General features: G+C 43.8%; 1 protein-coding gene, 8 long non-coding RNA genes and 1 pseudogene across 11 annotated transcripts; 3 read left to right on the top strand and 7 right to left on the bottom strand.

Moving 5' to 3' along the window:
• Window positions 1-26440: 26440 nt before the first annotated feature.
• LOC129136590 (uncharacterized) lies at window positions 26441-30832 on the bottom strand. The gene is made up of 3 exons (XR_008538414.2): window positions 30258-30832; window positions 28849-29597; window positions 26441-26842 (listed from the first exon to the last, which is right to left on the bottom strand). It is a non-coding gene; the product is annotated as an uncharacterized LOC129136590 (long non-coding RNA).
• A 45691-nt stretch (window positions 30833-76523) lies between these two features.
• On the top strand, window positions 76524-81047 carry LOC107967808 (uncharacterized). Its single transcript, XR_001708523.4, has 4 exons — window positions 76524-79019; window positions 79342-79427; window positions 79547-79661; window positions 80440-81047. It is a non-coding gene; the product is annotated as an uncharacterized LOC107967808 (long non-coding RNA).
• A 105484-nt stretch (window positions 81048-186531) lies between these two features.
• Window positions 186532-189212, bottom strand: LOC134807522 (uncharacterized). The gene is made up of 2 exons (XR_010148186.1): window positions 188903-189212; window positions 186532-187347 (listed from the first exon to the last, which is right to left on the bottom strand). It is a non-coding gene; the product is annotated as an uncharacterized LOC134807522 (long non-coding RNA).
• A 54186-nt stretch (window positions 189213-243398) lies between these two features.
• TMEM132D (transmembrane protein 132D) lies at window positions 243399-1062397 on the top strand. 2 transcript variants are annotated; one of them, XM_016924625.4, is made up of 9 exons: window positions 243399-244163; window positions 441681-442569; window positions 612651-612797; window positions 801918-802101; window positions 929729-929872; window positions 1051507-1051712; window positions 1054181-1054454; window positions 1057502-1057693; window positions 1061175-1062397. In XM_016924625.4, the coding sequence occupies exons 1-9, from the start codon at window positions 244085-244087 to the stop codon at window positions 1062357-1062359; spliced, it is 3300 nt and encodes a 1099-aa protein (XP_016780114.1). In that variant the 5' UTR covers window positions 243399-244084; the 3' UTR covers window positions 1062360-1062397. The 2 variants fall into 2 exon arrangements, with proteins under 2 accessions (XP_016780114.1, XP_016780115.1); XM_016924626.4 differs by lacking the exon at window positions 612651-612797 and having other exon boundaries at window positions 243995-244163.
• Window positions 303377-312790, bottom strand: LOC107967686 (uncharacterized). Of its 2 annotated transcripts, XR_008538606.2 has the most exons (4): window positions 312652-312790; window positions 309221-310302; window positions 306021-306226; window positions 303377-303622 (listed from the first exon to the last, which is right to left on the bottom strand). It is a non-coding gene; the product is annotated as an uncharacterized LOC107967686 (long non-coding RNA). The 2 variants fall into 2 exon arrangements; XR_010148183.1 differs by lacking the exon at window positions 303377-303622 and having other exon boundaries at window positions 305932-306226.
• On the top strand, window positions 681073-688013 carry LOC129136697 (uncharacterized). Its single transcript, XR_008538608.2, has 3 exons — window positions 681073-681549; window positions 684687-685210; window positions 686615-688013. It is a non-coding gene; the product is annotated as an uncharacterized LOC129136697 (long non-coding RNA).
• LOC104001747 (uncharacterized) lies at window positions 926733-930930 on the bottom strand. The gene is made up of 5 exons (XR_010148185.1): window positions 930421-930930; window positions 929669-929834; window positions 929126-929355; window positions 928344-928540; window positions 926733-927429 (listed from the first exon to the last, which is right to left on the bottom strand). It is a non-coding gene; the product is annotated as an uncharacterized LOC104001747 (long non-coding RNA).
• On the bottom strand, window positions 1024663-1028441 carry LOC104001748 (uncharacterized). The gene is made up of 3 exons (XR_673685.3): window positions 1028203-1028441; window positions 1026821-1026966; window positions 1024663-1024896 (listed from the first exon to the last, which is right to left on the bottom strand). It is a non-coding gene; the product is annotated as an uncharacterized LOC104001748 (long non-coding RNA).
• Window positions 1057324-1065972, bottom strand: LOC107967689 (uncharacterized). Its single transcript, XR_010148184.1, has 5 exons — window positions 1065624-1065972; window positions 1062393-1064981; window positions 1061159-1061328; window positions 1058019-1058175; window positions 1057324-1057675 (listed from the first exon to the last, which is right to left on the bottom strand). It is a non-coding gene; the product is annotated as an uncharacterized LOC107967689 (long non-coding RNA).
• A 54299-nt stretch (window positions 1065973-1120271) lies between these two features.
• Window positions 1120272-1123506, bottom strand: LOC104001746 (NACHT, LRR and PYD domains-containing protein 9-like; annotated as a pseudogene).
• Between the last annotated feature and the right edge of the window lie 29927 nt (window positions 1123507-1153433).

The following is a 1153433-nucleotide window of genomic DNA, read 5'->3' as shown; positions in this document are numbered from 1 at the left end:
TTATCATCGCAGCTATACATTCTTTATAATCAGAAAGTGCTTTCTGGCCAGGCACGGTGGCTCATGCCTGTAATCCCAGAACTTTGGGAGGCCAAGCCAGGTGGATCACCAGAGTTTAGGAGTTTGAGAACCCCTGGCCAACATGGCAAAACCCCGTCTCTACTAAAAATACAAAAAAAAAAGCCCAGTGTGGTAGCAGGCGCCAGTAATCCCAGCTACTCAGGAGGCTGAGGCAGGAGAATCGCTTGAACTCAGGAGGCGGAGGTTGCCGTGAGCCAAGATCACATCACTACATTCTAACCTGGGCAACAACAGTGAGACTCCATCTCAAAAAAAGAGAAAAGTGCTTTCTGCTGTCTTACTGAGGTCCCTGCTGCTCTGCTAACTCCTTCTCAAGCTGAGAGGTAAAGCAGGTGCTTTACTTCTGTGTGGTCATGTGTTGGGTGCCTGCTACATCAAAACGCTTTTCCATATGCAGAGGAAATCAGAAGGAAGGGAGCACTGAGTGGCTAGTGGGCAAAGGGGAGAGACAGCAAGACCAACACATGCCACAGAGCTGCCTTTTATATGAATTCAAATTCTGGGATTTCGGACTAGAGCAATATGACAAATATTCATGGACTTTCACTAGACCAAAATTGGAATAAATGCTACACACACCCCAATTTTTAAAATTAGTAAAAACATGTGACTTTAAAGCAGGCTGCCTACGTTAATAATAAACCACATTTTCCCTAACGTGAAAAGTCAGTGCCATTCGAGCTTGTCGACAGAAATACAGAACAATTCCTCAGTGATGTGTGCTTCTTTGCAAAAATCAGCCTTGAATTATGCAGGTTTGAAATAGGCAAAATCTTCCTAAACAAATACTTTGCATACAATACCTCCAACCTCTAATCCAGTATAATGTTTAAACTCTGTGCTAGATGCCCGCTTAGTTCTTTCATTGATGTGAAGCTATTTCATTAGGAGTCAGCAACTATGCCCTGTGATCTGACCCAATGCCTGTTTTTGTAAATAAAGTTTTATTGGCACACAGCCACACCCATTCATTTACAATTCGCAGATGGTCACTTTCTCACTCCAATGGAGTGGTGGCCACAGAAACCGTCTGGCCCAGATGTCTAAAACATTTATTATCTGGATCTTTATAGGAAATGTTTGCTGGCTTTAGAGAGAGGAGTTTCATCACTGGGATAAGCGACTCCATTTTCTTTTACCTATGGAGATTTCTCAGGCTTGCTGCACCTTATTGCTATAACTCTGTGACATATTGGTGGCCTCTACGCCACCTCTCAGCTGTCTGGCCTGAGAGCTCTGTCCAGACGGATTGACAGAGGCCAGTACCTGGTGAAGAAGGCAGCATCTGAGAGGAGCCAGGGATGCATTCATTCACCCTTTCATTCAGTCATTCAGCGAGGGTGCAGCATGCATCAGCTGTGTGCAGGCACTGCGTTAGGAACTGCAGATACAGCCACGGCCAGTAGAAAGGGCACCTGTTCTCCTTTTGTTTGTTTTTGTTTTTGTTTTTGAGACAGAGCCTCACTCTGTCTCCCAGGCTGGAGTGCAGTGGCACAATCTAGGCTCACTGCAACCTCCGCCTCCCAGGTTCAAGCAGTTCTCCCACCCCAACCTCCCAAAGGCTGGGATTACAGGCATGAATCATTGCGCTCAGCTGGCACCTGTTCTCACTAGGATAGATATCATAGCGGGGGAGACGTTGGATGGACAAATTGGCAAGGGGGATAAGTTCAGGCACTGCCGTGTGCTGTGGAGATAATAAAAGGAAAGTGGGACAGACAGTGGGGCGTGGGGAGGCTGCCTGCTTAGCTGAGGTGGTCAGGGCTGGCTCTGAGGAGGTGACGCATCCCTGAGAGCTGAAGGAGGAGGGCAAGGCAGCCAGACAAAGGTCTGGCCGTGAGGCTCTGACTGTGCCTTTGTGCTGTTGTTCTTTGTCGATGCACTCACCCAGGAAGCACTTGTACCCCGTCATGGCGCTAGAATATTAACAAGTCATGGTCCCTGGCACCATGCAGGAATTCAGAGTTGGCCTAACAGAATGCTTAGATTTCTTGGGTTTGAATCCTGGCTTCACTGCTCAGGAGCTGTGTGACTGTAGACAAGTTGATGAGCCTCTCTGAGTCTTGGTTTCCTTAACAGCAAAAGGGGGATAATAATTGTAGCTGCGTTATAAGGTTGTTATGAGGACTCTGTGAACAACAGCATGTAAAGGCTATGATACCCCACCACATACACAGGTTTTGCACCACAGCCCACAGGGGGCAGTTCACGTAGACCTCAGAGGTACAGTGACAGTGCAGAGCACGCGCTCAGATAACCCTGACTCAGAGGCGTAGAGGGAGTGCATGTGAGCCAAGCCCAGGACTGCACAGCAGGTGTTCCAGTGGAAGGTCTAGAACGCAAGGGGGGATTCGTTTTGCTGGGTGGGGTAGGAAAAGGTTATTTGGGAAGAACTCCCAGAAGAGGCAACATTTAACAGTCTGTAGATAGGTGGTTAGGAATTCCTCAGCGTGAGCAAAGGTGGTGGGGGTGCCAGGTGAGGGAACGGCATGCACAAAGGCGCGGTGTCTTGAAGCTTCGTGGCACCCCTAGGGAGGGAAGAGGATCTGCAGGGGTGCCATTGGTGTGTGGCAAGATCAGATGCGGGTCCCAAAGATTAATTACACTGGTAGCTTTGGGAGGAGAGGAGGTGAAGGTGGAGAGAAGGCCGAGAAGCCACGTGGGTATCACTGAAACAGTTCTGGCCAACAAGGGTGATGGCAACGACTTTGGAAATGAAGAAAGAAAAGAATGATGAAGAAAAAAGGATGTGTCAATCCAGTTGGGCCAGCCCTGCTCAGAGCCTGCTGCAAACAGCCCTGTTTGTGTTGGCTGGTCTGTGCCTCTATCGGTCAGGGTAACTCACCTGCATTTAGCTTGAAGCAAGAACCTAAGGCCAAGTCCTTTTTTCTGACCTCTAATGCAAATGCTCCACATAGATGTAGCATTTTCTGACTTTCCTTAGAAGCTAGAATGATGCTGGGCCCAAATCTGTACCCTTGGATGTTTCGAACTCTCAGCCATGGGCCCTTCACCAAAACTGTAATGTTAATCAACTTCGCACTTCCAACATCCCTCTCCTTTAAGACCCCCACTAATCAGCGAGTTCTCCCAGCATGGCCAGAAGTCTCAGGCATTCAAGGGACATTTGAAAATGTTCTCCACCTGGTAGGTGAGATTCAGGTTTGGTGAATGGAGTTCTGGTGTGAGCCGGGTGCCCCGCGTGCTGGATCTGATGGTATCTCTGGGTGGCCTGTGTGATGGCCCCGGCAGTCGCTCAGCACCAGAAATGCGGCCGGCCCAAACGGAGATGCGAGGCGGGGAGAAACAGTAATCTTCATTAGTAACTTCCATATGGATCCTGCATTGAAATGAGCATCGTTTGGATCATCGAGTTAAATAAAATGTTATCACAATTCATTTTACATGCTTCTCTTTACTTTTTTTTTTTGAAACAGAGTCTCACTCTGTCGCCCAGGCTGGAGTGCAGTGGCGCCATCTCGGCTCACTGCAAGCTCTGCCTCCCGGGTTCATGCCATCCTCCTGCCTCAGACTCCCGAGTACCTGGGACTACAGGCGCCCGCCACCATGCCCGGCTAATTTTTTTGTATTTTTAGTAGAGACGGGGTTTCACTGTGTTAGCCAGGATGGTCTCGATCTCCTGACCTCATGATCCGCCCGCCTCAGCCTCCCAAAGTGCTGGGATTATAGGCGTGAGCCACCGCTTCCGGCCGCTTCTTTTTACTTTTTGAAAGTAGCTACCAGAAAATTTAAAATCACATTTGTGGTTCACATTATATTTCTAGTAGACTGTGCTGATCTAGATAAATGGTCCATATTCTTTTTTTTTTTTTTCTTTGAGATGGAGTCTCACTCTGTAGCCCAAGCTAGAGTGCAGTGGTGCAATCTCGGCTCACTGCAACCTCTGCCTCCCGGGCTCAAGTGATGCTCATGCCTCATCCTCCCGAGTAGCTGGTATTACAGGCGCACACCACCATGCGCACCCAATTTTTTGTATTTTAGTAGAGATGGGGTTTCACCGTGTTACCCAGAGTGGACTCGAACTCCTGAGCTCAGGCCATCAGCCTCCCAAAGTGCTGGGATTACAGACGTGAGCCACTGTGCCCGGCCCCATATTCATTTCTTTAGGACTGAATCCACTCCACACCTGCTGCATTTGGACTGTGCAGTGTTTTAAAGACATTTGAATCTGTCAGTGAACTTTAAAACATCGTCATATTTCACATGAAAACCAGAGCTTTCGGCTTCTCAAAAAATCTCCTTCTGGGCACAGGTCTGGCTCAGGCGAGCAGCCACCGTGTGCCGTAGACAGGACATCTGCTGGGATCCAGTTCTTCATGAGCCCCGTTGTACTGTCCCGACCGTCCTTCTGTGGCTGGCACGGCTGCCTGGTAGAGAGAGGTGATGTCCGATCCAGACACCAGACTTGGGAGAAAACTTCCCGGTTCATCCAGAATAACCCCTGCTTCTGGGTTAGACAACAAGACAAGAGAGTCTGGATGCTAGCCCAATTACAGAACTGAGAAAGTGAAGTCTCTTGGCCTCAGTTTCCCTGTGTGCAAGGAGCATAATTACATGTACAGTCAGGAGTCGTTCAGCCTAATGACTGCTTGCGAAGCCCCGTGAGATGACTCGATTAGCACCTCTGGAAAGGGTTCTCACCGGGACTTGGCCTTTGGTTCTCACTCCAAGCTAAATGCAGGTGAGTCACCCTGGCTGATGGAGGCACGGATCGGCCAACACAAACAGGCTTGTTTGCAGCAGGCTCCGAGCAGGGTTGGCCCCACTGGATTGACACAGGGCTGTGTGGCTCGTCTATGTCTCTAAACCATGAAAGCGTTTTCCCTGCAGGTGCCCCGGCCCAGGGCAGCTGAGGGTGCTGCAGAGAAGGGCGCCGCCTCTAGCTTCTGATGTCTAACGCAAATGCTCCATATACATGTGGTGTTTTCTGACTTTCCTTAGAAGCAATGATGATGCTGGGCCCAAATCTCCACCCTTGGATGTTTAAAACTCACTCAGCCATGGGCACTTCACCAAAACAGTAGTAGTAATGATAATAAACTTCCCACTTCCAACATCCCTCTCCTTTGAAATCCCACTAAGCAGCGAGGTCTCCCAGCATGGCCAGATGACCAGACAAGGCTTATCACACCCAGAACCACTTAGCACCTTCCAGAGGGAACGGAGCCCTAGCTGGATTGAAGCTGCAGGGGAAAGGGCGGGAGATCCCAAGCTGATGTTCCCAGGCCCAGGCAGGCAGCTCCGATTTGCTGGTCTTGCCCCCGGATCCTGTTCCATTTGAAAGATGACGCAGGAAGGAGACAAGATCACTCCCTTCTCCAGGGTGCTGCTTGGGTGAAGCCTGGGCTGTCCTGTGGGTGTTCTTTGTTTCTGTCTGGAGAAGACAGGACCGTGTACCACGGGTGAGGGTGCTTTCCAACTCTGCAGAGACTGGCATTCTAACACAAAGCATGCCCCTCTTACCACAGCACTGCAAGGCTGGCACCGCCTGCAGCAGACAGCGCCTTCACAGGGGACCGAGGGGCCCTTTCTTGCCATGGAGGACATTACAGTAGTCGCGGGATTTGCACGGATAGAGGGAGGGAGGTGTCTGGGTAAGCCGTGGAGGTCCTCCTTCCTCACTGCCGTGCCCCCGAGGACACACAGGAAATGGCTCTGCTGACCCCTCGGCCAATATTAAAGCTGGGAACAAGAAGGCAGGACTCTAGGGCTCAGGTGAGCTCACCCAGAACAGCTTATACAACAGGTCCCTGCTCAGGTCCTTCCAAAGCCACCTGTGGCAAAGCAGTGGATGATGGCTGTAACCAGGGGTGGAGGGTGGCGTGAGTTAGTGCCGCCACTATATGTCATGAAAAGCCTGTCCTAGGACACCAGGATAGAGGAGATTCTGCTTCCAGCCCGGTGAAGCTCCCCACTGAGCTCCCAGCCCTGCCCTCTCTCTGGAACCAGCCTTGGCTGCATCTGCCCTGACCCCCATCTTCCCTTGAACTTCTGTGATCTGCATCCTAGGGTCAGGCGGTGGAGTGTGGCCTGACTTTTCTGTTCTGTTTGACTTGGACATCGGAAGACATTGCCTCTTTAAAGACACAAAATATCTCTCTTCTTTTTTTGGTGGGGAGAGGGAGTGGTCTGCATCTCTCTGTGGAGTCTAGAGCAGGGTTGGGTAGAGATGCAGCCCAGGGATGAAAGACAGATGGCCTGGGCGTGCAGGCACTGGCTGCCTCTCTTGTCATTTATGTTAGTTATGGTGACACTAATGATGACCCAGCACTTACCGGTGTTCTCATTATATAACCCTACCCGTGCTTCCCAGGGGTTGATCCTGTCATTAATGCTCCCATTTCACAGTTCGGAAAACTGAGGCCAGAGAGGTCAAGCAGCCTGCCCAGGGTCCCAGAGGCAGGGCGGAGCCGGTCAGCAGCCTGTGCCCACTGCTTCAGGGCCGGGTTCCTTGCTATGTCTCTGGCTCTTAGTGTGAAGGAAAAAACCCTTAACGAGAGCAGTTTGAAGTTTGGCTTCTGAGCTGTTGTAAGTTAAAAAAAGAACAAGGGCGGTTTGCCGTGGGGTAGCCGAGGAAGCTGATGACCTAGTCCCTTTTATAACACTGCCTTGAGACACACACACACAAAACACAAAAACACTGACTTCCCTCTGATCACAGAATTAATACACTCATTATATAAAATGTATAACACACAAAATACGCATACATAGAGAGAGTGAAAATCTCATAGGGGCCCGCCACCCAGACTCTGTGCCCTGTGACTCCGTGTGCCTCTTCTGGTCTTTTTTCTGAAAGCCTGAGCACCCCGATTATATATAATTTCCTGAGTGTGATCTTACTGTACGTACCTTTCCATGGCCTACTTTATTTTTCACGTAAGATTTCATGAGCATCTTTGCCCAGCAGGGAACATTCTTTAAAAAGGTCATTGTGGTGGCTCGTCGACGTTCCATTGGGTCAGAATTTTTAATGAATCCCCCAATGTTACTGGACATTTAGATTTTTCCAGTTATTTCCAATTTATTTTTACTTCTCAATGTCATTTTCAATCTTTAATACAATATAACATGTTAGAAAAGCCATCTAGCTTTGATTTGGTTTTCCAAAAATGCTTGGTGATTGGAGTTCCTGGCCCTAGAGCCGGAGGTTGGATGTGGTGTCTGGTTTGTGGCACACACAAAGCAAAGCTTAATCCTCGTTTCAGTTCTGGGTTCAGAGTGCAAGCTGGCTGCTTATCCAGTTTTGGGGTTGGGCTCGGAAGGTGGAGGAGGTAGGCCGCACGCCACCCCAGTCCCCTGGCCTGATGGACAGGTTTCCAGAGTGAAGGGAGGTGCCAGAGAGGTGGAGACACTCTCCCAAGGACACACAGCAGTGATGCCCAGAAGGGAGCTGGAGCCCCACGGCCTACACCCTGGTCTGGGGCTGTGGCTGTGGGGTGCACGTCCTTGTCCCTTTGAAAGTTCGAAGTCAGGCTTGCGCCATATTTTTTGCAATCCGTGACCTGTGAGTCAGCCCTTCTCTGACTTGCATATTTGGAGAGACGTCAGCATGCCACGGCCCCCAGCACAGGCCTCAGGAGCTGTGCATATTGGTTTGCACAGTGTCTCTTTCCATCTTCAGCAAACGCTTTTCACTTTTTATCCTTGCCACAGAGGGAAAAACGTTCCTGCAGGCAGCTGCTTCATGTTTCCCATTCACCTCTACCACCGGGAAAATGCCGCTTGAAAGGCCTGGGATGAAAATTTCTCTCCTAAGACTCTTTCCATCTTTTACAACGACAGAGGCGTGTTATGGCCTGAGTTTACCATAAACACAACTGGAAACAATATGACAGCCTGTGGGGACGTGGGGGAGGCGAGGGGGGTGTCTACGGAAAATACAGGGACAGATGTGTTTCCTCTCTCATGGACTCTGAGACCACAGTGCCGCTGCGAGCCCCCTTTTTCCAGGGCCCCTTGGATTACAAGACAGTGTGCTGCTGGAAACATCTCTTCCCACAGTCATCAGTTCACCTGGGCTGGGTTAAGTGAGGCAGGAGCGCTTTGGAAAAGGGGCCGGAAGAACCTTCTGGGTGGTCTGCCATGCGAGGGGGGGCCTGGGGCACCAAGGAGGTGTCAAGAGTCCCGTTCCCATCCCTCCCACCCACGAGAAACTTCTCAGGAAGGAGGACGTCGTTCCTGGCAGGAGGGCGTGCTCGGTGGTCCTGATGGTGGAGGCCCTGCCGGGGCCACAGGGTCAGTAGAAGCCGAGGCGTTCCACACTCTGCTAGTTTAGAACCACAGGCAATGAGACCCAAAGACCTGACCACTCAAGCCCTTGCATTGCTCTACAACCCTGGCAAAGGAGGTGGCCTCTCTGAGTCTCCCATCTCTCACCTGAGAACGTCAGTGTGTGGCAGTCAGTTTTATGTGGGCCAAGCTTAGCGTACCTGGAGACGAACCCAAGCACTCATCTCAGGGTTGCTGGGCAGGTGTTTTGGGGATGTGGCCGATGCCTACAGCCAATAAAGGAGCTTGCCCCTGAGCATGTGGGAGCACATCACGCAGCCCACAGAAGGCCTTCCGAGGGAAAGCAGGTTTCCTGAAGGAGGAGAAATTCTGCCTCGTAGAAATCCTGCCTGAGGCTCCAGCCGCCAGCCTGCCTTATAGATTTTGGATTTGCCAGCAGCCACAATCGTGTGAGCGAAGGCCTTCAAACAAACCCTTCTGTATTGACCAACTGGCCATACCCGTATTTACACCGATATCCACAGCGTCATCTATGTTTGCCTTCTGCCGGCCGCATCTCCGCACAGCCTTCATGGACGCACTGAGTTAGCCACTAGAGCTTAACGAGTCATCTACGTAACGCACCCCGCCCCATGTCCAGTCACAGAGGACGCCTTGGGTCATGACAGTGACAAGGTCGACTGTGCTCAGCCAGGTTCGTTCTCAGAGTTCACGTGACCACACATGGAGCCCCCCTCCCAGATGCCAATGTAATGTTCAGACGCTGAGCATGGACCCTCGCTGCCCCCTCTGCCCGCGGGCCGCTTGCCGCCGCTCTGCCCTGCGTCTGGCCAGCTGCACACCAGTGGAATTTATTTTATCTTGATGAGCCTGAAATAAACTCTCCATTAGGAAAATTGTACATTTCTGGCAATTTAAGACAGAGAAAAAGAGAAAGAGAGAGAGTGTGTGTGCAAAAGCTTGACTTGCACTTCAGACAACTGTAAAAAAAAATCGATTCCCAGGAGCGTGTGTGGGGAGCTTGGGGAAGGAGCCCCGTTGAACTAGGTCTTTGGATGAAAATTGTCCTGGTGACATGCTCCAGGTAAAACAGAAAAAGCCCGTTTATTTTCTTCTTTAACAATCACGCCGGATTCTGAAATTAAGCTCTGGGGCAAGAAGATCTCAAAAGATATCCCTTGGCCAGATGCAGTGGCTCACACCTGTAATCCCCCAGCACTTTGGGAGGCTGAGGCAGGCAGATCACTTAAACCCAGGAGTTCGAGACCAGCCTGGGCAACATGGCAAAAAAACCCGTCTCTACAAAAAATACTAAAAATAGCCAGGTATGGTGGTGCACCCCTGTAGTCCCAGCTACTCTGGAGGCTGAGATGGGTGGATCACTGGAACCCGGGAGGCTGAGGCTGCAGTGAGCCATGATTGTGCCACTGCACTCCAGCTTTGGTGACAGAGCAAGACCCTGTCTTAAAAAAAAAAAAAAAAAAAAAAAAAGAAAAGCAAGCAAAGAGATCCCGTGTTCACGTGTCATTAGCTACTGTTATCGATGGGGACCTAAGCCTCTCTGTTCACCTCCCCCTCCTTTTTTACCTCCCCATCTCTGTTTTCACTTCTCATCTTTATGCTCAAACTAGGCATGATTCACAGCCAAGCTGACTCTCCACTGTCTGGCTTTCAGACAAATCTTTGGTTATATTCTCACCCTCTTCTCCAAGATCCAGGAGCCACCTCCCCCTTTCCACCTGGCTATCATCCCATTCCCGGATCTGCACCCCAGCATCCAAGCACTGGGGCTGGCCCCTGGCCTCCAAGCAGCTTCACCCCTGAAGCTGCACGCGGCCAAGTCCGAGCCCGAGCCTACTTATTCTCCATTTCATGCAACAAATTTCTGGAGACCTGGAGCCTTTGAATCACCCACAGAAAACACCTTTCTGACTCAATTCTTCTGAAATGCCCCAGGACTGGCAACCGAGCCAGTGTAAGCTGGTTTCTGTAGCGGGTGTGCCCATATGCTTTCAGAAGTGGCTCGCTGTGCACCCAGGGAAGGCCAGGCTCAGAAAGTAAACACACCGTGTTTCTTTTAGGTTTAAATGCGCATTTTGAAACACGGAGACTGTCCTGTTTTGTTTAATTGTTATTCAGTCGTTTGTGCTACCAGGAGGTCAAATACAGTTCTTACCACCCGGGAAGCTGTCTGGGCGCAGCTGCTCTCTGGTTCAGGAGCTGTTTAACTGCACAATGACATGCAAGACGTGGGCATTGCATGGACCTGCCTCCAGGCGTTTTGCTGCAGGTGAGCTGCTGGCTTGTAGCTGCTTGCAGATCTCTGCCAGCGAGAGATTTAGTGCTTCCAACAACATACGAAAACTGGCCCAAAGGCTTTCGCCGAAATAAAAGACGGCTGTTTACCACGGTTTGGACAGTATTTGTTTTCAGATGTCTGCGAACTGTCCCTGCAGAGCCCGCCATCATTTCAGTTCATGCAGAGAAACCTCTCTCATTTTATTTACTAGATGTATTAGTTTCCTGGGACTGTTGTAACTGAGGACCACAAGCTGGGTGGCTAAAAACAAGCAACATTTATTCTTGCACAATTCTGGAGGTTAAAAGAAGTCTGAAATCACCGTATTGGCAGGGCCAGGCTCTCTCTGGAGGCGCAGGGGAGGCTCCTGCCTCGCCTCCTCCTAGTTTCTGCTGGTTGTGGCAACCCTGGGTTTGTGGCCACGTTGCTCCCATCTCCGCCTCTGTCTCCACGTGGAGTCTCTGTGTCTCTTCTCTTACGATGACATCGGTCGTACTGGAGTGGGCCCAGCCTGCTCCAGTATGATTTCATCTTAACAATTACATCTGCAATGACCTTGTCTTCAGACACAGTCACATTCTGAAGTCCTGTGTTTCTAGGACCTCCACTGATCTTTTTGGGGGATGCAGTTCAACCCACAATAGTAATCCATGTTTTACTCCATGACTTAAAAACATAAGCTCCTTGGTCAAACTAGAAAAGCAGACAAAGAATATGGAAAGTCAGACACTGAGAGTGGGGGGGTCCCAGGCACCAACGCCCGTCGGGGCCCAGCTGGGAGCATGACGGAGGGTTGAGTCCTGGGTGAAAAGCACCCGCCCAGCACATCCAGCTTGGGTTGTGCCTGGGATAGAGTTGTACGTGCAAGAAACGCCCCAGTCTTCCCTAACTCCACTATGAGGAGACATTTCAGAGAAAGTGCAAGTGTGTGGGAAGAGTTGGCAGACTTCTGCTCTCAGGAACGGAGTATGAAGGAGCGGTGAGGTCTGTGGCAAACTGGACTGTCCAGGCCTCCCCTAAGGGGCAACCCCAGGGAATCCCAGCCAGTTACTCCCATGGAAGAGGGTGGCCAGCAGAGCCTTGAGGCCTTGACTCCTCAAGGGAAGCTGGACAACTGGGCGTGGGAGTGAAATGACCTGATTTGTACGTCTTGGTAACAAAACAGAATTTGTTAAGAACTTAGGGTAGACAGAGGCATCTGTAGGCAGAGCTGAACCTCTGAGTGTCATTTTGTTTTTTCTGACTCGTAGAAAGGGGAAACTGAGGATGACCTTGGGGGGGGGATTGTGGAATGCCTTCTGTGGCAGGCTTAGCCGTGGACTCCAAGACATCCAGGCCCTAATCTCTGAAACCTGTGACTATGTCACCTTCTACAGCAAAAGAGACTTTGCTGATGTGATTCACACAGCTTCACGTACCTCTATGTACATGTCAGGCACACAGATACACATGCACATACACAGATACAGAAGCGCACATACACATGCCCACACATACACACATATCACCCAAATACAGACATACACATGTGCACACACACATGCACACATGTACACATACATCACCCAAATACAGACATGTAAACATGCACACACATATGCACACACACATAGGCACATACACACATGCATGCACATACACACATCACCCAAATACAGACATACAAGCATGTACACACACATACAGCCATGCACATGGATACACATCACACAATGCACATACATGTTCATGCATATACAACCACACATGTATACACCACACACATATGACAATCTGCATACCCATCTGCACACATGCACACATGCACACAGATTCACACACGTATAATACATCGTACACATATACACTGCACATACACATATCACAAATATACACACACTACACATAAACACACACATGCACATACATGCACACAGATACACATGCACATATGCACCTACACATATCATACACATACATACACATGCATGTGCACAATCACAGGGTTAAGCTCCACACATGTACACACATATACACTGCACACATACACACCTGTGCACACAGGCACACACACAGATTTACCTACATATAATACACAGCACACACACTTGCACTGCCCATACATATATCACAAATATACACACATACACAGGCATGCGCATACACACACAGATACACACATATGTGCATGCACACATCACACGCATGCAAATGCATACCCATGCATGCATAACCATACATGTGTGCACCACACGTGTATACACATAAACACGGACATCTGTACACACATGCACACACACTGAATAACAAACATATAATACACAGCACACACACACGCACACATGCACACATCACACACACACACCACACCCCCCGGGCCCCAGGCCTGCATCAGCAGGGATATGCTGGGGAGTGCTGTCCGTGTGCCCGGCCCCAGGCTTGGGGGGTGCATGCTGCAGAACTCCGCCTGCCCTGACCGCCCTGTGCTTCTGCAGCAGGGATAGCTGGGTAGTGGCAGGGGCACCCCATAGGCCTTGGCACCAAGAGGGAGTTCTCTGCATGAGGAGTGGGCTGGGGACCGTTGCTTGCAGAAACAGGAGGACCTGGTGGCTCTCACCTGGGCAGAGGGCGCAGAACCGGAGAACTTTGCCAGGAACTCACCCGGGCAGAGGGAGCAGAACCCGATAACTTTGCCAGGACCCAGCTGCAGCTTGTTGTTCTGCGTCTTTCAGGTCCCAGAGGAACGCTTATCTTGTTCATCTGCTTATTTTTTTTACCCTTTGCAGGATCCCTTTTAATGTGTTTTAAAGAGCAAGCCTGCATTTCCTGCCTGGCCCGAGTCGAGAGCCCAATTCTCCAGGGCGCCTCGTGGTGCTGGGGAGGGAGCAGCTGGCCCCACGGGAAGAGTGTGTGTCCTGGGGCTGCCGGCCTCAAGCAACAGGAGCCTCTCCTCTCACCGCTCTGAAGGCTGCAAGTCCAAAGTCAAGGTGTGGGCAGAGAGGCTTCTTGTGCAGGCTCCATGGGAGCATCTGTCCCAGGCCTCTGTGCAGCCGTGGTGTGTGGTGTGCCGGCAGCCGTCGGCGTTCCTCGGCTTGTGGAAGCATGATTCCACTGCAGTCTCCGCCTGTGCCTCCGTGTCGCCCTCCTGTGTGTCTCTGTGTCTGCTCTCCTCCTTTCCAGAAGGACTCTCTCCTTGGATTTCATGCCCAGCCTACTCCAGTGCGCGCTCTTTTCCGTCCTTACCTTCATGACATCTGCCGTGTCCCCATTTCCAGATGAGGTTACATTCGGAGGAGGGCATGACTTTTGGGTGAACACTATTCAATGCTCCACAAAGAGCATTCCAGGAAGTGCGGCAGGGGCTCGATGGTTCAGGGGTGCTGTGGTCTAAGGTCCACGCTCTTCCCTGGTCTTGGCTTCTGTAAATGCCTGGCTTCCATCTCACCCCTCCCCGTGGGGTCCAGAGCACAGACTCCGGCGAGAAGTTGCCTAAGTTCAAATCCTGGCTCTGACGTTTCCTAACACGGGGACCTTGGAGATGAGCCGTGCCTCGGTTTCCCCATCTGTAAGCATGAGGAGAATAGTGACCGCCTGGACCTCATGGGCTTGCTGCGAGCCTGGGATCAGCCTGTACACATGAAGGGCTCCCAGCAGAGCCTGGCAGAGTCTCACTCAGGTGCCCACTTCCTTTTCCTCTGACTCTGGGCAAGTTGCTTGTCTGCAGTAAACCTCAGCTTCTCTGTGGTAAAATGAGCCTAACAATACCCTTTCACAAGGGCACTGTAAGATCAAAGGGATCATTTCTAAGCGGCTGGCTCCCAGTCGAGGCGCTCAGTAAAGGTCAGCCATTATTACCCGTATATAATGAGTTCCTATTTCTGCTGTAACAAATCACCAAGCCAAGGGCTTAAAACAACACAGATGACTCACCTTACAGTCCCGGAGGTCAGGAGTCTGAAACAGGTCTCACAGAGCTAAACTCAGGTGTCACCAGGGCTTTGTCCCCAGGGAGGCTCCAGGGTGCCGGGGGGAAATCCATTTCCTTTCCTCTTCCAGCTTCCAGAGGTGCCCACGTTCCTGACTCCCGCCCTCCATCCCTCCGACCTCCGCTTCCCTGGTGGCCTCTCCTCCTCTGCCTCCAGCCCTCCTGCCTCCCTCTTCTAAGGGCCCTGGGGATGACATTGATCCCACACAGAATACCCAGGAAAATCTCTCCAGCTCATTCGCGAGTCCCTGTAACCCTGTAAGGTGACACAGTCGCAGGTTTCAGGGATGAGGGTGTGGACATCTTTGGGGAGACCCTTAATCCACCTCTCACGATCCCCAACAGAGTCTTCAAAGAGCACTGTCCCTCTGCTGTGTCAAGCAGAATGAATAAGCTCACCGAGAGCTGCTCTCTGCCTGCACAGACGGCAGCCGCAGATCGTGCCTGCCTCCTGTTCAAAGCCACCCATGATCTGGGAAGGAGGAAGGAGCACTCACTCGCTCATTTGGCCGGTCCTGCTGAGACAGCCCTGGCTCTGCCCAGGGTGCTCGCTCTGCCTTGCCCAGTGGCTTCAGGGGTCCCTGGTCAGCAGCTGGACCCCTCCCCGCTGGCTGGCCTCAGTACACACACACAGCACCATCTGTGCTCCAATCCCACTAGTCTGTGGGATACACCCATGCACCCTGTAAGCACTTTTTGTGTAAACTATTAATAAACTCTTTAAAAGCTCCCAGATGGCATCACATAGTCGCATTATGGGTGCTCAGCCAGTCGGGCTGAATATATGAATGAATAAAAATAAGGGACAATGGAAGAAGTCACCTGGCTCTATGTTTCCTCTTCCTGGCAGAGGAAACGTAACTGACACGGGACTAGGGGAGGTCTGTGGATTGTAAGCACTCCTGCTGCCTCTAAGTGGAAGTCTGGAGTCCAGGGAAGACATCAAAAGTCACTCGAAGGAGGCTGAAACACAGGGTATCCAGTCCAGGGGCTTGGAGGCACGGTGATGGACAGTGAGAAAACAGGTAGGCTTGGTTCAGCGCCTGGAGACAGGCAGAAGCAGGGAGTTCCACCTCCCATGGGCTGGAGGGACATCGGGAGGAGCTATGTCACCTGACCTGGGCCCATCCGAGCTAGAGCTGAGCACGGCCACCTGGACAGGAGCAGGAACCCTGGAAGACACCTGTCCCATGAGGAAAAGCTGCCTCCGCAGAGCAGAGAGAGAAGGAGAGACACCGGCTTCTCCCTGCTCCTGGCCTCCAGATTTCTGCTGCCAGGGCCTCCTTTGTTTGACCCCACCTAGCAGCCAGACAGTGAGGGAGGCCAGAAGGGTAGTTTCCTTTCATGCCCAGCAGGGCCCAGAGAGTGTGGAGTGGACTCGAGAATGAACAAACCGCTCCAATTTTGTTGGGGAGGATCCCAAAAAACCTTTAGAATGCCCTCCACCCCCACCCCCTTACAGATGGGTGGGGTTGTGGGTGTGGGCACAGATGGTGCCAGGGAGATGGCATCTGTCTAGAGTACAGGAAGAAGGTGCCAAGGGCCTTCAGGATTTTTGGCCACTCCTGTTCTTTTGCTAACTTTATCTGGATTTCTCTCTGAGGAACCTAAAGTTCTTTGCATGTATCCCCTCATTTAATCCATGGAACAGCCAAATGATGCCCATTTTACAGACTGAGAAACTGAGACCAGGGACACCCAGCTGGGACTTACATACACATGGTGCAGCTGCCAAGCCCTCTTTCTGCCTGTCTGGGAGGCCCTTGCCAGCCCATCCGATGGTGCCATTGCATGGCTGGCCCCATGGAGCTCTGGGCAGGGGTACCCAGGGGCTCTGCTGCTGCTAATCACAGCGTGGACTGTGCCCGCAGGCCGCCTGCACCCACTGTGAGCCATCCGTGCACACAGCAGGGCAAGTAGCTCATCTGCAGACACAGGATAGGCAAAAACGCAAAGGCAGGAGTTAGCACCAAGGTATCGGGGGCAGGTGAGAGCCAGGTGTGCACCTCCGGCCTGAGGGGTCGTCTCTGATGCAGGCAGCCAGGAGCAGACGAAGGAGCCAGCCAGCTGGCTTCAACTCTTGTTTCGCTTCACTTCCTAGCTGGGTGGCCTTAGGCACATTTCTTGTCCTCTCTGCACCTCTGCAAACTAATCCATCAAGTGGGGAATGTCATAAAAGCTGTCTTATAAGTTGCTGTAAGTATTAAATATGAGGAAAAAAGCTAGAGAGCTTGGCACCTAGCACGCCCCTCCAAATCATGAGCTTGAATGTCTTCCTTTCCACGCTCAGACCTTTCAGTGTCTGGGAGAGGGCCCAGCATGCAGGCTCTCCGTCCTAGGGACCTGTGCCTCCTGACGCCACAGGCCATCTCTTTTAAACACTTGCTATCTTTGTCCACCTTGGCTCTTTCTGCTCATGTCATGGGCGATGCCTACAGCCAGCGGACTACTTTGGCTAACACACAACTTTCCAGTGGATCTCTTGGACAGATGTCTCCAGGGTGTGACTTTTCCAAGACAGTCATCACCGGCTCCCTCTTCCTGCTTGTTCCTAATTTTAATGTGGGTCATCTTCAGGGCCTGTGGGTTCCATGGAAAGTCATCTCCTATCACGAGGAAGCTGGTGAAATTCCATGAGGACGTTTCAGCACGAGCTGTTCTTCCTGATCCTTTTCCACGGATTAGCTTTGTGTATCCCCACACCTCTACGAAGCTTATATTTTTATTACTACTATTATTATTATTAGCCTCCTTTTGCAGATAAGGAAACTGGGCACAAAGAGAGTAAGTTGTGGACCTGGTTTGCCCAGCTGGTGAGTGACAGACTCGAGCCTCACATCCTGGCAGCCTGGCTCCACATTTTTCTAATTGAAATTTTTACAGAGATAATTGTAGATTCATAAGTAGTATAGAGATCCCATGTACCTTTTACCCAGTTTTCCTAATGATAACGTCTTGCAAAATGATAACACAGCCTCGTGGCCAGAACACTGACCTTGATCTAGTGTCACTTTTGTTTGTTTGTTTTGGGTTTGTTTATTTGTTTGTTTTTGAGATAGGGTTTCACTCCTGTCATCCAGGCTGGAGTGCAATGCCATGATCTGGGCTCACTGAAACCTCCGCCTCCTGGGCTAAAGTGATTCTCCTGCCTTAGCCTCCCAAGTAGCTGGGACTACAGGCACATGCCACCGTGCCTGGCTAGCGGCTAATTTTTTTTTTTTTTTGTAGAGACAGGGTTTCCCCATGTTGCCCAGGCTGGTCTTGAACTCCTGGGCTCAAACAATTTGCCCACCTTGGCCTCCCAAAGTGCTGGAATTAAGGTGTGAGCCACCATGCCCAGCCTGGCTTCACTTTTAACCACAACACTGCCTTGCCACACAGGTTAAAAGGTTGATGGTGATTCAACTCCAAACCTTAGGTCCATCTGACCACTTGTAGTGATGCTCCATTATACTTAAGGCCACATACGAAAACTTTCAGGGGCGTTGAGTAAGTCACCTCGAAGACGCTTTGGCTTAGTGTCCCATCTGGGTCTCATCCATCCACCATCTGTCACACACCATGCCCCTCAAACCAGCTGAAACACCACCTGCCATCCCACAGGCTCATCTCAAATGGTGACTCTGACCCCAACCCTCCCATCGAGAGGAGGGGCCTGTATTTCTTCCCCTTGAATTTGAGTGGGCTTGTGATGACAGAAGTGATGCTATGAGGATAAGATGCTTCTGAGGATAAGCCATAGACAGTAACAAAGCGTCCTCCTGGTTCTTTTGAAGATACTACTCCTGGAATCCAGCCGCCATATTGCCAGGAAGCCCAAGCTAGCCCATGCGGAGAGACCACATGGAGAGGCCACGTGAGTAGGTGCTGTGGTCAACAAACCAGCTGAGGTCCCAACCCGCAGACAGTCAGCCACAACCACCACATGTGTGAGTGGAGACACCTCCAGGTCTGCACTCCAGCTACTGAGTCAGCCCTGGACACACACGAATGCTCAAAGCCGAGGCCCCAGACCATGGAGCGGAGAGAAAACAGCCCAAGTATGCCCTGTCCAAGCTCTGGCTGCTCAGAAGCCACGAGTAAAATCACGGTTGTTTTATGCCATTAAGTGTAGGGTGTTTTCTTGTCTAACAACACCATCCTGCAAACACTTCTTGAGCACCTGCTCTGGGCCAGGCAGGATGCTAGGAGAAGGATGTCACAGTGAACGGCCCAGACACAGGTCATGCCCTGTGGCATCTCCATTCTTGTGAACACAGAAGATGAAAGATAGTCAGGGTTTTGCCTCTCTTCATGCCAGGATTTGTTTTTGTTTCTGTTTTATTTTGTTTTTAAGAGGGGGAAACTTGGACTCAATCCTTTTTGGGCTTTGATGCTCCTGCCAAATGAATTAGTCAAAAGTATTTTAGTCTGGCTGTGCCAATTTAGTGTAGCCTAAGCAGAATTAGCTGTGAGTCACCTTCTGTTGCTGCGCTGAAGGACTGACGTCCCCTGGGTGTGTGTGTTTGGCCTTCAGTACTGTAGCGTCTGACCCTTGAAAGTGGGGTGATATTACAGAGACTGATGGGAAAAATGGGGTGGGGAGGGGCTTGGGCCCTGGCCTCTGAGTCTCATCGGGATCCGCACCTTTGGAGCCGTTTCAGAGCATCTGAACAAGGTCTTGGGGTAGCTGGAAGAGTGTAAATCATCGCTCATGGGAGGGAAGGACTTGGCTTGGGTGACAGTCACAGAGCTCAGCCGTGACGGGCGGTGCTGAGGGGTGGTGACCAAGCCACGCTCAGCTGGGAGCGTTGACTGGCATACCCTTCTCTCCAGCCGAGCAGAGGTCCTACCCACAGCGTTCCCAGGGCTCTTCCAGGGGCCAGCTGGGGATGGCAGTGGGCGGATGGAAAAAGCCGATTGTTTCCCTGGTTCAAGGCCAAGGCTCAAGTTTGCAAACTCTGTGAAAACAAACACAAGAGTGAATGTTCCCAGTCCCAGCAGGACAGAAAACAATCAGGAGGGATTCCCAGAGGGCGGAACCAGGCCTGGGAGAGACCCCAGGGTGAGGTGCCCATGCCCAGGCCCAGGAGGCGGACTTTCCCATCGGAAGCAAGGGTCGGTGGTGACGTCCGTGCCTCGTGCTGGAGTGACCGGGACGGGTGAACCCAAACACTCAGTGGGAGCATCATTTCTGCAAATGGCATTGCAGATTTTCAAACACTGCCTCATCAAAGGGCTTCCAGATGGCCTTTTGCAAATCCAGTGAATTCTCAATATTCCCACAGGAGACATTTGTTTTGACACTGAGCATCCATTTCTCCCATCTCCCAGAAAAGGGGTTTTACATTTTTTTCCGGGGAACTCATCTCCCCTTATTCTCAGCCCTATGGCTCTGCAGGGATGGTCATGTGCAGACCTGGCCAATCAGAGCACTGCATCTGTTTGGCCACTGTGATTGGGTCAGGGATAGGCATGTGACCCAGTTCTGGCCAATAGCCACCAGGCTGAGAACTTCAGTTCACACAGGCGAGAAAAACAAGGTTCATTTCCACTGGGCTTGAAGCACAGAGGATATCAGCTGGGAAGCCTCCATAAGGGACATCATGGGGAGCAAACTGCCTGAGAATGAGGACACCTGGAGGACAACAGGGCTGAGAGATGATTTTGACGATTGCATTTGAATTTAGCCATGCCCAGATCCTTCTCTTGCCATCAGAGTCAATGCATTCCTTTTCTTTTCTTCCTTTAGACATTTGAGTTTGGTCTTAGGAACTTGCAACTGAAAAAGGCCTTGGGGGGAGAAAAAAAAATCCTATCTCAAAAATGATAGAATGGGTCTTCCAGGAGAATGTGCATCTCGCCACAGAATAGGGGGAAGAGGCATGAGTTCGTCACTGGACGAGACTCTATGGCTTCCCTAATGAATTACTGCAAATTTAGTGGCTTAAAACAAGCCACTAAAATAAACATGTTTATTTTCTCACAGCTCTGGAGGTCAGAAGTTCTGCAATCAAGGAGTCGCCAGCTCTGTGTTCCTTGGGGAGGCTCTCAGGGAAGATCCAGTCCCCTCTTCTTTCAGCCACTAGGAGCACCCACGTTCCTTGGTGTGTGGCCCCTTCCTCCAGCTTCAGAGCCACCAAGTTCTCATCTCTCTGACCCTTCTTCTGCCATCCTGTTTCTCTGTGACCACAGCTGGGAACAGTCCTCCAACGTTTAGTGCCTCTGTGGTTAGACTGGTCCCACCTGGGTAATTGAGGAAAACCTTTCCATTTCAGGGTCCCTAACCCCTACTCACATCCACAAAGCCCCTTTTGCCATGTAAGGTGACATATTCACGGGCCCAGGGGCTTGGATGTGGACATTTTGGTGGGGGGTGCCATTATTCTGCCTACCACTGTCACTCAATTAGCAGACATTTATTATGCACTTGATGTGGACTTCATATTTGTTGAGGGCTAAAGGGGTTGTAAAAAAGTTTTTAAAAATCAAGAAAGCTTGATGAAACACCCAGTGCAGTAGCCTGCACCAGTGAAGGTTTGATATTTTGGGAATATCAAGGGTGACAGAACGGCGTCTCCTGAACTTATGGGCAACCCTGGAGCTCCCTGTTGTCAGCTGAAACAAGCATCGCTTTCTTTCTTTGATTTTTACGAAAGACACATCCAAACGAATGCAGAGGCGGGTGGGACCCTTTCCAAGCTGGGCGTTGGAGCGTCTCCAGGTGATGCTTTCTCCCAGCCAGCTTCGCTTGGCCACCCCCACCCCTGCCCTTCCCTGCCCTGACTGCGGCAGAGGCCCAGGTCCCCTTCGAAACCGCGTGAGGCTTCCTGTTGCTGGGAAGCACAGGCCCCAAGTGGCTGTGAGGTCCGTGAGCCAAGCGTGGGCAGGAATGACACGCCCAGGAGGAGTCATCTGAGGTGCAGGGGACGGCCCGGAGGCGGGTGGGTGCAGCCCAGCCTCACCCCTGTGTGCGTGTGTGTGTGTGCTAAGGGCAGGCTGGGCTCGCCACACCGCCCCTCGTCCAGATAGGCCCTGCTGGTCGCCAGCCACACATGACCCAGCTGCTCAGTGACTCCACCTCCAGGCAGGCGCTAGGATGGGTCCCAATGCATCTGGCATAAAACCCACACCCTGTGCCATGGCCCCTGAGAACCCCTGGTCTGGCTTCTCACCTCCTAAGGATCTCCTCCTGGTCCCTGTCCCAGCCCCCCTGACTCCGGGCCCTCACAGACCCATCCTCTGTCCCTGGGGGACCCCAGCCCACTCTCCTCCACCCTGCAGCCTTGGCACGTGCTCTTCCCCGTCCCCAAATGCACTTTCCCAGGGAGTCCCACAGCCATTCCCCGCCATCATTCAGATTGCTTGTCACAGGTCACCTCCTCAGGACGCCTCCGTGATCATTCTTTCTAACATTCCAGCCTCCACTATGTTTTCCTATTTATTTCATTCTTTTTCTTTTTGAGACAGGGTCTCGCTTTGTCCCCCGGGCTGGAGTGCAATGGTGCCATCTTGGCTCACTGCAGCCTTGACCTCCCAGGTTCAAGCGATTTTCCTGCCTCAGCCCCCCAAGTAGCTGGAACCACAGGCACGCGCCACCACGTCCAATTTTTTTGTACTTTTTAAAGAGACGGGTTTCGCCATGTCTGTCAGGCTGGTTTCCAACTTTTTTTTTTTTTTTTTTGAGACAGTCTCGCTCTGTCGTCCAAGCTGGAGTGCAGTGGCACAATCTTGGCTCACTGAAACCTCTGCCTCCCGGGTTCAAGCAATTCTCCTGCCTCAGCCTCCTGAGTAGCTGGGCCTACAGGCGCACACCACCACACCTGGCTATTTTTTGTATTTTTAGTAGAGACAGGATTTCACCATGTTGGCCAGGCTGGTCTTGAACTCCTGACCTCCTGATCCACCTGCCTCGGCCTCCCAAAGTGCTGGTGTTAAAGATGTGGGCCACTGCGCCTGGCCTGGTTTCCAGCTCTCGAGCTGAAGCGATCCACCTGCCTTCCGAGGCGCTGGGATTGGAGGCATGAGTCACAGGCCCCAGCCCGTTTCATTCTTTAGAGTGATTATCACTATTTCCAAGGATCCTGTTTTTCTTAGGTCACTTGCCTCTTATGTCACTGCAGCGTAACGGCCTTGAGGACATCATTTGAGTGTCTTTTTTACTTGTTACCGAGGAAAATGCTTGACAGAGAGTAGGTGTCCAACAGTAGCCACTGGGTGAGTCGGAACGGGTTGTGAAGGTGACCATCTTCATCCTTGGTGTGGGAGCCTCTGGCACCTGCACCCTGGTGAAGTCCTCTCCCACACGGAGTCAGGAGGTAAGAATGCACACCTTCCAAGTTTACACTATCCAGGCCGTCCTCTCCCACACGGAATCAGGAGGTGAGGATGCACGCTTTCCAAGACTACACACTCTAGGCCATCCTCTCCCAAACGGGGTCAGGAGGCAGGTGGGACCCTTTCCAGGCTAGGCATTGGCGCGTCTCCAGGAGGTAAGGATGCATGCCTTCCATGACTACACCCCCCTGGCCGTCCTCTCCCACATGGAGTCAGGAGGTAAGAATGCACACCTTCCAAGTTTACACTATCCAGGCCGTCCTCTCCCACATGGAGTCAAGAGGTGAGGATGCACGCCCTCCAAGGCTACACCATCCAGATCCTTCTCTCCCACACAGAGTCAGGAGGTGAGGATGAATGTCCTCCAAGGCTACACCATCCAGGCTGTCCTCTCCCACACAGGGTCAGGAGGTGAGGCTGCATGTCCTCCAAGGCTATACCATATAGGCCCTGCGGCTCTGCCTGGTCTCCTGGAACACGTGCTTCCAGAGCTTTCAGCCACCACAGAAGAAATACTTCTACCTGAGGCCAGCATGCTGGCGAGGCCATGTGGATAGCCCATAGTCCTAGCTGAGCCCAGCCTTCCAGCCCTCCCTGCCAGGGTGTGAGTGAAGTCACATGGACCCTCCAGAACAGCTCTTCTCGGAACCAGATACCTCCACATGGGCCCTGTCCAGGCCAAGGAGAACAGAAGAGTCACCCAGCCCAGCCCTGCTGAATTCCAGACCCATGGAATTGCAAGAAAACCATGTTTTTAAGCTGCCAAATTTTGTATTTGTTAAAGAGCAATAGAAAATCTGAAATCTGAACATTAGGTTATTTATATAACAATGCACCATAAACTGGGTGGTTTATTAATAGCCCATATATATGTATACATACACACACACACACACACATTTTTTTTCTTTATCTAGAACAAGCTTGTCCAACCTGTGGCCCATGGCCTGCATGTGGCCCAGGACAGCTTTGAATGCAGCCCAACACAAATTTGTAAACTTTCTTAAAACATTATGAGAAATTTTTGTGATTTTTTTTTTTTAGCTCATCAGCTATCATTAGTGTTTGTGTATTTTATGTGTGGCCCAAGACAGTCAGTGTGGCCCAGGGAAGCCAAAATTTTGGACATTCCTGCTCTAGAAGTTTCTTCTTCTTCTTCTTCTTCTTCTTTTTTTTTTTAAAACTCTAGTGGCCACAAGAAGAAAATACATGCCTGCCATAAAACAAAAACTTAACAGTTCTAGGAACTTGGGCCTGGGAACCCAACTTTCCATTAAGTCTAAGATACCATTGATTCCATTATTGTTGCCATCTAAGACTAAACCATGACACAGCACCCCAGCTTTAGAGGGTGTTAAATATGAAGAAGGTGTCTTAGAATTAGTGAACAACAGTGAGTTCACACATCCTAGTGCAAATAGAATCCGACAATTATTCCCAGCAGAAACGCAGCCCCTGTCGGGAGCCCTGGAGACAGCCTGGCTTCCCTTGCACAGGCATTCACCGTTCAGCCTTGCCATGGCTCTTGCGGGCCCCACTCCCCACCTGCTGTCGGACGTTGGGCAAATTGTTAACCTCCCTGAGCCTCAGTTTCCTCATCCAGCAGATGGGGTAACCGTAGAACACACGTCCCGGGGCTGTTGGGAGGATTAAGTGACATGATGCGTGCAAGGCACTTTCCACCATCTCTGGAACAAGCAAGTGCTCAGGAAACTCTAGCGATGATGGTGATAATAACGATGGTGATGGCAATGGCTTTTTTTTTTTTTTCTGACATGCCTTCCTTGTCCACGCTGCAGTAACTATTCCATCCTGGCTGAGACTGGGCACGCTTTCTGCTTCAGGTCCTTTCTGCACAGTGGGCAGTTTATGACCTCAGCCAGCTCTGCAGAGGGCACAATGCCATGGTCCAAATGTTTGTGTCCCTCACAAAATTCCTATGTTGAAATTCTCGCCTCCAAGCTAATGGTTCTAGGAGGTGGAGCCTCTGGGAGGTGATCAGTCATGAAGGTGGAGCCTCGTGGATGGGGTCAGTGCCCTTAGAAAAGAGACCCAAGGGAGCCCCTTTGTCCCTCCCACCGTGTAACACACAGCAAGGCGCCTGCGTCTATGTGGGAAGGACCCTTGGCAGACACCAATCTGCCTTTATCTTGGATGTCCAGCCTCAGAACTGTGTGAAACAAGTTTCTCTTGCTTATAAAGCACCTGGTCTATGGTAGCTGGTTACAGCAACCTGAACAGGCTGAGAGCCACAGGTTTACAGCCTCCTCTTCCAGAGTCTGACTCCCTGTTTTGTCTTTCCTGAAGCCTTCTGGGCCCCGTCCACACTTGCTTCCCCACCCCCCTTTCTCTGCCTTCAGTAGTTGTTTATAATTCAGTTTGAGACAGTAATTTAGAAATGACCTTCTCAAGACCTAGTTGGCATGGGATAAATTATTTTTCCCTAGGGCATTTTATTATTATTTTTGTTTTGTATTATCCTCTTATAATTCATTCACAAAAGCCTGACCTCTCAACAACTTTGTAAACTTCTCATTGACTCCAGGCTACTGATGACTCTTGCTTACCAAATGCAGGTGAAGCTGTTCAGAAGTACAGCGCATTGCTGGAAGATAAGGAATGGATCTTCCGCTGGCAGCATGGAACTGGACCTGGATGGCATCAACATTTGCCAATAAATGTGAGTTGAAGCTTTTGTTAAAAAATGGAATATGGATAGTTGAACCTTCATTCAATAATGATGACAGCATAATGAAGTAGACACTGTTATTTGTCCTGTTGTTCAGATACAGGGACTGAGACACGGGAGAATGAAATGGGGTACTAATGTCGTCCTAGCTACTGTGTAGGATGACACATGGGGTTGGGCTTGGTAGAGGGTATTATGATTATTAGCATGGTTTCCATTACTGCTGTGGTCATTGACACTGTTGTACTCTGTTTTTCTCCTAGCATTTGGACACATTCTGTCTGCCTGGAGACATTCTGGAAGCACATGCAGGAGAGCCTTGTGTGCCATCTGGCTGCAGTTGGGAAAGGCGAACCTCCCCCGTTTTTGATACTCTTTTCGAACCTTCCCAGTCCACAGAACCCAGTTCCCACATTTTGGGTGGCCAGATTCTCCTCTTCTATGATGGGGAGGACTAAACGCCCTTCACCAACATCCCTCTCAAAAAGCATGGCCGGGAGACTTGCTTTCCTATATCCCTTTAAGAATTTGGGGCTTGATTTTCTCCACTCAGAGGAAGTTGTGATTTAGAAATTTCTGTCCCTCTGTGTCGAACACATAATTAAGATGATGGCCAAGAAATCTGGTCCAATTTTCCAAGTAAAAGCCTGGCCACCGAATGCCCAGCTGTTGATGAAGTTTCCATTTCAGACAGAACTCTAGCCTTGCAAACATTTGGCCCATAAAAGAGTGGATTTTCCCATGGTCAAATGAGTCACTGGGAATATTGACTCGTCTTTTAAAAATCAGAGGTCACTTAAAAAAATTGAGTTGAAATGCATGTAACATAAAATGAACGACTTTAAAGCACACAGTTCAGTGGCATTTAATATCTTCACAAGGTTGTGTAAACACCTCTCTCGACTTCCTAAATTGTCATCGCCCCAAAGGAAAGCCTGAACCTGTGATCGGTCACTGCTCACTCCCCTCTCCCGAACACTCATCTCCTCCCCCCGGCTCCTCTGCTTTCTGTCTCTGCAGATTTTGCCTCTTCTAGGCATTTTGTGGAGGTAAAATCACATGCTCCGTGGCCTTTTGTATCCGGCGTCTCTTATCATGTTTTTGGGGTTCACCCATGTTGTAGCATGGATCAGCGCTTCCTCCCTTTCTGTGACTGGATGATATTCTGTTGTGTGGATGGACCACAGTTGTGTATCTATTCGTCCACTGATGGTCATCTGGGCTGTTTCCACGGAGATCGCTTTTAAGGAGAGATCAGAAACAGCTCTGGGCTCAGGGGCACTCTGTGAGCTTTTCTGTTACTCCCCCCAGTCCCCCAGGGGATCCAGTTCACACAGAGGTGTTGAGAGAGTCGGTCCCCACCGTCTCCACAGACCGCAGACCACGGAATCTGATGGTGGACATATGTGAGGCTCCAGAGAGGCGCCTGCAGTGTGGGAGGGCGTCGGTGGAGCCTGGCAGCCCACCCCACCCTCAGAACAGCTTTTGGCCTCAGGAGCAGCTGCAGAATTCAGGCCCCGCCCTGCAGTGACCAGCCTGTCCGGGCTCCGGGGTTCAGTCCAGGTCAGGCCCCGCGGCCGCTGGTATTGGGCCGGGCTGCCAGGTCTGGAAGTGCTGGGGAGAAGGAGACTGCAGCCAGGCACCCGCAGGGCTGGGCTGTTACGGTGGGCATCGTGAGAAGGGCCCTGAACAGGGATCTGAGCCCCCTGTTTAGCTGCATTCCTTAAAAGTGGTTGTGAGTAGACGGGGCCTCTAGGTTGAGGTGTGAGCTCCTGTCCCCCCCGTGATGCCTCACAGGGCTTGTTGTGCGCGAGGGAACGGTGTCCTCCGGCCCAGCACACGGGCAGCATCCAAGGCACTGGGTCAGGCGGCCAAGGAGCTACCTGCACTTTCGCCAGCCCAGACAGGGGACGGGACACCGGAGGTCTGCTGCCAGTGGGGCGTGTGTGTCCCCTCCGAGGCCAGACCTGGGGGTCTGCACGGTGCAGGGAGGGCGCAGCTGGAGAGGCCTGTGTGACCCCCGTAGAGTGTGTGGGTGTGGGTGTGTGTTTCACAGTGTGTGAAGATGCATGTGGGTGTGTGTGAGGATGTGTGTGTGTGCATGGGTGTGAGTGTGTGTAAATGAATGCCCCACTGTATGCATGCCTGTGAGCGTGTACGTGTGTAAATGTGGGAGTGAATACGAGTGTGGGATTGCGTGAGGGTGTGAGAGAGAGGATGTCTGTGTGTGTAAGGGGAACAATCTTAGCCTACACGGCAAGTCGGCCATAACAACCACAACGACGCTCCCCACGTGTGGGGCTGCTGTGTGGATGGTGCTGGGCCTGGCGATGGGATGTAACTTGCACCCTGGCTTGGAGGGGTGTGTCACGGGGGGTGTGTCACGGGGGGTGTGTCACGGGGGGGTGTGTCACGGGGGGTGTCATGGGGGGTGTCACGGGGGTGTGTCACGTGGGGGTGTGTCACGGGGGTGTGTCGGGGGTGTGTGTCACGAGGGTGTGTCACGGGGGTGTGTCACGGGGGGTGTGTGTCACGGGGGGTGTGTCACGGGGGGTGTGTCACGGTGGCTCCATGAGAGGCCTGAGAGCAGCAACCACAGCCAAGTGAGCAACCCTCAGCAGACAGCAGTGTCCCAGCAGTGAGCCGCTACTACACACCAGCCATGTGCCCAGCTCTCCCCAGGGCCCCAGATCCAACACAAAGGAGAGGGAGCCGCGCTCATCTTCATGGAAGGGGATGAAGCCAAACCCGCCGTCGTCACTGAGGACGGCTGCGTGGGAGGCGGTGCCGATGGGGTGGAGGTGAGGATGACATGAAGGGTGGCACCCTGCATTTTTGAGCTTTCTCTGTGCCAGGCACCAGGTTTCAATCGTGCCTCCTTAAACCTGCACCCAGCCCTGCAAGCTAGGTGGTATCACCATCCCACGTCACAGTTGAGGGGCAGAGGAGCCTTGGGGACAACTAGGAACTTGCCCTAACTGCCCTCTTGCGCCAAAGTGAAGAGCGGGGCTGGAAGGGAGCTCCAGAACTTGGAGCTCATATAATCTCTGGCAGAGCCACGACAAAAGGTACAACCTTAGGGGCCCCATCTGCTGAGGCCAAGGATCCCATCTCCTGCCCACATTGCTACACCCCAACCCCGGGTGCCCCCAAGCTAACTAGACTGCAAGTTGCCTCTTGTGACTTTTAAGGGAAAACGAGAGAAGGAGAGTTCATCCACAGCCAGGATTCCTTTCATCCCCTCACCTCTCCTTAATTGCATCGGGAGTTCATGCCTTTGTGTGTTGGGGGCGATTACTCTAATTTCTTGCAGCCCAGTGAGAAGTAAGACATTGGTTTTTGCCAAAACTTGCTGTGTGAGCTGCCAGGGATGTCACATCCGGAAATTTTGTGATGAAGAAACTTTTGAAAAAAATTAAAAATCAAAGGGAAGTTTGGGGAAACAGGGCCAGGGGATTTTCCTCTAGTTTCGCCCCAGGAGCTGCTCTCACACCCGCCTGCCCTGTAATCTTCTTGATTCGTTCTGCTGGAGGCAGGCGGTCTAGAAAAAAGCTGGAGCAGGGGCAGAAAGGGAACGTGAGTGAGAAGCAGGTCTGCTGGGGGCCAAAGGAGGCGGGGAAGAGATTGGATGGGGGTTTCTTGGGGATCCAAACCCTAATCTGGGTGTGGGCAGCTCTCAGGACAGAGTGCTTCCTGTCTGGAGTCCAGTTGCTGCACCTGGTCCCTGTGTTCATGCCGGACTCTCCCAGGGCAGGACCCTCCCAGCCTAGTGGCTGACTGGCATTGGGGGCAGGGCAGGAGAGGGACTCTGGCCGCGTGGGTCTCCTGTGGCTGCTGTAACAAATAATCACCAACTGGATGGCTTAAAACAACACAACTTGACCTGGTACAGTGGCTCATGCCTGTAATCCCAGCACTTGGGGAGGCTGAGGCAGGAGGATCATTTGAGCTCAGGAGTTCAAGTCCAGCCTGGACAACACAGCAAGACCCCGTCTCTACAAAAAATAAAAAAAGAAAAATTAGCCAGGCTTGAAGGTGCACACCTGTGGTCCCAGCTACTCGGGAGGCTGAGGAGGGAGGATAACTTGAGCCCAGGAGGTTGAGGTTGCCATGAGCCGTCATTGCACTATTGCCACCATTGCTGCACTTCAGCCTGGGCCACAGAGCGAGACCCTGCCTCTAGAAGCAAAAACAAAAAAGCAACCAACTTCATTTTCCTACAGCTCTGGAGGCCGGAAGTCTGCAATGAGTCTTTCAGGGCTGAAATCAGGGCTGGCTGCGCTCCTTCCAAAGGCTCCCAGGAGAGTCTGTTTCCCACCTTTTGCAGTTTCTGGAGCTGCCTGCATAACGCAGCTTTCGACCCCTTCCTGGAATCACTCTGGCCTCTTGCTTCCTCTTCTGACCTTCCTACCTTCCTCCTCAAGGACTCCTGTGATTACATTATCCAGGATCATCTCCTCATCTCAGAGTCCTTAATCACAGCAGCAAAGTCCCTTTTTCCATGTCAGGTGACATGTCCAGAGATTCCAGGGATTAGGATGTGGACATCCTTTGGGGGAAACTACAGGCTCGAAACCAAAAGGGAAACAGCCCACTCGAATGGGGTCTTTCCCCCGTGCTTCTTACAGTGAGAATCTGCCTCCCTTTCTGCTCACCCTAGATTTCGGAGCCAGCCTGGGGTGCTCAGGCCAGGAGTAGCACACGTACACAAGTGTCTCGAGCCTGACCCCCTCTTTGGAGCCCCTGGTGCTCGTGCCCCAGCCACAAGGCCGGTTCTCAGAGTGGAGCTGTCTTGGAGGCTCTCATTTGCTGTGAAGGAATAATCCTGGACAAATACTTTTCATTAAGGAGCCCACGAGACACAATATCAACCTAGCAAGAGGATTAGGCTTTTGCAGTGTAAACAACCTAACTATAGAGGAAAGAGACCCTGGCTTTCTATGAAGCTACCTGGAAAACAGCAAATTTCTTTAAAAAAAAAAAAACACACACACAACAACAACAACAACAACAAAAAACAAGCAAACAAACCCTGCTAGGTTTCCAAAGTGAGGGGGCAGACAGGGCCCCACCTCCACAGCTCAGGTCTGGGAGCCCCTGCTGCGCCATGCAGCCCCGCCCACCCTCTGCCCTGCTGGGTCTCAGAGATGCCAGAGGAGTTCCTGGGAATTCCCCCTGGTACTCTGCCAGCCCAGCAGCCCTCCCACCACGCCCTCTCCCCTGAGGCAAACAGCACCCTAACCCTTCCAGAACATTCTATGTAGTCATAGAGACAGGGCTGGCCTGGCTGGGTGGATTCAGAGCCCCCGCCTCCTCTGCAGCCTCTTCTCGTCCCCCACCCTCCCACCCAGCTTCACGTCCAGAGAAGGTTGTTCATCCCGCAATGAGGTTGCGCCTGCAGCCCCTGCAGGTGGGAGGAAGGGCCCGTCAAACTCCCAGACCCCCAGCTTCAGCCTCCTGGAAGCGCTTTCTAAAATGAGTCTCATAGTTCCTTATAAACCGCACGATTATCTCTAGGAAGTGGCACTGGAGCGGTGGCCTTCAAACAGAATTAAATCTTCGAGGTATAAGTAGCAAATCGCTCTCCTTCCAGCCCCGTTGGCTTCAGACCTTCCCGAGAGCACACCACTGCTTCCTTTGAAAAAACCCTGGTGTTCCAGGTTGGGCAAAGTCATGTCGACTCTCACACTTTCTGAGTGCAGGAAAATAAAATACACTACAATTTTGAAATCTTATTTTGGCCCATATTTCATGTTCTTTTTATTTATTTACTTATTTATTATTATTATTTTTTGAGATGGAATCTTGCTCTGTCACCCAGGCTGGAGTGTAGTGACTCGATCTCAGCTCACCGCAACCTCCACCTCCCAGGTTCAAGCTATTCTCCTGCCTCAGCCTCCCGAGTAGCTGGGATTACAGGCATGCGCCACCACGCCTGGCTAATTTTTGTATTTTTAGCAGAGACAGAGTTTCAGCATGTTGGCCAGGCTGGTCTCGAACTCCTGGCCTGAAGTGATCCACCCGCTTCGGCCTCCCAAAGTGATGGGATTACAGGTGTGAGCCACCGTGCCTGGCCCCATATTTTGTTTTCTAAACAGACTGTGACAAACTTGAGAGCAGGCCCTGGGCCCCTGGTGACCTTCCAGTGGGGACCGCAGACCCCAGCCCGCACCGCCCTTACTCTGGCTCTGAGATGGCCGTGTGTTTCGGAGGAGAGGGATGACCTGCAGCTGGCAGGGCCCCAGGCCAAGCCCGGCCTCTGGTGCCTCTGCTCCAGGGTCAGCAGCCCCCATGGGGAGGTCAAGGGTCTGCCCTGCCCCTGGGCCAGCCCAGGGGGCATGCCAAGCTCCTCCTGGCCTCTCTGCAGGGGCTCTGTCAGGCCTCCCGGCTCTTTGAAGCCACAGCCTCAACCCTGCAGCTCTGGAGAAAGGCTGGGCAGGTCAGTGAGGGGAAGCCTGAGCCGGCTCATGCTCCAAGATACTGTGAGTGAGGCACACAGCCCAGGCCGCCTCTGTATGGCAGGCCCGGAGCCCTGCCTATCTGCCAAGCTCGCAGACGAGCCGAGTGAACCCCTAGAAGCACCCAATGGTACCCTCCACTGTGGAGAGCTGGCCGTAGAACAGTGTTTGTCCCCAGGGACCTTCCTGCAGGCAGTTGCTGAAGTCGCAGCCTATTCACCCAATAAGTGTTTGTGGAGCCCCTCCTGCCTGCCGGGGACGGGCTAGGTTCTGGGTGCAGCTCGGAGCCACACAACATCCTACCCATGGACCTTCCAGCCCAGTGAGCGGAATCCTGACCCTGCCTCCAGCTAGACCTGCAGACAGTTCCATGCCCCAAGTCCCGGGCAGGGGTCCTGACAGCATCTACTGTCTGAGAGTGGGACAGACGGCAGAGGGGGCTTGCGGGAGGCGGCTTGGCCAGAGCCTGCTGCCTGCCGCATCCACGCAGGCTTCTATGAGCAAATGCTTTCTCAGGCAAACGAAACACTCCTCCAGGCTGAAGCTGAAGCCGGGAGATGAGCAGGCGTTGTGCGCAGCTGCCCAGGAATGAGGGAGGAGGGTCTGGGCATGGGGACAGGAGGGAGAGAGGGAGGGCAGGCAGTCACGGCCGACACGGAGGGCACACAGCCCACCTGCCCGCCACCGCCCTAAACTCTGTGCACACATCGGCCATTTCAGTCCAGGCCCTGCGTGGTCGGCCCGATTGTTGCCCCCACGTTGCAGACGAAGAAACTGAGCCCTGAGAGGCTGAGAAACCTCCCTCGGGTCACAGAGCTTGTGGGTGGCAATCGGGTTTCCAGCCCTGGCATTCTGCCACCAAAGCTTTCTGTATCTATTATAAAGTAAGATATAATCCACAAGCCACAAAATTCACCAGTTTAATATGTAAAAATTTCATGGTGTTTTTTTTTTTTTTTTTTTTGAGAAGGAGTTTCGCTCTTGCCGCCCAAGCTGGAGTGCAAGGCGTGATCTCGGCTCACTGCAACCTCCGCCTCCTTAGTTCAAGCGATTCTCCCGCCTCAGCCTCCTGAGTAGCTGGGATTACAGACGTGTGCCACCATGCCTGGCTAATTTTTTTGTATTTTTAGTAGAAACGGCGGGGTTTCACCATGTTAGCCAGGCTGATCTCGAACTCCTCATGGATCTTAGAATATTCTCAGGTCTGGTGATTATGGGCACTACCAAACTTTAGAACATTTCCATCACCCCCAAAAGAAACCACGTACCCACTGAGCAGTCACTCCCCACGTCCCCGTCCCCTCACCCAGCCCGTGGCACGCAGCCCTCTCCTTCCAGTCTGCACAGGCTTTCCTCCTCTGGACACTTTACACACATGGACTCAGGCCATGTGGCTTTCCGTGTCTGGCTTCTGCCTCCAAGCATGTTTTCCCGGCTCCTCCAGGCTGTCGCTTGTGTTGGTGATGCATTCTTTTTCGTGGTTGAATCATATTCCGTCGCATATGTACACCACGTTTATTCATCCAGGCATCCATTGAAGGGCTTTGGGGCTGTTTCCGCATTTTGGCTCCTGGGAATGGTGCTGCTGTGAACATCCCTCTGTGTGTACATTTGGGTAAGGAAACGCGCTTTCATTTCTCTTGGGTGGACTGGTCAAGTCATGGGGTTCTTCTGAGTTTGACCTTTTGAGAAACCACCAGACTGTTCCACACAGCAAACACCCGTCCTTTCATGGGCACTCCTCTGTATGACCCCAACAGATGCCGCCAAGGAGGCACTGTTAGCATTGGGGCTGATGGACACCATGCCACCAGATCCCACCGGTTGTGGACGCAGTCCTATTCCCCAGCTGACCTGACAGTGGAGGCCTCGAGGCTGAGTCACCCCTACAGTCTTCCCTGCCCCAAGATTGTGCTGCTCTGCAGGGACGGCAGGCCTCTGGGGGCATGTAGGTGCATGCCCTCTCCTCAGCATCAGAGGACTCTGCAGGGCCCGGTGTCAGGGCCTCCGGGGGTTGCTGCTGCTTCCATGGGGCTGCACCTACCTCGATGTTTCCCATCACCCAGCCTGCCTCTTTCCTCCCCAGCAGATGCTGTCCCACACTCCTCCGGCTGTGTAAAGAATCCTTCCAAACTCTGGGGGCTTAGAGCACAGTCATCTTATTATAAATGACAGAATTCTAGACACATTGGAGTGGTTTTCATGCAGAAAGAGGGTGTGGGGCTGGCACCCGGGGAATACGCAGCTGGGCCTGGAGCACTGGGCTCTCTGGGCCGTTCCAGCTCTCGGCAGCCGCTCCATGCAAACCTCCAGAGTATGCCCCAGAGCACCTGGACTCCCTGCACGGTGGTGCACACATCCTAAGTGTGCCTGCTGAGAGCACTGGTGGAGGATATGTCACCTTTCACAGCCTAGTCTTGGAAGCCAGGCAGCCCTGGTCCTGCTAGACTTCGTTAGAAAGACAGGCACAGAGATCCAGTTTAAGGGGAAAGGGCATGTTTTAAATACAGTGTATAATAGAACATTTGAAGTATAGTAAGGCCAACAAATCAGGAGATGACGGCCTTTGAAAAGATAGTTTGTTACAGTTCCCAAGAGGGGGGGACATGCCACACCATGCCAGGCCACGCCAGGCCACTCGGGAGCACCAGATAGAGCAGGAGGCAGAGGCAGAGGGAGAAGCTGTGGGCCAGAGCCTTTCTGGGGATTTCTGTAGGAGGAGCAGGTGATAGGGTTTGGCTGTGTCCCCACCCAAGTCTCATCTTGAACTGTAGCTCCCATAATTCCCATGTGTTGTGGGAGGAACCCAGTGGGAGGTAATTGAATCACAGATGTGGGTCTGTCTTGTGCTGTTCTCGTGGTAGTGAATAAGTCTCACGAGATCTGATGGTTTTACAAAGGGCAATTCCCCTGCACACCCTCTCTTGCCTGCCGCCATGTAAGACGTGCCTTTGCTCCTCATTCACCTTCTGCCATGACTGTGAGGCCTCCCCAGCCATGTAGACCTGGGAGTCCACTAAACCTCTTTCCTTTATAAATTACCCAGCCTCGGGTATGTCTTTATTAGCAGCATGAAAATGAACTAATACATCAGGCAAGGCAGGGTAAGCGTGCTCATCATTGACTGGCCTGAGTAACTCCGGTAGGTACTGGGCCTAGGAGCCTCCCTGGTTGTCTGGTGCCTGGTCTTGGCATGATTGGAACAGGTGGATAATGATCCAGGGTGTGAGAGCCCCGCAGAGGAGTGGTTGGGGTATGGACTCTGGATTGACTGGTTTGCATTTGAAAACACCACTTGCCGGTGGATTGTTCACTACTGCTAGGCACTGGCTAAGCCCGGGAGGGCCGGTCTCTCCAGGGTCAGCAAGGCCCCGATGTCAAAGCCTCAGGGTACAGAAAATAAAATACATAGTCAATAGAGCATAGACCCCACCCCTTGTTGGAGGAGTCACCAGTGCTGGGATGGGAAACACTGCTGAGGCTATTTCTGGCACATACCATGTGCCGTGGGTATTGACCCCAGGGGCATTCCCTGCTAGACATCTGGAGTGATGCTTTCTGGTTTGGTCTCTGCTTCCTGGAGATACAACCAACTAATTTACAGACAAGAGAGAGGAAGGAGTGAAAAATGCTGTCTGGAGACAAAGAGCAATGCACCCATTATCAAAAAGGAGGAACAAAATAAATTACGCTGGCTGGAGGTACAGTGGGCCAGCACAGAAACAGATGAGTGACTCTTCCACAACCCATCCGGCTGTGCTGGATGCCGGGGAGAAGACGTGAGGCTGCATGTCTGAGCTCACCCAGCATTCACACCTGCTTGCACCTGGGAGGCCTTCGATCAACCTCTGTCAATGGAATGAATGACGCCATTCCTGGCCTCTTCAAACTTAGAAATGGAACCAACTGATATGCCAGATAGCCGGCTTTCAAAACATTTACTCTCTAGAGATACTTAGATGTCTTTAGCTTCTTGCGAATTCACCTTCCTCACATGTAAAATGGAGAAGACACCAGGACCTACCTCAGGGCATCACAAAAGTCAATGGGACAGATAGAAAGCTCTGTGCTTGGTCCAGCACCCGGAACATTGCAAGTGTGCAATGGATATTACCTGTGATTATTCTTTCCGAAGGTAGGTGCATCACTAAAAGTTCATTTTCACCAAAAGTCCTAAACTTGATTTTGTGCAGCCAACAGAGAAATTGTCCCTTTATTAAGTTAATTTCAACTTAATGGGTTGGCCCTAGATCCTAAAGAAGGGAGCAACTTGCTCACAGCCTCCCTGTCCTTGATAGGATTAGATAAGAAGCTACGTGCAAAGTGCAGCATAGAGCTGGACATGTAGTAAGTGCTCCATAAATCTTTATGACAATTACCAATACTCTTCAAGAGAATTACATCATGTATTGATTATAGGTGAGAAGTATTCCTGCCCATTTTTCTCCGGAAATGTTCTTTAAGCTCAGTGCTGCTAAGGTCTACGAGTCATATCTGATCTCCAAACGTTTACAACTGCTAAGAAAAATAAAACTTGTGGAGCATGAAACAGAGGGAAAACACACGTGGGGAATGGCCCATTAATCTCTGTCAGTCCGGAGATGCCAATGACAGACCTTAGGCGAAGGGGAAGGGATCATAGGGCTGTTTTCTCTTAAGCACATGTTTTATATTAGAGATCTGGTAATTAATAAAAGGGCTCCTTGGAGGGGGAAAAAAAGGATGAGTGTAGTATAGTTGGTAAGTTGCCTGTATAATGTGGCGCTCGTGAAATACAAGTTAATTTTTGCAAAAATCAAATCTGCTACTTAATTTCATGCAGTAATAGAGAGGCAAACCTACATTGTATTTCCTTTAATTTCATTGTGCGTTTACACAGGGACAGTTAGTATGGAGGACATCTCAAGGAGAAATCGATCCACTCAATGATTTTATGAATTATATCACAAACATTATAGTTTCTTCTAAATTTCTGCTCCAAAGTTGTTTTTTTCTTTCTCCTTTTAAAACTGCCCCTGACAATGGGGTGGTGGGGAGGTACCTCAGGGGTCACGGTTCTAGAGCACAGTCAAAGAAAGGTGCTTGCTGATGCGTGAGGTGGGGAGGAGACTGAGGTCTGCAAAGGACGGGGAAATGATATTAAAAATAAGATGCAGTAATGGTTGGATAGAGGGATGGATAATGGGGAGACGTGTGATAGATTGAACTGGGACAGTGTTAATGGTGAAAAGGGTACATGCTACCCACGGGTGCAGTGGGTATTTGTGCTGTAAATCTTCCAGCTTGAATGCATGTTTTAAAGTTGCTGTCGTAAAACGCTGTAAAGATAGGGTCTTGAAGAGTATGTTCACCTCCTCTGTTCTGCTGCTGGTTACAAACTCTTGCTGTTCACAAGGGGGGACAAAGCAGGAAGAGTTGTCAGCACTGAGTAGTGGGGATGTGTGGTGTTTGTTTCTGTTATGGAGGGAGATTGAGGAAGGTCTGCATATTCAATATTTACAAGTGGAGGATATGGACATCAGCTACCTCATCTAAAATGTACCTAAAAATCAGCAGGATAAATGGAGAGAGGGCTCCCACTTGTAGTGCTAGAGGAAAAGCTGAGTGTTCTTGTGGATGCTTGAACTTCGCTGAATTTTCATTAAATTGTAGAAAGCGCAGAAAAGGGCCCACCCACCCCCACAGCAACTCAGGGGTCAGGAGGCCAGGAGCACAGGCCGGGCTTCCCATCTTGGCTCTGCTGCGTGTCGGCGGTGGGGTCCTGGGCAAATGTTACTCTCGGAATGTAAGCGGATTCACTTTCCTCAAAACTGATAAAAAACAGCAGAGCCCACAGAAAGAGAGTGGGGACCCAACGTGGAAACCCAGGAGGTGCGGTGTGGCTGGACCTGGGCCTGGCTTCTTGCTTCACTTTTCTTTGCGTGTCTTTGCCACACACTCCGCTCACGGTTCAGACCTGACCCTCATCGCTTCTCAGTCCGTGGGGTGGCAATGCCACCAGCGTCTCTCCTATGTTCAAGTCTTCTTTTCAAGTAAAATCAAGCCTACAACCTCGTAGCTCCACCTCCCAATTCCCAGGGAAGAAACTCTGGTCCCACTCAGGTGAAACACCCTTTCCTGGTGTCATTGGCTGGTGTGTGGATGCTGGTCCACACTGTTTGAACACAGTTACTGGCAGTCCCTGGCTGCAACCGTATGGTTGAAGAGAGCCTGTTTCAAGAAAAGGGAGGCTGAGTAGATGTCTCTTGGTGGTGTTCACTGCATTTATGTTCTCTGTAGAATTTGTCAAATGGAGATAATATGCATCTCATAAGTTTTAAAGAGCGTATTTGGCATGAAGGCTGGCAAGTGGTGAATGCCCAAAAATGGTTGTAATTATTCACCAGTGCGAACTAATAGAACCTTTTGACACAAATTGCATAATAGGACACTTGGATACAATTGTACTGCGCAGAGAGTATTCCAGTTATCTATTAATGAAAAACAAACTATTCTGAAACTTAGTGGCCTAAAGAAACAACAATCATTTATTTTGCTTATGAATCTGCAGTTTGGGTGGAACTTGGTAGTGGGCGCTCATCTTAGCTCCATGCAGTGTTGGCTGGGCTACTTGATCTGGCTGGAGGATCTGCTACCTGGATGGCTCACTCACGTGGGCAGCAGGTTGGTATCGGCTCTCAGTTGGGAGCTCAGCTGGGGTTGCTGGCTGGAGGTCTCTGCTCCTTCCACATAGTCTTCTCCACAGAGCTTCTTGGGCTTCCTCACAGCATGGTGGGCTCAGGATAGACTGACTTGTTTCACGGTAGCTGGCTTCTCCCAGAGTGAGTGTTCCAGGAGGCCCGAGTGAAAGCTGCAAGGCTTCTTATCCCATAGTCCCAGAAGGCTCAGAGCATTCCTTCTACTTTATTCTATGGATCAAGCAAATCATCACCAACGCCAGCTCATGTTCAAGAGAAAGGGAATTTAATTCCACCTCTCAATGGGAGAAGGAGCAAAGAATGTGTAGTCACTTTTTATCTACCACAGTTGGTCCAAGCAGTAGTTTGAGTATCAGGCTATGGTACTGCTGTATTCTTGGCATTTATTGAAGTGAATATATTCAACATTTTCCCATCTTCCATTCATAAATGTAAAAAATTCAGTCCTTGCCCTCAAAAGCTTAGGTAGTTTGGGAGACAAAGCATAGCCACTTGCCCACGCTGTAAATGCCTGTTAATCTATATCAGAAGTGCAGAGCCCGAGGGCAGAGATTCTCAACGAGGGAGTGTGTCAGGAGAACAAGAACAGGTGTGTTAAAAAAATGGATGCCTGGGCTGGATGCTTGAAGAGCCTGCTTCAGTAGGTCTGGAGAGGAGTCCGGGCAATGGACATAAACAAATAACTTTACTTATCTTTATGTAAAGGGAATATATGCATATAGTACCAAATTTATCAGTACCAAAGAATATATTGTAAAACATAAGTCTTTCTCCTACTCACTCTTGACCTCCAGCCACTACATTCCCCTACTCAGAAGCAACTGGACATTGGTTCAATTGCTTAGGTATCTCTACAGAGCTCTTTTAGGCCTATACATGCATATGTTAAACACTTTTCCTGTTTAGAAAAAACAAAAGTGCAGCTCACTGCCAGCACTCACTGAATTTTACATAAACACACTCTTTGAGGCTGAAGCAAGTCTGTCTGATTTTCCATGGGGAAATAAAATATAAAGCCTGTCCAGGGAGTTTTTATTTATTTATTTAGTTTTCAGCTAGCGTCTCATTTTGCCCAGGCTGGAGTGCAGTGGCTTGAACTTGGCTCACTGCAACCTCTGCCTCCCAGGTTCAAGTGATTCTCGTGCCTCAGCCTCCCGAGTAGCTAGGACTACAGGTGCTGGCCACCAAGCCTGGCTAATTTTTTTATTTTTAGTAGAGATGGGTTTTCACCATGTTGGCCAGGCTGGTCTCAACCTCCTGACCTCAAGTGATCCACCACCTTGGCCTCCCAAAGTGCTGGGATTCCAGGCGTGAGCCCCCGCGCCTGGCCTCAGGGAGTTATTTCTAAACAGAATGAACATCAGAATTATCTGAATCATCAGAATTGTCTACTTCAGAAAAATCAGATTCATCGAGTGAATCCTCAGCTAATAACTGTTCAAGAACAATGTTAACATCACACATGGAAATGCTACGTGTTCTAGGATACGACATTTCCAGTGATCGAGAATTACTATATTTTGCAAATGGAATTGCCACTGCTAAAAACAGAATGCTGTAAATAGAACGAAGTCTTTTTTTTCCAACGTCGATATACTAGAGCGATGTGAAAATGATAATAAAAGTGAGGTGAGATATTTCGTGACAAAGTCATCTTGGGGCGAATGCTGCACCAACCCACAAGTGCTGCTGGCGGGTATTCTCAGTGCAAATGGGAAAAGGGTTAAATGGTGGATATAAGTATAGGCAAGTGCTGCTGGCGGGTATTCTCAGTGCAAATGGGAAAAGGGTTAAATGGTGGATATGAGTATAGGCAAGTAGGTGTCTATTATATATATATAATCTATGTGTGTAAATATATTCCATCTCCTTTATGAAGATAGACACATAAGTGTATCTCTATTAGGTTTCTCCCGAGAAACAGAACCAATACACACACGTACACACACACATACATATATTTATATACACATACATATAATATTTACTTATTTATTATAGGAAGTAGTTTATGAGACTATGGAGGCCAAGAAGCCTTATGATCTGCTGCCTACAAGTTGGAGAACCAGAAAAGCTTGTAGAGTGATTTGGTGCAAGTCGGAAGTCCTGAGAAGTAGGGGCAGGTAGTGTAAGTCTTGATCCGGGTCCAAAGGCCGGCGGCCCAGGAGCTCTGATGCCTGCAGGCCGGAGAGGATGGATGTTCCAGATCACACAGGGCAAGTAACTTCGCCCCTTCTCCGCCTCTGTGCTCCATTCGGACTTTCCACACATTGGATGATGCCACCCACACTAGCAAGAGCAGACCTTCTTTGCTCAATCTAACAACTCAAATGACAATCTTTTCCAGAAACATTCTCACAGACACACCTAGAAAGAATGTTAACCAGCTATCTGGGAATCCCTTAGTCCAGTTAAGTTGACACAGACACATGAAGTGAACCATCACAGTATCTATATATCGATACCTACACACAAGGACATACATACGTATTCTGTCTTCCTTCCTCCCGTGGTAACATTGTTTCCATAGTTCTGCACCTTGCTCCTTTCTTTTTTAAAATTTCCCTTTTCCTTTTTAATGCCTGCATTATATTACATCGTATGGAGGGACTCCCATCCATGTTTTTATGTGGCTAGCCATTTTAGATGGCTTCCAGGTATTTTGGTGTAATAAAAAATCCACGTGGGCAAGTCTGTCTAAGACAGTTTCCTATTTCAGGGTCAAATGGTATATGCATTTGAAATGTTGGATAGTTTTGACCCCATTGCATTCCCCGTTAAGTTGTATCAACCCGCACTTCCATCAGTGATGTATGAGAGCAGTCAAGATTTTTAGCCAGCTGTCCGGCAGATTCCAATGGACAGAAAACTTTGAGAACCGTAACACTGCGGTCAAGGTGCTGCTGTCAGCTTCGGGAAAGCACAGCAGAAGGAAAGTTAGAGGAGGAAGCTTTGCAGCTAGAGGTTAAAGGAGGGTGCCTGGAATAGCACAGCCTGTCAGGGAGCGCCGGCGACTTGACTCCCCACTCTGCGACATCACAGATGATCCAATAAAATCACTTCTGTGTGCTTCCCGAGGAGCGCGGCGCTCATGCCCAGGACCCGTCAGAAGACGCTGTCCTGGAAGGTGAACATTCAGGACTGGGGTCCCCTGCGAGCGCTGACTTTTCACACCTGGCTTGTTCCAGCCAGTGACCCACCTCCTAGCGACTTTGACCCCTGCCAGGGTGAGGAGGAGCTTTTCCGAGGTCATAGTTAACGCATCCCCGGTGAGAACAGCACAACTCTTGGGCTACTCAAAAATAGCATTCTTATTTACTCATGAAATGCCGCTGTGGTGTCTGGAAGCTGCTTCAGACTTCCCCGTGGGGTTCATGGAAGGAGGAGGCATAGAGACCACAGAGGCCGGCCTCAGTTTGAGGATCGCTGAAGCAGTGTAATAAATCCACCAGGAGACATCGTATTTTCTCTCCGTTGGTACACATTTCAAATTTCCCCTAATAAAGGGCTTTGATAAATGTTTCTGATTAAGATACAGAGATGATTAAATGTACCTCGATTCCTTCATGTATTTTATAAAAGCATTTCCGCAGCAGCTGAAAATTTAAAGCACCCATGTTAAACAGAGTTGAAAGCCACTTTTACATGCAACAGGTCCCCCCCTCCCTCATTTGTAGAATACTCCCCCTGTTTCATCTCCTAAAGACAAAATCCATCAAAAACTCTCCTGACAGCCTCCAGATGCCTTGAATTGGCTGTAAAATATTTCAAGGTCTCAGAGTAATTTAATGCCCTATGAAAGTAAAATAAATTGTGTACAAATAATTCAATAAGCTCAGGGAAGTGGGGGAAAAAACATTAAGCATGTCACAGATGGCACCTCCAGGCAGTTTATCAAAGCAAGTTTCATAATTTAACAAAATCATCTTGGCATCACACACAAAGGCCTTCCTGTTTGATCCCTTAATAACACTGCTTAGCACTTTCTGGGGAACTGGCTTCCAGTGCCGGAGCTGTTTCCAAGCATTAGCTAATCAATCATCAAAAGATATTTTTCACGCAAGCAGGCAGAACTCGGAATCCTCACTCGACCACCACGGAAGTGGCCAAGGAAGCTAAGAGGCTTTCCCAAGGTCACCAGTGGGGCAAAGGTCCCGGCTGGGGTCCCAGCTAATGAGTTTCTGGTTTCTTCTGTGCCCCTGACAACGCCTCCTCCTGCCTGGCTCAACCACGTGGCCAGCACCCAGGCGTCCTGAGGATGCTGGTCGGAGCTCCCGCTTTGAGCTTAGGGCTGAAATGGCCCTTCGTCCGGGATAGCAACGTGCTTCTCACAACAGGGTTTCCGAGTCATTTTCCTCTCCCCTGCCCGGATCTCAAAGGGGACTGGGTTTATTTTCTTTCCCGAAGAACGGAAAGCTTTGCTTTTGGCTAAGGGCCAGGGAATCCGACCCCTGAGTTTTGTCCAGCGACTTACATTTGTTTCTAGTTGTTTGTTTGTTTGGGGAACTGTATGTTTAAATTATGGAATAATACGTGCATAGGTTGAAAGGGAAACCGCGCAGAAGGGTTTAAATGTAAAAGAAGAATGACAAATAAAATGAGTGGATGTTCCCGGGGGAGGAGCTTAACTAACCCTTCCTACGCCCCCTCCCCCAGCACTTAGGGACTCACTTCTGAACAGCTCAGGGAAAAGGAAAAGTGGAGACACCTGGCAGATGCCACCTGGTCGCCAAGGTTTACACCTCGTGACTGCCCCATATGATGTGAAGACAAGGGCACGTTGCTTCCGGCGTTCTTCCCTCAAACCCAGTCTAATTGTGACGAAAAGCACCTGACAAACCCCACCCGAAGGATGTTCTGTAACATGCCTGACAAACTTGGAAAACAAAGACTGAGAAGTGGCCACAGTCAGGAGGACCCGAAGGAGCCAGGATGACCCTCTGCAGCATGAGTTCCCGACGGGACCCTGGAACAGGAACAGGAGCCTAAGGGGGAACTGGGGACGTTGGAATGAGGTCTGAGGTTCAGACAGTAGTGAGTGCCAAGGCTGGTGTCTCAGCTTTGACAAATGGACATGGGAAGATGAGAGGATAACATTTGGGGAAATAAAACTGGCTAAAGGGTACACGGGAGTTCTCGGTATTAACTTTTTAACAAATTTAGACTAATAAACTTTATTTTTAAGAGTGGTTTTAGGTTTACAGCCTCGGTACTATCTGTACAATTTTTCTGTAAATCTAAAACTATTCCAAATACATTTGTTTTAAATTTAAAGGTGAAAATTTTCCCCTACCCCTTCCCCTGCCCCATTTGACAGAGATAACTACTGGAACGATTTCTAGAATATTCTTCCAGAATTCTGTGATGCATATACACATCCTTTTTTCTTTTTAAAACCAAGATCGAGGCCGGGTATGGTGGCTCACACCTATAATCCCAGCACTTTGGGAGGCCGAGGTGGGCAGATCACGAGGTCAGGAGTTCGAGACCAGCCTGACCAACGTGGTGAAACCCCGTCTCTACTAAAAATACAAAAATTAGCCAGGCGTGGTGGCGCGCACCTGTGATCCCAGCAACTTGGGAGGCTGAGGCAGGAGAATCACTTGAACCCGGGAGGCTTAGGTTGCAGTGAGCCAAGATCGCGTCACTGCACTCCAGCCTGGGCAACAGCGCAAGACTCCATCTCAAAAAACAAACAAACAAACAAGATTGAATCCTCCACTGTATGTTCTTGGTTTCTTGCCTTCTTCATTGAATCTACACCTGGGAGGTATTTTTGTGGAAAATATAGTTGTACTTCACATTCTTTCTAAGTGATTTGAGGTCATCTATGGTTACTATGTTCCCATAATTTATTTAAACAGATCCTGATGGGTAGATCAGGCTGGCTTTGTTTACTTGTTGTTATAACAAAACAACGAATCAGGTGTGTCACAGAAGTCAATAAACACAAGAAATTTCTTCACTCAAAATCAGCTTCACTCATCATTTTAAAAGTCTAGATAAAGAGGATGCCAGGTGTGGTGGCTCATGCCTGTAATCCCAGCACTTTGGGAGGCCAAGGCAGGCAAATCACCTGAGGTCAGGAGTTCGAGACCAGCCTGGCCAACATAGTGAAACCCCATCTCTACTAAAAATACAAAAAAAATCAGCCAGGCGTGGTGGTGGGCGCCTGTGATCCCAGCTGCTCGGGAGGCTGAGGCAGGAGAATCGCTTGAACCCAGGAGGCAGAGGTTGCAGTGAGCCGAGGTCGAGTCACTGCACTCCAGCCTGGGCGACAGAGGGAGACTCCGCCTCAAAGAGCAACAATAAAAAGATGATACTGACAAACCGTTTTTGATCTCTCAGATTGGTAAAGATTGAGAAGTTTGATTGTCACCAGTCTGGTGAAGACGTGGAGAAACAAACTCTCATTCCCACTGCTTGAAGGAGGGTCAATGGGTGAAAATGCTTTGGGAGTGATTTTGACAACATGCATACCTATTTAGAAGAAGAGAAGGTGCTTGACCTTCTCTTTTTGAGAGTGGTGTTGGGTACGTAGGTGTGTTTACTTTGAGATTAATCTTTGGATGACACATTCATGACTTATAACTTCTCTGTATGTTATACTTTAACCAAAAGTTAAGAATAAAGGTGTCTAGATTTGAGCAGGCCCCCTGGCCTTCCTTTTTGAGAAATACATGGAAATAAAAGACTGGTGGTCTCCAGACATGGTCCTCTCCCTGGCTGAATTATATTCCTGGTACCCATATAAAGTCCATTATATATATATATAAATATTCTTCAAAAAATCTGTGACTCAATCTAATAATTTCTTAATACGATGTGATACTTATTAGGTTAAAAAAATACCAAATCATACCTTTACCTACATTTCCACAAGTAGGCTCACCATTATTAAATGGCATAATAATTGAGATTCTTTTTCTTCCTTCTCATTTGCAAAGACTTAAAAAAATTCCTAGAACCTAGAGAATTAGAGATTAGGTTGGGAAAAAGAGAAACGTGATGTAAGTTAATGGAGTTATGGTGCCCACCTGTTAACTGAACTTTTCTACGAGAAAACACAAGGTAAAATCAAAGGTGCCACAAGTTCTGAAACCAAACTAAAGATCTGGAAGAAGCCGGCACAGACCGCTGCAAGGGGCTTTCAGTGCCTGGCCTGCTGCTAAGATGAGCAATTTGCCGCTTTAAGAACAAGAAGCAAATGACCCGTTTTCCCTCTAGGTACAAGCTGGAGGTCATGCCTGGGAATTGCGGGAAAACATTTAGACAGGCTCTCTGCTCCCCCAGGGGGTATCAGCAGGGCTGGATTGAAAATTGATACCCACGTGTATTTTTGTAAAACGCCTAGGCATTCCCTAGGACTGAATTGGTGGTCCTCAGTCCCAAAGTCCTAGCACTCAAGTGGAGAAAAAGACATTGACCTCCTCCCTGGAGGCGTTTCTCCCCTCCTCCCACCGCAGAAGCAAGCCCAACCTTTATTTGGCTGCTCTTTGATAAAGCAAAGTCTCCTCTGATTTCCCCATATTTTTCCAGCTTCTGCGTGTCACGCAAGCCTTTTACATTATTAATAAAAGTTTCAAATTCAGTTACTTTGCTCTTGAATATGAAAGCTTCTCTTTGGGGGACTTTGAAACACACTAGATGCAAACTTTCCATGAAGGCACTTAGAGATAAAGCGTGATGATCATCCTCCTTTGAACGTCTGGAGATTTTAGAAAGCAAGACCGCCCATGGAATCCGGAATTGTATTTGCAGCAAAAGAAAAGGCAGAGAGGACTCACAGAGCTCTCCATTTTCATGTGGCATAATTAAAAGTTTACTTTCTTCAGGCTGTTGCCATAGGAGCAGCATTTGGTTGCATGTCTAAAAATCATAAAGGCCAGTGGGGATAGATGGAGGCAGTCGAAAATGATTTGGGAAGGTGTTTTTAAGAATGTGTGGTTTGAGAGGGGCAGACTGGAGGTAGGGAGGAAGAGAACAGATGAATGCATCCAAATGGTTCCTTTGACTTGAATTATTTTTGCCTAGAGGCAAATTTTGAAAAGATCTTCATGTTCCGAGTAGAATTCTAGCCAGAGGTTGATGGCTCTGATTGCTCCTAAATGGAATTATTCTCACAGTCAACATTTCCTTAGAAAATGGACTTTGCTTCCTTGTCTATTGCAACAGCAGTGCCCAGACACAAATAGGTTTGAGGAAAGAGCTAGTTTATTATTCAGGCTGGCAAGATAGATTCCTGGGGAGCAAGGCTCAGTGAATAATCCAAAAGCAACATAGTCTAGGCTTAGCCTAGTTCCTGCCTTTTCTAGGAAATCTTTCTGAAGTGCTTCGGTTCGCACTGATGTCTTTATTTACCAAATGCCATAAGGACGGCTTCTACTTCGTCCTCTGGGCTGGGCTGAGGTCTCATCAGGCTGCTCTGGGACTTCAGAAGCCCCTTAGAGTTCTAGTCTCTCAGATACGTGCTCAATCAGCCTCACAGCATCCCAGGAGGCGGGACAGGCCTTGTGGAGACCAGCACAACTAGGACGGTGAGTGATGGCAGATGGGATTCCAGGCCCTCTTCACACCTTGGCTTGGCTGCGGTTCCAGGGCATGCTGGGGGTAGCCATACTGCCGTGAGCTCAGCTCTGAAAAGTCATTTTCCCAGAACAAACAAATTGGTGCCCTTCCTGTTTATGAAATGGATCTTAAATAAAATGAAATAGCCTCCTCTGGGGCATTGTTGTCAGTTTGACAGGATTCTTCATTCATCTTTTAGGGCAAGGGTTGCAAACTCAAATGCTTCTGGGTCCAGACAGGTGACACAAAGGGGCCTGCCGCAGGCAGGGTGGCTAGCATCTAGGGGTGGTGAGGACTGTCGCCTACCAAGGCACCATTGGCAAGCTGGCTCTGCCTAACAGCTCTCACATGCAGAGGTTGGCCCAGGGCAGCATGATGTGGTTGTTTTTCAAGAGAACCATAAGTAAGAGTCCTTGTGTCAAATCTACAGACTCTGGAAGCACCAGCAGTGCGTGTTCCTTAAATAACAGCGAATGGCTCAAGGAATAACAAATCTCCTCCTCCTTGTCTACCTGAAAGCCACGATCATGCCCTGACCATCTCTCTGGCATTTCCTGTTCCATTTCTGAGCACCTACCATGCCCCAGGCACTGCAGCAGGCACGAGGGCAGACGATGAATCAGATTTCTCAGAAGGCACATCTGTCCTCCCTGGAGCTCCTGCTTCCCTGGCACCTGGCAAATGTTAAATGTGCCGGTGCAGTCAGGCAAGTCATGCCCAGCAATGCAGTCACCCAGCAATGCTGTTATCTAGCACCGAGGACCTTTTCCTCCTCAGCAGCGACTACGGACTGATAAGCCCAGTGACTTCATCTTTCCTGTGTCCTGCGTTTCACTGTCAGTCACAGACCCGAGGAATGCGTAATCCAACACACCTCAGAGCGTTTGGTTCTTAGAACACATTCTTTCCACACCCTCAGCTGAACACATGTAACTTTTCACTTTCTTCTTAATAGAGCCTAAAGAGATTCCCAGATGAGAGCTCAGGAAGATGCCTTTGAAATTCCTGAAACAGCCCTCTCTCCTCCCCTGTCTGGAGACAAGAGGGCCAAGGTGCTCCTGTCATTTGCCAAGGGACACCCAGGCAGCTCAAGGATTGAATTTCTCCAGGGCCACCGTCGCTTTGATGCCGCCCTGACACCCCCAGGGCCTAGCACAGTTCCTGGTACATCTGCAGGTTCTTGGTGACCCATTGTTGTCTAATGAATGAAACAGCCCTTCCAGACTTGGTCATCTGAAAAGGTAACCATGAAGAAGTGATGAATGTTCTGAGTAAGCCTTGTAGCATGAGCCTAGATCCCAGCCCACCCGTGATGGGCTAGGTAGGCACTGCTGTCGTTTGGGGATGCGAGTGCCTGTGTTCATTCCCTCCACGAGCTTCAGTGAAGCCCAGACATCAGACACAGGCTTGTAAGTGGAAATGGGACAAGGAGGTTTCCTGCACATTTTCCCCCCAGAGCGATGGTTTCTGAAGTGTTTATAAATAGTCCCCCACACCCCAGGGAAGAACACTAGGATGTGGGAAGAAAATGTTACCATGTGTATTTATTTATTACTGTTTCTATTTAGTTATTTTTATTTAAAAACATAGGATAAGGCCGGATGCAGTGACTCACGCCTGTATCCCAGTGCTTTGGGAGGCTGAGGCAGGAGGATTGCTTGAGGCTTGGAGTTCAAGATCAGCCTGGGCAACATAGTGAGACTCTCTGTCTACAAAAAGATGTTAAAGTTAGCCAGGCGTGGTGGGGCTTGCCTGTAGTCCCAGCTACTCAGCAGACTGAGGCGGGAGGATCACTGGAGCCCAAGAGTTTGGGTCCAGTCCAGGTAACATAGTGAGTCTCCATCTCAAGAGTAATAAAAATAATAATGAATACAAATATACAGTGTGACAGAAGAAATAAAACCTAGCGTTTGCTAGATCAGTAGGCTGACTCTAGTTTACAATCATCTTTTGTATATTTCCAAATAGCTCGGAGAGAATGATTTGAACGTTTCTAGCCTAAAAAAAGACAAATATATAAAGTGACGGATATCCCAACTACCTGATTTGGCCTTTACAAATGATGGGCGTATTAAATTACGCATGCGTGGGAAACTAGGGAGATCTCCTATGTATCAATTAAACAAAAATAAAGTTAACAAAAAGAAAAAAGTAAACCTGGCTATGAGGGAAGTAGGACCATATTCAGCTAAAATAGACATTTTCATCTGTCTTTGACATTTTGCAGTAAAGGCTAAATATGTCCTTTTGAGGATGTACATATCTGTAATCACAGCATGTCTGACAGCCGCAAGCTGCAGATGGTATCCGTGTACGGTGCTGGGAACTCCAGTACCACACAGGGCATTGCCGTGGATGACGATGTTTTTCAAGACAGTGGCTGATGGTTGACACCACTCCAAACTAAACACAGTGCAAGCTTCCCTCCTTTCCCATTGTAACTACAACGCCGGAAACTCCATGTACATTGAAATCGTGCAAACATGCTTTGTGTTTATTTACCAAATGGGGTTTGGTTGTAGGGTCAGATGATTATAAACAGGCCTTTCTCCTTGTGGAAGATGGGACAGTTATTTATTGGGGAGGGCTGTCCTCAGGCATCGAGAGACCTCCAACATCTCGGCCCCTGCCCTGCAAGTGCAGGTAGCCACTGCCAATCACTGCACCAAACAAAGACGCTTCCACAAATTCCCATAATCCTTCCCGGGGCACACCTGCCTCCCATAAGTGGCTGGGTTAAATTAGGTGCATAGTGTTTTATCACTCACAACGTGGGGGTCCTACCTGATAAGCCCCTACAGATTTGCGTGCCATAGCTCCGGCCTAAGATCAGCCTTTCACGTAGACTGGAGGCTGGGATACCTTAGGCTTATTGTTGAAGGTTACGGGTTTTGTTCTGTGCGATTTTCCTTTCTGGGATCTCTCTCTCACTCACATGCATGAGCACTGCTATACCCACTCTCCTCCTCCCAGCTACATCAGGAGCTGAAATGCAGGGACCTGAAGGGTCAGGGGAAGTGAAAGCTGAGTGGAATGGGTCAGATGGTATTTATTCAACATAGACACACTATTTTTATTAAAACACGTGACCTCCTTGAACTACTTTTGCACTGCCCCACTTTAAAAAATGTTTTATTGTGGTAAAATATGCATTCTGTAAAATTATGTACATTTTAAAACAACTAGAAGAGTAGAATTGGATTGTTTGTAACACAGAGGACAAATGCTTGAGTGGGTGGACACCCCATTCTCCATGGTATGATGATTACACATTGCATGCCTGTATCAAAATATTTCATGTACCCCATGAAGATATACACCTACTATGTACCCACAATTTTTTTTTTTTTTTTTTTGAGATAGAGTCTTGCTCTGTCGCCCAGGCTGTAATGCAGTGGTGCAATCTCAGCTCACCACAACCTCTGCCACCTGGGTTCAAGCAATTCTCCTGTCTCCGCCTCCCGAGTAGCTGAGACTACAGGCGCCCGTCTACCATGCCCGGCTCATTTTGTATTTTTAGTAGAGATGGGGTTTCACCATATTGGTCAGGCTGGTCTCGAACTCCTGACCTCAGGTGATCCACCCGCCCTGGCCTCCCAAAATGCTGGGATTACAGGCGTGAGCCACCGCACCCAGCCCACAAAAATTTAAAATTTAACTAAAAGGAAAACTTAAAACAGGAAAAAATTAAAATAAAATTTATCATTTTAACCATTTTTAAGTGTACAGTTCATTGGCAGTACGGATAGTCACATTGTTGTATAACTATCACTATTCATCTCAAAACCTACCCATCTTCCCAAACTGAAACTCTACCCCATTAATCACTATCTCCCCATTCTCTCCCCACTAATCCCTCGCACCCACCTCCTACTCTCTGTCTCTATGAGTCTGATACCCTAGAGACCTCCTGTAAGTGGGATCAGACAGTATTTGTCCTTCTATGTCTGATTTCTTTCACCCAGCCTAATGGCCTCAGGGTTTGCCCATGTCGCAGAGCATGTCAGAATTTCCGTCCTTTTGAAGGCTGAATAATATTCCACCGTGAGGATGGATCACATTTTGGTTCTGCATGGAGACTTAGGGGTGGACACTAGGCCGCTTCTCCCTTTCGGCTTTTGTGACTCACGCTGCTGTGAACACTGGTGTCCAAACACCTGTTCAAGTCCCTGCTTTCACTTCTTCAGGGTTTTATTGAGAAGTGGGGTTGGTTGCAGGTTCATAGGGTACTTCCAGTTTTCATTTTTTTGAGGAACTACCACTCTGTTTTCTGCAGTGGCTCCACCATTTTCCTATCATCTCACTTTTGCTGGAGACATGAAATTGTAGACTATCCACTCCAGCGAATGTAGCCCTGCGGGGAGGGAGCACAGTGGCCCAGTTCATTGAAGACTACGGGCCTGGAGATGGTTACCTGGGCTCTCCTCCCTGCTTTGCTACTCACACCCAAACTCTGAGGACTTGGCCCAGTCATTTCACCTCTCCTGGCCTTTGCGTCCCCAGCCGGGAAATGGGGGTTTTAACAGCACCTGCTTATCGACTTGTTGTGCAGGACATAAGCCCCAGCCCTGAAACAGCTCCTGGTGCGCGGTGAGATCCATATCAAGACGTCGCTCAATGAAGTGTGATCCCATCTTGCCAAATCTTCCATATTATTAAAGACAAACTGGAAATCTGGGTTTTTAAAATATGACATCCCCAACTTGAAAATGTTGACAACTTAGTTCAGGTTAAAAATAAAATAATGTGTGAGCTAAAGGGACATGTCTGTGAGCTAGAAATGCCCCTGGGCTGCCTGTGTGACCCGCAATAACAAAACGATGTGATCCAGCTGCAACAGCGGAATTCAAGGAAGGCTGCATGGAGGAGGAGGCATTGAAACTGAGTCGCAACACAGACAGCATGGAGACAGTGAAAGACAGGAGGCGGCCCAGGAAGCAGGCAGGTGATACACAGGTAGACTTTAGGTCTGTCATTGAGGGAAGAAGGTGTCTCTTCTCAACACAACCCCAAACGTTTTAACAATCCAGCCTTTCTTAGCAAACAAAATGGCCACACTTCCACGTGTTCATCAACACGGTTGTTGAGCTTTGAGCTTGTGCCCCACAGTCCAGGGAGGCGATTTATCTGCTTGCACCTGAAAGCCAGTGTTATAACCAGGCAGCATTCTGGGTCTTGTCACCAGCAATGCACATTGGAACAATAAAAGTAAATGAAACTGGTATTACAAGGGGCTCCGATTTCAAAGGGAAATCTTTCAAGGACCCGGATGAGAGGGCCCAAGTTCTCATTTAAATTACAAAACTACATTGAAGTCTATCGCCCACTACAGAGAAATTGATCCGTGGCTCCATAATGAGTATATCAATGGCAATTTAAATTATGGCACCTTTTACAGTGTGTGCCTTTTGATAGCTGTCATCCCCCACATTTGGATTCCCTCCTAGACGGCTGTTACTACACACACAATTGGGGACCTTGGGAGCACCCAGGTCTTCATTCTCTTTCATCTCTTTAACGGAAGAACGTGTTTTCATTCTGAGTACAAAGGACATCTTGAGATTCGGAACTGGCAATCTGAGAGCGGATTCCCCTCCCTTAGATAATACATATAAATACGGGACACTTGGAGGTAGCAGGTTAACTGGTTTATGACAATCCTGGAATAGAATAACCCTGCTGGTTTTCAAACAGCCATCTTCAGGTCGGTCCTAGGTGCGCTGCTTCTGAATAGATCCAGGGACATTGAGATTCTGAGGCTAGATTTGCACTGGCCACTGAGATATCTGAAACTTATATGCCAAGCACTTCGCTAAATTCATATAAAGCAAGGAACCTGGTGTCTCTCTGCCTGTCGTCCCCTTTCTGATCACAGAGTCCAGAGCTCTCCTACCTGAGGCAGGCAGCTGCCCTTCCTCCTGGAATGCTCCTTCTCCGGCCCCTCAGGGAAAGGATGCTGCCTCTCCACGCCTTGGACTCAGCTCAAAGCCCAGCTCCTCAGAGCGGCCTCTGTGACTACCCTGGCCCTCCCTGCCAGCCCCCTTCCCTGCATCGCTCTCACCGTGTCTCGGCCTCCATGCCATCCAGCCCCCTTCCCCGCATCGCTCTCACCGTGTCTCGGCCTCCATGCCGTCAGCATTTGGGGCTGGGTGGTTCTCTGGTGGGAGCCATCCCATGCACTGCAGAGAATTCATCAGCATCCCCGGCCTCCAACCCTGGATACCAGGATCTCTGCTCCCAGGTGTGACAACTGAAACATCTCCAGTCATCACCAAATGCCCTTTGGGGACGAAATTGCCTCCCTCCCCCTGTGAGAAGCCCTGCTGGGCCACCCCTGGCTCCCTCTTCCATAGCACCCATCACGTCTGGCGGTCTTATCTGCTTCCTTGTGTGCTGGTCGTCATACCCCTGGAATGCCGGTGGTGTGGGAGTCAGGAGCTGGGCTGCTCTCCTCACCCACAGTTAAGGTGCCTGGAGCCCACCGGGCATGCAGCAGGCAAGGGACTCAGTAGACACTCAGTAGAGACTCAGTAGACATGCAGTATGCACTCAGAGGTATGCAGTAGGCATGCAGTAGGCTTACAGTAGGCACTCAGTAGACAGTAGGCACACAGTAGACACTCAATAGGCATGCAGTAGGCACTTGGTAGGCAGTAGGCCTGCAATAGGCACTCAGTAGCCATGCAGTAGACACTCAGTATGCAATCAGTAAGCACTCAGTAGACAGCAGACATGCAGTAGACACTCAGTAGGCATGCAGTAGACACTCAGGAGACACAAAGTAGACACTCAATAGGCATGCAGTAGGCACTCAGTAGATACGCAGTAGACAATAGACAGTAGACAGTCAGTAGGCACTCAGTAAACAGTAGACAGTCAGTGGGCAATCAGCAGGCACTCAGTAGACAGTAGGCATGCAGTAGACACTCAGTAGGTGCTCAGTAGGCATGCAGTAGGCATGCAGTAGACTCTCAGTAGACAGTAGACACTCAGTAGACACACAGTATGCAGTCAGTAGGCACGCAGTAGACATGCAGTAGACACTCAGTAGGCACGCAGTAGATGCTCGGTAGACACCCAGTAGGCATGCAGTAGACAGTAGGTGCTCAGTCGGCATGCAGTAGACACACAGTAGGCACAGCATAGGCACTCAGTAGACACACAGTAGGCACACAGTAGGCACTCAGTAGGCATGCAGTAAGCACTAAGTAGACACTCAGTAGGCATGCAGTAGACATGCAGTAGACACACAGTAGGCACTCAGGAAACAGTAGACAGTCAGTGGGCAACCAGCAGGCACTCAGTAGACAGTAGGCACGCAGTAGACACTCAGTAGGTGCTCAGTAGGCATGCAGTAGACACTCAGTAGGTGCTCAGTAGGCATGCAGTAGACACTCAGTAGGTGCTCAGTAGGCATGCAGTAGACACTCAGTAGGTGCTCAGTAGGCATGCAGTAAGCACTAAGTAGACACTCAGTAGGCATGCAGTAGACATGCAGTAGACACACAGTAGGCACTCAGTAGACAGTAGGCACACAGTAGGCACACTGTAGGCATGGAGTAGGAATGCAGTAGACACTCAGTAAGCACACAAGAGGCACCTACCTGAGTGAACAAGTGAGTGAGTGAATGCCTGCATGCCAGGGGTCATTTCGGAGAGCTGGTGAGTGTTATGGTTTGGCTGTGTCTCCACCCAAATCTCATGTTGAATTGTAACTCCCACAATTTCCACATGTCATGGTAAGAACCCAGTGGGAGGTGATGGAATATTGGGATGGGTCTTTCCTGTGCTCTTCTCATGATAGTGAATGAGTCTCATGAGATCTGATGGTTTTAAAAACAGGAGTTTCCCTGCACAAGCTCTCTCTTTGCCTGCCACCATCCACATAAGACGTGACTTGCTCCTCCTTGCCTTCCACCATGATTGTGAGGCTTCCTCAGCCACATGGAACTGTGAGTCCAATTAAACCTCTTTCTTTTGTAAATTGCCCAGTCTCGGGTATGTCTTTATCAGCAGCATGAAAATGAACTGATACAGTGAGAAATATTTTGAAAAACGATAGTCATGGTGTCCTATATTTTGTTTCAGGAAAACAGGCTTTAAAAGGACCAAAAAAGGACACAAACTATGAGTTTTTGGGCAGACAGACCTGAATTTTACCTCTTACCTGCTACATAACCTGTTTTTTTGTTTTGTTTTGTTTTTTGTTTTTTTGGAATGGGGTCTCACTCTGTTGCCTAGGCTGGAGTGCAGTGGCGTGATCATAGCTGACTGCAGCCTGGAACTCCTAGGCTCAAGGGATCCTCCCATCTCAGCCTCCCGAGTAGCTGGGACTGCAGGCACATTCCACCATGCCCAGCTAATTGATAATTTTTTTTTTTTTTTGGTAGAGATGGGGGTCCCACTATATTGCCCAGGCTGATCTTGAACTCCTGGCCTCAAGCGATGTTCCTGCCTCCGCCTTATTAGTTGTGAAATCTGTATATATTCATGTCACCAACACCCTATGAGATGCAGAATGTTTTCATCAATCCAGGAAGCTCTGTTTTGCCCTATCCCAATCAATGTACCACCCCTGGCAGTCATCACTTTTTTTTTTTTTTTTTGAGATGGAGTCTCACTCTGTTGCCCAGGCTGGAGTGCAGTGGTGTGATCTTGGCTCACTGCAACCTCTGCCTCCCGAATTCAAGAGATTCTCATGCCTCAGCCTCCCAAGTAGCTGGGATTACAGATGCTCACCACCATGCCCAGCTAATTTTTGTATTTTTAGTAAAGATAGGGTTTCACCATGTTGGCCAGGCTAGTCTTGAACTCCTGACCTCAAAGTGATCCACCTGCCTTGGCCTCCCAAAGTGCTGGGATTACAGGCGTGAGCCACGGCGCCCAGCCGGCAGCTATCATTCTAACGTCTGTCACTAGATTAGTTTTGCCTGTCCCAGAAGTTCATAAAAATAGAGTCATACTGCATGAATTCTTGTGAGCCTGGCATTCTTAACACGGTGTCTTTGGGATTCATCCGTGTTTTGGAGTGAAGCAGTCGTTCATTCCTTTTTAACTTCTGAGCTCTGTTCCCTTGTATGCGCATACCACGAGTTATGTCCATTCAGCAGCTGCTGGACATTGGGGTGGTCCCCAGTTTGGGACTATTGTAAATAAAACTGCTTTGAACATTCATGTATAAGTCTTTGGTGATATGTTTTCATTTCTCTTGGGATCAATACCAGGAGTGGAACCGATAGGTTGTATGGTAAGTATGCGTTTGACTTGGCAAGCGATTTCTCAAAGTGGCTGCTATGGGCTGAATTGGGTTCCCTCAAAATTCAGATGTTGAAGTCCTAATTTCCAGTATCTCAGAATCTGACCATATTTGGGGATAGGGTCTTTATAGAGGTAATTAAGTTAAAATGAGGTCTTAGGTTGTGCCCTTATCCCATAGGACAATCCATAAATTGTCTTTGAAAAGACAATCCATAAATTGTCTTTTTAAAGAGGAGATGAGGATGCAGACACGCACAGAGGGGCGGCAACGTGAGGACACAGGGAGCAGACTTCATCTGCAAGTCACGCGAGAGGCCTCAGGGGAAGTCGCCCTTGACTTTGGACGTCCAGCCTCCAGAACTGTGAGAGAATGAATGTCTGTTGTTTCAGCTGCCCAGCCTATGGTCCTTTATGACGGTAGCCCTGACGACCTGGTACAGCACTTACGGATTTTCCACTCCTGACAGGCATGTGTGAGCACAGCCGCCCCGTGCAATTGGTACCTGGTGAGAGCCCAAGCTCTCTTTCCCGCCTCCCACCGGCCCCGCCTCCCACCGGCCTTTGGTGCTGTCAGCCTTTTGCATTTTAGCCATTCTAGTGTGTCAAAGGGCATCGCAGTATGGTTTTCTCTCTCTCTCTTTTTGATTTACATATGTTTTTACTGAGATAGAATTTACACAGCGGAAAATTAACCATTTAAAAGTGTATGATTCAGTGGCATTGAGGACATCCACCATGTTGGTCAACCATCATTTCTATTTAGTTCCAAAACATCTTCATATCCCCAAAAGGAAATCCCACACCTTGTAAGCAGTCACTCCCCATTGCCCCACCCACCAGCCCCCGGCAAACACTAGTGTGCTTTCTGTTCGCGAGGACTTGCCTGTTCTGGACGTGTCACATCCGTGGAATCGCGCAATACACGGCCGTGTGTGCGTGGCTTCTTCCACGCAGCGTCGTGTTTCCGAGGCTCCTCCGTGCTTTAGCCTGTGCCAGCGCCTCGCCCCTCTTTATGGCTGAGTCTTACGCCACTGGACGGATGGAGTGCGGCCGATCTGTCCACGCGTCAGTGGTGGGCCTTCAATTGCTTCCACTGCCTCAGTGTGGTTTTCATTTCCACTTCTCTGATGATGCTGAGCAGCTTTTTGTGGGCTTCCTGGTCACCTGCAGCTGTGTGATGCTAACGAGGTCCCGCCACCTCTCGGAGCCTCAAGATTCTCATCATCTCCAGCTGGTGTGATCCTGCCTTCCTTACGGAGTCAACGTGAGGGGAAGTGCCATCATGCACTTAAAAAGCCTGGCACAAAGTGGGCACACGTTGATGCCAGCTGCCCAGGCCAGCTCTCAGCCAGCTTCTGAATTCTCTTTTTACCGTTCACAGCCTTGCTGGAAAATATTTAAAGCATCACCTGGATCGACACGGCTCAACGCCGTACTTTTGTAGACCTGGTGTATATCAGGGCCCAAGCTAGGAGGAAAGCACCCTCTGGGTGTGGGGAGGTCGGTCCCAGCCCGGGACCCAGGCCCCTAACAGTGCTGCTTAACCACACTATCATTTCCCTGGCTGAGAGCAGAAGCGCCACCCAGATCAAAGGTAGCAGGAGGAGGTGAGTGAGCCAGTAGGCAGACGATGAAGGTGCCACATTGAGCAGCCAGCTGGGCTGGGCTTCTCCTCCTTCCTGTGGCGACTGGCCTGTTGGGTGGAGAAAGTCAAAACAATAGCATTTACTCCTCGTGTGGGCACCAAGAACCTGGTTAATTGAAAAAGCAAGGCCTTTTCTACCAGGTCTGTGTCCCTGACTTGAGAGACAGAAAGAGAGAAAGCTCTTTTCTTTTTTCTCAAACTCTCTCCCTCTCTCTCTCTCTCTCTCTCTCTCTCCTTCCAGGGACTCTAGAACTAATCTTGGGGATAAACTCACTCCTCTTTGGAATAACAACGTGGAGTGGCTTTTATTACTGACCCACACTCATGAATCAGTGAATATTTTATGTAAACACTCAGTAAACAAGCTGGGGCACAGAAGCAGCTTCCCGAGGACGGGTGATCTTCTGTGTGTTGAGCTGAGCGCTGGTGACACGGGCGTTCACGCTGTGAACATTTTTCAAGCTGCACAGGGAGGATATGCATGCATTTCCAGAATGAAAAGTTAATAAAAGTCTCCATAAAAAGTTAAACACACATGTGCAGTTGGTACCTGGTGAGAGCCCAAGCTCTCTCTCCTGCTGTAAATGCAATTAACGCCAGGTAACAGGTATCTGAGCTGCCGAAGCGTGAGAGCGTGCGCGGCCCGCCTCTTTGTCAATTTATCTTCAGCCTCCAGATATTTGGGCCACTCGGTTTCTGTAGCTAAACTGTGACATCCAGGGCGGGAGCTGAGAATCATCCCTGGGAAGTTGTCCTGACTTCTGCAGCACCCTGATAGCTTTTTTTTTTCCTAGTGGAGCCGGCCAGAACAGATGTGGGGAAGTTTGCTTTGCCAGAAAAAGACAAGCAGGCCTCTCACAGAGCCTTTGATCTCACCTCGGAAGAAAGTTATAATCTGTCCCCGTGAATCTCTGCAGTTTGGACATGAAAGACAAAGGCAGGAAAATGTGAGAAGCACAGGAAACGCACATAAAATAAAGCAAACGGCCTTTGAAAGCCAGTGAGCGAGCAAGGCAGAGGAGCACAGCCCCAGCTTTGACTGGGGGAGCAGCGAACGTCCTGTCCCTTCCCTTGGTGGGGAGGAAGGAAGTGAAGCTACATCTCATCCCTTAGCAAAATAGTAATGGGAAATTCGGGGCTCTGGGGTGGGGTGGGAGTGGGAGAACCTTCCCTGCTGTCTCCCCTGACTGCCCGGAAGATGTGGACGAGTGAAGAAGAGCAGAGAAAAGGGAAGACATGCTGGAAGCTTCTGCACCTTTGCTAGAAGGCTGGGATTTGGCCTCTTGTTTTCCTGGCTAGCCCAAGCTCTTCTTCTCGGCTGGGCAGGGCTGTCTGCTGTGATTCCTTTCTCTGCAGGGCTGGGTGACACGTGCTGGCTTCCAATCACCTCCAAGGCACCCTCCTCTCATTGTCAAACTGAAAACCCGGCACAGGTAGCCTGGAGCTGCCCCCAGGGCCACCCAGACCCTCCACAGAGGCCCCTGGGTCTGAGCAGCAATCCCCCCTGGCCGCCTCAAAGCAGGTGGCCCTCCTGGGCTCTGGGCTTAGGTCTGACGTGCTCCGGAGTCTCCCGGCCTCTCCCTCTGCTTCCGGCAGGTGACCAGAGAGCAATGAGGCTCCTGGGGGCATTTGAGTGAAGGGGCGGGAGTCACCCCCTGCACCTCTGGGTGGAAGCAAAAAGCCCTTGTGCAGGGAAGCGTGGGGGCAGAAGGGAGGGCAGAGGGCCCTGCTAAAACCCCAAGCCGCCCTGGAGTCCCTTCTTTCAGCTCCATCTCCCTCCCTAATCTGATGACTGACTGTTAATGTTATGGAGTCTGACGTGCCAGGCTGTGTCCTAGCCAGACCCATGGACTCACACGCTCCCTCTGGCAACCACAGACAGCAGTGCCATTACTGTCCCATTTCACAGTTGAGAACACTAAGGTCCAAGACGAAAACTCAGGATCACACTGCTGGGAAGAGAAAGGCCAAAATAGAAGCCCACTCCATCTGGCTGCATAGCCCACGCAAGGGCGGTGATTGACACACTCTTAAGGGTGGGCTGCAGGCTGGGCACCTGCCCATCGCATCCTGAGTCAGGGAGCAGTGAGGGAAGCAGGCCCAGCTGTCCTGGCGACCCATGTCTTTCTGCAGAACGGGGAATTCTCCAATGTTGGTGCTGAGTCATCAGGGCTGCGGATGGAGACCCGGACTGCAGCTCAGGTAGGCCCACAAGCCCTACTCTCTAAAACAATGCAATCGAATATAAGACCCAGAAATGTCAGGGAAAGTGTCTGCTTATCTTGTGTGTTCCTGAGCAGTAGTAGTGACAATGTCAATCCTGACCTTTCATGCAGCTGAGGGGTGCTTATGATCACCTGCAGCCGAGCCTTCGTTTCCAAGGACAAGGCTCTGTGCTGAAAACCAAGCTCCTCTCCCTTGCTCAAGAGCCCTCTCGCCCTACCCCACCAGCTCAAAGAAATCACTAGCATTACCATTTAGGAATGGAAATCAGAGGCCTACATACGGCTGCCCAGGAAGCAGCCCTGGAAGAAGACGGCTTCCCAGGAGGCTAGCTTGCTGCATTCTCTTTCTCCAGAGTCTTCTCCCTGTTCTGCTGTGCTCACCACTGCACCACCTACCACCTCTCCTTCTCAGACCTGCTTGGGGCCCCATCTCCCTGCTACAGGCCTTCCCAGCACCTTCCCAGAAATGTAGACATTTCTCTACAAGCAAAGGGAGTTAGTTAAGTCCTCATAGGAAATGCAGGGCCGTGCTGTTTAAACATCCTTGTTTATAATGAGGATGGCGGCCCTGGCCTGATCGTCTTTCTCTGTGCCCCTCCTGGCCTGTCTCGTCCACACCCATGACTCAGCCTCCACTTGGCTCTTAACGATCCCCAGCCCTGCGTCCTGTGACCTTCTGCTGTGCATTTCTCCTGGAGGTCCCTGGCTCCTTGGGCTAGGGGTGCTGGCACCAGACCTGCCATCTTCCCTCCCGTGGAGGTTGGATTTCTCTGGCTCCTGCCTAACGGCACCCCCTGACTTCCCACTGTCTGGAAAGGACACTTGTCATACACCTTTTGCACACTCTTACTACATTTGAGAGCCTGCCAGCCTTGGGAGTCCCCTCTCCCCAAGAGAGTGCCTCCAACGCTGGAATACCCAGCTTCTCCTGCCGCTGGGGCATGGGGCTTATGACCTAGCACCCACCTATCCCATACGTCCATGACTCTGATTTGGAAGCGAGAGCAATCGGAGACAGGAGGCGTGGGCTGGGGGCAGTTTGCTGGCCAGGTGGCTGCAGAGGCAGCCGGCTTCCAGGGGCCATGACATTTGTCAGGCAGACTTCCTGGCAGCTGATGGTTTTCTTTAGTGCTCTTTGGGGCAGCTCAGAGGTAGCGCCTTCTCATCCGGCCAGGTCAGCTGTGTGGCTTCGGGCATTGTTCTGGGAAGCTCAGTCTAAGGCCTGGGTTTCCAGCTCCACCAATATCATTTTAATGAATAACTCTGATGCTTAGTCAGAGCCGGCCTCTGCTGCTTGCAGCTAGGAAACCCAGTCAATGGATGGACTCGCTGTCACCCTAGACCACTCCAGCTGTTCTCCTGCCTCCCAGTAGAATCTACTCCCCTGTCCTATACTCAGCGTTCTCAGGTCTTCAGCCTTGCTTCTGTCAATCTGCCTTTCACATGGCACAGAGTCATCTTTCTAAATGCAAGTCTGTCGATTCTTTCTTCAAAATCCTCCCCGTCTCCGCGTCCCTGCACCGCGCACCCATAACTCCCCATCTCCCCATCAAGACCCAGCCCCCAGCATTCTCAGACCTTCTCAGGTTCAGAAAATCCAAGCACAGGCCTCCCTGGGCACACCTCTGGGGTACTGAACAGAAGGGGTTGTTTCTGGGTCAGAGTGTGGGCGATTTACACGTGGAAATACACCGTGCGTTTGCTGGGACCCGTCCCCGTGCCTGCGCGGCAGGAGTTCCCACGTACTCTCTCACACCGGGGGCTGTTCTTAGACATTCACATCCTCCCCAATCTGAAAAGTGGAATACTGACTGGGCGCCTGTACTTTCTCCTCAGCGTTTTGCCTGTTTATACTCTTGCCTATTTTGGTTTGGGGTTGCTTTTCTTTTTCTTCCTGGTTCATTGGAGCACATTAGGCATCTGTGTCCGAAGCCTTTGCCAGTGACACACCGTGCAAGCACTTTCTTCCTGTTCTAACTTGCCTTTTGTTCGTTGTCACTAGAGTTTTACAGAGTTTTACACTGGGTTGTATGAATGCTATGTCTTCCATATTTGGTTTCTGGTTTGGAGTGCTCTCTCGTGACAGTTTTACTCATTTTGAAAGTTTCAGCTCAAACATTATTGGTTCAGTGAATAAATGGTTACCACTACTATTGTCTACTTGACCTTGGTATATGTGTGTGTGTTATACACACACGTGCACACATGAAGGTACACACACATTCATTATACATTCATGCACACATACACATTCACAGGCCAGCCGTTTCTCTGATTTTCCCACAAGTTTTCAAAAAGATATTGTGTCTCTGTGTTAGAGTGTCATGCATATACACACATGTGCACACATGTAGGTACATGCACACACAAATATTATACACCCATGCACACATACACATGCACCCATACATACACATATAAACACACATATATACACACATAGATAATACATGTAAAAATATTTTACAGAGGAGAAAACTGATTACATATAATATATAATCATATATGCATAATGAGTATCATATATAATCAGTTTTCTCCTCTGTAAAGAGAAAATACAGAAAAGATACCCATTCTACCATCCTCATAGGGTTGTCATGAGCGATGAATAAAATAATTATGAAATTTCTTATGCATGTGTAAACAGCAATCCTATAGAAAGCTGGTTAATCTTTATTTCTTTTCTGTCAGACTTTACCAGGCCAACCATAGACATTTCTCTACAAGCGAAGGGAGTTAGTTAACTAAGTCCTCATACGAAATGCAGGGGAATGCTGTTTAAACATCCTTGTTATAATGAGGATGGCAGCTCACAGTGATAAGCCCACAGTCAATGTGCCAGAAGCATCACAGTGTCTGTGAATTACTGTCTGCATTTTACAGGCTGGAAACTTGAGGCTCTGTGGCCGCCGGTGCCCAGCCCAGGGCAGGGCTGCCATGGAGCCAGAATGCCCTGTTTCCAAAGCACGGCTTTTCTGTATGATCAGTTTGCCCCTAGCTCAGCACAGTCGCTAAACTTGGGGCCACTGTTTTTTTTATTAATCTGGGTTTCTAAAGAGGATTGTTTTAAATATAATTTTTGACTTTATAATCTGTTGGCTAGTATTATTTATGAAAAGGAAGAAAGAAAACTCAGCCACCTTTTGATTCTGAATGACATTGTTAGCGACACTTCATGCCGTAACACCGGTAACTCCCGATCCCCTTCCTTATCATTTCAGAAGCTCCCTTTGAGTTCCTATCACACAAGACACCTACCCTGTGTGGGGCTGGACTGTTGATTTTTGGGCATTTTAAATACACAGACTCCAACTTCTGTCAAAAAAGGTAAGTGAGAGGCTCATTCCTTTCAGTTTATCTGGTCATTTCTTACCGATGCGCAGAGTCGGCAATGACAAAACTTTGGAAAAGTAGGTAGAATTTGGGTTGTCTTCACAGCACGGTTTTCACGGCCCCCTGCCCCCATCACTGCGGTATTTGTGGGGGGGGATTGTGTCTTTGGCAGGGAAGATTAAGTGGACTGCATCCCCCCCACAGAGGGTTTAATTGGCAACAGAGTCAGAACCCACTGATGTGTGCAAAATTCATTATAGTATTTGGGCTTGGAATGCTCGCACGGGCCAGCCGTTTCTCTTTCTGATTTTCCCACAAGCTTTCAAAAAGATCTTGTGTCTCTGTGTCAGAGTGTCAGCTCCCCAGTGGGGCCAAGTTTCCTGAGTTATGTTTTTTTAGTAACCTCAAGGGCAAGGGAAAAGGTGTGTAAATCCTTTAGCTTCTGTTATCACTGGATTAGGCAAAATCATGTGCCCAGAGGAGAATCAGAATGCTTAGCCGAGATAACAGCCCCGTTAGTCAGGATTCACTAGAATTCACAGACCAGCTGGGGAGGTGGGGAGGATGTGGAAGAGAGAACCCAGTGATATCCGTAGTTGGCGCCTTTTAGGTTCATCTACCTGGGTGACATGTGACCTGCTACAGATGACACCTGAGAAGCTGGGTCTTCCAGCTCCCCAAATTGGCCAAATTCTTCCTAACACAATGAACTACACGAAGCATGGTACTTTGATGCAAGTGAGTTTAAAAGTTCCCTCCCTCCCTCCCTCCCTCCCTTCCTTCCTTCCTCTCTCTCTCTCTTTCTCTCTTTCTTCCAACAGAGTTTGCTCTGGCGCCCAGCCTGGAGGGCAGTGGCATGATCTCAACTCACTGCAAGCTCTGCCTCCCTGGGTTCAAGCAATTCTCGTGCCTCAGCCTCCCGAGTAGCTGGGATTACAGGTGTGCACCACCATGCCCAGCTAATTGTTATATTTTGAGTAGAGACAAGGTTTCACCATGTTGGCCAGGCTGATCTCGAACGCCCAACCTCAAGTCATCCACCTGCCTCGGCCTCCCAAAGTGCTGGGATTACAGGCATGAGTCACCACGCCCGGCCTAAAGGTTCACTTTCGTTTCTTTTCTGTGAGTATAGTGGATACTTGCTGTTTTCTGGCCACTGAGCCACTGCTCACACATATTTTAGTAACAGCATTTATTGCTTAAGGTAGATCAAGCTGCTGTAACGAATGGGCCACAGAATCAATAGCTCAACTCCAAGGAGTTTGTGTCTCATTCATGCAATAGACAAGGCACGAGGAGGCGGAACGTTCTGCTCCATGTGGTCTTGTGGGGCCCCAGGCTAAGTGAGTCTCCTCCATCTTTAACATGTGCTTCCAAGATCACCTTGGGCATCCACCACTCCAGTCAGCTGAAAGGTGCAGAGTGCGGGGGGAAAGTGCAAAGGAGATGTTGCAAATTGTCCTGCCTCCTCTAACCAAGGCACAGGCACATGATACGAACTTGGCCAACTTTTCCTCCCATGACTTTTGAATCTGAGTGGTGTTGTCCAGGACAAATTAAAAAACTGGATTTGGCCAGGCGTGGTGGTGGCTCACACCTGTAATCCCAGCACTTTGAGGGGCAGAGGCGGGTGGACCCGAGGTCAGGAGTTCAAGATCAGCCTGGCCAACTGGCAAAACCCCGTATCTACCAAAAATACAAAAAAATTAGCCAGTTGTGGTGGGAGTCGCCTGTAATCCCAGCTACTCTGGAGGCTGAGACAGGAGAAATCACTTGAACCCAGGAGGCGGAGGTTGCAGCGAGCCGAGATCGCGCCACTGCACTCACTGCTCACTGCACTCCAGCCTGGGCGACAGAGTGAAACTCTGTCTAAAAATAAAAAAAAAATAATGGATTTAAGCAGGTGAATCCCAGCGGCAGTTGGTGGGACCCTCAAGCTCTTCTTGCTGCAGAAATCCCTGGGAGCTACCTTCTTTCCCCAAGTCCAGTCAGCCAGCCCTCCCGTTGGTGATGGGAGCTCTCTCATGTAGCTCCAGTAGATGGTCTGTTTTAATTGGACAAAGATGTTGCTACAAGCAACAAGCAAAGAATGCTCACGTTATAGGGGCTGGACTCTAAGGAATCAGGGCTGACCCAAGTTGGTAATATGTCATTGGCCATAGAAAATGGACTGGAGAATGCTAGCCACAGCTCTGTGTATCAGTCTCAAGGACTCCCTGGGTCTTCTTTTGTCTATTTCATGAGAATAAATCGTAGAAAGATGTCTGGTGTGGTGGAGAAGGAAGGAACTGGCATTAGGAGTCTTCACATGACTTGGAAAGAGTCTGCGGCTCGCTGAATTCTATTCTCAGGGATGGACAGGCTACCTGGCTTTAGACATGGACCTTGTGTTGACTGGGTGTCATCCAAGTCCCTAAAGTTGCTTATGTTTTATCTGACAAAAAGACGACTAAGTCTGTCCCTTTTTGTTTTGTTTTGTTTTGTTTTGTTTTTTTGAGACAGAGTTTCACTCTGTCACCTAGGCTGGAGTCACTGGTGCGATCTTGGCTCACAGCAACCTCTGCCTCCCTGGTTCAAGCGATTCTCCTGCCTCAGCCTCCCAAGTAACTGGGATTGCAGGCATCTGCTATCATGCCTGGCTAATTTTTGTATTTTCAGTAAAGACGGGGTTTCACCACGTCGGTTAGTCTGGTCTTGAACTTCTGACCTCAGGTAATCCACCCTCCTCAGCCTCCCAAAGTGCTGGGATTACAGGTGTGAGCCACCATGCCTGGACGACTCAGCCTACCTCTAATTTTGTGAAGAATGAATGTGATGAAAGATACTAAAGCATTTTAAAAGGCACAAGTGTTGCACAAATGTAAGATATCTTACTTTAACTTAAAACCCATAGGAGGGGCCGGGTGTGGTGGCTTACGCCTGTAATTCCAGTACTTTGGGAGGCTGAGGTGGGAGGATCACTTGAGGCCAGGAATTCAAGGACCAGCCTTCACCAAGGTGGTGAAACCCCATCTCTACTAAAAATACAAAAAATTAGCCGGGCGCAGTGGCAGGTGCCTGTAGTCCCAGCTACTCGGGAGGCTGAGGCAGGAGAATGGCGTGAACCCGGGAGGCAGAGCTTGCAGTGAGCCGAGATCGCGCCACTACACTCCAGCCTGGGTGACAGAGCCAGACTTCATCTCAAAAAAAAAAAGAAAATCGTCCGGCCATGGTGGTGCATGCCTGTAGTCCCAGCTATTTGGGAGGCTGAGGTGGGAGGATCGCTTAAACTCAGGAGAAAGCCAAACAAAACAAAACTCAAAAAACTCCCTTCATTCTTGAAGTAGAAAGGCTTCCCCAGGGCATGTGCCTCCTAAATCAAAATGGATACTGGGTGGGTAGGAGCACCTGCAGGGAATGCCTGCTGGTGGTACCTGAACCAAATTTATCCTAGAATATTTGCTTGACGTGCACTGTTTGAATCTTAAAAATTGTCTAATGTTATAAACCATTCAATTTCAAGTAAACATTTTGACTCCCTCCTTTTCTTGGAAACATCCAATATTTACCCCTTTGCATCCTCACGGTGTGATGGTGACTCTTGGGGGCCTAGGTAACAGCACTCTGTGTAGACAGGGCACCCCTTCCCTCCCAACCCAGACTACGCTCTCATTATGTTACCAGGTCAGCCAACAAGGCATTCGCCTTTGCAATCCCTAGTGGAGACCTTTATAGGGCATTCTCCAGGAAGTGATGGCTGAGTCCATGAGTATCAGGGACCCGTGGGATCCATGATGACGCCAACTGCACTCCTCACCTGTCTCTCCTCTCATCTTCACCTGGTCTCCCTGAGTTTACTCAAGAGGATCATAAGCCTTGTATTCAGAATTTCATCACGACTCTCAGCTTTTGCCATCATTGACCCTCTCACCAGCTCCTTACCTCTGGAATTCCTGAATCCCACTTCTAGAGCCACAGGGAGTGCGCCCATAACCCCCTGTGTGGCTGGGAAGAATGTCACGCAGCTGGGGCATAATTATTACCTGTAACCAAATTATGTTTAATTACCTTTGGTAGCTTCCCAGCCTCCTCTCAATTCCACCCACCAGTGGTTTAGCAGGCTCTGGGGCAGGTCGCGGTCCTCCACTGCAAGCATTAAACTGCCTGGGCTGTGATGATGAAGGCTGACTTGATAAGGGTCATCCAGGGTAAACATCAGGGAGGGATACCAATTTTTCATGCTGATCCAACGAGGCATTATTAGAAGCAAGGGGATGAAAGGAAAGGAAACTTTAGGCTGAATGTCAGGATAATTTTCCCAAGAGTGAAATCAATTAGCCTCTGAAGACTTGCTTCTCGGCAGCAATCTACTTCAAACCCGACTCAGAAGGACATCTGAGAGAAGGAAACGGGCGTTCGCCCCACGCAGAAGACCGAAAGCAGACTCCTGGGGCCTTTTTGCCCCATCGCTCTAATTTCTTTAAATGGATTTCTGAAGCACAATGTGCTTTTTCTCTAGATCTGTTGCAACCAATCTGACCTGAGTTTGTTCCTGACTCATGAGTCATACAAATATTTACTGTTTCTGCGTTTGTACTTTCTTGGTATTTCAGAGCTGGGCACTTAAGGGTGCCCCAGCCTCCCTTCCAACCTCATCTCACTATTCTTAATTGCCTGACCTTCGAGTCCCGACTGCCACGAGCCTTGGTATGGATTTAATCGACAAAATGCAGCAAATATTTATTGAGCACGTACTATGTCTCAGGCACTGTTCAGGTCCCTAGAAAGCAGAGAAGGAAGCACAGGATTCCTGCTTCCATGGAGTTTAATTCCGATGGGATAAACTAGTAAAATAATGTTAAAGGACAAATCAACAATATTCGGTGTTTTCTTCCTCCTCCCAACAGAAGCTCAATTGGTTTGGGAGCACAATGTTACATAAGTATTCAATTTCCCATAACTCCTTGCAGCTTAAGGAAGTCATGTGACTCAAATCTGACCAATGAGATACAAGCAGATGTTTTGGGGTGGGGCTTTCAGGGAAACTCTTCTCAGGGGTGTAGGCTGATCAGGTTGTCTGTTTGACCTTGGACTTTCACCTTCTGAAACATGATTGCAATGCCCAGTCACCTTGCGACCATGAAGACAAAGTCAAATATAAGTACAGCCATGCAAGGGGAGCAGAGGAGCTTGGTTCAGAGCAGCTGGAATAGTTCTGCCTCCAGAATTCTTGTAACGTGAGAAAAGTAAACTCATTAGGAGTTAAGTCATAATAATTAGTTCCAATGGCGCCAACTCTGACTGTGAGAACAGATTATGCGGAAATATATTTGTGTATATATGTACTTATATGTGTATGTGTGTGCGTTGCATGTGTACACATTTTTTTTTTGAGACCTGTTCACAGACTCCTGGGCTCAAGTGATCCTCCTGCCTCAGCCTCCCTATAAATACATTTTTAAATGATCATCTTGCTTTTTTCATTGTGTCTTGCTCAGGTGGTTATTAATATGCTGCTGAACTGAAAACGTTCTTGCTCTGAAACCTTTCACTGGAAGGCTGGGCTCAGCTGGGACTGTCTATCAGAGCATCTTCATGTGAAAGCTCCAGTTATGAGGCAGTTGAATATCTTACACAGCAGCCAAGGGCTCCAACCATGAATGTTCCAGCAAATGAGGTGGGAGCTACACCAGCTTTGTGGACCCAATCACAAGCTGGCTCAGATTCAAGGGTAGGAGAGGAAGACTCCATCTCTCAGTGGAAGAATATCAAAGGATTTCCTTCTGGTCCTAAGACCTCTCCATTCCCCAAAGCTAGATTCATGGCCACCTCCTCTAATAAATCTTTCTTCTGTACCCCAAACCCTATTGATCTCTCCCTCCTGGTAACTTTAGTAACTCATTCATTTGGCATTTTTTCACCTTCTGCCCAAGTTTACTGTGTAACTACCTGGTGTGTGGGGGTGACTCTTGTGCATTGGGACCATCAGCTTTTGTGCACAGATACATCTCTTGTCTTCTATGGTCATCTAACCCAAGAGGCATCCTATGCCTGTGTCTGTGTTGCCATCTCTCTCTCTTTTTGAATCGATCTCTGTCGTTTTTCTCTATTTGTCTCTTTTTCTCTTTATCTCATTGGAGGCAATATTTATATAAGTGATTAGGAGCTTGGGTTTGAGAATTGCAGAGACTAGTTACTTGATTTATGGCTCTTCCCAACTATGTGGCCTTAGGCAAAGGGCTCATGTCTCAGTTTCCTCATTTGAGAAAAAGGAAATCGTGATGACTCTTAAATAACCAAATGCATGCCAAACTCTGAACACTGCATGATGTTTTGGCTGTGTCCCCATCCAAATTTCATCTTGAGTTGTAGCTCCCACAATCCCCACATGTCATGGGAGGATCTGGTGGGAGGTAATTGAATCATGGGGGCAGTTGCCCTCATGCTGTTCTCATGATAGTGAGTGAGTTCTTAAGAGAGTTGATGGTTTTATAAGGAGCTTTTCCCCCCTTTGCTCAGCACTTCTCTCTCCTGCCGCCTTATAAAGAAGGACATGTTTGCTTCCTCTTTTGCCATGATTGTAAGTTTCCTGAGGTCTTTCCAGCCATACAGAACTGTGAGTCAATTAAACCACTTTTCTTTATAAATTATCCAGTCTTGGATATTTCTTCATAGCAGCGTGAGAATGGACTAGTGCATTGCACCTGGCATAGACTTGTGTTTGAAACTGGCATCTACCATGACCACCACCATCCTTATCACTATCACTTTCATTTTGTGTATTTTTATTTTGCTTTATATAGATCTAGCTCCACATTAAATAAAGCCCAATGGTGGATGGGGGAGTGTTCCTAAAGAGTGGGTGTTTCCTGGACCCATTTAGTCAAGGAGAAGGACAGATGGATAAGCATTTACAAAACAAACAGCCTACAGGAAGTCTGGAAACTGTTTCAAAAACAGTCTATAACAGCAACCAAAAAAAAATGTGTAGATGGTGATGTAATCTCTCTGGTAAAAGAGGAAAAGCAAACGGATATTGTCTGCGTGTAGAGCCGTGGGGCCACTAGGGCAGGATTTCCATTCTTAGAGGGCTCCTGGGACTGCCTTTGTCTGGCACTGGCCAGGGCTCTCACACCTCATCAGGGTTTGCAAAGACAACTTCTCACTTCCTTGAGACGTGCTTTTCATGGGACACACACTATAATGCGTATTAAGTTACACGTGCAAAAACAAGCACTTACGCATGCTTTAGGGGAAAAAAGACTAGAAGGAAATACACCAAACTGTGAGTGGTGATTATTTCTAGGATGAATACATATTACTTTTATAATCGGGAACAAAACACAATAAAGTACTTTTAAAGCAGATCTACTTTACCAGAGATGGAAAGTATTACAAAAGAAAATGCAGGACATTCACAGAAAGGTCCTAGGGAACCTTCCAATAGGTTCTCGTTCTTCACTTTGCTGACTGATGATCTTAGGAACTGTTTTAAAATTATGAAAATGTGACTTCATCCTGCATTTACTCCACAGCATCTGGAGAAGGAATATTGTAGTCTCATTTTGTTAAATTTTGTTAGTAAATAGGATGACAGTGTATCCTTTAAATTTTTTTTTAAAGCTTGGGTGTCCTTCCCTGAGATACCTGCATGTCAGCCCTGGCTCTGCCACCTCCTGCTCTGTGACCACGAGCAAGTCACTTAACCTCTCTAGGACTCAGTGTCCTCATCTGGGAAATGGGTGCAATGGCAGGGCCGAGCTCATAGGATCATGGGGAGGAATGGATGAGCTACTGCACACTATAACTCTTCTTTCCTGTGACATCCCTTAAACCGTCTCAGTTCTGTCTTCCAGAAGTTGCTCCTACTACCCTGTGGCCCTGGATGATCCCAGCAGAGTCTGCACCCCCTGTCTTTTGTCTTTTGGATCGATCAGGAACTCCTGTCATCTTTTCCTGTAAACAGATCCTTGTTGAACCGAAGTCTCCCTCCACCTCTGTCTCCCTATCTCAGACTCATCCTCCTCTCTAGACCACACCCCCTTGCTGGTCTCCCTGCTCTCATTCTTGCCCTGAAAGCCAGTTCTCTGCTGGGAGCAATTCCTCTAAAACTTAGAACAGGTCCTGCTCCCTCTGCTCCTCCACCATTCCCAACCACAGTTACAACACAATTGAAGTCCCAGCGGGGGCCTGTGAGGTCCTCATCTGCCCCTGGGAGGCACCTAGCTGCTCCAGCCCTAACCCCCCACCCACCAGGCCTTTGCTTGAAGGCCTCCTCTGTGGCAAGGCTTTCCCTGGCCATCCCACCTGAAACACATTCTGTCACTTTCTGTCCCTTTACTCAATGCCCTTCCTTCACAGCATCCACTGCACTATAGCTCCACGTGGGTGTTTCTGTCCCAGATCTCCTGGTTACTGTCTCTTATTACTCCTTCTTATTTCATTGCTCATAGGAGTTGCATGGTGCGGTTTTGTGGGTGAATGAAAGACATACATTGACTTGTAAGCAACTGTTCCAGAGCAACAGACTCTGGACGTCCCAGCCCATCTGCAACTATTCGACTTGGCCTACAAGCTTTCTGAGGCCAGGCTGCACACGTCATCTGACCCTCCCTTCGGAGGAGCAAGCAAGGATGGAGGAGAATTTGTGGCCCTTAGGAATATCTCTGACGGTGTCTTCATTCACATGCACACTAAAGGGAGCACACCAGCTCCTCCGGACTAGCAGGCCCTGGTGACCTGGTTTCTGTCTTGAGGCTCCCAGACTTCAGGAATATTTATGCTGTTGTGACTGCATTGCTTCCCCCAGTCTTGAGTGCCCTCTGAGCATGTGAGTCCACTGGGAGGCTTGTGTTCACATTACTAAGTGTTCATAGCAATGTGAGGATGACAAGGAAATGACTAGAAACTGCTCAAAGCACAGGGAGGAGGGAAAACACTACGGCCCCTGATCTCCATGGTGTCTCATGTCGAGTGGAGATGTGCACATCGTGTGACCTCGCTGAGTTTCCGCAGGTCCCTCCCGCCTCGGGGGTGGAGGGGGAGCCCTTCACCAGCTCACTAGCCCCACAGGCCAATGTGGAGCCCCATTTTCTAAAGAGATCTCTGGTGGCTTTAAAATATTACGCATTATTTGATGTTCCACCCTTCAAGAGGTGAAAACTAATTCCTCCCCCTTGAGTGTGGGCCAGACTCAGTGACTCACTCCTAAGAAATAAAGCATGGCAGAAGCAATGGTGTGTGACTTCTGTGACTAGGTCATGGAAGACAGGGTAGTCTCCTTCTTGCTCTCTCTGGGGATCACTCCCTCTGGGAGAAGCCAGGGGCCATGTCACGAGGACATGCAAGCGTTCAGAGCCCAGTGAACACACCATCTTGGAAGCAGATCCCCCTTCTCCTCCTTCAGTGGCGGTAGCCCATCCTTGGCCAACCTCAGAGAGACCCTAAACCAGAACCCCTGAGCTACGCTGCTCCCAAACTCCTGACCCACAGAAATAAGCAGTGAATGTTTGTTGTTTAAGATGCTCAGTTTGGGAGGTAATTTGTGACTCAGCAGTAGACAACCCGTACCAGATCTCTGCTTCCTGGGACCCCCGTGTTCATGACTGCTTGACACTTTCCTTTGCTGCACTCACCACCTCTCTGCCCTTTTGGGATTCCGTTGCCATAAAATGGAGACAATAACATCTATAGGGTCGTGGTGAGAAACAGCTTTAGAATAAAATATTTAAAGCCATCAGTACAACGGTCAGCACATAAAAAGTAGCTGAAATTGGAGTTGTTTTCATTCCTGTGTAGACCCCCATGCCTGTCGGACAACATCATTCGTGCCGGTTATGATAGGGCTGATGGGCATGCACCCCACGGCCGCCTTCTTAACTGGCAAAAGGAGAGCCAGTTTGCACCCCTCAGCAGTGCCCATAGGGCTCTCACACTGCCTCCATCCTCTAGTGCCCAGACACAGGCCCCTACGGCCACCTCTGGGAAGGGCATCCTGTTGCTTTCGCCAAACCTTCTGGGCACCAATGCAAAGCTCTCATCCTCATTGCTTAAGTTTCTCCTAAAACTCCTTAAGGAAATGAACTCATTCTGGGCTCTGATGCTTTCTCAGGCCTGCCAGGACACACCTACATTCAAATGCAGGCTCTTGCTTACAGCTGATGATGCATGCGTTGATGACAAGCGTGGCCACCCGTGCCAATGTGTACTGGCAAGATGGCCAGAGCTCTTAGAGGAACATAAATCATTGAGTAAAATATTGATTTGGTACTTTCTTTCAGTTACTTTTTTTTTTTTTTTTTTTTGAGAAAGACCCTGCTCTGTCACCCAGGCTAGAGTGCAGTGGCATGATCTAGGCTCACTGCAACCTCCGCCTCCCAGGTTCAAGCAATTCCCCTGCCTTGGCCTCCTGAGTAGCTGGGATTACAGGCACCTGCCGCCATGCCTAGCTAATTTTTGCATTTTTAGTAGAGATGAGGTTTCACCATGTTGGCCAGGCTGGTCTTGAACTCCTGACCTCAGGTGATCCACCCGAAAATCCAAGTTATCTCTTTCCCTTGCCTTCAACATTTGCTCTCACTTGGGACTGCAACGCTTAACAGATTAAGACTGTCTTCTTTAAGGGTGTGTGTCGAGGGTGTTTTCACTCATTTCCCAGCACTAAGCTGAGGTTCTATCATTTGGAAGTTTCTGTACTTTCGGCTGCATTCACGAGCATGTATTTGGGACAGAGCCGATGTGTGGTGTCTGTTAAAAGTAGGACAGTGTTTGCCACTGTCATGCCTCTCCCCGGGAAAGCTGGCCCCATCTTCACAGTGCATGCACGCGCGTGACCACATTTGATCCTCAGGGCTACCCTCTGAGATCACTGGGCCACGTGTCAGGTTTACACTCTTTTTAGAGATAAGAAAAATACAGATATAGAGGGCTTAAGTGGCTTTCCACAGTCACCAAGCCAGTGGTTGCAAATCTGGGTTTGAATTCAATTTCTGACTTCAATTTGGGGCCTTTTGTGCCAACTGGGTTTAGACCAATGCCTACGCGATGTTTGCTCTGTGATGCTGTCATTCTGACTGAGAGTGGAACTGCTTAAAATAACACTGAATATGCTAACACGAGGCACTGGGGCACAGTGTAGACAGCTGGGCCCTGGAGCCAAGCCCCTTGGCTTCAAAACCCGGCTCTGTCGTGGACCAGAGGGACCACCTGAGCAAGGTGCTGCACTCACTTTGCCTCGGTTTCCACATCTGTGAAATGCAGGAGCTGATAGCATCTGCCTCACAGGGTTGTTGTGTGGAGTCAGTGAGCTCACCCACATGCCGTGTATACAGTACCTGCTCAAGGATAAACACTCAGTTCATATTAACTCTTTATTAAGGTCTCATTTTTGAAAGCCTTGAGACCACTGGCTGCATTTTCCAGCTTTTCTCTAGTACCTGGTGTATGTAAGTACCAAGAATTGTCTGCCTAGGCTTGTAAGCAACATGATTGTAAAAAAGAGGGTTGTTTACCATCTGGAAATAGCATCGCTTGGATTGTAGTCATATGCCTTGAGGAAGCCACCTTCTTGTAGTAGAAAAGTCAAAAGCCCTATTATTTTCTTTATATTCAAATTTCGCTCTTAAAAATCATTTAGCTTCGTAATAAAAAAGCAATTAAGAGAAAAACAAACTACCATGGTCCTTATTGTTAACAATCCTGTATCACGCTCTTAAAAATGTGTTAAGAGGGCAGATCTTATGGTCAGTGTTCTTTCCATGAAACAAAACAAAAACCAAATTACTAAGGTCTTCTTCTCCATCAGAAACCTTAGATTTCAGCTGTGGTTATAGTCTTGGCTAACTAAATATGGATGACCCTTTGGAAACATCTTTTCTCCCATGCTTGTTTTATGTTGCTATGGTTTGGCTGTGTCCCCACCCAAATCTCATCTTGAATTTTAGCTCTCATTATTCCCATGTGTTGTGGGAGGGACCTGGTGGGAGAAAACTGGATCATGGGGGTGGTCTCCCCCAAACTATTCTCGAGGTAGTGGATAAATCTCATCTGATGGTTTCATAAGGGAAAGCCCCTTTTGCTTGATTCTCATTCTCTCTCTTGCTACCACCATGTAAGACATGGCTTTTGCCTTCCGCCATGATTGTGAGGCCTCCCCAGCCACGTGGAACTGTGAGTTGATTAAACCTTTTTCTTTATAAATTACCCAGTCTCGGGTATGTCTTTCTCAACAGCATGAAAACAGATTAATGCAACTTGTATTCATAAGGCCCATTTTCCACAATTGCAGTTTAGTGGTCCCAGAACATAATTTTGTGATTGGGAACTGGGGTTCATTTCACTTGTTGGGCTTATCTGCCTGCAGGGCAGGAATAAGGCAGAAGCTACTAAGTGGACTTACTGCTCAGCTGCAGCCCTCTGCAAACCATCTCCCTCCTATTTTCTCCCGTGTACTTCCTGCGGGGGGTATTCAATGGTTCAAGAGAAGAAACTGCAGTCCTCATTTATCAGCGTCCTATTTCCTGTGACTTAGCCCAAATGTCTTTATGGCCCAAGTGAAAACATAATTCTCAAGTATAAAGAGAAAAATGGAAGGGAGAAAAGCTGACGGTTTACTGTGCATGGTTACCTGCATGACAGGTGGAATAGCTGTAGCTGCACCCAGAAGACAACTGACTTTCACCCTCAACAGCCCCTGCTGCCTTTCAGAACCCTCTCTGTGTGTGATGTAATAATGGGGCCCTGCTGGGTGTGGTGGCTCATGCCTGTAATCCCAGCACTTTGGGAGGCCAAGGTGGGTGGATTATTTGAGATCAGGAGTTCAAGACCAGCCTGGCCAACATGGTGAAACCCCATCTCTATTAAAAAATACAAAAATTAACCAGGTGTGGTGTCTCACACCTGTAATCCCAGCACTTTGGGAGGCCGAGGCAGGCAGATCATGAGGTCAGGAGATCGAGACCATCCTGGTTAACATGGCGCCTGTAGTCCCAGCTACTCGGGACGCTGAGGCAGGAGAATCGCTTGAACCCGGGAGGCAGAGGTTGCAGGGAACCGAGATCACGCCACTGCACTCCAGCCTGGGCGACAGAGCGAGACTCCGTCTCAAAAAAATAAATAAACAAATAATGGAGTCCACATGACTTTCAGAAGTGACAGGGCAGTGACCAGCAAGTGAGGCTCAGGGAAATCCAACTTTTATTTAGTTAGCCTGATATTTTTCCAGTTCATCAAATATGCATTCCCATGGAACTTGTGGGAGTTTTCATTCTCATGCCCAGTTGGCTGGAGGAACGGCCAGGGTAGGTGGCAGGAGGTGAGGCATGTTTGTGGCAGGGCCGGGCTTGAGCAAAGGTGAGGTCTGCCCTGAGCTCACTGCGAAGACTGACCTGCGTGGGTCTGCAGGTGAGTTAGGGGCCTGTGACCCGGCTGCCCAGCAGGCTCATCCTGATCCTACTGAAACCCGAGTCTGGGGCGCAGCCAGCCCGCGGGAGCACGAGGCAGGGCGTCTGGATGGTGAGCTGCATTTTTTGCTTCCTGCCTTCCTGACCATGGCAACCACGTGGAGCATGAGGGAGCCCGGGAGGTCGGACTGCAGTCCAGATTAGCTCGCGGTGAAGCTGCTGACGGGCAGCAAACAGACGCTGTTGCCAGGCTCTCAGCCCTCAGTCCTCCCGGCTAAGGGAATCCAGGTCACGTTCTGACTCGGGGAGCCTGTGCTTGCGGGAGGCCAGGCCTTAACCCAGCCTCGGCTGGGGAAGAATTGAGTTAGTTAAGTCAATTACGGTTATTCACTTCCCTTTGCCGGTGATTGGCTTTGAAATGGGCACGTGACATCATTCTGACCAATGAGAGGACGTCTGCTGTGAGGCGGGCTCTCCTGAGAAAGAATTCTGCTGCACTTAAAGGGGCCGGTGATGGACATTCTACCTTTGGACCTGTGGGTGCTGCTGGTTGAGGCGATGATACTTGAGGGTGCTGCAGCCGCCTTGCCACGTTGAGTAGACAAAGCTGAGGTCAAGGCCAACCTGCCAAGGATGCCAAGAGATGATGGGAAGAACCAGTTCCCAAGTGGTCACTGACCCACTGAGGTTATCAACCTGGGTTTGTCTATTTCTGGACTTTTGGTAATATGAGCTAATAAATATCCACGTGGGTAAGCCTTTTTGAGCTGGGCTTTTTTTCTCATGGAGGCAGCTTCCTGTTATAGGGGACAGTGAAGAAGTCAGAGTTCATGGCTGAAAGCACAGGCTGCAGACTTAGACAGACCTGAGTTCAGGTCCTTGCTCTGCCACCTACTTGCTGTGTGACCTTGGGCTTAGCTTCTCTGACCTTGAATTTCTTCATCTGCCTCCAAATAAGGGAGAGCCCTGGCAGAATCATGGGAGGAACAGCGTGTGGAGCCCTCAGCACAGAGCCCATCCCAGCAAGCAGTCAATAAATGTTAGCTCTCCCAAAGTTGGCAACCAGTCCTAAAGACTTCATGCCCAGTCTCATAGCAAAGCTCCGTAGCCCAGGATCTTCCAAGCACATGTTGCTTGTAGCCATCAAGATATAAAAACAACCCATGTTTGGCCCAATCTTCTACACATTAGGGCTTTTGAGCCTTTCCTAGGGATACCAATTATGCAGCATTTTGTGCTAGGTGGATCTGGGATTGTTTTAAGCTCTCTTTCAAATGAAAGCAACACAGTCTTTTTTAAAAAGTAAAAATAAAATGGACTCATCACCCAACAGTAATGCACATGTATGTTCATCAAAGAAAATATAGAGGGATCCACCGCTGTATGATTGGTACCAGCCTGTTATGGGGTTGAATTTTGTCCCCCACCCAAAAAGCTGCAGTAAGTCCTGACCCCAGGACCTCGGAATTGGCCTTATTTGGATGGAGGGTCTTTCCAGAAGTAACCAAGCTGAAGTGAGGTCAGTAGGGTAGACCCTAGTCCTCATCAGAAGGGAGAACTTGGACACAAAGAAACCCACCAAGGGAAGGCGATGTGAAGACACAGAAAGAAACGCCCACCTACAAGCCACAGAGTGAGGCCTGGAACACGTACGTCCTCCCTCCCCACACAGCCTCAGAGGGAACCAGCCCTGCTGTTGCTATGATCTCAGATTTGCAGCCTCCAGAGCCGTGAGATAATACGTGTCCGTGCTTTAAGCCGCCCAGTCTGTGGCACTTTGTTATGGTAGCCTGAGCAGACTAACACAGGCCCCAGGCTGGACGCAACACAGATGCCCGTCAGGAGGTGCGCAGGTAAGTAAGTGGTGGTGAATTTACACAAGGCAGCCGTGAAACTGAACTACCTCCAACTAGAGGCAACATGGAAAATTCTCAGACATGAAGTCCAGCCAAGAAACCAGAGGCAGGAGTCCATCCTGCAGGAGTCCACCCACTGAGATAAAATTAACACATGGGCAAAACCGATTGAGGGTGCCAGAAGTCAGAATAGTGGGGACCCCGGGGGCCAGTGATGGCAGGGAGCTCGGGGGCTTCTGGGGAGCTCAAGTTCTCTGTGTTGACGTGGGTGCTGGTTGTACAGATGCAGGCAGGTTATCAAATCTTATTATCTCAACAGATATTCTTAAGAGGCAACAGATACCCGCTGGAATCCCTGGAAGCCTGGCAGCCCCCCATGGAGCAGAGGGGGCCCTGTGCATGAGGGTGGGTAGTCTGTGAGCCCCTCCCCTCCTGCCACGAGCCCCTCGGGTGCCTCAGTATCCTCAGACACTGTGGTTAAGTGCACCCACTGTGATGATGAAAGGCGACTTTTACTCTGTCAGTCTCCTTTTCAGCCTCAAAATCACCAACTTCTCATCATTAAAACTGAGAGAGAGAGAGAGAGAGAGAGAGAACACCAAAGCCTCACCGTGGAAACGCATGAACACGAATGAGCAGGTTTGCTTCCAAATTAGACCACATCCCAGTGTGGCCAGGGACCCAGCCCCCTTCTGTGATGGACACGCGTGCCCTTTCCCCACTCTTTCTTGAAAATGACTGTCTGATGTACACCGTCTTTCCCCGTTGTGAAGATGTGGGTTGAAGCAGGTTTGAGGAGGCTGAGTGAGAAGCCCAGTGCAACGGTTTGTCTCCTCCAGCATAGAAACTTAATTCCCCATGTGGCAGAAGTGATAGGTGGGGGCTTTAAGAGGTGATTGGGCCAAGAGGGCTCCGCCCTCATGAATGGATTAATCTGCTCGGGGATTGATGGGTTATCTTGGCGGTGGGACTGGTGGCTTTATAAGACAAGGGAGAAAGCTAAGCCAGCACACTCAGTCCCTCGCCATAGGATGTCCTACGCCACCTTGGGACACCGTAGAGGCCCCACCAGCAGGAAGGACCTCACCAGGCTTGCCCCTCCAACCTTAGACTTCTCAGTCTCCATAACTGTAAGAGACAAATTCCTTTTTAAAAATAAATCAGCCAGTTTCATGTATTCTCTTATAAGCAGCAGAAAAATGACCAAGACCCTCAGGATCCTGTACTTGGCAGCAGCCAAGCCCACGCTGGGTCCTGGGTCCTTCCATGCAGCTGACAGCCCTTGGCTGTGCTGCCAATGCCTGCACACACCTTGGCTTTGACTACTGTGTTCGTTCATTTTATGTTGCTGTAAAGGAATACCTGAGGCTAGACAATTAATAAAGAAAAGAGGTTTAATTGACTCACGGTTCTGCAGGCTGTAGCGGAAGCATGCCATCTACTGCCATCTGCTTCTGGTGAGGCCTCAGGGAGCTGCCAATCATGGCGGAAGGTGAAGGGGAGCCAGTGCATCACACGGCAAGAGCAGGAGCAAGAGAGGTGCCAGGCTCCTTCAAACAACCAGCTCTCCAGTGAACTAACAGAGCAAGATCTCACTCATCACCAAGGGGAGGGCCAAGCCATTCGTGAGGGACATACCTCCATGACCCAAACACTTCCCACCAGGCCCCACTAACAACCCTGGGCATCACAGCTCAACATGAGATTTGGAGGAGACTCATCCAAACCATATCAAGTACCCTCCTCTCCCAGCGGCCTGCAGCCTCCCTCCTTTACAGGTTTGGAAGGGCCAAGCAGTGTCAGAAAAGCTCCTGGGACTCTGGAAGGGGAGCAGAGGGAAGGCTGGGTGGCGGGGTGCTGGATGCTCCAGGAGGTAGTAGAACTGGCTCCAGGTCGGGGCCATAGACATTGATTCATTTAGAAAAATGTGCTAGTCCATGGCTTGCAAGCTCACTCCCAAGACATTCTGGGGATCTCTTCTTTCAAAACATTTTCTCTATCTTCCTTGCCATAAACCTTCAGGTTAAGAAAAAGAGAGAACACCGCCTTTGGTTTGCTTCTTACAATAATTCCATGTGATCAGTGGAATCAGTTATTTCTACTCCTATTTCAGAGCTTCACCCTGTCGCCCAGCTGGAGTGCAAGGCGCGACCTCAGCTCACTGCAACTTCCACCTCTCAAGTTCAAGCAATTCTCCTGCCTCAGCCTCCCGAGTAGCTGGGATTACAGACACACATGACCACACCTGTCTAATTTTTGTATTTTTAGTAGATACGGGGTTTCACCATGTTGGCCAGGCTGGTCTCAAACTCCTGACCTCAGGTGATCCGCCTGCCTTGGCCTCCCAAAGTGCTGGGATTACAGGTGTGAGCCACCACACCCAGCCTCTGTTCCTATTTTCTAAAGATGAGGAAATGGAGGCCACCGTCATGACGGATGAGTGGCACAACTGAGTCTGGAACCCAGGTATTCCGAGCCCCCATCCCTATCCTGTCCCTGAGTCAGTGGTGTGCTGGTCAGTGCTTAACAACTAGCTCCCTAAAACCATATGCCCTGGTTTGTAGCACCTGCCAGTTTCCATGGTATAAATACTTGCAGCATGGCCAAGTTCATCCTGCCAACCTGATGACAATAGACTCACACATTCCTGAAAATTTAACATTTGGCCCTCGTGAGCCAGTGTGAGCTATTTTGAGCAAATCGCTGCCCTGGAGACTCCTATGTTAGTTTATTTTCTCTCTGTCCTGTCTGTCACAAGGACAGCATTGCCCAAACTCCGGTCACGCGCTACGCAGAACAACGATATGGTCAACAACAGACCACATATACAATGGCGGTCCCGTAAGATTACAACAGAGCTGAAAAATTCCTATCACCTAGTGACGTGGCAACAGTTGTAATGTCATGGCACACTTTATTTTTTCTTAGATTCAGAGCATCTTAAGTGTACAGTGTTTACAGAGTCTACAGTCACGTACGGGAATGTCCTAGGCCTTCACGTTCACTCACCACTCACTCACCCACCACAGCAATGTCCAGGCCTGCAAGCTCCATTCATGGTACATGCCCTATACAGATGCACCATTTTTAAACTTTTATATGGTATTTTTACTGTACATTTTCTCTATTTAGATGGGTTTAGATACAGAAATACTCACCATTGTGTTACAATCACCTACTGTGTTCAGTGCAGTAACATGTTGTGGGTTTGTAGCCCAGGAGCAATAGGCCACACCATACAGCCCAGGTGTGTGGTGTGTGACACCATCTAGGTTTGGGTAAATCCAGTCTATGACGTTCACACAACCACAAAATCGCCTAAGGACACACTTCTCAGAAAGTGTCTCCTCATAGTTAAGCAATGCATGATGAATTTTGTGCAAAACATTTGTTTTCGTTTCGATCAATAACTCAGAGATTGAAACAAAATTATGAACTGAACCCATAATTGATTCCTTTAATGTTTTCACGGTTCAGCCAATCATATTTTAAGGAAAAGGGTCCCCTCTCCACACCTAACCCCTTCCTGGCATCCAGGGTCTCAGGTGCCTCCTCTGGGACACCTTGGGGCACCACAGTGTCAAGCAGGGAGGTTGTTCTTAGGACAAGCCAGGCAGGATAGGCCAGAGGGCATCAGTCCTGTAGGATGGGCAGTGGGCATGTGTGGTTGGCTGTTTGCAGGGGACGGGCCTCTATGGATTTGAACAGGAAAGATGGGGCACTTAGCTCCCAACCCTAGAAAGGTATCGAGTTTGTGGTGGCTCCCGAGGAAGCTGCCTGCCTGTGGGGTCAACATTCCAGCCCCCATGGTCTCTCGGCTGTGGCGTCAGGGACATCTGTATGATGTAAAATTTAAAAGCCTCGTCTGAAGACAGGCTGCCTGACTTCAAAATCCACTTCTGCGTTTATTCCCTGGGTAATTTGGGACAAATTATGTTGATTTCTAGTGCCCCGGTTTCCTCATCTGTAAAGCAATGGTCATAATAGTGCCTACTTCATAAAATGGTTGAGATAATTTAATGAAGATAAACTTGGAAGAGTGCCTGGTAAGCTATAATAATTATTGTTATTTCTCATTCCTGTGGCTCCCACATAACCCTTCAGGATTGATCTCCTCACTCTGCGCTGTAATAACATCGTCCCTCCCACACCCTAGACCAGAACCTCCCTGTTCCCTCTGGCCCTCATCTCTCTCCCATGCCAGGCTGTGGTCACCCTGGATCCAGCAGAGCTCCAAATCTTGGGTAGCAAGGGATGGAAGCTGGACAATATTGGAGTTGTGTCCGTCACGGCTGCCCCATTTATAGGTTCGCTGCTGCTAAAGCCACAGCCTGGATGTCGTGGGGGCAGTTTACCAGGCACTAGCTGTGTTTTCTAACTCCCACTGGCAACAGGAGGGTGGGAAGGGATGCACGGTCCCCACGTCCATGCTCTAGCCCTGGGAGAGGCTGCCAAGCTCCTGCATTGAGCTTCCTGCCCAGACATCCCTGGTCCCTGCCCAACACCTGAGCTGGACACTAGGGTGGCCAGAAGCTGAGAGCCAGGCAGCAGTTGCTCCAGGTGGCCCCGGGAATTCACAGCTTGCTTTCCTGAGATGCTGGCAGCACTTCTGAGCATCTCAGGCCTGGTGATAACACTGGGGCAGCGAGCTGGGTGGGAGCAGGCCTCCGTGCTTGTCTGTTTGCAAACACAGATGCTTATCTGGGCCTGGCACATGTTCTGGTTCTGCCTGATAATCTGGGCAGGTCCAGACAACCAGTTGGAGCCACCGCACCCAGCTAGCAGTGGCCCTGGAGATGTGGGAGAAAGACAGAGTCAGCCAGGCCCTCCTGAGTTAAGAGGGGGCTCCCCAGGACAGGGGGAGCCTTGCCGTTGAGGAGACCAGTGGAACGGAGTTGAGGGGTGCACTCAGCTGGGACACCCTGCTTGCTCTGCTCAGAGCCCTCCTATATTAGTCCATTCTCATGCTGCTATGAAGAAATACCTGAGACTGGGTAATTTATAAAGAAAAGAGGTTTAATTGACTCACAGTTCTGCATGGCTGGGGAGGCCTCAGGAAACTTACAGTCATGGCGGAAGGGGAAGCAAACATGTCCTTCTTCACACGGCTGCAGCAAGGAGAAGTGCTGAGCAGGAGGGGGAAAAACCTCTTATCAAACCATCAGATCTCATGAGAATGCACTATCAGGAGAACAGTATGGGGGTAACCACTCCCATGATGAAATTACCCCCACCAGGTCCCTCCCATGACATGTGGGGATTATGGTAGCTACAATTCAAGATGAGATTTCGGTGGGGATACAGCCAAACCATATCATTCCTCCCCTGGCCTCTCCCAAATCTCATGTCCTCACATTTCAAAACCAATCGTGCCTTTCCAACAGTCCCTTAAAGTCCTAGCTCATTCCAGAATTAACCCAAAAGTCTAAGTCCAAAGTCTCATCTGAGGCAAGGCAAATCCCTTCTGCCTATAAGCCTGTAAAATAAAAAACAAGTTAGTTACTTCCTAGATAAAATGGGGGTACAGGCATTGGGTAAATACAGCCATTCCAAATGAGAGAAATTGGCCAAAACAAAGGGGCTGCAGGCCCCATGCAAGTCCAAAATCCAATAGGGCCGTCATTAAACTCTAAGGTTTCAAAATGATCTCCTTTGATTCCGTGTCTCACATTCAGGTCATGCTGATGCAAGAGGTGGGCTCCCATGGCCTTGGGCAGCTCTGCCTGTTTGGCTTTGCAGGGTATAGCCCCTCTCCTGGCTGCTTTCATGGCTGGCCTTGAGTGTCTGCAGCATTTCCAGGTGCATGGTGCAAACTGTTGGTGGATCTACCATTCTGGAATCTGGAGGATGGTGGCCCTCTTCTCACAGCTCCATTAGGCAGTGCCTCGGTGGGGACTCTCTGTGGGGGCTCTGACCCCACATTTTCCTTCCACACTGCCCTAGCAGAGGTTCTCCATGAGGGCCCTGCCCCTGAAGCAAACTTGCCTGGACTGGACGCCCAGGCATTTCCATACATCCTCTGAAATCTAAGCGGAGGTTCCCAAACCTCAATTATTGACTTTTGGGCACCCACAGGCTCAACACCATGTAAAAGTCACCAAGGCTTGGGGCTGACACCCTCTGAAGCAATAGCCTGAGCTGTACCTTTGCCCCTTTTAGCCAAGACTGGAGCTGAAGCAGCTGGGATGCAGGGCACCATGTCCCAAGGCTGCACAGAGCAGGGGGACCCTGAACCCAGCCCAAGGAAACCATTTTTCCCTCCTAGGCCTTTGGGTCTGTGATGGGAGGGGCTGCCATGAAGGTCTCTGACATGGCCTGGAGACATTTTCCCCATTGTCTTTGGGATTAACATTAGGCTCCTCATTACTGATGCAAATTTCTGTAGCGGGCTTGAATTTCTCCCCCCAGTGGGTTTTCGTTTCTATTGCATCATCACGCTGCAAATTTTCCAAACTTTTGTGCTCCGTTTCCTCTTGAATGCTTTGTAGCTTAGGAATTTTTTCCACTACATACCCTACATCATCTCTCTCAAGTTCAAAGTTCCACAGATCTATAGGGCAGGGGAAAAATGCTGCCAGTCTCATTGCTGAAGCATAGCAAGAGTCACCTTTGCTTCAGTTCCCAAGAAGTTCCTCTTCTCCATCTGAGACCACCTCAGTCTGGACTTCATTGTTCATAATACTATCAGCATTTTGGTGAAAACCATTCAACAAGTCTCTAGGAAGTTCCAAACTTTCCCACATTTTCCTATTTTCTTCTGAGCACTCTAAACTGTTCCAATCTGCCTGTCATCCAGTTCCAAAGTCACTTCCACATTTTCAGGTATCTTTTCAGCAACGCCTCACTCTACTGGTAGCAATTCACTGTATTAGTCTGTTCTCACACTGCTATGAGGAAATACCAGAGACTAGGTAATTTATAAAGGAAAGAGGCTTAATTGACTCACAGTTCCACTTGGCTGGGGAGGCCTCAGGAAACTTAGAGTCATGGTGGAAGGGGAAGCAAACACGTCCTTCTTCACATGGCAGCAGGAGAGAGAAGTGCCAAGCAAAGGGGGAAAAGCCCCTCATAAGACCATCAGATCTCATGATAACTCACTCTATCTATCACTCTATCACTATCAAGAGTACAGCATGGGAGTAACTGCCCCCCATGATTCAATTACCTCCCACCAGTCTCCTCGTATGACACATGGGGATTATGGGAACTACAATTCAAGATGAGATTTTGGTGGGGACACAGCCAAATCATATCACCTCCCTGCATGGTGATGGGCCCGACTCTCTCCTCCTTATACAGCTGGAGGAAGAGGAAAAGAAGGACTATGAGAGGAGACTGCCCCATCATGGCACAGTGTGTGCTGGCAGGAGGGGCCTGGGTAGAACATCCCACCAACACACCTGCCATCATCTGCAGGACTGCTCACAAGCACTTGCTCAATGCTGGGCAGTCCATCCACTCAGGGCTCACAGTGTCACATGTAACCTTTCAAACAATCCCATGCTGGGGACTATTTTTATGCCCATTTTATGGATGAGAAAATCAGGACTCAGCGTGATGAAGGCCGTGGCCCCAGACCAAGGAGCTCATAAGTGGTGAAGTCAGGGTTTGACCTAGTCTTACACCAATGGTCCTGTTCATGGAACCGAGTGATTCTACATTTTCTCTGGAAGAAGGAGCAGACAAAAATGTAGACACAAAGAAGATAAACAGGAGGCGGATAGGTGGAGAGTTCTATGAGGACCAAACGCAAGATTATTGGCAGAGGAAATGCATACGTGTTAGACCAAGAGGGTGCACTCATTCTCAGGGTGGCCATTGCAGACTACCGTAGACTGAGTGGCTTAAAAAAACAGAAATTTATTCTTTCACAGTTCTGGTGGCCAGAAGTCTAAAATCAAGGTGTGGATAGGACCATGCTCCCTGCAGAGGTTCTAGGACACAATCCTTCCTGCCTCTTCCAGCTCCTCGTGGCTCCAGGCATACTTGGCTTGTGGCCGCTTCACTCCAATCGCTCCATCTGTCCTCATGTGGCTTCTTCCTTCTCTCTGTCTTTCAGTGTCCAAATCTCCTTCTCCTTTCCCTTATAAAGACACTCATCGTTGGATCACCCTAATCCAACTGATCTCATCTAGAGACCCTTAACTCATCACATCTGCAAATACTCTATTTTGAAATAAGGTCATATTCACAGGCTTTGAGTGGACATGAATCTAGGGTGTGGGAATGACACTATTCAAGCCACTTCAGGGGATGTGACTTTCTACAGTCTTACCACAAGGGGAAATGCTGGCTTTCTGTGAATCTCCAACCAATGTTTTTCTCTCTCAGCTTAAGTGGTAACACCCTGGACTCAGCTTTGGATGTCCTCAAATCGCATTCATATAGAGTCCAGGGCAGAGAGAAACAAAATTTTCATCTTGTATTTCTTTTAAAATAGTCTTTAAATTATCTTGGCATGTGGCACCTCTGCTACGTTCATCTGGAGCTTGTTCAGATAAAAAAGCCACATCATCAAAACTTTTATCAGCAGGACAGACAGCAGCGGAAACGCAGCAGAGACTTCCCCCAGAATTTCCTAGAAAATATTATTGTTTTCTCTGCACATCTGAATCACCATTGCTGAAGTGCCTGTGGGAGTCCACTGCAAGGTTCAAGGGGAAAAGTTTTGATGTTTGAGGGCTGGTATGGACGTTTTGCCCCAGAAGACCTGCCTGTAATCTGTTCCCAGGCTAATATTCAAAGATGGTTGTGGATTTAGTTAATATTCTTAGGGGTGGTTCACAGTTCACCTCCAAGGGTATCCAGGAAGAATGTTAATCTACTGTCCCCATTTTTGTGTTTTTAAGAGGAAGATTCTGGCTGGGCACAGTGGCTTATAGTGCTTGCCTGCAGTCCCAGCACTTTGGGAGGCTGGAGTGGGAGGATGGCATGAGGCCCGGAGTTTGAGACCAGCCTGGGCAACATAGAGATCTCATCTCTACTAAAAATACTTTTTTTTTTTTTAGATTAGCTGGACGTGATGGTGTGCACCTGTAGTTCCAGCTACTGGGGAGGCTGAGACAGGAGGACCGCTTAAGCCTAGGAGGTTGAGTCTGCAGTGATCTGTGATTGTGCCACTGTTCTCCAGCCTGAGTGATGGAGTGAGGCTCCAACTGTGGAAAAAAAAAAAAAAAGGAAGAGGAAGATTCGGTGGGTTTTTATGGGGTATTGGCATGGGTGTCTCCTCCAGGATGACGTTTCTGTCTTCAGAGCATTACACATTCACTAAACGAGACCTGCATCCTGGCCACAGCTGGGCTGCACCTGTATTCCCAATGGCCTCTGCAGGTGGGCAGGCCAGGCAGGTGGTGTAAGCCAGACACACCAAGGGGAACCAGGTAGGTGGGGAAGCCAGGAGGATGGAACAACAAACACCAGATCGTGAGCAGGACGGTGAGTTGCACGGCTGGGCAGAGAAACCCGTGTGTCCAGTAAATCCTCCCCTGGAGCGCTTGACAGAAAACCGTCAAGGAGACTCCTTTTTACTTGTGTGCAGACTTTGCAGATTTCAGAAATAATATCTTTACACTGCCCATGTCAGCATTACATTATCCCTGCCTAGAAATTCTAGGCGGCCACCCATGACTTGGAAACAGTAGAAGCCCGATGCATCTGTGATGGTGAGTTAATCCATGAAGATTTAAGGCTTCTATTTTAACATAAAAACATAGAAATGTGCATTTATTTGCCAATAGTTCAAGAGACAAACAAGATCTTTTCTTTGAGTGTGCACATCCTGATTGATGTCCCGCTTTTCTTTCTTGCATAACCTCATCCAAAAGGTATCTGTGTGACTTCACGTCTGTTTATGTAACGTGGATTGAGGATGCAAAGGGATCTGTGAAGAAAAGCATGAGCACAGGGTTCGTGCATGCATTTCGTGATTTATCACTCAAATCTTTCACTTGTCTGGCCTACATGTACTTTGATGGCTTTTTTTTTGTTTTTGCAACCTGCTTTTATTAAATCTTTCCAAAGCATTGAAAGTATTTTTCCTAGAAATGATTTTTGCATTCATATCCCATTGGTTGAGATTATATTTCATTAAACCATACACTGCCAGTTGCAGATACAGCTGGCAAAAGCAGGTTTGGGAATGTAGACAGCCAAGTCTCAGAAACAGGTGGAAGGGGCGTGAGTGTACTGTACCACCACTCTCTGGCATTCAGTGTGGTCAGGGTTAATGCATTTCACAGGAGGAAAGAGGAACACCTTTACTTTTATTTCTTTTTTTAGGTTTTATTTTCAGTTTTTATTTTTCGAGATGGAGTCTTACTCTGTCATCTAGGCTGGAGTGCAGTGGCATGATCCTGGCTTACTGTAGCCTTGAACTTCTAAGCTCTAGGGATCCTCCCACTTCAGCCTCCCAAGTAGCTGGGACTACAGGCATGCATCACCACACCAGGCTAATTTTTAAACATTTTTGTAGAGACAAGGTCTCACTATGTTGCCCAGGCTGGTCTCGAGCTGCGGGGCTCAAGTCATTTTCCTCCCTTGGCCTCCCAAAGAGCTGGGATTACAGGTGCCAGCCACCACCCCCAACCAGGAACGCCATCAAACCCGGGAGTTGGAATATTCACTGCACAAGTCTCTCAGCAATGACTCCCTCACCACACTTCTGGAAGACGCCTGGCTACACAAAATCTAAATTCCTCAGAAAGAACTTCACCAGGTGGTTCCTGAATGCAGAATAGGTGCTCTTCAAAGATCTACTTCCTGGGCTACAGGCTTTCTGCCAGCAGAAGTTGTTTTTAGATGTTTCTTCATTCAGAAAATACATGTATCAGTTTCCCAGGCCTGCTGCAACAACTGTTCACAAACTGGATGGGTGAAAACAGCTAAAATTTATTTTTGCACAGTTCAAGAGGCCCGAAGTTAGACATGGAGGTGTTGGCAGCCCTGGTTCCCTCTGGAAAAGCATTCACCTCTCCCCGGCTTCTGGTGTCTGCGGACAGTGCTTGGCATTCTTGGGCCAAGGCAAGCATCCCTCCCGCCTCTGCTCTGTCTTCACAGTGCCTCCCCATTGCACCCCTGGGTCTCACGTCCTCCTTCCTTTTCTTTTATAAAGACACCAATCACTGGATTTAGGGCCCATCCTCAATTCAAGATAATCCTATTTCCAGATCTATAATTGGATTACACCTGCAAAGACCTATTTCTAAATAAGGTCGCTTCCTTGGACATATCTTTTTGGGAGACACTCCTCCACCCCTCCCAATGTGCAGTGTCTCCTGTCGCAGCAGCTGCGAGGCATTTGGCCCGGTGCTAGGGATATCATCATGCGTGAAACAGACAAGGTCTTGGTCCTCATGAAGTCAACAGACCAGTGGACGAGCCTGGCGCGACGGTGAATAACACGCGTCACGGGGAATCGTGTGTAAATAGCATCCCGTGGTAGTCATCTGGGCTGCTGGAGATGCCTTCCTTGAACAAGTTCCCTTGAAGAAGGTCCTTAATATGGACTTTGTTGCCTTTAAGCCAAGCCTCACTGTATTCATTTATTCTCGCATTGCTATAAAGAATTATCGGAGACTGAGTAACTTATAAAGAAAAAAGGTTTACTTGCCTCACCGTTCCGCAGGCTGTACAGGAAGCACAGCTAGGGAGGCCTCAGGAAACTTACAATCATGGCAGAAGGCGAAGGGGAGGCAGGCATATCTTACATGATGGCAGGAGAGAGAGAGCGAGAGAGAGCGCTCAAAGGGGAGGTGCTATGCAATTTAAACAACTGGTACTCACCATCATGTGAACACCAAGGGGAAAATCCGCCCCCCATGATCCAATTATCTCCTACCAGGTCCCTCCCCAACACTGGGGATTATCAATCAACATGAGATTTGGGGGAGGGCACAGACCCAAACCACATCACTCACCTTTGATGGGGAATCAGAGAACAGTGGGCTGGATGGCTTTGGACCAGCCTGACAAGCTCCCCCGAGGGCCCAGGCATCTTACTGCCATGCAGGAGTCTTGGATCTGCTATTTTCTGACTGTGTGACCTCCAGCAACTTACTTAATCCTTCTAAACCTCAGTTGAACCGTCCATAAAATGGGAGGATAATACAACCTGCCTGGCAGTGTGGATGCCCCCTAGGGCTTCCTTAGCCCAGTGCCTGGCCCCTAGTAAGTGCTCAAGAAACAGAAGTGGTTTTATGGTCAGAAAGACGAGTGTCCTTGTCAGAGCCTGGGATCTTCTCCAGGCTTCTTAGTTATATGTCTTGAGGATGACAGTGCTCTTTTCTTCTCTTTCTCCTTTTCCTTTGTGACATTTAAATTGTATGCCAGATGCGGTGGCTCACGCCTGTAATCCCAGCACTTTGGGAGGCCTAGCCGGGAGGGATCACCTGAGGTCAGGAGATTGAGACCATCCTGGCTAACATGGTGAAACTCTGTCTCTACTAAAAATACAAAAAATTAGCCGGGCGTGGTAGCAGGCGCTTGTAGTCCCAGCTACTCGGGAGGCTGACACAGGAGAATTGCTTGAACTTGGGAGGCAGAGGTTGCAGTGAGCCGAGATCGTGCCACCGCACTCCAGCCTGGGCAACAGAGTGAGACTCTGTCTCAAAAAAAAAAAAAAAAATTTATGCCTTGCAGGACTGTAGGGGAGCATTTGGCCCCTTCTTTTCTGGCGGGTCCCACAACCTCTTGAGTCTGCACCTCCTTACCCACCCTCACTGCTCTCACTGCTGCACCCTCCATGCCGGGAACAGTGAACAGATGCCAGTCCCCCTGCACTGTCCAGGACGCAAGCAGCCCCTGAGCAGCTGGGCAGGTGGCAGGGCTACTGAGCCAGTCCACCCGGCTCCACAGCCTGGCTACCCTTGAGCAGCTCTCAGACCTTAGGAAGTGACTTGACCACTCAGTGCCTCAGTTTCCCCATCTGCAAAAGGAGGCTGATCATAATGGTGCTCACTGCTGGGACTGGTGAGAGAATGAGAGGGGCTGATGCACGGAGACTCCCATGGGTACGTCCTGGCAGGTAGGGGCGCTCAGGATCGGCTACCTTTGCTTTCCCAGCTCAGGGTCTGCTCTGAAGTGAGTGGTTGGTTGTCTGTGTGTGGTTGTGTGTGTGGTTGTGTGGTTATGTGTAGTTGTGGTGACGTGTGGTTGTGTGTGGTTGTGTATGTTCTTGTGTGTGGTTGTATGTGTATGTGATTGTGTGTGGTTGTGGTTGTGTGTGGTTGTGGTTGTGTGTGGTTGTGGTTGTGTGTGTGGTTGTGGTTGTGTGTGTGGTGTGAGTGTTTATATGTGTGCAGTTGTGTGTGTGGTCATTTGTGTATGAGTGTGGTTGTGCTTGTGGTTGTGTGTGTTTGTGGTTGTGGTGGTGTATGTGTGGTGTGTGTGGTGGTGGTGTGTATGTGTGTGTGTGTCTCCTGCATGTGACATTTCCCCACAGGCCTCACGAGTTGGAATCCTGGGTGTCCACACATGTGTATGCCTGTATGGAGTACACACACAGACTGCAGTGTGATTTATGCAGAAGTTGTAAATTAGCAGTTCTTAGGCCAAACCTGGTCCATAGATGTTTTCTGTTTCCCCAGAATTTGAGTCTTTACATTTTTTTTAAAATCTAGATTTCCAACACCAGTGAAAAGTCATATGCCCCAGCATACTTTCACCAAATGGCGACATTCAGCGGAACGGAGCAGCGGCTTCCCCTTTTCAGATGGGGCCTGTAGTCCCAATTTGCCCCAGTCTCCACTACTCCCTATTGTACACACCTGGTCTCACTGAATCGTGTACCTGTTTCAACCCAGCTGACACACATACTGGTTTCCAACCTTTTCAAGGTTTGGGCCACTTTGCACTACGTGAATGTGGGTTCCCAGGAATCCTCACAATGCCCAGTTCTGAGCAGGTACCACCAGGGTCCTCATGAAGTGGAAAACAGCACTGGAGTGGGTAGCTCCCCACCTCTCCAGGTAGCACTTGACACCCTGGCCCCTAAACTGTTCAGCAGTTCTAAATTTGAGCTAAATTTTTCTTATGATCAAGCTGAAGAGGGTGAATTCCAGGCTGGCCATTGACAAATTTGTTAGTAAACGCTTTGCTCTGGCAAGAGGCAGCTGTCTGCCTTGAAGCACCAGTGTGACGGCCAGGGATGAAGGCCGCCTCTGTCTCGGGCACTGTCAGCCCAGAAGCCAGGGACTGGGCGCCCTGCCGGAGCTCTGGGGTGCAGTTGTAGCCCACTCACAGCTCCCGACCCCTCTTCTGTGGCAGGAGAAAGGGCAGCAGGCCAAGAAAGCATTCTTCTCTACCTCCTTAATGAAAACCCTGGGCCGGCTGTCTTTCACCCAGGGGCCAGGACCAGCCTGCCTGTGTTTGAATTAGAGGCAGCCACGCCCTGCCGACAGCAGGAGGCCAGGCGGCTGTGCTTCCTCCCTGTTTTGTGTGGCTCACAAAGCCACCTCCAACTCTCATCCTGAGCCTGGGGAATGACAGACGGTGGCAGGTGGCTGATAAATGGAGAAATGCAGAGGAAAGTGGGGCGCTAGATCCTCAGCAGGTGCAGCCCCGGGAGCCCACCGCGTGCACACGCTCCTGCCTCAAGCTTGCCCTTCTCTGAGCATCTCAGGTTGTGAAACAGGATCCTGCAGTCCACACGTGGGCTGCCTGTCTCCTGCCACCGCTGGCATTCTTGGTGCAGATAAACAAGAACATTTTCCTATCCTCATGTCTTTAAGCATCTACAGGGATCCCTCCTGTGCCCAGGGCTCGCCCTAGCCACAGGATTGCCAGAGAAAATATAAAACATACAGTTAAATTTGAAATCCAGATAAACAATGAAACAATTTTTAGTATAAGTATGCCTCAAATATTTTATAGGACATACTTATACTAAAATATCACTTATCACTTATCTGAAATTCATATTAACATGAAGTACTGAATTATTATTATTATTATTATTATTATTATTTTGAGACAGAGTCTCACTCTGTCCCCCAGGCTGGAGTGCAATGGTGTGATCTTGGCTCACTTCAACCTCCACCTCCCAGGTCCAAGAGATTCTCCCACCTCAGCCTCCTGAGTAGCTGGGATTACAGGCGCCCACCACCACACTCGTCTAATTTTTGTATTTTTAGTAGAGATGAGGTTTCACCATGTTGGCCAGGCTGGTTTCGAACTCCTGATCCCAGGTGATCCACCCACCTCTGCCTCCCAAAGTGCTGGGACTACAGGTGTGAGCCACCACGCCCGGCCCTGAATTTTTATTTGCTATGGCAAGCCTGCCTTGTCCCATGAATGGGGGAAGGGTGTTGGAGCTAATTGCCTGGGTTCGAATCCCAGCTTGGCCACCGACAGGCTTTGTGACCCTGGGCAAGTTACTCAACCTCTCTGTGACCCAATTTCTACATCTGTCTATTGAGATAATAGTGGTGCCCACCTAACAGGAGTGTTGACAGGGAGCAGTGACTGTGGTGGCGCGTGGGAAAGTCCCCACACGGGCCAGCCCTGGCTCAGCCTTGGTCGTTATTACCCAGTGTTGTTCGACAATGTCCATGCACAGAGGGTCCTCGCGGCCCTGTTAATGCTAGTCCTCAACCTCAGCACTTGGCTTTCTCCACTCCAGCCGCCCTGAGCTTCCTTCAACCACCAGAAAAGGCCACCTTCTTCTCCGCACCTGCACCTGTCCCATGCCGTCCCCTCTGTCTGGATGGTTATTTCTCTCCATCATCTGATCAATTCTCTCTTATCTCACATTTAAGATCCAAAGTCATGTTCCCCACTCAGTCAGCAAATATTCATTGAGCACCTACTACAGGCGGGCTAGGGGGCAGCCAACAATGGCTCCGGGACTGAACCCAGATCCAGCCTGCCTGCGAATAACTATTTTTACATTTTCAAATAATTAGAAAAAATCAAAAGAAGAAGACTACTTCGTGACACATGAAACTCAGAGGAAAGCCAACTTTCAGTGTCTACAAATAAGGCTTTATGGGAACACAGCTGCGCTCCCTCACTGAGATATCATCCGTGGCTGCTGTGTGCCCTGGCGGCAGGGTGGAATGCTTGCCGCAGAGACCGCAGGGTCTGCAAAGGTTGAAGTATCTGTTACCTAACCAGGGACAGAGAATGCAGAGAATGCATATGCCGACCCTGATCTAGACGCCGGGCATAGGGTGATTAAAGCAAACAGAGAAAAGCAACCCCAAAACCCACGCAAAACTCTTTGGTCTCAGAGAAACAATATTAGGGTGGGAAAAGAGACAGGGGTGTGTGCGAGAGAGAAATAGAGAGAGAGAGGCGCGAGTCAGATGATTCAGAAGCTTGGGGCTGTGCTATCAGGAGGATGGGTGTTAACTGTTCTGATGGGGACAAGTGTGGAAGGAGATGGTGTGGAGGAAGACTATGAGTTTGTTCGGGGACTTGAAGATTTTGAGAGGCCTCTCAGGCATGCCCATGGCGATACTGATGGGGCAGGTGTGCAGGTGCATCTGAGGAAATAACTTTAGAGTCATCAGTTTATAGATGGTCTTGACCCGGGGCATGAGTCTAAAGAGAGAAAATCCTTTCCTGACCTCAAGCCTAAGTCACGTTCCCCTGGAAGATAACAGAGATGTTCGCTATGGTTCTCTGATGAACAGACTCTGGTTTTTAATTGTTTCAGACCATGGGTTCTGTAGCTTGACTGCCTGGAATCAAATCTCAGATTGATGACTGAAAAGCGGTGTGGCTTTGGGCAAGTGGCTCACCCTCTCTGTGCCTCTGTCTTCACCTGCAAACTGGGAAGAATAATGGTACTGCCTCATGGGCTTGCTTCCACGATTTAGTAAGCACATCTGTGTAAAGTGCTTTGAACAGTATCTGAAGCATAATCAGTAGCATATAAAGATGCTATCTACCATGATTATTCCATAATGAGACTCTGAGCTCCCTGAGGACAGGATCTGGTCTCACCTTCTCATCACTGCATCTCCCACTGCCCAGCACAGTCTCTGCACACACATGGCCGTGGGATCATTGCATCAATGGCTTTGGAAGGACAGAGGGGCAGTTGTCCCCTCCTCTAGGGAGTGACATGAGTGTGAAGGGGCTGTGGAGGGGACGGGCAGCCAGGGCTGTAGGAGGAAGGCTGCCCAGAGTCCACCGAGGGAACAACGTGCTCAGGGGACAGAGAGGAGGGGTAGGCAGGGCACAGCAGACCTTGGGCCAGGAGGGCAGGTTGAGGCTGAGCCACGGAAGATCCTCAGCATCGAAGTATGGAGACTGACCTTTATTTTTTGAGAAGCAGGGAGTTACAAATTTGTCTTGGCAGGGACAGAGCATCTTGGAGGTTGAGAGGGTGAGGCCAATTCAATTTGAGGAACTCCTAGTATATTAATAAAACAAACAACTGCCAAGACAGCGTTCTGAAAATCTGGGGCTTATTTAAATGTTAACCCTGCCTGGGTGTGGCTCTATTATAAACCTCAAAGAGAGGCAGGCAGGCAGATAGAGTGAGTGACCCGTTAGTGGTTGTGAGATCATTTTAGACTTCAAACCAGTTTCTTATCTGAACCATAACATGTAGAAAATGATCTAAGCAAATACTTTCTCAATTCTCACAAAAATGGATTATAACTAGTACCCCTCTAGATGCCTAGGATAAAGGTTGATGATTGATATACAATGAACGGCTGAGGACGTTCAAGCTTAATTCTCTTGGGATCCTGGTTGAGAAAAAAAGTCTAGAAAAGCAAAGCTAAGGTGGAAAGATGAGTAGGGAATAAGGTAAGTTAGAATCTGGGATAGGACAGGGTGAAATTGAGTAGAGTAAGATTGGTAGAAAGGAATAGGATAGAATAGAATAGAGTAGAGTAGAATAGAGTAGAGTAGAGTAGGGTAGAGTAGAGTAGAGTAGAGTAGAGTAGAGTAGAGTAGGGTAGGGTAGGGTAGGGTAGAATAGAATAGAATAGAATAGAATAGAATAGAATAGAATAGAATAGAATAGAATAGAATAGGCTAGGCTGGCATGGAACAGAATTGCCCAGACTGAAATAAACTAGAATGGGAAATATCACAGGGCTGATGCATGGCACGTGTGTAGGTTCCTGACACTGTGTCAATGGATGTGTGCAGATTGTGATAGAAAGTGAATCCCTTTCTCTGAGAAGCAGCCAAAAGTGCTTTTGAGGTAAAATGAAACTGACGGGTCTCGACTCTCAGGGCCCTCCATTACCAAATACACGTGAGATCCAACCACACGCCCCCTCTCCAACCCCGACTCCTCAGAAGAGGAGTGATCAACTTGTACCTCCCTCAGGATGTCCTTAGGACAAGACATGGCAAACCTTTACGAGAAAGCCCGACAACCAGTGGCCAACGCGTCAGCTGTCAGGCTTAGGAGATAACGTTGGCCTTTTATAGTGTTAAGTCTTTGTGAATTGGATCCTATTCCCCAGCAAGATTGAACCCACCCAGGGAGGGATGCAACAGGGTGTGCGAGGTGGGATTGGAGAGGTGAAAAACCTGGAGCCACAGTGAATCAAAAGAGCGTTGCCTTGCAATTTCCAGGGAGGAGCCGTGCAGACCTGAATTAAGGCAGAGACCTTGCCAATGGGAAAGGGGTGAAGTTAGGACATGTGTCAGCAAGACTGGGATTCTGGAGGTGAGAGAGGAAATGTAGCAGTCAAGATTCAGTTACATGAATAGAAGTCGCTCCAGCTACCTTACGCAGGAAGGGATTGAATGCAGGGGATTGGGTGCTCACACTCGCTGGAAGGCCTGGTCACATAGGGCCCCTGAATCCTGCAGAACTGGCCCCTCAGGAGACCTCTCCCACAGTCAGGGTCTGCTCACATGAAGAAGACACTTTGGCTATGACCCGAGGGTCAGGAAGAATCCACCGCCGACTCACAAACATCAGCTCTAAATTCATGGTATGTGCAAACTCACGTGCCCTGGATGGATATTCGCACGACTCCACCACTTATAAGCTGTGTGGTCTCTGAAAGCTTATGTAACCTCTCTGACTCTATTTGCTCAATTTAAACATGAAGATGAAAATAATAGTGCTAAATTTATGGTTTTAAGGGTTTTTTGTAATGAAGTAAGTTGTGTTCGTAATGCATAAATATCACCTAGCTATTATTAGAAAAGCTTGCATTTTGTGGAAGATTTCAGAGTTTTTAACATAATAGGGCTCACACATGTGACTTTGTTGTTTATTCAGTGAATAGGCATGAGGATTTGTGCTGTTGAGGGTCCAAAATATAGGAGGGTGGTGATGAAGACAAGGATATCTGACATGGATGGGCCACTGCAGTCCATGACACACCTCTGTGGATTAGTCATAAGGTGTTTTCCTGCCTACAGACTCGACACTTCAGTCCCTGCTTTCTGCTCAGCCAAGGTTTGTGCAGTGCACAACCTGCTCAACAGTACTGAGGCCTTGAACCCAGGAGCTTGTATTTTAATGAGAAATACACAGCACATGCAGGGATACCAAGATAACAGGGCTTGGCCCTTGCCCTGTGGGTCCTCAAAAGTCAGGTGAAAGAACAAGCAAATCCCCCTGGGTTCCAGAGCCAGGTTCTTGGGAAGTTACTTGGCCACGATGGGCCTTGAGCTAGCCTCGAGGGGCAAGTGCAGATCTTGACAAGTCGAGAGGGTGACATATTCTTTCAGCAGGAGGAGGGAGCAAAGTCAGAGCAGAAGAGGGAACAGCTGGTGGTCCAGCATGGCAGGGTTTCAGCAGAGGAGGGGATGTCCAGTAGTCTGGCATGGTAGGGTCTCAGCAGAGGAGGGAACATCCCATGGTCTGGTATGGCAGGGTCTCAGAGGAGGGAATGAATAGCCGTGGTCTGGCGTGGCATGGTGTTGGCAGAGGAGGGGACGTCCAGTGGTCCGGCATGGTAGGGTCTTGGCTGTGGGATGCTGGACTGTCACCCGTGGGGGTGCCGATTGCCAGGATGTGGATTTGGAGCTTTATTCTTGTGGCGGTAGGGAACCAGGAAAGGTACTCAGCGGGGGCGGCACCAGTGCTATGGTGTAGTGTGATCATGAGATCTGAGACAGACATTCCCCAAAACCTTCTCAGTCCACCAGCTCCTTCGTGTCTTAGTGATGTTTTCATAGTGCCCTAGGAGAAAGAAACACCTGTTTCATTTATGAAGTCCTCAGGTCCAAATAACTTAACAGAAGTAATTTGCAAGGTGTCTGACAGATGTTCCTGTTTTCCTTAAAAAAAGAAAACATTTGCATGTGCTATGATGAGTTTGCTGCACGCCCCGTGGTACCTCAGGAACACACTTTGGGAACAAAGAGGCCGTCTAACCTCAAGTTGTGGCTCAGAGTCACCACATTGCTGTTTCAGCTTCCTCTTTGGTAATTTGCATAGAGGAAAATTGCATCCCTGCCGTGGGGTGGGTATGAGTCCCGACCTCCTAGGGTTGTAAGGTGGAATAAATGAAGTGATGCATTCAAAGCGGTGAGCACAGAGCATTACGGTCATCTCCATCATCAGGGGCCTGGGTGCAGCAGGACCTGCTCAAGGCAGGTGGGGTTGGGGCCCCGTTTGGAGGCCCTGTGTTGGTTTGTGGTCAGTGGGGACTTGGGCTTAATCAAGGAGCTCTGCAAAGTTCCCCACAAACACGAAGAACAGCACCCAGGATAGTAGCAGTGCCGGGGCAGTGAAATGACCCAGTGAGGTTTTCCGTGTTTTTTTCTTTTTTTACCCAAGTCTTGCTCACTCATGCCACCTGCAGGCCAATGGGGAAACTTTCTTTTTATTTTTTATTTTTTTTTGAGACGGAGTCTTGCTCTGTCATCCAGGCTGGAGTGCAGTGGCACGATCTTGGCTCACTACAACCTCTGCCTCCTGGGTTCAAGAGATTCTCCTGCCTCAGCCACCCAAGTAGGTGGGATTACAGGCATGTGGTACCATGCCCAGCTAATTTTTTTTTTTTTTTTTTAGTAGAGACGGGGTTTCACTATGTTGGCCAGGCTGGTCTCGAACTCCTGACCTCAAGTGATCCACCTGCCTCAGCCTCCCAAAGTGCTGGGATTACAGGTGTGCGCCACCGCACCCGGCTGTTTTGTTGTTTTTTTAAAGAAACCTTCATGGGAATCTGACGTTGAGAACTATGGTTGATGGTATTCCCCAACTGCAGAGATGTCCCCGGTCACCCCCTACCGAGGTGCATTCCAGCTTCCAACTCTTTGCTCCAGCCCCGCCGTGGGCAAGCTCGCTGCGTGCCTCCATGTGCCCACGCCCGCCCACTGGAGGGATCTCATTTAGATCCAGACACCTGGAACTGCTGGGTCGTAGTGAGTGCACTGTGAGTTTTCATATGTGTGCCAAATTGCCCTAAAGTGGCTCCAGTTTACACCCCCACCAATGAGAACCTTTCCCTAACACCTTCCCCTGTACATGATAATGTCAAACTTTAATATTTTTGCCAATCTGATGAGTAAAACATTTTTAATGGCACCAGCTAAAAAAGAATGGCAGAGACTTTACATACCAGTTTGGTGAGATCTCTGAGGTAAGTTGCTGAGGGAGAGATCTAAGTTGCGGGATATATAAAAACGCATTGGCAGACAGGCGGAAAATGTGTCACAGGAGATGGGGCAGAGATTCCAGCTCTGAGTTCCACCCTGCGGTCACTCCATGGGGCACACATCCATGCAGGAAAATGAAAAGCGAAGGATTCTTTAGGTAGAGTCAGTGGGATGTTCTCCTTGTCTGGAAGGGTTTAATGTTTTACAAGGAGAATGAGTTTAATTATATCATTAGAGGTTAAATTTTAAAACACTTAAGGAAAAATTTTGTGTGTGTGTGTGTAGGCGTGTGTGTGTGTGTGTGCAAAGAGAAAGGGTGTGAAACAGAGAGGGAGAGAGTAAATGTAGTTAAATGTAGTATGGTGTTCCTTTTTGGGGTATTTGAATGAAAGGATCCAGGAATGCTCTCTGCCAGTCTTACAACTTTTCTGTAAGTGTGTCAGAAGAAATTACCCAAAAAATCCCCCCAAAACAACCCTCAAAACTCAAAGGAATAAACGAGGTCGGGTTGCCGACCGCCTGTGATCTAGGTCAGCTCCTGCCCTGAAGCCTGTGAACCCTGGGAAGTGGAGCCTTTGAAAGAAGCCCCGGAGGGCAGCCCAGGCGGACAGGCTGCCCCTGCGCGACGGACAGGCTGGCAAATCTGCAGCACAGTCACGCCTGGATCCGTACTCTGTCCCGCCGCCGACAGAGGACAGAGAGCAACTTCCTCTTCAAAGACCATCCTGCATAAGCCAAAATGCCTCCTGGGACTGAAGTTCAAAGTGATTTCGGAGGAGATCTGTTTGGTGCCACTGTTTGGCCTGGGGATTTGAGCGGATTACTAAAGCCCTGTGTTCCAGGCAGCAGTAACTCGGAGCCTCAGGTGCGAAACGGCCTTTGATAAACGTGAGCTCTTTAGAGGCCCAAACAAATTGAGGACAAAGCAGCTGGGCTGCTCAGGAGGGGGCCGGCTGTTGACCCTTTCTTTCCAGTCTTAGGAAAACAAATACTTGATATTCCAAAGGCTGAGTAAACTCATTAAAAGGATCTTGGACTTCCTGCCTTTGCGCACAGCCCTTGGAAGCTTCTCCACCAACCCCCGGGGAGCAGGAGTGGGGAGGGTTGGAGGCAGCTCCCTCAGTCCTGCATGCAGACCGCAGCCACTGACTGTTCCCGAGTCACCAGGCCACTCTTCTCTCCTGCCTCATCGTCTTATTCAGGGTCCACGTCATTCTGCCACCTATTTGAGGACACCAGGCCTTGGCTGTTTCTGCTTCTTATACCTCCTGAGTCAGGTGGCAGTGGGGGAAGGCAGACGCCACACACACTTGGGTCCACTGGCCGCACGGCTCCTGGAAATGCTAGTGTGAATTTCTTATGGGTTCTTTCAAAGGACACTTTTAGACCTCCCTTTTGTCCCAAGGATTCTAGTTGCTTCATCTTTAGTACCACAGACTGGTGGCTAAACAACGAACATTTACTCTGCCAGGACAACCTCGCTGCCCTCGTGGTTCCCAGCACCTGCCCGGACCTCCACACCAGGCTACTGTTTCCCCAAACGAGTGAGTGTCCTACTCCCTTCCGGCAGCCCTGACCTTCTCCTGCCTCGGATTCTTTCATTCTCTTCTCGGCTCCTAAATTCAAGCTCCCCTTATAAAGCTCAGCCCAGATTCCCATGATAACGTGCTCTGCGATTATTTGCCGATTCCACCAACATTTTTTGAGTACCTGTTGTGTGCCTGACACCTACGGCACTCAGAGCTGGAAGTGGATCCAGCTGTGAGCAGAACACAGACCCTCAGGGATCCCCCAGCCTGCTGGTAGAGACGACCCCCATCCAGGGAGATGTGGGAGCACCGAGGAGAAGCCCCAACCCTGGGGTTCATGGATGGCTTCCTGGAAGAAGAAGCAAGGTGAAGTCAGAGGCTAAAAATGCACACATTTGCAGGTGTTGAGCAAGTAGTGTGGACGCGTGAGCGATGAGGCACAATAGAGCATGAAGGCGCGGGCGGTGGCAAAGGGAACTTCGCCATCTGGGGAGGCATCCTCTGCCCAGCTTTGATCACTCCCTGGGATGTGAATAGGAGTTTATCTTGCCAGATATATGATCTTCCAAGGTCACAGGATTTTGCGAATTTGTATCAGATTTCTCAGTTTTTAAATGTTGCCAACTTGTAACTTTTTAAAATAGTCAGTGGACCATACAAGACACAACTGTAGGCCAGGTGTGTTCTGCAGGCCCGTGTTGCAACATCTTGTCTAAGTGGAATTCAGCCAGGTGAGAAAACAGTAAACAGGCAGAGGACTGGCAGGTCCAAAGGCCCTGTGGGGGAGAGGGCCTCCTCTGTGATGTCCATGTGTACTTTCACCTATTTGGCAAATATTTATCCATCCCTACCAGATGTCAGCCACTGTTTGGGAGGTGTGTGTGCACACATACAAACACATATGCAGGCATGTGCGTATGTGTGCATTTGGAGCAATGCATGTGCTACACATTTGTATGTGTGTATATGTTTGCAGGTGTATTATGCAAGTACACGTGTGTACATGTATTCAGGGGTATATGTGTGTATATATGTGCATGTGTTTTTATGTATGCACATATATAGTGCATGTGTGCATGTGTGTATATGTATGCAGGTGTACATATGCACACGCGTGCATGTGTGTATATGTGGGTGTATTGTGTGCGTGTGTGTATATGTATGCAGCTATATGCGTGTGTGCATGTGTGTGCATGTTTGTATGTAGTGTATGTATATGCACCATGCACATGTGCATGCCTGTGTAAGTCCATATATATGTGTGCACATGCATGCACGCGTGCATGTGTATGTACATGTGTTCATGTATGTGCGTGTAGGTGTGGGTAAATGTATGTGTGTGTGTGCATGTGTTCATGTATGTGCATGCAGGTATGGATAAATGTATGCTTATGTGTGGGCGTGTGTTCATGTATGTGCGTGCAGGTATGGGTAAATGTATGCATGTGTGTGCGCACGCATTCATGTATGTGCGTGTAGGTATGGGTAAATGTATGCATGTGTGTGCGCGTGTGTTCATGTATGTGCGTGTAGGTATGGGTAAATGTATGCATGTGTGTGCGTGTGTGTTCATGTATATGCGTGTAGGTATGGATAAATGTATGCATGTGTGTGTGTGTTCATGTATGTGCGTGTAGGTATGGATAAATGTATGCATGTGTGTGCGTGTGTTCATGTATGTGTGTGTAGCTATGGATAAATGTATGCATGTGTGTGCACGTGTGTTCATGTATGTGCGTGTAGGTGTGGGTAAATGTATGCGTGTGTGCGTGTGTTCATGTATGTGCATGTAGGTGTGGGTAAATGTATGCATGTGTGTGCGTGCATATGCCATATGCATGTTTGCACATGGGCGTGCATGAACATGTGTATGAGTGTGTGTATGCATGTGTGTATGCATTTGCACCAGTGTGTTTGTGTGTGGATGATATCCGCTCCTGGCAGGTCGTGTTTTCTGGGCCTCCTTCGGCCCAGCGGGAGCTCCTCGGCTGAGGCCGTCCTGGAGGGGGCTGGAATCCTCCCTGGGGAAGCGCGTGGCTCGGGTTGTTGGCCTGGAGTGAGCTCAGCAGGAATTTGGGTCAGAGGAGCTCCTTGGGGGTGGGGACAAAAGGATCCACACAAGCCCTTGAGGAGTGCGGTGGGGCTCGCGTGCCGGGGCTCGCGCGGGGGGCGTGGGGCACCTGGGGACATCTCTGAGGTGGGAGCCGCGGGAGCGCCCAGGCGCTGTTTCCAGCCAGTGCAGCCTCCCCGCGCGGGTCCCGGCTTCGAGAGACGCGCGTACGCCGCCCCCTAGTGGAGACAGCGGGCCCTGCAAGCTGCCGCGGAGATGCTCTCGCGGTGTCTGATGGGAGAATCCTGTGCCCGCAGCCCTGCGCTTCCCCAGGTGAACCGGGCAGGAGCCTGTTGGGAAGGCAGCGACCCACATCTGTGTGCACCTTTGTGGATTTCAGGTTCCGGACGCAGGCGACCAAGCCAGAGCCAGTAAGCAGCCTTGCCTCCCCAGGATAATACCGCTTATCAGGCTTGACTCTGTGCGCCTCTGAGCCGGGGGTGTGCCCAGCAGCTGGGAGCAGACTCTGCGGTCGGAGCGTGGACGCGTTCTGTGCAGCTCTGCGCCCTGGGGTCAGGCTGTGCTCGCCTCCCTCTGCCGCTGCTTCCCCATTCCAGAGGGATGGGTAGATATTAGGGGTATTTTGAGGATTCAGAGAGAATGCATGTAGAATGCCTAGCTCAGGGTCAGCCCTTAGAACCAACATATTTTAGCGACTATTAATCTTCATGACAACTCTCATTCCTCTTGTGTCCCCTACTTTACAGATAAACAAACTGAGTCTTCCTGAGATTAAATATAATAGAGATAATAGATAATAGATCTAGATAATAGATCGCCTAAACTCACGCTATTGGGTAAAGGAAAGCCTAGGTTGGTCCCCAACACTAAATGCTTTTTTCTCAAAGAATGATCTCTTTAACTTCCTTCTTTGGGCTTATATTCAGACAGTTTTCTTCTTTAGGTTGAATTTGTTCTGTGATCCCTACATTGCTCAACCTGGAGACTGACAGGAGAATGAAAATTCCATGAGTAGGGAATAGTTTTGCTAGAAAATGTTTAATAACAAGTTCCAGGCTGGGGGTGGGATGTGCATATGATATATACATCTGTGTGTTGCATACCTACATCTATATACACATATATAATAAATTTTACTAATATAAAAACTGTGTAGTACACAAATTACAAACAGTAAAAAGTATACAATCATATTTAGTATACATTCCATGAGAGACAGTTAATCTTCATGGAATGCTTCTGGTTATGTTTGCCAAACTCGTGAATCTTTAGCCAGTCTCAGTTGCAATCGATGCAAGAGTGTTGTTCCAAATTGAACTATAGTTAGTATTTGCATTTGATCAGAGGGCTTTTCACAGCCTGCAAGGAGGCTTTTTTGGCAATTAGTTCATCATCTGTGCCCACCCTTCAGAATAGAAGCATCTCAAGAGCAGGCACCCAGTGATCAGTGTGAATTTCCAGTGCCAAAGGTTACTGGTGCAGGACCCCTGGTTGTTTAGATGCCTGGGTCTGTGCTGGCTCTGCCTCTTATTATATTGGGACACTTGGGCAATTTATTAACTTTCTGTGTCTCAATTTTCTCATCTGCAAGTGAGACTAATAGTCCCTATCTGGCAGGGTTGCTGGGAGGATTAACTGAGTTGATCTGAGACCAGTGATGATAATGGAGGCTGGCATATAGAAGTGCTCAGTAAACGTCAGCGATTGTCATTTTATTGTAAAGAAACTCTGCATTTAAAAAAGTTAAATTGACATTCATAGAACATAGTTAATCATTTTAAAGCGAACAGCTCAGTGGCATTTAGTGCATTTACAATGTTGTACAGCCCCCTCCTCTACCTATTTCCAAAACATTCTCATTACCCCGAAAGGAGACTCTGTACCTGCTAGTGGTCCTTCTGCGTTTCTCCCTGTTCTCTGTCCCTGGCAACAATGAATCCACTTCCTGCCGCTGTGGCTTTATTTAATTCAGGACATTTCATATCAATGGCATTATACTCCATGTGGCCTTTTGTGACTGGCTTCTTTCACTTAGCGTGGTGTTTTCAAGGCCCCTTCATCTTGTAGTACATATCAGAGCCTCATTCCTTTATACAGCTGAATAATCTTCTACTTTACGGATATATCACAATTGTTTATCCATTCATCCATTGTTTCTACTTTTTTAAAAGTTTTTTAATTGATGCATAATAGGTGTACATAGTTTTGAGACATATGTGGTAATTTGATACATTCAAATAATTTGTAAAGATCAAATCTATGTACTTGGGATCTCCATCATCTTAAATATTGTCTTCATGCTGGAACCATTCTATTTCTTCTCTTCTAGCTATTTTGAAATATGCAAGAGATTATTGGAAACTGTAGTCACGCTACTGATCTACCGAACACTAGGTCCCATTTCTTCTATCAAACTCCGTATTTGTACCCACTAATCCATCATTTTACTATTGTGAATAGTGTTGCTATGAATGCGTTGTGAATATGTTGTGTTTGAGTATCTGTTTTCCATTCTGTTTGATCTAAGCCTAGGATTGGAACTGCTGGGTCATGTGGTAATTCTACATTGAACTTTTTGAGGAACCACCAAACTGCTGTTCACAGTGGCTGCACCATTGTCCACTCCCACCAGTCGTGCAGGAGGGCCCCACTTTCTCCACATCCTTCGCGACACTTGTTGTTCTCCGCCTTTTTGAGTAGCGTCATCCTAGGAGATGTGAAGTGGTATCTCATTGTGGTTTTGATTTGCATTTCTCTCGTGACTTAATGGTGTTAAGCACTGAAATGGTTTGTCCGTGTCCCCACCCAAATCTTGTCTTGAATTGCAATCCCATAATAACCATGTATTGTGGGAGGGACCCAGTGGGAGGTAATTTAATCACGGGGGCAGTTACCCCCATGCTGCTGTTCTTGTGATAGTGAGTGAGTTCTCACAAGATCTGATGGTTTTATAAGGGGCTTTCCCCTCTTTTGTTCGGCACTTCTCCTTGCTGCCGCCATGTGAAGAAGGACGTGTTTGCTTCTGCTTCCACCATGATTGTAAGTTTCCTGAGGCCTCCCCAGCCCTGGGGAACTGTGAGTCAATTAAACCTCTTTCCTTTATAAATTATCCAGTATCCGGTATGTCTTTATTAGCAGTGTGAGAACAGACTAATACAAGCATCTTTGCCTGTGATTATTGGCCATTTGTATATCTTCTTTGGAGAAATGTCTGCTCAAGTCATTTGATCACTTTTTTTTCCCCACTGGATTGTCTTTTTGTGCAGTGCATTCTCGTGGAGTGAATGGACTGCCTTTGTCCTGCTGGTCTGCATGTGAACTCCCAGGCTCTGATTCCTCTTCATTCAGTTGTGACTCCAACCTCCTGAGTCCCTACCAACCTGAAGCACCCACGATGTCACTGGCCCCTATGGCACTCCTGGGGCAGGGAGTAGGTGGCAATGTTATCAGCCCTGCCTGGCTCTCACTCCCTCACATCTGTGAAACAGGCTAATAGCACCTTGCTTACAGGGCTGTCATTATAATGGACCAGAGTAAGCCCATTCCCAGATGGGAACCTGAGATACAGGCTGCTTTGGAATGGCTTTGTGTCCCAGTGACACCCATTAAATCCTTAATATTTCTAAGTGCTCCGAGATGCTAAGATGAAAGGAATGGTGTCAGGCAAGCATGTTATTATCTGGATTATTACTTCCCGAGGGAGGACACTTACTCATTTTCTTCCATGCAGGTGGGACAGGTATAGAGAGATGCCCAATTTGAAGGCTGATTTGTCTCTTCAGTTCTCATCTAGAAAGACTTTTTTTTTTTTCCTGATCCAAACCATCAAAGCTCCCTAGCAGGATTGAGGAGGTCTGAGAAGCTGGGGTCACTCACCAGTTTACATGAAAACAGACCTGAGAAGCTGGGATCGTTCACTAGTTTACATGAAAACAGACCTGGAGGCCCTCAGCTGCTGGGAGCCCAGGCTTCTGCCTGCTCTCGGGGCCCCAGATCAACCCACCTCCTAGGGCGGGCTCTTTATGGAGACCTCACAACCACTCCTCATTCCAGCTGGCTTTGTTTTGATTCTCCTGACAACCTTCTCTTTTTGGACTTTAACAAAGCATACATACTAGTTTGTTGATTTCATAGGTAAACTTATGGGTGTAATAACCATCTTCTCTGCATATATTTGAGATGGAAACTAGTTAAGGTTCAGTTTAAAAAATATTATTGAACAGCTGCTATGATCAGGCTCTGGAGCCAGCAGCAGTGATAAGTCAGACATGGCTTGTGTTCTCAGAAAGCTTATGATCTGGAGGGAGGAGACACAGGATACAGAGCAAACATGTGAGGACATCTGTAAAAAGTGGTAGTGATGAGTGCTACCAGGAAACATGGAACAGGGCCGGTGACAGGGGAACATGGAGGGGAACAATTAGACGGAGACACTGGGGAGGGCTCCTGGAGGAGGAGATGTGAGAGCTGGCACCAAAATCAACCCAGGAGGCCAGCCACGGTGGGATGCAGGAGAATGGTGGGATGCGGGAGAATGGTGGGATGCGGGAGAGAGATTCCTGGGAGGATGGAAGAGCCAGTTCACAGATCCTGAAGCAGGAACGGGTTTGATGATTGAGGCTGCAGACAGCAGGTCTGTGTTGTCATACACAGTGAGTTGAAGAGGTAGACAGGGCCCACATCCCGCAGGGCCTTGTTGAAGAGAGACGATTTTGCTCTAAGATACATCAGTCAGCCCTTGCTGTTGTTAATAGAAAAACTTTAGCCAAATTAAATTTAAAGGAGATTAATTGAGCAAAGAACGATTCACAAATCAGGCAGTCTCCTGAGCCAGGCTAGGCCCAGAAACTCCAGCACAGCCATGGGGCGGAAAAGATTTATCAACAGAGAAAGGAAAGTGAAGTACAGAAAACAGAAGTAAGGGACAGAAACAGCCAGATTTGTCAGACGCATTTGAACCAGAGCAACTCCCCCTTTTGAATAGGGGCTGGGTAAAATGAGGCTGAGACCTAGTGGGCTGCATTCCCAGGAGGTTAAGCATTCTAAGTCACAGGATGAGATGGGAAGTCAGCACAAGATAGCGGTCCTAAAGACCTTGCTGATAAAACAGGTTGCAGTAAAGAAGCCGCTAAAACCCACCAAAACCAAGATGGCGATGAGAGAGATCTCTGGCTGTCCTCACTGCTACACTCCCGCCAGCACCATGACAGTTTAGGAATGCCATGGCAACATCAGGAAGTTACCCTATATGCTCTAGAAAGGGGAGGCAGGAATAATCCACCCCTTGTTTAACAATTCGTCAAGAAATAACCATAAAAATAGGCATGATAAGAGATTGGTTACAGCTCTGTGTTTGCATGATTTGGACAGTTTGAACAGTTGGCTACCTTTCCCTGGCCAAACTCCTCATCCCAGTGCCCTCCCAGGAGCTGCCCGATGAAGACGCCATCAGCATTGGGAGCCGTGCCAGGTGCTCTCTGGGCCGCAGAAAGAAACGGGGCATTAATTGACCTTCTTAGCAAGCAAGTAGGGTCTCCCCTAAAGTGGAGCCCATCTTGAGGTGGGGCCTGCATGGACTGTGTCCAGCTTGCAATGCACGTAATCTCCCCATTTCTCCCAGGCGCTGTCATACGCAGAGCACCTGCCGAGCCATGTGACGTGCTGCTCTCTGCCAGCCCTGATCGCCTTCCTTTCCAGCAGGACTTGCGCTTTACACTGGACCTTGAGGCCCCATGGAGATCTGCCATTTTGGACAGGTTCTGCTCACAGTGCCAGTAACTTCACCTAGGAAAAGAGCGACAACTTCAAGGCCGCATGACCCATCTGATTTTCATCACACAGGTCCCCACAGGAGAATTTCCATGGCGTTTCTCACTCTGTTTGCAAAGAATTTCTTTTTTTATCATTTTCTTTTTCTTTTTCTATTTTCTTTTTCCTTTTTTTTTTTTTTTTTGAGACAGAGTCTCTCTCTGTTGCCCAGGCTGGAGTGCAGTGGCACGACCTCAGCTCGCTGCAACCTCCGCCTCCTGGGTTCAAGCAATTCTCCTGCCTCAGCCTCCCGAGTAGCTGGGATTACGGGCACACACCACAACGCTCAGCTAATTTTTGTATTTTTAGAAAAGACAGGGTTTTACCATGTTGCCCAGGCTGGTCTCGATCTTCTGAGCTCGTGATCCACCTGCCTCGGCCTCTAAAGTGCTGGGATTACAGGTGTGAGCCACCACACCTAGCCTAAGAATTTCTTAGAATTAATATCTGCACTTGGCCCCACATCCTCTGAGTGATAAATTAGAACTGTCACTTTAATTGTTGAGAGAGGATATTCAGAGAATAGTGGGTGATTTTACAAGCAAGGATATGTTTGGGGAGCATGTTCCCGGTGCATTCTCAGGGTCTCGTGCATTCTTTTAGACACTGAAGACATCCTGATCTCCAGTGGAAGCAGAGCCACAGTCATACACTTATCCACCGGGGACGAGTTCCAAGACCCCCAGGGAATGCCTGAAACCTCGGATAGTGCTTACCTCTATGGATGTTGTGCACAAATCTATTTTTCCCTCTTTACAACTTCATAGATTGAAGGTTCGTTCTTACCAAAGATCTTAGCAACCTTAGCTTATCATTCCTTTTATTTCCTCATTAAGTGGAGAACTTTCACCTTTTCACTAAAAAAAAAAAAAAAAAAAAAAAAAAAAGTGCTTTACGGCTGCCTTTGCCACGTGCACATGGTCTTTTGGGACCATCCTTAAGTCAAATAAGGGTGACCTGGATGCAAGCACTGTGATACAGAGAAAGTCCAGCTCACCACCAAGATGGCTACTGAGCCGCTGGTGGGCGCGGAGTGTCGTGTCTGCAGCGTGAACATGCCGGGCAAAGGAATAATGCATGTCAGGGATAAGGTGGAGAAGGACTGTGCCAGGCTTCATCACGCTACTCAGAATGGCACACAGTTTAGAACTTATAAATGATTTATTTCTGGAGTGATCCACTGCATATTTTCAGACGGTGGTTGGTCATGGGTAACTGAAAGCAAAACCTGACTGAAAGGGGCTGCTGTGTTCATGTCAGCAATGCTGATGCCCTCGAGGCCAGAAGAGTAACCACCAATCTGGTACCTGAGCACCTGGCTGTAAGTCCACCCTCCATTTCTGGCCAGGGCCGAGGAATTCTCTCTTCTTCTCTTTATTTTCCTCTTGATTTGAGAAGGTCAACTCTGAGCATGCTCTAAACACAAATCAGCATCTCTACACTTCTTCGGCACCAGCTGTTGCTACTGTCTTTCTGATTAGAAAAAAAGAAATATCCAGGAATTCTGGAAGACGGTGATTGATTTGCAGCTATGCTGCGATGGAGCTAAGAATCATTAGCACAACCCGTGCTGGTGTTCGACAAGACGCCCAATCAATTCATCCGATGACAGGTGCGCTGTATCTGCGAAGCGCGAAGCCGCGGAGTGAGGTGCTGACCAGGCTCCACCAGGAGCAAAGAACAAGACTCCCCAGGGGCTCCTGGTCCACAGAAGGCAGGGACGCCCACAAACATACCATGAGTAAATAGTTCCAATGTGAAGAAGACTGAAAATGCCACAGAAGTGTGAGCCGAGTGTTTTGAAATTCTTTCTGCTGAAGGGATTGAGAAGTAAGTGGACTCTCCTAGATTTTCTTTGGAAATGCCACCGAAAGGGATAAAAGTAGGGGAAACATTATTTTAAATACACTTTTTCTAAGCATTTTCTCCATTTCTTTTAAAAGGAACTCTTCCATAAAGGAGCATGACCGAGCCATGAGTTATAATATATACATGCATATAGAAAGAGGATGTGAATACAGTTGCAGAAGGGCATCAAAGCAGAAAACACAGAGGGAATGACTTGAGGAAGCTGAGGACCAAGAGCAGTGCTAGCCATGCCAGTGACTGTGGTCGCTGAGAAGCTGGATGATGGATGTTTGAGTGACCGTCAGGAGGATCAGCTTGGTACCAGGAGGATCAGCATGGGACCAGGAAACAGCAGGCGAGTGAATGTGAACTCCACTCTCAACAGGGAGATGACGTGGTCTCGGAAACCTACAGATCTGAGTGCTTGCTGTCAGGTCATGGCAGGGCTCTGACCGCACTGTGGAGGGAACATCTGTGTTTTTGTCCTCCTGGAACCTAGTGCCCCTTTCCTGGAGGCAGCATCCTATTTGACCTGTGTGGGTCCAACCCCACCTCTCTCCTGTAGCAGTGGCATGGGACCCGGGGCTGGGCCATTCGCAGCATTGCCACAGGCACCAATGGTGATTGATCTACGAGTTGATCATTGATCCTAACTGGGTGCTCAGGCCAAGGGGATTGATTCTTGGTATTTTTTTATCTCTTTTTTCCACTGGAATTATAGCTAATATGATGAAGCCTAGATATACTGCGTATCTGGCTTTTAGACAGGGCAAACCTGCCTAGAAATGAAAATGAAGTCACCACCTGTGAAAGCAGAAACAAGAGCTTGAGAGAGACTGAGTCCTGGTGAGAATTTCTGAACCCCTTGATCCAGCGATGCCTGAAGCCAGAACTACTTGTAAACTTTTCAGTCATGCAATCCTGTCACTTCTGTTTGTTCTTAAGTGCATTTTGTATGGTTTCTGCCACTGACCACAGAAACGTCCTTCACTAACAGGGAAGCAGAGTTACCCCATTTGAGAGCCTCAGAAGGAAGATGGCATTCATGCAAAGGAAGCATGCGTTTGCTCTCACTTCCCGAGAGAAAGCCTGAAAATGAAGCCAATCTCATTTTCTTTCAGAGATGAGTCTCTTGATCAGAGAATGCCTCAGTTCCCTGTATCTAAATTTTAGCAAGTGAGAGAATGCCTCAGTCCCCTGTATCTGAATTTTAGCAAGCGAGAGAATGCATTTAGGACAAGCAACAGCGATGGCTCCAGTGTGTTCTTGGCTGCTCTGTTTCTAAATGAATATTCACCTGGAGGCAGCCTTTGCTGCAGGGACACCCAGATCTCACCTTGTTCTTGTTCTTTTCAATCATTTTAGCAAAGGCTCAGCCTACTGATCCGATTTAGAGATGAGCCATGAAAGCAGATATTTAGATAATATTTTCCCAACTGCCTGGAGCATTAGGTTAGAACTAGTGAGATAAAAATATAATGAAAATAATAGAAAGCTTTGACCCTCAGATTTAAGAAAAAAATCAATGGTGAGGAAGTTCAACAGAGAATGCGGTTCAGGGCAGAGAGGTTGATGTCTAAACCCACACCTCTTAGGAGTGTGATATGGCTGCAAAGTCCATCCAAGAGCCCCTTAGGCAGCTCCCAGGTCTGCCAGAAAAAAAGCAATTCATCTCTCCTATACAGGAGTTTAAGGTCATTTTGAAGTGGATGAATTGGGAAACATTATTTTTGTGAATTGAATATATTGTAGGAAATCTTGTATGCTCTAATCTGCTAGTTAATATACTAATCAAGAAAAGGTAATAAAACCACATAGCTAAAAAGAAACATATTGATTTCAGCGACTTCTGCTAAAGCCAGATTATGTGAAGATCAAATCTAAAATGTTAGCAAAATAATACTGAATCGATCTTTCATCATCTGTGTGGCCTGTTTTATTGACTCATTTCTTTATTGTTATTGTACCAATGAAGCATGGAAATGCTGTCATGGAAAAATCCAAATGGCTTATTGTGTTGCCAAGCATTTTATTAGAGTCCCTTGTCAATTTTTCCTTGAAAATAAAGTTATTTTTCAGGAAGAATGCCTTGGCTATGTCCCTAATTCTAACCATATCAACATCGTTTTTAGGTTGATTGATTTTAACAGTGTTAGATCAATGAGGTCATAGCTCATAAGTTAATGATCACAAGGTTGGGGAAAATTGATCTCTTCTGAAAAACATGTTATCACACCTAGCGATTGATTACAGTGTTCTACAACAATCTTCCATGCAGCATAATCTTCTGTGAGAAGATTCTGAGTTTGGAGACCATGGGGAAAGTGAGTAACGCACTTGCCTCAGGGGCAAAGTTTAAAATGAATGCAAAAAACCTAAGATGCTCAAAATCTAACATCTTGAATAAGGGCTGATTGAGAGCTGTGCCAGGCCGGAACCTCAGGCAGCAAGAAAGACAGGGAAGCAAACTCATCACAGATATCTTCAGAGACGACTTCTCTGCTTGTCTCACTTTCGATGGGGACAGCGGTCATGTTTGACAGTTTCTCTTGACTGGGGGTGATCTTAAATGGTTTTAAATTAATCTAAGTGAAGTAAAATGATAATGAATTCTATCTTGGTATAAAACTATATTTACGTTTTTTCTGTAAGTGTTCATATATCTGCTTTTCAAGTTTTCAATATTTTTAACTACTTTAATGTTCTGGAAAAAAACATTAAAAACACATAAAATTATGTTTAGGAAGCTCATTTTTTCTTTCCCCTTCAGGCAAATTCATGGCAGTGAGATTGAAGGTTGTAGGTGCATGCTTCATGGAATAAATAAATCTTTCAAGAGAAGGAGAAAGTTCTTCGTCTCCTAAGTAACATTTAATGCCAAAACCCAGAAAAAGTATATATTGACCTTAAATGTTACGCTAACTGATATGCAAACATTTACTAACCTTCTAATCTTACAAAAAGGGCTTTGCGTTTTCAAAGCCTGTGCCAACCGACAAAAAAGCTACATCGATTGCTTTTTATTCCCTCAAGTGATTAGTAACTGTGGCCAGGAATTTTGACCTTAATTTGAATCAAGGTTAAGCCAAAGATATTTGTGGCGTTTTTGATCATCTAATTTTCCCACCAGCAGTGAGGTAAGAAACAGCATTCGCTCTCCGAGTGCCCGTTCCAAGAATCGCCACCAGAGGGCAGCAGCAGCAGCTGTTTCTCAAAGTCTGTGCTTGAGCTGCAGGTGGACCCAGAGACCCTGATGGGAAAAGCCCCTGGCGTTCAGCCTGGAGGTGGACAGAGGTATGGTTCTGCCACCCTGTTCTCTCACAGCCTATGACGCTAAGCTCAAATCTATTATTACACTTATTAGTATAGCACTCTGTTGCTTGAGAGCCATGCATTATGATGGTAATAAATTTAAACCCAAAACATCAGGAGTGTAACCTCATCCCCACCTCTGCTTGCTGTGGGGTCTATAGTTTGTCAGTTTTGTTAACAAAAATAGGAAAAGGATGCAAAACTTGCCCCTCTGCCGCAACCTTTGGTGTTGCCAACACCACTCTGAGAAGACACTATGATCCATTATTTTTTGGTTTTGGCACTGAACTTTCTATTGCAAAGTGGGCACGGAGCAATTTTCGGAGGCTTTTTTGGGGGGAGATGCGGGAAGGGAGGGTGCTGCCTAACGACCTCCTATGTTAACCTGGGCGTCTTCTCCCCAGAGCCCCTGCGCGACGCTTGGCTTCACCAGCATTGTGATCGGTATTCTGATGAGCTCTCAGGACTCCTGGTGATGCCAGGGAGCCGTCCTGAGCAACAGCTGAAATCTCCTTCTGCAGCCTTCACATAGGAGAAAGCCGTCCTTGTGATGCTTCTGTTCGCCGTGGAAGGGATCTGAGTCTGCAGCAACCTCAAGTCTTGCCTCCCCAGAAGAAAGAATTTGAGGAGGGGCACAAGATGGGAGAGAGAGAGGCAAGTTTTAGAGCAGGAGTGGAAGTTGATCAAAACACTTTAGTGCAAGAAGGAAAGGAAAGTACACTTGGAAGAGGGCCAAACAGGTGACTCAAAAGACCAGTGTGCAGCTTGACTGTTTGACTTGGGTTTTATTCGTTGGCTACTCCCGGGGTCTGGTGTCTCTTCCCCCACTCCCAGGATCTTATTGGGAAACTGCTAATGAGTTTCACCTGTTTTCTATCTATTAGGAGCCTGCCTTTCCCTGGTGTCGGCTGTGATCAGTTATTACTTTCGAGAGACAGTTAACAACCTCCTGACCATCACCTGATGGCCCCCAACACTCCTGGTGTGTGTGTGTCTGTGTAGCGGGGAGCCCTCTCCTGCCAGCTCATGCCCGACTAGCTACCCACTGTAATGTTCCTACAGGCAACATCATTAGAGAGGGGATGGGAATTGTTTTTGCATTTGAGGCCAGTGCACAGTTTCTAAATCCACGGGTGCCCAGAGGCAGTTATGGGGACCATAGGTGTGGCTTCCTGGTCCCAGAGTGTAGTATGTACTGTTTCCCTCACCCCTAAGGGGAGGCACTCCCTGCCTTGCCTGGTTCTGTGGGGTTGTTCTAGGAGCTATTTCTGGAGGTCTTGGGTGCTGTCCTCAACTACAGTCCTTCCACTGCTTTTATAAACCGCCAATTCCCTTTATTAAATTCCCTTTCTCCCTAAAATAACTAAGGTGGCTTCCGTTTCCAGCTGTTAAACAATGACAGTAATAGGTATTTAGCATAGATCAGGGGTTGGCAAACTTTTTCTGTACACAGCCAGACAGTAAATACTTTAGGCTTTTGGGGACTTACAGTCTCTGTCACAGCAAGTTAATTCCGCCACTATAACACATTAGATGAAGGGGCATGGCCGCTTTCCAATAAAACTTTATTTACAAAAGCACGCAGCTGGCCCATGGGTTGTAGTCTGCCAACTTGTTGCATAGAATACTGAGTGTTTTACTTTCTAAAGTCAATGTGCTGTTGTTACCATGTTTGCATAGGGGATACAGCCAACTTTATCTTGTTCTACCCCCAAGTGATTCCAGACTAGCCAATAGGAAATTTAAAATCCACGAACAAGCATCTTCTCATGGGCTCTGTCATTTATTTCTTCATTTATATATTCATGTGATCAACGGCAGTTTCGGTCACCGACCTCACAATCTGTACAGTGGTAACTTGCCCAGATTCATCAGTCAGGGTGGTCTTTTCTGGTGGTGAAAGGTCATGACAGGTTCCCAAATTCTGCAACCAAGGAGCAGAAGTCAAAAGATTGTTGTTTGATGGTTTGTGTGTCCATCTCCAGCAACCATAAGAAAGTGCACGGTGCATCGGAGGCTTGCGATAGACAGGTGTTGAAGAGCGAGTGATTTGCAACCTAAGCCTTTGGACAGGCATTTGCAGACTCAGAGTGGTGTGGGGTCAAGCGTCGTGTGCTGGTGTGCCGGCACCTTATTTCCTCTTTGAAAGGGCCTCCCCCATGGTCAGTTCCCCACCACACCCTTCCCAACAAAGGGAGCGCTGTTGGAAAGAGTGAGGAGGGGAGGGGCCGGGTGGAAAACTGACCCCGGGCAGGCCCTTCCTCCTTTGTGTCCAGACAGCCAGATGGACACAGGCCTGCCTTGGCTGCAGGGGCCACGACAGGTGTGGAGATGCCTGCGGGTGAGTGGACGGTGGGTGGGCTGCCTTGTCATTTTCCACGATCTCTGATTTGGTGAGAAAGTGGCCCTCCTTTGGGATTATTAGCACCTCCGCCTTTGAAACGCAGCCGGCCTCACATGGGGCTCGCTTCCTGAGTCAGGTCTAGGAACCGGGAGGCTCTGCCTCCTGTGTGACCCTTGTCATCCCTAACACCCATGAGCGTGGGCCCTTCAGCCAGCAGCCCACGTGCCCACCCTCTGCTGTGCCCCCACTGAGCCCTGCACAGAGACGCCGTGTAAGCCACCTCCCCTGGGGTCCACTGAGGGTCCCCTGACGACAGCAGCCAGGATTTTGCTTGTGGAGCATCTACCAGGAGTGACACCCCAGCCTCTAGGAGTTTTAGCCAGTGCAGGCCACCCTAGCCTGTATCCTTCAATATCATGAGAGAAAAACATAAGCCCCAGAGAGCCAGATTCGAGGACTGGAGGTGTGGGGACGGTGGGGGAGAGAATCCTTGTTCCAGAAGCTGAGATGGTACCAAATGGAGCCAGCGCCCCATTCCCAGTGATCTGGGATGTCAGTAACCTCCCCAACTGTGCTAATTGTTAGTGTTCCCTGTATATCGTGTGTTAAAAGATAATTCTCAAAAAAGGTAAAATCGTGACTGTCATGCAGATTTACAAATGAATGCATGTTAATGATTACATTCTATTCTGCTCACTAGTAAATGATGAAACCCCACAGATGTTACCACCAGTTCTAAAGAGAATCCTAAGAACAGACACATTATAGATCAGGAATGCTGAAATGTCTGCTCAAATGAAGGCAAGCTTGATTCTTTCAGAGGAAGGAGTTCAACTGGGTGTCTACCGACTGCCCTCCTCTTATAGGATCTCTAGCCTTTATAGGATTTGCATTTCTATATGAATGATTTTTGCATTTCTGCCAGTTATCTTCAACTTAAAGATTTGTAATATAGCTCAAAGACAATGAAAGACTATAATCAGATGGGTGTCCTCTGCGACAAATAATAGTTTTCCATTGAAGCACAAACTTTTTTCTACATACAACAATTAGACAGCTAGTATTTAATAAATACTAAATTAATCCATGTGAACTTCTTAGGATAGATACGAACTCATTTTCTGTCATAAAATTGCTGAACACAGAGCTGGCCTCATAGGTACTCAGGAAATAGTGAATTAACAAACAGATAAATGAATAAATGAATGGTGACCGTCCTTGACTTCCTGTCCAGCTCATGCTGACTTCCAGATGACCAGTTAGTTGTTACCAAGCCGAATGAAGCCATCTCCAAGAGGACAAGGAGCCTTTCATAGAAACACAGCCTAGGGATGTAAAGGAAGAATAAACTATGCATTTATTGAAAATATTTCAGAGATGGTTAAGGCTAATGAACACTGCTGGCTGTTGCCCAAAGCCCCTTGGCCTGTATTGCCGGCATTTGCTGATAATTAATACTTTATCAAATAAGGAAGTGAACAACTTTTTAAAAAGCTTCTGAGTATATTCACTATTAGTTACTGTCCACACACGGCAACATGGCTCTGGAGGTTCCGTGCCAAGTCAGACATCCTGATTTTTTTAAATGAACTTTATTGATGTATAGCTTATATACAATAAATCTCACCTACTTCAGGTGAGTCTCACCTGAACTCATTAATTGCAATGATTTCATGAGTTTTGATTAACGTATACACTCAGGTAACCATCCTAATAAAGACATAGAAGAACATTAGCATCACCCTTAAAGTTCTCTGTGCCCCTCCATCACCCCCATTCCCAACTGTAGATAACTCCCTATCTCTTTTCTGCCATTATAGATTAGATTTGCCTTTGCCAGAATTTTAAATACATGACATCATAGAATACACACCCACTTCTTGGTCTGGTATCTTTTGCTCAGAATAATGTTTGGGGCTCCATCGATGTTGGTGTATGTCACTTCTTTCTTTGTTGACGCTGCCCCAAGTAGACAACTTTGGCATGACTTAGCTCCCCTTGATGAAGTCACTTGAAGATGTCACTTATTCGGTTTTATGTTAATTTTCTCTGCAGACATGCTACAGGCAGCTCCCCTCGGCCAAGCTCATGAACTCCGGAGGGACTAGAGTATACAGTCTGCACAGAGAAGTTCTTGTCTGGCTCCGACTGTCCGTATCGCGTGGCTGTATTATTTCAGAAAGCGTATTCAAGGAGCGGTAAATCCAGCATTTATTCTAATTCCTTCACATTTTATGGCAGGGCTGAACCAACCATAAAACAGATTGACAGATATAGGGAGAATGAAATCCTGTATTTTACAAGCTAACGACTTTACTTCATTTCGTGTCAACGCCAAGGGCTGATGAATGGTTCTGGAATTTCTGAACTGAGACGTTCCCCCCAGCTCCAGAGATGGAGCATTGCGAGAGCAATGGTCGGAGTCCCAGCCCAGGCCGTCTAACCTCCCCAAATTACTCCCTATTCATTTTTCTTTGAGATGGTTTATTTAATGAAGGCTGGATACTCAGGTCTCCGGCTCTGCAGTGCCACCTAGAGGCTAAGCTGCTCCAGGTAAGTTATACGAGGATGAGACGAGTTGCTCTGAAACCTCAACTTCTTGTAGGATGAGTTTAGATATGAAATTAACTTATATGACAAATATTTATCCAGCACCAATTATACCCGGGGGACTGAACTAAATGCTTAACCTCCACAGATGCATTGCACCTGAAGGGCTAAAAGTGCAGCCAGAAATCTTTATTTTTACAAACGAGATGAGAAGCATCTTGACTGGAAGCTGTGGTTTGCAAGTAACAGAAAGTGCACGCCATTGGCCCCCTCAAGTTATTCTATGGGTTCAATAGAATCCTAGTGAAAATCCATTGAGGAAATGGATAAGCTTACTTTAAAAGTTGTGTGGCTTGAGCCCAGGAGTTTGAGACCAACCTGGGCAACATCAGGAAACCCTACTTCTACAAAAAAACAAAAAACAAAAAAATTAGACAGGTGTGGTGCCACGTGCACGTAGTCCCAGCTGCTCAGGAGGCTGAGGCAGGAGGGTCGCCTGAGCCTGGGAGTCCGAGGCTGCAGTAAGTCATGATCCCACCACTGCACTCCAGCTTGGGCAACAGAGCAAGACCCTGTCTCAAAAAAAAAAAAAAATGCATGGAAGAATACACGTCCACAGATGACCAAGGAAGAGTAAACAGGGTGAGGAGAGGGCGTTGAAAGGAGAGACACAGTGAGGGGAAGCAGTGAGAGGACTAAGGTGAAACAGTAAACTATTACCCTGCCATACGATGCAAATCCCTTTCTTATTTCTCCCTCAGATTGCCCTTAAAACACCATTTCCGTGTTAATCTTTCTGGAGTTGGTTTTTACTTCTCGGGAAGTAGGTGGGTAGGGGATTAAGGTTATGATAAAGCTCTGAACCTGGTCTCAAGGTGGTGTCTTTGAGACCAGCTTTTGAATTTTTTAAATTGTAAATTAAAAACAAAACCAAAAACACACAAAAAGCAACTTCTCCTTTAATCTTGCATGTTCATTTTACAAACCTCATTAGTCTACATGTGAATCTAGCCAACTTTCACATTATGCTTGAAGAAAACATTAGCAACTTTGTTAATTAACTTTCATCAAACGTTTTCAACAGCATATGTTAATGGAATAATCTCATCTTTCAAAAACACTTCCGTTTTTCTTACTACTTAACATACTTAACTCTTAAAAGTTGAATAAATCTTAAATTCTGTTAAACATCTCAAATCATGTAACCAGGTTTAAACTTCACATTTTCTTAAACTTTTCAGCTTAAAATTACTAACCCCAAATCAAATGCTCACTCACACATTTTCAGCTGGAGTCAGAAGACTATTGTCAGAAACTGTATACCAAATATAGAGCTGTTCGTTCATTATTTCTTTCTCTTTCTTTTCTTTCTTTCTTTTCTTTTTTTTTTTTTTTTTGAGACAGAGTCTCGCTCTTTCACCCCGGCTGGAATACAATGGCATGATCTCAGCTCATGGCAACCTCCACCTCCCGGGTTCAAATGATTCTCCTGCCTCAGCCTCCCGAGTAGCTGGTATTACAGGCGCCCACCACCATGCCCAGATAATTTTTGTATTTTAGTAGAGATGGAGTATCGCCATGTTGGCCAGGCTGGTCTCAAACTCCTGACCTCAGGTGATCTCACCTCAGCCTCCCAAAGTGCTGGGATTATAGGCATGAGCCACCGCACCTGGCCTTATTTTTCTTTTAAGAGACAGGATCCCACTCTTCGCTCAGGCTGGACTGTAGTGGTGCAATTATGGCTCACTGCAGCCTCAACTTTCTGGGCTCAGGTGATCCTCCCATCTCAGCCTCCTGAGAAGCTGAAACCACAGGCGTGCACCACCAGGCCAGGCCAAGTTTTTGTATTTTATTTTTAGGGACGGGGTCTCACTATGTTGCTCAGGCTGGTCTCTAACTCCTGGGCTCACACGATCCTCCTATGTTGGCCTCCAAAGTGTTGGGATTGCAGGCGTGAGTCGCCACGCCTGGCCATAGAGCTGTTCTTATAGGTAACATGACATGATACTATGGTTTCAATAGTTGCCTCTGTTCCACATATAATTCTAAACTTTCCTAAGGTTAAAAAATACTTCCACGACAAGGAGACAACAGTAAGCCCCAAAATGAAGTTGGAGTTGTCTTTTCATCAGAGGTTGAAGTCATGATCTTTGGAGCTGCAGATATTCCGGGAGGCCTTTTCCACGCCTGGGAGAGACGAGTAGAGACTCCGTGCAACCGGCTGCCAATGAGGACCCAGGGCCGTGCCCTCCAAGGGGCATCTTGCACCCTCTTCCCGTGACTCAGGTCTCTGCGTTACCCAGTTCTGGCCAAGGTGGGGAGGGTAGTGGACCGGCTTCTTCCCTAGATTAACACAACCGATTCACTCACTGCTTCATTGTCCTCGGATTTTTTTTCTTTTGCATCTTCCTGTCTGGCTGGGCCAGGATGCTTAGGGGTCCTTAATGAAAGCAGAATGAATCCTGCATGTCCCCAGTAGCTTTGACCAGCCCGATAGCGGCAGCTTCCGGGTGGTGCCCATGACAGGTGAGTGGGGGTGACTCCGGAAGCTCAGCTTACAGGAGGGAAAAGAAAATCGTCCGGGGCACCGTTTCCCTCCTCTCTCTTCCACCTCTCTCTGCAATGCCAAGCCCCCACTTGCCAAAAGAGGAAAATCCAATCTGATCAGTTTCAGTTCCAGATAGAATTTGGTTTTCTTTTCTAGCATATGGGTGAGCTACTTCCGTGGGGGGGGGGGGGGGGGGCTTCCTTCTTTCCATTTCCTGTAGCTCAGTCACAGAAGTTGCCTTTCCTTCTTTGGATACACATCTGAATATTCTGAATCCAGGATTCAGATTTGGAGCCTAGGGGCAGGTGGTTGGGCTGCTCTGTAAGCCTTGGTCCTGACCCCTGTGCTGTGCTGTCACTCAGCCTAGGTGGAGTTAAAATGGTATTCTTTGGTAACAGGTTCTTGTTAAGAATTTAGGAGTAAGGAGTTTTAAAATAGGAGGGCAATAGGTGAGCTAGGATTTGCAAATGCTTGGGGGGTCGTGCCTGTGACAGTCACTCATGAGTCCTTCCATCTCTCCCCCCTCCCTTCCTCTTCCTCTCTCTTTCTGTCTCTCTCCTCCCTCCCTCTTCAGGAATGCCCCCCATTCACAAGTCAACAGACACGGTATCTTTTTCATCCCAACCAAGAGCAAATAATTAGAAACAGTTTAAGAGTGTGTGTGTGTGTGTGTGTGTGTGTGTGTGTGTGTGTCCTCCCTAATCTCTCCAATCCATCCAACTCTCTCCCTGCCAGAGTGACCATCCTGGAAAGGAGACCCGATAAGGGCAGTGTCCTATCCAATGCCACAACACCACCCCCAGTTTCATTGGTCCAAGTGTGTCCAGAATTGGTGGGTTCTTGGTCTCACTGACTTCAAGAATGAAGCCACGGACCCTCGCGGTGAGTGTTACAGCTCTTAAGGTGGCACGTCTGGAGTCTGTCCCTTCTGATGTTCAGATGTGTTCAGAGTTTCTTCCTTCTGGTGGGTTTGTGGTCTCGCTGGCTCAGGAGTGAAGCTGCAGACCTTCGCGGTGAGTGTTACAGCTCTTAAGGCAGCGCGTCTGGAGTTGTTTGTTCCTCCCGGTGGGCTTGTGGTCTCGCTGGGCTCAGGAGTGAAGCTGCAGATCTTCGCGGTGAGTGTTACAGCTCATAAAAGCAGTGTGGACCCAAAGAGTGAGCAGCAGCAAGATTTACTGCAAAGAGCGAAAGAACAAACCTTCCACACTGTGGAAGGCGGCCCGAGCGGGTTGCCAATGCTGGCTCGGGCAGCCTGCTTTTATTCTCCTATCTGGCCCCACCCACATCCTGCTGATTGGTAGAGCCGAGTGGCCTGTTTTGTCAGGGCGCTGATTGGTGCGTTTACAATCCCTGAGCTAGATACAAAGGTTCTCCATGTCCCCATCAGATTAGTTAGATACAGAGTTTCCATACACAGGTTCTCCAAGGCCCCACCAGAGCAGCTAGATACAGTGTCGATTCGTGCATTTACAAACCTTGAGCTAAACACAGGGTGCTAATTGGTGTGTTTACAAACCTTGAGCTAGATACAGAGTGCCGATTGGTGTATTTACAATCCTTGAGCTAGACATAAAGGTTCTCCACGTCCTCGCCAGAGCAGCTAGATACAGAGTGTCGATTGGTGCACTCACAAACCTTGAGCTAAACACAGGGTGCTGATTGGTGTGTTTACAATCCCTGAGCTAGATATAATGACTCTCCACGTCCCCACCAGACTCAGGAGCCCAGCTGGCTTCACCTAGTGGATCCCGCACCGGGGCTACAGGTGGAGCTGCCTGCCAGTCTTGTGCCGTGCGCTCGCATTCCTCAGTCCTTGGGTGGTCGACGGGACTGGGCGCCGTGGAGCAGGGGGTGGCACTCGTCGGGGAGGCTGGGGCTGCACAGGAGCCCATGGAGGGGGTGGGAGGCTCAGGCATGGCGGGCTGCAGGTCCCGAGCCCTGCCCCGCGGGAAGGCAGCCAAGGCCCGGCGAGAAATCGAGCGCAGCGCCGGTGGGCTGGCACTGCTGGGGGACCCAGTACACCCTCCGCAGCCACTGGCCCGGGGGCTAAGTCCCCCATTGCCCGGGGCCAGCAGGGCTGGCTGGCTGCTCCGAGTGCGGGGCCCACCAAGCCCACGCCCACCCGGAACTCCAGCTGGCCCGCAAGCGCCACACGCAGCCCCGGTTCCCGCTCGTGCTTCTTCCTCCACACCTCCCTGCAAGCTGAGGGAGTGGGCTCCAGCCTTGGCCAGCCCAGAAAGGGGCTCCCACAGTGCAGTGGGGGACTGAAGGGCTCCTCAAATGCCGCCAAAGTGGGAGCCCAGGCAGGGGAGGTGCCGAGAGCAAGCGAGGGCTCTGAAGACTGCCAGTACGCTGTCACCTCTCACAAGCTAGGGTTTCCCAACCTCAGCACTATGGACATGTAGGCTGGGTCATTTTTTGGTTGTGGGGCTGTCTTGTGCATTATAGGACATTAACAGAATAGAATCCCTGTCCTCTACCCATTAGATGCCATAGCAACCTCTCCCCCAAGTTGTGACAATCAAAAATGTCTTCAGACATTGCCCAGTCTGGCAAGGAGAGTGGGAGTTGGTTGCCTGTAGTCCAGTGTCACAGGTGGAGTGGGAGTTGGTTGCCTGTAGCCCAGAACCACTGATCTATTGGTTGCTAAATCAGTAGGCCTCTGTAATTCCAGCACTTTGGGAGGCCGAGGTGGGAGGATCGCTTAAGACCAGGAGTTTAAGACCAGCCTAAGCAATATAGTGAGACCTCATCCCTACAAAAATATAACAAGCTAGCCAAGTGTGGTGGTGTGGATCTGTAGTCCCAGCTACTCAAGAGAGAGGCTGAGATGAGAGGATTGCTTGAGCTGCGGAGGTGGAGGCTTCAGTGAGCCAGGATCGGGCCACTGCACTCTAGTCTGGGTGACAGAGTGACACCCTGCATCAAAATCCAATCAATCAATAATTTATCAATCAACATGGGGGTGCAAAATAAATCATAAATAAATAAGAGAACAGGTACAAAATAACATGCAATACACTTATTATGAGCAAGAGGGAGCTCTGTATGAATACATGCAGTCATATGCTTGGAATATTTCCACAAGTCTGTGTAAAGATCTGGTAGTCTTTGAGAGGAGAAAGAGGGATGAAAAGTTTGGAGAGAGTCACTTTCTTTTCACTGTCTGCTTTTTGTATAAGTCAATTGTTCTTACACCATGGGCTTATATTCTTTTTTTTTTTTTTTAAGAGACAGGGTTTCACTCTGTCACCCAGGCTGGAATGCAGTGGTGATGGGATCACAGCTCACTGCAGCCTCAACCTCCTGGGCTCAAGCGATCCTCCCACCTCAGCCTACTGAGTAGCTGGGACTACAGGCGTTTGCCACCATGCTCAGCTAATTTTTATTTTTAAAGTTTTTGTAGGCTGGGTGAGGTGGCTCATGTCTATAATCCCAGCACTTTGGGAGGCTGAGGTGGGCAGATCACCTGAGGGCAGGAGTTTCAGACCAGCCTGGTCAACATGGAGAAATCCCTTCTCTACTAAAAACACAAAAGTTAGTGGGCATGGTGGTGGGTACCTGTAATCCCAGGCTGAGGCAGGAGACCGAGGCAGAAGAATCGCCTGAACCTGGGAGGCGGAGGTTGCAGTGAGCCAAGATTATGCCACTGTACCTTATGTACTGTATGCCACTATGCCTTAGTGACACAGTGAGACTCTGTCTCAAAAACAAACCAAAAAAAGTTTTTGTAGAGATGGGGTCTCACTATATTGTCCAGGCTGATCACAAACTCCTGGGCTGGAGCAGTCTTCCTGCCGCAGCCTCCAAGTAGCTGGGATTACAGGCATGAGCCACCATACCCAGAACTGCATCATTTTAAAAGGAAAGTTTCCTTTAAACTTCTCTCCAGATACCCGCCCTCTAAGCCAAAGCTGGCTGATCACATTAATTTGAAATTATATTTTATAACTTTGGTTAAATTACAGTTTACAAAATTTTGTTCTTTGCAAATTAATTTCAAAGATTTTCATTTCCAAGGAGCTAATGTCCTCTATAATTTAATGAGATTGATTATTGTATTTTTAAAAAAGTATTTACTTATTTTTAAGTGACAAATACAAGTTATGTTTATCATGTACAAGATTGATAATTATAATTTAACCAAAGAGCTGATGACCGTTTCACCGGTCTTCTCTCCTAATTGCACATATGTGAATAAGTTCTTGCTAAAAAATTCCTTGAATGTATGTTTCCGGAAGAGTGTTAAATTGAATGGAAGCTCCTGAGGTCCTGGAACCTCATCTCCCGTCCATGTCAATGCTCAAGCGGAGCTGGGCTGCCTTACAGTTCCTCAGTGTGGAGCTTCCCCTCCCATATTCCAACCAAGGATTTGGTGATCAATGCGTGTGTGGAGTCCAACTAGGGCTCTGTTTCTTTGTTTGTTTGTTTGTTTTTTGAGACGGAGTCTTGCTCTGTCGCCCAGGCTGGAGTGCAGTGGCGCGATCTCGGCTCACTGCAAGCTCCGCCCTCCCAGGTGCAAGCAATTCTCCTGCCTCAGCCTCATGAGTAGCTGGGATTACAGGCGCTCGCTACCACACCCAGCTAATTTTTGTATTTTTAGTAGAGACAGGGTTTCACCATGTTGGCCAGGATGGTCTCGATCTCCTGACCTCGTGATCCACCCGCCTTGGCCTCCCAAAGTGCTGGGATTACAGGCGTGGGTGCCCGACATAGCTAGGGCTCTTAATACAGAACCAGAAATGCCATGGATAACCTGTCTAACCTTGTGGATATGATGGCCAGGGGGACACTTGTCATTCTTGGCAGGTCAGCATCTATTTCCTCTTGGTAACAGCCCCCTAGTTTCTTTTTGGGGACCCACGGCTCCATCATAGTATACGGCTCTATGGCTGGGTCATTCCTGCTGCCGACTTCCCACTCTGGTCCTTAAAGGAGCTAGATCCTCCCTCTCCCCGCAAGACCCAGGAGGATGCTGGTGAGATGCCCTTTCACTGTGGATCTTGAATAAATAACACGGGCATATAAGGGAATGGGGAGGCTGCTGATGGCCAGGAAGGCACCTGTGCATAGGTGACAGTGTCCTATACAGGTATTAAATGATGCCGTCACCTGTACAGGTGAGAGGCAGCCTCTTCCTCCTCATCAGCATCCTGAACCTCCCTTAGTCCTTTCATATCTTGTCGATTTCAGGGCCTCCAAATCCTTCCTGGTTGTCTTCAGCTGCCTTCCCAGAGTCAGGTCTGTGGCTTGCCCCTATCTGCAGTGGATGGACAGTGTTTATGGGCTCATGATCAGAAGACAGTGAAAAGGCCACAAGGGACAGAAAAGCAAAGTGGACACGAAGACAGGTGCATGTTCGGATGGCCTGGGCTTGCCCCTGGAGTTCCGTTCTGCGGTGCCTCTGATTGGCCGCCCTCCTTGCCTGGAAACACCACCAGCTAGCCGAATCCCTTCCCTGGGGAGATGTAAGGACCATCGCACGGGCTTCCGGGGAAGACGCCCAGGTTCAGATCCCAGCTCTGCCATTTACCAACTGAGCGATTTTAGAAAAGCCACATCACTTCTCTTTTCCTCAGTTTTCTCATCTGTAAAATGGGAAAAATAATAGTACCTGCCTTCTAAGGTAGCTATGAGAATTACATGAATTAATACCCACACATTTCCCCAGCACAAAGTAAGCATTGTATAATTATTATTATTACACTGGTAAAATATTTAGAATGTGTCTGGTACATCTTTACCTTCAGTATATTTTATGATTCTGATTATTATCATCATCATGATCGCCACCATTACCATTAGCTCCAGGGCAAGGCCGGTGACGGTGTTGCTTTATTTGCATCACTGGTCACTCATATATTTTGTTTTTTCCATCTCAACAGATTCTCTTGTCAGATGAGTCAGACGACTCATAACTCATTTCACCGAGAAAACATCAAGCCTGTCATTGTGTCTGGCCCCGCACACATTAAGAAGTGCTAAGCTTTTCTTTTTCTTGTTTTTCATAGACTCGGCTGGACAATCACGCCTGGCATTCTCTGTAATTTGAATAAACCTGAAAGTGCACCGGTAGAAAAGTAGATTTTTAGATACTTTGTGTCTCTCATCTCACTTGATTCTCAGACAGTCTGCGCGAAGCAGGCACCGTCACTCTCCACGGGATGATACCGAAGCCTGGAGCCTTTTGTATGTAGCCCAAGGTCGTTTAGCCAGGAAATAGCAAAGCTGGGACGTAAAGTGCCTTTGTTAGACTCCCCAGAAGAGGTCCCAAATCCACGGCCCGTGGCGCTGAATACAAACTGCAGATGTGTTTTGCTTGGCTCATACGGTGTTTAAAAACATGTCAGGCCAAGATTTGAAAACCAGGGTATTTTAAACGAAAACCCATTTCCAGCTTCTTTTGAAAAATGGGAAGAGCTGGCAGCCCCAGGCTTGTGTCATTCCGCGGAGCTGAGTCTCAGCTGCTCCATTCGCAGGGCCCGGTCCCCGCCACGCCCCGCGGTCTTCCTGGCACCAAAGCCGAGTATCCGCAGCTGTTCATCCTTGTGCTTCGGCCGCAGCTCCTCTTGGAAGAGAAGAAGCTTTCTTTATGTCCCTGTTTCTATCAACAACGAGAAAAAGAGATGCAGTTCGAGAGAGCTAGGTGTTACCAGAAAAATGCGAGACAGCAAATTTCTTTCTCTGTGGAAGGGAAGAGTATTCCTGCGTGTTTAATACGCAGACGGAGGGTGTCTGTGCAGAAACCATCATCCGGTTCCTTCATCTGTTTACGTTGCTTGCCTGCCCCTACGGGCGTGTATGATTTTTCCTCTTATTGTGAATCCTTTAAATTAATTACTGACTCAGAGAGGTGGCTTTGCAAAAGGGCAAGGGTGGGAGAGGCATTTTACAGTGGATCAGATATGAGAACCCATGTCCTATTAATATTCAAACACTGACCAGCTGCTGTGGCCAAGCATGAGCCCGTCAGAGCCCGCTCGTAAGAACCGAAGCTGGCGGCTGAAATCTGGCACCACTGTGACAGGGCGGACGGAGTGGAGATCATCCCCGATGGCGATGGTGGTGGTGAAGGCTTTACAGAAACTCTGCGACCGGCCCACGGCCTGCCTTGGTGTCTTCACAGGTGGCTCATCTGTTAGCCCCGATGAGTTTTGGGCGAGTCTTGGCGTGGAGATCATACTGGGTATGGCCTGCTTTGGTCAGAAGAACCAAACAGGTTCTAATGCGCAGCAGTCCGTTGTTTTAGGTTGGTTTTCTTTCCCAGGAGTCCCGTGATGCAAGCTGACGTGCGGCCTCCCTGGACTCAGAGGGTTTAACCTGCAACACTGCTTCATAGCAGTAACCCACAATTATCAGGAGCTTGAAACCAAAAGAATTTATGGTTGGGCTCAGTGCTCACGCCTGTCACCCCAGTAGTTTGGGAGGCTGAGGCGGGCAGATCATTTGAGTTCAGGAGTTTGAGACCAGCCTGACCAACATGGTGAAGCCCCGTCTCTACTAAAAACACAAATATAGCTGGGCGTGGTGGCGCACACCTGTAATCCCAGCTACTCGGGAGGCTGAGGCAGGAGAATCGCTTGAACCCAGGACACAGTGAGCCGAGATCATGCCATGTACTCCAGCCTAGGTGGCAGAGCAAGACTCTGTCTCAAAAACAAAACAAAACACCACAAAGAATTTATTTCTTGCTCACAGCTCTGTGGGTTGGTTGCACTTGAGCTGGCTTGGTTTCAGACCCTGAGGGGCTTATCAAGCTGAAACAGGCCCAGAACCCAGGCTGAAGGAGCAGCCACTCCCTGGGGGACAGGGGTGGGATAGCGCACTGTCCTCATGCCTGCATTCCATCCGCCAAGGTGCATCCCCTGGGCAGTCCAGGGGCAATGGAGTGGGAGGTGCATTCTACCCACGGAGAAGCCAGGCAGGGAGAGAGGGGTGGAGGAGCTGGGATCCAGTTATATAATCCACCACACACCCTTTCAAGGCAGGAATCAGAGAGGAAGACAGAATCAGCTCTGGACCCTGGGGGACACACACAGCTCTGTCTCCATCGAAGGCTGTCCGTCCTCCACCCCGGCTCCCTCTCTCACTTCTCACACCTCTTGCTGGCCATGGCTGTAGTGCCAGGGCACCCTGAGCCTGTGCAGGCATCTTTCAGCAGACGGGCACTAACACATAGCGGCTAAGCGCATAAATGCTGGGTCCTCGGTTCAAATCCCAGGTTATCTGGGTGGTTCTGAGCAAGTTATGGGACCTCTCTGGGCCTTGGTATCTTTGTCTGTGTAATGGGGATGATAACAGCATCTACCTCATTGTGTGTTTGCACAGATTAGATGAGTTGGTATGAGTAAAACACTTAGAACGGTGCCTAATGTATTGCCAGCACCATGGAAGTGCTGATGCTGTGCAAGCCAAGCCCCCTTCAAACTTATGTCTCAGTTTAAAATGTGGGCGTCCCACCCAAAGGCTCCCGAGAGATGGCTGGTCTTCCTTTCCAGGGATGTTACTGCACTACAGAGATTGCAAATTGGCAGGCCAGAGGCCAAAACCAACACGCACGCAGCTTGTTTGGTCTGTCTAGGATTTGAGAAAAATTGGAATTCATTCATAACATTTAAAACTTCGAGACGTCCCAGATTCATTTAGAAAGACGGGAAGAGGTGGCCAGGTGCTGTGGCTCTCGCCTATAATCCCAGCACTTTGGGAGGACGAGGCAGACAGATCACGAGGTCAGGAGTTCGAGACCAGCCTGGCCAATATGGTGACACCCCATCTCTACTAAAACTACAAAAATTAGCCGGGTGTGGTGGCACATGCCTGTAATCCCAGCTACTCGGGATGCTGAAGCAGGAGAATTGCTTGAACCCAGGAGGTAGAGGTTGCAGTGAGCCGAGGTCATGCCACTGCACTCCAGCCTTGGGCAACAGAGTGAGACTCCCTCTCACACACACACAAAAAAAACAAAAAAGGGAAAGAAAGATGGAAAGAGGCTCATGCCTGTAATCCCAGCACCTTGGGAGGCTGAGGTGGGAAGACTGCTTGAGGCCAGGACTTCAAGAAAAACGGGAAGATCCCACAAAACTGGGCCCTCCCATCCCACATGTGGAGACAGAGAAGCAGCTGCCTGTTTAGATGGGGCACCGTCCCCGTTCACCCCCGCCCTCCCCGCTGCCTAGGCACGCTGGAGGGTAACACCTGGGATCCCCTAGGCTAGGGGCAACACACAATTCAGGTTAATTTCACCTGCCTCTCTTTACTTTTTAAAATGTGGCTGCTGGAAAATTTAGCATCGTGTATGTGGCTCACGTTGTGTTTCTGTCGGACAGGGCTGGTCTCCAGTGACAGGTGACGCAGAGGTGGAGGGTGACTGGCGACAGGCTGGCTTCAGCTTAGGTCATTGGGGTGCGTGGTCTAGGGCATGTTAGGGGTCGTGTCTGAGCTCTACTGTTGACATCTGGAGAAAGGGCTCCTTATGACACACCTCGCAGGATTGCAGTGTTGATGAAGTGACTTTGATTTTAAGAGCCCGTCGCTGTGTAAACGCCAGCTCAGTCTAAGGGTGGCTGGGGTTCGTGGCACGAGAAGGACGTAAGAGCGCCACCTGGCATCCTCTCTCTCCTTGGCTTGAGTTGTTACTGAATTCCTAATTTCCGATGGGTGAAATTAACCTGAATTGTGTGTTGCCCTTAGGCCGGGGGATCCCAGGTGTTACCCTCCAGCGTGCCTAGGGAGCGGGGAGGGCGGGGGTGAACGGGAAGCGGTGCCCCATCTAAACAGGCAGCCTAGCTATCTCCACATGTGGGATGCTCCCAGTTTTGTGGGATCTTCCCATTTATCTTGAACTCCTGGCTTCGAGCAATCTTCCCATCTCAGCCTCCCAAAGTTCTGGGATTATAGGCGTGAGCCTCTTCCCATCTTTCTAAGTGAATCCAGGACGTCTGGAAGTTTTAAATGTGATGCATCTCTTTACCACCCGGAGAGCTATTCGCAGAGAAGGTCTGAGCTGATGGCGGGATGGACGAGATCATGAGCACAGAAAGCTTCCCGCAGCAATATCGTCGAAGGACACAGGGGGGCAGCATCGCATCGCATCGCATCGCGTCGCATCAGAGCTCCTGCCCGCACCGCTGCCGCTGCAGCCTCCGCAGCGCCCCGCTCGCACCCCGCCACTCTCCTTGCCCTCTTTCCGGAGGCTTCCCTGCTTTGGCTTGACCTTGACCTGTCCTTGTCCTTCAAGGCACCATCCTCTTCCTTCTCTCTTTAATTTCCTCTCCCCTAATCCTGCCACTCCCAGCCCCAGTCCCAAGCAGTTTATTTCAGGACCAGCAGAGCCAAGGACGCAAGGACCGTCTGTCAGAGTCTAGAACGCTCAAGATGATCTTCTACCCCCGTGCCCGTCCTGGCCCTGACCTCATGCACAGAAAGCCTGGTGTTTCCACGGAAGACTTCCCAGGCTGTAAATCACGTCCTAGTCTGACTTGCTCCGCCTTGAAGCCGACTGGAGAAAATGTCAAGTTTTGATACTTATTAATTTTTGCATAGTTTGCACCACAACCAATCTTAGGAACTGACAATGCTATGGAGTGTATGAGGGTAGTCAATTTTGCACGTTAACTTCGCGAGTCTGTGGTGCCTGGTTGTTGGCCCAATACTATTTAGATGTGAAGATATTTTGCAGATGTGATTAATATTTATAATCAGTTGACTTTAAGTAAAGGAGGTTACCCTTGTAATGTGAACGAGCCTCTCCCGATCTGTTAGAGAAGAAATGGAGGGCAGACCACTTTAAACGCACGGGCATTAAAGGGATTTTTGTAGAAGTTTAGGATTTTACAAAATAAATTGTGCACGCACCGTTTGTTAGCGACTGCTGGAAAATTCACCTGTGCACCAGCCCTTTGTGTCTATTATGGGGCACAGAGGCAGCCCCTTGAGTGGGTATAGAAGGACCAGCTGCTGTAACAAACAGGCCCCTACGTTTTAAAGAAGAAGAAATTCTGCCTCAAGATTATAACATAGAAATTCTGCCTGGGTTTTTAGCCTGCTGGCGTCCCCTGCAAGTCACCACTACAAGGAGGCCTCCACAGTCAGGAACCAGTTCCTTAAAATCTCTCTTCACTTAGCCATTTATCTCCGTCTATCATCTATTCATCAACTACCTATCCACCTATCTATCTACCTCCCTGTCTCTCGATCGATAGCTCTATCTAATCTACCTACCTATCCTACCTATACCTCTGTCTATTATCTATCTACCTATTCCTCTATCATCTATCTACCCACCTACCTATATACCTCTATCTGTCTATTATCTACCTACCTCCCTATACCTGTATCTGTTGATCCATCTATCTAATCTATCATCATTATCATTATATCTTTCTTCCCCCGAACACACACACACACTCACACACTCTCACATACACTCTCACAACACACACTCACAAACTCAGACACACTCACGCTGTCACACTCTCACACACACTGTCTCACACACACACTCACTCTCACACACTCATACACGCTCACACATTCTCTCACACACAGTCACACACACTGACACAAACACTCACACACTTTCACATACACACTTACACACACACATTCACACAAACTCACACACACATTTGCCGCCTGTGGGTTCTATTTCTCTGGAGAACCCTGCCTGATACAGGCGTCATGCCATGTTCCCAAGAGGAAGCCTGAGGCTGGAGGACCCTGAGCTTTGAGCCCACCGCTGCATGGTTCACTTCCTACAAAACTGCTCTCCCCCCTTGGAAGACTACTTTCAAACAGGACGTATCACTTTAAACACACGGGCATGAGAGCGGTGTCTGTAGAAGTTGAGGGTTTTTATAAACCAATTGTGCATGTCCTGTTAGAGCCTGCTGGAAAACTCACCCATACAGGGGCCCTTTGTGTGTACTGTGGGACGCAGAGCAACCCTGGTGTGGGCACGGAGGGACCAGCTGCTGTAACCAACAGGCCCCTACGTTTCAAAGGCGCCTCACCATAGTCACGCGCTTTCCAACTCACATCCGCAGCACACACAGGGACCCCTGGATGGCAAAGATGGCAAGAGGAGAGAAAGCAGAGAAAAGACAGATTCCTAGATACCTCAGCCCATTTCACAGTAAGAGGGAAACACCAGTGGGGGCCAGGAAGAGGCACTGCCGGCGGGGCTCATGGTGGATGGGGCAGGACAGTTGTGTTAGACCTCAGCATTTCTGCCTTAGCCTCTACCCAATTTCTTTTCTTTAATGGGTTCTTCTTACACTTCTACCACAAAATTCCAGCCAGGGTGATATGGTTTGGCTCTGTGTCTCCACCCAAAGCTCCTGTTGAATTGTAATCCCCTGTGTTAGCGGAAGGGCCTGGTGGCAGGTGATTGAATTAAAGGGGTGGACTTCTCCCCTGCTGTTCTCAATAGTGAGTGAGTGGTCATGAGAGACCTGCTTGTTTTAAAGTGGGTGTTGCCTCCTCCCGCTCTCTCTTCCTCCTGCTCCAGACACGTAGGACGTGTTTGCTTCCCCTTCCTCCATGATGGTGAGTTTCCTGAGGCCTCCCCAGCCATGCAGAACCGTGAGTCAATCAAACTGCTTTCCTTTGTAAATTACCTGGTCTCAGGCCATTCTTTACAGCAGCGTGAGAACAGAGTCATACAAGGGGGATTCTGCGTTCGTTACTTGTTACTGCGATTACTGTAACTAGAGCCAGCTTTCCAAACAGATCCATCCTTAAAAGTCCAGTGCTTAACCTGAGTGTGTGCACGAAGGGTGGGAGGTGGGAGTGAAGCATAGGAAGTCAGGAGGGGGCTTTCATCTTTTTCTTTTTATGCTTCTGGTTAGTTTGAACATTTTACCAATGTTTCTTCAATAATTACAAGGCACCAGTTCTGAATCATTTGGGGGAAGTATCTCCCATATCTTGGATCAATAGTTTGTTGATATGATTTAAATCCTGTAAAATATTTTACATAATAAGCAAAAGAAACAAGTGTGTCACATTCCTAAGGAAATGACGCCGAGGGGCCGTTGTGCAGCGTTGGGAGCTCATTGAGTAATTGTATGACACGGATAGAAATGTTCCGCTGTGGCTGGGCGCGGTGGTTCACGCCTGTAATCCCAGCACTTTGAGAGGCTGAGGTGGGCAGATCACCTGAGGTCAGGAGTTCGAGACCAGCCTGGCCAACATGGTGAAACCCCGTCTCTACTAAAAATACAAAATTAGCTGGGCGTGGTGGCATGTGCCTGTCATCCCAGCTACTGGGGAGGCTGAGGCAGGAGAATCGCCTGAACCTGGGAAGCGGAGTTTGTGAGCTGAGATCGGGCCACTGCACTCCAGCCTGGGCAACAGAGCAAGACTCCGTCTCTAAATAAATAAACAAACAAACGAACTGTTCTGCTGCTTTCTAACAATGCTCAGGAAGGAGAAAGAGGTGCTTGTTTCCTCCTGCCTCAGCTCTTGCCAGGCTGTCTCCACGTCCCCTGCTTTCTCCCTCGTGCCCTTGCTTGGCCTTGACCTGGAAGCAGGGCAGATCAGCCGTGAGACGGCGTTTTAAGGTTTGCCTCTCCTCTCCTTTCCTTTAGAAAGAAAACCATTGGCTGGTGGCCTAAGCTTTTCTGGAGGAGAGAGATGAATATTGGTTTGCAGCCCATTTCTGCAAAGCCCTATTTATCTCACACAGATGCAGGAAGTTAAATTTGATGATGCGCGTAGCTGTGAAGGAGGGTGTGGGAGATGATCCCCACTCCACGAAAAGGGAGAAAATGAAGCATTATTACCTCAAGAAAGGGCTCTGATTGGGCCGTCCTTGGAAGTCAGATGCTGCTGCCAAGTTATGGAAAACCTGGTGTTCAGGAGAGAGGAGGCACCGAGGCAGAGCTTCTCCAACTGCAGCTCCTTTGCACCTTGAAACAAATCCAACAGGCGGCAGCCCACCCAGGCTTCAGGGGCGTGTGGGTGCAGGGCGAGGGCTGAGCAGACACCGGGGGGATGGTGGGGCTTTGCAGGGTGGGCACCCCCGGCACAGGCGCCGCGTGGTGGTGATGCCGGGGAGCCCGTTGCGAGCACCTCCAGGGTGAGGCGTGCAACCCCCGAGTCCATCTCTGTATCCGTCATCACAGTGCTAATCACCCTTTCCTTTACAAATGCAGAAATTCAATGAAATCGAGTTGGAAAAAATACACAGCTCCATTAAATGACACAGAAAGCGGAAAAGGTCAGGAGTTGATGACTTGAGGCAACGCTGCCTATCGGGGCAGAAGTCTCTGCCATCTTCTTGAGCCCTTTGCCTCTGTTGGCTTCAGGGCAGGGCCGGCCTTTTCTGTGCCACGCCTGTGCCTGAGCAGATGAAAAGGCTGACTGGACCAGCCTGTCTCATGCACACATCCCTGGAGCCCAGACATCTACACCTAAATCACACCCTGAGCTTGGCGGATGTTGCTTCCTAAAGGAAAACCAGGGTGTGTGTTCTCCTATATAAAATGGGGGTAGTAATTACAACGACAACATAGGGTTTATCCTGAGCAGAACACCACTCCTGAGAGGCCAAGGGGGCGTTCTTGTTAATCACAGGGAGACCGCAGGTGTGCGGTGGGCAAACGGGAGGTCTGGCCCCCCTGACAATAATGGCACCTCATCCAGCAGAGGCTGTGGAGCTGAGGACCATGGTCCAGAGAGGGGGCTCAGCAAACTCGAGGAACGGAGGGAGGGCTCAAAAGCGCCTTTTGAGCAACGTTCTTTAGAACTTAGCCTGGAGGTGGGTGGTGGGTGCCAGAAAGGTGCTCCCAGCGCGGGCCGTGGGGTCCCTCAGATGTTCACATGCCTGAGAGCATTTTCAGTCCCAAGGCATCTCTAGAAACAACACTCCCGTGTCGCTCCTTGGTTTTCAGTCTCCAGCTGTCTCTAAGAGTGGCCCCCTGGTCTGGCTATGTGGCCACTGACCTGGAACGTTCCAGAGAAGGTTCATATTGCCATGTCTTAGTTTCTCCCCCTCCATCTGACTGAGTCAGGGGTAGAGGGGGTAATTGTGCCAAAGGACTGCCGGGTTTGAATGTGGAAGACTCAACCCTCCAGGCGGAATCAGGACTCAGAGGTGCTGGTCTCTGGGCAGCGGGGTCCCTCCAGGGAAGGCCGAGGGTAGCCGCACCTGCTGCTATACCCACTGCTTGCCCACCCCAGTCCCTCTCGTGATGGGAACTGGGCAAAGGGACAAGGGGAGTTCTGGACTCCTGTCCTGCCGCGGGAGACACGGTGCAGCTCCAGGTGGTGGTGCTGGCCGGAGCTTAGTTCCTTTAGGACGTTTTTAAGAAAAAGCGATCATTTGACTGCTTGGTTATTGTTAGACCATTCCCATAGAAATAAAACGTGCTTCCTCAACTTTTCAAAGGCAGAGCAAATGCGGCTGCCTAGCTTCCCAGAACAGTCCTTAAAGACACGTGGATTCTCAATCTTCTGAAACAGAGTGCGCTTTTGAGGCACGAGGTAAGTGGTCCCCAAGGCCATGTTCTCTTCCCTGGCAGCTCTCAGCCAAAACCTCACTCCCTCCTGCCTGGCTTGCCTGCCCCCCTCCCTTCCCGGCAGCTGGAGGGGGTGGCCCTGGGATGTCCCCCGCATTTCCTATGGTCTTCTCTGCAATCGTCCGCTCCGTCTCTCCTCCTCTAGCCTATGTGGTCTGAGATGCAGGGCCCGGCCCTTCCTGGTTCATATCACAGCTTAAACAGCTATTGAATGAATGAGTGGGGAAAATGGGCCTCATCAATGCATGTGACCAAGGCTGATGCATATGGACGGGAGAAATAGCCCTCCCAGGAGAGAAGGCAGTGGAGGTGGGGGCAGAAAATACATTGAATCAGCCATTTGTTCTACTCACTGAGTAGACTTTGAATCAACCATTTGGTCTACTCAGACTCTGATGGGAAGAAAGAAGGGGGGGTGGTGATGGTTATTAAGTGGTAAACCAACAAGACATGCCCTGGAGACATTCGTGCTTCATGCCTGCCTCCTGGTGCCTGTATTCTACCCTGGGCCCGCTCTGCAGCCATAGATTTGGGGGGCGATTGTGTGTGAGCACAGCCTGGCTCGGAGCCGCAAGCCTCCCACCAGGCACCTGCCAAGGCCCTTGCCCAGCACGGGGTATTCAGCCTGCTGCACCCACGTGCGATGTGGGGTGCGTCCTGGGAGTGAGGGGCGAGACACCCATGGTGGCCACTCAGCCAGCGGGGCAGGAGCTGCAGGAGAGATGCTCTGATACCCTGCCCTTGGTGCGGGCAGTGCTGGCAGGCATTCCACATGCTCCTGAGAGGCTCCTGCAGAATCAAGACCTGTTGCTCAGAGCACGGCTAGGACCTGAGTGTCTGTGTCTCTCCAAGTTCGTGTGTTGAAATCCTGCCTTCCACGGTGATGGTATTAGCAGGTAGGAACTTTGGGAGGTGATGAGGCCATGAGGGTGGAGCCTCATGCATGTGATTAGTGCCTGCATATAGGAATCCAGATTGAGATTAGTGCCTGCATATAGGGATCCAGAATGAGATCAGGGATCCAGAATGAGATCAGGAATCCAGAATGAGGTTAGCACCTGCATGTAGGAATCCAGAATGAGATTGGCGCCTGCATGTAGGAATCTAGAATGAGGTTAGCGCCTGCATGTAGGAATCCAGAATGAGGTTAGCACCTGCATGTAGGAATCCAGAATGAGATTGGCGCCTGCATGTAGGAATCCAGAATGAGGTTAGCGCCTGCATGTAGGAATCCAGAATGAGATTAGTGCCTGCATATAGGGATCCAGAATGAGATCAGGAATCCAGAATGAGGTTAGCGCCTGCATGTAGGAATCCAGAATGAGGTTAGCGCCTGCATGTAGGAATCCAGAATGAGGTTGGCGCCTGCATGTAGGAATCCAGAATGAGGTTAGCGCCTGCATGTAGGAATCCAGAATGAGGTTGGCGCCTGCATGTAGGAATCCAGAATGAGATTGGCGCCTGCATGTAGGAATCCAGATTGAGATTGGCGCCTGCATGTAGGAATCCAGATTGAGATTAGTGCCTGCATGTAGGAATCCAGGGCTCCAATGTCAGCAGCAGGGTCCAGGTTCCCTCTCTCCATCCCCTGGCTTTGCTTTCCTTGGGGGTGAGGCCCTTCTCAGGGAGGTTCCGCCTCAACTCATGGCATCATCCAAGGTGGCTGCCAGCAGTCCCTGGGCCACCAGGCTTCCAGGAAGAGGTTCACATATAGGAAGGAAGCAGATCACGTCAATAAAGGCCCCGTCCCCCTATATCTAGTAAAAGTTTTGTTAGCTTTGTATTGTGTGGCGTTTGCTCCTGTGTGAACTGTGACCAGTCAGACGAATCCACTGCTTCTCTTAAGCCAGTCGTGGCTCAGTTCCGGCGCTGGAGATGGGTAGCCCCACAAAGCCGCATGGGGGAAAATGTGCAGCATTAGAAATGGAGACTGCGTGATGCTGCTTAAGAGACTGCTGGGGCATCAGCTGAAAATGGCTGCCACCCTCTGCGTAAAATCGTGCACCAGAGCTCCGCTGTGTCTATCATCTTAGCCTCCTGAAGAAGGGGAGGGACACAAAGACTGGAGGGAGGAGCTGGGTTTGGGGGATGAGCCAGAAGTGGCGGAGTAGAGAGAAGGTACTTCCAGGAATATTTCTGGGAGAGTGGGTGGGGAAGGTCTCCCCCTCCACCCTCAAGGGGAGGCTCCCCCTCTCAGCCTCAAGGCAGCAGAGAGCTGCCCCTCTGTTTGCTCCAGCGGCAGACAGGAGACGGGAAGGCCCCAGCGACCAGCCCTGATTACTGCATTTGATGAGCCGTTCCAGGTGAGCTTTGGAGAGTGGCTCTGGAGCTTCGATTGGAGAAGAGCATTCCTTAGCACCACTGGTACGGCTAACTTTCTGGTATTAAAAGCTTCTTACCTTTTCTTTTTGTGCAAAATACATGGAGATCTAAAATACTCAGCAAGTGCTCCACGTCCCACACAATTTTCTGACATTCTAACTGCTTCTTGCAAGGAGCTTTAAGGAGTCCCCTCTCTACCTTCTTGTTTTTGTTTTAATTGAGGTTACAAAAGGTCTCTTTGGTGGCCTTCAGCTGTCGGTCCCCCTCCTTGCTTATAGCTATAGGCTCCCTGCCACTTCTGATAGCTCTGTCTGTTTCTGAAGGCCATGGACACTGGCAACTCAAGGGAACTTGGACCAGAGCCACCCACAGTCCAGAGCAGCAGATCTGGCTACCAAAGACCTACTGAGGACCCTCGAGGGTGGTGAGGCTTTGAGGATGAGGATGGGAACGCAAAGGTGGGGTGAGGCATCCCACCACCAAGTGGAGTTTGAGCCTGGAACAGCTAAAGCGATTAATAGAACCATGTCACCGAAAGACACCACATCCTGGTGATAATTATGTGAAATCTGGATCCAGCCACTGTAATCTGGCCATCCCCTGAGCTTCACAGTTATCTGAGTTAATAAGTTAGCTTTTGGGTTAGGTGAGGCTGGGTTGGGTTTTGTCAGTTGAAATGGAAAGTGTCACATCTTGTAAGGTGAAGATGTGACATTTCCTTGGTGTAGGGAGAGCTGTCTCTGTACACTGTTCCTAACAGGGTGGACAGGTGCATCCTACAGGACTGTGGTGTCTCAAGGCTGTGGGCAGCAAGCCCGCCTTGCAAGACATTGCCAGGTGCCCTGAGGTTCAGATGGGAACATTCTTTGCATAGACATTGAGACTATAATGGCAGAGGAATGACAAATCCCTGGGTCACTTGTACATTTCCAGATCCATAATAGTCCTTGAAAACACTTCAACTCATCAATTCTTCCTCAAGGGGGTTTTGAATAGAGCATGCAACACTACAAAGACAAGTTCTTAGCGGTGCCACAAAAACAGTTGACTAAGGGAAAAAGAATGATCTTACGTCAGCTATCTAAGAGTCTAAGACTGATTACAATATCAGGCTGCACCAAAATATTTGGAAGATAGAACATGGGAGGTAAGTCTAAGACTTGCCTTGTTTCTAGAAATAAGTTTCCAAACCCACCTGGAATTATCTTTATGTTCTACTCTTTCCAAATGCCATCAGTCTACTCATAATAAAAACATCTAAAGTTGATGAAGCACCTCCAATATTTCGGATATTGGTCTACACAGATTATCTCATTTAATCTTCTGATTGGTCTACACAGATTATCTCATTTAATCTTCAAAATGGCTCCATGAGGCAAGGGTTATTCTTATTTCCTGTTACAAATAAGGAAACTGAGGCTTAGAAAATGGTTCTCTGCCAAGCCTTTTCTCGTCAAGTAAAAACACTATATAGCTTACGTGTAAGCCAGATTCAAGGACAGGGAGGCAAGGGCCAGTTTCCAGAAGAAAGGGGTTACTGTTCTTGGGCAAAGGGGATTGTTAAGGAGACAAAAACAAATATCCAACAACACTTTCTGCCAAGCAGACTGTTTTGTGGGTGGTGGATTATAGTGGAAAACAGTCGTCTGGTTTTCTGATATCTGTTTACTCTTCTCCGGGCCGGAGGGATTGATTTGCCTTGGCAAAGGTCACCCCTTCTCTCACTCAGCTCATGTGCTTCAGGTGGAGCTAAACCCAGCTCCTGTTCCAGAAGTGGTTATAAGATTCAGGCCTGATCAATCAGAGGATCACATTCCCCTAAGGATATTGGTTCAGGAGTGGTCACGTGACTCAGGCCTGATCAATCAAAGGATCTCATTCCCCTAAGGATATTGGCTCAGGGGTGGTCACGTGACTCAGGCCTGATCAATCAGAGCTTCACATTCCCCTAAGGATATTGGTTCAGGAATGGTCACGTGACTCAGGCCTGATCAATCAAAGGATCTCATTCCCCTAAGGATATTGGCTCAAGAGTGGTCACGTGACACAGGCCTGATCAATCAGAGCTTCACATTCCCTTAAGGATATTGGTTCAGGAGTAGTCATGTGACTCAGGCCCGATCAATCAGCATCTCCTGCCCCTAAGGATATTGGTTCAGGGATAAGCATGTAATCAGTTAGAACCTATGGGACTGAATGAAGCTAAGTTGATTTTGTTGTTTTATTTACCTATTGCAAAAGAAACACTCCCTCACACTTTCCCCCAGGCTTGACCTGAATGGCATTTGGTTTGGAGCTGTTGGCTGCCATCTGCCCACCGTGTGGGATCTGGGGATGAAGCTCATGTGGAGACAGGAACACTGAGTCCCTGAGACACTGTGGGTGTTCCTGGATCAAGTGGCTCCTGAAACCCATCTATCCCTTGAGTTTTCAAATAATTGACTCCTAAATAAGTTTGAGCTATTTTTAGCCATTATAACTAAAATAATTATGACAATGATTTAGTTATGGAGAGAGGTTTATAATTCAACTCACATTATTAAGCACCTGCTGCATGCCTGGCTCTGCACACATGTTATCACATGGAATTCATGCGATCATCCTGTGGCCTGTTTTGCTTGATTTTTCAACAGATGGGGGAATGGGGCTTACAGAGGTCAGGTTTTCTCATGTCCTCAGTCCCATTTTTCCCCATCCAAACCACTGTAGCTGCTATTTCCAGTCCTTAAAAGTCCTAGTTTTTTTCCTTCATTTTGAGATATCTTTCCAGAAATGTCTCCTTTATACTAGACAGAATGACTCAGGCATATAAGAACAAAATAGGCATGTGAGTGTTGGAGGGGAGTTGGTGGTAAGGATGAAGCTTTCTCCAATCATTGATGTGAAGCAGTCCACGGACGTGTTGTCATTCTAGCTATTTATGTAAAACAGTTTTCCAAGGAGTGGGGATTTGGACAATGCTCGTAGATCCCTCTCCATGTTTAAGCACAGTAATAAAACTCAGAGCAGTGGGCAAAGCAGGGCCTTGGGGGAAATTTTCTTTGTGGGACTGTAGGGGCAAACTGTGGAACTTCTTCTGACTGTTCCTGTAAATCAGCATGGTGCTGGGAGCTCAGGATGAACCAGATTCTCCCAACAGAATAAAGAATGCCCTTTCCTTTGAACATCATTTCATCATGAGGATTCCGGGTTCAACTGAAAAATGAATTTTCAGTGGCTGCAATCCTCCAAGCTTTGAGCTGCTGGGCACTGGTTTTCCAAGCAGCACCTGGAGCTCGGTCTCTTCTTTGCCATGAACCTCTGCCCAGGTTCGTTATTATGCTTTGATTGAACAGATAATACCCATTCCTGTCAGCAGAATGAGGCAATACACAGTGCTAAGAGGAATCTCCCAGCCTCATACCTCCCAAAGGAAAATACTGCAAGAAAACAGACCCCACTCTTGGAGAGTTCATTGGAGCAAGCTGCATGAAGGAACTGTGTCCAGAGGAGCAAGTAGAGTTAATGAATCCCAGAAGGACAAGGAGGCACCCACAGAGTAAAGGGGAGTGACCATCCCCCAGGCTGAAAGGGCTGGGGAGGGAGCCTATTTCTGGAGCCCAGTGACTGTGAGCTGCAGGAGATGGTGTGCTGAGAGAATGTGGCTGGCAGCAAGGGCGGGAGGAAAATACCTAATCTCTTTTTCCTCTGATCTATCGGCCTCATGTCAGGTACATCCATGGGCTAAACTTCCATTGAATGCAGCTTCCTGGGACCTGCAATAGGCAGAGGGGTAAAGAATGGGTCTAGAGGGATAAAGGGAGGCTGAGAAGCTGAGTTTATATCTGTGTCGGTGTCACCTGTCACTAGAGTCTGTTACGTCTGGAAGAATATGATGGTGCCATCTGTCACCTCAAAGCGTGAACTTACTGTAACCGTTTACTGTCTTGGAGTCCAGACAGAAGACCTAAACTCTGGATAATGTATCCTTTTAGTCTATGAAGACAGACGTGGGTGGACTCTCTGACGTGTCTCTTCCAACCTTATTTGTATGCACACAATTTTAAAAAAATCAGTGTCATTCTTGAACTCTCTAAGAAATTTAGCAACATAAATTTTAACATTTAGTAATATCAATTTAACATTTAAGTGCTTCTGTCCAACTCTGCTAGAAGACAAAAAAATCTTCCTTCATTCAACGAAAATTTCCAAGATAGAAGGTGGCTGTAGTGTCCTGTGTGTGAGTCACTTGGCTAAACCAATCTTGTTCCTGTTTCCCTCGTCAGGATGGATATTTGACCAAGTTCATGTCCCAAACAATGAGACATGAGGGGATGCATGTGAGTGTCTGGGAAAGGCAGCCTCTCTCGTAAAAGGGTCAACAAGGAAGACATAGCTGCATCTTCTTCTGCCGATGGTGTTGTTTCTGGACGTACACTGGAACTGCAGCCACTATGCTGTGTGACCATGGGGTCACCAAAATAAAGGGAGGATCAGGATGGCGGGTGGGAAAATGGAAAGAACAGGAGTCCTTGATGATGCTACTGGGCTGTGAATTAACCAAGCATAGAGCCTGCGCTAGCAGTGAGCTTCTTATGATATGTGACAATACATTTTCTTTTTATTCCCTAAGCTGTTTTTATCCCTGTTGCTTGCAGCCAAAGTCATCCTACGTAGATAAGCCTCTTCTTGCCAATATGCATTGCTTCCCTTAGCATGGCTACATTTCTATATCATGCTAAAGAATTGTCTTTTTCAGGGGTGATGAGCACAGGAGTGGAGCTCTGTGACTTCTGGTATCTTTGCACTGGTCTTGAGCATTTTTGAGTCTTCTGTTACAGGCAGACAATAATCTCAGTGGCAGATTAGGCGAATGTTGGCTTTGAGATGGGCAGTTCCTTGGGTCCATGATGTGCATTCCACGTGATTTCTGAAGTTCACAAACATATGGACACCAGGTCCTGATCAAGTATGATGTGGTTCTGTGCTCTTCCAGCAGGAGCCTCCTAAGAGGAGGGTACATCTGAGGGCATCAGCTGTGAAAGGAAGACTCTGCCTCTGGAGCAGTTACTGACTCAGTTGAGAGATCATTTCTGCGTTTTCTTTCTTTTCTTCAACCTTTATTTTGAGTTCAGGGCTACATGTGCAGGATGTGCAGGTTTATTACATAGGTAAACATGAGCCGTGGTGGTTTGCTGCCCAGATCATCCCATCACCGAGGTATGAAGCCCAACATCCATTAGCTATTCTTCCTGATGCTCTCTCTCCCCCCACCACCCACCTCTGATGGGTCCCAGTGTGTGCTGTTCCCCTCAGTGTGTCCGTGTGTCCTCATCATTCAGCTCCTACTTATAAGTGAGAACATGTGGCGTTTGGTTTTCTGTGCCTGCATTAGTTTGCTGAGGATAATGGCTTCTAACTCCATCCGTGTTCCTGCAAAGGACATGATCTCATTCCATTTCATGGCTGCATGGTATTCCACGGTGTATATGTACCAGATTGTCTTTATCCAGTCTATCATTGATGAATCCCCAGTTTTTATGGATGGCAAATGCCAGCACTCTCTTCTGGTCTCTCACCTATTCCAGAGAACCAGTGTTGTCCCGGTTTGGAAAGGCAGCCTGTGGGAGGTGGGCTTCATGTCTCCCACATGCAACACGTAAGCAGAACGCAGATGATTGCTCCTTATTATTAACAGGGTGAGGATGGAAAGGAATGAGAGCAAGTGACCCACATGCCCCCACCACCCATGCATCACTCTTCTTGCTGACCCCCACCCCCCCACCACCCATGCATCACTCTTCTTGCTCAGGTCTTCTCGTCCTTTAGTTCTTAGGTTATATTTTCCAGAGAGGGCTCCTTGGAACCCAGGAACCAGACAATTCCTCTTACTCAATAGCTCCACGTTAACCCCTTGCATCCCCTTCCTGACTCTCATCCTTCCTTTTGTTTTTATTTTCAGTTATTTATTTATTTCCTGTAGTTTAATTTCACGAAAGATAATGTCAAAGAGAACAGGCTAATTTCTCTAGGAAAAGGAATAACGTCTCAGGTCACTATAAAAAAAGAATCACAATTGTCTTCTGATTCAGCACCGCTGCCATTATCAATTTTATGCCAGTTATCTATCAATTCAAGTAAAGTTTTATGAACCTTGACAAAATATGTAAGCACTCCTTGTGTTTTATAGAACAAAGCGTTATTGACATTTCCATATTTTATATGTAGAGGATAAATGCATATTGATAATTGTGGAGCTGTTCGAAATGATAGGGGGATGCAGATTGATTTTGGGTCCTATAAAAGACTATGGGCAAGGAGGTGGAGGGCGGTTTTCAAGGTAGGATGCTTGCACCAAGATGCTGCACAGAGTTTTGGTGAATTGAGCAAAATGTAAAAACAAGATGAGGTCCAGAGAATGATTAGTAGAGAAAGCAGATGCAGAAACCTCAATGAGGCTCTGCTAGGCAGAGATACAGAGTCCTAAGACCCACCTCTATCTTTTGGGAACCTGGTGACAAAGAAGTGGCTCTTTAATATCCCTGAGAGTGAGTCCTCTCTTTGTGTTTTTCTACCTATAGATCCAAAAGAGTACCCCAGAATTAAAGAACATAAAAAATGGAAGAAGGTTTAGAACTCACCTGGTTTAATTGTTCTCAACCCAAGTCATGCTGAGAAGGGCTGGGGAGGGGTGTTGACATCAGAAATGCAAAAACTTCATTCCTAATTATTTTAAGTCCGAACTTTTAGGGCAGCATCCAGGAATCCGAAGTTCAAAAAAGCTCTCTGGGTCATTTTGATGCATATTCCCAAATAGGAATCTTTGATGAAGCCATTCTCTCCCTCCACTTTACAAGTAAAGAAGCAGAGGCCTTCTACAAGTTCTTTGACTTATATTTCTCTGAGTTTCATTGTGGAGACAGCAACTCACATCTCTATTCCTCGCCCTGACCTGGGTGAGGTCATATGACTAATTCTGTCCAATGAGATGTGGGCAGAAGTGACGTAATCCATTCCAGGCCTGGCCCTTAATTTTCCCAAGTTCCCAAAGGAGACTTCCTTGTTGATTTAATTATCAGAATAGGGCCAGGCACGGTGGCTCACACCTGTAATCCCAGCACTTTGGGAGGCCGAGGCGGGCGGATCACGAGATCAGGAGATTGAGACCATCCTGGCTAACATAGTGAAACCCCGCCTCTACTAAAAATACAAAAAATTATCCGGGCGTGGTGGCGGGCACCTGTAGTCCCAGCTACTCGGGAGGCTGAGGCAGGAGAATGGCATGAACCCGGGAGGCGGAGCTTGCAGTGAGCCGAGATCACGCCACTGCACTCCAGCCTGGGCGACAGAGCCAGACTCCGTCTCAAAAAAAAAAAAAAAAATTATTAGAATAGAAAAGCAATTAAAAAGTGAATAACCAGGCCGGGCGCAGTTGCTCGTGACTGTAATCCCAGCACTTTAGGAAGCCGAGGTGGGTGGATAACCTGAGGTCAGGAGTTCAAGACCAGCCTGGCCAACCTGGTGAAACCCCTTCTCTATGAAAAATACAAAAATTAGCTGGACGTGGTGGTGGGCGCCTGTAATCCCAGCTACTCGGGAGGCTGAGGCAGGAGAATCGCTTGAACCTGGGAGGCAGAGGTTGCAGTGAGCCAAAATTGCGCCATTGCACTCCAGCCTGGGTGACAGAGTGAGTCTCCCATCTCAAAAAGAAAAAGAAAAGAAAAAAAAAAGTGAATAACCTCAGTATGGATTCAATGTTATATCTGTTATAAAAAAATATTTAAAACTTAATAGGCAAAAATTAGCTCTTAGGTGTGCCTCTGTGGTTGGCTTTCTATTGACTGAACTATTTTAAAACTGTAGAAGTTCGCTTAGAGAATACAGCAGTGCATATGATTCTTATCTGAGAGCAACACAAATGTTTCCTCTCTGCAGCAATGCAAATCGATGTTGCTCATTGTAGATGCAATTGATTTCCATGCTTTAAGACATTTTACAAGTTTTTCCAATTATTTCTATCATTGCTACTGAAAACTTGGGAGCGATGTGTTCCACAGGGAACAGCTTGGATCCTTGAGTCACAGCTGGAGACCCTCTGCCCTTGTGAACTGGTGGCTTGCATTTGACACTGATGTGAGCAGAAAATAAACATTTATTGTGTTAAGCCACTGAGGTTTCAGGCTCATCTGCTGTAGTGGCTGGAGTTAATTACACTGAGATTGGTATTAAAGAGATTGGTATATATGGGGATTGGATGGCGGGTGTGTATTGAAAGACTATGGCTTGTGAAGTTCTCTCCTCAACTCTCTATGTAAGGACAGGTCTGGGCTGGTGAGATTAGAGAGATGTTCTCTGTTTAAACATGGGTCCTCATGTTTGAAATGTCACCACGGGAACTTCCTTGTGTGGGTTTCAATGTTGTGCCTTGGGAGGAGTTGCAGATGGCGTGATCACAAAAGGGTGAATGAGCTTGTCAGATCTTAGACAATAGTAGACATGTGGGCTCTGCAGTCAGGCAGATTTGACTTCCAGTCCTGCCTCTCAACTTGCTAGTTTGTCTTATCACCTTCTCTCTGAGCCTGTTTCCTATCTGTCAATGGGGACAACACACATGCCTATCTCACAGGATTTCTATTAGAAGAAATTGAAACACGTTCACATGAAGCATCCTTAGCAAATGTTTGGCTATTGATTTTATTGATTATTCTTCAATGTGGCAAGGAGTCAAGAGACGCTGATCAATTTACACTTCTGCTTAGGTACAGCAAATTGGATGGGGTTCTTAGGAAATAGGAGGCCCTGAAAGAAAAAAAGTTATGCATTCATTCATAATTATTTATGGAGTATTCATTCTGTACTAGCAGGAGCTATGGTTATAGAAGCTGAACAAAACACAGGTCTGGCCAAAATGAGCTGACCACTTGCTTAGGAAGGCAAACAAGATACCATCATTCCTGACCCAGAGCAGCAAAGAGTGTGCGCAAGTGTTATGTAAATTCCTACAAAGAATACCTTAGTTTGTATATGAATGTAGGTTGGGGCTGGTGGGAGGTTACCTTTGAGGTAGGTTTTATCAGTGAGTTCTGCCTAGGCTGTTGCAGAGATCCCCAAACAGAGGAACTAAACCTAAGTCACTTATTTCTCTCCACTGTAGCACTCTGAGCACCTGGCCTAGGGTTGGTAGGTGGCATTATGGTGTTAGGGAGGCACGATCCTTCCTTCCTCTGCTACCTCTGCACAGTAACGATGGCTCACCTTGCCTGTTACAGCTTACCGCTCCCTTCTTGGATGGAGTTTCCTGGAAATAGATACCAAGTTTGGGATACCGGCATAGGACATTCACCGGGGGTGTTCACGGGAAGAGCACCTGTAAGGCAGTGAAGGAAGCAAGGCTGCACAGAAATGAAAGTGAACTAAGATGCAGGTGCAGGAAGACCTGAGCTGATTTAGAGATGTCCCAAATTGGACAAGTAGGCTGGGTCTTTGTACATTGGCCAGTTGTTGGATGTGGGCTGGGTCTGTGGCTGTGGAGTGAGGCTGCTTGCCTAAGTGAAAAGTAATTCCCAGGGCAGGACTCCACTGTTCACTCTCTTCAAGCAGCCAGGAGGATAAATACTTCGGCCCAGAAGAGGAGATCTTGGTGGCACACCGCAGCCCTTCTCTCTAATGACAAGACCCAGATGTTGCCCATAGGCCTTGCTCTTGAATACCGTTCGCCTTAACTCAGCATATGGCCACTGCTAATTGCAAAGGACGTGGAAATAAATATTCTTGAGCAGAATAGCCATGTTCCCAGCTACACTTTAGGCTCCTTCTGCTAACAGAAGAAAGGAAGCATACATCTTGGGAATAGCCAGCAGTCTCTGTCCCCCGAACATTGGATGAGTTGGAGTCAGGCTGCAGGAAAAGGGAGAGAGCTTTGTTCTGGGTAGAGAAGCTGTTGTATGTAAAAGGTAGCAAGATGAGGGAAAGCCTGATGCCTTCCACGGAGACTTGCTTGTATTTGAGCATTGAGGAGCATGAACTACTGTGGAAGACAGTCAAGTGGGCATGTGTGTCCTGAGGCCAACTTCAGCTTCCTATCACTTTTCATCAAGTATTGGCTTTGTCTTTGAGACCAGCCCGCCATCCCCATCTCTAGCTGTCTGGTTAATCTCTGCCCAATGAGTGCAGACTCAGTCTGCATTTATAGCCTCTAACCCACCAATACTTTCAGCCAAGAGACAAGTTAAGTCAGCTGGGGTGCATTACAGATAACCAACAGTTTGGCTAAAGCTTTTAATTCCAGACTCCAGCTCTGGCATCTGGATTTCTCAATGGTCCCAGGATGAGATGTTTCCATCTGGGAGATCAGTGGTCACATGGGGCAGCTAGAATTCAAATGCACAAACATCCTCACAGGAAGAATAACTTGACTTTCTCCAGCACACATCGGCCTACACAAAGACCTGTGAATCCAAAGGAAGGCAGTGAGAAGTCTCACTGTGTGTGTGTGATGCAAGCACCTGCCTGAACTGCACACATGCAGTCCTGAAGAGCATACATGTTCTCCACTTGAATCATCCCTGTGAAACAGTGTCATTGGGTTTTTTACCTTTTTTTTCTTACTGATTTGTAGGAGATCTTTATATATGGAATACTTAGCCTTGTTTCTGTATTTTTGAACTGTAAAATTTCTCCAATTTTTTCATTTGCCTTTTGATATTGCTTCTATCATCAAATTCATTTGTCTAACCTAGAAAGGCCATTTCTACCTTGAGAGCATAGAATAACCCTTTCAGGCCGTTTCATTTATTTGCCATATGGAGACAACACCCTTATTGAATAATATATATTTTAAGCATCATTGTTGATTTGGCTTCTAGGAATAAAGATTTGTGCCTTTGTGAGCCAGGGAAGGGAACAGAAACCTTGAATCCTGAATGCTGTTCAATTAAAATTATACTAAGTGTTTGGGCTGGTCGGGCTGAAAACATGAATATCTTAAATGTTATTTTTATTTATAGCAGTTACACCATCAAAGGAGAAACTGGCAAATTAGAATTTAAACCAAATAATTTTGAAATGTAGGAGTAGAACATCCATACACTGACAAGAACGGATCAGGCAATGGGGATTATTTCAGCTGATAGTCCTCAGTCAGTAGCGTGTGGTGATAACTGTAGTGAATTCCAAAGATTATGTTCTCTGAAGGATGCAAGGATTTCTCAGTTGCAGCCAATGGTTGCCAAGTGGAAGAGCCCAGGGTGGTTCAATATGCCAATTTTCAAGAGAAATTAGGACATTGATATGAAATCTCTCATTTTAAAAATGTTGCAGTGATTTAAAAAACAACAACAACAACAGGGTGGCCACATTCTGTGCAGCAAATAAAATATGTTTGTGAGCTGGGAATGGTCTCTGGGTACTTGTTTATGGATGGTGGGGACTTAAAAATATTTATGAGGGGAATGATATTTATGGGGAAAATTAAGCTTCAAGGTTTTCCCCCTTCTCTGCTTCAGTGATGATGGTGATGATGGTAAAGATAGTGATGGTTATGATTATGATGATGATGGTAATGGTGATGATGATGGTCATGGTGATGAAGATGGTGATGGCGATAACAATCGTGATGATGGTGATGGTAGTGATGACGATGGTGGTGATGATGATGGTGATGATGGTGGTAATGGTGACGAAGATGGTAATGGTAATGATGATGATGGTGATGATGATGATAGTGACGATGTTAATGATGATGATGGTGGTGATGATAGTGATGATGGTGAGGGAGATGATGATGAACCTCAGCTCCCAACCTTTTGCTGGTGGCTGCACTGACCATCACCGAATGCTTCAGACACCGACTCTTCCGCCTCCATACACATTCTTCAGATCCTCAGGACAATGAGGATAATTCTGATCCGATATATCCACCCATAGGTCAAAGTTTGAATCCTGAAGCCATTGAAAGCACAATTCTTGGTGAGTAAGCAGCCCCATTTGGGGTTAGATCAGATACGTTTTAGACTATGACCACCAGTGAGCCCAGAAAACCCCCTATGTAGGCAAGAATTTGCTTCTAGGATGCAGGATTGGAAAGAGCCCTACTATATCCATGCAGATATTCAGAAAATGGTTACGCATTTTGCAAATTACAAATGTTCAAACACTTTTTATATCCTCTGCTTCCAAGGTGAAGAAATGGAGGATTGGTGAAATTCTTAGGGTCAGAGAAATAGTAAATGGGAAAAAATAGTTCTAGAGCCCAATCCTTCATAACCTTAGTCCAAGTCGGTTTTTGTGATACCATACTACCTATTTGTCTTCTTTGCAACCATCCTTCAAAACCATTTTCTGAATAACTGCATGGATATAATAGGGTTCTTTCCAACCCTGGATCCTAGAAGCAAATTCTTCCCTACAAAGGGGGTTTTCTGGGCTCCTTGGTGGTCATTGTCTAAAGCATGTCTGATCTAACCCTGAGGGGGGCTGGGTACTCATGAAGAACTGAGCTTTCAATGGCTTCAGGATTCATACTTCAAACTGGGACCATCCCACATGCAGGAAAAGCTTTTCTGACATGTACATGTGGGTGTTCATTGCAGGTTTTTGAAAAAGTAGGAAACTTACACATTTCTATGGTTACCTGTACTTCTTTTAACACGGCACTTTTCATTTTATTGTTTCTAATCAGAATCAAAATGTTAAGGTCCGACAGAACTCAAAGACTCTGACAATATAAATGCCAGCAGTGACAAATGGCTCTTGGGTTCCATGGTGTTTCCAGTGCATCTGTCAAATGCCATTATGCTTTTATAATGGCTGGGAATATTCATCTTTTGGAGGAAAAGTGCAATCATTCTAGCCTCTGAATTATGAAAAATGACAATTTCTCTCTTATGAATTGTCATCTTATGGTGTGACACACACAGCCACATGGCTGACTAATTTTATAAAACAAGCAAATCATACGAAAAAAGCTGCACTCCTATTTTCTAGGCTGCCCTCCTCTGAGGATTTGCAGTCTGTCACAGTGAGATTAATTTATGTGGCCAGGCTGGTTGCAATCCTGACTGGGAGGATAGAGGCATTTATGTTTGGAGGGCAGCTTGTACCTGCTATAGAAAGGGATGGACAACCATGATTTTGAGAACCTGAGCCTTGTACTCTCTAGCCAGGATGTAGACCCAAGTCTTCTGGGTTGCTGACTTTTCCAGTCCCGGATTCTAAGAACATTAGTTGGCTTTACCGGATGAAAATCAGTGATTTAGAATTAGTCCTTGGAGACATTCAGAGCATGAATCAATTCAAAATGGGAGTTTTCTGGCCACAAATTGGTATAAAAAATAATATAGTTTTTTTTCTAACTATTTTCTGCCTTCCCTGTGGGAAGATCCATCCCTGCCTCACTGATGACAAGCATTGGCATGTGAATTTCTTTGGCCAATGAAACCTGAACAGACGTAGGTATACCACGTGCAAGGAGGCATTGAGAACCATGCTGTGGCTCTACCCTGCTCCCTTCAAAAGGCTGCTTTTTTGGTCTGAGCCCCAGAGTGAAGAACACTGAGGAAGGGCTGTTGCTGACTCTTGAGGGATGTGTCCTATGAAAGAGAAACTCATATCCATTAATCAGATTTTGGTGCTATTTGTTAGTGCATCATAACCTAGCTTTAGCTGACTGGTACAAAGTCCCATAGCTCTGCAGTCATGCTTCCTAACAACAAAAATAAGCAGATGTGTGATAGAGGTGAAGGCTTCTCTTCCTGATCACTGGCTGTGATTCGAAAGTGAGAGTTTGACTTACCCTTTACCTCATTATTTTCTATTTTCCTCAGTTTATAGGACCTGCATATAGTCTGGGAAGAGAGAAGGTGAGATGAACTCTTCAACGTTGTCTACAATCCTTTTCTTCAGCAAGTAGATCTCAGTTTGAAACTCAAAAACTAAGAATGTAAGTATGTGTGTGTGTGTATATATATATATATATATACACACACACACACACACATGCATATATGTATATACTAAAATAAGTGTGTATTATTTCTATAATTATTTTCTAGCCAGATAGTTCTGTGTTATAAGACAATAATAAATCCCAGTAGAATGGGTAGGAAACATATTTGCTGAGTTGTCCCATCCTGGGTTCTTTGTCTCAAAGACAAACAGCTTGAGTTTGTATTGTTTCAGTGCTTCTGCTGCAAGCCATGGGGTTCCAGTCTTGCAATGTGTTTCTCTGATTCAGCTCTAAAGGATGGAAATAGACATACGTTATGCTGTCATCACTCTCATCAGGATCCCAGTCATGGGCATCTTCATTCTTATCCTCACCAGCCCAGTCTTCAGAGGGAAGTACTTGAACTCCTCATCTTCCCCCAGGAAACTCGAGTCTCCTGGCAGCTTTTTCTCTGACATCTTAGTGCTCTACCTAAACTACCTTGGCCAGAGGAGGAGGAGGGGCTCTCATTTTTTCTCTCAGCAGCTGCCACCATGGATGCTGAATCTGAGGATGGAGCCAGAATCTCTTCTGTCATTTAAAATGCTCAGAAAAAATAAACTGTTAAAGAAGAAACAAAAGCTAGCCATGTGTCTCTGTTATTTGTTTCTGTTGTAATACTCCACCCTACCTAAGGTGATCGATGACTTATTTTCACTCTCTGAAAACATGAGGGTCTCAGGATAAACAAGGAAAAAAAAATCGAAATATTATCCTCCATCAGAAACATCTACCAGCTATGCTGTCCACTCTTTTTACAATACAGCTCAGTTGAATGATAGCTGGAAATACAGTATACATTTATATCTCCCTAAATATCTTGAAGTTAATGGTGACCTAGAACAGGAGTCAGTAAACTATGAACAGACCAAATCTGATCTGTTGCCTGTTTGTGTAAATAAAGTTTTATTGACACTCAGCCATGCCCATTTGTTTAACTAATGTCTATGGCTGCTCTGGTGCCACAATGGCCAGATTGAATCCGTGTGACAGAGTCCATATGGCCATAAAGCCTAAGCTTTGACTTTCTGGCTCTTTACAGAAAAAGTTTGCAGACTCCTGCCTCAGAAGCAACTTCATTGGCTGGTGTTCTCTATTTGGAGCAGAGTATAGCCTCTAAGTGTCACGGAACATGATACACTGCACAGCCTCTGCCTTCAAATCAGCCAGCTCCCATTAGCTTGTGAGTTGCCACCTGTCACTGCAAGTATCAAAACTTCTCCATCATCTGTGCAACAAATAGGCTGAAAAGATGAGGCCAGAGCCAGCCATTGATTGGTTTATTAAGCCCTTCAGGAAGAAAGCACTTGGGATTTTCTATTCTCTCAGGAGCTTCATGATTTCTGTGAAGCTTTTTATTATTACCTGGATGACCTTTCCTAGGGTACCTATAAGGCTTCTCCTAATACGTTTTTCTCAAAACAATGATTAAAGAAAAATATTGTGGTTGCACAAAGACGGTTATATCAATAGCTTCTTCTTCAGTGGGAAAAGGGGAAGTAGATAGGCAATTTAATGGAATTATGGGCCTAATGTGCTTAGGATATTGTAAATGTTAACCAACATTATCCCCTCACCCAACATGGCAGCCCATACCCTCTCCTCAGCTAACAAGTTGTCCATACCCTCTCCTCACCCAGCATGACTGTCCATACTCTCCCTTCACCCAACATGGCCACTCATGTCTTCTCCTCAGCTAACATGGTTGTCCATACCCTTTCCTCACCTAACATGGCTGCCCATACCCTCTTCCTCACCCAGCATGGCCACCCATGCCCTCTCCTCACTCAACATGGCATTTTTTTTTTGCCCTCCCCCAAACCTGGGATGAGGTGGAGCCTCAGTGTCTTGACTTTATGTGTGTTTGAATGAAGAGAGTTTACCACCTCTACCTGCTGATAAAAAAACCTTCACTAGAGGAGAATTGGGGTGTGCGTGTGTGTGTGTGTGTGCATGCGTGTGTGTGCATGTGTTTAGGGTAGTGGAGAATGAAATTGATTTCTTACCTCTTCTTGTTTTGTGTTAATTTTTTACCCAAATAATATGATTTTAGCTGCAGCACTGAAGGCACTCAAGGGCACCTCAGTGGTAGTCCAGGGGCCGCTTGGTGTTAGTGTCCTTAGGTGATATGCTTTGGAGAAGTTTGGGGGCAGGCGCTTGTGGTTGGAGGCAGGCCATAGAGAGGGGGCTCCAAACTGTTGTTCCCAACCAAACATCTGAATCAGGGGCTGAGAGCCTGAAGTTAGAGCCATGGCCCAGAAAGAAAAGATCAGCAGGGAGAGAAGGAAAAGCAGAAGAGGATCTGGGAGACTTCCAGGGACAGGAGGCAGCTTATTTGTGATCTTGGTGGTGCTGCATGCTGCTTGTAAAAGCAAATGAAAAGGCTTATTACTGACAAGTTTCTGAGGTCTGGTGAATCTTTAAGTAACAGCTTCAGAAAACAAAACAAAACAAAAAGATACAACACATGGGAAAGAAGCAACAATACCTATATATTTATCTTAATGGAACCTGGCATCTGTTTTTTAAAATAATAATTCATAAGGTTCATTTATAAATGCTCAATGAGAAATGGAACCATAAGCTTCACATCCAAGAGCCACAAGAAAAGATTCCTTTCTACCTAAATCTGCAGCTTCCAGAGAGAAGAGATGTTATAACTATCAGGACAGCTCTAGATCTTAAAAATGCACATGAGAACCATCTGTGTGTCTTGTGAATATAAGTCCAGATTTCATTGATTCTGGCACCTTGAAAAAAGTGCTGACTGCACAAAGACCTTTCCGCTTCTACCTCTAAATAAGCTGTGCCACTTGTACAGTTAGATCAGATCTGCTGATATCCCATAAACTGCATTTACTGATCAGCACATTCTCTCAGTAGCAAAGCCATAGAATGTCAGTCCCAATGTAGACTCATAAGCCCAGGTTTGAACTGGTTAGATCATTGAACTGAGACATCCCAATGTGGCCACTTATGCTGTCTTAGTCTGTTCGTGTTGCTACAACAAAATACCAGAGATTGAGTAATTCATAAGCAATGGAAATTTATTTCTTATGGTTCTGGAGGCCGTGAAGTCCAAGATCAAGGCACCAGGCTTGGTGTCTGGTGAGGGCTGCTCTCTGCTTCCAAGATGGTGCCTTGTTGCTGCATCCTTACATGACAGAAGAGCAGAACGGCAAACGGCCTCACTAGTTTCCCCCAGTCCTGCTATAAGTGCATTAATCTCATTTATAAAGGCTCCACCCTCATGACCTAGTCACTTCCCAAAGGCCCAATCTCTTGATACCATCATCTTGGGGTTTAAGTTGCAACATATGAAATTTGGAGGGACACATACATTCAAAGCACAGCATACATAATGGCTTCATAGCCATGACTGTTGAGCCCCTCTCCCTCCATTCTCCCCTGCTACCAAATTGTGCTGGAGACCAAGCCATCTCTTATCTCTGGACCCTGCTATGACCATTGTTCTAGCAGGGTCTAGAGAAAAGAGACTCTTTTGTTATACTAACTGGAGAACAAGTGTCATAGGTTTAAGGCATTTATGTTTGGAGGGCAGCTTGTACCTGGTACACAAAGGGGTGGGCAACCGAGATTTTGAGAGCCTGAGCCTTGTACTCTCTAACCAGGATGTAGACCCAAGTCTTCTGGGTTGCTGGCTTACATGTGGTCATAGGTTTGACCATTGTTCTCCAATTAGAGAATAACAATAACACAACAACAGCAACAAAAGGGGGCAAGCTTTAACTATGACATAGTTCTATCTCCCTGAAGTTTTCCTCAGCCAACCTTTTTGGAACCTGACTTCTATTTGGAAGGGGTATCTGCATTTGACATGAAGTCTGATTTTTGTACAGGTAGGACCTCATGGTAAATATAGATTCTGAGAAGCTCTGAGTTAAATCAATGGCCCTCTCCAAGGTAATTAAAGTGAGTTTTTTAACGGACTAATCTTTTTCCCGAATTTATTTTCCTACTTTTGATTTCTCTTTTTTGAATTTCCGATTTTTATCTATTCTGTTTATGTTGTATGAAATATTGTTTAGTATATTGATCTTTTTTTCTTCATGCTATCTTCTATCTTTTTATACTTGGCATTATTTTCCATCTGGATGATGGGGTCGGGGGTGTCTATGCAACTGGCATTAATTCAAAGAAGAAATGTAGCAGCATAAAAAAGAGTTTGAACCTTAGAAGCTGGGCTCTAAGAGAAATTGAGGTATAAAATAAACACAACAAATGACATCCTGAGTTCCTTCTACCAAGACTAGAAAGTATTTCCCTGAAATAGAATGGGATAAAGGAGAAAAGAGCAAAGAGATGTGACAAGGGAGAGACGGCTTTGAGAACCACAGTCAACACCACTTCACAGGCAGGGCTACACACAGCCTCCCCAGGAAGCCCGCTCTCTACCAGTCATCCACACAGCCATCACCCTTGCTGTCCTTCCTCCAATCCATCACTCAATGACCACTCCACAGCAATGGCATCAATCTGTCTCCTAACGACTCAAGTTACACTGTGGGCGAAACTTCCCCTGGCTGGTGCCAGGATGTAATTAAACTCTCAGGGAAGGAGGACGGGATCCTGGACATTTAGGGGGGAAGACGTTAATGGAGGAAAGGAGAGTCCTGGACCTATAGTGGAGACACTTTACACTCTGCAGAGTGTAGCTGCAGAGAGGCAGGTATCATCACTGGAGGAGAGCAGGGTGTCACACCAAGGCAACCATCACTTCAGCCTCGACAGCTTGCATTTTAGCTGTATCCAATACTACCGTGAGGGGCAAAAAGTGGAATCAACCGATCAGCCACGATGCAGTGTAGCATAAGTCTCAAACTAAAGCTTCTGGGTTGAATAATGAGACGTGGAGTTGTCTTTTATTTGGCCTGCACTGTATTTTCACATTTTTAAATTCATTGTCAGCATTTTGAAACTATAAGGTCTTGTATAACAATTGTAACTTTTTGGCTTTGAAAAACATTGGAAGATCAGAGAACACTTGGCTGATGTCCCTGGATGGTAACAGTGGACTGGAGCTGGGTCCAGAAAGCCCTTACAATTTTCTTTCATTATCATCCTAAACCTTTGAGTTTCTGCATTCAGGGATTTTCCTAGTCCCTGTAGGCATTCAGGTTTGCTGTCATATAATCATTAGGGGAGAGATAAGCCCTGGCTCTGTTTTGATCACTATTATTGAACTAATTGCCTATTTTGCTAAATTCCAGGTGTTATCAATATAGCTAATTGCCTGTCATCTTGGTTCTAAATAAACTGATCAGTGTATTGGACCAGGACCGACAGGAATTCTATGAGAGTTTTCGGTCTTCTATTCTGCAGTCGTTTTCATTCTTCTGCTTCTCACAATTCTGAGAGGTCAATGAAAATTCTTCTCCCCTCCCACTTTTTTTCTTCCACATTTTATTTTCATCCCTATGAAATAGAGAAAGAGTGCTACACTGGACATCCAAATACCCTCCGTCTAGATTCAATAATTGTTACATTTTTGCCATGTTTACTTCTTTTCTTCCTCTCTCTCTCATTTCTTGCTGAAGTTGAGACACTTGAAAGTGACCTGAAGACATGAAGACACAGGGTGCCTTATCTCTTAATAGTTCAGAAACAGCTCCTAAAAATAGTAATGGATATTTTCCATGCATAACTGTAATACATGATATTATTATCACTCTTTACCAGAATAACAGTAATTCCATAATATCTTCTATTATCTAGTCTATATTTAAATTTCCCCAAATACCCCCAAAGAATCTCTTAGAGGGCTAAAATTTGTCCTGAACTAATTCCCTATCCTCTCAATTTTTGTCATTTAAATTTATAAATGATTAGCCTGAGAACTGAACACACACTGCAAAGTTCTTCAAAACAATCTCAGCTCCTTCCCTCAGGTCAAGACTTGAAACCCCTGTTTTCCAGATGCAATTTCCGCATAGCAGTGTACTGCAAAACTCAGCACTTTAATTTTTTTTATTATGGCCATGGGATGTATGGGTCAGAAATTTGGACAGGGCTCCTTAAGGGTGGCTTTTCTCTACTCCATGATGTCCTGGGTCTCAACTGGGAAGACTTCTGGCTAGGAACTGAAATTATCAAGTCATCTAAAGGCCCCTTCACTCTCATGTCTGTTGCCTAAACTGGAAACACCTACACAGGGCTTCCCTACAGCATGGCAGCCTTAAGTCACATGAGACTTGGGCATGAGAGCCAAGGGTGCCTTGGGGCTTTGATTATCAAATTGTCATGTCCTATATTTTCCATTCGTTTGTTACCTTTTCAGAGAGGACCTTTTTTCTTTTACCTCTGATAGAATTAAAGTCATCTTCCTATGAAGTCTGCCTATCTCCCATTTTATTTCTCCCTTCTTTGATGCACACTATCTTTTTAAAAAGCTCTTGTAAGTTCTGAATAGGTAAGCTAGCATTGATTTTTTCCACTTTCACCTGCTTCCATTTAACTGATGATGAGCGTCTGAGGTGTAAATAGAGTCTATGGCATCCTGATGTGACTCTATCCACCTATGAAACTGTGAGTCCTCTCAACTGCAACTCAAATGCAGAGGAATTTATTCATGCAAATATCCAATAGACAGTCTAAATACATCCATGGATTCAGCCTTCTCTTCCCTCCCCCAACCATTTCTTAGAAGGCTATGCCCTGGGTAATTGGTAACAACAAAGCTTTCTACCATCATTAAAGTTGATTTGGTGTTAGCAGTCAGTGAGTTTTCCTGTGGGCAGATTTCTTAATAGGTTTCAAGATTTTGAAAGTAAACACATTAGCAAACTACAACTATTTGGGTGAGTGCATCTCCCACTGGTGATTAATAAAGAATTTCTGTGCATTACTTTTCTAAAGAGTTAGTGTTCTGGAATAGGCAGCAGAGGCATAATTAAAGATGGTAGCATCACAGTCACTAATAACCTCAAGAGGAGTCTGCTGTTCTGTGTTCTCCATAATTGAGCTTGTAGTTAATGTTTGTGTGCCATTTGTCTGACAGTATTTCAGCTCATTGACTTCATGGAGTCTTCTAGATTTGTGGTTAACTTGCATATGCTGTAAGCTTTTGAGGGGGAAAAAAACACAATTCCACTGTGATCACATACATGGAGGGAAAATTTGCAGAGTACAGGTTAAGTATCTTTTATCCAAAATGCTTGGGGCTGGAAGTGTTTTGGGTTTTGGGATTAGGGATATTCAGCCCGTACTTGGTTTTGCTTTTTTCCAAATGAGTGATATTTCAAAGTGACCATGCCAAAAGTAGTCAAGGAAACTAAAGTGATAAGTAGTAGTATGATTTTTAAATTGCTATATGATTGGTACTCTGGAGACATTCTAAAAGTTTGGGCCTTGGTGGTAGAAGTGAAGTAATTATTTCATGGAGTCTTTCAAAATAAACAGAAATGCAGCAAAATGCACAGAGAAAAGTATTTGCTTTCTGTGTCCTGCCTCTGACAAAATACAGGGACCACTGGGGAGAGAATGGTGTTAATGAAATCAAAATGAGATTAACCTAACTAAAAAGACATTTAGCAAAGATGACAGTAATGTTCAGCTTAGATGTACTTTTATGTATTTAATTATTCATTAATGAATGCGGTCTTTAATTTATAGGGGGAGGAGGGAGACACCGGCCAATTCCAGTAACTAGAAGCTGGTTGGTCACTAAGCTGATATTTGTGTTTCTACCAAGTAATAGTAAGCTTAATTTCTATTTTCATTAGAATGTTTACAGAAAAGATTCCCCACACCATTATGAGTTGTGTTTAAATCACCAGCCTTCCTCCTGCAAAGGAAATAAATGCCAATTGAGTTTCTGCCTTAGAAGTTGTCTTTTTCTGTAGAACATGATTTCTTTAAAAACACAAAGGAAAAAAATCGAAAAAAAGTGAGACTAGATTATTTTCTTTTTGGTTTTTTCTTTCTCCCCATTCTCCAAAGTCATTTTGAACCTCATCCAGCCATCCCCAAACTCTTCAGTGAAATTCCTGGGAAATCCTTAATGATTTAGATACTTTATTCTCTCTTCTGGGACTTCATTTAAAAATGTCCCAGGCCTCCTTTTCTGAATATTAGAGGGTCTCAGGGAATGAGCCAAACAAATTAGCTATCCTGGCTTCTAGTTGATATTGAGTTGAGGGCCAATTGTTGATCTCCCTTTGAAGATCCTGGCCTTCTACCATCTCCCACAGAGCGTGGGGGGCTGGCAGGAGGAGGAAATGTTTGCATCTGCTGGCTCTGGCCAAGCAGAATTCATGGGCCAGCCCCCTTTTCTTGGTTTCTAGAGCAATTGAGCTTCAGGCACATTTTCCGCCACTGCCCTCTTCTGCAGTATGTTCTTGAGGCTTTTGCACCTGCCCTCAGGGCTTCTTTCTTATTCAGTTGTGGTACGTGGTGCAAAAGACACTTATTTTTCCAAACACTTGCAGCTTTTTAAAACATACATATGCAGTGGCTCCTCAGATTTCGGCTATTATGAGCTTGAAAGCAACGTGCTGTTTAGATTCAAATTACTGAGAGAGGAATGTCTCACCAACTTCACACACACCCATAAAAACACATTTTTTTTTTTTTTTTTTGCAATTTTCAGGATATTCAAAGAAAGGGAAAAAACGTGATGCTTGTGTGTGTGGTTTTTTTTTTCTTTTTTTTTCCTCTTCATGACACGTTTCTCTCCCTTCCTCCTGCTTTGATTTCCGTCACTTAATTTCTTAAATTGGCTGAGCTAGGAGGAGTTTACAGGGACCGGATTTGGCAGTGGAGAACTGTTTTCCACTACAAAAGCAGAACCACTCCACTGAGCAAAATGACCACAGTAAGAAGAAAAATCTTCCTTTGCAAAAAATATTGCTCAGTGGGTCGGGGCTACTGGTTGGGGTGGAACCGAGCAGAGTTGTTAGTGGCCAGCAAGAGTCCAGCGACCCTTACATACCCAGGGGAGCTGCCCACACTCAGAACCATCGTATACTTAAGCAGTTATTTTCCCCAGCAGCTGGGCTTCTTTCTAATTAGCCACCTCGTGTCCAAGTCTGACCTCAATTTCAGCTCACCTGAGAAGATGAATAGGCTCCTTCACCCTCAGCTGATGGCTGGACCCAACCTTTGCGCCCATGATGGAGCACACTAGAAGCAGAGGCCAAGAAGCAGAACAAGGCTGGCTGGGCACAGAGGCCAGATATGCAGCCTCATTCATAATTGGCCAGGGACAAAACCGACTTGGCATTGCCTGTCTTCTCCAGACCTTGTGAAATAAATAACTCCAATGATAAAGCAGCACATTTTGCCAGTTGAGGGATTAACTCAGGAAGAGAGAAGAAGAAATGAGTGTCCAGCCCGACAGGGCTGTGGCGCCTGCCAAACTGACTCCTTTGGATTTTTGGTGGAGCGGAAGCCATTGTGTAATTATTTTCTGAACCAAGCCCTAATAGAGCTGTCAGTAGATTTGTGGAAAGAACGACAGTAAGAATCTTTGCTCTGCAGGCTCTGCGGTGAAAGCCTTCTACAAGAGTTGAGTTCATGATTTACAGAAACAGCTAAAGAAGAATAATCTAAGAATTTGTGATCCATATGGTTTGCAATTTGTTAATCTTGGTATTCATTGAGGAAATGTAAGAAATTATTGTTCAGCTGTGGGTGCCTTTCTAGGTTTGGGGATTCAGCAGTGAACCAGGCTGCCTCCTCATGTAGGTTACCCCTCTGGAGCTACATGGACCAAGAGTGGGGTCCTCTTCCTGAAGGGGAGATGGAGGCTGAGAAGGGTGGAGCCAGTTGATGCACATTACTGCAACATTATCTTTTTCTGTACCTGTTTCTCCCCATTCATTTGTGTCTTAATCTGCAGCCTCATTCTCAATTCCATTCCTATCTCCATCTTTAACTCATGGATAGTTTGAATATGCAATAAAGTAGCTATTTCATCTGATAGTTGGGTAGAAAAACAGCAACAGCAACAACAATAAACCAGGTTCCTGAAGACCTGCCACTAGAGTACCCTCCTCCCCAGGGTATAAGACAATCCTGTCTCTATGCTGTTCCCTCTTCCTCCTTCCTTTTCCTACAGCTTCCATCAGCACTATGCAAGTCATCAACTCACATTCAATCACTGTCCTTCCAGCCAGTAAAGCTACTGAACGTTTTTGTCTCTCACCCATAATTGAGCTACCATGCTGTGGTCAACTGATCTGCTCACATAGTGATAGATCGGTCCCATTTGCCTGTCTCCTGGGTTGTGTGGACAACCTATTTTTGCCCACCTGTATCCATTCAATTTCTTTCGGTAGTAACACTCCAATTTATCTTTTGAAGAATGAGCTCTTCCTTAATGCATGTGGTCTTGTGTGGGGGACAGTTAGTCAAAGATCCTAGTACTCCCTCACCAAAAGTGAACCTAAAATTCATTCTAGTCTTATCAGCTCTTTCTCAACTTTGAGTCTTTAGCAGAGTGATGCAAGAATGGAAAACAGACTCATTCCAGTGGCCACATCCTAAGAAGATGGCCGGTTGTTTCCTTAGCTCTTGTGCTCTTTGAAACTGCGTTCTTACGCTTTTTAACTATTCAGCTACTTTATCACCTATCTCAGGAGTTCCCAACCCCCTGGCTATGTACTGGTATTGGTCCATGGCCTGTTAGGAACTGGATTACACAGCGGGAGATGAGTGGCAGGCAAATGAGCATTATTGCCTGAGCTTTGCCTCCTGTCAGATCAGTGGCAGCATTAAATTCTCATAGGAGCACGAACCCTACTGTGAACTGCACATGTGAGGGATCAAGGTTGTGTGCTCCTTGTGAGAATCTAACTGCCTCTGATGATCTGTCATTGTCTCCCATCACCCCTAGATGGGACCATCTAGTTGTAGGAAAACAAGCTCAGGGCTCCCACTGTTTCTACCTGATGGTGAGTTGTAAAATTATTTCATTATATATTACAATGTAAGAGTAATAGAAATAAAGTGCACAATAAAAGTAATGTGCTTGAATTATCCCAAAACTATCCCTGTTGCCCTGATCCATGGAAAAACTATCTTCTATGAAACTGGTCCCTTGGTGCCAAAAAGGTTGGGGACCACTGTTCTATGTTCTCTCCTTGCTTGAGTTAGCCCAAATCAGTTTCTCTGGTTTACCACTGAAGAATGGATACAAGAGGTCTTCCTAGAGGACTATTGCGTCTTTCAGTCTTTGGTAGGAGTCACAAGTAGAGAACTGCTTAAAGTTTAGGAAAAGACAGACTCATGCACTGACTGACCAGTCACAGCACCATGAATGAACAAAAGTGAGTTAAGTATGACCATGCCTTCCCCTCGAGTTGGCTACACTCCTGCATGTGCTGGGATGCTGATAGCGTGGACTCCTAGGGCATCCTCTGGGTTCTGTTTTTAAATTTGGCTCTCACTGAGTCTTGTCCATCATGGATAGACTCAAGAGAAAGACACATTTGGATGGTCTCGGTTTCACTTGTTCCTCTCTTGGCTGGTTACAAGGTCACGGTACTTCAAAACCACATACTTAGTGGCAAGAAAATACCTGCCATTCTGGTAGTTTTCAGTAATGGCTCATTCATGCATTCATTCAACATACATTCATTGAGCACCTATTGTTTACAGTCCAGACCTTTTTCTGAGCGTCTCACCTAGAGTAAGGCTCTCATCACCATTCGATTGTTTAAAAATATGTTACATGAAATATATTAAAAACAATTTTTTTCCTCCAAGACATAATGTATAGGTCTCCTAGAGTTGCCATAACAAAATACCACAGACTGGGTGGCTTAAACACCAGAACTTTATTTTCTCACAGTTCTGGAGGCTGGACATCCAAGGTCAAGGTGTCAGCAGGTTTGGTTTCTCCCAAGGCCTCTCTCCGTGGCTTGCACATGGCTGCCCTTTGCTGTGTCCTCACATGGTCTTTCCACTGTGCATGTGCACCCCAGGCATCTCTCCTCTTATCAAGGCACTTGTCCTAACAGATTAGGGCCCCAACCTTATGACCTCACTTAACCTCAACTACTTCCTTACAGACCCTGTCTCCAAATGCAATCACATTAGGGATTATGGCTTTGGCACCTGAGTTTGGGTGGGAGATGGGACATGATTTATGCCATCACCTGGCCCTCGACCATGGTTCTCCTACATGGTAAATGGCACCGTAAGCCTCTTCATTGTCAAGGTGTTACTCAGGAGTTTTCTGTGATGCTTCCCTTCCCTGACACCAACAACCAAACTACCACAAGTCCCATAGGCTTTGTCTCAGAAATCTAACCTTAACTACCCAATTATTTCCATCTTCACTGCTAACCACTCTCCCCTAAGTGCTCATCTCTCACCTGGGCAAATTCACCAGCCTCCTGATTCTATGAATGTTCCACACAATCCAGTTTTCACGTAGAGCCAGAGTGGTTATTTGACCTTGAAACATAAATCGTGTCTCTTTCTGCCATCCTTGTGGGGCAGCCCATTTTAATTAGTCAAACGATCCGGCTCCTCACGATCCTCTGCATGACCCCACAGGGATCTGGCTTCTCTCTGCCTCTGGATTTTACCTCTTTCACTCTCCAGTCTGTACACTAACATCTGTTCTGTCTCAGGACCCTTGTGTTTGCTGCCTCCTTTGTCTAGAAGGTTGTTTCCCCTATCTCTGCCCCCAACTTCTTTCTGTATCCCTCTTCCCTTTCATCCTCCAGGTGCCATGCTGGCCGGGGTACAATGGTGAACAAAATGGACACATTTATTTCTCAAGAGCTTGCAGTGTTATCAGTCTAGCATGAGAGAGCCAGTATCCAAATACACCTGCTGAAACCCACCACAACACAAACTGCCATGAATGCTATGTGGAAAAGTACCAATATATACCAGAGCCTATAACACAGGGAGCTGGTCCATTCTGTGTGGTTAGGGTAGATTTTCTGAGTAAGGAATGTTGGACTAGAGAACTGAAGAATGACTAAGAGTTAGCAAGACAGAGGAGGATATTCATTCAGGCACAAAGGAAAAATGAGACTGGTGACCCATCACTAGGAAAGAAGAAAGACAATGTTGAGGGTCATCGCATGATTTGAAGCTGGGGCTAAGGATTTGGGTGGTAATTTTAAAAGCAGTGGGGAGTGATGCATAGATTCTGAGCAGGGAATGGATGAGATCAGAAATTAATAATTCCAGGCAATCTACACTTTGATGTAAGAATATGAATCATCAGAGATCTATCAAGCATAAGATCTGGAAGAACCTTTTACTGTCAGTTCATTTCACAGATGAGCTGGGTTATGCCCAAGGGGCCAGGTAGCTTATTAATGACAGAGTCAGGACACAGTCCTTTGAGAACCCTACACAAAGTGCATAGTCTTCCCACTGCACCATCTTGATTCAATTTTACTCAACACCAAGCAGGAAAGAAGACCTATTTAGCAATATGCTGATAATTATGTTAAATAATGATACATGGTATATTTATCTAAAATGCTGAAGAGAGTTCATATTAGTAGCTCCTTTGTAAATCTTTGGTTTATAGAGGTGAGTTTGATTTCTAATGCCTGGGAGTTTGGGTGACCTGTTGCAGAGTGTATTACACCAACACAACAGAGAGGTGATGTGTCACTGCTGTGAATTCTGCAGAGCAATCTCCAAAGAGTCATGTCCCACCTTGGCTGTGTGTAAAGCTCTTTCTTCATGCATCCATCATTCCTTCAAAATGTCCAAAAATCTAAATCCTGTGTTTTGTATTTGGCCAACTAAAAAATGTCCGTTTAACACTGGATTTTCTCAATTACCCCATTAAAAAGTAGGCAAAATCCATGAATAGACATTTCTCAAAAGAAGACAAACAAATGGCCAACAAGCATATGAAAAAAATGCTCAACATCACTAATCATTTGAGAAATGCAAATTAAAACCCCATGAGATATCGTCTTATACCAGTCAGAATGGCTATCATTAAAAAGAAAAAATAACAGATGTTGGCAAAGATGCAGAGAAAAGTTAATGTTCATACACTGTTGGTGGGAATTAAAATTAATGCAACCTCTATGGAAAACAGTATAGAGCATTCTCAAAGAACTAAAAATAGAACTTTACCATTTGATCCAACAATCCCACTATTGAGCATCCACCCAAAGGAAAAAAATCATTACATAAAAAAGACACCTACACATATATGTTTATCACAGCACTATCCACAATAGCAGAAACATGGAATCAACCTAAGTCTCCATCAGCAGATAGCTGGATAAAGAAAATGTGGTATATATACACAATGGAATACTATCCAGTCATAGAAAGGAATAAAATCATGTCTTTTGCAGCAAAGTGAATGGAACTGAAGGTCATTATCCTAAGTGAAACAACTCAGAAAGGCAAATACCCCATGTTCTCACTTACATGTGGGAGCTAAATAATGTGTACAGATGGACATGGAGAATAAAATAACAGTCTTTGGAAACTTGGAAGGGTGCGGGGATGGAAGGAGAGTGAGGGATGAGAAATTACTTAATGAGTACAAGATATATTATTCAGATGATAGATGCACTAAAAGCCCAAACTTTACCACTATGTAATATAGCCAGGTAACAAAATTATAATTGTACCCCTTAAATTTATAGCAAAAAATAGATTTTCTAGGATGATGGCACAGTGGGCAGGAAGATAATGTTGCAGGGCAGATTCTCAGGGCCATCAGAAGATTGCTGGCCACAGGGCTGGTCTCTGGCATTCACAGATACTTAGAAGAATGAGAAAATGAAAGGTGAAGAAAGTACTTATGAAAGATGCAAATTTCTCATTGTTCAGTTCCCACCTATGAGTGAGAACATGCAGTGTTTGGTTTTTTGTCCTTGCGATAGTTTGCTGAGAATGATGGAACATCACACACTGGGGCCTGTTGTGGGGCGGGGGGATGGGGAAGGGATAGCATTAGGAGATATACCTAATGTAAATGACAAGTTAATGGGTGCAGCACACCAACATGGCACATGTATACATATGTAACAAACCTGCACATTGTGCACATGTACCCTAGAACTTAAAGTATAATAAAAAAGATTTTTAAAAAGACACAAATTTGTACATCAAGATGTAATCTCATCACATAGGCACAAAGCTCTTTCTTCCTTTGATGAGGCAACAAGGTCTGTCATACCTAAAATTCCATTTCATCCAAGTTGTCAAATTTATGTGTGTAGGGTTGTCTGCAGTGTTTTCTCCTAATCCTTTCGATGTGTACAGAGTCTGTAGTTTTAGTCCCTGTTTTATTCCTGATATTGGTGATTTTTTCTTCTCCCTCTGTTTTCCCTGCCAGTTTTCCTAGAAGTTTGTCGCATTCATTGGTTGTTTCAAAGAAGCAGCTCTTAGTTTCATTGATTTTCACTATCTTTTCTTTTTTTAATTTTAGTTTTGTTTTCCATTTCTTTTATTTCTACTCTATTATTTTCTTCTGCATGATGTAGGTTTACGCTGTTCTACTTTTTCTAGGCTATTGAAGTGGAAACTTAGATTACAGATTTTAGACTTTTTCTCTTCTGTAATGTAAAATATTTAGTGCTGTAAATTTTATTCACAGCACTGCTTTAACTGCATGCCACACATTCTGATATGTTTATTTTCACTTCATTCTGTCCAATGTATTTTTTGAGAGTCTTTGAGATTTTCTTAGTGTGTTTATTTTCAAGTGTGTAGAGAATTTCCCATTACCTTTCTGTTGTTGATTTCTAGTTTGATTCCACTGTGCTCCGAAAATGCAGCTAGTATAATTTCAATTCTTTGAAATTTGTTGAGGTTTGTTTTATGTCCCAGGAAATGGCCTATCTTGGTATTTGTTTGGTGGACACTTGAAAACAACATGCATTCTGCTGTTGTTTGGTGGTGTATCCTATAAATGTAAATTAGATCCAATTGGTTAATGATGTTGTTGAGTTCTTCTACATCTTTTCTGGTTTTCTGCCTAGTTTTTCAATCAGTTGTTTAGAGAGGTTGTTGAAATCTCCAACTATAATTGTTGTTTTGTCTATTTCTCCTTTTAATTCTATTGGTTTTTGTTTTGCTTGTATTGCAGCTGTGTTGTTTGAGGCGTGAACATTTAGGATTACTCTATCTGCTTGGTGGATTGACTACTTTATCATTATATAATGTCTCTCTCTGTCTCTTGAAAATTTCTTTTCCCCTGAGTCCACTTTATATGATATTGATATAGGCACACCTGCTTCCTTTTGATTAATGTTTCTTTAGCATATCATTTTTCACTCTTTATTTTCAACCTACTTATGTAGCTATATTTGAAATAAATTTCTTATAGACAAGTGTATCACTGGGTCATTTAATAAATCAATTTTGTTAATTTGTCTTTATTTTTCATTTCAATAGCTTTTAGGGTACAAGTGATTTTTGGTTACATGTATGAATTACATAGTGGCAAATTCTGTGCGCCTGTCACCCGCGTAGTGTTTGCTGTACCCAATATGTAATTTTTTTATCCCATACTCCAATCTCACTCTCCCCACCTTCTGAGTCTCCAAAGTCCATTATATCAATTTGTATGCCTTTGAATACTCATCTGCTAACTCATCTTTTACTGATATTAAGGTTTAAGTCTTTCATTTTATTTTTTGTTTTCTGTTTGTAATTTCTGTTTTTTGTTTGTTTGTTTCTCTTGTCTCCTTTTTACTGACTCCCTGTGAATTACTTGACTATTTTTTAGAATTCTGTTTTGATTTCTCTGTAGTGTTTTTGAGTGTATTGCACAGTGTAGACCTTAGCAGTTGCTCCAGGTATTTTATTTTATACACATAACTTGCCACATTCTACTGGTTTTACCCATTCAAGTTATCCTTACTTCCCTTCATGTTCTTCATGTCCTTTACCCTCCCACATTCATACATGATTATCTTAAATATTTCCTCTACATGCGGTGAGAACCATGTCAGTGTTATAATTTTTGCTTCATTTCTCGAATATAATTTAGAAAACTCGGGAGAACGAAAGCCTATTATACATACCCATTTTTTCTTCTTTCCATTGTTCTTTCTTTGTCTCTGATATTCCAAGATCTCTTCTGTTATCACTTTCTGTTAAGATAACTTCCATTAGTCATTCTTTTGGGACACCTTTGCTGACAACAGATTCACTTAGTTTTGCACCCTCTGCGAGTGTCTTGATTTTCCTTCATTTCTGAAAGATATTTTAAATGGATAGAGAATCCTGAGTCGACAGTTCTTTTCATTCAGCCTTTGAAAAAGGTTTTGCTACTTTCTTCTGGCCTCCAAGGTTTCTAGTGAGAAATCTTCTTTTATTCAAATTGTTTCCTCCCTATATATAAGGTATTGTTTCTCTCTCACTGCTTTCTAGATTTTTTTCTCTTTCATTTTCAGAAGTTTGACTATACTGCATTTTGGGATGAAATTCTTTAGATTGTCCTGTTTGGGGTCAACTGAGTCTTGAACCTGTTGGTTTATGTTTTGTTGTTTTTTTGTTTTTTGTTTTTTTTTGCCAAATTTGGGGTTCTTTTAAGCCATTTTTTCTTAAAGTACCTTTTCAACCTCACCATTTCTCTTTTCCCCTCTGAGACTCCAAAGACATAAATGTTAAATCTATTGATATAGTCCCAGTGTGTCTCTGGGTCTCACATTAAAAAAAAATTCGTCTATTTTCTCTCTGAACAGGTTGAGCAATTTCTGCTGTTCTGTCTTATGTAACAGTTAATTGCTTGTTTCCTCTGTCACCTCTATTTTGCTGTTGAGCCTATTCCTTGAGCTGTTTATTTCAGTTATTTTTAAGTTCTGAAATTTCTATTTGGTTCTCTTTGTATCTTCTACTTATTTGCTGTTTATTTTCTATTTCTTTGCTGAAGTTTCTATTTCTCATTTGCTTCAAGTGTGCTTTCAATCACTTATTGAAGTAATTTCAGGATGGCTGTTTTAAAATCCTAGCCACATAATTCTGTGTGTCATCTACATGCTGGCATCAATTAGTTGCTTTTTCTCGTTCAAGTTGATAGTTCCCTGATTCTTAGTATAATGAAGGACTTTAAAAATTCAAACCTGCTCACTTTAGGCATTATGCTACAGCACTCTGGATATTATTTTAATCTTGTTTCAGCAGCTTTCTCTGATGTCATTCTGGTTGGAGGGATGGAGGAGAACAGCGCTGCCTCATTTCTATCCAGGTTCCTCGCCCTGTCTCCTTTGACCCCTGGGGAGAGGGGCTCCTCATTGCTGCTGGGTGAGGGTGGGAGTTCAGACTCTCTGAACTCTCAGGGCTCCACTGACAGCACCATGCTCACTGGAAGGGGATAGTGGGCCTTGTTGCTGCTCCTCATCTGTCCCCCACTGACACCACAGGAAGGTTGGTCTCCTTCACCGTGACTAGTGGAGAAGGTCAAGGCTCAATCTTGACTGGCAGTGGTAGAATGGGTCATCATTTTTTCTGTGGTATGTGGCTGAAGCAGCATAATTATCTAAAACTTTTCTGTCTGGCTAGTCTGTTTCTTTCCTTATGTTTGAGATAAAAAGAGCAGGCTTAGGGCCTTTTTCATCTGCTTCCATTGGTGTTTCTGAAGCATTAGCATCTCTAGCACTCAATTTAGATTACATGAGGCAAAAATAAAACCAGAGATCTCACCGTCCTATTGTTCCTTGGGTCCTGTTTGCTTTACAGATAGTGTAAAGCATGGATGTTAGCTCTGCTTAGCAGGAGGAATAGGGAAAAGTACATCTACTCCAGCTCTCAGATGTGGAAGTCTAGAATTCTAACATTCAGACAATACCAGGTGGATTGAATGAAACTTTCTCATGGCCTGGCTTGTCCACATTTCTCTGGCCTCAACACTGATTATGTCATTATTATATTACCTAGCCTTCCCTCCTGCTCCATGACTTACTTTATATAATTTAAGGAAAAAAAATGCATGGTCTATATTTACTTTAACGGACTTTAGACTGTTAGATTATTTTCTCACACCTTCCCTTCCAATCTCTCTTCCCAAGTTACCTGCTTATCTGAGACCACTCTAATTTCTGCTTTTGTCTTTTTTGGCTGCCGGTGGTGGTGTTTGGAATTAGAACTCCACAGGCACAAAATGGAAGCACTCTGCCCTCCCCCAGATCGCAGATAAGCTGCCAGTGCTGTCACCAGCCTCTGCAGGAGTTTGGGAGGCTGCAAATCTTGGAAACAGCTACCACGGTGTTGCTGGTGCCTGTAAATGTGGCAGAAGGCCTCCAACTACAAAGTTTGTTTAAAGCCTTTTTATTTAACAAAGTTTATTTTAAAACCCAAGCGTGTTCTTTTGTTGTGTGGATCTGTCTGCTTCTTTGAGATAACTCTCAAATTAGATGTATCCAGGCAAAATGGAGACATAAACCTTGTCCCCATAGCTGGACTCAACCCTGGGAAGCCTGGGGAGCCAGCTGTACCTTTTGCTCTTTTCTAGGTTTACTCATGAATTTTGCATTCATCAGAGTCCTAGAAGAACACGGAGGGCATATGACATAGATATCCACTGGGGTAGACAGGAGCCTAGGTATCCACTGGGGTGGACAGGAGCATTGATATCCACTGGGGTGGACAGGAGCATAGATATCCACTCGGGTGGACAGGAGCCTAGATATCCACTTGGGTGGGGAGGAGCATAGATATCCACTGGGGTGGACAGGAGCTTAGATATCCACTCAGGTGGACAGGAGCATTGATATCCACTGGGGTGGACAGGAACATAGATATCCACTGGTTGGGCAGGAGCCTATATATCCACTGGGGTGGACAGGAGCATAGATATCCACTGGTTGGGCAGGAGCCTAGATATCCACTGGGGTGGACAGGAGCCTAGATATCCACTGGGGTGGACAGGAGCATAGATATCCACTGGTTGGGCAGGAGCATAGATATCCACTCGGGCGGGGAGGAGCATAGATATCCACTTGGGTGGGGAGGAGCATTGATATCCATTCGGGTGGACAGGAGCAAGAGGAAACAAGGGCATGCATGATGCAGTGCTTTGTGGGTCTTAACAATGGGGAGCCATTACTATCTTAGACCTGAAGAGGCAAAGAAGGAGGTGGTAGCCAGGGCCCAGAGAGTGGAGCTGTAGAGAGAGCCTCTCTCTGGCTACCACTGGCCAAGTCTGACAGGAAGCCAAAGGCCATAGGAGCCCTTGGGTGCAATTGGTAATGGTGCGGAGGAGGGCGGGGAAGAGTAGAGACGAGACCTGGAGAGGCAGTGATGTCCAGCACTGCTTGCACCCTGACATAGACTGAGAGCCCCCAGTGGCTGCTTACCTCATGTGGAGTAGACCTCAGTGTCAGAATGGCCCACGGGCCTCATGCATGTGGCCTCCATGGTCTTCCTGACTTCATCTCTCATGCATTTATCTTGTTCACTCTATTCCAGGCAAACCAGCCCCCTTGTTCCTGGAAAACATCGGCAGGTCTCCAACTGAGCGCCTTCTCATTTGCTAATTTTTCTAGCTCAGTGGTTCTCAACCAAAGGCGATTTTGCCTCCTGGGGGACATTCTGCAATGTCTGGAGATATTTTTGTCACAATGGGGGAGAGGTGCTATGGCACCTAGTGGGTAGAAGACAGGGACGCTGCTGGATATCTTACAGTACTCAGGACAGCTGCCTCACACAGCACTAGGTTTGAAAAACTCTGCATCTATCTGCAAGTCCATCCCTCCGATTTCTGCATGCTGTCTTCTGCATCAATATACGGTTTTTGTTTGACTGTCTCCCTCTCAGTAGGCCCTTCCCTGACCATCCTATCTAAGGCCAGGATCCACCCTCATCTCAACACTCCTTGTCCCCCTTTTCCAATATATTTTTCTACATAACACTTATCACCTTCTAACATACTATGACATCTTTTTGTTTAGTCTTATTTTATTTTTAATTGACACATAATAATTTTACCCCAGCCTCTGGTAAATACTACTGTCTACTTCTATGAGATCAACTTTTTTAGATTCCATGTGTGAGTGAGATCATGCGGTACTTGTCTTTCTGTGCCTGGCTTATTCCACTTAACATAATGTCCTTCAGGCTCTTCATCAACATCCATGTTGTTGCAAATGACAGGATTTCATTTACATTTATGGCTGAATAGTATTCCATAGGGTATATAGGACACATTTTAAAACTTTTAAGTTTAGGGGTACACGTGCAGGTTTGTTACATAGGTAAAGTTGTGTCAAGCGGGTTTGTTGTACAGATTATTTCATCATCCAGGTATTAAGCCTAGTACCCATTAATTATTTTTCCTTATCCTCTCCCTCCTTCCACCCTCCACCCTCCAGTAGGCCCCAGTGTGTGCTGTTCCCCTCTATGTCTCCATGTCTTCTAGCATTTAGCTCCCACTTATAAGTGAGAACATGTGGTATTTGGTTTTCTGTTCCTGCATTAGTTTGCTAAGGATAATGGCCTCCAGTTCCATCCATGTCCCCGCAAAGGATACAATAGCACAGACATGGAATCAACCTAAATGCCCATCCATGATAGACTGGATAAAGAAAATGTGGTACATACACACCATGGAATAGTATGCAGCTATACCACATTTTTAAAACACATTCATCCACTGATGGACACTTAGGTTGGTTTTATATCTTGGCTCTCGTGAATAGTGCTGCAATAAACATGGGAGTGCAGATATCTCTTCAACATCCTGATTTCATTACCTTTGGATATATACCTGGTAGTAGGATTGCTGGGTCATATGTTCTATTTTTAAGTCTTTTAGGGACCTCTGTACTGTGGGCCATAGTAGCTGTACTAAGTTACATTCCTATCAACAGTGCAGGAGAGTTCCACTTTCTCCACGTCCTTAGCAGCATTTGTTATTTTTTCTTCTGGATAATACCTATTCTAACTGGGATGAGTTGATATTTCATTGTGGTTTTGATTTACATTCCCCTGATGATTAGTGATGTTGAGCCTTTTTAAAGATACTTTTTGGCCATTTGTAAATCTTCTTTTGAGAAATGTGTGTTCAGGTCTTTTGGCCATTTTTAACTGGAGTGTTTGTTTTTGTTGTGGTTGAGTTGTTTGAATTCCTTTTTTATTCTGGATATTAACTCCATGTCAGATGCAGAGGCTGCAAATGTTTTCTCCCTTCTGCAGGTTGTCTTTTTACTCCATTGTTTCCTTTGCTGTGCAGAAGCTTTTTAGTTTGATATAATACCATTTGTTTATTTTTGCTTTTGTTGACTGTGCTTTCGAGTTCTTATCCAAAAAATCTTTGCCTAGGCCAATGTATGGCATCTTTCTATTAATATTAGAAGAAAATCTTCATGGGATGTAGACTTTTGTTCATTTTGTGCACTGCCATTTCCCTAGTGTGTGGAGAAGTGCCAGGTATATGGCAGGTACTTGATAAATATTTCTTGGATGAGAAAATACATTTTTACACAGAAAAGTTTGTCACCTCTATCTCCACTTCTTATTTTTAGAATTGAATCTGGGCTTCACTTTCACCTGTCCAAAATGGCCAGCTGTTACCTGCAAAACAAGTAGAGAAACAGTGCATTCTACTGATGAGTTCTGTTTAGATCCATGGAGTGAATAGGACAAAGTGCAGGTACCTTTCTTAAAGGACATCTTTTTGCATCGTCACTGTACTTTTTCAGAAAACAAGATGAAAGGGAAACCCCTTTATACTGTTTTGCGGAAGCTACTAACTCTACCAATCACTTGGTCTTACTAGGACCTTGTCTAGATCTGCAATACCTTCTTGAGGAACTCAGAGCAGAACTGCCTGGAATGTTCTAGGTGGTAGCACTCACTTATTTTATAAGTAAGATGAGGCTCATGTTTCCCTTTTTATTTTAACGTCTGAGGTTCATCTTCCTGAGGATATTCAGCCTCTGTGGTTCATTTAATTCACACAACACACTGGCTGTATATCTTTAGAGAACATACAATAATATACCGGTGCTACTGTTTTATTTCACCACTGTAATTCTCTTTTCTTCCATTTGTAGAAAAATGCACACACGAATACATTCCAAAGACGATGGAATTCCATTTATATCCAGCTCATCCATTATTGGCATAATTTATATTTCAGAAAGTAATTTATTGTTTCTCTGAAGGAAGTTCAATATTTGAAATCAGTTATCTTACAATGAATAAAATAAAAGTTTAAAGCCAATTTTACCTTTCCATTACCTGCAGTGCAGCCAAGGCAATTAAGAAGCTTCTTTCAGATTAAAGTCGAATGTACAATAATTGAATGGATTTCATTCTAAGCTTACCTTCTTTGACATTACGTTAATGTTCAATTTCTTATTGCATGGACATGGATCCCAGCCCATTTCCCCGCAAGGCAGGGAGGTATAGGCTTATTTCCAAGAGAAGCTCTATATGTGAGCATCTCAAGACAACAAAGTAACATAAGGAGCTCTGTTCTCTTGATATTTGGTAAAAACCACAGGCAAAATTAAAGCCAGTTAATCCTGGCTTTGTTATTAACAGTCTTCCCAGCCCTGCTGCCCCACTATGCCCATCTTCTCAGTGATAAATCGACTCATTCTCCCCATGAGAGGTGGTGCTCATTTTCTTAGTCCGTGCTGGGCTTATAGGCCAACTTGAAAAGTATCATCAGTGGGGTCAGGACATCTAAATAACTAGATAGAATAATTTTATTCATTCACTAAATACCACCAGCCTCATGGTGCTATGGTGTAGGCAGGGAGGCAGAGATCAAACAACCAATCACAAAAACACATGTGCATTTGCAACTATGTTTTTCATACCCATCATGAGTCATGAAACCATTGGATTGCAGCTAATATTTTAGAGGTAAATGAAAGAGAGTAAAATATAATGCCAAATATCAGTGCATTGTTTGACATAAAACCAACATGGACACATACCTATATCAATCAGCATAGGATAGGTTATGCTGTGGTAACAAAGAATCCCCATATCTCAGTAGCTTAAAAACACCTTTTCATGGCTTGTCTATGCTGCATGTTTGTAACTGATCAGCAGGGCTTGCTCTCCTCATCAGTGTCACTCAGGACCCAGGTTGAGGGAGCAGATACCACCTCAAAAGGGTTGCCAGTTGCCTGCAGAAAAACAGGACTGGAGAGTCTCACTGGCGCCTGTGCTGGGTGAGATCTAATCATGCTTGGACCCACTTGCACAAGAAGAAGTTGCAAAATGCAATCCTGTAATGTGCCTAAAAGGCAAACTTTTCTGAGAGATGACTGTAAAACACATTTCTTTAATAGTTAGGAAAGTTTGGTGACTATTACTGAAGATAATTTTAATGTTTCATTCCAGCAAAGCAATAGAAAGTCATCTCTGTTAATAAGCCCTGCCTTTCATACCCTGCTCCTCAGGCTGATCCTGCCCGCAGGACCCACGCTGTCAGCATCACAACACCCCTGACTGGAGCTCACTTTGGTCTCCACTCAACACTAGTGTGTATTCATCATGCCATTGCTGATGCAGAATGGCCAACAGGATGCTCTCTGTGTCCAGTAATGTGCAAGTGACTATCCTTCAATGAAGAAGCCGCTGAGATGCTTTGCTCTTGGTGGAGTGGGTGTGTCAGGTCACTCATGTGCTTGACCTCCTGTGACATGACATGTCTCTAGGTGCTTTCTGACCACTAAAGATGCTGCCGATGATAACAGAAATGAGTTTGAATGAGGATGGACCTTTGACCGATTAATATCTCACCATAACCACCCAACTCAACCACCCCCAATATTGCTTAGAGAGGAGCCATTAATTATTTCACCTCCTTAAAATATCCTTCCAAGAGTGTGTAGAGAGGCTGCTGTGAAAGGTGAGAGGAGCTGACATTGAACGCCTCTGGTGGAAGCAAAGCCAGTGATTCTCCAAGACTTTTTAGGAACCATTATAAGCTTCAAGACAGTCCACCAAGCTCCACCAACCACTTCAGTTGGCTGCAGTGAAGTGAATGGTTTAGCAGTGTGTCCAGAAGCCACTGTGAATCTCTTATCTGCCTGCTTGCCTGCTTGCAACTGACCCCGGAGAATACAAGCTTCTACTTCTTTTGTGCCTTCTTGTGCATATTCCCCTTTTTAGCACACCTGAACTGTGCCTGGAAAGGGATCCTGGGACACGAGGTTCTCAACCTTGGAAGGGTGGTGGGCTGAGTTGACAACAGACCCTCCAGCATGGTGGTCCATTAGATAATGACTTATCTTACAGTAGATCACATAGGAAGTTTAACAACCTGCAGAGTTCCCAGCTTCATAGAATCACCGTTTTAACTTCCATAAATGTAATGTAAAAGAAAAATATTACTGCTACCTGACTGGACAGTCATTACAATGTTTTATAAATAGAAGTCAACCATAAGAAATAACTGCAATGAGCACCATTCTGGATATGTGCTGCTGTATGCCGAGGCTGCAAGCTGAACTCCTGGCCCTGCTGTGCTAGAAGGGAGGCGAGGGAGAGCGTGAGCATCACAGCCATGCCAGTGCCCAGAGAGACTCTGACCTTGGAGGGTTTACAAAGGAGAAGTGCTCTCACTATGTGATCTAATTACTCCACAGAGAATCAGAGGACCATAGCTCCTGCTTTGGGGCAGCACTGTCATAATCTTTCCTGTGAAGTTCAGGGAGAAAAAGAAGCTGTCGGAAGCCAAAGAGAAGCCTTTCTGCATGACCTCCTGTGATCAGGAAGGGAAAGGGCTCTGAAGAAATATCGAGTGACATGATGGGGGTTGGGGAGGAGTTCTCTTTTTGTTTCCTTACATAAATAGAGCAGAGCTGGGTGGATCACCCTGAAACTCCTCGGAGCTGAGTTACTGTGTCAGGAATTCAGACTGGGAGGAACAGCCTGTCTGGTTTCCAGCAGACAGAACTCACCATCGTGACAGTGTTTCTACCACCCTCTCCCAGCCTTCCTGCCTTCCCTGCTCCCTGCTACCTCTCTTTCCTCTCGGAGCTTTCAGTGGACATTTACAATATTGAGTCTGTCTCCTCCTTCCTCTGTCAGTAGCCAGCCTGGCTGCTGCAGGCCTCCTGGGGCATAGTAAGTTGCTGAACAAAACCTCCTTTTCAACAACTCCATTAAAATCCTGGAAAACAGAGGGGATGCTTTCCATCCCCAGCTCATTCTAATGCTTCCCAGGGCCGCTGTAGGGTGGGAGCGCTCAGTTATTAAAGGAGATTAGAGCTGATGGGTCTGTCTGAATGGCGCTCCGGTGCCTCCCTGAGGCCCGAGATGCAAATGGGAAGGAGCCAGCAAAACAATTTATCTTTGCCTGGGCTTTCTTGGGAAAAAACAGAGAAAAGCCCTTTGGTGTAAAGTCAGTGGGAATTCTCTGGTTGACCTCTTGGTGTTGGTTGCTCTTACAACACTCAATAAAATAAGGGCTGGGCCTTTCTTCTCAGCTTTTGTTCCAGTGAAATTTCATTGCTTTACTTTCTGCGAAGGGCTCAGATATTCGGAAATAACAAATGTCTTAAAGCCACTTTCCTGCAACTTTCACATATCCATCTTTGTGTCTCGTGCTATCATTCTCCTTTCTCTTTCCAGCTTTCTTTTCTTCCCCCAAGATAGTTTTCTGCCTTTCTCACTGTGGTCTCCATCCTGTTCCTGCTGATGTTCACACCCTTGTGTGGTCTCCTTCCCAGAGGGCAGGCAGGACCTGAGACTTGCTCTAACCAGTAGAAGGTGGTAAAGGTGAAGGTGGTATAGGTGATGGGATATGCATGTTCGCATTGTGTGATATTGGGAGACCCATGTTGCTAGGACTCTCTTCTTGGCTTGATGAAGCAAGAGGCCCTGTCAGGGATCCATGAGGCCAGGAAGGAGGGCAGCCCACAGGAACTTCTGCAATAACCTAGGTGAGCTTGGAAGCAGCTCCTTCCCCAGCCTCATATTCAGATGAGCTCTCCTCCCTGAGTGATACCTCGATCAGATCACAATTCTCAGCAGACTCAGCAAAGCCATGTCCAGCCTCCTGGCCCACAGAAACCACGAGATAATAACTGTATGTTGTTTAGGACCTTAAGCTCATGGTCATCCATTCCACAGCAATAGATAATATTGATAAAGGAGGTAGAAAGAAATTATTTAGGTAGATAGAGTGAAAGAGTCCTCAGCAGAGCTTCCCTTCTAACACAAAGCAGCCCAGGAAAACATTTCTTGTCTAACAAAGAGCAGCCTGAAAAATCAAGCTGCAAACATAGATAAGCAAGCTGGAAGCTTGCACGGGGGAATGCCGGCAGCTGTGCCAATAGAAAAGGGCTACCTGGGGGCCAGATGTGTCCAACATGGAGGTTCCATCTTCCCTTTTTTTGTTACCAGGTGTACAGTAAAGGAATGGGCAACATGGCACAGCTGAGGCAGGGGACCCACCTGCATAGTAAAAGATTAGGGTGGGGGCTGCCAGAGATTCCAGCCCTGTGCAAATGGCACACCTGGTCTAACCAGTTTTTCACACTCTATGCAAATGGCACATTTGTTCCAACCAGTTTTTCATGCCCTATGTAAACCAGACACTGCCTCCTCACCAGCTGATCTATAAAACCCCCTGTGTTTCACCATGGATCCGGCAACCCACTTCTCCAGGACCCCTCTCTGCAGCAGAGAGCTGTTCTTTCTTTTGCCAATTAAACTTCCACTTTTAACTTCACTCTTCATATCTCCATGCCCTTGTTCTCCACGGCCATGAGACCACAAACTCTGGGTGATACTCTAACATTCAGGTCGTTTCAATATGCCCACTTTGCCTCTTTTAAAAGAGAAAAATCAGTAGCCCCCGAAATATATTTTTCAGATGGTAGACCATGCATGATGTCTCTCTGCTGCTGGGCATCTGTGGCCTCCGTTGGCGCTCCCCACTCCCCATCTTATCAGTGTGTTTCCATCCTGAAGTGCTGGAATAATTATCAGATACTGATATGGTCTCATCCTGTCAGCGACTAATACGTGGCCCATTTCCTGCTGACACTGCATTCCTTGTGAATAATTTGTTTCAGACCAAACTGGATAATTTTTAGGCCATTTTCCCTTTAAAGAGCATTTCAAGTAGCTGCTGTCATCTGTGAAATAAGTTTGGTTTTTATAAATGAACTGTATTATAAATCAATGAACCCGACTCTTAAATATACGGGGATAATTTATGGATGTTATGGAAGGTAGCAAAACCTGCTCTCGAGCTTATGATTAAATAGGATTCTACCTGTGAGTAGAAAGCCTATTCCTCACAGTCCTTCATGCATTCTCAGGGTGCTGCCTCCTTCTCCCCACCTTTTCCATTGTTGAAGGCAGCAGTAGCCATTACTGAATTGATTTTGGCTTTTCTACACAAAAATTGTTCATCAGTCTATTTTTAGGTGGCAAGAGTCTGGGAGACAGGAAAGTTGGATTCCTGAGTCTGGTCCCTTAAATGTATAAATTGCATGAAATGTGGCAAAAACTCTCTCCTGCAGAGAAGACCCCAGCATTCACCAGTTTGGGTTAGAGCACAAGCTTGTTGCACTAGACACTTCCCATTTACCCCTTAGACTCTTCACTGCTCTGTGTCTTGGGGGATGTTTTATAAATGCATTCATAGGTTTCATTGTCTTTGGTTGGATTTGGGATCCAACCAATAAGACACTCTGGCAGAAGACGGAGGGCAGGAGTAGAGAGGCTGTTATATTCCGTCCACTGGCTTTTCCCCTGCAGGGCCTCCATGGGTTGGCTGCATCTCACTGTGGATCATCTCGGCTCCTGCAGGGAAGGCTCCCCTGACCCTGCAGGTGTTGAGGTGGCATCAGGCTTTACTGCTGCTAGTCTCATGTTGCCTCCACCCTTGACAATGGTGCCTTCACTGAACTCCCCTCCATTGTCCCTTTGGAATGTGACATCTGTGTCCTGCAAGGCCCTGAGCAACATGCTGTCAGCCCTGATAGCTGCCTAGGCACATTTTCCCACATAGCTGGGATGCCCTTCTTGACATATTTCTCTACACCTATCTTTTCCCTGTGCCCTCTCACTCCCTTTCAAGTGGAAAGTCAGCCTCAGACATAGATATGATAGAGAAGAGAGCAAAAGAAGCCTGGGAAACTTCTTGAATTTGTTCCAAACATCAATGTCCCAGAGAGGGTTTGGAGATCAATACTGTCTAATTCAGAAGCAGGATGGGAAGCCAGGCATGGTGGCTTATGCCTGTAATCCCAGCACTTTGGGAGGCCAAGGTAGGAGGATTGCTTGATGCCAGGAGTTCAAGACCAGCCTGGACAACATAGCAAGATCCTTGTCTCTACAAAAAAAAAAAAAAAAATTGCTGGGCATGGGGGCACATACTTGTAGTCCTAGCTGCTCAGGAGACTGACGTGGGAAGATCTCTTGAGCCCAGTGAGCTATGATTGCATCACTACCTTCAAGCCTGGGTGACAGACCCTGTCTCTAAAAAAAAATTAAAAAGCAGGAGGGATTATGGAGGGGATTCTCTACAGGCCAAGTGCTGTGTGGGTATTTTGGCATTGTCATGAAGGTGACAAAACCCCAGAGAAGGATGTGCCTAAGGAGACCACACAACAGGCAGATTTGCATGTACCAGGGATGGACCTGCAGGGAGATGCTCACCAACTCATTGGCCACCTGTGAGGCAAGCTTCATGGACACAGAACTAAAGGCCAACCCACCTGGACCCTAAATCTCACTGTACCCCTGCCCCAAGGAAGCCGGGCACCACACGGGACACAGAGGGAGGGTTGCCCTGGCAAGGGGAGCCAGTTTGAGTCGAGGGCTCACTGTGCGGCGGACATCAAATGCCTTATCTATGTGAAGTAACCCACCAGTCCCAAATCCATGAGGACTTTGCAGAGGGGAAAACTGAGGCACGGGACAGTGGAGGAACTTTTCCTAGGTCTCACAGCTATGAGTGGCTGACAATCTACCCTCCAGGTCCTACTACTCCACTGTCACTCAAAAACTGCAATCAAAGTGAACCACACCAACCTGGTAAAACACAATGAAAGCTCTTTCCAGCCGGGCGCAGTGGCTCACGCCTGTAATCCCAACACTTTGGGAGGCCAAGGCGGGCAGATCACTTGAGGTCAGGAGCTGGAGAGCAGCCTGGCCAACATGATGAAACCCCATCTCTACTAAAAATACAAAAAAAAAAAAGCCAGGTGTGGTGGTGGGCACCTGTAATCCCAGCTACTCAGGAGGCTGAGGCAGAAGAATCACTTGAACCCAGGAGGCAGAGGTTGCAGTGAGCCCAGATCACCCCATTGCACTCCAGCCTGGGTGACAAGAGTGAAACTCCACCGAAAGAAAGAAAGAAGAAAGAAGGAAGGCAGGAGAAAAAAGGGAAAGAAAGGAATAAAGAAAGAAAGAAGAAGGAAGAAAAGAAAAGAAAAAGAGAAGAAGGAAGGGAGAAAGAAGAGAGAAAGAAAAGAAAGGAAGGCAGGAAGGAAGGAAGGAAAGAAAGACTCTTTTCTTTGCATATGAGTTTCCCGTGATGGCCACAGTCAGGATGAGGCTGGTGATGCCAAGGGGCATTCCTTCAAATCACCACGGGGAGCTGTGGATGCCACTCACATCGTGGATTCCTGCGTCTGTGGGGAGAAGAGCTCAGATTTCAGATTTGCCAGCATTTTAGAAAACTGTAGAATCTCGAATCTGGAAGGGATGCTGACATGATTCAGTCTGGTGTCCTGCCCTTATGCAAGGGTTGATGGTCCCCTCATAGACTGTCCCCTCCTAGACTGTCAGGTAACAGAGCAGAGCCGCTCTCAGGACCTCGTCCTGGAATTTAATGTTCATCCCTAGCCCCCTTAGAGTGCATCCTCCTGACCATTATCCAGTAGTAGGGAAATGTAGTTTCATGTCAGCTCCTAGCTTCCTAACCTCCTTCTCCAGTCCGTCTCCATCAAGACAGCTTGCCTATCTCTCGTGAGCACTTCCCAGTCTCTCAAATGATCTGGCAGGTGCATTATCTTGCCGATGCCTGCCTGCCTGCCTGCCTTTAGGATGGAAGCCTCATGAAACCAGGTCCATGTGTCTCATTCCCTGATTCATCCCCACATCCTGAGCAGTGCTGGGCAGATGGCAGGAAATAAAGTCATATTTTGTTGAATGAATTAGTCATGCTTATGATTGAGAATCACCAAGGGAACCACAGGCACACAGGCTGTCCAAGTTGGAAAGGATTTTAAACTTCTTCCAGTCCAATTTTCCACCCAACACACAAATCCAAAGTTCCATTTGTTGCAGAATCATGTCCCACAAACGTTTCTCGACTTTAAGACCATTTCAAAGAGAATACTGTGGTGGGGTTTGTTTATTTATTTATTTTTTATTATTATTATTTTTTTCACAAAGAAGCAGCTGCTGTTCCATCAAGCACAGAAAGTGAAGCTCCTTAATGACATCTTGTTTGGGAGCTGAGTGTATATCATTTGGGAACAACTTACAAAGACGGTCAATTTTGCAATTAACTGTTGGGATGAGCAAAAGGCTAAAATCTTGCAAATAGTAGATCATTTGATTTTAAAAGTCAGCTTTTGTTAATGAAACCCTGTGCTTTACTCAAACTATTTTCCCATCTTACAAGTGCCAATTACCTGCCTGGAATGTACAAACCCAGTGTTCACAGATGGCCTTTCATGTCTCTAAACCACCATTTGAGAACATTGTAATAAAAGTTAAAAGGATTGTTAGTATCAAGTGCTGACAAGGGTATCGGAAATAGGTATCTTTTCACACTCTCACTCCTGGTAGGAGCAGGACTTGGAATTTTAAAGGCATACACCAATTTCACTTCTCAGAAATTTCAACAAGAGAAATTTTCTCCTCCACACATGAGTATTTCAGCACAGGTTAATAAGGAAAAAGTGGAAACAATTGAAAATATCCATTAGTAGGGAAATGTAGTTTAAAATGAGCTAAACCTACATATGATAACATAAAAAATATCCATGATACATTGTTGAATTAAAAAGTTGCACCAAAGTACCCAGAGTTTATTGACTTTTCAAAGAAGACCCACCCAGACACACACAACATACTTAAACCTCTCAGGTTCTAGGCTCCAATACATGTATGCAATTTTATAGAGCTGTCCAACAAGGTACAAAACAAACAGAAACCAATGGCTGAGCCTGGGGAAAAGAGAAGAAGATGCGGGTTTGAGAGAATAATTGATGGGAACTTCAGCATTATCCCTGAATTTCAAAGAGAATATACGCTTGCAGTCCTGGTGCAATTAACATTTAATTAAACAATACTGCTGTTATAAATCACAAAAACAAATATGAGTGTCAGTGTAGGTGGCAGAAAATGGCATTGTCAGCATTAAGATGCATTAATAATACTCCCATTTTGGCCTTATACGTGAGATGAAGAGATTTCTTTCTCTCTATAACACAAGAGATGGCCAGCAGCTTTCTGGAAATTGTTCTATCAATGCAAGCAACCCACACGTAGTGTGGCTTCTATGCCTTATGTCTGGAAGTTGATTCCACTCAGCATTGCCTGTGAGAATGGCCTGAAGGCAAACAGGAGCTGGAGAGGCATGAGGTAGAGAGACGCAACAAAGGGGAACAGCGGAGAATGCTCTCACCTTGCTTGTCTCGTGATTTGGGGATGAATCAGACCCTTCTGTTTGCTGGTCAGCCTCTCCTCTTACTCTGTAAACATAGGCTCCTTCTGGGACCTGCTGAACAGTGTCCAGGGCGGCAGGCATGCTTTCACGTGCCCTGGCCTTCATGCCTCCTACACATGAATGGTCCATGGGAGGCCGGTAAACCCAAAAGCACATCAGAGAATTCCCTAGGATATTAATACCTGAAATTGGGAAAAAGAACTGGATTCCCAAAGGCAGTGGAACTACTGTCTATAAAATCTGGGCGTTGTGGTCAGCCATATTTTCCACTCAATAAAGAATTCAGGTATGGGGCAGGTGCAACGGCTCACACGCATAATCCAAGCACTTTGGGAGGCCAAGGCAGGTGGATTGCTGGAGTCCAGGGGTTCAAGATCAGTCTGGGCAACCTAGTGAGACTTCATCTCTGCAAAAAATAAAAAAATTAGCCAGATATGGTGGTGTGTACCTGTAGTCCCAGCTACTTGGGAGGCTGAGGTGGGAGGATTGCTTGAGCCTGGGAGGTGGAGGTTGCAGTGAGCTGAGATGGCGCCACTGCACTCCAGTCTGGGTGACAGAGCGAAACAGTCTCAAAAAAAAAAAAAAAAAAAAAAAAAAAAAAAAAAAAAAAAAAAAAAGAATTCAGGTCCACAGTTCCACAGTAAGAGAGGATAAGACTGATGTGCACAGAGAGGGGTGGGGGATGGTGAGGAAGGGCCCATCTGGCCTTCTAGCCCCCTTTCCAGTTCTGCTCACGTTCACCCCCTTCCTGCTGGGCAATCACACAGCCTTCTTCAGGTTCCCTGAGCCAATAAATTCCCTGTTGTGCAGACAGGAGAGACCCCAATTCAAAGGCAGGGACTCCTGTGAACCCATCTCAGCAGTGTGGACACGGACGTGAGGAACGATCCTCCTTAATAAAATCTCTCCACACCAGGACGGCTTCCATTCCTGTCTCTGGAATCTGTCCAAGGTGAGCTGAAGGGGTCACTGGTGTCTTTGATAATTCCAGACTCTTTTTGGCAAGAAAAGATGTAAGAGAAGCCAGCTAACTCCTCTACCGCATCCAAGGTTGCTGTGTCTCTGCTGAGCACCAATATTATTCCATATTTATGAAATATATATTGAATCATACATTAAACCCAAGAGGTGTGTAAAAGAGTGGCTCTGTGTCTATAGGCCGCTATCCTAGTAACTGAATGCTCTAGAAGAATCCCTATGGAATGTTCTAGAATTCCTACAGCGCATTCTAGAAAAACCTCTACAGAATGTTCTGGAGGAATCTCTACAGAATGTTGTGGAAGAATCACTGCCCGAGATGTTGTAGAACTCTCTCCTTAGTTCAGCTAATGACAGGAGCCAGGCTGGGCACGGTGGCTCACTCCTGTAATCCCAGCACTTTGGGAGGCTGAGGCAGGCAGATCATGAGGTCAGGAGATCGAGACCATCCTGGCTAACATGGTGAAACCCCATCTCTACTAAAAATATGAAAAATCAGCCGGGCGTAGTGATAAGTGCCTGTAGTCCCAGCTACTTGGGAAGCTGAGGCAGGAGAATGGCATGAACCTGGGTGACGGAGCTTGCAGTGAGCCAAGATCGCGCCACTGCACTCCAGCCTGGGAGATCGCGCCACTGCACTCCAGCCTGGGCTACACAGCGAAGACTCTGTCTCAAAAAAAAAAAAAAAAAAAAAAAGACAGGGTCTTTGTCGCATGACCACGAAAAATTAGGCTCACAGATGATTTGAAGGGGAATAAAAATAGAGTTTATTGGGTGAAAAGGAAAAAAAAGGTAACAGGGACTCTCCGAAAAGCCAAAGCAAGAATCCTGCTAATATATGCTTCCTGCCTCGCAGATTGAATCCCAGGTTCCACCCAGGAAGAGGAGGGGCCAGGCTCTTCCCTGGTGCAAGTGGCGTGAACCTCTGTGGCCCCACCCCAGTGTGCAGGCAGGTTGGAGTTTCTCTGGGGACCCCTTCCCACCTGGCTGTCTCAGAGAGACGGTCGCTTACACTTCCTTCAGTTGTAGTAAGCAGCCCCAAGGCCTCGTGGCACTGCTTCCTGGAGGGACTCTACAAAGTTCTGCTTCTTCTTTATTCTTTTATTTTTTAGAGACAAGATTTCTCCATGTTGGCCAGGCTGGCCTCGAACTCCTGGCCTCAAGTGGCCCGTCCACCTTGGCCTCCGAATGTGCTGGGATTACAGGCGTGAGCCACCACACCTGACTATGCTTCTCAGCTTTGATGAGAATCAGCTCATTTAGGGACCACCCGGCTGTGGGATGTGATCCCACACAGCCAGGCTCCAGGTACTTGAGAAAGCCCATTTGTGACTTCACAGTCGGGAGAGCCCTTTGCAGAGTTCCACACCCTTCAGCCTGCTGCTTCCCGGGGGAACTTCACTCTGAAATCATCTGGCATGTGTGTTATCCTGCCATTGGCCATCTGCCTGCCTTCCTCTAAGATGGAAGCCTCAGGAAAGCAGGCTCACACCTGTCTCTCTCTCTGATTCATTCGCCAGCTACATCCCCTACACACAGACACACAAACGGGATGGGCAGGGCAGATTATCCTGTTTCACTATACAGAATGGTTTCAAGTGGCCAGGCATGGTAGCTCATGCCTGTGATCCCAGCACTTTGGGAGGCTGAGGTGGGCAGATCACCTGAGGTCAGGAGTTCAAGATCAGCCTGGGCAACATGATGAAACCCTGTCTCTACTAAAAATACAAAAATGAGCCAGGCATGGTGGTGCATGCCTGTAATCCCAGCTACGTGGGAGGCTGTGGCACAAGAATCGCTTGAACCCAAGAGGTGGAGGTTACAGTGAGCCGAGATCATGCCTCTGCACTCCAGCTTGGGCAACAGAGCGAGACTCTGCCTCAGAAAAAAAAAAAAAAAGAATGGTTTCTAGTGACCTAATTTTTTTCGTCCAATGTGACATGAGTCTGCTCTAAATAGGACTGGACAAATGCTCATAATTTTGTCTTTCCACTCATCTCTTTCCATAGAGTAGGATATTAATTGTACAAACTCCAGATCCTGATGCACCTGGACTGGGCACTGGCTTAGCTACTCACCAGCTTGGGAAAGCCACGTAACCCCTCATGTCTCAGTTTCCTTCTCTGCAATATGGAGATGAGATGTGTATTAATTAGAAACACACTAGTTGCTAATAGTTTATACAAGTAAAGAGTTATTTTTCTCACAAAGCAGAAGTCCTGAGGCATCGCTCCAGTGGCTCAGCTGTGTCCAAGGGCCTTATGCCTATGCATCCCTTCATCCTTTCCTCGTGCTCACAGGATGGCTGCCACAGCTCCTGTCATCATATCAGTGTTTAAGGCAGGATTAATTGAGGATGGTGGTAGCCATACTCTTCCTCTCTTTTTTTGTCCTCATTTGTTTAAATGAGAAAATAAATAAGAAATAAGAAAGCACAAGCGTTACCAAACTTGCTGTACCTTTTTTTTTTTTTTTTTTTTTTGAGGCAGAGTCTCACTCTGTCACCCAGGCTGGAGTGCAGTGGTGTGATCTTGGCTCACTGCAAGCTCTGCCTCCCAGGTTCACGCCATTCTCCTGCCTCAGCCTCCCGAGTAGCTGGGACTACAGGCGCCCGCCATCACGCCCTGCTAGTTTTTTGTATTTTTAGTAGAGACGGGGTTTCACTGTGTTAGCCAGGATGGTCTCGATCTCCTGACGTGATCCACCAACCTCGGCCTCCCAAAGTGCTGGGATTACAGGTGTGAGCCACCGCACCCGGCCCAAACTTGCTGTGTGTTATTGACCAGTACAAGGTCACAAGGCTTCCCTTTGCTGTAGGGAAAGAGATATCTACTTTTTCATCCTTAGTTGGAGCAGCAGTAAAAGGGGGAGTTAAAATGGATTTTGAGTTAGCTAAATGGCCGTGGGAAGATTAAATAAAAGCACTTGTGAAATACCCAGATGCTCAATAATTATTGATGATTGTTGTTGTGTTGGCCTAGCAACAGTTCATGTTGGATATTCCAGAAATGCCTCTCCTCATTTTAGTAGATATTCATAATATTATATGAGTTTTATATACTTCCACAGAATCACAGCATTTTTGGCCTGATCAGTATTTCAGAATCATGTTAGTTTAATGTTTTCTTGATGAGATCTTGATGAACTTCTTAATGTCTTAAGTAACTTGTCTCTAAATATTATTACTACTGCTGGGATCTCTTTTTATCCCTTTAAAATTTTTATTAAAGTTTATTTTTTCCATTACAGTGGGGGATGGTGCCAGGAAGGTAGTTATTGCTTGACAATTGTTAGTAAATGGTAGTACCAGCAGTAGTAGTGATACATCCACTCTTACAATTTTGTGTGTTTTCTTCTAGGCAAGCCAGGTACTAGACATATCAATTATTACTGTCATACCCTTCTCTTCTCTGGAATTCTCCTGCCCACCCACAAGTCTTTTGAAGGGTGTGCTTTGGCAGCTGAAGGTCAGATTATGCCTGCACAGGACACAATTGCACATCAAACCCAGAAGGAAGCAACCTTCAAGTGAGACAGAGCCCAATACAGGCCTCTCTCTTGAGACTGTAAGCTGACACAGAGGTTGAGTCTCCCAGAGATTCTGCTCCTGTAGAGTCATGTACGCTTGGAGGTGGTGGAGGAGGAACCTCAAATATGGGTAGTGGAGACACATGGCAGCTTACGGTCCTCAAGAGAGGAAGTGACGGGGGTTGGTGAGAAGTCTCGCTGATGGCTGGGCACAAGCATGAGAGGCCACAGGCTCCTGCTGGGGAGGCCATGGAGTTTCCCTGCTCTCTTTATTTAGTTTAACTTTGGGTTCTGCAAGGTGGTCCCTGCTTTTGACTAAATTCCTTTTGTTGAGCTAGTTTGAGTGGGATTCTGTTCCTCACAATCAAAACTACACAAAGGTGGGCTGGGCGCGGTGGCTCATGCTCGTAATCCCAGCAATTTGGGAGGCTGAGGCAGGAGAATCGCTTGAAACCAGAAGGCGGAGGTTGCAGTGAGCTGAGATTGCACCACTGCACTCTAGCCTGGGCAATAAGAGCAAAACTCCGTCAAAACAAACAAAAAAACAAAAAAACAAAAAACAACTACACATAGATGAGGAACCTTCATAGATGCTTTGCACAGCATGGGAATAGAGTTCATATCATGCCTGTAGAAAGTCGTGCACGGTGAAGTGGCTGCCGTGTCATTACAAATCCTTCATAGCCAACTTTATAAGAATACACGTTTTTTCTTACTTGAAAACATTTCCTTTATTAAAAATCTGAAAAACACAGAAAAACTCAGAAACAAGCATGAATGTCACTGGTAATCATATGACTAGAAAACTAAAACCCCCAAATCTTGACTATTTGGTATATTGATTGGATTATTTCTGATTAATGAAGATAAGTAATACTGGCTAGAAAAACAGATAAAGTCGAGTATCTCAGTGTTTTAACACAGAAAGTCTAGTTCTCCTTCACGTTACCACACAACATGATTTGTCGGAGAGTGTTTTCTCTGTGTAGACACTCAAAGACCCAGGCCCCTTCCACTCGTGGCTTGAACCTTCTCCGGATCCCTTTCACAAGCCAGTCCATAAAGATTAAGGGGACCAAGCATGAGTAGCTTTTAAGGGCCAGGCCTTCAGATAACGTGTATCAGTTCTCTGCGTTTCATTGACCCATAATCCGTCAGGTGATTCCATCTGGCTGTGGGCAGAGGGGTTGGAAATGCAGTCTTACTGTGTGCCCAGGAAGAAGAGAAGAACATTGACAGGGGTGCAATTGCAGTGGCTGCACAATCTTCTGTTCTTGTTAACCTTCTACCCAGGGTGGTGGGTGGCAGGTGGTTCTTAGCTATTTGAGATTTATAAAATGTATTAATTATTCTTGCCTATGGTATTAGTCAGCTGAGGCTGCCATAACAAATATACCACAGACTGGGTAGCTTAAACAGCACAGGTGTATTTTCTCATCATCCTGGAAGCTAGAAATCCCAGATTTAGGTACCCGCAGGTTTGGTTTCTAATGAGGGCTCTCTCCCTGGCTTGCAGATGGCCACCTTCTTGCTGTGTCTTCACACGGCCTTAACCCTGTGTGCACAGAGAGAAAGGGAGAGAGAGAGAGAGAGATCTGATGTCTCTTCCTCTTATAAAGACATTAGTCCTATTGAATTAGGTTCTCATCCTTATGATCTTGTTTAACTTTAATTACCTCTTTAAAGACTCTAAATATTGTCACATTGGAGGTTAGGGATTCAACTATGGCACAATTCAATCCAAAACAGCTGTTGAGCATTGCTTTTCTCTACTTCTGTCAACAATGCTTTGCTTTTACTTTGGGGAACCATCTTACTTTCAAGCCAAGTTTGTGTCGTTTGTTTAAGGCTAAAACACTCCCAACATCTGGCTCCAGAAGATGGCACGTATCCCAGACTTGGCCAGTTGGCCTATTCTGCACCCTGGATTATTGGGCATGGATGAGCTGCTCACCAGCTTGCAAAAGGCACGTCATCCCTCTGTGTCTCGATTTCCTCCTCTGTATTATGGAGAGGAGACTTGCATTAATTAGAAACACAGTCATTGCTAATAATTTATATAATTGGTTATTTTTCTCACAAAGCAGAAGTGCTGAGGCATTACTTCAGTGGCTCATCTACATCCAAGGGCCATACAGAATTGGTCCAAGTTGGGCATGTTACCCAAACATGCCAATGAAATACAATTTTAGAAATTTTGCAGGAGCCATTTAAGAAGTGCATTCGTTTCCTAGGTCTGCCGTAATAAATTACCACAAACTGGGTGCCTTAAGACAACAGTGATTTATCATCTCACAGTCTGAAATCAAGGAGCGTAAGTGTTGGTTCCTTCTGGAGTGTTTTAGGGAGAATGCGTCCATGCCTCTCTCCCAGCTCCTGGTGGGTGGCTGCTGTCAATCCTCAGCACTCTTCAGTGTGTAGACGCATTATTCCAATCTCCGCTTCCATCTTTTCATGCCTTCCCTTCTATGTGACCTCTTTTTTTTTTTTCTTTGCCTTCTCTTCTGACACTTGTCGTTGCATTTAAGGCACATCTTAATCCAAGAGCATCTCATGTGAAGATCCTTAACTTAATTACACTGATGAAGACCCCTTTTTTTCCAAGTCAGTTCACGTTCACAGATTTCAGATTGACATGTCTTAGGCAGATGGGAGGGGTGGGGACCATTACATCTAATATAGGAAACAATGGTCTCTTTCATCTGGAATTACTCTAGAAAAAGAGGTAAACCAAGAGCTGGCTGGGGCCGCCATGAGGAGAAGGCTTGCCTGAGAGTCCAGCTAGCACACTCAAAAGCAGATTGTGTGGCTCCGGTCCAGAAGGTTTAACATGTGGGCTCATCTCCATTCTGCTGCGGATCAGAGGGTGCACACCAGCAACCCGCAGGCAGACCGCATCAGGACTCCATCTGCACAGCGGCTGGGATGTACGCCTCGTTCTCACACCACATACCCATCATCACCTCTGCCATTATTCCTGTCTGCACGGCTTTTAAATCCAGACAGTCTGTGAGTTGCCCAAGGTCCTCTGAATAAATCTCTTCTGCTTAAGTTAGCTAGACTTGGTTTCTGTTGTTTGCAGCTCACAGCCTAACAAATACAGCATGCGTCAACAGAAACTCAAACCTGCTTGGAGCTCAATCCACTGTCTGGAGTCAATGGCCTTCCCACTGAAAATAGCTACATCAAACTGGGTCCTGCAGAGCGGGAGGAGTCCCAAGCTCCTTGTCATTCCCGCTGCACTACCACCAACACTCTGAAGTTTCTGGTCAAAGCTATTGATCATCTGCTTCCATTTATTGTGTTCTAGAGAAACCAGCAGTTTAAGAAGAGGACAAGTTGCACATCTTTAAAAACTTTATTTTTTAATCTCTCTGTGTCTCAATTTCCTCATTTGCAAAATGGGAGTAATATTAAGATTCCCTTCTCCAGGGCTGTCATGTGTATCTGAAGTAGCATATGAGAAGTTCTAACCAGAACTTCTGCCACATGATAAGTGCTCAGTGAATCCTAGCTGATTCTGGTTTTCATTTTATCCACATACACACCTGCAGTAAAGTGAAAATCAGTTTTCCTTAACCTTTTTTAACAGGCTGACCTAGGGGGGACCCAACCATCCTGATATTCCAGGACTGAGAGGTTTCCTAGGATGTGAGATTTTCTAGCACTAAACTTAGAGGATTCAGGAACAAACCAGCCCAGTTGATCATCCTAAATCTAAGGTTACTATTGAGTTTTTTGAAACATTCATGTGTTGATGAATAAAATCTTTTCACTTTCAAATGATAGACAATGAACTCTAGTTTGCTTAATAAATAATCATCCACTTGTTCACTTAATGGGAAGTGTAGACTTCAGAAAGTCCTGGCTTTAGGGAGGGTAGGAATTGGAGGCTCATAAGATGTGGTTAGAAACCTGTGCTACTGTCTATTCCTCAGTACTGCTTTCCTCATGCGGGCTTCATTTTAAGACAGGCTGTCTCTCAGGAGAACAAATTGTGATTGCCACTTCTGGTTGTCTTTCTGCTGGCTCATTCAAATCAGCATTGGGAAGGTAAGCTTGTCTCTCCCATCATATCTTCAGCTCAAGGGCCAGGGCCGACCCTCACAGACTTCATTTTGGTCCTAGGCTAATGCCTGACTCAGCTAATATTTTGTATTTTTTTTTAAGAGTCGGGGTCTCACTATGTTGCCCAGACTAGTCTTGAACTCCTGCACTCAAATGATCCTCCCTGCTTTGGCCTCCCAAAGTGCTGGGATTACAGGTATGAGCCACTGTGCCTGGCCCCTTTTCTATCATTTTTAACAAGTGTCAGAATAATTTATTTTCTTTGACGTTGGCCATCCATAGTTTACTAATATCAAGAGTTATTTTGCTTATGGAGGAATATTTTGACCACTGGGTTGGTGCTCAAATTTCCATTGGAAATTTCTAATGGAGACAAGTCTCCATTGCATAAGAGACTTGACTCCAACTGGCATAAGAAGAAAAGGAGATTTTTGTGGTTCATACAGTTGGAAACTCCATGGATCATCTTCATATTATGTATGGTTCAATCTATAAGCATGGAAAAAATAGCATCAGAGTCTGATTTCCCCCAAATGCTCCTCATTGTCACAAGATGGCTGCTGCAGGGGAGAACTCTACATGTTCTCCCCTTCAGGACAAAGAAAGAACCTGCCTCACTCCTAAAAGCCCAGCACAAGTCTCACTGCACCTGTTTAGCTCTCATTGGGCCATGCAACATGACTAAACCCACCATGGCTAAGGCAATGGGATGCTTTGATGGGCGGACACAATAACCACCTCTAATGCAAGGGATGAAGAAACCCACTCACGTGACCTGATGATGGTTGGTGTGAACCTGCCAGAAAGAGACTGACACACTATTTTGCCAGAAATACAGGCAATGAATATTGAACAGAAAAAAATACAGTGGTCCACTTAGCAATGCTCCCTCACTCATAGTTCATATTAATATTTCTTGCATTGAATGCAGGATAAATTAACAAATATCTCCAGAATAGTAGGGGCTTAGATAAACATTCACACAACAGACACAAAGCTCTAAATGGTCCCATTGAGGGCCAGAAGGACAATGACGTCTGGCACAAAACATCCCTTCATTTATGGAAGCAAAAACTGGTCACTGGAGTCATGCCTTAAAACAGAGCTCCAGACAGAATCCAAAAGTTGCGTTTTAGTTGCAACAGTATGGCAGTAGTGTCTGTTGGTGGTGTTTGCTGTCACGTCTCACATTGTCATTTGCATGGGCTGCTGTCCATATTCTCAATAAACAGGCCCTGCCTGTAGCCTGGCTTACACGTTGTTTTTCTAAGTTGGTAAATAATGAAATGAGATGTGGGGTGTCACGCGTGCTGTTGGCATATACTGGTACAAACATGTGCCGCTCGGTTCCGTTGACGCTGCTCCCATCTGGCCTAAATATAGAGACATCGATTTTCCTCCAGATGGTGCTGCGGCTTTCAGTGGATTGCTCTCTTTTCTACTAATAAGCACGGAGCTCGTCCCGCCTAATGACGGAACCCTGGGATGCGAACATCTGGGGGAAGCTCAAGGTGTCTTGTCAGTTGACTTGCAAGCTCCACGTGGAAGAGTTCAATGAATCTTTGGTGGTAACAGGAGCTCCAGCTGCTGAATTAATTATCAGGCACCAGGGGAGTGAGACGGTGACCTGGGGAGAAGCCCTTTGGCCCTGGGTCCCCCTTTCTCATCCATAGAAGGGAAGCGGTGAGCCTCAGGAAGTGAGAAGGCACTACTGCCTGTCTGGGCCCAGTGATTCAACTGCTCTGCTCTTGGGAGCCCTGGGACCTTTCCCAGGATGGAAAAATGCAACCATTGCTTTCCAGGAAGAAAGGACTGTAGGGAGGAACTGGAACCTGGCTGTTTGCCAAGGAAGCCAAGCAAAGCCACCCAAAGCAAGGTGAGACTCCAGTGAAGAGGAGCTGTGGGTTCTCCAACCCATTCTCACTTGGCCAATTTTTTATTTTTGTGTTTTGGAGATAAAGTCTGGCTCTGTTACTCCACAGGCTGGAGCTCAGTGGTGCAATCAAGGCTCCGTGCAGCCTCAACCCCCCAAGCTCAAGTGATTCTCCCACCTGAGCCTCCCAAGTAGCTGGGACTACAGGCGTAAACCACCACACACAGCTAATTTTTGTATTTTTGTAGAGATGGGGTTTCGCCCTGTTGCCCAGGCTGGCCTTGAACTCCTGGGCGCATGCAATCCACCCACCTCGGCCTCCCAAAGTGCTGGGATTACAAGTATGAGCCACCATGCCCTGCCATCACATGGCCAATTTCAGCAAACGACTTCTAAGTCCACCTGCCTCACTTATTTCTACTTTCCAATAGAAAGGGAACTGGATAATAAAAAAGAATTGAAGAGAAACATTCCTAAGCTGTATGTTATTTGGTTTATGGGATGATCACGGTCTCATGCACCTGGTTAGATACAACCAGATGATGCCCTGCAAGAGACAGGATGACATTGCAGCTCAGAGCACAGATTCAAGGGCTAGAAAGCCTGCTTGGGATTCCTGTCCTGACACTTTCTACTTAGGTGACCCTGGGAAGTTACTTAAGCTTTCTGCCTTCAGTCTCCTTATCTTTAAATGGGAAAAATAGCATTACCTACCTCACTGAGTTGCAAAAATCAAATAAAGTGTGTCAGATGATTGGAAAAATGTCTTTGGCTTAGTAAGATGATATGGTCCAACTGTGTCCCCACCCAAATCTCATCTTGAACTCTATTTCCCTTAATCCCCAAGTGTCGTGGGAAAGGCCTAGTGGGAGGTAATTGAACCATGGAGTTGGTTACCTGTGTGCTGTTCTCATGATAGTGAGTGAGTTCTCACAAGATCTGATGGTTTTACAAGGGGCTTTTCCCCCTTCACTCTGCACTTCTCCTTGCTGCCGCCAAGAGAAGAAGGATGTGTTTGCTTCCCCTTCCACCATGATTGTAAGTTTCCTGAGGCCTCTCCAGCCTTGCAGAACAGTGAGTCAATTAAACCTCTTTCCTTTATAAATTACCCAGTGTCAAGTATGTCCTTATAGCAGCATGAGAATGGACTAATACAGTAAATTGGGAAGCAAATACATCCTTCTTCACATGGTGGCAGCAAGGAGAAGTGCAGAGTGAAGGGGGAAAAGCCCCTTCTAAAACCATCACATCTCATGAGAACTCACTCACTATCATGAGAACAGCATGGAGGTAACCAACCCCATGATTCAATTCCCTCCCACTGGGTCCCTCCCATGATACCTGGGGATTAAGGGAGCTACAGTTCAAGATGAGATTTGGGTGGGGAAACAGCCAGCCACATCATAAGTGCTTGTAAGCGTTTGCCATGATTATGACCTAGGAATTTAAAAATAGCTCTGTGCCTTTAGTTTATTATACTTAGCATGTATGAATATATTGCTCATCATTTAAATAACACTGAAATATATTGCCAAAAAATCTCACTGTGCAAGCATATTTTGGGTATGAGGATATGAATTGTATATGCATCTGTTTGATTAACAAGGGCACATAAATATGTCCCAGATGAAAGAATGATAGCTACAACATTTGTCAGAAATTATAGGCCCAATAAGTAAGTGTGCTTTAATACATATGACGACATTAACCATTATTCCTTGATAGGAAAGTAAATTGACAATAATGAAGCTAAATTAACATTAATTTGAGGTTGTCAGACAAAAATTATTAGAAATTGAAAACTACAACCAACTTAAGACAGCACTGAAGATTTACTGACAGCAGTATCCCTTCCCTAAAATTGTAGAATTCCAGTTATGTGACTCCATCTTATACTTATTGATTTGCAAACACTCTTTATATATTAAAAATATGATTTCTTTTTCATATGAAAATATTTTCTGCAGGTTTTCATTTCCCTCATTAGTGTGTGTGTATCCACGTGTGTGTGCATGTCTGTGCATATTAGTCTTCAGAAAAGTTAGTTTTTATTCAGTCTAACCTGTCCATATTTTATGATTCTTTCACTGGGGTTATTATTCAAAAAGTCCATTACTATCAAATATTCATATTAAATATAACTGTATGCTTTGCAGCCCCTTATTACATTCATTTCTGTTCCTGAAACACAGATGGTTGTCAGAGGACAGACCTCAGGACTGTTCTGAAGAAGTCAAACGACATTAAAATTGCATGGCTTTTTTTGTTTGTTTCTTTATAAATGTTGTGATTGGCTGGGCATGGTGGCTCACACCTGTAATTCCAGCACTTTGGGAGCCCAAAGCAGGTGGATCATGTGAGGTCAGGAGTTTGAGACCACTCTGGCAAACATGGTAAAACCCCATCTCTACTAAAAATACAAAAAAATTAGCCAGGTGTGGTGGTGCACACCTGTAATCTCAGATACTTGGGAGGTTGAGGCATGAAAGAATCACTTGAACCCAACAGGCAGAGGTTGCAGTGAACTGAGATTGCGCCACCGCACTCCAGCCTGGGCAACAGAGAGAGACTTCATCTCAAAAAAGACTTCATCTTGTGCTGCAGCCTCCCCCTGAACCAAAAAAAAAGTTGTGATTGGCAAGCAATGGGGACTGATTTCTAAATGAATGTATCAGAAATAAACTGTGTAGCTAAATGATGGCTGTCCCTTTTAGAACAGTCACTTTGGGTGACTCGATAATAATCCCAGTGACACCTCCTGTGCTAAAAATAAAGACGAGGCAGCTGGTTTATCAATGATGTTCAAGAAGCATCCCTTCATGAACTCTTTCCTTGAACTCTTGGTGCCACACCTTAATGTTCTCTATTTGAAAGTTACCCCTGAAATTTTCCTTGCCAGAATCATGTCAGATTTAGTTAAGATCCTAAGTCTCCCCCGTCAGTTTTTGGGTTGGGCTACTCCAGTCTTTCATCTGTGTCGAAAATGTCAGCAGTAAGAAATCAACCTCAGCACATGTGGGAGAGTTCCGCCATGTGGCCCGAATAATGCCCCTCAGAGACATCCAAGTCCCAACCCCCAGAACCTGTGACTGCACCTTTCATGGCAAAAGGGACTTTGCAGGTGCAATTAAATTCAGAGTTTGAGGATGAGATTTTCCTGGATTATCTGGGTGGGCCCAAAATGCGATCTCAAGTTCCTTAGTAGCAGGAAACAGAGCAATATTGACAACAGAACTGGGGGAGATGAGGACGGAAGCAATGGATTGGAGTGACCCTAGGAAGGGGCCACACGTCTCCGAATGCAGGCGGCCTCCAGGAACCAGAGACATCAGTTTCTCCCCCAGGACCCATGGAGCATCCAGGCGGCCCACACCTGCTGATACCCCATGAAGCTGGTTTTGAACTTTGGGGCTCCAATTTGTGTTATAAGCCCCCAGGTTTGTGGGGATCTGTTACAGCCGCCCTGGGAAACGAATACACTGACGTCCTCAATTTTGTTATGATTTACAGAAGAGTTTGCACCAAAAATCCACTCTAAATTTGGCAACTGTTAAAAACACGGAACTCTGAGTAAACTCCTGCAATGGAAACAATGCCCCATCTCTCTTTTTGGGAGGGCAAGCCTCGTTTTTCTGCTTCTAAGTTTCCTTTTTTCAGGCCAAAAGAAAACTGTATCTGATCTCTTCTTTGCTGAAGTGTTAAAGAAGTAACATGTTAAATAATGTGTTACTTCACTCAGAGTATTTGCGTTTTAATTAAAGGCTAAAGGAGGAGGCAGCTGTTTATACAGAGAAGGGCTCTGAGCCGCTGGAACTGCAGGCGCCAGGTTGGGAGGTATTTGTGGCCCGGGGCCTCCCAAGATGTCCTCAGAAAAGGCAAGGGTGGCAAGTGCCTGGTCAACCTGTGGAAAGTCCCATGTCATGGTGAGATGCTGTTTTTAGGTCCTAGGAAGGTAGGAAAAAACAAAGCAGATGAAGTCCCTGGCCTCGTGGAACCTACATTCAAGCGGAGGAAGGTGAGAGATGAATTAAGAAATAGCAGATGGAATAACTGACCACACCATGGAGAAAAATCACGCAGGGAAAACTGGAGAGGCTGTACTAGGAGAGGTGGGCTTGGTTTACACAGGGCGGCCTTTGATCAAAGAGCTGAAGGTGAGAGAGCAAGTCATTGGCAGGGAGAGCTGCAGAGAGAGGAGCAAGATGCAATGAGGTCAGTAAGGCTGCAGTTCAGGTGGGAGGTGAGATCATCAACATAGCAGGGGCTGGGTTTCATAGGGTCACGTAGACTGTTGTAAGGAATTTGGATCCTATGCTGCATGAGATGGAAGGCATTAAGGGATTTTGGGGCAGACAAGGGCCAAGGTCTGACTCATGTTTTTTGAGGACCACTCTGGCTGCTATGCTGAGAATAGAATCTGGGACTGAAGGGCTGAATCAGAGAGAACCGTGAGGATGCAACTTCAGCCATCCAGGATGAGGGGATGGTGTCCTGGACCAGGGTGGTGGAACAGTGGTGAGAAGTGGTGGGATTTTGAATATTGTCGAATCCTAGAGCCGATAGGATTAGCTGATGCTTGGGATCATGGTATGTGAGAGGCAGAGAAGAGTCGAGCATAATTGCAAAGATTCTGAGTAACCGAAAGGATGGAGCTGCTATGGATTGAGACGGAAAAGTCTGTGGGTGGAGAAGGCCACAGAAGGAAGACCAAAATACCAATTTTGAAGATGCTAAGTTCAAGATTTCGATGTCCAAGCTTGGGGCATAGGCAACTGGATGTGAGAATCTGCAATTCAGAGAGGAAGGCCCTGCAAAAGATCTCTATCTGGGAGTCACCAACGCATAGATTTAAAACCATAAGAAGCAAAAGAAATTATCTAGGCGAGTGTGTGTGGATTAGGGGGAAAAAAAAGATGCCCAATAGCCAAATCCTCACGGAACTTTCAGAAAGCAGGGATTTGGGGAAGGAAGAACCAACACAAATGACGAAGATGGAAAAGGCTAATCAGGAGGGAGCCTTACTGAGATGAAATGTTGCAGGAGGTGTTTCTCCTTTTTCTTTCTTTCTTTTTTTATTTTTCTTAGGTGGAGTCTTGTTCTGTCTCCCAGGCTGGAGTGCAGTGGTGCAATCTCAGCTCACTGCAACCTCTGCCTCCTGGGTTCATATGATTCTCGTGCTTCAATCTCCCAAGTAGCTGGGATTACAGGCACACGCCCCCATGCCCGGCTAATTTTTGTCTTTTTAGTAGAGACAGGGTTTCACCATATTGACCAGGCTGGTCTCGAATTGAATTCCCAACCTCCAGTGATCAGCCTGCCTCAGCCTCCCAAAGTGCTGGGATTACAGGCGCGATCCACCTCATCCAGCCTAGATGTTTCAAGGAGGGAGGAGCCACCAGCCGTGTGAAATGCTGCTTATTGCTCAGGCGAGAGTAGGACTGAACATTGACACATGAAAGTCTTGGTAGGAACTGTTTTGAGGGATTAGTGAGGCGGTAAATCTGAGTGGAGTTTGACAAGGAGAGGAGAGAGAAAAAAGCAGAAAAAATATTATAAGCAATAATTACCAAAACTTGCCAAATTTAATAAAAAACATTAGCCTGCACATCCAAGATGGAGTTTGTTGAGCTTCTTTAATTTTTAAAATATAAGGTCAAAATGAATAATCAATAGTAATTCAATTGTCCCTGATATGATTATGATGCATTGTATGCCTGTATGGACATATCTTATGTACCTCGTAAATATACACACCTACCATGTACCCATAAAAATTAAAAATAAAACATTTTTAAAAATATATAAGGGAAAACACAATACACATTCTATGTTGTGGCATTTTTTCCAAGTAGTCACACATAGAGCATTAATTACAAGTATTCCCAGAATTAAATACTTCAAATCTTCAATCGTTTTTGTTGCTGTTGTTTTTATTTTTTGTGAGTTTTTTTTTTTCTGTAGCCACTTCTCTATTGATTGACATTGAGATTGTCCAGGGGTTCTCATTATGGTAATCAATAGGCAATAAGCATCTTTGCCTCTACCTACGTAAATACCTATTTCTCTGAGAAGTTCAATGTCTCACTGGAATGACTTTTATAATAAAAAATAATAAAGCAAATCTACCTCCCAATCCACTTTCTATCTCCTGTGCACTCCTACGGGCTCTTCTTGGTCCAGCCATCACCGTCTTTTTCTCGGATTTTTGCCATCTCCCACCGCTGGTCTTCATGCTTCTGCCCTTCTCCTCCCGCCGTCTGCTCCACGAGACAGCCATATCAGTCAATGTTGCAACTCTGTTCAAAGCCCTCCAGCGACCTCTTAGGTCATTCGGGGAACAAAGTCCTTCTGTGGGCTGCACGACCCCGTGTGCTGTGTACTCCACTCCCCTCCACCTACCACTTCCCTCTTTCTGACCATGGTTCCCCCAGTTATTTTCTCATTGACCTGGCTCTGTCTGCATGGGCCTATTTGCTTCTTTAAGAAACAAAACAGGCCAGGTGTGGTGGTGCATGCCTGTAATCCCAGCACTTTGGGAGGCCGAGGAGGGCAGATGACGTGAGGTCAGGAGTTCGAGACCAGCCTGGGCAACATAATGAAATCACATCTCTACTAAAAATGCAAAATTAGCCAGGTGTGGTGGCGTGTGCCTGTAGTCCCAGCTACTCAGGGGCTGAGGCATGAGAATCACTTGAACCCAGGAGGCGGAGGTTGCAGTGAACTGAGTTCATGTCACTGCACTCTATGCTGGGTGACAGAGTGAGACTCAGTCTCAAAAAAAAAAAAAAAAAAACCATCCATGTTTCATCTCAGCCTGTTTGCACGCCCTATTCTTCTGCTGCCCTCGATTGCTCCCCCCGGATATCCACATGGCTTGCTCCCTCACTTCCTATCGCCTTTTCAAAAACACCATCTTACCGCGCTGATACAGTAGGTACCTGTTTTTGTGTTTGTTGATTCTTTGTTGGTACCACAGAGGCAGCTTACTCTTCTACCTCTGGGCTGGAATTGTTCCTGGAGTCACTCCAATAAGTGTTTGCTAAATGAATGGAAAGGTGAACATGACTTTCCCCTCTCTGTGTCATCGCTGTTTAAATCTTGAAGACGTGAGCAAAGTGGAAGGGAAGGCGTGACCTGGAGGTGGACATGTCCCAGGTAGCCTCTCTGAACGTACGTGGGTAGCAGCATTACCGTGTTTCACCAATCCCTGGTCCTCCTCCATTTTGCATCGTACTTGCCCACCTTTATGAAGTTAGGAATGGCCCTGTGACTTCTTTGGCCAATGGAGCATGTTTATTTGCTGGTGCCGGACTCTCTGCCCCTTTCCCCTCACTCTGAAGTCTCAGTGATGTGCAGGCGCCATCCTGGAGAAATGCTGACGGGGGGGAGGGAGAGATGCAGCTTTGTTGTTTCAGCCACTCATGTCTGAGGGTTGTGAATTAGAGAAGCATGTGTGTTAGCCTGCCCTGCCCCACACATGTGAAACTTTGCAGAAAGAGGAAGGAGCTTCCCTGCAGTGGTTGACGTGGGAGTCGTCTCAGTGTTTTATATGGAAATAGCAAAATGTCGCTGGGGGAGAGTTCCCCTCTGGAATCCGCTGAACAGCTCACTCAGCCCATCAGTGTGATTGGCCTTTGAGACCAAAGCAGCATTTGGTTCATGCGTGGGAGTGACAACTCAGGGCAGACACAGTTCCCCTTCCTGGTTTAATCAGGTCCTCTATGAGAATGTACAGACACACCAGAGGGTCCTGTTGGTTTCATTTCCTACCTGTTACCTGCTTCTTTTCCTACCTTTCTTGTTTTTAGAGACTGCAGCTCATTTTTATCACATGGTCCAAATATTTTTATCAAAAACCTGCTATTCCGGAGAGGCTTTAACGAAGAGCCTCGTTTAGCCGCTAGAAAGGTGACTATAAACTGTGAATATTGCTCAACTAAGCTACTTAGGTAATCATGCAGTTGGTGCTTAGTAAGTATTGTTGAGTTGATTTGGAGAAGTCAGTACATACCCCTACTCATAATTAAGCAATACTTTTTCCATGATTGGACTTGGTGAAATAAAAATCACCACTGCCTTTGATTCTAGTTTAATTATTGAAGGCCAGAGCTGCAAGGGAATTTAAAGGTTCTATAACTGCCAGCAATATGTGAGAGTTTTTCTTTTCTTTAATTTACAGTAATCTAATCTTTTTTAAAAACCAATGTCATTGTATATATTTAAGGTCTACAACATGACATTATCAGCTACATATATGTAGTAAAATGGTGACTATAGGCCGGGTGCGGTGGCTCACGCCTATAATCCCCGTATTTTGGGAAGCTGAGACGGGTGGATCACCTGAGGTCAGGAGTTTGAGACCAGCTTGGCCAACATGGCGAAAATCTGTCTCTACTAAAAATACAAAAATTTAGCTGGGTGTGGTGGCACATGCCAGTAATTCCAGCTACTTGGGAGACTGAGGCTGGAGAATCGCTTGAACCCAGGAGGTGGAGGTTGCAGTGAGCTGAGATTGCGCCACTGCACTCCAGCCTAGGGGACAGAGTGAGACTCCATCTCAAAAAAAAAAAAAAAAAAAAGGTTACTGTAGTGGAACAAATGGACACATCCATCATCTCACATAGTTACCCATCCCCTCTCCACCACTCGCTGTGGTATGAACAGCTATAATCTACTTGCTGTGCAAAATTTTGTTTCCTCCTAAAGAAAAAGACATTTCACACAATCACCATGATTATCCAACACCAGAATCTCCCAGATGGAAAGAACAATATTCACTTATATCAGGATTTACCACGCATCTCAATGTTTCTTTGGAAGCCTTCACATCTACCTTCGCACAGACTTGAGGTTCAAATACACTTCATGTACTTTTTCTTTTCTTTTTTTGAGATGGAGTTTCGCTCTTGTCACCCAGGCTGGAGTGCAGTGGCGTGATCTCGGCTCACTGTAACCTCCACCTCCCAGGTTCAAGCAATTCTTCTGCCTCAGCCTCCCGAGTAGCTGGGACCACAGGTGTCCGCCACCACACCCGGCTAATGTTTATATTTTCAGTAGAGACGGGGTTTTGCCATGTTGTCCAGGCTGGTCTCGAACTCTTGACCTCAGGCGATCCACTGGCCTCGGCCTCCCAAAGTGCTGGGGTTACAGGCGCGAACCATCGCACGTGGACTTCATGTACTTTTAAAACTAAGATTGATTGATGGTCTGTGTTGAGAGGGATTCTGAAGTGTAAGCTGAGTTAAGCCTAATCACCCTTGTCACACACCTGACATTGCAGGCAGTTTTGGATGGTTCGTTCCATCCGTTTGGCTTGCATACAGATATTTCACTGTGGAAGGGAAGACTTCTCATTTATCAGTGCAAAATGCATCTTCATTTAAAGATTAAAGCTTGGATTCATCCTAAACCCCAGAGGAGAACTCTTATGCTTGTACCACAGTGCTGGTTTAAGAAGCTCTTGATTTAAATCATTTTCTAAAGCCTTCATTGATTCATTCTCTCATTTCTCTGAGCCTAAGCCTTAGTTATTCCATAAAAATTAGCACAGTAATTCACAGGTAATCGGTCCAAAGAATTACTTCTTTTTAAGACATAGAAAAAGGAGGCCAAATGGGAAGCAGAAACAAACCTGAAGCATTTGGAATATGGTTTATTCAGCTAAACTGACATATAAATATCTAAACTATCATATAAATATCATACAAAGCCATCACATAAATATCTAAACCAACATATAAATATCTGAACTATCATATAAACATCATATAAAAAACCGTCATATAAATATCTAAACCATCACATAAATATCATACAAAGCCATCATGTAAATATCTAAACCAACATGTAAATATCTAAACTATCATAAAAATATCATATAAAAGCCATCATATAAATATCTAAACCATCATATAAATATCATACAAAGCCATCATGTAAATATCTAAACCAACATATAAATATCTAAACTATCATATAAATATCATATAAAAGCCATCATATAAATATCTAAACCATCATATAAATATCATACAAAGCCATCATGTAAATATCTAAACCAACATATAAATATCTAAACTATCATATAAATATCATATAAAAGCCATCATATAAATATCTAAACCATCATATAAATATCATACAAAGCCATCATGTAAATATCTAAACCAACATATAAATATCTAAACTATCATATAAATATCATATAAAAGCCATCATATAAATATCTAAACCATCATATAAATATCATACAAAGCCATCATGTAAATATCTAAACCAACATATAAATATCTAAACTATCATATAAATATCATATAAAAGCCATCATATAAATATCTAAACCATCATATAAATATCATACAAAGCCATCATGTAAATATCTAAACCAACATATAAATATCTAAACTATCATATAAATATCATATAAAAGCCATCATATAAATATCTAAACCATCATATAAATATCATACAAAGCCATCATGTAAATATCTAAACCAACATATAAATATCTAAACTATCATATAAATATCATATAAAAGCCATCATATAAATATCTAAACCATCATATAAATATAATAAACTATCATAAACGTCTTTGTTTTAGTGTTTTGTTTCCCCTGTCCTTTAGAACCTCAGTCAGTGCTTTGCGGCACATTAGTGAGTGCCGAACTCATGTTAATGGGCTGTGGTCATCATTTAAAAATAAATGAAATGGCATAACATAGCATGATACAGCAAAGCGTGGCAGAGTGTAATTTAATATAGCGGAGGATGGGATGATGATGTAGTTTGGGTATTTGTCCCCACCTAAACCTCATGTTGGATTGTAATCCCCAGTGCTGAGGGTAGGGCCTGGTAGGAGGTGTTTGGATTATGTGGGTGGATCCCTCATGGCTTGGTGCTCTCTTCATGATAGTGAGTTCTCATGAGATCTGATCATTTAAAAGTGGGTGGCACCTCCCGCCCCACCCCCAACAGTCCCCCTCTTGCACCTGCTCTGGCCATGTGAGACCATACAGTCCCCTTTCACCTTCTGCCATGATGATAAGCTTCCTGAGGCCTCCCTAGAAGCCGAACAAATGCCAGCACCGTGCTTCCTGTACAGCCTGCAGAACGTTGAAGGAATTAAATCTTTTTTCTTTGTAAATTACCCAGTCTCAGGTATTTCTTTACTGCCATGCAAGAATCGCCTAACACAGATGGGGTGGGATGGGATGGCATGGCATGGCGTGGGGTGGGATGAGATGGAAAATGCTAGAATAAGTTACATGTGAATGCAGCAGTGTAAGCCTTGTTTTCTGAGGTTTAGCTTTGGTTCTACTGCCTGGCATGTGTGTGTGCACATGTGCATCTGTGTGCCTTTTAGGGAGTAATGTCGAATACTCTATTTCTTGCTGTGAATTGCAGTCAATAAAGTATAAAAGACAGTCGTCCAGATGGCCTGTGTCACATGGAAGGACTCTTTGCTCCTCCCTTCGCCTGGCCCTGGCCACAGCTGCAAAGCCAAAGAGATGACCGTCAGCAACATTCACTTGAGTGGGAAGGACAGTGATGAAAATTGTGTGGTCATCAGGCTGGCACTGTAGGCATGTGGGCACAAGACACAGGCTATTTTGGCTTTGATGGCACCAGGGCCCCTCCCTATGAAATGGAGATTCAGCAACATCTCTGTCCACCCACCCTGGGAAGGAAGCAAAGAGGGACACACAGCACATTTCAGACGGCCACGTGGGAAGCTCACGAGGCACAATCAGCCCAGAGAGGCACACGCTGCACTCGCCGGCTCTGGTGAGCCAGCTGGAAGATCGCTTCCGATGCCATTCTCCTAAGATGCAGGGTCCAGAAGCATTTCCAGCTCTGCTTGCGTTTCTGCCTGTGCTGCAGGTTTCTGACGAATGTGCCTTTTAATTCACCTTGAGGATGTCTCTCTTTTCTTTACTTTTCTTTTCTTTTCTTTTCTTTTTTTTCTGAGAGCATCTATCTGTAAGACACAATCTTTGCTCTCAACTTGTGGCTAACTTAGGGTAGAAGTAATTGCGTTCGTGGACCAAATGCTTACTGCAGATAATTGTGCATGTGTGTGGCTGAAGATGCCCATTTTTAGCAACTGTTAAAGTGAAGAAAGTCTCACCTCTAGACAATACTCTCCTTTGTAATATGCACTTCAAAGGAAGAAAAACACCACTCCCTCACTCTACTCAAGTGTAATTTAAAACCAACTCTCAAGCATAATGGGATGTTACAGCCAATATTTATTTTTTTCCTTTCATTAGATAAATAGTATTAAATTGGGATCCTTGAGAAAATTGTACCAACGGTATCATAGTTGAATGTATTTTGAGCTCAAGACTCACTCAGGCAAATTTTCCTCATATGCAAATCACCATCATTATGCAAATAAGGACATCCGCATTGCCATGCAAGTGTAAAATGGATGTTTGTTTTTATGATGATGAATTATCTTCCCCAGTAGCAGCCTGCAGCGTGCAGTTTGGAAACCTGCGTGGGGATTGTGTTTGTTTTTCAGGCGTTTTTGTTGGCTCCAACATAAATCTATTGCCAATGCTGGCAATGTGGGGGTCTCTCTTTCATTCCAGGTCTGGGGTCTAAGTTTCTCTCTTGAAGTGTTCTGGGGTTCTTTATTGTAAGTTGGTGTTTACCTGTAATAGCAAGTCTATGGAACACTTTTTACAGCTGCCTTCAAGTCCGATTTCAATCTGTAACTCTACTTTGGGGTTAAACTGGGAAGTCCCCAGCTTACCCGCAAACTCTTCTGTGTTCTTTACTGGAACCAAATGACTTATTAGAATAAGGGGAGAAAGTGATAAAGAGTGATGGATTATTTTACTGTTCTGCTGTATGGTAAAAGTAAACTGGATAATAGCATTACAGCAACTAATGCTTCCTGTGAAAACACCGTGCTAAGTATTTAACTCATGGTTTCTCATTGGATCCTCACGTAATCTTCCAAGGAAGTTATTGTTGTCAACCCTATTTCATGCCTGAGGAAGCATGGGCTTAGAGAAATTTAACTGCTTGCTCAAGGTCACAAGGCTAATGCCTGGTAGAATGGGGACTCAGACCCAGGTTCCTGCTTTTACAAAGCTCAAGCCCTTAGGCACCTTGCATCTCTTGAGGGTGATCTGATGCCCCAGAGTTGGAGCCATGCATTTATGCATACTGAGCGAGGTAGGGTTCTTGTCGAGAGGGAGACGGTTGAAGGAGACACTGGTGGAAATGTGTGTGGTTCACTCATACTGCATTCTCAAAGGGGAAAAGGAGAACCCCTCCACTGACGTGAGTTGGATGCAGTGACTTGGTGTTTGGGGAGAAAGGAGGAGAGTTGCTGCAGACCAGTCTGTGAGAAACTCAGCCCTCAGTATGAGGGAACTTGAGTGGAGGAAAGGAGACAGCTTCATCAAGGCAAGAGGACACCGATGGTTTCCAGGAAGATAACAAAGCAAGAAAAATGGTGCATGACGACTTCCATTGCCCGACATTTTCTTATCCCTAAGATGCTCTCCTTTGCCCTCTTTCCATCTACCTCAGTCTTCTCCCTCCACCCACAGGTCTGAATCTTCATTCATGTATTTTAGGCTTGAAAGGAATAGGGCTGTCGGTGAGAATCCCAATCTTTCTACATTGTTTCTTCGAGGGCTCTTGAAGTTCTCCTTCTTTAGGGAGCTTATTGCAGTGGGATATTTCATTCTAGGCAGCTCAGCATCTCTTCGCTTTCTTTTGGAAGTAGCACACGAATTTCCTCGTTGAGAACAACTGATTTACCGAGTGATGCAGTTCAGCATCCCTGTAAACCCAGTGATTGTAAACCCATTCTTTCCAAGTCTTTTGGGAGATGACCTTCCCCAGAATCCAAATCCTGAACTCTTTGATAAAAAGACCAAGAGAGGCCAACGTTCATTCATTCCAGAAAGTCCCTGGAACGATGATCAAATATTGGCTGCTACCGGGTCCTCCGGGGGTGACTGCCCATACGATGTGCCCAGTCTTCCTGCTGGTCCTGCAGGCATCCCCTGATGCCTGTTCCCCGGACTCAGTGTACTCTCCCTGGCACACCCTTCTTTATGGACAACAGGAGGAGGTAGGGAGTGGAGCAGGAGCGGGAGAAAGCCACGCTGAATGGGGTCTCATTAGACTTCCAGGTGTCGAGATGGATGATTAGAAAATGAGTCCACTGTCAGTGTCAAGCATTCCCTCATCAGGCACCATGACAGTGCAGCAAAGAGGCAAAGGGAAAATCGTGCTGGCTGCTCAAAGGTCCATCCCTCACCGAAATGCACCTGCGAGGCTCAGCTGAGTCAGCTCAGGAGCCCCAAACGAAAGGCTCCCAACTCTTTCATTTGGACCCAGGGTTTGAGGAGAGGGAGACAGGGAAGGGTTAGAAGTGGAAAAAGACTGGATTCAAGGGAGAGAAAAGTGGTCTGCTGGTGGGAGGCCCCCGGATGCAGATGCATCTGTGAGCATGGCCGGCTTGGGGCCCAGCCCTCTACTGCAGCTCCCTTCAGACGCTGCCATGCATGGGCTTTTGCCTGGTTGGTGCAGTCGGGCCTGAGGGACACGTGGAGGATTCTGGCCTGGAGCCAGATGCCTCATGCCTCATGCCATGAAGGGTCCCTTTTAGATGCAACTCTTCAAAAGTAAAAGCCAGGAGTACTTTACCACAGAAAGACAGGTTCTTCCTGATCTTCCTTTGATTTCATGCTTTCTAAAGCTGTTCATTCCTTCCCATTGAGTCTCCTGTAAAATGCACAGAGGTGGTTTTGGTGCAGGGAGGAAGCCCCATGGCGCGAGTGGATTGGAAATATATCCATTTACACACAGCGGCCTACAAGCGGCTCTGAGGCTCAGCTTTCAATCCGACTCCTACAACTGGACTGCTTTTATTCTGGGTGTTAGCTCAGGTTTAATGACCCCATCACTGTCAGGCTCTATTTCCATTCCCAGGGCAAGCTGCCATCTTTGGTTCTCTTCTCTGGCACTTGAGGAGTAAATATCTCTCCCCAAGTCTATATTTCTCAGCTTCTGTTTGAAACCACAGCCAGGTACACCTGCCCCACCCATTCCACTCTCACCCTTGGCCCTGACCCTAGGTCAATTTACCTTTCTATCAGCTCCTCTCCTTGGCAGATTAAAAGGGACAGAGGTCCATGGATCAAGGTCTCAGTTCCTTCCGCTTGGACCCACTCCAACCACTCCCCATCTTTGCCTCTAGAGATTCATGTTGCTGGAAGAGACGACCCGGCAGCCTTAGCCTGTGTCACATGCCCACCAAGGCCATGTGCAATGGGGAAAGAGGTTCTTCCAGGGAGAGCAGGTGCTGTTCCCAGAAGGGACGCTGGCCACACACACTATAGCTGTCCACACCAGGCCCTTGCCACATGGTTCCATATCCTGCCAAAGGGTACATGTCTCTAGATCGGAATCCCCTTATGTCCCTTGCAATCAGCCTCAGGGAAGGGTAGTTAAAATATGTCCTCCTATTAAAGGCAAAAGCAATAATATGCTACTATAGAATTTTAAGCACAAATGAAATCCCATTTGTATTCATCCATTTTCACCCTGCTGATAATGACATACCCCAGACCAGGCAATTTATAAAAGAAAGAGGTTTAATGGGACTTACAATTCCACATGGCTGGGGAGGCCTCACAATCATGGTGGAAGACAAGGAGGAACAAGTCACATCTTACATGGATGGCAGCAGGCAAAGAGAGAGCTTGTGCAGGGAAACTCCTGTTTTTAAAACCATCAGATCTTGTGAGACTTATTCACCATCCTGAGAACAGCACAGGAAAGAACCGCCCACATGATTCAATTACCTCCCACCAGGTCCCTCCCACAACACTTGGGATTTCAAGATGAGATTTGGGTGGGGACATAGCCAAACCATATCACCATTTTCCTTACTACAGAAAGGATACTGTTCTTAGGAGTACCAAGGCTAAGCCCTTATTATGGGCTGAATTATGGTTCCCTCATCCAGCCCCACCCCTCTAACCAATTCATATGTTGCAGCCTCTGATTTCACCTTGCTTCCTCTTCCAGGAAGCCCTCCATGAACCCCAGGGTTGGGGCTTCTCCTCAGTGCTCCCACATCTCCCTGGATTGGGGTCATCTTCACTAGCAGGCCAGGGGCTCCCTAAGGGTCTGTGTTCGGCTCACAGCTGTGCACCAGCTCTGAATGCCATCGGTGTTAGGCACAAAACAGGTACTCAAAAAAATATTGGTGGAATCAGCAAATAATCACAGAGTGCTTTATCATGGAAATGTGGGCTGAGCTTTAAGGCGAGCCTGAATTTAGGAGCTGAGAAGAACATGAAAGAATCTGAGGGAGGAGAAGGTCAGGGGTGCTGGAAGGGAGCAGGACACTCACTTGTTTGGGGAAACAGCAGCCTGGTGTGAAGGACTGGGTGGGTGCTGGAAGCCAGGAGGGCACCAAGGTTGTCCAGGCTTGAGGGGTGGGGGCCGTGGGGAGCCGTGTCCAGGGGAGTTCTGGGGGTAGGGTCTGGGGTGGGTCCTGAGCAAGTTCTCCAACTGTTGCAGGCTGTATTGGGTCCCCCAGATCCTTCTGTGGAAGCCCAAACTTCCAGCCCCTCAGGCTGGGGCTGCATTTGGAGATGTGAGCTTTAAAGTGGTGCTTAAGTTGAAATGAAGTCATTAGGTGGGCTCAATTCCAGTCTGACCGATGTCCTTATGGGAAGTGGAGATTAGGGCACAGACGTGCACAGAGAAATGATACCCTGGAAGGACACAGGGAGATGGTGGTATCTGCAAGCCTAGGAGAGAGGCCTCAGGAGGAACCAGCCCTGCCAGCACCTTGGTCTTGGACTTCCAGCTTCCAGAACTGAGGAAAACTAAATTTCCGCTGTTTAAGCCACCCAGCTTCTGGGACTTCGTTACGGCAGCCCTAGCTGACGATGAATACCGTCCCCAGAGTTTCATATTCTTTAGGGAAAATGTGATGTATCCTATCCAAAAAATGGCAGAAATGTTATAGATTATTTTAAAACCATTTTATTGAGGTGTTCTGTATATATTTAATGTGTACAATTTGGTGAGTTTGGAGAACATATACACCCTTGAAACTAAAGGTTAGTTTTCCTTACTTTTCAGAAGTGCTTTTTCCGGCTATAAGGTGACAGACTTTTGAACCTGTCTGTAAGATTAATTGTGCAGAAAATTGTCTGAATTAATTGCTTACATTGTTAAAAGGTCAGTAGAAAACAGGTGATGCTTTTTGAAAATGTGGTTTGCGTGCAGGTTTTATTGGCTGCCTAGGTGTGCCCTGAGCTCAGAGCTGCAGAGGTGCAAACGGAGCCCGTTCCCTGAATGGAGGCTCAGTGGCAGTGACCACCTATGGTAACAAGGAGCACAGTGACTGATAGAAGTAGGGCCTCCTGCTTAACTTGCGACCTTTTACTTTTCTAGAGATTGAGAACTTCATAGAAGCAAGGGTGAAAATTTCTACCTTCAAGAGTTGTTGTTTTTTTTTTTTTTTTTTTTTTTTTAGATGGAATCTTACTCTGTCACCCAGGTTAGAGTGCAGTGGCACGATCTCAGCTCACTGCAACCTCCACCTCCCAGGTTCAAGTGATTATCCTGTCTCAGCCTCCTGAGTAGCTGGGATTACAGGTGCCTGCCACTATGTCCAGCTAATTTTAGTATTTCTAGTAGAGACAGGGTTTCACCATGTTGGCCAGGCTGGTCTCAAACTCGTGACCTCAGGTGATCTGCCCGCCTCAGCCTCCCAAAGTGCTGGAATTACAGCAGTGAGCCACTATGCCCAGCCCAAGACTTTTGTTTTGTTTTTGATGTTGGGTAGCTAATTTTGGTTTGCCTTCCCAGGATCTAAACTGCCAAATTTCAGCAACAGCCACCACATTTTCTTTGTGGATCTAGCCTGGTGTCAGTTTCAGTAGATGTGGTCTAGAGATGAAAGACCAAGGCCTGGCTGAAAAGCACAGTGTCTTCCTGGCCACAGGGACAAGTGCAGGAACGGGCATGAGGCCTATGCTGGTCCAATCAGAGCGAGGCCCAGGGCTTTGCAAGAACCTTCAGAGAAGATAGCCCTGGACATAAAGATGGGAGCACACGGGGCTGAGGCTTCTGTGGTCACCGCGCGTTGGGAAAGAGAGAGCCTGTTTGTGCGTGGAGTCTGCACAGAAGAACAGCTAAGACAGGGAGAGAGACAGCAGCTGTTTATGACATTGTTTGAGCTCAGGTGAAGCCAGCCCTACAGACAGAGCTGAGCCTTCTCAGTTCCATGGTTTAACAAATTATCTTTTTCCTTACGCAGTTTGTGTTGGATGATGAAAGTTTCATTTGTGAGTGAAACATTAAATGGTGAAAGTTAACATTTGATGTTTGGCTTGAATAATTTTCTTGATGCGAAGAGGAAGGATGACCCACTTATTTTTTAAAAAATTTAAAAAATTGCCTTTGCGTCAATCATTATGAAAGAGCTCTTGCCCCCTGCCATTTGCCGTCCTGCCCCTTCACAGAGAGAATTAACGATGGAAATTAGGTTGAGGGGTTTATTTGTTTGTTTGTTTAGAGATACACCAAATTCAGCCATTAGGCAGCAATACACAGAACTGAGTTTCTCACCTTCATTAATAAGTGACAAAAAGCTTTGATGTTTTAAGATATAAGGGAGAATATGGTGGCTTCAGAAGAAAAACATTATCTTCTTTCTCCTGTGATATGTTCCTGTATTTCTCTCTTGTATTTATTCTTACAATAATAATTGAATAATTAATAGCATCACAAGTCTGGCTAATTATGACTACTTATCTAGCTTGCTAGAATATTAACTGCTTTGAGGCACGATTTGTGTCATCTCATGGGCTACTCTTTCCTTTCTACATTGTAGGAAGTCAGGAACAATTTGGTGCAAGAATGAGGAAACCAAGCTCAGAGCTCCTTTTTTTTTTATTATACTTTAAGTTTTAGGGTACATGTGCACAACATGCAGGTTTGTTACATATGTATACATGTGCCATGTTGGTGTGCTGCACCCATTAACTCGTCATTTAACATAAGGTACATCTCCTAATGCTACCCTCCCCCCTCCCCCCACCCCACAACAGGCCCCGGTGTGTGATGTTCCCCTTCCTGTGTCCATGTGTTCTCATTGTTCAATTCCCACCTATGAGTGAGAACATGCGGTGTTTGGTTTTTTTGTCCTTGCAATAGTTTGCTGAGAATGATGGTTTCCAGCTTCATCCATGTCCCTACAAAGGACATGAACTCATCATTTTTTATGGCTGCATAGTATTCCATGGTGTATATGTGCCAAATTTTCTGCTATAAAGACACATGCACACGTATGTTTATTGTGGCACTATTCACAATAGCAAAGACTTGGAACCAACCCAAATGTCCAACAATGATAGACTGGATCAAGCTCAGAGCTTCTAAGTAACGTGTCCAAGATCACAAACCTGGTATTTAAGCTATAACGAAAGCCCCCTGTTCATAACCTCTAAGGGGCAAGGATTCAAGGGAAAGAAGAAGACCTGGCATCCTGAGTCATCCTGTCAGAGGCTGATCTAAAGCCAGCATGGAGATGATGGCAGAGAGGAGGTACATTGAACCAGCTCTCAAAAAACTGATGGGTTGTCTCACAGGTGAAAATTTAAGAGGCTGCACAGGTGTGAGCTTCAGCAGATGAAGTTTTCCGTCTGCGTGCAGAAGAGCAGCGACCTGAAGGAGATCCCCGTGACCTAGGAGATGGAAGACAACCTTGAGCACCATGAAGTGGCCCGGGGTCAGGGTGGGCAAGAGCGCAACACCCAGGCTACTGGGCTGCTCTGGAAGGGGTTTGTTCAGAGATAAAAAGAAGTTCATTGAGCACCTGAATCCAGCCATGCCTGAAGCTCGTATTTCCTATCAACTGTATGGTGATATGAACCAAACTGCTTTTTTTCCTTTGGTCACTTTGAGTAGAATGACACAATTCAGGGGAAACACAGGTTTTGTGAGGGCAGGAACTAGAGAGGTCTGCTGTCAGGCATTTGGAGGCACTGGGGAATGAGTGCATTGGGAAGAGGAAGGTGGATCAGCACCTTAGTCTGAGTCTGACCTGGAAAACAGAGTCCACGCCAGGTACCTTCAGGGGTGACTTAACTGGGCCACTAGTGAGAATTACTGGAAGAGCCGAAATGCCAGAGGTGGTGAGGAAACCCAGGGAGCCTGTGTCATGCAAGGGCTGGAGAGACAACAGGGAAACAGGGAGAGGACACTGTGAGGTCAGAGAGTGACACTCCTTAACAAGAACTGCCACCCATGAGGCGTCCCTCCTGCTGCCTTCCAGTCTCCTGCCCAAACCCTCACTGGCCAACCTAGTCAGAGACCAGGAAGCCAGGCATCCTGGAGAAAGCAAGCTTCAAGGGTCGGTATCACTGAGGCAGAGCAGAGCATGGAGGGGAGGGGCAGGGGAGCTGTCTGAGGCAACCACAGTGGTAGTGCCGGATGGAGGGAGGCAGGAAGAAGAGAATTCATTCACCGTGTGGGGGCCTGGGAAGCCCTGAGTTCAATTCCCTGCTTGAAACTCATCTAGAGGCCTGCATGGAATGGACACGATGAAAGAAAAATTACTTTTGAAAACCTCATTAGCACCCAGATGTTTTGTTATTAGATAATAATTTAATATAAAAAGGAAATGTAATGATTATAGTCATACACTATTATAATATAAACTGTGCCCCCATGAGATCTGAATTTCTTTCTTTTCTTACTTCTCTGAAGGCCCCCAAGCTTTTGGGATGCAAACGCTGCTTCCTCACACATTAGCCAAAGCAATTAAATTATTTATTAATGGTGCTTATTTAATTTGATATCTTGGGAGCTTTCTGTGCATGTCTGATGTCATTTGGGAAACAGACCTTTGTTTTTCATTTTTGTTTTAGAAAACAGATTTGAGAGTGAATTATTCATGGGATTGTTTAATTTGGGGTGGGGGGAGTTTAATTATTTTGAGGCTGTGTGTCATTTTCACTTCCTTTAAAGACTGCCAGGAGTCAATTAGCCATCCCTAAATGAAATAGAACACTTTTCTCATTACTTTTTGGATCAATATTTATTTTTTCTGGATTACTTTTCATTTGTGATAATAGCTTTTATTAAGGTAAGTGATTTTATACATGTTTTGCCATCCATATGTGGCCTTTGTCATTATCGAAAAATGACCATGTCATCATTTCTTACAAAAATGTTTCTTAGACTGTAAGCTGCCTGAGAGCAGGAACCGCACTTTAACCCTCTTTTTAAGAATGCAGATTCACATTTAAGGGGTATAGACCATGTGTAAAATACTGTGCAGTGCAAGTTAGAAATATGACCTGATTTCATTCTCACAGCAAGATTGCAAATTAAGGGTTAAGAGAGGTCCAAGGTCATAAATGAATCGATTGGCTATGGCCATTCCAGCCTCTGGCTTTTTTTTTTCCTTTTTTTTTTTTTTTGCTTTTTTTTGCTCTTGTTGCCCAGGCTGGAGTGCAATGGTATGATCCCAGCTCACTGCAACCTCCGCCTTCTGGGTTCAAGCGATTCTTCTACCTCAGCCTCCCGAGTAGCTGGGATTATAGGTGTGCATCAGCATGACCGGCTAATTTTGTATTTTTAGTAGAGATGGGGTTTCATTATGTTGGCCGGGATGGTATCGAACTCCTAACCTCAGGTGATCCACCTGCCTCAGCCTCCAAAACTGCTGAGATTACAGGCATGAGCCACTGCGTCTGGCCACCCCTTAATAACCTCCCCTAAACCTAGCATAATGACAATCATAATGACTGGATAAAATTCTACTTTGAGAATGAATGAAGAAATACAATGGTAAAGACACGTTTCAGAATTACTCCTGAGAAAGGATACAGTGTCAACTGATGGTCATGCAATGAGTTTGCTTTTAATTCCCAATGGGCAATCTGTTGGTTTATTGGTTAGGACAATTGGTTGCAAATGACAGAAACTCAATGCAAAGTGACTTCAGAAAAAAAAAGTAGTTTGGTTCATATCATCATACAGAGTATAGGAAATACGAGCTGCAGGCATGGCTGGATTCAGGTGCTCAAACAACGGACCTCTTTTCATCTGAAAGCTCCCCATTCCTCTGAGTTGCTTCCATTTGCAACCATTGTTTCCCCTCATGATGCTGGGATGGCAAACTGAGCTGCTCAAATCCACCTCCCAGTCTCTTAGCATCTCAAGCAGCGAGCGCCTCTTCTGATGCCTCCAGCAAAAGACCAGGAGAAGGTTTGATGGGCTCTGATTGTGTGTCTGTCTTCCAACCATTCCTGGGCCCTGTTCCCATCCAAGGGCTAGAAGTGAGGTCAGCAGCACCAAAAATGCTCGGCTTTAGGGGAAAGTGTGTTGTTTTAAAGGAATGTTGAGGATGAATCTAGTGCAGCCGAAACACATTAATGTTCATTTGTTGAATTTTGAGAAATGTGTTTAAATGCTTGTCATTTCTGATGATATCTTAAGCTTTCAATGTTTGACTCACTCTTCCAGAAGATTCCAGCATGCTCCATTGTCTCTGTGTCACGCTCCATGGGGGAGGCCGGGGTGTGGGTGGAGGAGTGTTTTCTTTCTGGTGGCTGTGCTCTGTTTGTGAGTCACTGGGCTCCCGTTCTTAAAGCGGTTGCCTAGGATCTGTGATGAAAGCACAGACTTGAGGTGCTCATTTTTTATTTGACTTGTCATTTCTGTAACTGTCACCTACCGACTTGAGGGGTCTTGGAGGGGAGCGGAGGACTCTGGAGCCAATGGCCTTTCTCTGTCCCATGCATCCGTCTTCCAGGGTGCAAGATGCCAACAGCAGCCCGTTCCCTAGTCGAATGACTGCAGTGCGCAGAAAGGTGTTCCAGGTGATAAGGAAGCCACTGGGGGCAGGTATGCGGTTGAAGATGTTGATGGGTATTTAACAGGGAGGCCTTCCTTAGTCTTGGATGCTCTGGCTTTCTCCCAGTCCTGGTTTCTTCCCTACTTCAGGGTCTGTCTGGATCTGTGGGAAGTCCATTTTCATTTTTCCGTGTACCCCGTTTTCTCCGTGGCCAGCCCAAAGAACCTGGGCTTTCTGGGGCTTCGCCTCTGACTGCCAAGAAAACATGCTCTTCCTGTCTGGCTCTGCCATCTTGTCTTCCTATTTTGCACAACCAACTTCCCTGTCCTCAGGGTGACTGCACTTGTGGATCTCAGTTGGAGAATCAGTTGGGCGGCAAAAAAAGGCCATGTCCTAACTTTTGCATGGTGCTGGCGGGTTCTGAAACCCAAGACACGCCTCTGACCCCAAGGTGCTCAGGGTCCGGTTCTGGCAGCAGGCAGATTTGCACAGGACGGCCTGGGCGCAGAGACTGGGGCCCCCAGCGGGAAGTAAGGCCCCGAACAGGGAGGGACCTGGGCTCAGCCCAATGAGCAAGCAGCGCGTACTTTTCCTTTTTGGTTCCTTTATTTTTCTTATTCTTTTTACATGATTAAGACATCATTTAGACAATATAAAAGTCACCTCTCCCTTTTTTTGAGACAGGGTCTCACTGTCACCCAAGCTGAAGTGCAGTGGTGAGATCTTGGCTCACTGCAGCCTCCACCTCCTGGACTCAAGTGATCCTCCTGCCTTGGCTTCCTGAGTAGCTGGGACTACAGGTGCACACCACTGCGCTGAGCTAATTTTTGTATTTTTGTATTTTGTATTTTTTTGTAGAGATGGTCTCAGTATGTCCCCCAGGCCTGTCTAGAACTCCTGGGCTCAAGCAATCCACCTGTCTGGGCCTCCCAAAGTGCTGGGATTACAGGCATGAGCCACCAAACCCGGCCAAAAGTCACCCTTTTGAGTTTATTCACAGGGTTCTGTGATCACTATGATGTAACTCTAGAACATTTTCATCATTGCTGAAAAGAAAACTCATACCCTTTAGCAGTCACCCCCACTTTTCACGACCCCTCAATCCCTGGCAACCACGAAGCCACTTCTTATTTCTACGGATTTACTCATTCTGGGCATTTAATGTAAATGGAATCACATGGCTCATGGCCTCTGGAGCCTGGCTGCTCACTCAGAGAGTTTTCCAGGCTCATCCATGCTGTAGCTGGTGTCCCTGTTTCATTCTTTGTCGTTGGCTGAGCGGCTTCACCATTTTAAAAGCCCACCACGAATGTAGGAGAGTCCCAGCTGCTCCACGTCTTGGTCTGGCTTTTTTTTTTTTTCCTCGCTAACTGGTTATTTCTTGCTATTTAAAATTTCTAATCTATTAGACAGTAGGCTTAATTTTCAATCTATTATTTAGTTTCATGTCTCTCAGTCTCCCATGCTACCATTTATCCAATTCAAATAAACATCTACGTACACATACATCTAGATCACAATGGAATATTCTCTTTGCATAGCAATAAAATATGTTTATGATTTTATAATAGGGACTGGATGATGATCTCAGTCAGTATTTCTCTGGCAATCCTAATATCATCACTATAGATCAGCAAGCCAAATTAGTCATTTTATCATGGGAAGAGTTTTGTGGGAAATTTTGTGGGGAATTTTTGTATGTTTGGTTGGAAATAGTAGAAACCTCAAGAAAACTTCAGCAGAGCTATCTCTATCTCTGTGTCTCTGCCTTTGTCTCTGTCTCTATCTCTATCTCTGTCTCTACCTCTGTCTCTGTCTCCATCTCTATCTCTCTGTCTCTATCTCGATCTCTGTCTCTGTCTCCATTTCTGTCTCTGTCTCTGTCTCTATCTCTGTCTCTGTCTCTGTCTCTATCTCCATCTCTGTCTCTGTCTCTATCTTCGTCTCTGTCTCTGTCTCCATCTCGATCTCTGTCTCTGTCTCCATTTCTGTCTCTGTCTCTGTCTCTATCTCTGTCTCTGTCTCTGTATCTCCGTCTCTGTCTCTGTCTGTCTCTATCTCTATCTCTGTCTCTATCTCTACTACAATCTACAGGAATTTCTCATGGAATGCAACTAGAAAGGCCCTGCTTTATTACAGGGACTGGGAACTGGAAGCCAGTGTGCCCACTGCTCTCTGGCCACCGGTTCTTTACTTCTTTCTCTGTGGTTTCTCTTCCTTTGCTGCTCAGTTCATGTAGCCAACAGAAGACACCTGTCTGCAGCTCCTCAGACAGACAGCCTGCCTCCTGCCTCACTTCCACAACCTGGGGAGGCCGGCTCTCTGAGCAGCCCAGCTTGGGACAGTTGCCTACCAAGAGTCCTGTCTCACGTGGGCAAAGACACTCTCACGTGTGCACAGGTGCCTTCCAGGAGCCCGGTCTCACGTGGGCAAAGGCAGTCTCATGCATGCACAGGTGCCTTCCAGGAGCCCGGTCTCACGTGGGCAAAGGCAGTCTCACCCGTGCACAGGTGCCTTCCAGGAGCCCGGTCTCACGTGGGCAAAGGCAGTCTCACCCGTGCACAGGTGCCTTCCAGGAGCCCGGCACTGCAGACACATTTACAAGGATCTTCAGACCTATATGGTTGCCTCAAAAGATATCCGTTACAGCAAACCATGTAGGTGGCAATGTGTGGAAGGGAGGGGCAGGGTAAAGGCTGAGGACAGATGGTATAAGAGAGGAAGAAACTGAGCACGTTTGGGGCTGAGGGATTTCGGGGGAAAGCATCACTCTGAGTGGATGGGGAGCAGCACAGAGCGCCTCCTGCATCCATTAGCTGAAGGCAGTGGTCATGAGAAGGCAGCCTAGATTATTCCTGAGACTCCATGGCTGGCTTGTAAATGCTCAGGCTCCAAACAAACACCCTGTCCACAAGGCCACCCTCCTTATGGATTAAGAGCTCCTAGGATGAAAGACCACTTTCCTCTGAAGCAAACATCACCTCAGTCCGACTTGCCAAGGAATGAGGAATAAATAAATGCATCTGGAAACATAAATACATAATAAATAAAATAAAAATGGCAATAGGACCCAGTTTACCTGGCAAGTCACCTCCTTATTTTAATGAGAGCTATTTCATTGCACCATTTACCAGCCATGTGTCCAAACAATACAAAACCTTAATACTGCAACAAGATCTCACAGTGCTTTCTGATGGCAATTGTACATTTGGGGGGATTACTACTTGTTAAACTAAGATTAAATATGACTATTAAAATTCTGCAGTGAGGATCTAGAAGAAAAAGCTTTATTTCTGCCATTGCACATGAAATGGCTTTGATTAAAGCTCCATGAAATACAAAAATATTCTATTGTTATAGGCTCAGTCTATGTAGTAGCAAAGAATGAGTTACTTGAAATGAAGCAATTACTTTTTCTACATCTAAGGATAATAGGTTAGAAAAGTAAAACAAGTTGGTTTGGGGTTGGCTGCCAAATATTAAACTCTGAATCATTCATGTGGAGTACAATTTCAGATGAAATACACTCATCATATCTCTATAATTGTGATTTCTTGTGATTAAGATGACGTTAATGCATAATGAAAATTGTGACTTATCGCCTCATAATGCCCACAATCTAATAAATGCTGTTTTAAGCCTCTTCTGAAGTTTAAACACACTGTTTATATTTCAGTTCAGACGGCAGAAATAAATGATTTAATCTTTGGCAAGGGAACGGTTGGTTATTTGTGTAAGAAAAGAGAATTACATCCTCACCTCACACCATACAGCACAATAAATTCCAGATAGATTGAAAAGTTAAATCTAAGAAAATGAAACCAAGTAAATAGAGGTGGTTAATGATCATCTTTCAATATGAAGTTAGCTTTCCCAAACCTAAGAGCAAAGAAAGAAACCACAAAGGATAAGGTTTATGGTTTTCACTACATAAAAAACAAGCAAATTTCTATATGTCCCAAATACCTAAATAAAATTTAAAAGGCATTTAGCTACTAGGGGAAAATATTTGCTGTGTACGACAAAGCATTAATATCTTATTAAGGACTCCTACCAGCCACCTTGAAAGACTAGTGCATTATTGAAGAAATGGGGAAAAGTCATGAGTAGTCAACTGATATAACAGGATTAAAAACTATTTATGTCCTCTAGTAGCAAAAACAAAAAATAAAAGCAAAAGCACAATTTAAAACAGTAATTAGATATGACCTTTCACCTGTCACATTGGCAAATCCCTTTTACAACATTAACACCCTGTTATCTTTGGCACTGTTAATATTCTGGAATAATTTTTTGTTGTGGGGAGGGCTATCCTGCATCCCAGGTCTCTGTCCTGTCCCTTAATGCCAGGGCACCTTCCCCCTCTAGCTGGGACAATGAGACATATCTGCAGACATTACCAAATATACCCTGAGGGCAGAATTGCCCCCTGTTGAGAAGCACTTTGTTAGAATATGGGGAAATAGGTAGCCTTGTACATTTCTGGCTCAAATTTTCCAGAAGACACGTTGGACATATTTATCAAGACGTAGTAATGTACATCCTCTTTTATCTAGTAATTATACTCTTAGTATTATCTTAAGGAAAATATATCTACTATAATATCCAAAGCCTATTTATAACTGCAAACAATGATAAATCATCTAATCTCCAAGAGTAAAGAGTGAGTAGTTTGGTATAGAGAGGTAACATCATAAGCTGGAATTTCTATAACTATGATAAACCACAGCAAATGGGAACAAAAAGTCCAGTCACAAAATAATACTTAGTGTGGGATCTCATGTTGGGGAGGTTAGGGGCAGGGGCAAGTGTAAATGCGCATACACAGTGACTGCCAGGACAATTATCAACATATTCTGCTGGGTGGCTGGTTATGGTTCTATCAAGTATCTATTGCTATAAAACAAGCCACACATTGAGTGGCTTAAAGCCACATTTCTCATCTCCTTGTTTCTGTGGGCCAGGAATTCTGGAGCAGCTTAGCTGGGTGGTCTCAACCCAGAATCTCTCATAAGGCTGTGGTCAGCATGGCGGCTGGGGCTGCGGTCTCATCTGAAGGCTCAGCCGGGGCTGGAGGATCCAATTTCCAAATGGCTCACTCATGCTGTTGTGGCAAGAGGCCTTCATTTCTTGTCACATGATCCTCTCTATGGGACTATTTTATGATTCCCATGACAGGGCACCTGACTTCTCTCAAAGCACATGCTCCAAGAAAGTGAGAACAAGGAGGACGATATGGCACCTTTTATGTCCAGCCTTGGAAGTCAGCCACTGTCACTTCTGCTGCATTCTATAGATTAGGAGTGAGTCATAGTGTTCGACCCAGACTGACTCAGAGGGGAATTGGGTTTCATTGAGTGGACGATGATCAAATACTTTTTGGAAATATTTTGTAACTACAACAATGGGTGATTTTAGTTTTGCTTCTTGGTGTTACATTGTATTTTTCAAATTTCCTATTGTGATGGCATATTACCTTTGTAATCAGAAAGAAAAATATTTAAAATATTTTGAGATTATTTTGGTACTGGGTTGTGGTTGTTAGTGGGGAGGGGATTCACACTACATGCATGTAAGTATTCCATTCCCATACCAGAAGAAGGTACCACCTCATGATGATAGCAAGACTCACCCTTGTTAACTAAAAAATGACAAAATACGCCAAAGGGCAGGAAAGTGGTGTGATAAATAATATATACCTGAGTTAGCTCACTGGGCTGATCTCAACATCTGGGAGAAGCATAAAATATTAGCTGTGACTTTTTGCTGGGCAGCAGATCCATGCACTTAAGATATGGAGGACTTCACCCTTGGATGACTCATGGGCACCTCAGACACATGTCCCAAACTGAGCATAGCATCTTCACAGACACAACAGACAATCTGGACTCCCTGGAGGCTCACTTTCTCCTCTTAGTTTTGCAAAGAGTTGGCTCAGCCAGTCTGAGGTAGCTCAATAGAAAAACATGCTGACATCAATGTCTGAGTCCTGGAGGTCTCCTTTCAACAAGACCACTTCACTGTTACATGATCCCTTAGCTGCTCCCACCCCTTTCCCTCTTTCTAGTAAAAGAAAAAACAATCAGAGCATGTCAGAGGTAGCACACACCTACTGGAGTACATTCCTGGTGCATCCAGTCCAGCAAAGATTGTCCTAATCAGTCCCCTTTCTGGAAAAATGAAAGCTCTGGGGATCATATGCACTGTGTTATTTCTTTTCTTCTCAGTTTTCATCTACAAAACTTCTCTTATATTCATGCTGTCAGTATTCTCAAAAACAGAAAATATCAAGATTAGGTAATTAATGATGCATTAATCCATTTAACATGCATTTAATAGGGAGCTGTTAGGTGACACTGACAATGGAAAGTACTGAGGGTGCAGAGATGAGGAAGATGTGTACCCTGCACACCACATTTTTTCGTAAGAAGCATGGCAACATGACACACACATAAGAGAGGGTGTGTCCAGGGTGTCTGACAGCACAGAGCTGGTGTGGCTTCCTGGGAAGGCAGAGCAGGCTTGTGGGGAAGGAGGGCATCTCATCTAAGTCTTTAAGGGAGAGTGCACCCAGTAGACAGAGTAAATGCTTTCTTTCCAAAAAAAAAAAAAAAAAAAAAAAAGGAATCATATATGCACAGGAGTAGAGTTGAGAAAGACCACAGTAACTCCAAGGGGTGTCTACTGGGAGAGTTTGAAATCCTGAACATGGGGAAGAGAGGTTGGGGGTGAGGTTTGAGAGGAGACAGGGCTCATGTGACAGGTCCAGGCATTATCCGGAGGGCATTGCAAAGTCATGAAGGAGTTTAGGCAGGAAGAGAACATGACTATGTTTGTAGTGTTGTAACATCATTTTGGTGATGGTGTGGAGGCTTCAGGAGAATGAGCAAGCAGGGCAAAAAGAATCTAGAGAATACTTTCGCACCCTATGTGAGAAATCGTGGTGGTCTGACGGAGGGCAGTGTGGTGCAGATGCACTGGGAACCGACAGGGTTTGATGATTACTTATCCACAGTGGCCAGGGGAGTGAACCCCTGGAGAAGACATGCAAATGCAATGAGCTGTGCAGAACATGTAAGACCATTTACAGATAGAGGAAATAGAAAAATGGGAGGGAGGGCATATTTTTGGAGATATAGAAAATCTAAGTTTTCATTATCTAAAAAAGGTATCCCATAGGCAGGGTGGAATTCAGTCCTCATCTCAGGAGCAACTTCCTGGATAGATACAGGGGCCACCTCTTCATGGTTTGTGTTTCAAGTTGTGGTGTCAAAGAGATGCCAAGGAGAGTGTTTAGCACTGAAGAAAGAATATATTTCTGGGGGACACATAAGAAGCAGGTGGAGAAAAAGAAAGCCACAAACGAATACTGGGGAGGAATCACAAAGAAAGAAAAAAACAAGAAATATTGTTACAAAACTAGGGGATCACAGCCTCAGGAAGAAACAAGTAAGCAGTGTTAATGTTATAGAAAAATAAGACAAATGAGAAATCAAACACGTCCTTGAGATGTACAATTAGCAGGTCACTTCCAACACTGTTGGAAATGGTTACCATAGACTAATGGGAAAAAGATAAATTGCACTGGGTTTAAGAGTGAAAAATCTATTTAGAATCGGCAGATGAAAGACATTTTCAACAGAAACCTTAGATCTGACAATGAAGGACAAACAATTATTTGTATTCTATGGCCAATTAATGAGTGAGGCTTCTACTCTTCAGAAGATTTAACGCGAGCCCGATTTACAGATTAATGACAAAATTAATAATCAAAATTTAATATCCATTGTAGTTGAAACTGCAACTACAAAGCCAATGGAATGTCAATGCCCCTTGAAAGAGGCCTATTACTGATGCAAAATGATACCACTTATGCATGTGATTAATATAATAAAAGAGAGAGAATATTCTTGAATAACTCTTAGGAGCCAGAAACTTTATATATCGTCTCCAATTTAATCCATTCTTGTAAGTCCAGGCTGCACTGGTCCCCAAGAACAAATGAAAGCATAGATGTTAATGCTCAAATTACACTGCATTTAATTCTTCTCTTACTTGCTGATACCCCTTTCCCTAGGACTCCTTTCTTGGGTAGGCTTGGGGAAGACACTGTGCCATCCCATGATGGAGACTTATTTCTAAATGGCTTAAGCAAAGTGGTAATTTATTGGCTCACATTGCAAAACTGCTTAGAGAGCAGGTACAGACTTGGTGTCAAGAACAGGAATCAGGTCCTCAAATGCTCAGGATTTGCTCCCTTTTCCCCACTAAATGTTGACTTAATCTCTGGGCTATGCATTTGATCAGGTGGGGGCCTAGTTACTGGTGGCTCTAGACCTTACATCCTTTTAGCCTTTCCCCAGGGAGAAATAAAGGCTTCTGTCTCCATGTTCTAGTTTGAAAATTCTCAGGGAAAGACTCTGCTTGGCCCTCCTGAGTTACACCTCCACTCCCTGGACCAGTCACTGTTGCCCAGGACAGGCAGATGACCTCATTGGATAGGTCCAGTGCAGGCCACGTGCCCAATCCCACAGCAGGGGCAGGCAGTTACAGGAGGATCACCAAGGAGGACCTGGGAGGATACACCTGCTACAATCCACCACAATCCATTCCCTACTTCTGCAATCAGAGGCTGCACGGAAAACATTCCTGGCCAGCTTCACCTCACTGTGCAAATCAACCCAGGAATATAAATGCTTCTGTCTCATACACCCCATTAACCCCAAAATACCTCCTGGCTAAAGGTTCAGGAGCCACATTCCCACCCTCAAGTTCTGTTTGCAGGTACAGAAACTGAGGCTTGGATTATATCTCCTCTAACACAGACAGAGATTTGAACCATCTGGATGAGTTAGGCACCTCTGCCCCTCACATTACACCTTGCAAGTTTTGGGGGCTTTCAGCATTTGAATTGGGGGAGGTAAAATTCAGCAGGCACTCACAGAATTAGTTTCTGGTTTATTATCCCATTTATCCGAAGTTGGAGTCAACAGGCCTGAGCCTCCATCTCCACATGGAGATCAGCACGCAAGGTTGTGTCTGAAGTATGCAGAGCTGAAAGCCCAGACAGAGCAGCAGGATGAGCTGGACACAGGGGTCAGGAGACCTGCATCTGGGCCTGGCTTTGCCACGGTGCAACCTGCAGCCTTGACCTGACATTAAAATGTTTGTGTCTTGGTTTCTTCATCTGCAAAATGAACAGGTATCCCTAAGACTTTTCAGGGTTTCTATTGTGGGACACGGTTGACTGCCCTTGGGCACACCAATACTCTTCTCCTGGTAGCTCAGGCACATACAGGACTTTGTTACTGGATGCCCATAAGCCATCTGTTTCCATAACCACATCATGGTTTTTCCCAATGAAGCTGCTCTCCCTACCCATGGTACATGTAGTGTGGTGGGTTAACGCCCGTGACTCAAATCGAATCCAACCAGATGATTCCAAAACTCTGGTCTCAGGGACTGATTAAGCAATGGGACTATGGTCCTTCCTATTTGGGGTGAAGAGAGTCAGGCTGATCTGACTCCATGGCATAAAAATAACTTTTTTCGATGATCACGTATTTTGTGGGTCAGAAATTCACAATGGAGGGATGGGCTGTTTCTCCTCCACATTGACTGGGCCATGATTGGGAAGACTTGAAAGCAGGGGTAACTGCTGGCGCCTGCAGTTTCTGAAGGCTCAGGTACTCACCTGTTTGGGGCTGCAGCCAGGAATCATTTCTTATTCATTTTAACATCAGTTCACATAGTCTTGGCTTCCCTCACCCAGCATGAAGGCAGAGCTACCTGGGGAAGCACGCTTTGGAGGAGGAAAAGGAAGGGGGCACCTTCACTGGTCTTGGAAGGGAACAAGGGGGACCTCTATCTTTAGCTCCAGGGTCAGCTGATCACGGGACAGGGCTGGTGTCCAGCTGGTGAGGAACGGGCACCATCTCCCCACCCACGTGAGCAGCCGCGTTTTCCTGCTGCTGCACGTGTTACATAAACGCCCCAGCAACACCATTGAAAATGGTAAGTCTGACACTCAACTTGAACTCAGAGGTGCAACAACTCAAGTACGAAACCTGAAAATGTTACACCTCAGACTGGTCTATATCCCAGTCAGCATTTTTTTCCCAGCTCGTGTACACTGCAATGAAAAATCAACAAACAGAACTGAGAGCTGCAGACTCCTCATCGTGGAAAATTCGCAATTGCATAAAGGTGTTTTGTGTGTGTGTGTGTGTGTGTGTGTGTGTGTGTGTTTTAACTTTCCAAGCCTTGGAAGTTTTTATGCAGAATAGCAAAACTTTAGCCAAAAGATCAAACTTATTTTCAAACTCCAGCATGAGTAAAGTTGATTTATAGGAATTGTTCCTCTTCTTGTTCATTGATGTTTTCAGAGATCGAATGTCAGCATAAAACCAATAAGACTTTCACTGAGGAGTTCGAGCCCCATGGAGACAATTTAACGTCACGCTAAGAAAATCTGTGCCTGGACTTGACCCTGCAGAAACCCAGTAAGTTACATGATAGCCAAATAGAAAACTGAAAAGGAAAACAAAACATTTTGGAAAAAAAAAATGCCTATTTCTGTAGAAAATAGTAACTATCAATAGCTTTCCTTTTGAAGGCTAACTATATGCTGGGTGCCATGCAGGCGTTCTCTGTGATATCTTCAGTTAATTGTATAACCGCCCAACGACTTAGGTGGAAGTACAGTCTACATTTTTTTTTTTTTTGAGACGGAGTCTCTCTCTGTCACCCAGGCTGGAGTGCAGTGGCGCGATCTTGGCTCACTGCAAGCTCTGCCTCCCGGGTTCACGCCATTCTCCTGCCTCAGCCTACTGAGTAGCTGGGACTACAGGCGCCTGCCACCAGGCCCGGCTTATTTTTTTGTATTTTTAGTAGAGATGGGGTTTCACAGTGTTCGCCAGGATGGTCTCGATCTCCTGACCTCGTGATCCGCCTACCTTGGCCTCCCAAAGTCCTGGGATTACAGGTGTGAGCCACCACGCCCGGCGTAGTCTACATTTTTTAAGACGAGGAAAGTAGGGCTCAGAAAGGGGAAGTAACTTGGCAGTCACATAGCTGCTAATCCTATCCCCAGCAGGCGCTCCACTTGGGCCACCCTGCAGCACTGCCTCAAAATTGCACTGAGTGGGGAGGCCAAGGCAGGCAGATCACCTGAGGTCAGGAGTTCGAGACTAGCCCGGCCAACATGGTGAAACTCCATCTCTACTAAAAATACAAAAATTAGCTGGGCGTGGTGGCAGGTGCCTGTAGTCCCAGCTACTCAGGAGGCTGAGGCAGGACAATCGCTTTAGCCCAGGAGACAGAGGTTGCAGTGAGCCAAGATTGCGCCACTGTGCTCCAGCCTGGGTGAGTAAGCAGGACTCTGTCTCAAAAAAAAAAAAAAAAAATGCGTTGAGTGAAAGAAGAACTGGTAAATTATAAGTAATCGTGAATTTCATAGGGACTCCCCTTCCATAGGAAAAAATACAACCGGGGCAAGTCATTTGCTTCTCTCAGTCTCACCTTCCCCATAAGTGAAACGGGTGGTCCGATGGACTGAACTTCACACTTGAGTTTACTGAATGTTCACTAAGCTAAACGACTGTTCCATCAAAAAACAGTAGGTGAAGTCTCCTCTTCAAATATGAGGAAGAACACATTTTCTTTCAGGCTGGGTGAAGTAAGGAGGTGGGAGAAGAAAAGCCATTGATTGAGGAATTGATTTTAACACTCTTACAGGGGGTCTGCGTGATTCTCCAGTGTCCTGAGCCATAAGAACAGACCAGTAGACAAAACAGCCAAAGCTATGGCTCTCAGGGAGCTTAGATTCTAGCTCTGGGGGAGTGGGGAGTGAGACATCGAACAAATAGGCTATTTAGGTGTTGATGAATGTCATGAAATATAGCACAGGAGAAGATAGAAAGAGATGGGTGATGCCAGACAAATGTCAGGTCCAGGGAAGCCATCTGTAATAAAGTGGTATCGGCCAGGTGTGGTGGCTCACACCTGTAATCTCAGCACTTTGGAAGGCTGAGGCAGGCGGATCACTTGAGGTCAGAAATTTGAGACCAGCCTGGTCAACATGGCAAAACCCTGTCTCTACTAAAAATACAAAAATTAGTCAGGCGTGGTGGTGCATGTCTGTAATCCTAGCTACTTGGAAGGCTGAGGCAGGAGAGTCGCTTGAACCCAGGAGGCGGAGGTTGCAGTGAGCCGAGATCGCACCACTGCACTCCAGCCTGGGCGACAGAGTGAGACTCTGTCTCTAAATAAATAAATACATAGTGATATTCGGCAGAGACTAGAATGACGTGAGAAAAGAGAATCTTACGGGTATCTGATGGAAGGCTGTTCCCAGCAGAGGGAGCAGTCTCTGCAGAGGCGTCTGTCAAGGACGATGCTGGTGTCTGATGGAGGAGGAGCCTGGCTGGCTGAAACAGGAGGCAGCTCATGTACAGCCTTGCAGGGCATTGCAGGGACTTCAGCTTTGCACTGAGAGGGCTGGGAGCTAGGGGACAGTTTTGAGCCAGAGTGACAAGATCTGACTCCTATTTCTCCAGTATTTGTTAAACCAGGATGGAAGCAGGAGCCCAGCAAGGAGGTTGAGTTAGAGGAGAGATGACAGATGAGAGATGATCTTTTTGTAGTGAGCGGATAACTCAATCTAGACCAGTTTAAGCAAAAAGTGGCATTTATGGGCCAGATGCAGTGGCTTGTGCCTGTAATCCCAGCACTTTGGGAGCCCAACACAGGTGGATCACTTGAGGTCAGGAGTTTGAGACTAGCCTGGCCAACCTGGTAAAACCCCATCTCTACTAAAAATACAAAAAATCAGCTGGACATGGTGGAGTGCGCCTGTAATCCCAGCTACTCAGGAAGCTCAGACAGGAGAAGCGCTTGAACTCAGGAGGCGGAGGTTGCAGTGAGCTGAGATCGCACCACTGCATTCCAGCCTGGACGACAGAGTGAGACTTCATCTCAAAAACAAAAAAGTGGGATTTATGTGGAAACTGAAGTGTTTCATGGAACATGAGTAATGATGAGAACTAGGCACTACAATGGCAGCCAAACTTTCTCTGTCTCTTAAATATCCTTCTTCACGTGTTACTTCTTCTAGTTCTCCATCCTGGGGCAGGAAATTTGAGCAGCAACGTCCCTGTTTCGTGTCATATATTCCAGATATCCAAAGCGAGATTCTCATTCCTTCCAGGTTCAAAGGTCCTCAGACAGTGCTGCGCTTGGTCCGACTTAGGTGCCACCTCTAGACTAATCTTCTGCACTTGGTCCGATTTAGGTGCCACCTCTAGATTAATCTTCAGCTACTGCACTGTTTTGCATTTGAAACACAGTGGGTTTCATCCAGCACGAGAAGGTGGATGATCTGAGCATCTGTCATTTATTAATAGGCATCCACTCAAGGTAGGCACATATGTGATGAACACTAGTTTTGCTAGCAAGGAATATTTAGCTAAATTGTCATTTTTTGAAGGCTAATTTTAGAAAGCATTTTGAAATATCTGATAAATATATATGTTTTAAGCACAGATTTTTCATAATAGATTTTATAGAAGTTATTTCCAAAGTGGTCCCAGTTCAGGAATGCCAGATTAAAAGGAAAAGAAAAGAGAAAAACAAACCTAAACAGCTTGGAGTTTAGTTCACTTGAAACAGTCCCTGAGAAACAGCCAAGGATACTCATGAATAGCCACTTTCAGATCAAACTGAAAATATTGACTAGGAGAGGCCAGTTTTGGCAATGAGAAGTGTTTTCTTGTTAGATTTTTTTTTTTTTTTTTTGAGACAGGGTCTCACTCTGTCAACCAGGATGGAGTGTAGTAAATCATTGCTCATTGCAGCCTTGAACGACTGGGCTCAAGCAATCCTTCTGCCTCAGCCTCTCAAGTAGCTAGGACTACAGGAATGTACCACCACACACAGCTACTTTTGCTTATTATTATTATTATTGTTTTAGAGATGGGGTCTCACTATGTTGCCTAGGCTGGTCTTGAACTCTTGGACTCAAGCGATCCACCTGCCTCGCCCTCCAGAGTAGCTAGGGCTGCAGGCGTGTACCACCACACCCAGATAATTTCTCTTCCTTTTTTTGTTTGTGGAGATAGGGTCTCACTAGGTTGTCCAGGCTGGTCTTAAAATCCTGGACTCAAGCAATTCTCCCACCTTGGCCTCCCAAAGTGCTGGGTTTACAGATATGGGCCACTGTACCTGGCTGGATTTTTATTTTCTAAGTTATTGTATCCTTATGGCAGTGTTTTTAAAAGGCAACAATAACTGTGTCTATGACTTTCCTCTTTCTGTTTTTTTTTTTTTTCCTCAGATCTAATGTGAGAAGATTGTATTAGGTGATGGCTGGGACACTCCAACCCTAAGATTCTCCACATTACTGGCATGATTCCGAATTTCTTACAAACCCTCTTGTCTCTAACTCACATGCAAAATCATGTTCTTCCAGGGCAAGACACAGCGTGCTCCCTGACTCTTCCCCACTGCTTCCTTCCTTCCCACCCTCCCTCCCTCTCTTCCCTCCCTCTATTCCCTCCCTCTCTCCCTCCCTCTCTCCCATCCCTCTTTCCCTTCCTTCCTTCCTTCCTTTGTTCCATCTTCCTCTCTCTCTTTCTTTCTCTTTTTCTTTTTTCTTATGCAACACTGAAGGAATCAGTATTTTTGCTTTTCTTTGAGTGAGTCATTTTATCTTGGAAAGCAGTTGCTATAAACTATGTATCCCCAGAATTCATCTGTGGGAATCTTAAGCCCCAGTGTGATGGTGTCAGGAGGATGGGGCTTTGGGAGGTGATTAAGTCAGGAAAGCAGAGGTCCAGGAGCCCCCTGGTCTCTCCTCTCCCACCGTGTGAGGTTATGGCAAGGAGAAGGTGCCATCGACGGGCCAGGAAGCAGGTCCTCACCAGCCACTGCATCTTCTGGCACTTTGATCTTGGACTTCTAGGCTCCAGAAGTGATAAATTAAAGTCTGTTTTTTTTAAAGCCGTCCAGCCATGGTATTTTTGTTATAGAAGCCTGAGCAGTCTAAGACAGTAGGGTGATGATGGAGGACAAGGGAAAAGTGGAGGATCCTGCCGGCAGCCTCTTGTCTGGAAACGATCCATGTGAATAACCAACATTATAAAATCTCAGTGCTGGGTGGCTGTACTCACTGGAAAGTGATCAGTTGTTTGGCAGATTTTAAAGAATGACTGAAGTTCGACTCAAGTAAGAATGTATATGATATAAATTCTCATCTTTCCATTTTTAAGTCAATTGCAAGATAATTTATATTTTAGGCGGCATGGAGGGTGCAAGATAATAGCTGTAAACACCGAATTGCAGGATTTCCTGAATGAAAGCGTGTGAGCTTGGCCATGTTATTTATTAATTTGGGATGATAAGACTCATTGCCAGTTTTTAAAAATACAATTTCACCCATGAAAACCTGACAACGTGTGCATGTTGGGTATGAAGGGAGATGTCAATGCGTTTGTTCTGGGAGGAAGAAATAGTTGTCCTGAGCTGCCACCTCTGGAGCACTAGGGGTCACTGCAGGTCCACTGATGCCGCGAGCAGGGCGCTGAGCGCGCCAGGTCTGCTGCCAGCTGTGTGTGGGTCCCACTGCCAGGCACGGCCGCTCTCCCTGGCTGTGCACAAGAAAATGTTTGAGGATCCAGTCTCCAGGTGCCCCCCTCAACCTTTCTGACCTGTTAAAATAATAATCTAGTGTCAAATACCATCAATCTGGTGTCACATATTCTACTATTTCGGGTAATTTAAAATTACCTTGTAAGCCAAATACAGAAGAATACCCTCCTGCTGCTGCATTTATTTCCAGACCCAGAGAGCTCACTATTGTCTTCAGTCACTTTTTTGAGACTGGAATCTCTCCTGTGATGAGTCAAACATTTGTTGACAGAGAACTGGTCATATTTCATCCCAAGGGAGTAATCCCAAGCAGATCCGTTTCAACACCAAGCCAACACAGGCTTTCTGACAAAATCAAACACTGGCATGTAAGAATTGTTAGATGCAGGCTGGGCGCGGTGGCTCACGACTGTAATCCCAGCTCTTTGGGAGGCCCAGACGGGCAGATCTCTTGAGGTCAGGCGTTGGAGACCAGCCTGGCCAACATGGTGAAACCCCGTCTCTACTAAAAATACAAAAATTAGCTGGGTGTGGTGGTGGGCACGGGCACTTGTAGTCCCAGTTACTTGGGAAGCTGAGGCAGGAGAGTTGCTTGAACCCAGGAGGCGGAGGTTGCAGTGAGCTGAGATCACACCACTGCACTCCAGCCTGGGTGACAGAGTGAGACTCTGAATCAAAAAAAAAAAAAAAAAAAAGATTGTTAGAGGCAGTCTTCTTAAAGATGTTTGTGCTATGTGGAGGCGGGGTCTCTTCGTTCCGACTTGGACTGGCTCATCTGTGGGGAGGGAAGAGGACAAAAGTGGCCCTTTACTCTCTTACCATGGAAATCTCACACAAAGAAAGGCACACCGCTCAGCGAAGTTAGTTTTCACAAAGAAATTGGAGTGAACATCAAGTTAATTACTTGAGGAAATTAGGGGGCTTTTATTAAGAGAAAAAATTGAGTTCCTCTAAACCAGAAGTAGCCACAACCCTTTTATTTCAATTCATGTGCTCACTCCCCAAAGCACCCTTTAATAACGTCTAAATTGGGCCATTGACAGTATCCTCAGACTTCAGCTTTGAAGCTGGTGTATACATTGACAAGCAACAGCATCTTGCGTGTTTACGTTCTCTTTGATGTTGGCAAACTCAACAAATTGCTGGATAAACCCTTTCCCTTGTTGGCCACTAAGAGCTCCTCTAGGGCAGGATTCACTCCCTGTGTATCCATTTCATAGACACTTTTTAATTTTCCTTTTTGGTACAGTAGCAGAGGAGCTATTTTCTTCAACAATAATCGTGGGATGTGTACGTCTGATCTGAAGATCTCTGCAATGGGTTAATTGATTCCCTGACAAAGGCCTCTGTAATCTAAGAACCCAGCCCTTCAAGTCCATTAGACACATTGATTTTAAGCAGACAAAAGAAATCAAATCATTTGGATGCTTAGCTCCGAGAAGTAAATTGATCTTTTTGATGTACGTCAAATGGACTCATTACGGGCTCGTGCTGCAGGCCACATGATTGCCAGTTTTCTCTTTTGTTTGAGATCAAGTCCTCTTGGAGGGATGGACAGGGACTGAGTCTGTTCCTGGGGAGGCCGATCTCTGGTGGGACACCCCCTCTTCCTTCTTATTGTGTGCTGTTAGCCGAGCCCCCATAAAGGGAAGGCCCACACCCTGCAAGTGGGCTGCAGAGTGCCAGTTCTCAGTGATCACAGAGGAAGACACCCTAGACAGAGCTCACAGCTGCTCACACAAACCACATGCTGGCAGATGGATTTCCAAGTCCGGCCTGGACCTCAGTGTCAGTCAACCCCACCACCTCATTTTCTCCACCCTAGAAAACCCCACCGGCCCGGCACAGGCCATGTTCTGAAACCGCAGGGTCGGGACTTGCTAGATGAGAAATTAATACAGGTGTTCTTGAGAAAGAAGAGAGAGACCAAAAATCAGAGTGGAAAGGAGACACAGGTTCAGCATTCCAGGGGCCACTACACACTCATAGCTCTGAACACCGACAGGATGCCCCGGCATGTTGTGCTGTCTCTGAGCTGTGTGGGTCTTGTCTGGCCGGCCTCCCTGGGCTGGGCCTGCGATTGTTCCTGCAGCCACCTGCCTGGCACACACAGAGGCCTCTGGATTTGGCCCAGTGGGAAGCAGAACAGGGGCCCCGTGGAAGGGATGGGAGTCTGGCATGCTACATTTTACCAGACGCACCTGTGCCTAGCCCCTGCCTCTGTGGCACTATTGGAACGCCAACAGATCTTCCGAAAATGTGAATGGGCTCCTACAACTTCCCCGCTTGAAGCTTCACTCTGGCTTCCTGAGTCCTGACGAGGCCCCTGCATCCTCTGTCTCCTGTGCCTCCCCTGCACCTCCCCTCCCATCATACTCTCCCTGGCTCACTAAGCTTCAGCCACATGGGGCTTTCTGCTCCTCCACCCTTTGTGATGCCTCATGGCCTTTGCACCTGCTGTCCCGGCCACCAGGCAGGTGTCTGACCCGGGTCTGCACTCTGAGGATCCTTCTCATGAGAGAGATTACGCTGCTCCAAGAAGCCTTTCTCGACCTCTCCAAAGGGCAAGTCATTATGGTGCTTGAGTTCTTCACAGGTTCTTCCTGAAAGCATCTTGTTCTTTGGTGTGCTTGTTTCCTGTCTGTCCCCATGGGAATAAATTTCGTGAACGGCTTGTTCACTGTGAAGCCTCTAGGGCCTGGCCAGCAGTACACCCTGAATAAATAAGTATTGAATGGAAGGAGGAATCCATATAAATCCCACTCCTCAGACTGCTCCAGCCCAGGAGGACCCTCTCTTGGAACCGATGATACTTGTTCTCTGCAATATTCTTTGAAGACCCTAAGAGTTCGAATTCCAGCTCTCCAAGGGCATCCTTTGCCTTCTCCCTGGTGCGTGGTACAGGGGACAGAGCACCTCATGTGTCCAAGAGATCGAATTCCAGCTCTCCAAGGGCATCCTTTGCCTTCTCCCTGGTGCCTGGTACAGGGGACAGAGCACCTCATGCGTTCATTAGCTGGTGGTGGTTGGTGGTTCCTCCCTCCTTTGGACTCTCTTCATACCGTAAAATGGGCCAAAGCTTCGCTGTAGTCTCAGGAGCTGATAGAGGTGTTTCCTTGTATCCCACTCCTGCTTCTGTTGGCAGTGATGAGATCAATACACCCTGTATTGCCTGGAATGGTTCATTCTAACAAACAAAGCCCTGAACCTCCATGACTTAACACCATGTCATCTTATTTCTTGCTCACCCAAAATTCCATGCAAAAGAAGTGGCATTCCACATTTTCGGAACCAGACTCATTCCAACTTGCAACTCTGTCATTGCTGAAGGCTTGGGGGTTCTCCCTTGAATTTTTGCATTCAGCTTGAAAAGGCAGGAAGAGAGTTAGGGGGTTTCACAGGCTCCCAAACTCTCCCCCTGAAAGGGAGGCACATCCCTTCCTCCCAGGTTCTTTTGGACATAACCATAGCGACAGTTAACCTTAGGAAGGCCAGGGCATGTGGTCTGGCTGTGTCTCCAGCAGGTAGAGGAAGCAGGGGTGAGGGAACACGCTTCTGTCACAGGTTCCAGTGCATGCAAAATCCAGGCAGTCTTTACAACAAAGGGTTTCCTGCAGAGGCAGCCTTGCAGCTTCTCCTTGGCCTCACCCCTGACCGAGAAACACTCAGGGACTAATCAGGCTAGAGGTACAAAGACATAATTTGTACCAAGAAGTCCAGCATGTGACTTCAAAGAAGACTATTCAAGGCCTGCTGACCTTTCTGTATTGATCCATAAATCAGTAACTTAAGGAAAATGCAGCACTATCCTACTGGTCTTTGCAGAAGAGGCTGCTCTGCGAGGTTCACCTGGCAGTTACCTGGTGACACCATGGGTCACCTGGGACAGCGCGAATATTCCAACTTTTTAACATCTGCTTGTGGAGCTCTGGGAAGAGATGAGAAAGGGAGAAGGACAGAGAGAGGAGAGTAAAAGTAGGTCTGGATTTTAGTATGGTTAACCTGGAAGAACCAAGAAGTTTGATGATTTAACACAATAAAAATTAATTTCTTTTACCATACTTCTTAATGTGGATTGACGGGGGACATTGCTCTCTCATCAACTTGCTGGACTGCTGGCTGGAAGGCTCACCTTGTAGCAGCTGCACCATCTCAAACACGGGGTCCACTCTGCTCCCAGGGCAGGGCAGGTACAGAATGAGGAGCCACAGGTGAGCTTTTCACTGCCCCACCAGAGAAATGACCCCCATGACTTCTGCTCACATTTAGTTGGTCAACTGCAAGGGGCTGAGAAGAGTAGTCATCCATGTGCTGGGAAGGAGAGAGTGACAGGTCTTGGCAAACACACACTTCCCTCAAGGGCACAGCATGGATTCCGCTGAGGTGCTCCTTCTGGAAGGATGATCTCCTGCTGGCCTAACCAGGAAGGGTGTGCAATGTTCCCAGTGCTTACAGTGCCCTCAACATCAGAAGGCTTTGCCCACTAGTGAAAGAGACAGTTGATTGAACCAGGCCTTTCTATTTCCCAGTCATTTCATGAATTTTGGAAAATTGGGAAGACAGGGAGTTTCAAAAAGTCTCTTCTGCATCTTCAGGAGGGATTGATCTGGTAGCTCTCACTTCACGCTAAGGTTTCCCAAGCTTCATTTCTCACCATCTTCCGGAGTATTGTCATAGAGAGAAGATGGTGCCTGCACCCATGTCAGTAGTGATTGCTAAATCCATTACTAATTTCCCATCTTCATAAACATACATAACTTGATATTTTTTAAACAAAATGCATCACCAAGTAAAAGGAGAGAAAACAAAAATAATAATAATCAAAATAAAAACAAGTCGATGTTAGTAACTTGAGCTAGATGTTGTCATTGTGCAGAAAGAGCTTCCCTTTTTGTTTAAAAAACATGGACGTTTGCAATTACTAAAAGGTTGTTCTGGAGTAGCTCAGGCCTGAGCCTTTCTCCTGGATGCAGTCAGAAGGACTGGAAGAGAATGGCTTCAGTTTTACAGGAGGCCCCATCTTTAGAGGGCCTGAAAGTGTCCTCTCATCCACCAGTGGCATAGCCCCAGCAGTACTTGAATTCCAGCTCCTTTCTGCCTTTATCAACTCTCAAAGTTGCCATTTCTCAAAAACTGCTACAGGGAATGTTTTTGTTTTATTGAAAAATAACAACAAAAACTGCTTAGTGTAAAAGCCTCATCCACACAGCAGGAACAATTAGTGCAATTTAATTACCGACAAAATTAGGCTTACAGCTTGATTTACGGCCCCGCAGATGAAACACATATTCTTGGAGGAAAGCAGATTTCTTACAAGTAACTTGAGAGAGACAAGGCAGGCGATTTTGATGGGAAGTTGTCCTGGGGCGGGGGCTGGAGTTAGGGACCTATGAGCCCTCAGTGTCCATCTCCAAGTCTTTCTAAGTTTTGCTCCCCCACAATTAGCTGTGTTAATTACCCAAAGAAGATTAGATGTACCAGAGAGAATGGCATACTGGAGAGAGAAAAAGTAAGAAGCCATTCTTGCATCTTATTTTAGCCACTGATTAGGTATCTGAAGTTGCATCTTCCCAAAAAATCTTCCATACCAAAGAGTGGAAAAAACTTTTGTTTCGCCAACTACGCATAATGAAGAAACCGTTTAACATTTTAGGCAGCAGCTGGAACTTGACAGTCACCTTTTGTCTTCACATTACAGATAGAGAAACCTTTTGCAATGGCAAAAAGAAAAGTTATTTGATGATTGCAATTCAGGGGAAAAACTCAATTTGATTTAGAGAAACATAAAATGATTGTTTTTAATAAAGAACAGGGACCACTTGTTTCTAGTCAATATGTTTGAGAAATGTTTTACAAATAGTGTCACAAATAGATGATTTACAAATAGACCCACTGTAGCGTTAAGGATGGAACCTGGATTATGCATTCAGTGCGGGCATCAATTTTGACACTCAGAGACCAGGTGAAGGTGTCCAAGAGACGAAAGCTCAGCTCTCTCATCACTCAGGTGAAGGAGACAGGGGACCAGTGGTTCCAGCACGTGTTCCGCAGGCCGGCAGCATCAGCATCACCTGGAACTTTTTAGGAATGGAGATCGGAAGTCCCACCTTGACCTGCCGAGATAGCTCTGGGGTGGGCCCAGCAACCCAGGTCTAACAAATTTTCCAGTGACTCCTGCTGGTTCAAACTTCAGAAACAGTGAAAGAGACAATCTCTCTAGGGTCTTTGCAGCATCGACTCTTAGGAATTTTACAGGAGAGCAATACAAAGAGAAAAGGCAACAAGTTTAAGAAACAAACAAAAGAAAAAACAGACAGATACATTCAGATAAGTAGATACAGAATAAAAGACAAGAGCACATCTCAAAGGACATGAACCCAGAAAGACAATCTTCTGTAGAACAGCAGTGGCTTTTTTGATCTTCCTTGAAACTTTGAAAGCTGAAAACTCTTAAAGCATTGGTATATTTCTGCAACTACAGGCATACAGGATGAAAAAGTCCATTGCCCCCTCAGTCAGATGATAACGACCCATTTTTATCTACTGAGGTGAATTCACCTCATTAGATTCAGGGCTTGTTGGTTTACAATATTCCTTAATAATTCTGAATGCTTTTCTTCCCTCTGAGCTTTGATGGGGTTAATTTAAAGGCTCTCGTGGAGCAAAGCAGTTCTTGGGCTACAAATTATAGGACGGTGCTTAGGGATCTCGGTGTGGGGATGTCTTAGTTGGAGATTCCGGGCGGTGTGAGTGAGAATCATGTCTTTTATCTTCTCAAAGCAATGTTGTCTCCTAATGGATCCATTTCCTGTTCCCAGTGAGCCCTGGGGAGCACACATGAAATGTTTCTAGGGACACTAACTTGGGGGATCGCTCTGGGACGGGGCTTGGGGCCAGCATGACCTCAGTGTGGCGTGTCAGAGACTTCCTCACTCCGATCCCTGGGAGATGCGCAGGGCGGGGCGAGGGCCCTTCTCCAGCCATCCTTGAGCTCTCCCTGGCGAAGAGCCTCAGGTGCCCCCGGGCTGGAGGACCTCCCCTGGGCCTGAGGTTTTGACGACGACGAGAGGCCGGTGGCCAGCTGGACACCTGTTGGGAGAGTGGGTGGCTCCGTCCCCGGAGTGCGCCCGCGCTGGGAGCCCTCGCCCGCCGCCACCGCGCGTCCGCGCTCGCAGGGAGGGTGGCCGGGAGGCTGGGCGTGGGGCGGCCAGGGGGAGGTGGGATTTACTTTGCGGATTGGGGCTCACAGCTGTCACTCCGAAAGGGTGGGGCTTTTTAAAAGCAGACAAATTTTTAAGGCGAAAGCCCCAGCCGGCTCCGGGCACCGTGGCGATCGCCTCCGTTCCGTTCCGGATGCGGTCCTTGCGGAGCGGAGCCCCCGCGCCGGCTGGCAGGAGGCAGCTGCGTTGCTCGGCCGCGTCCCCGAGCCGGCGGGCCCTCCTCCGCGCACATCTGGCCCGCCTCCCCCGGGCGCAGGGGGGAGCCCCGCGTCTCCGGAGCCTGCAGTGCGCTCGGCGCGCGTAGAGCCCCGCGAGCCCCAGCCGGGCCCGGGGCCGGGCGGGCCGAGGCGGCGGCCGGGGAGCAGCCGCACCCGCCAAACTTTGGGGGGCCGGAGCGCGCGCGCGCCCGAGCCCCGAGGCGCAGCGGCCGGCCCGGGATGGGGGCTGCGGGCCAGGGAGCCCCGGGCCGCCCAGCGAGCCCGGCCACCCGCCCGGGGGGCTCCGAGCCGCCTCTGCCCGCGTCCCGGGCTCCGCAGCCCCGCCACCCCGGCGCCGCCTGCGCCAGCGCCCGCTAGCCAGCCCGGGAGCAGCTGGAGCCGCCGGAGCCCTGCGCCTGGAGGCGCCCCTCCTTGGGCCACCGGGGGCCACTCTTCGCTCGGGTAAACAGGAAAGGAAATACCCCTTGTGGATTAAAATTAAAAAAAATTCTGTTGGGGGCGAAGGAGGGAGGTGGGGTTTGCCTGCGCTCGCGTTGGACTCCGGAGAGCAACTCAGGAGCCCGCGCGGTCGTCGCCTCCCGGCCTGGCCATGGACTGGCGGGAGGAGGGAGCAGGGCGCCCGGGCTGCTCGGGCCCCTAGCCGGGCGCTCCCTCGCCACCGGCCCCGCTGCGGGCCTCTAGGGGACTGAGACGGTCTCTTGTTCGCCTGGACGGCGCCGGGGAGCGGAGGATCTGCGCTCCGGGTCTCCAGGATGTGCCCGTCTGAGATGGGGACGCTGTGGCACCACTGGTCGCCTGTACTCATCAGCCTGGCCGCCCTGTTTTCCAAAGGTGAGGACGCCGCGGCCGCCAGGGCCCAGGGACTAACTTCGACTGGAGTGAGTGTGTGGGAGTGTGTGGAGGATGGGGGCGGCCGGGAGAGAGGGCTTGTGTGCATGTGTGTGTGCGCGCGTGTGAACGTGCGCTCGTGCGGCAGCCAAGCTCGCTCCTCGGACGCCCCTTGGCCGAAGGTGCTTGTCCTGGAGCACTTGGGTGGGAGGCCTTAGGTGAGACTACTAAGGAGCCGAAAGGAAAGGAAGGCTCGGTTTCCTGAAAGCCTTTTCTGTAAAGGGAGAGGGCGTGGGGACCCTGGAGAGGAAAGGTGGCCTCTGGAGGGCCGAGCCGGCTGTCGGGGGAGGAGGGGATTGAGATGACCAGGGAGATTTCTGGAATTTGGGATTGACTTTACCTGGTGGCACTGACCTATTTGGAAATAATTTTGGAGCACTCCTGTCGCATGGGAATACTATTTTGTGTATTATAGGCTGCCAAAAATATAGCCTGGAGGGCAGCTCTGAAGAAGGGGGATGGGTTTCTCCAGGTCTGCCGCTGTGAGATTTGGGCACAGGGTCTGGCTCTCACCCTTCCGTAGGGTGCCGGGAGCAGCAGCGGCCCCGCAGGGTGCACGTGGAGTTTCAGCTACAAGTTGTGACCCGAGTTATCCCAGCGGAGCCCTGACTTGAAGCCATGTGTCAAGGCAGGAATTCCTCAATGTTTCCTCTTCTCTTCTGCCAGCATCCCTGTCTGTCATGGGAAGAGCAAGTTTGGAAGCTCTGGACAGTCATTCTTCCTTGAAGAGAAATGGTGTGATTTGTGCGGGAGATTCTTTCTCATGATTGACCTGGGCTGTTTGTGTGTGGTTCCCCTACCCGTGCCCCTTTCCTGCAGGTAGATACACTGGGAGGAGAGTGAAGCGTCTCAGCAGTCTCTAATACGTGCTGCAAGAACCCTGTACCCATACTTTTCTGCAAAGATTTTTGAGATGAGATCTCTCTCAGAAACTTCAAAGCCAGTTATCACGCACAAAGTCTTTTAATTACATGAATTGTCTGTTCTCTGAGTTCTTCCAGAATCACTGAGGTTATGTTGCTTTGGATCTGATAATAGATGAAGACAGTTGAAATGCCGAGTTCTGTGATGGGTCGATTTAGAAAGAGGAATTTACGTTCCCCCTCCTTCCCTGTCTTTGAAGTGTGGTTGAAATGGGCTCACGTTTCCTAATTATGAGTTAGAACAATCCCTGGGATCAGAGCTTTCTGGATTTATAATGTGCACAGGAAACCAAATAAAAGGTTGATGAATTCAGTGAACCTGACTCAGGCAGACGTGAGGTTAAAAAAACCAAAATCCACAGCAACAACAGCCCAGCATTTTTTTGGGGAGGGGTTGGTTCTCACTTGGTTTTATAATAGGGCCAGACTTCTTTGTGTTTATGCTGCAATAACAAGGTTGTATTAAGAAAGGTACAGAATAGCTTTGGAAATAGGACCTCACTATTGTGTTTTTTCACTTAGGTACATAGGTCTGTTACTGATTTCATTAGACTGAGCAGTGTTGAAGAGAATTGTATTTAGCCTAATACTTGTGAACTTTTTCAACTGGGAACACTGAACATGTCCTTAAATGAGGTACTGTGTGATGTGGAAGCCTCTTTACTAGGTGGCCAAAAATTAGCATGTAAAATGTTTACGATAAGCCTAGCATATGACATATTTTGTGTATTGAACTTAAACAAGTCAGCCAGACAGTTCAAAAGTGAATCAGTTCTGTGTGGAGACTTTGTACAGCAATTAGCAGAGTCTGAGCACATGGTAGATGATTCAGGATTAGTCACAATATGTCAAAGAACAAGAAAAAATCAACACCCCTATTAGCAAATTGCATAAAATGGAATTTCATGATGCAGATGTGATTTATACATTCAGGGACAGGGCCGTTCTTTTCCCAATGTGTTCATATCACCTCCCTCTAAGATTCTCTGATCACTTGAAAGTTCTCACCCATCTTGCAGTCAAGTATGGACTATATTGAGAAGGATTTTAATTGAAAGTAAACACACAGACACACACACATACACACATACCCCAAGGTGCCTCATTTGTCTGGGGCTGATTGAAAAAGAATATTACCAAGTATTAAATATCTGTTTCCACATATTATCATTTCTACTGTATTGTCTTTCCAAATAGGAATTTTTGAATGAAACAAAATGCAGATTTTAATACCAGGTTAATATGCTTGAGCCTTACACGTTTATATTTCATAAGCAGAAAATGATTAGTCGTAGAACAAACCCACCCTCTTGTAGATATTTTTTAAAAACAAATAAACATAAAGTTTTGTTGCTTGTATTTCTATGCCTCTGGGACCTAGGAAGTATGGTATGACACACGGAGTTTCCCCAGCAGCCTTGTCCTATGGCCCCTAATTTTTCTGGGGAATGGCCTTAAATGTTTAAGGTCTAGCTTTGCTGGCAGCTTGATGTAGTTTGCAATGGTGCTAGCCTGCAGATGAGCTTTAATGCATTACTGTGAACTTTATGGGAGGGAGCAGGTGTATGGAGGGTGGGCTGAGAGGAAAAATGGGTGAGGAGATTGGAGATGGGCAGAGGGCAAGCTGATTTTTAAATACAAAGTCAAGAGGGTTGCCACATTTAGGTTGCTTGTTACAGTCCTCACGTGCATCCTTCCCAGTTATTTCCTTTGCACATGCTGGTAGGAAAGAAGCAGACGCTGAGAGACCTGCGACATTGCGAGCGGGGCTGCGGCAGTGTCGTGCTCCCTGTGCCTAGGGTGGTGCTGGGCACGTGCTCTGCCTGCTTCCAGCTGAGTGCAGCCAATGGCCTGGGCAATGGGCTTCTTGGAGTGCCTTCCTGAAGCTGCTTCCATGTGTAGAGCTTCTAGCCTCTAATAATATGCCGAAACGGATGTTTAATACTTGGTAATATTCTTTTTCAATCAGCCCCAGACAGTTTAGGCACTTTGCATTGTGTGTGTGTGGTGTGTCTGTGTGTTTACTTCCAATTAAAATCCTGTTAAATATAGTTCATATTCGATTTCCAGCTGGGTGAGAACTTTCAAGGGATCAGAGAATCTTACAGGAGAGGTGATATGAATACATTGCGACATGAACTGAACTGTCCCTGAGCTTATAAATAATATCTGCATCATGAAATTCCATTTGACACAATTTGATGACACTGGGGTGTTAACTGGGTCAGAGTGAAGCTTCTGGGTAGGACAGCACCACCCTTATTGAAGGAAGCTGTGCACCAAAAAGAGCTTCAAAGTACAGTGATAACTTCTCTAGGGGTCAGGAACTTTTTGGGAGAGGAAAGAATATCAGAAGGGAGCCAGTTAGTGGGGGAGAGAGAGAGTGACTTTTTGCTTACATTCAAATTCTGTCAAATTGAAAAGACAAAGAATGAAGAGACCACTAAGTTTTGTTTTGTATGAATTAAAGAGTTAAATCAAAATGTGATTTTATTAAAAATATTTATGTTCATAGAAAGGTAGAATTCCAAGTTTGAGGATCTGTTTAACTTAGTTATATTCTAAGAGCTAAGAAAAAATGAGTAAACAACAAAAATTTCAAAAATATTTTATTATAGAAGCTATGCTACACAATATTTAGAATTTATCTATCAATTTTTCTGTTAATCCAGGTGTTATCCATCTTTCCACCCATGCATTCACCCATCATCCCATCCACCCATCCATCCACCCGTTCATTCATCCGTCCATCCATCCATCATCTACCCATCCATCCACCAGTCCATCCACCCATCCACCCACCCATCCACCCATCCATCCACCCATCCATCCATCCATGCATCCATCCATGCATCCATCCATTATCCACCCATCCATCTACCAGTCCGTCCATCCATCCATCCATCCATCCATCCATCCATCCATCCATGCATCCATCCATCCATCCATCCATCCATCCATCCATCCATCCATCCTTCTGTCTGTCTGTCTGCCTGCCCATCCATCCATTCATTCATCATTCCAGCCTTCTATCCACCCATCTTTCCATCTATCCATCTATCATTTCATCCATCCATTCATCATTCCATCCATATGCATATTCATTCAACAAATGTCAAAGGCCACATGCCTTCAGTGAACACAGAGCTCAGCAGGAACTATTTCCAAGTGTTGTGAGGACACAGGACAGGTACTAAAGCGTCCTTAGGTAGGGATGTTTAGTGCCAGTCATTCCTCTAGATGTCAAAGTGCCTCATACCATTGCTCCATTGCTTTAAGTTGTAAGCTCAGACCTGGGCAGTTTCGTATTCATCATTCCCCTCTTCCTTTGTTCCCTCTCCTTTCCTATTTCATAACAGTAACTGCCTTCTGAGCACCAACAATGCACCCCATACCGTGCTGGGCACAGGGAGTACCGTAGTGAGGAAAAGCACAGGTTGATATGGTTACTATTCCCAGAGAACTTGCCATTTGTAGGAGAGATAGGGGAACATGTGAATTACACAGAAAAACATAAAGTTAGCACTGTGGGTGTGCTCTGGAGGATGGGGCGAGTGTCTCTGGATGCAGATAATTTGGCAGTTGACTTAGAGTAACTGGGAAGACTCCCCTTGTCTGAAGGATGGGCTGGTGTTACCGGGTGAACTGGGAGGATCCCAAGCGATCCACATAATCTCCCATCTTGACTTAGTCACGTCCCCTTTTAACATTTCTAAATAAAGTAACCAACATTCCCATATTTCAGGGATTTGGATGTGAATGTCTTTTGGGGGAGTGCACTTCTGCCTTTCACAAGGTTGACATTCTACAACTATTTTCTGCCTCCTGTCCTAAATTTTAAGTTCTTCTAGGGGACAAAAAAATAGGTATTTTTTCTATCTCTGATTTCTCTCCAGTATTTTTAGCTTTGTGCTTTGGACATTGCAGGGGCTCAATACGATTTTTAACTATGCTTCCAAGAGTGTGAAATATTGCTGGAGATCATTTACCTGACAGTGCAGTGGTTTGATGCTGCCTTTTCCAGTAATTCAGAGCGCTGCAGGAAATACTTTGGTCAATAATACCAGCTAATGTTTTGAGTAATTGTTGTATGGCAGGCACTGTGCGGAGTGACTTACGAGGATAATTTTTGTGAATTTGCAGATAAACTCAAGGGGGTAGGTATGTACTGGACCAGAAGTTGAAGTTCAGAGATGTTAAGTAACTTCTCCAAGTCATAGCAACATATAAGACAGTCAGAGTCTGAATTCTGATGCCAGAACCCATACCCCTGGCCATTCTGCTGACTTCTGATAATTATATGGAATAACTAAAAACCAGGCGGTTTGTCAGGCAGAATTGTTACATGGTGCCAGGCTTGCCAGGGGCTGAGTGCAGAGAGGTCTTGAGACCATTTTAGTTTTTAGCTCAGAGCCTGGTATACAGATGACCCTTGATATTTGTTGAGCAAATGAATAAATGAACATCATGTTATTTAGTTTTCTCAGCATTATTTTTTCCAGCAGCAATCAGAAATAACACCTGAAAGGGATTAAAATGGGGATTTACTTCCAAGACCACCAGGGAGGTTGAAGAGATTCTCTGATGGTGTGGAATGGTTTGGTTATCTCCTAGGTCAGCTTCTTTTTTGTTTTTTTTTTTTATTTTTATTTTCCTCCTCCCCCACCTCCCTAGGTCAAGCTTCTTAAAGAACTTGCAGACATGCCCAGTGGACTGTCTTCAGGACCTGTTTATTCATCTATGTCCCTAACATGAGTAGGGTCCTGGGCAGGGAAGACTAAGACATGGCCTCTGGTCTTCCAGGACCAAAAGTGTAGGTGACACATCAGTGGTCTCTGGGAAATTATAAAGAATGAGGAAGAAGCATGCGGAATGAAGACACAGACTCTTCCTGTTTGCAGAAGAAGGATGCTTGATGCTGTGAACATATGCGTTGTTGATTTTGATATTTGACGCCAGACAGCACACTTGAATGAATTGTGGAGATGATATGGTGCGGCCTCTCACAAAACGAAGAGGAAACCAGCATGGATTTGTTGTGACATGGGACCAAAGACTCGGAATATTTTTAGATGACTTTGTCATTTATTTAAAAGAAAAATCTGCTGTAGGAAGAATTAAGGGGTACATACAACAGTCAGAGGCTAGGTGCTTCCATCACCTCTGTCCTTAAACATTGGTTTCAGGAGTCACCCAAGGTGCACCCCCTCCATAAATTAAGAATTGATGGAGAAGGAAGGCCCTTGACCTTGAAAGTAAACAAACCTGGGGCATGCATCTGAAAAGCGACTGAAGTACATAGTTTTAGAACAGATCAGTCAACAGTTATAAAGGTAAAAAACATGCCTTTGAAAGAGAATTCAGATAGCCACTTCTCCTCCCTTAAGAAGTAAGTAAAGTATATAAAGTAAGTAAAGTATATAAATAAAGGGATATTCAGATGCACATTTGGAAAGACAAGAGGTTCCATTCTTAGGAAGTAAGTAAAGTATATAAATAAAGGGAGATTCAGATGTACATTTGGAAAGACAAGAGGTTCCAAAAAAGTGTTTAACTTTTAGTGACATTAAGCTATTCTTTTCACGAGAGTGACATTAAATGTTTATGTTTATGGGAATCTCCCTCTGCAGATTCACTACAAAGATGTCTGTCAGATTTCATTGTTGTTATTTGTTTGTTTGCGTTTTGGTCAGGAAAGCTATATTGGTAGATGGGAAGATGCTTCAGTGATAAAATAGCCTGCCGAGACTCAAAGAGTGTTTGGCAGGATATTGTGGCAATAAAGTATTTTGATATCAAAACAGATGGCGACATTGCCCTGCCTGCTCACATTCCCTGCTGCCCTGGCCTCTCCTTTCTCGTGCAGATGAACACCTGGCAGCCACTGCCTCTTGGAACAGCAGAAGGCACGAGACAGGAAAGTCAAGGCCAAGCATGATGGCTCATGTCTGTAATCCCAGCTCTTTGGGGGGCCCAGGTGGGAGGATCACTTGAGGAGTCCAGGAGTTCAAGACCAGCCTGGGCAACAAAGCAAGACTCCATCTCTACAAAAACAAAACAAAACAAAAAAAATGAGCCAGGTGCGGTGGTGTGTGCCTTTAATCCCAGCTACTCTGGAGGCTAAGGTGGGAGGATTGCTTGAGCCTGGATGGTGGAGGTTGCAGTGAGCTGTGATCATGTAATACACTCTAACCTGAGTGACAGAGTGAGACCCTGTCTCCAAACAAAAAAAAAAAAAAAAAAAAAAAAAAGGAGAGACAGAGAAATCAAATTCCTGACTTTTGATTTCAAAAGCTGGTATCCAGCAATAGAGAAAAGATTTGGAAGAACCTATCTTCCCAGGCATATGGTTTCTCAGCCTTTCTCTTCTTCCTTCACCAAGTAATTTTTTTTTTTAAATGGGGAAAGGGCAGGAGAATTTGGAGGGCAGCTTAGATGCTGGTGGGCTTTTCAGCTGCTCTGTGCCACGTCACTCCAATGACAAATTAAAAATATTCTAGATTGACTTCGTGAATATATCGGGAGAGCCACAAATGAAGACACTCTGTCCTAAATAGCCTGGAGATGAAGCAGAAGGAATGTTTGTATGAGGTGACCAGGCAGCATGCCCGAGCATGGCTCAAATAGCAGAATCTTTTCCTGGCAGCCAGGGCTGTGCAGACATGGCTGAGGAAGCCCAATTGGCCCGAGGAGGCCTTGTGGTCAAGACCAGGGAGGCACAAACCATAGTCTGTGTGGACTGACCACAGGAGACAAGATATCATTTGTACCAATCACAAAGCCCTCCTGGTTGTTGTGGTCACTCCGAACCTCTCAAAACTTAGAAGTGATCCCTGAAATCACTGGGTGGGGTGGGAGTGTGGCAGTATCTACAGAGCTTTGTTTTGCTACTGGATAGAATGTGGAGTAAAGATAGAGATTTCAGTAACGTTACAAACAAATGAAGAGGTCTGTATTCGGTGCTTACTGATGCTGGGCACTGGGATTAGCGCTCACCCCAGCACTGTTGTCCACACAATGGTGACGTGTATCTGGGTGGTGCTATGCTTTGGTGGATTCCCAGCAGCTCAGATGGTAGCAGATGGTGTGGTGTCAACCTTGAGCACGTTCCAAGGAGACCCCAGGACTCTGTCCCCAGCCCTGCCCAGGTGAACATTTGTATCAGAGGTGGCTGTCCAAACAGATGAGCTACTTCGTGCAAACCTCAGAAGAGCAGCTACACAGAAGGGGTGGAGTGGTAAGGACTTTGCGTGGCAGAATTGTGACCAAAAGCTCACCTGAGATGAGGACAATCTAACATGTGAGACAAAGGGGATATTGCAACATGCTGAACATGGATCACACACGCTGACTTGGGAGGTACGAGAGAGGAGTTTGAGAGGAATACGTGTAAAAAGACTTGGAGATTTGTATGAAAATAAGCTTAATAAGAGTTGACAGTCATGAAACTGCCAGAGAAGAAAAAAGAGAAACTACACCAACAAGGAAGGTGCGAGCTCTGTGGGGTGTCTTGTCAATGTGTCTTATGGAAGCGGAGGCCTGGAAGGCCAGGAGCACTCATGAATAAGCATAGTTTTATCATTATGGATGTGGAATATCCTCGTGCTTTATCCTGACTCCACACCATCAGGACTCTGTTACATGAAGCTTCAAGTTATCTTAAGAGACTTAGGAGTCCAGGGTTGTGCTGATTTTAGATGAGGCTGACCCAGGGTCTTTAAGGATCCCACCAGAACCTGCTTCATCTCTGTCTACCTTTCAGACCCTGTTTGTTTCCGCTCTACTGGTGGATAGGCCTTGATATGGTTTGGCTGAGTCCCCTCCCAAATCTCACCTTGAATTGTAATAATCCCCGTGTGTCAAGGGTGGGACCAGGTGGAGATAATTGAATCATTGGGGGTGGTTTCCCCCATACGCTCTCATGGAGTGAATAAGTCTCACAAGATCTAATGGTTTTATAAATGGGAGTTCTCCTCCACACGCTCTCTTGCCTGCCACCATGCAGGCTGTGCCTTTGCTTCTCCTTTGCCTTTTGCCATGATTGTGAGGCTTCCCAGCCATGTGGAACTATCAGTCCATTAAACCTCTTTCCTTTATAAATTACCCAGTCTTGGATATGTCTCTATTGGCAGCATGAGAACAGAATAATACAGGCCTGGACAGTGTGATGGACAAATGACTTCATGCCCAGCCTCATCTGATGCTGGTGGGGATCAGAGAAGGCTTCTTTCCCATTGCTGTGGACAAGCCTTGGGATTAGCTCTGTAGGGCGTGGAAATCGTGCTCCCCTTCGATCCATCCACTGAGGGATGGGAAGGTCTGGAGCAAGGGTCAAGTGCCCCATGGCAGGAGGGCTGGACCCAGGGCAGGACCAGGTGTGGTTTCCAGATGTGTGAGTGAAGGCTGAACAGAAAATAGGGCTGCTGTCTCGCTTGCTCAGTTCACACAATTATAATTTATAGGACAAATAAAGTATTTTCACCATATTGCATTGGCAATGGATAGATGATATCAAATCCAGAGAATTGTGCTACACTGGTATCCTTATGCTGAAGGGGAAAAATGGAAAATTTTAACTCATTCAGAAAATGAGAAACCTAGACCCCTTATCATAGCAAGTAATATTGAAGAAACTCCATGAGTTTGACTTGGAAAAGTGATGACTTCTTTTAACTACAGAGATGTCTGTCTTTTGAAAGAAGGATGTGGCTGTCTCTGTGGCTTCAGATAGCATAAGCAGATCCAGCCGGAACACCAGAGGAAGGTCCTGTGAATGAATGGAAGCTGAGCAGGGTGGGTAGGGTGGGGAGGGTGGGAGAGCTTCTCACTCAAAAGAAATCATAATCGTGATTTTTATTATCATTGATCGAATGCTCATTTAGGCAAGGCAGGGTTCTAAATGTTGTACTTTCATTCACTCATGAAATCCTCACCACCATCCTTTGAGTAGTAGCATCTCCATTTTACAGAGGCAAAAATTGAGGCACAGGAATCTGAAATAACTAGCCCAAGTCAACAAAAAGGAATCCTTAAGCCGGGCGTAGTGGCTCATGCCTGTAATCCCAGCACTTTGGGAGGCCGAGGCAGGCGGATCACGAGGTCAAGAGTTCAAGACCAGCTTGGCCAACATGATGAAACCCTGTCTCTACTAAAAGCACAAAAATTAGCTGGGTGTGGTGCCATGTGCCTGTAGTCCAGCTACTCAAAAGGCTGAGGCAGGAGAATCACTTGAACCTGGGAGGTGGAGGTTGTAGTGAGCTGAGATCATGCCACAGCACTCCAGCCTGGATGACAGAGTGAGACTCTGTCACAAACAAACAAACAAACAGAGTCCTTAAAACAGGCGCCACTATGCATAAATCAGGCCACTTCGTGAGTGTGTCCATTTTGAATGTGTCCAAGCAAAGACTACAAAGGCATGGATGGCCCAGGGTTCTGGGCTCCTAGTAACAAATTGTAGCATCTCCAACACAGCTGCCTGTAGCCATAAATGATGGGGAGATGATGTGGCCTGCGTGTATAGAGATTTTTAGTTAAGTAATTCCTATGGTCAGGGGGAAAAAAATCCAAATTTTACAGTTATGCAAGTGCATTTATGAAAGGTATAGAATGTCCATAAAGGTAGTAAGAAAAAACGAGGAGGAGGAGAGGGAGGAGAAGGGAAGAGGGGAGGAGAGAAAGAAGAGGAAATATCCTTCGGCCCATCTGTTCACTCAGATCAAGCCAGAAAAGTAGAAAGCTCGGCAATTTGACTCTCATAAAATCCTTCAAATCGAATTATACTTTGGCATGAGGTTATTAGACAGTATTGAGTGATAGTCAAGAAAGATTGGTAGAGATGTTTTAAGAATATTGTCTATTAAACATAGATTTTTCCTCTTCTAGGACACGTTGCAGAAAATTTTCTTGGGCCTTAGTATCAGGAGAAAAACAGCTGCATTAATCCTGGGAAATAGTTTATACTTTATCCAGAGAGCCCTGTGAAGTTTATAAGTGGTCACCTGTTTAGCTTTGCTTTAACTTTTAGGACTCTCAGAGCTAAATTTGCTGTTTGTAAGGATGGGAATTTAAGACAGGCCTCCTGTGAATAAGTTTTTTCCTTGGCTTTATTTGATTTTTCTATCCTTGTTCTGTCTGTTTTCTTGCCTTCTTAATTTATCCCATTGCATTTATTTTTTGTGAGCTACTTCAAATTATGTTTGAAATGAGAAGTAAAAAGAAACAATTTCAGTACCCAAAGATGACTGCTTCACATTTTTGATATATTTCTTTCTAGTTGTTTTTCTATGAATTTTTAAGCCAGTTTTGTTGACTCTCTATATGGTACCTATAATTTGTTTTCAACTTTTTTGAGTTCATGTGTTTACATAAGTATTTCCTCATGTTTAAAAATGTATTATGAGTATAAATTTAATGTCTGTATCATGGCTTCAAAGTTTCTATGTTTGCTGGACAATTACATAATTTATACTTTTCTACTATTATAAGAAATAATTATCTTTGTGCATAATTTAAGTTTTGAGTTACTTCCTTAGATAGACTCACAGTTACTTAATCTCTGGGCCAAAAAAGTATGAGGAGAGCTTTCGCTGCCAAGTTCTTTCCTGAAAGGGCTGCACCATTTTGCACAGACGTTAGCCGGATTTGAAAGTGTCCAGTCCACTGAACCTGATGCTCTTAGCAGTGGCGAGTGTCAATTTCAGCCGCACCCAACAGCATTTCCTCGGTGCTTCTGTACGCCTAGAAAACTGTTCAAAAGTCTTCATGAATAGAGGTCTCGCTCTTTGATGATGTTGCTCTCAAGGCCCCCAGAACTCTGTTTTGGTCAAAGTGCGGTCCTTTGCCCCAAGATGAGTTGGCTCTTGAGGGGTGAGGGATTAGAGTGGATGAGGTCATTGAGTCTGATCGGTGAGGAGGACCCAGAATTGCATCCAGCAGTTTCTTCCAGGTGTGCTTTCTGAAGTGGGCCCCAGTGAGAGGATGTCAGTGGACAGACGACGTAGAGGTAAAGAGACTTTGGCTTCAAGGTTCTGAGGAAGAAGGAGATGCATTTAAAGATGGAATGGCAAGGGTGCCACCGAGTCACCGGGGAAGAGGAGGCTCCTCTAGGACCTGCTGTTTGGGCGTCGCTGTTATCAAGCAGTCAGGGCAACAGGTTTCTCTATATTTTCATCTGGAATGAGAGTTCCCTGATTCGGTGACCTCCATGGAATTCGGGAGGCCCCTGCTGCCTTAATGCCTGCATGAAACTTTCACGTTCAGTCCTAGGATCTATTTGGTTCGAGTATTTTATCTTCAACAGGAAACATCAGAGGTATAAGGAACCAAGCGTATGAATCTATTTATTCAATCATTTTGAGGACAAATTATAAACATAATGTGATATGCTCTGAGGATACAGAGATGAATATGAGATTAACTCTGCCCTCATGAGATTAGAGTCTAGTGGGGGAAAATGAGGCATGGACAGTGATAAATATCTCTGGCAAGCTGTATAATACAGCTGCAGAAGAATTCGCTGCTTGCATGATGTGAGGAAGGACTGACATTTTTGGCTTTCGTGTAACTCTTTAGAAATCTCTTTTCCACGATTGTGCTTCTTCTGTGTTGGCCATGGTCTTCACTGCTGACAACAGATCCCACTGCGGTAGGGACAGTTTTATTAGAGCATAGGAGGTAGCAGCTAGACTCCTTGAGTACCAGGGAGCCAGGGTTGGGTGCCGGGAACACCAGCAGCCAGTGGGAACTCCCAGCCACAGTGTGTTCCTATTCTGGCCCCAATCCCAATAGTACCATTGCCTTCCTTTCAGCACCTATGGTATAGGGCCTGGCAGGACTACCCGTAAATAACCAAAGACAGCACTCTAGAATATGTAAGCAGGGCGGATCCCATGTGAAACCATGGCCTCATGTCACTCACTGCCCTGCTCCAAGTTCCAGATGGATGCACCTGCTCAACAGGACCTAGGCCAGGCCAAAAACCCAAGCTCTGAGAGATCCCTGCACATCCAATTTATAGGACTGGAGCTTCTTTGATTCAAGGAGTCACTCCAGAAGGGACCTAGAACTGGTGTTCTGTGTGCCAATCTTCATACTCATCAAAGTCACAGAAATACTCATCTTATTAAAGTTGATTTTTGATACTATTGACCTTGCAAAGAGCCACGTTAGAATATCTCATACATGTCATGTTTCTCTTTTCATGAGGCTTCTAGGAAAGGATGCAAGGATCCTAATTTTGTGTTTCTCGCATTCCGGTTCATGATATTGACAGATGCATACTCAATAAATGGCTGATTTGGTTTTGATTTTTCTAGATAGGTTCTTACTTTTCTAGCATTTCAAAGTATTCTTTGTGTTTCTTTGAACAGGAGGCCCTCAAGAGGAAGAACTGTTCCTTTTTTTGTCATCCCAAAGGCCTCTGGACTACTGTCCTGGTCAGCATTGAACAGATGCTATAAAGAGAAAAAGCAAAGCAGATCTTCCGTTACAAGGATCTCTCTTTAGAATCTGAAGCAAACCATAAGATAATGTCCAAGAAACTGTGGATTAAATGGAAGAGTTCCAGCTCATTTCATGGATTTAAGGAAAACTTTTCTAATAATATTTTAGTAGCAGGTGAAGAGGAAATTCTCAAATTGCCTAAGGGGTACATTAGTTAGGCCAGGTTGGCTGTGCTGCAGGAACAGGTAATGCCAGTGTCTCAGTGGCTTAATATGGGAAAGGTTCATTTGTTGTTCACTCAGAGTCCAGGTCAGCACAACTGGGGAAAGGAGGGTTCAAGGACCATGTAGGGTCATTTAACATCCAGTCGTGGGCTCCATTACTTCTGCCCACGTCTCACTGGCTAGCATTTGGAAACGTGACTTCCATCCAACTGCAGAGAGGACTGGGGAACGTAGAAGAACATATAGGTATCTGGTCAATACTACCAGTCAAAAGGAGACGTGTTTGTTCACGTAACTGAGATTCTGGGGACAAAAATGGCATCAGGCAAGGCTTGATCCAGGTGCTCAAGTGAGGCTCTACAGACCTAGAATCTCTTAGCCGTCCTTCCTGTGTTCTATTCAGACACTCTCCCTCATCTAGACAAAATGGCTTCCTAGCTCAGAATTACATCTTCTCCTAACTTTAGTAAAAAGAAAGAACGTTTCTCTTAGTTCCATCAAAGCTCTGGGCCTGCCTCTTATAGGACCACAGTGCTCCTTGGGACCTCCCTGACTCAGTCACTGTGGCCAGAAGGATGGGCTAGTTATGATGACTGGCTTAAACTTAGGCAATAAATAAATAGAACCGGCTCACTTTAGAGCCTGGAGGGAGGACCTACCTGAATCACGTGGTATGAAAGTAGGGGAAGAGTTATATTATAGAAAACAAGTTGGGACACTGTTACCAAAGAGAGGGTAGTGGGTACTGGGTGGTTAACAGGACAGCAACAGTCCACCCTTAGGGCTGTTAGAATTTTGTTTTTAAATGGAGTCTTGCTCTGCTCTCCAAGCTGCAGTGCAATGGCGTGATCTTGGCTCACTGCAACCTCTGTCTCACTGGCAGTGAGGCAGTGATTCTCCTGCCTCAGCCTCCTGAGTAGCTGGGACTACAGATGCATGCTACCGTGCCCAGCTAATTTTTTTTAATTGTATTTTTAGTAGAGATGGGGTTTCACCATGTTGTCCAGGCTGGTCTTGAACTCCTGACCTCAGGTGATCCTCCTGCCTCGGTCTCTCAAAGTGCTGGTATTACAGGTGTGAGCCATCGCGCCCAGACAGGGCTGTTATAATTTTTAATCTAAGATTCAAATATTCGAATTTTCTCTAATATTTAACCAAAAAGAGGGCTTTATGTTGTTGCCTCAATGGTGACTTGAGTAGAATTTTACCCTCCTGGAGAAGTTACTCTATCCTTTGGGTGTTTGTGTTAATGAAATGTAAGCTTCTGTTTTCAATGATTGTAATTTTTCAGAGTCCTTAATTAGATGTAAAAACTATGCACAATGGAAATTACTGTTGTGATTAAATATTTGCATTATGTGCTGTTAAAAGCAAGCATCAAAACACACAATTGCTTGTTTTACAAGCATTCAATATTTTGAAATGCGAGATCAGTAAAACTACTGAGAATTCTATCGAAAGAGAGAGAACAGCTCAAATAATATTATTTACATTTTCAGGGGAACAGTGTCAACAATAGGAGGGAAAACAGTGATTTTGAGTACAGCTATGTTAAAAAAAAATCCCAGCTTACAAATGAGTTCTGCCTTATCTTGTTAAGTTCTGCATATCTGATTCCAATAAGGGGTTTTTGCTTGATTTACTTAATTAGGGAGAATACATTAGGGAGTTGTTTTTTGCCTGTAGTTTGGATAAATGCAACCCTAAAACAATGAGGACAGTGATTTCCTAGATATGCTGATATTATAGATAGCCTGATATTTAAACTTTGGAAAGAACAAAAACTTGCAGCTTGCATTTGGACCAAATGTCACATTTTTTACTATCTTAAAGTAATTTTCCTAGAATTGTTTGCATGTGTTAAAGAGATTTTTGATAGGAAAAGGAAACTATTATTATTATTCTTTTATAATTTAAAATTAAAGGGGTGCCATGTGAATGAAAAGGGTAGGAACCGAAGCTTCGCAGCAGTGGAGGCTATGGGGCAATATGTGTTCAACAAATAGAGAAGAAAATTTTATTTTGTCATCCAGTTTCTTTATGTACTTTGATGTCAGAGGTGTGGTTTGTGATTGGCAGACAAGGTCAAGTGTTATACTGTGGCTTGCAAATATGTTTAATGTGGCTGCACTGTGAATGTCTTGTCAATATTTTGAAACCAGGGGATTTTCATAGAAGTGGATTTCCCTGCTTCTCTGGAGGTAGGAGCAGCACTAGCCTGGGATTGCCACGTGTGAGTAATTCACTCCAGCTGAGCAGCTGCCTCCACGGTAGACAGGGAGGGGCGGGCGGTCTGCACAGGCTCCTCTCTTCCTGCCAGTGCTGTTTTTATGTTTTCCCCCTGGTTACTGATCACTGGGTTTTAACTCATGTGTTTCTTAGAGTGGAGAAATAGTTCTCTATACTCAGATCTCTTTCAAAAGTAGGGATATGAAATACAGGAGTGTATTAGTCTGTTCTCACACTGCTATGAGGACGTACCCGAGACTGGGTAATTTATAAAGGAAAGAGGTTTAATTGACTCACAGTTCAGCATGGCTGGGGAGGCCTCAGGAAACTTACAATCATGGTGGAAGGCGAAGCAAACATGTTCTTCGTATGGCAGCAGCAAGGAGAAGTGCCCAGCAAAAGGGGGAAAAGCCTCCATAAAACCATCAGATCTTGTGAGGACTCACTATCAGGAGAACAGCAGCATGGGGGTAACCACCCTCATGATTCAGGTACCTCCCACCGGGTCCCTTCCACGACACGTGGAGGTTATGGGAACTACAGTTCAAGATGAGATGTGGGTGGGGACACAGCCAGACCATATCAAAGAGTGCCCTGTGTTTCTTGACTCCTAAGAGCTTCCCTCATTTGTGTTCTCCCTGGCCCTGGCGATGCATGGCAGTACCAAGTTATTTACCTTTAGCGTGAAGGATTGTTTAATGATTTGTTAGGTTATTTATGTAGATCAGTGCTGTTTAAACTACGTTATATGAATGGAGGGGTGATGCAAAGACCTTCCTAGGAGTTTGGGAATGGGGATGTTTTAAAGGGAATTTGTTTTACATCCTTAACGTCTGTATATTTTCTGATATTCTGTATATTTTATGATCTGTCCAGGTTAATTCAAAATCACCTGTTCATCCTCTGTCTTCTCTCTCTCACACACAGTTCTTTGATTTTACAATAGGAAGACACTTCTCTTCCATCTCCGGTCTTACTATGATTCATTCCCCTCAGATGTAAAAGCCTCCACAGTTGAAAAAGTACAATTAGACAATTCCTTTAATCAAGGAGCTTAACACTACCATCCCATAGCCCATTAAGAGATACATTTGCAATCAAAAGTACTTTTTATCTTAAAAGGTATTTATTAAAATGTGGTATATATGTATTTACCTTTCATTGTTTTGATTGTGTAACAGTCATAATTGTAATGACACCAATCCAAAGAAATTTTTGCATAATGAGAATCTTACAGTGAGAAGAAACTTTAAAAAGTTTAAGTTCAATATATAACCATACGTTTTTGTGGTAAGAAGACATAATAAGGTAATGGACAGTTACTTTCAAGGTTATTACATTAGGTTAAAATTCTGTGAAATAACTGGAATGGAAACATGAGTTCAAGGAGAAAATGGAACAAAGTAACATTTCTTATTAGTGAAGAGTTTTTCATGGGTTTTATAAGTGGAGTGGTGGGTGTCAAGCCATTCTGTTATTTATATTCCAATGGATACATTTAAAAGAGTGATGTAACAGTTTCATTTTAAAATGTCAAGATTTACAATACACTAGAAACTTCATCCTTAGCAACTATTGAAACTGGATGAAAAATATTAGATACCACTTTTGAAATGTGCAAGTGGGTACAGAGTTTAAAAAGTGTTCTATTAGGAGTTGCAGGAGCAGTAGTGTGGGAAGACCATTGTTTTTACAAGAGTGGTTCTCAGCCTTGGGTACACATTAGAATCACTTCTAGAGTTTTGCAACAGTCCAGTCGGCTCCTGAGCCACGGTGTAGACCAATGGCATCAGAATATGCCAGGATCAGATCCAAGCATTGGTAGTTTTCAAAGCTCCCAAAGTGATTCTGATATGCAATCAAGGTTGAGAACCCTGGAGCAGGTCCTTCAAGGGAAGCCATCTGTTGTGTGTACAAGGGTTGAGGCAGTGATTCTGCACTCTGGCTACACATTAGACTCACATAAGAAGATATGGTGAGTGGAGAGGGTCAGGCTCATTGAAGTATAATTTGCATAGAGTAAAATTCCCTCTACTATTGAACAGTTCTGTGAATTTTGAGAAATACATATGGTCTGGTAACCATTGCCAAAATCAAGATACAGAACATTTCTGTAAACCTCAAAAGTTTCCTCTTGCCCCTTGATAATGGGCCCCTCTCTTTTTCCTCATCCCCTGGGAACCACACATCTGATTCTGTCCCTATAGTTTTGTTTTTTCCAGAATGTTAAATAAACTGTTATACACTATGTAGCCTTTTGGGTTAGGCTTACTTCACATTGCCTAATGCATTTAATATTCTTACAGGTTGTTGGTGTGCTGGTAGTTCATTTCTTTTTATTATTGAGTAGTATGCCATGGTATGGTTGTACCAGAGTTTGTTTACCCATTAGCTATATGAAAGATACCGGAGTGGTTAGTATTGCTTGTTATGAATGAAACCACTATAAGCATTTGTGTGCAGGTTTTGGTGTAAACATATGCTTTCATTTCTTCGTAGGTATGTAGGTAAATACCCAGGGATGACATTGCTGGGGTCACATGAGATGTGTGTGTTTAACATGATAAGAAACTGCCAAACTATTTTGCAAAATGGTTGAACCATTTGGCATTTCTGCCAGCAATGTGTAAGATTCCAGCTGTTCCACATTCTTGCCAACACTTGATATTTTCATATTGTAATTTTATTGTAGCCATTCTAATACATGTGTACTGGTACTTCATTGTGATTTTAATTTGCATTCCCCTAATTACTAATGATGTTGAGTGGCATTTAGTGTGATTATTTGCCATCTGTAGATGTTTTTGGGTAAAATATCTGTTCAAATCCTTTTGATATTTTAAAATGGCCAAATAATTTGGGTGGTTTTACTATTCAGTTTTGAGAATTGTTTGTTTATTTTGTAGACAAGTCTTTAAACCATATACATGATTTGAAAATATTTAGTCTCAGTCTACAGCATGTTGTTTATTTTAACATGTCTTTTGCAGAGAAGACTTTTTATTTAGAAGAAATCTAGTTTATCTTCTTTTCTATTATGTAACTGATATTGCCATATCTTACAAGTCTTTGCCAAACCAAATGTCATAAAGCATTTCCTTTTTGTGCTTTTTCCATAAGTTTAATAGTTGTGTCATTTTGGGCAACATAGTGAGACTCCGTCTCTACAAAAAATCAAGAAATTAGCCAGGCATAGTGGTGTATGCCCATGGTCCTAGTTTCTTGGGAGGCTGAGGTGGGAGGATTGCTTTAGCTCAGGAGGTTGAGATTGCAGCGAGCTACGATTGAGCCACTGTGCTCCTGCATGGGTGACAGAGCGAGATCCTGTCTCTAATTTTATAAACACTGTTATAGATTTTATTGCATTGAGGTCTATAATCCAGTCTTGGTTAATTTTTGTGTATGGTGGGGTGTATAGGACAATATTCTCTTTTATTGCATTTGAGTATCCAGTTGCTCTGGCATAATTTATTGTAAAGTTTGTTATTTCTCTTTTAAATCGACTTTACATTTTCGTCAAGGTTGTCTGACCGTATATGGTAGATATACTCTGAGCTCTCTTTTGTTCCCCGATGTATGTCTCTGTCTTTTCACCAATACGACATTGTCCTGATTAATTTTCTTTAGAAGACATCTTGAAATGCTAATCAGATATGTGAAACTTTCAACTTTATTCTTATTCAGAAATGTTTTGTCTATTCTAAATCTTTTGATTTGAAATGAAATTTTGGAACTAGCTTGTGAATTTCTAAAGCAAATAAAAACAAAAATATCTTGCTGGGATTTTGATTGGAAATGTATTGAACCTGCAGAAAATCCACCTCAGTGATAATGAGAACTGCCATCTTAATAATAATGAGTTCTGTAGTTCATAAACATGGTATGTCTGACAATTTATTTAGGTTTTCTTTGATTTTTATCAGCACTCTTTTAGTTTCAGCCTACAGATGCTGCACGTAGTTTTTAGATTTCTGCTGGTCTTCCAGATTTTTGCGTGCTTTGGGGAATAATATTCTTTAAAAATTTTGAATTTATTATTCTTTATTGCAATTTTATAGATATGCAATTGAGTTTTGTATGTTGACCTTATGTGTTAAACTCACTTGTTTTAGTAATTTTTTTGCGAGACATCTGTTAATGTTTTGCATGTATGACCATGTCATTTTTGAATATAGTTGTGTTTCTTGCTTTTCAGTCTTTATGCCTGTCCACACCCCTCCTTCTTTCCCTTTTCCCTGTCCCTTGTGTATTGCACTGGCCAGGGTCCCCAGAACGATGTTGAATAAGAGCGGTGAGAGCATACATCTTTTCTCTATTCCCAAACTTAGGGGAAAGACATCACATTTTACAACGTTAAGTATGATATTAGTTGTAGGTTTCTTTTAGATGCTTTTTGTGAAAATGAAGAAGTTCTGCTCTGTTGCTAATTTGCTGAGAGTATTTTTTTTCATAAACAGGCATTGAACCTTGCCAGACTACTTCTATTGCACCAATTGCCATGATCATCTGGTTTTCCTTCTTAAAAACAATGTTATGTGTGTTTTCAATTGACATAATAATTGTACATATTTATGGTGTACACAGTGATGATTCAATACATATAATGTATAGTGATCAGATCAAGATAATTAGCATATTTATCATCTCACATGTTTATGATTTTTTGTGTGTTGGGAGCATTTAATGTCCTTCTTCTAGCTATTTTAAACTATATATTACTGTTAACTAGTCATCTTACAGTGGTTTAGGCCACTAGAACTTATTCCTGACTTGTCTTAGTAAGCTGGATGATGTGGTGGATTACACTGATTTATTTTCAAATATTGGACTATCCTTATTTTCCTCGTCAAACCCAATTTAGTGATGGCATATAATTATTTTATATATTGATATATTTGATTTGCTAATATTTTGTTGAGGGTTTTTCTGTCTAAATTCATGAAAGAAATTTGCTGTAGTTTTCTGTTATATACTGTCTTTGTCTCCTTTTGGTATTAGGTACTACGGGCTTCGTAAAAGAGATGAGAAGTATTTCCTTCTATTTTCTGGAAGAGACTACACATTTGGAGCTAGAACTTCTTTAAATGTTTGGTTTACATTGTCTGGTGAAACCATCTGGGTCTGAATTTTTTTTTCAGAAGCTATTAAATTGTAAGTTCAATTTCTTTGATAGTTTCAGGATTATTCAAATTATCTACTTCATAGTGGCTGAATTTTGTTAGTGTTTTCTTTTTAATGAATTGGTTCATTTTATCTACATTGTCAAATAGCTAGAAATAACATTGTTTATGATATTGCTTTATTAGCCTTTTTGTAGTTTTAGATCTGTAGCGATAATTCCCTGTTTCATTCCTGTTATTAGCAATATGTTTCTTTACTCTTTTTTTCTCAGTCAGTCTGGCTAGAGATTTATGAATTTTGTCTGTTAACTGAAAGAGGCAGCTTTTCATTTTCATTGATTTTTCTTTATTATTTTGTTGTTTTATTGATTTCTGCCCTAATACTATTTTTTCTTTTGTGACTTTGAGTTTAATTTTCTCCTCTTTATCTTGCTCCTTTATGTGGAAGATTAGATCAGTTTTTGAGACTTTTCTACTTACATCAGTTTCTAATAGTCTACATTTCTCTCTAGGAACTCTTTTATCTGTGTCCTAATGTCCCTTATAACTTCCACATGATTCATGTTATTTAGATATTTGTCATAAATTTTCAGATGTTTGGGGGATTTTCTAGATACCTTTCTGATATCGATTTTTAGGTTAATATCATTTTGGTCAAAGACTATACTTTGTAGGATATTAATGCATTTATATTTTTTGAGTTTTTTTCAGTTTTCCAGAATGCAGTCTACCTTGCTCAATGCTTGTTGTGCTCTTGAATAGAATGTTATTTTGTGCTGTTGTGAGGAGTGCTCTGTAAATGTCAGTTAGATGAGTTGGTTCATACCAGATAGTCCATATTCTTATGAATTTTGTTTATGTATATTTTCTATTACTGAGGGGAGCACCTCTTCAACATTGCTTTAATAATTATGGATTTTTTTGTTTCTCTTTATGGTTCTGTGAGTTGTGGCTGAATGTATTTTGAGGTTCTGTCGTTAGTTGCGTATACATTTAGGATTATTACGCATTCTAAGTGTATCAACTCCTTTATAAATATGTAATATCCTTTTCCCCCAGTGTTATTGGTTATTTGGAAGTTTATTTTTCTTATATTATTAATATAGCTACTTCAGGTCGCTTGGTGTATTTTCCCTATCCTTTTATTTTTAACTAGTTAATGTCTTTGTGTTCATATTGTGTTCCCGTAGACAGCGTGTAAATGGGCGTTACTTTATACTCATTCTGACAATCTATATTTTTTAATGGGTCTGATTAAACAATTTGCATTTCATATAATTTTATATGTTTGGATTTACATCTACCATCTTCCTAGCAATGTTTTATTTGTTCTATCTGTTCTTTGTGGCCTTCTGGCATCCCCCTTTTCTCTGCATGCTTCTTAGAATATGGTTAATAACTCTATTTTATCTCTGCTAATGGGTTATTATTTATCTTTTAAAAAATTCTGCAGTGGTTGCCATAGGGTGTTCAATACAGGCATTTAATTGATCACAATCTAATTTCTGAGCAATATTACTACTTCGCGTGTGGTGTAATCACCCGCCAACTGCATATTCCAATTCCTCTTTCCCACTTTTGGTTTTACTGATGCCATTTATTTTATTTTTGGGCATGCTATAAACCCACAATACATTGTTGTTATTTTGGCTTCATACAGTTATTTTTAGAGCAATTCAAGATAAGACAAAATGGATTTTATATCTCCCTACATTTTAATCGCATCCGGAAGTTTTCAGTTCTTTGTGCAGATATTCATTTCTGCCTGTAACGCAGTCTTTCTGTCTGAAGACTCTCCTTTAACATATCTTATATCAGAAGTCTGATGGTTATGCATTTTCAGTTTTTACTTTTCAGAAAATATTTTTATTTTACCCTCATTTTTGAGAGCTGTTTTTACTGGGTATAGAATTCTGGGTTGATGATTTTCCTTTCAGTACTTTAATGATATCTCTTCATTGCCTTCTGGCTTGTATAGCTTCTGACAAGAAGTCTGCTGAAATTCTTTTCTTTGTTGTTTTGTGTGTAATGTGTCTTTTTTTTGCTGCCCTCAACATTTTCTCTTTTTCTTTTTTAGAAGTTTAAACATGATGTGTCAAGATGTCCCTTAAAATGTATTTATCCTGCTTGGGATTCTCTGAGCTTCTGGGGTCTGTGGTTTGAATCTTTTATGACTTTTGGAAAATCGTCACATGTTTCCTCTTCAGATAGCTCCTCTTTCCTGTTTTCCTCTCCCCTCCTGTTGGAATTCCAGTTGCAAGTATGCTAGGCTGTTTCATATTGCCTCAGAGGGTCTTCAATGCTCTGTTCCGTTTGTTTTCTTGGTTGTCTTCTTTTTCAGTATTTCCATTATTAATAATTTCTTATTGACCTACTTTCCTACCACTGATTCTGTTCATAGTCATTTTTAATCTATAAATCAGCCCATTGAAGGTATTCTTCATCTCTGATTGTGAGTTTTCATGATTATATTATTTCTAGCATTTCTGCTTGGCATTTTCTTAGTTTCTATGGCATCGCCAAATTCCCCCTAGATGTTTCAGAGTTGTCCACCTTTTCCACCATCGTCTCCTGGCATGGCACCTGGAGTCTCTTCCTCCTGCTGCAACTGAGCCATTACTCACGTTTCTTCTCTCTTTGCAGGACTCTGTTTTTCCTTTGATTTCACGCTAATTGGTTTCTCTGCAACTTCAGCTCTTTGATGTGTTCAAGAAACTATTATTTTGTAGTTTATCCCACTTTGATGTTGTGTTAGGATGGAAGTGATACTTTTTCCAGTTCTGTGCATCTTACACAAAACCTTTTAATAAACATTGTTTTCAGCCAGCAGACCCAGAGATTCCGATGTATTTGATTTGAGTTGGGACCCCAGTCTGTTTTAAAAATCTTCCCATCTGACTCTAATGTGTAGGACTGAGGCATAGACTTTGTGGGGAAGTGAGACTGTGATCTAGGAAAGGAACACAAACTCTTATGTCTGGGATTGATTTTATGACATTTATTTCCCCAGTGGAGTTTTTTAATATATCACTTGGGGCCTAACAAGGAAAATAGACTGCATTTCACATATTTCCATCACAGAGAATTTGGTAAAATAAATTGGTTCTACAAATGATGAAGAAGCTGTGTGTCAAACAGTGGAAGGGGAAGAAACTGAGAGAGTAGCTACAACAGGGAGCTGCTGCCCTCTCTAGGCTGGAGGGCAGAGGGAGGAGATGGTGTTCCCAGGGTCCAGGTGCCAAGACAGGTGTATCCTGCAGGTGCTTCCAAGAAGCAATCTGTAGGCCGGGTGCAGTGGCTCACACCTGTAATCCCAGCACTTTGGGAGGCCAAGGCAGGTGGATCACTTGAGGTCAGGAGTTCAAGACCAGCCTGGCCAACATGGTGAAACCCTTTCTGTACTAAAAATACAAAAATTAGCTGGGCAGGTGCCTGTAATCCCAGCTACTGGGGAAGCTGAGGCAGGAAAATCGTTTGAACCCGGGAGGTGGAGGTTGCAATGAGCTGAGGTCATGCCACTGCACTCCAGTCTGGGCACAAAGCGAGACTGTGTCTTTAAAAAAAAAAAAAAAGCAATCTGCAGCAGACACTTGGGGTGACACCCCAGGCCTAGGGCAAGGGGGACAGCCCTGGGCTCTCTTTTCCATCCTCTAGTCTCCTGCCAGTAGCTGTCATTGGTCCATCCCAGCCTAAAACCAGCGACATGGAGCCTTGGGATGTAACTTGCAGGAGTCAGTGAACCCACAGCACAGAATAGGACAGAGAAAGTGAAGGTGGCAGCTGTCCACCTCCCGATCACCATAGTATAACTCCTTCATTAAGCAAAGCTTAATTACAATAACGTAAAGCAATCACTGAGAATCTCAGTAGGATTTCAGGAAAGGAAGGTCAAGAATAGATACTTAAAAGAGATTTGGGGTTTGAGCCCACGTAGCTTAAGGTAGATCCTTCAATAGAGGAGACATACCAAAACAAGGGACTTGAGGTGAATCCTGATGCACAGTCTTTTCATAAGTGAGCTTTTAGCCCAGGTGAGCCATTTATTGTTTAAATAAATCCGTTTTCAAAAATTTCCTGAAGCAAACAGTGAGATCATGTATTATTTCACAGTCTTATATTCCTGGGCAGGAATTTCCTGGAACAGACAGTACAGGCATTTTGATATATTAAATAGCTGGTCTTAGTTCTCACTTTGTGGATGCAGATGGTCTCAGTTCTCAGGGCAAAATTGCCACAAACTGACCCCAGTCTATAATACAGATTCTGTGCTTTAGGAATCACTCCAGGCTTGAAGATCATTTCATGCAGCCTTACCAGTGTGTTATGGGGAGTGGTTAATATGAAGACATTAGAATAACTTATCCTGGCATGACTGGAAGAGAAACAGCTACCTCTGTGCCAGTATGCAGACACCCAGGAGTAAGCTTTCCAAAAGGAGTTGTCATCACTGCCTAAGAGCTCTCTAGAGAGGCTGCAAGATGGGCTTCAGCTTATAGCGCTCTCTGTGTGTGTGTGTGTGTGTGTGTGTGTGTGCGCGCGCGCGCGCGCGCGCGTTTGGTTAATAGGTATTATTAAGCCGCTATTCTGAAATTGCTGTCCCTGCTGTTCTGACCCATGTCTGTTTGCAGGCTGACTGTGGGAAGCCAGATGAATGAGATTCTCTGTGACCTTATCTGTTTTACGCATTTAAGGATGTTTCTCAGCTGAACAAATAGGAGTGGGTGCTTCCTTCTGCTAGCCAGCGGCCCTTAGAGTCAGCTGTTGATCAGGTGGATTCTTGGTCTGACACGTGTACATGAAATGCTTGAGATTTAAGGAAGGTCACAGAAATCTCTCTGAAGTTCTTCCTACCCACAGTGTGTGGTTCTCTGAAAGTGTTTGTACCACGGCCATGGTGAACTTTCTATTTCATTCTGTCTCAGCTCTGGAATAATATTAATAGTTTTAATATAGTATTATACTATAATATTATGTAATTATATTAATTATAATATAATTATTAATATAATATTCATAGTTAAACTAATATTAATAGTTTCCTTTTCTTCATAACATCTGAAGGAGGTTGTTTCTTTGTAAAATGTATCTTGTTTTGGGCTGGGGAGGGAATATAGTCTCTTCTTCACGGATAGAAGTTGCATTTGCACGCTCCATTCCCACGCTTCGCATCCTTTCCCATGCTCATAACAACAGTTTGTTTCCTTTTGGGGAACCCTCCCTTCCTCTGTATCAGTTCATATAGTGAGGTTGGGCTCAGCCCATCTTTGCTTCCAGAGATTGAGAAGTGGGAAATGGCAGTCAACAGATTGACTTGGCTACAGTGATTGAGTCAGGCGTTAGTACCTGACCTAATTCCAGTAGAGGAGAGAGAGCTTCATGACTTTTGGTGGAAATCTTGGAAGAAATAAAGTCCCATTTTGTGGACACTAATAGCAGTAAGGATGAGGCCAAGCTGAAGCTGCTAGAAGCCACCCCAGAGAGCCTGAGAATGAAGCCAACACAAAGACACAGAGAGAAGACAAACATGATATCGTTGTTGAGGCTTGATCCAGCCGTACCTGAAGCCATAACCCATACCTCCAGAGCTGTTCAGTTACATGAGCCAATAAATTCTCTTGTTTTTCTTTAAGCAAGTTGGTCTTGGGTTTATGCTACTTGTTGCTGATAAGGTCCTGACAAATGTGTTCATGAAAGAGGTAGAATAATAGCCATGGAGATTACCATAGAGAAATCACAGTCAACCAATAATCCTTAGCCATCATTTCTGTTACATCTCAAAACAAGCTTCCAGGTATGGAAAGATTGCTGAATTGGAAATAATGGTTTGCTTGTTCTTTCTTTTGGACTTTGTTAGGATCAACAAAACGATGGCAGTTCTTCTTCCCAATGATAGGATTTGGTGATGAGGATGCTAAGACCCGAGTTTAGATCACCAGATAATTGGATTTGGAATGGAAATAACATTTCTCAGCTCACTTCTTGCTGCTTTAGTAGTGAGAATCTACACGCAGCCTAAGGGCCTCCCTTCTGTCGATTTCCTTAGGTATTTTATTTATATGTCTTGTTTCTGGAACTAGGTAGTGAGCTATTGGAGACCGGGAACCATGTTTTAGGTCTCTCGAATGAAGTCTCAGCATTTTAACAATGCTGAAAACACAGCCTAGAATACACTGAAGCTCTTGTAAATAATGAACGGATGGCTGGATGGATGGACACTACCATGTTGATTAAATTGGAAATCTCCAGGCCAGAATTAACAAAATGGAAGCTGGTCAGCCACCCGCTGCTGATGGACATGTTGTATTTGATCAACAGAATTTTGTTGGTGTTGTTTTCTTAATTGAGTTGTCAACATTTTTTAAATCGAGAAAATTAAGATAAATTTGGATTTCTGCTGTCTCTCGAAAATCGGAAGCCCTGGCTGGGCTGGCATTCTCACTGCCTCCCTTGGATGAGGCGCATGCTTTTCCGGTTGCCTCCCTGCCAAATCCCCAAGCCAGCCTCCCTTGTTCTGTGACTTGAACTGCAGCTCCAGGCCACAGAGTAGCCACAGAGGCCACACCTCTCTTCCCCGCCATGCCTGCTGGACGTCCGTGTGTCTCCCTTTAACATTTGTTAAATTTGAACCTACAAATCCTCTCTAAATGGGACTCAGGATAGCACCAGTTCCGTGACTTGGTGAGAATACCACAAGCAGTCGGACGTCGGCAACGCAGAGCTGGGCCCTTACCAGGGACTAACCATGCTGGCACCATGGTCTCGGCCTTCCAGCCTCCAGAACTCTGAGAAATAAATGTCTGTTGTTTCTAAGCCACTGGTCTATGGCGGTTTGTTAAGGCAGCCTGAACAGATAGCACCTGAGGCACTTGTGAGGCCATCGGACATCAGCGCTTTCTAGGGCCAGTGTGAAAGCCCTACAGGGTGAATACAATGTGGCTTCTAAGCCACGACCTTGCAGGCTTTGTCTGTTAAGGGCCAGCCAGCACGCACTTTCAGCTTTGCAGGCAGGCCATGCAGTCTCTGTCACTACTGCTCAATTGTCGTCTTGGTGCAAAAGCACCCAGGCAACATGTAAGCCGATGTCTGTACCTCTGCTAGAATACAGCTTGATTTACTTATTGAAATTACACATGCTTTTTATATGTGATGCAATATCATCCTTCTTTTAATTCCTTTTTAGCCATTAAAATAATGTGAAGCCCGGGCATGGTGGCTCACGCCTGTAATCCCAGCACTTTGGGAGGCCGAGGTGGGCAGATCACCTGAGGTCGGGAGTTCGAGACCAGCCTGACCAACATGGAGAAACCCCGTCTCTACTACAAATACAAAATTAGCCGGGCGTGGTGGCGCATGCCTGTAATCCCAGCTATTCGGGAGGCTGAGGCAGGAGAATCACTTGAACCGGGAGGCGGAATTTGCAGTGAGCCGAGATTGCGCCATTGCACTCAGCCTGGGCGACAAGAGTGAAACTCCATCTCAAAAAAAAAAAAAAAAGAAAAATGTGAAAAACATTTTTACTTTTGGGGCTGTATAAAAGTAAGTGTCAGTTTGGATTTAGTCCAGGGACTGTAGCTTTTTGACCTCTGTTTTTTTTTTTTTTTTTTTTTTTTTTTAACCTAGCTTTATTGAGGTATAATTGACAAACAAAATTATGTATATTTAAAGAGGACATGATGATTTGATATACATATGCATTGTGAAATGATTACCACAATCAAGTTAATGAACACATTCATTACCTCACACAGTTACTTTTAAAATAATTTATTTATGTATTTTATTTTTTATTTTTTGAGACAGAGTCTCGCTCTGTCACCGAGGCTGAAGTGCAGTGGTATGATATCAGCTCACTGCAGTCTCCGCCTCCCAGGTTCAAGTGATTCTCCTGCCTCAGCCTCCCAATTTATTTTTAAACTAAGTAAAAATTGTATGTATTTATGATGTACCTCATCATGTTTTGCTATATGTGTACATTGTGGAGTGGATAAGTCAAGCTATTTATCATATGCATTACCTCACATATTTATCGTATTTTGTGGTAAGAAGACTTAATATTTACTTTCTTAGTGAATTTCAAGTCCGCAATACGGCCTCATTACCTACAGTCAACGTGCTGCACGTTGGTGCTTCATGATGTATTCATCTTAGAAAGTTTGTAGCCTTCTCTTGTAATCCCCGTCTGAGCAGGGCCTGAGGTTTAGTGCGGGAGAGGAAGAGTGGTAGATCATGGAATCAAAGATGGGTGGAAACAAGTTACTTAGAGCAAATGAATGGGGAGTCAGTGGAAGGATTTTTTAAAAGTTGCCTTATTCAGTTTACATTTTTAAAATTTATCGTCTCATGAATTCTCAGTTCAGCCTAGAATACTTTTCTCTGGCAAATGATATAAAATCTATCCACAAGAAAGACCCTCTCTAGTTCTCTCTGTGTGTTTTTTAACCACAAAAATGAAAACAAAGGGCATAGTTTTGCTTTTGTGAAGTCGGGCCTTTGTGAGTTTTACTTTTGGTGCATTTGATCCCTTGTGGTTGACCCACTCATTCAGTCTCTTTGTAAAAGAGGTAATTTGAAACAAGGTAGTAAAGATTCTCAACAAGACAGATCCATGCTTTGTGCCCAGGTTCATGCTGGTTCAGTGTCTAGCCATTGAAATGGTTCTGCAAAGAACTGGGATTTTAAAAATTCTGTTGCTGAAATTTCCTGCTGCTTTTGACGAATCAGCTTAAATTCCTATTGTTTGTTTTTATAGTAATGTAGGCGACGGCAGTCTGGTTCTCTTTTAATTGTCTTCATTTCTGCCCTTATTTGAGTTGCAGCAAATCAGCGAAATGGTGTGATAATGACAATCCCAACAGCTTTCTCCCCTTGGCACACACTCTTCCTTTCCATTTTGTTAATCACAATCAGGATAATGCATCTGTTCAGAGGCCCCCTCTTCTATCAGATCTTAGAGCATGAAACAAAGAGGCCTGAAGATAGTCCATGCTGCATATGTCTGATGCGATAAATTAAAAGAAAAATAACCGTCTGAGCAATTCAATCAAAACGGTGTCCCCTCTGCAATAATTGGGGCGCAAGAATTTCATAGCGTCTCCCTACCTTTCTGTTTGTAATGGATCTATCAGACTCCAGGCGCGTGACTTGCTCAGGGTCTCTCAACAAGACTAAGAGTGAGGTGTTCATAGGAGAGCCGCCTTCTTCACGCTGAATGAAGGATCATTTTTTTCACAAGGGAATAATGCTTTTTGCTTTTTATTGAGAGGCACCTAGGCTTCTCTTTCTTCATCTACCTTGTGTGAAGTATGAACAGCATCATTTCCAATCTCTTGCCCAGCTCTAACATATTTGAATCTTGCATGAGGTACATGTTTTATTAACGGCTTTGTTGACATGGTGGAAATTAGCTTACTCATTCACGCGTGGACGGTCAACATCCCGTGCGCCATTTAACCCAGAACCTTGGAGCTTACGTCGGTGCATTACAAAGGTACTTGAAAATGGGGCAGGGATTGCTGCTGACTGACTTTCGCTCCAAAGATTTAACCACATTAGTTGGTGGCTTTCAGATAGACACAGACCCCAACAACAGGGCTCTTCCAAACAGCATCCTTCGTGTTTTTTTCTCCCTTGGTGGGAGCAAGTTTGACCTTTACAGCTTTTAGACTTGGTAGAAGATTAGTTCTTAACGTTATTCTGCAGTCAGATGAAAAGCCTTTGTGAACAGTGAATGCTGAGGAGATAATGCCACAGCTGGGGACCCCAGGCAGGGGATGCACGGCAGGGGATCGTGATGTTTAATCTGGAGAGCAGGAGAGTTGTTCCATCGGGAAGTTCACGTTCACGATGCTGTCAGTGTCTCCTATTTGTGCTCCCCCTGTGTAAACTGGATTAGGAGTTCTGTGCCACCCAAGGCCCACTTTGTCTTGGGGAGATTTACTCCTATCAGGAAAAAGAGATTGGGTGTTAGGAGAGGCTTTGTTGTCTGTCTCTTTAGCAACTGAATAGAGGAATTTAATCCTATTTGTGTCACCCGCTGTTGACACTGAGACGTCACTAAACTGGAAAATGATCTTTTATTGGTCTGTGATTGAGGTTGGTGGAAGGGACTTGGCAGGGTATGTCCTGGAAGCATGGGAGAGTTGATAGCATTAAGGAGCCGCCTCTTTGCTGAGTGGAGCTGTAAATGAAGGGAAGCAGCTCGCTGGGGAGTGTGGACCCACACACGCCTTCCTGCAGACATTGTCTGTTCCATCCCTTTCCTCTTCCGTTCCTGCAGGCCTGGCCTATGGAGGCTGCCTATGGAAAGATCACATCCAGGCAGGAAGGGCCATGGGGGATTTTTAGTGGGGTTCAGAGACTGGCTTGGAACTTCCCATATAGCCTCTGAAGATAGGTTTTTGACCCTAGATCTGGAGCCCATGGTGTGCTGGTAAATGTTTAATAAAAATTGGTTCTCACACCCACATGGCTAATTTCAAACTACCAAGAGTTCAGCAGCTGACTTGCTAAATTCTTGAAGATTTTACAGTTGGCTTTTGCAAGCCAGTATGAACTAGTTCCAGGATACCACAGAATAGAACCAATATTGAGACACTTCCTAAGTTGCTTCTGCTTGCTAGAAACATTTAAGTGGATTTCGACTTGGTGTATTTTTCAGAAACCATTCAGATGCAAGTGACAGAAAACACAGCTCAGACTATCTGAAACAGAAAGGGGGGTTTGTTGCCTTTTTAACTACAAGGCTGAGGTACTCTGCCTTCTGTCTCAGCTGGACACACACAGTGTGAAATATGTCATCGAGACACCCTCTTTCCACAGCTTGCCTTATTTTATTTTGTGTTGATTTCACTCTTGGGCAGACTTGCCCTCATGATATCAAGATGACAGTCAACTTCAGGATGACCTCCATCCTCCCAGCAACTTCAGCATAAAACCAAGAGAATGTTTCCGAAGAATTTCTGACTTTACTCTCACTGGATTTGAAAAGGAGCATGGGCTCACCTGGAATGAATCAGTGTTTAGTTCTGTATTAATTTTCTCTGGCTTAAGGCCCACATTGAAATTGCAGGTGTGGTGAACAATAGATTTCTGCTACCCCTCAGTCAGCAGGCTAATTCCAGAGGGAAATGGGCACATTTCACAGGACCAGGATTTCTGGGACAGAAGCCTCGTTGGCATTTGAGCGACTCTGCCTGCTGTCTGTGTCTCTCTCCACAGGTGTTCTAATGTCAGCTCTGATACGAATGGTGTGTCCTGCGATTCAGTGCAATTCTGACACTGACCACCTAGAGTTAGTGCAGACCCCGTGGGTTAATGGCTGGGTCCCCAACAAGACTTCCTTCACTCCAGATGCCAGCTGTAGGGGGCGAGGGGCTTTGTCCATTGATTCCCTCTATTTTAAGGTTATACCCTTAACCAAACCTGAGCCAAAATACCCAAGGTACCTGCACTTCTGTCCAACGTGCCTACACATTTTGGGGTTCCTACAACCTCTCTTTAGGTTCAATAAAGCAGCCCACAGAAGCCACCAAAAGCATGCTGTGCTTCTGATTACAGTTTTCTGATAAAGGATTTAACTCAGGAAGCGCCACATGGAGGAGACAGCTAGGGCAGTTTCTGGGGTATGGATGGGAGGGATGCCGAGCTTTTGCGCTCTCTCCTCATGGAATCCAGGGCATCATGCTCAACATGTTAAGATGTTCACCACCAGGAAGCTCTGCTGAGCCTGCAGTCCAGAGTTTTATGTGGGGTTTCATTATGTAAGGGCAGTCGATGAAATCACTGTGGCCTTCCCTTCCTCAGGGGTTTGAGGAGTGGAACTGTAAACCCATGCATGGTCTTCGTGGTGCTGTCAGCCCCTCCCTTGAAATTATCTAAGGGTTCACCCATGAGTCACCTCCTTAGCATAAACCCAGGCGTGGCTGGCACGGTGGCTCATGCCTGTAATCTCAGCACCTTGAGAGGCTGGTGTGGGTGGATCTCTTGAGCCCAGGGGTTCTAGACCAACCTGGGCATTATGGCAAAACCATGTCTCTACAAAAAATACAAAAATTAGCTGGGCATGGTGGCATGCACCTGTAATCCCAGCTACTCGGGAGGCTGAAGGATTGCTTGAGCCCAGGAGTTCGAGGCTGCAGTGAGCCATGATCACACCGCTGCACTCCAGCCTGGGTGACAAAACAAACAAACGAAACCCAGGTGTGGTGGAAAGAGGCTCCTCATGAATACCAAGAACACATCGCTCAGAAAGTGCCAGGGGTTTCTAAAGCTCTCTGCTGGGAACCAGTGACAAAGAGCTGATCTGTTCTTTATGATATCAGTCACCAGGTGGATGTGGCTCTAGAGATGTCTAGATGGAGACATGCATATTCATGTGTGTAATACCGTGCAACGACCCATTGGCAGAACGATTAATCATTAACCATCTAAACCTCCTCTTACGTAAATCTCCACTTGATACTGCAGAGCTCAAGAAGCACCATCAAGATAATTGCTCCTAACTCAGACAAAAAAAGGATTTTTATGACTCCTTAGGAAAATACCTTTTGTTGTTCACTTTCCAGACAGTGCTCTGTATTCGTGGGTTCTGCATCTGCAGATTCAACCACCTTCAGATTGAAAATATTCAGGAAAAAAACCACAAACAACAAAAATAACAATATAACAATAAAAATGCAAATATGAAAACAATTCGGCGTAACAACCACTTAAATAGCATTTATATTGTGTTTGGTATTATGAGTAACCTAGAGATGATTTAAAGTATTCAGGAAGATGTGCATAGGTTATATGCAAATACTATTTCATTTGATATCAGGAATTGAGCATCCGAGGATTTTGGTATCCATGGAGGTCCTACCACCAATGCCCCCAGGATGCCAAGGGATTGAAGCTGAAAATGCAGGTAATTTCACAACTTGTTGCTCGTTTTCACTGGGTGTCTGGTGGTTTCAGTGCCTGTGCCCCAAGAAGAACATGCTTTGTCTAAACCAAAGCTGAGAAACTCAAAGATATTTACGCACCAGGAATGCAGCTTAATATGGGAATTGGCTGGGCATAAGACATTGTATAATGAGGCGCAGTGGGAACCCCAGGTTCCTGTGCTGCCTGAAGACATTCATATTAAAAAAAAAAAAACACAAAGCAAAATAAAAACACAGTGGCCGAGGAACCGGTTCTAAGGGCCGGATATGATGAAAACCCAGCCAATTTGCAACCCACAGATGCTAAGCAGAGTTCAGATTCTTGGAGGTCCGCATCTGGGGTTGAGTCTGTTATGCGAAGCTGGTTTTCTCTTTCCTGGATGTCCATCTTCTTGCCCTGTTCCCTGCCTGGTGATTGCCAGATGAGGCACCTCCGAACCTAGCTCCTTCTGCTGCATGGTAGCCAAAACACCCTGGGGGCAGGGTGGGAAGAGAGGCATCATTCCTCGCATCGCAAGCAGCTGGACAGTGAACTTCTAGAAGAACAGCTTGTCCCGGCCCTAGAAAGCCAGTTCTGCAGTCCCACACTTTTGAAACACCTGCCGTTTGACTTGAAGCACCTGAGTGTGCAGATGGCACCTGCTTACAGGGGTGCAGGGCATAGAGAATGGGTTGAATCAACTCAGGTGCTGCTGCTGCATGAAATTGTGCAGATGGAGTTGACTTGACCACAGCAGCTGACACAGGAAGCCTCGACTCACGATTATGTCTTCTAGGGGGTTCAGCTGGAGGCTGTAATATGGCTTGTCATTGTGCATGGAAGATATACTTGAGCAAATCCTAATACGTTATTTACTACAAGTTAGTATTGATTTAGAAAAAATTTAAATCAATTTTGTTGTGGTATAATTAGCATATCATAAAATGTACCCGTTTCAAGTATATAGTTATTGGCTTTTTGGACAGATATATGTACCATATAAACGCTGCCTCATGTGTGTACCATAGAAATGCTGTCTCATGTGTGTTCCCTAGAAACGCTGCCTCATGTACCATAGAAACGCTGCCTCATGTGTGTACCATACAAATGCTGTCTCATGTGTGTACCATGGAAACACTGCCTCATGTATGTACCATAGAAATGCTGTCACATGTGTGTACCATACAAATGCTGTCTCAAGTGTACCATAGAAATGCTGCCTCATGTGTGTACCATAGAAACGCTGTCTCATGTGTGTACCACAGAAATGCTGTCTCATGTGTGTACCATAGAAACACCACCTCATGTATGTACCATAGAAACGCTGCCACATGTGTGTACCGTACAAATGCTGTCTCAAGTGTACCATAGAAACGCTGCCTCGTGTGTGTACCATAGAAACGCTGTCTTAGTAGAGACACAGACATTTCCATTGCCCTAGAAGTTTCTTCTGCTCCTTTTCCAGCAACCCCAACCCATCTCTGGCCCCTGTCAACTGTTGTTTTTCACTAGGTTAGTTTTGGCTTAAATATATATCTTTTAAAATTTATTTTAGCTTTTAAGCTTTATTGAGGTAAAATTGACAAAAATTGTATCTATCGAAGATGTACAATTTGATGATTTGCTGTATGTATACATTGTGAAATTGTCACCACGGTCAAGCTAGTTCACATTATCCCTTTCTACAGTGACGGTTTTCTTTGTTTTACTTTCTCTTTTTATGAGGAAAACACTGAAGATTTATCCTCTCAGTAAATTTCAAGGACACTATACAGAATTGTTAACTCTAGTCCTTCTGCGGTTCATTCGAACTCTAGAACTTGCTCATCTGGCATAATAGAAGTTTTTCCCTTTTTCATCAGCATCTCTCTATTCTCTCACCAGTGTTGCTGAGCCCTGGCAACCACCATTTTACTCTCTGCTCCTCTGAGTTTAGCTTTTTTAGATTCTGCATATGAGTGAGATCATGTGGTTTCTGTGCCTGGCTTATTTCACTTAACTTCGTGTCTTTCAGTGTCATGTATATATTGTTGCAAATGGCAGGATTTCTTTCTTTCTTTTTCTTTTTTTGAGACAGAGTCTGGCTCTGTCACCCAGGCTGGAGTGCAGTGGCATGATCTTAGCTCACTGCAACTTCTGTCTCCCAGGCTCAAGCCATCCTCCTGCCTCAGCCTCCCACGTAGCTAGGACTACAGGCACATACCACCGTGCCCAGCTAATTTCTGTATTTTTTTTTTTTTGTAGAGACAGGGTTTTGGGGTTTTTCCTTGTTGCCCAGTCTGGTCTCCAACTCCTGAGCTCAGGCCATCTGCCTGCCTCAGCTTCGCAAGGTGCCGGGATTACAGGCATGAGCCACTGTGCCTGGCTGGACTTCTTTTTTAAGACTAAGTAATATTCCATGTATATATATACCCCACATTTTCTGTATCCATTCGTTCATTAATGGACACATAGGCTGACTCATCTTGGCTATTGTGAATCCCCCTGCATGATGAGCAGAAGTTCTGAACATGGGAGTTCAGATGTCTGTGCAAGGTGCTGACTCATTTTCTTTGGATGTATACCCAGAGTGGGATTGCTAGATCATATGGGAGTTCTATTTTTAATATCTCGAGGAGCCTACGTACGGTTTGCCGTAATGGCTTTACCAACTTACATTCCCACCCACGGTGTGCCAGGAGTCTCTCTTTTCTACATCCTGTCCAACACTCATTTTTCTTTTTTTTTTTTTTAATATATTTTTATTATACTTTAAGTTCTAGGGTACATGTGCACAACATGCGGGTTTGTTACATATGTATACATGTGCCATGTTGCTTTGCTGCACCCATTAACTCATCATTTAACGTTAGGTATATCTCCTAATGCTATCCCTCCCCCCTCCCCCCACCGCACAACAGGCCCCGGTGTGTGATGTTCCCCACTTTGTGTCCATGTGTTCTCATTGTTCAATTCCCACCTGTGAGTGAGAACATGCGGTGTTTGGTGTTTTGTCCTTGCGATAGTTTGCTGAGAGTGATGGTTTCCTGCTTCATCCATGACCCTACAAAGGACATGAACTCATCATTCTTTATGGCTGCATAGTATTCCATGGTGTATATGCTAACACTCATTTCTCATCTTTTTGATAATAGCCATCCTAACAGGTGTGAGGTAATATCTCATTGTGGTTTTGATTTGCATTTCCCTGGTGAATAGTCATGTCGAACCCTTTTTCATATACTTCTTGGCCATTTGTTTGCCATCTTTTGAGAATAAACATACATTTTTAAACCCAAGGGGTGTGGAGGAAAACCACAGCAGTGTGAGAGGAAAACCAAACCAAAACAAACACCAAACTTAACAATGTCTTAGTCGTTAGGCACACGATCTGAGACAGCCAGACAACCCCAGATCTATAACACTGCAAGAGAGTCACACCACGATGTAGCTCTGGAGCCTGACTTCTGGTTCAAATCCAGGCTTCTTGACTCATTAGTCCCGTGCCCACTGCCTTCACTGTACCCCTGTTCCCTTGCCTGCTGAATGCAAGTTATAAAATACCTCCATCATGGGACTGCAAGAATTAAGTGACATAATATCCATCAGGCACGTAGACCAGTACCGGGCACAGAGGATGCCCGAGCAGTCATCCATTGCGATGCGTTCAGTATATTCCGTGTGTCAGACTGAACACCCTTGCTCCCCACAGTTCATTCTTCACACAACAGCCAGGATGCTTAAAATACAGAAGTCAGACCATTGCACTCACAATGAAACCCACATTCACTCCATGCCTGCTCATTGCAAGACGTAATCACTCCTGTCTCTTGGAGTGTTGGTAGAACTGTTGAGCAGAAGTTGTATGATTGCAGGCTCCGTGATGAGCTCACACAGAGTTTGGAGGGAACTCACTTCTGTGGACCCATCTTGCACAACCAAGCCTTTGTGTAATTGTGGTTGTGACCATAGTAGTAGGATTGAGTTTGCTCATATTCTCTTGGTATTCTCCCTTCTGCTCTCTATGCTTCAGCCACACCAGACATTATTCTGTTCATGGAACCCCTGCCTCCAAGTTCATTTCCTTCTCTGCAGTTCCCTCTGCCTGGAACTCTGTCCTGCAGGCTTCTGCACCATTGCAGAGCTACCCCTCAGCACTCCAGTGCCAGCAGACTGTCACCAATGAGAGAGGTCGTCTCCACCCAGCCTGCTCACAGGGGTTTCCAGTGCATCACTTTTACGGCACTTACCTCCACCTCAGCTCATCCTGGGTATTTATTTGTGTGTCTGCTTATTATCTGGATTTCCAACTTTTTCCACTGGAAAATAAGTTCTGACATTGGAGGCTCCGTGATAAATTCTGTGATTACAGGCTTCATGATGAGCTCACATAGAGTTTGGATGGAGCTCACTTCTGTGGACCCATCTTGCACGACTGAACCTTGTCTAATTGGTTGTGGCCACTTTAAGACCTAGCCATTGCACTCAGAGGACACGGATTATCTAGAGTACTATGTGAGAGACAGTGCAGAGCACGCTGAATGTACAGTGTCAGGGGGCATTGAGTACCTAATGACAGACATCCAACCCAAACTTACTTCAGGTAACAATGCAGGTGGCAAGGGGATTTATTGGCCCAAACAAGTAAGAATGTCAGAATAACCTTCAGGCATAGCTTGATCCAGGGACCCAACATCAGTGCCACTAGTCTGTCCCCATCTCTTGTCTCTGCTGTCCTCGGGAATGGCTTCCTTCTCAGGCAGTCTCCTTATGTGGTGGCTTTCAGCAGGTCTCCAATTACATCCTCCAAACTTCAGGTTCAGCAGGAAAAACACCTTATCTTTTTCGGTGGTCAAAATAAACAGCCACTCCTTGAGTCTTATGGGTCTGCCTGTGGGCATGTGTATTAATCAATTGCTATAAAACAGACTACCCCAAAACTCTGATAGTGACTTAAAGCAGGATAGTTACATATGATTTTGCTGTTTCTATAGGAGAGAAATTCAGACACAGCCCTGTGGGGCTGGTTTGTCTTTGCTTCATGATGTCTGGGGCCTCTGCTGAGAGATTCCAAGGCTGACGTCTGGAATCATCTCAAGGCCTGACAGGGGCTGGATAATCCAGTTCTAAAGTGGTTTGCTCAAATGGCTGATGCTTTGGTTTTAATTCTCTCCACCTGGACCACTCTGCAGGGCTGCTTGAGTCTCCTCACAAGATGGCGCTGGCTCCCCCCAGAGAGTAAGATAGGAGTGGCAGTGCTTTTTATGCCCCACCTTTGGAACTCACATTCTGTCATCTCAGCTACATGCTGTTCTTTAGAAATGAACTAGCAGGTCCAGCCCTCACTGGTGCTAGTGGTAGCGCAATTGGGCTCACACTTTAAAGGGATGAGTGATAAAAAGATTTCAGACTTATTTTAAAACCCACCATAGCCCTAAACTTATCATTGCTGTTAGAGGGATAAACTCTGCTGACTGATGAGGCTATATTAGCTCATGTGGGCAGTTACCAGAAAATGGCAGAAAAGATTCCTGTTACAATTTCCTCCCCTGCCCCCCCCCAAAAAAACAAAAACAGAAACAAACAATACCTAGATGTTCTGATGCTAGCATTTCATGTATTAAAATATCGTGGGGATATAGGACTACACAGAAATCTTGCTTCTTTTCTGGGGAGGACAGCTGATTTTACCCCAATCCCAATGTTTTTGAATTCTTATTTTCTATCAGCCCTTAGGACACAAGCTTTATACGGAGGGTAATACTAGCAAGGCTTACTAATATTTTGCTTGAATGGGAGATTTTAAGGCCTGCTTTAGCAAAGTTGATATTTTAAAAAGCATCATTATAAGGTAGAAAAGTTAAGGTGTATGAAAAAACAGAATTCTTCATTTTACAAAAGAGCTGACCAACAGTGAACTTAAAAATACCAGACTCGCCGTGTTAATGTGAGATGCTGTACACTTTGCACCCTGGTGTCTGCGCCCATAACTGTGCAGGGAGCAGGTGTACTCTTTGATTCCCTTGGGAACAACATGGTTTTGCATCTGGAAAACCTATTAGTTTCCATCGGGGCTGGGGGTGGGGGTGGCTGGCTAGCTGATTCCTTAGCACTGTCCACAAATCCATGCCTCCCTGTTCTGTAAAGGCTTCACAATGCTCTAAGACAGACACCAAGGTCTGTAATTTATACTTTTGCCCAAGCTAAAAATTATAGTGACTTTAATGTGACACAGCCCACATTTGTCTGATAACCGGCCTGTTCCCAATTCCAAGCCCAAGCTCCTCCACAATTTTCAATGCCTCAGTTCTCTGAATGAATTGATGAATGGCCTTAAGTTCCCATTTACATCTGCCCTGGAATCCCTCCCTCGCTGAGGAAGGCGGAACTGCACCAGCCAGGGCCATTCAGTTCCATCAACATGCAAAGCATGTTGTGATGTGTTTCTGTTCTGTGGCTGAGCTGCTATAGCTTTTTTTTTTTTTTTTTAACTAAGCTCATCTTGCTGCTTCTTAAACATCAAGCTTTTAGCCTAGGCTGTGTCAGCTTTCAGTCGTGTTTTTATTTTATTACAATGGAATGGTTTTATCCAACATGGGGGTAAATGGCTTGGCTAAGTGCTTTTGAAGCCCAGACTCATTCTCTACTTATACTTGTGTCCGCTCTTAATGGAATTCAAATAAACAGTCCTCCAGCATGAAAGGCGCTCTATTAGATTTATTTCTAAATTCTTTTAAGGATGTCAACATGCAGCCCTTGGATGTGATGGGAGAGGCATAGCTGATCAACCCCCATGGCTGCCGTGAATTAGTCTGAACCTATTGGAAATGGAAAGTTCAGAGAGCACAGATGGAAAAGATTGAACTAGTGGCTCAGAGTGAATTGAAAGGGCAGGTTTGCTCTGTGCAGAGAGACACCTGTGCAGTGGAGTGTCAGCAAACACACAGCCCCCTGGAGAACGCCTTCGCTCTTGGCTCCTGAAGGCTGGGTCTGCTTTCAGCTTGGAAATCCTCAGCCAGCCCCAGCAAGGATTAATTTCCCCAAGTCTGAGGTTTCCACCTGATTTGAGGCTTGAAATTTAGAGTTGAGAGCATCTGTATTGTGTGGCTTCCTAAACCAGCCTTCAAAACCATTCTGTAACTGGCCAACAGGTTTATTTTTCCCACTTCACAGACAGACCTGATTTATCACCACCGGGGAACTGCAAAGGAGAAAGAGTATCACACATGTAAAGCCAGCTAAACAGGAGACAGCAGCTTTATTATGACTCAGATGAGCTTCCCAGAGAATTTGGAGGCTAGGGTTTTTCAAGGATAGTTTGGTGGGCAGCGGACTAGGGAGGGGATGCTGCTGATTGGTTGTGGATGCAATTGTAGGTATATGGCCCTTGTGTGTTGGGTGTGGCTACAGGAGCAGTTAAGTCAAGAGTCTTGGGTCTGGGTGGGGCCATCTGGTCATCAGAAATGCAAAAGCCTGAAAGGACATCTCAAAAGGCCAATCTTAGGTTCTACAGTAGTGATGTTATCTGCCAGAAATTGGGGAAGTTGCAAATCTTGTGACCTCCAGAATAATGGCTGGTAATCCTTTTTTTTTTTTCTTTGAGAGAGAGTCTCTCTCTGTTGCCCAGGCTGGAGTGCAGTGGTGCAATCTTGGCTCATTGCAACCTTTGATTTCAAGTGATTCTCTTGCCTCAGCCTCCCTAGTAGCTGGGATTACAGGAGTGCACCACCATGACCGGCTAATTTTTGTATTTTTAGTAGAGATGGGGTTTTGCCATGTTGGCCAGGCTGGTCTCGAACTACTGTCCTCATGTGATTCACCCACCTTGGCCTCCCAAATTGTTGGGATTACAGGGGTGAGCCACTGGGCCCAGCCTGGTAATCATTTAACTAAGCCTACATCTTAGCGGAATTCAGGCTCCTCTCATTTTCCTAACCTGGTGGCCTTTCATTGGTTTTACCGAGGAGGTTTAATTTTGGGGAAGGGCTATTGTCATTCCAACTATAAACTAAATTTCTCCCAAAGTTAGCTTGGTCCAAGCCCAGGAGTAACCAAGGGCAGTTTTGGAGGTTAAAGGTAAGGTGGGGGTTGGTTAGATCACATCCTCTATGTCTCTTATAATTTTCTCAAAGTTATCAATTTCTGACTGTTAAAATGTTTGCAAAAGTGGTTTCAACTCTACAAGGCAGAGCATTTTTCATTTCATTCCACTGGAACGGTCACAGATTTCTCAAAGTATAATTCTATAAAAAAGATTTTCAGAAAGTGTTTCAAAAGGTTAAAAACATAACATAGTGAAGGAGATTCCAATAATTGCTTCATTTGTTGATAAGCAAACTGATATGGTTTGGCTGTGTCCCCACCCAAATCTCATCTTGAATTGTAGTTCCCATAATCCCTACGTGTCGTGGGAGGGACCAGGTGTATATAATTGAATCATGGAGGCAGTTTCCCCAGTCCTGTTCTTGTGATACTGAGTAAGTTCTCATGAGATCAGATGATTTTATAAGGGGCTTCCCTCTTTGCTCAGCTCTCATTCTTCTTTCTCCTGCTGCCCTGTGAAAAAGGACACGTTTGCTTCCCCTTCTTTCATGATTGTAAGTTTCCTGAGGCCTCCCCAGCACTGCAGAACTGTGAGTCAATTAAACCTCTTTCCTTTATATATATTACCCAGTCTCGGATATGTTTTTATAGCAGCGTGAGAATGGACTAATACAGAAGCCAACAAGATGACATAGCTAGATAAAATTAGGTTATGAGAAGTTTTATATATATACACACATATGTATATATATTTATGCATACATATACACAGGGAAAAAGAATGCTTCAAGAGATTGAGAAGTTTCATGCAGAAGAGTTTAATGCCCTGGGGCAATAGAACAGTCCCCTTTGAGGCTTTCTTTTCTGTAAGACAGAAATTATTCCCATCTCTACTGGACAAAAGTCATTTGTAATGTATCAATCTACTCCAAGTTAACATCTAAATTGACAGAGTTTGGGCCCTGATCAATAGTAAATGGTATGTCAAATAAAGTTCTCTTTCCCTAGAGTCTCCCATGACATTTCAGTGGACTTGTCGAATGTTCTAGCATGATTTTGAAAAGGCATGCAGTAATCGTTTTGCCTTATTTCCAAGTTTTGCATAGTTTTTCTTAGCAGGTTGCATTCTCAAATGTCCACAGAGGCAGAGTGGGGCCGTGTTAGTCTAGGGTGTGCGTGTCCTGTCTAGGGGCAGCTGCTTCTCAATGCCAAGGGCAGTGTGAGTCCCCTGTGACCAGGACCCCAGAATTTCCATGAGAAAGCATTAATGCACATTTTTATGTGAAATGTTCTGTATGAGTCAGGGTTCTCCAGAGGGACAGAACTAACAGGGGAGATGTATACATGAAAGGGAGTTTATTAGGGAGAATTGACTCGCAAGATCCAAGGCAAAGTCCCATGATGGACTGTCTGCAAGCTGAGGAGCAAGGAAGCCAGTAGTGGCTCAGTCTGATCACAAAACCTTAAAAGCAGGGAGGCCGACAGTGCAACCACCAATCAGCCTGTGGCCAAAGGCCCCAGAGCCCCCAGCAAACCACTGGTGTAAGTCCAAGAATCCAAAGGCTGAAGAACCTGGAGTCTGGGGCAGGAAGCATCCAGCATGGGAGAAAGATGAAGGCCAGAAGATTCAGGAACCCAGCTTATCCCACCCTCTTTGCCTGCTTTTTTCTAGCCGCGTTGGCAGCTGATTGGTTGGTGCCCGCCCACACTGAGGGTGGGTCTGCATCTCCCAGTCCATTGACTCAGTTGTTCATCTTCTCTGGCAACACCCTCACAGACACACCCAGAAATGATACTTTACCAGCTATGGAAAGTATTATAGGCATCCTTCAATCACGTTGACATCCAATATTAACCATCACATGTTGTAATTTTAAAATATTGGCAATTAATTCAGTGAAAAGAAAAGAGAACACTGTCTTAATCATTTTGAGCCGAGTATGTTGGTGCAAAAGTAATTGCGGTTTTTGCTATTACGTTTAATGGCAAAGCTGCAACTACTTTTACACCAACCTAATAAAATTCCATAGACGGGTGGCTTATAAACAACAGGGGTCTATGTCTATGGTTCTCGACCACAGTCTCTATCCTGGACTCCAGGATCAAGGCAGCTGCAGATTCAGTGTCTGCTGGGAACCTGGTTTCTGGTTCGGAGATGGCACCTTCTCACCATGTCCTCACGTGGTGGAACGGATGAACACACTCCCGCAGGACTCTGTTGTAAGGGCACCCATCCCGTTCCCCCGGACTCTGTTGTAAGGGCACCCATCCCGTTCCCCCGGACTCTGTTACAAGGGCACCCATCCCGTTCCCCCGGACTCTGTTACAAGGGCACCCATCCCGTTCCCCCGGACTCTGTTACAAGGGCACCCATCCCGTTTCCCCGGACTCTGTTATAAGGGCAGCCATCCCATCCCCCGGACTCTGTTATAAGGGCACCCATCCGGTTCCCCCGGACTCTGTTATAAGGGCACCCATCCGGTTCCCCCGGACTCTGTTATAAGGGCACCCATCCCATCCCCCGGACTCTGTTATAAGGGCACCCATCCCGTTCCCCCGGACTCTGTTATAAGGGCACCCATCCCGTTTCCCCCGGACTCTGTTATAAGGGCACCCATCCCGTTCCCCCGGACTCTGTTATAAGGGCAGCCATTCCATCCCCCGGACTCTGTTATAAGGGCACCCATCCGGTTCCCCCGGACTCTGTTATAAGGGCACCCATCCCGTTCCCCCGGACTCTGTTATAAGGGCACCCATCCCGTTCCCCCGGACTCTGTTATAAGGGCACCCATCCCGTTCCCCCGGACTCTGTTACAAGGGCATCCATCCCGTTTCCCCGGACTCTGTTACAAGGGCACCCATCCCGTTTCCCCGGACTCTGTTATAAGGGCATCCATCCCGTTCCCCCGGACTCTGTTATAAGGGCAGCCATTCCATCCCCCGGACTCTGTTATAAGGGCACCCATCCCGTTCCCCCGGACTCTGTTACAAGGGCACCCATCCCGTTCCCCCGGACTCTGTTATAAGGGCATCCATCCCGTTCCCCCGGACTCTGTTATAAGGGCATCCATCCCGTTCCCCCGGACTCTGTTCCCTGATTGTCTTGCGTAGGGCTCGCCGTCTAATAGCATCACCTTGGTTAAGATCTCAGCATTAATTTGGGAGAGGGGCATAAACATCCAGTCGTTGCAAATACCATGTGGGCAAACAAAGTAGGTCCAAGGTTGCTGGATGGTGCCTTCTGAAAAGTCACCTGGTAGACCGAGGCTGTTTCAGTAAGGCAGCGCAGTCAGGAGGGAGGGAGTCTCCAGCCAGATGGCTCGGCTCAGATCCCAGCTCTGGTGCTTGCTAGCTGTGTGAAGATGAGCTGGGATTTTATCTAACTGTGTCTCATTTCCATATCTTTAAAATGGGTGCTAGCACAACACCTACCTCATCCACTTAGGAGGAGCTGATGAGTATCAACGATCCAGAGAGTTCCTGGCCCGCAGCTGGCACACAGTCCACGTTACTGTCAGACAGTGGGGAGAAAAGAGTTTCGTCATTCTCCTGGTGGGCCGTTCTCACTGCAATGTTGCTCTTGTTCCACAAGGTCAGTTTTTTCTCACTCTTTCATGAGACTATTTTTAGAAAACTCAATCCATTTCAGTGCTCTTCCCGAAGGACTGTGGGGAATTGTGGGGAATGATTTTCTTGCCCCACTTGGCGATCAGGGCTTGACATCCCACTCGTGAGCATTGACTGTGTGCCGAGTTCTGGGGCTGAATCCTGCTCCTCTGACTTCCTTGGCCTGTGACATTGGCCCTGTGTCACATTTCCTTTTCTGTACAATGAGGTGATGGTCAAGCCTGCCTCAGAGGCCGGGGTGAGGATTTCAAGAGTGAAATTTGGAAACAGCTAAGGACAGTGCCTGGGACATAGTGAAAGTTCAGTGATAGCTGAACGTTTTGTGTCCCCAGGGACCACTGTTTAAGCCTTAACCACCTCCCACTTTATTCCCCACGTTAAGCATTGTGCACTTAGAACAGCCAGTGACGTAACATGGGAAACGTCAGGTGAAAGTGACGAGGACTGCCATGGGCATTAGTAGTATCCCCACCTCGAGTTACCAAAGAGGAGACGGAGGCCCATCCCCCCAAGGTGGCTTTTCTTTGCGTTATTGCATTGCTTTTCCAACCTGCCCAGAACTTTGATCCAGCACTCTGTTACCTGGAAACTTCTGTGTGTTTCTTGACTTGCAGTAGGTTCAGTCCTGTTGCCTGTGGAGGGATGGAGTGGAGTTGCGTGATGAGTGTATTGCAGTAAACTTATGAGTCAAACCTAAGACTCCCCTCTCCCCTAGAACACATCATCCACTCCCTGGAAGATGCAACTCCTACGGAAACTGAGTCCAATGATCAAAGGCACTGGCATTCAGAGGGGACCCACTGATAATTGCCGACTACACAGGAGCTGTCTTCCATAACTCCTCAGAGAGCACGTCGGCCCTACAAATGCAAATCCAACATTCAGCCACGACCTCCCATGTGCCAAGTGTCATGGGATTCATGCTTTCAAACCATCGGTTCCAGTTAAGACTCATATAAGGAAACAGATGGGTTCACATGATTTTAGTTTATATGGGAAGACGCTTTAGACTAAAGCAGAGGGAGGTAAACTTACAGGCAAGCAGGAAGGCTTGAAGGCTTGAGTGTTCTTGGAGGCTCACGGCTGGGTGCAGGCTGACCTTGGGTGAGAGCCCTCGCTCATTGCCCCGTGACACTGTCCTTCCCGTGGGTTCAAACAGCCTCTTGTTCCTGGTCAATATCCTCTGCGCTTCTCTTTGGGGATTTAGGACACCACGACATTCTCCTCATTGTCCAAGGAAACCATTCTCCTCATCTAGAAACATCATCGATTTCTGAAGTTAAATTGAGACCAGAGTGGATTCTGCACATCAGTCTCTCCCCTTTCCCTCTGTGACTGTGGACTCTGGGAGGGTTGAAGGGAGGTGGTGCCAACGGCAAAGACATGCTCTGATGGGGCGGCTTTTCCACAGGCCTTTCTTAAGCTGTGACTGGGTCTCAGATCTTTCTTCAGACCTGAGGGATGTTTAGAGTGGAGGATGTTTGCAACCATCGGTCTTCCATCATGTTACACTGGAGTTTCGTGGCAGTGACGTGAATTAAAGAGTAATATTTTAGATTTAATATTTTATTGCTGCATAATTTATTATAATTTTTAGTGGTCAATCTCAGCATCCTGATTCAGCTTCAGAAAAGTTTGGAAAGTCTCCCAAAGAATGAGGAATGATTAGCCTACCACAGAATCTTCTTTTGGAGGCACAGTGAAAAGCGCATAAAACACAAATGACAGTTTATGACTTATGATAAAGCGTTCCCTTGTATAAGCCTGATGCAGGGTCATGAATGAAACCTTGTCCTCACCCCTCGATGTCCTGCTTCCAAGATACCACTCCTTCCCCATCTCCAGAGATCACCCCTGATCTGACTGCCATGGGAATCTCTGCTCCCTAAATACACAATAGGCTTGAGACCCACCCATTTTTAGAGTCTTTACAAAGAATTGGTTGTGCATTGTTTTTTTTTATTTTTTATTTTTTTATTTTTAGACAGGGTCTTGCTCTGTTACCTAGGCTGGAGTGCAGTGGTGCCATCTCAGCTCACTTCAGCCTCAACCTACCGGGCTCAAGCAATCCTCCCACTTCAACCTTATGAGCAGCTGTGACTACAGGCATGCATCACCAAGCCCAGCTAATTTTTGTATTTTTTGCAGAGACAGGGTTTCGCCATGTTGCCCAGGCTGGTCTCAAACTCCTGGGCTCAAGTGATCTGCCCGCCTCGGCCTCCCAAAGTGCTGGTATTACAGGTGTGAGCCACTGCGCCTAGCCTTGGTTGTGTATTTCTATGGATAAAAATATATACACTCAGCAAATAAAATAAAACTTGTAAACTCTTCTGCATCCTCTCTCCCCCTCCCCAGACCCTAGAAGTAACAGGTATTAGGAATTTGGCACAGCGTTTTTCAGGCTTTACACATTTGCACAAGGCTTTTGTGTAAGGTTGTGCAGGCTGTGGGTGGCATGACTTCAGTTGATGACGTCCACATAAACCAGGGGCTGCAAGCTGCAGCTCGAGGGTCAAGCCCAGCCTGCCACCTGTCCTTGTATGTTCTGTGAGTTTAAAAGTCTTTATATTTTTTAAATGGTTAAAAATTCAAAATAAGGTTTTACAATGTGAAAATTGCACAAAATTCCAATTATGGTGGGCAAACACAAAGTTTTATTAAAATATAGCCATACTCATACATTGGTGGCAGAATTGAGTAGTTGTGGCAAAGACCCTGTGGCTTACAAAGCCTAAAATATTGACTCTCTGGCCCTTTATGGAAAGTTTGCTGGCCCCTGACATAGACAGTGTTGCAGGCGTCTCCCTTGGAGTTTTGCAGTGTGCAGCATGCACCGTTGTAGGGAAGCAGTGCTGTGAACATGGGTGCACACATCACTTAAAAATAAAACAGTGTTAATGTGCTGTCATTCATTTTACTACTGCTAACACTTTGGTTGCCTTGAATTTTTCACTATTACAAATCATGCTGCAGTAAACATTCTTGTACTTTTGTACAGCCCTTTGCATGTCACTACAGTTCCAATTATCTCCAACCGAGAGCAGTGTTAATGCTGGCGTGTGTACAATTTAATCAACAATGTGGCAACTTGTGGTAAATGAACAATTTTTCAATTTAATATTTATTATAGTAGCCTGCGAGAAGGAAATCTGCTCTGACTGGTTTAAAAGAGTCTCTATAATGAGCTAGGAGATTTTAAAATTCTAAATGTGAAAAGCAAGTCAACTAATTTCCAAATAATTGGGAAATTATTCAGCATAAAGAAAATGTAGCTTTTCATGTGCTCGGATTAGCTGTATATGCAAATTAGATGCTGATGAACTTTCTAGAAGTCAGTTTTCCCTATGGATAGGAACATCTACCTGGCTGGCTGCATCTGTGCTAGATATTTGGAGAGAAGCATTCAGAATGAAAGCTATATTTTCCGAGCTAATATTTGCATGAATATTGAGATGTCGTTCCCTTTTTGAAGTAAATATTGACCTCAGTTTCACCTTTATTTCTGTGTTCTGATCAACACACACCAATAACTGCTGATGACTGGATGTTCATCCTGGTGGAATCTGCTGGAAACAATAAAAAATGCCTGGCTGCTGTTATTTTTGGTGAGCTTTTTTTTTTCAAAAGAATCTGATTTCTAAGAAAAGTATTTATTTTGTGTCCTCACATGGAAAAGTCCCCAGTGTGTGTGGCATTGCATAAATACGAATAAATCATCGTTGGTAACAATTAAAAGCATTTGTGCTAAACATGTAGCCTCAGCTTGTCCTCTCGCTGGAAGATGCTGATGGATTTGCAGAAAGTTTCCTGATTGAATGATGCCAATTACTGATCTTTATTCAAATCTGGGAAGTATTGTAGAAAACGTCCTGATTCCTATAGAAGACATAGGTATAAAATACCCTGTCCATACCTAGACCCCTGCAAGCAAACAAACCAAAGCAAGATAATGTTAACAACTACAGGAACCAACCCTCACCCACCCTGAGGCCCTTGAAGTGTGCATTGTATACTTAGAGGAATCTTGATGTCCCCTTTGCTGACATTTTTGCCCCACCCACATCCCCTTAACGTGTTTCATCTTTGCATGGCCAAGCTTCCCGTGAACTTGGAACTAAGTGCCTGGTGCACATCCTCCGTGGGGGCAGGCCTGGCCCCAGTCAAAGACACATTTATTAAAGGGCTCAGGGTTGAATTATGACTTGGGGGCCCTGTGGAGTGTTCTCCACCCAGAACTGGGAAGAACTCCCCTAGCTCCTTCCTCCTGTCTGTGAGTCACGTGTTCCTTGTCCTTCCAGATTGGAGCTTTGCAAAAATCAATGTGAGCACAGGGGACAGAGAGGAGAGAGAGAGATCCACCACTTCTTTCAGACTTGGGCCTTTCGCTTCCTCAGCTCTCACACAAAATACCTTCAGAAAGAAACTAAGTCTAGGATCATAGTTTCCAAATCCACAAATATATGGGAATTCCACATTTCAGTGGAGGCTCTTACCAAATGGAAGACTATTGCTATATGCGTGAGCATTTTTCTCTTGCTGTTAAGAACTTATGCAAATATCCCCATCCATTTGACAAGACAGGCAGGGTGAGGTGGTGCGGAATGGTGGGAAGCCCCCGGGTATATTCAGGGTCACGCAGCACCAAGATAAAACCTCGGCTCTGGTATTTATTGTTGTTTAATCTGAACATTTTCGGATTCAACTCCCTTATCTGTGTAATCGTGTATACTGATATCATAATTTATAGGACTGTTGTAAGATTCAGAGGAGAGAATGTGTATGCGATGGCTACCGCGTTGCCTGGCAGGGAACTGGCCTCAGTAAAGCTCAGTTCCTTGCCTGCAGTTTCTCTCCCCTGCTTTCCTCACCAGCAACAGTCACGGGGTGACCAGTTAGCTTTTGTAAATGATGAAGCCAAAACCTTTCTTTGGTGGGAGTGTCAATGGTATTGTAATTTAGTAATTATGTGGTATAAATAGTCATCATCTATAGCTGTGTTCACATAACTCTAGTAGATTCAAATTCAATTATTATGTAGAAAGGAGTTCGATTTTTGTAAAGTCAGAGCAAACTGCATCTCAAGGCTTTTATTTTCAGTTTTGGATTGATGACTCAAACTAAGGGGGGAGATTTGCTTTTTCCCCTAGAAAAACAAGTATGGTTTATGCTTGTATTTTTTGGTATTTAGGCATGTATTTTAGAAAACCTTGCTTATATTCTTTACAATGTTTTAAAAAGCAGCGTATTTATATATAGAGATGTCAAAATGGGATACACTTGGGTTTGGGAGATGAAAATTGATTAAACATGACTAGACCACTACTGAAGCTCTGAGATGTCCCTTTGTAAAAGTGGAGACTGGAAAACCAGGGATGCTTAAGGTCTGACTGCTTGCGTTATAAACTCCTGTCCGTGACCACATAGAACGTGTTTTTCTCTGGAACATTTCTCCTTAATTACTAAGCCCCTACTCCAGTCTTGGGAGTGAATGAATATTCCAGCCTTAAAATGATGATTTGCAATTATACGAGAGGCAGGAAGGGAAAGAAACTTGGCTGGGATGAGGCAAGAGGGTGTGAACAGGAACAGTGGGATGAAGTTGAGGGAAGCAAAGAGGAAGATGAGTAGGACAGATAGTGGTGGTAGAAGAATTCACTTCTTCACGTGGTTGTCCTCCCACTTCAGGGATGTGTTGACTCACATGTGCTGACGGGACCTGAACGTCTCATTGGTTTCAACTCAAGAGACTCCAAGAATCAATCTTTGGGAGAAATTAATATGATCCCTCAGAATTATTTTGAATTTTCATGAAATTGAGAAACAGGAGAAATTAAAGTAACTCATCAAAAAGACAAACCCAGTGAAAAGACCAAAGTGCCCACATTTTCCTGAACAGAAAATATCTAATTTGCAAATGACTGTCCTACACCTCTACCCAGGATAGTCCTTGCTAAGAGTCATGTAGACTATTTTACCTTCTTGATATAATTTTCTACTTTTTCCCCATTGGAAAACGTGTCTTTTTGATGTTCAGATTTTTTAAGTGCTAGGACCAACTTACTCAAACAAGACATTTTTATCTTAAGACCAAGCTGAAGCATTCCGGTACTGGGAGACAGTTCTTGTTATCTATCGAAGAACAAAAATTGTCACTTCTGTGTCCCAATTCCTTCATGCTTCATTTCAGGACGATCCTTTAGGGACCATATGCACTGGAAATCTTTACAGAATCGCTGTGATGATTTCTAAAGGAACCATTAGGAAACGATTTTTGAGTGTTTTATTGGCAAAAAACTGCAATTACTTTTGCACCAACCTAATAGATGTCAGATACAAAGGACGCACCCTTGGTTCAGAGAGGAAATCCTGCTGGAAGAAATCACAATGCTCAGCATCCAGAGGGGAGTCAACTCTCACTTGTTGGAGTTAATTGAACAGATCAATCAACACATTATGCAAAGTCATTGCTAAACCACAACTTACATAGAGTGCTTTTAATTTGAGCAGACACACCCCCATTTCAGGTTCTTGGAGCCAATGAGCTCAGCTGTGTCATTCTGCTTGGAGTCCCTAACACTATTGCGGGCAGGAGGTGGCTGTGGCTGGGGTCCTCTGAAGGCTGCCCCATGCATGTCTGGTAGCTTCTCCCGTGGCGACCTTGGGGTTCCGCACTGCGTGATAGTTTTAGGGTTGTCAGACTTCTTGCACGACATCTTTTTTTTCCAGGGCAAGTATTCCAAAAGACAGGAAGTGGAAGCTGCCAGTCTCTAAGGCTTGAGCCAGGAGACTAGCAGAACGTCACGTCAGTCCCCTTCTGCAGGGAGGTCAAAGCGGTCATAGAGCAAGGACGTAGACCTCACCCCTGGATTAGAGGAGTGTCAGGTATCTGTACTCCACTACAGAAGAGAAATGCAGTCAGTGTTCCTAATATTCGGAAACGCCTTTTGAGCTGATGCCTCTGCTGATTTTAAGCCATGGCCAACAGTGAACAGAGCTGACCAGAGCTGTTGGAAGCCCCTCAGACCTGGGAAGACTAAAATTGAAGTTCAAGGCTATCACAGCAGCCAAGACTGAGGGTAAAAACCTGGAGAAGAGGAAAAAGCCTCGGAGTGATTCCAGTGTTTTGCACCACTGTTTCTCTTGAAGCATTTCCAATTAATCACAGCAGACAAAAGGCTGGGGAATTGAACAGAAAGTGCCAGCAAAGAGGCCGAGGAGGTAAGCAACAGCTCATAATAACGTTGACCTAGAGAGACAAAAATGAAGTTCAGGACCTGCCCAGGAAGATGGGCCGGTCAACATCCAGGCTCTTGGTTGCAGTTGCCAAACAGCCAGAAGCCAGGAACACAAGTGAACCAGAAATAGATTGATCCTCACTGAAACTCAACATCTACTTTGAAATAGTTCAAGCACAGGCTGGATTAAGAATCTCTCCTCTTACTCTAATTGCCTGCTTGCAACAAAATAAATTCTCTGTGGGGTAAATTAACGTAATCCACAGTATTTATAATTTTTTGTAATACATTGTCTGGTGTCCAGCTGAAAGGTTTCCCAGGCATACAAGAAACTAAGGCCAAGGGAGAGGGGGCAGAAATCGACTCATGGATGATCCAGATACTGGAATTTTCATAGTGGATTTAAAAATAACTATAATAAATCAATAAAAGGAAACATGACAAGATTAGCAGGAAATTAAAATATATACAAAGAATCAAATAAAAATTCTAGAACTGAATAATAAAATAACCAAAATTAAAAATATAATACTTTGGCTTAAGAGAATATTAGAATGAGTGAACTGGAATACAGGTCAGGAGAAAATATTCTCAAGAGCAAAGATGAAAGAGAGAAACAGAGAATTTTCCAAAGCTAGTGAGCAACATCAAGCCACAGATTCAAGAAGTGATATGATGTCCAGCCGTAAAGGAAATCACACCTGGGTATATCATAACGGACTTGCTAAAAAGAGGAAAATGACAATTAACTTATAAGAAAGCAACAATAAGATTAAAGTTGACTTTTGAACAGAAATAATGACATTCAGAAGACAATGGAGTGATGTGTTTAAGATGAAGAGAACCCAAGGACCTAGAATTCTATATATAGAAAATATATTCTTTAAAAATGAAGATAAATAATAGTATTTTTGAAAAACCAACCAGAAAGACTTTGACGTAGTCAGCCTTCAGTGAAAGAGATGCTACAGGCATTTTCAAATAGAAGGAAAACCAGCTCTAAGAAAGCATGCAAATGCAGGAATGAATGAAAGGCCATGATAAGTGCATGGGTAATTAAATGAAAATTGATCACACAGAGTAGGTCAGTTTGAGGTAGGAGGTGAGACTTGACTCCAGAAGTGGGGCTTGGGCTCTGGACCAGATTGAAGACTACCTGAAACAGGGACAAGGCAAAAGCACCTCCCCATAAGAAATGCCCACCAGTCCATGTCGGTTTATCATTGCCATGTTAACACCCAGAAGCTGCCTCCCCTTTCCATGGCAATGACCCAATGACCTGGAAGTTACTACTCTATTTCTAGAAATTTCTGCATAACTTGCCCCTTAATTTGCATGTAATTAAAAGTGGGTATCAGTACGACTGCAGATCTGCCTCTGAGTTGCTGCTCTGGGAGCACGGCCTGTGGAGCAGCCCTGCTCTGCCAGGGGCAGGACCTCTGCTGCTGCTGTTCACTGCTGCTTCAGTAAAAGCTACCACCGGCTCACCCTTGAATTCTTTCCTGGGCAATGCCAAGAACCCTCCTGGGTTAAGCCCCAATTTTGGGGCTTACCTGCCCTGCGTCAATTTGATCTGAATTTTACTAGATACTGTTTATAATAGTGATTTTGCTTTGAGAATCACTTTAATTTGGGTTAAATCTAATATGAACTTGTAATGAAATTTTGAGACAGACCTTACCAGTGGGGCAGCTGAGGGGCTTTTGTAGGATAATATTTAAACACAGTCAGTATCTCTAGAATTTCCATGTAGTAAGAGAAAGAGCAAGTATAGTATTGCAAGCGTGACCCTTTCCATCTCAGACATGTTTCATTTCCCAAAAAGGTTGTGAATGGTTTTGTTGTTATTTATTTCTGACTAATGTAAAACATGTTGCTCTTGATACCTCTCAAACAGTGGCCCAAAGAAAGACATTCAGGTTTTATCTGCCTTTAGAAGTTCCTCTTAGGCTATAACATTTCTCAGGAACATAAATCTGCATTTAAACATTCTTATAGGGAAGTGTTGTTTTGATTATTAGTTAGCCCTGGGATATTAGCCACAAAACAGATTTACCTGGTATGCGTATTTTAAATATATGTATCCATACATATTAATTTCATGTTATTTCCCTTGAGTACATATGTTTTTCTTCTAGATATTGAAAGAAAATCACCATTTCTCTGTACACCAAAAGGTAAACTTCTCGTTTTGAAAACACAGGGTAAGGTAGCACTTTAATTATTTTACCAGCTAGCTCCATGGGAGTTGGTTGGATCTCATTGCACTTGCATCAGAGGTAAAGGAAGTAGAAATGTCAGCTGATTATAGAGCATACTCATCACCAGATGTTTTGAAATCCCTCCTGTCTCATGAATGGATGACTCTATCCTTCCTTCAAATGGATGGCGCTTAGTGTGACCTCCACCACTCCAAGCCAAAATGGAAAGCGGATTTTGTGACTCAAAATCCTATTGGTATTAGTTCATTAAGGACTGTGATTCAGCCCCTTGACAATGCAAAAGATGAGTTCTGGGACCATATAAGGGAGAGGTTATGATTCTGTTGGACCTGAAAGCATTGATTTCACTACTGTGGCCTTCAGACACCTGCTTACACTGAAGAAATTTCTCCAAGCACAGCATCATTCTTCTCATTATTTGGAGGTGCATCAGGGCTCACAGGCTTTGCTTAGAAAGTCCAGCACTGCAAGATTTTCCTTTAAACCCGATGAGCTTTGTCTGTTCAGATGAACATCCGTGAAATTGCTGGAATCTTTAATAGTGATGAATAATCTCCCTAAACATTGGGATTACATTTGTCTTGGCAAGATACACTACAAGAGATATGGGGGATCCGGAGAGTGGAGGGGGTAGGCATGAGACCTCATCTCACACACACTCCAGGTCAAATGCCCAACTGGCAGAGTGACTTGCAGACTCATCTCTTCTTCAGATTATGTGCTTCTCATGCAAGCTCTCTCTCCTTCCCCCTTCCCTCAATTGTTTCAAGCATGTAAAGATGAATTGGCATGAGTTATTGTATGTCATTAAAAATAAATGTCATTCATAAGATTTATCCCCTCTTCAGATGTGTTGAAATATGCGGGCTAGCATTGACCCAATGGAAGAATGCCTGTTCCATGGCACTTCATAAGTTCTTTTTATTTGTTGGTTTCCGAGACAGAGTCTCACTCTGCCACCCAGGCTGGAGTGCAGTGGCGTGATCATGGCTCACTGCAGCCTTGACCTCCTGGGCTCAAGTGATCTTCCTGCCTCAGCCTCCCATGTAGCTGTAACTACAGGCACACACCACCACGCCCAACTAATTAAAAATTTTCTTTTTTAAATTTTTGTAGACACAGGGTCTTACTATATTGCCCAGGCTGGCCCTGAACTCCTGGGCTCAAGCAATCCTCCCACCTCGGCCTCTCAAGGTGCTGGAATTATAAGCATGAACCATCATGCCTGGCCACTTGATAAGTTCTGATAGGTTCAGGGAGAGGTCAGTTAGATGGTAGTGAAAGTGTCTTTCAATATCTATTTTGGTAGTGTGTCAGTAGTAGTTTTTTTGTGTAGCTGGTATTTTTTGTTGTTGTTGTTACAAATGTGATGTATTTGTATTATAGACTCTAATACTGTGAAGGTCCCTTCCTGCCTGTGTCCCTGTTTCCGCTCGTACAAGGTCAGCACCTCTTGAGATTGTTTGCTTATTTTTGTTTCTGCAGGTTATTTTGATCCTTTCCGTTTTTGATTGCATAAATAATCTGTCAATATTATTTAGCGTGTAGTGGTTTTCAATAAATCATTTTTGCATTCTACATTCCATGTGTTTGATTTATATCTTGTGATTCGATGAAATTATGATCACTTACGGGGTGGAATCGTGTCATAAGTTTGACATGGTCTATATGAGGAAGAATCTAGTAAATATTTGACAACGTATTTATAAACTAATATTTTAGATAGATTTATCTTCTAATTGAGGCTTTCTGAAAATTATTAATCTATTATTTGGTCATATTCTTTTTTTATTAAAATGTTTTTTTATTTTGGAAAACAGTCTTATGTGGATCAGACACACTGGAGATTCTCCTTCAAAAAGTGGGCTCTATGGGCAAGTATATTGAAAAAAATACTGTTAGTTTAAACAACATCTTAGGGGCAGTACTATTTACATAATATACTATATTCGTAACATTGTCAGAGACTTCCAAACTTAACTCATTTGTGTTTTACGTTTTTTGCCATATCTGGAACCAACAGTACTATTATTTGCCGAATGTCCTCTTTTGTAATGAGACACTTTTTCAATAATAAAATATTTTATCATAAAATTTTACATAACTAATATAAGTGGAAAGCCAGGATTATTTATGAAAAATAGAGGCTAAAAATTGAACACAACAAAAGCAAACAGGATGACTCGTCTCTTAGCAGATACCATGTCCTGCTCTGTGTCCGCTGAAAGGGGAGATCGGCAATGCTGGGGAAATTAAAGATACACCAGCAGGAAGCAGGAATCTCTCCCTCACCTGAAATCTCAGCTCTTTGGGAGGTCAAGGCTGGAGGATCGCTTGAGCCCAGGAGTTCTAGACCCGCCTGGGCAACATGGTGAGACCCTGTCTCTGCAGAAAATTAAAAAATAAGCTGGGCATGGTGTCATGTGCCTGTAGTCCCAGCTCCTCAGGAGTCTGAGGCGGGAGGACTGCTTGAGCCCAGGAGGCTGAGGCTGCAGTGAGATAAGATCACACTACTGCACTCCAGCCTGGGAAACAGAGCAGGACTCTATCTCAAAACAAATATAAAACAAAACCAAAAAAAAAAGAGAAATATTTCTGCCTCAGTGGCATCAGTAGGATTGGCAAGACATCGGAAAGAGAATAATTTCTTCACAGAACGACCCAGTCCTATTGAATGCCAGCGTTTAAACCACCTGAAATCTGTGTCTGTCCCCAGGGGTCTCCATCACGTTGAGAAAATGAGATGTTGCAATTGTGGAGTCAGACATCCAGGTTAAAACACATGAGTGCTGGCCGGGCGCGGTGGCTCACGCCTGTCATCCCAGCACTTTGGGAGGCCGAGGCGGGTGGATCACAAGGTCAGGAGATCGAGACCATCCTGGCCAACAAGGTGAAACCCCAACTCTACTAAAAATACAAAAAAAAGAAAAAAAAAAAATTAGCCGGGCGAGGTGGCAGCGCCTGTAGCCCCAGCTACTCGGGAGGCTGAGGCAGGAGAATGGCGTGAACCCGGGGGCGGAGCTTGCGGTGAGCCGAGATCGCGCCACTGCACTCCAACCTGGGGGACAGAGTGAGACTCCGTCTCAAAAACAAAAAAAAAAACAAAAAACAAAAAACAAACAAAAAAAACACAAGTGCTTAGAGCAGGGGCTGGCTCTTAGGAGCCGCTCAACGAATATCAGCCATTACTATTATTACTTAATTTTCTTATATATTAATTTTATTTTTATTAAAAGGACTAGAACCCATTTATTCAGTAGACTACTCCTGAGTTGATTGCTTTGGCATTTTGGGGAAAAGAGAGGACATTCTTATTTAAACACAATTAATATTTTAGCGGTGACGCATTCACCTTCACAGCTTCGTCGCTGAGTTCTCCATCTGTGCCTCTCGCTTTGCAAAACATCACTTTGCCTATTAGAAAAAGAGAACTTAGGGCAAAAGTTTAAGAAAGAGTTTAAATGAACATCCCAAGTAATATTAACATTTCAGTGCACCTCATTACTATTACAGAGGGAAGAAGGAAATACAGAAGCTAAAATTAACACGCTCTTGGCAGAAGTTCATGGCTTTGAGGAAAAGTTTTTTTCTGAGCAGCCCTGGGACCAAGGGTTGATTAAACTGGGATTTCATCATGTCTCAGCCCCGAATGAATGAAATAAAAACTCATTCAATCTAATTAGACAATCTTACGAGGGCTTGGAAGCAACCACCTATGGCAATTTCTTTTTTTTTTCTTTTTTAATCTTAGAAATAGATTTTTTTAGAATTATGTGAATCTTTTCTTTCTTCCTTTTGAGATTTGATGCTCTCCAAGGGGGAAAAGGATAGTAGAGAGCACGTTGAAAACTTTTGGTAACTCCATTGTTGAGGCTTTAAAAAAGTAGAATCATGTATATACACGGGTGTGCGCATATGTCAGATATAGTATTTAATATGTAATGTGTTAACTCTGCGTGTTTATGCATCCGCAGTGCCAAAATTTGATTCTTTTTACATTTTATTGTGACAAAGTTGAATACACTTAATCTATACTCTGCCAGAGACTCCCCCAGTTCTGTAACCAAACAGCACACTCAGCTAATGATTGTTCTTAAATTTAGTCATCAGTGACGATAACCATTCTAGGTGATAATTATTAAGCATTTCATGCTTTCCTTATTAAGCTTTTAATGCTATATTTATTAAGCATTAAGCAACCATTGCATTCGAGTATTGTCTTATTTAATTGTTACAAATCCCATGAGGCGGGGGTCCTTGTTTGATGTTTGAGGATGAGGAACTGAGGTGCTAGTGGCTTCAGAAGCTCGCTGGTGTTGCCCAGGCTGCCAGGGTGGGACCGGAACACAGTCTGGAGTTGGCCTGGGAAGCGGGCGGCTGCACTGGGAGCCTCCTTGCTGGAGGAAGGCCTGAGGGCAGCCCCCGCGCTGGGCTTTTTACTTTCTGTGTGTGCCTTCTCGGAGACATAAAAAATAGATACATAAATATTTTTTAAGATTATAGAAAATTAAAACTAAAACATTTTATTTTTCTCTAATTATAATTCATTTCATGGATTGAAGTTGGAGAATTTTTGTATTTTAATTTCCGGGGAACCGTTTACTGAGAGCTTACAATGAAGGGCCGCCGGACGTGTGCTCAAATGAAGGAATTTAACCCTGGGTGCCAGGGACTTGGCATGACTCCTCAGACAGGCTGGGAGGGGCATCCTCGGGGCCATTGTGGGGGAGGGGCCTGAAGCTCTGTTGGGGGGCAGTGCCCAAGGTCACTGGAGAGCCCAGCGATGTGCTCCATGCTTCAGCCGACACCTTTCACCACACCAGGTGTGTTCTGCAGAGGAAGAAGAGCCTCCGGGAGTGGCGGTCTCTCACCCAGGGTGTGTGCAAGGAAAATAGAGCTTTGATTTATATGTAATTTACATTTTATCCTAAACACTTAAAAAATGGAGGTTATATTTTTTAATGCGCATAATATATTGGTACATTCATAGGTGTAATAATACACATATTTAGGGGGTGTATTAAAATAGTTTTTACTGATCAGGGATGCATTTGAGTTTAGCAAAGAGGAGTGTAGATGCCAGGGAGTGACACACTGCATGAACCCTGTGTGAATCAGACACTCACGGACGTTCTGTGTGGGAGGTGGGTTTGATCAGTGCTCACCTCACCTCCCAGTCGCCGCAGGCTTGGCTCTGCAGCGGGTGATGGCCTCAGACGTAACCGCACAGCACCCAGTGGTTCCTTTGGGTCCGGATCGCCTCTGTTGAAGCTCCTATTCTCTTTCCCTTCAGGTCTTCCAAGTGACCTGCTATGGACTGGTTCAGTGTTTGTAGTGTTTTCAGTGGTGTGCTGTGATAGCTCTCCTTATATTCATATATGTTTTTAAAAATATGCTCAGTCTTTTTTTAAGGCATATTCCCAGAAGGGGAATTCCTGGGGCCAAAACTACCTATGTACTTTAAGAGTTTGAAGTTTAAGGCCGGGCACAGTGGCTCATGTCTATAATCCCAGCACTTTGGGAGGCTGAGGCAGGCGGATCACCTGAGGTCAGGAGTTCAAGACTAGCCTGGCCAACATGGTGAAACCCTGTCTCTACTAAAAATACAAAAATTAGGGCCGGGTACGGTGGCTCACACCTGTAATCCCAGTACTTTGGGAGGCCGAGGCAGATGGATCACAAGGTCAGGAGTTCGAGACCAGCTTGGCCAACATAGTGAAACCCCGTTTTTACTAAAAATACAAAATAGCCAGGCATGGTGGCACACACCTGTAATCCCAGCTGCTCGGGAGGCTGAGGCAGAAGAATTGCTTGAAACCGGGAGGCGAAGGTTGCAGGGGCTGAGATCGCATCACTGCACTCTAGCCCAGGCGACAGTGCGAGATTCCATCTCAAAAAAAAAAAAAAAAAAAAAAAAAATTGGCCGGGCGTGGTAGTATGTGCCTGTAGTCCCAGCTACTTGGGAAGCTGAGGCAGGAGAATTGCTCGAAACCGGTGGCGGAGGTTGCAGTGAGCTGAGATTGCACCACTGCACTCCAGTCTGGGCAACAGAGGGAGACTTTGTCTCAAAAAAAAAAAAAAAAAAAAAAGAGTTTTAAGTTTAAAAGTTCCTATTCTTAACTGACCTCCAAACAATGACAGCAGTTTATACTGCTAAATGGAATATAGCAGTGTGTGGAATATCAGTTATCTTGTTCCCTTGCCAACAGTAAGTTTTATAATTAAGGGGAAAAAAGAATATCTCATTAGTCTTTTAATTTGCTTGTCTTTGATTACTACTAGGTTAAATAGTGTTCTTGTTTGCCGCTGGCATTTTTTCTTTGGAGAATCACTCTTTCCTATTCATATCCTATGAATACTATTTTTCAATGTTAGGGTATTTCTCTTTTTGATTACTTTCTAAGAGCTCTTTCTATATTTAAAATAACACTTGATCATATATGGCACAAATATTTTTTACCCAGTTTAACAAGAGTTAAGAGCCACATCTGTGTTAAGCCTGTCTTTTCTTACTCCTCTTTCTTTGGATTCAGTGGAAGGGGGTTGGGCAATCTAAAATTTAAGTAACTAAGGAATCAGATCTAGGGAAAAGTGCAATGCCTGAACTGGCCGCTCTGACAGACAAAGTTTTGTAAATGTTTTGTCTCTCTCTTTCCAGATAAGGAACCGTTGCATTCTCTCAAATTGCATCTAGACCATAAATGCAGTCTTTCAGATTTTTAGGAAGAGAGTTGGAAAGAAGCTTTCTATTCTAGAGCATACCTTGGGCAGTCCTTTTTCCTTGGTCATACCTGGGTTGATGAGTGATTTAGGAAAGACAGTGTGGACATTCTGAGTTAACAGCAGCTCACCCGTGGCTTTTAATCCTGATTTATGGTCATCCTTTAAAAAGACCAGGAATCCAGTGCAGCAGTTTCTGTAATGGAGAGAGCAACTGCTCCTGAAAAGCACGTTGAATGATCAAATTTTATTGGTGCATGAAAACGTCAGAGGCGAATATCGTTGTTTGGTGGGGCAGCTATTTAAGCTCAGGTCTGGGCAATTGCTTTATTCTTGTCTGAAGAGAGAAAGAAAAAGATGTTTTGGATTACATTTTGTGTGTAATTATGTATGACAGATGTATTAAATTAGCCATTCCAGGGTTTTTGGAAATCTGCCTCCAAACTATAAATTTTATTTGACTTTTTCATTTGCAGGTGGCACGAAACCATTTCATGTATATTTCATGGGCTCCGGAGAGGCAGGAAGTCCAGGAAGTATTGTGATGCTGTAGCTCATTCATTCTGAGAGAGACATGGGTGTGTGGTTGGGAAGTAAATCATCTGCGTTTATGTTTTGGGTTAAAAATATTAACAGCAGATCGAAGACATTGAAAGCAAGCTTTTCATTTGGTGGGGGGAAAATCACTATTAGAAAGGTCTGAGCAAGTTTGGAGTGGGAATAAATTACTTCTCCTTGGTTTTCACCTTTTAAAGCATAAATGCTTCTATTTGGAGAAGTTGCCTCATTGAGGAAGATAAAGGTGCTGTTCTTTTTTGTGTATGTGCGTGTTTTTTGTTTGTATTTTACCTGCAACTGTAGAAAGTTTTAAAAAGCAATTGTTTGTAAACCTAGCAACTTAACAAAATTCCTCTGGACGTGTGAATTTTGTACTAAGATCTTCAGTACAGGACTCTCTGCCTTGTAAATAGCACCGTGGACCTGTGTTTAGTTTTGGTATTTCCAGGCTTACTTCCCATGAAAAGGGAATATCCTGAGAATAAATTCTTTTAGGGAGATGTCAACAAAGAAAATTGTCACAAAATACTTTCCACAAACATGCATATTTTAAATAATGCAAGCAGCATCTATAAAAAAATAATTACTAGACTTGGGTAGCACATATGTTACTGCATGGATTACATAATTATTGCTGGAATACATTCCTTTAAGTGGCAGTGGTCACATACAGCGCTGTTTATCGACAACAAATGTGTCATGGTTTCCGTTTCCTAGAGAGTGTCTTTGAACCTAATTCCTTTCTCCTGTAGGTTAAGAATAGATTTCTTTTTCATTTACATTTTCTTCTTTGCTTTGCAAAATTTGGAATCAATTAGAGGGACAGATTTGTTAATGATTGCCTTAATTAGTCTGTAAATGGCTATAGCTACAATGTGTTTTTTAACAAGCTGTCCAAATCTTTAAGTTTGTAGAGATATAAGTACTGTACAATAATCGTTGCCTCAGACTGCTGGATTTTAGTAGCTGTGTGTGTAAATATCAACACACACCTAGAGAGTCATTTTACTGCAGTAATTCATCTCTTTTTATGGTTTTGGGGGCCCTTTTTATGATTTAATGATTCATGGGAGATGTTTATTTTATGCACACAGAAGGAAGGTAGTGCCATTATGTTGTTATAGAAACACTACTTTTACTTAATAAAGAGCTAATGTATACATCTTTACATTTATGAAATGTAGCATATACTTGGGTAATATGACATTCTCTCAGTTAGTATTCCGGGGTACACACACACGCGTGCGCGCGCGCGCACACACACACACACACACACACACTGCATTCCTGGAGACACAAGCAATCCACTTAGTTATCAGAATCGTTTAGTTAACAAATACCAATTCTGCTGATCATAGGAAACACTGCAGAGATACTGAGACTCAGCTGATGGAGAACTCTCTCTCTCTCCTGTCTCAAGAGGATGCTGAGATCACAAGGTCTCAGCTCCAAATGTCTGCAGAGGTCAGGGAGCACATTAGACTGGAGGATTAAGCCAGATGTGAAATGGTAGTTGGAGCAGACAGGGCTTTTTAAAGGATTTTTAAAGGATCGTAAGATCTAACCATCCTTCCTTTGAGAGGCTCCATCACAATCATATTAAACATGTGACATGCACTCACACTCCATATGAAACATGACTAACAGGTAAATATATAACCATTCAACGGCAACTGATGCATTGACACAGTTACATGAGTTGGGAGTATTAGGATGTGCTGGGTACTGGGACATCCCAGGACTTAACAGAGTTGTATTTCTCATTTCAGTTATATGTTTAGTACAAGACAGTGGAGTCCTGCTGCTCAGGGAACAGGCTGATGGAAGCTTGAGCATCTGGGAGTTGTACCATCTGGCCCAGGAGGGCTCCACACCTTCCCATGGTGGGGAAGAGAGCCCCGAGAGGGTCAGACTCAAGCTCTGAGGTGCTGCAGCAATGAAGGGGCTGGATCATTTCTGCTCAGAGTGAGTAGGAGCATAGCTGGTCCCAGGGACTCATCCCTGCAAGGCATTGGGAAAATATGGGAAGGCATGTGAGTATTAGGTGTGCCACAGATGTCCCTGCCCCGTTTAATCACACAACTATACTATACATTTCAAGGATTTAGCATTTTTCCAACCAACATAATAATTTTTCATATTACAGTCTTTTTTGCACATGATTTTTTAAAACCTCATGCACAGGCTCGGTGTGGTAGCTCACGCCTGTAATCCCAGCACTTTGGGAATCCGAGGCAGGTGGATCATTTGAGGTCAGGAGTTCGAGACTAGCCTGGACAACATGGTGAAACCTTGTCTCTACTAAAAATAAAACAATTAGCCGGACATGGTGGCGCTTGTTTGTAATCCCAGCTACTTGAGGGGCTGAGGCAGGAGGATCGCTTGAACCTAGGAGGTTGAAGCTTCAGTGAGCCAAGATCACGCCACTGCACTTCAGCCTGGGTGACAAAGTAAGATCCTATCTCAAAACAAAAACAAAGATGAACCCCTCAAAACCCCAAAACCTCATGCACAGAAAATTGAGTTAACCTGACAGTTTGAGGAGAGACTGTCATTAACCCCAGCAAAGCCCTTTCCTTGCTGTATTTTCTACTTTTCTTGCATCTCCTTGCACTAGGGCCGTTTCTCATCTCCCATGGGTGCCGATCCTAATGCCTTTGCTATTGAGCCTCAAATATCCTGTGTCTTTGTAAAATAAAGACAGATGGCCTTGTGGGCATGTGTCCTAGTGCATACGGCTGATGTTACACTCTATCCTGGCTTCCTTTTTTACCTGCTTCATTCAGTAAGCCTGGGTTTCCTAAGATCTGGGCACGTTGCTGTTTGTTCCTCTCCCTTCTGTTCAATTCTCCATAGTATCCATTTACCATCTTTATCAGTTCCTGTTCAGATACCAAAAAGCTCATAGGTTCCATCCACCATGCCCCAAGTTCCTGATGAATAAAACGGCCCAATGTGCAGCCTGTGGGGAATAGAGCATGTGGTTTCCACTTCAAAATGGTGAGATTCAGATGATTTTAAGACGCTGTGCTGGCCTGAGCCCTCTGTGGACGGGGTTCCATTTGTGGGTCTGCACTGTGAGCCCTGCCGCCTGATGCCTTCATCACAGGAATCGTGCTCATCCTGAAACCGACTCAGGTCCTGCTGCTCCCTGCCCAGGGGCCAGAACAGAAGCGAGGAGTGGTGGAAGGAAAGCGGCTTTATTCCAGTGCTAGCAGCTGGTGCATGGTCAGGCTCATGTCCTCAAAAGACCATTCATCTTTCAGGGCTGAATGAGGGGGTTTAGGAAGGAAAACTGTATGGGAGATATGCAGGAGTGGTATGGGGGGGGAGGGGGCGGGGTGTAGGTCCACGTGCCCTGTTCCAATGGCTATCTTGAGAAATTGCCTGTCCTGAGGTTTGGTTGCCATTATCTTGATGCTGGCCCGATGGTGGTGGTGGACTAATTGTCCATAACTCCGTTTAAGCAGCAGCTGGGTCTCGGGACTGGTTTGTTTCAAAACAAGCCCCTAGAATTTCTAAGTACGTGCATACTTGGAGGAGGGAGAATAGCACATCCGAGTGCCTGGTGGAAAGGAGGGAAGTGAAGTCTTAAAGTGCATTTCCAGGCTACATTCTGAGATGAAGAAGGAAGGGAAAGGAAAATGTAAAATGTGTTTCAAGTCTGGGCCACTTGGTTACAATCCCTTATGGAGCGGATTGGCCTCAGTCCTTGAACAGTGATCCGAAAGTTCCTGGGGAGGAAGAACAGAGATGACACCCCCTCAGTGATTCCCCAACCAGGCTGGGTGTCAGAATCTTCTGGAGAGCACATTTGAAAGTGAGGAATCCTGGGTACTGCTCATATGCGACATGCTTGAATTAAAAAAAAAAAAAATAGTTTTAGGCATGTAGGCATTAGGAACAACAGCCGAGATCCCCAGACCTAATTATGCTATTTGCTTGAGAGGAATTTCTTGTAGACCGACACCGACTTGTTAAATGCCTTGCCCATGGGCAGAGGAGTGGAAACTAGAGCTGAAATTGGGGACAGTGCCTGTGGCAATGGGCTGTGAATTTCACATGGGTACAGCTTTGTTCTTAGAAAAACACAAATTCACATTAAAAACAGGAATGAAATGAAACAAATATTCTGAGTTTTTTGTTTTTTTGAGATAGGGTCTTGCTCTGTTGCCCAGGCTGGAGAACAGTGGCGTGATCACAGCTCACAGCAGCCTCGAACTCGTGGGCTCGAGCGATCCTCCCACCTCCTCCTCCCAAGTAGCTGGGACTACAGGTGCACACCACCACAGCTGGCTGTGTTTTGTTTTTGTTTTTGTTTTTCATTTTTTTGTAGGGATGGGGTTTCACCACATGGCCCAGGCTGGTCTCAAACTCCTAGGCTCACATGATCCGCCCACCTCAGCCTCCCAAAGTGCTGGGATTACAGGCATGAACCACCATACCCAGCCCAGAAATATTCTTTAATGGTGAAGGAAGGAATTACAAGGGCAGAAAGGGAACAAGGTTTGCCTTTGTGTGTTTCCGAGTGTAGCTTACTTGAGGTCTGCATTAAAAACAATTCAGTTGCATGGGTCACACATCAATGCAAGAATAATTTATCTGGAAAAATATCTACGGGGTCTATGAAAGCCAAGTAGAGTTGTGTGTGGAGCACACACTAAACCACAGAACAGCCTGCACTCAGGCACGAGCATCTTCAAGGTCAAAGTCTGGACATCGGCCAGAAGCATTTGTGATTTGTGAGAGGCATCAGTGTGAAGAACCCATAGGTCAAGGTTGACTTTCTGAGAGTGACCAGCTAAGGTAGGGAGTAGAGGGGGATTGTTAGAAAGAGTTAAATGAGTTTGCTTGTTCTTAGCAAGGTGGAACTTGGATTGAAGGGGTTGAAACTAAATTCAAAACAAGCTCTCTGACAGGTAAAAGTGGGATTATTGGAGACGGTGCCTTTGAAGGACTCCCCCAGGATTCAGAAAAGTGACAGCTCCATATAGAAAGCCTTCCTCTCAGATCATGGCCGGGTTTGCGGCAACAGTGACAGGCGGAATGGAACAAATGCCTGCAGCGTCCCCTGCCTATCTCTGAGCCTGCGCACCTCAGCCCTTCACCTGCCGGGCAGAGGCCTGGGAGGAGGCAGAGGTGGCCGTGCTGGGATGGACCTAGCGCTGCAGAAGCCACAGAAATACTCAGATATGCATCATCTTGTTTGATGCTCCCAGTGGCCCTATGGGGGAAGCTGTGAGGATGTCATGTCCCCATTTCATAAACAAACAGGCTCCATGGTTTAGTGCAGGGTCTGCAAGCTTTTTTGTAAAGAGCTACGTAGTAAATATATATCCTATTCGATATGTTATATACCATGTTATAGAATATAATATATAATATTTATGATATATCCTTTTACAAAAATATTTTATGTATATATATAATTTGTAAAACACATGTGGCCTCCGTTACATCTTCTCTTCCTCCTCTTCCTTTCATTCTTTCCCTCCCCTTTTCCTCTCCTTCTTTTCTTTCCGTTATTCTATATCTCTTCCTCCTCTTCCTTCTTCCAACCCTTTAAAAATGCTACAAAACGGCCAGGTGCAGTGGCTGACACCTGTAATCCCAGCACTTTGGGAGGCTGAGACGGGCGGATCACGAGGTCAGGAGATTGAGACCAGCCTGGCCAACATGGGGAAACCTCGTCTCTACTAAAATACAAAAAAAAAAAAAAAGAAAAAAAAGAGCCGGGCATGGTGGCAGGTGCCTGTCGTCCCAGCTACTCGGGAGGCTGAGGCAGGGGGATCTCTGGAACCCGGGAGGCGGAGATTGCAGTGAGCTGAGATCGTGCTACTGCACTCCAGCCTGCCAACAGAGCAAGACTCAGTCTCAAAAAAAAAAAAAGAAAAGAAAAGAAAAGAAAAAGAAAGAGAAAAGAAAAAAAAATGCTTCAACGTGTGCTTATTTGGAGGTCATGCACAAACAGCCTGGGGTTTGTTGGGAGGCTGGAAGATGCGCACCCTGGGTTTAATGGCTTGCTCAGTTTTTCTGCTGGTCAGTAGAAGAGCTGAGAGCTGGTGAGGTCTGTCGGCTCTGAATCCAGCTCTGTTTCCTACTGAAACTGGAAGCAGGAGGCTAATCATTGTTATAACTGCGTGTGCATTCCTTAGAATACAGAGTAATAGAGAAAACCGCTAGGTCATGGTCCAAAGCACTCACGTGTGTCGTCTCGTTTGGAATCCACCCTGTTTTATTTTTCACGGCTGAGCCAGCCGAGGCACCGGCCGCAAAATCCCCATCCGGGATCAGAAGCTGTCGGGCCTCAGAGCGCCTCTCAAGCCCACACTCACTTGGCATCAAAGACCACAGTCTTTCTATATAAAATATCATTGCGCCTTGTGACGGAAGCAGACACACGCAATCGCATTTGCATATTCAGTGGTGTGCATGTGTGGGAGGGACAATGGCTGTCTACCCTGACTCCAGCCTTGAAAGGGTCATCTGTCAGTGCCCATGTCAGCGTCTGTTCTCTCTTCTGTGGGTATCGGGGTCTGGAGTTTCCTTTTGGGAAACCAGCTTTCTTCACCCCTTCAGTGATGTGCTGGTGAGTGGGCTGGGTCCCAGTTCCTGGCTCCAGAGGAGGGTACGTGACCCAGGGGGTCAGAAATAAACAGGCCAATGAGGTTCAATTTCAGGACTCATGGTGGAACTTCTAGAAACTAGAAGCCTGGAGAGAAAGAGCTTGGAAAGAGAGAGCCTGCCTGTGGGTGGAGCCACCTCCTAGCCTGAGCCCAGGAGGGAGGGAAGGGGAGGAGGGGAGCCAGACAGAGAGTCCTGGGGTGTCTCCAACACTTGAATTCTCGTGACTTAGAAATTTGAGTAGCATGCAGTAGAAAAATCACTTCTCAACACCCAACTACGTTGACTTTTCCATCACCAATTATTGAAACTCCTGAGTTAAACACTTAGGTTTGAGTTTTAAAATAATCGTTGTAATAATAATAACTAACTTTTATAAAGTGCTTTCTACATAGAGAAAAATGACGAGATAAGGCCCAATCATTTTGGGAGGTTTATTTCCCAAAGTTAAGGACGAGTGCCTGTGACACAGCCCCAGGGAGTCCTGACAACTTGTGCCCAAGGTGGTTGGGGCCCAGCTTGGTTTTATACATTTTAGGGAAACAGGAGACATCAATCAATTTATGGAAGAAGGATACTGGTTCCATTCAGAAAGGCAGGGACACTGGAAGCAGGGAGGGGGCTTCCAGGTTACAGGTAGGTGAGAGAGGAAAGCTTGCATCCTTTTGAGTTTCTAGTAAGCCTTTCCGAAGGAGGCAATCAGAATATGCCTCTGTCTGAATGAGCAGAGGGATGACTTTGAATAGAATGAGAGGCAGGTTTGTCCTGGGCAGTTCTCAGCATGAATTTTCCTTTTAGCTTTTAGTGATTTTGAGGGCCCAAGATATTTTCCTTTCACAGCTCTTCTGGATGATCTATGAGTGAGTATGTTGTCATCTATCGTCTCTCTCTCTCTCATGTGTCTGTGTATGTATTGATGGATATGTGTGTGTATCACATGTTTGTATGTATGTGTATGTGTGTATGTATGTATATGGTTCTTCAATCCTTCCAGTGACTGAATGGAGTGGATATTGCCATCAGCCTTAATTTGCAGTTGGAGGATGGAGGTGTGAGTGCAAATGCACTGTGTCTAAGGAAACAGCTCAGAGCCTGAGCTCTGTGCCGCTCTGTATCTGAGAGGCTTGGAGCTGAGTGAGATCACACTCTAGATTCTTTTTCACAAGTAAGTAATGAAATATAACCTGAAAGGAGACAAACTTAAAACCTGAGGTTTTAGCTGGAGATTTGATTCAGTTGGTTGCAGCAGTCCAGGATCTGACCTGGGTGAGTTGTTCTCATTGATGGTAAAAGCTCTGGGTTTCTCGGAAAAGACACCCTTACTTTTTGCTGTTTTGGCTTTGGATGATTTCAGATGAAGTGTGGAGAATCACCTACCCTTATTTCAGGAACAAGGTTGATGCTTCAAAAGCTTCCCCCTCTCCTATGCTCTGCAGTGAAGCTTTCCAGCCTCATCTCAGTTCGCACCTGAGACTTAGTCCTGGCAGTTCCTGGCAGAAGCAGGAAGGGAAAACAAGGGGCTAAGGTGACTCAGCTGTTACCCCAGGTCTGGAGACTGTTCCAGGAGTGGCTCAGGACAGACATTGACCTCTGTAGACAAGGAGGCCCTGAGTTTGGGTGACCTGGTGTGCTTGGCAAGCTTTAGTGTCATTCCTTAGGGGAGCATTGGGTGCCAACTTCTCCACCTTGCCAGTCCCATAAAAGCACATTTGTCATGGAAAAAAAATGTGCTGTACTCAGTGGTGGAATTGGATTTCACAAGCTTTATTGTCACCATCCCTAAATTCCCGGGAAGAGGAAGAAGAAGGAAATGTCCCTTTCTGGGGTGATGCCTCTCCCTGTGGCCGTCGTGTTTCAGAAAAGCCACTGAACTCTATAATAACCACGATTATTCTAACCATGATTCTGGTTTTCTTTTTTTTCATTTTCTGATTCTCATTGTGCTTTGATGCCACTGGTTTGTTATAGGAATAACATATCAGCTAGGAATGCTGCTGGCTGCAAGTAACAGAAAATTCAATCAACAGAGCCTTAGCCATCTCTGGGCTTGTTTGTCTCACATAAAAAGAAGTCTAGAAATTGGTAGCTGCCAGCATCCTTGGTTCAGAAGCACAGTGGTGTTGGAGATTCACACTGGCTTCTTGCAATTAATTCCCTCAGCCACCTCCTCATAGCGACAGTATGGCTTTATACCCTTCCACCTCTTTCAAAGGCAAGGTGCAGATGGCTCTGGGATAGATAATTTTGCCTGTTTCTCTCTTGGAATAATTTTTTCCTCTAGAGGATACCTTTCATCCTTCTCTTCTCCCTCCCTTTTCTCTCCCTTCCTTTCCTCCCTCCCTCCCTCCTTTCCTTCCTCCCTCCCTCCCTCCTTTCCTTCCTCCCTCCCTTCCTCCTTTCCTTCCTCCCTCCCTCCCTCCTTTCCTTCCTCCCTCCATCCCTCCTTTCCTTCCTCCCTCCCTCCCTCCCTTCCTTCCTCCCTCCCTCCCTTCCTCCTTTCCTTCCTCCCTCCCTCCCTCCCTTCCTTCCTCCCTCCCTCCCTTCCTCCTTTCCTTCCTCCCTCCCTCCCTCCTTTCCTTCCTCCCTCCCTTCCTCCTTTCCTCCCTCCCTCCCTCCCTTCCTCCTTTCCTTCCTCCCTCCCTCCCTCCTTTCCTCCCTCCTTTCCTTCCTCCCTCCCTCCCTCCTTTCCTCCCTTCCTTCCTCCCTCCCTCCCTCCTTTCCTTCCTCCCTCCCTCCCTCCCTTCCTCCCTTCCTTCCTCCCTCCCTCCCTCCTTTCCTCCCTCCTTTCCTTCCTCCCTCCCTTCCTCCTTTCCTTCCTCCCTCCCTCCCTCCCTTCCTTCCTCCCTCCCTCCCTCCCTTCCTCCTTTCCTTCCTCCCTCCCTCCTTTCCTTCCTCCCTCCCTCCCTCCTTTCCTTCCTCCCTCCCTCCCTCCTTTCCTTCCTCCCTCCCTCCCTCCTTTCCTCCCTCCCTCCCTCCCTTCCTCCTTTCCTTCCTCCCTCCCTCCCTCCTTTCCTCCCTCCTTTCCTTCCTCCCTCCCTCCTTTCCTCCCTCCTTTCCTTCCTCCCTCCCTCCTTTCCTCCCTTCCTTCCTCCCTCCCTCCCTCCTTTCCTTCCTCCCTCCCTCCCTTCCTCCCTTCCTTCCTCCCTCCCTCCCTCCTTTCCTTCCTCCCTCCCTCCCTCCCTTCCTCCCTTCCTTCCTCCCTTCCTCCCTCCCTCCTTTCCTTCCTCCCTCCCTCCCTCCTTTCCTCCCTTCCTTCCTCCCTCCCTCCTTTCCTTCCTCCCTCCCTCCTTTCCTCCCTTCCTTCCTCCCTCCCTCCCTTCCTTCCTCCCTTCTTTCCTCCCTTCTTTCCTCCCTTCTTTCCTTTCCTTCCTTTCCTTCCTTCCCTTTCTTCCCTTTCTTCTCTTCTTCCTTACTTCTCATTAGCCCACAGGGAGGATAAAATGTTTTTGAGTAGCCAACCAACCATATCTCCCACAAATAATAACATGAATTTAATTTGAGTGCTCATATTGTACCAACATAATAGGTAATGCTTGTGATATTGGGAGGGGAAGGAAGGCTGCTGTGAATGCTAATAGATATTTGGGGTTTATCTACATGGATAAATCAGAATTGTTAACATTATTTATAAAGATAATAATTACATAATTTCTAAATTCACAAAGATTGTTTGGCTTAATGATTTCTAAATGTATGCTGTATAACATTAGGCGGCTTTTATTAATTCTATTTATGTAATGGAGAAGCAAAGACTAATAATCCTGAATCTTAAACATGCCCAAAGAACAAGCTAAGGAAAATTCTCTGGCTCGGTGAGATGAATTCCTGAGCCATTGCAAAGAGGGTGAGAGATCATTTCACAGAACCTCTGCCAATAATTCTCTGTCCCAGGCCCCCTGCTTAGCCTTTATTTTGCTACTGTGGGTATCTTTGCATATGATTTGCATACAATCATTCTCATTGCAGTAAGAGAATAAGTTATTAATGTTCCTCCTGGAAACTGGGTGAGCATAAGCTTTCATTTACAGAGTCTGTCTTTAGGGCACACTTCATTTTACTTAGAATAAATTATCATACATTTATCATTAGTTAGCAAGTTATTAACATGAATATAAACAAATATGTGGCCCATTTCTTTAGGAAGATTATGGTTTTAATCACTTAGTGGCTGTAGCAGGCAGCTTATACATATTTTATTTTTTAATGGCTGCGCTTTCTCAGTTTCCATACTCACATTAAAAACATAATTCCAAGCACTTTGCATCTGTTAGCTCGGAATGCACTTAACTGAGGTGAGGCGGCTAAAAATTAACTTCCAGTGACAAACAAGAACTTCCTCAGACACCTTTTTACACTTGAGACTTGCTGGAATTTGTTTGTTAAGGATGTCTGGGTCTATGGCAAGGAATGTTTTGAAATTTAATTTAGTGAACTGTCACAGCAGGAAACACCGCAGGCTCAGAACGTGGGTTCCAGCAACCACTAATGAGGAAGGACAGAAATTACTGTGGACTCAGTCTAATCAGCCATAGCAGTAAAATAGTTAAAAAGTTGCAAAATACCCATTAGTATTTTGCAAATTCTACTCCTTGCTTATATGAGGACCATGGAAGGGAGAAGAAAGCCTGTTTTGGTTCAGCTGCTTACAGTTTTTAGCCAGTGCTCCGGAGTTCTGCCTGGGGGTGTGACCATGAATTTGGGGCTTAGAAACTGGAGAGGACCCTTTGTTAACTGGGTGCTGTTGGGCAAGTTACTTAGTTTCTTCAAGCCTCAGTGTCTTCATCTGCAAAATGGGAATAATCATAGCACTCATTGCATAAGACAGCCTTAAGAATTTTAAAGGTCAAGCCTGGGGAGAGCTTAGGAGAAGACCAAATATAGAGACGCGCTTAATTATTAATTGCTATTATTAAGAGTGATTGTTATGAGATGTTAAATTGCCTTCTGAACCACCAAATAATGATCACTAAAATCAATTCATAATTTAGTATTTTGCATATTTCATTATGGTGTAATTTTTAGAATAGTTATTAGCACAGCCCCTTTTTATTTTTGCATTTCGGTTCAAGACAAGACTTATTTAGACAGCTTCTGAGAAAAGACATCATCAAACTGCTTTTCACTCTATTTTTCTTTCACAACTAGGTCAAAGCAGGGTTTTGATTTTTTTCCTTTTGTATTTCTTTTCTCCATCCTTGTTGCTGGTTGACCAGCGAAGCTTCTCCCCACACCTCCATTTCACCCAGTCCTCGGGTGGATCTTGCTGTCTCAGGCCTCTGACCCTGCTAGTCCATTCGTACCTGGTTACCAGGCTGGAATGTGTCCATACCTACAAAATCCAGTCCAATCCCTGTCTGTTGGCTTTTGAAATTCTTTAGGTAAATAGCCTTCTGCTGTGGGGCATTGGGATGATTTTCCTGACCGGGTCGTTATCACAGCGGAAGGATTCCAGCACTTCATGAGTACAAAGTTGAGTTCAAAGAAGATCTTTTTCTTCTTGATAAAAGACTCTTGTGTCCCAGGAGCAAGGCGGGCTGAACTCATTCAGTGCATTTACCTCTAGAGACATGAGGAACGACAGGCACGGTGAAAGGCTGACTCAAGGGAACTTGTCATTTGCAGTGTGGGCTGTTTCTCCCTGTCTCTTTTCTGTCAAGAAATCAGCTATGTCATGCTGTATCAAACAAAACCCTACGACACCTCTAGGCGGTTTAACCCAAAGAAGATGTACTTCTCACCCACGCTGTGTGCCCAGCTCTGGTCAGCAGGATGGGCCCCTCTTAGGAGGGTCACTCAGGGACTCAAGCCGATGGAGGCTGTATCCTGGCCCCTGCTCCCGTGGTCACAGTGGAGACACGTGCGGCCCTTGAAGTTGTCACCTGAAAGTGACATGTGGCCCTTCTGCACAGTTCAGGGATGCAGCAAGTCTCAGGACCACTACTGACTTTATACTTTTTATTTTATTAACTTGATTTTTTTAGAGACCGGGTCTTGCTCTGTTGCCCAGACTAGAGTGCAGTAAGCAATCACAGCTCACTGCAGCCTCTGCCTCCCGAGCTCTTGATTCTCCTGCCTCAGCCTCATGAATAGCTGGAATTATAGGCATGCGCCACCATGCCAGCTAATTTTTTTTATTTTTTTGTAGAGATAGGGTCTTGCTGTGTTGGCCAGGCTGGTCTTGAACTCCTGGGCTCAAGTGATCCTCCTGCCTCATCCTCCCAAAGTGCTGGAATCAGAGGCGTGAGCCACTGCACCTGGTTATACCCCTCACTTTAAAGTGTGGGCCTGGAAGGAATGTTTGTGTGCAGCCTGGATGGCAGCCACAGTGGGCGTCCCGAGGGCGCAGTCCACCCCATACCATGCAGCCCCTCCTGGGTAATTGTCTGAAAGTGATGACTCCACCCACCCGGCAGCACACACAGTGGCTCCAGATGCAGCAAGGGGCAGAGAAGAGACACTGGGCTTGGGAGAGTGCAGGTGGAGGGCCTTGTGTTCCCAGGGCATGGCAGGGGAGGCTGGTGTCTCCGATGGGTCAAGAGGACATTATGGAAGGTGGTTGGAGCTCAAGCCTCTCGCCGGTAACCCTATTAGCAGAGAAATTGATGAGTAAATGAGGGATAGCAGCGGTGGAGGCAGCAGAGTGCACTGCCCAGCTGGAGGATGGGAGAGGAGCTTGAGCCTGAAGAAGTCGCCCACCCACGGAGACACGGAAGAAAGTGACTGGGCCGGGCGCAGTGGCTCACGCCTGTAATCCCAGCAGTTTGGGGGGGCCAAGGCGGGCAGATGACCTGAGGTCAGGAGTTCAAGACCAGCCTGGCCAACATGGCGAAACCCCATCTCTACTAAAAAAAAAAAATAATACAAAAATTACTCGTGTGGCCTGTGCCTGTAATCCCAGCTACTTGGGAGGCCGAGACAGGAGAATTGCTTGAACTGGGGAGGTGGAGGTTGCAGTGAGCTGAGATCATGCCACTGTACTCCAGCCTGGGTGACAGAGTGAGACTCCATCTCAGGGAAAAAAAAAAAAAAAAAAAAAAGAAAGACTGCCCATCTGTGTTAAAGGAACGAAGTGAGCAAATAGGGAACAGTTGTTAAAGATCAAGAGCGAACAACCAGTTATCCAGGGGCCATCCCTTAAGGAAAAAGAGCTCTCTCGCCTGCTCTCTGCCTCAGCAACAGAAGAAATACTTGCCGGATAGTGGGAGGGTGATGGGACAGCAGGATCCTCTTACCCATCCGGACCTTCAAATGGCTAATCTGTAAGTGTCAGCTCAGATGGTGGAACAGGTGCCACAGACTGGGTGGCTCAAACAACAGACTTTTATTTCTCATGGTCTGACGGCTGCAAGTCCCAGATCAAGGTGCCTGCAGATTCAGTTTCTGGTGAGGGCTCTGTCCCCATCTTGCAGACGGACACCTTCTTGCTGTGCCCTTGCATGGTGCATAAAGGAAGCTCTGATGTTTCTTTCCCTTCTTATAAGGGAACTAGTCCCATCCCGGGGGCCCCCACTGTTGTGACCTCATCTAAGCCTCATCACCTCCTAAGTGCTTCACCTCCTGAATCCGTCATACTCGGGGCGAGGGCTTCAACATAGGAATTCCAGGGGTGGGGGAGGGCACAAGCATTGAGTCGGTAACACAATCTAATATTGGTTAGGAGCTGATAGCTTAAAATATGGTTGAACAGGACTGAGTCTTCCTAGCCATAATAAACATTTTTCAAAACTCAAAAAGTACCTGAAAAATTATGGAGTTGCCTGAAATGTTGATGATGGAGCCTGCTATGTAGTAGAAAGAGATTTGATGGAATAAAGTTGAGAGCCGTTACTGGAAGAAGATTAAAACTGCTTCAAAACTTTACCTTATGAACTGAAATGTTGTAATCCAGCTGGTTTCTTGTATGCTTTGGTGGGCCTCCTGGGTTCGAATTCTTGCGCAGACCTCCATAGCTGTGTGACCTTGGACACAGTGCTCTGTGCCTCAGCTGTCTCACCTGTAAACTGGCCCACGGTTGAGTGTCTGTCCCTCACAGGGCTGTCATAGGATGGGATGACTTCACCGATGAGAAGCACTTTCCTACATCAACGCCTGGCTCATGCTAAGGCCTCTCTATTCATGTTAGTTATTTTAACAGGAATGAGATTAAATCAGCCCCCCAATTTAAGACCAATAATAAGAGACACCATATTATGTTTTAACAAATATCTGGGCACTCTGCTTTATACCTTATATTAAGCCCTATAAGATAGGTATTGTTCCCATTTTACAGATTAACAAACTGAGGTTTGGAGAAGTTAAATGTGACATAGCTAGCAAGTGACGGAGCCGCGAATTTGTTCTCACTTCCACCTCTACCTCCTTCCTCTCCACGATTCTTCCTACAGCTGAATTCTAAACACACTGACCTGCCTCTGTGTTCCTGACCAGCCTGCTTTTGCTTCCCTGGGGCCCTTGCACAGAAGGAGCATCATGGCTGAAAGGCCAATGTGCATAAAAGAGTTTGCATCACAGGCCTGAGCCCACTCTCCTTACAAAGGCTGCTGGCAAGGCTGGCCGTTGGCTGGTCCACGGAAATGTGGATTTCAGGAGGACTCCCACCATTCCCTAACTGATGAAAGGGGCTTACTGCGCCTAAACTCTTTGTATAAAAAATATGGCGTATGCAGGACACCTGCTTTTCTTCTAGGAGTCTGGAATTTCAGCATATGCTGGGGAGAAATGTCCACATGACCAGCCCCCAAAAACAACTGTGTTAGGCCATTCTTCCATTGCTATAGAGAAATAGTTGAGACTAGGTAATTTATAAAGAAAAGAGGTTTATTTGGCTCACAGTTCTGCAGGTTGTACAGGAAGCATGGCAGTTTCTGCTTCTGGGGAGGCCTCAGGAAGCTTCCAATCATGGTAGAGGGAAAAGGAGGAGTAGGCACATCACACGGTGAAAGCAAGAAGAAGAAAGAGATGTGCGAGGTGCCACATACTTTTAAACAACCAGATCTCACGATGACTCACTCACTACCTCGAGGACAGTTCTAAGTGGATGGTACTAAACCATTCATGAGAAATCTGCCCCATGATCCACTTCTCACCAGGCCCCATCCCCAACATTGGGGATGACAAATGAACATGAGATCCAAGTGGGAACACAGAGCCAAACCATGTCAGTGTGAATCTCTGTCCCCTGAAAATCATATCTTGAATTACAATAATCCCCAAATGTCAAGGGCAAGACCAGGTGGAGATAATTGAATCATGGGGATGGTTTTCCCCATGCTGTTCTCATGATGGTGAGTTCTCACAAGATCTGATGGTTTTATAAGGGACTTCCCCCTTCGCTCAGCACTCATTCTCTCTCCTGCCTCCCTGTGAGGAGGTGCCTTCCGCCACGATTGTAGGTTTCCTGAGGCCTCCCCAGCCGTGTGGAACTGTGAGTCAATTAAACCTCATTATAAGTTATCCAGTCTCGGGTATTTCTTCATAGCAGCTTGAGAATGGACTGATATACAAACCATATCAACAACTCTGGATGCTGAGCCTCTGACAAGCTTCCATGGTAGGGGACACTGTAGGTGTTGTCAGAGCTCAGTGCTGAAGAAGTTAAGTGTGTCCTGTGTGACTCCCTGGGGAGGGACTCTTGGGAGCTTGAGCCTGGCTTGCCCTGACTTCCACCTGTGTACCCTGGTCCTTTGCTGGTTTTGTGGTCTGACCTTCTGTTGTAATAAGTCCCAGCTGTTTGTGCAACCATACGCTGAGTCCTGTGAGTCCTCCAGTGAGACAGCCAACCTGAGGGTGGTCTTCAGGACCCCGGCAGGTCTCTCAGCTCCTCTAGCCGCTCAGCCCTTCTCCCCTCCAGCCCTGCTCAGTGCCCCATCCTCAGACACGGTGCCGCTGGTCACCCTCTCCATGGCTGACTCTTCCACTCCTGTCCTCTTTCCCGTCCCTTGGTTTTGTTTTTGTCTTTGATCCTCCAGCGTGTGTCTCAGATTGTCTCTCTGATGTATTTATTTCCTGTCACCCCCCAGTGAATTTGCTCCATGAGTACAAAGATCACGTCTGTCTTTTGCACTATTATATCCTCAGCACCTAGCATGGTGCCCAGCATACAGTAGGAGATCAAAAAATATTTCTTCAACAAAGGAAACCTGTGGTTTCGGCCATTTACCAGCAGCACTCCTGCTCCCCACTTCCAAAGACCAGCAGGCTTCATGATTCCCTAAATCCCAGGGGTGGTCCAGTGACCAGTATCACATCTCCTGGAAGTTGGCAAGAAATGCAAGTTCTTGCCCTTTTCCCCCAGCCCGCAGACGGGCAGAGTCACAGGCTGCATTTTAAGAAGATCCCAGGTGATGCACCTGTGTGTTGAAGGGTGAGTGGCACTGTCCAAAATGGGCTCTGTAAGTTCCGCTGCACGTTTTGGTTGGCACTTTTGCCCCTGCCAGAAATACTGTTCCAGTGTTTCCATATTTCTTCAGATCGAATGGGTTTTTGAGGCCTGCCTGTAGTCCAGCTTTCCCTGTGGGAAATCCTTACGTGGCTTCCTTTCCAGGCAACCGATGTGCAGACCCTGAAATTATGGGCTGGCAGACTGACTTCTGGTGCCTTCAAAGTAGTTCCATTGGCCTGTTTTCTGAGGATGAAGATTCCATCTGACAGCTTTGCCACCTGTTAAAATTCAAACCCCCCAGAAGGCCAACCTTTTGGAGTCCTTTAGTCATTCTCCAACTGTGGGGAGCATCTGACGTGTGTTTCAGAGAACACCAACACCATGGAATTCTCCAGGAAATTAAGTTCTCTGTGCCCAAAGATGCTTGACAAATGCGAACACGCAATACACACCATTGTGTCAAATAATCTAAGTCCTACAGTGAGAAAATCTGTCTTAATTTCTCGAACCCCCTATTTCTTAAACATTTTTGATCATGGAATGTTTTCACTCTGGAATATAGAAAATCAGAACTGGAATCAGAGAATGTTGCTTTAAAATGGCTAATTTCAGATCCATTGTTAAAACGGGTTTATATAGGAGAAAGGAGGAGGGAGAAGAAAATGAAGAGAGGTGGTTGAGAAGCAGGCCAGAGAGGCTGACATATAATCTTTGCTACTTGTCAGATTTATCAGCGCTTGGTTTGAGCCTTTCTTGCATCCCTTTGGAATTTTTAATTAAAATCTGGGGGCAGCCAGGCGTGTTGGTGCACACTTGCAGTCCCAGCTACATGGGAGGCCAAGGCAGGAGGATGGCTTGAGCCCACGAGTTCGAGGCCAGCCTGGGCAACATAGCAAAATCCTATCTCCAAAAACAAATAATAAAATAAAATTTGAGGGACAGTTTGTTCAATTTTGCCCTTTCCTCTAGCTTTTGCATCCATATAAATCATTTCTTTACACCTGAAATATGAGCTCCTTCATGATGGAACCGTTCATCCCATATAGTTTCAGTTGATGCTTCCAAAAGGCTGCTGAAAGTTTTGGGCATGAAAACATAAGTAAATATATTTTGAATTAAATGAGTTTCTGGTATACCTCTGATTAGGAACACTCCACTCAAATAACCTTGTGTCTGCATCTGTGCTTGAGATATTTATAATGTATGGTTAATTGCTCCAGAGGGGATGCGCACGCTGAGTGTGCATCAGAAGACCTGGGCTTGTGCCGTAGCTCTGCCAGACTCGAATAACCATGTAGATTCTCTGAGTCTCTGTTACTTTACCTGCAAAAGAGCACTGATGGCCCCCATTGTCACACAGGGTTGTTGGGACGTGCAAATGGAATAATGGGTGGAGAGGGGCCTTGCAAAGATATTGAGTGGGTTAAGAGCACCATCTTTGCAACAACTGGCCCCTAAATTCCTAAGGGAGGCAAGATGGTCTTTGAAAAGAACTCCTGAAAAGGATTCAGGCTGCTTGAGGGACTTGGTCTCTGCTATGGCCAAGGTTGCAGAGATGGAGAACTTCCATGCGGAAGGTAAGGAGCTTGCTTTAGCTTCGGACAAAAAAGAGTGCCAGGTGAGAGGAACCAGGGGAGGAGGAGGTGCTGAGCTTTTCATGGAGGAAGGGCTGAGAGAAACCTCAGCTGCCATGAACAAACTTCTTGAGAGCAGTCATGTCCATGGTGCACGTGCGGTCATGGAATTCTGTCCCCGGCTCCAGCCTCAGCTCCAGGACACTGCGTCTCCCACTCATGAGCACTTTGGGTAGCAGCAGCACTTTTCTTTCTGGTTGAATCTGGTGAAAGACCTGCCTAGAATAGGAGGAAAACATGTTTAAATAATATTGATGATTATGTTAATAATAGTAGCAGGCCATAGTGCTGGTACTAGGAATAATAACACGAACAGCAGTACCAGCAGCAACTAACACTTAGCACTAACTACGTGCCAGGCACTGCAGAGCATGCCACACGTACCGTTAGTGATGAGGGCTAATTTCATCCCCGTTTCATAAGAGGAGGAAATGATGCATGAAGAGGCAAAAGTGTGACTCAAGGTCAGGGTCCGCAGACTCCAGAGTCTGCACAGTGAATAGAGTCTACACAAGCAAGTTTATTGCTGAACGCCGCAGGAAGAACCTGGGGTGTGTGGAGTTGTACTTCCATCCCTGGTGGAACTGGGGGCTTGCTTGCACGGAGATCTGAAGAGATAGCGACTCCCCGACCTAGCAGCTAAAGTAAATCATATATGGTATTATGATATTTTAGTATATCTTATTTATTCAATTATTATAAATATCACAATTGATGGGGAAACCAGATGCCAATTCTCCTTTCTAGCTCCTTTTGATCCTCTCATGAATCCATTCATCAAATGCCATGATGAAAGTGCAGTGCTTGGCACTGTGGGGTGGGTAGGAGAAGGGATGAACAAATTTCACTATCTTTATGGAATTTCCACTCTAAGCGCGTGTTCTCATGCGGGGCAGCATGAACCTATGTTTTCATTCCTTTTCTAGGCTGTCTCCCGCAAGACAGCAGTTGTGTGCGTTTAGCAGAGGAGGAAAAGAGAGATGGGACAGTTTTTTTTCTTGTCTTTTGTTTTTTCGAGACAGAGTCTCGCTCTGTCACCCAGTCTGGAGTACAGTGGTGCAATCCTAGCTCACTGTAGCCTCGACCTCCTGGGTTCAAGCAATCCTCCCACCTCAGCCTCCTGAGTAGCTGGGGTTACAGGTGCAGGCCACCACGCCCAGCTAGTTTTTGTATGTTTTGTAGAGACAGGGTCTCGCTATGTTGCCCAGGCTGATCTCCAACTCCTGGGCTCAAGTGATCCATCCACCTCGGCCTTCCAAAGTGCTGGGATTACAGGTGTGAGCTACCACCCCCGGCACGTTCTACTTTAAGTGTCACTAATTCAGCCACAGTCTGTGTGTGCAGGTGCATACACCCACTGATACGGCCGTTAAATGAAAGGCAACTTGCTGTCTTGAAAGAAAGTATTTACATAAACACACCCCCTACACCACACACACACATATACACACACACAAACACACTCCACACACATACACATACACACATACACCTCACCACACACATATATGCACCCAAACCACATACACACAGATGCGCACTTATACACATACACACACCACACACACACCCCAAACCACATACACACAGATACACACATAGACACACACCCCCACACCACACACATACACACGTAAAACCCCACACACACCCCCAACATCACACACACCTCACACACATACACCACACACACCCCAAACCACATACACACAGATACACAAACATAGACACACACACATCACACACACCCCACACCGCACACACACATATACACACATACACCTCACACTACACAGACACACCCCAAACCACATACACACAGATACACACTCATAGGCACACACACAGCCCCCACACCACACACACACACACACACATACACCTTATACCACACACACACATGCACAACCCAAACCACATACAGATACACATACATAGAAACGCACACACCCCACACCACACACACCTGACATACACACACATACACCTCACACCACACACACACCCCACACCACATACAGATGCACATAGACACACACACTTACACCACACACACACACCACACACATATACACACATACACCTCACACCACACACACACTCCAAACCACATATACACAGCTACACACACATAGGCACACACAAACCCCCACACCACACACACACACATACACCTCACACCACATACACACACACCCCAAACCACATACACACAGATACACACACAGACCCCCCCACACACTCCCCCAAACCACAGACACACAGATACACACAGACACACATACCCCACACCACACACACACCTTACACCACACACACCCCAAGGCACATACACACAGATACACACACATACACATCCCCCACACATACACACCCCCTCACACACCCCATATTACAGACACACCCCACATTACACAGAGGCACACCCCACATTACACAGAGGCACACCCCATACTACACACACACACACCATCTTATCTTTATGATGTGATTCTTTCCATTCTCCCAGCTTGCTAAAGTGTGGCTTTGGGTTCTCAGACTGAAAATGGAAGGAGTGAGACCTGAGGTTTTGCCAACAGATCCTGGAGAAGTGGGGAGAGAGAGTGGTTGGTGCCCCAGAGTCAGACTTTATTTCTCCATGCTCTCCATTGCAGAAACTAAGTGTGTGAACTTCTTGTTACGGCGTCTGGTTCTGTGTGTTCACGGTGAAGGCTGACTAGCAGAACTCTGTGGACCTGGTCAAATGCTCAGTTCCTTGGTCCTTGCAGAAAGACATCATCTGCACAGCTACGGAAAAGCCCACTGTGTCTGACGCTGAGCAGGCCTTCAACAAATACACACTAAGTGCATGAATGCTTGCATATATTAAGGTGCAGTGGGGATTGGACTGCCAGGAACTTTGACTGCAGCCATTGCATATTGCTCATTAACTTATCATTGCTCCGATTTCATGCATTATACCAGCTTTCACCATTCTTTTGCAGTCGTAAACAATTTTTCATAGAACTCATTTCTATTCTTATAAATGCCAGCTAGTTATTAAACTGACTCCTGTCTAATTAGCCAAGTGCTATTCTTGATAAAATTAGATGACTATAATAAGAGCTGACTCATTATTTGAATAGGAAAATATGGTATCTATTTATGTTCCTGTTTGTGATTAAATTCCAGAATTCTTGTCTTTGATGAAACTATCTCGGTATTTTAGAAATATTCATTCACGCATGAGAACATCATCTGCGTTCGTTTTAGCAAATGCTGTAATCAAAGTCCTCATATCAGTGAAGAAACATAAGCTATGGAATAAATGGTGTCAGGGCGAATTCACAATAAGTCCGTGACACACGTCTTAGAAATGAAACTTTTCCCCAAGACTCGGGAAGACTTGTGATTACAAAATAGATCTTTCTTCCATTTCATCTCGTAATTATGGTTTTCATCATTTGTGTCTCTCTTGTATAGGCTCAAAGATGGAAATTGCTGCTGTTTTATTTTGACTTTTCTGTCTGTGTGTGTTTTATTTTACTCCTGTTTTCCTGTTATGAATACTTAGTCTTTCTGTGGTATAAGCTGGATAGGCAGTTGTGCAGGCCTTTTGCAATAAATAGGCCCAGAGTTTTTCAGAAGTGGGGCGATGGTGATCTCACATACGGAGGAAGTCACCCAGCTGTTCTGTCCAAAGTGGATCTCATACTCCCCCCGGTTCCACTTCACCAGAATTTATTGTGTATAAATGACAGCTCTTTTAACACATTGTAATAAATGATAATCAGAAGATGTTGAAGTTTTTATACAAATATTTTATACAAATATTTGCATTCTGACTGACATCATTTTCTACATTCTCAAAAAAGATGAACACGGCCCTAGCAAATATATTTTTGAAGTGTTGAAGTGGAACTAGGAAAATTTTTTTTACACCCCTGACTCTAGTTGCCTGCATGGCAGGTTTATTGTTTGGATTAAATGACAGGCAAGTGCACACCATGAGCGGAACAGCTGTCCTGCAGGTGAACTGGGTCACCAGCGTGTTCCACGCAACATGGGCAAGGAAGGGAGGAAAAACAAAACACAACAACATGCCGTCAGTCATCTGGCTTGCCGTTGCCAATTAAAGGTTTCCCAGGCTATCTGGATTCAGATGAAGAACTAAGCCTTCCTTCACTTACATTGAATTCATATGAGTATTCAGTCATGACATTTGTCCATATTTCCAAAGGAAAATAGCTTCCATTTCTAGTTATTAAAAAATACAAAGTAATAGTAGAAAATTCCAACAATGTAGACAAGCCGAAAGCAGAAAATAAATAATACTTGAAATCTCATCACTTGGAGAAAATAAAACTAATTTTTGCAATCGGGGGAGCATTCAGACAGCAACACAGATCCCCCGCACACATACACACATCCTGTAATAAAGAAAAATTAAGTCCTTGACATCTGTTGCACATGCATCTAATTGAAAAGATGTGCTTGCAATAGTCTGATTTAAAATATCGGCTAGATGGTATTCTAGAAATGCAGTCGGGCCCCTGCAGGGTGGGGGTGGCTCCTGGAACGGTTAGACAGTCACCCCCCAGAATAGCTGTAGGCTTGGGTTCGGTTGTGATTTCTGCACACATGTGCAATTCTAGCTACATTCTACATTCTATTCTATGTACCGCTGTGAGAAGTGGCAGGGAATTACTTATTTATTATGTTGCTTAATGAGTCTCTCAAGTGATGCCTGGAAGAGTCACATGTACACTATTTTGAAACCTGCTATTTTCACTCAACAATGCATTCTGGATTTTTTTCTGTGGACTGTTTTTTTGTGGTAGAACTAAGAGCTAAATTACTCTCTTAATAGCTGCGTATGAATCCATCACACGTATATACTAACCTTGACCTAACAAATGCCCGTAGGTTAATTACTTAGCGCAATTAAAATCCTTGAATACATCTTAAAATATTGTTACGACAAATATTCATTAAGCATCTAATACGTTCCAGGAAAAGGCTCCAATCTCAGGGAGCTCTTAAGCTCATGAGGGAGATTGACCACAGATTTACAAACAGATAAAAAAGTAATTACAAATGGAAGGGAATGAGGATATAACTTGATGGAGAATGTGGCATGTGGGGGCTTATGCTAGGTTTGTCTGGAACAGCCCCTGTGAAGGCAATGTTTAAGCTGAATCGTGAAGGATAAGAAGGTAGCAATTAAATGAATAGCAGGAGAAAGGCATCTTAGATGTTGACAACTGGCCAACAGTCCTGGGAGGAGGAAAAGCTCAGTGGGTTAGAGGACCTAAAAGGAGCTCAGAGTGGTTAGAGCTCAGTTAGTAGAGCGGCTGACAGCTCAAAGGAAGGCTTGGAAGAAGCCTAGCTGAGTTCAATACAAACTCACAGGACCCCTACATCAGGAACTTCAGATGTTTTTTATTTAGTTTTTTTATTTTTTATTTATTTTTTATTTTTTGAGACGGAGTTTCGCTGTTGTTGCCCAGGCTGGAGTGCAGTGGCGTGATCTCGGCTCACTGCAACCTCTGCCTCCCGGGTTCAAGCGATTCTCCTGCCTCAGCCTCCCGAGTAGCTGGGATTACAGGTGCTCACCACCACACCCAGCTAAATTTTTTGTATTTTTAGTAGAGACAGGGTTTCTACATGTTGGTCAGGCTGGTCTCAAACTCCCAACCTTGGATGACCTGCCTGCCTTGGCCTCCCAAAGTGCTGGGATGACAGGCATGAGCCACCGCACCTGGCCTTAGTTTTTAAAAAATTGAGGTGAAATATGCCTATATAACTTACTGTCTTTACTATTTTTAAGTGTACAGTTCAGTGGTGATACCAGTTTCATTCTTTTTTCTCCTCAGTTTCTCACCCCTTCCTGGCCTCTGGTAACTGCCAATCCAACCTACTCTCTCGCTCCGTGAGACCCACTCTTTTAGCTCCCACATATGAGCGAGAACATGCAGTGTTTGTATGTCTGTGGTTGGCTTATTTCACTTAACATAGGGACCAGTTCCGTCCATGTTGCTGCAAATGATGGAATTCCATCATTCCATCAGACCTCAGTGAGGTCTAAACATTTTCTTTAAAAGATATGACAAATTTCTTGTTAAATCTGTTCATTGGTATTGTATTTTTATTGAATATTAAAATGGAATCTTTCTGTCCTTGCATTTATAACTGGTTATGGTTTTAGATAAACACATTCTTGCTTTTGTTTTAGTTGTGTTGATGCCCTTGTTGAATGATGTTATTTTCCATAACTTTCCTGTTACTTTGAATTTTCTAGAGACGCAATACCATCAGTGCCCAATATCAATGAATTTATTTCCTCTTGACAAATACCTATGTCTTGTATTTTGCTTGGGGCTTAATTTTTAGTTAGGAATAATTTTGATTTTCCTCAACTCGATTTTTTGGACATTGCCCAATGTTTGAAATAGTCCTGAAAAGATATATATATATATCACATTTTCTGTATCCATCCATCCTTCGCTGGGCACTTAAGTTGATTCCATATTTCACCTATTGTGAGTTGGCTGCAGTGAATGTGGGAGGGCAGATTTACCAGAGTGGCTGGACTGACTACTTTACGTTCCCACCAACAGTGTATCTTTCTTCACATCCTCACTGGCATCCATTACTGCCTGCCTTCTATTTTATTTGCAGGAATACATTAGATTTTATTCACAGGAAAATGGGAAGCCAATGAAGGGTGTTAAGCAGGGAAATTGGATGGTCTTATTTATGTTTGTTTCAAGTTCTCACTGACAGTTGTGAAGTGTGTGTTTGGCAGAGGTCGGGGGTATGTGAGGAAACCAGTGACACATTTTAGCAACGTCCACCAACGAGATGAGGACAGCGTGGACTAGAGTGACCTCTGTGGATTTAGACACAGTTGGACAGATTCCAGAGATATTTAGCAGGTGAAATTAATAAGATTTACAGATGGATTGAATGAAAAAGTGGGGGAAAGGAGGAAATCAAGAATGACTCAACTATTTCTGCTTTGAGCAGATGTTGCTATGATGGTGCTCTGCGCCGAGACGGAAAGAAGTGGAAGGCGCAGGAGTCGGGAGAAATGCATAAGATTTGTTGTGGTCATTTCAGAAACTTCTGTGACATCCAAATGGGTATGTCTACTAGGCACTGAATTTACAAATCTGGGGTTTAGCAGAATTGTCAGGCTTAGGGACATACATTTGAGAGGTGACAACTTGTAGATGGTTTTAAGAGTGAAAGAATGGAAGAACTCTTAGGGAGACAGTATGGAGAGGTTAAGGGGGGCCACATCTTGGTTGGATCACACAAACGGCCCAGGAAAAGAGATTGGGGAGAAGTGTTCTGTGGAGTAAAAGAAAAGCCAAGAATTTGTGGCATTATAGATTTCAAGAGAGAGGCACGTATCAATACAACGAAAAGAAGCAATGGTGTCAAATGCTGTTGAGCGGTCAAGAGAAGATAGACACTGTCCGTTTGATTGGGAGACACAGGTGAATACTTTCAATGACGTGGTGGAGACAGAGCCAGATTGGAAAGTTTTGAAGACTAACGAGGAAGTGGAGACAGCTTCTGGAGACGATTCTTAGAGAAGTTTGCCAAAGATGATCGAACAATGGCAGAGTATTAAAGGGAAAATGAGTTTTTAAAGGTTGCATAACACTAGAAGATGATGGTGTTAGGTTTTTAGATGCCCACGAGATAACCCATCCTGGCAAATTTAAGCAAATGAACGGTTTCAAACATGATGTTACACGTGGTGTCAGTGATAGCAGAGTCTTCTTTGGTGAAAACACCACTGTCAGAGACACACAGAGAGAGGTCGGTTAAGGGGGAAGAGAAAGAGATAAATAGAAGAGGGAGGAAGGTTGGGACTGGAGCTGATGGTGATGACACGTTATGGGAATGTGCGCATTTGGGTTGTAGGATTGTGTAATGGTGCAGTCTCAGAATGTAACTGTGAAAGTGAAGGTGTCTTAGTTTTCTATTGTTGTGTAACAAATCACCACCAAGGTAGCAGCTTGGAACAGCTGGTGCTTATTAACTCCAGTTCTGTAGGGCAGACGTCCAGGTGGGCTCAGCTGGGTCTCTGCTCAGCATCTCACGAGGTTGAAATATATGTGTCAGGTGGGTGGGCTCTGAGCTGTGGGCTCTGGAGGAGAGCTGGCTTCCAGGCTCACTGAAGCTGCGGAAGAATCCCGTGTCTTGGAGTTGGGGGACTGAGGTCCCAGTGCTCTGGCTGGCCATCAGCTGGGGTGGCTTTCTGCTCCTAAAAGTCACCCACATTCCTCCTCCTGGGGTCCCCTCCATCTTCAAATCCAGCAAGCTGAGCTCTGCTCCCCATATCTGTCTGGCGTCTTCTCCTGGCTCATGTGACAGCATCGGGTCCACAGGATAAACCTGGAGGATCGCCCTATTTTAAGTTCAGCTCATCGGTAACTTTCTTCATATTTGCGAAGTCCATCTTGCCAGGTAAGGTCACACACTCACAGAGGTGGCATCTTTGTATGCACAGGCCCTGGGATTTGGGCAGGAGCCTTCTTGGAGTCCCAATTCTGCATCCCCAAATGATAAAGATGGGGTGAAGGAACTGAGAGCCATGAGTTGGAGAGTCCTCTTGCTTGAGGTCCCTGAGAATGTGGTCCCGGAGTATCCGGATCACTGGAAGCCAGGACTTCAAGCATTGGGTAGTGAGGGATGGAGGGAGGGGCCGGAGGCAGAAGCAGGATGAAGCCTGCTGGGTGTGAGCCTCCAAGGAGGTAGAACGAGGAGGGAGGCAGGACCGAGCCCACCCCACCCCATCCCTGACACTCACTAAGTGTTGGGCATACAGATTGCCTTAGGAGAGAATTGATATCTTTATAATATTGTACATTTTTACATAAATCCAGGTCATTTTCCCCAAACATTTTATGTTCTTCGGTGAGGTCTAAACACTGTCTTAAAAAGATATGACAAATTTCTTGTTAAATCTGTTGATTGATATTGTATTTTTATTGAATATTAAAATGGAATCTTTCTGTCCTTGCATTTATAACTGGTTATGGTTTTAGATAAACACGTTCTTGCTTTTATTTTAGTTGTGTTGACGCCCTTGTTGAATGATCTTATTTTCCATAACTTTCCTGTTACTTTGAATTTTCTAGAGACGCAATACCATCAGTGCCCAATATCAATGAATTTATTTCCTCTTGACAAATACCTATGTCTTGTATTTTGCTTGGGGCTTAATTTTTAGTTAGGAATAATTTTGATTTTCCTCAACTCGATTTTTTGGACATTGTTCAAGATTATGTTTTTTCTTCAACCTATTAACGTGTTGAAAGATAAATTAATACTTGTTTGAATGTTTTGTTATTCCTGGAATGATACCACTCAGTCAAGATACTGCTGAAACTTACTTAGATTTTTTTAACTTTTATTTCTTTTGCACATCTTTGCACTGGTATTTTGGGGGCCGCTCTACTTTCTGTATGGTAAGGCACAGGTTAAAGAGTGTGTGTGTGTGTGTGTGTGTGTGTGTATGTATATATTTTTCTTGAATATGTGAATTAATTTATATGCAGGACCACCAGGGCCTCATTTCCCATCCTCATTACCTTTTTTTGGTAAATGTTACACACACATACTACCAAAAACAACGTAGCCGTCCCTCATTTACTGACCATCCAAAATGAATAAATGTTAACATTTTGTGATTTTTTTCTTCAGATTTTTTTAAAATAAGGAAAAACTATTTCAGACTTGTCAGTGGAGTATCTTGCATTTAAAAAAAAATATATGGACAATCATTTCATCTGAAAATAATGATTTTTTTAATCTTCCAAATTCATACGTCGCTCATTTATTTTTTATGGGTTTCTTGTCTTCGCTACAACCTCCAATGCTGAGTGCTGGCGTTAGAGATATTCTGCTTTTGTTCTTAATAAAAATGCTAGTGATACGGCACCGCCAACTTCATGTTTGTGTGTTGCTGTGGGTTTTTGGTAGATTACGCTGGGAAAATTGCTTCTCCCTTTGGCTGGCTAGAGGTTTCCCTTTCTTCTCCTCCTAATTATACGTGCTTTTCCATAGCGAGGACTCCTTGATAGCTTGTTACAATTTGTTAGACATGTACTTTCCATTTTAGTCATGTCTTTTCCAGAGTGCATTTTTGTATTCTACAGTTTCCTAGAAATATTTTTCTCCAGATTTTCAAATTTATTAACACAGGGTGTTTTATGATAAGTCCTGAAATTTTCTGAGCATCTGTGTTTATTTACCCTCTCTCATTGCTAATTTTCATCATGTATATTTTCTGCTCATATTTCCTAGATTAGGCTAACTGGAGGCTTATTATTTTTTATTATTAGACTTTTTAAAGAACTCTCTGTTTTAAAAAACAAACATGTACATCAGCTTCCATTTTCCTCAGAATTTCAAATTCACTTTACAAATGAGCTAGAGTAAGGTCAGAAAATTCACAAAAACAAAGGACTGGATAATGTTGAGGATGTGTTCGCTTAGAAGCTAAATCTTAGTGCGAAACCGCCCCATTTCTTCATGCAGGAAGCGGCAGGAGGTTACCTTCCAGCCCAGACAGTCGTCTCAGAAACCCCTCACGCACTGACTCTCCCAGCTGGCACCCCAGGGTGTCCATCCCGGCTCCCGTGTTCCTTCCCCTTGGAGTGATTTATCCCCAACCTGCATTCCAGTTTTGGTTTCCACCTGGACCCAAGGTTTGCTTGGAGCGTTCAAAAAAAAATTTTTTTTTTTTTTTTGATATGGAGTCTCGCTCTGTCGCCCAGGCTGGAGTGCAGTGGCATGATCTCAGCTCACTGCAACCTCTGCCTTCTGGGTTCAAGCGATTCTCCTGCCTCAGCCTCCCGAATATCTGGGACTACAGGTGCCCGCCACCATGCCTGGCTAATTTTTGTATTTTTAGTAGAGATGAGGTTTCACCACGTTGGCCAGGCTGGTCTCGAACACCTGACCTCAGGTGATCCACCCGCCTTGCCCTCCCAGAGTGCTGGGATTACAGGCGTGAGCCACTGCACCCGGCCACACTCATAAACTTTAAGTGGTTGGCTTATTGCTATTATTTCCTTATTCTTTTAAAATAACATTACCACATTGCAGTCCAAAAGTTTATTCTATCCTAGTTTTACTTCAGAGATTTATTGATGTTTCTTGTGGTCAATTTTTCTAAATGTTTTTGGACACTGAAAAACATATTCTCTAATATCTTTGTGTTCTTTGTAAAAAAAGAAAAGTATTCACTCAACTTTATTGCTTATTTTATTCATGTTCTCTATGGCTTCCTTCCTTCCCACCTTTGTTCATTCTGTTCTTCCTTCCTATGACCTATCAGAGCTGAAAGGAGTTTGTTAAATATCTGGACTTTTTCTTGGTTTCTTGGTTTCAGGTTTGAAAATACTCAGAACTTCTCTTGTGTTCTGGCCAATTTCTCCTTTTCCTATTCTTATCAGCTGTTGCTTTATACGTTTCAATGCTCTTCAAGGAAATCCTGACAAGGTGATATTCACTGTATCTTCGTTGAACACTTTATCCTTCACATTCATAACGTGACTTCCTTGGTCTTCGTTTATTTTGATCTTGAATTTAAATTTTTCTGATATTACTGTTGCAACCCCTTCTTCGTCAATATCCCTGTACCCGTCTTTATTTTTATTCTGTCCCAGTTTCACAAAGAGTTTGTTTTCTGAACCAACCTGAGAGTGTTTTCCTTTTAATATGTGAGTTATGACAATGCGGAGTCCCCAATTTTATTCTGCATCCAGATTCTCGATCTAATAGTATTGACTTCTGCTCTTCTCATGACTTGAATAAAGGATAGGGCTCATTCGTTAGAGACGATGAGAGAGAATGGTGTTGACGTGTGTGATTAAGCTGTGCTCCATGGTATCTGTGTAATTTAAATTTCTTTTATCATGAACAGTAATGTTGGGTGTGCAACTAGCTACTTTCAGCTTAGAATCTAAATCACCGTTTCCTAAATTGAATTCTATATTTTGTAATGACATGGTATTAAATAAGAAGACAACCCTACTCTGAGTTTTGCTAGCAAAAATAATTACATTTCTTGTGGTTTTCTCATGCAAATTCCCAAGACTTGCTGCTGCTTTGGAACTCATTGTTCAGTTTTCACCAGCACCCTTAAGTAAACGTCCCCCTATGATGCTGGATACTAAGCCAGGGTGCCATCTCAGATAGCACAGATTGCTTTAAGAGGAGTAGAAATGGAATCATGGAGGGTGGCTGGACGTGAATGGCTATTAGGTTGTTTATCAGCTGCAGCTGGACTTCAACCAAATGGGGCTATTTCCATCTAGATTGGCCGAACCTAATCAGAATTGCTTCAGCCTGCCCGCCTTTCACACCTGAATTGCTTTCAGGTAGAAGACAAGGCGAGTCGGAAGACAGATGTTAACAATCAACGCATCGTCTCTTAACTTTGCAAAAATACACATATTAAATCAAGCATCAGCAAGTGCCATATATAAGCAGTTTATACATGAGCATCTTGAGAGAGAGGAGAACTACAGCATGTGGCCAGTGGATAAGGAACATCCTATTTCTATTTTAGTAAAGGAGTCTGGAGACTCGGGCCGTGGTGGGGATTGGGATGGCGATGTCTGCCCACCTGTGAACTTTAGTGGAGACTGAAGAGCACTGTGGCCTCTTTGGTGGTTGCCACCTGGGGGAGACATTGATGGCCAGTGTCACAAACCCAAACCTGTCATGGCCAGGCCGGTAACAGAACACAGGCGCAGCTGGAGGTCAGAAGCAAGGCACTGGGGAGAATGCGGGTGGACTCCGCTCCCTGGGGAAAGGCTTGTCCTGGCTACAGGGGTAGCTGCTCCAGGGTCCTTGCTAATTACGGTCGTGACTGAATGGACATCCATTGTGGTCACGTTGTCCCATCCTGTGTGCTCAAGGGAATTCAGAAAATCTGCATGTTCATGTAAAATCCTCTCATTTTCTTTTTCATTTGGCAATTACTTTATTCATTTATTCATTCATTCATTCATTCATTTATTTAGATAGGGTCTTGCTCTGTTGCCCAGGCTGAAGTGCAGTGGTACAGTCTTGGCTCACTGCAACCCCCACGTCCCAGGCTTGAATGATCCTCCTGCTTCAGCCTCTCAAGTAGCTGGGACTACAGGTGTGTGCCACGAGGCCTGGCTAGTTTTATTTATTTGTTTATTTTTGTAGAGTTGGGGTCTCACTATATTGCCCAGGCTGGTCTCAAATGCCTGGGCTCAAGCAATGCACCCACCTTGGCCTCCCAAAGTGTTGGGATCTCAGGCCTGAACCACCGTGCCTGGCCTGGTAATTACTTTAAACAGGCAAATCACCTTCTAGTGATCCTGCAGTGACGTTTGGGAGCAAAGGTGCTCGGGGGGAGGGATGTTTCGTTTACTGAGTCCTCCAGCCTCTAGAAGGGGTACCCACCTATTATAGGATTCTATGGCCTCCACCGCTCCCCTTTTGTAACACTAATAGAGACACAATTACATATTCAGTATCTGGATTTATAACTGCATAGCTCCATGGAGAGGGGCCAGGGCTCTCATCTCCAGAGCACCTGAATCTAGCCCAGGGCCTGGTGTATCATAGGCTGAATATATGGCTCTCCCGCCCTTTTTTTTTTTTTCCTTTGCTGCTTTAACCCTTGATTTTCTTCATCCTTTTGACACTCTCTGCCCGCACCTCCTTAAGCTAGGAGCTTGGGACTTAAAGTTTTGGTTCTGAATATGCCGTGTTCTCTATGCATTTCCTCTTCCCCTTTAAAAACTCAGAAAGATTATAGCAAGATTTGTGCCCTACTTAAATCCATGTCCTTTCTGGGGCAATTCCTATCCAGCCACAGATTAAATTAGATGATAAGAGACTCTCTTGTTAGGAGAAATTCAGGCATGGCAGGGGAGATGTGCTGGGGTTGGACCCTAAGTCATCTAGAAGACTTTTTTAGGATTCGATGATCAAGGACATTTTCAGCTCTAAAGCTCATATAATGAGTGTACGCACGTGCCTGAGGCAGCACGTCCTGTGACCCAAGTATTTCTGTGCCACCATCTCAGGATGGGATGAGTTTTGGCAGAAAGATGACAGACTCCTAGGGAGAGCCTCCTGAGAAGAGGGCAGCCTGTGCCCCCAGGCTGCAGAGCTGTCTAACACGCAAGATCTTCAGAGGACAAGCCCCAGTCCCTTCTGTGCTCAACCTCTGTCGGCGGGGGAGGAGTCTCCCTCTGCCCTTCCATGGGGTCCTGCAGTTTTCCTGCTACTCCCCAGTACCAAAGCCTGTAGATTCCTTTACAGCAGGGATGGAAAACACAGGTACTAACGAGGACCAGGCAGATCATGAGAATAAGTGAAGTGCGCAGGTGTGAGAGACCGACGGGCCAACTGGGTGACCCATGGCAGCTGACACAAAACACCATCTGTGCCTCACTGTGGGCCACATGCTCGGTGGAGACGAGGAAAATCCGCAGCTCCAGGTGATGGCTGACCTCGGAATCTGAGCCCAGAACTTTCTCCATCCAAAAGAAGTTTGACATCCATCCATCTATATATATATGTATATATATACACACACATATATATACACATATATACACATACACACATATATACACATATATATACATATATAATATGTGTGTGTGTATATATATATATATATATATATATTTGTTTTGTTTTTGAGACGGAGTCTCGCTCTTGTTGCCCAGGGTGGAGTGCGCCCAGGCTGGAGTGCAGTGGCGCGATCTCAGCTCACTGCAACCTCCACCCTCCAGGTTCAAGCGATTCTCCTGCCTCAGCCTCCTGAGTAGGGATTACAGGCGCCTGCCACCACACCCAGCTAATTTTTGTATATTTAGTAGAGACGGGGTTTCACTGTGTTGGACAGGATTGGTCTCCATCTCCGGACCTTGTGATCCGCCCGCCTTGGCCTCCCAGAGTGCTGGGATTACAGGCGTGAGCCACTGCGTCCGGCCGACATCCATATTTTTATGTGAACTCTTCCAGTCGTTAAGAGTTTGTGACTAATTGCAAAAATGTTTGAAATCTTGTGCATACCAAGCAAAAACAGTTGGTAGATTGGATTTGGCCTTCAGATGTCAGCTTGCAACTTCTGCTCAAGCCAGAAACTAGGAATTCTGGGGCGAGCCCTCTTTGGAAAGCCAGAACCCTGACTTCCTTCTCAGTCTTATCTCCCTCCACCCCTTCTCTCTTCTGCACATTCATTCCCTCCCAAGGATGCTCGCCCAGGTAGGGGAACATGGGCAGGAAGACCCATGGAGCTCACTGTGGGTCCTTATCTTTCATCTCCTAATGGGCACAGTGCACGTGCCCATTAGATTAGTGTGTGATAGAGGACAGCAATCCTGCACCATTTAACTTAATTTTTTTGCTTTAATTTAGCTGATTTCATATAGTTAAATTTATAAAAATTAAAGAAATGTATAATATGTTTCTACTACATTAGCTTAGCTCTTCTAATTATTTTACAGAATTGAAAAGCATTTAACCTAGTTGGCTCTTCCAGAATGTTTATAAACACACATCCATTTAACCCTTTCCATGTCTTTTGCTAAACTATTGAGAAAGACCTTTAAAAAAATCTCACTCCGTTTTTCTTTAAAGGATTGTGTTAGGCCATTTTTGCTTTGCTATAGAGAAGTACCTAAGACGATAATTTATAAAGAAAAGAGGTTTAATTGGCTCACGGTTCTGTAGGCTGTACAGGAAGCATGGTGCTGGCATCTCCTCAGCTTCTGGTGGAGTCTAGGGAGCTACAGTCATGGCAGGAGGGGAATGGGAAGCCAGTACATCACATGGCAAGAGTGCAATCGAGAGAGAGAGGAGGAGGGTGCCACACAGTCTTAAACAACCAGATCTCTCAAGAAATCATTCACTATTTTGAGGATGGCACCAAGAGGATGGTACTAACCATTCATAAGAAATCCATCCGCATGATCCAGTCCCCTTCCGCCAGTTCCCACCTCCAACATTGGGATTACAATTCAACATAAGATTTAGAGGGAACAACTATACCAAGGATGCATTGATCAACTAGTATCTCCGAAATCTCCTGTCTCCAGCTTCATTTACACACTAAGTGTTCACTGGATATTCTTAGCCATCTAGGTGTGCAGCCCAGAATTCAGAATGCCTGCCCTCTTCCAGGTTATCCAGGGACATGTCTGTTGGCAAAGCTGTGATGAAGCCCCCAGGCACAATGGCTTCCACCTGGGTCAGGGAACAACACACAGGAAGACTGTGGATTTCCATAACTCAGAACCATGTGTAACGACACACACAGGGTCTCTCATGTAAGTCACAGCCGGGACTTTCAGAACCTTACCTGCCTCCCAACCCAGAGCCCCTCCACGAGCACCACTCTGGGTCTGATCAGCTGTGCAGTGAAGCGTCCTGCAGGTGGATGCGCGCAGTGACCTCTGTGGGAAGGCTGAGCCCGGCAGGTCCCTGCAAACTGCATGCTCTGGGTGTTCCTGTGCAGGGAATATGAACGTTACATGGCATATGTTGTATTGTTTGCAACTAAAACTCCACGCTTCAAGGAAAAACTGCTATACAATGGAACGAGGGAAATTATTCCAAAGGGCAGTGAATTCACAGAAAACAGGTAACTGAAAACATTCAGCTGTGGGTAGCCCTCCCGGGAGACAGGCAAGTGGAAGACCCTGAAAGTAAAGAGGGGACAGCAAGACAGTGTCCTCAGAAGCCATTGCCACCCTCCTGCGATGCCTGGGCTGTGGAGAAATTCTACTCACCTTTGAAGAAAGAGAAACAAACAGAACTTTGAAATATGAAGTGATTTGGTCACATGAAAGATGAAGAGCATAGTGTTGAGAAGAGGTACAGTTTGGAAAGAAAGTGTCCCTGTAGAAAACAAGCCGGTGTTAAAAGATGCCTAGCTAACATTTGAGAGAGGCCTTCTAAAGCAAGAGATGGTCGTTGAGATGAGGTAGTGGAATAAGATGAAGGCAAGATTAAAGGAGCTGGATCTATTTATTTATTTATTTATTTATTATTTTAGACTTTAAGTTCTGGGGTACATGTGCGGAACATGCAGGTTGGTTACATAGGTATACACGTGCCATGGTGGTTTGCTGCACCCATCAACTCATCATCTACATTAGGTATTTCTCCTAACGCTACCCCTCCCCTTACTCCCCACCCTCCAACAGGCCCTGGTGTGTGATGTTCCCCTCCCTGTGTCCATGTGTTCTCATTGTTCAACTCCCACTTATGAGTGAGAATACACGATGTTTGGTTTTCTGTTCCTGTGTTAGTTTGCTGAGAATGATGGTTTCCAACTTCATCCATGTCCCTGCAAAGGACATGAACTCTTTCTTTTTTGTGGCTGCATAGTATTCCATGGATTAATCTGTGCAACAAACCTGTGTGACAGGAGTTTGCCTATGTAACAAACCTTCACATGTACCCCTGAACCTAAATGTTTAAACATACATAAATTAAGAAAAAAGAGCAGGATTAGATTAGAAAAGTATTTCTAGAAATGAAAACAACAGAAGCAGTAAATGGTATCCATAGGTTAACTTTTTTAAAAAATAAAAACAAAAATCGGAACAAATGAGTAGGTGGGAAAGATTAAAACTGAATAAAAATATTGTTGCATTCATCATCCCCCCCAAAAAAGATTTAGCCCAAAGAGTTTTATATGATGTTTTCCTTTAATTTTAGTATTCATTAATTTTTATTTATTTATTTATTTAGAGACAGGGTCTCAGTATGTTGCCCAGGCTGGTCTCAAACTCCTGGGCTCAAGCAACCCACCCTCCTCAGCCTCCCAAAGTGCTGGGATTAAAGGTGTGAGCCACCGCACCTGGCCCTCTTTAATTTTTAAAGGGATATTTATTTCCATTTGATGTAATTAGAAAGTAATAGAAATGGAACATGGGAAAAAAGGAAAAAATATTTTAATGAATTTTAGGAAGCCAACATAATCCAGGCACTGAAATCTAAAAATGATAGTAAGAAAAATCATAAAGAAAAGTCTCATTCATAAAAATAATTAAACTCATCCATAAAGCCTCCAATAAAATAATAACAAGTCAGGTGGGATAATATAACACATTAATGACACCAGATGGTTTTGACAAACATGTAAGAATGATGTCATATTAAGAAACGTATTAGGGAGACCTCTAGATGTATGTCAACTACAATTTCGATAAAACCCAACATACATTTTTGATGTAAAGAGAGAAAAACTGTAAGATAGGAGTAGACTGACACTTTCCCCACATTACACACGGTGTCTGTCTCCATCCAGCAGCTGGCATTATATGTTACAGCAAAATATAAGTGACAACAGAATGCAGGAGGCCTATCGTTGGCCCCAGGATTTAGCAGGATGTTTGTAGGTGAAGCCAGCAGCCTTGGCACCATGAAACACTGTTTTGTCAGAGTCCATTGTAAGTTTGGTCAACATTAAATTTTTTAAATATTTATCAATGACTGTAGATGACTGACTTTAGGGGATCCAGTGGAATCTGTCTGACCTTGTCATTCCCACCCAGGTGAGAAGATGCAGCTTTTGCTTGGGAAACACTGCTTTTAGCCATAGCCAGGCCCAGTGCACGCTGGGAGGGCTTCCGTGAGCCAGCATCCCATAGCATTGGTGCCGAGGTTAAAAACAACCAAGGCACTTCATTATAGCCAATGCAGTGATGTAAGAAAAGAATCATGACCAGCTCCTGGAAGGGATGAAAGAAACTGTAATTCAAATGGAGTATCATGTTAAGTGGTTAATAATGTGTTTAATGTAAGGAGGTTTTTAGTATAAAGAAGAACACTATGAAATAGTCAATCAACCTCCTCAACATTAAAAAGTATTAAAGCAATACACACACAATTTAGAATATTCAAACAAACCTGGGTAGGCTGGTGCCAAAGGAGAAGCTGATAGCCACGTTCCCTCCACCTGCCTACTCGTGTGGCACACTTTTAGTATGATTTAAATTTCCCCCGGAAATGCATATATGTGCATGTCTGCTTTCCTATTTACACAGGAGGAAATCGTTACTTAGCAGTGATATGATTCTCTTTATAGATAATTTAAAAAAATCAAACATCAGCAGAGCCACAATAATCATTTTCCCATTAACAGCAAAAATTATTTTGCAAATAATGTGGAAAAAAGATCACACTCACAAATAGTAAAAACATAAATGATCCAGAAATAATGAAATAAAATGCACAGAACTGAAGGAACTGACCAATAATGCTAAAATCTGTAAAACATGATGGGCAAAAATAACACAAATTATGGAAGGCTCAGTATCATACAGTATCATTTTCTGGAATTAATCTATAATGTTACCTTTTTAATCAAAATAGAAGTGTTTTCTTTAAGGTTCACTTGACAAAATGATTCTAAAGTTTATCTAGAAATATAAATGAATAAGTATAACCAGGCAAATATTTAAAAGAAGAGCGTTGTATACCTGCACTGTAAGATATTAAAACACACTAAAGGCCGGGTGTGGTGGCTCACTCCTGTCATTCCAGCACTCTGGGAGGCCGAGGTGGGCTGATCACCTGAGATCAGGAGTTTGAGACCAACCTGGCCAACATGGTGAAACCCTTTCTCTACCAAAAATACAAAAAAAAAAAAAAAAAAAAAAAAAAATGCTGGGCATGGTGGTGCACGCCTGTGATCTCAGCTACTCCAGAGACTGAGGCAGGAGAATTGCTTTAACCTGGGAGGTGGAGGTTGCTGTGAGCCGAGGTTGCACCACTGCACTCCAGCCTGGGTGACAGAGCAAGATTCCATCTCAAAAAAAATTTAAAAAAAAGAAAAAGAAAAAAACCCCATACACTTAAAAAAAAATACTGCAGTATAAACTTAAGAATAAGGATCTCCATGGAATAAGTTAAAAAATCCAATATGTGTGTGTATGTATTTGTGTGTGTATAAAATAACACCTTTTAAACATCGTGGTAGTTCTTAATACTTACAAACAAAAATTAAGTTCCTGTGTGTCTACAACACCATAGGCAAAATGAAAATAAGTTTCAGGCCTGTGTCGTTTTTAGAACACCAACAATACATAATGTGGGCCAACTAGGTGCCGTTTTTGTGACAAGTTTAAGGCATGTTTTGGAGAAGGGTGAGAAGGGTACTCCTAAATTTCAGATAAGCGGAAACTGGAAAATGGTACAAAAATTTTAAAAGGCAGTTTGGCTGTGTTTATTAGAGATTTAAAAATATTCCTATCCTGGCTAGGTGTGATGGCCCACTCCTGTCATCCCAACACTTTGGGAGGCCAAGGCGGGTGGATCACTTGAGCTCAGGAGTTCGAGACCAGCCTGGGCAAAACCTCATCTCTACAAAAATAAAAAAATTAAGTGGGTATGGTGGCACATGTCTGTAGTCCCAGCTACTTGTGAGGTTGAGGTGGTGGGAGGATTGCTTGAGCTGGGGAGGTTGAGGCTGCAAGGAGCCATGATCATGCCACTGCACTCCAGCCTGGGTGACAGAGCGAGACCCTGTCTCAAAAAATAATAGTAAAAATTCCTAGCCTTTCATTTCCCAACTCCAGCTGGAGAATTTATCTCATGGGGAAAAAAAACTCAAGAAGATATGCTAAGATCCATCTGCAAATATATTCTCTATATTACTAGAGAATTCTTAAGGGTATGGGGAATTGTTCAAGATATAATACGAAGATCAGGCTGGGCGAGTTGGGTCACGCCTGTAATCCTGGCAGTCTGGGAGGCTGAGGTGGGAAATCACTTTAGCCTTGGAGTTTGAAACCAGCTTGGACAACACAGTGAGACCCTGTCTCTATTTCTTAAAAAAAAAAAAAAAAAGAATAAAAACATTAATGTAAAAATGATGTATTTAATACACACATACTCATGTATAGTCATCAGCATGTATGTGTGTGCACATAATATCGTCTAATCTGTATCGTCCCAGAAAGAAATATTGGGTAGAATGAACACCAGTTTCCCTCCTGGTAGTAGGATTATGGGTGGCATTAATTTTCTTCTTTTTATTCTGTGTTTTCCGTACCACCTTAAATGGAAATTCAATAGTTATAGGTGTAGTCAGAAAAAAATGCCAAATGTAAGCTCTCCCCAGCTCTTCCCTTCGATAATGTCTGCTCAATTTTTAGTCTTCACCTTAAACTTACTTCTTAAAGAACTTTTTTTGGAACCCCGCATCCAAGTTAGAGTCCTCTTACAAAGCTCTCAAGGAAAGAACCACTTTTTTATTGTCTCAGCATGTATCGGAGATATTATTTGTGTATTTACTGGTGGATTGATGTATGTATTGCCTGACCGTCAACGCCCAGTTGTAGGAGGCACTGTGTCTCATTTGTTTCCCATGCTCAGCCCAGCGCCTGGTGCCTCACAGGTTTTCGGTAAATATGTACCGGACGACGAATGAGACAATCCATGGAATAAATACTCAGTGATTATAAAAATAGCTAACATTGATGGAGTTACTCCCCCATGCTTATTTAATACTTTCTGTCTCATTCCAGCAATAACCGGGTACATACACATTGATCTCATTTTACAGGGGAGAGAGCTAAGGCCCGTAGAGATGAAATAGCCTATTCAGGATGATATCAATGGTGAGAGGTGTAGTTGGTGTCTGACATGAACTCCAGAGTGGGGGCTTTTAACCGCTATCCCCTACTGTCTCCAATGCAATAAAAAGGAAAGCAACAGAGCAACCTATGCATGCTAGGCAGGGCTGGCCCCGGCAAGAGCATCGTTGACAGTGGGATGTTCAGTCCCTCCCGGAATCAGTCATGTATCTCTCTTGCTTTTCACTCAGAGCAATTCAAACATTTGCTTTGGAATGTGAATGGCCCCCTGAGATGTCAATCCACTTATCCCCCAAAGCTTTGCCCCCTCACAATGTCACCCTTGAGAAATAAAAGATGGGTTACTTTTCCTCTGTCGGGGGCAGATCAGCTGAGGAGGCTCCATAACTTCTTTTGGTCTTTGCCCTAATGTTTAGGAAATGCAGGAGTGTGTGTGTGTGTTAAACAGCCTTCTGGAAAATAGGTCTGTGGATTGTCTAAGTCTGCTGATGGCTGTTCGACTATTTGCTTTTCAAATTGATTTTTTGCAGCCAACATTCAAAGGATCAGTAGCTAACAAACTCAAAGCTGGGCTGAAATGGAGACATTCATTTAGTAATTGGATTTTGAAAAATCATAACCTTGGTTCTTGGAAATGTGTGGAGAAGCGCGGATTGGTGACTGTGGGGGTTAATTCAGTGTCTTCCTTCCAAGCAGTAGGATGTTTGTGATTGGAGGGCGAAGCGAATCTAAATTAAAATATGTTTCTTGCATATTTTAAAGTGGTCAGAATTCAAGGCGATGACAGCTTTTTAAGGCATTTAAAATTTTTTCACCACCTCTGTTGCTTGACAGTGAGTCAGAATGAATAGCTGTATTATTCTCTACTGTTTTGCTCTAAAACCAATATTTATCTTAAAAAGATGAAACATTATGTAATTTGATGTGCTATATTTAATAGGCATCTATTAATAGTCTACAAAATTGTTAGAGGTCCATTTCTCTTTTGTTTTCAAGCTGCAGGTATATTTCCATAGTTTTATTCCCACTTTTTTATTTTTGACCAATATATTTTCAGGCCATGCTTCCTGACACAACTCACATAAAAATGTAGGCTTTTGTGATTCTAATGAGATAGGACCTGCTGATTTCCTCCTCTTGTCTGGCCTGCCTCTGACCAGACACTCCTAATTTGATTGTGCCTGCTGGGCAGCATTATGCAAGCTATTGAAATTAAATAAATGTATGCAATTGACATTAAACTTACAACACTTCCAGTGGAGAATGAAATAAAGATATGTCACTAGAATATAGATATCAGAAATGAAATATTAAAGGTCTTAGTACTTTTGACTCTCTGACAATTGCCAGCTTTCAGTTTCTTTCCATTGAAAACAAATGCAGCAATTTATAGATGCAGATAGCCTGAATATTTGTAGAGTTGTTAAAAGGCATTTTAAAGAACATCTATTAAACGTATTTCTGGTTTAGACACTGTGCTTGCTATGGAGGATACAAGATGTTTATATGCAGGGAAAACAGAATTATGACTGATAAGGACAGGAGGCAGGGAAATTCTGGGCAGAGGAGGGTGGATCCCTGGTGAGGGCCCCACCCTCAAGCCAAAAAGCCTTATACCATGGCCCAAAGTGGGAACATGCATTCCTGTTTTCCTGCTCAAATGTTGCCTTTTCCAAAACTACCCATGGCTTGCCCTGCCCCCGCATCCTGTGCCATAAAAACCCCAGGCTCCACCTATGGAGAGCAGAGGAGAAGAGGAGAAGCAGCTGGACATCGGAGAGAAGCAGCTTGACTTCAGAGGGACGGCTTGATGGTGTTGCTTTGGAGAGGAGTCCAGCCGGGGACAGCCATACTCCGGGGAAAGATTAGATTCCCACTCCAAGCCCTTTTCAGCTCCCCTTCCTGCTGAGAGCCGCTTTCATTGGCAATAAAATCCCCCACATTTACCACCTCCAATTTGTTCATGTCACCTCATTCCTCCTAGAGGCCAGACAAAAATTCAGGTGCGAGTGCAAAAGACTGCCACGCTTGACCCTTCACTGAGCTGTTAACACTTAAGCCATCCACCGACGGCAAAGCTAAAAGAGCTGTAACACTCCTACTGGGGCTTCAGGGGTCGTGGGCACCCCCCTAGATGCTGCCGCGGGGCCACACAGAGTTTTGCTCCTGCTGGTACCAAAAAGCACTCGCCCCAGCTCCTGCATCTGCTCACCTGCGCTCCTCCTCCTGCAAAGGGTGGAACACAGTGGGACTGAGCGAGTGGAGTCCATCCCTGCTGGCGCCGAAGCAGCCCGCTAGTTCTAGCACCTGCGCACTCCAGTTCCCTTCCGCAAAGGGGTCAGAGAAGTTTCCTGCTTCATGATCATGATACCATAAATAGTGCAAAAAATAATCTCTGTGCTAATTTATGAATTTTAGACACAAGTGATGTCCTAATAGATGACGCTATGGTAGAAAGATTAAATTGTTTCTTAGATTTAGAAAGGTTACAGAGCAATTTTCATGGATAAAAGATTGTGTGGCTCCCTGTGGTGTCGCTAAAGGGTGAAAATGTAGGCAACATCATGTTTCTTCTCAATGTGTCCCAATCCCTGTCTGCTGCCTGCTGCCCTTGGTCCCATCTGGACTCTGACCTAATCCATCATATTCTTGCTTGACACATGTCAGAGACTTCTAAGTGGTCTCCTTTCTTCAACCTATGCCCTCTACAGTCTTCTCTGATCAGCAATGAAAATCTTTCAAAGCATACAAATCGAAATTGTTGGTTCCTTCATTTATAGCTGAGTAGTATTCCACGGTGTATATTGCATATACTGCATTTGATTTATCCACTCTTTGGTTGATGGTCATTTGGGTTGGTTCCATATTTTTGCAATTGCAAATTGTGCTGCTATAAACGTGCGTGTGTAAGTATCTTTTTCACATAATGGCTTCTTTTCCTATGGGTAGCAACCCGGGTGGAGTTGGAGACCATTATTCTAAGTGAAGTAACTCACGAATGGGAAATCAAATATTGTTTGTTCTCCCTTATAAGTAGGAGCTAAGCTGTGAGGACTTAAAGGGGCATAAGAATGATGTCATGGGTTTTGGGGACTCGGGGGGATGGGTGGAACGAGGATGAGGGATAGAAGACTACACGTTGGGTACAGTGTACACTGCTCGGGTGATGGGTGCACCCAAATCTCAGAAATCACCACTAAAGAACTTATCCATGTAACCAAAACCACCTGTTCACCCTGAAAACTATTGAAATAAAAATAAAATTGTTGATTCCTGATTAAAACCATCCGTGATTTGCAACCACGGGGTTTAGAGCAAAACCCCAAATCCTCCGTGTTGCTCAGCACGTGCGCTGCTGTTCCTCTCTCTGACATCTCCTGTGGTTCCCCATCACTCACGGCATCCCTGCCTCATTGCCCTCCCCTGTTCCCCACACATGCCAGACTCCCTTCTGCCCAGGGCTCTTCCATCTAACTGGGAGGCTCTTCTCCTAGGTCCCTCCCTATCTTGGCTACCTGTCATTTATGTCAATTGCCAACTCCTCAGAAAGGGTCTTGACTCCCCGAGAGCAGAGACCAGTGTCTTGTTCCTTGGTAAGTCATCATACCCTGGTATAGTGTCTGGCACGAATTTATGCTCAAAATGCTTGTTCACTGCATGAGTCAATCAACTCATCCTGTAGTTCACATTTCTCCCTCCCTGAAATAAGCTTAGTCATACTTTGCTTAAATATTTTGTGTGCCAAAGACTTTTTGAATACTTGAGACATCAACGTTGATTTTTCTTCTACTTTCAGTTTGATGATCTGTATTTATAGCTGTATCTCTATATCTCTTCTGCTGAAAAATCATGATTATTTCCTTTGAAAAATAGTTAAGTGGAGATCAGAGGGTCATGGGTTTATTCTTTATGTTTCTTGCAATTCTGCGTAAGCAACTAAACAATATGCATTTGAAGATGTAAATATATAAAAGACAAAATCCCTACCCTCACAAAGCTTCTAATCTGATATTTGGAATTGATCCCAGGGGAGTTTGTGAGATCACAGGCAATAGTAGGTTAAACGGAGAATGCTAGAGCTCTCATAGGCTACCTTTCAGGAAAGTCCAATTCCAGGAGTCCGTGCAAGTAAAAGAGAAAACAACAATACTCCTTTTCACCCACATTCCTACTCTTTGCCACAGCTTTGTATCTCCAGATGTTGATGAATTCAGAGATTACACCATTTCAGTGCCTTGGTTTCCCTCATATTCAAGCTTGTGTACATCCCCTGTGCCCCGAGTGGTTGGGCCAGGATGCCTGGGTGGGGGCCTTGTCCGAGGGGTCTGGTTGGTTGAGTGTGGAGGTTTAACCGTCTCTTCTGTTTTCAGAGTCCTGCCTTGTCCAGCCTGCCCTCTCATCTGAAGGTTTTTTGGCTGGGCCTTCAAAGGGCCCCTCCTCTGTCCTGCAGCAGCCTCCTTCCCTGCAGGATCCAGCTGCTGTGTGTTGCTCCGGAAACCCAGTTGCCCCTGCCTCATTAGCATTTCTCTTCCCCCAAGTGTGATGAGGCATCTGGTGTGGTCCTCATGCCCACTCTTTGCCCTGGTGGCCTCTACTTCGTTCAGCTCTGTTATGCTTTGTCCTGTTGATGAAATTTTGGGAGGGAGCTGATATGAACTCAGGGATTCTCTCCTGGTTTGCCAGACACCTCTGGGATGGTTTGTAACTCATTTCTCTGGAGGAAAGTGGCCCTTCTTGAAATGGATAGGACTGAGGTTTTGGGAAAGAGAATTAACTATTATTTCTACTTTCCATTTAATTCGGGCAAATAAAACTTCGCTCTTTCTGTAGATTAAGAGAAAGAAGTTTAGGATGATCTAAGTGCAACGTTTCCATTAACTAAGGGGAAACAGAGGCTCAGAAAGGAGATAAAATATCCTCAAGGTCACAAAGCTTGTCTGCTGAGCTCGTGCTAGAATTCAGAGATGCTCTAATGCCCTCGGTGACATGGGAAGGTCCTTTCAAAGAAAAACATTCTTTTTCCTTCTCTCCTTCCTATCTTCTACTTACTTCCCTTTAGTCTCTCCTCCCTCCTGACTTTGATCAACTGTAAGAAGCCAAAATGTTAATATCTATAAATTAAGGGTCAAAACAGAATAAATGAAGGAATTTCAGAGTAGCATGGTTCACATTTTGGCAGGGGGATAGAAATTATAATGAGGAGGGTGAGTGGCATTTTCTTGGTTGAATTTCACCTGATTTGGGGCAAAGCTTTTCACAGCTCCCAGTGCCCTGCACAGACCCTCTCACTGCACCAGCGGGGATCCTGGTGGCCTCACAGCCCCTCATCATTCTGCAACTTGCCCGTCACATTCCGATGCCCCTGGAGCTCATGCTGTCACTGTTTCTCTTCATGCCCTCTTTGTATCACCTTCCCCTTCCCCTTCCCTTCCCATTTTGAGACAGGGTCTCACTCTGTTGATCAGGCTGGAGCGCAGTGGCACTATCTTGGCTCACTGCAACCTCCACCTCCCGGGTTCAAGCGATTCTCCTGCCTCAGCCTCCCAAGTAGCTGGGATTATAGGCGTGTGCCACCAAGCTCAGCCAATATTTGTATTTTTAGTAGAGACGGGGTTTCACCATGTTGGCCAGGCTGATCTCAAACTCCTGACCTCAGGTGATCTGCCCGCCTCGGCCTCCCAAAGTGCTGGGGTTACAGGCGTGAGCTATCATGCCTGGCCAATCTCTCTTTATTTCTTATGGCAACATGAAACCATCCAGTTGGATGAAGAGCATTTCATGCCCCTGGAGTGTGGGAAGAAACACAACATTACACGTAATACCCATGAAGGTTCGTCTTCGCTCCTTTCAGGAAGCTGATTAATTACAGTTCCCTTTTCTCTATGGTTTTTTTTCCCTTGTGACAAAACCAGGCCCCATTTTCGCCATGAGGTGTTACCTCCCTTGTGCATTTGTATTGCTGCTGGGCCTTATGGGGTCACTGCTGTGGAAGCTCAACTCCACACCCACAGTACAGGGTCTCGTTGGAGCCTAGATTTAGACAGAGGAACCAAAGCTTCTGCAGGTCTAGGCAGGTCGGATGTGGGCCCCAGGGTTGCTGCAGCTCCCATAACGGGAGCAAGGGAAGCTGGTGGGCATCCAGCCCTCCACCTGGAGGAGGCAGGGCAGCATGAGCCTCAGAGGAAGAGGGAGTGGTGGACATAGCCCAGGCCTGGGGGGTGGAAGGATGCTGAGCTGAGAGGGGCACAAGCTGGGCCTGGCACCATGCAGTTGACACACAGTCATTTGAGTAGCCATATTTTGCTATCACCTTGATCAACTATTTCTTAGGAATTCTGATTTATACAGACAGGGAAGAGGGCTGGTTAAAATTTAGAAAACAAAAAACTGCGCCAATCATAAACTGCTATTTCGAGTGATAAAATTATTTTTTGTCTGATGTTTATGGTGGCACTTGGTTTAAAGAGTTGGCTTAAATACTGACCACAAGAAAGAGTCAGGTGGTCCCTTTTGCTAACACACATTCCATACAAGGTGTTGTATAAGATAGCTCAGGCTGCTGAAACAAATATACGATAGACTGAGTGGCTTAAACAACAGAAATTTATTTCCTCACAGTTCTAGAGACTGGAAGTTGGAGATCTAGGCACCAGAAGGGTTGGTTCCTGGCTGGGGCTGTCTTTCTGGCCTGCGTTTCAAAGGCCCTCACACAAACACCACATGAAGAAAGCTGTAAATCTAAACAGACTCTGTGGTTTCTAAAAGTTACTTGGTTTAGTGCATACAATGTTCATTGACAAATTTGTGAAGTGAGGGAATGATGGTGATTGGAGTCAAGAAATAAAGTTGATTTAGCATGTACTGTGCACTACGTGATCCTCAGGGTATCTTAATCCTTACAAATCCCACAGAGGTAGATTTTGTTATTTCCATTCTACCTATGAGAAAGCTCAAGTCCTAAAGCTATATAAATGCAAACATCAAACCCAGTTAGTGGCAGAGTTGAGATGGGACCTTGGTAGCAGCAGTGGTTCTTAGAGTCTGATACTAAGTAGAGCAAGGAGTACATCAGGCTGAGGATGACCAACCTGGCTGGGAGCTCCCTGAAGGCCAGGGCGCTGTCTGCTTGGCTCATTGCTGCAATCCTGGCCCCTAGGACGGCGCCTACACACAGCAGCACTCAGTGGTCTTCACCCTAGGAGCCCACTGATCCCAGCTGGTGCAAGGGAATTAAGAAAGTTGAATTTTAATATGAAAGCTCATGATTGTGAAAGTTCATGATATGTCGATGGCAACGAAAATAAATGTGCCACTGAGTGGGCCTAAAGAAACACCCTCAGGCCTCATGAAATTCACACTGCTGATTTTTAGCCTTTGTTTGCCATTGCTGGTGCCATAGATGATGTTGAGGTTAGACAGAAAGCTGTGGTCCATCCCTCAGAAAATTGCCTGTGTGCATTCAGCGTGACATTTTATATAGAATGGCTTCCTCACCAGGTATGGACAGTGGCATGAAAATTACATTCCTCTGCTCTACACCTCAACACTCCCCACTTCAGGGCGAGCCTCCCAGAAGACTGGGAAGGTCAGAAAAGGATGGATCTTCAATTCACCCAGGAGATGCTTCCTGCTAATAGGAGGGAATGGAATGATACACTTTTCAACCGAACAGACTTCAAATAATGTGCTTTCCAAGGAAGGGGAGAGACAAAACAAAGATGAGAGAAAGAGAAAAAGAGATGGAAATTATATGGGCTTTATACATATGGCCAGCACAGATGCCGAAAATGGGCTTACCTTAGCCCTAAGGCATGCAAAGAATCTTGTGCTCCGCCTTTTATCTCTGGATTTATGAGAATAAATAAGTCTGAAAAACATTAAAAATAAAATGGATTTTTAAAAGTTAATTTAAAAATTGAAAAAAAAAATTTTAAAAATAAGTCGGTGACCTCCACTAGCGTCTATTTGTGGCCCAGACTGAACGTGAGGTGGGACACATGTTTTGCTTTTTTCTGTGTTGATTATTAAGTTTGCACTTAACATTCCTGGAATGAGCTTCCTCCACTCAGAGAGTAGTTTCAGGATTTCAAGATGAGTTTTTCCCACAGAGTGAGCCCTAAATGCCAGCTCGTGGTCTCACGGGGGGATGGCCTCACTTACCAGGTCTTCCAAAGCTTGTGTCTGTTATTTTTCAGTTGTTGCAGTAGGTGGGTGAAGCCTTTGCTAGTTAATGGCACCCTAAACTTGAAAATCATAACATCATTCTGCTTCTCTGAAATAATAGCTCCAATTTCCAGGGCTCTTGAATCATCTAGGATTTCAAGGGCTTCAATGCTGGAAGAGGGAACGGGATGGGAAAAAAACAACCATAAAAGATCAAATTCTGTTCAAATTACTCAAAGATGTGATGATCGTTTAGAATGGTGTGGCTTGCTCAGAGACTTTCAGATAGAATTTATGACCCTTTCTGCCATACAGGCAGAAGTGATCTCTCCTCATATGTGGGGACACAACTTACAGCGAGCAAGCATTTAGCCAGTCGCTAAATATCACGGATGTTACTCCTGCTTACACGCTGGTCTAGTGCCATCCACTGTCTTCATTTTCCATAAATCTCAAATAGAAATATTTGGGCTCAAACCAAAATATTCTAATGTGCAGACGTTCTGAACATTTGGTTCCAATGGAAACACCTATCAGATCTTGAATAAATGAGGCCGCTTTTCCCAGCGGCATTTGTCTCTTCAGCACTCCGTCTGCACATCAGGGCCCTACAATGAAAACAGGTACGCCTGGAAGATAATTCTGGTTTGTTCACACATAGATCCTGTGAGGAAAGAGGCAAGTCCAACACCATCACATGGGAGTGTTCTAAGAATACTGTAGGAGGATGTGTATGTGGCAAAGGAATTTATTAATAGTAAAATTATTTGCAGAATTAAGATGATATTTACAACCATATTATTGACCATTCGTGTCTCTGAACATGAGACTTTTTCTAGTGTGTTTCCAACCCTCTGACCCTCCGAAGGTAGATGGATGCTCAGCACTGTTAACTTACCTGCACATTCCAAATTGATTTAAACTGATTCTGGGGCTCTCAGGGTTGTACGTTTAAAGAGCTTTGGAAACAGATCTGTGCATGTAAATGTGGTGGCAATTCTTCCTCTAAAGCACTTGCGTTAATGTTGAAATCCTAGTGCTTCAAGAGCCTGAGAAATTGCAGCTATTGTTTCAGAGAAGCAGAATGATGTTATGATTTTTAAGTTTCGGGCGACGTTTACTAGCAAAGACTTCACCAACCTACTGCGACGACTACAGAAATAACAGACACAAACAAGAAGAATCCAGCTCTGAAAATATGATTAGGGGTTTATCATGAACATGAATTGAGCCATATCACAGAGAGCCTGTCTCCTTCTCAGAATATTGAGAAGGAAAAAAAGTGTTAAGGTGCCACTTCTCTGCCTCCCACTCCTCAAGGGGAGGCCGTGTGACTGACTTACCTGGCTTTATCAGGAATACACCTGTGTGACTAACCAGGATTTATCAAGAATACACCTGTGTGACTTACCTGGCTTTATCAGGAATACACCTGTGTGACTTACCTGGCTTTATCAGAAATACACCTGTGTGACTCACCTGGCTTTATCAGGAATACACCTGTGTGACTTACATGGATTTATCAGGAATACACCCGAGCTTCCTTTTCCCTTCCCCTTTTCCCACTGGCTGGGGCACAGGCAGGGTGGGGCTGAGGCCAGGGGCAATTTTAGGGCCTTTGTAAGCATTGTGCTACTTAATTCTCATGATATCCCATAAGCCAGGTACAATCAGCCACCACCCCCACGGGCACCCCACCACATTTGTACAAACAACAAAGGCACAGAAAGGTAAATCAACTTGTCCAAGATCAAACTGCCACAAGGTACTAGTAGAAGCAGTATTCCAAACCAAGGTTTCCAATTCCAGAGCCCATGGTCTGAAACACAGTTGAACATCTCCCGATCCGAAAAACTGAAATCCATCATGCTCCAAAACTGGAAACTTCTTGAGTGCCGACGTGGTGCTCAAAGGAAATTTTCACTGGAGCCTTTCAGTTTTTGCATTTTTCGGATTAGGGATGCTGAACCAGTAAGTGTGATGCAAATATTCCATAATCTGAACAAAATCGAAAACACTTCTGGTTCCAAGCATTTCGGGTAAGGGATACTCACCCTGTACTATGCTATATGTTTTCACATGTCTATTCTTACATTGGGGATCATATGAGACATTAACCTCATCATGAATGCTCCTGCATCCTGTTTTCCAAGAGTTAATATTGCATTACATACGAGGTTGCGTGCAGAAAGGGTAGCATCTTGAACTTCTTAAAAAAATTCAAGGTCTCCTGTCTCCAGTGTAAATGTGACTGCTAATTGCCAAACAGGATCTTTTCTCATATTTTCTTTAATAAGTTAACTCCCAGATTTTAGCTGGGCCCATGGATGCCCAGCTAAAGATGACATTTCCCAGCCTCTGTTGGATCTCAGTGAAGCCACGCTGCAATGAAGCTGTTGCCAATGTGATGTGAGAAGCAACTCATGTACTACTTAGGCCTTTCCTTTAAAAAGACAAAATGTGTGTTCTCTGGTTCTTTGCTTCCTACAGGCTGGGATGCAGATGTGATAGTGGTAACCAAAGCAGCCACTTTGGATCCAGAGGTAGAAGCCATATGTTGAGAGTTTCAGAACTGCCCTACTAGGCCAGGACTCTCTACATGAGGGGGAAAAAAGAACAGTAAACCTGTGTCTTATGTAAGCTATTGTGTTTTTGGATCACCTTATTATCATTTTAAATTGACAAATAATTATTGTATACATTTATAATATACAACGTCTTTGAAATATGTTACAATCACTTGTTTATGGTACCCTGATTAACATACTGAGAAACATGTCTCATACCTGACCATCGTCAGAGTTTTCTCAGCCTGCTTTGCAGTGCCTGTCTGATTTGGTGTTTAGAACTATTTCTATGAAACACAAGTCAGAAATCTTCTGACACAACCATAGACTAAGACAGATGAACCACCTAAACATTTATGCATAAAGAGCAAAGAAGAAGGGATGTGGCGGTTTCTGTACTGTTAGCATCTGTACAATCATTAAGAAACTTAAAACCAAACTCTGCTCTTAGGAGTTTATAGATTTAAAATATATATTTTGCAACAAAGCTTTCGATGGCATAACTCCTTGTCATTCACTTTGTGCCCCCAAAATATGCCTTTGAGCCCACAGAGCTCAAGCTGCCGTCACCCCCCAGCAGGGAGTGGCCAGACAACTCAAATCATCCTCTCATTTATGGATTCAGGAGCTGGTTAGAAATTAATTCACTACGAATGTTCCTGACTGTGGCTGTTACTGGAATATGCTAAGTTCCGTGTTAATCAGCTGTCTCCCCAGAAACATGGTTATTAACATCCCTTTGCTGTAGATCAAAGAGAGATCCCAGCCACTGTTTCCATTTTCTCTTCAATTTAATGATGGTAAAAAGGTACCGGATGAATGGCCCTGAGGTCCTTTTCAGTTATTTATCTATGCAGCAGGTACAGGGGGCTTGTAGCCTGAAATTCACCAATTACGGACATTTCCTGTAGCACAACTATCTGTGTCTTTGCCCCGCCTTCCTATGGGTCATAAACTCAAATGCCCTCAAAGCCAGGCAAGTAAAGCAAAGTTTGGGGAAGCAGCCGGATGGCAGCAGGGTCTCCACAGAGATGCCTCCTGGCTGGAAGTGACAGCTGCCCCTCAGCTACCACAAAGGTCGCTATCCAGGAATGAGGGCTCTGGGTTCCTGGATCTTCCTCTCTCCTGAGGACAGGTAGATGTCGAGATTTCTATGCAAAAATCTCCCATTTTAAAAGGTAAATAATTTCCACAAAAGATTTAAAAACATTTTGTGCCCCCCACCCCCCCTCCCCACCAACAAATTCTACAAGCTAAGCCAAAGCCCTGAGTGTCCTCTTTCAGACATCTCTACTCGCCTGTTCATGCTCGGAGGGGGAGGGTCAACGCTGTCCACAGTGCCCAGCACACAGCGGGACGGGGAGATCAAACTATGTCTTTCAAGTGAGAAACCTCAAAGGCAGAAAAGCGACCAGTCCTCGGGCTTGGATGGTTTGGGCGAGACACATCTCAGTGCCCCTTTGCGGGTGGGTGTGGGAGAAGCATCTTAGTTGAAGCTAAGAAGGCTGCTCTTAGCTTCAGGGTGTGGAGTCGGCTCTTCACACTCCTAACTGTGAAACCTGGGGCAGTTAGTCTTCTGGGCTCCTGATTCCTCATGGATGAAATGGGGCTGACAGTGCTTTTTTGGAGGATGGTCGTAAGGATTTCTGGAGTCAATGCGTAAAAGCACGTTGGTAATAATAGTAATGTGCTTTACCTGCAGATTCTTTTAATTATTGTCCTCGCAGCTCAGTTCATTTCTCTCTGTCTTCCCCAAATGGCATAGAGACCTTAAGGCCGTCATGAGTTTGAGTGGGGAGGCGACCCCTTAAATCCTGTTCCCAGAATAAACCATAAGTAATGAGACTTGCCAGAACAAGAGCTGTGTCTAAAAATGGGTGGGGCCTGACTGTGGAGGGGCCTTCTGATGGTCTCTTCCAATACCTGCTCTTCTTCCTTTCAAGAAACAAAAGAAACAAACAAAAAAAACCCAAAACAACAACAAAAACCTGGGCCGGGTGTGGTGGCTCACACCTGTAATCCCAACACTTTGGGAGGCTGAGGCAGGCAGGTGGTTTGAGTCAATGAGTTTGAGACCAGCCTGGGGCAATATGATGAGACCTCATCTCTACAAAATATTAGCTGGGCATGGTGGGTGGACACCTGCAGTTCCTGCTACTTGGGAGGCTGAGGTGGGAGGATCACTTGAACCCAGGAAGTGGAGGTTGTAGTGAGCAGAGATAACACCACTGCTCTCCAGCCTGGGCGACAAAGAGAGACCCTGTCTCAAACAAACAAAAATCACTGAGCACATGGCCAGCTGGAATAAAAGCTTCATTTCCTGGTACTGCTTGTAGCTGGGTGTAGCCGTTCTACTCTGCATGTTAAAGCATCAAATGGGGCTTTCCAGATGGATCCTTCCTAAGGCCTTGTATCCTTCCTGCTGGGTGGATTTGGAATGTGATGCCTGGAGCTGTTGCAGTCGCCTCGTCGTATGAGAATGGTAAGGACACTGACGGAAAAAGAGGCAAGGGGTCAGGCTCCCTCTCAGCCATGGAGGCACAATTCTAGCCCAGGAGTGCTTAGCGCTAGATAGTATTTACGTGAGAGAGAAAGAAACTTTTATCTTTTTTAAGCTGCTGTTCCGTTTTGCTCACATAGCCTTTATCATTGTCCTGTTATTCACAAATCCAGTGTCTGTTGCCACAGGCGAGGTAAGCAGCTATATAATGATGATGGAAGAGTCCGGATGTGGCTAATAGAGACATAGAAGAATACCTCCCTCCCAAGACAGAAAGCAAAATAATGTCGAAAAGTTTAAGCACCACAGTATTAGGATTATAGCAGCTCCCTCCATATTGCATCCTACCCAGGTGAGTCAAAATACAACCATGCCGGGGTCAGAGTTCAAGCTATGATTATTGTTTACAGTCACCCATTCCAAACATGTTTTTAGCGTCCAAGTCTCAGATTGTCTCAAATTATCCCAGTGCAACAGCAACTTGCAAACCATTTTCTAAAGCGTCTTCAATGCTCAGGATGACTGTGCCTGGGGGTGGAAGAGAGCCGAATTGATGTGTGCCTGATGGTGCCAAGTGCTCGCGTGTCTTTCGGGAGTCACAAACAGCTGGAAAGAATGGCTGCAGAGTCTCCAGATGTGTTTTTCTCGTCCATCGGCAGCTGCGTTGAATCCAGATCAGTGCAGGTTATGAAGCCTTTTATAGGACTGAGCTAAAAGTATACCCTGGGTTGTTGGAGCATCAGGTGTGGGAATGATATAATCAGTGAGGTATGAGAGTCAGGCTGGCACAGTAAAATTAGGAAAATTTTGAAATTTAAAGGGGGCAATTTCTGGTAATTTTTTTTTAAAGAATGGGAGAAATAAAAAATATTTGTGTTTTTTTTTTCTGATTCCTTCTTTTCTTAGATTGTTAAAAATTATATAAGGGTAAAGAGTGATTTTTTTTTTCTTTTTTTGAGACAGGGTCTCACTCTGTTGCCCAGGCTGGAGTGCAGTGGCGTGATTATGGCTCACTGCAGCCTTGACCTCCTGGGCTCAAGTGATCCTCCTGCCTTAGAAGTAGCTGGGACTACACACCTAGCTATTTTTTTGTTTTTATTTTTTGTAGAGATGTGCTATGTTGCCCAAGCAGGTCTTGAACTCCTGGGCTCAAGTGATCCTCCCACCTCGGCTTCCCGAAGTGCTGGGATTACAGGGGTGAGCCACCATACCCAGCCTAGAGTGATTTCTGATTTAAAATGTATTTTTTTAATTAAATGAAATTTATTTGTGTTTGATTTTTTTTTGTTTTATATGTGAGGTGTTCTTGGCAGTAATTGATAATGCTTGTGTTTTGTAAAGGGGTGGTAAAAAATTGGTATATGATAAGAAAAGAGGAAATTCCTCTGAGTTGTTCTATAAAGTCCACACAGATTACCATATATACCTGGTAAGTGGTTGTCCTCTTTATGTTTACAGTAAACCCCTGATCATATTTCCAGAGCTGGGTTCTTCTTGTATGTGTCTGTTATTATTTCTGCAGTAGTTGCAGTAGCTTGCTGAAGTTGCTGCTTGGACTCTTGGAGCCAGGATGAAGTAGGCCGGGTGGCCGTTCTGGTACAAGGAAGCTGTTAACCAGAGGTTGGGAAAGTAGGAGCTTGCAGCCTGAATCTAGCTCACAAGTGGATTCGGTTCTTCCCACGCAGAGTCTGTTTTAAAGTTTGGATTAATCGCTAATTTAAAAATTCTAGGTGATATCACATAGAAAAAAATGGGTGTCTGGCTTCTTGACAACGAGTAGGGCTGAGCCCCAACTTTCCTCTGAGACAGGGTGTGTGCCCTAATTCTGGGCACCTCCTGCCTGACTCGCTTTTTACCTTTGTGGTATCAGACCACCCCTGAATCACCACTCTAGGAGAAAGAGTTTCCTATTCCTGGTTAAATAAATGTCATGTGAAATAACAGTAACAAACATCGCAAGTGGCACTTTGCCCTGGGGAAGGTTTACAATTTATAGACCCAGCTGCTAACAACCCTCAGCCATTCTCTAGGGTTTTCTAAAGTGACTAAATCAAATATATATGGTGCAGATATTTAACAACACCTTTGTTAATAAAAAAGAACACATCTCAGAGCCTTGCTCTGTTGTTGGAAATGATGCTATTCAAAGATACAGATTTATTTTCCTACCCAAAGGTGTAGATATCGATTAAAAACAGCTAAAGAAGGAACAGATTTTGTGATAAAAGATGTCTTTTTTTTCCTCCTTAAGAGGAAGGGATTTTCTTTTTCTTTTTCTTTTTTTTTTGAAGCCCATTATTTAAAAATGTAGCTACAGACCTGACATGTCGTTGCCACTATTTCTTTCCTAGTTAAGAAGCTGGAACTTGCATAAATGGTTAAGGAACACAGTCTTTCATTGCTGAAGTATTCAATTTAAATATGTTTATCACCAAGTGTATTACTGCTTGAAAAAATGGATTAAGCAATTTTTCCAAAATACAAGCAGCAAAGTAGAGATGTGATTTCGTATGAAGCATGAGGGGTGAATATTCGGCTTTTTCCTTTTTACTAGTAGTCAACCACTGGTCCCTGAGAAAGAACCAGAAAATAGTTGCCTTGGGAAATTGGGGTGAGGGTGGGTGACAATGAATATTTGACAAATAAAATATAGCATCATTGGAAGGCGCTGAGTTTTTCTGTTTTAACTTCCAAAAAAAGCTTCACAAGTGGCAGCTTCCGTCAAATCTTTTCAGCAGTCGGCCTTAGAACCCGCAGCTAGCAGAGGGATTACCTGTACAAACAGGGGCAGTGTTTACTCTCACCTTGTATCTCATGCTTTTTGGGGTTCACGTCCATGTGGTTATGGAGCAATTGGCATCATGGATGAGGTTCCAGCATTTACAGCCCAGGATTACCATCTTTATTCTGGACTTCTTTCTCATGATTTTGCTTTTAGGCGACAAAAGAGATGAAGATGGACCTCTTTTCCAGCCTTCCTGGAATTATTCGGTTGAAATCACCAGCACGACACAAAATTCATTACAGCTCAATTTGAAGGCTCATGAGTTGCTGAATCTTGTTTTTTCACCAAGACAGAGGAGAATGTTTTTTTCTTACTATTGAAGCAGGATAGCCTGGGGTACTGATTATCAAATGGATAGATAGATTGGTACATAAAATTCCTTATTGATAGACGATTGATAGAGTCCTTTACAGTTAAATAGATCAATGAATAGATAATTATATTTTCACCATATTTGGGACTCTGGAATTATGGCAGGTGCATATTTTTGTGCAACAAATTTAATGCCTGTAGGTGCTGATCTGTGGGAACAGAGTGTAGGAGGAGGGGCCTGGGAGGCAGGAATAAAGTCAGAACCCTTTTAACAGATCGCAACTGGATGCCATTTATGGCGGTTTTATCCTTTTCTCTTTGATTTTCTCCTGCATTTTTCTGTTTTTATTTATCTTCTCGCATCCCTTCTGCAGGGATGCTTCCATCCCTTTGTTGCTTCCATCCCTTTGTTAATTGGCCTCAGTTTCTGTCACAGACATGCTAACGGATGCAGAAATGTGACAGCCTCAAAAACTGCAGCGACACTCACAAGTGAACAGGGGCGATTTGTACTTTTCTCTGGCAGCTTGAGAGGGGCCTCTGCACAGTGCTGGTGGCTCTCCCATGCCTGGTTCTGGTAGAGCAGGAAACTCACTCTGGTAGGAGACTGGGCAAGGTCGCTGCCTGTCATCTGCAGCTGGGGTGGCATTCCGCCCAAATGTTTGATATTTCATGGTGTTCTTATTGACATCCAAAGCCTTACTTGCAGAAAATCAGGAGTGGCATGGGTAGGAAAGAGAAGGAATACCTTGAATAAATACGCGATAAAAATCAGAATCAATAGCAACACTTTTAATGACTGAACAGCTGAAGAATACATCTTTTCCTCTTTAGATTATTACACTTTTATGTGGATTAAGGCTAGGCATTTATTGAGATTGTTTTGTGTTCTAAGAAAAATCTGAAGAAAGGAAACTGTACTTCAAATAAATGTCTGTAACAATAATGGTTAACATTTCCCCAGTGCTTTATGAAGGCCTGACATGGTTCTCTGCCCCTGATTTGTCCACACTTACTGAATCCTCACACTTCCGTGAGGTTGGTGCTGTCATCATCTCCATTTTGCAGCTGGGGAAACTGAGTCACAGATCCATTACTCAGCGTGTCCAAGGTCATGCTGCCGAAAGCGGTAGACTGGTTAGAATCCCAACAGACTCACTGTAGAGACTAAGCCAGGGACAGTTTTGGTGCCATATGGTGTCTTCATTTTTGCCTAATCCTTTGCAGTCTTGGTCCACATCTGTGCATTCTGCCTCATAGCTGTGACCATTGTGTACAGGAGCTCTCTGCTTTTGTTCACGTCACATTCCATCAGAGACTTGGTCTTAGTTTCTGCTCTTATTACAATTACTGTGTAACTGTGGCAGTCTTCTATTTGGAGTCTCTACCCCGGTTACAGTTGGCTCCCTCACTGTTACCAATGATCTCTGGTATTTACTGCCCCATCCCACAACTGACGTGATTGCAACGGGCCCCCCACCTGCTTGATGGAGATGGGCCTTACCTTCGGGTTACACCCGATCTAGGCAGCAGCCATGAAAATCCCTTCCTGGCAAACACAGAGTTGAAACCAAGACAGAGGTTCAGTCACTGTTCATGAGGTTGGACCCAGGGCAGGTCACCTTGAGATCTGAAGGGTGGGCCCAGGAAGTAGAGGGAGATGAGGACATAAAGAGAAAGAAAAATGAATCCAAGTCCTCAGAGGCAGAGATGAAAGACAGAAAATGTATCCTAATGGCCATGTACAACGTGTTCCCATGTGGCCGTTAATAAACTGCCCCTTCTTTGGGGGGGCCTGGGACACACCCCTGGTCAGGCAACACTCCTCTTCCTGTCCTGCAATTCTCATCCACAGAACTGAAAACAGATAGAATTTTACATTTCTGTGTGTGACTATTGTAATCGCCTCCTGCTTTTTGGTTCACCATGGTTTCCGCAACCACCATCTTAGAATATAGTAGCAAACATATATTCAGTGTATCCTATGCTCCTGGTACCGAGGACCAGGTTTATATGCATTGTCTCATTTAGTAACCAGAGCTGTATATCTTAGCATTCTCATTTAATGGATGAGAAAATGGAGGCATTAAGAAATTTGCCCAAGTCTTCATGGCAAGTAAGTGGCAGAGCTGGGATTCAAATAAATACCACTCGGTGAGGCCCCGTGTTCTGTATGCCAGCCCAAGTTGATTTATGTTACTTCCAACCAAGAATGTCCTGGTGAATATGAAGTATTCCATCCAGTGACGTGCTCTTATCGTTTAACCATTCATAGACATTTAGGGTGCTCCTATGCTGCCTTGGTCTAGTTAATCCTGCTCCGAGCATCTTTAGCGGTGGAAAAAGATACTCTCAATATATACCCTCCAGACACGCAAGCCTCTCTCTGTTCTCGGGAGAAGTGAAACTTGTCTCTCCCTCTGGGTTTTTGCACTAATTGTTCCTTTGCCTGGAACATCCTGCTGCTTCCATATCTTCACTCAACCGACCAACCTTTCTCATTCCCAGCCCTCACCTCCAGTGTCTCCAATGAGTGAAGGCTCTGCTGATTCCACTGAAATCACCACCACCACCCTTACCTGCCGCTCATCTGCCATCTCATGCTATTGTCTTCATGACACGTGGCAGCCTCCACAATTAAGCTGTTGGCTGTCTACCTGTTTGTGTTCCATTTCACTCCATTGCAATGTGTCTGCCTTGCTCAGTGCCGCCGCCCTCGCACCTGAAGTTTGCATAGCATACAGGAGGCTCACGATGTCGAATGCGTAATTAAGTGAATGACTGTATCTTTTTTAATTTAGCAAATTATTTCGTCAGCATGAATCCCTAGGAATGGAATGCCTACAGGGCATTTGTATCCTAGATCCTTGCATACCCAGGAGTGGCTGCTGCCCAGAAAAGCAGCCTGTATTTCCCCCTTGTTTGTTCTAACAAACCGCTGACTCTTCCCTCATGATTTTCTGCTCTGCAGGGATGAAAAGAGTCCTGTTTGCTCTTTCTTCCTTTTCTCAGTGGTACAGCAATGAATCTTGCGCACTCTGTCAGCATCTATGTCTTCTCCATTCCTCAAAGACGCTAAAAAAGATAAATGATGTGGGAGGAAGCCCGAGCCAGGAGTTGCCTAAATGCAATGCAGCTTCCGCCCTCACAGGTCCCCAGGACCTGGGCTCAATGAGCTTTGAAAATGGAGGCAAAGCAGTTAGTTACACAGTCCTGGGCCTCTGCTGGCTTAGAGGCTCTCTTTTGAGGCTCTGATTTGTCCTTTGACTTTGTGTTCTGCTTTTAGAAACATCTAGATGCTGTTATCAGGGGAAATGAAAGAGTAGGAACAGACAGTAACTCATGGGTTTGCTGACATGTATGCTGCAGGAGAGCCTTGTTTTCAGGGGAACTTTGCAGACCGTGCCACGGGATTTATGACTCATGGGAAATGGAATGCAAATGTTATGTTGATAGGAAGCCCTTTCCAGGAGTCGTGGGCTGGATTTCAGTAGTTAAAATGGAAATACACATTTACTTTCTTTAAAATATGCAACTTTTCCCCCCTGTATGATACTGGACTCTTTTTCCCATTTAAATGACTTAAATTTCTTACTATATATGAAGTCCGCATCATTAAATGAAAAAGATACAGTTTGTCTTCTTACAAGAGTTGTACTTTCTTACTGTAAAGCCCTCAAATTATACTATGGAATTTTTGATGCATATCTTAATAAATTTAAATTATATGTGTATGAAAGTACTCAAAGAAAAATTCTGTTGCAGCTATGCTTTGGAATGGTGTGCACCTGTTAAAAAAATGAGACAGGTCAATAGTTTATCACACAAAGGGAGTTTTACAATACATTAAATTTTTTTAAAAAAGGCTTCTTCCACTGTGTGATCCCACTTGTGAATGATAAAAGGCATACCTCCGGGCAAGTTCTCCCCTAGGGTTGCCACTGGGGTAAATGCAGCACTCTGCTTTCTTGGGGGAGATATCACTGCTGTCCTTTGTTTATATAACTTAGGTTATTTAAGCTTTATTGTGACTCAGTTTCTTTGTCTGTGTAATAAGCATAATAGTACTGACTTCATAGAGTTTTTGTGCAAATTGATGAGCTAATATTTGTAAAGTCCTAGAGGTTCTGTTAAACTTTCATGCATGTATATGTGTGTGAATATGATTGACAGGTTTACCTGAATTCTCATCATCAGAGAACCCCACACTGTATTCAAAGGCAAGGGTAGTAAACGTCCCATTGTTAACTGGGATTACCCAATAAAAATGGCTGTCAGATGCCAAGTGCATTGGATCGCTGGGATCGCAGGACCATTTTGATACTCTTCTTGCTCTTGAGAGTCTAGATTCTTGGTGTTAAGGAACAAGGTGCCTTTAGCAAACATGAACTCTCAAAATTACTCCAAAGCACGTACATGGCCCCAGTTTGCAAATAGGCAACCGGCAGTGGCAAGATGAATAGCTGCATCCATTCAAGTAGCAATTAAGACCCATTGCTGTGTTTTGTCATGCTAATGATAGTAGCGGATGCTTACCTGGCAATTACTGAGCACCCAGCACAGGTGAAGCAGCTTATGTATGTTATCTCCTGGAATCATCACAGAAGCCCATTGAGGCAGGGACTGTTATTATCCACATTTTACAGATGAGGAAATTGAGGCACAGAGTGGTTAACCCCCTCAAACCTGCACAGTTGGTATGCGGTAGAGCCAGGAATGGAACCACTGCCCTGTGCTGCCTCTTAGGAATGACACGTGCAAAGGCAAGAAGTACATCATCCGCCTGGGGAGTGCCCTCATCTTAGAGTGGTGAGCGTGCTTCATGTACGCACATTCTGCAGACATGAGCTCTTTGGGGAGAGAGGAACACAGCTGGAGCCCGAGTGCAGGCTGCACCCTCTGTTCTGCTCATGAAACCCTGGAAGGGGCACAAGATGGAAGGCAAGAAGGGGTCATGTCCTCAGGGACCTCACTTCACCTGTGCCTCTCTGAACTCAGTGAGATACGAGTATTTAACTAAACACAGGACAACTACAGACAGTCCTCGGCTTACGATGGTTTGACTTAAAGTTTTTTTTTTTACTGTACAATGGTGCAAAAGCAGTACACATTCAGTAGAGACCATACTTCGAGCAGCCATACAACCATTTTGTTTTTCACTTTCAGTACAGTATCCAATACATTTCATGAGCTATTCAAGACTTTATTATAAAATCGGTTTTATGGTGGATGATTTTGCCCACCTGTAGGAAGATGTAAGTGTTCTGAGCTTGCGTAAGGCGAGCTAGGCTGAGCTGTGATGTTCCGTAGGTTAGGTGTATCAAGTGCATTTCTGACTTCTGATATTTTCCCCTATCATGGGTTTAACAGGAGGTAGCCCTATTGTAAGTCAAGTGGCATCTGTATTTCCCTAATTCTCAGTAATACGTTCCAGTGCCATGTTAGATGAGCTGAAAGAATTTCTATCTCCAATGTGGTGCATAAATATGGCTGAAAAAAAAGCACCTTCCCCACTTTCTCAAAAGAATCCTGGGGAGGCACAGTGGCCCACGCCTGTAATCCCAGCATTTTGGGAGGCCGAGGCAGGCAGATCACGAGGCCAGGAGTTTGAGACCAGCCTGGCCAACACGGTGAAACCCAGTCTGTACTAAAAATACAAAAATTAGCCAGGTGTGGTGGCATGTGCCTGTAATCCCAGCTACTCGGGAGGCTGAGGCAGGACAATGGCTTGAACCCAGGAGTCAGAGGTTGCAGTGAGCCGAGATTGTGCCACTGCACTCCAGCCTGAGTGACAGAGAAAGATCTGATCTCAAAAAAAAAAAAACAAAACCCAAAAAAACCCACAAAGAATCTCATGGGCCCTATGCAGTGGCTCACACCTTTATTTCTAGCATTTTGGGAAGTGGGAGGATTGCTTGAGCCCAGGAGTTCGAGACCAGCTTCAGCAACAAATCAAGACCCCCGTCTCCACAAAAATTAAAAATAAAAGAACATTCGTCGGGTGTGGTGGCACGAGCTTTGGTCACACCACTGCCTCCTAGCCTCAGCGACACAGCAAGACCTTGTCCCAGGGGAAAAAAAATCCCAGTCTGAGTATGTACAATCCTAACTCATAAGCAGATCCTTAGTTTTCTGCTTCCCTGGACAACTATGTGAGTCCTTCACAACTTTGAATGTTTTACCCCCTGGATAAACACCCCTTAATAGATTCAAAAATCCTTACCAGTTAAGACCTCTTTCAAATGCCTGTGGCCAGCACTTGTTTTTAATAGCCTTCCAAGGATTGGTTAACTTACAAGGTAATTCTTCCCCAAGACTCTCTTTTCCTGAGAGTCAGGGGGCTTTTATCCCTCTCTTCAACAAGGCTGCTTTGGAGGGCAGTATTAGGCACGCAGGTATGCAAGAAAGCCTGACCTTCTGACATGTCAGGGACTGATACGGTTTGGCTGTGTACCCACCCAAGTCTTATCTTGAATTGTAGCTCCCATAATTCCTCCGTGTCATGGGAGGGACCAGGTGGAGATAATTGAATCGTGGGGGCAGGTTTTTCCCATACTATTCTTGTGGTAGTGAATAAGTCTCATGAGATCTGACGATTTTATAAGGGGTTTCGCCTTACACTTGGCTCTCATTCTCTCTTGCCTGCTGCCATGTAAGACATGACTTTTGCCTTCTGCCATGATTGTGAGGCCTCCCCAACCATGTGCAACTGTGAGTCATTCAACCTCTTTTTCTTTATAAATTAGCCAGTCTCAGGTATGTCTTTATTAGCAGTTTGAGAACAGACTAATACAGGGACCTAGGGGAGGGGGCACCAACTTCAGGCTAATGAGTACATCCCTTCCCTCCCTACAGTGAAGCTCTTATAAAATGATGAAATCTTCTCTTCAAACTGTGAGTCTGTAAGCATTTTCTCCACCATGGCCACAACTGAACAGGCTGGCCTACATGCACCAATCCTACTGTACTTGATGTGGGCTCGAGGAGATTTTCAAGGATAATTGGAAACAAATGTGATTTTCTCCTTAGCTGGTACCTTTAGAACTGAACTGCCAACATCAGGTGCAATCCCACAGTATCCTAAAAGTTTGTTGAAAATCCACGATATATCTATATCACCTGATGTATGTAAGAATGCTTTTGGCTAAAAATAGCAGAAAGCCCAATTTATTTGTGGCTTGAGTAAACAGCAGTGCATTTTTCTAACTTAACAAGAAGTCTGGAGGGAGGCTGTTGCCAGCATCGGCAGAGCTGCTGACAGGGCCATCAGGCTCCCCAGCACTGTCCCTGTTTCGCCTCTACCATCTTTCATGTTAATTTCCTTCTCATCCTGTCATTGGGAGGTCTTGAAGTGATGATGTATAACTCAGCCCCGATCCAGGCAGAAGAAAGAGGAAGAGGTGATTCTGTTTTCAATTCTTTTGTACATATACCTAGAAGTAGAACTCCTAAATCATATATTAATTCTACTTTTAATTTTTTAAGGACGGTTCCTTAAATTTTTAAGGAACCGTCCTTAAAAAATTAAAAACCACATTCTCCTCACCACAATGAGATAACTGTCACCTTACACCCATTACGATGGCCACTGTCAAGAAAAGAGAACATGTGATGACAGCAGAAACCTTGCATAATGTTGATGGGAATGTAAAATTTACAGCTGCTATGGAAACTGGCATTTCCTTAAAAAATTAAAAGTAGAATCAATATATGATCTAGCAATTCTACTTCTAGCTATATATACAAAAGAATTGAAAACAGAATCTCAAAGAGAAATTTGTGCACCTTTATTTTATAGCAGTATTACTCACTGGTATGGTTTGGCTGTGTTCCCAAAGAAATCTCTTCATGAACTATAGCTCCCACAATTCTGACATGTCATGGGAGGGACCAGGTAGGAGGTAATTGAATCATGGTGATGGGTCTTTCCCATGCTGTTCTCATGATAGTGAATAAGTCTTACAAGATCTGATGCTTTTATAAAGGGAAGTTTTTCTGCACAAGTTCTGTTCACTTGTCTGCTGCCATGTGAGATGTACCTTTGCTCCTCCTTGCCTTCCGCCATGACTGTGAGGCCTCCCCAGCCACGTGGAAGTGTGAGGTCATTAAACCTCTTTTTCCTTGTGAATTACCGAGTCTTGGTAATTCTTTATGTCTTTATCAGCAATGTGAAAACAGACTACCACACTCACAATAGCCAAGAGGTGGGAGCAACTCAAGTATCCATTGATGGATGAATGGATAAAGTGTGGCATGTCCAAATAGTGGAATATTATTTAGCCTTAAAAACAAAAACTCTGACACATGCTACAACATGGATGATCATGGAGGGCATTATGCTAAGTGAGAAAAGCCATTCATGACAAGACAAATGCTGTATGATCTCAGCCATTTGAGGCTCCTGGAGAGATCAAATGCGTGGAGATGGAAGTAGAGTGATGGTTGTCAGGGGCTGAGGGGACTTGGGGAATAGGATTTGTTTTTTACTGAGGACAGTTTCAGTTTCTGAAGATGAAAAGAGTTCTGGGGGTGGGTGATGGTGATGGTTACACAGCAATATGAATATACTGTAGGGAAAGCTGTGGATCACCTCTACCCATCTTAGTTCTTAACTGGGATCTTCAGCTGGGTCTAGGAGCCAAATTAACACGAGACAGATTAACTGGAGAAAAGCATGCATGTTTTATTAATTATAGATGTACAGGTACATGGGAACCCTCACAAGAGAGTAAAGGCCCAAAGAAACAGCCAAAGCAGAAAGCTTTTATGCTTTTCAGAAAAAGAACAATACATTTTGTGGAGCAATTGATACAGGGCAGCTTCTTGGCTTCTCCTGGAAAGTAATTCAAGGTGGTAGGATTAAACAGCCTCATTGAGGTGGCAGCTGGGTAACAGCTCTGTGACTGCTTCTGCAGAGCAGGGCTACTCCACGGGCAGTGTACAGAGAGCAACAGCCCAGGGGCGGCTCTGCAGTCATATTTATACCCACTTTTAATAATATGCTAGTTAGAGGGCAAGCTAATCTGTATTAGCTGGAAAATGGGTGGTAACTTCCGGGTGTTGCCATGGCAATACTAAACTGTCATGGTACTGGTGGGCGTCTCTTATGGAGCGGGGCTTCCTGCACCTCTTTCAGGTTTTATTCAGTCTGGAGTCCTGCCTGCCTCCTACCTCACAAAGGCAACACAGAGGGGCCTGGGCTAGGGATAGTGACTTTCAGGAGAGTCACTAGGAGGTGCATAGAGGGGGTATAAGAGCTCATAAAGGATAAGGGTTATTCAGTATATTTATACAGACCCATTGCAGACCCAATTCCCAGCCACTGGAGACAAGCGTTATCTCCCTGTGTTGATACAGGGAAGCTAGCTCTCCCTCAGGAATTTTTGTGGCTTGCTATAGGTAAGAAAGGGCAGCTCAAATAGCCCTTTTTATAACTTCTGCTTCTTTAAGTGCTTTCAGCTCAAAAATATTTGTGTCAGAGAGGCATATTTTGGGGTGATAGATTCTGATTTCCTTCAGTACTTAACACTATTAGACTATGCAAGAAATGAGGAAGATAGTAAATTTTATGGTATGTGTATTTTAACACATTTCAAAATTTCAAAGAACACAGGAGTGAAAAGTTACACACACATAGAATTCTCCTGAAAAGGCTTTACCATTTTATTGTGGGGAGGGAATGGATTCTAGTGAGTATAAGTCAGGGCTAATAACCTCTAAGTAGTAGTAGCTAAAAACAAGTAAGGCTTAATTTTGGCTCATGCTTCATGTCCATCATGGGTCAGCAGGGAACTTCTGTTCCTGGCAGTCAGTAGGGGTCCAGGAAGCAGCCACCCCATTTCAACTTTCCTGGACAATGTGTAGGAAGGAATAGAAGAAGGCAGCATTGTGCAGAAATGTTTAACTTTCCACCCAGAATCACACAGGGCACTTCTGCCTCCACCTCATTGTCCAGAACAAGTCCAAGGGCGCCACCCATCCACAAGGAAATCAGGAAGTGCAGTTCTACCATGTTCCCAGAAGGAACAGAAAGCAGACACTGGTGAGCAGAACAGCCTACTGCAGAGCCCTTCCTAGCACGTGCTGCTTCACAGCTCATCGGCCATGTTAAAAGAAGATCTTCAAAGAAGGGCAAAATCATGACTCTCCTGTGGATATCAAAATGAACATGGTTTAAAGTTTATTTAACTCATGAGGATACCAAACAGATGTTATAACCAGGACAAAAGAGAATCCAAAGAACAGATACAAGTATAGATGGGTGATACTGAAACACATGTAAAAGGGAAGCACACAAGGGTATCCACAAAAGGAGATGGGAAGAGGGAATTTGGTTTAATCTCTTGTGGACAGAACAGAATTTGAATTTCTTTTTTTTTTTCTGTGTCTTTTTTTTTTTTTTGGGAGATGCAATTTCACTGTTGTTGCCCAGGCTGGAGTGCAATGGCGCAATATCAGCTCACTGCAACCTCCACCTCTTGGATTCAAGCGATTCTCCTGCCTCAGCCTCCTGAGTAGCTGGGATTACAGGCATGCACCACCATGCCTGGCAAATTTTGTGTTTTTAGTAGAGATGGGGTTTCTCCATGTTGGTCAGGCTGGTCTCAAACTCTCAACCTCAGGTGATCCGCCTCCCTTGGCCTCTCAAAGTTCTGGGATTACAGGCATGAGCCACCGCACCTGGCCCAGAATTTGAATTTCTGTAGACAAATTATTTGCATTGCTATAAATTACCTACAACTTTCAGAGTTGTAGAATTGCCTCCGCAGAATCAGATAACTGAAGGATGCCCTCTAGAGTCTAGACAATCCACACTTTTCCACTGAAGCACAAATATTTTCCTACAGCCCACCTTTAGATAATCACAGGCCAAGAGGGATGCAATCCTCATGATTGGATTAGAGCAATGATTTGATTCTAGGGCTCCTGGAGGGCTAGCTGCTGCCTGACAAAGACTGTATTTCCTCACTGCCTGAACAAATAGGGCATTTTTCTTCAGGACATAAGTGGGGTGTTTTCTTTTTCTTTTTGAGACAGGGTCTTGCTGTGGCCCCCAGGCTGGAGTGTGATGGTGTGATCATGGCTCACTGCAGCCTCAACCTCCCAGGCTCAAGCAATCCTCCTACCTCAACCTCCTGAGTAGCTGGGACTATATGCTTGTATCACCACACCAGCTAATTTTTTAATTTGTTTGTAGAGATAGGAGCTCACTTTGTTTCCCAGGCTGGTCTTGAACTCCTGGGCTCAAGAAATCCTCCTACTTCGACCTCCTAAAGTGCTGGGAATACAGGTATAACTTACTGTGCCCAGGCAGGGTTGGTTATTAGGAGGCAATGAACAGAGTTTTCTAATCACATAAACACACACACACACACACACACATACAAACACACATACAAATACACATACCCATGTGCACACACACGTAATAGCATTTTTTTTAACAAGGAATGTGATATTGATTTCTCAGAAACTGGTTGTTACTAAAATCTCTATAACCTTTTTGTGTCCAATGAAAAGGTTACCAGAAAGAAAAGCCTGTAATTTTTGAAGCTCTTTTACAATTATTTGCCTGTTGTGCTGAAGTAATTTTGCTTTCCACCTTTCTTAACCCTACTATAATATTGTCGTTTGAGTTTTGGGTGCAAGTCTAGGAAGACGTCCTATATTTTCACTTTTTCCTTCTTCCTTTCCTATGCTGAAGGGGTATCAACACAAATTGTAATTGTATATGTCACACACTTCTTATGAGGCAAGAGAAAGAAAAATTAATATGATGACATTACCACAGCTTTGTGTTTCTAAAAGCAGCAATGTTGTTACCAAGTGATGGGCTTGCTACCTGATGACGCCATTATGGTGCAAGCTTTTGAGAAAAGCAAAGGCTTTACTGAAAGGTTAACTGGCAAGGAGATATGAGGCAATACTCAAAGCTGGGGCATGGGGGCAAGTTCTCTAGGCAGAGGGTAACCATGAGAAAGGTAGGAAAATGCAACGAGGCGTGATCTGATTAAATCATGCCAAGAGGCTCTGTGTATCCTTGGTTCTAAAGTTCCTACTGCAACGAATCAGGGCACCCCTCGATTCTTAATTCGGTTCCTGTTCCTTTACCTGAGCACTTACGTTCCACCTGCGGTTGACTTTTTCATTCATGCCAGCTCTGAGGTCATGAATTGGGCACACTTGCTTCATCTGGGCACACTCAGTTTACAGGACCTGCAGCCTGGGGGTCCGTGGTGACTGTAAAGCAACTCATCATTGAACCCCATTGGACTGAGTCTGTAGTTATAAAGTCATTGGGAAAACTTTTCTGGGCAGTCAAACGTCTCAAAACCCAGAAACAGTAGCAAAAAAATACTAACAGAACATGCTTTCAAAGAAGGTGCCATCAACTCACATAACCTCTGGGACCAGTTACCCATGGAGTGAAGCAAGCTGGTATGCGGACAGGTAGGCCTTATAGCTCAGTATCAGTCAATTATTGGCGTTCCAAGTGCCAAACCTAAAGCTGCTGATATTTTACTATTTCAGAAAAAAAAAAAAAAAAAAAAAAAAGCCAGAAATCTAGATCCTCACTGGAAATTTCTCAAGTTCTAAAAGTTGAGTTCTTGGTCAGGCATGGTGGCACATGCCCGTAACCCCAGCACTTTGGAAGGCCGAGGCAGGAAGATAGCTTGAGCCCAGGAGTTTGAGACCAGCCTGGGAAACATGAGGAAACCCCATCTCTACAAGAAATACAAATATTAGCCAGGCATAATGACACGCATCTGTAGTCCCAGCTATTCGGGAGACCGAGGTGGGAGGATCAGCTGAGCCCAGGAGGTCAAGGCTGCAATGAGCTGAGATTGCATCGCTGCACTCCAGCCTGGACCACAGAGTGAGACCCTGTCTCAGGGAGAAACAACAACAACAAAAAGCTAAAGATGGCCAGTTTACACTCTCTGATTTAAGAACTAGGAGGCGTATTTCTCCTTTTACATGCAAATATTAGAAAAGGTGCCGTGGAGTGCTGAGCTAGTGGGCTGTTGATTCCATCTGCATAGAATGTTTCTTTTTGTACATTTCAAGCAGGGTGTAGGAAGAACAACAACTGCAGAGTTCAATAGCTGCTTTCCACCCACCCTAGCGAGTTTGCACGGGTGGTACAAAACATATTAGACAGCTTTTTCAGCTCCTCCGTGCATAGAACTGTTATAGTGATAACAGTTGCTTTCAGTTCATCTCCCCAAACAAGGATAAACCCGTTGATTTGTACAATATATGTTTAAAGGCTCTAGAAACAGACTGCCTGGCTCCAGTGAACCGGGCCAGGTTCCATGTCAGGAGAAGTTATGCGTGACAGAAAGCCCAAGGGTTTGCAGCTTTGATGACGCATCTCCAGCCATTAGCACTGTCTGTTTCCCCTCCGTGCTTATGAAGGCAGAACGCTAATGCTGCGCTTAAAATGAGTCTACCTGCCTGAGACTTCAGAAGGGTGAAAAGAAGACAGAGCAAAACACCTACACAGAACAGGGACTTGAAACATCATGGGAATGATGGTCTGCACACGGATGGGCTCGCTGCGGTAATAGTGTCTTGTTCTGGGATTTAAAAAAACAAATCTTTTTGGAAAAGTATCAGTTGATTTTTTAAAAAAATTCAATCTGCCCATCTTAACCAAGCAGAGAGTGGCAGCTCATGTTCCCATTGGGACTAGGAAATTAGTTTTGAAATACTTTAGTCAATCACATATCCATCTCTTCCCTCAGCTAGGATGTTGTGTTTGCAAATAACAGAATAGGCAGCTCAAATCGGTTTAGACAGTAGAAAAAAATGGACACACATAATTGCAACATTTAGAGCTCTTTTGGCATCAGGAACAGATTGATCCAGGGGCTTAAGTGTGCAGTTGGAGCCCCAGGTTCCCTTCTCTAATTGTCCTAGTCGTCTTCTTCATGTCTCATCTTTATCTGCAGGCTGGAGTTTCTCATGACAGAAAAATTGAGGTGCTGATTCCAGGCCCGAGGTGTCGTGAGCACTTTAATCCAGTATTTGAATATAACATCCTGACATTCACTCTCCTAGGACCCATTTTGGCCATGTGCTTACTTGCATGCCAGTTGCTGCTGGTCAGGAGAATTAAACAATCTGGTGACTTGGCTGAGATCTTGCAGGCTTATTTCTGGGATAGGGATGTGTGGAGGCAGCTTCCTAGGAACCTGTTGTAGCTTCAAACAGAAGTTGGAAGTTAAAAGGGGATAGAGGCTTATTGGAGGGCTTGTTGGGAGTTATCTTAGCCCAAATTCCCCGTGAAAGCAGACCGCGTGGGAATACTTACATGTTATACTTTATTGTGGAAGGGAGGGGAGCTGTGGCCAACCGCGGAGAACCAAGAGAGAGCAGAAGAGTGACAGGGAACAGGGAAGTGAGTGGGAAGTGTTGTCTGCAAAGCTGCCTGACCTTCGCCAGAAAACACAGCAGTGCCTTGTTCACGTGCTTGTGTCTTAAGAGGCCCTCAGAGGCCTGGGAGGATGGGAATGGCTCGTCTGCCAACTCCTTCCTGACTCCCGAGTATCACTAGTTCATAGCTCTGTGGGCAGTGACTTCTCTGCGGTTCCAGGTGCTTAGTGGCCCTTTGGGGGCAGCCAGGTGGGAGGTCAGATCCATCGTGGTGCTGCACCCGCCTCCGGAAGTGTGCAGGAACTGTGCCCACCGTCTTTCATCATGGTGGTCCAGCCCTAGAGTCCATCCTGGGGTCTAAGATGGGGGCTGGTGATGGTGACCGAGACATTGAACCAACAGTCAAGGCTTTACAGATCCAAGTGACTCTGGGGATGAGGAGGATGACACTGGAACGAGGTCCTTTATGGGAGGCAACCAAACCAGCGTTTACCACATTTCTGATCTCTCCAGTTCCTCCCGCATCCATTGCCTGCTGCTGAATGAAAACCCCGCCTGTTTTTTTTTTTTTTCTTTTTTTTTCCCCCACTAACACTAAATCAGTATGTGTAGAACTTATAAAGAAACAGTTGTGTCCTTTGCAGGGACATGGATGAAGCTGGAAACCATCATTCTCAGCAAACTAACACAGGAACAGAAAACCAAACACCACATGTTCTGACCCATAAGTGGGAGTTGAACAGTGAGAACACATGGACACAAGGAGGGGAACATCACACACGGTGCCTGTTGGGGGTTGCAGAGAAAGGGGATGGAGAGCGTTAGGACAAATTCCTAATGCATGCAGGGCTTAAAACCTAGATGAGGGGTTGATAGGTGCAGCACACCACCATGGCACATGTATACCTGTCTAGCAAACCTGCACATTCTGCACATGTATCCCAGAACTTAAAAAAAGAAAAAAAAAAAAAAGGCCGGGTGCGGTGACTCATGCCTGTAATCCCAGTACTTTGGGAGGCTTGAGGCAGGCGGATCACGAACTCAGGAGATCGAGACTATCCTGGCTAACACGGTGAAACCCCATCTCTACTAAAAATCCAAAAATCAGCCGGGCGTGGAGGCGGGGGCCTGTAGTCCCAGCTACTCAGGAGGCTGAGGAAGGAGAGTGGCGTGAACCCGGGAGGCGGAGCTTGCAGTGAGCCGAGATCGTGCCACCGTGCTCCAGCCTGGGCGACAGAGCGAGACTCCGTCTCAAAAAAAAAAAAGAAGTTAGAACTTATGATTGGATCCTCCAACCCCATGTGGACTGACTTACTCACTTAATGTGCGTCGGGCATTTATCTCCTGATGGACTGAAGGAAAGTAGATATATGGACCATGCAGTGATGAGTGTTTCCTAAATGCCTTCACCGTGCCGTGCGCTGTACCAGATGCTGTTCAATACACTTAGATCAATGGGCCCCTGCCGGGGGTGTCTGTTTCATTACTCAGATTCCTATACTTAGAGCCCAGATAGTCTTCCTTATCACATCTTCACAGCCACATGCATGATTTCTGTGTCTCCTAGCACCGTAATGACCCAGATGAATTTAATGCCAAAAGTTTACCCTGCACAGTGGATTTGCCTGGGTTTGATTTTATGAGTGTTTATTATTGGTATGATTTATTTTGAAATTAAATATGAGTTGTTTATGCCGGCTGTATGCCGCATAATAGACAATGATTATGATGTAGAAAACGAACAAGAAAATAAAATTCACTTAGTTTAACACTCAGAAATCTTTACTGTTAACGTTTTGCTGAACATCCTTTTTCTATGCCTATTTATGGCTTTTTATCAATCTGGGATCATAAGTACTTATTTACTTACTATTTTATTGTATGTAATTTTGACATAACTGTTAGTGAAGATAGGATAGACTGTGTTGTGGTAACAAACCCCTAAGGTTAGTAATTTCACACAACAAATATTTACTTTTTAATTATGCAATGTCTTCTGCATGTAAAGTTTCTGGTTGAAGGCTGTCTCGAGAAGATCTCCTCCAAGCCCCGACCCAGATATCTGGGCTGCTCAAGTTCGAAGTTATTCATCTGAGACATGTGGCTTCCAGGAGCAAAGTGAAAGGGGAAGAGTGGGAAACGCAGAAGCGGATGGTGTTAAAGGCCAGGTGTGAAAGTGGCTTACATCGGCCGGGCGTGGTGACTCACGCCTGTAATCCCAGCACTATGGGAAGCCGAGGCGGGCGGATCACGAGGTCAGGAGATCAAGACCATCCTGGCTAACACGGTGAAACCCCGTCTCTACTAAAAATACAAAAAATTAGCCAGGCGTGGTGGTGGGTGCCTGTATTTCCAGCTACTCAGGAGGCTGAGGCAGGAGAATGGCGTGAACCCGGGAGGCAGAACTTGGAGTGAGCCGAGATCACGCCACTGCACTCTAGCCTGGGCAAAAGAGCGAGACTCCATCTCAAAAAAAATAAAAAAGAAAGTGGCTTACATCATTTCTGTCTGTTGCACTAAGACTTAAGTCATATAACATCATTCAGGTTTCAGGGGATACTGGGAAAGGCAGACTTCCCGTGTGTTCAAAAAGAGGAGATGGGCTGGGCACAGTGGCTCATGCCTGTAATCTCAGCACTTTGGGAGGCCAAGGCAGAAGGATTGCTTGAGCCCAGGAGTTCGAGGCCAGCCTGGAAAGCATAGCGAGACTCCATCTCTACAATAAAATTTAAAAAATTAGCCAGGTGTGATGGCAAACACCTGTCGCCCCAACTTCTTAGGAGGCTGAGGCAGAGGATTCCTTGAACCCAGGAATTAGAGGCTGCAGTGAGCTATGATTGCACCACTGTACTCCAGTCTGGGCAACAGAGCAAGACCCTGTCTCAAAAAAAAAGGCAAATAAGAAGGCATCCACCGCCCACAGCACCACCAAATATTTAAATGTCTTGAGAATCTGATTTTCATGGCTTATCTTGTATTCTCCCACTGCTCTAGAAAACCTATGGTTTCGTGGTTTAGGAAAATGACTTTGCTTCTAGTGTTTATTGTTAATAATATGTTGGTAACACAGCGGTATACATCAACATTTGTCTATCTCTGATTTTTCCTTTAGGATCTATTTAGGATAGATTCCTAGATGTAGAATGGATACAAATAATTGCTAAAATATATTGAATGATGGAATATGTCTGGCACTGGCACTGGGACTTTTACCTACTGTCTCATGTAATAAGCAAGGCGTTGGAATAAACTCTCTTTTACAGAGAAGCAAACTGAAGCTTGAGCAGTGAACGAACCTGCTTCCCATGGTGACTAAGTGCCTGATCTAGGGTTAGCATTGTAGTGTCACGAGAGTAAGGCTTCCTTCCATTCTCAACTGCTAGTTCAAAGGGCCTTTGGATCTTAGAGCCGATTTCTCTCATAAAAGTTGTCCTAATTTATGCTCTTATCAACAGCATGTAAAAATGACTGAAGGCCAAACCCCAACACATTGTTTTTCTTAATTTTGTCCAAATTGGTAGTCACAATGTAGTAACAGAGCTTGGTGGCTAAGAAATTAAACATGTGACCCGGCGTGGTGGCTCACGCCTATAATCCCAGCACTTTGGGAGGCTGAGGTAGGTGGATCACCTGAGGTCAGGAGTTTGAGACCAGCCTGGCCAACATGGTGAAACCCTGTCTCTACTAAAAATACAAAAATTAGCCAGGCATGGTGATGCACACCTGTAATCCCAGCTACTGGGGAGACTGAAGTAGGAGAATCACTTGAACCTGGGAGGCAGAGGTTGCAGTGCGCTGAGATTGCGCCACTGCACTCTAGCCTGGGAGACAAGAGTGAAACTCCATCAAAAGAAAGAAAGAAAGAAAGAAAGAAAGAAAGAAAGAAAGAAAGAAAGAAAGAAAGAAAGAAAGAAAGAAAGAAAGAAAGAAAGAAAGAAAGAAAGAAAGAAAGAAAGAAAGAAAGAAAGAAAGAAAGAAAGAAAGAAAGAAAGAAAGAAAGAAAGAAAGAAAGAAAGAAAGAAAGAAAGAAAAGAAAGAAAGAAAGAAAGAAAGAAAGAGAAAGAAAGAAAGAAATTAAACACACACCACAAAGGATTTATTGCCTTTCAATTGATTCAGTTTGTACCTCTATAAAATTACTAGATCACCTCAATAGATTTGAGGCTAGGACATTATACAGTATTGCTCTGAGCTTCCAAAATATGTTCTCCAAAAACAATAACTATGAGCAGAATTTTCCAAGGTACTGAAATTTTAATACTCCTAATTCTGGAGCCCTTTAGAAAATATTTAGGTTGGAAGGATTTTAAACAAGTACAGAAGCTGCCAAATTTCATATCTGTTAATAAAGGAATTGGCACTACCTATAATATGTGTTAGATACGTTCATTCACTTTCTTATACAGGAAGTGTATACTAGGAGCATATATTACCAGGCACTTTGGAATACTCTTGGGAATAGGAGAGTAAAACAGGTGTGACTTCTCATGGATTGTTTATTCTTGTGTTGAAAACAACAGAACATGCTAGAAGGGTTCACATTAATAATTAATTTTAATTTTATTAAGGAGGAGTTGTGAGAGCTTACAACATGAAATCTGCTATAATCCGGATAAGAGAGCATTTCCCTGAGTAACTTCCACTTAAGTGGAATCATAAAGAATAAGTAGGAATTATGCGAGTTGAAGAGGAAGAAATATCTTCATGCCAGGCAGAGGGAATAACATAGGCAAAAGTTTTGAGGCAGGAGGAAGAGTGGTGTCACTTAAAAAAATAAAAGTGGACCAGGCGTGGTGGCTCACACCTGTAATCCCAGCACTTTGGGAAGCCGAGGCAGGAGGATCACCTGAGGTCGGGAGTTCGAGACCAGCCTGGCCAACATGGTGAAACCCTGTCTCTACTAAAAATACAAAATAATTAGCCAAGCATGGTGGCGGGTGCCTGTAATCCCACCTGCTTGGGAGGCTGAGGCAGAAGAATCACTTGAACCCAGGAGGCGGAGGTTGCAGTGAGCCGAGACCATGCCATTGCACTCCAGCCTGGGCAACAGAGTGAAACTTTGTCTCAAAAAAAAAAATAAAATAAAACAAAAATAAAGCCAGTATGGCAGACTCAGAGAGGGTAGAGCTGAGGGGCAGGTCAGCAAGGTTCTGGGTGGACATATTTTGGATTTTTTCCTAAGCTGTGGGATCCTGTTGAAGGCTTTCCAGCCAAGTGGAGACATGATTATATTTGCATTAAACACACAAAACATCACTCTGGCTGTATCGAGTAGTTTTAAGGAACGACCTCAGGAAACCCTTTTGGAGGTGGCTGCTGTAGGGTGGCAGCTCTGGAGGAAGTCATGAGGATTTGTCCAGATTTCCACCCTTTTCTAAGAAAATACTGGAGAAGAAGTAGGTGGGAGTGGAAAGATCATGGGGCTGGCTTTGGGCACGTGAAGTCTGGGAAGTTATCAAGACGCCCAAATGGAGCTAGTGTGTAGGCAGTGAGATGCAAGGGTCTGGAGCTCGATGGCAGAAGTTTGGCTGAGGATAAGAATTTTTGAGTAATTGGCATATAGATGGTATTTGAAACCACAGATACGCAGTCAGAAAAACAAAATTGGCAACCTTTAAGCAATGACCCCTCTGCAAATACATGAGATTAAGGGGGGGGGAAAGACATCTCATAATGGGTTATTCTTTAATAGCAGAATTCCATCATCCCACAAGCATTAGTAATTTCTAAAATAATGACAGGGTCTGCGAGCTGGTAAACTGGGGCAGCATTTAAAGCTGTTTTTTGATGTGAAAACTTTAAGACATGCTTTATAGTTATAAAAGATGAATAACCAAATTGTAGAGCATTCTTCTCATTTTTCCTGTGACCCCAACTTCAGCCTGTATTCCTTTTCATAATTATTGCAAAAGATGATGTTCCCTTTCTGTTTGTTTGTAACCCCCAAGTATCTGCCATGACAGGACCTAGCATCTATTAAGGAATAGCATTGGTTGGAAAGGTGGCATGGGAAGGCTAACAGGAAGAGGGAGGGAGACAAACCTGGGGAGGGAGAGAGACTCTGACATCCACCAGAAAAGGGAACATCAGGGCGCAACCTTCCACAGCCTGAAGGCAAGCAAGCAAGGGTTGCAGAAAGCGGAATGCTGGAGCGGCATGGACAGTTGTGCTGCATAGCCAGGCAGGTGGTGAACAAGCTAGGTTTCGATTATTCTGAAACTCAATAGAATTCTTCTTTAGAGAATTGGTTCGCTTTTCTTTTTAAAATTGTAATTTTAATTCTGGTAAAATATACATCCCACATAATTTACCACCTTAACTAATTCTAAGTGTACAGTTCAGTGGCATTTGGCATGTTCACATACGTTGTGCAGCCATCACCCTTATCCATCTCCAGAACTCTTGCATGCTCCGAAGCTGCAGCTCTGCACCCCTTAAACATAAACTCCCTGTTTATGACTTCCCCAGCCCTTGACAGCTGCCATGCTACTTTCTGTCTGCATAAATTTGATTAAAGATCTCTTATAAGTGGAATCATACAATATTTGTCCTTCGTGACTGGCTTGTTTCACTTAGCGTAGTGTCCCCAAGAGTCATCCATGTTATAGTGTGTGTCAAAATTTCCTTCCTTTTTAAAGTTAAATAATATTCCATGGTGTGGATATGCCCGATTTAGAGTTTGTTTTTCTCTTCTTTATTATGGTAAGGACATTTAACCCACTTAATAAATTCTTAAGTGTACAGTATGGTATTGTGAACTCTAGGCACAATGTCTTCTAGCAGAAGACCCCCGGAACTTACACATTTTGCATAGCTGAAACGTTAAACTTGTTGAACAGCAATGTCTCATTTCCACTACCTCTATCCCCTGGCTCCCACTATTCTACTCTTCGCCTCCCTGAGTCTGACCAGCTTAGAGACCTCCTATGAATAGAATCATACAGCATTTGTCCACCTCATTATCCTGGGTGAAATAGGCCTGTCACAGGACAAACAGGGCACTTGTTCTTGATTTTATTCAGATTTGTGTATTATGGACATTTTTGGGTTCTATGTGAGTTCAACTACACTGGGGAATTTTCCCCATGTGTGTTGGAGATAGGGTGGGCACGACCAGAATGTGAGAAAGTTCGACTCTAAGATGATAGATGGGGCATTGGTGAAAGGTAGGTTTTACCGGTGCTTGGGACAGGAATGGGTGGAGGTGGAGAGAGATTTCCTCATCTGCTTTACCTTCTCTGAAACAGAGTATGCTCTCTAAAGTCTAGCCCATTCTCTTCCCTATCTTTCCAGATTCAAATTAATAAACTAATGACAGGGTGCTAGAGAAACAGTCTACTTTCTTTCTTCACCTAATAATAGACAAAAGGGGCATAAAAAGATAACTAGTGCCTAGAGACCAGCTATGAGTTTTGGTGGCACCAATTTGCTTTGTTTGCCTCTGAAACCACCAGACCCTGATGAGCGATCGGGTCACAGGGGGCTCCCACTCCCAGGACCCAGATCACCTCTGATAGTCTGAGGGCAGCCATTCCAGCTGCTGTCCATATAATGCACTAATCCAGCAACCTATCCCCGTTGTAGTGTCAAAGCGTACTACTCGAAAGTGTAATAGCACACTTTTCATAAAAACAGAACATCAGTATGTGTTAAAGATTTTATGCACCTCATTCATTAATGAGAGAACCAGAGAGATGGTAAGACTGGCTCAAAAAACCTTTGGAGAGGTAGATACTTATAAGCAATTTGGAAAAGGAATATGATACTGATCTTGCTAAATTAGCTGCAACACTAGTTAATGTCCAGTTGGGCAAAAAGCCGTAGTTACAAGTTAGCATGTGGCTTCACTGTGTGTGAACTCCAATCCAGTGGCAAATAGCAAAGTCAAACACAGGTGCCTTTCTCCTAGATAATTAAATAATCCTCGGGGGAGCCTAAGAAACAATCACATTGAAAGGACAGCAGTCACCAAGTGCTTTGATTCCAAGTTTTGGAAACTTTTTTGTATTATTGCTATAGGAAAATGCCTAGATGTCACCGTGTGGTAGTAGTGACAAACGTGGTGGCCTTTTCCAAACCCATTTCTGCTTGACTTTCTAAAGATAACACAAGATGCCTCCAGTCCCTATGTAAGTGTAAGTTGAAATGTTTTTCTATTTTAGTCTCTGAGTCTTTGTCTAGACTGTGTGGTATCAAAGGCAAAATCGCTGTCTCTTTGGTCTTTCTTTTAACTGCCTTAATGTAATGAATGTGATTTTTCAGGCTCCTTAAGTATAAAAGCACTTTGGTTTTAAACTTAATCTTTAGAATTTTATGGCCATCTCTTTTTCTCTGAAAATGAGTCTAAATTTCAGGTCGAGGGAAGATGTCTTCTCCTCTGCCCTCTACTGTGTCCCGCCTGATCTCAGCCATGACTAACCTTTCCATGTTGACATCATCCAAGAACCCCATCTTCTTGTCTGGTCCCTGGCTGTGTGGTCCAGACCTCATTCTGTCAGTCACAACCTGGATTCTTTCAGAGCATGAACTCTTTTGGTAACAGCTCTCCTGTTCTTCCTTGGGGTCATGAGATTCTGAGTGTTGTGGCCTTAGTTTCTCAAAGTTCCAGACTTAGCATCCAGACATGTCAACTCTCTGATTGTCTTGCTATGCTGGACTGGGGGAACTCTGATCGCTTTTGATGCCTAAGATCCTGCATATGAATTTATGGCATAGATTCTTTCTGCTTTGGACCTGGATATCTGATAGGGATTCTGTTTCTTCTCTACCCAGCTTGCCTTGGAGGGAGCTTTAAGGTCAGGCGGGGTGAAGAATCCTTCTCAGAAGCTGTTGCCAGCACCTACTTTTCCCACTCTTTTCTTCATATCTCTTTTTCTTCTTCAAACCAGACAATTCATCTCTAAGACTTGGGATAATGCCTGTATTCTCTGAGATCTATTGCATAGGGCTGGATGGACCTTGGTGTTTAAAACTCAAAAGCCAAAGTTGCTTTTTATTCTTCACATCTATGCTAGAACATAAAGGGGAATTTGAAGGCTGGAGGTTATCAGGCTCTAGTGGAGGAATAATAGGGGAAGACATCAGGAAAAGGAATGAAGCGAAAGGTTATGACAAAGATGAGAAAGAATTATAGGGGGAAAAATGAAGTAATACTTGAAAATATTTTCCCAGCACGGTTAGCAGGGTGCCCTGCATGCATAGAGATTCCTATCCTGTAGAGTCATCAGGTGGCAAATGTGTCTTGCATAATAGGAAACACGCAAAAAATGTACCATTTTAATTTCCTTTTGTTGAGATTGACGGATTTTAAGTGTTTCATTTCCAGTACTTGCTGAATATCATGTGATTGTGTATGAGTGTGTATGTCTTTTTTCAATTAAGTTGTCAGTCTACCCTTATTTTTAGGGGATAAGAAAAGCATTTTAAATTATTCTAAATTGTTTGAATAAATGTGCTCACTGATTTGTGAAAGTCCAGGATTGGGGCTGCAGCGTTTTTACTGGAATCTTTTTGTGATTTGGAGAACATTTGGAAGACTTGTACAAAACAATTCTTGCTTTAATCAATTAGATTAAGTTTCGAGAAAAAGATACTTTCTGATTTCTTTTAGATCTGAATAATGCAAGAGCCATTGGCTTTAAAGCCTCTCCACATTGCATTGCATTTGTGAATTTTTCAATATTGCAACCCCTTGTACACTTTTTGGACAATGATGAAGAATATCGCCCATGAGGCCTTCGCTCTGGGAGGTTCAGATATAAATGCTGAGCACATCCCTAAATCCCAGGATAGCTGCACCAACAGACGTGGTTCTAGTAAACCCGGGTTTACAGAGAAGCCTAAGTTTAAACATCCATCTGCAGCTTTGTGAGAGATAATGTTTCACTTTACTTGTCCTGTTAGCCATGACTTTTGGTCTTGAAAGTCACATATAACAAGGGCATGAAACTGTACTAAAATCCCTATGCACAGGGCAGAGGACATCTGTGTCTTTTGCCTGTCCAACATCCACTGTCTTTTCTTCTAATAGCTTCTCACCAAAGTTGCTTTGGGGGGACCACCCTTCCTCCTTTGGATGAAGTTTTGGTGGAAATGTCAATTAGGATACCTCCTTCCTCCTCGCCAAGTAGTAAGTGGTCCCATCTGAGCCAGTCCCCAGTGGAATGACATGTAATCACCAGCCATGACAAGAGCTTATGTATCACAACTGTGACATCTTGGAGATGATCCTTCCTGGTTCTTACACCTGGATCCCCAAAGCTGCACAGGGCCCTGTCCTTTCCCACAAGTTTAGTTTTGTTTCAGGGACCATTGTCCATAGCATAGCTGAAACTTCCTCCCTAAATGGCATAGCTTTGGCCAGCACTGCTGCTCTTGCGTGTGGCTAGACAGTCCTAATCGAAGCATAGATTATCAGGTAAAACCCTCTGGATGAAATATAAGACAGGTTTCAAATTTCCAAATCTCATGGAAGGATGCTTTGACAGAGCTCATGTGGACGTAAAGGTCTTATGACTTATTCTACACTGTTTTGAGGCATGAACATTTAATTTGCTGGCTTTCTTTAGCAATTTCTGCATAGAGATGTTGACAAAATCAGGGCCTTTAATCTGAGTTAAAGAGAGGAATAGTATTCACAAAGAGACATTTGACTTAAGTCTCACACTCTTGGAGTTTTTTACATTTGTATATTTTCAGTTATATTCCAATAATGCTATACATGCATTGAGGGGTGTGTGTGTGTGTGTGTGTGTGTGCGCGCGCATGTGTGTGTGAAATTGTAAACATTGCACTTAAAATATAGCAACATTTTCACACCTTTTTGGTATTTCTTTATTAAATATTGAAGTTATATAGATTTATCTCCCTGTCTGAATGGCTGGGGTTATAATCCATTAAAAAATCTTCCCAGTAGTATGAGGGGATGGTGTGTTGGCAAATTGATATTTCTCTCATTATCATTTTAAAGAATTGGGATTTTGTTAAGCAAATAACAGTTGAAGTTTGATGACACATTATACAAGATTAATGTTGTATGAATTAGAGTCCCTGATGAGATTAGTTTTAATTAAGATCTCAAGGAAGAGAAAGTATTAAGGGAGGGTAGTGCAGGGAAAAGGAGTCAGATTGTGCTAATATCAGCTTTATTTCCAAAAGCGCTATTTAGAAATGCCTTTAAACTCTCCTAGGATTCCACTTTAACAGGAGACAAAGTCATCCTGGTGTTTGTAGCGAAGTTGCAAATCCTAGTTTGCTATGCAGACATGGCTTTGTTGGACAATCCATGTTTAATGCACCAAAAAAGTGCACTTCTTTGCAGCTTATCACAGAGTGATAATGAAAACATCTGTCACCTTGGCTGGGGAGCCCCAAAGCAAATGCCTTCCAAAGTTGTCTTTATGTTTTAACAAACAACTTAAGGGCAGGGTCCTGAGTCAGTGCCTTCTGGGACTCTGGTGGATGCAGGGAGCTGGAGGCTGGCTGGTGGGGGAGACACAGGAAATGCTGTGGGGACTGATGGTTTGGCTGTGTGTCCCCACCCAAATCTCATCACAAATTGTAATCCCCATGTCAGGGGAGGGACATGGTGGGGGGTGATTAGATCACAGGGTGGATTTACCCCTTGCTGTTCTCTTAATAGTGAGTGAGTTCTTACAGACAACTGATGGTTTCAAAGTGCGGCATGTGCCCACTCGCTCGCTCTCTCCTGCTCTGCCATGGTTAAGACTAGCTTACTCCTCCTTTGCCTCCCGCCATGATTGTAAGTTTCCTGAGGCTCCCCCAGTCATGATTCCTGTAGAGCCTGAGGAACTGTGGGCCAATTAAACCTCTTTTCTCTGTAAATTACCAGGTCTCAGTTATGTCTTTATAGCATTGTGAAAATGGACTAATACAGGAACACTCTCATCTCCAGAGGGCAGCAGGAATTACGTCCACAATGAGGAAATGTGGGCCCAACACTGCCAAACCTTCTGAATTTTCAGAAACCAGAAATCAAAAATTTTAAATGTGATACTCTTGGCTTTTTTGTTAAAGTATGATTGACACATAGTAATTGTACATATTTATGGGGTACAACATGATGTTTTGATACATGTATACATTGTGCGATGATCATTTTCATTGGCTTAAACATTTATATTATTTGTGGTGAGGCAAACATCCAAAAACCTCTCTTCTAGCTACTTCAAAATATACATTATTGTGAGCGCTAGTCACCCTACTATGGCACAGCACAGCAGAACTGATTCCTCCTCTAGTACTATACCTTGGTACCCGCTGACCAACCCCTTCCCAGCTTTCCTTGCTCCTCCCCTCCCACCCTCTGGTAGGGAGTGAAACTCTTGGCTTTTAAAAGTCAACCAGTAAGATAATTCCATAACCATGACACAGGACCTTGTGGCCTCTGAGTTCCATTCTTTACCACTTACGAATAGGCCTGTTATTTGGAAATACTGTAATTCTGCAATGTTGGTCCATCATAGTCTTTCACCATATTAATGGAATAGAGAGGTCAAACCGTAAGTAGATGCAGAACCAACACCATTTATGATGAAAATTCTCAGAACACTAGGAATAGAAAATAACTTTCTCCATACAATAAAGGGCATCTGGCTGGGCGCGGTAGCTCACGCCTGTAATCCCAGCACTTTGGGAGGCAGAGGCAGGCCAGATCATGAGGTCAGGAGATCGAGACCATCCTGGCTAACACAGTGAAACCCAGTCTCTACTAAAAATACAAAAATTAGCCAGGCGTGGTGGTGGGTGCCTGTAATCCCAGCTACCTGGGAGGCTGAGGCAGGAGAATGACGTGAACCCGGGAGGTGGAGCATGCAGGGAGCCGAGATCACGCCACTGCACTCCAGGCTGGGTGACAAAGTGAGACTCCATCTCAAAATAAATAAATAAATAAATAAAGGGCATCCTCTGACAAGCCACAGGCATCATCGTCAGTAGAGACGGACTGAATGCTTTCTATCCAGGAGAGGGAATGGGGATGGGATGCATCTTCTCCCACTCCCTTCAACATTCACTGGCTTTGCTAACCACTGCCACAGGAAGGGAAAAGGATTAAAAGGCATGTAGACTGGAAAAGATGCACTAACTGACTTTCTTGGCAGATGACAGAATGGTACACGGACAATTCTCAAGAATCTACAAGTACCGTGAGCCAGGTCTACATACTCTGTGTCTTTCTTGAAGGAAGTTTCACCCATTAAGAGAGAGATTCTAGGCTAGGCGCGGTGGCTTATGCCTGTAATCCCAGCACTTTGGGAGGCCGAGACGGGCAGATCATTTGAGGTCAGGAGTTTGAGATCAGCCTGACCAACGTGGTGAAATACCATCTCTACTAAAAGTACAAAAAAAAAAAAATTAGTGGGGCATGGTGGCTCATACCTCTATTCCCATCTACTTGGGAGGCTGAGGCAGGAGAATCGCTTGAACGTGGGAGGTGGAGGTTGCAGTGAGCTGAGATCGTGCCACTGCACTTGAGCCTGGGTGACAGAGTGAGACTTAAAAAAAAAAAAATTCTTTTCACTTCATTTGTACACAAAACATGCTAAAAATTAAGCTGTTGCCTCACCTGAAGAGACACCTCTGATTAATGACAGTTCATGAAAGTTTTACTTCTCTGAAGGTTGCCTCTGTGCACGTGTATGTGTGGCCTCCACAGCTACAGAGAGGCAATGGTAGTTCAGCGCGGAGGCTCTAGAGCTGTGCTATGAGCTCTGGCTCTGCCACGTTCTATCTGAGGCTACATTTATAGCTGGACTTTGACTCTGATGCAGTGTGTCAGTGTGCACGTATGCAGAGTCAATTAGCATCGATCTAAGTGTGAACATTCTTAGAAATACAATCAATAACCATGATAACAGTTACAAACCAATCATAGCAACTTAAGAACTGTGGATGGAGCGCAGCAGCATCCCTTTGCCGCCCTTCTTCTCTGCTGATCTCTCCTGTGTGATCACTCCTCATCTGTCTCCTTAATTAGCCTCTTCTCATCAGTTGTTTCTTTAGCTCAGAGGTCCTGAACACAAATGAACGAATGGTCCAGGCAGGTGTCCTCAGTGTTTGGAGGTGCAGGTACAAAAAGTAAGGGGTTTGGTGAGGAGTACAGTGAACATGAGCCTTGTTTCTCAAACCCTCTGTGGTGAAGGACTCACTTTTATTTCTTACTTTCTTGGATAAACACCTATTCACATCCAAAATTTTGAGCAACACTGAAGGAGAAGGTGCTTGTCAAATCACACATATCTGCAGCCCACCGGCTTAGCAGATGTGGGTTTTTGTTGCTCTGGGAGCCCTAGTTTTTCTTCTCTTCTTACTTTGTTTTTCTTCCATCGGGATCCACCCATTCCTCTTCGTTCCAGAACTTTCTTTCCAGCTATATATTGAACCTCCTCGTTGAAATAGTGCCCAGATACTTTAAACTCAAGATGAACTTGTATTTTTCTATGAGCCCTGCTTCTCTTCCTTGGACCCTTTCTCCCTGTTAATATTTAAGAACATCACATGTGCCCAGACAAGCTCAAAAACATGAAGTGCTCCCTCTCTCACATCCTCCCTGTCAGGTGTGTCCTCAAGGCCCATTTGGTTTACCACCACAATGAAAAACCTCCCTCCTCAGTCTCATTCTCCGTCCTCATTGCTAGGACAGTCGGTATCTTCATGCTTTTGACTCCCTCTTTTCCTCCCCCAGAATCTTTCTTTCTGCAATGCACCTGGAAAATCCTAATTCATTCTTCAGACTCAAATACCTTTTTGTATCATTCTCTAATTCCAGCAGGCAGAGATGGCCATTGTTGCTTCTATGCCAAGGTTGTTCTGCAAACCTCCATTGCAGTGCTTACCACTGTCTAAAGAGTCATCCATGTATCTGAGCAATGCTCATATTTATCAAGCAGGTACCATGCACCAAGCCCTGTTGCAAATGCACAGAAAACAGGTTCTTGCCTGCATGGACGCGGCATCCTAATGAGGGGGAACAGACAGTGCCCAAATAAATAAGCAAATACGCGTCGCCTGTCCGCGGTGATGAGTGCTAGAAAGAAGAACAAAGCAGGGAGATGAGTTCAGCTGTGTGTGTATCTGAATGTGTGTGTGTCGTGTGTGTGTGTGTCTGTGTGTGTCTGAATGTGTGTCGAGTGTGTGTCAAGTGTGTGTATCAAATGTGTCTGTGTCGAGTGTGTGAATGTGTTGAGTGTGTGTGTGGATGTGTGTGTGTCAAGTGTGTGTGTCTGTGTGTATGTCTGAGTGTGTGTTGAGTGTGTCTGAGTGTATGTCGAGTGTGTGTGAGTGCATGTCTGTGTGTGTCTGAATGTGTGTGTCTGTGTCTGGTGTATGTATCTGACTGTGTGTGTGTCTGTGTTGAGTGTGTGTGTCTGTATGTCAAGTGTGCGTGTGAGCGCATGTCTGTGTGTGTGTGTCTGAAAGTGTGTGAAAGGGTGTCTGAGAGTGTGTGTGTCTGAATGTGTGAGAGTGTGTGTGTCTGAGTGTGTGTGAGAGGGTATCTGAGAGTGTGTGTGTCTAAATGTGTGTGAGAGGGTGTCTGAGAGTGTGTGTGTCTAAATGTGTGTGAAAGGGTGTCTGAGAGTGTGTGTGTCTGAATGTGTGAGAGTGTGTGTGTCTGAGTGTGTGTGAGAGGGTATCTGAGAGTGTGTGTGTCTGAATGTGTGAGAGTGTGTGTGTCTGAGTGTGTGTGAGAGGGTATCTGAGAGTGTGTGTGTCTAAATGTGTGTGAGAGGGTGTCTGAGAGTGTGTGTGTCTAAATGTGTGTGAAAGGGTGTCTGAGAGTGTGTGTGTCTGAATGTGTGAGAGTGTGTGTGTCTGAGTGTGTGTGAGAGGGTATCTGAGAGTGTGTGTGAGAGGGTATCTGAGAGTGTGTGTGTCTAAATGTGTGTGAGAGGGTGTGAGAGTGTGTGTGTCTGTGTGTGTGAGAATGTGTGTGTGTCTGAGTGTGTGTGTGGAGCTTTCAAATGTGTAAAAGTGAGAAACTACCAATTGGGCAATGTCCTGAAGGAGACTTTAGAATGAGCTATGTGGACATCAAAGAAAAGTCAACTTGAGGCGGATGGAAAGGTCCAAGCTGGGCTGGCAGCTGCCCCGCCCGGGTCACTGTGAAGAGGACAGGGTGGCTGGAGGGAGGAGTAAGAAGGAGAGGGAGGAGGGAGAAGGAGCGGGAGGAGGGAGAAGGAGCGGGAGGAGGGAGAAGGAGCGGGAGGAGGGAGAAGGAGAGGGAGGAGGGAGAAGGAGCGGGAGGAGGGAGAAGGAGAGCTATCAGACAAGCGATGGGAACCGGATGGGCTCAGGACCTTGTGGGCGGTTATGAGGACCTTGGCTTTTACTCTCAAGGAAGTGGAGCGCCCTGGGCTCCACGAGCTGAACTGATTGACCTCTTAACGATTCACTCTGGCTGCTGTGCAGAGAAGAGACTGTCGGATGAATGGGCAGGAGCAAGGCACCCAGATGAGAGACGGGGCCAGAGAAGTTGTAGCAGGGCAGGTGGGCAGACGTGGTGAATGTGGAGCCGATAGGATTGGGTGATAAATTGGACGAGGAGCCTGAGACAAAGAGAAGAGAGAATGACGGTCGCTGAGCAAGTTGCACGGATAGAGTTGCTGTCTGCTGAGTTGGGAAGGCTGGGAAAGGTAGATTCAGGAGGGGAGACGGCAGGAGTGCAGAGAAAAACTTCCTTAGGAGTGTCTCTTCCATGACACTGTCGCTTCTGTAGGGCATAAAATTTTTAACCCTTATCACCAAAAACCTGAGTCTTGGGAGGTCCTCGATAAAGGTTTACATAAATGATGAAATCCCTTTCCTCTCACCAAATATGGCTTATGTGTATAAAAAATAGCATTTCTTTGCTGACAGAGAGAAAAATAGAACAAGCTTTGTTCAGTGCTACAAAGCATTCCAACCCACTGGCCACCCCCACGCCTGACAATGCTTTTCAAGTCCTGAGCTCACCTTTAATGTATGTTAAATCTGATGATATCCTCCCATCTCCTAATTTCATGACCCTGGTCCGGGATGCTGTCTTCTTTCTCATCAGCCTCCTAATTGGTCCTCCCAATTCTACCTTACAAGCCGTTCCTCTCACAGCAGGAAGAGTAATCTCAAATGCAAATGAAACCACATTACTCTTTGGTTTAACATCCTTGGATAACTTTTCATTGCAGTAAAGACGAGACACAGACTCTTCACCTGTCAGGTCTTGTACACCCTGGAACTGCCCACCTTGACCCTCTGCCAATTCTCTCACTGTGCTCCCTTTGCACTGGCTCTCTCTCATTGCATCGTTCAAACCTTTTGTTTCACCAAGGCTTTTGTAAGTGTTGCTTCTCTACCTGCAAAGTGGATTCATTGGCTTTTGATCATTCATTCGTCAATGTTGTTTGGGAAAGCTCATTCCTCCTTCTGGATCTCTCTCATGGTCCAGGTCCCTGGATGAATGTCAGCCTTCTAAGAGACCTCCCCAGACCTGTGCCTGAGTCACCAAAGAGTTTCTCCAGGATTCTCCTTCCGAACGGCTGGGGTGGCTCTGTTTGCTTGTGGGGAAGACTGGTTTATGGAATTCACACAGAATCAGAGACCTTCACTCTACACAGGCGAATAGTTTACATCATTTTTACTCTTTGCAAGTTGATTCCTCCACTTATTTACTTGCTTTTTGTTTTGTGTATTTAGCAAATATCATGTTAAATGTACCTGGTGCTCTGTTCCAGAGTTACCTCCAGGCAGGAACACAACAGGTGATATTCTTTATGGTGATACAAGTAACTGACTCTAGACAGTCCTAAGCATCAGACCTAGATGGTAACTGTTTAGTGTTAATGGCCCTGTGAAATGGGTTATACCGTTATGAGTTACATCTTGAAATGAAAGAAGTGAAGGAGGGAGAGATTAGTAAGAGATAGAGGGGGATTGAATCCGTGCACTCACAGGTTAGAGGACATTTGGGGAATGGCTGTTGTGAAAGGGCAGTCTGGAGGCCTGGTCATGAGAAGGTGGATATAACCAGATGACCTGGTAGGCATCAACCCCCCAGATCTCTGATCTATGGACTTGGGGTTTTATAACAATGACCACATCCGCATTTGCAGGTATTGACTTTGGAAGAGTCACTGCCACAAGCAAATATTCTAAAAATGAGCAAATACTATGAAGTAGAACATTGCCTGCCCAGCACTTCCAGCCAGTCTCTAAGAATTGGTTTTGAAGGGATGTTGTATAGGGGTATTAGTTCTTTTTCAAATAGATAGAAAGAAATATCCAAGACTGGGTAATTTTTAAAGGAAAGAGATTTAATTGACTCACAGTTCCACACAGCTGGGCAGGCATCAGGAAACTTACAATCATGGCAGAAGGGAAAGCAGGCATGTCTTACATGGTAGCAGGACAGCGAGAGAGCATGTGTGTAGGAGGAACAGTCAAACACTCAATAAAACCATCAGATCTCATGAGAATTCACTCACTATCACGAGAACAGCATGGGGGAAACCGCCCTGTGATCCAATCACCTCCCACCTGGTCTCTCCCTTGACATGTGGGGATTATGGGGATTGTAATTCAAGATGAGATTTGGGTGGGGACACAGAGCCCAACCATATCAGTAGGATTATATATTAATAATTTCCTTGCCTTTGTGTCATTGCATGCTTTCCCCTAGCAGACTTTATGAATCTCCAGTTGAGGCCTTTTCTACTCATTTGCGTTTGCTCAGGACCTAGATTAGGGTGTATTAATCTATTGAGGTACCTGGACACAAAATTTAGGGAAGTGCTCACTCTCAAGTTTACACAGTCCAGGGTGTGTGCCTGAGAGTGCGCTCCTTAAATTTGGAGGCCTAAGCAGCTCAGTCTCACCCTAGTCCCAGCCCTGTATCTGCTAGAAGCCTGGAGAGCTTGATGCCACTGTGATATTGGCAGGGCTGCAAAATATATACTATCTGTACTCAGCACTACTTTTTATAATTACCTACAGGCATATGTTTGTCAAAGGCTCCATTTCAGACTGTCTGCTCCAGCTGGGGGCAATATGAAATCTCCTTCCCACACCCACTTTTAATAATTAAACAGGAATCTTTGGGGCACATGAGATTCTGGAGTGGAAACTATAACAATAATACCTTTGGTACAGAGTTGAGGAAAGTACATCCTTGGAGCGATCTCAACATTGTAACATTTGCAATAGTAAGCAGTTGAACATTGATATTAAATATCACAGTAATAGCTAACATTGAGGTAATTCTTGAAATGAGCTGCATACTGTTTTAAGGGTAATGGCCATTAAAATAATGCATGAGACAGGAGCTGCTGTCACCCTATTTTACAGGTGTGGAAATTGAGGTCACTTATCCACACAGTTAGTGGGCATCTCAGACAGAATCCACACCCAGTCCCCATCCTGAGCAGGGAGGCAACACTGTAGATAGGTGTATAGGTTCCCTACTGCTGCTGTAACAAAATGCCACAAATTGAGTGACTTGAAACTGCACACGCTTTTTTGTCTCTGACATCTCACTGAGCTAAAGTGGAAGTATAGGCAGAGCTGTGTGTCTTCTGGAAGCTCAAGGGGAAGATCTGTTTCCCTGCTGTTTTCAGCTTCTAGAGGCTGCTCCTGTTCCAAGCTCTGCCTTCATCATTATGATGTCCCCTCTTTCATCATGTTGTCTCCCTCCTGTAGGGGCCTCAGTGATTTGAGCCTACCCTGATAATTCAGGATAATCTCTCATCTCAAGATCCCTAACTTAATCATACCTGCAGAGTCCCTCTCACCATGTAAGCTAACATGTTCACAGGTTTCAAAGATTAGGGCACGAACATATTTTTTTGGTTGTAGGGGGATGTATTAGTCCATTCTCATGCTGCTAATAAAGACCTACCTGAAACTGGCAAATTTATAAAGGAAAGAGGTTTAATTGACTCAGTTCAGCATGGCTGGGGAGGCCTCAGGAAACTTACAACCATGGCAGAAGGGGAAGCAAACACGTTCTTCTTCACATGGTGGCGGGAAGGAGAAGTGCTGAGTAAAAGGGGGAAAAGCCCCTTATAAAACCACCAGATCTCCTGTGAACTCACTTAGTATCACGTGAACAGCAGCATGGGGGTAACTGCCACTATGGTTAAATTATCTCCCATTGGGTCCCTCCCACAGCACGTGGGGAGTATGGGAACTGCAATTCAAGATGAAAAGTGGATGGAGACACGGCCAAATATATCAGGGAAGTATTATTCCATTTGCCACAATCATTAGGAACAAGTTGGGAATTTTCCAGTACTACAGAGGCTGTGTGGACATGGGAAGACTTTGGAAGATGTAGAGAGCAGATTTCTGAATCCAGGAGGGCAGAGGAGGTTGGGATGGAAGGCCCAGGCCATGAGGGCAGATTCTTCCCTGTGGATTGGGATGTGCTTTCTAAAAACTTTCCTTGAGACCCTTACACAGTGTGATTCCCTCAGTGGATCTTCAGTCAATTTAGACAAAAGCAATGTATTCATTTTCTCAATTTTACCAGGTCAGATTACTTGGTCTGGCTTCCCAGTGGGTTCTTATTCTAGAAGCCAGAAGGCAATTGAAATTGATGAAATTCTTGCATTCCAGTGCTTCAAAGACCTGGACTTTCATCAATTTTAATCACAGGGATGGAGCCAATCAACAGAGTCACAGAGCTGGAAGACACTGGGTCTATCTCAGGTGCATGCAGACAGCAATTTGTTTTAAGGAGTTCTGAGGGGTAAAGCTCACAGGCACACCAGGGACGTAGACTCATGGTACACAGTGTTTGTGTTGTGAGTATCATATTTTCTGCAGCTACTCCTGGAGCAAAACTTAATTGTTTAAGGACCCAGAAGGAAAATGTTTTCTGTGTTACCTACTTTTTTCAGATGGTGATATGGTTTGAATGTGTGTACTTTAATCTCATGTTGAAATGTGACCTCCAATGTGGGAGGTGGGGTCTGATGGGAGACGTTTAGATCATGGAGGTGGATCCCTCATGAATGGCTTGGCTTGTTAATGAGTTACCATGAGATCTGACTGTCAAAAAGAGTCTGGGACCTCTTCTTCTCTCTCTTGCTCCCTCTCTCACCATGTGACATGTTGGCTCCCTCTTCACCTTCCACCATGAGGAAGAGCTTCCTGAGGCCTCACCAGAAGCTGAGCAGATGCTGGTACCATACTTGCACAGCTGGCAGAACTGTGTGCCAAATAAACCTCTTTTCTTTATAAATTACTCAGTCTCAGCTATTCCTTTATGGCAGTGCAAAATGGACTAACACAGATGGCTATTGTTAGAACTGTTTAGTATTTGAACCTTAAAACACGTTTCATTGGAAGCCATTCTGAAGTCTCTGACACAGTACACTAAACCTTTGTGAGGAGAGCACACCAACAAATCACTTAACATTCTCTTACTTGGGGCCATTATTTTGCATACCTTGTGGTATGCTAAAGATGTAGATGTTGTTAGTTTGGGAATAAGTTATGACCCCAATTATGGACCTAGATTCAGCTTTCCCTAAAAAGCCTCTGAGGTCAGCAGTGATTATTTGCCATTTTCTCTTAAGGATGAAACTTCAAGACTCCCTAGTCGGTGTATCAACATCGCAGACATTCAAAGCTAAAATGGCACCTTGAAGACTGTCCTCATTTTGTAAATAAGCTACTTAAGCCCCCAAGACTAGCATCACTCATTTAAAATCACACAGATAGGACTTAAAGTCTTATTTCCCAATTTCCAATTCAGTGACCTTTTCAAAAATCCCAGTCCTAATTGCCACAGTGGTCTGATTGTAGGGATGCCATCTTGCAGAACATATGAGTTTGCAGTGAGGTCACTTCTTCCCTTTTATTTTCTTGCCATCCAGGGAGAGAACATTCTTCACAGTTGCTGTGGTTGAGCACTGACTTATTCATATTCTTCAGTATACTATTGATTCTTTCAGAGTCTCTCAAGTCCCTGTTATTTTCCTGCTACTCCCCTTTTTCTCATGAGTAGCAGGTGGTTAAGGAATGCATTTTTCTTTATTGTTCTATAATAATAGCTTCTACATATTGAAGACTAATAAACAATGTGTCAGGCACTAATTTTCATAGATTAACACGTCCAATGAAACAATCCTAGGAACCAGTCTCTGTTAATATCCATAGTTGACAGATGAGAAAACTAAGAGAGAAGTCAAGGAAAATTATTAAAATTACAGAGCAAACATGGGCTAGAGCCAAGATTTGCAGCCAGGCAGTGTAGTACCAGGGTCGATGCAATGAACTACTGCGCAGTATCCCCTCCTTGTAACTTGAGGCTATTTCTATTCTGTGCCCCATTTCACATGGGTGGCAGAGATGGGAGACCAGGGCTTTGGTCACTCCAGTGTCTCTCTGTGCCCACACGGCTTTGTCTCATTTCTGGGGAACATACAAAGGGTGCTATGGGGTGTCTGAGGGTGAGTGTCTGATTCCTTGTGTCATTTGTCTCCACTTGCATCTTCTGAAATGTTCACCCCCACCCCAATCCTTGCACATTGATCTGTGCATTTTCCTCTAAATTGTACCTCATTTGCACAAGTTTCTTTCAGAGCATTTTTCAGCTGCATCCTTGCTTCTCAAGGCATGAGAGCTTCCTGGAGGTTCTCTGAGGCACTGGTTGCCATTCCCTCTTGGAGTCATTTGAGCTTCCCTCTCTGGGATGTACTCTGGAGTCAAAGACAGGTCTCCTCTGCTCTCTGGTCCTGTAAAACTACATGGGACTTTTCCCTCCCCTTTCCTGGCTTAGTCTAGGAACAAGGCATAGGATGCCTTCCGAGGGAGTTCCCATTGAAGTCTGTCCCCTGTTCCCCCATTCCCTGTCCTGGACACCTCACTGCCCCTCATCTGTGGAGCACTCTGTGGCTCCTTTCGTTTCCTTTAGAGGCTTTTAACTAGAGAAACAACCCTTTCATTTTCTCTCCTATTTTTTTTTTTTTTTTTTTTTTTTGAGATGGAGTTTTGCTCTTTTTGCCCAGGCTGGAGTGCCATGGCACAATCTCGGCTCACCGCAACCTCCGCCTCCTGGGTTCAAGCGATTCTGCTGCCTCAGCCTCCCGAGTAGCTGGGATTACAGGCATGCGCCACCACCCCAGCTAATTCTGTGTTTTTAGTAGAGATGGGGTTTCTCCATGTTGGTCAGGCGGTCTTGAACTCCTGACCTCAGGTGATCCACCTGCCTCAGCCTCCCAAAGTACTGGGATTACAGGCGTGAGCCACCGCGCCTGGCCCCTTTTCTCTTCTTTTCCTCTTTTGGCGACCCTTTCTGTTTTCTTGATTACAGAGTTAGTGTACAGCGGATATAAAGTTTTGGTTATGCAAGATGAATGAGTCCTAAAGATGGGCTTGTGGACTTCAGTATTCATTAGGAGGTTAAATCTCACATTGTGTTCTTACCACAGAAACCAAAACTTTGCATCTGTGCCCTGGATTGTGGCGATGGGATCATGGGGGTTTTCATTTGCCCAAACTCATCAAATTGTGCACGTGAATGAGTGCAGCTCTTTGTATGTCAACTATATCTAAAGAAACGTGTTTAAAAATACAGGGAAGAAACTCTTAGGCTGTTTTCTCTCCAATCTGTCTTCGTGTGAGACAATAAGCATGAAATGGTATATGAATCCCATTAATATATTAATTCCCACTGGAAAATTGAGGCTGAAGGTACCAAAGGTTTATGGCCATTGAGAGAAGAGATCTCTTGATGTTTCAAAAATAGTATCCTGCTACATTTGCCCTGTATGTATTTGTTCATGGGCTATGAAGTAACATCTGTCAGAATTTCAAGAATTTGTGCCATGCCACATGGGGAACACTTGACATCAAAGTCAATGTAGAAATTCTTCAGGAGATGGCACTTTGGCTGAAATGACACAAATCATAATTTCCCCAAAGCTCTCCATAAAGCCTTCTGTTGGACATAATTCAGGGCCCTAAAATGCTAAAATTACATCTTTAATGTCATAATTAAATTCAAAGGCCTGAGGTCACCTGAATAGTGTGTACAGGAAATCCTTGAGATAACAGAAAGTGGCCGGAAAGTATAAATACATTCTTGCACCATCAACTTACTTTATCAGTGTGAGCTCTATATCATCTTATCATAGAATTACCCTACTAATTTTTAAGGAACTGGATTGGTTTTGAAGTGATTTTTTTTTCAATAGGTACCAAAAGAATGTATAGCACAAACCAGAAAATAATGTACTGTTCTATTCATGTTTTAATCTGTGCTTTGTAATGTTGGGTATGTGGCATCCTTGAAAGCCTTGGAATATTTTCTTCAGTCATCAATGATTAGGTTTCAATCAGTAGAACTAGTTTGTGCAAGAATATTAAAGATACTTACACCTGAATGATTAAAATTTCCACAGCTAGTCAGATAGACATGGATGTGTATCATGAGAGAAGAATAATATTTGCAGCATAGACAATGACCACCTTCAGGCAAATACCTTGCATTATCCATTTAAATGTATAGGGCCCAGCAACAGTACCTGGGCCATAATAACTACTAAAAGCATGAATGTTTGTTGGATGAATTTTAGACAGGTTTCTTAAGATATAGAGACCTGACTATCTTCAAGTCTTGAACTATGAAAGTCACAAAATTATTCTGCACTTTTGTTTGAGTCAAAATCCTAGAAAGAAATGGACAACATCTTCCAAGGGGTGATTGAAGAGATTTTGATGATGGGGCTGATTACAACGATATGGTCAGTGTTAAGGAACCTGACCCCAGGGTAGCAGGAGTGGTCAATAGTCACTACCATTTGACTGAAAAAGGTGGGAAAGAGAATGGGATACTGAGACCAGAAGACAGAGGCCACATTAGGAGAGGGGCCAGTCTATGGGAGCTGCAGCCATACACTGAAGAACATGGTTTCGGCCACAACTGCAACTAACAAGGAGATATGATCATTAAGACAAAGGCTCATTATTTTTAGGGTTCTTTAGAATGAAAGAAGGCCCAGGAGAAAAGTAGGTACTCCTCGAGCACAGTAGTGCCAGAGATGTTAATTACCAATGGAGAAGGGTCAATGCCATCTTAATAGTAGAACCTGCTTGCATTTTGCTAGATGACTTCATCTGTAGAAGACCTCATATTTCCTGCCAGTGCCTCCCACTGCCTGAACTCAACCAGAAGCTAGAGGATGAGGAAGCCCAGTTGGTGCAGTCCATGGGGACCAGGCCTCTGAGGAATGAACGTGAATGCACAGAATATCCATCTCATTCATTGGGATGCATTTACCAAGTGCAGCTTTCTAAAGCAGCAACTCACTATACCTTGCCATAAAGGAATTTTGATTAGATACCATTATAGGTGTGACCCAGCAGTCCAGGAAATCCTATTTGTGTCCCCAGAAGAGGGTTATTCTTCTTCTGTTTTGTTAGAGAGAGACAGAAGAGAAGCTGAGGTAGGCCAGCGTGCATCCATCTGTTCTTGTCTTGCCTGGTGATCCACAGGCAAGAGTTGACGTCTCCTCTGTCTTTTTGGCCACAGCTCCCTCCGTCCCCTCGCCTTGCCTTGGCTAGAGGCTCATCAGTTCATCAGGAGGTGGGAATTTTCCCCACCTGGAGTCCACCCACACCTGTTTCCCTGAGCGTGAAGTTGGATGTGTGTTGAAGTGATTCTTGTTCTGAAAGGCTGCACAAGAATTGAAAGCAGAGCAGGGCAGGATGCAGGACTGGGACCCAGGAGCCGATATCCATAACCCACCCACCTCCTCACTACACCGCCTAAGAGTGAGCTGGGCTAGGGCAGAGGCCAGTCCTGTTCCTTTTTCTAGCTCAAACACACTGCTCTTGGGCTGGAGCAGATGCTGATGGAGCTTTTGTCATCTTCTTAAGAGGAATGGAACAGTCTCTGGCCCCATGATTTGGGGTAAGACTGTGAGAGTTTCTTTTCCAAGTAAATCTCCCTAGCAGTTATGGCACCACCTCACTCCTTCTGGATCATTATACTCCTTCTGGATCATTATACTTCTGGGTATAATGTACGTGTAGAAGACACATATTGTTTGTCTTCTACAGATAAAGTTATCTCGCAGAATGAAAGCAGGTTCTACTATTAAGATGGCATTGACCCTTCTCCTTTGGTAATTAACATCTCTGGTGTTACCGTGCTCAAGGAGTATTTGCTTCTGTCCTGGGCCGCCTTTTGTTATAAAAGGCCCTAAATCGCTGAGACTTGGTTTGAAAGAAAATGGGTCTGACTGAATCATTCAGGACAGCCGGCTCTATCTCCAAGAAGAGATCTATAGATTTCCAATTTCCTCCCCCAATAGAGAGTGAAGTTTTACAGTGTGTCTTGCCACATGAATGTTTTCATGTCTTGCTACAGCGTGTTGGGGTTTTCTCCTTTTCTGCATCTCTGCAGTCTTAGGCTACACATCAAAGACTTGCTGTATGTTGTTGCATTCACACAACCAGCCTCTTTTGTTTTCCTTCCCCCCTCTTCCTTTCTTTCTTTTTTCCTTTTCTTTTTTCTTCCTCCCTTTTCTCTCTCCTCCCTTTTTCTTCTCCCTTTCTTTCGTCCTTCTTCTCTGTCTCCTTTTCTTCCCTCCTGCAACAGAGTCCACTCTATGTATTTGGAGGAAGGTGTGCACTATGGAGGCAGCTAGTGATTATTTTCATTCCATTCATTATGCAGCAAGGAATAACTTGGCCCCTTAAGTGTAGCAGGAAGATTTCTAATCTCATTGATTTTTTTCACCCTGGTATTTGGTAGAATATTATAGCTGAGACATTTAAAATAAAATTTTGAAAAATGAATGGAGGAGTCATTTAATCTCCTTAACTTGTTCAGTAATGGCCAATCAATATGGTGCATTATTGGCTATAGAATTGCTGTGGACTTTGTTGCTTGATGAATGATCCTTATAAATTATCAGATGGCAACAGATTTCTAATTATAATTATATTGGTTGCAGGTGAGTCTTTGTGGCATTGCCACAATGGATACAAACCAAAGAGTTGAACCATCCGTGAAAGCATGGTGCTTATTTTCACCCAAGAAATCAGATCCTGGGCAGCTATCCTGGGCCTCTGTGAGACCATAATGAGTATTTTGAATGTTAACTTTAGATAATTCCCATTACTGCTCTTTGTATTTTATTTGCTAAAACGTCTATATTTTGTTTATAGCAGACATTTCTACGTCCTTTGCTTTTAGAGTAGATGCTGCAAATTCAAATTTTACAGGGGCCAGAGATGGTCTGTACATGAGTGAATCAGGCAGGTTCAAGGTGAAAAGGACAACATCAGCTGAGTGCTGAGTGGCAGTGGACACAGTTGTGAGACAATAGGGAGTGGTGTGGACGGTAGGAAATGAGAGGATGCATGCCCTTTCTAGGTGGGGCTAGGATTTGTGTCTAGCCAATTTATACAGCAGTGGAATGCAAGCCTGGAGATTCCTTATCTTTTGATAACCCAAGAGAGAGAAGAAATTAAGGTTTCAGTGTGAAATATTTCAAGTGTTCGATCTTGTCAACTAATTAGGAAACATTAAAACACCACCTGATTAAGCATTGGGAGGGCCAAACAATACTTCCTGTAGGTCAATGGTTGTCATCTGAGATTGTTACTTGGCAATGCCTGGAGACATTTTTGGTTATCACACCTGAAGGTGGGCTTGTGGCATTTGTGAGTAGAGGTCAGAAATGCTGCTAAACGTCCTACAACATCAGGACAGCTCTCCACAGCAAAGAATTCTCCAGTCTAAGATGCCAGTAGTGCTAGGTTAAGAAACCACATCATGGCTGGGTGCGGTGGCTCATGCCTGTAATCCCAGCACTTTGGGAAGCTGAGGCAGGTGGATCATGAGGTCAGAAGTTGAGGAACAGCCTGGTCAACATGGTGAAACCTTGTCTCTACAAAAAATACAAAAATAGGCTGGCGTTGGTGGCACGTGCCTGTAATCCCAGCTACTTGGGAGGCTGAGGCAGGAGAATCGCTTGAGCCCGGGTGGCAGAGGTTGCAGTGAGCCAAGATTGCACCATTGCACTCCAGCTCTGGGTGACAGAGGAAAACTCTGTCTCAGAAAAAAAAAAAAAAAAAAAAAAAAGGCAACATCATAGGTTGACTTAATGCATGCATCACAGATATAATAATGTTCCTCTGAATATTTAGGCCTAAGATTGTCTTTCTCTCTTAAGAAGTACAAATTCATTTTTATGGGAGGCAATGAACAAGGGCATTTTTGTCTCTCCTAGAACATTTTTCTCTTAAAATTTATATGTGGCAAATTAGAAAGTTTTTTTTCAATACTATAAAACATCATTGTTTTTCTTTAAAGTAGTAATTCCTCAAGAAGCCTTGTAGCTCCACGTTCAGCTGCTGACCTTCTGTCTCCCTGAACAGTGAGTGACTCCTGAATTACCAGGTCCCTTTTCATGTTAATTTCCTTGCAATCCCTGGAACATAGTATATTTGTTTCTGAATTTTTTGACATTTTATTTTATGTGTAAGGTGCTTATAAAAATACTTGGGAAGAGCAATATTTCAGATACAAAATACATTTCTCTCCACGAGTTGTATTTCTGTAGCCAGTAAAGTCATATTTACTTCTGTTTATGTGAAACCAACATCAAGAGAAAATAGTTCCATGTACCATAAAAAAGAAGTATCACACTGTTATAAATGAGAAATCTATAAAGAAGGAGACTTTTGTAGGGCATGTTCCTCTTTAGAGAAACAGCAATAAATACAATTTGTTTTTGAGATTGTCTATCACCTAAAAGAAAGGAAACAATGGAAATGAAAGGAAAACACCATTGTAGAGTGGATATCTGGAGATGGGTGAGATGAGGATGTACATTCTCAATGCAGGGAGAGGGAGGGGGAAGCAAAGTGTGTGACATCCATGGCCCAGGTTGCGTGGCCTAGGACAGGAGACAGTGGAGGTGGGCAGGTGTGCTGGACTGGGGGTAGTCAGCATCCTGTTGCTGCCCCCTCATTCATGCTTCAGCCATCTCCACCTTGCTTTGTGCCTCAGGAAGATGATCTTTATAGGTCTATAAGGACAATGGCATGGATAAATGGTTGCAAAGTCGCATATTCATGGTCGAGAGATAGAATATCCTTGATACCCTCCCCTCACCCAATTCTAGTAACCACCCCTTGTTTTCAAAGATTACTGTTATTCTGACCATCCATTAGTTTTGCCAGTTTTTGAAGTTTATACAAGTGATGGCTTACAGCATTTGCTCTTTTTTCTATGGCTTTTTACCTTTTTACACTCTACGTTATTTTTAAAGAGCTTTATTTAGGCTGTTATGTCTATTTAGATCTTTGGCCTAAATTACTGTTTTCTATTTTGTTAATAATTTGTTCTTTCATATATGTTTATTTTCATAAGTATATAGGGTCCTGTATTTTTGTTTCTAAAATATAGTATCATTTGTACATATATGTGTATTGAAAATATTCCCACACCATTACATGTTTTATGCTAATGTATAATTTGAACGGCTCCCTAATATACATGAGTACTGTACTTTATTCAACAATTATATATTGGATGGGAGCCTTTTAAATGCCAGATGGTGTGTAGGATACTGGGAATAAATGTTGAGCAGAACAGGTAAAGTTATTGCCCTTTCAGTGTTCTGTTCCCAGATCATTAAGTAAGCAATCATGCAAAATGTGATCAAGACTGCGATACGGAATGTAACACAATTTCATTAACCAGTTTCTCATTGCTCTGTAATTAAGAGGTGTCCAAACAATTGCTCCAAATTTTGTGTATTTTTTAAATTGTAATATTTTAAATATTTAACTTGCAAATCTTTCTGGCCTTTAACTTTTAATACTTTTTGTCATCGTACTGTAAAATGGGCAATTCCTATTTATTTCTGCATCTAATGGACTATGGAAGTAACATTGAATCTTGATCCTTTTTGTTTCTATGATTATCAGGTTACTTGCCTTTTATAGTTCCAGTTTCTTTGTTACTTGTCTTCTGATCTTTTTATGCTGTTACCACTGAGAAATAGGATATTTGTTTAAATTCAGAAATTTAATTTAGGGATGCTTTCAGTAGGAGGCTACTTCTCTGTGATTAAAGAAACCACCTTCTCCAATACTTTAGAGTTTAACCCTTTGCTTTTGTTTCCTGAAGCAATCATATAAACTGGAATTAATTTATTAATTTTTTAAATTAATTAAACAAATTATTTCCATTTTTGTTAATATACATAAGTATTTTGATTATAATCAATGTGTCCAACTAATATAAGACCTCAGTTGGGCAAACTTGCTTTTGGTTGAATTTATGGGCTTATGGATTTGATAAAGTATTGGCGTTACTCGAAGCAATGAGTAATCTAAACATAGTTCTATAGTAATAGAAGGAATACACATGGAACTCTGGCTAATTCCACAATGTACTGAACAAAGAATAATTGCTATAGAAGTTTAGAGAAAAACAGGGATGGTCAGAAAAAAAGTACTTCACTGAGGAGATGGCATTTGACCTGATTCTTAAAAGTAGAGTAGGATTTTGGTTAAAGGAGCAGAAAGTCACTTTGAGGAGCTGGAACACCAAAAACAATAGGGAAAAGGTTCTTTTGGACATCATGGGGGCCTCTGTAAGTACGTTCTCTTTGTTCATGACATCTTATACTTTCCTTAGGTCAAATACCAGGACAGAATGATTGGCATGGGCAAGACAGCTAATTCAGGCAATTAAGTATCAGGTTGTTTATTCCTCCAGAGGAACGGGTACAGCTCTCCCCTTGCTGGCCAAGATTGTCCTTTTTCAGTCTTGAGCAAACGATGTTCTCAGTAGCAGCCTGTTTGAAGGACATCTTCTCTGATACTGGATTGCAGCTGTGGGAACGAAGGAGTCAGTGCTCCATTTCTTCATCTTCTAGTTCTTCCGTTGTACCTTGCAACGGAAGGAAGATACATCCAGAAGATGGAATTCAAGCTAAATCTCACAAAGACCAGCTTGGCTGCATCCATGGGGAGCATGCCTCACGCGGCACGTCTGATCCATCAGCAGATCCTGTTGGCTCTGCCTTTGAAACAGACCCAGGTTACGGCCCTTTCTCATCACCTGCCCAGCGACTGTCCCGGTCCAGGGCAGCGTCCTGTCTCACTGGAATTATCATGACAGCCTCCCGACCTGTCTTCCTTCTTCACTTTTCTTCCCCCACCCCCACCTCGTCTCCATTTAGTAACCAGAGCGATTGTTTTCAACAGGTCAGATGCCATCACTCTGGTCTAGTTATCTAATGCGACATAAACAACCGTTCCCCAACATGGTGGCTGAAAACAGTAACAAAATCTATTAGGCTCATGAATCTGTAATCTTGGCAGAGCGTGATGGGGGCAGCTTTTCTCTGCTCTCTTCAGTATGGGGTGGCATTACTGGGAGAGTAGAGGCTGGAATTATCTGAAGTCTCATTCACCCACATGACTGGTGGTTGATTTTGGCTATAGATCAGGATCTTATCTGGGGGTATCAGGCTCTGAAAATTATTCTCTGTCACCAGCTGGGTGACCTGCAATGCAATTTACTTCTGACACTAACTACCAAGAGTTAGCACTGACCCTACAGGCTAAGGGCGAATCTTTCCACAAGACCTCCCCAGTCTCAGATGGCAGCCACAGATTCAGGTGTGCCCAAGGCCCCCATACTCCCACTCAGCTGGCTGCAATCTGGGCCTTCCCACACCCCCTCAGGTTTGATAATTCAGTAGGATGAAAATAGACGAGAAATTCACTAGGCACACAACTCAGGAAATGCTGTCCCTATGATCAAAATGTTATGGTAAAGGACACAGATCAGGACCCACCAAACCAAGAGTGTGAGGTCAGAGGGGTAGGTGACACAGAGCCTCTGTCTCTGTCCCCATGGGATCCATGGTACCCAGCACAGCCATGTGTTCCCCAGATGGGACACTCCCTGGAGCCTTGGTGTCCAGAGATTTTATTGAGGTTTCATTACAGAGGCCTGATTGATTGTGTCATTGGCCATGTGATTAAACTCAGTCTCCAGCCCAGCCCCCATCCCCTACCTGGATGTGGGCCTGGCCCCAAATTCCCATGCTGTAATCAAGGTCTTGGTCTTTGTGTTAGGCCTTTCTCACATTGCTATAAAGAAATACCTGAAGCTAGATAATTTATAAGAAAGAGGTTTAATTGGCTTATGATTCTGCAGGCTGTACAGAAAGCGTAACACCAGCATTTGCTTCTGGGGAGGCCTCAGGAAGCATTTACACCTTGTGGAAGGGGAAGTGGGAGGGAGCAGTCATCTCACATGGAGAAAGCAGGAGCAAGACAGCAAGGTGGAGGGAGGCGCCACACGCTTTTACATGACCAGATCTGGCCATTTAACTTTACTCTTGTGAAGACAGCACCAAGCTCTGAGGCATCGGCCCCTCTGATTCAAACACTTCTCACCAGGCCCTGCCTCCAGCACTGGGGATGCCAATTCAACGTGAGGTTTGGGTGGGGACAAATATTTAAACTATTTCAGTCATTCTGGTGACCAGCCCCATCCTAACGCTCTCCTGGGGCCACCCTGAGCCGCCTCATTAGCATAACAAAGACACTCCTATCACCCAGAAAATCCCAAAGGTTTTTAGTAGCTTTGTTCCAGGAACAGGGAAAAAGAACAGATATATTCTTTATAGTACCACCAGCATTGTCGCATGTGACTTCCCCATGCGATCTGGGGAAGGGCAAGTGGCTGGGTTGGTGGTGGCTGGGTTCCCAGACAGCAGGTGCCATTTTGACAGCCTTGGGAGTTGGTCAGCGTCATTTCTACAGGAGTCTACGAATTAGAAGCAAGGCCTTGCCTAAGGCCGGCCTACACTCGATGGTAGCATCTGAAAACCCGTGGGGCTGTTTTAAAACCATCATGAATTCCTATACTAAAAAAAATTTCTGGCTGGGCACGGTGGCTCACGCCTGTAATCCCAGCACTTTGGGAGGCCGAAGCAGGTGGTTCACAAGGTCAGGAGATCGAGACCATCGTGGCTCACACGGTGAAACCCCGTCTCTACTAAAAATACAAAAAATTAGCTGGGTGTGGTGGCGGGTGCCTGTAGTCCCAGATACTCAGTAGGCTGAGGCAGGAGAATAGTGTGAACCCAGGAGGCGGAGCTTGCAGTGAGCCAAGATCGTGCCACTGCACTCTAGCCTGGGCGACAGAGCGAGACTCCGTCTCAAAAAAAAAAAAAAAAAAAAAAAAATTTCCAGTGGCTTCAAGTCTGAAAACATTCAAATTCCTTATATCGGCCCACTGCACCTTCAGTAACGTGTTGCATTCCCCTCTACTCATCTTGCCACCCAGATCTCCTTGCTGTTATTCATACACACCTGGCAGGTCTTCAGTGTCCTCCCTGGATATGCCCTTGGTTACTTCCTCCCTTATTTTGGTCTCTCCTCAAATGCCATGTCCTCTGAATGGCCACTGCTAGCAACATTGGAGAAAATAGCATCCTCTTCCCCCTGTCCCCCATACCCTCTTATCTACATTACCTGCTTTTTCTCTTTTTACAGCACTTTGAGACACCTGAGATACTATGCATTTTTTTTTAAGTCTGCCTCTATAAGACAGTATGTTTCGAGAGGGCAGTAATCATGTGTTTGGGTCACTGCTGAGTCTGGCACATAAGATATTCAGTCAGTGTGTGCTGAGTGAACGAGTGAATGAGTGAATGGGCAGGAAGCCACGGTGTGATTCAGACCATACAAAGCATTATATAAACCTTCTACCGTGGACTGAGTGGTAAAGCTCTAAACCAATTGAAATAGCATCTGCCCTCAGGGAGCACACCCTGGTGTATTAATCAGGGTTCTCTAGAGGGACAGAACTAATAGGATAGATGTATATATAAAGCGGATTTTATTAAGGAGTATTGACTCCCACGATCACAAAGTGAGGCCCCACAGTAGGCTATCTGCTAGATGAGGAGCAAGGAAGCCAGTCCGAGTCCCAAAACCTCAAAAGTAGGGAAACCAACAGCACAGCCTTCAGTCTGTGGTTGAAGGTCCGAGAGCCCAAAAGCTGAAGAACTTGGAGTCTGATGTTTGAGGGCAGGAAGCATCCGGCATGGGAGAAAGATGGAGGCCAGGAGACTCAGCCAGTCTAGTCTTTCCAGGTTCCTCTGCCTGTTTTTATCCCAGCCGTGCTGGCAGCTGATTAGATGGTGCCCACGGAGAATGAGGGTGGGTCTGCTTTTCCCAGTCCACTGACTCAAATGTTAATCTCTTTTGGCAACACCCTCATGGACACACCCAGGAACGATACTTTGCATCCTTCAGTTCAATCAAGTTGACACTCATTATTAACCAAGATATTCAATCAGTGTGTGCAGAGTGAATAAATGAATGAGTGAATGAGCAGGAAGCCAAGCTGTGATTCAGACCTTACAAAGCATTATATAAACCTTCTACCATGGTCTGAGTGATAGAAGGTTTATATAAAGCTCTTAACCAATTGAAACAGCATCCACCCTCAGGGAGCACACCCCTGGACTGGGGATTTGTAAATGCATAATTACAATGGCAGAGTATATTTATAATATAAATTGGAGATCTCCTGGAGGTACAGCATACAAATTAATAACAGCATTAAAATAAAGTATACAAAAAAGACAAACTATGAACAATTCATTGCCACCCTCTTTGTCCAGATTAGACTTTGGGCTCCTCAGAGAAATGAAGGACATAACTGAGAGACTAGGAGGGAAAAATATGACATTTCTTAATTGTTACTCACGTCCGTATAAGAGACCAGCTGAACAGGCTTAGTGTGAGCAACAAGGCTGTTTATTCACTTGGGTGCAAGTGGGCTGAGTCTGAGAAAGGAGTCAGCGAAGTGTGGTGGGCTTATCATTGGTTCTTAAGGGTTTGGGATAGGCCGTGGAGTTAGGAGCAATTTTTTGCGGGCAGAGGATGGATGTTACAAAGTACATTCTCAAGGCTGGGGAGGATGTTACAAAGTATATTCACAAGGGCAGGGAATATCACAAAGTACATTATCACAAGGGCAGGGGAATGTCATGATAGCTTGACCATGGTGCGGCCAGCTCAGAGGACCTTACATTAATGTTTTGGCTTCCAAAGCGTCAGGTTCTGGCGATTAAAACTACTTAAAATAATTTGAATGGCAATTTTGATCATATACAACATTCAGTGTACACCCTAACCAACTTCCTTGTAAACTGTAACACAACTCAAAGTCATAGCTCTACTCATGATCAAAGAAACAGAAACACTTTATGCCAGTAGAAAGATAAGCATTACAGAGGAAGGAATTCTGGAGGTGGGTTTTGAAGTATGACTAGGAGTTTTTCAGGCAGATGTTGGAGACTCAGAGCTGGAAAAAAAATGCAATCTTTGGCAAGAAAGAAAAAAATGTATTCCAGTATGACTAGACCAGGGTTTTTTAATCTGGGAGTGATTTTGCTTTCTGGGGGCAACGTCTGGAGACATTTTGATTGTCATGACTGGGGTGCTACTAACATGTATTGACTAGAGGCCAAAGATGATGCTAGGTTTTCTGCAATGCATAGAACAGTCCTGTCACAACACATAATTATCTGGTCAAAAATGTCAGTAGCGTCAAGGTTGAGAAACCCTGAACTGAGTTATTAAGCATATACAAGGGAATAGAACTGTATTATATTGAGCTAAGTGTTTTTGCCAGTGACTCTATTGTCTAGAGATTTTTTAAAAATAAAATGTCTGTGGTGGAAAACAGGTAATACAAATGAGGCATAAGGGCTGGGTAGAGACTGTGGCAAATTAGTGAGTTCATGCCCTAAAGGGTGCTATTCTGTTGATTTTTGCAATATGGAAATGGATTGACAGATTTAACAAATCTTGAAATGTTTTAAATGAAAGCTTAAGTCAAGATTTTTACATAAAATCTTTTGTTTTATAAATACTGGCATTAAAAACGAATTATAAATTTAAATAACACCCCGCAAAGTCAGATAAAACAAGCTTTGGAGCCAGATTGAGCTCAGGGGCCTTCAGCTGGTAATATCTGCTGTGGGCAATGAGGACATTGTGAAAAAGGAGTACATGAAGACATGAGGGGCTGCCACAGTCTACCTCGGTTTCTTCCGAAGCACTGAGTTTGGGCAATGTCTGTTTCCTCTTGGGATGGCCAAGAACCAGGGCTGCGTTTCTCCCTCTTCGCAACTACAGAAGCCCCTTTACCAGGTGAAGGAAACCCTGGGGTTTAATCATTAGAAGGTAAGACAAAGAAGGATTTGAAATGAAATATTTTTCCTTCCACATGGCCAGAGCCTGAACCTGGGGAAACGGAATTTACTCCAAAAATTAAAAGAGCCATTACTGCTCAGCTCTTGGAAATTCTAAATGAGACTCACGCCCTGCAGGCTGCTTTTTTGTTCATATTCCCCAGTTCCTTACTGAGTTGTGCTGTGTGGTTGAGTTCTCAAAAGAGAAAGTGGCTGATTGTTCTAGAAGAAAGAATTTCCAGGCAAAACTGAGTGGACACCCCATTAATTATAATTACTCATATTAAGGAGTAAAAATATGCTGTTCTCACTCAGAAGCAAAATGTGTTGGCAAATGAATTTGGAAACAAGAAAAATAGATGTGAATTTCTGTCCTTGATAAGGCATTAAATAAAATACAGTTTATTTTATTTCTGTCCTGGTTTTAAGGAACTTTCTGTGCTAATGGATTTCACCCCTGATTTATTATCCTATTGCATTCTTTATATTCAGTGTCTATGTTCTGTTTCATGATGGATTGATGTGGGACACTCTTGAGGGACCTTCCTGCTCCCCCAACCCAGTACCGTCAATGGGGTCTCCATCCTTCTAGCTTCTCACTCTTTTTAAAAATATTTTTTAACATGCAATACAAAGAGAGGCAAAAATAGAGACAGCATAATGGACCTGGTAGAGAAAAGCTGGATACAGCCGGTGATCAGAAAAGAACGTAATTTCCTGATTGAAAAGGATGGTAGTGGGAGGGTAGGGAGATTGTATAAACGTACGCAGGGTTAGCTGTCTGCAATGTTAATAGGGGTCTCTTTTTTCCTTGCTTTTGCTCAGTAAGCTTAGCATTTTTTTTTTCATCATTCAAAATATATGTAAGGCTTTTAAGGTTGCTATTTCACATTTTCTTCCAGTGATACCTATTAATCCACCCACACTTCACATTCCACATTTGAATCATTAATTTGACTGTAAATCACCTCGGAAGAAAATTTCTCATGCTGGGTAACTGGATCTTAGCAATGAAAGTCATCAGGAAGCTCATGAGAGAGGGAGGAGAGACCCACTGTTCTTTCCAGCTCTCCCTCTTGCCCTCTCTCTGACCTGGCATATATGCCCTTTCTTCCTTTCTTTTTAGTGTTAATTTTGGTCATTTATATGGTTTGAATATTTTCTACAAAATTCATGTCGAATTTTGTGACAGCATTAAGAGGTGGGACCTTTAAGAGGTGATTAGATCATGAGGGCTCTGCCTTCATGAATGGATTGGTACCACTGTCTGAAAGTGGGTTAGTTATCTTGGGAACGGGCTCCTTACAGAAGGATGAAATCCAGCCCTCATTTTTCTCTCCACCTTGGTGCTCCCTTGCCCTTCCACCGTGTTATGACACAGCACAGAGGTCCTGGCAGGATGCCAGTGCCATGCTCTTGAACTTCCCAACCTCCGGAACCATAAGCCATATAAACTTCTATTCTTACAAATTCCCAGTGTATGGTATTCTATTATAGCAGCAGAAAATGGACTAAGACATTTGTCAAGTCACCAAAATAGGGACAATCATACGTCAAAATAAAAAATCTAGAATGGAACTTTAGAGATCATCTAATTCATGGGTATCCGTCCTGACTATGCTTTAGAATCACCTGGGAATTTTTTAAAATTCTGGTGTTTGGACCATGCCCATAGCACCCATAGCAAATAAATCCACACTGAGGTGGGGAGGCACTAGTATTTCTTTATAACTGTCCAGCACACAGTCACAGTTGAGTATCCCTGTTATAGCTCACTCCTCTCACTTGATAGACAGGGATGCTGCTATTCAGGGCTAGAGTTGGGAACAGAACTCCTGTTCTTAGCAGGTGTATCAGCTAAGAGAGCTTCTCAGACCTGCTTCTGTGAACTTGCTACACTTGGTGACTTATCACCCCCAGGGCTCCATGCTAACTCTTGCAACTGGTAGCACTCACTTGGATTCATTACTGCAGTTGCCTCCTAACTGTGCTCCCCATTTTACCCTCACCCCTGTGTCTACCATCCTGCACACAGCAGCAAGACAATCTTTCAAGTCATAAATTCAATCCCTTCACTCTCTGGCTCTATAATCACATGTAGATTAAAGCCCAGCGTCTTCACCATGGTCCACAGACCCTTTGTGATCTGGCCCATGACCATGACTCTGACCCCATCTCCCCTCTTCTTTTCCCTCCACACACATTCTCTTTTTACCATGCCTTTCATGAGCTGAGGCTGTTCCTGCCTCAGGACCTTTGCTCTTGCTGTTTCCCCAATCCAAAGGCACCTCCTGCAGTATTTACATGGCCACCTCCTAGCTTTATCTGGGTCTCTTTTCAAATGTTACCTCCTCAGGGACACTGTGTCCAGGGTCCCAAGTCCACCCTCAGCTTTGGGGATTCATTGGAAGGACTCCCGGGGCCGTACTCATGGCTGTGATTTATTACAGTGAAAGGATTTAAGCACAGTCAGCAAGGGGAAAAGGTGCATGGGGGATCCATGGGAAACCAGGCCCAAGCTCTCAAGAGTCTCTTCCCATGGAGCCACACAGGAGGCCTTTAATTCTTCCAGCAATGAGTTGAGACAGCACCTATGAAGTGTTGTCTATCAGGGAAGCTCATCAGAGGCTCAACACCCAAGTTTTTACTGGGGACTGGTGACATGCATATCCTCTACCTGGTAAGTATCAAAATCCCAGACCCTGAGAAGGCAAGTGTATGTCTGGACCTGCGTCTGCATAGAAAATATTGTGCAAAAAGCCTGTGCATATTGAGAACCACTCTTATCATTTAGGGAAATTTTTTATTAACATAGAAAACCACTTACCAGCCAGGTTCCCAGACGTCAGCCAAGGGCCAACCTTGCAAGGAGCCTTTTCAAGGAAAGCAGTCTCTGGTCTGCTGTGTTAACTTTTCTGTGCAGGTGCCTGCCTTATCCATTGGAAATAAAATAGTGGTTCTCCATTTCTCTTTATCTCCCCAAATCTTGTCCTTACCACTCTTACTGTTGCCTGTTATGTGTGCATGTGTTTATACATATATTGGCACACATATGTACACTGTGAAACTATTTGCCTCGTAACACCTTCTCTGCAGTGTAAGTCCCATGAAGGTGAGGGTTGAGTCTGCTCACTGCTGTATTCCCAACACCTAGCACTTAATAGATAGGCTGGGGAGAGCTTATCATGGCAGGAGAGCCAATGGTGTGCCTTTCTTGCCAAATCCAAGTTCCGTGGCATCACCAGCATTGACTGAAACAAGTCACAGTGATGGTATTTACACTACAGAACTTGGAAAATGCTACAAATTAGTGAGCTTTTATTTTTTATTTTTTGTTTCCAGATAGCAGGCTTATTAGCACACTATCTGTAGGCATATAGAAATACATAGTGAATGATGGACTCGTTGTACCATTGTTTACTTTGTTTCCTTAAATTGACTTTTTAACTGTAATGAGCTTATTAAAGGATACTTGCGCCTTTACACCACAGTAAATGAAAAGCCACGTCTCTTGCCAATGATGCATATCTAATCATGGTCGATTCCACAGAAACATTCAGGGACCCAGGCTGATGAAGCCTCCACTGTCTTGGGCACACTTATCTCAAATGTGGATTCTGTGCTTACTGGAGTAGGGAAGAGGCAACCAGAGGGTAGCCCAGGGGCTCTGGGGCCAGGCCTGGAAGTAGTTTCTATCACTTTCATCAATAGCTCATTGATTAGAAGTGAGGCACATGATCCCCAACCTAGCTGGAGGGGAGACTTCACAATGCTATCTTCCCGTGTGCCTAGCTGTATAATTTCCTATTGCCGCTGTAAGAAATTGCCACAAACTTAGTAGCTTAAAACAGCACAAGGCCAGGCACGGTGGCTCATGCCTGTAATCCCAGCACTTTAGGAGGCCAAGGCAGGCAGATCATCTGAGGTCAGGAGTTCGAGAGCAGCCTGGCCAACATGGCAAAACCCCGTCTCTACTAAAAGTACAAAAATTAGCCAGGCACGGTGATGGGTGCTTGTAATCCCACCTACTCAGGAGGCTGAGGCAGGAGAATCGCTTGAACCAGGGAGGCGGGGGTTGCGGTGAGCCGAGATCACGCCACTGCACTCCAACCTGGGCGACAAGAGCGAGACTCCATCTCAAAACAAAAACAAAAACAGAAACAAAAAACAAAAAAATAGCACAAATGTATTACCTCACAGTTCTGCAAGCCAAAAGTCCAAAGCCACTCTCCCTGGGATAAAGTACAGGTGTCAAATGGATTGTGTCTTTCTAGCATCTTTAGGGGAGAATCTGTTTCCTTCTTTTCTTCCAGCCTTTAAAGCCACCCATGTTCTGTGTCTCCTGTTCCTTTCTTCCATCTTCAGTACCTGTAGCATTCATCTTCAAATCTCTCTCATGGGATGGGCTTCCAACCTTCGTCATCAAGGATAGTTGTACCACAGCAAATGAAGAGCAGTGTTGCTTGCTCAAGGTGCATATCTAATGATAGTTGGCTCTACAGAAACATTCAGGGACCCAGGCTGATGAAGCCCCCGCTGTCTTGGGCATAGTCATCTCAAATGTGCCTTCTACTCAAATGTGGCATCTCCTCCTCTGACTCTGACTTTCCCGTCTCCTTCTTATAAAGTCCCTGGTGATGTTATTGGACCCACCCAGATAATACAGAGTAATCTCCCCCATCTTGACATAATCACATCTGCAAAGTTCCATTTAAGGGGTAAGTGACATAGTCACCGGTTCTGGAATTCATTAGAATATGGACATCTTGGTAGTGGAGGGCAGGCGTTATGCAGCTTGGCACACTTGGAAAAGGAAAACCACATTGTATTTTGTGTCTCTGTCCACCTTTGTCATCAAGGGATGGTAACTCCATTGTGCTGGCTCCTGGCATGGACAGAACTGACCACAGCTTCAATGAAAGGACTACTTTGAGAGATGAGATGTTGACAGGATTAAAGAAGATAAGAAGGACTGTGAGGTATCCAGAGACCAGCAACAAGAGGGGCTGTTAGCCCTGTGAGCAAGGGTCGGGACGAGGTCAGGGAACTGCATCACAGACCCCAGTGAGGACAGAGCCATGGAGGAAGGACTGTTGGCAGCAGCTGAGATTTCTGGGGTCTGCAATGGTGGCCAAAACCTCAGGAGGGGAGAGAAATATCCGACCTCTTTGTCCGCTAGTCCTGTGACAGCCTGCTGGTTCCTCTCATTGGCCACACCCAACTGGAAGCCAGAGAGCAAAGGGCCTGGGTGATGCATCAATAGAGGACGGCTTCCTGGGTGCAGAGCAGGGCAGAGGAGGGGCAGAGAGAGCATCTGCATGGACGGACGGAGCTACCAACATGGTCACTGAAAACCAGTCCCAGAACGCAGAGGTACTAAAGAGCTGGCTGCTATTGTCTAGACAAAATGCCGAGCTTCTCCATCTTCTGTTATATGAAAGATTAGCAAATGTCGGGGAAGCATTAAAAACATATTAGCACGAAACTGTAACATTCTCCTAGACTTAAACAGAGTGACGGAAAAGTAACTGAAAAGGGATTTTTATTTCCTACCAGTCCATGTTAAGCCGTTTCCAGAGACCACTTAAATTCATCTCACTTACCTGGCACAGAGGGTCATTGGAAATAGCCAGGATCGGCCGGGCACAGTGGCTTACACCTGTAATCTCAGCACTTTGGGAGGCTGAGGTGGGTGGATCACTTGAGGTCAGGAGTTCAAGACCAGCCTAGCCAACATGGTGAAACCCCATCTCTACTAAAAATACAAAAAAAAATAGCTGGATGTGGTGTCACATGCCTGTAGTCTCAGATACTCGGGAGGCTGAGGCAGGAGAATCTCTTGAATCTGAGAAGCAGAGGTTGCAGTGAACTGAGATCACACCACTGCACTCCAGGCTGAGTGACAGAGCAAGACCCCATCTCAAAAAAAAAAAAAAAAAAAATAGAAAAAGGAGCCAGGATTGATGAAAACAACCAGGAATGTGGTCATCACTCTGGTTCTCCAGCAGGACCATGATTCACAGAGCCACAGTGCTCACCTTGGGGACCCAGCAGGTTTGACATTGAGAAAGGCTGACGGAGCCTGGATAGAAGCCAGTTACACCTAACACAACTGGGAGAAGCAGCTTAGGTCTGTGTCCTGGTGTCCAGAATCCCAATCCAGAGACAGAGGACTAGGCCTTTCCCTAATCTCCAAGAAGATGTTCGGTGTTCTTCGCCTTCTCCCATCTTAGAATTGCAGCGCTGGGGTTCGATTTGGGAAAGCCGTGGGAATTTCACACCGATGTGACGGGGGCTTGCAGCAGGCCCAGGTTGGTGTGGCACCAGCTAGGGGAAGAGTGACAGGCAGTCGGCATTTCGACTTGTACCAGAGGCACAGCCACGAGCCAGTGGCTCCCTTGGCCCAACCCGGATGGGTTCTGACAACAGATTGTGCGTCTGCAGCAGCCTGCGCTTCAGGACCCCACAGTTTCTCATTGGAAAGGAGGAGTTAGGAAACTAATGGCTTATTGATATGGGAGAAGGGAAAATTGATAAGATTAGTGACAGGAAAAGCAGTGTGGGACCTAAGTAGGTTTTCTCTCATGTGGGCTCTTGGGTACTCCACCTCCAACACACCCGCCATTTAGCTGGCCACAGCAGTGAGGCAGGGAACTGCAAAGTGACTGAAATTAAGTTTACTCCATGCTGCAGGATTAAAATTTACATGGGCAATTAAGTTGTGGTTATAGACAAATTAAGAAGATTGGGTTTCCCGGGACCCACATCTGAGAAGTAGGCCTTATACCTTCTGCATAGGAGGTATGGCCAACTGGCTGGTGATGGGTAGGAGAGCCCGCTCGGAAGCTGGCTGGCCGGATGTGCTCTCTAATGGGATGGATTTGCTGGGGTCGGTTCTCTGGGATTAGGCCCATGGGTGATACCCCCAGGACTCTGTTCGGAGGGTCCGTACATGCAGGATCCACATGGGGCAGAGCTTCTGATTGTCTGCCTCCCATGCCCCTATGGTCATCTGTCATTGAAGCCCCCAGCAGGCAGTCCTGGACCCCAGGTTCTCAGAGGAGATCAACGGGAAGGCTCAGGGAGAGGACGGGCTTGGTGAGGCCGCTCACCTAGGGCGCCAGCAGCACATCCTTTGCCCACTGGCCCCTCCCAGGTGACCCCGGGAGCTAGTTTCAAGGACCTGCTAGCATTGGTGAACCTTCCCCCTTCTGGGCAGGAGCATAATTAGGTTCTTGTTTGTATCACCACAATGTGGGTATTTCTGGGCACCAAGAGAAAGACCCTGTTAAGGCATCCCACCCTTTTTTGCATCCCATAAAATTCAGCACAAAGCACATCCAGATAGGACCCTCTTGTGGTTGGATTCCTTGGTGGACAGGCAGTCCTGGGTGTGGATCTGATGACTTGGTGATGAGAGGGAACACCAGGCCAGCCTCCTGAAGTCATGAGTGGGTATCCTTTGTAACGGTACAAGTAGGATGAAAACACATGTGCCCACCTTCCCTGATGGCCCCATGTCCCTGAACTCTACCCCTTTACTCACTTATCACCCTCAAAAACCCCTCCCCAATACCTATCCTAACTGAATGCCAATGTCCAGCTCAAATGCCATGTCCTCAGGGGACTTCTCTGCACCTGTGGTCCCTCCACACGCAGATGCGGCCCCATCTTCCCCTGCAGTGATTCCTCACCTCTGAAGCCATGACCTGGCTGTCAGCTCCTGGAGGGCAGTGCCCATGGTGTAGAATACCTTTCTACCTCCTTCAGCTGGGCAGACTGCCTTCCCTCAGGCTGGGAGGCCACTCAGTTCGTCTCTGTTAGATGAGTTGATTATTGATTTATAGGTGATTAATGATTATCGATTATTGATACGTTGATTATCACCTCTGTGGAATCCCAGATCTAGAAGTGAGAAAGCATCACAGTGCTTTGTTAAGCAGATTCTCTCTGTTCATTGCTGGCAGAAATTCGGAGACGATGACTGGGGAGGTGTGTCTGGAGTGGAGGTCTAATGTAGGAGGTACATCTGCAGCCCCTTTCTGTAAACCAGATTGTGCCAACGTCTCCCTAGACGGCACAGCCACGGCACTGTCATCATTTCAGAGCAAGCATAGGTAACCTCCGTATCTTAACATTCACAAAATGATGAACAGGCTGCCTTTGAAAGTAATTCAATCAGAAGAATTTTTCAACTTTTTAAGACTTTGGCAAATTGTTGGCATTACTTATACTCATTTTTTCCAGTATTTACTGAAGAAAATGCTCCAACCTAGCAATACTGGGCAGGTTCTAGAATCCTTAAGTGAGTGAGTGCAAATGTTGAATGTTTAGGAATCAGTCAGAATGGGAATGTTCTGCCTCTCCATGAATTTCTTGAGTAATGACTGAAAGGTAGAGTGTATAAGAATAACACATTTTCTGGTCCATCCGTGTGAGTTACTAGGAATGTTGCTGTGTCACTCCAGTATTTTATTTGAGTTTAGAACTTTGTTGTAATTAGCCTGACACCAGGGAAAGACACCATTCCTGCGTGCAAGGTTTTATTGATTATTTAGAAACCACATTTCTAAATAATGGTGTGTTGTATGTCTGACATGAATCCCTTCCACGCTTAGGGCAACTCCGAGACTTGGTTCTATCAGAATGTTTACTGTATTCTTGATCTTGAGTCTTTAATGGCTCACTTGAGATTTTTATTTTAAAGCGGAATAAGGCACCCAGATCACTCATGAAATTTGAATGGCAAATTCCAGCCGTTAAATAGCTTTGAAGAAGTCAGGAAAAAAACAAGTAAGCCACAAAGCCCTATTTTTAAGAGACTCTCCTAAGCTTAGAACCAGATATTTCCTCTGTCAGGGTGAAATAAACTTGTCACAGAGAGGCATAACATTTAATCAAAAGTTTAAGGTGATGATGGTTACCATCTAAAGCAAATGCTTCACTGCGGAGCTGAAGGCCCTGAAATAGGCACTTTCTGGTCGAATAACTAATTTACTGACCCATTTTCAAAGTGTCTCAGCTACCTGATGTTTATGGAATTCAGCACTTACAGAAGTGTTTTCCATATGGGAAACAATTGGCCATTTCTCAAGGCCAGAAATGTGTCCCGTGTGATTCAATGTCTCCCTGGAAAAATAAATAGGGTTTCCCTGCATCTGTCGCTCATATGAATTCGGAACTTTATAGACAGGAGCTACTGACAGATAAATCATTTTCTTATTGTGCTGTACAAGCACAGTATGCCTCTAGTTCTGTTGTATTGAGATTCTAGAATATTTTTTTCCATTCAAGGAAATGTATTTTTATATTATTGAGCTGAATTGGATGTAACAATTTTCACCTGTTTATTTTTTAGGTTACCTCTGGAGTATGCAGGCAGCTTTGGGTAGATTTTTTTTGTTTTGTTTTGTTTTGTTTTGTTTTTTTGAGACAGGGTCTCACTCTGTCACCCAGGCTGTAGTGTAGTCGTGCGATCTCGGCTCACTGCAGCCTCCACCTCCTGGGCTCAAGTGATTCTCCCACTCAGCCCCCCAAGTAGCTGGGACTACAGGTACAGGAATGCGCCACTACACCCAGCTTTTTTTCTTTTTTTTTTTTTTTTTCATTTTTTTTGTAGAGAGGAGGGATCGCCATGTTTCCCAGGCTGGTCTCAAACTCTTGGGATCAAGCAATCTGTCTGCCTTGGCTTCCCAATGTGCTGGGATTACAGGCATGAGCCACCATACCCAGCCCGTGGGTGGCTTTCTTATTAAGATAGATGATCATTTCTGAAAATATTAGTATTAATAATATACTAACTAAAACGTATTGAGCATCACATGGAATAACTTGTATAATTCTTCCAACAACTGTGTGAGGCAGCTACTGTTGTTATCCCCATATTATAAATGAAGAAATTGAGGATAAAAATGGTTAAATGATGAGGCAGGAGGCGTGAACCCAGGAGGCGGAGCTTGCAGTGAGCTGAGATCGGGCCACTGCACTCCAGCCTGGGCGAAAGAGCAAGACTCCGTCTCAAAAAAAAAAAAAAAAAAATGATTAAATGATTTGCCCAAGCTACACAGCTAGCAAGAGGGAAAGCCGGCAAATGGCTCTGCTGGGTTATCATTTTTTTAACCTATAAAATGAGGATAATAAAACACCACAGTAGCATGGTGAGCATTGAATAACATAATAAATCAAGGTGTCTGACATTTGCAAAAACACAGTAAATATCGCTTTCTTCCTTTTTCTCCCCACTTTCTCCATAAAAGACCTTCATAAGTAAACCGATTTCCAAATAGACCAAAATATAAACGTGTGAATATAAACATCAGAAAGAATAAAATAAGGACAACTGGCCAGTAAAGGTTTTATTGACTTTAACTGGGAAGAAAGCTTTCACGGTAACATGGGCACCAGATGTGAATGTTTTGTTAGGCGTCAGCTCGTTCCTCCGTGTCCTCTGGGGAGCCCCCTTCACCCTCCCCTCCCCTTCGGTCCAGGGACATGGGTGAGACTGAGTCCACCCCCACGGTCAGGTGGGCATGTGACCCAGCCTGGGTGACCCAGCCTGGCCACTTTGCCTGTTCCATCTCCCTGACCACTGCAATTGGCTTAATATTGCACACAGGACCCAGTTTGGGCTAATGATCATCAGCCCCCAGATCTGAATCTCTTTAGGGGAAAGAAGCCTTCGTTTTCACTGGACTTGTCCTTCGCAGGGGCAGGGGATCAACCTGGAGCTGCTCAGGGGCCCTAGCAGGAGTGAGCTACTCTCATAAGAAATTCATTGATTTTGAAGGAAATCTCTGCAGCTAACACACAACGCACCTTCGTGTTGATTAGAAATAATTGTCCTTGTATCCAGGCCAGTGCAGTCTCATGGCGACCAGCACGGCTCACTGACCGGAATGTAGACTGGCCTTCAGCTCCACCAGCACGAGCGCACTTGAGACATTCACAACTTGAACAACCGTACATGACAGTCCTGCGAGGGCCACAAGAGATGGCATTGCTAGAGTTCTTGGATCCTAAGTTTTGATACCTCTGGGTCTTTTAGATTTTGATAAAACCTAAAATTTTATTAAATATTTTATTTTATTAAATATGTTAACTATTTTATTATTTTAATTTAATAAAATATTAAAATTTAAAAAATTATTTTTCCAGGGAGACATTGAATCACACTGGACGCATTTCTGTGGGCCTCATATTCTGTTTCCCATATGGAAATATTTATTAAATATTTTATCAAAATATGATTTTATTAAATATATTAAATATTTTATTAATGTTAAATATTTTATTAATTTTATTAAAGTTTTATTAAATAAATTTCTAATTTTTAAATTGCTTAGATTTTCTGCCAGTTTTTACCCAAAAAAAGGCAAATGAAAAAGCAACATCTATGAAATACTTGGGTTGTCATTTCTGTGTAACTTCAGTGCAGACTTTTAAAGAGACACATGAAGAATCCATGTGTCAAATATGAAGAGGGCTACAAGGCAATCGATTGGGAAGCACAGAATGATGATGTCACATCACTTAAGAAGCAGAACACACCCTTCTTTTTAGAATGTAGATTAAATTTCTTCATCTGTACACAGAGAAATGACCTTCCTGGATTAAGACGGGTGTGCTTCCCTCGCAGGGCTGTCACGTACGGTTGTTCAGATTGTGCATGCCTCAAGTGAGCTTTGTACTGGTGGAGCTGAGGGCCAGTCTACATTCTGGTCAGGGAGCTGTGCTGGTCGCCATGAGACTGCACTGGCCTGGATACAAGGACACTTATTTCTAATCAACATGACGGTGTGTTGCATGTTAGCCGCAGGCCTGGCACAACTCCACCTCAGAGTTGGCCTGCACCATTTCTACCTGCAGATGCTAAATATGTTTCCCCACAAATTCCTATGACCATGAAGATGGGTGCCACTGTTTGTTTATAGTTGTCTTCTAGATTCGTTTTCTATTGGTTCTGTAGCAAATCACCACAAACTTAGTGGTTTAACCCAACACACATTTTTTATCTTACAGCTTTGTAGGTCCCGGCTCCACTCCTACCTCCCTCTTCCACTCTTAAGCACCCTTCCAGATTACAATGAGCCCACCTAGATAATCCAGGATAATCCTCTTGTTTTATTTTCCTGACTTAATCCCATCTGCAAAGTCCCCTTTGCCATGCAGGATAATTTACCCACAGGTTCCTGGGATTAGGACGTGGATGTCTTTGAGGGACCCTTATTCTACCTACCACACCACTCTTAGGAAATCTGGCCAATTATATTAGGATTCATTTTGGCGTTTCTAATTTCTGGGCTAAATTCAGTGCACCTTGTAGCTCAGCTGTGGTTTCCAAAGAGATGCATGCTCTAATTTAACTACTTGTTCAGAGAGAGTTGTCCTGACCCTCACAGGCGTTCCCACGTGTTCTCTTGACTTCTGAAGCCCTTTTCACAGGCCGTTTGCTGACGGGAAGCTCATTGACCTTTCCAAGGAACTGAACCAGAGCATGTGCCTGAGCAGATCTGATCGATCATGGGGGGGGACTCCCTTGCATACAGGAGACTGGGCCACTTCCCAGGTGGCATTGTTTTCCTTCTGTCCAAGTTTCATCTCTTTAAAATTGCACTCAAACCACACTTCAGACTGCAAGTCTGAAGCTACTCAGAATAGAAAAGCAGTTCCTGAAATTCCCCCAGATTCTGCCTTTCTCTGGAGTCAGGAGACTTTAGGACAATGCACGTGAAAAAGTGAGATTTATCTACCGCTTTCTACCTGGACGCCTATTGGTCCAGTTTTTCAGAGGACTTTTGTTTAGGTTGATTGTCTACAGCCTCCTGCAGTCGCTAGCCTCGTGACCCTCTCTGCGTGGCGATGCGTGTGGCCTTAACTGCAGGTCCCTGATGGGCCCCAGTGGGTAATTCAGTGACGTGCAGCCGTGCCTGGCAGGAGAGAGCTCAGTGAGACTCCTAGCGTCATAGCCTAGGCTTGGACACTTGAAGATGCCACCAGCATCTCCTCTTCCTCTTTGCTAAAAGATGATATTCACGAAAAGGTAAAATCATGAATCTCATATAGATATAAATAAGCATATGTGAACTTTGTTATTTAACTCATTAATCGAGGACATCAGGCAGATGTTTTAACATATTCAAAGGAGAAGTCGAAGAGGCACAGATTTCCGTGGAGTAAAGGAACGTTGAATTGCACATGTGCCGGTTGATCCCACCCGGTACAGGTGGGTTATCCCTGTACCAGATAGAAATGATTTGCATGACTCTAGGCAAGAATCACTTTGAATTGGTATCGGTTATCTACAGAGTCTTAACTCCCATACAATCAGAACTGGAAAACTTAGAAAGGTGTGCATCAGTTTTCACTGAAGCACAGATTTTTCCTTCATTCTCTCCTGGTAAATAAACTCTCCTCTGAACCACCCGTGAAACGATAAGGCACCTCTGACCTTTTTCCTGATCCTGAGTTGGCCTTGGACCTCAGCATGAACTTGGCCTGGGGAAGGTAGCTGCTTGGTATCATTTCTGTTGTGTGATTTGTCCCTTCTCTCTCCTCCTGCTCATGCTCCTCTTCCTCCTCCCCTTACCTTTCTCTGTCTCTCTTACATTTGTTCAGGAACTATGGCATATTGATTGCATCCCTCAAAATGACTTTGCCCTTAGAAAATGGGGAAGGAAAAAAGTTGTTTTGTGGATTTCTTTAAGCTGTTACATCCCTAAACAAATTAAACATGAATATAAACCATTTTAAAAAAATTATGAGATGTAACACTCTACTAGTTTTAATATAAAGCAGCTTAATGAAGTTCTTTCCCTGCATACTGATTGCCTGATGGGGGTGAGAATGGGGAGCGGCTTACGCATTGTTAGGCTGGAGACAAGATAAAGTCAGCGCTCTGTGTCCAAACTGCACCCTCCTCACTAGACTTTGTCTCAATGGGCTTTCAGGGAGATTCTGCATCGGTGACATTCCCAAGGGCAGGCCTGTGGGCTTCCGACCGTGAGACAGAACTCTGAGTTATTTTCTTCAATGACTTTTCGTTTATCCATTCATTTCTAAAATTTCTTTCCCAGATTTATTGAGTTATAATTAGCCTCAATAAAATAAAAATTGTATATATTTACAATGTACAGTGTGATGTTTTACTATGCATATACACTGTGAAATATTACCAAAATCAAGCTGATTATTATGATCTGATACTTTAGCAGATGGCAAGTATATGATACATGTTAGTCTGTCTACTGCAGTCTCTATGCTGTACATTAGTGGTCCAGGACCGCTTCCTCCTGCATGGCTGGAAGCTTGTACCATTTGACCAACACCTCCCCCACTTTCCCACCTGTGTTGTTCAAACCCTGGCCCAGTGTCCATCTGTGCCCTGGCATTGTCCTGCAGCCCGAATGACAGTCTTGAATGAGGCAATTCAAATCTCTGCTTCCACTGACCCATTAAAGGGGGGTCTGCAGATTTTACTCAAGAAAAAAATAGAAAATACCATTTCAGATGTGAATAAACTAACCAGGGCATATGGCAGCAGGAGGAAGGGTTACTTCGGTGGTCATGGAGTGCTGCTCTGGCGAGGGGCCGTTTGTGTTGAGACTGGATGAGGTGAAAGAGCTCAAGCTGCAAGGGGCCTGGGGATGGGCACTCCAGGTGCAGGAAACAGCCAGTGCAAAGGCCCCGGGGGCAGGACTGAGTTCAGTGCACGTGAGGAAGAGGATGAAGAGCAGTGTGGTTGGAGGGAGGTAGGCAAGGGCAGGATGCCACAGTCAGAGCTGCTTCCTCCCGTGGACTTTGTCTATCACCTTACCTGGGGTCCCAAAGGTGCCACTAAATCCATCTATGTTCTCTCAACAGTTTCGAGGTGAGTTTCTAGACCTAGGAATGCATTAGGACTTGATTCTCAAAGCAGGGTCCCTGGACCAGCCACATCGGCATCACTTGTTAGAATGCAAATTCTTGAGTTCCACCCAAACCTGCTGAACAGAAGCTCTGGGGGTGGGGCCCAGCCACGGCAAGTCTGCTGGGTAGATGAGTCACATGTAGGCCAATGTTGGAGAAGCACTGAACTCAGTGGAGACCAGAAGGTTTTTGTCTCTGTGTTTGTTTCTTTGCAATCTCACAGATGGTGGCTGGGACTCACACACCTGCCTCTCACCCACAGTTACCAGCTGAGTTCATCAGTGCAGCTGTGAAATCTGTAGGTAAAAGCTCAAGCAAGACACACAAGGTGAGGATGAGACCAAAGCTGCTCATCAGATTGTCTGCTGTGTCTGGCTGGTTATGGTTTAAGAAAAAAAAGTTGCCTTGGATTTATTTTCCCTCCTCCTTCCCAAAACACACAAAGCTCCTTTGCATACACTACTTGAGGTAATCTTGCAATTTTTATTAAAAAAAAAAAAAAACAACAAAAAACCAAAAATCTGAGATCAGAGAGACCTACATTTAAGCAACAAAAACATTCTTCTGCAAATGGATTTTTATATATTTGTGCAGTCAGGTATCCATGTTTACATACTACTCTGTACAGAAATTGGCTTGAATAGTGTTTCTCACACTTGAGCACATATCAGACTCTTGGGATATTGTTAAAGCAAATATTTTGGAGGTTGGGCCCCTAGAGCATCTGAATCAGTGGGTCTGGGGAGGGGCCTGAGAATGTGCATCCTAGCGCGTTCCCAGGTGCTGCTGCTACTTGTGTGAAGGCCACACACGAAGATCTCGTGGCTTGAACATAGTTCCCCAAAATAGGACTCTGTCTTAAAGTCAGGGTTAGGCTCAGCTGTGAGTGACGAGGCTGCTAAGTAACAGTGGCTAAATCGGAGTAGAAATTCCTTCTCTCACGTAAGCATCCAGGCTCCCATGATGGCACTAATGTCACTTGGGTTTGCAGCCCCTTTCTGTCTTATCACTCTTCTTTTCTCAACATAAGGCTCCCTCCTCAAAGTCTGAGACGTTCCTTCTGGCTGCAGCTGTCCAGTCTGCTTCCTACACAGCAGGAAGGAAGAAAGCGAAGGAGAGGACGCAGCCCACAGCTATCCCACCCACTCGCTTTTCAGATCTTCCAGACACCATGCTGAACACATCCCATTGACTAGAGACATCCAATATGGTAGCCACTGGTCATATGTGGCTCTTCAAATTCAAGCTTGAATTAATTGAAATTTAAAAGTCAGTTTCTTGGTAGCGCCAGCCATACTTTCAGTGCCCAGTAACCACTGGTGGTGCGTGGCCCCATTCCACTGCACTGCACAAAGACATTTCAGGAGCGCAGCAAGCTCCACCAGGCAGTGATGGAGGTGGCCACTCCCACCTGCAAGGGAGACTTGGAAATGTAGCTCTTCCCCTAATTAAAACTTGAGTTCTATTGTCAAGAAGAAAGATGAAGGTCGGGTGCAGTGGCTCACGCCTGTAATCCCAGCACTTTGGGAGGCCGAGGCGGGCAGATCACGAGCTCAGGAGATCAAGACCATCCTGGCTAACATGGTGAAACCCCGTTTCTACTAAAAATACAAAAAATTAGCCAGGCATGGAGATGTGAGCCTGTAATCCCAGCTACTTGGGAGGCTGAGGCAGGAGAATCGCTTGAACCTGGGAGGCAGAGGTTGCAGTGAGCCGAGATCACGCCATTGCATTCCACTCTGGGTGACAGAGTGAGACTCCGTCTCAAAATAATAATAATAACAATAATGATAATAAAATAATAAAGATGAAAACATATTGTGCGGAGTAGCTTTTTGTTCCTGCCACAGAGCCCTGCCAAGGGTATTTACTAAATAAGAAATAACCTGAGGATGTACTGAAGACTTTCCCAGATGCTCCACAAGGTGGTTTCCAACTCTGGGGCTCAACATTCAGGAAGCCCTCGACTTCTCTCACTTTTAGCACAACCCTGGGACTTTGATCCAAAGGACACTATCAACTTTTACCTGTTATAGTCCTATTTTCATTCATTATACACATGGATTTTTTATAATCCTTTATATAATACATAATGTAAATATGTAATATATATTTATAATATGAATATATAATAATCCCACCTCCTTTATATAATCCCATCCTTCTTTTTTTTTTTTTTTTTTTTTTTTTTTGGAGATGGAATTTCGCTCTTGTTGCCAAGGCTGGAGTGCAATGGTGCGATCTCGGCTCACTCCAACCTCCACTTCCCGGGTTGAAGTGATGCTCCTGCCTCAGCCTCCTAAGTAGCTGGGATTACAGGCCTGCGCCACCATGCCCGGCTAATTTTTTGTATTTTTAGTAGCGATGGGGTTTCACCATGTTGATCAGGCTGGTCTCGAACTCCTGACCTCAGGTGATCCACCCGCCATGGCCTCCCAAAGTGCTGGGATTACAGGCGTGAGCCACCGTGCCTGGCCTATATAATCCCATGTTTAAACAACCTTCCATTTGAGCAGGCTGAGTGCTTTCCACCTGGAACCTGATTGATACAGAGCGCTGCTGGGAGCGGAGAGGAGTTCAGATTCTAGATATATTTATCACATAGAGCCGAGAGCTTATGCTGTGGATTGTACACAGATGTGAAACGCAGAGAGGAGCCATGCATGGCGCCAAGGTTTTGGCATGTGATACTGGAACAACGGAAGTTGCATTTTCTGAGCTGGGACATGGGTGAGAAGAGAGGTTTTAGGGGGACCAATGCAAGTGTATTTAGGGGGCCAATGAAGCGTTACCTTTCAAGTTTTGGATGCTTGTGAGATCTCTGAGGAAAGGTGCTGAGAAGGACGAGGGATTTTTTAGTGGAGGTTGAGGAAGGGTTCCAGTCTGGAGATGCAAATCGAAGCCTAGAGAGTGGATGTGGTTACCCAGGGAATGCGCGTGGGTAGGGGAGAGGCAGCGCGCGCACTAAGGCTGAACACACTGACATTGAGAGGAGGCGGCGGAAGGGAAGAATACCAAGGTGCGAAGCCTGAGGGGAGAGGAGCATGGCTGCGGGCTTTCAAGTGTTCGCCTCTCTCTGGACCTAGTTTGTCTTACATTCAAGTTTTAAAAGTGATCCTAAGAAAGACACTCCGAAATGCACTTAAGTGTTTGCAATAAAATAGATAAAATAAATGGGCAAGAGATATTTTGCATAATGTTTTTCCAATTAAAAATAAATAATCGGCGGGGCGCGTTGCTCACGCCTGTAATCCCAGCAGCTTAGGAAGCCGAGGTGGGTGGAACACCCGAGGTCGGGAGTTCGAGACCAGCCTGGCCAACATGGCAAAACCCCGTCTCTACTAAAAATACAAAAAAATTAGCCAGGTGTGGTGGCAGGCACCTGTAATCCCAGCTACTTGGGAGGCTGAGGCAGGAGAATCACTTGAACACGAGAGGTGGAGGTTGCAGTGAGCCGCGATTGCACTATTGCCCTCCAGCCTGGGTGACACAGTGAGACTCTGTCTCAAAAATAAATAAATAAATAAATAAAAATTAATAATGACCATTAGCGATAATGGGAAAATTTAAAGGAAAACACAACACTTAGGAAGAAAATTAACACCCCAAATCCCACCAGGCCGATACAACTATTATTCATGGTTGCTATACTTCTCTTCGGTTTTTCCTTGATGTGGGTATACTGTATACGTTTCATTGATTCTGAGACTTTCTTTTCATACGTGCTATCTCTGAAATTAGAATATGTCTTAAAATTTATGATGTTTTCACATTTCTTTTGTCCTGAAATTACTTGGGATTCAGTTCATTTGCTAGGGCTGGTCATAAATGTTCATGTCTTAAGCACTTCTATATGTAAATGCTTTTAAAATAAATTTTCAATGAGTATAAAGTAAAAATTCTAAGAGATTACAATTTTTGTGTCATAGCTCAGCCTCTTAGTGGTACATAAAATAATGGTTTACTTTAAAATTAATAGGATCTGAGATTCTATGAAGTATGATATACATTTTTGTGTTATAAGCTAAACATCCTCTTTCTTTATTCAGTCTATAATAATTTATGTGATATTTGCTTCAGGCCACTAGGTCAAACCTCCTACTGAGAACAAGTAGAAAAGCTGAAGAATACGACAACAAAAAAACATGCATTAAAGGCATTAGAGAGCTTTGGAGGCACACAGGATATTAAAAATCCAAGACGTCAGGAGGAAGGAGGCCCACTCCGGTGAATCCAACATTCTGAGATGTTTTCCTTTGGGAACCTTTTGCTTCTACTTCTTTGGTGCGAGGCAAAGAAATTCAGAATCTGAGGAGAAGGTGGCAGTTAAGAGGATGCTGAGCAGAGTTTTTTACAGTCTTATAAGACAAAAATTGTAGTTTATTTTCTACCAAGAAATAGGTTTCCTTGTCTATTCTAATAAATAGTTACATATCCTTTCTTTGGATCTATAGTTTGTAGCTGATTTTTCAGCTTTATGGCTGGCACTGCACTCAACATTCTTATAAATTTTTCAGAGTATTTCTGTATTTCCTCACAATAGATTCTTAGATGTACAATGAATGGGGCAGAGAGACAGGAAATTTCAAGCCTCTTTTAGGTATTGTCAAATCATCTCCCAGAATTTGACCCCGACCATGATTCTTCTTGAGTTCCATATGAGAGCATTGCTGTTATGAAACTCGCAGCAGCACGGTCCATTGCCATTAAAAAACTCTTGGTCAATTTTTAAGGAAAAAATATATCACTCTGAGCTTGGCTTGACGTTTCTTTCTATCTTGAGAGTCTGGTGTAATAGCGCCTGATGTCCATGGTCTCATCTGAGTACGTCTTCCACACTCACTCTGGAAAGTTCTGATACAGTCGTTCCCTGTCTAATCTGCATGGTTAGGACATGTGATGTGGTTTTTCAACGTATTATCTATGATGTACCATCTAGGTATGTACTGTCTCCTCAACTGTAAAGCGGAAGCACCAGCTCTCCAACTGGAGTGGTTTTCTCCCTAAGTTGGGTTGCCAGATGTAGCAAATAAAGTACATGGTGTCCTGTAAAATGTGATTTTTAGACAAAAAATAATGTTCTCTGGAATATTGGGGACTAACACTACAAAGTATTCATTTTTTTTTTCTGGAATTCCTAGTTAAATGAGTGCACTGTGTGTGTGTGTTTTGTTTTTTTTGGTTTTTTTTTTCGTTTTTTTTTTTTTACCTGAGCCTCTACTTGGAGTGGACACTTGGTAAGGTCTGGAGACATTTGTGGTTGTGACAGCTGGGCTGGGGGTGGCAGCTGCTGGCACCTAGGCAGGGGTCAGGGGGGCTGATAAGCATTCAGCAAGGCACAGGACGCCCCCATGACCAAGGCTGGTCTTCAGCAGTGCTGAGGTTGAGAATCCCTCACAGAGGGTGTGTGGTTTCCACTTTAATTTCCAGGCTTTGTATTTAGCTGGTGAAGGGTCAGGACTCACAAAGGCTAAATAGGATTAGTGTGTTTGGGAATATATCACTCCCCTCTTCCTGTCTCAAGTTGGTCTTCAGCTTATTTGATTGGCTAGATAACTTTTTATCCTCTCACCCTGTTTTCTTTTTCTTTTTTCTGTTTTTGAGACGAGGTCTTGCTCTGTCATCCAAGCTGGAGTGCACTGGTGCGATCTCAGCTCACTGCAACCTCTGCCTCCTGGGTTCAAGCGATTCTCCCACCTCAGCCTCCTGACTAGCTGGGATTACAGGTGCATGCCACCAAGCCCAGCTAATCTTTGTGTTTTTACTAAAGACAGGCTTTCACCATGTTGGCCAAGCTGGTCTCGAACTCTGGACCTCAAGTGATCTGCTTGCCTTGGCCTCCCAAAGTGCTGGGATTACGGGTGTGAACCACCGCGCCTGGCCCTGTTTTAATTCATACTTACAATTTTATGAAATTATATGACAGGTGTTTATTTTTTTCTTGATATTTAATCAGTCCCCCTCACTCCAATGCCAGCCTCATGAGGATAGCGATCTGGCTCTTCCTGTTGAATTCGGTTTCCCCTGCACCCAGCACTGCGTCCAGCACAAATATCTGTGTTGGGAATGATACCATGAATTGATAAAGACAGAAATGTATCTTGCTTTTAAGATACCTTCATGGTCTCCAAATATAATGGTGAAGATACTTGTGTACTGTCCAACATATTGATGGCACATATGAGTCAACTGTTTCAAATACAAGAACTTTACTTTTCCAAAAGTATTGGGGACAGCTTCAACACATTCTTTTTCTCAGAAACTGACAAAGCAGACAAAAATAAGATATTCTATAGAAAAATTGAGAGTGCAGTTACCAAACAGCCCCTCTATGCTACTGTATGTCTTTTAGAATTTCATACCAATCTTTGGATTTTAACTTTTACTTGCTTTCTAGAATTACACAAGCTTTTTCTTTCCCTTCCTTTTTGTTTATTTTATGGAAATTTTTGTATGAGAGACTATATAAATGCATGATTTGTTCATTTTTAACAATCTATTACTATAAATGTATGATTTGTTCATTTTCTAACAATCTATCACATATAGAAATATATATTATATACACATATATACGTATTATATACATATATAATATATACTATTATATATTATATTACAATGTTATTATATTATAGATATATATTATATATATAGTTTTTTCCTAATGCAACACCTCTTTGATTTAATTCTCAATTTTGTTGTCTTACATTGTTATTTTCCTACTTTTGTTTTTCTTAATGCTTCTTTAGAGCTCTTCATTTAGACTTTGTTTTGGGTTTCTTATTTTGTGTGTTTAGTTGATCAATTTTATTTTGTTAGATACTATTGAAGACTATGAATTTGCTTTTGACTACATCTTTGGCTGCTTCACATGTTTTGATGTGTAGTAGTATTGCCATTATTAGCAGCTTGTAAATATAGTATAATGGAAAGGTTTGTTTTGATTTTGATTCAAGAACTGTTAAGTAGTTGGGTTTCTGTTCCCAAGTAAATAGCAGTGTTTCTATTTTGCTGTTGTTATGAATTTATATTCTAGTGTATACGATCATGGAATATCATTTAAATTATTTCTGTATTTTATTATTATTATTGTCTCCTTGTAGCCTTATATATGATTAGTTTATGGGAAGGTCCCATGAACACTTTAAGTGAGTGTATTCTCCATAGAGATTATAATAGCATTAGTTCTTTATATCTTCATGTCATTATTTACTTTTCTATACTTCATAAGTCAGAGACTGGAAAAGGAGGTATGTAACATTTAAGCAAATTTTAGTTACTATCAATTTCTACTTGTAATTTTAAGAGATTTTTGTTACATTAATTTGGGGGCTGTATATACTTGCATAAAATATCTACAACTATTTATGCATTGTGAATTGTGCCTTTTATTAAAATTAAGACCTTTAATTCAGTTACTTATTTTTATCTTGAATTTCACTTTTTTTGTATTAAAGTTGTGACCCCAGTTTTCTTTCTCTGTAGAATATCTATGCCTATTCTTTTTGTTGTTTATTTATTCATTAATTTTTAAAATACCTCAGTCAACTTATTTAAGTTCTCTTGGAGACAATTTATAGCTTAACTTTTTTTTTTCTTTTAACTTTTGAGCCAGCTCGAGAGTCTTAGTCTTTTAATGGAATAATCTAAGCCACTTATATATAATATCATAACTCATAAATTTGTTCTTCTGTCATATTTTGTTTTCTATTTCTCTTGTTTATCTGTGCATTCAATAGATTATTCAGTAAACTGTTTCTGTCCTCCCTCCTCAGTTCTTCCCACTAATCTATAAGCATAGAAACCAAAATTTAAGTTATCAGAAAAGTATAGTTGGACATATTTTTATTTGGTTATCATTGACTAAAATAAAGCCATATCTACTGATATCTCTTATGAAGATACAGATTTAGTCCACTTTAACTTTCTTTTGTTCCCTAAGTCTATTGGCATTTTTAAGTTTATAAATTTTAAATTACTTATAGTGTTTGGATTCTGAATTTTTTATTACTATTTTCGATGTGTGGGGTTTTGCCTGTATTTGAAACTCTCTATCTGAATGTATTCCACACGTAAATGTTTTCAGGGCTTATCTGGTTCTCATTTAACATGATTTTCCTATTCTTGAGTACTGCACTTTGATTAACCTTCTGGTGTCCCAGATAATATGCTTCAGTGTTCTTTTCAGCAGCAGAAGATATGGTATACATTTGTTTCTTTCTGTTGCCCTCACAATTACCAGAAAAATCCTGAGGGCAAATAATTGTTCAATTAGATAATTGTTCAGTTAGAACATCCTTCATAATATTTCTGTGAATATTTATCATTATTTTTTAATATCTAATTTTGTACAGTGGATGCAAATGAAGACAATCTGATTTTTTTTCTTAGTTTTTAGTTTTTAAAATTTTACTTTTAAATAAATGCTTATAGAATTACTTTTTACCCTTGATGCAACTGTGTCTTTTAGAAATACCTAAAAGGTGGTGTTTTCGGTTTTCTCTGGAATCAGGGAAATGTAAAGATCTACTTTGAATTTGTATATGTATATAAACCCGGGAATGTTTTCATTTCTTTTTTTGCCTTTTAATGCTGCTGCTTTTGCATTTTCCTGGTGTCTTCATTAGGAGCTCCATCATCTGAATATTGAACATCTAATGTGCGTCTCACATGGTTACAGCCTCTTACTGATCATTTCCATTTCTTCGCCTTTTCTATTTAGCTGTAGGGAAAGCTTCAAAAGCTCCCATTCTCATATGATAAATTCAATTTTCTGCATTTTTCAAATCTGTGTTATTGCATCTGAAACCATTTTAAATTCCTTACTTTTAATACTTCAGGATCTTCTTCCATCTCAGTCTTATTTCCTTACAAAACAACAAAGGCTCTGCTTTTCTTGATGATTGTGAGCTCCGAAGTCATTTTGTATAAAAGGTACTTCAATATTCTATGGTAAATACTCTTCAAAGGTATGTTATTCCTCTACTTCTTGAATGTCTTTCTGAATTTCCTTCGTTACCCTGTAGCTTTTATTCGTAGGTCCCGTTCTCCTTCTGTTTTTGTTTATTTACATATCCTTCACCGAGGGCAGCCTTGTTTGCATTGGCGTTGCATGTTACCATATGACCCGGCATCCCCGGGGGGACGGTGAGGATGCTCTGGGGTGTTGACATGCCCAGCAGGGGAGATCCCTTGCTCCAAGGTGCCTTCTGTGAGTTGGGTGCAGGGGCCACATAGGCACTGGTTTCCTGTAAGTGATTTTAGGTTTGGACTCATTCCAGGAGCACAGTGTGGCTATGTCAAACCTCCTGCCCCCATCACTGTCTCTGTTAGGGAAGAACAGCGTCAGCAAGACGCCTTGATGTTTTAGGGCTTTCTGTGCAGCGCGGCGCCCCCTACGCTTGGGTCTCTGATTCAGCTGATGGCAAAGCTGGTTGGCTCCCAGCATTGGGAATATTGTCAGGTGCAGGAGCACCCACATGGCCCATGGCCTTTGCTCTTGCAGATATCAGGGTAGATTTGTCAGCTGCCTAGATATCAGATATCTTACAGCTATCTACTCAGCGGACAACTATTTTCTTTCTATGACAATACCATACTGAGGATTGCCAGATTTGGGAAATAAAACATAAGACGCCTAGCTACATTTGAATTTCAGAAAAACACCATTTAAAAATATTTATTTTTAATTATAAGCATGCCCTATGGAATATTTCTGTTTACTGGAAATCAAAACATAATTAGGTGTTTGTGTTTTATCTGGCTGCCCTAATCATTCTGTTTTCTATGTGAGGTATTTGAGTCCCTTGTGAGTCCCAGTAATTCTTGCAGTCTATGGCATGCAGGTTGTACCTAATTTTCAGCATGGATGTAGATTTTCTTTTTTTGCCTATTACCATATTCGATTATTATTGCTTTTGAGTCCACATAGGGGAAAATTGAGAGTCTTGTGCTCAAATTGCCTTCTTCCCATATTTTTTAAAAAAGTATTATTCAGGGAAAAATGATCCTTTCAAAAATGTTAAAATTAATACAAAATCTCTCCCAGACCACTGAGTTGCTTCAACATGCGAACATGTCACTCTCCTTCAAGTAAGAATTACAGCCACGGAACCCAATCAGAAAGTAATTTTTGTCCTTAGCAAATTATTAGCTGAGATTTACTGTGTATAGCTTCTTTGTAATTTAACACTTTGCTAATTTTTATGTTAAATAAAAATCATGTCCTTTAGTGACAGTAACCACTCCTGTAAGGATGAGAGGATAATGAGTTTTACTTCATTCATTCTGTGCATCGTGGACCATAATTGGCATTATTTTTGTAGTATTAGTTAAAAAAAAAAAAAAGAAAGGAAGTGACACTAGCTTTAGGTCAAAATGGAGCAATTTTAAGCAATAAACATTTAGGTCAGATACCAGGCAAAATGACTAATAGACCATTTGTGGAATAAAGCTAAGAAGTTACTTCCCTTCAAATGATGTTCACAGTGACCCCTGATTGCCTTACTGCTTTCTTGAATAAAATCAGAGGACCCGATGTCATTGCCCTTGGAATGTGTAATTAGCTGCACAATTAGCTTTCGTGTCCTCAAGTAGTCGGGGTCAGATGTTCAACAGGGAAGTTCACGGAGCCTTGGTGTCTGGCATTAACATTTAAGCATCTGTAATTTGGTTGTCTGGCTTTGGCTGTTTCTAGCACGAATGGCAAAAGAGTGCTGAGGCAGCTCAAGGTACTTGTTCTGAGTGGTGCCAAGATGTGTTTTTAACAATAGGGGACACTGTATCAATTGATGTAGGTCTTATAGGAGTCTCATTACATGGAGAGGCCCATCTTCCTTAGTCCCGTATCACCAGGATTACACGGAGCTCTTAATGGGATAAAAGGATCCAGGATTCTGATTACAGTGATGGAAGCCAAGAGGACAGTGAATAACATCCTAGTGTAAAAACAGAATCTGCTCTTTGTGACATAAAAAGCATAATCCACTTGTTTATTCATTCATTCACGTGTTTATCAAATATTTATTGAGTACCTGACATTTACCAGGCACTCTCTTAAAGATTGTGAATACAGCGGAGGAAAAAGCCCTGCGTGTCATTTCTGCTCCCTGGCATATCACACACTGGAGTGCATAGAGAATTACAGCAAAGCATAACGTGTTTTGATGCAGGAAGCTGGGGATGCTACAGAAAAACCCAGATGGAGACCATAACCCAGAATCCTACAGTCAAGGAAAGGATCCCAGCAAGGTGACTTTGATAATGCAGCCAGAGAGGTCACAGAACTGTGGCTAGGCAAATGGGGAGAGGGTGCCCAGAGAGGGGATGAAATAGTCTCTGTCTCTTCTTTGTTTTTACTATAACTCACATGTGAAGATACAAGTTTAGAGATAATATCAATCAGGAGTTATTTCTATAAAGTTAAAACATGTAATCTTTTTAAGGCATGGAGTCCCTTTTTATATCTATGATATTTTGATTTTTGAAAACAATCCATATTTATGACGTTGAACCCTAGGAAATTGTCATTTGGGTGGATGCAGACTGCTTACTTATAAGCAGTCTCAAATGGTTCAGTCCAAGACAAGCCTTAGTTGTTTATATGGAAGCTCAGCCTGCTCTGAGTTTGGTCATGCCGATGATTGGAGAGATTTTTTCATCCAGGGCTTTCTGTAAACTCAGGTTGAATACATGCGTTGAACTTCTTGTCTAGAAGTTAAACTGGATGCAGCCTGACACCCTGTGTTATCACAGCTGGGCTGAGGCTACAGTGCTCCAGTCAGCCCCCTCATGCTACCAATGGGTCCATGGAAAACAACGAGGGTCAGTGACCTGCTCATCGTCTCACAAAGCCGGGAGCAGGACCCCTGCCTCCGAGCTCTTGGCTCTCTCAGCTGCTGGCGGATGACTGCCAAGAAGGGTCCTGACTCGGGAAGGCATCACGCTTCCAGATGTGTGTTTGCGTGGGCCTTTGAGAAAGGTGGCGCCATGAGTGTCCGAGTAATCAAAGATAATTACATGGTGACTGACGAGAAGGGCTTCAGCATAACTTGTGGAGCTTTGCCTAGAAAGTCAGTGTTCCCAGCCAATAGTTTACATTTCTAAAACTCCTTAAATTGGTTCTTTGGATTATGCAATTGCTCTGCCTGCATTTTTTCTTACAGAATGTAAGGCAACTTGTAAAAATAACATTTTGGATTTTTCTCCCCCTGAGGGAGAGATACGTTCAGTGCGGAAAAATGAACAATGGATTTTGTTCATTGGTGACGGCGTAGTGTCCACAGGATGTGGCTGGCATGGAAGCGAGATGCTGCCCTTCCCGTGCTTCTTAGGTTCAGGGTCCAGTGTTTCACAGATGACTTGGAGCATTGCTTTGTACGCCCGGCCCTGACACATTGGTGTCATGGTCACCTCATCTCATCTATTTCTAGAGGGCCCCTCCCAATATATCCTTCCAAGGTCTTTTCTCTGCATCTCTCCCCTTAACTCCAACTGGGGGCGGGTGTACACTGTCCATGTGATTTATGATTGTGCATCTGCGTCTATTTTTGCCCCAAGTCTGTTAGCATTTCACATTGGACATGTCCTCAAATGCAGAACGTGCATATGGGCGGAACACAAAGGAATATGTATCAGGTGGAATGTGGACGTGGCATCGATCCAGGTGTTGAGGAAGTCATTCCTGTTTCCAATCTCAGTCTGTGTTGAGTCAATGGGACGGTGCCTCTCTGTCGATGGTAGCTTGTCTGTGACAGCTTTCTGACACTTGCTAATCTCTCCTTTGATCAAAAAAAGAGCAAGTCTTTACCATAACCCCATAAAAACACCATAACCACGAGTTGAAATTTTAAAACTTTATTTGAATTGTATTTATTTGCACGCTCAACTTTTTTATAGGTTAAATGATATTGGTTTTCTACTTAGGTTGGTGGCATTTATTTCTTCTGAAACAAATAATATGAAGCGAGTAGATTGGATTAAGAGGTTTGGATAAGGAATTGCATAATTGGCACGAAGACAGGGTCCTCTGTTATGAAGGGGGCACGCAGATGTCTGAAATGCTGGTAACAGGACCTTAGCATTACTAACGCCTGCACTGCGATTCCCTCCCCACAGTGACGGAAGGTCGAGGGATCCTTGAGAGCATCCAGAGGTTTTCCTTGCTGCCCACCTACCTCCCCGTGACCTACCACATCAACAACGCGGACGTCTCCTTCTTCCTGAAGGAGGCCAACCAGGATATCATGAGGAACTCCAGCCTGCAGTCCCGGGTGGAGTCATTTCTGATTTACAAATCCAGGAGGCTGCCTGTCCTCAATGCCAGCTACGGGCCTTTCTCCATCGAGCAAGTGGTGCCCCAGGATTTAATGCTACCGTCCAACCCATTTGGATTCACCAACAAATTTTCTCTTAACTGGAAACTAAAAGCCCACATCCTGCGGGACAAAGTCTACCTGAGCCGGCCCAAAGTGCAGGTTCTTTTCCACATCGTGGGCAGAGACTGGGATGACCGCAGCGCCGGGGAGAAGCTGCCGTGCCTGAGGGTCTTTGCTTTCCGAGAGACCCGAGAGGTGCGGGGCAGCTGCCGGCTGCAGGGGGACCTGGGGCTGTGCGTGGCCGAGCTGGAGCTCCTGTCCAGCTGGTTCAGCCCCCCCACGGTGGTTGCCGGGAGGAAGAAGTCCGTGGACCAGCCGGAGGGGACCCCCGTGGAGCTCTACTACACCGTGCACCCAGGGGGTGAGAGAGGGGACTGCGTCAGGGAAGATGCGAGGAGAAGCAATGGGATCCGGACAGGCCACAGTGACATCGATGAGTCCGGGCCCCCCTTGCAGAGGATCGGGAGCATCTTCCTTTATCAGACACACAGGAAACCCTCCCTGAGAGAACTGCGTCTGGACAACAGCGTGGCCATCCACTATATACCAAAGGCCGTGAGGAAAGGAGACGTGCTGACTTTTCCTGTTTCCATCTCCAGAAATTCCACTGAAGATCGCTTCACGTTGAGGTAAGTCGTTTCCCAATGTCTGTCTGTACCCGCCCGTCGATCAGGTGGTGTTTTCCAGAAGCTGTTTGACCAGAAAAGCTGTGTTATCGCTCACCGAAGTAGAGCCGGCCTTCCCATTCTTACAAACTCCATCTGCACCGTGGAATACAGAGACCAGTCTGATCGCTCGGGGTTGGCAATTGGGTTGTGAGAATATTCGTCTTAATAGATTTTCCAAGCCATTGATAGGGCAGCCGGGGGGCTGCGGATGGTACGCCTTTTCCCTTAGCTTAGGGTATTATCAGCAAGTTTGGGGAATGCTAAAATTATCCAAGAAGGCTTTTCAAAACTGGGAGAGTTAAATGCCTCACAGCTGAAATGAGACTGCAAATGAAATGGCAACAGTTGTCAGAAAGGACAGGCAACACGGTTTTGCCAACTCAAAATCTATTCCAGATATGTAAGTTCTAAGTATAATATGGTACCAACCTCAAAGTTATCATTTTGTTTCTCCCTGGAAATAGAACTTAGTGTTCAAAAAAATAAATGAGCATAATGTGTGAAGAATATACAGTAGAATTTGTTGAGTTTCTTATATAAGAATATACCAAAGAGAAGACATTGAAAATAAGCTCTGTGTACTTTAGAATAAATATGGGCTGGTTTTCACTTTGGAATATAACGTATGAGAGAAGCTACTTGCCTAGCCTTGTTTGTATTTTCATTATATAGTTTTCGTTTTATTTTCAACACAGGCAAGTTTGATTACAACAGCTGTTTAGTAGAAGTGTTTTTGGGTTATTAAAAATGTCCTAGAACTGCTACATAACTCAACAATTTGACCTGATGTGCAATGTAATAAAATGTGTGTTATGACTCCTGAAATGAGGAGTGTAACTGTATGTAAGGCATGTTTCATATGGGCTTATAAACTTCATCCAATAATGACCAGCTCTCTATCCCCCTTCATATGGGATTTATGGCTGCTTTTTCCATTCTTTTCTTTCTCCCTCTCTTTCTCCCTCCCCTCTCCTCTTCCCCCTCCCCTCCCTTCTCCCCTCTCCCCTCCCCTTTCCTCCCCTTTCCTCCCCTTTCTCCTCCCCCTCCCCTCCCCCCTCCCCCCTCCCCTCTCCCCTCCCCTCTCCCCTCCCCCCTCCCCTCTCCCCTCCCCTCTCCCCTCCCCTCCCTTCCCTTCCCCTCTCCCCTCCCCTCTCCCCTCCCCTCCCTTCCCTTCCCCTCTCCCCTCCCCTCCCTTCCCCTCTCCCCTCCCCTTTTTTCCTTTATGTTTAAAGGGTGGATGAGTTTAAGAAAATAAATCACCGTTTTGATTCTACCTTGCACATTTAAGTTTATTTGATTGTGACCTAGTATTAGAAATGACTATTTTAACTAAAGAAACAGAACCTAATGGACATGCATCTCATGACTGAACTTGGCTAAGTCCTGGAAGGTAAAAACCTTTGGCCTGGCTGGACGTGCCATTCACGGAATAGCCGCAGTGATGTAGGGTACAGGAACACATCTGTGCTGGCCAAGCCTTCATGAGCGTTCCCTTCCGTCCTTCTGGAAATTGGATCTAGATCCAGCTGGCCACAGGTCCTCAATGAGGTCTGCTAGCTTTGTGTTTTACTTTTCTGGGTTCGACAGTCTTACATAGTATTCTTTGTGAGGATGGCTGCTTACGTAGAGAAATATTTTGGTGGTGGAAACAAAAAGTTTGAATAGGGGAGCTTTGATCTTACACCGTTTCATACCGTCTGCCATTTTTTAGGTCCACCAACGACTGACTTGATTTTCTGAATGCAGGATTAAACACTGCAATCCCCTGAAGCTTTGACTCTCAGGAGATGAGAGCCACATGCAGCTTGTGTGTGTGTGTGTGTGCGCGGGTGTGTAAGCAGTGAGGTGTGTAGCATTGAATTTCACAAAAAGCTTTGTGTCTCATGACTTCATGACACACTAAACATATCCATTAGGGTCCAAGGGTGGCTTTTGTCTTTGGCAGTCTGTAACAAAACCAAGAGAAATTCACTATGTGTGGCTGCACAATATGAGGCTCCAAGTCTTGGCAAATTCACAAGCAAATGCATTTGAAGCTTCTAAATTGGTGGCTCCACTCGCAGGTCAAAGTTTGGAAAATTTGGGAAGTACAGCAAAAGTATATTTGTTCAGAGCCCATCAGTTAGAAATGTCAATTCAATTTGAAAAATCAGTTTTACAGATGAGACAACAATGAAGGAAATGTTTCATGAATGTCTGTTTACCTCGGTACGATGCTACACTGTTTAAGAGGTTGCATTAATAATGTGCTTGCTGCATACTTAAAACGCTCTGATTATGGATGAGTCTCATGTGTTTATGTAAACAGCTGGAGGTTAACTTGGACCTGGCAAGATTATTATCCTTTAGCTTGAATCCCTATAATTAGAAAATAATAAAACTGTATATCTTTTTAAATGAAGTCAATTTGACACTAATTTAGCATAGCTTCCAAATATTTAGAATTGGTGTGCGTCTGTTCTCTCTGGCCATCTGCTATAAATAACCCTCAAGGATCCAGCCAAGTATCCTTGGGCGCTTTTCTCCGAATTGTGACTGTGCAAATATGCATCATGCACATTTGCAAATCATGGACTGACGCAGCAGCTGCGGTTTGAGTTCTTTGTTGATAGCGACTGACCACCCACTGTACACCTCCCCGGCGGCGTGCCTGTGATCTCAGGGGCACTCAGGGGCATGCGACGGCTGAAGCACAGGAGTTAGCTTCTTTCTGTGTGTGTATTTGTATGCGTGTATATATGCGTGTGTGTTTCACTCTTTAAGAACAAGAAAACCCAGGTGGGGCTGTTTGTCATCTTACAACCTCTGTTCTACCCTGCTGCTTCTATCTTCTGAAGGTGACATCTGCAGGAAAAGAAAAGCAAAACGCTTTCTTTCATTCCTGAGACATCTAACGATCTCATTCAATCCCAGAAAATGTTTTCCTTCAAGTGAACAACTAAAGCATCCCACAGCACTGGAACCCTTTCTTCTATATTCTTCTAGCCACACATTCTCCTGTGTCTCTCCCCCACTGAGAGCAAGGCTCAGACGCATCCCAGTCTCTACTTACCTGCCACGGGCCTGGAGGAAGATAAGAACTGGGGCTCTTCTTTCATGCCCTGACCAGTTATTCTTTCATTGCTTTTCACCACAGGGAGTCCGTTTCCAAAGAGCTCTGGTCTTCAGATCCGAATGGAAGCCTGGAACCCAGTAAAGGTGTAGCATTCCCTTGGTTACCTAACAGCCCAGAACAGTCAGCCGGGGGGCCTAGAACAGTGGAACAAGCTCAGAGAAGGGGCTGTTCTTAAAGGCAGAGACATCCTTAAATTTCTTGAATGAATGAATGAATTGCTGATTATTAACAAATATGTGCACTTTGCTGAGGTCTCTGCAGTTTTAAATGCTCAAGAATTTGTTAAGCGCCATATGCCTAGCACTGTGATTGGCTTTAAGACCAGGTTGGAATGAGACCTTACTAAGGAGATATTCTTGCAAAGGTGAGGCTTAGAAAGGAGATAGCAAGAGAATAAAATACAAGTGTTTGACAAGGGGCAGAAGTGAGCCTGGCATTGATGAGGCTCAGATGATATTCTTTGGTGGTTTTGGTAGCCAGATATGCCGAAGACTTAAAGCTTGTTAGGAAATAATACGGTGGTTTGAAATGGACCCTGTGAGCTTCATTCACTTGAATGATGTAACCTTTGAACCTGTGTTGGCTCAGAATAGGATTTTTTCTTATTCTGTTTCAGGTAAAATATGCCCTGGTGTATCCAGTGATATTCTAAGTTGCAGGTCATAAATCACACTCCAGCTAATTTAAGAAAAATTAATAAATAAAAGGGTTTACTGGATGGATATCACGGGACCCAGCTTGGCCAGGCAGAGTCTGATGGAGGTTGGTGGCTGCGTGTGGACACAGCAGCCTCTCAGCAACTCTCTCCCACCCTCACAGTGAATTCCTTCAATAGTTCCTCTGGTTATCCGCACATAAGCTGCAGAGACCTCCATGCAGCCCCTGCTGAATCACCTGTCTACTAGCTGGCTGTGCCAGGGGTAGGAGAGGGACCAGATGCAGCTTCCATGAAGTCAAATGGTTCCTCGAATTACCCTTCATTAAGAATACATCCAGTGAGATGAGGCATTTTCCTCTTGTGAAGACTGGGGCACTGTTACAAAGAGGACAGATGTTGGTGTATTCAAATTATACCAATGTCCAGTGACATGTGGTCTGTACCTGGGATTGTACATCCCGTTGTTACCCTAGTGGGGATTGATAGAGCTGCTTGAACTAGAAGAGCGAGAGGCGGACAGGCTTTTAATTTCAGAACTGATATGACTTCACAAAAAACTTGTGAACTTATTGCAGTGTTCCCGTATGTCCCCGCTAGTTTCCTCTTTTATTAATACCTTACATTTGTGTGCTGCACTTGTCCCAATTCACCAATATTGACAGGTGATTATTAGCTAAAGTCCATACTTTATTCAAATTTCCTTAGTTTTTATCTACTGCCCCCCTTGGCTGTCCCTGGATCCCATCCAGGAGACTGCATTACATATAGGGGTCATGTCTCCTGGAACTCCTGTTCAAAGAAAAACTTCAGCTGAATTAAATTCAATGGAGCTTAATTGAGCAATGAATGATTTGTGAATCAGGCAGCTCCCAGAATCAGCAGATTCAGAGAGACTGCAGGGGTGCCTCGTGGTCAGAACACATTATTTATTTATTTATTTTTTATTTTTTTGAGACAGAGTCTCACTCTGTCACCCAGGGTGGAGTGCAATGGCGTGGTCTCGGCTCACTGCAACCTCTGCCTCCCGGGTTCAAGCGATTCTCCTGCCCCAGCCTCCAAAGTAGCTGGGATTACAGGCTCACATCGCCATGACTGGCTAATATTTTGTATTTTTAGTAGAGACGGGGTTTCACCGTGTTAGCCAGGATGGTCTCGATCTCCTGACCTCGTGAGCTGCCCGCCTCAGCCTCCCAAAGTGCTGGGATTACAGGCGTGAGCCACTGTGCCCGGCCCAGAACACATTTATAGACCAAAAAAGTAAAGTGATGTACAGAAACCGGAAGTGAGGTACTGAAACAGCTGGATTGGTTACAGCTCAGTGTTTGCCTTATTTGAACACAGTTTGAACACTCAGCAGTCTATGACTGGTTGAAATATGGCCACTGGGATTGGCCAAGACTCAGCCACGGTTACAGGCGCATACTCCGAAGTTAGGTTTTCAATCTTGTCTGCCTGTTAAGCTAGGTTGCAGTTCATCCACAAGGACTCAAACATGGAAATAGAGCCCTTCTCAGGCCAAATTTATTTTGCTTTAACACTCCTGTAGCTGTGACCATTTCTTAGACTTTCTTTGGTTTTGGTGGCTTTGACCATTTTGAGACTTACTGGTCAGCTGTTTTGAGGAATGTCCTTCAACTGGGATTTGTCTGATGCTCTTTCTCCTGATTGCACTGGGATCATGGGTTTGGGGGAGGAAAACCACAGAGGCAAAGTGCCATGTTTATCACATCGAGGGTGCGTACAGCCCACACGACTTGCTACTGTTGATGTTCACTTCCAGGGCTGACGGCTGCTGTGAGACCCCAGTTCTTGCCTTTTTAGTTTAAAAGAATTTAAACAAGAGACACACAGCAAAGGAAATGCACCATAGAACAATGTATTGCAAAATAACATATTTTGAAAGTGAAGTTTAGTATAGATAGTACACCAGAGAGAGGATTCAAGGCAGGCTGCTCCTAAGGATGAGACAGCAAAGATGGGCACTAGGGAGACTCCCTTTATGGGAGCCTTACATGATGATTCATGAGCAGGTGGGAAGAGGTGTTACTAGGAAGCATGTCTGGGGGAGGTCCTCTGGGTGCACATGCGCAGTAGCTGCACAAGCTTGTTCATACGTCGCATGTCTCATTAGCGTCCGAAATCTCCACCCAGGGGTGTGTTTTTTACTATTATAATAAGCAAAGAGTCTGCCTGAGGACAGGGAAAATCAAAATACGCGTGCTCTCTACAGGGGAAATTCGCTACTGAAGATTGCTCTGCTCAGTGAGCTTGACTACGGTGCTAATGGGGAGGTTTATTCTATTGATCGTAAGGTCCCAAGGTTGCCATACCCTGAGGACACGGTCGTTTCCTCGGCCACCTATCCCACCTCACCAGCACCGGGCTGGGGCTGGGTCTGTCAGGTTTCTCCACCGTAAAGTTACTTTTTTCCCATTCTCCCAAGGCTGTGCTTTGGAAGGAAGTGCTTATGCCCAGCTCACAATTGTGAAGAGGGAAGTGATACTTCACCCCCTTGAGGGCAATATAGCTGCTTAAGTTATTTAGAATGCTGCAGGGGACATTTGCTTATTTTCCCTCGTTTATGTATTTATTCAATAATGTACTTATTTCAGTGAGAACACCTGGATATTTATTTTATACTTTGGGTTTAATCTAATATTATTTTATGAATTTTGTTGCTCAAATTTTCCCACTCTGGCTGTTGAGAGCTCTTTCATTTGGCTCCAGTACAATGTAAAATAGTGATGGTGAGAAGGGCTTGTCACGCCTCATTCCTCTTCTTAGTGAGTAAGCATCTAGTTTCTCGACATTCAGTACGACGTCACCTATAGGCTTTTTGTTCATGTTCTTTATGAAGTTGAGAAAGTTCTCTTTCCTTCTTAGTTTGCTAAGAGTTTTTTCTTTATCAAAACTTATTGTACATTTTGTCAAGTTTGTTTTTAAATTATATATTGTTAAGTTCCAGGATACATGTGCAGGATGTGCAGGTTTGTTACATAGGTTAACGTGTGCCGTGGTGGTTTGCTGCACTTGTCACCTAGGTACTAAGCCCAGCATGCATTAGTTCTTTTTCTTAATGCTCTCCCCCCACTGCCCTCCCCCGACAGGCCCCAGTGAATGTTGTTCCGCTCTCTGTGTCCCTGTTTTCTCATTGTTCAGCTCCCACTTATAAGTGAGAACATGTGATGTTTGGTTTTCTGTTCCTTTGTTAGTTTGCTAAGGATAATGGCTTCCAAGTCCATCCATGCCCCTGCAAAGGATATGCTCTCATTTCTCGTCACGGCTGCATAGTATCCCATGGTGTCTATGTACCACATTTTCTTTATCCAGTCTATCATTGATGGGCATTTGGGTCGATTCCATGTCTTTGCTATTGTGAATAGTGTGAATAGTGCTGCAATGAACATATGCATGCATATATCTTTATAATAGAATGATTTATATTCCTTTGGGTATATACCCAGAATGGGAGAAAGTTTTTGCCATCTATCCATCTGACAAAGATCTAATATGCAGCACCTACAAGGAACTTAGGCAAATTTACAAGAAAAAACAAACGACCCCATTGAAAAGTGGGCAGTTTCTTTCCTATGCCGTTGACATAATCATATGATCTTTCTTCTTTAGCCTGTGAATGCAGTGAATGAATTATCCTGATTAGTTTTTGAACATGAAATCAGCCTTGTGTACCTGGAATAAACTCCACTTGAGTGTGGTGTGTAATTCTTTTTATATATTGTTGGATTCAATTTGTTAATGCTTTGTTGAGGATTTTAATACTCATGTTACTGAGAGATACTAGTTTGCACTTTTGTTTTTTCTTGAATGTCTTCATATGGTTTTGGTAATACGGTTAGAACATCTTCCCTCTGCTTCTGCTTGCTCGGAGAGAGTGTGTAGAAATGGTATTATTTATGTCTTAAATGTTCGTAAATTTTCACTGGTGAATCCATCCGAGCCTGGTGATTTCATTTTTGGGGGAGTTAATAATTTACTCTTCTTTAATAGATAGGGCTATTCATGCTACGTATTTCTTTCTCCTTGTGTGAGTTTTGTTAGTTTGTGTCTTTCAAGGAATCCATCTATCTTAAATCCTAGTTATAAAATTTGTGGGTATAGAGTTAGCTGCTGTATTTAGTATTATTTTTTGAGAGGAGTTGTTTTGCTTGTTTTTGTTTTAATTTTTATTTTTAATTATAAATTGAAAGATTATAGTTGTATGTATGGGTAAAAAGTGATATTATGGTTTATGAATACAATGTGGAATACTTAGCTAATTAACATATTCATCACCTCAAATATTTACCATTTTTGTGGTGAGAACATTTGAAATTTAATATCTTAGCAATTTAAAATGTATACTGCATTATTATCTACTGTATTCACCAGGGTGTGCAATATATCTCAAAGAAGAAAACTTACCTTTTAATTTATATAGGATCAGTAGTGATGACTCTTCTTTCATTTTTGTTATTGGTAATTTTTGTCTTCCCTTTTTCCTTGTTAGCCTGAGTAGGATTTTATCAATTTTATTGATATTTTCAAAGAATTAACTTTTGGTTTTGTAGATTTTCTCTATTGCTTTTCTATTTTCAATTTCATTGATTTTTTCTCTAATTTGTATAATTTCCTTCTGCTTGATTCAGGTATAATTTGTTCTTTAGGTGTCTACACTTAACACTAATTAATTTTAGATTAGGTTATTGATTTTAGATTTTCTTTTCTAATATATGTTTTTAATGCTATAAATATTTCTCTAAGCACTGCTTTTCTGCATCTCAAAATTGGGGGTAAGTTATATTTTCTTTTTAATTTAGTTTAAAATACTTTAAATTTTTTTGAGACTTCTTTGATTCATATGTTATTGAGAAGTGTGTTTTTAATTAACAAAAATCTGTTGGACTTACCATCTATCTTTCTAGTATTGATTTCTAGTTTAATTACTACTGTGGCTTGAGAAAATACTTTGCATAATTTCTATTTTAAATATAAGGCTACATGGCACAGAATGTAATCTTTCTTGGTAAATGTTTCATGTGATTTTGAGAAGAAAGTGTATTCTGCTTCTTTTGGATGGAATATTCCATAAATGTCAATTAGATCAAGTTGATTGATAGTGGGTTCAGGTCATCTACATCCTTACTGATTTTCTGCCTGTTTGATCTATCAGTTGCTCACAGAGGAGTGCTAAGTTCCCAACTATAATAGGGGGATTGTTTATTTCTCCTTCAAGTTCTATCAGTGATTATCTCATATATTTTGTTGTGCATTTGTTAGATGCATATGCATTTAGGATTGTTGTAACTTCTTGGATAATTAGCCCATTTGTCATTAAGTAATGCTTCCTCTTTATCCCTGATAATTTTCCTTTTTGTAAAATCTGCTTTGTCTGGAATTTATGTAAATACTAAAGCTTTTATTTATTATCATTAGCATGATCTTTCTCTCTCTTTACTTTTAACTTGTTAAAGTCTTTTGAGCTAAAGTGGAATTTTGGTAAATATCATATAGGCAAATCATGTTTTTTAATCTACTTTGACAATCTCTCTCTTTTAATTGGTATATTTAGTCTGTTCACATTTAAATGCTTTTCATATAGATTAATACTGATCATGTTTTTAACTATTTTCTATTAATTTCATGTGTTCTTTGTTTTGTATCTGCCCCTTTTTCTGCCTGATTCCAGTATCTTATGTGATTACATTTGCTATCCTCTCTTGGTATACTGATTCTACTTAAAATATTAATTGTTTCTCTAAAATTTTTAATATACATTTTTAACTAATCTGAGTCAATTTCATGTAGCACTGTAATACTTCCCATGTAGCACAGGTAACTTACAACTGAGTTTTCCTGTTTACCCTCATGTCCTTTGCGGCATTGCTGTGATTCATCACTACTATTATTGCTTAAACAAACAGTATATGTTGATCAATTAAGAAAAATAAAAAATTATTTTACTGTCATTTATTTCTTCCTTGAATGTATCTGTCTCTCCACATTTGGGAGTGGCGCTTTGTCCTACAACCTCAGTTCTCCAATGAGTCTAAGAAAATGTAGTGCTTTTCAGTTTTTCCTCCTTTTTCTTGTAAGAATAATTGTGATGACTTTCAAGCCATGTACACGTCAGAGCTGAAACCAGTAGTTCCCAGGACTGTGTTTCTTAACACCATTGTTTTGGAAGTTACAGAAACATGATTTGAATCAGTTTTAAGAAAAATGAGAATTTATTATAAGGGTATTGGTATGGCTCATGAAGCCCTAGGACAGTATTGATCCCAACCTAGAACCCAGAAGCTAATTGGCTTAGAAGAAACTCATCCAATGCCCTAAATCAAAGGTGCAAGAAATAGGTAGAATTGAAGTTCAGATGTAAGAGGGAGTGTTGTGTGAAATGTGACTGGAAGAATTGGGAGTCAGTTTACAAAGAGTCATGCTGCAGGCAGTTGGGGAGCATTTAGGTTTCATGAGTTGGGACATGACATGCTTGGGTTCACTTAGAGAGGCAGGGAAGCCAATTCTAGGCTGAGAGAATCTACATTTTCTTCTGAGAACTTGTATAATATTTAGAGTTAAACCATGTCTAGATTTTTGGTGCCCCATTTTTCTCAGCTATAAAAATATATTTTCTCTATATCTGATCAGGAATCAAGGTGCAATTCAGAAGCAGGAGCTTTTAAGTAAAAATAGTGGAATTGTGATATTTAAGTGCTGCCCCTGTTCCATGTTTTGCTAGAAGGTCACCATGTGACCTTGGAGAAGTCAGGCAACCCCCAAGGCTAAGTTTGAATAGGGTTGGTTTGAGTAGAGTAGGTTTCTCAACCTCATACTGTTGACATTTGGATCAGATAATATTTTGTTGTGAGGATAGTCTGTGCATTGTAGGACGTTGAGAAGCACCTCTGGCCTCTGACTACTAGATGCCTGTTAACTGCTACCACGCATTTGACGACTGAAAAATATGTCCAGATATTGCCAGATATCCCCAAGGGACGCAATAACCTCTGGTTAGAGAATCCTGGACTAGATTATGGTTGTGGGAGAAAATATTCATAGAGCAAATTCACCTCTTGCATAGAGGAAGCTTCTGCATTTGGATTTAAGGTGACATTGTATTGTCAATTTTTTCTTGGAAATTATTTAAATTGCACATATCATTTAGTTTTCCATTCCCTAGAAGGTCTGCTCCATAAGGCAGAAGACTTGATCTGTTTGCTCCTGTTTCTTCATTATCTAGTATAATACCTCACACACTACAGTCACTCTTGAAATATTGGAAGGATGAGTGGATGTCATTGTCCCCAAAATTCCACCCCACCTACTTTCCATTTAGCATTGGGTCAGAGACTAGGTTCTTTGGCTAGGCTCTACATGAAGCAGTGGTGTGGGTTTCAAGGCCATGTGTGGAAAATAACCCAGAGTCAAATGCAAGCACATTAGGTGTTTGCACCATGAGAGGAGCTCAGGAACTGAGATGCACTGAGGTAGTTGTTTTCAATAGCAACGGCTCATTAGGACCATCTGACCCCAACATGACAGTCTGGGGTGAGGCCCTGGTTTCAGGGTTTTTAAAAAGCTCTCGCAGTGATTCTTATGTGCAGCTGGAGTTGAGAATCACTGGTTACATCTCTACTAACTCATTATTGTGGAGATAAGCTGATTAGGTAGTTTGGGAAAGTAGACATTTAAATAAACTATTTAAACTTCTCTCTCTCTCTCCTGTATGATTGATTCATGTAAGTAAATGCCTGTTTGTGAAAAATGCCACCATATAACCATATGCACAGCCTCTTTGCCCACAGTTTCATGAATTCTCTTTTCAGGATGTTAATCCCCATTGGCTCCAGCTCAAGGCCCTCTCCCTCAGTTGATTGCTGTGGCTCTTTTGGAGCTGTCAGATGTGTTTGGTCAAGGCTTATGGCTTCACACACATTTATGTGTCAAACAGTGTGAGTGCTCTGATCCTCTTAGGGAAAGGGGAAGAGAGAGGAATGTAATAAGAGTGAGTGCCTACCATTTTCCTGAATTTGTACTGGGTCTGTTTTCTGTGGTTTCATGTAATCTCCCTACAATGTCCTAACAGGTGGTTCATTGTTACTCAGCAATAGAAATTCACTCTGGCCAACTGGCAGGCTCTTGGGGGTTCCAGAGATGAGTAGAAAGGCTGGGAAGAAGATGCAGAGCCAAGCAGGACCCAAAACTGCTCCCTAGACCTCGGAAGCCTAAACTGAGTTTTGCAGCGAGGAGTGCCTATACCAACAAGCCTCTGCTGCAGCCCTAGATGCTCCTGTGAACATCTGTCCAGCCTTTGTCAGTGGCTCAAACTTCAGAGTGCTAGGAAAAAAATGTCCTCTGGGCAAGCTTAAGTCACATTTTCACCCCCCTGGTTGTGCCAGAGGAAGAGAAAACAACCTAACTCTTCCAGTAACCCAGTTGGCAGTGGCTCCTGCATTCACCCTCCCACCAAGATCAGCACCAATGTGGGACAACTACTACCCCTCCTCAGATAATTCAGGGAGCTCTCAGGATGCAGGCATAGAACCTGGGTGACTAAAACATGACAGATGTTCACTGCAGACTCCTCAATGAGGAGTCTACCATCTCTATGGTAGAGATTAGGAAATTGACATTAATTTGTTCCCCCAAAATAGGAGATTTGACATTTGTACCTGCATACATTCGACCTCACATTCCTCCTTTATATGCTTTGTGTAATGTTGCATGAGCATCCCTGAAGACCCCACTGTTCTTATGTTACATAAACTTCTGTTGCAAGTACAGAAGAGACAGGTGCCGTAGCTCAGTGCTGTGCCATCCACAAGGCCCCGGAGACTCTGCAGGCTGATACAGACAGTACTCAGGACAACCTTGCAAGGAATTTGAGATAAACACATTTGAAAGGAGCAGTTTGCTCCTATTGAGTCATAGCCTATAACATCCGAGGAAACTTAAAGGAGGCTAGCGCAGTGAGATTTTTATACCCATTTGATTGAAAAACAGCTAGAAGAAAAAACCCGAAAAGCGTGTAGAAACATTTCATCCACAGTCTTTTCATTCCTCTGGGAGTTGAGATAGGGCCATTGATGGGGTCCTGTGGGAAGCAGGGTCTCAACCCTCGTCTTCAAGTATTCACCTCTTGAAGGAACATCCAAGAAATGTAGGAAGAGAGAAATCAATATGAATGGACGTGAACATAAATAGTGTTACTGGCTCCATTGTGGCTTTAGGAAGTCCTCCCAGGGAGTGCTTGTGTGAGATTTGCTTTGGCAAAACGTGAGTAAAACACCTTTATCTGCCACTGTGTCCTTAGACTATGGGATTCAGTCCAGCTGTTTTTATAAAAGGAATTTTTTTTAGAATGTTTAGTCTTTGTATTAGTGTGTTCTCATGCTGCTATAAAGAACTGCCCAAGACTGGGTAATTTATAAAGGAAAGAGGTTTAATTGACTCACAGTTCTGCAGGACTGGGGAGGCCTCAGGAAACCTACAATCATGGCAGAAGGGGAAGCAAACACATTCTTCTTCATGTGAAAGCTGGAAGGAGAAGTGCTGAGCAAAGGGGAAAATCCCCTTATAAAACCATCAGATCTCATGAGAACTCACTCACTATCATGAGAATAGCAGCATGGCATGGGGGTAACCACCGCCATGATTCACTTACTCCCACCGGGTCCCTCTCACAACACATGGGGATCATGGGAACTACAATTCAAGATCAGATTTGGGTGGGGACACAGCCAAACCATATCATTCCACCCCTGGCCTCTCCCAAATCTCATGTCCTCTCACTTCAAAACATAGTCATGCCTTCCCAACTGTGTCCCCCAAAGTCTTAACTCATTCTAGCTTTAACCCAGAAGTCCAATTTCAAAGTTTCATCTGAGAAAAGGCAAGTCCTTTCTGCTTAGGAGCCTGTAAAATCGAAAGCAAGTTAGTTACTACCTAGATACAATGGAGGTACCGGCATTGGGTAAATACACCTGTTCCAAATGGGAGAAACTGGTCAAAACAAAGGAGCTACAGGCCCTATGTAAGTCCAAAATCCAATGAAGCGGTAATTAATCTTGAAGTTCCCACATAATCTACTTTGACTCCATGTCTTACATCCAGATCACACTGATGCAAGAGGTGGGCTCCTATGGCCTTGGGTAGGTCCGTTCCTGTGGCTTTGCAGGGTACACCCTCCTTTCCAGCTGCTTTCATGGGCTGGCATTGTGTCTGCAGCTTTTCAGAAGCTGTTGGTGGTCTTCTTCTAGGGTCTGGGGGACAGTGGCCCTCTTCTCACAGCTCCTCTAGGCAGTACCCCAGTGGGGACTCTGTGTGGGGGCTTCAACACCACATTTCCTTCTGCACTGCCTTATCAGAGGTTCTCCATGAGGGCCCTGCCCCTGTAGCAGTCTTCTGCCTGGACATCCAGGGATTTCCATACATCCTCTGAAATCTAGGCAGAGGTTCCCAAACCTCAATTCTTGACTTCTGTGCACCTGCAGGCTCAATACCATGTGGAATCTGCCAAGGTTTGGGGCTTTTACCCTCTGAAGCCATGGCCTGAGCTGTACCTTGGCCCCTTTTAGCCCCGGCTAGAGTGGCTGGAATGCAGTGTACCAATTCCCTAGGCTGCATACAGTAGGGGGGCCCTGGGCCCAGCCCAAGAAACCATTTTTTCCTCCTAGGCCTCCATGTATGTGATCAGAAGGGCTACTGTGAAGGTCTCTGACATGGAGACATTTTTTCCCATTGTCTTGGTGATTAACATTTGGCTCCCCATTACTTAGGCAAATTTCTATAGCCAGCTTAAATTTCTCCTCAGAAAATGGGTTTTTATTTTCTATTGTATCTTCAGGTCATTGATTTTCTGAACTTTTGTGCTGTTTCCCTTTAAACATAAGTTCCAATTCAAGACCATATCTTCATGAATACATAAAACTGAATGCTTTTAACAGCACTCAAGTCACCTCTTGAACACGTTGCTGCTTAGAAATTTCTTCTTCCAGATACCCTAAATCATTTCAATCTCTCAATCCACAGATCTCTAGGGCAGGGAAAAACAGCTGCCAGTCTCTTTGCTAAAGCATTGCAAGAGTGACTTTTACTCCAGTTCCCAAAAAATTCCTCATCTCCATCTGAGACCACCTCTGCTTAGACTTCATTGTCCATATCACTGTCAGCATTTTGGTCAAAGGCATTCAATAAGGCTCTAGGAAGTTCCAAACTTTTCCACATATTCCTGTCTTCTGAGCCCTCCAACTCTTTAGGAAGTTCCAAACTTCCCAACATTTTCCTGTTCTTCTTCTGAGCCCTCCAAACATTTCCAATCTCTATCTGTTACCCAGATACAAAGTAGCTTCCACATTTTCAGATATCTTTATAGCAGCACCCCACTCTCTGTGGTGCCAGTTTATTCTATTAGTCCATTCTCACACTGCTATAAAGAACTACCTGAGACAGGGTAATTTATAAAGGAAAGATGTTTAACTTACTCACAGTTCTGCAGGGCTGGGGAGGCCTCAGGATACTTATAATCATGGTGGAAGGGGAAGCAAACATGTCTTCTTTCACATGATGGCAGGAAGGAAAAGTGCCAAGCAAAGAGGGAAACGCCCCTTATAAAACCATCAGATCTCATGAGAACTCACTCACTATCACTAGAAGAGAAGCATGGGAGTAACTACCCTCACGATTCAATTATCTCCCACTGGATCTTTCTGATGATACATGGGGATTATGGAAACTATAATTCAGGATGAGATTTGGATGGGGACACAGACAAACCATATCTGCCTTTTTTTGTTTAAATGGAATTTATTATTATTATAATTATTTGGGGGATTTATAGACAGAAGAGGTCACTTTGCAACTAAAGTTCTTCACGGTCTTCTTTGGCTACGTCCACATCCAGTCATTGACGTTCGCACTTTGTAACCTTGAGTTGACTTTTCATTTATGCAGGAGTAGCTCATCATAGCTTCACCCTGTACTATAGGTCTACCTGATAGTATGCTTTTCAACAAGACTCAAAGCAACTGAGGGGAAAAGGCCCTTGGTTCCTTCTTGGGTCATCACTGCATCCAGTAGAATACTAATATGATGGCTGGTATGAATTCTGGTCTGCAGATTCGAGTGGGCAAGGATAGATGTGTGTTTGGTGAGAGAACTCAGTCTCAGTCATCAGAGTTTAATTCGCCCCCATCTCAGGTACATTACTACATTCTGGGTTGGTGAGGGGTTGGGAGTGGTAGAGGACTATATAGTGTCATGGCAAGGAGGAAGTGGGGTAGGCTTGGGTCCTACATGTCATCTGTCCATGTAGACACTCATGGGAATGTCCACCCAGGTTGTAGATGGAATGTCTTCATATCCCCTCGTCACATCCAGGTTTAATTTTTCTGTGTACCACTTCTGGGTTACTCTTAGGAACGCAGGGATCATGGGCTTGGTTTGGGAAATTTTATGAGATTGCTCAATGCAATAATGATAGCCAGCACTCATTAAATATCTATTTGTGCCAAGCACTGTTCTAAGTGCTTAATTTTTTTAAGCACATTTAATCCTCAAAACAATTCTATGATGTAGGTGCTATTATTACTTACATTTTTCAGAAGAGGCACAAACTGAAATACAAAAACGGTTAAACAACTGGCCAGAGGCCCTATAGTTTATAAGAGAATTTAATTTAAGATATTGAAAGCCTACCCTTTCTAACATGCAGCCCCAGAGCACATGTGTTGGAAAATTCATCTTCCTAAATGTGAAATAGAAAGGCAGGCACTGATACTGCGAGATTCCTTTTTGATTTTTTTCTTTAAGAGCACTAAAGAGACTGAGCTAACTAAAATATTTTCTTTATTTAACATATATTTGTTGAAGATTAAGCTTGGTGCTGGGGATTACCAGTGAATAAAGCACGCTGCCAGGGCCTTTCCTGAGTGATCGATGCTGTGAGAATGAGCATGTGGTGTTTGCATTGGAGGGACAAGGTGCCAACTTAAGTCAGCGCTTCTGAGAGCGGATCAAGTGAAGTTGTATCTACCATGACCAAAATCTGTAAGTCTCTTTTTTTTTTTTTTTTTTTGAGATGGAGTCTTGGTGTGTTGCCCAGGCTGGAGTGCAATGGCGCGATCTCGGCTCACTGCAAGCTCCACCTCCTGGGTTCACACCATTCTCCTGCCTCAGCCTCCCGAGTAGCTGGGACTACAGGCACCCGCCACCATGCCCGGCTGATATTTTGTATTTTTAGTAGAGACAGGATTTCACTGTGTTGGCCAGGATGGTCTTGATCTCCTGACCTCGTGATCCACCCACTTCAGCCTCCCAACAAAATCTGCAAGTCTTATTTGTCACTGCAAATTACAGTGACATCCAAAGGCCATTAAACACTACAGTGGCCCTTCCAAGCACTTTACACCCTAATAATTATCAGGAGAAATGGCATTTTCCAAACAAAAGGGCAGTGTTTGCCTGCTGGGGACCACATGGGATTTATGAGGAAGAGCCCGGAGTCACAGAGTTGCAGCTCTGGGCACCTGTCTTGACACTTTCACTACTTATGCAACTTGGGAGGGTCACTGAAGCTCACTGAGCCTCAGTTCCTGGGGTCTTACCTTGTCCAGGTGTTGTGGAGTATAAACAGAGTAAGGTGAACCTTGAGCACACTTGGTGGCACCACATTTGCTTCAGTACATGATCAATTCCATCTACCAAGAAATGTATCAGGGACCAGCTGAAATGTGAACAGATTACTTAAGGCCATTTCAAACTAAGCAGTGTTGATTCGTTTTCCAAGAGGGCTGATGTTGACAAGTAGCAGATTCCCTCTGACTTAAACTATAAAGATGAAACAAAAAGAGGACCATGGTCAAAGCTGCTTAGGAGGCATTTTCTTTGATAATTCAGGGAAACACCTAACTCAGCACATTCTAGTGCAAGATAGCAGAGCAAAGTGAGATGTCACCTTCCCGTCCCTCCTTCAAATCTGAAGGTATAAAAAGTAAATTGATTTTTTTAAGTGAAAAACACATTAGCATCAACAAAGACTAGGGGAGGGAGTCAGCTAAATAGTGAGACAGATGTTTCCAAAAATCAGCTCAGTGCATCCAATCACAGCTGCAGAGTCCCCTCCCACTCAAGGCCTCATGCAAGGTGGGATGAGAGTGTGTTGGATTGGAGATAGTTGCATATTCTTTGACCCTCTCTAACTGTTGAGATATAGGTTCTGATCCCCTGCTCTTGAATTTGTACTAGCCTTAGTGAATTGCTTACCCAGTGGACTGTAGCAGAAGTGATGATCTGGAACTTCTGAGGATAGATCAAAGGAAGCTTTGACTTTTTCCCAGCATCTCCAGGATCACTTGGTCTTGGAACTCTGAGCCAGCATATTAGAAATCCAGCTGTTTTTCTGGGAGACCATGTAAGTGACTCTGAGACTACACGGAGAGGAAGAGGAACCAGGTAAGCTGTCTTCCAGCCTCTCCTGTCGGGCAACCAGACACTTGGGTAAGACTGTCTTTGATCCTTTAAACCAGACCATCCAGCAACTCAATACCACCAAGTGACCTCCATCAAGCTCCATGTGTAGCAGAAGAATCTCCCAGCTGAGCCCTGCCCATATACCTGCTACACAAAATTATGATATAGAATAAAGCTGTGGCATTTTAAACCACTGGGTTTCGTAGTAGCTTTTGAAGCAGCAATAGATAAGTAGTGATAAATAAACAGTAGTCATGAAAAGTGTCACTAATAAGCCCCACTTGCAAGAAGACAGATGAAAGTAGATACACCAGCTGGTGGTCTGTCTTCAATCTATTTTCTACCCTTACCCTGCTGTGCTGTGCTTTTCACTGAGTACACCTCTGCAATCTACATTTCACAGGTTCTCTACATCACCCAGCTCTGGCTTTTGATTACATTTGGTCAATTGAAGCCACTGATAGGAACCTTGTGGGTTGGAAAAGGGGTGGAGTCAGGATAATTCTCTCCTCTCTCATGCCACAGTCCCTACTCGTGCCAAATTGTTCCTCCACCTGTGGGTCCAGCTCCCACCAGGTAGCCCTTGCCATGCCTCCAATTTTCCAGTTCCTACATGAAGACCTTACTCTTGGCCTCTTTTAACACAACCTCTTTGCTTTGTCCTTCTGACCCTAAGAGCAGAGGCTTCCTGTGTTTATTCATACTTGGGCTGCGTCACCATCCTCTAGTTGCTGTTTCAGCAATTCCAGCACCTCTGTAACTACTTACCAATACTAAAGTTCTTCTTGTCAGTTATCTGGGATGGGTCCTGTTCCCTGACTTGGCTATGAGGGTATAACAGTTTGAGGAGATATTTTCTTTTCTGATTGACTCTATCTTATGCCAGAGGCAGAGACAATCACTGGGCTTGTCATTGTGTCAATCCCAGCTGCGATCAAAGGCAGATGGATCATAAGCATTCAGAAATGAATATAGTCAAACAGAAGACATAATAAATATGATACAAACTTTGGAAAGACCCAGAGGGAGTGGAAAAAGAACACAGAGGGAACAAGGTAATCTTTTTCTTTCTACTCTGTGAACTTGTTATGCAAAGGTGAGAAATCAATTTTTATATTTCTTTTCCCTTTTATCTTTTTGGGTAGTTGTAGGATTGATAATAAAAAAAAGAGATCATCCAAGGATGTATTTCTCTATCAAAAGCAGGGATCTGAGACAGAGAGATAAATTGGAATGATAATCTGAAGCCCAAGATTATCCAAGCGCATGGAAGAAATATAATACTAACCTTTTGTCCTTATTTCCATTCCCCTTCTCAGCACATGTGCACACACAGAGTTGAGTGAACTCAGGCACAGAACATTTGAAAACATTACAGAAAGGGAGAATAGCACTTAGTTATACCAAACAGTAAAACAGTATAATTGACAGTGTTGATACATGTTTTACAAGATAAAGCGTGGACAAGTGCAATTTATACACATTATACCAGCACAAAAAGAAATTCTGAGCACAGTTGTTCAAGTTGAGCATGAACCAGGAGAAAATGAAAATGGCAGCCCATTTATATAAATATATTGCTGAGAGAAAGGAAGGAAGGAAGAACTGCAAAGCATATAAGAGACAAAAATAATTGATTTTGAAAGAAAAACAAAAAAGCAATTTCTTAGAGTGGGTGGATTTTTTTTTTAAATATAAATTTAATAAACTGAAAGTTCAAAGATAGAAAACAAAGAAGGAGATAGTAAAGTAGATCAAAGAGCCAGTACATGCATTGAGGACTAAAACAGTGCAAAAGAAAAACTGAAACTGAGGACTAGCCATTGGTGAAAAATGGAATTATTGACATAAAGAAAATTTGAGATAATCTTGGTTAATTTAAGCAAAAAGGCAAAGGGATTAAAAGAATTAGAAAGAAGGTGACAGACACAAATAACAGAGATGATCCAATATAGGAATACATTTTGACCTTGGAGCTGAGAATCCCAGAAAGAAAATAAAAAATATATTTACGAATAAAAGTTTTTGGATTTTTGTTTTTTATTTCTTTGATTTTGCTATATTAAGGAAGAGCTAAATCTATAGATTGAAGGGGTATCCTGTGTTATAGAAAAATAATTTATGACAAAATATTAATACAAAACATATCTTGATTATAACATTTTAAAAATAAATAATTTGCTAGTAATTCAGGTTGAATAAACAGTCACAAAAAATTAAAGAAATGGATATACCATGTTCAGGGATAGAAATGCATAATGACACAAAAGTGTCAGTTTACCTCCAATTAATCCATAGAGCCAATGTAACTCCAACAACAACAACAAAAAACTAGTTTTTTTAGGGAACTTGACAAGTTGATTTTTAAATTTATGTGAAGATCAAAGGGCTGTTAATAGATATGACACTAAAGAGAAAAATATATAGATGGGTTATAATTTTTTATAAAATAATAGAAATTAAAATAGTATGATACTGGAATACAATAGATAAATAACAAATGAACAGAAAAAGCCCAAAAACAGACCTATGAAAATGTGAGATTTTGTATAACGAAGCTACTATTGCAGATCAGTGAGAAAAAATATATTTTTCAAAAATGACACTAGAGTACTAATTATCCAAAAGAGAAAAAAGGATGAGATTTCTGCTTCATGCCATTTATAGGCATTGATTTCATATCAATTGGGCATTAAAAGGAAAAAGTAAATCAGTGTGGAAGAAAATACCAAAGGATATCTTTATATCCTCTGAGAGAAAAGGATTTAGACTTTCTTAATCTACCAAAACACTGAGCACTGAAGGAAAATTAATAAATTTGACTACATTTTTAAAATAAGCCCTTTTTAAATCAAAGACGACAAACCATAAGTTTAGGGATGGTATTTGTAATAAATAAACCAACAATTAGAATGCAGTATGTATGAAGAATGGCTGTTGTTCAAATAAATAACCTATAATTCAAAGCAAATAGCCAAATATAAAAATGGGCAAAAAATATGAACAGACATTTTATAAACGAAAACAAAAATAGCCAATAACTATATAAAAATGTACTGCATCCCATTAGTAATCAGGTAAATACAAATTGAAACCATAATGCTTCAATGTTATAATTACCATATTGCCAAAATTAAGCAATCTGATAATAGCAAGATAAGTTGTTGAGGATGTGGAAAAGGGAAACCATAATATTATTGCTGGTAGGAGGAACAAATGGTACAACTCTTCTAGAAAATAATTGGGAATGACCTGGTGATATGACCCCATAGTTCCACTTCTAAGGTGTCTGAGAGAAACTCTTACACTTGTTCACCAAAAGATATACTTAAATATTCATAGAAGCACTGTTTATATCAACAAATACTGAAAATGGCCAAAATGACCATTGAGAAGGTACTGGATAAATAAATTTTGACATATTCCTACAATAGAATTCTTACATGTTTGTGAAAATAATTCAGTTACAGCTAGACACATCAATGAGCAATCTCTGTATTATAATATTTAATTAAAATTTGCAGAAAATACATTTATATAAAGATACAAATGTGCATTAAACTAACAATATAATGTTCATGGATAATGGACCAATATGCTCATTTAGGTAAAACTATAGAAAAAAAAAAAAAAGACAAGAAAATCACTAGAAAATTTAGGACAGGAAGCCAGTAAGGAGGATGAAGGGTGTTACTGGGGAGGGTCACGCAGGGACATCAGAATACTAAACGTGTTCTAGTTCTCACCTGGGTGCTAAGTTCATGGGATGTTTATTGTTGTCCTTTAAACTGTTCATATATGATATGGAATTTCTGTTAATGTTCTAATACGTATATACGTATGTGTGTTCTTGTGTTTGTGTGTGTTTATTTTTATATAATACATGTCAAAATTTTTAAAGTTTGGAAAGAAAAACCAAGTCAGTTGTCACTTACCAGAGAGAGAAATCCATGCTGGCTTTAGACCTCTTCACAGCAACATTCACTGTTGTATCAGTCTGTTCTCATGCCACTGATAAAGATGTACCTGAGACTAGGCAATTTACAAGAGAAAGAGGTTTAATTGGACTCCCAGTTCCACATGGTTGGGGAGGCCTCATGATCACGGCAGAAGGCAAGGAGGAGCAAGTCACGTCTTATGTGGATGGTGGGAGACAAAGAGAGAGCTTGTGGAGGGAAACTCCTCGTTTTAAAACCATCAGATCTCGTGAGACTCATTCACTATTAAGAGAACAGCACAGGAAAGACCCGCCCCAATAATTCATTCACCTCCCACCAGGTTCCTCTCATGACATGGGGGAATTGTGGGAGTTACAATTCAAGATGAGATTTGGGTGGGGTCACAGCCCAACCGTATTAACTGTCATTCAATGCCAGAAGATAATAGGGCGAAATCAGCAAATCACCAAAGTGATCCATAAAGGGACTTCGGTTATGTACATTCACATGATACTATTCACAGAATACTATATAGCTATTCTGATATGTAAATTTTCTAAAACATTAGGTGGAAAAAAGTGAAGTGCAAAAGGCGGGATAGGATAGTTGAATGGATAAGTAGATGGGTGGATGGATGGATGTGTGGATGAGTGAGTAGATGGATGGAAACATGGATGCATAGAAAGATAGATTAGGTAGATAGATGATAAACATAGATAGATGATGATAGATTACATAGAGAGATGATAGATAGTGATACAATTTGGATGTTTGTCCCCTCTAAATCTCCTGTTAAGATGTGACTCACAGTGTTGGAGGTGGGGCCTAGAGGGAGATGTTTCAGTCATGGGGTTAGATCCTTTATGAATGGCTTGGTGCCCTCCCCGCAGTAATAAGTAAGTTCTCACTCCGTTCACACAAGAGCTGATTGTTTAAAAGAGTCTGGTGCCTCCCGCTCTCACCATGTGAAACACTGGCTCCCTTCCCCCTCCTCTGTAAGCAAAAGCTTTGAACCAAGCCGATGCTGGTACCATGTCTGCACAGCCTGCAGAACCGTGAGCCAAATAAACCTATCGTCTTGATAAACTACCCAGTGTCAGGTATTCCTTTATAGCAACGCAAAACAGACTAACACAGACAGATGGATAGATGATAGATTAAATTAGATAGATGATAGATATGATTAGATGAATAGATACATAGATAGATGATAGATTAGATAGATAGAGAAATAGGTAGACAGACAGACTGACAGACAGGTAGATATCAAGTACTACTACTACATCTCAAGTAGCATTCCCCCCTGCCCCCATCATCTTGATGTAGTTTATTTTTTGCTAGAGCTTAACACTGCCTGAAATTCAGCGGTTTGCCTCCTTTGTGCTTTGGCCATTGTGGTCTCCTTCTGAGCTCTGTGTGAGCAGGGACCTTGTCTTCCTTGCGTATTCTCGAGGCCACAGTGTGTAGTGCTGGGCACATAGCACACACTAAGTGTCTGTTGACCGGAAGATTTGATTAATTTAAAGCCAAAGGCCATGACAAATTTGAAGGCACCGGAAGATTCTCTGTGTGTTAAGAGAGCCCAGGTTTGCTGATGTGAAAATGTCACTGTTTTTCACTCATGGTCATGGATCTCAGACTCTATGGTTAAGTTTTTCCCTGCAAGTCCATCCCAGCACAGGGCTTCTCAACCTCGGCACCACTGACATCTGGGACTGGATAATTCCTGGTTGTGTCTGTGTGTGGGTGTGTTTGGAGCACTGTAGGATATTAGGCAGCGTTGCTGGAATCCACCCACTACTTTCTCCCCCTTGAGTCCTGACAACCAAAAATGTCTCCAGACATTACCAACTGTCCCCTGGGGCCACATCATCCTCATTGGAAATCATTGCCCTAAGGAAACTTTTCCTTCTTATCATGGAATGAAATACTTGAATTCCAGATTCCTTTTGTAACATACACCACGATAATTTTATTTTTAGGTTTTTAATTTTAAGTTCTGGGATACATGTGCAGAATGTGCCGGTTTGTTACATAGGTATACATGTGCCTTGGTGGTTTGCTGCACCCATCAACCCATCATCTAGGTTTTAAACCCTGCCTGCATTAGATATTTGTCCTAATGCTCTCCCTCCCCTTGCCCCCCACCCTCTGTCAGGCCCCAGTGTGTGATGTTCCCCAATCTGTCTCCATGTGTTCTCATTGTTCAATTCCCACTTATGAGTGAGAACATGTGGTGTATGGTTTTCTGTTCCTATGTTAGTTTGCTGACAATGATGACTTTCAGCTTCATCCATGCCCCTGCAAAGGACATGAACTCATTTTTTTTATGGCTGCAGTAATGTATACAATAATTTTCAATAAGCTTTGTATCCCTTTTCTTGCTGCTGCTTCTACTTGTGATTTAAATTCTTCCACTATCATCTCACTGTGTTTTCTCTGCATTTCTTATTCCTTACTGGTAGTAAAGCTTATTTGGCTCTAAAGACAATCATATTATCCATTTTCTAGATGCTGTTGAGAGGAAACAAAAATAGAGTAAACTTTATTCAGGATCCAAAACATACATGCTGAAAACAATCAGAATTTAACAGAAAAATCTCAGCTCTGTTATAATGAACTGCAATACAAATCCTACATGAGAAAGTCCCCCAAACTAATATGGCTAAGGGTTAAAACATAAAACGAGCCAGCCGTGGTGGCTCACGCCTGTAATCCCAGCCCTTTGGGAGGCCAAGGTGGGTGGATCATGAGGTCAGGAGTTCGAGACCAGTCTGGCCAACATAGTGAAACCCCATCTGTACTAAAAATAGAAAAAATTAGCCAGGTGTGGTGGTGTGTGCCTGTAATCCCAGCTACTTGGGAGGCTGAGGCAGGAGAATTGCATGAACCTGGGAAGCGGAGGTTGCAGTCAGCCGAGATAGTGCCATTGCACTCCAGCCCAGGCCACAGTGCGAGACTCTGTCTCAAAAACAAACAAACAGAAAACATAAAACATATGTAGAGTTCAGACTTGATATATTCTTTAAACCAAAAATTATACAAATAAGAGAATAATTTTGCTGTGATGGACATAATTTGTTGGGAAAAGATGTCTGAAAATAGGGTTACTTTGGTGAGGATAAATATACATTCTCAGAAGAAAATCAAATTTCTGACATTCTCTACCTAAGTGAAATCTAAGTGCACGAAGAGCCACATTTTAAGGTGAGTTTACCCATTTTATTTGCCAGAAGGGACATCTGTGCAGACTGCTTCGATTCAGATCTATGCAGGCTGAGTGTGCTGCTCAGAAAATGAGTCCCTTCCAGAGCCTATTTCAAATCTTTGATGCCTCCGGAATTAGCACCTGATGCCCCTTTGCATGGGTTTGAGGAAGATTCATTTTAATTCTGCTTTTCAAACTCTTGACTGTATTACAGCAAAGAAAACTCAGGGGGGCTTGCATTTCAGACAAGTAGAGCTGGAGAATTGCTGGGAGGCACTGATTTCAGTCTTCATGTGTCATCTGCAAACTGTCAGCGGGGGTTTTCTCTGTGTGCTGAGCTGACGGGGTGACCGTACTCGTGCCTAGAATTAGGTCTTTTTTCCTTGTAGACTCGTGTCACCTTGGAAAAGGGGCAAAACCCACTTTTCACAGAAGGTTTCCATCATTTTAGTTAACATCCGTTTTATAGAATTAAATGGCCTATTTCTGTTCTACAGAGCCTTTGAATCACATTCTTAAGGGACTCTCAGATTGGTAAGGAGCAAAGGTTGGATATTGGTTTTTCAAGGAGAAGTAGGACATTGCAGATTGCTCCATTAGACACTGGAAGTGTCAGAGCCTGCAGGGGCAGACCCAGAAATCGTCAATATGGTTCTTTGACTGTCTCCTCCCTGTCTCTTGCAAGAATGTAAGTGTAATTCCAACACCATTTTGCCCGGACTGCTCTGAATTTTATTCGGACACGAGAAGACTAGGAGAATGGGGGCTAGTTTTTTCTCAGTCCTGGATGTTTGATTTTTTTCAGATTTCTTTCAAGCAGAAATTTCAGACTGGTACATGGCTGATGTACAACAGTTATTTTTCTCAAAATGTAAAAAGTTTTTATGGTTGAAATTTCCATACATGTATGAAAGTAGAATGGAAAAACGGATCTGTACATTACCCAGATCCAGTCATTGTCATTGTCTGCCAGTTTTGTTTCATTATTCCTCTTCCAAATACTTTTTAAAAAGTCAACTTTAGAGGCAACATTCTGAATGAAAGAAGCCAGTCATAAAAGACCACATGTTGTATGATTCCATTTATGAGACTTTCTGGAAGAGTTAATATATAGTAATGGAGAAGCGATTCATGGTTGCTAGGGCGTAGCAGAGGAGGAATGGATCTCCTAAAAGGGAAAGCATGAGAGAGTTTTGGGGGTAATGAAACTGTTTTCTATCCTGAGTGTGGTAGTGGCTACAGGAATCTAAACAAAACTTAAAACTCATAGAACTGGCCGGACGCGATGCCTCACGCCTGTAATCCCAGCACTTTGGGAGGCTGTGGCGGGCAGATCACCTGAGGTCAGGAGTTCAAGACCAGCCCGGTTAACATGGTGAAACCCCATCTCTACTAAAAATACAAAAATTAGCTGGGCCTGGTGGTGCACGCATGTAGTCCCAGCTACTGGGGAGGCTGAGGCAGGAGAATCGCTTGAACCCGGGAAGCAGAGGTTGCAGTGAGCCGAGATAGTGCCATTGCACTCCAGCCTGGACAATAGAGACTCTGTCTCAAAACAACAACCACCACCTACAAAAACTCATGGAACGGTATACCAAAATATTTATATATACATATATGCACATATGTAGATTGTATGAGCCTATAAAATTGTCAAAGCTCACATACTCTTAAATCGTGTAATCTCATTTTTTATTACCTGACACTGACCTACCTTGCACCAGCGCATCCTCACCCAGCTGTTCTCTTTCGTCCTCAAACGTACAGGCTCTGGGGAACTTTGCTTACCTACATCGTATTCTTCCCCTTTGTTTGGGTCAAGGTACGGAACACTAACTGTTGTCCCACACCAACCCGGAAATCTCAGATGCTTAACAGGATAAATGTACACTTGTTGGGCACAGGAAGTCCAGTGTTCATTGGGGAGCCTTCCGTGGGAAAGGTGATGAGCTGGGCTCCCTTTGGGCCTCTGCCATCCTTCACATCCAGCTGGTAGATAGGAAATGAGAGTGCGCAGGGTTACGTAGGACGTTTTTACAATCCTGGAAGTGGGCATTGCTTTTGCCCAAATGCCCTTGGCTGGAACTCGGTCACGTGGCTACATGTACCTGACAGGCCATGAAAACGGGAGGCCTGGCTGTGGGCTTAGAGAGGAGAAGCTGGCTTGGTGCTTACCAACCTCTCTTTCACATCCTTCAGGACTATGTTCTTGGATTTCCAAGGTCGATGAAATGAATCTGTCTTCACCCTTGACCACTGTCCACCTTATTTGCATTTTTGCACGATCAGGTCATTACCACGAGGCAGAATTCTTTTGCTGGAGCAGCCTGGGGTCCGCAGCGGCCAGGCTCAGCCCAAGACTTAACATTTCTTTTCATTTTACCCTTAGTCCTAGGCGGTCTGATTCCCACTGTGCTGCTGTGTACCTCAGGCTTGCGATTTGTAAGAATCCAAGCCATTCCACCACTCTGCCCTTTGCTGCCTTGCGTTTTCCTTTCTCCTTCTTTCAAGGTCTGATCAAGGACAATATCTCCTAAATTTACAAAGTAGCTTCCACTTCTTTAAATAGCTTGCCCTTCTCTTGGGCCATAGGCTGGGCTTCCTGTCCGTGCTCCCACTCAGCCTGTGTCTTTCTGCCCTGGGGTTTCCTCTCCCCTACCCCAACCTCTCATCATGCACCCTTCCCCAGCCCTGCCCCAAGTTTCAAAAACGCTTCAGCCCTCCTCATCTTATCTTTTCCATATAGCTGCCCTCACCACGTTGGCTAGTTGTATTTTCTCATATTCTTACATTTCCTGTGGCACCTAACCAATATTTAACCTTTGTTAATTGACTTAAGCAGCTGGTGTTTTGAGTTCTGAGAGTGCTAATAAAACCTTCCCTGGTTGGGGTGCTGGCCATATTTACTTATTCTTAAATGTATCTACCTTCACTTATCAGGGCATATATTTTTCATGGAAACTCATTTTCAATTTAATATTGGAAACCTATTGCAACTACCGTTTTACAACTGATGGAAGCACAAGTATTTCACAAAGTAGGATATGCCAAAGACCTTTTAAGTTGCTTCTCTTCCCCCAAGAATATTACAAGTTCCTGAAGATGAAAAGTGTTTTACAAGTTACTTCTATCCTCTGGCCATAAATTTTTTACTTTTCCATTTTCCTTGCAAGGAATATTATTAAACATTATTTTTTATATATTATCTCAATATTCATCTTTTCTTTGCTTTTTTCCTGTCTTGCCAAAGGAAGTTTTTAGTGACTCCTCACTCAAAACAGAAGAAAACATCAAAAATATTTCCAAGATTTTTTAACAAAAGCTTGCAAATTCAAATTTTTTCTTTTCCTTTTGGAAATGGGAAAGAAATATTGTGCGAACTTCTGCTGAATGTAAATATGTATATCCTCCCTGCTTTCTCTGAGCTCTTGGTTGCCTCCGGCTCATAGCTCAGTTTAGATTTTTGGTGGTACTTTGAGGAGGACTTTTGAGCCATTGTTTCAGAAGTGTGCCTAAAATAGAAATGTTTTATTTCTTTATAGAGTTGGTTTTGTAACCACCCAAGGGATCCACCTTGCCTACTGCCTAGACAGAGCCGATTCATCAAGACAGGGGAATTGAAATAGAGGAAGAGTAATTCACACAGAGCCTGCTGTGGGAGACCAGAGTTGTATTATTACTCAGATCAGTCACCCCAAGCATTCGGGGAGTAGAGTTTTTAAGGATAACTTGGTGGGTGGGGGGAAGCCAGTGAGCCAGGAGTGCTGATTGGTCAGGGATGAAATCATAGGGAGTCGAAGCTGTCTTCTTGCACTGAGTCAGTTCCTGGGTAGGGGCCACAAGATCATATGGGCCAGTTTATCCATCTGGGTGGTGCCAGCTGACTCATCAAGTGCAGGGTCTGCAAAATGTCTCAAGCCCTGATCTTAGGGGCAGCTTAGGGAGGGTCAGAATCTTGTAGCCTCCAGCTGCATAACTCCTAAACCATAATTTCTAATCTTGTGACTAATGTTAGTCCTATAAAGGAAATTTAGTCCTCAGGCAAGAAGGAGGTCTGCTTTGGGAAAGGACTGTTACCATCTTTGTTTAAACTATGAATTAAGTTTCTCCCAAAGTTAGTTCAGCCTAAGCCCAGGAATGAAGAAGGACAGCTTGGAGGTTAGAAGCAAGGTGGAGTCGGTTAAGTTAGATCTCTTTCACTGCCTCAGTCATGATTTTGCAAAGGTGGTTTCAATCCCTCCCTTTGGGTTTTATAACACCTTAATCTTAAGGTGTAGGCTGTGAAGATGGGAAAAGGCAGCCGATCGCTCTGGCTTCTTCCAGTCGACAGGGGACATAGTGGGAATGGGAGTGAACTCCAAGGTGAGAAGAATGAAACCACTTTGCAACTGTCTGAGCGACTCATGCAGGCCTGGCTGGGTGTTCAAGACTTGCATGGCAAAAACATTAGTACCCTCATCTGTAGTTTTACTCCAGTGTTTAAGTGACCACGGTTGTAAATAATGTAGTAAATAATGAGTAAATAATTAGGGAAATAATGAGTCCTAGGATGAGGAGTACAGATCCCAATTTTGTTTGTTTATTTATTTATTTATTTATTTTTATTTCTTGAGACGGAGTCTTGCTCCGTTGCCCAGGCTGGAGTGCAGTGGCATAATCTTGGCTCACCACAACTTTTGCCTCCTGGGTTCAAGTGATTCTCCTGCCTCATCCTCCCGAGTAGCTGGGACTACAGGCACGAGCCACCATGCCAGGCTAAATTTTGTATTTTTAGTAGAGATGGGGTTTCACTATGTTGGCCAGCCTGGTCTCGAACTCCTGATCTCAGGTGATCTGCCCACCTCGGCCTCTCAGAGTGCTGGGATTACAGGTGTGAGCCACTGCACCTGGCCACAACTCCCAATTTTAAAAGCAAAGATTTGAAAGCATTAGTTTGGGGACTTCTAACCCACAAAGAATTTAGGATTTAGTCTGAACTTCAGGAAAAAACCTCAAGAACAGCTAACAACGGTGTACTAAAGTCTTTCTTTTGAAGCATAATTTTTCTCTCTCCAGTCCCCATTTTTATTAAAAGCAAATCATGATAAAACTTATATTTGTTTACAAAATAAACTTTAGCTTTACTGTACTTGGCCTGATTATTTACATAAAATGTAGCAAGAATACTTATTTTTCACTTAGGCTTTTTAAATTGGCTTTGATAGAACTCTGTTCCGTGAAGAATCTCAGATAAGAGTTTTTAAAAGCCGAGCCCAGCCATGGGTTTGTACCCTCAAATACCTATGAGTTGGGCAAATTCTTCTCTTCTTGAGGACGTAAGATAATGTGGGGTTTCTGAGCCTGTTAGAAAGTGACATTCTTTACTTATCACAGGTCAGGAACCTTGTACAGGGACTCTGTGTGGACAAGGTATGAGGCCAGATTCCCCAGTGAGCTTTAATTGGCTCTATAAGTCAACTTTGATTCTTGAAGGGGAGCATACCACTCCAGTCAAAGCCTTGGTAAAATAACCACTTTCTCCAATTGTGCCCTGTTACAAAAGAAAACAGATTCTTATTGCATGTATGCAATTAACTATACTGCCATAAATTGAGAATATTCACAAATAGTTTCCAAATTCTGGAGAAATCAGGTAGAGAGGAACAAATATGCTTCAAATTTTGTTCACAGGAGTATATTTTACTCACTTGTTAAAAGTTGCAAATAGCTCTAAAGAAATAAGTTCTCTTGACTCTGAAAACAAAAGGTTTAGCAATGTTTAACACGTTAGCTCTCCATGAGAGTCCTAGAAGTTTGTTTTTTTACTCTATTCCAATAGCACAATTTTTAAAGTTGTCTGAGACCTGCAGTCAGGGTCATATATCTGATTATAAACTGTCTTTTGAAAAGGACCAAAGCAAGACAAAATGTCTGGGGATGACAACAGTCTATAGCCACTATTTAAGCTACAATTGACTAGGAATTTTGGTTATTTCTGTGGCATACAACAATTTTACAGAACAATTATAATTAGTGTGTGTCCTAAGATTATGGGAAACTTCTATAATGTTGATATAATTTAGTGTAATAAGGTACACTAATAATGTACACTAAATTATATCAACATTATAGAAGTTTCCCATAATCTTAGGACACATGCTAATAACATATTTATACAAATACAGTCCAAAGTAAACCAAATGCCATTCGCTTTTCTATTTGAAAGTTTTTCCTCTATTCTAATGTCACAATCTCTAGTATTATTAGAATCCTGCATTTAAAGAGCACCTGATAAATTTTATAGCTGATTATAAAACTGTCTTTTAAAGAGGACCGAAAGGAGACAATAATGGTCTGTGGATAACAAAAACATTTTAGGGTAGCCAGTTTAAGACACGATGGACAAGGAAATTCGTTACCTCTGTGGTACACAGTCTGTTAACATAATAATTATAATTATTACCGATAACATAGACTAAGTCATATTAGAATTATAGGAGTTTTACATAATTTTGGACCATATACCGACAACACATTTGCACAAATATAGCCCAATGAAAGCTAAGCACCATTTCATATTTGACAATGCTTCCTGTATGATTTTTGTACAAAATAAATGTTATTTTTGGACTTTAGGTTAGAAAAATAATTTTTTAGGAGTTTAGGTTAGAAAAAAATATTTTGCTAACCTAAAATATTAGGTTAGAAAGAGACATAATTTATAATTTGATTTTGGAAAGTCTGTCAAATATTAAAGGTTTGAAACACTAGAGATCACAAAATACAATCCCTGGTCATCGTAAGTCATTCATTTGGCCAAAATGATAACTCCAAAATCTTAAAAGAAAAACCTTTACTTTGATAGGAGACTTAGCTTTCCAAACGAGACCCAAGAAAGATAGCATGAGGCCAACTGGATTTGTCTTTTCTCTCTCTTCCCTTTTGTTTCCCCTGCCATTTAACCAAAGGAGAAAACAAAACCCTTTCATTATCTTTTAACATTATATAAAAATTGTCTTCAAAAGAGAAAACCAAATTTCATGTTTTCATTAGTGCATCTTTGATGTTAAAGCTAGTTTTTAAAATAAAATTTTATATCTCTGTCTGGTTTTAATTAGTTTGACCATAAGGTAAGATTTTCATAAACTTTTTAGAACCCTTTACAATTTTCCATCAAACAGCAGATCAGTTTTCTAAGAAAACCCTGTTATTCCGACAGGGGCCCGGATTCCGGCTCCACATCAGTATGATTTTAATGTTTTAACCTATGGAAAAAACCTAAATAATTTCTTTTAAATCTTAGCCACCTTGTTTATACCCACAGAATTTTTTTAATAAGATTAACCCTTTACAAACCCTTTTTGCTTTGTTTAAACCTTCAGTTTTGTCCCGTTACTCTAAGTTAAGAAAATCTTTAAAACCCTCTGAACTAGATAAAATTACATTCCCTTTAACAAAACCATATTATCATGCCTTCTTATTATCTTTTACCAAAAACACATTCCCTACACACCTTGTATGTAAAACTGTTTCTCCAGTAACTCAATTTCATGTTACAGTGTTAACTCTTTTTTTTTTTTTTTTTTTTTTAATTGATCATTCTTGGGTGTTTCTCGCAGAGGGGGATTTGGCAGGGTCATAGGACAATAGTGGAGGGAAGGTCAGCAGATAAACAAGTGAACAAAGGTCTCTGGTTTTCCTAGGCAGAGGACCCTGCGGCCTTCCGCAGTGTTTGTGTCCCTGGGTACTTGAGATTAGGGAGTGGTGATGACTCTTAAGGAGCATGCTGCCTTCAAGCATCTGTTTAACAAAGCACATCTTGCACCACCCTTAATCCATTTAACCCTGAGTGGACACAGCACATGTTTCAGAGAGCACAGGGTTGGGGGTAAGGTCATAGATCAACAGGATCCCAAGGCAGAAGAATTTTTCTTAGTACAGAACAAAATGAAAAGTCTCCCATGTCTACTTCTTTCTACACAGACACAGCAACCATCCGATTTCTCAATCTTTTCCCCACCTTTCCCCCTTTTCTATTCCACAAAACTGCCATTGTCATCATGGCCCGTTCTCAATGAGCTGTTGGGTACACCTCCCAGACGGGGTGGTGGCCGGGCAGAGGGGCTCCTCACTTCCCAGTAGGGGCGGCCGGGCAGAGGCACCCCCAACCTCCCGGACAGGGTGGCTGGCCAGGTGGGGGGCTGACCCCCCACCTCCTTCCCGGACGGGGCGGCTGGCCGGGCGGGGGGCTGACCCCCCGACCTCCCTCCCGGACGGGGCGGCTGGCCGGGCGGAGATGCTCCTCACTTCCCAGATGGGGCGGCTGCCGGGAGGAGGGGCTCCTCACTTCTCAGACGGGGCGGCCGGGCAGAGGCGCTCCCCACATCTCAGATGATGGGCGGCCAGGCAGAGACGCTCCTCACCTCCCAGACGGGGCGGCGGGGCAGAGGCGCTCCCCACATCTCAGATGATGGGCGGCCGGGCAGAGACGCTCCTCACTTCCTAGATGGGATGGCGGCCGGGAAGAGGTGCTCCTCACTTCCCAGACTGGGCAGCCAAGCAGAGGGGCTCCTCACATCCCAGACAATGGGCGGCCAGGCAGAGACGCTCCTCACTTCCCAGACGGGGTGGCGGCCGGGCAGAAGCTGCAATCTTGGTACTTTGGGAGGCCAAGGCAGGCGGCTGGGAGGTGGAGGTTGTAGCGAGACGAGATCACGCCACTGCACTCCAGCCTGGGCAACATTGAGCACTGAGTGAGCGAGACTCCGTTTGCAATCCCGGCATCTCAGGAGGCCGAGGCTGGCAGATCACTTGCGGTTGGGAGCTGGAGACCAGCCCAGCCAACACAGCGAGACCCCGTCTCCACCAAAAAAAATACGAAAACCAGTCAGGCGTGGTGGCGCGCGCCTGCAATCGCAGGCACTCGGCAGGCTGAGGCAGGAGAATCAGGCAGGGAGGTTGCAGTGAGCCGAGATGGCAGCAGTACAGTCCAGCTTTGGCTTGGCATCAGAGGGAGACCGTGGAGAGAGGGAAAGGGAGGGGGAGGGGGAGGGAGAGGGAGAGCTACGCAACTTTTATTTTTAGTGAAAAACCTGATAAGTAAGCAGTTTTAATTATGTACTGGGGTGGAGCCTAGGACATCAGATAGAAATGAAGACAAGGTCTGACTGTTTTCAGCATAGCTAGGGGCGTGGCTATCCACAGGTCCCCAGGCCTCATCTATAATCTAATGCTCCAAAGTAGGTAAATTGACAATTTTCAAAAGTCAAGGAAATAGTTTGACCTTAAAGCGTTTAGCAGATTTGATATCTGACCTTAATTTAGACCGAATGTCTACATTTTCAGACATTTTATTTTACCAATAATCTTTAAAACTATCTTTATTTCTAAAAGATTACTAAAGTTATGTGAACAGAGGCATTAAAGTTTCTATTTTTCTGACAAAATACTTGATTTAAGCACTTATTTTTCTAAGCCAATTAATCAGAGCTCTTTTATATGTAAACATCACAGACATGCACAAAACACACATAAATGCAGAGAAACGGAACATTCAGCAATTGCAAGATTTTTCATTTGCCAGTTTCTTAATCTGATTACTGGCTCAGGGTGGAGCCCTGGAGGAACAGGGCCTGGAAAGCATGCATTTCTGGGGTCTAATCGCAGCTGAAGGCAAAGACAGATCCCCAAAATTAAGGGTGCCATTTTATACCAGATCCTGGATCCCCAAGAGGAGGGAAATACTTTGGGAGAAGACAGCACAGTGCTTTTACCGACTGCATTTATTTCATTACAAGGCAACCCAAAGCCCATCGGCCCATTTAGGTGGTTTCAGTTTAAGAAAATTAAAATACAATTTATTTCACATAAGAAGAGAAAAAATATTAAAGGTCCCTCAAGGCTTCCCAATTGTAAACTAGGTAATTCTCAATTACAGAAAAAAAGTTATAAAATGTCAGTTATTCAGATTTATTTTCAAAATAGCTAAAACAGATCATGATGTGTTCTTCACTATTAGACAATAAAGACATCAAAATATATTTAAGCATCTACTATGTGCCTAGCACTGTATATAAAATACATGTTTTGTATAGTATAAAAGTTAATATAAAGTACCTACGAGATAGGTAGAAAAAGGTGACATAGCAAGTCTCTACCCATAAAGATGTCTTTTAGCCTTGTTGCAAAGTCTAGAAACCCTTATGAAATCATTTGCAGATGACTCAGCAAATAATGAAGTCTTCAGTGACTCCATGTATGAAAGAGGTCAGTATTTTAAGTAGACTGTTCAAATGCAGCATGTTTTCCTTTTTGACTGAAAAAAAAAAAGCCTAGAAGCCCTCTGCTTCCTAGTTTTAATTTTCCGCAAAGATGGCCTTTTGTCTGGTTTCGTCTTTGCCCACGCGCTCATTTCCTGCTCTTCTCCCATATTTATTAAGGAGCTATTGAACCCTGCTTGCATCGCTCTGAAAATTGCAAATTCCATTGAAGACATGAGCAGCTTCCAATGCTGGTGCATCTAAACCTCTTTCTGGTTCTTTGTTTTCTAATTAGCTGAGGTTTGGGCCAGCTTTCCTTCGAGAATCACTGCTGTTGTATGAGTTGCAGGAAATTGCCACCCCCAAGATGCCCCCCCCACCTGCTCCCCATCAACCAAGCTGGGGACCTCACTGGTAAGTTTGAGGTAGGGTCTGGGGTAGGATCTGGGGCCTAAACCATGCCCATTTTTACACACAGAGGATGACAGAATTTTGCGACTGGTGAACACTAACTGTGTGTTAGTAGTTAATAATGTGGTAGTAGTTAAGTGTGTAGGCTCTGGAGACAGGATGCCTGGGTCCTCTCTACACCTGATCCTCAACCACAAAATAGGGATAATAGCATTTACATTCGTGTGGTGAATGCATACAGCTCACTTAGAACAGTGTCCTGCACATACAACTGTTCAGTAAGGGTCAGTTGTCATTGCTGTCATTGTTTTTGTGTCCAGGGGTTGAGTGATTTTGTGTCTGCAGTTTTATTCCACAGTATTTCAGAACCAACCAAAATTAAGGATTTCTACCTTCTCTGAACAAGCTTACTCTTTGACATTTTAAAAATATTCTTCTAGGCTGGCCGCAGTGGCTCACACCTGTAATCCCAGCACTTTGGGAGGCTGAGACAGGCGGATCACAAGTTCAGGCGATCGAGACCATCCTGGCTAACGCGGTGAAACCCCGTCTCTACTAAAAATACAAAAAAATTAGCTGGGCGTGGTGGCGGGTGCCTGTAGTCCCAGCTACTTGGGAGGCTGAGGCAGGAGAATGATGTGAACCCAGGAGGCAGAGCTTGCAGTGAGCCGAGATTGTGCCACTGCACTCCAGCCTGGGCGACAAAGCAAGACTCTGTCTCAAAAAAAAAAAAAAAAAAAAAAAAAAATTCTTGTAATTGTAGAATGTCAAGATAGAAAAAGCATTTCAAAAGGGTTTAAATTTCCCTCCATTAGCACATTCTTTTTCTACCAAATCTGGTTCTAAGCTAAAGCTGGTTCCCATTCATACAGCCCTTAAAGGTGGGATTCTTCACTTGCCCAAAAGGTCCAGAGGCCAGTGGCCTGAGCGGTAGGCTTGGGCTGCCCTTCCAAGGAGGGCTGTGCTCCACAATCACAACTTGATTTTTTGAAGATTGCTCTAGTGAGTCGTTGATACATCTAATTACAGTCTCCTTACCTCCATTTAAACTCAGTTAGCAAACTTCTCTCTATTTTTTTAAAAATAGAAATGAAATAGTCGAGCAATGATGATTTCCTTCACCAAAAATGCCATGCAGGAGATGTGTAAACGTTACAGTTCTCCTCCCTTTTGAATGTATAGGCCACTTTTTTAAAGAGCCCCCAAACAGTGATTTTTTTTTCCCTAATTTGAGAATAATGGCTAAAATCTCTAAATTCCATGCAACTTCTTTCTTTGCAAAGAGAAAGGTAAAATGTGCCACATGATTACATGGAGAAGGTTTTTCTCCAAGGATCTCTCATAATGCAAAGCAGCGTATTTTGTGGAGGGTGGATAGAAGGATTGCTTGATATCAGAAGTCTTTCTTCTCTTCTTGTTTCTTTACTTGGGTCGCCACAGATGGAGGCATACTGCTTTGCCATCAATTATTCAGAAGTAATTCCTGGTCACCCTGCCAGAAACTGCTTCCAACAGTTCCCAACATCCATTTCCCTCTTTTTCCTTGCTTTTACAGTTCTGTTTTAGCCTACACACCAGGGAACAGTGTGTCCAGTTAAAATCTCCACTTCCTAGAGGACTTTGTGGCTAGGGTTGACTGCATGGTTCAATATGTCCTGGTGAAGTCTTAGTGGAAGTCTTTGGAAGGGGTTTTGTGGACCCCAATGTTACCAGGATAAAAATGGGCAGACATGGCCAGCCATGGTGGCTCATGCCTGTAATCCCAGTACTTTGGAAGGCTGAGGTGGGTGGATCACCTGAGGTCGGGAGTTCAAGACCAGCCTGACCAACATGGTGAAACCCCATCTCTACTAAAAATACAAAATTAGCTGGGCGTGGTGGCACATGCCTGTAATCCCAGCTACTCGGCAGGCCAAGGCAGGAGAATCGCTTGAACCCAGGAGGTGGAGGCTGCGGAGAGCCAAGATCGTGCCATTGCACTCTAGCCTGGGTAATGAGTGAAACTCCATCTCAAAAGGAAAAAAAAAAAAAAAGGGCAGACGTTGCTGGGCTATGCCTTTTGCCTTTCACCTTTCGCCTTTCACCTTTCTTCTGCCTGGAACAGCGTCCTATTGACTAGGTATAAAGACTATAACCTTCAGACCAGGCGACTAAAAGTCAGAATCTAAATAGTGTAGCAGGGAGCTGGAAGGGGCCTGGGTCTTTGAAGACTTCCTTAATTCACCTCAGTAGGTCTAACTAGAGCATCTGCTTCTGAATTTCTTTTAAATGAGAAAAATAATCATTATTTTTGTTAAACCACTGTGTTGAAGTCCATTACTTGCAGCCTAATGCAATCCTGTTAATAGCTCATATTTCTTTCTCTCTCTCTCTCTTTTTTTTTTTTTTTTTTTTTTGAGATGGAATCTTGCTCTGTCGCCAGGCTGGAGTGCAGGGGCACAATCTTAGCTCACTGCAACCTCCGTCTCCCAGGTTCAAGCGATTCTCCTGCATCAGCCTCCTGATTAGCTGGGACTACAGGCATGTGCCACCATGCCCAGCTAATTTTTGTATTATCAGTAGAGATGGGGTTTCACCGTGTTGGCCAGGATGGTCTTGATCTCTTGACCTCGTGATCCGCCTGCCTTGGCCTCCCAAAGTGCTGGGATAATGGGCGTGAGCCATCGGGCCTGGCCAATAACTCGTATTTCTACCTGCATTATTAGGACAGATGATTTGAGTCTTGGCCAAAAAAAGCCAGGATTATGGATTTTATCCACATAGGTCATTAGCCGTGGTGAGTAAGAAGGCTGGCATGCTTGAACCTCGCCACTCCTTCTCCTTGTAAATAACTTGGTGATTGGAGGTGGAACAGGTAATAGAAGGTTCCTGGCATGGATAAGTCAGCAAAGTTCCTTGCCTGTAACAGAAACACCTCCAGACACAAGTTGAATGTGAGTTTGTTCTATCTTCACTATGAAAAAGACCTCTAAATTTAAGCCCAAAGTTAGACATATCTTCATCCTCTTTCTGGGATTTATAGCCTGGGCTGCAAAGAAAAAAGAAAGCTCACACTTGCTTTCACTTGATTCAGATCATGTATGATTTAAGACCCAGAGTATGTGCCCTGCTAGGATAGCTTACTCCACCTGCTCTTATCCAAGCAAAATATTTCCTCACTCTGAGCTTCTATTACACTTCTGAGCTGTACCACAGATCAATTAAATAATCAAGGCTTAATCATTTTTCTGTTTATTAAATATTAATTACATTTACTCTTCCAGCTCATCAAGTCTATGAAGATATGACCAGCCATATTTTATACAACTTGAATATCCTATACAACACACCTAGACAGTACTGACTTGCAGACACAATAAAACCTTGTTGTCTGACCAATCAAATGAGGGCAGATTTGTAAAACAGAGATAAAATGTCAAAGACATCTTTATGAAATTACTATTGTTGGATTTTTCTTGTTCCTTGCCATTGATGACAGTGCGCTTGTATTTTTGTAGGTAGAGATATATATTACCACCTATGAAAGAGCTACTTTTGAGGGAATGTTTTAAGGACAAGTGTAGCTGCGCTGTAACCTAGTATCTGAGATAAGTATCAGATTCATCAAGTCACCCTTCCATTGTTTAGATGTGGACAGTAGTTAGGTCTTTACGGAAGTTTAATAACATGGAGGTCCACTTTCCTTTCTGATGGGGCTGCAGGGACTAATAGGTTAGTAGTTCACTAAGGCACTGTGTTTTCAGAGCACCAAATAACTTTTCTGCCTTTGCCTTTTCCATTTCTGAAATGCGTTTTGCGATCTGTGAAAATTAGGTTTTCAGGAAGTTTCTTTTGTTGTTAACTCCAGAAGCTGCTGAGGAACAGGAGTCAACCACTACCATTTGCATCCTCACTTCCATGAAAATGTAACAGCCCTGAGATCGCCACTCCAGTATGCCTGCGTCCATGGCTTTAAAAACACTCAGCTCCAAGATAAAGAAACTGTACGCAAATGGCCACTGTTGGGAGGTCCCGTTAGCCCAGGAAACTGTATGCAAATGGCCACTGTTGGGAGGTCCCGTTAGCCCAGCACAGCTGCAGACCGAATCTCCTAGAAGTGACGTTTTCCCTCCTTTTAGATGCTTCCCCTGTTTACCAGGGGAGTGGCTTATGTTTCAGCAGTGTTATTTGTAAGTGATTCAGTAAGACTGGAGAAATACATTAGGTTTTGGAAAAATAAATTATGTAGGATGGATGTTACTGGGAGTGCATTTGAGTCACCCAGGTGCCTTCTGCCTCACTCCTGTTGGAGACACTAGTGAGGCTCTGACCACTGTGTGTCTATTTGAGAACATGAGGATGTGAATTTGAGAACATAGGATAGAAACTATCTGTCATGGAGAGTTATTTGCCAAATCCCATAGGTGTGCCTCTTCCCAATACCAGGCACACACCTAGCCCCACAAGACAGGACTATTGTCATTAGTACATTTTGGTACAAGGTGTGCAGACTAGCTCCTGTACCTCCGCACATGAGTGACTCCTCATGCTTTGCTGACACCCCGTTTTTTACATGCAGGCTTCATGGCGACTGAGCCTGCCATCCTGGACACATTAAAGTGAACCAGAGTTTGGGGTCAGCACAGAAACCAACAAAAGACAGACTGCGCATAAAGGGGACACATCTGTGAGTTATGTCACAGACAACATTGGACGTGACAGTCCACGCAGCAGGGTTCTCCATGTCAGGTGGCCACAGCCGATTCAATCAGACCTCCGTCTTGAGTATTATGAGCTTGAGAGGCCAGCAGAGGAGGCAGGAGAAAGGAAGAGGCTGTGTTAGGGGTGATGGTAAGAACGCTGCATCATGACGTCTTTCCCTGGTGCTGTCCTTGCATCCCAGACACAGTGAACCACTGTGTGCTTCTCTAGGAGGTCTCAGAGCATTTGGTTACAAAATGAATTGCCTTCCCCATTTGTTTATTGCTTTCCCATGTACCCATATGATCATATCACTAACAGTAATTTGAGCCTCTCTCTCTCTCTCTCTTTTACAATACATAAGTCATCCATCTCCTGGCCTTAATCTCCTTTTCCGGTTACTCCGCAGGGCTTTCCCATCACCCTCCTGGCAGGCATAACTCTTCCCCTTTCCAGGGAATAGAGATGGTGACTCAAAACCATGACCCAGCAATAATTTCACTGAATAACTCAGTTCGGTGTCTTCCCAGGCCCAAGGGGTTCTTCTTCTGCATCAGTGCCTCCTGGTAATCCCATCCACTTTACCCATAAGTCTCAGGTGCACTTATATAAAATTCCTCGGTCTGGACCTAGGGATAGGAACAATTTTGTTTCTCAGTTGAAAATTGTAACTTCCCTGAAAATTTAGAGAATACCATTAAATAAATCCATTCTCTAAAATAGCTATTTTTTAGAGCTAGATTATATTTCATGAAAAAATGCTTGTGAACAAAATATATCACACTGTATCATTTAGGATAATATTGCAAGAGCCATTAAAATATTCTACAGAAAGGATATTCTTTATTCATATGACTAATTACACAACACTTCACAGAGAAGAGTTACTGGGGTTTTTTTTTACCCATTTATCGTTTATTCATTATTAGAAGAAAATCAAATTGCTTCTCAATTCACAAAATAACAACTTTTCAAACTGACTACTCTCTTATGCTCAATCGAAGCAGAAGATGAGATGTGAGTAAACTCTTATTTGCTTTTGAGAATTTCCAAAAAGTTTCAATATAAGAAAGTGACTGTTTTTTGTTTTCCTGCCAGACATTTGAGGAAGGCTCTTTGTGAGTGGCAGCTTGATCGAACAACCAGCTTTGTCATGCTGGAATTCTTGCTGAAAAACTTGCATTCTGGTTATCTATCACTGTATCAGTAACCACCCCACACTTAGTGATTTAAAACAGCCATTGATTTTTCTTGACAATTTGTTGTGTCAGAAACTCAGGAAGGGTTCAGCTGGGTGGTTCATCTTCACTCCAGGTGGCATCATCTGGGGCAGCTGGTGGAGGATGACCCACTTCCAAGATGACTGCTAAAGTTCAAGATCAGCCTGGACAACATGACGAAACCCCATCTCTACAAACAAACAAACAACAAAAAAAAATTAGCCATGTATTGTTATATGTACGTGTATTCACAGCTATTCAGGAGGCTGAGGCAGGAGGATCCCTTGATCCCGGGAGTTGGAGGTTGCAGTGAGCCAAGATTGTACTACCACACTCCAGCCTGGATGACAGAGTGAGACCCCAGACAGGGGTCTCATTGCTAAAAGGACTGCCAAAGTCACACATCTGGCACCTTGGTGCTCTTTGGCCTCTCTCTCTTCCACATGGCCTCTCATCCTTCATTACCTGTCCATGTGGCTTGACCTTCTCACAGCTTGGTGGGCTCAGAGCAGTCATGATTACATTCTGAATTAATAGTTGAATGCATAAAGTAAAATGCAGGCACCAAGTAACCTGCAGGCTTCCAAAAATGAATATTTTAAGGAATTAGGCTGAAGCTTCAAGGCTTCTTAGGCTGCACTCTCAGAAGTCCCAGCATGTCACTCCCATTATACTCTATTCGTCAAGCAGTTTTCTGAGGCCACCCCAAGTTTCAGGGCAGACGCTACGTGTTGCTGGGAGGATGAAAGAGTAGCAGAGAATTTGAAGCCATCTTTAATCTACCATTTGGTGTTTGCTAATCTAGTCTGTAAATGCTTGTTTGTAGAGGCCGCATTTATAGCACACAAAGATGCAAAACTAAGTAAGAAGGTTACAGGAATAGAATTAAATCATGCATTGTTTTGTAGCAAGTGATACACCCCCTCTTAGGCTAAGGGGATTTGTTGAAGCTTTGTAGGAGAAATGAAAGAAGAAATATCTAAGACATTTCTAGGTTACTTTATCTAAGTTATTTGCAACTGTTTATCTAAATTCCTCAAACTACAGTGGTTTTTCTAACCAGCCAGGGGTTTACTGGATTACTGATGCTGCTTTCTTTTCCTAGAAAGTTTCTTCCCTATTGCCTTCGCATAGTTTTTACTTTCTCCATGAGCAGGTCCCATTTCAAATGTCACCTCCCCAGAAAAGCTTTTTCTGGCTACTCTCTCAAGCACTTGTTACTAGCTGAAATTGCATTATTTATGCATGGTGTTTGATTTCAATGCTCATCTGTCCCAAGCTGCTGGAAGATAAGTTCCACAAGTAGAATTGGTCTGATTTGCTTACTCTGCAACTCAGAACCTAGCCTTGTGCTTAGTGCACAATGGCAACGTCATGATTATGTTCTGAATTAATAGTTGAATGCGTGAAGTAAAATGCAGGTACCAGCCTCCTTTTCGGAAACAAATGCAGTTTAGCTAGAAGCTCAGAAAATTAAACATTCTCAGCGACCTGTGTTAAACATCCAGCGTCTAAGTTTAAGGACACACTTTGGTAAGTTTTCTCTCCCTTGGCCACAGCTGCTTTCCTGCAGACCATGGCTATCCATGACTGGTTGCCAAGTGCTTTTCAAATGAGAGAAAGGCAAATGGCCCATTGTGTTTGCCATTAACTTACCCGTACATTTTTATAAACTGCAAGGCGTTGTTGCCTTGAAGGGGAGGCTGCCCTCTAAAACGATGACCTTCAGCATTTATTTTAACTACAAAAATGTACTTGACTGATGGTTAAGGGGCTGCTTAGAGACTTTGTTTGTTTCCTTCTGGATGGTGGAAATGTGAGATCAGCCCCCTCCTATCCCATTGTTTTCTGACTTAACCAGTTGACGGTGGAAATGTGAGATCAGCCCCATCCTATCCCTTTGTTCCCTGACTTCACCAGTTGATGGTGGAAATGTGAGATCAGCCCCCTCCTATCCCATTGTTTTCTGACTTAGCCAGTTGATGGTGGAAATGTGAGATCAGCCCCCTCCTATCCCATTGTTTTCTGACTTAGCCAGTTGATGGTGGAAATGTGAGATCAGCCCCATCTTATCCCATTGTTCCCTGACTTAGCCAGTTGATGGTGGAAATGTGAGATCAGCCCCATCCTATCCCATTGTTCCCTGACTTACCAGTGCCAGCTACCTCTGTTCAGTCATGAGCCTCTGGGGCTGTACTTGGGGTGGCACAGAGACTGGCACAGTAGAGACATCATTTCCCATACAGATGTTGCACCATGTTACTGGAGGGCTGGTGAACACGTGCATCTCAGGAGAATTCTCTTTGTCATGAAAGCTGAACTAGAAGTTACCAACATGTTTATCCTAAAGGACTTTAACTTCCGTGAGTCTAAGCTGGGGATTACAAACTGGCAACATCAAAGAGATACCCTTTTGGACACATATGATATTTCTAATCATCTGTCTTATATCTTTGAGACAGTAGATATTTACAAATCCACCCTTCAAAAAGAGATAGATTTCTGTCTTCTTGAGAAAATTTCAAAGAAATAGTCTATTGTGGTGGTTAGGAGCACAGGTCTCCATCAGACAGTGAGGGTGTCTGAGTTTGAGTCTGAGCTGGGTAACATCAGATGAGATACTTAACTTGTCTGGACCACATTTTTTTAGTAAAATAATAGTGCCTATGTCTTATAGGTGATTAACTATTAAATGGGTTCATTTGCAAAAGAAAAAAGTGTTTCAAGCACAGTAAGTGCTCAAAAGTTAATTTTGGTAATTATTGTTCAACACCAGGCTTTCATTTCCACATGGCAGTGGTGATCTAGAGCTGAGAAGTAGCCGCCAATTTTAGGTAGGCACATGCTCTGCATCCAGATGATCTTTCCCCCTCTACTGTATTACATCTGTCCAGAGTCATGCTTTACCACACCTAGTATAGGTGTAAAAAACAGACTATGAGGCTAGAGTCCTTGAGTGCAACCAGCGAGCTCTGTGTCCTGAGACAAGGGCTTAAATGCCTTGACTCCTGTAGATATGGAGCTTTCAAACCCTTGAGTTCAGCCGTTATATAATCACCTGTTTCTGCCATAAAGATTTTGGTTCTACATTCTGATTCCACAGGGCCAGGGGGACCTCAAGCCCTCCATTCTTTCTCTCTCCCTCCTCTTTTCCCTCCCTCTCTCCTTCCTTCTCTTCCCTTTCCATCTCTTCCCTTTCCTTCTTTCCTTTTCTCCTTCCTTCATTCTTTTCTTCCTTCTCTCCTTTTTCTCCCTTTCTCACTTCCTATCTTCATCTTTTATTCTTAGCAACTACACCAGATAAATCTTATCATAGGGCATGTTTGGGAAATGTGAGTTGCTGGATAGTAAATGGAATTTATGGCCTTTCTAAGTGAATAATGGTTGGGGTTGCACTCTAATTATAGAATGGGAAATGTATTGCTTAAGATAAAGTGGGTTTGATGTGGGCTTGGTGAAGCAGCTTCAGCTCTAGTAACGTTGACGCCTGGAAGTAGCCTTGAGAGGAACCGAAAGAGAAGTTTTGTCACTTCAGGTTGTATTTCCATGGCCAGTTTTTTGTCTGTAACCCGAGGGGCTCAGAATGCAGGAAGTCACCAACATGTCCCCTTCCTTCTGTGTGTTTGCATTTCTTTCATAATATAGCATTATCCAAAGAGGACTAAATGCAGCTCTGTGCCAGAAATGGCTCTTTTAAGATGATGCTATTTTCCAGTTCAACAGATAGCAGCTCATTTGCAGCCCTCCAGCCAATGACAGAACGAATGAGGGGCTTTGTTGCAGTGGCTGGGAGGATGAGAACTGCACCTTTGTGGTTTTGTGGAGTCACCTCTCGGTGGCCTTAGGTGAAGTGTGAAATCCCAGAGTCCCCTGCACTCCCCCGCAACGCCCCCACGAAGGGTAAGTAGAAAAGGAATTCAGGGACCAGGCCTGGTGGCTCATGCCTGTAATCCCAGCACTTTGAGAGGCCGAGGCAGGCAGATCACCTCAGCTCAGGAGTTCAAGACCAGCCTGACCAAGATGGCAAAACCCTATCTCTACTAAAAATACAAAAATTAGCTGGGCATGGTGGTGCATGTCTGTAATCTCAGCTACTTAGGAGGCTGAGGCATAAGAATTGCTTGAACCAGGGAGGCGGAGGTTATGGTGAGCCAAGATTGCATCACTGCACTCCAGCCTGGGTAACAGAGTGAGACTCATTCTCAAAAGAAAAAAAAAAAAAAAAAGGCTTGACACAGTGGCTCACGCCTATACTCCCAGCACTTTGGGAGGCTGAGGCAGATGGATCACGAGGTCAAGAGATCGGGAGCCTCCTGGCCAACATGGTGAAACCCCATCTCTACTAAAAATAGAAAAATGTAGCCAGGCATGGTGGCAGGCACCTGTAGCCCCATCCACTCTGGAGGCTGAGGCAGGAGAATGACTTGAACCCGGGAGGCAGAGGTTGCAGTGAGCTGAGATCGTGCCACTGCACTCCAGCCTGGGCGACAGAGCAAGACTCCATCTCAAAAAGGAAAAAAAAGAAAAGGAATTCAAGGAAATTAAATGAGAGAACAATGGAAGGACAATGTTTTTGGATGAAAATGTGTTCGTTTGTTTGTGTTTTTAGAAGTTTCTCTCTCTGTTTGAAGGGGCTGCCTTTCCTTTCTGTCAGATATACACAATTTTTCTAGGTGTCAAATGTCCAAAGTCTTTGACTAGCTCTTGAGAGTAAAAAGGAGAAGCCCTAAATTGACCAGAGAACAGCATTTATCCACTGGCCTTGGGAGGTTGTGTACTTTCAGCAAGCCGAGGGTCCAAACGATTGCCACCTCCGGAAACTATACAGTGACCTAGCATCACAAAGCATGGATTTTGTTGGGGGCTTCTCATTCTGATGTCTGTTAAAAAGTGTAAATGTAAACGTAGATATTGATTATGCATTTTTCAGTGGGGTTGAAATAGTCACCAAAGGCATAAAATTGGTTATTGGGGGGAAGAAAATCTTACTCTTTTCATGTACAAAGCATAGATCTATTTATGGTACATAAGAGTTACACGGTACATCTTTAGGCTGAAAATTTTCTCGAGCAGAGTGATTAGGAAAAACACCTGTACCGAAGTTTCTTAGACCAGGAGCATCTTATAGTGGCAAAAAGGAAGTGCTCAGAACACACACACACACACACACACACACACACACACACACACACACACGAGAGAGAGAGAGAGAGAGAGAGAGAGAGAGAGAGAGAAAGAGAGACTGAGACTGATGGGAACATGTCTGAGAGACACAGGAGCCAAGGGAAAGAGCTCCCAGTGGCCAAAGCTCGGCATGTATCCTTGATAGAATGTGAGGAAAATATCACTTCACATCTATGGTCTTCCTCCCAAAGATGAATAACCTCAGTCTATTCATGAGAAACACAACAGACAAATCCTAGTCAAAGGACATTCTACAAAGTAACTGACCAGTAGTCCTCAAAACTATGCAGATCCTCAAAAACAAGGAAGGTCTGAGAAGCAGTCACAACTAAGAGCCTCCTAAAGAGATAGGAAGACTCAATGTAACCTGGTACCTTGGATGAGATTCTGGGACAGAAAAAGAATATTAGAGAAAAATGGAAGAAATGTGAATAATGTATGGACTGTAGTTAATAATCACTTCCCACTATTGGGTCGTTAATTGCAGTAAATGTACTGGCTCACATAAGATCTAAAAGAAGAGGAAACTGTGTGGCGTGTGTGGGAACATTCTGTGCTATCTTAGCCATTTTTCTATAGATCTAAAATGGTTCCAAAATAAAAAAGGTTTATTTTTAAAAGGAGCTCTGTAGGGAGTGATAATGACAACAATAAGGGTTGGGAAACATGGCTATATGTACACAGCCAGTTGCCATTGGTGGCATCGTGGAGATAGGCTGTTCATATTGCTGGGCAACTCATTCCGATGCTGAAGTCGCTGCTGGTTTCTCTGATACGAATTATCTTATCCAGATTTCCTGCTCTCTATTTTCTCCTCTTATCAGTTAGCCTCAAAGAAAAAGTAACAAAATAGAGTGAATTTAAAGATAATGTGCTGCTCCTTCCATGGAGAAATATCTTTCCTGATGTGTCATTGTTCACGGGCCCCATACCATCCATCGGCCGTCACCAGGCTTAGCTGTTCCAGCAGCTTCACGTTGCACTTAGCCGGAAGCCCTGGCTGTGTGATGATGATGTTGACCTGGCATGTGATCTCTGCCTGCCTCTCAGACTTCATTTGAGCCGTTCTCCTCCCTGTATGCCCAAACCATGCAGCCCCTCCTCATCCTGGTTATCAAATCACCCAATGCCTTGAGGCCTTAGGACTCTGCACCTCATGACCTCCAGCGTGGAATTCCAATCTCTCCCCCTCACACGGTTTGGCTAGCTTCAACACCACCCCATCCAACAGAGCTTCCTTGACCATCTGACTTAAAATGCATCCACTGGTGGATTATTCTTTAACATAACACCAGGTTCTCTTCCTTTCTAGATGTAAGACAATTTTAAATACATACGATTGTTTTCTCATTCATCATCTGCCTTCTGAGACAGTGGGTGGGATGTGGTGTGGCAGGCAGAGACCATGTGAACAGACACCTTGGGTCATGACTTTACATCCAGTTCCTGGCACGTGTCTGGCAAAGAGTGATGCTTATGTTAATTTCCTGTGGCTGTTGTAACAAACTACCACAGCTTTGGTGGCTGAAAGCAGCACAAACGTGTTGTCTTACAGTTCTGTGGATCAGACGTGTGAAAGAGAGCTCACTGGACTAACGTCAAGGTGTTGGCAGAACTGCATTTTTTCTGGAGTCTCTAGGGAAGAATTTGCATTCTTGCCACTCCAGCAACTAGAGGCTGCAAGCATTCCCTGGCTTGTGGCCCCTTCCTGCATCCTAAAACTCAGCAGGGTGGCATCTTCAAATCTCCCTCTGACTCCAGCTTCCTGCCTTCTTCCACATTTAAAACACCCTTGTCATTATATTAGGCCCACTCAGAAAATCCAAGATGATCTCTTTATCTTGAGGTCAGCTGATTAGCAACCTTAATTCCTTCTTCAACCTTAATTCTCTTTTGCCAGGTAACATAATATATTCGCAGGTTCCAGGGCTTAGGATGTGAGCATCTTTTGACAGTCATTTTTTCTGCATGCCACCAGTGCTTAAAATAAAATTGTTGAACGAATGAATGAATGAGTGCTCTACATCAACAATTCTTAGCAGTGAGCCCCATGGTTGCCAGCTGAACTTTATCAGAAAATATATACCCAAGTTCTATACCGTTCTTCTACGTTGGAAGAACCTTGAAGGAATTCCAAAGTACTGACTTGATTCAAAGCAGATGTGTTGTGCAAGTGATTCATTAACTAGTTTTCAAAGTCCTAAAGTGCTATTGGAGATTATACATGCCTCTTCCTATGCTGGCTGACTGAGAGCTGCAGGTCCTCGCTTTAGTTCTCACAGGTAAATGACTTGGAGTCTCACCAACTTCATTTTTGCATGGGACTAAAGGTTACCTTCTAGGCATCTTCTAAGTGGGTTGTCAGAACTGCAGAAATTTGAAATTCAAAGCCTAAAATTGGTATTTTACTGTGATTTACTGAAGTCTTTTGCAATTCTCCTGGGAAGGCTACAGTTTCATGACCCCTGGCAATTTTGCAGAGTTCCTACTGTATACATGTATGCCTAGAGCTCCTACTGTATACATGCATGACTCCTCAAAGATGCTCAGGTGAACAGGATAGCAGGGAAAGGATGTCTTGGGTTGCTTGTGCTTTCCAGTTGCTGCTGTCCTTGCTTCTTAATTATGAATAACTGTGCTAATTTTACCACTATCAGCTTAATTTCTTTGGAGTCGTTTAACTTCAAAGTGATTATGGTGCCAGATAAACTATTTCTTTAATAGCCTATAACTTTCCACTAGGTGCTATTTCAGACACGTTGTGGTTTAAATATCAATGTATTTGTACCATGTTTGCTTGAGGTGTGTATATATTTCCCCCCAAGTTTTGCTTATACAAAGGTTATTACTAGTTCAATGCACTCCGTTCCCGCATTGGAGAGTACAAAATGATGAAGAAACAAGCTGAAACGTGAGTCATTTGCCTAAATGAACCAAGGTTAAAAATAAATTGAAAAGCACTGATGCAATTCTTTTCATACAATTCCACTTGCCTGTAGTATCAGTGCGACTTGGTCACAAAAGAAAAGAATATGCTCAGTTAAAAAAGGGATATTATGTTTTTGAACCAATAGAATTAAATCTATGTTTTCTGCATCATGGTTGTGCTTTGCTGGATGGGAGAGAGGATTAAGTATTCAAAATGATCACACACACAAACACACATACACACACAGACATGATAACAAACTTATTGGCAGATCCAGAAAGGAATACAGCAACTAGTCAAAGCTTCATTCATTACCCGGGATTGATAAATAGATAAGGAACACCACAGTCAGATGCTTATAACATATTTTGAAATGATGAGTTGGATTCAATAGCTAGAAGGTAATATAGATTTTGAGAGCCCTGAGGGCTTAGACATGCCTCCTTCTAACTTTTCTATCCACCCAAAAGTCAGTCAGCCATTACCAACTGCAAATAAGGTAGTAGTCTTATATATAAAGTATTAATGGTTCAAAAGTTATCATCACCTGGTCTATGGTGAATAATATTAGAAATAAAATGAGCAAAAACACATGAACAGGAAGTTCACAAAAGAGGAAATCTGCACTGCCAACAGACTTGAGAAGAGATGATCAGTTTAACAAAGAAATTAAATGAAAGCCATGGAAATGGAAAATTAAAGTCACGCCAAAGTACCATTTCACACTCATTAGATTGACAAAAGTCAAAAAGCCTGGAAACACCAGTTGTTGGTGATGAAATGAAGCAGCCAGGACTCTCACCTTCCGCCAGAGAAGGGATGACTTGTTACGATCGTTTTGAAAGTGATTTGGCATTGTGTAGTAAATTTGAAGATGCAGCTGCCAAATAACCCAGTGATGTTTCTTCTAGTCATTTATTCTAGAAGAAACTCTTGCTCACATAAAATATGATAAATACAAGAATGCTCAAAACACCATTGTTTTTAATAGTAAAACATTGGAAGCAACTTACAAGCTCATCAAAAATACAATGTCTGAATAATGCAATATTCCTTCCATGTGTATTCTATGGTAGCAAAATGAATGAACTGCAACTGTATCAATATCACAAACATAATATCAAGCAAAAAGATGAAATTACAGGTAGATGCATACAATAGGATAGCCTTTATATAAATGTTGAAAACTTGCAAAACAATTATATATAAAATCAGATATGGATATATGTGTGCACTGTGCAGTGACAATGTATTTGTATCTGTACAAGTGGCAGGTTTAGGATAGAAAATACCTTAGAGTGGGCAGAGAGGTGTGTGAGGGAAGCAAACACCATGCAAGTTATATGGAGGTTTCAGTTCTATTTGCAATATTTTATATTCTATTTCCTCTGATTATTAGGTATATGGGTTATCATTCTGTATATACACATACACACACATACATAAACATACACACACACATACACAAACACACATATACACACAAACACATATACACACATGCACACACATACATACACATATACACCCACATACAAATACATGCACATATGTACATATACACACATACACACATATGCAAACACACATACATATACACACATATGTGTATATATCTTATTCTATGTATTATATAGAATAACATGGATTATGCATGGATATATACCTTTTTATTCTATTATATAGGATAGTATATTCTATAGTTTGCTTTTTACATATATATGAATATATTTCTATACCCTATTGTATGTTTAAAATATTTTGCAAATGTAAGAAAAGAATTTAAATAAGTCCATAACTTATGAGAGTTAAGAATTTACTGGAGATGAGAGAAAAATATTTATAGTTATCATAATTATTTTGCAAAGATGGTAGAGTGGTGGGGAGTATCAGGTTCCCAATCAAATGATTACAAAATTTCTGTCTCATTTCATGCCGTATTTTACCCTGTGTGGGGGTGCTTTCTTGAGGTTACATCTGTATTTAACTTTACTTGGTGGCTTGTGGAGGCATTTTATATTAAAGCAATTCCAAGTTTTTCTGTACCATCTTCCAAGCTGGAGATGGGTACCAAGGAGAAAGTGAAGGAATTTGGAATTCAGTTCCTGATGACACCTTGTTCGTCTCTGTTGTCAGAACCCTGTATCTGACTGGAGTAAACAAACTATTGTTGAATAAGAAATGAGAGATCTGAGTGTGAATCCCGACTTTATCATTTATGGAGTGACTTGAGGGAAGTTTCTTATCCCCTCTGAATATTGGTTTCTTCATTTGAAAACATGGGGTCAAAAACCGTCTACTTTGCAGGATTATTGTGAGGGTGAAATGAAAACCCAAACCAAAAGCACCCAGCATCCTGCCATCTGGAGATGTTTTCCTTCCCTCCGGAGTCAGTTGGAACTCTGAAGTGTGCTTAACATGAGGCTTGGGAGACCCCTCCAGTTTGGCCTGCATTCTACAGTTCCTTCATTTTGAGGTTTTAATTTACCAATTATATATATATTTTTTATAAACGAAAAACCCTATTTATTATAGATGGTATTTGAGTGAAAATGCATATCATATGAAAATTTTACTGCTGAATTCCCCATTTATTTGATGCATTATTCATTGAAATCAAATGCGTATTCATAAAATACTGTGGTTTAGGCACCACTTTGGTGATTTGTTGCCAATAAAATTGACTTGTATACCAGTTGAACCTAGATACATTGTTAAGAGTGAAACAATTATTCATCAATAAATATTTTTTAATGCACGGGCTATGTGCAATGTATGTGACAAGAGAAGCATAAAACAGGCTTTGCCTTGAACTGTAACTGCCCAATGGGCTCACCTTGCCCATTGCCCTGATAGAGCTGATTTATGAAGACAAGGGAATTGCAATAGGGAGAGTTTAATACACATAGAGCCACGAAACAGGATACCGGAGTTTTATTATTACTTAAATCAGTCTCCTCAACAATTTGGAGGCTAGGGTTTTTTAAAAGAAATTTCTAGGGCAGGGGGCAAGGGAATAGGGAATGCGGATTGGTTGCGTCGGGATGAAATCATGGGGAGTCAAAGCTGTCCTCCTGCACTGAATCAGCTCCTGGGTGGAGGTCACAGGACAGGATGAGGCAGTGTACCAATCTGGGTGGTGCCAGCTGATCCAGCAGAATGCAAGGGCTGAAATATACCCCAAACACCAATCTCAGGTTTGTCAATAGTGATGTTATCCGTAGGAGCGAGTGGGAAGGTTAGGAACCTCGTGGCCTCTGGCTGCAGGACTCCTGAGCCGTAATTTATAATCTTGTGAAAAATGCATTGGTTTTACAAAGCAGTCTGGTCTCCAAACAGGGAGGGACTTTGTTTTGGGGAGGGGTTATTATCATCTTTGTTTCAAATTTAAACTACGAACTTAATTCCTCCCAAAGTTAGTGCAGCCTATGCCCAGAAATGAACTAGGGCAGCTTGGAGGTTAAAGGCAAATCGGTTAGGGCAGATCTTTTTTCCCATCATAATTTTCTCACTGTTATATTCTTTACAAAGGTGGTTTCAAAACGACAACAATTATTACCCAGGATGCTTAAAGATCTTCTACAAATCAATGAGAAAAAGCAAAATAACACAGTAGAAAAATTAGCAAAAGATGTGTGAATTAATTTACATAAAAAATACCACCAGCCAATAAGCATATGAAACAATGCTCAATGTCTCCAGTAATCAGGGAAATACAAAATAAGCAATACCATTCCACAGTCATTATATTGGCAAAGGTAATATCACACAAAAAGAATCCTGGGAACTCTCCTACTCTGCACGTGGCAGTGTAAATTGGTGCAACCACTTTGGAGAGCAATCTGGCAATATCTAGCAAAGCAGAAGGCAGCCTTCCTCCATGATCCAGCAGTTCTGCTAGACAAACACCCAGAAGCTCTCCTACATCTGAAGTCAGAAGCAACTACAAAACATACACTGATTGTCGTGAGGAAGGCTTGGAAACAACCTAAGCATCCCTCGAGGAAAGAATGCATCAAAGTCTCAGGGCATGTGCATACAATACAGCAATATATGTGAGTTAAAATAAATAAACTAGAGCTGCGTGTACACAAGTGGACAAATTGCAAAAAAAAAAAAAACCAGAAAAACAAAGGAACAGCAAATAATGCACATTGCAGAAATATGACAATATAACAATTTGAAAAACATGCAAAATAATACTGTTTTGTTTGTGAGTATATATATATATATATATATATATATATATATATATATATATGTATGTATGTATAAAAACATGTGGTTGGGCGCAGTGGCTCACCCCTGTAATCTCAGCACTTTGGGAGGCTGAGGCAGGTGGATCACCTGAGGTCAGTGGTTTGAGACCAGCCTGGCCAACATGGGGAGACCCTGTCTCTACTAAAAATACAAAAAATTAGCCAAGCGTGGTGGCGGCACCTGTAATCCCCACTACTCAGGAGGCTGAGGCAAGAGAATTGCTTGAACCTGAGAAGCGGAGGTTGCAGTGAGCCAAGATTGCACCATTGCACTGTAGCCTGGGTGACAAGAGCAAAACTCCATATCAAAAAAAAAATGCATGTTATTTATATGTGTGTTTATATCTTTGTGCGTGAATGCATGTTTATATATATATACATATACACACATTTGCACATATTGTATATATACACGCATACCCACGCATTTGTATAAGAGCACAGCTAGGAATGATAAACGCAAGTTGATGATTGTAATTATCTTGGGGGAAATAGAGAGTTCAGTGGAGAGAGAGAGTCCAGAGAGTATTTGGGAGGAGTATTTATCTCTGGGTGGTGGGGACATGAATGTTCATTATACTACTCTCTACTTCTTTTGTATTCCTGAAATATCCCCTAATACAAAAGCCTTTGTCCCTGTCTCAGCTTGACAGCCTATGTGGGAGATACCCTAAGAAGCTCTAGGAGGTGCTGATGCAATGGCTGGGAGAGTCATGGCCGAGTAGCAGAAAGGTTAGGAATCAGACTGGTGATTCCTACCAGCATTGCCTTAGACAGAGTCCTTATCCTCTTGGACATACTGCATCGCCCTCTGCAAAGTGGGTAAAATAATACCTGCTGAAAGGTGGTTGTGGAGAATAAAAGAGACAGTGCGAAATGTACTTTTGTGAACTCTGGGGCAGAAAAATGTAATGGGAGCTGTTATAAGCAAAAGTTCCCCAAGGCTGGGGCTCAGCCTGGGAAGCCAAGTGGGTTTTTGGCTTCATGCAGGAAAGAATTCAAGAACGAGCCAACAGAGTAAAGTGAAAGAAAGTTTATTAAGAAAGTGAAGGAGTAAAAGGGTGGCTGCCCCATAGGCAGAGCACCCCGATACGCTGCTGACTGGCCATATATATGGTTGCATCTTGACTATATGCTAAACAAACGGTGGAATATTCATGAGTTTTCTGGGGGAGGGATGGGGAGTTCCTGGAACTGAGGGTTCTACCCCCTTTTAGAACATATAGGGGAACTTCCAGGAGTTGCCATAGAATTTGATGATTGTAATTATCTTGGGGGAAATAGAGAGTTCAGTGGAGAGAGAGAGTCCAGAGAGTATTTGGGAGGAGTATTTATCTCTGAGTGGTGGGGATATGAATGTTCATTATACTACTCTCTAGTATACTCTCTAGGACTATACTAGTCCTGGCACTAGTGGGAGTTTCTTTTAGCATGCTAATGCATTATAATTAGCATATAATGAGCAGCAAGGGTAACCAGGGGTCACTCCGTCACCATCTTGGTTTTAGTGCATTTGGGCTGGCCTCTCTATTGCATCCTCTTTTATCAATGGGGTCTTCTGACTGGGTCTTGGGAAACTAGTCTTGCTAAACTCCTATCTCAACACTGGTTATAATTATCAATAATTCTAAGGGTGTTAAGCATGAAATGAAGACAAAAATCAGTGTGAGTTAAAAATACATTGATTGATTCCTTTGTTCCTTCATTCATTTTGTGGGGGCCATAGAAACTTGGCCCCCTAAAAGTTGTCTTAAAAATCACCGACATAAGACAGATTGATCAGTAAGAGAAAAGGCATACAAAGTTATTCAGCATGTATATGTGGGGGCCTTCCAAATGAAGACTCAAGCGAACAATAAGTTATAGAAGCTTCTATACCACCCTGAGGCCACAGCAAGGAAGGCAAACTCAGAGCATAGCCAGAATCAGGTTGTGTTGGAAAATCAGGTTGAGGGGCAAGACAGATTAAGAGAGAGAGAAAGGAAAAGGCCTGGCTAGCACAGGTGGCCTTGTTATGTAGGTGAAGCCTCCTTCAGAGATAATAGATGGTAAATGTGTCTTTTCAGACTTTCAGAGGTATTGGACTCTCAATCTCTCCTGGGTCCAGGAAAGGGATGGAAAGCTGAGGGGGCTTGGCTGCATTAATGGAGATTCTCCAGGGATGCAAACTTTCCCACAAAAGACAGCCTTGCAAGGCTACTTATCTTTGCTGGCCAAGCAGCAGCCGTTTCAAAATATGTTTGGGGTAAAATTTTTTTTTTTTTTTTTTTGAGACGGACTCTCACTCCGTCACCCAGGCTGGAGTGCAGTGGCGCGATCTCGGCTCACTGCAAGCTCCGCCTCCTGGGTTCAGACCATTCTCTTGACTCAGCCTCCCGAGTAGCTGGGACTACAGGCACCCGCCACGACGCTGGGCTATTTTTTTTTTTTTTTGTATTTTTAGTAGAGATGGGGTTTCACCATGTTAGCCAGGATGGTCTTGATCTCCTGACCTCGTGATCTGCCCACCTCAGCCTCCCAAAGTGCTGGGATTACAGGGGTGAGCCACTGCTCCTGGCCCAGGGTAAAATATTTTAATTTCCTTCATTTTATTCACTGAATACTCATTGAGGGAGATTATACTGTGTCTGATGGTTACATACAGTACTCTCTTATTGTTGTAACGGCGCTGTAAAATGGTAACTGCAGTCCCACTTTTAGTGATAAGGTGTCTCCTGTGGGTGGGTAGTGTGTCCCCATTCACACTGCCTGGTCTCTCTCATTCCCATGGTAACGGCCTTCCCAGGAGTCCACATTGCCCTCGTGGGGCTGATAGTCCATTACAGCTGCAAGGACAAACAATTATGGCCACAGTGAAGCTGTCATGGAAATATGTACGTGGAGCAAAGGAAGCTTGCTCAGAGAAGGGACTTGAAGAAGCGAAGATTCTCTAAGAATTGTGAACTCTGAAAATCTGAGACATGTCGTAGTTAATTTAGAGTTTATTTTGCCAAGGTTGAGGATGCATGCCCGTGACACAGCCTCAGGAATTCCTGATGACATATGCCCAAGGTGGTTGGGGCACAGCTTGGTTTTATATATTTTAAGGAGACATGAGACATTAATCAATATGTGTAAGAAGTGCATAGGTTCCCCAGCACTTTGGGAGGCTGAGGCGGGCGAATCATGAGGTCAGGAGATGGAGACCATCCTGGCCAACATGGTGAAACCCTGTCTCTACTAAAAATACAAAAATTAGCTGGGCATGGTGGCACATGCCTATAATCCCAGCTACTTGGGAGGCTGAGGTAGGAGAATCACTTGAACCCAGGAGGCTGAGGTTGCACGAGGTTGCAGTAAGCAGAGATTGAACCACTGCATTCCAGTCTGGTGACAAAGTGAGACTCTGTCTCAAAAAAAAAAAAAAAAAAAAAAAGGTACATTGGTTCTGTTCGGAATTGGTTCAGTCCGGAAAGGTGGGACAACTGGAAGCCTGGAGGGGCCTTCCAGGTCGTAGGTAGATAACAGACATATGGTTGCATTCTTTTGAGTTTCTGATGAGCCTCTCGAAAGGAGGCAATTGAATATGCATTTATCTCAGTGAGCAGAGGGGGGACTTTGAATAGAATGGGGCAGGTTTACCCTCAGCAGTGCCCGGCTTGACTTTTCCCTTTAGCTTAGTGATTTGGGGGCCCCAAGATTTATTTTCCTTTCACAGAATTGTGTCCATCCACTAGAAAAGGGGGCAGCAAATCTATTCTGTAAAAGCCAGGCAGTAAATAGGTTTGGCTTTGCAGGGTATACAGTTTCTACTGTGGCCAGCAAATCTGCTGTTGTGCAGAGAACGCAGCCAGGGAACATATGTAAGCACATAGGCATGTCTGTGTTCCAATAAAACTTTATTCGTCAAAGCAGGCGGTGGGCTGGGTTTGGTGAGTGGGCTGTAGTTTGCCAAACACTGCACCAGTGGTGTGTCACATGATTTTAGATGGGGCCACAACCTAGCATAGGTGAAGCTGAAGCCTGGAGTAAGAAAGTAGCTCCTCTCAAAATGATTTGTGGCTGGGTGTGGTGGCTCACGCCTGTAATCCCAGCACTTTGGGAGCTTGAGGTGGGTGGATCACGAGGTCAGGAGTTCAAGACCAGCCTGGTCAACATGGTAAAACTCTGTCTCTACTAAAAATACGAAAATTAGTTGGGCGTGGTGGAGTGTGCCTGTAATCCCAACTACTAGGGAGGCTGAGGCAGGAGAATCCCTTGAACCTGGGAGGCAGAGGTTGCAGTGAGCCGAGATTGTGCCATTGCTCTCCAGCCTTGGTGACAAGAGTGAAACTCCGTCTCAAAAAAAAAAAAAAAAGGTTTGTAAATTCTTTGGTTGTGTCTTGGATAAATTCTCCATTGTTGTCAGAATGTGTTTAACGTTTCTCTGACTTTGGGTAATTTCTGATTGCAGCAAAGACAGGAGGTAAAGATAGACCATCACCAAGCGAAGAGTTTTCTAACAGTGCTGTCAACTTTTAGTTTACAGAACTAAGGTGAGGTTTCGTTGCAAAGTAAATGGATTCAAAAATCTTGAAGGGTTTATTTGAATAGCTAAGGTTTGGAAAATACCTTTCCTGTCCGATTTGCACATTTTATGGTAAATGAAGAAAAATAAGCTCAGAATTAGGTGGCCTACCCCAAAGGATAGAGCCAAATAGAGAGAAATCAATCTGTAGGAGTGAACTGGGAGCTGAGCTGGGGACTGGAGGCTAGGTCTGAGTGTGGATGGAAGGAAGAGCTGGATCCAGGAGTCAGGAGTGGAAATGAAGTGACAGGGTGGCAGGAGAGAGTTTACTGGTGGATCTGGCCACTGTGAAGCAGCAACTCTGCTGCTCTCGAAGGTGTGCTTCCAAATGCTATGCATGCTGGACCCAGACCAGGCTCTGTGTTGTACCTGGGGCTAACCCTATCATAACATTGCAGCCTGCCAGGGCCCTTGGCCTTGATATCTGATGATACTGTTTTTAGCAACCACAGAAAGTGGAATTTAGGAGTATTTTGTTTGGCTGGGAAGGTAAACGATTGCATTCACTCTTGTGACTGTTCAAAGACTGTCATAAAATCTCTCCTGTCTTCCCTCTCCCTCTGACAGCAGAGGCCCCTTCCGTTAGACTTCCTCAATTGATCCTGGGTCGTGTAGCTGCAGGCCTCCTGGCTAGCGTCCCCTCTCTCTGCTAGGAATGCTGTCATCCCCACACTTCTGAACTGCTGCATTTTCTGCTTGGTTTAAGATGGGATGGAGCTGTAAAGTGTTCTATGAGACATGTTCGGTTTGTATTTGGAGAATTTGCATGATATCACACAGCTCAGTAAGTTACAAAATGAGCTGCAATGAGACATTTGCACTGTTAAAATCTGAAAATAGAATAATAGGTCCTTCAGAGGCGCTGCTGCAGGACTTGTCATTGTGAAAGGAAAAGCACCTTCCAAGCTGGTCGAACTCATCTGAAAGACAAGTGCGGTGGGATGAATCTCAGCCTGTCTCAGCCCCCTCTGCTCTAGAAGCAGGGACAAGAGCCCATGGAATGGGAGTCTCAGGGCTCCATGTCACTCTGGCCCTGGCAGAGCAGATGCACTGAACAGAGGGATTTGTCTGGATGAAACCACCTTAGGCCAACATGAGATTCGGAACCATTTTCTGTTGGGTCTCTGGAAGGCTTTTTGGAAATGACATGAAATTTGTGAGATGATCTGGACTAGTTTTGGAAGTTGTACGGATGTGCGTTAGTAGCACCTTGTGATCTCTGCTGGATGGCAGCCTTCTGTTGCTTTCAGGATTCAGGATTTGCTCACCAACGGTATTCAGTGAGGGCCTTTCACAGGCATTCTTCTAGGTGCTGGAGATGCTGAGCTGAAATAGACAGGGGGGTTGCTCACGTGAAGCTTACCTTCTAGGTGGGTAGAGAATGAATAAATGAATGAATAGAAGTAAAATGAATACACAAGTCGTGAGTGCTAGTTCTTTTTCCAAGAGTAGTGGGATAGAGCAGGGCTTCCTACTGCCTTTTTGTCGTGCCTTATATAGCAACAGACCCCAACATTTTTGGCACCAGGAACCAGTTTTATGGAAGACAATTTTTCCATGGACCGGGGCAGGGTGGGGAGGATGATTTCAAGATTATTTCAGCACTTTACATTTATTGTGCACTTGTTTGTATTATTATTACATTGTAATATATAATGAAATAATTATACAACTCACCATAATGTAGAATCAGTGGGAGCCCTGAGCTTGTTTTCCTGCAACTAAATGGTCCCATCTGAGGGTGATGGGAGACAGTGACAGATCATCAGGCGTTAGATTCTCATAAGGAGCGTGCAACCTAGATCCCTCGCATGCACAGTTCACAGTAGGGTTGGCCCTCCTATGAGAATCTAATGCTGCTGCTGAGCTGACAGGAGCTGGAGCTCAGGTGGTAATGTGAGTGTTGGGGAGTGGCTGTAAATACAGATGAAGCTTCACTCACTCACCCATCACTCACCTTCTGCTATGTGTCATGGCTTCTAACAGGCCACAGACTGGTACTGGTCCTGGGGGTTGGGGACCCTTGTTATGTAGGAATTAATGTCTGTGTGTCACAGTGGGGGAAGTGGATATAGCAGGTTATGACCAGAGGTGAGATGGGGCTGTGGCCTCTCCAGGTCCCTCCTAGATTCCCCAGGGGCTGGGAGTGCCCAACACCTTAGCATTTCCATGGTTCTTTCCCCCATAGCTCACTGTGAAGCTCCAAAGTGGCACGGTCAGGAGATTCTTTGGATAATGTGGTCAGGAGAAGGTGAATTTGAGCAGACATCTGGTGATGATAAGGGGTCCCCCATGGGAACATGGAGGGTAGAAGAAGCATCCCATTCTTATGGCAAGCGAGAGCAGCAGGACAGTGAATATGAAGCATATTTGTTTTTGTCCGATGTGGATTTTATGAAAATCCACGCTTTTATGTTGTGTCTGTGGCTTTTTTTTCCTGCTAAACTCTCAGAGCTGAATAGTTACAAAGACGATTCCTTGGCCTGGAGAACCTAATATATTTACCATCTGGCTCTTTCCAGAAAAAGGGTGCAGGCCCCTGAAGCAAGTGAAGGAGAAATGCTAGGGGAAATATTAATAGGAGAGTGACCTTAAAGGCTGTGCCATATAGCCTAGTTGCTTTGGAATTTCTACGTGTGTGTGTGTGTATGTGTGTGTGCACACGTGTGGTTTTTATTTCATGCCAAGCAACATGTGGCAGCATTCTGCATTACGTTAGTATTGGGGGATTTGATACATAGCAGTCTTACATCTGTGGCACATAGCACCTTTTCTTTATTATGGACACTTTATAAATGCAAATTACTATCTTCACCGTCTGTTTCACAGTTATCCCAAATCTTGACATGGTCTTCAGCCATCAGTAAAAAAATGAGGAAAAAAAAAATTTACTCTGAAGAAAGGCAGGTTCGAGCCAGACTTTTGGGCCCAGGTTCTCATAGTGCCTGCCATATAGAGCCATGTAAACTACATTCGGGGAGTTTGAATATTCTTCAAAGTGGGCACAGAAGCCACTGGAGGGTCCTGAGCAGGTGGAGATGCACCCTGACTTGCACTTTTATGAATGTGGCTTGTTGTTTGCTGTGTAGACATGGTCTGTAGGGGGCCCAGGTGCAAATGCTGGCCACAGGTGGAAGGTTCTCCCCGTGTTCTGGGCCACTGGGGACACTTAGCTGGACAGAACAGGTATGAAGAAAGAAAATGAGCAGGAACTCCAAGGAAGTAATCATTTGAAGCCCTTGGAGTAAAGAAGGACATTGTGTTCATGCACATACTGAAATTTGATATAAATGTTTCCTGACTTTTTTTTTTTTTTTTAAGACAGAGTCTCGCTCTGTCACCCAGGCTGGAGAGCAGTGGCTCAATCTCAGCTCACCGCAACCTCTGCCTCCTAGGTTCCAGTGATTCTCCTGCCTCAGCCTCCCGAGTAGCTGGGATTACAGGCACCCACCACCACGCCCAGCTATTTTTTGTATTTTTAGTAGAGACGGGGTTTTGCCATGTAGGCCAGGCTGCTGTCAAACTCCTGACCTCAAGTGATCCGCCCGCCTCAGCCTCCCAATGTGCTGAGATTACGGGTGTGAGCAACCATGCCCGCCCCTGATTTTTAATGTGTCTCAAAGTTAATACTTTTCTCAAAGAATTAGAAACTGCCAGGTCCTGTTGAAGTCCATTTCCAGTTGACCTTTTTCCTTATTATCTTGATGGTTGGAAATGTATCCTCTCGGATACTTCACTCCGGGTTTGTTTTTTTCATTTGAAACTCCCGACTTTGCATATGCTGTGTTAGTCTGTACTTAATCTAACGTGCACTCTCATTTGCCCCTCTAAGTGGGAAAGCAATGTGGCCACCTTTGGTGTTAATTACTTTTTAGATTCATAATTGCGGGGACTGCTTACAGCATTGGACATGAGTGGGACTCTTGTTCACAAACATCGCACCTGTGTGGTTGATGTACTCCCCTGCCAAAGCTCAGAAGACGTTTTAGCAAGAGACACTGATGATACCGGAAACTGCGGAAAGAATTCCATGGGTCCATTTTCTAAACGCCTTCAGAGATTCAGCATATATATATCTATGCTGAATTTATATATATATAAAAATATATATTTATATATAATTTATATATTTATATATATAATTTATATATGTTTATATATTTATATATGTTTATATTTATATATGTTTATATATTCATATATATGTTTATATATTTATATATGTTTATATATATTTATATATGTTTATATATATATATAAAAAAATCACACTATATATATAGTGTGATTTTTTTTTCAATGAAAGTAGGAAATTTAATTTTAAATTGCCATTTGTGGCTTATTACTTTACCTTTATGTGTAGTGTAATCGAGGTAAGTGAGCTGAACCTAGAAGAATGTCTGTCTTACCCTCCGATGTGTCACATAATTTAGGGGTAAAGGTTGGAGGTAATTTTGTCAGCCAGTAGGCAGCATATTTGGGCTTCCCATGTGATATGGTGAAACCATGATGATGCTAACAGACCAAACAGACCAAATTAATAAAACGGGTAAGGACACATGGCTCCAGCCATTCTCCACTATTCTTTCTGCTGTACTGTATCACTTTGACATTTCTATGGATGGTGATGGAAGATCTCTTCCAGCCCCTGGCTGGACGGCTGATTCGTGTTTCATTTCACTGACACAGAAATTGTGCAGGGAGTGAGTATTGAGTGACAGCCCAATACCTGCTCTGTCCTCACCGAAATCTCATTTTGAAATGTGATCCCCAGTGTTGGAGGTGGGGCCTAGTAGGAGGTGTTTGGATCATGGGGGTGGATTTTCCATGAATGGTTTAGTACCACCCCTTGGTGCTATTCTTGTGATAGTGAGTGAGTGAGTGAGTTCTAACCAGATCTGGTGGTTTAAAAGTATGTGGCACCTCCGCCCCCTGCCTTCCTTGCTCCTTCTCCTGCCATGTAAGACCCTGCTCCCCTTGCACCTTCAGCCATGATTGTAAGTTTCCTGAGGCTTCCCCAGAAGCCAAGCAGATGCCAGCATCATGCTTCCTGTACTGACTGCAGAACCACGAGGCCATTAAACTTCTTTTTTTATAAATTACCCAGTCTCCGCAGGCTGTACAGGAAGCATGGCTGGGGAGCTTTTACTCATGGTGGAAGGCAAAGCCGGAGCAGGCATCTTTACATGGCCAGACTAGGAGGAAGGGGGTGGGGGTAAGGTGCCACACGCTTTTGACCAACCAGATCTTGTGAGAATTCACTCACTACACAGGACCAAGGGGGATGGTAGTAAACCATTTGTGAGAACTCCAATCCCATGATCCAGTCACCTCCCAACAGGCCCCTCTTCCAACACTGAGATTACAATTCAACATGAGAGTTGATTAGGGACACAGATTCAAACCATGTGAATAATACTCTTCCCAGTGTATTCAAAAACACCATGAAATTCTGAGACAAAGGCAAATTCACAAATTTGTTTTTCAGTGTAAATTTTAGAGACACAAAGTATAGATTTGAATACAACATACCTGAAACAAATGAACAGAGTAATTTCTATTTCAATAAGGTTGACATTTTCAAAAAGGCTATTGTAGTTAAATCTCTTTAAGAAAAAAGCAGTTGTAGGGTGATGTAGGAGATTTTACCTAAAGCAGTTAAAACTGTCGACACGTGAGTCATCTTTGACTGGAAATTTAGCATGCATATTTCCAATTCATGCTGAAAATTAGGTGTGTATCATTTTGTACTGTGTTTATATTGGGGGAGTTAGAAATGGGAGTTTTGTTTCTTCTATGTACATAACATAATTCTTTATTATGGGTGTGCTACAAATTCAGGTTGCCAGTGTAACTGGTCCACATTAGTCCTAAATCTTGACAATTCCAATTGTCAAATATGGAGAAAAATTCACTCTGAATAAAGGGAGATTCATACCAGTCAGGTTCATACCAGTCTTTTGAACCAAATTGATATCTCTTTCTTTCTCTCTCTGTCTCTGTCTCTCTCTCTCTCTCTCTCTCACACACACACACACACACACACACACACACACACACATTTCTGTATGAATTTACTTGGTCATTACCTGGGAAAATGTCAGGAAATAACCAAATCACAGGAATTTAGACAAAAGTCTTTGCTTTGACAAATGTAGACCAAACATAAAATTCTAAGCCCCCCAACTGACTGAATGAATCCCTTCTCTTGACTGAGGGGATTTCAAAAGAAACCTATACAAACTAGCTCAGGCTGTGATAGGAAGCGGGCTCTGGACAGGCCTCATTATACCCTCCTCCCTTTTTTCAGGGACAACTGACCAACATTAACACAGAGATATAAACACTGAGAAAACAAACTGTTTGTAGCAATGAAATACCAAATTCTAACCCGACTCTAGTATAGCATTACATGACAGATAGCAGGCCCTGGAAGAAACCACAGCATTTTACCCAAAATAGATTTCTTTGACGTATTTTGAAATGTCCCTGCAAATCTGTCTCTTGTGGGGAAGGCCTACATTCTGTAGATAATCCCCTTCCCTCTCCAGGGCTTTTTCTGCTCCTGAAGAGTTAGCTGAGAGTCTGGCACCTTTTAAAGATCTAAATAGGAAAGATTTGCCATCTATTGCCTCTAAGGATAGCCACCCAGGAAACTTCATCTACATAATAAGAACCTTGGTCTCCACAAATACTTATTTTAACCCAGACACTACTTTCTATTGATTCCAGCTCTTTAAGTAATAACTCTTTCAACCAAGTGCAAATCAGAAGATATTTGAATCCACTTATGCCCTGTAATTGTCCTCAGCCCCTGCATCAGGACAGTTGTCCTGTCCAGTGTTTCTGCACTGAACCAATGTATACCCTACGTGTATCGATTAATGTCTTATATCTCCCTGAAATGTATCAAATCATGCTGCACCTCAACCACCTCAGGCACACATTCTTAGGACCTCCTGAGGCTGCGTCATGGGCCATGGTCACTCACATTTGGCACAGGATAAACCTCTATAAATATTTTACAGAGCTTGGCTCTTTTCCTCAATACTATTTCTCCAAGTATTTCATTGTCATCTCTGTGTAACTTAATTAACTAAAACTTGCTTGGACTTTGAGTAATGAGAGCACTCCACCATCAAATGAAGGGAACACAAGTCCCCTGAGCACTGGTTTCAGTGTTAGCTGTGGTTGGAGTAAAGGCATGCACTGGGGAACAGGTGTCTGCTGGTGCCTAGAGACAGTGCAGCTTCCCTTGACCTGAGGCTTCTTGGAGATGTTAAGGAGGGCGACTGCACAGGGATGCTTTCCCTCCCTTCCCTTTCAGGCTGCTGCACAACGCTGTGAGCATCCTGCACCTCTCTGTGGATGACTCTCCTTGCCATTTCTGTTGTCTGTTTGTTGTTTGTGTAATCTGAGGACTTACCGTTATAGAGATCCCAACAGAGATCAAGTTATAGACATCAGCTCTCAAAAAAGAGAGAGAAAGAAAGAGGGAAGGAAATGAGGAGTTTGCTGTTTCCATGACTACTAAAGACCTCAGGTCAAAAACATTTTCAGAGGCAAATGAGGTAGCAAAACCACATCAAAGTGTGTGGATGCTGGGACAGCGAGGGAAGGTGAAGCTGTTACATTTAGACAAAACATTTAGAAGTGTTCTTCTTTATGATCATGTTTATTATGTAGATGGAATTACATATATGCTAATGATGTAGGTACTTTGTGGGGAAGTGTTTCATTACAGTTTTGAGTTTGTTTAAAAATTTCAACACTTCAGTAAAGGAATGGTATAAGGAGCCCAGAAAATAAAAATTCTTACACAAAATGGTTCTAGTTCCTCAAAGCAGCATAATGTTTCTAAATAAGTAAATTGTGAAACTGAGAATAGTAGCTTAGAATTATTTATATTTGTAAACTCTTAGGTGCTAATAAAACTATAAGGCAAATTTTAAAAGAGGCAAAATTTAAAAAAAATTAGTGCAGAGAATACTAAGAAGGCAAAAATAATAAAACCTTTTCTATAAAACGAAATAACAACATAATTTTAAAATACAGTATTCGAACTCTGACCTGACAACGTTTCATTTTCCTTGTCTCTGGCATTTTAATTTAGACACAAATGATAGATCACATGAATAATTTAGTATAGCCCAAGAAAGACATATATAAAAAGCATCAGGTTGATTTCTAAGATTTAGATACAATTAAGGCTCTACAAATAATTCAATGAATTCAGAACTTTTAAACTACAGTGCCATCCTGAACAATTTCATTTTTTTTTTTTTTTTTGAGACAAGGTTTCACTCTTTCACACAGGCTTGAGTACATTGGCACAATCACAGCTCGCTGCAGCCTCGACATCCTGGGTTCAAGCAATCCTCCTGCCTCAGCCTCCCGAGCAGCTGGGACCACAGGTGCAGGCCACCATACCCCGCTAATTTTTTTTTTTAACTTATAGACAGAGCCTGGCCATGTTGTCCGGGCTGGTCTCAAACTCCTGACCTCAAGCCATCCTTCTGTCTCGGCCTCCAAAAGTGGTGAGATTACAGATGTGAGCCACCGTGCCCTGCCTGGAAATTTCTTAAGTACCCAGTGTGTGTGCCGGGGACTGAACTGAGTGCAGGGGACACCACTGCTGTGGAGGCTCTCCCACACGTGACAACGCCAGGGAGGATGGGATGCGGGTGTTTGGAGTGGGAAAGAATGAATATGCTGGGTTCTGAGAGCCATAATAGTCTCAGCAAAGCTCCAGGACTTCCTCCGCAACACGGAGATATGTGTTGGGGGAGAAGGTGTTGTTCTTTTTTTTCTTTTTTTAATATTGTTCTATTAACTTAGGTGGGAAGGCATGTCTCAGAAGTTACTGGCTTAACTGCATTGGCATGAATATTTTTAAGTTTCAGGAGCAAAAGTCTCCAAATCCACTGTGTTTGCCTTCCCATTGTTCCTGGCTCCCTGTGAAGAAAACATTAGTGGTTTTTGGCAATGAGAACATGAACCAATGTGAGAGAAAGCTGTCAGGCCCGGGGGCCGTTAAATGGGAGATGGATGGGGAAAGTGATGGGTCCTGACAGCCTGGGAGTCTCCGGCCATCCATCACACTCTCACCATGAAAGAGAGATGCCATTCAGATGTACTGAAATTCCCAAAGAGCTGACAAAATGAATCCAGTGGAGGAAGGCTCCGGGTGTGAATCATGGTCCCCTTGACTTCAAGGGGTATTAAAATGCGCATGAGGAAATACAAACCAGCAGACTCAATATTTGCTAAACCCTTAGTAGGCTCAATTTCCTGGGGAATTTGCTTCTACTCACGTGCCTGTTCATTCTCAGGTGACATATAAGAAAGCTGTAATGGGTTTTCTACCTACTATGGCCGGGAGTCCCACAAAAGTAAGCTCACTGGATTTATACTGTTTCTTGAATTTAAATAGGTAAAAGCTCCTTGTAAGAATTGGAAACAACGTATCTTGAAAACTTTGGATTTGTCTGATTTTCCACATGTCCGTAGATGGTTGATCTATAATTCATGAGTGTTATGAAACATTGGAGAAAAATACAGAGGAAAGCCAACCATATCCAGGGGGAAGATGTTTGTGTCTTTGTACATGAATTTTGCTTTGTCTGTAATGCGATGGTAAAGTGGAGTTTTTTGTTCCTTTTGGAGGACAGATGATGGTTCTGTTAAGATAAAAAAAATTAGTTGTATCGAATACAGGAAAAAACATTTAAGCCAAGCATCCCACTTACCCCTATGTGGGATTCAAAGTGAATCAGACATGGTCCTGGCCCTGAATGAACTTGTTGTCTACTTAGGGGGCATAGAGGGGGACAGTCAAAGCAAAGAGAGGACTGCATAGAAGATGCGTGAATGCACCGAAGTGGCTGACAAAGTGTCACAAAGTGGCACCCAAGTGATGACAAAGGTCATCAATAGTTAGTGACTTCAGGTATTAATAAGGCAGCTTGGGGTCCATACTGCAGGAGACAGGATGGCTGTAGGAAGGGATGGTGCGGAGAGGGAGCTCGTGCGTGGATGGTGGAATAAAAGGGAATCCAAAGATTATCTTTGACAGTTTGGTAGGATTTCCGCAGCTGAGAATAGAGAAGAAAGCAGATGGAGTGGCCTCGAGGGAGGGACTGGCAAAGTGCTCAGAGCGGACAGCCGTGTCTGCAGGCCGGTGGCCCACCCAGGTGGAAGAAAACACAGCCAGGAGGAGACAGGAGGTAAAAATGAATGGGGAGGTCGGAACCATTTTATAATGGGTCTTGAAGACAGAACTCCGAAGACTGGATCTAATTCCACAGGAAGGAAGCCAAAAAGAGGGTCATGAACAGCTTTTGAACTGAGAACTAATCTCATCAGAACTGAGTGTAATATGTCTTCCTTGTTTTTACTGCCGAAAAAGGTTTCAGAGAAAAGAAAACGAAACCCCCAATCCTGCCATTCCAACTAAGCAAGCCGTAGGCACTTGTTTTGTGTTCTCCTTCCGTCCTCAGCCACCGAGGGCAGGATTTTTACCGAGGCATGATTATATATACACACGGCTCAGGCTCAGATTCTCCACTTACATATAAGCGTTTCCTAAGGTGCTAATTTATATTCCTAATTATGATTTCCAAAACCCTTTAATAGTCTTTCATAAGTCAGCACCGAAATACCTGAAGTCATTTTCTAGTCCTAGCGTATTTATGTAAAATGCTCCTGTTGTGTATAATGCTCCTGTTGTAAATAATGCTGCAGTGAGCGTCTTCCTGGAGTTCCCTTTTGCCTTTACTTACTCCTTGGAATAGGTCCTGCTTTGTGTGTATGTAACCTAACTCTTAAATTATATGGCTCTTATGTGGTAAGTCTGAGGATCTGTTGAGTTTTTCAAGGTACAGGAGTTACAGTCAAGTTACAACATATTAACCAGGGTGTGGTGGGGGGATCTTTTTCTTTAGGATGCCAATGGCTCACCAATTCTGTATCCTCTGGTTGTCAGTCAAAAAGGTATTAGCAATCCACACCTATTCTGTGACGATTCCAGCTCCCTGGGAGACAAGACTTTGCAGAATCACTGGCACTCACTTTGTCTCTAGGTGATCCTTTCCCAGCTAAGGGTTTATCAGACGCATCACCGGGGATCATCAGTCATGTGATTCTCTCTCCATCCCATTTCTTCTGCTCCTATGAGACCTTCTTTGCTTTTCTAAGTGTATGAGGAAATTAATCACTCAGTTTGGATGCTCAGAATTTTTCCTCAGTAATTCTCATGAATACCTTAATGTGTTAGTGTGCAACTTCTCGAGCCAGGTCTGGATTCGTTTCCTCCGTTGTTTTGGAGGTTTGTGAGATTATGAGTAACCCAGGATCCTTTCTGCCCCTCTGTGTTAACCCAGGCTTGACGACTGCAGGTTGCATTTTGCTGCTTTCTGCTCTTTTTCATAAGATAGGCCGACCGATAATTTGGGGATGGTGCCCATGGTTTTATCCAGAGTTCTTTAATCTTTATCCATTAACACCTGAGCATTTATGAAAGAGAAAGACGCAGTAGCGCTGAAGGAAGCAGTTCTTGATGTCAGACGGCTCCGGGCTGAATCCTGGCTTTTGTACCTCCTCCTCAGGTGGCCTTGAGCAAGCTAATTAGCATCTCTGCACCCCATTGTTCTCACCTATGTAATGGGAATAATAATGATAATTCTAGCATCCTACCCCATATGGGGTAGGTCACCATCAGGATTAAGAGAATAATTCTTTATCCAGTCTGTCATGGACGGGCATTCAGATTGATTCCATTTCTTAATGCAGAAACAGAAAGCCAAGTACCTTATGTTCTCACTTACAAGTGGGAGCTGAATGATGAGACTCATGGACACAAAGAGGGGGAAAGACAGACACTGGGGCCTGCTTGAGGGTGGAGGGTGGGTGGAGGGAGAGGATCAGAAGAATAATTATTGGGTACTAGGCTTAGTACCTGGATGATGAAATAATCTGAGCAATAAATCCTCATGACACAAGTTTACCCATATAACAAACCTGCATATGTACCCCTGAACCTAAAATGAAAGTTAATAAAAAGCAATAATTTACATAGTGGACTTACTATTTTGCTTAGCATATCATGAGTATTGAATAAATATCAGTTATGACTAATTCCTACCATGATCACTTGAATAACAGATATCATGGCAATTTCTGGGTCAGGCTAACTTTTCCTATCTCTATTTGCTAGCTCTCAGTGTTTTGAATTATACTCCTTCTTAGAAATACTCCAAGAAACCTTCCAGGAAACCTCCAAGAAATGTTCTAGAAAACCACCAATCCTTTTTGTTTATAGTAAAACAACCCCCATATCAAGAATGTGAAAATAAGCCATTTTCAGCCTTAATACTCCTTGGCTACCCATCTGATGGTGAGATATCTACTCAATCTGTGTCCTGTGGTTTTTCTTTCTTCTTTCTTTCTCTTCATGTCCAGCTGCCTTGAAGTCCAAATTTAAAACATTTAGCCCCACTGTTCACAGCTGCCTGTTTTTCTCAAACACACACATGACATATAACTTACGTTCCATACTGGAGCTCTTATAAATGAAAGTGGACAGCTCCCGTTTTTATGACAAGAGAATAGAGTGAACCAGGGGTTCCAGGCCAGCTGGGATATCTGGAAAATCTACATGCGGAGGTCATGTGCAAGTTCTTTTTGTGTGTCTGTTTTGTATTCGCATATGCCACTTAACAACAACAACAATGGAACCAGCCATCCAGCAGATATGAATCAACTTCCTGCTACCTGCAAAGCTCCTTTTCAAGTGCTGGCTCAATTCAAAGATAAAACAGAAGCACATCTTAATCTTGAGTAATAGATTATAATTTTACCAGATCCACATTTGACTACACAAATTCAACTCTGTGTGCTACTTTAAAGATACAAATCAGGTGCCAAACACAAGCCAAGCTAGGTCATGTGGCAGCCACCACAAAATTCCTTCATAATGGCCATATCAAGAAACAGTGTACACAAAGGTTTGTATACAAGGTCATGCATACTGAGCTTATTGGCTGTCCGGGGGATTTTCACGGATGGTGTTTGTTTGTATAGTTTTTTTTTTTATTATTAGGCATTAACTGTAGGGCCTAAATCCTAAGTAAAATGCAACACCACGAATAAAGTAACAAGAAATGAAACACTTGAAGATCGGTAACTCTATGGAAGAATGTGGAAGATGGACATCATGGGAGAGGCAGAGTTAAACCGAGATGGGATCAAGGAAGATGCCTCCTAGGTGGGGAGGGTGGAGAATATTTTCTGGAGAAAGCATTTCAACTGAGCTTTGAAAGATTCATTTCTGAAATCTCTGTTGAGTATAACTCTGTCAGACACTGGGCTAGATGCTAGGGCTGAAATGATGAGCAAAAACAGAGATGGTGAATAAAAATCTTAAATATAAGATTATAATTCTGGTAAGTGCCACCAGGGAGCATTAGCTGGGGCTCTGAGAATGTGGAGTAGGGTCTGAAGATGGGCCGGACAGAGGAGTTTCCCAAGGGCAGGGATGCTGCAGACAGGATCTGGAAGAGAAGTAGAGGCCAGTGAGGGGATAGGAGGGAATATCCCAGATGGAGGGAGTGGCAGGTGCAAAGGCACCATGGTAGAAGGCAGGTGGTGAGAGCCAAGGGTGGCACGAAGGTGGGTAAGGCTTGGGTAGAGGGAGAAAGGGGCATACAGATGGAGGGAGAGAAGGGATAGAGGGAGAGAACCAGGTAAAGATGGAGGGAGAGAGAGACAGAGGGGCAGAGAGAAATGAGAAACAGAGAAAAAGACATGAGAGAGAAAGAGAGGAGAGAGAGAGAAAGAGAGATAGAAATGAAGGAAGGAAGATGGGGAGAGGGAGGGAGACAGAGTAGGAGAAGGACAGGAAACTGATGAGGATAGCAAGGTGGTGGAAGCCAAGCCACATGGTAAGGGATTCTGGCTCTATTCTAAAAGCAGCAGGTATGTAGGAAGATGGTCATGGGAAGATGAGAGAGGGAGACAGACATGGCCATCACACTGAGTATCCCCACACTGTGCTTTTCCTTAGTAACATTTACCATGTTCTACAGTTACCTTGTTTGTTCATTTCTCTCCTTGTCCACCGAATGATTCCCTGATGAGGCAATGTGTTCACCAAAGGTGGGGCTGCGTCTGTCTGGTTTACTGTGGAATCCCCAAAGTCTAGCAGAGTTCCCAGCACAAAGTAGTGTTCTGTGTTTATTTGTGGAATGAAGAAAAAGCAAGAGAATGTCTGGGCAAGCCTTCCTGCCTAATGGTCAGCAGGGTACAGACACGTCCCTGATACAGACACCTCCGACCCTGCCGAGACATCCCAGGTGTCCTGGCTGAACAGGGTTTCATCCACCCATCCCTCCTGCCTCCTGTGACATTGCCCTGCTCTGCCTTGGATCTGTCACTCAGAAACTCAGCACACAACCTATGGCTGATAGAAGTAGCAACCGCCAATTTCTTTTCTTTCTAATCAAGGTTTTCTGAAATTGCTGGAAGTACACATTCTAAAGTCATGATCTTTCCACAGTCCTCTGGGAACACATGTAATATTCTTGTTAAATACTCATTACTTAACACTTGCTTTATTGAAATTTTCTCTCATTTACCAAATGATTTCTAGTGAATTTTATCAACAAAATGAATAATAATCCAAAATTACAATTAAGTCTTAAAACACTTTCAATAATAATGTGTTATTCCTCCTCTTATCGGAAATCTTTTGTGTGATATAAATTACTGTTTTTTGGAGACAAGATCTCACTTTGTCACGCAGGCTGGAGTACAGTGATGCGATCTCAGCTCACTGCAGCCTTGACCCCTTGGGCTCAAGCAATCATTCCACTTCAGCCCTGAAAGTAGCTGGGTCTCCAGGCGTGCGCCACCATGCCCGGCTAATTTTTTTTATTTTCTGTAGAGACAGGTTTTGCCATGTTGCCCAGGTTGGTCTTGAACTCCTGAGCTCAAGCGATCACCTGGCCTTGGCTTCCCAAAGTGCTAGGATTACAGGCAGGAGCCATCATGCCCGGTCTAAATTATTATTTTTAAATTTTATTTTTCTTATTTTCTTATTTTTGTGGGTAACATAGTAAGTGTATATATTTGTGTATATATTAGTGTGTATATATTGTGTGTATATGTTAGTTTTTATTCTCTAAAAAAAAGGTTTCTGGTTTCTCCCATTGGTGTTCGGCAGCGTTATGGGATACTTTGTATACAGTCAGGGTCACTTAAGGATGGGACATGCTCTGAGAAATGTGGTTTCATTGATGTGCAGACATCACGGAGTATACTTACACAAGCCTAGCTGTTCCAGTCTACTACACACCTACTCTATATGGTATAGCCTATTGCTCCTAGGCTACAAACCTGTGCATCGTGTTACTGTACTGAATATGGCAGGAAATTGTAACACAGTGGTAAATATTTCCATGTGTAAGCATAGAAAATGTACAGTCAAAATATGGTATTATATTCTTACATGATTCGTACGTGAGCACCATCATATAGGCGGTCTGCGGTTAGCTGAAATGTCCTTGTGCAGTGCATGACTGTTTGGGGAGGTCAGGTGAACTGCTCTCTCGCCTAGTTCTCGTCATGTCTAAAGATGGTGTAAGATCTCGTATTTTGGGTGTAGTGATGCCATCGTCTTAATTCACCTGTGCTGGCTTGATCCTGTCACACTAGTCACAATCACTAACGTAATATGCTTCCTTTTCCAATTCTTCATTGCATATCATCCTCCTTTTTGGAAACAGGTGGCTCTGAGTGCCAAGAAGTAGAGTATCCACATTAAAAATCAGTCTTAGCCAACGCTGACTTGGCTGACCTTACAAGTCGATGGACTTTGGGGCCATGGATACTGCTCTTTTAGTTCCAGAAACCTTAGTGATGAGGATAGCTCCCTAATAAAAGCCATGAGAAAATTAAAAAGAAAAAACATTAGCCAATTTAACAATTGCCATAATAAATGTTGCACTAGGCCGGCCTGGTGGCTCACGCATGTAATTCCAGCACTTATGGGGGCTGAGGAGGGCGGATCACTTGAGGGCAGGAGTTGAGACCAGACTAGCCAACATGGTGAAACCCCGTCTCTACTAAAAATACAAAATTAGTGGGGCGTGGTGGCAGGTGCCTGTAATCCCAGCTACTCGGGAGTCTGAGGTAGGAGAATCACTTGAACCTGGAAAGCAGAGGTTTCAGTGAGCTGAGATTGTGCCACTGCACTCCAGCCTGGGCAACAGAGCTAGACTCCATCTCAGGAAAAAAAAATTGGCACATAAAAGTAGAAAAAAAGTACAATTGAGTAGTATGCAAATACTGTACACACAAGCCTGTTGAATGTTGATGTTTTCTTCCAAAATAGTCTAAAACTTGGTTTAAGTATTTGTATTCCTAAATCCTGGGAAAATTGGACATCCTGTCTTCGATTATGTTCTTTGGGATATTAAGGGTTTTACGAACAAAAACAAACAAGTTAGCATTAAATAAGTTTGGAGAATAATGCATTCCTTATCTTCCTCCTGGAGATTCCCAAAGCCTGGGACCAGTAAAGGCTCTGAGAAGTTGAGCAGAGAAGAACCTGCTGAGCTTTATTGATCCATTGTTTTTCAAAATTAATAGACCGTGGAGCTTTTTTTTTTTTTTCCCAGCTCAACACCAATTAAAATTCTATTAGGAACAAGATTTCCAGAAGACACAATTGGAAAACAACTGTCAGTTACTATGCTTCTAATAGCCGTATGCCACCTGCTGCTACTGTGAATTCTATGCTTTTAAACCTTAAATTGAAGAAGAGTCATACACGTGACGTTGTTTAAAGTTGGACTGAATTGTGTATCTAATTTTTGACAGCAGCCATCAACAGTAAACATCCTAAATTGAGACTTTACACATACCCCCTCTGAGTGGGCATTATTTAAATGCAACTGCACAGATTAGGGAGCTTTAAAAAAATCCTACAAGTATAAAGTGACAAATTGTGTTGAAGGTAATAAATCCTGCCTTTAAATAATGCAAGTGCTGTGCAGGGCTTCCTTTGAAATGCCTCATGTTTGACTAGTATTCCTAAAGCGTTACAGATCTCATCCACACTCTGTCAGAGACACAGTAGTTGTTTTGCTGGTCTGTGCACTGAAACAGCCTGTAAAAACTGTAAGCATAACGTCAGCCTAGAGCAATGAAAGTGTCTCGTATTGGGGAGACCAGAGCTAGTGAACATGTCAGTCCAGGAGAAAAATTCTGGGCTTCAGGAGGTTTTATTTTACACTTTCCCAGCTCCCCTGGGTATGGAAATGATTAAAACAAACCTTTTGGTGTGCAGGTGCCAAAGGTGGAAGAAAGAACAATACTTTGTAAAGAGGGAAAACAGATTAAAAGAATAATGTCACTTTATTTGAGAAAATTAGGTTTTGTGTCTTTTTCTTGAAACTTACAAAAATGTTGGGTACCTGTGCCGTAACTTGATGATATTGAAAAGAATGGCTAAGTAGTATCGAGAAAACGTAGAGACCTCTTAAAAATGAATGAAAAAGTATCAATACCAAAAGGAAAATGGGCAAAAGGTATGAATAGGCAAGCTCAGAGAGGGCCCTGGGAGAGCCAATGAGACTGAACGGATGAGGAATTTTAGGAATGATCAGGGACACATGGAAAATTACCTGCACAGTGAGGCAGTAGCCATGCCAATCAGGTTGAAAAATGTGAAGGCATCTGTCAAACCAGCAATAATGTTGAGTGTTGTGAGGTGTGGAGCAATGGAAATGCTCACACGTCGCCAGAGGGAATCACTGCAGCTTCCCAGAGGCATCTGGAGGGGACTCCCCATTTATGCCTCCAGATGCCTTCTCCACTCTGCCCTGTGCCTGAGAGGCTGACCTGCATGGAGCACAGCATGGACTGCCTTGCTGTCTGGTTCACTCTGCCCTGTGCCTGAGAGGCTGGCCTGCATGGAGCACAGCATGGACTGCCTTGCTGTCTGGTTCACTCTGCCCTGTGCCTGACAGGCTGACCTGCATGGAGCACAGCATGGACTCCTTTGCTGTCTGGTTTCTGGGGCTTTCAGCCCATGGGAGGCACTGGCAGGAGATCAGAAGGCAGAGGAAGGTGAGCACTGGGTGTCTGCCCATCTCCTTCCTCATTGGCGTGGGCTGACAGTGGCTGCAGTCTTCACTGGATGCCACTGTGCTGTCTGCAGTGGTTTTGTCCTGCTGGTCCAGCTGAGCTCTGATGACCATTATCTCCCCAAGCTCCTTTGGGTCCCACACAGCTCCTAACCTGGGGATGACTCACTGGCCCTCACTGGTTCTTCTTTGTTCCACTCACATGTCTATGAATTGGCTCTTCTTAAAAGTCTTCACAATTGTCCCATTTGGGGGTCCCAGTTTTGTTCTGCCAGGTCTCTGAAGAAAGTTGAAGGCACGCAGCCCCTCTGACCCTTTTATTATTCATTCTTAAAGAGAAGCTTTTGCATTGGACTCCTAAAAGACATGGAGATGGATAGCCACAACAGTATTGAAATAGTGAAAAAGTGTAAACAGTTTATGTATTCGTCAAGTGATAATTAGCTAAGGTAGATTATAATACATGCAGATCAGAGAGACTTATGTAGTCTCTGCTGTATAGTTTTCCCAGCAACACAAGATAAACAAAGGCAGGGGATATGACTAAGTCACTCATGTATTATTCAACCAAATATTTGATTTAGGAATGGCCTATAGGCATGACATTGTGCTGTGCGCTAGGGTTAAGATGGAGAGTTATACAAAAGTGTATTGTGAGTTTCTCGACTGTCCAGCAATCCCACTACTGGGTATCTATCCAAAGGAAAATAAATCATTATATAATAAAGACACTGGCATGTGTATGTTTATTGCAGCACAATTCACAATTGCCAAGATATGGAATCAACTTAAGTGCCCATCAACTGATAAGTAGGTAAAGAAAATGTGGAATATATATACACACACCATGGAATACTACTCAGCCATAAAAAAGTAATGAAATAATGTCTTTTGCAGCAACTTAGATGGAACTGGAGACCATTATCCTAAGTGAAGAATGGAAAACCAAGTACCACATGCTCTCACTTACAAGTGGGAGCTAAGTTATGGGTATGCAAAGTCATAGAGAGTGGTATAATGGACATTAGAGACTCAGAAGAGGGGAGGGTGGATGAAGGATACAAAAATCACCTATTGGGTACACTGCACACTCTTTGGGTGACAGGTCCAGTGAAAGCCCAGCCTTCACCACTATATAATTCATCTATGTCACCAAAAAACCACTGTACCCCTAAAGCTATTGAAATAAAATACAAAATAAAAAGCAAAGAATTCAACCAGAGGAACAACACAGTAACAAAAAGTGCTAAATAAAATGTGTAGTTAAGGTAGTTGGTTGTTGTTACATATTATCTGTGAGAGAAAACTCAAATCCGACTGGTTTAAGCAAAAAGCATGCTCCTTGCTTCAGGGACAAGTAAATCCCATGAATCCAATGCTATCCTTAGAAATCTCAGTCTCTTTCTCTCCATCTCTCTCTCCCCTTCCCCCTCCCTCTCAGCTCTGATTTCCTCTATGTGTTATTCCCATTTTCTTCTATTGCGGATGAACTTACATTACCTCGTATCTGGAGAGATGCCACCTCCAGCCCCAATTTGTATTCCCCCATTAGCCAAAACCAGGTTTACCACACTAGCTTTAACTGAGAGTTTAAAGGAGGGATCTTAGCATCCTTGATTGGCTCATTTGCCCATGTATGAACCAATCACCATGGCAATGACAATGGGTCACTCTAATTGGCCACCCAAAGTCACATGATCACTCCTGTGGCTGGTGGGAAGGGCACTATGATTGACAGCCCCCTTGGGAACTCATGGATAAGAAGTGGATGGTCCCCGCCAGGTTCTACGTAGATGAAACCAAGCATGTCTGCACTGCAGAAACAGAAAAGAGCTCCGGCTTGTATAACACCATATAGTAGAGTTCAGAGCAGAGGGAAAGCCCTGTTTGCTGATGTAGTTACGGACATATTGCTGGGGGAGGTGAGTGGTGACCTGGACTTTTCTGTATGTTGAGAAGTTAGATCTGGCTAGGATGTAGGATATAGTCGGTCAGCTGGACTTTTCCTTGAACCTCTACCTAGGTGTACGTTCCCCAAAATTTATCCACATTTCAATTTCTTGCATTATTTATTAGATATCCAAGGATTGCCTAGTGATCCTTGCAAGGCGTAAGAGCCCCTCCTGCGTGCTGACTGCCCCATACGCGCCCACTGTCGGTGCCGATTACAGCAACGTCAGCTTCTCGTCATCGCCCACACCGAAGCTCCCCGGTCTCTCCAGATGATGCCTGTGGGGCTAGTGGACGAGTGGGGCTTGTGGACTCTTGCCGGCTTCTGCTTTTTCATCCGTTTCGAAATGCAGACTTTGGGTGGCCTAACGATTCACTTATTGTTTCAACCATTTCCGCTTTCCCTGGATTTTATGTGTGTCTCTGAGAAGAGAGAGTTCCCCCACGTACCTACTGAGGCTCTTTTTGCGAAAGGAAGTTGCCTCACTGAGACTGGGTAACACTTGAGGGTTTCCCTCCAGAGAGGAGCACAACCTTCTCTCCTTTTCCAAAATCAAATGGGCGCTAGGGAGAGAACAGACCATAGCATAGACATAACAGGAAGGAAGGAAGGAGAAAAGCAGGAAGAAAAACTTGAAGGAAGAGCATCCATAAAGGGAGGTGGTTTCACACGCACTGGGGCTCTAGTCCCAGACCACCTGGGTTCAAAACCTGCCTCAGGTAAACAGCTGTGTGTCTCTGAGCAAGTCATTTAGGCTCTCTGTGTCTCAGACTCTTTGTTGGAGATAGTGATAGTACCTACCTCCACTGGAAGATGTGATGTGTTAATTGACCAGGCTGGCATAATGGTTGGAATAATTAACATGTCGCTCTTTTAAAGCTCTGGGACACCACCTGCCTCACTCTCTAGCACTTCCTAAGCATTCACTCACTTTATTTGGACACCAAGGCAGAGGAGTGGGGAGAGAATGTTAATATCAAACATTCACTGGGTGCATCGGTGGTGCCAAGCACAGCATTTTGGCCAGTGGGACTATGGCAATGAGGAAAGAGACAAAGTCTTGGCCTCAAGTGTACGTTCTAGTGGAGAGAGAGGAGAAACGTGCATGAATAGACAACATGTGGCGGTGGGGCAGGGGGAGGGTGGCGGTGCTGAGCTCCCCAGAGAGCATCGTGGCAGCATGAGAGGGCCAGGGTGATGGCAGGTGGGGACAGTCGGGTGCTGTTTGGGCAGGAAGGCCCCCTGGAACAGAGAGCTGGAAGGGTGAGAGGGCCAGGGTGATGGCAGGTGGGGACAGTCCGGTGCTGTTTGGGCAGGAAGGCCCCCTGGAACAGAGAGCTGGAAGGGAGAGAGGGACAATCAGGAAGGGCACACTATGCAGAGCGCACAGCCATGGCAAAGATGGAGCCTGAGTGTGCTTGGTGCCTTCTAGAAAGTACAGTGTTTGTTCTGAGATGAGGAAGGATATGGGGGATGGTGGTCAGAGGAGTGGGAGTGCCAGAAACACTGAAGGTCACCAAAGCCATGGAGGGGTGTCAACCTCCACTTGGAACCACGTGGGAAGACACTGCGGGCTTGGATCTGGGCATGACGTGGCCTGACTTCTTTATTTTTTATTTTTATTTTTGTTTTAAGTTCTGGAATACATGTGCAGGATGTGCAGATCTGTTACATAGGTAAACGTGTGCCACGGTGGTTTGCTGTGCCTATGAACCCATCGCCTAGGTATTAACCCCAGTGTGCATCAGCTAGTGTTTCTAATGCTTTCCCTTCCCCTTCCTCATCCCCCAAGAGGGCCCCAGTGTGTGTTTTTCTCCCCCATGTGTCCATCTGTTCTCATCGTTCAGCTCCAACTTTTAAGTGAGAACATGTGGTGTTTGGTTTTCTGTTCCTGCATTAGTTTGCTGAGGACGGTGGCTTCCAGCTCCATCCATGTCCCTGCAAAGGACATGATCTTGTTCCTTTTAACGGCTGCATAGTATTCCATGGTGTATATGTACCACATTTTCTTTAGACAGGGTCTCGCTCTGTCACCCAGGCTGGAGTGCAGTGGCCCAATCTTGGCTTACTGCAACCTCCACCTCCCGGGTTCAAGTGATTCTCAAGTTTCAGCCTCCCGAGCAGCTAGGATTACAGGCATGTGCCACCATACCCAGCTAGGTTTTGTACTTTTATCAGAGATGGGCTTTTGCCATGTTGTCCAGGCTGGCCTCGAACTCCTGGGGCCATGGGATCCTCTCACCTCAGCATCCCAAAGTGCTGGGATTGCAGGCCTGAGCCACTGCTTCTGCAGGCCTGACATATTTTTGAAGGAGGTCTTTGGCTTCTGTGTGGAGAATACACTAGAAAGGGCAAAAGCAAAAGCCCAAGAGCAGGGAAGCGGCTGCCACGGTAATTCCAGCCTCCAGGAGACAGAGCTTGGGCAGAGCAGTGGCTGTGGAGTGGCCACAGGTGGCCGTGGTGACCTTCCAAGTTGAGTTGCCAGCTTCAGCCTGCTTTTGGACTTGAAAGGATGTGCAGAATCGAAGATGGCCCTGGCGATGTGGTGACAGCAACCCGCGGATCACTTGGAGGATGAGCAGGTTTAGGGACAGAAGCAGAAATTGATGCGTATGGTTTAGACACACTGCTGACCTGGGCTGCGTGGCTTTGGGCTGTGGTTAGGGTATTGTAACCTAATAGGACTCATTCTGGGTGCCTTTCTAGAGACAAACTCTGGTTTTCATATCCTGAATGCTCCTGTTCTGTTAGGATAATATACTCAGTTGTAAAATGAAATGTCCTTTTAAACTATTTCTGATGATATTTAAGTTAAGAAGAAAATGATTACTGAAAAATTCGGTGTGAGTCAAAGAAAGTTGTTTAATGAGTTTCATTAACGCTCCTGATTGAGACCTTTAAACCAAATGTCAGATGATCCTCATATTTGAAACATTGGAAACAGGAATTTATAATGGGGACATTAAAAGAATTTAGTTCTGCAAATGGGATTACAGTGATACCTTTTCTGTTAAAAGTTAATTGAGTTTAAATGAAGGCAATTTGGCTGAAGTTAAAAAATCAAATGGGTGGTGGGGCTGGGGGAGCCAGTGGATAACCCGAGACAAATGAATCCCTTAGGAATAGGGACAGCTTGGAAAATTATGTAGACATAGGGAAATTGGTTAAGTGTTCCCATATTTAATTAGGTCATAAGTCGTTTATTGGCAGGGACATTTCTGCACATGCATTTAAAGCACTGCGGGGATCTCTGCTATCACAGTGTGATAAAACTTGTCCCTTTTAGAGCACCATTTTTATCAGAGAATTTCAACAGGGATGCAGATCGATTCTCTTCCTGAGCGTATGTATGCATTGTACACCAAAAATAAAATTCGAAGGCCCCTCGACCATCTGAATGGACCTCTCCTCTTGGCCAAGGGCATTTCAGAGTTAACCTGAAAATCGATTTTAGGCTACGATGGAAGAAGGGGTGGGACATGCCTCATTATCCCCTCCAGCATTAACCTCAACTCTGACCTTAAGTCTGATAAGAAACATTTACAATCGATTCTCTCTAAAGCCTGCTATTTGGAGGCTTCACCTGCATGATAAAAAACCTTGGTCTTCACAACCCCTTATCTCAACCCAGTTATTCCTTTCTGCTGATAACAACTCTTTCAACCCATTGCCAATCAGAAAGTTTTTAATCCACCTATGACCAGGCAGCCCCCGCTTCGAGTTGTCCTGCCCTTCCAGGTCGAACCAATGTAAATCTTACATGTAGAGATTGATGTCTTCTGTCTTCCTAAAGTGTATAAAAGCAAGCTGTACCCAACCGCCTTGGGCACATGTCAGGACCTCCTGAGGCTATGTCACAGACACATCCTTTATCTTGGCAAAATAAACGTCCTAATTTGATCCTGACCTGTCTCAAATACTTTTGGGTTCACAGTATGTATTTGTATGTATGTACATAGACGTGCATTTTAAATAATTTAAATACACAGTGACTTTATCAGAAAGCTGTACAATTTTTAAGGAATTTGATTCTCACTATTTGATTCCTCTTCTCTTCTGATTTTTGAAGGTTATCTGTAGTAGAAATGAGTAGTTTTAAGAGAACATATAGTCTACAAAGCCAAATATAGTAACTCAACTTTTACAGAAAAGGTTTGCCAAACCATGGGATGGAACATTGACTAGTACAAAACCATAGTGCAAAAGCAATGTCTGTTAAGCGAACAAACACATCAGGTAAATTTTGTCAGAGAATAGGGTTCCAATTGCTTTCTGATGTTGGTATGACGGCTGAAGCATTACTACTCTGACCTCATTATTATTTTGCTTTAATAATTTAAAAATGATTTTAGATATTATGATTTTCTAAAACATAGCAAAAACAAAACCCTCACAATTATGGGTCCAGAGATTAGCAAGTGAGCACACAATCTTTTTAAAAACTTACTGGAATAGGACCCTCGCATCTGTAACATTTATATTCATGGCATTTCACGTTGGCTTATGTAATTAAATTTTACGCCTCCAGGCTCTGTGTTTAGCAGGCTCCCTAGGTTGTCTCTGGTCCTCATAACACTGCCCACTAGCTGTGGCTTTCTTCATTTCACGGATTGGGAAGTGAAAGCACAGGCAAGTGATGTGCCGATGTCGAGGCCACAGAGCTACGAGGTACCAGAAAGCGTCAGACTTGAGATCTGAAATGAGGCCAGTCTGCTTCCAAAGCCACATTCCCATCTGCTGTGTCTTGAATATATGCATCCCCCTAGTATTCATATTAACCCCCATGTATTAGGTGGCGGGGCCCCTGGGAGATGATTAGATTATGAGGGTGGAACCTCATGAATGGGATTAGTGCCCTTATGAAAAGAGGCATCAGAGAGATGCCGCCCCCTTCCACCAGGAGAGGATGCAGTGAGAAGATGACATTGATGAACCAGGAAGCAGGTCCTCTGGTGTGAGGCACCATTGACTGCACCTTGACTTTATCTCCTGGTTCATCGATGGCACCTGTGACTCCATCTCTCGCATCAACAAACAGAACCGCACTGCTGCTCCCTTCAATGAAAAAGAAGCCTCAAGACCCCTCAGGAATGGTATATACAAGATCTGCCACATCTGAAACTTCCAGCCCCTGGAACAGTGAGACATTTCTGTTGTTTATGAGCTACCAAGTCTGTGGCATTCTGTTAAAGTGGGCAGAATGGACTAAGACACCATCTCATGGATGAACAGCTGGGGTACAGGGAGGTGAAGTGAGAAGCTGAGGCCTGAGACAACAACTGGGTTGAGTAGGTGGGAGAAGACCTTCCTGGGAATGTCTGTCACTCAACCAAGTCAGGTGGCTAGGGTTTCTCTTTTTAGGATCCTTTAATTATTTTCCATTCTTCATTTTCCATTAACCTTGTAAACAGAGCCAGTGGTTCTGAATCGTTGGCACCATGGCCTTGTTTTCTCCGTCAGTTCTCACCTGCAGGCTTCACTCACACCCATGGGATTCAGAAAATTCTTTGTGAGTGCATCTCAAGGACAAAATAAAAATTGCTTTCAGAACTCTGGCAGTACAGGAGTCTGAGAAATGCACTGCCTGGCCTCCGGCCCTGCTGATTTGGGGAAGACAAAAGTAGGGAACATGAATGATGCATGCAAAAAACAAAAAACAAAATGAAACAAAGACCCACAAACAAATATACAACAGCGACAAAATCCAGTGTTCTTCATCTCCTTGTCTACTCAGCCTCCTTACATCAGCTTTTGCTCATACAGAACAAACTTCAACAATAACAAAAACCACAATGCACATAATTGTATTAGTCCATTCTCACACTGCTAATAAAGACATACCCGAGACTGGGTACTTTATGAACGAAAGAGGTTTAATTGACTCACAGTTCAGCAGGGCTGGGGAGGCCTCAGGAAACTTACAATCATAATGGAAGGGGAAGCAGACACGTCCTTCTTCACATGGCGGCAGCAAGGAGAAGTGCCGAACAAAAGAGGGAAAAGTCCCTTATGAAACCATCAGATCTTGTGAGAATTCACTCACTATCACAAAAATAGCAGCATGGGGGTAACCACCCTCATGATTCAATTTCCTCCCACTGGGTCCCTCCCACGATACATGGGGATTATGAGAACTGTAATTCAAGATGAGATTTGGGTGGGAACACAGCCAAACCATATCAATAATTAAGTCTATAATGTCATCTCTCATATCAGCAAATACAACCACACCACTGTGCCCCTCAATGAAAAAGAAGGCCAAAGACCCCTCAGTCATGGTGTCCCTCTCCCGATAATATCTATTCCTCCTCTGGTTCCATGCCAGTCTGCCTTGGGTTTCATGTAAGCAAATACTGAATGATGAGATTGGGGCGCTGATGCATCAGAAATGGCTGAAGGCTACTGCAACTTCTTCAACTTTCACTTAATTCATTGTGAGTCTCAGCATGCAGGTTTTCTGGCATTATGGCATCTATCCCATTTATAGTGAAACTATAATTTTGGCTCTCTTCTGTATCTACCCACCAAACGAGGAAGTAGAATAAAAGTGTCCCAGCCTCAGCCTCTTGTTTTCTAATGTGTTGTTTTGTTTCTCCTGTTTTGTAAGGGTTGACTTTGCTTAGTGGTCTGTTTCTTGAAACCAGCCATTGCACATCTGAATGCCTCCCTGGGCCAGGCAGGTGACAGGAATGTAGGAGGGGCCAGTAGAGAAGAGAGGAGCTGCCACTCAACTCAAGCCAGTTCTGGCTCTGGGATGGGGGTAGCAAGTCTGTGTTCTCACAGCTATCTTATCTTTTTTATTTTATTTTATTTTATTTTATTTTATTTTATTTTATTTTGTTTTGTTTTGTTTTAATTATTTTATTGAGACAGAGTCTTGCTCTGTCATCCAGGCTGGAGTGCAGTGGCATGATCACAACCCACGGCAGCCTCGACCTCCTGGACTCAAGTGATCCTCCCACCCTGGCCTCCCAAGTAGCTGGGACAACAGGCATACACCACCACACCCAGCTAATTTTTCTTTTGTTTTTTTGTTCTTTTTTTTTTTTTTTTTTTTTTTTTTGAGATGGGGTCTCACTATATTGCCCATGCTGATCCCAAACTCCTGGGCTCGAACAATCCTCTCACACTGGCCTCCCAAAATGCTGGGATTACAGGTGTGAGCCACCATGCCTGGTCTCACGGCCGTACTTTTTTTTTTTTTTAATAATTTAAATGTAATTACAAATTAAGCTATTTCTGAGCCAAAGTCACCATATCTGTGACGATGAACTGAAAACCCTCCTTTTGTAACCTTTCACCTAAACAAACGGCCAGATATTGGGAGAAGTGAGCTTGACGGAAGATTCATCCCTGATGATGAGGTTGCTGTGGACTCCAGAGTCTGCCTAGAGGTGAAATAATTCAGTGATTCATCCCCAGACAAAATCCACATTTCCCTGTTCTAGAGCCTGCCTAGGAGTGAAATAATTCAGTGAATCATTTCCAGACAGAATCCAAATTTCCCTGTTCTGTGTTTGTGCCGTGTGACAGTAGATAGCAGTGTCCAATCTCACGGTGGCTATTGTGTTGCCATATAATACGCTGTTAGGTAACATTGTATGTCAGGGGAGCTTATTGTCATTGAATCCATGAGACATTTATTCAAGTGTGCTTCTGATTACAAGAGATATAAATACCGGAATGCAGGGGCCAGGGCAGATGTATTGATTCAGTTAGAGGTTAGAAATGGAAGATTCTCAGGGCAAAGAGAGGTATTTAGTTTGCCCTGCACATTAAAATTAACTAGACACGGCTAGCTTTTAAGAATCAAGATATATCACATGAAATCCACATTTCTCATATCATTTGGATTCCGGGGAGAGCTGGAATTCCCCGGTGTGCATGGCTGTGACTTACAGCTGCTGCTGTGGTTAGGCGGGGCATGTGTGTGTGTGTCTTCGTTTTCCACAGTCCCCGCCCAGCCTGGTTTCACTCATTTCTTCTGTTTATCTGGACTCTGTAGACATCTGAGTTTGTAACTGGTGGATCAGATTTTGCTTCTTCCTTGAAGAATTTTGGACTGCCGTTCGCCATGGCAAAGATACTTCAGAGATATTAGTGATTGGGATTTAAACTCCAGACAGAACTGTTTGAACTAAGAGAGATTATAGCAGAGTGATTGCATCTGACCCTATTGGTTATTAAGCATTCCATTATCTTTTTCCTTTGCAAATGAACTCAGGGTGACCCAGGCCATTCATGACTAAGAGTTCACCCACCTTCCCGTCCTCTTTGCAGCAGGGCATCAGTCCCTCTGGCCTTGAGCTCACTGAGCTATGGGAACTATCTCAGAAACAGCTTACTTCTGGACATCCAATGATGTGAGAAAAATCAGTCCCTCTTTGGTTAAGCCACTTTACTTAGGTTTCTGCTGTTTGCAACAAGTGCAGTCCTCACTGATAGAGGGTTCAAGAGCATGGGTTCTGGAGCCAGTCCCCTGGGTTCTGGAGATAGTCACCTGGGTTCTCCAGACAGTACCCTGGGTTCTGGAGACAGTCGCCTAGGTGATGGAGACAGTCACCTGGGTCCTGGAGACAGTCCCTTGGGTTCTGGAGACAGTTGCCTAGGTGATGGAGACAGTCACCTGGGTTCTGGAGTCAGTCGCCTGGGTTCTACAGCCATTCCCCCGGGTTATGGAGTCAGTCCCCTGCGTTCTGGACACAGTTGCCTGGATTCTGCAGACAGTACTCTGGGTTCTGGAGCCAGTCCCCTGGGTTCTGCAGACAGTCCCCTGGGTTCTGGAGCCAGTTGGGTTCTGGAGCCGATCCCCTGGGTTCTGCAGACAGTCCCCTGGGTTCTGGAGACAGTTCCCTGGGTTCTGGAGACAGTCACCTTGGTTCTGGAGACAGTCCCCTGGGTTCTGGAGACAGTTACCTGGGTTCTGGAGACAGTTGCCTGGGTTCTCGAGCCAGTCTTCTGGGTGCTGGAGACAGTCCTCTCGGTTCTGATGCTGACTTTTCAATTCCCTAGAAGTTGCTGTGATGGCACACCCACTAGCCACATCCGTATACTTCCTGACATTTGCAGCCTCCTGCATAGTTTAAACTGGGGTCATGTGACTGAGTTCTGGCAAGCAGCGATGTGAACAAAAACGAGATATTGCTGCTGGGCCTGGGCACGACAGAATGGGTGTGCCTTCTCCAGTCTTATCTTCCCCAATCACAGCAAATGGGGAAGACGCCCTGTTGAGACGAGAGTGTCTGTCATTCTCTGTTTGCATGAGGATGGAGCAGATCCAGGAGACAGTGGATAGAGGAGCGGCTCCATCAACTTACATGAGACCTTTGTTACAATGCAGGAATTCGGGGTTTATCTCTTATAATATTTAGGTTAAATTACCAGACAAATTAAGAAATTGATAATAGAAGTCAGGTGCTTTCTAAAAAAAACCCTAAACCAAGGCAGTGACTTGGCAGTTACGTGCCAAAGTGACGGGGTGAGCTGTTTCCTGAAATGTGTCTAACCAACTGGGACCCTGAGCCTAACCAACTCGTAGTTCTAGGAAAAAAGGTTTAATATCGGAATGTTAGTATTTTATGTTTGGCAAGTTATTAAATAGAACAGATGGGCTCAGGACGGAATTGTGTTTGCAAGAGGAAATGAGGGATAGAGGGATTTCTGAAATTCAGGGCCTTACAAAGTTGAAAAACAGACTTTGTCTAGACATGAAATGTTAAAATATTAGATTGACAAAACCTTTGGGCAACAAAAGTCCAGGTCTTTTTTTGTTTGTTCGTTTGTTGGAGACGGAGTCGCGCTCTGTCGCCAGGCTGGAGTGCGGTGGCGTGATCTCGGCTCACTGCAACCTCTGCCTTCCGAAAAGCCCAGGTCTTTGATTCAGGGGCAAAAGGTCAGACTAAGTGTACATCAGATGAATTGCCTGGGGTTAAAGGCCAAATTAACAACATGTCTTCCCACATTTTGGGGAGCGGTATGGGACTGATAAATAAAGAAATAAGATGAGTCTCAGAAATATATATATATATTTTAAAAAGAACTCTGGGTATAATTAATAGATTATGGAACAGACCAGAAGCAAATACGTTTTTAAGGTTACTAAGCTTTAAGCCTGTAAGAGTAAGTCTACTACGTTACTACATTTTTAAGGGAATTGCCCTGTCGAAGAAATCATTAGCCCAGTTTTAACAGGATTTTTTATTTTTATTTTTTTACTGCTTAAGATGTGAAACAATTCTTGGTCCCCCAAGCATCCAGGAGCAAGAAGCAGGCTGCAGAATTTACGCAACTTGGCCAGGAAGCGTTCCTTCTTCCTCAGCACCCACTGTGGATGTTGACAAGGGGGAGGATGGAAAGGGCAGAGCTGCAGGAGAGCAGAGAAAAGAGCCGCAGGCAGTGATGGACAGGGAATTCCTCCCCTTAGTAAGATCAGCCAGTGAACAAGGACACCCCCATGCTCAGTGTAGGGAGAACTTACAGGGCCCGTCATTGAAATGTGATGGATGTTACAGCCCATGGTCTGCTGTGTGCTCCCCAGCTCTCCTTTCGCAAATGAGTGCATCTTCCTTCTTCTGTCCTTGGTCCACCATTGCATGTTGGGTCTAGGGTGGAGATCAGTTGTCTCCTTTCTAAGAAGAGCCACACCTCCATAGGGTACTGCGACCGGCCACGGCCCAGTGTCTGCGTTGTGAGCTGGATGGAGTGAGAGCATGAGACTTGGGGATGTTTCTCTTAGTGGGAACCGAATGGGAGCTGTTAAGTGTATTCCTCAATGTGTGGGAAGGGGCTGGAAGACAGTCTTTGCTGAGGGTTTATGCTCATCCAATAGCCCTGTGCTCCCCTACATCTCCAGACTTTCCCTACAATTGGGCTGAGGCCACAAGATGACATTGTAGCAGATGGAAATGTGAGCATCAATGATGAATTATCTCTAGTTCAAGGCACTTCGGTATCAGGGTGCCTCCTCCATTCCTCTCCTCCCATGATGGAGTGAACCTGGAAGCCCTGTGTTGAGATGGTGGCATTACAAGGTAGAGGGAGCCTGGATCCTTAAGTCACTGGATGGAGGAGAGCCCCAGTCAACGTCCATTGGACTTCTAAGTGAAAAAGTTTATTGTGCTACGCTACTTACACTTAAAATATGCCTTGGGCCCCCAAGCTTCCATGAGTAAGGAAGTAACTGGGAAAAATATCCACAACCCCCATTTCAGATGTAGACAAGGAGGATCACAGCAAAAGGAAGAACCTTTCAAAATGCCAAGAGCTGTGGACATTTACAGATAAGGGAATTCTTCCCAAATGACAGAATCCGCATGCAAACTGAGGGTAGCTAGTGTTAATTACCATGAAAAATACACTAGTTAGCTGATCTCGCTAAAGAAAGTTAGGTCCCCTTTCCATGTCTTCGTTTTCTTAAAAGTAAAATCTAGATACTACAGTACCTACCTCATAGGATGTTCTAAGTATTAAACTATGTGGAGAGAGCTTCGGATAGGGTCTGACACATGGTAAATGCAAAAATAAAAATAAAGAAGGGAAGAAAAAGAAAGGAAGGCAGTGAGGCAAGCAGGCGTCTAATGTTTCTCAAGCAATCCTGGTTTGAATTCTGCCATAGAATTTTTTGGATTCCTGGGGTGCAGCTGAGATCATGAGTTTGGGGATTGATGAATATTATGGTTCTGCCTGATCTAGGTGAATGCACGCTTCCCTCTGGGGAGCAATTTGGACCAGTGCCTTGATCTGTCTGTTATCAGAATGTTTGTGCAGTGTCAGACTAATGCACTTTTGCAGTGCTTAACCTAATTGCCCTGTAAATCCCTGCGATTATATGCTGTTTACTTCCTAATATGTCCTAGGAACAAGTTCGTAATTCACTTAAGGAAGAAGAGAGCAGCCTTCTAAAGTTTTTTTTTTTTTTTATGTTAACATCATCAATTACTTACTTGCTTGTAATTCAAGGAATAGAGCCCACATATTCATAAATCTGACGATTTAAGTGATGCTGGACATGGCTCTATGCAAGCAATCTGGGCTACTTCCTCCCAGCCAGTTGGCTGGACGGTGGTTTCTCAGAGTACCTTCAACAGAAACCCAACCCCACGAGAATGAGCCAGACTTCTAGAAAAAGAAACTCCGGTATTTTGAGTTGTTTTAATGCTTTATGGAAGTAGGTGATCAAGATGAAAGTAGGAGTGAAGCTCCTATGTTAGAACAGGAAATTGACTCTTTAATATATTAGGGAATATAGTTGTTGAAGCTATTTAGGGAGATTGGGGTACAGGGTTTAAGATAGAAGAACGTATAATGCATGTGTCAATTCAATCAATTCAATAATGTACTGCTTTTCCCTCTCTCTCTGTCTCTCTCTCTTTTTTTTTTTTTTTTTTTTTTTTTTGAGACAGAGCCTTGCTCTTGTCGCCCAGGCTGGAGTGCAATGGCTCAATCTCAGCTCACTGCAGCCTCTGCCTCCCAGGTTCAAGCAATTCTATTCTCCTGCCTCAGCCTCCTGAAGTAGCTGGGATTACAGGCACCCACCACCACACCCAGCTAATTTTTGTATTTTTTAGTAGAGACGTGGTTTCACTGTGTTGGCCAGGCCGGTCTTGAGCACCTGACCTCAGATGATTCTCCTGCCTCGGTCTCCCAAAGCGTTGGGATTACAAGCGTGAGCCACTGTGCCCAGCCTTCCCCTCTCTTTTCACTTTATTTAGTCCTAAAGGAGAGAGGATGTCACTGTTGTCATGAGCTGTATGTAGACCACGCCCCTTTCTAGGACAAGGCTTGAGGGATAAACCCCCAGTGGGGAGTGTGTTCCCTGAGGCCCTGGTCTGTGTCTTTAATCATATTGGGTTTTTACTGGCAGATCCATGCGGTAACAGGGGTGTGGTTTCCGTTCCACGTTGCTGTCCAGGGCAGCATACAGAGCTCAGAAAGGCGGGCATCTGACTGGGGAAGAGGGGCCCGACCTCTTCGTGGGATGAGGAGACACTGGCCCTTGTCCAGTGTCTGGACCAGAGCATGAACAACGTAGTGCAGAACCTTGGCTTAAACACTCACCTGCCAGCCCAGCATTTGCAGTTGGGAGAGCACCAGCCCTTTCCCTGGTTTGATCAAGATTTGATCAAGGCTGAGTCCAAGCCTTGCTAATGACCAGGATTGACTTCCCAGGCATTGCGTCATTGTCAGTTTTCCTGTCACTTTTTAAGAGGCCTTTGTCTCTTTCGGGATGCCAACCATGCCACGGGGGTTTTTAAAGGATGGGATGAGTCCTTGGCAAGACTCTGTGTAGCACTATGTCCTACTCTAAGAAGGGTAGAATTTTCTTTCTTGTGATGTGTTGATGACTCTTTCAGATAGTGGTTCACAGAAGGTGGTTCCCAACCATCAATATTAGCATCACCTTGGAACCTATGAAAAGTGAACAACTTGGCCAGGCATGGTGGCTCACTCCTGTAATCCCAGCACTTTGGGAGGCCAAGGTTGGCAGATTGCCTGAGGTCGGGAGTTCGAGACCAGCCTGACCAAGACGGTGAAATCCCATCCCTACTAAAAATACAAAAAAAATTATCTGGGTGTGTTGGTGGGCACCTGCAATTGCAGCTACTCAGGAGGCTGAGGCAGGAGAATTGCTGGAACCCGGGAGGTAGAGGTTGCAGTGGGCCAAGATCGCGCCACTACACTCCAGCCTGGGTGACAGAGCGAGACTCTGTCTCAAAAAAGAAAAAAAAAGAACAATTTGAGGGCCCAACTCAAAGCCCAGACCTACTAAGCTGGATAATTTGGGGTGGGGCCTAGGAATCTGTATTTGAACAAGGCCACCAGGCAATTTGAGTGCGAGTGAACTTTGAGAACCGCTCTGTTCTTATAGGTTCCTTGGCAGCCAAATCAGGAGGAGGTTTGTTTGGTAATTGTAGAATAGGAAGAAATGAGGATGCTAAGCATGACAGACGGAGAAAGGCCGGAGCTGATGGCTTCATCAACTTTGATATTTTGGGCTTACCCATTAAAAGAGGCTACCTGCTTTTCTACGGAATATGTAGGTTCTTTCTTAGCTGTAAACGCGAGATGATTTTTTCAGAAACAGTGGATATCAAGGAGAATGCTTAGAGGTTTCAGAAGAAAATGGACTGCATTTCCATCCAGCGAGCAAGCCAGTCTCTCATCAACAGTGTCAGAGATTTGCCAAATGGGAGCTTTGGTTGTCTAAGCTCTGACCTGTCTCAGAGCCTTGGTACCCTTTTTAGTGACAACCGAACCTTCATTCATCATCTACATAGTTAGGCCTCATTTTTGCAGACTGAAAACAGCAACAAGTCCTAGTCCAGACTGAAATTAGGATAGGCTTCTAAAGGGAGAGTGTCTGTCTCCTAGTCTGGGCATCACAGCTCACTCCCTGCAGAAAAGTTGGTATTTTGATAGTCTTTGCAAACTCTTCTGGTCCGTTAATTGAAAAGCCAGTGCACTTCAAGTGAGTAAACATCAGAGTTCTTATTTCTGCTGCTTCAGGATGAAGAGGGGTAGATAAAACTCCTTAAAACACACTTCGCTGTTCCTTCACAGTGATTTTAGTTTAAAAGCCAGGGATTTGTGGGTGATTATTCTGTTCTTCTTGCAATGTGTTATCTGTTTTTCCCCCACAGCAATCAATATTTCACAGACTCCACAGAAACAACGCTGATCTGTCGGCTCCTCCCCCGCCGCAGTCAGCACATTCACTGGGGGCTGAGTGTGATTATCTGGTACAATACACTTGAGCAATAGTGATTCTGGGCTTGAAAAGTATGCTATAAGTTGATGGGTGGAATTAAAAGCTGGATTTATGCCATGAGAAACTCAGCAAGCAGCCTCTATATCTTAGAGGGTAGTGGGGGAAAGCTGGTATGAAATCTACAGGTACTCCAAAACACAGAAAAAGGCATTTAAAAATACGTCTTCATTTTGGAATTGGTCTCTATTCATCTATTCATCCTGTAGTCGGTCATTCTATTTATTGAATGAACACTCAGTGTGTGCAGTCAAGGGTTAACTGCACCAGAAAAAGGCTTGGCCCTTTGTCTGGCCTCCTGGGTGGTAGCCTCTAAACCCTTGGAATTTCCTGCCTGTTAAGAGTGTCTTTGTTTATCTGGAGACCTTGGGCCAAGACAGATAGTCTATGCTAAAAATGAATTTATAGTGGAGGCTTGATCCATCCAACATTGACTCATCTCTGGAGGAGCTAGAGGTTGAGGTCAGCCTTGCAGGTGGTCAGCCCTGACTGTGGGAGCAACCCTTCATAGGAATTCTGCATGCCAAGCTCCAGAGGGGTTTCCCCAGTTTGCAGTAGTCTGTGCATGCGATCACAGGTTTTTGCTGCGAGGAATGAGCCCGCTCTGCGTGACCCACTGGGAGAGAACTGGAAGTTCTACACCCAGGCTCCCAGAGATCCTGCCCTAAGCACCTTTTCTTTCTTGTTGCTGATTTTAATCTGTATCATTTCACTATAATAAACTGTGATGGTGAGGATACCAGCTTTGCCACATTCTGTGAGTTCTTCTAACAAATTGTTGAACAAGGTAATCTTGCGACCCTCCCCAATTGCAGAGTGACTATTCAAAAAAAAAAAAAAAAGAAAGAAAGAAAGAAAGAAAAAGAAACTAAGCAGTGGAGACACAGAGATGAGAACACAGTTTCTTCATTTCCAAGATAGACAAGGAAAGTAACAATTGCAGAAAAGCATAATAAATGTTCTTTGGAAATCCAAGAGAATGAACAATGCACCTGCCACCTCTCACTGTTCTATGAGCAAATGCGTTCTTTAGAATCAGGTAGCATTTTGAGAGTTACATCATATAACAAGCATTTTGGCAGAGAGTTCTTGAATCAGATAATATACTCAGATGTTTAAGATATGTAGTTTTTATTCCCTCCAATTTAATGTAACTTTTTTTCTTGCCGCCCACTTTCTACCCAAGTGGGCAGAAAATTATCTCAGTTACAAGTAACTTAGTGTCTTTTTGTTAGTCAGTTCTGAGTTCTCCCTATCCTTTCCAAAAGTTGCTTCTAAGTTTCAGGTGTTTTCTGTAGTGCCTGTATTGGGGTTGGAGTGATGGAGGATGACCTTGGTGTGGTCACTGGTTCATCTTGTCCAGCCTGGTCCTCAGCTGTCTGTCTGCTCACATCAGAGCCTTATCGTTGCTACGTTACTTGCCAGGTCTCTCTCTCACTGAGCTCGCCCACACCATCTCAGGGATGCAAGAGATCTTAGCTGCTTCTCTGTGTGGCTCCGGGGCTGCGGCAGACTCTGAGCTAACTTAGGGACTCTCTACCTACATACATATGACAGACCTAGATACCCCTCATGTATCTTTTGTCAATTTCCCCAAGCCCTACTTAAGGAAGACTGTGGAGTCTGTGGACCGGCTCGATCAACAATTGCTCCAAGCCCCTTTGAAGCTTTCTGAACTAGAGTGGATGGAAACTAAAATGACATTTCCCGAAGACTATCACAGCTAGGGTTCCATCTAGAATCGAGGTACTGTTCTACCCTGAAGGCACCCCTGTGAAGACCCAGGGAGAGATGTGAGCACCATCCCAGTGAAGGATACACTGTGCAGAGAAAGTGTCTTTTTTGTTTTATTTTTGTTTTTTGATTTTAGTAAGCACAGTAGCTGAGGGTTCAAGTTCTTGTTCCACCTCAATGGTATGTTGATTGTTAATTCTCTAGCATACACAGCCACCCTGGAGGCCACAGTACAGCAGGGGAGTTGCAGCTAGAGCAGCTCTATGGGGCGGCTGAGCCAGGTTCCTGGCTGTTTTCTTGGCTGCATTGTTTCTGGCTTTGTGGAATCTAAGCTTGTTTACTTGTCCCTTGCAATATGGCTGCTGTTAATTGCAAACCACAACTCTGACCCATGAAAAAATGATGTATGAGAAACCCCATTGCCAGTTTATTAATTTACAATGGAAAAAATGACTGTCAAGGTTTCCACATGAATATTTGCTCATCAGCACACTTTCTGTCTACAAATATATATATATATGTATATGTATATTTGTGTGTGTGTGTGTGTGTATATATATATATGTGTGTGTGTATATATATATATAATGCCTAATTTCCCATAATAATTTAAAGGCTGCTTGTGGGGCATAAGATCATTTGAAGGGGAACTGATGTATGATTTTCTAGTGCTGGATGCAAGTATCATTCAAGTACTATTCAGGAGAATATAAGATGAGACCATTTTTTCCTGGATGTGAGAGAGATGATAGAACTTCCATATAACGTGAGAGATTTAAAGTAGGGTGCATGGGTGTTCTCCAGAGAATAAGTTGCCTCTTCCTTTGTGTTTTGTATATATATCTTTTAGACATGAATCAGTAATGAGCCAATCTACAATACCGTGGTAAAACTAATGTCCCCACAAGTGCACATCAGTTTGATAACCATGCCCGTCATGTCCCAAGCATTTGGTGGCACACTGATGGGTTTTTGTCACACAGGAGAACACAAACTACAAAATACATGACAAAAAAATCTGAAACCGGAACAATGATGAGAACATTTAAAAATGAGCCAAATCGAAGGTGTCTCAGATTTATATCACTAGTATATTTTTAAGGGTAAGTGACTTACTTTTATACATATCTACACAATGAACAGGAAAGTACTAAAATTAGCATACTGAGAGGTTACTAAAGTGGGAAAGAGGTTCTAAATAAGTATCTCGCATCTCCTCTTGTTCACTGTCCCTTCTCTCAAGGCCGAGGCTATTTTGATTAAACTCTTTTCTTAGTAAGGTATGCATTTGTATTGTTGAATATTAAGTCTGCTAATAGCGTCTTAATTTTGTGTCTTAGCTGGGTCTCTGGAACTTGGAATTCATTTGAAGCTAGTCAAGCTTAGATAACGATAATGATAATTAAATCTCATGCTTCAGTATCTAAGTATGATAATGCTTCAGGCATGAGGGGAAGGAGTTTCTTCCATGATGCCATTTTCCAATTGGTTAGGTGCATTACAGTGATTTGAAAGCATCTTTTCTTCTCTAATTCAACTGAAAACAATTACCAGAGGCTGGAAAGTTGGGTGAGGTCTGGAAATGATGACATCTGTAGTGTTCTGAATTAAAAATGACCTAAGCTGCTGTAGGATCCAACGCTCGTGCTCCTTGGCATTTAGCCAAAGGAGTTGAAAACGTATGTCCACAAATAACCTGCACAGGGATGTTTATAGCACCTTTATTCATAAATGCCCAAACTTGGAAGCAACCAAGATATCCTTCAGTAGGTAAATAAATAAATAAACTGTGGTGCATCCAGACAATGGAATATATATATTTTTAATTTTACTTTAAGTTCTGGGATACATGTGCTGAACGTGCAGGTTTGTAACACAGGTATACGTGTGCCATGGTGGTTTGCTGCACCTATCAACCCATCATCTAAGTTTTAAGCCTCACGTGCATTAGGTTTTTTTCCTAGTGCTCTCCTTCCCCCTTACCCCCAACCCCTCGATGGGCCCTGGTGTGTGATGTTCCCCTCCTTGTGTCCATGTGTTCTCATTGTTCAACTCCCACTTACAGTGAGAACATGCAGTGTTTGGTTTTCTGTTCCTGTGTTAGTTTGCTGAGAATAATGATTTCCAGCTTCATCCATGTCCCTGCAAAGGACATGAACTCATTTTTTATGGCTGCATAGTATTCCATGGTGTATATGTGCCACATTTTCTTTATCCAGTGTATCAGTGATGGGCATTTGGGTTGGTTCTAAGTCTTTGCTATTGTAAATAGTGCTGCAGTAAATATATGTGTGCATGTGTCTTTATAGTAGAATGATTTATAGTCCTTTGGGTATATACGCAGTAATGGGATTGCTGGGTCAAATGGTATTTCTGGTTCTAGATCCTTGAGGAATCGCCACACTGGCTTCCACAATGGTTGAACTAATTTACACTCCCACCAACAGTGTGAAATTGTTCCTTTTTCTCCATATCCTCACCACAATCTGTTGTTTCCAGACTTTTTAATGATTGCCATTCTAACTGGTGTGAGATAGTATCTCATTGTGGTTTTGATTTGCATTTCTCTAATGACCAGTGATGATGAGCTTTTTTTCATATGTTTCTTGGCCACATAAATGTCTTCTGTTGAGAAGTCAAGCAATGGAATATTATTCAGTGCAAAAAATAAGGGAGCTATCAGGCCCTGAAAAGACATGGAGGAAAACTTAAAAAAGAAAAAATGTACCAAGGGAAAGAAGCCCATTAGAAAAGACTACATGCTGTAAGATTTCAACTGTAGAACATTTTGCAAAAGACAAAACCTTGGAGGCAGTAGAAATGTCAGTGGTTTCCAGGAATTGGGTTGGGGAGAGATGGGCAGAGCACAGAGGCTTTTTAGGGCAGGGAATCTACTCTGTATGATATGGTAACAGTGGGTACATTGTCATTGTACATTTGTTCAAACCCATAAAATGTGTAACACCAAGTGTGAACCCTAATGCCAGCTTTGGACTTTGGGTGATAATGATATGTAGAGATAGGTTCCTCAGTTGTAACAAATGGATATAGTTTGGCTCTGTGTCCCCACCCAAATCTCCTCTTGAATTGTAGTTCCCATAATCCCCATGTGTTGTGTGAGGGAGGGACCTGGTGGAAGGTAATTGAATCATGGGGGCGGTTACTCTCATGCTGTTCTCGTGATGGTAAGTGAGTTATCACAAGATCTAATGGTTTTATTAGGGGCTTTTCCAACCCTTTTGCTCAGCACCTCTCCATCGTGTTTGCTTCCCCTTCTGCCATGGTTGTAAGTTTCCTGAGGCCTACCCAACCCTGCATAACCGTGAATCAATTGAACCTCTGTACTTTATAAATTACCCAGTTTGGGTGTGTCTTTATTTGCAGGCGAGAATGGACTAATACACACATTAACCCTCTGGTGGGGGATGTTGATAAGGAGGAGGGCTGTGTATGTGTGGGGAAGGGGATGTATGAGAAATCTCTGTACCTTCCTCTCAATTTTGCTGTGAACTTATAACTGCTCTGAAAAACAAGGTCTGTTGAAAACAAAAGTCATATGCCCCTGTGACTAGTATCAGTAGCAGAGGCCAACACATTTCTGCCACAGGAGTTGGATGGGATAGGTATAAATCTACTATCTTCAGTTCATCTTCTCCTCCCTATGTCTTTTTATCTACTTTTCAGTTTTTTTTTCTCTTTTCTCTTACTTTGCATATTACCATTGCCTTTTCTCCACAATTTAAATAAACCAGTGAAATTCCAGGCAACATTTCTATCTGCTTTAGGAAGTAAAATTCAGTGAGATCACGGATAGCTATATTGACATTTTTATTTCCTAGTATCCATCATAGTTTTTGGTACTCTGTTTTTGGAAAGGTGGAATACTGAGATATGGGTAGATGTCTGCACATTCTTAGCCTATAGTGTGGATATAATACTTGCATACAGGAGGTCTAGTTTTCAGTTTTTACTTTTCTACCTGATGGTCTTTGATGATAGAGTTGGCCCTTGTAGCTGTTCTGCCAATGAAGAACCATATCTTTGCTAAACCCTGTCCTATGTACTGAAGGTAGAAGTGAATGGACTCCAATGAGAAAGACAAATAAATCATTATTATACCACTCAAAACAAGTGATAATGAAAGTATCAGCATAATTTATTTTGTCATGTTTTGCTATATTATGATTTGCAGATTTTTTTTTTTTTGATAAATTGAAGGTTTATGGCAACCCTGCATTGAACAAGTCTACTGGCACCATTTTTCCAACAGCATGAGCTCATGTCATCTCTGTGTCACATTGTGACAATTCTAGCAATATTTCAACTTTTCATTATTATTATATTTGTTATGGTGATCTGTGATCCGTGATATTTCATGTTACTATTGTTTGTGGCTCCATGAACCATGCCCATGTAAGATTTTCACCCTAATTTATAAATGTGTGTGTTCTGACTGCCCCACAGACAGCTATTCTTCTATCTCTCTCCCTCTCTTCTTGCCTCCTATTCTCTGAGACACAAACATATTGAAATGAAGCCAGTTAATTACCCTACAATGGTCTCTAAGTGCTCAAGTGAAAGGAAGAGTTGCACATCTCACATTTTAAATCAGAAGCTAGAAATGATTAAGCTTAGTGAGGAAGGCATGTTGAAAGTGGAGACAGGCTGAAAACTAGGTCTTTTGTATCATATAGTTATGTTCCGAACGTGGAGAAAAAGTTCTTGGAGGAAGTTAAAACTGCTACTCCAGTGAACACACAGATGATAAGAAAGTGAAACAACCTTCTTGCTGATATGGAGAAAGTTTGAATGGCCTGGATAGAAGATCCAGCTAGTCACAGCATTCTCTTAAGCTAAAGCCTTATCCTGAGCAAGAGCCTAACTTTTCAGTTCTGTGAAGGCTGGGGGCAATGAGGAAGCTGAAGAAGAAAAGCTGGAAACTAGCAGAGGTTGTTTCATGAGATTTAAGAAAAGATGCCATCTCTATGACATAAAAGTGCAAGGCAAAGTAGCAAGGGTGCTGACAGAGAAGCTGCAGCAAGTTCTCCAGAAGATCTAGTTAAAATCATTGATTAAGGTGGCTACACTAAATAAAAGATTTTCCGTGTAAATGACACAACCTTCTATTGGAAGAAGGTGCCTTCTAGGACTTTCATAGCTAGAGAGGAGAAGTCAATTTCTGGCTTCAAAGGACAGGCTGACTTCCTTGTTGTCGGGTAAGGCAGCTGGTGACTTTAAGTTGAAGCCAACATGCATTTACCACTCTGAAATTCCTAGGGCCCTTAATAATTATGCTTACTCTACCCTGCCTGTGTTCTATAAATGGAACAACAAAGCCTGGATGACAGCACATCTGTTTACAGCACACATCTGTCTACTGAATATTTTAAGCCCACTGTTGAAATCTGTTGCTCAGAAAAAAAGATGCCTTTAACAATGTTACTGCTCACTGACAATACACCTGGTCACCTAAGAGCTCTGATGGAGACACACAAGAAGATTTATGTTATTTTCATGCCTTCTAATGCAGCATTCATTCTGCAACCCATGGATCAAGGAGTAATTTTGGCTTTCAAGTCATACTTTTGATAAGGCTATTGCTGCCAGAGATAGTGATTCCTCTGATGGATTTGGGCAAAGTAAGTTGAAAACCTTTTGGAAAGGATTTACCATTCTTGATGCCATGAAGAACATCGGCAATTCACGAGAGGAGCCCAAATGTCAACATGAACAGGAGTGTGGAAGAACCTGATTCCAACCCTCATGGATGACTTTGAGGGGCTCAAGACTTCAGTGGAGGAAGTCACCGCAGGTGTGGAAACAGCAAGAGAGCTAGAATTAGAAGTGGAGCCTCAAGAGGTGACTGAATGGCTGCAAGCTCAGGACAAAATGTGAACAGAGGAAGAATTGCTTCTTATGGATGAACAAAGAAAGTGGTTTCTCGAGATGGAATCTACTCCTGGTGAGGACGTGTGAGCATTGTTGAAACGACAACAAAGGATTTAGAATATTACAAAGACTGATTTGATAAAGCAACAGCAGGGTGTGAAAAGATTGACTCCAATTTTGAAGGACGTTCTGCTGTGGGTAAAAAGCTATCAAATGGCATCGCATGCTACAGAGAAATCTTTTGTCAAAAGACGAGTCCATTGATGCAGCAAACCTCATTGTTGCCTTTTTTTAAGACATTGCCACAGCCACTCCAACCTTCAGCAGTCCCCAACCTGATTAGTCAGCAGCCATCCACATGGAGGCAAGACCTCCCAGCAGCAAAAAAAATTAGGTCTTGATGAAGGTCCAGGTCATGATGATCAGTTTTAGCAATAAAGTATTTTTAAATTGAAGCATGTACATAGTTTTTTTAGACATAATGTTGTTGTACATTTGATAGACAACAGCATTGTGTAAATGTAACTTGTATATGCACTGGGAAACCAAAAACCAAAAAAATGTGTGACTCACTTTGTTGTGATATTTGCTTTATTGTGATGATCTGGAACCAAACCCACAATATCTAGAAAATATGCCTGAATGCACTAGATATATGTGACACACTTAAAATGTGTGAATTATACAATACATGAATCCCACTGATTCATGACAGTCAACAGTTTTATGGTTCTAGGGTTATGTTTAAAATGTGACAGCTTCAAAGCAATTATAAATTCTGACGGATTAAACAAAGTGTGGTCTCAGTAGTCATGTTTTAGGTTTAAATTCACTGTCATTTGACTGGAAGGAAACCCTGTTTGCAGAATAGATACTGGCTGGTGTGTAATGCCTCTGTAATTCAAAATCACATTTTATTATTTCTTTTGTCTGATTATAAACAAAGGATTGCTAATAATTCACTGAAATGTATTAGTTGTGGATATGTTAATTGCAAGTGACAGAAACCCTACTCAAACTGGGTTAAGCAAAATGGGGAATTTATTGGTTCATAAAACTGGGAATTCCAAAGGTGGTGCTGCTTTCAGCATGACTGGCTCTAGGATTTAAACAGAGCCACAGCCATAAATTATTTTCTACTTCTCAGCTGTGCTCTCCTCTCTGCATCCTCAGCTTGGTCCCCTCTTTGATGGAAATTTGGCTGCCAGAAACCTAGGCTTGCATTTTCTCTCTCAACAACCCCAGGGGAAAGAGATTCTCTCCAAACTCCTTCAGAAGTATAAGCATTTTCTGTGATTGGTTTAGTGTCATTAGATATTCATTTCTAAGCAAGTTACAATGCAGTGCCATGAGATGGTCTGAGCAGCCAGGCCTTAATCAAAGGCCCATCTCAGCTTAGAATAGAATCAACCCACTCATCCACATGTACTCCCAGTGAGGGACAGGTGGAAATACAGCTTGTGGTATCAGAGAAAGAGGGAATGAATTCTTGAAAAGCAGAAAAATTTCTGCAATCGTTACCAAAACATAGATCTTTACAAATCAATACAGTTTTTCCATGAGGTGTGACTATTCCGTGCCTGTTTTTGTTTTTAATTTCTTTTCTTGATAGTGTTTATTGGGCTTCTATTTATTAGGATTGTAGTATTTCTTTGGCTTTTATTTATTAGGTTCTATAGTGTTTCTTTGGCTTTTATTTATTAGGATTATAGCATTTCTTACTTATTTTCTGCCACTATTGCCGGTAAAGACTTAGAAGCAACAACAACAGAAAATCCAAACACATCACCTATTTCTAATTTTGCAGTAGAGCTGGGAACGTGCTCCAGAGGATGAAGGAAGTGATGATTCCATTTGGGGTGGACATTCCATAGAAAATCTTTTTTCAGATGTCAGTCACGTCCATCAGAGATAAGCTTGGTGTGTTTATATGGCCAGGGGCTTTGACCTGGAGCCTGCCTGTCTTTACAGCCCTCTTAAAGAAAGTCCCTTGAGTTATTCCAGAGTAAACTGTGCTTCTCAATAGCTCATAAAAAAATAAGGAGCATTTTATAGGATGCCTTTTCCTCATGGAAGATGTAATGTGTGAAAACACTTCTGAATTTTATAAGAATCTGTCCAGGAAATCTGGCTTATAGTGTGCTAGAATTCTACACCTTCCAAATGTGTACAATTTATATTTGTAGTTGAATTCCTTTGTAGTTTTTGTTGTTGTTGTTGTTGTTTTTGCAAGTATGTCATGGCTGGGTTCCTACTTTAGAATTTCTTCTTCTATTTCCCTACTCACTGCTTTTGATTGAATTCTTATGCTTCTGACCTCATTCAAATGGTGTTTTTTTAAAAACTCCTGTTTGAATGTACCCATCACCCCATCCACCCCCCACCAATAAAGCACTTCTAAATATAGGACCCAGTCTGAACTCGGTAGGAAATTCTGTGATTGTCTGAGCTCCACAGCTAGTCCAAGGCGGATGGGAAAATCCTACCTTTGGGGCATTTGATGATGTGAAGAGAACACTTCAACCAATGTACCTACACTTTCTAAATGCTATGTTATGGTTGAAACGCAGGTGAGAGTGTGAATACAATGTTTTGGTTCCCTGACTATACATTTTTGTTTTTAAAGGGATTTCTTTCATGTTTCACTTAGGGGAATGATATTTTAGTCCTTGGACTGCCTGAGGGAACATGCTTATATGATGGATTGAGAGACAATATTGCTGTCTCAGGGGACTGTCCTACTTGTACTCCGTGAATGTTATTTGCTTCTGGGGAATCTTGATGGAACACTTATCTTTATAATCATTTTACTTACCATGCTGGTAAGCGCTACCACTCTATTTGATGTAAGTATGGGGTGTTCATTACAGGAAAGTTGTTTTTATTTTATTTATAAATACTTTTTTAACACTTCAAGGCCTGAAAAATAATTTATGACATTCTGGTTACCAATGTGTACAAATAAAGTAAACAGGAGTATATCACTGTTGTTTGTTTAAGTACCTCTCCCATTGAGATCAGCAAAAATGTCCTCTCCTATCTTGATTGTATACAGTCAGCCCTCTGTGTCTGTGGGTTCTGTGTCTGTGGATCCAACCAACTGTGGATAGAAAATATTTGGAAACAAAAAGTCTGTACTGAACATGTTCCCTCAGGCAGTCCAAGGACTAAAATATCATTCCCCTAAGTGAAACATGAAAGAAATCCCTTTAAAAATAAAAATGTATAGTCAGGGAACCAAAACATTGTATTCACACTCTCACCTGCGTTTCAACCATAACATAGCATTTAGAACGTGTAGGTACATTGGTTGAAGTGTTCTCTTCACATCATCAAATGCCTTAAAGGTAGGATTTTCCCATCTGCCTTGGACTAGCTGTGGAGCTCAGACAATCACAGAATTTCCTACCGAGTTCAGACTGGGTCCTATATTTAGAAGTGCTTTATTGGCGGGGGGTGGATGGGGTGATGGGTACAGTCAAACAGGAGTTTAAAAAAAAAAACACCATTCGAATGAGGTCAGAGGCATACGGAATTCAATCAAAAGCAGTGAGTGGGGAAATAGAAGAAGTAATTCAAAAGTAGGAATTGTCATTATTCTCTAAACTATATAATATAACAATGATTTATATAACATTTGTATTGTATTAAGCATTACACGTAATCTAGACATGATTTAAAGTATACAGAAGGGTGTGCCATTATATGCAATATGACCGACACTATTTTCTATCAGGGACATGAGCATCCTCAGATTTTGGTGTCCACAGATTTTGGTATCTGCAGGGCGTGCTGGAACCAATTCCCCACCGATACCAAGGGACAACTGTATATAAAAAATGCATAGAATACGTCTGATTACATATGAGTATACATGTATATTCATGTATATGTATACACACATAGACACACACAATATACTTCAAGGAAAAGAAGAAGAACAGCGTCTCACCAGAGCCATCATAATAGCCTCCTTTCATCTGCCTGGGTCTGTTCTCACCTGCCAGTGTCCCATGCCCTACAGAATAGCTCGTTATCATGAGTAAGAGCTATAGATCAGCTAGTTTCTCAATTTATAACTTTCCAGTGTTTTTCCATTGTACTCCTGATAACATCTCCACCATGGCCCACAAAACCATACCCAATTTGTCTCCTGTGTACATCATGTTTGAAATTGTGCTCTGTCACATTATCGCACATTTAATGAGCTTCTCAGTCATACTGGCTGCCCATTCTTCAAACTCTAGCCAGGACTTTGTTTCAAGCCTTTGAACTTATTGATTCCTTTTTTTAGAACACCTGCTTCCAACTTCTTCCCAAGTGTATCAGTGAGATATGGCCAAACAATGATGTAGAATAAATGTTTACAAAACGTGTACAGCATAAAAATCAGCATTTCTCTAGCTCATATGTCACTGGGAGGCTGAGGGACCACTGGAAACTGGCTCATGCAGGCTGGGCTCAGTGAGGTGGCTCTTCTGGCCCTGCCTGGGCTCCCTCCCATATCTGCAGTCGGTCAGCTCCTCTGCGGGTGGCTCTGTTCCACACACCTATCATCTGGCCCCCAGGGTCAGAAGGCTACCCTTTGATGTTCTTCTTACAGCCATAGACAAATGGCAGGAACACAGATGGCAATGCACAAGACTGCTTGGGAAGCAGCTTAGAGTCATGCCTGTTTTATTCTGTTGACCAAAGCATGACCCATGGGTCTAAGTCAGAGACAAGGGATGGAGAAATATCCCCTGCCCCTTTTCTGGGAGGAATTGGAAAGTCACAGTAGCAAGGGTTGTGGGTACTGAGAGGTGTAAAGGATCAGGTCCACCGTTTCAAGCTACGACACCTCTTCTCTCCCCCTGTGGTCATTCAGTTCTTAGCTCATTTGAGACACCTCACAGAAGTAATCCTTATCCTAAAGTAACATTGCACCAAAGATATCTCTGCACATCACTGTATTTTATTTCTTCAAATCATCTTGTCTACATATGCACTATCTGTGTTCCTCCCACCTCACTAGAATATAAGGTCCATAAATCTACCCTGAGGAACTTTAGCTGTGTAGGTACAAGATAAGCACTCAGTGCAGTGTTGTTGAGTGGATGATAGGTTTAAATGTCATTTCCTGTTCACATTAATTTTTGCGTATTATCTGATTTCACCTAGAATTAATGAGGAGATCAGGTTTCTAGTCTAGAATCTGCTTTTAACATGATCTGTGTCTTGGAGCAAGTAACCTCTTTATCACATTTGCTTCCTCCTATGTAAAACAAAGCCGTTAACCTATATAGGTTCATACTTTGCTTTCAGCTGTACCTGTCTGTGATTATAAACCCTGAGTCTATTAACAAGGTATATTTGCATTGCGTTCATTCCTGAGTGCCATGGGAAGTGGTATTTCCACAAACTGAGCGGTAGTCCCAGATATTGCAAGCCTTCTCAGCAAGTGTTAATGAAGTCCCTACTATGTACAGAGGCCACATTAGAGAGGGGAGGGGGAGCCCGTGGATGATAGGGAGGCAACACTCCTGCTACCGGGAACTTACAGGAATAGCAAATGTGAAACATCAGTATAAAAAGGCAAAGTGCCCAGTACTGAGAGAGAACTTCCACAGGACTTAGGAGAGCTTTGAACACATTGCTACAATGCCAAGTATGACTGCTTGCTACCATCATTTTGGACTATGCATGTGTTCTCTAATCTTAGTGAAAAATTATTTAGCCACTTTTCGAGTAAAGGCCGTGCTTTCCAACAGTCTATACATTTTGGCTTAATGTACAGTATGTGAAATATCCCTTTTTACATTTTTCTCATAGAAACCAAAAGCAACTTACTGTGCATGACTGAGGATCTCTCTTGATTTTCACTCCTCCTGGCAGCTATGAAAACAACATATTCATTTCCCCTGGACTTTGATGTGACGTTAGTGTGCATGTAGCTGGCCATCTATGTGATGACTGTCAAGAAAATCTCTTGACTCACCTGAAATGTACAAATCACGTGGAAGCGAATCATCATCTTCAAGGAGGCCATATGGCTTATGGGGTTGCTAAGCCAAATCAGCTTTAAAAAGCTTTTAACCCCCCTTCTGCGTAACCAGGGAAAGTGCTGGGAAGCGCCCCGTGGTTGTGGCTCTGAACCATTCCTGTTTGCTTCATGTACCCTCCATGTCAAAGGGATATTTGCTCTTGCACTGCCGGCTTACACAGGAACCACGGAAGCCAAAAGTGAGCCCCTTGGTTTTCTGTTGGCTTGCCTTGGAAATCTGTCAAAATGAGACCTCTTAGTCTGACACTAAATGATACATAACAGGGGGTTGCCTAATATCAGGATGATATGTGCAAAGATGAGGGGAAGAAAAAGGCATGGGTGAATTGTAACTGAAATATGAAAACTTTAAAAACCCTGCAAGTATTAAGGAATTTGATATTTAAAAAAAATACATGTCAAGAGGAGTAAGTTCCCTGTGACGTTTGATCCCAGCTGCATTTCTCTGCACCTCCCAGTGCTTTAAAAGGTGTGAAGCACAGGCTTTACATCCAGCACAATGCCAATTTATTTTAGTCTACAATACTGAGTATTGAGCAAGTAAAGGAAAAACATCTTCCTCTCCAAGGTGGGCCTTAATTCCTTGGTGACAATTACCGGTCTTTCCCAAAAGCCAAAAGTGCAATATTTCAGGGTTTGTCATCAAGAATTTTCTTTTAACCCACCCTTCACATCTTTACTGCTTCCTGCTCCCCACCCACTTTTCAGCACATTTAAAATCAGTCCAAAACCTTTCCCAGCCTTCAAGTGTCTGAGACCTGATTTATTTCATGGATATATTAAAACACACTTGGACCCAGCCAATGTATGTGACCAGTTTTACTTGTCTTTCTTCTATGCTTGTAATAGAATTTTTATAGTACGATAAAATATCTGGAATCGCATCACATTTTTTATCTTCTGTTTCCTTGAGTTGGGATAGTTTTGCCAGGATGCCACTGAAGAAAGTTACTTCACCATGATGGTGCTAGGAAGAAAACCAACCAAACAAATAAAAAGTCCAGGATTCTTGCAGCTTCTAAGCTTGAAAGTCAGAAGGACTTTCCAACCATTTGATTTCCCTGATTTTTTTGCATACCCTTGTTTCTAAACGATTAACCTTTTTTTTTCCCACAGTGATTAGTTTTATAGAATGTGTATTTTAGCTTTTGGAAGAAAATTCAGAAAACCTGAACCTCATAGGGCTCTGTACCTTCCATACCTCCATGTGGCATCAATTTGGGAATTTACCCAGGTGTCCACCCTCCTGTGTCTCTTCCTCTTCCTCCTCAACCTCCTCCTCCTCATTGCTGTTGAATAGACAGCACATGTACATGAAAACAATTACAAACTACAGAGGTTTTTACTAATAAAATAGTCCTCTTTCCTGTATCTTCCAGAAATCCTGCTTCGGAGCTGTGTCCTTTGTCTGCATCTTCTTTCTGAGACCCACTTTTGCACACATAGACCTATAATCCTTGCTCCATCTTCACAAACGTTCACATAGCACACACTGTTTGTTTTGCATCTTACTTTGAGTCCATGAAAAATGCATCTTACACAGCATTTCCATATCATAACATGTAGAGTTGGCTCATTCTTTTTAATAGGTACAAATAATTTTATTGGGCACATGTACTGTGATTTATTTAACCAGTCTCCTACTAGGATATACTTAGCTTGTTCCCAATCTTTATTTTATATCATGCCACAAAAAGTATTTTATGCACATATCATATTGTATGTGTGTACACATATCTGTCTCCTAAATGCTTAGAAGTTGAGCCAAATAAAGAGATTGCCAAATTCTATAGACCAATTGGATTATCCTGTGAAAGGGAAGATTTCAAAAATAAAAATAATGACATAGTACTTAGAATAGGCAAGAGTAGTATTTCAAATGGCAATAATTTGGGAGTGCCTTTTAGTTTTTCTTGCTACATCTTGGTCCATCTAGAAAGATGATCCGTGGAACCTGGGAAGAGAGAACCATATCTTCCCAGTTCCAAGTCAGCTATTTTTTTACTCCCTAAAATCACATGGACATTATATTCAGTAGTTTCTTACAATTATATTCTGCAGTGTTTTGGTGAATATTTTAGTGTTACACGAATTAAGACATGTCTTATAATCAGTGGGGTTTAAATTCTAATAAAAATAATAAATTCTATAAAACTTTTTATAATGGAAATCAGATCAGATTATTGTGGTTTAGAAAGAAAAAAACTTTATTAGCCTTTTTTCAAATATGTTATCTAGATAAGTTTTCAATTTGGTGCAAAATCTTTAGGTTAATAACTCAATACTGTTTTTATTATCAGTGCTGTATTTTACTGTCAATTGGACCCATCTTGAATTTTTGAAGGAAAGAGATGAATTGCTACTCATTCTTGTGCTTATTTATTAAGTAGTCAGAATTATCCATTTAAATATGCATCATGTCCTACACTCTCAAACTCAAAATTCTTCATGTTTTACATTTTCTCATTTCTCTTTGAATTAATTCTAACTAATGTATTTGCAAATAATCCCCCTCATTAGAGGGGGAAAAAAGCTTCGTGAGGTCAGGTTTCTTTTTTCTCTTTCTTTCTTTATTATTATTATTTTTTGCTATCACTGTACCTTCAGTGACTGGCTTGGAATAAACACTTGATAAATAAATATATGTTGAGTGAATGTATCATGTGGCCCCACCCTAGTTCCTAAAACCGAGAAAAAAAAAAACCCAAAAGCCAATTTCACTCAAAATGCTGATTGAATGGCAGAATCCATTCTGTTTCGTTGGCATGCTATTTTCAGAAAGAAAGAATGGAATGTATGAGGCCATTGCAAAGTGCAGCATGGATTTTCATTCTTCTTGAAGCCTTCTTCCAAAGCACAGTTCCTCTGTTCTGAAATTATTGCTGTTTGATGACATGGATGATGCATGCTCTAGGAATTTTACCACCATCACCATCCTCCGATACAAGGGATGCATAGTAGATAATTGATGTTGTCATTTAAGGGTTACCCACGAATCTTTGGAAGCCATGACGAGGATATGCCATTGGCTACCCTTTTGATCTGACTCACTGGGCCCTCAACAGTGCCCCTTTCTTCCTCCACCTTCATTCCAGTCCTTCTCCCTGCTATTCATAGTTTGTATATACCTCTTTCTTTCATGCCTTGGGTTTGGAGATGTTCTGCCTTCATTCCTTTTGTGGATTCTTGAGATGTCCAGATGTCTTCAATATTCTTTTTCTTTCTTTTCTCTCACCATAACACATCCATAGCTTCACATGGTCAGCGTGACCACTGTGAATAAAAGACTTGACTTTTTAGCTTCTCTTTTGCATAGATGAAGTCAGATGCTGGTGGTCCGTTCAATGGAAATATGACTGAAGATGATGCTTGCAATTTTCAAATTGGACCATGACAAGGGGGTGAGGTCTCAGGACCTCCTCCCTCCTCCATGCTGGTTAGAAAATGAGCTGTCCTGGACTGTGTGGATGAAGGAGGACAAAACAGTTAGATAGTGAAGCAAAAACACAGGATGCCCAAGCCTTGTTGCCATTGAGCTCTGGGCTGCTTGCATCCCGACAGCCTAAGGAAAAACAGACGGCTGTCTCATTTAAGCCTCTGTGATTTCTGGTCTTTGCTGCAGCAGATGCAACTTTCTTCTGAGCGATCTTCTCACCCTTCATTTACACAGCCAGTGAAAAAGAATGGAAGCACAATTCTGTGTCCTATTCATTGGACATGTTACCAGATTCTTACAAGATCCATGAGAAACAGGGGCAGAAAGTGAAATAACGTTTGGAAGCATTTGCCACTTAACAGTGTACCTGTGGGAACAGCAATGTGAAAAGTGGGTAATTGGAAGGAGGAAGTGCCTTGCATGGTGATTGTATTAGAAGGGACTTGGTGGAGGCAAGCCTGCTGCAGCGATCTGTTCCAGCCGTGGCGGTGTCAGAATGTGGCGGTTCTGACGTGGTGGCCCTTTGTGTCTCAGGAGCAAAGTGACAAAATGGCAAGGATGGGGGTTGCTCATCTCAACCTCACAAATGAGACGGCACCTGGAGAAACACATTTCATCCCAGACACCTCATTAGCAGAGAGACACAGATGAATTGGACAGGGTTTGGAGAGAAATGAAAAAAAATTCAAAATATAAAAAGAGCAACACTTTAACCAAGGTACTGAAGGAATTGATTTATGAAGAAAGATGAAAGGAACTAAATATGTACTCCTGGCTAAGTGGTAACTAAAAGAGAACATAATAGAACATATTTGAGAGGGTAGAAACAAGATACATGAAAAGGGATGGTTTAATTTAGTCTCAGAGGGGAGTGAGTAAAAACAATGAAATTCAGAAAAGAGAAATGTACTATAAAAGTCCAGGGAACAATCCAGGAGATGAAATCTATTTGATCACACTAATCTTGCAGCAGGAGATTCACTACTTGATGGAATTAATCCTACTGGTAAGAACAGAATAAATGTTTTTATGTTGAGCTGCGATAACTCTGTCTGCTCGCCAAGGGACTGTGGCTGTAGATTTGCTCAACCACCCATGACGATAAGCTTTGGTCCACCTGCCCACAAGTCATCAAGCAGCCAGCCAAAGGAGATCAGCTAGTTGTCCTGGAGAATGTATATTACCTGCATCACTGTTCTTTCTCTAGGGTATTAGTTGCTGGTTGAAATATGTGTGGGGGTCTACACGGGGTAGGAGCAGGAGATAGCAAGAAGGACAGCTGGAAGTGAGTACTTATTTGTATACTTGAATCGTTTGTCCTTGCATATGCGGGCAGGTACCAATTGTCCATCCCTTCCCCCATGTGTTAGTCTGTTTTCATGCTGCTGATAAAGACATAACCGAGACTGGGTAATTTATAAAGAAAAAGAGGTTTAATGCACCCACAGTTCCACGTGACTGGGGAGGCCTCACAATCATGGTAGGAGGTGAAAGGCACGTCTTACATGGTAGCAGACAATGGAGAATGAGAGCCAACTGAAAGGGGAAGCCCCTCATAAAACCATCAGATCTCATGAGACTTATTCACTACAATGAGAACAGTATGGGGTAAACTACCCCCATGATTCAATTATCTCCCACTGGGTCCCTCTACAACATGTGGGAATTATGGGAGCTACAATTCAAGATGAGATTTGAGTGGGGACACAGCTAAACCGTATCACCTCACAAAATAAAGAGCTTCTGACTGATGTCTCCTACTTGTTTAAAAAAAGGAAAGAAAAAGATGAGTGCTTCCAAGCCATTCGAACCACTGCAAGAAGGTTTCTTCTATTTTAAACCCCAGATTGTGTATCACAAGGCACGGCTGAAGGAAGGCATTCTGATAATGCTTTCAGGAATGGTACCAATGAGTAATTTTGTTGCTACTTTCCATTTTGGGGTATGATTCCAGAAGCAAATAATTAATATATTAAAATTAAACATTATTTGGATTTATAAAATGAGTATAACACGGTGAAACCCTGTCTCTACTAAAAATACAAAAAAAAAAAAAAAAAAAAAATAGCTGGGCGTGGTGGCAGGTGCCTGTAGTCCCAGCTACTTGGGAGGCTGAAGCAGGAGAATGGTGTGAACCTGGGAGGCGGAGCTTGCAGTGGGCGGAGATGGCGCCACTGCACTCCAGCCTGGCTGGCAGAGCAAGACTGTCTCAAAAACAATAATAATAAAAATAAATAAATAAAAATAAGGAAAAAACCCCACAATTCACCTTTCATCCACCTTCTCTGGCAACTCCATGCATCCTATATTTCAGGCCCATTTTCTTCATTTCTTTTATTTGTCTTAAGGCATTTATATTTACACCAAAGTAGGTTCCCAGTAATTACAAACTTAACATTTACAATTGTGAATATGTATTGACGAGTGATTCAGGTCTGGAGATTATAAACATGTTGAGTGATTCCGGAGCACAAGTGAGTCATGCTGGTTAGCCAGCGAGCTCAGTCCTCTTTGAGGGCTGAAAAGAGCCCCTCAAAGAAGACTGTGGCTTAACCTATAGAATCTGTAGATGTGCTGCCTTAGGTAGTGAAAGGAACTTTGAATATGGAATTAAGCGAATGATCTTGATATATGGAACTTTTCTGAATGATTTATGTAAATCCACAGAAATCACAAGCATTCTTACAGAAGGGAAATAGTAGGGTCAGAGTAAGAGATGGAGACTAATAAGGCAAGTTGTCTGAGTGATATGGGGCCACCAGCCAAGGAGTCTGGGCAGCCATCAGAAGCCATGAAGGGTGAGGAAGTGGCTCTTCCCCGGTGTCTCCAGGAGGAGCTCAGGTCTGTCTGCACCAGGATTCCAATCTACTGAGACTCACCTTGAACTTCTGACCTTCAGAGCTATAACGTGGTTAATTGCTGTTGGTTTGAGGCACCAAGTGTGCGATTTTATTTTTTATATCATCAATAGGAGAATAATATACCCCCTGGCCAGCATCCTGATCTCACTGAAGGTATGTTTCGTTGTTTGTTTTGTTGTCATACTTTGTGGTGACACAAATACGGCTCCTTTGTGGAAACTGCCCATTGAATAGGGATGGTGAGAGCCGAGAAGGCCTAAGGTGAATGTCAAGTTGTCACGTTTGAATTTTAATGGAAATGTGACTCAGGAGAAAGCTAGGCATCTGCATAAGTACAAACCGTTCCATATTTACAGCTTTGGAAATATATTTCCTGAGGGCTCTGGAGTGAGTTTTTTTTTTAAGTTTTAAGTTCAGGGGTACATGTGCAGTTGTGTTACGTAGGTAAACTCGTGTCATGGGGGTTTGTTGTACAAATTAGTTCATCACCCAGGAAATAAGCCTAGTACCCATTAGTTATTTTTCCTGATCCTCTCCCTCTTCCCACCTTCCACCCTCACATAGTCCCAGTGTGTATCGTTACCCTCTACGTGCCCATGTTTTCTCATCATTTAGCTTCTACTTATAAGTGAGAACATGTGGCATTTAATTTTCTGTTCCTGGCATTAGTTTGCTGAGGATAATGGCCTCTATCTCCATCCATGTCCCTGCAAAGGACATGATCTCATTCTTTTTTATGGCTGCATAGTATTCCATGGTGTATATGTACCACATTTTCTTTATCCCATCTATCATTGATGGGCATGTAAGGTTGATTCCATGTCTTTGCTGTTGTGAGTAGTGCTGTAGTGATATGTTTTGCTCTAGCTGAAATTGCTATGCACATGCTATTTTTACATTTTTTATTTCATTTGATTTTTTATTAGCATTTTCCAACTTATTTTATGGCCTTTACACCTATATCCTACTGTGTTGTGAGGGATTAATGTATTTTGACTGTGTGAAGTCAGTGGGCTTTGTTTATGGTTCATGGTATCTATCTCATATTTTCTTATTTTTAACATGTATAGCCATTTACTGAGTCTTCTATCCTTTCCCTATTGATTTGGAATGCCACCTTCATCATGTTATGTACCTGCATTAGTCAAGATAGGCTAGGCTATGGTATTGTAACAAATAAGCCTTGAAGATCATTGGTGTGTATCATGGACTGAACGTTCACTCCCAGGTTCATATGTTGAAATTCTAACTCCACGTCACGTTATTAGGAGGTGGGACTTTGGGAGATGGGTTATGAGGGTGGAGCCCTCAGGAATGGGATTAGTGCCCGGTGTACCTCAGAGAGTTCTCTTCTCCTTGCCACATGAGCATTCAATGAGAAATCAGTTGTCTACAGCCTGGTAGAGGGCTCTCCTAGAACCCGACCACGCTGGCACCCTGATCTCAGACTCACAGGCTCTGGAAGTGTGAGGAGTCAATCTCTGTTGTTTGTAAGCCACCCAGTCTGGGGTATATTGTGTTAGCAGCCTAAAGTGACTAAGACACTATAGCCAAAAAAAACCTGAATTTGTCCCACAAGCACAATCTAAGATAGGTCACAGTTTCATCTTAATGTTATTCTATCTGTGGCAGATGGCCTTGAAGGTGGCCTTGAAGGTTGCCTTGAAGTTGGCCACAGGATGGAAGTCGTGACTATAAGGTCTAAGGCTGGAGGTGGCTTACATGATTCCCATCACATTCAGGAGGCAAAACTCAGCTGGACGTCCCCAACCTAACTGCAGAGGAGGCTGGGAGCTTTTGTAGTCCTGTGATCCCAACCTAACTGCAGAGGAGGCTGGGAGCTTTTGTAGTCCTGTGAATGGAGGCAGGAAGAACTAAGGTGAACACATAGCCGTGTCTCTGCCGCAGTACAATGTGTGCCTGGTTCTGCTGCTAGACCCTCTATTTTATTCCAAAGAACTATTTGTCTATTCTTATTTCAGCACAATTCTCCTTTAATTATTATTATTATAATTCTGCAGTGCATTTTGACATATAATAGGATGAATCTTTCTCTATTATGTTTTTCTTTCCCCCCTCCCAAATATTTTTCGCTTTCCTCTTGCAAAATTATTTTTAAAATTTATCAAGGTATACCCCCTCACACACACACAGACACACACACACACACACACACACACACACACGCATGCATATCTCATTGGTATTTTGATTGGAAATGTATTTTATGATACTTTCATTTTGAGGAAATATCAATCTTTTTATATTTCTCATCTTTGTGCTAGATGCTTCTAAAATGGCCAATTTGAAATCCCTTTGAAAGAATTCCGGGAACACTTAACATGTGATAAAAATTAATGAAATTTTGAAAAATCAAACTTGGAAATCCATGTCAGCAAATCACACAACTGCCCAGTCATTTGTGTATTTGAGGAATCATTTGAGACAGCTCCTTACATGCCAATCATCTCCACAAGTGCCTCCGTTACGGTTAATAACGCATGGAACGCGCGGCCCACACGCAGCCAACCAATGACAGTGCTCCTGCCAGCCCTGCGGCTGCTCCACTTTCAAATGTGTTGAAAAATTGCTGATCTTCTCTGCAGATTCCTGAATTGTGCCTCCAAAACAAATGGATGGATTAGAGTGTGTGGCCACCTTCTTTCTCTTCCTCACAAAACCGCATCCCTGCTATGTAGAATGTGGGCGTCCTTGGCTATGTAGAACATGGGCATGACAGTGTGTATGTAACACTCTTGGCTTTTTCCCTTAATAACATATGTTTTAAATTTTTCTACCATTCTGATGATTTCATTTGTTTCCTTAATATGGATGAAATGCCATTGCCTCTCCTTAATTCCTAATGAAAATAATAATGAAGCCACTGTGTACTGAGCAGTGTTATATGTCAGCACTGTTTTAGTGACTTCATTTATATCCATTTCTTTAATTCTCAAATCCATACATCAGTGATACTAGTATTTTCTTCAGTTTGCAATCGAGGAAACTGCCACATACACTTTAAATAAGTAGCTCAAAGTCTCTCAGATTTAAAGCAGACTCCACATGCAACACCCCATACTGGCTCTGTCCCCACTCTCCTATTGCCACATGAGAGAGATTCCCCTCTCTTTGGCTAGCATATGAACAGACATGGAGCTGTTCTTTCTTTCCATCGGTAATTTCATTATGTATGATTGAATGGCTGGAGATCTTTTTAACACTGTCTGAGAACATGCCAGTCTTTCCTAGACTAAGAATGTCCTTTCAAATAATGCAGTGTTTCCAACTCGCAGGTTGAAGCCAAGCCCTGTGGAGCCTAGTCTAGGCCATCTGGTTCCTTCGTCCTCTTTAGAGCAATGGGCCGGCTAAGAAGTGCTCTCCATTGGGATGGCAGAGATGCGATAAAGCAAGTCCATTCACCCCAGCCTGTCTCCGGGTGGCTTGCTTCATGCTTGCCACGAACCAGAGGCCAAAGCAAGTCACATGGCTGAGCCTAAAGTCAAAGGGAGGAGGAGTAACTCCCATCCACCATGAGGCCAAAGGAAGTCATATAGCCATGCTCGAAGGTCATGAAAGTGGCAAATTATGCCTCTTGCATAGAAAGAGTGGAAAGGAGGCTATTCTTTTAAGCAAGAAGCAGTGTGAACAATCTGTATGAATCTCTAGGGTTTGCTATTAGGTAAAAACATTAGTACTGAAAATAAGAGAAATCTATCACTTATATTAGCAATACACTAGAGACAGAAATTGCATCTGGGGAGATACTGGGTGGAAGAGGAAGAAAGATCTTACTATTCTTTGAAACTTTTTGACAACTTCATTTTTTTTTTCACCTTGTACTCCTTCAGCAAAAACTATAGCAATCAAAAGTTTTCAAAGTAGGAATGAATTGTGACCCACTATTTATTAGCCTTTTCTTTCTATTACTACACAGTGTGATTTAAAATTTCTAACTTTTGAGGCATGTTTAACTGGAGGTCTAATAAAAAAATTAACTGTTTCCTATTGAACAAAAGGCTCACAGGTTTCAGAAACCGAAATATTTATTTATAAAAGAGAAAATTTGTAAGAATACTCTGATCAACTAATAATCAAAGAGGTTGACTTAAAACCAAAACAAACTACCTGTTTTCCCTTTGGTCCGTTGAATCAGGAAATAAATAATTAAGTGAAAACACTCAGTGTGTTGGTGAACAGCCTATGAAGCTGCTACATCCTTTTCCCGATTCTGCACTTGGGTGATGCTTTCTCGCCATTTATGTCTCCAAGGGATTCCCTGCTCAGAGAGACCCGCCTCATTCCTCTGTCTAAGGCAAGCTCACCCCCCACGGGTCTTTCTCTATCCTCATAGCGCAGGTTATTTTCTTCGTAGCATTCATCTTGTTTGTTGGTCTGTTCTCACTGGAGTGCAAGCTCTGTGGAAGCATGTGTGTTTACCTCTCACCCGCAGTGCCTAGAATGATGACTGCTTGTTTCAGCTACAAAAGCAAACTACCATTTTAAAATTCAGATTTTAGTTTACAAAGAGTCAACGTCACCCATTTTGGTGTATAGTTCTGTGAGTTTTGATAAATGCACAGATTTCTGTACCTGCCACCATCAATACACGAAACATTTTATCATCCTAAAACTTCCTTCACATTGTCATTCCTTAGTGAAATCCTCACCTCCCTCCCTCTCCACTAGACCACAGGCAGCCAATGATCTGCTTCCCATCACTATAGTTTTGCCATTTCTAGACCATCAAGTTAAGGTAATCATAGAGTACATAGCCACGATGAACATTTTTTTGAGGCTTACCACGTGCCAAGAATTATTCTAAATGTTTCATATGGACACAATCTCCTAAAACCTCTTTTAAATTATTCCCATTCATTCTGTAGATGATCAAAATGAGTCTCAGGGCTGGGCACAGTGGCTCACGCCTGTAATCCCAGCACTTTGGGAGGCTGAGGTGGGCAGATCACAAAGTCAGGAGATCAAGACCAGTCTGGCCAATATTGCAGTGAGCTGAACTCGTGCCACTGCACTCCAGCCTGGTGACAGAGTGAGACTCTGTCTCCAAAACAAAACAAAACAAAACAAAAAACAAACTCAGCCAGGCGTGGTGGCTAATGCCTGTAATCCCAGCACTTTGGGAGGCCGAGGTGGGTGGATCACCTGAGGTCAGGAATTCAAGACCAGCCTGGCCAACATGGTGAAACCCTGTTTCTACTGAAAATACAAAAAAAAAAAAAAAAATTAGCCAGGCATGGTGATGGGTGCCTGTAGTCACAGCTACTTGGGAAGGTGAGGCAGGAGAATCGCTTGAACCCGGGAGGCGGAGGTTGCAGTGAGCCGAGATCACACCACTGCACTCCAGCCTGGGCGACAAGGTGAGACTCTGTCTCAAAAAAAAAAAAAAAAAAGAAAGAAAGAAAATGAGTCTAGTCTCAGGTCTTACAAGTAGTTCAAATACTATTTACCTAAGTTCTCAACACTAGGAAGTACCAAGCTAATGTACAAACCCCAGCAGCCAGCCCTCAAGGCAGAGCTCATCACCCCCTGCCTCAGAGATACTCAGCAGTGAAATGGGTGACTGTGCATACGTTTCCAGTGCCTGACACTCTGCATTGAGAGCAATAAAGTTACTTGTAACCCTGGGTCTGTGACCCCATCTCTGGGGGGTAAGTACCAGGACCACACTCCGAAGTAAACTAAGTGTCAGCATGGCTGATTAAAACAGAAACAAGCCAAATACCCAACAACATTGAGGGAAGTACAGCATCCACGTGCTCCCAAAACATCTGGAAGGAAAAGGGACTTGGGATGCTGTCAAAATTGTGATCACAGTGTCAAAAATACATGGGATCGGCCATGTAGACTGTGATGTGTAGGTCATTCTTCTGACACAATGTAAAAAGCAGACGTGTTTCATCAAGACGGGAAATAAAACCAGAGAAAACCTCAACTCTCTTTGGCATAGCACAGCTGATACTGACCCTCCCGTCTGTACCTGCTGTATCTCATTGATGCTCTCAGTGTTAAACATGCTGTGGGCAGTGATGGTGTTCTGGGCAAATGGGATGACTTGCAAATCATGTTCAAACAAAGTCTGTTTTTGACTGTCTCAGTCTGCGTGTTTTATAAAGGAGTACCTGTGGCAGGGTAATTTATAAAGAAAGAAGTTTACTTGGTGTGATGGTTAATATTGCCAACGTCATTGGATTGAAGGATGCAAAGTATTGTCCCTGGGTGTGTCTGTGAGGGCATTAGCAAAGGAGATTGACATTTGAGTCAATGGACTAGGAGAGGCAGACCCATGCTCAGTCTGGGTGACACCATCCAATCAGCTGCCAGCTCGGCTAGGATAAAGCAGATGGAAGAAGGTGGGAAAAGCCAACTTGCTGAGTCTTCTGCCTCATCTTTCTCCCATGCTGGATGCTTCCTGACGTTAAACATCAGGCTGCACGTTCTTCAGCTTTTGGACTCTTGGACCTACACTAGTGGTTTGCCAGGGGCTCTCAGGCCTTCGGCCACAGACTGAAGGCTGCACTGTCGGCTTCCCTAATTTTCAGGTTTTGGGACTCAGACTGGCTTCCTGGCTCCTCAGCTTCCAGACGGCCTATGGTGGGACTTCACCTTGTGATCATGGGAGTCAATACTCCTTAATAAACTCCCTTCCATATATACATCTATCCTATTAGTCGTGTCCCTCTAGAGAACCCTGGTACACTTGGCTCATGGTTCTGCAGGGTTTGCAAGAAGCATGGTGCCAGCGTTTGCTTCTGGTGAGGACTTCAGGTGGCTTTCACTCATGGCCGAAGGAAAAGGAGAGCTGGCTCTGCAGAGATCACATGGGCAAGAGAGGAAGCAAGAGAAAAAGTTGCTGAGAAACCATCTCTAGAAAGAACTCTCGAGGGAACTAATAGAGGGAGAACTCACTCAATACTGCAAGGATGACACCAAGCCAGCATGACTCAAACACCTGCCAGCAGGCCTGACCTCCAACATTGCAGATCAAATTTCAACATGAAGTTTGGAGGGTCAGATATAGAAACTACAGCATTTGCCAGTAATGTTGTCCATGCATTGCAGAGTAATGCCAATTGAGAAAACTGGTACAATTAATGGCTATCACTATAAATCATTAATCATTATCTGATGTCAATTTGGAGATATAGAGTTCCATATCAGACTCCTGCCCATGATTTGAAATTTCTGAATATCAGTGATGAACTATGTCAATCTAATTTACACTAACAGGATAAAGGTCAGAACAGACAGTGATTTATTTATTTATTTATTTATTTATTTTTATTTACTCATTTATTTATTTATTTTTGAGATGGATTCTCACTCTAAACTGGAGTGCAGTGGCGCGATCTCGGCTCACTGCAACCTCTGCCTCCCGGGTTTAAGCGATTCCCCTGCCTCAGCCTCCTGAGTAGCTGGGTCTACAGGTGCATGCCACCACGCCCAGCTAATTGTGATTTTTAAAGGGATCTCAGTATTTGTTTCTGTAGGTTTTTAAGATGATACTAAAAAGATGTAGACATCTGTTACTAAATGAAGATGACTGTAGATTCCACCAAACCTTCCTCCAACATTTTATGTGGGGAACTTTCTTTAATAACACAAGACATTCATGTTGGACACCTTTGGGCACTATTTCAAGTTCTCTCGAGTTCAACTCGAATGCAGGCGTGGGTGTGGTGACCAGTCCTGTACAGGCTTCAGCTGGATGGGTGCAGGTGTAATCTGATGGCTTCACATTTCACTTAGGCTCTGTGTCTTATTTTCGACCCGAGTTTTTTTCACCTTGAAGAAATGGTGTTTGCATCCCAGAAAGGTGGAGGAGTAAGTGCTTCCTGGGACAACCTTGACTAACTGGGGAGCTGGAGCCAAGAGATAAACCTCCCTTCCTTTCATTCCTCAAGTGGGCAGCTCTGCACTGACCCCTTAAGGCCTATTGGGAAGTACCATGGGCCAAGTAGCCACTTACCTCTTTGGACGGTCAATGTGATGATGCGTCCTGTCTTTACTGTCCCTCTTCCTCTGCTCTTGCTAGTCCCTCTCCCTCCTGCACCCTGAGATCACGTTTCCAAATAAACCACTCATACCCAACTTTACCGTAGACTTTCCCTTTGGCAGAATCCAGGCTTCTGTGTCTCTCATTGTGATGGTTAATATTGAGTGTCAACTTGATTCAATTGAATGATGTAAAGTATTGCTTCTGGGTGTTTCTGGATGTTGCCAGAGGAGATTGATATTTGAGTCAGTGGACTGGGAGAGGAAGACCCACCATTAATGTGGGTGGGCACCATCCATTCGACTGCCAGCATGGCTAGAAAAAGCAGGCAGAAGAAGATAGAAGGAGCAGATTTATGAGTCTTCCAGCCTTCATCTTTCTCCCGTGTTGGATGCTTCCTGCCCTCGAACATCAGACTCCAGGGTCTTTGGCTTTTGGACTCTTGGATTTACACCACTGGTTTGCCAGGGGCTCTCAGGCCTTTAGCCACAGACTAGAGGATGCAATGTCGGTTTCTCCACTTCTGAGGCTTTGGGACTCAGACTGAGTCACCACTGGCCTCTTTGCTCCTCAGCTTGCAGATAGTCTATCATGGGACTTCACCTTGTGGTTGTGTAAGTCAATTCTCCTTCATAAACTCCCTTCCATATATATGTATATCTGATTAGTTTCGTCCCTGTAGAGAACCCTGACTAATACACTAACTAAAAACAAAAATCTGTGTAAATTCTAAGGATAGGTGAAAGAAGGTAGGTTTCATTGAGATTTCAACTTTCTCTTGTGGCAATATTGCCCATACATTCAATGTTTCTCTCCTTACAAAAGGCATCTAATAGGATAGGATCAGCATTCATCGTTCAAAAGCATTTTTCCCTTGGAAAATTGTTTTTAATATTAAAGAGGGATTCATTCATTTATTTATTTCAACAAATATTTAACACCTACTACCAAGTACTTTTCTGGATAGTGAGCCTTCAATGGTAATAAGACCAAGTCCCTGTGATGGTTAATTTTTGATGTGTTAACATGACTGGACCGTGGGATGCCCAGATAGCTGGTTAAATATTATTTCTAGGTGTGTCTGTGTGGGTTTTTCTGGGAGAGATGAGCATTTGAATCAGTGGACTGAGTAGAGGAGATCTCCTGTCAGCAAAGTGGGTGAGTATGCTCCAACCCGTTGAAGGTCTGAATAGAACTAGAGATTGAGGAAGGTTGAATTAACTCTGACCAGTTGCTTAAGTGGAACGTCAGTCGTCTCCTGCCCTCATCACTCTTGGTTCTCAGACCTTCAGACCCAGCCCAGAAACGACACCATTAGCTCCCCAGTTCTCTGGCCTTCACGTGATATCACCACCTTTCCTTGGTCACCAGCTTGCAGATGGTAGATCGTAGGATGTAACAGCCTCCATATTGTGTGGGCCAATATGCCAATACTGCATAATAAATCTCTTCATTTATATATATATATACGTACACATATATGTGTATGTGTGTGTGCACGCATGTGTATTGTATAATAGATATATAATTTTATTCCCTATATATAATATTATTAGTCATATATATATATATACATACACACACACACACACACACACACACACACACACACACACACACGATTGTATTACTCAGGGTTCTCCAGAAAAACAGAACCAATCAGATATACATAGAAACATGAGAGGTAATTTATTACGAAATTGTCTCACATGATCATGTTGGCTGAGAAGTCCCACAATCTACCACTTGCAAGCTGGGGCCCCGGGGAAGCCTGCGGTGCATTCATTCTGAGTCCGAAGGCCTGAGAGCTAAGAGGGCTGCTGATGTGACTCCCAGCCTGAGACCGAAGGCTCGAGGACTGAGGAAGGGGAGAAGAGGATGCACCGGTCCAAGTTCTGGAATCTGAAGACCTGAGAACCAAAAGCTTCAATGTCCAAAGACAGGAGAAAACAAATGTCGCAGCTCAAGAAGAGAGAGAGAGAGAAAATGGACCCTTCGTCTGCCTTTTTCTTCTGCGTTGGCCCTCAACAGATTGGATGGTGAATTGGCGAGGATGATGTTCTTTTCTTTACTCGGTCTGCTGATTCAAATGCTAATCTCTCCAGCCTGTAAACACCTTCACAGACACATCCAGAATTAATGTTTTATCAGCTATCCGAGTATCCCTTAGCTCAGTCAAATTGACACATACAATTAACTATTCTCTCTCTACAGACACACACACACAGAGGTGACCTTTGAACAACACAGTTTGAAACTTCATGGGTCCACTCATGCAGATTTTTAAAAATAAACATAGTGGAAATTTTTTGAACATTTGAGACAAATTGAAAAAAGTTGCGCATGAACCTTGTGGCCTACAAATATCAAAAACTGAACGTTAGGTATGTCATGAATGCAAATAATATATGCAGATACTAGTCTCTTTTCAGTATTTACTGCCACAAAATTATACGAATCTAATATAAAAAGTCAACATTTATCAAAACTTTTGCATACACAGGCAGAACTTCACAGTGTCATTTATAGTCAAAAGAAATGTAAACAAATGTAAAGATGCAGTGTTGAATATTTCTATTTTATTTATATAAATATAGATATATATTTATATAATTATATATATATAATTGTATGTATTTCAAGGTTCTCTAGAAAAACAGAACCAAGAGGATATACATAGAAATACATATCACAACTGCATAAAGTTAACTGCAGCATACACTGCACTACTGTAGTAATTTTGTGGGTGCCTCCTGCTGCTGTTTTGGCAAGCTCGAGAGTTGTGAGTATCTGCTTAAATCCCTGTGTGCTGCTAGCCATCTTGGCATGGGCAGTTCATCTCCAGTAAATTGCATATCACAATAAAAAGTGATCTCTAGTGGTTCTCAAGTACTTTTCATTGTGTTTAGTGCAATACTGTAAACCTTCGGTGACACCGTGGGGCCCATACAGAGTGCCACTAGTGATGCTGGAAGTGCTTCCAAGAAGCAGAGAAAAGTTATGACATTGCAAGAGAAAGGTGAACTGCTTGGGATGTGCTGTAGACTGAGGTCTGCAGCCGTGGTTGCCACCATTTCAGACAGACAATTCATCTTGTAAACAAACGACACGAACGTACAGTACCGATAAATACTGCAAAGTGCTGGAAATGTGTTTTCTCTTTCTTATGATTTTCTGAGCGTTCTCTTTTCTCTAGCTTACTTGATTCTAAGAATACAGTATCTAATACATATAACATACAAAATATGTTAATTGGCTGTTTTTGTTACTGGTGAGGCTACCCATCAACAGTAGGCTATTAGTAATTAAGTTTTGGAGGAGTCAAAAGTTATTCACAGATTTTTGAATGTGGGGAGTTTGGGTTGGCACCCCTAACCTCTGAGCTGTTTCAAGTCAACTGCATATATATATGTGTGTGTGTGTGTGTGTGTGTGTGTGTGTGTGTATAATATGTATTCCACATATTTGTGTAGCTACATCTACACATATATATGTGTATATATTTATGTAAACAGATATATGTACACATATGTATGCATATATGTTTATACACACCTATGCACATACATATAGACACACATATACAAATATATACATATATATGTTCTGTTGTTCTGTTTCTCTGGAGAACCCTGATATAGTCACCATTTTCATGGAGCTCATTCTGTGAATCTATTTTAATTACAAATCCAGATAATTATTAATTGTAAAACGTTATAGTAAGAAAAACCCAAGCAACACTCAAGAAGAAATTGTTACAGTTTCAACCCACACCATTTGGAGTTAATTTTTCGGGCAGCATTATCGCGGAGATGGTCAGTGTAGGTAGAGGGTGTGCAAAGAGAAAGCGGAGCTTGCACGCAAAGACGCATGGGCCGAAATTGGCTCCCACATGTGAGGACTGGCCTGGAAAATACTTAAAATGTATCTATCTGCAGACGTAATTCAATTAACCATCCACAAATCTACAGGTTTCATTCCAGAAAAAATTCATTCCAGAAAAACGGAATTTTTGTCTTTCATTAAAAAGTCCAATCTGACCACTAGGCCCGCGTTTCCCCTTGGTAGCAATTGGTCTGAGCTTTCTGGCATTTACGGATTTTAGCAAGGCGGGACTTCTCAGTCTGGCACACGGACGCAGCGCTCACTGCCTTCTCTTTGATACCCGGTTTGTTTACCTTACCAACCGGCCCCGGTCATCACTTCAGGTTTGACCATCGTAGTCAAGGATATCTTCACGTTATTTAGTGAGAGATGTCTAACACCAGCATGCAAGCGAGTGGCAATAAATTATTTCAGCAGACAGCCGCTGGGGAGCCATAATAACGCAGGGGCCATCAGCCATGCAGAGCAGGACCGGCGGAATGACTTTTGACTCCTCCAAAACTTAGTTACTAATAGCCTACTGTTGATGGGTAGCCTCACCAGTAACAAAAACAGCCAGTTAACATATTTTGTATGTTATATGTATTAGATACTGTATTCTTAGAATCAAGTAAGCTAGAGAAAAGAGAACGCTCGGAAAATCATCAGAAAGGGTCTGGGGGATTGAGGGCCTACTTTCCACTATCCTTCTGCAAAGCATCTTCACGTGTTCCAGGTGGTAAGAGGGTCTTCTTAGACTCCATATGTAGCGCCGAGCAGATCCGATGAGAGAGTGAGCTGCCTTCCTTAGGAGCGTTGGCTGCCTTGTTTCTCTGGCTGCGTCTCTGCAAGCAGGCAGAGTGTTTGGTGGAGTTTCGGGCATCTGCATCTCCTTTTCCCTGGCAATCCGGCTGCTTCTGAACTTCCATCATTTTGACCTGGCTGCTTCCTTAGTTGGAGGTCTTTCTCACTGACTTTATTTTGTATTGCATCACCTGTCATTTGATATCTGAGAACACTGAGGGGCGCAGCAAACCTTAGATTTCCCAGTTGTTCACGTGTGGGACCCGCCGTTATATCGTGAAAAAGCCCTGAGCTATATTCTCGGGTTTTCATCTCGCTGTGGATGCTGACGGCTTATGTGAGCCTGGATACCTCACCTTTCTTCTCTGAGTTTCAGCTTTCTCTCCACTCGGAAGGGCATTCATAACATCTGACCCCTGTGCTCCTAACCGTTGTTCAACAACTTAATAAACACGAAAACGTGAAATGCATTTTGCTCTGCACACAATCGCTGCTCTGGCTAATGTAGCATCATTTCGCCCCTAGTCAAAACAGAAATTCAAATTCTAGTGCATAGGATGCCTTTGCTCTCTAATTGTTTTTTGACTTTTAGGGTTTTAATATTCCCAAAGATTCTGATTCAGAATAGAGGAAACCCAGCATGTATATATCCCCCAATAGTTTATTACAAAATGTTTTAGACATGCAGTCATGTTTATCAGATTTTACACTTAACACCCATATACCCATCACCTAGATTCTATAATTAACATTTAAACCACGTCTGCTTTATCACATATCTATCAATCTGTTCATCCTTCTTGCATCTATTAATCCATCTTAGTTTTGATGTATTTCAAAGTAAGATGCAAGCATAAATATACTCTACCCAACTATCTCAGCATGCCTCTCACTAACTCGAGTTTAATGTTTGTTCCTCTTATTGTAAACGTTACACACAATGAAATGCAGACATCTTAAATGTACCAATTGATGAGTTCCAACACATGCAAGCTCTGATTGAGACAAAGATCATCACCCGAGCCCCATAGAGTTCCTCCATGCATCTCCTTAATCAGTTCCCATCCTTAGGTAACCAGAGGAAATTATTGCTCTTTTTTTTCCATCATAGAGTAGATTTGCCTTTTCTAGAGTTTCTTATAAATGGAAGGATACAATAGCCACGCTTCTGTGTAACACTTCTTTCACACGGAATATCCTGAGACTCATCCATGTAGTTGCGCGTGGAAGACACTCTGTTATCTTTCCCTGCTGTGGAACTGTTCGGTGCCTGCCCTTGCCATCAACTGTTTACGCATTTTCTTCTTGGTGGACACGTGGGCTTTTTCTAGTTTGAAGCTATGCTAAATAAAGTCACTATGAATATTTGAACAAAGAAAATCTACACACAGTCACACATCCAAACTACCATGATCCACAATTGTATTTTAAAAACTTTCATTGGAGAATTTGGACTCTAGAATTTGTTTCAGAGAGATCTAATGATCTAAGGGCAAATTCTACCTCTCCCACTTACTAACTGGGTGAGCTCACGCGAGTCCCATGACCTCCCTCGGTCACCCTGAGTGAGATGCATGGTGGATGCTCCACAAGTTGAAGCTGCTAAGATGAAATGATAAGCACGGATGAATGCTGTCTGGGCAATGGATGCATCAAGCCTCCCTCTTCTCTCAGGTCTGGCTCCTCAGGCCTCTGAAAAGCAGGAGCTTTCATCTCAGCTCTCCCTGGAGTGGTCCCCTGTGGACTTCCTCTCCAGCGCCCTCTGCTCATTCCTCATCCCCAGCCCGGCCCACAACCATCCTCACAGTAGTGAGTTCACAGCTGGCTGATGAATCCCCTGGGAGAGATGTCTTTGTGTAGGCGCAGGGTCTCCATGGCTGCCCCTGGCTGTGCAGTCACCTAGCACCACGACACAGAGCTGCTTTACTCTCCTGAGCCCACCAGATGGATTTATTTATTATTTTTATTTGTATAGCATATGAGTAATATTCTAAGTAACATCTTTTCAATGTGTCTGTCTAACCCTTCATTACCTACATTGCATCCATTCACTGAAACAACAGTTCTCAATGAAGTATAGAAGTCGCATTCTAAAAAACATTTACAAAATTAATTTAATTTTCATCAGACTGATTTTAGAAAGAAATTACTTGAAAGCCACGAAATTGGCTTTCCTCAGAATCCAAGGAAAAGAATCTAAGGAGTAATTATTTCCAAGCAGAGGTACTGGGGTTAGTGCACCCCCAGTTTAGAAACATACCCTCTGGGTTGGGCGTGCTGGCTCACACTTGTAATCCCAGCACTTTGGGAAGCCGAGGCGGGCAGATCATCTGAGGTCAGGAGTTCAAGACCAGCCTGACCAACATGGAGAAACCCCATCTCTACTAGAAATACAAAATTAGCTGGGTGTGATGCCGCATGCCTAGTAATCCCAGCTACTCAGGAGGCTGAGGCACGAGAATTGCTTGAACCCAGGAGGCGGAGATTGCAGTGAGCCAAGATTGTGCCACTGCACTCCAGCCTGAGCAACAAGTGTGAAACTCCGTCTCAACAAAAAAAGAAAGAAAGAAAGAAACAGACCCTCTGCCCTCGGTGCAGGCCTGCCTGCCTCCCAGATCCCATCCCCCACTTCCCGTCTCAGACACTGCGTGGGACACCGTGCACCGTCCAGGGCAGGCCTCCCTCTGCCCGCCAGCTCCACACAATTCAACAGGCGGCGTCAAGGCAGCACGACCTTATTCCAGACACTGTGCACAGCATGAAGCTTCACTCACGTTTGTTACTTTGCCTTCTCTCAAATCTACGTGACTCTAGTTCACCTAAAATGTGACTGTGCCCTGTGTCTGAGTCAGCGTGGATTCCACTGTGCGCTGTCGGGAAGGGGCAGTGAGGCCCGTTGTCACCCACAGGCAGTGAAGGTTCCGGTAGAGGGGAGTCTGTCATCCTGAGTTCCTGCAGGGTGAGTATCTGCGGATGAGGTCACCTCTTGATAGCCCGTTAGCATGCATGGCAGGGACACCTTGCTGCTTTTCATGGTGCATGTAGCAACTGAGCTTTATCCTCATTTCCCAATAGCAAGCATTTACCCTCTGGGATTGTGCTGTCTAAAACCCATAATCAGGAAGGAGCTTTTGCTTTTTTTAAAAAAAAAACCTTTCCTTATTCACAATGGTCTTTAAAAAAAATCCCTAAATATTTTCTTTCTCTAAGGTAGTGTGTACTTTCTTCCCTTTGCATTGGGAATAGCAGATCAAAAATGGGGTCAATTTACTTCTAATTGGCTGCTTCCTAAATTCAGAAAGGCACACTTTGGCAGTGCCCCTTTTTTGAAATGAGCCCACGGCGCACATGCAAGCCACTTCTGCTGTTTGTGTCTCCTCTCCCTCCATCTTCAGGTGCATTTTAAATTTCTTTTTTATTATTATTATTTTCTTTGAGACGGAGTCTCATTCTGTTGCCCAGGCCGGAGTGCAATGGCGTGGTCTCAGCTCACTGCAAGCTCTGCCTCCTGGGTTCAGGCGATTCTCCCACCTCAGCCTCCGGAGTGGCTGGGACTATAGACGTGCGCCACCACGCCTAGCTAATTTTTGTATTTTTCATAGAGACAGGGTTTCACCATGTTGGCCAGGCTGGTCTTGAACTCCTGACCTCATGATCCACTTGCCTCGGCCTCCCAAAGTGCTGGGATTATAGGCGTGAACCACCACACCCAGCCTTAAATTTCAAATTAACACTTAGATAATAAAGAGTAGCCTGCAAATAACTCCTAGCATTCATAGAGGTTTTGTGGTCACCCTGCAGTAAGAATGGGATTAAATTCCTGTTCAACAGTGTCCATCCAGGGACGGGAAGACTTCTGGGGATGTTTTCTTATTTCATAATATGAATGCTACAGCCACCAGTAACAGCAATAATGGAATATTTCAGAAATAAATACGAATAACAACCACCAATAACAGCAGAGATGGAATCCTACCAGAATCAACCACCTCTTCATCTTAATCTGGGTGCAGTCTTTAACCACCAGTCCAGGACCCAGAATTGCACTGGAATTATCACCCCTAACAGCAGCCCCGATCAGATGCCTGTGGCAGTTACATTTGCCCTAGGGTAGCTCTGAGGTGTGTGTTTCACACCTGCTCCCAGAGGTCCCAGTGGGATTAACCTCCAGTGACCCATTGAGGCAATTTTCTTGGTCACGAACCTGTGGTTCCTTTTAGGTCTTACTCCTCATCTTTCCCAGTGATTCTTGGATTCACCTCTTAAAAAAGCTTTCTGCAGGCGAATCCTTGTCCCAGGCTATCTATTTGAATGGAACTACATGAAGGTAGATGTCCTTGTGGCACCATGAGATGCTTGGAACTACAGTGGACATCTTGGGACCAGGAGGAGAACCTGAGAGTAGAGCCTTATTGAGCTATGGAATTGACCAACCGTGATACTGCTCCTCCTATGGATTCTATGGTTTGTAAGAGGATAAACCCATTATTTATTTAAGCAACTTCTAGATCGTCTTCTGTTACTTCAAGCCACAAGCATCTTCACTGGTCTGCTGACATGTGCTCCAGACTCTTGTATCGTACCATTAAACTCACTATGGCACTTCTGGTTGATTTAATCAGCCAACAGAAAACTACCAAAAATTGGTTCCATCACTCGGCTTCTTTGAGTCTCTTCCCATAGAACTGAAGAAACAGCTGGCTTTATTTGCCATTCAGCAAAAATCACACACCCACTGTTCTGCAGGGACTTAGAGTTGAAGTAGGATACGTCCATTTCAACTAAAAATGTTCAGTTTCCATCCACCCACCACCAGACCCCCAGTAGAAAAATTAAAACTTTCCTCCTTTTTGTACGGTAGCAGCAAGTGGGTGATAATTTAACTTTTGTTTCCAGATTTCAGTTCTCAGCAGCCAGTTATCTCAGAGTAGAGCTGGGTAGAATTAGGCTGGCACTTCAGTGGAGTCATTTCATAAAGCCTGCAGGGTCAGCATTGAGGGTGTTACATAAATCGGCACGCTGTGTAACCTTGAGCAGTACTTGTATTTTGTGCTTACATCTTTTGCAAATTATGTTGTGAAAATTTTAATAAAATTGTGTTTACCTCTTTGAATCCTAAAATGTCTTAATACAAAGGAGAAATGCCTTTATTTGCCTTTGCCTCTCTATACCACGTACTTCATACTGAGTCTAGCACGTGATAGGATCTCAATGAATATTTATATTACAGATCAAATCCAAGGAGATGGTGGCACTTACATACTTGCTAAGCCTGGTGGCAGGAGTAGCACTGTAATGTCAACCTGAAAACTCTTGTCCATTTTTTTGTACCTGTGCAATAAAACTCTCCCCAGATATCCAAGTTTACCTTCAATTTGATTCCAGCTACTGGTTGCCCTGAGCATCTTTGCACTTGCAGTGCAGAAACATTGATCTATTAAGTCAGAAGATCTTTAGCATTGTGTAAACCCATTTGAGATCTCATTGATCAGGTTATTAGGTTAGGATGCCTGTTCTTCCCATTACCTACTGTAAATCTTTCCAAATGTAGCTGTCAGCAGCTTTAGTAGTCAGCAGCTAACCATGTTATCTCACACTAAGATATTCCAGGGTAGTGGCTCTCGAAGTGTGGACCCAGGACCAGCAGCATTTGTTAGATGTACAAATTCTCCTGTCTCACCCCAAACATGCTAACTCAGAAACCTCAGGGATGGGGCCCAACCGTCTGTGATTTAATCCCTCCCAGGTGACTCTTACGGATGCCAGGGTTTGAGAGTCACTGCTTTAAGAGTGGAGATTGTGCCCCTATTTATACTGACATCTTAGCTTCCTGACCTGATTCCAGTTACTGTAGAAATCTATGGTTAAATGTGTTCCTATGTGGTTTTCCTTTATGCTGAACCAACCAAACAATAAAACCAAGCAAATTCAAGTTCTCTTCAAACATACCATTAAATATAATGAATTGGAGATACCAATAAGATAACATGAAATATAGAATAATGAACCAAACATAAGAAGTTTGTGTTGCTTAATATGTTTCAAGGACCTTAAACACTTTGTTTCAGAAACACATTTCTTAAGAAATGACCTGCCTCTCCACAGATTTGCAAGTGGGACTGCTTACAGAGTAGAATAGTTCAATTTGAGATTTTTTGAAAGCAACAGATGCATTCACATATAATGCTGTTGATATAATAAAAGATAATTCCCAAGAGACAGTCAGAGAGAAAATTGTGTCATAAAACAATGGTTTCTTAGTACTCTGGGGTATGTCTGCTCCCAAGAAATAAAACTCTCCTCTAGTTCCACTCACAGGGAATTGCGTTTGTCGGTGCATTGGATTATGGACCGGGGGTGACAGGATCTCCTCCAGGTTGTCGTGTAAGTTGCCTGGTAGCAAGTGACAAAACTTGCTCAAGTGGACTTACTAGCCAAGGGAATGCCTGCCTTAGGAAACTGAAAATTCCAAATGTGAGGTGGCTTTAAGGAGACTGGACTCCACACTGCAGCAGCACCCCTGCAGGAACTCTGCCTTGGCAGGAAGCTGCTGTATCCTCAGACTGTTCCTGCCACCCAGGCAGTTTCCATCTCCCCACTTAGAGCTCCTGTAATAGACACCTCATGCCAGAGTGAACAGAATGGGAGAGAAATGAAAACTCTTTTCCTTTTTAAAATGCCCAGAACCCCTCCTGAACTGCTCACTACTCAGATGGCAATCCATCCCTAAACCACCTATGGTGGTCAGACATCAAGACATATGGGAGATATGCTGATTGGCTTAAACTGGTGGTTCTCAATCTTTTTGGTCCCTGGCTCCTTTTATTCTGTTCAGAACTATTGGAGATTCTGCAAAGTCATTTGTTTATGTAGGTTATACCTATAGATGTGCACCATATTATAAATAAAAACTGAGAAAATTAAAAAATATATATTTATACATTTATTTTAAAAAGCAATTGTAAAGCCATTAAATGGTAACATAAATGATGTAATTTTATGAAAAACAATTATATCCCCCCCAAAAGAAAATTACTGTGAAAGGTGGTACTGTTTACAATTTCGTAAATATCTTTTAATGTCTGACTTAGCAGATACCAGCTAAATTCTCATATCTGCTTTTGCATCCACTCTGTAGCAATAATGTTTTTATTGAAGTATAGTTAGACTCTTCAGCCTCACATATATATGTAGTTGGAAAAGAGAATATTTTAATAGCTTTTTCAGATTATTGCATATATACTTTTTAAATACTACACTAAAACTTGTCATGTGGTGGCTTCTTACAGTTAGTTGCAATGTGGATTCTAAAAGCCTATCAATGAACTTCTGGTCTATCTTGCATTTTGAATGGTTCTTGTATCCACACGTGATTGTATAATATCATGAATTGGTAATTTGGAAAATATTGATTCACTAGTGATGTTGCACTTCCAAATGTTGACCCATTTCATTTTACAATATCAAAAAATCACATTTTCTTTTAAATATCAGCACCAGTGTCATCAGGAAAGCTTGTAAGTATTGTTGACAAAGAGTCAAATACTGTAAAATATTTGAAGAGATTTATTCTGAGCTAGGTATGAGGACCATGACCTGTTACATAGCCCCAGGACGTCTTGAGAACTGGTCATCAAGGTAGTCCAGCTACAAGCTGGTTTTATATGTTTTAGGGAGACATGACGTCAGTCAATACACGTAAGATATACATTGGTTAGGTCTGGAAAGGTGGAACAACTTGAAGCAGGAGTTTCCAAGTCATGGGCAGATTCAAAGATTTTCTGACTGGCAATTTGTTGAAAGAGTTATTATTTAAAGACCTGGACTCCATAGACAGGAGTGTCTGAGTTAAGATAAGGGGTTGTGGAAATCAAGGTTCTTACTAGACAGATGAATCCTAGAGGCTTAGGTAAATAGATTATAAATGTTTTTTATCAGACATAAAATGGTGCCAGGCTCTTAGTTAATTCTCTCTTCAATCAGGAAAAGACCTGGAAAGGGAAGGGGATTCTCTACAGAATGTAGATTTTCCCCACCAGAGACAGCTTTGCAGGGCCATTTCAAAATATGTCAAGAAATATATTAGTGGGTAAAATACTTCGATTTCTTTCAAAGTCTGCTATCACATTGATATCTTATTGCTACAAAGAGTCTGTTTTGTCAGTCTTACAGTCTCTATTTTAATATTAATGCTGGTCATTTCTGCCTGAAATCCAAAGAGAGGAGAGTATAATGAGGCACATCTGACCCCCCTCTTTTTATAATGGCCTGAACTAGTTTTTCAGGTCAACTTTAGAAGGACCTTGGCTAAGAGGAGGGGGTTCATTCAGTTGGTTAGATGGCTTAGAATTTTACTTTTGGTTTGCAATGTTGAGATGCTTTCAAAATCACAGTAGCAGATACCAGTTTTCCAAAATTCTGATTTCTGCCTTCAACCTGTAATTTGATCATTGATAACAAATATTGCCAGTTTATTTGTTTATTATTTTTTGACATTACTAGCTCACTTTGTTTGTTCATTTTTCAGAAAATCTTTGTCAAATACTTAATCAAAATAACCACAATTTCATAGTCATTCTTTTCAGTGAAAATGGTGTTCCATGAAAAACTCAAACTTAGCTTACAGCTCAATCACCCAAGTGCTTTTCTTCAAGACAGCCACGGGAATTCAGTGTGCGGTATAGTGCTATACGCATTTTGTCACAGACCAGTAAAAAGACGTGCATTTGAGGACAAATATTTAATAAAAGTAATAATGTTTACTGCATCTTCAAGGACATCCCTAAGTGAAACTGGCACTTCTCACATTGTGAGTGTGCTTCCATGACTAACACTGTCACTGGGAAGTGTGGGTCCTTGGTTCTCAGTCTTCTTAGGAGAAAGAATTCGACCAAGAGACCAATCAGTAAACCAAACAAAAGGTTTATTAAGGAAATAAGATTCCTCTCCAAGAAAGGAGCGGGCTGACCCAGCTGGGAGCTGCAGTAGCAGCGAGGGTTAAGTAGTAACAGAGTTTGCTTAAAAGAGACAGTTAGCTCTGAAAGACCAGGCAGAATGGGCTGCTGGAAACCAAAAATAAAATTCTCAGCCACCCAACCCATTGAATGACCCCCTCCTCTCAGCCAAGGGCTTTCTAAAGTTAGCCTGAAAAACTAGTTCAGGGCATAATGGAAAGAGGGGCTTGCACCTGCCTCATGATACCCTCCTCCCTTTGGAATTCAGGCACACCTGATGAGCATTAATTTTACAACACCTTAGGACTGACCAACAGACTCTTTGTAGCAATAAGATATCAACATGACAGCAGCCCTTAGAGTTCTTTCCTGTGGTTTTTATTGGGTCAAACTCTTTCCTTAAGTCCCTGCCTCTATCTCAAGTCCCTGCTTTTGTCTAGGTCTAGTTTCCTGCTTCTGTGTGAGGTTTCCATCTTTGTCCCACCTAGTTCCCAACCAGGTTTGTGGGATTCTTCTTTACTGTCAGCTGATGCACCTGCGTGGGGCTGGTGATCAATATGAATCTCATCTGATGGCGGCGTTTCTCCTTGCTGCCACCCCAGGAAGGGCATAGAGCAGGGAAATCTGTACTTTCTGCACTTGTGTGTCTCTCAGGAATTTCCCCTTCACCCATTTTTCTTCTCATCAGCATGTGGCTAGCCACATTCTGACAGTTTAACCACAGAGTGAGTAATTAGGCATCTTAAGGGACATTTGGGGGCATTTCTTCCTGCATAGGTATTTCCCCTCCTTCCTTTCTCAGGGGCTCCCCACTTTTCTCATACCTAGTCATCTGCCTACTCCAACAGTACACCAATTCCTAGCACAGTTGGGTTTCGCTACCTTCCATGATCATGCCAGGCTGACAACAATACCCATCATTGCCTTTGCACCATCAATACAAATGGAAGCACAGAGACAAATGTGAAAAACATCTTGGTTTCACTGTGAAAATAGTTTTGACTTTGCAGAACCCTTGAAAATATCTTGGGGTTCCCTCAGGAGTTCACAGATATTTCATTGAGAATCCCTGACTTAAGCCATCGAGAACATACTTGTAATTAAGAGTAGGGTCATTTCCAGCCAATCCACATGGCTTGAGAGTGGCCGAGGGACGTGTTCACTGGAGAAATACAAGTGAATTGCTTTAATGAAAGAAGGGTAAAAGAAGTTGAGTGGCAAAAATAGCAGACGCTCAAGATAACTGTCCAAGGAGACTGTGGTCTTCTTCCTCCACAAAGTGCTTAAAGAGGAGGGAAAAGATGACCTTGTCCCAGATGATTCAGTGATTTCCTTGCCAGAAGGCACGAGGTTGTCATATCATGTTCCTTTTAGTCTGTTAATTCTGTCAGATCTTATGAGCATGCAGAAACTTTCTGCCATGTGTTTTGCAGGAACTATGCCACATGACATATCAGAAAAATCCCTGGTTTTGTTTTAATAGACTTGACAAGTCAAGGAGACTTAGATTCTGAGACCAGAGCTGCCCTTAATTAGCACCTGGACTTTAGGCATGTCATCAGCTTCGAGTATCAGTTCTCTCATCTATGTAAGATTTAGTGATTACCTAGGCAGGTCAGCTAGGTGCTCACTACAACTGCCATGTGCCTGATACTTTGGGACTAATTAATGAAAATACCCTGAAACGTCTTAGTTATAACTGAAATATTTTCGATGTTTAAAAGTAGCTGTTGCCCATCTTCAGAAATAGAAGCTGCTTCCTATCAGCCAGGAGTTTGATTCTGTCTTTGGTATCATTTCCTTTTTCCCCAAACACTGTCCCAAGGCTAACATTTATCTGGCACAATGCAGTACCGCCATGTCAGCATTCATGGCCATCCTGATTGGTCTCTTAATGTATTGATTGTTCAGTATTTTTTAAATATTATTACTGGGTACAAGATTCCATCTCAGATGGGTGTTCTCTGTGGGTTGAATGTCTGTGGGTTGACCCTCCCTCTTGTCTTCCCCACAATCCCAGATCTTCTTCCAGCCAGGCTGTCCTTCCCTCAGGGTCCTGAATCTATCCTAAAAGGACAACTTTATTTGACCTTTGATGTTTAATATGGAGGGAGCCTTTATGCACTTCAGATTTTTCAGAATGAAATATCTACCAGAAACAGACACATCTCTCTTGTCACCTCCCTTGTAGGTTGACCACAGTGCCTGATTACACTGCCAACACCGTGTGTCTAAGCATGTCTTCCCACTCTCCCCTCTTAGAAAGATTAAGAGGGAGATCAAAGAAAGAGGGATGGGAAAAGATATCCATCTATATCCTCAGCTATGCACAGGTGCACACATATCCAAAACTAAGAGCACTGAGGATCAAAAATACATAAAAGAACAAACTAAAGCTGTATGCCTTCTAAAACAGCAGAAATTTATGTCACTGTGTCCCTTGAACAAGATCTTGAAGGTTTTATGAAAATGGACAAGAGAAGACAGAATAATATGTTTAAACATTACTTTGGAGAGTTTTATCTTGCAGTTATTCTCTACTGCCTACTTTTAGCATTCCAGATGTATGTTTGGAATAGACCAAAGCACCCCTGGCCTCAAAAAAAATTAAATGCAAATGTGATGATTTTATCAACACACTTGTCGATCATGTAGTACACACAAGGCCAGGGCTATCTTGATGAAAAGTATACAGATAAAGGCGCTTGCTCTTTCCTATGATAAATTAGGCCTTGCTTATATCAATTACAGCACAAGATGGTAGGTGCCATAATAGAATTATCTACAGAGTTCTACTGGAGTCTAGGGGATGCTTATCTGATTTGGTCAAAGCAGATTAAATCAGAGAAGTCTTCCCAAGAGGACTTTCTGTAAACCGGGTCTTAAAGGAAGCACGGGGTTTCTCCAGGTGGATCGAAGGTTGGGAGGATATTCTACACCCAGGAATAGCATGAGCAAGGGCCCTTTAACATGCATAGAGGGCATGGGTGATTTGGGGGAGTGGCAGGGAGTACAGTGGTTAAGTTCTTGCACACACAGAGTCTTAGTTGATCCTGTTGTTTGGGCTAAGCAAGTTCTTACCATTTCCCATATTAGAAAATTGAGGTTCAGAGACATTATGATCCAAGGAGAAAGAGCTGGTAAATGCCAGATCTCTAGATCTTGAGTCTGGGTCTTCCTTCTGTAAGAGTACAGATATTTATACCCTTCTATGAGGTTCCAGAATCCATGCAGCGACTCAGGGCTTGTTCACAACCTCCCTGATTGAATCTGTTCTCTGTTAATAGGTTATCTACCTGTAAAATGATCTGTTTAATAACCTGATGTGAAGGAAAACTGCTTGCTAGTAGGGAATGGTGTTCGAGCTGGGTAACTTGGTCTGCAGCAACACTCTGGTCTTCACTAAGAGTAGAGTGTGCCCCAAATCCATTACAATCTACTATGGAATAATCTGCAAATACATTGCCACTTTTCAAACACATGAACCCAAATATGACCTGGATCTGGTGAAATGATGAAAATCCACTGAGATGGATTATCCACACTCAAATACCTGGGATTTTGGAAAAATCCTTGTTTAGCTGAAGCCCAAGTCCTTCATGAATTTTATGAATTAATTAATCAATGCATAGTATATTCTATACAAAATTTCAGTGTTTCACTGTAAAATGTTCCTGAAGAAGGTTTTTAGAAAATACAACAGTCATTAAAATAAAGTGGCATTTCTATTTCTGGAGATAAGCCCACTTAAAGGCTCTGAATTAATTTGCACAGAAACTTTTCACCTTCCTTCAGTTCAAACGGATAGTGTCCGAAGAGTCTGACTCTAACTCACAGCAGCAACAATTCATAAGCTGAGCCTTAACTGGTCTCCTGCCCTTTTGATAATTAAATTTATTTCTGAAAACCTCCTGAGATTTATATTTTTAATATCTCAATTTGGATGAGGGCTGATTTCTTATCTGGACAGAATGTTTCTCTTTCTGAAATGTTAATTGGGCAGAGAACCCAGAGATAAACAAATTGATTTAATTTTAATCTTCTTTCATGGTGATGCATAATGATAACTGGTTTCTGTCTCATAGGGTTGAAAACCACAGCCCTTAATAAGAGTTTGTGGGTATATTATGCAGCTTTAAATAGCTTATGTTGTGCTAGACTGCTCTCCATAAATTATTCTAACTCCAGCACTATCTCGGGGAGTCCCAACTCTTGTCTGCTGTGGATTTTCAATCAGTGAAACTATTAGTGTGACATGAAGAAACTCTGAGCCCTCTGCTATGAAGAACAGCTGAGATTCCATGCTTAGCGTTCCATGAATGAAATTAGTTTTGGAGAACATACATTGGTCTCTGTTGCCAAGTGAAAAGCAGTGCTTGCTGTCAGGGAGGATTCAAAACCTAGGCTCCCATGCAAGGCATTTGAAGGATCTATGCATAGCTCTCATATTGGTTGGATGAGTGGTTCAGACTGTTTATCCTAAGTTAGGGATAGTTAGTCTGGTTAGACTCAGGATGGTAAGGTCATAGACTCTTACAGACATGTTTTTACGTTCCACCTTAAGTATCACCTCTCAGAGAGGCATTCCCTGAATCCCGCAAACCAAATTAAGTCCCCAATTTACTTTCTCATGGCACCTTTAACTTTTCCTTCCTTCCTTCATTGCACTCTCATTATCTGTCATCCAGTAATTATCTTTTAATGCCTGTCTCCCTGCAGTCTGTTGCTACCATTCACTAATATCTACTGGGCAGAGAAGTAGTTCATACTTCTCCATCACTGTGAAGCTAGAAATTCTCATATAATTTTCTCTAAGGAAGGAAAAATAGATGTGAAAGTGACGCGTGGCTTACAGGGAGACACAAGTACAACTAACATGAAAGTTTCATCTTCTCCAATGGAGGTGTCTGGCAGCATTCCCGGTGGCAGAGCCACTCTTGACTCTCCCTGAAGAAGGATGTCACCCACCCTTGGTGAGCAAGTACCTGAATGGGAGATAAACTTTTGTTGTTTGTTTTATAGGTGGTATTTGTTACCACAGCATAAGCTACCTTCACCTGCCTGATTTATTCCTACCTGGGTGTTAAGCTCTTTGAGAGTATGAACCAGGACTAGTTTGTCTTCTTGTATATCTCTAGCAATTAACAAGTGCTGGCCGGGTGCAGTGGCTCATGCCTGTAATCCCAGCACTTTGGGAGGCTCAGGCGGGTGGATCATTTGAGGTCAGGAGTTCAAGACCAGCATGGCCAACATGGTGAAACCCTGTCTTTAATAAAAATACAAAAAAATTAGCTGGGTGGTAGTGGTGCACACCTGTAATCCCAGCTACTCGGGAGGCTAAGGCAGGAGCGCTTGAGCCTGGGAAGTGGAGGTTTTGGTGAGCCAAGATCGTGCCACTGCACTCCAGCCTGGGTGACAGAGTGAGACCCTGTCTGAAAAAAAAAAGAAAAAGAAAACAAAAACAAAAAAACTACAACAAAAAACAAGTGTCAGACACAAAGAAGATGCATGTTGAATGTTAAGTGTTTTCAAAGAAGATGTACATTAAGACCCCTGGATGTCTTGCTTGGTGCCCACCTATGAAGAGTTGAACCCACTCCTAGAAATCTACATATTGCCACACATTTTATGTGGTTGCCCATAGAGCTGTCAGCGTTACACTTTTCACATTGAATTAAAATATGCTTCCTTTAACATTCATACATTGTTCTGGCCTCAACAGCTGTTGGTTTTCCATCCAAACCCTCCTTACCCTGAACAGTACTCTTTTCACTGGAGGCCAGCAGCTGTATTCCACGTGCATGCTATCCTGTTTCCCCGGGGGGTTTTCTCCATGAACATGTTCCTTGGATGGTTGGATTTAGATTAGATTCACACGACAGAAAGCAAGGGTATGCTTGTGATTTTTACATCAATAAATATTGTAAAGAAATTGAAGTATATTAAGGCAGGCTTAATATTAAAGATTCTATCAAGTTGACTTTTTTGAGGGGGTTGTATTCCAGCATAGAGCCCAAGGTAGAAGGACTTTTAATAAACACTTCTGATTCAGGAAGCAAGAAGAATTCTAGGTTACATCATGACATCTATGTTAGATGAAGAGGAATGAAATTAAAATAGAGATTTACCATTTATGCTCTTAGATGGTAATAACTCATGAAACCTCTCACACACGTAAAATATTACATGTGCGTAAGACTCACAGGCTTTTGTACCTGCTGGAAAAAATAACCAACGTCTTCCCGTTTGTGTGGGTGAGTTGTGCTGTGATTGTTCATCTACAAGACCTCTCGTCTCCTTTTAGACCCCTGAGGAAATTTGCTAATTGCAGAGGTCTTAAATTGGGCTACATGTGACCTGTTGCTATGCAAAACCATTCAAAGGATATATGGATGTAAATAGTTTCAAGAGTATCTGTTTTCTGAGTTCTCTACTTCTGTGTATTCTCTTTCCTAAAATTGATCTGCCTAAGAAAAATACCTAGAGTTAAAGAACTCAGCTCCACATTTGCCTTTGTACCTGCTTTATAAATAAAGCCATTTTGTCACTTATCTAGGTGGATTGTGTTGGGTTGTAAAACCTTATGGGCTGACAGCCCTGTAAGACATTTAGGGATGCTGATGTCTTCGAGAAAGTGGATTACTCTAATGGTCTTTGAGAAAGTGGATTACTCTAATGACTGGATATCAACTCCTTTGGCATCCATGTAATTTCTGATTCTTTGCATTCAACAAAGTAGGAGGAGAATGTGTTCATATTGTCAGATCTTGAAACATCACTCTTGATGACGGATTACTGTACAGTTTTTGTCGTAGGAGTTCCAATAATTGAGTGCCATTACTATGACAAAGTACACTCCGTTCAGTGTTTCTCAGGAAAACATTTATAACATTGAAATGTAGGGATTGAGTTGAGGCTATGCTGTCTTGCTCTTGGAGTAAATGCAACGCTTCTCCAGTCCATGGACCCGTCTCCGTAGGGGAGAATGCCTCAGCACTAGAACATCAGTTATCAGTCACTGACACTCCCTTTACATTCTCTTCTGCATTTCAGAAGAGCACGCTGCACCTGACTTTCCCAGATTCCCTTTTCCCGTGTGGTCCTGGGTTACGGTCTGCCAATGAGAGGCATGAGGTTTTGGAAGGTAGACAGAAAGTCACTGTGTCCTGTGGCTTCACAGAGATTGCTCACGTTCCCAGCAGCTTAGGAGCCCACGCTCGAAATCACCCACTGAGCTGATCTAGTCGCCTGTAGCCCCCTGATCCTTACCCCTTGCTTGCCAGTGGTTTCTAATTCCTCATTTTAAACACTCTCTAATTGAAATATTCTAAAGCTGCTTTAGTTTTTCTGTCCAGATGAAACCCATAGGAATGGGACCCTTCCCTGACCACATGAAGTAGGCTGTGGTCACATGACTTGCTTTGGCCCAAACGATGTGTGTCACTTCCATGTAGAAGCATTTCTGAGCCAGAATGTGATCTTTCATGCTGTCTCTTCATTTGGTCGGGAAATTCCAAAGCAATGTGTAGTGAGGGCAACATCCGTCCTAAGATGGGTTCCATCAGCCTGGATTCTTGCCTGTCCCTATAAACATCAAATTTGAGCAAATGATGCATCTTTGTTAAGCCAGCAAGAGTTGGGGTTGTTACTTCAGCATATACACCACCCTGACTATGTAACCCCATTCCTGATAGCACTCATTTCTGATAAATGGTTCACTGTATTATGTTGAGTAATTGCTCTTTAAAATATATAGTTTATTTTACTGTCTTTTTGCTTATGTGTATACTGAATATAATTATAATGAAATCTCAAAGTAGAACTTTATTTATTTTGAAATATTTAGTTGACAAATACAGATTGTACCTATCCAGGGTATACAACGTAATGATTTGATATATGCGTATGTTGTATAATCATTGTCACAATCAGATTTACCCATCCATCAGCACCCGTGCTCAATGTCAGAACCATCACTTGTCCATGCTTTTGTTTTGTTTTGTTTTGTTTTTGAGTCAAGGTCTTGCTCTGTTTCTCAGGCTGGAGTGCAGTGGTGTGATCACAGCTCACTGCAGCCTCCATCTCCAAGGCTCAGGCAGTCCTCCTGTCTCAGCCTCCCAAGTAGCTGGGACTACAAGCATGCCTTACCACACCTGGCTAATTTTCTAATTTTTTTGTAGAGACAGGGCTTCACTGTGTTGCCCAGGCTAGTCTTGAACTCCTGGACTCCAGTGATTTTCCTGCTTCAGCTTCCCAAGTTGTTGGGATTACAGGTGTGAGCCATGGCACCCGGCCATAACTTGTTCATCTTATAACTGAAAGTTTGTACCTCTTGACCCCTTAAACACGTCTCCTCATTTCTCTCATTTCCCACACCCTGGCAGTCACCATTATACTGTCTGTATTTATGAGTGAACATTTAGAGCCTGTAAGCACAGATAAAAAATAAATTTGAATCTATATGCATATTTTTACTGCTGAGAAGTATGACAGAGTAATCAATAAAAGATATTTGAACGTAAAAATAGAACACATTAGAGCAAAATTCTGTGGCATAAGTAATATAAAAATGGAAGCTAAAAAAAGTAAACCGCTATAAAACTTAACTCTGATAAGGAAGAGGTTGTCTATATATTTCTTTAAAAGTGAATAATGGTGGGTATCAAATCACCATGGTATTTAGATTCCAGTGAATACTTTTAAAAGAAGGATATAACAGTTTAATTTTAAAATGTCAATAGTTACAATATACTGAAAATTTCAACCTTTGCAGCTTAGGAGGGAAAATTTTAAATGTCAACTTTAAAATGTGCCTGGGGATACAAAGTTTTGCCAAAATTATTCTGGAGCATTTCTCTCCAATAGAATTTTCTATGGTGACGGCAGTGTTCTCTAACTTCACCGTCTAATATGGGAACCCCCATCCACATGTGGCTGTGAGTTCTTAAAGTGTTGCTGCGCAGCTGAGGAGCTGAATTTACTTCATTTTATTTTAACTAATTGAAATTTAAATAGATTTCCATTATCAGGGGCTATCGTTTTGGACATTGGATTTCCCAGATGTATGCAAATAAGGTAACTAGGTTATTGGACTACCAGGTATAAAAAAGCTCCAAGTAAAATTGCAAAGTTATTTCTATTCACTGCTTTAAAAGGAAGGCAACCTATTATATTAGTATTTGAGGTTTTTTCTACCATTTTCGGTCACCACTGAGACAACCCTCTGCTTCTCACTAAAACACCTCTGGGGGGGAAAAAAAAAGCTCCACCCCATTGCCAGGGGAAGACATGATAAGAACCAGTGTTCTGGCGAGAGACATGCTAGGATTTGCGCTCAGCTTGGACCCATGGAGCAGAGTCTTCGGGACCTGCCTCTGCTCGGTGCCGATCCAGGTGCCAGGTGGGCAGGTGTTGGCAGGGGTGGTGACAGAGGCAGAAACAGCACCTTTTTCTCTAATGTCGGTGCGCAGACAGCTGCTGGGTGAGGTGAGCAGCGGTGGAATGTTTGTGTTAGAGAATGAAACAGAACAGAGCGTGACTGTTCTTCCCAAAGCCTTCCACCTGCCTCGGGACTGACTTAAGCAACCTTGATACTCGCGTAGTGAAGGCAAAGGGAGTGTGGAGCACCCTGTGACCTGTTCCATGCTTTGCGTTGGTGTCTAGTTCATGTACATTCATGACAGAAAACTGGCATTTTCATGGAAAAACCATAAGTCGGAACACATAAATCCCGTGTAACCCATCACCCAAGAATGTCAAATTTGATGTGTATGTCCAGCTTTCTTATACATTTCTATATTTGCACCTAAATTATCTACAGAGAGAGACACAGACAATGAAAGCCATAGTGTCAGAAAATCTGTGTACTTAAATATTAGGTTGATGCAAAAGCAATTGCGGTTTTCTCCAAGAAAAGTAGTGGCAAAAACCACAACTACTTTTGCACCAACTAATATATATAATCAATGAGTGTTTTCTTTATTTTTATTTTTTGTTTTTTATTGTATTTGGGTTATAAAAGGATATGTAGTGAATTAGCAGAGTCCCATTAAGAACTTTAAAAGGCCTGGACATTGATGAGCATGTCACACTTATCTTTCCCTGATAATTAGTTTGAAATATCAACAACAAGATATGATCTACAAAATAAGTTTTAGAAGGTCCAAAAACATTTTTCTTCTTCTGATGACTTTCGAATGTCATTTTGTACATGAAACTCTTTGAAATAAATGTATGGTTGCTTCCCTAGCTATTTTAACATGTATAGTTAATAAGGCCTGACATTTTTTTCTGCTTATGAGATAATCCAACTGTGCTCAAGCAGGGTCATCCCAGGGTAATTCCGTTTCTGTAGACCCAACTTTCATCCCACCTTAGGCTTGTTCCGTGAAAGGTACTGCCTGAAACAGACTTACTTTTTCATTGGGGTATTCTCGAATTCAAGTCTGTTCTGTTGTAGGCTAAGTACATTTCCATGCATTCAACACCGGTGTTATGGAGCAAGCTCTATGTGAATACCATCGGGCTGTTGAGTACTAATAAAAAGGAGACTAAATTCTGTGCAATCAGCTTCCTTTTCCAAAGTGGAAATGAAGGCATTGCAATCAATTTAGCAATGTGCTACAATCCTATTATTGTCATTGTTTTCACTGACAGCCTAAGCATTGGCAGGATATTTGGTGTCTTGGAAGGACAGAGAGACGCTAAAATAGCTGGGGAGAATATGTTCTTTGGAGGGCTGGAGGTTTTAGGCCACAGTAGGGCTAGAGGAGAGAATTATGCAAGCGACTGGAACTCCATCAAAAACAGGGAGAAGGCACCAAAGGAGACCAGGCCGTCAGCATTTCAGAAACATTTTGTGGCCTGATGAAGGAGAATCTGGTCTAGCTGGAGTCCACCTCTTTGAGAAGTTGTAGGAAGCTGGACTCAAGTCTGACCCACCTGGTGCTCCTAAGCCTTTGGCCTCCCTCCTGCAGCATCTGATGTGATTCCCCATGAAAGCAGGTCTCCAGGTTTATCTTCCCAATAAAGGAAAGTCACTGGCTGGAAAATATCCAGTTCAACAAGTGGTCCCATGTTATAGGTCTCTGTGTAAGAGGTGACAGTAGAGAGAAGGTGGTTATAGGTGGACAAGATTCAGAAGAGAGGGTTGTCTAAAGAAGGAAGAAAATCACATGGCTGTTCATGAACATAAAGTACTGTACCATGAGGGCTCATGGAACCACAGTAAGCAACTGTGATGCCCTCAGGAATCAAGGGTCACCTTTTTCTTTCTCTCTCAGTGTCTCTGCTGCATGCTTCTCTCTCTCGACCACCTTTCTCTTCCACTTGCAGATGGCTGTCCATCCTAGGCCATGCTTGCATGAATTTTCCATATTGAAACCCAGCACCACCTGGCATCGTTACTTAGTGCCTTCTGGTTCAAATTATTGGGAGAAACAAATCTGATTAAACATTTGGAGCTGTCATCACAGTCCACAGGCCACCAGCCAGATGAGAAAGGGCAGTCCTCAGATGAGGTCTCTGACCCTGGCTTGGTGTGGCCAAAGAGTGGTGTGATGATGAAGTGTGAGCCGTGAGCAGCACTGTTTTAAGGAATAGAAACTGTGGAAGGGACATAATCACACAGTGGGGAGTATGGAGAAGACAGGAATTCCGACATATACCTAGTTGAGGAGAAACTGGGACTATATCTAGAATTTTGAGGAAAGACCAATTAGATAGTGTTGATTAAAGGATAATCAAAGATTTGTGGAGAGACCCGGAAAGAAAGCTTGGAGAGTTTCCTTTGAGATGGGCCCTGGCTTTTGGACATACGCAAAGCATGGGAAGTGACATTTCTCCCATGGAGTCCACTTGCGTTAACTTACTTAGGGGTTGAGGATCCTCATGGGCAAAGAATCTGAGCTGTGTCTGTGATCATGAGGAAACATAAGTAGCATGACCAGTGAACTGGAAGATGGAAGAGGACTGCGGAATAGACGGGCTTTCTAGAGTGATAAATTTAGAGATGAAAGGAAGATGAGTGCTCGTGGTGTGCTGGAGCTTGGGGGAGCCCAATTTGTGCATCTCTTCCCAGTGACACATTCAATGCTGTCATGTTGGGAGCTTGAAAACAGTCATGGTGGGAACATTTACACCATGGAAATGGGCAGGTGTTACAAATCAGGCTGGTATCCACGCTCCCTCTCCCTGCCAGGTGCAAAACATTTTCCATCCCACCACCGAGTCAGCCTCATTGCCTGAAGGCACAGACGTACAGTGTTTCCAAGTGACAATGTGGTAGTTTCTCCTTGAGTCTTTCCTAAAAGAGTGCCTATCATGGGGTAAATGTTACATATGGAAGCCATGGACCTGTCAGTGCACAGACACGCACAGAGCAGAGAGGAAGGGGGCAGGGGAAAGGCGAGCCTGGCAGCAGCAGCACAGGTGCAAAGTCTCGTAGCCCCAGGATGGACTCACGCAGCCAGGGACCATGGGCCACTGTGGCAGAGTGAAGAGCTGGGCATCGGGGCAGCAGTGGTGAGAGCGACCAGCAGGGAGCCTGACTGATGAGCCACAAGCAGTGACTCAGACAGATTTGGGAGCAAACGCGCAACACTCTCGGAGTCTCAAAAGGGGAAGAGCCTGGCCTTGAAAGGTTGAGGAACCGAAGCTGCTCCGGTGGATGCTGTCAGACCAGCAAGACTGGGGCTCGGATGGTAGCGTGACCTTTCTTGTCCCCAGAGACTCGGACTTGGGGCATGCATGTTGTAGTTGTTGGATCTGGACCATGGATGACCTTAAATGCCAGGATCAAAAGGTGACACTTTATACTTGGAGAACAGTGAGTCACTAGCTGTGACTGATTGATAAATAGATAGATAGGTAGATGATAAATAATATAAATAGATAATAGATAATGGATATAAACCAGTAGATAGATGCTAGATAGATACGTAATAGGTAGGTACATAGCTAGATAGATGCTAGGTAGATAGGTAAATGACAGATAATAGATGATAATGTAGATAGATAATAGGTAATGGATTTAAACAGATAAATACTAGGTGGATAGATATCAGGCAAGTAGGTAGATAGATGCTATGTAGATAGGTAGATGACAGATAAATAATAGATGATAAATAATAGATAGAAAATAGATAATGGATGTGAACAGATAGATGATAGATCGATAGATAGATAAGAGGTAGGTAGTTAGATGCTAGGTAGATAGGTAGATGACAGATAATAGATGATAATGTAGAGAGATAATAGATAATGAATATAAACAGATAGATGCTAGGTAGGTAGGTAGATGGATAGATGCTAGGTAGATAGGTAGATGATAGATGGATAGGTAGATAATAGATAATGGATATAAACAGATAGATGTTAGGTACATAGATAATAAGTAGATAGGTAGCCAGATATATAGATAATAGATTGATGATAGATAATAGACATAAATGCATAGGTAGACAATATGTTAGATAGATTTTAATATGGAAGAAAACAGTTACAAAGTTACTTTCTTGTTGCAAACTCAATCCTTCAATTGTTGATCTACATACAGTGTATTTAAATGGTTTGACTTGGAGTTGTCCTGATAGCACGTGGATATACCTCCCTCATTTCTTTGTGATATTTCTTCCTGAACACAACTTATTCATTTACTCTCGGGCCCAACACTAGTACTCTTTCCTGATCTTGTAGGAAGGAATTTAGAGCAAGAGAGACCCTTCCCTTGCCTATGTATAAGGACTTTCTGGTCAGAAGAGGACTCAGCTTCATTTCTGCCCATATATGCTACTTGTCATATTCCCAGTGATATATCCCTCACCCCAACCAAAATATCAGAGGGTGTTGAGTTCTCTTTATTCTCTTTATTTTTAATATCAGGGGATGATAATCAAACTATTAAAATCTGTGGTTACTCAGGCATTAGCACTTTGGACTCTTGGTGAATTCTAAGGGCAGAAGCAGAGGTTCCCAACTCTATGACCTTCAGTGAGACAGGCAGGTAATACAATGAAATGAATTAGGCAGGGCGTGTAGAAGAGAGAGGTTTGTGTTTGGAGGTGCTCCATGAATCGTGGGAGCTGGCACAGGTGGAAGAAATCAGGCACTGTTTAAAGGTGGCAGCCCCAACTGATTGGCGCTATACTAAAGTAGATAGGTCAAGTGTTATTGTGTTATGTTCCAAGACAAGCCAAAAATCTGGATTTTTTTAAAGCAAATGTCTTAATTTTAAATTATTGGCTCAGATGATCAAAATGGAGTAAAATGACATTAGGGACAATATTTGTAGGACACATTCAGCCCCTGAGCTGCTATTTAATGACTCCCAAGAGAGAGACATGCCTTCCTAAGCCCAGCCTGGCCTCTGTGCAGAACCAGGGCAGGCAGGCAATGATTTTCCAGTTTCACTTCAGAACACTGTGGTTCCACTTTTGCTCGCTGCATAGCAAAGCACACAAACTTAATGCTCTAAACAACCACCATTTTCTTATGCTGCTGGATTCCGTGGGTCAGGAACTTGGAAGGACAAAAGTGGGTAGATGCCTCTACTCCACAATGGCTGGGGCCTCAGCCAGGAAGTCTTGGAGGAGCTGGCAGATCCCTGAAGCTTGGGATCCCGTGAAGGCCCACTCCAAACATGTGCAATGGTTGAGGTTGGCTCTTGCCTGGGACCCCCGTTGGGGTTTCAGACTGGCTCATGGCACTACTTTGTGGTGGGGCTTCCTCACAATATGGCGGCCTTGGGCTTCTTAAGTGGTGGCTTTGAGCTCCAAGTATCACAAGAGGATGGTGGAGGCTGATCTTCCTCTCATAACAGAACTCACAGCCTCATAGTGTGACTTCTATCTCAGGCACAAGTTTTCCTCCTCCTCCTGCCTGTTGGGAGGAAGGGTGCAAGGGTTAGGAGGTATATACTTTGTGGTCATCTCTGGAAATACAATCTGCCATATCTGCTGAACACCAAGTGGACTGAAGTGGTGAGAGGAAAGCTGAGTGGAGATTTAAACTGATCAATTAGAAGGTACAAGCTGTCCCTTCTTGTTTATCAAAGTGTCTGTCTTTACCTCCCCTGGTGTTCTTTGTAGTTTACAACCAGTTTAGCACTTAGCTTTCACCCAGTGTCATTACTGCAGGCTGGTAATGGCTGTGAAATGGTTGCTTAAGTGTTGTACAGAGTGGAACACCTGGCTTCTGACAAATCACCGCATTAGAGCACGTGGGCTGCTAGGTGCCAAGATGCAATGTCAACAAAGGAGCGGCCCAGGAGTGGGCTGCCAAGCATTGTGCTTGGGAGTCAATCAAGAGGCTGGGAAATATGGAAGAAAGAACCATTTCAGAGGGGCAATCAGAGAGGGGGAACATAGTGATTAATCCCTTGTTAGACAAATCCCATTTTACAGTTGTAAAGGCAGAGGAATTAATCCTCATCTTTAGTTCCTGAAGTTACAAAATCCACAAGTTGCTCTTTCAGGGTTTTTTAGTGTAAAAATACAGAAAAAAAATACCAGTATGGAATAATTATTAGCTTTGTCAAAAATAAGACGTGCCCTCTGCCTTTTCATCCAGTGCTTGCTGTAGAATCTGGAAAATTATCTCTGTTCTACTCAATTAATCTTTCTCATGACAACCAGGTCAATTTGTCTCTTATATAATCAGAGCTGGGTAAACATCCACATATTCTTATTCCAGCTTTTAGTTTGTATGTTTATATCCTAACAGGAAAGAGAGCCAGAGAAGGTTTTCCTAAGACACAGTTTATCCAGGTTAGGCCTCAGTAACAAGCAACCTGAAGACCTTCGTGTTTTGAGGCCGACAATGTTTACTTCCCTCACACATTACAGACTTGCCGAGGTCTTGCTTAGATTGCCCTCAGCAAGGGCATGAGCTAACAGAGCAGGCACCTCTGAGAACATTTACGGTCACAAGGGGTAAAGGAAAAGATGACATAACAAAGCTTTATTCCTTCTAGCTTCCACCAAAGGTGACAAACAGGCCTTCAGCTCACAGTTCATTGGCCAAACACGTGACTATGCCCAAAGTCAAAGGGAGTAGGGAAGTGTATTTGTCCATTCTCATGCTGCTGATAAAGACATACCTGAGACTGGGTAATTTATAAAGAAAAACAGCTTTAATGGACTCACAGTTCCACATGGCTGGGGAGGCCTCACAATCATGGCAGAAGGCAAAGGAGGAGTAAAGGCACGTCTTACATGGTGTCAGGCAAGAAGGAATGAGAACCAAGCCAAAGGGGTTTCCTCTTACAAAACCATCAGATCCCATGAGACTTATTCACTACCATGAGAACAGGAGGGGGGAAACCACCCCATGATTCACTTATCTCCCACCAGGTCCTTCCCACAACACGTGGAAATTATAGGAGCTACAATTCAAGATGAGATTTGGGTGGGGACACAGCCAAACCATATCAGGAAGTGAATTTCACTGTGTGTCTGGAGGAAATGACACATCTTACATGGTGGCAGGCAGGGAAGAATGAGAACCAAGCCAAAGAGGTTTCCTCTTACAAAACCATCAGATCCCATGAGACTTATTCACTACCTCAAGAACAGTAGGGGGGAACCACCCCCATGCTTCACTTACCTCCCACCAGGTCCCTCCCACAACACAGGGAAATTATGGGAGCTACAGTTCAAGATGAGATTTGGGTGGGGACACAGCCAAACCATATCAGGAAGTGAATTTCACTGTGTGTCTGGAGGAAATGGTGATACAATTCTCACCAATCACCTCACCCAACGAGTGATGTGAAATTTCAGAGGTGCTCCTTTCTTTCACATGTCTGGCAGTCTACTCAGGTGAGCTAAGGAAATATCCAGTTTTTGGAAGCTTTTTAAATAATCTGTTTTCTTGTTTGTAAAATGAGAAAGGAGGTCGTTTGTTGAAATACTTAAATGTGCTTTCTCTTCTGCATTTCTGAGTAAACCACTTTCTTCTTGGCCAGTCCAACACATCCATTCCCCTGGGTGGGGAGGGGGTGGTAGGATTGACTTCCTCACCCCCCTTGATGTTAGGTGAGGTCACATGTGAAGTGTGAGCCGAAGAGGCATGTGTCAAATTCAGGTGGGAGCTCTGTAAGTTTCAGCAGGCTCTTCTGTGATGTTGGATAGCTGGTTCTACAGCAGGAAGTTGAAGAGAAAAAGAACAGGCCATTACCTAGGTCCTAATATCCAATATGGGGTTTTCATCCTTAGCAGGAAAGTTGACTTGAAAGCCAGATTTTATGGCGTGACTGAGAGAGGGATCTCTTGAAAAATCTTCCTATTCCTTCCCTTTTTAATAGACCATAAGGGAGACCTAGCAGATTACATTAATAGATTTTATTATACTCCAAGGGCAGGGAGGAGGCGAACAGGATGGGTAAAGATCAAACCCCAGCTCTGCAGACATAAATTCAGGCCTGAGGGACTGTGGAAAGAGAGAAGGGAGAAGAGTGCTGCGGACTGCCTCCAGCACCAAGTGAAGGAGGTGTCTCCCCTGCCCCTGATGGGGCAGAGACCCTAATCTGGGAGAGGGATATAGGCAGGAACCCCAAGGCCAGGCCTCCACTCTAAGTAATCTGAGTTCTGGAAGGAAATTGCCCCTCAGGGTGATTAAGCAACAACTAAATACGCAGGGTTTATTGAAGCCAGATCTAAATTCCTATCAGCACAGGCTGACTCTACTCTGTAGCCTGGCGGTATCCATGTACTCAGATCCATGCGCCCTATGAAGAGACGGGAAGTAGAGCACAAATTGTCACATTTGCCAGCAGAGACCCTCCAGTGACCAAAAGGAACAGCACAGCACAGTGTGTAAGAACAGAGCTCCTGGAGTCGGCCGCCCGCTAGCTGTGTGACTTGGAGCAAGCTACTCAACCTCTCTGTGCTGCAGAGAACTTAATCTGTAACATGGGGTAAAACTTCTTTTCATAACAACTCTTGCAAAGTTATACCAGTTTTCAGACAAGACTCTTTTAGTAGGGTATTGATTTTTCACTCCAACAGCACACTATGAGAAGTGCTCTTTCAACATTACAGGTTTAAGCAATTTACTCATCTCACACTTTCTAGTTGGAGAACATCCAGTGGAAGAACATTTTAATTGTGCGCTGTGTTTGGGTGGAAATTGCATCCATGAAAGGCTGCCCACTGACGTTTGCAGAGAACCCACCGAAATGACCGGTGTTGTGGGTTCAGCTGTGCTCCCGAAAATGCCCTCATCCCTTGTACCTGTGAATGTGACCTTCTCTGCAGATTTAATTAGGTTCAGATGAGGTCACACTTAGTGAGGGTGGGCCCTAAACCCAAGGTCCAGTATTCCTTTGAGAAAGCCACGTGGCCAGGCACCGTGGCTCACTCTTGTAATCCCAGCACCTTGGGAGGCCAAGGCAGGAGGATCACTTGAGCCTAGGAGTTTGAGGCTGCAGTGGCCTATGATTGAACCACTTCACTCCAGGCTGGGCAACAGAGTGAGACCCCGTCTCTAGAAAAAATTTAAAAAGGAAGGCCCCGTGAAGACACAGACATGCTGGAAGGGAGCTGTGTAACCACGGAGGCAGAGACGGGAGTGATGCTGCCCCGGGTGAGGAATGCCAAGGAGTGCTGGTTGCCACCAGAAGCGGAGGCAGCAACGGGAGGATTCTTCCCTAGAGCCCCAGAGGAAGCAAGGCCTTGAGAGATAGTGATTTCTGACTTCTAGCCTCCTGAACTGTAAGAAAATCAATTTCTTTGGTTTTATGCCACCCAGTTTGTGGGAATTTGTTATGGCAAGGCTAGAAAACTAACATAACCTGTATGCATCCTAATTAGCTTATTAATAAACTGTATGGAAATAGATGGTTCTAAGCTGCTTGCAAAGATGTCTTTCAGAAGTCTCCAAAATTCTCCTTACAATGCTAGCTACCCTTGTCTACAGCTTTTTTCTTTTCTTTTTTTTTTTGAGACGGAATATCGCTCCGTTGCCCAGGCTGGAGTACGGTGGCATGATCTCGGCTCACTGCAACCTCCACCTCCTGGGTTCAAGCAATTCTCCTGCCTCAGCCTCCTGAGTAGCTGGGATTACAGGTGTACGCCACCACGCCTGGCTAATTTTTTTTATTTTTAGTAGAGACGGGGTTTCACCATGTTGGTAGGGCTGGTCTCGAACTCCTGACCTTGTGATCCACCCACCTTGCAGCTTTCTTCTTAATTTAAATCCTAGCCTTGCAATGGATCCTCTCCTTGCTTGCTGTGAATTACTGGGGCTTGACAATGTTAATATACGTGCTCTAAAGGAGAATGCAGGTATAGCTTAGGTTTCTAATGTCTAGGGAGCTGCCTATTTGAAATGGAAACCATCATAATCTTTCCTATTAACATGAATAATATATACACGCAGACATGTATTTTCAACAGCATTTCATTTAGCAACAGGGTTTCAGGAATGAATCAAAGTTGTTATTTTATTCATATGAGAAAAAACAAGTGGATGTTTGAAGCTTTTTTGGTACATGACAAGGGTTATATAAACATTTGTTAAATAAAATAAGCACATTGTTGGTTATGATTGCAGGGCAGAGTACCTGGGCATCGGGACAGGGGGCAGTCAGGCCAGTGGAAGTCTTAACCAGACTTTGAGGATCCCATAACACAAATGAAACCCCAGGGGACCCCAGCCACTGGCTTCTGCAGAAGATGCTAACAGAGTGCCCCATTGCACCTGTGATGATCGAACCCCACGCTAGCTCAGACAACCTGAGAACAGACAGTGCAGACGTCCAAGAGGCACCTGGACATGTCCCTCCTTCTGCTATGATTCGCATGTAGACCATGTTTCTCCTCATATTCCTGGTCCTCTTGCTGGAGAGAAGAGAGGCAGCTCCGAGAGACGGTTTTATCTGAAGAGTTAAACCAAGTGTTCTCGCCAGAGTGGAACTACCCTATTGAATGAACATTTAGTTTTGTTCCCACTTCACTGTAAGATGGGAACTTGTGTAAGAAGGCTCAGAAGTTGTAAAGACAGCAAGAAACCACACTTACTCTCCACACCTAAATGGATGCTTTCAGCTGATGGTGTCAGAAAATGGTTAAACTCATAGAAGCAGAGAGTAGCATGTTGGTTGCCAGAGGCGGGGAGTGGGAGAATGGGGAGTTGCTGTTCAATGGGCATGAAGTCTCAGTTATGCAAGACGCATAAGCTCTAGAGATCCGCAGCACAGCACTGTGCCTATAGTCAGCAATACCCTACTGTGCACCTAAAAATGTGTTGAAGGCATAGATCTCATGTTAACTGTTCTTACCACAATGAAATATAAATATTAAAATATAATAAAAGAAAAAGTAAAAATAAATCAAAAATAAGAGAAAAAACTCTAACTTGAAATGATTAAAACATTTACAAAGTGGGCTAGCAGAGAACTGGATGTCTCCTGTAAGAAAAGACAGGCATAGATCTTGCTTCAGGAATGGTTGAATCCAGGGCCTCAATGCCAGTAGGACTTGATTTTTCTCCCTTCCCATGGGCTGACTTCATGCTCAGCCTCTTCATGGTGCAGTAGATCAAATCTCAGACTCTCCCAAGTCAAGTCAGGAATGAGGAAGCTGGGAAGGAGGGAGTAATAATTTTCTTGTCACTCCTGGAAAATTCCCAAGATTCATCAATATGTTTGGACCCAATCACAGTGACCAGAAAGAAGAAAACTGATCATTGTCGGAGGCCAGCCTCATTGGATGCATTGAGCCAAGGCTGTTGCCCAAAGTGGATACTGTGAACGCAAACCACAAGTCACTTAGGGATGCGGCTGTTGTAAAGGAAGCTATCCTGAGGTCGCTGGTGCGGTGTTGTGAGTCAGTCACCCTGATGTCTGTGAAAACACATTTGCCAGTTATCATAGTCTCAGAGAACTACCGATGTGGGTTGTCACTCACATAACTGACTGATAAGTGTTACTTTTAATCTTTAGGAAGAATGTTGTCCCAAAGTCTGGTAGCACCTTTTGATAGTCTTCTGTGAGTTTTTATTTTTTCTTTCTCTTGTTTTTCTCTTCATTTCTTTTCTTTCTGCAAACTGAAAGGTTATCTTTAAAAATGTGCTAACAGAAGTGGTTCTTACTGAAATATGTGGTATTAGGATATTCCTGAAAATGAAGCAATAGGAAGAAAATAGCCCTACCAGATATTAAAATATGTCATAAGCTATTGTGTTTAAAGCATTTCGGGACTGGTGCATGAGAAGGCAGACAGATTAATAAAAGCAGGTAGATAGTCCAAGAAAATAAGCCTAAAAACACAAATAAACTTAGTATATTTTACCAATGGCATTTATGCCAACAGGTACTGGATGAATCATTTAATGAATAGTGTGATTTTAAAAACCATACAGGAAAATATAGAGCTGGATCTTTATTTCATGCTAAAACAAATTCCAAATGGACTAAGGGATTTTCCTTACAAATCAATTTCCTAATAAACAATAAAAACAAGACTAAGAAAGCAACAGGGAAATGGACAAAGGATTTGAACAGATGTTTAACTTAAAAACAAAAATTCAAAGATAAATATGTGAAAACATGTTCAATACCACTCAGACTTAATGAAATACTGTGTTCATCAGAATTGTGTTCATCAGAATTGCAAAGATCAAAAAGAAAGAAAACAAGGACTTTAAGACACTGTCAGTGGATATAAACGTGTATAGGATCTTTCTGAATGTCAATTTCGCAAGTTCTATACAAATTGAACACATGCATCTCTTTTGACTTGGCAATTCCTTTTTTAAGAATTTATCCTACACATATATGTGTGTGCAGAGTTGTGTGGACATGGCAGTTTCCTGAAGCAATTGCTATGTTATCAAAGATTAGGAACCACCTCTGTGTCCATCGAGGGGGCACCAGTCAAGCAGATTTTGCTCAAATACTAGCACACAATGGATTAGTATGTGTAGAAAAAAGAATGCAGTGGATCTATAAATGGTTTACATCGATACATTCCCAAGATATGTTTTTATGTATATATTTATATGGATGGCCTTAGCTTATGGTGGTTCAACTTATAATTATTTTACAATGGTGTGAAAGTGATAAGCATCCAGTGAAAACCATACTTGGACCACCCATGGCACCATTCTGTTTTTCACTTTCAATACAGTTTTCAGTAAATTACATGAGACATTCAACACTATAGATGATTTTGACAAACTTTAGGCTAATAGAAGCACCCTGGGCATTCTTACAGTAGGCCAGGCTAAGCTCTGATGTTCACTAGGTAGAGTGTAGAATGCATTTTCAATTATGATATTTTCAACTTACAGTAAGTTTTATTGGAATGTAACCCCATCATAAGTTGAGGAATATCTATCTATCTATCTATCTATCTATCTATCTATCTATCTATCTATCCATCTATCCATCCATCCATCCTTACATCCATCCATCCACCCATCCATCCACCCACCCACCCACCCACTTACTCACCCACCTACTCATCCATCCATCCACCCACCCACCCACTCATCCATCCATCCACCCACCCACCCACCCACTCACTCACCAACTCAACTCATCCATCCATCCATCCACCCACCCACCCACCCATTCATCCATCTTTCCAGCTGTCCATCCATCCATCTATCCATCTATCCATCTATCTAATCTATCTATCAATCTACTGTCATGCATTGCTTAATGACAGGAGTACACTCTGAGAAATGTGTCATTAGGTAATATTGTCATTTTGCAAACATAATGGAGTACACAAACATAGGTGGTATAGCCTACTCCACACCTAGACTGTATGGTATAGCCTATTGCTCTAGGCTGCAAACCTATACAGCATGTGCCTGTTCTAAAACTATAGGTAACTGTAACACAAAGGTAAATATCTGTGTGTCTAAACATATGTAAACATAGAAAAGGTACAGTAAAAATACAATATTATAATCTTATGGGACCATTGTTGTACATGCAGTTAATTGATGACTAAAACGTCGTGCAGTGCATGACTGTGTGCATGTACGTATATGCGTGTGTGTATATATATCATATATATACCTACATATATATATAGTATAACTGTGTGTACAGTGTGTTGTCATTGGTGTACATATATTTTAAATCCATGTATCTAAGTATGTTAATCTCTTAGAAAATGTCCCACTAAACTCAGAAGTTTGACGATAGATGTCTGTAGCAAGAGGAACTTCTCTTGTATCCCCATTCATGCCATTTGAATATTTATAACGTTTCTATACTATTTTTCAATGAAAAATTGTTAATAAAAAATTAACAACCTCCCAAAAGACATCCCTGAGAATTTACATTTATTAACCATAGTTCCGCTTTTGATTTAGAATGCCTTCTTTAATTAAATAAGTATATTTAAGCAATTTCTCTAAAACACTGGTAACCATGAAGGCTGAGAAAATAGCAATACAGTTCAATTATGTAACGTAATGAAATTAGGGGGTTGTGGTTCTTAACAGACAGTAAAATTAGGTCTTATCCTAAACCCTGAAAACTAGACACATCTCAGCCCCCTGTGAATCTTGGAGCCCTGGGAACATGGAAGTTAGTTGAGTGTTCTGAAATAGCAGGTGCTGGGGAGGCCCCCTGAGCTGCTTGTCTGCAAATATTTGTCCTGCTGGCTCTGCTGAGGTGATTGACTTGGCTACATTTGGAACTTATGAGGCTGAATAGAACTTTGAGCTCACATCTGATATCTCCCATTGGAGGCAAGGATTATGTTTTGTTTCTTTTTGTTTTGTTTTGCTTTGTCTTTGTTTGTTTGTTTTTAAGAAGAGTCAGGGCTTTGGTTAGTTATTGCGTGGATGAGATGGAAAAAGGGTAAAATTTTATTCAGATACTCAGGGCATCCAGGTTTCTATGTAACAAAGAAGATAATGGTAATAATCATCATCATAGCTAAAATCGATTTTCTACCAGACACCATGTTAAGGACTCGACATGGCTTAGGGTTCATTATGTGCAACAGGAGCGGGACTCTGGTTTTGCCTGTCTGCTGGTTTATTTGATGACCCCATGATGGGAGACTCAGTGACATGCGAAGAATGAGGCCGCTACATCCCAATCATTGACATGTGGGCAGTTCAGAATGTGTTGTCGTTTATTGGTTTAGTATCAATGAGGCAAACAATTTGCTCTGTGTTTCTGGAAATGGTGATGAACGAATGCAGGTCCTTCTACCCTCTCTTGCCATCCCCTCCCAATTTAGCCATCCATTTCTGGGAGGGTGTTTTGAGGGGTGCAGCCTATATCAAAGTTCGGTTTTTCCAAATGAGAAAACCTGGTCTGCATGGAGTCATAACGATTCCTATGAATCCATAGACAATGTTCCCACATAACAATTTGTAAAATATTTAAATAACATCCTTGACTGTTGTTGGGTGGTGGTCTGTGTTCAGTAGGAACAAGGAGAGTTCTTTCTCCAGTCCCATATTAGGCAGAGGGCAAATCAGGCATAAAAGACATCTGTGTATGTCTACGTATTTCCCTTCTGCCTGCCTGCGTGTGTTCCTTGCTGGCTTTATGGTTTTTCAGAAACATGAGTAATAAAATAAGGTAAGTGGTTCTAAGTAGCCGCTCCTTACACTGAGCCCTCTGACCTCTTGCTTTGCTTTGTTTCTTCGTGGAACTTACCAGTGCAATAAATGTGTGCATGCATGCGTTCCGTCTCCTCCACTAGAATGTTAGTTCCATGGCAATAGAAAACGTATGTTTCTTCTCACCTGCATATCCAGTGGGTGAAGAGTACACGAAAAGAGGGAGCACTCAAAAAGTGTTGAATGAAGCTGGCACAGTGATAGCTCATGCCTGGAATCCCAGCACTTTGGCAGGCCAAGGCAGGAGGGTTGCTTGAAGCCAGTTTGAGACCCAGCCTGGGCAGCATAATGAGACCCCATCTTTGCAAAAAAATTAAAGTATTTGTTGAATGAGGCTGGCATGGTGACTCACACCTGTAATCTCATTACTTTAGGAGGCCAAGGTGGCAGGTGGATCACTTGAGGCCAGGAGTTCGAGACCAGCCTGGCCAGCATAGTGAAACCCCATCTCTACTAAAAATACACAAAATTAGCTGTGGGTAGTGGCACACACCTGTAATCCCAGCTACTCAGGAGACTGAGGCATGAGAATTGCTTGAACCAGGGAGGTGGAGGTTCCAGTGAGTGGAGATCACACCAGTGCACTCCAGCCTGGGTGACAGAGCAGGACTCTGTCTCAATTCAAAAAAAAAAAAAAAGTTCGTTGAATGAATCAGTGAATGAACAAACACACCCAGAGGCAGATTGGTTTACTCTCCTCGAATTACTCACTTCAGTCCTTTATAGCCACGGATTATTATTTACTTATTTTTAGTAGTGGGGGTGGGGACATTGACTTCAGAGCCTCTAACAGCTGGTGTCCCTGTCCATCGCGCTGGCACAGCTCCTGGCTGGTGTGCAGCCCCTTCTCCCTGTTCCTACTCATCCCACATCTCCCATGAACTAGCTAGCACCTGTAGGAATGCCTGGCCTCGGGGACCCTTCTCATGCATTGACTGTCAGGAGGGAAACCAGCTGCTTGGGAAGACTAAAGGCGATGTGCAGAAAGCATGTAGCCCTAAGATGGTTTTTAAAAGCCATTGAACATCTGTCTGTGCTGGCCATTTAAAAAAAAAAAAAAGCCCACAGACTAGGCTTAATGGAGTGAAATAGGTGGATTCAGATGTACTCCAGGAGACAGGAGGTCCCCAAAGCCATCAGCCAGCCTGGCCGGAGACTTGACACCATGCTTGGCTCACCCTCTGGGCCATGTCACTTGCTCTGTGCCTTTGATCGTTCTCCCCGCTGGGCTCCCCTGAGTTGGCAGGTGGCTAGCCCGTTTCTGGCTTTGAGCTGCTTTGTCTCTTGAGCTGGTAGAGAAAAGAGACCAGGATGATCTGTGATCAAAGCAGCATGTTTAATATACAGTAGTATCCTTTAATCCAAGGTTTTGCTTTCTGGGGTCCGAAAACATTAAATGGAAAATTCCAGGCTGGGCGCGGTAGCTCACCCCTGTAATCCCAACACTTTGGGAGACTGAGGCAGGCAGATCACTTGAGCCCAGGAGTTTGAGATCAGTCTGGGCAACATGGTGAAATCCCGTCTCTCCTAAAAGAAAAAAAAAAAAAAAATAGAAAAAATTAGCCAGTGGCAGGCTCCCGTAGTCCCAGCTACTTGGGAGGCTGAAGCAGGAGAATGGTGTGAACCCGGGAGGTGGAGCTTGCAGTGAGCTGAGATCGCGCCATTGCACTCCAGCCTGGGTGACAGAGTGAGACTCCGTCTCAAAAAAAAAAAAAAAAAAAGAAAAGAAAAAATTAGCCAAATGTGGTGGCTCACACCTGTAGTCCCAGCTACTTGGGAAGCTGAGCTGGGAGGATCACTGGAGACTGGGATGCAGAGGTTGCAGTGAGCCGAGGTCGTGCCACTGCACTCCAGCCTGGGTGACAGAGTAAGAGTCTGTCTCAAAAAAAAAAAAAATCCAGAAATACACATTTCACGAGTTTTAAATTGCATGCCATTCTGAGTAGTGTGATGAAATCTTGTGCTGCCAGCCCCATCCTTCCTGGGACATGAATCATTCCTTTGTCCTGTACTCGCAACCCTCCTGCATGAGACACCTGCCCCCTTGTCACCCACATGGTCTCTTCCTGACATCCAGCCATGGACATCAAGACTCAGCTCCAGGACCACTTGCAGCAGAGGACGCTCCTTCTGACCTATCGCCAGGGGTCACTAGTAGCCAACGCTCCTTCTGACCTATCGCCAGGAGTCCCTAGTAGCCAACGCTCCTTCTGACCTATCGCCAGGGGTCCCTAGTAGCCAACGCTCCTTCTGTCCTATCGCCAGGAGTCACTAGTAGCCAACGCTCCTTCTGTCCTATCGCCAGGGGTCACTAGTAGCCAACGCTCCGTCTGACCTATCGCCAGGGGTCCCTAGTAGCCAACGCTCCTTCTGTCCTATCGCCAGGAGTCACTAGTAGCCAACGCTCCTTCTGACCTATCGCCAGGGGTCACTAGTAGCCAACGCTCCTTCTGACCTATCGCCAGGGGTCACTAGTAGCCAACGCTCCTTCTGACCTATCGCCAGGGGTCACTAGTAGCAGAATGCTGCATCACAGGGCCTGTGCCAGTCACCTCCCTTCATCTCATTGTGCAGAAATTTTATTACCTCTCATCATCATCCTAAGAAAAAGGGTGAATACAGTGCAAGAAGGTATTTTGAGAGAGACCACATTGCCATAACTTGTATTGCAGTATATTTTCATAATTGTTCTATTTTATTATTAGTTATTATTGTTAATCTCCTCCTGTGTCTAATTTATAAATTAATTTATCATAGGTATGTGTAGAAAAAAAACATAGTATGTATAGAGTTTAGTACTATCCATGGTTTCATACATCCACTGGGGGTCTTGGACTGTATCCTCCAAGGATAGAGTGGGACTACTGTCATCACAGCTACTGTGCACAGCTGTGCAGGTTGTACACTGCTCCACTGTATGAGGCCCCATTCATATCATACTCTATATGAATAAAGCCTCCTGGGGTTAGCCAGTCACAAGTTGCACGGCCATATGGCAGACCTCGGCATGATACTATTTATATAAAATTATAGATTGGGTGTGGAAACGTACACAGAAGAATGATGACTAAATTATGGATAGCTTAGGTGTAAAGTGATGGAAGTTCCGGTGTTTTTTTTTGTTTGTTTGTTTGTTTTTGCTTTCTTCCTTGTATCTTTGTGTGTGTCCATTGATTCAGGCATTCATTCATTCTGAAGATATTTAACTTCCTCATTTACAGCTCACGTAAATCTCAGAAGTGACAGACGACATTGCTCTGCTTTAAATCTTTAGATGTCTTTTTGTCTTGGACAGTGTCTTCAAATGTTGGAATTTCACATAAAAGTCAAGATTTGTCTTTGGCAGCACCTGGCCTGTGTGCCCCGTCGATGAGGCCAGGACTCTGCAGTTTGAGTTTTCAACGTTAGTGTATTTTGTGCTTTCTAATTAATGACAGGCTGAGCTTTGCTTCTAGGGATTTTAATGTTCTATTAATCCACCAGTTACTGAAAACTGTTCTCATCATTTTCCCTCAGTGCAGTGGAGGCCACACCCCCATGCTTCCCCGTTCTTGGCTTCTCCCTGTGGGGGTGTGGAGATCCCCCATTTCTTCTGTGAACCAATTCCTCTTCTCTTTGGTCTCCTCGAACTATTCTCTACTTCCTTATGTCCGTTTAGAGCCCTTGTAATGCCTCACGGTTAGCAAGACAGCAAAAAGGGGTTGCATTGAAGTCACAGGTCTTACTTCTAAATTTAACTTTACCCACCAGAAGGGCAGTGGGAAAACAGATTCCCTTGTACAAGTGAAGGTATGAACACTTAGAGCTGGCAGGAGCATTTAAGCCCCATGTGAATATTGATATGAACACTTAGAGCTGAGCTTCCTTGTCACATGGCTGCCGCTGCTGTGTGTCGTGCACCCCGTTCTTGGGAATTAAAGGGTCTAGGGGATTCAGGTGGTCTCCTTTATCGTGGGGTGAGCACATCCTAAGGGGAATGTAAAATGATTCATTGGAGGATCAACTAAAATCAGGACTTGGCAACTGATTATTTTTAGTCTCAAGATTTAAAATGTGCATTTTCATGTGCGTTTTGTAGCACACATTATTTCAATAGTCCAACCCATGGTTCAACTGTAAAGTTTATAAACATAAAAACCTATATAAAGGTTGCATATGAATTTTTTTTTTTTTTTTTTTTTTTTTTAGATAGAGTTTCACTCTGCCACCCAGGCTGGAGTGCAGTGGCACAATCTCGGCTCACCGCAACCTCTGCCTCCCGGGTTCAAGCAATTCTCCCGTCTCAGCCTCCTGAGTAGCTGGGTGGGATTACAGGCATACACCACCACACCTGGCTAATTTTGTATTTTTAGTAGAGACAGGGTTTCTCCATCTTAGTCAGGCTGGTCTTGAACTTCTGGCCTCAGGTGATCTGCCCGCCTCGGCCTCCCAAGTGGCTGGGATTACAGGCTTGAGCTACCGCGCCCGGCCGCATATGAAAATATTTTTACTGATAGGGGTGCATGACAAAGAAGTTGGAAACATATCATTCACATTGTTACTTTAGGCTTAGCTCTTTCTTCTGCGTCACTGTTGGTCTTTAACTGGCTATAGTGGGATAGTCACAAAGTAAGGAGACTTAGCAAATATATTCCAGTAATAGAAAGAGGGACCTAGTGTCTCCCAAAGTGAAAAGTGGGACATGATTCCTAAAATACTGACAGTGGCATCGTAAGCAGGCATATCCATGTAACTGCTGGCGAGGGCAGGGCCAAGACGTCCAGATCGGGCTGGAAGTGCTTCATCATATAAGCAAAATGTTATGTGCTATATCAACATGTTGATTTAGTGGAAAGTAGCGTTTCCATAAATTTGTTTTTCTGGTCAACTGGAAATTAGAAGCCAAGAGTGATTGCAAAATACGTGAATAGAGCTATGACCTATAAAAAAAAGAAGCTTATTTTATGCTGTGTCACTATTAATGAGAGAAAATAAGTATGGAGACAAAGAGCAATTCAAAAAAGCTTTGCTGTGACCCCAAAGGGCATGTTTCCGTCAATTAACTGGGAGGAATGCTATCACCAAATCTACATGCGTAAGAGTATGGCACCCTTTGGTGGGTGCACACTGTGTATTGTTCCATAGATTGAGCCTATATGGACTCAAAAATGGAGATATCAGATTTTACCAGGATTTGATCTACTCAGAGACTGTGTGGTCACATGAATCTCTGGGGGAGAAACATGTAGACAAATCTTTCATTTCAGAAGTGAGAGAAGCAGTCCAGAAGTTTGGATCTCTTCCTATCTTCCTTCCTCCAATTCCCTGGAATTCTACAGTCAGTTATTGATTAAAGCCAATATTAGCCTGCATATAGCTGATTAGCCAATAATAGTTTCTAACAGGGCTATGTTCATTATAAACAAATAGCCTGAGATTTACACGCAATCCAAATTTCTCTTCTTGGGCTTTGAACTCTATGTAGCAAAACTTCTCTCCCTGCCCCCCTTCCTTTCTCTTTGCTCTCTCTTCCTCTTTCATTTTTTTCTAACAACACACACACACAGACACACACACACACACACACACACATGCACACACAAATCTTAAATAAACCTCCCAACAAACAAAACACTGAAATTCCCCTTTATCCCACTTTTATCTCATCAATTTTGCTTTCTGTCTTTATAGCACACATTTGTATTAGTTCAATAGCCCCAGTGTGAATTTCATACATGAATATGCCTGTATTCAGGTTGCATATTAAGAACACTTCCACTGACAAGATTGCGTAAGTAGGGAGTTTCTCTTTGGGGCAATGTTGTCATCAGCCTAAGTGTCTGTACACAGTGATTTGGAGAATGAACTCAAATTTATAGTCTTTAGGAGGCTGACACATCCCATCATTTGGAGTCGCCTGGTGGTTGTGGTGGAGGGAGATGCAAATCCTCCATCCAAATCCATCTCTCTTTCCACTATAGTGACAGGGTCACAGTGGGGATACGGCTGTCCAGGTAAAGACTGACTTTCCAGCACTCGCTGCTCTTGCAGTCAGGTGTGGCCATGAGACTAGGCTCCTTCCAATGGGAGGTGAGTGAATTTGGGCATGCAGTGCCCACCTCACCTGCTTAAGAGGAAATCCCTTGTTCTGGTCTACTGCTCTTCCCTCTTCCTCTTGGCTGGGATGGTCATGAGCACAGAGACATTAGAAGTTATACATTAAAAACAGTAGAGATGCCTTCAGCCTTGATCCCCAAATGACTGAGTGGAACAGAGACACCCAACAACCTGGGTTACCAGCAATGGATGTTCACAGGAAGAGGAAATACACTTCCTTGTTCTTGAAGTCACTGAATCTTAGCCTCCCCTTGTTATATAATTGGAAATGATCATAAATAACTCAGGCTACGTTAAACAAGAAGGGACTGGATGGGAGGATGGGGAATATTTGTATGCCTAAAGGGAAGGCTGAGAACCAGATTCAGAAATGTTAGCTGTGTTAATTCCTGCAAACCAGAGAGAAGGAAACAATAGACAGTTGTAGCAGGGCCACAAGGCTGGGTGAATTTCCCCCAACCTTTTTTATTTGCTGTGTCTCTTTGTTCAAGATTATATTCCAGAGAGAATCTTTCAGCTGGACTGGCTTAGGTCATGTGTCCACCTTTTGTCCAGGGTTGGAGGGAGAAACTCTTGACTTACAAGTCTACCACAATGGTATAGAATGGCAGAGGGGTGGGTCATATAAGCAAAATGAAGATGCTGCTATCCAGGAAAGAGATTGGGTATGAGGAGCAAAAGCAACAATTGCGCACCACATTTCTGAACCCTGGATGCTGTACTTGAAACTCTGTATGTGTGTGTTTATAATATATACATATTCTACATTACATATACATATATGTATATACACATTGCATTTATATATTTATTTATATATATATGTATATAAAATATACACAGTCCCTGCAGTTCTATTATGTTTTAAAAACACAATATACCTTTAACCCCCAGCAGGTTTTGTTGATACCCAATCACAGTGCATGTGCATACTATGGAGAAAATTATGGCTTTCCCCCATCACCATGGTAGATATATTATTAAGCATAAATCTACAGCAAAGTATCTTCAAAATCAAGTGCTATGTTTATCTCTGTGTAATGAGGCTGTCAGTGTAACCTGTATTTATTGAACCACAAGTAGGTTATAAAACTTCCATTAATGAATGTAAGTAACTCAGTTGTCATAAACAAAGGGAGAAATTAGTATTTGGTTCAGACCCAGTGGAGCCCAGGGGCATGTGTTCTAGGAACTACTTTAATGGTTCCAAATGGTGCCACTGACAGCTCTGAGATTCGTGCTTCAAAATTATGAACCCAACACACACCGTGTTCAGTAAATACCGTGTCTACATCTCCGAAGAATGACCATCCAGTTTATTACATAGATTTTACTTGATATTCACACACAAGGATACCTCTTGAGTATGCCTTCTCCAATTCTGAACATCTAAAACATGCCCTAGAAATGTGTGTTCTATTATGAAAATGTTCTGTGTCTCTGAAAGACAATTCCCAGTGTCCTGTATAAAATTCCAGGAAAAAACATTTTTGCAGAAATAATGCTACCGACTATAGCTTCATTTGCTACAGTAGAATTGTTAGCAAGAAATGTTGAATACTTCATGGGTTGAACAAGCCACTGTGTCCTTTCTTAAGAACTTGAAAAGGATTCGCTGGAGAAACGTCATCTAAATTCCACATAGCCTACTTATGAATAAAATTTCAGAAAAATGTAAGCCCATTATATATCAGAAAAGGCCTATGTACTGATATCTCCTGTATAATGAAAAGGTTGTCACAGCCAGGTTGATGACCTTATTTATTTAAAGCAATGTTGATTCAATAAAATTCCACTGCAGAGTAATTGGGACAGCCTTTAGAATTCATCTTAGTATAATAGTAGCTGTCCACAGAGGACTGTACTTTTGTTCGCTGCCACATCTTGGTTGCCTACAATTTAAATGAGTTTCTGCAAGGCAGGAATCGTAACGATTCGCCCAGTGTCTCACCTGAGTATCTAGAAAGGTCAGATGGCTTTTTGGCGTCTGCATGCGATTCCCAGTTTTTAAACGACTGCATTCAAAGTGTTTGCGTGCATAATGATTATTTAAAACATCAAACATGTATTCTCCCCCACAGAAATAATGTTATACGTGATGATCATTTTCTAAAAATGCCGACTTTTGCAGTAGGGCCACACCTAGAAGCCATTCTTTCTCTCTTTGTGGACTCGCCAAATCAGTGTGTGTGCTGGGGGTTCCTAAGACCACCCCCAGGTCCAGCGAGTCACTAGAACTCACAGGACTCAGCATGTGGTGAGAATCACTGCTCCGATGTATTCGCCAAGGAAAGCAAAGCATGGTCTGCAGAGGGAAAAGGCACAGGGGAGGAGACCAGGCTTACGCTCCCAGGAATCCTCTCCCGTGGAGTCACGCAGGATGTGCTTAATTCCTCCAATTCCTCCAGCATATAGCTGGGACAGCACTGCCAGAGGAGCTCACCTGAGCCCAGGAGTTCAGGGTTTTCACTGGGGACTGCTCATGGGGGCACCCTCTGCCTGGCACGTACCAAAATTCTATGCTCCTAGAAGACAACAAAGTGTCCAGCATAAACCACCTCATTTGCCCAGTCTAGGCACCGTGAGCCCCTCTGACCATGAAAAGGGAGGGAACGCTCCCCAAATCCAAGTTCCCAGCCACCCTTGCCAGCAGGCTTTCCTAAGGGCAGTCTCAAGCCTGCAGCCTCAGGTCTTTTGTGCACACTACGTTTTAAAATTGTTTCCATGGGAAATAGTGTTGTTGATGTTAGGGACAGACGTGTCCTGCTTTTTCTCAAAGCCCTGGTCCTATGAGTGTCATCTCCCCCTCGCCTTTTGTCCCTAATATTAATAGCAGAAGATGGTCTCACTTTCTGCTCTGGCATGACAGAGAGGGATTTTGAGATGTAGGCTCTGGCGCCATTGCCTTACTGCGTGTTTATATAGGCACAATGATTACAAGTCTGGAGGAAACTCCAAGTCGGCCGCCCCCACCATCCTCGTCTGCCTAGGTCAGGTACCATCAGCGTGTTCCAGGTTCCCCTTGGTACTCTCGCTTCAAGACTTTTCCTATTTTCCGCTGAGGGACTAAGAGAAAACACAGCAGGAAACATTAGCTTTTTCAAACTTCTAGGCCAGCTTGTAAATCAAAATCAAACTGTTTGCATTTTATTTTATTTTCTATTTTATTTATTATTATTTTTCTTTTGAGGCAGGATCTCACTTTGTCACCCAAGCTGGAGTGCTGCGGGTCGATCTCAGCTCACTGCAGCCTCCGCCTCCCAGGTTCAAGTGATCCTCCCACCTCAGCCTCCCAAGTAGCTAGGACTACAGGGGCACACCACCACACTCAAATAATTTTTGTATTTTTAGTCAAGATGGGGTTTCATTATTCTATGTTTCTTTTAGAAACTTGAATTGGAAAGAACATATGGAATGGAAAGCATACACTAAGAAGACAAGATTATAAAAAGCAAACAGGGCTGGGTGCAGTAGCTCCCACTTTGGGAGGCTGAGGCAAGTGGATCACTTGAGGCCATCATTGTTCCTTCCCCTATCTGAACCTCAGCCCCCTCATTTTGGGCTTGGAACCTTGCTAGGAAGATCAGATAATATAGACACAATGTCCATCAGTGCCTGGCACTGGGAGACATTCAATGAATGTGCGTTCTTATTTCAGTCTTTACTTTTGCATTTTCATTGCCTTTTTCTATTGAGTTTGGCCAGGCTAAGGGTTTTCAGGTAGTTCTGTGTTTGTGTTTGGCTTGGCTTTATTTAAAGATACAAGCTAGTGCAAGGATATTCTATTTCTTTCTGTAACTAATGTTTGCTGGCTGTCAGTCTACCATCTCTAGCTCTTTAGTAAAGGTAGGAAAAACTGAAAGAAATTAGGGCAGATGGCTTGGAAGGCGACTGCAAATTTGTGTTTAAATCCTAGTATACATGAGCTTACACCTGCCAGGCAACGGTGAGCAATTAAGCTCCCCGTGTTCCCAGAACCAGCATGACCCGGGGATTCCCCAGAGCTGACTCAGACCCACACGTGCTGTCTCCAACAGGGCAAAGGTGAAGAAAGGCGTGAACATCATCGGCGTGCGAGCCAGCAGCCCTTCCATTTGGGATGTCAAGGAGCGCACGGATTATACTGGAAAGTATGCACCAGCTGTCATCGTTTGTCAGAAGAAAGCAGCTGGCTCAGAAAACAGGTGAGTCCCAACTGGCCTCCGATATATTCAGATCAGCTGCAAATGTGGCCTGATTTTTTTTTTTTTTCCTAGATTGCTAACAACCATTTCCACTGTGGTTTGCATTTGGTGTGTGTCGTCTGTTCTATCAGGGCCTCCAGGTAGATGAATGGAATCTTTGATTTGGGAAAGGTGGGCTCTTATTCACAGCAGACCTACTTAGAACCCCAGCAGAGCACCGTATCACCTGCAAGGACTGCACCATGCAGATGGAATTGACCCACAAACCATGTTCCTCTTCAACATGACCTCTTTCTAGTCCATGTTATTGGAGGAACTGAAACTCTGCATGTCTCATGAAACGGCCCATTTTGCAAGTGTTAGAAACCAGAGCCTATATGTCTCTCTTGACACGGGTGAATTCCACGTTTGCAGTGTGTATTTAAATTCAATGCATATGATTGTATTCATGGGCAGGCATTTTCTGATGGCACAGTGAACTATCTGCAGTAGAATTGCAGGGAATTGTGGATCACTCTAGGGAGAAATTAAAACCTGAATCTGTCTCTGATAGCCACCAAATTAGAAACAATCAATTCACAGCTAGGCAAAGGGAGGCTCGGAAACTCAGTAGTTCTTGTTTTATTGCACTTTCCTGAAATCTCATTTGTGGCTCTGGGGGTATCCTAGTCTGGTCACATATTTTTGTCACCTGTATGTTGCTTTTTGCTCAGGATTCTATTGAAAATTTCAACAATAATGAAAGGATGAATTCCGGTATGCCATGCATTATTTCTGGAGTGCATTTTTAAACTTCCTAGCTCAGTGTTTGGAAAATATCCTTATTTTTTATTATTTATTCTAGCAGGGAGCTCAGGAATCTCAGCTGATAACTATTATGATTTTTTTTGGCTTATGATCAAGGAGCATTTGAAACCAATGTGGGGATGATTTGATTTGGATTCTTTTCTGTACTTCTTTGCTCGATGTTGGTTTTTAGGAATTTGGATTATCAGCAGCTCTCGTTTGGGCCTTTCCTTTTTATTCTTGAAGATTTGCTTGTACAGCAAATGAGAGGGAAAAGAGAAAATCTGTATTTGAGTTCAGTCCTAGATATGTATGTAATGATATGTTTATGTAGTGATAGTGTGCCATACTGGTGAACTGGGTGAACTTATAGATACACAAATTGAAACACATCTGTACCAGTAATATAATTTGGAAATCATGTGCTATCTCAATAAAATATTTCTTTTGTGTTTTGTAGTTAGCAAAAATTGGGATAGATGGACACGGGGGTGGATGGATGGGTAGACGGATGGAGGAATGGATAGATTGATGGGCAAATGGATGGATGGATGAGTGGATGGATGAGAGGGTGGATGAATAGATGTGTTTATTCTTTATCAGAAGAAAAGAATAAATTTAGGGGAAAGAATCTCAACCAGTGAACTTTCATTTTCTCTTGTGATTTCTTTTGCCATCTCTTTTTATGTATTAGTAGAAGCAGTAGTTGTAGTCTTGTCTATGAGAGACTGAGGGAGTTGAACCATTAGAAAATATTTGTGCCTTTTTTATTGTTAACTTCTGACAAATAGTTCAGTTCATCTTGGACACGGAGAGAGAGCATGGGGGGCCCAATGGTGGCTCCTTCCCATTGAAATGTAAGCTGCCTTTTTATAGTTCCAGAGGCTTCCAGAATCTCAGCACATTCAGAGGACATCCAAATGCAGAAATGCATGGTGGATGCCATTTATTTTTCTTTCATCTGTGTCAGTATCTTCTTTAAGAAACAAGGACCCTGAATAGAATATAAAGCTCTTCTTTTAAAAGCCCTAATTCTTCATTCTAAGTGAAGACCATTCCTTATCTCTTTGTAGATTCTGATGCCAGTTTTCTGTTTCCTTTTTTATCTTTTTTCTTCTTGTCTTCTGGAGGCCAGGATATGTTTCCTCATACTATGGGTCTGGATGATGGAAAAAGGTTATACACATACAGATACACACACACACACAATATGTTGTATGTGTATAATATGTTATATGTGTGTACATGCATACAGCATATTATATATGCATATAGAACATATATATGTGATATAGGTATGCAAATGCATGCATGCATATAGATGTACATTTTACAGGTGTTTTGTTGATAGACAAATGTGTTGATGTAGGGATTTTACACAGCAGCTAGGAAGGCTTTGCTTAATGAGGAAGCTCTAGAACCGAAGTCTTATAGTTTTGGGAGCAGGTCTTTTTCCAGTTATGCTCCAGCTCGTACAGCAGTGTCTGGCACACAGTGGGCTGTCTATAAATATTTGTTCAATTTGATAATTTGTTCTAGAATTAGGCCATATCTCTGGTATATATGTATTATGATACAAATTTGTATGCACACATATTTAGTGGTTTTCTGTATGCTTGTTCAAAAAGTAAGGTGCATAGCTGCATGTATAATGCTGCATTTGGGGAAACCCAGAGAAGGGTACTTTTGTGAGCACACTATGTCCCAAGAAGTCTACACAAAGGACTGGCAACTGCGATTTCTACTGGAGAGAACTGGGAAGCTGGGAGAAAAGGCTGAATGTAAATTACTTTTTACAGTGAACCATTTGAACTGTTTGATTTTTTTTTTTTTGCTGTGTGCATGTATTACCTATTTCATAAGACATCTGCAACTAAAATAGAGATTTTTAAAATATGATGTATTCATTCATATATTCAACTTTTGTCCTCGCTTTGAAACTTTTCATTTTACCTCTGCCTTTGGAGAATTAAACAAAGAGAAATCATGCTCCATGATTACAGATAGTGAATGGACTGCGATGAGCTGTGTTTTTCTTAAGGATAATTGGAAAATGGATTATAGAGTAGATGTTTTAATAATATTGGTAGGTTTTGCTTCAGAAGCTGTTTTGCTTTATAATTTCCTCCTACCCTCTTTGAGTGTTTTCCAGTTATTCTTAAAAGTCAGAATCTGATCATCATAATGCAAAAGAAGCAGTGTTAATTAGCTTGAGAGTCATAGATTTTGTATTGCTAATAATTTGCCATGGATCAGGAAGTTGTGTTAATGAAGTTAAGTCACTGTGACAGGTTTAATTTTGTGTATTAAGGAGACACTTTTGTGCTAGTGATGAACTCACCAGGAGTGAGCGAAGATCTCTTATCTAAGTTTAACTGCATCCTTCCCTGCTTGAAGAAGTTAGGTTGCTGAGAATCTGATCATAACAGTATGAACATGTGAATGTTACCCCAGCTATCAGATCTGTTTTGACTAAGCATTGCCTGCAGGATAACCAATTACGCTGTGTCCATCAAATTGCATTTTGCATTTGCAAAATCTTGCTCAGTATACTCCTATGTTAACTTAGATAAATATGTAACAAAAGCCACATGTTCTCATTTCCTTGTAGTTCTCTCCACAGACAAGTGTTTCCCAAAGCTCACCATGGTTGATATGTAAATGATTTTAGGTGTCACGTAGAAAGGAGGATCAGTATACTTGAATGAGAGAAACTTACATTTATTTAAGTTCTCCAGCAAGACTTGATTGAAGAGAAGTTCATCTCTTTTAAGGGCTAGTATCTCTTTAAAGCCTCTATCCTTAGCTGGTACATTATAGATAGGCAAGAGTACGTAGATAAATTTAATCTATTTTCATAATTATCTATTTGTTCATTATAATACTGATTTTACATTTTTTGTAAATAACGTTTCATTTTAAAACAAATGTTTTTGTTTCATTTTGTTTTGTTTCCTGAGACAAGGTCTCACACTGTTGCCCAAGCCGGAGTGCAGTGGTGCGATCTTGGCTCACTGCAGCCTCTGCCTCCTGGGTTCAAGCAATTCTCCTGCCTCAGCCACCCAAGTAGCTGGGATTACAGGCGTGCACTACCACACCTGGCTAATTTTTGTATATATAGTAGAGATGGGGTTTTGCCCTGTTGCCCAGGCTGGTCTCAAACTCCTGAGCCCAAGCAATCTACCTGCCTTGGCCTTCCAAAGTGCTGGGATTACGGGAATGAACCACCATACCCGGCCTTAAATAGATTGTTTTCTGAAACAAATAGGAATATCTTAAACAAGACAGAAGTTTTTTCTTTCTCACATAAAGGAAGCTTAAGGCTGGCCACGGCTGGAATGGCAGTTCTCCAGTATCACTAGGGTCCCAGGCACCTTTCTTTCTTCAACACCATGTGAATGGAGGGCTTACATCCTCATAGATCAAGACTGCTTCAGGAGTGTCGGTCATTGCATCAGCATTGCAGGCAAAAGAAAAGTGACAGAAAAGGGTCTTCTTAACTGGGTTGACTCTTTTTAGGCAACCTTCCTGGAAGCTCTTTTCAACCCTATTTCTCTCTCTTGCATCTCACTGATAAGAACTTAATCACATGACCAAACCATACTTCAAAACAAAGTAGGAAACATGATTTATTACCAGCAGTGTGCCCAGTTCAAAATCAGTGTTCTGTTCTAAAGAAAGAAGAGGCTGGGCGTGGTGGCTCATGCCTGTAATCCCAGCACTTTGGGAGGCTGAGGTGGGTGGATGATGAGGTCAGGAGTTCGAGACCATCCTGGCCAATATGGTGAAACCCCGTCTCTACTAAAAATACAAAAATTAGCTGGGCATGGTGGTGCATGCCTGTAATCCCAGCTACTCAGGAGGCTGAGGCAGGAGAATCGCTTGAACCTGGGAGGCAAAGGTTGAGGTGAGCCGAGATCATGCCATTGCACTCCAGCCTGGGAGACAGAGCCAAAGACTTTGTCTCGAGGAAAAAAAAAAAAAAAAAAAAAAAAAAAGAGCAGCCTGGGGGAGTGGGGCAACCAGCAACCTCTATTTCGTCAATTTATAAAGAATACACATGTGGGATTTCCATAGGATGATGAAAAAAGCATAATACCTCACTACCTCCTTCACTTTATTAGGATCCCTTAGAAATTTGCAGTACAATATAATAGGGTGGGGAAACTCACATTAGCACGCTACCAGAACAGGTGTTGTGTGTATGTTAGAAACTTAAAGAAATGCTTGTTAATTTTCTAGCAGGCTGTTATCCACTAAATGAAACAATCAGCTCTTCTGAGACCCAGAATCTGAGTATCACCCAACCAAAAACAAACCTGAGACAGTGGTATGAAGTCATCAAAATGGCGTGACTTTCCTTTTGTGGGCAACTGTGATTTATGATGCCTTAAATAGTTTCCATATCCTCCCTATTGACTATGGATTACCACAGTTGTATGTATTACCATCCGAATGATGATTCCGCAAAGAGAGTGGGAAGAACATAAATGTGAGATCCAGAAAATGTGATGTTTCGTTCTCATTTTTATGCTGTGCGTCGCAGTGATGTCTCTCTGGCAGATGACCAGAGAGGAAAAGCAACTTCCTCTTCTGTAATATTGGCATAACAATGCCAGCCTTCCCTGGACTGTTGTGAGAATCAAATACAGTCACACATGCGCACACACTTTGAAATAATCAACAGAACCATTAAAAGAAACCCATCTCTTCATCATTTTTAGATTCGTAAAACACCCATGTAGCATATGCAGCACACATGCCCGAGTCCTCCTAGACCATGAAGGATGCTTTTATTTCCAGAGTCTAAATTTAAATTTGCCAAAGTACAAGATGAATCACATTAGTGGTATACCGAGCCTGTATCAAAGATAACAAAGTTTCCCCATTATGTTTAAATTTAGAATCTGTCAGAAGCATTTCCATTCAAGTTTGTTTTAATAACTTCTGCGTTAGGGATACAACAGACCAAGATGTTGTTTTCAGAACTACTAGATATCATTTCTATTAATTATATTAGCAAAAAAAAAAAAAAAAAAAACCCGGCTGGGCACCGTGGCTCATACCTGTAATCCCAGCACTTTTGGAAGCCAGGGCGGGCAGATCACGAAGTCAGGAGATCGAGACCATCCTGGCTAACACGGTGAAACCCCATCTCTACTAAAAATACAAAAAATTAGCCGGGCGTGGTGGTGGGTGCCTGTAGTCCCAGCTACACAGGAGGCTGAAGCAGGGGAGTCGCCTGAACCCGGGAGGCGGAGCTTGCAGTGAGCCAAGATCGCGCCACTGCACTCCAGCCTGGCGACAGAGCGAGACTCCGTCTCAAAAAAAAAAAAAGAAAAGAAAAAAATATGAAAATAATAAAATGTTCTTCTGAGGATAAGGGACAACGGAGAACTCTTTTCTTTTGAGACGGAGTCTCACTCTGTCGCTAGGCTGGAGTGGCGCAATCTCCGCTCACTGCAACCTCCGCCTCCCGCAAGAACAGAGAACTCTTATACCCTTCTGGGGATTTGTAAAATGGTTCTTCCACTTTAGAGATATATTTGTCAGTATCTGGCTAATAAGATTTAAAACCTGCATCCTATGACCCTGAAATTACAGTTGTAGAAATATATGCTCTAGATAAAAGCTTAGCCATCAATCTGGAGAGATGGATACAGGGCTGTAATTGCAGCCGCTTTTTTTGGTAATAGCAGGCAGTTAAAAACAGCCTAAATGCCCATCAAGATGTGAATTAATTTTAAAAAGTTGTGTTCATGTAATAAATGTTATGCAGCAATTATGAGGGATGCCATTGATCTGTGTATATCAGCAAGAAATTAACCTGAAACTGTAATGTTGAACGGGGAGAAAATCTTGAATAGTAGCATGTACAATATGTTACCGCTCATGTAATTATGAAGAGAACCCCCCAGCAATGTGTTGTTTTAGAGAAAAATACTGAGTTAATACAGGTATAGATGGGATAAGGACATGGCTGTTTCTTTCTCTTTTTTTCACCTTTTTATTTTTTTATTTTTTATTATTGTACTTTAAGTTTTAGGGTACATGTGCACAATTTGCAGGTTTGTTACATATGTATACATGTGCCATGTTGGTGTGCTGCACCCATTAACTCGTCATTTAGCATTAGGTATATCTCCTAATGCTATCCCTCCCCCATCCCCCCACCCCACGACAGGCCCCGGTGTGTGATGTTCCCCTTCCTGTGTCCATGTGTTCTCATTGTTCAAAGCCAGTGTTTGAGAAATGCAAGTTCAGGTGAAGTATGCAAAGATATTTTCTGGACATTGTGGGGAATAGAGCTTTAGAATCTTCCTAAGATAGCACTGAGTTTTGTCCCAGTAAATGTAAGCTTATCTACATTGCCTCCTTGAGAAACATTTAGTCTCAGCCAGGAGGCAGCGGTAATTCAAGCATATGGCCTGGCAGTCAAGGGGAATGATGAACCCCATTCTCTGTGAAATCAGACTTCAGGCTGACTCACTCACCGTTTCCTGACACTCATTCAATCTCATTATACAGTAGCATGAGGGAGTGTGACATTTGCCTTAATTTACCCTCGTATTGCTTTGCTTTTATTATATCCATATATCTGGTATTTAATATCTTCTGTTTCCAAGTAGAGCACCAAATTTAGAATTAAATTATTGAACATCCACTTTCCGTGGGTAACGGCGCTGAGTTACCGCCACGCGTCTTTGCTAGCGGGAGCTGCCGTGGCTTTTTGATGGGATCTCCAGAGTGCTGTAATACTAAAATACCGACTGCTTCTCTTGCTACAGCTACAAGAGTCATGCGTGTGGCATCAATAATAACCTAATAGCAACAATAATTACATTATGCCACTTACTGGTGTTCATCAAAATGCTTCATCAATACACTCCGGGGTTGTAGATCATGGCTCATGTTTGGTTGCTGTCGGTTTGTGATTTCAGAGTCCTACGAAGGCCACTAGATGTTGCTTCGAGGAAAGAGAAAGCTCCCATTTCAATGGAACTACCAAAAACACCTGCAGTGGCAGAAATATCTAAAGTGACACATGACATTCCATGTAGAAAACCATGTGCTACTATCTGTCTTCATGTACATGTCTGAACTTGCAGCTTCAATAAGTGTGTGTGTCTGTGTGTGTGTGCACGTGCGTGTGTATGCACACATGTGCAACCCTTAGTGTCCTCTCTGAGCATGGAAACCGTCAGTAGCAGTCCTACAGAGAAAAAAATTTCTATGTCTGTATCTATATCTATGTCGACATACATCTATTTTTCTATATCTAATCTATGTATACATATATATAATCTATGTCTACATATATATCTAATCTATGTCTACATATATATCTAATCTATGTCTACATATATATCTAATCTGTATAGCTTTGTCTATATCTACAGATCCATATTTATATCTATATCTTATCCATACCAATATCTATACTTACATATGTATTAGTAATATATATACACACACTGTAAAATCTAAAAGTGTTTTTTTATTTGTTAAGGATCATGAACATTTGCAGTCACTGTTTCTGATGGGTGTTCATTGTCTACAAGTGAATAGATTTCTGCATCTCTCCGAAATAGTCTTCGATGTTTTTGATGATGAGGGAGTGTTCTTTGCGACAGCCATTTCCTTTGATCACTTAACTGTGTGGGCCGCATGGTCTCGGGTCTGTCCCTTCACGCTCCATGACAACCCTTTACCGTGAGTATTTTATCAAACTTGCCAAAACTTCCAGATTCCCCTGGTGTGTTTAGCTTGATGGAACAAATGCTGTGTGTGGATGATCTGTGGCTTGAAGGCCTGGGGAACAGTTTAGAAAGATAATAGTATTTCATGGAACATTAAAAAAAGAAATGAAAGAAAAATTATACGATCCATCTGAAGAAGCTTTATTTACAGTCCAACTGGTGCAAAGTATCATCTTTCTTATGTCCTAAAAATTTCATTCTAAGTGTTGTTTCTCATGGACAGGATGTCTTATTTTTTAAGTATTAATATATACAGTTTGGTTTCTATCCTTTCTAAAAGCAACTTTCTTCTGACAGCTTTCACCTGCCATGATGTGTGTCAATCAGTGTAAGAACTTTCTTTGGTAACATCTTAGTCCTTTAACCCTGGTGACTAACTGACATCAGTTAGAGAAACTGGCAATACGGGCATATGACTTTAGATTCCTACTTAGAACCTTCGTTAAGCTCTTGCGTTATAAATTACATACTGTCAAATTGACCTATTTTAGGCACACAGTTAAATGAGTTTTAGGAGAATGTCTTTGGTTGTTCAGCCATCACTGCAACCCAGTTTTCCATCATCGGAAAAAAAAAAATCAGCTTTTACCCATTTGCATGAAGTTTTTATTTCTATCCCAATTCTAGGCAAGCCATGGTCTCTTCTGTCTATAATTTTGCTGTTTCCATAATAGCCCAAACTGTGAATCACCCAAATGTCTGCCAGCTGGTGAGGGATAAATAACCGTGGTGCATTTAAGCAGCGGAATACTACTCAGCAATGAAAAAGAACAAGCGACAGAAGCATTGAGAAAACATAGATAAGGCCTGAAGTGTGATACTGAAGGAAGCCAGACACAAGAGGACGGGTTTATGATTCCGCTGATATTCAGTTTCTAGACTGCATTTTAAATTGATAGATTTTCAGCTTCTCAATGGGACCCACTAAGTTACCAAGTACCTGGTTACCTTAATTCTTTCTCAACTGCTCTTTTATTTTCTTTGTATTTTCTATATAAACTTGCTCTTTTCCTTTTAGAACTTTTTCTAAAAGGAACAGTTAACTTCCATTTAAAAGCTCTGTGATCAGCAGTAGAAGAAATAAATGATCCATTCACCAGCCATTCTAATCAGGGGTAGCATTAAAAGCTTTTTCACCTTGCTATTTTGAAGACGTTTATTTCTTTAAACAAATGATTCCAATTAATAAATGCAGGTAGTTCTAGACACTTAATCTTTTGTCTTAAAGGTAGATCCAGTTTTTCTACCACAGAACAGAGATTCTGTGTGTAAATTCAACTCGTATCACAAGACCAGTGACCCCTTTCCTATAACCTGAATTAGAAAATCCTCCAGAGTAAAATGGGTGTCTGTTTTGTGGACAGAATACCAACATGTGATGTAATTGTATCAGGATCAAATTCAAAGTCTACAAGAGACATCAACTGGGACTGTGTAAATATAAGAAAGTATCTCCTCAGTTCAGTCAATATCAATCTCAGCCACTGGGTGTTTTTTGTCTACAATTACTCAGCATTGTTTTTGAACAACTCTCAAAGTCTGGGAAACTTGCTAAATGTGGTTTTGATTACTCACTCCTGGAGGCAAGTGTAACGTGGATGAGAGCAACATTTTGTTTGGTCTATAGGTCCTTATTATAGCAGATCTACAGGCAGAAAACCTGTGCGAAGGTCTTGAAAAGAAATGAGACCACGTGGGTGTCTGAAAGCACTGATGGGAGAGGATGATTGGATTTGGTTTTTAATATCAAGACACAGAGATGATCTCAACATGTACAGCTTAATCGTGGCATGCCTTGATCATTCTTTTACCTGAAATCATTAAAAAGTTGGAGGGCTTAAGGTATAAAATTGTTGAAGCTTGGTCCGGGTTTCCTGAAACTCTGACAGTAACAATCTTTTCACAATATTTATCATGTCTACATCAAACTTTCAGGGTCACTTACATGCTCCTTTAACTCCTTTTACTTTTGAATTCAAGTAAATTTATTCCAAAGGGAAGTTATAAAAATGGAAAAACTAGGATAATTTGGATTTAGAAGTTAATTGTGAAAATCAAATAATGAAAGGAGTCACTACTGATGAATTCCACATGGAGACTATTGTTTGCAGCCAGTTCCGGGGGCTTTTTCTTCTGTGTTAGAACAGATAGTTGGGAGGTCTTACAGAAGGATTAGAGACGTATGCACCCCAGAGTAAGCATTTCTCCTTAAGAGAATCAATGGATTGAAAGCAAAATGTCATGGTATTAAGCATTTCACTGTGTACTATTGTTCTCTCCAGCTAAACCCACAGCTGGAAAGAGAGTAGAGGAGTTGGGAGGCCCTAAGATTATTTAATGTCTGTTCTGCTTAAACACCCACCAAAAATCAAGTTCGGCCTCACCAAACACTGTCTTGCACACCTATGGTGACAGATGCCCCACACTAACAAAAACAGTACTGTACAAGATACTTATCTATCTATACATATATGTGCACATACATCATATTCCTAGAGCCCTTTATAAGTTGCAAAATGTATTTTATATGGGAAATTTATGTTTTCTCCTGATTGTTTCCTTGATACCTTTAAAACAAGCATTCTTGGCCAGGCGCGGTGGCTCACACCTGTAATCCCATAACTTTGGGAGGCAGAGGCGGGCGGATCACCTGAGGTCAGGAGTTGGGGACCAGCCTGGCCAACATGGTAAAACCCTGTCTGTACTAAAAATACAAAAAGTAGCTGGGCATGGTGGTGGACACCCGTAATCCCAGCTACTCAGGAGGCTGAGGCAGGAGAATTGCTTGAACCCAGGAGGCGGAGGTTGCAGTGAGCCGAGATTGCACCACTGGACTCCAGCCTGGGCCACAGAATAAGACTCCATCTCAAAGAAAAAAAAAAAAAAGCATTCTTATCTGTTTTTGGTGTCATAGATTGCTTTGACAATTCTGTGACATTTATGAATCTTTCCTCAGAATAATGTTTTTAATTTCCTAAAATAAAATTCTTAGGAATCCTGAGGAATGCAGCTATATTGAAATGCGGCTTTCAAAACATTTTCTAAATTGTGATAAGGTATTTTATGAGCTTCCTTAATAAAACTCTGAAAACAAAGCCTAGCAGCATGTGTAATAACTACTGTGATTTCAAGTAAGTGTTCAGGGCAGGGTACATTTTGAAATATCTTTTACAAATCCAATAGACTATGAAGATCACTGCGGCTTCTGTTGGCGAAAAGTCACAGCTACTCTGGTAGTCCCCGAGGTTCAACATTGAAGGACGTGAAATTTCAGTTCCAGTGTAGGAAAAATAAAGGGCTGTTTTTCCCCAGCCAAGTTCATAGAGCCCTGAATTCTAACTCCATCCACACCAGACTAATAACCCCTTCCTTAAAAGGAGCTCGGATTTCTTAAAAGAGGTAAGACATAATTAAAGGGAAAAAGTGTCTTTAACATGTAAAAGCCAAAACCTCCTTGGGCTGTAACTGGGAAAGTGTATTCTATTCAAACTTCCCATGAATGGAATTGTAACCAATAGAAAGCTTCAAAGAACTTACTATGTAGAAAAGCGATAAGTCAGTGTGTGCCAACCTTCATTAAAATTTTTAATAACCTTTTGTTTCTACATTTTAGGATTTATCTTAAGTAAATAATCAGGAGTATTATACCTAAGCACGGTGTTCACATTGTTATTGATAATAGAAAAAATTAGAATCCTTAAGTGCTAGGAATACAGACATGATTAAATAACTATAGAAGTTTCACAAGCAAAATGTAACAGAGCTGACAAAATGGTGTTTTAAAAGATTTATTGGCATGAGGAAATGCTCTCAATTTACTGGTATGTTAAAAAAGGCATGAAATAAAATGTATAGAGTAGCAACCTGATTTTGTTAATAACCAAAATGTTATATGTGCATATTTTTATATATATATATGTGTGTGTGTGTGTGTATATATACACATACACACGCACACGTGCGTGTATATATACACATACACGCGCACATGTGTATATGTATATACACACATATATATACACACACACACACACAATATAGTCAAGAGGCTAAAAGTGAAATAGAACACAATTTTAATAACAGTGAAATTGTGACTGATATTTATTTCCTCCTGAATTCAAACCATAAAATTTTGAGAACCTACCATGTGCTAGGCACTGTACTGTATAGGAGGACACCAAAGGCAAACGAAACAAAACGTGTGTTCTCATGATCTTAGAGTCTCATTCTTTCATTTGTTGATACTTGCCAAATCTACTGCAATAAGCATGACTTAGTTTTATTAATTAGAAAAATATATGCAGGGGTTTTGATTCTTCTATTGTTCTTATAAACTCACAACAGAAAAACTATGCATTTCCTTCAAGTATGAAATTGAGGTTAACATGAAGGGAACTGTCAAGGTATTAGAAAATGAAATTGTTTATCCTCCTTAGGGGGGAAAAAACTTTCTTTGAAAGTTATTGCCTTGTGATGATCTTGTAGTTATATTCATCAATACATTTTTGTGTTGGCATTTAAGTGACTATCTTTTTGCCAGGTAAATTAGAATGAATCCATTCTATTGTACAATAATCTTAGGCTGTATATTAAAATAATACAAAGAAACTAAGGACACCAATAAGTTTCAAAGCAGTGGATGGTATTAGAAGTCGAATTTTCTTTTACAGCATAAATATCATCAGAAAGAAGCCAAGCATAATTTCTCCTTGTTCCTTATTCAACCATGCCTGCCACATAGAAAACTACCTCCAAACTAATTTCGGAATGACCTTGAGATAGGGTTATGAGCCTAAGAAACTGTATCAGAAACCTCAGGCAGGATTTACGAGAAGATGTGGATCGAATTTTGCATGGGGAAGGAAAATTTCATGTAGTATTTATTGTCCAGTGCTATTTTAACATCAGGCAATGATGCAGCTTGACGCCCTTAAATATGCTCCCATGGGTCCACCCCACTCAGGGGTTGGCAGTTGCCATCCCAGAGAACTGTAGGAACAGCAGGCAGCTAATGTCTTCCCCCACTGAATGGCCCTGGCTTCTCTGTCTCCCTCACCCCCTCTATCTGTAGACACGCCTCAGACCCTCCGACTCACCCCTTTTCGTTAAAGTATTATATCTACCTTTAGACCCTTTGAACCGGTAATCTGAGTACTAATGCATCACATTTGTTAATAGATAAATATGTACCAGCTTCTTCAAAGGATTTACCTAGAGCTTGTTTCAATTTAACCAACTTGATTCTCCTAATGCTAAGGGTAAGCAAAAAAAATATCATCACCATTTGATGGCTCTTGAAGCTGAGTCCCAGCAAAATTGAGGTAACTTACATTACTTTCTGTGGTGGGCTGAATAATACCTCCCACTCCCACTCCCACCCTCACCCTCACCCCAAATATGCCTGTGTCCGGGATCTATAGCTTGTCAATATATGGGTTACATGGCAACAGAGTCTTTGAAGATGTGATTAAGTTGAGAACCTCCAGATGAGACTAATCTGATGGGTCCCATGTAATTACAGAGGAGAGACAGGTAGAGGGAGATTTGGTGTCAGAAGTAGGAGATGTGGTAATGGAACTGGAGGTTTGATGGATTTGAGGAAGGGGCCAGGAGCCAAGGAATGTGGAAGCCTCTAAAACTGAAAAAAGCAAGGCAATGGATTCTCCCCTGAAGCCTCCAGAAAGAACCAGCCTGGCCAACACCTTGATTTCAGGCTTCTGATCTCCAGAACTATAAAGGAGTCAATCCGCATTATGTTAAGCCTCTGTATTTGTGGTCATTTGTTACAGCAGCCATCGGAAGTTAGTACATCCGCTTAGTTCAGTTCTGCAGTGATGATGTGTTATGGTTTGGCAATTCAAATCTCATCTTGAATTGTAGCTCCCATAATTCCCACATGTTGTGGGAGGGACCCAGTGGGAGATAATGGAATCATGGGGGCGGTTTCCTCCATACTATTCTCATGGTAGTGGATAAGTCTCACGAGATCTGATGGTATTATAAGGGGAAGCCGCTTTCACTTAGCTCTCATTTTCTCTCCTGTCTGCCACCATGTAAGATGTGCCTTTCACCTTCCGCCATGATTGTGAGGCCTCCCCAGCCACATGGAACTGTGAGTCCATTAAACCTCTTTTTCTTTGTGAATTACCGAGTCTTGGGTATGTCTTTATCAGCAGCATGAAAACAGACTAATACATGGTGGAACTAGGTTTCAAACACTGGGGAGGCAGGTTCAGAGCTGGATCCGTCAGTCAGACGTTGCAGTTATAGACTTTTGGAGTTGGGTCAGATCCCCTGGAGTGAGGAAAGTGAAATGATTAAGTGAATGTTAATGTGGGTTCACAGGGTCTGAGTCCAAGTCCATGTCCTGCTACCAATCAGCTGTGCAATTGTCTAGGATGTGTAGCCTCTTGATGTCCACACACATGGAATGGATGTAATGATGACACCTCAAGCAGTCATGAGGATGGAGGAAGTGAATGCATGAAAAGCACCTTGCGTGGTTCTTGTCTGATCGTCAATGTCATTGTAGGGGAGAGAAAGGAATATCTTTTCCTCACTTTCTGCATGGTTCATGGCTGACACCCCTATAAAAAAAGACAGATTAACAAGAGAAAAGCATAACGAATTTATTTAACCAAGGTTTTACATGTCACGGGAGCCTTCAGAAATAAAAATCCAAAGACCCAGGGAAAACTGTGGCTTTATGCATAGGTTCAATGAGGAATGGACAGTTACATAGAAAGGTGATTGGACAGAAACAGATACGGTCTATTAGTAATAGACTGGAGGGGGGTTGGGGATATAGCAAGGCTGCTTGTTTAGATTCTCCCTGGCCTTCAGATATAGGGCAGGACCCCTCTGGAATGAGGGTATTACAACCTTCTCTCTGGAGAGGTAGGTCAGAGAATTCCTTTATGACCGTGGCTCAGGGGAGAATGGGAGGAGGAGGTCATAGTGGCATTCTTGCTTCTTCTTCTGCTTCTGCAGTATTCCCAATCGCCGAAGTTCCATATTTTGGGGAATTATGTTCTGGGCCCTAGGATCATAACCACATTCAGTAATAGAAGTCACTCTAAGATTTTATAAGGCCAGAAGGGTTTGAAATGTCAACTTTCAATCACATTGGTAGTGCCCTACCAATTTGTTCATTCATTTGTTCATTCATTTATCTATTCATATTAATTTTATTTGTAACTAATATGTGGGGAAAGGTGTGTGTACAAAACGTCTTTTCTGAAATTTGTTCAAAAAACCGTGCAGAGCTGAAAACCAGTGTACTGACAGCAACAAGACACAGCGTTTCAATTTCTGGGGAGCGTTAAGTCTGTGGTTGCCTGGTTTCTTCTGGGAAAGTCAGTGGGCATCTAGATTAAGAAATAAGTAAAATAAAATGGCTAGTCCTGTACACACAGTGCTTACGGAGCAAATATTGATTGGAAATATGCTGAACTGGGGCTCTGGGGAGTTGCAAGAGTTAATGTTCTTCCAGAAGGGCCTCATGCTGTAAAGCAGCAGTTTATGCTAGCAGGCTTTGATTAAATGAGTCTCTCTGAATGACTAAAGAGCAATTCTATTATAGGCAGTCCTTGTTTTCCATCACCAGGCATTCTGGAACATCACTAATCATGGAGCATATTGTCTTACGCTGGACTCTATTTTCCCATAGGAACAGTGCTGCAATTTCAGGGGGTTGGAGGGGGTTGCATTCCTTCCTGAGGGCTTCAGCTTCAGAGAAATCATAGCTATCAAGAGAATGGATCATAAAAGCAAAATTCTAACCATCTTAAACATCAATGATCGTTTCACGCAGTGAAATTGCAGCCGTTCTCTCCTGTTCAGCAAATGTATATTAGGCATCTAATTTACACCACACACTTTGTTAGGCCCTAAGGATGCAAAGATGAATGTTCGGGATGAATGAACAGTCCTGCATGTTCATTCAGTTCACATGCACAGATAAATCATTTCAATTCACTGAGGTTAGCACGATCAGAGATGGGTGCACATACTATTGATGTTCTAAGAATCCCCTGTGCTCTACACACAACATAAAAATCTAGCCCTTCAATGTCAAAACTCAGACCATAATTTGTCAGCTGTGGTTTATCAGTAGGAACACTACAGTTAGAGTGAGAAGATATATTTTTGATTTCTATATCAGTTAAGAGTCTCTCTGTCTATTGAAAGTGACAGAAAATCCAGCTCCAACTAGTTTATTCAAGGGAGAAAAAAGAAGAAATGAAGAAAAAGATGTAATGGAGATGCTGGTGGTGGTGGTGGCCATAGAATTATGGGTGCATGAAACAAAAAGTCTTGAAGTAGCCTACTGCGGTTGGATATGGTTTGTTTGCACCCATCAAAATTCATGTTAAAATTTGGTCCCCATTGGCCGGGCTCGGTGGCTCACGCCTGTAATCCCAGCACTTTGGGAGGCTGAGGCGGGCGGATCACAAGGTCAGGAGATCAAGACCATCCCAGCTAACACAGTGAAACCCCGTCTCCCCTGAAAATACAAAAAAAAAAAAAAATTAGCCGGGCGTGGTGGCGGGCGCCTGTAGTCCCAGCTACTGACTGGGGAGGCTGAGGCAGGAGAATGGCGCAAACCCGGGAGGCGGAGCTTGCAGTCAGCCGAGATCGTGCCACCGCACTCCAGCCTGGGTGACAGAGCGAGACTCCGTCTCAAAAAAAAAACGTGTTTTTGTTTTTTTTCCCACTACGTGAAGAACATCTTTCCAGGTCAATTAAAAAAAAAAAATTGGTCCCCATTATGGCAGTGTTGGGAGATGGAGTCTAGCAGGTGATGTTTGGGTTATGGGGGCAGATCCCTCATCAATGGCTGAGTGCTGTGCTCATGGTAGTAAGCTCTCACCCTCAAAAGGCTGGATTGGTTCTTGAGGGAGTGGTCAGGTTCCCTTAAGAGTGGGTTGTTACAAAGCCTGTCAAGTTTTCTCCTCTTCACACATGTATGCTCCCTTTTTGACCTTCTCCATTGTGTTGTGTTGTAGCATCAAAACCCTCACCAGAAGCCAGGGCCATGCCCTTGAGCTTCTCAACCTGCAGAACTGTGTGATAAATAAACTTCTTTTCTCTATAAGTTACCCAGCCTCAGATATTCTTTTCTAGCAACACAAAATGGACTAAGACACTGACCTTCAAGTATGACTGGTGTGGTGGTTTCAAAATACGTCTAGAAATTCTTTGACACTCCTGCCTTCAGAAGGTGGAGTCCAATAACCCTCCTTTTGAATGCGGGTTAGATGTAGTAACTTGCTTCTAATGAACTCCTAGCAGAATGATGGCATGTGACTTCTGAAGCTGGATCCTAAACTACATTTCTACTTCTGCTTTGCTCTTTCTTGAGACATTCACTCTGGGACAAGCCAGGCAGCTGCCATGACATGTGGACATGCGTGTAGCCAGTAGAGAAGCCCATATGGGGATGGACTGAGGACTCCTGCTATAGTCAGCACAAGCTGACCAGAAACATAAGTGAGCCTCGTTGGAAACAGAGCACCTAGCCCCTAGTTGATCACGGTCCCGGCCAACATCAGATGATAACTCATGAGCTAAAACAATCCAGCTAAGCTGCTCCCAAATTCTTGACCCTCAGAAACTGTATAGCTAATAAATATTTATGTTGTTTTGTTACACTACAATATTGCTGGGTTTATGACTTAGAAGATGTCACCAATGTTCAATGTCTCTCTGTCATCTGGTTCGTCTCTGTGCTGGCTATAATTCTCAGAAGGGCTCGTCTCTTTTGATGATAAGTGGAATACAACAGTTCTGACATCAAACTGTCCCATTTTTGAGTTCAGTAAAAAAGACACTACAAAGTCTCTCTCCAGTAGTTCCTCCAGAAATCTTGAGATTTACTCTGATGACACCAGCCTTTGTCCTGTGCCTCTCCCTGGGCCAATCCTGTTGCTGCAATTTAGGTGCATGCCAGAGACACAGGAATAGGGTGAGAGCCACTGAAACTCAGAAAGTAGTGGGGTAAGAGGCAGCTTTCTACCAGTTGGATCATGGTCTTATTAGGAAAAGAGGAGTTTAATCAGGAATTATTTGAGTAGCTACCATTTGTCAGGCACAGTTCTAAGCACTGCAGATGCTGTAGGGTAAAACAAAAAACAAAAGAACAAAAATGCCTACATTTCATAGAGCTTACATGCAAGTGGGTGAATTCTGGGTAGTTAAACACACTGTAAATGTAGCTAGTCATCCCATATTTATTATTTAACAGCTGTGTGACATTAAATGGGCAACTTTCTTCTGAGTCTTATTTTCCTCATCTGAAACATTAAGGTATAAAATGTCTTCTCCCTCCTTGGCAAGATTTTTCTAAGGATAAAATGAGGTGATAAAAGTGAAAACAATATATAAACCACAGAATATTTTTGTTTTCTGTATTAAAACTGATTTTGCAGCCCAGGAGGAAATATTTGCAAATCATAATGCTGACAAAGGACTCATACCCAGAATAGAAGACAAATGACCCAGTTAAAAAATGGGCAACATATTTGAACAGAGATTTCACAAAAGTAGATATACAGATGGCAAATAGGCACATGAAAAGACTCCCAGCACCTTTGGCTATGAAAGAAATACAAATTTAAACTATCACGTCCACTACAATGAGTTACCATCACACATCCACTACAATGGCTAAATTTTAAAAGACTGACAAAGCCTTATACTTGCACATTCATAGTAGTTGTTTCACAATAACCCAAGTGTCCACATCAGGTGAATTGATGAACAAATTTCTATATATCCATAAATGGAATAAGATTCAAAGATAAAAAGGCATGACACACTGGTGCACATAACACAGATGCATTGCAAAAAAAATTGGGGCTGACTGAAAGAAGCCAGACACAAATGATAATGTACTGTACTGTTCCATTTATGTGAAATTCTATAGAAGGGAAGTCCAATCAATAGTGACAGAAGGCAGGTTAGGAATTACTGAGACCAGAGAAGAGAAGGGAATTGAATTCACAGGTGCACAAAAGAACTTGGTGGGTTGGTGGGTATATTTTATATCACTATTATGATGTATTTACATGACTATATACATTTATCAAAGTTCGGCCAACTGTATGCTTAAAATGGGTGCACTATTTATGTGAAACTACAAAAGACCTAGAATAGCCAAAGCTATCCTAAGCAAAAAGAACAAAACTGGAGGAATCACATTACTTGACTTCAAATTATACTACTGAGCTATAGTAACCAAAACGGCATAGTACTGGCATTAAAACAGACACACAGACCAATGGAACAGAATAGAGAACCCGAAAGTAAATCCATATACCAACAGTGAACTCGTTTTTGACAATGGTGTCAAGAACATACATTAGGGAAAGGACAGTCTCTTCAGTAGATTGTGCTGAAAGGAACTGCAAAAAATAATTATTAGACACTGGAATACAACTATAGGGAGAAGACTATTTCTTAAACAATTTTACATGGATTTGGAAAACTGATTATCCATGTGCAGAAGAATGAAACTAGACCCCTATCTCTTGCCATATGGAAAAATCAAATCAAAATAGATTAAAGACTTAAATCTGAGACCTCAAACAGTGAAACTACTGCAAGAAGACGTCAGGGAAACTCTCCAGGACATTGATCTGGGCAAAGATTTCTTAGGTACTAACCCACAAGCACACACGCCAAAGCAAACACGGACAGATAGGATCACATCAAGTTAAAAGTCTTCTGCACAGCAAAGGATACAATCAACAAAGTGAAGAGACAATGCACAGAATGGGAGAAAATACAAACCACCCATCTGACAAAGCATTAATAACCAGAATATATAAGGAGCTCTAACAACTCTATAGGGAAAAAATCTAATAATCTGATTAAAAAACAGGCAAAAGACCTGAATAGACATTTCTCAAGAGAAGTCATACAAATGGCATATGAAAACGTGCTCAACATCATTGATCATCAGAGAAATGCAAATCAAAGCTATAGTGAGATATCATCTCACTACAGTTAAAATGACTTTTATCCCAAAGAGAGGCAATAATAAATGCTAGTGAGGACGTGCAGAAAAGTGAGCCCTTGTACACTATTGATGGGAATGTAAATCAATACAGCCACTATGCAGAATAGTTTGGAGGTTCATTAGAAAACTAAAACTAGAGCTACCGTAAGACCCAGCAATCCTATTGCTCGGTATATACCCAAAAGAAAGGAAATCAGTATATCAAAGAGATATCTGCAGTCCTCTGTTTCTTGGAGGGCTGTTCACGATAGCCAGGATTTGGAAGCAACCTAAGTGTCCATCAGCGATGAATGGTTAAAGGAAATGAGGTACATATATACAACGGAGTACTACTCAGCCATAAAAGAATGAGCTCTTATCATTTGCAACAACATGGATGGAACTAGAGATTATTGTGTTATAAGTGAGTAAGTTAGGCACAGAAAGACAAACATTGCATGTTCCATCTTATTTTGGTATCAGAAAATCAAAACAATTGAGCTCATGGAAATAGTATAAGGATGGTTACCAGAGGCTGGGAAAGGTAGTTGGGGGCAGAAGGGGAGGTAAGGATGGTTAATGGATACAAAAAATAGAAAGAATGAATAAGACCTAATATTTGATTGCACAACAGGGTGATTATAGTCAGTAATAACTTATCTGTACATTTTAAAATAACTAAAAGAATATAATTGGATTGTAACAGGAAGAATAAAAGCTTGAGGGGATGGACACCCTATTCTCTGTGATGTGGTTATTACATATTGCATGTCCGTGTCAAAATATCTCATGTACCCCATAAACATATATACCTAGTATGTACCCACAAAAATTAAAAATTAAAGTGTGCACTTATTATATGTAAATTGTGAGTCAATAAATTTAATTTAATAAATTTAGTAAAATTAACTTGAAAGTGAATTAATATTTCACTAAGCCCTCATTGACCTTCTGAGACTTCAGAATGGCACTTTGGAGAAAAGTAGGAGAGAGCAAGTTTCTCCAAAAGTGGCCTCAGAAAATTTCAGCTGGCATAGCTTTCTACATTTCTGCACAGCAAGCTGAGGCATTCTGAATCATTCAATTGGCTCAATTGCTCAAAGTGGTAGGTTCAGTAAATAATGTGTGTAATCAGGAATTGCAATATGGTGAACTGCAGGCCAGATCAGGTCTTCAGATACATTTTAGTTCACCCACACTATGTTTTCAAATTGGGACATTTTATATCCAAATGTAGATCTCTGGCTTCTCATGCAAAATGATAAGATCTGCAACACTGGGTCTGTCATGCTGTAGCAACCATCAGTGGGAATGGAGTCCGGTACCCTACGCAGGAGAAATCATACTGCAATTTTCATCAATGCATATCCCCCTTAGACCCAGGATTCACCACTCATTTTTTTAATATGTGATTTTTTTGAGACTCTTAGTTTATTCAGTATGTGTATTTTGGGGGATACATTTAACAAGAAGTGTGATATATGCAATAGCTCCTTTAATTTTTATAATAATCTGGTGAGATCGATATTCTTATTTCCTCTTTATGGGGAGGAAATGTAAGGACAAGAAACGAAGCAATTTTCCTACAGTCATGAGGCAGGATGTCCTAGTTGTAGAATTTGAATAGTCTCTTTCTCTTCTGCGATACTTTCTGTTTGCAGCAAGAAGGAGGAAGAAGAGGAAGAGAAGAAGAGCAAATATTTTACAAATAAGAGCTAATAGTCATTGTCTGCTTTCTTTATACTTTTGTATTTTCACTTATCCAGTGCTTCAGCTAGCACACAATTCATGCCTAATTGTTGCCGCTGTTGCTGTTAAACCACATTTATTTTCTCCACAAATATTCCCAGTTTCTTTTTTAATAAAATATTTCTTCCATGCTGACACTTGAAAAAATTTCCAAAGCATGATGGTTTCAATGGATTGTATAACTTGTAGAGAGTATTTTATAATATAAGTTAAACTCTATAGCACAATATTGATAACGCTTTACAGTCTAGATTCTAATACTCTGTTCAACATGTTTTGCCCATAAATTCCATCATAACTGCCAGCTGTTCCCAAATCTAGTGAGAGCTTCCATTGCTGTTCCCATCTTCCTAAAGATAGGATAAATCAGCTTATCACAAATCTGATGGGTTGGAATTGTATACTCAGGAGTACACAAAAGAAGGATAATCTGCAGGCCATGATGCTGAGTTGATAGTGGACCAAATAGAATATGTGGTGGAGTTTTGGTGTCTAACATATACAGTGTTAGACATGAAAATCAATAGACTTTCTATTTTTTAATGTTTTTTATTTCCATAGGTTATTGGGGAACAGGTGGTGTTTGGTTACATGAGTAAGTTCTTTAGTGGTGATTTGTGAGATTTTGGTGCACCCATCAACCGAGCAGTATACGCTGCACTCAATTTGTAGTCTTTTACCCTTCACCCCCTTCCTACCCTTTCCCCTTGAGTCCCCAGAATCCATTGTGTCATTCTTGTGCTTTTGCATCCTAGTAGCTTAGCTCCTGTTTATGACTGAGAACATACGATGTTTGGTTTTCCATTCCTGAGTTACTTCACTTAGAATTATAGTCTCCAATCTCATCCAGGTTGCTGCGAATGCCATTAATTCATTACTTCTTATGGCTGAGTATTTCATTATATTTATGTGCAACACTTTCTTTATGCATTCTTTGATTGATGGTCATTTGGGTTGGTTCCACATTTTTGCAATTGCAAATTGTGCTGCTATAAACATGCACGTGCAAGTATCTTTTTCATATAATGACTTATTTTCTTCTGGATAGATATCCAGTAGTGGGATTGCTGGATCAAATGGTAGTTCTACTTTTAGTTCTTTAAGGAATCTCCACACTTTTTTGCATAGTGTTTGTACTAATTTACATTCCCACCAGCAGTGTAGAAGTATTCCCTGTTCACCACTTCCACACCAACATCTATTATTTATTTTTTATTTTTTTATTATGGCCATTATTGTAGGAGTAAGGTGGTATCACATTGTGGTTTTGATTTGCATTTCCCTGATCATTTGTGATGTTGAGCATTTTTTCATATGTTTGTTGGCCATCTATATATCTTCCTTTGAGAATTTTCTATTCATGTCCTTAGCCCACTTTTTGATGGGATCGTTTGTTTTTTTCTTGCTAATTTGTTTGAGTTTGTTATAGATTCTGGATATTAGTCCTTTATCAGATGTGTAGATTGTGAAGATTATCTCCCACTCTGGGTTGTCTGTTTACTCTGCTTACTGTTTCTCTTGCTGTGCAAAAGCCTTTAGTTTAATTAAGCCCCAGCTATTTGTCTTTGTTTTTATTGCATTTGCTTTTGGGTTCTTAGTCATGAAATCCTTGCCTAAGCCAATGTCTAGAAGAGTTTTTCTGATGTTATCTTCTAGAATTTTTATAGTTCCAGGTCTTAGATTTAGTCATTCATACATCTCTTGATTTTTGTATAAAAATGAGAGATGAAGATCCAGTTTCATTCTCCTACATGTGGCTTGCCGGTTATCCCAGCACCATTTGTTAAATATGGTATCCTTTCCCCACTTTATGTTTTTCTTTGGTTTGTCAAAGATCAGTTGGCTGTAAGTATTTGGGTTTATTTCTGGGTTCTCTATTCTGTTCAATTGGTCTGTGTGCCTATTTTTATACCAGTACCATGCTGTTTTGGTGACTATCGCCTTATAGTATAGTTTGAAATAGGGTAATGTGATGCCTCCAGATTTGTTATTTTTGCTTAGTCTTGCTTTGGCTATGTGGGCACTTTTTTGGTTCCATATACATTTTAGGATTGTATTTTCCAGTTGTGTGAAGAATGATGGTGGTATTTTGAAGGGAATTGCATTCAATTTGTAAATTGCTTTTGGCAATATGGTTATTTTCACAATATTGATTCTAGACAAACAAATGGTGAGAGAATTTGCTACGACCAAACCAGCACTACAAGAACTGCTAAAAGGAGCTCTAAATCGTGAAACAAAGCCTGAAAACACATCAAAACAGAACCTCTTTAAAGCATAAATCTCACAGAACTTATAAAACAAAAATTACAATAAAAAAACAAGGTATTCAGGCAACAAATAGCATGATGAATAGAATAGAACCTCACATCTCAATACTAATGTTGAATATAAATGGCCTAAATGCTTCACTTAAAAGATACAGACTCACAGAGTGGATAAGAATTCACCAACCAACTATCTGCTGCCTTCAAGAGACTCACCTAACACATAAGGACTCACATAAACTTAAGGTAGAGGGGTGGAAAAAGACATTCCATGCAAATGGACACCAAAAGCAAGCGGGAGTAGTTATTCTTGTATCAGATGAAACAAACTTTAAAGCAACAGCAGTTTAAAAAGACAAAGAGGGACATTATATAATGATAAGAAGCCTTGTCCAACAGGAAAATATCACAATCCTGAATATATATGCACCTAACACTGGAGTTCCCAAATTTATAAAACAGTTACTACTAGACCTAATAAATGAGATAGACAGCAACACAATAATAGTGGGGGACTTCAATACTCCACTGACAGCACTAGACAGGTCAAGACAGAAAGTCAACAAAAAAACAATGGACTTAAACTATACCTTGGAACAGGCCAGGCGTGGTGGCTCATGCCTGTAATCCCAGCACCGTGGGAGGCCGAGGTGGGCAGATCACAAGGTCAGGAGATCAAGACCATCCTGGCTAACATGGCGAAACCCCATCTCTACTAAAAATACAAAAAAATTAGCCGGGCATGGTGGCAGGCGCCTGTAGTCCCAGCTACTTGGGAGGCTGAGGCAGGAGAATGGCATGAACCCGGGAGGCGGAGCTTGTAGTGAGCCAAGATCGCGCCACTGCACTCCAGCCTGGGTGACAGAATGAGACTCCGTCTCAAAAAAAAAACTATACCCTGGAACAAATGGACTTAACAGGTATTTACAGAACATTCTACCCAACAACCACAGAATATACATTCTGTTCATCAGTGCATGGAACTTTCTCCAAGATAGACCATATGATAGGCCACAAAACAAGCCTCAATAAACTTAAGAGAATTGAAATTATATCAATCACTCTCTCAGACCACAGTGGAATAAAACTGGAAATCAACTCCAAAAGAAACCTTCGAAACCATGCAAATATGTAGGAATTAAGTAATCTGTTCTTGAATTATCAGTGGGTCAACAACGAAATCAAGATGGAAATTTAAAAATTATTTGAACTGAACGACAGTAGTGACACAACCTATAAAAACCTGTGGGATACAGCAAAGGCAGTGCTAAGGGGAAAGTTCATAGCCCTAAATGTCTACATCAAGAAGTCTGAAAGAGCACAACAGACAATCTAAGGTCACACCTCAAGGAACTAGAGAAACAAGAACAAACCCAAACCCAGCAGAAGAAAGGAAATAACCAAGATCAGAGCAGAACTAAATGAAATTGAAACAAAATAATACAAAAGATAAATGAAACGAAAAGCTGGTTCTTTGAAAAGATAAATAAAATTGATAGACTATTAACAAGATTAACCAAGAAGAGAGAAAATCCAAATGAGCTCAATTACAAATGAAACAGAGGATATTACAACTGACACCACAGAAATACAAAAAATAATTCAAGGCTACTATGAATACCTTTATGCAGAGGAGATGGATAAATTCCTGGAAAGATAAAACCCACCCAGCTTAAATCAGGAAGAATCAGATACCCTGCACAGACCAATAACAAGCAGCAAGATTGAAATGGTAATAAAAAAATTACCGACAAAATAGTTCAGGACCAGATGGATTTACAGCTGAATTCTACCAGACATTCAAAGAAGAATTGGTACCAATCCTACTGACACTATTCTACAAGGTAGCAAAAGAAGGAATCCTCCCTAAATCAATAGACTTTCAGATGAATTTTTAGGAGGTATGGAAACTTTGGAATTCTCGAAGGACATAAGAGAATCAACTGAAGAATTACAGGATGATGATGATGGTGATGATGATGGTGATGGTGATGAGGGTGGTGATGGTGATGGCAGTGATGGTGACAGTGATGATGGTTGTGGTGATAATGGTGATGATGGGGATGGTGATGATGACAATAGTGATGATGACAATAGTGATGGTGATGATGATGACAGTAATGATGATGACAATAATGATGATGATGACAGTAGTGATGATGGTGATGATGATGACAGTAATGATGATGATGATGGCAATAGTGATTATGGTGATGATGGTGATAAGAAGATGAGGAGGAGGAGGAAAATCTGGAAGGTTGTGTTTCAAAACTGAAATAAATGAAGAAATAACTATTAGATGCTCAGATGTAACTGCAGAGAGAAGAATAATTTTTCCCTAAGCTTGGGGTCAATCTTTTTGCTTGTCTCCCATCTTGTTTTTAACCTGTGTTTAAACTCCATCCTTAATAAATTAGTAAAGTAGGTTAAAAAGTTAACCTTGTAGATTATTATGGATATTATTCACAGGATGAATGACCTGTGGGGACTAAATTATGGTGCTGTGATTTGCAATCTATAAATGACTGCAGATTCTAGATTTAAAATATGTGAATAAAATGTTTTAAATTGTTTAAAAAACAGTTGCTGTGTACTTACATAAGCTTTCTCTTTGCTTGGAATGTCTTCCCTTTCTTCTTGCTCTCTCAAAATATACTCATCCTTTATCATTCAGCTTAAATTCTTAATTTCTGAGAGTCTCCAACACCCAGTCCCCTAAACAAAGATACAAGCACCTTGTTTTTCCTGCCTGCTTTCAGAATACTCTATCCATAATCCATTTGCTTCTTTGGGTTTTTATTTTCTTATATAGTTTTGTGGACTCTTTAGATTTCTTCTGTCGACTTTCTACATGTGACATATAAATATTAAAGGTGCCAAGAAAATAGTAAATAATATAAAATCACTTTGACTTAGCCTCTATGACCTGGAAGGAAGTACAGGTTTGTCAGCTGTAGCAAGATTCTTCATTCTTACTGCGAGGTTATAAATTTTCTGCAGTACTGGGCATCTATGACTTTTAAATGACCAGCACTCATTCCCCTTTTCATTCACTCATTAAATATTTATTGGACACTTATTGTGTGATATGTACTATTGCAGATACCAGAGATATAGCAATAAGATAGACAGTCAAGGTTCTTGCCCTCATGAAGGTTACATTCTAGTGGCAAAGGACAGACTAACAAATAAATAAGCCTGGGAACCACAGCTCCCCAATGTTCTGTTCATTTTCTTGGGGTAGAGCTAACCTCACCACCTAGGGTGAGGGAGTGGCATGATCCAAATCTAGCTAATTCCCCTGGCCATGAGTATTGGTCTGTAGACGAGTGAGTGATATATTTAGGTCCAATGAATATCAATGCCAGAACTTTTGCAGGGAATAAACTTTCTTTCTTTCTGTTTCTTTTTTCTACCTGGAGCTGGTAGAATAGAAACTTGAAGCTTCTAGAGATTAATTTGATATCATATAGCATTGCTCTCTGCCTGAAAAGGGTACTCACAGAGGAAAGACAAATTAAAAGAGAGGTGGAGAATCCTTATGGCCATGTTTGAACACCTGGATCTAGTTATGCCTGAAGTCAATATTTTTCCAAGACTTTTCATGTACATGAGTCAATAATACATATTTGCTTAAACTGGTTGACGCTGGGCTTCTGCCATTTGCAGTCCTATACAGCATGCTGCAGTTCTGACTATCAGCTAAGTAATTAGCATGCCTAATTGAGAAGCCATTGTCTGATGATTGATATTCAATCTTGATGGTAGCAATGGTAGCGAACTTGGATTAAGAAAGTCACAGAAGGCCAGGCGCCGTGGCTCACGCTTGTAATCCCAGCACTTTGGGAGGCCAAGGCGGGTGGATCACGAGGTCAGGAGATCGAGACCATCCCGGCTAACACAGTGAAACCCCGTCTCTACTAAAAATACAAAAAATTAGCCGGGCGTGGTGACGGACGCCTGTAATCCCAGCTACTTGGGAGGCTGAGGCAGGAGAATGGTGTGAACCCGGGAGGCGGAGGTTGCAGGGAGTCGAGACCGTGCCACTGCACTCCACCTGGATGACAGAGCAAGACTACATCTCTCAAAAGAAAAAAAAAAGTCACAGAAATTGGGAATGGGGATTATAAGTCTGGGATGTTCATTTCACAGATGGAGGACTTGAATGTGTAACGGTTTGAGGATTTTGTTCTGAGCCTAGATTTTTAGAAGCCAGTTTTGATGACACCCAAGATAGTGATGATGACAAGCCCTCACATGGTTGTTATCCCCTGTTGAATTTAGGAGCTGCTGCTGGCGGGGCATGGTGGTGCACACCCGTAATCCCAGCAATTTAGGAGGCCGAGATGAGCGGATTGGGTAAGCTCAGGAGTTCAAGACCAGCCTGGGCAACATGGTAAAACCCCATCTCTACAAAAAATTACAAAAGTTGGCCAGGCGTGGTGGTGTGCATCTATAGGCCCAGCTATTTAGAAGGCTGAGGCAGGAGGATCGCTTGAGTTAGGGAGGTCAAGGTTGCAACGAGCTGTGGTCACACCCTGCACTCCAGCCTAGGCAACAAAGTGACACCCATCTCAAAAAAAATAAAAAAAATTTAAAAAATCTGCTGTTAACTTTTAATAATTGTTCCCATGTATTTCTATGAGGATATTCTGGAAATTTGGAAGTTTTAGAAAGTTTTAAGATGAGAAATGAGCACATCTCTGAGATAGAATCAGATTTTTTTTTTCAAAAGAGAAATTGCAGGGTGGTTCCCTAAGCTACTTTTCTTAGCAGCCTCAGAAATCATGAGACATGAGATTGTATTTTAGGATCGTCTAAGTAAACTTCCATTTCTCTCTCTCCCGCCTCCTTTTTCTAATCTGAGGGGATAGATCGTGAGTCCTTCAATCTCTGTGAAATGCTTTTCACTTTGGTTGTCATTTTAAATATGAGTTTCCCCTGAATCCTAGAAGCTTTATTTCATTTTGCACCTTTTTCTATAGCCTGGGAATAAATCTTGTCTTGATGCCGCAATTTCAAGATTCTGTTCTTTATGTATGGTATCGCAGACAAAAGGTGCTCAAACTTTTTCCTCATTTACAGGGGAGACTAAAGACAGACCAGGAAAGATGTAAAGACTGTTATAATTGAAATTACAATGTTTTGAAGCGAAGCTCATTTTACTTGCCCAGTTTTCTTGTAATCCACTGGAATCCGTCATAAAAAGTTTATTACTGCTTGGTGGATGGTTTATCAGGTACCTACAAAGGACTGGGGTCATCGGTGCAGGAATGAAATGCATAATAACACAAATACAATTAAGTTTTTGGGTCATTTGGGCTGTTCAGAAACTGAAGGTGTAGTTTCTTTTATCACAGAGGAATGCAGCCCAGGAGCAATTAGACACTTTCCTTCTCTTTTTCCATTTGGACGGGGGAAGGAGGAAAAGTGGGTCATTGTGCCTAAAGTGATGCCCATATATACCTAATACCATGTTTTGTTTATCAAAAGTTGAACGAGGCACGTAAATATCACATTCTGTCTGAGGTAGACCCCATCCAGGTCCCTTTGGGCAGGTTTTACCTGCTGTGGTAGCAGCCAAGGGTAGAGAAAGAGCAACTGAGAATGCAGTCTACACAATTGTTAGCAATCTAGGCAGCTTATTAAAGCCATCCATAGACTGAGCGGTTTCCTCCAGGCTAGAGGCGCCTCAAGCCAGCTGGAGACAAGGGGTACAGATGAGGTCAGGTGAATTGCCTCCCCACTCAGGGTATTTGTTGGAGGTAACTGACTGATGGGGGACAGATGAGGTCAGGTGAATTGCCTCCCCACTCAGGGTATGTAGTTGGAGGTAACCAACTGAAGTGGGGGACAGATGAGGTCCGGTGAATTGCCTCCCCACTCAGGGTATGTGTTGGAGGTAATCGACTGAAGTGGGGGACAGATGAGGTCAGGTGAACTGCCTCCCCACTCAGGGGTATTTGTTGGAGGTAACTGACTGATGGGGGACAGATGAGGTCAGGTGAATTGCCTCCCCACTCAGGGTATGTATTGGAGGTAACCGACTGAAGTGGGGGACAGATGAGGTCAGGTGAATTGCCTCCCTGCTCAGAGTATGTGTTGGAGGTAACTGATTGAAGGGGGAACGTTAAGAACCCTCAAGGCCAGGATAACTCCTTAATCGCCCCATGACTCTGCCTCATACAGTCTTACTCTGTGTTTTCTACTTAAATTCCTTCCTCATGTTTAACCTAAAGACCCTCTGAAGTGGACTTTCCCAAGCCATGTTTCCACTGTCCCAGAACACCTGTTCATGTGTTTAATTTCATTTCCCTAGTGATGTCACCAGCCTGTGGAAGATGCCCATTACTGGGGCCCTAGGACGGAATCTCACACTGGGACTCCACTCCATCTGTGCACTCAGTGTATGTGTCCCTATGGGGGAAAGGATGTCAAAATTCTGTGTCCTCCTGATCTCGCCTGTGTCATCATTTATCTCACTGGCCAAAATCAACTGGTAGAATATCACATTTCTATTACTGAAACACAGAGGGTAGCTGAAGCATACTTTATCTCATATTCATGGCTTTCCTTTTATGTACTAATTTCTGATCCTGTTATGTTCATTCCCCTGGTTCAACAAGTTTCTGTTCTGAGTAATGCCACCCCTCACCTCTTCACCTCTTTCCAGGGATGTTGGTTTTACAAATGCAAAGACCACGTGAACCTTCAACATGCTACTATCTGCTTTTATTATGTTATTTGTTTTATAAGGGTAAATTAAGTGCAATATTTTGCATATGTTTTTTGTTTTTCAGTATTGTCTGTCTCTTCCACTGGAAGATAAGGTTCACAGAGCAATAATGTTATTTTCCTTTTTCTCTTCCTATACTAGTTCCAGCTCCCAGAATATTACAGAGCACATGATAGGCAATCCATATATATTTCTGAAGGAATGAAGGCAGGCTGGCACTTTACCCTATTTGGCAGGCATATTATTCCAAGGTAGAGCAACAGAAGGAGCTGCTAGAGAAAGAGAGAAATGAAGTGATTCCCTGGAGGGAGCAGAGATGAGGAGGGAGAGAGCCCTGCCCGTTTGGAGCTCCAAATTTTAGTTGTTTTTGGAGTGCCCCTATGTCCCCACCTTAGATTCCATAATGTAGTAGTCCTATATTCTCACGTTAGACTTCTTAAACAACTTTATATAGAATTCTCTTGCTTGCAACCAAAGAACCTTAACTGATGAAGACATACAGGAGGATCTTAATGCAGACATTCACCTACACCAAGCGGAATATTTCATTTGCCCCAAAGTGTATTTGGATTTGACGCATCTATCCAAAACTCTGCGTTCTGACCAAGTTAACCAGTAGAGAATTCTGAGAAGGAAAAAGATGTTGGAAATTACAGTTAGCATTGTTTCTATTCATAAAGATTTTGGACAGGCTCATGCCTCTAATCCCAGCACTTTAGGAGGCTGAGGCGGGTGGATCACTTGAGGCCAGGAGTTCAAGACCAGCCTGGCCAACATGATGAAACCCTTTCTGTACTAAAAATACAAAAATTAGCTGGGCAGGTGCCTGTAATCCCAACTACCCGTTGGGATGACCCAGCAGTGTCTTCCATATGGGTTACTCCCTGGGTGCAAAAGAGGGCGGAGGATGAATCTCAGTGAGGGGCAGCCCAGGGTAATTAGTGAGCACGAGTGATTGTCAGTCGTCTTTTGCACTTCGAGTTCGGTCCATAGGTAGTGTTCACTCTGAAAAAGGCATTCAAGCCTTTTGCATTTTTATTTCTCTCTCCTGGTGGCTCATTGCATGCTTTTTTTTTATGTAAGTTGCAATAGGGAAATATAATAATATTGTTACTACTAAAACATATATTTCTCTTTCCTCCCATGTGAATATTTCTTGTGTCCACTTGCCTATTACCATCTTTGGAACATTTCCAAAATCCATCCTTACCTTGATCATTATTCATGCCTGAGTCACTTCCCACGTTGAATATTATAATTTCCTCCTTTATGATCTTCTTAAGCCCTTACTCTTTAGACATCAGGGGGTCGCAGCTGAGTCAGCCAAACATTTCTTTCTTCACCAAGCCAGCCTTGTCATAGCTGGTGATAGATATCCTGCCCATTGCTCTCTAAAACCAGTCTGGAATGGCTCTTCTGCTTTTAAAGATTCCCCATTAAGGTGCTTAGTAATTTCTGTGAGTGCACATATACCTGAAAACTCACCCCTGCCGTCCATCTTATGAATACTTCTAACTATCTCAGCTCTCATTCTTAAATAGCTTAGTATGCTTTAAAAAACTTGTGCAGGTATTCACTTAATAAACTCACTCAAGAAAGTATTCATTGCATGTAATGTTACATCCGGTACTCCACTATGAGGAATAATGAAGTGAATGAAACCAATCAATATCTTCATGAATGCAACCTGCAGACAAATCTCTTCCCACCACAAAAAAGGGTGCGAGGTTCTCTTTGTGTTCATATTGAATTTCTAAGCCCCCTGCCTTACTGAGTTTGCTATTTATTTTATAATGGACTTGTAAAAATAAAACTGAATCTTCCCATTACTTTGGAATCACTTTGACTGACATTTATGGAGAGGCTGTGGTTTTAATCCTACAGCGGAGTGGGACACACCTGGAACCCAGCCCTCCCCTCCAGGAACCTGAAACAGTGCCTCTCTTCAGGCGGTGATAGAGACATCCCCACGAAACACAGTCAGAGCCCATCACTACCCCTGTCCCCGCCCCGTCAAAGCCTTCGGCACTCCCCATTGTCTTAGGCTTGTGAGATACCCATTGCTCACAATCTGTTCTCTCCCAGTGTTAGAGGGGAGTGGTGGGAGCAGCTCAGGGAGGAAGGGACGTGACTCGGGGTCACCTTCTGTCAGCTCACTCATGCCACCTCTCTGTACCTGCTGGTGGGTGTGGCCTTGTTCTAGCTCATGCTTTTAGCAGGTTGCCCAGGATAGCTGATGGCAAACCCCCATCAGCTAGAATGTGTGAATGTATGGGGCATGGCTCCTAGGAAAATCCCATCTGCTGTGTAACCCTCTGAATGTAAAACAGAGGTGCTTGAGGACCGATCTCCCCCTTCCATCTGAGTGACATCACTGTGGACACCACTGGGAGGTCTCCATTGTCAGCCTAGGCCAGGTGTGTGCAGAGTGAGGAGGAAGACCTCGGATAGCTGCCCAACAGCCCTAAACTGCACCCCATTTTGCTGATACTTATGGGTTGCTTATATCCTTGAAATTATTAGTAAGGCTTAACATTGGCTTTGATCTCTTGTTTGTGTGAATCTAATAGATGAGGCAAGCTTTTGTATTATCTTAAGGCTAAACTCCTGCCCCCTTTGTAAAGGTAACAAGGCTTCTCAAAATTTGACCAGAGCCACCCTCTGCTGAGACTCCCTTCTGTTTTTCCCTATCAGGCAGCCCATGTTTCTGGCACAGAGAGCCTCTTGTCAGCCCTAACTCACTGGGCTTCCCTCAACACCAAGCGTATGTGCCTGCTCACTGCTCGTTTGCTCAGCTGAGATGTGTTAAGCATGTGCCATGTGCCATTACTGCTGTAGACATTGGCATTCACTACTGAGTACAGGGCATATGTCTGAAGTGTTTGAGGATCCCAAAGAGGCCAGGATGATTGTAGCTGAGAGGGAGAGAGAGAGGCAGGAAAAGAGGGCAGAGAGGTAGGTAAGGATTGGATCACATGGGGACTCAGAGGCCAGGATAAGGACTTCCGATTTTATTCAGTTGTAGGAGGATATGAGAACTTTTGGAGGAGGGACATATCATGTTCCATTCTCTTTTTTTGAGGGGAGATGATAATTACTATAGAGTAGTATCAAAGACCAGCAGAGGCAGAGGAATAGAAATTGGGGCAATGCCAATGATCAAAGCTGAAAAATCTATTATATATAAGCCGATTTACACTGCTTTGTACATTTCTTAATATGTAAATGTTATAAAATTTACATATCCTGTCAACATGGCAGGCATATGCTTGTAATGTTAAGAAAATTGGATGCATGAGTAATGCCAGCAATAAAAAGTGTGCCTACAGGTGGCCTTGATTTTCCACGCAGCATATTTCTGGGAAGAAGCTCATCACAGTAGAAGGAATGCACGTTTTAGAGCCAGAGATTTTCTGATCCTGCCACTTGACCTTAGGCATATCTAAGTCCTCTGCTCCTTATTTCCTCATAAACCAAACAAGATAATGCTAAAGAAACACCAATCGCTTACCCTGGTTTCCACACAGAGGCACAAGAGAAGCGCGGCTCTCTAACATGCTTGGTTGTTGACTTCCACTGGTTCAAGTTTCCATGTAAATGCCTGACCCGTGGGGATTTATATCTTCAGTGTCCTCTCCACTCCCCAGGAATGTGAGGCAGGCTTGTTGGACGAGTGTGTGTTCGTGGATGCTCACTTTTCACCAGGTGGAACTCCTGAGCTCCTGACTGGATGGTGGGAGGGAACACAGAAGGGAAGAAGCTTAGAATGCCCATTTGACATTACACCTAAGGCACATCCTGCCACCCAGCCCTAATCACAACACAGCACAGTTTGAACTTCGAGTCTCTGATGCTTTTCTCTCTTTCTCAATTTCTTGCAAACCCGGGTGGAGAATTGGGATTATTTATAGATCCCCAAACATGTCAACAGAGCAGGGTGGTTGTGAAGAATTCATGCTCTGAAGGCAGCCTGCCTGGTTGGCTTCCCAGATTAATCGGTGTCTCAGCCCCAGCTTCCTCCAGGATGACCTTCCTCCTGCATGTGGTGAGGATTCAGTAAGATAATAGGTGCACTGTCTTGTACTTAGAATCGAACCTAGCACATGATAACCAGTCCATCTATATGGCAGCTGGTATTGTGTGTGTCAAAAATCAATACATGCATACATATAGCTGTATTATTATAATGCATATTTATTTACAGCATTTGTTTATTTATCCTATTTATTGTACAGACCTACAAGAATACAGAGTAACTGGTTATGGTACTGATTCTGAAGAAGAGAATTAGGAAATGAGGTTTCTCCTGACTTACTTTTAATGGGACACCAATTTGTTCTGTTTGGATATTTTAGTAATGTGTATTTATTACTAACCACGTAAATCACTTAGAATAATACTTGGCATGTAGCAAGCGTCTCAGAAATGTGAACTAATATCATCTTCAATGCTGTCTTAGATATTAAAGTGGGTTGTATTAATTGTGATGAGTTAATAGACTCTCAATAATGGTAGCTGTAAGCAAATATTTTTCCATTAACTGTTGGATTAATTTTTGGATTCTTTGGTTGTTAGTTACAGAATCTTAAGATTAAGAGAGAGACATGAAGTTAAAGAGAGAGAGAATTTATTGGCTCAAGAACCTGGAAACGACAGGCACATGTTGACCTTCAAGTACAGCTGGATACAAGGGCACAGGTGGTTTAGGAGGGCGTGGGTTCCCTATTTCCGAGATGAGAATTCCTCCTGTCGGCTTAATTATTGTCAGGAGGTTCCGCGGGGTGACTTGGCGCTGCTATCGATCTAGTCATTTTAGGAAAAGGGGGATTAGCTATTTAGCATCAATCCCAGCAAAAGTTCTAGATGCACAATTCTGTGAGCTGGCTTGGATCACATGCCTCTCCCCAACCCCAGCCTTACTGTACAGAAAGTCCCGATTGCCCGTGCTTTGTTCATGGGTAGACCTTAGTGACTTGAGGGTAAAGCAGGCTCGCATGACTCTAGAGAGTGGAAAACAGAAAACTCCCCACTTGCCAAAACAAATACAAAGAAGAAGAAGGTACTGTCATCAGATGAAAGGGCAAAACTCAACCAGGAGCATTACTAAAGTCAACTTTTGACAGTGTGTATACTGTATTTTCTCTGCTCTTTTGAGAAAACAGAACTTCTAATGAGCAAAGCAGCAAAAATAAAATTACAAGATGTTATTACTCCACTTGGGTGGAGTGTGCAATGTGATTTGGAGAATGGGGGCTCCATGTAGTTATATTTTATGCACCAATTGTCATGCTATTAGAGTGTATTTAATGATCTGATGTCTAACGAGATGTTCTCTACTATATATTTAAGTGTACTTACGTTCCATCACTTTATAGACAAATTTCTTTCTTGATTTCATTGCTTTGTACTGAAAATCTCTCTCATGTTTTCTTAAAATAAAAATTAATTGCTTTTCAGGAAACTCTGTGAGCAAAATGATGCATCTCCCAGGAAGTATTTCCTAGTCAGTCAGTTTCCAAGTACTGCATTTGTAACCAAAACTATTTGTAATTGGCTTGAAACTGACATTTGCTAATTTTCTGTACTAATTTTAACTTAAGAAAAAAAAGAAAAAGAGAAGACACTAAAACTACATCCAGGAAGTTTGTCAACCTGACACTCTTTTAGACCTTACAAATTCTTAGGTAAGGAACACTAGCTGTGTTAATAAACAAACCCAATTCATAATGCCACTTGCCCAAGTAAAGTTTCTTTCTAACTTGTATAAAATCGAAACAAGTATTCTTTAGAGATAGCTTTCCAATAAGCAAATTTTTTTTTTTTTTTTTTTTTTTTTTTTTTTTTTTTTTTAGACAGAATCTCACTCTCTTTCCCAGGCTGGAGTGCAGTGGCACGATCTCAGTTCACTGCAACCTCCACCTCATGAGTTCAAGTGATTCTCCTGCCGCAGTCTCCCAAGTAGCTGGGATTACAGGCATGTGCCAACATGCTCAGCTAATTTTTGTATTTTTAGTAGAGACAGGGTTTTGCCATGTTGCCCAGGCTGGCCTTGAACTCCTGGCCTCAAGTGATCTGCCCACCTCAGCCTCCCAAAGTGCTGGGATTACAGGCCTGAGCCACAGCACCTGGCCCCAATAAGCAAAGATTTAAAAACCCAGGCTCCTGCAAGATGATGGTAGCTCCTCTTCAAATGCTGGTTCCAGTGTCTTCAATGCGTAGTTTCCATGGTTACCTAAGTGACCGCATGGAGTGAAGGGTTAGGAGACAGCGGGGAGGACCGGGGGAAGCTGGTTGGCACAACCTAAATGTGGGATCAAGGCTTCCCTCCACCCCATCCTCCATCCGCAAGTCTCAGTCCTGGGGCCACCTACCTCTACCGCAAGGGTGGCTGGAAACTGGAGTTTAGCTCTGGGCCACAACGAAAAGGAAATGGTTTTTGGTGAACAGCCAAACAGTGTTGGTGAAATAAATATGATAAAATCAGTGGGGTTTTGTTGTTGTTGTTTGTTGCCGTGGGCCTTTTATGGAACTGTGCATACTGGCAGTGCAGGAAGAGCCTCCCCTGGGCAGATGAGTGAACCACATGTTCGTTAGCGACTTTTCAGCGCTCATCATGAATTATCGCATTTGATGCTCACAAGCCCCATGCAAGTAAGCCTAACCAGGTGATGGTACCAGAAGGGAAAATTCAGTCTCAAAGAGGCTCCATTGTATCAAGTCGTATATTTGGTACGTTTAGAGTTGGGACCCCATATTTTGGCCCAGATTCCAGCATTCAAAAGCTGCCATAAAGCTGGTGTCATTAAAGGACTAAGAAATCCGTGGGAACCAGCAGGGGTCACACAGCAACGTGCCGCATCAGAGTAGGGGGTAGGCAGGAAATGTAAATGATTAAAAAAACTGGATGTGAAGCTACAGGGAGGATGGCGTCGTGGCAAACGGGGGCACAGACTAACGGGGTCGCCGAAACTCAGATCTGCCAGCTGCTGCTATTTGGGACTGAGGTCATGGATCACCAGAGTTCTTTCATGAAAAGGAAATTATGGGCCGGGCGCAGTGGCTCACGCCTGTAATCCCAGCACTTTGGGAGGCCGAGGCGGGCAGATCACGAGGTCAGGAGATCGGGACCATCCTGGCTAACACGGTGAAACCCCATCTCTACTAAAAATACAAAAAAAAAAAAAAAAAAAAAAAAAAAATTAGCCGGGCGCGGTGGGGGCGCCTGTAGTCCCAGCTACTCGGGAGGCTGAGGCAGGAGAATGGCGTGAACCCGGGAGGCGGAGCTTGCAGTGAGCCGAGATCGCGCCACTGCACTCCAGCCTGGGAGACAGCGAGACTCCGTCTCAAAAAAAAAAAAAAGAAAAAGAAAAGGAAATTATGATGTTCAGGTGAAATTTTTAAATATTTATAATATCATCAAGGCCAAACAAGACATACCTGTGGGTTATCAGTTTGTAACCTCTAGTTCAGACATCAAACACATAGACATCTAAACTGAATAGTTTGGCAAATATTATTGAGTGCACTGAGATGGATGTAGAAGAGCTTTTTGTTGTTGTTGTTTTTGTTTTGTTTTGAGTATTGTGTGGAGTAGCTTGGTACCAGAAAAAAAAAAAAAAACTTAAAAATCCAGTAATACGAAATTGACTAAATGAACTATAGTAGCTACATTGAGCAGAATGCAGTGTGTCCATTAGCTGTGATGACATACATTTGGAAAAATACTTTGCATATATGATTAAGCCCAGAGCATTTTAATAAAGAGCGCCCTCACCCTAATTCCATGGGGCATATAGATTTAATCTGTGTCCCCAAGGGTCCCTGTTGATGGGACAATTTCTCCCTCTCTTCCTCTCTGTTATTGACAGATGTATAGTGAACGGGAGAGCTTAGTCTCTTTCCTCATATTGGTAGGTCAACCAGTTGTCTGGAAAATTATTGTATTATGGCTAGAAAAGACTTTAGAAGAATCTGTACCAAAATATTAATGTAATTATCTGTGAATGGTAGGATTATATAATAATGATTTTTAAAATCCACTTGCTATCAGTAATTATGAACTCATTTACTATTTAGAAACAGTATTGTATATTTTAGAAAATAATAAAAGTTTTAAAAGAGACAATTACATTCTACTATAATGATTTCCATTTTCCTCAAATGGTCTCTCAGGAATAAAATACATAAAACTGACATTATTTAAAAGGCCAAGGCCAAATAACATTTACAGCTGCAATTGTCAATACCACAGGGCCCAGTAAATGTGTGTTGCCTAATGTATGCAAGTATTCTTTATCATTTTATTGTAGGCATATAACAGTATCTCAAAATTATGACCCAGGCGAAAAAAGCTTACACCATTTTTTTGTTTCAGTGACTAACACAAGGCCCAAACACTGCCCCACACTGGATAAACATTGATCAAGGATGATATGTATTCCCCAGACCCCATAGATTCTTTGAGACCAGAAATGCCAATGTCTGCTATTTCCACGGTTCTAAATTGGCTCTGAGCCCAGGGTGGCGAATGACCCAATATTTGTCCAATTGATGTGACACAGAGAAAAAAGAGTCATTCAAGAAGACCAATTTGCCTTATCTCTTACTTAAGGAGAAAAAGGAATCCTTCAACATAATTTTAATTTTCAGAGAATGTTAAGAATGAGAGAAATTCTGAGTCAATAACTATGTCCCCTGGTGTTCAGTTTACATTTTCCTTTGATTTGCATTTGGCTGTATTGTTATTGACGGCTATTGACGACTATTGACGTTATTGATGACTCTGACAACTCCCAAGAGGGCTTGCAACTTTAGCCTTGGTCCATGAACTGCTGCTGCTCTGAACATAACAAGGCCTGGTTGAGATGAGCCTATCTATCACCCAGGCAGGCTGGCCAGGGAGCCAAATGAGGCGGAAGGTGCTTTGGGGAGAAGAAGAGAATTTATTGTTTTGGCTTTTTTTTTTTTAACCATGCAAAGTTTGCTCATGGCCTGAAAGATCCCATATCCTCCTTGCCTCTAGCCCCTGCCCACCTGTCTGGCCGCATCTTGAAGAAGTTTCCCCCGCCACACTGCTGAATACCAAACATACCTGGTTTTTTTGTTTCTGTTTTTGTTTTCCTCCAGACAGAGTCTTGCTGTGTCACCCAGGCTGGAGTGCTGTGGTGTGATCTTGGCTCACTGCAACCTCTGCCTCCCAATTCAAGGGATTCTCATGCCTAAGCCCTCCAAGTAGCTGGGATTACAGGCGTACGCCACCACACCCAGCTATTTTTTTATTTTTAATAGAGACAGGGTTTTGTCATGTTGCCCAGGCTGGTTTCAAACTCTTGACCTCAAGTGATCCACCTGCCTCAGCCTCCCAAAGTGCTAGGGTTACAGGCCTGAGCCACCACATCCGACAATAAGAAGATAATTGAAAGTACATGTTAACATCATATAGTTTAGTGACTGGAATGCAAGCATCCAAAGGAAGCTACAGGGCTGGTGCCAGGAGACAAACCAGGCCCATGGACATGAACCCAGAAAGGGGCATAGGGTGAGACATGATGGAGTCTCAGCTTGTTTGTGTTGCTGTAACAAAGTTCCACAGACCATGTTATTTATAAAGAACAGCAACTTATTTCTGAGTGTTCTGGAGGCTGGGGAGTCCAAGATCAAGGTGCCAGCATTGGTGCGTGGTGAGAGCTGCTCTCGCTTCCAAGATGGCACCTGGGTGCTGTGCTGAGAACACCATGTCCTCACGAGGCATACGGGATGGAAAAGCCAACAAGGGGCCGTTTCTCCCTAAAGTTCTCCCTAAAGCCTCCTTGATTAGGCCAGATTCACTCTTTTTTTTTTTTTTTTTTTTTTTTTTTGAGATGGAGTCTCCCTCTGTTGCCCAGGTTGGAGTACAGTGGCGCAATCTCTGCTCACTGCAAGCTCCACCTCCCGGGTTCACGCCATTCTCCTGCCTCAGCCTCCCGAGTATCTGGGACTACAGGTGCCCGCCACCGCGCCCAGCTAATTTTTTTGTATATTTAGTAGAGACGGGGTTTCACCATGTTAGCCAGGATGGTCTCAAGAGATCTCCTGACCTCATGATCCACCCGCCTCGGCCTCCCAAAGTGCTGGGATTACAGATCCACTCTTGAGGGCAGAACCCTCATGACTCCATGACTTCCTAAAAGGCCCCACCTCTTAAGACCACCACATTGGGATTCACTTTCAACACTGACTTTGGAGGGGCCACATTCAAACCATAGCAGGTGGCCTCACCAGGTTCTGTAGGAAGTTCCAGGCACTGCCGTCCTAGCAAAGCGTGGGAATGCAGGATGATTGATGTCCCAGGGTGAGGTAGTTGTCCTAACCAGTCTTCCTCATCCACTCCTGCTCTCATTTTTATATGACAGTGAGTGATTTTATAAAACTTAAATTACATCTTGTCCCTTCAGTTCCTCCTGCAGTTCCCACTGCATTCATTATGAAAGCCAAACATCGTACCACAGTGTATGAAGCCTTAGGAGATCCAGCCGCACCTGCCTCTGTGACAGCATCTGGGGCTGCTTCTCCTTCTGCCCTGGAGCTGCAGGTACAGTTTCACGCCTTGTCTCTCCCATGCACGCTGGGGTTGTTCTACACATCCTTTACTTCCTGTAAAATGTTGCTAGTCTTCTCACAGCTGGAGTGGCTCCTTATCGTCAAGGTTCAGCTGAAACATCACCTCTTTAGAGATCTGACCAAAACCAACTGTCACACAGCTACACCCACAACCCCCCACCCCCTCCATACACAAACATTCGAAGACATCAACTCTCCAGCCACGCTGCAATACAGGCCTCTCGTATCCTTCATGGCATTTATCAGTAGCTAACTATTCTTATTTGTTTGCTTATTCATTCATTTATTTCTCTATGAAGGCAAGGACTTACTTTTTTTTGTTCAAGGCTGTTTCTATCACCTGGAACAGGACCTGCCACATAGCAGGTGCCCCCATGTGCTTAATAATGTGCTTAATAATGGAAGGGATGAAGGAAAGGAGGAAGGGAGGGAGGGAAGGAAGCATGCAAGAAAGAATTGGTAAACAAGTGAGAAGAACCACAGGCATGGAGGTAAACACCTCATTCTATGGTGCTGGGGTCAGGTCCACGTGGACATCACAATCCTGACATCCGTGGTATGACTTAGGGTGTATGATCCCTGGACACACAATGAGTGGGGACAGAGCCGAGATTTCAGGCTTTATTATTATCATTATTATCTTATTTATTAGCTTGGGACCTTGGAAAAGGGACTTTAGGGCTCAGAGACTCGGTTTTATATGGGGATCATAGTATCACCCTCTTGATTGGGCTTCAGTGAAGAGTAGGAGAATAAGTGGTAAACACACAGGCCCACCCCTGACATGTATGGGGTCTGGGCAAGTACATAACCGGGTCTCTGCCAGCTTGGTTTGGATTCACCAAGAAGAAAGACCTGAGACAAGTGTTAGAGGGCGATTTTAAAATTTTTATGGAGATGAAGAAAAATACCAGTAAAGGAAAGAAAAAGACAAAGAAGGAACCTGTAGCTGATAAAAGGTGTGTGATGTAGCAAGGGACTGCAGTGGGCAGCTGTAGCTTCCACTCCTCCTGGAGCAGCTCAGGGCTGTCTCCTTCTGGGGGTGAGGAAGAGGACAGGTAATACTGACACCCATCAGTCTTCCACGGAAGGTGGCTCCCATGAGCTTGGTTCCTCTACATTTTCCACCTGCTGTTCTGGCAGTAAAGCAGATTCTGGCATCAACAGGGAGCCCTGAGGCAGGAGAAGCAGCTCTCGCTGTTGGACATCAGGCTGGGTGCACCGAAGTGGAGAAGCCTGGGGAATGTGGAGGCTCACCAACAGCATCTGCTACACACAACATGTCTAGATACTCAGAAGTTATAAATCAGGCTAACAAACTGATAAATAAATGATGTTCTGTCCTCCCACCATGACAAATATACCTTCCTAACTACCTAGGATGCCAGGTAAGGATTCAGAATTCTTGGACTCAATTCCTCAGATTCTGCCTTTGAACCTGCTGGCCCCAGAAGAACCAGCCTCAGTTGACCTCTTTTCCTGCCTCACCTCCTTGCCACACAAAGGGGCATGTTCCTGTGGAGAGGTCTGCCTGCATTGATGGCTTCTGGCATGCCCTCTGCAAACAGCTGCCACCTGGTCTTGCGTTTGTTCCTGTAGGGAGTACACTGGCAGCCTGCCTCATCCTCAGGTGGGTGGACCCAGGAAAGAGGACCTTGGAAGTGGGTTTGGCCCATTGGACAACACATTTTAGGGTCTTGCAATGGCAGACACTGATGGTGCCTGACCCGTAGCCTCCCAGCACTCACTGTAGCCCTGAATGTGGACCTCAGACTCCAAATCCAAGTGCCTGTGATTTTTCCTGGGAGTTTTCCCTGGTGGCTGGAATCCATTCTGCTCATCCATGGGCAGGCTGAAAGTGTGGGGAGGTAATGCCTCCTGGAGCCACCTTCCACCTGTGACTGACAGGAGATGGTGGATAAATATCCCTGCCTCCTCATCTCCTGTTGGGTTGTCTGAGGTATGTTTCCCACTGTCTCCTGGGTTTCCCCGTGGGACTAAGCCTGGCACCCTGCAGTGACCCCCCATGCTCAGTAATGTACCACGTATATGTGTTTGCCTCCCATCTCACCACCACACTCTCCTGCACTGGTTTCTGGGATCACCTTCCAAATTCAGTGCTTGCCCCTGCAAGCTTATCTCATGGTCTTAACAGGCCTGGGCACCTGGAATGTTGGCTAGAAGGAGGTGAGAGGCTGCAGGTGACCACGTCCCTTTGGCCCTCTGTGAAGAAACAGAGTCCTCTAAAACATTGGCCCAGGGGCAGCCCCACCCAACCACTTAGTAAGAACCCATAAATGTCATTGTTTTGTAATCACTGCTACCTTAAAAAAATTTTGAATTCTTAATGTTTTGAATTATCTTTTGTTCTTTCTGATACACGCCAGTTATTTCTAATAAACAAAAGATAGCTGTGTTTGGGTGTGATTTTAGTTAGTAATCTTTTAAGTTTCCATGGAGAGCATGCCTTAAATGAGCTGAGAAGGCTAAACTGCCTCTAACTTTTCCAGAAACTGAAGACAGAAGAAAGAAAGAAGATTCCATTGTTTCTCCACATTCAGTGTTGGAAGAGAGCATGTTAGATCTTTTGAGAAAAGTAACAAAATGAAGTCCATTTCACCACTGATAAAGTAAATATGGCACTTGTCAAATCCATGGAGAGCTGGGTGACTTTTCTCCAAATATGCTAGAATCTTTGCGACCTTTCTAGAGCACGAGATGATATTTTATAGCAAACAAAATTGCTGAGCAAAAATATGAATCAAGGGAGCGGACATTTAATTACTCTATCGTGTGCCTAGCCCTGTAGAGAATATAAAGTTACCCTTGGACAAGTTTTTGGTCCAGGTGAAGAGTTAAGGGACAGTTGATGCAACAAAGCAAGTGCCCAAGATTTTAGAAATAAGTAACTGCCAGGAGCGGTGACTTGCGGTGACTCATGTTGACTCCCAGCACTTTGGGAGGCCAAGGCAGGTGGATCATCTGAGCTCAGGAGTTCAAGACCACCCTGGCCAATATGGCGAATCCCCATCTCTACTAAAAATACAAAAATAAGCCAAGTATGGTGGTGCACGCCTGTAATCCCAGCTACTCAGGAGGCTGAGGCAAAAGAATCGCTTGAACCCGGGAGGTGAACGTTACAGTAAGCTGAAATCACGCCATGGCACTCCAGCCTGAGTGACAGAGTGAGACTCTGCCTCAAAAAAAAGAGAAATAAGTAACTGAATAAAGATCAATTCAGAGCAAGTTCAAGATTTTAAATATAGTTTGTATACATATGTTTTGGCAGGTGCAAACTAAATTAGAGCAAAATCATTGAGAAATGCAGATATTTTCATCAAGAATGACCCTATGGAAGGGATTTTGTGAATGAAACACTACAGTTCTGCTGAAATGCTCTCACGCAGCCATGAAATGCCCCCTAATTGGGGCACTGAGTTTTGCGCTGACATTTGCGTCACCACGAAGTGGAGCGTTGACGTGGGTATTTTGGCAGAAGCCACACGTTTCGTTTCAGCCTCTGTGAAAAGCCAACTGCTGGCAGCGTTTGTGTTCACTCAAAATGATGTTCCAAGCTAACCGAATATTCAGATTAACTGGCTTTTTCTTTTACCAATTTTCAGATGACTCAACTTCAATTAAGTATGGTTAATAGTAAAACTATGTGAAATATAATTTGATGGTGTCACATTGATTCAGAAGACACAGGGTTAGAATATTGTAAGAGTTCCTCGAGAATGCGTGTTACTCAGATTCATCTCAGACCCATGTCTCTCAACCTTGGGTGTGTGTTAGAATCAGTGTTTTTCAAATCGCAAGGTGTAAGCTTCATCCAAATTAAAACAGAATTTCTGGGATGGGGCCCAAGCGTCTGTACTTTTTCAAAGCCTTCTGGAAGCTTCTAATAGGAAGCCCAAGGTGAGAACCACAGTATTAGACAAAAGAAGGAAAAAGTCAAGCACACTGGCACAAATTTGGCCAGATTCTATCAGACACGCAGACTGTACGTTCACGATAGAAGCGTAATGACAGATATCTGACAGCGGATTTTGTGTTTTTTGTCATTTGTTTAATGAGAAGGGCATTTAGAAAACACAATTTTCTTTCTTTTTGTTAAGCTCTCAGATCATTTGAATTTCACAGTAAAAGGAGTTTTTGAAGATTTGATTATTTGGCATGCCTCATGCATCCTCTTCCACACACACACACACACACACACACACACACACACACACACAGAGTAAATATGTTCTCAGAGATAAAACCAGATGTTTGCCCTTTTCAAAGGAGCATGCTAGGAAGAGAGCCAAGTAACTGTATTAAATGAGTCTTGAAAACCCAGGTGAAAAAAGGCTAATGAAACTTTTCAGAATTAACCTAAATCTAAAGTTGGCAAAAAAAAAAAAAAAAAAAGATATTGTATTTAAAATTAGTAAAATAACTTTGCAAGTACCCTCAAATGTATTCTCAGAATTTGTTTGAAATTGATAGACAAGTTTTCAGATGCTGATCTTTTTAAAAAGCTATTTTGCTCTACCATTTTCTTCATTTGATTTTCTTTAATTACCAGAGTAGTACATATAATGAGTAAAGTACTTTAAAAACTTCTTTAGAAATTCAGCAATCTCCACCTCATCCCACCTTCCTAATATGGTGTCAACAACCTGGTGAAGTCTTCCATTTTTTTCTACGCTTCTACAAACATTTATTTTCCATTTAGTTAAGTATTTAAACATATTGTTACAAATCTAGAGTTGTATATGATGCTGCAATATGCTTTTTCGTTTAATATAGCATGGGTATGCTTTGTTATGCCTTCAGATTGGTAGACAAAAGATTTCTATCACTGTAATTCTCATGGAATTCTATAGCATGTATGTACCACAGTTAATTCAACCGTTCCTCAACCGAGGGACATTCTGGTTACGTCCAGTGTTTTGCCACGCTACACACAATGATGCAATAAACGCATAAGCACAGTGGAGATGGCTTGGCCGTACTCCATGGCACCTGGGGGCTCAGCTGGGAATGCCCGTGTGTCTGGGGGCTGGCTGAGACAGCTCAGCTAGAGCCATATGGCTGGGACCTCCTTCTGGCTGTCAGCTGGGTACCTCTGTTCTACAACAGATGGTCTGTCCACATGACTGGCTCTGTGTTCCTAACAACATGGTGGTCTTGGGGTTCCAGTTGGGAGAGGTCTGAGAAAATCAAGCCTCTGAGTCTTCCCGCTTGCTACACTTCCAGCGGCCAATGCAGGCCTCACGGCCAAGCTCGATACCAATGTGTGTGTATGTGTGTAGGTGGTGGTGGGGGTGCCTGGGAGGGTTACCTAATGGCGTGAATAGGGGGTGCCTGATTCATTAAGGGCTAAAAAGAACAAGGTTACTGGATTCCAGGATATGTGCAGTTTTAATTTTTATAAACACTGCTAGATCACTCTCCCAAAAGGTTGTGGCAATTAACATTATCACCAGTAATGTATAAGAGAGCTCATTTCCTAAATTGATGCTCATAGCAAATGTTATTCTTTTCTAATTTGACAATATTACAGCTGAAAACTATCTTTTAAATTCCCATTTCCTTTACCATTAGTAAGATTCAAAATCTTTTCAAGTATGTGTTGGTAAATTGCATTTCCTCTTCTGTAAATTGTTTTGTATTTTTCTCTGTTTATAGGTTAGTTTGTCTTACAGTTTTGTGGGTTTTTTTTTTTTCTTTTTTTTGGAGACAGGGTCTCATTCTGTCACCCGGGCTGGAGTGCAGTGGTGGTATCATAACCCACAGCATCCTCAACCTCCCAGGCTCAAGTGATCCTCCAACCTCAGCCTCCTGAGTAGCTGGGACTACAGATGTGCTTTACCACGCCCGGCTAATTTTTAAAATTTTTTTGTAGAGACAATGCTACCCAGTTTGGTCTCAACTGATCCTCCCACCTTGGCCTCCCACAGTTCTGGGGTTACAAGTGTGAGCCACTGTGCCCAGCAGATTTTTTCTTTTTTTCTTTTTCTTGTATGTTAAACTCTTCCTTAAGTTCTACTTTGAAAGGAATGACCTGTTCTAGAATTCTGGACTTGAGAGGCACCTTGGACCTTGTTCTGTTTCCTCCTTTTCTCATGTGGCCCTGTGCTTTCCCAGGCTGATTCACATTCCTGTGTGCATTCCAGGTTAGTTGCTTCTAGCTGCTGCGTAATATCCCATAGTGTTCATCCACCATGTTTCATTCACCTGCTCCCCAGCGAAGGGGTCCCAGTTGTCTCCAAAGCTCTGCTCCACAAACGATGCTGCAGTGAAAATTCTTGCCCATGTGCCCTCTGGTCCTCTGTGAGAATTGTTCTGGGACACATCTCAGAAGTGGATTGTGGGGCCATAGGGGACACATGCACTTCATTCGAGCAAGTTCTTCCAGTTACAACAGCAACGCAGAAGAGCTACCGTTTCTCTACGTTCTTGCCAACACTTAGCATTGCCCAACTTTCTCATATTTGCAACACATTTATCTGGAGTCCCTGGAAACTGTCATCCTCCAACTGTCCCTAAGGAAGATGGAATGTGGGGTTTCAAAGAAAGTATGACTCAGAACCAGATGGTCATATGCTAGAGAACGTCCCTATTACTGCAGAAAGGTCTGTGGGACAGCATTGCTGCAAAGCTCTACCCGGAGCACTTTGATGATTTTGCTCATTCACAGAGCATCACTCACCTGGATGACCAAGGACCGCCTAGCTGAACTTTGTTCTTCCCTGTCTGCTCCCTGCATTTGAGTCCCAACACAGCAGCCAGAGGATGCTGTTAAACTCTCATCAGGACACTTGTCTGCTCCAGACCTCAGTGATTCCTCACTGCACTCAAAGTAAGCACCAAAGTCTTTTCAGTGGTCCACAGGGGTTTGCACAGTATGGCTCCCCTGTTCCTTCTCTGACTTTGCTTGGTGCCCTCTGCACCCCGTGCACCCCCCTGCAGCTCCATGCACCTTCTTCCTCTCCCTCGCACACACTAGGGCTTCTGGCATTTGCACTTGGTATTTCCCGCTGCCTGGACCCTCCTCTGCCAGGAGGCTTGCTCAAATCTCTAGGACACAGTGAGAACTTTCTTCACTCCTCCCTTAACCTCACACCACCCCCAGCGTTCTTCAAACCCTCACACTGGCTTTACTTTTTTATGACACTATCAGCTTCTCACATACTGTAAGGTTAACTTATTTATCATGTTCTTTTCTGTGCTCTTACCTGCATAAAATGTAATCACCATGAGGACAGGCATTGGTTTTTATCATATTTTGCATTTTGCTCTTTTATATGCTCGTGTGTCCTGAGTTTCACGCCTGCGATGGTGGGATCTCAGGACATATGCCAGAGAGCAATGAAGGCCAGCCGTGTCCAGCCAGGATTCCCCCCACCAAGAAATTCCAGATTCTGACACTCTCTCCAGAGAAGTTCAACTAGTAATAAAGATTCTCTGTTTTCTGGAAATCAGGATATATTAACAATAGCCCAGGATCCTTAAATTTGATGCCAATTTTTTTTCACCAAAGCTTTTTCACATGGTACAATCTCATTCTACTCCCCTTAATGAAAAGAAAGTGGTCTTCAGCATGCCTTTCAACAGATGAAATCAAATTCATTTAGTGCCCATTGATTAAGCATCAGCCCTATACTGGGAATTGTGTTGGGCTCAAAATGATTTAGAGAACACTCTTGTCCTCAAAGAACTCTGTCTGAACACTGGGTACTGCAGATGGTCTCAACTAACTATAGTGTAAAGTACAAAATCATGCACTAGAAGTCCACGCAGAACGTAAGAGAACAAAGAGGAGGGAACAATTAATTCTGCTCCAGCAGTAGTCCACAAATATATCTTCATGCATGTGTAGGTCTTTTTTCTAATTATTTTTAACATATTTTAAAAGTCAGTGTGAGTTTGGAGGGGCAAAATGCCAAATACACACACAAAACGACAAGCAGGTAGCTTCTTATTCTAGCTTCAGTCCCTTTCAAGGGACTAAAGCTCGGATTCTAAAATTAGGTGTCAGCATCCTGCAGAACCCTCTCCCAGATTTGAAGGGAGGGGATCAGAGCACATTCCAGCCTCTGATCTAAAGAGCGGAAAAGGATGTACTGAACACAGCAACGTACCTAGCCAAGTCTGAAACCAAGACAATCTACGTGCCAAAATTCTCTCTCAGCAAATCTAAGAGGGTTTGGGATATGGGGTGGAGAGAAACCCCTATCTGCCCCAGTCTCCTTCCAAATGAAATACTTGGCTGGATATTCTGAACTGTTCCAAAAATCAAGGGCCATTTAAAAGTCAGCCTTGTTTAATTTTATTCCTTGAGTCTACATATGTAGTCATGCAATGCATAGTGATGCTTCTGTCAAAGCTCAACCATACATGAGATGGTGGTTCCGTAAGGTTATAATGGAGCCAAAACATTCCTATCACCCAGTGATGCCCTAGTCATCTTAATGTTGTAGCACAATTACTTTTTTAAAATATAAATGTAATGTAGCCTAAGTGTAGAGTTTTTATGAAGTCCATGGTAGAGTATAGTAATCTCTGAGGCCCTCACATTCACTCACCACTCACTCACTGACTCACCCAGAGAAACTTCCAGACCTGCAAGATTTATTCATGGTAAGTGGCCTATACAGGCGCACCTTTTAAAGATCTTTTATACCATATTTTTACTGTAACTTTTCTACGTTTAGACATGTTTAGATAGACAAGTACTTATCATTGTGTTGCCTACTGTATTCAGTACAGTAATGTGTGGTACAGACTTGTAGCCCAGGAGCCATAGGCTAGGTGTGTGGTAGACACGACTATCTTGGTTCGTGTAAGTCTACTCTATGATGTTCACACAACAATGAAATTGCCTGAGGACACATATCTCATAACATGTCCCCATCATTAAACAACACATGACTCTCTCTCTCTGTCTCTCTCTCTCTCTCTGTATATGTGTGTGTGTATGTGTCTATTTTATTTTATTTTTTTTGAAATGGAATCTTGCTCTATTGCCCTGGCTGGAGTGCAATGGTGTGATCTTGGCTCACTGCAAGTTCCGCCTCCCAGGTTCATGCCATTCTCCTGCCTCAGCCTCCCCAGTAGCTGGGACTACAGGTGCCCACCACCACGCCCAGCTAATTTTTTTGTATTTTTAGTAGAGACGGGGTTTCACTGTGTTAGCCAGGATGGTCTCGATCTCCTGACCTGGTGATCCACCCGCCTCGGCCTCCCAAAGTGCTGGGATTACAGGTGTGAGCCACCGCACCCAGTCCTGTTTGTCTATTTTTAACATGATTCTCTCTAAGTTTAGGCCTTAAAACCAAGGTTTAAGAGGAGCAGATAGTTTTCGAATAGAGCATGGAGACCAAGTAAAGCAAAAGGGACACTTTAACAAATGCCTAGTGTATTGGTCTTGCCGTTGGCCTCTCCCTTTGGGTCTAGAGCATTAGATGAGAGCGGCGTATCTCAACATGCTGAGCTTACAAAACACAGGATGAGGAGGGGGGTCTTAAAGGAACTGAAGAGTCAGCTTACCTTATTTTCAAAAGAAATCAAACGTCTCATCTTACGACTGTGTTTCTCAGCTTGTGTCACTTCGGCAGTGTCTGGAGACATTTTTCATTGTCACGACCAAGGAGACAGGGTTGCTGCTGGCATCTCATGGGTAAAGACCAGGAATGCTACTAAACATCCCTGTTAAAAATAAAATCAAATGAAACTAATTTTTAAAGTTCTTGTGCATAGAAAAGCACCATCCTGAAACCAGGAGATCGTAAACCAAAAATGATTAAGAGGCATGGATTATCAAGCAAGAACGAGGAAGTTGTTTATCCTTTATAAAAGTTGGTTGTCACAATCAGGGTTTTTGGACAAAAAACGATTGGTAGAAATTGATCATCTTATACTGGAAGGCAGCGTAAGTTTTGTTTGTGATTATCGGAGGAATTTATAAGAAATAATCTGAGTTAAGCTTCCCTGGCATTTGAGATTGAAGCGAGATTAAGCTTTGCTTACTTTGCCTAATTGGTTTTATCTGCCAGGAGATTGTCAAGCCTGGTCCCCATTTAATGGATCTGAGCATCCTACAATGCACTCCAGCCCCCACCACAAATACATCTCTCTCCCAGAATGTCGAGGTGGAGAAAGCGTGCCTTATGGTATTTCAGCTTGGCAGGCTCAGGTGGGTCCTCCTTCTTAATGTAGAGAATTTGAGCCTCAGCATGAACTTGGGCATTAGGGGCCATCCCCTGGACCCAAGGAGTGATGGGAAGATCAGTGTCTGAGTGACCTGACCCCAGGCTCGGCACACGCAAGCAACTCTGTGACCTCAGGAAGGTGTGGGGCACCAACAATGTCAGACAGAGATAAGCCTGTTGGGAGTCACTTGGCATATGTGCAGTGGGTCCGCAATGATATTTAAATATGGCTGTGGATGACTTGGTTTTGTAGAATTTGGGAAGTTGCTCTTGTCTCTTTCTTCATTCTGATCCCTGACAGCAATACTTCTCAGCATAGTGATTTCCAAGCAAAGGCAATAGCCCTACAAATGTCCAGAATGTTTCCTCCCACCGTGTGTACATTCCCATGTGGATGGACACACGCATGCCTGGGGGTATTTTATTAACATGGCGGAGGCATTATTTTTGATTGCCACATTTGCTGGGTGTTGCCAACTGGTATAAGCAGACAGAGAGCAGGGATACTAAACCCCCCACAGTGTGGAGGACAGTCCCATTCAACAGAAAGCACAGTCCTGCTTCCCGACATGGTACTCAAACACCCACAGGATACTGATGGAGAGGGAACACCCGCTTATAAATACGTGAGCATAAAACTTGACTCCATTCTCTATATAAATAGGAAGTATTTCTGCATAATTTTAATACAGTCAAATTGTCAAGGAATGCAATTGCCGGTTAAATCGAGGTCAGATTGTATTTTGCTTTGTCTAGAACTTTTTCAAAAGTTGTTCAACTTTCCAGAAAATTCCATCACTGCACACCAGGTCATGCTCACAGCATCTGTCTTTACACGGAGCAGGCCCTTCACTGTGTCCTGCAGCTCTGCTGGACGCCTGCAGAGTGGGATGCACATTGCTTTGTTATAAATCACTTTCCTTTCACTCATTATTATACGATGAAGCAGTTATACCTCTTTTGAATCATGTAAGCAGGTTATTATATTATCTACAGATTTCATTGTAGAGACAAAAGAAGGCAAAACAAAATATTTGTTTTTAATAAGGTGGCATGAGATCCAACTGCTTTAAGAAATATTGCCTTGGACAGATTAAAAACACATTCTCTTTTTCAAGAAGACCTGACTCCTTTATTTTCTGTCTCTGTTTCTTAGACCTGTCCTTCCTATCTTTTATAGATTGAGGAAGCAGTTTGTGGAAGGAGTCCCTTTTTTATAGATTCTGCTACATGAAGAGTTGTAGGCATGAAATTCACACAAGGATGGAATGCCTAAGTCCAGTATCCCACTACTCTCACTGTGGTCCAGTAAGGTCCGGCCACAGTGGCCTTCTTTGTGGTTCCAGAAACATCCAGCTGTTTCCAGTACCAGGACCTCTACTATGTGTTCAGCTGAGTCTGACTTCTTCTTTGTGCCTCAATTTCCATGTCACTTTCCTGATCATCCTAGATTACTGGATGTCCTACAGCTATTCTCTATCTCACAGTGGCTTTTGATAGCAATTGCCCAGTTTATAGTAATACATACAGTTTTTGTCCTCTTGTGTGTTTTCTGTTAACCCCTTCAAAGTTCAAGCTTCGGTAGGACTTTTATGCATCTTTGTGTCTCTGCATCTAGCAGGCCATCTCAGGCACACAGTAGGTCCTGGATAAATATTCAGAGTGAGTGGATTATGGCATGCAGCCTGGCCAAAGCCCCAGCCTTCTGGGCATCCAGGCCTCACTCTTTTTCTGCTTCTCTCAGATGCTTAGAAAGTAGAATATGCTGTCATCCTCTGGAGGTCAATGTCATCGCTTCCAGAAAATATCTGCTGGCATCATGATCAGAGACCAGAATTGGACAAGATGAGTGGGCAGACTGAACCTGTAGAGCCCTCCCATGATTCAGCCCTCACCTTTGCACTCCCCCAGTTCACCCACGCTGTGGCCTATAAGTTAATGATGACAGCATCTAAGTCAATGGGATATTCAGCTGTCAACGCGAAGGGACGAGAAGGCTGGCAGTTCAGTGCTCTGTCACTGGGTCTTGTCAACTTCTGACAGTCAGTCAGTCAGGGACAGCAGATTTAGTCCCAGCAGAAGAACACTGGGCTGGAAGTCAAGCCTGCAGACTGCGATGTTTTGAACTTCCTTTGAGCACCAGTGATCCTACTTGTGGTCTGTGAACTTGGGCAAAATAGCTCACCTCTGAGTTTCGGTTTCTTCAACCCTCAGCTGAGAATCATTACAATGACTTCACCCAGTTAATGGGTTGATGTGAGAATTAATTGTAATAAAGTACTTAGGGTGCCATTGTACATGGCCCAGAGCAAGCATTCAATAAATTGATAAATATGTAATGTGTTAGGAGGGAGCAGAAGGGCATAATCTTTATTAATAGTAAAAATATTACTGTGGTTTTGAAGACTCCTGTTCCCGAGTCCCCTGTGACAATGCAGATGCCTTTGAAAAGATTGGTTAGTGCCCAAAAACCGACTGTGTTGCTCATTGACCTGAATTAATGCAGATATTGGAACTATTCGGAGGCGAGGGATTATAGAAAGGAACAAGTGAAAGGCAGTGATCTGCTTTGCCAGTCACTGCATTTCTAAAAGCCCAAGCCATGCTGTTGAAAGTCTCCAAAAACAACACAGCTCAGGGGTTCATAAATGCCTGGTTTGTTGGTTATACAAGAATGTGGTTTCCAAAAATGTGTATTTAATGAATGAATTTGCTCATTGGTACGTTTTTGTTGAGCATCTACTATGTACCAGGCGTTTTGCTAGGCATGTGAATAAATAAAGATCTGCTATGGACATGCCTCGGAGATACTGCAGGTTCAGTTCCAGATCACCATACTAAAGTGAATCACACAATTTTTTGTGTGTGGTTTTCCAGTACATAGAAAAGTTATGTTTACACTATTCTATAGTTTATCAAGTGTGCAATAGTGTTATGTCTGAAAAGCAATTACATACTTTAGCTAAAAATAACTAAAACCAGGCCAGGTGCAGTGGCTCACACATGTAATCCCAGAATTTTGGGAGGCCGAGGCGGGCAGATCACTGCAGTCCAGGGGTTCGAGACCAGCCTGGCCAATATAGCGAAACCCCATCTCTACTAAAAATGCAAAAAATTAGCCAGGCATGGTGGTGAGTGCCTGTAGTCTCAGCTATTCAGAAGGCTAAGGCGAGAGGATCACTTGAACCTGGGAGGTGGAGGTTGCAGTGAGCCGAGGTCATGCCACTGCACTCCAGTCTGGGCGACAAGAGCAAGACTTGGTCTCAAAAAAAAAAACAAAACCTAAAATCACTTTATTGCCAAAAACTGCTAATGAGCCTTCAGTGGGTCCTAATCGTTTTGCTATTGGAAGGTCTTACCCGACATGGACGACTGCTGACTGATCCGGATGGTGGTAGCTGAAGGTTAGGCTGACTGTGGCAATGTCTTAAAAGTCTTGGCTGGGCGCAGTGGCTCACGCCTGTAATCTCAGCACCTTGGGAGGCTGAGGCAGGTGGATCACGAGGTCAGGAGTTCGAGACCAGCCTGACCAACATGGTGAAACCCCTTCTCTACTAAAAATACAAAAATTAGCCGGGCATGGTGGCACATGTCTGTAATCCCAGCTGCTCAGGAGGCTGAGGCAGGAGAATCACTTGAACCCAAGAGGAGGAGGTTGCAGTGAGCCGAGATCAGGCCACTGCGCTGGGCAACAAGAGTGAAACTCTGTCTCAAAAAAAAAAAAGTCTTAAAATAAGACAACAGTGAAGTTTCCTACATTGATTGACTCTTGTTTTCATGAAAGATTTCTCCATAGCATGTGATGCTATTTGATAGCATTTTACTCACAGTAGAACTTCTTTCAAAATTGAAGAATCCGCTCAAAACCTGTTGTTTTATCAACTAAGTTGAAGCAATATTGTAAATCCTTTGTTGTCATTTCAACTATGTCCACAAACCACCTTTTTCATGCATATGAAACAGGTCCTCTTTTTGATGGGGTTGTTTTTTGTTTGTTTGTTTTTTACTTTAAGTTCCGGGATACACGTGCTGAACATGAAGGTTTGTTACATAGGTATACACCTGCCATGGTGGTTTGCTGCACCTATCAACCCGTCATCTAGGTTTAAACCCCGCATGCATTAGGTATTTATCCTAATTTTCTCCCTCCCCTTCCCCCCAACCCAACGACAGGCCCCAGTATGTGATGTTCCCCTCTGTGTCCATGTGTTCTCATTGCTCAACTCCCACTTATGAGTGAGAACATGAGGTGTTTCGTTTTCTCTTCCTGTGTTAGTTTGCTGAGGATGATAGTTTCCAGCTTCATCCATGTCCCTGCAAAGGACATGAACTCAACTTGAAGTCCCCAGTGGCATTAGCCCCTAACAAGGGAGTCAGCATGTCCCTTGAAGCTTTGAAGCCAGTTATTGACTTCTCCTCTCCAGCTGTGAAGCTCCTAGATGGCATCTTCTTCCAACAGAAGGCAGTTTCCTCTCCATTGCAAATCTGCAGTTCAGTTTAGCCATCTTCATCAGTGGTCTTAGCTAGATCTTCTGGATAACTTGCTGCAGCATCTCCATCAGCACTTGCTGCTTCACTTTGCACTTTTATGTCATGGAGACAGTTGATTCTGTTAAGCCTTATTAATCAACCTCTGCCAACTTCCAACTTCTGTAGCTTCCTCACCTCTCTAAGATTCACAGAACTGAAGAGAGTTAGGGCCTTGCTCTGGTGTAGGCTTTGGCTTAAGGGAATGTTGTGGCTGGTTTGATCTTCTGTCCAAACCACTTAAATCTTTTTCCAGTCAGCAATAAGGTTGGTTGTTTCACATTCTTATCATTTGTGTATTCACTGGTGTGGCACTTTTAGTTTCCTTCAAAAACTTCTCCTTTGCATTCACAGCTTGGTTAGCTATTTGACACAAAAGCCTAGATTTTGGCCTATCACCTCTTTTGACATGCCTTTCTCATGAAGGTTAATCATTTCTAGTTTTGATTTAAAGTAAAAGATGGAGGAGCCTTCCTTTCCCTGGAACACTTAGAGGCCATTGTAGGGTCAGTAACTGGTTTCATTTCACTACTGTCGTTTGTCAGAAATAGGAAGGCCCGAGGAGAGGGAGAAGGGTGGAGGAACAGCTGGTTGGTGGAGCAGGCAGAACACAGATGACATTTATTGATTAAGTTCTTCATCTTATGGGCACAGTTCATAGTGCCCCCAAAGAATTGCAGTGACACAGAAGATCAATGATCACCATACAGATACTGTAATAATAATAACTTAAAATATTGCATGAAATATCAAAATGTGCCAGAGACACAAAGTGAGCACATGTTGCTGGGAATAAGGAGCCAATAGACTTGCTCAATGCAGGGTTGCCATAAACCTTCAATTTGTTAAAAAAAAAAAAAAAAAAAAAAAAGTAATATCTACAAAACACAATAAAGTGAAGTGCAATAAAATAAGAGGTGCTTTTCTTGGAGCCTAATTAGGATTCCTAATTAAGTGGGATTTGATTGCAAGGAAGAGAAACTCACTTCTGCTTGCTTATGCCATGAGGGATTTAGAGCAAAGATCCAGATAATAAACATGAGTCAAAGACATGTGGTCAGCTTTCCTAGATCCCAGAAATGCTCATGCACCCATTTTCTCTATCTGAGCCTCTCTGTGTTCTCATGATGTCATCTCTACTCTCTTCTACTTCTTTCTTTCCTCTTATTCCACAGACCAACTTTTGTGGTTATTTATTGACTTACGCATAGCCCATCCTGGTTACCTCAAAATTCTCACAACTGACAAGCTTCCTCTGTGTTTCTAGGGACAAAAGGTGCTGTGACAACTTGTGGGTCATTTTCAGGCCTTTGGAGGAGCAACCAGTTTCATAAATGTCAATTTCTTATGTCAGAAGCAGTTTATAGAATTGTAAAAATAATTTTCATGTTGTCAATTTCATGTTGTCATGAGACATGACGCCGAAACTCTTTACGATTTGCACAATATTTATAACCCCCTTAAACAATGGGGAGTTTTGGAGACACCAATACAGCCACTTTATTTGTGCAAGCAGCGATGTCCTCACCTGAAAAATAAGGACAAGAAAAAGTACCCATCGCAGAGAATCACCAGCAGGATGAAGTAAATCAGGAAACATAAGCCCAACCCCTAGTATATGCCTGGCGCAAAGTAGGGAGGGCTTCACAAATGATCATTCCGAGGACCTCAGAGTTTCTCTTACATAAACTACACTACCCGTGTTGGCAGTCTCCTCAGTTGCCTAACATAACCGACCACACCAAAAATTTAAAAAAACAAAATCTTAGAAGCTGCCTTGGTAACTTTACAAAGAAACCTCCTACAAAATCTTGCACAGTTGCCCAGGGGAATTGTCTGTGAAGTTTATCATCCAAATGCGCTCATCTTATGTGACTGTTCTCCCAAAACAAATCGCTTTTATAGTCCACACCACAAATTTAGACCTTTTGATCAATACCCCCATTTTATGAGCTGTCTATAGAGAGATCTGGAGATGCTTCCCTGCTTGATTGCCTAGGAATAAAGATTGATCCGTCCAGTATCTCCCCATGTATAGATTCTAGGTTGATTCACATACTGTACACAGGCCCGGCAGCCATAATCCATCCCTCTGGAAAATTACATAGTCAATACCTTTTCCACTCAGCATATCTTACAAAGGCTTGAAGGGGATTATGATCCCCCAATGCAGACTTTGGAAAGGAGCAGGGAATTCACAGAAGTTAACTTTGCATCCAACAGAGACCTAAGGTTTTGACTTCAAGTTTCTTAGTATCACAACGCAAAATATTTTTTTGTATTTCACTTTGAAGGTGACTCTGTGGTTTAAATCTTCAACAGAGACCACAAAGGACAAAACTAAAGGACAGAAGCTAAAGTCTGTCCATTCTGTTTTCTAAAATCTCCTTTTTCCCTTATAAAAGAGGGAGTGCCACACCAGAGTGGCAGCAATGACCAGTTACTGGTTCCCACTCTCTGAGTCCAGTGAGGTGGTCACTGCCGTATACCTGAGACAGAGCAGGGGCTCAGTGATTGCTTGAGTGATGGATGGACTGTACATTGTGTTATCTTGTTAGAATGTTCTAATTTTAAAATTCTCAGTTACCCTATAGCAGAGGTTCTCAAAATTTAACATTCATCCATATCACCTGAAGGTCTTGGTAAAACACAGATGGCTGGCCCCCCCTCCAGAATTTCTGATTCAGTAGTTATGGAGAACTTGCATTTTTAACAAGCTCCCAGGTGACACGGGGGGCACATCTTGAGAGCTTGAGAAAGGTTATCACAGAGTTGGCATCCTATGAATAAGTTTTAAGGGTCAGAACCAGAAATGTCTACCATGCGTGAAAACCAAAAATGGAAGACACTTTTCATCTCTTGATTCGAGGAGTGAATAAAGGGCTGCTCCACTAATGGAAAACAGAACGTCACTCTTGCTTTCTGATTTATTGAGCAGGTAGTAGAGACTTTTGAGGCAAACAGCAGTGCTCTTCCTCTTAGATCTGAAGGTCCTTGGTTTGGGTACCAGTTTTCTTCATTAAGTTGAAAAGAGAAAAATTTATTTTGTTGTTGTTGCTTTAATGTCTTAGGTGATGTGCAGGTTTGGGGCACAGTGTAGGAGACAGAGTGTCTGTCACTCCACCTGTCATTACCACTTGGCTTCCTTCAGAGAATGCCATATGAAAACAAGCAGTGTCAAGAAACCAAAACATCTGTTTCCATCTGGAAGAAGCCTGATTTTAAAAACATGACATTCAAATTGATTTATCAAATCATAAAAATGAAGCAAAATAAAAGGCACCAACACCTTCAGCTTGGAGCAATTAGAAATATATGGCTGTCAGAGGGAAGAGTTGTTTTCAAAGTATCTTGTGTAAAATATCTCATGAAGTAGAGAGACAGAAAGAGGAGGCCACTCGAGGCATCAAGAGGAAAAAGTATAATCACTGAGATAAAACTGGGGAACGATTTATGGATCAACTTGCTTTTTTATTAATGTCTTGTGACTTTTATTTTGAGGATACAAAAAGGTAAAACAAAAAAAAATCTTATTGACTGAAGGACTTCAAGGCAGCCCTTGGAGCTTGTCTGAGGCTGGAGGTGTAGGCAACTTGTGTGTGTTTAATTGTCTTCCTGTGGATGCAGAGATGCTGCCTTGATGATATTTGCATCCACGTCTTTCAGGTCTTCTTTGCAATACAGAATGCTAATAGGTGTCTGTCAGGGAAAGAAATTAGGAATGTGGTTTTCCATCTTCTGTGTCTCCATTTGTCACAGTGCACAAAGGAATCAGCCAGGGTCAGAGTCTACAGATAGAGATGGAGCTCATTTCTTTGCTCACCACCCCTCTTCTCTCTGCAACAGAAAGAAAAAAGCCACTCCTCCGAGTCAGAAGCCAGGGGAGAAAACACACACACACACACACACACACGCACACACACACACACACAGCTTTGTGTAATGCACAGTAATGATAGCCCTTGAAAATGTCTTTGCTTTATCTACTAAATGCCAGCCTCAGATGCAGAGTGGCTGAAGTGGAGGAGCTGGCCTGGGTAGAAAAATATATTTCAGGAGTGTCAATTCTGTCCTCAGCTGTTCCTGAATCCAAGTGTCACATGTGTGCTCTTCTCAGCACATTGAGAGCTTCGTTATCTGTTACCTGGGCTATTGAAATGCTTTTCGGACATTTACCCAGGGTATTTTACACACAGCTGCTTGATTAATCCCTCTAAAGCGCGGTTCTGGGCTTGCCTCCTTCCGAGTGAAAAGCTTCAGTGGCCTTCCATTGCCTTCTGAGCAAATTGGAATCCTGCTGCCTAGCAATCAGGGCCCTTTGGGACCTGGATCTAACCTGTATTTCCAAACATTTAGTCCATTACAGCTGTTCAAGCACAGAACAGGTCATTCTGCCATGCCTTCCCACACAGAGTGTCCCCACGTGCCTAAATTCTTTCTGGTTTTCAAGCCAAATTCAAATGCCTTGACCTTGGCATGTCTGCTCTGTCATCATCCCAAATTCCTGTGATACCCGAGGGTGCAGAGGAGCCTCCTCCCTTTTAATGTCCTCTGGGTTCCACCACAGTAGCAGGTGCAAGTGATGTCACCCAGCCCCAGCCAATCAGAATGCTCAACCTCTTGGCCACAGTGATTGGTCAGGGATGGTCATGTGACTCAAGCATGGCCAATGAAATTCCATCCCAGGACATTGGCTGGAGCTATAGGGAAGCCACCCATCTTTCCAGTGGGGACCTGGAACTGGTTTCTCTTAAGCCCCCAGCTTCCTTTCACCATCTTTGAGAGTCTGCTTAGAAATTGAGATAGAGAAAAGCAGAGCCAAGAATATGTCCTGATGATAAAGTTTCAATCCTGGATTCAACCATGTTTGGATCCAGACCCACCCTTTGAATTTCCCAGTCATATAATCCAACAAATTACTATTCTTTGGTCTAAGCCAGAGTTGCATTAGTGTCTGTTTCTTGCAAGCACTTACAGAAACAATACTTATTTTATCTGTTGGACTTTAATTACAGATGCATATTTTAAATTTTATTCTGTTATTCATTTGACGTATATTTTTATTAGGCACCTACCGTGTGTCAGATCACAGATTCAGCTCTGAGGAACTGTTCCTGCCTTTTAAGGACTATTCATCCAACCAAAGGGGGAGATGTAAATAATTACAGCAGTGCAGAGTAGGTCAATAGACACCTTGGAGAACTTACTCTGTTCATGCAAACCTGGATATATCTGCATAGTCTTCCTGGAGATGGTGACGATGAAGCTGAGTGTTGAAGGATGAAGATGAGCTCCGGAAACAAGCCACAGGGGAAGGATGGAAAGAGCATTCAAGCCTAAGGAAATAATACATGAGAACAAGTAAGCAATGAGCAGAGTGAATGGGAAACTGCAAGTCATTCATCATAGTCAGAAGACTGTGTGCTGTTCCCTCTTGGAGCCTGAAGTGCCTGTCGAACAGTGTCTTCTCCAGGGAATGTACCTAATAAGTGTGTGTTAAGTGAATGAGCTAATGAGTGAACATTATTGGCAAGTGTTATTATAGGTGATAGAGGATTCATAACAGTTGTTATGAGGAGCAATGATTAATTGAGGCTTAGCTAAAATAATTGTTATTTAAAAAGGAAAAGTTGCCAGGCACAGTAGTGTGTGCCTGTGGCCCCAGCTACTTGAGAGGCTTAGGACGGGGGCGGGGAGGATTGCTTTAGCCCAGGAGTTCAAGGCTGCAGTGAGCCATGATCGTGCCACTCCCTGCACTCCAGCCTGTGTGACAGAGTGAGACCACATCTCTAAAAAAAAAAAAAAAAAAAAAAAAAAAAAAGGAAAAATCTACCAGCCACTGTTATACCAGTTCTCCGTGTAACACCAACTTTCTAGTGACCTTCATGAGAGAGCAGAAACATTCTTCTTTGTCATTTATTTGGAGTGAATCTGCAGAGAATAATGATAACAATAACAAAAGCATTATCAATAGTAAATCTATAGTGATGACTTCTTCTTGCTTGTTATGTGCTAGGGAATGTGCCACGCAATTTACTTGCATTGTGTCAAACACCCTTTACATTAATCCTGTGCCGTAGATACTATGAATGTCTCCACTTTAAAATGAGGAAATGAGGGCCAGGTGCAATGGCTCATGCCTGTAATCCTAGCACTTTGGGAGGCTGAGGCAGGTGGATCACTTGAGGTCAGGAATTCGAGACCAGCCTGGCCAATGTGGTGAAACCCCGTCTCTACTAAAAATACAAAAATTAGCTGGGTGTGTTGGTACGTGCCTGTGATCCCAGCTACGTGGGAGGCTGAGGCACAAGAATCACCTGAACCTGGGAGGCAGAGGTTACAGTGAGCTGAGATAGCACCACTACACTCCAGCCTGGGTGACAGAGCAAGACTGTCTCATAAAATAAAATAAGGAGTTCACTCATGATTTGGCTCTCTGTTTGTCTGTTATTGGTGTATAAGAATGCTTGTGATTTTTGTACATTGATTTTGTATCCTGAGACTTTGCTGAAGTTGCTTATCAGCTTAAGGAGATTTTGGACTGAGACAATGGGGTTTTCTGATATACAATCATGTCATCTGCAAACAGGGACAATTTGACTTCCTCTTTTCCTAATTGAATACCCTTTATTTCCTTCTCCTGCCTAATTGCCCTGGCCAGAACTTCCAACACTATGTTGAATAGGAGTGGTGAGAGAGGGCATCCCTGTCTTGTGCCAGTTTTCAGAGGGAATGCTTCCAGGTTTTGTCCATTCAGTATGATATTGGCTGTGGGTTTGTCATAGATAGCTCTTATTATTTTGAGATACGTCCCATCAATACTTAATTTATTGAGAGTTTTTAGCATGAAGGGTTGTTGAATTTTATTGCTTCAAAGAGAATAAAATACTTAGGAATCCAACTTACAAGGGACGTGAAGGACCTCTTCAAGGAGAACTACAACTCACTGCTCAATGAAATAAAAGAGGATACAAACAAATGGAAGAACATTCCATGCTCATGGGGAATCAATATCGTGAAAATGCCCATACTGCCCAAGGTAATTTATAGATTCAATGCCATCCCCATCAAGCTACCAATAACTTTCTTCACAGAATTGGAAATAACTACTTTAAAGTTCATATGGAACCAAAAAAGAGCCTGCATCGCCAAGTCAATCCTAAACCAAAAGAACAAAGCTGGAGGCATCATGATACCTGACTTCAAACTATACTACAAGGCTACAGTAACCAAAACAGCATGGTACTGGTACCAAAACAGAGATATAGATCAATGGAACAGAACAGAGCCCTCAGAAATAACGCCGCATATCTACAACCATCTGATCTTTGACAAACCTGAGAAAAACAAGCAATGAGGAAACGATTCCCTATTTAATAAATGGTGCTGGGAAAACTGGCTAGCCATATGTAGAAAGCTGAAACTGGATCTCTTCCTTACACCTTATACAAAAATTAATTCAAGATGGATTAAAGATTTAAATGTTAAACCTAAAACCATAAAAACCCTAGAAGAAAACCTAGGCATTACCATTCAGGACATAGGCATGGGCAAGGACTTCATGTCTAAAACACCAAAAGCAATGGCAACCAAAGCCAAAATTGACAAATGGGATCTAATTAAACTCAAGAGCTTCTGCACAGCAAAAGAAACTACCATCAGAGTGAACAGGCAACCTACAAAATGGGAGAAAATTTTCGCAACCTACTCATCTGACAAAGGGCTAATATCCAGAATCTACAACGAACTTAAACAAATTTACAAGAAAAAAACAACCCCATCAAAAAGTGGGCGAAGGATATGGAGAGACACTTCTCAGAAGAAGACATTTATGCAGCCAAAAGACACATGAAAAAATGCTCATCATCACTGGCCATCAGAGAAATGCAAATCAAAACCACAATGAGATACCATCTCACACCAGTGAGAATGGCAATCATTAAAAAGTCAGGAAACAACAGGTGCTGGAGAGGATGTGGAGAAATAGGAACACTTTTACACTGTTGGTGGGACTGTAAACTAGTTCAACCATTGTGGAAGTCAGTGTGGCGATTCCTCAAGGATCTAGAACTAGAAATACCGTTTGACCCAGCCATCCCATTACTGGGTATATACCCAAAGGACTATAAATCATGCTGCTATAAAGACACATGCACACGTATGTTTATTGCGGCACTATTCACAATAGCAAAGACTTGGAACCAACCCAAATGTCCAACAATGATAGACTGGATTAAGAAAATGTGGCACATATACACCATAGAATACTATGCAGCCATAAAAAATGATGAGTTCATGTCCTTTGTAGGGACATGGATGAAATTAGAAATCATCATTCTCAGTAAACTATCACAAGAACAAAAAACCAAACACCGCATGTTCTCGCTCATAGATGGGAATTGAACAATGAGAACACATGGACACAGGAAGGGGAACATCACACTCTGGGGACTGTTGTGGGGTGGGGGGTTGGGGGAGGGATAGCATCGGGAGATATACCTAATGCTAAATGACGAGTTAATGGGTGCAGCACACCAGCATGGCACATGTATACATATGTAACTAACCGGCACGTTGTGCGCATGTACCCTAAAACTTAAAGTATAATAATAATAATAAATAAATAAATAAATAAATAAAAAGGACAGGGATCCCAGGACACAGGCCATTTTGGGTTGCTTATGTTTTTTGCCACATGGAAAGCTGAGATAGGCTTACCTGTGAATGTGAAGTTTAAAGATAATGATTATTACTACATCTGTCAGTATTTCTGGAGACCCAAAATAAAACGGCACTCATGAATGCTCAAAAAAAATAAAATAAAATAAAATAAAATAAGGAAATGAGGCTCCAAGATGTTGTGCAACTTCACACAGTTCCCTCATCTTCTAAGTAGATACACTTATTCAGAAGCTCATAAGAGAGAAAAGCAGAGTTTGATTCTGGACAGCGCTGTGTAGGTTCAGCGCTCTTCTCCAGAACAATCTGATAGACTGTCTTGGAAACAAGTGATGCTGTCTAGATTCAGTTTTCCTGTGTGTGTCCCTTGGATCAGATTCTTTAAGACTTTCAAATGTTAGGGTCAGTTTGAAATCTCTGGAGTTTATTGTGGGCTCCGAGAACTCCCAGGCTGGGTTCATTGAGTCTCAGGCAAAAGAACCTACCTCTCTCTTTGCCCTTCTCATACAAGCAGTGGGAGACACGAGACTGGCCTGCTTATGGAAGACAAGTCTTATGGCGTGGAAGGCTTGGAATCCAATGGGTTAATTCTCTATTCCTCAACCTCCCATTCTCAAAGTCCCATTTGTAATCAATTTGAAATTATTAATTAGACAAAATAATTATTTACTACCATATCTCAAGGGTAGCCAAAATTTAAGTGCCAGAGCCTTGTTTGTGCAAGCAATTTCTGTATAACAAAGAGGAATATTTAGTGCCATTGTGAAATTAATTGGGTATGTTATACTTCTCCCCCCACAATAGTCAGAGGGCTGTCAAAGTGGTAGTGTGAATAGTGTTTGTTAACTACATAGCTTTGATAATAATGTCCTTGTAGGAGCAGTGGTAAAATCCTGTCCTAAGCACTGTAGAATTTTTATCTTACAAATGTGAAAATTAGAACTCAGATTGTAACAATTTTTTTTTGTCTGTAATACTATTTCAATTTCTAAAACTCCTTGCTGAGTCTAAGGTGAAAATCAAGCCATACTCCTTTCTTCAGGATACCTTTGAGCGTCTCTTTCTGTGTTCCTATCTCTGACTCAGTCTGTCTCCCTGTCTCTTTGTTTCCCTGAGCATCTCTTCCAATGAAGTGTGCTTCCTAAGTGCGTCTTTATTCCACATCCCTGACACTCCCTTTCATCAATAACTTCAGAACAAGAAGCGCCTTTAATAATCTTACCCCAAAGATTCACTCTGCCTCAGTTTGTTTATTTCTCCCCTTCTCTCCCACCATTCCTGTCTAAGGACTTTTCTTACAGTAGAAAAGCCTGGGTTTTTCTATTATTTAGAACTTACTCAAATCACAGCTCACAGCCTGTTGGCTCTGTGGCCTTGAGTGAGTTATTCAAATCTCTTTGCCCAATTTTTAAAATCTGTAACATGAGATAATAATACCTATCCCCTAAGATTTTCAGTCATCCAAGGAGATAAGCTTTGTGGAATTCCTAGAATGTCTCCTTGTTCTTTCTTAGTCTTCCTGAACTTATCCGTATTTGGTAACAGTATTCATGCATGTGTGTACCCATGTGGCTATTTCTCTATCTATGTACCTGCTGATTATCTATCTACTAATTAGCTATCCCATCCATCCATCAGTCCGCCCGTCCGTCCATCCATCCATCCACCCACCCACCCACCCACCTCTCTACCTACCTTCCCGCCTACTCATATCTTTCAATCACCTATCACTTGGTTCCTCTTTTCTCCTCTTTCCTTGGTCTCTTAGCTGAGCTCACTCATATGTTCAGCTTCTCTAGTCTTCCAGTTTGATGTGAAGACCTGTAAGAAGATGAATAAGTCAAAACAATGATGAGATCCTAGATCAGTCTATTCATGTGATACAAGGAAAACTAATCTGTCTTGTTTTCCTGAGCTCTCTTTGTCTTCTTTAGTTTTTCATACCAGTCCGTCTTCATCTTTCTACAAACTAAACCCTTCCTCTCCCCTCTTAGGCGGCTGGGCTAGCAGAGCCTTTCCGTCTGGTTTCTCAGTCCACATTTCTACTCCTGTTCTTTGCCATCTGCATCCCCTGAGATTCTCAGGTACAATTGAATACCTGGGCTTGGTTCCCAGAGTCCCCTTTCTGGGTCCTTCTCCTGGCTCTTGTCATCTTCCTGGACTGAGCCTTTCACCCTGGGTAAGATCTCTTGAGCTGCAAGCCTCTGTGGTGGATTTTTCTATTCTTCCCCTCCTCCACCCAGCTCATTCCTTCTGCACCTCTACTCTTTATAGTTCATGTTGACTGTGGCCCCCACCACCCTCAACCCTTATCAGCAGAGTAGCATTAAAACTTCCAGCTCCGCCATGATTCTCACCCATACTGGGAACCTATACCCATGTCAAGGGTCACTAAAGTCCACCTCTGGCTGCCAGTATCAGCATAACCCACATAATCCACACTTGATATCCAGTGATGTGCAGTCACACATTTGCTTCCCAGATGCACTTTGGCTTCTGTGTCTCTGGCAGTCTGGATTGCCTTTAAATCCACAGTCATCTGTAAATGAAGGTGCCCATCAGTGCCCCAGTGGGAAAAAAAAAGTTCTTGATGATCCCCTTAAGCCATTAACTAACTGAATTGCATAAGGACTAATCACACACACACATAGAAACACATAAGAAACATGTCATATATAGCACTCTGTCTTCAGAGATCCATCCCTGGCCATCGTCATGTGGTATTTGGCTCTCCCGAATGCAAACTTTTTAATAGGAGCTAACATTTTTTTGAGCGCTAACTGGATGCCCAACGCAGTTAGAACTCATTTATATACATTAGAGAATTTAATCTACTGCAGTCTCATGCCACATGTGCTAATTATGATGCCATCTCATGGATGAGAGAACAGTCACACAGAGGTAGGTAACAAGCCCATCATCACAAAGCGGGTGTGTTCTAATAGATGTCACAGCTGCTACTCAGACCCAGGCAGCCTGAGTTCATGTTCCTATGCAGGAATCCCTTCCTGACATTTCTCAAGGACCTTATCCGCTTTTTCAAATCTCCAATCCTGGAAATAATCAGTGGAGAAACTGAGGAGATGTGTGGCAGTTCTCAAGTGTGAATGAAACCTTAACTATCCACAGAGATGTGTCTAGATCAGAAGAATCCACAGACATCACGGGAATACACAAGCACAGGGAACACAGAGAAGGGCATCCAGCATCAAAGTTAACATTTGGGGTCACTGGGACAGGAGCACGTAGAAGTAGAACCCGTATGATTTCATGGGTCAGTCTTGCTTGCAGTTGTGGCCGTACTATGACGTCTGCTGGTGGCTCTGTCTGCTGCCAAAAGTGAGTCATTGTTGCTGATAAAAGAAAAGCTAATACACTTACAGTCACAGTATACTTTATACACATTCCAGGAAGGATGTATCAAAAATGACACACCTTGGAAGCAAGTAAGTCCCTAAATTGGCAATTTTGACACCCAGTTCTATGCTTCTATGCATCACTGCTAATCTTAATATGAAATCCTAATAGGACGTTTTCTAGAAACTGATGTTTTACTGTGTTTGAATGCGTGCTGGTGTTTTACAGTGTTTGCCTGTTCACTATAGGCTACAGATATTTGTAAATGCAACTTAATTGAATATTTCCGATCTGTTATACATGCATAAAAGTGAGTAAAAAATATGAAAGACATTAAAAATGTTTTACGAATAACCCATGATTTCGTGAATCCTTGAGAATTCCCGGGAATTTCCTTTTCTTTTCTGAATTCCAAATATTTACATCCCTTAAAATTCAGAAACACTAACTTGAACACAGAGGCTTGCTCCTGACCACTTCTCTAGAATTCCTCTTGGCCCACTTTTCTCATTGTTCAAAATAAGTATTCCCATCTGAAATGGAACGCATCTTATTATGGTCTGTCTTGCTCACTGGAATGGAAGCTTCAGGAGAGAAAGGCTCTGTCTGTCTCATTACCTGCATAGCGTCAGTACCTAGAACAACTCCTGGGAAGTTCTCTGAGCTCCATAAACATTGGAGAGATCAGTGACTGAATTTGCATGACTCATTGTTAAGTGTGTCCAAAGAAATCATCGCAGAAGAGGAAAGATTTTCTAAACCTGAAGACTGCACAAAACAAATGCTTTCTTGATATTTTCACTGCAGACAGGCTCCTCTCATGAAAGTCCAGCGATTACCAGGCCTCACCCTGCCCTCATTTCCAGGTGCAGTGCTGAGCCGTCCTGGAACATTAGTCAAGCAGGGTCTAACCATGAGCCAAGGTGAAGGGAAAGTCACAGAGACCTTCAGGGAGGAGGGAAGAAGTGTTCCTGGTGCCATTACAACCCGCTGAGCACAGAGCCCTGATGTGCTTATTCTGGAAGCATGTGATGTTCCAAATCTAGTTCAGCAAAAGCTAGCCTTAGGATTTTTCTTGGTAATTGAGAAAAATGCCTTTTCTTTTTCTGTATAATGGAGAGAGTGGAGACTGAGGTTTCTGAGATGCCTTCCAGCTCTGACATCCAAGATTCAATGGGTCTTGGATACCACCCCGTGAGCTGAGTGTCATCTCTCTCCACTTCAACTGGGTGAAACTGTGTCAGAAATCGAGAGCTGATTTACGTGTGTGCTCCTTCCCTGTCTTCGGTGCATCGGCCGAATATGAGCCTGCTCAGGGAAATAATTTAGCACCTGCTAGGGGCCCTGTCTGAATTCCATTGTTTAGCCCACTGCCAATTTCCTGGACTATTTAATTCCTAGCTGTAAGGTTGTGAGTTCAAATCCCCTTAGGTCCAAGTTTCATTAGCGGTTTTTGCAGATCTATATCTCTCTCTGTGTGATGCCCACAGTCTCACTGTGTAATTATCCTTATCAGACCAGACACATCTGATTAAACCATTTGAGAAGGTCTTATCTTAGAAAAAGCAGCAAATCTTAACAAATTTAGCTTGTGTCTTATGGTATCATTATCAGTGAACTTAAACTCTATCTAAAAGACAAAAAAAAAACCTCTGCCCACTCTGATATAGGCAAATGCTAGCTTGTGAAAGGCCAACACCATTTTTTATTGTTTATTTTAAATTTTTTATATCCTTTGCAGTGGAGAGGGAGGACTTACACCCAAAGATTAGTGAGCCCAGCTGAGACTTTTGCTCCTTTTATTGTTGTTGCAGTCAAGAACTCAGCAGAGAAGAGAAGAGACACTCAGCTAGGGAATAGAGGAAAATTTAGTGGAGGGACCATTTACAGAGATGTGGGCACCATGTAAGACCCAAGAGGGGACGTTGAGGCACCAGAGACTAGAGGAGCTGTCTCCTTTGTGTCTGAAAGGACAGGGGAGAGTACAATATTATCAGAGGCTCATCAGAGCTGGAGGCCTGGAGGAAGTGCCCGTGGGTAGGTGTTTCTCTAACCATGGAGAAGCACAGCTACTGTCCAAGATCAGGCAATGCACCAGGGAGGACGTGGGGAATCCATGCCTGATATGGTTTGGATCCATGTACCCACCCCAATCTCATGTCAAATTGTAATCCCCAGTGTTGGAGGGGAGACCTGCTGAGGGGTGATTGAATCATGGGATCAGACTTCCGCCTTGCTGTTCTCATGATAGTGAGTGAGTTCTCTTGAGATCTGGTTGTTTGAAAGTGTGTGGCACCTCCCTCTTCACTCTCTTTCTCTCTCCTCCTCTGCCATGGTAAGACATGCTTCCTTTTTCTTTGCCCTTCCGACATGATTGTAAGTTTCCTGGGGCCTCCCAGCCATGCTTCACATATGGCCTGTGGAACTGTGAGTCAATTAAACCTTTTTTCTTTATTATTATTATTATACTTTAAGTTTTAGGGTACATGTGCACAACATGCAGGTTTGTTACGTATGTATACATGTGCCATGTTGGTGTGCTGCACCCATTAACTCGTCATTTAGCATTAGGTATATCTCCTAATGCCATCCCTCCCCCCTCCCCCCTACCCCACAACAGGCCCCGGTGTGTGATGTTCCCCTTCCTGTGTCCATGTGTTCTCATTGTTCAATTCCCACCTATGAGTGAGAACATGCGGTGTTTGGTTTTTTGTCCTTGCCATAGTTTGCTGAGAATGATGGTTTCCAGCTTCATCCATGTCCCTACAAAGGACATAAACTCATCATTTTTTATGGCTGCATAGTATTCCATGGTGTATATGTGCCACATTTTCTTAATCCAGTCTGTCATTGTTGGACATTTGGGTTGGTTCCAAGTCTTTGCTATTGTGAATAGTGCCACAATAAACATACGTGTGCATGTGTCTTTATAGCAGCATGATTTATAGTCATTTGGGTATATACCAAGTAATGGGATGGCTGGGTCAAATGGTATTTCTAGTTCTAGATCCCTGAGGAATTGCCACACTGACTTCCACAATGGTCGAACTAGTTTACAGTCCCACCAACAGTGTAAAAGTGTTCCTATTTCTCCACATCCTCTCCAGCACCTGTTGTTTCCTGACTTATAAACTGCCCAGTCTCAGGTAGTTCTTTATAGCAGTAGAGAAAAGTCTAATACAATGCTCCCTACTCTCTTTTCTTTTATCTGTTAATATCCTGCTAGTATTTTCCTCTGGCTGAAACCAACCAGAAGCACAAAACCAGGAACCCGAGAGATGCAGCTCGTAGAGGAGAGAAAACAAGAGTGGACTGGGAGGACCATTGGGTGGATGAGGAATCAATAGAGAAACAAACAGTTCCATCTGCCGTTTATGGGTAAAAGAGAGCAGATGAAGAAGACATGGTTACCTATGGCTTGGTGATTTGGCCACTTCCCTTTTCTGGGACAAACTCAGATTGTCAATTTTGTGAACAAAGAACAGTTTTTATTCTACATGCATCATGAGAGCCACATGGAGGGACAGCTCCATTTGCCCCTGGAAGAATCTGGCAGACACTGGGAAGTCAGCGGTAAGAAAGAAGTGAAGATATTTGGGTTGGTCAATGTCAAGCCATAGCATCCTGGGAGACAGCTTCACCAGGAGTGGGAGAACTAGAGACTCAACTTCCATCTGTTCTCTCTCCTCAGCCATGGTCACTGGATTATAATAATAATGACAACAGTGATAAAATTGGTGGTAACAGCAGGTAACGTTTGCTGAATGATGTCCATGTACCTGGCACTGTGCTCATATACACTCTTATTGGTGATCTTGAGAAAGGACCACTAAAGTTATCTCTAGTTTAGACATTCAGAAATGGCATTAGTGGGGAGAGTAATATATACACACACGATTAATAAGTGGCAAAACCAAAGTCTAAAACAGAATTTTTTATTTTACTTCAAAGGTTTTGTTTTGACTTCTCCAATATCCTACCTGCCCATCCACCCAGTCACATGGTTCTGTCTGCTAACATCTCCTGAAACTATTCACCTCCTGCCATTGTATCTTGCCTGGATTATTGCAATAGCCACTTAAATCATCCCCCTGCCTCCACTGTCTCTCCTCTTGAGTCTATTCTTCACATAGAGAGTAGGGTTGTCCTTTAATTAAAAAATGGAGTCAGTGTATAACCCTGTATTAAAACTCTCTGGCTCCCCAGAGGACACAGTTTAACCTCCTTTTTATTAGACACGGTGTCTTCTAATATGGTCTAAACCTATTTTACAAGCAGCATCTCCAGACATGCTCTTTTATGCTTTCTAAGCTCCAGCTGTACATTGAGCTTCTTCCAAGACACATAATGTGCTGCTGAGCCACCGTGCCTTTGCACACACTGTAATTCCTATCTACAGTACCCTCCTTCCCTTTCTGTCCTTGGAGAATTCCTGGTAATAATACAATACCCAGTGAATGGTGCCCTCCTTAGAAGCCTTCCCCAGATGCCTCTCCCAAAGCTATTTTCATTCTCTTTCATGTTTTTACTACTATTTATGTTTTGTCATCAAATTGCATTATAATCACATTATATACATGTGCTTCCCCCTCAAATCTGTGTTCTTTAGAAGAGTAACTCTATCATCCTACATATATCATCTCATTTGGTTCAAAACCATGATATAAGATAAATGCTATGATTATCCTTAATTTAAGTTGATGAAATAGAGACTCAGAAAGGTTAAGTACCTTGTCCAAGGATGCAAAGCCTGTACATGATGGAGCTGGGGTCTGGATCCAGAATGTCTACCTCCAGAGCTCTGCTCATTCCTACTACCTTAAGGCGTTGTTCTTGTCTCAATGCTCTGAGTGTCTTATTCCCATGGCTTTATAGCCTGTCTTTGAATACACTTTCATAATGCTGGAACCTAAGACCATGCTTATTGGATAGATGCAGTTTCCCCTCCAGAATCAGCAGCAGAATTATTCATTGGTGAACACTCTGAGCTTTTGGTCACATGCATCTGTCTGCTGCAGAGGTACCACATGTTGTCCTGAGAGACGGGGCTGAACCATGAGTGTTGATTTTCTCGTGGACCCTTTTTAAGCTTTCTTCGGGTTGACTGTTAATTAGTTGGGTTTCTTCCACTTACATTTGGTTGTCCTTAACTAGAGAAGGGAGGTCACTACCAGGATATACAGCCATGGAGTTCATCAAGGAAAACAGACTGACTGCCTGCCATCTTGGATTGTAATGACACTTATGGATGGCTCAGAGCTAAGTGATGACAAACTGGAGATGAGAGGCAGAGACACGGACAGAAAGTCAATCCTCTTATGGTGGAATCAGTTCTTTTGTAGACCCCGCTGTCCTTGGCTCCTGCAACAGCTAAAAAGGTGATTTCTGAAAAGAAACCTCTTACTGTTTTGAAATGCAAATGCAAGTCTTCTTAAGCTTGACTTACACATGAACTCAAGGGCCATTTGGTTTTGCATGTTGTTAAAAATATTGTTCACTTGCCTGTAAAGTATCATTGTGTCTTGGATGCCTTAGCTTAACCATCTGACAGCTCCTTTATCCCCCAACTGGAAGAAAAATAGGAGACTTCTTAAAGCTAGTTACAGCCCCTTATGGGATGTTCTCACAAGGAAAAGTCTGAATAAGAAACCCCTGCCTTGACTTCCTCTCTGACATTATTGATCCTGTTGGCTTTGGTTCCCACATCTGTCACCTGAGCCACACCCTCTACACCATTAACATGGAAATGGAACTTTGATACCGAGAGGAGTGCCTTACACCAAGACCTCTAAATCTGAAGTCTAATCTTTTCCAGAATTCCATAGTGTAGTCTCAATAGCAATGCTTGAACCTGTCATTCAGTTAAGTGCATAGTATTCAGTGCACTCTGCTTAGCACTCGGTAGGAAACAAAGTTCAATGAGACACAAAAGCTAACCTCAAAGAATTAAATTCTGGGCAGAAGGATAATCAAACTAGACAGAGATTTATAATACATGGTGTAAGCCAAGTGGTGCCATAACATGAACATTGCTGTAGTTGCTGCCTGGTACCCATTTTAGAAGATAACTCCAACTGGTCTTTGGAAAACCATCCTTCTCTTACTCTCAGTTCATCTGGTTAAGGGATAACTGCCACTAAACAAGTTTTAAGGCAGATGTGAGAGCAAGGTGACACCAAACAGAACATCACACACAGACTCATACACAGACACAGGAACACGCAGATGCACACACAGTAGTAGCAGTGATTAGTTCAAGAGGCAAAGAGTCAATGTAGGACCCAAGCCAAGTCAAGGAGAGACAATGAGAATCAATTCTAAAACTGTTAGGGAGCAAACAAAGAAGAGACATCTTCAGTCCTTGGATCCAAGATCACTGAAGGTGGAGCCTGGAGCTGCCGGGGCCTGCCCACAGCAGTCAGCGTTCGTGCACAGGTGAAGTTGGAGAGAAGACAGCACATCCTCAATACAACCAGAACCTTTGGGTCCAGCCACTGCTAGAGTTTTTCATCACATGTCAATAAATCCCTGTATAAATTACTTTTTTGACTTCAGAGAGTGTGAGGTTTCCATCATTTGTAGCCAAATAATATAAAAAAATGTGCTGTTAGTAGAAAAGGACCTCTCCAGTTGAAAGGAGCAGACTTAGCCCTTTCTTTGAATGCAGTTTGGATTTAGAAAGGATGGGACCCTGCGGGAGGGAATTCCAGGCAAAGAGACACCTTGAGCAGAAGCCAGTAGCCCATGCTGCAAAAGCCAGCAGATATGGGCTTCGTTTAGTAGGCACGCCTTCTTAGATCAGCTAAAACAGCGGTCCCCAATCTTTTTGGCACCAGGGACTGGTTTCCTGGAAGACAATTTTTCCGTGGACTGCAGAGAGGTGGGTGATGGTTTCAGACTGTTTCAAGCACACTACATTTATCATTAGATTATGATAAGGAATGCACAACCTAGATCCCTCGCATACGCAGTTCACAATAGGGTTTGTGCTCCTATGAGAATCTAATGCTGCCCCTGATCTGACAGGAGGCAGAGCTCAGGCAGTAAGGCTCGCTCGCCTGCCACTCACCTCCTGCTGTGGGGTCCAGTTCCTAACAGGCCACCAACCAGTATGGGTCTATGGCCCCGGGGGTTGGGGACCCCTGATCTACGACATGTCTGGATTTATACTAAGATTGGGGATACAAAGATAATTTTTAAATATTACGAAAGAAACTATATGTTATACCTGATTTAACTATTGCACAAGAAGAAAGTGCAGGGAGAAGGGTAAATCAGACTAAATTGGCAGAAAAATCTGCAAATTTGTGCCTACCCTTTTCTCTGTCTCTCCCTCTCCCCTCCTTTCTTCTTTCTTTTCTTCTTTTTTTCTTCCTTTCTTTTAAAAATACTCTCACCAGAAGCCATGGATCAACAAAGGTTTTAGAAAAAGAACAATTATCAAATTATGAATTCCCAGGATGTTCACATTAGGACAATGTTAGTGCTGACCTGGTAACCCCCTTAATTTACCTGTACATTGACAGGGACCCTCAGTTGTAGACTTGGCTCCCAGAGTATCACTGATGAGGTGTGACAGGGATGAAGCCCCTTGCAAGAATTAAGTCAACATTCACTAAAACTAAGAGGAAGGAATGTGAGCCGAATCACTTTGTAAACACGGAAGATGAAACAGCAGCTACTTTTTCAGAGATGGCTTCCAGGTTTTACTGATCAACTAGAAAGCAGGTTTGAAATGTTTGGTTCTCAATCTGTCAAACCCAAGTACGTTCATAGTGGTCCTCATAATTAGCAGAGAAATGCCTTTCTTCCAGTGTTTGGCATGCTATTTATTTTTTCCAAGACAGGCGCTATTACGCACTGCCCTTTTCTCAGGCAAAATCCAATCATTCTCTTCACTGTTCTGTAAAGTGGGCCAAATGGAACGGTGTAAAGGTATCATCTATCATGATTCCTGCATGGTGTCTCAGAGATGAGGAGCCAGGAAAAATTCACCAAGGCTTAGAAATAGCATTTCGTCTCTTTAAACTGACCTCCAGGAACCCAGATTCAAGATGTCCTGTGTATCCTGGGCTTTATGTCTCTATGGCAGATTGCTACTTGCCTACCCACCATCTTTTCTGCCCTTCATCCTTACTCACTGTAAGAGGTAGCAATGCTCCCAGGTAAAACAACTTCCAGGTTCCTTTGCAGCTAGTATAGCCGTGTGACCCAGTTCTTGCCAATCAAGTGCAGGTGGAATTTTCTAGGTGAGGCTTCTAGAGGGATAGTTTTCAGTGGCATACTCTTTCTGCCTTTGCCCTTTCCTCCTGCCTGGGTTTCTGTTGATATCATGAAGCTGCCATATCAGTCCTGGCTGTCTTTTCTCTGGATTTCTTGTCACATGAGAATAACCTCAATTTGGGCATGCCTCTGTGGTCAGGTTTTTAGTTCTTGACATCTTTAATAAATCCATTTTACCTCTGCTTTATTATTCAAATTTAGTCTTTGGCTTTACATATTTTATCATGAGATTTTTTGCTTAGTATCCACATACTAGTTCTATTTTTCAACATTTCATTAATTTACATGATTTATTTCCCTGTGATTGCTACCCAAACTTCTGTATAAAGCATCTAGTCACTGTAACTAATGCTCATTCTGCAGGAACCAGATATACAGCAAAATGTTCACATGAGAAAGCAAGACACGTGTAGGGGTGCAGCTATGCAGTTGCACAGATCTAGGCTTTAGCGACTCATCTACCATGATTAATGCCTGCTTATCAGAGTTCTAACTTGCCAGCTGGGTAAATTCTGGCAGATTTGTTTCTGTTGTATATTTTTTAAAAACTCTTTTCTAGCATCTGTGCATTTTATTTACCTTAGCCAAGCTTCACATTGTAGGAAGCCCATGAATTGAGCATTTCTGAGAGGGCAGCACCGTCATTTGGATTTCAGTGCATCAGGAAGGAAGAGACGTCACACTTCCAGAGCCCAAGGAGGCCTCATAAGAAGTGATGAAAATTGGCCGGGCGCGGTGGCTCATGCCTGTAATCCCAGCACTTTGGGAGGCTGAGGAGGGTGGATCATGAGGTCAGGAGTTCTAGACAAGCCTGGCCAAGATGGTGAAACCCTGTCTTTACTAAAAATACAAAAATTAGCCAGGTGTGGTGGCAGGCACCTGTAATCCCAGCTACTCGGGAGGCTGAGGCAGAGAATTGCTTGAACCCGAGAGGCAGAAGTTGCAGCGAGCTGAGATTGCAGCACTGCACTCCAGCCTGGGCGACAGAGTGAGACTCTGTCTCAAAAAAAAAAAAAAAAAAAAAAAAAAAAGAAGCGATGGAAACTTTTGGTTGCTGAAATGCCCTTCTGGGTGCTCAGTGATTGCCTGAATGGGCTCTCATGGGGACCCTGTTGCAGGGATGCCAACAAACTTGCAAATCCTGGTTTCACAGCTGTTGCTGCCAATAGCACATAAATGTCAATATTTTTTGAAGCAGAGTACTGCTTGTTTTTTTCTTTTGAAACTAGAGTGCATTTTACTCTTACTTGAAATTTCATGTAGCCTCTTCACTTACATGGGATTAGACTATGAAATCCAAGCATCACTGAAACTCTTTTTTAAAACTTTTATTTTAAGTTCAGGGGTGCAAGTACAGGTTTGTTTCATAGATAAACTTACGACATGGGGGTTTGTACAAAAATTCACTCAAGATGGATTCAAGACTTAAATGTAAAACCCAAAACTATAAAAACTCTGGAAGAAAACCTAGGCAATACCATTCAGGACACAGGCACAGCAAAGATTTCATGACAAAGACGCCAAAAGCAATTGCAGCAAAAGCAACAATTGACAAATGGGATCTAATTAAAGAGCTTCTGCACAGCCAAAAGAAACTCTCAACAGAGTAAACAGACAACCTACAGAATGGGAGAAAATGTTTACAAACTGTGCATCTGACAAAGGTCTAATATCCAGCATCTATAAGGAACTTAAATTTACGAGAAAAAAACCCGTGCAGAAGTGGGCAAAGGACATGAAAAGACACTTTTCAAAAGAAGACATATATGTGGCCAACAATCATATGGAAAAAAGCTCATCACTGATCATTAGAGAAATGCAGATCAAAACCACAATGAAACTCTTTTGGAGTCAAAATTGTTTTTGAAAATCTTTTGATCACGAGACCCACGGACTCACTTCAAACTGATCCAACATATCCATATGTCATCCAGCACCGAACAGACCATTGCTTCTGTCTGGGGAGTCGGGGTTGCTGTGTTTTGTCTGTGTACCTGAGGAAGTAGTTGGCTTTCCCTGAGGACCACACAATATCAAACTTACAAATTTTAACATACTGGATTCACACTTGGTGTGCTGAGATTTTTCACACAATGAGACACTGGAAAATGGGACATGACTTCCACCTCCTGTCACTCCTGGTGTTGTATGATTTAGAGAATGACTAGCCAGTGGTCGATACCATCTGAAGTTGAATTTGGACAAGTAAACACTCAAGTGCAGAGACTCTGTGTACCCATATTGCTGTCTAGCCTGACCAAGGAGAGAACTACAAAACTCTGAAGCTGTCAATATGTGTTGCACCACAGTACCTAGAACTCCTGCTCTGCAGGCTCAGAAAGTCTGGCGGGTTTAGTGGAAACTTAGACTACAGCCTTACCTAACTCTGCACGGTGATTAGAAGCTGAGCTGGCTGGTTACTCATTCCTTAGTTATTCATTCCTTAACACCAGGCAGGACTAAGCACGGCTCTAAACATCACCTAACTTATTCTCAAAGCATTCCTAAGAAGTTGATTTATTTTCATTTATATCATCGAGTAGGTAAGGGTCCAAGCGCTTACACAGTTTTCCCCAGGTCAAACACTGATGCGGTGACTGCTCTCACATTTGAACTCTGGAGCTCCTAAAGCCAATGCATAGGGTCTTCCCTCTTAACAATACTCCATTCCCATTGTGAACCATGAAATCTCACTTTATCCGGAAGATAAAAGAAAAACAAACAAGAAGGTGGCCTGCAGGTAAGGCAGAGCTGCAAAGTCTTCACCGTTATCTTATTCACTACTGATGCCTGGGTGGAATTCCAGGAGGCATTATCTTTCTTTCAGAGAGATCCAGGACACCTACTATGTCTCACTACTTTTGAGCATTTAAAAATATTTGATTTATGATACGTTACTGGCACTGGGACAACTAGTAAATATAGTGTAGAAATTACTAATATGCTTCATGTAAATTACTTCAAAATACTTTAGGCTTGGAGCATCAGATGAGCAAACATGGTAGAACTCATATGGCTGTTAACATGCAGGGCAAGTGTTCATTGTATCAGCCCCTCTATTTTTCCTGTATGATTAAAGTTTTTTAAAATAAGAATGTTTTTAAAATACACTTCACTATTTATTATATACTTTGAAAAAAATTGAAATCAACGTAAATGCTCACCAATGACCGACTGGATAAAGAAAATGTAGCATGTATATGCCATAAAATACTGTGCAGCTTTGAAAAAGAACGAGAATCAAGTCCTTTGCAGCAATATGGATGGAGCTGGACTCCATTATTCTTAGCAAACTAATGCAGGAACAGAAAATCAAGTTGTCTGAATGTTCTCACTTATAAGTGGGACCTAAATGATGAGAACACACGGACACACTGAGGGGAACAGCACCCACTGGGGCCTACTGGAGGGTGGAGGGTGGGAGGAGGGAGAGGATCAGGAAAAATAACTAGTGGGTACTAGGCTTAGTACCTGGATGATGAAATAATCTGCACAACAACTCCCCGTGACATGAGTTTACCTGTGTGACGAACCTGCACATATACCCCATAACTTAGAAAAGAAAAGAAAAAATCATTTAGCCAGCCTAAGCCTCAGTTTCTGCATCCATCAAACAAACATAATGGGCACCACACTGTATGATTGTAAAGAATAAAAAGATTAATGAGTGAGGTGCTTGCTGAAGTGTCTGACATAGACTACAGTCCGTGGGCCATATTCCCTCATGCATTCATTCTGCAGAAACTTCCTGAGCATCTACGAAGCCAAGCACTACGCTGAAAACGCCACAGACGATCTCATTTCATGCTTATCCTGAAGATATAGATAAATAAGACATAATTCTTGTTGTCAAGCACTCACTGTTTGCTGGAGGCTGAAAGACACCTTGCAGATTATAACAAATCAGATAAATAGTACCCAGATGGGCCAAGTGATTAAGCCGGCATCACTCAGCTCCTTAGTGGTGGAGTCGACAAGGAACCAAAGTCTCCTGAACCTGATGCTGTTTCCACATCACCACACACTCTGGTTTGCGGAAGGACCGTGCATTTATTTTATTGCATATGTAGAAAACTTCACTACTACCCCAGTGTTCTTCAAAAGAGAGTGAGCTAATTTGTACAGTGCGCAGACATCACTTAGATAGCAATGAACATTTTGGTAAGAAAGTTAACCTCTTTTCAGCTTTTTTCCCCATCATTCTGGTTTCCTCAAGGAGAAACGCTTGTTCCATACAAGATGTCTTTAAATCCTCATGTTTGCTTACGTTATTCTTCATGGGAGGGTACGAGTCCAGACGCGGAGCCCTCGGCAGGCAGTATGTAGTTAGGATTAATAACATCGCTTTATTTTCTTATTGGTTGTGTTTAGGGCTCCCTTCTATTTATTGCAAACGATACCAGTTTTCATTTAACAGTAGTGTAATAATGCTTCCTTTCAAAATGAATGTATTGGTAAAGAAAGCAAGTGAATTGAATGAAAGAGTTATGTTTGCATAATAGTGTCAGTTACAATGACTGAAGTGAGAAGACTGACCTAGACAATTTCCTGAGATAGAAATGCCTCTTCAGTAAAAAAAATTGGATAAAGTGCTGGGTTTTGGACGGTGGTTGGAAAAGCAAATTGAGAGTGTGACTGCAATTGTTTCTACTCCACCAAGTCACTTTCCCAGTGTCAGGGAAGATGAGAGGAGAGAGACAGAGAGATAGTTGGTTTGGGCTGAAGGGCAGGTTCTGCTCTGGGGACTCTGGTTTGAGTAGCAGGATTCTCTACACTGCAGATTAGCTTGTTTTAGATTTGAAATGATGGTTAGATAATGCTCTGTGTGGTCCGCTTGGGGACTTTGCTGTGTGCTTGCTAATACTATGCTCCATATCCGAGGCATTTATTTCCTAAAGACAGTTAATGCCAGCCGGGTCTCACGGCCAGGCGAGTTGATTAAAACTTGGCAGGCACAATTGCTGTTTCTAATAAAGAAATCACCACCGCAGCATTTTTTCCTCCTTTAAGTAAGAGAGGGGGAAATTGTGAAAAATCAAAGCCTGGAATATATTTTTGACAGCAGCTCTTAATTTCCCTCTTTTAATCAGTTTTACGCAGCACCTGTCCTCACCATGGCATGGTGTGAATATTTTTATCATTCATCTCCGCTCAGGAGGTAGGGAGGACTGAGATCTTCAAGAGCAGAGATTTGAGAAGTGTTAATGGGACAAAATGGACATTAAACATCAATTAATAAACATGGGTTATGTGTGTAAGGATTTAATGCCTTTATTCCCCATAAGGACAGAGATCTTGTCTCTCTCATTCCTGCTATGACCCAATTCCTGAGACATCGTATTCTCCATAAGTATCTTTGAATGAATACGCCAGAGTGTTTCTGCATAAGAATTAGCAGGGAGGCTGAGATGCACAGTTCTGGAGGGTACAGTGCACAACACCTGTTGCAAAAAGCCTGACATCAATATTCTGCAGGGATACCTGATATTCCTAGGAATTAGGGATGGAAGGGCTAACCAAGTCACACCACATCCTCTCTAACAGTGCCCCCTTCTGTGTGCCCTCAAGGACTCAGCGTACCATGGGTGAGTGGCTTTGTGACCACCCAGTTCCACCAGCTCAGTACTCTGGTTCTCAAATCCCCCTACATCCACCAGCTGCTAGAAGCATTGAGAACCAACGCCTATCACCTGAGCCCCTCTTTTGCACTTGCCCTCAACAGCAGGGAGCCACCTTGCTCAAGCTTCCCTCCCTTTTCTGAGCCAGCGACTGGTAGAGCTGTATAAAGTCCCAGCCCCTGGTACCAATTTGGAGTAACCCTGCAGGGACACCTCAGGTCTACACCTGCCCGGGGATACACTGAGGACTTTGCTGCACCGGCATCACAGTCTGATTTTTCCCTCTACCTTGTTCTACGTCCTTCATTCCCCTGCAGAGGTTTATCCCAATAACTTCCTGCACATAAATGCATCTCAGCGTCTGCTACTTGGGAACCTGACCTGCAACAAGTAAGAATACAAATTGCCAATGGAGGTGATACTGTGAACTGTGACTATGGGTGGTTTATCTGGGTGAACTCCAGGGCTTTAAGATGGAGGTGACAGAAGTCCAACCCATGCTGGCTTAATGGACCCATGACCTGGAAAATTCAGAGGGAGGGGCTTCAGGCACAGCTGGATCCAGGGGTTCATGGGATGAGATTATAATTTCACCTCTCCCCTTCATCTCCCTTTCCTTTAGCTTAGCTTCAGTCTCAGACAAACATACAAGGCAGTGAAAAGACAGTCCCCAGAATCTAGAGGCTTACAGTCTAGTACCTTTTTATAAAATTTAACTTAATTTGATTTTGAGTTCAGGGGTACATGTGCAGGATAGGTAAACTTGTATCTTGGGGGTTTGTTGTGGAGATGATTCAGTCACTTGGGTATTAAGCCTAGTATTCGTTAGTTATTTTTCTTGATTCTCTCCTTCCACCCACACTCCACCCTCCCATAGGCCCCAGTGTGTGTTGTTCCCCTCTTTGTGTCCATGTATTCTCATCATTTAGCCCCCACTTATAAGTGTGAATATGCGGCATTTGGTTTTCTGTTTCTGCATTAGTTTGCTAAGGATAATGGCCTCCAGCTCTATCCATGTTGCTGCAAAGGACATGATATTGTTCTTTCATGGTGTGTATATACCACATTTTCTTTATCCAGTCTTTCACTGATGGTTGTTTAGGTTGATTCCATGTCTTTGCTTTTGTGAATAGTGCTGCAATGAACATTCATGTGCATGAGTCATTATAATAGAACAATTTACATTTATCTGTGTATATACCTAGTAATGGGATTTCTGGGTCAAATAGTAGTTTTGTTTTTAGTTCTTTGAGGAATCATCACACTGTTTTCCACAATGGTTGAACTAATTTACATTTCCACCAACAGTGTGTAAGCATTCCTATTTCTCCACAATCTCTCCAGCATCTGGTAATTTTTGACTTTTTGATAGTAGCCATTCTGACTGGTATGAGATGGCCTCTCGTTGTGGTTTTGATTTGCATTTCTCTAGTGATCAGTGATGTTGAGCTTTTTTCATATGCATGTTGGCTGCATGTATGTCTTCTTTGGAAAAGTGTCTGTTCATGAGAATACATGGACAAAGAGAGGGGAACAACACAACTGGGGCCTGTCAGAGGAGGGCGGGGAGGGGGAGAGCATCAGGAAAAATAGCTAATGCATGTCCAGCTTAATATCTAGGCAATGGGCTGATAGGTGCAGCAAACCACCATGGCACACGTTTACCTATGTAACAAACATGCACATGTATCCCAGAACTTAAATAAAATAAAATAATGTCTGTTCATGTCCTTTGCCCACTTTTTTAATGGGGTTGCTTGTTGTTTTTCTTCTAAATTTGTTTAAGTTCCTTATGAATGCTGGATATTAGGCCTTTGTCGAATGTATTGTTACAAAAATTTTCTCCCATTCCGTAGGTTGTCTGTTTACTCTGCTGGTAGTTTCTTTTGCTGTGCAGAAGATCTATTAGTTTAATAGATCCCATTGGTCAATTTTTGCTTTTGTCACAATTGCTTTTGATGTCTTCATCATGAAATCTTTGCTGTGCCTATGTCCTGAATGGTACTGCCTAGGTTTTCTTCCTGGGTTTTGATAGTTGTGAGTTTTACATTTAAGTCTTTCATCCATCTTGAGTGAATTTTTCTCTGCAGTGGAAGGAAAGGGTCCAGTTTCAATTTTCTGCATATGGCTAGCTGGTTATCCCAGCATCATTTATTGGGGAAAGGGGAGTCCTTTCCCCATTGCTTGGCAATTTTCTTGAAGATCAGATAGTTGTAGGTGTGTGACCTTATTGTACCCTTATTCTTAAGAAAGCAAATCTTTTCCTTGTCAATTCAGAAAACTAAAATTTGCAGTTTTGATGGCCGCAGTCATTTAGGCCACGTGGCCATACCAAAAAACAATCATTATCGACAAAGAATGTGAAACGTGTATTGATCAGGCCTGGCTTGCACACTCATATTCAGATCTGAGAAGGACACACATCCTCTGAACTACGTGCACAGAAGCAGGGAGAGATGGTACTCTAGAGAAGGGGGAGCTGAAAGCAGGGAAAGGGAGAATAATGTTGTTTAGGAAATTAAGAAATATATTAACTTTGGGAGAGAGATGAGTGAGGGGTGAAAGGAAATGGAGATGGAAAGAATAGAGAAAGAGGAAGGGAGAAGGGGGAGAGCCAGAACTGGAGCCAGGGACGACAAGTCCAGGAGCGGGAGGGAGGGAGATGGAGAGGGTATCCAAGGACAGCCTTGCGTCACGGTTCCTCGGCTGTGGGCCATCGCTCACCAAACTCAGCTTTTATCTTCTCATATTTATCGTCAGATCAGAGTGTGTATAAAGCAGTTTTTGATGATATCAGAATGGGACTTAACAGTTCAAATACTAGAGACCTGCGACGCCCAGAGATTGACATAGACCTTGAGGTGTGGGATACGGTCGGGGAGGCGGCTCACCTTCAGAATCTCGCTGCTGAAAAGACACACTTGTCTTCAGAGGAGTTGCGCAGGAAGCAGGCTCTGAGATGGAGATTTGTGTGCAGGGTGCTTTGGGGGTTTTACCCTTGGAAGCAACTTGTAGAGGAGAGGAGGAAGCCGGATTGGAAAGAGGCAGGAGCTGAACTCTGAGGCAGTTTCAACAACAGCCTCAGCCGACCCCAAGGGGAGCTCTGGAGTGGGCTGGCCCTTCAAAGATGCCCCACCCTGAAGCAAGGGTGCCTGGCCTCTCCACCCCACCCTGAGGAGTCACTGGAGGATGTGTTCACCTGGGAGGGAGCATGATCTTGGGCGAGGTATGCTGTCTTCAGCTGGGGGAGATTTCAGAGGTTGTCAGCCACCGTCACCTCCCTCCTACAGGAGTGACCTCGGCAGCACACCATGGCGTCCAAAACAGTACCTCTTGCAGACACCAAGATGAATACACGTAAGGCGTTTGAAGGACTCTGGGTCATCCATGAGATGTATTTGACTCCTTTCTGGTCCAGTTTTAGGCTATATCCAATCTTACCCAAGTATGACTTACATGAGGCTGGGCATGGATTCCAGTATTATTCATCAGATAAATGGCTTTCTAGATTTTGCTAAGCTTTGAGACTATAACCACTTCTAGCACATCCCACTCCATGCTGGTCATACCACTCAAGATACTCTGTGACAAGACGGAAGGAGAATGGGATGCATATGCAGTAGATATTCAGAAGACTCTACCACTCACTAACCACTTTCGGAGTCCTAGCTTCCCCCTTTAATTTGCATATTTCATCTCTCAGGAGGTCGGGACTCTTGAGTGACTTACCTGAGGTTTCAGCATCTGGAAAGGGTAGAGTCTTGGGACTCTTAAGTCCAGGATCGTTTCTCCATTAACACATACGCATGGAGCCTTCTCCCAAGAGCAAGTGCACTAATTACCTGGGTAGGTGTAGGACCAGGTGTTGCCTGCACGGTGCTCACATATCCCTTCTCCACACCTTCCCTTCTCTGCTCTGAACCTAACGGAATGTGTCAATGCAAACTCTGATTCTCAGGATCCATCGCCCACTGGCTGCTGGAAAGATTTGGCCAATGAAAGACAAGCGTTGCAGGCTTTTGTTTTTCTTTACTTTTGTTTTAGATTCCGGGGGTACATGTGTAGGTTTGTTACATGGGAATATTGGGTAACACTGGGAGTTGGGGTGCAATTGAATCTGTCACCCAGGAAGTGAGCATAGAACCCAATGGGTAGTTTTTCAAGCCTTGCCTGTCTCCTTATCTCTTGCTTCTAGTAGCCTCCGGGCCTACTGTTGCCATCTTTATGTCCATGAGTACCCAGTGCACCGCTCTCATAAGCGAGAACATGCATTATTGAGTTTTCTGTTTCTGCGCCACTTTGCTTAAGGTAACAGCCTCCCACTGCATCCATGTTGCTGCAAAGGCGATGATTTCATTATTTTTTATCGCTGTGTAAGATTCCACAGTGTATATGTGTGACATTTTCTCTATTTACTCCACTGTTGCTGGGTACCTGGGTCGGTTCCATAGCTGCTATTATGAATAGTACTGCAGTGAGCATATGGGCACAGGGGTCTTTTTGGTAGAACAACTTATTTTCCTTTGAGTATACACCCAGTAGTGGGATTGCTGGATCAAAGAGTGGGAGTTTAAAGGGCAAGGAGAAAGCAGAAGTCAGGCTATTTCTCTTTCTCTGTGTTTTGGACAGTGTCTCACACAGTGGCTGTATCTCCTCTGTACCTCCAGCTCCCGCAAACAGTCTCTGGTTTGATTTCAGCTCCTCGCAGGCATCTCTAGTTTCTGGTTTGGGATCACCTCCTGCCTGTTGCCTTCATCGCTAGAGATGCGCCATTCACAAGTGGCCTTAACGGTTCCTCTTATGGTTTCTAGTTCTTCTCATACCGTGCGGGCAACACCTGGGTCTACATCTACCCAGGTAACTAGTGCACTCGCTCTTGGGAGAAGGCTCCTTGCATATGTGTTAATGGAGAAATGATCCTGCACTTAAGAGTCACGAGACTCTACCCTTTCCTGATGCTGAAACCTCAGGTGAGAGGTTGTTTGGAAGTTTTTACAGAAATGCTGCATATATACAGGTATGTGCATGCAATCTTGCAAATCTTAGTGAACATCCAGCATCTTCTAAACCAGTGCCCTGGATTAAATTCGCTCTATTGAACTCTAGATGGTAGCTCGACTAGACCCTGACTTATATGTCACCCAATGCATCAAAGCACTCATCAAAGCTGGACAAGTGAAGACCTCAACGATAATTGGTAAATGCCATAATAATGGATGCACATCCGATCTAAAAACCCACATGAACAAGACTTCACATGATGTTTCCGTGGTTATTTTTAATTTCTGTTGCAAACATCCACTCTGTTGCCCAGATGCACATCAGTCTCCATTCTCTCAGGTTCTTCCACGCACTCCCCCTGCCAACCCAGGCTTCAAGCCTGTGTGTAGAACTCTCTCTACATCCTGCGTAGCTTGCCATTGTCAGCGTTCGAGAGGGAAGTAAAAGGGTATCTGCATCCGTCATGTAGCCAGCAGACATCAGCAGGCATCTTGTGTCTGCCTGGGCTTCAGCTGTGGGTTGGTACAGATTTATCTACACTATGGATATTTCCCATCCACAAGTCACCTCCAAACCTAATAACCTCTTAGATATGCCCATGCTATTATGGGATATATGAGAAGTGTATTCTGCTCTTAGGTCACTGAGCCTAGAGAAACCCCACACTGTTGTTTAAGATCTTGTTTGCCTCCACGCGCCACGTGATCATTTCCTGTCTGAGTTCTGACTTCTAAGTAAAAAGTGAGTCACAGAATGGCCGTCTTTTCACTCTCCAGATCTCTTCAGAGTTTGTAGCATCCTGTCTCTGGAACACAGAGAAACAGAACTGGCCTTTTGGCTCAGACACTCACCATCTCCATTACCCCCTTGTTTTCCTCTCAAATATCCACCTTGGCCCTTTTGAGGAGGTGTTTTTTCATCCTGAGAACAGAAAGTCCCACTCTCATGTTATCATGGATACTCCAAAATCTTTTACTTCTTCTGTGCTCAGAAGCATTTTGTTTCCTCTTGGACTAGCTTTGGTAAAAGTGAGTTTAGGTAAGAAGTGTGCTGGAATCACGGAGGCTCATGACAACAGAGGTTGGCATTGTCCTCTCATTGCACACCCGTACTTGGTCAGGCTTCGCCAGATAACACCTCTTTTTCATTCTGGGATGAGAGCAAAATAGCTCCTCCCATTGGGGACATGTTTGTCTTGGGGAACACGGAAAACAGAGATCTTGGAACCATGACATAATCCTTCAAGCATCTGCCCCAGATGCCATACGTCACTTTCGCTCACCTGTCATGGATTAAAGCAAAGCACACATCCAAGCCTGATTTCCACAAGGCAGGAAAGGATAATCCTACCAAAGAAAGGTCAGCACATATTTGGAAAATAAAATTTAGTAAATTTTACTACACTTAAAAAAACCTCCAGGCCAGGCACAGTGGCTCACGCCTGTAGTAATCCCAGCACTTTGGGAGGCCGAGGCAGGTGGATCACTTGAGGTCAGCAGTTCCAGACCAGCCTGGTCAACATGGTGAAACCCTGTCTCTACTAAAAAATACAAAAATTAGCCAGTTGTGGTGGCGGGCACCTGTTCTCAGCTACTTAGAAGGCTGAGGCAGGAGAATCACTCGAACCCAGGAGGGGGAGGTTGTAGCAAGCTGAGATCATGCCACTGCACTCCAACCTGGGCAATAGAGTGAGATTCCGTCTCCGTCTCAGAAATAAAAAACAAAAAGCAACTCCAGTGCTTGGAGAACAGTTTATGTCCATTCACCTTTATGCTGGACATTGAGAACAGAATAGAATAGTTGATGCTTGAATGGAGGAGAGAAAGGGGGTAAAGAGAAAAACAGGAAGGAAAAACTAAATGTTTCAAAATAATGACTCGTAATAAAATACAAACAGAATGTTGGCCGTCAGATATTTCGGCTGAGCTATTCTTACTGGGATTTGTCTGTTACCAGATATGAGCATTTAGTTTAGACAGAAGCTCTCTGACTACTCTCATTTATTCAGTAATTCCCAGTGTCCCAAATCCTCCTTCACTCTCTTTTCTACCTGGCTCCCAGCAACATTGACTGTCGAGGAAAGTCTTGCAAGGAAAGTGTACATCTTGTAGCTACTGGACTATTTTTAATCCTATGCTGGACATAAAACCTGGAGGCTTAGAATGAGAAGATCACGGACAGCAGAGATGGCCAAAGTGATCCTGCAGAGAATTGCAATAAGAAACCTTCAAAGCAGATTCCATGTGTCCTATTGTACATGGAACTGATGAATAGATTTATTGCTCTGTGAAATTATGTCTCAGTGATCCTTTTCATGTTTTGTTTGCAGTTTTATTTCTTTTTGACACTTAATTGAATGGTGATGTAGGGATATTTTTTAAAATTACTTATCACTGAGTTATCCCATGTACAACACAAGCACAAAAGCCGTAAGTATGCAGTGCAATGAAATGGAACATATGATGCAATCGCTTATACAGGTGTCAGATCTAAGGACAGAACATCTCCTTCTTTCCAACAGATGCCCTCATGTCCCCTCCAAGCCAGTACCTACACCCACCCCAGGAAAAGAAGTATCCCGACCTCTAAATCCAGGGACTTGTGTCTCTGTTTTTGGACTTCATACAAATGAAGTCATGTAGTACATACTATTTTGTGCCTGGTTTCTTTTTATCAAAATAGCATCAGGGAGATGTATCTCTGTTTTGTATAAATGAGTATTTTCATTTTGTTCTTGTTGCTGCATAGTATCCATTATATGAATACACAACACATTATTTGTCTATTCTATGGGTGGATATTTGAGTTGCTTCCAGTGTGGGACTGTTATGCATAACTTGTCTCTGCACCTTTCTGCACATGTGTCTTCAGGATCTAGAACCAGGAATACCATTTCACCCAACAATCCCATTACTGGGTATATACCCAAAGGATGATAAATCATTTTACTCTAAAGGCACATGCACACGTATGTTTATTGCAGCACTATTCACAATAGCAAAGACTTGGAACCAACCCAAATGCCCATCAATGATAGACTGGATTTAAAAAAAATGTGGTACATATTCACCATGGAATACTATGCAGCCATAAAAAAGGATAAGTTCATGTCCTTAGCAGGAACATGGATGAAGGGGAAACCATCATTCTCAGCAAATTAACATAGAAACAGAAAACCAAACACTGCATATTCTTGCTCGTAAGTGGGAGTTGGACAGTGAGAACACATGGACACAGGGAGGGGAACATCACACACTGGGGCCTGTCGGGGGGAGGGGGGCTGGGGGAGGGATAGTATTAGGAGAAATACCTAATGTAGATGACGGGTTGATGGGTGCAGCAAACCACCATGGCACAAGTATACCTATGTAACAAACCTGCACATTCTGCACGTGTATCCCAGAACTTAAGGTATAATTTAAAAAAAGAAAAAAAAAAAGAAGTGAGCGTTCAGCTCCTGAAGGTATGTACTTAGGAATGGAATGTCTGTATCCTATGGTATAGGGATGTTTAGCTTTAGTACTGCCAAACACTTTTCCAAAGTGGTTATGCCAGTTCACATTCCCACCAGCAGTGTAAGAGAATTCTCATCACTTCACATCCTTACCAACATTTCATCATGTCAGAAGGTATTTTCCAAAATTTATTTCTGAAATTTGAGAAGTATGAAAACGTGCAAAGTAGAATTAACCACTGGCCATGCCCCTTCATTCATACTTAACCTCTATTAACATTTAGACATTGTGCTTAAATAGGCTGTTATACCCCAAATACTTAAAAATACAGTGGCTCTAAGCAGACAAAGTGTATTTCTCTGTCATGGAGCTGTTTGGGGGAAGGTGCAAGGACTCTGCTCCCTGGGAGTATTCAGGGCTCCAGGATGGTGGGGAGGCTCTGTTATTCCTAACCTGTGGCTTCAAAGTCATTATAGTTGCTCCGTTCCCAACTGGCAGAAAGAGGGCATCTACCTCCTCAACTTCCTGGGCAAAGGACCTTATCATCCATGAAATGATTCAAATTCTCACATTCCATTGACCCTAACTCTCAACAGCCACACCTGGCTGCAAAGAAGTCTGGGAAATGTGGACTCTGGCTAGAAGACATGTCCCCAACTTAAATCCAAGAGGTTTTATGATGAAAAGGAAAAAGAAACAAAGGGATTAGTGATGGAGCAGTCTCTATGATAGACATTTATCTTCAGTAATTGTTCTGTGTATAAATGTGGTAAATACATTATTTACTATTTTTTAAATGTATCAAATTACAGGAAAAACGAAGACTTTTTAAATCTCATTCTTGCTTTTTCCTCACCTGACCCAAGCTGAGGAGGTAACTATGATAAGTTGAATGTATGTACTTCAAGTTCATTTTTATATCAGTATACATGCATGTGTACCATTATAGAAAAATCACAAACGCACACACTTGGTTTTCTATAAGTGACGTGTTAAAATATTTTAAAACTTGCTTTCATCCCTCCTAATATGTTTTGGAGATCTATTCATGTGGATACAAAGGCATCTAATTCATTCCCTTCATCTGCAAAAGAGTATTCCATTATAGAAATTGTTTAAATACCACTCAGAAGTCCCCTCTTGATGGAAACTTACAGTGTTGTTGAATCGTCACTATCACAAGTAATGCTGCAACTAAAAGTCTTGCATATCAGTGCTCATCCTCACCCAGCTGCCTCACACCACTGCTATGCTTGGTCTTTTGAAATACAAATAAGACCATATTATCCTGTTTTAAAAACTCTTGAGTATAAAATAAAATATAATTTTATATATATGAGAATGTCATACCTTTCGATGATGCATGCGGTAGCTATGATTAGTTTTGACACCATGTATCAGAAAACCCAAATAACAATTTTTTAGAAAATGGAGTGATGGAATACTATTCTCTCGTAGGAAAGTAGTCTGGATACAAACTTTCAAGGGATTCCAGGACTGTTTTATGGTCTTCATTAAATCATCAGGATACCAGATTCTGAGAAGATAGTGGCTTTTTCCTCTGCCAGATTTAGGCTGAGATTCTCGTCCACGTGCCCCTCAAGATAGCTGCTGTGGCTCCGACCCTCACAGCTGCACTTCAGACAGGAAGAAAGGGGAAGACTGAAGAGTAAATTACACATGTCAGTTGAGTCATCCATATTCAAAGAGCTGTTCCTAAAATCCATCCAGTGTGGTCTCCCCACTTGTATCTTATTGACCAAAATGATATCACAATTGTTCCTAGCTACAAGGGACGCTGGAAAATGTAGTTTTTGGCTGATCAGAGTAAAATCAGAATTCTCCTAGTAGAAAATACATGAAGAAACGATATTTGATAATCATATTGTAGTCTCTGCACTGTCCTCATTCCTAATAATATAGACATTCCCTTTTTATGCAGTGCATTGGTCAGAATTTTAAGTACAAGCAACAAATGTCAGCACTGAATGACTTAACCATAAAATGAAGGTTAAGAAGCATGGAGAATCTTCAGGGGAGAAAAACTAGGCTTGGGATTCATCATCCTGGAACAGAGGTAAACATCGTACTGCAGAAGCAGGATTCCTTTGCTGGAGGTGGCAAGCAGAAAATGCTGAGGTTACCTGGCTGATCATCAAGGCAATGCCAATCAAAACCACGATGAGAAATTGTCTCACCCCAGAATGGTTATTATCAAAAAGACAAAAAATAACAAATACTGGCACAGATGTGGAGAAATGAGGACACATATACACTGTTGGTGGGACTGTAAATTAGTATAGCCGCTATGGACATTAGTATGTAGGCACCTTAAAAAATTAAAACATGGTATGCACGTAAGATGCAGCAATTCCACTTCTGGGTATATATGCAAAGGAAATGAAATCAGGATGTTGAAAGGATTATCTGCACTCCAGTTTTTATTGCAGCAGTATTCACAATAGCCAAGATATGGAAACAACCTAAGTGTCCATCAACAGATCAACGGATTAACAAATGTGGTCTATATTATACACAATGGAATGCTAGTCCACCATTAAAAAAGAATAAAATCCTATCTTTTGCAACATGGAAAAACCTAGACATTCACTCAATAGTCAGTGAAATAAGCCAGGAACAGAAGGACAAATACTGTACATTCGCACTCCTGTGTGGAATCTAAATAAGCTGATCTCATAGAATTACACAGTAAAGTAGAGGTTACCAGAGGCTAGGGAGGGTACTGGGGCTGGGGGATGGTGAGATATTGGGCCATGAACACAAAGTTACAGTAAGATGGGGGAATAAGTTCTGGTGTGCTATAGCACTGTAGGGTGATATAATTAACAATGGTGTAGTGTATATTTCAAAATAGCTAGAAGAGAAGGTTTTGAATGTTCTCACCAAAGAAATGACAAATGTTTGGGGTGATGGATATGGGTGATGGATATGCTAATTACTCTGATTTGATCATTATGCAAAGTATGCATGTATCCAAACAGCACATTGTACCCCATAAATATGTGCAATTATTATGTGACAGTTAAAAAAAAAAAAAACTACAACGTTAAAAATGTCTGCGTCTCCTTTTTACATGGCTAAATCCTGGATTCGTCTCAGGACTTACCTTCTCTGGGAGCCTCCTCTGCAGCCCTGGGTTAGGTGGCCTGGGTCAGTACTGAGACACGCCCCCTTAGCATGCCTTCTGTTGTCAGGCTGTGTTTTAAGAATTTTATGTAGAACAACTTGTAGTAGTCACAGCAAAGGTATGAGGAGGGTATCACTATTGGCACTCTCAAATACAAATGAAGAAACTGGCACCGAGATTTTAAGTAACTCGTCCATATTCATTCGGCCATGTTCATTCAGTCACAATTTGTGCTCAAGCTGCCTGACTCCAAATTTCATGTTCTCATCCGTTACCTGATGTTATCTCTTGTACACCATTAAAGCAGGTTGGTCTATTTAACATTCTCATTCATTAGGGGGAGAAATCCCAGAAGGGAGGGAGTTTGTCTCTTCCGTCTTCTTCTGTCGCTGGACCTCCTCTTCCAACCTAAGTAGAACATTTTTCCTCCTACAGGTCGCTCACCTCTGTTATAAACGAGATCTAGAATGTTGATCATGTTTGCATAATCCTAGAAATAATATAAGGAATGACGTTCCAGCCTGTTTCCCTGCGAAAGCATCCCTAGTGACACTTCTCTTCTTCCTTAGTTACAAGCTCTGAATCTCAAGTCACAAATTTAACAGTGCGAGAAATATCAATTTCTCTGTTTTCTGCAACTCAAATTAATTTCTGCCTCCAGACTCTGACTGTCAGTTTGGTTTGGCATATGGTCTCTTCAGGCCCAGTAACTCTCAGATGCACTCCTGCCATGAGCAGCTGTTATCCAAGACTAGGGAACTCCATCTCCGTGTGTCCCCTCCTGCTGATGGGCATCCCTTCGTGGGGTTTCACCACCTCCCTTAGCACCTCCTGGCAGCCACGCTCTGGCCTTGCTCTTGGAGACCCAGGGTCTTCTCTCTGCTTCCCCAGTTCTGGGGAATGTATTTTTAATTTCTGGGGGATACTCTTGCTTCTCTAAATGTTTCTTTTAGTGGCAACAAGTATAATCTCCACAAAAGCCCAAACTGGATGAAAGAAGTACCAGCAAGGGAAAAATTGTAATTATATTTGGGTTATTTTTTGCCCATGTGTCAAGCTCTCCTGACACAAGGAGGATCAACTTGAAATGCTTGAACCAGGTGAAGGAAAAGAAAGCAATGAGGGGAAATAAGCAATTTTATATCAAATATTACCAATTCATTGAGAGTGCGGAATTACTGGAACCTTCATACACTGCTTCTAGGAGTTTAAATTGGTATTAAACATTGGAAAAGTGTTTGGTAGTAATTACTAAGGTTAAACAGAGGCAGTCTCAATTACTCAGCAATTTTACTTCTATATGTATACCCAAGATAAATGTGTATGTTTGTTTACCAAAGACATGGGCAAGAATGTCCCTGGTATCACTATTTGTAATAGCTAAAACCTGGAAACAACGTAAAGTCCATGACCAGTAGAATGAATAAGTAACTTGTGGCATAGAACAGTATGCAGCAAAGATGAAGTGTAAGTGATGGGAATCTAGATGGTTGAGCCTCAGAGACATCATGTTGAGTACAAAGGAGCGAAATACAAAAGTGTACACATCATGTGATTCCACTTCTATAAAAGTTTCAAACAGACGAAACTACCCTATGTTGCCAGAAGTCAGGGTAATGGTTACCCTGGGGGTAGGTTCTACCTGTAAGGTGACCCAATGGGCCATGGGTTTCTGGCAGAGTTCAGCTTGAGGTATGTGTGTTGGTCTGTAACATTGTTCACCTTGCACTGACCCATCCATCTGCACACGAATGATTCATGCATTATATGTTTATTATACAAAAAGAAAAGTTTCCATAGAAAACATGTATCCTCCTTAATTTGCCCACATAGAATTAATACACGTTTCTTTTACCTGGGCTAGGGGTAATTGAGACTTGAGTATTTTTTAAATTAATTAAAAGGAGGTGGCCCAGAAATGGTTACTGCAAATGTCTACTCTTGGTATATATTACTTGAATTTCATGCCAAAGATGTCTCACACTACAGAGTCACATAAGGGAATGCTGAGACCACTCTCATTCCTTTATGGCCCATGCCAATGAAGAAAAGTTGTCTTACTTATACACCAGTATTTGGCAAATGACTGCTATGTCTCAGACATGATTTAAGGCACTTGTAGATGCAGCATTCAACAAACACAAACAAAAACCCACTCTTCTCTCGTGGAGCTCACATTATAGTAAATGGAAATAAAATCCATCCACCCATCCATCCATCCATCCATCCATCCATCCATCCATCCATCCAAGCATCCATCCATTGATCCATTCATCCTTCCATCCATCCAAGCAACCATCCATCCATCCATCCAAGCATCCATCCATCCATGCAACCATCCATCCATCCATCCATCCAAGCATCCATCCATCCATCCATCCACCTATCCATCCATTCATTCATCCATATGCAACATAATTGTAGTGATAAGAGTCTAGAGATGGGTACAGCAAGGTGATGATATAGAATTGTGGTCAGGGTGAAATGTTGTATCAAGTGATAGGGGACGTTCTCTCTGATGTTGCAACATCTGAGCAGAGATCTAAAAGATTTGCATATATGTGGGAGAGGAACACTAAAGACAGAGGAAACTGCAAGTGCAAAGGTCCTGGGGCAGGTATGTGCTTGGTGTGTTCAAGGAAAGCAAGAAAGCCAGTGGGAGGGTGCAGAAGAGCAACAGGGTGTGAGGGGAGGTGGACCAAAGACATAGGCAAAGACTAGACCTTATAGGGACTTGAGCAGGTTGTGCAGGTTTAAGTTTTTACCCAGAGTGAGATGGGAAACCCATGGAGGTTTCCAGCAGGAGAGTGGCATAATCAGAATTCATATATGGATGCTGCGTGAACGGTAAATTGCTGGGCTCAAAGGTAGAAGCAGCATGAACAGGCGGCTGTTGTAAAATGCAGGAGGGAGGTGACCTTGGCTTGCACCAGGGCAGGAGTGATAACGCTGGTGCGATGTGGTTAGAACCTGGATCTACTTTTGTGAAGTAGAGCCCACAGTATGAAACTCAGTCCCCAAAAGGCATCCCATGTGCATAGTTCTGGAGAAGCCAAGAGACACTTCGAGCATCTGGATGTGCAGGCTCTCAGCCTAGATACGACAGATGTGTCTTTGCCATAAATCCCCTGTGAGAGATAAACAGGGAAGAAATTTGGCTTCTGGAAAATCTGAAGCAGAGAGGGAGAACGATTTGGGAAATCCAGAGATGTAGCACATGGCAGTGGGAACAACACAGACTCCAGGCTTAGCTGCTGGAACTGTCGAGTAAGTTGCTGAAGCTCCGCGTCCTTATCGGTAAACAGGGAATAATGGCAGGAGCTACCTCAAGGGCTACTTGTGAGGACTAAATAAGGTAGAGGCTGGAAGGGAACCATCCCAGGTGCTGTTATAACAATGCGTAGCAGCCGCTCTCATCTCCATTCCTGGAAGCCCCCTGCACAAGACAGAGAACACAAGTCTGCATTTCTGGGATTGCACCCAATGGGCCTCAGCTGACTGTGATTGATATTTAATCATAGAGCAGATTCCCTCCACCAGGCATGTGCCTGGAAGCCCAGACAGAGGATGATGCCGGTATCCAACTAATTTGGTTTAAAAGTGTACCTGTCTCCCCCACTCTCCTGAGCTCTTTCCCTATCTACCTCCCCCATTTTAAGGAGTGAATAAAAGAACACCTTTTTCTTTCTGTAAGCCTCCATCTCATCGACTGCAATTATTGGCAACTGGGTAAGTCTGAGGCGCAGGGAAGGCCAAGTTCACCAGCGTTTATTATGCATCTGCCTGATGTCAGGGACTACTGAATTCTCATAATCAACCCTCTAATGTCACCATTTCACAGATGAGAAAACTGAGGCTGAGTGGGATTTAGGGATGTTACATACTAGTTAAAGAGTAGAACTGGGCTGGGTGTGGTGGCTCAATCCTGTAATCTAGCTGTTTGGGAGTTCCAGGCAGGAGTATCGCTTAAGCCCAGGAGTCTGAGACTGGTGGGGCCCCATCGCTACAAAAAATAAGAAAAACAAAGGGCTGATATGCAGAATCTACAATGAACTCAAACAAATTTACAAGAAAAAACCCCATCAAAAAGTGGGCGAAGGACATGAACAGACACTTCTCAAAAGAAGACATTTATGCAGCCAAAAGACACGTGAAAAAATGCTCATCATCACTGGCCATCAGAGAAAAGCAAATCAAAACCACAACGAGATACCATCTCACACCAGTTAGAATGGCGATCATTAAAAAGTCAGGAAACGACAGGTGCTGGAGAGCTTGTGGAGAAATAGGAATACTTTTACACTCTTGGTGGGACTGTAAACTAGTTCAACCATTGTGGAAGTCAGTGTGGTGATTCATCAGGGATCTAGAACTAGAAATACCATTTGACCCAGCCATCCCATTACTGGGTATATATCCAAAGGATTATAAATCATGCTGCTATAAAGACACATGCACACATATGTTTATAGTGGCACTATTCACAATAGCAGAGACTTGGAACTAACCCAAATATCCAACAACGATAGACTGGATTAAGAAAATGTGGCACATATACACCATGGAATACTATGCAGCCATAAAAAAGGATGAGTTCATGTCCTTTGTAGGGACATGGATGAAGCTGGAAACCATCATTCTCAGCAAACTATCGCAAGGACAAAAAACCAAACACCGCATGTTCTCACTCAGGTGAGAACTGAACAATGAGAACACATGGACACAGGAAGGGGAACATCACACACCGGGGCCTGTTGTGGGGTGGGGGGAGGGGGGAGGGATAGGATTAGGAGATATACCTAATGCTAAATGGCGAGTTAATGGGTGCAGCACACCAACATGGCACATGTATACATATGTAACAAACCTGCACGTTGTGTCCATGTACCCTAAAACTTAAAGTATAATAAAAAAAAAAAAAAAGAAAGAATTAGCCGGGTGTGCACACACCTGTGTCTCAGCTACTCGGGAGGCTGAGGTGAGACAAAGGTTTCCCAGTTTTCCTGTTTCCTTCTGGAAGCCAAGGCACCAGCTCCCTGGGGGGGCCTCTTCTTTGGGGTTTGTCTAGAAGTCATCCCTAAATCCCAACCCATAGCCTGTTTCTTCAACACCAATGACAAACAAACAAACAAACAAACAAAAAAACTATAAAGCAATTTCCTCTATTAAATCCCTTTCTGCTTACACTACTAGAGTGGTTTCTGTGAATGGCAGCTGTCCCCTGACTGACAGATTCAGCTCGTCTAACTCTGAATCCAGGCTCTTCCCATCAAGTGCAGAGCAGAATCCACAACTACTTGGTCAGGCCAACTTGAAGGACTTTGGACTACAGTGAGTAACTTGAAGGACTTTGGACTACTGTGAGTAACTTGAAGGATTGTGGACTACAGTGAGTATAAACTGCTTAGTGCAACTAAGTGGCAAAATTCACACTTCCTCATTTACTTTCAAGGAGTCTTCTGTTTCCAAAGATTTCTGCAGCTATGCCCAGGCCAAATTCTGGGAGCCTTCCAAGCAATTGCTGAAGCAATTTTCCCTGGTCCCCTCTCGCTCAGTCGTGATATTAATTCATGGTTCTCATCAAGTGCTTTCTTAGGGAGTAAGGACTAAGTGATGAAACAGCTTTTCCCTTGAGAAAATGCCCAAGACACACATTTACATAAAACACATAATGCCTCTGGAAGCCAAATACCGTTTTATATCAGCTACCATGAATATGTAAAATTGAGAGCTGATGCTTGCTAATATATTTCTCAGCTAAGGAAAATAAGAATTTTGTCCCAGGGCTACAAATAAACAAATAAATAAAAAATCAAAGTCTCTGAAATCTCTCCAGCGTACGTAGTGGTGAAATTCCTCCTCCAAGTAATAACACAGGTTAAGAATTCTTTAACATGTGTCACATTAGACACAAAGTTGCAAAATAGAAAAATGCAAATTGGAATCCTTCAGTGCCTTGGCATTCAGCCTTTCAATTTCACACTCCAGCCTTGATGGTTTTTGTTTCTTGTTGTTACTACTGTTGTTGGTGTTTTACACAACAAACAGATTTTTCTGAATATTCATAAAAGTAAAAAGATGCTGTTGTGCTGTAACATCTTTATGTAAAGCACACCTGGATGCTGAATTATCCCATTTAAACAATAACTTTTAAAGTATCCAATTTTAAAATGGATTTCCATATTTGTAAGAAAGAACAGATTTCTTATTTTCTAGGACATCACCTCTGACCTTTCATCTTCCTGGTTTTCTCTTTTGTTTTTGTTTGCTTGTGGTCCCTGTTTCCTCTCTTCTCTTTATGGATTTTGTGTTTTTGTTTATTGGGTAGGTGGAATAATTCATTATTATATATGAATTTTTATAGAAGTGTAAATTTCCCATGGAGAAATTTCTGTTTATCCGAGAGAGGATTGAAAACACAGAGCAACTGCAGGAGAGATAAGATGAGAAGTTGTTTCGGATCAACTCAGCGGGACTTAATACCTGAAAGATCTGTTAATACAGCAATTAAAGTAAAATTTTCCCTTAAAGTAGAATCAGTCTTAATATCTATTGCATTGCGGTACCCTAAGACCTGGTTTTGTTTTGTTTGGGTTTGGTTTTGGTTTTGATTTTGTTTTTTGTTTTTTTTTAATTTTCCTCCTCTAGAAAATTTACAAGATTTTCTGTCTTCTAGGAATGTGATTTTTAAAAGTGCACTTTAGTTTTACCTTTTACTAACAAAAACTGGGATGCATAGTGCATCCGAATGACTAGGACCAGTCTCAACACAGAGGCTTCCTTTCTTTTTTTAATTAATTTATTTATTTTTATTATACTTTAAGTTTTAGGGTACATGTGCACAACGTACAGGTTTGTTACATATGTATACATGTGCCATGTTGGTGTGCTGCACCCATTAACTCGTCATTTAACATTAGGTATATCTCCTAATGCTATCCCTGCCCCCTCCCGCCACCCCACAACAGGCCCCGGTGTGTGATGTTCCCCTTCCTGTGTCCATGTGTTCTCATTGTTCAGTTCCCACCTATGAGTGAGAAGGAGGCTTCCTTTCTTGATGCATCCTTAACATTGGACTTCATCTGAAAAAGAGAAGGAATGATGCTGCGTGATTATGATGCCCCACCTGAGGCTTCACTCCCTATGTTATTTGTTTTCCTGTCTTTTACCATCCATATAGTTTTGTTTTAACTCTAACTAGGATTCAAATCTATACATATAGATGGTAAACGTGAAAACAAGAGTATATTTGAGCACTGACAAGGCAAGGATCATCCAGCATGTGTGCTTCCCATATGGGATCGTATTTATTTCTTGCAAACATCCTTTGAGGTTGGCTCCACTGCCCCTGTCTTATAGGAGCGAATTAAGCTTTAGTAAAGGAAAGGGACTTTCCCAAGGCCCCATAGCTCTCTAGCTGTGTATCGTTAAGCTAGCCTGCACATTCCACTTATGAGAGGCCACGGGTGAGAATGAGTAACACATGCGCTTTGAAGGCGTGCTGCATGCACAGTGCCACAGCTCCCGCTTCTGCCACCTCCTAGCTGTGTGACTTTGGGGGGATTACTTCTCTGTGCCTCGGTTTTCCTCTTTGAAAAACGGTGATAATAATCCTTCCCTCCTGTGATTGTTGTGGGATTTAAATGTAGTTAATATATATAAAGAGTTTGGCTTACAGTAAGCACATGTGTCAGCTGCCATTGTTGGTATTATTATTATTTCAAACCTTATGCTCAATAAGCGCTTGCTCCAGTGTCTTAACCGTCTGAGACATGATGGAGAGGGAGTGTGCTCAGCCTCTTGGCACAGTGATGGAGATTCCTGAGATAGTTCTAGGACCTTTGGAGCCTGAAGATGACCTGACTGAGACATCAGTGTGGCAACCACTGCCAATTGCTTTCCCCAAACCCTGCTATCCTTCTTCTTACTTACAGAATCCTGATTGTGTGCAGGAGAATAACAGGCATTTAAACTGATTTATTTCTGAGCCTCCTTGCTCCTAGGTGTGGTCATAGGAAACAGTTCCCCAGCGGTTTCTGGAGAGGTTTTGCTTGTCTGATTAGGGAACCTCCTTTCTCCTGCTGTTTTCTTCCTCATAATCTCCCTTCCTAAATATTGGCAGGGGGAGGGAGATGATGTAGCCATCTCATAACCATGAGGCAGTCATGGAATGAAAACCATGCAGGGAAGACAGCAGGACATGAAGACAGAAGGAGCTGCCATGCAGACCCTTCGAGAAAAATGAGTTCTTCCTCTGATATGAGTTACAGGCAGCTGAACACAATCTCCATCTAATACAAATAGCGATCTTCAGTGCAGCTGGCTGGAGAAGTGGTTATCTTTCTGCTGCCAGTGTTGTGGGTCCTGCAGATACTGGGCACTACACATAGCAACATCCTATTCTCAAAGCATCTGCCATTTGTCATATTGTCCTGCCAAAGCTTTCGTGATAGAACAGCTTTTCTTTCCATGTTGGCTCGTTGCTCCATTGCCTATGTGGTGTTGGGAAGTCGACTCAACTTTTCCAAACATTGGTCTCCAAGTCTGTAGACTAGAGACGATTATCACTACTTCACATGGATCTTTACTGATTACACACAATGAAGCAGGTAATGACCTCAGTAGAAACCTGCTCTTAGAAAATGTTCAATAAATGTCAGCTGCAAATACCACATACTCTCCCCAACATCAGAGTTCCAGTGTTACCTCTATTGATTGGCTGTGTCAGATAGGAGCAACATTCCACTCCAGAAACAGAAGGCATTTTAGGATGTATTAGGGGGTTGTGTGGCCACTTTGTTCTTGACTGCCAGGTTGTTCATTAGTCATATGCGTGTTTATTGTGTTTCCAAAATGTTTTGCAAAGAACATTAAGCCAGTCATGTCAATTAATGTAAAGTCAGGAAGACTGTAAATGTTTCTACTATGATGGAAGCAAAAGCAGGGATTAGAAAAAAAAAAAAAGTGCAAGCATCTGGGGAAACAGGAGCCCACGTATGTTGCTGGTGGGAATGGAAAATAGTGCAGCAACTTTGGGAAGCTTCCTCAGTTTCTTAAAACATTAAATACAAAAATTTCCCATATGGGCCAGCAGTTTCAAGTGCTAGATATCTGCACAACAGATGAAATTACAGATCTACCTAAAAACCTGCGTATGAACGTCCTTAGCATCATTATTCATAATAGCTGAAAACTGGAACGAACACAGATATTTTTCAGTTGATGTATGTTATATCCATAAAATGGAATACTATTCAGCAATACAAAATAATGGATTATTTATACATCCTTTGACATGGGTGACCTCAAACTCATTACCCTAAGGGAAAGAAGCAGACACCAGAGACCACATGTCCAGAACAGACACATCTATAGAGACAGAAAGTAGATTGATTAGTGGTTGCCTGAGGCTGCAGGTGGGGAGCGGGATGGACTGTAAATTGGCATTAGGAATCTTTCTAGGGTGATGAAAACGTCCTAAAATTCACTTAGGATGATGGTTTTACAAGTTGACGAGTTTAAAGTCTTTTTATATGCTTTAAATAATTAAATAATGTTCTAAATATGTCTCAATACACTTGTTTTATAATCCTCAAACAGATTCAAAGTGAGGAGTTCGTTATGTGTGTTGAGATGTCTTTTTTTTTTTTTTTTTGAGATGGAGTCTCGCTGTGTTTCCCAGGCTGGAGTGCAGTGGCGCAATCTCGGCTCACTGCAAGCTCCACCTCCCAGGTTCACGCCATTCTCCTGCCTCAGCCTCCCAAGTAGCTGGGACTACAGGTGCCCACCACCACGCCCGGCTAATTTTTTTGTATTTTTAGTAGAGAGTAGAGACGGGGTTTCACCATGTTAGCCAGGATGATCTCAATCTCCTGACCTCATGATCTGCCCGTCTCGGCCTCCCGAGATGTCTTTGAAAACAGAAAGCATCCTGCAAGGTAGAGAGTATCATCCAATGGGTGGAAAATGCCTTCCTAAGCAAAAATCATGGAGAAGGAAAAGAGGATGTATGGGGAAAATTTTGAGTGCGTGACTAGAGAATGTGACCACCTACATTCTTGGTGTGAACTAAGGAGAAACTAATACTTTATTGAGAAACAGTGTTTAAAAACTATGCTTCCCGATCATGCAATATTTGTCATAGATTTTTTTTTTTTACAAAAAAATTCACAGATCGCTTCTTTGAAAGTAAATCATCCATACAGAGAGATGCTCCTACATTTCATTAGAATTATTAGTATGAATTATAGTTATAATGATATATGTTAATTAATAATAGTCAACCGTCATTAGTATCAAAAAATGTAGTACTTATAGAAGACAATAAAGGCTTCTTTGCTGAACGGGTAACAAAAGGCTGGAAAATTTTTATGTAATTTTCTAAAAATGTCAAATATTTTCTCAGCCAAAGCTACCTGGGCGGCCTAACCTATGAGGCTGTTACGAACTGAAGGAATTTAGGACTTATAATTTCTTTGTCATTAATGAAATTTATTTCATGCTCTAAATTGCTCTGATTGGAAAACATTGCTTTTTAAAAATTAGGAAGCAGTGGGTGGTAGCTTTCCTTGTCAAAAGCTGTGACATATTTCTAGTCCGAGTCAATGGGTATTACCATAAATAATATTGAAAGTTTGTGTTGAGGAAGGCATTTTCTAAGGGTCTGTCCGTATTAGCATACTAGCTCTTCTACTCATGAGTACAAGCGCTTCCCTTTCCCATCATAGAATGCCTACCTGAACAGCATCTTGGGCTAGGTGAGTGACACACACTCTCATTCACCAGTCCCCTTCCCCTCCTGTGGAAGACATTGATAATTAATCATGGTGTCCTTTTCCATAGAGCCCTACAACCCCTACATCCCCTACAAATCATCCAGATTTGGCTCTTGGAATCCATTTGCTAACCCAACCCTAGAAGAACCAGATCCCCAGTGAGCGTGTTGCCGGATGTTGCAGAAGAGAGTGGCTTCCTCTGACAAGGCAGTGCAGACACAGTTATCAGTGGCTATAGGCACTCAGCCAAGTTATTCCACCTTGGCTGATTTTCCTTAGTTTTATTCTAGTTTGCAGAGCACTGTTTCCTGTTTATGTGTAGGAAAAGGAAAACAAAGGAAATCCTCACGTGATAGATTTCAGACTTAAAATGTCAGACGTGTGACTCTAAATGAGGGTTTGTATATGTGTGTATGTGTGTGCATATGAATTGAGATTTAGTTTTTTAATTTAGAAATTGTTCTGTGTACTCTTCCAGGTAAATATATAGAAATATCTATATTTATATAAATATGTACATATATATATGTATATACATGTATATGTGCTTTCTCTGATGAGGGAGTGAAGACACAGTTGTCACTGGTTGTAGACAGCCATGTTGTTCCACTGTGGCTTACTTTCCTTAGTTTGATTCTAGTTTTCCTTGGTTTTATTCTGTATGTATGTATGTATACATAATACGTATATGTATACATATATATATATACATATATGTATGTATAGAGAAAGATTGAATTCTTTCTCTTTGAAATACCTGCATAATAATCAACAGAATTATTTTATCATAATGTATTCAATCATTTACCTGTTGACAGTAGTCTTTTCCTGATATTTTTATCAGTATAAATAATTCTGCACTTATCCTTACTTACTGGTGATTTTCTTTGTGTAGATAAATTCACAAGTGAGATTTATGGCTCAAAGAATATGTAAATTGTTGACGTTGATAGACATGGCGAGATTAATTTCCAGAAAGTTAATGCAATTTATTTGCCTGACATTGTTGGCAAGACACTAATTTATTTGCAACTTTTCAGACCTAGATGTTAATCTAATTCTTGCTAATCTGATGAGGGAACTGTTATCTTTGTGGTTTTATTTTGCATTTATTTGACCACTAATGAGAAAGAGCGTTCTTCAGATGTTTACTGGCCTTTAGCAACTCCTCCTCTGTGACTTGCCCATTGACATCGTGTGCTAATTTTTTGTTCTATCAAGTTATTTATCTTTATCACTTTGGAGGTGTTCTCTTCTTATTATGTGAGAAGCAATATTTGTGACATTGATACTGCAATAATATACCCCTCTTTCTGTTTTGTTTATGGTGATTTTTGCCAATAAAATTTAAAAAATTGTATGGATATTCTTTTTTTGTCCCTTGCTTAGAATGTTTTGTCAAACCCAAATATGTAAACGTTCCCTTAAATATTAACATTAGTGTCAGTAGGAGATGAGAAGAAAAGTAGAAAAGCTTTTTTTTTTTTTTTTTTAACATTGCTGTATGGTTTAATTGCAATGAGCATGAGTGAATTTTATAATTGAAACTATAGTTTTAAAAAGGGAAGATGGGGAAGGATTTGACCGCGAAGGCACAGGAGAAGGAAAGAATCTGGGGGAACGATGGCATTGTTCTGTACCTTCACTTTGGTAGACACACACCTGTGCATTTGCCACAACTCAGACTGAATTTTATTGCATGCTAATTAAAATTTGCTTTAAACAAATTTGAGATGAGGAAAGATTTTCCATTCCTGTATGAGTCTATCTTTACCATGATGACAAAACTTGGCAGTCATTCAAAAATGAAGAAAAATGTTTGCTATGTCATTTATAAACACGAGTACAAAAGCCATACATAAAACATGAACAAACAAATCCAGCAGTGTATCAAAAATATAGCCAAGTAAAGTTTATTTTAGAATGTAGCCCATTAGGAAGTCAACATTAGGACATCAGGGCTACTGGTAGAAAATCTATTGATTCAGGTTTCTTAATCTCAGCACTGTGGACCTTTTGAAATAGGTAGTTCTTGTTTCTAAGGGTTGGGAGGATAGTTGTTCTGGAAACTGAAACATGTTTAGGAACATCTCTGGTCTCCACCCAAGCAATGTCATAGCATGCTCCCCCATGGGGTGTGACAAGCACAAATGTATCCAGACATGTCTCTAGGGAGAGCAAAAATCTCCCTCACATGAGAACCACTGGATTAGTGTAGCTGATTTGTGAGGTAAATGAAGAAACCTTTGGTTATTTTAATGGATGCTGAATACAATTGTCTGGTAATACATACTATGATCTCCTCACTTTAAAAATAGATCCACTAGGCCAGGCATGGTGGCTCACGCCTGTAATCCCAGCACTTTGGGAGGCTGAGGCAGGCGGATCATTTGAGGCCGGGAGTTCGAGACCAGCCCGAACAACATGGTGAAACCCCATCTCTACCAAAAAATATGAAAATTCGCTGGGTGTGATGGCGGGAGCCTGTAATCCCAGCTACTCAGGAGGCTGAGGCAGGAGAATCTCTTGAACCCGGGAGGCAGAGGTTGCAATGAGCTGAGATTGCGCCACTGCACTCCAGCCTGGGTAACAGAGCGAGATTCTGTCTCAAAAAAAAAAAAAAAAAGTAGATCTACTAACAGCTCGGACTGTTAGATAAATAAGAGTAGAGGGGAATTAGCCAGTTAGAGATTATATAAAAAACCCACATCAAACTCCATACCTAACGATTATATTGGAAACACAAAAACATTCCTGGGTTGTCTCACCAGCAAATACATTCCTACGGAGTGTTCAATGTCAAAAGGTATTAGAGGTTACAGTTAACTTTGTGTGATTTTAGTTGGAGACAGATTTCAGAGTGAAGCAAAAAAATGAGGGTGTTCACCAGGGGTCTTTATCACTTGCCAGCTTGCTGAGCGCTGGTTGGGCTCCACACATCCTTGGCAGTGGGGTTAATTATTTGCCTTTGTAACTTCCTGCAGGACTTCAGATTCTTGAGACGCACACAACCAACCCAGCACAAGAAATTGCTTTCCTTTTGCCTGTTGCGGCTGTTCTGTTGGGTAGAATTTTTCCCCTGCTGATTTCTTCATTTATTTGACAGCCTTCGATGATACTCTGGCTGGAAACTGTGCTTCACGGTATTTGAGATGGTTTGGGACCGGACAGCACTCATTTGTAAACCTGTCAGAAGCAGGTTTTGTAGGAAAGATGATTGACAGTTATCCTTACAAATGGCAGTGGCCCAGATATTGCAAAAAAAAAAAACATGTAATAATTTGAAATTAACTTCATAATGTTGTTTGGGATACTTAGAGAATATGAAACACGGTACAGTCTTGGCTGTGTGTTTTCTATAGCCGGGACACCATCGGTGGGAGCATTCTTCCTGCTGATGCTATCACAGACACCAGCAACTGCCCACAGCACACCTTTCCTCTGAGCTGGTGTGGGCTCAGGTCCTCCTCAACACAGCCCCCTGGGACCTCAGTACCAAGCTCCAAGTGTGGCCTTTTAAGATGAAACTGATTCACCCAATGTGCCTTAAATGTATATTTACAATAATGTTAATTTTCTGAGTTCATTTTGGGCAGGTGATGAGCTACGGTCAACTGGGAAAATTTTAAAAACTTCCCTAGAAAATAAATTAGCCTCAAGTGACCCACCCCCTCCCACATAAATTAGTTTACCTTAAAATCAGTTGAGACACAATTATATGAAATCTCTAAACATAACTTGCCACATCTAAAACAAAAGGCCATAGACTTGGCATTTTATATTCATGTAGCAGACAACTGCTTCCAATGGGGCAGGATTCAATTATAGATGCAGTAAAGACATCACAATATAGACTTATTCAAAAGACATTATATTTAGTATTCTCTTCATTGTAAGTAGCAGAAAATGCAACCGGAGGCAGATTAGTCATAAAAAATTATATTATTAGCTTATGCAACTGAAAAGTTAAGTGGTATTTCTGGTTTCCAGCAAAACTTTAATGAATATTTTAAAGGATGTTATCAGGAACAGTCTCTCTCTCTCTCTCTCCCTCTGTCCCTTACCATCCTCCTTCTGCTAAAGTTTTCATCCTTACACTGTGCACAGTGCCCCTCCTAGTACCTGTCTCCCTCATGGTGGCAAAATATTTGCTGCTGTTCCTGCACGCTCATCTTCATCCCCCAATACACAGGGAAAAGAGCCTCGTGCAGGAGGTCCCATGGAATTGCTAGGATTTACTCTTGCTGGCTGAAACTGGTCACATTCCCATTTCTGAACCCATCACAGTCATTACTGATTGGCCAGGCAGAGGTTCGGTGACCCCACCCCCAAGAACATGGGGACAGCCTGAGTCCCACCCAAACTTGAAGGTGTAGCTTGGAGTTGGGGACTCTCAAGGAAGTAGAAGAAATAGGGTGTATTAGTTTTCCCCACCCATTTTTTACATAACAAAGTCCCACAAACTGGGTGGGAAAAGGCAAGAGAAGTTTAGTGCCTCACTGTTCTGAAAACTAGAAGTCTGAAATCAAGGTGTCAGCAGGGCCCTGCTCCCATGGTAGGCTCTTGGGAGGTTCCTTCCCTGCGTCCTCAGGCTGCAGTGGGGCAGCCCTTGACCTGTCCTGGCTGCCGTTGCTTCACTTGATTGTCACTCGGCATGACTCTGCTATCACATTGCCCTCTGCCCTGTGTCTCTATCTGTATCTCTGCATCTTTACCTGGCCTTCGTATAGGAACACTGACTGTTGATTTGGAACCCACCCGTATACAGCATGGCCTCATCTTAACTTAGCTAATTACAACTGTAGAGGCCCCACTTTCTTTTATTATTATTAATTATTATTATTATACTTTAAGTTCTGGGATACATGTGCAGAACGTGCAGGTTTGTTACATAGGTATACATGTGCCATGGTGGTTTGCTGCACCCATCAACCCATCACCTAGGTTTTAAGCCCCACATGCATTAGGTATTTCTCCTAATGCTCTCCCTCCCCTTGTCCCCCACCCACCAACAGGCCCCGGTGTGTAATGTTCCCCTCCCTGTGTCCATGTGTTCTCATTGTTCAACTCCCGCTTATGAGTGAGAACATGTGGTGTTTGGTTTTCTGTTCCTGTGTTAGTTTGCTGAGGATGATAGTTTCCAGCTTCATCCATGTCCCTGCAAAGGACATGAACTCATCCTTTTTTATGGCTGCATAGTATTCCATGGTGTATATGTGTCACTTTTTTTTATCCAGTCTATCATTGACGGGCATTTGGGTTGGTTCCAAGTCTTTGCTATTGTAAATGGTGCTGCAAATAACATACATGTGCATGTGTCTTTATAGTAGAATGATTTATCATCCTTTGGGTGTATACCCAGTAATGGGATTGCTGGGTCAAATGGTATCTCTGGTTCTAGATCCTTAAGGAATCACCACACTGTCTTCCACAATGGTTGAACTAATTTACAGTCCCACCAACGGTGTAAAAGTGTTCCTATTTTTCCACATCCTCTCCAGCATCTGTTGTTTCCTGACTTTTAATGATCGCCTTTCTAACTGGCATGAGATGGTAGCTCATTGTGGTTTTGATTTGCATTTCTCTAATGACCAGTGATGATGAGCTTTTTTTCATATGTTTCTTGGCCACATAAATGTCTTCTTTTGAGAAGTGTCTGTTCATATCCTTTGCCTACTTTTTGATGGGGTTTGTTTTTTTCTCGTAAATTTGTTTAGGTTCCTCGTAGATTCTGGATATTAGCCCTTTGTCAGATGGATAGATTGCAAAACTTTTCTCCCATTCTGTAGGTTGCCTGTTCACTCTGATGATAGTTTCTTTTGCTGTGCAGAAGCTCTTTAGTTTGATTGGATCCCATTTGTCAATTTTGGTGCTCTTTTGCCATTGCTTTTGGTGTTTTAGTAGTGAAGTCTTTGCCCATGCCTATGTCCTGAATGGTATTGCCTAGGTTTTCTTCTAGGGTTTTTATGGTTTTAGGTCTTTTGTTTAAGTCTTTAATCCATCTTGAATTAATTTTTGTATAAGGTGTAAGGAAGGGGTACAGTGTTAGTTTTCTGCATATGGCTGGCCAGTTTTCCCAGAACCATTTATTAAATAGGGAATCCTTTCCCCCTTTGCTTGTTTTTGTCAGATTTGTCAAAGATCAGATGGTTGTAGATGTGTGGTGTTATTTCTGAGGGCTCTGTTCTGTTCCATTGGTCTATGTATCTGTTTTGGTACCGGTACCATGCTGTTTTGGTTACTGCAGCCTTGTAGTATAGTTTGAAGTCAGGTAGTGTGATGCCTCCAGCTTTGTTCTTTTTGCTTAGGATTGTCTTGGCTATAGGGGCTCCTCTGAAATCGAGGCAGTAATTAATAGCCTACCAACAAAAAAAGCCCAGGACCAGATGGAGTCACAGCCGAATTCTACCAGAGGTACAAAGAGGAACTGGTACCATTCCTTCTGAAACGATTCCAAACAATAGAAAAAGAGGGACTCCTCCCTAACTCATTTTATGAAGCCAGCATCATTCTGATACCAAAACCTGGCAGAGACACGCCAACAACAAAAAAGAAAATTTCAGGCCAATATTCCTGATAATCATCAATGTGAAAATCCTCAATAACATACTGGCAAACTGAATCCAGCAGCACATCAAACAGCTTATCCACCATGACCAAGTTGGCTTCACCCCTGGGATGCAAGGCTGGTTCAATATATACAAATCAGTAAACATAATCCATTGCATAAACAGAACCAATGACAAAAACCACATGTTTATCTCAATGGATGCAGAAAAGGCCTTCAATAAAATTCAACATCCCTTCATGCTAAAAATACTCAATAAACTAGATATTGATGGAACATATCTCAAAATATTTATGAAAAACCCATAGCCAATAACATATTGAATGGGCAAAAACTGGAGGCATTCCCTTTGAAAACCGGCACAAGACAAGGATGCCCTCTCTAACTACTTCTACTCAACATAGTATTGGAAGTGCTGGCCAGGGCAGTCAGGCAAGAGAAAGAAATAAAGCGTATTCAAATAGAAAGAGAGGAGGTCAAATTGTCTCGGTTTGCAGATGACATGATTGTATGTTTAGAAAACCCCATCATCTCAGCCCAAAAACTCCTTAAGCTGATGAGCAACTTCGGCAAAGTCTCAGGATACAAAATCCATGTGCAAAAATCACAAGCATTCCTATATACCAATAATAGACAAACAGAGAGCCAAATCATGAGTGAACTCCCATTCACAATTGCTACAAAGAGAATTAAATACCTAGGAATACAACTTACAAGGGACATGAAGGACCTCTTCAAGGAGAACTACAAACCACTGCTCAAGGAAATAAGAAAGGACACAAACAAATGGAAGAACATTCCATGCTCATGGATAAGAACAATCAGTATTGTGAAAATGGCCATACTGCCCAAAGTAATTTATAGATTCAATGCTATTCCCATCAAGCTACCATTGACTTTCTCCACAGAATTAGAAAAATGTACTTTAAATTTCACGAGGCTCTATTTTCAAATAAGGCCTCATTCTCAGGTCCTGAGTAGGCATGAATATTTGGAAGACACCATGCACCTCAGTACAGAAGTGGGAAGAATAGCAGTGTTAAGCCAAGCAGAATGTGCCTCTAAACTGAGAATGGCCAATGATTAGCAGAGAAGAGCAAAGATCTGAACTCCCCAAAGGAGAACCAGGCTCTGGTTGAAAAGGAAAGGGAGGGTTGGGTGCTGGTGTCAGCCACCATGCCAGTCTGATCCATGGATTTCCCTGTGTGGATGGTCCTTAAAGACGGGCATTGTTCGCCCTCCCTGCCATCCTCAGTGAGCTTTTTGACCTGACTGGAAACCGAGATAGAGAACATCATTGCAGAGGAGGTGTTTCTGTGGTACCACCTAAGCCCTGACCTGAGCAGATGGGATGTGCATAGGTAGACTCTGCTGAGAAAGAAAAGCACTTCCACTTTGGCCTGATCACAGCAGGCATCTTGTGAGTCACAGTTCCCGTGGGTCAGATGTGGTTTGAGAAGCGAATCTCGTCTCTGGCAGAAAATATTAGATATCTATGTCCGTTCACTTGTGTTTCTTATGTATTTTTCAAATGGTAGGAACAGAACTTCTTTTTGGCCTGGACAATTTTTCTATCAAAAATGGCCCGTATACCAATCCACTATGAGATAGCCCCTCACATACCTGTTAGAATGGCCGTTACCAAAAAGACAGAGGAAACAAGTGTTGGTGACAATGTGGGGAAAGGGAAGCCTTGTACACTGGTGCTGGGAATATAAATTGGTACAGGCATTACAGAAAATGGTAGGTAGGTTACCTCCAAAATTAAAACTAGAACAACCATACGATCCAACAATTTGACTTCTGGGTGGACTTCCACAGGAGATAAAATCAGCATGCTGAAGGGACACCTCCACTCCCACACTCATTGTTCATCACAGCATAATTCACAATAGTCAAGATACGGAAACAACTTAGGTGCCCATCAGTGGATGATGCATAAAGGAATGGAGTGTGCACACGTGATGGAATTTTATTCAGCATGAAGTGAGAATGAAATGTCATTTGCGACAGCATGGATGAACCTAGAGCGCATTGTGCTAAGGGAAATAAGCCAGGCACAGAAAGACAGATATGGCATGATCTCACCTATATGTGGAATCTAAAAGAGTTGAATTCACAGAAACAGAGAGTAGAATAGTAGAACGGTGGTTACCAGAGACTGGGCGGGGTGGGTGGGGGAACAGATACAAGGAGATGCTCGTCAAAGTGTCCAGCAAATTTTCGGTTATAAAATGAGTAAGTTCTGGAGATGTAATGTGTGGCATGGTAATGATTGTTAATAGTCATGTATTGTAAAATTAAAATATGCTAAGAGAGGACATCTCAAGTGTTCTTACCAGACCAAAAGAAAAATGGTAACTAGGTGAAGTGATGAATATGTCAGTTATCCTGATTGTGGTCATCATTTCACAACATATGTGTCTATCAGCACATCATGCTGCATCCCCCCGTCATAAGGAGGGCACTTGTTTGTTTTTCTTAAGGCTAGGTTCATTGCCAACCCAAATATATACAATTTTTATTTGTCAATCATTCTTTAGTAAAGCTGGGGGAAATGGCCTCTGTGTCAAACAAGACCTTCTAGTTGCAAAGGAAGGAGTGACTTCTGAATAAGTTAAAAAATGACTATCACATATTCACAACTTTGAAATTAATTCATTTTATCCACCGTATAGTTATTGAATGCATCTTATGTGTTTGCTGCTAGGAAACCATAATGAGCCGGAAGATTCATTCTCTCTCTCATAAAGGTTTCAGTTTAATTAGGGTAATCATCACAAAAACAAATGTATAATTTAAAATTGCCAGTAAGTGCTAAGAAGAAGAAAGCGTATGGTGTTGAGAGAAAGAATAACACAGCCACCCACTTTATGCGGAGAGATTCAGCAGGGTGCTCACATGGTAACTGAGTTGAAGTTAGCACGGCAAAGAAGTTTAATTTTGGTGACCTGATTTTGTTTCTGCATAAGAAAGCACCACAGTGCCCTTGCATTCATAGATTTGTGTAGGTTGTGTTCTGGCTGGAAGTAGGGTCAAATATTTTAATTTCATTTAATTGTGTGAGCACACACTGAGTATGAGTTATTGTTCATTCATGCCCAGCTAAGATGTTTCTAATATTTTGTATGACTTTTCATGAAAGGAATATTACTTATTTCTGGATATTTCAATAGTGCACTGTGCAAATCTCTATTATAAAATTTACCATATGGTTTGATTGTCCCCTAGAATTGAGTGTAAGCTCCCCAAGATCAAGATAAGAGTTTCTTACTCATTTTGCAAAGTACCTGGCACACAGTAAATATTTGTGGAACTCAAAACTTTAGGAAATGTATTATCATTTTCAAAAGATTAATGTTACTAGGAGGGTGCTTGCCAAAAAAAGAAAGGGATGTATCTAATTCTCTCCAATATCACCTATATTTCTCTAGGGTGAGAAAATCACACCATCCTCCCAAATCCATTTTATGCCCAAATTGTTGGAAATGACGTCACTTATTATATTAGTCTGTTTTCATACTGCTGACAAAGACATACCCAAGTCTGGGTAATTTATAAAGAAAAATAGATTTAATGGATTCACTGTTCCACATGGCTGGGGAGGCCTCACAATCATGGCAGAAGGCAAAAGGCATGTCTTACATGGTGGCAGGCCAGAGAGAAAATGAGAGCCAAGTGAAAAGGATTTCCCCTTATAAAACTATCAGATCTTGTGAGACTTGTTCACTACCACAAGAATAGTATGGGGGAAACTGCCTCCATGATTCAATTATCTCCCACCAGGCCCCTCCCACAACATGAGGGAATTATGGGAGTTACAATTCAAGGTGAGATTTGGGTGGGGACACAGCCAGACCATATCACTTATGTTCCTTAGAAATGTTAAATCTGAAGCTGTTGAATATTGAATAATTACTAGGGAATGTGTTAATTAGATACTATTTGACTCTCAGTGGCAGAAACTGGACTACTGTGGTCTATCCTAAGAGAAGATTATTTTTCTCACGGAAATGAGTCCATGTGAGGACTGCTCAGAACGGGCACATGAGTTCCTCAATATCATTGGAGGTTGGCTCTGCCTTTCCATTCTTCCATCCTAAAAGTGTGGCTTTCTTCCTCATGTGTTGTTGTTGTTGCTGTTGAGATGGAGTTTTGTTCTTGTTGCCCAGGCTGGAGTGCAATCACATGATCTTGGCTCACGGCAACCTCTGCCTCCAGGGTTCGAGTGATTCTCCTGCCTCAGCCTCCCGAGTAGCTGGGATTACAGGTGCCCACCACCACACCCAGCTAATTTTGTATTTTAGTAGAGATGGGGTTTCACCATGTTGACCAGGCTGGTCTCAAACTCCTGATCAAGTGATCTGCCCACCTTGGCCTCCTGAAGTGCTGAGATTACAGGCGTGAGCCACCGCACCTGGCCCCTCATGGTTTTGAGATGTCTCCGTCTTCTTCCTTCTCTGTAGGAAGAATGAGGAGGAGGGGGTGGCACTTATAGCAGGAAAGCAAAATGTTTTCAAAATTCCCAGTAGACTTCTGAATTTTAAAATATTAGGCAAAGCCACACCCACCCCCCATCATAAAGAGGGCACTTGTTGTTTGCTTTTCTTAAGGCTAGGTTCATTGCCAACCCAAACAAAATTAATGTTCATTTAGTAAGGGGGAAATAAGAAAATGGATTTTGCATAGACAGCTAGCGATGCCTTCTACAGAAGGTTCCTGAATAAACAAATCAATTTATTTAAGCTGTTTATGCTTCAGGAGACAACCCCATCACATCCCGTCATATTGTCTTCAGGTTAGGAATCTGGACTCTGCACAAGCAATGGGTGTTTTTTCTTTTTTAAATAAATTTGAATGACAGAGAAATATTTTGTATTTTTTTTAGAGTGGCTTTGAAATAGGATTTTCTGATATCTTGGCTAATTGTTCTAACATTCTAACATAGATTACTGGTAACAGAGTAATTTTCAAAAAAATAAAAAATGTGGATTATTAGAGTATTGCATTACAGTCAGAATTTCATTTGGTAATTCTAGTTGAAGGAGGAGGATTAAACAACCCTATTCACATCCTACCCGGCCAAGGTACCATATGCAATATAGGAAAGAAAGGAAGAAAGCAATGAAGATAACACTATGAAAACAATGGGAGTGAGAACATTAGGGAAGAAGTGATCTCGAAATATTTGTGGAAGACGGACTGCCGATGAAAGCGAGATGATGATGTCACAGAATGAGGGGAGACAAGAGCTGAGAGATGTTTTGTCCCCTGAGAGCCTCAGAGAAGGTTATGGCTCAGAAATATCAACTCTAGCTGAAATCTGCTGTTTAGAATAGCAATAATTAGGCTGGGCATGGGGGCTTACACCTGTAATCCCAATATTTTGGGAGGCCCAGGTGGGAGGATTGCTTGAGTCCAAGAGTTCAAGACCAGCCTGAGCAACATAGCAAGACCCCGTCTCTATAAAAAAAAATTAAAAATTAGCTGGGCATGGTCCCAGCTACTTGGAAGACTGAGGCAGGAAGATCCCTTGAACCTGGAAGGTGGAGGTTGCAGTGAGTCAAGATCACACCACTGCACTCCAGCCTGGGCAACAGAGGGAGATCCTGTCTCAAAACAAAACAAAACAAACCCAAACCAAACAAAGCTAAACCGATAACTAACTAAAGCAGAGTAGTTTACTAAACTCAGGAACATAACAAAGGTATCTGCTCTCTCCACCATCATTTAACACTGGGTTGGTGATAACGAATTCATCAATCAGAGAATTAAAAGCAATTATAGGCATAAGAATGGGTAAGGGAAATGTAAAGCTATCTCTCTTATAGGTGACATAATTATGTACCCAGAAAATTGCCGGGAATCAATGGGAAACATTAAAAAGCAGACAGAAACATTAATAAAATAATGAGTTGATAAAGATCAGCATGAAATTAACAGCATTCGTATTTATAAACAACACAACAGTTAACAAGACCCCACTTAAAATGATAAAAAATTTAAAATCAAGTTCTTAGTCATAAACTTAAAAAAATTCAACGTCTAAATATAAGAAACTAATAAAATACCCTTAAATGTCCAACAAAACTGCTAGAAATGAGATGATATTCATGTCCTTGAATTAGAAGTCTTAATATCATGAAGGTGTCAATTCTTAAGATACCAGAAACCCCATGACACAAGTTTATGTATGTAAAGTATGCACATGTAACGTATGCACATGTACTCCTGAACTTAAAAGTTAAAAAAATATAACATATAAATTCAATTCACTTCCAATAAAATTAACATCAAATTTTTTTTCTGGAGTCAGACAAGTACATTAGAAGTTCATTGAGAAGGCCAGGCACGGCGGTGGCTCACGCCTGTAATCCCAGCACTTTGGGAGGCCGAGGCGGGTGGATCACAAGGTCAGGAGATTGAGACCAGCCTGGCCAACATGGAGAAACCCCGTCTCTACTAAAAATACAAAAATTAGCTGGGTTTGGTGGTGCGTGCCTGTAATCCCAGCTATTTGGGAGGCTGAGGCAGGAGAATCACTTGAACCCGGGTGGCAAAGATTGCAGTGAGCTGAGATCGTGCCACTGCACTCCAGCCTGAGAGACAGAGTGAGACTCCATCTGAAAACAAACAAACAAACAAACAAAAAACCTTTTTTTCTTTTTAAATTACCCAGTCACGGGTATGTCTTTATCATCAGTGTGAGAATGGACGAATACACTAATGTTGCATGCCGGTAAACTCTGTACTGTGTTTTCCTGTGTGGAAACCCCTGTCCCTCTGTGGTCATTTAAGTCAGAATTAACTAGAATGAAAAGCTCAGATCCTCGGTGGCTCTGGCCACCTCTCAAGTGCTCAGGATCCACATGGAACTCATGGCCGCCATAGTGGATGGGCACACTTGGGACACACCCATCATGGGACAAAGCTCCACTGGGTAGCAGTGCTCCAGAAGGAACAAGGCAGAGGAATCCATGTTTCTCTTTACAGGAGGGTCTATGTTCTAATGAAGCATTTAGAACCTTTAAATGACGTTCCTAGGCATACGCATACTAAGATTCAGAAGTCTATGTTAACTCATAGTCCCCATCAAGCAGAGTCTCTGCTATGTCTGCACGTGTGCAGACATGGAACAGCTTTCTCATGCAAGCATGGTGCAGCTTCCTCATGCAAGATTTTGCAGATCAGAGGTATTTACGCTCCCTGGAATAGGCAATGGGGAAGCTCGGTAACATAACAATATGAAGTAATATTGAGTTCAAATATGTGTATTTACTCTTTACTATTTATAGGTACCTCTTGTTTTCACACTCTATATGCAAAGAAATGCTTTTATTTATTTTATAGGAGTTAGAACAATATAGGAGCATCTCATAATGTTGGTGACAAATCAGCCTCTCAAATTGCTGAAAGTGGTAATTCATCATTTACACGAGTGATTCACCCACCGGTTCTCAGCTCCCACAGGATGAAAATTTCTCTCACATGGTGTGTTTAGCTGCTAGAACGGAAATGATTAAAAAACGTAGAAAGCTTTTACACATTCTTTGAACATTTTCTCCAGAAGTGCGTCAGAGGCTTGTCCTCTTCTAGGCGCGTGCGTGCACGTGTGTGTGTGTATAAGGGAATGTAGTGTTGTGTGAGGGTCCGACACACAGATTTTTACCTTAGCTTTATGCCTTTCTTTTGTCCCAGGAGAGACCTGAGTAGGCTGGAATACAGACAGACCTATGTAATGAACACTTCAAATAAAAGAGAATTTCTCTGGCCGGGTGCGGTGGCTCATGCCTGTAATCCCAGCACTTTGGGAGGCTGAGGCGGGTGGATCACCTGAGGTCAGGAGTTCAAGCCCAGCCTGGCCAACATGGTGAAACCCCGTGTCTACTGAAAATACAAAAATTAGCCAGGCATGGTGGTGGGTGCGTGTAATCCCAGCTACTTGGGAGGCTGAGGCAAGAGAATCGCTGGAACCCTGGAGGCAGAGGTTGCAGTGAGCCGAGATCACACCATTGCACTCCAGCCTGGGCGAAAGAGCAAGACTCCATCTCAAAAAAACAAAAAACGAAAAGCAAAAACAAAAACAGAGAGAACTTCTCTCTTTGTATGTGTCCCAGTCTCTCTCCTTAAAAAGTATTGCAGCAGATTTACCTAAGTGTGGTAGATAAATAGGCTTGGAATCCATGAAACTCTGACAAAATATGACACACAAACACACATTTGTGCACATGAGTGTATATACAAACACAGATAGATATATACATACCTTTATTATTACAGAGAGTTCATAAATATCGTAAACCCTCTTATTCTCAAATAGGTTCGTGACCCAGAAATTTTGGGACCCATGGATTGGAGCATTTTTTTTTTTCTGAATAGCTCTCAATGGTATATAAAAATTGCCTTGTGGAAAAATTTAAACTACCAAAGAATAACCTCAAGAAAAACTTTTTGAAAACAGTAGAAAAAAAGCACTCCCCAACTTTGCTAAAGGGGATAAGGATTAAGACATCAGTATTGGCGTTTCCTATTCTGAAATGATAAAAAAAAAAAAAAGCTGCTATCAAAAAGTGATTGACTCACCACAAAGTAATCTATAAATGCAATATGACACTCATTCAAATGCTAGCAGTTCAGTGTTCTTACTATAATTTTAAAAAATTCTAGCAGGGTTTTCAGAAAAATAACAAAATAATTCTAAAATTCCTCTAGAAAAACAGATGCTTAAAATAGCCACAATTAGTTATAGAATAGACATAATGAAGAAAAAGCATTTTCTCCAAATAAATTATAAAACTACATGCTTTCATGCCATTGATACAGCGATAGAAAAACTCCTGTTTGGTGGATGTGTGTTAAAGGCTAATGCATGTCAGGTGCTATCCTGGGTCCTAATATTAAACCAGAGGGGCGAGATCACTTAGATTCTAATACAGGCAGATGGAGGGACGCAGGCAGCAGAAAGACTGTGAGAGTATCGTGAAGCCCCAGGGTAAGAAGGAGGCGGGGTGAAGTTAGGCTACAGGTGAAAGCTCTCCAGTCTTTTCCAGTATGGAAACCACTGTCCATCTGTGGTCATTTACCTTAAAATTAGCTTTTTTTTTTTTTTTTTTTTTGAGTCGGAGTCTCGCTCTGTCTTCCAGGCTGGAGTGCAGGGGCGCGATCCTGGCTCGCCTCCCGGGTTCACACCATTCTCCTGCCTCAGCCTCCCGAGTAGCTGGGACTACAGGCGCAAGCCACCACACCCGGCTAATTTTTTTTTTTAGTAGAGACAGGGTTTCACCGTGTTAGCCAGGATGGTCTCGATCTCCTGACCTCATGATCCGCCCGCCTCGGTCTCCCAAAGTGCTGGGATTACAGGTGTGAGCCACCATGCCCGGCCAAAATTAGCTGATTTTTAACTTAAAGATTAAGAAAAATGGGTCCCTGGCTTAGATTTTCAAAATCCAGAAACAGATTCATGTATTTTAATAATTTAGTATCTATTAGTGGTGATATTGAAGGTCATTCCACTAAGGTTATTTAGAAATTTTTATACTTAGTTCTGATAAAATAAATAACGGAAGTTAAAGCTCCACCTGGTGACTTCCTCTAGGCTTCCCAGAGACGGAGAGAGGATAGGACCACTTCCCATTTCCAAGGATCCCAGAATTCTGACAGACGAAGAAGTGACAAAGAGTGTTACAAGTGTTGTGTTGTATTTTAAAGGTTTATACTTCACAGATTAACATTTTTCTCCTCTGTATTCATTGTATTAATTCGATATGGAGTTGGGCTGCAGTCTTTGTGTTTTTCCTAAGAATTAGCCTGCGGTTGTAATTATAAGCTAATGTTGCTGAAGTGCTATGAAGCAAACTAATTTAATAATTTTAGCTTCATTGTCCAAGTCTTAATCAAAGCTTTAAAAATTTCTTTTCATTTTTGACTTTGAAATGTTGGAACCTGGTTTAAAATACATTCAGAGTAGCCTTTTCCTGTAGCGGTTATTCTTTGATCAAGTACCTTCTGCTTTATCTAACAGAGACCATTGTCAAAGGAAAATAAATCTGTCATTAATATGCATGGTGGATTGGAAGCAGGCAGACACGAGACAGGGAGGAAAATTAAGAGGCTGCAGACAAAATCTTTAAGTTTCGTGCATAACCAGGGATACTTCTGCTGGGCGAACAGGCTGTAGGATAGCCGTGCACTTGCACAGTTCAGAGTGAGTGGAGGCGCAGGGCTGCCATCCACACTGGAGTCTAATTTAATTACACAAGGCATAGCCTATGAGGCATACGAAGTAGCCCATTTTCTGTTATCTCTTTAGTGAAAGTCCGTGTGCTTGCCCAGTACATGGTGTGTATGTGTGTACCCATGTGTACGTATCTTTTTTTTTTTTTTTGAGGTGGAGTCTCGCTCTGTTGCCCAGGCTGGAGTGCAGTGGTGCCATCTTGGCTCACTGCAACCTCCGCCTCCCGGGTTCACGCCATTCTCCTGCCTTAGCCTCCCGAGTAGCTGGGATTACAGGCACATGCCACCACACCTGGCTAATTTTTTGTATTTTTAGTAGAGACGGGGTTTCACCATGTTAGTCAGGATGCTCTCAATCTCCTGACCTTGTGATCCACGCGCCTCGACCTCCCAAAGTGGTGGGATTACAGGCGTAAGCCACCACGCCCAGCCCACGTGTGTTCCTATCTACATTGCATATACATATGTGTACACATGTATATGCTCATGTATGTGTGTTTATATATGGATATATTTTTGTAAAAAATACGTCTTGAAGACTACTTACAAAACTTTCTTTGTGTCTCATTCACTTGGTGAATGTATACAAACGTGCTGTTTTCAAAAGGTGTATGTTGTAAAGCTGAAGTTGAGTTGTTCTAAGATGCAAATATCTGACTTATGTCTTAACATGTACAATATTTTATTTTAATCGAATCATCATGAAATGAATGTGTGTTTATGAAGAAAGAATACTTCTATTTTTATAAGGTTTCGGAGTGAATTAATGAATTGGGTTTTATAGATGTTTGAGGGATTTAATTGATTTGTCTAACATGCTATTATCTAAAAAATGAGTGAGAATCTAATGAGATTTTCCCTTCAGGCAAAAGAAAGCTTACCAAAGAAAAAGACCTGGTATCTTTCATGAAATCTTGCCCCCCAGTTTTTTTAAGATTCAAGGACAGTCACCTAAATATTATAGTAATGAACGATGGGAGGGGTTGCAATGGAAGCAGGACTAGTCTTCCTTATGAAATCCTCCATCTCTTCTTATAAGGGCACCAGAAAGAAATCTGGAGGTCTTTGAAGGAGTCATCCTGACTACTCCATGTACCCAAGCCCACAGAAAATCCTGCTGCTTCTGCTCCCAAAAAGATACCCCAAGTCTGCTATTCATCATCTCCTCCCAACAGCACCCCTAGTCCACACTACAGCACCTGCAGTGGGGCCACTCAGGACCCCCTGACCCACCTCCATGCCTCTGTCGGGGACCCACAGCCTGCTTGCCCCACAGCAGCCAGGGGATCCTCATATTTATGTATTTGTTCAATCCCTAATAGTTATGGGCTGAATGTTTGTGTCTCCCCAAGATTTACATGTTGATGCCCTAACTCCAGTGTGGGGTGTTTGGAGATGAGGGCCTTTGGGTGATTAGATTTAGGTAAGGTCATGAGGGTAGAGCCCCATGATGAGATTAACACCCTTATAAGGAGAGACACCCGAAAGCTTTCTGTCTGTCTCCCCTGTGAAAGCACACAATGAGAAGCCACCTGTCCACAGGCCAGTAAGAGAGCCCTCACCAGGAGCCGAATCAGCAGAACCTTGATCTCGGGCTTCTAGCCTTCAGAGGTGTTAAGGAACAAATTTCTGTTGCTTAAGCCACCGAGCCTCTGGTATTTTGTTATAGCAGCCTGAGCTGACAAGAACACAAATACATTTAAATTTTCAAAAATTAAAATGATATTGAAAGATATACATGGAGGAGTCCTATCCTCATTTCATTCACATCCACCCTGTGGTCCCGCAGTCAGTTTAGCTTATAGCCCTATGCTTATCTGACATCCATGTTCATATTAAAAAAAAAATGATCTTTTTAGCATGCAAGTCAGGCAGCTTCCTGATGGGGTTTGGATCTGTGTCCCTGCAAACCTCATGTTGAAATGTGATCCCTAGTGTTGGGGGTGGGGCCTGGTGGGAGGTGATCAGATCATGGGGACAGATCTCTCACGAATGGCTTAGCACCATCCCGTTGGTGATGAATGAGTTTTTGCTCAGGTAGCTCACAGGAGATCTGGTTGTTTAAAAGAGTATGGCATCTCCCCTACACCCCCCTGCTCCCCGCCATCTCTCCCTTGTTCCCACTCTCACCGTGTGATGCCTCCTTCTCCTGCTGCCATGATTGGGAGCTTCCCGAGTCCTCCACAGGAGCAGATGCTGGTGCTATGCTGTTTGTACAGCCTGCAGAAACAAACCGATTAAACCTTTTTCTTTTCTTTATAAATTACCCAGTCTTGGCCGGGCATGGTGGCTCACGCCTGTAATCCCAGCACTTTGGGAGGCTGAGGCGGGTGAATCACTTTAGGTCAGGAGTTTGAGACCAGCCTGGCCATTATGGCGAAACCCCATCTCTACCAGTAATACAAAAATTAGCCAAATGGTGGTGGGTGCCTGTAGTCCCTGCTACTTGGGAGGCTGAGGCAGGAGAATCACTTGAACCCGGGAGGTGGAGGTTGCAGTGAGCCGAGATCGTACCACTGCACTCCAGCCTGGGCAACAGAGTAAGACTCTGTCTCAAAATAAATAAATAAATAACTAAATAACCCAGTCTCAGGTATTTACAACGATGCAAAATGGCCTAATACCCTTCCCTACTAATTTTCTTTTTAAAAAAGAAAGAAAAACCTCCAACTGCATCCCCATCCTGTGTTACTCAAGTAAAACCTTAAGTCTTTCCCGAGGCTGTACAATTTCTGGCTCATTTTCTCTCTGACCCCATCACCTATCCATCTCTTATTTTCTCATTTCTCTCCATGCACACGGGCATCCTTGCTGACCCTCCAACACGCAAAGCACATGCCAACCTCAAGGCCTTAGCTCTCGCCACTCCTCCTGCCTGGAACCAGCTCTTCTTGATATCCCTTGGCTACCCCTCACCTCATTTAGGTCTTTGCTTAAATGTCACCTCTGCAGAGTCTCCTCTGCCTACCTTCCTAGTAAGCACCCTCATTATTCTCTTTCTTCTTCATACATGTACTGCTATCATTTACTAGTTTTTTAAAATTAATTTTCTAACTCCATGCGAGTCAACAGAATGTCTGTAGCAGGGGCCTTGTTGCTCTCGTTTTCCCCGTGTTCTTCCCTGGCACAAAGTAGAGGGTCAATGAATGGTAATTTCATGAATATTAGCAGATTGCTCAGGAAGGGTCCTTGCTTTTGTCAGATCTGCTTTTGCCATTTCAAGTTCATTGCATTTCCGCAACAGATGTGTTCTTCCAAAATTGTGTGTGAGCTGAATTTTCCCAGGTTAAAATCTGTTTTAAATGCATTAATGCAGTTTCCTACTCACTCCACATGAATGCTTTGCAGTCACCCCTAACATCTGTGTTGCAAGTTTAGTCCTTGCTGTACTCTCTTCTTTCAGCGAGTTATGTGTGTATTCTAAAGTATGTGTCTAAATTCTCCTAAGTGAGACATGCCTGGGAGTATTTTCGAAAGCCAGTTGTTTTCCGGCATTCTAGATGAATGTTCTAACCTCCGTGGGCTGGAGCAATCACCTTCGCTGACAAGTCTTTGATATCAATGGAGAGGAATTACTCAAGTCATGGGACCTCTTTCCTCTGGACACTGAGTTGGTTTGGAAGGAAAGTTCCAGATGAAGAATATTGTTTGGTTATAACTAATTCCTCTAATTATTTGTATGTAGTACTGAGTTTGAATTTGCAAAGTGCCTGCCACAATCCTGGAAAACTTTTGTGTCAGTGGAGTCTTCTTCAGTGGCCCGTGGCTGAAAACACAGCCCAAACAAGCAAAACAAAGCAGAATTTACTGTTTTACATAAGTCAAAGTTCAGAAATAAAGGTGATTGTGGGTGCTGTGAGAAACACCCTGCAGGACCCAGTCCTCAGTCTCACACAAGCCATTGCTGCAGATGGTGTCTGTCCCACCCCAGGACCCTGTCCTCAATCTCACACAAGCTCTTCCATTGCTGCAGATGGTGGCTGTCCCACCAGACCCCTCACCCATCCTCTTGACATCACCATCAGTGAGAAAGAAAGAATTTCTCTACCCTTCAATTTAAAAAACTGACTTAGGAGGCTGAGATGGGAGGATCGCTTGAGTCCAGAGGGTTGAGGCTGCAGTGAGCTCTGATTGCGCCACTGCACTCCAGCCTGGGTGACAGAGCGGGACCCTGTCTCAAGACAAGAAAGAAAAAGAAATGGTGCCTGTCCTTGTACCAAAGGGTTAGGGCGTGCTGATGAGCTGAGATGTAACATTTCCAGCTGAGTGCTGAAGTAAGTAAGTCTCACAGACCCGTGTACAATGCAGTGACCCATCCCTCACTGGACACCTCTTCAGAGGGATTCTGAGGGATGATTGTAGCCGATCTTCCTACTGGGACGGATGATTACAGCCAATCTTCCTACTTTCCTGTGAAAATGCCGTCGAGCGAGAGCTGTACAGGCTCAAACAAAGGTTTGTTTCTAGACAACAGCTGGATTTGATTTCTTTTGTGCAGACCTCAGGGACATGCTTCTGGGAAAGCTGCTGAAGTTCACAACCAAGACCCTCAGAAGAGTTCCCCGTCCTTCTCTCTGCCATTCTCTAGCCATGCAGCAACATCAAGTTCCGACAGCAGATTATCGAGGTATGCATAGGAAACCTGAGGCTTCAACAGCACATTTCACCCTGGCAGCCTAAAGGAGTCGCTTCTTGCCTTTGGAGAGCTCGGGTTGTGGAAATGGAAGAAAATGCAGCCCTCGTAGCCAGGCTTCACTGAGAACGTGCCACCCTCCCTCATGTACCTGGTTGTATTGAATTGCAGCCACTCATTGTCACAGAGCCAGGGGACCTGTGGAGAGGAGAGGAAGCATGTCATTCCTCAGGCTGCCCTGGCTGGATCAATTCAAATCTTTACACGTTATCGAACACCTCCAGAGTACAGGGCCCTGTGCTAGATGCTGAGAGTGAGGAGGCAGGAGAACAGAGGTGGGGGTTGACGAGTGGAGAGAAGGGCACACAGACTGGAGCGAGAGGGCTGGGCTCCCATCCCAGCTTATTATCTCTGTGACCTTGGAGGAGCAGCTTCATCTCTCTGTGCTTTCACTTCCTTATTTGCAAAGTGGAGAATAGCCAACCTGTCTCATACGGTTAGGGTGAGGATTAAATGAGTTGATGTACCTAAACCACACCTTTTTCTTTTTCTTTTCTTTTTTTTTAAGGCAGCGTCTCGCTCTGTCACCCAGGCTGGAGTGCAGTGGCGTGATCTCAGCTCACTGCAGCCTCCACCTCCCAGGCTCAAACCATCCTCCCATCTCGGCCTCCCAAGTAGCTGGGACTACAGGCTCATGCCACCATGCTCGGCTAATTTTTTAAAACCTTTTGTAGGGATGAAGTCTGACTATATTGTCCAGGCTGGTCTCAAACTCCTGGCCTCAAGCAATCTTTCTGCCTTGGCCTCTTCATGTGTTGGGATTACAGGCATGAGCCACCATGCCCTGTCCTTATAAACCACATCTTATGCCAAGGCTGGCATATGGGGTGGTCCTGTAACTGTTGCGTTTATGTAAACACCTGCTCTGAGGGTATCTGCAGAATCTCAAGCCTTTCACTGTAGCCTCCCCAGTAGACTGTAGTGGTCACACATGGCAGTTTGAGAATGACATGCTTTAATTCTGCAGCCAAAAACCATGCAGCTTTGTGACGGCCAGGCTCAGTGTGGGAAAGGGAAATGGATGGTGAGATTCGGGGTGCATTTCAGTGGTTTAATGGAAGAGGAGAGTCTCACAGCCCCTCACTCCAGGGCCACAAATGGACACACACTTAATCATGTGTGCTAAACTTTTTCCACCTTTGCAAAATCACACCTGAATACATTTTGCTATATTTTTCTTCATTGAATACTTTCTAAATGACCAACGTGATATGACTCACATTTTTCACACCAAGATATTGGTTGCTTTCCCACTCAAATGGAACAACTTATAGTTAATTTGAAAAATATTATATATTTAGCTTGGCACAAAGATTATATATTTTCCCCAAGAATTTTTCTTTAAGAAAGTATAAATTTTACAACTCTCTTTTTATCATACTGATTGGAAAATGGTGGTGTTGAGTAAATTGGATGCTGAGGTTCATTAATTGGATTTTTGAGGGGCAGAACCAGTAGTTTTTGTCGTCAAAATAGTCCAGGCAGCTCTCCATGTGAAGAGGATGGAGGACCGTGTCTGGCAGGGATGTCCAGAGGAGAGAATACAGTCATGGGTTCTTAGTTTCTGTTTCTGGTTGGACCAGTGAAACCCTTTCCTCATCCCTCTTTTCCACTTATCACTGGAGACAGAAACTAAAAACCATGGCTTCAGGCTGCTAAAAGCCTAAAACAAAACAAAACAGAACAACAAGAACAAAATTAGCTGGGTTTGACAAGCTTGGCACTGTAAACCCACTGGCAGGCTACAGGTTTGCCAGGCCTAGCAGATACCAGCAGGTTCTAAAATTCAGAGGACATGCTCTTGACTAATGTGTCTGCGACTGGATACTGTTTTTGGAGTTTTGACCTTTTGTGTTTCTTCCCACCTCACCCTCTACTTGGCCTTTTCCCCATTCTGAATTTGGGGCCTCACTTATTTCTGGGACACAAGGTAAGCTGTCAGGGCTCTCCTCATTCCTTGGAACCTATTCTTGGAAAATACTAGATGAAACCATATTTCTCTGTCTAGAATGTATTGTTGTATGCAATTTGAGAAAATTGTAATTTTTCTTTTTGCATAATGATCTATCATCGCAATCACACTTTACCAAATATTTATGAAATAATGTTTTCCTACTAATTTTGATATCACCTTCTATAATATAAATAGTCATTATATGAAAAATGTATATACCCCCCACACACACACACACGCACACACAACTCTTTCCAAACTGTTTTCCCTGTTCATCAGTGTATATTTGTTCCTTTGAGCCACACAGTTTTACCTATTATGGCTTTGCAATATGTGTTAATTCCTCTCTCTTTGCTTTCTATTTTCAAAATTCGTGTAATTCTTAGTAGAACTGCATATCTTATTCAGGCATATAATTGTTATAACCACTTTTTCTCAAATTCCTTGTAAAATCTTACTGGAATTTTTTTTTTTGAGACGTCCTCATTCTTTATTAGACAGGTAAATACGTTCTGTGGTGTGAATGTGTTACCCAAAGCTCATGTCTTGGAAACTTAATCCCCAGTGCACCAGTGTAGAAAGGTGGGACCTTTGAGAGGTGAGAAGATCATGAGGGCTCTGCCATCACAAGTGGATTAATGCAGTTATTTCAGGAGTGAGTTACCTATTGCAGGAATGGGTTGGTTATCGTGGGAGTGGGTTAGCTATTGCAGGAGTGGGTTGGTTATCGTGGGAGTGGATAAGCTATTGAAGAAGTAGTTGGTTTTTGTGGGAGTGGGTTAGCTATTGCAGGAGTGGGTTGGTTATCATGGGAGTGGGTTAGCTATTGCAGGAGTGGGTTGGTTGTTGTGGGAATGGGTTGGTTGTTGTGGGAATGGGTTAGCTACTGCAGAAGTGGGTTGGTTATCACTGGAGTGGGTTAGCTATTGCAGAATTGAGTTGATTGTCATGGGAATGGGTTAGCTACTGCAGAAGTAGGTTGGTTATCACTGGAATGGGTTCCTGATACAAGGATAAGTTCAGTCCCCATGCCCTTGTCCCATGTGTGTGCTCCTTTGCCCTTCCACATCCTGCCATGGGATGATGCAGCAAGAAGGTCCCTGCCACATGTGGCCCCTTGATCTTGGATGTCCCAGCCTCTGGAACCATGAGCCAAATAGATTTCTATTTATTACGAATTACTATTCTCAAGTATTCTCTTATAGCAGCACAAAACAGACTAAGACAATCGGTGGATGGATGGATGGACGGATGGATGGATGAATACATAAATAGATATGCATTATCTAAGAGGTGTTCTCCTTAGGGAGAGAGGAGTAAACTCTCAGATTAAATTTTTTCATAATTAAAGCTTCCCCATGGAATGAATTGCTTGGTGGCTAGGATGTAACAGAAGATCTTTGTTTGGACATCCAATCTTCCCCAGCTATAATATTTACTACAATTACAATTTATATATCGTGTGTCTTTCCCTAAGGTGAAGATGTGATCCTCATCACGCATAGCCAACCCCCTCCTCCTTTGCCTGTCCACATTATTCGGGCCAACCCAGAACTTTTCCATCATCCCTTATGATAGAATGAACAAGTTTCCTGGTACTGCCCAAGGAGATATAAAGGCATGTCTGCTGATTGTCTTCTTGGAAAGATTGTGCTTCCCACATATCCCTTATGATAGAATGAACAAGTTTCCTGGTACTGCCCAAGGAGATATAAAGGCATGTCTGCTGATTGTCTTCTTGGAAAGATTGTGCTTCCCACATACGAGAAGTGAGCCCCAGGGAAGAGCTCTCTCTTGCTCTGCTCCCTACAGTTTTAGACACAGTCAAGTGAGAAGTGATGTCTGGCGCTTAGGCAGCCATCTTGCAACCATGAAGTGACAAGCTTCACGGGGAAGAAAACAGGCACTAAAGATAGTAGTTCAGAGGAAGGGAAAGATGATGGTATCACTGAGCTGAGACCATTTATCTCCAGACTTCTTTTAAACAAAAAATTTCTCTATGATTTAAGCCACCATATGTTGTGCTTTCTCTTACTTGCAGCCAAAAGTGTCAGAGGTGGGCAGAGTTTATATCAGTTTGCCCACAAACGTGTCTCCTGTCCTCAGCACAGTGCTTAGCAAACAATAGGAATGCAATTAGTGTTTGTGGCATAAAAGCAACATGGGGTGTTGGGTCTGGCTGAGAGAACTGAAGCACCTAACTTTCAGATGCTACATACACCTGTTTTTCTAGGATTTTCCCATGTAGAGAGGCTTTGGCCCCAAATAAAAGTCCCTAGTTGCAAAGGCCGTCGGTTCTGCCTCTGCCTGTGAGTTTTTGGTATCTTGAATGCTTTCTGGCTCTACAGCCTGAGATGAATCAAAGTAGAGTTCAGTGCAAGCCAGTGCAGGTGTGAATGCTCAAAACTGGATACTACTGTGGAACTTTCCTTTCAGTTCTATCCTAGGAAAATTTTGGAAAGAAAAGCTTTGACAGATAAAGGACAGTAAAATTATTTGTGAAAATCATTCAATCAACCAATCACAATCACTGATTATGTCAGACACATTTCTGGGCATCGGAGAAGAAATAGAAAGATACCATTCTTATAGTTTTCCTGAATTCTAAGTTCCCAGTTTCCTTTCTCTGCTTGTCTTCCATCCAAAGATGGGCTTAATGCAATCATCTGGACCCAAAAGAGAAAATGTGAAGTTTCTCATGGATTCCAGTGTGATCGCTTTCCAGAGCTAGATTTCATGTAGTTTTACGGTGTTCGTCAGAAAGTCTACATGCATAACATAATTTAGACTGGGCATGTTTTAAAGACTCTTGTTCATCAAGACCACAATTAAATCTAATTTCTGAACCCAAGTGACAAACGCACACTTGGTGAGTGATGGGTATGGCAAACTCGGTCTCCCAGACAAGCAATACTCTCTTCTGAAAGCTCACAGGGCAAAGAAGAATTTACAAAAGACCATTTGAAGAGATTAATAAACATCTATTAAGTTCTCTATGTTGAGATGTTCTGAGAGAGGTGAGCTGTTGAAGGTAGAAAATGGGCTCTATGTACATCTTTGAACCAGAAAAACAGGAGAATATTGTCGATATGCCTATGAGATTAAGAATGGGGTTATTTTTCTGCTCGGGACTTAGGAGAAGATATGAGATATTAAATAGATTCACCCATAAACCAGTAAGTATGTTTAGGTGATATATTCCTAGTGAAAACAAATTTTAAGTCACAATCTCAGGTGTACAAGCAATGTGACTGCCTTCATACTTCTTGGATACATTGTCAGGTTACAAAAACCTAAAGACATAGCAAACATATAGGCAATATAGGCATAGATTGCCTCCATAAAAATTAACAAGAATATGGCTTTTTTGTATTTGCTTTTGGATATTTTTAAGAAATAAAAAATTGGGGGTATAAAGTCATCTTTAAACATGCCATGCCTTTATGTAGAGTGTTGAGTTTAGGTGCTTTAAGAAAGAATCATTAGCAATGAGTGAGGAAAATCACAGGTTTACTTCTGTCTCTTAGGGAAACCCAGGCTGCTAAGCCCCCACCAAAGGAAAGCATGTCTATTCTCCATGCACTTCCAAAGCCCCAGTTCCCTGCATCCTGCGGGTCTCCTCCAGTCTCTTAGTGACCTTGTCCACGTAGACAACAATGGCCCAGCAGCGTTGAGTCTTCCTTCCAGCCAGTAGGAAAGGAAAAGAGGAAGTAGCACACAAGCCAGTTTCTCTTATGGATGTGACTTTGAAATTGCACAAATGTTTGTTCTCATCTTCCATTGAACTTGGTCACGGGTCCACCCCTAACCACGTGACTGTAGTGCATGTGTGTCCAGTCTACAATGTGGGGGCTTTAGTAGTAAAAGAGAGGATGGGAAATAAAATGGGGGAGATAATTAAGAGTGTCTGCCACAACCATCATCTCCAATCCCATGCCTCTACCCGCTGTTCCATTGGGCACTTCTGCCAGTATGTTTAATGTGTGTCTTTTACGTAAATGTGTTTATGCTAATTTTACATAAATAGTGAACATATCATTCCACTATTTTTTATTGAATTTGGTTTTGAGATTTATTCATACCAAGACATACCTATATCTGTATCTAGATATAATAGATATATAATATATAGACATATAATATCTATATAGTGTATAGCTATATAATTATATATATCTTATATACTGTATATTATATACTTTATATAATATACATTTATATGATATATATTATATATTATTTTATAATACATTATATATAGTATGTGTATAATATAATGTATGATAATAGTATATTATAAATGTTATATAAATATATATTTATAGCCATATGTACATATCAATGTATCCATATAGATATATCTATAGCAGTATGTTATAGATATATCTATATAGAAATATATCTAGATATATAGATTAGTATATAGATATATATTTTATCTATAGATATATAGATATCTATGTACATGTATGTAGATGTAGATATACAGATATATCTATGTAGATATACATATACAGACATAATAGTATTTTATCTTATAAGTACATCTCATATCCTTTTTATATGTAAATATATATATTCATTTGCAATCCACAGAAAAGAATACCCATTCTTTTATTGCACGTTTGCCTGTCTGGACATTTTTGTTGTTATCCCTTTTTCACTAGGATAAAACGTTTCAGTGAACATCCTTGTGCAAATCTCCATAAGAACATTACAAAAATATTCATAACCTGAAGTCCAGTAACCAAATATATACCCATAAGAAATAATTCAGATTGGGCATCAAGACCACAAGTAATTCTAGTTTAATTGTGGATGCCCATAAGAAATGGGTATATACTTAGTTACTAGACTTCAGGTTATGAGTATTTTCTGTTTTATCAAATACCGACAAATTCCTCTCCAAAGTGGCTTTACCAATTCCAAAACCCATCAGCCTCATATCAAGCACCATTCCTCATTCTCGCTATCCTTAATACTGTCAAACATTTCCATTTGCGCCCATCTAATGGGTAAAAATTGCTACCTCTAGTTTTCCATAATGAAAATTAATTTCTATTTTGTGTCTCCCATTATATTTGCTGATGGAATTTTTGAGGTAATTTGGGGGTACTCACACTTTTGGAGGAACACTTATAGAGGCATGGTGGAAGGACTACGTATAGCCTCCATGTGATTCTTTTTAAGAGCTTTATCAAAGCATAATTTACATTCCATAAAATTCACCCCTTCTGAGTATGCAAGTCAAAGACTGTTCGTGTATTTACAGAGGAGTGTACCTATTGCCACAATTCCGTTTCAGAACCTTTCTATCACCCCCAACAGATTCCCGTGAGCTTTTGCAGCCAATCTGTCACCTCTATCCCCAGGCAACCACTAAAGTTTCTGTGATAGATTTGCCACTTCTGGATGTTTTCTGTCAATGAAATCATACAGTATGTGGTCTTTTTAATGTGATGTGTTTGAGCTGGCGTGGTGTCATATGTCATTAATTTCATTTGTGGGCATTGTATGTGCACAGTCCAGCACCGCTGAGCCTTGCACGCCACCCAGCGTCTACGCAGCTAGACCTTGCTTCTCACAGTCCTCCTCACGGGTGTCCCTCTGTCTCCCCCTTCTCCAGGATGGCCTATATTTGGGAGTTCTTTATTCTACCTCTCACAGGAACCTCACAATCGTTTCTAAGAACTCATGCAGGCCCGGAGAGGTGTAGCTGTTTCCTTAGTAGAGATTAGGGAGAAAAACACTTATTGTCATTTTCGAGCCAACTGATCTCAATAATTGTATTGACCAACTGGGTCAAGGACTTGGGCTTCAGGGTAGTGTTTCCGCCCAGGCAGGCAGTCCTCACGGGCTCCCTTCATGTTCAGGGTTTGTATTCCCAGCTCTTACAAAAATGTATTGAGGGGAACAGTGGACAGCAGAGGATAAAATCTCTTCATGTATCTGAGCAGAAACTGTAATTGACAGTAAAAGCTGCAACTCCCGCTCAGAGGCCAGGTTTTTTTCCCACCCATCACTGAGGATTGTACAGTTTGATCAATGGCACAGCATCCTCCGCCTGTTGCTGAAAAACGTGCAGTGCCACAAAACCACTTTGAGAATGAAGCTGTTTAATTCCGTTTCTAATTTTGCCTTGTTAAGGGGGAAATGGTGACAATGAAAACATCGTTGCTTTTTTAAATATTAATTTTAAAATGATGATCCTGTCAGGAAAAATGTTTCTACTTGACAGTGGGGTGGTTGTCTTTTCTGAGAAGCCTGACAGATGAGTGGCGGAGTTTCTGGGGGGATGTTTATGTTTCCCAGGGAATGTCTCAGCCACAGTAACTTCAATAACATTTCTTGGCTCTTTCTGTTGTACACCTGTCACTGCAAGTTTTGATGGGCATTTCTGAGTGATGAATATTACCTGCAAGAGGAAAACAACCTCAGTTTGGCGTGAGTTGCTTGCTCAAGTGTTTAAGCTTGCTGGAGTTTATTTATTTATCTTCATGAGGGGAAGCCACTCAGGACTTTTCAGGATGAGTTTTTGAAAAGTTTCTTAGGGGAGGTGAAAGAGAGTGGTTCTTATTGAGCCAAGTTTCTGAGCAGCAGCCTAAGGCAATTATGTGAATTTGGCTCTCCTCAAAAAGAAAACAGGAAAGTCACAGACTGGCCTGTTGCTGTCCAAACTGAAGAGGGTTAAGTGTGCCTTCAGCAAACCCCTTAACGCACTCTCAGCCACCACCTTCAGCCCCTGTGATTCTGGAAAGAAACAGGAAAGCATCTCCAAGAAGCCACTGCATCTAAATTTTGATCCATTAAACCGGTTGCCCCCCCAAAAAGATGATTGACACTTTTAAACAACATCCTGGATAGGGCAGGCGTTGGCTCATTCATTCACTCACCTCACTCATTCACTCACTCATTCAACCAATGTGTATTGCAAACCTTCACAAGCACACACACTGGGCAAACATGGTAAGGAAGACATGGCCCTTGCCTTCAAATCAGAAATTTCTAGCCACGGGCTGAATTTGCTGCACAGATAAAGCTTTGACTGGCCTATAGAGTGTGGTTTGAGCCATTTGGAAATATTAATTACATGCCTTGTTTGAAAAATCAGGAACTTTCCCTCTAAATATCTGAGCTTCTAGCACCTTAGGGAAAAAAAAATCTGTTCATTCTAGGACTATCTTTGCACCTGTAACGTAGATTGGAGGCAAGTAGAGGTTGCTCTCTCCAGGTGGGATGCATACCCTCCAAGTTTATCATAATTGACATTGACAACAAGAGGGCCGTGCATCCTCGATGGGTCTTGTCTTTTATTTTCCTTGTATCTGGCCCTGTCTGTTCACTTGAATTACCTGGTAGTTTTTGTAGACATTCGAGTTTGCCATATTGGGTGTAGTGCAGATGTTTACAAATGGGAATATCACATCACAATGGTCCCAGAATATATATGCATCAAAATCACTGGGGTGAGGGTTGGGGGAGGGCTTGTTCCATCAAGGGTGGTGGGCCCTGGCCTAGGGTCCCTGATTTTGTATATATGGTAGGGCACCATGAGTCAGCATTTCTAACGAGGTCCCTAGCAACACAGCCGCCACTGGCCTGGGGACCACACTTTGTGAACCACTGACCTCTCAGCTTTTTTACAGGGACAACAAGCGCATGCTGCCTGTGGATGTGCAGGCCCATGAGACCAGAATCTCTTTGAGGAGGAAGGATCAGAGGAAAGGTCTCCAGTGTGCAGGTTCTGGAAATGCCTCCAGGGAACTCTGATTCCCCCAGTCTTGTTGTTCAGTCAGCTGGGAACTTTTAAGAAATACTGAGGCCAGGCAGGGGGAGGTGGCTCATGCCTGTAATCCCAGCACTTTGGGAGGCTGAGGTGGGCGGATCACCCTGAGGTCAGGAGTTTGAGACCAGCCTGACCAACATGGAGAAACCTTGTGTCTACTAAAAATATAAAATTAACTGAGTGTGGTGGCACATGCCTGTAATTCCAGCTACTCAGGAGGCTGAGGCTGGAGAATCACTTGAACCCGGGAGGCAGAGGTTGTGGTGAGCCGAGATTGTGCCATTGCCCTCCAGCCTGGGCAACAAGAGTGAAACTCCATCTCAAGAAAAAGAAATACTGAGGCCAGGCATGGTGGCTCACACCTGTAATCCCAACACTTTGGGAGGCTGAGGCAGGCAGATCACCTGAGGTCAGGAGTTCGAGACCAGCCTGGCCAACATGGCGAAACCCTGTCTCTACTAAAACTACAAAAATTAGCTGGGCATGGTGGTGGGCGCCTGTAATCCCAGCTACTCGGGAGGCTGAGACAGGAGAATCACTTGAACCCGGGAGGCAGAGATTGCAGTGAGCCAAGATAACACCACTGCACTCCAGCCTGGACAACAGAACGAGACTCTATCTAAAAAAAATAAAAAAAGATATACTGATGCCAGGGCTCTACCCCCAGAACAATTTAATCAAAATCTCTTGGAGTAGGGCCCAAAAGGATATGTTGAGTTTTTGTTTTTGTTTTTAAAGCACTGCTGATGATTTTAATGTGTAACCAGTGTTGAGAACTACTGGACTGGGGTATAACAAATGATGAGATCTTAGTCCACAGGGCGGGGGGAGAAATTCTGAATTCTGAGACCTCACTGGGCTTGTCCAGGCACCGCCCGTGCAGGAGAACCTTTCGAGGGTGAGGTTCTCTGTCTGTCATTGCTCTGGCCTAAATCTGCAGATTGCCATTTCTTTACTTTCTAAAAACTCTCAGTCCCTCTTCACATGCCTTCTCCCCTTCTAGAACTCCAGTTAGAGGCACAGTGGACCTTCTCCTATTCCATGTGTCTCTTTCTCTGCCTTCCCTCATGTCCCGAAGTTTGTTGTGGGAATCAAATCAGTTAATGCACTCAAGTTGAAACAGGTATATTGCAAGCACACAATAAATGTGATCTGTTGATCATTTTATTATTATTTCCTTATTGTTATCATCATGTGAGGAAAAGTGAGGGCTGGGGAATGAACGAGCTCACTTAAGGAAAACAATGAAATTGCAAGAAGTGCATTAACGACAAAAGATTGGGAATGACTTAGAACAAGGGAGGAAGCAGCTGTGAAGAGAATAAGGAGCTAATGATTCAATAGTTATAAGAATGAACAGTTATAGAGTACATACTGTACTGTGTGCTAGATACGCATGTGTGTGTACGAGTACTAGTGCATTTTAAATCATTTAAATCTCACAAATCCTGTGAGGGAGGGAATATGAAGCTCAATATTTTACAAATAAACTAAGATGGATATAATGAAAGTTATGAAGCCTACATCCAACCAATAGTATAGAGCCAGGGTGAGAATGCAGTAAGGCCCTTGAGTTCATGTCCTCACTCCTGAGGCCTCCTCTCCATACAGCGCCCTGGGATGGAGGGGGTTAATCAAGGTAGGGTCAGGTGACATGGACAGGGCAGAGCGAGTGGTCCCAGAGTCACCAGCAAGAAGAAGGAGGACCAAGGAGAGAGGCCTTTGGAAGCAGCAGATAGGAGGTAATCGCAGGCTTGTGGTGACCAGGGGACCTTCTGGCTCCTTCTATATCCAAAATCAGCATAACCCTGAACTTCTCAGGAACACAAAGCACTCAGTTCTTCTTTATGGTTGAAGCCAGTTTAAGTCGAGTTGATGGGCCTTTTATCCATATGCTTTCTAGCAAATTCAGAAAGATCAGAAAGCTGTTTCTGGTAAGGAGTGTGGACTCCAGCTTGCCATGGAAGGAAAGGTGGGAGGTGAGGGGATGGACATTCAGCCAGGTTATTGTAGACAAGAAATGGTCACAGAGTAAATATCTGGGGCTTTGTGGGGCACGTGGTTCCTGCCTCAGCTACTCAACTGGGCCATTGTAATAAGGAGCCATAGATGATCTGTAAATGGAAGGGTGGAGCGGTGTTCCAATAGAACTTCAGGCACAAAAGCAGACGGAGGACCCGAACTGGCCCGTGGGCCAAGGTCAGTCAGCCACTGGTGTAGACCATGATCTACAGAAAAGCTATTGGCAACTGGAAAGATAAGGAGCTTCCAGGAGCACTTGAAAGTGCCGCACACAACAGCGACAATCCCTGTCACACAGTCTTCTCCCTCCCCAGCTGCTCCTGTGACAGGATGACAACAAAACGCCAGTGTGTGCCGACAGGAGCGGCCATATCACAGCTCTCCTAGAAACGAGCCAGTGCGATGCAGGCATAGCTCAAACTGCCCGTGGTAGAAGAGCAACTAAAAGCCTCACCATGGAATCGAATGGACTGTTTTTCAATCTTTACTCCTTTCCTGGTCAGCTATTTGGCCTTGGACAAAAACCTAGCCACTCTCTGCCTCCATCTCTTCAACTCTTAGTGCAAGAAGTAATAGTCCTTACTTCAAAGAGCTGTTTATGAATGAAGTGAGTAAATACTCACTTAGCCCTAGACTACATACAGGAAAGGGTCCATCTCTGTTAGCTGTTATTATTTATAACATGGCATGACTGTTAGTATTTGCATTTGCATTAGTGCTGGCATGGTGTCAGCACTGTTGGTGTTAGTGTTCATATTAATATTAGTTTTAGTTTAAGTGTTAATGTTGGTATTGGTGTTTATATTAGTGTTGGTGTTAGTATTAGTGTTGGTGTTGGAGTTAGTGTTAGTGTTGGCACATAGCATTTGTGTTGGTGTTAGTGTTGGTGTTGGCAGTGACATTAGTGTTAGTATTAGATTGGTGTTAGTGTTGGTATTGTTGTTAGTATTGGTGTGGGTGTTCCACTTAGTGTTGGCACATAGTATTACTGTTAGTAGTTCTGGTGTTAGTGTTAGTATTAGTATTGGTACTTGTGTTAATATTAGTGTTTGTCAGTGTTGGTGTTAGTATTAGCCTTAAGGTTTGTATTAATATAGTGTCAGTGTTGGTGTTAGTATTAGTGTTGGTCTTAGTACTGGTTTTACTGTTCATGTATTAGTCTTGGTGATAGTGCTTGTACTAATATTAGTGTTAGTGTTGGTGTTAATGTTTATATTAGGATTCGTGTTGCTGTTCATATTATCATCAGTGCTGGATTGGTGTTGGTGTTAGTATTGGTGTTGCTGTTAGTGTTTATATTAGGATTCGTGTTAGTGTTCATATTATCATCAGTGCTGGATTGGTGTTGGTGTTAGTATTGGTGTTGGTGTTAGTGTTTATATTAGGATTCGTGTTAGTGTTCATATTATCATCACTGCTGGATTGGTGTTGGTGTTAGTGTTTATATTAGGATTCGTGTTGGTGTTCATATTATTATCAGTGCTGGATTGGTGTTGGTGTTAGTGTTGGCACATGGCATTAGCATTAACGTTAGTATTATTGTTAGTGGTGGCATTAGTGTTAGTGTTATATTGCCATGGATGTTAGTATTAGTGTTAGTGTTGGCATTGGTGTTAGTGTTGGCACATAGTATTAGTGTTGGTGTTAGTGTTATTGTTAGTGTTGGCATGAACATTAGTGTTAGAGTGGTGTTAGTGTTGGCACATAGTATTACTGTTAGTGTTAGTATTGCTGTTAGTGTTGGCATTAGTGTTAGTGATATGGTTGATGTTGATGTTAGTGTTTGTTAGTGTTGGTATTAATGTTGGTGTTTATGTTAGTAGTAGCGTTAGTGTCAGCACTGGCATTGGTGTTAGTGTTGGTACTGGTGTTGGTGTTGGCACATACTATTAGCACTAGTGTTAGTATTATTATTAGTGTTAGCATTAGTGTTAGTGTTATATTAGTGTTAGTGTTGGTATTATTGTTAGTGTTGGTGTTGGAGTTAGTGTCAGTGTTGGCACATACCACTGGTGTTGGTGTTAGTATTAGTGTTGGTGTTGGCGTTCATTTTAGTGTTAGTATTACATTGGTGTTGGTGTTAGTGTTCGTGTTGGTGTTTGGTGTTTGTCTTAGTGTTGGCACATAGTACTACTGTTAGTGTTAGTGTGAGTATATTGTTAGTGTTGGTGTTAGTGATAGTGTTAGCATTGGTGGTTTTGGTGTTGGTGTTAGTGATAGTGTTGGCATCGGCATTGGTGTTAGTGTTGGTGTTGGTGTTGGTGTTGGCATATAGTATTTGTGTTTGTATTATGATTAGTGATAGTGTTAGCATTGGTGGCGTTGGTGTTGGTGTTAGTGATAGTGTTGGCATCGGCGTTGGTGTTAGTGTTGGTGTTGGTGTTGGCATATAGTATTTGTGTTTGTATTATGATTAGTGATACTGTTAGCATTGGTGGTGTCGGTGTTGGTGTTAGTGATAGTGTTGGCATTGGCGTTGGTGTTAGTGTTAGTATTGGTTGGTGTTGGCATATAGTATTTGTGTTTGTATTATGATTAGTGATAGTGTTAGCATTGGTGTTGGTGGTGTTGGTGTTAGTGTTGGCATTGGCGTTGGTATTAGTGTTAGTGTTGGTGTTGGTGTTGGCATATAGTATTTGTGTTTGTATTATGATTAGTGATACTGTTAGCATTGGTGGTGTCAGTGTTGGTGTTAGTGATAATGTCGGCATTGGCATTGGTGTTAGTGTTAGTATTGGTTGGTGTTGGCATATAGTATTTGTGTTTGTATTATGATTAGTGATACTGTTAGCATTGGTGGTGTCGGTGTTGGTGTTAGTGATAGTGTTGGCATTGGCGTTGGTGTTAGTGTTAGTATTGGTGTTGGTGTTGGCATATAGTATTTGTGTTTGTATTATGATTAGTGATAGTGTTAGCATTGGAGCTGGTGTTATTGTTGGTGTCAGTAGTGTTGGCATTAGTTTTAGCATTGGTTTTAGTGTTAGTGCTGGCATTAGCATTAGTGTTAGCATTGGTTTTGGTGTTGGTGTTAGTACCCTCCTAGGGTTGAGAAGTAGACAATTATGTTGTTCTTATTCCATGGTACTTTAGTAACTGATAACAGTTTCCATTAATTGGGCAAGAGAATGTTCTCAGTTCCATTAAAGAGTGTCACATATCCTGATGTTAACATGAGATCAAGGGTGTATGCTGCCATAAGCTAGCTGGTCACTCAGGCTAGTACCACTGTGAGCCAGCAGGAAAGTGACTGTCCCAATAAGCGATTTGTAAAGACAAATCAGAGACAGGAGCTAGCAGGAGCAGGTGGGGAACTGTGTGCAGCACAAGGTGCCCCGTCTGCAGTGGATGTTAGCTAAGAGGTCCCAGCACTCACTCTAAGGTTTTGATCTTTCTGGGGCCTCTGTGTGCGATGTCAAAATTGATCCCCAGCCTCTTCCCCAGTAGATCTTTTCTCTGGAGAGTAAGTTAAGTATGCACCAGGGGTTTGGCTGCTGGCTTGTTGCTCTCTGAAATTCACAGTCATAAAATATGCAGCAGAAGATATTGTTTGCCTTCTGAGCAAACAGTTCAAACTCTAAATTATTAAACCTAAAGATAAAGTGGAGAGACATTTTTAGCAGTTAATCTTATCTCCTTACTCTCTTGTCAGAACACAGAAGATCTGATATGTGTTTTCAACTAATTCTTGCTGCATATTTAAAGGAAGAAGGAAATTCCAATTTTATTCTCTTGCAAATCAACCAGTTATATAGCACTTACTAGGCTGGTTGGTGGCCAGGAGGTAAATGAACAGTCTGTTTATTTTCAGGTCACTGGGAATAACCAAGATGTAAAACTCTTTTCCTCTAAGTGTCCTAGTAAATGTACAATCCAGTATGTTTAAGAAGCACTTTAGGGCCAAGTACGGTGGCTCATGCTTGTAATCCCAGCACTTTGGGAGGCCGAGGCGGGCGGATCACCTGGGGTCAGGAGTTTGAGACCAGCTTGGCCAATATGACAAAACCCCACCTCTACTAAAAATACAAAAATTAGCTGGGCATGGTGGCACGTACCTGTAATCCCCACTACTCGGGAGGCTAAGGCAGGAGAATGGCTTGAACCCGGGAGGCGGAAGTTGCAGTGAGCCAAGATCGCACCACTGCACTCCAGCCTGGGTGACAAGAGCAAAACGACATCTCAAAAAAAAAAAAAAAAAAAAAAAAAGAAGCACTTTAACAGTGTAAAATGCTCATTTGGGTGGCAGGATGGACAAAACTGTGGATTCAGGGATGTTTTGTTATAATAGACAATTTGAGGTGAATGGGACTGTTTCAGCCTGCGTGAGTAAACACACATTTCTGTTGCAGGAGGGCTGATGGGCTCAAATCTAGTAAATGGGAAAGGTGCTTCCTTTTATAGAAACTCAGAAATTCTTAACTAGAAATTCTTAAACTACAAATTCTTAACTAGGATTTTGACATGGAAGCATGTGCTCTAAACAGATGGGAATACGGGAGAGTGTTGCCCTGTGCTTCACAGACTGTCGTGTATGTGTGAACGCATCACCTGGAGACTGTGTTTGAATGCAGATCCTAACTCAGGAGGTCTGCAGTGGACCAAAGTCTGCCTTTCTAACCAGGTCTAGGGATGCTGGCCCATGGACCACACTTGGAGTAGCCAGGGGCTTAGCTTGGGAAGAAGTGAAATGGGTCTCCTTTCCCTTCTAAAATAGTGCGAACGTGGTTAAAGTCCCTCCTGGGCCACTTCATCATCAATCTGCGGAGCCAAAAAAAAAAAGCACAGAGCAGTGTTATTTCATTTGTTTTCCAGGAGCCATGGAGTACCTTGAGTTCTGAGACTTTTTTTAATTTTTGTCTGAAGACTTTAAAAAGTGGTCTACAGCCCTGGGAGTTCTGCCTAATGTTGTTTATTTATTTATTTATTTATTTATTTATTTATTTATTTTGTCTTTTGTGATTTACCTCAGACAGCGTGGTAGAGCCCATCCATCCGTGACACAATGTGTTGCCAGCCGCCGTTTGTTTATTTTCACTTGTTTGTTTTGTTTTGTTTAAGTCACTGTTAAAGTTTCAATAAGCTCTTTTAAATGTTCAGTAGTTGACTTGGCAGCTGAGTGCTGCATTTTCATTTTTATACATAAGGTTTGGCTAATTAAAATGTCCTCCACTGTTGGTGCAACTTCTCTTTGCTCGTGATGAGCATGTGTTGTGCAAGCCTTCGGAGCATTTCTCAGATCTTTTTTTACGATGTGTTATGTATTTTCGGCAATTCAGTCCTGAGCTCAATGAGAGTCTTCTACAAAGTCTACGAGGTTCTACAGCTTTCGGGAGGCAGAGGATACTGGGTGACTGCGGTGTTGTCTAACCCAGTGTTCCTCATTCCGGGTCCTTATGGGAATTATCCAGGGATGACCTGGGCCTGCCCAGACTGAGTGAATCAGGCTCTCTGGGATTTGGGACCCGGTCTTCTGTACTTCTTAAGTTATCCATGTGAATCTGACGCCCAGTGAGGGCAAGAACCATTGTACTAATCAAGGCAAATCTCAACTTCAAATAAAAGGTTACCTAGAGGCCAGGCATGGTGGCTCACACCTATAATCCCAGCACTTTAAGAGGCCAAGGCAGATGGATCTCTTGAGGTCAGGAGTTCGAGACCAGCCTGGCCAATATGTTGAAACCCTGTCTCTACTAAAAATACAAAAATTAGCCAGGTGTAGTGGCATGCACCTGTAATCCCAGGCTGAGTCAGGAGAATCACTAGAACCCGGGAGGCAGAGGGTGCAGTGAGCCAAGATCACACCACTGCATGCCAGCCTGGGCAACAGAGCAAGACTCCGCCTCAACAACAACAAAAAGATTATCTAGAGGATTGACTTGAAATGTAAAAGTGTAGGGTTTACAGGAGGTGCTAAAACGGGCATTTCTGTATTTCTGTTGATTATGTCTAAATCCTGCGCACTGAGGGCTGGTGGGCTTAGGGTTCTTCAGCCTTTCTAGTGAGCATCTAAGAACTGCATTTCCCAGGGTCCCTTGCAGTGAGGCAGTCTGGGTGTGATTTAGATTTCCCCAACCAGATGCACACATACAAATTTACATTTCGAACATAGGTTGCATGTGGAGAGAGGCAGCACATCTTCCGTTGATGGTGCACACGACAGTGGGCGGCTCAGATGGGCAGCTCCTGATTTGGTGGGTAGCCTGCTGGACTCCACAGCTCTGTAATGGGGTCAGAAGCAGAGTAGCAAACTCCTCAGTGTGCTTTGGGACTTACTCCTAGAAGCTAGAAGCAGCCTAGCGACCCAGTGATCCTGTGTGTCATTAATATTTTTCCACAAACAGAGTGGGTTATATCCTCTGCCACTAAGCCCAGACCAACAGAAAACACAAACAGGAAGGTACAGATTGAATAACAATTCTACCAAAAGACTGAGCGGAAACACGGACCGCAACAGCACCACCAGCCGTGAAATCAAACTAGGACTTCTCCCCCTGTCTTCGGGTATATGGCTCTCAGTGCAATAGATTGGGGTCTAAACGTGTGTTCACCTCAAATCTCACTTTTGACTTTTTCAAAAGCCTGTGTATTCGTAAAAAAGAGCCCAGCTTTCTAAATCCCTTGCGAGGTAGACAAATGAGATGCTATGGTATAAAAATGGACTTTTGGTGCTCAGAATTAGGGCCTCTCTCTTCCCTCTTTGGCTGGTTCACTTGAATCAATATTTTCTTTTACACTTGAGATTTAGGACTGTATGGTGTCTGTTATCAAATGGTCAGGATTTCTGCAGTAGACGGGCTGCAGCTTTCACAAACCACCTACCTAAAAGCCATCTTGCTGGAGGATCCTCAGATCTGGCACCGTCTTTCAATATGATGGACAACCAACAATTATTATTTTGCTGGAGCAAGTCTCTAAGCTGTAAGTATTGCCTAGAGATGCTTTTCCAGTGACGATTATAGTAATACTTGGTAATTGAATACTCCTTGTCAACTTAATGGACGGGAAGGAATTTAAGTGCTAACTGTGATCACATCTTCTAATCTTGATTAAAATGGGAGCAGCTTGAAAGGTGGTAAGTTTCAAAGACAGAGCCTTGTAAACCAGTCTCTGAATTTGTTTGGTTACCAGATAGAAGTGAGAGGATTTGATATTTAAATGGACTGCTGAATTTAAATTATTTTTTGGTAGTAGAATGGAAATTTCACTTGCTGCTGAAATTTGATAGGTTTTCAGACTTGTACCACCAACAACAGTTTTTTAAAGGACACGGTAGAGTGAGAATTGATGATCTACAATTGCACGCAGCAATAGCTCATGTACAGTGAAAGAAGCCAATCACAGGAGCATACGGTCTGTGTAATCATTTACATAAAGTACCAAAACAGGCAGAACCAATGGATGCTTTCAGAAGCCGAGGAAGTGGTTATGCTGGGCAGCAGGTAGTGAGTGGAGACGAGCCTCTGGAACCCTGGTAATTTCCTGTGATTTGGTGCAGATGCTGATTACAAGAGAAATTCATTTGGTGCAAATTTGTCAAGCTCCATATCTGTACCACATGTGCCTTCCTGTAGGTTTAATATACCTCAGGAAAAAAAGAAAGAAAGAGAAAGGAAAGGAAAGGAAAAAGAAAAGAAAAAAGTCAGAAATACAAAGGAGTGTGCAGAGAACTCTGAGTCAGACTGCGTGGAATCTAATCCTGGTTTTCCACTTCAAAGCCGCAGAACGTTGGGGAAAATCTCGCAACCTGGTTGTGTCTGAGTTTACATTTCATGCAAAATGGGAATCAATAAAAATGTACCTATGAGATGGCAGTAGGCTCTCTGGAAGTGTTTCTTTAGGAAAGTCTTAAAAACAAAAAGGATGTCCCAAACCTGATTACAGTGAAAAGCTGCAATTTCAAGTTGCTTGGAAATGTGAAAAGAAGTGTTTTCCAGTATTCTTTCTCAAAGGTAGATAATCCTTTCATCAGTCATTCAGAGCCTAATCTCCCTCTTTTTCTAGGTTTTATTTGGCAACTTTATCACTGCTTATTTGTATAGCTATAAGAGCTCATAGGAGAAAAGAAGAAATAAAATACTAATTGGCATCGTTTCTCTTAATATCAACTTTGGCTTAAACAGAAAATGCAGAGCCAGCAACGATGGCTTTGAATACAGTGGGCTTCTGGAATTACCTGGATTTTTATCCCTATCCTTTACTCCTTTTCTCATTTCACTGGAGTGATCAAATGACTGGAATGATTTGTATCAAAGTTGCTACTACCAGGCTTGAAGGAGGTCTTTGATTATTTAGGCCACACAAATCACATTCTTTACACACTTATCCAAACAGCCATCTGACACAATTCTCATAGGATTCAATATCCATTTATTTATTTAAAAAGATTTCATCTAGCAACAAAAAAAGGATTGAACTAATGATGTATGCAACAGCTTGGAAGAATCTTCAGAAAGTTATGCTGAGTGAAAAAAAATTCTAGTTCTAAAAGGTTACATACTGTATAATTCCACTTATGTAACATTTTTGAAATGGGGTGAAGTTTTAGAGAAGGAGAACACAATAGTGGTTGCCAGGGATTAGGGATGAGGATGGGGGACAGGAGAGGGCGAGGTGACTATGGAAAGGCCACAGGAAGGAGCCTTGTGGGGATAGAACTGCCAAGTGTCTCGACTGTGTTGATGGAGACACAAACCAACACACGTGATGAGATGGTATAGAACTAAATAGAGATGCACACACACACACACGCACACACAACGTCTGCAAGTAAAAGTGAGAAATCTAAGATCTGTGGATTATCTTAGTGTCCATATGCTGACTGTGATATTGCACTAGAATTCTAGAAGATGTTACAATTGAGAGAAGCTGGGCAAAGGGCAAACGGATCTTTTTCTAATATTTCTTACATGATCATGCGAAACTACAATTATATCAGTATAAGTTACAATTAAAAACTTAATTATCAATATGATGAAAGTGGAGACTTTGAGTATCGATCATTTTAAAATCACTTCCTATAATAAATGGAAGTTTTTTTTCTAGACGTTTGCCTGCTAAGTGAATTCTGAGGCTAATGAGCAGTTTAGTATGCATTTGTATAAGTTTTTAAGGCTGTGTTTATTAATTGCAGTTTCATGTAAATGGATGTTGTTATTACCATATTCTATTGAATCTAAAATGCCATCAATAATAAAATGCATTGTTACTTTGATCACCAATAAGACAAAAGTTATGTCATTTCAACTATGACACCATGTTTTATTTTTATACTTAATAAAAGGTCTCTTTTAGACTCATTTAGAATCAACTTCTTAAAACATATGTCACTCTTATAAATACATAAAAGTAAAATAAAAAGCAAAGTTAATTGCTTATGGCATTTCCAACCTCTCCACATTGAGTATAACTTTTCTGAATCACAAATGTAAATTATCATGACCCATTTCCCAAAGTGTGGCCCTCTTACCTCAACAGGCAGCATTTTGTGAAAAGGATTCTCGACTATTGTCTTCAGAATTTCTTTCCCAGAAATTCCCACTCCTGCAGGTCAGATGTTGGCACTTTATTGGTATTAACAGGAGATGTGAGTAGACAGATTTCAGAGCATACCAGGACTTGTGCTCCTCCCTGAAAGTTTCCTTGCAGTGGGTTGATGATTACATTGTCAAAGGGTCATAGTTGCCCAGTGACAGCACCAGTAAAAACATTCAGACTCACACAGGCACAAAGACGTCATCGTGCCAGGTTCAGATGTTAAAGACTCAACTATGCCAGGGTAGGACAGGCCAGGATATACTGAAATCTGGACATAGGTCATTACCACTACAGACGTGTCAGGTAATGTAGGTTTTACGCTTAATTCTCAAATAGCTCAACAGTTGTGTTTCCCAGTTATTATCAGTCCAGATGTCTTGCTGTGGACAGAGACATCTTTATCACAGTTTCATTCATTCATTCATTTATTCATAGTTCATTAGTGGTTGCTGTCTCCTAGGAGACAGGCACCGCTGTAAACACTGTGCAGTCTCTTTCCTTCTTCTGTTCTTATGAAGTACAGTGATTAAGCCTGTAATTTAACCACCCATATATTCCTGACTCTGTGTGTGTACATGTGTTTATCACTGACAGCAGAGTCGTGGCCAAATTCAGATCTCAAATAAACAGTACTGAAAGACAGGACTAACTAGTATTTCCATGACATTAAATCACATATTAGAATGACAGCTTTCCCCAGGATAACATATTTAACATGATTTATTAGCCATAATCAGGTTCATTAAAGTTAATCCATTGATGAATTAAAAGCATATTCTCAGGAGGCCTCTCTGATTCAGTGTCCCCCCTTCCTGAGTGATAACCTCCTGACAATATCCGCAGGCACATTGTGGTTGAAAAGAACGCCGAGACATTGCATTTGTTATTTTCCTCTCTGAAGCTGCTTAAGACATTTCAAAATTTACACCGTCAACGGCCGCCATTCCTGTTGATTGAACTTTCCAATGGAATCTAAGTCCCCATTGAAAAAGTACAAGAAGCAATAATGGTGCTGATGGCTACATTTTAAAATCACTCAGCTCTGCCACAGTTCACCGAGCTTCTATAGCAAGTAAATGGATTCCTGTAGGTGGCTGAATGGAAAAATGGAGCATCACTCTTCCATTGAGAACCAGCCAGGAGCTGTGACCATATGTGCTTCAGGGCAGACAGCCCTGAGAAGGAACTAGCAAAGCATGGAGAGACCCCATTATTTAATTTTCTGTTTCAACCAAAGCTCTCTAGCTTTCAACTACTTTGAAATTATTCGTCTCAGTTTCCCCCTAAAACCTTTGATTAGCTCCTGAGAAATCTACTCCTAGCTATTGAGAACTTTAAAAGTGTCTGCATTTCAGAACACAGCCTGACCACAGCTTTCAATTAGTTTCAAGAGTGCTGGGTGGTGAAACTGCTCCCAGAGAGCTGCCTAGCTGAAAGTAGCGTTGCTTTGATCAACGTTGGAATATCCACGTTAGACGTGGAAGATGCCTCAAAGGCTGGCCTCGCCTGCCTCTACAAAACTGAGCTGACCACGTGCATGTTCTCACCAGTGAAACATCTTCTCATCTTTTAATTACAATCCCCTTTCAGGTGCAGGGCACCTAATTGTTCTCCAGTGTATTTTGAAGTTTCACTTTGAGGAAATGATTATTTCAATATGGCCTTAAAAGAGAAAAGAGGCTGTAGTGATTAAATGTCTTTGAAAGGGGTATGTGCAAATTTCAGGACTTTGTTCATCAATAGCAGAAGCTGTCAAGATGACAAGATAACATGATGTGTTGACTTTCTGTGAAGATGGTGATCCCAGGTCAAAAATACTAAGATAATCTTTTATCGCTTATACCTGACTTCATTCCACAAATGATTTAAAGTGACTAGGTTACCATATTTAACCATAGAAAAGTAAAATAATTACTTAAGGGTGTCCACATGGAAGGAAAATATGGATGGGAAAAAGGAAAACTAAGTCAGGATGCATAACAGAAATCACAGCATGTGGGTCTGCACAGTCATGGAAGGTGGACCACGTATTTCTTTGTAAATACTCAACAGACAAAAGAAGGCAATTGAGTCAAAGATTTACACTCACCACAAAATGAAACCAAAGTGGTTCCTGGAGAGATACACAGTTCCTCTTAATATCAGGACCAGAACAAGATTCCTTTTATGGATTCTCACAAAAGGGACACTGGAATATTGTCGACCGTCCCCTGGGCAACATCTCAGCAAGTAAGAAGAACAGTTAATTTTATTCTGCTGTTTGTTTTAACAGCATTTCTCGATGGAGATGGAGAAATTATTGCATATGCTTTTTTCAAAGCCCGGAATGCTCTTCTCTAAGACCTCCCCTTGACTCACACCCCATCTTGAATTATGACACCTTGGAAATGCCCAAACCCCAAAGAAGCCTTCTGTATGAGTCTGCTTGGGCTGCCAAAACAAAGCACCACACACTGGGAGTGCTTCACCAACAAGAGTTTATTTTCTCACAGTTCTGGAGGCTGGAAGGCCAAAATCAAGGTACAGGCAGGTTTGGATCCTTCTGAGGCCTCTCTCTGAAGCTTGTAGATGCTGCCTTCTCCCGATGCCTTCATATGTTCTTTCCTCTGTGTGCATCTGTCTCTTAATCTCCTCTTCTTTTAAGGTCACCAGTCATATTAGGTCAGGACTTGTTAAAAAGGTAAACTGAGACACAATACAATGTTTAAAGAGTTTGTTTGATAAAACAGGAATTCATCAATTGGGCAGCTTCAAACCAGAAGTGGTTCAGGAATTCCACTGAGCAAACACAAGGTGGAGACTTATGGGACACACAAGGAAGTAAAGCAAAGGAAACATTTAATGGGTTATATTTGTATACTTGTCTTATTTGTTCCATTCCATTGGAAAGCCCCTAGTTGTATATCTATTGGTTGCTTCTGACTGGTTGAACTTAAGTTCTGTTTTTCTTTAACACACATTTACAAGAAATAACTCGTTAAGTTTCACTTATGTTTGCAAACCAAGCAAGATTAAGGTCACTTATGAAGCCTAACCACTTCTGTCTGCTCAGGGATTATTCAGGACTAGTCTCCATTTTAATTTACTTTTAACAGACCCTACCCTAATGACCTCCTTTGCCCTTATTTATTTAAAAGCCCTGTCTCTAAGTCATCACATACTGAGGTACTGGGGGTTAGGGCTTAAACTTACAAATTCAGCCTGTTATGGTTTGGCTGTGTCCCCACCCAAATCTCATCTTGAATTGTGTCTCCCATAATCCCCGTGTGTCGTGAGAGGTACCTGGTTGGAGGTAATTGAATCATGGGAGCAGCTACCTCCCTGCTGTTCTCATGATAGTGAGTTCTCATGAGATCTGGTGGCTTTAGAAGGGGCTTTGCTCCTTTTACTCATTCTACTTCCCCTTGCTACCACCATGGGAAGAATAAAGGATGTGTTTGCTTCCCCTTCTGCCATGATTTTAAGTTTTCTGCAGCCTCCCCAACCATGCTGAACTGTGAGTCCATTAACCATCTTTCCTTTATGCATCACCCAGTCTCAGGTATGTCTTTATTAGCAGCATGAGAATGGACTAATACAGAGCCCATGGCACCTTTCCTGGCCACCCTATTAAAAATGGGATTGTTGTATTTCCCCCTGAAAAGTTATAGCTGTCTTTTTTCTCCAGGAACCAGAGCCCTGATGCCTACATTTATCTCTGAAATGTTAACATCACATTCTCACCCTAGTTCCAACCAAGCATCACTGTTTCTGCCCAAAAATGTTTAACACCACTTGTTTCCAACTCTGGGTGCTTGTAAGATTCCTTGGGAAGCTTTAAAAATAATTATTGTCAAGGCTATAGTCCAGATCGATTTAAAATAAGAACTTCTGGGGCTGGGGCTCAAACATGAGTTTGTAAAACTCTCAGCTTATTTTAACATACTGAGTGAGCTGAGAACCACAGTTTAAATCAGTAGCTCCATGTTGCAGTCACTCAGATCCTTTTGAAATCCTGATGCTAGGTAACATCTCAGACCAATGAAATCAATACTTCTGGGATGGAGACCCAGGCTGAGTCATGGTATATATTTGCTGTATGTTCTGATGTCCTGGTGTATGATTCTACTGGACCGTCCAGGTTGAGGACAACTGATTTAAAGGGCATGCTCTCCATACTTCCTCCACAAATCTCGTAAGATTAACTCCTCCATACAGTTTGATTTCTTTTACAGCTAAAACACAACCCCAGTAGTTCTCAACTGCTTTACATTTGAATCGTAGGAGGAATTTTTTAAAATACCAAGGCACGCCCAATGCATACCCCAGACCAATTAAGTCAAACTCTATTCAGGGTGGGACTCCAAGCATCAGTATCACCTTATGACCCAGATGATTCCCAATATGCACCCAACATCATAAACCACTGTTCTAAACACGAATTTTGTCTGCAGTGTAGACACAACCACAGATGTTTAACCTGAACCATAAAATCTCATGAATGGGCTGTTTGTAAATTGTTCTGTGTTTACTAACTGCTGTACTGAATAATTTATTGAATTATTATAAGGCTGAGCATAACATATTTGATGTTGATTTATCATCTCCCTTGCATAAAGTGGCACATTCCTGTTGAATTTGTTGTGGAAGAAATGATGTGAAATAAAGAAAGCTGTACTGCAGCCCAAGTTCCTGGAGCAGAGTGTTGTGGCTGAGATTTACCCCGCTTTGAAAATTCCTCTGGTCCGCCATGCAGGGACATGGTTAACCTAAGTGCTTAGACTAGGTCAGGTCCCTGAGAAATGTGCCCTGGTAGGGAGGGTGCCAGGTAGGGACGGCTCTGATGTCCTGTAGCTAGAAATATTTCACCTCTCATGGCTTCTGGGTGGGCTGTTCTCCAAGGAGTGACCTTAAGGCCCCACCCAAGTACAGTTTTTGCACCAGTGTGTTCCAAGTCACTGCCACCATACCAGCCTCCATCCTCTTTCTCTGAGGCTTCTTGACATATTGTCGGGTCCGCAGGTTATATACGTTGAGTAAGGCAAGCTGTGTCTAACAGTCTCGGAGCAAAATTTGGTGTCCTTGCTGGCCACGTGGAAGGCCTCATGCTGTGGCTGTCAAGGGAAGTACTCACGGGCAGCCTCTAGAAAATGTCTAGCACAGCCCTTGGGTGGCACCTTGTTTCCTGAAAACAAGGCTGAACATCTGTGCCGTGGTTCTGTTCCTCCACCTGCTCCCTTCAGCTCCAGCCTCTCACTTCTCACCACAGAGACCTCCGAATCCCCTCTAAATTCACCTTTGAATCCCCTTCCACTCCCAGCCCAAGGCATCTGTTATGCACTGAATGTGTCCATCCCCAAATTCATCTGTTGAAGCCCTAACCCTCAATGTGACTGTATTTGAATATAGAGCTGTTTTAAGGTAATTGAGGTTAAATGAAGTAATGATGGCGGACCGTATTATGATAGGATTAGAATCATTACTAGAAGGGGCAATCTCTCTCTCTCTCTCTCTCTCTGACGTGTGAGGTTACAGTGAGAAGGCACTGCCTTCAAGCCAGGAGAGCCCTAATCCTCACCTGACCATGCTAGCACCCTGATCTCAGACCTTCCATCTTCCAGAATGCTGAGAAATAAATGTCCGTTGTTTATAAGCCACTAGTCTATGGTATTTCATTAGCTACTCTAACTGACTAAGACAGCATCTTTACTCTTTGGGGAATGAGGGAAACTCATTCTTACACATTCCTTTTTATTCTTTATTTCTTTCATTTATGTATTATGTTGATATTTCTCTAAGGCCTTAGGCTTTAGAAGCCAGGAATTGACTCATTTTTTCCTTGCCTTCCCAGAAGCACTAAGCACCACGTAGCTTTTCTGCCCCAATGCAGCAAAGGAAAGAATGGCAAATCGAATGATAATCAGTTTTTCCAAAATGTTACTTCACCAAATTCTTAGGCCGTTTGGCTTTATTTTATATCTTGGAGTTTTTAAGGATGCACGTGGTCTTTTCTCTCCAGACTTAGCCTAAATGCAGTACAGATGAACCACTGAACATAAGAAGGAAATGTGTATGCCTGCTTTAAACATGCTTCCTGCCGCTTTTAAATGTTTTTTTTGTTGTTGTTTTGGTTTTGTTTTGTTTTGTTTTGTTTGTTTGAGACAAGTCTCGCTCTGTTGCCCAGGCTGGAGTGCAGTGGCGCAATCTCAGCTCACTGCAAGCTCCGCCTCCCGGGTTCACGTCATTCTCCTTCCTCAGCCTCCCAAGTAGCTGGGACTACAGGCGCCCGCCACCGAGCCTGGCTAATTTTTTGTATTTTTAGTAGAGACGGGGTTTCACTGTGTTAGCCAGGATGGTCTTGATCTCCTGACCTCGTGATCCGCCCACCTCGTCCTCCCAAAGTGTTGGGACTACAGGCGTGAGTCACCGCGCCTGGCTTAAATTTTTTAAAACAAAATTATGATTCTCAGAGCAAGGTCCTAGTCTGTTTCTAACTGTTTATGAGGCCCAAACTTTTATCACTTAAATGCAGTTATTATTGGAATGAGGGTTGGAAGGTGGGGTGGGGGTGAGTCAAGTCCATTAGAAGGATTTGTTCACATAAAGGATGAAGTGCTGTCATATTCCAAAGGTCTGTTTCAAATGTTCTTGTTCAAGTACACACACCTGCACAGGAGCTTGGCACCTGACTTTCTAAGTATTTGCAATAGTGTGTTATCCCAGGCTTTGAACTAGGAAGTCGGTCTCTCTAACAACAAGTGGGTTCCTGGTTTTTTTCCTATGACCTTTGTAACTACCACAAACTTAGGGGCTCAAAGCAGCAGTCCCCAGGAACCGCACCAGGAACCAGTTTCGTGGAAGACAATTTTTCCACAGACCAGTGGAGTTTGGGGATGATTCTGGGATAATTCAAGCACATTACCTTTATTGTGCACTTTATTTTATTATTCTTACATTGTAACATATAACGAAATAATTATACAACTCACCATAATATAGAATCTGTGGGAGCCCTGAGCTTGTTTTCCTGCAACTAGATGGTCCCATCTGGGGGAGACAGGAGACAGTGACAGATCATCAGGCATTAGATTCTCATAAGGAGCACACAACCTAGATCCCTCACATGCATAGTTTGCACTACAGCATAGTATCCCTGTAGTGCAAACAACAGGGTTTGCACTCCTATGAAAATCTAATGCCACTGCTGATCCTGATCTGACAGGAGGTGGAATGCGGGTGGTAACATAAACTATGGGGAGCGGCTGCAAATACAGATGAAGCTTCACTTGCTAGCCCACTACTCACCTCCTACCATGTGGCCTCTAATGCCACTGCTGATCCTGACCTGACAGGAGATGGAATGCAGGTGGTAACATCAACGATGAGGAGCAGCTGTAAATACAGATGAAGCTTCACTTGCTAGCCCACCACTCACCTCCTACCTTGTGGCCCAGTTCCTAACAGGCCATGGACTGGTTCTGGCCCATGGTGCACAGACTGGGGACCCCTGGCTTAAAACAATACAAATTTGCTCTCCTGCAGTTCTAGAGTCAGAAATCTGAAGTCAGTCTCATTGGGATAAAGGAAAGCTGTTGGCAGAGCTACTTCCTCGTAGAGGCTCTGAGGAAGAATCTGTTTCCTTGGCATTTCCAGCTTTGGATTGGAGGTTGCCCACCCACCCTGGTAAGGGTCCATCTTCTTTACTCAGTCTGCTAACTCAAATGCTAATCTCTTCCAGAAATATCTTCACAGACACACCCAGAAACAACATTTATCAGCTACCTGGACATCCCTTAGCTAACTTAAGTTGACATATAAAATTACCATCACACTGGTCCACATGCTAACTATCACAACAACAAGAATGCTGGCATCTCAGGATCTGGGCTGTAGCATGTATCTTATTCCCCAGAACATGCCTCACAACTCGTGGATGTGACACAGCAAGAAACATGGGGACAGACAAGACTTGGAAAGTCTCTTGATATCACCACACACTGAACTAGGTTCAGCAGATATGTAAAGCTATGTATAGACTTCCATGTTTTCCAGTTCTAAACACCCCATCATCATCACCATCACCATCATCACATCATCATTGTCACCATCATCATCATCAACACCATCATAACCATCACCATCACCATCACCACCACCATCACCATCACCACCATCATCATCACCACCATCTGCCATGATCATTGTTACTATCATCACATCATTGTCACCATCATCGCCATCATCATCATCACCATCATAATCATCATCATAATCACCACCATTATCATTGCCACTGTCATCTTTATCACTATTATCACATCATCATCATCATTACCACCATCATCAATATCACATCATCATCATCTCCATTATCACCATCGTCATCATCATAATCACCACCACCATCACATCATCATCACCATCATCACATCATTATTGTCACCATCATTATAATCATCACCATCGTTATCACCACCACCATCATCATTATCTCCATCATCATCATCATTGTCACCAACACCACCTTCATCATCATCATCACCGCCACCATCATCACCATAGTAACAACAATAATTTAAAATGTAATATTTTTGAAAACTTAGTCAGTGTGACTTTGTTTTAGGAAGTCTTTTGTACTTTTTTATTGATTTGTCATAGTTGTACATATTTTGGAGGTACCTACAACAATATAATGATCGAATCAAGGTAATTGGGTCTATCACATCAAACATTTATCTGTTTTTTGTGTTGAGAATGTTACAATTCTTCTCCTATGGCTATTTTGTAACATATAATTAATTATTGTTAACTATAATTTTTCTATTGTACTATCAAATACTAAAACATAGTTCTTCTATCTAACTGTATTTTTGTATTCATTAACCAACTTCTCTTTATTTCCCCTCCCATCTTCCCTTTCCAGCCCCATGTGACTATTATTCTACTTTCTACCTTTATGAGAGACACTATGTCTGCTCCCACATGAGTGAGAACACACAATATTTGTCTTTCTCTGCCTGGCTTATTTTACTTAACATAATGACTTCCAGTTCCATTTATGTTGCTGAAAATGACAGAATTTTATTCTTTTTTTATGGGTAATATTCCACTGTGTCTATAAACCACATCTGTTTATCCATTTATCCATTAATGAACACTTAGGTTGATTCCATATTTTCGCTATTGTGAATAGAAGTCTTTACGAAGAAAAGTGAACTCATATAAAATCTGGAGGGGAAAGAATATACCTTCAACACTAAGGCTGGAACCTAATGGAGGCCCTTCATAAATGAACCTGACTATACAAGTTGTTCTGTGTGCAAGGGGCTCTGAATCCCAGCCTCCCGCCTCCCACCAAGCCTCACAGCTGGCAGAGCTGCCACTATAGAGTGAAGTAGCAATTCATTCATTCACACGAAAGACCAAACAGGCTGGCCTCATTTGGGAACCATGGATTTGTGAGAATAAGGATAATTCTTTGAAAATCGTTAACTGTCATGGCTCCAGGGCAACAAAGGATGAAATGTTCCTCAATGTCTCTCTGAAGACATTGCACACCAGAGGACTTTGTGTCAATTCCTGTATGAAGGCTTGTTTGTTTGGCCTGCATGGTGTTTTTAAGAAAATTTGAATTTGTGAACAGTGTTTAAAAATCAAGGCTTTCAATGTTTGATAACTAGATTTGTGACTTTCTCCTGGAAAAAAAACACCAGAAGACACTGACCCTATATTCTATCCAAGAATGACAGGTGGATCTGGGTAGGGGAGCCCCATGAATCAGGGCCACAGTTGGCCACAGCCCCCACCCCTGCCACTGTCCCACGCTGGCTGTGCTCCCACTGTGTGACCCACCTGGCTTCCGCAGCATTTGAATTTGAGATCCCTTCCCCGGTACCATATCCTTATATGTGTGACAAGACACAGAGAGCTTACAAGCATGCGAAAATTGCTTGATCTCACCTGGCTTTAATCTCTTTTTTAAGAGAAGCCTCTCCCCTCCCTTTTCCTGTTTGTAGCTTCAGATGACAGTTTGTACTTCAGTTGTTCTCTTTGCTGCTGAAAGATCCAATTGTCATGTCTCATGTCACTTTCATCACGCAGCTATCTTTGCAAATTAGCCCTCTGGCAGACAGAGCCCCACTATTTAAATTTGCCCCAAACAGCCTCTCAATGGCTAGGTGGGATGTTTCAAGAATAAAAGACAGAGGGGCAGCCAGCTTCCGCGATGAGACCCAGCTTCCTGTGAGCATTTTAGACCTGATGGTCAATTCCTATCATCATATCCCCAAGCATTCCAGCAAAGATGAATGTAGTGTTTCATAGGATGAGTGCCATGATTCCTACCTAATCCACTTGACAAGACTGAGGTGTCCGACTGTGAATACAGCAGGACTGATATCTGAATTAATTTAAAAAAAAGCAGCATGAGGAACAGATAAATTTAATCAAGTGAAATTTTAAAGAGGTGGATCATCGATTAGGGAGGTGGGCAGTGAGCTCTTTGTCACCTTCTGTCGTGGAAGACACACGTTATTTTCCCATCTTTGTTTCCTGTATTTTGGCAGGTCTGCACACAGACACCACAGATATGCCCAGATACAGAGAAAGGCATGTGCCCTCTATGCTGTTTGGATGTCAGTCAGCTGCATAGAACAAAGGTCGAAGTCGAATAGCCTTTAAACTTTGGGATTTGTTTATCTCAGACAAGAAGATGAAGGTAGCTACTCCTTGGCTGGTATCACAGCTGATTGATACCACAGGGTCTCAACCTCCTATCTTTCTGCTGTGCCACCTCACTGTCACAGGATGGCAGCTGAGCCTCCTGCATCACATCAGTATTCCAGGTGGGAACGAGGAAAGAGGGAGGATAAGAGGCATACGTGTCCTCTAAAACTGCACCTCTTTATCAGGCAAAGAACTTGTTTTCTGAAAATTATGTGAAGTAGATTTCTGCTTACAGCTGATTGGCCAGAAATATACACATGACCTCATGTCAGAGCCTTTTGGGGTTTTTTTTTTTTTGGTGGAAAGGTTGACAACTTGAATGAATTGGTCTCTGTTGGTAAGGAGGAAAGAGGGAACTGATTTTGAGTCAACAGTTTGCAACACTGCCCACAGTCATCGAATCAGGTAGTCACTGAATGCTCGTCAATGGAGGACCCAGAACTTATGGGGTCTGTATGGTGGAGTGTAAAAAAAATAATAATAATAAGTAACAGTTCAGATGAAAGGAAGGAGAGGAATGAAGAAGGGAAGGCGGGGAGGGAGAGGGGGAGAGAGACTCCCTATCCTCAAAGCATTCACTCGCTGCTAAAAGCAGCCAATATGCAAATAGGTATTTAAATTAAACAAATGAACAGAATGGTAATGCAAAAGACGTGGTTATAGGACACAGTTTATAAGCTCAAACAAGGATGGAGAATGTGGAAGGGGTTAAGGAATATTTCACACAGATGTACAGACATATGTGTAAGGTGTATTTATACATGATGTGTGCATATATACATATGTATTTGTGTATGTGTACACACACACACACACATTTTGCATATGTAGATCTTCAGTTGGAGTTTTAACTGCATATGACAGACATTACACTTCTTTAGCTTTGAGCCACCAGACAGATAACAGGAGTGTCACTCGGTATTTTAATTATAAACAACAGCAACCCAAATTTTAAAGAAATGGAAAAAGAGACCAGGCTCTGTGGCTCATTCCTGTAATCCTAACACGTTGATAGGCTGAGGTAGGTGAATCACTTGAGGTCAGGAGTTCAAGACCAGCCTGGCCAACATAGTCAAACCCCATCTCTACTAAAAATACAAATATTAGCCAGGCCTGGTGGCAAGTGCATGTGATTCCAGCTACTCAGAAGGCTGAGGCAGGAGAATTACTTGAACTGGGAAGGTGGTGGTTGCAGTGAGCCAAGATTGCACTGCTGCACTCCAGCCTGGGTGACAGAGCAAGACTCTGTCTCAAAAAAACGAAAAAAAAAAAAAAAAAAGAAAAGAAATGGAAAAAGAAAGAGCTTCCTTAACCTATCTGTCTAACTAAAAACATCCAGGGCTGGGACTGGCATCAGTGCTGGCTGGATCCAAGTATTCAAATTATGTCCCCAGGCCTTTCTCTTTGCCTCTGGCTACCACTCATCCTCTTGGCCGCAGAGATGGCCACAAGCAACTCCATCCATTTGACCTTGCAGCCCGTCACACCTGAAGAAGACCCTTGCTCCCCCGGCACCCACACCAGTGCCGTATTCCCCATGGGACTCTGAAGACTGGCGGGGCAGGGTCTTTGGGACAACCTGGGTCCATGCCCACACCTGTAATGCAATTGGCTGCTGCATTTGAGGCACATGCATCAGGGAGGGGAAGTTCCCTAAAGGAAAGGATCCATGGACACACAAGAAAGCAAATGTGTGTAGTGTTTATTCTCTTGCCACCTCTCTCACTCATACCTTCCTGCCCGCCGCTAGCCACCTGAAAGTGGTAAGTACACAGATAGATGGATAGACAGACAGACAGATAATGTGCAAATAAATAAGTAAATAAATCCCACAAACAATAAGCACTTTCTTCTATACACCAGCAAATGAAGGCGTCAGTTGTACTGAGGCTTCAGCACCATGTTTCATCCTTGGCTGAGGGTCGTCTTGTGCAGGTCTTGCTAGTCGCATCCGTCAGATGCGCCACCTGTGCTCAGCCGGTGTCCTCCATGCAGTTGGTTTTCAGTGCCTGTCAGCATGCTGTGGCACAGTCCATTCATTGTCTCAGAGGCTGAAGATCCTTGTCTTCTCACTGCGTGCTTCCTCCGGGACTGCAGCTCTTTTGTGAGCAGGCAACCATTCCCACTGGGCATAGTGCGAATTCCACCCTAAATCCCCAAAACCACAGCATCTTCCTAGAGATTCATCCCATCTGTTGACAGCCCATCTCTCTGTGTGTGTGGTTCCCCGAGAAAGAGGGTCATTTGTTCTCTGCACAGGGATTCTCGGCCCCCTCCTGTTGAACCCTGCCCTGCCTCTCACTCAAAGCCATGCTGGCCCTGTCTTTGCATACTTGTGGCTCCTTTCACACCGGAAGACCTCAGTTAATGCCTGTCGAATCACGTCTTATGACAGGAGCATCCCAGCGACGCCTGGTCCTAGAGCTCACACGGTGTATTAGCCCATTCTTGCATTCCTATAAAGAAAGACCTGAAACTGGGCAATTTATACAGAAAAGAGGTTTAATTTGCTCGTGGTTCTGCAGGCTGTGCAGGAAGCACAACGCTGGAGTCTGCTCAGCTTCTGGGGAGGTCTCGGGAAGCTTTCAATCATGGCAGAAGGTGAAAGGGAAGCAGGCATGTCACATGGCCAGAGCAGGAGCAAGAGAGAGGGAGCAGGGAGGTGCCACACGCTTTTAAACAACCAGATCTTGTGAGAACTCACTCATATTTGCAAGGACAGTGCCAAGGGGATGGTTCTAAAGAATTCATGAGAAATCCACCCCTATGATCCAATCACCTCTCACCAGACCCACCTCCAACATTGAAGATTACAATTCAACAGGAGATTTGGGCGGGGACACAGACCAAACAATAACACAGGGCTTTTCCCTAAGACTGTGTTTACTAAAACAAAATATACAAGATGATATGATAATATCCGGGTGAGTGTTTTTTTTCTTTTAATAATTTTAATAATTTTATTTATTTAGTAATTTTAAGAAGTTTTTATTTTAAGAATTATTTTTATATGAATTCTTAAAATATAGAATGAGTACATCAAGCCCTGAGTGACTGAAGTTTAGGGAAGTTCCCTCTGAGGGACTGCTCTCTCGGTAGGTGTGGGTGTCGGGGGCGGGTGGACAGTGCTGGGTGGACATTGCAGGGGGAAGGAGATGCGCTGCCTGGATTCCCTGTCCAGGAAGGCTGGGCTGCCCCCCTGCGGCACGTGTGCTCAGCAGACAGCCTCCATTCAGCTCCTCTCAGACATCAGTTCTACCTCTAGTGCCAGGAGCTGCCTCATCCAAGGTCATGCCCTTTCCAGAGAAGCACACACCCAGTGATTGACACATTGAGGTAAGGTAGAAAGACCTGCCTGCCTCCTCGCCCTCTGGGATCCTCTTACACGCAGTTCTTGCTCCAAGGCTCCCTGCGGGGTGACAGGGGCTTGGTTGGGCTTGCATCTCAGTGCAGAAGGGGTCTCTTCTCCCCCTGCTCCATCCTGGTTCCTCTTTCTTCCTTTGACATGTGATTATCCCTAGCAAACACCTTGCATCCAAAATGCCACCCCAGTGACTGCTTTCAAGAAACCCTCCTAAGACGGGCATTTATTATTCTCCAATTTGTTCTTAAGGCCTTAGCTTTGGATAGGACTAGTCAAGTCTCTTAAGACAAATTCTCTCTTGATAAGGGTTTTTGGTGCCTAATCTTAGGGAAAGATTAGGCACCTAAGAGAATGAAAACAGAATGAACTGCATCTTCTTTTATCTCAGGCTTCAAACATCCATCTATTAACCTTAACAGTTCCTGTCACTCACAGAGAGTTTTTAGTGTTCACAGGTCAGATAAGATACCTTAGCTGACCTGTGATGGCAGCTGGACTGCCTCTAGCAAGCAAGTGAGCTTGCGTCCCCAAACATCTACACCTGACAACTAAATTGCATGTGGACTCCGAAGCACATAAAATCTAACACCATCAGCTCAATACTGAAATAAATGACAAGAAAAGGTGATTTTTCTTTAGCCATGATCTCTTTAAGCACGCAGTTGAATTGCCTGAGTAGAAGGAAATGCTGTACATTCATTTGAAAATGCAAACAGAATTATTAATTGATAGTGATGATCATTGCTAAATCTAACAATGGTTTTCTCAACTCCCACCTGACATGACAAATGAAAGTGAAAGTGTTTGTATAAACATAAGCTCCCCTCTCCAGTCTAGGTGAGACTGTTTTTCCCTTCAGTGTATTTCCATCAGAGTTCTCACATCCACTGGAATGTGGTCTCCATGAGTGCAGAGACCTTTCCGATTGTGGTCATTCCAGCAGCTTGAACAACACCTGCAATAATGATGCCTGGAATGAATGCACCTTCTTCAAGGAGTAAGAGGTCTACTCCTTCCATTTTTGTATAAGGGCCCATGGTGAGGGGAGATGTCAGAATCCAATGCCAGACAAAGTGAGGTAAAAGCACTAACTTTCCTGGGAATAGCAGTTAACATCACCTTAGCCCCCATAAACACTAACAAAACTTATTTCAGGCTTGATTCCCGATTGCAACTACAAAATTACACTATACGTCTCCCCAAATCCCTCTACAAGCTTTGCATAGGCATAGTCCTAAATACTTTGCATAAATGATCTCAGTTCATCAACACTGTGAGTGCTAGGACTGCCTCATACAGTTGTACAGGTTGTACACTGAACAATTTAAAGATGTACCACATTAACTACGTGAATGATACCACCTAGAGTTGTTCAGTGTACCATCTGCACACTATACCCAGAGGACTGACCATCACTCAAAGAGAGTTACAATTATTGACCGTTTTATTGTTTAAAAACCTGAGGCTCAAGGAGTTAAGTATTTTATACCACAACTAATACCATATCAGGATTCTATTCCAAGTGTAATTCACTCTAAAGTCCATTTACTCAACCACTACATTTCACTGCTTATTCTGCTATCTTATCTGGAGAGTGTTCGTGATGAACAAATGACTTTCCACACTAAAAACTCTTCGTGAGTGACATGAACTGTTAAGGTTAATAGATGGATGTTTGAAGCCTGAGATAAAAGAAGATGCAGTTCATTCTGTTTCCTTCACATGAAACTGATAACAAACATGCCTAACTGGTTGTATGAGAAAAGCAAACTTCTTGATCAAATCCTTTTTCCCTGTGGCTTTCTGAGATTTTAGTAAATCACTCACCATACCCAAAACGAAAAAGGCAACATTGACTTAAAGTTTATCTTTAATTATATTTAAATCACAAGGCTTAACTGAATGTATTGACATTTATACCAAGAAATTAATTGACATTCTATTAACCTCAACCAGCAAATTAATTCTTCAACCTCAGACCTTGAGCACTTGAAGGCCGAAACACAATTATGTATTGATCATAGACGTGGCATAGCTTTTTCACTTGGGAATTTAACAGCTAAGCCTAAAGAAACAGAATCATCTCTTTCATATGAGGAATCAACTAGATACATATTGGAATTATTTTTTTACCACAAAAGAATCAAACATCTGAGCCTCTCAGCACTTTCATTTGTCATATCAGATGGGAGTTGAGAAAACCATTCGTAGATTTAGCAATGATCATCACTATCAATTAATAATCCTGTTTGCATTTTCAAATGAATGTAAAGCATTTCTTTTACTCTAGCAATTCAACTGCATGCTTAAAGAGATTGTGGCTACATAAGGAAAATGGTCTTTGCTCGTCACTTATTTCAGTATTGAGCTGACGGTGTTAGATTTTACATGCTTCAGAGGCCACATGCAATTTAGCTGTCAGGTGCAGACGTTTGGGGACACAAGCTCACTTGCTTGCTGGAGACAGTCCAGTTACTGTCACATGTGAGCTGTGATGTCGCTTTCCCTAAGGCTAGACACCAAAGATGCTTGTCAAGCAAAGCTGCCTTCTTTTGACCTAGTGACGTATTCTGCTTAGATGGAGTGTGGAGAAATTGTTCCGAATGTGTTTTCTCTAAAAATACTAACACAATAAACAAAGATGGAGGAAGGGGTGTATGAAGAAGCACTGAGTTGCCAGATGTAGCAGATGAAAAACTTCTAATTAAAAATTCTTGAGAACTAAGTCAACTGGGACATGCTGTACCATGTGCGATTGTCAATTAAAGTTGAAGGTTGAAGGAGTCTGCAGGCAGAGCTGGTACTTCAAAGATAGACCCTTTTTCTAATCCCTGAAGTGGAGAGATTTAGATATTCAGAAACTAATTGTGTATAATTGGTTTGCCTACCTTCCTTGCCAATTCTACCGTATTCTGATTTTGTGTTTTCTGCCCAAGTCTCATCTAGGGCTTCATCACAGATGCTGAGCAGAAAGAGTTTAAGGCATCCCAGATACCTGTTTATGCAGGCAAGATGTGATCTCGAACAGTCTGCAGCCCTAGCAAGAATGCTAATGTGTCTGTGGCATACAAATTGTTTTTTTAAAGTAAGAAAAAGACTCCCAACAAAAAAGAAATATATAAAAATAAAATATATCTTCATTTCCAGGCGAATATGTTTTTTTTTTAAATGTCATGATGTGGAGATGAAAGAGTTAGCTTTATTTTCTTTCTATATTTGTCTGTAGCAGAGATTCCAGCTCACGTGTGGAAAACACTTTCTGACGGGGGTGGGCGGGTGGGCGGGGGCTGCTCCGAGAGGACTTCAAGGACATTTCACTTTAAAATAGAATATCGCCTCTCTTTTGAGGCTCCTAGTTCTTCCTCCCACCACAGCCCCAACTGCCTTGTACTTCTGAGTGCTGGAAACTCTCTTTAACCAGGATTAATAGGTATCCATGAAAGATCATTTAAAGTCACTCTATGCAAGACAAGTTGAAGGAGTGTAATAAAAATAGGAATCAACAGGATTTGATTGGGAACCGATCTTTAGAAGTGACTTATCTTTAGAAATGACACTTGAAACTGAAAAGATAAGGTATTTTATCGTAAACAAGAGTTATAATTAGAACCATGGGTTTATTCCTAGGTAAAGACTAAGTGAAACCAGTATGGATTGCGTTGGAGAAGCAACCTCTCAGAAAAATAAATAAATAAGTAAACAAGATCGTGAATGCTCCTTCAATTTTGATTGATTTTGAAAAAGTAATCTATGTCTTCATCAAGTTTTCTAAAAGGCTTATCTTGAGCTTTTGTCAGGCACATCGCGTGTTTTGAAGTGCCAAATTTGTCATCATCCTTGTTGATTTGCCTCTTTTTTGAACCCTAACATATTTAATTCTACCCTATTCTTGTTTGTCAATCATTTTATGTGGGGATCAAGTAGTACAAATGGTTTTCTCCAAGATTTTACTCACTGTTTTTATTAAACATGACATCTTTTAAAAGATTCTAAATATCCCTTTGCAATAGAGTTGTGTGATATTTGCATGTTATTGTATTGTGTATAGAGGCAGCAGTCAACAATAGCATTTGCGATGGACATTTGGGTTACAAATACTAAGTGGGAAGAGATCATTAAATGGGGCCTGACTTTATGTCAGTGGCACATTCCATAACTCATACTAAGATACAAGAAAACCCTGTATTTACTCATATGTCTTCCCTGCCTCCAGTTTCTCCATTTGCCCTTTATTTCTGCAGGGAAAGCTGCTCTCTATGCTTTAAAAGTTTTGTGATGATGGGGCTGGGCATGGTGAATATCTCTGTGGTGTCTGCTCCCTTGCAAATCTGCAGTAAGCAGTAGCCAGTGGAGAGAGACACTGGGCAGGAAGAGGGTGATTCTATCAACATGAGCTTAGAAAGATCTAAACAGAATCTCATATCTATACACCATGAGCATTAATCAGTCCTGCCAGTTCCCCTGCTGTCCATGCAAGCTCACCTGTCTCTCTCCTGCAGTCTTATTTCATTTGAATTTCTTAGCTGCTCTACATACATCCTCTCTGGTTTGCCTCTGATACATTCCCAACACTCCAAACACTGTTTTCAAGCCATTAACTGCTCAGTGGACATCCCTTTGAATATGGAGGACTCAAGGGGACTGCTTTGCAGGTGGAAGTGTCCCGGTGCACCCCAGGATGCCGTGAACACAGGAAGCTGCGTTTGTGTTTCTAGATAAGAGCGCTCCCATTCAAAGATTGACTGCTTGCTTGGCCACACCTTTTCAGACCCCAGCAGTGAGCCTACACAAGGAGGAGTTATGTGTCGCGACACAGGCTCAACAAGCCACCTTCGTCATCAGGGCAAGGCAGGAAAAAGCCGCCATTGCACAGTGGGAGACGTCCAGGAAAAGAGTCAGGAATGGCTTAGCTAAGAGGATGGCAGCCATGTTGACCTCATCCCTGTTTGGACGGACTTCCTGACAGCAGCCTTTCCTGATCTTCACCCTTCCATGGACTGATCTAGAGAGCATTCCCGCTGCAAACCCACTCAGCATCCCCGGCCAGAGTCCCCAGGTGGGTGATCAGATCCCTGGCCAGAGCCCCCAGCTGGGTGATCAGATGGAAGGTGGGTGTGGCTACAAGTTTCATGTGGAGCCTGTCCCACTATCCCATTGTGAAAAGAGCAAAGAATCCCTGCCTGCTCCCCTCGTCTCTTTTAAGAACCCATCCATTCCTCAAGGAGACTCCCCACCTGGTGCTTTCCATCCTCATTGAACCCACCTTTGGGTCTTTACATGAAAGATCTCAGTGCAGAAAAGTAGCATTTTCTGCTGGAAGAAAGAACATAAAATGACCACTTCTGACCAGAAGCCCACCCAGGCCGGAGAAGGACCCCCCTAAGTACAGTTAAACTCACCTAAGGATCTTAGACATGAAGCAAGTCCAGCTTCTCTTTGGAGGTTGTGGGGTATGTCTCTGGCTGTGATCATCTCTTTGGAGGTTGTGGGGTGTGTCTCTGGCTGTCATCATCACCGGGGTTTCCTGTTGGCCATTATAGATAGGCAGGGCCTGGGTTGACAGGTGTCCTGCAGCATGTGCAGTGGTTTCATATCATGAAGAATTGTCCCTTACTCTGTGTGACATTCCAGTTTCCTATGGACAGTTTTGTAGGACCCATAGCTCATCTGAAAAAAATGTGGGTTTTTTTTTTTCTCATTTTTTTCCCACTGCAACAAGTTATAATTTAGCTTGGCCTATTTTTTCCTGTTTAAATTAAGATTATTTTGTGCTTATTATTATCTATACAAATAAGCCTGGTCTCTGAATTCTTATCCTTATGGCAATTTTTATTCCAGTGCCTGTGTGACTTCTGCCCTTTCATTTATTTTCCATTTCTTCTTATTCAGAATACTCTCAAGTCAACTCTTAAAATTAAACTTATTCATTCTCAGTGGGAGTAAGTATTTGACTACCTCATGATGTCTCCTAGTGAAGCATTTCATATTGAAGTAAATGTTATTTGGTTATTTTTAAAGTTTTAATAATTTTCCATTTCTTATACAGTTAAGGCCAGGCATTGGCCAGCTTTTCCTGGAAGGGGTGAGATAGCAATATTTCAGGCTCTGTGAGCCATATACTTTTTATGCTGCATATTCTTTTCTTTTTAAGTTCAAAAATATAAAATCCATTTTTAGTTCAGGAACTGCGCATAAACAAGCTATGGCTTGGATTTGACTGGCCAGAGTTTGCTGACTGTGAAAGACACAACGCTCAATGTGACTTGAAAAGACTTGAAATGTCCTTAAAATTTGCCATTTTAGCCATTTTTAAGTGTTCAATTCAGTGGAATTAATTACATTCATAATGTTGTACCACCATCACCACTGAAACATTTTCATTACCCCAAACAGAAACTCTGTAACCATCAGCAATAACTCTATTGTCCCCCGACCCAGCCCCTCTAAATATACTTTCTGTCTCTATGGATTGGCCTATTGTTGATGTTTCATATTAGTGGAATCATACAATATTGTACTATGTGTCTGGCTTATTTCACTTCCCATGGTGTGTACAAAGTTCACTTATGCAGTACTATGACTCGGAACTTCCTTCCTTCTTATAACTGAGTAATATGCCGTCATGTGGATATACTACATTTTGTTTATCCATTCATCTGTCAATAGAGAGGTTGTTTTCACCTTTGCCTACTATGATACTGTGAATAAAGTTAAAATGGACATTAAAAAAAAAAAAGCTTGAAATTTCTTCTACCCACAGCTCAACAGCATCTCCTTCCTCAATCCCAAGCCCTCTGGGTAGTTCAGCCACCTGGGTTTTTTTGTCTTTGCTTTTCTGGTCCATTTTCCTCTCTCCAGCAGCAGAGCATTTGTGCCTGCAGTTCCTTCTGCCTGGAATTCCCTTTGCCTCTACCCATTCTTCATTGGGGTTCACATCCCAAGCATAGTCTCCTCTGAGAAACTGTCCTTGGCCTCCTTGGCTACACTCAGGTCCTCTGAGATAGACTCTTATTTCACCAAATACCTCTGCTCTTCTTTTCTTACAGTTGCCAATTTATGTTGGTTGATGTGATTGTTTATTTAATGTCCACCTCCCACCTCCCCTACAGACTGTATGCTCTAGAAAAGTGACAGTCTTCAGCAGTGTCCTCTGGGAGCTGGAATAAAGAAGCCCTGATTTGTGGTGTCTGCCAATTTTCATAGTATAAATACTCCACCGTGGCCAATTTCAAACTACCAAAGTAATGTCGCTGCACGTGGAGCTGTAGAGAGAGTGCAGAATCAGCGCCCAGGAGCCAGTCCCAGGCCACCACCTGATCTTCATCTTCTTTAGCTCATCTTTAACCTATATCTCCATCACCAAGAACAGTAACCAACAAACAACAAGGGTTCCAGAAATGTCACTGGAATGACTGAACGATTGAATGAATGAGGAAAATAAAGGAAAACCGAGCAATGAAACCCAGAAATAAAAGGAAGATGTGCAGCACGACTTGGCTCAAGCTACAACCTTTCCAGTTGTTTTTTTCCAGAATGACTCTGGTTACCAGACCTCACGGTATTGTAAGGTAGAAATAGAGGACACGAGAAGACAAATTTATGATGACAAAAATCTCATTATAAAGTACGTACATTAAAAGGATCATGCATATTTGACTTCATAATGAAAAGTTTTTATACTGAAAATGCTGATGAAAAAGTCAGAAAAAGGATGTCAGTAATGGGAAACTTTAATCCTGTGATAATGTCCAAGAGGAAACAATTTGTTTGAGTAATATCTTGACTTTCATCTTGATAATGAGATGTCAAGGCGGGAATGGGAGAGGATGACAGCACATCTTCCACTGGGGAGACCTTTGGTAGCCTATGGGTATGTCTGATGCAAATTTCCAAAGTGCCATTGCCGATGAAGATTGACGCAGTCTGGAAAGTTCTTCCAAAGTGGAGCTAGCACCTCTTGGGACCTGAAATAATGGCCTCCTTGCCACATCACTCACTTCTCTCTCTCTCTTTCTTTCTCTCTTTTCTCTTTCTTTCGATCTGAAATAATGACAAACTCCTTGCCACTTCACTTCCTTCTTTTTCTTTCTCTCCTTTCTCCCTTCCTTGCATTCTTTCCTTTCTTCCTTTCTTTCTTTTCTTTCTTTCCTTCCTTCTTTATTTCTCCTTCCTTCCTTTGTTCCTTCCCTCCCTTCTTTCTTTTCTTTTTCTTTTTTTTTTTGAGACACGGTCTCACTCTGTCGCCCAGGCTGGAGTGCAGTGGTACAATCTCAGCTCACTGCAAGCTCCGCCTCCTGGGTCCACGCCATTCTCCTGCCTCAGCCTCCCAAGTAGCTGGGACTACAGGCACCCGCCACCACGCCCAGCTAATTTTTTGTATTTTTTAGTAGAGACGGGGTTTCACTGTGTTAGCTAGGATGGTCTCCATCTCCTGACCTCGTGATTCACCCACCTCGGCCTCCCGAAATGCTGGGATTACAGACGTGAGCCATCAGGCCCGGCCTTGCCCTCCCCTCCCCTCCCCTCTCCTCTCCTTTCCTTACCTTTCCTTTCCTTCCTTTGTTTTGTTTCTTTCTTTTCTTTCCTTTCTTTGTCTCACTCTTTCACCCAGGCTGGAGTGCAGTGGCACAATCTCAGCTCGCTGCTGCCTTGACCTCCCAGGCTCAAGCAATCCTCCCACCTCAGCTTCCTGAGTAGCTAGGACTACAGGCACATGCCACCATGCCTGGCTAATTTTTGTATTTTTATTTATTTATTTATTTATTTATTTATTTTTTGTAGAGACAGAGTTTCACCATGTTGTCCGGAATAGTCTCAAACTCCTGGGGTCAAGCAGCCCTCCCGCCTAGGCCTCCCAAAGTGTTAGGATTACAGGCATGAGTCACCGAGCCCGGCCTCGTTTCTTATTTATTGCCAGAAGCTTTCGTGTAGCATTTGTTAATTGACTTCGGCATCCGCCTTACTTTAAAAATCCCTTCAGTTTCTCTAGAAGCAGACTGTGAGATTGGGATTTGTGTGCAACTGATTTATGAAGGAAGCGCTTCCAGGAGAACCCAGTAAATGCTCAGGGAAAGTACGACGGGAATGGGTGGAGAACCCAAATGAAGTTTCAGATGAAATCGCGTGCAGGGTAGCTTCAACCTGATCCCGTGGGGGGTGGCTCTGGAGGGCAAGCGATCCTGCTGCCTTTGATACCCCAGCTAGAGGCACAGGAGCAGGGCTGTCACCTCCAGCATCGGACTCGGCGTGAGGGCCCCTCCAAGGGCCGGGAACTCTCAGGCACTTTAGGCTCTTTGTGCTTGTGGGCAAGGAGACTTCAGAAACTAAAAAGAGTCATCAAGGAAAGTTGCAGGTACAGATTGTTAAGAACAAAAGCACACATTGAAGCCAGTGTGAAGGAACACGGGAATGGCTTTTTAAAGTGAAATGCAGAGATTTGAGTGGAATGCTGACACTATCCACCATAATTTGCTGCCTAAAAATAAATATTCTCTCATTCAGATAACCTTTGGAAGGTGTTCTGAATTGTTGGAAGAACATCTCCAAGGAAAGGGTCGTTCAGATACTAGATTCGCCTTCTCTCTAACTTCACTTTTGTTTTCAAAATTTTCCCAATTTATGCTTTAGAATACCATCTGGAAAAACTTAAGTTGGAAATAGAATTTCACTCTCCGCTTCCCCCACCCACCCCTCCACCTCACCCCAAGCACTCACACAGGCGCTGGCAGCCAGTTGCCCACGTAGGCGGTTGCAGAGTGAGGTTTGATTGTTGGTGTGCTTTTTAAGGACCTATCCTACTATGTTGAGTTTCTATTCTGGAAAAAAAAAAAAAAACATACAGGTAGGTTTAAGATGCATTGACTTGCATCTCAAATACTTAGCTCTAAAGAGTTCTTATGCTTAGAGGTCAGTGTCTACATTGTCGTACAAAGTCCACAATGTCTATTTTTGATCTCTCCAAATGAATGGTAAGCTTTCCTGTCTAATATGGTAGTTTCCACAGCTTTATTTGATTTTTAGACACATTATCGGACTTAAAGAGTTGGTAGAAGATTTTAAAGGCAAAGCTAATTGCAAAGTCTCCTGTGACAAAAATGTACCAGCTTTGCTTCTGCAGAATTTATTTGAAGCATTCATATCTGTTTCTGGGTCTCACATAAGCTCTGCATAACATACTTCCCTACATTTATAGTGGGGGATGGAAAGGTGCTTCAGTGGTCTTCATTCTTATAAGCATGCACGTTCTTGCACTGGAAGAAGAGGTGGGAGCATATTAGGCAGAAATCAAGAGTAGACATTCTGCTGTCAGATCTCTTGACTCCTCCGTTTATTAGCTGGGTAACCCTGGACAAATGTTTAGCTTCATGGAGAATAGATTTTTTACCTGGAAACTGGGAGTAATAATGTCACCTTATTCATTGGAATACTGTGAAGATTACATGGGGTAAGACATAAAAAGCTTTTAAAGCAGTGTTTGGCGCATCAAAAAAATACCCAATAAAGGCTGGGCGTGGTGGCTCACGCCTGTAATCCAAGCACTTTGGGAGGCTGAGGTGGGCAGATCACAAAGTCAGGAGTTTGAGACCAGCCTGGCCAATATGGTGAAACCTCATCTCTACTAAAAATACAAAAATTAACCGGGCGTGGTGGCTCGCACCTGTAGTCCCAGCTACTCAGGAGACTGAGGCAGAAGCATCGCTTGAACCCAGGAGGTGGAGGTTGCAGTAAGCTAAGATCATGCCACTGCACTCCAGCCTGGGTGACAGAGCGAGACTCTGACTCAAAATATGTATATATATATATATATACCCAATAAAGTTTAGTTTTTGCATCACTCTGGAAATAGATGCAGGAGAATCCTAAAATAAGATTTGTCTTATTCTTTTGGAAAAGATATTCCTTATTGGCCTTGAGGTCTGCTGAGGAGGGCCTGCAAGGTTCACTTTAGCTTTTGTTTTCAGGTCTCTGAGCCTCAGCCCTGAAGGACAGGGTCCTTGTCTGTGCCTGGGCTGAGCTGGACCCTTGCCTTCTAAAAGGACATTTCAGGCTGTTGCTTATGGCCAACAGTTTTGACTTCATCTATTTAAGTGCATCCCTTTCTGGTGGAAAGGTTTAGATTTTGAGTCCCATGCACAAAGGAGTCTGCACTAGTGAGCATTATTGGGGAATGAGAAGAGCTGTCTGTGTTGGGAAGGAGCTGTTCATTGGCTCCGTGCGAGAAGATTAGACCTCCGAGAGATGCCTCCAAATCCACACCTGTGGAGTCAGTCAGGAGGTGTTTGAGCTGTATGTAGAGGCTGGGCTCCCTACTCTGCTTCCTTTTTCATTGCCCTCCATACAATGGATGATGGCAAGCAGGTCAGGGAAGGAAGATGTTTGGTTTACCCGTGCTAAACACAAAATAGCAACCACACCAGTGGGCAAAACTAAACTACAGGCAGGTCCCATTCCCAGAATGCTTCCAGGTTCACAAGTCTGACATAGCCCCGTGCCTTTCTCCTGATGATTGCACTTTGTCCTCCAAGCAAAACCTGCCCAATCTCAACTGCAATGCTGCCTTCTCCATGGAGCCCCCAAATCAAGCCCTGCTCACCCTGATTGCTACCTATTTGACTCAGCGATGGGGAGGAGAAGAGGGGGGCTGGCAGGATGGGACTCTTGTTTCTGAATCCAAACTGTTCGGAAGTGATGTTTGAACAGTTTGGGTTCCTTCAGACCCTATGTCCCCTTGCCTGAAACTCTGTTCTTGTCACCTCTTTATTCATTCTCACAGACATCTAAAATTCATGTTTTTTAAATTTTCCTTGCTTCATACATTTTACCAATCATCTCCCCCAAGTAGACTTAGTGCATTCCACCTCTAATGCTATTGTTTACTGAATACTTCCAAGAGCACAGATATCCATGTAATTAAGCTTTGATAAACCTCTAACATAGTTGTTCACAATCCTGTTTGCATGTTGGAATCTTCCTGGATAAAAAGAAGAGAGAAGGAAGGGAGGGAGGGAGGGAGGGAGGGGGAAAGGACAGAAACTGATTCCCGGAGTTACAGGAAAGAGGTCCCAATCCAGACCCCAAGAGAAGGTTCTTGGATCTTGCACAAGAAAGAATTCAGGGCAAGTGCACAGTGCAAATCAAAAGCAAGTTTATTAAGAAAGTAAAGTGGTAGAATGATTTGTAATCCATTGGGTATATACCCAGTAATGGGATTGCTGGGTCAAGTGGTATTTCTGGTTCTAGGTCCTTGAGGAATTGCCACACTGTCTTCCACGATGGCTGAACTAATTTATATTCCCACCAACAGTGTAAAACCATTCCTATTTCTCCACAGCCTCGCCAACATCTATTGTTTCCTAACCTTTTAATAATCACCATTCTGACTGGCATGAGATGGTATCTCATTGTGGTTTTGATTTGCATTTCTCTAATGATCAGTGATGATGAGCTTTTTTTCATATGTTTGTTGACCACATAAATGTCTTCTTTTGAGAAGGGTCTGTTCATATCCTTTGCCTATTTTTTGATGGAGATGTTTGTTTTTTTCTTGTAAATTTGTTTAAGTTCCTTGTAGATTCTGGATATTAGAACTTTGTCAGATACATAGATTGCAAAAATTTTCTCCCATTCAGTAGGTTGCCTGTTCACTCTGATGCTAGAAAAAAAAAAAAAAAAAGTAAAGTGGTGAAAGGACAGCTACTTCATAGACAGTGTAGGATGTTCTTGAAAGTAAAAGGAGGAAGGCGTCCACCCTAGGTACAAAGCTTGTACATTTGGGGATGTGTGTTCTGCTACAAGGGTTTGTGATAAAGGATTAATTTTCTTATTACTATATTTTGCAAGAATCGATATTATTATCTTTAAAGAAAATTAGGAATGTCTTTGTTCTCAAGATATCGGGATATCGGGACACTCCAACTCTGGGTCTGTTTAGTAAACATTATTAATTTGTTCCCTTACCCATAAACATCTTGAGGCTGGGAATGCCCAACTTCCTGGGAACGCAGCCCAGCAAGTCCCAGCCTCACTTTCCAGCCCTCACTCAAGATGGAGTCGCTCTGGTTCGAACGCTTCTGACATATCTCCCCCTTCCCTTTACAACAGGATCCTTAATCCAAAGAGTTGCAGAGGGATGAAGATCCATCTTCTGTAACTTCTTCAGGCTGAATAGGAGTGATGATATTCCTGCCTAATTGCGAGGGTGTCTTGCATTCAGGGTAGAGAAAAGCTCAGTCAGAGAGCACTGGTATGGTGAGGGTTGTTCTTAACTCCATGTTCCAACAAAAGGTGATCTCTGGAAGATTAACAAGTGTCCAATTTAAGAAAGCGTTGAGTGAACTTGTCTTTCATTCTTACACAAAGAGCACAACCACAGTATATTCCACAACAGCAAAGCACAATGAGTAAAATCATTCCAAGTAAACTAAGCAGAAAGGCATTCCAAGAACTGGGCAGTTGTTGGAACCAAACTGAGATAAGGTTGACTGATAGTGCAGCAATGGCAGAGATGTGAGTGTCTAAAGCTTTCATAGCCTGGGTAATCTTATGTGAAAAGTCTGGAACATACACACAACATTCGGCTTCGATCAAAGCACAAGTTCCCCCTTGGGCCACTGTTAAAATGTCCAAAGCCATAGGGTTTTGTAAGCCTACCTGCCTAATCTGAGAAGTTTCCTCAGTTAGGAGGTACGGCCAGGGCGTGTATTATTGAAAGCTGCAACAGTGTGCTTGGCTAAGGCTTTAACTTGTAACTGGATACTGATTGTAGGTGCCTGTGGGGAAAATATAGCCATCGGATAGAACCACTAAGATGCCCGTTTTTGTCACCTATGGTGAGCTTTTACCATTTCCCAGTTAGATGGGAGAGAGTCCAATTTGGTGAGGATGCATCCTGGGAGATAAGCACGACCTCACATACATCTTCCAGTCCAGTTATAAGGTAAGTATGGCTAGGCCAGCCATGTGTTCCACAAGCCCATAACCATCCCCGAAGAGAAGGGTAGTCATCCATTTTTGGCAGATTATCTTGCCATCCCATCCACATCTGGTCTGTTAGAAGAAGGGTCTGATTACATTGTTGAGGTGACAGCCATCCTATATCGTGGGTTTCAGTCTGGTGGTGACTATTATTGAGCCTTTCAAAACATGCAGGAGCTTTGCCTGATACCTGCACTGGAACAGCTGTCATTTGCCCGCATTCGTCATGTATAGCATAACCTAAAGTTGGGGTGGAGTTTAGCTGTTTTCTAATTAGGTTAAAAAGGTGCCTTCTTGTCTCTTTATAGGAGGGGAAGGGGCTAAGGCCCGTGTGGCTATGATACATGGGAGAAGAGGGATTATGTTTATGATGTTCAGTTTCCCAGTCATAATAAAATCCCCATGAACTTGGGTTGGTTGGTTGAATATGCCAGGGCAACTGGAAGTGGAGGAAAGTGGCAATTCTCCACATACCCAACAGTTTGTCTGATTATGCAGAGAGGCTGAAGTCTGGGCCCACTCAGTAAATAAGTCACTCTCTGCATGATTCCAACTTATACCCAAAAGTAGAATACAAATCCATGTATTTATGTTACCCATCCCCTTCATTTCTCCTGAACAGGAGTCGGAGGTCACTGATTGGCTCACGGGAATAAACGGGATCAGTCTCTTGTGTTCCGTTGGCCTATGGGACTTCATAAGAGACAGGCTGAATTCGAGATAGGTGGACCCAACTATTTATTCCCAGAAGTTTAACTGCAGTTGGGGTACTATGGAAAACTTGATAGGTTCCTTCCATTTTGGGAGAAAGTTGATCTGCTGGGGATCTTTCCTTCCAAGTATTTAATAGGATCCAACTTCCCTGCTGGGTTGTAACAAGGTTCTCTTCCTTAGCTGGGGAAGAGAAGTCTTTGATTTCCATATTCAAGGAGTGTGTTTTGCACTTGTCCTAAGCTGATCGCATAAATCTGTAGCTTGAAACTATCTATGTCTATTAGGAGGCCTGTAGTTAAGAAAGGTCTTCCATTCATTATTTCAAAAGGGCTGAGGTGCAGATTTCCCTTAGGGACCACTTGAACCCGTAATAAGGCTACAGGTAATAAAGACAGCCAGATTTCGGATGTTTCTTGGCATAGTTTAGCAACAGTCCTTTTTAGAGTTTGATTAGCTCTTTCTACTTTCCCCGAAGACTGACCTCCATGCCAAGTGAAGGTGGTACTGAATTCCTAGGGCTGAAGATATGTTTTGGGTAATTGTCGCTGTGAAAGATGGGCCATTATTGCTCTGTAAGCCCTTAGGCAGCCCAGATCTAGGAATTATTTCCTTTAGCAAGAGTTTAGAAACCTCAATTGCCTTTTCAGACCGGATAGGAAAAGCCTTGATCCAACTGGTAAATGTGTCAGTGAATACTAATAAATATTTACACTCTTTACATGGGAGCATCTGAGTATAACCTACTTGCCAATCTTTGCCAGGGTATGTTCCCGTGTGCTGAACAGGCCTTACTAGAGCAGGAGGTGAAGGTTGGTTATTTGGATTATTCCCGACACGTAGTTCACAGGCCCGAGTTACCTGCTTTACTGTTTTAAATAAGCCTTTTCCTATAAAAAGGTAAGACATTAATTGAAACAGGGACTCTCTTCCCCAATGAGTAGAGTCATGCAAATGCTTAACTATTTTCCACTGATTAGCACCTGGTATTAACAGTTTGTTGTCCTTTTTCCTTGGTGCACAAAGCTACTTCTGCCTATAAACCATTCTACCTCAGGATTATCTAGAGCCTCATCTTTTAAATATGGATGGTTGGAGTAAACTTGCTCCATAACTTGAATACAAGAATGACCTAGGGTGCCTGTGGGTTCAGGCAAATAGGTAGCTGGATTCAAAGTCTGGCATACTTCAAGTGTTATATCCGGAGCGCCTAGCAACAAAGCTTGGTATTTGTTCACAGGAAAGGAGAAGGAGCAATTTCTGTCTGCCTTATAATTTCAAAAAGATACTACTGTTTGCAGCTGAGTTAACAGATCCTTTCCCAACAAGGGGTGGGGCATTCAGGAGAAAACCAAAGTCCCTGAAGAGCAGCTTAAAGGATAAATAAAATGGCATCCATGGACTTGTCCATCTATCCCCTTGACCGTACAGTTTTGGGATGACTGAGGCCCATTATAATGGGTGAAAACCGAGTAAGCATTCCAGAAGGAAGTTACTATTCTTACCTGCCACATCAAGGGTTACCCGAGGCTCCTCCAGAGATATGGCTAGTTGTCCAATGGGAGCTGTGGTGGAAGGTCTCGGACCCCGTCACTCAGGATTGCCTGGCTATTTCGGCCATCATTGGTTCAGGTGCCAATGGCTCCCTCTGGGATGCTGGGCAATCCCTCTCCCAATGGCCAGTTTTCCTTTCTTTTCTTTTCTTTTCTTTATTTTATTTTATTTTATTTTACTTTAAGTTCTGGGATACATGTGCAGAACATGCAGGTTTGTTACATAAGTAAGCATGTGCCTTATGGTTTGCTGCCCCCATCAACCCATCATCTAGGTTTTAAGCCCAGCATGTATTAGGTATTTGTCCTCATGCTCTCTCTTCCCTTACCCACTACCCCCAACAGGCCCTGGTGGGTGATGTTCCCCTCCCTGTGTCCATGTGTTCTCATTGTTAAACTCCCACTTATGAGTGGGAACATGTGGTGTTTGATTTTCTGTTCCTGTGTTGGTTTGCTGAGGATGATGGTTTCCAGCTTCATCCATGTCCCTGCAAAGGACATGAACTCATTTGCTTTTATGGCTGCATAGTATTCCATGGCGTTATGTGCCACATTTTCTTTATCCAGTCTATCATTGATGAGCATTTGGGTTGGTTCCAAGTGTTTGCTATTGTGAATAGTGCTGCAATAAACATACGTGTGCATGTGTCTTTATAGTAGAATGGTTTATAATCCCTTGGGTATATACCCAGTAATGGGATTGCTGGGTCAAATGGTATTTCTGGTTCTAGATCCTTGAGGAATCGCCACACTGTCTTCCACTATGGTTGAACTAATTTACACTCCCACCAACAATGTAAAAGTGTGCCTATTTCTCCACATCCTCTCCAGCACCTGTTGTTTCCTGACTTTTTAATGATCGCCATTCTAACTGGTATGAGATGGTATCTCATTGTGGTTTTGATTTGCATTTCTCTAATGATCAGTGATGATGAGGTTTTTTTCATGTTTGTTGGCTGCATAAATGTCTTCTTTTGAGAAGTGTCTCTTCATATCCTTTGCCCATGTTTTGATGGGGTTGTTTTTTTCTTGTAAATTTGTTTAAATTTCTTGTAGATTTTGGATATTAGACCTTTGTCAGATGGATAGATTGCAAAAATGTTCTCCCATTCTGTAGGTTGCCTGTTCACTCTAATGATAGTTTCTCTTGTTGTGTAGAAGCTCTTTCATTTAATTAGATCTCATTTGTCAATTTTAGCTTTTGTTGCCATTGCTTTTGGTGTTTTAGTCATGAAGCCTTTGCCTATGCCTATGTCCTGAATGGTATTGCCTACGTTTTCCTCTAGGGTTTTTGTGGTTTTAGGTTTTATTTTTAAGTCTTTAATCCACCTTGAGTTAATTTTTGTATAAGGTATAAAGGAAGGAGTCTGGTTTCTGTTTTCTGCATATGGCTAGCCAGTTTTCCCAGCACCATTTATTAAATAGGGAATCCTTTCTCCATTGCTTGTTTTTGTCAGGTGTGTTGAAGATCAGATGGTTGTAGATGTGTGGTGTTATTTCAGAGGTCTCTATTCTGTTCCATTGGTCTCTATATCTGTTTTGGTACCAGTACCATGCTGTTTTGGTTACTGTAGCCTTGTGATATTGTTTGAAGTCAGGTAGCGTGATGCTGCCAGCTTTGTTCTTTTTGCTTAGGACTGTCTTGGCTATAGAGGCTCTTTTTTGGTTCCATATGAAATTTAAAGTAGTTTTTTTCTAGTTCTGTGAAGAAAGTCAATGGTAGCTTGATGGGGATAGCATTGAATCTGTAAATTACTTCGGGCAGCATGGCCATTTTCACGATACCGATTCTTTCTATCCACGAGCATGGAATGTTTTTCCATTTGTTTGTGTCCTCTCTTATTTCCTTGAGCAGTAGTTTGTAGTTCTCCTTGAAGAGGTCCTTCACGTCCCTCATAAGTTGTATTCCTAGGTATTGTATTCTCTTTCTAGCAATTTTGAATGGGGGTTCATTCATGACTTGGTTCTCTCCATGTCTATTATTAGTGTATGGGAATGCTTGTGATACTTGCATATTGATTTTATATCCTAAGACTTTGCCGAAGTTGCCTATCAGCTTAAGGAGTTTTTGGGCTGAGACAATGGGGTTTTCTAAATATACAATCATGTCACCTTCAAAGAGACAATTTGACTTCCTCTCTTCCTATTTGAATATGCTTTATTACTTTCTCTTGCCTGATTACCCTGGCCAGAACTTCCAATACTGTGTTGAATAGGAGTGGTGAGAGAGGGCATCCTTGTCTTGTGCCGGTTTTCAACAGGAATGCTTCCAGCTTGTACCCATTGAGTATGATACTGGCTATGGGTTTTTCATAAATAGCTCTTATTATTGTGAGGTATGTTCAGACCTAAAAGCGACACCCTAATGTCACAATTAAAAGAACTAGAGAAACAAGAGCAAACAAATTCAAAAGCTAGCAGAAGACAAGAAATAAGTAAGATCAAAGCAGAACTGAAGGCGACAGAGTCACGATAAACCCTTCAAAAAAATCAGTGAACCCAGGAGGTGGTTTTTTGAAAAGATTAACAAAATAGAGACTGCTAGCCAGACTAATAAAGAAGAAAAGAGAGAAGAATCAAATAGACAAAATAAGAAATGATAAAGGGGATATCTCCACTGATCCCACAGATATACAAACTACCATCAGAGAATACTACAAACACCTCGAGGAAAATAAACTAGAAAATCTAGAAGAAATGGATAAATTCCTAGACAAACACACCCTACAAAGACTAAACCAGGAAGAAGTCGAATCCCTGAATAGACCAATAACAAGTTCTGAAATTGAGGCAGTAATTAATAGCCTACCAACCAAAAAAAGCCCAGGACCAGATGGATTCACAGCTGAATTTTACCAGAGGTACAAAGAGGAGCTGGTACCATTCCTCGTAAAACTATTCCAAACAGCAGAAAAAGAGGGACTCCTCCCTAACTCATTTTATGAAACCAGCATCATCCTGATACCAAAACCTGGCAGAGACGCGACAAAAAAAAAGAAAATTTCAGGCCAATATCCCTGATGAACATCGATGCGAAAATCCTCAATAAAATACTGGCAAACTGAAGCCAGCAGCACATCAAAAAGCTTATCCACCACAATCAAGTTGGCTTCATTCCTAGGATGCAAGGCTGATTCAACATACTCAAATCAATAAATGTAATCCATCACATTAACAGAACCATGTCTAGCTCTTTTCCTTTTCCTCTCATCAAACATGCACACGCCTGCTGCAGGTTTTTATCCTGAATGAGCAGCAAAAATGCTTGAACATATGATATTTCATCCCATTTTCCCTCCCACTTACAAAAAAACTCACTTGAAGTATAGTATTAAAGGCCATAGTTCCAGCAGGAGGCCATTTCTCTTGCTTTTCCAAATAATACTGAAGCCAAATACCAGTATTACATAGAAACACCTGTTTTGTCTTCTTAAGCCCATTCCGTTGAAACTGGTCCCAGTGTTCGAGAATACATTCTAGTGGTGAGTTCTTTGGAATCGATGCTGTGGTTCCCATGAAGGAAGCAGGTGATGCTGAAAGAAAAGTTCCAAACCTGCGAGATTGTATTGCCACTGGCCGAGTTCCGCTAACAAGGTTAAGACAGGTTTTGAAGGCCAGCTGCATTAACGAGGGGATCCCTGCCAAAAATTGAATTCTCTTATTCACATTATCCAAATAATGTAAGTGAACTGAGCCATGAATCTTAGATAAACCACAACATGGACTTTAACAAAAATGTCGAATAAGGGAAAGGAAATGAAGAGGATTTAGATGAGAAGGACCAGAGCAAGCAGGTTCTGGGCAATAGTGGATGAGCAAAGCCAGTTTGCCCAAATCCAAGAAAGGAAATAAGTTTTTTTCAGTGTGCAAAATGAAACAAAAAGCAAAGGGAAGAGTGCCCTGATTTCCATCCTTGTGCTTCTGAATCACACCTAGTCGGCATAGTGGCAACAAAACGTAACCACATCTATCTAATCTTACTGCTCGTAGCTGTTAAATACCAAATCTCAATCAGCAATTTTAGGGACGGAGCCATCAATGCTTTTTGCTCCCAATGTTTTGCAAGCAGACGGACGGAAATCGGGAGGCACGTAGGACAAGAGTAAGTTAAAATCCCTGAGACCCGTTAAATAAAGTCTCCTGAAAATGACAGTGAAACAGAGACAGCAACCAAGAAATTGATTCATGCAGCAAGAGAAAAAGGCAGGTTAATATGAAGAGCAGAGCCTGCGGTGCCAAACCTGCTCTTAGCCGAGAGGGACTTTACTGAGAGGAGCCTCTAACCCCCTAAATCTTAGAAGCAACTAAGTCGGCTCCTAACCCAAGGTCAGGCCTCTAACCCAAGGTTGCTCAAGCATCCTTGCCTTTTATTAAGAGGGTCCTCTAACCCACTCTGTCTTAGGAGACACTGACTTCCCTAAGTTGGGCCTCTAACCCAATCCCATTCTTTACCCAGGTATATGCACCCCACTTACCCAAAGTTAGCCAGTTGGTGCATGCAGATGATTTTCCTTTGGGGCGGGGGTCTCTTCAGTATCATCCATTTGGGGTTTGCCAGAAACAGGTTACAGGACCCCAACATTTACCCAAAGGTAGCCCTTGGACCAGGGTTTCTGCACTGTAGTCCCATCTGTGGTCACCAGAAATATGTTACAGGAAAGGGGTTCTTGGATCTCACGCAAGAAAGAATTCAGGGCAAGTCCACAGTGCAAAGCAAAAGCAAGTTTATTAAGAAAGTAAAGTGGCGAAAGGACAGCTACTCCACAGACAGAGTAGGGCATTCCCGAAAGTAAGAGGAGGAAAGAGTCCACCCTAGGAACAATGCTTGTATATATGGAGAAATGTGTTCTGCTACAAGGGTTTGTGACAAAGGATTAGTTTTCTTAATTACTATGTTTTGCAAGAATCAATATTATTATCTTTCTTCATTTTTTTGAGACAGGGCCTCGCTCTCTCATCCAGGCTGGAGTGCAGTGGCAGGATCACGATCTCAGTTCACTGCAACCTCTGCCTCCTGTGTTCAAGCAATTCTCCTGCCTCAGCCTCCCCTGGGATTACAGGCATATGCCACCATGCCCGGCTCATTTGTTTTTTTTTTTGTTTTTTTGTTTTTTTTTTTTAAGAGATGAGGCTTCACCATGTTGGCCAGGCTGGTCTTGAACTCCTGCCCTCAAGTGATCCATCCACCTCAGCCTCCCAAAGTGCTGGGATTACAGGCATGAGCCACCACGCCCGGCAACATTATTATCTGTAAAACAAAATTAGGAATGTCTTTTTTTAAATTTTATTATTATTATACTTTAAGTTTTAGGGTACATGTGCACAACGTACAGGTTTGTTACATATGTATACATGTGCCATGTTGGTGTGCTGCACCTATTAACTCATCATTTACATTAGGTATATCTCCTAATGCTATCCCTCTCCCATCCCCCCACCCCACAATAGTCCCCAGTGTGTGATGTTCCTCTTCCTCTGTCCATGTGTTCTCATTGTTCAGTTCCCACCTATGACTGAGAACATGCGGTGGTTGTTTTTCTGTCCTTGCGATAGTTTGCTGAGAATGATGGTTTCCAGCTTTATCCATGTCCCTACAAAGGACATGAACTCATCATTTTTTATGGCTGCGTAGTATTCCATGCTGTATATGTGCCACATTTTCTTAATCCAGTCTATCATTGTTGGACATTTCGGTTGGTTCCAAGTCTTTGCTATTGTGAATAGTGCCGCAATAAACATACATGTGCATGTGTCTTTATAGCAGCATGATTTACAATCCTTTGGGTATATACCCAGTAATGGGATGGCTGGGTCAAATGGTGTTTCTAGTTCTAGATCCCTGAGGAGTCGCCACACTGTCTTCCACAATGGTTGAACTAGTTTACAGTCCCACCAACAGTGTAAAAGTGTTCCTATTTCTCCACATCCTCTCCAGCACCTGTTGTTTCCTGACTTTTTAATGATCGCCATTCTAACTGGTGTGAGATGGTATCTCATTGTGGTTTTGATTTGCATTTCTCTGATGGCCAGTGATGATGAGCATTTTTTCATGTGTTTTTTGGCTGCATAAATGTCTTCTTTTGAGAAGTGTCTGTTCATATCCTTCGCCCACTTTTTGATGGGGTTGTTTGTTTTTTTCTTGTAAATTTGTTTGAGTTCATTGTAGATTCTGGATATTAGCCCTTTGTCAGATGAGTAGGTTGTGAAAATTTTCTCCCATTCTGTAGGTTGCCTGTTCACTCTGATGGTAGCTTCTTTTGCTGTGCAGAAGCTCTTGAGTTTAATTAGATCCCATTTGTCAATTTTGGCTTTTGTTGCCATTGCTTTTGGTGTTTTAGACATGAAGTCCTTGCCCATGCCTATGTCCTGAATGGTATTGCCTAGGTTTTCTTCTAGGGTTTTTATGGTTTTAGGTCTAACATGTAAGTCTTTAATCCATCTTGAATTAATTTTTGTATAAGGTGTAAGGAAGGGATCCAGTTTCAGCTTTCTACATATGGCTAGCCAGTTTTCCCAGCACCATTTATTAAATAGGGAATCCTTTCCCCATTGCTTGTTTTTATCAGGTTTGTCAAAGATCAGATAGTTGTAGATATGCAGCATTATTTCTGAGGGCTCTGTTCGTTCCATTGGTCTATATCTCTGTTTTGGTACAAGTACCATGCTGTTTTGATTACTGTAGCCTTGTAATATAGTTAGAAGTCAGGTATCATGATGCCTCCAGCTTTGTTCTTTTGGCTTAGGATTGACTTGGCGATGCAGGCCCTTTTTTGGTTCCATATGAACTTTAAAGTAGTTTTTTTCCAATTCTGTGAAGAAAGTCATTGGTAGCTTGATGGGGATGGCATTGAATCTATAAATGACCTTGGGCAGTATGGCCATTTTCATGATATTGATTCTTCCTACCCATGAGCATGGAATGTTCTTCCATTTGTTTGTATCCTCTTTTATTTCATTGAGCAGTGGTTTGTAGTTCTCCTTGAAGAGGTCCTTCACATCCCTTGTAAGTTGGATTCCTAGGTATTTTATTCTCTTTGAAGCAATTGTGAATGGGAGTTCACTCATGATTTGGCTCTCTGTTTGTCTGTTATTGGTATACAAGAATGCTTGTGATTTTTGTACATTGATTTTGTATCCTGCCCATTGTCTCAGCCCAAAATCTCCTCAAGCTGATAAGCAACTTCAGGAATGTCTTTTTTCTCTAGCTATTGGGATGTCTGGACACTCCCAAGTCTGGGTCTGTTTAGTAAACATTATTAATTTGTTCCCTTAACTGTAAACATCTAGAGGCTAGGAATGCCTAACTTTCTGGGAATGCTGCCCAGCAAGGGCCAGCCTCATTTTCCAGCCCTCATTCAGGATGGAGTCACTCTGGTTTGAACACCTTTGACCCTGGCTCCACTCAGGAACAATCAGAAATCTGTAAGGATGATGCCTGGACATTGCTTTATTTGTAAAGTTCCTCCAGGCAATTTGAATGCATGGGAGGTGGAAAAATCACTGCTTTAACCAGATATGTTTTATAAACTTCTCTTTAACCAACTGTATTTATCTCCTACAATACATCAGATTCCCTTCTGATGAATATCAGGAATTACTCTCTATTATAAGCACAAAATGCAACAAGATAAATATGACCACCATTTTCAGGACATGTACCATCTGTCAGACACACAAACTGCAAAGGCACAGTCCTTGTCTTTAGAGTAAAACATGAAGAAGTGATAAATATTGCCTACTACGCAAGAGTTCGGGAAGCTGTTAAGTGCTAAATATTTACAAAGGGGCATTAAAATTCAAATTCCCACTGTCACACTAAGATACACGTGATGAGATATTCCAACGAGATCACCATGTGCAGAATTTATAAAGGAAATTGTCGGGAACTCGGTCCATAACCGTACTGTAGATGAACTATTGGGGAACTCATGCAAGCTAGGGAATCTTTCCAGAAAATCACGTACATACAACGTTTTCCCCACAAGTTCAAGGTACAACCTTCCTGAAGGTTGGTATAGTCCTGGATTGAGAATTCCCAGCTTAGTCTTTGCTATTGTGAATAGTGCCACAATAAACATACGTGTGCATGTGTCTTTATAGCAGCATGTTTTATAATCCTTTGGGTATATACCCAGTAATGGAACCAACCCAAATGTCCAACAATGATAGACTGGATTAAGAAAATGTGGCACATATACACCATGGAATACTATGCAGCCATAAAAAATGATGAGTTCATGTCCTTTGCAGGGACATGGATGAAGCTGGAAACCAGCATTCTCAGCAAACTATTGCAAGGACAAAAAACCAAACACTGCATGTTCTCACTCATAGGTGGGAACTGAACAATGAGAACACATGGACACAGGAAGGGGAACATCACACACCGGGGCCTATTGTGGGGTGGGGGGAGGGGGGAGGGATAGCATTAGGAGATATACCTAATGTAAATGACAAGTTAATGGGTGCAGCACACCAACATGGCACATGTATACATATGTAACAAACCTGTACGTTGTGCACATGTACCCTAAAACTTAAAGTATAATAAAAAAAAAAAAGAAAAAGAATTCCCAACATAGAATATTTTCATCACCACTTCATAGAGAGGGCAGTTGGCTGGAAAAAGACCTTTTTGCTTTTACATCTTGGCTGGGAAAGGGATCTAAAGAAAAGGGGAAAATCGAAATGTATAGACAATCACGTAAGGTTACAGGAAGAGTAAAATTAGATGAAGTAAAGGGAGCACTTATTACCTTCTATTTATTGAATGGTATTATAGGTGTCTTCTAGGATGGCAAGAACTTACATATATGCAGAGATGTATAAGGTTGTCCTGATAAAACAAACTCTAAAAACAGAAGTATGGGGCTGTGGGGTGGGAGGCATCCAGTGTTCTACTGCGGGCAAGGATTGTTGGTTTTTATTTGAGGTCAAGGAATCTGGAAGGAAATAGGGGTAGAATGTGATGTGCACATATGGGCAGTTATTGTGTACAATGAGCTACACTTATGCAGGTGTTCACACGGCTCAAACACAAGTAATGCTAATTCTGTTCTATAAATTCCTTTCTTTGCGATTAAAAACAGAACGCGAGGCCCACAGACAAGACGGAGATTATCCCATTTCATCAGTGGGAAAGTCATACCAAAATTCTTGTCGAGTTCGAATACAAAAACAAAGGTGCATTCTAGCATCTTAATTCCAAGTTCCCTCTAGCTGTGATTAGAAATGCCAGTCAGGGGCTTCAAAGAGACAGTGGCATCCTTTTCTTATGTAAAGAAAGGTATGGGAGAAAAAAGCCCACCGTGGCCTAGGGGATTTTTTATCACAGCAGCTGCTTCTCAAAGAATTAAACAACTTTCTTTCAAGAGCCAAGAGGGAGTGCATTTTGTAGGATTCAAAAACCAGCTGTCGTCTTTTCCCCTTCATTACTCACAGCCCATTGCAGCTACCCCGTTCCATGGAAGAGATGGCTGCTTAAGCGGAAGGCTGACCTCTGCAGTTGGGGTTCTTTCTTTTGGCAGTTCTAGTCATCTCATTTCTCTGGCCCCCTCCTTCCCCTCCTCTTTCTTTTCCTCCTCCCCTTCCTCCTCTTCTATCTTTCTTTTTCTTTTCCTTTTTTTTTCTTTTTGAGACATATTTTCGTTTTGTCACCCAGGCTGGAATGCACTGGTGTGATCCCAGCTCACTGCAACCTCTGCCTCCCAGGTTCAATTCTCATGCCTCAGCCTCCCATCTAGCTGGGATTATAGGCACATGCCACCACGCCCAGCTAATTTTTGTATTATTAGTAGAGATAGAGTTTTGCCCTGTTGGCCAAGCTGGTCTCAAACTCCTGACTTCAAGTGATCGCTTTTATCTTTCCTTTCTTTCTACTTCTCTCTCTCCTTCCATTTTTCCCTCCCTTCTCCTTTCTCTCTCTCTGTCTGTCTCTCTCTCTCCCTCCTTCTCTGTTCATTAGAATCTCCCCTGATCTTCTAGTTTTCCGTCTCATCCCTCCTATTGAGAACGAGGCTCCCTGGAAGCCCCACCGTTTATCTCTGAGCTTCTTACTGGTAAACTTGGGTGAGATTGACGGTGGGATAAAAATGTCAATAGCTTTGTCACATATAAAAGAACAAACCTTATTCTCCTACATGTCAGAGTTCAGTGATCATTTCTCAAAGGTGTAAAATTCAAATCTTTTAGAAATAGATCTGACACGTAGACGTTGTTTGGCCACTGAGGCTTTAAAAAGCACCTCTCTCAGCGGATTCCTCTGTTCATTCTCACCTACACCCTGCTCACTTCCTTTTCAGGCAGAGGCAGGCACCAAATCTACATTTTTCTACCTGTCACGTAGAAGAGCAGACATCATACCAAAAATCACTATGATGAGGCAGGCAGCTAATTAATTACTTAAATAGCTGTAAAAATAATCCAGAAAGTCCTAGGTGGATTTGTTTCTGGATGTATGCTCATAGGAAAATTGAGTGTCTAGAAACCAGTCTTTGTCGCAATGACTCCCATCTCCACGTAATATCTGGTGACTTCTCCATGCTCATCACAGCGACCCCCTTGACCCTGGTTTGTTATGCACACGCTGCCTGTTTCTCTGCAATTCTGTCTTACCACTGCCAATAACACAACTGTGTCACCCTCAGACATCCTTAAAATTCTGTGCAACCAACTCAGTCTGGCTGTGGCTTTGGAAAATCCAATGGAAGTTGCCTAGAAATTTGTGAGAGTGAGGAAAAGTGTTCTCCTAAATGGAGAATGGGAAAGGAAGTGTTTAAGAAATGCAATCACTATTTCCCATAATTATCCACAAATACCTGCTCTGCGGCAGCTGAGCAGCCCACAAACAGAAGGACTTTGGAACCTGGAGTGACAGTATCTAAGCCCAGGCTAATGCTGCAGAGCATATTAAAGCTCCTTTGTTCATTTTGGAATGGCATCTCTGAATGCTCTTTGCAGAGATGTGTGCGCTTGGTTCCATGTGGAGGTACATAGAGAAATGGCCAAGGGCCGCCCACTCTCTGCCAAGCGTGCTATGCCTCATCAGTCCCTGAAAGCTGTTCTCCTCTGTGTCTTCTCTCCAGTGCGGATGGCGCCTCCTACGAGGTCATGCAGATCGATGTGGAGGTGGAAGAGCCCGGTGACCTGCCAGCCACACAGCTGGTCACGTGGCAGGTCGAGTACCCCGGAGAGATCACGTCTGACTTGGGAGTGTCCAAGATCTATGTGAGCCCAAAGGACCTGATTGGAGTTGTGCCGCTGGCTATGGTAAGCAAGCCCCGCCCTGGGCTGTTAGAACTGAACTCGGGGGAGGGGAAGGCGCCGCACTGTGACCCAGGCTGGGTGGGGAAAAGTGGGGGAGCCAAGAACCAGGACAGTGAGAAACGAAACCACAAAGTTGACTGCCAATAGCCAATCGTTGTGTGTGTGTGTGTGTGTGTGTGAGTGTGTGTGTGTATCTATATCTATATCTATACAAATATAAAACAATTTTCTTAACGTATTATTTAGAAAATAAACTCCAGGTATTAGGTTTGGGTCTGCTAGTGTGTGAAAATTGTTGACGACTCGATAGATGTGTTTGTAGCATATGATGTAGACACCTGTGGATCTCGAACACACACAGCTCTGGAGTCCATGTAGATCAAGCATAGGAGTGAAATGTGCTGAGACATTTGGCAAACACCCGCCTGGTCCCCCAGACCACCAATTAGAAAATATTGACCAGTGTTCTTCTGTCATGCTGAAAGAACACCAGAAATCAGGTCTTCAGTCCAAGGCAACTGGACAGCTGCCCGGTGGCACTGAACTGGTTACTGTGTTGTTCATTAGGAAATGCAAAGGTGTTTGGGTTACTGTAGTTGACAAGGGCTCTTACTGTTTTATTTGAGAGGCACTGAGCCTCCTTGGTTATTATTTTGCGTGAGACGGTCGTGCCCTTTGCTTTGGACTCTTAGTGGTTCTATCACTGGGAATGGCAACGCCGTTTGTCTCGAGCAAGTAGTGGTTTGAATTTGCTCCTTTCCGCACCTCTGGTCTGAGGAGACTGAGCACTGAGCACCTCCTGCTGCTGCCCTCGGCCCAGGCCCGGCTGCATGTTGTTTCCTACACTCCACACTCGGCGTTTCTCCTGCCTCAAGTGGCCCTGATGCTGCCGTTGCCTGTTCTAAACCCCATTGTTCCTCATGGCCTATACGAGTCCTCAGTCCCACAAGAGCCCTCTCTCCGTCCTTCAACAACCTCTGAAACATTTCCCATCCTACAGCACCTTTTCTTGCTATGCTACATGTAAGGTTCTTTTTTTTTTTTTGACGGAGTCCCAGTCTGTTGCTCCGGCTGGAGTGCAGTGATGCGATCTTGGCTCACTGCAACCTTTGCCGTCTGGGGTTGATTCTCCTGTCTCAGCCTCCCCAGTAGCTGGGATTACAGGTGCCCACCACCACGCCTGGCTAATTTTTGCATTTTTAGTAGAGACGGGGTTGCACCATCTTGGCCAGGCTTGTCTTGAACTCCTGACCTCATGATCCACCCACCTTAGCCTCCCAAAGTACTGGGATTACAGATGTGAGCCACCGTGCCCAGCCCTATGTAATGTTCTAAGAATGTATAATGGTAGAGCTAGAAACAAAAATCTCAATGGAGACCCCCTTGACATGTGTACCAATTAGGAATTGCATTTGGCTGAGAGCAACAGCGCTCCCTGCCCAGGCACCCTAACTTACCCTCTGGCTAATTATGAGTTAAGTACAGATTTCTTCTTTCATGTAAAGAAGTTCCTAAGGTTAGTGGTCTAGGGCTGGTTTGGTGTTCCATGACATCTGAGACCCAGGCCCCATCTTACCTTCTACTTCAGCAGTCAGGTGCATGGATTCCATCCTCATGATTACCTCATGGTCCAAGATAGCTGCTGGGATGCCAGCCATCACATCTATATTCTGCAGACCAGCAAAACTTTAAAAGGCCAAAGTTCAAACACGGCCAGTCTCTTTTCCTTTTCAAAAGAACTTTACAAGAATCCAACATACTGTTTCTGGTTGCATCCAATTCACCAAAACTTAGTTATATAGCCACATCTAATTGTAAGGAAGGCTGAGAAACCTACTTTTTTAGCATGAAAGGTTGCTCAAATTCTGTTACAAGGAAACAAGATAAAAGGTATTCTAAGGCAATGAACAGCATCTTCGACAATTCTCCTTTATTTCCACTTGAGGAAACTGAGGCTCAAAGAGGTCCCTCATCTTAGTACCTGTTTTCCATTTTTCGTTGGTCATTATGAGTCTCCCAGGAAAAAGAATAACATAACAAATTATGGTCTCCACTAGCTATTCATGCAACCATACTTAATTTCATTGTGCCTCAATTTCCTCATCTGTAGAGGGAGTTATAGGGATAATACCTACTTATAACGTTGTAAGGATAAAACAGTAATTAAAGTGTACTTAGACTAGGTGCGGTGGCTCATGCCTGTAATCCCAGCATTTTGGGAGGCCGAGGTGGGCAGATCACTTGAGGCCAGGAGTTCAAGACCAGCCTGACCAACATGGCAAAACCCCATCTCTACTAAAAAAAAACTACAAAACTTAGCCAGGTGTGATGGCACATGCCGATAATCCTAGCTACTTGGGAGGCTGAGGCATGAGAATCGTTTGAACTTGGGAGGCAGAGCTTGCAGTGAGCCAAGAACGCACCACAGCACTCCAGCCTGTGTGACAGGGTGAGACCCTGCCTCAAAAAAAAAAAAAAAAAAAAAAAATTTATTAGAGTGCCCAGCCTAGAGCAAACACACAGTAAATGTTATCTATATTATGATTACTTAACTACTGAATTTAAAATATAAGCAATACTCTGGCAATAATGTTATAAATTTTTTCAGGTAAGGGACTTATCCACAGCTCCCATATTTTACAATATAAGAAGAGTGGTAGGCAGTATGTAGGCACCCACTGATTCTTGAAGTGAATTAAATGTATTGGATTAAAACTTGGTGGGGCTGGGTGCAGTGGCTCATGCCTGTAATCCCAGCACTTTGGGAGGCCAAGAAAGGTGGATCACCTGAGGTCAGGAGTTCAAGACCAGCCTGGCCAACATGGTGAAACCTTGTCTCTACTAAAACTACAAAAATTAGCCGGCTCTGGTGACTCACACCTGTAGTCCCAGCTACTCAGGAGGCTGAGGCAGGAGAATGGCTTGAACCCAGGAGGCGGAGGTGACAGAGCAAGCCTGGGTGATAGAGCAAGACTTCATCTCAAAAACAAAACAAAACAAAACGAAACGTGGTGGGCTGAGTTGTTAGCAATGGGCTCTGAGCGGCTTCCTTTCGAACTAAGTGGAGAGCCAGAGTGCTGTCTGATCTACCTTTTGTATTGATAGTGGTTCTGAGTCTTCCCAGAGCAAGGTGCCTTATTTTAACCTTGACTTGGTTGGTAAAAGAGTGTTGTCATGCAGGGGATGTGGTTGCCGTTATTAAATTACTTTGCTTTTGTTCATTCTATCTTTATTGAGAAATATGTGAAAGAAATTTTAGATCCATGCATCCATTGATTGATTGATTGATTGATGTCACACATCCCTGAAACATAAGAGAAAGAGAAGGAAAGCCAGCCTGTCTGGATGGCGGGTGGTGAGTGAGTTGAGTTCAGAGTCTCCGGGGAGCTCAGAAGCCAGCATGAGGAGTTGGATTGTCACGTGCAGTGGGAAGCCCCGTGAGGCGGTCCGCAGGGGAGCCACACGGACTGACTTACGTTTTCAGAAGATCAGTATGGCTGTACGTGGAGAATGAATTCAAGAGGTTAAGAGAGCATTAGGGGACTGTATTCTGGCTGCTGGAAAAAAAAAAGACCTTATAATGCTGACCTACAGAGCTTGACGTTTACTTGGCTCTCGATACCCTGTCTAAATGTCAGCAGCCTGGGACTCAAGGTGGTTCCAGCAGGCCAGGGTGTGGCCTCTTTCCATCCTGTTGCTTTGAGTGACCCCAGAGACATTGACCTAATCCCTCTTGCTCCAAATTAATGACAACCATACCCACGTTGCAGCTATTTTCTAAATTTTAACATTCCATGTTGATGGAGTTGCAGGAAAATGGGAATCATTACACAAAGCAGGTGGAATTTTGTATTTGTTAAGCTTTCTGGAAGGCAGTTTGGCAAACATTATTTAAGAGGCAGTTAAGGCAAACATAATTTAAAAATTTTTTTCATTATTTATTTTCTGTTTTTGTGAGACAGAGTTTCACTCTGTCACCCAGGCTGGAGTGCAGTGGCGTGATCTCAGCTCATTGCAACCTCTGCCCCCCAGGTTCAAGCGATTCTCCTGCCTCAGCCTCTCAAGTAGCTGGGACTACAGGCGCCTGCCAACAGGCCCAGCTAATTTTTGTGTTTTTAGTAGAGATGGGGTTTCACCATGTTAGCCAGGCTGGTCTTGAACTCCTGACCTAAGGTGATCCACCTGCCTCGGCTTCCCAAAGTGCTGGAATTACAGGCATGAGCCACCATACCTGGCCTATAATTTTTTATAAGTGGGAAAGGGGAGAGTGTGCTCCTCTCCATCCCGAGCACCCCACCTCTGCTCCTACCCCATCAGTCTAGGAGCTCTGCCAAGTGCTGAGATCTAGCTGCAAGGGAGGCTGGAGAGAGTGAGCTATTCCAGGAGCCAGATGCCCAGCTGCAAGCATGCAACAGTGGGAGAAGGGAGTGCACATGGAGAAATGTCTGGTGCTGTCCTGGACTGTCCTGGCTGAGATAATAGCAGTGGAGCAGCAGCTTCCACCTTAGAAGACAAGATTTCCCAATGCATTGGATATAGGTGTGAAGAAAACACAGGAATAAAAGATGCATCCTAGCTTTAGTCCCAAACAAAAAGTTCCCCGTATATCTCCATGACACTACCACACAAGATTAAAATTTAAGAGCTTTTTTGTTATAAAATAACCTATGGTTTATATTTTTGTACAAAAATCTTTGCACACATTTTTAATGAACTCCTTCAGGTCAACTTTTAGAAATAAATTCAAATCAAAGGATATGCAATATTGTATTACTTTTTCATAATGTTTGCCAAACTGCCTTCCAGAAAGCTTAACCACTTAAGCTTCTGCCTTCCAGAAAGCTTAAAATTCCACTTGCTATGCATAGTGATACCCATTTTCCTGCAACTTCCTCCAACATGAAATATTAAAATTTAGCAAAACTTATATCGCAGTGTTGTTTTAATTTGCCCTTCTTAGATGATGTGTTTATTTCCTGTTAAGCATTTGTTCTTTGCCCATTTTCTTTTCTCATTGGGAATTCAATTTATTCTTGGACCTTTGTTATAAATCTTTTTTTATTATGGTAGAAGTCATATAACATTAAAGCTACCATCTTAACCATTGTAAGTGTATAGTTTAGTAATGTTAAGTATTTTCTCATTGTTGTGCAATGGCTCTCCAGAACTTTTTCATCTTGCAAACTGAAACTATAGCTACTAAACACAAATTCCTCCTCCCTCTTCCCTCCTCCCCAGACACTGGTAACCACATTTCTATTTCTATATATTAGTGATCCTAACTTTTCCACTGACATATTGCAAGTACTCTTACTAGTTTACCATTTGCTAACTTTGCTGGTCAGACTTTTTTGGCTTGCACAGACTTCTGTCTGTTTGTGTAATTTGTATGTAGTCAAATCCATTATCTTTTCCATAATGGAAATCCCTCATCTCCCTCTAATTATATCCAAGACAAAAAAGGCATAAAATCTCAAATATTAAAATATTCACACATAGCACAACTAAGTAAGTAGATCAACAGTCTTCAAAAATAATGCTGGAAGGGAGCACAGTTGTGGCACCTTCAAGCTGTTGTCAAGGATCTGAGGTCCACTTGAGCTGAAGCTGGTGGCCTCTCCATTCTTTGTGTGCTGTGTAATTTCATCTCCAGGAAAGCTCTGGGATGAGATGCCGCCAAGTGCTTGCATCGAAAGCTACTTTTTAGAAACAATTTTTTTTTAATATTTTGTATTTTTTTCTTGAAGTCTTCTTCAATATTTTGCCTTTTTTTTCCCCCTAATGTCTAGGGTCTTGAAACTTTTTAGTTTCTTAATCCAGTTGCAGGTTTTTATGAGATTTATTACATTGTTTTTTCAGTTCAGGAAATCATGCCTTACTATGTTGTAAGTAAATATGGTTTTGTTTTTAGGGAGGCAAATTCTGAGGGAAAAGGTCATTAAAGGTGCATTAGCATTCATTTATCAAGTGCTTATCTGTAACCACGTTAGTGTCTGAATCTGGAGACTGGTGTTTACTCTTCTCCAGATATTAGCCCAGCTAATTTTTATATTTTAGTAGAGATGGGGTTTTGCCATGTTGCCCAGGCTAGTCTCGAACTCCTGGCCTCAAGCAATCCACCCGCCTCTGCCTCCCAAAATGCTGGGATTAGGGGCATGAGCCGTTGCACCCGGCCTGGTGTTAGCATGTCTTGGAAAAGTTGGAGTCCCCTTTGTAGTGACTCAGCTTTCCAAGGAGAAAGGTCTCCATTTCTCAAAGTTCTTCAATGTCCTTCTCTCCTAACTGCCTCCTGAGTTTTGGCTAAAACAAGTGTTTCAAGTTTACACCAGTGTTCAGGGGTCATGGCACTGATAGATATATACTTCATCAATTTTTGAATGCCTTATCAGCTAGTCCTTTAAAACATAGTCACAAGTCCTCTTCATTTTAAAATAAAACAAACTCTTTTCTTCCTCTTGGGTAGTGGCTGTTTGGATATTATACTTGTGGTTACCGTTGTAAGTGCAGGAAGTAGAGGTGAATGACTCTGCTCTCCTGTGGGATTTTAAAAACATGCCCTCCCAGGCGGGTCTCTTGACCAGCTTCTCATTTTGCTTTGGGTCTCAGCTATGACCACTAAGTTTTAGTTATTAGAATGGATCTGAAACTTGAGATAAAACTTAATCAGGAGACATGGTCAGGACAGACAATGTCTGTATTATCCTTGAAAAAAATCAAAGGAGAACTCCAGCCCTACAGGGACCTGGTGCTGATGGTGTTACATGGCGTTCACAATGGCATAAGGATACATACAGACGCATCTGCCAAACCCAGCCCTGAAGATCCTGGGGAAGACCGCAGAGCTCTTAAACAAACGTGAAGAATCAAATGTGCCATTGCTCTTTAGGAAGTGCAATTCAATATCACATTCTGAGCTTTTTCTCAAACGTGATTCTGATGGAAAGGGGAAAAGCATCTCAGAATTCTCTCATTAGAGCCCAGCTCCCATGCCACATCCACCACAGGGTCTTCCTTGATCCTCGTGCTCAGACAGGATCCATGTTGACTCCTCTACTCTGTGCACCCATGTTTTCCTTGCACGCAGTGAGGGCAGCGGGCAAGTCGGAGGATTCTGACAGTGTTGAGTTATTCTTGCTGGCTGAGATCATGTGTTTGGAGCCATCTTAGGTAGGAGCCATACCCAAGAAGCTTGGGAGGACATAGGCTCAGTATGTCCCTTTGATTTGCACTCTAAGTCCTTCCTCGTCTCATTTTATTCTTTGATCCTTGGTGTATTTGTCTATTTTCTGTTGCTTACAACAGAATGCCTGAAACTGGGCGATTTATAAGGAAAATTATGTATTAAAGTTATGGAGGCTGAGAAGTCCAAGATCAAGAGGCCACAGGTGGTGAAGACCTTCTCGCTGGTGGGGAACTCTCTGCAGAGTCCCGAGGTAGAGCAGGGTGTCGCATGGTGCGGGGCTGAGTATGCTAATGTGCTGTCTCAGGTCTCCCTGCCTCCTCTTACAATGCCACCAGTCTCACTCCCATGATAACCCATTCATCCATTCATCCATGAATGGGTTTATTCACATCCATGAATGGATTAATTCACATCCACGAATGGATTAATTCATTCACGAGTGTAGGGCCCTCACGGCCCAATCACCTCTTAAAGGCCCACCTCTCAGTATTGCCACAGTGGGGATTAAGTGTCAACATGATTTGGGGAGGGAATATTCAAACCATAGCACCCACCTAAACCTGTCCAATCTCCAAGCCTTTTTTCCAAACTGGAAGCTGCTAGACTCCAGTAAACCCCTCCTGACGTGTGATATTTCATACTCAGATGCTGTTTTCCCATTAGCATGAGTAGGGGACTCCATAACCCAGGTAACTACAGGTGAAGCTAAGCAGATTATTCTTGGCCTGACCCTCCACCTACTTGGTTGAATGCTGAGTTCCTTCCTTATATGATTCTTGGGATTACAATCATGTAATCGTTAAGGAATCTCTTCCCTCCTTATCTCAGCTGCATCTTCCTAAATCTTCTCGATTAAGGCATGTTCTTTAAATCTGTGATTCGGTAGAAAATTTCCATTTCTGTGATCTTAGCAGACAAAACTTATATTTTTAGAACCATATAATTTTACTATTGTAAATCTTCTGATGAAATACATTTTAAATAAGCTTCACTGAATCAAGTACATTTCTCTTCTTAAATAAAATGAACTTCCTTTTCACCAACCACACTCTACCCTCATCTTCAGAATCTTTGGGATGTATTCTCCTGGCACACGTATTCTCCTGGTTTGTGTTACATCCTTCCAGTACTGTGATTATGCTCAACCCCTGTCCTCCTGATATCCCCCAGCAGAAAGCACAGGACCAGCCCATAGCAGATGCTCAGTAAAGGCGTGTAAGAGAACAGCCTTATCCCTCATTGGAATATACATGGATTTGCGAGGAGATGGTAACCCAGGCCACCTATCTCCCTGCAGTTTTGAAGTCAGTACAAGTAATGTGTGGTGACAGTCACCCACTAAGATCAGGACTGAAGAAAAGGCTGTCAAATTAGGGAAAGGAGCTTCCTTTCCTGGCTTGAATAATATTTTTGTTGAATTTTTGGCATAAAAGCAGATTCTTGGCTCTTTTTATTTGACTGTTCATAGCATTCTTTTCTTGTGAGAGCCTGTTAATTAATATGCCAGATACCCTCTGTTGTTTTACTCAGACTTTTCGAAAATTCAGTCACACTGCACAGCACACTATGGCTTTCATTTTTATACTTTCTCAACGAAGTGCAAATTAAGACAGCCCTTGAAAAAATCTCTTCTCTAAAGCACCTTCTTGCATTGTGTGTTTGTTGAGTAGCCATTGCTCCCTAAACAGCATTCACAGTAATTACACCAAATACTTACTGTTCATCTACACATATATGGAGGAGATGAGGTCAGGGTAGGCAGGAGCTGGGTTCTAGAGACCCCATCAGCCATGGTACCTGCAGCAGCAGGATTTCTGATTCAAGACGTATGAAAGTACATTCTTTATATATATATATTCTTTACATATATATAAATTGTTTATATATATATTCTTTACATATATATAAATTCTTTATATGTATATATATTCTTTACATATATATAAATTCTTTATATTATAAAGAATTTAATTTCCACAATGAACCAGTGAAGTTGATATGACTATTATCCCCATTTCACAGATGGATGAGGCCACACAGAGTTGGAAGAATGGCCCCAAGCTACCCAGCTAAGAAGCTGAGCGGAAATTAGATTCCAGATGGATGAGCTCCAGAGTCTAAGCTCATAACCAGTCCACTCCATCCCTCTCACACGGGAAACAGAGCGTAGGCTGTTGATCAGTTCCATATGCAAAAAGATCTTTGGAAAATGCAAATGCAAGGAGGTGTGCTCATAAAAATATGAAATTGAGAAGTCTTATTGAAATAGAAAAAGTCATCTGAAAATGAATTATTTATTATGCACAAAGCCACTGCCTTTTCTTTTCAGCCCACTCTGTTGCCTCTGATGTTCCCTAATGAACCATCCTCTCCAGAGGTGATTTATAATGAGATGGCAGTGTCGGCTGAACTTCAATGCTTTTAAAGGCCCATAGTACAAAACAAATGCAGGAGAGTTATTGCTTTTGTTGCTCACCGTGTGGTTATTACAGCCCTAGCTGTTGTACAACCAGTTGCTATCAGTGAACAAATAAGCTATGATGTAACTCATTTTAGAGGTACCGCAGAAGCACAGTCCATTTGAAAAGCATTTCCTGAGCTCACTATGTGCTGGGCACTTGCCTTTGTCTTGAGATTTAGCAGAGCTCATGCCACTCAGGGGAAGCAGCTGGGAAATGTGTCAAAAATAATTGAGCAAGATAATTTCAGAATTAATACATGCTTGGAAGAAAATAGAACAGGGTATCATGGAGGGAAAGACTCATTGAGATGTGCTCTTTCAGACTAGATTGTTCCTGCAGAGATGACATTTGAGCTCAGACACTGCTCCAGGAAGGGCCCAGCCTGGGAAGTTGTGAAAGGAGCTGGCTTTCCAGACAGAAGGAAAAGTGGGTGCCGAAGCCCAAAGCAGGGGCCAGCCCTGAGTGCTTTCGAGTGGAAAAAGGTCCAGTGCAACTGGAGATAGTGAGTGGGGAAATGGTACAAGGAGATGAGGTCAGGGTAGGTGGGAGCTGGGTACTAGAGACCCCATCAGGCATGGCACATGCAGCGGGATTTCTGGTTCAAGATGTTTATATCTGATATGATCATGATTTATTTTTTAATATCACTCTGAATGCTATGAGGAGATCAGATTTGCAGGGAGAGATCCACAATGGAAATAGAAAGACCATTTGGGGGCTCCTTTGGTGGTCCAGGTAGAAAGGATGACAACTTGGAATAGGGTGATGATGGGGATGAAGATAAGTGGAAGGTGTCAGGATGTATTTCCTAAGTGTAGCACCAGCACTTGCTTATAGACTGGACAAGGAGTGTGTTTGAGCAGCAGAGAGCAAATGTGAGTCTAGGCTAGACACTGTCCAGTGAAACTTTCCGAGATGATATAAACGTTCTATAATCTAAACCATCCAGTATGGTGGCCACAGCCACATGTGGGTTATTGGGTTCTAGAAATGTGGATTGTGTCACTGAGTAACTGAATTTCTAAAATTAATATTAACATAAACAGCCATGTGTGCTAGTGGCTATCAGGTTAGACAGTATCTAAAAGTTTGGCTGGGGGGATCAGGGAAATTCACATCGTTTACTGAGATGATGGTGGTTGGTATACTCTCCACTTGCCATGCGGACCCACTGTTTGTTGTTCTCCACCCTGCTGTGTGCCCCTGGGGTCTTTCCTTTACGGATTTCATGGAACAGGCTGCCCCGCCCACTGGCTTCTGCTTGAATTCAGCCAATGTAAGGCACTGAGAGGAGAGAGGAGGTCAGATAGAAGTTCCTTCCCTAATAAACACAGTTTGTCGATGGCCGTGCGCTCCATCAGAAGCACCTACTATTGTCACTGAACTCTCTCGTTAGGCAACAGCAGCACTGCCGGTTGTGATGTTTGGGTTGTCAACACGGCCACGTGTGTCAGTCTGCACTTACAGCTGTCTCATTCACTCCCTTCTACATAGAGGCGCAAGTATCTGAGTGCACCATTATGACTTACGGTGCTGTTCCTGCCCCAAAAATTTATGTATTTGAGTACCTATTATTTTATTATAAACTATTTTCTTTTATTTATAGTTTATAATTCAGTGAAAATATTATACCAATTTTTAAAATGTGTGTATTGGTAGATTATATTAATTATGGTTCTTATTTCAGGACAGTAAAGTAAGTGCTACTTTATTTGTTACATAAATATTTGTTATATAAAAGGAGCAATAGCTCAAATAGAGTTGAAAACAATGGAGCTGGCAAACACTTTCTGTGAAGGGACAGGTACTAAATATTTTCAGCCTCGCAAGCCACATGGTCTCTGTGCAACGATTCCACCCTGCACGTGGGGCCGGAAGGCAGCCGTAAACATGTAAGCAAATGGGTGTAACTGAGTTCCAATAAAAAGCTGAAACTTTGTGAGAGCTGGAACTTAAATTTCATATAATTTTCATGTGTCACAAAGCAGTGTACTTCTGATTTTTTTTAACCACGTATATGAATGCATAAAGCATTCGTAGCTGCAGGACGTACAAAAATGACAGCTTTTGCAGGCTGTGATTTGCCTATCCCAGGTCTAATGTCAGTGTAGCCTTTGCTTATCCAGGCCTGAGTTCCTCATTCTGGGGGTTGAAAATCCCCCCCTACAATCCCCAATTATGATATAAACTTTTATCTCCTTGAATGAAGGGTTCCCTAAAAATAAAAAAGTAGTGTTATCGTGAGAAAAGCGTATTTTCCACGGAGAACAGAGATGAATTCTGACTATATGTCACCCCATGGAGAGTGTCCACGGGATTAACCAAGGCAGGTAGCTTGAGCTGCATTTTCGCTTGATCATTCTGAAGGGATCTCAGGTTGGATAGCTCAGCCCCGAGCCCGTTAATCCCTGTCATGAGCGAAGCCTCCTGATGGTGTAGGCTTCCATCCTTTCAGAGTCCTGGGGGGCCTCCAGCACTCATGATGCCTAGTCTTCCTTCATCTTTCTTAATGTTCCTCACATTCTTTGGTGAACTTCATCGTCTTTCTCTTTGGTGGTGTCCACTGGACAGCGTCGAGCTTGTTTGCTCTGTAGCTGGCAATGACCTTTGAATTAAACTCATACAAGGGTTGAAGGCAGAACTGAAAGGAGAACTGGAAACTGATTTAAGGGCATGTTTGTGACTAATTCTCAGGTTCCTACTGTGACTAATTGCTCAGAGCCAATGATTCCTTGCCTCTTGAATTGCTTTCTAAGGACTGACTCACTCCATAGCATCTAAAATCTTGTCAGCAACTACCAGAAGGTGAAAACACCTTTCATGAAGGCTGGAGTGCATGAGGGGTTCATATTTCAGGTTTTATGCCAGCTGCCAAGCCCACAGTCCTCTCTTGTATCCGTGAGACTTGTTGTATTTCTCACAAGAAAGAACCACCTAAAGCCTAACTCAAAATTCCAACAAGCCTTTGGATCCACCTAATTTGCAGGTGCCATCCAGCTTTGCCAGGCTTATGTTTTAGGGTGAATTTGATTTTGGTATTCTGTAATGTGTGGTTCAGATCATGGCGCACAAAATCCAGCCTCAACAGTAAGGCCTTTTCTGACCACCCCGTCTAAAGAATATCTTGCCACATTCTATATTCCCTTATCCTCACTTACCTTTTCTCCATGGTATTTCTTTGCACCTAACAAACCTTGTTTCTGTCCAGCATCTGATCCCCAAGGAAATAGGGGTAGTTGTGTTCATGCTGTGTTTGTAGCACTTGGACTGCTGTCCATCCCGCGGCAGAAGCTCAGTAACCATGCTGGTGCTGGGGAATGAATCAGATGGGGCCAATTCAGATACCTGGCCTGAAAGTCTGTAACTGAGCAGACTTTGGGTGAGGTAGATGACCTTTCTGCACCTCACTTTTGTCATCTGCAAACTGGGGATAATGATGGTGCTTCTACTTCACAGGGTGATGTAAATTGTAATGAGTGTGGAAGTCAAACACGTAGCACGGGGTCTGCCACTCAGTGGCTTTACAGTAAATACATGTGCTGCTCTTAACAGCAATGACAAAGAAGACATGTTTGGGGATATTCACATGCAAAAAAATTAAAGTAGTTATCACTTTTTTTCTTTTTCTTTTTTTCTTTTTTTTTTTTTTTTGAGATGGAGTCTCGCTCTATTTCCCAGGCTGGAGTGCAGTGGCACGATCTCGGCTCACTGCAACCTCTGCCTCCCAGGTTCAAGCAATTCCCTGCCTCAGCCTTCTGAGTATCTGGGATTACAGGTGCCCGCCACTATGTCTGGCTAATTTTTTGTATTTCTAGTAGGGATGGGGTTTCACCATCTTAGCCAGGCTGGTCTTGAATTCCTGGCCTTGTGATCCACCCACCTCTGCCTCCCAAAGGGCTGGGATTACAGGTGTGAGCCACTGCCCCTGACCATCACTTTTTTCTTCTGCAAGTTTTTCAAGAAATTAAGGTAAAAGTAACGTTGAATGTCCTCTAGGGATGAAAAGACTAAATAAATCTATGATATTTTACATAGTAAGTAATAATGGCTGTGTTGTGTGTGTGGAGTCTAAACTCTTCTATCAGGCAGGCACCAAATGGCAAAATGCTGCATCTCTTAGGACCTTTTCAAATTCAAACCAAACTGGTTTATGCAGAAATCAGAATGTATTGGTCCACTGTTTAAGACTGGATTCGCTTGGTTATGCGAACAGTCAGACTGTGTCCAATTAGGCCATCAACCTACCCTAAACTGGTAACAATCACCAGATACCCAGGCCAGGCTAAGACAGACTTCCTAAACTCATCATAACCATGGGGACAGTATCACCATAACTCGCTAAGATCAGCTTCCTGTAAATGCAGTCAGTAAAAGATGGATACTTGGATAAATTCAGGCTTCCAATAGAAAGGAGCAGAAGCTGGGAAACACATGAAGTTTGAAAAAAAGAAAATCCTCAGCCAAAAAATCACAGGACAGATATGGTTATATGGAATTTTAGGTGAAGGAGGTAACTGCTTTTCCATTTATTTACAAAACAAATCTTAAAACCTTCAAAAAAAAAATAAAACCTACTTCCTATAGAAAATGTGCTTGAAAAATCAAAATAATAGAGAGGCATGTGAAGAAAGGACCTACCCACTATTCCTCATTAATGAAACACACGTGGCTAGACAGGGAAGAGATGACTCCTGCCTTCAAGATGACATGGCTAGCACTGTGACCCTGAATGAAGCCAGCATACCTGTCCAGTGTAGCTGGTCATTGATACCTAAATCAAAGTGCTTGGTTGGTGATATGCAACATTGAGGATTAGGCTTCAGCTAAGATTTAAAGCTTTGAAATGTATTTTTTTTATAACCTGTGAACTTCCCATCAAAAAGGATTTGACAAACATGTAACAGTGTTTTTTGACAATCTTAAGCTCCAGGCCAGGCTACCTCTAATCACATTTTCCTAAAGAATCAGCACTTTTCTTCAGAATCAATTTAATTTTCTTCGGTTCACCAGCAGTGGTTTTTTGGTTTGTTAATTCATCTAATGCTAGATATTTATTTTTTTTTCTGTTTGTTTTTCTCTTTGCAGCATGTTCACAGAGTTTGGTGTTAATCCCCAAGGCTATAGCAGGTGGATTTATATCAATTTCTCTAATGAAACGATGGTGTGCGTCAGAGAATATTATGCCTAGATCAGAAAAGATGGGAAAAGTTGCTATTTACGCTTTTTTTTTAATTGTAAAAACACGAGTAAGGTAAATAGGAATGGGAAGAAGGGACATTTTAATGCCTTACGGGTAGCTGTATCATTAAACAACAGAAAGGCCTCCCTGCAGTAGAAGTCTTTAAAATTACTACCTAAGGGATATGGTAGTTACAGTTCAAAGTGACTTTTTACAGAACTTATTTTTCCTAAACCTGTCAGCAACAAACTGGAAGGAAATACTTAAACTGCACTGTATGGTTCCACGCAGATCTATTTTCCTGACAATTTTTAAATGGAAATGGAGCCTATTCGTTTTCATGAATTTGCAGTTATATGCAAGTATAATAAGACAACATATGGAAAAGCAATGCAATGATTAAGGAAAGGATTTTGCAAAGCATGTTAACAGAGATCTGAGAGTCCTATCTATTAAATCTGTCATTCTCATTTTGAAAATGTGTGTGACTAGCCAGTTAATTATTTTACTTAATGTGAGAGTATTAAGTATTACACACCTCTTACTGTATGCAACAGATTCATCTTTGAAAAACAGAAAAATTAAATTCCTTCCTAAGATATCAAACAGGTGGAAAATTTAGCCTTCTAGTGTAACAACCTTGGTGTAATGATGGAACATAGAACCCATATCTTTCTAGAAAAAAATCCTTCCTGGATTTAAAGGAATTTTCCTTATAGTAATAAAATTGGGAGATAGTAATAAACATGCAATTCAACCACCGAGAAACAATTCAGCTCTACAAAATAAACGGAATGTCTTCTTTATTAAGTGTCTGGACAGTTGTTGTATGTTGCTACCTGGTTCACACCATGCAGCCTCTTCACAAAACATTGTATCAATGCTCTACCATCAAGAGAAATGACCATCATGGCATGGCCATTTTGCAGATGAGAAAATTAAGGCTGGTGGAAAGAAAATAAGTTACTGGAAGTCACATGAGTAACATGGATGTCTGGCTCCAAAACTGATGCTTTTACATCACCAGGATTTAAGCATGGAACTATATTAGTAAGAATATACAGGGCCAATGCAGCAAAAGGCATAGACATGTCTGTGTGTCCGACAAAAAGCAGGAAGGAAACATTCGTCCCACGCATGGATGGATTGAAAAGGTCATTGTATCAATGCTCTACCATCAAGAGAAATGGCCATCGTGGCTATTTTGCAGATGAGAAAATTAAGGCTGGTGGAAAGAAAATAAGTTACTGGAAGTCACATGACTAAAATGGATGTCTGACTCCAGCACTGATGCTTTTATACCACCAGACAATTAAGCATGGAACTATACTAGTAAGAATATACAGGGCCAATGCAGCAAAAGACATAGACATGTCTGTGTGTCCGACAAAGAGCAGGAAAGAAACATTCATCCCACGCATGGATGGATTGAAAAGGTCTGCCTCGGCCGGGCGCGGTGGCTGACGCCTGTAATCCCAGCACTTTGGGAGGCTGAGGCGGGTGGATCACGAGGTCAGGAGATCGAGACCATCCTGGCTAACACGGTGAAACCCCGTCTCTACTAAAAATACAAAAAAATTAGCTGGGCGTGGTGGCGAGCGCCTGTAGTCCCAGCTACTCGGGAGGCTGAAGCAGGAGAATGGTGTGAACCCGGGAGGTGGAGCTTGCAGTGAGCTGAGATCGCGCCACTGCAGTCCAGCCTGGGCGAAAGAGTGAGACTCCGTCTCAAAAAAAAAAAGAAAAGGTCTGCCTCATGCCATGGTCCTGAGGCGTGAGGACCACATTTATCTTCAAAATGGAGGATGGCAAAGCAGAGCTGGGGCATGACTAAGTGATGGACATGGAATATTAGAAGCTTTCTGAATAACGGGAGAAAATAAGTGAGGCTCTCAAGAAGAAAAACCTATGTTTCTGTCACCCCTGATCACAGTAACTTTGGGAAGTTTCTATTTTGGTATCGGCCTCTTCTTATCTGTGAAATAATGTCACAATGACCCCATCTACTTAATAGAATTCTTGACTTTTTGTTAGGAAGATCAGTGATAATATGTTTTAAAACAGCCTATGAATTTTCCATCATATAATGGAATTCTCTCTATAACATCTCCACTGGGAAATTGTCTAGCTTTCATTTATCTTCTCTGGGAACAGGAAATAATGCATTACCTCTTAGGGAAACCCATGCTTTTCTATATAAATAGACATAATAGATAAATATGTGGGTAAAGTATGGTTATGAATATAGATGATAGAGAAAAAGATAATAAAGCTATAAATGTTATGTATACAGAGATAGAGGACAGGTAGGTAGGTAGATAGAGAGATAGATAGATAGATAGATAGATAGATAGATAGATAGATAGATTTGTATAAATAATGTCTAGTGGGTGGCTCGCTTTCATTTTATTATTCATTTAAGTCATTATTGGTACTCCTCTTTCCCATGTCCTTATATCCAACCCAATACCAAGTCCTGTTGATTTTACCTGAAAAAAGATGGATTTATGTATTTTTCAAATCTATCCCTTTCTTCCTGTATCCACTGCCCCTATTGTACTCCAAACTATTCTTTTTTCTAGTGTAAACCATTACAAATGTTTCAACTACTCTTAATCTCTCTCCACACTATTTTCTATACTGTAGATGGTAATGTTTTATAACTTCATTTTTGATGATGTCCTTATCTCATACTTAAAACATATCTATGACTTTCTTTGGCTCTTAGATGAGACACCAGAATACTTCACATGGCAAACAAACCCTAGCCTACGTGGTCTTAACCCCTGCCTACATTTCCAGTCTCTTCTAGTATCATCTTTTTCTAGCCCTTCCTAACTATGAGACAACTGGAAAGTATAGTTTTTCTTGCTTAAAAAGGGTTAGGAAATTCACAGTAGTCTCCTGCACAGTGTCCCATAGAATGTCTCTTTCTTGGGTTTAAATAACTCTTGGTTCTACTAATTATTATTATTCTGTAGCTACTCTGCACATTCTTCTCCAGATACTCTTGGGTTGATTAGTATCCTCAGAGATGATGGTTTATCTTCTTTTCAGCATTAAATTGTCTATCAGTCTGTTTTGGACCCAAACTTAATCTGTAGTCCCAGAACTGAAAATGGTGTTCCAGGTATGGATTGACAAAGAAGAGAGTTGAACTAGACTTTAGCAGATCATTTTAAGCACCCTATTTTGATTAACCCCAGCCAACTCTCTGTGACTCTTCTTGGAAAGGTGCATTGCATTATTGACTCCCAATTCCTAAGTCTCTCTCTGTCCTTTTCACAGGCTGGTCCTCAGCTAATCTTCATGGTGATTATTCTTGTACAGTGAGGATTTTGAGCCTGAGAGTTAAATTTGGCATTTCTCTCTAAAATATCATCTCACTGGACACAGTCCATCGTCATTGCAGCCTGTTGAAATATTTTAGGATCTTGGATCTGTGATAGAGCATTTTTATTATAACTCTCAGTTCTGTATCACGTATAACTGAGATTCGCATGCCATCAATTTCCTCACTCAGCTTATTAACTGACATTCGGAACAGGAATGGACAATACCTTCTGCGGAATACCAAGGGTTCTGGGACAATGTGCATGTTACATCTTCTTACAACCTCATGAGCTTCTCTTTTTTAAATCTCCTTTCCTTGTTTCTTCTTATCTACACATCCCACAAACACTGGACTGCTCTGAAAAGTCCAGATTTTCTGCCCGTTTCGAGTCCTTGGGTGATCTCATCCTTCCTTGTGGCTTTAAATATCATCTATTTATTGATAATTCAGAAATGTGATCACGTTACTCACAGTCACTTTAAGGACATAAGTGGTGAGACCCTCTGAAGGAAGCGGACTGCTCCTGCAGGATCAGGAGACACCCCGAATACTGTGGGTGCCCCAACTGTGAAAGTGGGAAAGGGAGACCCTCCTCTCCCAAACACACACCCCCACTGGAGAAGCTGAAGGTCTGTTTGTGGAAGAAGTTTCTAACTTTACCTGGGGCTGAGTCAAGTTAGAGAGCCAAGCGAAATACAGGGGTAGAGGAAGCAGCAGAAAGGCCCTGGGAGCTCGCTGGGTCCCCAAGCAGCCCATTCCTGCCTGGCACCACAAGGATCTATGGAGAGGGTGGCCAGAGGAGCAGGGGTAAAACTCCACAGGGAGAAGGAATTCTCTAGCTGAACTTTGTAACAGTTTGAATGGGGCGAGAAGCCTCCTGGCCAGAACTCGGGAGAGGGCTTGCAGACTTCACAGGCAGGGAAGAACCAAGACCTTTTTATCCGCAGCTGGAAGGCAGGTAGCCCAGGGCAAGTTTTCAAGCCATCTCACCCTCTGCCTGGAGACAGATTGTTGCAGAGGGCACAATGGGAGTGAAACCAGCCCTTCAGTTGGCGTGGGAGCTGGGTGAGGCCTGTGACTGCCAGCTTTCCCCCACTTTCCTGATAACCTACGTGACTCAGCAGAGGCAGCCATAATTCTCTTAGGTACACGACTCCAATAATTGGGAATCTCACTTCCATCCCCCATAGCAGCAGCAGCAGCAGCAGCAAGACCCACCCAAGGAGAGTGTTAGCTCAGACATGCCTAGCCCTGCCCCCACCTAATGGTCCTTCCCTATCCACCCTGGTAATGGAAGACAAAGAGCATACAACCTTGGGAGATCTAGGGTCCCGCCCACCGCTGGTCCCTCTCCACACTACTACAACTGGGAAGCGCCACCAGCACGAACATAGAGCATTAAACAGCCAAAGCTAAAGATCCTCATGGAATCCATTGCACACCTCTGCCACCTCCACTGGAACAGGCACTGTTATCCATGGATGAGAGACCCATAGATGGATCACATCACAGGACTCTAGGCAGACCACCCCCAGTACCAGCCCAGAGCCAGGTAGACTCACTGGGTGGCTAGACTCAGAAGAGAGACAATAATCCCTGCAGTTTGGCTCACAGGAAGCCACATCCGTAGGAAAAAGGGAAGAGTATTACATCAAGGGACTACCCCATGGGACAAAAGAATCTGAACAACAGCCTTCAGCCCTAGACCTTCCCTCTAACAGAGCTTACCCAAATGAGAAGGAACCAGAAAACCAACCCTGGTAATATGAGAGAACAAGGCTCTTCAATACCCCTTCGAAAATCATGCTAGTTCAACAGCAATGGATCCAAACCAAGAAGAAATCTCTGATTTACCTGAAAAAGAGTTCAGGAGGTTAGTTATTAAGCTAATAAGGCAAGGACCAGAGAAAGGCAAAGCCCAATGCAAGGAAATCCAAACAATGATATAAGAAGTGAAGGGAGAAATATTCAAGGAATTAGATAACTTAAGAAAAAAACAACAACAAAATTCAGGAAATTTGGACATATTTTTAGAAATGTGAAATGCCCTGGAAAGTCTCAGCAACAGAATTGAACAAGTAGAAGAAAGAAATTCAGAGCTTGAAGACAAGGTCTTTGAATTAACCCAACCCAACAAAGACAAAGAAAAAATAATACGAAAATATGAACAAAGCCTCCAAAAAGTCTCGGATTATATTAAATGACTAAACCTAAGAATAATCAGTGTTCCTGAGGAAGAAGAGAATTCTAAAAGCTTGGAAAACATATTTGGGGGAAAATCGAGGAAACCTTCCCTGGCCTTGCTAGAGAGCTAGATGTTCCAATACGAGAAGCATAAAAAACACCTGGGAAATTCATGGCCAAAAGATCTTCACCTAGGCACACTGTCATCAGGTTATGTAAAGTTAAGATGAAGGAAAGAATCTTAAGAGCTGTGAGACAGAAGCACCAGGTAACCTATAAAGGAAATCCTATCAGATTAACAGCAGATTTCTCAGCAGAAACCCTATGAGCTAGAAGGGATTGGGGGCCTATCTTCAGCCTCCTCAAACAAAATAATTATCAGCCAAGAATTTTGTATCCAGGAAAACTAAGCACCATATATGAAGGAAAGATACAGTCTTTTTCAGACAAACAAATGCTGAGAGACTTCGCCATTACCAAGCCACCACTACAAGAACTGCTAAAAGGAGCTCTAAATCTTGAAACAAATCCTGGAAACACATCAAAACAGAACCTCTTTAAAGCATAAATCACACAGGATTTATAAAACAAAACTACAAGTTAAAAAGCAAAAACAACAAAAAACCAAAGTACACAGGCAACAAAGAGCATGATGAATGCAAGGGTACCTCACATTTCAATGCTAACATTGAATATAAATGTCCTAAATGCTCCACTAAAAACCACAGAACACATAAGAACCCAGCCAACTATCTGCTGCCCTCAGGAGACTCACCTAACACATAAGGACTCACATAAACTTAAAGTAAAGGAGTGTCATACGAATGGACACCAAAAGCGAGCAAGAGTAGCTACTCTTATAACAGACCAAAAAAACTTTAAAGCAATAGCAGTTAAAAGAGACAAAGAGGGAAATTATATAATGGTAAAAGGCCTTGTCCAACAAGAAATCATCACAATCCTAAACATATATGCACCTAACACTGGAGCTCCCAAATTTATACCACAATTACTAATAGACCTAAGAAATGAGATAGACAGCAACACAATAATAGTGGGGGACTTTAGTACTCCACTGACAGCACTAGACAGGTCATCAAGAAAGAAAATCAACAAAGAAACAGTGGATTTAAACTATACCTTGGAACAAATGGACTTAACAGATATATACAGAACATCTCACCCAACAACCGCAGAAAACACATTCTATTCAACAGCGCATGGAACTTTCTCCAAGATAGACATATCATAGGGCATAAAAATGAGCCTCAATAAATTTAAGAAAATTGAAATCGTATCAAGGACTCTCTCAGACCACAGTGGAATAAAACTGGAAATCAACTCCAAAAGGAACCTTCTAAACCAGGCAAATACATGGAAATCAAATAACCTGCTCCTGAATGAACACTGGGTCAAAAACAAAATCAAGATGGAAATTTAAAAATTCTTCAAACCGAATGACAATAATGGCACAACCAATCAAAACCTCTGGGATACAGCAAAGGCAGTGCTAAGAGGAGTGTTCGTAACCCTAAACGCCTACATCAAAAAGACTGAAAGAGCACAAACTGACATTTTAAGGTCCCACCTTAAGGAGCAAGAGAAACAAGAACAAGCCAAACCCAAACCCAGCAGAAGAAAGGAAATAACCAAGATCAGAGCAGAACTAAATAAAATTGAAAGAACAACAACAAAAATACAAAGGACAAATGAAACAAAAAGCTGGTTCTTTGAAAAGATAAGTAAAGTTGATAGGCCATTAGCAAGATTAACCAAGAAAAGAAGTGAGAAAATCCAAATAACTTCACGAAGAAATGAAACAAGAGATATTACAACTGACACCACTGAAATACAAAAAATCATTCAAGGTTACTATGAACACCTTTACGCACGTAAGCTAGAAAACCTAGAAAAAATGGGTAAATTCCTGGAAAATTGCAACCCTCCTAGCCTAAATCAGGAAGAATTAGGTACCCTGAACAGACCAATAACAAGCAGCAAGATTGAAATGGTAATTTAAAAATTACCAACAAAAAAAGTCCAAGACCAGACACTTTCACAGCAGAATTCTACCAGACATTAAATGAATTGGTAGCAATCCTTTTGATCCTATTCCACAAGGTAGAGAAAGAAGGAACCCTCCCTAATTCATTCTATGAAGCCAGCATCACCCTAATACAAAAACTAGGAAAGGACATAACCAAAAAAGAAAACTACAGATTGATATTCTTGATGAAGATAGATGCTAAAATCCTTAACAAAATACTAGTTAACCATATCCAAAAACATATTGAAAAGATAATCCACCATGATCAAGTGGGTTTCATAGCAAGGATGCAGGGATGGTTTAACACATGTGAGTCAATAAATGTGATACACCACATAAACAGAATTAAAAACAAAAATCACATGATCATCTCAATAGATGCAGAAAAAGTATTCAACAAAATTCAGCATCCCTTTATGATTAAAACTCTCAGCAAAATCAGCATACAAGGGACATACCTTAATGTAATAAAAGCCATCTATGACAAACTCACAGCCAACATAATACTGAATGGGGAAAAGTTGAAAGCATTCCCTCTGAGAAGTGGAACAAGACAAGGATGCCCACTCTCACCACTCCTCTTCAACATAGTACTGCAAATCCTGGCCAGAGCAATCAGACAAGAGAAAGAAATAAAGGGCATACAACTGGTAAAAAGGAAGTCAAATTGTCATTGTTTGCTGACAATATGACCATTTACCTTAAAAACTCTAAGTACTCCTCCTGAAAGCTCCTAGAACTGATGAAAGAATTCAGCAAAATTTGTGGATACAAGATTAATGTACACAAATCAGAAGCTCTTCTATACACCATCAGCAACCAAGTGGAGAATCAAATCAAGAACTCATGCCTTTTACAATAGCTGCAAAAATAAATAGCTAGATAGATAAATAAATAAATAAATAAATAAATAACTTAGGAATATACTGAACCAAGAAGTCGAAAGACCTCTACAAGGAAAACTACAAAACACTGCTGAAATAAACCGTAGACAACACAAACAAATGGAAACACATCCCGTGCTCATGGATGGGTAGAATCAATATTGTGAAAATGACCACACTGCCAAAAGCAATCTACAAATTTAATGCAATCTCCATCAAAATACCACCAGCATTCTTCACAGAATTAGAAAAAACAATTCTAAAATTCATATGGAATCAAGAAAGAGCCTGGATAGCCAAAGCAAGACTAAGCAAAAAGAACAAATCTGGAGGCATCACACTACCCTACCTGATTTCAAACTATACTGTAAGGCCATAGTCACCAAAACAGCATGGTACTGGTATAAAAACAGGCACACAGACCAATGGAACAGAATAGAGAACCCAGAAATAAACCCAAATACTTACAGCCAACTCATCTTCAACAAAGCAAACAAAAACATAAAGTGGGGAAAGGACACCCTTTTCAACAAATAGTGCTGAGATAATTGGCTAGCCACTTGTAGGAGAATGAAACGGATCCTCATCTCTCACCTTACAAAAAAACCAACTCAGGATGGATTAAGGACTTAAACCTAAGACCTGAAACTACAGAAGTTCTAGAAGATAACATTGGAAAAACCCTTCTAGACATTGCCTTAGGCAAATATTTCATGACCAAGTACCCAAAAGCAGACATACCACAGAGGGGAGAAAACCTTCACAATCTATACATCTGACAAAGGACTGATATCCAGAATCTACAACAAACTCAAACAAATTAGTAAGAAAAAAAATCCCATTAAGAAGTGGGCTAAGGACATGAATAGACGATTCTCAAAAGAAGATATACAAATGGCCAGCAAACATATGAAAAAATGCCAACATCACTAATGATCAGGGAAATGCAAATCAAAACCACAATGTGATACCACCTTACTCTTCCAAGAATTACAATAATAAAAAAGTCATAAAACCGTACATGTTGGTGTGGATGCAGTGAACATAGAACACTTCTACACCGCTAATGGGAATGTAAACTAGTACAGCCACAATGGAACACAGTGTGGAGATTCCTTAAAGAACTAAAAGTAGAGCTACCATTTGTTCCAGCAATCCCACTACTGGGTATCTACCCAGAGGAAAAGAAGTCATTATTCGAAAAAGATGCTTGCATGTGCATGTTTATAGTGGGACAATTCACAATTGCAAAATCGTGGAACCATCCCAAATGCCCATCAATCAACAAATGGATAAAGAAACATATATATATATATATATATATATATATATATATATATATACACACACACACACACACACATATATATCATATACATATATGTGATGGAATACTACACAGCCATAAAAAGGAATGGATTAACAGCATTTTCAGTGACCTGGGTGAGATTGGAGACTATTATTCTAAGTGAAGTAACTCAGGAATGGAAAGTCAAACATTGTATGTTCTCACTGATATGTGGGAGCTAAGCTATGAGGGTGCAAAGGCATAAGGATGATACAATGGACTTTGAGGATTTGGGAAGAGTAGGAGGGAGGCAAGAGATAAAAGACTACAAATATGGTGCAGTGTATACTGCTTGGGTGATGGGTGCACCAAAATCTCACAAATCGCCACTAAAGAACTAACTCATGTAACCAAATACCCCATGTACCCAAATTGCTTATGGAAAAATAAAATATAAAACAAAATAAAATGTATGTCTCTTGTCTGAAACTCTTCCTTGAACCCCAGGTTCAACAGTTCCTCTTGGCTCTCTAGTAAGCATTTCAAACTAGTGTGTCCGGAATCAAACTCTTGATCTTCATGTTCCAAACATATTCCTGGAACCTTCCCCATCTCAGTCAATGATATATCTCTGGTTGCTCAGAACCACACTCTGGAATTTTTTGTTCTCAGACATGAATTCAGTCTCGGTTGATCCTAATAGTTCCACCTTTACAATATACCTCAAATATGACTATTGCTCATGCAAATACCCTGGTCTAAGCCAACATCTGATGCTTCATCTATTTTATTTATTTTTCTGCTTATTGTCTGTTTGCTTGAACTAGAATGTATGTCCTTTGGGGATGGAGGGGGCAAGAATTTGTGTCTGTTTTGTTCGCACATTTAGTTCAAGTACCGGGCATAGTGGCGGGCGCCTGTAGTCCCAGCTACTCAGGAGGCTGATGCAGGGAGAATGGAGTGAACCTGGGAGGCGGAGCTTGCAGTGAGCCGAGATTGTGCCACTGCACTCCAGCCTGGGCGAAAGCGTGAGACTCCGTCTCAAAAAACAAAAAACAAAACAAACAAAAAAAAACTATTCTAAAAAATTCTTAATATACAGCAGGTGTACAAAAATGTTTTCAGATGAATAAATACATTAATGAATGAATGATAGATGTCCTCTCATTCAGATTCAGCTCACTTCCCATTGTCCACAGAGACAGCATATTTTATCACATGCCTGTGCGATATTCCAGATATAACATGCTTTCCATATTCTAAAACTTAATAAATCTTTTATTTTCCCTAAGTGTTTTTCCCCCTAAGGCTTCATTCTCTCAGCAAATTGTCCCTCACTCCATCCAGTTCCTGAAACAAGATAGGAGTTCTCCGTGGTGCTGATTTGTCTTATTCCCCAAAGCCAACTGATAAACGCATCTGTCTGCTTTGTCTCCACAGTACACCTTTGAATTTGACTATTTGTCTTCATCTCCTCTGCTCTTTTCTAAGTTTAAGACATGTTCATCTCTTGCACTATCTAAAAAGTCTCCTCGCCAGTCTTGCGACCCCCCTCCACTACCTGGTCCATTCCCTCTATAGCAGCTAGGGTGATCTTTTCCAAAATACAAGTCACATAGCCTTTTTTTCTGCTGAAGACCATTGCACACAATTGCGTCCACACTTAGAATAAAATTCAAAGTGCTTACTGAGGCCCAAGGACCCCTACATTTCCTGGTCCCCACAAGCCTGTTTGATCTCATCTCCTAAAACTGACTCCTTTGCTGGTGAGCCCTAGACGCTCTCTCCTTCGGTATTCCTGGAACAAGCCACATTTGTTCCTACTCTGGGTGTTTGTACCAGTGGTGGCCTGTGCCTTGAAGGGTTTTCTACCAGCATGCCTCACAGCCACTCATCACTCAGGGTATCCTCTTTCTGCAAGCTTTCCTTAATAAGGTAATCAGTGTCGCCCCACCACCAACTTCTTCACAACATTGTATTTCCCGTCATGTGGCTTATATGCTTTTCATGCCTTTAATTACTTGAAGTTACCCCTTTATTTTTATGTTTACCTGTGAAGAGTTTCTTCTGCACTCAATTCTAAATTTTTTAAACACAGGGAGCTTGTCCACTGTTCTCAGTGCATTATTCACAACATCCAGAACATCAACTGGAACATTGTGGGCATTCAAAATATTTGTTGAATGAACACATGATGGTGCCTATAAAATCCAAGCAACCAATAACTGATTATTCATAGGTAATATGTCCTTACTGGAAGCATACCATGTGCTACTAATTTTCAGTTCTTTGCTAAAGTGCTCATGATACTTTTAACAACATATACCTGTGTCTGTGCTGACTTCAGGTTTATTGATCCGCAGTTTTTTTGATCACTTTCTATCCTGTTCCTTTTTGTTCAATGAGAATTATCCTAGGACCTTTCTTTCTCCCTCCAGTTCCTCGCATGTTCAATAAGCAGAACTACAAATTCCATCTGTCTGTTCGGGTCAACGATGCATGCAAGCCCAGAGGCTGGAGCTCACTTTAAAAGGCTTGGTTGAGGTGTGCAGACTGCTCATTAAATTGGGGTCCAATTCCTTCCTAATCAATATTGCTTCTAACCTGATGACTCTGACAAATTAAATGGGAATGAGGAGTTGGATGGTTTATACCATGTTCTTCAAGCCTTCCTTTTACTGGATGTACTGAGTTTCTTCTCTTTGCTTACCAAGGCCCATTCTCCACCCTCTCTTGCACAATCTTTGTTAAAGCATTTCAGTGCCTTCTGGCTTCCACCTGGGTTCAGCCAAAGAAAAGTCTCTGGAAGCCCCAGCAGGAGCTCAGAGGGAGGGAGGAGAGTGAGGTCACAGTACTTTCCTTTCCGGTTCTCTCTCTGCAAGGTCCCCTTGGGCTGGGCCTGTCCCATGACTGAACAGCAAATTATTTGTCTTTCCTCCCTCTCAGGCCAAGGATTGGTAACAGCTTAGCTGCTGCCAGCTCCAGGTTACTGAAGCATGTCTGTGGTTCATCTCTATCCCCCGTTCCTGAATAAATCCTCCTCACAATGCCCTTCTGTTTTCTGGGGAGGCCCTGACCGGTTCCCTGGCATCCTACCTCCTGACCTGGTTCCTGCCACCTCCCACCCACCCTCCTTGCCCTCACAGCCACCACTGGCCTGTAGAGTCCTTTGGCTTTTCTTTCTGTAGCGATCACGCACAGTTGTGAATCAGAACTTGAGTCTTACTCCTCGGCCAGCCCTCATCTAGATTTTCTGGCTGTAGAACTTTTTTGGGGGGAAATGCTTAGGAATCTGGCTTCTTTTTCTGACCATGCTTTGTGACAAATGACTTTTCCACACCGGGCCCTTCCAGCTCAGTCAGGTGTCTTGTGGAAACGCTCCAGCTGCAGAGGACGACTCTACCATGGCTTTTATAGCTATTTTCTTATCGTTTTTTTTTTTTAAATGTAGCTTTGCTTTTTTCCCTCAGGATTCCTCGATTTTCTGGCCTGACCACCTACACTTATTCAACTTCAATGAGTTTGAAACGCACCATGCTTCTCTTTCCAACGAGAGCTTTATTGAACACATCTAAATTTTTCTGTCTATACGACACCTTGCTCTCCTAATGTTTGCAGGCTGGTTAGTGAACACCAGCAACAATGGAAAAGAAGATCCCATTTCATAGACCCAGCATAAAGTGCAACTCTCCTCTGAGTGATCCGGGTGGGGTTCTGGTGAGATAGGACTGTAGGCTGGATAACTGTCTACATAGGATCTTTAAAAGCAATCACAATCCTACAATACCTTTATTCCTAAGGATTTTACCCACTCCCTTGTGTATTATTATAAAAGAGAAAGGGCCAACGTATATTCAAGGGACAAATCTGAGGGGACTGTAGAGACAAAAGCTATTTAGATAATTTGGTGCCTAAGTAGTGATAAAGTAATTATTGAACTAGTAATTAGATAGATAATTGGACTATGCCTTCCCTTTGCATTTAACAACAACAACAAAGATGCCACCAACAACTAAAGAAAGAACATGAAAAATCAACTAAACTTACAGAAAGAACCAGAGGGAATATATTAATATAATACAGGACCTAAGAAGAGTTACCTGTTTAAAGAAGATATTCACAGTGTGTTTTGCTATCAAGAACCAAACTACATAAGTGACCTTTGAATGTGTTTGTTCAAGAGGTTACATAAGTAAGATAAAGAGAGGGAGGGTAGAATTCTCTTTACATGGGTGGGCAAACTGAGGCTGTGAAGAGTACCCTGTGGATTATGAAGACCAAGGGTGTTTGGCGTTTTGCTCACATGAGCAGCTTACCCTAAGGTACCCTTCTTTGCAAATTTAGACTAAAAGCTATAGTTACTTGCTCCTCTTCCAGTCATTTAACATCCAAAATGGTAAGTTGATCAATATCCATCTGCAGCTACTATTTACCTCTTCCAGGCAGATAAAGATATCTTACCTAGGACATTTTTATTCCATCAAATATTCTCTATAAGTGTGTATCTAAGAATAGCCCCCAAATTGGCTGAATTATGTTGGCTCTTTCTTTTCCTAAACTCCAGTTAATAAATCCATTTACCATCTCAGTGGTATGTGCTATTTATTGTGTTTTAGTATTCATTTAAGAATTAAGAGGTGTTCTGCTCTTTCTGAAGGATCATTTTATTTTGCCTCTATATTCAATTTATGATTTCTACACAAGGCAACGGGTCATTGAGTATTTTGAAGGCAAGTGATAGGAAGTAAGCCCTGCTTGTTTATTGAAACGTTGGCCAAAGTAGTTTCTGTGGCAGAGAAATGGAAGGGAATTAATTAATGAATTGCCCTTTCATGGATGCTTTGCCAGTTATGTACACGATGTACCATAAATTCAAATTAGATTCCTTTCACATCAAAAAATCCTTTGTAGAGTTTTCTTTATTCACCCATGCAGATACTTTATGGATGTTTACATATCATGCCTAGAATGTAGGGTAAAGAAAACATGGTTCCCACTCCCATGGAGTGAGCAGTAAGGACGTAGGAGACAGATAAGGAACAAGTAAACGAATAAATCAGTAAAAACTGCAGGTATCAAACAGCATGCTGTAACATATAACAATATTGTGATTGAGAATTAAAGATTAGGTAAAGAAGAATCCTTCATTTGGAAGATCAGATAGGGTCAGCCTATAAACTGAGGCTTGAAGAACTAAAGAGGTGTCAGGCAAGGTGCAAAGGATATGGATGTTGCAGATAGAGAGAATTTTACCTTGGAAGCTCAAAGGAGAGAAAGAACTGGAAGTAACCAGTGTGGCCAGAATGCAATGAGTTCGAGAGAAATGTCTCAAGATAAGTTTGGAGATGGTGTCTAGACTTTATTCCTAGTGTAATAGTTAGGATGTGGGGGATATCAAGAGAAAATAAGAAAATCACACATTTTATGCTTTTAAAAATATTTGTGAGTGGAGACTGCATTGAAAGAAAGCAGGATGGAAGCAGCAAGAACACTTGAAAAGACTATGGCAGAGTCCAGCTCAGAAGCCAGTTGTGGCTTGGACTGTCTTGGTGCAGAGAGAAGAGGGCAGATTCGAATGATCTGCAGTTACAGCAACAAGGACGTGATCAGGAGACTTGTTCCTCCAGGGTTATGTGAGTGTTGAGGGAAAGAAGAGAATGTCTGAGGAAGCCTCTGTGTCTGATTTCAAGCAGACAGCTGTATGGAGGACCTGTGTATGGGACAGGAGAAGAGAGGGATGAGATGGTTTTAAGGGGAAATCAAGCATTTTGTTTTGGATATGTACATTTTGAGAAGCCTAGGAAATAGAAGGGCTAAGGTTTTAAACTCCATTTAAATCATATGTTCACTGCCTGAAAAGAAATCTCCAGGTTTGAATTAGCAAATAAGCATGAGGCAGAAGGTTCAGCTGTGGTATTTTCAGTGATGTTGAAAAAATAGTAACAATAATAATGACAGGTGATAATAAGATACTGATTTCCCACTTTCCGTTGGGTTCAATAGGTGTTTCCCAGTCACTGTCACTTGGCTGGATTATACTCTTTTCATAGGGTGCTCGAGTTTCTCTCTAAATCTCCTAGAAACTCTTTAAAATCCTTCTGCATTAACATATGCACCCATTTTGGAACTAGTAGCACTAAGTTTAAAACAAATTTGAATAGTACCTCTAAGAATGTCATGACTTACATTTAGGATTGCTAAATTTGCTCAGACAAAAAAAAAAAATCAGTCTATTGTCCTATGTTACTTCTTTATGTCAAATCTTAAAATATTTGAGGCAGTTTGAGTTAAAGGTTCATCAAATCTCCAAAAACTCCACAATCTCCAGACCTACCCGTCGCTCACTAGTGGATTCCTAGAACTGCTCATGTTCCTGCTTTTCCTTGGCCAGTCGGGCGCTCACTTCCAGGTCTGCAGACTGTCTTTAGTGCCCTAACCTGGTCCTGGAGTTCTCATTCTTGTCTAGATTTGCTCTGCCCTGTGATTTCCTAAGTCAGCATTTCCTAAATGGATGAGACATAGAACACTGGTGCTTTGAATGTTATTGATTTTGTATTTAAAAAAATGCTCTGCCAAGAATGCGAAATGCTGGGTTAACCAAAGTCAGCAGACTTCTCTGCTGTAGGACCACTCAGAACCATAAACAATGATCATTTGCCACATAGGAGGAAGTAAAATATTGTGTTGCACAGGGTTCTTTATCATAAAATCCTATTTGCCAGTGGAATTCCTAGTTTCCCAAGCCACAACAATCAACATCTGTATTGTGCCACGGAATGCATTCTGGGAGAACATATTTGAACTATGGATTATAATACCAATTCCTTTGTTAATATGTTTTGGAAGGAGGTGAAATGTAAGTAGATAGATTAAAATGTTAAGTTGGGTAAATTATGGAAGGCATGTTATGCTGAAGCTTGTCTTCAGACCTCTTTTTAGCTATCCAACTTATCTACTGCATAAGCCAGAAGAAGTCACTTGATTTCTTTTGAATTTCTTCATCTACAAATGAGATAATATTATCAAACTTTCTTAATTTTGCATGGATGTTGTGAAAATAGACATAACTACAACACTTAGATGTACTTTTTAGCTTTTGGTAACCGAGGTGTTATATAAACCCGGGCCTTGTTTATAGTGTGGTTATAATAAGCATTGTAACTTTTCCACTGGGGAGCCCTGAGATAACATTGTCAGAGAAAAAGAAGTGGCTCAACAGAACCACTTCTCTGAGTTAAACCCGTTCCCTGACAGCTGGCTGGTGGGTGAGTTGCTGAGCTCTGAGATTTGAAGTGGCATTTACAGAAGACCTTATTTTGAGAAGGCACCACGGGGAAATTATAACAAGTGTTATTTAACAGTTCTAATTATGACTTTTTCTCTCTCTGCTTTGTATCTACAATTTGAGCCAAATTAATATTTATTTATACTAATAATAGCAAACCCAGATGGATTCTTACTATGCACCCAGCACTGCTCACAAAGACCTTGCGTGGACCGGACCTTGTAATGTCCGTGACACCCTGTGAGAGACGCACTGCTATTATCCGCATCTTAATGATGGCAAAACTGAGGTTCAGAGAGATTAAGAAACCTGATCAAAATCCTAACCTGGGCAGTCAGGATCCAGAGCTCAGATTCGTAGCATGTGGCCTTTCATCAACATTGCAATACATTGCTTGAGCTATTTGTTGCTGGGCATATATTTTTTTAAGTATACCATACATTTGGATGGCTTTATAACAGGCCACTTCTTTTTCTAATTTCATGTGGGGTTTTTGGGGGGCATACATTTATACTCAATTCCTTTACCTTTGCATTGTAACTAATACATAATTTGATGTCTTGCTATTTGCAGGTGGCATGAGGTCCTTTGCCAAGCCTCAGGACAGGCAGTGGCACTTAGACTCCCTGAAACTCAATCAAGCTTCCATTTCCTAAATATCAGATGTGTATACAGGAGAGTGTTGAATTTGTTGAACCAGTAATACTTACAGCAATATTCTTTAGGCTTGAGCAATTTCTTTCTCCAGCTTTCTGGAGTGCATTTGAAGTTTGTGTTCATTTGTCTCTGATCATTTTTCAATTCAACCAATATTTAGGGGGCTGCTAATGTAAACTGGCATTGTGCTTGTTATTGGGGATATAGTGATGAATCAGGCTGGTAAAGTCCCTGCTCTCAGTTAAACTTCTTTCTTGGGATGTACTGGCATTCCCCAAGTAATAATAAAATAAGAACAGTCTAGTTAGTGGAAAGTGTATAATGGATATATGGTTTTGTAGATATTGTAGTTGGCAAAGGTTTCATTGAGGGCCAAGAAAGAGCTTGGCCAGGCGCAGTGGCTCATGCCTGTAATTCCAGCACTTTGGGAGGCCAAGGTGGGCAGATCACTTGAGGGCAAGAGTTCAAGACCAGCCTGGTCAACATGGCAAAACCCTGTCTCTACTAAAAACACAAAAATTAGCTGGGCATAGTGGCACACGCCTATAATCCCAGCTACTTGAGAGGCTGAGGCATGACAATCACTTGAACCTGGGAAGCGGAGATTTCAGTGAGCTGAGATTGCGACACTGCATTCCAGCCTGACAGAGCAAGACCCTATCAAAAAAAAAAAAAAAAAAAAAAAAAGATCCAAGTATGTTTGGTATTCAGGGGTGTGGCAGGGGAACTTTTGCAAGATGCCGCCATATAAATGGGAAAGAGCTAGGAGGGTATGGGATTGTTCAGGCTGTGACCTGGACTTTGCATGGTGACACCAGGATATGGGATTGTTCAGGCCATGATGTGGACTTTGCATGGTATTGTAGGATATGGGATCGTTCAAGCCATGACCTGGTCTTTGCATGGTATTGTAGGATATGGGATTGTTCAGGCCATGACCTGGTCTTTGCATGGTATTGGAGGATATGGGATCGCTCAGGCCGTGACCTGGTCTTTGCACGGTATTGTAGGATATGGGATCATTCAGGCCGTGACCTGGCCTTTGCATGGTGTTGCAAGTGTAGAGTTGTCAGGCAAGGAGCTGACATTTTGAAAGATCACACCAGCCACTGTGTGGTGTCAATGACTCTGCTTACAGACTGCGATGGTTGAAATTTGGCAACTGGATTGGGCTCACGGATAGCCAGATAGTCGGTAAGACATTATTGCTGGGTATGAGTATGAGGGTGTTTCTTCCTTAGAAGAGACTAGAATTTAAATCAGTATACCAAGTAAAGATCCACCCTCTGCAGTGTGGGCTGGCACCATCTAATCCATCGAGGGCGCAAGCAGAACACAAAGGTGGAGGCAGGGTGAATTTCCCCTCTGTATTCTTGAGCTGGGACTTCCATCGTCTCCTGCCCTCAGGCATTGGAGCTCCTGGTTCTCAGGTCTGTAGACACAGAGATTTATGCTCAACCCACCCCCTCAACCCACCCACCCACAGTTCTCAGGATTTCTGCTTCCAAATCACACCACCAGCTTTCCTGGGTCCCCAGCTTGCCAATGGCAGATCATGGGACTTCTCAGCCTCCATAATCATATGAGCCAATTTCCATAACAAATCTTCTCGTACACATCTGTGTATATCCTGTTGGCTCTGCTTCTCAGGAGAACCCTGACTAATATGGAGGCTCTGCAGAGTCCCGGCGAGTGATGACGGTGGAGGCTCTGCGGAGTCCCCGCGAGGGATGACGGTGGAGGCTCTGCGGAGTCCCGGCGAGGGATGACGGTGGAGGCTCTGCGGAGTCCCGGCGAGGGATGACGGTGGTGGGGTCTGCGGAGTCCCGGCGAGTGATGATGGTGGAGGCTCTGCGGAGTCCTGGTGAGTGATGATGGTGGAGGCTGCAAGGGACACCCTGATGGTGAAAACTGGGTGGCACCGGTTGATGTGTTGGCTATGGAGCCATCAATGCTTGCTGATGAATTGAACACATGTGGGGAGGTGGAATTAAGGACCCGTGCTTGTAAGTGGAGTAGAAGACATTGGTTTCTACTCCTTGGTTCTTCCGCCTTTGGAGCAGACATGGGATTGAGAGCCTTACAGCAAGGAAAACGAGACTAGAAATGCACAGCTGGCAGTGGGTTGTCTTTGGGATCCAGGCCTCTGTCCCTTGCTTTATATCCACAACTTTGCTTTGGTCTCACATGGGTGGAGGCTTTCCTTCTCCCAATGACTTTGAGCTCGAGCTTCGCTGTGTGCATTGCTTTGGCCAAGGGGCTGTTGGTGGATGTGAAAGGAGGCGACGCTGAACACGTGCTTATGGGGTTAGGTTTTCCCTCTGGTGCTTCTGCCATGATTATGAGAAAAATACGCTCCAGTGGCCTGCTCGTCCTGGAGAAAAAGGAAGCATCTGGAATGGTCCTGAGCCCAACCCAAAAGCTGGAACTAAGGCCCACTGCCTTCTAAGCCCAGCTGACCCACAGACTCCAGCCTGCAGCACAGCATCAGCAGCTGGCCCACAGATCAGGGCTGGAAGGAAGGTGAGCTTCGTGTTGTGTGCCAGGGGCTGCCTAATGGAGAGCCCTCGGAGACATATCCTGGCCTTGCCATAGAAAAGGTGGCAGAGGCCGGGCGTGGTGGCTCACGCCTGTAATCCCAGAACTTTGGGAGGCCGAGGTGGCTGGATCTCTTGAGGTCAGGAGTTCAAGACCAGCCTGGCCAACATGGTGAAACCCCATCTCTATGAAAACTACAAAAATTAGCCGTGTATGGTGGTGCACACCTATAATCCCAGCTACTCAGGAGGCTGAGGCAGGAGAATCGCTTGAACCTGGGAGGCAGAGGTTGCAGTGAGCCGAGATCATGCCATTGCACGCCAGCCTGGCAAGAGAGCAAGACTTCATCAAAAAATAAAATAAAAAAATAAAGTGGCAGACAAGCCTGGTGGATGTGGATAGACCTTGTTCTTGCTTCTCAAGATTTTGAGCCCAGAAAACCACTAGGATTCACAGTAGCTGTAGTTTATGTCCTTTAGATAGAAGCTGTAGACAATAGGTTTTTTTTTTTTAAAGAAAAGATCTATTGGTGCTATTATAGTCTTTTCCAATGTACGTGCCTAAAATATTAAGTTCCCTTCAGCGTCATCACCACCTGAGACAATAGAATATGGTGCTTAAGAGTCAGAGCCTTGAAATCAGACTAGGCTGATGGTGAATCCTGTGTCTGTTCTGGTGTTGGGCGTTTCATTTAATCACCCTAAACCTCAGTTTCCTCATTTGTAAGTGGAGACAATGACCCCCACCCACCAGACTTGGGGAGGAGGGTGGCTTTAATTAAATAATGCATAAAATCACCTAGAACAGTGCCCAAGACAAAGTGGGTACTCAATAAATGTTAGCTTTTGCGCTCATGGTTGCAGCTGTGATTGCTGCTGTGACTGTCTTTATGGATGAAACTGAAGGCCTCATATTCTTGCCTACATGTGTGTGAGTTCCCAATTTGGAAAATTGGAGTAATGTCTATGCTTTTGAAGCAAGTCGCATGAGGAAGTAATTAGCATGGACATTTAAAGTTCCTAGGTGAGCCTCTTTTTTTTTAAGCATTGTTAATGGCATCTTGGTTCAACATTTACTGAGCAAAGGTTAGGAAACACAGGGAGAGAAGGAGGTGAGAGGATGCAGCTTTGAGCCCCCATAGCTCATAAGGTGTGTGCTGTATACAAACTCCTGAAGGGGGATTCAGACATTTATAATATAGGGACTAGATAAGACCAAATCTTGGAAGAAGTCGAGCATTAACAAGAAGCTTAAATAAACAGGACAGCACAACCAGGAAGTTTTTTCAATGGGAGAGTCCTTTCTGGAAGGGGAGAGTTCCTTGCTTTCCAGCTTCTGCTCTCGGGACAGTGATAGACTAAATAGCAACCCCTCAAAGTGTTTGCATCCTAAACCCTTGGAACGTGTGAGTGTTGACTTACATGGCAGCAGGGTATTTGGAGTCGTGAGGAGATGATTCTCGATCATTTGTATGTATGTAACCACAAGAGTCCTTGTATAAGAGGGAGACAGGAGTGGGGTAACTACAGTAGGGAGTGTGAGGATAAAGGAAAGGTTGAAGTGAAGCACCAGATTGGAGGAATGAAATGAACGGGTCACGAGCTATGAGATTCAGGCAACCTCTGGGTACATTTGACACAATATTTCTAACAGCAACTATCATTGATGTAATTATTCGTTTCTGTATTACATTTTCCTAGTTTTTCTATAGGTATAGCTTCAAAGTGTTTATGTTTTAAAGCATCCACTGCAAATGTTAATGTCCAAAGCAAGTCTTTAGAAATGTCAAAATGCCAGTATCTCTTTGTTAATAAATATTCAGCATTGACAGGAAAAAGAAAAAAAGACAAGGGAAGAGATTCTCCCCTGAAGTCTCCAGAAGGAACACAGTCTTTCCAACACACCGTTTTATACTGCTACCCTCCCAAAATGGAAAATAGTAATTTGTTGTTTCAAGCCACTAAGTTTGTGGCAACATGTTACAGCATCCATAGCAAAAACCTTAACAGGTGCATTGCACGTGTGTGGACTCCTAAGTTAGGCGGGTGCTCAGTGATATTCGTCGTCACATTTCTTCATCCCAAGTCCTGGCCACTGAGCAGTCATCAAATGCCTTTTTATCTTAATAGATCGATGACGTTCCCATTTGTATGACTCTCAGAACCCTCTCCTCTTATAGGGTTCCTATGTGGCAACTTGCCTTGCTTTGCAGGTTAATCACTTCTCTGAGTGTTGGTCGGCCTTGAGAGCATTGGATTCAGACCACACACTCCTGCATCTTAATTAAGTAGCTGGCTCAAGTATTCTCCATCTCCTCTACGATGACTTGGTTCCCTAGTACATTTTGAATGGCACACTAGAACAGCCACCATTCCAAGAATCTCCTTTGTGCCCAAACTCCAAATATGCGGAGACTCACAAAAGAAAAGGTATGAGGTTTATTTCTTCACTTTTTCGCCTTTAAAAGAAATCAACCTTTTACGCACCAAAGATATATTTATGGCTTTGAATAATATCAGATTTCAAAAGCACAAGGGAAGTCCTTGAGGTTTGAAGTTTGCCTATGAAAATGATTAAGCGTAATTGGAAAGGATTCAGTCCAGCATGGTTCATTGAAGAGACCTGTTTAACTTTACGGCACAAAAGGTTCATAGAAATATTAGCTTCCTCTTTTTTAGCACCACCATGAGAACGCCCTGAAGGACATCTGAAATGGTGTAATTGTCATTTCCCTTTTTTCTCAGCAGTAAATTAAATCTAATACCAATAAAGAAGTGAAAATTATATTTCATTGTTAATAGTCTCTACACGTTCCAAGAGCTAAAAAAAAAAAAAAAAAAAAAACCTGATTGTTCAATGTGTCCAGTTTGATGAGAGGTGGGGTGGGGCTCTCCCATGAATTGTCACATACAAAACATTCTCTGGGCTTTCTTAGCTATCTATAAATAATTCTTTAAGTCGTTTAGTAACCCATATGTGCTTTGGAGAAAATCAATTAAATGAAAAACAGTTGAAATTTTTTCTTGCAATTGGCAAAAAAAAAAAAAAGTTCAACTATGTGAAACAGAAAAGGGACATTTATTGACTTCCATAAAAAAAGTCTGCATATGGATTTCAGGTATGGCTTGATCCAGGAGCTCCAACAGTATCATCAGCACCAGTTTTGCTCTTCTCACATTTTAGCTCTGGATTTCCCTGTATGGTTGCCTTGGCCACCCACAGGCTGACACCAGCACCTCCAGGTTCCTACCATTCTTTCCATTCACAGTCCTTGCAGAAAACAAAATAACCTATCTCCTGAGAATTCCAACCAACATCTCATGGCTCTGGTTGACTAAATCAGGTGTCATATCTGAACCACTTTGCCTCTGATGAGCCACACCTGAGTCACAGATCGACCTTGGGAACTTCCTTCTGAAGCGCTTGGCCTGAAAGTGCAGTAAAGTCGGCTTTATGAAGGAAAGTTGAGGTTCTGACATCAAAGTTATTAATAGAACAAGTGTTTTGAATGGCAAAAGCCCTTGCCAGTGACCGTGTCTTTTAAGTCTCATGCTAAGAGGAGGTTTATCGTCAGCACATTTAATAATGAGTGCTCATAAAGAAGAGCCTTTGACGGGGCCATCTTGTTCAGTGCCTGTCACTGAGCCACCAAATGGCCATTCTCCTTCTTTGGGTCTCTATAGATGGGCCTGGAGGACATCACATTAAGTGAAATAAGCCAGACACAGAAAGACAAATACCGCAGGATTTCACTCATATGTGAAATCTAAAATTAAGATAAAAAGAGTTGTATTACAGAAGCAGAAAGTAGAACCGTTGGTTACCAGAAATAGGGGAGCCAGACAGAAAGATTGTGGGGTGGATGGGGAGAGGCTGGTTAATGGGTACACAGTGACAATTGGATAGGAGGAAACAGTTCTGGGTACACAGTGACAATCGGATAGCAGGAAGCAGTTCTGGTGTTTTACTGCATGGTGGGGTGATGACGGTTAACAGTGAGGCCTTTTATATTAAAAAATAGCTAGACAAGAGCTTTTGAATGTTTTGACCACAAAGAAATGATAAATGTGTGATGGATATGCTTAAACACTCTGGTTTGACCATTATACAACATATATATGTATCAAAATTTCAAACTGAACCCTATAAATATATACAATTGCAATGTGTTGATGCATTTTAAAAAATAAAAAACATTAAAAAGCAGAAGTGTGACTTTGCAAGCTGTAGGTTTACTTTAGCTCGAAAATTCTGAGATAAAGAATTCAGTCTTCCTCAAGCCTGTCGTTGCTTATGATAGACATTGATCATTTTCTCTGCCTTGTAATTCGTTTGTCTTCTGCTGGAAACAATCCTACCCTCTACACCCATGAGTTGGTGATATGTATGAATCCCACCCATGAGTTGGTGATGATATGTATGAATCCCACCCATGAGTTGGTGATATGTATTAACGTTGTTTTTCAAATGTTTCCATGTCTCCCCACCCAGATTGTGGCATCATCCTTTTCTTTTCCCTTGTGGTTGAGTAAGTCAAATAACCAGTTCTTCCTAAAAAACATTTAATTACCAGCTCAAAAGCCTCCAGAGTGATCTTTCTGTCTGGCTTGGTGTCTGACGATGTTCAAGATACTGGCTGCTTAAGTAGCCTGGGTCCCAGAACATGGGGTTGGGGAGAGCAGCGTCCCCAGCCGACCTGTGACAGGTGTGCAGCCTGACAAGGAAATCAACCTTTGTTAAAGCACCAGGGCGATGAGGTCGTTTGATAACAACCTGATAATCTCACTTATCCAGTCTGACGCAGGATGCTCACAGGGACACCCTTCATCCGCCATCCTGTGCCCTGGCCGCAGATAAGTAATTAAGGCATAGAAACACCCTGTGCAGCTGACCCGATCAGATTCTCTCCCGAGCACTTTAACTGGAAAGGAAAGCCACAGAGCCTGGGGTGCTTTGAAGCCAATTCTTACTAACGGCAGACGCGTTGACCTGCTGCTGGAATCCCTTTCTGGTCCTGGTTCTTGCCCTTCTGCAGACCTGCTTTCTCAGCTATTTTTTAAATTCTCAAGTTTGTCCCAATATCTTTCCTGTAAATCCCTGTATTGCTTAAATGATCCGAAGTTGCTTTCTGCTGCTGGCAGCAAATGGCTTGCCTTGAACCCACTGTGAGGCCTAGCCAGGCCAAAATCACTCGGGAAGGCCTATGGGGGTCAGGATGAGAGAATTGGACTAAAGAACGTGCACCAAATGCATCTTTGCTCTATTTCAGATTCTCTCTGCCCCACCTGGTTCTAGGACCTTCAGCCAGTTTTTCCAGCCCCCTGCTACTGTGGCAACAAACTCCACATTGACTCTGAGGACTTTCCTCTGACACTAAAGAGGGGGGTCTCCCTGCGTGTCCAGGCTGTCCTTCCCTAGGGCTCTCCTGTGGACTCTGAAACAGGAAACTTTTTCTGGACAGGCACATACATTTTACCCAGAGGCAGAGAGGAATTAGCACCCTGCAGAGCAAACTACTGACCAATTGAAAAATGGAAACTGGTTGATAAATTCCTCCCCAAATGGAGAGTTCTGAGAAGCATTCCTTTGTACTGTCTTCCAGAAAGTCTGGCAACAGTGAGCAATGTCTGGTGCTTGATACCAAATACTAATGAGCTTGGTAGTGTATACTCACACCAGCCTCCTTGATTCCCTGACTCACCCCTCCTTTCTCCAGTCCCTGCTCTGGGGGCTGACACCCCCTCAGACATTAATAGCACATAACCTTTGCTGGCTTCAGGCTCTGTTTTCCAGGAAACACAGATTGAGCTACTGTTTATGAGTTAGTCAGGAGAAACTGGCACTTCATCTCTCTTGAATGCCTTTAACATATCTCACACCTTGGATGGGAAGGTGTAGGAAACTTCAGGAAAACAGAATTACAGCCTATATCCAGATTTATCTGTCACTCGAGGAAAGAAATAGGAATAGGGTTCAGAAGCTGCTGACACTTGTCTACTGATCATGAAGAGCATAAAGGCAAAGTCTGTAACACAAAGTATTCTCCTATTTGGCACGAAGAACATCTTGTTGCTTCTAGGATGGAGCTAAAGGTGACTTAGAAGTAACCAGGGAGATAACTCTGTTGCAGTGAATAGAACACTGTGCTTAGATTAAAATACTTGTTCTTCCATTTTGCCTTTTGCAAACCATTTAACCTCACCGAGCATCTCTTCATAATGACATTGGGAGGTTTAAACGAGATAACGTACTCAAAATCACGCAGTGCATAAAAAGCAATCAGGAGAGTGTTGTTCAAGCTGGTGAAGCATAGTGGAATGTTTACTTATATTTACAGTTGCCTGAGTCAGGGTTCTCCAGAAAAACAGAACCAACAGGATGTGTGTGTGTGTGTATGTGCCTGTTAATATACATATGTATATATATATATGTGTGTGTGTGCATGTTCGTATATATGTATATATGTGTGTGCATGTTCATATATATGTATATATGTGCATGTTCATATAGATGTATGTGAGTGTATGTGTGTGTGCTCATTTGTGTGTGAGTATAGTTGGCCCTTCGTATTTTCGAGTTCCACATTTCTGGATTAACCAACCACAGGTGGAAAATATTCAGAAAAATAAATACAAAGTAATAGTACAACAATAAAAAAGAATACAAGATGTAAAAATACAGTATAACAAGTATTGATATAACATTTACATTGTATTAGGTATTATAAGTAATCTAGAGATGATTTAAAGTGTATAATCAGATGTACATAGGTTATATGCAAATATTAAGACTTTTGTATAAGAACTTGAGCATCCTCGACTTTGCTGTTCATGGTGTCCTGGAACCAATCCCTTGTGGATACAGTGGGGTGACTTTTTATGTGTGAGAGTGTGTGAGTGTGTGTACAAAAATAATTATTATAAAGAATTGGCTCAAAATTAGCTGGGCGCGCTTGTAACCCCAGCTACTTGGGAGACTGAGGTGGGAGAATCGCTTGAACCCGGGAGGTGGAGGTTGCAGTGAGCCGAGATCATGCCACTGTATTCCAGCCTGGGCAAGAAGGACGAGATACGGTCTCAAAAAAAAAAAAAAAAAAAGACTAATATGATTTCAGAGGCAGGGAAGTCCAAAATCTGCAGCACGAGTCTAGCTGGCAGTGTTCCCTGGTGTCTAGCCGGCAGTGTTCTGTAGTGTCTAGCCAGCAGTGTTCCATAGTGTGTAGCTGGCAGTGTTCTGTAGTGTGTAGCCGGCAGTGTTCCGTAGCGTCTAGCCGGCAGTGTTCCGTAGTGGTCATCTTCTGTGGAACTACAAAGAATCAGTGTTGCAGGTAACATGCAAAGGCAGCCTGCTGAGAATTCTCTCTTCCTTGCAGGAGGCCAATCTTTTTGTTCTATGTAAGCCTTCGACTGATTGGATGAGGCCCACCCACATTATGGAGGGCAATTTGCTTTACTCAAAGTTCATCTCATCAAAAAAACACCCTAACAGAAACACTCAGTAACATGTGACCAAATATCTGGGCACCCTGTGGCCCAGGCCAGCTGATACACACAATGAACCATCACAATAGGAAATGATTATTTATCAAAAATCCCACCAAACTGGAGAACACAGTACACAGTCATAGGAGATATTTCAGAAAACTTTGAAAGATGGAAAGTACATTATCATTTGGTAACTAGATTAGCAGAGCAGAGGTAGCTAACTGCCTGCAGGGGGGTGATGGGAGCAAACATTGAAAAAAATAGAGAAAATAAAAATGCTTGGGACCTGGAGGTTCCTGGTATCTTGGAAATATACAGTGTGTGATAGAGCCGAAAACAGGAAGGCAAGTTAGAACTGTATGTAAGAAACATTTTAGACTCCACGGATCCCCTCTCTTAGCCCTTGCATCCAGTCACCTGTCCCCTAAACTCCCACTGGAAGACTGAAGGTAGCCCTCTGGAAAGGGTAAATGAGAGATGTTCTGGCATCAGGGGCACCTGTCCCAGCTGAAAGACTGGGTGAGGCCCTGTATTAAGCATGGGGCACAGCTGTAAAGATTCATATATGATGGTGAGATTCTCCCCAGGCTACCTTCCTTGTTTAAGCCCCAAATCACCAAGACAGATAGGGAAGGCAATTGATGATTTTATTACAAGCTTCATTGCATTGTTTCACTTTATAACATATTTCATCTAATGACCTTGTTTTACAGATTAGGGGACAGACATAAAGACCTGCCAGCCATTGATTACCAATACCCATGATTTGTATTCAAGGCATTAAAAATCTTGAAGGGTATTCTGAATCATGGTAAAAACATGGAACTTTAGTTCATATACTTCCCTCTGTTCTAATTATATAAATATTGATGATCCATATATGGAAATAGTGTCCTGTGCCACAAACACAAAAATGCAAGATAAATAGTTTTATAACTTTACAAGGGTGCAACCCAATTTCTTTTTCAAGTTTCTAAATGCTGCTCGTTTTCAGGAATGGAATCTCAGTTACTGTGGGGCCCCCCTCTCCTCTTCATTTTTGGTTGTGTTTATGCTCTGGGAAGCCCCAGAACAGGAGTCCCCAACCCCTAGGCTATGGACCAGTATTGGTCCGTGGCTGGTTAGGAACCGGGCCACACAGCAGAAGGCAAGTGATGGGCAAGTGAGTGAAGCTTCATCTGTATTTACAGCCGCTCCCCATGGCTCGCATTACTACCCAAGCTCTACCTCCTGTCAGATCAGTGGCAGCATGAGATTCTCATGGAAGCACTAACCCTACTGTGAACTGCACATGCGAGGGATCTAGGTTGCATGCTCCTTGTGGGAATCTAATGCCTGATGATCTGTTACTGTCTCCATCACCCCCAGATGGGACCATCTCATTGCAGGAAAACAAGCTGAGGGCTCCCACTCCTTCTACATTATGGTGAATTGTATAATTATTTCATTGTATATTATAATGTAAGAATAATAGAAATAAAGTGCACAATAAATGTAATGCACTTGAATCATCCCAAAACCATCCTGCCACCCGTCTTTGGAAAAACTGTCTTCTACAAAACTGGTCCTAGGCTGGGGACTGCTGCCCCAGAATACACTTCCAAAGCATGTGGGGATGGAAATATCTGACTGAATAACTTCTTCATGTAAAGCACCTTCTGAGACCCAGGTGTCCGTCTGGCTTTAATGCATTGGCTCTGCTGCTCCCAAGCCATCAGGATGACCTCTTTCACCCCACCTACATGGTGAACTGACTTTTTGGGTCCAGAGGCTCTTGTGGCTACTTCTGCAATACTCCTGGGCACATGAGGATGCATACACTGCCTCCGTACCACCCTAGGGCACAGGAAATCTCCAGGATGATATGCAAAGCCCTGTCAGGCTAGTCAAGTCTCTGTCAATTTCTCTCTCTGGATACCCTCCACATCCCTGGGAACAGAAAACAGGGCCCCTCTGCCCTCAGATCCTCTCTCTCCTCGGCTCATTCTGGGAAACAGATCCACCAATATCTCTACTTCCCCGCTGACTACCCTCCCTCCCTTTTAGTTTGAGGACTAACTTGTGGATGTGGAGCAGCCCTTGTTATTAGGCACTGAGTCTTCATTCAGATCCTTAGCATTTCCTGTACCTTTTTTCTAGACTTTTGGAAATCGAAAGCCAAGAAAAGGTCTTTCTTTCCTTTTTTCATTTTCTCCTCTACTTTCTCAAATCTCATCCCACGCGATGGCATAATTAACTATGAATACGTCTGTGTTATTGGTAATTATGTGCTATTAAAAGTTATTTCTTTGTAATCTTCAATATTATCAATTGCACTTTCTGAGTGATTATCCTTGCATGTGTCTATACTCATCTATATTAACAATAATAGGTGGCAGGATAGGAGGAACCAGAGGTTAGGTTTATAAATCCGAAACTGAATTGAGGTGCTCATGAGGAGTGTAGCAGTGAGCTAGTCTGTTTTCCTTTGGTCATTAACCCTGGCCCTTCTCTAATTACAGGACTCTCCATAAAGGATGGATCAATCTCATTTGCGCTCATGGGTGTGATTTGATTAGCAATGAAGGGCTTGCATTGCTCCCTCTTCTCTATAAGAATCTTTGGCTCCTCGGGAGTCAGTTACAGCTACTTTCAGATAGGCTAATAGGGAGCTAATGGGCTTCTTCCATTGTTTCTCTGCTGACCACATTAGGACTACATTTTGGAAAGAGCAGAGAAAATATTATTATGAAGACCAAGCTTCTTGTCTATCAGTGTAACAAAAAGGAAGACTTAGGAATCTTCTTATTGATGTGGATGAATTTATTTTGCTAAATCATGGGGAAAATGTGAAGAGGGCCAATAGATGTGAATGTTGATCTTTATTAATATTCTTCCAGCTCATGCTTATTAATTTCATCCTAACATGATAGGCATGCCGTTATCATACCAACCCATGATACTTTCTCCCTTCCATGGAGGTGGGGGCTGTGGACTCATATGAAAAGGCTTCCTGCCCCATGTTCGATCTCCCATTTTACTCCCCCCATCCCCCTTAAAACCCATGTATTCTATCCTTCTGATTGCTCCTAGCAAACCTTACGTCCTTCTCCATTCTTCCATTATTGTGATGTTGGCTTTGACCTTCCCCAGCCTCCCAGCCTCTGCTTAGAACAGAAATCAGGCTTTCTTTCTCTGAACCTCAATAGCCCCATAGCCATTTCCAAACCCTTTTCCCCTAGAGTTTCTCCCCTTTCCAACTCCTCCACCTACACACCATACACAATTCTAGAGGGAAGCAGGGGGATCTTGAGGAGAAACCTGTTGACCACGTGCTGTCAGAATAACTAAATCAAGATTTCTTTGCAGAGAGCTTGGATTCTAATTCCATAGCCTGTGTTCCAAATTTTACAGACATTTTCCGTAGCCTTTGTTCTGTTACAAAAGTAATTAAGTTCCTTGAAAGTTGACCCATCCAGGTGGAGAGGGAAGAGATGGAGGACTCGGTCTCAGTTTAATAGCTCAGTTTCAGGCGAAAAGACATCTAGAACAAGAAGAAAACAGGAGAGTTGCAATTATTTGAGATCATTGTAAGGAGGAGCCAAATGGAAAGATTATAGATAAGATAAATTCCTCTTTAAGAAAGCCTAGTAAAGTGAAGTTGCACCATAATTACTTTTAACCTACAAGCTGCCTCTAGAAATGAACCCCAGGAAGATGAAACCTCATTATTTAACTGAATTCCTCAATAATGAACACATCTATTAGCATGCATTAAAATTAGAGCTGCATAATATTAAAACAAAATAGAATAAATCCTGCAGAGGTATTTCTCCAGCCATGCCCCATTGACTGATGGGGAGTTTATAGTTAACTTAAAATCAGAGGATTTAGTCCAGATACCTGCAACGAAAATTCCATTTGGTGTCTCTCTTCAGTGTAGTCCAGTAGTTCTTTAATATTCATGTCCAGGAAAATCACTTTATTGCTTTGGATACATGAAACCTTCGACACTATACTTTATGGGCAATTTAAGGAAAATTTTAAGAGTAATGAACTTTATGCAATTTCTGCCTTAAGCTCTGACTCTGGGACTGAATCCTCTGGGAAAATGCAACTTCATTATATAGTAAATAGAGAATCTGGCCCTACCAAATTAATGAGGTCTACACTGAAAATGTATCCTTGCCATGGGTTACAAATCATTCAGTTGAGGTCAACAACTTAACAGACTGTCTGCTTTTATTGTGAATGTTAATTACAGAAATGATTCCTGAATATATTATCATGTTTAAAATATTGCAAATAAGGCTACCACCCCACATCCTGAAACCTTGTCCCCTCATTAGAAATGAACAGTTTTGAACTGTATATCCTTCTAAACCCTTTTCTATACTTTTATACACATTTGTGCACACATAAAACCTATACCAAATTTTCATGATTTTATTTCAACATAAATGGTTTCCCTCTGTAGCTGTTGTTTTGCAACTTACTTTTCTTTTGATCAGCAATAATTCTTGAGATCTACGCATGTGTGTACACAAAGACCTAGCTTATTACTGCTAGCTGCAGCTCAGGTGTGTTAATTAGAATAGTGTAGGTTATGCTTCGATAACCTGTTACTTGAAGTCTTAGTGTCTTAGCACAGCAGAAACCTGTTTCTCACTCACGTAAAGTTGAGTCTAGGTGGCTGGGATGCCCTTCCATGCAGTGACTCAGGGATCTAGGCTTTCCCATTTCAAGATGCTCCCACCTCAATTCATGGCTTCCAGGATTAACCTGGAAGGGTAACAAAGAGGTGAGAAAAACATTGACTCTCTTGCGAACTTTTCATTTTAAAATAAGTTGAGCTTAAATATATGTCACAAAAATAGTAGAGTTCTCAGAGGTCCTTTACTAAGCTTCCCTAAATGTTAACATGTTACACAACCACAGTACAAGGATCAAAACCAGGAAATAAACATTGATATGAACCTATTAATAAATACAGACCCATTCAAATTCCAACAGTTATCCCTTTTCTGGCATGCGTGATCCAATCCAGAGCTGCACATTGTGCAGGGTGGCTGCATCTGCTTAGTCTCTCTCAGTCCAGAATAATTTCTTACACTCTTAGTTTTCTATGGCCTTGTCTTAATTGATGGATTGATTGACAGAGATGAGGTCTTGCTATGTTGTCCAGGCTGGACTTAAACTTCTGGGCTCAAGTCATCCTCCCTCCTTAATCTCCCAAATAGCTGGGACTGCAGGAAGGTGCTAGACCCCTGACTTTGTCATATTTAATCAGCACTAACCAATTAGCATATTACCCCTCAATTTGAGTTTGGTTAATTTTTTTGTGATTGAAGTCAAGTTGTGCTTTTTGGATTTTTCAATTGCAGCAAGAACAATTAACATTAGTTCTTTTTGCTTTTCCTTTTCTTTTTCTTTTTTTTCTTTTTTTATTGAGATGGAGTTTTACTCTTGTCACCCAGGCTGGAGTGCAATGGCACCATCTCGGCTCACTGCAACCTCCACCTCCCAGGTTCAAGTGATTCTCCTTCCTCAGCCTTCTGTGTAGCTGGGATTACAGGCGCCTGCCACCACACCTGGCTAATTTTTGTATTTTTAGTAGAGACAGAGTTTCACCACGTTGGCCAGGCTGGTCTTGAACTCCTGAACTCAGGTGATCTGCCTGCCTCGGCCTCCCAAAGTGCTGGGATTACAGGTGTGAGCCATGGCGCCCGGCCAGGGCAGTTAAAATTAGTTCTACCTTTTCAACAAAATCTCAAGTACACAATACATTCCTGTTAACTATAGGTACAAGGTTTTACAGATATCTCGAATTTATTCACTTTACGTAACTTAAACTTTATGCCTATTGAGCAACATCTACCCATTCCCCCCGATACCTCCATCCCTGGCACCCACCGTTCTACTGTCTGCTTCTATGAGTTTGACTATTTTAGAGACCTCCATTCACAGGAGTTCTCTAAAATAATACAATACAATTCATACAGTATTTGTCCTTCTGTAACTGGCTTATCTGACTTAGCATAATGTCTTTAAGGTTTATTCACATTGTCACATGTTGCAGAATTTTCTTCTTTATTAGGCTGAATCATATCCCATTGTGTGTATGTACTAATCTTTCTTCATCTACTCATTCACTGATGGACATTTAGGTTGTTTCCATGCCTTGGCTATTGTGAACATTCTACAGCAAACAGGGGAGTGCTAGTATCTCTCCCAGATCCTGCTTTCCATTATTTTGGATAAATACCTAGCAGTTCTATTTGTAATCCTTTTGAGGAACCTCCTTACCGTTTTGCATAGCAGCTGCACCATTTTGCATTCTTACCAAGAGTGTACAAGGGATCAAATTTCTCCACATGCTTGTCAACGCTTGCTGTCTTTGTCTTCATAATAATAACCATCCTAACAGGCATGAGATGATATCTCATTGTGGTTTTGATTTGCATTTCTCTGATGATTAGAGACATTGAGCACCTTTTCATACACCTATTGGCCATTTGTATGTCTTCTTTGGAGAAATGTCTATTTAAGTCTTTAACCCATTTTAAAATTGGGTTCTTAGTGGTTTGTTCTTGTTGTCGTTGTTGTTGCTATTGAGCTGTATGAGTTTACCATTCTAAGAATTAACCCCGTATCAGATATATGGCTTGCAAATATTTTCCCATTTCATAGATTGCCTTCTTCCTCTGTTTATTTTTCTTCTTGCTGTGCAGAAGCTTATTAGCTTGATGCAATACCACTTGTCTGTCTTTGCTTTTGTTGCCTGTGCTTTTGGTGTCATATTTATGAAATCACTGTTGAGACCAATGTCATGGAGCTTTTCCCCTATTTAACTATTTAACACATTTTGAGTTGTTGTTGTGCATGATGCAAGATAATGGTCCAATTTAATTCTTTTACATGTGGATATCCAGGTTTTAAAAACTTACATGGAACCACAGAGGACACCAAATAGTCAAAACAATCTTGAGAAAGAAGAACAAAGCTAGAGGCATCACACTTCCCGATTTCGAAATATATTACAACGCTACAGTGCTTAAAACCATATGTCTCTGGCATGAAGACAGATACATAGACCAATGCATCAGAACAAAGAGCCCAGAAATAAATACACACATGTACAGTGAACTGTTTTTTGATAAGGGTGTCAAAAATACCAGTGGGAAACGGATAGTCTCTTCACCAAATGGTGCTAGGAAAAGTAGATAGCCACACACAAAAGATCAACCTTTTTTAACATGAATACCATGGAAGTTTTGCTGGGCAGTTCTCGGAGCATCAGACCAAAAGGAATATGATGCCAATATGTCCTGTTACAGGTGAGGTTAACTTGGAGCATTTGGTTCAGGTGCTGTCTGCCAGATTTCTCCACTATAAGGTTCCTATTTTTCCCTATGCATCAAATAAATGTGGAGATACTAGGTTGGGGCAAAAGTAATTAAAATAATTATAAAAGTAATGGCAAAACCTGCAACTACTTTTGCACTAACCTAATGCTTTGAGGCTATGTAAATATCCTATTAATTGCCATATTTTGCCCACAAATTTTAGCATCTATTGATGATTCTTGTCCAAAGCAATTATTGCTGTGCTGTTTGCCAAATGGTGATTTTGTATTACCATCATTCCCTTCCTGTTTATTAATTTACATTTTCAATTCTGTGCTTACATCAGCTCTGAACTCATGGATATTTGTTTTATGCCATGGATTATAGAGCATTACTATCATTATTCATTTTCTTCCTCAAAGTATCCCGGATTCATCAGTTGGTAGCACTTCAAGTCGTCTCCTGCCACCATTCTTTTTTTGAGCACTTTCCTTGTTTTGTGCTATAAGAGGTCCTGGCTTATCACATATATTTTCTGTTTTAGGCTGGAATCAGCCATTGCTCCAAATAATCCCTGGCCCCTTTTCTCCCTTTTTTTTTTTTTTTTTTTTTTTTTTGACAGAGTCTCACTCTGTTGCCCAGGCTGGAGTACAGTGGCATGATCTCAGCTCATTGCAACCTCCACCTCCCAAGTTCAAGTGATTCTCGTGCCTCAGCCTTCCAAGTAGCTGGGATTACAGGCATGCACCACCACGCCCGACTAATTTTTGTATTTTTAGTAGAGACGGGGTTTCACCATGTTGGGCTGGCTGGTCTCAAACTCCCAGCCTCAAGCCATCCACCTGCCTTGGCCTCCCGACGTGCTGGGATTACAGGCATAAGCCACCATGCTTGGCTCCCTGTCTCCTTTTATTGGCCAATGTTATTTACACTTTAAGGTCTAGATGCTAAGATCACACATTTGCTCTTAATGGATTCTGAACAGAAATGATGGGTCAAGCCTTGCTCACATTCCTGATGGCCCGGAGCTCCAACACATGCTCCCAACCTACAAATGAGAGAGGCTGAGGAATCTTATTTTCCTGGGTGCCCAGGAAGAGGCAAACAGTGATGAACACATAACATTATCACTTCTGCAACAGAATCCCATAGTGTGATTACCTTTCTATTTATTTAGCCATATACTGTGCTCTTAATTTCTCATGCCTCAAAACAATCCTACAATGTACTCATTTGAACCTGTCTCCTTGGTCACAATCCCAGTAGACTACCCATGCCCAGTGTCCTTAAAAAATATCTCAGCTGAACTATAAGAAGATGAGGACAGCTTCAGATATAGCCATGGTGATATGTTTTCTGAATTTTATTAAACACCATACATGAAACACCAATGCCCACGTATATTTTGGGTTCTGTACTCCTTCTGCTTTGCCGTCAGCTATTTTTCCTATAATGATCTAAAGTAGATTGTGGCAGGCTGGTATGTCTGAAACTCAAATTCTAGTTGTCTTATTTTTAGTTTAACTTCCTTCCTAATGAACCTAAAACTAGAGAAACTTTCTTTCCAGAATTGGACACTGAGGAGGTTGGTTGCCACAGCCTTCTGTAAACCGTTCATCTAAAATAAATCTTTCTTGTTAGCAAGAAGAAAATCATGGATTTAATAGCATATTTTTTTAAAAACCATCTTATCTGAATCAATAGAAATGTGAGGCTGTGAGAAGTAGTTAATAAAGTTACGTCAACGCACTGTGACTAAAGCAAATCTAGATTGGAAGACTCATCTCTGACAACAGGTCGTGATGGACTGATGGGGAAAGTGGAATGGAGAAACTACTGGGGTGAGAAGAGTGATGTGGGTTGAAATTACATGTTTTACAGTGATGGAGGGAGAAAAAAAAAGTTACTTTTCACACCTGTATTTTAGGCAGCTTGATTTAAATGTAAATGGCTGTGCTATATCAAAATAGAAACTTATTTGAAAAAACAATGATGAAAGTAAATTTTAGTCATTCTACTTTTAGTATATTTTTTCCCCCGTCAAGTAATACACCAATGGTAGCTGGTCTGGAAGTGGTTATCCCATTTCTGGGATGATAATGGGAGCCTCTCTCTCTCTCTCTTTTTTTTTTTTTTTTTTTTTTTTTTTTTTTTTTGAGACACAGTCTCACTCTGTCACCCAGGCTACAGTGCAATGGCATGATCTTGGCTCACTGCAACCTCTGCCTCCCGGGTCCAAGCAATTTTCCTGCCTCAGCCTCCCGGGTCGCTGGGATTACAGGCATGCGCCACCATGCCCAGCTAATTTTTTTTTGTGTGGAGACAGGGTTTCACTATGTTGGCCAGACTGGTCTTGAATTCCTGACCCCAAGCGATCCACCTACTTTGGCCTCCCAAAGTGCTGGGATTACAGGCGTGAGCCACCACACCCAGCCTAGAGCCTCTCTCTCATCTTCCTGTTGATTTGCTTCTGCATGATGGTCTCAATCTTGGATTGCAGCACTACCTGTCCTTCCTACACAAAGGGCCACATCCCCTCTTGGGGATGTTGACTCAGTGGCATAGTAAAAAACCTCCATTGCTTTTGTAAATATAATGTATTGAGGTGAAAGTCAAATAACATCAAATTAACATTGAAGAGAACAATTCAGTGGCATTTAGTATATTCACAATGCTGTGCAAACATCTCTCTCCAGAACGTGTCCATCACTCCACGGTACAGCCATGCACCCCTTAGCAGTCTTTCCTCACTCCTTCCCCTTACCCCTGGCAACCACCAATCTGCCTTCAGTCTCTATGGATTTATTTATTCCAGATATTTCCTATAAATTGAATCACACAATATGCAACCTTTTGTGTCTGGTTTCTTTCACTTGCCATAATAATGTCCTTGAGGTTCATCCATGTTGTAGCATGTATTAACACTTAATTCCTTTTTTATGGCTGAATAATATTCCATTGTATTTATATGCTATATTTTGTTAATCCATGAATCTGCTGATGGGCATTTGGATTGTTTTCACCCTTGCCTATTGTACATGGTCCTGCCATGAACATATGTTTACATGTGTTTGTTTGAACACCTGTTTTCAATTATTCAGGGTATATACCTTGTCATGGAATTGTGGGGACAAATATGAATCCATATTCCATTCCATCTTACACTGAAGGCCAGTGTGGGAGATGTCATGGTTTTGTGGTCAAAGAATCCTCAACCTACAAGTTTGTTCAGAGACATCACTAGAAATTAAAGAGTTATTTTAGCTAAATATTACTGAGTGCCTTAAAATGACTCTTATTATTCTTGCATGATTCTGTAGGTTGACTGAGACAAACTGAGTGGTTTTCTGTTTCAGATGATGTAGATGGGTCTTCAGGCATCTGGGGACTATATTAGACCGAAATGTCCCTGAAGGTCTAAAGGCCTCATGTGGATGTCCAGCTGCTGGCTGCCAGCTGTGAGCTGAGCCAAGGCTGCACCTGTTTCAGATGATGTAGATGGATCTTCAGGCATCTGGGGACTAGATTAGGCCGAAAAGTCCCCGATGGTCTAAAGTCCTCATATGCACATCCAGCTGCTGGCTGCCAGCTGTGAGCTGAGCCAAGGCTGCACAGGAAAGCCTTGTCCTCCATCAGGTGCCTCCCACGTGGCTGGATTCTAACAATGAGTTTCAAGAATAAGAAAGAAGCTGCTCATTGGCTTAAGGTTTTGAATGTCACTCCCAGTGCTTTCCATTGGTCAAATGATCATGGGCAAGTTCATATTCAAGGGGTCAGGGGGAAGTTAACTCCTCCCCCACAGTGTGCATGTACACAGAGAGGAGGAATTGTTGGAGGCTGTCTTTGGAGGCTCACTTCCACCAGAGTCACAGTGTCAGTGAGGGAGAGAACAGAAGCACTTGGACAAAATGCCTCTGTCTTAGGGAAGTGGACATTCTCATCTTGTGTATCGACCTGAGAGTGTTGGAGTATAGGAGCCCTGCTCCCTAATCATCTGCAGTCACTGCCTCACCTGCCCTGTCTCCCCATCATGTCGAAGGGAGGACAATTCCATTTTCAAAGACATGTCTTGAAAATCATTCAATACTTTGGGAAAAAAATTCAGTAGAGATATGTTTTTATATTTATGCAAGCATGAGAAAACATTTAGGAGACAAGAGTTTAAAAATAGCTAATATAAGGCTGGGTGTGGTGGCTCATGCCTGTAATTCCAGCACTTTGGGAGGCCGAGGTGGGAGGATCACCTGAGGTCAGGCGTTCGAGACCAGCCTCGCCAACATGGTGAAATCCCGTCTCTACTAAAAATACAACAATTAGCTGGGCATGGTGGCATGCACCTGTAATCCCAGCTACTGGGGAGGCTGAGGCAGGAGAATCACTTGAACCTGGGAGGCAGAGGTTGCAGTGAGAAGGTCGAAGGTAATTTCTACAAGAGTCACTCCTTTTCTGTTGTCATCACTGCTGAATGCCCAGAGCCAAGAAGAATGCCTAGTTTATCGTAGATGCTCCATAAGTAGTTATTTGATTCCTGAATGCCCAAATGAAAAATTGAATGGATGAGTGAATGAATGAATGAATGAGTCAGTGAATGACAGATCTATAGGTATCAGCTCCTGCCTGGCAAATCCCCTCAGATACTTAGTATAAGTAGAGCCCCTGAGAAGACTTGGGAATCAGAAGTTCTTTATCCTGTCATACCCAGAAAACTCATGCATTCTGGAACAGATGACCAGAAATGCAGACATGATGACCACAAGACTTTACTGACCAGAGTGCATTCATCTGGCCCCATGAGTGAGAAAAGCATCACCAGTCCAGCAATCACAGTTGAGATTCTTTCTTTTTCATTGCCCGTGCTTTTGGCTATGTCCTCCAATAGATTATCATGATCTGAAGCACTCTTGAGGTCTCCTGGGTACAACCGTCATCTCAGTAACTCAGATATGCAAGAAATGTAAATTTCTCTGGAGTTTTCTAATTTTCAACTTAATTTCCATTTTCACCTACATTCCACCTACCTCCCAGATGATCCAAAATCCAAACTCACACTTGCCTCAGGATTGAATATAAACTCAGTGCAGTTTTCTTATTGCCACACATGGAGGTCAGGAGAGGGTTGCCAAATCTCCAGGAAAATCGTTCCACCTGGTCTTTGGTTTTTAGTCAGCCCGGATCGTAGCTGGTGTTCATCTGGACCTCAGATCTGTGCCATCTACAGATGTGAGGACTTTCACTGCTATGCCATTGGGAGCTGCAGGAAACTCTGAATCTGTCCCCAACCTCACTTTCATGCAGATTTTTTTTATGTGCTCAGCTGCTGTCTTCCAGGGGTACTATGGGCCTTGTCAGCAACCGGGCTCTGCCTGGGTTGGAACTGGGAGGAGGGATAAGCTCCCTCTGGTCTCATATTCCCAATCCCACCTGGAGATGCCATTATTCCCCTTAGAATTCAGACCAGGGTTGAGACAAGTAGTAGCTGCCTTCTCAGCAAACCTCAGTGTTTTCTCACTCTTATCTCATCTTTTGGTTGTGGATGTTGTAGCTCTGACTTCATCTTAGGTTGGGTTTTGCAGAAGTGGAGGCTGGGATGAGGTTTCTTGTGGAAGGGATTGATGGAGGGAGTATTCTTAGGAGAAACCTATAAGGAGGCAAGGCAGGAAACCAGGCAATGGAGCGGGTTCACGGAGGTCTACCCTCCACCAACCCCACAGGAAGGGCTGGAGCATAGATACCATCACTGAGTTGAGCCCCATTGAGGAAAGACACCTGGTCTTTTGTTTTCCCTTTCAACCAGGCTTTGGCAGTAGTTTGGGGAGGTTTGAGGGAGCCATAACCTCCCAGGTAATACCAGGAGAAACAGCTTCCACTGGCTGGCCAAAGGCAGGTCTTGGCTTTTGGCCAATGGGAGCTGGGAGCTGTTATCATCCAACTTTCACAGTGGATGCAGAGAGGGTGGGGAAGAATTAATTATACTGTTTATGCAATCACAGAGGATAACTGAATACAGATAAGCAGTGTGGTCGGCTACGGGGGCGTCAGGAAGATTCCTTCTGGTCTCCATGAGTTTATGATGTAGATGAACCATATTATGCCAAAGAGTGCAAAACAAATGCCTCTCCGTCAACAGAATTCACGAACAAGCCTCTGGGATGTCAAGACGTAACCACAAGCAGCCTTGGCAGGAACTCTGCTCAGCAGACTTCTCATTTTCTTTCTTTCTTTTTTTTTTTTTTTAAAAAGAATTTATTTATTGATTGACAGTAAAAAAAAAAAAAAAACCTGAAACATAGAAGTGCCGCAGTTGTGTGAGTGTGCACATCCTGACCAGATGGAGGTTACAAATGACATCTTCCTGGTTAAGATTATAAATCTGAAGTGGGGGTAAGATAAAGTAGGGATCAGGACAGTATGGGGCATCCGTTGGGTATGTATTCAGTGAAAGACAAAGCTCTTAATTCTTGACCTGCCTTAATGACTGTTCCATTTCTCTGAGAATAGAGTATGGCGAAGACAATTGCTATCCTGAGTTATTTTCTGATTAGCAAAGAAGGCCTGGTTGGTACTATAGAAGTAAGAAGAATCTCAGAAAGTGGCCTTATTTCCTGGAGGTTTCATATTCGCCAGAGAAAGGAGTAAAGAGTACAGATGGCCCACATTTTAAGAAAATAAATTTCAAAATGTTGTGGAGAAAATGACCTTAGATATTACCAGCCCCCCAAGAGACCTAGGAAGTTCCAAAAGTTGACGTCGTACTAGAATCCTGTATTAGGTTTCTCTAGAGAAACAAAACCAATAGGATATATGTTTGGGTGTATATATATTATATATATGACAGATAATAGAAGATAGATAGATGAATAAATGGGTGGATGAATAGATAAAATGGATAATTAGATAGATAAGCTAAGATAGAAGACAGATGACAGATGATTGATAGATGATAGGTAGGTAGATAGATAGATAGATATTACAAAGAAATGGCTTACATACTTATGGAGGCTGAGAAATCCCAAAATATGCAGTCACTAACCTGGAGACCCATAAGAGCTAATAATATATTTCCTGACTTTTCACTTTCTGTGGTGGAGTATGGAAGGTGCTTTTGACTTAGTGAACGTCCTAAGGAAAAGTCTGTTGTATAAGGAAACAATCATCTGATTTTCATTTATTTGTTTTGGAAAAAAGCAAATCTTATATTATGAATCCACTGCAAACACTATGTGTAATTATATTGTTTTAAATTGTATCTGCAGTAATAAACCCGTTTTGTGCATTCCCAGGGTAAATGCATGTGTCATGGATATTGCACATGTTTTATAGATCAGAATCTTTATGTTAAAATTATCCCTCCAGTCTTTCACTCCTTTTATGAAATGTCTAGTTACAAATTAGAGGGATGAAGAGAGTACTAAAAGAATTCAACAAGATGGCACACACTCATGGTTTCTATGTCTCCTGTACTATGTGTATTTCACTTTCTTTCCTCTATATTCAGCTACATTGTTAGGCCTTAATTAGAACATTAAATACTATAGTTTCCCTTTATGAAGACAGCAGGGTTTTCTTTGCTGTGAAATGAGTGATTCAATTACCCTCCTACTAATGGATAAAGTGTAATTAACATTGTCTTGAGGCTAATTTTCATTTACGCTGCCATTCCTGATAAGCAGAACATCATTCTCTGGAAAAGTCAATGTGTCACTTTTATTAGCCTAGTTTGCACTTTAACACCAAGAAAATTAATTCAGCCACATTAACGTACTTAACTTCAGATACAATGGAATTATCTGACTCTGTCCTTTATGAAGTCATGTCATTTAGAAGTGAATTGCACGTGGCTGCGTAAAAAATGAGACCATCATCGGATGCTTGTGCTGTTATTGATTTTTCTAAGTTGTGCAGCAGTGCTGGGGAGAAGAATGAACAGAAGATTTTTTTCAGTTTCCCAGTTTTCGCTCGTGAGAATATAGCTCCACATTTGAGGATGGTGGGATTGCCAGTGGGTGTATTCCCTTAAAGGATTCACTCCAATTCATTACCAGATCTCTCTACTGAAAGATTTTGTAGGTTTTCGATTTTATACCCCCTCAAAAAAAAAAAATCAAGTTAAGGAAATCAAATATTAAAGAATATTGCTATTAGAGAATAGCGATATTTTTACTTTCTTTTTCAAAGAATGTAAAATGTGGCTTGCTACTTCTGTTGCAAGTTTCAGTTCTTTCCTAAATAAGTAAAAAGTCCTCATTCCCAAAAAAATTCTTTAGGAAGAAGAGGAAGTAGAAAAAAGAATCCTTTGCCACAGAATTTAGTATTTTGCCAAGGTCCATTAGAGTTACACTTACTTAACGTGTTATCACTCCACTGAAGTTTAGACACTGACTGTTGTCCTCCAAGAGAAAATCCTATTTCCTATGTGTGTTTCTTAAACATTAATTAGATGATATTAACTTTTCCCTTTAAATTGAAAACTGCAGACTGCCGTCCCATGAGTCAGAAATGTTGTATTTGGGCTGCACAGGTTCTTTTTGTGTGTTTTGTTTTGTTTTTAATTAAATTTCGTGGCTAAATTTAACATAAGAAAAATTTACATAAAGTTTGCATTTCTGAGTTCTCTTATAAAACTAGAAACTGCCACACCGGCTGGAATCCTGCTTGATACCAACCACCTGAAGCCTAGAGGTGCACCCCCACTCAGTCCTTATAATTTGCATTTGGCCTCAGGACCTACACAACCACTTCATTCTTGGCCCCATCCAGGCCTATGTCTGTGACCTTTGAGCCAGACAACAAGAAGAAAATGATATCTAAATATTGCCCCAAATTAAGCTAGTTGTTAACACCCATGAAACGTATCCTGTCTCCTGCTAATTTCTCTGCATTTCTTTTATTCTCTGGACAGTTTGGGACCCGTTTAGCGGTTTCCTTGAAGGGAAAGGAAGCTTGATCCCTTTTAAAAGGCAAAATTGTCTTTATTCCTCCCAGAGCCAAAGCCCACAGAAGTTCCCAATGCCGGAGGGACCTCATTTGAACAGCAGTCATTTCACGTTTCCTAAAGAGGAATTCAAACACAGTCAAATGGCTTCTTGGCCCTAGACAGTCAAGAGTTCTGTCTTTTCCTCCTGAAACCAAGCCTGGCTGAGACCCGGATGCAAGACGGGGGTTAAGATGGAGCCTTGCAGTGCATGGCATGAGATAAGATCATGGTGGCTTCTTTCTGAACCAGTCGCTTCCTTGCTTCTCCAGATTTTTCACTGACCTTCCAGATGTCCCCAGCAGCTACATAACAGCATGAGGTAGGAGAGCCTGGACTGTATATGTTCGGTGTGGTCTGTGTTTCATGTGCATGGTGACCCAGTTACCACTGAGTAATTCCCAGGCCAGGAAATGATTGCACCCTGGGTCTCCCTTGCCCAGCACCTAGGAAGTCCATCACTGCGGTATAAACTTGGCTGCTGCGTTTCTCAGAGAGGCCACAGGGAACACCCAAATCAATGCACATTCATCGTTTCCATTGGAGTTGGGAGCTTGGGGCTTATGTAAAGGAGTGAGCAGTTAGAACCAGACCCTAGCTGGCTGAAGACGAGGTCTGTCTTTGAGAAGACTCATCCTTGGCCCAGTCCTTTTCTGCTGATTCCTGGCTTGGTTCTGGGCTCCCCGATCTCTCACTCAAGCTTGGAGTTTCTCATTGCAAAAGAAAGGTGGGCAACCAGAAGACTGGTGGTCATTTAGGACATTTGCTGCTCTCTGTATAGAGAGTGGAGTTTTAAAAGATGCCGTGAGATGAACCAGGGAGTTCTTAAGCCTAAGGATCCATCCTCTGGGTCAGTATTTCCCAAACTTTGTCATATTCGCATCATGAGTGTCACCAGAGGACATAGGAGAGGCTTCCGGAGAATCTATGAGGCTTCCTGGAGAAGTTGTTTTTTTCTTCATATGATATGATTCTGATAAGAAAAACACAATACGGGCAATTTAAAAAATTTAGATACTAAATTTGTTTCTAACTTTCAAATGTAATCTTTTAAATTTTTAAATGAGCAACTTTGGTTTGCATGACTGAGCACAACTTTTAAATATCTGGCTTTATTCTTGAAATGGCTACATCAAATCATTTTTAATAATTCTTTCAAATTCCTGATAGCAGCAATGAGTAAGGGATAAAGAATTTAAAAAATCATTTGTACAAGCATTCAAAACTGGACAGCCGTTGAAATGGTATCCTTTTCTTTCCTCGACAAATTTAATATTGAAATTCTTTGTGGCAGTAAGAGTAGATCTCTATGTGAATACAACTTTTTCATATCAAACATTTCAAAATAAAGTGGAAGCCTTAATTTGACACAAATACCTCTAAGTCTGGATCTCATTGTTGAGGAAAATACATCCCTTCTTCTAAAGAGACACACAAGCACAAATATCTTTAGTGAGAAAAAAGAAAAGAAAAGGAAAAAGCCAGGCTTGTTTCCATAGTTTGTGTTCTCCACACACCCACTGTTCTCACCCACACCCATGTTCTAAGGCCCTGAAATTCACCTTTATATTATTAAGCCCCTTTGTGCTCATCCATTTATGCTGGCTTTGGAAGCCTTAGCCTTTGGTCAGACTTAGAATCTCCTCCAAGACTTGGGTTACTTTCTTACTTTGAAGTTTTAGGCAGCAGGATTCTGACAGACACAGCAGCCAGTCACGAAGGGCACCTGGTGCGGACACATTGAGACACACTCAAGTGAATAGCAATGGTTTTGATTTTGCATAATGAGGCATGATGTACCCAGAGCATTTTGCATAATGTAAGAACAATAAATCCCTTTGGCCTTGTCATTAATTCTCAGGGCTGTGCATTAGGTAAACAAATTGCATGTCATTATACTTTAAAAGTCTGCAGGAAACGAGGAGGCAAGGATCCTGTTATTGTACTTTTTAAATAATAAACACTTAGTAATTGTTTAAAACTATCGGCGTAAGTGGGCTGTGATTCATTTGTAGTTTCCTCTTTGTCTGGTGCTGAGAGGAGACACAAAAAGCCACCTCCATGAAGTGGCTGCATGCCTGGAACTGATAAATGTATCACACGCCTGCACGACTTTATCTGGGAAACAGATTTTGATAGCTTGCTAGGATTTAGGTCAGTGGATAATTCGGCACAAACAGCAAATCTTAATGCTATTGACAAAGGAAGGGACACAAACAACTGACAAATTCCATAAATCCCTGGCTTATAAGTAGCTCTCTTTCATAGATTTATTGTAAGTGTCCTTGAAAGCTATCTGAGAAAAAAATTGGCATGCTCTCCACCCTTTGACAGTATAACGTCCAGAGTTGCCGATAACTGAGTTTCCCTTCAAAGCTGCTATTCAAGAAAATGGTGCCTTAGGTGGCAAGCGTTTTATCTTTGGGTAATAATACGAAGAGAAATTCCACGTGGAAGAATGGTCAATGAATTACATAAGTATCATTTTCCCCGAGTGGGCAAATCCTTGGCAATTTCCTTTAGGGGTTAGGGAGGGTGGAGGGTGAAATCTAGTTTGGGGGAAGAACCTGGCTATCATGTGTTAATATTGGAAGACCTGCTTCTGTCTTGAGAAAACAAACAAACAAACAAACAAACCTGTGCATCCACGTGCCTGGAAAGCAGACTGCGGGATAAGAGATTGAACTCCTGCTAAACACGCCTGGACTGCAGCATGGCCCACGCTGTTCCTATCTACCAAATCACTCTTGATTTCCAACTCGACCTCACAGCCCTCTAGACTTGCTTGTTGGGGTCACTCTAGAAGGTGTCTGAAAATGTCAAGACCCCAAACGTAGCAACCTTATTCTCTCTTATTTCTGGGACCTGCTCTCGTTCTTTATTTTTTCTGGGACACTTCTAGATGGTACTCCTCCAGGCAGGTGAGATCCCCACTTCCAGGCATTGCTTTAGCAACTCACATGGGACCTGAGCCCGGGAGAAGCCAGAAAGTGATTGCTGAACAAACATGGAATGCAGGCGGCCCTGACCTTGATCTCCTTATTCCAGCATCCTCTGAACTGTGGTGTCTGGGCTACCTGGTATCTGTCTAGAATGACTTATTTTGTGTGTCTCAGCTCCAGGGGATATGAAGTTTTCTGAGCGTGTAGTTTGTGTTTTTTAGTTTCTTGTCAGAGTTAGCAAGAAGCACAGAAATATGTCTCTACTAGAGAGTGAATAGATATATCATTGTTTCCTCACAGCAGCATTGCCCAAATTTTAGTTATTCAAGTATAAGTCTCATGATTTGGGGTAGTTCTATGTTCCTATTTCTGTTATAAACTTAGTGCTCTTCTTTAAATAGACTTGAGTTATTTTTATTATTATTTTATTTTATTTTATATTTTTTAGAGACTGAGTTTTGCTTTGTCACCCAGGCTGGAGTGCAGTGGTGCAATCATGGCTCACTATAGCAATTGAACTCTTGGGCTCAAGTAATCCTCCTGCCTCAGTCTCCCAATTAGCTGGGGTTACAGGTGTGTGCCACGACACCTGGCTAATTGTTTAAGTTTTTAAAAAGGTGGGGTCTCACACTGTTGACCAGGCTAGTCTTAAACTCCTGGCCTCAAGGAATCGTCCCTCCTCAGCCTCCCAAAGTGCTAGGATTACAGGCATGAGCCACTGTATCTGGCCAATGGACTCAACTTTTAATTTAATAAATATATTTTCAAAGATATTTTACATCACTTTCATTATTGTTATCATTTGTAGTAAAATAATTGTTTTGTTTTTGTTTTTGTTTTTGAGACGGAGTCTCGCTCTGTCGCCCAGGCTGGAGTGCAGTGGCGCGATCTCGGCTCACTGCAAGCTCCGCTCCTGGGCTCACGCCATTCTCCTGCCTCAGCCTCCTGAGTAGCTGGGACTACAGGTGCCCGCCACCACGCCTGGCTAATTTTTTGTATTTTTTAGTAGAGACGGGGTTTCACTGTGTTAGCCAGGATGGTCTCGATCTCCTGACCTTGTGATCCGCCTGCCTCAGACTCCCAAAGTGCTGGCATTACAGGCGTGAACCACTGCACCCGGCCAAATAATTGTTAAAATAAATATATTGTAAAACAATTCCAGAGCATCTTCTTGCCAGGAAAAGGCCTACTGCTCTTTGTTTAAAAAAAGATGAGGAAGTAGGATTGGTAGGATGAGCAGTGTTTAAAGGGTTGTGAGACCATATGGGCACCAGACTGATACCACCTCTGTAAAAGACTCAGAACCATGGCTGGAATCGGGGAGAGAAGACCTGTACCTCGCCATGTATCTCAATGCTAGTTTAATGCACTATCCATGTGCTAACTAAAGTTGCTTCTAATTCTATTTGCTGATAAACTCTAGACCCAAGAATGCTGCTGCAGGGACTCCATAGATCAGAGCACACATTGTTCTGGCCTATCTGCTGAAAAGCTGGCAGGTTTGAGGAAAGACTGCCCTTGTTGGATGGAGACACGGGGGGAACAGAGACTCTCCCGGTTCCTTTAAACTCTCATGCGCATAAGACTTCCGGCATCATCTCAGCTCCATATTTTTTTAGAATAAATCTGGTAATTTAATCTTTTTTTTCTACAACTGTGAAACTCACATGCAAGAGAATGTATCTTCTTAACTGCAGGAAGTATAGGGTGTGTCTAAATTAGTGGTATTTTCACATACCTACAAGCAGCAACATAAAAACATATTGACTCCTGAACTAGAAATCAGATGCAAACACTCTTTTTTTTTTTTTTCAATTTTTGTTTTAAGTTCAGGGGGTACATGTGCAGGTCTGTTACATGGGTATATTGTGTGATGCTGAGGTTTGGGGTACAATCGATCCCATCATCAAGGAAGTGAGCACAGCACCCGATAGACAGTTTTTTCCTCCCTACCTCCCCACTCGACTATTCCCCAGTATCTACTGTTCCCATCTTTATGGCCATGGGCACCCGGCGATTAGCTCCCGCTTATAAATGAGAACATTTGGTAACTGGTTTTTCGTTCACGCATTAATTGGCTTAGGATAATGACCTCCAGCTGCATCCATGTGGCTGCAAAGGACATGATTTCGTTCTCTGTTATGGCTGCATAATATTCCATTGTGCGTATGGACCACATTTCCTTTATCCAGTCCACCATGGCTGGGCACCTAGGTTGATTCCACCTCTTTGCTATTGTGAGTAGTGCTGCAGTGAACGTATGAGTTCATGTGTTTTTTTTGACAGGCTGATTTATTTTCCTTTGGGTATATACTCAGCAGTGGGATTGCTGGAGCAAGTGGTAGTTCCGTTTTAAGTTCCTTAAGTTCTTCGAGAAATCTTCAAACTTCTTTCCACAGTGCTTGACAAATTAATTGACATTTCCATCAACAATGAATAAGCATTTTATTTTCTCCACAGCTTCACCAGCATCTATTATTCTTTTGCTTGTTTTTTGTTTGTTTGTTTGTTTGTTTGTTTGGAAACAGAATCTCACTCTGTCACCCAGACTGGCGTGCAGGGGCACAATCTCAGCTCACTGCAACCTCCACCTCCCAGATTCAATTGATTCTCGTGCCTCAGCCTGCCAAGTAGCTGGGATTACAGGCATATGCCACCACACCCAGCTAATTTTTGTATTTTTAGTAGAGACAGGGTTTCACTGTGTTGGCCAGGGTGGTCTTGAACTCCTGACCTCAAGTGATCCACCCACCTTGGCCTCCCAAAGTGCTGGGATTACAGGCATGCACTACCACAGCCGGCTAATTTTTGTAGTTTTAGTAGAGATGGGGTTTCATCACGTTGGCCTGGCTAGTTTCGAACTCCTGACCTTAGATGATCTGCCCATCTTGGCCTCCCAAAGTGCTGGGATTACAGGCATGAGCCACTGTGCCTGGCCTATTTTGTTACTTATTAATAATAGCCTTCTATCTAGTGTGAGATACTATTCCACTGTGGTCTTGATTTGCATTTCCCTAATGCCTCCAATTAAGGTCTAATATCTAAAATCTATAAGGAATTTAAACAAATCAACAAGCAAAAAACAAATAAGCAGGCAGAAGACATGAACAGACACTTCTCAAAAGATGACATCCGTGCAGCCAACACATATAAAAAATGCAAATACTCTTAATAACAATATTGTTTCACAAAATAAAGAAATACCCCATTTATCAAGAACCTCATGGGACTGCATTGTTAAAATTTGTGGAATTTCAGATTAGGAACTTAATTAAACATGTTTCCAGTGAATTCATCCAATGAAGCTTGTAGGTGACTCTCCAGTATTACAGTCAAGACTTACTGATGGCTTGGTTCCCTGGCTTGCTGGAGGAGTAATTCTCAGATTTGATGCACATACAAATTACTCATCTGTCTAAAATGCAGACCCTGATTGAGCAGGTCTGGGGTGGGCCTAGGATCCTGCATTCCTAGCAAGTGCCCAGGGCATGCGGTCCCTGCCGATCCTAAAACCACACTTGGAATAGCAAAGCACTGTGTGGCTTGGGTATTCTTTTCCTCATTGTAGCATCACTCTTGAGATATTTTAGTACCTGGCATCCAATCACCCCCACTTTGCTATAGAAAAACTGTCCTATGTGGAGAAATAGAAACATTTTTACACTGTTGGTGGGAGTATAAATTAGTTGGAGCATTGTGGAAGGTAATGTGGCAATTCCTCAAAGATCTAGAACCAGAAATACCATTTGACCCAGCAATCCCATTATGGGGTATATACCCAAAGGATTATAAAACATTCTACTATAAAGACACATGCACATGTATGTTTATTGCAGCACTGTTCACAATAGCAAAGACTTGAAACCAACCTAAATGCTCATCAATGATAGACTTGATAAAGAAAATGTGGCACATATATACCATGGAATACTATGCAGCCATAAAAAAGGATGAGTTCATGTCCTTTGCAGAGACATGGATAAAGCTGGAAGCCATCATCCTCAGCAAACCAACACAGAAACAGAACACCAAACACTGCATGTTCTCACTCATAAGTAGGAGTTGAACAATGAGAACACATGGACACAGGGAGGGGAACATCATACACCGGGCCCTGTTAGGGGGTGGGGGGCAAGGGGAAGGAGAGCATTAGGACAAATACCTAATGCATGTGGAGCTTAAAACCTAGATGATGGGTTGATGGATGCAGCAAACCACCCTGGTACACGTATACCTATGTAACAAACCTGCATGTTCTGCACATGTGTCCCAGAACTCAAAGTAAAATTTAAAAAAAAATCAAAAAGAAAAAAGAAAAACTGTTCTGAGGTCTCTTCTATAGGAGAGGTCTAAGATTTCAAGTCAGAGAATCACAGGAAAGGGTTCTGTTCTGATTTTAGCTTTGGTGTTACGAAGCTGAGACTAATGATCTTGAAAATCCATGGAGGGGGCTCCCAGTCTTCCGGCAGCAAGGTGTCTGGGTGTCTTATTTTTTTTCCTAACAAATCCCCATCAGTCAGTCCCAGCAAAACATGGCCTGATTTTTTTCTTCAAGTGAGTTTCACAAACATTACTTAAAACCTATTGCTTTGGGAAAAATGCACTCCAAAAAAATCTTTGTATGTATGTATCTGGCATCATAAAACACAAACGTTATTATGTTACTCAGCGCCTAACAATAACGCCTTTGAGGCAGCCGTCACAGGGTGCAACCACAGGTGGCAGAAACGTTCCTGCCCATCAGAAAGCAAGACACAGAGATGCCATTGCAAGATACTCAACAACAACCATTTTTTAACAATACAAGTTAAACCTTGTCATGACTGTAATTATCTGTGATGAATTCCAAAGGGATGCCAATATTTTGACATGTACCAAATTGGAGGATGAGCACTGATTTGAAAGCACCACAGCCTTTTGTTAATGGAACACTTTAGAACCCAGTTGCACAGAGAAACAAAAAAGTGCCTAATTCTTGTGACTTAACTTGAACTGCAATCTGCCTGATACAGCCATTCTCTTGGCACACTCTCACACACACACACACAATATGGAACTTTGACTGTAAGGATGTAATGCACTCCCAAAGATCCAAGGGAAGCCCCCAATGAAATGCAATTGCATTTCATTCTACCAATTGATGGAGATTTGTCTAGAGGTGATTCAAACGGCATTTGTGTACGTACAGTACATTGGCACGCATTGTTTTCAGGGGAAATATGTGGTAAGATTACATTACACACTAATGCCATCCTGTATAACGATACAGTCATCTCCCAAATAAATTGTCTAAATACTTTAATTTTCCAGAAGTCATCTTTGACTCTTGAGTCTGAGAATTTAAACTCAAGTGGTACCCTGTGTTCTACAGGGTTTCTATGGTAACCAGACCAGACTTGTGAGAGCTGAGCTTATGGTCTCAATATAGCTTTGTAGCTTTGCTTAGAGGAACCTGCTCTTGACAACACTTACCTTTTCGGCAGAGACACAGATGATAAATTATTGCTAGAAGAAAAATGAGAAAAGAACAAAGGGAGAAGCAGGACAACCTTATCTGCATACAGGACACTGGAACCGATGAAGGAATCAAGACTTGACAAATGGAGACTCTGAAAAACCAGAGCTTCTCAGATTCCTAGGAGACCCCTTCATCCTCAGCCTGTGGCTTTTCCCGAGTGACTCGCTTGATTTTCCCATTCTGTTCTGCCTGCCACTGTCACTCACTCATCAGATGGAATCCCTCAGGTTCACGTCACTGCCTTTCCTTTCAGACGCCTTGGTTGCAATGCTATCCACCATTAAGTGGCAATAGCTGAAGCCCTGTTCCCACATTTTTACTAACAAGTAGCTAGGTCCTGCATATAATGTGAAAAATGAGATCCGGCCTCTGCTCGGAGGAAGCTCATGCAACTGCGACCAAATAATGAGACACGAGAGACCAGGATGCAAGTGAGCTGGAGCGGAACAGGCAGGAACAAAGCAGACCCTAGAACAGTGGTAACTGGGGGGTTTTGTTAAGTGAGAAGGTCTCCAGGCTCATCTTTCCTCTTCGTGAGTCATCCTCTCCTGATACTCTGTCTCCCAGTTCTGTCTCTCACTACCACGGCCTCCATGAACATACCTCACATCTAACAAATACATTCACTCATTCATTCATCCAAGACTTATTGAGCGTCTGTGTGCCAAGCACCATTCTAAGCCAGAGTGTTGAGACAGGGCTAGCAAAAGTCCTGCTTTCATGTAACTAGGAATCTAACAGGGGAGATGGAAGGAAGGAAGAAGGAAGGGAAGGGGAAGGGAAAGGAGAAGGGAAAGGGGAAGGGAGGAAGGGAGGGAGAAAAAGTATCAGAAAAAGTACTGTGCAAAAAATACCGTAAGGTAATGGGATAGAAAGGACCAACTTAGACTGGGTGGCCTGGGGGTTTTCTCTAAAAAATCACTATACAAGCTGAGATGCAAGTAAAAAGAAAGAACCAGTGACACAGAGATCAGAATGCAGAATAAAAAAAGAGGGAAGAAATTTATTATACTTTAAGTTCTAGGGTACAGGTGCACAATGTGCAGGTTTGTTACATATGTATACATGTGCCATGTTGGTGTGCTGCACCCATTAACTCGTCATTTACATTAGGTATATCTCCTAAAGCTATCCCTCCCCCCTCCCCCCACCCTGCAACAGGCCCCAGTGTGTGATGTTCCCCTTCCTATGTCCATGTGTTCTCATTGTTCAATTCCCACCTATGAGTGAGAACATGCAGTGTTTGCTTTTTTGTCCTTGTGATAGTTTGCTGAGAATGCTGGTTTTCAGCTTCATCCATGTCCCTACAAAGAACATGAACTCATCCTTTTTTTATGGCTGCATAGTATTCCATGGTGTATATGTGCCACATTTTCTTAATCCTGTCTATCATTGTTGGACATTTGGGTTGCTTCCAAGTCATTGCTATTGTGAATAGTGCCCCAATAAACATATGTGTGCATGTGTCTTTATAGCAGCATGGTTTATAATCCTTTGGGTATATACCCAGTAATGGGATGTCTGGGTTCTAGATCGTTGAGGAATCACCACACTGTCTTCCACAATGGTTGAACTAGTTTACAGTCCCACCAACAGTGTAAAAGTGTTCCTATTTCTCCACATCCTCTCCAGCACCTGTTGTTTCCTGACTTTTTAATGATTGCCATTCTAACTGGTGTGAGATGGTATCTCATTGTGATTTTCATTTGCATTTCTCTGATGGCCAGTGATGATGAGCATTTTTTCATGTGTTTTTTGGCTGCATAAATGTCTTCTTTTGAGAAGTGTCTGTTCATGTCCTTCGCCCACTTTTTGATGGGGTTGTTTGTTTTTTTCTTGTAAATTTGTTTGAGTTCTTTGTAGATTCTGGATATTAGCCCTTTGTCAGATGAGTAGATGGCAAAAATTTTCTCCCATTCTGTAGGTTGCCTGTTCACTCTGATGGTGGTTTCTTTTGCTGTGCAGAAGCTCTTGAGTTTAATTAGATCCCATTTGTCAATTTTGGCTTCTGTTGCCATTGCTTTTGGTGTTTTAGACTTGAAGTCCTTGCCCATGCCTATGTCCTGAATGGTATTGCCTAGGTTTTCTTCTAGGGTTTTTATGGTTTTAGGTCTAACATGTAAGTCTTTAATCCATCTGGAATTAATTTTTGTATAAGGTGTAAGGAAGGGATCCAGTTTCAGCTTTCTACATATGGCTAGCCAGTTTTCCCAGCACCATTTATTAAATAGGGAATCCTTTCCCCATTGCTTGTTTTTGTCAGGTTTGTCAAAGATCAGATAGTTGTAGATATGCGGCATTATTTCTGAGGGCTCTGTTCTGTTCCATTGATCTATATCTCTGTTTTGGTACCAGTACCATGCTGTTTTGATTACTGTAGCCTTGTAGTATAGTTTGAAGTCAGGTAGCATGATGCCTCTGGCTTTGTTCTTTTGACTTAGGATTGACTTGGCGATGCGGGCTCTTTTTTGGTTCCATATGAACTTTAAAGTAGCTTTTTCCAATTCTGTGAAGAAAGTCATTGGTAGCTTGATAGGGATGGCATCAAATCTATAAATGACCTTGGGCAGTATGGCCATTTTCACTATATTGATTCTTCCTACCCATGAGCATGGAATGTTCTTCCATTTGTTTGTGTCCTCTTATTTCATTGAGCAGTGGTTTGTAGTTCTCCTTGAAGAGGTCCTTCACATCCCTTGTAAGTTGGATTCCTAGGTATTTTATTCTCTTTGAAGCAATTGTGAATGGGAGTTCATTCATGATTTGGCTCTCTGTTTGTCTGTTATTGGTGTGTAAGAATGCTTGTGATTTTCGCACATTGATTTTGTATCCTGAGACTTTGCCGAAGTTGCCTATCAGCTTAAGGAGATTTTGGGCTGAGACGATGGGGTTTTCTAAATATATAATCATGTCATCTGCAAACAGGGACAATTTGACTTCCTCTTTTCCTAATTGAATACCCTTTATTTCTTTCTCCTGCCTGAAAAAGAAAAAGAAAAAAACCCTCAACAGGGACCAGATGAGCCTGTTCAAAGAATAAAAGAAGGCCAGTGTGGCTGGAGTATAATGAGGAAGAGAAGGGATGAAATGGCACCAGCCCAGAGACTTAGGAAGGGGCTTGATTGTGGGGCTTGCTAGGACCTTGGTTTGATCCCAAGGTGTGATCAGAAGCAGCTGGAGGACTTTTTGCCAGGGAGTGGTAACCATCTAAAGGCCATTCTGGTGCTGGGTAAAAAACAGACTGGGGCTGGGATGTCCAAGAGTGAGAGGAGGTAGAGCTCTGTTTGGAGACATTTGCTTACCCAGGTGAGATGTGATGATTCTTTTAATTTGGGTGGTGATAGCAGAGACAGAGGGAGTAGAGGGATCTGTGGTGCATTTAGGAGGTCAATCTTAATGTTGGGCAGTGGATTGGATGTGGGAGGTTGGCTGATAAGAACTCTGAAAAGTTGAGATAGGAGATAACAGACGTTGGTCTCATTGGCAGAGTGGTCCTGTTTAATGCTGGTAAACTGGATGAGGTCACTGGTGAGAGGGCACAGAGAGAGGAGAGGAGAGAAAGGGAAGGGAGGGGAGGGGAAAAAGGGGAAGAGGAGGAAATGAAGAGGAAAGGAAAGGAAGGGAAGGATAGAGAGGAGAGGGGAGGGGAGAGGAGATAAGAGAAAGGGAAAGGAAAAAAGAGGGGAGAGAAGGAGCGAAGAGGAGGGGAAGTGGAGGTGAGAAAAGAAAGGGAAGAGAAGGGAAGGGCAGAACAGGAGAAGAGAAGAGGAGAGAAGAGAAAGGAAGGGGAGAGGAGGGAAGAGGAGAAAGGAAAGGAGAGGGATAGAAGGAAAGAGCCAAGTCCTGATCCACAGGTACCCAGCCCCTGACAGGCTGTGCACAGGAGGAGGAGCGAGCCAAGGAGGCTGAGAGAGGAGCCCCAGTGTGGCCGTAGGACATCCATTAGCTAAACCAAGAACATATTTCAAGGCGGCAGGAGACATCTATGCCTAATGCTGCTTCTTGGTCAGTAAAGATACGAGTACTGAAATGACCATCCAATATGGCAGCACAAAGGCCATCAGTGGCCTTCACAAGAGGAGTCTCCATAGAGGAGCCAAGACAAAAATCTCTCAGAGCAGATTGAAAAGGGAGTTCATTCAGTCACTCAGTGCACCTATTTATTGGGCACCTACTACATGCCAAGCCAGGCAGTAAATGTAACAGACAAAGGTCCCCCATTGCAGTGCTTATATTATACTTGGGAAGAGATCATGAATGAGATGAGTCCTGTGAGGGATGTGTGCTACAAAGTAGAAGAGAAAGATTGTAAGAGGGACAGCTGTGCCTGGGAGGGGAGGAGGTAGAAATTTGGGTTAGGCTGGTTTGAGAAGACCTGGCCGAGAACATGACATGTGAAGGAAGAGAGGGACTGAGCATGTGGATTTCTGGGGAAAGAGCACTATAAGCAGAAAGTGTAGCAACCGCAAAAGCCCTGAAGTGGGAGGGTGTTGAGGAGCCCCAAGCAGGCCAGGACAGCTGGAGTTGAAGACATGAGGGGAGAAGAGGAGAGTGGCATCACAGAAGCCATGGGGAGCCCAAACGGCAGGACCCTCCGTGCGCAGCCATGAGGGCCGGGAGGGACACCGGGGCTTACCCCCAGGGCAATGGAGAGTGTGTGGGTGAGGAAGTGCAGACAGTTCTTTCAGAGGGTGTGGTGGATTACTTACCATGCTTATAGTTCTAGGTGCCAAATTCGGACCAAAATCACATTTCCCCAGGAGATCCGCCCCACATTTTGCCCATTTTCAAGAGCCACCTTGGCTCCCCCATCTACCACAACACTGGACATTTGTTCTTTCAGCTTCCTAGCATTCAAACCACTTTTTCTTTATTGACTCAGGCTACTCCCACCCTCAGTCTACATGGTTCTGATGGGAGTAACTGTGTTTCCCAGCTCCAGTGTGTCACATGACCCTGGCTGGTCCATGGGAGCCTGACATCCCTTTGGCCATCATGATTGTCCCCTAGGTGAGTGTGTGACCCACCCGGCAGCTCAGAGGTCCTTCCTGGATTTTGTAGGAACCATTATGAAAGAAAAGTTTTGTTTTGGAGGATTTTTTTTTCCATAAGTTATTGGGGTACAGGTGGTCCTTGGTTACATGAGTAAGTCTTTAGTGGTGATTTGTGAGATTTTGGTGCACCCATCACCCAAGCAGCATACACTGCACCATATCTGTAGTCTTTTATTCCTCACCCCCTTCTCACTCTTACCCCCAAGTTCCCAAAGTCCATTGTATCATTCTTATGTCTTTGTGTCCTTATAGCTTAGCTCCCACATATCAGTGAGAACATACAATGTTTGGTTTTTCATTCCTGAGTTACTTCACTTAGAATAATAGTCTCCAGTCTCATCCAGCTCACTGCAAATGCTGTTAATTCGTTCCTTTTTATGGCTGATTAGTATTCCATCATATATATACCACAATTTCTTTATCCACTCATTGATTGATGGGCATTTGGGTTGGTTCCACGATTTTGCAATTGTGGATTATGGTGCTATAAACATTCATGTACAAGTATCATTTTCAGATAATGACTTATTTTCCTCTGGGTAGATACTCAGTAGTGGGTTTGCTGAATCAAATGGTAGTTCTGCTTTTAGTTCTTTAAGGAATCTCCACACTGTTTCCTTAGTGGCTGCACTAGTTTACATTCCCACCAGCAGTGTAGAAGTGTTCCCTGATCACAGCATCCACGCCAAAATGTACTGGTTTTGGGGGAGGATTTCTTGTTTTTTGAGACAGGATTTCGCTCTGTCGCCCAGGCTGGAGTGCAGTGGCACAATCTCTGCTCACTGCAACCTCCACCTCCCAGGCTCAAGCAATCCTCCCGCATCAGCCTCCCAAGTGGCTGGGACTACAGGCTCATGTTACCATGCCCAGCTAATTTTTGTATTTTTTATAAAGACTGGGTTTTGCCATGTTGCCCAGGCTGGCCTCGAACTCCTGGCCTCAAGCGATCCACCTGCCTTGGCCTTCCAAAGTGCTGGGATTAGAGGCATGAGCCATCTTGCCCTACCAGAAAAGTTCTTAAGGATGATGTCCACCTGAAGTATGGGGCTGCCTGCAGGTGACGGCCAGCACTGAAGAAAGCACTCAGTCCAGAGACAGAGTACGGAGCCTGATGACCTTACCTTGGCCATGGATGCCAACATCCTTGAAGCTGCATCTTCCCGCTATCTTCAGTTACAGGAACCAAGTCCCTTTTTTCTCTTACTTCATCTATTTTTGATTGATTTTCTGTCACTTGCAGCTCACACAGTACTGAATACACTTCCCATCTCACATTCAGACACTTCCTTTCCATTCTGAAGAACCCTGCCTGCAGGTGTCTTTCTGCTTGCTACTCACCTTCTGCTTTCTTTTCCTCTACTTTGGGATGTATATTTTAATCCTTTGGAAGCACAAGTGCCTCAGTAGCCACACATCCCCAAAATGCATTCCTCTGCTCATGGCATCTTCTCTTCCTCCCTTCTCCCTTCCTCCCTCCCTCTCTATATGCCCATCCTTCAAGATGCGATTTAGATCTTCTCTTAATCTTTAAGGTCCTCCTGATCACTGTGGCCTCCTTAGATCTTTCTCTCCCTAACTTCCCTCCATATATGGTCAAGAGCACAGAAGTTAGAGCTGGATTGCCTGGGTTTAAATCTCAGCTCCACCTCTTACATTTGGGTGATCTTGGGCAAACTCTTTGCCTTCTTTATACTTCAGTATTACTTTCTGCAAAATAGAGATAAGATAGCATTTGGTGAAGTAAGCTAGGCACTTAGAACATTGTCAACCTTATTGTCCAAGTTCTTTCTGGATCCTACCAGAAAACAAAACCAAAAGATACCCAAGTTGGGTCATTTGAACAGAGTATAGTAAAGGAATATCAGGACACAACAAAGCAGAATGTTATGCAGCAGGATTAGGAACAGCAAGCCGACTTCCCACCGTGAGGTCTGAAGAAGCAAAGGTAAAGGATGCTCTGACCCAGAGAGATTGCTCTGTGAAGTGCACCACTGGAGGGGAGCTCTGGCCTTTAGACAAAGGACACAGCCAGCCCACGGTAACCCTGCAGAGAGTAAGTGCTCAGAGAAATGGAGAATACGTTCTCAGATGCGACTTTCTCATTCCTGTCTGCTCTATTGTTGGAGCTCCCCATTGGCCAACCCCAACCAGAAGCCAGAGACCAAGGGTGCCATTGATGGTTCATGCTGTCAGCCTCCTGGTCATTGAACAGGGTAGGGGAGGGTAGGAGTGTTCTGGAAAAGATATCTAGAACTGAACTATGAGTTGTTGTTATCCTTTGTCCTATATTCTGAGCGCCTCTTGCATAGACTTTCTGACCACACCACTCTCCTTCTTATAGATTGCAGGCTGCTGAAAGTAGCAATAAAGACCCAGTGTCTGAGATTACAAACTGGAAACTCTAGGGTCACAACAATGAGACACTCTCATCTTACTTGGGCCATGTTGCCTTGTTTTAAAAGTTGGAATTACTCATCAGTATTCAAAACATAAGAGATTATGCATAAAAATACAGATTTGTGGCATTTCCTGTGAGACCACTCAGACAGCCATGAGCCCACCTTTTCCTTGACAACATCTGCTGTTGCTTCAGACATGGCATGTGCTCTCCAGAGTCCCACAGCTCTTACCTGGCTGCCTGTCCTCATCCATGCTCCCCTCCCAGCCCTGTAAAAACTTGAGTTTGGGACATCTGCCTATTCCTTAAAAGTGCCTAAAACACAGTAGGTACCTAGCAAGCTAATGATCTATCTATGAGGGTTATAATGTTACTACTAAAGACTAAATCAGCTGATGTTTTTGGCAGGGAAGAATAATTAGCAAATTCATTTGTTATGCTTTTCTGTGCACTAATATTTTCAAAGATAATTGCTTATTCAATTACGGTCCTTTGCCTTGATCGAGGGTATTACCATAAGAAATTAACTGACGTATATTCTGCTTTATCGGTGCATCCCTTTACAAATAGAACACAAGAAACCATCACAGGCAGGGGCATCCAAGGGCAGGCTCTGGATGCAAATTTTCAGCCAGGGGTTTCCAGAAAAAAGACCCATCCCTCTGTAGGTGCCCCCAAGCCCATACTCTCTCAATGATGCCTCCACTTGACATTTCTCCCTCTCTCCTGAATCATCTATTTATCCCTTTTTATTATCAATAAAATATGTTTTAGTATCCTGTTATGGGCTGAAAATGGGTCTCCCCTCCAAATTCATTATGTTAAAATACTACCCTTCAGGACTTCAGAACGTGACTGTATTTGGACATAGGGACTTTAATGAGGTAATTAAACTTAAATGAGGTCATACTGGCATGCCCTAATCCAATATGCTTGGTGTCCTCGTAAGCAGAGATTAGGACAGACACACACAGAGAGAAGGCCTTGCAAAGGCACAGGGACAAGGCCATCTGCAAGCCAAGGAGAGAGGCCTCACAGGAAAGAAACACTGATAGCACCTTGATCTTGAAGTTCCAACCTCTGGAACTAGGAGAAAATAAATTTCTGTTGTTCAAATCATCCAGTCTGTATTAGTCCATTTTCATACTGCTGTAAAGAAATACCCAAGACTCAGTAATTTATAAAGGAAAAGATGTTTAGTGGACTCACAGTTCCACATGGCTGGGGAGGCCTCACAATCATGGCGGAGGGCAAATGAGGAGCAAAGGCACATCTTACATGGCAGCAGGCAAGAGAGCATGTGCAGGGAAATGAATTGCCCTTTATAAAACCATTAGATCTCATGAGACTTATTCACTGTCACAAGAACAGCACAGGGAAACCCACCCCCATGATTCAATTACTTCCCACCAGGTCCCTCCCATGACATGTGAGGATTATGGGAGCTACAATTCAAGATGAGATTTGGGTGGGGACACAGCCAAACTGCATCACAATCTATGGTATTTGTTATGGTAGCCCTAGCAAACTAATAAACAGCCCTTTTTTAAAAATCTCACTTAGAACCCTTTTACACTGCTGGTGGGAATGTAAGTTAGTACAACCACTATGGAAAACAGTGTGGAGATTCCTTAAAGAACTAAAAGTAGACCTACCATTTGATCCAGCAATCCCACTCTTGGGTATCCACCAAAAGGAAAATAAGGCATTATAAGAAAAAGATAGATGCATATGCATGTTTATAATAGCACATTTTGCAATTGCAAAGATATGGAACTAACCTCAGTGCCCAGAAACCAAGTGGATAAAGAAAATGTGGTGTATATACACCATTGAATACTATTCAGCCATAAAAATGAATGATACAATGTCTTTTCCAGCAACTTAGTTGGAGCTGGAGGCCATTATTCTAAGTGAAGTAGCTCAGAAATGGAAAACCAAATATCATATGTTCTCTCTTATAAGTGAGAGTTAAAGCTACGAGGATGCAAAGGCATAAGAATGATAAAATGAACTTTGGGAACTCACAGGGAAAGGTTGAGAGTGGGGTGAGAGACAAAGACTACATATTGGGTACACTGTACCAGTGAAAATGCACTAAAGTTTCAGAAATCACCACTAAAGAACTCATCCATGTAACCAAAAACCACCTGTACCCTAAAAAACTGTTGAAATTAAAAAAATAAAAATTAAATCTCCTTAGATCCCTCCTTCTTTGAGCTACAGCCATTTTCCTGTGAACATTTTAAAACAAGCTTCTAGTCACTTGTTCAGCTCTCATGTTCTTCTCTGTGCAGTCTGGGCTAGTTGTCACCCCAGCCACTTGATTGAAGCCACCGTTCTCATGGCCACCAATGCTGTCCAGGGTGCCGAAGGAAGTGGTTGCTCCTCTTTGCTCATTTCAGCCCACCTCTCAGGGGCATATGATCCAGTGGTTCGTCCCTCATCCGTCAGACATACTATGTTCTCTCAGTTTCTGTATTACCCTACCCTCTTGCTGTTTCCTACCTCAAGGACTACTTTCTAGTCTCCTTGGCTATCTCTTCTCAACCCCCCAAATTTAGAGTGTCCCAAGCCTCTGTGGTAGACTCTTTCGTCTTTCATTTCTAAGCTTTAACTCCCAAATGTTATCTCCAGCACAAACTTTCCCATGACTTTCAGACTCATTTCAGGCTCAACTGCCTATCTGATAGTTCCTTAAGGATGTCTAATGGTCTAACACATCTCAAACTTAGCATGGCCAAATGAAAACACTTGGTTGCAGTTCTTCCCAATTTGGCTCTTTCCCTCATCTTTCCCATCTCAGTAAATTGCGCCAACCTCAGCCCCATTGCTCAAGTCAAATTACAAGAAGTCAACTCGAACTCTTCTCTGATCCCTCACACCCAAATGTCACATTAGCTTTGCTCCTAAATAATGTGACTTTTCAAGTCACATTAGCTTTTCTTCTAAAATGGTTCCCAAATCTATCCACTTCTCCACCTCCTGTCTTCACAGCTGCCAATTTAGTCTGTATGACCTCCATTTTACACCTGGGCCATTGCAAGAGCCTCCTACCTCGCTCCCAGCTCCATCCCTGACTCTAATTACCATCTGTTCTCCTTAAATATGTAAGATAGGTTATGCACTTTCATGCCTAATCCTGCCACTAAGATTAAAAACACACTCCCAGCACTACAGGGAAGATATGGTCTGGATCCTGCCTCCCTTTCCAACTTCATCTTCTGCACTTCACTGTGCTCCAACCTTGATCATTTTTTTTTCCTAACATACCAAGCTTATTTATACTTTGGGGCTTTTGCAGTAACCAGTGGGTTCCTCCCTTGCCTGGAACAAGTTCTCCCAGGTTTGCTCATGCCTGGTTCTTCTCCTTCAGGCAACAGCACAGATGTCACCCAGGCAAGGATGCTGACCATTACCAGATGAGCTTCCAACACTCACTGTATGGATACTGCTGATGCTCAGCCTAGATCCTCCTGCAGTGAGTGTTGGCTGTTAAGGGCACACAGCTGCCCACCTTCTCTGGGAAATGACTCGCAATGTTCAGGAGCCACCTAACCATGAAGGAAATGGCCTTACTGAGGGCGGCTGAAAGGTGATGACTAGATAAGAGGCCCTGGGGTGTCTACAACCCTGCTGTATGGTTAATGATCCAGAAGCCCTAATGCTCAGCCACGGCTAGACTCTACCTAAGACACATCCTGGCTTACCTCATTATCTCACATCCTTATAATTGTTTCCTGACAGTGTTCCCTCAATGACTCATGCACACCCAAATCCCCACCTCAGACCAGGCTTCTAAGAAACTTGACTGAAGGCACACATCACCCACCTTTTCTTTTTGTTTATTTTACAGCATGTATTATTATTTGAATTCATCTAGTAGATTTATTTGTTTGCTTATTTTCAGTCCTCTTATCTCACTATAAGTTCCTTAAAAATAGGTGATCCATGTCCAGTACCCTTCAAGCCTAGCACCGTGCTTGGTACACAATGATATTACATGAGAAAATGAAAGAATGAACGAAAGACTGCATGCAAAGCCAGCCACACATATTACGTGACTGACTAGCAAAATGCCTGTCTTTTGGCACAAAGGTAAAAAGTGAACACATGGCCTGGGTCGTTACCCTTCCCTTCACAGATGTCAATTTGAATTAATTTAGGACAGTCACATAACTTCACCACTCAAAAGATATTTCTCTCCATGGGTGTTCACAAGCCAATGTATATTATGAGTGATTTATTTCTCAATTTGAGGATAAGCAACTTCTAGGCATAGACTGGAACATTTCTATTTTTGCAGAAAACATCAAGAATAGTATCATTCCACAAATATGTGTGCTTGATGCTCCAATTACTATTGATAATGATGATTATAATAATAATAATTATCTTTGCTAGCATGTTCTATGCCTTATATATTTATATATGTACTATCTGCTATACATAGATTATCTTCTTGAATCCTTGAAACAACCCTGTAAATGAAGTGGGAACCAGCCCAGCTTTACAAATGAGGGTAATGAAGTTCAGGGCATTTAAATAACTTGCCCAAGATCAGCCAGCCGGAAAGGATTAGAGTCAAATAATTCCAGCACATGTGTCTAGTTTTATGAGCAAACGGGTCCTGTTTAGACGGAAGGTGGTGGGATTGTGCATCCCTCTTTTAATTGTTGCATGAGTTTAGTTGCAAGAGATAGATAACCCAACCCAGAATGGCTTGAGCAAAAAAGGCTTCTACATCTCATGTAAATTAACATGCAGTGGTACTGTCCAGGGAGCCTCTGACACCAGGTGTTGCTGGACCCAGGAGCTCAAGCAATGTCACTAGGGTCTGCTATTACTCCCTTTCTCAGAGTTATCTCCATGCCCAGACAGCATCTCCCCACGTGGTATTGGGATGCCTTCTGTAGGTCAAGCTCACACCTTCCTACATTCACTGCAGTGGCATTTCCTGGAAGCCCTAGTGAAATTCTTGTGTTTCCCTACATCTGCATGGGTAGCATATCCACCCCCAGATCCACCCCTGCATCTAGAATAATGCAAAGTCCTGACTGGCCAGGACTGAGTCACACACTCACACTTGGACTAGACTGAGAAGGGAAGGGGATGTATTTCTTCAGCTGAAAATCCAGGTGCCCTGAGTGAAAGAAAGGCAAATCATTGTCAAAACCAGGGGATGGGCCGGGCACAGTGGCTCACACCTGTAATCCCAGCACTTTGGGAGGCCGAGGCGGGCAGATCACGAGGTCAGGAGATTGAGACCATCCTGGCTAACATGGTGAAACCCCATCTCTACTAAAAATACAAAAAGAAATTAGCCGGGCGTGGTGGCAGGCGCCTGTAGTCCCAGCTACTCGGGAGGCTAAGGCAGGAGAATGGCGTGAACCCAGGAGGCAGAGCTTGCAGTGAGCAGAGATCATGCCACTGTATTCCTGCCTGGGCGACAGAGTAAGACTCCATCTCAAAAAAAAAAAAAAAGAAAGAAAGAAAAAAAGAAACAGGGGATGCCCATAAAAATGCCTCCTACTTCCATGATCAATTGACTCATCTGCACTGGCCAGCTCAGTTTACCTTTAGTTTATTTCTCTGGGAAACACCCTTCTTCTCAGACACCCATGATATGTTGTGTGTGGACTAATAGACCAGGGAAAGTGTGATGCCATGTGCCACACCATAGCTCTCTGGCCAGCTGCTAAAACATCAGAGTGGGCTTTTGAAGAATCTGCTCAAGAAATTGCTTTCTTATGGTACCTGGGATCTCAATAAGGCTCAAAGCTAAAATTCCTGTTGAGAATTAAACAATATAAACAGGCTGGGCATGGTGGTTCACGCCTGCAATCCCAGCCCTTTGGGAGGTCAAAGCGGGTGGATCACCTGAGGTCAAGATCCTGTTTGAGACCAGCCTGGCCAACCCAGTGAAACCCCGTCTCTACTAAAAATACAAAAATTAGCTAGACGTGGTGGTGCACGCCTGTAATCCCAGCACTTTGGGAGGCTGAGGCAAGAGGATCACCTGAGGTCAGGAGTTCAAGACCAGCCTAGCCAACATCGCGAAACTCCATCTCTACTAAAAATACAAAAAGTACCTGGGTGTGGTGGCGTGATCCTGTAATCCCAGCTACTAGGGAGGCTGAGGCAGGAGAATCGCTTGAATGCTGGGAGGCGGAGGTTGCCATGAGCTGAGATTGTGCCACTGCACTCTAGCCTGGGCAACAGAGCAAGACTCTGTCTCTAAATAAATAAATAAATAAATGGATTTTACTCTGGATACTCAGAATTAGCTACAGCTATGTCACACGGCAACCTTACCGAGAGAACACAACTATCACTCAAGTGCCCACCATGTCATTCCGCCACTGCGTGTCCTCTGCTCCCTTCTTGTCTGTGCATCCTTTAGGAGGGCAAGACAGATGGTGAGCAAACTAACAAATGGACGTGATGATTGCAGATAGTATAATCGTATGTGCTAAGAGGCTGAGGCAGGAGAATCGCTTGAACCCCAGAGGCGGAGGTTGCAGTGAGCTGAGATTGCACCACTGCACTCCAGTCTGGGGGACAGAGTGAGACTCTGTCTCAATAAATCAATCAATCAGTAGTACAAGTCAAGCCCCTGACATGTTTTGTTTGAAACCCACACCCATCTCTCTCCTCATGGAATAGCACTTCTTCCTTTCTTTCACCAGCCATGTGGTTTGGTGGTATTAACTCGCTGCCCGCTGCAGAGGTGGTCCTGGACTGATCTAAGCCACTCCACCCTCCCCAAGGACATAGCAATTGGTTCCTGAATAGTGTTTACCTCAATGATAGTCAATGAGCGATAAGGAGATATCTCCTGATGCTTCTGTAAAAGAGAACCCTCTTCCTCTGTTTTTCCCCCTCTCCCTCCAAGTGTGTTGTTTGAAAATGTAGAATCTGGAAATGCTGTAGCTGTTTTACTATCAAGAGTGCTGAGTGCTGAATCTGTAGAACAGAGATGGGATGGGTTTGGGGGTGGAGTGAGGGACAGGTGAAGGTTGAGGACACGTAAAGTCATAAGATTGCCAGGTATAAACACAGATAAACAAAATATTTTATGTACCATGCAAAATGTCCCATGTAGTTTTAGAACATAATTGCATTAAAATTATTTATTATTCATCTGAAATTCAATTGGGCATCTTATATTTTTATTTTCTGAATTTGCAACTATATAAAGCTGACACTGTAGAAGGCACAGTCATGAGAGGAAGGGAAATCAGATTCCTCCTGGGGCACCAGCTTCAGCCACTGGGTCAAACCTTGCGTGAACACATCAGTAAAAGGAAATAATCAACGATCTTGTCGGTTTAAGCTTGAGCTGGGTGTTCTGTGTCTTGCCCCAAAAAGAGTCCTGATGTATTAGTCCATTCTCACACTACTATAAAGAAATGGCTGAGGCTGCATAATTATAAAGAAAAGATATTTAATTGGCTCACCGTTCTTCAGGCTTTACAGGAAGCACAGTGGCTTCTGTTTCTGGGGAGACCCCAGGAAACTTAGAATCATGCAGTCATGGTGGAAGGTGAAGGGGGACCAGACACGTCTCACATGGCTGGAGCAGGAGGAAGAGAGAGCGGGGGAGGTGCCACACACTTTTAAACAACCAGATTTTGTGAGAACTCTATCGTGAGAACAGCACCAAAGGGATGGTGCTAAACCACCGTTTGTGAAGGATCCACCCCCACGATCCAATCACCTCCCACCAGGCTCTACCTCCAACTCTGGGGATTACAACTTGACATGAGATTTGGTTGGGGACACAGATCCAAATCATACCACCTAACTACTGCATATGGACAGCCTAGGGTGAGATGAAAATTCAAGGCCAGGAAGACTGGAATGCAACCTGGCTAACATCTGTAAAGAAATATCATATAAATCAGAAGAGGATGAGGCTATGGGGGGAAATGAGAAAGGAGAAACAAAGAAGTGTGCCTTGGCGGTGCCTGTGCTGGATGTGGTCAGTAGAGACCAGTCTCCACGACAGATGTACCCCTCTAAGGATAAGCAAATCCCCCTAACATTCACTGAGTCCTAGCATGTCCCAAAGCACGGCGTTAAGCTCTTTACAGACATAATCTCATTTAATACTCTCCCAAATCTATAATTTAGATACTCATATTTATCCCCATTTGATTACTGAGGGATCTGAGGCTTAGAGGGATTAAATAACTTGACCAAGTCCTACTAAGTGACAGAGCTGGGATTGAACCAAGTCACTTGAACCTCCTGCTTAACCACTCTGCACTTCTCAAGGACGCTAAGAAGCACAGACACCATTTTATAAATCCTTTTTAATTTTTGTGTGGATATATAATAGTTGCACATATTTGGGCACGCATGTGATATATTGATACTGGTTTACAATGTGTAATGATCAAATCAGAGTAATCGGGATGTCCATCACCTCAAACATTTATGTTTTCTTTGCTCTGGGAACACTACACATCTTTTCTCCTATTTTGATTCCAATGTATTCTTTCAATTTTCTGATTTTTTTGGTTGTCCATAACTCCCCGAATGTGGAGAAAGTCCTGGCTAGGGGATACGTTTATTTAGGCATCTTGGGCCCTGCATCTCCCACAGTAAATTAAGACGTTGGTTGTATTGATACACCAAGTCCGTTTTTGCTTTATCCAAGGAAGTCAGCATCCTTATGCCTGGTCACTTCTGAATCAGAAAGGTTTCCTTTTTCCTTTTGGGCTTTTACATTGTTCACTGACTGCCAGTTCTTTTCAGATAGCTTTTTAGATTCAAAAGGATTTGGTAGGAAGTTAATTTTTTGCTACCGTGCCTGTATTTCTCCCCATGTTAATTCCCGTGGAAGGACTCACCAGAGCCAGTCTCCCCTGGAAGTGCATCCACTGAGTTAGGAATATTTAAGTTTACATGAAAGTAGGTCCCTCCCCATGCCACAAAAGAAAAGAAAAGAGAAAGGCAGCCCCCAGATAGCACCAGAAATGATCCAACTGAACCTATGCTTCTTTTGCAAGATGCTGAGTTCAGTTGAGACATGGAGGAGAAAACTCACTGCTGGCTGGTAGACCTAAGGTATCCCCTTTGCTCAGTGTCAGAAATAGTAGGTATAAAGCCCAGTGGACAGACACAGTTGATCAAGAAATATTTATTTCTTTGTTTTTCTGTAACTCAATTACTTTTCTAAGACGCTATTTTCTATGGGTTGGCTGGAAAGTAACCTCAGTCTCTTTGTGTTTTCTTCTGAGGTCATGTAAAAGGTTGCAGTGAATGAGCTCATAGTGCTCAGGCTTTGGGTGGGGTGTGCGCATCTAGTCCTCAAGTTGTCTGCCATTTAGCTACTGGACGACCACTATCTCAGTCATCTTGGCCACATGATTCAGAGGCTTTCGGGTAGTTTCTAGGCAATGCTGAGGAATGTAGAATCTTTTTTTTTCCAATTATCACATTATTTTTTATTTTTATTTATTTTATTTTATTATTATTATACTTTAAGTTTTAAGGTACATATGCACAACGTGCAGGTTTGTTGCATATGTATACATGTGCCATGTTAGTGTACTGCACCCATTAACTCGTCATTTATATTAGGTATATCTCCTAATGCTATCCCTCCGCCCTCCCCCCACCCCACAACAGTCCCCAGTGTGTGATGTTCCCCTTCCTGTGTCCATGTGTTATCATTGTTCAATTCCCACCTATGAGTGAGAACTTGCGGTGTTCGGTTTTTTTGTCCTTGCGATAGTTTCCTGAGAATGATGGTTTCCAGCTTCATCCATGTCCCTACAAAGGACATGAACTCATCCTTTTTTATGGCTGCATAGTATTCCATGGTGTATATGTGCCACATTTTCTTAATCCAGTCTATCGTTGTTGGACATTTAGGTTGGTTCCAAGTCTTTGCTATTGTGAATAGTGCCGCTATAAACATACGTGTGCATGTGACTTTATAGCAGCATGATTTATAATCCTTTGGGTATATACCCAGTAATGGGATGGCTGGGTCAAATGGTATTTCTAGTTCTAGATCCCTGAGGAATCGCCACACTGACTTCCACAATGGTTGAACTAGTTTACAGTCCCACCAACAGTGTAAAAGTGTTCCTATTTCTCCACATCCTCTCAGCACCTGTTGTTTCCTGACTTTTTAATGATCGCCAGAATGTAGAATCTTTCTGAGAGACAATTCTGGGTCTTATCTTCCTGGCTTCACCACCAGCTAGTGATCTGGATTCTTGCTGCTTCCCACTTAGGAAGAAGTTTCACCAGGAACCTTGAGGAGCAAAATTCATCTTCTCTCTTTTATTATCCAACACCCAAGGAAATTGCTCCTCCACCTCAGGTGGGAGGAGCAAAGCCCACACCCAATCCTCTGCTTTTAGACAAAACATTTTGCCCACAGCCTATATTATTCCTCCTTCTTTATTGGGCTGAGATGGTATGTTTATATCCCAGCTCCATCTTTTGGTTTTATTTTAAACAATCCTACATTTCTAAGGTTTTGTGAATTTGAAATATAAAAGCCAGAAAGGATCTTAACTACTCATGTAGATCCAGATACACAAATTATTATTGAACATGTATATGATTTGAATATACATATTTTAGCTAGGCTAAACCAAACTGCTCTAACAAGTAAGTCCCCAAATGCAATGTCTCAAACACAATAGGGGTTTATTTTTCATAAAAGTATAGGGTGGGTGTTCCAGTTACCAAGGAACTCCCATCCACAGGGTGATTCAAGAGCCTAGGTTCCTTCCACCTTGTGTTTCTGCCTTCCCACAATACCTCATTGTTGCCTGATGATCAAGGGGTCACTGCATCCAAGGTCCAACTAGCAGAAGTAGAAAAAGAACATGGAGTAGACTCACTTGCTCTCTGAAAGGCCCTGGTCCTGAAATAGGACACATTATTCCCTCCTATTCCATTCTTAGACACATGACCACACCCCACAGCAAAGGAAGCTGGGAAATGTTTTCCAACTTTGTGGCCCGAAAGAAGAGGAGCATGGAGTTAATTGAGAGCCATACGTTGTCAAAAACACTAGCTTAAATACTCATGCTACATGCAACTCCTCTAACCTATTTAGTCTTCAAAAAGAAACAAATTTGAACAAGCTTTAAAGTTTAGGGGCTTAGTATAAAATTGAATGCAGAGATGCCTGCAGGCAAACAGGAACACTTTAGAGCTTTTTATCCTTCCTTCCTCGGGTAAGGGATATGATAATTAACTCAAAGCAGAAGAGTTTCAATGACCAAGGGTCCCCGTAACAGCTTCCCTTTTCTCTCTTTTTTTTTTGAGACAGTGTCTCACTCTGTCACCAGGCTGGAGTTTAGTGGCGCGATCTCGGCTCACTGCAACTTCTGCCTCTTGGATTCAAGTGATTCTCCTGCCTCAGCCTCCCGAGTAGCTGAGATTACAGGCACACACCACCACGCCCGGCTAATTTTTTGTATTTTAGTAGAGACGGGGTTTCACCGTGTTGCCCAGGCTGGTCTCGAACTCCTGAGCTCAGGCAGCCCACCCACCTCAGCCTCCCAAAGTGCTAGGTTTACAGGCGTGAGCCACCGCGCCCAGCTTTCTCTTCTTTAGTCTTGCTCAGTGTTTCCAAATTTTAGCATGCGTGATGATTGCTGCGCAGGGCTGCACAGTGAACCATGCAAAATAAAACGTATGTGCAACTAAGCACATCTTCAGAATGAATTTTGATTATACACAATACCACCGTACGCACCTGCTGACATAAACTGCCTCTATGTAAAACATTATTCCTCTGCACAAGGAAATCCTGGGCATGGAAATTGTACGATTTGGTATCTCACTACATTCTCCCACTTCATGAGCATGGATAGGTAAGAACTGCCCCAAAAGACCAGAGCCAGACTCCAGTGGAGCTCATGTTCTTGTCTTTGGAGGGCTTGGTCATCCTCCCCAGACTCAGCCACTGGAACAATCCCATGCGTGTGGGCAGCTCTGTCATTAAATCACTTTGAACAAACCCCTAGAGAAAATGAGTGAATCACGCACTGTATTAAGCATGAGTGGATGTTCTATCTAAGAGGAAGGACAGTTGAAGTCCTCATAGCTGTTTATCCACCACGCACAGGGGTGTTCTGGTTCATCCCAGAGCCTTGTCAGAGATACAGGAGGATCAGAGTTAGGAAGGATTGGCGCTGTTGAGGAAATTGAAATGAATGCTGGTCTCCACGCAATTTACACGAATAATAAATTGTTTTACTCTGTAGGTAATTCCAAAAGAAGAATTTCCAGGAATATATTGAGCAATAAAATAGATAACTTTCTCTTTAATGGAAACAGATGAGAACTTTGAAGGACCTAGAACGTATCTGCATAAAATTGTGATACATACATTGTGATGTCAGTCTCATTTTCTTAGCCATGAATTCCTTTGCCCTGTTGGCTTCTGGTTGGGCTCGGTCATTGAGAAGAGCCAGAGGAGGTGTGAGGGCAGGAGGAGGCTGTAATTGGGGTATTTGCTACCCCGCCTGCATTCTTGCAGGGTTTCCCTTGACATCTCCATTGTTGTCTCCTTGATGTCTCCATTTGGGGCATCTGGCACCCAGCCTACCTCCTTGCAGAGTCTCGTCTGGGTGGCTTGCTCCTCTGATTGGAGGTCTCAGTGGGGTATGCCCACCTCCTCTACAAGGCTCTCTCTGGTCTCTGGATTCTGGTAATGACATTCTCCCCTTGCCCTTTAAGGTCACGGGGCCTGATGTTCCTGCCCTTGTCACACCCCGCTAACATTTTTGTTAAGCTCTTGTTAAACTTGCTTCAAATTATCCTGAGTGTGCCGTCTGTTTCCGCTGGTACCCTGGCTGATCCACGGTTCCTTTTCCAAATGTGGTTCTCAGATGTTCACAGCGATTCTGTGAGCTACTCGGGGTCTTTTCAATTAAACTCTTTTTCTGTCTCCATCGGCCGAAGTAAGTATCTGTTATTGTAACTGAGAACCCTGACTGACATGGAAATGGATAAATCTCCCTTGGGCAGGAGCCTTGACTGTCTACCTGCGCTATTACCAAGACTGGCACTTAGTAGGAATTCAATATATATTTGTCGAATGACTAAATGAATAAGTGAATGAATGAATGAATGTCAACCTTACCTGGACAACACAACTGTCACCCAAGTGCCCGCCACCTCATTCCCTCACTGTGTGTTCTCTGCTCCCTTCTTTCTTGTCTGTGCATCCTTTAGGAGGGCAAGACAGATGGTGAGCAAACTAACAAATGGGCATGATAATTTCAGATAGTATAATAGTATGTGCTAAAAAAGCATTCTTTAAGCAACTGCAAGGTGCCTAGATATGAAGGAGGATGGGAGCTCACGAAGTCAAGGGAGACTTGGAAGGCACCTTAGGGTATCTGTAGGAAGTGCCAATTATAAACATGATTTTTTAAATTTACAATTCAGTGCCCATTCAATATTGTAAAACATTACAAAGCATCTACGCTGGCCCAGGCTCCTGGCAGGTCCTAAGCTGATTTCATTATTGCTTAATGAGCTGTATACAATATCCTGGGATCTTTGAGGATGAGATAGTTCCTCTGATCACTGACATCACCTGAAAAGAAATTTTAAGTGCCACGTTTTCTTTATCCAGTCTATCACTGATGGGCAGTTGGGTTGATTCCATGTCTTTGGTGTTGTGAACATATGCCTACATGGGTCTTTATAATAGAATGATTTATATTCCTTTGAGTATATAAAGTGGTACATATACACCATGGAATACTATGCAACCATAAAAAAGAACAAGACTATGTCCTTTTCAGGAACATGGGTGGAGCTGGAGGCCGTTATCCTTATAGCAAAGTATTGTGGAAACACAAAACCAAATACTGCATGTTCTCACAATGATGACAACAGATGGGCACAGAGAGGGGAACAACAGACACTAGGGTCTGACAGAGGGTGGAGGGTGGAGTGGGGGAGCAAATTGGGAAAAATAACTAATGGATACTAGGCTTAATACCTGGGTGATGAAATAATCTGTACAACAAACCCCCATGACCCAAGTCTACCTGTGTAACAAACCTGCACTTCTACCCCTGAACTTAATAGTTAAAAAAAAATTTTAAGTGGGTACTCTAATAAAAAAGAAATCAGCCCCTGTTTCTATGTTTGTTATGTAGCAGTAAATAGCAATTGAGGGGATCTAGCAATTTCAGAAATCTCCATGCTACAGTACCAGGAGGTTATGCATTGGATTTGAAAGTTAATCCATTAGTGTTACCTTTGTTTTACTTTTCGGATATTTTACTTGCAAGGAAGAATGACATCCCTATTTTAAGACTTTCTGCAGAGTCCTTTCATGAGAGTTCAGTTAATTAGTGTGGGATCAGCAGATCATATTGAGTTTATTATCATAAAGTTGATAGAGAAATCAGCCACCTATGACACGGTTGCAGCATTAAGTGAAGAAACGCTATTTTCTTCAGCAAACATTTCAGCAAATAAAGATTCCTCAGCAGCAGTCAGTTTTAAAATTCTGAGTTAAAATTACTGAGAATTATTAGATATTCCAATCTATGTGAAAGCGCTTTGCTACTCTTTGTAGAAGACTTAGTTAATGATATCGAGGTAGAGAACAATGATAGATTTGGCTTGAATTTTATGCTAAAGGCATGCAAATATTCAGTCATTGCAACCTTACTTATCTATTAAGGTGTAATTGCCATTTGGGAGCTTTGTTGCCTTCCAAGTACCCGAGTTTCATGTTTTTTCAAGTTTTATTATTATTATTATTATTTTTAAAAAAAACCTGCTCATTGAAGCTGGCAGCCTCCAACTTCAGCAATGCTTTTCTATCCAGGCAGAATTAAAAGCTATGGGGCATATCGTTTTCTATTTCCTTGCCAGCCACCTCCTCACCTGGACTTCAGATGGTGAGGGGGCACCCCCCTATTGACATTACAAAGGGAAAGGACAGCAGAACCCTCGTTGGGCTGAGAACCTGACTGTTCTCTCCATTCTGAAGAACACTGTGTCTCTCGTTTTTTCCACGGTCGTGTGACTCTTACCAGCATGATTTGTAGCAACGTCTTGTCTCCTGTCTTTGTGAAGACAGAATGAGAAGCCACAGAACACTATTACTGGTGAGAAAGCTGCTGAGGATTTGGCTTTTATGGTCATCCAAATGCTGGAAAAGTCATGTAGTCGCCAAATCCAGAGCATGACCTATTTCAATACCATTTCTCACGGTAGATAGACTGTCGTGTGCTGAGAATCCCTAAAGCCAGAGAGGGACAAGTTGGGCGTTTGGTCTAGTTGTCCCTTATAAATGGCACCATTTTGGAACCAGATCGTGACACTCACCATGGCAAATGTGAGAACTGCCCACTCATGCTCCAAGGCCCGAAATGTAGAAAAACTCTATAAATCCCAACCCCAACGACTAACCCCAAATTTGAAGAGTTAGAAAGATATAAATTGACAGCAATTTGTGTACTTCCCAAAGAAAACCTGTACATTGACTCTCAGAATTTTAACCTTAGCAATATCCCGATATATACTTTGCAGGAAATAAAATCAGCTACTTAGAAGGCTTTTGAAACATCTTTTTGATTAAGGAGGAAGAAACATCACAAGAAAATCCATATTATAGCTGGTACAGTTTTCATACCTTTGATACCAGCTTAATGAACAGAAAATAAATGACTGGATGAGTATATAATTTATTCTGAACCTTAAAAAGGCCCTTTATTTCCAGTAAATGAACTCAACTAGCATATTGCTGAAGAATAATGCATTGGGTATGTAACTTTTTCCTATTGCCACAGAAGATATGTCTGTCTTACATATCAAAACATATCAATCCTCTTGATACCATGTGCCTACTTTCTTTCTTTTTTTTTGAGATAGAGTCTTGCTGTGTCGCTCAGGCTGGAGGACAGTGGTGTGATCTCAGCTCACTGCAATCTCTGCCTCCCAGGTTCAAGAGACTCTGCTGCCTCAGTCTCCCGAGTAGCTGGGATTATAGCTGGGATATAGCATGCACCACCACATCCGGCTCATTTTTGTGTTTTTAGAAGAGACAGGTGTTCACGATGTTGGCCAGGCCGGTCTCAAACTCCTAACCTCAAGTGATCCTCCTGCCTCGGCCTCCCAAAGTGTTGGGATTACAGGTGTGAGCCACTGTGTCCAGCCCACAGGTGCACACTTTCATCTGTGACCTGTTGAGTTATTAATCCATTCCTTCCCGTCAGGTTCAGCTTCTCTTTCCACCAGCTTTGGCCTCTTATGTGTAAAAGCAGAGCGGCCGTGGTGCTCAGCCTTGGTGCTGTTAGGCCAGCATGCGTCATTCCGCCTTCCTCTTCTCATGGACACTCCTCCTCAGGTTTTGAGTATTGCCTCTGTTCCCTCATTTTTAATTTTTATCTTCTATATACTCACAGTTGATGTTGAGTATGTGTGGAAGGAACAGGTTCTGTTCTTGTGACTCAAGACAGCAGCAATATTCGGTTTACAGTCTGCACATGAGCATAACTTTCGGTGGATGTGCAGACTTACTTTGTGATAGGAAAACTTCGAGTGCTTATAGGATCCAGTGGATGCTGTGAAGTGGGCCGGGGTGGGGAGAGGGTCCAACATGACAAACCACGCAACTACGTCTTCTAGTTCATGGGGCAGCTGCCTCTCAGTGCAGACAAACGACGTCATGCCAGAAGTGTACCCAAGAGTGGCAGATTTTCTAGTTTTTTCATAAAAGCCAGAATTGTATATTTTTATATGAAACATCTTTATTTATAGGCTGGCGACTAACTCTGTTTCTTTTAAAACACCAGGCTGACCAAAGAAAACACATCTGCAGGCAGATCTGCTTTCCAGGATGCCTGTTTTCACGTTCTGGTTTGCATTCTGTCTGTTTTCTTCTTTCTCTACCGTCTGATTTCCCACTCATTTTTAGCCACCACGGTGCTGGGACCTGCCCTGCTGGCCACTCTCACTGCCTTTTACAAACACATCACAACCCATAAATATAGGAAAAATGGAAGTTATTAATGTCTCAGCTGATATCAGAAATCTGCCAAGGGAGAGAGCAATCTTTATTCCAAAAAAAAAGTTCTAATATAATAAAAAGAATATTGGCTGCACACAGATGTTTATAGCAGCTTTATTCATAATTGCCAAAACTTGGAAGCAACCAAGATGTCCCTTAATGGATGAAGAAATAAACTGTGGTACATACATACAATGGAATAATATTCAGCACTAAAAATAAATGAGCTATCGAGCCATAAAAATACATGGAAGACACTGAGAGTCATATTCCTAAGTGGAAGAAGCCAGTCTAAAGCTATAGCTACACACTGTATTGATCCAAGTATATGACATTCTGGAAAAGATAAAACGGTGGAGATAATGAAAACATCGGTAGTTGTTAGGAGTTGGGGGAGGGAGGGTTGGATAGGTGGAACACAAATTTTTACGGCAGTGAGACTGTTCTGTGGGATACTATAATGATGGATACATGATACTATGCTTTGTGTATATAGAACTATACACTACAAAGAGTGAACCTTAATATAAACTGTGGACTCTAGTTATTAGTAATATATCAGGATTGATTATTCTGTAAAATAAGCATTAATTAAAGTAAAAGAATATGGGCTTAGAATTTGAAGTAAACTAAGCTCCTATTAAATTCTGTGAGCTTTAATGTCCTCACAAAAGAACACCAGGCCGGGCGCGGTGGCTCACACCTGTAATCCCAACACTTTGGGAGGCAGAGGCAGGTGGATCACCTGAGGTCAGGAGTTTGAGACCAGCCTGGCCAATATGCTGAAACCCCATCTCTACTAAAAATACAAAAATTAGCCAGGTGTGGTGGCCCACACCTGTAATTCGAGGTACTCGGGAGGCTGAGGCACGAGAATCACTTGAACCTGGGTAGTGGAGATTGCAGCAAGCTGAGATTGCACCACTGAACTCCAGCCTGGACAATAGAGCAAGACTCTGTCTCCAAAACAAAACAAAACAAAAAACAAACAAACATAAAAATACACCACCACTTAGTCGGATGGGTTTGGTGAGTGCTAAATACAAATACTCTCACAAGGCCTTTGCATGGGTGTTTACAATTTCAAACTTTTATCTTTCTAGCCATAGTGTAAGCATCATCTATGCACCGTAGGAGCAAGAAGTTTGCTGAATGAACAGATGAATAAGAGACCTTGTTCCTTTTTGTTTGTTTTTTGGTTTTTTTTTTTTTTTTTGAGACAGAGTCTCGCTCTGTCACCCAGGCTGGAGTGCAGTGGCACGATCTCGGCTCACTGCAAGCTCCGCCTCCCGGGCTCACGCCATTCTCCTGCCTCAGCCTCCCGAGTAGCTGGGACTACAGGCGCCCGCCACCACGCCCGGCTAATTTTTTTGTATTTTTAGTAGAGACGGGGTTTCACCGCGTTAGCCAGGATGGTCTCGATCTCCTGACCTCGTGATCTGCCCGCCTCGGCCTCCCAAAGTGCTGGGATTACAGGCGTCAGCCACCGCACCCAGCCGGAATAATTTTTTTCATTGTTCATGGGCTCATTTCCCTCACTGTTGCTCCAGTCCTTGGAAGAATGACTATCAACATAGCACCCCCGTCCAACACAGAACCCCCCCAAACGCACTTCCTCCCCCTGAGATTCTAGGTATATACCTAAGCCAGGTACCCACTTCATTTACCAAAGAAAATAAAATCAATGAAAATGAGAACACTTAAACAGTTAATTAAAATGCCAAGATGTAGCATTAATAGAAGTAATTATCTAAGGTGTATTCAATCAGTTGTTAACTAAACCAATAAAAAGTTAATCAAGAATAATTTGCTATTTGATATTGACGTTTTATATTTCTCATTCATGCTAAAGAAAATCCCATTAAAGAATCTAATTTACTTTGCATTAAATTCGCCTTTACAAGAATTGAAATCAAATCTTGCCAGATGATAATAATGAAAGCAGCGAAATCATTGTGGAGATGAAGCCCTGTGTTAGGAAGGAAATAAGCCAAAGGCCAAAATCTTTCCAGTCGTTCTAATCTGGTTTGCAAAAAATATATCTGTTGCAAAAAAAATATTGTTTACACATGCTGCATGCATGTGTAAAGAATAGGACAAGGTTAAGCCGGACTCTGCACCCCCAGAGCTTCTAACCTATACAAACATATCCACAAATATCAAGTAATTATGCCACATATGCAAATGTATGCAAAGTATGCTTAGCCTGCAATTGCAGTATAGTAAAAATAATAATAATAATAATAGACTTGTTCATAAATCCAAGGTCTGATTCTCATGGATACAAACTTAAAAATCCTCGTGTAAAATAGAATCAGAAATACTACGATGAATAATGAAACGAAAGTGCTTTCAATCACTACAAATAGAAGGGTCCATTTGCTTACATTACATCTGATAAAGTACTTAATGATTGGTACTATAGCTCATTTATTTTTGACCTGAGAAGGCTAAAGTATATGTGTGTGCACACGTGTGTGTACACATACGTGTTTGCTTTGCTTTGCCTTGTGTAGGAGAGCTAACTCCAACCACTGGTTTTTAACAGCATTATGAAGCTATATCTAGACTTTGCAGCAAAAATGGGATCCATTAGCAATGACATAAACAGACAAGATATGGGAGCAGGCAGCCCGCAGCCTGTACTTGCTGCCTCTGGCTTAGAAATACTGCCTCTCTTACTGGACTGAACCGTCCTCAAGCCTGTTGTTTTATTCACTTGTATATTCTTATTTCCTAGCATTTTGGAAGAGCTCAATAACAGTTTAAACGATTAAAGAACTTATCAGTGGACTTCATTAGAAATAAAATCTCAGGGATAATTACCGAAAATAAGAAAAAATAGTGCGTAACTTCTTAAAAAAGAAGAAGAAAAATTGAAGGAAGAGAGAAAAATTTCATCCAAAGAAAAACAAAACAGAGAAGAAATAAATTAAGCTTTAAAAGCCTGGATAAATAGAAATCAAAAATAAATAACAAATCGAAAAGCACAAAAAATGAATTCAAATATACAAGTGGTGATAACCCATGAAAATGAATTAAATTCTACGTTTAAAAGACCGATGTTGTCAGGGAAAAAAAAACTAAAAAATAAGGACATAAAAATATTGAAAATAAAAGCTTGGAAAGTTATATACTGTACTAATCAAATTCTAACCAAAAGAAAGTTGGTATAAATATATAATGATCAAGAAAATCAGACTTTAAAGCAAAAGGTCTACGTAGACATAAAGATGGTCACTAGCTATCTATCCATATGCTTGCATTCTACGCGCTCACTGTGTGCATAAATGTCAAAATAATATTCTTCTACAACTTTGCTCCTCTTCTTGGTTGAAAACAACTTTATTAGACATAAGGAAGCCCATTGAATAATGGAGGATTAAATTGTAGAACTTGTCAGTGAGAGAAGTTGTAAAACCCCATTCTTCTGAAGTCCAAGAAACCTAAGAAAATAGGGCCAAGGGCCATTTTTGGAATGGCATTATGGTTTAGGGACTCTAGTGTCTCAATGGAGATCCTTGAGAATACTTAGAATGAATGCCAACTGAGTGCCCCTTGGCCAAATCCCTAGGGTCAGTTGCTTAATATTCAAGGGATTTTGCTCTCACACACAGAAGAGCCCTCAGAATAGTGCAATTACAGGATCCAGTGCATTTTTTTCTGTTGTTTAAATAAATTTTGTCTCCCTTTCATGCACTCATCTTATAATTATGGACACCTAATATGTGCCATCCATTCAGCAAGTATTTTTGATAATCTCCTCTCCAAGCATTCTATTAGGAACTGAAGACTACTGTTTTGTTATCAAAATGTAAACAAAACATGCATAGTCTATGCCCTTGTGAAGCACAGTATCTGGCAGGAAAGATAGATCTTAATCAAATAATTACAGAAATAAATATAAAATTTTATCTATGACAAGTGCTATGAAGGAGAGATATAAAACCAGAAGAACTATCATTGTTGAGGTTGGTTTATTAAGAGAAGTCAGAGGAGACTTCTCCAAGGAAGTGGTGCTTAATCAGAGATGTAAAGGATGAATGGGAGGGAACCAGGATAACAGGGGAGGGAGAGGGTGTTCTAGGCTGAGGAAATAGCATACACAAAGAATCTGCCATAGGAGAGGGCATGCAGACACAGATCAGAAAGCAGGTCGGTGGGGCCAAAGAAGAGAGCAAAGAAGAGTGTTGTGCCGGTGCGTATGGAGAAGAGCGAAACATATGTGTCATTCAGGGTCTCATGGAAGAATTTTGCCATTCCAAGGCAATCAGATGATTTGTTTTATGCCGTTGCATTGTTTGAACTCCTTATAAATTTTTGTAATTAATCCCTTGTAAGATGGATAGTTTGCAAATATTTTTCTCCCATTCTATGGATTGTCTCTTCACTTGTTGATTGGAAAGTTGGTTGTTTTGGAGTTTTTTTCTTTCCTTTTTTTTTTTTTTTTTTTTTTTTTTGGAGGGAAGAGGGCGGAAGCATGGTAAGGGCTTTTCCTGGCTGGAGTATAAATAACATATTATTGAATAAGATTTAGAGTTGGAAATGCCAATTAGTGAACTATTTATATCACCCAAACACAGGCAGGAGAAAATGGCCACATGAATGAGGGAGTTTGTGGGTTGCGATGGACATGATGGATATGGAGGGAAAGGTTTGGACTAAACTGGGATTCAGAAGGCAGGATAAAGAGGATTTGGTGATGGATGGACAGGGAGATAGAGGAGATGTCTCAGAAGCCTCAGGCTATGGCTTCAGCACCTAGCTAGCAGGTGTTGTCTTCCTCTGAGACAGAAAACCTGAAGTGGACCAAGTTTTTGGTGGAAGAGCATCGGCCGAGGCATGAGTATATTGAGCTCCCAGTGCCTTAGGAATTAGACATTAAGTGCAAATATGAACACGTTCCAGCGCCTCAACCTTGAAGAGTTCTGTCTTGGAAGGCAATGTCTTTAAAAGGACAACGATAACGCAAGTGAATTTAACATTCAAAATCATAAAGCTTTTTATGATTTTTAAATCACAAAGAAATCATTCTGCATGCTGGTCCTAACAACCTTCTTCATTCTTCCTTTATATGCTGTTATAGTTTGAAAACAATATATGGTCTACGTTGATACATCCTCATTTGGGACAATTCTAACCTTCTTATTCATTCAGCAAAAATTTTCTAAGATTTTACTATATTCCAGCTACGTCAGCCTGCCTTTAATATAGCGTCTACTTAAGTATCATAATAATTGCCACTGTGGGGGGATATTCAAACCAGTTTTCTCAAACTGAAGACTATCATTGAACAAACTCATATTAGCAATAAATTGGAAAATGGAAGGTATCCAGCGGCATAAAAGTGAGGCAGAGGGTCATTTTATACATAAAGCAAATAATTACACACATATGTTAAAAGGGCCCTGTAGGATACACAACGAAACTTTAGCAGTGGCTCTATCTGAGTGGCGGGATTACTGCTCATTGCTGTTTTATTCTTTATGCTTGTGTATATTTTCCAAGTGTTCTACAATAAATCTGAGTCAACTTTTATCCCTAATGCTAGAAAATGGAAGTCTACCTCTTTAGACTGGAAGGCAGACATCACTGATTGCAAAACGACAGCCATTTCTCCCTTTTCCTTGCAAAGAGAAGAACACTTTTGCTCAGACATCGAGAGTGAACATCTAGGCCCAGAACCAGGGAACTAAAATCAAAATTGTTCTACACCAAGTGTATTGGCGTTCTAGGGCTGCCATTAGAAATTTCACAAACTTGAATCACTTGAAGCATTGTAGAGTATCCTCTGTCATTTCTCAAGGTAGAAGAATGAAATCAGTGTGTTAGCAGAACCATGCTCTGTCTCCTAAGACTCTAGGGGAAGATCCTTTTTTGCCTCTTCCTGACCTCCAGTGGTTGCCAGCAATCTTTGGCGTTCCTTGGTGCCTAGATCCATGACTCCCATCTCCGCCTCTGTGATCAGATGGCATTCTCTCTGCTTCCGTGTCTATTCCCAAATCTCTCTCTTCTTATATGGGCAGCAGTCATTAGATTAGGGTCTTAACTTGACTACATCTGCAAAGACCCTGTTTCCAAATAAGGTCCCACTCATAGGTACTGAGGGTTAGAACTTGCACATATCTTTTGCGAGGACACTGTTCAGTCATTTCATCAACAAATGGTGTCAGAAGAACTGTATGTCTACACACAAAAGAATGAAGTTGGGCCCTTACCTTACACCATCTACAAATTTAACGCAACATAGATTAAAGACCTAAACGTAAAACCTCTCAAACTATAAAATACTTAGAAAGAAACATAACGAAAAAGCTTTGTGACATTGGATTTGGCAAGGATTTCTTAAACACATAAAATTAACCATTATAGTGTTAATGTCTGGAATATATAAATAATTCCTCCAACTACAGCTCAACCACAAAAAGATAAACAAATTTAAAAATGAGCAAAGAACATGAACAGACATTTCTCCAAAGAAGATGTGCAAATGGGTAATAACAAGCACGTGAAAAGATGGTCAACATCCTTAATCATTGGGGAAAAGCAAATCAAAACCACAGTGAGATATTACTTCAAACCCACTGGGATATTTACTGTCAAAAAAAAAAAAAGCCAGAAAATAACAAATGTTGATGAGGATGAGGAGAGACTGAAACTCTTGTGCACTATTGGTGGAAATGTAACATGGTACTGCTTTTGCGGAAAACAGTATGACAATTCCTCAATTGAACATAGAATAACCCTATGATCCAGAAGTTCCACATCTGTGTATATATCCCAAAGAATTGACAGCAAGGTCACAAAGGGATATTCGGACACCCATGTTCATAGCAGCTTTATTCACTATAGCCAAGAGGTAGAATCAACCCAAATGTCCATCAGTGGATGAACGGATGAGCAATATGTGATCTATACATACAGTGGAATATCATCCAGCCTTAAAAATAAGGAAATTTGGACATATGCTACAATATAAGTGAAGCTTGAGGACATTTTTCTAAGTGAAATGAACTAGTCACAGAAAGATAAATGCTGCGTGACTCTACTTATATGAGGTACCTAGAGTAGGCAAATTTATAGAAACAAAAAGTGGAATGGTGGTTGCCAGGGGCTTGAGAGAAAAGGTAAAGGGAAGTTGTTGTTTAATGTGAGTAGGGTTTCAGTTTTGCAAGATGAAGTTCTAAAGATAGGTTGCACAACGATGTGAATATACTTATCATTATTGAACTATACACTTGAAAACGGTTAAATTGGAAACTTTTATATTATGTGTATTTTATCGTAATTTTAAAATTGTTTTAAATACTAATTTAAAGTTTAGTTGGAAATTGACTAAACTCAGATATCAAATGCAGAAGATTTTAGTCTTAAAAACCTTCTATTGCATTGAATAAAAATGTCAACAAGTCTGGGGCCGTCTTGCCTGTGTGCACCCATCCACCTGTAGTGCCCATTATCGCCACCATCAGGAGGGCAAAACCCACAGATTTCACAGGGACTAGGACAGGGGAAGAGACAGATTTGATCTGGGGATGGTGGTGAGGATCAGACCCTTTATCAGCCAGAAGTGACAAACTCGTCTGAGATGGAGAGGCAAAACCCATCATCTTTCCCTGCTAAAACTGAGAGCCTAGCAATCACCTTGACCTGATTCACGTATTTAGAATACTCCGTTGAACCACATCAGGATGCACATTTTTGGGGAGAGTTCAAGCGATTCTCCTGCCTCAGCCTCCCAAGTAGCTGGGATTACAGATTCCTGCCACCGTGCCCAGCTAATTTTTGAAATTTTTAGTAGAGACAGGGTTTCACCATGTTGGCCAGGCTGGTCTCAAACTCCTGAACCCAAGTGATCCTCTCGCCTCAGCCTCCCAAAGTGCTGGGATTACAGGCATGAGCCACTGCACCCAGCCAGGATGCACATTTTTAAGTGCACATAAAACATCAGTTAAACAATATCCTAGGCCATAAAACAGATACCAATACAGTTTTAAAAATTGCCATCCTACAAAGCATAATATCAATGACATCAAAATTAAATTTAAGATCAGTAACAGAAAGAAATCTGGGAAATTTACATATGGAAATTAAACAATAATTTTCTAAATATCCAGTGATTTAGAGAGGAAATCCCAAAGGAAATTAGAAAATATCATGAACTAAATAAAATTTCAACACAATAGATCTAAATTTATGGAATAAAGCGGAGCTCAGAAAGAAATTTACAGCATGTGTAAAAATTAACTCAATATCAATTTTTTTTCATGCATTAAACTCTGTCCTGTGATCCTTCACACTTAGGAAAGAGATTATTGTATATATATTGCTTCAGGGAAGATAGGGCATGACAAAAAGAGAAAAATAAGAATTCTTTTACTTTTGAGTTTCAAAAAATTGAAGAAGAGGTAACTACTACAAGCAAAGAAAACCACAGGCTAATATTCCTGAGGAATGTAGGTGCAAAAATCCTCAAGAAAATACTAGCAAACTGTATTCAATAGCATATTAAAAGGATTGTTCAACATAACCAAGTGGAATTTACCCCCGGATGCAAAGATGTTTCAACATATGCAAACCAATTGATGTGATATACCACATTAACAGAATGAAGAATAAAAATCACATGATCATCTCAGAAGATGCAGGAAAAACAATTGGAAAATTCAATACATTTTTGTGATAAAAACTCTTATCACTGTAGGTATAGAAGGAATTTACCTCAACATAATACAGACTGTATATGAAAAACTCACAACTAACATCATACGCAAGGGTGAAAATCTAAACACATTTCCTCTAAAATCAGGAACAAGACAAGGATGCCCACTCTCATCACACTAGTCAACATAGTACTGGAACTCCTAGCTAGAGCAATGAAGTGATTTTTTAAAAAAACAAAAGGCATTCAAATTGGAAAGAAAAAAGTAAACTTGTCTCTGCAAATGACATGACCTTATATATAGATAACCCTAAAGATGCCACGAAAAAGTGCTAGAACTAATAAACAAATTTAGTAATGTTGCAAAATACAAAATTAACATACAAAAGCCAGTTTCATTTCTTTTCTTTTTTTTTTCTTTTTTTTTTTTTTTTTTGAGATGGAGTCTCACTCCATTGCCCAGGCTGGAGTTCAATGGTGCGATCTCGGCTCACCTTAACCTCCACCTCCTGGGTTCAAGCGATTCTCCTGCCTCAGCCTCCCGAGTAGCTGGGATTACAGGCGCACGCCACCACGCCTGGCTAATTTTTGTATTTTCAGTAGAGATAGGGTTTCACCATATTGGCCAGGCTGGTCTTGAACTCCTGACCTTGTGATCCACCTGCCTCAGCTTCCCAAAGTGCTGGGATAACAAGCGTGAGCCACTGCACCCGGCCCATACACCAATACTGAACTATCTGAAAAAGAAAGAAAGAAAACATTCCATTAGTGACTCTCTCTCTCTCTCATACACACACATACACACATACACACACACACATACACACACAAAATAGCATCATAATCAAATTCTTTGGAATAAACTTAAGGAGTTGAAAAATCTGTACACTGAGAATTGTAACACATATTTGAGAGAAATTGAAGATGCTGCAAATAAATAGAAAGATATTCCACGTTCATGGATTGAAAGAATTAATATTGTTAAAATGTCCACACTACCCAAAGTGATCTACAGATTCAATGCAGTCCCCCTTGAAATTCCAATGGCATTTCTCATAGAAATGTTTTTTTTTTAATTCTAAGATTTATATAAGATCACAAAAGACCCCAAATAGCCAAACAATATTGTATTGAGCAAAAAAGAAGAAAGCCAGAGGTGTCACACTACCTAACATTTGGCAGATTTTAAAAGTTACATAAACTTCCATATGACCCAGCAATTCCACCTTCAAAAAGAAATGAAGACATATGGCTGCACAGAAACGTATAGGTTGAGTATTCAAATCAGCATTATTTATAATATCCTAAATGAGGCCGACTAAATGTCCATCAACTGATGAATATGGAACCAAGTTGTGATATAACCACATAATAAGATATTACTCAGCCACAAAAATCAACCACTGATACATGTAACAGCAAGGATTAATCTCAACATCATCGTGCTAAGTGAAAGTCACAAAAGGCTATATAATATTTGATTACACATATATGTAATTTCCAGAAAATGCAAAGCTATAATAATAAAAAAAAAAACCCATTAGGGGCTGAGAGAAAGAATTGCCCACAAAAGAGTGTGAATGAACTTTGTTGAGGTGATGGAATATTCTAAATCTGGATTATGGTGATTGTTGCACAATTGCGTACATTTATTTTTATTTATTCTTATTTTATTGAAAGTGATCTCTTAGAAGAAGGAAAAAATGCATAAATTTAATAAAACTCACTGAACTGCAATTTATAAAGGATGAGTTTATTATAGGTAAACTATACCTGAATAAAGCAGTTATGGAATGCATAGCATAGCAGAGGCTGGTATACTGTGGGAAAAAACTCAATATAGTAGTCCGCCCTCAAAGATAGAATGAGAGTAGCTTAAATTCTAGTTTTAATTTGACTAGAATTTTTATTAAAGTTATGCAGTAAAGCTCACTGTGTCACTTTTAATGAAGTGTCTCAAATATGGCTTAAGCACATTTAATGTACATCTAATGAGGTTCTTTGGCCAACTAATTATTGAGCATGTTTAATGGAGTTTAACAATTGCATATAAGATGCCTAACTCTTTCTACATACATCTATCCTTATCAAAATACTTTTAAGATAATGGATTTCACCCACATAGATTGCCTTTGTGAATGAAAATCATTATACTCTCCCACAATAATAGTACTTATATTTCTATCAGTTATTAAAACCTATCAGATTAACATATATAAGTCATTAGTATTGGCATCCTGTGTGGATTTGTGATTTTGTGAGCTTACCATATTTTAAAAAGATTTAGACAAAACAGGGAACTTCATGCACTATGCTTCATTTTTGTAAAAGCAGAAAAAATATACTGGTTTTGTGTTTGGGGCAGGTGAGAACAAGCCTGCAGGTCATTATAAATCAGATATGGAGAAATGTAGCTTTTTCAAGGCACACACTTTGAAAGCCAAAGTCAAGCCTAGATTTATTTTCTTGAACACACAGAGTGGGCATTAACATAAATTCTTCTGGAACGGGTGTGAAAAGATTAGCTATTTAGCAGTTGCTACAGAGCCTACAATGAGACAGGATTGGAATCCTTTACTTGCACGTCAATTCTAAGAATTTTATTACAAGACAGATCACGTCTCTTCATAATAGCTTCTCGGGTTCCACATTTTCAAACACCCCTCGGTTTGCAAATGACCAGCAGTGCATTCTCCATGCCTGTTCTCTCCTTTTAATTTCCATTCCTTAATTTCTTAGCATCCTTCCTGCATTGCATTAAAGCAGCTTTTGGAGTACATTTCTTATTTTCTCCTGCAATCACTTTTATGAAGTTTTCTAAATGTCAACTTCTAAAGTCATATTTTGCCAAGCAGAATTTACATTTCAAAACCTATGTTTATGCACATATCTAACTCAATGGGTGAGAAAATGAAATAATCTTTACAAGCCTCATTAAAGATATGGTTTGAAAGTCAGGATATGTTCTTACATTTGATGTGGTTTTCTTTCTCTTTTGCTTAGAACATCCTTTCCAAAAATTGGGTAGGTTGTGATTTTTTCAAAAAAGATATACTTTACTTTTTTTTTACTGAATCCACTGACCCTTGAAAACAGAGACCCAATCGTGTAAAAAATAATAATAATATCATCTATAGGCCAGGGTTAGCCAGGCGTGGTGGCAGGTGCCTGTAGTCCCAGCTACTCAGGAGGCTGAGGCAGGAGAATCGCTTGAAACTGGAAAGCAAAGGTTGCAGTGAGCTGAGATCACACCACCACACTCCAGCCTGGGCAACAAGAGTGAAACTCTGTCTCAAAAATAAATAAATAAATAAATAAAATTTAAAAGTTAAAAAATAAAAATTAATAATATCAGTTTGTGATTTCAAGCTATGCTTCCATGTTACATTGACATAATCACCTTGTTCTTTTCAGACTTCCTCCGACATACGAGGGAGCATGTTTTATAGAATCAATCCTGACCTCACCCAAAATACATCTTATCATGAGGCAGGATATAAGAACTTCCAAAGCTGCTACAGTAGAACATAATTTTCAAAGGATAAATAATCATTTGAGGGCCTTGAATATAGGAAGGAAGAATAACTCAGGGAAAGAAACCATTTTCTGAAACTGTGGTACCATTCATTCATTCATTCATTCACTCAAGAACTGTTGCGTGCAGATGATGATAGCGTATACTGGGATGAACTCAGCAGCTGCTGGGGACACACAGGGCCCCCGCCCTCATATAGCTTGTAGTCTAAAACAGGAGATGGACAATTTTAAAAGTAAGTTAAACATAAATAAACAAAATAAATACGCATTTACTTATACATATATTAACATAAGAATAAGATCATTTCTAACTAGGTGCTACAGAAATGAAAAAGGAGGCATTGTGGTGGAGATTGAATGGGGAGGTGACATGGTTTGGCTCTGTGTCCCCACCCAAACCTCATCTCCAATTATAATCCCTACATGTCAGAGGAGGGACCTGGTGGGAGGCGATTGGCTCAGCCTGGTGATTTCCCCGGTGCTGTTCTCATGATAATGAGGGAGTTCTCATGAGATCTGATGGTTTAAAAGTGTGGTGCTTCCTCCTTTGCGCTCTTTCTCTCTTTATCTCTCTCTCTCCTGCCATCATGTAAGACGTGCCTGCTTCCCTTTCACCTTCCGCCATGATTGTAAGTTTCCTGAGGCCTCCCCAGCCACGTGGAACTGTTTGTTAATAAAAACCTCTTTTGTTTATAAATTACCCAGTTTCGGGTAGTATCTTTATAGCAGTGGGAGAACAAACTAATACAGAATGTGATTGTGAGCAGGGGACCTGGGGCAAATAGTAATCGTTCGGTGGTCACAGAAGCCCTGGGAGGTGAAGACATTTGAGCTATGAGGCCATGCTCTGCACTGGCATCCTGTCTCATGTGGATGGCAACTTAGAATCTCCTTGGACCAGAAGGCAGTCTCACCTGCAAGGCAGAGCTAGCATGGTGCTTTCTGACCTCAGCTCTGTGCAGAGTGTTTTTCCCTTACTTCTGTGTTTACTTTATGGCAGCATCATTGTCTTTTAACATTTCTTAAGCATCGAGCAGAAAACATGTTGCCTAACACTAGTTTGCCAGTTTGCCCTCTCTGTCCAGTCATCTGTCTTGAACCATGTCTGAGTGCATGTGTGTTCACAGGTCCAGCAGAGTAGAAGGCACTGTGGAATCACTAAGGAAGGTGACCATTTTTCATGGACAAAACTCACTCTCAGTGGTGCTCACACTTTGCTGCCTATTAGAATCTCGTGGGAAGATTTTCAACCTCCCAAGATCCGGGCTGCAACCCATGACAATGAATTCAGAATCAGAGTGTGAGACCCACTACCAGTGTTGTTTAATCTCCCCAGGTGATTCCAACGTACAGCTAAGTTTGAGAACCACTGAGTGAGAATTACCTGCAAAGATATGAAAAAGAAATACTGGTGCCTGTGTCCCACTCCCCAGAGGTTCTGATATAATTGGAAGAAGCAGGCCCAAGGCATTGAAATTTTGTCAGAGCTCCATGGAGGATTATATTCTATAGACTTGGTTGAGAACCACTTCTCTGGACCAACCTCAGGTGCCCCAGGACCTTAGGAAGAAAAGATAGTTTGGCTCTATGTTCATGTTTTCTCATGGAATTATTAAGCTGTTGGCCATAGTTAGGGTCACCATTTCAGCTGGCTGATTTTCAACAAACCCATAGCCAGGTGGGGATTGAACCCACGACCTCAGCCTCATTAACACCATGCTCCCACCAGCTGAGCTCATCAGCCACAGCTGCTTTCTTGGCTGAATGTCAGTTAGGATGCTTCTGCCAAAGCCCGGCTTAATGAAATAAAAAATAATAATGATGTATCACAAAGTGGTTATAGTGTGGACCTCCCAACCAATAAAAGAACAATTGGTTATTTTCTTGCTCTGAACTAGAGGAAATCTGATGACGTTTGACTGCTGTAAACATATGACACATTTTATACCTCTAGCTTCAGGAATGGGACAAGATTTGCCAATTCCAGCCAGGAAATGTAAAGCCCTGGAGATATGCACAGGGACCCGCCAATGATATATTTTGCTTCCAATGTGGATTAAAATATCAAAGAGAACATGGCCATAATGCACATTCTCTGTTACAAATGGAAGTTAATTGAAAAAGACTTCAATGCTGATTCAAGGAGTGCCCTAAGAGCCCTGTGTTATGTTCAAGGACACGCTTGAGTCTGGCATGCCAGGAAGCGCTTGCATGAGGCTGCCTGAACTTTGCCCTAGGCTTTGTGTTGAACAGCATGAAAGACCTGCCCTTCTAAAGGTTATATTCTGATGTGGTTGAACAGACAGTCAATTCACAGCAAGAGAAAAGGGAGGATTTCTGAGAGTGACGGATGCTATGGAGTAAATAAACAAGATAAGTGGTTTCAAAGATTTTTCCTAACCCTGGCTACATATCATGGTGGCTTCATTGAAGGTGATGATCATGGAATGGAGGGAAGTGGCTGGCAGGTTTGCAGTACATTGAGCACAGTGCTAACCCAATGATCTCATGGATGTGACATAAGCCATCACTCCTGAGGTTTCAGATTGAGCAACTAGGGCACTGTTGCCCCATTTGCTGAGATTTGAATACTGTTAGCAGAGCAGATTTGAGACAGGATGTCAAGAGTTGCTTCTTGAACCCAGTGACTCTGAGACACCCAGTGGAGACATCAGCTAGGCAGAAGAATACTCTTGAGTTCATGGGAGCTCTCAGATGGGAGATCTGAATCTGGAACTGATCAGAACATCAACACCCTGGGACTGGATGAGATCATCTTCTAGGGTGTGGTCTCCACAGTAGTGTGGCTTCACCCCATCCTGTAGACACCCCGAAAACAGAGCTGCTTTGCTGTAGCATAAATTTCTCCATAGTTTCAGACAGTTGAGAATGAGACCAGTGTCCATAATCTTGATCACAGAGCTACATTTTGAAGAAGGGTCTAATAATCATCTTCATTTTCTCCAAGTCCCCATGATTTTCATCTGTCATCAGTGGGGTTGGAGGACAGGACATGAATCACAGAATCACAGCCCCACATACACAGAAGGAGCTGAGGAAGGGGATGGCCAGGCTGGGGAGCCCCCCTAACACAGAAGGAGTTTAGGAAGGTGATGGCTAGGCTGGGGAGACCCCTACGCAGAAGGAGCTGAGGAAGGGGATGGCCAGGCTGGGGAAGTAGCAGAGACTGCTGATGTTCTTCCTTTCTCAGGAAAGGGAAGCATAGACCTCAGATGCATTTCCTTGGTCAGCAGGTTATGAAGTCTAAGTCAATGCATGGGTGACTGTGACCAATTTAAAACCCCAGATTGATTTTATCCTGCCTCCCAGAATAATCTTAATTGCATCCACCCTCTTCTCAATTAGTTTGGGCAGAAGACATGTAAATTCATTTTTACATTAGCCTAAAAGAAACATAATTAAGAAGTTGTCTGGCGAAGGCAAGAAAATGCACTTAATGTATTCCATGGCCAAACTGCAAATGACTTTTGGGTTTTACACTATTTGGGATTAGCCACACCACTGCACCCTCATCAGCACAGATAATCAAGACTTGTCTCCCAGCCCCACCAATAAGTCTTGCTGAAATCCCTGTGGCTTGCAGGTTAAAAAAGGACTTATAAGCACTTTCGGTGCCTCTAGAGGGTTAAAATTCTAAACAAGACCCACTTTTAGGTTTACTGATTTAGTTAAATGAAGTCTGAGAGCAGCTCTTTGATGTTTATCAATTTTCTATGTCCTTTCCATACCAATTGAATTAATTCCTTAGTTCCATGTCCCATAAGACTGATAGGCTTCTCCCAGCCTACGGAAAATTCTGTAGCCTTTGACAATTTGACATGCATTTTTCTGTAGTGATATAGTAGAGGACTGAGAACCCATTTACTTAGAGGCTGCAGGCAAAACCTCCCCCAGTTTCAAAGAGCAGATGCTTTATGCTATCAAGAGGACTCTATCAACAGACACAAATTAAATATTCATGCTGGGTTTCATGGAATTGATGTTTGGAAGCTATAAATGAAGTGTACGTTTCTTAAAAGAACCTTCATTATCAACATCCGTAGTTGTCGATCTTTGATATATGCTGAGTGTACTCAACAGCATTTTTATCATATTGTCAGACTTTTCTTATCAGGGAGACTGATGAATCACCAGATTTAGTATTTCTGATACAAAGAGTAGCTTGTTATTTTAAAAAGTTACACCCGAAGCTGAGTGTTTACCCTGTGCCTGTCACATTTCTTATAAGTTTTAGCCTACGTTGTTGGAACTGGACAACGTTGGCACAGCTGGATCACACACGTGTTGCTCGTCTAGAGGCATCTCAGCAAGGGAGCCTGGATTCACACCCTCCCGGAGAATCCTGGACCTCCCAATTCAATGGAGAAGTCAGCTCTGGAGAAGCGGAGAGAGGCCACAAGGACACATTCACTGAATGATGCCCCGGAATTGCTGAACTTCTGATTTTCCAAGACAAACCAGAAGTCCGGATCTTATGCAGATATTCTCATTTTCAAGTGTTGTGATCCATTGAAAAAGAATTAAATCTGTACAGTCCAAACAAATCATTTCCATGGGCCGGATGCGGTCCTTGGAACCCTAGTTGGTTAACTGATCGTAACAGCATCGGAATTGATTTTTGTTAAATGGAAAGCATTAAACCTGTGTGCCTTGAGGAGTATTATTCAGCTGTGAAAGGAACAAAACACTGACCCGTGCTACAGCATGGATGAACCATGATGGCATCACAGTACGTGAAAGCAGCCAGTCTCAAAAGACCACACATCACATGATTCGATTCAGGTTGAGTATCTGGAACTGGAAAATTCAGGCAGACAGAAAGTAGATTTGTGATTGCCAGGGCTGAAGCACGGTGGTAGTGAGGGGTGGGAAAGTAGCTAAGGACATAGGATTTTTTTTAAGGCAATAAAAATGTTCAAAAATTGACTATGGTAATACTGCACGTATCTGTGACTATATTAAAAACTAATGAATTGCACACTTTAAGCAGATGAATTTTATGGTATATGAATTTTATCTCAATAACGCTGCCCAAAACAAAAACTCAAAAAAACACAAAAATGGAAAACCTCTAGGTCTTGAGCAAGGAGCTGACATTTTCAGCACACAAAACCAGCCCACAAAATCTGTGGGTTCCGCACCACTCCCCGCCGGATTACTGGACCCATCCCGCTAAACTCAATTCAAAAGTTAAACTGCGGTTTCTAACAACCTTAGGTCAATGGCAGGCTCTCCAAAACACACATCTCATGCTTCTTCACACTGTCTACACCATGTTTTGTTACCATCCACCCAATGTTGCCCAGCTAAGGATTATAAAGGGGGAAACAAATTCATCATCTTGTACACAGCGTCGATGTCCTGGGATGCCCAGGCAGCCTTAGCCTCACATTTAAAATCAGGTAATAAACATATACACCATGGAATACTATGCAGCCATAAAAAAAGATGAGTTCATATCCTTTGTAGGGACATGGATAAAGCTGGAAACCATCATTCTCAGCAAACTATCGCAAGGACAAAAAACCAAACACCACATATTCTCACTCATAGGTGGGAATTGAACAATAAGAACACTTGGACACAGGAAGGGGAACATCACACACCGGGGCCTGTTGTGGGGTGGGGGTAGGGGGGAAGTATAGCATTAGGAGATATACCTAATGTAAATGACGAGTTAATGGGTGCAGCACACCAACATGGCACATGTATACATATGTAACAAACCTGCACATTGTGCACATGTACCCTAGAACTTAAAGTATAATAAAATATATATATATATATATTAAAAATAAATAAATAAAAATAAAATCAGGTAAATATTGTGGTTTCCTCTTCCTTGGAAATTCCACTTTAAAAACATCAATCTTAAGAATAAAACTGGCTTAAAGTCTTAAACTCATTCATGTGGCTTTCTCTTATTAATGAAGAGAAGGATGTACAACCCATTATGTGGGGGCCCAAGCTTAATCCAAACCCCTCTCCTAACACAATGCATTGAAACGCATGGGATTTATAACATAATCAAGTGTCTTCGGAAAAACTCCGACTTGCGCCTAACACAGGACAGATGACAGATTTTCTTAGTGGATCAAAGGAAGTTATTGTTATTATCACTTGGCATCTTCTGTAGCAGTTAACATAATAAATAAAAATCCATATTTGGCCACATGCTTGAGGATGTCAGGAACGTGTGGTCGATGGGTTTCGCAGCTTACTAAATTTAAACAGAGGCAGTAACATGGCCTAGGTTCTCCCCAGAGTTAGAAATTCCTCCTTGAGGGGATTTCAGTAGCGCTGCCTAATCAGCTTAAGGAGTTAATTAAACAGCTGTCATTTAGCTTCTTAATTCTGAAACTTGACGCTAAATAAGATTTGAAATTAGTTATGCAAAACGAAGCAGTGCTTTTGTGATACAGGAGATTTCTTCAGGCAGCTCAGAATGAAGGAGATCTTATTCCCAGACAGCAGGGGTTGTGGGGTGACCCAGAGAAATGAATCGGGGGTCCTGGGAAAACATTCACCTCGTTGTTGAGTCCAGACAGCAGGGCAAGAGTTCCTAATGAAGTCACAAAGGGGAGCCCTTAGGCCAGTGCACCCTGCAAATGTGTTTGTTCAAACTTCACAGCGCATTTCACAAAAAGTGAGCCAAATGTAACAGTTAGGAGATCTCACCTACCAATATTGATTCTTGGCTCCTCTGGGAAAATCAGGACATGGGTCAGTCTGGTTCTCATTCCTATAAGGCAGCAATTACCTGGAGCTGTCACTTCGCCCTCTGGCTTAGGTGTGAGGTCCTAGGTTACCAGGTGACCATTACCACCTCCAAGGCCCCGGGTTAGAACCGGAGTTTGACACCACATCCTGGGATGATTGTCTGGGCCAAGGTCTGGTGCCGCGGCAGACAGGGGCAAATGGTATGAGAACCTTCCTGTCCCTTGAGATGCTTCTTAAGTCCTAACCTGTGGGCTGTGCAAACCCACATGCATAGGTAGGTGTGCATGAGAAGAGATGCTCAAGGCCCATGCCCACAGGCATTGCCCTGTGATCCTGGCCAGGCATTTCCTCCAGAGAGAAACCAAATGTCAATTTGCATAGAAATGAAGGTGGCCAAGAACTCATGTTCCTATAGTTCATTCACCCTTTCTTATCGCAAGCCTCCAGTGCTTCACTGAGAGTTCACTGGTCTTGGCAATGAAGTCCCATTCCAGAAAGAAGCTTAGTTTCCAGAGCAAACACATGATGCGAAAATAACACGCAATCAACATCACCCTTGAAAGTCCCTCAAACCACTCATAAAATACAGCTTCTACGGCTCCAAACTTCCCGTCTTTCTTTCAGCATTGACACATTATTGTTTGTTGGCTGAGCACCAAGTGGAGTTGTTGGCTTGTGCTCAGGGATCCTGGGTGTGAAAAATATGTATCTTTAATACTAAAGCTACTGACTGCAGTGAGATGCTCACACTGTGAGTGGCTGTGGGGGCTGGGGGCCACTGGGGAAACAGCAGGTTCCTGCCTCCTATACTGCAGGACAAACTTGAGTGCATTGAAAGGCACGGCAGGTTATGTCTTCTTCCCTCCTCTTCCTCTCTCTCTTGCTTTTTCCTTTTGCCAGGAACGTAATTGAATCCATGTAAGTCATTGCATATGTTAGGATACTACTAATAAGCAGCCTTATTTACAAATTAATAATGCCAAGCACTGCTTTAACACTTTGCCTGCGTTAACTCATTGGATCCGCATAAGAACTCTCTGTGGTAGATACTACTTGGAACCTTGTTTTTCAGATAAGAAAAATGAGCTGCAGAGAGTTTCAGTAACTTGCAAAGTCACAAAACATGGAAGTGACAAAGCTGGGATTTGAACACAGGCCACCCGAGTCCAAAGACTGTGCGGGTGGCGATTCTCCTGCATCTCATTTAACTCCACAGTGAAGATGAGGAAAGTTGGCCTCCAAGAACTGACATACCTTGGCCAAAGTCCCACATCTGATGCTGTGTAAAGCTAGGACTCAGATCCCTCAGGCCAGGTGCCTGTCTCCACTCCCAGGCTGGTTGAGGAGTTCTTAAAGTCAGGCAGCGTGGATGACGCCAACAATGGTGAACATGTAGCTTTGCTTAGCATGTGCCAGTCATGGCAATAACCACCTTTCATGTATGAAATCCTTCCCTTCAACCCAATAGCATGGAAACTTTTCCAGTCCCCATTTCGCAGATGAGAAAACAGACACAGTGCAGTACAGTACGGTCACTATTTTGCCGAAAGTCACAGAGCTAGTGGGCATAGGAACTGAGATTCAAAGCCAGGCTGTCTGGCCCCAAAGCTCGCACTCCTCACCCTAAGCTCTCCTGTTTCCGTATTTATTTTATATAATGTCTCTAATAAAATATAAACAATATGCACACTGATTATTGCCACTTGGGGAGATCAAGGAAGATGTAGCATTTGAGTTGGGCCTTGAGTTTGCTTAGGATAATTAAAAATATATATATAATGGAAAAGAAAAAAACAGTTTCTACGTCCCAGGTTCAAGGGAGTCTCATGTCTCAGCCTCCTGAGTAGCTGGGACTACAGGCGTGGCCACCATGCCTGGCTAATTTTGTATTTTTAATAGAGATGGGGTTTTGCCATGTTGGTCAGTCTGGTCTCAAACTCCTGACCTCAAGTGATCTGCTGCCTCGACGTCCAAAGTGCTGGGATTATAGGCATGAACCACCGTGCCCTGCCTGCTTAGTCTAATTTTTAATAGCAAGCTCCACTAGTACAATAAAATATTATTTCTAAATAGACTATATTCTGTTTTTGAAAGGTTTGCCTGTTACCTAAAGCCAGCTCTGGTTGCACAAAGCTCACTGTATACAGTGGAGTCCGTACTTGCTGGTGACATGAAGAAAATCAAGAATTTTTGCATTCGTTTCTGCATTTTGAAAATTTCTCCCATTTTAAATGTGTATATTTAAAACAAATTTTGTATCAAGTAAAAAGAAGTCCTGATCTATGCAGCAGGTCTAGAGAACATATTCATCGGAACAGAAGACAAAATATTCTGATGGGGGGATCCCCGGGAAAATGGCAAGGTCAGTGAAGAGCTTGGCAAAACCTAAGATTATGAACAAGGTAAATTATATTAACTAAAGAGGAAAAAAAGGAAGGCAATGAGTAACTCCAGGAGACACAAAGTATTATAATGAAAAGAAATAGAATCCAAGGACAATTCTTCGCCCCACCGCAGTGGTTCTTAACTGAGAGTGATTTTTCTCCCTCAGGAGACATTGGCGATGACTGGAGACATTTTGGGCTGTCATACTAGGGGGATGAGGGATGCTACTGGCATCTAGTGGGTGGAGGCCAGAGATGCTGCAGTGCACAACTTACAAGGCATGGAACATCCTGATAACAAAGAATTATGCAGCCCAAAATATCAATAGTGTCAAGTCTGAGAAAGCCTGCTCCACAGTGAACAATATTTGTAAGAGTATAATAGATATGTTAGTGGATTTCAACTCTGAGATCCAACCTTTGTACGAAGCACAGATGACTTCATTATGTTTCAGAACACAATGTAGACGTTATCATCCTTGAGAGTATAAAAGTAAAAGTTAGAAATGAGAAAAGTTAGGAAGCTAACACCAGAGATGAACCAAAGAGGAGCTTTAGCAGGGCTAATATTCTCGTCTTGCAAAGCGGGAGGCGGGGGTTATCAGTTGTCTATTGCTGCACAAGAAACCAGCAAACCATAGTATCCTTATTACAACAACAGCCATTTATATTATGTTCTGCCATATGGCTCCGGGGGTCCACAGGACTCTGCCAGGTGGCTTCTGCTCAGGGTCTCCTGTTGAGTGCAGCAAGGTAGAGTCTACGTGGTCCTCTGGAAAGCCTCTGCATTTACACATCTGCTGTGGGGGATGCCGATTACAGTCTGGGCTGTTGACCAGATCACCTGCATGTGGCCTCTCCATGCGGCCAGGGCTTCTTCACAGCATGGTGACTGAGTTCCAAGAGCAAGTGCCCCCAGCAAGAAAACAAGGTTGAAGCTGTCTTGGCTTTTAGGACCTAGCCTCGGAAGTAGCAACCATCACTTCCACTGCATTCTAGAGGAAGTGATGCTTGCTACTTCCGGGGCTAGGTTCCAAAAGGTGATACAGCTAGAGGTGAGTCCTAAGGCCGGCCTGTGTTGAAGGGGAGAAAACCAGACTCCACTTCCACATGGCAGGAATGTCGAAGAATCTGCAGACATGTTCTTGAACTATTCAGGGACCAAGGCATTATCTCTTTCTCCCCGCAGCTTTATTGAGGTATAACTGGCAAATAAACATTGTGTATGTTTAAGGTGTATAATATGATGTCTTGATATATATATACATTGTGAAATGATTGCCACTGTCAAGCTAATAAATTCATTAGTTCCCAGAGTTACCTTTTTTTGGTAGTGACAGCATTTAAGATCTATGCTCTCAGCAAATTTCAAGTATGTGATATATTATTATTAACTATACTAAACATGCTGTACATCAAGTCCACAAAACTTACTCATTTTATAGCTGAAAATGTGTACCCTTTAACCAAAATTCCCCATTTCCCCCAACACCTCACCCAGTTCCTGGCAACCACCCTTCTACTCACCATTTCTGTGAGTTCAGCTTCTTTAGATATCACCTATAAGTAAGACGATGCAGTGTTTGTCTTTGATTAGAGGTGTATTTCCTTGAAATTATAAATACAGCCAATAGAGAAATCAAAAGGGGAACATGATCATATTGCCTGAGAAAGGAGAGAAAGTAGAAGGCAGTCAGAGATAAAATTTCATTGATCATACCAGGAAATCAGTAGCTAAAGTCTAAAACTGCTATATCAAAAGAGGGGAATATAGCATATTATTTAAATATATGGGGAAAAACCTTTATAACATAGAAGAGTTGAAAACAATTGCCTGAAGGAAACAAAAATGGAGTTAGGGAAGGGTGGATACCTGCTATGGCATTTCATTGTAAACGCTTTTGGAAGGGTAATATTTTAACAATGAGCTTGGATAACCTTGATAAGATTTTGAAATTTACGTTAAAAAGGAAGGGAAGAGCACCATGCATTTGGCTATTTCAATGGCTTTGAGAAGTCAGCCTCACAGGGAGAAGGCATGACCACATGCCCAGCCTCATGTGGGATCTGCAGCATAAAATCTTGCTGCCTCCCCAGAGGTAGAAGAATTATTTTATTTTATTATTTTATTTCATTTTAGTGTGAGTGCCAAAATGCAATCCCTCTGCATACCATACCACAGCCACGAAACCCAAGAGCTGATGTACTTTAAGAAACAGAGCGGTTTATAAATCTGTTTGCAATGCAGGTGCCAATTTGACTGATACTCTGCACTTGTCAAGAGAAGCACACAGGTTATTTATAGCAACACGGCATTATTGCTAATTAGATATAGTATTTCTATGGTCAACTAATAGCTCTTATGTTTAATGTGGAAGAAATAAAAAACCCACAGCCCATCATTGTCGCAGCGTTTGCTATTTATTTGGGAGGCCAGGGGTAGGAGTAGGGGCTCAAATAACAGAGTTTGGCCAAACAAGCACAAGACAAGGACAGGGTGATTGGTTGTTATTCTACTGATTAGGTTACTGATCTTTGTTGGGAAATTGATTGAAAAGGTTTTTTTAAGAAGTCAACCACAGTTAGGAGGGCACATTGAGGAAGAAACGGATGTGAGACCTTCATACTAACTGAGGCTGGACCTGCCCAAGCTCAGTGCAGCAGAAATCAGGGCAGTAACCAGGAGATGAAGGGCTAGCCACCCAGCCCATGGAGGAAATTTTGAGGTTTCATATCTGAGCAATCTATCCTGCTGCCCGGAAGGACAGCCCAGAATTTAATGATTAGGTATAGAGTGAGTTGCTGAAGCTGAATTTGGAAAGTGTTGTGTATTAATCAGGATAAGTTGGGTTATATTGGAATAAAAACTTGCTCCCAAATCACATTGCCTTAAGACAAGAAAAGCCCAATTATTCCTCCTGCTATATGTCCTGTGTGGGTCAGGAGGAAGCTCTTCTCCACGCGTGACTCAGGTAACCAGGCTAATGGAGGCTCCAGCATCTCCTCACTGCATCGTCTGGAACACAGAGCCTCCTTGGTGGCCATGTCAGGTGAGGAGAAAGAATAGGCAATTGAACATGAAAGCTGTATTGCTTCAACCCACAAGTAACAAACAACATTGACCCGTACATTTCAGTGGCTAGAAGTGTTCACAGGTCTCTTCTGAACTGTAAGGACCTGGAAAATATGAAGGAACAAATGGCATATTCTCGGAGCATTCCTTTGTCCTCTGTAAACTGGAATTCACCTGCATGGCTGGCCCAACACCATCAAGCATGGTTGGCCAGGCATCTCCTCTGATTGGTCAGTGGCTATGCCATCCCAGGGGTGGTTGTTGGGCTTTTTTTTTTTTTTTTCATTTTTAAATATTACGTCTGAATATGATATAACAGGAGGAAAAAAATCTTTTTATGCCTGATCTGGACATCTGTCTTTAAGAGGTTTATTTCTTTTTCCATGAAATGTAAATTCACAATTCTTGTATCCGTTTGACATTTAATGTCCTCAAATTTAGTCTGTGGTGGACAAAAGAACCTTACAAGGTACCATTTCTTTATGTCGCTGGGAGATGGGGTGAAGCATAGAGGGTACATAGTTCCAATATTTAAGAGAATGAATAGACATAGCAGAACATGAGTTTCTGTACTGTAACATCAGCAGAACACGAGGCCATGGAATGTTGACAAATGTAGTGGAAAACTGTTGCAGCTGCCCACAAAATACTCTCTCTGAGCTTTGAGAGCTCTCTCCCTGTGTAAATCTCATCCCCACAAGGTACTTTCCAAAAATCTACTTGGCTCAGATTTTCCTGAAAGGCAGCAAAGTGTCTGTGAGGGTATATGGGCTTGCGATCCAGTCCCTGCCAACTGGATGCACCTGTGTGAGATTTCGTTTCCAACGTGGGGAAAAGGAAGTGTGTGGGCAATCCATTTTGCTGGCTCAGACTGTGGGAGAGGCAATGAGGTTCTAGAACCATCTGTCTGATTTGTAAGCTTTCTAGTCATGACAAGCAGCAGGTTCTTGGTGGCCCACTCTCTGGTTCCAGGCATTGCTCTTGGGAACTCAGCTGAAATCTGTTTCTTCAATCCCATCCATATTCCTGAATAAATCCTTTTCCGCTTGAAAGAGCTAGAGTGGATTCTGTTGTCTGCAACTAACATCCCTGACTGATACAATGTTCTTAAAACTGAATATTAGTTGCAAGATGTTTTGAAGAATGGGTAAATATGATGAGAAATGAAGTACATATTTTAGAAAACAAATATATTAGCAATTCAAGAAGTTGCCCACATACCAGGAAGAGAGTAAGAATGTTGGAAATGGCAGACAGAGGCGAACTGTGCTCCCAAAAGGTGCAAGGCCAGCTCCCTGTATGGTGTCAGCCCTACTGATGTGGAGCCTTCATCCAGGGCATGTGGAGCCTTGATCTCTGGATGACCTGCAGGGCTACCACCATGTTTGTATCCTTAATTTAATGAAGTATTTGATATGATCTTATCAAGTGAGCTTTCAGCCTCTCCAAGGTTTATAAGCACATGAGTGAAGAAGAATTACTTCTGAAACCTGCTGTTTAAATCAGTGTAAATGCTGGCCACACACCTCCATGCAAGTTGCAGGCACAGGTGTGCCCCCTTTTCAAAAAGTAAGTCACATTTTTGTTCCCTACTTTATCATGGGGAATTTCTCTCCTTGCATGGGAGCAACTGAGTCCATTTCTGGAGCTGCTGTCTCCGGTGCCCTTATACGCCCTCTTGGCCCTCGTTCGTGCTGGGCAGTTGCACCCATGTAAGCGAAGACTTGTCATTCCCTGACGTATTAGTCTGTTCTCACACTGCTAATAAAGACATACCCAAGACTGGGTAATTTATAAAGGAAAGACATCTAATGGACTCACAGTTCCACATGGCTGGGGAAGCAAGGGCATGTCTTACATGGTGGCAGGCAAGAGAGCTTGTGCAGGGGAATTCGCATTTATAAAACCATCAGATCTCATGAGACTTATTCACTATCACAAGAAAAGCATGGGAAAGACCTGCCCCCATGATTCAATTACCTCCTACCAGGTCCCTCCCATGACACATGGAGATTATTACAATTCAAGGTGAGATTTGGATGGGGACACAGAGCCAAACCATATCACCTGAGCTGGCCCCACCTCCAGGCATTATGGACATCTTTCCGTGTTTTGCTCCAGGGTTTTTCTGACATCATGGGAGCCCATTCCCAAGCATGGAGTTTACACACCCGGGGAAACCTGTAACCCCAGTAATGCAGGCTTCTAGCCTGTAGTCAGACAATTCTGGGAGAATCCTGCCTCTGTAAATCGAGTTCCTCTGGGCACCACTGCAACCTTGACAACACACCATTGTGTTGGCTTCCCCTGTCCCTGTCTCCTGCTGCTTACGCCTCACTCCCGCCTCCTGCAAAGAGATTAACTTGTCTTAGGCCTGTTTTGGGGGGAATTCAAATGAACAAGATGTCCAAGTTGCACTTTGGTGACTGAGATTGCTAGTTGCTAAAGAAACAAAAAGTTTGCATCTCAATGACAGTTTAGAATGAAACCTCAAAAACCAATATACTTTGATCTAATCACCTTGCTGGTCAACTTCATTCCAAAGGGTACAGTTATGTGCCATATACCAACATTTCGGTCAACAATGAACTGCGTATACCACTGTGGTCCCATAAGATTATGCTACTGTATTTTTATTCTAACTTTTCTATGTTGAGATACACAAATACTTACCATGGTAAATACTTACCATGGTGTTTCAGCTGCCTGTAGCATTCTGTGCAATCGCCTGCCATACAGATGTGTAGCCCAGGAACAATAGGCTATGCCGTATGGCCAGGTGTGTAGTATGCTCTGCCTTCTAGGTTTGTGGAATATACTCTATGATGTTCACACAACGATGAAATCGCCTAACAATGCATTTCTCGGAATGTATCCCCATCCTTAGTGACCCATAACTGTTCACTGTAAGCAAAATAAACTGATTCTCACTACCTAACATTGTTTAAAATGAATTTATTGCAAGAATACGGGCTCTCTCAGAGGATGAATTTAAAAGCCGGACAAAAAGCCCTCAGAAAAGGTAGGAACCAGGACAATGCTAGAGATAGATCAGGATAAAGGGCATAGACTTTTCAGGTGCCACAAATGAGACAAATGAAATTCAGCTATTCTTGACCCGGCCTCACTCCCTTTGAGTGTAATTCAAGTCCCAGGGAGAGAGGCTGCTGGTCCTAGCTCCAGAGATGCCTGCCTACTTTTGACCAGGGGAGAGAGTTATTGTGCCCCCACCAAGCTTCATGCACAGGAGAAGTGATAGCTTCCCAAAGGAAGATGGATGTCCTCTTATACAAAAGGAGGTAGGAAAAGCAAAAACTACCTATCCTAGTGACTCATTGTTTTCCTTAAAAAATGTTATGAGGAAATGTCTCAATATGTAACGCAAATCCTGTTTGTTTGAAAGTTTATGCCTACTGTCTCATGTCTATTAACAGCTAACCCCTGTAAAAAATGCTACCTTTTTGCAAGTCTTCAAGCTTAATGGGCCAGTTAGCTTTTATGTCCATTTCTTCAAAATTCCCCTTTCTCAAATGTGCCTCACACAGAGTTAAGTGATGGGAACACACTGCTTGGAGGTTGAGGTGTTGGGCTGTGAGCTGTTCTGGTTGGATAAGCCTCCATCTTCCTCTGATGCCTTCCCCAAGCCAATTGTGCACAGGGCAGGGAAGGCTGGAGGTTCAGCTGGCGCTCCATTTCATTTGCTGTTTGGAATGTTTGCCCCCTCTAACCTCCTCCAATGGGGTGCTCAGATTGGGTGCATTAATCACTGTGATGTTAAGCACTGTGTCCTCCCTGTGACAACTCTCTGTGTCCATGTGTTCTCAACATTTAGCTCCCACTTATAAGTGAGAACATGTGGTATGTTGTTTTCTGTTCCTGTGTTAGTTTGCTAAGGATAATGACCTCCAGCTCCAACCATGTCCCTGCAAAGGACATGACCTCGTTCTTTTTTATGGCTGTATAGTATTCCATGGTGTATAGTTAAGCACTTTGATGCTTTTGTTTAGGAAGGAATCAGTTGATGCAGCTCACATTACACTATTTTTATTTCTTCTAACCGTACTCATCTATTTTAACATTTATGGGATCATTTCACAACCATATATTAAAATGGCAAGTGATCTCTAAAGAGGCTGTAATAACTTTAGGGACAAAAAAGAACAACAACAACAAAAAATGTTTTTTCCCGTTACAAAAAAATAAGTCAATTTAACTTACTCGTTTTGGCTTAAGACCGATAAGAAATCATGAGGCGGTCCCCTTTCAGGTTGCGTCAGTTAAGATGGTGATTATCTGTGAGTAACAGAACTTGGAAATCAATGGTTAGAATGAGCAAGCTCTTAATTCTCTCTGCAAACATACTTGGAGGTGGATGCCCAGGGTGAGCATGGTCATGCTTCTGGCATCCAGGCGCTTCCTTTTTGACTAGTCACTGTATTCGCTTCCTAGTGCTGCTGTACTGAAGTGATGAAGTAACACAACGTGATGGCTAAAAACAAGAGACACTCACTCCATCACTGTTCTGGGGGCTGCAAGTCTAGCATTATGGTGTGACCAGGGCCATGCTCCCTCTGGAGGCTCTAGGGAAGCATCCTTCCTACCTCTTCCAGCTTCTGTGGGTTGTGCCAATTCTTGATATTCCTCAGCTTACAGATGGATCACCCCAATCTCTGGCTCCATCTTCCTGTGCCATCCTCCATGTGTGTGTGTCTGTGTTTTCTCTTCTTGTAAGGACACCCACAGTCCCACCTTAATCCATTAAGACCATGTCTCAACTAATCACATCTACAGAGATACTGATTCCAAATAAGCTCACATTCAGGTGGACATGAACTTTGTACTCAACCCACCATGGTCATCATTCATCTGTGCTTATTTATCAGACATTTGGGAGGGCATTTATTAGTTACCAGGTGCTGTTCTAAACACTCTACAAATATTAATGCACCAAATCTAGGGCAAACCCAAGAGGTACATACCATCATTATGCTCATGTTATAGCCGAAGAGAATTAGGCACGAAGAGTTAAGTAACTTGCTTGGAGCCACCCAGCTAGTAGTGTCACAACCAGGATTCAAACGCAGGCAGTCTGATATGGTTTGGCTGTGTCCCCACCCAAATCTCATCTTGAATTGTAGCTCCTATAATTCCCACATGTTGTGGGAGGGACCTGGTGGGAGATAATTGGATCATGCATTCGGGCGGTTTCCCCCACACTGTTCTCATGGTAGTGAGTAAGTCTCAGGAGATCTGATGATTTTATTTGGGGTTTCCCCTTTCGCTTGGCTCTCCTTCTCTCTTTGCCCCACGCCATGTAAGACATGCCTTTGTTCTTCCCTCACCTTCCGCCATGACTGTGAGGCCTCCCCAGCCACCTGGAACTGAGTCCATTAAACCTCTTTTTCTGTATAAATTACCCAGTCTTGGGTATATCTTTTTTATCAGCAGTGTGAAAACAGACTAATGCACAATCCAAGAGAGAGTCCCTGCACTTAACTATTAATAGTTCACTACACTGAAACCACGTGTCTTTTAACCACATACCAGCACCTTTGAGTCACAAGATGCAGTTTAAATCCAGCATTATCTGTGCCTAGTGGGCAGGAAGAAAGGAAAGACAACTTTCAGAATCTGCTTAGTTCTTCTTATTTTTTTCACTTTAATTTAATTTTTATGTAACTCTTATTTTAAATTAAGGAGTACATGTGCAGGTTTGTTACAAAGGGAAATGTGTCATGGAGGTTTGTTGTACCAATTATTTCCCCACCCAGGTATTAAGCCTACTACCCATTGGTTGTTTTTCCTGATCTTCTCCCTCCTCCCAACCTCCACCCTCACATAGGCCCCAGTGTGTGTTGTTACCCTCTATGTGCTCATGTGTTCTCATCATTTAGCTCCCACTTATAAGCGAGAGCATGTGGTATGTTGTTTTCTGTTTCTGTGTTAGTTTGCCAAGGATAATGGCCTCCAGCTCCAACCATGTCCCTGCAAAGGACATGATCTCATTCTTTTTTATGGCTGCATAGTATTCCATGGTGTATATGTATCACATTTTCTCTATCCAGTCTACCATTGATGGACATCTAGGTTGATTTCATGTCTTTGCTATTGTGAATACTGCTGCAGTATACATGCACATGCCTGTGTCTTCATGGTAGAATGATTTATATTCCTTTGGGTCTATACTTGGTAATGGGATTGCTGGGTCAAATGTATTTCTGTTTTTATCTCTTTAAGGAATCACCACACTGTCTTCCACAAAGGTTGAACTAATTTACACTCCTACCCACAGTGTATAAGTATTCCCTTTACCCCACAATGTCACCAGTATCTGTGGGTTTTTTTAAATCTTTTTAATAATAGCTATTCTGACTGGTGTGAGATGGTATCTCATTGTGGTTTTGATTTGCATTTCTCTAGTGATCAATGATGTTGAGCTTTTTTATGTGAGTATTGTCTGTGTGTCTGTCTTCTTTTGAGTTTTTGTTTGTTTTTTCACAAAATTTTCTGGAAGTCTCACTAAATGACTTTTATTGATATCTTCTGGGCCAGAAGTGTGTCAGAGATTAAGGGCAGCCAAAAACTATAGTCATTTTATTCAGGCATGTTACAGCCACAAATGAAATTGGGGTTTTATTAGGAAGAAAGGCAGAACAGACATTGAATGGGCAACAAACTGTCTAACACAGAGATCAATCTCTTAAGCTGTTTAAAAACTTCCGTTGTGCAGTGTTTTTCTCTATCCATTATTTTCCTTGTCTCTTTTACAATTAATTTTCAAAGGTCAACATGAATAAATGACTATGCTGATACTTGAAGCATAACATCAGGATACCAGAAACATGAGGAAATTTAAAAAAACAAAAATCAAAATAAAAAAACACTCTAATTCTGGTTCCAATCCATCAGACCACTGCATGACAGATTACTTCAGTGATGTTGTAGCAGACTCAGTTAGGGCCCTACACATTTCCCTTGTACCCTAGCACAGCAGTGTTCTCCAGACCAGGTCCAAGTGTCACCATCCATCGGGAGCTTCCTTTGAAACAGTAGAAGTCTGTTTTGTCTGCACATGCAGTGGGCTGGAAGTGCTAAGCAGTGGTCCGTTTAGGAGCAGCACTCAGGTTTGGTGTATAAATACCCCAGCTCCCTCAGCCCTCAATGAAACTATTCTTAGGTGTATATTCTAGAGAAATCCCCTGCAGGGAGATACATCATAATAGATTTCAATCTATTGAGATACCTACACATTTACACACTGCTACAGTTGGAATGTCTGTTCCCCCAAACCTCATGTTGAAATGTGATCCCCAGGGTCGGAGGTAGGGCCATGGGAGGTATTTGGGTCATGGGAGTGAATCCCTCATGAGTAGGTAAAGTCCCTCTCTGGTTGGCAGTGGGCGTGGGGCAGTGATGGAGTTCTCAGCATTGTTAAGAGCCTGGCACTTTCCCTGTTCTTCTCCCTTGCTTCCTCTGCTACTAGGTGATCTCTGCACATGCCTGCTCCCTTCGCCCTCCTCCACAAGGCTTTCTCCAGATGCCCAATCTTTCAGCCAGCAGAATCATGAAGCAAGCAAACCTTTTATTCTTATAAATTACCCAGCCTCTCTAGGTTTTTTTGTTTTGTTTTGTTTTGTTTTGTTTGTTTTGAGAGAAGGCCTCGCTCTGTTGCCCAGGCTGTGGTGCAGTCGCACAATCACGACTCACTGCAGCCTTGACCTCGCTTGGCTCAGGTGGTCCTTTCACCTAGCCATTCAAGTAGTTGGGACTACAGACATGTACCATCACACCTGGATAAACTTTTTTCTATTTGTTTGTAGAGACAGGGTCTCACTGTATTGCCCAGGCTGGTCTCGAACTCCTGGGTTCAAGTGATCCACCTGCCTCAGCCTCCCAAAGGGCTGGGATTGCAGGTGTGAGCCACTGCACCTAGCCTGGTATTTCTTTATAGCAATACAAATGAACTAAGACACACACACAGAATATACAATATATGTCGTGATATACATCATCCCCTGCAGGATCAGCCCCAGGTGCCCACTGTGATAACTGGTTTAATCTACACAACTTGTTAGTAGCCTCCTTTTCCCCGTGTCACTTGCACACTCTCCTATTGAAGTTTCCTGAATGTCCCAGATAAATTGCTCTTGAATCTTTGTCCCAGGATCTACTTCCAGGCTGGCTCAAACTAAGACATGGGTCATTATTTCTCTAGCAAGAAGGGGACTGTTATTGTTTCCCTATAATGGATGACAATGAGCCCCCAGGAAAAATATTTGAAGCCTAACTTTAATGGTGATACCTTTCTCAGTGCCACATCCAGCTGATTCTCTGCTATTCTACCTCCTCCTTGACTCTGGAGTGCCTAAAGTTCTGTAGTGCTTTGTCAGAGATCCTTACTGGCACACAGATAATGCCCAAGTAGCAGAAAGGGTGTATGAAGTGACAATAAGGATTATGATTGACTGACAGGAAGGAGATATGTTTTCTGAAGAGAGTCTGTGCCTTTATTTCCTAGGCTCTGCGGTGCTGTTATAAGGTGAACACACAGCAATAAGGAAGCTGAGCTTTCAAGGGTTTTCTGGGGTCCAAAAATCAGAGCAGTTATAGGTCATATCTCAAGCAAAGCTAAGGCTTTGCAGGTACTTCTGCCACTGAACAAGGGTCTCTTTTGTCCGCCTCTTATCTGAAGACTTTTGTGAGTCATCCCCGTACCATTCACCTCCTGGAAGAGGCAAAGCTGTGCAAAAGAGAAAATTCTTGACGTCAAAGAATTGGAAATCCACAGAGGAGGCAGGGAAATACCAAGCCTGAAGGCTCAGTCACTCAGCCACACTGAGATCTTGGTAGGCAGAAACACGTATGCTATTCAGAGAAAAAGGCAACACCCCAGACATATGGGCTTACAGCTGCTCATCAGTCATTCCCAGCGTCATTTCTCATTATGTTAACCTGAATGTGCAAAAACATGAAAGGCCTTTTGATTTTTATCGTTAGAGTGGAGATGCTCTTCACTTTTTACCACGAATGTTGAGAAACTGTGTTCCCTGAGACTGATGTCAGAAGTGGCCACACTGCTCCCTCGTCTGTCTCCTTTGTGATGAGCCAGTTTCGGCCAGCAAGTTAAACAGCATTGTTCCACTTTTTTCCAGACTACCACTTGTTCCTTTTGATCCTCCCCCTTTAGAGTAGAAAAAAAAGTTAGGTTGGTGCAAAAGTAATGGTGATTTTTGCCATTAAAGCTAATTTTTCCTGCCTAGAGGCAGCAGGAAATAGCATCATATACTGATTTTACCCCTTCATTTTTGTGCCATGTTTTTATTCGAATTAAAATAAAATCAGGCTGGGAACCCATAGAGGAGAAAAAGCGTATGGATAATGGGACTTTGAAGGCCTATGCATATTCCAACAGTTTGAAACATGGTCTCTGAACTTCAGGAGCATTCCAAATTGGAGTCTTGTCTTTTAGAATTAAAATAATGAATAATATATGTATTGCTACATCCAAAGCCCAACTCCAATGAGCTGGTTATAGACAAATCTCATCCCATAAAGGAAAAATAAGATCTTATCTAAGAAATAGTTAACATAATGAAAATAGTTATGTAATTTTAGGATGATAAACTTCTATTCCTTCTGCTGGCATTCTACTAACAGGCATTTTACATTTCACATGAGAATCAAAGTAACAAGAATCTTTGCAAGCTCATCTCTCAAAATGACATAGATACAACCCTACTGAGCTCGCAGTCTTAGAAAGAAAATAAAGCGATTGAATAACTATGAGTGAAAGTAAAATGACAATTGTGTTAGATCCACCCTAACCAGCTCCTAGCACCCACCCAGATCTTTTGATGTTATTGTGTCAAGGAAAAGACAGATACGTTCAGAGTTAACAGAAGAAACGCAATGTGGCATGTTGATAAAACACCTCTTAGGGCCACCACTGGCATGTAATGAGCTGAAACTGAGCAAAGAACATTGTGAGCTAGGACTTGGATGTTGTATTATACAGAGATGTGGGGTTATATTGGGACTTCTATGTTTTTGTGATACAAAATGCAATCTCTGCAGAGAAGAATGAGATTCACTTACCGGGTCTTGAGGCTCAGTTTTCTCTATCTGAAAAATGGGCTCCTATGATCTCTCTGTCCCCCACCAGTTAAAAAATCACAAGAATTCTAGAGGAGTCACTGAGGATGAGCATGGGTGCACTGGAGAGAGAGATGCAGGGTGTCATGAGATCCAGAGATGCTCGATGTCTGGGAAACACCACCGAGGCATAGGTGTGCCTGAAAAAAGGAGATTCATGCATACAGTGTGAGGAGCTGGGGAGCAAGAAGGTGAGGATGTAAATCCCAGTCCTTTCCCTGTTGAGTCCTGTTTATGCACTTAACAAACATTAACACCATTCGTTGTAGCTAAGCTCTGCGCTAGGTGCTGGTGAGCAGAAAGCAGATACAGCCCCGTGGAGCTTAGAGTCTGTAAGAGAGATAAAGGGATTAAATAACTATAAGTAAAAGTAAAACAGCAACTGTTAGGTGCTACCAAGGGGAAAGGTTCAGGACATTCTTAATTCTGAAAGCAAATACTTGGGGCAAGCCGGGACATCCCTAAAGACACAGATCTTCAGCTGCTCGATGAAAGAAGGGTTTACAGCAAAATGCATGTTTGGGTGAGTGTGGATGTGTGTGGTGCATCGTGGGTCGCATCCGTGGGGATGTGGGAGTGCTGTTGAAGCCACAGCAACATTCCAGACACGTCTGGAGGCCAGGACCCAATAAAAGCCTAGAAAATTGAAACAGAGTGAAAGCAAGCCAGAGCAAGAGAGCACAGAGAGCGAGGGCTCTCTCCCTGCCTTTGTCTCCCTCACATACCTTGCACTGGTGGTGCAGTGCTGCTCATCAAGCTTCTTTCACAACACCAGGCCCCTCTGGCCATCCTTCGGCGGCTTAAGCTACCGTCGTCATGTCCACGTTTAGAGCTATTTGAGTTAGCTGATGCGTGGACTCGGGAGCTGGACTTCCCAGGTTCAAATCCTGCCTTCATTAATTTCTAGCTGGGTGACCCTGGGCAAGTGACAAAAGCTGTCTGTGCCATCTGTAAACTGGGAAGAAGAAGAATGTTTGTCTTCTCAGGATGCTATGAGGATTGACGAGCCGATATTTGTAAAGCACTTACAAGGGTGCCTGACACATAAGTGTTTGCCAAACACAATATTAGTAATAAATTTCCTCCGCCACCTTTTCTGTCCTCCACCCCTTCCCCATCATAGTTGCCCTGTGGAAATCTGGGTGAGGACAGAACATTATCTCATGGCTGCCACGGTCACCCAGCTGGTGCGGCCTGCCAGGATTTCTGAGCCTGCAGAAGAGGCCAGTGCTGTTTGCAGGGAGGCTGAGGAAAGGCAGGCGGCATACTCCCAGGGACTGGGCCGTCTCAGGAGGGGATGTCATGGAAGGGTGTGTTTGGTCTTCCAGGAGGCAGAAATCCTGAACACAGCCATCCTCACGGGGAAGACGGTGGCCGTCCCGGTGAAAGTGGTCTCCGTGGAGGACGACAGCACAGTGACAGAGCTGCTGGAGTCTGTGGAGTGTAGATCGTCTGATGAAGACGTGATTAAGGCAAGTTGACACCTCCCCGCCCCTGCAGAAACCTGCTGTCATGTCAGCTTCTGTGCTCCTGGACCAGCTTGGGACCTCTGGGTCCCACAGGATCCCTCCCATCCCATTCTGGTTGTCCTGCCGCTTACATCAGGACATTCTCCGTGGCACAAATATTGGACAGAATGAAAAAGTGCTCTGGCTGGTGGCTCCGAGTGTGGGAGGCTGTCCCTTGACACTCTGTGTTCGCCGAATGCCCTTGGCCTCTTCCCAGATCCCCGGGGAGATTGTCGTGGGAGGCAGGGACCCGCTTACCCTCCACCCACCCCAGGCAGGGGAGAAGAGGGGAAGGAGCCCTAGAGCCTAGATGGATGGGTATGCGGCCACACTCCGGGATGATTCTATAGCACACAGCATTCGTGTAAAATCAATGGTGGTATAAGGTGTACAACTACTCCCAGCTTTGATTTACAGTACTGGCCAAGGGAGGAAGAGGAAATCATTCTCCATTCCTCTGCCCAGCCCACAAAATTCCACATGAGCTAGGGATGTGGATGAACAGTGCTCACCCCTCCTTCCTTCATCTCAGCCTCTTCTTTCTCTTCTTAAATTGAAATCAAAAATGATTCAAAACAAAGGCACCCTGGGAGACGGATGGAGGAGGCTGGGGAGATGGAGTCTTGCTCTGCCAGGAACCTCATAGCACACTTCCAGCCTGCAGGAGATAAATGGGTTCCCCAGGCTGCCTCCGCCCACTCCAGAGACAGGGCTGCAGTGACAGATGCAGCAGGCACCTCCTCAAAGGAGGAAGCTGCCAACAAAAGCCCGGGACAGCGAGAAGGGCTTCACAAGGCTCCGGGAGACTCCCTCCACATAAGTCCTAGCCATGGCTGGAGCACAGGACAATTCCCGGACAGGAATTGGTGTAACCACTCTGCTCTGAAGCAAACCTTCAGGGAGCATTTTTGCTCACTTAAAACGCAGTCAACAAATGCGAATCAAATCCCCACTAAGTGCTAGGTACTGTTCAAGACTCTAGGACCACATAAATGAGATGGACGTCCATCCTTATGGATTTCAGAGAGAAGGCAGAGATGTCAGAAAGCAACAGGGCAGCGGAACACATGACATCATACAGCACTTCTACCTACTCATTCCAGAATCTTCTTCACATCAGCACAGGGCAACTTCCTTCACTGACTCCAGCCAATATCTAGGCTCATCTTACAATTCTCTCCTCTCTGCACAGCCAAGCCTTCATCAAATCCTGTTGGCAGTGCCTTCCAAGGATAGCCAGGATCCAGCCCTCCTCAGGTCCTGCCACCACCCCAATCCCAGACACAATCACCTCGAAGCATTGACCACCTTGCTGGTGACCTAGGGCCTGTCCTTACCTCCTCTCCCATAACCCCTCTTTAGTGCTACAGCCAGGGCGGTCACGGGCGATATGACCATGTCACTCCTCTGCTCGGTCCCTCAGGCTGATGAGTGGACACAGATGTGCAGTTTGAAAGAAGAAATAAGACCTCATGTTAGATAGATCAGTTGGGTGACGACAGTTTACAATAATCTGTTACATATTTCAAAATAGCTAGAGAATAATACTAACATTCCTAGCATAAAGAAACAACAAATATCTTAGGTGGAGGCTATCTCAGTTACACTGATTTGATCTTTACAAATTTTATGAATGTATTAAATGGCCACATGGACCCCAAAATATGTACATTAATTATGGATCAATACTTTTTTTATATAAAAAAAATACACTGGCTTCCCCTCCTCAAAGTAAAAGCCAAAGTGTTTACAGAGACAGAATCAAACCTTTGCAGCCATACCTGCTGTAACGCTGGCCTCACGCTAGGCACAGCCCCTCTGGCTGCCTCCACTCTGGCCACACTGGAGACTTGGTCACTCCTGTAACAGGACAGGCATCCCCTCTCCTCCCTCTGCCTTTAACTCTCTTTCCCTGGATGCCTGTACGGCTCCCTCACCTCATCTTCTCCCCAAGGCCTTTTCTGAGCAGCGTCAGCAAAATCTTCACACACACCCACAGCACTGCCTTCCCCATCCCTGCTGAACTTCTATTCATATATGCGTATATGTCATACATAGCACACGTTCATGTATTCACAGATTCACTATATATTTTTGTTTGTTGTATTCATCTTCTGACTGTCCTCGTTGGAACCTAAGCTCCGTGAGGGCGGTGCTGTTTGGGTCCACTTTGTTTGCTGCTCTATTCTTATCACAACAGTAGTGGGGGGCTTTTTGTTTGTTTTTTTCTTTTTGTGTGTTTTTAACTTTTATTTCAGGTTTGGGGGTACATGTACAGGTTTGTTATATATTAATAGGTCACCTGCGTGTCACGGGGCTTTGATTACAGATAGTTTCATCACCCATGTAATAAGCACAGTACTCAAGAGGTATTTTTCTCTGATCCTCTCCCCTTCCCACCCTCCACCCTCCCATAGACCCCAGTGTGTGTTATTCTCCTCCTAGTATCCATGTGTTCTCCTTGTTGATCTCCCACTTGTAAGCAAGAACATGGAGTATTTGGTTTTCTATTCCTGTATTAGTTAGGATAATGGCCTCTAGCTCCATCCATGTCCCTGCAAAGGACATGATCTCATTCTCTTTTATAGCTGCATAGTATTCCATGGTGTATATGTACCACATTTTCTTTATCCAATCTAGCACTGATGGCCATTTAAGTTAATTTCATGTCTTTGCTATTGTGAATAGTGTAGCAATGAACATTCGCGTGCATGTATCTTTATGGTAGAATGATTTATATTCCTTTGGGTATGTACCCAATAATAGGATTGCTGGATTGAATGGTAGTTCTGTTTTTAGCTCTTTGAGGAATCACTAAACTGCTTTCCATAGTGGCTGAACTAATTTGCATTCCCACCAGCACCGTATAAGCATTCCCTTTTCTCCACAACCTCACCAGCATCTGCTATTTTTTGACTTTCTAATAATAGGCCATCTGACTGGTGTGAGATGGTATCTCATTGTGGTTTTGATTTGCATTTCTCAAATGATTAGTGATGTTAAGCATTTTCTCATATGCTTATTGGCCATATATATGTCTTCTTTTGAAAAATGTCTGTTCATGTCCTTTGCTCACTTTTCAGTGGGGTTGGTTTTTGCTTGTAAAATTGTTTATTTTCCTTACAGGTGCAGGATATGAGACCTTTGTCAGATGCTAAGTTTGCAAATATTTTTTTCCACTCTGTATGTAGGTTGTCTGTTTACTCTGTTGAGTTTCTCTTGCTCTGCAGATGCTCTTAACTTTAATTAGATCCTGTTTGTCAATGTTTGTTTTTGTTGCAATTGCTTTTGGCATCTTCCTCATGAAATCTTTGCCAAGTTCTATGTCCAGAATGGTATTTCTTAGGTTATCTTCCAGGGTTTTTATAGTTTTGAGTTTTACATTTAAGTATTTAATCCATCTTGAGTTAATTTTGTATGTGGTGTAAGGAAGGGGTAGGTCATTCAGGAGTAGGTTGTTTAACTTCCATGTAATTTTATGATTTTGAGTGATTTTCTTTGTATTTATTTCTGTTTTTATTGTGCTGTGGTCTGAGAGTATGGTTGGTATGGTTTCAATTTTTTTTTTGAATTTGCTAAGGATTGTTTTATGTCTGATTATGTGGTTGATTTTGGAGTATGTGCCACGTGGTGATGAGAAGAATGTATATTCTATTGTTTAGGGGTGGAGAGTTTTGTAGATGTCTATGAGGTTCATTTGGTGAAGTGTTGAGTTCAGGTCCCGAATATCTGTGTTAATTTTCTGCTTCAATGATTTGTCTAATACTGTCAATGGGATGTTGAAGTTTCCCACTATTACTGCATAGGGATCTAAGTCTCTTCCTAGGTCTCTAAGAACTTGCTTTATGAATTTGGATGCCCCTGAATTGGATGCATGTATCGTTAGGATAATTAGGTCTTATTGAACTGAACCATGTACTATATAATGCCCTTCTTTTTTTTATCTTTGTTGGTTTAAAGTCAGGTTTTTTTTTTTCTGAAATTAGGATTGTAACTCTTGCTTTTTTTCTGTTTTCCATTTCTTTGGTAGATTTTTCTCCATCCCTTTATTTTGAGCCAATGGACGTCACTACATGTGAGATGGGTCTCCTAAAGACAGCATACCATTAAGTCTTGTTTCTTTATCCAGCTTGCTATTCCATGCCTTTTAATTGAGGCATTTATCCCATTTACATTTAAAGTTAGTATTGATATGTGCAGATGTGATCCTGTCTTCATGTTGTTAGCCATAGACTTGTTTGTGTTGTTGCTTTATAATGTCACTGTTCTGTGTATGGAAGTGTTTTTTCAAATTGGCGGGCAATGGACTTTCCTTTCCATATTTAGTGCTCCTTTCAGGACCTCTTGTCAGGCAGGTCTGGTAGTAACAAATTCTCTCAGCACTTGCTTGCCTGAAAAAGGGACTTATTTCTCCTTCACTTATGAAGCTTAGTTTGGATATGAAATTTTTGGTTGGAAATTTTTTTCTTCATGAATGTTGAATATAGGACCTCAATCTCTTCCGGCATGTAGGGTTTCTGCTGAAAGGTCCACTGTTAGCCTGGTGGGGTTCCCTTTGTAGGTGACCTGCCCCTTCTCTCTAGCTGCCCTTAACATTTTTCCTTTCATTTTGACCTTGGAGAATCTGATGATTGTGTCTTGGGGATGTTCTTCTTGTGTGATATCTCACAGGGGTGCTCTACATTTCCTGAATTTGAATGTTGGCATATCTAGCAAAGTTGGGGAAGTTTTCATGGATGATATCCTGAAATATGTTTTCCAAGTTGCTTGCTTTCTTCCTGTCTCTTTCAGGGATACCAGTGAGTTGTAGATTTGGTCCCTTTACATAATCCCATAAGCCTTCCTCAGAAGCTTTGTTTGTTCTTCTTCATTTTCTTCCTTTATTTTTGTTTGACTGAATTATTTCAGACAGCCAGCCCTCAAGCTCTGAGATTTCTTCAGCTAGGTCTATTCTGCTTTTAATACTTGCAATTGCATTATTTAATTCTTGTAGTGTGTTTTTAAGCTCTATCACATCAGCTTCCTTCTTTTTTATAATGGCTACTTTGTTCCTTTATCATTTTATTGTGATTCTTAATTTCCTTAGATTGGGTTTGATATTCTCTTGAATCTCTGTGATCTTTGTTTCTATCCATATTCTGAATTCTATTTATATCATTTCAGCCATTTCAACCTTGTTAAGAACCCTTGCTGGGGAACTAGTGCAGTCATTTAGAAGAAAAAAGGCACTCTAGCTTTTTCAGTTGCCAGAGTTTTTGTGTTTGCTCTTTCTCATTTGTGTGGGCTGAAATTTCTTCAGTATATGAAGTTGATGTCCTTTGGATGGGTTTTTTGGCTTTTTTCTTCTTTGAGGTTCTAGGGGGTTTGATTATGGTATAAGGTGGGTTCAGTTGACTGGCTTCAATTCTAGTCTGCTCCTGGGTCTCTGAGGAGCCCCCTCTGATTACTGTTTTCATGCCCATATTTCTTTTGTTCAGTATTCTGGTCCATGAGGCCCCCTCAGGCAGGAGCCACAATTGGCAGACAAGCTGTATACTTACCAGGTTGGTCCTAATCTGCTGCCCATATGCTCCCTGGGGAAATATGGGGTTGTGCCCGCCTGTCCTTAGAGCTCAGGCAGAAACAGGACTTCTGTGTTGGAAGCTCTCTGGGTGTGACACGTCTGGCTATGGGAGGCAAGAGAGGGTGGAGTTCCCTGCCCAGACATCCAGATGTTTCCAGAGCAACAGGAGGCTGTGTCCCTTGGCAAATTTAGGCAGAAGTAGGACCATTGAGCTAGAAGCTCTAGCAGGAGTGGCTTGCCTGGTTACCAGCGGCAGGGGTGGGTAACAATGCCTGCCCTGCCCTCCACATGCTTCCTGGGACCACAGGAGGCTGCACCCACTGGCTGAGTTCCCACAGAAGCAGGGCCACTGGACCAGAAGCTCTAGCAAGCATTGCCCTCCTGGCTGTCAGTCAACACTAGTGTTAAAAGAAAAACCTTAAACAAATTAAATTTAACAGAGTTTAATTGAGCAAATAATGATTCACAAATTAGGGAACCCCCAGAATCTGAACAGGTTCAGAGTGACTCTGGAGCTGTCATGTGGTCAGATAACATTTATAGACAGAAAAAGGAAAGTGGACCACAGAAAACAGAGTGTGAGGTGCAGATGCAGCCGGATTAGTTACAGTTCAGCATCTGCTGTATTTGAACATGGTTTGCGGTGTTGGCTACCTGTAGTTGGCTGACACTCAGCGATTGGTACAAAAGCAGGTACAGTGTGGTTGAACGTGCAGTTAGGTTACTGTTCAGTAGGCATGGAGAAACCTTTGGGCCAAACTTAAGCTACATGTGGCAGCTTTAGGCTAAACTTAACACTAGGCATGGAGTAGGTGGTTAAGAAATGTTTGCTGTCAGCAAACATTTGCTTAAATATGTTTGACAGCAAACATTTCTTGAGCAACTACTATGTGCCTAGTGTAACGTTTAGCCTAAAGCTGCCTCACGTAGTTTAAACACTGAAGGGAAAACATAACTACATTACTCACGTTTTCCCTGGAGGTGTAATACCTGAAGGATGAATTTGTACCCAGTATGCCCTGCTGGCAGAGGGAATGGCATGAGAAAGGGAAATAGGAGGCGGTTCTTTCTGCAGGTGGCCACATCTCCAGTCTCCAGGAGTGGCCATGTGATTCAGGGTGGCCAATCAGAACATGGCAAATTCTGGACATGCCATTGGCTCAGGGATAGACACATTATCCAGTCAGAGCCAATGAGATGCAGGCTTCAGACTTGGGCAGGAACTCTTGAGAAAGAAATGTTTTTCCTCTCTTTGTTTCTGAGAATGACTCATGAAACCACCCTTGGAAATACAGAGGGTGCAACGAAAAATGAAAAACCTCACAGCATTTATTTTACATCCACCAATAAGCCTCAAAGCCCGATGCACAACTTAAAAATCAAAACCCACAGCTCACACAGTTGTCATTGTGGTGCTCTGTGAATCACAGATGTTGACAAAGAGTCACCTGGTACGTGTGATGTTTTGGTGTCATTTGGAGGCTGTTAAGAAAGAAAGCCAAGGGATTCTCAGAGATGTGTCACAGCCACCTGTGCAGCCCCTGGAAAGCCTCTGAGCAGAGAAGGTCTGCCTTGAAAGGCCCCAGTCTTTTTATTTTTATTTGCTTTCTCTTCTTTCCTCAGCCAAAAGCCCAACAGGCTGGTGTGGGCTTCCCCAGCCACATCAAAACCTCCTCTCAGGAAATCCACTGAAAACTCATTCCCGTTGAATTGTAAATTGCGTAAAGGCATGCTCTCTTCTGCCTCCCAAGGATGCTTGTTTTGTTTTGTTATTTCAAGAAGGCAACAGGTCCCCAATGAAAGCATTTCAGATGTTTGCAATAATATACACTGTGATTCTCAGAGGTTGGAAATAATGGAAAATGCCACCTACATCAACAAGTTAAAAAAAATTGTCACATGATTGAAAAGTCCAGCTTGGCGCTAGCTTAGGGTGTTTTATTTAGAACTCCAAAATATATCACCGGAACATCCCCTCTCTTCCTCTCCCTCCCTCCTTCTCTCTCTTTCTCCCCCTACCCCCACTCTTTCTCTCTTTTTCTTCCTTATAGACACTCTTTCTTCTGTATGAGTTTCATTCTCACAGAGCTGTCCTTGTGGGAGCAAGATGGATGCCTCAGAACTGGTTCACATGCAATAGAAAAGAGTATTTGTCTTCTAGGACATTCCTGTATAAATCCTGAGATATGTTCTTATGGGACCTATTTAGGTCACCTTATCCTTGAGCCCAGCACTGCAGCCCAGGGATCCAAACATACTGGTTGTCCAAGCCCTAAATCATCTCAAAGCACATGAACTCAATGAGGAGTTTGGGGAGTAGGGTCCCCCAGGGCCAACCTGTGTATTGTCACTACAGAGAAGGGCAGTGGACTCTCTGCAGCAAAAGCAACCCATGTCCCCTGCAGCCACTTAGGAGTGGGATAGCCTCGGGGTTGGGGACATTGTAAGAACCCACAGATCAGCTGGTGGGAGAGCCACTCTCTCCTAAAGCCAGCCACACTGCACACACTAGGAGGAAGATTGACGTGGGCTCAAGTATTACTCCTGAAAAATTTGCTGAGGTTTTTGTTTTTGTTGTTGCAACTTACAGACTCAAGTGTTCATTAACAGGTCCTGAATAAACCAGTATCCACCAAATATTTCAGAAATGTCCACTGATAAAAATCAAAGGGGGCTGTAGCCCTACCTGATTACAGCTGCTCTTGGTGAACGTGCTTTATTATACAGCATTTCAACAGCATCAACATCCACCCTTGCTTCTGCACCAGAGACACACACCAGTGGAAATCAGGTGTATAAAGCTTGACACATTCTCCTAAGGTGGATCAAAGTGGAATCTTTCTGTGAGTGCAGCAAACTGCTGTGAGGAGAAGGAGTGTAATTTCGGGGATGGGAGCACAACGCTTAACAAGCTGAGTAAACAACTGGGAGGAAGAGACGAGTGGAAAATCAGAGAAGCTCTTCTGCAGCTATTTTCAGCATCCCTGGTGGAGTGCTTCAGTGTTGGGGCCTGCATGGCCTGGCTCCTCTTCCAGCAGCCTGTTCCTGAGGAGAGGAGAGCGGTGGAGAGCCGGCTCCCAGCAGTTCTCTTTCAGCAATCCAGCTGGGCGCCCGACAACCTGCGCAGCCACAGGGACAGCCCCCAGGAGGCAGTTTCCTAAATAGTCCCTTCTTTTTTTCTCCACCTGCAGATCCTATAACTCCCGATGAGCTTTTTTGTCCCCACCCCAAGAGTTTAGCCAAATGGCTTCAAATATTCAGCTAAGGAATGGAGAAGCTGCAGGGATTGCACCTCCTCACTGATCCCTGCTGCCTCCTTTGAAGACTTTCCCTGTGTCACCTGCAGGGAAGAGTTCTCAGGGAGCAGACTGTCCACATAACAATAGCATCCCCCGTGTATGAGCATGATATCTTTGATGCACTAACACAAGAGATGCACTTTTGATTAGTGAAGGAGTATCTCTGAGGCTCTTTTATTCGGCAGGGGTAATGGATTAGACTGGCCTCCCAATAGACACTTTCTTCAATCCATCATGTGGCAAAAGGTGGTCATTTTGATAGTAATCCTTCAATATTGGAAAGGACTCTGTAGCTACAGAGTGGGAGTGACCACCTGCGGGATACAGGGATTGGCCCTCTTGGTCCCTCCTCCATTAAGTGGAGATCCAAGTGGATTCATGGCAGGGAGAGTTAGGGGAAGATAAAGATGAACTGTACCACATAAACTTTGCATACTCACCTGGCATTATTATTGATTTTTAATCACGGCATTCTATTTGGACAGCAAATAGTGGTGATTCTTTCCTAAAGTTGACTTCCTAACGTTAGGATTTTTGTTATTGCTGGATTAGGAGTTGATATGGTTTGGCTGTGTCCCCACCCAAATCTTATCTTGAATTGTTGCTCCCATAACCCCCATGTGTCATGCGAGGGACCCAGTGGGAGGTAATTGAAACGTGGGGGTGGGTCTTTCCCATGCTGTTCTCATGATAGTGAATAAGTGTCATGAGATCTGATGGTTTTATAAAGGGCAGTTCCCCTGCACAAGCTCTCTTGCTTGCCACCATGTAAGACATGCCTTTGCTCCTCCTACACCTTCTGCTGTGATTGTGAGACCTCCCAGCCATGTGGAACTGTGAGTCCGTTAAACCTCTTTTTCATTATAAATTACCCAGTCTCAGCTATTTCTTTAGAGCAGTTTAAAAATGGATAATACAGGGTAAATATATTAGTTTAGAGAAAACAACATTTCTGGTTCCCATCTGTAGGCTCATCTTGTAAGTTCTTCTTCTGCTATGTCAATCTGTTTCTAAAACCTAATGTGTGATTTTAGAATTGTTAGTGGATTATTTCACTCCTGATGCAGATTAAAAGTAATTAGAGTTAGCTGAGCCTGGTGGTTCACACCTGTAATCCCAACAATTTGGGAGGCCAAGACGGGTGGATCACATGAGCTCAGGAGTTCGAGACCAGCCTGAGCAACATGGCGAAACCCTATCTACCCAAAATACAGAAATTAGCTGGGTGCACGCCTGTTATCCTAGCTATTAAGGACACTGATGGAGGAGAATTGCTGGAGTCTGGGAAGTCGAGGCTGCAGTGAGCCATGATGGCACCACTGCATTCCATCCTGGATGACAGAACGAGACCCTGTTTCAAAAAAAAAAAAAAAAAAAAAGGTAGATGGATGTGTTATAGCAATAAGAATAGAAATTGTGATGTTTTAATACTTATTGGATGCTTACTTCATAGCAGGTAAGCATTTGCTTCTTTAATCCTCAGAGCAACCCCATGAAATAGATATTTTTATCAGTTATAGTTTAACACATATTTTCTGTTTTAATTTTTATCTTATTATAAATTAACAGTTTATAATTATATATATTTATGGAGCACAAAGTGATGTTAAGATTTATGAAAAAATGTGAAATAATTAAATCAAACTAATTAACATATCCTTCACTTCAGATACTTATTTTTTGTAGTGAGGACAGTTGAAATTTACTCTCTTGACACTTTTTGAAATGTACAATATACTATTGTTAACTATATTGTCCACACTGTGAGATAGATTTTTAAAAAATAACTTATTCTTTCTGGCTAACTGAAGCCTTGTACCAAAGCCTCAACGTCTGTAGTGACCATTTTACTCTGTGCTTTGATGACATCCATTGTTTTAGTTTAAATTCCACAAATGAGAACATGCAGTATTTGTCTTTCTGGGCCTTGTGAATTTCACTTAGCATAATGTTTTCAAATTTCATGCATATTGTCAAAAATGATACAATGTTTTTTAATGTCTGGCTAGTATTCCATTGTTTATATGTAATGCATTTCCTTTACCCATCCATCTGTTGATGGACACTTAGATTGATTCCATAACTCCGCTATTGTAAGTAGTGCTGCAGTGAACATAGAAGTGAGACATCTCTTTGACATATTAATTTCAGATCTTTGGGGTATATACCCAGAAGTGGGATTGCTAGATTATATGGTAATTCTATTTTAGTTTTTCGAGTAACCTCCGTATGGTTCTCCACAATGACTCTACCACCAACAGTGTACAAAAGTTCCCTTTTCGTTACATCGTTGCCTACACTTGCTATCTTTTTAATAATTCTTAATGATTTTTATAATTTTATAATTTTAACAATTCTTAATAATAGCCATTCTGACAGATATGAGGTGATATTAAAACCAAGGAATGGTTTTAATCTTCATTCCGTAGTGATTCGTGATGTTGAGCATTTTACAATGTATCTATTGACTATTTGTAGCTCTTCTTTTGTGAAATGTCTGCTCAGTTCCCTTGCTCATGTTTTAATTGGATTGTTTCCTTACTATTGAGTTGTTTGAATTTCTTATATATTTTAGATGTTAACCCTTATTGGATGTATGGCTTGCAAATATTTTCTCCCATTCCATGGGTTATATCTTCACACTGTTAATCGTTTCCTTTGCTGTGTAGAAATGTTTATGTTTCTTTCAATTTCATTTGTCTATTTTGTTTTGTTGCCTGTACTCTCAAGGTCAAGTCCAGGAAATTATTGCCCAGAAAAAACTCATACAGTGTTTCCCCTGTGTTTTCTTCTAGTAGTTTTGCAGTTTCTGGTTTTGTGTTTAAGTCTTTATTTTGAGTTGATTTTTGGATGTGGTGTGTGATAAAGGTCCAGTTTTATTCTTCTGCATGTGGATATCCAGTTTTCCCAGTGCCATTTATCGAAGAGACTGTCCTTTCCCATTTTGTGTTCCTGGAACCTTTGTTGGAAATCAATGGACTTTACAAGCATGGATTCATTTCTAGGCTCTCTGTTCTGCTCCATTGAAAGTGGTATTATTTTTATCCTCATTTTTGGGGTGAGGGAATTGAGACACAGAGAGTTCTGATGCATCATCAGAGATCACATACGTGGTACCCATTTCCAGCCCTTTTCTATCTTGCTCTATCGCTCATCTTCTAGAATAGGGGTCAGCAAACTCTGCCTGCTTGGGGATGAGATTGGGCATGTTTACCTGTTGAGTATTGTCTATGGCTGCTTTTGTGCTACAGTGACAGAGTGGACATATAAAAATTATATAAAATCCAAAGTTCAGTATCCATAAAGAAAGTTTCATTGCCGCACAGCCACACCCACTCATTTACATCTTGTTAGTAGCTGCTTTTATGTGACCAGGGCAGAGTTGAGCTGTTGTGAGAGAAATCATATGGCCTGCAATGCTGAAAATACTTACCATCCAGTCCTCTGTAGAGAAAGTGCCAATCTCTGCTCATGGACTCTACTGGGCCTTTTCTTCACGGGTGGTGACTTACATGATTATTTGCTGACACCCTACTTCCCCAGCCAAAAGTAACTCCTCCACAGATGCTTGCAATTCTTCCAACAAGACTTCATGCCATTGGGTTAGGCATTAATCTCTCCCTACAATCCTTCATTAAAGTTAATGCATTTCTAGGTGAGATTGTATATATCAATTCCTGGAAATTTTTGTCATAATGAATTGTTTAGATCACTTTCCTTTTTGATAGTCAAATCTGGACAAGCAGAGATTATACCTCCTGGAGAAATAGGAACACATCAAAAACTGAGAGAAAATGGGTCAAAGATGGACCAACCTTACCCTATATCTTAGGTTAGTCTAGAACAGCATCAGCAAATAAACCTCACACAAGATACTCCTCCCAGGACCATACCCAGGGCACACATCACCAGTCAAATACACCACATCATTTTACTGTGCTGAGACATTGGTTGACAATCCCCAATACTGCCAATCATGGGCATCTTAGACCTAGAAAGAAACCACATGACCTCCCCATGCTACCTCACTTATATAGAATTTATATAAAGGATTTTGGAGAACATTTATACCAGGAATCACAAGCCCAGAAGAATACAAGAGGCAGGAGATAATTTAAATGAGTGAAAGCAATAAGGAATCATGAGGATTGCAGACTGAGGGACACATGCCCTTTCTAGAGATAAAACCACAACTGCATCCTACCTGCCTGTTGCTGCATGAAAAGATTATAACGTGCTGCTTAAGCATTTAGCTCCTGAGTCAAATTGCATGGATTTAAATCCTCGCTCTGATATTTACAAACAACAACAACCAGGGAAAGATCCATAAACTCTTTTTTTTTTCTTTTTTTGAGATGGAGTCTCACTCTGTCGCCCAGGTTGGAGTGCAGTGGCGCGATCTCAGCTCACTGTAGCCTCCACTTCCTGGGTTCAAGCCATCCTCCTGCCTCAGCCTCCCAAGTAGCTGAGATTACAGGCGTGTGCCACCACACCCAGCTAATTTTTGTATTTTTGGTAGAGATGGGGTTTCACCATGTTGGCCCAGCTGGTCTCAAATTCCTGACCTCAAGTGACCCGCCCATCTTGGCCTCCCAAAATGCTGGGATTACAGCTGTGAGCCACTGCACCTTGCCCCCGTAAAGTCTTTATTCCTCAGTTTTTTTCTGTTGTTGAATGGACATGATCCATTTAACATGACAAACTTTGATTCTAACAGCTTTTTAGTTCTGTGACCACAAAAAAACACATGTGGTTGCATTGGAAAATTAATCAATTAGAGTCACTTCAATTATGCTTAAATTCCCTTATAAGTAGGAATATGCCTTCAGCTATGTTCTTAATTTCAGGACTGTCTGCACAAATCCTTCCCTGGTTTAATTATTTAGAACCAGATAAGTGGGTCAGGGTCACAAGGTAATATGAATTTCCTATGAGCTTCTTCTTGTTGCTTTTGATCTTGTCCCCCACCCCAAAATCCACTCCCCACCCAAGAGTCAAAGTGATCCTTTTAAAATATGGGCCACATCACATTATTTCTCCACTCAAAATCCTCCCATGGTTTCTGTCTCCCACCCAGTGAAAGCTATGTTCCTTACAACTGCCTCTAAGGCCTATTCCATCTCCCCACCCTCCCTCTTAGCCCCTACCATCCTCACCTCATTTCCTGCAACTCTCCTTCTGGCCACACTGGGCTTCTTGATGACTCTTGGAACCTCTCAGGCCTGTGCCTGCCTGGAGACCTCACCCTGCCTTTCTCCTGCCTACTGGATGCACACAGCTCCCCCTCACTGTCTTCAGGTCTCTGCTCAAATCTCCCCAGTTTCAACAGCAGTGCCCCACCTCTGACATTCCCCATCCTTCTTCCCTGCCCTATGTTTTTTCATAGAACTTATCACCAAAGCCTTCCTATATTTTTTGCTTGTTATCTGTTCATTGTCCACCTCTACAAGGGTGAGGACTGGTTGGTTTTGATCATTACTTATTCCCCGGTGCCTGGAAAAATGCCTGCTGCCCACTAGGCTATCAATATTTGTTGAAAGAAAGATCTTATCTAAGAAGTCACAGCGGATGAGGACGGAGAGGGCCATCTCTCTTGGTTGTCACATAGAGGATTCTGGTTATCATGGGGAGGAGTAAGACTCCTCTCTTCAGTAGGAAAAAACATAGAAACAACTCTGAACATTTTCTTCATTTGGATAAGGAGACACCTGTATACTCACTGCACGGTGGATTTTTCCTGAACCTTCACATAAAAAAGTGAAAATATACCCTGGTTGTTGGATGAGACTCCCTCCAGGCCCAAATAAAAATAAGCAGAAGTTTCAAGAGCTGAATTAATGGATAATGTTTATTTTTATTTTTATTGAACTTTTAGGTTTGGGGGTACACGTGAAGGTTTGTTACGTAGGTAAACTCGTGTCATGAAGATTTGTTGTACAGATTATTTCATCAGCCAGGAATTAAGTCAAGTGCCAAATAGTGATCTTTTCTGTTCCTCTCCCTGCTCCCACCCTCCACCCTCAGGTAGACCCCCAGGTCTGTTGTTTCCTTCTTTGTGTTCATAAGTTCTTATAGTTTAGCTCCCACTTATAAGTGAGAACACGCATTATTTGGATTTCTGTTGTTGGGTAATGTTTAGGATTGTATTCAGATGGCTCTGTCAGTCCAGTTCAGAAAAGAGTAAACGTATGGTGAGAATAGCTGCAGGGTTAATGTTCTGGATGTAAAGATAAGAAAACAGGGGTGAGGTTAGGAAGAGAGGGGCCCAGCCCTAATTGCTTCTCCATATTTTCTGTTTTCTACATGGAGAGGAACAAAATGGGACAGCAAATTGAAATTCTTTATCAGCTTAAATGAAAACGAGGAGCCATGGACCAAGGGTTCCTTTAACAGGTACTGGGTAGGTAATGAAAGCAAACCATGAGGATTGCAAATGATTGCTTCCTAACCCCTGAAGGTCAAAATGCCAAAAGTCAGGCTTTAGAGTCCAAACAAGAGACATGGTCAGAAGAGCTTCAGTTTAAGAGATGTTCAAGAAAAATCTTCACTATAGGCAAATTTTACCTTTCTGTAGACTTTAACTCTTAGGTAAAATGTGACTTCATCACACTTAGCACACATTGTAGTCCTCAGTTATCCATGAGTGGGCGCATCTGATAGCGTTGGAGGAATTCAAGACTGGGGATATGTCTTACTCATTTCTATATTCCTGGACTTACCAGAAGGCCTGGTATGTAGCAGTTGCTTAATAAATAATGATTTGTTGAATGAATGGACAACAAACCCATCTTTGTATTAAAAATTGATGAACATCCAATGAGATATAAAGTATTATATCCTTCATTTCCCTTTTATGGTATTTCCAGTTAAACTGACTTTTTAACACACATACTTTGTGTTTAATAGGTTATTTTAGTAAAATTCGATTTTGGATGTGTTATTTGCAAAATGCTCTAAAGCATGATGGGCAAGATACTACGGGTCAAGGGATTTGTAATGGTGCCACCTGGTGGCAGCAGCCCAAATTGCAGGCATAGCACCTTCTGGGTTTCTAACCTGCCTGTAAGGGTTAACGTGCTGATTTGCCTCCATTTCTGTGATGGAGAATTATTTACTTTCAGTTCTGTGACCACAAAAAAAAACATTGCTATGTGAAGAAGGAAAACATATTGGCAACAGCTGCATTAAAGCATGAGTTATATGCCATATGTCACCTTAAAACCTCTAACTAAACATGCAGGCAATTAAACACTGTGTATCACGTACAAAGTGCATGTAATTGGCATAAAGCTGTTGTATCTTTTTTTTTTTTTTTTTTTGAGACAGAATCTCACTCTGTCACCGAGGCTGGAGTGCAGTGGCACGATCTCGGCTCACTGCAAGCTCCGCCTCCCGGGTTCACGCCATTCTCCTGCCTCAGCCTCCCTAGTAGCTGGGACTACCGGCACCTGCCACCGCCCTCGGCTAATTTTTTGTATTTTTAGTAGAAATGGGGTTTCACTGTGGTCTCGATCTCCTGACCTCGTGATCCGCCCGCCTCGGCCTCCCAAAGTGTTGGGATTACAGGCGTGAGCCACCGCGCCTAGCCTGTTATATAATTTTTGAAGCCCAACATTAGAATGGTAGTGTTGTATATAGTGATTTAGGATTTGAACCTCCTTTGGTGCTAAAACGAGGCGCCCAGCTACCACCAGGCACATCACAGTTAAAATGTATCTGAGTGTGCAACATACCCACTGTAATTCAAACCCCCCATTTGTGCCACAAAATCTCACCAGTGGAGGCAGTGATAGATAATTAGTACCCAGCCAGCCCTGTCCTCTGATACAAGAGAATAAAGATTAATAAGAAGAGACAACAATGGCAAAAATATGTGAACAACCCTAAATAACCTAAAGGGGTATTTTTCATGATTAGTCTTTCAGGGCCTTAAAGTTTCTGTCTTATAAGAATTTGCCACAGAATCTTGATTTCAATGTTAGAGTCAGTTACAGAAGCTTCTGCCATCTTTCCCCTCATGGGAAGGTCTTTGATCCAAGAAGAGAGGAAAAACAAGTATCACATAATGAGTGTGTGTGATCAAGATGAAAACCAAGCTCAAAGTTCTTCTAAGTAAAACTAGTGATGATACACTTCTTACTTTGGAGGTCATGGCTACAGTCAAGGAAGACAATCGGTGGATTCCAAATTCCAAATGAGAACTTCTATTTGGATTCTGATATTCTTGAGCAACATTTATCATGACAAGTCACCCAGGATGGAGGCCCCAGGGGTCTCTTCCCGACCTCCCCAGTGAGTGCAGACGCAGGTCAAGGTAGTAGGAACCATTCGAGGTCCAGCCAAGAGTAAGACTCAGGCCCCGGTGAAGACCAGAAGTGAACACTGTGCCTCCACTAGGTGTGAATTTGTTTTCTACAGGGCTAGGTTCAGACTTTAGAGACCCAGGGTTCAGAAGATATGATGGAGGCTTTCGTACAGAATTCAAAATTAAAATGTTTGTAACTGATTTGAATGAAGAGTCTTCAGCATAAACATAAATAATTTAACAAGTGTTTATTGAGTTTCTGCTACATGCAAGCCACTGATCAGAGTGCTGGAGATTAAGCAGTAACAAAAAAGTCCCTGCCCCTCGTGAGTTTCCAACTGGAGGACAAAAACAGGAGATATTTCGTGTGTGTGTGTATGTGTGTGTGTGTGTTTTGTGTGTGTGTATGGTTCATTATATCCTGTGATACAGTTTCGTATATATAGCTTCCTCTTTAGAGAAGAAAAATAGGAGATATAGAGATGTATGTATAATCTCCTACTGAAATATATATAAATATACATATATATCTCCTATATCTTATATAATTAGTATCATATATGTAGTTTCCCTTACAGAGGAGCAAACTAGGATACACACATACACCCACATATATCTCATCTCCTATATAACCTATATATAGCTATATTTATATATATTTTATTTTCATATATATCCTTTATAATAGTTTCATATATATAGTTTCCTCCATAGAAAGGAAAATGGGAGATATTTTCATATAGATCTCTCTATTCTGTATTCTACATGTGTAATTTCTTATACATAACCTATTTTAAATATACATGTACACATCCCATATCCTATGTAAAAGCGTGTGTGTGTCCTATTTCCCTTCTCTGTGTCTTTTCGGCAAGATATGTGTATGTATGCACACATATATGTATAGCATATGTTATAAACATATGTGCCTCACTGGAAAGGTGGCTTTGAGTAGATTCTACATAGGCTAACTGAGCAAGTCATGTGATGGTCAGAAAGGAAGAAGAGTTCAGGCACGGTGGCAGGAAGTAAGGCCCACATCCCTTGGAGGGGAAATAGCCGGGTCTGAGGAGTCAGAGATCAGCACCACTGGCAGTGACCCGGAGGGGGTGTCTGGAGCCGGGTCTGGAAGGAAGGGAAACAGCTTGCTGGAGACCACAGGCCACAGCTGAGACTACACCTTTTGTGCGGAGGCAGCACCCGGAGCCTGTCCTGAGGTCTGAGGGGGTCTCACCGGCAGGACAGCAAGAGCTCTGGGCTGCTCCATTGAGAACAGAGAGCTGGGATATGGGCTCGGAATCTGTATTAGTTTCCCACCGCTGCTGTAAAGGACCACAAATTTAGGGGCTTAAAACAACACAAATGTATTATCTTACAGTTCTGTAGGTTAGAAACAAACCTGAGTTGCGCCGGGCTAAAATCAAGGTCTCAGCAGGGCTGCCTTGTTTTCTGGATGTTCTAGGGGAATATCTCTCCTTGACTTTCCAGCTGCCGGAGGCCCCCACATGTGCAGGCCCTAGACCCCTCCCTCCATCTACAGGCCCCAGACCCCCTCCCTCCATCTGCAGGCCAAGTCCCCTCCCTCCATCTGCAGGCCTGAGACTCCCTCCCTCCATCTGCAGGCCCCCAAGACCCCTCCCTCCATCTACAGGCCCCAGACCCCCTCCCTCCATCTGCAGGCCTGAGACCCCTCCCTCCATCTGCAGGCCTGAGACTCCCTCCCTCTATCTGCAGGCCTGAGACCCCTCCCTCCATCTGCAGGCCTGAGACCCCTCCCTCCATCTGCAGGCCTGAGACTCCCTCCCTCTATCTGCAGGCCGAGACCCCTCCCTCCATCTGCAGGCCTGAGACCCCTCCCTCCATCTGCAGGCCTGAGACCCCTCCCTCCATCTGCAGGCCGTCCCAAGACCCTTCCCTGCATCTTCAGCACCAGCCGTGTTGCATCTCTGACTTTTTTCCTCTAGTCTCACCTCCCTCTGATTCTCATTTTCTGCCTCCCTCTTCCACTTTTAAGGGCTCTTTGATTACACTGCCCCACCTGAATAATCAGGATAGCTTACCCCTCTCAACATCAGCTGTTGGCGACTCCAATTCCATCAGCAACCTCACTTTCCCCTGTCATGTAACCTAACGCATTCACAGTCTGCAGGGATGAGGACACTGACGTCTTTGCCAAGCTTGACTCTGCCTGCCACAGACTCCCTTAATAATATCCCAGCAGACCAGACTTGCTTCTCTTGAAATTTAAATGGTGTTGTGCCACCTAAACCCTTCCTTGTGGACTAACTTCTTCAGTGTTGAGGTGACAAAATGGGAGAGGGAAATGTGAAGTGCATTCTCCTGTGATTTCCCGTGGGGACTCCCAGCCTTCCTCTGGATGGACCTCACACACCCTGGGTCAGAGGCACGGTGGGCCGTGGGCAGCTCTCCAGGCCACAGCAGCCCTCACAGCCAGCCACACTGGCAGTGACCCCGGAGGGTGGCCCTCTTTCCTCACCATGTGCAGTCTTCACCCCCTACAAAGTCGTCTAATCTCTTGGCCCTGATTCTGAGGCCTGAGCCAGGTCCATCTTCCTTACTTCCCAGGGATTGGAAACTTGAAAGAGAGCTTTCCCATCAGCCTGTCATTTTGCCCTGTCTTCATTATCTCCAGGCAGCGTCTGGTACTATAATGGCCTGGGATCCCAAACTTTCAGACTGGAATTGGTCCCCTGTCCCTGAGGCTGAAGGGTGGTGGTTTAGCTACCTCCAAAGGCTATGAGCAAATCTTTAGGGCTTCCCTCCAACGGCTTCATGGAAAATCACCTCTCAGGGACTTCCTCCTCTCTCATGGGGACCTGAAGGCCAGACGCACTTCCCCTTCTGGATTCCTCCCTTTCCCTGTAAAATAGCCTCTCTTATCCTGCAATCCCTACTTTTTTGTTGACCTTGTTGACCAGTAAAGGGTGAGTAGCATCAATTCTGTTGTAACCAAATGGCACTGTGGGTCCTCCAGGAAAGTGGGTGGTCTCAGCCACTCAAGCACTCAGAAGTCAGAACGGTGCATACCAGGAAACTTACACTCTCTGCTACAGCTTTAATCAACTCAAGGTACATGGGAACTCAGTTAGTACCTAACAACACTTTCATTTCTGATTAAGCTCATAAAAGCTGAGATCTCTCTCTTTCTCTCTCTCTCTCTCCCTCCCCCTCTCCCTCCTTCCCTCTCTCTCTCATTTATCTCTATTATCTATCTATCTATCTATCTATCTATCTATCTATCTATCATCTAGTTTCATCTTTTGCCCTTCAAATATCCATCCTCTGCTTCCAGACACACCTGTGCCTGACAGCTAGTATGTGTCTCCACAAGCCCACTGGGGACCAAAACTGTCCCTAGTTGGAAACCACAGGGCTAGCAAGATACGCATGGGTCAGAGCACATGAAGCCAGCATGCCATATTGCCCATGTGTATCTGGTATCTGTCACAATAATGCTACATAACAAAACTCACAACCTCTGATGGCTTGAAAGAGTGAGCATTTATTTCATCAAGAAGCCTGCGGGTCAGCTGGGCTATGCTTGAATCTGCAGTCAGCTGGAGTATTGGCCAATCCAGGAAGTCCTCATGCATACGTTGGTGGCTTTGGCAGGCTAGGTGTCGAGAGGTGACTGGGCCCCCTGAGCTGCACCCTCCAGGAGGCCAGCTGGGTCCTGCTAACAAGGCAACAGCAGAGTCTTGGAGAAAGAACAGCTTCCATAGGCTTGTGGGGCCTTGTCTCACAAGGCTGACACAAGTCTGTTGGCCAAAATTTGTCTCCATGTCCACGTTCAAGGGATAGAAAACAGTCTTCAACTCTTGTTGGAAGAAGCTGCAGAGTTCTGTTGCAATGAGGATGGGTGGGCTGTGGGAGGGAGATTAAAACTGCAGCCATTGTTGCTGTCAGTCTACCGCGTCATGTTAAGACAACATATATTTGGTACATCCAACTATGATTTCACGAATATTCTTCTTTTAGACCAGACTAAATTGTAAAAGTAGTTGGTGTAAAGAAACATATTAGTAAGTAATAATACAGGATAGGGTGACAGTGAGGGTCACACACAAGTGGCCAGAAAATACTTCTTTACTATACGACTTCATAAGAGTGGAGAAACTGTTTCTGTCAGCAGTAAGTGCAGGTAAATCTCTTTGTGGAAATGTGTGATTGCTTCGTTTTGTCCTATTTGGAAGGATGACTCCACAGGAAAAGGAACAAGGGAAGTTCCAGTGCCACAGAATGACTTACCATTTCTTAGAAGGAGGTGAGAAATAGGACGTCCTGCTGACTGTGACTACGCAGCAGTACAAAGAAGACACATTCCCATTGCACAGCTGGGTCCATTACAATTTGAAAACATTAAATGACTGGCTTAGTAATTGTGATACAGGATGATAACCTGTGGTAGTTTTTAAGTAACTCTTAAGTAATAATATTTCAGACTTTCATTCTGGTTCTCCCCTGCTCTTCCACTACCACATCCCTGACACCCTCAGCCAAGTCCTCCCAGACTCACCTTATCTCCAAGTTCTTGGCTGTTATCCTGAGTTAATGTTCTCCCATCCCTCCTCCTCCCCCTGTATTTGTTAGGGAGAGGCTTGCTTCTGTAACAAATAAATCCTCCCAATTTTGTGTGTGGCCTAACACAATTGGAGTTGATTTACCTCTTATATAACAGTCCAATATCAGTATTTTTTGTCTTCCTCCACCTGGTGACTCAGGGATCCAAGCTCTTTCCATCTTATGGCTCCTCCATCCCCCTAGGACTCCTCTATCGCCCTCTGGTGGAAAACCACACACAGTGTTTGATGCTCCTGCAAAGGAGGCTGGGAAACCCAGGCTAGCCGTGTGCCTGGGAAGAAGTAGAACACAGATACTCTTGGGTGGAGGGGATTGAGATCAAAGAAGTAGGAGAGCCCAGAGCAGCTAATTATTTATATTAAATTGACAATAGGTGTTCAATATGCATTATGTTAGAAATTTATGATTTACCTCATATTTTTATAATATGCAAAAATAGTGTGTCTAAAATGTATTACTTAGGTTTTTAAAATTTCGTAATTGAAATGTTAGCATTAGACAAAATCAGTTCTGAAAAAATGGAATTGTCACTTTCACAATGACGTTGTAGTTGCTATTATCGTTTAGCAAAGAATGACTACAATGCTAAATCTCCTGCGGAGTGATTGTTCTGATCCTGGCACTGTTGGAAACACTTACATGTGTTAGCTCATTTCATCTTCGTAACATCCCTATGGGGTAGGTTCTGTGTTACAGATGAGGAAACTGAAGCACAAAGAAGTGAAGTCATATGCCCAAGCTTGAACCCAGGCAGTCTGGCTCCAGGATTCACAGGGTTGCCCGTCACAAATAAGCACAGCGCTTGATGACCCAGGAGGCAAAGGAAGGAAAAGCCAGGAAAGGGGCCCAGTGAAAACTGGAGAATGGTATAGAGGGTCAAGTGGGGAGGTGCAAGAAAGTAAAGCCTGGGCCCCCTCTACTACATAGAGGACATCTGGACCCCTCTCAGTGGAACTCAAGGAAACCAGGGGGCCTGGGAGGGATGACAGTCAGAGTCCTTGCATCAGCAGAGGCATAGAAGGAGGCAAAGCTGAGGGGTCTCTGCAGGGGCTGCCAAGGGAGATGCCAACCTGGATAAGTTACACAGGACTCCAGAGGAGCAGGATGTGAGCTGGAGATGCACCAAGGTGGCCTTTTGCTCACCTGAATTTTACATGTGCAGAGGCTTCTGCACTGCCAATAGATGAGACGATAGCATCCCCATGGGGGCCTTGGGTGGACTCCCCGCAGCGGAACAGTCAGAGGCTCCTAATGGAAGGGTCTGGCAGAATCCAAACATCTCTGTGGTCTGTGGTCAGCAGGGGTCAAGGAGCTCAGAGCCACATTCTGACTCTCTGGTGCAACCCTCCAGCAGATCTGAGAAAGTATGGTTTTTGGCAACTCAAACTAGAGGTTTTCCAGGGTGTTGTCAGAGCAAAAGAACTTTATTAAAACAAGAACATTTCCAGGGCTCTGGATTGTATCAGAAGTTCTATATGCACTCCATTTCAAAGCAAAGTGGCTTAACCTCACTAGTAAGGAGAAAAACATGATAGATAGATAGATAGATAGATAGATAGATAGATAGATAGACAGACAGACAGACAGACAGACAGATGATGGATAAAAGACAGGCAGATAGATAGATAGATAGAGACAGACAGACAGATAGATAAGATATGGACATAAAACTTTAACATTTCCTAAAGAAAAATAACCAACTTTGAGAAGCCAATTTTGAATATTGGTCATACTAAATTATCTATTGTTCTGTAGGCCAGATGAAAATAAAATAATATAATAAAAATAATAAAATTAAAATAAAATAATAAAATAAAAGTGATGAAAAATAAAAGAACAAATCATCTTCTGTTGATGACTTTGTAAACAACTGACTTTCTAAACAACTGGGAAAAATATTCACTTTATGGGTGGACAAATTAGTCGGGAATTTAACATGCATTCACTTGTTTTCACCCATTTTTATTTGTTTTATTTTGTTTTGTTTTCAAAAGTTCTTTTGAATTGAAAATAGGATTCTTTTTTTCTGTAACTGCTACATTTTTATTCTTGGTGATGACAGATCACAGAAATCTCATTTCTTTGAAAGCTTAGAGATGTGTTTTGGAATGGAATGCCAGGGTCCTCACGCCCTGGATGGTCTGTTCATCTCTGCTGTAGTTCTGTGAGGTCATACAGATGGTCTCCAGGATCTTCTCTCCTGGAGGGAGAACTGGGAATTCTAACCTTTCAGTTCAGCAGCAAGTTTAATTCAGAGAATATTCTGGAATTTTAGAAAATAAAAAGTTCAGCGCAGGTTCAGCTCGGCTCACGATAATTGGTTTTAGACTTGAGATTTAGTGAAATAATTTCCACCTAGGTCCAGTTTGGTTTGTTTAGCAAATTAGTTCCTTCTCTTCTCATGTGAGACTCAGCTCTGGGGCCAGCTCGGGTCATGATTCTTGAGCCCAGAGCCTGAAGCAGAAACACACACTCCCACCCCCATCCTCACCCCAAACACTCGTCCTTTCTTTACCCTGGAACCCAGAATATCACATTTCTGATGAAACAGCCAAAGGTGATTGTCTAAGAAAGAGAAAGTGTGTCCCGTGGGATCAGAGCTCAGCGCCGCAACTAGATTAATGGTCTCCGTGCAACCGGGAAGAGACAGGAACACCGAACAAAGAAAACAGCCGCAGGCACCGGAGCGCAAGTTGTATCTTCTGAGAGTGGATTGTGCCTGAAGTGCAGTGAACTTCGTGTTGTAATAGCCACGGAGAGACTAAATCCAGTGTGGGCTACTCACCCCAGCCCGAAATCCACCACCCCGGCCCTTCTGGGCTGGTCCCATAGAGTATGGGAATCCCATGAAATGTGCCCTGGAGCGACAGGCTGCTGAGATCAGCCAGACGGCCCAGAAATCAACCCCATCCCGTAGGCAGGCGCTTTTCTGTTTTGTTTGTAAACAGCCCGCACAAAGGACAGCCTGTGGATGAGAACAGCTCTGCGAAACTCCAGCCTCTATTTAAATGCACACACAGGCAGGCCCTCTTGGAAGGTGACCGATTTCTGGGTTGATGTTGGTAATTTATCAGCGGTAAAGAATTCTGACAGTGAGAGCATGAGTAAGAAGAGACTCCCCATGCCCCTCCGCCTGCATGGCTGCTGCGGGTGGCCTGCAGAGACCTGGCCTAGATCAGATGTTGTCTTAACGGAAACTGCAGGCTTGGTGGTGACAGGGGTGAGCCGGTGACATGAGTGGGTGACATAGTGGGTCTTCACAGGGCATTCCTAAGGAACACACTGTCCTCCCAGCCTAGCTTTTTTTTTCTCACTGTGGTAGAAACATGGCCACAGAAAGATTTGCCCCTTCTGAAAGGAAGCCACAGCATTACTGCAATGACAAGAAACAATGGACAGGCACCTTTGTTTCAGAGACAACAGTGAGTGGTTGGGTCTCTGTTGAACTGACAGCATGGGGACAGCCACCACCCAGCTCCAAACAATCGTCCATGCCCCTATCCAAGGGGACAGCCACCACCCAGCTCAAAAGAATCATCCGTGCCCCTACCCAAGGGGACAGCCACTACCCAGCTCCAAAGAATCATCCGTGCCCCTACCCAAGGGGACAGCCACTACCCAGCTCCAAAGAATCATCTGCGTCCCTACCCAAGGGGACAGCCACCACCCAGCTCCAAAGAATCATCCCTTTGACAAGACACTGGCCCAGTGCTACTAGACCTAGGGACTCTTCAAGAGAAAACAGAAATGCAGACTTTCAGGCAAAACCTCTCATCTTTTAGATAGCCGCAACAAATGCATGTTAAAAAAACAAAACAAGTCCCGTGTGGCTGAAAGACCGTTGGCATCAACCTCAGACCCAAAACACTAGCAAGGCTCCTTCTAGAAATCCTGTTGTCTAGGAGCTCAGGTGGCGTGAAGAAGGAAATACGCCTGGGCTGCAGGAAAGGGTGAGTTGAGCTCCTACCCACAAGACAGAGTTGAAAACCAAGGCTAGAAATGGCTTTCGGCCACAGAGAGCTTTGACCAAAGGCAGAAGATAATGACGGATGAGCAGGCTCTTGTTTTAGGAGCAACCCCTCGACAGCGGCCACTCTCACCTGTAATAGGCCCCTGTGACATGAAGGACTCTTTGGCTCAGCCATGTGTTGACTGGTATGGTAGACTGTTACTTTGGCTGTTCCAGACTAACCAGGCCTGCTGGTGGTTGTGCCATTCCGGAGTCTCCTTTATATTGACCCTGGTCTTGGCCATGTGGCCTGGCCCGCTTTGGTCAGAGGGATATGAACACACGTGATGCAACCAGAGGTTTGGTAAGTGCTTGCACACTGGGGCTTGTTCTTGGAGCAGTCATTCTTGGAAGCCAGCAGCCACATGAAGAAGCCTCATTTAGCCCCAAAGAGAGAGAGAGAGAAGCCTCAGCCTTCAGCCATCCCTGCCACACCTGCTGCAATCTGACCACCACCCTGTGAGCAGCTCCAGCGAAGGCCAGCAGAAGAACCTCCCAAAGGAGCCTCAGTCAACTCACATGATCCTGAGAAATCATACAGTGGTGGTTGTTTTAGCCGCTAAGCTTTAGGGTGATTTGTTTCTCCGCAGCAGATAAACAACTGGAAGATCCAATTCCCTTGTGTTGGTTAATTTTATGTGTCAACTTGACTGAGCCACGGTGCCCAGACATTTGGTCAAACATCATCCCAAGTATTTCTGGGAAGGTGTGTACTTAGATGAGATTAACATTTAAATCCATAGACTCAGAAAAGCAGATTAGCCTCCATCAGATGGGTGGGACTTGTCCAATTAGTCCAGGGCCTTCACAGAAAACACAACCAACTTTTCTCCAGGAAGAGGTGACTTTGCCAGCACGCTCCTTTGCCAGCACGCTCCCTTCTGCATGGCACTATAGCGTCCACTCTTCCTGAGTCTCTCTCCTACCAGCCTGCCCTGCGGAGTGTGGCAGGGTGAAACCAGAGGCAGGGAGCTCAAATCGGATGTGATTGCAATTGTCTGGGCAAGAGTTGATAAAGTAGAGATGGAGAGAAGGGGGTGTGTTTTAGAGGCCTGGGGAAAATAGAATCTATCTTTGATGACTGATTGGATGTTGGAAGAAATGGAGGAGGAGGAATTTCAGATTGTTTTCAGAAGCCTGGCTCAGGAGACAGGACGGAGAACAGTAGCTGCCATTTAGCCAAAGAAGGAGCAAATCTGGAGAGAAAACTTGGACTTACTTGGGTTTGAATTGAGTATGAGGTGCCAGTTGCATTTCCTGGATCTGTCCACATCCCCCATCTTCACAGCGACTCCTGAGTCCAGCCACCACCTTCATATCCCCGATAATGGCAGCATCCTCATAACTGGTTTCCGTATCTCCTCTCCTGGCCCCATAACCTCCATCGAATCATGCTCTACCCCTGTTGAAATTCTCTAAATATTCTCATCCCACCAAGAAAACATTCTAGACTCCTCTCTGTAGCCCGGAAGGCTCAGCATCACCTGGCCCCTATGGCTCTCCCCGGCCCAGACTCGTACCATGTTCCCCTTGCTCACCATCCCAGCCACACTGGCCATCAGAGGCCAACTCCTGATGAAAGAGGAGACAAGGGAAGTGAGTTAGGGAATTAGCCCTGTCTTTCTCCTGTCTGGAAGGTTCTTCCTGCAGATCTGGAAATGGCCTCCTTCGTGTCATTTGGGTCCAAACATCACCTTCTCAAAAAGGCCTTTCCTGACTGCCTGCTTCTTTAACTCTACTCCTTACTCAACCCCATAATCTCCTTCACAAATCTTAGCACGGCCTGAAATGTTTCCCGTAAGGTCCGTGAAAGCAAGGACTGTGTCTGTCTCGTATTCATCATATTCTTGATGGCTAGAACCCTGCAGGGTATACAGTGGGTGCTCAGTAGGTAACATTGAACAAAACACACATGAATGGATGACTGAGTATGTGAGCAAATGAATAAATGCATACACAGGAACCCATGTACGTGAGTGAGGCAGGGACTCATCACGGAACCATAGACTGCATATGGAAAGCTGGGCGTTGCAATCCTGTAAATTGGCTATGGACACCATGTGAGTGGATTGATTCCCCAGGAAAATCATGCAGAGTGAGAACAAATATGAAGTGCAGACTGCTTCCTCCTCCTCCTCCTCCTCCCCACTATCTGTGCTGCTTACAAATCCACTGGACACCCGTTGAATTGTGCTTACTGGGTTAATGGTCCATAGAGAGTGGCCAAAGTCCCAGCATGTGGCAGGTGTCCAGCAGGCCAGATTCTGCCATTTATGACAGCAGCTCTGACCTCCATGGTGTCACTTTTTTTTTTTTTTTTTTTTGAGACGGAGTCTTGCTCTGTGGCCCAGGCTGGAGTGCTGTGATGCGAGCTTGGCTCCCAGGAACCTCCACCTCCCAGGTTCAAGCCATTCTCCTGCCTCAGCCCCCCGAGTAGCTGGGATTACAGGCTCCAGCCACCACGCCCGGCAAATTTTTGTATTTTTAGTAGAGATGGAGTTTCGCCATGTTGGCCAGGCTGATCTCGAACTCCCAGCCTCATGTGATCCACCCATCTCAGCCTCCCAAAGTGCTGGGATTATAGGCATGAGCCACCGGGCCCGGCCGGTGTCACTTTTTTGAAGCTGGTGACAACATAAAAGCTGTCAGACCATCATCCAACCGAAGTTCACATTTCATTAAATAAATAAATAACCAAGTTTCTCTGTGAGCACTGAAAAGTAGAAAAGTCCGTGAATTTTGTGGTTCGTTGTGAGTTCATTTTCCATAGGGAAGCAATTTTACTACCCTTGGACTGCCTACCAGCCTTAGTGGAATAAAAGTTAAAGTAGCAGCAGCAATATCGCCCTGCAGCTCTGGATATGAAACAACTGGAGAGAATTACTCCGTCACCCTTGTCTCCCACAGAAGAGACACCAGGGATCCCCTGTCTCTTGGCTCCCAAACTGGGGAGGCTCTGGAATCTCCTTACAGCTGTCGCTTTGCACCTTGACCTTCTTAGAAAAAAAACAAAAAACAAAAAAAAGGCTACCTCTGGAGGGACCACCCTTCCCCACATCTGCAAAGTTGGGTCTCAAGCTTATTTCATTGTTGGAGCAATACAATAGATAATCACTCCTCCTGCTAACCCCTTGCCCATCCCATTGCTTCTGCAAATGGCTTTTTCCATCCTCCTTTGAGATCACACTTTGAACATCCCGTTTCTGTACGCTGATGGGCAGTTCTACTCTGAACTCTGGGCTCACTCATCTGTTTGTCTACAGTCCCCAAGCAGCATGTCCTCTTTCACACAGCTGGCATTTGGCCCCATTTGGTGTGGGTGTGATTTGTGGCTGTATGATTTATGATCAAGAAGCCTAGCTTGGGCCATTCACACAGTGGTCCCAGAGTCCCGGGTGTGGCGAGAGCAAAAGCCCCGCTGCACATGTGCTTTGTAACCCCTTGCTTGTATTACATCTGCTGGTGTTCCTTTGACCCACAGCAGCCACCTGGCCAAACCCAGGTTCAAGGAGTGCAGACATAGACTTCACCTCCTGATGGAGAATCAGTAAATCTCCTGGTTGCAAAAGCATGTATATATAGGCATGGAGGAATTTGGGGCCATTTTTGCAATTGACCACATCGTATTACTATAATTGGTAAAAGCAGTTTAAGTGATTTTCAGCAGTAATTTCTACTGCCCCCATCTTTTACCCTCTTGAAGTGTTTGCCCAAATATCACCCTAAGAAGGCCTATGTTTCTTGTTTTTCCTTAAAATCACATGTGCTTTTATGTTATTTTATTTAATTTATTAATTTTGTAAGAGTCAGAGATCTCCATTAGAGAAATGGAAATCAAAACCACAATGAGATACCATCTCATATCAGTCAGAATGGCTATTACTAAAAAGTCACACACACACAAAAAAAACGACAGATGCTGGTGAGATTGTGGAGAAAAAGGAACACTTTTATATTGTTGGTGGGAGTGTAAATTAGTTCAACCATAGTGGAAGACAGTGCGGTGATTCCTCAAAGACCTAGAGGCAGAAATACCATTTGACCCAGCAATCCCATTACTGAGTATATACCCAGAGGAATATAAATCATTCTCTTATAAAGATACATGCACATGTATGTTCACCACAGCACTATTCACAATAGCAAAGACATGGAATCAACCCAAATGTCCAACAGTGATAGACTGGGTAAAGAAAATGTGGTACATACACACCTTGGAATACTATGCAGCCATAAAAAGGAACAAGATCATATCCTTTGCAGGGACATGGATGAAGCTGGAAGCCATTATCCTCAGTGAACTAATGCAGGACAGAAAACCAAACACCACATGTCCTCGCTTATGAGTGGGAGCTGAATGATGAGAGCCCATGGACACAGGGAGGGGAACAACACACACTGGGGCCTATCAGAGGGTGCAGAGGGAGGAGGCAGAGCATCAGGAAGAACAGCTAATGGACACTGGGCTTAATAACTAGGTGATGGGATGATCTGAGCAGCAAACCACTATGGTACACATTTACCTATGTAACAAACCTGCACATCTTGCACATGTACCCAGAACTTAAAATTTAAAAAAATTAAGAGTCAGGGAACTTACTTATTCTATTGCCCAGGCTGGAGTGCAGTGGTGCAATCATAGCTCACTGCAGTCTCCAACTCCTGGGTGCAAGCAATCCTCCCGCCTCAGCCTCCCAAGTAGCTGGAACTATAGGTACACACCACCATGCCTGGCTAACTTTCTTATTTTTTCTAGAGATGGGTTCTCACTATGTTGTCCAGGCTGGTCTTGAACTCCCAGGTTCAAGTGATCCTGCCACCTTGGCCTCCCAAAGTTTTGAGAATATAGGTGTGAGCAATCATACCCGGCCACATATACTTTTAAACATCCAAACACTGGCAACCACCTCATCCTAATCTACTTTTCCCTATCATTATCATTTTCTGACATACTATGTAATTTGCTGATTTATTTTAGTGATTGTTTATTGTCTCCCTGCCCTCTGTAGAATATATGCTTCATTGGAGCTGGGTTTTTGTTTGTTTTATTGACGACATAGCCCATAGGGGGATGTATCTCATTAGGCATTCATTAGGCCCCAATAAATATTGGTGATTTTTTAAAATAGATGAACGCACTGACTTCAAAATCTAAGTCATAAGCAAGAATGAGATACTCTTACTTGTAATTCCACTTATAAATATTTTCATTTTTTTCTTTTGTCTAGTTAATTCCCCATTTTCTAAAATTTATGTGGTTGTGCTAGCCTGTTACTTTTCAGCACTGTGAGTGCCTCCATCCATCAGGAATTTTCAAGCCATGCACCAAACCAAAGAGAAGGTTCTCAGCATGAAGCGCGGTCAAGACGGCTGGGGGCAGTCCTGGCTGTGTTTGCATTTCCCTTCCAATATGCTCAACAGGATCTTTCCCAAATCGCAGCATTTGTTCTCAGACTAAATACACCTCCGTGCCTGGCACTTTACTTCTTAACAACTGTCACTGGGCAATGCCCATGGCACATGCCAGGGACAGAGTTCTATTTCTTAGGAGTTAATCACTCAACTTGGTCCTCCTACCTGTGATAAGTGATGCCCAGCCTGCTCTCGTTGGCTGCCCTTCAGCGAAGTTAATTACCAACAGGAAGACATTTCATGAACTCTCAGAGGCCCTGGCAAAAGTCTTGAAGTGGATTTTAATTCACTGTAATTATTCTCTGCAGTGTTGTGTGGTAGCGAGAGCCATCAAAGCAATTTGGGGAGGATTCTGCAAATCCCAGGAGGCAAGGAGTCCCCTCCCTAGATCAGAGAAGGAAAGACCATCTTCTTGCTATTCGCCTTCCTCTGTGGCCTTGGCCAAGCAGAGGGAAAATTTCCTGAAGTTCCAGGAGCTAGAATTACGGGTCCCAACAACAGCCTATGGCAACCCAATGGTGGCTACATTCCTCTGTTCTTCAGTGAAATAATTACACCTGCTCTTCTAAACAGTATGGTGGAGTCACACTGTATGTAAATTTGTTGTGGGAATCCAATTGCTTACATAAGCTTGGGGGGTGGGATATACAGGGAGATAAATAATAATCCCAACAGTGAGGGAGATTTTGCCACCACTCATACACTGAGCAGATACCTGGTGGCAAAGGCAAGAATGGAGTTGAAATCTGCTCTCCTCCTGACAGTCTCCCTTCTCAGATAACTCTGGAGGTATGAACATCTCTCTGCCTGTGCATTTGAAGATGTCTAGTTCCACGCAACGTGGTCCTTGAACATAAGCCCCCTCAGTGGCTCCCAAGTTCAACCAAAGGAAACTATGACCAGTGTGTTCACTGGAAGGGAGCACACATATGTTGGAATTACTCCAGACTCCACTTGATGTTTTGCAAGGGTGAGGAGTAAGCAGTATGCAAGGGTAATGTGGACTCTGCCAGACATTTTACTTCACGTCTTAAACCCTATAAGAATTTCAACTCTACTAAACCTAGAAGGATTTTGGACATAAAAAAATAAATTTTGCAAACTAAGGACACTAACTCTGAGAAGTTAGATGGACAAAGTACCATTGCATTTGCATCAGTAATAAATTATGTAAGCTACACAGGCTAAGTAGGTACAACAGCAAGATGGCTTTGCCTATTTATTTAGAGATGGAGTTTCGCTGTTTTTGCCCAGGCCGGAGTGAAATGGTGTGATCTTGGCTCGCTGCAACTTCCACCTCCCAGTTTCAAGTGATTCTCTTGCGTCAGCCTCCCAAGTAGCTTGGATTACAGGCATGTGCCACCATGCCTGGTTATTTTTGTTTGTGTGTTTTTAGTAGAGATGGGGCCTTTTCATAATGATTTCATTTATAAGAACTTTACATGATTTGGAATAATTTTCTCTTACAACCTTTTCACTTAAAATATTTGTAATACAAATAAGGAAACTGAGATACATACTGTAAGTGACATACGCAATACCAAATTGGCAATAAGTGGTGGTATCAAACCCTGGCCCTTGGTGTCGAATCCTGGGCTCCCTTTACTCCAATGTACCACATCACTCTTGAAAAGCAGGGCATCCATATACAGAAAACTGAAACTGGATCCCTTCCTTACACCTTATACAAAAATTAACTTGAGATGGATTAAAGACTTAAATGTAAAACCGAAAACCATAAAAACCCTAGAAGAAAACCTAGGCAATACCATGCAGGACATAGGCATGGACAAAGACTTCATGACAAAAATGTGAAAAGCAATTGCAACAAAAGCCAGAATTAACAAATGGGGTCTAATTAAACTAAAGAACTTCTGCACAGCAAAAGAAACTATCATAAGAGTGAACAGGCAACCTACAGAATGGGAGAAAATGTTTGCAATCTACCCATCTGACAAAGGTCTAGTATCCAGAATTTACAAGGAACTTAAACAAATTTACAAGAAAAAAACAACCCCCTCAAAAAATGGGCAAAGGACATGAACAGACACTTCTCAAAAGAAGACATGTACGCAGCTGACAGACCTATGAAAAAAGGCTCAACATCACTGATCATTAGAGAAATGCAAATCAAAACCACAATGGATACCATCTCATGCCAGTCAGAATGGTGATTATTACAAAGTCAAGAAACAATAGATGCTGGTGAGGCTGTGGAGAAATAAGAACACTTTTACGCTGTTGGTGGGAGTGTAAATTAGTTCAACCATTGTGGAAGACAATATGGCAATTCCTCAAGGATCTAGAAGCAGAGATGCCATTTGACCCAGCAATCTCATTACTGGGTATATACCCAAGTGAATATAAATCATTTTACTATAAAGACACATGCACATGTATGTTAATTGCAGCACTATTTACAATAGCAAAGTCATGGAACCAACCCAGATGTCCATCAATGATAGACTGGATAAAGAAAATTTGGTACATATACACCATGGAATAATACACAACCATAAAAATACATGAGATCATGTCCTTTGCAGGGACATAGATGAAGCTGGAAACCATCATCCTCAGCAAAGTAACGCAGGAACAGAAAACCAAACACCACATGTTCTCACTCATAAGTGCGAGTTGAACAATGAGAACGCATGGACACAGGGAGGGGAACAAAACACCCCAGGGCCTGTTGAGGGGTAGGGGGCAAGGGGAGTGAACTTAGAGGATGGGTTAATAAGTGCAGCAGACCACCATGGCACACATATACCTATGTAAAAAACCTGCATGTTCTGCACATGTATCCTGCAACTTAAGGTAAAATAAAATAAAATAAAGAAAAGCGGGGCATCGTTATTTCAGATGCCCTAATTATTACGTTGGCTGAGTATTTATGTAACCAGGCTACGTTTGTTCTGGTCCAATTTTTATTAAAATAAATTCGTATTTCCCTCTTTTCTTGAACCGCAACTTAAAATTACTCCAAAATTTGAGCAATTTGGAGATATTCCTGTCTCTCTTCGGAACATCTGAAAACCCTGAAAAATGATTACAGATTTTCATCACCTCCTCAGCACATGCAGATTGTTAAAAATGCTGGCAACTGGGGGATGGGTGGGCTAGAAGTTGAGACTCCATCCTAAGGACCCAATCAATGCATTAGTCATTATGGATATTCACAAAAATAAAGTAATCACATGCATTACCTCTCAGTTCATAAATGCTAAGTGACAGCCTATGACTTAGCTACAAAAATGGTATTCTCGAGATAAAAAGAATCTGAGAGGAAATTGAGAATGCAGGAAGGAGAAGGTGCTAGAATTGAACACTGGCGTGAACATAAATCACAAAAGAAGATTGGTTTAATGCAATATGAGAGTCAGAAGCTGAAGGTGTTATAAAGATCATCCACTCATCAGATGAAGAATCCCTCAGGCTGAAAATCTTTGGTGAGTAAAAGCGAGACTTTGGACAAAAAGAGCCAGCTAGACAGAGGCTGTTTAAGCCTATATGAGAAATAACCTATCATTAGGGAATATCCTATTTTATAAATTTTAGGTACAAGGTAAGAAATATTTCTGGGAGTACAAAGTATCATATCTTTCATCTCAAAGTAGTTTTGCTGAAAACAGCCCATTTTGAAGACTTTTCTTATATCCAAGGCTTATTAATCTTATATAGGCTTACCTAGCTTTACTCTGCTTCCAAGATATTGCATTTGTTATAAATTGAAGGTTCACGGCAACTCTGTGTTAGGCAAGTCTGTCAGCACCATTTTTTGAACAGCTTGTGCTCACTTCATGTCTCTGTATCACATTTGGTCAACTCTCACAATATATCAAGCTTTTTCTTTTTTATTATACCTGTTATGGTGATCTGCAATCAGTGATCTTTGCTGTTACTGTTATAATTGCTTTAGGGCCCCACAAATCCCACCCACAGAAGATGGCAAACTTAATAAATGTTGTGTGTCTTCTGACTGCTCCACCAACCCACCATTCCCCCATCATTTTCCCTCTCCTCGGGCCTCCCTATTCCCTGAGACACAATATTGAAATGAGGCCAGGCCGGGTGCAGTGGCTCACACTGTAATCCCAGCACTTTGGGAGGCCGAGGCGGGTGGATCACCTGAGGCCGGGGGTTTGAGACCAGCCTGACCAACATAGAGAAACCCTGTCTCTACTAAAAGTACAAAATTACCTGGGTGTGGTGGTGCATGCCTGTAATCCCAGCTACTCAGGAGGCTGAGGCAGGAGAATCACTTGAATCCGGGAGGCAGAGGTTGCAGTGAGCCGAGATCTCAACATTGCACTCCAGCCTGGGCAACAAGAGTGAAACTCTATCTCAAAAAAAAAAAGAAATGAGGCCAATTAATACAGTGGCCTCTAAGTGTTCAAATGAAAGGAAGAGTCTCTCACTTTAAATCAAAAGCTAGAAATGGTTAAGCTGAGTGAGGAAGGCAGATGGAAAGCCAAGATAGGCCAAAAGCTAGGCCTCTCGCCTCAGTTAGCCAAGTTGTGAATGCAAAGGAAAAGTTCTTCAAGGAAATTAAAAATGCTACTTCAGTGAACACACAAATGATAAGAAAGTGAAATAGCCTTTTGCTGATATGAAAAAGTTTTGGTGGCCTAGATAGAAGATCAGACCAGCTGCAACATTCCCTTGAGCCAAAGCTTAATCCAGAGCAAGGCTATGTAGGCTGAGAGGAGCGAGGAAGCTGCAGAAGAAAAGCTGGAAGCTAGCAGACATTGGTTCATGAGGTTTAGGGAAAGAAGCCATCTTCACAATATAAAAGTGCAAGGTGAAGCAGCAAGTACTGATGGAGAAGCTGCAGCAAGTTCTCCAGAAGATCTAGCTAAGATCATTGGGGAAGGAGGCTACACTAAGCAAGAACAACCTTCCAGGGAAAGAAGATGTCATCTAGTGCTTTCATAGCTGGAGAGAAGAAGTCAGTGCCTGGCTTCAGAGCTCCAAAGGACAGGCTGACTGTCTTGTCAGGGAGTAATGCACCTAGTAACTTTACTGAAGCCAGTGCTCATTTAGCATTTCCCAAATCCTAGGGCCCTTAAGAGTTATGCTAAATCTACTCTGCCTGTGCTCTGTAAATGGAACCACAAAGCCTGTATAGCAGCATATCTGTTTGTAGCATGGTTTACTAAATATTTTAAGCCTACCTGTTGAGACCTACTTCTCAGAAGAAAAGATTTCTTTCAAAATATTCCTGCTCAATGACAATGCACCTCATCGCCCAAGAGTGCTGATGGAGATGTGCCAGATGAATCTTGTTTTCACACCTGCCAACACAACATCCACCCTGTAGCCTACAAAGCAAAAAGTAATTCTGACTTCCAAGTGTTACTACTTAAGAAATACATTTTGTAAAGCTATAGCTGCCAGAGACTGTGATTCCTCTGATGGGCCTGAGCAAAGTAAATTGCAAACCTTCTGGAAAGGGTTCCCTATTCGCCATTAAACACATGTGTGATTCATGGGAGGACCTCAGAATATCAACATGAACAGGGCTTTGGAAGAACTTAGTTGTTTCCAGCCCCACTAGATGGCTTTGAGGGGTTTAAGATTTCAGTGCAGGAAGTCAGTGCAGGTGTGGGGGAAACAGCAAGAGAACTAGAATTAGAAGTAGAGCCTGAAGATGGGGCTGAATGGCCACAATCTCATGACAAACCTTGAACAGAAGAAGAGTTGCTTTTTATGGATGAGCAAAGAAAGTGGTTTCTTGAGATGGAATCTACTCCTGGGGAAGATACTGTGAACGTCGTTGAAATGACAACAAACGTCTTAGGTTATTAGATAAGTTTAGTTCATTAAGTAGCAGCAGGATTTGAGAGGAATGATTCCAATTTTGAAAGAAGTTCTGCTGTGGGTAAAATGCTATCAAACAGCATCGTATGCTACAGAGAAGTCATTCATGAAAGGAAGAGTCAATCAATGCAGCAAACCTCATTGTTGTCTTATTTTAAGTCCTTGCCACAGCCGCCCCAAACTTCAGCATCCACCAGCCTGATCAGCCAGCAGCCATCAACCTCAAGGCAAGACCCTCCACCAGCAAAAAGATTATGACTTGTTAATGGCTTAGATTATCATTAGCATTTTTATCAATAACACTTTTTTTTTTTTGACTTGGAGTCTCGCTGTGTCACTCAGGCTGGAGTGCAGTGGTGCAATCTCGGCTCCCAGGTTCAAGCAATTCTCCTGCCTCAGCCTCCCTAGTAGCTGGGACTACCGGTGTGCGCCACAACACTCAGCTTATTTTTGTATTTTTAGTAGAGACTGGGTTTTGCTATGTTGGCCAGGCTAGTCTCAAACTCCTGACCTCAAGTGATCTGCCTGCCTCGGCCCACAAAAGTGCTGGATTACAGGTGTGAGCCATCATGCCTGGCCCTCAATAAGATATTTTTAAATTAAGGCATGAGTGTTGTTTTCTAGACATAATGCAATTTCATACTTAGTAGACTACAGTATAGTGTTAACATAACTTTTACATGCACTGGGAAACCAAAAAATTCCTGTAACTCTCTTTATTGAGATATAAGCTTTCTTGCGGTGGAGCCAAATCCACAATATCTCCAAGGTGTGCCTGTATCAACAAATATTTTCAGGGCTTATTTGCTTGCTCTCTGCCCTGCGATTCATACCCCAACTCTGTTGGTGAATTACTTTCTGCTCCAAGGACCTTTGCTGCCAGCCTGAGATCTCATCATCTTTTATTTATTCACAGTTTGCATATGGTAAGAGCATGTGGGAACAGCTCCTCCTCTTTGCCTCACCCCTGACCTGGAAGGAGCAGCTCTAGATGAGAAAGGGAGTTGGAGACTTTATGATTATTCACAAAGAAGTCAGACTGCCTGGACCCAATTAAGCCCTGGCCGTGGTCCAGTGTGGCATCTGAAAAGTGTAGACATGATCAGAACCACAGCAAGCATGAGGATTGCAGGTGCTAAATAGATCTTGTTGAAATAGAACATTTGTGTATTTGATGTAATGTGTTAGAAAATATAAGTAACGTATCAAAACTGGGATTGCAAATATTTTGCTTAGAAGAAGCTTAGGGGTGTTTTTGTAAAAGAATAAAAGGTAGAATAGTGGAAGTGGTGTTTAGACACATGGCATTTTGAAAAAATAAAAATAAATGTGAAGATGTTATACACAGATGCTCAAAGCATGAGATGGCCCCTGCAGTACAATTCATTCATTCATTTAAGTGCTTCTTGAATCCCCTCTTATTGATGAAGTTCTGCTCAGCCCCTCGTCTTGATGATGGAAATATAGAGATAAACAAAAAAATCGATGAAGTAGCTTGTCCCATTGTATTTGCATGCTAAGAGGGGAATGTGTCATTTAAGATGCAATCAGATAGAAGATAACAGAACAACCAAGTAAAAGTGGTTAATAATAGGAGTTATCATCCATTCTGCATGACATCAAGCTCAGAGATTGCCAGTCCTAGATACAGCTATGTAGCAGTGCCATGCAGGGGGAGCCAGGCTGGCTTCCCAGGAATTCCTTTGACTCAGTCCTCACTGTCACATGATGGCTGCCATAGCTCCAGCCACAACATCCTCACACCATCATGTCTCACAGTTGTGTTTTCTGCCTGGCCACAGCAGATAATTGTGTTTGAGACTCCCAGTCCACAGACAAGTAAAGGATGAGTGAATGCTCCAATGGTTGTTCTCAGAGCGGGACCCCCAGACCAGCTGCATCAGCACCACCTGAGAACTTAATAGAAATGCAAGTTCTTAGGCCCCACCACAGACCTACAAAATCACAAACTCTAGGGCTGGGGGCTGGAGATCTGTATTTTAACAAGCCCTTTGGATGATTTGGTTGTGGGTTGAAGTTTAAAAACGGCTTTACGAAAATGCTATTTGGGTAAAAAGCAGCCTGATTTCAGCAAAGGTATATTTGAAAGGTAGATTCTTAGAGTGGTACAAAGTAGATATCAAGAGCTAGGGCTCTAGTCCCTCTATCGGCCGCTAGCTAACTGTGGGATTTCAGGAAGTCGGTCAACCTTCCAGGGTTTTGTTTCTTTAAATGGTGATGGGAGTTGGGTAGAGTTTGAGAAGAGAGTTAGTTAGGTCAGCGGTTCTCAACCAAGGGTGATTCCCCACCCAGGGGACATTTGGCAATATCTGGATACCTTTTGGGTTCCCATCAAAATAAGATGAGATACCACCAGCATCTGGAAGGTAGAGGACAGAGATGACACTACACAGCCTATGACTCATAGGACAGCCCCACGAAACATAGAATTATCCAACCTTAAATGTCTGTAGAGCCCAGGTGGAACCCCCCTGGGGGAGGTGAACTTGAGGGTCCATCACAGCTCTGGGAACCACAATACAGGTGGACCTTGAGGACGTCATATTAGGTGAAGGAAGCTGGACGTGAAAGGCATGTCTTATATGACTCCATGTATATGACATGTCTAGAATAGGAAAATCCATAGAGCGGAAAGTAAATTAGGGGTCCACAGGGGCTGGCAGGAGCAGGAATGAAAGTGACTCATAATGGGTATGGGGATTCTTTTAGGTGTGGCAAAAATTACATAGTGGTCATGGTTTCATGACTCTGAGAATATACTAAAAATCACTTAATTTTATACTTTTGAAGGATAATTTGTATGGTATGTGAATTATATATCAATAAAGCTCTTGTTGGTAAAAAAAATCCCAAAAGAGGAGATGGATTGAGGAGCCCAAATAGCAGACTCCTTAGTGGAAACCATAGTTAAAACTCTTAGAGAAAGCTGCAATTTTTCCAGGGACAATACCTTCACTGTTTTCAAAAGGGAACACATTTTCCAAGAATCATCATGACTGTTCCTTCTATTAACTCTGAACTTGTCATTTTATCTCAGTGAATATGGCTCTAATTTTCACCTTTTGCAAAAAGCTCCATTGTTTTGGAAACCACTCAGAGGAAGCCCAGAAGAGAAAGACTTCTTTTTGACAGCTTTCTTCCTCTTTAAGCTTCCCTCCAACCATTCATAAACATTTCTCGATGGTGACAGTGAACCAGTCCTTATGCTCAGTGCAGCCCTCCTTTAGGATTCCGAATAAAGTGTGGTTCTTTGCACTTCCTGGAGCTCCCATATCTTAGAAACACTGAATCTGGGGCTTGGTGGGGTGGCGGTGGGGGGCTCCCAATTGGGCAAACTGCCATTTGAATTCACTGTTAAATTATTTTAATATTAAATAGATGTAGATACTCTAGATCTAAGCTGTATCTAGTATTGTGCCAATTCCACAGTGTCAGAAGGTATGTGTTAAGGAATAGTCTTCAGTGAGGGAAATGATGAATCAGGAAGCACCAAGAGAAGACAAAGGTCCCCTGATCTTTCTTCATCCTATGGAGACCCCATGCCAGGACCAGTGGCTCCTGTACTCCCGCAGAGGCCCCTGACTCCTGTCACTCCTGCAGCTTTTTCCCAGGCAGGTGTAAAAGCAACCTTGTCACTTGGTAGACAAATAGACTGCCCAGGCACCAACAGTCTGGTTTTAGGTGCCAGCTACTTAAATGAGTTGCGTGGGGAAGCCAACAGCCACATAGCTGGAGACTTCTAGCAAATCGACGTTTCTGCCCTTCCTGCTATGGAAAGTGGGCCCCCGGTTCCTGGGAGATGCTAATTGCAGTGATCCCACCTGCTGCGAGATGGTGAGACCTCCTCGTCTCAGCATTCTGTGCTTCAGGAAACTTCTAGGTTCCTGAGCTCTGTTTGCTACCCATGTTGGCACTGGTTTTTTTTTTTTTTTTTTAAACAGAGTCTCACTCTATCACCCAGGCTGGAGTGTAGTGGCATGATCTCAGCTCACTGCAACCTCGGCCTCCTGGTTTCAAGTGATTCTCCCACCTCAGCCTCCAAAGTATCTGGGCCCACAGGCGTGCACCAACACGCCTAATTTTTGTATTTTCAGTAGAGACAGGGTTTTGCCATGTTGGCCAGGTTGGTCTCGAACTCGTGACCTCAAGTGATCTGCCCTCCTCGGCCTCCCAAAGTGCTGGGATTACAAGTGTGAGCCACTGCGCCCAGCAACTGGTGTGGTTTCTAAGATGCTGAGCTAGCCCAGGAAAATGTACTTGTGTCTTCCGAGTTGACAACTGAAATATATATATATATATGTATATATATATATGTGTGTGTGTATGTATATGTGTATATATATATGTGTGTGTGTGTGTGTATATGTGTGTGTGTGTGTGTGTGTGTGTGTATATATATATATATGTCCTTGCGTAGTCCCAGGATGGCCTGGCGGTTTATGTAATGAGCTTCTTACTGGAGGTTGCATAGTCTGCTTCAATACACATTTGGTTTGATTTCGTTTCTGTGTTTTAGTAATCACATAGCATTGGCTAACTTACAGTGTCTTAATATTAAATTAGTTGACAACATTTAAATACTTACACATTTCAGGATAGAATCTAAATTTGGCCTTTACTTGAGATACTAAAAAGCCTGCCACTTCCGCCCACATTCATGCATGTCAAACAGTAGCCGGAGACGAAACATACGTGGCCCTTTAGACAGAGCAGGGGTTCTCCAGCTTCCCACAGTCCCCCGTCCCCATTGTAGCCGCAACACTCAGTCGAATGAGAGTTAGCAGGTCCCATCGGGTGCATCCATTTACATAGAGCCCACGTTACTTATTTTTACCCGCCTAAGCCCTGTGGGCATTTGAGTTTGTGGTGCCTGCTGTGAAAATTAGAAAGACCAGTTGTCAAGTCCCAGCTCCCATAATGGTTTGCTCTCTAACTGGGCAACTTATGTAACCTCGCTGAACCTGACTTTCATCACCCACAAAACAGCGATAATAATAGCTGCTGTTTCCAATGGTGGTTGTGAGAACTAAAATAAGATGCATATAATGCACATAAACAGGATAACCCAGGGCTCAGCCCATAGTCAGCGTCACGTGAATAGCCACTATTATTCTCATCGTGAGCATCATGCCCGGGGTCATGCCAGCATCCTTTTTGTGATTTATTTTTTTCTATACTTACACAAAGGAAAACAACCTAGAAAAGGTCTAGCCAGAAGGAGTCAAGGAGTCAAGGCTCTGTGGGATGACACACTTCATATCATGTTTTAACTTTTTGTCATGCTTTGTTTTTAACATGGCAGAGTATCTCTTTTGTAGCGGAAAAAAAAGAAGAAGAAATGTTTGACACTGCTCTGCCCATGGCCAAATTTTTATTTTTAATACTGGTCAATTTCCAGTTCAGGGGAGAACACATGTGGAGAGTGGTGTTAGAGAAACAGCGTAGAGACAGGCTCAAGTTTTGTTTTATTTTGCAATGAACATTTTGCTGTGCTTGTTTTGTCACACACCTATCTATTCCTCCCTAAAACAACTGACCCATTTCTTTGTCCATTTCAGTGAGTTGCAGACATCACAACACTTTATATATAAACACTTGTTTGTCTATCATTACGTAGAGTTCAATTTTTTATAGTTCATTTTTATGTAGACTTTACACACCATGAAATGCACAAATCTTAAGAGTACCCAGTGATGAGCTTTGAGACACATGTACACCTTTGCAACCCAAACAGTCGTCCAGATGTACATCACTACCACTGCTGCAGAAAGTTCTTTCAGCTCCCTTCCAAGCCCATCCTACCCTCTCCAGGGGCAACCACTATTCTGACATCTTCATAATAGATTAGTCTGCCTATTCCTAGAATTTCATATAAATCAGATCATTCGGTGCATATGGAGGGCTTCTTCCATTCCATGCCATATTTTTGAGATTCTCTCATGTTATTTTGTGAATCAATAGTCCTTTCCTTTTTGCTGCAGAGTAATTTTCCCATGTATGAATATACCATTATCTATTTTCCTCAGGGGATTCCAGCTTTTAGCTCGTATGACTGAAGCTGGTATGAACGTTCTATATGCAAACCTTCATGAAGACATATGTTTTGATTGTTCTCTAGTAAATACCTATGAGTAGAATAGGTTGGTGATATGTTTAGGCTTTGTGTTCCCACCCAAATCTCATCTTGTAATCCCAAAAATCCCCATGTGTCAAGGGAGATACCAGGTGGAGGTAATTGAATCATGGGGGCAGTTTCCCCCATGTTGTTCTTGTGATACTGAGTAAATTCTCATGAGATCTGATGGTTTTATAATGGGCTCTTTCCCCTTCACTCAGCACTTCTTCCTGCCGCCTTGTGAAGAAGGTGCCTTGCTTCCCCTTCACATTTCCGCCATGATTGTAAGTTTCCTGAGGCTGAACTATAGTTCCTCGTGCTGAACTATGAGTCAATTAAACCTCTTTCCTTTATAAATTACCCAGTCTTGGGCAGTTCTTTATAGCAGTATGAAAATGGACCAATACAGCTGGGTATATGTTTAACTTTACAAGAAACTGTCAGACTTCATGCTGTCAAAGCCTGAGAATTCCAGTTGCTCCGAGTACTTGCCAACATTTGATTATTTTAGCTGTTTAATTGCAGCCATTATGGTGGGTGGGTCGTGGTATCACATTGTTGGGGACAAGCCTGTTTTAATCATACCAGGCCGATGGAGAGCAGTCAGCACCAGTGAGGCTAAGCCTTGACTAAGGTCAGAGGAAAGGCTGTCACGTTCCACTTTTGACATGAGTTGACCGGGAAATGCACTCCTGCGGGGCACAGAACCTGGGGCTGGATTATCTCCCACCAGCTTCCAGGCTGTGTTGTGGTTTTTTTCAGTCCAGGCTGTTTTGTTGGTTTTTTTCTGAAGAATTTGCATATAAATCGAGCTGCATACTGGGTAACTCCTTGAAGGGCTGGAGAAAGTCATGCACAGTATTTGGATCCTCAGTTCCCACCAGGGAAGGCCTAGGAACCCATTTGGTGTCACGCACTTGAACAAAGAAAAGACAATAATTTGGTATCAACTTCCATCCGGCTGGGACATCTCAGTGTTTCTCTTCCCAGGGAGCAGATTGCAATTCCAGGTGAGGAGGATGAAGGAGTAAACAAGATAAGCCCGGATTAGAATAAAGTAGCCAATTATCGCTGTATCAGTCTGGACTGACAGGAACCTCACAGAGGTGACTGGAAAGAATTGAAGGAAGGATTTTCAGAGGATATGCGGGGATGGGGAAGCACCCGGGGATTCATAACAATGGGAAGCCATTAACACCCCAAGGCCTGGAGGGGCAGGGAGCGGGAGCTGGTGCTGGGTCCCAATACAGCAATAGCAGAGAGGGAAGCCTCCCAGGGACGGAAAGCTTTGTCCATGAAGAATTAGAGGCACCCACCACTGCCCAGCAGCAGTCCAGCAGTGGGGAAGGGGAGGCAGCAAACACACCAGCCTTTCTGTCCTCCTCTGATCCCGTCAATGCCTTCCAGTGGCCAAACCCAACCCCAGATCTAGTGGGAAGAGAGTATCTGGTGATTCGACCCATAGAAGTCAGCTTCCTTGGGGAGGTGGGGGAAGAGAACGGCAGAGGATGAATCTGCAGAGGCAGAAGGTGGGGAAGCAGCAGAGTCCCAGAACTCATTTAACTCATAATAGCTGTTGTTTGAATGTAGGAGGGAGAAATGAAAAATGCTATTTCCAACAAGAATCACTGCAGCTGTTTTAGCATTGTTAGCTCACGAAACGCTTCATCAATTTTGAGACACAAACACAATTACAACTTGTATTGTTGAAAACTAATTTCTTAAGGGCACACCTGCCTTATTATCAGTTTGTCTAGAATCTTCTGTACAAAGCCCACCCCTTCTGTGTCTTGCCCAAGAATTTCAGGGGCCTGCAGGGTGCAAGTAAGGTCTTGGGGATCCACCCCCAGGACATGGTGTCGGAGGTTCCCTGCTGCTGTTGCACCTTGCAGCCACACAATGTCAGTGTTGAGAGCTGGTCCTGCGCAGTCCAGTGGCCACTTGGCTGATGCTGGGGGGATGACTGTGCTAGCCCAGGTCCCTGGCAAGTCTGCACAATGACAGATTGTGTTAGAACATTCTTTCCTTGCTATAAAGAAATACCTGGGAGTGGGTAATTTATAAAGAAACCGGGTTTAATTGGCTGACATTTATGCAAGCCGTACAGGAAACATGGCTCTGGCATCTGCTTCTAAGAAGGCCTCAGGAAGCTTCCAAACATGGTGGAAGGCAGAGGGGGAGATGGCACATCATTTGGTAAAATCAGGAACGAGAGTCGGGGAGGTGCCACACAGTTTCAAATGACTGGATCTCATGTGAACTCAGAGCAAGAGCACACATCACTGAGGCACTCATAAGGGATCCACCCCCATGATCTAATACCTCCCACCAGGCCCCAACTCCAACACTGGGGATCACATCTCACTGTGAGAATTGGAGAGGACATCCAAACTGCATCACTCATCACTGGTGCTAATATTAATGCTCACTTTACTTTCCATGTTCACTGTATTTGTCAGCTCCGACTGCCATAACAAAATACCATAGACTGGGTGGCTTAAACAACAGACATTTATTTTCTCACGGTTTTGGAGGCTGGATGTCTAACATCAAGATATCAGCAGGGTTGGTTTCTGGTGAGGGCTCTCTTCCTGGCTTGTGCACGGCTGCTTTCTCTCCATGTCCTCACAGGGTCTTTCCTCAGTGCATGGAGCATGCAAGCTCTCAGAGGCCTTTCTTTTATTTTTATATAAGGACATCAGTCCTATCAGATTAGGGCCCCACCTTTATGACCTCATTTATCCTTAATTACTTCCCTAAAGACCCTGTCTCTGAAACAGCCAGATTGGAGTTAGAGCTTAAACATAGGGAATTGAGGGGGGACACAGTTCAGCCCATAACCGTCACCCATTATTCTCCAAGACATCACACTGTGCAAAAGGAGGAACCACATGTTTCCCAACAAAATTGTCAGGGCTTTGTGCTAAGCAAGAGTCACAGGTCTGCAAGCGCAGACCTGCTTTGCACTCCAGAGGAATCCCCCTCTCTGGGTCATTCAACACTTCAATATGATTTCAAAGTCTGCCTCCTCCCCAGCAACAAAGTGGCAGTGTGAGGATCCTGCTTTAGAAGACTACAGCGTTTTCAATGCTCCACTCTCAGGACATAGGTGCCTGCCCACACTGTATTTTCAGAATTAAGCAATTCTGACATGGCAAAATAGGTCAGCCTCCAGGGGGCCTGTGGCTACTACACCTTGCCAGGGGAGAGGCTGGCACGAGTTGGGTAACAATTTCAATGACTCTCCAACTTAATCTCTGTCCAGCAGAAGGACTCAGAGAGAGGCGAAAGCCGTAATAGGGAAGATGGGTCTAGGAAATTATTTTGATAGATTTAGGAAATTACTTTAATAGCTGTTTGGGTACAAAAAGTAAATCAGCACTTCACCCCAACCCTGCACCATCTCCCCATGGCTGCAATCTTAAGTTTTCACCCAGCCCTCTGTAACATTTTCTTGAGATAAGTCGGTTATGATAGTAAATGTCCATGGAAAGCTCAGTTCACTGGAAAGTCCTGGATTTTGATATTTGGAAACCAACTCTAAAAGTCTGAGATGTTCAGTTAAATACTTCTGCTCAGGTATTTTGTTTTCAGAATTATTTTAAACAAAAGGAATCAAGGTCCTTTTTACCATTTATTTAGAATAAATGATGACCCAAAATATGTACACAGTCTTTCCTCTTGGACTCTCCCAGGAAGAATCCAGAATGACGTCCCTCCTTCCTGCTGTTCCTCAGATGTGTTTCCATACAGGTTTGGGGAAGGAAGCAGGCACATACCCAGCAGAAGATAGAGATATTTAAATAATTATTTTATGAGTTTTTTATCACATTGCTTTTTTACTCATTCAATGCATTTTTAGCGCATAGTATGCTCTGGGCAGAATCCATCGAAATAGTATTTGCAAATGCTGGATGAATTTTTCTGCAGAGAGTGATGCAACCACATCTCAACTCAGTTCATCTAAAATCAAACTCATCTCCCTCAGCTCTTGGCCTGAAATTTCTTTAAATGGAATCATCATCATCTTGGTCACCCACACATGAAATCTCTGAAAGTCACCTTTGACCACTCCTGTCTTCCATCTCTGATACTCAAGTAGTCCCCAAGCCCTGTTTCTTTTTTCTTTGTAGTAACCTCTAAGAACTTTCCATTTTTGTGACCTATCTATCTATCAGGCTATGTCCTTCTAAAGTATCCAAGACTCTTCATTTGTAAGGTCAGAAAACTTAAACATGAGGGAAATTGTTGGCTCTTGTAACTAAAAAGTCAAGGGCTACATAGAATGGCTGGGTACATGGGTTCAAACACTACTATCAGGAATCAGTCTCTCTCTATGGCTTGTCTCTGGCTTCCTTCATGTTAGTTTCATTCCTAAGCAAGAGGGATGTCAGCAGATTCAGTTCCATGATCTGCTGTGTCAGCAACAAGATGGAAAGAGATATTGTTTCACCTACTAATGCAAAGTAAAGTCTTGAGACTGAGTCTTATTGGCTCAATTTGGGTGATTTGTCCATCTCTGAACCAATCAGTGCAACCAGATGGAATGGGATTTACTGATTGGTAAGGCCTGGGCCACATGCCACTTCCCAAGCCGACTATTCCAGCCCACTTGGCCTGGGAGTAGGAGAGAGATGATTCTACAAGAAAAATGTGAATTGAATTCTGTGAAAAATAGAAGACAAAATGGATGTGGCTGAGGCCAAAACAAGTGTCCATATGACCCCAACATACACCAGGAGTTGATGCAGTAGCAAAGCATAGATTCCTTCAGAAACACAATCCACTGAGATAAGTGATTTGCAGCCCCCAAATCAGAGCTCATCCCTGTTCAACAAGCTTTTCCCTCCCCTTTCAATGGAGGGTGTTTCATCCTTGCTCCATGCTTCTAGTTTTACTATCCCATCTCTTCTACCTCAGGCAGCATCTCAGCTCTTACTTCATGGAGAGATGAGAAACTGTTGTACAGAAACAGATTCCCTGGCTGCCCACTTGTATCCACAGCCATTCTAACTCTCCCCTGTCATCACAGTGGAGGAGGCAGCCTCCCTCCTGTCTTAGAACCATATCTGTTTTCCTCTGAATCCCCACTACTCTTGTCTTATCCATTTTCTTTCTTTTTTTTTTTTTTTTTTGAGCCCGAGTCTCACTGTCCACCAGGCTGGAGTCCAGTGGCACAATCTAGGCTCACTGCAACCTCCACCTCCCAGGTTCAAGTGATTCTCTTGCCTTAGCCACCCAAGTAGCTGGGATTACAGGCGTGCACTACCATGCCTGGCTAATTTATTTTGTATTTTTTAGTAGAGACAGGGTTTTGCCCTGTTGGCCACCTCAGCCTCCCAAAGTGCTGAGATTACAGGTGTGAGCGCCCGTGTCTGGTCAGTTTTCTCTTTTCTGTTATGCATATGTCATTTATCTCTCTTCGTGTGTTTCTTCCCCAGTTATGAACATGTTCACATTTCCTCCGTGTTAAAGGAAAAAACGAATTGACTTTCTATATAAGGTGTACCTCCAGCCACTGCCCGGTTTCAGGTTTTCACAGCTCATCAACATGAATGCATCACTTGCACTCATGTGGTCCCTTCTAATCCACATCCAGTCTCAGCCTCAACCTAGTGCACTCTATTTATCACTGAATTAAAACTGCACTTCCCAGGGTAACAGAACCAAATACTTGCTGTTAAAACCAAGAAGTACATTGTCCATCCTCATCTACTTGAAGTCTCAGCTACATTTGAAACAATTGATGATATGGTTTGGCTCCGTATCCCCACCCAAATCTCATCTGGAATTGTAATCCCAACGTGTCAGAGGAGGGACCTAGTGGGAAGTGATTGGATAATGGAGGTGGTTTCTCCCATGCATTCTTGTGATAGTGCAGGAGTTTTCACAAGATCTGATGGTTTAAAAGTGGCCATTTCCCTTGCTTCCTCTCTCCTGCCACCTTGTGAAGAAGGCACTTGCTTCCCCTTCACCTTCCGCCATGACTGTAAGTTTCCTGAGACCTCCCCAGCCATGCAGAACTGTGAGTCAATTAAACCTCTTTTGTTTATAAATTACCCAGTGTCAGGCAGTATATTTATAGCATTGTGAAAATAGACTCATACCGTTGATCACTGCCTCTTCTTGAAAGACTCTTTTTTTCTGAAATTCCCCAATGTGCTCTTCCAGTGTTTCTCCTAACTTTCTTCATGTGGCTGCTCTTCCTCTGGCAACACTTGAAGACAGATATCCTTTAGGCTTCCATCCTCTGCCTCTTCATTCCTCAGGATGCCCTGAGGGATTGTGTACATTTGCATAGATTCAATTAATGCCTGGATATACTTCTATGCCAACAGATGATTACCTAATAAGAAATTCCAAACCACTTTTATGTTCTGAGCTCCAGTTGTCTGTGCCACATTCCAACTTGGTATCACACAGATAACTTAAACTCAAGATGTCTAAAAGCAAATGCATTTTTTTTTCTCAAAAACCTGCTCATGCACCTGTGTTTTCCATTTCAGGAAAAAGGAGTCCTTCTTGATTTCTCCCCTTATCCATTTTGCCTCCTCTCCCCTGCAAAGCATGCACACGTGTGTGCAAACACAGAGTCAGCCATTAGGTCTAATGTACATGTGTATTCAGTTTCCTTATGCATCTTAGAGCAGTCCTCTCCTCTCCACCTTTATCACCATTCTTCTAAGTCCTGCTACCATCATCTCTCACTTCAGTTTCTACAACTCCCTACGTAACTTTTTGGTCTCTGAATGGTACCGTTCCCAAACCACTCTCCATATGGTAATCTTTCTCTAAAATATAAACCTCACCTACCCCTCTGTCAGCACCAGGTGCTTCATGATGTTGCCCTACTTTATCTCGCATCTCATCTCCACCCCTCTGACAAATTCTATTTCTCCATCCAAACTGAACAATACCTCCACCAGCGTGCCATGCTAAAACATTCACTCCCCTAATTGGGCCTTCACTCCCTAATAGAGAATATCTAGCATTCTAGCAAGTGGATTGACAGCTGCAGAGGAAGAAGCAATGAAATTATATATGTCATAAATTTGAAAGATAAGATTAATTACGATTATCAAAGAAGCCACATTATGTTCTTAATAATCATTACTATTTTAAAGTTATGTAGGCATTACAAAGACCAGATGGTCTGTGGTTTTATTTTCAGCCAGCATTCAGTTATCAGGCTAAAATTATTATCAGCTAATGGAATTTTATATAATTTGTGTTTCATTTGCATTTGTAAAGTTTGCAGTGTCTGTTGCTTCCATTGCGTTTACATCATATTTTCAATTCATAAAAATAGATCAATGGCTTAACACAGGTTAACTGAAATGAAAAACTAGTAACTAAGATAGTAATGTCAGTTTTATGTCCATAATGATGATGTGAACATAAAGAGTGGACAGATCTCAAATGTAAATAGGAATGTACTGAGGCAGGTGAATCTGCAAGTATGATGATCAAGCATTGAAAATAATAGGATGTGCTCTAGTTTGAATGTGTCCCCCAGAGTTTATGAGTTGGAGACTTGATAGCCAATGCACCAATGTTGACATGTGGGACCTTTAAGAGGTGATTAGGTCATGAATGCCCTGCCCTCACAAGTGGACTAATGCCATTATCTCCAGAATGGGTTAGATATCTCAGGAGTGGGTTAGTTATCTTGGGAGTAGGCTAGTTATGATGGGAGTGAGTGAGTTATCTCAAGGGTGGGTTAGCTATCATAGAAGTGGGATAGTTATCTCTGGAGTGGGCTAGTTATTTTAGGAGTGGGCTAGTTATTGCAGAAGTTGATTAATTATTGTAGGGGTGGGCTCATTATCTCAAGAGTGGGTTGATTATCATGAGAGTGAATGAGTTATCTCAGGAGTGGGCTAGTTATCATAGGAGTGGGTTAGTTATCACAAGAGTGGGTTAGTTATTTGGGGAGTGTGTTAATGATCTCAGGAGTGGGTTATTTATCTCAGGAGTAAGTTAATATCTCAGAAGTGGCTTATCACAAAAGTGGGTTAGTTATCTTGAGAGTGGGCTAGTTATCTTGAGAGTGAGTTATCATGGGAGTGAGTTTGTTATCTTGGGAGTGGGTTAGTTATCATGGAAGTGATTTGGTTATTGAGGGAGTGGGTTATCACAGGAATGTGATAGTTGTCTTGGGAGTGTTATTTATCTCGTGAGTGGATTCGGTATCACAGGAGTGAGTTAGTTATTATGAGAGTGGGCTGGTTACTTTTGGGAGTGGATTCACTCCATTGGGAGGGTGTTATTTATCTGGGGAGTAGGTTGGGTACCACAAAAGTGGGTTATTTATGTTGGGAGTGGAATAGCTATCTTGGGAGTGGATTGGTTATCATGGGAGTGAACTAGCTATCTCAGGAATTGACTAGTTATCATGGGAATGGGTTAGTTATCTCAACAGTGAGTTAGTTCTCATGAGAGTGGGTTGGTTATCTTGGGAGTAGGTTTATCATATTGGGAGTGTGTTATTTATCTTGGGAGTGAGTTGGTTATCGTGGGAGTATGTTCATTTTATTGGAAGTGGGTTGGGTATCACAGGACTGAGTTAGTTACTTCAGGAGAGGGTTATCATGGGAGTGGTTTGGTTATTTTGGGAGTGGGTTAGTTATCTTGGGGATGAGTTAGTTATCGTGAGAGTGGGTTGGTTATCTTGGGAATAGGTTGGTTTATATTGGGAGTGTGTTATTTTTCTTTGGAGTGAGTTGGTTATCGTGGGAGTATGTTCATTATTTTGGGAGTGGGTTGGGTATCATGGAAGTGGGTTAGTTATGTCAGAAGTGGGTCAGTTATCATGGGAGTGGTTTGGTTATTTTGGGAGTTTGTTATCACAGGAGTGGGCTACTTATCTTGGGGATGGGTTAGTTATCATGAGAGTGGGTTGATTATCTTGGGAGTGGATTCATTATATTGGGAGTATGTTAGTTATCTTGGGAGTGGGTTGGTTACTGGGGGAGTGGATTCATTATATTGGGAGTGTGTTGGGTATCACAGGAGTGGGTTAGTTATCTCAGCAGTGGTTTGGTTATTTGTGGAGTGGGTTATCATAGGCATGTACATGTGTTAGCTATCTTGGGAGTGGGTTGGTTATAATGGGAATGGGCTCCTGATAAAAGGATGCATCCAGCCCTTCCTGTCTCTTACTCTCCCACCTGCTCTTGGCCTTTGGCCATCTGCCCCCTGCTGTAGGAAGATGCAGCATGAAGGCCCTTGCTAGATGACAGCACCTTAATATTGGGCTTCCCAGCCTCAAGAACTGTGAGACATAAATGTCTTTTCTTTATAAATTACCCAATCTGTAGCCTTCAGTTATAGCAACACAAAATGCCTAAGCCAGAATGAGTAGGAAGAATGATAATGACTCTCTGAAAATTGGATTTTATTAAACCAGCATAAAGTCATGACAATATTCACAACATTTCAAAAAAAGTACCTCTCTAGTAAGCAAAAATAATGCTTTTTATACAAAACTAACATTGTGGTTAAAGGTAAAGAAAATAAAATCACTCCATAATCACCATCAAGATGTATGTACTCCTTGTAGCATAAAATGAGTACAGATCGCACCAGCCTGGAGAAGCTTGGAAAGTCAGGTGCAAATTGAATGCCAGAGATGCTTGCAGAGAAAGTGCAATATGGTATTAGTGAGTTCCTTTATCAGATGGCATTCTATGTGGGAAACCAATTACTGGCATCTGTGCATTCTTGCAAATGTTTTGTTTTACAAATGTAAGGAATCATTGATGTGTGTGCTTTATACCAAGCATCTCTCATTTGTGCACTGTACATCTATGAAACAGAAATGCTGGCTGACTTCACGTTCTGTTCTTTATTTTTTAGTCAACAATATGTTTCCTGATCTTGATCCTGTAATGCCAGAAAAGTGTAAACATGATCTAAAACATACTGAGAAAGTGTCTTTTCAGTGGCGTGCACAGAGAAATCAACAGCAATTGCATAATTCTCAGAAAGCAATTGGCAACTAAAAGCCAGGGCAAATGCTCTGGGTCTGTGGACATTTCAAGCTTCTAGAACTGTGAGAACCAACAGACTCTAGCTGTCATCTCTAAGGAGTCAGAAAGTTCTAATTTAAAAAATAAAAAAGATATAATAAGAAAAGGAACCAAGTGGTTGAGAAAAATGGCTTAGGGGACCAACCATCTGTTACTGAACCAGATATAGATATCACAGGGAACAATCACAAACAATATGATCCATCCTTGGAATATAAGTATCATCGTTATTAAGTTTTAAAATATTACATCTTATTTACAAATTTATGATTTGTACTCAATCGCCAAACACTCATTAAATGACCTCAGGATGCTGGATGTCAAAGACACATTCCCCGAAAGCAGGGGATTTTTATACAGTTCTAGAAGCCTTGTATCGCAATGGGTGCTAAGCAGTCCGTATTTGTTGAATTAATGAATACATCAATATCCTCTCATCCTAGCTCCCTGAGTTGCAAAACTGGGGAAATGTAAACATATTTTCTGTGGTTTCTAAAAATGAGAATGAAGGCAGCACTCTGACGTGAGTAGAGTGCACAGCCCTCTTGTGTCTGCTGCCTGGTTCTTCTCCTGATGCTCTCTCCTCACCTCCCTCTGAGCTGTGTCCCACTGAGCTGTCATCCCACAAATGCACCACCTCACATTCACTCCCCTTCACTGGATCCTCAGAGCATCTCCAAATGAGGTCTGTGGGACCACCATCCATCTATCAAGCTGTTCTCAGCTACCAAAGAAAAGATGTTGAAATGCCTGTGTCACAAATTTTAAATAAGAGTAATTGTGATTTCCAGAGAAGATTTTGAAAATGAAAGAGGAACCAGGAACTGAAGGAATGTCGTGAATGGTTTTGCCTGGAATGGACAAAAGCCTCAGCCATGCTGTGTCATCTCCTTCCATCTAGGTGTCCCACGCTCCTGATCAGTGCACTTCTGGAGAAACTTTCCGGAGCTGGGAAATGATTCCCAGCTGAAATGAGAGCAGAGTCATCCAGGACACATGGAAAAAGCTGCAGAACCGCCACCCCAGCAAGCCATTGCAATCACGTCCGCCTGATGCTTCTGCTTCTGTCACTGATGCACACCTGAGCCCCTGGCCCTACTGCTGGAGGCACCCCAAACCACTGAGCTTGGGGTTCTATGAAAAGCCACCCTCCTGATTTTGGAGTTCAGAAAAGTCACTAATATAATTTTGAGGTGGAATATTTTATATTTGTTTTGGAGTATGAAAATGCCTCATGAGATCAGCTTGTGAAAATCGTTAAGAGAGGCACAGAAACGCTGTAGGTAGAAATAATTAGTATGTACTGCTCTTCTTCCATTCTTCACAGCACAGCCTGGAGTGTTCTGACATTTCACGATGACCCAAACACCGAGACCCGGCATTACAGGGGAAACAGCAAAACCTTCAGAGCATTTATTCCCATTTATTTAGGCCGCAATCTCTCATTCCGTCATTTTCAACCTTTGTATGCCATGAGCCAACACCACATTTAAATTCTGCATTTGGTGAGCACCAACTCCCCGAAGAACCACAGGCATAGCTCTCTGACTTGCGGCTACTGCATTCTATCACGGCTGACTCCTTCTCTCCCAGTGTCTGGCACAGGGCTGCACGCAAAATAGGTGTGTGGAGCAAAGTCCAGTCAGGACAACAGAAATGACAGCAAAGGACTCAAGGGATGGGATTTAGGATGTGAGCCAGTGTTGATGGGCTGGAAGGACAAAGAGGGGAGCCTGAGAAAACCTAGAGATAGTCATAGCAGGAAGCAAATACGACTGCCCAGGCTGCAAAGACAAAGAGAGGAGGTGGTGTTGCCAGAGCTCGGAAGAGTTGGCAGGAAGTGCTGGGTGGGAGCTGGAGGGATGGGAAGGACTCAGCTCCTAAGAGACACTGCCCAAAGCACAGAAAGAAAGAGGGAGAAAGATACCCTGGCATCTCCCCTCTCTCACCAGTGCCTCCTGTTGGCTGAAACTACCAGGACACCAGTTGACAAGGAAGCCCAGGAAACGGTTTGCAGAGCCAGGGATTCAGAGCGGAGCAGGGGAAGGGGGAGAAACGAACGTGAGGACAAATGACCAACAAGTCAGGCATCCAGGAAATAATCTCTAAATTACAGAAGAGCAAAACAAGCCTACACCCAGGCCCACAGACTCTTCCCTGAGATTGCTCCAAATTCCCTCCACCTGGGAGACCTCTCGCCCCATCTAGTGAGCAAAATGCCTGCAGGGGCGGGTGGAGATTATGGAAATGGCCCTCAGCCCAGGCAAACTGCTCATTATTAAAAAGCCTCCAAACAGGAGCCCAGGCTCATGTCAGGTCAAATCTGGGGGATTTACGAGCAGCATTTTATGCTGCTGAGTTGCTGAGCAGGAAGGTGATGAGCAGTAGTGAGATAACAAGCCAGCTGCTCCTGCCTTCCCTCCGCTGACATTGATTACAAGACAAATTGGAGATGAGATGGACGTGGGGCTCTGCCTTGTTAAAACCCAGGCTGGGAGAATTTTTAGGTTAGCAGAGATGTGGAGAAATGCTCTGTGACAACACCCCCATTACCCAGTGTGATGGAGTCTGGAGAAAACTTTTCAGCCTGGCCATAGTGCCTCTTGGTTGCTTGTTTTAGGTGAGTTGATTTAAAAGTACATTGAAGGCCATAATCATGCTGTAATCCCAGCACTTTGGGAGGCCAAGGCGGGGGCAGATCATGAGGTCAAGAGATCGAGACCATCTGGCCAACATGGTGAAACCCCATCTCCACCAAAATTACAAAAATTAGCTGGGCATGATGGCGGGCGCCTGTAGTCCCAGCTACTTGGGAGGCTGAGGCAGGAGAATCGTTTGAACCCAGGAGGGAGAGGTTGCAGTGAGCCGAGATTGCACCACTGCACTCCAGCCTGGACAACAGAGCAAGACTGTCTCAAAAAAAAAAAAAAAAAAGGTTGAATCACGTGGTCCACATTAACTAAGTATTATGAATGGCATGTGGATTCGTCCAGGTAATATACAAATATTAGCAGAGGAACCAGAAGAGCACAGAAAAATCAGAAGAGAAGCAGACAGAAGACGGGGGGCAACATCTGGAAAGCCCTCTGCTCTTCCTTTTAGCTGCTGGGTAATGAGAAGGTCTAGCGAATCCCAAGAAAGAGTCTGAAGAAGCTGAGGAGGTGGATGGAGTCCTTGGGAAGATGGAGGGCTGTGCCTACTTGTCAATTAGTAGAGAAATATTCCATAATATTACACGTGCTGTGACCATATGGGTGCCTTCCAGCCGCATGTCACCCCTGGGTGTGGTGAGCATCGCATCACGATGGCAGGTTGGAACTGAGGCATGTCAGGGAGACAAGACGGGTGTGATGGTGTCGGAGACACCGAGGGTCAGCCGCTCCCAGCCCCCTCTCTGCACCTCACGTCCCCTTCAGTTGATCATGCTCACTGGGTATCTAACCCAGAATAAGGCAACCCCAACAAATATCACCAGCAGTTGAAGGGAGTCCTGGCTCACTTCTCTCCAATGTCTTTAATGAAATAACCTAGGCAAATAACCCCGCCTGAGTCATGTTGCTGGACACCAGAGCTACTCCACTATTAACACCTCTGGATCGCTGTGGCAGAGGCAGGCTGTGTTCACTAATTTGTCAACATAGTCCATGCCCTGCATTAGGACAAAGGCTTCGATAGTCTTCTCTTGGGGAGATTGCAGCTTCTTGGTGGATGTGCCTCGTGAAGTCGGAAAATTAGATGCATACTCTGCAAACCCCGGGTAGTGACGTGACCACATCCATGAGAGCAGCCCTGGGCTTCTGGGATCCTCCAGCGGACAGATACAAGCTGGCAGCCACGCAGGGCAGGGGAACAGGGCAGGCCTGGACACCACCAGCCATGGGAGAGGACACCAGCTGGCACTCTGGGGTTGGGGCAGACAGGAGACAGGGTGAGCCCAGGGATCCCTGGCAGGCCAAACCCCACCTCTAGATCACTTTAGTCTGGGGCCACAGCTGACCCTGTCACGGGGACAGTGAGAAGAGAAGCAGGGAAGGCTCTGGGACACTGAACGAAAGAAGTGAAGACTTGGCTGAAGGTGTAGCCTGCCAGCCTCTCTGTGACTGAACCCGCCACGTCTTCAGTGTCTGTGGCTCTCAATTGGAGAAGCCCAGGGTCAGGAGCACAAGCTCTGGGATCAGACCACCTGGCTTTGAATTCTGCCCCTCCTGCTGGTCACCTGGGTGGCCTCTGCAGGTTTCCTTCACCCTGCTAAGCCTCAGTCTCCTCTTCTGTGAAATGGGGCTAGTAAAATCACCTCACTTCAGGGTATTTTCTGAAGACTACATGAAATAATGTACAAGTAATAAACCATAAATCATTATAACATACTTAGTTATTTTTATGAAAAGTAATAAAAACACAAATACATTATAAAGATGATTTGTAAAGCACTATGCAAAATGACTGGCATAATAGAGTCCCCAGTGAGTGTTGGCCGTCGGCATTGTCGTCAGCCCCCTGTTCATCGCTGTTCTAGGAGCTCCCACCCACGGGGTCCTGGGAAGCTGGAGTGACTTCTCCTCCACCCAGCACACTCTGGATGGGGCTCCCCTAGGATCAAATAGATGCTGCAGTAGATGGCTTTGTAATATACCTTTTGTTCTTAGGCCTTCCCAGATCGCCGGGAGTGAGCCCCAGCACCCACATATGTGGGCTTGCCCCTGGCCTGTGCTGTCATCTGGGACACGATGACCCTTCTCTGCAGGAGGCGCAGCTTCTGCCTGCTGCCATCTGTAATTTACATCTGACAAAATGCAATGAATACGTCAGTCATTGTTCCCCTCTGTTGCTGGGCATACATTAGGTTTCAGACAAAGAGCACTGGGCTATTCCCAGAAAGAAAAACCAGTAAGCATGAAAGTCTTACACATTGGAGAAGCCGGTAGTTAGCTACAGGAGGAGTGTTCAGGACACACAGGAGCTTGGTCTCACTCCTTTTCTATTTCTGCTGTCTGTCTGCCCCCATAGCCAGACACCAGAATGAGGTGACCACCCACTGTGGTTGGCTCCCAACCCCTCAGTGTTGGGCAGCTCAAGCTGTTCTTGGAGTGAGTGAGGCAGGATTGAAAAGTGGGGCTGGAGCCCTACCGTTATTGCCCAGATCTCTTCTTTTACCCTGTTTTACTCTTCTCTTCTCCCTTTTGTTTTATTATCAAAGTCAGCAAATCTATACGGTCCCCAGTGCCCTGAGAGGTGCCGCACACACTGGAGACGGACAGAATAGAAACACGTCTCCTGACTCCTCCAGCAATGTCTGACTGTCCGATGAGTTGTTTTCTAACTTCAGTCCCAAGCAGTCATAAAAATGTGGGGTATGCATGTTCCTGCTTTTGTTTCAGGGACAGAAAGCCTTGAGCTCTACTTTTCAGGGGCAGCATTTTTTTTAACTTTAAGTTCTGGGATACACGTGCAGAACATGCAGGTTTTTTACATAAATATACATGCGCCATGGCGGTTTGCTGCACCTATCAACCCGTCATCTAGGTTTTAAGCCCCGAATGCATTACATATTTGTTGTTGTGCTCTCCCTCCCCTTGCCCCCCACCCCCCAACAGGCCCTGGTGTGTGATGTTCCCCTCCCTGTGTCCATGTGTTCTCATTGTTCAACTCCCACTTGTGAGTGAGAACGTGCGGTGTTTGGTTTTCTGTTCCTGTATTAGTTTGCTGAGAATGATGGTTTCCAGCTTCATCTATGTCCCTGCAAAGGACATAAACTCATTCTTTCTTATGGCTGCATAGTATTCCATGGGGCATATGAGGGGCAGCATTTTTCATGACAAAAAAGTCCCTTTTTGTCTAAGCTGAGGAGACCCACACTGATGAACACCTCTCTTCCTACAAGAAAGGAGCCAGCGCCATCTGGGGCTGTTTAGGCAGATGCCTGATGTTCTGCAAGACAATTTGGAGAGCTAGAAACCCTCAGGGATGTCCTCATGGGGAGGGTGGGGGCGGGGTGAGGGGTGTCCCCTGGCCTGCAAGGAAGCCTCTGTCACCTTACCAGCCCTGGCATGCAGCTGTGGAGGAGGAGATGGGGAGAAAATTTCCCACTGAAGTCGGTGTGTTCGATTCCTATTGCTGCTGTAACAAATAACCACACACAGGCTGGCTTTTTAAAAAATGCACAAAGTTATCATCTTAGAGATCTGGAAGTCAGAAGTCCAAACCTGGGTCCTATGGGGAATAAATCAAGGCACTGGCAGGGCTGTGGTCCTTTGCAGGGCAGGCTTAGGGAGAGCTCTGTCCCTAACCTTTCCCAGCTTCCAGAGGCTCTTCACTTACTTTGGCTCATGGCACCTCCCATGAAAACCAACAACACAGCCTACTCCGTTTTCTCTGACCTCCTGCCTCCTTCTTTTAAGGACCCTTGTGATGACATTTGGGCTACCCAGATAAACCAGGATAACCTCCCCATTTTAAAACCCTTAATCACATCTACAGAGTCCCCTCTGCCATGTAAGGTGACATATTTACCGGTTCCAGCAATTTGGACGTAGACCTCTTTGGGGTCCATTATTCTGCCACCCACATGGGGCTATAGATTTTATCTTAGTCAAAAGCAAATACTGAGCACCAACTTTAGGACAAGCTCCTCATAGGTGCCATGGATACAAAGAGAAAAAAATGGGGTGCTTGCCCTCAATAAGCTCATAGGCTTCATGGAGAAGGAGGTAGACAAAACAATGGCAAAACAGCCCATTACTATTATGGTAGCCTGGAGATGTAGGTGAGGGTGTCTAAGCCTACCTGGGAGAAGGAAGGAAACCATGGCATCCTGTTTAAGAGCATGGGCTCTGCAGGCGCCCATGGCCAACACAGAGAAAGTACTGGAGATGGAATGTCCTGATTTTGAAGCCATCACACGAAAGTTGCTTTAGGCCAGATTCGTCAGTTCATGCTAAACCCAAGGTGGGGAATAGGAAATCTGGTGTAGCAGGAGTTCCTGTGGGCTTAAGTGTGTCCCACAAAAAGCTTGCTCTTTACAAGAAAAAATAAATAGCAACTACAGAGTGGACATAGCAGCCAACACCTTGACCAGGTGATCAAGAGTAACGAAATGACTGAAGGTCAAATAGACACCTTGCACCTGAGGATATGATGCCCTAGAAGAGTACAGCACCTAACACTAATACAATGTCTAACACGAATACGATATCTAACACAGCACCCAATCCAAGGCTGGGTCTTGTACTGGAGGGAGAAAAAACTATAAAGACATGATAGGTTAGTTGACAGCATTGGAAACTGGATGGAGGAATGGATACATTTAAATGAAGTGTTCACTAAATTTAATAACTATACTGCAGTAGTTATGAAAGAATATACTTATTCTTGGTCATGCAAGAGTGTGTACTTACATAAGAGGATTTTTATGCTCACGTATAAAAAGGGCAAAAGGCCCTTTTATGCTCTAAGGGCAAAAGGCCATGATATATGTAATTTACTCTCAAATTGTTCATAAAAAATATGTATATTTTTCTGTATATACATATGCACATATGTATATATATACATAAACATATGTATATATACATACACATGTGTATATGTGTATACATATACGTAAATATATATGTGTATATATATATACACACACACACATATTCTCTCATACAGAGAGAGAGAATAATTTTTAAAATAAGGCAAATGGGCAAAATGGCAGTTGAATCTGGGTCAAGTGCATCCAGGTATTCTTTGCATTATTCTTGCTACTCTTCAGTAGGTTTGAAATCATTTTCACATGAGTGTTCTTTTTTTAACAAAGTGGATTCCAGAGCCAAATTGCTAGGTTTGAATCTTTGCAATGCCCACGCGTTCACCGTGTGACCTTTGGCCAGTTTCTTCATTCCTCTGAGCCTCAGTTTCCCCTCTGTAGAATGAAGATAACAGCAGTACCTCTTAAAGGACTGTTGTGTGGCTCAAGTTAACCCATGTGAAGCCTTTGGAAGAGTGTGTTGCACCCAGCTAATGCTCGTCACCGTAACCTGTTGTTATTAGTCCCAGAAAAGGTCAAACATAGGCTGAGATCTGGAGGATATGTAGCAGTTTGCCAGCTGGGTAAGCAGGGTAAGAGCATTGCAGGAAACGTGTGCAAGCATATGGGAACATAGTATGCTGAGGGAAATATTGCTGAAAATGACAGTGTGTGTTGAATGTGGACAGGTAATGTGTGACCAGATTACGAAGCACCTCTCACCCAGGCAAAGGAGTTTCTATTATTTGTTACTGTGTAGTGTGTGTGGATTATATTTGGGTGACATTAAGGGTTGATGTGATGTCATAACACATAATTTTCAAAGACTACTCTGGTGGCCATGGTAGAAATGGATCTGACAATTGAAATTACATACCAGAAAACCAGTAGGGAAGCTCTAGTGACAATTTGGGAAAGAGATAAGAGAATTATAAGCAGGAAAATTGCAGAAAGGCTAGATCAGAAAAAAGGATGTGAAAGATATCTAGCAGGTAGAATCAGTGGGATCAACACAATTTGGGTGACTGCCTTGATGTGTTGAGTGGTGAGGAGATACCAGGAATGAAAGGGGAGAGAGTTTTAGTTATGCAGGACTAATACGTTCTGGAGAGGTACAGTATGATGACTGCAGTTAATAATAACATGATAGACTGGAACACCGCTGACAGAGTTGATCTTAAAAGTTCTCGCTACAAGAGAAAAAAAAAAGATCAGTATGGGAGGTGATGGTTATGCTAATTAGCTTACGTAATCATTTCACAACGTATATGCATACCAAAACATCATGGTGTACCCACCTTATTTTGTTGTTGTGGTTCAGTTTTGTTTTGTTTTAGGCTTTTAGCAGCTTGAAGCCATGGTTTTTAGTTTCTGTCTCTAGTGATAAGTGGAAAAGAGAGATGAGGAAGGGGCTTTACTGGCTAAGAACCCATGACTGTATTCTCTCTCTTGGACACCCCTGGGCACACCATAAATAGATACAATTTTTATTTGTTAATGAGACTTTAATAAAGCTGGGGAGGGGGAAGGATGACTTCACAGCCTTCTGACTTGGAAAGTGACTGAAAAAGCTGGGTTTTTGGCAGAGGGTGTGGGTAACACAAAAATGGAAAAGATTTGGAAACGAATGTCTTTAGGGTGCCTTGGGGACATCCAGATGGAAATGTCTGGTAGGCTGTTGGCACTGAGTCCAGAGCTCAGGCAGAAGATCTTGGCAGGAGACAGAGATTTGGGATCATCGCCTGACAGCTTGTGATGTTGCGATCACGGATGCCATACCCAGGCAGAGTGCACGGAGCTGTGGTTAGTTCTTCACATCTGACAGAAGTCCGTGGCCTCTCGTAGCAAATGCACCTGCCCATGCTCACAGAAACTGTGTAGAAACTGAAGGAACTGCCCCTTGAAACGCATCCCTGAACCCCCCACCCACCAAGTAAAAAACCTGTACTCTAGGGCAGGGATTTTCAAGCTGGGAGTAACAATCCAGTAGTAAGTTGTGAAACAAGCTTGGTAGGTTATTAATCAGAGTTAGTAAGAGAAACAGAAGAAGCAAGAGAGAGAACACAATGAAATGAAAAGGAAAGGAATAGAAACTACTATGAGGCATCATGTGTGGTAAAAGGAAGTCTTACTTTTTATAACTTTTCTTTTAATTATGTGTGTTTATACATATGTATACTGTCTTAGTCTATGAATACATAAAATAATTAATATAATAGTTCATATATGTTTCCATATATAGAAGCACATGTACATATATATAAATATGTGTGTGTATATATACACATATTACTGCATGAAAAACTACCCCAAAGTGACTTAAAAGAACAATCACTTTAGATAGATTAGATGATAGGTAGATAGATAGATAGATAGATAGATAGATAGATAGATAGATAGAGCAGGATAGATAATAGGTGAATGGTAGATAGAGAGATGATAGATGAATGATAGATATATACATAGATAGATAATCAATAGAGAGCTGGATAGATAGATGATAGGCGAATGACAGGTAGTGAGGTAGATAGACAGACAGAGCTGGATAGATAGAGTTGGTTAGATAGATGTTAGATGAATGATACGTACGTCAATAGGTAGGTCGCTAGATAGATAGATAGATAGATAGATAGATAGATAGATAGATGACAGATAAGCTCAATAGATAGGTCAAGAGAGAGGGATGATTTGGCAATTTGGGCTGGTCTCATGTGGGATGACTCAAGTAACCACAGTCATTTGGAAGCCCAGCTAGGGCTGGATGGTCCCAGGTGCCTCCTCACCATGTCTAGCAGTAAGCTAGGGCTGTCTAAGCTAGGGCTGTCGGGTGGGTGTCTGAGTTCTTCTCCCTGAGCTTTAACCACATGACTAGCTTGGGCTTCAACACATGGCACCTAGATTCCTAAAGAACAAGCACTTACCAAGCCTCTGTTCTTATGATGCTTGCTGATGTCAGATTGACCAAAGCAAGTTAGAAATCATTTTGACATTACACCCAGAGTTAACATAGGAAGGAAATGCACAAGGGTCTGGATACTGGGAGACATGATTTATTGGAACCATTAACTTACCTCTACCACAGAGTGACAAGCACATAATTCCTTGTGTGTATTTTCCATGTTCTGCTTGGTCTAGCGGTTTGGGGCTTAACCTTCATCCTAGATCCCACCCTTCTTTTTTGTTTCTCCCTACGTTACTTCATTAATTGAGAATCTGAAGCTAAACCACAGGGCTAGAAGTGGGGGAGGATGTAACATCTCAGCCCTCAGGTCACTGATACACTATTTGAGCAGATAAGGGTCCCGCAAGAAAAATGTTAAATAATAAATCAAGGCAGCTGCTCAGCTCCCAATTAGATGGTCCAAGAATGGTCCAGGGAATTTCCTCTGGGAGTTCAAAAGTGGGCAGGGTCATCGTGGTCCTCTAGCAGATCTGCTCACCTCATTCTGAAGGGCACAATTTGAGTTCTCAAATTGTATCGACCTTCAGGAGAAAAGCAAGAACAAGGCCAAAGCTTAGGAATTCAGTAAAAGGTTTCCCATCTGCATGTATACTGTGCTACCCAGAACTCAGAACCCAAAAATGGCATTCCTTTCTCTTTTTCTGCAGTTTATGTAAATATAGGATTATTGACTCTGCCTGGCCACTCCTCTTCAGTTTCCCATACATGTATTGGTTTTTATCTACAAGTTCAGCTCATCACTCCCATAGCTTTTGTTACAGTCTTTCGTTATAATGTTGGATCTATTAGGCTTCAGGAAACAGAATCTCTCTGCTGCCGTTTTTTCACCAGCCAGAGGCAGGACTCTACTTGATTATGGGTCAAAAGACCCTCATTCCAGAGACAGTCGTGCTGCATATGCTGGGAGAAGGAATGCTGATATCGTGAAGCTTCTGAGGCCTGGGCTCAGGGAGCTTCCTGGTCACAGAACACGTGGAGATTTCTGGAGGGTGGCATCCTGGGAAAGCATGAAAGCTCCATGCCCCCTCCCTCATGCTTCGCCCTATATGTCTCTTTGTCTGTATCCTTTGCAATATCCCGGTAAATGTAAGTAAGTGTTTCCCTGAGTTTTGTGAGCCACTCTAGCAAGTTAATCAAACCCAAAGAGGGGATGGTGGAAACCCCAAGTCGAAGCCAGTCAATCAGAAGTTCTAGAGGACCAGACTTGCCACTGGTGGGAAGGAGAGGACAGTCTTATGGGACTGAGCCCTCAACCTGTGGGATCTGATGCTATCTTTGGGTAGACAGTGTCGGAACTGAATTAGAGGTTACGCTGCTGGTGTCTGCTGCTTGCGGGGTGGGAAAAACAACATCTTCTGTGTTGATGCTTGTTTTGGTTGGAGCAGAGGAAAACACGGTTTGAGAGATTTTTTTCCTACGTAGACCACAATGAGTGGTTGAGGGATGGTCATGTCACCCAAGGGGTTCCAATGGGACTCCATCTGGAAAATTAGTGGATGCTTTGGGAAAAGTACCTAGAGCTGCTGGTAGCCATCTTCCACCAAAACGGGCCTGCCTGCTTGAGAATATCTATGACCAGAGAACAACAAAGGCTTGGACAGAGATAATTTCCTGATGACATCATTGGTTTTGAAAAGCAGTCCTCACGACTACCTGTATTTTGTCTCCTGTCCAACTTACCAGTCGTTAAACAGTGAACATTTCTCTAAACAATGATATGTTAGTCACACAACAAATAAGCTTAAAACTGCTGAATTTAACAAATTTTAAAGATTAGTTTTAATTTAAGTGTTGATTATAGACTTAATCATAATTTTCTAAACATATAATTAGAATCACAAGTCTAATATATCAGATCTTCATAAATGCTTGAAACAGCTTTAACAAGCAGACAGAACACACAGTAATCAAAGGATATAAAGGATATAAAGCCAGCCCATAGATGACAAGGGTGCATATAAATGAGATCTAATGCTGTGACTGTCCATGTGTTCATTATCTCTAATTTCTGTTTTTATTTCTTTGGGGGATATGATCTTATTCATCTTATCCAGAGAATCAGGGTTGCTTTCAGCTGAGTTAGAAGACATACATGCAGATGATGGTCATCAACGTAAGATAGGGGCAGAAAGCTCGCTGCACCTTCCAAGGGTCTTGCACAAATCTGTGACCAGTTGGACGGGATTTTCTTTATAGATACGGTATACTCACATGGAAGGGAATATGTGATTCATTATTTATGGCCAATCTTTTTATTTTTTAACAGCCTTGTCTTTTCCATCAAATGGGTACTTGTTTTGAAAGTCTAGAATGCAGGCCAATATCAGTCTATTTTTTAAATATATATATATATATTTAATATTTTTATATATTATCTAATACTTTATAAATATATAAAGTATTAGAGTTTTGGGGGTTTTTTTAGTAATTTTAACTTTTATTATAGATTCAGGGGGTACATGTGCAGGTTTATTGCATGTGTATATTGCATGATACTGAGGCTTGGGGTACGAATGATCCCATCACCCAGGTACTGAGCATAGTACCCCAAAGTTAGTTTTTCAAACTTTGCTCCCCCTTCCTCCCTCCCTGCTCTAGCATTCCCCAGTGTCTGTCATTTCTAACTTTGTGTCCATGTGTGTACCCAATGCTTAGCTCCTACTTAGAGCTGAAAACTTGCAGTATTTGGTTTTCTGTTCCTGCATTAGGCCTACTTTTTAATCACTTATTCTGGGTCATGCTCGGTCAAATTCAGTAAAGTCTACAGGTTCTCGCCAACTTAGTTCACTAAGCTCTGACGTTTTGTTCCTACTGGCACTCCCCCAAGGAACCTTCCTGGACCACCAAATCTCAATAAAGCACTGCTCATCATCGTGTTACACAGTTTGAGATTTTCCATCATATACAGAACACCAAAAACAATCTTGTTCATCTATTTTTTCACTTTATGTATCTGGTGTTCCACCTTTTATTTTAACTTATAATCTCCATGTGATCAGAACACATGGACAACCACAGCATTAGACACATGGTCTAATTCACAATTGTGTCCCCAAAGTCTAAAACAGGGCCTGACATAAAAAGTGCTCAGTAAACATCTCTTGGATGAATGAATAATTTCCCATCTGACCAGGCTGACCATTGAACTTGAGAAGGATCCCACAAACTGAGAACATCAACTTTCTGGTGGTAGCAAGAGTTCTAGCAATACCAATGTTGAGTTCACACAAAGCAAAGCTTTTTTCCACTTCTCTATTTCTATATATGAATGATGCAAATTAAGATCTTCAGGATCATCTATAGTGTGTGCAGTGCTAAAACCAAGCCAAAATGCAGGGCCTTTAATATTATTCCCAATAACCAAAACCTGGAAGAAACTCAAATGTCCAATAACTGAGGGACAGTTAAACAAGTTCTGACACGGGCTTACAAAGGAATGCTTCCTCGCGATCAGAAGGAAAGAACTATTGATACCTGCAACAATATGGGTGAATCACAGAAATTTTTTTTTTTTTTTTTTGAGACAGAGTTTTGTTCTTGTCTCCCAGGCTGGAGTGCAGTGGCACAATCTCGGCTCACAGCAACCTCCACCACCAGCGTTCAAGCGATTCTCCTGCCTCATTCTCCCGTAGCCGAGATTACAAGCGCCTTCCACCATGCCGGTCTAATTTTTGTATTTTTAGCAGAGACAGGATTTCACCATGTTGGCCAGGCTGGTCTCGAACTCCTGATCTTACGTGATCCGCCCGTCTCAGCCTCCCAAACTGTTGGGATTACAGGCATGAGCCACCATGCCCAGTGAATCTCAGAAACACTATGCAATGTGAAAGAAGTCAAACACAAAAGACTCTATACTGTAAAATTCTATTTATATGAAATGCTAGAAAAGAATAAAACTACCGTGACAACAAACGAGTAGTTGCCTGTGGTCAGGGATTGGGGAGGGGACCAAGCTCAGAAGTGCATGGGGAAACGTTTCTGGGGGGAGACCGTCTCATATCTTTCTACTGTATATCTTTAAGATGTGCAACATGATAGTTTGATACACATGTACATAGTGGAATAATTACTACAATCAAGCAAATTAACATATTCCTCTTCTCACAGTTACCTTTTGTGTGTGTGTGTGTGTGTGTGTGTGTGTGGTAACAGCGCCTAAAATCTCCCTTGATAAATTTTAGTACACCATACAATTGACTGCGGCATTCACAGAATTGTGTATAATTACCCAAATGCATCAAAGTATATGCATAAGATTGTTGAATTTTACCATATGTGAACAATATCTTAAAAAAAAATGAAAAAGAAGGAAGAGTTCAAGGATGATTTAAAAATGCGTGTTTCTGACTGGAAGTGGTGGTTTATGCCTGTAATCCCAACACTTTGGTAGGCCGAGGAGGGAGGATAGCTTGAGCCCAGGAGTTCAAGACCAGCCTGGGCAACATGGTAAAACAATGTCTCTACAAAAAAAAAAATACAAAAATTAGCTGGACATGGTGGCACATGCCTGTAGTCCCAGTTACTCAGGAATCTGAGGTGGGAGGATCATTTGAGTGCAGAAGAATTGATTGAGCTCAAGAGGTCAAAGCTGCAGAGATCTGTGATCACACTACTGCACTCTTGCCTGGGCAACAGAGCAACGTCCTGTCTCAATAATAATAATTATTATTATGATGATGTAGGTTTATCTGCAGACATCAACAGGTAATAAAATAGGTGTGTAAAGACAACAGAGTAGTCAACTGCTTATTTGACCAGGCACCAGATCCACAGCAGACACAAGATTTGAAATGTACTTTTGCTTGGTGTTTTCTATTAGGGGCCAGTGGAATTGGTTGGGTAAAAAGATCCCTTTCTCTGCTGCTGTCCTGACTCCACTGGGAGTCCCTATGACCCTATGAGCAAGGTTGATGTTCAGCAGGATTGCACTGGTGCTGCTGAGCAGAGGGTTTGTGGCTGGTGTCTGATTGGTTAGGCCGTCATTTCAACTGGTTGATGCCCATGCTGTACTGAGAGTTGAATATTTTGTAAATCACCACTGCATGTGACAGCAACTGAAAAACCATTCAAATCTCTCAACACACACACTTTCTTTGAAGTCAGAGACTACTGGAAATGTTTTGCTCTCTACTGGAAAGAAAGAATTTTGAGAGTCAGGCAGCCCATCACTTGCTCTGGGCAACACCAAACTTCCTCCTTTAAGACTTGAGAGGGTTGACTTTTCTCCCCTCTCTGTTTTCCTATCTGTAAATTGGGATTCATCACTCCTACTCCCTGTGTGCCTCACGTAATTTTGCAAACACGATTTCAAAGCTGGGGGAAGGGAAGATTTTAATGTGCTTGTCCTGAAATAGTTTGACAAGGCTGCTGCTTCCAGAGCTGAAAGTCAGGATGTCAAGGTTGAGTCTGTGGGTAGTCATTTGTCATCAGAATGAAGGCAGGATCACGGGGTGGGTGCTACAATTAAAGATGCTGCAGAGCATGGGCGAACCAGCTTCCTGTCACCATGTTTCATGGTTTCCAGCATCCACATTGATGAATGATGGCAATGTGAGGAAATCCTATTTGTCAGCTTGTTTTTTGCTGTTTGTTTTTATTACCAGTTCAAAGATCAAAAAAGTTCTAGCCAGCTTTCTTTCTAAAAAGGAGTCTTGCTCTGTCGCCTGGGCTGGAGTGCAGTGGCATGATCTTGGCTCATTGCAACCTTTGCCTCCCGGGTTCAAGCAATTCTCCTGCCTCAGCCTCCTGAATAGCTGCAATTACAGGTGCCTGCCACCACACCCGGCTAATTTTTGTATTTTTAGTAGAGACGGGGTTTCTTCACCATGTTGGCCAGGCTGGTCTCAAACTCCTGACCTCAGGTGATCCTCCTGCCTCAGCCTCCCAAAGTGCTGAGATTGCAGGCATGAGCCACCACGCCTGGTCCTAGCCATCTTTCTTGCAATATTTTCTTTAGTCTATATCCCTAAAATAAATAAACATGATTTTGCAATTGCAGACTTTTCAAATTGAAGGTCCTTGGGTCATATCTAGCCAATACCTACATTGCGTTAGGTCTTCAAGGTTTTGGATAGTGGCCAACATTTAAAAATCTGAAATTACTACTTTAAAATTTACATTAAAAATAGATTTCATCATTTCTCTTAGAAAATGGAATGCCTGGCAGCACTGAGCCCTTTTTTTCTGCAAGGCAATGGTAAGGTGATCTAACAGTTGCCCTTCTTTACCCTGGGAGGGTACCTTCTAGATCATATTTAACTCATTTATTTATGTTATTTGCCCTCTATAGTTGTATGAATTTGTGATCCCCAAATTAAACTAAAATTTTAGAAAAAAAAATTTTAAACTTTCGAATCTTAAGCAGAAGAGAGCTTTATTTGTGTTTAAGCCTCAGTAAGCACCACACATGGCTGAAAATAACATACTTCCCAGAATACCTGACAATAATAGCATTAAAAGAAAAAAAAAACCTCTTATTTGCTCATGACAAGGAGTCCAGGGCTATTGTGGCTGCTCAGCAATGTTTGTAGGGAGCCAGGCCATTTTTAATCTCTGCAGCACCATCTTTAGCAGGTTGGTTTTCTTGCTCATGTCTGTTGCCTCATGGTTGCAAGACAGCCATCATGCCTCCAGCCACAGATCTACATTCCAAGGATGAAGAATGAAGCAGGAAGGGGCAAAGAATAAATCAGAAAAGCTAAACATTCCCAGGAAATGGATGATAAGCCATTTCCTACTGTCTAGAAGGTATCACAGAGCCACTACCACCTGTAAGGGATTACAGAAAGCTGGAAACATGCAGCACAGCACTGAACATCAGACTCAAAGAGGGGTGAAGGATGAAATTTTTATTCACTAGGACTGGCATTCAAGTTCTAATTTAACCGCTTACCACCAGTGTGACCTTAAGCAAGTGACTTAGCCTCTCTGACCCTCAGTTTCTCCCTTGATAATGGGGGTAGTAATAGTACCTGTAGTGTAAGATTTTCAGGGAATTTATTGAGTTAGTGACTATGAAGTAATTTGCATAGCACATGATGATGATGATGGTGATGGTGATAGTGATAGTGATGATGGTAGTGATGGTGATAGTGATGTTGATGGTGGTGATAATGTTGACAATGATGATTGTGATGGTGATGATGATGGTGATGATGATGGTGATTGTGATGATGGTGGTGATGATGATGATGGTGATTGTGGTGGTGATGACAATGATAGTGATGGTGATGATGATGGTGGTGGTGATGGTGGTGATGATAGTAATGATGATGGTGATAGTGGTAATGATGACGGTGATGATGGGATGATGGTGTTGATGGTGTGATGATGGTAATTGTGATGGTGATGCTGATGATGCTGTTGATGGTGATGATGATAATGATGGTGATGATGGTGGCGATGATGATGATGATAGTGGTGGTATGGTGATGATGGTGATGATGGTGGTGATGATGATAGTAATGATGGTGGTGGTGATGATAATGATGATGGTGGTGGTGATAATGATGATGGTATTGATGTGATGATGATGGTGATGATGATGGTGATGATGGTGGTGGTGATGGTGATGATGGTGATGGTGATGATGGTGATGATGGTGGAGGTGGTGATGATGATAATGGTGGTGGTGATGGAGATGATGATATTAATGATGGTGATGTTGATGATGATGGCAGTGATGATGGTACTGATGGAGTGATGATGATGGTGATTGTGATGGTGATGATGATTATGATGATGGTGATAATTTGTTTTAGTTAAATAGAAGCCATAAGCTTTCAAATAGTGTTGTTAAAGTAGTGCCAATGTACCTTCTGATATGATGTACTGAAAAAGGCAAATCACCTCTGTGGTACTCTTCCCAAAAATGCCTAACCTCAATTTAATCCTGAGAAAGCATTGGACTATCCAAACTGAGGAATATTCTACAAAATAACTGACCAAACTGGTAAGGTCAAGAAAGGTAGGGAAAGACTGAGGAACAGCCCCAGATTGAAGGTGAATAAGGAGCTCTGACAAGTAAAGACACTTGGGCAATCTCAGATTGGATCCTGGAACAGTAACGGAATGAGTGTGTCAATTAACAGCATTTGAATAATGTCTGTAAATTATTCAATCAATTTGGGTGGAGCTGAGTAGAGGTTATATAGGAACTCTCTGTTCTATATTTTCAACTCCTCTTTAATTCTAAAATTACTTCAAAATTATAAAAAGTGGTGCCAAGTATGAACTTAATAAAAATTGCTCCTGACATTTCCTGGCTCTTAGGTACTCTGAGGGAGTTTTGTAATGTGCCATCTGTTATGAGTTGAATTATGTCCCCCAAAATTCATATTTTAAAGTCCTAATCACAGGTACTTTAGAATGTGACCATATTTGAGAATAGGTTCATTGCAGATATAGTTAGTTAATTACTGGAATAAGGTGGGCCCTTAATCCAATATGGCTAGTGTCTTTATAAAAGAGAATGCTGTGTAGAGAGACAGACACCCACACAATGAGAATACCACATGAAATGAAAGCAGAGACTGAGCTGATACGGTCTATAAGCCAAGGAACACCAAAGATTGCCAGCAAACCACCCGAAGACAGAAGAGATGCATGGAAAAGATTCTCCCTCACTTCCTCAGAAGGAACCAACCCTGCTAACATCCTAATTCCATAATTCTAGACCTTCACAACTGTGGAGCAAAAAAAAACTATTTGTTCTAAGGCACACAGCTTATAGTGCCTTGTTATAGAAGCTGCAAGAAACTGATACAACACAATTTACTAATCTATAAAGCTGTCATGCTGAGCAAAGGCCTTTATGCTCAGATAAAACCTTATGCATCACCCACTTGTGCCAGCAATTGCTAACCTTGATATCAGGGGAGCAGAGATGATCTCCCCAGCAGTGCCTCCCTGAAATGCCACCTTCCTGGAGTCAATCCTGTGAGCTCTGACATGTTACCTGGGTAACAACGTAACTAGCTCTAGAGGAGTCTAACTCTAGAGCAGTCATCCCTTAATCAGTGATTCCCATGAGGTCATGACCATCATTCCCATGTCACTCAAAACTCTTGGCTTCGAGAAACAGAAAAAAGGGAATATGTTGGGTTATATATCCAACCTGCAGGCAGAGGAGATCTGAAGTTCGTCTCTGGGGTTACCTGATGCACAAACCCAACTCCAGATGCCTCAGTGGTTCTTCCCAACCTCTCCATCTTGACACACTCTCTGTCTCTGCCCACAGGGCTGCCTCCCACATTCAACAGACTTTTCCATATCATAGGGGGTATGACCACATGCAGTTCCATTGATTTCCTCCACCTGTCCCCAACAACAAGGAAGAGGAAATAGAGACTTAAGTTTGAAATAATATATCACGTGAGGACTCTAATTGGTCCAGTGTGGGTTTGGGGCACACCTTAGACCAGTCACTGATGCTGGGCATGATTGGCCTTGCCTATGACATGCACCATGATGATTGACCTTGCTTGTGACATGTGCCAATAGATATCACCTGGGATGAGATCTATTTTAGGAGAAGAAGGAGAATTAAAGACATGGCCACAAGAGGAATCACTTAGGTCTTTGCCTAGTGCCCCACACCACCCCTCTAACAAGTGACAGCACCAGGCCTCAAACCCAGTCTGTCTGTTGAAACTGGACTCCATTAATTACTTTCTGAATCACATTGGACAAATTGTTCTCTTGGATCTTCAGTTTTTTAATTATTAAATGGGGAGAATAATATAAATTATTTCACACACTAGTCAACTGGCCTCTGTAAGATAATATATACAAGATCCTTGGAAAAATGCCTGACAGAAATAGGGGCTCTAAATCATTTCCACCCCCATCGAGGTCAATGAATAAAACTTCTCTTGAGCTGAGGATATTGACATAAGAAAGAAGAAGAGCCAGCCCTGAGCCACAAAGTGAGCAGGAGACAACAATCAATCACATCCCTCCACAGTTCCATGCTGTTTTTCTGTAACCATGTCCTTAAAGAAAACAAACATATCCAAAAGTGGATAAAGAAAGTCCGGTGCCTGATGTAATTGTGTCATTTGTAATTTGGGTTTTGAGAACACTTTCCTTTACAAGTGACAAAAACCCAATTCAAACTATCAAACTAGTTTACACGCACACACACACAGACACACAGACACACAGACACAGACACACACACAGACACAGACACACACCCACACAGACACACACAGACACACACACACATGCACACACAACACACACAGACACACACAACACACAGACACACACAACAGACGGACACACACAACACACACACACAACACGATACTCTATGGGTTCCTATGAGCTTCAGGTATTGCTGGGGATATATATATATATATATATATATATATATATATATATATCTCTTCATCTCTTAACTCTGCTTCCCTACATGCCAGCTTCTTGCTCAGGTGGGCTCCCTCCCCATGAGGTGGCAGAGATGGTCTTCAGTAGCTCCAAGCGTGCATTCTACCAGTGTACCAACTCCGGAGGAAAGAGCATTTCCTTATTTTCACTACTTCATAAAATAGCCAGGATATAATTTATATTGGCCTAAGTTGCCCATTCCTGACCTAATTGGAGCGTACAAGGAAATGAGGTACTTCACTAAGTGAGGCCTGAGCCAAGTGCCTACGCAGGGACTGGGGGTCCAGCGCACACCAAATTCCTGGGCTAAACAGTGGAAAGCAGAATGTCTGAAAAAATAACTGGGATAAACGCAAGAAAGACAAAAGCAACGGATGTCCACCACCACCATCATAATCAGACCTAGCCCATATCTATCCTCAGGTCTTCCAATAAGCAGATACCAAGACAGACCTCCATGTTTAATTGATTTACTGGGAACATAAAGGGGGAAGAGCAGGATAAAGGCAAGGGAGGCTTCAGATCAAGAAGCAGGTCTGCATGGTGCTCTCCAGGTTCATCTGCATTGCTGCAAATGCCAATAGTTCCTACTTTTTTAAGGCTGAATAATATTTGATTATACGTGTGGACCATATTTTGCTGGTCCATTCATCTACCGATGGACATTTGATCTCAGAAGATGGGGAATTGCTGTTCACCAGGTGTATAGTTCTTGTTATGCAACATGAACAAGTCCTAGACATTTGCTACAGCCTTGTGCCTACAATTAACAAGACTTATTCTGTGCTTAAAAATTTGTTGAGGGTAGATCTCATGTTAGGTGTTCTTATCACAACTTTAGAAAAAAATAGATGCAGATCTGCTGCCTGGGAAAGGACAGCAGGAAGCAAGAAGGATTAGGGAGGAGCCCCCGACTACAGCACAGCCTGAGGATGTCTCAGGAACCCAGAAGAGAACTCTGGGAGCAAAGACTGAGCTTGGAGGAGGCACACTCAGGCAGCACCTGCCACATTCAGACATCAGAGGAGAGAGCCATCTCTGCATGAACATTCTGAATGCTGAGTCAAATCCAACGTGACGGCAACTGGAGTGAAGTGGAGTCAGCTACCCTCTCTGCAGCAAGCTCTCTCCAAGGGACTCCTCATCTCCATATCCCCATGGCCACCACAGCCTAAGCCTGCTAATCCAGGGTCAATTAAATGGTACTTTTTTCCCAGGTTCATTGAAGTCTGATTGAAGAATGAAAGGTGTACATAGTTAAGGTGTACAGTGTGGTGTGCTGATATACCTGTACATTATAAAACAATTACTATAATCAAGCTATTAATAATTAAGATTTCCATCAGCTCACAGTTATAAGTTGAATTCATACACACTGAGAGTAAAAGGCCAGTTGCCAGGGTGAGTGAAATGCAGGGATTGGAGTCAAAGGGTACAAACTTATAGCTTTAAAACAAATACCTTCTGGAGACCTAATGTACAGCATGATGACCATAGTTAATAATGTGTTATATACTTGAAATTTGCTAAGAGAGTAGATCTCAAGTGTTCACAAGTAAATCCTACTTACATTCCCAAATGGCCTACTTTTTGTTTGTTTGTTTACAACAAAACCCTTATTTGTCTTTGAAATAGAAATTGTTGCTTTGAACTTACCAGAGAAATGATTGCTCATAATTTAAATATTCTGCAAGGCATAAGGACCATATTCTTGTTTCCTCAAAACAAGATCTTCCTTATATATTTAGGAATTTATGATGATAGACAGATAGATAGGTAGGTTGGTAGATAGATAGATAGATATTATAGAGTCTCCTTTTGAACAAACAGGTTACTGCAAGCATATTTAAAGAAAAAATGTCTAGAGCAATCAACTGCACCAAATTGTCTTTCCTGTAAAAATGCCTTATAAATTACTTATTGCAAATAAAAAAACAGTGAGGTGGAGGATAAAACTTAGAATTCACTCTTTTGTAAGTAGAGATAATTACTTTGTCCCAGTGAATCTCTGCAGTCTTGTTTTCATCAGTTTAGGAGGGTTAGGTTTAAAAGTCCTTCAAGTCAAGCCTATCTAAAAGTTTACCCTGTGGTCTCCTATAAAAGTTTGGAAAATATTAAGGAAATATTTGCTTTTAATTTTTTTCAATTAATGTCTCCAAGAGCACATATTGTATGCTTTCAGTGGGAATTTAATTATTTGACTGAATTACTGGGGTCTAACAGGTTTCACTAAAGTTCAGAAAAGTCGAGTGTGATGGTATTTAAGTGTGACGTCATCTGTATCACCTGGTGCTCCCATTATCATAGCTTTCTTTATGCTTTACTCAACAATCTTGAGCATGCTGGATTCTCATACCTGATAGTAAAACTTTTAGGATAATTTCTTTCTTTCTTTCTTTCTTTTTTTAGACAGAGTCTCACTCTGTCACCCAAGCTGGAGTGCAGTGGCCACGATCTTGGCTCACTGCAACCTCCACCTCCTGGGTTCAAGCGATTCTCCTGCCTCAGCCTCCCATGTAGCTGGGATTACAGGCAGGCACCACCATGCTCAGCTAACTTTTGTAATTGTTATACAGATGGGGTTTCCCCATGTTGGCCAGGCTGGTGTCGAACTCCTGGCCTCAAGCAATCCGCCCACCTCGGCCTCCCAAAGTGCTGGGATTACAAGCGTGAGCTACCATACCTGGCCGGATAATTTCTTGTATGTGGTTGTTTGTTTTCTCCAACAACAGTCATCTTTGGACCCCAAAATCAGGAAAATGCACTGGAGTCCAAAATGCTCCCTTAAGTGCCCTGTTTGTGTGTGTGTGTGCATACATACTTATGCATACATACCTGTAATGCATATGACTGTGCATATCTAATTACATGTGAAAACGTACTTGGTTTTCAGGTTTTTCATTAGCACCCTTTTTGATCTGCATGCCATGATCTTGCCAGTAGGTCTCCCAAATGAGTGTTTGGGTCGCTGGTGTTAACCTGGGGGCACAGAAAAACACCTTGGTAACTTACAGTGCTGATGCCTCGGTCCCACCACTGCCCGGTTGAATCAGAACCTCTGGGAATGGGACCTGAGAACTGGCATTTTTAAAGCTCCCCAGACAATCCCAATGGGTGAGAACCACACTTGGTGGGCTAAGCTACTACATAATCTTATTTTTGGTCAGCATCAAAGCATGCATTGGTATAATCCATACGTATGTTTTCCAGCTAATTTCTGTAATATGCACCGTTGTACTCCTGATCTAGATGTGCTAATTCTTCTCTAGGTCATGGCATTTCAAAGCCTTCCCTGACCACCCTGTCTCTCCTCTCACTGCCCCAAATCCACTTCTCCTTTCTCAATAGTGTGTCCCACTGCCTGATGCTATGCTCTGAACCTGTTGGTCTCTGGTTATTGTCTGTCTCCCTTCCCAGAATGTAAGTTCCATTGGAAAAAGACTTTTTGTTTTATCTGTTGTATCTCAGGTGTCAAGAACGTTCTAGAACGTGGCAGGTGGGTCCTCTCAGGCAGCAGACCCCGGATGGTGGTTAGCACTAGGGCATTCATTCCGGAGTGCGCTTGGGTTCCTCCGCAGCAGAAGGGAGGGGCAGAGTCAGGATGGGATGCAGGGGGAAGTCGAGGCCATGCAGTCACCAGGAGGAAGGATTCCGCAAGTCCTGTGGCGGGCGGGGGGTCTCTTCAGAGCCTCCCTGAGCTGGGATGAGGAGGCTGAACCTCTCTATCTCCACGGGCATCCCCAGAAGGAGATGGGACCTTGGGTGGGGTGGTTTTCTTCAGCTGAGGCCATCCCTAGCATGCTGCCTGCAGGGTGTCACCCTCCAGCAGAACTCCTGGAGGTTGAAGGAATCCATCCTTCCTTCCTGGAGAGGGGGTTCCAGGGACACATCACAATGAACACCCCAGTGGTCAGTAAATACTTCAGCAAATGTCTTTCTAGTTTCCACTGCATAAATACACACACACACACACACACACACACACACACACACACAGAGCAGAGCCTTGATTTTTGAGCTTGCATGCAGGTACTTTATCATGGAAAATAATCACAAAGAATAGGTTGGGCTAGGGAGAATAAATCAGGGAATGAGAGAAGCAAATATGAGGATGTGTTAATCAATAATGCTGTAGGGAACAGGGACCCGATCCTGCTGAGGACCTGAGGAGGCATAAAAAGCGCACTTCAGAGTTGCATTCATGAACAGGCACTTCTCAGCAGAAGACATACGAGCGGCCAACAAGAACATGAAAAGATGCCCCACATCACTCATCATCAGAGAAATGCAAGTCAAAGCCACAATGAGATTTCATCTCCCACCAGTCAGAATATGGCTAGTATTAAAAAGTCAAGAAACAACAGACGCTGGCGAGGCTGTGCAAAAAGGGAACTCTTATACACTGTTGGTAGGAATGTTAATTAGTTCAGCCACTGTGGAAAACAGTATGGAGATTTCTCAAAGAACTTAACCCAGAACTACCATTCGACCCAACAATCCCATCACTGGGCATATATCTGAAGCAAAACAAATCATTCCACCAACATGACATATGCACTCTCATGTTTATTGCAGCACTATTCACAACAGCAGACATGGGATCAACCAACGTGCCCATCAACAGTGGATTGGATAAAGAAAACATGGTACATATACCATGGAATACTATGCAGCTATAAAAAAGAATGAAATCATCATGTCCTTTGCAGCAATGTGGATGCAGCTGGAAGCCATTATCCTAAGTGAACTAACAGTGAATCAGAAAGCCAAATATTTCATGTTCTCACTTATAAGGGGGAGCTAAACATCGGGTACTCATGGAATTAAAGATGTCAACAATAGACACAGGGGACTACTGGAGAGGAGAAGGAGGAAGGGAGGCAAAGCTTGAAAAACTAACCTTTGGGTACCATGCTCAGTACTTGAGTGATGGGATCATTTGTATCCCAAACCTCAGCATCATGCAATATACCCAGGTAGAAACCCCATACATGTATCCCCTGAATCTAAAAGTAAAGTAGAAAAAAGAAAAGAAAATGTGGCACGTATATGCCAGAGAATACTATGCAGCCATGAAAAACGATGAAATCATGTCCTTTGCAGCAACATGGATGCAGCTGGAAGCCATCATCCTAAGTGAACTAGGAAGCAGAAAATAAAATACTGCACGATCTCATGTATAAGTTGGAGCTAAACAATGGGCACACATGAACATAAAAATGGAGCTAATAAACACTGGAGACTCCCAAGGGTGGGGGCAGGATGGGAGGGGGTGAGGGTTGAAAAGTTACCTATTGGGTACAGCGTTCACCGTTTGAGTCATGGGTACACTAGAAGCCCTACCACATGCAATATACCCACGTAACAAACAAGCACATGTATCCCGTTGGTGTGGTTTGCCTCTGTGTCCCCACCTAAATCTCATCTTGAATTGTAAGCCCCACATGTCAAGGGAGGGACCTGGTGGGAGGTAATTGGATCATGGGGGTGGTTTTCCCCCAAGCTGTTTTCATGTTAATGAGTGAGTTCTCATGAGATCTTGTGGTTTAAAAGTGGGGCCCTTCCCCAGTCACTCTCTCGCTCCTGCCACCGTGTAAGATGCCACCTTGCTTCCTCTTCACCTTCCACCAGGATTGTCAGTTTCCTGAGGCCTCCCTAGCCATGTGGAACTGTGAGTCAATTCAACCTCTTTTCTTTATAAATTACCCGGTCTCAGGTTGTTCTTTATAGCAATGTAGAAATGGACTAATACAGCCCTGAATCTAAAATAAAAATATTTGGGAAAAAAGGAAAAGAATTGTCTGCCCAAGCCACCAAAATGGGCAGTGACCATTCACTAGCTCTTGTCTCCACTACTCCAGGGTTGCCTAGAGTTGTGAACTCTCTACCTTCCAAGTGTGTACATGCAGCCCTCTAGCTGAGCAAGAGGGAGACCAACTGTCCTGGTTTGTCCAGAACTGACCTGATTTTACCACTGAAAGCCTCACATCCCGGGAAACTCTTCATGCCTGGGTAACGTAGGACAGATGGTCTCGGTCTAGGCAGCTTCCCCCAGGCACCCATGTGACAGCTGCACAGAAGCCTCAGGGCGGAGCAAGAAATACTTGAGGCCGCAGAGGTGAGTGCTGGCCTCGTCTGCAGGCCGCTGGCCCTGGCAGTAACCAGTGCAGTTAGAAGGTGAATCCGGGAGTGTGAGACGGGAGACAAGAGGCATCGGGTGCAAAGTGTCAACCACTGTCCTCTGCTCCTCGGTCAGACAGGCATCTCACGTTTCGAAACTTAGGTGCTGCAATCTAGGCAAATACCCGTCATGGTTTTGTTGAATGTGCTCCTTCTTTCTCGGTGTAGAAGTAGTGTTTATGTGGCCTACTCCATTCAACCTGTCCAAAAACCTGGGTGACAAATGGAGACGTGTTTTTTAAAGGCCCCTGTATTTAGCGAATGCCCAGAGAGCGGGCTGTTCACATTGTCTTTTAAATGGCAGATTTCCTTGTGCATTGGGCTTGTTTGCTTTCGTTCATATATGAACAAAGAACAAAATTTGGCTCTTGGGAAACCTTCTGGACCTGCCGGAAGCGATGGGCGGTTGCCAAGCCTACTCACATCTGACTGTTAATTGAGTCCCAGCCACTATAATGAAATTAGCCTCAGCTGCTCTGGAGTTGTTTGGATTTGGGGCCAATGAGGCATTTGGCACAAAGAGGTATCAAATGTTTGTTTGCGCAATGTTCCACAATGTGAGTTAGTCTTTCTTTAAAAGATCACAACGTGAGGAGGAAAAGTGCCCTCTGGCTATGAGTGATTGAAAAAAACAAAAAACTCAATCAAGAAAATGTGTGCTTTGGTACATGTAGTGTCAGTGTGATAGGACAGCCTTGAAGCCAGTGTGTTCAATCGTTGATGAATCCCTCTCTCTCGCTCTCAGACTGCATGAGTGGTGGGCAGGTCCGTCGTTCCTTGGCACAAAATGTTTTCCCTCTAAAGGCTTCTCTGAAGCAAACAAGGTAGTTCAGACTGCGTCCTTGTCTCTCAGCTGATTGTCCCCAACTGCAGGGCATCACATGCCCAACGTCACTGAAGACGTGCTGCTCTTTACCCCTCCGGGCATCTCAGCATGCCAGTGTCAGAGCTGTCAGCAATAATGACATGTCCCTTCATGGAGAACTGGGCCCTTGTTTGTAATTGCTTGATGCTGATAACAAGGAGGAAAGTTCCTAGTTAACTGATCAATTCTATGCTAGCAATATACAAGAAAGCCATCGCATTACTATCCCATTTTATCTGACTCCTGGAAAATGTATTAAAGCAGAACCCTGCATTAATTTAAGGAATGCTAATTCCATACGTAACATAAGCCCCTGCCAAACGCGTATGTATTTTACTGTTTATTCCCATACCATTCACCCCCCCAACCCTGATGGCACAGGCATATTTTTGCTCTTCAATTAGCCAGATCCCTCCAATGCAGATGGGATGTTCACAGCCATGAGTGGGTTAGTGTATATGAGATGTTATCTGAGCTAATTAAACTAAGATAGAAGACACCCACTGTAACACTGCTCTCCATGTTTCTCTTCCTTATATGTACTCCATGCTGGGAGAAAGGTTGAAGGGGCCAAAAAATGCCAACAGGATTATTGCTAAAAAAAAAAAAGAAAAAGAGAAACTGAGGCAAGAGAATGAAAGTGATAGCTGCAAGGTGACAGAGCCACCAAAACATTTTTAATTGGCTGTGTAATGCTTCTGAGACAGAAGCCACAGATAAGATACGAATATGGATCCATAGATATAAATATAGAGGGATTTATAGATATTAACATAAGTGGATTTAACTTCCCTGTACATTTTCCCTTGGCTAATTTTAAAGACATGTACCTTAAGCGACACGTTGAACAAAACGAAAGTGTGTTGGGAAAACTTACAGGCAGAGAAGCATCTGAGCACATGCAATCCCCAAGTGCCCCTTATCTCAAAAAGAGGGGTGCTCAGGTTGGGCATAGCTGGCCCCCCGGGAATGTTCTCCAGCCTGACCATGTGCTATATAAACTTGCAGGAAAATTAGGAAAAGAAAGGAACACCCTGTCGACTCTGTTTCAAGAGGAAAACTCTGACCAAGAAAGTGGCCACATCACAGTGCTCTTCAATGTATGCTCTGTGTATGAGCCCAGGTTTGCAGGCTCCGCATGACTGGTGCTCAATGCGGCAGGTACAGAGTCAAGAGTGAGTATTTAGAAATGTTCACAGTGCGCTTTGGGAGGCCAAGGCGAGCGGATCGCTTGAGTCCGGATGTTCAAGGCCAGCCTAGGCAACATAGCAAAACCCCGTTTCTACAAAAAAAAAAAAAAAAAAATAGAAAAATTGACCAAACATGTTTGTACACACCTGTAGTCCCAGCTACACAGGAAGCTTGAGCCCAGCAGGTTGAGGCTGCAGTGAGCTGTGATTGTGTCACTGCACTCTAGCCTGGGTGACAGAGCGAGACCCTGTCTCAAAAAAAAAAAAAAAAAATTCACAGTAATTCGACATCGTCGCATCACATAAACACATTTTTATTGTATTGTACAAAAGTGTTAGTCTACACTGGGTTGGAAATTTTTTCTTAATCACGGGACGATTAAGAAGATTCAAGCTAGGGGAATTGTGTCTTACATCAAAATAGCTTAGAACTGCTGAACCAATTCTGGTGAAATTCTGAAAGGGTGGAGGGAATCCAGAATGTCTCCTCAACTTCTCCTTTCTGATCACACACAATTTCTATCAGGAGATAGCGTCTCAGAAGTGTGTTTAATAGATGGTCTCAATGTTTCAAATATTAAAGTACATAATTCCTCTGGAAATGAACACACTTCCAGGAACATGTCACATTATTTCTGAGTGTATTTGCATCATCACCTCCGCAGACTTGCAGAAGAGCATGAAACATCAATAATAAAAGCCAGACATCCCCCTCCAGCCTTGCCAGAATGGGCTTTATCCCTAAGGTAAACATGCCATCTCTTCATGTCTTCCTCTTAGGATTAGTTACAGAGGCAGTCGCTTAATTGTAATGAGGTGGGGAAATGTAATTACATTAATAGCTTGCACCAGAATTCCTCTTAGAGTGGACACTGAGTTTGTTGGCTCAGAGGGAGGGGGAGCTCTGGAAAGTTCTGGGGATGATGCATAGGTCTTCCCAAAGACCAAGCAGTTTCCAAAAAATGAGGGCACGTACTCACCAAAAGTTATGTACAAGGATGTTCACCGGAAATTCATTCATAATAGCCCAGAGCTGGAAATGACTCAAATTCTCCATCAATCGGTGAACAAACACATTCTGTGCCCATTCAATGAAATACTACCCAGCAACACAGAAGAGTGAACTACACTGAAGGCAAGAGCCTGGATACATCTCACAGGCCAGAAGTTGAGCAATGAAGCCAGAAACAAAAGCTAATAGGTGGCACAGTTTCTTCTATGTGAAGTTCTAGGATGAGCAAAACTGACCTATGGTGAGAGGAACCAAAATAATGGTTAACTTAGATGGGGGAAGGATGGAAGTAAGCAACTAGAGAGACTTTAGGAGCGCTCAAACGTTCCATGTTTTGATCTCATAGACGATACTGGGCTGCACAGATATAAACATTCACTGAGTTGCACAATTAAGATTTATGCACATAAGTGTATTAAGGTACAGCTTCCTATATTGGGAAATAGAAGTACCTCTAGGTTCAAGGTGAGTCTTGGGGGTCCTGGATGTGGGTGAGATTAGTCTTCATTAGATGAAGAGAGCTCTGGGCTTGTCATTTTGAGGGAGGAGGCAGAAGCGGAGAAAGAGAGGGTGTGAGGCCACATGGGAGCCACAGAGCCCTCCCTGTAACCCTGTAAATCTGCAGAAAGTTTAACAATTTGTGGAAAACTCACCATGAGGCTACCTGTATTAGTTGGGGTTCTCCAGAGAAGCAGAACCAGTCGGCTGCACATAGATAGACAGATGGGGAGATTTATTATAGGAATTGGCTCACACAGTTATGGAGGCTGAGAAGTCCCACGATCTTCCTTCTGCAGCTGGAGACCTGGAAAGCCGGTGGTGGAGTTCCAGTCCAAACCCAAAGGCCCGAGAACAGGGAAGCTGAAGGTGTAACTCGCATTCTGAATCCAAAGGCCTGAGAAGCAGGAGGGACACTGTTCAAGGGGAGACAGTGATGGATGTCCCAGTAAAAGGAGAGAGAGAGAGAGAAGCTTTTCCTCCATCTTTGTGTTCTATTCAGTCTCCCAACAGACTGGATGAGGCCCATCCGCACTGGGGAGGATGAATCTGGTTTACTCAGTCCACTGCTTCAAATGCTAATTTGTGCCAGAAACACCCTCACAGACACACCCAGAAATAATGTTTTACCAGGAATCTGGCATCCCTTAACCCAGTCAAGTTGACACATAAAGTCAACCATCACAGTATCCTTTGCGAAAATCACTGAAGGATCATTTCCTGAGTTGGCTTGGGATGGACCCTGGAGACCCCACATAGACAGAACAGAGAGGAGGAGAGTAGCATCCCCAGAAACTGCAGGATGTGGTGGAGGCAGACCCAGGTTCTTTGGGAGTTGAAGCTTCTACAGTTGACCTGGGGGCACATGTCTAAGAAAATAAACACAAAATTATGTACACGGAATTACCGAATATTTAGGTTGAAAAAAAAATCAACAACTAATTACAAACTGTCAAAAGCTGGAAAATTCTATAGGCATCACAAAATATATAAAATATAACACAATGTCTTTATTAAGTAACAGCTTGAACCACCTATGTAATACCTTTTTCTAAATTGGCTTTGAACAGTCATGGCCATGATTTTATAACTGCTTTATTCATGAAAGAACTGAAAGATAGCTCATTTCTTATTTTAGCATAGTCAACAAACATTTATTTTTTATTATTGATAGTTTAGAAAAGTTCCTTTCTGCTTTATAACTCCATATTTTTAATGTTACATATATTTTATGATTATCCTCAGATTTGAGAAAAATCTACCAAGTATCTTTCTTATATGTAAGCTGTAAGATTTCAGGGTCTTTCAAGTTTTTTATGCAAGGTGACCAATCTTAAATACTCCGTACTTTCCTGGCAATCATTCACCATAACCAGTTTGTCATCAATGTTTCTTTGGTGTGATGTGTTATGAGTTTTATGTTAACTTCAGTATTTCATGTCAAATAAGTAAGGCATTTAAACTCAGAAATTCTGATAAAAACTATTTTGCATAATTCTCACTACAAAAGAAAATGTAGGGTACATTTATTATTTCATATACTCCATTATCAAGTAAATTTTGATGAGAAGGAATTCATGTCTTACGAAGCACAGAGGAGAATAGAATCTTCCACTTCCAATTTCACAGGGAGCATGATTGGAACAATTTTCTGGAATCGAGCTTCTGATGCCTCCGTTTTTACCCTCTTGGGGTTTGACTTGATCATTCAATAGATATCTATTGATCATCTATTGAATGCCATATACCAAGTCCTGGAGATACAGAGATAAATCAGGCGAGTCCCTCCTTTTGAGGAGCTCATGGTGTCTAGCAGCAAATTCACAGGTGCCAAAACTGATGGTAGTACCAGGTTGTAAGCGTTGAATGTTACTCTGAAGACATTTCCAGTGTGTCCTCTTTACCCAGCTAGAGCAGAAAAACTCCGTTAAGCCACTTGACTTTCCTTCTATGTCACCCACTTTGCTTTCCCCCACAGCATCTGGTATGTCTGGTGTGCACAATATGCCCGGAGATGAGTACTACACATTCAGCTCTGGAAGGAAGGAAGGTGAGCTCTGCAAGGGCAGTAGGCCGTGTGGCCCACATGCTAAATTTACAGTGAGGACACAATTAAACTAAAGCCATCTAAACTTAGGGACAGCCACATGGAGTCACACTGGCGGGTCACCCAGCATCGCTCTGCAGCAGTGGTGGAAGCCATGGAGATGAGTGACTGCATTCTAGGGCTGCCTCGGAAGAACAGGGCCAGAATCGGCGGGCTTCCATGAGCCCGCCATCCATCTCCTCTCCCTCAACCTGCCCATTTTCATCCACCCACTTCCTAAAGCCAAAAGCCAAAGGCTCACTCTGGAGCCCTCCCTTTCTCTCACCCTCAATACCCAGTCTAGCTGCAGTTTTTGTTGACTCCACCTCTAAAAATATCAAACCTATTTTATCTCTACAGCTCGTCCAATGTCCCAACCACCAACATAAATGTGTCCTGGATGCTTACCATGGCTTTTGATCATCTTTATCCCTCCACATATTTTCTGTGTCTGTGTGCCGTGGTGGCCGGGGTGTGGTATAGTACTGTATTGGTTTCCTTTGACTGCATTTTCCTTCTCTGGGTCTTGGAGAGAATGTGCTTCCTCGCCGCTTTGAATTTCAAGAGTCCCTCTGCATTCCTGGGCTCGGGGGCCCCATTCTCCATCTTCAAATCCGGCAACAGTGGGTTGAGTCCTTCTCAAAATTATTCACTCCTACTCTGCATCCATCTTCGTATCTCCTTTCCCAAATGACTCTTTTGCCCCTTTCTAACTTTAAGGACCCTGGGTTCCACCTGGATAATTTAGGCTAACCTCCCTATTTTAAAATCAGCTGACTAGGCGGTCAGGTGCAGTGGCTCATACCTGTAATCCCAGCACTTTGGGAGGCTAAATGGGGGTGGGTCACCCGAGGTCAGGAGTTTGAGACCAGCCTGGCCAACATGTTAAAACCCTGTCTCTACTAAAAATACAAAAATTAGCCAGGCGTGGTGGTGCGCACCTGTAATCCCAGCTACTTGGGAGGCTGAGGCAGGAGAATCGCTTGAACTCAGGAGGTGGAGGTTGCAGTGAGCCGAGATTGTGCCATTGCACTCCAGCCTGGGTGACAGACCAAGACTCTGCCTCAAAAAAAAACAAATAAATAAAATAAAATAATAAAATAAAATCAGCTGATTAGTAAACTTTAATTCCCTCAGCAGCCTTACTTCTTGGCCATGTAACCTACCTAGCATATTAACAGGTTCCAAGGATGAGGATGTGAGCATCTTTGGGGAGCCGTTATTCTGCCTACCACAGAAGCCTTATTGTTTTTATCAGCATTTTTATTTTACTCTTTAGCATTTTACCTGGAAACAATTCTAAACTAATAGAAAGTTGTAAAACAAATACAGAAACAAAAAAAAATGAACTGCACTGTGTGTAAATTAAAAAATAATTTGAAAAAACTGTACAGACAGTTTATGTGTACCTTTCACCTCAATCTTCCTAATGTTGACAATTTATGTAACAATCATGCAATTGTTAAAGCCAGGAGAATTATATGAATATTGTACTTATCTATCTATACTATTAACTAAACCACAGGCTGGTTTTTCACTTAATATCCTTTTTTGTTTGAGGATCCAATCCAGGACCCCACAATGCATTTAGTAGTTGTGTCTTCTAAGTCTCCAATTTAGGACAGCCCCTCAACTTTTTCTAATTTTTCATAACCTTCGTGCTTTTGAAGAGTATGGCCAGGTAGATTTTGAAATGCCTCGCAGTTTGGGTCTATCTTGTGCTTTCTCATGATTAGACTGGACTTACACTTTCCCAGTAAGAACATCCCTGTGTGATGGTGAGATGTGGCACCAATATGACTAATTATTGGTGAGATTAGCTTGGATCACTTGATGATGGTATTAATCTGACACCATGCAAGCATCCTGTTCCTTCTCAGACTTTGACCCTCTAATGTTAGCATCTGCTGATGTCTTTCGCTCTTGCCCCCATAGACTGTACCTCACCATGTAGGTGTAGTGGCTTCTTAAAAATGTAAATCAAGCCATTTCACTCTCATGCACAAAACACCCTAATGGTCTTATGCAGTGCTTCTAATAATATACAACCTCCTCACCATAATGGTCCAGGATTCATGTGATCAAGCCCCTCCAACTTCCTCTCTCTTTCACTTTGGCTCCAGCCATAGTGTCTTTTTTTTATTATTTCTCTGCTCTTGCCCTTTATTTTTCCTCTTCCTACATACCCTTAGCCTAGGTTTTTCACAGTTGACACGTGACTTAAGATTCAGGTCTCAGTGAAAATATCACCTCTCTCCATTGTCTCCTTCCCCTCCTGCCAGCACCCCCTGCCTCATACCTTTGCAGTTTGTTGCCCTATTTTATTATTCTTAGAGCCCACCACTAGTTGAATTTACATCTGTTTCCCTGACTAAGCTTTCTTCAGCTTCTTGAAATCAGAAACTTCATCCCTACCATTCACGGCTGTATCTCCAGAACCAAGGACAGCGCCTGACTCCCCTGAGGTGCTCATCAGACATTTGTTGGATGAAGAAACTACGCTAACCCTGTGTAGTCTTGTTTGTAGCTCTAGTTAGTGCTGAATTTGGATTAATATTATTGATTCAAATTACCTTTTTCAGACTTTCAGGTTGCTTCTAATTTTAGCACCTTCAGGTTTGGCAACTAAGTCTCTTTGTATAAAGCCTGGTCAAGAAACACCATTTCCTTAGTTAGGATAATGGCCTCTAGTTCCATCCATGTTGCTGAAAAAGATACGATTTCATTCTTTTTTATGGTGGAGTAGTATTCTGTGGTCCATACGCACTAGATTTCTAATCCCGTTATTCACTGGTGGACAGCCAGGTTGATTCTGTGACTTTGCTATTATGAATAGTGCCGTGGCTAACGTCTGAGTATGGGTGTGTTTTTGATATGTACTCTATTTGGGTGATATGTGCACTAATAGTGCCGACTTAGCACTACACAGTATATCCACATGTACTCCTAAATCCAACTGCATGCATTCCCCTAAATCTATAAAAAGATTTTAAAAAGTCAAAACCATTTCCAAGTTTTGACTTTATAAGCTGAAGTTCTTTCTGTCATTTCTGTGGTCTCAGCAGCATTCTCCTAGTCATGGTATCCACCTCCTCTCATGAAACAGCCAATGGAAAATGCTTAAAAGGGAAGGGCAGTGTAGATGTCATTGCCCCTCTCTTGAGAAGGCTGTTCCGGGGGCAGGTAAGCCTTTCTAAGTGCACTCCATTTGTCAGAGCATCAAATCTGCCCTGTAGAAGGCCCTCTGTTGGAGAAAGAACACATGAGCTGCATGTGAGTAGCTGAGCAGCCGAAATAGATATGCTGTGCTTTCCTTGAAGTTCTTCCCTCCAGGGCCTGAGAGATGCCCTCTGATATGAGCTACAGCACCCTGCCACATCTAACACTCTTACCGCAAAGGCAACACACTCTGTTAGACTTGGACTGTTGCCTGGAATGGCCAGGACATTCAATGAATTCAGTTCATTTCATGGCCATTAATCCAAGGGCATTTCACTAACGATCTTTTTTTGATATCAAAACAGCAGTGCCAGGTATGTTTTGCTTTGATGTTAATTGGAAGTAGCATTGTTTAATTCAGTGCCCTCTAAAAGTCCCACGGGTTGATCACTAAATGTAGGCATTGTAGAAAATGTGCCATTTTAATGGAAACTGGAGCTGTCTTGGTGTCATCCCTGGAGTCTAGCACAGCAGAAGGCACACACAATGAAAGAGGGACACACCGTCCTGGCTCCAAGGGAGTGCTGGGGCTGACGAGGGGTGCATCCTGGTCACCAGGTGCCTGAGACCATGTACTGCAGAGCTGGGCAGAGGCTGCCCTGTGGCAGCTTCCTACCCCAGCTGTGAGGGATAGGAAAAAAGCACCACCTTTTCCATCTCCATCTCTTATGTCTAAAGAAAAATTGGTATCCATTTTCCATTTATCTAACTATCATTGTCAAAAGTATGGTTTTGAATGTTCGACTTCAGAATGTTAGAATCCTGAAACTTATTGAGAAGAATTTTGCAATATTTCTGAGCTGTATTTTTAGGGGAAAAGCACAGAACATACCAAGGTGGCCATTATGTTTTAAAAGAAGAGGAAAATACATGGTTAAGTGCTGGTATATGCATAGACTCTCTCTGGACAGGTGCACAAAATACCAGTAGCAACAGTGACTCTCAGGGTGGGAGCTGCGGAGCTCTAGCCGGGAAAGGAGGTGCTGACGTGTCACCACACATGCTTCCTGCTGTTCAATTTCATTTTAGCCGTGAGTTGACACCAACTCCCCATTTTTATGACAAATAGTAATTAACAATGGAAAACAAAGTCTCCAGTGAGGTATTCAGACTTTAAAAGCAAATATGAAACATTCGTAAAATATGAGAAAGCTTTGTGAATTAAAGAAAAAAATCCTTAAAAGGAGACAAGTAGTCTTTGTTATTAGTATACTTCCTTCCACTGCAATAGAGTCTGAGATCACACATCATCATTTCAGAGCCAAATGGTCTTTTTGAGTTAGAATACCCAGGGCAGGGTCATACGATGCCTGAAAGTGCAGCCCCAGGAGAAAGGCTGGGTCGCAGCTTTGACCTTGGGCCATTTCCTTAAGGTCATGATAATAATGCTTTCCTTATTGGGCTGTCTTGAAAATTAAGTAAGCCGATATGTGGAAATCACTTAGATTAGTGTGTGGAAAATAGTAAATACTATATAAATGTCAGCTTTTGGGGCAGACCTGAACTGGTCCTTTTTTATTTACCAAAGCTCAAATTAGGGTTCAGTTTGTGTTGTACAGTCTAGGGTCTTGATTGATACGTAATGACATGCATTTACCATTATAATATAATGCAGAATATTTTCACTGCCCTAGAAATCCCCTCTTCTCCATCTATTCATTCCTCCCCGCTCCTCCCCCTGAACCCCTAGCAACCAGCTATCAGTTTAATGTTTCTATAGTTTTACCTCTTCCAGAATGTCATACAGAATATATACAGAATCTAATATAGAATACAGAATATAGCCATTTCAGACTGGCTTCTTACACTTGGTAATATGTATTTAAGGTTCCTCTATGTCTTTTCTTGGTTTAACAATTCATTTCCTTTTATCAATTAATAATGTTCCATTATATAGCACACCACGGTTTATTTATCCATTCACCTACTAAAGGATATCTTGGTTGCTTCCAATTTTTGCCAATTATGAATGAAGCTGCTCTAAACATTCACGTACAGATTTTTTTTTTTTTTTTTTTTGCGGAAATTTTCAGCTCATTTGGGTAAATGCCAAGGAGGACAGTTGCTTGGTTGAATGGCAAGATATGTTTAATTTCGTAAGAAACTACCAAACTGTCTTCCAAAGTGGCTGTACACTTTGCATTCCTACCAGCAGTGAATACGAGTTCCTGTTGCTCCATATCCTCAGCAGCATTTTGTGTTGTCAGTATTTTGGATTGTAGCTGTTCTACTAGGAATATAATCACATCTCATTGTTGTTTTAATTTGAAATTCCCTGGTGATATATACAACATTGAGCATCTTTCCATATGCTTATTTGCCATCTGTATATATTCTTTGGTAAGATGTCTGTTCAAATCTTTGCCTATTGTTTAATTGGGTTATCTTATTGTTGAGTTTTAAGATTTTTTGTATGTTTTCTATACTAGTTTTTTAAATCAGATATGTGTTTGCAACTATTGTTTCCCAATCTGTGGCTTGTCTTTACATTTTCTTCCCAGGGTCTTTCTAAACGTTTGCTTTTATTACTATCATTCTCCACTGGGCATACAGATTTAGATTTGCAGTGTTAATGTGCCTTTCTCTCTAATAAATGACTAGGACTGGCCAGCCGTTGCCTTTCCCTGAGAAGAATAGTAGTGAGATGTGACCACGTATCATTTCCCTCTATGTGCCATGCCATAAGGTCTCACCATGTTCCCTCAGGTCTTCCCACCTTAACCAGCCTCTCTTCCACTCACCTGCCAGTTGAGCACCTTGGACTCCCCAGGTGAAGCTTCTCAGCTCCATAGATGGAGATAAACCCTAGACTTCTCTGGGTAAGGTCTTCCTCTGGAGGAGGCCCTGGCTGGAGGCGGGAGTCTCACGGGGTGCCTGCAAAGAGGCAGTGAGGGGGAATTTCTCTGCAGATGGCCTGCGTAGGCATTTTTATCCTGAATTCAGCCAAAAACAAAAGAGTGTGTGCCTTGGTTTCTGAATAATGCCTGTGTCCAGTACTGCTCCCTTTGTCCCCTTTGTGAGGGCCCCTCCATGTCCTCAAGAAGGCTGTATCCAGCCAAGGGGAGATGTGGCCACCACCACATGCCCCCTGAGAGCTCCCTGCGTTGACCTCTGCAGCCAGTCCAGCCAGAAAGTGGCAGACACTCATCCAGGTGAGATCCATGAGTCACCTCTGCCTGGAGCTTGTGATGTATGCTTTACAGGCCCTGGCTTCCACTGGCATGGGAGCAGTGCTTACTTGTCGTGACTGCCCAGTGTGCCTGGGGGATCCCCGTGTCCACCCAGCCCTGACTCACAATCCCTGTCCTTTTTTATTCTGCATCTGAAAATATATCTTCATCATGGCAGGACACACACTTTCTGCTTCATATACTCCGAGTATCATTATTTAATAACACAGGAATATGCCCTGATGCCAGCCCTCTTTAGTAAGAGATTTATAGCCAATTCCACTGAGTTCCCGATGCCTGCACCTGAACAAGCAGTGCCTCTCTCATATCCACAGCCTTCTAGTTCCCCTAGACCCGACCTCCATCCCAAAGATTTCATCACGTCCTGGGGTCTTGATAGAGACACTCTCCCATCCTTCCAAGTTCAGGGAACTAAGGAAGGTGAATTGCATCGTCCAGGAGGATAATCGTGTTGGCTGAGCTCAAAGATCCCAGCAGGAGCCAGATCATGCTTGTGGGTCCTGCTAAGAATTTGATGTCTTGTCCTAAAGCAATGGAAAACAATTGGTGTGTTTTTAGACCATGTCTGGATGGCGACATGAGATGTCACTGGTAGTTATAAGTTCATGTTTTAAAAGAATGCTCTGGGCACTTTTGCAGAAATAAAGCAGCTTGAGTGAAAATAAAAGAGGATGTATACGAGCTCTGTGACCCTTTCCATGCCTAGGTATATACTCTACAGAAATACCTAAGTGTCTTCATCAAAAAATACTTACAGGACGGTTCATGGCAGCATTATCAGTCATAGCCAGAAGCTGGAAACACCCAGATGTCCAGAAATAGCAAAATGAACAAATAAATTGTGGTATATTCAAGCAATGGAATGCTATCCAGCAACGAGAAGGAACAAAATACAACCACACACAACAATGCGACCAATCTCACCAACATTCCATTAAGTAAAAGGAACTAGGAAAACACGTACATCTGGTGTGATTCCATTTACTCCAAAGGTCAACAGCAGGGAAAATGAGGTGGCGACATTAGAAAGCAGGTTAGAGTTTACTTAGAGGATAAGAGCCAGAGTAGTGGCTGCAGGGGCATGCGAGGGGCTTCTGGCAGGATGACAGTGTTCTGGTTGTTGAAGTGGGTCTGCATGAAGTAAGTTTGTTTGCTTCACGAAATATCGTTGAGCTGCACGTTCATGATTTGTACACTTAGCTGTATGCCATAAAAAGTTAAATAAGGATAAATTAAAAGTTTTTTTACAGTAATAAAAGGAGGAAGGGAGGGAGAAGAGAAGAGATGAGAAAAGAAAAGGGAGGGAGGGAGGGAGGAAGGAGGGAAGGAAGGAAGGAAGGAAGGAAGGAAGGAAGGAAGGAAGGAAGGAAGAAGGAAGGAGTTTGCAACTGTTTCTCAAACTTGACACCATGGAGTCTGGATAATTGTTTGTGGTGGGGGTGTCCTGTGCATTATAGAATGTTTAGCAGCATCACTGTCCTTACTAACCAGATGCTAATAACATCCCCCTCCCCACTGTAACAATGGAAATGTCCCCAGACATTGCCATATGTCCGCTGGGAACAGGGAACAAATAATTCCCATCCAAAGATCCCTGGCCAAGAGTGTATGCAATGCTGGGTGAAGCCCCAGGTATCAGGCAGGTGTACCTTCTATGCATGGACAACTGATGTTGGACTGTCTGTTGCTGAGGGATGTCTGTACCTGAGGCCAGAAAAGGACAGTTCCTTGGCCCTCACAGCAGGGAAAATGAATGGTCTCCAGGCACTTCCCAGAGCTTGCTTGGGTGGTGGTCAGAGGTCTCCTCCTGCTGAAGCCCTTACTGTCCACTCCATCCCCTACCCAGCTGGGAGAGTCTCAATCTCATCTACCTGCTGGAAACTCTTGCTGCAAGTGGGCCCCTGGTCTTCTGTCAAGATCAGGCTCTGTCTTTGGAATGTCAGAGCCAAGAATGCCCCAGGCCATGTATTGCTCTCCTTCTACAGAGACCACCCAGCCCGGCCCTTTCCCACCGAGAAGGAGATGACTCTTATCTCTGCCCCTGATACTTACTTTGCTTTCTTCCTGTCTCCTTTCTGGTCTCAAAGGGCACATTTTCAGTGGGGTTTTCGCTGGCCGACGGGTCTACAGCTACAAACTCTCCACCCTAGAACACTTTAGCACCCTTTACTGCTTTATTTTTCTCCTTAGCACCTGTTGCTAATAGGTCTTTTTAATGTATCTTATTACTGATTGTCATTTTTCCCCCAGTATGTAAGCTCGATGAAGGCAGATATTTTTGTTTCCATTTTGTTTCCTCCTGTATCTCCAGAGCCCAGATGTAATCCTGGCTCATAGTTGGTTCTTGGGAGGTTTTTATTAAAAGAGTGAGTGAATCGCTAACTATTTGAAATGGGAGTGTTGTTGAACACCAGGGGTTCAGCCTAGGTCCAGTTGCTCCCTGGACAGAAAGCCAATCACTGAGACATTGAGTATTGCCAGGGAAGAAGGCTTTATTGCTGGTGACATCAGCTGAGAGACAGAAGGCAAATCTCAAATCCATCCCTCCAACTGACTGAAGTTAGCGGTTTATATGGGAATTGGTCAAAAAGCAGCAGGTGGCCAGATGAGGGTTCTGTTTTCTCGATGTCCAGATGCCATGATCTTGAAAGTTCAGTTCCATGATACTCTCTGGGAGAAAAGTTGGGCTGCTTTCAGAAAGAAGACCTTTAGAGTAGAAGTAAAAACATTTGGCTCAGAAGAAAAAAGAAAACCATGTCAATTAATACATCATTACAGCATCTGCCCTCAATAGCAATAGCACAAAGATTGCAAGACCCTGGGACTATGGGACACTTCACACAGTAGAATCAAAGTGGCTTCTCCCTTCACACTCACAGCAAGAAGAGGTTCAGGGCTTCCTTGGGTCACAAGGAAGAGAGGTTTTTCTTTTATTCTCTAAGCTAGCACTGTTCACCAGGACCTTCTGTGATGACAGGGATGTTCTGAACCTGTGCAGACCAATATGTCAGCCCCCAGCCACTGTGGCTTCTGAGCACTCCTAGTCTCCTAGTGTAGCTGGTGCAACAGAGAAGTAAATCTTTAATCTTACTTAATTTTTTTTCTTTGAGACGGAGTTTTGCTTTTGTTGCCCAGGCTGGAGTGCAATGGCATGATCTTGGCTCACCGCAACCTCTGCCTCCCAGGTTCAAGTGATTCTCCTGCCTCAGCCTCCTGAGTAGCTGGAATTACAGGCATGTGCCACCATACCTGGCTAATTTTTTATATTTTTAGTAGAGACGGGGTTTCTCCATGTTGGTCAGGATGGTCTTGAACTCCCGACCTCAGGTGATCCGTCCGCCTTGGCCTCCCAAAGTGCTGGGATTACAGGCGTGAGCCACCATGCCCGGCCACTTAATTTTAATTAATTTAAAATTATAGAGCCACATGTGACTAGCAGCTACTACCTTGGACAGCACAGGTGTAAACCCTGGTTCCTACATGGGCTCAAAGCCTGAGGATTCTGCCTGTCCTTCCCAAATTTTCATACATTCACCCCAGAATGCATCCAGGCAGGCCTCACTAATATACCCAATCTTTGTCACTGTTAGAATCCTCATCTGCAAGCAACAGAGAGCAACTCTGGCTGATTTACGCAGAAATTGAACTTATTCAATTTATTAAAAGGATATTGACTAGCATGAATCTCCAAGAGGGGTGGAAAACCAAGTAAAGAGGCTACGGAGCCAGGAATGATGTCAGAGATACAGCAGACTTTTCTAGCCCTGACACTGTCACGCCCCTCCACCAGCAGCAAAACATGGGCATCATGATGAAGAGTGCCAGGGACCCCTGACTGCTGGTCAAGACCTCCGTGCCACCAGGGATGGTACCCTTACTGGATACACGCATTAAATATGTAATGCTGGACTGAAAATATGTCATGAGGTTGTGTTCGAAATGCACGTTTTGGACAGCATTCCTGTTAGCCTAGTAAAGATTACTGTCTAGCATTGCTAGATATTAAGCAAAGAACCCTCCAGCTCAAAGCAACCGGCAAAGCTAGGCTTTTGTTGAGAGACTGAGAGGGAGGAAGGTTTTCATAATCAGTTATCACCCACCTTGGGAGATGAAATCAAAACTGAGCCATTGAGAAATGATGGGTGGATTTCATCTTGGTAAGAAGCGCTTATTTCTACCTGTTCTTTATGGAGTGCCAGGATAATAGAGCAACTCCTTCTCTGGGCGCCGGATGCCCACCCATCAGACACTCACAGTGATCAGTGCAAATGAGAAGCAGTCCGTCAGAATGCACATTCTCTGGCCTGGCTGAGGAGTCTCACTTAGCAGCTGTTCCATTTTCTGGGGCTGCTGTAACGAATTCCCACAAACCTAGGTCACTTTCCACAGCAGACAGTTGTTCTCTCACAGTTCCAGGGGCCAGAAATCCAAATCAAGGTGTAGGCAGGGCCATACTCCTTCCAGAGGCTCTGGGAAAGGATCCTCCCTGCCTCCCCCCATCTCCTGGTGGCTGCAGGCATCCCCTGGCTTGCAGCCCCATCCCTCTTCCTCCCCTGTTCCCTGTAGGTTTTGTTGCTTCCCTATTTATCTTTCTGGAGGTTTTAAGTCAAATACAACTGCATAGTCTTACTTTCCTCTGCACTATGGCATTCTATGCACAGATTCCTGAAGGACTCCCTCCGAGCACATAAACCCTTTCACTACTGAGTCCAGGGGAGAGCCACGGGTCCTGAAGGTGGCAGGGGGCTGCATCTGGAGGCTGAGGGCAGCGACAACCTAGAAAGCAATAGAGAAGAATCCCCATCAGCTGGGTTGGTTTTCACAGTGGGAGCTGGGCACACAGGCCCTCCTCTATTGCCTCTGACTTTTCCACTTTGGAATCTGCCTGGCAATCTCTCCATATGGGTAGGGAGAGCATCGGCTGGCTTCTTTTCATAGCTGTGTTGTAATCCAGAGCTCACTGAAGGTGCTTGTTCAGCCAGCGCCCGGTGACTCTGATGGAGGGTCATGGGCCTGTGGTGTGCGGCGCGGCCCTCAGGCTGATCTGTGCCAACAAGGAGAGGCAGAGCCAGGGGGCTGACCTATAGAGCACATCCTTGGTCCTTCCCCTGGCAGCTCCTCTGCCCCTCCTCTCCTTACTTATGCACCTCAGGGGGAGGGAGGTGATTATTCGTGGATTGTGGGTGCTTCTGGGGCAGTGTGTTATGTTTTTACTTGCTGGTATATAGTTTGCTTTATAATTATTCATACAACCCATTTATATATCTGATGTTCATTGGTATATATGTTATATTTCACAAACAAAAAACTCAGAAAATTTTTTAAAAGGCTTAAGCGTGACTCACTCAAGGTTAATAGGAATCAAAAGGCTTCATGGTCCAAAGGAATGAATCTCTAACAGGGAACTTTCTCAATGGTCGGGAGGGAGGGTAGACAGGTAGTAGAGCTGGCTGTTTTCCTCCCTTGCCCCTAACTCTCACATCACAGCACATGGGGAATCCTCAGAACCTATGAGCATCTTCAGGAAGCAGACAGAGTTAAGTGCACCAGAGATTAATTGAGGGCTGCAGTTGTGAAGGATAAAGAAAAGATGGAGCAGGAGTAGGCAGGCTGAGCTTCAGGATGCGATGCAGGTCTGGTCCCTGGGAAAGGAGGATGGGAAGGAGGGAGAACCGGGCAGGAAGTGCCTGACTGCAGGAAGCACTGGGAATCCTCGGGCAGCCAAGCAGGAAATGCTGCCGCAGAGGTTGCCCATAGAGGAGCCTTGCATGGAGTCCCAGCAGCCACCCTGCACCCTGGCCATGCTCGGACACTGACCAGGTGGCTTCTGAAGGCCCCTGAGGACAGAAGGGACATTTAAACAGCATTCCTCCATGGCTGCCACCCAACGCTGCCGCATAGACCTCATCAGACTACACCCGCTGGTAGGGAGAGGGTGTATTAGTCCGTTTTCACGCTGCTGATAAAGACATACCCAAAACGGGGAACAAAAAGAGGTTTAATTGGACTTACAGGTCCACATGGCTGGGGAGGCCTCAGAATCATGGCGGGAGGCGAAAGGCACTTCTTACGTGGTGGCAGCAAGAGAAAAATGAGGAGGAAGCAAAAGCAGAAACACCGGATAAACCCATCAGATCTCGTGAGATTTGTTCACTATCACGAGACTAGCACAGGAAAGACCAGCCCCCGTGATTCCGTTACCTCCCACTGGGTCCCTCCCACAACATGCAGGAATCCTGGGAGATACAATTCAAGTTGAGATATGGTGTGGACACAGCCAAACCATATCAGAGGGTGACTGCATGAATTGGATGTTTGCTACATGCAGGCAAAAGTCTAAGGAGTTTGTATATATTAACTCATTTACTCTTCAGACCACCCAATGAAGTTGGTACCATGATCACCATCCCCATTTTGCAGAGGAGGCAACCAAGGCACAGAGAGGTTAAGTGACTTGTCCAAGGTCACACAGCCAGAGAGTGAAGGAGCTGGAACAATGTTAACCCAGGACATCCAGATCCAGAGCCTAGCAATGCCTCACCTTTATCTAGAAGGAAAAACTCACACAGCCATTCGGGCCTGTGGTCTCTTCCTCCCGCAGAAGCTCTGAACACATCCTATTGGTGTCTTCTAACGCTATTGTGTTTTTTCCATCCCTATTTAAAAGGACTTAATTGTGTTCATGTTCGGTGATAGTAGTTTTCCATCTCTGGTAATAGTACAAAGTTGTGTTTTTTACATAAAACAAGAAATTGATTATTGAAGTCTAGTTAATAGCATGCAGTCTAGAGCATCGAGGGGTAAACAGATGTTTGCAACTTCCTTGGAAATGAATCAGAAAAGAAGATGAATAGAGAGCTGGGAAGTGGACAGATATGCGATAGAGCAAACACAGCAGAATGTCACTTACGGAAGCGAGGCATTGGGTATATGAGTAGGCACTGTACAATTTATCTTTCTCTTTGGTTAACATTTTTCATAATAAAGTCTTCAAACAATTAATCAAAATATTGAGAACTCAAGACGATGTGTGGGTATGGCAGTAATTCTGCATGTAGATTGAGCACTGCTGAAGTTTGGGAAATACCGCATGCATCTGAGTGTGTCTATATAAGAGCCAGGGAGTGCTTCCCCAGAATTGGCAGAGGAGATAGAAGAGTCTGAATGAACCAAGCGGCTCATTACATTCCCTGGCACCTGAGCCAGCCACAGCCTCTGGGGAGGATTCACCTGAGCCGAGTCATCTCCCTCCTGCTGAACATTACAGCCACAACCTAAACAGGACCAGGGACATCGTCTGCAAGTATGTCGTCTACTACCCAAGATTTTGAGATCTGAGCCATCTTCCCAAACCCAGGAATGCAACCAAGAAACCAGGTCAGAAAATAAAGCAGGCAGCCTGTCTCGGCCCCACCTGCCAAAATCAGGAGGAAAATAAAACTTTCAGGAAGTTTTCTAGGTGCCACACGGTGAACATGGAGAAGCCAGTGGCCACGATGTGATGGCTCACTGCCCTCTGTGGACTAAGATGGGTGGAAGGTCTGTGTGTGATGTAGGGACGTTCAGGGATAGAATATTCTATTTAGAGCCACAGATCTCAGTAGGGACATAACTGTCCCCACACCAGGGACATAACTGTCCCCACACCATGTAAGTGTCTGGCACATTTTCAGGAGTGATTATTTTTTGCAAGGATCAAGGCATATTCTTGCATTTCATGGTCAGAAGTCAGAAGTACTAAATGCCCTGCAATGTCCAGGACAGGCTCTTGTGACAAAGAATTGTCCTGTGTTCTGGACGGGTATAGTGGCTCACACCTGTAATGCTAGCACTTTGGGAGGCTGAGGCAGGAGGATCACTTGAGTCCATGAGTTCCAGACCAGCCTGAGCAACATGGTGAAACTCCATCTCTACAAATATAAAAAAAAAAAAAATTAGCCAGGTGTGGTGGTGCACACCTGTAGTCCCAGCTACTCAGGAGGATGAGGTGGGGGTATTGCTTGAGCCCAGGAGGTCAAGTCTTCGGTGAACTGTGATTGTGCCACTGCACTTCAGCCTGGGTGACAGAGTGAGACTGTCTCAAAAAAATTGCTCTGTGTCATTCACAACTTGTAAATTTCCCATCAAACTAGAGGGGAAAGCTGTAGTTATCTGCACTGTAGTTTAATATGCAGAACCATGAATTTTTCACAAATGTAAACTCAGGGTTAATCAGGGAATATTTTGTCTTTGTTATAACTTTATAGAGAGTTCTTCCCCACACTGGAAAATGTCTTCAGCAGCTACTAAGTGTCAACCTGCATTCAATCTGCATCATTTACAATGACTGTGAAGAGATGTTTTCTCATGTGGTCATGCTCAAACAGCATGTTGAAATATATATCATTAAATTACAAGTGCATTTTACTTGATTTGATATCCAGTTAGAGCATTATATTAATCTTAATAAAATTACCTTGTATGTACGTGACATTATCTGTGAATTCCATTTCAGTGTTGTAAAAGGGGAGCTTTAAAATAGAGATATCATATCTGATAGGCCTGAGAACCACTGGTTTCAAAAACTTTCTGTTTGTTTTTCTCTTGTTATGGTTTCAGAAATTTGGTGCCATTTCATCTTTCCTATTAGAGCTCTTGCACATGAATTCTCACTTTTATCCATTCATTCATCACCTCTTTCTTGTGTGCCTACTATATGCCAAGCACTGTTCTAGATGATACAGTAGATAAAACGGCTAAGGTCTTGCCTGCCATCTCAATTAGTCAGGATCAGTTAGGGGATGCTGAGGTAACAAACAGCACCAGAATCTCAGCATCCTTCCACAACATGCCTCTATTGTTCAGGCAAAGACAGCAGTGGTGACTGTCCAAGGCAGGCATTCCCCATGCAGTGACGGCTCAGCATCCCAGATGGCCTTCATATTGAGGCACCTACATCATGGGCCTCCTGGGCAGGAGAAGGAGACAAGAAGGGTGTGCACTGGCTCTTAAGTGTTTCCAATCAGAGGTGACACCCATCACTTCTACTCCCACATCATTGGCCAGAGCACGCCACATGACCATACCACACTTAAGGAGGCAGAGCCTGCCCTCCTCCAATCTGCCCAAGAAGGGGAGGAAAGTGGGAGGAGATCTGTGCCTGGTCATTCTCAACCTTCTCCCAAGCCCACAAACGTCTTTCAGGTATGGTGACTGCACCTGCTAATGGCAGTTTCCATTGTATTCATCAGAGTATAATCAAGAGACAGAATCTGCATCAGTCATTTGTGCAGAGATATTCTATTTTTTTATTTTTTAACTTTTTTTTGATAGGGATGGCATTTATTTTTATTTTTTATTTTTTATTTTATTATTATTATACTTTAAGTTTTAGGGTACATGTGCACAATGTGCAGGTTAGTTACATATGTATACATCTGCCATGCTGATGCGCTGCACCCACTAACTCGTCATCTAGCATTAGGTGTATCTCCCAATGCTATCCCTCCCCCTCCCCCCTCCCACAACAGGCCCCAGAGTGTGATGTTCCCCTTCCTGTGTCCATGTGTTCTCATTGTTCAATTCCCACCTGTGAGTGAGAATATGCGGTGTTTGGTTTTTTGTTCTTACGATAGTTTACTGAGAATGATGATTTCCAATTTCATCCATGTCCCTACAAAGGACATGAACTCATCATTTTTTATGGCTGCATAGTATTCCATGGTGTATATGTGCCACATTTTCTTAATCCAGTCTATCATTGTTGGACATTCGGGTTGGTTCCAAGTCTTTGCTATCGTGAATAGTGCCACAATAAACATACATGTGCATGTGTCTTTATAGCAGCATGATTTATAGTCCTTTGGGTATATACCCAGTAATGGGATGGCTGGGCCAAATGGTATTTCTAGTTCTAGATCCCTGAGGAATCACCATACTGAGTTCCACAATGGTTGAACTAGTTTACAGTCCCACCAACAGTGTAAAAGTGTTCCTATTTCTCCACATCCTCTCCAGCACCTGTCGTTTCCTGACTTTTTAATGATTGCCATTGTAACTGGTGTGAGATGGTATCGCATTGTGGTTTTGATTTGCATTTCTCTGATGGCCAGTGATGGTGAGAATTTTTTCATGTGTTTTTTGGCTGCATAAATGTCTTCCTTTGAGAATTGTCTGTTCATGTCCTTCGGCCACTTTTTGATGGGGTTGTTTGTTTTTTTCTTTTTTTTTATTATTATTATACTTTAAGTTTTAGGGTACATGTGCACATTGTGCAGGTTAGTTACATATGTATACATGTGCCATGCTGGTGCGCTGCACCCACTAACTCGTCATCTAGCATTAGGTATATCTCCCAATGCTATCCCTCCCCCCACCCCACAACGGTCCCCAGAGTGTGATGTTCCCCTTCCTGTGTCCATGTGTTCTCATTGTTCAATTCCCACCTGTGAGTAAGAATATGCGGTGTTTGGTTTTTTGTTCTTATGATAGTTTACTGAGAATGATGATTTCCAATTTCATCCATGTCCCTACAAAGGACATGAACTCATCATTTTTTATGGCTGCATAGTATTCCATGGTGTATATGTGCCACATTTTCTTAATCCAGTCTATCATTGTTGGACATTTGGGTTGGTTCCAAGTCTTTGCTATCGTGAATAATGCCGCAATAAACATACGTGTGCATGTGTCTTTATAGCAGCATGATTTATAGTCCTTTGGGTATATACCCAGTAATGGGATGGCTGGGTCAAATAGTATTTCCAGTTCTAGATCCCTGAGGAATCACCACACTGACTTCCACAATGGTTGAACTAGTTTACAGTCCCACCAACAGTGTAAAAGTGTTCCTATTTCTCCACATCCTCTCCAGCACCTATTGTTTCCTGACTTTTTAATGATTGCCATTCTAACTGGTGTGAGATGGTATCTCATTGTGGTTTTGATTTGCATTTCTCTGATGGCCAGTGATGATGAGCATTTTTTCATGTGTTTTTTGGCTGCATAAATGTCTTCTTTTGAGAAGTGTCTGTCCATGTCCTTCACCCACTTTTTCATGGGGTTGTTTGTTTTTTTCTTGTAAATTTGTTTGTGTTCATTGTAGATTCTGGATATTAGCCCTTTGTCAGATGAGTAGGTTGTGAAAATTTTCTCCCATTTTGTAGGTTGCCTGTTCACTCTGATGGTAGTTTCTTTTGCTGTGCAGAAGCTCTTGAGTTTAATTAGATCCCATTTGTCAATTTTGGCTTTGGTTGCCATTGCTTTTGGTGTTTTAGACATGAAGTCCTTGCCCATGCCTATGTCCTGAATGGTAAAGCCTAGGTTTTCTTCTAGGGTTTTTATGGTTTTAGGTCTAACATTTAAGTCTTTAATCCATCTTGAATTGATTTTTGTATAAGGTGTAAGGAAGGGATCCAGTTTCAGCTTTCTACATATGGCTAGCCAGTTTTCCCAGCACCATTTATTAAATAGGGAATCCTTTCCCCATTGCTTGTTTTTGTCAGGTTTGTCAAAGATCAGATAGTTGTAGATATGCGGCGTTATTTCTGAGGGCTCTGTTCTGTTCCATTGGTCTATATCTCTGTTTTTGTACCAGTACCATGCTGTTTTGGTTACTGTAGCCTTGTAGTATAGTTTGAAGTCAGGTAGTGTGATGCCTCCAGCTTTGTTCTTTTGGCTTAGGATTGACTTGGTGATGCGGGCTCTTTTTTGGTTCCATATGAACTTTAAAGTAGTTTTTTCCAATTCTGTGAAGAAAGGCATTGGTAGCTTGATGGGGATGGCATTGAATCTGTAAATGACCTTGGGCAGTATGGCCATTTTCACGATATTGATTCTTCCTACCCATGAGCATGGAATGTTCTTCCATTTGTTTGTGTCCTCTTTTATTTCCTTGAGCAGTGGTTTGTAGTTCTCCTTGAAGAGGTCCTTCACATCCCTTGTAAATTGGATTCCTAGGTATTTTATTATCTTTGAAGCAACTGTGAATGGGAGTTCACTCATGATTTGGCTCTCTGTTTGTCTGTTGTTGTTGTATAGGAATGCTTGTGATTTTGTACGGAGATATTTTAGCATAAAGATGGTTACCTAGGCCAGGCGTGGTGGCTCACGCCTGTAATCTCAGCACTTTAGGAGGCTGAGGTGGGCAGATCACGAGGTCAGGAGGGAAAGCAGAGGCCTGGGTGACACTCTGGAACCTGATGCATAAAGCAGCCACCATCCCGGCTGCTGAAGGAACAAAGAGTAGGTTGGAATTATCCCAACTTGGAAGCTTATAGATGCCCTGTGTGTCTGGATGGGGCTCCCTCCAAGGAGAGCTTGCTGCTCAGCTGTTGCTGGCTCCTCCAAATCTGGGAGTGGAAGCCAGGCCTCCGAGGTGGGGGCATGGGCTGGCTGATGGTATTGTCCATGAGGGAGTGAAATGAGCCTGGTTCTGCAAGTGCTGGAGACACTGTGAACTGGATCCAGTTGCTGCTGTGGGAAGGAACTGATGCTGTGGGGTGAAGCATTACTGTCCTAATGCTCATGGGAACAGCAAGAAGACAAGGAGCCCAGGAAGAAGAGATGAAGGAGCAAATCCCTCCTCTTCCTCCAGCCTGGAGGCCTCCTTCTAATTTCCCTCACTGGAAGAGCCTACAAGAAAACAGCTGGTAAATCAAACATATGCTGATTTTGTAGGGTCACAAAACAGAGCATGGAAGGGTGGATTTGGAGCTCAGAGACAATAACTGCCTTCCACGATGTTTACTTTCGTAAATGTGCTGATATGTATGCCTCCTGTGTCTCATTTCTAGAAAACAAAATTCAGTAATTGTTGTTCCCCTGTGCTGCCACACTCTGCTTCTGGTTACACTAAATGTGCTGGGCAATGCAGCCTCTATCTTCCCAAGACCATAGCCTTGATTCTGCAAAAGTTTCAAGGGCTGTAAACAGGAAAGTGGACATTTGGGCCAAATATGAAGCATGTATTAACTTCATCTTCACTTTTGCAGCTGGTTCAGGGTCGAGAATATTTTATGATCCCAAAGAAAAGAAAAAGATCTTCAGCAGTTTTCAAAAGTGGATTGTGGGTTTTGTTTCCAAGGAGTATTAGGCTTAGAGAAAAGTTTCAGCAAAAGGAGAAACAAAATTCAACACCTGGTAGCAGAAGAAACATCAGTCCATTTAGAGATTTTTTTGAGGTTTCCAGTTTTTCCTCTTTATCTATATTTTTGTCCATACATGTGTGTATGTGTGTGCATGTGTGTGTGTGTTGTGTGTGTGTGCGTGCGTGCATATGCAAGTGTGTGTGTGCGTGTGTGTGCATTGTGTGAGTACATGTGTATGCATGTGCCTGCATGTGTGTATGTGCATATGCCAGTGTGCGAGTGTGCGTTTATGTGTGCATTGTGTGTATGCATGTGCCTGCATGCGTGTGTGCATATGCCAGTGTATGAGTGTGCGTGCATGTGTGCATTGTGTGTGTATGCATGTGCCTGCATGTGCTTGTGTGCATGCGTACATATGCGAATGCATGTGTGTGCATGTGTAAGTGTGTACACGTGTGTGCATGTGTATGTGTGTGATTAAAGGTAAGGGTGTTTTTCCAGCAGGCTCAGAAAGAGAAGAGTGAGTCTCTGCATACGCAAGACTCATTTGCCAGTTCACTGGCCTGATTCATGAATGCAGCCTCTGTTTGCTTTCCTTTGTGCTCCTTGGGGATTAGAAAGGTATCAACAGCACAGAGGGAAATGGACTAAAAAATACCCAGGCAAGGGTCATCTCTGCCACCTTCTCCATCTCACTCCCCAAATGTCTAGGCTGTCATAGACCTGGCTTGTTTCCATTTTCATTCCATTCCATGAAGAGAGAGAGAGAAAAAAAAAAAACAGCAGCTTTGAATCACAAATTTGATCATCTACACAGAGAAGCGGGGGATTATGAATCATGGAGTCCAAAAGACTGGTGGTTTCTCTATATTTTCAAAAATATTGTTTGCATCTAATTGTTTTTATTTATAGTCAGAAATACGTCAAAGGACCTGGGTTGCTGTCAGTGTTTTTCCTCCTATTTTCTACGATTCCACTATCAGTACAAATGCCATTGTCCCTGGAATATATGATAAATGAACTGTCACAGCCTAGGTAGAAAAAATTAAAAAAAAAAACAGCATGAGGTAATGAAACAAGCAACTACCTTGGAGTGAGAAAGCCTCCACCAGAAAGCCTGCCTACAAACCCTAGATCTGCAGCTTAGTTACTAAGCAACCTCGGGAAACGTAGAGTGTAGCTCTGACTGTGAGGAGTTTCAGTTTCCTCTTGTAGATAGTTTTTTAACCTGGAATGCTGGATTTGGAGCCAGCTGGGGTTGTTGATTCTTTTCTTGCTTGGTGCTCACATTTCCAGGGGCTGCAAATTCAAGTGCTGGTGGCAAGACAAGAGGGAATGGTGGGGACTCCAGTAACTGGAGACCACTGAGCTGGTCATACCAGCTACCAAAAGCCATGGTGGCACATCTCTTCCCAACTCTGCATTCAGTGACTTTGGGTTGGCGGCATGAAATCACGAGCGTTTATACTACAGGAATTGGCAAATCGACAAATGCTCGAGGCAAAGAAGCTGCACGGGGCTGTTTGTTGGAGGCTCGGCCAGGATGAACCAATGGGCCATGGGCACTGCAGAGCTTAGATCCTGCCACCGACTGGCACCACAGAGCTTAGATCCCTGCCATTAACTGGCACTGCAAAGCTTAGACCCCTGCCATCAACTGGTGCCACAGAGCTTCGATCCCTGCCTTGACTGGCACTGCAGAGCTTCAATCCCTGCCACCGCCTGGTGCTGTGCAGCTTCAGTCCCTGCCACCGACCCCCAGACAGCTGTCCTTTCCTCAGTGCCTCCCCCTAGGATTTCACCCTGAGTATTTGAATTCCATTTCATTTAGGTTTCGTTGTAAATTGACATTTTCTCTTTGCATAAAAGAAAGTTACTGGCCAAGGGAGTCTTAGATGATAGTTTTCTTAACTAATGAGACTTTTTATATCAGGAGACCTCTACGGAACCAGCAAGATGGCTTATCCAAGTCACTTAGCCTCAGCTGCCTCATCTGTAAGACATGGGCAATACTTTCATTCACTCAAGAAAAAAATTATTGAGGCCTTATTATATGTCAAGTATTGCTGGAAGATAGAATTGGGCTGGCTGATTTTTTAAAGTAACTTTGTCCTCGGAAAGACAGAAAGATAAGTTCTGCACATTCACTGCCATCCTCAGCTGACTGCACTGCATCAGTCAGACATAAAACCCCACGGTGGAGATTCTCTGAACTGACCTCAGATCACCATGAGGCACGGCCTGGAGCCAACCCGTCAGCCTCTCAGACGCTCTCCAAGTCTTCTGCAACTTGCTGGGGTCACCTTGACCTTCAATGACCTAATTAAAGTGGGTTTGGCCATGCACGGTGGCTCACACCTGTAATCCCAGCACTTGGGAAGGCCAAGGCAGGTGGATCACCTGAGGTCAGGAGTTACCAGCCTGGCTAACATGGTGAAACCCTGTCTCTACTAAAAACACAAAAAATTAGCCAGGGGTGGTGGTAGGTGCCTGCAATTCCAGATACTCAGGAGGCTGAGGCAGGAGAATTGCTTGAACCGGAGAGGTGGAGGTTGCAGTGAGCGAAGATCGTGCCGCTGCACTCCAGCCTGGGTGACAGAGCGAGACTCTGTCCCCAAAAAAAAGATAATAAAATTAAATAAAAAATAAAGTGGGTTTTGCTCCCACTTTTAATGGAATGCAACATCTGTCCTTTCCAGGATGTTGCAGATTTCTGCCAAGGTGGGACTGAACATGGAAGGTTTTCTGACCTGCACCTGCTGAGAATTCCTGTGTTCCTTCATTTTCCTGCAGACTGCATAGAGCCGTCTGGAGGTGGAACTGTGCTGATGTTCAACACGGCCACCCGTGTGAACAGCAGTTGCTGGTGGTGGCCTGAAGGGTCCACATGTGGCTCCTCAGTCTGGCCTCGGCTTCCCATGACACAGAGGCTGGCTTCTGTGAGGGGGCATCTGAAGGGCTAGTGTTCCAGGAGCATAGGTGGAAGGTTTTTTTGTGACGTGGCACCAGAAAGCTCAGACTTCTGTCAAATTCTGTTGGCTGAGTGCAGGGGGCCAAAGGAAAGCTTCTCCTTTGCCCTCTGAAGTTTTGCTGAAAAGTCAGCTCAAAAAAGGCAGGTTAATAGGAGAAATGGCATAAAAATTAATCAGTGTGCATGGAGAGAAAATCGCAGAGTTGTTACCCCAACCTGACGCAATAAGGTGTACAGACAGTTATATACCCCTCTTCTTAGGGGAAAGGAAGATGGGAGAACGTGGATGATTTTAGAGGGGTAGTAAATGATTTTTAGAGAAATTCAATGGGCTTGAGGAATGGGCAGTGGCCTGGGGCAAAGTCTGTAGGGCCTGCACAGCAGGAAATGCTTTGTGACAAAAGTCTATCCGGCTGTTTTGACAGATTTCCATCTTTCTTCCTGCAATATGAATTCAGTGGATAAAAACTCAGTGAAGGCACCAGAGGCCATTGTTTTCTTCCTGTGGGGTCCAGATTTTAGGCAGAAAAGGGAACCTCAGAGAACTTTATCCTGTGCTTTAAGGGAGACAGTGGATTAAGAGAGGGTAGGAGGGTGATGGTTGGAAGGTCAGAGAGACCTTGAGGCTGCTTATTCAGTTCAGCATGTCAAGTGAACATATTTTGAGATGTTGGTTTCTGAGCCTCAACACAAGCAACTCACTAAGGCCAGCCCAGATTCAAGGCAAGGGCATTAGACTCCACTTCTCCAGTGGAAACGTAATAAAGTCACTTTGGCGAGGACGTGAGCAGGCAGGAGAGACTGTTGTGGCCATCTTTGGAAAATGCAGTCTACCACATACGTTCACCTCCCAGAGTCTCAAGGTTCTTTATCTAGAAGAAATGGAGATGTAATAACACCAACCTCACAGGGCTGTTGTGAAGGACAGTGGAGTTAGTGGAATTAAAATACTGCCTTATCTTACTGTAAGACTCATTTCTTGGTAGAGACCCTAGAAAAAAAGGCATCTGTGCCCGAGTAGGTAGGCATGAGGACATTTGTCACTGCATGGTTTGAAAAAGCAAAATACATGAGAATGCAAGATCTGTGATCATCTCATCATCATCATCACTACCATTCTTACGAATTTTGGTGCCCAGTTGTTCCAGCACCACTTACTGAAAAGGCTGTCAAAGACTTTGGCTTCATTGAGTTGCCTTTACTCCTTTGTCAACGATCAGTTGGCCACATTTATGCAGGTCTGTTTCTGGGCTCTCTTTTCTGTCTTATTCATCAATTTACCTATTCCTTCAGCAATGCCACATTGTCTTGGCTATTACGGTTTTCCAGGTAGTCTTGAACTTGAGTCACGTCAGTCCTCTGATTTTATTCTTCTGGGTTGCATCCTCACAAAAACTAACTTAAAGTGGGCCACAGAACTAAATGTAAAAATGCAAAATGATAAAATTCCTAGAAGATAACATAGGAGAAATTCTAGATATCATCGTGTTTGGTGATGACTTTCCAGATACAACACCAAAGGTGTAATCCATGAAAGAAAGAATTGATTCCCTGGACTTTATTAAAATTAAACACTTCTGCGTATGCAGTTTTTGTTTGTGAATACAAGCTTTCAGCTTGAAGGGAACCAGAATGTACCCAAAAATATGTGTTTTTGACATAAGAATTATGTTGAGTTAAACGTGATTAATAAGAAACAAAGGCAGGAAAAGTTCTGTCTACCCTCTCCTTTTCTACGTAAATGGACGATATAAACTCTCCTTTACTGGAGATAACTCTAGACTGTGATTAGCCCAGAGTTGACACAGAAAAAATCTGCAAACAAACCTTTCTGCATTAGTTTCCCCCATATATTTACCTTTCTGTAGTTTCTCAACCATTGGAGGCCTAAGGCCATTTCCCTTCTCCTGTTATTTCTCTATAAAATTATTGTTCTTTGTGGAAGATGCTACATATACTCAAATTTTAGTCATCTCTTTGAGTTACTCATTCCTAAGTTTTTTCTATGGATATAGGTGATGTAAATGTTCATAAATATGTTTGTTTTTTTAAGAAAGAAAAAGAAACATACAAAAGAATGTGCATTCATTTAGAGAGTCCCCTCATCTGTCTAACAGAGAGTCATAAAAGCTGTGTCATGGGGCTTAAACAAATACATTTACAAACAGGGCTGAGAATACTGGTTCTCAACCGGGGGTGCTCTTGCTGCCCAGGGGTTCTTTAGCAATGTCTGGGGACACTGTTGGTCATCACCGCTGGAGAGAGGGATGCTGCTGGCATCTGGAGGTGGAGACCAGGGGTGCTGCTCAGCAGCCTACACTGCCCTGGATAGCCTCCTACAGCAAAGAACTCTCCAGCCCCAAATGTGGACAGGGCAGGGGCAGAGAAACCCCGGCCAGGACCAGCGCCTGGCACGTGGCAAGAGCGGCTTGGGTGGCTTGTTATTAAAATGATTTCCTATCAGACTGCTCATCAGTGACTGTGAGAAGACAACTGAGATCTTATGACCCAGGCCACATGGTAGACGGTTTTGAGGACAAAGAAAAGAGAACATTCACTGAATGCATTATTTCCTCTGACCCAGGAAAGGACTGAAAGTGGAAATTTGAGATTTTGTAAAAATGTTCTGTTTTCATTTAAAAATAACAGAGCTTCCTGGGAATTTGAATTTCTGATTTTAGAAGAAAATAGGCTATAGAATATAGACTATATATGGAATCTTCTGGTATAGATGACTCCAAAAACACCAGAATATCCCTGTTCCGTGTCATAACTAAGAGGCCCACTGTGGCTGACAGGGAAAGAGACTCAGACTTTCTTCCAGAAAGCACTGTCCCTCAGCCTCAAGGAGTGCTGGTAGCAGACAGCACCCAGCGCTTAACTCCTTGGGGTCCCTGTGTTTTGAGCTGAGTCCCGCTCTTTTTCAGGTAGCCCCAGCTATTGACAAAGATGGTGGTTCAAGGGTCTGGCCACTTTCACCAAAGTGGGGCTCCTCCCTGAACACCCAGTCTTTGCTCCAGACCCCTCCGGTGAGTTGGCAGAAATGTTGTTGGGTCTTCCTCTTGATCCAAGAGCTCCCGCTGCCATCCTGGGTCCTTCCCTTCCTCCTTCACAGATATCACGGCCTAATGGACCTTCTGTCTCAGCCTCTGCTCCCCAGAGACCTCACGATCCCACTGTGGCATGTGAGGCATATGAGGGCCGACTCTGGACCCAGAACGGCCTGGATTCCAATCCCAGATCCAAGGCATCCTAACTGTGTGAACTTTAGCAAGTCACCTAATCTCATCGTGCCTCAGTTTCTCATCTGCACAGTGGGGATTGTAATAATGCCTACCTTGCTGGGTTACTGTCAGAATCAAACAACTCACTGCGTGTGCATACCTGGGAAGGCTGCCAGGTAGACAGTTGTCCTCGATGGCAGCTTTAACACCTCTGATCTATGAAGCCCCCACCAGGAGCTGACTCTCCCCTGGGTTCCCAGCTAGCCTCCTCTCCATGCAGGCTGGCAACTTCCTCCTGGAATAGGAAAGCAGGCTCTAGGGACTGAATGGCTGACTGTATTTATCTGCACAGTTGATTGCAGTTTCCTAGGGTTCCCATAAAAAAAAAATACCAAGGAGCAGGTGGCTTACACAACAGAGCTTCATTTTCTCACAGTTGCAGATGCTGGAAGTCAGAGATTAGGTGTGTGCAGGTTTGGTTTCTCCCTGGCCTGGGGGCAGCTGCTTCTCACTGTGTTCTCCCATGACCGTTCCCCTGTGCGTCCCTGGTGTGTCTCTGCCCTGTGTGCCCTGATGCCCCGATCTCTTCTTCTTAAAAGGAAACCAGGCCAGGCACGGTGGCTCACACCTATAATCCCAGCACTTTGGGAGGCCAAGGCAGGCAGATCACCTGAGGTCAGGAGTTTGAGACCAGCCTGGCCAACATGGCAAAACCCCATCTCTACTAAAAATACAAAAATTAGCCGGTTGTGGTGATGCTCACCTGTAGTTCCAGCTACTTGGGAGGCTGAGGCAGGAGAACTGCTTGAACCGGGGAGGCAGAGGTTGCAGTGAGCCAAGATCGTACCACTTCACTCCACTCCACCCTGGGTGACAGAGTGAGACTCCGTCTCAAAAAAAAAAAAAAAAAAAAAAAAAAACAGCAGGCATATTGTGTTAGGGGCCTATGTTAGTGACTCATTTTTACTTAAGCACCCCTATAAAGACCCTGCCTCCAAATACAGTCAGATTCATTTGAATTTTTTTTCCACGTGAAGACATTTTTATCTATTCATCCTTTTTTTTAAATTTTATTATTATACTTTAAGTTCTAGGGTACACGTGCACAACATGCAGGTTTGTTACATACGTATATATATGCCATGTTGGTGTGCTGCACCCATTAACTCATCATTTAGCATTAGGTATATCTCCTAATGCTATCCCTCCCCCCTCCCGCCACCCCACGACAGGCCCCGGTGTGTGATGTTCCCCTTCCCGTGTCCATGTGTTCTCATTGTTCAGTTCCCACCTATGAGTGAGAACATGAGGTGTTTGGTTTTCTGTCCTTGCGATAGTTTGCTGAGAATGATGGTTTCCAGTTTCATCCATGTCCCTACAAAGAACATGAACTCATCCTTTTTTATGGCTGCATAGTATTCCATGGTGTATATGTGCCACATTTTCTTAATCCAGTCTATCATTGTTGGACATTTGTGTTGGTTCCAAGTCTTTGCTATTGTGAATAGTGCCGCTATAAACATACGTATGCATGTGTCTTTATAGCAGCATGATTTATAATCCTTTGGGTATATACCCAGTAATGGGATGGCTGGGTCAAATGGTATTTCTAGTTCTAGATCCCTGATGAATCCCCACACTGACTTCCACAATGGTTGAACTAGTTTACAGTCCCACCAACAGTGTAAAAGTGTTCCTATTTCTTCACATCCTCTCCAGCGCCTGTTGTTTCCTGACTTTTTAATGATTACCATTCTAACTGGTGTGAGATGGTATCTCATTGTGATTTTCATTTGCATTTCTCTGATGGCCAGTGATGATGAGCATTTTTTCATGTGTTTTTTGGCTGCATAAATGTCTTCTTCTGAGAAGTGTCTGTTCATATCCTTTGCCCACTTTTTCATGGGGTTGTTTCATTTTTTCTTGTAAATTTGTTCAAGTTCTTTGTAGATTCTGGATATTAGCCCTTTGTCAGATGAGTAGGTTGCGAAAACTTTGTCCCATTCTGTAGGCTGCCTGTTCACTCTGATGGTGGTTTCTTTTGCTGAGCAGAAGCTCTTGAGTTTAATTAGATCCCATTTGTCAATTTTGGCTTTTGCTGCCATTGCTTTTGGTGTTTTAGACATGAAGTCCTTGCCCATGCCTATGTCCTGAATGGTATTGCCTAGGTTTTCTTCTAGGGTTTTTATGGTTTTAGGTCTAACATGTAAGTCTTTAATCCATCTTGAATTAATTTTTGTATAAGGTGTAAGGAAGGGATCCAGTTTCAGCTTTCTACATATGGCTAGCCAGTTTTCCCAGCACCATTTATTAAATAGGGAATCCTTTCCCCATTGCTTGTTTTTGTCAGGTTTGTCAAAGATCAGATAGTTGTAGATATGCGGCGTTATTTCTGAGGGCTCTGTTCTGTTCCGTTGGTCTATATCTCTGTTTTGGTACCAGTACATGCTGTTTTGATTACTGTAGCCTCGTAGTATAGTTTGAAGTCAGGTAGTGTGATGCCTCCAGCCTTGTTCTTTTGGCTTAGGATTGACTTGGTGATGCGGGCTCTTTTTTGGTTCCATATGAACTTTAAAGTAGTTTTTTCCAATTCTGTGAAGAAAGTCATTGGTAGCTTGATGGGGATGGCATTGAATCTGTAAATGACCTTGGGCAGTATGGGCATTTTCATGATATTGATTCTTCCTACCCATGAGCATGGAATGTTCTTCCATTTGTGTGTATCCTCTTTTATTTCCTTGAGCAGTGGTTTGTAGTTCTCCTTGAAGAGGTCCTTCACATCCCTTGTAAGTTGGATTCCTAGGTATTTTATTCTCTTTGAAGCAATTGTGAATGGGAGTTCACTCATGATTTGGCTCTCTGTTTGTCTGTTATTGGTGTATAAGAATGCTTGTGATTTTTGTAGATTGATTTTGTATCCTGAGACTTTGCTGAAGTTCCTTATCAGCTTAAGGAGATTTTGGGCTGAGACGATGGGGTTTTCTAGATATACAATCATGTCATCTGAAAACAGAATTTAGGGAGGGGACCAAATTCAGCCCACAATAGGCTCAAGTTGCCTCTTTTTCCCTCTGTACATGGAGCATCCCTGCTGACCCGAAGCCCATCTGTGGCATGTCCCTGCACATCCTCTTCCAGTCCAGTAAATCCATTTGAAACTGGTCCAGCATGTCCTCCACGGCATCCATTTGAAACTGGTCCAGTGTGTCCTCCAGTGCGTCCATTTAAAACTTGCTCATCTCTTGACAGAAAAGGGTGTGTTGTTCATTAACAAATATACCTGAGTTAGGGAAAGTTGTTTTCCAATAAATAAGCCTAGTATAATGAGCTAAAGTTCTCCTCTGATTAGCCCAGTGTGGCAAGCCCCTCATGGCTATAGGACACTGAGCTTCAATGTTCTTATCTGGCAAACGGGGGTAAGGGTACCAATCTAATAGATATGTTGTGAGGATTAAGTGGAAGAAGTTATCGACATTCAGTACAGTACCTTGCATGTAGCAAACAATGAATATTAGCCACTACTATTATTGTTACCACTATTATTAATGTTATCTTTTTTTTTTTGAGACATAGTTTCACTCTTGTTGCCCAGGCTGGAGTAAAATGGCGCGAGTCTCAGCTCACTGCAACCTCCACCTCCTGAGTTCAAGCGATTCTCCTTCCTCAGCCTCCCAAGTAGCTGGGATTACAGGCGCCGCCACCACGCCTGGCTAATTTTTTTGTATTTTTAATAGAGACGGGTTTCACCATGTTGGCCGGGCTGGTCGCGAACTCCTGACCTCAGGTGATCCACATTTTTAATCCAAGACAGAGACTAAGCACAAAAAGGTGCTACCTAACTTGAGAATTGGATGCAAGCATTCCTGTAGGATGTCTACTTCTGCAAAGTTTGAGGGGAAAAAAGACGGAATTTCAACAACTGTAGCTGTAGCTCTTGAACAAAAAAAAAAAAAAAAAAGGAAAGAGAGAAATATTAGAACATAAATTTAACCAAGAATGTTGGCGATATTTAAATAAGATTTAAATTCATACAGCATTTAAACAGAAAAGAAGGAAATGGCATTAAATTCACATAAGTGCCGGATTATGCACACCAGAGTCAGAAATATTAACTGTATCCCTATAACGGAAGAGTGTGACTGGCCGGAAATGGATTATGAAAGGGGTTCAAGAGTTTTAATAGATCATCCCTTCAAACCATCAGCATTGTAACGTGGTAGTTAATAAATTATATGACATGTACAGTTAGTCATATTTTAACGAGAAGTAATGAACAGGTCTTGCCGGCTCACCTAGACCATTACATTTCTCCAGTTCATCTCCCAGAGGGGGAGTTTGGAATGTCTAACAATCTAATGCAATGAACAGAGCTATGAAGGCAAGGATGAAGGTCAGAATGCTGGAAGAAGTTCTGCTCCATCCAGCTGTTGGAGGAACACATCTCAGATTGTCTCTCCAGACCAGGATGGAGTTGGGGCCAGGTCCACTCATGGGGGACTAGGCTCGTGTCTTCCTAAGCTCACCTAGGCTCAGGAACCTGGGTCCCAAGAGCCTATGTGAGTTTAGGTAAGATCTCCAGAGCCCAGGTGAGGATAGGTAAGGTCCTCAGAGCCCAGGTGAGGGTAGGTAAGGACCCCAGAGCCCAGGTGAGGGTAGGTAAGGACCCCAGAGCCCAAGTGAGGATAGGTAAGGTCTCCAGAGCCCAGGTGAGGATAGGTAAGCTCTCCAGAGCTGAGATGAGCTTAGGTAAAGTCCCCAGAGCCCAGGTGAGGATAGGTAAGGTCTCCAGAGCCCAGCTGAGCATAGGTAAGGTCCCCAGAGCCCAGGTGAGGATAGGTAAGGTCCTCAGAGCCCTTGTGAGCCTATATAAGGTCCCCAGAGACCATGTGAGTTTAGGAAGGGTCCCCAGAGCCCAGGGGAACTTCGGTAAGGTCTCCAGAGCCCAAGTGAACTGAAGTAAGGTCCCCAGAGCCCAGGTGAACTGAGGTAAGATTCCCAGAGCCCAGGTGAGCATAAGTAAGGTCTTCAGAGACCAGCCTGATGGAATATCATAATGGCATCTTCAGTTGTATTCATTACACAATGACATTCTATATTTGCCTAGGAGACGCACAGGAATTTTCTTCCCTTTCATAAAGCAATGTACTCTTTCCGAATTGTCTTGGAAACACACGGCTCCCTCCCCTTCTGTTTTCTCCACTTTTGGGTGGAGACATGACTCGAGAGAAACATTTCTCTATTAGAAGAGTGATGAGATAGACCATAAATAAAGCTGGTCAACTCTGGGGTCAAAAAGACACTGTGGGGTGGGAAGGACTGGAAACCTCAGTGCCACTCTGCCCCATGAGGGCCAAGTCAGATTGGAGGCCCCATTTCGCCAGTGTCTGAATTCTCAAGCGATGCTAGAAATCTAAATTTCTAAGGTGAAATCGTCAAAGTTTTGAATGTTGGCTCAATTTTCTCTATTCTGCAACCCGTTTTCTTTTCTTTTCTTTTCTTTTTTTTCAGACAGGGTCTCACTCTGTCACCTAGGCTGGAGTGCAGTGGCACAATCTTGGCTCACTGCAACTTCCACCTCCCGGGTTCAAGCAATTCTCCTGCCTCAGCCTTCTGAATAGCTAGGACTACAGGTGCATGCCACCATGCCTGGCTAATTTTTTTATATTTTTAGTAGAGATGGGGTTTTGCCATGTTGGCCAGGCTGGTCTTGAACTCCTGACCTCAGGTGATCCTCCTCCTTGGCCTCCCCAAGTGCTGGGATTACAGGTGTGAGCCTGCGCCCAGCCCCTTTCTTTCTTTTGAGAAGTCAGCTCACCTATGAGGATTCAGCCTGAGTTAGAAATGGAACACTTGAGAGAGAAAAAGCCTCCTATTAAAGACACCCTGGCCCCTGAAGCAAGGAGAACTGTGTGGCCAGGCCACAGATGATAATAAAGCCACTGGAGCATGTGCCATTCAGCTTTTCAATCAGATTTAAGGACTTTTGTTGGTGGTAGATACTGAAGACACAAGCACCTCCCACTCATAACCGGACCTGGGCCCACGTTTCTCCTCAGCGCCATCGATCACCCTGGAGACGGAAGCTCATAGCGGCTGCTCTCATACATTGACTGCCTCATCGTGAAGGTGAAAGGGGCCTGCATAGGAAATGCTCTTTACAATGTTTGAACAGCCAAGTCATTTCTGCTGTGCTTTTCCTCACACCCCTTTAAGTGCTAAAAGGAGGTTTTTATCCTCTAAAAAGGCAGACTGCAAGAGAGCCCTCGGCAGGAGAGACAGCTGTCCTGGAGCAGGAGGCCACAGGCGCCCACTTGGGCTGAATCTGGTCTACGCCCCTTCCCTGCCCCCTGTGTCCTGGTGAAAAGTTATATCTCCGGGCTCTGGTTCCTCACCCGTGAAATGAGGACAATAACAGTGCCTGCTGGGGTGGCTGTGAACACTAGGTGAGATGAGCAGGAAGCGCGTTCAGCCTCCAACCCTGACACGTGTTAGGGGCTCAACAGGCAGGGGTCCTAGCCCCTTACGTCCCCCTCTAAGCTTAACCAGCAAGACTCCCGTCAGGGAGGACACCCCGGTCAGGAAGGATACCCCGGTCAGGGAAGACACCCCGGTCAGGGAGGACACCCCGGTCAGGGAAGGCACCTCAGTCAGGGAGGACACCCCAGTCAGGAAGGAAGCCCTGGTCAGGGAGGACACCTTGGTCAGGGTGGACACCTTGGTCAGAGAGAATACCCTGGTCAGGGTGGACACCCCAGTCAGGGAGGACACCTCGGTCAGGGAGGACGCCCCGGTCAGAGAAGACACTCCCATCAGGGAGGACACCCCGGTAAAGGAGGACACCCTGGTCAGGGAAGACACCCGGTCATGGAGGACATCCTGGTCATGGAGGACACCCCGGGGCTCTGCGGTGTGTCATTCTCTCCCTCCTGGAATTTGTTTTCTGCAGCTGCAATAACAAACCATCACACCACAAACCCAGCAGCTTTGTGAGATGGTGGACACCCATGTATTCTCTTCCAGTTCTGAAGGCCGAAAGTCTGAAATCAGCTCCACTGGGCCGACATCAAGGTGTTGGTAGGCCTGTCCTCCCTCCACAGGCTCTAGTGGGGACTCTGCTTCCTCGCGTTTTCCAGCCCCCAGAGTTGCCTCCTTCCTTCCTGGGCCTCTGCCTCCATCTTCCAGCGTCTTGTTTCTGTGGTCACAGGACCTTCTTCTCCCGCTGCAGTCAAATCTCTCCCTGCCTCCCTCTTATAAGGACAGTCAACTCCACTTAGGGCCCACCCAAGTAATCTAGGATGCTCTCCCTATCTATCTCAAGACCCTTAATTTAATGACTGATAACAGCCAAGATTTGGAAACAACCTAAGTGTCTCTCAGTGGATGAATGGATAAAGAAAATGTGGTGTATATACACGGTGGAATACCATTCAGCCTTAACAAAGAAAAAAATCTTAGCATTTGCAACAACATGGATGAACCTGGAGGACATGATGCTAAGTGCACTAGACCAGATGCGAAACGGCAGATCCTACATGACGTTGCTTATATGTGGGGAAAAGTCCAACTCATAGAAACAAAGTTGAATGGGGGTTTCCAGGAGCTGGGAAGTGGGTGACATGGAGAGAGGATGGTCAAAGATAGAAAGTTTCAGTTATGCTGCTGAATACATGATGGGGCCCTAATGTATAGCATGGCTACTCTAGTTAATAATACTGTATGGTAGACTTAGGATTTGCAAAGATAGTGCGTCTTCAATGTTCTCACACTTATACACTATTGATGGGAATATAACATAGTATGGAAAATTAATTATGGAAAACAGTATAGAGAATTCTCAAAGAACTAAAATTCTATCCAGCACTCTCACTACCAGGTATCTACCCAAAGAAAAGAAAATCATTACATTGAAAAAATACCTGCACTCATATGTTATACACACGTTACCTTTTCATGACATTTATATACAATATACATAAATACATGATTCAAATGTATATACAATGTATATAATGCTATATATAAATATACAATATACATTGTATATATAATAAAATAAGTTTGTATATATGATACGAATTTGTATTATATATGTTGTATATAGTATGTATATATAATACAATAAATATACAATATATAAATATACAATGAAATATTTTTCAGCCATAAGGAAGAATGAAATCACCTCTTTTGCAGCAACATGAGTGGAACCTAGAGGTCATTATCTGAAGTGAATCAACTCAAAGCCAGAAAGTCAAACACCACTCATTCTTACTTATAAGTGGGAGCTAAATACAGTGGACACATGGACAAAGAGTGTGGAATAATAGACACTGGATGTTCAGAAGGGTTGGAGGTTAGGGGGAGGTTGAGGGATGAGAAATTACTTAATAGGTACAATGTACATTATTTGGGTGATGTTTACACTAAAAGCCCAGGCTTCACCACTGTGCACTATATCCATGTGACAAAACTCCACGTGGACGCCCTAAATATATACAAATTTTAAGAAATGTCCTCACCACACACACACACACACACACACACACACACACACGTGCGCGCGCGTGACTATGTGAGGTGATGGATATGTGAGCTAACTTGTAATTATTTCACAGTACACATGTAGATCAAAACATCATGTTGTAGATGTACAGCCTAGAGTGATGCAGTTGTACCTGCCAAGTACTTATTTGCCAGTAAAGCTGGGAGGGGAAAGGATCCTTAATTTGGTCACATACCTTTTGACAAGTAAGGTAACGTTTACAGATACCAAGGATGAGGATGTGGATACCTTTGGGAGCTATTATTTAGTCTTCTACACTCTCCCAAAGACATGTCCCAATTCTTGTTTAGGATGAAAACTAAAGGACTCATTGCCTTCCCCCAGGAAAGCTAGGAGACAAGACAAGAGAACAAAATCCTTACATTGAACTTGGTTCTTCCCATCAGCACTGGCATGGAGGAGCCCTCTTGCACCAGGTAGAAGTTGGCAGCCTGAGCTCTGGAGCCAGACTTCTGGGGCTAAATCCTGGCTCTACCCTTCCTGGTAGAGGAACATAGGCAGGCTCCCCCACTCCTGCCGGCTTCCTCATCTGGAATGTGGGAATGGCAGTGGTGCCTAGCGTTGTGGTTGTTCTGAGGATGAAACGAATCCACATGTTTGGATTCCCTGAAAAGCGGAGCCTGTGACGTGCACTTGAGAACAGGTGCTTTATTTGGGGAATGATCTCTGGATGCAGAATGAGGGAGTGAGCAGCAAGACAGGACACATTTTGGAAAACCAGCAGGAGGTGCATCATTGAGCTAGCTCGCATGGTGGCCAACTTCTGTGAAGTCCCATCGAGCCCCTCTAGGGAATTCTGCAGGACAGGCCTCAGAATCCACCCCTGTGCCTCATCGAGGCCCTCTAGGGTACTCTGCAGGACGGGCCTCAGAATCCACCCCGTGCCTGCAGGGGAAAGTGGTCTGCACATGCTCTGCTGAGGACGTTCTCAGGATACACCCGCATGGGAGTGAAGACAGTAGAAGGGGAAGAAGAGGGGCTAAGCAAGGTCAGGTCCGGGTGCAGCACAGCCAGCTCCCTGAGGAGCTCTTAAGAATGAGCTGTGCTGTGCATGGGTCCCTCCTTGAGGCAAACAGCCTGGGCTTCTCACCCCACCAGGTAGTCACTGGGCAGAGAAGCGGGGTGAGCAGGACATAACTCCCGGGTAACTCTGAGGGACACAGCTCCACTCACCTAAGGGCAGTCTTCTACGGAAGATGTGGCAGGAGCTGTCGGCAACACACACAGCCCCTGGGGAGGACTCCACCAACCTAGCCACAGGGACCCCAGGAAGCCTGGGTACTCAGAGAGCACCTTTCATAACAGCGTCTGTTATTATTACCCAAAAGCAACACCCAATGTCTGCTCCATACCAGAACCTCCTCCCCACAGTAAGGGGAGGAAAGGGAAGCACCTCCACCAGCCAGGGCACTTCCCTTTCCTCCTCCTTGCGCCATGCAACGGGATGAAAGCTCACCTTTCCCTCCCCTTTTCTCTCTCACCTCTTCACAGGTTTCTGACAGATGTGACTACGTCTTTGTCAATGGGAAAGAAATGAAAGGCAAGGTCAACGTGGTGGTGAACTTCACCTACCAGCACCTGAGCAGCCCCCTGGAGATGACGGTGTGGGTGCCCCGGCTCCCGCTGCAGATCGAGGTCTCTGACACCGAGCTCAATCAGATCAAGGGTTGGAGAGTGCCCATCGTCTCCAGCAGGAGGTGGGTATGTCCCTGAAACTCCATGGCAGGCTAAGAAGGAAGTGTACGGGGTGGTAAATTTGGGCATGACTGGGTCTGAGGATGCATGTGGTACCCTAAGGACCAAGCCTCCCTCCACCGCTCAGCTTGGATTTGCCCTGTGTTGGCTTCATTCTCTATCAGCATTTTTCGGGAGGTTCCAGGCTTTCATCCTGTCTTCTCTGCAACTCCAGCAGAAAGTGCCTCCTCTCCTTCCCACTAGTTCCAGCGAAGTCCTGGATTTAAGTCTTATCCTCACTGGGATTTTGTGGCCTCCCTTATCTAGTTACTGTAGCCAAGGCCCTCAAACACACTGAGTGGCTGGCTGGACTCCCCACCTAGAGCCAGAGGAGCTAGAGGAAGAGGCGCACCGAGGCTGAACGAATGAACAAATTCTAGGAGAAGGGAAAATTGATGCTGGAAAGAAGGAGGCAGCAGATGTTCCCTGGAAGGACATCTGACAGGGTCAACCTGACCTGAACTGCCTCTCTGCACTCCAGTCCAGAAGCTCTGAGCTCTCTGCCTTGGTGAAATGAGGTCTGAGGCTTGTCCACTGAGTGTCTGGTACATTACCCCAATGGTGCTTGGTAGAGCCCCAGGAGTCTCCACCATCTACCATCGGGTAACCACATGAGTACCATGTAAACAGAGTGGTAGGAGCTCAGGCTCTTCATTCACAGACTTTGTCATCTCAGAGAAACCGTGTATAAGAATTCATGTATTAGGGACATGTTGATTGCTAAAAGTATATGCATTATGAGACAAGGAAATATTCCTGGAGTCTGTGTACTCAGCAGGGGGTGGAGAATTGGGGCTTATCTGAGGGATAACTTATATTCCCTTCCTTGCAAGCTCATTCCTTTGGTCCCATGACCCCTGGGAGAGGGGGTGCTTCAAGGACGAAGGCTGTGGGTCTCAGGGACAGCTGGGAGCTGGCTTCAGCAATGATTCTTTCTCAGTCTCTGGGGTTTCTGGTATTGAGTTGAGGGTGTGGATTAGAGAATGACCGTTGGTGCTGCGGAGGGAAAAAACTGTAGGGGAAGATTCGCCAAAGACCTAGCTGAGTCTCACTGCAGCGCATCCCACACACTGTCACAGCTGCCGGGTTCAGACATGGCAGTGGAGTGAGTGTGAGAGGGAACAGCTGCTGTTCTGATGGAGACCGGGAAGGTGCCATCAAAGGGCAAACTGCACAGAAGGGACCAGATGTTGAGGGAGCAGCTGACATCTGTCTCCTTCCAAGCATCCTGGCCCTCTCTGCCTTTCTTATCACATTTGGCCTCACCTTGGGTTACATATTCACCTGCTTTGTGTGCTGGGTTACAGAGCCACACCATTCATCCCTAGCCTTGTCATGTTAGCTATCCATTCTGTCTAACATAGTGGCTTATCCCAAACCTTGGTGGTTTAAAACTTATCCCCAAAGTTAATGTGGCTTAAAAGAACAACATGCCGGCCAGGCACGGTGGCTCATGCCTGTAGTCCCAGCACTTTGGGAGGCCGAGGCAGGCAGATGGCTTAAGCTCAGGAGTTTGAGCCTGGGCAACACAGCAAGACCACATCTCTACATAAAATTTTAAAAATTAGCCAGGCATGGTGGCTTTCACAGTAGTCCAAGCTATTCAGGAGGCTGCAGTGGAAGGATTGCTTGAGTCCAGCAGTTCGAGGCTGCAGTGAGCTGAAATTGCACCACTGCACTCCAGCCTGGGTGACAGAGCAAGACCCTGTCACAAAAAGAGAAAGAACAACATGTATTATCAAACAGTTTCTGTGGATCTGGAATCCAGGCGTGGCTGAGCTGGGTCTTCTGAGCAGGGTCTCTTACAGGCTGCAGCCCAAGTGTCTGTCAGTGGAGCTGGGGTCCCATCTCCAGGCTCATGTGGGGAAGGATCTACATGCAGGCTCACTCGTGCGGTTGCTGGCTAGTCTCAGTTCCTCGCTGGTGCTGGCCAGAGGTCACTCTCAGCTTCTAGCTGGGTGGAACTCTCTACAGCTTGGCTCACAGCATGCAGCTCACTTCATCAGAGTGAGCAACTGCAAAGAACCAAGGAAGGAAAACACAAGCAAGACAGAAGTCACAGGCTTTTCAAGTCTAGCCATGAAAGTGACCATCCAATCACTTTTGCCATAACTTTTTCATTGGATGAAAGAAACTAGGTCCAGCCCACACTCAAGGGGAGAGGTTTACACAAAGTAGTAAACCCCTCACCAGGAGGTGAGGGGCCACTGTGAACACTTTAAACTCTGCTGGCTGCACCGGCCATGCTGATGGGTCAGTGCTCATGCCAGAGCAGTGGTTAGTATCTGAAGTTCACCTCTGCATGTCTGGCTGTAAACTACTTGAAGTCTCATGGCCTACTTACCTCTGCAGCCCCCACCAGGCTCCACACACAGCCCCTTACAGAGGACCAACAAGTAACTGTCTGCAAACTGCACTGCCTCTTTCACAGGCCTGCCGGGGACAGTGAAGAGGAGGAGGAGGATGAGCGGAGGGGCCGCGGCTGCACCCTGCAGTACCAGCACGCCATGGTGCGGGTCCTGACGCAGTTTGTGGCTGAGGCGGCCGGCCCTGGGGGACACCTGGCCCACCTGCTGGGCTCAGACTGGCAAGTGGACATCACGGAGCTGATAAATGACTTCATGCAGGTGGAGGAGCCCAGGATTGCCAAGCTGCAAGGCGGACAGATCCTGATGGGGCAGGAGCTTGGGATGACCACCATTCAGGTAAAAAAAAAAAAAAAAAAAAAAAAGCCCCAAATCAAGGTCTCTCTGTCTTCCCACCTCTGCTCCACCTAGAGGAGAAATCAGCTGTTTCTCATTGCTGGGAATGGTATCTATTTTTAGGATGGGTAAATACAAAGAAATGGTGGAGTAAGCGATACAAGTGACGTTGGCTGGGTGTGGTGGTTCACGCTTGTAATCCCAGCACTTTGGGAGGCCGAGGCAGGCAGATCACCTGAGCTCAGTAGTTTGCGATTAGCCTGGGTAACATGGCGAAACCCCATCTCTACCAAAAATACAAAAAATTACCCGAGTGTGGTGGTGCATGCCTGTGGTCCCAGCTACTCGGGAGGCTGAGGTGCGAGGATCGCTCGGGCCTGGGAAGCAGAGGTTGCAGCGATCTGAGATCGTGCCACTACACTCCAACCTGGATGATGTAGTGGCACATCTCAAACAAAACCACAATACAAGCCATGTAATGATGTGATGAGAATCTCAAAATTCCTCACATATTAATTATAGGTGAGAAACTCTGGGCTGGCTCCCATGGTGGCTCACGCTTGAAACACATTACTTTGCCCAAGCCATGGTAGGCGTTACCATCTTGGTAAACAAGCTTTGGAGGTGAGCTTACGTGATCTGAATCACAGGCACGGCCAGCAACTTCCTGCTGAGCCACTTCCCGCCACTGAACATGGTCACCTAAACCTTCCCACGGCTTCAGGATATTGTGGCTGCCCCTACCGAGTCACAGCCGCGGGCCTGATGAGAACCTGAACAACTCAGAAATGTGCTAAAGGAAGAAGTGAAGTGACTGTGCCTCCATATGTCTTGTGGGCCCCTTCTGCTGGGGAGCGGGTGACGGAGAGGACCAGTGGCAACACTTGGGTTTGGAAACACTTTAACAAAACGGTGTTCTGGGAGGCTTGGGAGGGTTTGGTCATTTACCTCCCAGCGGAGAACAAAGCAAGAGATTGTTTTCTCTCTGTGTACATGTAAGGGGTGCAAGTGCAGCTTTGTTACCTGGACATATTGCCTGTCTGCCTTGTTAGTGTAGCCATCACCCAAATAGTGTACATTGTAGCCAAAGGAAGAGTGTATTACTCAGCAGCTGCCCCATCTGCAGGCAATGCGATTGTCTTATCAGGCAAACTGTGAGGTTTCTAAAACAGCTGTGCATGAGGAATCATTAGAACTGAGACTAGATTGGATGGTGGAAGATTTAAAACATATCCATTCTAGAAAATTGGCTGGTACATCTAACACTTCATTTTATCCAAGGAGGAAAATAAATGGGTTTGGGCCGTAGACCAGGAGTTGCATGCTCTAATGATCTCTAAAGGCTGAGAAGCTACCATCAGTGAGGAGAGTAGGCTGGGTGTGTGCTGAAAGACAGACAGCAGCTGATTTTCCTCTGAGCGTTAGAGAGACAACAGGGAGTGGTGGTGCCTGTGGAAAAGGGGCAAGCTCTTACTCAGAGCCAAAAGCTGCCAAGAAGAAACGCAAGTCCACTGCAGCCATATGTTGCAATTTTCCAGAAAAGCTGGAAGTCTATGTTTTTTTTATGAAATCTTCTGGCTCTCTAAATGATGGTCATTAATTCTACCTTAAAATATGATTTATGTCAGACAAAACATATCTGCCTCATAGATGAGAGCTTGCAACCTCCACAATTGACTAAGAAGTTGAAAGACCTGAATCCCTACCATAAATCTATAGGCTAAACTGGTACTGATGCCCAGAAACTCACAGCGAGATGAGAATTTGGTATTAACATCTTCCCTTAAGTAAGTGATAATTTAAGTAAGTGCAAAGGGGAAAAGCCATACCGTTCTGAAACCAGGTGTCAGGGAAGAGGAAGTGGGCCAGCTTCCCACACATTAAACATGAACATTATTTTGGTGAGGCCTCGACTCCTGCGAGCCTTGGTTCTTTTCTCTTTTTTCTCACTGTGTCCTCCTGAGTCATAAATTCACTTGTCCACTTTCTTCTGGGGACACATCTCTCATGCTCGCCACCATTTAAATTGTCCCAATCGGACCAGAAAGTGAAGGTGGCATTCGGGGACAAGTAGGGAGCTTTGATTCCTGGTCTTAAAGGGTCCTGGGAAAACTGCTGTCTTGACCTACATCATAAATATCACCAAAACTTGAAAAGAGAAAGAGGTCGAGAAAGCAGGCGAATGGAGGATGAAGCCCATCTCTTCTAGAAGGTTGAGTTATACGGGGCTGTGAGGAGCCTAAGACAGCTGTTTATCATTTGGGCGAAGGGTGAGAGGAGGAAGAAGTGATTCCACAGACGTTCCTCAAAAGCAGGATTTCCAGCTCAGGGTCTAAATTCCACATAAGCCTCATTTTCCAGGTCATTCCAGGTGTCCAGAGGAGAAATGAGGCTCTGGGTTGTGGGCATCAGGCGTAGACATTCAGAACCTACGTTTATCAGAATATGCCCAACGATATTCCTCATCACCAGGCATCATGCGCTGCGTTTCCCAAAGTGTACGGTGTGGCCTCCAGTGACACGCGTGATTGAGATGGACCAGCAGGATCCACCTTCTAGTTGCACATTGGTTTTTATGTGCAAGAGCGAAAGCTATCAATATGTAACCAGTACACCCAACCCGTTATGCACTGGTGATAGGAAGGCTTTTGAAAAAAACAAATCATTTAAGTAAAATAAATAATTTTAAACAAAATACACACTGTGCTGTAGAAGAATCATAAAGCTAATAGTGGAATGAAAACGTCAGTTCCTCCTGTCCAGGATGGAGCATGGTGGGAAACGGAGCTGATGTGTGGGGTGTGGGGAGAGGGCCAAGCCGTACCTGCCCACTCCTTGACACCACCTTGCTTTACGCAAAAAATGCATTACATTTTCTCAAGCAATATATATGATTTAGAAGGTGGTGTGAGTGGGAAAGGCCTGTTCTCATTCATTCTGGCTCACATGTTGCCCTGCCGCTGCCTGCACCCTGGCACTTCCTCCTGCGACTGGAGGCGTTGCCTGGGCCACAGAAAGCCTTTCCTTGTCATGTCGCTTCTGCCCTCCAGATCCTGTCTCCTCTGTCAGACACCATCCTCGCTGAAAAGACCATCACTGTGCTGGACGAGAAGGTGACCATCACAGACCTCGGGGTGCAGCTGGTAACAGGGCTGTCACTCTCCTTGCAGCTCAGCCCAGGAAGCAACAGGGCCATCTTTGCCACTGCAGTGGCTCAGGAACTTCTGCAGAGGCCAAAACAGGTATGGAGGAGGGCTTGAGACACACTTCAGCAGGGTCCCTCACCAAGTGGATCACACACCAGGCAGGCACCACGCCAGGCGGGTCGCACAATAGAGTGGGATCATATATCGGGCGTTTGTTTCTCCATCTGCAAAGGGCTCTTCTGAAGCAGGTGACTGCTCTGCCTCATGTTTCCCAGCTCCCCCATGCAGAGATGAAAAAAATAAATACATATATACATAAGGATTGCAACATGTGAAAAATGAGAAGCCATTAAGGGGCAGGAGCCCTGGAGGAAAGGCCCGCCCCTCATCCACCATAGTGCAAGTGCATGCAGGTGGTCACCTGTGCTCTCCACACGCTTCCTGCTTCCATGAGGGCACGTGCAGGCTCAGAGCAGGTGCACAGCCTGATGCCAAGGTCCTGCTGGAGCGGAGGGTGACAGACCCGCTGAGTGGGGAGCCTGTGGCGGGAGATCGCTTCCAGACCATTCATTGTTTAGCTCAAGGCAGAAACAGAGAATTCATGGAGATGTCAGTCACAATTTTCTTTTACTTTATTTGGAACCAGTGTGAGCTAATAGAGTGTGTTTTGTGTGTTGTATGTGTGTTGTGTGTCTATCTGTTGTGTACATATGTTGTTTTTGCTTTGTGTGTCTGTGTATACATGTGTGTGTCTTCTGTCAGTATTTTGTGTTGCTTGTTTTGTGTTGTGTTGCATGTGTGCTTGTGTTGTATAGGCACCTGTATGCATGTATATATGTGTGGTGAATGTATCGTGTGTTGTATGTATGCATTGCATGTGTCTATTTGTGTTGTTTGTATGTGTGCATGTGTGTGTGTTGCGGGTCTATGTGTGTCATGTATGTTTTTGCTTTGTGTGTGTCTGTATGCATGTGTGTCTCGTGTATTTTCTGTTGTGTGTATGCTTGTGTTGTGTAGGTGCCTGTGTGCATGTATATGTGTATGTGTGTTGTGTGTATGTGTGTGATGCATGTGTTTGTATGTGGATACAATGGCTTACAAAGGGGACTGTTATAGGGGACCTTTGAATGTAGTAATTCTCCCTCATTAGAGGTGGATAAACATTATTTCTTAGAACATAGGAATTTGGGTGAAGCTTGCTTAATAACAAAACATGGTGGTTGCAGGTCATTAGTTCTTTTGCCCCATGAAAAGGGATCATCCTCATGTGGGGCAGCTGGAATCCCTCCGGCCCATATGGGACATTGTTCTGACTGCTTCCCTTCTGGATCAGGAGCCTTTTCTGCGCACTCTTCCTCAGCAGGGTGAGGTACCAGGCCTGCCCTGCCTTCATGCACCAGCTGCGGCTGTGGCCATGTTCAGAGGAGGCAGGAGTGCCACACTGGACTTGCTAAGGGGCACAAAGAGCCTTCCCATTTTCCCAGCCTGCACCTGTCACATAATGCTCCCCTCTCAGGCATGAGCTAATCTCCTAGTCCTTATACTACAGTCTTTGTTTGCAGACTTTTGGGTTAGAAAACACTTGAAAGTGGTTGATCCCAATAACAGAATCGAATTCTTGGCCAAAGCAAACCTCCTTTTCTCAAGGAAGGATGCCAGCCGAGAGGCAAGTTACAGATAGCAATGAAGAAATAACCTGAGGCTTTTCTCCGTCTTTGTGGGTGATAACATCAGCGGACCACCAGCTAGGCGTTAAGGAAGGGATAAGATGCAGCTAGAAGAAGGCCAGAAGGCTAATCTGTTCCTGACATGCAGAGCTAAACACGCTACCCTGAGATTTGCTCCATGGTTGGTTTGCAGGGCTCTTACTCCCTGCCTGCAACTTGGCTCTGACAGTGGTAGTTTCAAGAACTCCGTTGTGCGTTTGAATGCTCTGCTCAGATTTCATGGCAGATTGAGAGAACCTGGTAAGTCAGTGTCATGTCCAGTAGCTTTTGCACTGTGCCTTGGCATGGTTATCCGCTTAGCAGGTAGTCCAAGCCAGTGTCTAACAGAATAAGTATTTCTTGGCTGAGCTGAAGGAAGGAGCAGAGGCCACCAGCCAAATTTGAGGAGCCTTTCTTCTTACTTCCAAAGACTAAACAACTGTGTAAAATTACTTCTGTCATGGTCAGGGGCCAGTAGGTCATAAGAGAAAAAAATCTACTCAAGCAAAAGCTTAAATAACAAAGGATGTGTTATGAGGATTATAGGGATCTCACAGAACCCAGCTGCAAGACCTTGGAGGAAAGGGAAGGTCAGCACTTTCATGCCCACTCTCTCTCTCACCTGTGTTTTTGTTTTGGTCTAATTCATTATTGTCTTCCTATGGATAAATGCCCTGCCCAAACATTTGCTTATACATAGTCCATCAGAGGGCTTCGTTCCCCAATTTTATATGTGCCCCCACTACACATCTTCCCAAGCATAACTTTGTCAGTCTTGTCTTTCTGGTTTCAAGTTCAAGAGAGAAAGAGAGGAGAGAGAGACAGAGGGAAAGAGAGAGTGATGCTGGCTGGCTCAGCATTGCTGAGATTGATGGCTCTGATGGCAGCAGCTGTCTCATTCCAATCAGCTGTTGCTGTGGCCCAGCGGGCAGGGTCATGGGCCACCTAGTGCTGTTCATCATCTCGGGCTTGGGGTGGAGCAGGTCCTCTGAGAGGGAGGGAGGGAGGAAGCAATGGATCTGCCACTGCTATCAAGCATAATGACATCTTCACTAAAATTAAAGGCTGGCATGAAATTGGAGGTTATCTCCAATGATCTGCCTGGTCAAACTATTTGCAAAGAAAGTTGGTCTAAATTAACAAAGTGAAAACAAGCTCTGGCTGCTTTTTGGTCTTCCAGTTTCCTCCAGTTGGGTTGGGTGGAGGAAGAGACGAAGACTCTCCAATCAAGATGCTTCTCCCTCTCCTGCTGTCAGGCTTAACTCCTCCCTCCAAGCCAAGACTAGGGCCTGAGGCCAGGACAGATCCACTCCTGCAGACCCAGAAAAGGCAGGGCTGGCAAAACCACAGCCTGCAGCCCTGCAGTGGCACCTCATCTAGATCAGAGGCTTTTATCTGTATTGCCAGTAATCAGTGGAGACTCAGTATTACAACTTAAAAATAATGTAATAAATATTTTTCATTTGAATGTGTAACACTTGTAAATGATTCCACTAACCAGTAATTTCCTTTGTCGTGCAATTTACTATTGTTCAGAAGTTGATTCTGAACAGCCCAAGGGCCCATCTTCCTTTTATAACAACACCTACAGGAGGAAAAAAAAAAAAAAAAAGCAAATCTTCTTACGGATTGTTTAATACTGGCCCTGTTTTGTCATTTTGTTGTTGTTTTATTTTGCTTTTTTGCATCTTTGTGAGAATTCATTTTCTTTTATACTCTTGGTACTTCTTATCGCTTATTTCTACACTGTTTGAAAGGTTTGTCTTTGTTCTTGTAGCAATATTTTTGCCATTGTGTGTCTACTGTACTAAGACTTGGGGCTCAATGAGCTTTTTGGCCCATTTGATTAACTTACATATTTTTCTCCATAGGAAGCAGCCATCAGTTGCTGGGTCCAGTTCAGTGATGGCTCAGTCACACCCTTGGATATTTACGATGGGAAAGACTTCTCCTTGATGGCCACATCTTTGGATGAGAAGGTAGTCTCCATCCACCAAGACCCCAAATTCAAGTGGCCTATCATTGCTGCAGAAACAGAAGGACAAGGCGCCCTGGTCAAGGTGGAAATGGTTATTAGTGAATCCTGCCAGAAATCCAAGCGGAAGAGCGTGTTAGCTGTTGGAACGGCAAACATCAAAGTTAAATTTGGCCAAAACGATGCTAACCCCAACACCAGTGACAGCAGATACACAGGGACAGGGGTTCACATGGAAAACAATGTCAGTGACAGAAGGCCCAAAAAACCCGTGCAGGAATGGGGGAGTCAGGAAGGACAGTACTATGGCAGTTCTTCCATGGGACTCATGGAGGGACGGGGCACCACGACAGACAGGTCCATCCTGCAGAAGAAGAAAGACCAGGAAAGCCTTTTAGATGACAACAGCCACTTGCAGACCATCCCCAGCGACCTCACCAGCTTCCCAGCCCAGGTGGACCTCCCCAGAAGCAATGGGGAAATGGATGGGAATGACCTTATGCAGGCATCCAAAGGGCTGAGCGACTTAGAAATTGGGATGTATGCTTTGTTGGGAGTCTTCTGTTTGGCCATTTTGGTCTTCTTGATAAACTGTGTGACCTTTGCATTAAAATACAGACACAAACAGGTTCCCTTCGAGGAGCAGGAAGGGATGAGTCACTCTCATGACTGGGTTGGGTTAAGCAACCGGACAGAGCTGTTGGAGAATCACATCAACTTTGCCTCCTCGCAAGATGAGCAAATCACTGCCATTGACAGGGGCATGGATTTCGAGGAAAGTAAATATCTCCTCAGCACAAACTCCCAAAAAAGCATCAATGGGCAGCTGTTCAAACCTTTGGGACCCATCATCATTGATGGGAAAGATCAGAAAAGTGAGCCCCCAACATCCCCTACCTCAAAAAGGAAAAGGGTAAAATTTACCACCTTCACCGCCGTCTCCTCAGACGACGAGTACCCCACCAGGAACTCCATCGTGATGAGTAGCGAGGATGACATTAAGTGGGTCTGCCAGGATCTGGACCCTGGGGACTGCAAAGAGCTGCACAACTACATGGAGAGGTTACATGAAAATGTGTAAGCCAGACACACACAGACATTGGTTCTCACTCACCTTTCAGCCTTTAATTCCAGGATGTGTAGCAACGGTGCCCCCGGAAGAGAAACAAAGCAGCAGGACAAAATAAGGATGACACTATCCATAGAGCCTCAGCCAATGACCCCGGCTCGGCGGCAAGGCCTAGAGTCCGCATTGATGCACACATTCCAGAGTACAGTGTCTTGCTTAAGAGGTTTATCATGCATGGCAAGATTTTTAAGACTTGAAACAAAAACGAGTTCTGAATCACTGAGCGTCTGAGAGCGTCCAGGAAAGAACAGCCTCTCTCTCTCTCTCTCTCGAATCAAAGCAATTTGGATATTGTAAAATCCACATGGCTCCAATATTCAATATTGCAGACTATGGAAGAAAAGTGCAACTCAGGTGGAGCATCCATGGATCGCATCCATGGATCCATGGGAGGAAGCGTGTCATCGAAACTGGAGCAGCACATCTTGCTGTGAGCGCGATCACAGGCAGTCCAGTGCCGCCGTCAGCTGTGGGAGGCATGGTTGTGAGTCATTGTCTCTCAAAGGCTGGGCCAGAGCTGGCTCAGATCATGGACAGGCCAAGGAAGTGGCTGACAAGGACTGAAAGGGAACATGTGGGCTAACAGACCACATATACCTTTGTAACTACATGCCAAGGACAAACACACGGACGCAAATCCTCTGAGCCCTTCAGAGTACTTCTTTATTTGTAAACTAAGGATACTGGGCATAGAATTTGAATCAGGTTCAAAGAACCAGGCTCTTTTGATTCATATCAAGTTCACAATGTATCCATTTCTATTCCTCCATTGCATTGCCATCCTCCCCAAAGCCGTTGGTCACCTGTGGGTGGGGGAGGGAGAGGGCAGTTTGTAGTATTTGCTGGGTCTTTTTTCTCCCCCTGGGTTTTGTGTCAACTCCCAAGTGACATTCTGTAGAGAAGCTCCCCCCGCAACTTGGGCATATGTCCCACGCCGTCCATCTTTGAAGAGGCTGGTCTCTAGGCATGGGCGGTAGTCACGGTGAATTCCATACCAGGGGATATACATTCCCTTGCTTTACTAGAAAGAAAACAGGGCCACTTGGGATGGGTCTTTCACTGTTCATGGCAGATCTCCTGTCCAAGAATGTGGCCTCGAGGCTGTTGAGACAAATCGGGGTGCCTGTGTGGAACGTGCAGGGCATGTGAAGTTAGTTAGGGGGTTCTGGGTGTGAAAGTGGTGGATCCAGCAGGAAGCTCAGCCTCACACACACCGGACAGCACAGAAACCTTCTTCATCTTGGAGGTGCGAAGGGATGAGGGGCATCAGTGCGTGTGGTGAAGATGCAGGTTTGCAAGCACTTGGTCCTGCAGTCAGCCCCGAAAGGTTCAGCATTGCTTAAGATCAGCATGACTCTGGATATCCCTGAATCCCTTCACTTATGAAGCCTATGAAGATGGGGGCAAGGATACATCAGAGAATTCCTGCCTCATCTCACGCTCACTCCAAGGTAGAGAATGGTGTGTTGGGTGATTGCCAGCCAGATAGGATCCTGAGAAAGATGGTCGGGGGCAGCGGGTGGTGGGCAGAAGAGGCCGTGCTGTTGAATTGATCTTCTATTTTTCCCTCTGTCATTTTCTTTCTCTCTCTCTGCTCTTCAGTTGTCTGTTTTCCAGTCTCTCTGTGTGTCTGTCTCTGTATCTCTCTCCTCCTTTGAACCTATCTATCTCCCTGCTTCCTCTCCATCTCTGTAATTTTGAGTGTGTGTCTTTACTCCTTCTTCCTCTCCATAGAATTGAATTCTCTTTAGATCATGTGTGTGTAAATTTCACCAGTTTACCCTCCCAACCTTAGCCCTCTCCCCTGCAACTGTGGTGCTCTTGAGACTGAGGTTTCTGCAGCCAGTAAGTCACCTGCTCCTGTCCGCAAGCTTACCTACCTTGTTTGGTTGGTTGGGTGATTAAGCTGTCACCCCTTTTCCATGAGAATCCTTTGCTTTCAGTAACGTCCTCATATTTCTTTCCATTCTTACCTGTGTCATGTTCTGTTGAATACTGCAGCCGCTGCCCGCTTCCAAATCCATCTGCGTGTAGAATGTACTGTAGATTGTAAGAATGTAATATATATTTATAAACTTACTTACTGACTGTAAATATAAAGTTTGCATTCAGTGGCTTTATGGCTGTCCTTTGTCTTCTACACGCTGACCCCCTCCAAGGGGCTGGCATCAATTGCAAATGGCTCTGCAAATGCTGTAGTTCTAAATGAAATGCTGATTTAAGGATCCCATCACAATCCAATTCCACCTTTACATCGTGTAGTGCTGCTCTCTGCATTGAGGGGATGTTGACACGTGATGACAAAGTGCATTGTGTACCAAGTATCTTTCCTCCAGGACCTGAAAGGATTTGCAAATAAATCACACGTGCAGTTCTCTCCTAAAAGCCTGCTGACTGATGGTGGTAAGTAAGTGGAAACTGTGGCAGGCAAGCATGCATTCCAGCCTCCTTTTGGGCTGAGGTGAGGAAAATTCTCTGTCCTTCCTTTGGGTCTCGAGTGTACATACAATAACTCTGGACTGGGTTAAAAAGTTGATTGTAGATTCCTTTATCAACTGCAGCCCCAAGACAATTCTACAAAACAAGAAGATGCATGGAATCCTTATATTCATGCAAACAATAGCAAGTGATTGATAGGTCAATCATTTATTCAGCCAGTATTTACTGAGCAGCTACTCTACTCTGTACCAGGAATAGCTGTGAGCACTAGAGACAGAGTCGAGTCACACATACAGCAAATGCACATGCACTCTCAAAAACCTTACTTATATCTATTTGGGTGGGGGGAATAAACAGCAAACTAAATAATTTCAGATAGTCATGGGTTTTTTGTTTGTTTTTGCTTTGAGACAGGGTCTTGCTCTGTCTTGTTGCCCAGGCTGGAGTGCAGTGGCACAATCTCAGCTCACTAAAACCTCTGCCTCCTGAGTGCTCAAGTGATCCTCCCACCTCAGCCTCCCGAGTAGCTGGGACTACAGGAACATGCCACCACACTCGGTGAATTTTTGTACTTTTTGTAGATATGAGGGTCTTGCTATGTTGCCCAGGCTGATCTTGAACTCCTGGGCTCAAGCAATCCTCCCACCTCGGCCTCCCAAAGTGCTGGGATTACAGGTGTGAGCCACGGAACCCAGCCAGTCATAAGTTTTCTAAAAGACAATGAAACTGGTTGCAGAATGGAGAAAATTGAGCCAACATTCAAAACTTTGATTTCACCTTAGAAATCTAGATTTCTAGCATCGCTTAAGAATTCAGACACTGGCGAAATGGGGCTTCCAATCTGACTTGGCCTCGATGGGGCAGAGTGGCACTGAGGTTTCGAGTCCCTCCACCCACGATGGCTTCTGGACCCAGAGTTGACCAACTCCATTTATGCTCCCTCTCACCACTCTTCTAATACAGAAGTGTTTCTCCCAAGTCACGGCTCTACGCAAAAGTGGGGGAAACAGAGAGGAAAGGAGCCGTGTGTTTTCAAGATCATTCAGAAAGAGCTCATTGCTTTACAAAAGGGAAGAAAAATCCTGTGTGTCTCCTAGGCAAATATAGAATGTCATGTCTAAAGAACACAACTGAAGATGCCATTATGATGCAAACCGTCATGCGATCTATGTGCCCAGAATCTGAGAAAGAACCGATAGGAAAGTCTTAACTGAAATGTCCACGAGGTGTCTTTTCGAGTGTGAATAAATAAATGATGCGGCTTGGTTTCTCTTGCACCTGGCTGGTTCGCTCTTTGACGCCACCTGCGGGGCCCCTGGAGGCACTGAGTTTCCCAAACTCCCAAGGAAGATGGCGCTGGAAGCTGGAGGGCTGCCGGCCTCATCAGCATCTCCGTTGGGGGCCTGTCCCTTGTGGCTTCTCAGTTCCCTCCCTGGACTCCGGCTACAGGTACTTTACCATAACTAAATACCACGAACTGGGCAGCTTTAATAACAGAAATGTATTGCCTCACTTTTCTGGAAGCCTGAAGTCTGAGCTCAGCGTGTCGGCAGAGCTGGTTCCCTCGGAGGGTTTGTGGGGGAACTCCTCCAGGCCTCTCCCAGCTCCTGCGGTTGCTGGCATCTTGGTAGTCCTTGGCTTGTAGAAGCATCACTCTGATCTCTGCCTTCGTCTTCATGTGACAGACTCCCTGTGTGTGTGTCTGTGTCCGAATTTCTTCTTTTTTGTGAGACAGGGATCTCACTTTGCTACCCAGGCTGGAATACAGTTGTGTGATCAACGCTCACTGCTGCCTCGACCTCCTGGGCTCAAGCAATCCTCCCACCCTAGCCTCTCAAGTAGCTGGGACTACAGACACACACCACCACACCTAGCTAATTTTTTAAATTTTTTGTAAATATGGGGTCTCACTATGTTGCCCAGGCTGGTCTCGAACTCCTGCCCTCAAGCAATCATCTCGCCTTGGCCTCCCAAAGTGCTGGGATTACAGGATAAGCCACCATGCCCAGCTCCAAATTTCCCCAAGGAAACCAGGGCCCACTCTACTCCAGTATGACCTCAACTAATTACATCTGCAATGACCCTATTTCCATACAAGGTTGTCTTCTGATACTGGGCATTAGGATTTCCACTATGAATTTGGGGTGGGGGGAGACACAGTTCAATCCGTAACACCAGCCTCTGGTCCTAAGGTCCTGGGCAGCTAAGCCTGTGCAGAAGCCGAGGGCAGCCATTTGTGACTGCCCTGGCACTGGGCTGGTGGGGCCCACTGGCCTTCCAGGAATGCATCTCATCCCTCAGAGCCTCGCCCTACCCTCGGTTTCACACCCGTTTTACAAATGAGTCTCTGCTAGGACACCCTGGGAGTGCAAGTGAACAATTTATCTTTTTCCTTCTGGGAAAGCTCAGAACTGTGAATTAATTACCCAATTGGCGCTTCCCAAGGTGCAGTCATTAGCTCCTTGCCACCCTTTGTTTTGCCCTTGCAGCAGCAAATGATGCTCTGGCAGGAAGACGGATGAGTCCGGGGTGTCCCCCAGTGGAGACTGGCATCCTCTGGGCCAGTGATTACTGTGGATGACTGATCCGGGGGGTGGAGAGGGGAGGCAGAGGCGAGAAGTGCGACAGGCCAGAGGCCCGATGCAGTAGTGACTTGGATCGGAGGAATCTCTGCCTGGCCAACAGGTCCTTCTTCTCAAGCACACCATGACATGCCTTCCCCACATCTGACCCCAAACGATATGAGTATATGGGAAAACATGCTGATCTGTTCATCAGAAAGTCAGAGAGAGGAGAATGCAGGGTCTGTCCTGGGTACAAAGGCTGCGTGTGTTTTGGGAGATGTATTGGTTTCCTGGGGCCGTCATAACAAATCACTGCAAACAGGGCTGCTCACAGCAACCGAAATTTATTCTCTCACCATTCTGAAGGCAGAAAGTCCAAAGTCGAGGTGTTGGCAGAGGTGGTTCCTTCCAGGTGTTATGAGGCCAAATCAGCCCCATGCCTCCTCTTCCAGCTTCCGGTGGCTCGTGACAATCTGGGGTCTCCTGGCTGGTGGATACATCACTCTACCCCCTGCCTCTGTCATCACACGGCCCTCTCCCTGCGAGTCTTTGTGTCCAAGTTTTCTTCTCTTAAGACATTCAGTCGCTGGATTTTGGATATACCCTAATTCGTATGACCTCATCTTACCTTGATTACATCTGCAAAGACCCTATTTCCAGATAAGGTCACATTTCACAGGGATTAAGGGGTAAGACTTCAACATATCTTCCTGGGGGGCACATTCCCATCCACTCCAGGGAAAAAGAAGTCCCCATGGCAGAGAAGAAGTTCTGTCTTCCTGTTTGCTTTAAAGAGAATCCTTTTATTGCAAGTGATTAAAAAAATAAAGTGGGCTTAAGGGAAAAATAGCAGGAGTGAGGAAGAGGATGTGTTACTTTCTAGGATGGAACAAGCAGCAGTGCATCCAACATCCATCCCGGATGGTTGGCCCAGGGGCTCCCTGTCTCTTCTCTCTCTGTTTTCCTCTATATTTGCCTATTTGTCTTCATTCTCGGACAGCCCATTCTACGTAACAACCTCCGGAAGCTCTAGACTTGTTATCAAAGTTGTGCAGGTAACAGTTGCAGAGCAAAGACAGTTAACTCCCAGCATGTTCAGAAAAAGTCCTCCATTGCCTCCTATTGGCCGGCGTGAGTCACTGGCTAAACATAGATCTGTTGACGGAATGGCCCAGGCCTGGTCACAAGTACCTCGCCCCAGCCCTGGCACCTGGAGAATGAGCAAGTCCTCATCTAAACCACAGCATAGAGACTCAGAGGAGAGGTTCCAAAGGCAGCATGGAGACATTTTGCCATTAACTGGGGAGATGTATGCTGTTCTTGCAAAGCAATGCACCCCAGGGCGCCCTTTCATTGCCTCCTCCTGGCTTCTGTGCCCCCAGATTCCATTCCCAAGAGTTTTGCTTTCTAGACATTCAAGAAGACTCCTGAGCCAATATTAAGGGACCCCAGAGAATGCTGGGCCATGGTGAAAAGTGGGAGTCAGCCCCTTCACAGAAAACCTCTGTGGGGCCACTGCAGAGACCCCATCCTGTCTGGCCGAGTCCCCGTGAGCGCCCCCTCAGGGCCAGCACTCTGTGTAGCTGTTCTTTTTTGGACAGCCAGACCTTGAATTTTTCACAGCTGTTTTTCCTGATGTTGAATCGAGCCTGACTCACCAATTATGCTAATGGACTCGGAGTCCGGTGGCCGATGATTGTCTTATGACTTTAAAAGCTTCCGCCAGGCTCTTCTTTGTTCCCCCTGCAGGCAGAGCATTGCGAGGCTCCTGGGTGTATCTTCTAAGTAGGCAGTCAATGTTTTCTAAATGAAAATTAACAGAGTGACCTTTAAAAAACATGATTTAAATCATGTCACTCCTGGCTTAAAACCCTCCAGTAGAGGCCCATAATTCCTGGAATAAAGTCTGGACTCCATCATATGACCAAAAGGTCTTATGTGATGCAGAGCTGCCTGCCACCCACCCTCACGCCCACCACCCGCCCACTCACTCACTGCGCTCCAACCCCACCGGTTTCCTTCTGTCTATTCCTCTGTCAAAAGAAGCGCACTCGCGGCTGGGCGCAGTGGCTCACTCCTGTAATCCCAGCACTTTGGGAGGCCGAGGTGGGCGGCTCATCTGAGGTCAGGAGTTCGAGACCAGCCTAGCCAACGTGGCGAAACCCCGTCTCTACTAAAAATACAAAAATTAGCCTGGCGTGGTGGTGGGCACCTATAATCCCAGCTACCTGGGAGGCTGAGGCAGGAGAGTCGATTGAACCTGGGAGGCGGAGGTTTCAGTGAGCCAAAATCGAGCCACTGCAGTCTAGCCTGGGCAACAGAGTGATACTCCATCTCAAGAAAAAGAAAAAAAAAAAAAAAGAAAATAAAAAGAAAAAAGAAAAGAAAGAAGCCACCTCAAGGCCTTTGCCCATACTGCTTCTTTATGGAACTCTATTCCCCTAGATTCTCAAGGTCTCACCCCTCCCCATCATGCATGTCTCGGCTCATACTTCTATTCCTAAGAGAACATATCAGAGCAGCCTCACCCCTCCCATGCCACTTTCTTCCACTCTGATCATCTTATATAGTTCATAGCGTTTAAAGCGCCCTAAAATTGTTCTGTTTGCTTTTAGCTTATTGTGTGTCTTCTCTAGTAGAATGTGAGTTCCAGAGGAGTAAGGAGATAGTTGAATCTGTTCCCTGCTATATACCCTATGACTAGAGTCATGCCTACAAAGAGTCAGCAATCAATAAACATTTTTTGGATGAATGGTTGCATGGCTAGATGATGGTGGATTGGTGAATGGGTAGATGGATGGATGAATGGATGAAGGCTCATTAGATAAATGGATGGTAGATGGCTGGATGGTTGGATGGTGGATGGATAAATGGATGGATGAAAGTTCACTGGATGAATAGATGAATGGTGGGTGGTTGGATGGATGGATGGATGCACGGATGGATGAAGTTTGATTAGATGGACAGATAGATGGTGGATGATGGTGGACAGATGGATGGACGGACAGATAGATAATAAATGGTTTACAGAGCATGAGTGATGAAAGCACAATCTGATAAATTTAAGTTAGCCACCTAGTGAGAACCAGGAGACTGAATGCTGCCTGAGGATTGATTTTATATAATCCAATTGCTCTGCTATATGGACGTGACACTAGCGTCTTTCACTGGGCCAAAGACAAGCCTTCATCATCTCTGTACTGGTCATTTCAGGGGAGACAAAAATAAATTAGATGCAATTTCTTCCCTCAAGAGACACATAGAAAATAAAACCTCTTGTCATCTCTTTCTATAGCAACCTTGCTGGCTTTCTTTCTAGGCCTATCCCTGTGTGAATGAAGCACGGTTTAAAAGAAACAGCCCTTCCTCCTCACATTAAGCTTACTTAATGGAAGCCTTCCCCTTAACCAGGTTTCTGCCAGTCATATTCCATACAGTTGATAACTCCAGTCTACTGGTAAGTAGACATTTTCCTGGCTGGTTCATGTTTCCAAGAAAAGGGAGGGGTCTCTTCTTCCTCTATAGCCCCTCCAATACTTGATACATGTTTGGGCTTGCGAGTTGAGGCACACACAGTATTGCCCAGTGCATTTCCCAGCTGCCTTGCAGTTCAGGTGGGGGCACGCAGCCAATTCTTGGGAACGGCCATGAACAGTAATGAGAGCTGTCACTTCCAATGACAACAGGTAAGAGCCAGTGTGAGCTCTCCATGTGCACGTTGACACGTGGCATCACATGAGGGAATCTGGAGAGCACCTCGTCCACATCAGACTCTTTTCAGCAAGAAACAGACCCTTGTTCTGCAATACCACTGGTATGTTGGGTTGTTTATTACTGTAGCAGCCCACCCCCTGACCTGATGAATACAAGACTTATTAATTTATCAGATGCTACTTGGCTTAGTGAGTAGCTGCATTCCAACAAGCACATCTTCATGTGGAAGCGGGAACTTGGTGGGAAAGGCGAGGGTTGGATTCAGGCCAAACTTGGTTACTTTTCCCTTTTAAGGTTCTCCCTGACCTGGGCGCCCAGGAAGTCTTGGCCTGAAGCTGCAGAACAGATGCATCATCCTGAGCGTGAAGAGGCCTCCCGAGGCCTCATTGTGATTTTTATTAGCAGCTGCAGGAAAGCGACAGTTGCCTGCCTTGCTCCTTGTGCTCGTAGCGGGTGTAAGCTCATTAGTCCGCTGACTGTCTGCTTTGCTCTGTCTGCAGTGATGCTGCCCAGAAGCCTGGCTTTCCCTAGAAGGCCCCTGTGCTGGTCAGTCCTCCAGCTGCCCTGCCTGCCCTCCTTCTCTGCTCCATGCAGATGTGCATTAGTGTGGGAGGTACTGACCCAGCTCCAAAGAGTCAGGCTCTTCTGGGTTGCACGTCCTTGTGCCTCCCCACAGCTTCCTTGGACACTGCAAGCAGCTTAATGTCAGGAAACAGCAGGCCTGAGCTCCGTGCCAGCTGCCTCTCCTTCTGAGAGTGGCAGATGTGAGCTGCCTTCCGAGCTCAAACCTCAGCGTGGCCTCTGCTGCTCAAAGAAAAGTGGAGGCTGCCCAACGGCTCCTGTGCTCCCCGTTCGTTTTTGAAGTATTTTATGATGTTAAGAGTTGATTCCGTAATACAGCCAGGAAACAAACACAAGCCACTCTTGTCCCTGAGCCTCCAGTTCATCACTATAACGTGCAGAGAATGTCACTTGGACTGTGCACCCCTTGAAAAGGCCTTGCAGCCGGTAAAGGTCTGCGTGGACCCCCCAACTTTTCACAACATACCGGTGGCTCTGCCTGAGCATGCCTCTGTGGACCCCAATTCCTGTGCTTTTGTTGGCGGTTATTGGTGCTACTTAAGACACACCCTTTCTCATCTGTATGTCCAAAGCTTTTTTTACTCCCCAACTTCCACTTCCATGACCCCAGCTCAGCCCCACGGCTTCAGTCTGTGCCCGCTGCTTCCCTGTGCCAAGCCTTTGCTAGAGCAGGTGAGCCCCATCCCACCAGAAGTCCGGGCCACCTCAGTAAGGTGGCTGGAGTGACCTTACAGGGGCAGCCACAAGACCTCCACCAAGCAGCAGCCTCTTCTTGGCATGCATGCAAGAAGAGCTGTTCAAACAAACACTCAGCAGAGGTGACCATCTTGAATTGGACACAAGGGTCCCTGAGACTGTGTTATGTGGCATCGTCTGGCTAGGAGCCAACTCTACCTTGGCCAGCCCTTGGCCTCCCCCTAGCCTGGTGGGTCTGCAGAGAAGCTGGAGTTACTTAAGCCCAAGGCCTCAAGCCAGCCTTCTCTTGAACTCCAGGCCTTGTAACAAAACAGATCGTGGTCTTCCAACCTCAAGAAGGGTAGTGAAGGCTACACCCCAGAAAAGAGATGAACGCCAATGAAAATAGAGATTTTTGTCCTTCCTAGCAGGTCCCTAGAAGACAAAATCACCAGCACCTTCTTCTATCCCTATCATTTTAGGAAGATGTAAACCAAGAATATCTCTCAAGTCACCAGATTAAGCTAAATATCTCAGTGCATAATTTCCCTTTTCAAAATTTCCATTGTTCCATGAAAAAGAACCATCCCTGTCCACCTTCAGGGTGGGTTTTCTCGGCCCCCCCGTCCTTAAGGGGCAGGAGATTCCTTCCTATCATCCTCCTGCCCTGGCACCTGCAGTGGCTTCAGACACCACATGAGGTAGACTTTGCTGCTCTCTTGGGGTGGTTCTGTCCATTCCCAAGGGGCATTCTCCCAGCCATGACTGTCACCTATGATTTACCATGGGGAAGATAGTCACTGAGCCTGGAGGGACCCTGGCGCAGAGCTCAGGCACCAGTAAGTGAGATGACTTCCCAAATTATGTTTTTCTCCTTTGATAAATAAACAAAATCTAAGTTCTCCCAGTTTTAAAGAGCCTCAAGGAATATGCAAAACTCACTGTTGTCCCTTAGGTATTTGAAAATAACTATGGTTAACAACAACAACAAAAAATCATCTGGGTCCATGGCCTAGCAAATCCCTGCTTCTTCCCTACTTTTGAGATGCTTTAAAGTATACGAAGGTTTTGAAAATAATTCCCCATCTGTCTTGCTGCTCCTCAAATAACTGAGACATAATCAATATGTGCAATTAAAATTTTCCATATGTTGATATATAATTGGACAGACAAATAGCCTGAGCTCTAAGTGTCAATATATAGATCTTGGCAAGGAGGATAATCTGCTACGGGCAGCTATTAATCATATCATACACCTGCTTGGGAAGATTTCAGTAACTTTGTGTTGGAGAATATGAATCACTGGAGATTCTAGTCCATTAAAGATTCTAGTCTTGATCTTCAGGCTCCAAATGTCAAAGGAATTTTGTCAGAGTCACATGGCTAGGAAGTGGCAAAGCTACATGTTTTGGATAACCAGCAATTATTGGGTACAGCACAATAGCTTCCAAACCCCTTTTCTTTTTTTTTCTAGTTTATTCCTTCATTTTTTTAAATTTTATCATTATTATATTTTAAGTTTAAGGGTACATGTGCACAACGTGCAGGCCAAACCCCTTTTCTATTACCTTCACAAATTCCCTGGGGCATCACCTGCCCTTCTTGAGCACATTCTTGATAGAACAGTAAAGGCCAGGGGCTGAGTTTTGCCACCAAAGTTAAAGGGTTGGGGCCTTCCCGCCAGCACTGGGTGTCCGGCCAGCAGGTGGGTGCAGCCTGATCCAGGGGAACCAGGCAGATGCTCTTTTGTGGGCTAGGGACTCCCAAACAAATGACCCAGAGACAAAGCAGCAGATAGAATGCACCCATCCGGGGTGGAGCCAAGATGGCTGAATAGGAACAGCTCCAGTCTACAGCTCCCAGCGTGAGCGACACAGAAGACGGGTGATTTCTGCATTTCCAACTGAGGTACCGGGTTCATCTCACTGGGGAGTGCCAGACAGTGGGTGCAGGAGAGTGGGTGCAGGGCACCGTGCATGAGCCAAAGCAGGGCAAGGCATTGCCTCACCTGGGAAGCACAAGGGGTCAGGGAATTCCCTTTCCTAGTCAAAGAAAGGGGTAACAGACGGCACCTGGAAAATTGGGTCACTCCCACCCTACTACTGTGCTTTTCCAATGGGCTTAACAAATGGCACGCCAGGAGATTATACCCTGCACATGGCTCAGAGAGTCCTACGCCCAAAGAGCCTCGCTCATTGCTAGCACAGCAGTCTGAGATCAAACTGCAAGGCGGCAGCTAGGCTGGGGGAGGGGCGCCTGCCATTGCTCAGGCTTGAGTAGGTAAACAAAGCAGCCCGGAAGGTAGAACTGGGTGGAGCCCACCACAGCTCAAGGAGGCCTGCCTGCCTCTGTAGGCTCCACCTCTGGGAGCAGGGCACAGACAAACAAAAGACAGCAATAACCTCTGCAGACTTAAATGTCCCTGTCTGATAGCTTTGAAGAGAGTAGTGGTTCTCCCAGCACGCAGCTTGAGATCTGAGAACAGGCAGACTGCCTCCTCAAGTGGGTCCCTGACCCCTGAGTAGCCTAACTGGGAGGCATCCCCCAGTAGAGGCGGACTGACACCTCACACAGCTGGGTACTCCTCTGAGACAAAACGTCCAGAGGAACGATCAGGCAGCAGCATTTACGGTTCACCAATATCCGCTGTTCTCCAGCCACCGCTGCTGATATGCAGGCAAACAGGGTCTGGAGTGGACCTCCAGTAAACTCCAACAGACCTGCAGCTGAGGGTCTTGAGTGTTAGAAGGAAAACTAACAAACAGAAACGACATCCACACCAAAAACCCATCTGTACATAACCATCATAAAAGACCAAAGGTAGATAAAACCACAAAGATGGGGAAAAAACACAGCAGAAAAACTAGAAAATCTAAAAATCAGAGCTCCTCTCCTCCTCCAAAGGAATGCAGCTCCTCACCAGCAACAGAACAAAGCTGGACGGAGAATGACTTTGACGAGTTGAGAGAGGAAGTCTTCAGAAGATCAAACTACTCTGAGCTAAAGGAGGCAGTTCGAACCAATGGCAAAGAAGTTAAACACTTTGAAAAAAAATTAGATGAATGGATAACTAGAATAACCAATGCAGAGAAGTCCTTAAAGGACCTGATGGAGCTGAAAACCACGGCACGAGAACCACGTGACAAAAGCACAAGCCTCAGTAACCGATGCGATCAACTGGAAGAAAGGGTATCAGTGATGGAAGACGAAATGAATGAAATGAAGCGTGAAGAGAAGTTTAGAGAAAAAAGAATAAAAAGAAATGAACAAAGCCTCCAAGAAATATGGGACTATGTGAAAAGACCAAATCTATGTCTAGCTGGTGTACCTGAAAGTGATGGGGAGAATGGAACCAAGTTGGAAAACACTCTGCAGGATATTATCCAGGAGAACTTCCCCAATCTAGCAAGGCAGGCCAACATTCAAATTCAGGAAATACAGAGAACGCCACAGAGATAATCCTCGAGAAGAGCAACTCCAAGACACATAATTGCCAGATTCACCAAAGTTGAAATGAAGGAAAAAATGTTAAGGGCAGCCAGAGAGAAAGGTCGGGTTACCCACAAAGGGAAACCCATCAGACTAACAGCTGATCTCTTGGCAGAAACTCTACAAGCCAGAAGAGAGTGGGGGCCAATATTCAAAATTTTTAAAGAAAAGAATTTTCAACCCAGAATTTCATATCCAGCCAAACTAAGCTTCCTAAGTGAAGGAGAAATAAAATACTTTACAGACAAGCAAATGCTGAGAGATTTTGTCACCACCAGGCCTGCCCTAAAAGAGCTCCTGAAGGAAGCACTAAACATGGAAAGGAACAACTGGTACCAGCCACTGCAAAAACATGCCAAATTGTAAAGACCATTGATGCTAGGAAGAAACTGCATCAACTAATGAGCAAAATAACCAGCTAACATCATAATGACAGGATCAAATTCACACATAACAATACTAACCTTAATGTAAATGGACTAAATACTCCAATTAAAAGACACAGACTGGCAAATTGGATAAAGAGTCAAGACCCATCAGTGTGCTGTATTCAGGAAACCCATCTCATGTGCAGACACACACATAGGCTCAAAATAAAGGGATGGAGGAAGATCTACCCAGCAAATGGAAAACAAAAAAAGGCAGGGGTTGCAATCCTAGTCTCTGATAAAACAGACTTTAAACCAACAAAGATCAAAAGAGATAAAGATCCCTTTACCCTTACATAATGGTAAAGGGATCAATTCAACAAGAAGAGCAAACTATCCTAAATATATATGCACCCAATACAGGAGCACCCAGATTCATAAAGCAAGTCCTTAGCACCCTACAAAGAGACTTAGACTCCCACACAATAATAATGGGAGACTTTAACACCCCACTGTCAACATTAGACAGATCAACAAGACAGAAAATTAACAAGGATACCCAGGAATTGAACTCAGCTCTGCACCAAGCGGAACTAATAGACATCTACAGAACTCTCCACCCCAAATCAACAGAATACACATTCTTTTCAGCACTACACCACACCTGTTCCAAAATTGACCACACAGTTGGAAGTAAAGCACTCCTCAGCAAATGTCAAAGAACAGAAATTATAACAAACTGTCTCTCAGACCACAGTGCAATCAAGCTAGAACTTAGGATTAAGAAACTCACTCAAAACCGCTCAACTACATGGAAACTGAACAACCTGCTCCTGAATGACTACTGGGTGCATAACAAAATGAAGGCAGAAATAAAGATGTTTTTTGAAACCAACAGGAACAAAGACACAACAACAAAGATTCAACAACATACCAGAATCTCTGGGACACATTCAAAGCAGTGTGTAGAGGGAAATTTATAGCACTAAATGCCCACAAGAGAAAGCAGGAAAGATCTAAAATTGACACCCTAACATCACAATTAAAAGAACTAGAGAAGCAAGAGCAAACACATTCAAAAGCTAGCAGAAGGCAAGAAATAACTAAGATCAGAGCAGAACTAAAGGAAATAGAGACACAAAAAACCCTTCAAAAACTCAATGAATCCAGGAGCTGGTTTTTTGAAAAGATCAACAAAATTGATAGACAGCTAGCAAGACTAATAAAGAAGAAAAGAGAGAACAATCAAACAGACGCAATAAAAAAATGACAAAGGGGATATCACCACTGATCCCACAGAAATACAAACTACCATCAGAGAATACTATAAACACCTCTATGCAAATAAACTACAAAATCTAGAAGAAATGGATAAATTCCTCGACACATACACTCTCCCAAGACTAAACCAGGAAGAAGTTGAATCTCTGAAGAGACCAATAACAGGCTCTGAAATTGAGGCAATAATTAATAGCTTACCAACCAAAAAAAGTCCAGGACCAGATGGATTCACAGCCGAATTCTACCAGAGGTACAAGGAGGAGCTGATACCATTCCTTCTGAAACTATTCCAATCAACAGAAAAAGAGGGAATCCTCCCTAACTCATTTTACGAGGCCAGTATCATCCTGATACCAAAGCCTGACAGAGACACAATAAAAAAAGAGAATTTTAGACCAATATCCCTGATCAACATTGATGCAAAAATCCTCAATAAAATACTGGCAAACCGAATCCAGCAACACATCAAAAAGCTTATCCACCATGATCAAGTGGGCTTCATCCCCAGGATGCAAGGCTGGTTCAACATATGAAAATCAATAAACATAATCCAGCATATAAACAGAACCAAAGACAAAAACCACATGATTATCTCAACAGATGCAGAAAAGGCCTTTGACAAAATTCAACAACACTTCATGCTAAAAACTCTCAATAAATTAGGTATTGATGGGACATATCTCAAAATAATAAGGGCTATCTATGACAAACCCACAACCAATATCATACTGAATGGACAAAAACTGGAAGCATTCCCTTTGAAAACTGGCACAAGACAGGGATGCCCTCTCTCACCACTCCTATTCAACAGAGTGTTGGAAGTTCTGGCCAGGGCAATCAGGCAGGAGAAGGAAATAAAGGGCATTCAATTACGAAAAGAGGAAGTCAAATTGTCCCTGTTTGCAGATGACATGATTGTATATCTAGAAAACCCCATCGTCTCAGCCCAAAATCTCCTTAAGCTGATAAGCAACTTCAGCAAAGTCTCAGGATACAAAATCAATGTAAAAAAATCACAAGCATTCTTATACGCCAATAACAGACAAACAGAGAGCCAAGTCATGAGTGACCTTCCATTCACAATTGCTTCAAAGAGAATAAAATACCTAGGAATCCAACTTACAAGGGATGTGAAGGACCTCTTCAAGGAGAACTACAAACCACTGCTCAATGAAATAAAAGAGGATACAAACAAATGGAAGAACATTCCATGCTCATGGGTAGGAAGAATCAATATCATGAAAATGCCCATACTGCCCAAGGTCATTTATAGATTCAATGCCATCCCCATCAAGCTACCAATGACTTTCTTCACAGAATTGGAAAAAACTACTTTAAAGTTCATATGGAACCAAAAAAGAGCCCGCATCGCCAAGTCAATCCTAAGCCAAAACAACAAAGCTGGAGGCATCACACTACCTGACTTCAAACTATACTACAAGGCTACAGTAACCAAAACAGCATGTACTGGTATCAAAACAGAGATATAGACCAACGGAACAGAACAGAGCCTTCAGAAATAATGCCGCATATCTACAACTATCTGATCTTTGACAAACCTGACAAAAAGAAGCAATGGGGAAAGGATTCCCTATTTAATAAATGGTGCTGGGAAAACTGGCTAGCCATATGTAGAAAGCTGAAACTGGATCCCTTCCTTACACCTTATACAAAAATTAATTCAAGATGAATTAAAGACTTACATGTTAGACCTAAAACCATAAAAACCCTAGAAGAAAACCTAGGCAATACCATTCAGGACATAGGCATGGGCAAGGACTTCATGTCTAAAACACCAAAAGCAATGGCAACAAAAGACAAAATTGACAAATGGGATCTAATTAAACTGAAGAGCTTCTGCACAGCAAAAGAAACTGCCATCAGAGTGAACAGGCAACCTACAGAATGGGACAAAGTTTTCGCAACCTACTCATCTGACAAAGGGCTAATATCCAGAATCTACAATGAACACAAACAAATTTACAAGAAAAAAACAAACAACCCCATCAAAAAGTGGGCAAAGGATATGAACAGACACTTCTCAGAAGAAGACATTTATGCAGCCAAAAAACACATGAAAAAATGCTCATCATCACTGGCCATCAGAGAAATGCAAATCTAAACCACAATGAGATACCATCTCACACCAGTTAGAATGGTAATCATTAAAAAGTCAGGAAACAACAGGTGCTGGAGAGGATGTGAAGAAATAGGAATACTTTTACACTGTTGGTGGGACTGTAAACTAGTTCAACCATTGTGGAAGTCAGTGTGGTGATTCATCAGGGATCTAGAACTAGAAATACCATTTGACCCAGCCATCCCATTACTGGGTATATACCCAAAGGATTATAAATCATGCTGCTATAAAGACACGTGCACACGTATGTTTATTGCGGCACTATTCACAATAGCAAAGACTTGGAAGAAACCCAAATGTCCAACAATGATAGACTGGATTAAGAAAATGTGGCACATATACACCATGGAATACTATGCAGCCATAAAAAAGGATGAGTTCCTGTCCTTTGTAGGGACATGGATGAAGCTGGAAACCATCATTCTCAGCAAACTATCGCAAGGACAAAAAAACAAACAGTGCATGTTCTCACTCATAGGTGGGAATTGAACAATGAGAAAACATGGACACAGGAAGGGGAACATCACACACCGGGGCCTGTTGTGGGGTTGGGGGAGGGGGGAGGGATAGCATTAGGAGATATACCTAATGCTAAATGACAAGTTAATGGGTGCAGCACACCAACATGGCACATATATACGTATGTAACAAACCTGCACGTTGTGCACATGTACCCTAAAACTTAAAGTATAACAATAAGAAAAAAGAATTAATGATACTATTTTAAAAAAAATGCACCCATCCCACCAGGAGCCACTTGCCCAGTTGTTCCTGCTTGGGATCATTCCACAGTGTCTGTCTTCCAGCCTCCAAAGCCACCCTGTTCCCTGTCTATTTCTCAACTCCCTGTTGATTCTGCGAGTTCCCAGTGGCCTTCCAGTAAATCGTATTTTACTTTAGTAATGAGGTCCATTTCTTGCTTACAACTAAACATCCTATCTGATAAAACTGGTCTTCCTCTCAGATGCTGCCTCATAAGAAAAGGACGTCTGTTGTCCCAGTGTGACATCCAGGCCACAGTCAGCTGGGGAATCTCTGATGCCCTACATTTTGATAAGGCCCCATATCAGATAGGGTACAAGGCAGGCTTCTAGGGAAAAGAAAATTGAGACATTTATTTCAAGTGCTAGTTTAGAAAGGAATGGTCCATGGCCAGGGGAGGCTCCGCCTCTGACTCACGAGCTCATCTAGGGATGCACTTCCTTCTTCCGAGATGCTCCTCCAAGAATTGCCCTCATCTACAGCCTTGCTCCACCCCAGCACTGCTGGCATTTTGGGGTGGATGATCCTCTGTGGGGGGACTGTCCCGTGCATCATACGGTGTGTAGCAGCACCCCTGGCCTCCACCCACCAGAGCTGGTCACCCCCTCCACCCACCAGAGCCAGTCACCCCTGCCATTGGGACAAAGCTGTGTCACAACCTCAGTGCCCTCATTCCAACCCACAGGGAGAAAGGAGGAAATAAAAGGCAGTGGTGGCTGAGCAAGCTCCTTTAGGACCTGGCCTACGCCAGGCAACTCCCTCTGCTTCATTAGCACGAACTTGTCCCCAGGTCACTCCAGCTGGAGGGGAGGCAGGGAGGTGCCTCCAGCTGAGCAGCATGGGCCTGGCTAAATCACAGGGGGTCTTTTTACTAAATGGCGGGGAGAAGTCATAGGCTCTGGAAACAAACAGCAGTCTGTCACAGGTTCTGACAGACCACTGTAAATGCCCCTCTCACGGGATCAACAAGAGGCAGGGCAGAGAGGCCTGGATTCAGGTTATCTCAGCTGGATATATGTGGCGATAATTATATATGCATGTGTGTTTAACACACATACACACAGCACACATATAAAGAATACATGTGCATAATACAGGCACACATACATGTACTTTATGTAACATACCACACATATACATTATACATGCATGTACATTGTTATATGTGCATTTACACTCATGTATATATACATAGAAAACTCCCATGTGCATAATGCATACACGTACACCTATACTTACATGCATAAATAACACACATGTTTAACATATATATATATATATATACTCTCTGTTTCTTGGGTTCTCTAGGGACGGGAGACCTAGAACATAGAGAAGTTGTAAGAAAAGTCAGTGGGCATCATCTCTGATGGGCAAAAGTATATTCCCCATTGCTGCAGCAAAGCCAGTGGGTTCAGAGCAGGAGCTTTGGGGTCACAGGGACACGGATTTGAGCTTGCGGCTGGTGCTAACCCCATGGTACAGAAGATGCAATGAAGGTTTAAAGGGTGGAGGTTTTGAGGGTGGACAGTCGCTGGTTGGAATCTATGCTCCGCTAATTCCTAGCTGAGGAAGTTTACTGACTCTCTATTCCTTAATGACTATTCCCTTGTTTACTTCACTCTAATCCTCAATTATTTCATATGTGAAATGGGATGATAGTTGTTCAAACATCATAGGGTTGTGAGGAGGGTTGAGGAAATGGTGCACATTGACTGGCTATAGGAAGCGCTCAGTAAACAGGAGTTATTGCAGCTGTAAATATCACCAGGTTAGTCCTTCACAAATGCTGAGGGGTGGATTACAGCGCTGGGCTAGGTCAGTGGTTCCTGAAACCTACTTGGAGAGCTTTTACAAAATCTAGATAGAAAAGCACCCCCCCTCTCTCCGAGGAATTTGCGGTTGATTGATCAGGGGCAGGGCCTAGGAGTTTGTATTTGTAAAGGCTTCTCCCAGTTGATTCTGATGTACAGCCAGGTTTGGGAACTGGCCTTCCAATGCTAAAATTTTATATTCCAATTCTTTAACTTCACTCTCTGTCCTTTTATCTTCAAGCTGGAAATCCCAGCCTTGGTCCCTTCCCAAGCCATGAATAAGCATTTATGACTCTCTGTCATCCTTCCTCCTTCCAGTCCTGATCAATGGTTCTCCTCTTAGTATTTGGCACTCCTCTTCATGCACTGGGCAAGCTCTCAAGGTCAGTGATGGGCAAAGAATCTTCTCTTTAAACAATAATGCTGACCTGCAGGATTCTGTGTTCCTGAACCATTCAGCGGCGATTGGATTTAAAGCAGCCCTCTGCTCTGTGTGTGCGTGGCAGAGTGAGATGGGAGCCACACTCAGTAGAATGCTGTTGGGAAGACCAGTGCTGAATACTCAGAGGTGTGGCGAGCGAATGAATTCAGTGCAGAAGGTGGCTGCCGGCCGCAGACACTGCTGCCACCGATGACGAATGAGCCTCCAGAAGCCAGCTGCAAGGAGCTCCGCTCCTGTACGGAGCCTGCATGCAGATACTTAGATAGCTCTCCAGAAAAAAAGGCAAGACTTGACTCTTCAAAGTACATGAGGTAATTTATCCTACAGTTGGACCCGTGCATTTGCACAACAGATAAAGGCATAAGGGTATTTCTTGCAGAGCTTACTGTCGTGATGAAACACTGGGAACAACCTAAATGGCCTTCAGTAGAAAGCTAGCTAAGGAGTTCATGGGGCCCTCTGCTTCTGTGGGGTTATGACAGCACCTCAGTCCCCATGGACATAGTACTGGCTTCCAAGGCTGTAAAGGGCTGATATGGGCTCTTCCGGCCCTGTGTGGACCCCGTAAGTGTCTCCAAGCTTCGATGCCAGTGTGGACTCTATTGTCTAGTGGTGTGGACTGGTATAATGGGTTGATTACAGCAAGGAGCCCCAATTCTTCTCCCCATGTGCACATCATTTCCCCTTTTTCAGTTTGTAATATTTAATTGATATTCTATGTACTCAAAGCATACAACATGATAATTTGATATTATATATACATTGTGTAGTTATTTTCAATATATCTCTGTACTGTATCGGTTGGGGGGAGAATATTTCTCCACTTTTTGAATCTCAGCTGACCTTTCCACTTGCCTTAAGTTCACAAAATACAGTAGATGGAACATTGTGCCAGCTCCAAACCTAAGTGTCAAGAACCCTTGAATGCTCCTGCTCATTCTTTAGAACTTTCTGGCTCCATAGTCACAAGCCCAGGCTAGCTTGCTGAGGAATGAGTCATGTAGAACAGTTGCCCTTGTCAAGGCTGCAAACATAAGACAGCCCAGCCAGCTGACCATAGAAACATCAGTAAACTCAGCCAAGATTTAAGAACTGTCCAGCCAATGCAGAGATGCATGCATTGGATAAATGTTTATTAACACTGGGTTTAGTACTTGTGGGTTTAGTGCTTGTATATTATGCAGCAGGAGCTAACTGATACATCTGGGTGGGGCTATGGTGGTTCCCTAATCTTTATTATAGAGTCAATGTGGCTTCTTGTTATCACATAGCATTCTGTAGGCCCCATAGTATAAAGGATCTGTGGAGTCTCTTCTCTGGACACATAAAGTCACCCCAGGCTTCCAGGATCCCCATATATGCCTCAGAAGCAGAAGAGTCAGAGCTCACCATCATCGAAATAAGTGTCTCTGGCACTATGATGATCTCTGGGGAAGAAGGCATGGGCAGCTGTGATCCAGAGGCAGCAGAACAGTGGCTATCATTGTGGTTGGCTTTTTCAGTGGGGATATTAAGGTTTACAAGGGAAGTCAGTGTCATCAGTTTACACCAGTGGTGATACATGGCAAAGACAAGGTTGGAATCTGGATGGCAACGTTGTCTCCATACTGTCCCCCTGGGGCAGAAAACTCAAGTACCTGCCAGGGCCAGCCAGGTAATGAAATGTGTGAGTTGTCATACCCGACTGCATTTTCTTCAGCACAGAAGCACGTTGCTTGCATATTAAACAGGTGCACAGAATCTTTACGTGCACAGAGAATGAGCCTCTCTATCATTGTTCTTGGAACACAAGCATGACTGGCTTCCCTCTTGACTCTCCCATAAGAAGCACATGAGTGCACACATCATGATATACAGCAACTGACAATTGGGTTTAGTGTCAGGAGGACAATTAAAAGGGGTAGGGACTGAGGAGATGTTTTTCCAAAAGGGGTGACCACCCCTTCACGTCAGGCATGTGGAAATGCAAGCCCAGTGTCTTCAAGCTTTTGAAATTTTCAGGAGAATCAGGAAGTTTCAATCTGTATGTGAAACCTTCAGATAGGCAATTCTTAGCAGCTATCTAACAAATAAATCATGTTGGGATTGTAGGAAATAATAAATGAAGGAGGTTATACTCTTTGACAGTGTGGTTAAAATAAAAATAACAGATAAAATGAATTGAGTGCTCACAAACACAATGTTAAGCAAAAGAAGACACAAAAGAGCAATATACTATATGATTGCATTTGTAGGAAGGTCAACAACAGGCAAAATAATATATAATGATATGAGTCCAAATAGTGGTTACTGTTAAGGTTATATTGCCTAGAAGGGGTATGAGAAAGCCTTCAAGGAGTACTGCTAATGTCCTATATCTTAATCTGGGTGGTGGTTTCAGGAGTGGTCACATATTTAAACATTTGTAGGCTGGGTGCAGTGGCTCATGCCTGTTATCCCAGCACTTTGGGAGGCTGAGACAGGCAGATTTCTTAAGCTCAGGAGTTCAAGAACAGCCTGGGCAACATGGCAAACCCTGTCTCTTCAAAAAATACAAAAGTTAGCCAGCTGTGGTGGTGCATGCCTATAGTCCCAACTACTTGGGAAGCTAAGGTGGGAGGATCACTTGAGCCCAGGAGGTCGCGATTGCAGTGAGCCAAGATCATGCCACTGCACTTCAGCCTGGGCAACAGAGTAAGATCCTATCTCAAAAATAAAAATAAATACAAATTTTAACAAATTAAAAATAAAAATATGCAGTTCTGTGCATTTTCCTAAACCTAAATTATAGTTCTATCAATATAACAATAGTGATAATAATAATATAAACTATAAACAACTGTATGTTATAAATATGAAAAAAAGAAAAATAGGCAAAATGTATTGAGTACTATGTGCCAAACACTGATCAAGGATAGTTCCCATATTTCATTCTCACAACTACCCTATGGTGGCAAATGTTACCATTCCTAATCTATAAATGAGAAAACTGAGGTTCATAAAAGCCATGGAACTTTCCCAAGTTCATACAGCTCATACACAGCAGATACGGGCTATGAAATTAGTGCACCTGGCCCCAGAGCCTGCATTCATAACCCCCACCCTATGCACAGACGTGGTGTGCCTGCACACTCTTGCACACACACCCTCAAGGTAACAAACTCAACTTATATCTCTATATGCCCACTACAGAGAGGACCTAATTTAATTTCCTCTTTTTACGTTTTTGTTTACAAAGCATTCAGCTGTTCAAGTGAGGCTACAACTTCTAAGTGATTCAGAGTTTTCCACGGCTGAAAACAATACATATTTCCTGTCATTTATATCCATAGATTAAATGTCCTGTGTGAAAAGTTATCATATTAATTGCAGCTTCTCAATCTGTTAACTGTGCTGGGTGAGTAGTGACCATGCATTTATGATACCAAGGCTGAGCCCAGAAGTCACCCAACTTGGTCATTACCACAGCAAGGCAGGGGCTGATGGGTAGATCTGTCCATGGTGCTGATTAACTCACTAGAGAATAAACAAGGCTATTCCCGCCCATTTAGATGCAAGCTCTGGTATTTTCCCTTGCTCTGAAAAGGAGGAGTTTAGGATCAAGACCACTTGAGACGAATTGGATTCTATTTTCAAGCCAGCCAGATCAGGGTGAAGTTGGCTAAGCTTTTCCAAAAGCTGTATTTGAGGAGAAGGTAGCAAGGCAAGGCTTAAGTGGACCCATGAAGAACAGAGGTTAAAGCTTTATTTAAAAAAAAAAAAAAAAAAGAATTAAGAAAAAGTACTTTGGCTGGGTGCAGTGTGCAGTGCTCATGCCTGTAATTCCAGGGTGTCTGGAGGCTCATGCCTGTAATTTAGGTGTCTGAAGTGGAGGATTGCTTGAGCCCAGGGGTTCAAAACCAGCCTGGGCAACAAAGCGAATTAAAAAATTAGCCAGCCATGATGGTACATGCCTGTAGTCCCAGCTACATGGGAGGCTGAGGTGGTAGGATTGCATAAGCCTGGGAGGTTGAGGCGGAAGTGAGACATGATTACGCCACTGCACTCCAGCCTGGGAGACAGAGCAAGACCCTGCCTCCAAAGAAGAAAAGAAAAGAAAGAAAAAGGAAAGAAAATCAAAAGAAAAAAAAGCAATTTGATGCATAAATCTTATGCTAGTTACAAATTCTGAAGCACAAATGATATACTGTCAGCAAAGGATTATATAGGTCTGGTCAGGAGGACATTAATTACAGTCAAAATTAATTCCCCGTGGGAAATGGTGTTCTGTCTGTCCAGGATTACAGGTAGTCTCAAATGGGGTTTACCAAGGCTCTTGAAGCCCCAGCTATGTTACTCTGAAGTAGCTGTGAGGTAGCAACCTCATAAATCCCTTTCCTGGTTTCAAAAATGACTTTAGTAAACCACAGCTCCTAAATCTCACATGCCATTTTGAGTATGATTATAGGTATTTCCCTATATTGTCCACAGATTATATGAAAATGACAAAGCATCACCTATGCAAAGTTATGCTTCAACTATTTAAGAAAGAACTATTTAAGACAGAAAGAATTCAAATCCTACAGGGCTTGAGAGGGACTGGGCATGGCACGCTTAGCCAGGACCTACACAGAACTGCCATGGCCACCAGATTATTGCTAAAAGCAGCAAATACTTTCTCCACTATTCCCAAAATAAATAATATATCTAGTCTACTTTGCTATATTAATGTTAGAGTATGGAGTATAAATACAATTGGCAATAGGGAAGTAGAATTACTCTTAGGTATTTTATTTTGGGGGATGTCTAGGGAACCGCAGTAGCACCAAAATCAGCTGTATCCACCAAATCAACCACTATTCTTGTGGCCACACGGTAAGAGACTCTTCCCACTGACAGATATGTGGTTTGCAATCATCTTGAGTTTGGGTAGTTTTATTGTTTTGTAGAGGTAATAGAATGTGGCACTTAAAAGGTCAAAATTGAACCAGACTACCAGGGTTCAATTCTTGGCCCTTCCCTTCCAGTCCTATATACCAAAGTAATTTATTTATCATCCCTCTGCTTTAGCTTTCTAACTTGTAAAATGGGAATAATAATGAACGATCTCAAAATATAGTTGTGAGGATTGAGTAGATATAAACTATTTAGAACAGTTCAATAAAGTAAGAGTTAAATGAAGTCGTTGAACATTGTCTTCTTATCTTCAAGCCCCTTCAGGATATTTATAAGCTACCTTGCTTTTTTTTTTTTTTTTTTTTTTTGTCTGAGCCAAAATAAACAGCATTTGCCACTACAAAGCTTGTTGGAGATGGCCAGATTTCTTGGTTACAGGCAACAGAAATTGACTCATTATTGAAAAGAGATGAGAGGCTCAGAGAACAAATGACTGGGGATAAATGCTTGGGAAATGAACAGAACCAAGGGAACAGCAAAGAGTGAGATATTGGATACCACAGCAGAGGAAACAAAAGCCACTTCTGTTCCTGCCATGGGTGTGACCTCCTATAGCCCCCAGCCTCCCCGCACTTCTGGTTCAAGAATCAGAATTCCTGAAGAAGACTCAGGTTGACAAAGCCCTAGCCTTGTACTGACCCAGCTGTGAGAAGAATCTCACACCTTCAGCTTCCAACTCTCTTAAAGGGATCACTGGTGTTCAACAGTCAAAAAATGACAAAATCCCACTGGAATGAGAGGCACTAGCTTCTGAGCAATGTTCTTCCCTAGAGCAAAAACATTTCCCATGGGTAGTCCACCAAGAGATCTAGAAGAGTTAAAATGCAAAAACAGTTCTGCTGCTATCTCATTAAATTTAAAGCAAAAACTTAAACATGAAAGGGTTGTAACTTTTCTTCACTCCTCTCCCACTTCTTCTCAGTTCCTGGACTCAAATAATTACTGAAATTAAATATAGCAATTGAGGCTGCCTATTGTTTCTTGCTATGTAATATGTTACAGTGGCACCTTCAAACTCAGCCATCCGTCTGAATTGCCTCTGCTGTGTGACTCACACAATGGTTACTGTTGTAAAGAGAGACCCAACAATGAGCTCTTGCATTATTCACTTCATTTATTTTGATACAATATTTGGAGCTACTTCATTAAATTAGCTTAGAATGTCCTGTCATTTTTCCCTCTGCCAGCGTCTGTTTCACACAGATAATATAACACACAGAGAGTGCGAAAAAGTTGCCTGCCGAAGGGAATAGAAATTATTTAACTTGATTTATAGATTGGGGTTAGCTTTTTTCCTTCTCCTCTCAAAGAATCCAAATAGCATAAAACATTTCATTAATGAACATATCAATGTATTTGGTTACTAAATGGTTACTAAATGGGGAAGGCAATTAAGCTGTTGTTCCCTAAGATGAAAAGAGACAGTGTTTGGCTTTGTTTTGGGGAGGGGTTTCATCTAACTAAAGCTGGCTCTGACAGCAGAAATGCTAAACAGGAAGCCCATGTGTGTACTTTTAACTTTTATCAATGTGAGAGACTGAAATCTTCAAGTTCTGGGCGATCTTGCTTCTCAGTCTAACAAAACAACCAAAAAACAAGCAGCTGTCTTATTCAGAGACTGTTGCTTTTTTACAGTTAATAAATTTGTCACTTGTGGCTGAGATATGCTAGGCAAACAGGAATTGAATTTCATTGAATTTAAAGGTCCCCAGCCTCACATTTATGGTAGGAAAACAGACCAAGATAAGACAGCAGGACCCAGCTGAAGAAGAAGAGTTGAAATGACAGAATGTCGGAATTCCTAGCCCAAGGCTCTCCTCGTTAGACACACTGGTTCCAAAATTATCCAGAAATGAATGTATAGGAAGGAAAGACAATGTAAATAAGAAACCAGTGTTTTTTATTTTTACTTATCCAGCTTTCAGAAAAAGAAAACTAAATTCTTTACGAGTGAAAACTATGTCTACCTGCACTTGTGACTGATGTTCAGCTCGCGTACACCAACAGGGGCATCCCAGATGTTTACGGCCAGTTCCATTCTGATTTGTCAGTGCTCATACTAGTTATTAAAAATTCTGAATGCAATCCCTCTGTCAACCAAGAGGTCAAAGAGGATAGAATAGTCAGCTCCTGTTTTGCTGTCAACAACTTTTCCACCTTTTTCTGGCAACGATATTCCAAATTTCCTTTGGGGCAGCCACTTTTCCCCTGTCAGACGCAATCTGGTGAAGCTCTCAACCAGGAGGCTTTAGTTTCCTCCACTAAAGGATGTCTCCTTGGTGCCCTCAAGAGACCAGCCATTGGTTTCTATTTCCTATTCCTGCTCTGCTACCTTGGTTTTCTCTTGCCCATTTTAAGTCTAGTTTTCATTCTACTTTCCCATTTTGTAAGATACCCTCTAATAAAGCCCATTTCTCTCCAAGTTAGTCAAAGTCCATTTCTGTCACTGGCAACCCAAAGAACCTTGGATGAACCCCAAAATATAAGCCCCTTAGTCTTCTAGAAATGATAGGTCAATCCATGAGATAATAGTAAGTTACATTCCACAGATGGAATTAACTGGCTGCAGGAATGCTTCCAAAAGCAAACCTTCCTGAAAATACAGCTTGGAGACAAGTTATTGATGAGATTAAAATGCCTCTCTATGTCATCAGGAAGCATCAACTAGGAAGAAAAGTCTGTAACAATGAGACTCTTAACATGTTATTAAATGTCTGTTGAAAATACAATACTGAGTCACAAGTGTGGGCCTCAGACCAGATAAGGCCTGGGAAGAATTTAATCAATATTTATGCAGAACTGTGCAGAAAAACTGTTGCTTGTTTTATTAAGAAATTATTTTTCAAAGGCTTGCATTATCATACTTGGAGGCATCTGTCTATCTACATTTGTTCTGTTTCCTGACGAAAACAACCCTCAACTTCCTATTAATGATACTCATGATGCCTACGTTTATTAGGATACACCTAGGCAGTTGTAAATGACAGAATCTTGGCTCAAATTGTTTTAAGTAGAAAAGGAAATTCATAGTCACATGTAAAATAAAACGGTGTCTGGAGGGCATCAAGACTTAGATTCTTTTTGTCGTCTGGCTCAGCTTTCCTCTGAAATGACATGACTCTCAGGAAGCTTCTTCCAACGTGGTAATTGCCCCAGAAGCCTCAACACACGTTCTCCTGGTTTCATTCTCTAAAAGAAAGGTTCTCTCCTCTTGGCATTTCCATGAAATGTCCAAGAATTGAGCCTCATTGGCTAACAAGAGTCATGTGCCCATCCCTGAACCAATCCCCATGGCCATTTAGATTCTATCTTCTGACTGGTTAGGTAGGAGCCACACCTCCCCTCCTGGGGGTGGCCTAGAGGCCCCATACAAGAAGAGGGCTTTCCCAAAAGAAGGCCAGGATGCTATTACCAAGAAAAAGGGCAAATTTAAATGTCCACTGGCCTCTCTTCACACTAGAACGAGAGGTCTATGGTTCATTTCTGAAATGGCTTATTAGCAATTGCCTTCTTGGATTTATAAAGAATTATTTTTCTTTTCTCCTTTTTTTTTTGAGACAGGGTCTTGCTCTGTTGCCCAGGTTGGAGTGCAGTAGTGCAATCATGGTTCACTGCAGCCTTGACCTCCCAGGATCAAGTGATTTTCCCACCTTGGCCTCCAGAGTAGCTGGGTCTATAGACACACGTCACACCCAATTACTTCTTTATTTTATATTTTGTAGAGTCTGGGTCTTACTATGTTGCCCAGGCTGGTCTCAAACTCCTGGCCTCAAGTGATACTCCTGCCTCGGCCTCCCAAAGTGCTGGGATGACAGGCATGAGCCACCACACCTGACCAATAATTCTTGTAAGCAGGAGAAACAAATATTATTTTGCCTGGTCCTGAAATCTCCCTATTTCTCTACCACCTACAAACTGGGTAAAATGAAGCAAGTGTGATTTGAAATCCTCACAGCAGAAGGGGTCTTTCTCCTTAGCCTTTCCTGCTGAGTGCCTTTCCTTCAAACAGCAAATGCCATCCATGGTGTGAGACTCTTCACTGGCCACACCTTCCCACCTGCCTGCTAGTCCCCTTTGCCTCCTTGGACCACACTCCCCAAAGACTCAACTCCTCCCTTCATCCTCTCCCTTTCAAAACTTGTTCTCATCTAAGTAATCATGAGCTAAAAAATGTCCAAAGAGATAAACAGCAGTAGATAATAGATGTTTCATTATCTACTAATAGAGAATAATGAAGCATCAACTATATATTGTGCTTTTGTCCCCAGTCCCCCCTAAACATGCCTGAAGTATCTGGTGTTTACTAAATAACCAAAAGGAGTGCTTGTGGCCATGGAAATTTTAGAATTGAATGGGGTTGGGGCAGTCACATACCCATAGAGATTCTGCAACGGTGATAGAATGGGGTGCTTTGAAGTCTGAGCAGTTTTTGCCAATGGGAGATATACTTACTCCTGGGTTGCTTTTCATGATTTCAGCAGGCAACATTACTTCATTCATAGAATGATCTCAAGGGGCTTCCCTGGGCACCTGTGCCCAAGAATGAGCCTTACTAATCTGACACTTTGTGATAGAAAAAGGGGTCTGCTGTGAGTAGTTTCATCTTCAGGTCTATATCTTTCTCCCATACTGGATGCTTCCTGCCTTCGAAGGTAGACTCCAGGTTCTTCAGATTTGGGACTCAGACTGGCTTCCTTGCTCCTCAGCTCGCAGATGGCCTATTGTGAGACCTCACCTAGTGATCGTGCTAGAACATCCAAGACTGAGGGACCAGAATCTGAGGAGGGCCTTCTTGCTGCATCACCCCATGGCAAAGAGTGAGAAGGAGAGAGACAGAGAAGATACCATAAATTGATATCCTATAAACAAAAATGAGCATTATTCACAATAGCCAAGATATGGAAACACCCTAAGTGTTTGCCAACGGACAAGTAGATTAAGAAACTGTGGTACATGCCTGTTTTGATTGCTCATTCTTATAAACAATAGCGGGAGGAACGAAGATGGCCAAATAGGAACAGCTCCAGTCTACAGCTCCCAGCGTGAGCTACCCAGAAGATGGGTGATTTCTGCACTTCCAACTGAGGTACCGGGTTCATCTCATTGGGGTGTGCCAGACAGTGGGTGCAGGACAGTGGGTGCAGCGCACCGTGCGCGAGCCGAAGCAGGTCGAGGCATCGCCTCCCCCGGGAAGCGCAAGGGGTCAGGGAATTCCCTTTCCTAGTCAAAGAAAGGGGTGACAGATGGCACCTGGAAAATCAGGTCACTCCCACCCTACTACTGCACTTTCCCAACGGGCTTAACAAATGGCACACCAGGAGATTATATCCCGCACATGGCTCCGAGGGTCCTATGCCCACGGAGTCTTGCTCATGGCTAGCACAGAAGTCTGAGATCAAACTGCAAGGAGGCAACAAGGCTGGGGGAGGGGCGCCCGCCATTGCTGAGACTAGATTAGGTAAACAAAGCAGCCAAGAAGCTCGAACTGGGTGGAGCCCACCACAGCTCAAGGAGGCCTGCCTGCCTCTGTAGGCTCCACCTCTGGGGGCAGGGCACAGACAAACAAAAAGACAGCAGTAACCTCTGCAGACTTAAATGTCCCTGTCTGATAGCTTTGAAGAGAGTAGTGGTTCTCCCAGCATGCAGCTTGAGATCTGAGAACGGGCCAACTGCCTCCTCAAGTGGGTCCCTGACCCCTGAGTAGCCTAACTGGGAGGCACCCCCCAGTAGGGGCGGACTGACACTTCACACAGCCAGGTACTCCTCTGAGACAAAACGTCCAGAGGAACGATCAGGCAGCAGCCTTTGTGGTTCACCAATATCCGCTGTTCTGCAGCCACCACTGCTGATACCCAGGCAAACAGGGTCTGCAGTGGACCTCTAGAAAACTCCAAGAGACCTGCAGCTGAGGGTCCTGTTAGAAGGAAAACTAACAAACAGGAAGGACATCAACACCAAAAACCCATCTGTACATCACCATCATCAAAGACCAAAGGTAGACAAAACCACAAAGATGGGGAAAAAACAGAGCAGAAAAACTGGAAACTCTAAAAATCAGAGCTCCTCTCCTCCTCCAAAGGAACACAGCTCCTCACCAGCAAGGGAACAAAGCTGGACAGAGAATGACTTTGACAAGTTGAGAGAAGAAGGCTTCAGATGATCAAACTACTCCGAGCTACTGGAGGAAGTTTGAACCAATGGCAAAGAAGTTAAAAACTTTGAAAAAAAATTAGATGAATGGATAACTAGAATAACCAATGCAGAGAAGTCCTTAAAGGACCTGATGGAGCGGAAAACCAAGGCACGAGAACTACGTGACGAATGCACAAGCCTCAGTAGCTGATGCAATCAACTGGAAGAAAGGGTATCAGTGATGGAAGACGAAATGAATGAAATGAAGCGTGAAGAGAAGTTTAGAGAAAAAAGAATAAAAAGAAACAAAGCCTCCAAGAAACATGGGACTATGAGAAAAGACCAAATCTACGTCTGTTTGGTGTACCTGAAAGTGATGGGGAGAATGGAACCAAGTTGGAAAACACTCTGCAGGATATTATCCAGGAGAACTTCCCCAATCTAGCAAGGCAGGCCAACATTCAAATTCAGGAAAAGCAGAGAACGCCACAGGGATACTCCTCGAGAAGAGCAACTCCAAGACACATAATTGCCAGATTCACCAAAGTTGAAATGAAGGAAAAAATGTTAAGGGCAGCCAGAGAGAAAGGTCGGGTTACCCACAAAGGGAAGCCCATCAGACTAACAGCTGATCTCTTGGCAGAAACTCTACAAGCCAGAAGAGAGTGGGGGCCAATATTCGACATTCTTAAAGAAAAGAATTTTCAACCCAGAATTTCATATCCAGCCAAACTAAGCTTCCTAAGTGAAGGAGAAATAAAATACTTTACAGACAAGCAAATGCTGAGAGATTTTGTCACCACCAGGCCTGTCCTAAAAGAGCTCCTGAAGGAAGCACTAAACATGGAAAGGAACAACCGGTACCAGCCACTGCAAAAACATGCCAAATTGTAAAGACCATTGATGCTAGGAAGAAACTGCATCAACTAATGAGCAAAATAACCAACTGACATCATAATGACAGGATCAAATTCACATATAACGATACTAACTTTGAATGTAAATAGGCTAAATGCTCCAATTAAAAGACACAGACTGGCAAATTGGATAAAGAGTCAAGACCCATCAGTGTGCTGTATTCAGGAAACCCATCTCACGTGCAGACATGCACATAGGCTCAAAATAAAGGGATGGAGGAAGATCTACCAAGCAAATGGAAAACAGAAAAAGGCAGGGATTGCAATCCTAGTCTCTGATAAAACAGACTTTCAACCAACAAAGATCAAAAGAGACAAAGAAGGCTATTACATAATGGTAAAGGGATCAATTCAACAAGAAGAGCAAACTGTCCTAAATATATATGCACCCAATACAGAAGCACCCAGATTCATAAAGCAAGTCCTTAGTGACCTACAAAGAGACTTAGACTCCTACACAATAATGGGAGACTTTAACACCCCACTGTCAACATTAGACAGATCAACGAGACAGAAAGTTAACAAGGATACCTAGGAATTGAACTCAGCTCTGCACCAAGCGGAACTAATAGACATCTACAGAACTCTCCACCCCAAATCAACAGAATATACATTCTTTTCAGCAACACACCACACCTGTTCCAAAATTGACCACATAGTTGGAAGTAAAGCACTCCTCAGCAAATGTCAAGGAACAGAAATTATAACAAACTGTCTCTCAGACCACAGTGCAATCAAACTAGAACTCAGGCTTAAGAAACTCACTCAAAACCACTCAACTACATGAAAACTGAACAACCTGCTCCTGAATGACTACTGGGTACATAACGAAATGAAGGCAGAAATAAAGGTGTTCTTTGAAACCAATGAGAACAAAGACAACATACCAGAATCTCTGGGACACATTCAAAGCAGTGTGTAGAGGGAAATTTATAGCACTAAATGTCCAAAAGAGAAAGCAGGAAAGATCTAAAATTGACACCCTAACAACACAATTAAAAGAACTAGAGAAGCAAGAGCAAACACATTCAAAAGCTAGCAGAAGGCAAGAAATAACTAAGATCAGAAAAGAACTGAAGGAAATAGAGACACAAAAAAACCTTCAAAAAATTAATAAATTCAGGAGCTGGTTTTTTGAAAAGATCAACAAAATTGATAGACAGCTAGCAAGAGTAATAAAGAAGAAAAGAGAGAAGAATCAAATAGACGCAATAAAAAATGATAAAGGGGATATCACCACCGATCCCACAGAAATACAAACTACCATCAGAGAATACTATAAACACCTCTATGCAAATAAACTACAAAATCTAGAAGAAATGGATACATTCCTCAACACATACATCCTCCCAAGACTAAACCAGGAAGAAGTTGAATCTCTGAATAGACCAATAACAGGCACTGAAATTGAGGAAATAATCAATAGCTTAGCAACCAAAAAAAGTCCAGGACCAGATGGATTCACAGCCAAATTCTACCAGAGGTACAAGGAGGAGCTGGTACCATTCCTTCTGAAACTATTCCAATCAATAGAAAAAGAGGGAATCCTCCCTAACTCATTTTATGAGGCCAGAATCATCCTGATGCCAAAGCCTGGCAGAGACACAACCAAAAAAGAGAATTTTACACCAATATCCTTGATGAACATTGATGCAAAAATCCTCGATAAAATACTGGCAAACCAAATACAGCAGCACATCAAAAAGTTTATCCACCCACGCCCACATGATCCATCAAGCCCACATGATCTAGTGGGCTTCCTCCCTGGGATGCAAGGCTGGTTCAACATACGAAAATCAATAAACATAATCCAGCATATAAACAGAACCAAAGACAAAAACCACATGATTATCTCAATGGATGCAGAAAAAGCCTTTGACAAAATTCAACAATGCTTCATGATAAAAACTCTCAATAAATTAGGTATTGATGAGACGTATCTCAAAATAATAAGAGCTAGCTATGACAAACCCACAGCCAATATCATACTGAATGGGCAAAAACTGGAAGCATTCCCTTTGAAAACTGGCACAAGACAGGGATGCCCTCTCTCACCATTCCTATTCAACATAGTGTAGGAATTTCTGGCCAGGGCAATCAAGCAGGAGAAGGAAATAAAGGGCATTCAATTACGAAAAGAAGAAGTCAAATTGTCCCTGTTTGCAGATGACATGATTGTATATCTAGAAAACCCCATTGTCTCAGCCCAAAATCTCCTTAAGCTGATAAGCAACTTCAGCAAAGTCTCAGGATACAAAATCAATGTAAAAAAATCACAAGCATTCTTATACACCAATAACAGACAAACAGAGAGCCAAATCATGAGTGAACTCCCATTCACAATTGCTTCAAAGAGAATAAAATACCTAGGAATCCAACTTACAAGGGATGGGAAGAACCTCTTCAAGGAGAACTACAAACCACTGCTCAATGAAATAAAAGAGGATACAAACAAATGGAAGAACATTCCATGCTCATGGGTACGAAGAATCAATATCGTGAAAATGGCCATACTGCCCAAGGTCATTTATAGATTCAATGCCATCCCCATCAAGCTACCAATGACTTTCTTCACAGAATTGGAAAAAACTACTTTAAAGTTCATATGGAACCAAAACAGAGCCCACATTGCCAAGTCAATCCTAAGCCAAAAGAACGAAGCTGGAGGCATCACACTACCTGACTTCAAACTATACTACAAGGCTACGGTAACCAAAACAGCATGGTACTGGTACCAAAACAGAGATATAGACCAATGGAACAGAACAGAGCCCTCAGAAATAATGCCACATATCTACAACTATCTGATCTTCGACAAACCTGACAAAAACAAGCAATGGGGAAAGGATTCCCTATTTAATAAATGGTGCTGGGAAAACTGGCTAGCCATATGTAGAAAGCTGAAACTGGATCCCTTCCTTACACCTTATACAAAAATTAATTCAAGATGGATTAAAGACTTACATGTTAGACCTAAAACCATAAAAACCCTAGAAGAAAACCTAGGCGATACTAATCAGGACATAGGCATGGGCAAGGACTTCATGTCTAAAACACCAAAAGCAATGGCAGCAAAAGCCAAAATTGACAAATGGGATCTAATTAAACTCAAGAGCTTCTGCACAGTAAAAGAAACTACCATCAGAGTGAACAGGCAACCTACAAAATGGGAGAAAATTTTCACAACCTACTCATCTGACAAAGGGCTAATATCCAGAATCTACAATGAACTCAAACAAATTTACAAGAAAAAAACAAACAACCCCATCAAAAAGTGGGCAAAGGATATGAACAGACACTTCTCAGAAGAAGACATTTATGCAGCCAAAAAACACATGAAAAAATGCTCATCATCACTGGCCATCAGAGAAATGCAAATCAAAACCACAACGAGATACCATCTCACACCAGTTAGAATGGCGATCATTAAAAAGTCAGGAAACAACAGGTGCTGGAGAGGATGTGGAGAAATAGGAACACTTTTACACTGTTGGTGGGACTGTAAACTAGTTCAACCATTGTGGAAGTCGGTGTGGCAATTCCTCAGGGATCCAGAACTAGAAATACCATTTGACCCAGCCATCCCATTACTGGGTATATACCCAAAGGATTATAAATCATGCTGCTATAAAGACACATGCACACGTATGTTTATTGCGGCACTATTCACAATAGCAGAGACTTAGAACCAACCCAAATGTCCAACAGTGATAGACTGGATTAAGAAAATGTGGCACATATACACCATGGAATACTATGCAGCCATAAAAAAGGATGAGTTCATGTCCTTTGTAGGGACATGGATGAAGCTGGAAACCATCATTCTCAGCAAACTATTGCAAGGACAAAAAACCAAACGGCGCATGTTCTCACTCATAGATGAGAATTGAACAATGAGAACACATGGACATAGGAAGGGGAACATCACACACCGGGGACTGTTGTGGGGTAGGGGGAGTGGGGAGGGATAGCATTAGGAGATATATCTAATGCTAAATGACGAGTTGATGGGTGCAGCACACCAACATGGCACATGTATACATATGTAACAAACCTGCACGTTGTGCACGTGTACCCTAAAACTTAAAGTATAATAATAAAATTAAAAAAAAAAAAAGAAAAGTAAAAGGGGTCTGCCAGCAGCAAAGTTCATTCTCCCTGTTTGTTCTCAGCCCAAAAGATGGGCACGGAGGCAGAGTGTCAGTGGCCTCATTTGCACAATGGCCTGTGCAGCAGGCCCCCAGCCACCCCCCTCTCATCATTCACCATCTTGCTTACTCATTCAACAAACACCAAGTCCTTCCAGCTTCACACCATGATTAGAACCACCTAGAGGCACACAGTCACATGAAGGAGCGTGGTGGCGTGGCCAGGATGACAAGCCAATCACCAGCGAGGCTCCTCCTATTCCTCAGCATATTCGCTTCCTAGGGTTGCCATAACCAAATGGCACAGACAACAGAAATGTGTTCCCTCATAGTTGTGGAGCCTAGAAGTCCAAATCCCAGACGTCAGCAGAGCCCTGTGATCCCTCTGAAGGGCCTAGGGAGGGAGCCTTTCCCTCCTGCAGCTTCTGGTGGCTCCCTGAATTCTTGGCTTGTGGCCACGTCATACCAATCCCCACCTCTGCCATCCCATGGCCCTCTTCTCCCTGGGTAACCCTCTGTGTCTTCTTTTATCCTTAGGCCTGCTGGCTTTGGCCTTCGGACTTTCTTTCTTTTTTTTTTTTTTTTTTTGACAGAGTCCTTCTCTGTCACCCAGGCTAAGTGCAATGGCACAATCTCAGCTCACTGCAACCTCTGTCTCCCAGGTTCAAGTGATTCTCCTGCCTCAGCCTCCCAAGTAGCTGGGACTACAGGCGTGCACCACCATGCCCAGCTAATTTTTGTATTTTTAGTAGAGCTGGGGGTTTCACCATGTTGGCCAGTCTGGTCTCGAACTCCTGACCTCAAGTGATCTGCCCATCTTGGCATCCCAAAGTGCTGGGATTACAGGCATGAGCCACTGTGCCCGGCCTTCTCCTCTTATAAGGACACTGAGTCATTGGATACAGGGACCACACTAAATCCAAGATGATATCATCTCTAGACCCTTAACTAGTGAATCTGCAAAGACCCTATTTTCAAATAAGATCCCATTCTGAGGTTCTGGGTGGACACGACTTTCGGGGGAATGACATTCCACCCATGACAGACAGGGACAAGCCCAGGAGTAGTCAAGGGAGTGATATGGGGTGAGGAACAGAAGAAACGTAAGAAGTCTTGCTGTCAGGCTCTGAGTCATATTGAAACTCCAAAGAAAACGGAGCAAACGAAAATCTGAAACTAAGGCAACAGTCTAGCACTTTGCATCTAGTAGCCACAAAAGACATTTCACTGACGAGTTGTTTTCTTGGTGCTGACGGGTGCCGAGAGGGTGTATGTGTGCGTGTGTGCACGCGTGTGCATGTCTGTTGCCATTAAGTCTGTGTGTGAAGGGGGAGTGTCTGGGGACAGGGTAGCAAATCAAGGAGGACTAATCATACTTCCATTTTTTTGACTGTGCAAGTGCTTTCCTTCACTCTCGATTTCAGAGTAAAATCTGGGAACACTGCCTCTCTCAGCAGCACTCAATGCAGCTCCACAGACAGTTGCTGAAAACCAGTGCTGGCCGGGCACGGTGGCTCATGCCTGTAATCCCAGCACTTTCAGAGGCCAAGGCAGGCAGATCATGAGGTCAGGAGTTTGAGACCAGTCTGGCCAGCATGGCGAAACTCCGTCTCTACTAAAAACGCAAAAAAATTAGCTGGGTGTGGTGGTGTGCGCCTGTAGTCCCAGCTACTTGGGAGGCTGAGGCAGGAGAATTGCTTGAACCTGGGAGGCGGAGATTTCAGTGAGCTGAGATCGCGCCACTGCACTCCAGCCTGGGTGACAGAATGGGACTCCGGGGAAAAGCAAAACAAACAAACAAACCAGTTCTTTATCCCACTATATCTGCAAAGAATACACCTCCATTAAGGGTTTCTGACTATTACACCAGCTAATTATAATAACTAGCCCTTCATAAAAGACTCATGGCCAAAATAGGCCTGTTTAGAGCTGTTCATTCCTGTCTGCTTTTCACAGAAAAGGGAGAAATTTATCTGCCTTTGCAAACAAGCCAAGAGTTACAGGGTGAGCCCTGCACCAGCCATTCAGTTGCTGCATCCTGCAGCAACATAAATTCTCCTGTGTGACAAGGTAGAAAGCTTCATAGCCATCGGCAGCCCAGACGCTTTTTCATCCTAATTGCTCTGCAGACCACTCCTGCTCAGAGGGGCTCTCCACAGAGTTCCTGCAGGAACTGTAAATTGCGTGCGCACGGAAAGGCTACAGCCATCATTCGGCTGTTAGAGGCTGGCTTGGCCCACATGTGTGGGGCATGGTGGGGAATTAGGGGGAGATCTAGGGGCTGGAAGTTAGGGATGAGGAGTTCTTTGTTGTTTGCTGCTTTGAGGGGTGACGAGTCCTGGTCATAGCTGATGGGGAACAGCAGTGCCCAAGAGCTTCTTGTTCATCCTCCTGTCTAGCAGGTAGACTCATATTTGTCCCCACCCTTCTCCAGGCTAACCGTGGAGTGCTGGAGGTCAGGGTGGGATGCTGCCTCCTTATGGCAGGGAGACTTCCAGGCATCTGAGAGCTGGAAGGCGACTAGGATTTACCGGAAGAGTGGACTCATCTCGCTTGCAAGCTGGGTGCAGAGAGCTGGTGGCTGGCAGCTTCCTGGAGGGGAGGCAGCCGGCCAACATTACCCACCGTCACCACATCCATGGACCCACTGGGGCCGCTTCAAGCAGAAAGAAACCCAAAGGACACTGCTCTACAGCTCAGAATAGAGAGCTGTGTGGGGTCCAAAAATATATCTGTGGCTGCAGAGGAACAAGAAAATGAGTTTGGGTTTACTGCAGGCCCCATGCCCCAAGCCAGCCTCTGCTTCAGAAACTGAAACATTTAGGAATCAAGGGGCTGGGTGCAGTGGTTCACACCTGTAATCCCAGCACTTTGGGAGGCTGACAAAGGAGCCCAGGAGTTACAAACCAGCCTGGGCAACAGAACAAGACCCCCTGTCTACAAAACAAACAAAATTAGCCAGGTGTGGTGATGCATTCCTGCAGTCCCAGCTATTCAGGAGGCTGAGGTGGGAGGATCGCTTGAGCCTGAGAGGTTGAGGCTGCAGGGAGCCATGATTGCACCACTGCACTCCAGCCTGGGAGACAGAGCAAGGCCCTGTCAAAAAAAAAAAAGAAAAGAAAAAAGACAGAATCGAAGGTCCTACTCTGATCGGCACATCTCCATCCATCATACAAACTCAGATGCTACCAGGGCCAGATAAAAAGTAGTGAAAAGGCTGAGAGTGGTGGCTCACAGCTTTAATCCCAGCCCTTTGGGAGGCCAAGGTGAAAAGACTGCTGGAGCCCAGGGCCACTGCACTCCAGCCTGGGCAAGAAAGAAAAAGTACTGACAGGTGTGGGGGCTGCCGTGAGCTGGAGACATACTGCCATCAGATAAGAGCAGGTGCCACTCGGCACCAGCCAGTGGTGGTCATCTGAAAGGTGAGGCTGGCGTTGACATATTTCTGATTTTGAAGGATAGCAGGCCTATGGAAAACTATCTAGAAATCAGGATTTAACATAAACCCCTCCAATGTTTTCATGTTGGTTCCATTTTTTAAAACATTCTGAAATCCTAACCAAATTGGTCTGTGGCTCAGATTTGACCCGGAGGCTACCAGCTTGCAGGCACTACCTCCCAGTAAACCCTCTTAATAATGATAGTCCATGCTCATGGGACACCAGCTTCACATGAAAGCCTTGCTGAGAACGTTGCATGAGCCATCTCATTCAATTCTCTAGCAACCCTGTGAGTGCTTATTCATTTATTCATTCTTTCGAATCTCTCTTGAGCACCTACGACGGGCCCAGCAGCACTCACGGTGCAAGATCCAGCAGCAAACCCATCATACAAACTCAGATGCTACCAGGGCCAGATAAAAAGTAGTGAAAAGGCTGAGAGTGGTGGCTCACACCTTCTCTTGGTAGCAGCACCCTGGACTTCCTTCGGGAAAACCCCCTTCTTGCATGGGATCCCTAAATCACCACCAGGAGGGGAGGTGTGGCTCCTACCTGTCCAAGCAGAAGATAGAATCTAAACAGCCACAGTGACTGGTTCAGGGATAAGCACACAACTCTGTCAGCCAACAAGCCTCAATCCTTAGACATTTCATGGGAATTCTAGGAAGAGAGAACCTTTCTTTAGAGATTGAAACTAGGAGCACGTGAGGCTGAGGCTTCTGGGGAAATCACCATTGTAAGGGGTAGAGTGAGGGCAAACAATGAAAAAGGTTGTAAATAAACAAGGTCATCTCAAAACTGATGAGTGGCTCTATGGAAAAAGTCCTGGGGCTGGTGGCTGCTGGGGACAGGCAGTTGATGAAGGTCTGCATGGAGGACGCACATTTGAGCCAGCCTCGTGACCAGAGGGATGCAGGTTGTTGAAGGAAGTCAGGAGTGCTAGGTCCAGGGGCAGCGTGTCTGGGGAGGCCGGTGAGGCTGGAGGAGAGGGCAGGGAGGGCCATGCTGGGAGATGAGACAGAAGCCACGGGCAGGGACACATGCGGAGGGCCTGGTGGCTGTGATAGAAGCTGGAACACAGCTGGGTGCAGTGGCTCACTCCTGTAATCCCAGGACTTTGGGAGGCCAAGGTGAATGGATCACTTGAGATCAGGAGTTCGAGACCAGCTTGGCCAATATGGTGAAGCCCTGTCTGTATTAAAATTTTTAAAAATTAGCCGGGCATGGTGGCAGGCAACTGTAATCCCAGCTACGCGGGAGGCTGAGGCACGAGAATCGCTTGAACCCAGGAGACGGAGGTTGCAGTGAGCTGATTGTGCCACTGCACTCCAGCCGGGGCGAGACTCCATCTCAAAAGAAAAAAAAAAAAAGCAGCAGCAGCTGGAATGTTATTGTAAGTGCAGCAAGAAGCTCTTGGTTGGCAGGACCTTGTCTGTAACCTTTGCAGGTCACTCTGAGTGCTGGGGGCATGCACTGTCGAGGGGCAGCAAGAAGAGACCAGCTGAGAAGGGTCTTTGCAGAGGAAGAATATGAGCACTGTGTCTGCAAGGTGCATCCAGAGAGAGCACGTTACCTTAACAAAAATTCCTACAGGAAAGCGGAACACCCAGCTGTCCACCCGGGAGCTGCCTGCGGAAAGGGCTGACTGACACGCAGATGTTACAAGCTGAGACTCACAGAGGCAAACTGAGGACTGAGCGTGTGCAGTGAAAAATCCTACTAATTTCCCCAAAGTCTGAAACTCAAATATGAGCCATGTGTCTTTCCAGAACCAAGCACCACAGACCTACACACTGCAATTCCCCAGTGTGTCATTAACTAGCTGAAAAAATGTCACATCTTTCAAAAACAAAGGTGACCTTTGAGTGGATTTTCTGGTTGTTAGTAGGACAAAGGGGCTGTGAAGAATCGCCTCTCTCTCAGTTTCCCTAGGGTTCCCTGGCAAAGCAGCTGCAAGCCGGGCCACTGACCAGGGCTGAGGGGGCGGCATTGGTGGTGGGCTGCAAATGTGTCTTCGTGCAAAGCTGAGAGATCTGATTGACGATCAAATGTTCTCCCAAGGTAGCTTTCTGACCTTAGGGAGTCCTCAGACTCAAATGATCCTTCCCTCCATCTAGGTAGCTGGAGGCCAGCCATTTCTGCTTTAGAAATTCCTTTAAGTTCAGGTGCATCCGGTCCTATGTGAATGCAAATGTCCTTCCAGGGAAGAGCGGCTTTAGGCCAGTATTTTTGAAACAGCTTGATACAGTTGGCTGTCATTGCTCAGCAAGCCTTAGAGACATGGCACGGAGGACTGGGAAGGTCACCTTGGGGGCCGAGAAAGGCAGCAGAAAGGGAAAGCCTCAGTGGAGATCCCCAGATCCAAAGGAGGATACAATTTTCCAGTAATGATGAAAGGGCTTTGCTGAACAACTAATAATTTAGAAGAACCCCAGAGTAAAGTAGAGACAAATTTGATGAATTCATCTATCCTTGTTCAGAGGAAAAGAAAAATAGAGACATCATACTTTCTCTAAGGGCAGGGAGCACGTCAAGCTGAGGACATCCTGGGTTTTGGATATAGTGTTCTGTAGACCATCATTGTCTTACTTCAATCATCTTTTCACCTGTCGTTGATTTTGCTAAGGGGATGTTCCAAACTCTTCTACCTCTTAAAAATTAATATCGATATTTACTGAGTTCCTGCTACATGCCAGAGTTGCAGTAAGGGCTTTTATACAGTATTTTTATCATCCTAACAGATCTGCAATATCTTATCCACAATTCTGAAATTTTTTTGAAAAAAAAAATCACTCTCAAATTCAAATTTTTTTTCATAGGTTTGCATCAAAATATTTGGTGGGAAAACTTGCTGGAATAATGCAAAACTATATAAAATGCTTTTGTAGCACACTTACTGTTGCTGTCTTACATGTTTTACTACAGAAATATTGTTTTTATATTATAGGGTTCTGCCTCAGATTGGAGGTAATCCTGAGTATGATACTATAAATTAATATACTATGTATCCATCTATGTGTAGAAAGATAGATGAATAGAGATTGTGTGTGTGTGCGTGTGTATGTGCATAAAACTTAAAATTTCTAAATCTTTTTTTTTTTTTTTGAGACGGAGTTTCTCTCTGTCACCCAGGCTGGAGTGTAGTGGTGCAATCTCAGCTCACTGCAACCTCCACCTTCCAGTTTCAAGTGATTCTCCTGCCTCAGCCTCCTGAGTAGCTGGGATTACAGGCACCTGCTACCACACCCGGCTAATTTTTGTATTTTTAGTAGAGACGGGGTTTCACCATATTGGCCAGGCTGGTCTCAAACTCCTGACCTCGTGATCTGCCCACCTAGGCCTCGCAAAGTGCTGGGATTACAGGCGTGAGCCACCACGCCTTGCCTAAATTTCTAAATCTTAAAGCTCAATTGAGCACCAAGGTTTTCAATGAATGACTGTGGACCTGGGATAGATTGTGCAGTTGTTTAAAATATTCACTCCCGTTCCTTCCTTAACAACAGTCCCTATGGGAGAATCGTACATGACTGCCCCGCCCACATCGACACAGCCATATGACTTGCTCAGTCCACTGGAATGGGAACAGAAGTGACTTTTTTGCTGCTCCCAGGAGTTTTAAGTGCCACGAAAAGATCCCTCACTTCCCTTCTTTGTCTTCTCCCATAAGACCAGCAACACCCCAGGCAAGAGCTGTTCTGTTAACACAGTTCACAGAATGAACAAGATGTGATATCACAATAGACACAAAATGTGGCCCTGAAACAAATCTCTGATGAGTCACCAAGATGCTGTGGGGTGGGGGTGGGGGGGTCCTATGTTTCTACAGCACAAATAAAACTAAATTGACTGATATGGACTTATCACCTCCTTTCTCCATGCAGGTAACTAAGGCACAGAGAGGTTAAGAATTCTGCCCAAGATCACAAAGCTGGTCATTGGTGATGCCTGACCTCGACTTGGGGGAATCTACATCCCAAATATACTTTGTTGAGCATCACACTTGATCACCTCTCTCTGAGCCCATTTGGTATTTTATTATTATTTTTTGAGACAGGGTCTTGCTCTGTCACCCAGGCTTGGAGTACATTGGTGTGGTCACAGCTCACTGCAGCCTCAACCTCCCAGGCTCAGGCGATCCTCCCACCTCAACCTAGGACCACAGGTGCCCACCACCACACCTGCTAATTTTTATAATTTTTTCTGTAAAGATGGGGTCTTACTATGTTGCCCAGGCTGGTCTCAAACTCCTGTGCTCAAACTCCCGCTTCAGCCTCCCAAAGTTCTGGGATTACAGGCATAAGCCACCATGCCTGGCCGTGAGCCCACTTTTTAAAAAATGACTTTTCCTTTCCTGAGAAGATCCAAGCTCCCAGGGTCTGTTCCCCTCACACTGCCCCCAATTCCAAGAAAGCTCTCACATGAGGCTGATTCTATTTCTGTGGAAGCCAGCCTGCTTGCTGCCTTCAGACCAGCACGACCCACGGGGTCTCATCAGAGCCCGGCCTAATGAGGAAAGATTTTCAGAGTGCTGATTTATTTTCCTGCCTCCTGAGGCGTGAGCCGTGTGGGTCAAAATAACTTACCCTGGTCTACTGAAGAGAAATTACCCTTCCACAGCTCCCCAAAGGACACTTGAGTCCCCTATCCATATGTAAAGGCGGCTGCGGGAATGTTCTGTTCCGCAGCCATAAAAGCAGCACTGAGTGTACCTTATGATCACGCTTGCAGCAGCCGCCTCCTTCTTTAACGGTAAACTCTCCTGACATCTCCAACCGAGATAATTACGGTGCTTAGGGGAACTTTTGGCCTTACTAAAAATACTTAGCAAGTTTGCACAGCAAGGAATGCACTTACAGGTGACGCAGTAAAGATGCTGGAGCCAGCGTTTGCTCATTCATCAGGGAGCCCTCGAATCTGCCGTCTGACCCCGTGTTAGACGCATCTCCATTCCTCCTGCATCGCTGTCCTCCCTCACCTCACATCCCTGCTGTTGAAGCCAGCATGCTTAGCCGACCTGGATCCTACCTAACAGGGAGTGGATAGGGAGTAAGGAGAGGCACCTGCTTCGTTCCACTGCTGTGGCTGAAGCTGCGAGGTATCCACCAAAACAACTTCCTTTCCTCTTGGGAACGCAGCTCAACAGGATTTCTCAGTCCCCCCTGTAGTTAGGCAAAGCCAAATGGCTGAGGTTTCACCAGTGGAATGTGAGTGGGAGTGAATTCATGGTTGAATGAAGACCTGGCTTATAAGCACCTTCTCGACCTGATCTCTCCCTTGCACCATCTGCCAGCTGAATGAAGAAGCCACACAGGAGGTCAGAGTCCCAAGATGGAAAGGACCTGGGTCCCTGAATCACCGTGTGGAAGGAGCTCCCCAACGCAGTGGCACTATTATATGAGTAGGACATAAGCTGTGTTGAGGTGCTATTTACAGCAGTCAACTTTGCCTAACACCGTGGCCCTGACCCAGGGCTGCCCCGACTAAATTCCAGGTGTCTTTAGTTGAGCCATTGGAGAATCCCCCGAGGTGCCCTAATTGAGATACTCCTCTAACCTGGACCAGCCTACACACCATATGTCTCTTCACGTATTTAGCAAACACTGTGGGTGCTCGCAGTTTATCAAGCATTCACTGGGCACCGACTTGGTGCAAGGCACAGAGATAGAGACTCATGGGCAGCCACTGTATACAAAGATTGTCAGATGGGCTCAGTCTCAGCCCCAGAAGTCCACACACCAGTTCGGGGCAGCAAGGCCATGTTTAACTGACATAATTCTATCCAAAGGGGCTGTGTTTCCCTATTTGGTCTCCTGAGAAGGAAGTACAGCAGGGGTTTTTTTTTCTTTTTTTTTTTTTCCAGCTCTATGGAGGCATAATTGACCAATAAAAATATTACATATTCAAATGTGTCTAGCGTGAGGTTTTGAAATAGGTATACACTGTGAGATGATTGTCACAACCGAGCTAGTTAACATACCCATCCCTTCACATAGTTACCTTCTGTGTGGTCAAAACGCTTGAGAGTTATTCTCTTCCCAAATACTATTAACTCTATCAGCACACAGCACATTAAGTCTCCAGAACTTATTCGTCTTATGACTGCAAGTTTGTATCCTTTGAACAACATCTCCCCATTTCCCTCACCCCTGACTCTTGGTCACCACCCTTCTGCTCTGTTTCTATGGGTTTGACTACTCTAGAGTCCACCTATGGGTGAGATCACGCCATGTTTGTCTTTCTGTGTCAGGCTTATTTCACTTAGCATAATGTCCTCCAGGTTCATCCACGTTACCCCAAATGGCATCATTACCATCATTACCTTCTCTTTAAGGCTGAATAATACTCCCGTGTGTGTATACAGATGCCACATTTTCTTCCTCCATGCATCCACTGGTGGACACTTGAGTTGATTCCATGGCATGGCTGCTGTGAACAGTGCTGCAGTGAACTTGGGCGTACAGATGTCTCTTCAATACACTGATCTCATTTCCTGTGGATACATACCCAGAAGTGGAATTGCTGAATCATATGGGAGTTCTATTTCTTTTTTTTATTTTTTGAGGAACCTCCATACCATTTTTCATCAAGGCTGTACAAATCTACCAATTTGCATTCTCACCAACAATGTGTAAGTGTTCCCTTTTCCCCCATCCTTGCCAACACACCTTTCATCGTTTTAATACAGTTTTAATACTAGTGGCCACTGTATTAGCCCATTTTCACACTGCAATGAAGATACTACTTGAGACTGGCTAATTTATAAACAAGGAGGTTTCATGGACTCACAGTTCCGCATGGCTGGGGAGGCCTCAGGAAACATACACTCATGGCGGAAGGCGAAGGGAAAGCAAGGAACCTTCTTTACAAGGCAGCAGGGGAGAGTGAGAGAAGCCCATGGGAAACTGCCGTTTATGAAACCATGAGATCTCGCGAGAACTCCCTCACTGCCATGAGAACAGCATGGGGGAAAAGGCCCCCATGATCCAATCACCTCCCACCAGGCTCCTCCCTTGACACGTGGGGATTATGGGGATTACAACTGGAGGTGAGATTTGGGTGGGGACACGGAGCCAAACCATATGAGCCACCTAACAGGCGTGAGGTGGCATCTCACTCTGCTGTTGATTTGCATTTCCCTGATGACTAGCGAGGTTCAGCACCTTTTCATACACCTGTTGGAATTCAGTTTTCTCCTAATCCGCCTTTAGCCAAGAATGGGAAGCTTTCTTTTCACACCACAACTCCTCCAAGTGTCTTGAGCCCTCACATCGGGTGATCTTGCAAGTCATCTGAGCCTGTCTGGGGCACTGCTCACGCTGAGGAGTCTCACCACCATCTCTCGGTCAGCGGCCCTCACTGGAAGGGTGAGAAGAAAAGCAAACCCTGACCCAGCTGTCCCTGGCTCCCGGGCTCTGCCACGGAGGGTGCTCGTGGTCTCCATCTGGCTCCTGTGTACAGGATGCTTCTAGGCCAGCTCCTCCCCCAGCCATGCTGCCTTGTGCACAGAACAGGGGCAGAGAAAGCTTGGCCTGCTAAGGTGCCTCTGCTGCTTTCTTGTACCATTGGCCTTGTATACAAGAATTGATCATCTGCTGCCCTTAGAGTGGCCAGTCTCTTTCAAAAGTCTGACTGTCTTAGGGAGAAGAAAGGGCCTTTAAAGAATTTGAAGAACACACAGGAAGAACATAAAGCACATTGGTTTGTTTAACAAATATGTTCTGAACACTGCCACATGCCAGGTACCATTCAGGTTGCTAGGAAGAAAGTGATGGAAAAAATATAAAGTCTTGGGCCGGGCACGGTGGCTCACGTCTGTAATTGCAGCACTTTGGGAGGCCGAGGTGGGCAGACTGCCTGAGGCCAGGAGTTCGAGACCAGCCTGGCCAACATGGCGAAACCTCATCTCTACTAAAAATACAAAAAATTAGCCGGCCGTTGCAGCGGGTGCCTGTAATCCCAGCTACTCCGGAAGCTGAGACACAAGAATCTCTTAAACCCGGGAGGCAGAGAGTGCAGTGAGCTGAGATTGTGCAGTTGGACTCCAGCCTGGGCAACAAGGGTGAAACTCCATCTCAAAAAAAAAAAAAAGACTATATATGTATATAAAGTCTCTTCTCTCTTGGAACTTACATGCTAATGGAGAGAGACAAATACAAGGGATGTGTACGTGAGTTGTGTGTGCGGGTGTGTGAGTGTGTGGGGGTATGCGAGTCTGTGTGGGGGGGTGTGAGTCTGTGTGTGGGGGTGTGGATGTGTGTGGGGGGGTGTAAGTCTGTGTGGGGGTGTGGATGTGTGTGGGTGTGTGAGTCTGTGTGTGGGGGGATGTGAGTCTGTGTGTGGGGGTGTGGATGTGTGGGTGTGGGCATGAGTGTATGTGGGGGTGGGGGGATGTGTGTGGGTGTGTAGGTGTAAGTGTGGGGGGTGTGAGTCTGTGTGGAAGTGTGTGTGGGTGTGTGTGTGTGGGGTTGTGGGGAATGTGAGTGTGTGTGGGGGGGTGTGGATGTGTGTGTGGGGGTGTGAGTCTATGTGTGAGGTGTGGGTGTGTGGGTGTGGGTGTGTGGGTGTGGGTGTGACAGTGTGTGGGGGTGTGGGGGATGAGTGTGTGGGGGGTGTGAACATGTGGGCGTGAGTGTGTATGTGGGGGGGTGTGAGTGTGTGGGTGTGTAGGTGTAAAAGTGTGGGAGGTGTGAGTCTGTGTGGAAGTGTGTGTGGGTGTGTGAGTCTGTGTGTGGGGTTGTGGGGGTGTGGGAGGGAGTGGGTGTGTGAGCCTGTGTGGGGGGGTGTGGATGTGTGGGTGTGAGTGTATGTGGGGGGTGTGGAGGTGTGTGAGTCTGTGTGTGGGAATGCAGATGTGTGGGTGTGAGTGCGAGTATATGGGGGGGTGTGGGCGTGTAGGTGTAAGTGTGGGGTTGTGGGGGATGTGAGTCTGTGTGTGGGGGTGTGGATGTGTGTGTGGGCGTGTGGGTGCAGGTGTGAATGTGTGGGGTTGTGGGGGGTGTGTGTGTGGGTGTGAGCATATGGGTGTGAGTGTGTGGGGGGGGTGGAGGTGTGTGAGTGTGTGGGGATGTGGATGTGTGGGTGTGAGTGTGAGTGTATGGGAGTGTGTGGGTGTGTAGGTGTAAGTGTGGGGGTGTGGGGGTTCTGAGCCTGTGTGTGGGGGTGTGGGCTGTGTGAGTCTGTGTGTGGGGATGCGGATGTGTGAGTGTGTGAGTGTATGGGGGTGAGTGTGTGTGGGTGTGTAGGTGTGTGGGGGTGGGGGAAGTGAGTCTGTGGGGGTGTGGATGTGTGTGTGGGTGTGTGTCTCTGTGAGGTGTGGGTGCGGGTGTGAATGTGTGTGTGCATGTGGGGGTGAGTGTGTGTGGGCATGTAGGTGTAAGTGTGGGGGTTTGGGGGATGTGAGTCTGTGTGTGGGGATGCAGATGTGTGGGTGTGTGAGTCTATGGGGGTGTGTGTGGGTGTGTAGGTGTAAGTGTGGGGGTGTGGGGGGATGTAAGTCTGTGTGGGGTTGTGGATGTGTGAGTGGGTGTGTGAGTCTATGTGAGGTGTGGGTGTGTGGGTGCAGGTGTGAATGTATGTGGGGGTGTGGGGTGTGTGGGTGTGAGCATGTGGGTGTGAGTGCATGGGTGTGAGTCTATGTGGGGGGTGTGGAGGTGTGTGAGTGTGTGTGGGGATGTGGATGTGTGGGTGTGTGAGTCTATGGGGGTGAGTGTGTGTGGGTGTGTAGGTGTAAGTGTGGGGTGTGGGGGGGATGTGAGTCTGTGTGGGGGTGTGGATATGTGTGTGGGTGTGTGAGTCTGTGTGAGGTGTGGGTGTGTAGGTGCGGGTGTGAATGTGTGTGGGGGTGTGGGGTGAGTGCGTGTGGGGGTGTGAGCATGTGGGTGTGTGTGGGTGTGAGTCTATGCGGGGTGTGGAGGTGTGTGTGGGGATGCGGATGTGTGGGTGTGTGAGTGTATCGGGGTGAGTGTGTGTGGGTGTGTAGGTGTAAGTGTGGAGGTGTGGGGGGATGTGAGCCTGTGTGTGGAGGTGCGGATGTGTGTGTGGGTGTGTGAGTCTGTGTGTGAGGTGTGGGTGCAGGTGTGAATGTGTGTGGGGGTGTGGGGGTGAGTGTGTGTGGGTGTGAGCATGTGGATGTGTGTGGGTGTGAGTGTGTGTGGGTGTGAGTGATAAGTGTTATAAAGCAAAATAAGTAAGGCGAGCAGAATGCCTGCAGCAGGGGTGCTCTTATTTACGTGGTAGTCAGAGAAGGGTATTTGAGAAGATATCTGAAGGAAATGATGCAGAAAGACACAATCACAGGAAAGAGTGTTTGAAGCAAGAGTGATGAGCTGGGTGGGCAGGAGGACACGGTGGGAAGTGACATTAGAGAGCAGACAGGGACCAAGGATGGGGTAGGGCGAGTTTGACTTTCCCTCTAAGTGATACGGGAGTAATCAGACGATTCTGAAGACAGGAGAGGCACAATCTGGCGGATGTCCTAAAAGACACAATCTGGCTGCTCTGCAACAAATACATGAGAGAGAGTCAAAGACGGAAGAGGAGAGACCAGGTAGCCGACCATCGCAATAATCCGGGGAGGCTTGGGGCAGAAGAGTGCCATAATCTGACTTGTTTTTAGTAGATTTATCTGGAGCAGGGCAAGAGTGGATCAAGGGAGAACAGGTAGAAAATCAGTGCAATAATCCCCAGAGGTGAGGGTGGTGAGAAGTCCTCAGAGGCTGACAGAGCCAGAAGGGTTTGCTGATGGACTGACTGTGGGGAAGGGTTTGCTGATGGACTGACTGTGCGGCGTGATGGAAGCGGAAGAGTCCAGGTGACTCCAGGGTCTTCAGCTGGAGCATCGGGATAAATGAAGTTGCCATTGACGGAGACGGGGAAGATGGCTGTGTGAGCGCACGAACTCATGAGTTCTGCCTTAAGCATGTTAAAGTGAGAGCTATGCTAGATATACGAGGAGAGATATCCAAAAGGATGCTGCATGTGTAAATCCTGAGTCCGAGGTAGATGTCCAGGCCAGATACATAGACTAGAGAGTCATCAGCCTGTGGATTGTATTTAAAGAGAAGGAAGAGAGGAGAAAAAAAAGGCCTAAGGAATTGAAAAACGAGAAAGAACTTGCCCAGGAGATGGGGAGGGAGGTGCTAGTGGAGGGAGGTAAGAAACAGGAGGGAGTGGGGTCCCCAAAGGAAGAAGTTGATTCAGGAAGCAAGAAACGATAAATGGTGCTGTATGCTGATTAAAGGCAGATCAAGATGACGACAGAGAATTGAACATGAAGTTCAGCAACACTGAGATCACTGGTCATCTGGACAGGAACTTCTTTTCTTGAGTGCTGGGAGCAAAAGAGTAGCTTAACAGAGTGAAGAGAGGAAAATACTGTGGACAGTTTTTCTAATGGGTGTTGCTAAAATAAAGAAGGGGGAGGAAAGAGAAAAGGTGGGATAGCAGTTTTCTTAAAAATTAGAGATATTATAAGATATTGCAGGGCTGATCAAGTGGTGAGAAGAAACATTATATTGCAAGGGGACAAGAGAACTACTTCTGGAATGTGAATGTCCTCACGTAGTTAGTTGATAGATGGGATGCACTGACCAAGGAGAAGCGTTGACGTTAAATCAGAGCACAAACCATTCATCCATTGTAACGGGATGGAACCTGTCTGTAGGTTGAGATATGGCTCTGAGAGCCCACAAAATTCTTCTCTTACTACTTCTATTGTACTCGGTGAACAGGAAGCAAATGGCTTTGGGAGCTATAAAGGGGTTTCTAGACTGCACTGAGGATCCACTGAAATTCACGGTAAGAAAATTGAAGCGAGGCCAGTGGGCATGAGCGGGTGTTTCCCCAGTTACTTTCAGCTGCCTGCATGCAGGGGCGATGTAGATGCAGTTGGATTTACCTGGAATTGCTGTTTTTGCAAGTGAATCTAACAGATGAAGAGAGAGCCCAGAGCACTGAGGGTATAGACAAGACTTCGATGATTACCGCGGAACACAGTGTCTAAGCTCAGCACAGAGAGAGGTGAAGATGAACTGTGTGTGTTCTGATTGGAGGTCAACCTTTCCTCCCCGAGAGTAGTGAAACGTGAGAAGGAAGTAGGAGCAACGGAGTACAGATCCAGGTGCAATAAAAGACCTGAAGGATTTGAAGAACGGGGGCCAGTGAGCTACACAGGTGAGAAGAGGAGACCAGAGAATGATGAGATATTTGGAATTGAAAGTGGGGTGGGTGTACTTTTTTTGATAATGAAAAACACCTAAAGGGCGATATCAACAAGGGGCTGCTTCACAACATCTCAGTATGCAAGGCTAATATCTGTCGCAGAGGGTTATGGAAGTGCTTTGGGAGCATAGAAATTCAGAAATTAATTCTTACTCATGCTCATTGAGGATGTTGAAGAAGGCTGCATGAATGAGGTGGGTTTTTGGGTTTTTGGCTGGGTCTTGAAGCATGCACAGAATCTAAGTGGGTGGGGATTGTGCAGTAGAGGCTAACCTTGCCCCAAGAAAGGCTTGGCTCCTGACCAGCCAGCCTCTAAGTCCTTGGGATGTCCTGCCTGACAAGAGCACCTTTGTTTACCTGGGACCTTTTGCCCACATTAGTCAATGTGATCCATGGTGGGGGTCTTAGACAATGCAGTTATCTGCTCAACCTCTGTAGGGGCTGGAGAATAAGGTCAGCCATGAGGGTGGTCAGGTGAGTCTACAGGACCATCACCCAGTCAGAACTCTGCCCACCAAGGCGGGGTGGGGGGGAGCTTCACTGGCCGGCGGGAGTCTGGGTGTGTTGCCATGCTTCATGGCTGGGGGCAGTAAGTGCAGTACCTGTGACTCCAGCGGGAGAGGACAACTGGAACTCTCCTGGGCCCACTCTGTGCACTGCTTCCATATGCTGGGTTCAATCTGCATGCTTTCACCGTAATAAACTGTTGTTGTGAGCATAACCACTTTGCTGAATCATGGGCCTTCTAGGAAGTCATTGAGCCTGGGGGTAGTCTTGAGGGCCGCAGTATTTGAGTTAAAGATGAAGGCTAAGATACTCTAGTTAACGACCTAGTATGAAAAAAACACAGAAACTTGGAAATGTCATTTTCACATGAATAGACAGTACACAGAAAGGAAAAAAAATTGCTCTTAAACATATGAAAAAAGAGTCCAACCTGACTTCATAATATCACAAGTATAAAAGTATATTGAGATACCATTTTTATAACCTAGGAGATTGGAACAAATCCCAAAGCATAGTAACACACTGCATTGTCGAGGCTGTGGGGACCCAAGGTCTCTCACACACAGCTGGTGAAAATGTGAACCAATGCAAGCACCATATGGGTTAATTTGGCAATATCCATTAAAATTACAAGTACAAATACATTTGACCCATCTATCATATGTCTGTAAATTTATCCCACCCAAATACTGTACATGTGAGAATGCCTGTGCATAAGAATATTCATTGCAGCTTTTTTGTGTAATAGAAAAAGATTGAAAGTAACTCATATGTCTATTGGTAGGAGACTGATTGAATAAATTACATTATACTATCCATCAGAATAAATAATGCAATGCAGCACATCTGAAAAAGAGGAATGAGAAAACTGTACTGATGTAGAAAGAGATACATTTCAATGAAAAAAAGCAAGTTGCAATACAGTATTACAGCAGGCAACTATTTATGTTAAAAAGTGTGGAAAACAAGAATACACATTGTATTTGCATGTGTTCGCATAAAGATACCATGTAATGATACACAAATAATGAAGAGATGTAATGGCCTCTTTGGGGGTGAAGAGAGGAAGGGGAAGGTATTATTTTTGTACCATGTGAATGTATTGTTTATTACAGGGATTAAATTTAAAAAGAAAGTACTGCTATTTTCTAAACTGTGGTACATTTTTGAATGCTTCTAAAAGACTGAAATGAAGTTGACTGCAGAAAGATGTTTTGTGCCATTTCTGCTGGTTATCTGCTAATGTAGTAGGCAGCCTCTATGATGCCCCCACCAATGCCTGCCTCCTGGCATTCATGCTCTTGTGTAATCCCCTCTCCTCACACGTGAGCTGGACTTACTCACTTCTAATAAATGGAACATGTCACATGTGATGAAATGTCACTTCCAAGGTTAGGTCATAAAAAGGCTGTAACTCCCACCTTGGGTAGCAATGCGAGGTGAAATGTGTCCCTTTACAATTTATATGTTAAACTCCTAACTCCCAATGTGAATGCATTTGGAAATAGGACCTTTACAGAGCTCATTAAGGTTCAATGAGGTCATAAGGGTAGACCTATAATCTGATAGGATTGTGTCCTTATAAGAAGAGAAGCCAGGCACTGTGGCTTACTTCTGTAATCCCAATGCTTTGGGAAGTTAAGGTGGGATGATTACTTGAGCTCAGGAGTTGGAGACCAGGCTGGGCAACATAGTGAGCCCCCATCTGTTAAAAATACTTTTTAAAAAATTATGGCTGGGTGCAGTGGCTCATGCTTGTAATCCCAGCATTTTTGGAGGCCAAGGTGGGAGAATCACATGAGCCCAGGAGTTGGAGAGCAGCCTGGGCAACAGAGTGAAACCCCAATTCTACAAAAAAAAAAAAAAAAAACAAAAATTAGCCAGGCATGCTGGTGTACACCTGTAGTCCTGACTACTTGGGAAGCTGAGGCCAGAGGATTGCTCGAGCCTTGGAGGTTGAGGCTGCAGTGAGCCGTGATTGTGCCACTGCACTCCAGCCTGGGCAACAGAGCAAGACCCTATTTACAAAAAGAAAGAAAGAAAGAAGGCAACACCAGAGCTTTCTCTCTCTCTTTACTAGGTGAGGACACAGAGAGAAGGCAGCTATCTACAGGCCAGGAGGAGAATCCTCACTAGACACCAACACTCTGGGACCTTGATCTTAGACTTCTAGCTTCCAGAAGTGGGAGAAAATAGATTTCCTATTGTGTAAGCCACACAGTCAATGGTGTCTTGATATGGTAGCCTGAACGTGCTCCTACAGGTGACAGGTGTGCTCTCTCTCTCTGTGTCATTGCTTGTTCTAGAGGGAGTCAGGAGCCACATCACAAAAGAGCTCCATGGAGAGGCCCAGGTGACAGAGGCCTGAGGCTCATTGACAGCCACGTGAAAAAGCTTGGAAGCCAACCCTCTCCACATCAAGCCTTGAGATGACTTCACCCCTGGCCAGCAACATGAGAGGCCCTGAGCCAGAGCAACTTGACTAAGCTGCTCCCAGGCCTCTTACCTACAGAATCTGTGAGATACTGAATGTTAGTTGTGTTCAGCTGCTATGTTTGGGGGTAATTTGTTACACAGCAGTAGATGACTGATGCATCCACACAACAAGTTATTCCAAAGCTTAGCAGCCTGAAACAACAAACACTTATTATGGCACACAGTTGCTGTAGCTCAAAAATTGGTACTGGCGTAGCCATTGGTCCAGCTCAGGGCTCCTCATGGCTGCCGTCAAGATGTTGGCCAGGGCTGCACTATTGGTTCAGATGGGGCTTGGGAGCCACTTCTAAGGTGGGTCACTCACAGGCTGCTGGAAGGAGGCCTCTGTTCCTGGCTGTGGGCAGAAGGTCTCAGCTCTCCATCACATGGGTCTCTCCACTGGGCTGCTTCAGGGTCCTTTCAACGTGGCAGCTGGTTTCCCCCAGAGCAAGTGATGCAAGAGAGAGAGAGAGAGGAGAGAGAGTGTGTGTGGCCCTGGATGTCACACACTATATATAATACCCTATTAGTGACACAGGTCAGCCCTATTCAGTGTCAGGAGGAAACTTCCCAATGGAGTGTACTCCAGAATCAGGGACCCTTGGGGAGCAGGTTGAAGACTCTATGGAGACGGGATTTTTCCCTTGACCTTGACCCCCTCCCGGAGTGGTACATTTCACTCAGCCTGCAGTCTGTGGACAGCTAAGTGTTAACAGCTCAGTGAAGAGTTAGGATGACAGACTCCTGCACCTGCCCTTTTTGACACAGTTTTTGTTGGGTGTCCAGGAAGAACCAAGTCACATGAACTGTTTGAAAGACAATGAATGTGTAAGGCTTTATTGAACAGTGGAAGTGACTCTCGATGGAAGGGGAGCTGGAAAGGAGATGGTGCAGGAAGAAGGTGATCTTTCCCTGAAGCCCAGCCGTCTCTGGCTGAGCTCGCCTCCAAAGCTGCACCATCTGAAGTTCTCCTGCGCTCAGTTGCTGTTACTCAGCTCCCCACTCAGCCACTTGTATCCCGGCCCATCAGCAGCTTGTGTTGTTCTCTTCTTTTTTTCCTGCCACCTGGTCTGGCTTTTAGGTACACAGGACAGGGGGCAGGGTGAGCCAAAAAGGCAATCATTTGGAATGGGGTCAGCTGCTTTCACTTAGGGCCGTGTGTCCAGACTTGTGGGTGGAGTTTAGCTGTGAGCCCAGCCCTTCTGTATCAGGATCAGCTGTTTTTGCTTAGGATGGAGGGTTCCAGCTTGAGGGTGGAGTTTAGCTGGGAGCCCAGCCCTTCTGTATCAGGATCAGCTGTTTTTACTTAGGATGGAGGGTTCCAGCTTGAGGGTGGAGTTTAGTCATGAGCCCAGCCCTTCTGTATCAGGATCAGCTGTTTTTACTTAGGGTGGAGGGTCCAGGTTTGAGGGTGGAGTTTAGCTGGGAGCCCAGCCCTTCTGTATCAGGGTCAGCTGTTTTTACTTAGGGTGGAGGGTCCAGGTTTGAGGGTGGAGTTTAGTTGGGAGCCATTCTGTATCACTAGGACAACATTGATAACACAGTCCCAGGGCTGTGGGTGGGTATGAGGATTGGGGGGTTTCAGGATTCAGGTTTAGGGATGAACAAAGAATGCTTGAGCCTTATCAGGTAACTACTGCTAACTACTTGGTGCTTTCCTTTCCCTATAAATTTATATGGAACCTACATAAAGAAGAGGGAATTAACATAAATGATAATATACTGAATATACCTGTTGGTGATTTTTTTTTTTGAGACAGGGTCTTGCTCTGTCACCAAGGCTGGAGTACAGTGGCAGGATCTTGGCTCACTGTAACCTTGACCTCCCAGGCTCAGGTGATCCTCCCACCTCAGCCTCCTGAGTAGCTTGGGTTAGAGGCGCGTGCCACCATGCCGGGCTAATTTTAGTATTTTTGTAGAGACAGTGTCTCTGTATATTGTCCAGGCTGGTCTCGAACCTCAAGGCTCACGCTATCTGCCCACCTCAGCCTCCCAAAGTATTGGGATTACAGGTGTGATCCATGGCGCCAGGCCACTGCTAGAGACTTTTTGTACAACAGTATGTCATGGAATTCTATGTTAGCACATATAGGTCTACTTTATGTTATTTGGTTTTTTTAAAAAAAAGTTATGGCAGTGAAGTGTTTAATATTGTCTTTTAAAATATACATAAACAGTGTAGATACATTTGAGTAATACTGAATTTTTAGAAAAAATCTATTGGAGTGTCATATATGAAAGAATAAGAGATTTGGGAATGCTTTTTTTAATTGGACAAGAAAACTGATCAAATCTAAATCTGGACAAACTGGAAACAGAAAGTTTGGGTGCTAGCAATACAAACTATAGACACATTCATTCTATCATCACTTCTACGTCAGAAGTATCAGAGAATTGCGATGCCTGCAAATGCATGCTCGTACACACCAAGACATCCATTAAAAAAATAAAGCCAAGCTTTCCAGAGCATTTAGCACTAATTTAATGTACTTGTTCTTCCAAATTTTGCAAGGTAGGATGGGATTTCTAAAGATAAGGGAATAAAGAACCAAGGCAAAGACAACCAGCACATACACACTGAATCACTCTCCATAATCATATTGCTAGAACACCGTCAGGGAGTAGCCCTGAAATCACAGACCTGCTGCCATGACGTGCAATTACAGGACAGAGGTGCCAGGAGGCGAAGAGCCCATTGTGACCAAGGAAAGCCTTTGTGAGAAGACTACTTCAGGGTGCTCCCCATCAGAGGAGCACACCCCTGATCTTGTATTCCTCATTGGTCCAAGGTTCGTGTGAATTGGTCAGGTGGGGAATTTTTTCTTCCACAGACATCAGCCTCTTCTGAGTTTTTTTTTTTTTTTCATCAAAGGCAGATTTGTGCAGCCTTAAATCTTCAGATGTAGGGAAGATGGTTAAGTTTCCTTTCAGCTACAGTGACACCAAGCATCCACAGTGCACAGTCCGGGTGGCTCAAAGCCTCACACAGCACCACCACCACATCAGCATCCAAGGTAACCAACCCAGTCGAAGTTCAGGCTCCTCCGTGTTTTGCAGGCAGTGAGTGCCACAGCGAGGTCTTCACAGCAGGCACGGGTGATCGGCTATGTTTGCAGTGCAAGACACTCTCATCTACAGTGAGGGTGCTTCAAAGCATCACATAACTGTTTGACACCAGCGCCTCCTATTTCATCATGCCCAAGTTTCAGGGTCTTCAGTGTTTCATTGCAAATAAGAACAGCAGCAATGTCCCTATAGGAAACGGAAGTAAGGAAACAGCCCATCAACAACAACTCCTGTATGTTTCAGTCTTAGTGCTTCAGTGCTTCACACAGAGATGCCACTTCATTATCTTCCAGGAAATTTGACCCCAGGTCAAGGAGGGACAGGGATTTACTGCAGAAAAGGACGTGGGAAATGTCTTCACAGGAGACACAGATGAGACAGCAGTACATCAACATCAGCGTCTCCAGGGCACAGCAACATCATTCTTTGGTCCTTTTCGGGATTTTCTACCAAGGAGAGATGTATCAGCTTGCTGTTGCAGGCCAGGACAGAGGCGATGTCTTCACAACCTTCATCGGAGATGTCACATGTTCCCAGTATCAGCTCTTCTATCTTGCATGTTGCGTGCTTCAATGTCTCACACAGGTGGCTGACATCAGTATGGGAGAGGCTAGTGCCATACAGGCTCAGAAGTTTCAGATGAGGGTCGTGAAGAACTGCCTTAAATAATTCTGAATCATTTCCAAAGTTAGACATAAAAGTAAATTTGAGTTTTTGGAGCTTACAACAGGCTGAGCCAGCACTTTGCCAAGAATTGCCAGGGAGGCATCACCGAGGCTACTGTTTTCCATGTCTATCATCTGGAAGTTCTTGTTGGTACTGAACATTAAGCAAAGCTCCCGCCAGTAGATGAGCTTCTCATTGTGATCTGAGATGCATCCTGAGAAATCTGGAAAATATTCTCTACACACATGCGAAGTGTAGTTAAATTTTGACAATGCTTCCGGCAGAATGAAGATACTACCAAATGTTCTATGTTACCAGTACAAATGAAAACTTCTTCAAAGAAATTTATCACTTGTATTACAAATTCTTTTTCCTGAGTTGCAAATAAATCATGGAATAATTCCTGGAAACCTATCACTTACCTATCAGCTTCTCATTGACTTAACTTTTAAGGCACTGGGTTATTTCCTTCTTTAGGTCTTTCGTCAGTGGAAAACCAAAGGATGTCTCCAGCAAGCTGATGATTTCTTCTGTTGAAATTCCAAACACGAATACCCCCACCTGGGTCAAGTGGGTTTGAGGCTGAGCCACACTTGCTCTTACAAGCTGGGTTATGCTTCCAATGGTTGGGTTAGGATCATCTTTGGGTCGTTTGAGCAAATAAAACATGGTGGCACAAAACTCTTGGATACATACATGGATGAAGGTAAAACAGTCACCTCACCTTTGGAGAAGTTTCGTACCCACCCACATTAAGCCCTCAGACTCAGATAACCCATTCCTCCAGAGATCCCATGGCAAAATACAAATGCATGTGTCCAAATTCCCTCTGCAGCCAAAGCACACAGGCTTTTTAGTCGGGCTCTGTTCACCTTAGGTGGAAAACTCTGACTTCCTGCTTTAAATACATTTGTTAAAAATGATGCATTCATTTTTAACAAATGAATGAAGGTGTTTTGGGAGTTTATTTCAAGGTCTTCTCCCCTTTCTAGCCGCCATGTCATACAAGTACAGACCAACCAGCATATAAAGGGATTATGGCACAAGATAAACCGCTGTCCAGTATCTCTCACAAAATGGAAGGCCTTCAAGGCTTTATTCTTCTCGCTGAAGAAGTAGGAGAAATACAGCTTCCTTTCAAGTTCAGTGAATCCTGGGAGCTTTATGAGTTTTGGATGCTACAACATAAAATAGTTTTTTTGCATACCCACTTTTCCTAATGCAATAAGCAGAGAGGATTCTGGAATCATCTTTTTTTGCAACAAACTGCTCAGGATAATTTGTGTTGGCTGCTGCTGCCTCCAGTCATCACACAAGTCAGCCTTAAGTTCCAAGTCAAACTTCAGTTGCTCAAAGCCATCCATGATGAACAGAATTTGCTCTGGCTGGGGAAAAAAAATGTCTTTGATGTTCTCTGGAGACTCAGGCCAGTCCCTAGAGAGGAGCTCCAGTAAGCTGGTCTCTGTGATACCGTTCATTTCATAGACATTAAGGAAAAAAACAAATGTAAATCTATCCTTCCATAAGTTTCCCTCTGCCCAGTCCAACATCACTTTTTTTTTCTTTTTTTTTCTTTTTTTTTGAGACTGAGTCTTGTTTTGTCGCCCAGGCTGCAGTGCAGTGGTGCGATCTCAGCTCAGTGCAATCTCCACCTCCCAGGTTCGAGTGATTCTCCTGCCTCAGCCTCCCAAGTAGTTGGAAATATAGGCATGCACCAGCACGCCCAGCTAATTTTTGTATTTTTAGTGGAGACGGGGTTTCACCCTGTTGGCCAGGCTGGTCTTGAACTCCTGACCTCAGGTGATCCGCCCGCCTTGGCCTCCCAAAGTGCTGGGATTACAGGCATGATCCACTGCCCCTGGCCCATCACTTTTCTTAAAAGGGCTGTTTTTCCAATTCCATCAGAACCCTCCAGGACCACAGTGAATAGTCTAGCCTCACCAGTATATGCATCATTCAATACTTTGACTCATTTTTCATGGTTTCTTTGTAGAAATGCTCAGGGACATGAAGACAGGTTTCCTTTTCCCATACAAGTTGAAATTTTTCTTTCATACGCTTTCTATATGGGTTTAGCTTATTTCTTATCTCTTCCTGAGGCTTCATCCAGAGATCTTTCCTATTGATCTGAAGAAATAGGTTCAGTGTCACCTCCCATGCCTGTTTTCCTGGATAATGTTTGTCCAACAGCTTTGCTACATCTTCTTTGGAAGCTCAGTCCAGGTGATTCACTTGAGTTCCAATTTCAAAGGTTCTTGTTTGAGGAGCTCCTTAAATCTCCAAAAACTCTTCGTTTCTGAGCTGCTTCAGCTACCAAAACAAGCCAAAATCTGACAAAAAAAAAAAAAAAAAAAGGATTCTGCCATATTGTCCCAGATTGTAAGCTCAGATATCTCCAGAGGGAAAAGAAAGATCCTGAAAAATAAAGAATAAATGATACCCAATCCAGCTCCTGGTCCTTCCGGCTGGTACTCATCCTACTTTATGCTATTTTAACTGGCATATGGCACTTCACAGTATGTTTATAGACTGTTTTATTTAACTATTCACTTATTGGTGCACTTTTCGGTGAGTTCAAGTTTTGCACTAGGAAAAATAATAATAGATAATCTCAAAAGGTTATGTACCATATGATTCCATTTATATGATATCCTCAAAAAAAAAAAAAAATATAGTGATGGAGAACAGATCACAAGGGCCAGAGGTAAGGGGTGGGGGAAGGAGTGTGTTACTACAAAAGGTTAATGTGAGGAAATTTCCAGTGCCCTGATGGTGGTGCCAGTTACACCAATCTATACCTGTGTAAATGTCATGGAACTACACAGAGACAAGATGTCAATTTTGATAAGTGGTAATTTTTTTAAAGTAAATTGATTTTTAAAACTAATCATATATGTACAATGCTGCTGTGACCATCCATATGACACCCAACACAAGGAGGTTGCTCTAGGGCAGCCTATAGGAAGAGAGATACCAAGTCACAGGTTATCACATCTTTGATTTCAATATTTTCTGCCAATCCCCTTGAAAGCAGCTACACAGATGGGCTTTTTTTTTTAATTAGCAAATTTTGTTTCATATATTTGAGGTTCACAATGTGATGTTTTGGGGTACATATAGATGGTAAAAATGGTTACCGCAAAAGAAACAAAACAAAAAAGAGACAGAAAATAAAATAAAACAATTACGATGGTGAAGCAGATTGACATGACCGTCATCTCACATGGTTCCTTTTTTGTGACAAGAGCAGCTAAAATCTACGTATTTAACAAAACCCCTAATACAACTTTGTTAACTTTCGTCCTCCTAATGCACCTTAGACCTCTAGACCTGTTTATTCTGCATATCTGCTCATTTGTATCCTTTGACCCACATTGCAGCATTAGTAACATAGTCACAATAACCAAGACACAGAAACAACCTGAATGCCCATGAGCGGATGAATGGATAAAGACAATGTGGTTCCGTAGAGGGAGAGAATGGAATAGTATTCAGCCTTTAAAGAAGGGGCTGGGCGTGGTGGCTCAAGTGTGTAATCCCAGCACTTTGGGAGGCCAAGGCAGGCGGATCATGAGGTCAAGAGATCGAGACCATCATGGCCAACATGGTGAAACCCCGTCTCTACTAAAAATACAAAAATTAGCTGGGCGTGGTGGCACATGCCTGTAGTTCCAGCTACTTGGGAGGCTGAGGCAGGAGAATCGCTTGAACCAGGAGGCTGAGGTTGTGGTGAGCCAAGATCATGCCACTGCACTCCAGCCTGGGTGACAGAGTGAGACTCCATCTCAGAAAAAAAAAAAAAAAAAAAAGGAGATCCTGCCGTGTGCCACAACATGAATGAACCTGGTGGACATCATGCTAAGTGAGATCCAGACACAGAAAGACAAATCCTGCATCATCTCACTTATATGTGGAATATTTTCTAAAGAGCTCAAACATGCAGACACAAAGAATGAAACAGTCGTTACCACAGGTGGGGTCTGGGGAAACGGGGAGATGTGGGCTAGGGGATACAAAGCAGAGACGTAGCATGGGCTTTTCTTAAAGGCAACATGGCCTCAGGGATAGTTCCTGCTATGGACTCTATGGGGGACCTCAACAGAGAAGTGAAAATCTGTATATTAAAAATCCTCAATATCCCCAATCTATTTTCCAAACTGCTGTCCTTTCTTTTTACTGGGGTAGATTCACAATGCAGGTACAGAATGAGAAATAAAGCAGAAAAAGAGGAAATCAGAGGAGGAGTTGAGAACTCAAGTACCTACAGGGCCCAGCTGGTAACATTAAAAAACAATTATTATCATAAGTGTAGCAAACATTGACAGAGCTCTTTCAAGACGTCAGGCATTAGCTGATATAGTTTGCCTCTGTGTCCCCACCCAAATCTCATCTTGAATTGTAATCCCCACATGTCAAAGGAGGAACTGACGGGAGGTGATTGGATCATGGGGGTGTTTTCCCCCATGCTGTTCTCATGATAGTGAATTCTCAGGAAATCTGATGGTTTAAAAGTGTGTGGCTTCCTTCACTCTCTCTCACTCCCTCCTGCCACCATGTAGACTGCCTTGCTTCCCCTTCACCTTCTGCCGTGATTGTAAGTTTCCTGAGGTCTCCCCAGCCATGCAGAACTGTGAGCCAATTCAGCCTCTTCTTTATAAATTACCTGGTCTCAGGTAGTATTCTTTATAGCAGTGTGAGAACAGACTAATTCACTGGCCAAATGACTTTCCACATCACAATGTATTTGATCCTCACAACACACCTCTAAAGTAGGTTACCTTCATATCCCCCGTATTACAGGTGAGGAAACTGAGGCACAAAGAGAGTGAGCAAAATACCTGATATTACAGCTAGAAAATAGCAGAACTCAATACAAGGCAGTTCAGAATGCACAACCGTAAGTGGAGGAAATCAGCCAGGAGTTAGAATCCTGACATTCCATATTGCATTTTCAACACCGCACCTGACAACCACAGTGAGGATCAAGGACGTGAGGGCAGATGCGGCAGGCAGCAGCTCCACGCGTGGCTGTCCTTGGAAAACACACCCTCAGCATCAACAGATATTTCATCTTTTTGTGGAAAGAGCTCAAACTTGGGATTTCTTTATAAAGTGTCTCAATTTTAAAATATGGACTCGGCTTATTGTAATAACTGTAGATCATCTTGTGATCTGTGAATTAGAACTAGATAATGTTGTGTTGACACAAATTGCCAGCCCTCTGTGATTCATTTAGACCAGCTTGAGGAGCTCACCCAAGGATACCCTCTCTTTATCTATGATTGCATCACAAAACTAAATAACACACTAAATCTTAGTGACTTACAATGAAAACAGTTTGCTTATTATTATGGTTTATTGATTGTAATTTATTACGATGGTTTATTAATTACCATAACTATTGCTCATGAGTCTGCAGTTCTGCTGACCTAAGTCATGCTCGGCTGGTTGTGACTGGACTCACTCATATATCTGTGGTCAGATGGCTGGTCGGCTGGGGGCTGGCTGGTCTAGAATGGCACACAAGACACTGGTTCTACTGCATGCTGTTAACAAAAGCAAGTCAAGCGACCAGGCTGTGTTTTCCACTTAGGCATGAGGAAATAGACAACGAAGTCCTAGGCATGGAGCCCAGGCAGGGGAGGTGATAAGGCTGCAAAAATAACCTTACTTCCTTGCCACTGCACTCATGTTGTGGCCTTACCCCCTCCTCTGCCCCAGCTTTGCACCTAGGACTTTGTTGATTGCTTTAATGAAAGCCAAAGGCTAGAAAGGAACAATTAAACTTTCACCAGTGCTATTAAGTGAAATTATTCATTGACATCTGATAAATTCAAACTATTCAGGTCCAATTTTATTGTTTGCTCTTATTCCCATTGAAATAGTCATCAAAGGAAGCTGAAGTTAGAAGTTGAACCCTATCAGGAGTTAATTCTATGGATTGCATACCTTAAAGGTAATAGGAAAAAAAGTGAATAAATAGCCTTAGCTGAGGCGGAAGTTCGGCACTATATGAAGACCATCACCCTCTCAGAAGGCTTTTCCCACCTTCCTCCTAGGATGTGTGGAGTTGTGTGAATCTAACATGTTAACATGCAGAACAGTGCTTAGAACAAAGGGAGGACAGTGTAAGTGTAAACTATTCCTCTTATCATTTCTAAGTCCCACCATGTTTTACTAAGAACCTACTTAGTGCGTGACGTTGGGATAAATGTGTGTTGTGGGATTTAATAAATGCTCCCTGCATTGACAGCAGCCTGTCACTGTTTGCTACTTGACTTTCTTTCCTTCCTCCCTTCCTTCCTTCCTTTCTTCTTTCCTTCCTTCCTTCCTTTCTTCTTTCCTTCCTTCCTTTCTTCTTTCCTTCCTTCCTGTCTTCTTTCCTTCCTTCCTTTCTTCTTTCCTTCCTTCCTGTCTTCTTTCCTTCCTTCCTTTCTTCTTTCCTTCCTTCCTGTCTTCTTTCCTTCCTTCCTTCCTCTCTTCTTTCGTTCCTTCCTGTCTTCCTTCCTTCCTTCCTGTCTTCTTTCCTTCCTTCCTTCCTTCCTTTCTTCTTTCCTTCCTTCCTTCCTTTCTTCTTTCCTTCCTTCCTTCCTTCCTTCTTTCCTTCCTTCCTTCCTTCCTTCTTTCCTTCCTTCCTTCCTTTCTTCTTTCCTTCCTTCCTTCCTTCCTTCTTTCCTTCCTTCCTTCCTTTCTTCTTTCCTTCCTTCCTTCTTTCCTTCCTTCCTTCCTTTCTTCTTTCCTTCCTTCCTTCCTTCTTTCCTTCCTTCCTTCCTTTCTTCTTTCCTTCCTTCCTTCCTTTCTTCTTTCCTTCCTTCCTTCCTTCCTTCCTTCCTTCCTTCCTTTCTTCCTTCCTTCCTTTCTTCTTTCCTTCCTTCCTTCCTTCCTTTCTTCTTTCCTTCCTTCCTTCCTTCCTTTCTTCTTTCCTTCCTTCCTTCCTTCCTTTCTTCTTTCCTTCCTTCCTTCCTTTCTTCTTTCCTTCCTCCCTCCCTTCCTTTCTCTCTCTCTCTTTCTTTCACAGAGTCATGCTCTATCACCCAGGCTGGAGTGCAATGGTGCCCAGCTCTCTGCAACCTCTGCCTCTGGGGTTCAAGCGATTCTCGTGCCTTAGCCACTCGAGTAGCTGGGATTACAGGCACGCACCACCAAGCCCGGATAATTTTTGTATTTTTAGTGGAGACAGGGTTTCGCCATATTGGCCAGGCTGGACTCGAACTCCTGACCTCAAGTGATCCACCCACCTTGGCCTCCCAAAGTACTGGGATTATGGGCATGAGTCACCACCCCGGCCACTGCTTGACTTTCTAAGTGAGACATTCACATTCTGGACCTGCAGTAAACAGATTTGCAAAAGCCAGGAATGCAGATGAATAAGGTTAGTTCCATGTTCTTCTCCCCCTCCACACACACACTCTTTAGATTATGTGGTAAATATACAATGACACCCCGGAGATGTCCACATCTTAATCCCTGGAACCTGTGGAGGTGTTACTGACATGGCCAAACGGATTTTGTAGGGGTGACGTATTAGTCAGTTCTTGCACTGCTATAAGGAAATAACTGAGGGTAGGTAATTTACAAAGAAAAGAGGTTTAAATGGCGCACAGTTCTGCAGACTGCACAGGAAGCCTGGTAGCATCTGCTCCTGGGGAGGCCTCAGGGAGCTTTGATTCATGGCAGAAGGTGAAGTGGAAGCAGATATCTTACATGGCAGGAGCAGGGCCAAAGGCGGGTGGAGGTGCCACACACCTAACCTGATCTCATAGGAACTCATGCACTCACCCTCCTGAGAACAGCATGGAGACAATGGTGCTGAACCATTGATGAGAACTCCGCCCCCATGATCCAATCCCCTCCCACCAGGCCCCGCCTCCAACCCTGGGGATAACAAGGCAGCAGGAGATTTGGGTGGAGACACAGATCCAAACCACATCAGGTGATTATGTGAGCAGATCATCCGGGATTATCCCAAGAATCAAAATGTTTATAATAGGGAGACAGAGTCCCAGAACAATAGGAGATGCAAGGACACGCAGAGGTCAGAGAGACCTGAAGACGCTGTCCTGCTGGCAGTAAAGATGGAAGAAGGGGCTGTATGAGTCCATTCTCGCACTGCTATGAAGACATACGTGGGACTGGGTAATGTCTAACGAAGCGAGGTGTCATTGGCTCATGGTTCTGCAGGTGGTACAGGAAGCAGAGTGGCTTTGGCTTGGCTTCTGGGAAGGCCTCGGGGAGCCTTCAATCATGGTGGAAAGCAAAGGGAGAGCAAGCACTTCCCGTGGGTGGAGCAGGAGGAAGGGGGGAGGCGCTGCACACTTTTAAATCACCAGATCTCGCGAGAACTCACTATCACCAGGACAGCACCAAAGGCGATGGGGCTAGACCATTCATGGAGGATCCAAACCCATGACCCAATCACCTCCCACCAGGCCCCACCTCCAACATCGGGTATAACCATTCTACGTGAGATTTGGGCAGGGACATGGATCCAAACCACGTCAGCGGCCACGAGGCAGGGAATTGGGCAGCCTTTAGGAGCTGCAAGAGGCAAGAAACTGATTCTCCCCGAGTCCTCAGCAGGAAGGGAGCTCTGCCAACACCTTGATGTTAGGACTTCTGACCTCGGAACTGTCTGATAATAAATGCATGCTGTTTAGAGTCACCAGATTTGTGGTGATTTATCACTGCAGCAGTAAGATATTAATACAGATGGATATGGGGGCAGCATACCCTCATCAGTTCTCAGCCTCCCCACTCCCGTCAAGAAAGAGCCCAGCACAGGGGCTGTCCTCAGGGTCTCTGGGACCAGCCTCCCTGTGTGAATCCCAGCTCTCACACAAGCCATTTGAATCCCCTGTGTCTCAGTTTCCTTACCTACACAATGGGCATAATACAAACTCATGCCTCATAGCGCTGATAGAAGGATTTACCCAATTAATACATGAAACGCGTTTCCAGTTTCCAGCACGTATAAAAAATATGTCCTGATTTCTAGGGATTGGAAAACCAGTTTGAGAAGAAAGACAGTTCTTGGTGTTAGTATTATGTATCTCCATTTCTAATTAAATTCAAGGAGAGAAGAAAAGAAACAACTGCTTCTGCAAACCTGGGTTTGCAGCGTTTCTCCGTGCAAGCCTTAGAGATCTGTGCACAAGTGTGTGTTGTGTGGGCCTGTTAGCATGTGTAACTTTTGACGGATCACTTATCTTAGTTATTGCTTTCTATTTTATTTCCCCTGGACCCCAGTAATAACTTGGGCCCTTCCATGGTATGAAAGATCTCTGAAAATAATTCAGACCCTGTTGGATGCTTACTAAAACATGATTGAATTAAGCTTAAACTCCAGATGGCCTTTATCTAGAGGGGTAACACAAGTAAAAGATTTTTTCATGTAAAAGGCTAGACATCACATTGGTTGCCATCTCCCTAAAGCCCTTGTAGACCTAGAAACATTAAAAAATAAATAAATAAAAAATAAAAACACCTCGTGCATCTCATTGATGCCCATCCTTCTCTATGGAGAAACATGCATTTGCTGGAATCCAGGAAGAGCCCACCATAGTGTCCCCCTGTGTTGCCCTCTGGCCCTTTTCTCCTCACCCCCACCCGAGTTCAGGTGCTCTGTGGTCAGTGCTGTGTGGAAGGCTGGAATGGAAATCGCCCAGATATTGTACCTATGCAAATGGAGTGACCAGTTGATTTGTAATGGTCGTTATGGTACAAATACATTTCGTCTGGAACATTTCTTGAAGGACAGTCCTTGTTATTTGGCTTTGCAAGCTCATGAGGAAAGTAATTTGTAGGACATGAAAAAGAGATTTGTTTCTTATTGTGTGGCAACAGGATTAATAATTAATCAATGAGTTAGCCCTAAGCTCCATTCATGTGTATGTAAGTATCTATTCCACATCTCTGGATGGGTACCTAAAAGGCACCTGTAACTCATTCTAACCACACGGGTTCTTGGTTTTTGTTCTACTGTTCATTCCTCCCCCTAAGAGTAGACTCAGCAGCACAAAACGGAAATCACAAAATAACAGCTGCATAAACATAACGGGCCTTATTCTCCCACATAAAAGGCATTGAAAGATGGACAGCTCAGGCCTGACACAGAGACCCCATGAAGTAATCAGGGACCAAGGCTTTTTCTACCCAAAGGTCACAAAGTGGCCCCTGAAGCTCCAACTACCATATAGCCATTCCAGGTGGCCGGAAGGAGAGGTAAGAGGTGGGCCCCTCTCGGCTGAGCCAGAACTTTTAAAGGCCCTTCCTGGAAGTTCCTTCCGAAGATGCCACTTTTATCTCATTGGCCAGGACTTAGTCACATGCCTAAACCAAACTGCCAGGAAAGACAGAAGGTGCAGACTTTTTGATCTCAGCAAGTTGCCACCCCTGAGAAAGGCCGGGCTCTGAGGCCAAGAGAGGACAAGGGAACACCAGTGGGGCAACAGCAGTACCAGCTACCCTTCCAAACCGCTCCTCCCTCAGCTACCCCTCCAAACCGCTCCTCCCTCAGCTACCCCCTCCAACCCGCTCCTACCTCAGCTACCCCCTCCAAACCGCTCCTCTCTCAGCTACCCCCTCCAAACCGTTCCTCTCTCAGCTACCCCCTCCAAACCGCTCCTCTCTCAGCTACCCCCTCCAAACCGCTCCTCTCTCAGCTACCCCCTCCAAACCGCTCCTCTCTCAGCTACCCCCTCCAAACCGCTCCTCTCTCAGCTACCCCCTCCAAACCGCTCCTCTCTCAGCTACCCCCTCCAAACCGCTCCTCTCTCAGCTACCCCCTCCAAACCGCTCCTCTCTCAGCTACCCCCTCCAAACCGCTCCTCTCTCAGCTACCCCCTCCAAACCGCCCCTCTCTCAGCTACCCCCTGCAAACCGCCCCTCTCTCAGCTACCCCCTCCAAACCACCCCTCTCTCAGCTACCCCCTCCAAACCGCTCCTCTCTCAGGTACCCCCTCCAACCCGCTCCTCTCTCAGCTACCCCCTCCAAACCGCTCCTCTCTCAGCTACCCCCTCCAAACCGCTCCTCTCTCAGCTACCCCCTCCAACCCGCTCCTACCTCAGCTACCCCCTCCAAACCGCTCCTCTCTCAGCTACCCCCTCCAAACCGCTCCTCTCTCAGCTACCCCCTCCAACCCGCTCCTACCTCAGCTACCCCCTCCAAACCGCTCCTCTCTCAGCTACCCCCTCCAAACCGCTCCTCTCTCAGCTACCCCCTCCAACCCGCTCCTACCTCAGCTACCCCCTCCAAACCGCTCCTCTCTCAGCTACCCCCTCCAAACCGCTCCTCTCTCAGCTACCCCCTCCAACCCGCTCCTCTCTCAGCTACCCCCTCCAACCCGCTCCTACCTCAGCTACCCCCTCCAAACCGCTCCTCTCTCAGCTACCCCCTCCAAACCGCTCCTCTCTCAGCTACCCACTCCAAACCGCTCCTCTCTCAGCTACCCCCTCCAAACCGCTCCTCTCTCAGCTACCCCCTCCAAACCTCTCCTCTCTCAGCTACCCCCTCCAAACCGCTCCTCTCTCAGCTACCCCCTCCAACCCGCTCCTACCTCAGCTACCCCCTCCAAACCGCTCCTCTCTCAGCTACCCCCTCCAAACCGCTCCTCTCTCAGCTACCCCCTCCAAACCGCTCCTCTCTCAGCTACCCCCTCCAACCCGCTCCTACCTCAGCTACCCCCTCCAAACCGCTCCTCTCTCAGCTACCCCCTCCAAACCGCTCCTCTCTCAGCTACCCCCTCCAACCCGCTCCTACCTCAGCTACCCCCTCCAAACCGCTCCTCTCTCAGCTACCCCCTCCAAACCGCTCCTCTCTCAGCTACCCCCTCCAACCCGCTCCTACCTCAGCTACCCCCTCCAAACCGCTCCTCTCTCAGCTACCCCCTCCAAACCGCTCCTCTCTCAGCTACCCCCTCCAACCCGCTCCTCTCTCAGCTACCCCCTCCAACCCGCTCCTACCTCAGCTACCCCCTCCAAACCGCTCCTCTCTCAGCTACCCCCTCCAAACCGCTCCTCTCTCAGCTACCCACTCCAAACCGCTCCTCTCTCAGCTACCCCCTCCAAACCGCTCCTCTCTCAGCTACCCCCTCCAAACCGCTCCTCTCTCAGCTACCCCCTCCAAACCGCTCCTCTCTCAGCTACCCCCTCCAACCCGCTCCTACCTCAGCTACCCCCTCCAAACCGCTCCTCTCTCAGCTACCCCCTCCAAACCGCTCCTCTCTCAGCTACCCCCTGCAAACCGCCCCTCTCTCAGCTACCCCCTCCAAACCGCCCCTCTCTCAGCTACCCCCTCCAAACCGCTCCTCTCTCAGGTACCCCCTCCAACCCGCTCCTCTCTCAGCTACCCCCTCCAAACCGCTCCTCTCTCAGCTACCCCCTCCAAACCGCTCCTCTCTCAGCTACCCCCTCCAACCCGCTCCTACCTCAGCTACCCCCTCCAAACCGCTCCTCTCTCAGCTACCCCCTCCAAACCACTCCTCTCTCAGCTACCCCCTCCAAACCGCTCCTCTCTCAGCTACCCCCTCCAAACAGCTCCTCTCTCAGCTACCCCCTCCAAACCGCTCCTCTCTCAGCTACCCCCTCCAAACCGCTCCTCTCTCAGCTACCCCCTCCAAACCGCCCCTCTCTCAGCTACCCCCTCCAAACCGCTCCTCTCTCAGGTACCCCCTCCAACCCGCTCCTCTCTCAGCTACCCCCTCCAAACCGCTCCTCTCTCAGCTACCCCCTCCAAACAGCTCCTCTCTCAGCTACCCCCTCCAAACCGCTCCTCTCTCAGCTACCCCCTCCAACCTGCTCCTACCTCAGCTACCCCCTCCAAACCGCTCCTCTCTCAGCTACCCCCTCCAAACTGCTCCTCTCTCAGCTACCCCCTCCAACCCGCTCCTACCTCAGCTACCCCCTCCAAACCGCTCCTCTCTCAGCTACCCCCTCCAAACCGCTCCTCTCTCAGCTACCTCCTATAAGCCACCTCTCCCCAGACTTGCCCACCTCATGAACGGCACCCCCAGCTGCTCCAGCCAGAACCACAGCAGCACCCCTGGCTCACTTGCCTGCATCCTCCACACCTCACTGAACAGCAGGATGCACCAGTTTTCCACACCCAAAATACATCTATTCTTGCCCACGTCTCTCTGCGTCCCCGCTGCTACCCTACCCCCGAGACGTTACATAAGTGTAAACTATTGCTATTATCATTCCTAAGTTCCACCGTGTTTTGTTAAGAACCTACTGACCGGATGTGGTGGCTCACGCCTCTAATCCCAGCACTTTGGGAGGCTGAGGTGGGCAGATCACAAAGTCAGGAGATCACGACCATCCTGGCCAACATGGTGAAACCCCATCTCTACTAAAATACAAAAAAAAAAAAATTAGCCAGGTGTGATGACACGCACCTGTAGTCCCAGCTACTTGGGAGGCTGAGGCAGGGGAATCGCTTGAACCTGAGAGGCGGAGGTTGCAGTAAGCAGAGATTGCGCCATTACACTCTAGCCTGGTGACAGAGTGAGACTGTCTCAAAAAAGAAAAAAAAAAGAACCTACTTAGTGCACGACGTTGTGATAAATGTGTGTTGTCAGATCTAATAAATGCTCCCTGAATAGAGAGCAGCCGGTTACTTTCGTTTGCTGCTTGACTCGAGACCCAGCTGCTCTCACTTTCCTATAACCCACTGTCCACAGAGCAGCCACTCCCCTACTGAGACCTCTCCTATGGCGTCCCACGACAGGTAAGTTAGAAACACAGACTGGCCACTGCCATCCAGACCCCCCATGGTCTCAGCTCCATAAGCCCTGAGCACTTATCCTGCCTCCACACCGCTCACTCCTGTCACAGGGCAGGCCCTTCTTCTCCTGTTCCTCCAACAGCCCAAGCCCTTCCTGCCTGGGGCTTCTGCACTTCCTCTTGCCTGTGTCTGGACAGCTTCATCTCAGCTGTGCCCATGCGACCTCATGACAATTCCACCTCAATGCGATGCCCCTCCTCACAAGCACCCGCTCCCATCACCTGAGACCAAGTCTCACCCCACTCTTACACGCCCCAGTCACTCTGTAGCCCTGTTTTGTGTTTTTAATTATTATTATTATTTATTATTATTTATTTTCGAGGCGGAGTCTCGCTCTGTCGCCCGGGCTGGAATGCAGTGGCGCGATCTCGGCTCACTGCAAGCTCCGCCTCCCGGGTTCACACCATTCTCCTGCCTCAGCCTCCCGAGTAGCTGGGACTACAGGTGCCCGCCACCACGCCCGGCTAATTTTTTGAATTTTTAGTAGAGACGGGGTTTCACCGTGTTAGCCAGGATGAGTCTCGATCTGACCTCGTGATCCGCCCTCCTCGGCCTCCCAAAGTGCTGGGATTGCAGGCGTGAGCCACCGCGCCCGGCCAGCCCTGTTTTATCTTCTTTACAACATGGCCGGGTGCAGTGGCTCACATCTATAATCTAGCACTTTGGGAGTCCAAAGCAGGAGGATCACTTGAGCCCAGGAGTTCTAGACCTGCCTGGCTAAGACAGCGAGACACTGTCTCTACAACACAGAAAAAAAAAAAAAAAATAGCTGGGTATGGTGGCGTGTGCCTGTGGTCCCCAGCTACTTGAGAGGCTGGGGTGGGGGGATCGCTTGAGCCCAGGAGTTTGAGTCTGCAGTCAGCCATGGTCACCATGGCACTCCAGCGTGGGTGACAGAGCAAGATGCTATCCCAAAATAAATAAATAAAACCTATCATTACCTGCAATTATCTTTTTTTAAATGTACTGGCTTACCGGTTCATAGTTCGACTCTACCTGTTAAAACACAAACCCCCATGAGGACAGGGAGCCTGCGTTTCTTGATGTCAGATTCCTTAATGTGCAGAAGTGCATTTGATGCATAATAGGTGCTCAAAAGCTGGTAAATAAACAAATGACTGGAGGAGTGAACCCTTCTGAGGCAAGCATGCATGAGATCAGAAAGGATGGGCGCTGGAGAGGTGGAATGGGCCTGGGGATAATAACCCACCTCCCTGGGAAAGAACAAACCATGAAAACACCGACAAGTCAACCAAGACCAAAGCAGGAGACGATGAATGCTCGGAGTTCACGCCAAGAAAGCTGCCCGGCCACTCAGCAGGACACCAGATAGAGCTGTTGACTTTCTCGTGACTTTGCATCTGACCTGAAAGAGCAGGAGAAAGAGAGATACTTCCTGGAATGATGAAATTACACCGGACAAGTTAATGAAAAATTCTCAGTTCCCACTGAGGCATTAAATAGTTGATTTCCACATGGAAGCCTCCATCGCTTGTGACAAACTGTTTCTTTATTTTTTCCACAGAAATGTTAGAGACGAAAAAGATGAACCAAGAAGACCTCCCTTGACTGCAGCCTTGCCAGTGAGCTTCATTGCTCACCAGTGAAGATTCAGCCAGCGGAGGAAGAACAGGAACATCCAAAGATGGATTCTGCTTTCGCTTCCAATTAGAATGGGCTGTTAATTACATGTTTTGAATTGACTTGAGTTATAAATTGCTCATAGAGAAAGAGAGCTGTTTTCCTTTTCCCAAGTAATTCAGCATTGCCACCTTCCATCGGCAAAAAATAAAGTCCTCTCTTGAGAGATTTTCAAATTTCAGTAACTGAGGTTGTTAAACAAGAAAAGGCGAGTTTAGCCCTGTGAGCTCAGAAGTAATTCACATTTGGTTAATTTGGGACTCTCAGGCTGGCCATTACGTCTTTAGATCACTCGGGTTGACTCTGAATTAAAGCTGGCATCCCAAATCGCTGCAATTAATCTGCTGAGTACACTCGCCACCGAATGTCAGGATTTCACTCTGTAGGGTCTTCAAAAAACTTGGCATGGCTGATACACTGACAGCCGCAAAACAGCTAATTTCAACTGACTTAAGAACTGCAATGGCCGTATTGATCCGTTAAACACCACGCCATATTTGAGTGGGAGGTTACTCCCGATCTCCTTCTTAAAACCCTCACAGATTAAAGTCATGTGCCCGTCTGTGTATGAAATGAACATTTCAACGTTTAATCCTGGAGCACTGTATTTGAAGTGTGCCCGACCTTGATGTCCAACTCTTTCTTTCTGCCATTTCATTAAGTACTGGCTAGAAGACCAAAACACAGCCTTAAGCCAGAAGCCCAGGAAATACCTACACAACACATGTTTTGAGCTTTGGATCAAGATTTCATGAGTTTTTAGGATGAAATATCTCCAGTGAGACGCCGGGGAAGAAGAGGGAAAGGTGCCCTTCATGTTATGCCATGCCTTCAGCTAGTTCACTCCAGAAATGACACATTCGCCCCTCCTGTTGGCATTTGGACCTGGTAGGAACCAGAGACACAGTCACTGAGGGATGAGTCAGAACTTAGTAATTATGTTTTCTGCTTCATTCCCTTAATTCATTTTAAAATATCATTTTTTAATCTACCAAAAAATGCTCACTTTGGAAAACCTGAAAAACTACAAAAAAATGCATAAGAAAATAAAAATTACTCATAACCTTATCACCCAAATACACATGTGTGTACCACTACAAGCTCTGGTTTATGCATATGTATGCATCATTTCAATAAATATATATACATGTTTACCTATTCTATATAATAAATATAAAATATATATATGTGTGTGTGTGTGTGTATATATATATATATACCAAGTAGTTCTAAAGAAAGCTTGTGCCAAACTACCAATGACAATCCCCCTAGCAGCGCGTGAGAGCTTGGTGATTTTAAGGTGTTTGCGTCTTTAGCCGGCACTTTGATGTCTTCCTTTCTTCCACCAACCTGCCTTCTAATTCCACAGGGCAGAGAGCAAATGCTCTGACTGATTTCATCAGTATTCTGTGTAAAATGTCCCCACTCCCCCTCCTCTCGCCCCCACCCCTGCTATAGCAGTGGCTAATTGCCTAAGCAATCCACATAGTGGACAGCTTATTCGTGCAGGGGGCCCAGGTGCGTTGAGAAGCTCTGGAGGGTGACATGCACATTTTATTCTGGAAACATGGAGGTCCTGGGTTGGCACATAAATGGATGGTCTTAGCTTGGCTAAAATGTATCTGCACTTTAGTGTAGTGGGTTGAATCGTGACCCTCCAAAGATATGTCTACCCAAAACCAAAGCATGAGATCTTATCTGGAGCACGTATCTTTGCAAATATAATGAAGGCAAGAATTTTTTTTTTGAAACAGAGTCTCGCTCTGTCACCCAGGCTGGAGTGCAATGGCACGATCTCAGCTCACTGCAACCTCCGTCTCCTGGGTTCAAGAAATTATCATGCCTCAACCTCCGGAGTAGCTGGGATTACAGGCACCCACCACCACGCCAGACTAATTTTTGTATTTTTAGTAGGGACAGGGTTTCCCCATGTTGACCAGGCTGGTCTCGAACTCCTGGCCTCAAGTGATCAACCTCAGCCTCCCATAGTGCTGGGATTACAGGCGTGAGCCACTGCACCCAGCCAAGGTGAGGATCTTGAGATGCGGTCATCCTGGATGTGGCCCTAAAGCTGAGAATGAGGATCCTGACGAGAGAGAGAAGAGGAGAAGACAGAGGGACACAGGGAGGAGGCCACGTGAACACAGAAGCAGAGATAGTAGCAATGCGGCCTCAGGCCAAAGAACGTCTGGAGTCAGCAGGAGCTGGAAAAGGCAGGAGGGAGCCTCCCCTAGAGCCTCTGAAGGGAGCACAGCCCTGGCCACCCCTGATTTCAGATTCCAGCCTCCAGACTGTGGGGTGACAATCTCTGTTGTTTTAAGCTTCCAAGTTGTGATGACCTCTTTTTTTTTTTTTCTTTTTTCTTTTTTTTTTAAGACAGAGTTTTGCTCTTGTCGCCCAGGCTGGAGGGCCGTGGTGCGATCTTGGCTCACTGCAACCTCTGCCTCCTGGGTTCAAGTGATTCTCCTGCCTCAGCATCCTGAGTACACTCCACCTTCTCTGTCCCTCAATGAGCCTGTGGCCCCTGCAGACGCCTGTCCCACCTTCCCTGTCCTGCATGCTGCGCCAGGGACTCGTTTGTAAGGATGGATGAGCCGCTTGCTCATCCAGTGGCTTCTAGGTATGGGGAGTATCAGCAGCCAAGCAGAAGGGGGAGGAGAGTGGGTGTTCCTCCCTGCAGGGGCCCCACTGGGGCTGGGACCGGAGAGGCTGCACCCCTCCACACAAGGCTGCAGCTCCTATCAAAGCGCCCTCTCCACACAGCTTTCTCTCTCCAGGTATGGGAACCACTCCCACCCCTGCTCTTTGGGTCTGTAGATTTGAAGCTTCCCCCTCCATTAGTCCCAGAGATGCACCAACCCATGCGATGTTCCTAGACTCTGCTGTACCTGTGTAAGTAATCCTTGTATGAAACTCTTCTCAAAGTTGGATGGGGGCACCTATTTCTGTGGCATGGTTACATGAGTATATCATGATATTATTGCATGCTTTATGTATGTTCAGAATTCTCCATGACAAAAAGTTTAGAAAAATATAACAGACTTTTTTTTAAAAAGAAGGCTGAGGCAGCAAACTGCTCCAATCTCCTGCAAGATGGTCCAGCTGCCACCTCCCTACCTCCTCATGCTTGCAAGATGGCTGTTGGAGCTCCAGCCATCACTCCTGAGTTCTGGACAGGAAGAAGGGATAGGCAAAGGGTAAAAGGCATCTGTTTCTGGTAATGTCACATCTAGTAAATTCTGTTTATAACATATATGCTGGGACTGTGACTCATGGCCACAGGCAGACTGGAGGGATGTAGTATTGTTACCTGAACACATCACCTTCTTTGAACAAAACTGGGGTTTAGTTGGTAAGAAAAAAGGAGACAGTAGGTACTAGGTATGCAATTAGCATTCTCTGCCACTGAGGGTGAATTCACGCAGAGGAAGCAAAAAGGTTACCAGTGAGAAAAGGTCACCAGTGAGAAGATCTCACAGCAGGTTCAGAGAGGCATGAGAGCACCCTCAGTCACAGCCAGAGCAAAACCCACGGATTTAGTGAACAGGATTCACCAAACCCTAAGCTTGACTGCACTCAGATGGAAGCTTTTACCTTTGACCTGTCAGTGCCTTGGACTAATCCCATTCCAGACTTCCAAATAGCCACATTCACCAACAGCTTTCAAGTAACTATAAGCTGCTTTCATTGCAGTTCAACCCATACTAACGTAAGCAAAAAGCATAATTTATTTTAAAGGTAAGAGGGGTCAGTTGGAACCAAAAGATAAGAACTATCTCAGGAACGACCAGAATCAGGGACTGGAGTGCCTTTGGATCTCTCCCTCTCTCACATTCTGCTTTTTTCTGTACCCTTTATTATATTTTCCTTTCTCCTTTATGGCTCCAAATTGTCAGGGAAAGATTCCAATTGCCTGTTATCTTGAAACAAGCATTTACTCCTGGTCCAACAAACTGTGACCAGAGGAAGGGTTCTGAGGAAGAGGCTGTATATGATATATTATTAATAACCATATTAGTCCATTCTCACAGGCTACAAAGAACTGCCTGACACTGAGTAATTTACAAAGAAAAGAGGTTTAATTGACTCACAGTTCCACATGGCTGGGGAGGCCACAGGAAACTTGCAATCATGGTGGAAGGGGAAGCAGGCACGTCTTACGTGGCGGCAGGTGAGAGAGAGTGTATAGGAGGAACTGTCAAACAACACTCATAAAATCATCAGATCTTGTGAGAACTCACTGTCACAAGAACAGCACGGGGGAAAACACTACCATGATCCAATCACCTCCCACCAGGCCCTGCCCTCAACATGTGGGGATTATGGGAATTATAATTTGAGATGAGATTTGGGTGGGGTCACAGAGCCAAACCATATCAATAACTAAATATATATATATATATATATTCTTGATTATAATTCAGACATTTTAAACATTTGCAACATTAGATATTAAAAATGATCTTAGTCAAATGGTGATGCAAATGATTTAGACCAGTCAACCACAAAGATTATGGCTTTGATTGGTCTTATTTGACCGTTTTTGAAAACTTCACTGAGCATATAGACATTGGTGTCTCAATCTTCTTCAAACTGACTTTGTTTTCCACTGATCCCCTCATTAAGGTGTTAAATGAAACTTAACATAGTTTCATTGGTAGAATTATATTTTTAACATTTTGAAATTTCTATTTGTAACATTGCTTATGTGGTAATCTTCTACCTTCTGTAAAATTCATGCTTTAACATCTGCCCTCTGAGCATATGCTGGGCACTCCTGGTTCTGGACAGGACGTCTAAGGTGCTTAGGTTACCTCGCCTTGTCTCGCCTCCCTCATTCCCTAACCCTCACCACCACTCCCCACCACTTAGGAGCACTTTTCAAATACAAACCAACCAATCCAGAGTCCACATCTACAACTACCTTCCTTATCAGGCTTTCATACCCTAGAGGTCAGTATCCACCTGCCCAATCACCCCAAAGCCAGGTACCAGACAACTAGAGGCAGCCCCTATGCTCAGAGCCCACTGAAACTATTCAAGCGAGTCAATACTAAGCCTTACTTGTTCCTGCCCATGGAAACCATAATAAAGGGTCTTCCCTGCATATTCCTCTCTCTGTGTCTCCTGAGCAACCCTGGTGCATCCCGTGGGGTGAGAAGTGTCCCCTCCTCTTGGGAACTGTGAGTGACAGATATCATTTGAATGGCAGTCATCTCAGATCTGTTGGTCTTGCCAGAACCAAAATTTCCTATTAATTCTCTGTACTTGAGAACAGACAGCACCAAGATCATCTCTTCCTCTCTTGCCACAAGGTCACTGGGCCCAACACCTCCCCCAGCTGTGTCCTCTACTCTCAGATCACTGTGTTTAGTTGATCTCAGGGAGGGTGACAGAGGGGATGTGGCACACACCCTGGCCCTCCTGCATCCCACTCCCGGCTCCCACCCTCGCCCCTATCCCAGCCTGGGCCACCTTCTCATAGACCCAGGGGACCTGATTCATCTATTTTCTTTCCAATCTGGTAATTAAGGCACAGAAGTTAAGCCTGAGTCCTTCAGGATTTTGAGTCCAATACCCATCTAGACCTTGCATTTTGAACATTCAAATCATTCTCTCTCAAAAAAACCCTGCTTTGCCATTCAATAGCTTTGTTTCTCAAGACTATTGTTTCCTCTCTCATAACATTCAAAAGCCTCCTCAGGCACTCAGAGCCAAGAATTTGACTCTTGATGACCTGAATTTGGTTGTGTCGGCCACCTCCACCCCCAAACGCAGTAAGCTCAGAATGGTCTAATTTTCATAGTGAATTATACATGCATGTATGTGTGTATGTGTGCAAAACAAAATACTTACCAGTTAATATCTGAGTTTATTATTCTGCCACTAAAAAACAGAACAAACGTTTACATACAGGCAGTATCATAGCTTATGAGGTTTATCCAAAGAATAGTTATTTCTAGACTACTAAAGACATTATAAAACCAATAAAGTCTCATTGTGTTTAGAACCCAATTATCAAAATTCCCTCTCCGTGCCTCTTATCAACAAATAACAATCCTTATGTCAGAGGCGTTTGAACCAGCGCAACTCCATCTTGAACAGGGGCTGGGTAAAATGAGGCTGAGTCCTACTGGGCTGCATTCCCAGGAGGTTAAGGCATTCTAAGTCACAGGATGAGATAGGAGGTCAGCACAAGATACAGATAATAATGACCTTGCTGATAAAACAGATTGCATAAAGAAGTCAGCCAAATCCCACCAAAACCAAGGTGGTGACGAGAGTGACCTCTGATCGTCCTCACATGGCTGATTATACGCTAACTATAATGCATTAGAAGGCTAAAAGACCCTCCCACCAGCGCCACGACAGTTTACAAATGTCATGGCAATATCAGGTAACTTCCTGACATTACCCTATATGGTCTGAAAGGGGGAGGATCCCTTAGTTCTAGGAATTGCCCCCCCCCCCCGCTTTCCTAGAAAACTCATGAATAGTCCACCCCTTATTTAGCATATAATCAAGAAATAACCATAAAATAGCCAACGAGTAGCCCATGGTGCTGCTCTGCCTATGGAGTAGCCGTTCTTTATTCCTTTACTTTTTTTTTTTTTTTTTTGAGGTGGAGTCTTGCTCTGTCGCCAGGCCGGAGTGCAGTGGCATGATCTCAGCTCACTGCAACCTGCACCTCCCAGGTTCAACTGATTCTCCTGCCTCAGCCTCCCCAGTAGCTGGGACTACAGGCACGCACCACCACTCCTGGCTAATTTTTTGTATTTTAGTAGAGACGGGGTTTCACCATGTTGGCCAGGATGGTCTCAATCTGCTGACCTCATGATCCACCCGCCTCGGTCTCCCAAAGTGCTGGGATTACGGGCATAATCCGTGAGCCGCCTGGCCCGGCCTATTCCTTTACTTTCTTAATAAACTTGCTTTTGTTGCAGGACTTTTCCTTAGTTCAGCTAAAGACAGGGTCCTTGTCACACGGCCATGAAATTTAGGCTCGCAGACTATTTGAAGGGTGAGTAGGGCAGGGTTTTATTGGGTGAAAAGGAAGAAAAGAGGAAACAGGGACCCTCCACAAAGCCAGAGTCCCTGCTGGGGCTCATTACAGAAGAGGAGCCAGGCTCTTCCCTGCTGCAAACAGCGCAGACTTCGATGGCTCCACCCCAGTGTGCACTCCTCCCAGTATGCAGGCCAGCTGGAGTTTTGCCAGAGAGACCTTCCCACCTGTCTGTCTCACTGTATTTCTTGTGCAAGAAGAAATAATTTGTGCTCCAAATTATTTCTTGTGCAAGATCCAACAACCCTCTCTTGGGGTCTGGATCAGGACCCCTTTCTGGTGACACTTATACTATGCACCTCATTCAAAGTAAATGTGAGAATATTAAAACTAATGGTTTCCTTTGGCCTGACTTGGACATTTGTCTAGCCCATGTGCAAACTGGATATCATAGGGTACAGCTGGCAACTGTATGAGGGAGGAGAGTTGGGGGAGAGAGAGACAGAGACAGAGAGAACCAGAGAGAGAATGAGAGAGCACAGTAGGCTGGGGGCCATGGCTCACGCCTGTAATTTCAACACTTTGGGAGGCCGAGGTGGGTGGGTCGCTTGAGGTCAGGAGACCAGCCTGGCCAACGTGGTGAAACCCCATCTCTACTAAAAATACAAAAATTAGCCAGGCATGGTGGCGCACACCTGTAATCCCAGCTACTCAGGAGGCTGAGGCAGGAGAATCACTTGAACCCAGGAGGCGGAGGTTCCAGTGAGCAGAGATTGTGTCATTGCACTCTAGCCTGGGCAGTAGAGTGAGACTCTGTCTCAAAAAAACGAAAAAAAAAAAAAAAAGAGAGAGAGAGAGGCTTCCCAGCTCCCGCCCTTCCTCCCCCTGTCTCAGGTGCTTCCCAGCTCCCGCCCTTCCTCCCCCTGTCTCAGGTGCTTCCCAGCTCCCGCCCTTCCTCCCCCTGTCTCAGGTGCTTCCCAGCTCCCGCCCTTCCTCCCCCTGTCTCAGGTGCTTCCCAGCTCCCACCCTTCCTCCCCCTGTCTCAGGACCAGGTTCAGGGCCTTGGCTTTCTCACTTGTAAATGTATGGGGTGGTTTGAGGATTAACTGAACTATTGTGGATAAGACACTGTCCAATAAGAAGCAAATCTGGACCCTGGAAGGGACTTTATTCTAACGGATCCCTAAGGGGGCAGGAAGGGAAGATGGCAATGTGGAGAGAGGGCTCTAACTGTGAGCTCTGCCAGTATCCAGGGTCAGGCAGCCTGGACTTTCCTTTTTTGGGGGAGGCACAAACAAGCTAGGAAGAGCCAGTGCAGTGTGAGGAGCTGGGGCGAGGGTGGCAAAAACCAGACAGCAGATCCAGAGTTTTGCCTTGGAGCCGTCTGCTCCCAGGAGGATCTGCTGGGGGCCATCTGCAGCTCAGGCTGGGGAGTGGCGCAGGCCTGGGAGATGGAGAGGAGCTTTAATAAAGTTTGGTTCACATGCCTTTTCTTTTTTTTTTTTTTTTTTTGAGACGGAGTCTTCACTCTGTCGCCCAGGCTGGAGTCCAGTGGAGCGATCTCGGCTCACTGCAAGCTCCACCTCCTGGATTCACACCATTCTCCTGCCTCAGCCTCCCGAGTAGCTGGGACTACAGGCGTCCACCACCACGCCCAGCTAATTTTTTGTATTTTTAAGTAGAGATGGGGTTTCACCACATTAGCCGGGATGGTCTCAATCTCCTGACCTCATGATCTGCCCGCCTCAGCCTCCCAAAGTGCTGGGATTACAGGCATGAGCCACTGTGCCTGGCTAGTTCACATGCATTTTATTCTGGTCCACCATGGGGGTACAGTTCAGCTCAGTCACTGATGAGGCAAAGATTGAGATTTTGAAGGGGCTGTATCTGGCCTTGTCACAGGTAAACATAAGGGTATCTGTGAGTCTCCTCCCATTCGGGGAAGGGGCTCTTTGCAGTGAGGGGTGTCCTGACCTTTGCTGTCTTCCAGGTGTCAGCAGACAGGGAACATCTCCATGGACTGTGGGAAGTTAATCCACTTGAGCATCAGCCAGTTTTACAGTCTCCTGCCCCACAGCCTGTTCTTCCCCAAACCCTGGGTGGAATGCGGACACCTTATTGGTTGGAACCCTCTCCTGACAGCCCCAGTAACTTATAGATGAGCCTGACTGAGCCTTCCTCAGTGCCACACTAGAGCCTCCATCCCGGGGGCAGCTACAGCTTCATTACCATCACATGTGACCTGTGCTGACATGAGACTCACTGTGTCTTTGCAGCTGGGGCCCAAGCTCTACATGCAATGACACACCATCTCCCCTCTCCCCGACCCCGTAAGCCCTCCTGTCACTTCCCCCCACGGAGACGCTGCTTTGAGGAACCCTCCCAGGGCTCTCCTTACTTCAGTCAAGTAGTAAAACTCCTATTGATCAAAACCCACATTGTGATGGAGTCATTTGTAACTCGCCGGGTGAATGAACCCGGGTATTTTTCAGGCAACACAGAGCTGGGGAAGTTCAATGTTGTCAGCACTGAGCACTGCCTGGCACAGAGTAGCTGTTCAGTTAATGTTTGCTGTGGTGGACAGAAGTGGAGCACTGTCCCCATCTGACGGTGTCTAAGTCATAAACGCGGCTTTGTTCCAAATCCTCTCATGACTGGCAGTTGTTTACAGAATGGCTGAGCCCTTGAGTGCATTTAGACGTCGGGAGAGACACGACAGAGAATCACAGAGAGGGACACTTTCTTCACAAAATCCAAATCCAGCAGGTCATTAGACTCTGTAAGCTATTTTTCCATATATTTTTAAAATCAAGGAATTTACACCAAATACTGAGTCAGAAACCTATTATAGTTGACTGTACTATCAATGACCGGCCTGTGGCCTGTTAGGAACGGGGCTGTGCAGCAGCAGGCAAGTGAGCAAAGCTCCGTCTGTATTTATAGCCGCTCCCCATTGTTCACGTTACCACGATCCACCTCCAGTCAGATCAGCAGCAGTATTAGATTCTCACAGAAGCATGGACCTCATTGTGAACTACACATGCGAGGGATCTAGGTTGTGTGCTCCTTATGAGAATCTAATGCCTGATCATCTGTCACTGTCTCCCGTCACACCCAGATAGGACCATCTAGTTGCAGGAAAACAAGCTCAGCACTCCCAATGATTCTACATTATGGTGAGTTGTAGAATTATTTCATCATATGTTACAATGTAATAATAATAAAGTGGACGATAAATGCAACGCACTTGAATCATCCCCAAACCACATCCACCCCCAACCCCAGTCCATGGGAAAGTTATCTTCCATGAAACCAGTCCCTGCTGCCAAAAAGTTTGGGGACCACTGAATTATACTTCTTGGCACCCCGATCTCTGGATTCTTGTAAACATCTGGCTATTAACCTTTCTGCCATATTTTTATATTAGATGGTAAAATGAAAATACAGATGCTAAAGACAACAATCTGTTTTCAACGAAGCATGACTGTTCTACTAGTTGAAGCTTTCCAAAGTGCTTAGGGTGATTTCAAAGGCCTCTAATGAAAAAGGCATGACTATGGTTGTTTTCTTTTCTTCTTCTTTTCTAAGGAGAAAGCTTTTGAAGCTTTTGTAATTTAGCAGAATGATGTTATATTTTAGGAGGACAATTCTCTCAGCCTAAATTTTTAAGGACTATTTATGAGTCTGAGAGAAGTAAATTATAAAATAATCTCTTTAAAATAGATTGTGGCCACTGAGGCAGATGAAGTCGTTCCTTTTAATAAACCCCTCCCCCTTTTTTGTATTCATTTTTCCCAGAAATTCCTTTACTCTACAAAGATTCTCTTAGAAATTACTTGCAGCCTCTTGGATGTGGTTTTTATCCTGAAAAATTGTTGAGGCTGAATAGCCCTTAGGTCACGTTCTCAATGACTTTTGATCCTACCTTCTTCATTAGAGATGACTCTGTAACATTATGGAACACTTTCCATGAGAATGCATTAATGCTCACACCTGTAATCTCAGCACTTGGGGAGGCCAAGGCAGGTGGATCACAAGGTCAGGAGCTTGAGACCAGCCTGGCCAAGATGGTGAAACCCCATCTCTACTAAAAATACAAAAATTAGCTGGCATGGTGGCAGGCACCTGTAATCCCAGCTACTCAGGAGGCTGAAGCAGGAGAATCGGTTGAATCTGGGAGGCAGAGGTTGCAGTGCCAAGATCATGCCACTGCACTCTAGCCTGGGCGACAGAGCAAGACTCTGTCTCAAAAAAAAAAAAAAAAAAAAAAAAAGGAGAATGCGTTCTAACACGATTTAATTCATACTAATTGTGAAGCACCCCTGCAAGGTAACCCCAGCCCCCAAAACACAGCCTGAGCCAATTATTCTAATAAAAATTTGTAGAATGAATGAATGAATGGTTATATAGCCACTGTCAAACAGGATAAAATAAACCCCACAGGAAAATGGAAATATTTCCACATTTCCTGCTGGAGATTCAGTTCTGTACCTCAAAACAGAATGGCTTGGAGAGTCAGACAGTCAGAGGTTGACTTTCTTTCACTGAGCTTAGGGGCTGAAAATCTTGACTGTGCGTAGGATATGATGTGCAGGGCTGTACATATGCGATCAGACGTGCCGTGCGTGTGGGGAGTTTTCAAGGAGAATGTTGACTATACGAGATTTTGGTTTTAAATGCTACCTCTAGAACCTACACTCTGCACAAGATGGACTTCCATTTTATCTCATTTTTAATGTCAATTCTTGATTTGTTTTAGTCAAGCTCTGACTCATGGATCCCTTCTGAAGAGATTTCTATTTCCCAAGACCCTCCAACAGGAACGACAATGTACTTAGTCATTCAGGGTAGTCATAAAAACATTTACAAGGGCCAAAATTAGGCCGGGTTCAGTGGCTCACACCTGTAATCCCAGCAATTTGGAAGGCCAAGGCAGGAGGATCATTTGAGGTCAGGAGTTCGAGGCCAGCTTGGCCAACACAGTGAAACCCTGTCTCTACCAAAAAACACACAAAAATTAGCTGAGCATGGTGGTGCCCACCTGTAGTCACAGCTACTTGGGAGGCTGAGGCAGGAGAATCACTTAAACTCAGGAGGTGGAGGTTGCAGTGAGCTGAGATCATGCCATTGAACTCCAGCCTGGGTGACAGAGTGAGACTCTGTATAAAAAATAAATAAAAATAAATTTTAAAAAGCCAAAATTATATATAGTCGATACATTTAATTGTGTTGTGTTTTCCAGGATTGTGTCTCACCTAACACGGAGGGACATCTGAGGAGATTCAGATGAAAACCCCTGCACTCTTTCACTCTGAGTTTTTAATTTAGGAGCTGCAGGGTTTGAAGCACTAATCAGTAGAAGCAGTTGGCTGAGGACTCATTTTACAAATGAGGATCTTGGGGAAGAAAGGTGAGCTGTGTCACAGTGGACTCAAAGGCTAAATTAAAACCTGCTGGAAAACAGTTTTCTTGGCATTAAAAGGTATTTAGTGATTAATAAAAAGTAGGATGCCTGTAACTGCTGCAGACACTAAAACCAGTTTATCTCAATAACAGCTGCAATTTCAAGCTGCCCCTAAAGTATGCATTCTCCCTTTTTTTGTCATAGATCCCAGCTTTTCAACCAGGCACATGGCTGCTCAGAATACCCTGCATTTCCAAGATTCCCTTGCAGCTAGGTGTGGCCATGGGATGTAAGTGGAGGTGGAGATTGTCCTGGAAGGAAGGAGAGAGATGTCTTCATTCCTGCCTTCCATTTTCCTGCAGCCTGGAATTCAGCCATGATGCTGGAGCATGGGCAGCCACCTTGCACCATGAGGTAGAGACAGCCACAAACTGAGGATGGAAGAACAGGATGGAAAGAGCCTGGATCTTTGCCCCATACCTGCTCGGTGAATCTCTTGAGAGAGAGAAAATATGCATCCTCTTTTGCTTAAGCCACTGTTTATTATGGATCTTATGTCTGTTTTAACCAAATGTCATCCTGATACCCTCCCACTCCATAGCAGTGTCAAGTCGGTCCCTCCTCCTGACTCTTAGGTGTGTAAAATGTTTAAAATACTAACAGGATGTAAATACACTGAAAAGTAAAATTGCAAAGGTTGCAAAAGATGCAGGATTTGCTGAAATTGGTGAAATCGATGTTGGAGAATTACTTGGACCACAGGCACGTGAGGCTCTGGCAGTGCTGGAAACCAGCTAACAATTGAAGAAAAACCCAGAAGGAGGATAAGGGGGACAGGACTCGCGGAAGAAAACTTCAATTTCAAAGGAAGGAGAGAATCTCTGGGGGGTATCGATGAGGTACTGGCATGTTGTTTCTTACTTAGTTGTATGAAATATCTCTTGGCCTGGCTGGGCACAGTGGCTCATGCCTGAAATCCCAGCACTTTGGGCAGCCGAGGTGAGCAGATCACTTGAGGCCAGGAGTTTAAGACCAGCCTGGCCAACATGACAAAATCCTGTCTCTGCTAAAAATACAAAAATTAGCCAGGCATGGTGGTGCTTGTCTGTAGTCCCAGCTACTCGGGAGGCTGAGGCAGGAGAATCGCTTGAACCCAGGAGTCAGAGGTTGCCGTGAGTCGAGATCACACCACTGCACTCTAGCCTGGGCGACGGGGCGAGACTCCGTCTCAAAAAAAAAAAAAAAAAAAGAGAGAAAGAAAAGAAAAGGAAAAAGAAGTATGTCTCAGCCTTATAAGGTCTTTAATGTCTTTTTCTTTTCTTTTCTTTTCTTTTAAAGACAGAGTCTGGCTCTGTCACCCAGGCTGAAGTGTAATGGGGCCATTATAGCTCACTGCAACCTCAAACTCCTGGATTGGAGCAATCCTCCCGCCTCAGCCTCTGGAGTAGCTGGGACTACAGGCAAGCGTTGCCATGTCTGGCTAATTTTTTGCTATTTTTTGTAGAGATGGGGTCTCACTATGCTGCTCAGGCTGGTCTCAAACTCCTGGGCTCAAGTGGTCCTCCCACCTTGGCCTCCCAAAGCACTGGGATTACAGGCGTGATCCCCTGTATACTCAGTTTCTATTATGCCTGCGTAAATAAATTTTGTTCAACATAGGACAGATTTAACCTATTTTCATAATTTTGGGCTTCATTTTTCAGTATGAAGTCACAATCCAACCTTTTTTAGACTGTCCTCGTTTTCCATGAAACTCTGGTCCCTATTCGAAGGGATGAGGTAAGTCAGCAGTTGTCAGCTTCTGCTGCACACTGGGTCACTGGGGTGTTTCGGGCCTGGGTCTCCCCTGAGAGTCTGATGCCTTTGGTCAGGGACACCACCTGAGCATCCAGATTCCTCAAAGACAAGGCTGGGAGCCACTGTTTCAAGTGGCCCTGCCAGGTATGGCTGATCCCAGGTACGGGGATCTTTGCTCACAGCATTCCCACATCAGCTCCTACCAATGACTGACCCTTTAAAGTGACATTAGAATCAGAGAGGGGAAGTGAGGGTGGGGACTGGGAAGATGCAAGGAAACAAAGAAAGAAGGAGAGAGGGAGGGAGGTGAGGAAGGAGAAGACAAACGTTTCTTCATCAGAAAATGGATAAGAGCTAGCTCTCCCGTCTCATAAGAAGCTCCAGATAAATGCTAAAGAAGGCAAGTTCAACCACCAGGGACCCTTCAAGGGAAGGGGTCCTGTAGCTCCATGCAAAGTACTACTGCAGAGGCCAAAAGAGGAAGGCAATTAACACCAAGACACCTGCTGCGAGCTCAAATGTTTTCAAAATTCCATCCTTAACCGTACACAGGGAGTGCAGTCTTCACCACATTTTCCAGATCTGCGGGGCTGGCAAGGGGTCTGGCTGTGCCCGTGTAATCCCATTGACAAGGGGAGCCTATGCAGTCTGGTTTTTTAAACTTTAAGATGCACGATGAACCTTTGAAGGTGGAAAAGGTACTCTGTCTTACTGCTTTACTGTGAGAGTGTGGGAAAGGGCTGAAGACTGGTATTTAAGGAGAAGCTGTAAGCCTCAACTCATCACTCGGACCTTCAGCCAAGTGTCAGCAATGCCTCTCTGCTACACGACACTAAGTTATTAGAGATATATATATACACATGTGTATATATCTAATATACACACACGTGTAATATACACACATGTACATATACACACACGTGTAATATACACACGTATATACACACATCTATATACACACATGTATATACACACATCTATATATACGCACATGTATATGTGTATATATCTGTATATACGCACATGTATGTGTATATATCTCTATATACGCACATGTATATGTGTATATATCTCTATATACGCACATGTATGTGTATATATCTCTATATACGCACATGTATGTGTATATATCTCTATATACGCACATGTATGTGTATATATCTCTATATACGCACATGTATATGTGTATATATCTCTATATACGCACATGTATATGTGTATATATCTCTATATACGCACATGTATATGTGTATATATCTCTATATACGCACATGTATATGTGTATATATCTCTATATACGCACATGTATATGTGTATATATCTCTATATACGCACATGTATATGTGTATATATCTCTATATACGCACATGTATGTGTATATATCTCTATATACGCACATGTATATGTGTATATATCTCTATATACGCACATGTATATGTGTATATATCTCTATATACGCACATGTATATGTGTATATATCTATATACGCACATGTATATGTGTATATAGCTCTATATACGCACATGTATATGTGTATATAGCTCTATATACGCACATGTATATGTGTATATATCTGTATACGCACATGTATATGTGTATATATCTCTATATACGCACATGTATATGTGTATATATCTCTATATACGCACATGTATATGTGTATATATCTCTATATACGCACATGTATATGTGTATATATCTCTATATACGCACATGTATATGTGTATATATCTATATATGTGTATATATACATATAAGCATATCATATTGTGTGTATAGTGTGTATATATGTATACATACAAATACATATATGTATATATACATATGTGTATTTATATATACACACACACATATGTATATATAGTTTGTGTTTTGTTTTTGTTTTTGTTTGAGGCAGTCTTGCTCTGTCACCCAGGCTGGAGTGATGTGGCATGATCTTGGCTCACTGCAATCTCTGCCTCCCAGGTTCAAGCAATTCTCCTTCCTCAGCCTCCCTAGTAGCTGGTATTACAGGCATGTGCCACCATGCCTGGCTAATTTTTGTGTTTTTAGTAGAGACAGCGTTTTGAACCATGTTGGCTAGGCTGGTCTTGAACTCCTGGCCTCAAGTGATCCACCTGCCTCGGCCTCCCAAAGTGCTGGGATTACAAGCATGAGCCACTGCACCTGGCTTAGTGTTATTTTGATTGAAAGTATTTCCCTCAATATGTAAAGGTTATAGTATCTCAATTTTATCCTGAAATGTATTTTTGAGTCATTCAAACCCGTATGTCAGCAAACTAAAAACTGCACACAAAATGTTTGAACATTTTACCCAAAGGAAAACAAATCATTATATCTAAAAGACACCTGTGCTCATGTTTATTGCAGCACTATTCACAACAGCAAAGATCCAGAATCAACCTAAGTGTCCATCAATGGAGGACTTGATAAAGAAAATGTGGGGGCCAGGCGCGGTGGCTCACCCCTGTAATCCCAACACTTTGGGAGGTCGAGGTGTGTGGATCACCTGAGGTCGGGAGTTCAAAACCATCCTGGCCAACATGGAGAAACCCCATCTCTACTAAAAATACAAAATTAGCCAGGCATGGTGGCATGTGCCTGTAGTCCCAGCTCCTTGGGAGGCTGAGGCAGGAGAATCGCTTGA

The sequence above is a fragment of the Pan troglodytes genome, chromosome 10 (assembly GCF_028858775.2).
Source record: "Pan troglodytes isolate AG18354 chromosome 10, NHGRI_mPanTro3-v2.0_pri, whole genome shotgun sequence".
NCBI classification, from domain to species: Eukaryota; Metazoa; Chordata; class Mammalia; order Primates; family Hominidae; genus Pan; species Pan troglodytes.
The sequence above is the reverse complement of the archived record's forward strand: the minus strand, read 5'-3'. Positions and strand labels throughout refer to the sequence as shown.

Excerpts from the sequence above, each read along its gene's own strand:
- TMEM132D (XM_016924625.4), top strand. The coding sequence starts at position 244,085 with ATGTGCCCGTCTGAGATGGGGACGCTGTGGCACCACTGGTCGCCTGTA. Across the intron at positions 612,798-801,917 it reads GCAGCTGGCTCAGAAAACAG|TGCGGATGGCGCCTCCTACG; the intron begins GTGAGTCCCAAC and ends TCTTCTCTCCAG. Across the intron at positions 1,051,713-1,054,180 it reads CCCATCGTCTCCAGCAGGAG|GCCTGCCGGGGACAGTGAAG; the intron begins GTGGGTATGTCC and ends CCTCTTTCACAG.